At 40.9% G+C, this 1,153,433-nt stretch overlaps 4 protein-coding genes and 1 non-coding gene across 9 annotated transcripts; 2 read left to right on the top strand and 3 right to left on the bottom strand.

The window, feature by feature from the left end:
- The first annotated feature begins 8,796 nt into the window (after positions 1-8,796).
- On the top strand, positions 8,797-173,196 carry CHRM2 (cholinergic receptor muscarinic 2). Its single transcript, XM_027538901.1, has 3 exons — positions 8,797-9,638; positions 9,904-10,070; positions 167,847-173,196. Exon 3 carries the CDS (start codon positions 167,893-167,895, stop codon positions 169,288-169,290), a length of 1,398 nt encoding a protein of 465 aa, XP_027394702.1. The 5' UTR covers positions 8,797-9,638; positions 9,904-10,070; positions 167,847-167,892; the 3' UTR covers positions 169,291-173,196.
- Positions 151,746-151,817, top strand: TRNAC-GCA. The gene has a single exon. It is a non-coding gene; the product is annotated as a tRNA-Cys (tRNA).
- A 127,804-nt stretch (positions 173,197-301,000) lies between the features above and the next one.
- Positions 301,001-414,521, bottom strand: PTN (pleiotrophin). Of its 4 annotated transcripts, XM_027538898.1 has the most exons (6): positions 414,172-414,246; positions 374,528-374,617; positions 332,372-332,487; positions 331,093-331,266; positions 328,393-328,554; positions 305,030-305,658 (listed from the first exon to the last, which is right to left on the bottom strand). In XM_027538898.1, exons 2-6 carry the CDS (start codon positions 374,554-374,556, stop codon positions 305,606-305,608), a joined length of 534 nt encoding a protein of 177 aa, XP_027394699.1. In that variant the 5' UTR covers positions 374,557-374,617; positions 414,172-414,246; the 3' UTR covers positions 305,030-305,605. The 4 variants fall into 4 exon arrangements, with proteins under 4 accessions (XP_027394700.1, XP_027394698.1, XP_027394701.1 ...); XM_027538899.1 differs by lacking the exon at positions 374,528-374,617 and having other exon boundaries at positions 301,001-305,661; positions 414,172-414,521; XM_027538897.1 differs by lacking the exon at positions 414,172-414,246 and having other exon boundaries at positions 304,906-305,661; positions 374,528-374,546.
- Positions 414,522-471,371: 56,850 nt separating this feature from the next.
- DGKI (diacylglycerol kinase iota) lies at positions 471,372-988,884 on the bottom strand. 2 transcript variants are annotated; one of them, XM_027538894.1, is made up of 35 exons: positions 988,560-988,884; positions 801,649-801,757; positions 786,070-786,165; positions 763,603-763,677; positions 763,139-763,195; positions 752,574-752,639; positions 736,509-736,580; positions 732,446-732,562; positions 723,051-723,176; positions 722,706-722,780; positions 722,092-722,190; positions 707,611-707,693; positions 705,628-705,688; positions 693,974-694,087; positions 692,164-692,301; positions 688,825-688,903; positions 683,439-683,494; positions 682,230-682,292; positions 677,960-678,033; positions 675,822-675,933; positions 648,753-648,952; positions 643,966-644,028; positions 614,205-614,305; positions 580,637-580,716; positions 578,301-578,345; positions 569,283-569,352; positions 566,708-566,748; positions 565,684-565,811; positions 562,782-562,904; positions 537,677-537,702; positions 506,793-506,830; positions 501,945-502,065; positions 488,408-488,444; positions 486,564-486,663; positions 471,372-481,781 (listed from the first exon to the last, which is right to left on the bottom strand). In XM_027538894.1, the coding sequence occupies exons 1-35, from the start codon at positions 988,793-988,795 to the stop codon at positions 481,665-481,667; spliced, it is 3,198 nt and encodes a 1,065-aa protein (XP_027394695.1). In that variant the 5' UTR covers positions 988,796-988,884; the 3' UTR covers positions 471,372-481,664. The 2 variants fall into 2 exon arrangements, with proteins under 2 accessions (XP_027394695.1, XP_027394697.1); XM_027538896.1 differs by lacking the exon at positions 723,051-723,176 and having other exon boundaries at positions 732,461-732,562.
- Positions 988,885-1,020,192: 31,308 nt separating this feature from the next.
- CREB3L2 (cAMP responsive element binding protein 3 like 2) lies at positions 1,020,193-1,150,217 on the bottom strand. The gene is made up of 12 exons (XM_027538893.1): positions 1,149,700-1,150,217; positions 1,072,703-1,072,919; positions 1,055,292-1,055,467; positions 1,053,403-1,053,490; positions 1,048,571-1,048,755; positions 1,046,166-1,046,312; positions 1,044,738-1,044,796; positions 1,042,936-1,043,004; positions 1,029,675-1,029,774; positions 1,029,269-1,029,395; positions 1,027,370-1,027,586; positions 1,020,193-1,025,453 (listed from the first exon to the last, which is right to left on the bottom strand). Exons 1-12 carry the CDS (start codon positions 1,149,799-1,149,801, stop codon positions 1,025,378-1,025,380), a joined length of 1,563 nt encoding a protein of 520 aa, XP_027394694.1. The 5' UTR covers positions 1,149,802-1,150,217; the 3' UTR covers positions 1,020,193-1,025,377.
- Positions 1,150,218-1,153,433: the final 3,216 nt, after the last annotated feature.

The raw sequence follows: 1,153,433 nt of genomic DNA, 5'->3' as shown, positions 1-1,153,433 counted from the left end.
AAGTAGATAGACCATCATGAGTTATTTTAGGGGAAGGGTCTGATAAGTAGATAGACCATCATGAGTTATTTTAGGGGAAGGGTCTGATAAGTAGATAGACCATCATGAGTTATTTTAGGGGAAGGGTCTGATAAGTGGATAGACCATCATGAGTTATTTTAGGGGAAGGGTCTGATAAGTGGATAGACCATCATGAGTTATTTTAGGGGAAGGGTCTGATAAGTGGATAGACCATCATGAGTTATTTTAGGGGAAGGGTCTGATAAGTAGATAGACCATCATGAGTTATTTTAGGGGAAGGGTCTGATAAGTAGATAGACCATCATGAGTTATTTTAGGGGAAGGGTCTGATAAGTAGATAGACCATCATGAGTTATTTTAGGGGAAGGGTCTGATAGGTAGATCGACCATCATGAGTTATTTTAGGGGAAGGGTCTGATAAATATCTTGAGTTTCTGGCAGACGTTCTAGATGCCTGCTAAGACAGTAAGCAGTCAAAAGGTCAGGTTCTATCCGGGTTGAGACATGCACGAGTCACACTTCTGCAGTGGGCTTCTGGCTCCTTTTTAGAGAGTTCTCTTCATGTTATCAGCTCCACTTTGACTTTCTTTCATAAGTGTAAAGGATTTAAGCATTTTGTCCCAGGTCACATCTAATAAGTAGTGAAGTTTAAACCTGATCCCTGCTTTGTTCTGTGGAGAGTTTTGGATCCCATCTTTCCCATGTTTTGGCCTTAAAAGCAAGTCTACTGTTTATAATTTAGCAATTTTTCATCTTCTTCATTTTCCTAGTATTGTTCAGGTAACCCCTACTTCTGAGATGATGAAAAAAATTTTCTACACACCATTGCTCTTCTTAGATTGTTGTTTAGTCGCTAAGTTGTGTCCAACTCTTTTGTGACCACATGGACTGTACACCGCCAGGTTCCTCAGTCCATGGGATTTCCAGGCAAGAATACTGGAGCGGGTTGCCATTTTCTTCTCCAGGGGATCTTCCCAACCCAGAGATCAAACCTGTGTCTCCTGCATTGTCAGGTGGATGCTTTACCACTGAGCCACCAGGGAAGCCCCACTCTTCTTAGATACTGGGTGGCATACTCCCAACTTTCACCTTGAAAATTTATCTTTGTGCCTCATTTTAATTCTCTCCCTCATTACTCTGCACCAACGCTAGGGCAAGACATACAGAAACTGAAGAGAACATTCCCAGGGCTAAGCCTAGTATTATTCTGCAAACTGAAAGTATAAACTATGACTCAAAAAGATTTCCATTGCTTTAAGTTTATTCCATAAACAAGGACTGCATTCCAGCTCTTAGTAACATTACCCTCATCCCCAATGCCATTATATAATTAGAATAAGCTTAACAGCTGTGCCCAAGAGTTTTCTTCTCAAGAAATTATACAAATGTCCGTGTGCCAGAGACACTCACTGCTAAGTAACTTCACAGTCACCTTATGACTTCCAAAACACAGAACAAGACAGAATTAGGGCCATGAAAGATTCAATGAACTTCCACCCTAGAGCATAGTGCCCTGAACAAAGAGTATGTAGGGGTGCCCCTGTCTTTCTCTGTGCAAATTAGATATTAGCAACCCACTCCAGTATTCTTGCCTGGAGAATCCCATGGACAGAGGAGCTTGGTGGGCTACAGTCCACGGGTTGCAAAGAGTCGGACACGACTGAGCGACTTCACTTTCATTTTCACTACCTTTGTCTACCCTGGATACTACAAAAGCACAAGCCCAAGTTTTGGTATGTGGTATTGGAAGGAAAAATAATTTCCCCTCTGTCCTTCTAGGTTCTCAGCTGAGATCCCCTTAAAATAAAAGATTAATATGAGAATAACAAAATTTTAATACCGTGTATGTGTTGTGTGTGTGTTCAGTCACTCAGTCATGTCTGATTCTTTGTGACCCTGTGGACTGTGGCCCACCAAGCTCCTCTGTCCATGGGATTTTTCAGGCATGAATACTGGAGTGGGCTGCCATTTACTTCTCCAAGACATCTTCCTGATCCAGGGATCGAACCCAGGTCTCCTGTGTCTCCTTGCACTGCAGGCGAATTCTTTACCGCTGAGCCACTGGTACATTCAATACACAGAAGAGAGACCCAGGAAAACTGGGAAACTCTCTGAACTGGCCTAAGCTATCATCTTAAATAACATCTCCAGGTAAAGGCAAAAGCAGGTGTTGTGTGTGGTGAGAGAAGAGGCCAGTTGTGGGAGGTTACCAAAAAAAAAGCACAGTAAATAATGATAAAGTTGTTATTCCAATTTAAGCTTTCATTTCACCTTTGATGGGCTTCCCTGGTGGATCAGTTGGTAAAGAATCTGCTTGCAGGGCAGGAGACTGCCTGCAATACAGGAGACCTGGGTTTGATTCCTGGGTCAGGAAGATCCCCTTTAGAAGGAAACGGGAACCCACTCCAGTATTCTTGCCTAGGAAATCCCGTGGACTAAGGAGCCTAGTAGGCTACAGTTTATGGGTTGCAAAGAGCTAGACATGATGGAGTACGTTTTTCTCCTGTCTTTCACCTTAGATGAGACATTTCTAGAGCTTTAGTCATCCTTCTCTTGGAAAGGGAGATACCCTTCCAAATGGAGATTTCCCTTACAAATGTAAAAAGGTCTCTTACAAAAGAGTGACTTCTACTCCGTTTTCAGAACTTCTCCCATGTCTGCCTTTTCTCAAAAATAACCAGCTCAAAATAATCAAAGAGGCATATTTTGGGGTGGAATATAAATGGCACCCCACTCCAGTATTCTTGCCTGGAAAATCCCATGGACAGAGGAGCCTGGTGGGCTAGAGTCCACGGGGTCACAAAGAATCAGACACCACTGAGCGACTGAACAAAAATTCTGTTTATTAATAATGGTCATTAATATACATCTTCGGTTTTAACAATAGCTTTAAGTATATTAAATATTGTTCTATCATCCATCATCTCTCCCAAGATCTATCTTGTCATAGCTCCCCAATCCCAGATAGAGTATACCTTATGTAAAGTCCACCTCTGGAATCAGCTCTCTGAAAGGAAAGTGTCAGGCCCTTTCCCAAATCCCCCATGGATTATGGCATCAAAAGTTTTATCACAAGTGTCTAAGAGCAGTATTTCTGTTTCTGTTGTTCTTTCCAAATGCGTTAGCTTTCAGAAGGGCAGGAATCTTATTTATTTCTGTTGCCCTAATATTTAAGAGAATATTGCATGATATACTAATTCTGTTGAGCCAGTTTCAATACTTCATGTTTAGTTTATGATAGGCTTCTGAGAAACACTCGACTCTCAGAAGTGTCTCCTGCGATTCACAATGCTGTAGAAGGAAGGAAAGCAATGGCAGCTTGTTTACAGGAGACTTGCTCAAGAAACATTTCCATGGGATTACAGTTATGCAAGGGAATCTGTCTGCTCCATATCCTGGCATCAATAACAGGAGAGCACACGGTGTCAGCTGTGGAGATTTATGGGTAGGTTTTGAGTGGTTGTTATTGCAAATGTTCAGTGATTACCAGTGCATGCTTATTGGGCATCCTTTTAAAATGAGCTTGCTTTCTAAGAAAATGTTTGTCAATAAAAGCTTTGTAGGAATGTAGCATATACATTGACTTCATCTGAAGGCTTGCCTCATTCCTTTTTGCAGGGATGTATAGAATACAGCTCATGAGATTTTCTAAATGAGGCCCTTAAACTGGAAACCAGTCACCTTGCTGAGTAAATGAAGAAGAAAGGAGGTGTTCAGGGTCTGTCTTATTAGGCACAGTAAATCAGGGAATGCTTTAGGGAACTCTTCTTTGGGAGCACTAGTAGGAGAAGGCTTGTTTTTAAAGTGAAAAGTCCGTATCGGGGGATATCAGATACATTCAGCTGAGTCTTGCTTGGTAGAAGGCAACTTTATGCATCACAACTATCTCAGTCACTCTCAAGAAATAGAGAGTAAGTCAGATTTAGTGAAGATGCTGTCCTCTGTGATGCTGCCTCCCAGGATATCTTTGAAAGGTTTTCAATTCCACCTGTCCCTCGAAGGACCATTTTATTTAGCTTAAGAACCAAGTGACTATGTAACCTGAGGAATTATGTGAATTCCCATGAGTATGTGATTTTTGTTGTTGTTCAGTCACAGAGTTGTGTCTGACTCCTTGTGACCCTATGGACCTCAGCACACCAGGCTTCCCATCCTTCACCATCTCCCAGAGTTTGCTCAGACTCATGTCCGTTGAGTCCATGATGCCATCCAACCATCTCATCCTCTGTCACCCCCTTCTCCTCTGTCACCTCCTTCTCTTCTTGCCCTGAATCTTTCCCAGCTCCAGGGTTTTTTCCAGTGAGTTGGCTCTTCAGATCAGGTGGCCAAAGTATTGGAGTTTCAGCATCAGTCCTTCCAATGAATATTCAGGGCTGATTTCCTTTAGGATTGAATGGTTTGATCTCCTTGTTCTTCAAGGTATTCTCAAGAGTCTTCTCCAGCCCCACAATTCGAAAGTATTAGTTCTTTGGCGCTCAGCCTTCTTTATGATCCAACTCCTACATTGGTACATTACTATTGGAAAAATCATAGCTTTGACAATACGGACCTTTGTCTCTGCTATTTAATATACTGTCTAGGTTTGCCATAGCTTTTCTTCCAAGTAGTAATTATCTTTTAATTTTGTGGCTGCAGTCACTGTCCACAGTGATGTGATTGGTTGATTCTAAATTTTAAGAAATTAAGTTTCCCTACAGACTAGAAAGATTTTGAGAATTCCTAGCCTACTCTTTGGACTTCCCTTGTGGCTCAGCTGGTCAAGAATCTGCCTCTAATGTGGGAGACCTGGGTTCAATCCCTGGATTGGGAAGATCCCCTGGAGAAGGGAAAGGCTACCCACTCCAGTATTCTGCCCTAGAGAATTCCATGGACTGTATGGACCATGGGGTTGCAAAGAGTTGGACATGACTGAGTGACTTTCACATACACACAACCTACTCTCTACCATGCAGTCATTGATTCAAATAACTCAGGACTCCCCACACAGAGAAGAATCTGATAAGACTTTCACTTTGAACTTGCTAGAATCTTATCTCCATCTGAGATTATGGCATCTCACTCAGGCTGTGAAAAGGGGAAATTTAAGCTATTTGTCACAGTCTCCCATGAGGTTGATGTAGTTGAAATGTTTCAGTTCTCTATCTTAGAGGTTTACCTCCAAAGAGGAAGTGGGCACTACATCTTGGAAGGAGGAATGCCCAGACACTAATGCTTCTCTAGGAAACACATGTCCCATGTGGCCTTTTCCTCCTGCATTCTTAATACTGATTTATTGCCATTGCAACCGCTTAACATCTTGCAAGGTGGTGTTTCATTTTGTCCCCCTTGTTCATATACCCTGTTTGAAATGAGCTCTGTGTTTTAAATATTTTAGAATTAGCAGCAGTAAACGTTTTCAGGCTTTGGATAACACCAACACTGCTAGGAAAGGAAGAGTTTAAAACAGCTGTGACACCAAACTTCAAGAAAAAGAAGAAGGGAAAAAGAGCAAAGCATTGTTTGTTAAACTGTCACCAAGCATCGTCACTCAGAATCAGTCTCGTTTGTATATGGAAACTCCTACTGCAGGGACCGAAAAAGAAAAGCTTAGGATTTTCTAGGAAAGAGATCATCTTTTTCTAGATAAAGAATAGGAGCATTTAAAATTACTCTCTAAGATTTGTAAGGACAATAACTACAAATAACAAGTAACTCTAAGAAGAATAGTGTGTCTATTATCGGACTGTTATTAAGATTTCAAAACAGTGAGGGCAATTGTAACACCCATTTTAGCGATGACTGTCACTAGTGGAGGTTCACTTTTAACCCAGAATTGTTATATTTCAAACTGAGGTCGAGGAAAAGATAGGTTTCTTTGGCAAACATCAGAAAAATCAGCCTGCCTTTCCCAAACCTCCTGCTGATAAATGCTGTACTTTCCTAGTTCGAATCCTGAACAGTTTGTGTGAGTGGGAGATGAAGACATGGCAAGGTCTCCTTGCTCTCCGCTCATTTTCCCCATATAGTCAAAGATCTCACCTTCCTTTTCTTGGTTCTTTGAAAGCAGAGAATCAAGAAAATGTTATGGCCACTATACCTGGTGGGAAACCACTTGAGCTGAACTCGTCACCCTCTTAATGTACTTATGATGACAGAGTGCTGATTTGTGCATCTAATTACTGAAGCCTAATTATTGCCACACTGAGATCAGCACAGCACAAAAAAAATATGCACCACATTCCCAGGCATGAGATTCTTCATCCCCCTTTTCCTCATGTTGGTGGTAATCTTATTTACAGTCATATTCAAAAAGGAGCTTTGTCAAATATTCCAAGTCATCTCTTTTGAGCACATGCCTGAAAGTAAGTTTTTGAGGTCACAGGTAATAAGGTTGGCCTCACAAGTGGAAATTGCTAATTTCTTAGTGTTCTTTGAGGTGGAAAATAGGCATGTAGATAAGGGAAACCCATAGATATGTGTTCCATAAAGTCTGTAGAAAGCACTTTTGAAAGTGTCCCACACTGTGGGTTACTAATAAATGTAAAAGCTGTATTCCTGGGAGGGGGCCATACTCTTTTATCTCAGAAAGTGAACTGGCTTATGAAATAAAAATAAAATGCTCTGAGTATACTTAATATTTTCTTGTATAGAAAGAGAAACTAGAAAGGGGAAAATGGTATTTCTTCTGATCCGTGTTTTGATGGATTATGTTTAACATGCTTGTTGCATGAAATTGAAGAGCAGTACAGTTTCCAATCACAAGACTCACTCCTAGATATTTTGATTTAGTAGGTCAGAGGAATGACCCAAGAATCTGTTTTTAAATCCTTACTGACAGTCTTATAGCTAATTTGCTGTATGTGAGACCTTCTTCTGAAAATATTACCTGAATGCACTCATTATTCTATATAAAAACTCATTATTCCTTCTAAAAATGGGAATTTACTATTACTATATCCCTTTTACAGATTGAGAAAATGAGGCACATAAGGGTTAAATAATTCTTCAGAAACACACAATAACTGGCATAGATACAAGTATATGTTTTTTAAAAAGTGTTTTCAGTTATGACCTAAAAGGAAAAAAATGGACATTTTTGTTGATTGTTTGATAAAAATGCTGTTTCCATTTGCAGCTGTTCTCCGAAAGGCCATAACTATCAGGACTTCTATTAAACATGACTGTTCAGTGATTCATGGACTCTCTTTTATTCAAGTCTAAGAAAATAGTCATTAGATTTCATTGGCTTTTTGCTTTATTGCTCTGTTTGGAATGTGTAGCCCTAATTGTGGGCTTCCCTGGTGGCTCAGCAGTAAAGAATCTGCCTGCCATTGCAGAAGACGCGGGTTCAATCCTTTGTTGGGAAGATCCCCTGGAGAAGAAAATAGCAACCTATTCCAGTACTCTTTGCCTGTGAAATCCCATGGACAGAGGAGCCTGGTGGGCTGCAGTCCATAGGGCCACAAGAGTCACGACTTAGTGACTAAATAACAACAAAACCCCATTTGTTAGAAGGCATTAATGATTTGAAAGAACAGAATTAACAACAGATCACTGGGTTTTCTTCTCTTTTGCTGGCTAGGGATTCTTTCCCTTTTACTTCTCTGCTTTGGGATGTGTATGTGGTTTTGTTTTGTTTTAAACATCCAAGCCAACTCCCTGAGCTTATGGAAGCTTAATAGTCAGAAATAATGAAGAGAGAAAGGAAAATCTGAATTCATTTTCAAAAGATACCCTGAAGAAATGACAAAATCAGATGTGTGATGTAATGGGTCAAATGCTAGGGGAGGCTGAGGTCAAGACTGGACAGAACTGTCTTGATTTTCTAATAAGTATCTTATACTCTCCCAGTGATGATGGGAGGTGAGGGTACGGAGGCTGAAGGTAAAGCCACATGCAGTATGTAGTGCATTATTTCAGGATGACTTATATCAACCACAATAGTTTGTGCCATATCCTATCTGGTGATGGCTATGAGTTAACAGAAAGGGTAGACCTTTTTATACACACAATTTTTATTTATTGGTGAATTTATATTGCTGCATATTTATTCATCTGGAGTGTCATCTGAATGTCTTTCCCTGCCAATAAGATGCTCGCATGTGTACTAAGTCGCTTTAGTCCTGTCCAACTCTTTGCGACACCATGGACTGTAACCTACCAGGCTCTTCTGTCCAAGAGATTCTCCAGGCAAGAATCCTGGAGGGGGTTGCCATTTCCTCCTCAGGGGATCTTCCCAACACAGGAATCGAACCCGCATCTCCTGTGGCTCCTGTATTGCAAGCAAATTCTTTACCACTGAGCCACCAGGGAAGCTAATAAAATGGGGAGCTTATAAAAGACAGGGGCAGTGACTATTGCTATTCTGTATTCCCTTTGACAACTAGCAAAGGCCTAGGCATCAAGATTTGAACTGAACTTAATTGGATACATCAATTAAGGTTTCAAGCTGTTTTCATTTGATTGCCAAAGGTAGATGAAAGAAAATGCAGCCTTATAGCATATCATACACTGATGCTATGCTTATATACACATACTTTCACAAAAGCAAGTCTTGTCCTCAACTATACTTTAGAATCATATTGTTTTGTATCATTTTATCTTTATCAATTGGGACTACAGCCTAAAAATAATATTCTTCTTGGAATGGATTTCTCATTAAAATTAAAAAATAAAAAGCTAAGATTGTTTTAACAGAAAAAAAATTATATACTAATTTTTTTTCATGGAGATCCCAAATTTCATAAAGGATCATAAATACTTTGTAATCTAATGCCTATTAGTCAAAGAAAACATGGGCATTCACCCCAGTGTAAAAGAAGAAAGAAAACAGTTACCTCTTCCTCTTATACATTTGCCAGTGTCCCAAAGAAATAAACAATCTGTGAATAGTTCAGCACGATTATATGTTTACAAAGCATAGAGGATTTATTCTAATATTTTCCCACCTGGAAAAACTGGGCTTAAGCGTCTTCGGCAATCAGAAAGCAACACCGAGTTCTTCCCAATATGTCATGTCACTTTTATAGCAATCATACTTGCAGGAATGGGACTGGGCAATGGTGGTAACTGTGAACGTTCTGATGTAGAAATTGCAGATGGAGAGCTTGGCTCTGGGGATGGACGTGGAAAGGAGCAGAAAGGAGCCTGGAGAAAAGGCTGTCATATTTGCTCAGAAGAACCGCCAAATCAGAGAGCAGAGAAGATTTCATTGGAGGAGCGCCTTCAACAGCAACTAATCCCGTCATATTGAAAGAAAATTGTAAATGTTTTCTCCAGAAATTGTCTGCCCATCGCAGCTAATCGAACACACACTGACGAATACACACACACTCTCTTTTTATACCAAAGGTGCCCGGACGCAGAGACCCGCTCCAGCGAGTGCGCGTGACACACACGGACACGCATACACACACGAACGCACACACGCCAGCCTGCGGGTTGGCCAGAGCCTTGAAACTGCAGATTCCACTCGGAGATCGCCAGAGGCACCGAACTAATTAGTAATTAGTTGCCCCTACACTAATAACTACTTCCCCAATCACTTTGGTGAAGAAATGAATCCCGCCCAGCTCGTCAGTCCAGCCAGGTCTCCGTTCTGTCTTGCTCTCCAGACCCCTCTTCTTCGTGAAAGCCAGGTTTGAAAGTCCTTTTTGCTTCTTCGCCTTTGGTGTTTTGGTGTGGCGGGCGGGGGCAGTGTCACTTTAACTCCAGTCTACACCGCCAAGGGCCTCCAGACTCGTAAAGTGCCTGGGACGCGTGTGGGGTGCGCGACTCTGCTAGCGCGCGCCCGAGCCCCGCGGCTCTTGCCCGAGCCTTTGGGTCCGCTCTCTCCCCGCCTCCCCCCGCCCCACCCCTCAGAGTGTCGCGGCACCAACTAATCTTCTCCTTTTCGTTTGCAAGATCAAGGGAGAGAGCAAGCCGGCGCCCGGCCTTGGACTCTGAGCCGCGCGCGGCTAGCTCCGCGGCGGGTCAGCCCCGAACCTGTGAAGGGCTCCACGCTCCTGCCAGCCAGCCCACGCCAGGGATACTGCAGCCCGGGGAGGCAACTGGAGCTAATCCGGCGGCAGGTAAGGACAGCCAGCTGCTCAGCCCTCCGCTGGCCAGCGCCAGGGACCCTGGCACCTCCCGATTCTCCGGAACGGGCGCGGAGGGGACTGGGGTGAGGAAATTGGCAAATTCTTCCACAAGTCCAGATCCTCAAACGGAAACTTTGATTTCTGGGGCTTGGAGAACTGAGGGCAGCGATGGCGGGTCTGGAAAGCAGGAGCAGAAGAGGCAGAGCGCGGGAAGGGATGCCATTCCGCGGGTCACCGAGTCCGGAGGAATGTGGCTATGGCAGCCTGGGGGCCCGAGCCGGCCGGCGCGTCGCGCCCTCTTCCAGCCCGCCACCCCCTCCACTGTCACCAACTCCCCCTTCCTTGCGGTGTCCGCAAGACCGGGGAGCTTCGCCCTCTCCTGCCCCTCACGTTTCTTCCAGCCTGGGGTCTGGCCACGTCTCCCAGGCGTTTAGGGTGGAGGCCTGGCTCCCCGGCTCCGCACGATCCGCGGGTTCCGCTCTGTGAGCGCCAGCGCCAGGTGGCCGGAGGGAGGCTTCGCGCTGTGGTCCTAGGAGCGTGGCCAAGGGCGGGGGGGACACGAATGGGGAGAGGGTCCCAGGACGGAGCAGGCGGAAGCCTTCTGCAACCTCGTCCCATTTCGGCCCGAACATGAGGTCGGCCGTCCGCCTCGGCTAGAGGACAGGGTCTCAGCCCCAAGCCCGCGGGGTCCCGGACCGTGCCAGGGCTGCGCCGACAGCCACCTCACAATGAGCTCTGAGCCACCCCGGCGGGCTTCGGGGTTGTAGATTGGGAACGACTGCACCCACAATATCCCTTTGCCGTCCGCACCTGCGGACTCGGGCGATCACAGATAACTTGTAGCTCTCGGAACCTGCGAGGTACGGACGGTCCAAGCCCGCGCAGGGGAGATCGCGCAGCAATTCCACCTGTGCGCTCTGCCCCGCGCCCCTGGGGCGTCCCCGGCGGGGCCGGACGCTGCTTGCCTGGGAGAGCTCTGAAGAGGTCAAGACTCGAGATTCCCCGGAATCACTGACTCAGAAAGCAGCGCACACCCACTGCCTCAACCTCCCGACAGCGTCCCCAACCTTCTCTAGCCCCCTGCTTGTCGCGTTCCTCCAGGCTGCTCTAAGCCACAAAATCGTGAAAAAGAGGGTCCACTGGGCTCGCCAGACCCACGCCTTGAGACCAGGGTTGCCTGTAAGGAAATATCTCTGGGGAGTCCCTCGGGATGGAGGGGAGTGAGGAGAGAGGAGAAACGGAGGTAAATGCCTAAGTCAAGCAGAGCTGTCGACCGACATCTCACCCGAGCCGCCCTCCTGTGTCCTTAGTCGGTTCACGGCCACGGCCCGCCTGTGACGGAGGCCACCTAGGGCTCCAAGTCGGCCCGCCCAATCGCGGGGAGCGCAGCAAGAGCACGGAGCCTTCAAGTCCTCAAGCTCCGGAATCCCCCGCACTGACTTTCTATTTCCCTTTCATCTTGCCTTTTTCTGGTTTGTGTTGCCTTTCTTGCTCTTCTTAGCGCTGGGTGGCAGTGGGTTCGTGTAGTTTGCCCATCCCCTAGTACACGCAGCAAGCGACACAACACGCATCTCCCTGCTGTACCGCACACCCGCCCGCGCTCCCGCACGCAGCCCCCGCCCCCCAATTCCACAACCCCAAGCGCCTGCGGCAAGGACCACCTCCTTGACCAGGATCACAGTCACGGCAGCGGTGGCCTTGGCTCCGAGGAGGGCTGAGCCGGCCCAGATTCCAGAGAGAAACAGTGGGGCAATGGGAAAGGCCTGGGGAAAACTTGAATTTGGGTTGAGGGTGGTGTAGGGGGAGACTCTGAGGGCAGAGGCCCCCAGCACTGTAGCTCGGCTGCAGCTGCTCTGAGGGGACCCTGAGGCTCTGGCCCCCTCAGCGCCTGCGTAGAGGAGAGCCCACCCTTAGGAAAGCAACCTCTCTCTGGGGAAGTTCAGAGAGCCAGGTCCCGGGGTGGACCAGCAGCTCACTTTGCTCCAGACCTTTCCGGTTTACCTGCCTTGAGAGGGCTCTGAAATGTGGCACCTCGTACACTGCAGCTATTCACCCAACCTTGGGCCACAGGATCCTCCTACTGTATTTTGTTGGCAATCAAATATAATATATGCATTATACTGAAAATATATAGAAGGATATATAGAGAGAGTACACTTTCATTGATAAGCAAATAATAAGGATGATGACACAGTTAAGAAACTGCAATTAGGTGTGTGTATGTGGGGTCTTTGGGGTGGTAACCACAAGGGGATAATCATAGAATTAAATCCGTAGATCACACTAAGAACTATATTAGGCTACAATTCAGAAAGTGGACTTTTTGAGACTCTTGGCAAATGGATGGAAGAATTTTGTGCCAACAATGTAGCAGCTTTGCAGGATTTGACGGCTAAGGATTCAAGAAGTAATGCTATTATCAGATGAATTTTTATTATGACTATTATTAGTAAATGTCTAGCTGTGGCAGTACTATAAGCAACTTCTATTGACTCTACATGCTTTATTAGGCTAAACAATTATGCCAATTAAAGCTGAAAAGTAAAACTTGACCCTAAAAAGGCATGGAAGTACCAACCAACTCAGCTGACTATTTTAAAACTCTGTGAATGAGATGGGGCAGGAGTGGGGTAAAGTCCTTGGATCCCAAAATTCAGGGTGGGCTTCCTGAAAATGCTTGGTCTTCCTGTAAAAGAAAAGTGTGTTTGTTTATATAAGTGTGTTTGAGGTTGTCTGGGGGGATTGTAGGGAGAAAATAGGTCAATTTGAATATCCCTATCCTAGTTTAAGTTTAAAAGAACCCACAGAATGTGTTTGTAACTCAGCTGACTTCAGAGATAAGTGTAGGAGACTGTGCTGTGTGCTCAGTCACTCAGTCGTGTCCGACTCTTTGTGACCACACATACTGTTGCCTGCCAGGCTCCTCTGTTCATGGGATTTCCTGGCAAGAATACTGGATGGACTGCCATTTCCTACTCCAGGGAATTTTTCCAACCCAGGGATCGAACCCATGTCTCCTGAGTCTCCTGCATTGGCAGGTGGATTCTTTACCACTGAGCCACCTGGGAAGCCAAATGTAGGAAAGCCAGCAGTCAAATGTAGGTAAAAGTCTCTTTGGAATGAGCCCCCACAGCCTGTCAATATGGGGGGACATCTTCACATTTAAAAACCCACATTGCTCCAAACACGATCCTATCCCCTTCTTTGCCCAGATAACCCCTAACATCTGGGGTTATCTGAACTTCTATGTACTTCAGTGGCAGTTTTACATTTCTAATTTCAGAGTAGCCAACCCTCTGAGCACAGGAGGAGGGAAGCGAAGTCTCAGAGTTTTGGGGAAAACAGCAGACCACAGAGAAGGGAGGGAGGGCAGGGAACCCGCTTTCCTGGAGAAGGACCAAGAGGAGACACGTCACTCTAACCCACAGCAGTGAACAAAGGTGAAGCCAGTGTAAAAGAGGAAGAAGAGGAGGCCACTTATTCTAATAAAGGAATTGAAGAGAGAATGGGAAGGAAAAAATGAGGACAAGAATCTGTGAGCATGCCATTACGAGCCCCATAATAATCTCCATCACTGATGTCAGTCCTTGGGGCATGCCTGTGAGAGAATGCCCATGAGCAACTGCCTAAATATGACCACTCAAACCCACTCTTACTCTTATCTTAATCTTTCTTTAGTTTACTCAGTAGGATCAAGAGACTGACAGAAACACTTTGTCACACAGTCTCCTTGAGGGGCCTGGTTTTCTTCTTTTAACTTTGTATTGGAGTTGAGTTGGCATTTTACAATGTGAGCCTGTGTTGTGTTCCTCAGTGGACTTCTCTATATCAAAACCATCTGTATTCCCCTGGTGACCCCCTGGTTTATTCCCTGTCTCCTGTTCCCATTTTGTCTACCTTCGGTTCACTCAGCAGATGTGGGGACTGCTTTCCTTAAAAGGTATCAGAGCAAGGGTACTGACCGCACACCCCAAAGCTCAGCAGGGCCACATGGCGATCATGGGGACGGTAGTGTGTGTTTTGTGTGGAACAAAGGAAGCAGGTCATTTTCCCTTGGAAATGCATTTTCATATAGTGTGTTCTAAGTCTCTGAAACTGTCCCAAGCACTTCACATGTATGATATCATCTTTCTGTCAGGGCTTTATCCCCAGCGTTTAAAAGATTGTCTGTCTTCTAGGAGTTTATTAACTATTTGTTGAATGAGTGAATTGATGAGCCAGTTTCTTATTGTATCACAGCCACAATCCTATGAATTAGATGTTAGTGTCCCCATTTTACAAATGAGGAAACTGGCTTTCAGAGGGGTCAGGTAATGACCCAAGATCACACAGCTAGTAAGTCGCAGTCCCTGGATTCAAACAAGGGCTGTTGGACTCTAGTCTTTGGACTCGTGTTGGAATCCAGGCTTTGTCTTACTCTGTGGAGATACAGCGTACGTGTTCCCCTATGTTTGAGGAAATCACAACTCTGGTGTTTAGAGTCCAACAGTGTTCTCTCCACTCCTTCAGTTAAACTGTGTATTCTGGTTGTATTCCCTAAAGCCTAAGCAAGAAAGATTCATTGCCAACTAGATTCTTCTGTTGGCATAACCTGCTTGACCCAGTGATTGCCTCTGGCAGAGGAAAGTAAGGGCACAGAAATTACCTGGTATTTTGGCAGATGCTATTTTCACCTGTAGCAACACCAAGATTTCCTTTTGTCTGGTGCAGGAGGATGAAAGAGTTTTTGATAGTACCCAATTCAACTCACCTTAAGTGTTGAAGTGAGTAAAGAGGTTTTCCATTGTGATGCAGTTAACCAAGAACTGCCTCAGAGTATACACATTCCCACTTTCCTCTAGTTGTCTCTCCACATGAGTTCCTCTTTCTTTATATTAAGATGGTTTGTGCTTGAAGTTCTGAGTTTGAATGGCAGGTTTTGATTTTAGTTAAAACTGATCATCCACCTTTGCTTTGAAAAGCATAGTGTGACTTTGTGAACATACGATTAGCAAAGTGTGTGAGGCTTGTTCTGACTGGTTTGCCTCCTTCTACACTTGATATATTCTTGTCTTTATTTCATTTCCCTTTTTCTGCACACATGTTCAAGCTCCTTCTTTTATACTGTGACCTAAATATACAGTCATCTTAACTGGTGCTGTTACCATGGTAATGTTTCATGGTAGATAAGGGTACACACTAAAAAATCAGTCTCTTTCATTAGCAATGGATTTCCTTCTTTGTTTTTCGCCCCCCTCTCCCCAATCCAAGCTTTCACTGAATGACGCCCTCTGGTGTCCGGTAACAGGAAGCACACTACTGTGGATTGGGCAAGAAACATTTTTTAAAATTGAGAGAATTTTTGTTTCAATAATTTGAGGTGGACAAAAGCAAGAAAGACTTATTAATTAGTATGTTTCTAAATAAAAATATTAGTAGAAAACATTCATTGCCTGAACATATTAAGTACTGTTTGCTGTGTAGAGTTCTAGAAAGTTATGGGAAATGGATATTTATGATCCTTATGTGTTTAACATTATTGTGAAAATTTTTCTGTGGGATTTACAAAGAGAGTTTTGTTATGGGAGATATTGAGATATCTCTGGATGAGATATCTAAGCTAATGGATTATTTCGTATGTTTAAGTCTTTAAAATTTCAAAATGGAAGTGTTCTGTCTTTAGAATGGGAACATTGTTTTTGCTGGATAGGATATATAATAGTGTTGATGATGATGATGATGATAAAATAATATTTGCATGTGTAATTTGTTGTTTTGTTATTGGAGAAACTTGAAAGTTTTGCTCTTTATTATTGTGTGAATATATAATATGCATATTATTATTATTTACAAATCACATGACACATTAGAAGTAAGGTTGACATGCTAGAAGTATCTTCTTTCTTCCTCACTCCAGTTCCACTGTCACCATCTGAGTCATCAAATCAAACATCTCTTAGATTTGTCTGGACTTCATCCTCTCTTCTCCATCCACACATCTTTTTTAGATCCTCAGCGTCTCTTACTTGAACTGTCACCAGAGCCTTGTGTTTCTATGGTCTCCCACCTTCAGTCTTTCTCTAGTACAATCTATGCCTCGCATTGCTGGAATAACCTTTCTAAAATGCAAATCTGAACATGTTATTCTCTTGTTAAAAATTCTTCACTGTCTCAACTGTCTAGGATAAACTAAAAATCAAATCCACATGAGATCTTCCATAGATGACCAAAGCCTTTATTCCAAGCTCTGTTAGCCACTTCTCCATTCCCCTTCTACACAAGGAAATAATACATATATATAAATAGCTTAGTGTAATGACTGACATAGAGTAAATGCAAAGTAAATATTGGTCAAATCTGTTTTCTCTTCATTCTTCTCTTTTTCCTCCTTCTTTTCATTTAATTTAATATTAGTATAAAACTAATAAGCAGTAATAAATATAATACTTAAACTAGTCATTTCCCGAACTAATAATAATAGGTAAGAAAAGCTATGGTGTGGCAGATATTTTGCCGAATATTTAGCATCCTATAATTTCATTTAATTTCTCACAATCAGGTACATTGCTGTATGGGGTTGGCAGAATTGTTTTCTTGGATATTCAAATGAACTGTTTATAGAATGGTTAGTCTGCAAGAGTTCTAGGCAAGTTGAATGATTTTTACCTGGTACTGGTAATGGGGCACTAACCAGAATTTGTTAGAGATGCTGATAATGTCTGTATTAAGAACAGAGGCCATATTTGCATACATGACAGTGATATACATTTCAACTGTGTTAGAATCAGAGCTTTACAGAGCTTTATTCTTCCCCAATGTTTTGAGTAGATAATAGGTAACTCTATTAATATGCATAGTCCCCCATTCCATTTTATTGTATCAAGGAAATTATAGGCATCTCCATAGGTCAAATAACTAGTTTAGAGTCAAATTTCCAACCCATGGCTAATGTGCAGCAAAAACAAAACTGAAGATCTATGTTTTTAAGATCAGTGAAAATAAATAGCAAACTGTGTGGTAGCAGAGCATTATTTTGAAGTCATCTGGATTTACAGGGTTCAGTAGAGCAGGACTTCTTGTTTCTGAAGTTGAGGCTCCTAGATCCCCTTGAATGTTTATCTCATGGAAGAAATGGATCTTTTTCAGCAGTCCACATTCATCATCAACCAGATTCTGAATTATTTGAATCAAATCACCTCTGTCTTCTAAGTTTTTCAAAGAGTTTCATTCACTGGTTGAGTCCTTGAAATACCCTATTCTTCTTGAAGAGATTCTGGGTCAGCAGATTTGGGGCCAGACCCAAGAATCTGTGTGTTTAGCACCTCATGTGATACTGAGGTGGGTAAACACAGGACTACATTTTAAAATAAGATCAGATGGAAGAACTGGCATCTAAAGGGCAATGGAGAAGTACAAAGATTGGATAACCAACCCAAATGCTGCTACCAATATCATCAAGAGTCTTCCTTGTATGAGCCACTGAGACTGAGAGCTTGTTTGTGGTCAGAGACTATTCGATCTTTCAGTTACATGTGATGAGTAACAACTCAGGAGAATATCCAAAGATAAAGATGATTCTCTTCTATGTCATATGACTCTGACACTTATTTGTCAGATGGAGTATAGTCCTTATGTATACCTTATGTCCACAGAGTTAAATCAGTCCTGGTTATTGAAGAAATAAGCACTTGATGTCTTTCCATTTTCTCTGTCCAAAATTACTCATTCTCTCTGATACTTCCTTGGGAAGATGTCTTCATGGTTCCAGAGCTGCTCTGTGCACTCTCCTGTCTGGGGTTCTGTCTAGATTTCTGTTACTAATCTAGCAGACCAAGCACCTGGCCCTCTTCCCCTTCCTCTCTTGGAGCTCTAATGGAGGAGTTCTAGTGGAGGAGAGTGGAGAAATTGTCACAAATGTTAATGGGGATACATTTCACTGTTACTGTTACAAAATGTTGGTGCACTGTATTGAACCCCAGTAGCAGACTGATATAAAACCTCCTCCAGGAAAGGAATGTTATGGTGGTTTTTCTTGATGTTATTGCTCACCCTCAGTCCTGAAGCTGTCTTCCACTTTAATAAAGCAAAGAATCGCCTTCCCCTACTTCATCAACTATGCCAAGTCAGTAAACAAGATGAAATAATATAGGAAGAAAAGCCTATAATTTCTTGATTATTTAATTAACTACTAAGGAACTCTTTAGAAGGAATGCGATGGGAAGCTAAAGAATTACCTAAAGGCTAATTTTTCCTACTCTCTATAAAAGCTAAGCATGGAATAATTTGATTGTCAAAGGAAGAACATAAATTTCATACAATTTCATATTGTTGAACATGATGAAGATTTTCTAATACTCTGCTCTGCTACCATATAGCCAGAATAAAAATAGGAAATGATAGGGAAACTCTATTTAATTGTATTCTTTGGAGAGCATCAGGACATTTGGTTTCATTTTAGGAAGAAAATAAAGAGCAGCCCCAAAGGCAAAGTGCTTCCCAAATCTGCCTGCTGTTTTCTTGCTTCATCCTCAAAATTACTTTGCTACCAGATTTTATCAGTGGTGTGGGCCGTTTTGTCTTCACATGTAAGCTTAAATATTACAGACTTTTCTCTCCTTTTGTATTGTGTCATGGGAGTACTGAAGGCAGGGAGAACAGTGGACGATGTAGGTTTAGCTTCTGTTGTCTCTGGCTGATGGGTGCCAAGCAAGGGGTCACACTTTTGCATTTAATTTAAAGTGAGCATGACTGGATATTTTTCATGACTGAATGTTTCCGTGTTAGGGAAAATTTCAGAATTTTGAATGAGATACTCTTCTGTGACAACAATAAAGACAATCAGATCAAATCAGATCAGATCAGTCGCTCAGTCGTGTCCGACTCTTTGCAACCCCATGAATCGAAGCACGCCAGGCCTCCCCGTCCATCACCAACTCCCGGAGTTCACTCAGACTCATGTCCATCGAGTCAGTGATGCCATCCAGCCATCTCATCCTCTGTCGTCCCCTTCTCCTCTTGCCCCCAATCCCTCCCAGCATGAGTCTTTTCCAATGTGTCAACTCTTTGCATGAGGTAGCCAAAGTACTGGAGTTTCAGCTTTAGCATCATTCCTTCCAAAGAAATCCCAGGGCTGATCTCCTTCAGAATGGACTGGTTGGATCTCCTTGCAGTCCAAGGGACTCTCAAGAGTCTTCTCCAACACCACAGTTCAAAAGCATCAATTCTTTGGCGCTCAGCCTTCTTCACAGTCCAACTCTCACATCCATACATGACCACAGGAAAAACCATAGCCTTGACTAGACGAACCTTTGTTGGCAAAGAAATGTCTCTGCTTTTGAATATGCTATCTAGATTGGTCATAACTTTCCTTCCAAGGAGTAAGCATCTTTTAATTTCATGGCTGCAGTCACCATCTGCAGTGATTTTGGAGCCCAGAAAAATAAAGTCTGACACTGTTTCCACTGCTTCCCCATCTATTTCCCATGAAGTGATGGGACCAGATGCCATGATCTTCGTTTTCTGAATAAAGACAATAAAAACAGTGAAATCATAGCCACTCTTTCTTGAGTGTCTACCACAGTTTAGACCCTGTGCCATTTTCTTTATGTATACTATTCCTATAGCTTGCACCAATCCGATGTGATAGAGGGTTGTTTTTTCTTTCTAAGTAAGTGCAGAAATTCTTGCCAGTGGACACAAAATAACTTGTTAAGACTTAAGAGTAAGTTCATTGCTTTGGGCATCAGTCTCACATCTAAAATCAAAGATGAGTATTAAATTTTTGTTTGTTTGTTTATTTTGTTTTACTACCATAAGGAGTTTCTTTAAAAGAATATCCAATTGTATTATTTGCCATCTAATTCTGATAAAGTCAAGGAAAAAGAGGGAAGAAAAAGGGGCACATCACACTGACTTAAGAATATGGAAACATGAAAACACAGTTTATACTTGAGGAATCAGTCTTAGATATATTTAGAATCTACCTTGGCCACTCACCTCCTGGTTTAGTCTGATAGTAGGCTTCATGTTTGAAGATGCTTTATCCTTCTTAGCCCCCTGGGAGCTCTCTCTAGGTACAGAGGGGACAAGAGTCTTAATATAGCTTCTAGGTATGGAATTGCCAAGGCATAAAACATGACTCTGTGAGTATTTATAAAACATATACAAATATATATAGGAACACTTTTGTTGACTATGAAAACACTATGTGTTGTTAAAATATTATTTGATCTTCTGTTTCCTATTGTGCTACCTATTCCTTTTCTTTGCAAGACAATTGCTATGACTTAACATTAACCTCCACGTTGCATATGTAAAAGGCCAAAGCAGCTAATTATTCTGAGGGATAAAGCATCAGTGGATTAATTCTATTCCTGTTTACATGCCCACTGTCAACTCTTAACTATTTGTTTGTGTGTCCTAAGTCTCCAGGAATCATTAGTGTCTATTGGTAAATGATAATACCAGCTAATTTTTTTTACAATTAATTGAAATTTCACACTCTTACATTTCAATATCAGTCAATATTTTTACATACTGACACTTTTAATCAAGGAGTATCTTTCACAAGGGAGCAACAGCAAGGCCCTCATTAATTAAAGTGATAATTATTCTCCCTTGCAGTTAGTTACATAACACATTCTTCAAGAAATTCACATCCTTAGCATTCCTCTTTAAACCTCTCTCATTTAAAAGAAGATTCCTTGGCTTCTATCTCTGTAGGAATTTACTAAAAATTCACATTACTTTTATTTTCGAGAAGTGATATAGAAAGGAGGTCATATTTATTTTCCAGCGTTTCCATATTCAAACAAAATAAAATGACATCGTTTCTATCATTTAAGTGTTCAGATCGAATCTCAGGAGTCATTTTCAAGGGAGAAGGATGTTGTCAAATGTCTCCCCTTTGATGTTCACCGGCTTATTTTAGCTTCTGTATCGCAATGCGAATTCCCATGATCCACTTCTCTTGGATCATTCTTTGGTTTCTCAACCCTCAGCTGCTTAATTGCTCCTGCCTCTCGGCAGCTTTTTCAGTACACAAAAGTTTGTGACATTTCCCCCTCTGATTCAGTCCCGTGATTTTAGAAGACATTGAATCTAGAGTGTAGGCTCTAACTGGCAGCCCTGCTGTCTTCTCCTTTATTAGGTATTGCTCCAGTTCTTATATTTTGGCACCTTATGGTGTGAGATGCACTTTTAGAAATATTCAATGGTGACTGTTAGCTGATTTCCCTAATACTTAGGAACAGCAGATCATTGAAATCACTGTGCCATATACTGGCCAGAGTTTCTAAAGGTCATTTTCTGCATTTGCTTCTTTTAATTAAATTAGAGTTGGTTATTCATCCCAGTTGCTGGAAATATTTGACTACTTTAAAAAATTTTTTCTCCCAAACTCCATGTGCTCTTATTTTAATTTCCCAATAAATTGAATATGAAATGATATCAATAGATCAGTTATCTAAAATTCAAAATGATTTTTCATTACTCTGTATAATTACTGAAAGATAACTTCCTTGCTGCTCGTCTTTGTGTGTGTGTGTGTGTGTGTGTGTGTGTTTCAAAGAAGTTTTAGGTTCACAGCAGAACTGACTAGAAAGTACAATGAATTCTCGTATGCTTCCTGCCCGCATACAGGGATGGCTTCTTCCACAGTCGACATCAGCCACTAGAGAGGGGCCCTGGTTACAATGGATGAACTCACAGTTCCTAGTTTACAGTAGGGTTCACTCTTGGTGTTGTATTTTCCAAGAGTTTTGACAAATGTAAAGGTAATAACATGTATCCACCAATATAGTATCATAAAGGGTAATTTCATTGCCCCACAAAATCCTCTGTGCTCCCCCTTATGTACACCTCTTTCCCTCCTAACCGGGCACAGCCACTGATCCTTTTACTGTCTCTAGAGTTTTGCATTTTCCAGAATGTTATACAGCTGGAATCATATAGTATGTAGACTCTTCAGATTGGCTTCTTAAACTTAGTAATATGCATTTATGTTTCCTTCATGTTTTTTCTTAGCTTGATGGCTCATTCAATACTTGCCATCTTGTGGTTTTTAACTATTTTTATTTCTCATTATTATATTTTTCACTGTATATATTGGAATCTCACTATTTATATAGATAGTTATATATCTATATCTATCTATATATATGTATATAGTAAATCAGACAACAAAAATATTTTGCCTCTTTGCTGAAAGACTTAGATAGTGTGTTTATCCAGTGTGGGCAACTCTTCAGCTCCTTGGAGTCTGTAATTATGAGAAGATGAAGAATGGACATTGCAAATCTTTTTTTTTTTTTTTCTGTTTCTCTTTTCCAAGATCTTTCAAGTCTCAGCAGATCACTTATAATGAAGCTAAGAATAAAACCTGAGAACTTACCTAAGATGCTTTTACTGACCTTTAAATGGAGCATAAACTTAACTTGTTTTATCAGTAGCAGACAGAGTATTCTTAATTTATTTGAAAAGTAAGACAAATCCTAAGAGGCTTTTAAAATTTGACTTTTAGTATCTCTGCTTGGGCTCACTCTTTGGCTTAAACATGTACCTTCTATTCAAGTCCTTTACACAGTGAATGAAGTTGTCATTGATATTCTCTGGTTTCATAAGAAGAGACACACTCCATAAAGGGAAGATTTGCATTCTGTGGTTTTTAAAGTTTTGCTCAGCATCTTATGCCTAGTTCTATGCTTGACACATAGCAGAAGTCAATAAATATTTTTAATGATGATTTTATGCCCTTAGTCTGCTTTCTGTTGTTCAGTCACTAAGTCGTGTCCAACTCTTTGCAACCCCATGGACTGTAGCACACTAGGCTTCCCTGTCCTTCACTATCTCCTGGAGTTTGCTCAAACATCATTGAGTCAATGATGCTATCCAACCATCTTTTCCTCTGTTGCCTCTGCTGAACATCCAAAATTTCTTACTACCCTAATCTTCTTCTATTGGTTTCATAACAAGAAGTCACCATTTTCTGAAATAGCTCAAAAAAATTCTCTTTCTAGGTAAAATTTTCCTTTCAAAATAACCCTTTTCTTCTGATAAGTTTTCCCACTTTTGAAACCAACACTTCGTCTAAGCTTGAGCAAAATTTTCTGTGGGGTACCTTTGTAGGTATATGGTATTATTATTACTTTGTTTAAGCTGAATGTAATTAATAACCATCACATGAACTTTTAAAGTAACTCATTTTGATTGTTATTATATGTAGGGTATGTTGAGACAAATTTTAGTTAGCACAGATCACATAGGATTTAAATATACCACTTTTTTTTTCATACTAGGATGGACTTTCAATACATCAAAAACAATGGACTCTATTTCATTCCATCTACAAGATAATATGGAGAATTATCTAAAAAGATGGAGAATGATTTACATCATGAAATGGAGTAACATTCTGCATACCTTGCCATACTATGTAGTCTTAGTCTTTTTTTTTTCACAGTATTTATTTATGTTAGATTTTTCAGCACAAGAAATTGGAAAATAATTTAATTGATTCTCAGAGACAATGATTAATTCACAATAAAAGTCAATAGCTCAATACAACTTATAAAATTATTATTAGTAGTCTTAGTCTTATGCACAGAATTGGAATAAGAATTTATTTGTTCTTTTATTCATTAATTCAACAAATATTTACTTAGCACTTACTTTATGCAAATCACATTGCTTTGCTATCCCTAGCTATCCCTCTTACCTGACCCCTGTCTATCATCCCGCAGAAATATTCCTGGGGAAGTGGAGATACTATACTCACATGCCCAATTTCACCCCCTTCTTTACTCAGGCTTAGCATTCTGTCATAATAGCACTCTGCAGCCTTGTTAGTTATAGTGGAGCTGTGCTCTTCAGCAGCCAGAAACTTCCACTGGCCTTCACTATTGACTAGAGAGCTTAGAAAGAAGAGGTTTTAACCTTTTTCTCTAACTTGAGGTTCCAGTATCTCACAAAAGATATACTCCACTGTCAGGCAGTATAAAATAGTGGTTAAGAATTTGCATTTTGGATACCATTGTATTGTTGCCAGTTTGTCTTTAATTCCTTTGACTTCACAGAGTCAAGTCTTTAGTGAAGTGTTCAAAATTATATAGTCTTATGCACTTATTTTACAGTTAAGGAAAGTGAGCAAGAAATGGAAGTGAGTTGCTCTGTCGGTGACGATGATTTAAGGTGACAGAGCCAGGACTGGGGCCTGAACGTCTTGATACCCGTGCATTTTCAGTTGCATTACCCCATCATGTCTACCCCTATGAAATACTCTATATGATTATTCTTAATTCTTGAGTTTCTTTCTAAAAAAAAAATCTTGAGCTATACAACCCCCTTGCTAGTCTTTTTTAGTTCTGTGGGACTTCTGAATCTTTTTTCCATCTCCCCTCTTCTGTTTCCCTGATGTTTTCAAAGCGGAGCTTCCCTGGTGGCTCAGATGTAAAGAGTCTGCCTGCAATGCAGGAGACATGGGTGTTTTGGGCAGGGAAGATCTCCTGGAGAAGGGAAGGGCTACCCACTCCAGTATTCTTGCCTAGAGAATTCCACGGACTGAGGATCCTGGCAGGCTACAGTCCATGGGGTCACAAAGAGTTGGACATGACTCCGTGACTAACACTTTCTCATGATTTAGTGGTAACATTTTGTTGGAAATGCTGAGGTTTAAGTAAGAGTGAAAATCAAAACTTTAACAACAGGTTATGACATGGGGGTCAACCTTTCATAATACAGATTGATCATTTTGTCGTTCTTCTGGGTTCTTGCTGCGAATCAACCCTGATTCAGTGAGATACTACAATCTTGCAAGAATCAACTATTCTGCTTTCCAGAAGCTTTGGAAATTTCATCTATTCATTTTTGCTACTGGAACAGCATATAAATAGAGTTTTCATTAATCCTTTCAGTTATCTATTTGGACCAGTATTTTTTTTTTAATAATGTTGATGCTCATCAAAAGATATCAACTCAATCTTTTAACTTGACATAATAAAAGATAATTGAAAACAAGTTCTGCAATGTTTTTTTCCGTGGAGATATATGACAAATGCTAAAAGCAGAGAGAAATATGATGGATGAAGCCTTTTATAAACGTCACCAATGGTGGTGGTTTAGTCACCAAGTTGTGTCCAACTCTTGTGACCCCATGGGCTGAAGCCTGCCAGCCTCCTCTGTCCTTGGGATTCTCCAGCAAGAATACTGGAGTGGGTTGCCATTTCGTTCTCCAAAATGACACCAAAATCTACCTCTTTATTCTGTTTCTCCACTTCATGAGGTCATTAGGAAACTTTGTTGTTATATCTACTTCCAAATTGGCAAAAATTGTCCATCTTTAGCGTAAAAAAAGAGACAAATTGGAAAGCTGTAGTTTGATGTCATCTCTCCTAATTCTGTCCATGTACTTTTCTTCCAAATAGCAGATTACTTCATCCTGAAGTCTTGATAACCATAAATGTAATCAACTTGGCCACAAATATTTTCAAAATGAAATGCCCATTTTTTTGGTTGTCTTTTTGCTTCGTTTTATATCAGAGTAAAATGGAGAGGAGAAGCAGTGGGCGATAAGTTGAAAATTGGTGTTGTCTGGGACACTGGGTATTTCATGGTCCAGAGAAATTCACAACGAGGTGACAGAATGCTCTCTCAGACCACTGTCACTTACACCGGAACGTGATGTGCTCCTGGGGAATGTTGGGAGGGCACTTGCAGAGCTATTTTAAGAGGCGTTTGAAACTGTGAAAGCACAAGAAAGTTACAGGAGAACATGTCAGAGCCTTGTTTGTAAATACTGTGTTCTCTTTATGGGTTACTGAGTGGCAAAAATCAAAAGAGTGTTTTTGCCAAGAAATAAAGCTGCTTATCTTGCCTCACTAGCAGAGAATTCCACATAAATGATGACCTTAAATTAAATGGAACATCTTAACAAAAACCTCAGGAAGTCGTTTTGTGTTTTATCAATATGTTTCTCCAGTGTGAACTCCCAAGTAGTTGGTACTAGTAAGATTAATCACATCAGAAGATGGATGAGACTTTGTTCTCAGAGAAATTGTATTTGAGGAGACCGAAAGCTAATTTGCCTCCAATTTTAGAAAATGTTTCATTCGTCTTCATATAGATTCAAAGAAAAAGATTTAGATAGGGATGGCAATCCTTCTTTGGCAGATTGCACCTCTTTAATGATGGAGGAAAGGGAGAATCAGATTGGACTCCACTGCTTTCTACCTTTGTCTGTGGAACCCCTGTAGATTTCAGAGAGGTCTGGAATACAGCTTGCTGAAACAGATGAACATGACTAGGAATTCCCTTTGACTCCATCCTTCTCAGGAAAAAAAAATCCCAAATCCAAGGAGATATATATGCTTAGTCACTCAGTTGTGTCCGACTCTTTGTGACCCCAGGAATTGTAGCCCACCAGGTTCCTCTGTCCATGGGGATTCTCCAGGCAAGAATACTGCAGTGGATTGTCATGCCCTCCACCAGAGGATCTTCCCAAACCAGGGGTTGAACCCAGGTCTTCCACACTGCAGGTGGATTCTTTATGGTCTGAGCCACCAGGGAAGCCCGTGTGTGTGTGTGTGTGTGTATGTATATGTACATATGTATGTATTCATATAAAGGGAACATTATTCATATTTCAAACTGAGGAAAAAATCTGTTACTCATGTCAGTATCACTTTCATTCTGTATTTAGAGCTTACTTTTCTATCTTCCTCCCATATTATCAGTTATTATATGGAAAGTGCGTGTAAGTGCTGTGTAAGGGACAGATACTGACACAGTGGTGAGCACTGTGTACTTAGTCATGTCCAATGTTTGGCAACCAGTGGACTGTAGCTCACCAGGCTCCTCTCAAGAATACTGGAGTGGGTTGCCATTTCCTCCTCCAGGGGATCTTCCCAACGCAGTGATCGAACTCATGTCTCTTGCATCCCCTATATTGGCAGGCAGATTCTTTTACCACTGCGCCACCTGGGAAGCCCCTGATACAGTGGTAATACTTGCTTATTCATTTGTTCTTCAACATTACTGTAAAATTAGGTACAACCAGGTACTCTGTTGGCCATCTAGGATGCAAAGATGAATAACCATAATCCTAGCCCTGACAAATTTTCCTTGGAGATGTGGTGAAGAACACATGATATATAGGTGCTATGATAGAGGTGTTAAGACTCCTGCAACAATAGAGGAGAAGGGTGGGACTAACTCAACTAAAGTTTGGGTTAACAGGGCGTTTAAAAAGTAAGAGGTTTTTTCTGGATTGATGGGGCATGTCTTTGTCAGCTCGGACTCCTGGAACAAATATATGTCATAGACTAGATGGCTTCAACAACAAACATTGTAATTGAGCACTGATTGTATATAAAGTATTTTGAATATATACATTTATATAAAATGATTCTAAATATGTGTATGTAAGGTATGAAGAGAATAACTATACTCTAGCTTATCAAGCAATGACTATCACAACAGAATAAAAAAAAGTATCAAAATAAGTGAAGTACGCATTGGGAGGTCAGAAAAAAAATAGTGTGGATTTGAGCAAATGATCCCTTTTATTTGTGTGTTGCTTTAGAGTTCCCAAAGCTCGTCATTGCATTGTTTTAGAGCCTGGGTTTGGTGCCAAGTACAGCCTCTATCTGTTTCTGTATGGCCTCTAGCCAAGAATGATTTTTGAATTGTTAAAGAGTTGTTTAAAAAAGCAGAAACATGAGCAACAGAAACCAAATGTGACTTCCCATGTCTCTAATACTTAGTGTCTGGCACTTTACAAAAAAGTCCCTTCTTTTAGAAGAAGCTTCACAGACACTTATATTGCTTCTCAAAGTGTAACTACTACACTTCCACTTAGTTGGAAAAGGCAAAATGGCTGAAGCCTAAGAACCTAACATCATGTAGTTTGCGTTAAGGGAACTCGATTTGTTGTGGTGGTTCTAACTGATAAATTCTGTATTCCATTATCCCATGTATATACACCCAGTGGATCAGATCTCTGAGCTTGTCTTTCAGAACTCATTCCATCTCTTCATCTTTGTGCTTGACTCCTACTCTCTTGAAGTCATATTTGTGGGTTATTTAATGATAATCTAAAATAATACTGTTTAAAAAACACTTTTCAATTTACAATGAATTAAATCCATCACCTCATTCATTTCCTTAAAACCCTAAAAGGGGGATAATTACAAATTGAGAAACTTCAAAATTAGCAATCTCAGATGATTTGTCTAGGGTGATACAGCTTGGATGAGAGTTCAGAAAGCCCAGCTGTCTTCGGGGTGTGTTTTCCATCCTTCCTCACAGAAAACCCACTACACCATTGCCAGAAATGCCCTTGAGTGTACAAAAGTCAATTGGGAACTTGGTTGTGGTAAATCCTCTAGATGGATTATGTGATAAATCCTATAGAAACATAAATTAAGAATGATGGGTCCGTCCTTTTCTCTTGAATTACCTCACCTTCAAAAAACAGAGAATTTGTTACAGAATTCAGAACCCCTCTAACCCTGCCTCACAGGAAGAATTCTGTCTCCTTCCTGAGGAAACCAAGTGTCCACTCAGGGAAGATGAGGAAGTCTCTGATGCTTGATCTCTGTGAAGCTCCTCTTTGTGAGATACTTTGGAATATAGCTTTTAAATTTTACCCGGAAACATCTCATTATGACTGTCTCTATGATACATTAGAAGACATAGATGTAGAGAAAAGTTCTGTGTCCTGAGAGGCACTTGGATGGCCTTTTTTGATTCACAGAGACAACCTTAGCTGGAGAGTCTATGGAAAGGGAATTTGAGGTAAAGATACCTATAGGATTTTTGAATCCTCTGGGGGGAACATAAGGTTCCCCCTGGGAGTCCTAAGGAGCACTCTCCGGATATACTACAGTTACCTCAGGGACAGATTAAGAAGATGAACAGTTGTAGCTCTCTTTCTTCCTTGGGTTTCCCAGGTGGTGCTAGTGGTAAGAAATCCCCCTGCCAGTGCAGGAGATGCAGTAGACTTGGGTTCAAATCCTGGGTCAGAAAGATCCCTGGAGTGGGGAATGACAACCCACTCCAGCATTCTTGCCTGGAAAATCCCATGGACAAAGGAGCCTGGCAGGACTACAGTCTGTGGGATCACAAAAGAATCAGAGAAGACTGAGCACTTACTCTTCTTCCTTACCCTGGCTCTGCTGGGTGTGTTGCTTTGCCTTGCTGTATTTAAACCCTCTTCCCATGATGTCTGATAAATGTATACATTCATGTACTGGGGAAAGGAGAGATGTGAGAATCTCTGAGAACCTTCCTGGTTTAATCCTTGCTTCAGCCTAAAGCAAACAGTAGACCTCTGGTGTTGGAAGCTATGGGAATTTAGTGAGAAATATTTTAGCAGGTTTTCAGAAAGAAATTACATAGATGAGTAAGAATAACATTTTTCAAATCACACCAATCATCAGCCCTCAATCCTCAGGGCAAAAGCCTTCTCTACTAGGGAATGAATTTTGAGAAATGAGGGATTAGCATTTCCTGGTCAGACTGTTTGTTGATGAGCCGCTTGCCTCACAGTTTTCCTTAGTTTAACTTGGGGCTAGGATCTGTTTTATTTCCTCCAATGGGAAAATCATAAGAATAGTTATTCCTGTTAATAAAGTGACTTGGGAGCTTCAAAGAAATGTTAGTGTGATTATTCCAATTTAAAGTGATGACCTATTCAAAAAAGAACTTTTTTGTCTCATGGCCCAATTTGTCTGTCCTCATTTCCTTCAGAAGTATTGATCTTGAATACTGTTACAATATTCAGTGCTAGTGGCTGGATGTATTCCGAGGAGACTAGCTGATGGTGTGAGATTGAACGCCCAGCCATTGTCGAGTGCTAGCCCTTTGCAGGTAACTTTGAGTGCACAGGGGGACCCCTTCTTTTCATGCAGAGATGATGACTTTGGAGCGTGTCTAGCTCTTCTAGAGCTAAGGAAGAGAATAAGCATTACATGCCTGTTTAACGTGTATTGCCTTCACATTTTTATTTTTGCTTCTATTGTTACATTTATAATCCTGTGTGTACGCTATGTGCTCAGTCAATCAGTCATGTCCTATCTTTGTGACCCCATATATTGTAGCCCTCTGGGCTCCTCCGTCCATGGGATTTTCCCAGCAAGAATACTGGAGTGGGTTGCCATTTCCTCCTCCAGGGGATCTTTCAAATCTGAATCTCCTGGATTGGTAGACAGATTACCACTGAGCCACCTGATTCTGTGAGGTAGTGTTATCATTGATTTCCAGGTGAGGAATATGAGTATTTAAGAGTTTTCTCAATCTCAACTTTAAGTAATGGCGGAATCAGGAAATAAAGCAGTTTTTCCAACTCAAGTACAATTTATCTTTTTTTCCAAAATGTGACTCTCAGGACATCATCCAATTCTGCAGCTTCTTCATTTCTGTAATGGATATTACTAATACCTATACTTCTGACTTCATAATGTTATTCAAGAATCAAAATAAATACATTTGGAAGCCTTTTATGACCACTTAAAATGCTATACAACTGAAGTATACTAAAATTATTATTGTTATCTCCAACTGTATTTATTTAGTTTATCTGTATAGTACTGTTTCCAGGATGCTTTTTTTTTTATGTTGAACATATTTTTAAATTATGTGTCTTGTATTTTTAGACTGACTCACTCCTTTTGGACCCAGAGATATCTCACAAACATAAGGCAGATGTGAGACCTTGGATATCTTCTCAATTGACTAGGATTAGCCAGTGAAGAATATGGAAAGAATATAAAGAATTCTCTCTGCCCTAGCATACCTTACGCATACTCAGCTGTTCCACATTGTTTTCCACCAAAGTTCAGCATGGACCTCACAATTAATTGTTCTGTAGGTCTTTTTTTTTTTTTTTTTAAACTGCAAGTCATAGGTTAAAGTTGCCAAATTTTTAAAGAAATTCCCTCCAAACTAAAATAATATATTTCTAACCTTGAGGAGAGTTATGAAGTGTCTGGTTTGCACTTAAGTAAAATTTCTGGAAGTGCTGCCTTGTATCCTGCTAAGATAGATTGGGAAGGAAGTAAATGCATTGTAATCTAAGGAAAGGTGTGGTCACATGTAATCAGAATCATGATATCAGCTCAATGGCCTTTTATGTCACTGCCTCTAGTACAAGGCGGTGTACTGCTGTGACAGCATAGCTAAGAATAACCAATGATATTGATCATATATTCTGAGAAAAAATATAGGTTCTAAACTGAGTATTTTTTATGATCATTGACTTCCTTTCAAATTCAATAATTTTTTTTTTTTTTTTTTTGCAGAATCCCAAAAGGATGTCAGTACTCAGTAGAAAATTGCCATGTTCTGCAGTAGTGAGAACTTGTGACTCAGAGGCAGAAAGATCATGAATAGAAACAGTCTGTTTATCAGGGTTGTTCTAGGGAGAAGCCTCAGAGGACTTGCCTTCATTCTGATAGCCAGAAACCATGGGTTCTCCTCTAGTGAGTAATCTTTCCAGCCTGAAGAGAGTGCGGGGTTTGCCACTCTGGCTGTGTCCACTCGAAGTAGACTACAACAGATGTCTCTCTTCAAATATGCTGTCTGCGTTAAAGCTGTCTTTTGTTGAGTACATCTTAAGATCCAATTGCTGTGTGTGTGTATATCATTGCTGTAGTTGTTTAGTTGCTAAGTTGTTTTGGACTCTTTTGAGACCCCCGCTGGACTGTAGTCTCCCAGGTTCCTCTGTCCATGAAATTTCCCAGGCAAGAATACTGGAGAGGGTTGACACTGCCTCCTCCAGGGCATCTTTCCTGGCCCAGGAATTTAACCCTGTATATATATGTATATACATATATATACACACACACACTCGGTCTCCACCAAACTTCAGGTAAATTTTATCTCCATTTTACAGATAAGGAAATAGAGGTTTAGAAAGGTTGAATAACATAAACAAGGCCATCGTGCCAGTAGGAGCTGAAGCTAGGATTCAAATGCAAACCAGTATCTTTGTCTCTAGGTAACACTATCATCCTTAGAAGGGGCAATAATGTTTAAAGGGGCAATTGTCCTAAAGGGGCAATAATGTTTAAAGAAAGGAGGTTCTTGAAAGGACAGATAGAAAAAGATGACCTTCTACCTAGAATAGATTTTCCTCTCAAAATTCATCCTTTTTTAAAGCACTTTTAGTGTGTAGTTTGGTGTTCTTTATTAAATTTGTAATGTAGAAAGGGATAATGAAATAAGTCCTTATATTCCTGCCACCCAGAGTAATTTTATTTTTTTAATTGTGACAAAGTATACATTATAAGACTTACCATTTTAATCATTTTAAAGTGTACAGTTCAGTGGCATAAAGTATATTCTCATTGTTATACAATCATTACCATTATCCATCTCTAGAGATTTTTTGCCATCCTGGACTGAAACTCTGTACCCATTTTTGTATACCTTCAACAAGCTCCTGGCAACCACTATTCTCCTTTCTCGTTTCCTTTTTAGGTATCATCTATATATCCATTCTCACCTGCCAGCATCTCTCTTTGGATGTTTCACTAACATCTCCAAAATAAAATGTTGCTACCTCATAAAATGTATTTTAGGAGGTATTTTAGCAACCTTCCTCCTGCATTTATCCACTTGTCTCCTTGTCTTTTTTACTTCAGGAAATGGCACTACCATCAACAAACTAGATAAATCTAGAGACTCAGTACTCGTTGTTTTTAAAATAAACTTCTAAAAATTTAGTATAGTTTCAGAGCTAATAGAAAAGTTACAAAAAATTGTACACAGAGTTCTCATATACCCCCCTCCACCCAGTTTTCCCTGTTGTTAAGATTTTACATTGTTGTTCAGTCACTAAGTCGTGTAAAAGTGGATTCTTTACCACTAGACCATCTGGGAAGCCCATCCTAGCTCTAAGGCCACCTCTAATCCCACCAGTTATGTCTGAGTCATCTATGTTGGTCACCTATGTTATAGAGCAGTATTTCTCAAACTTTGGTATAATTATAAATCACCTGAGGGAACTTGTTACAATGCAGGTTATGCTTCAGTAAGTAAGTTTCAGATTCCATCTGTCAAGCAAGCTCCCAGGTAATGCCAAGGCTGGTAGCCTACGCACTAAACTGAGTAACAAGATCACAAAAGACCAAGGGTATCTGCTATCAACATGACTTATTATTGATAATATTAAGACTTATCATCCGCATGAGGGAATGTCTGTGATGCCTCATTTTTTTTCTGCCCTCCCTCCCCTCTTTATACTTCCTATTACAATTTTCAGTGGATGATCTAGAACTTCGCCATGAGATATTGGCCACACTGGTTTGTCTTTCAGTTTCTTGAACATGATATGCCCATTTCAGCTTGAAAGTTGCTGTGTAGAGTATACACCATTTACTGTTTTCTTCATGTAGGACTCTCACTTAAGCATGGGAAGCATCTTCTCATGTTCAGTCTGATTGCTACTCCTTAGAAAGCCTTTGCCTGTGAGTCAGTCTAAAGTAATGGCTTGATTTATAAGCAGTCTTAGTACTCGGTCTATTTTCTTCCTAGAATTTGATGCAGTTGTTTATGTAACTTTTATGTCTTTAATATCTTACTAGAAGGCAGGAGCAAGAACTCTCTAGTTTGCCACTGAATCATCAGGGCCTAAAACATTATCTGCTATATAGTAGACATTAATGTTTGTTAGATAAATGCCAAGCTTGACTTTGAAAGATGAGGCGAAAGGCACATATATTGGATAATTCTTTTTTATTGCTTATTCCTTTGGGAGAATTTATTGTAATTTCTGTTGTTTTTTTTTATGATTGCTAGTTATGTCATCTTTTCATTCCTGTATCTTTGGACATCCCAGAATCGTATAGGTTCAGGGGGAAACTTGTTCATCCAGGTTTTTCTGAGGAAGGAATTCTTCATGGAGAAAAGCTTGCTGGGCTCAACAACACACAGTTGCTGAGAGTTGTTGGAAAGGTCCTTAGAACCTCAGCCCGAGGCTTAGGTGGGAGCCTACAGTTGGGTGAGTAACAGCAGTTCTTACTCTGATGTGTGTTTCTTTAAGACACATGATGTAAGTTAAAAAAGAGACAGACTTAGGGAAGGAACTTATGGTTGCCAGGGAGAAGGGATAGTAAGGAGTTTGGGATGAGCATGTACACACTGCTGTATTTAAAATGGATAACCAAGAAGGACCTAGTGTATGGAACGCTGCTCAATGTTAACCTAGATGGGAGGTGAGTTTTGGGGGAGAATGGATACATGTATGTGTATGGCTGAGTCTCTTCTGTATGCACCTGAATCTATCACGATATTGTTAATCAGTTACACCCTGATATCAAAAATAAAGGTTCAGATTCAGACTCACCAAACTCAGATTGGGCTGTGACACTTATAATTAATGGAAGATGCCAATTAATACAATGTAATAATATTCTAATGACAAAACACTGCCTTTAATGTGCCACATATTTTTTTAATTAATTTATTTTAATTGGAGGATAATTACTTTACAATATTGTGATGTTTTTTGCCAGATATCAATTGCATTGGGTAATTCTGATGATAATTTATATTTAAAGAATTTTAAATTACTGTTTTCTTAAATTACTGACAGTTGGTACATTGTGCTTCATTAAATTTATCTAATGTCAGTTATATTTCTTGCTTTGATACATAAATTGAGAATATACTTTAAGAAGATTGGAAGAACAAGATTTACTTTCTGTGCCAAATAAAGGAAAATTATCGTCTAGCTCTTCAGTGATATGATATTGGTGTTGTAAGACTCTAGCTGCATTCTTATGCTTAATGGTCCCTGAATATTAAGAATGTGCAAACCAGTAGGGAAAGATCAAGGGCAGGGGGAAGATTCATGGCATGGGCAGAATGGAGAATTAAGGCCTACACTTAAAAACAAATAAGAAAACAGACAAATCAGTATCAATGAGTCCATCTGCATATAAATCTGCTAAGGCTTAAGGACCAAGATGGAGGAAAGTTGTATGTATTTGAAGATATCTAAGAGTGATGCCAAGGAAGGAAAAATAATAAGGAATTTTTACTGAAGTTTTTTTTTTTTAAATATTGAAATTAGATTAAGGATTTCTATCTCTTCTATCTTCCATCCTATGAAACAAATAAAAGTCCATCGTTTGCTCTTCTCTCTTCTTAAAGATGCCATTCCATTAACCTCCTTGAAAATTATCATCAGACTTCTGGGAAAGGTCTGCTCACCACCATCTTATAGTCTGCCCTCTATCCTCCTCCACTTTACTGACAGTCGCACCCACATTTTCCTTAACCCTGTCATCTTTCTAGCGCTGATCCTTTTAGACTGAGGAGAGGTGTTGCAAAGAATTGCCCCAAAGACTTTTCTGAGAAGGGAGGAAGCAAAATTCCATTATGCCCCAGGGCTTCTGAAACAATCAATTATCTTAATTAAAACAATACTGTTGATTGATTATAATAATGGCATTGAGTCAAAATAATGGTGCAGTTCTCTCTTTCTTTCTGCCATTGGGGCACCACTTAGGGCCATGGACTTACCAGTTAGGACAAGGTTACCAGGGCTAACTTCCTTCTTCCTGGGTTGCTCCCTGATATGGTTTTAGCTTCTAGACATTGTTCCTCCTTGAAACCACTGAAGGTTGTAGTTTATACATCCAACCTTGAAGCCAGGTGGGTGCATCTCTCCTGTCCTGCAGTTTTTCATAGACGGAAGCATGGGCATTTCAAAGAAGCCTTTTACTTGCCAATAGGACCACCTCAGCTTAATTTCCAAACTCTGCTCATGCAGATAGACTACATTTTTCCCTAAGGGAAATAGGGAATGGGCTGAGGAGTTGTGTTGACCTGGAAGCTCCCTCCTTCCTAAAATGAAGGAAGATGGTAGATAGGGAGGAAAGAACTCTTGGTAGTACAATGAAGTGATTGTAATTGATGACTGATCTGGAGCACTCTTCTCCATAGATAGTCCTATTTTAGTCTTCACTTCTATTCTATTTCTAGTCGAATGTTATTCTTTTTTTCTGGCTGTATGCTCCCTGTTCTTGAGTCTTAATTAATTTATTCTATCTTTTTTCTTAGCCTAAAGCTATAGTTTTCCCCATGAAAAAGCCCTCTTGGCTCGATCATCATTGAACTATGCTCAGCTTGGGGGTGACATTCCTTCTTGTAAATCTTTATACAAAACCATTCAGTTCAGTTCAGTTCAGTCACTCAGTCGTGTCCGACTCTTTGCAACCCCATGAATCGCAGCACACCAGGCCTCCTTGTCCATCACCAACTCCCGCAGTTTACTCAAACTCATGTCCATCAAGTCAGTGATGCCATCCAGCCATCTCATCCTCTGTTGTCCCCTTTTCTTCCTGCCCCCAATCCCTCCCAGCATCAGGGTCTTTTCCAATGAGTCAACTCTTCGCATGAGGTGGCCAAAGTACTGGAGTTTCAGCTTTAGTATCACTCCTTCCAATGAACATCCAGGACTGATCTCCTTTAGGATGGACTGGTTGGATCTCCCTGCAGTCCAACGGACTCTCAAGAGTCTTCTCCAACACCACAGTTCAAAAGCATCAATTCTTCAGCGCTCAGCTGTCTTCACAATCCAACTTTCACATCCACACATGACCACTGGAAAAACCATAGCCTTGACTAGATGGACCTTTGTTGGCAAAGTAATGTCTCTGCTTTTCAACATGCTGTCTAGGTTGGTCATAACTTTCCTTCCAAGCAGTAAGCATCTTTTTATTTCATGGCTGCAATCACCATCTACAGTGATTTTGGAGCCCCAAAAATTAAAGTCTGACACTGTTTCCACTGTTTCCCCATCTATTTGCCATGAAGTGATGGGACCAGATGCCATGATCTTCGTTTTCTGAATGTTGAGCTTTAAGCCAACTTTTTCACTCTCCTCTTTCACTTTCATCAAGAGGCTTTTGAGTTCCTCTTCACTTTCTGCCATAAGGGTGGTGTCATCTGCATATTTGAGGTTATTGATATTTCTCCCCACAATCTTGATTCCAGCTTGTGCTTCTTCCAGCCCAGTGTTTCTCATAATGTATTCTGCATAGAAGTTAAATAAGCAGGGTGATAATATACAGCCTTGACGTACTCCTTTTCCTATTTGGAACCAGTCTGTTGTTCCATGTCCAGTTCTAACTGTTGCTTCCTGACCTGCATACAGATTTCTCAAGAGGCAGGTCAGGTGGTCTGGTATTCCCATCTCTTGAAGAATTTTCCACAGTTGATTGTGATCCACACAGTCAAAGGCTTTGGCATAGTCAATAAAACAGAAATAGATGTTTTTCTGGAACTCTCTTGCTTTTTCAATGATCCAGTGGATGTTGGCAATTTGATCTCTTGTTCCTCTGCCTTTTCTAAAACCAGCTTGAACATCTGGAAGTTCACGGTTCACGTATTGCTGAAGCCTGGCTTGGAGAATTTTGAGCGTTACTTTACTAGCGTGTGAGATGAGTGCAACTGTGTAGTAGTTTGAGCATTCTTTGGCATTGCCTTTCTTTGGGATTGGAATGAAAACTGGAATACAAAAAATTGGAATACAAAACCATAGGAGATTACAAATTATTTTTTAATGATAAAAACAAAAGTATCTGATCTCAGAATACCCTGTTTACTCTTTATATAGGATTTAATGATAGCATCATGATCATCTTAATAGATTTATAACAACCCCAAAGGGTATACAGAAAATATAATGTTGTTATCTCTCAGAAAAAAACATAGTGGACTTTCACTTTATGTATTTTTGGAATTCTATTTTAATTTGTACAGTGTGTATGCCTTTATTTTTCAACTGGAAAAATGTTCTTAGTGTCTTTAGATTATAAACCATGCGTAAACTATTATATATTCCATAGTCGTGCAACACTTAGCTGTGACCTTCAACCAACCCCCAAGAATTCTTCATAAAGGACAAGTATTTTTTCACTAGGGCTCGATGGTCATTGTTGCTGGGACAGAACGAAGCTAACAAACTGAAGGCTGTTGAATGGGCTTTACATTTACACTTTAGCTTATTTTAAATGCTTTTTCTCCTGAGTCAATATTCCATAACTCACAGTGCTTTGGAATATCTAAGTATCTCTTCTCATCCTAGATTGGTATATTTTTTCTAGGCTAAGCCAAGAAAATTAGGGAAGAATATTTTACTATTATGGATTCAAATATTCCTGGGAACAATATTTTCACAACGTTATAAAATTATACCAAATATTTTCACAATGTTGCTCTCATTTGATCTTCACAATGTGCCTGTGAGTAGAAATATAAAGCTGTGTGCTTAGGATAGATCTCATTTTTCCAGTTTGATATAGTTTGTATGTGTCCTGTAATACATACTTACGAATATGTATAACAAGAATCTAAGCCCTAACAACTTTGCAGAACCCTCTTAAAATAAAATACAATCTGACAGCTTTCATTTTTTAGCAATCCAGTCCCCCAGTTTTTCTTCCTGGTATACACATGGAACTATAGCCTCTTGTCCCTCATTCCATTCCCATCTCTCCATTAGTCAAGAGTTATATGTAAAATGCAGCATTGATAGGTAAGTTCTATGAACATTTTCTGATGTTTCTGCTCTTCTAGCTATACTGTTCCTATGATTCAGTTTGCATTTCTTAGTATGTATTCTCTGAAATTAAAATTAATAACTCTCTTAGTAAACAATTGGAGTTTTTGTCTTAATTTGCTGATTCCCCTCTATCTCTCTCCGTTGCAATAGCAGGAGTCACCCAGTCTAAACTTCCCTACTACAATACCCTCCACAGTCTGCCCCGGCCCCCAAAATGGCATTCCTTCGGTAAACCATTTTTTCCTTTTTTATGACAAAGGACTCAAATGCCAAATTGTGTTTGATGGATTAATATTCCCTTTCATTAATGTATATGATTACTGCAGTGATCCTATCTGTCACATCTTTGCTGTGTTTAATGCAAACACTTGTAAACCTCATTCACACCTTTAAAAAGGAAAGAATCCAGTGAGATATTCAAGCACCTATAAACAATTTATTCAGTATATTTGATGTTCAAATAAAGAATTTAATGGGAAGAAAAACATAGTTTCTGTCATAAAAAACATGGATTGGGTTCTAGTTGTCTTAGGAATATAAAACTCTGCTTCTGACCATGCAAATCATGAGGCCTTAGACCATCAGTGAGATCAGTTAATTTGATACACCTGTCCTGGAGGGACTTCTTGGGTAGACTGTCTTGAATACAAAATTTCTGTTACTTGTTTCATTTTTCATATAGTCTAGGGCTTCAACAGTATAATAAAGACTCATCTTTCTGTTTCTTCACAGAGAATGCAGGAGGGAAATGAAAATGTATGAGCAGTGGGAAAATTACCTCTAAATCCTTCTAAAAGAAAAAAAATCAACAGTAATAGTGTAACTGTTGAGAGAGAGGGTCACATTCATCTGGGCTTCAGTCTTTTCATTTGAAAGCAAGAGGGCTGAACTAGGTGACCTTGGAAGATCTGAGATAATATTCATCAGAAAATCAGTTTCAGTTTTCTGTTATAAAGAAAAGCCCTGTCCCACAATTCTCTGAGACACGGGACATGATTTCTCAGTGATTATGAGAGGCTAAAGCAAGTGTTGCTTTTCTCAAGTCTCATGACTTCTCTGAATTCCCTAATCTTGTCTAGCATCGTAATGAAATCTTCCAATGTATCTAAAGCAACATTAATTTTCTCGCTAGGAGGGATTATTTTTCTAGTCAATAGAGTGGGAGAATGACTCTCCAGGCTGGAATATTATTCACTCAGGTGTAAGCGCACCTAACCCAGAAAGATAAGGCTCCAGTGCTTTTAGAGTTTGTAATTCTGCCTTGTGTGTGTGTGTGTTCATGTGTACACTCGTATCTGTGTATCCATAGTGGTTCTAGCTAAAAAGGAAAAGTACACAAGAACATCTTTAGGGTTGTGGAACCTCAAATGAAGCTGAAGAATTACCAGAGGATAGAAGCTGATGTATTTAGTAAAGTAGTCCAGAACAACTAGACTAAAGAGGGATGGAGAGTGAGAGGTGAAAATGTGGCTACAAAGATTGGCAATGACCCACCGCCAAGAGCCTTTACTATTCCCTTACCAAGGCTGAGTTCAGGGAAGCGAGGCATTATTAGATGGTTAATCAAGGAAGAGAAATGCTTGATATTTAAGAAAAATGACTGTGGTTGAAGTATGCAAAGTGATTTAAACAGAAGAAAGATTGAAAATTTGGAGGACAGATAAGTAACCAAAGTTAAAAAGGGTGATGATAACCAAATTAAATCAATACAAAGAGGTGATGGATTGGAAAAATGCTAAAGAGAAAGGGTAGGTTGGCCTGGGTGATTGGGTAAGTGGTGGTGGTGGTAGTGGTAGATTGGACAAAAATAATAATAATAATGATAAAGCCTGAAGAGCAGTTATGTAAGGTAGGCAATGAGACTGATAGAAATGGGGCCAGTTTTAGTAAGAAGAATGATTTTTTAGTTTATGGAAAGCAATACATACAGGAGTGTTAGGATAAGCTATTGGATATACAAGCCGTAGTAGAGAGATCTGAAAACCAAAGGTACATGCTTAGGATTTACTGGCATATTCATAGCAAACTGCTATTATGTGTATGTACTCATATATACAGTTTATTTTTAGCTTACATTTGTTCCCAATCAAAAATTCTCACCCTATATCTCTTTAGGAAGTAAACTTGCCAAGTAGTGATGAACAGAAGCAGATTTATAATAAATGAGCTCCTGAACTGGAAAGCTATTTTTAGGTCATTTTTCTTAATTGAAAGAAGTTTATCTTTTATTCGTTTCTGTCTTTTTGTTTTCTTTGTTTGACTTTGATATCTAGGTGTAACTCAGAGTATAAAGGATCGAGGCCACACAACTGTTACAGCAATTTATAGCGAACATTAACATTTGTCATAAAAAGTGAAACAGACATGGCTTTTGTGGCATTTCACAGGAAAGAGCTCATATTTGTATATCTGCCTGTCTTCATTTTTACTTTTGTGTAAACGTAATCACTATCTCCCCACTTTTATCCTTCATTTTTATCTCCCCTTAATGTGTTTTTTTCTGTTTTCTTTTCTAATAAGAATGCTGACCAAAAGAAAATAAAATTCTAAATGTCATCTCTAAAATCAACATCCTAATTTTTGTGCCCATTTCTGTAATGGTATCACAAAATGTGGCTTATGCTAGGATATACATTCCTCTCTTAAATACTTCTGGATGCTACTGATGTCAGCAATGGCCACATTGCAAAGGCTATTTGAAAATTCTATATGATCTTATTTCTGGTCATTAGATACTTCACCTGAAGACTTGAAAATGAATTTAATAGAAGAACAGAATGAATTAACATTGAATTAATATAGAAGATTATGAAATATTTTTTCAAAGATAATGTATTTCTCATAGTCCAAACTAATGCTTTTTGGAATACTTGTCTGGTAAGCTCATGTTAGCATCATATGCTTGTTGAAATAAAAACAAAAATTTATCAGTTAAATGTTTTCAGTTCAGTGTTAAATCTAGAAAATAATCTTAACTTGATGACAAGCTATCTCCAATGACAAACATTAAACACAACTAGTATAAGAGATTGTTAGGTTATAAGTGAAGTGAAAGTCGCTCACTTGTATCCAACTCTTTGCGACCCCACGGACCATACAATCCATGGAATTCTCCAGGCCAGACTACTGGAGTGGGTAGCTGTTCCCTTCTCCAGCAGATCTTCCCAACCCAGGAATCAAACTGCAGGCCAATTCTTTACCAGCTGAGCTACCAGGGAAGCCCTGTTAGATCACATCAATAACCAAGTCTCTGGTACATTGATTTTATCATTCATGCAGCTAATTCTTTCACATTGTTAAATCTATAAGACTATTATTCAGTATTCAGTTGTGTGTTAATTATTAGAGATTAGTAGATTATATAGAGGCTTTCCTGTGATCCAGTTAGAGAAAGGATGAGACTGTTCCAGTGACTAATTCACTCTCAAGGTTAGAGAAAGAAACATATTTTGACATAATATATATGATTTGATATAAATCAAAAGAAGGTTAAGGATTTATTCAATATTTATTGAGTGAAGTAGACCCAAAGGTAGAGAAATTGATGCTGTGACATGTCTATACAGAGTGGTAAATTAAAAGGCTAAAATGAGCATTGTTTTTATTTGTTAAAGAAGGCTAATACTATTAATTATAAGGGCTTCTCTGGTGGCTCAGCTGGTAAAGAACCTGCCTGCAATGCCAGAGACCTGGGTTTGATCCTTGGGTTGGGAAGGTCCCCTGGGGAAGGGAACAGCTACCCACTCCAGTACTCTGGCCTAGAGAATTCCACGGACTGTATAGTCCATGAGGTCGCAAAGAGTTGGACACGACTGAGTGTCCATAATTATAAAGATGGACAAAGTAGTGAAATATTTCAAAGAACTTCAAATCTATTTGCTAATATGAAAACAGAAATAAAATATTTACAGAAGAATAGAAAAATCTAAGAAATTAATAATGAAGTGATAATTTATATGTTGAGCATGCCTTATGTGCTAAAGTGGAGTTGGCTGATTTATGGTTCATGGTGAGTTTGTTGCGCTATTTCAAAATACCACAGTTTTTATTCTCAGGAAGCTTACCACCAGGGAATAGTATGCAATTCTGAATTTCAATATCTTGAATATATTTCTAGTAATTTCTCAAATTTTATAATCTGTGTAATTTTAACATTAGGCTAGTAAGCATAGACTATTGCTCTCAAAAATGAACAATTTTATTTTAGGGAGTTCTTATGCACATGTTGCTCTTATTCATTATTTAAAAAGAAAAGCTGCTTCTGTATTGAAATTTCATCATTTGGCAAACTGAAATGACCCCACAACTGGGCATCTGAGAGAACATTTTGTTACAGCATAGACCACAAATGACTACTCATTAACATTTTTATGCCAACAATTGGCTTAACCCCAAGAAGAACCTAAGCTACTGATTTTAAACACAGTGGGTTTTGGTAGTGAGTTAATTAGTTATTAACCTGCCTGACCTCCATCTAGTACCCAATAAGATAAACAATATCAGCACTTTTTCTAAGATATGTCACATCTTGAGTATCTGTTGGTTAAGAAATGTGACATTTAAGCATCTAATTCATGTCACTGAAAGCCAGAATACATGTCCCTCAATCAAATTAAGAAATTAAGGCAGCATTAATATAAGAAGCTTGTGAAATATTCCACTACTCCCTTTAGAAACAAAGCAGCGAATGTATGTCAGTTCAGTTCAGTTCAGTCGCTCATTCGTGTCCAACACTTTACAACCCCATGGACTGAAGCATGCCAGGCTTCCCTGTCCATCACCAACTCCCAGAGCTTACTCAGACTCATGTCCATTGAGTCGATGATGCCATCCAACAATCTCATCCTCTGTCATCCCCTTCTCCCACCTTCGATCTTTTCCTAGCATCCAGGGTCTTTTCCAATAAGTCAGTTCTTCGCATCAGGTGGCCAAAGTATTAGAATTTTAGTTTCAGCATCAGTCCTTCCAATGAATATTCAGGACTGATTTCCTTTAGGATTGACTGGTTGGATCTCCTTGCATTCCAAGGGACTCTCAAGAGTCTTCTCCAACACCACAGTATTTGCAGAATATTAAATTCTGCAAACTCCTCTCCAATGTGCTTATGTGCATTGTAAAATATAAAATGTAGTAATCCACTCTTGTTTTACAATTCCTTGAACTCAAAGAGCTGTTTTTGAGAACTTCAAAATCTCCAGAGTTAAAATTTGGAAGGAAAGATGCAAAGAGAGTATTATGGATTAGGTGAGAAACAGTAGATATGGGTGCAATTCATAGCTTACTAAAGAATATTTTCATGCAAATATCTAGCAAACTCCTGAGGGAAGATAAGTACTTAAAAATATTTGATCAAGAAGAATAACCTTTAAACAGGAGTGGTTAGTTTTCATTATTGTCATTATTTTTCCTTTTGTTTTCCAGGAGGTTTAAAAGCTGTTTAAATAAATAAAAACAAATACAGAAACCTAATGATCCATGATTTCATTTGAGTTCTCCCAGAAACAAAACCCTACTTTTGATTGTGAAGTAAGTGCAAGGAGCAATGGAGGGAAGAGGGAACGTGAAACAGGGAAGGAGATGAGATGAGATGAGATCAGATCAGTCACTCAGTCATGTCCAACTCTTTGTGACCCCATGAATCGCAGCACGCCAGGCCTCCCTGTCCATCACCAACTCCCGGAGTTCACCCAGACTCACGTCCATTGAGTCAGTGATGCCATCCAGCCATCTCATCCTCTGTCGTCCCCTTCTCCTCCTGCCCCCAATCCCTCCCAGCATCAGAGTCTTTTCCAATGAGTCAGCTCTTTGCATGAGGTGGACAAAGTACTGGAGTTTCAGCTTCAGCATCATTCCTTCCAAAGAAATCCCAGGGCTGATCTCCTTCAGAATGGACTGGTTGGATCTCCTTGCAGTCCAAGGGACTCTCAAGAGTCTTCTCCAACACCACAGTTCAAAAGCATCAATTCTTTGGCGCTCAGCCTTCTTCACAGTCCAACTCTCACATCCATACATGACCACTGGAAAAACCATAGCCTTGACTAGACGGACCTTTGTTGGCAAAGTAATGTCTCTGCTTTTGAATATGCTATCCAGGTTGGTCATAACTTTCCTTCCAAGGAGTAAGCGTCTTTTAATTTCATGGCTGCAGTCACCATCTGCAGTGATTTTGGAGTCCAGAAAAATAAAGTCTGACACTGTTTCCACTGTTTCCCCATCTATTTCCCATGAAGTGGTGGGACCGGATGCCATGATCTTCATTTTCTAAATGTTGAGCTTAAAGCCAACTTTTTCACTCTCCACTTTCACTTTCATCAAGTGGCTTTTGAGTTCCTCTTCACTTTCTGCCATAAGGGTGGTGTCATCTGCATATCTGAGGTTATTGATACTTCTCCCGGCAATCTGGATTCCAGCTTGTGTTTCTTCCAGCCCAGCGTTTCTCATGATGTACTCTGCATATAAGTTAAATAAACAGGGTGACAACATACAGCCTTGATGAACTCCTTTTCCTATTTGGAACCAGTCTGTTGTTCCATGTCCAGTTCTAACTGTTGCTTCCTGACCTGCATACAGATTTCTCAAGAGGCAGGTCAGGTGGTCTGGTATTCCCATCTCTTGAAGAATTTTCCACAGTTGATTGTGATCCACACAGTCAAAGGCTTTGGCATAGTCAATAAAGCAGAAATAGATGCTTTTCTGAAACTCTCTTGTTTTTCGATGATCCAGCAGATGTTGGCAATTTGTTCTCTGGTTCCTTTGCCTTTTCTTTAACTGGATGCTTGGGGCTAGTGCACTGGGACAACCCAGAGGGATGGTATGGGGAGGGAGGAGGGAGGAGGGTTCAGGATGGGGAACACATGTATACCTGTGGCGGATTCATTGTGATATTTGGCAAAACTAATACAATTTGTAAAGTTTAAAAATAAAATTTTAAAAATAAAAAATAAAACCAGCTTGAACATCAGGAAGTTCACGGTTCACATATTGCTGAAGCCTGGCTTGGAGAATGTTGAGCATTACTTTACTAGCATGTGAGATGAGTACAATTGTGTGATAGTTTGAGCATTCTTTGGCATTGCCTTTCTTTGGGATTGGAATGAAAACTGACCTTTTCCAATCCTGTGGCCACTGCTGAGTTTTCCAAATTTGCTGGCATATTGAACGCAGCACTTTCACAGTATCATCTTTCAGGATTTGGAATAGCTCAACTGGAATTCCATCACCTCCACTAGCTTTGTTCGTAGTGATGCTTTCTAAGGCCCACTTGACTTCACATTCTAGGATGTCTGGCTCTAAGTCAGTGATCACACCATCATGATTATCTGGGTCGTGAAGATCTTTTTTGTACAGTTCTTCTGTGTATTCTTGCCATCTCTTCTTAATATCTTCTGCTTCTGTTAGGTCCATACCATTTCTGTCCTTTATCGAGCTCATCTTTGCATGAAATGTTCCTTTGGTATCTCTGATTTTCTTGAAGAGATCCCTAGTCTTTCCCATTCTGTTGTTTTCCTCTATTTCTTTGCATTGATCGCTGAAGAAGGCTTTCTTATCTCTTCTTGCTATTCTTTGGAACTCTGCATTCAGATGTTTATATCTTTCCTTTTCGCCTTTGCTTTTTGCTTCTCTTCTTTTCACAGCTATTTGTAAGGCCTCCCCAGACAGCCATTTTGCTTTTTTGCATTTCTTTTCTATGGGAATGGTCTTGATCCCTGTCTCCTGTACAATGTCATGAACCTCATTCCACAGTTCATCAGGCACTCTATCTATCAGATCTAGGCCCTTAAATCTATTTCTCACTTCCACTGTATAATCATAAGGGATTTGATTTAGGTCATACCTGAATGGTCTAGTGGTTTTCCCTACTTTCTTCAATTTCAGTCTGAATTTGGCAATAAGGAGTTCATGGTCTGAGCCACAGTCAGCTCCTGGTCTTGTTTTTGCTGACTGTATAGAGCTTCTCCATCTTTGGCTGCAAAGAATATAATCAATCTGATTTTGGTGTTGACCATCTGGTGATGTCCATGTATAGAGTCTTCTCTTGTGTTGTTGGAAGAGGGTGTTCGCTATGACCAGTGCATTTTCTTGGCAAAACTCTATCAGTCTTTGCCCTGCTTCATTCCGTATTCCAAGGCCTAATTTGCCTGTTACTCCAGGTGTTTCTTGACTTCCTACTTTTGCATTCCAGTCCCCTATAATGAAAAGGACATCTTTTTTGGGTGTTAGTTCTAAAAGGTCTTGTAGGTCTTCATAGAACCGTTCAACTTCAGCTTCTTCAGCGTTACTGGTTGGGGCATAGACTTGGACTACTCTAATATTGAATGGTTTGCCTTAGAAACGAACAGAGATCATTCTGTCGTTTCTGAGATTGCATCCAAGTACTGCATTTCGGACTCTTTTGTTGACCATGATGGCCACTCCATTTCTTCTGAGGGATTCCTGCCCACAGTAGTAGATATAATGGTCATCTGAGTTAAATTCACCCATTCCAGTCCATTTCAGTTTGCTGATTCCTAAAATGTCAACATTCACTCTTGCCATCTCTTGTTTGACCACTTCCAGTTTGCCTTGATTCATGGACCTGACATTCCAGGTTCTTATGCAATATTGCTCTTTACAGCATCGGACCTTGCTTCTATCACCAGTCAGAAGGACAGGCAACCAACAAAAAGTTTTCCATTGTATTGGGCACCCCAGAGGGTGACTGGAGCTTGAACACATGGAAAATTATATGAAATGGTGCCTACACTAGCCTTATACTTATCTTGCCTGAGGATTGAGGGAACTGATATATTTATAAACCAATGGCTGAAATAATCTGGTGGCTCAGAAGTTAAAGTGTCTGCCTCCAATGTGGGAGACCCGGGTTCAATCCCTGGGTCAGGAAGATCCACTGGAGAAGGAAATGGTAACCCACTCCAGTATTCTTGCCTGGAGAATCCCAAGGATGGAGAAGCCTGGTAGGCTACAGTCCATGGGGTCACAAAGAGTTGGACACAACTGAGCAACTTTGCTTACTTACTTACTTGTACCTGCTGCTGCTGCTGCTAAGTTGCTTCAGTCGTGTCCAACTCTGTGCAACCCCATAGACGGCAGCCCACCAGGCTCCCCTGTGCCTGGGATTCTCCAGGCAAGAACACTGGAATGGGTTGCCATTTCCTTCTCCAATGCATGAAAGTGAAAAGTGAAAGTGAAGTTGCTCAGTCGTGTCCAACCCTCAGCGACCCCATGGACTGTAGCCTACCAGGCTCCTCCATCCATGGGATTTTCCAGGCAAGAGTACTGGAGTGGGGTGCCACTGCCTTCTCCATTACTTGTACCTAGAAGGGATGAATTCCTGGGGCATTTTCAGCTTAGCACAAGGGTTGAGTAAAACAGACATCCTAGGCACCTGAAAGAGCTGTTGGACACAGAGAAGCAGATACAGGTATATGGAAGTCAGCAGGAGGAAACTGAAAGACGTGATGACTTTTTATTTATGAATTATAGATAAAGATGGGCTATCATTTGCTTATGTATGTCTGCATGTGTGTGTTAGTTGCTTCGTCATGTCCAACTCTTTGTGACTCCACGGACTGTAGCCGGCCAGGCTCCTCTGTCCATGGGGTTCTCCAGGCAAGAATACTGGAGTGGGTTGTCATTCCCTTCTCCAGGGTATCTTCCCAACCAAGGGATCAAACCTGGGTCTCCTGCATTGCAGGCAGATTCTTTACCACCTGAGCCACCAGGGAAGCCCCTGTGTATTATTGTATACATGCACAGGTTTTTAAAAGGCTGAGATAAAAATTATCTCACTGGCTTCTTCCTGCAAGCCAGTGGATTACCTTGTACAACTCTTGAAGTGTAGACACCCTTATATGGAGACCACTGCACTGGGAGAGAAAAACATCCTTTCAGGATCCAAACACCTGTGAGTCACACAAAATTAAGGACACAGAGTGGTAACCCCTGGTATTTGGAAAAGTAGAAAGGTACAGTGGGTTTGCATCTGTAGTTAAGATGGAAATAGATTTAGGCAATTCAGACACACGGGCACTTGAGAGGCAAGTTTTGTGTTACTGTGGTTTTGCCATCTAGATAGATTTGAAACAGACATACTAAATACGATCAAAAGGGAAAAAAACCACATGTATTTCTTCATCCAACAGATATTTATGTAGTATTTCTTAGGCACTACACTAAATGGTGGAGAAGGCAATGGCACCCCACTCCAGCACTCTTGCCTGGAGAGTCCCATGGATGGAGGAGCCTGGAAGGCTGCGGTCCATGGGGTCACTGAGGGTTGGACACAACTGAGCGACTTTACTTTCATTTTTCGATTTCATGCATTGGAGAAGGAAATGGCAACCCACTCCAGTGTTCTTGCCTGGAGAATCCCAGGGACGGGGGAGCCTGGTGGGCTGCCGTCTCTGGGGTCGCACAGAGTCGGACACGACTGAAGTGACTTAGCAGCAGCGGCAGGCTAAATGGTGGTAGAGTGACTCAAACGGACCAGCAACTGTTCACAGGAGCCTGTAATATTTACCTTCCTGATCAGCTGCAGTTAGTAAATACCAATAGTAAATATTTCTTAAATGTGCAAGCTTTACAACTTACAAAGAACTTGCACACATATTATCTTATTCACATCTCACAAAAAGTCATGTTCAAATTTCCAAATTCCACGGAGAGCATGGAATCAAGATTAAGTGGCTTGCTAAGAGGTTGCTGGTTACAAATTGTTAGAGTCCTGAGATGAGACTGAAATTCAGGGTTTGTTTGTTTGTTTGTTTGTTTTCACAATATTATCCTGCAGCCTGTATTTATTTATTTATTTAATATAAATTTATTTATTTTAACTGGAGGCTTTATGACACAAGAGTGTGTATATATGTCTGATTTTATTAATCCATTACATACCTAGATAAGAAGAATTGTCAATAGGTTAGATCATTCTCTCATCCTATAATGAAGTGATATTCTTAGTTAAACTTGATTAGATAAATGAAGAACTGTCTATAATACAGCAGCTTCCCCTTACCAGATGATGATTCTTTTCATGGCTTTCAACAAGCTCTATATCATCAAAGCCTACTCTTAGATCAAAATATGAAAATAATTTACTACTGACATTCATACTGTGATCTTTCTTTACAATTCAGTTCAGTCGCTCAGTCATGTCCGACTCTTTGTGACACCATGGACTACAGCATGCCAGGTACCCCTTTCCATCACCAACTCCCGGGACTTACTCAAACTCATGTCGATCGAGTCAGTGCTGCCATCCAACTATTTCATCCTCTGTCGTCCCCTTCTCCTGCCTTCAATCTTTCCCAGCATCAGGGTCTTTTCTAATGAGTCAGTTCTTCAACTCAGGTGGCCAAAATATTGGAGCTTCAGCATCAGTCCTTCCAATGAATTTTCAGGATTGATTTCTTTTAGAAATGACTGGTTTGATGTCTTTGCAGTTCAAGGGACTCTCAAGAATCTCCAACACCACAGTTCAAAAGCATCAATTCTTCAGTGCTCAGCTTTCTTTATGGTCCAACTCTAACATCCCTATGTGACTACTGAAAAAAACATAGCTTTGACTATGCAGACCTTTGTCAGTAAAGTAATGCCTCTGCTTTTTAATATGCTGTCTAGGTTGGTCATAGCTTTTCTTCCAAGGAGCAAGCATCTTTTAATTTCATGGCTGCAGTGACCATCTACAGTCATTTTGGAGCCCAAGAAAATAAAATCCGTCACTGTTTCCATTGTTTCCCCATCTATGTGCCATGAAGTGATGGGACTGTATGCCATGATCTTCGTTTATTGAATGTTAAGTTTTAAGCCAGCTTTTTCCACTCTCCACTTTTTCACTTTCATGAAGAGGCTCTTTAGTTCCTCTTTGCTTTCTGCCTTAATGGTGGTTCCATCTGCACATCCGAGGTTATTGATATTTTTCCCGGCAATCTTGATTCCAGCTTGTGCTTCATTCATCCCAGCATTTTGCATGATGTACTCTGCATATAAATTAAATAAGCAGGGTGACAGTATACAGCCTTGATGTCCTCCTTTCCTAATTTGGAACCAGTCTGTTGTTCCATGTCCAGTTCTAACTCTTGCTTCTTGACCTGCATACAGATTTCTCAGGAGGCAGGTCAGGTGGTCTGGTATTCCCATCTCCTGAAGAATTTTCCACAGTTTGTTGTGATCCACACAGTGTCTTTTAACCTCAGCTATCTATCTGTCCATCTATCTTTCAATCCATCTATTTTGCAGTCAATTGCCAATAGTTAGAATCATTTTCAGAATTAATAATGCTGATAAATTTCAGAAGAGTTTGGATTTATGTACAACTTCATAAGTAGTTAGAGGTTAACCTATAGTATCTTCAAAGGATATGAGTGTTTTACTTTTTAACTCCCTAATTGAAATATCAAGGACATAACCTCAATTAAATACTTCTAATTATTGGAAGCAGATGGCATACATGTATTTAAACACAATCCTTCCCTGGTCTAATGAACTCATGTCACACATGTAGGCACTTTCTTTTCCTACACCTTACTCCAGCCTAGTGAAAAGTAAAAGTGAAAGTATTAGTTGCTCAGTCATGTCCGACTCTTAGTGACCCCATGGACTATAGCCCTCCAGGATCCTCTGTCCATGGAATTTTCCAGGTAAGAATACTGGAGTGGGTAGCTATTCCCTTCTCCAGGGGATCTTTCCAACCTAGGGATTCCCAGTCCAGCCTAGGGAGAGTGGCTGTGTTTGCAGAAGATGCTTGTGGCTATGTTTGGAGAAGGGCTCTGGAGCATCTGGTATGCCCATCTTTGAGGAGCTGAGGCACACAGAAGCAAGGCAGAAAAGAAAACCATCAAGGCTCCAGTGAAATGCAGCTCCAGGTGCACCAGAAGCAAATTACAGGATAATGGAACATCTCAGATTGAGGGGAATGTAGGACAACACTGAGTGTGAAATTACACATCATAAACCAACAGGTTCTTAAAAGCCAGTTGCAGGTCCAACCCTATGTCAGACTTTAGACATGACTATTAACTGGACATCCCTTCTCCACCATATTATGTGCTGAATGTAGATGACAACTGCAGTCAGAAACACATGGCAAGATGCATGTATATATTTTGCCACCAAATACACTGTAATATATTTGTTGCATGGAAATTACTATTTTGTATTCTCCAGACCTTTTGATAAGGTAGATACATTTCCTTATTTATTTTTATTGATTAAAGGCAAATGTCCATGCCCAGGATTAATATGGAGTCTGGAAGATATACATCATGGCCAGGAGCTTTAAAATGGGGCCAGAAATGGGAAATGGATGGAGCAAATTCTGATATATATAAGGCAAAGTACAGAAACTAAACTGGGCTAGTGTAGGTGTAGTTCTGTGTTCTGCAACCAACGGAGGTGAAGAGGAGCTCCCCTCACTCTTTGGAGACTTGCTGGTTTGGAAAGTTCATTGTTCGACACCATGGATCTCCAGGTGGGTCACGTTTAGAGATACACCAACCTGGAGGACTCCATGCTGTTGAGCTGTTCACAAGCAGCGGACACTTCTAAACCCATCTTCTCAGGAATTAAATTGGTGTCTTCCATAATGTACATGCATATCTTCTTTGAAAAGAAATCTTACTCTTCCCCTTTCCACAAATGGGAACAAGTCTCCCATCTCTGCATAAAAAAAATGTTACTTTTGTGGATATTACAAAGCTATGGTGTCAGAATGTACTCTACTAAGATGGAAATAAGCATAAAAGATACAATTTTTATAAAAGCTAGTTAAAAATAACTGGGATATAATGCATTTTTTCTAAAATTTGCATTTATTGAGCTTAATTGGTATTTAAATATGTCATTCATAAATAATGAAAAGTGTTCCTTGCTTTGCAATAAGTATATATCTTCTTTTTATTTTGAATTGGGGACATATTTTATATTAATGTTATAAAACTTCCAGTATATCTATGCTATTGTTACAACACAAAATCCATATTGAAATATTCATGCTTGTCTTATTTTAATAAGAATTCGATTAGTCTTTTACCAGTGACATGATATTGGGGTTTGATTTAAACAATATATTAAAGATTAAGGAATTAGCTTTATCAAATGTTTTGTTTATATGATATGCATTGGTATTATTATTATACATATATAAATATACTCTTATTGGGACTACTATATGATGTATCAAATTTTAGTTTTCCAAATATTAATGCATTTCTAAATTCAGTGGCTTTGTCATGATATGTTGCTCTTTTAATGTATTGTTGATTACACTTGCTACTCTTTTACTAAAGATTTATGCATTTACTTTAAAAAATGAGATTGATAAAGTTTTGAAAACCCTTTTTTAGTTATATTTGGCTCATTTTATATTAAAGTCACACTGATTATTGAAATTAATTAGTGGAGCATGAAGATTATGAATTCTTCATATGTTCAACTGGCCCTCTTGTAAACTTTTAGTAAAAAATTCAGATTATTTTTTACAAAAATTTGAAGTTTAATTATAACATTTTCAAAGATATTTGCCTATTTAAATTTTATATATCTTATTTCATTAATTTTGATAAATTATGGATTCACTATTGAATATATATTTAATGAAAATACATATAATTTTTATCAAATAATTGTACATATGATTCTGTTAAACTTTGCAGCTCTAAAATCTGTTAGGAGTTTTCATTTTCTTTTCATAATTTTAGTTATATTTTTCTCAGCTTTTTTGTTATAGTTTTCTAGAGATTTGTGAACTTTAATTTTCTTAATTCTATTGATTTTTATTTTATGATTTATTTATTTAGTTCTAATTCCATGAGGATTTTTATTTCCTTTCTTTTTATAACTTTCTGACTTTGAACACTTAGGTTCTTTCTTTTAAAATATCCTTCTAATTTAGTATAGAGATCATTTATAATTTATGGATTTGTCTCTAATAATTGCTTTGTTCTCCTCTAAAAGTTTAAAATATAGTCTAGTTAATAGGAACATAATCCTGGAAGGAGACAGGCTTAGGTTTTATTTATGCACATATTGTGAAAGGAATAGTGAAAATACATTATAGGGCTTAGCAAGATTAAGTAAGATGATACATTTGTAAGTGTATAGTACAATGACAGCAAAATCAAATGTTCAACGCAGATAGTAGTATGTGTTGAAAACTGTACTTTATTTTTTGTTTTAACTCAATAATCACTTTAATTTTTAATATCTAAAGTGTTGAGTATTTTTGCTTTTGTTCTTAATTAAAACTTTCTTACACATTTCTAATTTTAATGAATTTTGGTCAGAAATGTGACCTTATAATATCTATTTTCTGAAATTTTTCTTGGTTTTTCAGTTTTTAATTATTTTAATAATTGAAAAGAAGATTGTATTCTTTATAGACGAGGGCCAGTTACACACACACATACTCACATGTTTTATATTCTCCACATTCATCATATTTTCATTTTCTTTTGTTTTTGCTTAGAAATTTTTACCTGATCTACATTTGTGTTTGCATTTCTAATACCTACTTTATTTAGATTATATTCCAATAGATTTTGTTTTATTTTTACATATTTTGAACTTTATTCATAATTATTATTATTTTCTCTTCTATTTAAAACATTTTTGCCTATAATTTTAATTTATATGAAACTAATATTGCCACCCTTTTTTTCTACTTTGTCTGAGACACACTTGTCATAATTTATCTTTGAATTCTCTGTACCATTTTGTCCAGGTCAGTTTTTTAAGTGGCATATAATTAGATTTTATTTATTTTTTGATCCTTTAGTATTTACTTTTAAATTGGTAGTTTAATTCTTTCATATTTTCTCTTCTCTCATTTTTTTCTGCTTTCATTTTATACTACCTGTGTGTTTCATTTCTTCTGTGTCTTTGGTTTTCTGAACTCTCTCTTTCTCTCACTCAACATAGTGATTTGGAGAATATGTATCTGTTTTCAAATTTTAATTTGTTCTTAGTTTTACTTTGAAAAACTATATCTTATTGTTATATTTATGATAATTACAAAAGCTAAAAGTTAAATGTAATACATTTTGAATTAACAGATTTATTTCACTCTTATTTTCATATCTTTCATGATATAATGTGAAGATTTAGAACAGAATTATTGCTATTAAAATTTGGTATTTTTATTATTTATGCATATACATCTATTCGTGTTTTCTCTTATCTAGTATTTTCCATCATTTGCCTTGTACTGTTTAACCACTACTTTGCTACTCCTTGTTTCACTGGTTTCTTTGATTATTTGTCCTTGTATAGCAGGATCTCTCTATTTCTGAATTCTTTGTTCAACATCTTGAAAAATGTTAAATACTTAGTTTGTATTAATGAACTTACTATTTCTTGAGGCTGTGCATCTCTATGTGTATATTTTCTGTTGCTTTCACACATGGATATCTTAGATGAGTACAGAAATCTGAAATCCAAAGCTTTCTATTCTTCAAGATTGAAAGTGCTTCTTAACCAGTCCATAATGTGAAGCCAGGACCAAAAGCTGGTTCACTTCTCTGGGAAAGAACTAGAATGCTGTGTCTTCATAGATCTGGGGAACCTATCACTATCACTTGACTAGAGGGTGTTTGTGCGAAATCTTCTAAGGTCTTCATTTGTTTGATATTCAAATTATTAAGAAACACAAAATCAGTGATGTTCTAGCATATTCTAGTTATATTTATATTCCTACTTTTCACTGTAGATCTCTTATTTCTTTTGTATCCAGAAAAGAGTACCTTTTTTGGACTGTTTTCCATTATGATTTATTACAGAATGTTGAATATCATTCTGTGATATACAATAGGACCTTGTTGTGTATCTATTTTATATATAGTAGTATATTTCTGCTAATCCCAAGCTCCTAATTTATCCCTCCCCACCTACTTTTTCTTTTAGTAACTATAAGTTTGTTTTCTATGTCCTTGAGTCTGTTTCTACTTTGCAAATAAGTTCATTTGAATCATTTTTTTAAATTCCACATATAAATTATATCATAAATTTGTCTTTCACTGTTTGACTTAATATGATAATCTCTATTTTCACCCATGTTGCTGCAAATGGCATTATTTCATTCTTTTTTGTGGCTGAGTAGCATTTCATTTGGAGAAGGCAATGGCATCCCACTCCAGTACTCTTGCCTGGAAAATCCCATGGGTGGAGGAGCCTGGTAGGCTGCAGTCCATGGGGTCACTAAGAGTTGGACATGACTGAGTGACTTCACTTTCACTTTTCACTTTCATGCATTTGAGAAGGAAATGGCAGCCCACTCCAGTGTTCTTGCCTGGAGAATCCCAGGGACAGGGGAGCCCGGTGGGCTACCGTCTATGGGGTCACACAGAGTCGACACGACTGAAGTGACGCAGCAGCAGCAGCAGTAGCATTTCATTGTATATGTACTACATCTTCTTTATATTTTCAACTGTTGATGGACATTTAAGTTCCTTCCATGTCTTGGCTATTGTAAATAGTGCTGCTATGAACATTGGGGAGCATGTATCTTTTGGAATTAGAGTTTTCTCTGGATATAAGCCAAGCAGTGAATTGCTGGATTATATGACAAAGGAGTATATTTTTAAAATGAAATTCAAAGTGCCCTGTTTGACCTCTTTCTTGAGTCTCCAAGCCAATCTTGTCATATGCTTGTGTTCTATACTCTGTTTCATCCAAAAGTACCTATGAAATAGGCACTACCAGGAAAAGAATAAGAGAAGAGACAATCCAAAATTTCCAACAAAAATATCTCAATCCTACATTTTTTTTAAAAAGTTTTGTAAACCTCTAGCTTTCCATTTTAAAAGTTTCATCTCCTCAGACTATGAAGGTGCTATCAGGGATTCAGGAAAGACCAAAGAGAGTTCACTAGGCAAGACAGAGTCCCTCCCTTATCCAGTTTTTCTTATTTCTTCTGCTGGTAACATTCTGCCTTTCCTTAGTGATGCTTCTGTATTTCTCCACAAGGAAAAATCTGCTTGACTTCCTTGGAGATGTCACAGAGAATTTACAAAGGAATAACTTGTGTTTACCTTTGAACATGAATATCAGTTTCTACTTGGGAAATAGGAAAAGAGCAGCTTAGACATAGAAAATAGGAAAAATAACAGCTACTAAATGCTTGAGGACTCAATATATGCCTGAAACTCTAAGTTCATTATCTCATTTAATTCTCAGAACAACTGTGTAAGATTACAGTTTTAATCATCATCCTTTTTTTAGGGGACAAGATAATTGAGCCTTTAGTAATCTGCTCATGATCAAACATCTAGGAGATGAAATGTACAGTTACATGGTGCCTATTCTTAAATATGATACAATACTTCTTCAGTGCTTTAGCAGTTTTGGATTAAAGGCAAAGGAGCATAGAGCATAAGAAATTGTGTTTATTTATAAATAAATTTCAGATTGCATTATGATAGCCTTTATAAATTGTTGGCTTTTTTTTTTTAAACAACTGGTGGTAAAGATTTTACAGACCTGTAAATTGGAAAACTGAAGCAGTTGGATAACAGAGGTGAAACCCTTTACCCTGATACATTAGGTAGAATTGACCATTCTGACTAATTAATAGTTATTGAAGAATTTTTATTTCATCACTTTGATCATAACAATATGCTTATGTGTAGTGATTAAATTTTGAATGATCATTATTTTTCCAAAAGAACAAAACTGATCCTGATTTTCAAAGTGGAATTTTTGACAGGATCAATGTTTATCTGCAAATCTAAGTTGCTTGGTTGATGTATATCCTGCAAAGCACAAGCAGGAAATCTATTTTTACTATCCAAAAATCTGCATATGTCAGTGAAAGGAAGAGGCGAAATAGATATGAGAGAAGACTTGGAGGATAAAAGATAAGCCTGTACCTCTAATATATAGGTGAGAATGCCTTAATATGCACAGATTTGAAATGCTAGAACAACTTATACTGGCATTGAACAGCAAGAAAGTTTAAAAGTATCGGAGAAGGCAATGGCACCCCACTCCAGTACTCTTGCCTGGAAAATCCCATGGATGGAGGAGCCTGGTAGACTGCAGCCATGGAGTTGCCAAGAGTCAGACACGACTGAGCGACTTCACTTTCACTTTTCACTTTCATGCATTGGAGAAGAAAATGGCAACCCACTCCAGTGTTCTTGCCTGGAGAATCCCAGGGATGGTGGAGCCTGGTGGGCTGCCGTCTATGGGGTCGCACGGAGTCAGACATGACCGAAGTGTCTTAGCAGCAGCAGCAGGTTTGTTTTCTTAAAGAGTTGACAAGTCTTTGCCTAGATTTTCCACTTTATTTTTGTAAGTGCTGATTGTGCTAATACATTTACTATGCTTATCAGCTGGAATCTGGCTGTGGTGCTAGTAAAGAACCCACCTGCCAATGCAGGAGACGTAAGAAACATGGGTTTGATCCCTGGTTCAGGGAAATCCCCTGGAGAAGGGCATGGCAACCCACTCCAGTATTCTTCCTGGAGAATCCCATGGACGGAGGAGCCTGGCAAGCTACAGTCCATAGGATTGCACAGTGTGGGACATGACTGAAGCAACTTAGCAGACAGCACATGCTTATCAGCCAGGGGCATATGTGATCCTAACTGTACTTTCATTTCATTGACTCAGTGATTACTCTGGGCTCGATAATTGCTTCCAGCCATTCTTACTACTATTTATTCTAATGATGAGGAAGGTGTTGACATTTTATGAGGGTGAGGAAAAGGAGGAAATAATAAATACACACAAGGCATAGACAGTGTTGTTCTCTGAGACATACATGGGAAGCACATTTATATTAATCAGAGCATGTGTCCTTTTTGGAAGAAGACAGAATAAAAGACAATAATATTTACTGATTACTATGGGTCAGGGCTTAGACTTTTAAAAGATACTTTATTTAATCCTCATTACAACTCCAGGAAGTAGGTAAAATTTTATGCCCACTTTGTAGATGATAAAATAAGGCAAAGAGAATTCAAATCAATAACTCAGGGTTACACAGCGTATAAGTATTGGTCCTGAGATTGGAATGCAAAAGATTTAGCTACAGAGTTCAGGTTGATAAGTATGCTAAATTGCATCTCAAGATCTTCTCCATGTGTATATATGCCTGCCCAGCACATATATAAACATATACACAGGCATGCAGAATAAACACATTCTTGAAATTCACATTCTTGAAGCATGTCTACCAAAAGTTTTATACACAAACCTACCTGAGTGTGTACCTTTAGATACGCTTTCTTCTTTAATTCACATGCACATTTATACCTATTTCTCATGTAAATGACACAAATCTGTACAAATATGCATGGATAAACAACCATTTTTGTTAGGGAAAGGCTAAATTTAAGATACTGAAATTGTCATGTTCTAGATCATTTGCAGAGTATAACTAACAACAGGTGAAAGAAGTGTTATTGGATGAGTAAATTTTACCTTCAAAATAAAAATCACACATACTCCAAGAATAGCTGGGTGAGTAATGACATATGCCAAGTTGAGGAGTTGAGTTGGGACTTGGGCTAGGGGAGCAAGTAAGTAGGAAAAAACAAATGGAACCTTGCATTCCAAATATCAAGGCAATTCAAGCAAAGAGCTCCCCTTCTATTCATTTGTTCTTCATATTTAAAGTATTGCCCAGTTCTGCATATAGTGTCATAGCTCAATAAATGCTCAGTAAATATTAATCAGTTATGATTTTGACTAGCATAATAAACATATATATAACATATTCTTTCTTTCAGTAACATTCTAGGTCCACATGACCTATTGCTTCCTTATTTCTTGAGAGTTTGAATTGAAGCCAAGTGATTATATCAAAATAAGACAGGATTTTAATCATCTTTCAGAACTTTAAGGTCCTTATATGAAAGCATCAAATGCTTTATTGGCTTAGTTTACGACACCCGTCAACTCTGTAAGACGTGAAGATGGCAAATTCCTTTTCATCACAGATTCCCAGAATAAAGTCTTTTGTGTTTACTAAAGGAGGACATAGAAAGAAACATGATTGGAGGCGTGTGGGTACTTATTCACAGCTAAACCTGTCTGCCTTCAGTCTTTCCTCTCACCATTCAACAGCGTGTTGCCATCCTTGAAAACCTGTACCTGGCTCTTTATTATTGTTTCTGTTTTTCTGTGCTACTGGTGTTTTGTAGTAATGAGTTGCTTCTAACTTCTGACTGACTTAGGTTTTGGTGTGGTTAATTAAAGTTAAGTGGGGCGTGTGTGTGTGTGTGTGTGTGTGTGAATGAGACAGAAAATGACAAATGAAATCATTCAAATTATAGTCACTCAGTTGTCAATTAGATTGATGTGTTTTTAATTTAGATTTTCTTAATAATTTAGTTGTTGAAGTATACAAATTCTATTCCTGAATAGTGAAGCTGACATTTCAAGATTTCTGTCACTTTCAGAGAAAACATCAGCTATTTTGATCACTCCCATCTAAATAGCCTTAGTTTAAGACTAAGTAACAGAATCAACCACCTTACTGCACAGTGATGCTAAATTATTCATTTGGGAAGTGAATTGTTTTTACTCAACAAATGAAATGTTGGATTTTCACAGTGGTATGAATTAAATATTAATGTTTTGTCACTTCACATAACTAACATCATACTTGAACATATAAAACCTAATAATATATCTTATATAATATCTTAGATTGATAGTTTATTAGTATAACAGCAGGAAAATCAACAACAAAAATGCATAGGTAATATTTACTACATAAAAATATGCAGTCTTATGATTCAGGTGAATTTAACTTGTTTTTTCTTTTTCTCCTCTATACAGATTATGGTATCCTAGTCAACATAGATTAGAAAAAGTCTTAAGGCAGCTTTATAGATATTCTGTGGACAAAGGCATCTGCTTTTTCGATAGCTCCCCCTGAATTTTCAAATGGTTACCCATAAAATTCTCCTATTTCATTCTAATAGTATATATCTATCTCTGTAGACAGTGCTTTCAAAAAATAAAATAATAATAATGGGCTAGTGGTGATTTCCCTTTTTATTTAGAATAATTTCTTTGTCTTTGCAATAAAAATGTGATTAAAGCATAGACTTTAATTTTTATTCCTTTGTGTGAAAGGCTCTTTATAGGAAAACACTTTTTTAATATCAGAAAAGATAATTAAATATTTCTGACCCCATTCTCCCTTAATAACATAGTGGTGTTTTTTTTATGTTTTAAATATTTTCTTCTTTAATATTGGATGCTATCAAAGAATAAACTAGTTATTGTTTGACTTATTCCCTCCTTCTAAATATATTCAGCTTGACAAATACTCATGGAGCACATACCACAAGTAGCTTAGACTCCCTGTTGTGCTTCTGTCAATTTTTCAGGGGCCCCAGCCCTCAGGATGGGGACCAGGACTGCCCGTCAGATCAGCAGCAGCGTTAGACCAGAAATCAAGTGCACAATGAATGTGGTGTGCGTGGATCATCCTGAAACCATCCCCGCCAACCCCAGCCCATGGAAAATTGTCTTCCATGGAATAGGCCCCTGGTGCCAAAAAGGTTGGGGACCACTGAATTTTTGACATGTTTTACAAATATTTTATGGGCAATAATTAAAGGATGAAAATCTGTGAATGGTTTCCTTCTTTAATAAATGAGAGTAGATCTGTTTTTAATCTTAGTCACTTGCAATGTAGAGTACTCAGTTGAGCGCAAAAGATAAGTGAAATTGTATTTATAGTTTTCATTTGTTATTTTCTAAATGTGCTCAAGGAAATGACCCTTCACTGACCCATGTATACCACAGTAAGGGAAAAAAAGTTGCTTTGAGAGATATAAAGAAAATAAATCCTGCTCCCTAACCTGAAAGAACTCAGACCCACACCCTCTTCCTGTCCTTTCAGGGCCGTCTCTTCATCACACTTAGCAGTACTGTCGCTCTACATTGGTGGGAACAACTGCTAAGTACATGCAGGTCTCTCTCACCAACAGGGAGCAAAGCTTTTATTTAGCTCATTACTATTAGGTAGAAATAAAAGAGAAAAAAACATGGAATGCAAGTGGAAAATTGATTTTATATATTAATTTATAATAAATAAATGTGTAATTTATGTATTTTAACACATTTAACTCCTTATAAAATATCTAACTTAATGAGTATTCAATATCTATCCCAGTACTTTCATAATATTAAAAAAACTATTCTATTAACTTACATGATAAATGTTTTTGAGAACCTTCTGTGTGGCTGGCATATTTCTGATTGAAAGATTCAGAATAAAAATAAATTATGGATTAGCCCATTTATTATTCAAGGTGGCAGAATATCAGTTTTCTATTTATGCAAAAAGGACTTGTTTAAAGGAGTCCTTTTCCGAAGCAAAAAAATAAGTAAATAAATCTGGAAATCTTGCTGAAGTCATCTCTCAGTTTCTGGAGGAGGTCTCTGGAACACATTTATCTATTTTTGAAGAGATATTCCTTCTCAGCCTATGCCCACAGCAAATACAGCTGAGCTGTCTCTACCCTCCAAGACCGGAGACCTAATACTGTAACTTTGCTGAAGACTTGATAACCAACTACTATTTCCATGTATGTATTTAAGTGCTTTCACTTTAGTGACATTTAATTTTCAAAACAGTGCTGTGAAGTAGGTGTTACTTTTTAAAGATAATGAAGCTGAAGAGAAATGACAAAACATGTGGATAGCAGATCTGGGAATCGGACTGCAAATGCCTTTCTTTTTCCAATATAGTATACTACCCACTTTTGGCTTATTTCCCAAAACTCATGTCAAAATACAGAAACTACTTCTATCTGGATTGGTAGCTCAATGAACTGAGAACAAGGCCCTACTGATCATTCATTACCTGGTCTTTCCTTCAGTGCCATTTTGATGTATTGAATGAAAAGTGGTGACACTGTGGCAGAAGATCACACAAACAAGTGAAACATGACTTGAACTTCTTTCCTCTTATGCCTAACTCAATCTCTTACCTTGCATCGGGATTCCGAAAATACTCTTTCAATTGCTTACCTCTGCTTCCTTTTATTTCATTTCATTATTGTACCAATTGTTAGCCTCATTCCTGGTTCATGCAATTTTTCTCGACTGATTATGCAATCGCTGAAGTGGCAACCTCAGACTCATCTACCTTCCAGCTGATTGCAAAGGATTCATAAAACAGCACCGAAGAAAAGGTTATATTCGGGAGAAAAACAATTACAGCTTTCATTTGTTACTGCATATTATAGTGGTTAGTAAAAGAATAAACACTGTCAGTCTGCTTGTTTCAGAAAGGCAGAGCAGGGTTCTTTGAAGGGTGCTAGAAGGCTTTTACATTGTGTCCCCACCTGGAAATGACTTCACTTCTTCCACGTCTGAAAGTAGAATCATGTAGGAGCATCATGACCTGCACCTGGAGCAGCTCATGAAAGGAATCAGAATAAACCCCAGTAACATACAGAAAGAAAAGGCAGAATTATACAGGAGCAGGAACACGGGGTTTGCTGATTCAAGCATTCCCTTGATAATGTGTTAGACGGCTTTAATAAGCAGTGGGCTTTTGAGCCTCAGTTTCCTTATTTGTAAAATAGGAATACTAAAACTTACCTTATCTCCTATACAGAAAGGTAACAGAAGAGATAATGCAAATAACAGGTTTTGGGTAAGCTGTAAGTTACAGTTAAATGTTTGTTATTGTAATGAAGTAGACTCGGCTGAGTGAATGGAAAATTAAGTCCATGGGTACTTTTAGGTCTTTTTAGAGAACCATCGATTTCTTTTCAGAACAGAAAGAATTAGGCTCCTATGTGATATCTTAGTGGACTAGAGGGAGGGATTGGTTGATACATCCACCAAAACATCCATGCAAAATCCCTGGCATGACTTACAGATCTTTTGTGTTAGCAAGATCATTAATTAACTTACAGACTTTTACTACTATGCTCACATCATTCCTCTAAAATACACTTGGAAAGAAAAGAGTCATATTTGGGAAAAGAGATGTTTGCTATTGCAAGGCTCCTTTTTATAGTTTAGGGAAAGGAGAATACAAGGAGAAATGGCTTCGTAAAGTTACATTACTTGCTTAAAGTCACAAAGTACATCCATGCATTATGAATCTTAGGTTCAATGGGATTAATTAATTAAGGCTATGCATGCACACCATAAGATTAATTTACTGAATAATTCACTGAGAAAAGTCTGTTCAATTTTCAAGTACTGAGACTATAATGAATCTTTGACATGACTAATTTACCTTCCCTGAATTGAATGATAGGTTTTAAATTGAAGTGATCAGTAATTTGGGCATATTGATTGCATTCGGTGTCACATATGTATATTTTTAAGAAACTCAAAGACTTTTGAAAGACTGGAATATATTTGTTTGTTTGTTTTTAATAGGGAGATTGGGGATCTCATAACTTTTAACTGGAATTTCTTCTTTAGATCCACATATGTCAACAAGTTCCAAATGCTGGTCACAATTGATAAACTGAGAGAGAAAATTATACAAAATTCTCAGGAGCTCAGGGAAATGAGAGCTCAGAGAAATGCCTACTATTATTCTTTGTGACAGAATTCTTGTCCACACTGCCAATGACTAGCCTCAGTGAATTCAGTACAGCACGACACCAAACAATAGGAAATGCAACAAGCACAATTATGATTTCCAAATCAGGAGATATTTTGGAAAGAAGAAATACCCTTTATTTTTCAGTCCCATGAGATAATCTGAAGCATGTATTGGGAAACCACATCTGTTTACTTAGAAGCAAGGAATAATTAGCTATAGTCTAATGACTATGTCATATTCATCTTTGTATGAGTTCTGTCCATCCTCCAAACCTGGCCTGTTGTAGGTTCTTTTGCATAGTTGTTGAATTAATTGAGTAATGATTTACCCTTTAAAAAAATAGGGTAGTGGATGATGTAATCAATGAGGTACAGGCCTTATTTAAGGAAACATTGCTATATTATTTTCACTATTTCATCTGCAATAGGTGCCTCTAATTAGGAGGAATGTTGTTCTGATTTTCCTCTTAGACCATCTCTATAATTGCTGTCTTAGTTTTCATATCAGAATTATTATTATTGGGAGTAAACACATAAATTAAATCTGATTTGCCTTCTTTAGCACTGCAGTTGGAGAAACAGCTGCATCACTTTGAAATGAAATTTTAGCTTAGAATAATAAACAAAAATAAGAACACATTTTGTTAGACTTTTGCTTATGTTTCTTCATCTGTTTTCTAATCCTCATTTTAGACATTCTACAGTTCTTTATAGAGAAGCATTCATTCACTCTATAATGGATCTCTCCTGGAATTCATTGAAGAAAAAGCTTCCTTTCAAATATTTAAAGAGTATTATCTAAAGATTTGATTTATCGTTATTTCCTTTCTGTCCTTTTCTGTAAGTAAGTATTGTAACATTTTGAGTTCTCATAATATTTTCTTTTATTTTTCTATTTATCCTCTCTCTATACATCCCACTTTAATGTTTATCTTTTCCTCACTTTTCCCCTCTTATTATTTATCTGCTTTTTCCTTAGATGTTCACTTTTTTAAAGATTTTCCTCACTTGTAACATTACAGCATATAATGTATCTGTGTTTTTGTAAACAACCACTGACGATACCATTTACTGTATTATATTTATTACATTATGTAAGGATCTTTATATAAAGACATATAATCTGGATTCCTATTGCAGCTGAGGATTAAGGAAAATTGGCATTTCATTGTTTTGTCCCCCTCCACGGCAGTAACTGTGTGCATACATGTGCGTAGTTTCTCTAGCTCTCATAAAGCTCAATTTGAGAGATATCCATTTTAGAAATTTTCTCTATCACAGATTTCCTGGGTATCACTTCTACCTCTGTTTTTATGACTCCTATTCTTTTGACCCTTGTATTGATGGTTCTATAATATGCCTTTAATTTATTATAAACCTCACAAGGCCTTTTCAGAAAGAAGTATATTATGAATTTTAAAAGAATACTTGATAACTTCTACATACAACTCTATCACATTCACTATTTTTAACTTTTCCTCAGTTCTCTTTGCTTTCTTGTGTACATTTTATGTGTTTGTCTACTTACCACCTGCTTGTCTCCCTCTTTTCTTGCATCCCTTTTCTCCTCTTTTCCTGCCTTGAGTGTTCAAATCTTTTCTCTATTCAGCATCAGTCACCATGTTACTAATTTCCTTTCTTATCCTGTGACCTGGTAAGGAAAAATAATATGTGAATAATAAACTTTATGCAATTCTTTGCTTCTTATAGCTTCATAATAATGTGAGAACATATTAAGTTGGTGCAAACATAAGTGAAGTTTCAGACCGTGAATTTTGAATCATTATAACTAGGCTCACACACATCTTTACTAATCAAAATAGGAACCATTACAATCAACACATTTGTGCCAATGAGAAACAAGTTTGTTTATTCCTGTAGTATAAAATTGCATGCTTCGGGATTTGACAGACTCTTGGAAAGCATTTTCTGCCTCCTGATGGTTGTGGAAGCATTTTCCCTGCAATAAGTTGTCGAGATGCTTGAAGAAGTGGTAGTCAGTTGGCAAGAGGTCAGGTGAACACAGCAGATGAGGCAAATCTGCATAGCCCAATTCATTCAACTTTTGAAGTTTTGGTTGTGTGGTCAGGTGTTGTTGTGGAGAAGAATTGGGCCCTTTCTGTTGACCAATGCCAGCTGTAGGCATTGCAGTTTTTGATGCATCTCAACAATTTGCTGAGCATACTTCTCAGATATAATGTTTTCACCAGGATTCAGAAAGCTGTGGTGGAACAGACCAGCAGCAGACCACCTGTTTTTGGTGCAAGTTTAGCTTTGGGAAATACTTCGGAGCTTCTTCTCAGTCCAACCACTGAGCTGTTTGTTGCTAGTTGTTGTATAAAATCCACTTTTCGTCGCATGTCACAATCTGATCGAGAAATGGTTCATTGTTGTTGCATAGAATAAGAGATGGCACTTCAAAATGATGATTTTTTATTTAGTCAGCTCATGAGGCACCCATTTACTGAGCTCTTTCACTTTTCCAATTAGCTTTAAATGCCAAATGACCATAGAATGGTCAATGTTGAGTTCTTGGGCAACTTCTCATGAAGTTGTAAGAGGATCAGCTTTGATGATCCTCTCAGTTGGTCACTGTCAACTTTTAACAGCCAGCCACTGCACTCCTCTTCTTCAAGGCTCTCATTTCCTTTGCAAAACTTCTTGAACTATCACTGCACTGTACCTTCATTTGCAGTTCCTGGGCCAGTTGTCTCCACTGCTTTATGATCCATTTGGAACTTGAATAAGAAAATTGCTCATATTTGCTTTTTGTCTAACATCGTTTCCCTAGTTTAAAATAAATATAAAATAAACAACAAATAATAAGTCAATAGCAAAAAAAACATAAAATGAGAAATGTGCCTTAAAATGATGTTTAACATAACCACATTTAAGAATGTATTTTAATATCAAACAGCAAAATTCAACAGTGCAAAACTGCACTTACTTTTGCACCAACCTAATGGCACCCCACTCCAGTACTCTTGCCTGGAAAATCCCATGGATGGAGGAGCCTGGTAGGCTGCAGTCCATGGGGTCACTAGGAGTTGGACACAACTGAGCGATTTCACTTTCACTTTTTACTTTCATGCATTGGAGAAGGAAATGGCAACTCACTCCAGTGTTCTTGCCTTGAGAATCCCAGGGACGGGGGAGCCTGGTGGGCTGCTGTCTATGGGGTGGCACAGAGTCAGACATGACTGAAGTGACTTAGCAGCAGCAGCAGCCCCATTGAAAGGAGAGACTGGCTTCTGGCTGTTCACAGGCTCAGAGCCATAAAGGATCTTTGGAGATTAGTTGATTATGCCCTCTCTGGTTCTACTCTGCATTATCAAATCCTCAGAGCTTTTTTTCGCACAATTTACTACCTTTCACAAGGAGCGTACATGCATGCTAAGTTGCTTCAGTCACGTCTGACTCTGTGTGACCCTGTGGACTATACCTGCCAAGCTCCTCTGTCTATGGAATTCTCCAGGCAAGCACATTGGAATGGATTGCCATGCCCTCCTCCAGGGGATCTTCCCAACCCAGAGATCGAACCCATGTCTCTTACATCTTCTGCATTGGCAGGCAGGTTCTTTACCACTAGTGCTACTTGGGAAGCTCTTCACAAGGACAGTGAGGTAAAGAAGCTTGGGCAGTAAATTGCTGATAGCTTTCACCAGAGCCAATGTAAAATCTTAATCATAAATAGTAATTGTGAATCAGCGTTACTATCTTCCTAGAAAATACAGGGAGAGCCTAGGAAAAGCTGCAATATGGGGTTAAAACATTTTTTTCCATCTCATTTTCCCATTTAGAACCTGTCTTCTCTCATAATGGGGCTTCCCTGATAGCTCAGTTGATAAAGAATCTGCCTGCAATGCAGGAAACCCCAGTTCAATTCCTGGGTTGGAAAGATCCACTGGAGAAGAGATAGGTTACCTACTCCAGTATTCTTGGGCTTCCCTTGTGGCTCAGCTGATAAAGAATCAGCCTTCAATGTGGGAGACCTGGGTTTGATCCCTGGGTTGAGAAGATCCCCTGGAGAAGGGAAAGGCTACCTACTCCAGTGTTCTGGCCTGGAGAATTCCATGGACTGTATAGTCCATGGGGTCACAAAGAGTGAGACATGACTGAGTGACTTTCACTCACTCACTCCGCTCATAATAACTAAATCAGCCAATAAGATCAGGGTTATTAGTCTTAGGGAGTAGGTGAGATCCAACCAAAAAGAGGCAAGTGGAGTCATGTTGGATATGGACATTTTGGTTTCTTCTCCTGGAGTCCTAAATATGTACCTAGTGGATAACACAGAACAGAGCAGAGGCAGTCAACTTGAAAATTCACTAGAAGTGGACATACAGCATATGAAGTCTTTGTTTAAGAATACCTGTGATTTATAATGAGAAAGTATCAGAAAAAGCTTTGAGGAATGGGGAAAGTGATTGAAGGAAACAGGAAACAGAAAGACCCAACATGTGCTTGGGGAATAAAACGCCTTGTCTTTCCAGTCTAATTATAAACCACTGAAGCTGGGCACTGTTCACCTTAAAGCTTTATGTCCTTCAGTGTCTTGGAAGGCTTTATGAGCAAATGAATTAAATGATAATTACTAACACCTCAGGAGAGACAGAAAGTTGAAATTTACTACTTCAGCTCATGCATTATGCTCTCTGTATAACATATAGATATTTGATACAATTTTGACCTAAAAACTGCTACCGACTATGTTTTGTTTCATTCTTTTTAATAATAAAAAGCAATAAAATGTTATTAAATTTTAAGATTTTACTGAAATTCCAAAATGTATATACTACCTTTTAGAATTTATACCCCCACAGTCATCAATCTCACTGTTGTTGTCTTTAAATTTTCATGCTTATAAAGTTGGGTTTATAATCATGTGATGAATATCTTCCCCTGAAGTGAGTTTTGATTAAAGATGCTTAAATTTATTTTTTGACTGTGCCACACAGCATCCAAGGAAACTAAGATCCGCAACCAGAGATTGAACCCGTGGCCCCTGCAATGGAAGGCAGCAATTCTTAACCACTGGACCTCCAGGGAAGTCCCTGAACTAAGTTTTGGCATTGTCAATGAGAGGGTTGATTCTCAAGGCTGGTGCAATAAATTTCCAGCAGTCCAGTGATTTACCTTTCTGTGGGAACTTCATGACCCCGTGCTTCATTCCTGTCAGGGGGAAACTCACTACTTAGAGCTGATACCATGGGAAAGGTATCTTAGCAATACTCACAGCCCCCTTCATTGCCGCTGCTGTTCCTGTGATGGATAGTGTTTCATTGGTGGTGGTTCCTCTTAGGGAGAGCCACACACTGAGGTCACCTGATGTCATTGCATAATTATATATGAATATGAGAAAATCATGCTGAATGGCTTCTTACGAACTGGAAATCTGGGTGCATCTGGAGAAATAGCTATTACTAATGGTCCAAATACTTTCCCCACGTAATGAACATTCATAATTTTTGTGCCGCCAGCTATTTCTAAAGTGCGATGTGGCATAAAACAGTTGGCCATTTCCTCTCTATTATGCTGAATGGACAACTTTGAAGACCCCTAGGAAATGTCATTAACACTTAAGTTTGCCTGTCCTCAGTTCAAAGCACCATATGACAACAGTCATTTGTCCAGCATTACTGGGCTAGACAGATGTTTCTGTAACTGAATTTCCAAACAATGGGAGTATATGCCTTTAGATTTCAAATTTTGAGACAGGATTATTATAGATTCAAGACACTCTGTCTCTTCTTGCCACTTGGGTTTGTTCTCTCTCTCCTCACCCTTAATTTCTGTAACCCTGTGCAACAATACACAGTTCCCTCAATGAACCATAGAGTTGCCATTGACACTTTTCCAGAAAGCCCTCTCTATTTCTAGCTGGTGATTACTCAACTTCCATGATCCTGTTTTGTTTCATCTCATGTACTAAACTTATCCTGACCCTTTGTCTTCTTCCACTCATTACTTTAGCCCTTTCAGCCATATGGTGTCCTATATATACTTCAGTCATGGAAGTCATCAATCTTTGAGTTACTTATTTGTCTGGATATTAGACTCCTGGTGACTTGCTTGTCTTTTTTGTACTCCTCACTTCCTCAATAGCTGGGTTTCCTAATACTTATATATGCTTATAGGATCAGTAAAATCAATGCAGTGAAGCATCCAGGGGATTCAGAGATGTGGGGCACTTTGCCCCTAAGTAAATAACCCCAACTATTCTGAGAGTTGTGTATTTTTGACTGATTTTTTTGATTTTTTACATCTTTTCCCATTTTATCAAGCCTTTGTCCGTTCTTGGAAGAGGGTGTTTGCTATGACCAGTGTTTTCTCTTGGCAAAACTATTAGTCTTTGCCCTGCTTCATTCTGTACTCTAAGGCCAAATTTACCTGTTACTCCAAGTGTTTCTTGACTTCCTACTTTTGCATTCCAGTCCCCTATAATGAAAAGGACATCTTTTTGGGGTGTTAGTTCTAAAAGGTCTTGTAGGTCTTCATAGAACCATTCAACTTAAGCTTCTTCAGCATCACTGGTCAAGGCATAGACTTGGATTACTGTGATACTGAATGGTTTGCCTTGGAAATGAACAGAGATGGTTCTGTCATTTTTGACATTGTATCCAAGAACTACATTTCAGATTCTTTTGTTGACTACGATGGCTACTCCATTTCTTATAAGGGATTCTTGCCCACAGTAGTAGATACAATGGTCATCTGAGTTAAATTCATCCATTCCAGTCCATTTTAGTTAGCTGATTCCTAAAATGTCGACATTCACTCTTGCCATCTCCTGTTTGACCACTTAAAATTTGCCTTGATTCATGGACCTAACATTCCAGGTTCCTATACAATGTTGCTCTTTACAGTATCGGACTTTACTTTCATTACCAGTCACATCCGCAACTGGGTGTTGTTTTTGCTTTGGCTCTGTCTCTTCATTCTTTCTGGAGTTATTTCTCCACTGATCATCTCCAGTAGCATATTGGGCACCTAGAGACCTGGGGAGTTCATCTTTCAGTATCCTATCTTTTTGCCTTTTCATACTGTTGATGGGGTTCTCAAGGCAAGAATACTGAAATGGTTTGCCATTCCTTTCTCCAGTGGACCACATTTTGTCAGAACTCTCCACCATGGCCTGTCTGTCTTGGGTGGCCCTACACAGCATGGCTCACAGTTTCATTGAGTTAGACAAGGCTGTGGTCCATGTGATCAGATTGGTTAGTTTTCTGTGATTGTGGTTTTCAGTCTGTCTTCCCTCTGATGGAGAAGGATAAGAGGCTTATGGAAGCTTCCTGATGGAGAGACTGACTGAGGGGGCAACTGGGTCTTGTTCTGATGGGCATGGCCATGCTCAGTAAATCATTAATTCAGTTTTCTGTTGATGGGTGGAGTTGTGCCCCCTCCCTGTTATTTACCTGAGGCCAAGCTATGGTGGAGGTAATGAAGATAACAGTGACCTCCTTCAGAAGGTCCCATGAACGCACTGCTGCACTCAGTGCCCCCAACCCTGCAGCAGGCCACCACCAACACACGCCTCCACTGGAGACTCCTGGACACCCCCCAGCAAGTCTGGGTCAGTCTCTTGTGGGGTCCCTGCTCCTTTCTCCTGGGTTCTGGTGCACACAAGGTTCTGTTTATGCCCTCCAAGAGTCTACTTCCCAGTCCTGTGTAAGTTCTGGCAGCTCTATAGTGGGGTTAATGATGACCTCGTCCAAGAGGGCTTATGCCATACCCAAGTCTGCTGCACCCAGAGCCCCTGGCCCTGTGGCAGTCCACTGCTGACCCGTACCTCCAGAGGAGATGCTAAAACAGAGTTCTGTCTCAGTATCTGTGGGGTCTCTGGGTCCTGGTGTGCACAAGGTTTGTTTGAGCCCTCTGAGCATCTCTGGCGGGAATGGGGTTTGATTCTAAACATGAATTTGCCCTTCCTACTGTCTTGCTGGGGCTTCTCCTTTGCCCCTGGAAATGGGGTATCTCCTCACAGTCGCTCCAGGGATGTGCAGTGGCCGCTCCAGTTTGGTGATAGCAAACACCCTCTTCCAACAACACAAGAGAAGACTCTTACTTATGGACATCACCAGATGGTCAATGACGAAATCAGATTGATTATATTACTTGCAGCCAAAGATGGAGAAGCTCTATACAGTCAGCAAAAACAAGATCGGGAGCTGACTGTGGCTCAGATCATGAACTCATTATTGTCAAATTCAGACATAAATTGAAGAAACTAGGGAAAACCACTAGACCATTCAGATATGACCTAAATCAAATCCCTTATGATTATACAGTAGAAGTGACAAATAGATTCAAGGGATTAGTCTGATAGTCAGAGTGCCTGAAGAACTATGGACGAGGTTCATGACATTGTACAGGAGACAGGGATCAAGACCATCCCCAAGAGAAAGAAATGCAAAAAAGCAAAATGGCTGTCTGAGGAGGCCTTACAAATAGCTGAGAAAAGAAGAGAAGTGAAAGGCAAAGAAGAAAAGGAAAGATATACCCATTTCAATGCAGAGTTCCAAAGAATAGCAAGAGAGATAAGAAAGCCTTCCTCAGTGATCAGTGCAAAGAAACAGAGGAAAACAATAGAATGGGAAAGACTAGAGATCTTGTCAAGAAAATTAGAGATACCAAGGGAACATTTCATGCAAAGATGGGCTCGATAAAGGTCAGAAATGGTATGAATCTAACAGAAGCAGAAGATATTAAGAAGAGGTGGCAAGAATACACAGAAGAACTACACAAAAAAGAGCTTCATGACTGAAATAATCACGATGGTATTATCACTTACCGAGAGCCAGACATCCTGGAATGTGAAGTCAAGTGGGCCTTAGAAAGCATCACTACGAACAAAGCTAGTGGAGGTGATGGAATTCCAGTTGAGCTATTTCAAATCCTAAAGGATGAGGCAGTGAAAGTGCTGCACTCAATACGCCAGCAAATTTGGAAAACTCAGCAGTGGCCACAGGACTGGAAAAGATCAGTTTTCATTCCAATCCCAAAGGAAGACAATGCCAAAGAATGCTCAAACTACTGCACAATTGCACTCATCTCACACACTAGTAAAGTAATGCTCAAAATTCTCCAAGCCAGGCTTCAGCAGTACATGAACTGTGGACTTCTAGATCTTCAAGCTGAATTTAGAAAAGGCAGAGGAACCAGAGATCAAATTGCCAACATCTGCTGGATCATTAAAAAAGCAAGAGAGTTCCAGAAGAACATCTATTTCTGCTTTATTGACTATGCCAAAGCCTTAGACTGTGTAGATCACAACAAACTGTGGAAAATTCTTCAAGAAATGGAAATACCAGAAGACCTGACCTCCCTCTTGAGAAATATGTATTCAGGTCAGGAAGCAACAGTTAGAACTGGACATGGAACAACAGAGTGGTTCCAAGTCGGGAAAGGAGTACATAAGGCTGTATATTGTCACCTTGCTTATTTAACTTATATGCAGAGTACATCATGAGTACATTCATAATGCTTTTGAACTTTGGTGTTGGAGAAGACTCTTGAGAGTCCCTTGAACAGCAAAGAGATCCAACCAGTCCATCCTAAAGGAAATCAGTCCTGAATATTCATTGGAAGGACTGATGCTGAAGCTGAAACTCCAATACTTTGGCCACCTGATGTGAAGAACTGACTCATTTGAAAAGACCCTGATGGTGGGAAGGATTGAGAACAGGAGGAGAAGGGGATTAAAGGGAATGAGTTGGTAGGATGGCATCACTGACTCAATGGACATGAGTCTGAGTAGACTCTGGGAATTGGTGAGGGACAGGGAAACCTGGTGTGCTGCAGTCCATGGGGTCACAAAGAGTCAAACATTACTGAACTTAACTGAATTGTCAGTTCTTGCTGCCATCAATACATACTTTAAGCTAAGTAATTGTGTGCCCTTATGTAAGATATTGAAATCTGTGCCTCAGTTTCTTCCTTTTATGTGAGTGCATGCTAAGCCGGTTCAGCTGTGGAGTCCAACTCTGTGCGACTCTATGGATTATAGCCCACCAGGCTCCTCTGTCCATGGGATTCTCCAGGCAAGAATACTGGAGTCGGTTGCCATGCCTTCCTTCAGGGTGTCTTCCCAACCCAGGGATTGAAGCTACATCTCTTAACATGTCCTGCATTGACAGGCAGTTTCTTTAGCACTGGCACCACCTGCAAAGCCCCTTCTTCCTTTTGTAGTTATTAGGAAAATAAATTGGGGGAGAAAACAAGGTGATTAAATGGTTGACCACCAGTGCTTGCAGGTGGCAAAGACTTTGGACTTAAATGAGATTTCACATCCATTTGTAGAACTTGAGGATATAGCGCATTCATAATCACTATGGTAAGTGGAGCTCATCCTCTCCATATTGTAAATCCATACTGACCACATCTGTGAAGCACTCCATAGCATTTCAGAACTTCAGCTTAGAACATTTCTGGGGTACACACTGCTCTCCAGAACCTGCTGCCCTCAAATGGACTAGATCACACTCCCATCATATCCTAAACCCTGAGCATGCACAAATTGTATTTGCATATTAATCATTTGGGGAAAAAAAATTACAGTCCCCTTAAATCCACCACACTGTAGATCACTGTCATTGCTTCTCAAAGCCCAAGCTGGAAAGCTGGAATACCCCCTTCCTGACCCAGCTTTGCTTGTGCCTTCAAACTCATGGCACTTGCTGCTTCCTCTTCCCACATACAAACATCTTGTCTGCCCACTTCTGCCAATACTTTCCACCATCTCCTCCACACTGCTCTTTTTTGCCATGAACAAATTTCCTTCCACACAGCTCCTTCCCTGAAAACCTCCTGATCTTAACTAACATCTTAACTCCAACCCTGGGGCATCCTGTCTCCTTTAAGGATGCTTTCACACCTGGCTCACAGTCTTTACCTCCACCTCATCTTCCTGACATACTGGGTGACTTTCATGTCCATCCAGAACAGTCTATCCGTCCCTGCTCCTCACCGTCTCTAATGAACTTTGCCTTCACCCGTACAGTTACCCAGAAGACTGTCATCATCTGAAACTGGCCCATGACTTCTTTAAATTCTGAATTCAAGCATTCAACTCACTTTCTACAACTTCTCATCCCTAGAGCTCTTATTCCAGTTACCAGCACTCCTCAATATTGTAAAGACCGTCAACAATGTTGCCCATCTAACTTAACCGTATTGTCAGCTCCCTTCTCTCTTCAGGTGGTTTAAATTCCACAACCCATCCCTTCAATACTTTATTATTACTTCAAATAACTTTCCCCACTGCCTCCTCGTCACCCATTCAGAAAAATCCTTTTTCTAGTAAAAGCAAGTCCGCCTTCTCCAATGCTATATTCCGCCCTCCACGTTCTGTTTTGGAAATATCCCCTCCATTAAGTTTGGGGCCACTAGAGCCATGGTCTCCAGCCTCCACCAGGCCCTTGGAGATCCTCAAGGGTCTTGTTTCCAGACCAGTGCTACTTGTTCTATACTCTTCTAAACCTCTTCTGCTTGGGCAACAACTTTGATGTCAGCTTTCTTTCCTGCAGCATGTCTCATCAGAAAGATATCCTGATTTCTACCTCACAAACAATTGTCTCAAGTATGTCTGCATGTGGCAAGGCCACTACCTTAGTTCAGTGCCACATCATATTTCCTCTAGATTATTATAGACATATTAAAAAACAAAAAACAAAAAACTAAGCTACCTCTCTGGTCTTGCTCTTCTTCACATACTAACTAGTGTGACTACTTGACAATGCAAATCTGTCCACTGATTTAAAGATATTCTTCTTATACCTCTTAGCAAAATGTCAAAACTCCTTTGTGTAACACTCAGCATCCTGTGGGATCTTCTCCATGATGATTTATTCCAGTTTAGGTCTTTCCACCCTCTCTCCATCTGCTGACACTCTCCATCTACAGTTCCTTCACATTCCTGCCCTTGATGAACTCTACAGCCATCATGATCTGGCCTTTCTCTGTATCCTGCCTACTTCCTGTTATTCCCTCTGACAGGTTTGGATAAGAGCAATTCATCTTTCAATTGTTGGTTTTGGCGTCATTCCTCTGGGATGCAAAGTTGACTCCCTCCCTCTTCGGCAATTAGAGTTTTACTGTCGCCCCATTCTCATTACCAAAGACAGACCCTTTATGTTGAATTGCTGTTTCTTCTTTGCTTGTGTTTTATGTTGTGGTATATAGCTTGACAGAAGGCCATTTGGGGATTGTTTGTTTGTTTGACATTTTAGAAAAAATACGCTTTACAAAAGGATGAGAAACAGTAACTCTCAAACACTTGCCAGATCCTCTGAGCCTCAACTTATATATTTGTTGAATGGAGATTATAATATGATATGCATAGAATGAGTATGTATGATTAAGTGATTAGATGAAATGTCATATATTAAATGCCTGGAAAATATTAACCTTTAAATAAATTATAATCACAATAGCATTTTGTAAATTTACTAGAGCAGAGGGTTTTAAGGTCATTGTTGCAAAGATGATGCCAGATTTTATGTAAGATGTTTCCTTTCAGAAATCTACCCACATATATGGCCACTGCAGGGAAAGTAACTAATGCTTCTAACAAAAACAGAGGTCATAAATGATTAAAAGAACACTTAAGAAGGTTACCATTTTCATTGTACTACGATCAGTAAAGGTGTGAAATTTCAAAGACATAGTTTGAGCTTTGTGATCACTGTGGTTGTGACATAGACTGTAAGCCCTTCAACCTGTCTCAAGTATGTGTTCCTTGCTGTGTCTGCACAAACTGATTGCATGAGTCAGGGGTGAAAATACCTTGTCGGTCAAGCAACTGATGAGTGGTTTCAATCTAATCTGTTGTTTACCCTCTTTCAGCCAAACTTAGGCTCTGAGAGATGAGTGACTTCTTAGAAAGCCACTCTTGAATACAGATTCAACACAAAGAGACTTGCATTGCATTAAGGAACCCCAAAGCTACATGGTATGACCTATGTGCCAGTATCTCAATGAGCATGTACATATACCATGTATCCTAGTGATATTTTCACTAGTGTTGCAAGCAACTCTTTAATTTTTTTTAATTAAAAAAGGCTTTCATCATTCAAGAAACAAAATAAAAGGAATTGCATTTTTTTTTTTGTATTCTTATCTCCTACAAATAGGTAGGTTACAAATAATTTCCCATCTGTTAACCTGAATACAGTGATCCTAAGGGAAAACTGTGTTGGTGTATGGTGTGTACACATATATTTCTAAGATCTTTTGGAATTGTGCCCCAGTGGTACTCTAGCAAGAGGCTCTAGGTTGGCAATTACTTTTACATGTTGGGATCAGTTATCATAACATCATAGACTGACTGATGGAATTCACCCATCAGTTGTATCAGCAGACTCCCTGCATGATGTGGAAGTCCCTTCAGCCAGCTCCAGCTTGGTCATTCACACTGTGCGTGACACTTCCAATGCAGTTTCATTTCTGCCCATGTCACGCTCCAAACAACTCTAACTGTTATGAAGCTCCATTTTGCAGAAAGCCGATTTTGTTTTCCGTAGATTCCATCTATCTTTTATGATTCTGCTTTCTGGAGTAACAGAGTATTTGAGGAAAAGTATTAAAAGTTCAATTATTCTTCTCTAAAACAAGCTTCTGTAATTGTACCTACGCTATCATGGTTTCATGATCACTTGCTGGCTCATCCTTTCGGCTATCATTGATCAAGCTTTTGTTAAATATAAAGTATTGTGTGTGAAAATATAAAGGATAGAAAGATACTTAAGACATGATCCCTTCTTTCAGGTAACCAATACACAGGTATTTGTTAATGTTCATCTTAAAATGTGACAGGCTGTATGCAACATAACTCTCCAGAAGTGTCCTAAGGAATAAAGACTGCAGTAAGACTACTATTCCTCATGATCTGAACTCCATACTTTTATTCATAAAGTCTGTGTTTATGTAGGCCTTTTCATAGCTGCATCATATTGGGTTTCTGCTCAAATAAAAATTCAGGTCTTTATCTTAGCTGAACTATGTGCTATTTATAAATTATGTCTAACTCCTCATTTGTTATTAGCTCCATGTTACTTAGAGGAATTTAAGATTTGGTATAGTTTTATAATAATGCTCAAGGTCACAGAACAATTAAGTGATAAGTAAAAGAAGATTTAACTTCCTAGTGAGTACATTAATTGATGATTCTTATTTTTCCCCCAAAGTGGAATAATCTGAAAGCATAAACAGCTTCAAAAAAAGGTTTATTGTTAGTAGATCCATGATAGGAAATAGGGGTGTTTTGAGATGTAGCCTTTTATGATTCTCAGTATGATAGGATTCCTCCATTGACTGGATGTTAGGAAGCAAGTCATTGGCCTTTCCTGTAGCTGCAAAAATATACAAGGCTTTTTAGAAAAAAAGATAAGGCAGCTCTTGCTTCACTCGCAGGTGTCCTTGTCTTTGGCTCATTGCATCTTTTTCCTCTCTTGATTACGTGCCCAACATTGAATATTTCCTTATCGTGACTGAAAACCTTTTCTGACTTCCTCCATACTGCTGCTTGCTGCCAGATATGGTTACACTTTCTATTTGCCTTTTGGGAGGAAATTGTCTGTCGTTTTAAAATTCTGATTCTGGGCTTTGATCTGGTTGTTCTACCCCCTATTTACAATTCAAGTGTAATTTATTCATGTGTATTTTTGAGCACTACTAAGTGTTAGGCTTTTGAACTGTGGTGTTGGAGAAGACTCTTGAGAGTCCCTTGGACTGCAAGGAGATCCAACCATTCCATCCTAAAGGAGATCAGTCCTGGATGTTCATTGAAAGGACTGATGCTGAAGCTGAAACTCCAATACTTTGGCCACCTCATGTGAAGAGTTGACTCATTGGAAAAGAACCCTGATGCTGGGAGGGATTGAGGGCAAGAGGAGAAGGGGACGACAGAGGATGAGATGGCTGGATGATATCACTGACTCGATGGACGTGAGTTTGGGTAAACTCCGGGAGTTGGTGATGGACAAGAAGGCCTGGTGCACTGTGATTCATGGGGTCACAAAGAGTCGGACACGACTGAGCGACTGAACTGAACTGAACTGAACTGAAGTGTCAGGCAGGAGTGGACCTCTGTTCATGGACAGGTAAAGTCATATATACTTTGGTGCCAGTATCTGGCATGGGTTGCTGTGCAGTATCTGTCCCAATGTGAGAATTCATGCTTTCTATCCCATCACATAAGTAAGTATCAGTCACTCAGTCATGTCAGACTCTTTGTGACCCATGGACTGTAACCCACCAGGCTCCTTTGTTCATGAGATTCTCCAGGCCAGAATACTGGAGTGGGTAGCTGTTCCTCTGTCTAGGGGATGTTCCCTACCCAAGGATTGAACCTGGGTCTCCTGCATTGCAAGCAGATTCTTTACTATCTGAGCCATCAGGGAAGCCCCTATTCAATCACATAAACCTGGCTTTATAGCTGTCAAACATTGGACTTTGCACATTTGAGTTTTTCTTACTAGCTGTTAAGGTAAATAAGTTAAAGAAAGAGCCCCATTATCCCATGTCTCTTAACTGAGACCGTGGGGTTCAAATTGCTTATGAAAGTTTTAGCATGAAACCTTCCAAAGGAGGTGATGGGAATGGATGGTATGAAAAAGCTTAGCTATTTGTGGAGAAGAATTAAGTCCCAGGAATCTGTTGTATCTGCCTCCATTCCTCTGCAGACTTTGGTTTGTACTCTGCTGAGAGCATCCAGGAACAAGGCGGTTATAGCTTTTGCCATCCCTCCTGATGGTGTTCCTGCTGCAGCTGTCAGATGTATGGAGACATAATTGATGAAATTCTATTTATACCCAGGGATAAACTTAGAAAACCACGCCATGCCTCCTAAGCTAGCAAATTCAGTGGATCCCATTGCCGCTGCAGTCTCTACCATCCAAATGACAACAATACACATTTTCTGTTTGCCTTAAAGTCACTAATTGGTTCATACCTTTGAATATGCTAGTAGTGTAACAGGAGAGCAGTTTCTGATGTTAGAAAGTGTAAGTTCAAATTTTGGCTCTTTTCAGGAATATAATTTCAATCAATCTTGAGGAAGTTTATCAACTACTTCATGAGCAAAATGAGAATAATAATTGGGACAAATACTGCACAACCCATTTTATGGTGTTGGTAGTGAGGATTAAATAACTGCATCGTGTAAAGCTCTTAAATAATGACTACATACACTGTAAGCACATAATTAGTTGCTATTTTTATTCTTATTGTTTCTATTTTACCTGTAACTCAGACAGAGGAATAAGTGGTGTATCAGAAAGTGCTTCGGACCAGGAGCCAAAACAGCTGGGTTACGATCTCAGATGTGCTATGTGACTGTAGGACCTTGGACAAGTCGCTGAACTTCTCCAAACCTCAGTTTCTTCATGTGTGTTGGTGCGTGTTGTGGGCGGGTGGCGGGGAGGGTGGGGATGTTACAGTGTTTTAAACGCTAAGGTTTTTTAGCACCAAAAGTGATCATCATCACTATCTGTTGATAATACAGCTTAAAAAATGAAGATAAATATTATTGAGGAAACTATACTCTTAAAGAGTCCTCAAAGGAGCATTACGGCCTATAGGAAATAGTTATATCAGAATATACAAATTATAGAATAAGTAACCCTGTACTGCCTCGGCTATAGACAGCATTTCCAAAATAATGTTTTCACTGAAATGACAAGCTGTTTGAAGTCAGCATGGAAACAGGAGCAGTAGAGCTGTGTTTCTCAGAGGACTCAGGACACCCTCGTTGTCATTCTCATCACTGGTAGGACATTTAAATACAAGAATTAGAGTGGAAATTCTTAAATTCTGTACAAAGAATTTCACAATGTCACAGAAACTTACTTTAAGGTGGTTAATCCTAGAAGTCAGGCTCATGATATAGACTCCAAAAGCAGAATTATAAATGTTGTGATATTTTTGTGATATGCTACAGTGTCTGTGGTACAAAGAATTTCTATTCATCTAAGTAGAAATCAGAGTTTATGTTTTGTGTTGCAGATCTTTTCCCAAAAACAAAACTTTCCTGTTCTATCATGTCGGTAGGCAGAACCTTATACCACAGAACAGATCAGGAAAGGGAGAAACAAATGTGTAAGAACAAGAAAACCTTAGCCAAGGAAGAAAAAGGAGGAGGAGAAAGAAAAGTTCCTCTCAGTTGCTCTGTGTGTGTGTGTGTGTGTGTGTGTGTGTGTGTGTTAGTTGCTCAGTCCTGTCCAACTCTTGCAACCCTGTGGACTATGTAGCCTGCCAGGCCCCTCTGTGCATGGAATTCTCTAGGAAAGCCTTCTGGAGGGGGTAGCCACTGTCTTCTCCAGGGCATCTTCCTAACCCTGGGATTGAACCAGGGTCTCCTGCATTGCAGGCAGCTTCATTTTTACCATCTGAGCCACCAGGGAAGCCCCTCAGTTGCTATAATTGTTAATAAACCTGGGGTCAAATCCCAGTTTGCTGGCTGTGTGGTCTTGGGCAGTCTATTTACTCTAAGCTTTATGGTTCCAAAGAGTAGGTTGAGGAGAGTAATATCTTTGCTGGATTTTAAAGTAAAGAAAATATGTAAAGTATCTAGCTTAGAGACTGGAAAGCAGTAGATATTCAATAGTTGGTAGGGATTATTTTCTGAATGTTGAGGGCGACTTGCACATCCCATACTATGTTGATCCTGGAGCGTGGTCACATGCTTCATAATTCTTCAAAACATCAGAGAAAACAATGTTCCTAATATTCACCCACTTTACTTGTATTCATTGCAAATAATGAAACTGATTGACTGAGTTAGCAGTGCAGCTATTCCAGCTGCTATTTCTTTCTAAATGAGATTATTTAGTAAATATTCTTCAGAGAAAAATTCACTCATGATTTCAAGACTGTATAGCAAAGGAGCTACAGCTATAATATTGTTGACAATGTTATACATTGGAAAGAGCCCATGACTTTGAATCAGATATTTAGTTTGAATGCCAGCTAAACCACTTCATTTCAGTTCAGTCGCTCAGTCGTGTCCGACTCTGCGACCCCATGAACCGCAGCACGCCAGGCCTCCCTGTCCATCACCAACTCCCAGAGTTCACACAAACCCATGTCCATCGAGTCAATGATGCCATCCACCATCTCATCCTCTGTCGTCCCCTTCTCCTCCTATCCTCAATCTTTCCCAGCATCAGGGTCTTTTCCAATGAGTCAGCTCTTCACATCAGGTGGCCGAAGTATTGGAGTTTCAGCTTCAGCATCAGTCCTTCCAATGAACACCCAGGACTGATCTCCTTTAGGATGGACTGGTTGGATCTCCTTGCAGTCCAAGGGACTCTCAAGAATCTTCTCCAACACCACAGTTCAAAAGCATCAATTCTTCAATGCTCAGCTTTCTTTATAGTCCAACTCTCACATCCATACATGACCACTGGAAAAACCATAGCCTTGACTAGACGGACCTTTGTTGGTAAAGTAATGCCTCTGCTTTTTAATATGCTGTCTAGGTTGGTCATAACTTTCCTTCCAAGGAGTAAGCGTCTTTTAATTTCATGGCTGCAGTCACCATCTGCAGTGATTTTGGAGCCCAGAAAAATAAAGTCAGCCACTGTTTCCCCATCTATCTGCCATGAAGTGATGGGACTGGATGCCATGATCTTAGTTTTCTGAATGTTGAGCTTTAAGCCAACTTTTTCACTCTTCTCTTTGACTTCTTTTTCAGGGGTAAAGCATTTAACCTCTGAGAATAAGATTATGTAACTTGAGATGAGGATGGAAATAAAAATAGTACCTATCTCAAAGGGCTGCTATGAGGATGAAATACAGATGTATGCGGATGTATTTCTCAAGGGAATAAAGCACTGTAAACATTTATGTTGGTTCTTAGCTATGTCTGATCCGGGACCACAAGGAAAGGAACTCCTTTTCCTCTTAGATTCTGTTGTTTACCTGCTATACAGGGTGAGGTGAAGCATATCTTTTTCTTTTTCATGAACTGATTTTACTCCTAACACTTGTAACACTAAATGTTAAATTGCCACACCAACCAATTCTCCAGCTCTCCAGATACCAAATGAGTGCCCTACAAGTCAAGTCAAATCTGATACTAACTACCCAGAGTTAGTGCAGACTCCACAGGTTAAAGGCTTAGTGTCACAAGACTTCCTTTCCTTAAGAAGCCAGTCTCAAGTCCCTGATCTTCTGTACTTCTGAGCTGGCTGTAAATCAGAGTTCCCATGACCCTTTCCACAGGTTCAATAATTTGCTACAGCTACACAGAACTGAGAGAGAGGTTTACCTACCATTACTGGCTTATTATAAAGTATATAATAAAGAATGCAAATGAACAGCCAGATGAAGAGGCACACAGGAGGAGGTACAGAAGAATCCCAAGCACAGAAGCTTCTGTTCCTATAGAGTTGAAGTATGCTACCTTCCTAGCATGTACTCATCAACCCAGAAGCTTCTTTTACTCTGCCTTTTAGAGTTGTTAATGGTGGTTTCATCACATAGGCATGATCAAATACTAACTCAATTTCTGGTCCCTCTCTTTCCTCTAGAATTTAAGGGGTGGGGCTTCTACTCACTGATCTTTCTGGTACCAACCCCCAGCCTGAACATATCTAGGGACCCACCAAGGCTTGCCTCTTAAGGACAAAAGATGCTTCTATCACCTATATCACTTAGAAAATTCCAAGGTTTTTAGGATTCTTGTTCTGAGGGCCAGAAAAAGACCAAAACTATGTTTATTATATCACAATGTAGCGTTTTCCAGGATCAACTAGAGGTATACTGCTGTTGCTCAGTCGCTTCCAAGTCTTTGCGATCCTGTGGGCCATTACCCACCAGGCTCCTCTGTCCATGGAATTCTCCAGGCAAGAATACTGGAGTGGGCTGCCATTTCCTTCTCCAATAGAGATATAAAGTCTTTAGTAATTTTACCATTTTTCCACTACCAACTTGTTTTGTGGAAACAGCTTCAAATTTGCTAATTGAATTAAGCCCAACTTGCCAATTTTTTGAGCTTTATTGAGATGAAAATAAATCACACTGAGATATCACCTCATACCTTTTAAAATGGTTACTATCAGCAAGACAAGAGCGTATAACAAGTATTGGTGAGGGTGTGGAGGAAAGAAAACACCTGTGCATCTATTGGTGGGGATGTAAATTGGTGCAGGCACTGTGGACAAGAATACTAAGGCTCGAAACTTCTTATTTAACCAAATTAAAACCATAGGAACTCTCTCTGTGCTTCCAGAGACGCAATAGTTTTTCTGAATAGCGCCTGAGGAAATGTATATTTTGCCTCTTAATTTTTGACACAGCTGTTTACCTGAGAAGGAATTTATTTGTCCTACCTTATCCCACCCATGTTTTCACTGCTAGCACAAAGAGCTGGAAGAAATAAAGACATATGAACAGCCACCTCCTCACCTCTGCCAGGCTCGAGGGGTCTCACCTCTATCAGGTTCCAGGTTCCTTCAGGAAATTCAGGCCCTGGGAAGAGGAGTGAGTCCCACTTTTGACCACTCTTTTATTTCCTCTCTCCTTTTTGCCATTTTGAGACTTAATATCTCTCACACCAGAGCTTCCAAGTGGACGGGAGATAATTGAACAAGGAATCCCTGACTCATAAATGAAAGAAAGGTATCCATGGAGAAGGTAAATAATTGTGGAACTGAGGAACAGAGTAAGTTGAAGAGGAGTGGACTATTTAGTATTTTGCTTTCAAATAGTAGAAATATATGTGTCTGTTTATTGAGATAAAAAGATTACTGGGGCTCCCCTGGTGGTCCGGTGGTTAAGAATCCATCTTGCAATGCAGAGGACACCAGTTCAATCTCTGGTCTGGGAAGATCCCACATGATGCAGAGCAACGAAGCCAGTGTGCCAGAACCACTGAGCCCATGCTCTAGAGCCCTCGAGCCACTACTGCTGAAGCTCGCATGCCTAGAGCCTGTGTATCCACAGTAAGAGAAGCCACCACAATGAGAAGACTGTGCCCTGCAATTAGAGAGTAGCTCCTCCAACAGAAACTAGAGAAAGCCCATGTGCAGCGACAAAGACCCACCACAGCAAAAAATAAATAGGTGAATACATCTTAAAAAAAGATTACTGATGAGATAGAGGTAATGAACCTCCAAGTTAACAAAGACAAATATAGAATAATGAAATACTCATTAAGTAAGTAGTGAAAAGAAAGAGGATAAAGAAGAAACCACAAAGAGGATTAAATAATAATCATATTACATGGGAAAATTAATAGCAAATCTCTTAGTCATTGCATTAAATGTAAATGGACTGAATGTTCCATTAAATGACAGAGATTGTCAAATTGTATTTTAGGAGAAAGCTCAGTATATGCTACATATGAGAAACAGAACAGAGAAACAAAGGTTTGTGATAGCAAGTGGGCACCTGTGGGAGTGATAATCTAGCCAAATCTTAATTTCTTAAAAGCTATTTCTGCTTGTATACCATAGATTTAAAGGGATATAACTGTAGACATTCTGGTTTATAGGTTTTCTGAACTATATGTTTCATATTTTGCGTTAGTTTATTTGGTAGGAGTCACTATTTAATTGTCATTTTATTCAGCAAATAAATAGTGACTCCCAACATTCAGTGACAGAGCTGAGTGTTGCGGCTAATCGAAGAACTTTATTTGATCAATCTGGAAGATTCTTGGGATTAGTCTGGTTCCCAAGTCACTGCACCTTTCCTCCTTGTCTACTACTCTGGCTGATAGGTGGAGCTGCAATCTGTTTGAGCTGATTTGAATTTTTATGTAGTATTCCTATTTCCTATTCATTTTTGCACTAGCCATACTTGAAAATTATATATTAAATGTATGTTAAGAGTCTGAAATGCATTTTAAGTGAGAAGAGGCATTATTAATTCAGTAATTAAAATTCTAGATTACTTGCTAGTTGGGTTCTTTATATCACCTTTAACTTTAGGACTGTAATTTCCAGTAAAATTTCCAAAAGGATTTTACTGTGTTTTACCTTTGGCTAGGATCTAGTTAGAAATTCAGAGGCTTAGGCCCCAGAACTTCTGAATCATAATCTGCATTTTAATAGGATCTCGGCTGGTTTGTTCACATACTAAATTTGAGAAACACTTTTCTAGGAGGTTTTTTTCTTTTTTGGCTAATATATGAGTTCTTCAACTAAAATTATTATTGGTTACACAGTTAAAAAAAATAGTGTCCAGAAAGGCCTTTATTCAATATTTTGACTTTATTTTATCTGTAGAAGGCTTGAGATTTAACAGAATATTCAGTCTTAGAATTGTCTTATCCTAAGAACTGTCTTATCCTAAATTTTCTGGTACAATTATGTCTTTATTTTCATTACATAAGTTATTTTAATTTTTTCTTGGTTTCAATGGCTTAGATATGTACACAGTTAATGTTTATAAACATCTTCAGAACCCTTTTGGAAGTTGGTATAAATAACAAATAGGAAATTCAAAAATGTGTCTTTTCTGATAAGAGAATTTAAGTATGTTGGGAAGTGACAATACTTTAGCTTTCAATTCAGTTGAACTACTTTGGGCACAAAGACAGAAAGGAATTTTTGTTCCAGCAAATGCACAGCAGGAACAGCTGAAACCCAGGGAGAGATAATGCACTAAGTATAGCAGTTAAGTGATAAAGATTTTGATTCCTGAAGTGGCAAGCTCTGAGCATCAAAGCTGCGGGAGCAGCTTAAGGCAGCAAATAGAAATGGCATGAATCTCCTGGAGTTATGATGGTGCCTTTGGGTACCATCAGAGAGGAGGCTGAGTGAGGTATATCCTAAAGGGACAGATAATTACGATTGGTGACCGTTGATTGTAGATCATTCAAAGCACCATGTTCTACTAAGATACTAAATCCAAAGATCTTTTTGAAATTACTTCCTACTTCCCTATAATGTTGTACACTCCTGGATACTCCTGTTTTTTTCCCCTTTTACTTTGCAGACCTGTCTTACTTCCTTAACCTGATCCTTTGAAGACTGATTTTTTTTTTTTTTTTTGGCTTAACTACTTAAATGTCTTGCTTCAATTTTCACTTCCAGAGAAGTGACTGAAAAATATGTTTCAAGTCCAGACATTCAGATCCCTAAACAAGAGCATCCTGGATACACCTAAATTTCAGTAAATTGATCAGAAGCGAACAAAAAACATAATGCTTAGCCTACATGCAAAACTTTCAAATTGTTTTCTGTGGTATCATCAGGTTCTTTCAGAGTTGCCTCAGAAGCTCCCACAGAGGACAAGGGGATCAAGCTGCTGAAATTTTAGGGGAGCTCCCTCCTTATCAATTGTATATGTTGATGTTCTATGTAGGTTTCATTCAGTAAAATAATAGTAATAATAATAACCATAAAAATGATAGGCTACTTTAAAGTTTACATTTTGATATTAGAGAAGTAAAAAAGACTATAAAAGAATACACTGAACAATTGTATGTTAACAAGTTGTAATAGTTAACATAGGTAAAAAGGACAAAATCCTAGAAATACAAACTAATGAAAATGACTCTAAAAGAAATAGAAGTAAAGAGATTGAATTAGTAGATTTAAAACTCCCCACAGAGAAAACCAGGCCCAGATGGTCTCACTGGTGAATTCTACCAATGTTTAAAAGGAAGGACAATTAACACCAATTCTGTGCCAACTTTGAGAAAAACAGAAGTAGAAAGAATACTGTCCAACCTTTTCTATGAGATCAGTATTATCCTGATACCAAAACCAGACAGGGACATCACAAGAAAACTATGGACTAATATCTATTATGAATATAGATGTAAGAATTATCCATAGTATACTAGCAACTGAATCTAACAACATAAAAATGATCACACATCATGACTGAATGAGATTTGTTTCAAATTAGCAAGACCTGTTTAACATCTAAAAAATCAGCTTGATAATGTGTATTGATAGTACACCTTGTAAAACCAATGAAATACACAAAACACACATGATCATCCCAGAAAACACAGAAAAAGCATTTGACTAAGTCCAACATCCCTTCACGATAAACGCTTAACAAAGAAAGAATACAAGGGAATGCCCTCAACCTGATAAAAACACCTCATGTTTTTATCTATGGAAAACCATGTGTAGACTTAATGGTGAAAAACTGAATGTTTTCTCCCTAAGATCAGCAACGGCACAAGGTTTCCCCTTCTATTCAATATCATATGAGAAGTTCTGACAAGGAAAACAAAAAAGATATCCAGATGTAAAAGAAGAAGTAGAACTATCTGTTTAGAGATGACATGATCTATACATAGGAAATCCTAAGAAAAACTATTATATCTAATAAATGAGTTAAGCAAGGTTGCAGGACACACAGTCAATACATATCAAGTATTGTATTTCTGTACACAAGAAACGAAAAATCTGAGATAAAATTAAAATAATCCATTCACAATAAGATCAAAACTATCAAATCTCTCAGAAATTTAACCAAAGGGCAAAATTTGTACTGTGAAAACTATAAAACATAGTTGAAATAAATGAAGACCTTAGTAATTGGGAAGATAGCCCATGGTCATGGATCAGAAGACTTGATATCGTTAAGATAGCAAAACTCTCCGAATTGACCTACTGCTTCAAAATAATCTCTTTCAAAATTCCAAATGTCTTATTAAAACTTCTTTTGGCAGAAGTTGATAAGGTAATTTTTAAATTCCTGTGGAATTTCAAGAGGGTTTTGAATAGCCATAACAATATTAGAAAATGAAGCACATTTGAAAAATTTGTTCTTTTCATTTTCAAAATGTACTAGAAAACTAAAGTAGCCAAGACAATAAAAAAACGAAAAGAGAGTACATTTTTGTGACCTTGGGGTAGGCAAGAGTGTCTTAGATAAGACACAGAAATCCACTCCTACTATTTCCTCAAGATGCAAGTATTTATTTCTTATCTCTATCATCCTGCTGGCATGATGATAAAATGTATAGTCTAGAGTTGGGAGATGTCTTAGGTTTATATGCCAGACTCCTTAATTCATTGGTTCTCATCCTTGCTTGAATGTTCGAATCACAGAGAAGCTAAAAATAATTACTCCTTGGTCTCACACTTTTGAGCTTCTGATTTCATTGGTATGGGATACACACTGGGAATCAACATATCCCAGAAGTTCTCCAAGTGATTTTCATATGCAATCAAGTCTGAGAAACTGATCCTAAGTGAATAGTAAATTCCTTATGCCTAAGACTTGCTTTATGATTCATCACATCCCCAGCACTTAGTACAATACCTAAAATGAAAAAGATGCTTAGTTAATGCTAAGCAAGCATTCTTTATATTACAATTCTTTATCCTATATTATTCCTACATTTATTTCTCAAGGAAATAAAAATGATTAAACTTTTGAAAAAAATTATGTTGATAAAAAATAAGGTCAGATCTTTTGGCCTTCTATTACTTCCTCAAATCTATCAATAGGAAGAACTGAACAGCCACAGTTCTGTCCACACTGGAGCACCACTGGACATTGGTGACATGATCCAGGCTGGAGACATCTTCATTGCCACTGGACATTACTGGCCTAGAGGTCATGCCTGATCCTATAAACTTACCCCTGCCCCATGCTATGCAGTGTAATAGGAACACACAGAAGTAGCACTTCTCTTTGAAGAACCTGCAGTCTAGTAAAACAGATAGGAGTCAATGGTGCCATCCTATTTCAGAAATGATATTCTTAATAATAGAAGTATTTTTAAATATCAGGAATGAAAACATATATCCATTAATATCACAGTAGTTTTGACAATGTATGGAGGTTGTAAGCAGCACATTGAACAAGAAAACAGAAATTAGAAGAATAAAGTTTGGAAAGGAGTAATTAAAATTGTCATTATTACACAAAATTAGACTTTTTTATGTAGAAAACCAAGACAATATCCATGTTCAGTTCAGTTCAGTCGCTTAGTCGTTTCTGACTCTTTGCGACCCCATGAACTGCAGCACGCCAGGCCTCCCTGTCCATCACCAACTCCTGGAGTCCACCCAAACCCATCCAGCCATCTCATCCTCTGTCATCCCCTTTTCCTCCTGCCCTCAATCTTTCCCAGCATCAGGGTCTTTTTAAATGAGTCAGCTCTTCGCATCAATATCCATGTAAATTATTAGAAATATAGACTAGTTTATAGTAAGGTGGATGAGCAAAAGATTAATATGCAAAAATGAAATTGCTTTTCCATGCCTTAGTCACAAATAATCAGAAAATATAATTGCACAAAGGACATTATTTTCTATAGTATCAGAAATTATAAGTAATCTTGAAATAAATATAAAAATAATTACAAGGCTTAAACAGGAAAATCACTAAAACTGTAAGAAGTATTAATGATCTAAATAAATAGAGATAGATTTATATTCACTATTAGAGACAGAATTTTATTAAAGATATCACTTCTCCCTTAATTGTGTTTTAGATTCAGTGAAATTCTAATTAAAATCTCCAATAGGAATTTTTATGGAACTTTATAAGCAAATTCTAAATTTTCCATAAAGAAATAGAGAATCAAGGGAACTGAAGATTTTTGTTCTATCAAATATTAAGACATGATTCTATATTGATTAAGGCCTTATACCTCTATGCAAGGATAAGCAAATTGGCCCAAAGAATAAAATAGAGACCTGAGAATCAGACCTATATATATGTATATATACATGGAAAACTGTTCTCTTACATATAATGTATAGCATCAATTACAGAATGAGGGGTTAAACAAGGTACTCAACTGAATGGACTGCATAGTAGCCCTGATATAAAACAGTAGATTGGATAACTTGAAATCAAATGGGATTTGATTAAGATAGTAGGTAGTATTATGCAACTGAAACCTTAATGTTGAGGTTTAAACAAACATGAAGAAGAAACTCAACTACAGGGGCTGAGCTTTACACATTGACTTCATATTAGACTCTGAATTGTCCTTTCAGAGAGCAGCTGCTCCCATTGAGTCTGAAGTGCTTTGGGTGCTGTTCCAGAGTGCACTGTTTACTTAGGTGATGACACTCTGCAATTATGTTTTACTTTTTATCAGGTTAAATCAAATCGAAGGCAGGGAACCATCTTCAAGCTCATATCTATTGTTATTTTTATCAAAAAGAAGCACTGTTGTTCTAAGATTGGCTCAGCTATCCATGAAAGTGTTCATATCCTCAGAGAATATGATGGATTTAGCTGGATTAGGTCAGGGAACAGCTCATTTCCTCTTTACCTAAGCATCAGTCTGAAAGCTTTGTCTTTCTGGAGAAAGAAGAGTGGATCTAACTCAGAGCCTCACTCATTAACCCTCAGTGATATTTCATTTAAAGGTATTTACCCTACAACTGTCTCTGCTTTAGCATCCCTCTTCTACTAGGAGGATGGGGGTAATGCATGTTGCATCTTCATACTGGCTTATTTGTTGTTGTTGTTCAATTGCCAAGTTGTGTCTGACTCTGCGATGCCATGGACTGCAGCATGTCAGGCCTCCCCTTTCCATCACCATCTCCCAGAGTTTGCCCAAGTTCATGTCCATTGAATCAGTGATGCTGTCCAACCATCTCATCCTCTGTCACCCTCTTCTCTTTCTGCCTTCAATCCTTCCCAGCATCAGGGTCTTTTCTAAGGAGTCAGTTCTTCATATAAGGTGGCCCAAGTATTGCAGTTTCAGCTTTAGCATCAGTCCTTCCAATGAATATTCAGGGTTTATCTCCTCTACAACTGACTTGTTTGATCTCCTTGCAGTCCAAGGTACTCTCAAGAGTCTTCTCCAGCACCACAATTGAAAAGCATCAATTCTTAAGCACTCTGCCTTCTTTTATGGTTCAACACACATCTATACATGAATACTGGAAAGACCGTAGCCTTGGCTATACAAATCTTTGTTGGCAAAGTGATGTGTTTTCTTTTCAATACACTGTTTAGGTTTATCATAGCTTTCCTTTCAAGAATCGATCATCTTCTAATTTCATGGATGCAGTCACCATCTGCAGTGATTTTAGAGCCCAAGAAGAGGAAATCTGTCACTATATCCACCTTTTCCCTTTCTATTTGTCATGAAGTGATGGGGCCAGATGCCATGATCTTAGTTTTTGTTCTTTTTTTTTAATATTGAATTTTAAGCCAGCATTTCCACTCTCCTCTTATTTGTAACTCAACAGAAAAAGAAAAACAACTTGTTTTCAAGATTTAAATCCATGTTTGGATAGGGTTGGATAGGGTGAAGATTTTCCATCATCTGTCTAGCCCATGAAACAAGTGACTGCTTAATACATCAGCATATGTAAAGCATCCCTTTCCAAGGCCATGTACTCCCCTAATATCAAGTAAGTAGTTTATTATTGCTGATGATATGAATGGTGTCTTTGCCTATGACATATTTTAGATTAAGATATGTACGTACGGAAATGGAGATAACTAGAGAAAAGGGAATATTTTAAATGTCACTTAGCTTCTAAATTTCCCATAATTAGGAACAAAGGTGGAAACTACAAATGTCACAATGCATTGTAATTTTATTGATTATAATAAGTGATTAATATGTACTTACTAATCATTTTGTTGAATGTTAATATACAAATTGCCTTTAAATGAATAACATAATTTAAAATTCATAAATCAGTCAACACAGAGACAAATCAATCATAGCTAAATGCTTTAAGAACCTCATGTATGTGTATATATGTGTGTCTGAATTTTGTGTACACATAAAAATGAAGAATGAAGTAATACAGGCCTTAAGTACAATTATCATTTTGATTTGCTTCTCTGCATTTTCTAATTTTTTGATAATCATTTTGTATTACCTTGCAGTCAGAGACCAAATCAGTTATAATTTTCAAATATCTGTAACATTCTTATAGTGGTTCTAATAGTACATTTGGCATTTTCTTCCATATTATCGCTTTATGTCTCTACTTGCTTTCTAAGCTGAAAAGGCTCTAAATCGAGGTATCTAGATATAGCTGGAGACTTTGTGTTATGCTCTCCTATAATCTGCTCTATTTCAAACAGATCAAGGTCATACATGCCTTCAAGTTCCAAGATCAAACTATTTCTATCAAGCCAGTCAACATGAATAGAGTTTCTTACAAGCCAGTGATTTAAACTAGTACATTGCACTTCATTACATTCTGAATACTAATATACTTATGCTTTTCTTATTGTCTCTTGGCCCAAAGACAGAGGTTTTGACTAGAATGAAAATAGGTAGACTTTTGTAATTTCTTTCTGATTTATTCAGTGATTTATACAGAGGATACTTACAGTTTTAAATGGCTACATAAATGAAGTTTCCATCCTCATTGACTCAAATATATAGGCTCAAGACAGGATAATAACTTTAGTGTTAGGGAGAATTTTGGCTTTTTAAAAAATTTCTTTCCTCACTTTAATTCTATTTATGAGCAAGAAGCCAAATTGAATGTAAGAATTAATTTCAGAAGGTACTGCAGCTATTTCCTTTTTCAGTTTTTTTTTTTTTTTTTTTTTGGATATTAGTGATTTTGTTATGGTCTATTCAATAAAGTAGATTCACTTTATTACAGTACATTCACCACTTGGTCACTCTTCTTTTATTTAACAAGATAAAAATAAGAGATGAGGCAATGATTGTGATTGCATTGAATTCCAGCTCCCTGGGTAGAGTCTAAGCAGTTTGAATTGACATTTGTGTCACTGTCAAAAACCAACTGCTTGCCACATCCATTGGTGTTAAATACAACATCTGGTTCAGTATAATTAGGTTTTCAAGTAAGCTGATGAGAAAATGAGCCATATGCACTTATCCAAATAGAAAAGCTTGAAAATTTTTCTTTTGATTGACATAAATACATGACATGAGGTTGAAAAGACAGCATTTCAGGTCCTGAAGTCACACTTGACGTCAAACATGACTGTTGTGTATTGCTTTGGAAGGGGGATAGATCCCATTTTCTTTCATTACCATACACATTGTCCATGATGACATTTCTTGTATCTAGTTCAGGGGGAGGAAATCTCCTATGGTTGTTCTCTAGTTGAGAGTTTGTCCCAGAAATAAAGAAGAATCGAGCCCAACGGCTTCGTGATGGTGAGTATAGAAGCATCAACATTGTCATGGGCCAGGCTATAGGTGTAAGTGGATCACTGGATTTCACTCTGTGAGAGTGGAAGGCATTTCTGGAATCGGGAGATTTTGGCCAGCTGGGTGGGATGGAGTTAGGTGTCCTGGCCCTTGCTTCTGGTTCTTGTCAGGATCTGAGTACTTTTAACATCTCTACACACTATCCTGGAAAATTCTGTTGCTGGGAAGGTTGTTTGTCCCTCAGGATAACTGTGTTATTGGGCCTTTGGCTAATGGCTTCAGAAGTTTTTAAAGAAGAACACTTGTGAAGAAGCTTAATGTTTAAATTATTCCAGTTTTAAGAGCAGGATCACTAGTTGTGGTTTGTTCTGTACCAAAATGCATTTATTCGTAGCTCAGATAAAGTCCAGAAAAAATGTGGAGAATAAAAGCTGAACAGAATAGTTTTAAGATTTAGAATCAGAAATCTAAGCATCAGTAGTAGGTTTAATGAGCCCCATTCCAGTACTCTTGCCTGGAGAATCCCATGGGTGGAGAGCCTGGTGGGCTGCAGTCCATGGGGTCGCTAAGAGTCGGACACGACTGAGCAACTTCACTTTCACTTTTCACTTTCACGCAACGGAGAAGGAAACGGCAACCCACTCCAGTGTTCTTGCCTGGAGAATCCCAGGGACGGGGGAGCCTGGTAGGCTGCCGTCTATGGGGTCACACAGAGTCGGACATGACTGAAGTGACTTAGCAGTAGCAGTAGGTTTAATGAACCAAAACTGATTAGATGATATTTAAGAGAATAAGTGCACTATTACACATTTGAAAAATAAACCAAATAGAAGATAGAACAGTTGTTTTTTTTTTTATGAAAGAGTCACTTTATTTAATGGCAAAATCAATATATCGATGGCATGATTCAGATGCTGTAAAGCTTTGAATACAGTCTGAGGTTATGCCTGAATAGGAACAGTTAACAGTACCACTCCCTTTGGCAGACTCCTCCTGGAGAAGGAGCCTTCCATAGTGGTTAGGGACATAGACTCTGGAACCAGACAGCCTGGCTAAACCCTGGCATTGTGACTGTTTTCTAGTTGTGTGACTTTGGGAAAGTTACTTGTCTTGTGTCTTAGTTTCACCAATTATAAGATGGAGTTAATGGCTTAGAGGAATGCATGGCTTAGAGGGCTTTTATGAGATTTAATAGCCCACATGCTCAAAGTACAGCTTGGCACAAAGTCAGTTAATCATTATGATTATCCCTGTTAATTTTGAATCAGGAGCTAAGAGAGACACTCACAATCTGGAATATTTCCAGAGGGGAAAGTAGGAGATAGTATTTACTGAACATTTATTAAACTTTCAGTCTGAGCTAAAACATTCTTATTTAATTTTTTCAAAAACACTCGGAATTAAATACTATTATTTTTGTAGTGCATATTCAAAAACTGAGTTAGAAAGATTATATAACACAACTGACATGTGATTAATTTTTGCTTGACTGAAATATCTTTACCCATGAAGGAATGTTCATTTGAGGATCAGCTAACACGACTGAGGAAGTTTAACCTGGACCATCAGGGACTAAGTAGAATCATGTCGTCCCCTAACATTTGAAGGGCTGTCAAGTAGAACAGGGGTTTGACCCTGCCCAGTTAATAATATAGTCCTACATAAGGATTCCAGGGCTGGGCTCTAGTATGCCTCCTTATCTGCTCAGGCCTGGGTTTACTGCATTAACCTCTTATCTGAACTTCATACCACCAAGCTTTTCTTAGTACAATTCATCCTGCATCGTGTTATGAGATTAATCTTCCAAAAATACTACCACTGTTATATCAGCCTCCAAACGAAAACCCTTCTGTGCTTCCTGCATGGTAGGCAGGATAAAGTCCAGATACCTTAAATTAGCATTCAAAAGATTTTATGACCTGGTTGCAACCAATATCTAGAATCATTAGCTTGTAGGACCAAAAGAGGCCTCAGGCATAATGTCATTTTGTCCCTTCATCATCAGTGAGGAAAGTTAAGCTCTAAACAGATACATACGAATATCCAGGTCTCTGTACTATGATTTCAAAAAGGACATTCAAAGCAAACCACCTTGTCCTGGACAGTATGGGAGGTTTTCCACATACATTTCTTCCACACATCTGAGAGGTTTTTCTTCATCCTCCATCCCCTCCCCACAGCCAATTGTAAAACTTTATTTTTTATAGCAGTTTTGGGTTCACAGTATGTTCCCTACCTTCTCACATGTGTAGTTTCTTGTATTGTCCACATCGCTTTCAGGAGTGTTACATTAATTACAGTTGATGTACCCACAGTGATTCATCATAATCACTGAAAGTCCATAGTTTGTATTAGAATACTAGGGTTCACAGTTGTATATTTTATAGGCCTGAGCAAGAAAATAATGACATGAGTGTATCATTATAGTATCTTACATTTTCACTGCTCACAATATCCTCTGGACCCTTCCTGACTATCCATCCCTCTACTCCCACCCCTGGAAACCACTGATCTTTTATTGGCTCCATAGTTTTGCCTTTTCTGGAATGTCATATGGTTGGAATCATATAGCATATAGTCTTTTCAGATTAGCTTCTTTCACTGAATAATGGGCATTTAAGTTTCCTACTTGTTTTTTTTAGGCTCCCCTGGTGGCTCAGTCAGTAAAGAATCTGTGTTTTTTCATGGCTTGAAAATGTTTGTCTTCTTACAACCTGGCATTAGTGTCTTCCTCTAGTTTTGTTTGACTGGTTTGCTGAAAACCTATAATGTAACTCTAGGCAAAGTCAAGTGAAATGGCATGTTAAAGTCTGTGAGAGGATAACATGGCACAGTGTACAAGCCTGGTGTGAGGATGAACCCAGTGTAAGGATGAGCAGGGATCCTAGGAGCAGTCAGTGCTTCTGCGTAGTTACCAAAATACATTCCTGCAGGTTCTAGAGTCAAATAATCCAGGCTTAACAACTTGGCTTAGTCCATTTCTAGCTGTGTGACTTTGGGCTAATAAGTACACCTCTCTGAGCCTCCATTTCCTAGGAGACCAGTTTATCTTACTTTTTGATACTTGTAGTTTTATCGAGAAAATGAATTGAAAAATACTTGTTCAGCCTTCAGAGGCTGAGCAAAGCCTCTGGAGGATGTGGTGGTATAAGGAGGCCGATTATGCTGAGTAGCAGTCTTTCAAACACCCAGTGTGGTTCTTCACACATCAACCTAGTGGGACAAAGACACTGGGCTTCCCTGGCGGCTCAGCTGGTAAAGAATCCGCCTGCAGTGCAGGAGACCCTGGTTTGATTCCTGGGTTGGGAAGATCCCCTAGAGAAGGGAGAGGCTACCCACTCCAGTATTCTTTGGCTTCCCCTGTGGCTCAGCTGGTAAAGAATCTGCCTGCAATGCAGGAGACCTGGGTTCAATCCCTGAGTTGGGAAGATCCCCTGGAGAAGGGAAAGACTTCCCACTACAGTATTCTGGCCTGGAGAATTCCATGGACTGTATAGTCCATGGGGTCGCAAAGAGTCAGACGTGACTGAGCAACTATTAAAAAAAAAAAAAGACATTAAAAATACAATATATAAGGTCTGCTGTATTTCACTCATTTGGATCGAGTGTCATTTCACTAATGGTTCCCAACTTCTGATGCAGCTGGAAATTTTCCCCATCCGAGCAAACCACAGCCAGTAGTTTCTACACTTCTTTGTGCAATGGGAAAAGCAGGCTTTCGTGTCCTGGCAGCTTCCAGAAACTCATGCTTCTCCATCCCTTAGGAAGTTCTCCTGGCCACTGCCCTGGAGGATCAGCATCAGTCCTATTACTAACACCCAAAAGACAGACAGGGCCCCCCTGCAGGACTCAGTTTTCAAGGTTCCTATTTTGAAAGATAAAACACATTTTTTTTTTTTTCTGGGAAGCCCAAAGTGCTGCTCTCTCATTCTCTCAGAACTCACCTCCTTTCTCTGTGATGTCTGACATTTTTAGTTCTTGTCCCTTTACCCTTTCATTTAACACATCACTCCTTGACAGAGGCTCACCTTCACTGTCGGGGAAGAATAACCCCAGGGCAAGCCTTTGCTTGTCATCCTCTATGGTGAAGAGGAATGCAGAGAAATAATTTAGATTTTCCCAAATCTTTTTATTCTCTTTGATTTTTCTCATGCTTTGCTGGTTCGCAGGCATTCACTAGGGCGGCCACAGACAATGCACCAGATAATTTTTTTTATTTGACTCTTTTCTTCTCCTTTTTTACTCTTTGTCCTTCACATCATTGTCTAACCTCTTACTGTCAGAGTCTTCATTCCATACTAGGAGATGCAGAGTATTCACATTTCCATTTTAATCACGGCCTCTGAGGTTTGGAAGGGAACTTAGAGGTCACCAGTCTCAGCTCACATAGGAGCTCTGTCCTCAGTTCCTGTAACAGACAGCGTTTAGCCTTTCTGTGGACACTTGAAGTGGAGGGAGTGGCCCTGTTTTGCAATGCAGCCCATTCCATTACACAAGCACACCTGACATCAGGGATCTTCCTTATTTTGAACTGTCTTCTGTCTCCCAGCGACATCCAGCCCTTACTGAGGTTGTCTGTAATGCTGTGCAGAATAAATCTACCACTTGTTAGACATGTTATCTCTTCTTTTGTGCTTCTTTTATTCTATCTATGCCTTTAACTATTCCTGAAACTGTTTTCTTCCTCATTTGTTTCTTTAGTTTTTGGTGGAAACAATTTAGTTTACAATTGCTATTTGCTCCTCAAAACTGGAAGCAAAAAGCATGTTAGGAATATAACTTTCTGTCACTGGAATAGTCCCATATATATATATATATATATAGTGCCTTTGCATAATTCTCTAATTATGCTAATTTATGCATCTCTGATGAGTACTGTTCCTATTAGGCTGGTAACAGATGCCAAGCTAATATTGCATTGACCAAAAACCTGCCCCTGAATTGGTGATTCCTTAACTTGGTATAATCTGGGAACAATTTGCTGCTGCTGCTGCTAAGTCACTTCAGTCGTGTCCGGCTCTGTGCGACCCCATAGACGGCAGCCCACCAGGCTCCGCCGTCCCTGGGATTCTCCAGGCAAGAACACTGGAGTGGGTTGCCATTTCCTTCTCCAATGCATGAAAGCAAAAAGTGAAAGTGAAGTCTCTCAGTCGTATCTGACTCTTCACGACCCCATGGACTGCAGCCTACCAGGCTCCTCCGTCCATGGGATTTTCCAGGCAAGAGTACTTTGCTGCTGCTGCTGCTAGATCACTTCAGTCGTGTCCGACTGTGTGTGAATCCAGAGAGGGCAGCCCGCCAGGCTCCCCCTTCCCTGGGATTCTCCAGGCAAGAACACTTGGAGTGGGTTGCCATTTCCTTCTCCAATGCATGAAAGTAAAAAGTGAAAGTGAAGACGAAGATAAAAAGAGGTTCTTGCAAACACACACACACACACACAAAACAGAAACAAAAGCCAAAAAGCTTTTGAAGGTAGAATCATGTTTTATATGATGTAGTGTCAGGTGTTATTATAGACGCTCAGCAGGAGAATAGAACAGAGATTAAGATGGTCTATCAGCCCACTTGTGAGAAATACAAAGTAATTCAAACTAAGCATCATAAAAGGAGAATAATGTGCATACCTATAAGTACAAAGAAACACACGGGCTAATAGACACCACTTTCCTATATATACAAAAGGGGATGTCTGCACACATACTCAAACATAAGGACAGAACCAAACTGAAAATCCTGCACAGCTCTGAGGCAGGTAGAAGTACTCTCATATATGGGAATATACACTTGCCAGCCACAGCCACAGCCACAGCCACAGTAATAGATTGACATGACTTCAAATTGGTTTTGTGCCTGGAAACAAGTGCCTCTGACAGCACAGAATGAAAAAAAAACCAGGAGAGAAGCAGCCTCATCTGCCAGGCTCCTGGGAGTTACCTATAGGCCTGGATACACAGGTGCAGAAAAGCAAAGTGAAAACCTCTAAGATAAAGATGCATAGGGTGGAAAGTGCCAGAAATGGTGTATGAGTGATTATGGAGGGCTTGGTGAGAAAGAGGCCAACTAGAAACAAGAGAAACGATAGTAGAAAAGAAAAATCAAACCTTGATTTGACATCAGTGTCATGTATAGCTTGGAAAATCTTCCTGAAGACTTTCTCATCTCGATCTTATATTTACTATTACATCTCGGGAATCATTTATTGGGCACTTACTATATGATGGCTAATTGCCAAGCATTTCATATAGTATCTCAGCTAATTCTTCATAACTTGATAAGGTAGGTATTATTATTCACTTGTTAGTGAAGAAAAAAAGGCAAAGATCAAAAGGGTTAAATAATTGTTCAAGATTACATTTCTAGTAATGCAAGACTCAAATTCAGATAGATATAATATCAAAGAATTCAAGCACCATGGCATGATGGTATGTGGTTATTTTTCCATAACATGTTGATCCAAATGACCTCCAAGAGTCATCTCAATGATTCCCATCTTGTATAGATTGTATTATATGGAACAAAAAAAGCAGCATTTTAGAATGGAAAGAGAACCAGCATGGGAACTTCGAGGGAGAGATTCTTGTCCCAGCTTGGCTCTTAGCTAAATCTACATCATGCAAGTCATTCAACTCTCAGAATCAGTTACCTCGGTCAGCAGCTGGAAATAATAACCTATTTCAAGGGTTATTCTGTGAATCAATTACATACTGCCTGTGAAAACATTCTGAAAATTAGAAGTATTATATGAATGTAGACTATTTGGATAATATAATCAGGTGATCTTCAGGGACTTTGATATTGGAAACAATATCAGAATCCATAATATGAATTAATCACATTATATTAAGTCATTTATGTATAAATTTGCACAGCATTTGTGGAGTGCCTACAGAACATTGTGCAGAGTATTAGGAGATATAGGGATGTGTAAAATGGCTCTTCCTGCAAAAGGTTTATAACTAAAATGTTTTTAATGGTTTTAGTTGCTATATTTCAGAAAAAAATAATAATTTTATTTTCAGCATATGTTTATTTATGTGACAATAAACTGTATTACTGTTCTTGGATTTTCTTTTGTGACTAAAAGCACAGTGGGAAAAAATGAGATTTTTATTTTGTTTTGTTTTGTATTTATAAATTCTCAGTATGAATTGTACATTTTAGCTTGGTACCTCTATTTTCCATGCTATAATATGTTCAAACTTACCTCAAGTAGAATGATGCTGCTGCTGCTGCTGCTAAGTCACTTCAGTCATGTCCGACTCTGTGTGACCCCATAGACGGCAGCCCACCAGGCTCCCCCATCCCTGGGATTCTCCAGGCAAGAACACTGGAGTGGGTTGCCATTTCCTTCTCCAGTGCATGAAAGTGAAAAGTGAAAGTGAAGTCGCTCAGTTGTGTCGGACTCTTAGCGACCCCATGGACTGCAGCCTAGCAGGCACCTCCCTCCACTCATTTGTAAATATAGTTACAAAGCACTTGAATCAGGAGAGATATCACAATTTTTGGGTGCTCACATAATTATCTCTATCCAAATTGAAGTCAGAAAAGTATGGGAATATTTCTGGAAGAAGCATTTTCCTCTAAGAAACAAGACTTTAAAGACCACTTCTTGACTCCGTAAGACACCTCTGGTTCAGCCTGTTAGCTTCCAGATTCTCAGGTACAGACACAGAGAATGGCAATCAGTAAATTATTACTTTCCTAGGTGGACCATATGCCCAGAATAGCAAGAAGTTTACCCACTGGATTCATTCTATTGAAATTTCTGCCCCAATGAAATTCTCCATTTTATGTCAACCAAATTAAACAATTTCTCATCCTCATAGTTTCTCATCCTCGGTGATAGACTGGATCAAACCATCATGGTCTCAGAGATCGAGGAAGGGTTTGACCAATCTTATGTATAAGGGCCACCAAGCACTTGAAGCACCATGAAATTATCAACTATAACAACAGTTTAGATTGATTTTTTTTTCAGATATAGAGGTGGCTAAGGAAGAAATAAATTGAAAGACAGATATTAAATCTAGGGGGAAATTTACCTCTTTTCCTTAATTTTTTCCATTTTCTTAATATCTAGGGATGAAGAGAGTATTAGAAGGATAGAAATAATATTACAAAGAGATCGTGAAGTTGAGGAATAAACAATAGAGTAATTGAGGTATTTGGCTTTTTTATCTACTTTGATAATCACAAAGGTCAGTGTAGACATGCAGTAAAGTGATTATTATGAACTTTTATCAACTAAAGTAACAACACAGTCTTCTCCATGGAAATGTATTACAGCTGTTTCATCCTTGCTGGTTTGGCCATCTGCCCAGGAGGCTTCTGCACTCTTGTCATGTACCTCTGAGCCTGATAGGACTCTTCCTGTCTGGGATTGCTGCTAAGAAACTCTTCTTCTTTCATGAAAATGATTTCCCCCAATAATATTATCATCGTTTATAATTTAAAGATCAAGAGACAGAGAGATTAAGGACCTTAAGGAGGCTGGAGTTGATGGGATCTGGCAGTGGGGTTAAATGCAGCTAAGGGAGATTGCCCTCCAGAGAGACAAGAGAAAAGATTGGAAACAACTAGAGAGAAGTCAGCATGTGGCAAGGTAGACGATTAGTGCTTTCTCTCTTGATAGCTGCAGCTCCGGATACTGCAGGAGACAAGAGACAATAGTGAGCTGGGAAAACTCGTGAAGAGGAGTGGAGATTTGAAACAGTTGTTGAGGGAGTTTGGGTGGAGAGATGACTAGAGAGGACACTGGTGAGATTGAGATCTTGTCCTAAGCATGGTTCCAGTCCTCAGGGCTGGTTGAGTTTTTGCAGCAGAAGGCAATAGTTAACTCTGCCACTGGAGCAGCTGGAATAACACAGTTCACAAGAAGGATTCTATAGAAAAACAAGGAGCAGTCGATGCAGGCACAGCAACCGGTGAAACAATGGACAATGGAATGTTGTCTAGGTTGGAAATAAGATGAGGTTAGGATAAAAATTATTAACTGGAAGAAAAGTATAGGGCCTAATAGGAGGTCTTTCTATAGTTAAGAAGATAGTATTATTATATTGGAAGTACAAAAAGTAGTGGGCAAGGATACTAAGTTGTAGCCAGAGAGTAAAAATACTTGAGATTTCAGAGATGGGATAATTCTATAACAAAGTCAAACTTTTGCCAATGGAAATGGATCACTAAAATGGAGTGGAAGTGAGGACAGAGTTGAAGATGTCAAGGAAATGTTAGTCTACGACATTCCGTGGGTTAAGGGTATAGACATTTAAGTCACCCAAGCCGTTAGTGGGATCAGAGATGCAGAATAACATCATGAAAGAGCCAACGTCTCCTGAAAAAGTGATTGGATGAGCATGGATTTGACTAAGTGGCAGAGAAGGCAGAGAAAGTGTGTGTGTGTGTAAAGTTTTATATATTTATTTCAGACTGTTTCTACAGTCAAGAATGTCTTGTTTTTATTTGGTGTAGAGACAAAGTAGGTTTGAACAATAAAATGAAGTGAGAAGGTTCTCCTTCCACAAGCCCTGTAGTACCCAGAGAGTGGGAAAATGAGTAGTTTCCAATGGATAATCTAGGGAGGAGGCATCCTTGGGGATGGGAAATAAATTCACATCAGTCCACAGTCAATCCACAGAGGTTCAGAGCAGGAAGGGAAGGCAGGGCAGCCATGGAGGCAACCAAGATGGAATGAAAGGAGGCAGTAACTTGAGGGGCTAGGATCTGGGACAGTGATGAAGGACATCAAGAATAAGTGACAGGATAGCAGTAGTCACTGAAACAATGATTTAAAGATGTGTCTGTGCTCAGTCACACAGAGGCGCTGGGTGCAGCAAGATGGCATTTGCTGTCTGTGACTCGTTGCAAAGTAGCCTGTGTTACAGAAGGTAGAGAGATCAGAAAGGAATATTTATTACACTATAGATAAATTATCTCATTTACTCTTCATAAAAACTTCAGAATGTAGGCATAGTTAGCACCTTTTTTTAAGAGATGAAGACATAGAAACTCAAAGAGGTGAAATATTTCTTCTACAATTACTATTGTCAGCAAGGACTTAATCCAAAACCCAAACCCAGGCTTGTCTGAACTTTCATTCTCTTGTACTAATTTAGAGCTGATGTCTATCTCTGAATACACACGTTCTCTAATGAGTCAATTAATTTCTGAGTCTGATTCTTTATCTCAAAATACAGCAATAATGTCAACTTCACTATCACTGACTTTTTAAATAAACAATTTAGATGTTTGTAGAAACAGTCTGAAATAAAACTTTATACACACACACACACACACACATATCACTCCCTTCATTCATGAGTCTCTTTTTTGTACCTTTAAATCCAGGTAAATATACAAGTAAAAATACAGGTCAATCAATTACTCATTCAGACTTTAAATGTAATCTTGTTTCTATAACACTATCCTAAGAGAAATGGCTAGATGCAGAAAGTAGAAATATTTAAGATAAGACTGAATTGTTTTCTAGAAGAGAAACTTTCTCCAACAATGTAGAAGGGATTGTGTTCATTCATGTTCTTTTCACCACTTAGTGTGAAAGTCACTCAGTCATATCCGACTCTTTGTGACCCCATGGACTGTAGCCTACCAGGCTCCTCTGTCCATGGGGATTCTTCAGACAAGAATACTGGAGTGGTTTGCCGTGCCCTCTTTCCAGGGTATCTTCCCAACCCAGGGATTGAACCCAGGTCCCCCACATTGCAGGCAGATTCTTTACCATCTGAGGCAGCCGGGAAGCCCTGGTACTTGGTAATGTAATACTTCTTTGTTCTTGCCTATGCCTACTGGGAGTAAGATGGTATCTCATGGTGATTTTCACTTGCATTTCTTTGATTACTGATGAGGCTGAGCATTGCTTAGTCTATTGATCATGAATGTTTCCTATTCTGTGAAATGTCTGTCAATACTTCTTATTCATTTTTCTATTGTGGTTATTGCCCTTTTCTATTTAGACACTCCCACTCTAGAAATGCCGAGTTTGCATCAAGAAGAAGGATGTAAGGTATACAAAACCACGCAACAAATTGGTAGAAGAGCCTAAGCTAGGACTGAACTAATCCAGTACTTTTGTATTATGTCATGGCCTCTTTTCCACTGAGATTCCTCCTCGTCAGACAGGGACCACCTGGGTGAGGCTGTTTGCACAGGATTGTGTGGGATATCCAGCTAGGATGGCTTTTGTTACTTCAGCTTTATTTCTCCAACAGAAATGTAACAAAATGTGCCAGACACATACATCAATTACAAGAGAACCCTGTCAATGTTGATGATACATGGAGTTTGTTGTAAAGCTACCACTAGCACAGAACTCCCAGTCTGGGGAAAGATGGGGGTCATTGTAGATAAGATTTGAAACCTTGTATAAGATATATGATAGGCATTAGAGGAATGACAATTGGAGCAGAAAATAATAAAATGTGACTTGCTAGAGAGTCTGGCTGGCTGATCAGAGTTAGGTTTTATCACTGCAGCTTCCTTCTTCTTTGTTTCATGGTATTTATAATGCACTTGATAATTTGTCGTTCATCCCTCTTTGATTGCATATGAGAAAAGAGGGAGTAGGAGATTGGCATGTGAGAAGACCAGGGGAAGTGATTTTCTGTCATTTCCTAATAATTTCCTCAAATAATAATGTGAGAAAGGAAGAATACTGCACAAGGGCAATATTACAGTGAATTCACTCATTCATTGATCCATTCATTCCCTCCCTCCTTCCCACCACTGTTATTCATCATTTTAAGCACTGAATCATTTTCCTTGAACTAGAGTTCAACTAGAGGAAAATCGTATGTTTCTACTGAGAGGTATCCTGTGGTCTTATGCATTCTTTCTCTTTACCTACTGTCAGTTTTCTAGATTCGGTCACCCTGTCTTGCTTTCTTCCTCTTTTCTCTCTCCTTATTCTTCAGTGGCTGTCAGATTGAGGAGAAAATAATGTTTATGAAGCAACTCAGATGGGTCCCCCATCAGATGCACAGGATCTAGCTTTCTAACCCTTCAATATTGCATTGAAACCACAGATCTTCAGGGTTGGTAGGAGCAGAATGTGGTCCATTAGTCAGTCCCACTGTGTTCTGTAAGGTGAATGCCGTGGCAAGTGGGCTGCTTGTCATAAGAGCATAAGTCGATGGATGAGTTTATGGGGATGTGAGAAGAGAAAAGTCCTTTGAAGACATCCAGTGTCTCTTTCCAATATTTGGTACAGGACAAATAGTTCTTTTTTCTAATAGGATGGTATAAAATATAATATTGGTAATTACACTATGTTCTATCATTACAGAATGCAAAACATTCCTTTCAAAGCAATATTTTAAATTAATTTCTCTCTTACCTCATTTGTTTTCTTTCTACCTTCTTTCTACTGTTATTACCATATTCACTCTATTGATTTATAGAATTAATTAAGCTATTATTGAAGATCTTATAATCCAACTGTGCTGTTTTACAGAAGAGGAATTGAAGAGCAGGGGCATTATTCAGCCTGCTTAAGTTCTTAAATCCTTAAACTCTCATCTTCTGACTTCTCAACTAGTATCCTCTACTCATTATGAGTAGAATTTATACTCTAGGAGACTCCCTCTCAGACATCTTCCGACAGCCTTGTGGACTTTCTTCTTTTCTTCTTTTAAATAAATATTCAGTGACTGAATATCTAGGTGTTCCACATTCCCCTAGGTTAGTTGTCAGTATCAACACCACTGACTTCCTGGTACTGACAAATAGATGTTTCAAATGCCTTTTGGGGTCATCATCCTCTATTTCAAGTTACCAAATTCAATCAAGTATAGAAATAGCTTTTCTGGTGCACTTGTTTTCTCTGATTCTCCAAGATCACAAAGATCTTGGTTATAAGAGTGGTTTAACTTATTTTACCTATCCTTAGGACCCATAAAAAAAATCACATAAAATGGGACATTTAATTATGCCATGTGCATGTTAATTAATTTGACAAATGTTTATTGAGTACCCGGTATGTGCACTCACCTGACAGGTAGTGAAAATATAGAGGATAGATGTGATTCCTGCCTTCAGAGAGCTCATAGGCAGTGGCGGAAACAGACATGGGAACCATCATTTTTAATTCTATGCTAGAGCAGGTGTGTGCCCTGAAAAAAGTAGTCATTATTTTTTCATGCAGACAGCGCAGCCAGGGAAAAGCATGGCAGTATCAGTAAGGTGGTGCCTGCGGGCTCAGGGTTGTACCCTTCCATCCCCCTCAGTGTGGGTCCATCAACACCGCAGCCTGCAGTGGACTTATCCAAGAAGCTGGTTAATGCCTCAAAGAGGCACCTGCATTCTGCTGTTTTCCTATCCATTTTACCTCCATCCTCTGACTATGATGATGAGAGGGGAGCTTGGGCCAAAGCTGAACTAGTTAAATATGTAATGAAGAATGAATCTTGGTGGAGAAATTGATTTTTAAACATGATAGAGCCTTCAGAGCTCAGCTATTTACACCAGTCAAAACTTTGGGTTCTTCCTTTGTATTAACAGACTGAGTGACATCTATATAAGCTATCAAAATCGAAGCAGACATGATCCAAGGTCAACCAATTTGTCTCTCCTGTTCTTTACTTTATTGCACACGCATATGTATATTTCCCCCCAAAATGTCATTATTCAAAGTTAGTGACTGCTTGAGCAAGTAAACCAGGTACACATGTTCAGCTTTGTGTGGAATCTCAAATTTTCACCATTCTTTCTTTTACTTGTTGCCCATCTTTTAGAATCAAAAGAGGGTGAATCCCCTCTTTTGATTCTAAAAGATGGGCAACCTGTGGCGGATCCATTTTGATATTTGGCAAAACTAATACAATATTGTAAAGTTTAAAAATAAAATAAAATTTAAAAAAAAAGAAAGAAAAAAAAATATAGAGGGAAAAAAAAAAAAGAGGTAAATCATTCCACAATTCTGCCAGCTTCTTCCTCCATATTACTTGTCATTCCACAACGTCCCAGGGACTTACATCTTATTGTCTATGTTTACATATGTTTACTTTGTTTATTTGATTTCTTTTGGCTAACCCTCTTGTGTTTTCCTCTTCACATTCAGTGGATTCTCTGAGTCCCCTTTCTGATTATTTCTCCCCTGGGGACAATGAGTTCATGGAACTACAAGCAACACAGGAAGAGTAGAATATAGGAAAAACATGAAAAACTTTTTGAAAGGTAGCTATGCTGGGCGTATTTCATTCTCCACTCTTTCATCATGCTTCATGTCCCAGGAAGCTGACCCATATAAGACTTCATTGCACGAGTCCTCTTGCTCTTTAGCTGCCAATTGAGTTCAACAAATGGAAGGCACCAGAAGGTCATACAGCAAGAGGATAGTTAGATTAATGATATTTATTACCTTATCTCTCCTTATGCTAGGTCAGTGTAGATTGCTATTAATATATCCCTCTACTGAAGACTGAAGTAGCTGTCAGGCAGCCCTCACTATGGAGTTTCAGCCTAATTTCAGGAATCTCCACTCTCTTCCCTCTTCAGGCCTAAAGATATTAATGAGCCCTCCTTTTATTGGACTTTGCTTTCTTGGTTTCTTTAGGCTCTTTGGTGTAGGTGGTAGAATATATGAGCCTGAGGCTTAGAATAGAAGTTCTAGGATAAAAGTATAGATTGCTAGCTGAAGTTGGGCATGGTTTGCAGAACAAGAAAGGAAAATGGCCAAGAAAACCTTGGCAAGTGCTCATAGATACCCTAGAGGGGTTTTCCCTTGGTGTTCTTATCATATTATCCTCTTCCTTTCTCTTTATCCATTGAGTATTGCCTCCATTCAAAAATATATAGCCATGAAAATAGAGTGATACTTTAATGGGCAAAAACATAAGCGAAAATTTTTAATTCTGATATATAAACAAGTCATGACATATTTGGATCTGAATAATAAGCTTTATTATAAATTCCTTGACATGTTTTATGTGTTACAGAAAGAAATGCTTTAGTTAGATTCCCTTTTCACTAATAGCATTTCTCACTGGCTGCTTCAATTGTTTTCTCCTCTTTACGGCACATTAATTTAAAAGGAGCAGGTCTTGATCTGTATGATAATTTTCATTTAGCTGGATGTTAATTATTTTCACAGGTAAAGGAACTGCAGGATAAACCATTTTCCACAATTTCCCTTATTGCTCCAGTAGTCCCAATTTTCATTTAGCAATAAAAGAGTTTTAAACATTTGTGTTTTCCTTTAATACCAGGTAACTCATTTTTTGAGCAAAGCTTTCACCTTTCCTGTCTATTTCTCATGATCAAATTCTAAAATGTATCCTGACTGTCCTTTACTAGCTAAGATATTTTATACTCCATTCATATCAATGCATTAATTCAGTTCTTATAAATTATGTTGCTGATCCAAATATTAATAATAATGTGAGTGGAAATGGCAGTTGTAGTAACTATTCCTTTGATGTTTCAAGTTGGTACATGTTTACTTCTTTGGAATATTCCCCCCTCAGTCTCCCCTGCTTAACTGTTTATTATTTCCACAATGGCAAAGTCTCAATTTCAATATCAAAATAGAATGAGATGCATTCTACTCTATGCATTATCAGCATATTATTCATCAGATGCCAACCATGAGCTGTATATCCACAACCATGATGGAGCATAACTTAGTTCACCGTTTGATTCCCACGAGGGATGCTTTGGCCTTTTTCTTTTCATATTCTTTTCTTAAAGAGACACATTTAGTCCTGTCAATCTGTTGGAGTCCTAGAAAGTAGTGGTTTGAGCAGTTGGTTTTGCATAATTTTGGATTAACTACTCTCACACACTAAAGTGTGAGGAGTTCTTTATGCCCTTTGGTGCCTGTTCTTATTTACTTACTTTTGGCCGCACTGCATAGTTTGGGGGATCTCAGTTCTGCAACTGGGAATTGAACCCACACCCTCAGCAGTGAAAGTGCAAAGCCCTAACCATTGGACTTCAGGGAATTCCCCAGGGTAGTTCTTTTTTAAAAATACTGTCATAAAACTAAGTTTATAACAATGAGGACTTAATGAGGACTTGTTCTCTTGATGCTTGAATTTCAAGGTGGCATATTCAACATACATTATCTTTGCCACGTGTTGTAAATCACCATATGAACACTATACTTGTTGTCTGCATATATAATGACTTAATTTTAATTTCTTTGTCATATAATTTATTTTACTTGAGTAAGTGGGGATAATGCATCAACTGATACTTACTGAATGTCTTTTCTCATCCTGTACCATTCTTGGTGTTAGAAATAAAAGGAAAAATATCTAGATTCTCAGTCACCCTGATGTAGATTTTTGGTGGGAAAAGAAGAGATACTATAATTGTCATCATAGAGGGTAGAATTTTAAGGGTTTTGAACAAGGAGGGTGATCTTGTGAAAGGATAAAGTCTATTTCAAGATTCTGGAATGGCATAGAATGTAGCATATGGCCTCTATGAGAGAAAAAAAGAGAAAGGATTGTTAGTCAGTGGCTTTTTGTTTTAATTCTTCCTTGGTTTTTATGTGTTCTTTCTTATGTACTATTTCTTTTCAGTTTGAACTGTTTTCAGATGATCCTTAATATAAATGTACTGTTTAAGGGGAAATGCCAACTCTTAGTCATCTAGAAAAGCTGCTTGACTCTGACCTAAGATTAATGGGTATAGATAGTAACAGGAAGCCCAGATTGGAAATATATCTGGCTTCAAAATTCTCCATTACAGAATACCAATATATATAAAAAAGATATAAGTGGAGCTTATTAGCTGCAAAATGGCAGGAAGCCTCTACCCACATTCCCACTCCCCCTCTGCCCACAGGGTTTGAAAATTACTAGTATACTTCTTTTCTGTCGTTAGATCATATTATCCTTTGTTATTAAATTAATGAGGACTGCTGACACAGGAGCCTCAACTCCAGTCCCTTTGCCTGTGGCTATATATTCAGTTGCTAAGAGGGCTGTTTAATGTAAACTAAAGTAGCAAATCAATATAGACAGGGAACAGAGACAAGGAATGGGACCATAGCAAGTTGTTTGTTTTTTGCTTTTATTTTTATTGTTATTATACCCCTTGTACCACAGGATACGTGCAAGCAGTAGGATGATGACCCCTCTTCCCACTGAGCCCCTCAGCAAACACTGGCCACGTGCTGGTTGAAGGTGATGTAATGGTAATGTGAGGTTAGCCCGGGACCCACTGCTCAAGAAAACTGGGGAGACTCTTCCACCTCCAGTTCTCCTCCGGAGTACCTGATGGAAAAAGTAGGTATTTTGGCCTGGGTTGTCAACCATCTTGGCTAGCCCTGTAGACCAAGTGCCAGAACTCCACTTCAATTTGTTCTGGGTAGGCAGCAAAATAATGGAGGAACTCACCTGGGGCAGGAAGCCAGCTCTCTGAATGGCCGTTTCTTCTGTGCCTTGTTGAGCACATCTTTTGGAGGCAGCCCGCTTCTATCAATACAAAAGCTGTCTTCGTGTTGTTTTCTCTAAAATATCTCTGTTAAATAAGGAACCAGGTAGTTTCATTACTGACAAAGTATTCAATGGGTTCTGATTTCAAGGTTGTTGACTTACTACTGGTCCAGTTGAGTTCATTTGCTCCTACAAATGAGCCAAAATTATTAAACAAAATGATAAACACTCAAGTCAGAGAAACATTATATTATAGTATCCTTAATATTATAAAAATATCAGATTGTCTTTTGGACTAATGTTCAGTGACACCAGAAGAGAGTTATGACCTATGACAAGTGACAAATATATATGGGAAGGTATGTACATCTGAGAAACCAGGCATATACCAGGGCTGTGTGTCTCTATATTGCATTAAACCTCTAACATCCAGCCACTTCTCAGTCAGTTGAAAAGTTTTCTTTACTGAATATGAGATGTTTTGTAGAATTCTGAAACCAATTTTAAAATATTATGACCTCTCAGTAACTTTGGTTACTGCATAAGAAATTTTAATATCTTTACTGCTTCACAATAAAATACAAGGATTTTATTGAAGCCACATCTTGTAACATTGTATCAATTTGGGAAAAAATTATAAATTCACTAAGAAAATCAAATTAATTTTTGATACTTTATGAACCGAACTAGTTTAACAACTAAATCTTTGCAATTTGATCACTTGATTTGGAAAAGTAGCAGTCACTCACTGTGGTTGCTTGATGTTATGCAGTCTGTACAATTTGGAGACAATTTTGGACCTGTTTACACTGCTATCATTTTAAATAATTCTACTAATTTTCTAACACAAATTTGGTTATCATTAATTAAGGACACATTTGTATGAGGATGGAAGGGCTTCCCTGGTGGCTTAGTGGTAAAGAATCTGTCTGCAGTGCAGAAGATGTGAGTTTGATCCTTGGGTTGGAAAGATCCCCTGGAGTAGGAAATGGCAACCCACTCCAGTATTCTCAATGGGAAAATCCCATGGACAGAGGAGCCAGGCAGGCTACAGTCCATGGGGGCACAGAGTCAGACACGGCTGAGCACTAGCACTTGACTTGACTTGAGAATAGCCCAGTGAGAGGGAAGCACAGAGACAGTGGAGAGACATCTTGGAGTAGGTGAGAAGACGAAGCCTATTGAACCAGGCAGATGTCCCTAGCTGGAGTGCAGAAACTTCACGCCTGGTGGCAGCAGACTGGGCAGGGTACGTGGCCTTGGTGCTAGTAACTGTGTCAATGGCATAATGAGAACATGTGGATGTTTTCTTTAATTCACTTCTGATATTTTACTGAAAGAAGGAGGAACAAGGTCATCTGCTGAGATTAGAAGGGTAAGGAAGTGCAAGGGTTTGGAAGAGACATAAGTATTTACATGAAGCAGCCCTACAATGGAAATTGGAAAGAAATGGGACACCAGCTCTGTCCTTAACACCTCTTAATTTTACAGTAAATTGTTATTCCAGAGTTTTAAGAGTTTGACTGTATGCCTCTAACTATGGTCTGTCTGAGGCTCACCATTCATTCCCGTGCCTTTGAAAATGTCTGGAAAAAGAGGCTGAGAGACTTTTTTCATTTGTGCCCTGGAGACCCTGAATCGCCTCTGACGTCAGGTGAATAACAGTGATCTGAGTCAACCTCCTCACCTATTTTCCTTTCATCTCTCTCCTCTGCTTTCCTTTTCCCCCATGTATGCTGACTGGTTCTTCCTCTCCTCCCTGCTTCTTTCCTTTTCCTTCTCTTCATATTCTCTTCCTTCTACCTTCCTCTCACCATCCTTTCCCACACTCCTTTCCTTGCTTCTTAACTCTAATGCCATTCTCTATAGGCATCTTTAGGGAATCCCTGGTGGCTCAGCGTTAAAGAATCCTCCTGCCAGTTTAGGAGACCTGAATTTGATCCCTGGGTTGGGAAGATCCCCTGGAGAAGGAAATGGCACCCACTCCAGTACTCTTGCCTGGAAAATCCCATGGACAGAGGAGCCTGGTGGACTATAGTCCATGAGGTTGCAAGAGTTGGTTATGACTTAGTGACTAAATCACTTTAAGCATCTTTTCACTTCAATAAGAAGCTAAGAATTTATCCATCAGTAAATTTGCATAACATAAATAAATAGTGTATCTAAAACTGAACTAATTTTTACATTAAAATATATCACAGTGTATACCTTTTAAAGGGAGCTGTGCTCTTTTGCCCAAGATAAGTGACTCAGGTGAGAGAGTAACAAGGAATTTGTCTATTAAGATAAGGATGCCTGAGACATATGGATACTGATGTCCAGTTCTGAGATTGCCAACCCAACAGGCCCATACTGAGCTCCATCAGAGTGGAGAGTGGATGCTGGTGAGAGAGCTGTTAGAGAAGCTTCACAGTGTCCCCAGAATGTGGAATATGTGCTTGGACAGAAAGCAGCTCTCCCACATCTTTCTGTTCTAGAGATTTTTGAAGTGCGTGATAAAGGGCGAGCATACACTGAAGATAAAATAAGGGTGGCTGACTATCCCACCCCAATTTCTGGGAGCCTCATATGTACAGATGCTACCCCCATTGGTTCCTGAGGCTCCAGGAAAAGGAGAACAGATAGCAGAAGAAGGCAGGAACTCATTGGCTGTCCCAGAACCAGGTGACCAAGAAACTGTGCTCCAACCTGAGAGGGGATTGAAGGAGTGAGCTATTGCCAGTGGCTGAAGATGGACAAAACTGCTTCTCTGTGACTGGGTGTTAGGAGATAGAAAGGGCTGGAATAAGGCTGCTCACTGACCTAGAAAACTGCTTCCGTCATCCTTGTGGAGACTGCCATGTTGACAGAAGTTTTCAGAAGCCCAGAATGAGCTAGGACCTAGGGCTGCCTCTACCTAGTGTCGGTGTAAAAAACTGCTAGAGGAGCTCCTCCTTCTCTCTTCCCTCTTCATGATTCAAACACCACCGGAGGAACGAGGTCCTGGACACAGAGGAAACAATGTCCTAGGGCCAAAACACCGTACTCACTCATTCCGAAGTGCTCAAGTAGGGGGAGGAGTCAAACAGATCAGGAGCCAACCCAACTCACTCAGGAACCAGAGAATTAGTCCCTGCTGACAGAGGATATCTTAAAGTAGAATGGACTAAATTGTAGTTACCAAAAACAGCTGGGATATCCTTCAAATAACCTTAAAGAGTGATTTTCACCAAGCATGGTTGAGCCCATGCTTAATAAAATATTTACAATTTCATGTTTATAGCTCACTGTGTTAGACTCAATAAACCAGACTCATAAGTATAGAAGTAAAACACTTTAAACCTTTAAATTACTGTATTCTAAAATTTACCCCAAGATAATTTTACAATGATACGTCTTCAACCAAATTGCTCACACTGAAAATATTTCTAATTCTACCTTTTTAATGAAAGTTCCCATTCAAATAACAAATTAAAAAGTAAGATTTTAAAATATCACTTCTTTTAGTTTTTCCTCATTCTTTAAAATTTATACTTTGGAGTATATTTTAATGTAAATATTAAGACAGGATTAAATTTACCTTTACTCATTTATTTAAAAATTATGTGAATCTATTGATGAGTAAATTCTCAAATTTTTCTTTTTAACTGAAAGAGGTATCTAGATAAATTTTGTTAGAGGAAAGGAGTAGGGAAAGGGGTCCAGAAATGGAAAGCTGAGAGGAAGGAAGAAGCAGAGGAATATGAAGAGAAAGAAGGGGAAAGGAGCTCACAGGAGAAGAGCTAGGGATTTGTATGTGGAGAAAAGAGGAAGGGGGTGAGCGGAAGACAGGCACGAAGACTCGGTTACCACTGAGCACCAGGCATCAGTGCCAGTCCCAGAAAGGGTTCAGGTTCCAGCTACTAAGCCACTTTTCCCACTATCTGTAAAAGGTAATGAAACAGCTGGAGGTCCTCGGATGGACTACACTGAGGAGCATATTGACAAATGTTTAAAACTCTAGAGTAATAATGTTATTGTTAACTGAATGTGTGGTAGCAGGGAGAGTGGTGGTAGAGAGGGGAGGGGAGGGAAAAATTAGGTAAACTCTAAATAAGAACAGAAAGCCTTTCCCCGGTCGCTGTTAACAGACCATCTGTTAGACTTCTCATATTTAAATGTGAAAACATCCTTTCAATTCAAACTTAATGGACAAATAAAATTTTTGAAAAGAGTAGGAATTTCATTTACTTGGAATCAGTTTGGGGGAAAAAAAAAGTACACACTTAGAAGATACGCTTCGCATACTAGAGAATGGCATTGTGTTAGGACTAAACAACAGCATCTCTGTTTCAAGAGTCAGTAGAGGCCTAATGAAAATATACATTTATGCAGAGTACCTTGTGAAGTGAAATTGGCTCAGTCACTTCCAATTTTTTGTGAGTCCATGGACTATACAGTCCATGGAATTCTCCAGGCCAGAAGACTGGAGTGGGTAGCCGTTCCCTTCTCCAGGGGATCTTCCTTAGCTCTTCCACATTGCAGGCAGATTCTTTACCACCTGAGCTGCCAGGGAAGCCCATGCAGAGTTCCTTATATAGTTATGATTAAATTATAATTAACTTAGATGTTTAACTTATATGTGTATGTGCTTAGTCACTCAGTCATGTCCAACTCTTTGCTCCTCTGTCCATGGGGATTCTCTAGACAAGAATACTGGAATGGGTTGCTGTGCCCTCCTTCAGGGGATCTTCTCAACCCAGGGATCGAACCCAGGTCTCCCACATTGCAGGCGGATTCTTTACCATCTGAACCACCAGAGTTAACTTATAACTTATGTTCAGTTCAGTTCAGTTGCTCAGTCACGTCTGACTCTGCGACCCTGTGGACTGCAGCACGCCAGGCTTCCCTGTCCATCACCAACTCCCGGAGCTTACTCAAACTCGTGTCCATCGAGTCGATGATGCCATCCAATCATCTCATCCTCTGTTGTCCCCTTCTCCTCCCACCTTCACTCTTTCCCAGCATCAGGGTCTTTTCAAATAAGTCAGTTCTTCACATCAGGTGACCAAAATATTGGAGTTTCAGCTTCAGCATCAGTCCTTCCAATGAATATTCAGCACTGATCTACTTTAGGATGGACTGATTTGATCTCCTTCAGAGAAGGCAATGGCACCCCACTCCAGTACTCTTGCCTGGAAAATCCCATGGACAGAGGAGCCTGGTAGGCTGCAGTCCATGAGGTCGCTAAGAGACGGACACGACTGAGTGACTTCATTTTCACTTTCACTTTGATCTCCTTGCAGTCCAAGGGACTCTCAAGGGTCTCCTTCAACACCACAGTTCAAAAGCATCAATTCTTCGGTGCTCAGCTTTCTTTATTGTCCAACACTCACATACATACATGACTACTGGAAAAACCATAGCTTTGACTAGACGGACCTTTGTTAGTATTTGTTACTAACTTAGTATTTACAGAGAATGAATGCTAGCCAAACTTAGTAGAACTGAATTTGTGATATTACCTGGGAGAGTGGGAGTAGGGAGCAAAAGTGTATATCAGAGGGAAGAAAATTACTTTTGAGTAAAAATATTGTCCAAGAGTTCAAGAACAGCAAAACAAAAAGAAACAGAAGGGAAGAGTTCAGAAGGTTTAGACCAAAAGAAAAGAAATCAAAGATGAAATGAGGGTAGCCAAAATAACGGCGACGCCAGTGCCAGAATGCTTGCCCTTCTCTTTATATTTTCCATTAACTAATACATTTATTAAACAATCATTCATTTCATAAGCACCATGCATGGTGATGAGCAATTAAGAAATAGAATTAAAGAACACATAGGCCCTATCCTGGAAAAATTTGTGATTCTGGGAAAACATTAGTTACCTTGCAGTGGGGGTGATAGATGCTTCTCTAGAAAAAGGTGTTCATGGAAGCTCAAGAGGAAGTTAATTTACTGCATGTCCCAGAATCTAAGAAATCTTGTTTTTAAGGATGAATATAGAGGGAAAAATATGCTGAAATTAATGTATGATGTTGATTTTTCTTTGTCTAAGACATACTTCCCCAATAATCTCCTTCAGATATGTCAGCTGTGGTTCATCTCATCTGTTCCCACCTAGAGGCATGGTTTTGCTTACCAGGGATCTTAGCCTTGATTTCACACTAGGATTACCTAGTACTAATGCCTGGGATCCCATGCTCGAACGATTAAATCAAAACCACTTGGGTGGAAACTGGCCAAGAGCATTAATTTTAAAACTTCTCTAAATCGTTCTAATGTGCTTCTGGAATTGAGAACAGCCTATCTACCTATCTGTCTAGACTTGGATAGACTCTTGCTATAGCAGAAGTTTATCAAAGATTTCTGATTGGTTCCAAATGTTGTAAACATAAAGAGCTTCTTCTTGCGGTGGTACTTATGTCCTTTCATTGCACTTCCCATTTGAATCCTGGACTGTTTGGTTGAGTCCGTATGACATTTGGTCATTGAAATAGATTTCATTTGTGAGATATTCTTATTTTGAAACTTTGGCTGTCTGCTGCTGGGCCACACATTTTAACACAGCAAACCAAGTAATTCTTCCCCAGGTATATCTAGTGAACAAAAGTAAACTCTGACAGTATCATATTTTCATGAGACTATAATTTTCAAATAATTTATAAATATCAGTTAATTGCAATGTCTAAGAAATGGATAAATATATCTATATATAATTTATATTTTAAAGAAAATTAGAAACAAATTATTGCTGTTCTTTCAGTCGCTAAGTCATGTTTGAATCCTCTGTCCATGGGATTCCCCAGACAAGAGTACTGAAGGTCGCCATTTCCTTCTCCAGGGGATCTTCCCAATTCAGGAGATCAAACCCACATCTCCTTCATTGGCAGGCAGATTCATCACCACTGAGTTACCAGGGAAGCCCACATTAAAGGATAGAAATATATAAATTAATACAGAGAAACATTGTAATGAATAGAGAAACAGAAGCAATGGTGTTAAGGATGATTTATACGGACTGCCTTGTCAAAATGCATTCTTAGGTATCCAAATACAGAAGCAACATATATTAAGGGTGAGGGAATTCAAATCTATATTTTAGTTAGGAGTCAATTTTTTGTAAATAGAAACAATCTAAAAGGGAATGTCATGTTTCACTGTCAATTCCATACCTCAAAATTGAAGTAATAAATGGAATTGATACTATGGATTTACTTCTCATTGACAAAAGCAAATTGATGGATGAAATAAAACAAAAAGAAATTGTCAGAAAGAATGGCCATGCTATTTTATTATAATTAGTTAGTTAGTCACTCCCATCATGTCTGACTATTTGCAACCCCATGGACTGTAGCCCACCAGGTTCCTCTGTCTGTGGATATCTCAGGCAAGAATACTGGAGTGGATAGCCATTCTCTTCTCCGGGTGACTCAGCCATTTTATTATACATAATAGGAATTATATTTTGCAAAGGAGACTTCAAAAGAGAGGGGGAGGCATTAGTAAAATTTTTATGTCCAGATACCATATAGTCTGACAGAGAAGGCAATGGCACGCCACTCCAGGACTCTTGCCTGGAGAATCCCATGGACGGAGGAGCCTGGTGGGCTGCGGTCCATGGGGTCTCAAAGAGTCGGACATGACTGAGCGACTTCACTTTCACTTTTCACTTTCATGCATTGGAGAAGGAAATGGCAACCCACTCCAGTATTCTTGCCTAGAGAATTCCAGGGATGGTGGAGCCTGGAGGGCTGCCGTCTACAGGGTTACACAGAGTCGGACATGACTGAAGTGACTTAGCAGCAGAAACCATATAGTCTGAAAGAAAAAAAAAATAGCTCAAAAATAAATAGAAGGGCCCAGGAAATAAAATGAGAAGAATACATATAATTAAAACATCACGATAAAGAAAAAAAAGAAGCTCCTCTAAACACAAAATTAATTTAAACTGAGATTTTGTGTGAGTCTATATCACAGTTCCATAAACCAGGCTCACAGTGGTCAGCTACAGAAGCCATTATTATGATCAGTTCATGTATTAAAGGAGTACATATATAAATTGGGATGTGAAGCATATAGACAAAAATAAATACAAAGAAATGACATGTCGGAATGTGGGAATAGTATTTAGAGGTAAAATACATAAAAATCTAAGACATGTTATTAAAAATAAAAGAGAGAGAGAAAGACTAAAGTACATGGCAAAAATAACCACAAAATTTTATTTAGAGAAAGAGCTATAGGAAAAACCTGGGTCCCCTGCTTTGTGGAATACAGTATAATTTTAACAGACTGCTAAAGGGAAATGGAACACAAAGTATTGCTCTGCTTCTACATTTTTCTCTGAAGGAGAATATACTGTAAACTTGAAAGGGAAGAATAATAATCGATGCCAAAAAAGGAAAAGTTAGCATAAAAGAGTCTTGGTGGTTTGAATCACTGACTCCTAAGTGTTTGTCTTCTGCAAAGTAAAACATAATAATATTAATAATAAAAACAATTTAGATGAATTTTTAATAAAGCTCTAATTTAAAAGACACTCTTTATTCTGATATTTTCCTTATTTTTTTTTTTGCAGATTTCACATATTTTTGTTTTTATTTTGATGAAATGATGGTTGTGGTAGATGTGAGTTGTAATGTCTTTATATAATGAAATAAAAAGCAATGTATATGTAATGATTGTGTCTGATAATGTGCTTCCCTGGTAGTTCAGGTGGTAAAGAATCTGCCTGCAATGCAGGAGACCTAGGTTCTATCCCTGAAGAAAGGAATAGCAACCCAGTCTAGTATTCTTGCCAGGAGAATTCCATGAACAGATGAGCCTGGTGGGCTACAGTCCATTGGGTTGCAGAGTTGGACACGACTGAGCACGCAAGTATGCATACACATTCACGTGTCATATAAAGTTAGTTGTAATGTTTCTATACAGTGAAGTTAAACATTAGCAATGTTATGACAGTTCCTATTTTTAAGTCGTATTGGTTCTTAAAATCCAACTCGGGAGTTACTAGATGTTTTTTCAATTTTTAAAGTTTTGTTGACTGAAAAATAGATGCACATGATAGAAATCGACATGATACATATAGTCACATACAATTTTTCCTGCTCTTGGCCTCCAGATTCTAGTCCTATAAGTTTCCTCCCAGAAAGCCAATGAATGGAATGAATTCTGTGCATAATTCTTCGCAGGTTCTTGAATTTGTGTAAAAATTACCCTTTTTACACAAATAACAGTATACACAACTGATCTGTGACTTGCTTTTTTTGCATAGACCATAAACATTCCAGGACACGGTAACCACTTTTAATTGTATTTTGAGTAGAAACTAAATTTAGATATTAAAAACAATATATTGATGTACTTGTGAAATCAGTGTCAAAAGTTCTTAAAATTGCTGTAGGATGAAAGAAGTGTCACAACACAGGAAGGATGAAATGTTGACTTGATATTTCACAATGCAGAAAAAGAATAATTGAAGAACCTACATACTGGTGAACTTGACCTCAGTTATGAGCAAACTGTATGTTTAGGTTGATGGCTTAGGCACAGATTGAAAATTAGGATCTGGTGATGACAGGGAACAATCTTGAATTCATAACACTGTGTAAATAAAAACTTAAGTTTTTGAAAGGATAAAACTGAAGAATGTCATATATCTTGTACATTTTCATTATAAATAGCCAGTTGACAATATTTTTCAGCATCTGTGTTTGGGCTAGAATATAGCAAGAGGATAAACTACAGCTCAAAAGTGATTCAAATGTTTTATCCAGAGAAGACTAATTATTTCTTGAAAAGACCATAAAGCCTAACTTACCCAGTGAGACTGTTGCCAGGTTTTCCCTATTAGAATTTTGTCAATGCACTGATGACAGTTCAGTTCAGTCGCACAGTTGTGTCCAGCTCTTTGCAACCCCATGGACTACCACACACCAGGCTTCCCTGTCCATCACCAACTCCCGGAGCTTGCTCAAACTCATGTCCATCAATGGTGATACCATCCAACCATCTCATCCTCTGTATTCCTTGTCTCCTGCTGCCTTCGATCTTTCCCAGCATCAGGGTCTTTTCAAATGAGTCAGTTCTTCACATCAGGTGGCCAAAGTATTGGAGTTTCAGCTTCAGCATCAGTCCTTCCAATGAATATTCAGCACTGATTTCCTTTAGGATGGATTGGTTGGATCTCCTTGCAGTCCAATGGACTCTCAAGAGTCTTCTCCAACAACACAGTTCAAAAACATCAATTCTTCAGCACTCAGCTTTCTTTATAGTCCAACACTCACATCCATAAATAACAACTGGAAAAACGGTAGCTTTGACTAGATAGACTTTTGTTGGCAAAGTAATGTCTCTGCTTTTAATATGCTCTCTAGGTGGGTCAAAGTTCTTTTATTCCAAAGAACAAGCATGTTTTAATTTCATGGCTGCAGTCACCATCTGCAGTGATTTTAAAGCACCAAATAATAGTCTCTCACTGTGTCCATTGTTTCCCCATCTGTTTGCCATGAAGTGATGGGACTGGATGCCATGATCTTCGTTTTCTGAATATTAAGCTTTAAGCAAACTTTTTCACTCTCCTCTTTCACTTTCATCAAGAGGCTCTTTACTTCTTCTTCACTTTCTGCCATAAGGGTGCTGTCATCTGTATATATGAGGTTATTGGTATTTCTCCTGGCAGTCTTGATTCCAGCTTGTGCTTCATCTAGCCAGGCATTTTGCATGATGTACTCTGCATATAAGTTAAATAAGCAGGGTGACAACATACAGCTTTAATGTACTCCTTTCCTAATTTGGAACCAGTCTGTTGTTCCATGTCCAGTTCTAACTGTTGCTTCCTGACCTGCATACAGGTTTCTCAAGAGGCAGGTCAGGTGGTCTGGTATTCCCATCTCTTTCAGAATTTTCCACAGTTTATTGTGATCCACACAGTCAAAGGCTTTAACATAGTCAATAAAGCAGAAGTAGATGTTTTGCTGGAACTCTCTTGCTTTTTTGATGATCCAACGGATGTTGGCAATTTGATCTCTTGTTCCTCTGCCTTTTGTAAATCCAGCTTGAACATCTGGAAGTTCATGGTTCATGTACTGTGATGCCTGGCTTGGAGAAGTTTGATCATTACTTACTTTGCAGGCGTGTGAGATGAGTGCAATTGTGTGATAGCTTGAACATTCTTTGGCATTGCCTTTCTTTGGGATTGGAATGAAAACTGATCTTTTCCAGTCCTGCGGCCACTGCTGAGTTTTCCAAATTTGTTGGCTTATTGAGTGCAGCACTTTCACAGCATCATCTTTTAGGGTTTGAAATAGCTCAACTGGAATTCCAACAAAGCTTCATTCCAACAAGCTTTGTTCATAGTGATGCTTCCTAAGGCCCACTTGACTTTGCATTCCAGATGTCTGGCTTTAGGTGAGTGATTATACCATTGTGATTATCTGTGTCGTGAAGATCTTTTTGTACAGTTCTTCTGTGTATTCTTGCCACCTCTTCTTAATCTCTTCTGCTTCTGTTAGGTCCATACCATTTCTGTCCTTTATTATGCCCATCTTTGCATGAAATGTTCCCTTGGTATCTCTGATTTTCTTGAAGAGATCTCTAGTCTTTCTCATTCTATTATTTTTCCTCTATTTCTTTGCACTGATCACTGAGGAAGGTTTTCTTATCTCTCCTTGCTATTCTTTGGAACTCTGCATTCAAATGAGTATATCTTTCCTTTTCTCCTTTGCTTTTTGCTTCTCTTCTTTTCACAGCTATTTGTAAGGTCTCCTCAGACAGCCATTGACTGGGTAGCTTAAACAATGTAAGTTTTTTCTCAGAATTCTGGAGGCTGGGAAGTCCACAATCAAGGTGTTGGCCCATTCAGGTTGAAGATTTCTCACTGTGTCCTCACATGGTAGAGAGGTGGAGGAATGTCTGCCATCTCTTCTCTAAGAGTACTAATCCCATCATGCAGGTCTCTCCCTAAAGACCTCATCTAACCCTTATTACTCCCAAAGGTCCCATCCCAAATTCCACCTCTCTGGGGCCAGGACTTCAATGTATAAATCATGGGAGACACACAAACCTTTAGTCCATAACAGTGTGTTTATGGTTTGGTTCCAAACTGTATTTCTATCTTTATTTCCTTATAATTCTTTACATACTTCATCTTCTTCAACTAAATCTGTTTATTCATGCTTTCTTCATGACGCTTTCTGCTTTCATGACTCCCTTACAAATTATATCCCTCCACTCTTCTTCAAACCTACCCATCTTTAGCTTAGTATATTTCTTCTATTATTCTTATAAACTGTTTCAATTCTGTATTTTACTTAACTTGCACATGACTACACAGGGCAGGGAACACATAATTCTTCCAAACTACATTGTAGTTCTACCTTAGTGCAGAGACCATGTCATAGACTTCCTTGCACTGAATACCTAGGTTCCAGAAAGTAATTTTCAGCTTGATTTGCCTTCAAGTTCCTCATTCATCCAGCAGCATTTAATGACAAACCTATATTTTGCTAGCAGGTTAAATATAATTCTCCACCATGGCATCTGATTGTCAAAACATTTTACCCCTCCAAAAATGCCCTTGCCAATATATTGGAGGAAAAACAAAAGTATTTCTCTCTTCACTTTTTTCTTTATGGGTTGACACAGACTGTTTCACTCACTGCCTCACTGGTGACTTTCAGAGATTTTGCTGGTGACATAAGCCTAAGATCACCATTTTTTTTCCTCATTGTGAACAGAGAAGGTGAATAAATGTTCTTTTTTATTTCCTCAAATTTCAAAACATCTGAGGAAAATAGTGGAAAAATTAGGCAAAATAAATTAATTCTTCTTCTCCATTTTCCTGATTAATATTACATTTAGTTCAGTGTCTGGCAATTATGAGCACTGAAAAAATAGATTGAATGTTGACTAAAAGAATTCTCAAGACAATTGCTGAAATTTCCCAGCCTAAAAACCAGAAATTAGAATTAAGACCAAATCTCAGAGATCATTTACATCAAATTGTTCATTTTCTTGATGATGGACCAGAAGTCCACAGAAGCTAAAATGTTTGACCATAAGCTTCCGTGGTGGCTCAGTGGTAAAGAATCTGCTTGCAACGCAGGAGACCCGGGTTCAATCCCTTGTTCTGGAATATCCCCTGGAGGAGGGTATGAAAACCCACTGCAGAGAATTCCATGGACAGAGGAGCCTGGCGCACTACAGTTCATGAGGTCACCAAGAGTCAGACACAACTGAGCAACTAACACTTTCACACAGAGAGAAGCCAGCATAGCTTGGGACTCAGATTCACTCTGCCCTTCCCACACTCTGTTAACTACATCCCATTGTTTAGACCACACTACTTCCATAAGTGTAGATTGACAGGTTACAGATACACTGAAGAAGTTTGGGGAAAACATGACAGAAAACTATAGTTATAAAAAGAACCGGGAAGAAAACCTATGACAAGAAAGAGGATAGATGTACTTTGAAAAGAAGAAAAAGAAATTGGTGATTGCTTTCTTTATGAGTTTGCTGAAGTTCTACATTAAAAACAAACTAAATGAATCTTGTGTTCCTTACAAGCTACAAGATCCTTTTTATTTTTTTTGTTTTTGAATCCTCTACTATCTGTATTTTTGGTGTTTATCTCTAAAGCGAGGAAAGCGTAATTAAAAACTCTGAACTGCATGTTTAACTATTTGAAAACTGCGGCTTTGTTTACATGATTCTAAAAAGGGCAAAACGCTTCGACTGTCTTGTACCTGATTGATCTGATATTTGGACACTACTCATAGTAAGCCTTAGAGGGATAGAACTGCAGTTGTTTGGGGGATGTCTGCATGACTCTTTTTTACCCTGGCTCTTCTCCTAAAGTTCAATAAAGGCCACCTTTCAAACGCACATAAATCCACTTACAGTTAAAAGAAAACCAAAAGATTTATTTTTTTATGTGAGAGTAAAATCCTTATTTATTTCTTAAATGCCTCTTCTACCTTCTGCCTTGGGGGATGTTTCTGGTATCTGTGTTCATTTTAAGCCTGTCTCATCTGTCCTCCTTCTTTGAATCTCTGCCTTGTTTTGTCCAACCTGGAGGATAACAGCATCTAATACTTTATATATCTGGTTTCCAGAAACAATAGCCTGTGGCGCTTCCATTATTTATTCTCTCTCCTTCTGTCAGTGACATGATGGCCTGCCGCTTGCCAAGAACTCTGCTTTTCCAGGCCAGTGATTCCATTCCCCCTAGCATTTTCTCAGATTTAATTTCTTGAGAAAGAAAAAAGAAAAAAAAAAGTTATGGCTGATAGTTTTGCGAAATGGAACTCAGCTTTGAATGAATTAGATTGGAATTTAATATATATTGTGACAATATATATATGTTATATGTCATATATATGTTATTGCTGATGAAGGTATAGCAGTGGTTGTCATGGTAGTGGGTAACGATGGTGGTGGTTATGATGGTGACAGTGGTGGTGGTAACAGTGATGGTGATAGTGGTGTTAATGATGGTGGTAACAGTGATGATTTAAGTAAGATGGTGGTGTTGGCAGTATTAATAATGGTTGTGATGATGATGCTCATGATGCTCTATTTGTTGGTCTGTCTTGCTTTCTAAAGTGAAAGTCACTCAGTTGTGTCCCACTCTTTGCGACCCCATGGACTATACAGTCCATGAAATTCTCCAGGCCAGAATACAGCCTATCCCTTCTCCAGGGGATCTTCCCAACCCAGGGATTGAACCCAGGTCTCCCACATTGCAGGTGGATTCTTTACCAGCTGAGCTACCAGGGAAGCTCAGGAACACTGGAGTGGGTAGCCTATCCCTTCTCCAGTGGATCTTCCCAACCCAGGAATTGAACCAGGATCTCCTGCATTGCAGGCGGATTCTTTACCAATTGAGCTATCATGGAAGCCCTTTGTTTCTAAAGAGCCAATTAATTCTTGGGATGATTTGATCACATTATAGAATAATAGAGGAAAAAATATATAACAATAGTCTAATAGTCTAACGTGTCAGCAAATAATTTATAATCAATATGCTATTTGATTCTCAAAAAAGTAAAATAGTTGAATTACCTTCCTTGAAAACATTTTTTATGTCATCTGCTTCAGTCTCCTGTTTTTGTTAATTTTTATGGGTGTTTCATGATAAATGTAAGAAATAAAATTGGAGAGTGGCTTGTGTTTATGTCATTTGAGTAAATCAATCTAAGCTTCTCCTAAACACACAATGCTGACTTTGTCACTGAGAAGATTATCTTGATCCTTATTTTAGGTCAATATATTTTAAGTCTAGAGATATGATATTCATTTATTCTATAAACATACATTGAATGGGCTTCCCTGGTGGCTCAGTGGGAAAGAGTCCGCCTGCAGTGCAGGAGCTGCAGGAAATATGGGTCCAATCCCTGGGTTGGGAAGATCCCTTGGAGGAAGGCATGCAACCCACTCCAGTATTTTTGCCTGGAGAAGCCAATGTACAGAGGAGCCTGGTGGATGACAGTCCATAGGGTTGCAAAGAGTCGGACACAACTGAAGTAACTTAGCAGCACGCATGCATATATTGAATACCTTCTAGGCCCTAGACACTGTGCTAAGAAGAGGAGATTCTGTGCTTAACCCCAAGCCCTGAGTACATAGAATTGCAAACATCATTGCACAGCAAGAAATTTGTTAGAATGAAAATACATAAATTGTACTGGAAATCATAAGGGAGAAAAATCTAAGTTTTATTGGAGTGGTGAAAAAAGGCTTTATTTGAGGGGAGAATGCTTTAGCTAAGACTTGGAAGGAAAATTTAACCAGTGAGGCATTCAACTAGAAGAAACAGAATGCATGAAAACACACTGGCTTGAGTACATCTGCCTTATAGCAATCACTGTAGTTAACTTAATGTCGCCATTGTATATTACTCAGGTAAGAGTGTGGTGTGGGAGAATACAGTGCTGGCTTGAGACAAGGCTTGGCAGTCAGGCAGAAGCCATTGCACGGTTGCCTGAATAGCCTTGTAGGCCATTCTACGTTGGGATTTCATTCTCTGTCGAGTACTTTTCAACAGCAGATTGGCACAGTTAGGTTTGTAAGTTAGGAAGATCTTTGAGAGGTCCGAGTCGAGGATATATTTGAATGAGTAAGCCTGAAAGCAAGAGATCAGTTGGGTGGCCTTTGAGGGTGAGATCTGGTGAGACTATGAATACAATGACGGTAACCATACAAAAGTGGTGACGAATGCACAGAATATAAAGCAGATAGAATGTTAAGGAGTTGAAAAACTTAAATGTGGGAAAATTTAAGGATGATTTCCAGATTTCTGGCTTGTTCACAGACTGAACAATGTAAGACAGTGTATAATTAGTTGCTAAACTATGCGGTTTCAAAAATAAGTACTTTAAAGCTTATAGGAGTGAGTAATAATTGAAGAAGACTCCTCGCAGAATGTGTCAGGATGTAAGATGATATGAGAAGTGGTACACATAACACTCTTGGAAAAGTAATTTGACTAAGTGACTTAGGACACACTTTCTTTTTTCCTGCTTATGTTTCGGAGAGTCACTTGACTCCCACAGAAGAAATTCTCCTCACTCTCCTTACCCTGAAAACGTAGGGTAAATGGGTGTAGACATCGTGCACTGCCCTTTCCCAAACAAAATTATATTTCTAATTAGAGAAATATATACCTTCTCTTTTTCGATGATACAGTGGATGTTAGCAACTTGATCTCTGGTTCCTCTGCCTTTTCTAAAACTGTTGCAGGAAGGAGGACCCCTTCCAGGGCCTGAAACTGGGCTCTTGTCTAACACTTGGAAATGAATTGTCTGAGGAGACACATGTGCTGACAAAGCAAGAGACTTTATTGGGAAAGGGCACCCAGGTGGAGACCAGTAGGGTAAGGGACGCCAGGAGAACTGCTCTGCTGCGTGGCTTGCAATGTTGGGTTTTATGGTGATAGGATTAATTTCCGGGTGGTCTTTGACCAATCCTTCTAATTCAGAGTCTTTCCTGGTGGCGCACGCATCACTCAGCCAAGGTGGATGCTAGCAAGAGGGATTCTGGGAAGTGGACGGACATGTGGTGTCTCCTTTAGATCTTTCCCGAGCTCTTCCTGTTGGTGGTGGCTTATTAGTTCCGTATTCCTTATCAGGATCTCCTGTCATAAAATAACTCATGCAAATGGCTACCTGGCCAGGGTGGGCGGTTTCCCCTAACAAAACCAACTTGAACATCTGGAAGTTCACAGTTCACATATTGCTGAAGCCTGGCTTGGAGAATTTTGAGCATTACTTTACTAGCGTGTGAGATGAGTGCAATTGTGCGGTAGTTTGAGCATTCTTTGGCATTGCCTTTCTTTGGGATTGGAATGAAAATTGACCTTTCCAGTCCTGTGACCACTGCTGAGTTTTCCAAATTTGCTGGCATATTGAGTGCAGCACTTTCACAGCATCATCTTCCAGGATTTGAAATAGCTCAACTGGAATTCCATCACCTCCACTAGCTTTGTTCATAGTGATGCTTTCTAAGGCCTGGTTGACTTCACATTCCAGGATGTCTGGCTGTGAGTGATCACACCATCATAATTGTCTTGGTCATGAAAATCTTTTTTGTACAGTTTGGAAGGAATGATGCTAAAGCTGAAACTCCAGTACTTTGGTCACCTCATGCAAAGAGTTGACTCATTGGAAAAGACTCTGATGCTGGGAGGGATTGGGGCAGGAGGAGAAGGGGACGACAGAGGATGAGATGGCTGGATGGCATCACCGACTCGATGGATGTGAGTTTGAGTGAACTCTGGGAGTCGGTGATGGACAGGGAGGCCTGGAGTGCTGCAGCTCATGGGGTCCCAAAGAGTCAGATATGACTGAGTGACTTAACTGAACTGATACCTTCTCTATCACAGATCCCAGTAGAATAGGACAGGAGGAAAGGAAAGAGAAAGGAGCTGTGTTTAGTCACTCAGCAGTGTGTGACTCTTTGTTGTCCTTTAGACTGTAACCTGCCAGCCTCCTCTGTCCATGGGATTTTTCAGGCAAGCATACTGGAGTAGGTTGTCATTTCCGCCTTCAAGAGATCTTCCTGACCCAGGGATCATATTCATGTCTCCTGCATTGCAGGAAGATTCCTATGCCATCTGGGAAGCCCCAGTTTGGGGATTATCTTGAAAAAAACTAACCTATAATGTCCCCAATAAAAGAAGATAAAATTCAACAATAAAGTAATCACACTGGCATTCTCAAATATTGAAATGTTCTCTTTTACTACCTTCAAAATCTATAATATCAAGGAACAAATATTTGCTGCTTTATTATAAATGCTATAATGTTTTTCTTTATTTAATCTCTTCCTATTGGCCTCATTTTTGCAAGTTGTTGCAGTGTTTGAAAAAAATATGATTAATGCTCTTAATACAAGAGCCAACTGACAGAAACAAAACAAAAATATAGAGTAGGGCAATTTAATACCTTCTCCACTCACACTGTAGGTAGATCAGGAAATTTCAATACTCTCTATGGTAACGGTGCTCTTGTTTATACTGATATTTTCAAGGTGAGTGTATTGAGATATGTCTATGTGAAAGATACATTAGTACCTGTGTGTGACACAATGTTGTTTTATTTGGTTTGGAAGATAAAGTATCATGTTTATAGAGATGAGAGAATAATCTTTCCAGTGAAGTTCCATTGGAACTAGATCCTGAAGAATGGATAGATATTAACCAGTCAGAGAGAAAAAAGGATTATATTATTTAAAAAAGAGGCATATGTACAAAACCTGAAGGTTAGGCTAAGCCTAAGCATGTCTGAAGTATATTTAGGAAACTTCCAGGCCGAGCTTTAGACTGAATGGCAAGGAATAATGGGATTTATAAAGTACTATATAAGATAGATGGAGAAGGCAATAGCACCCCACTCCAGTACTCTGGCCTGGAAAATCCCATGGACGGAGGAGCCTGGTGGGCTACAGTCCATGGGGTCGCTAAGAGTTGGACACGACTGAGCGACTTCACTTTCACTTTTCACTTTCATGCATTGGAGAAGGAAATGGCAACCCACTCCAGTGTTCTTGCCTGGAGAATCCCAGGGACGGGGGAGCCTGATGGGCTGCCATCTATGGGGCCGCACAGAGTCAGACACGACTGAAGCGACTTAGCAGCAGCAGCAGCAGCATATAAGATAGAATATTTTCAAAGTTAGGAGTTTAGATTTGGAAATACCTTAGAAGATTTTGAATAAGAAAGAGGGTGAGTGACATTAACACTTTACAAATGATAAACATTAGCATTATAAGTACAAGTGAAATTTATAATAGATAACACTTGGTGGGGGCTTACTATTAAAAATGCCAGACACCTAATAACTAATTTAATCTTGCTCAAGCCTAATAATGTAGGTGATAGTGTTATCATCCCTACTTTCCAGATTTGTAGACTGAGAAAGTGACCAGAGGATTTGCACAAGTAACACAGACAATGTATGGGAGAGCAGGTGTGTGAATTGGGCACAAGCTGGCCTCTTAACCTCTGCATAAAGTTTATTATTTGTAAAATATAATAAAAGGAAAAGAAAAGCTGACAAGTCTATTGTCTGAAATTTTGAGGTACTTAACATTAGTGACTATAGAGGAGGTCCCTCCACGAGCCATTGGCTTTACTTTTGTTCAGAGCGCAATATTCAAATTTAAGCTTATTGAAAGAAGGAGACTTGTTTCCTGTTGCAGAGATTGCTCTCACCCAGGCCCGAATCAACTTGGTCCCTAGAATATGCCTCTAATTCTTTGTGTCCACCAGCAATAGTTTATCTCCCTCAAGAACAGTCATTTTCTGAATTCCATTCATAGAGTTTTGTTTCTGGAACTGATTCAGTCTATTGACTATGTAAATAGTGTAGTTGCTTTTCCATGAAAATGCATAAAATTCCTATTGTACTATGTGTGCTACTATTGGCTCTTAAGGAAAGAAACATAAGTAGCTCAGCATCATTGTAGGAGACAGAACATCTGTTTGCTTTGGAATCCAAAAGAAGCTCTCCACATGGCTTCCTTCTAAAGCAGATTGGTAAGCAACTTCGGAATAAATCTTCCCAAGGGCTTTCTTGTCCACACGACTAAGAGTTTAACATCTCCTAGAACTGATTCCATCATTTTACTGGTTGTGTGGTACCCATTCCTCTGGGACAGGTTTCTAATGTTAAAGGGAAGCTGTGGTTTCCTCTGATTCCCTGAACCTCTCTCCTTAAAATCTTATTACATCTCTTCCTGATTAGCAAAACCTGTCTGAAGAAATGCCTCCCTGATTTTTCCCCCACTCATCTATTTATCAAATGTTTGTTCATCATTTCCCACATACAGGGTCTTATGAGAGGCACCAAGTTTATGATAAAGAACAAGCTATAGCCAATTCCTTCAAATAAAAGAAGTAAAAACAGTTGTAAATACTAATCCAGAGCTAGTTCACAGTATTAGGAAAGATATGAGAAGGGGCACCCCATGTAGCCTTGAGGTATTAGGAAAAGCTTTCCACAAGAAATTATTTTTAAGCTGGAACTTGAAAGGTCTCATGCAACATATGGACAGGGCAGGGGAGTGGGTGGATTACTGTTGATAGACAGTCATTGTAAGGAGAAGGAACAGTATAAAGAAATGCAAAGAGATAAAATATTTATTGGAATATCAAGGAAATTTCAGCTATTTCAATTCAGATGTCCCATCAGTTTATTGATTCATTTGGCATAGTACTCCTAAACTGTGTTCTATGGAATATGGGTTCAATTCCTGGGTTGGGAAGATCCCTTGGAGAAGGAAATGGCAACCCACTCCAGCATTCTTGCCTGGACAATCCCATGGACAGAGGAGCCTGGTGGGCTACAGTCCATGGGATCACAAGAGTCGGACACGAGTTAGTGACTAAACCACCACCACCATGGAATATGTATGTGTATATACAGTATGTGTGTAGGTATATGTATATACATATATGTGCTTGCTTGCCCCATTGCTTCAGTCATGTCCAGCTCTTTGCAATGCTATGGACTGTAGCCCACCAGGCTTCTCTGTCCAAGGGGTTCTCCAGGCAAGAATACTGGAGTGGGTTGCCATGCCCTCCTCCAGGGGATCTTCCCAACCCAGGGATTGAATTATCTGTCTCTTTATGTCTCTTTCATTGGCAGGCACGTTCTTTACCACTAGTGTTAACTGGGAAAGCCCATAAACATATATTCATGTGTCTGTGTGTATATGTATATATATTTATATAAATTATATATATCTTATAAGAATGTTTGTTCTCTGGTTAAATAATTTTGAGAAATATTGAAATAAGCTAAGTTAATGTTTTCTTGACTGCAACATTTTTAATAAAGCAGTATAAACAGTGACTCACCAAAAGAATTGAGGCTGCAACTTTTCCTAAACTTATTTTATGATGAAATAAACGGTCATTCTAAAGAATATCTGTTAACAGCTCCTGAAACTAGTGCTCCATACTTTGTAAATGCTGGTCTAGCATCATGGAAGGTATTGGAGACCCTGATTCCAAATTTTCAACTCACAATATTGAGATGAAATCTGAAGGTAAACATGTGCATTTCAACCACATTATTTTTGACCAGATACTAGGATTTTAGAGATTGCTAGAACTCAGTTTGAAAGCCACCTCTAATATCTTCAATATCCTGAGTCATGATCTTTAAGAAACCAGTGAAGTTACATTTCTGTCTCCCGAGAATGTCTCTGCTGCTGCTGCTGCTAAGTCGCTTCAGTCGTGTCCAACTCTGTGCGACCGCAGAGATGGCAGCCCATCAGGCTTTCCCCGTCCCTGGGATTCTCCAGGCAAGAACACTGGAGTGGGTTGCCATTTCCTTCTCCGATACATGAAAGTGAAAAGTGAAAGTGAAGTCGCTCAGTCATGTCCGACCTTTAGCGACCTCATGGACTGCAGCCTACCAGGCTCCTCCGTCCATGGGGTTTTCCAGGCAAGAGTACTGGAGTGGGATGCCATTGCCTTCTCCAAGAATGTCTCTAAGAGAAACTAAATCAACAACTTAGAGATTGTTCCAGTGTAGCCTAACTTGTTTATCTTGTGTTTAGGACATATTTTAATGTGAGCATTTCTATAAGTTCCTTATGTAGTATTTCACTAGAGGTCCCTATATCAAAGTAAATGTGCTGATTTATATGGGACTCAATTACTCTACAGAGAAGGCAATAGCAACCCACTCCAGTACTCTTGCCTGGAAAATCCCATAGACGGAGGAGCCTGGTAGGCTGTAGTCCATGAGGTCACTAAGGGTCGGACACGACTGAGCGACTTCACTTTCACTTTTCACTTTCATGCGTTGGAGAAGGAAATGTCAACCCACTCCAGTGTTCTTGCCTGGAGAATCCCAGGGACAGGGGAGCCTGGTGGGCTGCCGTCTATGGGGTTGCACAGAGTCGGACTCAACTGAAGCAGCTTAGCAGCAGCAGCAGCAATTACTCTACTAACCATTTTGGATGAAGAACATATAAGATTACATCAATATTTTCCTTATTCATTTGGCAAAGACCAGCTTCCCAATGAGGTAATTTTTTTTTAACCAATGAGTGAGGCAAACAAAATCTAATACCTTTTCCATAGCACAGAGGATTAGAGGGTAAGGGATCTTGAGTATGGATTGTGCCTCGTATTTCATCTCTTTGATATAAAGAATCCTCAATAACCACATCAAGTGGCCCATCCTTCCACCATTCTAAAAACAGATACAATCAGATGATTTATGACTAATTTAGGCTGTGGTGGAAATGGAGTAATTATCCTTCTCAGCAGCCTCTGAACCCACTCCATAAGTATTTCTTAAGTGGAACCAACAATGTCTGTGGAAGTACCAAACCAAAACACATCCTTATCTAGGCAGTTTTTTTTTTTTTTTTAAGGCGTAAATATAAAGTATTCTACTCTATTTCTCCAAGTAATCCATTTTTTATTTATATTAATACTTTCCTACTGTGTCATTCATTCTCCAAAAACATCTAAGCAATGTGCATATGGACTCTATCCTAGTATCTATCAATAGAACCTAAGCTACAAGCTCTTATGCAACAAGAGCAGAGTATATATACTGGTTCTGCAAGGTCCTGAAAATAGGTTAGTTTGATTCATTGTAAACCGTGCAACTGTCTGCCAGACATGGACTTCCTTCCTTCTCATGTCTCTGGTTCATCTGTTAAGATGTATTGGGCCAGTTTAAATCAGCTATATTTTCTCTTCCATGATTTGCCTCATCGTAATTTTTTGACAGTGTTTATCTTGTTAAAAATTTATGTGACTGTCCAAAGACTTACATCTAATAAAATGCCAAATAATGCTTCCCTCAATCTCTGGAGCAGCTCCAGAGATTCTTGATCAGGTTCAGTCAGCACCACCTGCATAATATACACCTTATCTGAGCCTCCTTTATCTAAAGGGACCTTTTCCAATTGTAGCAAAGTGGCAGTTTTATGTTGTTCAAAATCACTCTGATTGTTATGAGATGCAAACATCCTATATTGGATTTAATTTTTTATTAGTATTTATTCTTTCATTTATTAACTTAAATTCTATCTGTAAACCTATGCAAAATATCCCATACCCTGTATTGAGTTAAACCAAAGCAAAGGAGGTAAAACCAGAACAAACCAAACAAAAATGGTTTGCTGTTCTATTTGAGTAAGTATATCTCCAATGTCCTTGACACAGTTTCTTGCTGCCTTCAGGTATTCTTTCTTTTTAATTGTCTCCTTTCTCCTTTCCTCCTCTCCCTGAAGTCCAGGCTCACATCCCTCCTTTCTCAGTAGCCCCCCTCCAGAGTAGCACAGGGGGATTGTTAGAATAGCAGCATCCCACCTTCAGAAGGTCTTTCTTTTGCTGCAGACAACCACTCAGAGGGTTCCCTCTTTTGCTTCAGACTCACCCTCAGCCCCATCCTCTCTAGGATTCTGCTTCTTTCTTCCCCAGATGGAGGCTGTCTCATAGCTTACTCATTGTGTCCTGCATTTGGGCTTTCTGAAACCAGAGACTTGCCATGCAGAATTAGAGGTCAGAAGATGGGTCTGGAGAAAAATTCTCTCAGAGCTACACCCAGGTTTTCTTTTAGTTATTAGATTAACTGAACACCATTTATTGCATACCCAGAATATACTTAGCATGGTCCTAGCAGTACGACCTCAAGGCCTCTCAAGTATGTACATTTGCCCCTGCTCTGCACAGAGACCACAACTGTGCCAATGGGCTGAGGTAGGGCAAGTGTATAAACTGTACCCAGGTAAGGGTGAATCAGTTACGGGTGCCAATGACTATTTCCAGGAGACCAACCTCAAAATTTGCATCCCTCCAGTCATAACCAATCAATCCTGATTATTCATTGGAAGGACTGATGCTAAAGCTGAATCTCCAATACTTTGGCCACCTGATGCCAAGAACTAACTCATTAGAAAGACCCCGATGGTGGGAAAAATTGAAGGCAGGAGGAGAAATGGATGACAGAGGATGAGATGAGATAACTGTATGGCATCATCTACTCAATGGACATGAGTTTGAACAAGCTCTGGGAGTTGGTGATGGACAGGGTAGCCTGGTGTGTTGCAGTCCATGGGGATACAAAGAGTTGGACACAACTGGGCAGCTCAACTGAACTGAAGTCATAACCAAATTGTCCTCTAGGGGGACACTTAAATATTCTCTTAAACACATTCAGTCTTCAGTTATGTCCTTCTTTCTTTCAGGGACTGTGTGTAACTTGCTTTACTGATCCCATGAGTTCCAACATTTTTATTTTATTACATTTTTTACAAGCAGTTAGGTAGGGAACCGGAGAAGGCAATGGCACCCCACTCCAGTACTCTGGCCTGGAAAATCCCATGGATGGAGGAGCCTGGTAGGCTGCAGTCCATGGGGTCGAGAAGAGTCGGACACGACTGAGCGACTTCACTTTCACTTTTCACTTTCATGCATTGGAGAAGGAAATGGCAACCCACTCCAGTGTTCTTGCCTGGAGAATCCCAGGGACGGGGGAGCCTGGTGGGCTGCCATCTATGGGGTCACACAGAGTCGGACACGAATGAAGCGACTTAGCAGTAGGTAGGGAACAAAGGCATATAGATTGGTTTTGTATTAGTATTTTTCCCTTCTAGTGTAAGATGAAATATGTGTATGGATATCATACTTAAATTCACAGACATCTCATCCCCCTAAAAATTAAAATATATATTAAAAATCAATGCATTTTCTTCTAGGAAAGTTTGTTTTATAGACAGATATATCCAGAGAAATTCAGATGTAGTAATCACAGTGGTTTCTCATTGAAAAGGAAAGGAAGTTAAAGGGAAGAAGAGAGAAGAGGAGGAAGTGAGGTCATGAAAGGAACCCCTGGGGCATGGGAAGAAATAAGTTGCATGACAGAAACAATTAATGTAGTCATCTGTTGAAATGGAATTGCAGTGAATAATTAATAATTTGTGTAGTAATAGCTAACATCTTTGCTCACTCTATTGGCTTCTATGCTATACATTCTACATAATTAGCTCAGTTAATACTTATGGCAATATTATAATTTATTCATTTTGTAGAGGAGGTAGCAGAGGCTTAGAGAGGTTAGGTAACTTGATCAAGTTATATATGTCTGAGTTAGAATCCAGGGATACAGTATGCCTCAGCCTGCATTCTTTACTGCTTTTTACTGCTTTTCTAACTGTGGTAACAGAGTAAGCAACCATAATTTAGAGGTCAGTTAATTCAACTCTGTCCTGAAGCCACTGCTTGCCTGAGAAGATGAGCAAGAAAAGAAATAAAGTAATTAAATATATAAATATATACAAAAATATGATTTAATATTATCATATATATGTGATTAAACTACAAGCCATTGCCATTTTTGTCTTTCAAAATGATTTAATATTAGCAATTTCCTATGGGACAGCCAAATAAATGTCTACATATGTAAATGTATATTTTATATATATATACACATACATGTATATTATATAAAGACAGAAATCTCCACATTCATAATAATACATAACACTTATTTTGTGCATTTTAACAAATATTCACAATGCTTTATATTTATCATTTCCCATAGTCTTTCTTTCACACCAATTAGCTGGATAACATTTCCCCCATTTTATAAAAGAGGACTTTTAATACATGGAGATGCTCTGCAGCTTTGAAAGTCACATGATTAAGAAATGATAGAGCCAGGACCTAGTCCTCATTAGTCTGCTTTTAGGAATCATTTCTCTTGATCACAGTGCTGCACTGACTCCGTATTTTGCATACTTATTCTATGCATGTTACTGGAAGATCTGTGAAGGACTCAGTATTTACTTATATGTTTTTTTCTTTTTGCATCTTGCCTTCATATATCTCCTCACATTTAATGGATCTTCTTTATTTAATATTTAAAGACATGAAGGTTAAGGTAGTTACTTCACTTATTCAAGGTCACACAATGATTAATGACTGAAGTAGAATTCCAACTTAGGTCATTAGGATCTAAGGACTTTTTCTATCTCAGTGTGATATGTGGTAAATGTAAACCTATGCAAAGCCAGATGCTTAATTGAGAAGCATTTTATATAATGAGAATAAAATCTACCTTGTCCTGCAAGCTCACTGCTAAAGATTCACATCAGTGATCTCCACAGTAGTCTCATTAGCCTTTTGTAAGGAGATTAAGTCCCTCTGCTAATTCAAGTTCGCACTAATGATAGAAATGCGTGTATTATCTTTGACTCCTTCTCCTTTGTCCTCTGCATTGTCACACACTTTAAAACCTAACATCTCTTTTCCTTTCCCATCATTTCTGCCCTATCTCTATTCTTTATCATGGATTGTTGCTGTGACCTAGGTACTGTCCTCCCTACTAGAGATCTTGTGTCTTCGAATCCACCCCCTCAGGATGGTCTCATAGATCTACTTAAAATGTAAATTTATTCATTGCTTAGAATCTGTTGCCAGATCTCCATCATCTACAATATAAAGTCTGAGTTTCCTTAGCAGGACACCAGAGTGTTCCATAATTTAATTTCTTTCTGACTCTTGGCCACCTCCTTTCACCCTTCCCAGACTCAATTTTGCACTTCCTCACTGCTGAACCTATGTACTGTAATTTCTTGTCACTCTAAATATTCTCAGTCTGCTCCCTAACACATTATCATGGTCATATTTAGTTCTTATAGCAAATTGTTGAGTTGGGTTCCATAATTATTCCATTTCAGAACATTGCCAGGCTTGGGTTAGCTTTCTATAGCTACCATCTAGAGGTCTGGAGGGAATATTTATGCAAATTAATAGCCTTCTCCTGGTTTTCTTTTTGTCTGATGAAAACTCTTCTACATGTATGCCTGATAGAAGTATATGCATAATCAATTTTGAATGATGCTATGTGAGGGGAACTTGGTGAATACACTTCATCATGAAAGCAAATCTCAGTTGCTAAAATGAACACATTTTATAGACACAACTTTAAGCTGCATTAAGTCACAATAATCCTTGGAAAGATAGATATGTCAGGTCAAATTGAACATCAGATACTATTATGATTTTTAAAATAACAATTAATCTAGGTTGCCATGTTAGGATATTTTATTAACTGCAGCCTAAAGTGACTAAGCACACGCCAGAGACAACCTATTCATTAAGATGTGTCTGCTATTCCAAATCAAGCTGATTCTACTTATCAGAAAGAGAGTCCATACACTGTTTTAAGCACATTGCTTAATATATCACAATTTTCTGAATTTGGATATTTGTCTTGATATCAACAAACAAACCTCCATTCTGATTAGTGCATAGGCTCTTGACCTTTATCTGTTAACTACTAAAGAGATAAACTTCATTTCAGTACCAAAGAAAAGAGAATTGTGAGGTAAGAGGAAGCCAGAGAAACATGCAACAGAGACTTTCATGTTCATAAAGAGGAGGGAATAAAGAGGGTGAGACTGACGCTGAGGAAATATCATTTTCAAAATTCTATTGTTGGTTACAAAAGATGTAGATCACAAACATATAACAATATGCATATGTTTAGGTTGTAATTTATATACAATAATATTGCAAACACACATATAAAGCACCAAAAAAAACCCCAAAAACCCTTCCAGTCAGTAAATGCTTATTCACATGTGATGATACTATCTAACAATAGAACTAAGAGGAATGAAAGAAGCGATGCAGCTCAGTTTATCAGTACATATAGTGTCCGTAGGCACAAGCTAGTGTAAGTGGATTCAGTATACTCGATGATTAAAGGCAGCCTAACAACTGAGGTTTTGAATTTGCACCTAACAAATAATTTAAGATGTTTTCCCCATACAATGGTTGAAATATAATAAGTGAAGTCGCTCAGTCGTGTCTGACTCTTTGCGACCCCATGGACTGTAGCCCACCAGGCTCCTCCCTCCATGGGATTCTCCAGGCAAGAATACTGGAGTGGATTGCCATTTCCTTCTCCAGGGGATCTTCTCGACTCAGGGATCAAACCCGGGTCTCCCACATCTTTCTTTTTTGTTTCCTTGATTCAGATGTACATTTGCAAATTATCAGATAAGTTCTAATAAGTTCTGCTGTTAAATGGGGCATAATATTAATATTTTTCACAAGGCTTTAGTTTCATTTTCTATGTTGTTATTCATAATTATTAAATATTTCACTTTATTTGTGGTTGTTTTGGTATCATCATTGTGTCAGTCAAGGTTTTCCAAAGAAGCAGAACCAAGAGAATACACACACACACGTGCACATATAGTTGATATTCATTATGAATGGATTCCAGGACTGTGATGGGGAACGTGTCTGCCAAAGCAGGAGATGCAAGAGATACTGGTTCGATCCCAGAATGGGGAAGATCCCTTGGAGGAGGAAATGGCAACACTCCAGTATTCTTGCCTGGAAAACTCCATGGACAGAGGAGCCTAGTGGACTTCAGCCCCTGGGGTCACAAAGAGTCAGACAGGACTGTAGCAGCTCAGCGCTACGGCTCTGGGTTACCCGTTCCAGACCACAGCTGAGGCGTGTAGGGCCACCGGGCAGGGTTCTGGGAAACCCTCCAAGAAAGTGTTCACCTGTTCACCTGAAATAGACCTCAATTCAACCTTATGGCAGCCTTGGATAGTGAAAGCCACACGGCTCTTTCAGTGGTTCTCCACGCCTAGCTGTGACCTCTAAAACTCAGATTGAGGTGGCTATGCTTGTCACCCCAGTCCAGTACTCTTACCTGGAGAACCCCATGGATGGAGGAGCCTGGTAGGCTGCAGTCCTTGGGATCGCTGATGGTCAGACACGACTGAGCGACTTCACTTTCACTTTTTGCTTTCATGCATTGGAGAAGGAAATGGCGATCCACTCCAGTGTTCTTGCCTGGAGAATCCCAGGGACGGGGGAGCCTGGTGGGCTGCCATCTATGGGGTTGCACAGAGTCGGACACAACTGAAGTGACTTAGCAGTAGCAGTATGAATGGATTCTGTATTTGTGATGCACCTACTTGCTAAAATTTCTTTGTAACCTCAATTCAGCACTTGGTGATTTCATGGTGATTTCCAGACACACACAGAGCAGTGAAAATCTGAGTCACTTGACACATATGTTCTCAGCTGAAGTCAAAGAAATTGATACTGTGCCTTCTTGTATCCTTTTCTTGGTTCATTTAGTGTCTCATTTTTGTGTTTTTTGGTTATCTTCCTGCTTAAAATGATCCTCAAGCATAGTGCTGCAGTGCTGTCTAATATTCCTAGACACCAGAAAGCTGTGATGTACCTTATGGGGAAAATACGTATGTTAGATAAGCATCGTTCAGACATAAATTCTAGTGCTGTCGGCTGTGAGTTTATAGTTAATGAATCAGCAATATTTGTTGACTAAGATGTCTTTAGATATTTCCCAGGTGGCACTAGTGGTAAAGAACCTGCCTGCCAATGCAGGAGATGCAACAGACCCCGGTTCGATCCCTGGATTGGGAAGATCCCCTGGAGGAGGGCATGGCAACCCACTCCAGTATTCTTGCCTGGAGAATCCCAAGGAAGAAGGAACCTGGTGGGCTACAGTCCATAGGGTGACAAAGAGTCAGACACAACTGAAGCGACTTAGCATGCATGCGGCATACAATGCAAGCTGTCTTTAAACAGTAACACATACACACACAAAGCAAGATTATGTATTTAGTGACAAAATGTTGTGACCAGAGGTTTGCAGAAACCTAACCCTATATTTCCCCTAGGAGCAAGGGTTAGTAGTCAAGTGGATTTTATAGACTTTAGATACCAAGAATAACAAAGATGTACTATGTCTATCTATCTACCTATATAGATTGGTTTTAAAGAACTGGAGGTACAGTTAATAGGGACCAGAAGGTCTGAAATCTGTAGAGCAGGCCAGAGGGTTAAAAACTCAGACAGGAGTTGATACTGCAGTTCTGAGGCAGAATTTCTTCTTTTCCAACCCTGTTATTGCTCTTAAGACTTCAACTGATTGGATGAAGCCTGTCACATCATAGAGGACAGTCTCCTTTACTTCAGCTCAACTGACTGTAGATGTTAATCACATCTACAAAATAGTTTTAGAGCAGCAGCTCCAAAAATTTGTATTTGGTGAAATAACATACTATGGCCTAGTCAAATTGACACATAAAATTAATCATTATAGATTTGATACTGATGAACTTATAATGATTCCAGTTCACTGAGTGGTGTTTAAAGATGAGTTATAACCGTCTTCTCACAAAGACACACACACACAAAGAGAGAGAAAAAGAGAAATAAAGCATGTTTCTGCTTTGACAAGTAGGAAGTTTACTTGATCAGAAGCAAAAAGTTTTTCGTACTAGAGCCCCTTAGTTTCAAGTCAGCTGTACTACTAGCAGGCATTGGAAAATTTACTTACCTTTGCCATTTCCTTCTCCAGTATGTTCTTTAGTTTTCTTAAATCTAAAAAGATAATAATAGTATTACCCTTGACATCGGGCCTGTTTTAGATATTCCAAAAACATGTCAGCTCTTCTCAGTACTAGCTCCCTGGGGAATGTGGAGAGACAGAAGGCTGTGCACATGTACACACTTCCTCGAAGGTTAAGCCACAGCCCCTTTACAGGTGTGTGAAGGGTTAAGGATGGCAACTGATGGGAAAGCAACCAGTTCTAGCCCAGTGACTTCCCACTTATCACCCAAATAAGCCCAGGCTAAGAAGAGCATGGTGGTGGTGGTGGTTGGTGGTTTAATTACTAAGTCGTGTCCGACTCTTGCGACCCCATGGACTGTGTAGCCCACCAGGCTCCTCTGTCCATGGGATTCTCCAGGCAAGAATACTGGAGTGGATTTCCTTCTCCAGGGGATCTTCCTGACCCAGGAATTGAACCCAGGTCTCCGGCATTGCAGGAAGATTCTTTACCAACTGAGCTATGAGGGAAGCCCAAGAAGAGCATGGAGATGGGATCAGTTCAGTTCAGTCGCTCAGTGGTGTCTGACTCTTTGCGACCCCATGAACCACAGCACGCCAAGCTTCCCTGTCCATCTCCAACTCCCGAAGTCCACCCAAACCCATGTCCATTGAGTCAGTGATGCCACCCACCCATCTCATCCTCCGTCATCCCTTCTCCTCCTGCCCTCAATCTTTCCCAGGATCAGGGTCTTTTCAAATGAGTCAGCTCTTCACATCAGGTGGCCAAAGTATTCAAGTTTCAGCTTCAGCATCAGTCCTTCCAATGAACACCCAGGACTGATCTCCGTTAGGATGGACTGGTTGGATCTCCTTGCAGTCCAAGGGACTCTCAAGAGTCTTCTCCAACACCACAGTTCAAAAGCATCAATTCTCCGGTGCTCAGCTTTCTTCACAGTCCAACTCTCACATCCATACATGACCACTGGAAAAACCATAGCCTTGACTAGATGGATCTTTGTTGACAAAGTAATGTCTCTGCTTTTTAATATGCTGTCTAGGTTGGTCATAACTTTCCTTCCAAGGAGTAAGCATCTTTTAATTTCATGGCTGCAATCACCATCTACAGTGATTTTGGAGATGGGGTAAGTGTGAGATTTAGACCATATTTCACTAATAAAGAAAAACTTTCACATACATTAGCCATCAAATTCTTACTCCAAAGTTCTGTGACCAAGAAAATAGAAACCAAAACAGAGGACATAAGTAAGATGAGGAGAAATACAGACCCCCCAAATACTTTCTATAGTTGTGTGTTTTTTTTCCCAGAAGAAGAAAGAGCTCACAAAATCAGTCCACATAAAAGTCACAGTCACCCACTGAAAAGCAAAAAATTCAATCAGTTAGCTCATAAACATAATGCTAAAAAACTGTTGTGATCATGTTTCCACTCTTTTGTTTAAAGGCTGTTTATTTCTGTGATTGTGGTGGTGTCATGTAAATGCAGAGGACTCAGTAATGAAAGGTGAAATCAGGACCTTGCTGTTCCAGATGCTCTTTCTGCCTCTCTGAGTGTACCTGCCGCTGGGCGCAAGCCCCTTCCCTGACCTCCCCATCACGATCTGACAGACCTCAGGGAAAATGAGGGGACATTCTAAAACAAAAATAATCCTGTCACTTTTATAGTCAAAAGTGTCAGAGCTCAGACATCAGTGGTAATTCAGAAGAGTCAGTAATGTGTCTACATTTATTGACATTTGGTGGTTATTCCATATGAAAGTTATTTAAAGGTACTATTGCATTGCAATTTAATCACTATCATATCTTTAGCTTAAAATATACTATTACAAACTTGCTGGTGGGCCACACTAAATAAGTCATATCAATACCTTATTTAATATAAATGTATTTATGTCTACAAAGAGTCGGACACGACTGAGCGACTGAACTGAACTGATGTCATTAGACAACAGTCACTTTCTGCTCCTAACACAGAAGCAATTTAACTTTAATCTCAGCTAATTAGAGGGTGAAATAGTTGGTTTCATAGGAAAGAGGATCTGTGCAGATTTATGTACTGTATTCATTATTTTGGAAAACCTTCAGTTCTATGCAGAATAAACTTGGAGGCAAGAGATTAGCCAACAAGATATTTCAATAATCCTCATTCAAAGGTGAGAAGGCTGTGGAATAATATGAGCTTTAATAAATATATAAGCATGATTTTTAATATCAATTATCTGTATGTGGAAAGTGGCCAGATGCAAAACAATAGCTTTGCCATATGCATATATCCTATCTATATTATATAGAAATGGCCAAGTACAAAATAATTGCATTAACATATCCCTCATAGTCTATATGAATTATATCACAGTTAGAAATATGGTGACAAGATTATATTCATTGTGCAACTAAGAATAAGTTCATTCTTAATAAGATATATATAAATATGACTTGTGTCAGATACATATGAAGAAAACTGCAAGACATTGTAGAAGTACAAAAGCAAAACTTAAATGAATAGGAAAACATTACTGGATGGAAAGACTTACTACTAGACAGTCATTAATTTTTTTCCGAATTAATTTATAATAGCACACTAACAATTCCATAAGGAAAATTTCACAAAATACTCTGAGGTTTATATTTAAAAGCATGAAAATATAGTAAATAATTTAAAACAGTTCACTAATAAATGAATTTACTTATAATTAGAGTGTCTAAATATAAAATTAAAATAGGAAAATTAACATTATTGATACAAAGATAAACTGGATAAAATAATGGGATAGAATGGAAAGCCCAGAAATCTGAATTTTGGAAATATTTAGTAGATTGCAGAACTAACTTTTCAAATTTGCAGAGAAAGTGTAAGTTGTTTAATAAATGTTCCTAGAGTGATTTGTTTAACTCTTTGGGGAAAATATCAAGATTACATATCTTCATATCTTATTCTCAAGTATAGGCCATGTATATATTCCATATAGTCCATAGCTAAAACTTCAAACTGATAGGATATTTTATTACCTGGTTTGCAAAGTTATTTTAATGATAATTCTTATTTTTATAAACAGCTGTAGGAAAGTAACATAATCATCAATTGCTGGTGGGATCTTACTATCAAAAACAGCAAGTGTAGATCATTTTGACCAATGATCCAAGTTTTAAGAGTTTATCCTAAGAAAGCAATTAGCAATCTATAAAAGAAAAAAAATGTACATGAAACCTCATTTCACCATTGTATACTAGAGTGTAAAATTGAAAAGGACCTAAATGTCACAAATAAAAGATTATTCAATTAAATCATGATATCATCACAAAACTAAATATTATGTACCCACTAGAATGATGCATTAAAAGTTGCCTAAAGTCCGTTATTATCTTTATTTGAAAATTTTATCAGCGAGTCAATGTCAAAGGTTATAAAGTAGGAGCCTAGAGGTCAAATCTGTCCACACAACAGACTTGTTTTGCTTGCTTCTCAGTATTTTATAACACTGAGCCAAGATTTGTAAATTAGGAGAACACACATAGGAATCCAGATTTCCAGTGTATCTTTACAGTTCTGAACACCTAACAATATTGTGACCACACTTCAACCTCAACTGGGACTGGACAGTGGAAGTTCTCCTCTCTTTCCCCCAAGGCCCACCAGCCAGGAACATACTTTTCTCACTCTTCCAGTTCCCTACCTTGCCCCACTGAGATACTGAACTGATCTCTACCATGTGATCTGGAACTTTTAAAATTAAATGTGTGCATAGGTGAATATATTCATTGCATGCTCATGTGTGTGCATATAGGAAGATACACAACACAATTTCAATAGAAATAAAACTTCACAGGCACCATTGTGTAAGGTCTTTGGTAACAAGAAACAAGTCAACACTATTCACTATTTTATCTCTCGAATTTAGGTAAAAGAAAATTATTGTTGAATGGTCAAGTAAGGAAGATAATAGCTCTTATTTGTCATGTATGAATAATTCAGAATCTTTTTTTCTTTTGCATTACATTTCTACTGTGGTAATTTTAAAATAAGAAAGAAAATGCACAATAACTTTTACTTTTTTAATATCCAAGGGCAGAAGGAAGTCTGTAAGCAAAGGAAAATATATATTAAATAAATCTCATGTATTTATAAAGTAAAAAAGAAAACGGCACCATTAGTTGAGATGATGCAGAAATCCTTGGCACTGAATTCTGCTGTATATAATACAAAACACAATACAAGAGCCAATTGATTCTTGTCTGATTTTGTACTTTTGTTTTGATTTCTCCAATATACCCTTGCTTACTCTCTGCAAAGTGCTACATATCTCAAACACACCCTTTCCAAGAGCCTTCCTCTCACTTCCCTCCTTTGTTGCTGGGATATTTAGACAATAATTATAATGATACTATCAAACCAGCATGTAAGTCACTGAATGATCATTTCTAGTCTGTCCACTAAGTAAGTCCAGGATGAAATCACCAGCACAGAGGTGTCAGTTAATTGAGGAATCAGACAGCTAGAGAGACCAGACTGTGAGAAAATACCCTTATCCCAAGGACAAACCTTTGCTCTGACATTGGAGAGAATACACAAATAAACTTGCCAAGTAAATTACTTTCCTTCCCTAATTCATGATCTCTTGCTCTAGTGCTAAAGCCACTATTTTTTTTTAATGAGTTGGTAGGTAAATATGGAGCTAGATTGAGAGAATTAGTTCATGCTTGTACTTTTTCAATATTGTGAGTGAAATGAAGATACAGATAGCAATTTGAATCTAATTTGCAGGCTTGCATGGATGAAAAGTCACAGAGGGAAGCTGAGATGCACCAGGATGTTGGGGGTGGAAGGCATGGCGACAGTGACAAAACCAGCTGACACAGAGCAGAGGCCTCTTCAGTAAGCACAGCAAAACCAAAATATGATAAACTCAAGACAGAGCAGTTTTCTCCCTGTAGTTACATGCAGTACAATAGTAAGGAAAATATAGATCTAAGGCCAAAGCCACTGATGATCCTTTCTGACCTCCCAGTCATCACCATATGGATCCTAAGAAAATTAACATAAAGTTAGAGTCCTACAATGCATTTAAGCTGAAAGAGACATTGGAGTTGAACATTCTCACTGCACAGAGGACAAAAATCAAATCCAGGGAGGCAAGTACTATCTCCTGAAGGAGCCTGCAGATAATTTAACATCCCAGACCCCTGCTCTTGTCATGAGTGTAGACCAACACTGCTGTTTAAAAACAAAGAGATCAATATGTGAAATGGCATGAGTGGAGTGGTTATGTGTCTACAGTTGATTGGCTTGAATTCCTGAAATAGATGTCATCATCCGTAACTGAAAATTTTTCTTTTGAGATGAAGCAGATTCAAAATAGAAACCCCTCCCAGATAGTATCCCCCAAGTTCCTAAATTAAAATAAGAAAACACACACACCGTGACTCAGGAGAATACAATAGGACCAGCAGAGAGCCAGCTAAAAGGAAGTTAAACGGGGGTTTTGGGGTGAAAGTAAGGGCTGCAAGGGAGTTTCCTGAGTCATTCAGCTGCCAATATCAGACAGTATCAAATCTTAAAATTAGAGGAACCCTTATTCAGATAAATTGATAATTTTGAGCCAAGGCTTATGTCACATGTTAGGTTTGTTTAATTCGGTCATTAAACTGTACAATTCACACTATTTTGTACTTATATCCTTCTTTTCTTTGTCATGTATATATTTTTCATCATATAGCATAAAATGGAAAACATTTGAGTCATTATTAATAAAGTCATTTACTGTTTATTATTCTTCAAAAATACATTAATAGTAAATTGTGGGCTTACAGGTGGCTCCGAGGTAAAGACTCCACCTGCAATGCAGGAGACACAGGATACATGGGAACCCACTCCAGTATTCTTGCCCAGAGAATCCCATGGACAGAGGAGCCTGGTGGGCTACAGTCCATAGGGTTGCAAAGAATCAGACACGACTGAAGCAAGTGAGCACACACACAGTCATACATAACACATGGCACATTTTTGCTCTGATATTCATATCTGATGCCATTTGCTCTACACAACAGGATATGTAAACAGAACACATAGCACAGACTGCCTTTCTAATAGGTACACTGATACTATCTGGCAACTTAAGATCATTTTCTGGTTCATGTTAGTGAACAAGAAACAATTATTAGCAAATTTACTTATAACAAATTTGTAGAATTCAGTAATAAATGGTGATTATTTGAGAGAGGTTGTGATTTCATGAAAATTGTCCTCATATGGATAAGTAGAGGAAAGAAAGTGAAAATGAAAGTCACTCAGTCATGTCTGACTCTTTTCGACCCCTATAGTCCATGGAATTCTCCAGGCCAGAATACTGGAGTGGGTAGCCTTTCCCTTCTCCAGGGGATCCGCCCAATCCAGGGATCAAACCTAGGTCTCCCACATTGCAGGCTGAAGCTATGCAATTCATGTGAGCTTAGAAAGTTCACGAATATACTTTCTAAATAACAGAAAGAAGTTAAGCAACAGTTCCAACAGACCTATTGTACTGTTGGCAATTTTGCAAACTATGAAAGTAATTCTCATTTCACCTTTGCTCCCAACCTAATCAAAGCTAACTTTAAGCTTTTAATTATTATTTTCATTGTTTAGTAGCTAAACCATGTCTGACTCTTTTGTGACCCCATGGACTGTAGCCCACCAGGCTTCTCTGTCCATGGGATTTCCCAGGCAAGAATACTTGAATGGGTTGCCATTTCCTTCTCCAGGGAATCTTCCTGACCCAGGGAACAAATACATATCTTCTGCATTGCAAATGGATTCTTTACCACTGAGCCACCAGGGAGGATTTTATTTATGCCTGTAGATAAATGTTGTTGGCACCCCACTCCAGTACTCTTGCCTAGAAAATCCCATGGACGGAGGAGCCTGGTAGGCTGCAGTCCATGGGGTCACTAGAGTCGGACATGACTGAGCGACTTCACTTTCACTTTTCACTTTCATGCATTGGAAAAGGAAATGGCAACCCACTCCAGTGTTCTTGCCTGGAGAATCCCAGGGATGGGAAGCCTGGTGGGCTGCCGTCTATGGGGTCGCACAGAGTCGAACACGACTAAAGCGACATAGCAGCAGCAGCAGCAGCAGATAAATGTTGAGGATCCTTGGCTAGTATGCTTGGTTTAAATTCCTTTGTGTTATTTAATTCTTGAATTGGATCTGCTGAGAGGGTATTTTCACTACATAAGCATTGAGAAAACTTACTCTTGTAGAATTTAGAAGCTTAGTAAAACTTTAGAATGGGCTTATGTGCCCAGATTGGAATTTTGGATTGTCAAAGGGAAGGTATTCAAATTATGATGGGAAGGATAGGCTCAGCCAAGGCTGAAGCCAGAGACAGAGGCAATGAGAAAAACCAACTTGAAATTGAAATCCAGTTATACATCCTGGTCAATGACATTTCATGATACCAGCTTGATCAACATTATCAATAGTTTATTATAATATCTAACATAAGTGGTCTTCACTGTTATGGAGTCTCCACTTATCAGTCTCCATACTCCTCGGGTCCTCTGCCATACCCCACCTTTCCCATACTCCATAGATAGCTTTTTGAAAGTTTCCCAAACACCCAGTTCCCCGACATCCACAAAACTAATGGAATCTACTCTGATCCTTAACTCTTCTCTCCTTTTCACAATACTAAGTCTGGGGCTGTTCTCTCATATCGCCCATATACCATTCTTTCCTGCTTTCTTAAGCTCTTGCTGGAGAACTCTTGCCTGGAGAATCCCATGGACGGAGGAGCCTGGTGGGCTGCAGTCCATGGGGTCTCAAAGAGTCGGACACGACTAAGCGACTTCCCTTTCACTTTTCATTTTCATGCATTGGAGAAGGAAATGGCAACCCACTCCAGTGTTCTTGCCTGGAGAATCCCAGGGACAGGGGAGCCTGGTGGGCTGCCGTCTGTGGGGTCGCACAGAGTCGGACACGACTGAAGCGACTTAGCAGCAACAGTAGCAGCAAGCTCTTTCTTCACCAATGGAATTCATTGTTCTTAATTGTTTAGACCCACAATCACTAGGATTTTCTTCTTTTCAACTTGTCATCCTTTTTTTAAGCATCTAAACAAAATATTTTTGAAGACTTCCCTAATCTTTCTTTGAAATCATCTTTCCTTTTTTCCCTTTGCTTTACCGTTGAGATACAAAATAGGAGTCTGTCTATTTTGTTGCTCTTATCTATCCAAACCCTGACCATGTACAATACTACATTTAATGATTTCTCATTTTCTGGCTTTTATATTCAACTTCCATTTTATTACCATTTTCTTGAACACGATTCTTATTTTTTGTATTTAACCTCAACATGTGAGAATTTTATTTGGGTTCTGTAAATCCACTGAGTCTTTTCAAGTAGCCATTTAAAGGTTTGTTTTCAGTTGAGTAAGAGTCTGTAGTTTATAGTAAGAAAAATGAAGCTAACTATAGTCAGCTCTTGAAAACTTGGTTATCAAACTTGGAATTATATTTAAACAGAAATTAAACTTTATTCAAGTGGCTCCCAATCTTTATTTTAAAACAGTTTGGAAATCTGAGGGTGTACTAGGCATTGTGCCAAAAATATTGACAATTTACCCCATTCCATCTCACAGTTCCTGTCCCCCAACATTCCTCTTTTGAGTGTTTCTGTAGTTTAGACACTTTATCTTCCCTCCCTTTTCCCTTAGACAGGCCCATGCCAGTGTGATGTTCTGCTTTGTGCACCGTCATTTGTTATTTTAATAACAATACGAAAAAGAAAAAGAAAACACAACACGTAGCAAATTGAGTCAAGCGATCACCTTTCAGCTTTATAGTGGGCTTTGAAAGAACCAAACAAGGGAAGAGCCAGAGGCAGGCTGCTCCAAAGTTACATTCCTAAATGCAGACACAGAACTGAGGATGTTTTATTATGCAGAGCAGACTCTGAGAGGCTGCCTACAAATGAGTCTTTCCTTGGAACACTCGGACAAAATGTTTCCATTCCGATAGCCAAGCATGAACCAGAGTGGAGACGGACTGAGAGACGCATAGACGTCATACCCAGAGTAAGGGTGGGAAGTACACCATGGCACACTGGAGAGGTCCTCCTCGGCAGGTTGGGTTGAGCCGTCTCATTCCCCAAAGACTGTCCGTGCAATGGGTCCTAACCCCTCATCTTGCTATTGGAGGTCAGCTCTAACCTATTCATGACCTCTGGATTTTAAGATGATGAGGCTGTGTCTGCTGTCTGTGGAATAGTATTTCTAAATAAATGCTTTGTATAAAGTAACCATAACATAAATAAAGATTCTTATTTCTGGCCAGTCCCTGGTGGCTCAGGTGGTAAAGCGTCTGCCTGCAATGCAGGAGACCCGGGTTCAATTCCTGGGTTGGGAAGATCCCCTGGAGAAGGAAATGGCAACCCACTCCAGTACTCTTGCCTGGAAAATTCTATGGACAGAGGAGACTGGTAGGCTACAGTCCAAGGGGTCGCAAAGAGTTGGACACGACTGAGCAACTTCACTTTATTTCTGGCCAGTCATGGGAGACGAATAGCATGACACTGGAGATTAAGGAATTGGCCCCTCGTGATCATCCCTCAGACAACCTGTGCTATCTCTTACTTGGGATACTCACTGAAGAAAAGATGGATGAGGGACAGAGTGAATAAACACTTAAGAACTCACAAGAAATAGCATGGATAAACAATAAAAGGCCTAGAAAAACTCAAGAAAACTAGCATTTGGCAGAATGAATACTCTGTTTTGTTGTTAGAAAGTATTCTCATTCAATTAGCAGAACTGCTGAGTTAAATTTTAAAAATAGTTTGTTTTTTTTTCAAACAGCATTTAGAGAATGTGGTAAATGTAAGTCACAGATTCATTTTATACATATTCACAAAGCATATGACCATGTTGCTCTACACATTTAAGTTCAGACAGCTAGAAACTAGCAGACATCGTTCAGCCTCAAGTTTATCTCCTGCATCCAGAAGCCCATCATGGTTATCTGAGTATAAAAGCTACAAAGAGAAAAGCTAGACCCACCCTGACGGAGCAAGGAGGCCAGCCCTCAGCCAGCACATCTCCTCGAGGGATATCTAGGCCCGGAGGGTCTTTGCTGCTCTCTCCCTCAAGAGGAAGTGACACTTTATGAGAAAATTTCCTCAGACGATTAGCATTTTCAGAGCAGAGACATTCTTTCACTTGTTCTTCAAGGGATCAATATCCATTCTTCTTCAGTGAAGGCACTGACAACTGGCACATACTTGGTTAAATGAAGGAATCGAGGGCAGCTTCTCATAGCTTCCTGTTTCCACTGATTTTACAATGTTTCAGAAATGAGTTAATTACCTACCGAACCCTCTTCTAACATGTTCTCTTAAAGGTCCAACTATGTGTAATCCTACCTTAGCAGATGGCACAAACTAAAACAGCTTTGCTGATGGTACAATTGTGCTTGAAGGACAGAGCATCCTGCCTAGCAGATTTATGCATGAGTCTCAATCCATTTGCAGTTTATTTGACAATCTTCCCTTTCATGCATTATTTAGGTCCAGGCATTGTATGTAAATACCACTATAACATATACCGCTCAAAGTTAACTACTTTTTCCACTAACATAGTAGGAATAAAGGCGTATAAATTGTGTTGAGGGTAATGATTAGCCAAGATGGTATAGTTTGAGAAAACAGGTGTTATTTTTTGTCACAGCCTTCATACTGGGTTTGGTCAATATGGAAATTGCTTCTTGGGGAAAAGAAATGGTTAGGCCCTGTAATTCTAGCTCCCTCTGAACGAGACTTTTGATTTTTCAGTGTTTGGGGAGTCTGAAGGTGAGGAGTTCAGTTCAGTCACTCAGTCTGACTCTTTGCGACCTCATGGACTGCAGCACGCCACGCTTCCCTGTCCATCACCAACTCCCGGAGCTTGATCAAATTCATGTCCATCAAGTCAGTGATGCCATCCAACCATCTCATCCTCCATCATCCCCTTCTCCTGCCTTCTGTCTTTCCCAGCATCAGGGTCTTTTTCAATGAGTCAGTTCTTTGCAACATTTTTGGCCAAAGTATTGGAGCTTCAGCTTTAGCATCAGTCCTTCCAATGAATATTCAGGATTGATTTCCTTTAGGATTGACTAGTTTGATCTCTTTTCTATCCAAGGGACTCTCAAGAGTCTTCTCCAACACCACAGTTTAAAAGCATCAATTCTTTGGCATTCAGCTTTATATATGGTCCAACTCTCACAGCCATGCATGACTACTGCAAAAACCATAGCTTTGACTATATGGACATTTGTTGGCAAAGTAATGTCTGTGCTTTTTAATATGCTGTCTAGGTTTGTCATAGCTTTTCTTCCAAGGAGAAGTATCTTAATTTCAAGGCTGAGGTCACCATCTACAGTGATTTTGAGCCCAAGAAAATAAAGTCTCTCACTTTTTCCATTGTTAACCCATCTATTTGCCATGAAGGGTTGGAACCAGATGCTGTGATCTTCATTTTTTGAATGTTGAGTTTTAAGCCAACTTTTCACTCTCTTCATTCACTTTCATCAACAGGCTCTTTGCTTTCTGCCATAAGGGTGGTGTCATCTGCATATCTGAGGTTATTGATATTTTCCCTGGGAATCTTTATTCTAGTTTATGCTTCATCCAGCCTGGAATTTTACATGATGTACTCTGCATAGAAGCTAAATAAGCAGGGTGACAATATACAGTCTTGGCATACTCCTTTCCCAGTTTGGAACCAGTTGGTTGTTCCATGTCCGGTTCTAACTGTTACCTCTTGACCTGCATTCAGGTTTCTCAGAAGGCAGTTAAGGTGGTCTGGTACTCCCATCTCTTTAAGAATTTTCCACGGTTTGCTGTGATCCACAAAGTCAAAGGCTTTAGCGTAATCAATGAAGTGGAGGTAGATGTTTTTCTGAAATTATCTTGCTTTTTCTATGATCCAACAGATGTTGGCAATTTGATTTCTGGTTCCTCTGCCTTTTCTAAATCCAGCTTGAACATTTAAAAGTTCTCAGTTCACATAGTGTTGAAGCCTATCTTGAAGAATTGGGAGTTAGGGAATTTAAATATATAGTTGGGCTTGAACTTATGGTGTTGGGAGAAGAAAGGGGGTGGGATTGGGGGAATAGAGAGTTAAGACCGCATGTGATGACCTATGTGACACATGTATCGCATATAGTAAATTATGTCATGATTTAGCCTGTAGTTATCACGAACAAAGTGGTTTCATTTTAATCAGGTAGGAGAATTGACTGTCCTGATTTACCACATAAAGTTCTTCATTCTCTCTGGCCAATTTGCTTTATTTTAACTCTAAATTAGTGCTTTGGATACAAAAAATCCTTGCCGAGTTGATGTAGCTTTTTATGTTTCCTCATCTCAATTGGCATTAGATCATTTAGTAAAGATTTTAATCTGCTTCATGCTCTCATTTTTCACATTTTAGTGGGATAATACTGTGGTCATTTTGATCCGTTCTAGAAATAGGCTGCAATCAGACTCTGAGGAAACAATCATTTTATATTTCGATTGGAAACAATAAAAATAGTTGCTGCCCATTACTCTGTATACTTCGTTACTACTTTATTTTTACAGCTTTATTGAATCTGGTGTGAATCATCAGTATATGAGGCCTGTGTCATTTCTGTCATTGAAAAGTTAGAAAACTCAAGAGTCAACTTTTTGGAGTCCTTTGTTCTCTTGGACTCTATCTGTTCTAGGTTTTAGTACCAGAGGAATGATGGTGTCAGTTAAGCTTACACTGTGGGTGCATTTGTCTTCGGAGGTTATAGCCAAGAAAATTTTGTCTGTAAAATATAATCCACTTACCTTTACTTTTCATATGTGCATTTTTATGAAAAGAGCAATGCATGCATTAACTTTTTTTTTTCTTTCCATAAGCAGTGCAACCTTAAGCAGAGATATGCTTAAAATAAATACTAGATTCCTAAATACAACCAAGTGTCCTTTTCTCCACTTACCTTTTATACGTGTCTTATCTAAATTTGCATTTTATTTATAGTCAGAAGAAATTTCACTTCTTCCTGTACCTCCTAATCCTTTCTAATCCCATTTATCTTAACAATTCCAGTTTGTTCTTCAGAGGAAACTATTAACTTACTTTTTAACTTCTCTGAGCCTAAACTGATTGTCATTCCTCTCTTCAAAGCTGTCCTTGAGTTCTGTCCAAAGTTCCACGTTGCCCTGTGCTGTGCTCAGTCTCAGCTTTCAACAGAAGGCACGTGCACCATTGAAAAGAGTCTCTGAAGGGATGTATTGTTTGAAATTGCTCAGCTTCTCTAGGACAACAGCTTTCAATCTAGAATCTTCTATCAGAGTCATAACAAGCCTCAATCCCTCTGAAAATCTGATTCGCATGTTTAATTCAAGCAATGAATTAACTAATTTAGAGTTATTAAACCAGCAGCCTGCCGACTAGGAAAAGACAAAACAAAATACAGAAAGCCGACTACACAAATTTCCAGCTTCTCAAGATGGTAAGAAAGACACAGGCATCAATTCAAATACAGCTGCCTAATCATATACAACTTTCAGTAGCTCTTCAAGAATTGCTTCCATTTTTCCTTTTACTTCTTGTCCTTGTGAAGACATAACAACCTTTAGAGAGAGGGCTTTCTCCACTTTCGCTAAAGTTTGGTTTAGAACACACTATTTTGTCTGCCGTATTTACCGAATGATGTTGATCATCAATGTTGAAGTTCAGTCAAATTCCTGGTACAGAAAAGGATGGGGGCTGGAGTACTTATTCAGATGGAATTTCATTTTAAAAAGTCAACAGGATGATATATTCCAAATTGTGCTTTGTTTATAATTATCTAGACTGCTTTTTCCTTTTGGCAGGAGGTGTGTTGTGTTAAAAAAAAAAGATAACTAAAAGGAGGCATAGATGTAGAAACAAGGACAAGACTACTAGTTAAATCATTGTTAGCTCTCTTTCCCTCTTAGTCATGACATTTTTCTAGAGTAAGTGCTGTTTAGAATGTGTTTTGAAGAAGACAGGAGATAGCTTGGCAAACAGGGAATGGAAGTTTGTTCCAGCATCACTAAGAATAGTATTATTTTTGACAGGCAGCCAAAACTGCAAACATGTTTACATTGTAATAAGGACTTAGAAATTCTTTAAGATTTTCACACTGAAAAAACTCATGAATTCTTTTGTATTTGTACTAATGTGGGGATCAAATTGCTGTTTCAGCTACTTTCAGGCTTATTTACCATTTGCTTTTACATTTTTTTTTCCTTTTTTCAAATGAAAGTTCAACTTGCATTCAGTGAAGTGCATAAACCTTAAGGCTTGATAAATGCAATGTTTTAAGTGAGACTTTCTTTTTAAAAATGTTTTACGTAATGCATATCCGGTAAAGTCTGCAATACTGTGCTGCAATTTTCTAAATGAGAAAAACTCTACACATTGCTTTCAGAATACTTTCAACACATCTTTTCAGATATAATTAAAAGCTCAGTGTAGGTGAGCCAGTGGCTAAGTTTTATTTTCTCTTTCTGAACCTGCAGGTGGTCAGGCCTAATGCACTGGGGTAGATGTCCACCAAAGTACATTGTACTTTCCTGAGAAATATTATGTACAATCTTGAGAACACAGTAAAAAAAAACAAAAAGTCACGCAAAGCAAATGGTGAAGGAAAAGAAAAAAGAGAAGTAAAAGGGAAATCAAAATATTAGGAAAGGTTTCCAGGAAGCCTTCTGTAATTTACTACATGGATTCTTAGCCCTGACACTTGTCATTGTTTTAATCCAGGGTTGTTTTACATAACTGGACATTTCATCAGCATTTTGTGTGTCCTCTAGATTATGAACTCTTTGTGGATAAGAATGTGTTCTGTTTTTTTGTTTCATCACTCATTACTCCTTCACTGCGATCCTCCACAGCCCTTGAAGGCAAATGAAGATCTGTTCATAACAGAAATTCAGTAAGATGTTTTAGAATCAAGAAAGAAACAGAGAAAGCTCTGGTTTCCTAGCAGGGTTGCCATCACTCTCTAAGGCCACGACTCCCAGTATAGCTGCTCATATAGTGAGATTCAGGAGCTCCTAAAAAGCTCTCAATATGTGTATTGACTGCTGATGTGTCACTTGAAAGAAAACCCGATTAAAGGGAAAGAAGTGGAAATTTACTGTACTTCTCCCTGATGCCAAAAAAGTACCAGAGTATGGAGTGTCAGTATTATCAGCTAGTAGAGCTGCACTGTCTCTGGAAAAAACTCTTCTTTTCCTGTAAGTAAAATTGAAAGACTTTCAAGATTCATAAGCATCATCACAGTATCCGCAAATTTTATCATCTATTGCATCAGTATCAAAACCCTGTATGTTGAAACCTTTCTTTAGAGAAAAGGGACTTTGTTTCCCAAGACTTCCTTAAAAAGTCTCTCCCCAATTCTCTTTTCATTATTTTTCTCTCTAACACCATCTTTAGCCAGTGTGATTGTTCACTGATGTATAAATAATTTCAGGCCTATTAAATTGCTGTCCCAAAGGTTTTAAACATTAGTGGGACTAATGGAAAGTGTGGAAGATCTAAAACAGAGTATATACTATATACTTCAGGCATTTCACAAGATATACTCTGAATAGAAGTTGAATAAGCCGGGTGACAATATACAGCCTTAAGGTACTCCTTTCCTGATTTGGAACCAATCTGTTGTTCAGTGTCCAGTTCTAACTGTTGCTTCTTGACCTGCATATGGGTTTCTCAGGAGGCAGGTAAGGTGGTCTGGTATTCCCATCTCTTGAAGAATTTTCCAGTTTGTTGTGATCCACAGAGTCAAAGGCTTTAGCGTAGTCAATAAAGCAGAAGTAGATGTTTTTCTGGAACTCTCTTGCTTTTTCAGTGATCCAACAGATGTTGGCAATTTGATCTCTGGTTCCTCTGCCTTTTCTAAATCCTTTTCTAAATCTAACTGGTGATAACATGGTATTATATTAGCATTTCGTTCTTAAGGCAGTGAAGAGATAATCAGTTTAAATAGTTTAAATAGTCTCCTTGAATCCCGGGTGGCTCAGAGTAAAGAATCCACTTGCCAATGCAGGAGACACAGGTTTGATCCCTGGGTCAAGAAGATACCCTGGAGAAGGAAATTGCAACTTATTCCTGTATTCTAGCCTGGAAAGTCCCATGGGCAGGGGAGCCTGGCAGGCTACAGTCCATGGGGTCATAAGAGTCAGAAATGACTTACTAAACAAAAACAACTCCTAGACTATCTACTAGTTCCTTGTTCCTGGTATAGTCTTGTTTCTGATGAGAGTCTGATATTTTATCATCCTTATATTTGTTCATATCTTTTAATAATAGTGGTTATTTTGTATTGACAGCTAGATATCTAGGCATAATATTGTCAAATGAAATGAAAGTCGCTCAAATAGTGTCCAACTTTTTGTGATCCCATGAACTATACAGTCCATGGAATTCTCCAGGCCAGAATACTGGAGTGGGTAGCCATTCCCTTCTCCAGGGGATCTTCTCAACTCAGAGACTGAACCCAGGTCTCCCACATTGCAGGCATATTCTTCACTAGCTGAGCCACCAGGTAAGCCCAATATTGTCAAAGTCAACTTTTAATTCTCTCTGGATGGATTGTGGTGTTCAGCCCTCATGTACACAATTTAAAGGGCTTCCCTGGTGGCTCAGCAGTAAAGAATCTACCTGCACTGTAGGAGCTGCAGGAGATGGGGGTTTGATTTCTGGGTCGGGAAGGTCCCCTGGAGGAGGGCATGGCCACCCACTCCAGTATTCTTGCCTGAAGAATCCCATGGACAGAGGAGCCTGGTAGGCTACAGTCCATGGGATCGCAAAGAGTCAGACACGACTGAAGCAACTTAGCAAGCACACATGCACACTTGCAATTTAAAAAGCTAAAATGGGCCTTATTACACACTCACTTGAGGGAATTTCAGGCCACACTAACTACTGAAGCTGATGTATTTATCCCGTGTTTGCTCAGTAATTAGGCCGCTTCTTAGAGATCAATGTCTGAAAGAAAGGGACAATGAAAACCCAGAAAGCTTTGCCATTTTTGGTAATGTGTTTAAATAGCAGAAGAAATTAGAAATCTATGAAAAGTATATATGTTAAGATTACATTTTAAAAGTTAAATAAGTATGTGAGTGAAGTCGCTCAGTCACATCTGACTCTTAGCCCACCAGGCTCCTCCGTCCATGGGATTCTCCAGGAAAGAATAGTGGAGTGGGTTACCATTTCCTTCTCCAGGGGATCTTCCTGACCCAGGGATCGAACCCAGGTCTCTCGCATTGCGGGCAGATGCTTTAACCTCTGAGCCACCAGGGAAGCCCTAAATAAGTATAAACAATTGTAAATTCAAGTTTATGTGAATTCTTGTTCTGAAATTTTTTATGCATTTTTATGCATTGCGTATTTTCTTTACCTGGATTCCACTTGTTGTCAATCACAGGCTCCATTTTTTCCAACTTTTAAAATTCTTCTAGGAGGCTTTTTAAATAAATCAGCCTCACTTTCCTGGTACGACATAGTGAAAGAATGTGACCATAGGAGATACCAAAATTTGAACCTTGGCCCTAGTACTTACCAGCTCTGATCATTGTCAGATGTAAAGCTGGAAAAGATGACTATTGTTTTCAGAGTATTGTGAGAATTAAATAAAATAATGTGCAGAAAATTTTAGTGCTTAGGTTGCTCATATATTAATAAGCTTCTTGTTAGCTTATCACATTGTGGATACATCTATGGAAGTAATCATTACATATCAGGCATCTTGCCTGACAAGCACAGTGTGGGAAAAACCCCATTTATTTAATAAAATTTCCACTGCATATCCAAATATACATTAGAAATTTTTAAAAAATCATTTAAATTAGCGTTTTCTCTGTAAGAGTTCCAAAAGATTGTCAGTGTTAGAACTTCTACGTAATTGGCATGAAAACTTTTGTGAGTAGTTATATATCAGTTTACCTGGTGATATGTTTTTATGATGATGCACTTAAAAAATGCTCTAGACCTTAAATATCATGTAGTTTCATGTGCAGAATCTCGCTTAATAACTGTTTATCTTATTGTGAACATCTATCCAAAGTCACAGTATTGGCCTGGACATGATAATCCTCTGTTGTCTAAGCCAACGACCCAACTTAAACTTGGATCAGTTATGGCAGGTCAAAGTGATAAATCTGGGGGCTCACACTGGTGCCTCATAGCTCAGTTGGTAAAGAATCTGCCTGCAATGCAGGAGACCCCAGTTCGATTCCTGGGTCAGCAAGATTCGCTGGAGAAGGGATAGGCTACCCACTCCAGTATTCTTGGGCTTCCTTTTTGGCTCAGCTGGTAAAGAATCCACCTGCAGTGCGGGAGACCTGGATTTGATCCCTGGGTTGGGAACATCCCCTGGAGAAGGGAAAGGCTACTACCCACTCCAGTATTCTGGCCTGGAGAACTCCATGGACTGTGGGACACAACTGAGCTACTTTCACTTTCGCCTTCACACTGGCCAAAGGTAAATCCCAGACAAACAAGGAATATTTGTAGCTGAGGCTACAGCCAGGTTCTCTGGGTTTGAACGTCGGTTTAATTCTTAATTATTTGATCTTTAGTTCAATATTTATGAAAAGATGTATAATAAAAATAATAATTATCTTAGGAGTTTCTGTGAAGAGTAATCATGCTGAATTTAATATGACTAATAACAATATCATTGATAATGATAATTTAGTATTACCAGTACCACTATAACCTACTTCTCCTCTCTCTCAATCTATTCCACACACACACACACACAATTTTCTGTTAACTATTAAGAAATGTGTTTAATTTAAACTCATTTAACAATTGTAAATATTAATAGTGTTTATTTAATGTTTAACATTTATAGATCAGAATTCAGAGACATTGTCTCACTTGACCTTTACCACAAGTCTAGAAGAAAAATAGGGTTGCTATTATTCTTGTTTGAGGGAAAAAAGGCAAAAAAGCACATAGCTAATAAGAGCAGAGATTAGCACCCACAGCTTTGCCAAGATAATCTTAAACCGTGCTACATTCCTCACTGCTACGTATGAGGACTCAAGTAGTGAAGCAGCTAAGGACAGAAATTTTCTTCTCCTAAGTTTTGTAGTACTTTCAGAACTTAGTCATAAACTAACATAGTAAAATGCAAATGGATTACTATATGTTTGCCATAGTAAGATATGGAGCCCTTTAAAAGTCTTCTTCATTGTTTAGTCTGTTGTGATAATGTTATTTCATCAATGATATAAAAACTGTTGCTTTAATAAAATCTTATGATGCCCCATCAGAGGTAAAAACTTTTACAGAAATGTAAATAACAGAAATGCCTAGAGCTTTACAAAAAAAGAAAGCTGTTTTCTTTCATGGAAAAGAAGCAGTACTTGCTAGCTTGTGTATTATGTGGGGAGAAAGGAATGCCATTCTTCAAATACTTGTGCTTGCTTCTGAGTGAAATGTTTTCCATTTTTACATATAGCATTAGTGCATGCTCAGTTACTCAGTCCGCAGAAGGCAATGGCACCCCACTCCAGTACTCTTGCCTGGAAAATCCCATGGACGGAGGCGCCTGGTGGGCTGCAGTCCATAGAGTTGCTAAGAGTTGGATACTTTTCACTTTCATGCATTGGAGAAGGAAATGGCAACCCACTCCAGTGTTCTTGCCTGGAGAATCCCAGGGACGGGGGAGCCTGGTGAGCTGCTGTCTCTGAGGTCACACAGAGTTGGACAGGACTGAAGGGACGCAGCAGCAGCAGTCACTCAGTCATGTCCAACTTCTTGCACCCTCATGGACTACAGCCCATCAGGCTCCTCTGTCCATGGAATTTTCCAGGCAAGAATACTGGAGTGGGTCATAAACAAGCAAATAACTCTGGAAGTTTAGAGGCTATGATAGCAACTAAGTATGCTAACACTGTATAAATTTACTATGTTCTACCTGGGTAAGCATTCCAGGACACACAAGTGGAATTTGTCTTAGTATCCTTTATTGGATAAAGGATAGTTCTCAAGATGGGACAGAAACAGTATGCAACCAAAGGGTAAGAACATTGAATTGAGTTGCAGACATTTACTCACTGGCCTTGAAAATGAGACAATTTGCTAATCTCTTCTTATAGCCTGAGTTTACTTCTAAGGATAAAGGGGAGGATAAGACCTGTCCTGTAATTTTATATGTTTATATGTTAATACTAAGTGAGATAACATATGTTTAGAACCCTAGCATTATTTTTTTTATCAATGTTATATTTTTTTAGTTGAAAATGTAAAGCATGCTCATGGTAAACAATAGAGGAGAGAACAAATTACCAAATAAACAATATGAAAAAGGTAGAGTGAGAATGTTGCAGCTTTACATTATTATAAAGTTTTAGAATGATAATAGATGTTGTTATTAGCACAAGTTATGGCAAGAAAGAAATCCCTTATTCATTCTTATAGTTTCTTATTTCCATAAAATAAGAGATCAAGCTAGTTTATTTTTAAGTATTTATATATATATATAAAATTCTCCAGAGGAAGTCACCAGAGGAAGCCACCCAAAATATTTTAAGTAAAACAAATATTGCTCTATGTTTTATTAGAATGAATGTGAAGAATAAAGTGTCAAAAAAGTTACTGGGACAATAAATATTTGTTACTTTTCAATCAGAGTATTAAAAAAATGAACATTTTGAAATGTACATATAACTCATTTCCAAAAATGTCCATGAATTTATCTAATGAATAGACAAAAGCAAGTTTATAAACAAGTAAGAATTCTGATCTTACTGTTATATTATCTAATAAGGACTCATTAGAATAATGATTGGATTAGTTAAATTATTTTGTTCAAGTAAATTACATGAATAAACAACTGTATGAATAATGACCAAAAGCAGTGCTATTGAAACAATTCCACTGATTAGGTAAACAGGGGTTGAATTAACAATAACAGTTGTTGATCCTATATTAATTCAACAAACACTTTGAGCACCAGTTATGTTTGAGGCAGTGAGTTGGATAGTAGAGCTACAAAGACTCAGAAGTCAGAATTCACTGTTTTCTTAGCGACAAAGAAAAATAATTAGATGGTGTATCAGTCGGTGCCGTAAGGGTCGAAGGTATATACAGGGATCTGTAAAAATTGAAACCCGAAAGGCTACTAACTGTATGAAACAAAGTACTCAGCCTTTCTAGTAATCAGATAAATAGAAATTAAGAGAAAAACAAACAAACAAACTACATGTTGGCTTTCTGGGATTGGCAAATATTAGGACGCTGCATAATAACAATTGCTTAAAGCTTATTAAGAAATGGAACTTACCTGGTCAGAGTAGGATCCCCTGCAGCTATCCAAGAGAATAATATGACTTAGTCAGAAGAAAGCTTATACCCATTCCTTTGTCCAGTGCCTTGGTCCCTAACTTAGGCTTATATGATAGTGAAATTTGCAACTCAAGTCCATGACACAATAGGAAAATTTTAATTTCAGCACTATTTCAAGCAGTTTGAGGTTGCAACCTGCATGCCCATCATTAGAGAAATGTAAAAGAAAAGATGCTATTATTTACTTACTATGGAATTAGGAGCAATCCATTTGAAATATCTGGAGCAACATTAAAACATGATATTGAGTGAAAAATAAAAAGAAACAAAACAACATCTAGAACACAGTATCATTTAGTAAACTAAGATAATAAGGGGAGAAATGTATATTTTCTAGAGTTACATATCTAGCCAAAGAAATAGTACAAGCAACGTGAACCATTTTGAACAAGTTCTAAAGGAGAAATGGGATGTGAGAAATAGAAATGAAAAGAAGGAAAACGTTGATAAAATTAAAATGAGGACCTTGCAGAGACTGATGAGGATGTTGGGTAAAGTCTAAGGAATATAATCAACTGAGCTTTCCACTTGACATTCAAATAGCTCTAGACAAATAGGCGAATAAGAGTAACAACAGAATAAAATGATATGAAGCATGATATGGAAGCAGAGATGGGGAAAAACACAACTATTAATAGTCCAAGAGCCATCAAAAGGGTTTCATAGAGTTGATGATGCCTGAAGGCTGAATAGGAGGCAGACAAGTGAGAAATGTGAGGCCGTAAAGATAAGGGGATGCGGGGGGAGATGCTTTCAAGATAGGAGACCAGGATGGAAAATGACATGAAGACGTTACATACAATGTTGTGTTTAGATAATTTCTCATGCAATTGCCTTTACTGTGGGATATTTAGGGCTTCAAAGGTAGTGCTAGTGGTAAAAATAACCTGCCTGCCAACACAGGAGACATAAGAGATGTGGGTTTGATCCCTGGATTGGGAAGATCACCTGGAGGAGGGCATGGCAACCCACTCCAGTATTCTTGCCTGGAGAATCCCATGGACAGAGGAGCCTAGCAGGCTACAGTCCATAACGTCGCAAAGAGTCAGACACGACTGAAGGGACTTAGCACACACATACACATGTGGGATATTTAGGGGGGTTCTGAGATACTTCTGGAAAGATGCAAGGGGGAAAGACTATAAATTTTATCAAAGACCTAATTATTTTAAGAATTCAAGTAAGTAGGACCTAATATAAGGAAATGGGACTGAAAATGCAAACAAGGTACAATTGCAAAAGATACTTAAGAGGTAGAGTTGACAGGTCATGGCTGCAAGAGGTGTGGGGGAGGCAGGAGGCCAGGAGATGGCTCAGATTTTTAACTTGATGGTAATAGGATTCACTAGAAACGAGTAAAGCAAAATATGGAGAATTTCAGAATAAAATGCGGTAAGTTCCATCCCATCAAAACTATTTTCCTTGTTAAACTTTTCAAAGTTTCTCCATGACTTAGAGATTAAATTCAAATTCCTTATGTCTTCCTTAAGAAATTTATGATGAGGCCTCTGTCAATGAATTCTTTTAGTGTTTCTAGTTGTATTTTTTTTGCTATAATATTTCTAAATAGACATCCTTGAGTAGCCCTCTTGCACATTTTTATAACTATAGCTGAAATATAAATTCCTATATGTAGTATTCATGAGACAAGTGTTTCTCCATTTAAAATTTTAATACATGTATTTACATTTTCAGAGATATTATATGTTTCCCTCCAAGGAAATTACCCCAATAGTCCAACCAGTAACATCCAATAATTTTAAGAAAGGCAGATGAAGAAATGGTTTCCCATGTTTGTGTTTGCATTTTTTCTTAGTCTATATTAATTTGTCTTTGGGTGACTGATTTGGGTGTCTTTGATTTTGGAGGAGACTTAGAATGATGACTTAGCATTAGAATGGTTGGTCAAGGGATGACTAAACCAACTCCTAATGACAACATGCTTGCATTTTTAAATTGTGAGGTTGAATATCTTTTCATATGATTAAATATTAACATTTAATTTATCATTGATCTAACTGTATGTCAATGTTTTAGACTGTTAGTCTTCTCATCTTTCCTTATTTCATTTCACAGCTTTTTATATTAAGGAGATTAGGTAACTTTGTAATCATGTGCTTTTACAAATATTGTTTCCCAATTTTTATTTTTACTCTTCCATGCAAAAATTTCAAGTAATTTATATGATGTTTACATATATTTTTCTTATGGCCTCTGAGTTCTGGGTCTTATTTATTGAGGCCAAACTCCTCCTAAGTCATTGTTTAAAAAAAAAATACTTGAAGATAACTTGCTTTCTAAGAATAATCCAATTGTTTAGATGCTATTTGTACTATGAAGGTGCTTAGCTTAGCTTGATTTTCTACATGAGTTTCAGGGAACACCACTGTGCCATCCATATTTATTTTTAAGTAATGGGACCTGAGTGGAGATTTCTGAATCTCAAAATGACAACAAATAATTTTTCAATAATGCTTACTTTCTGATCCACACAACTGGTTGATTTTGTCAACATGAGCTACTTTTTCCTTCAGATGTTGTGTCTCCAGAAATGTGTCATAGCTCATTTGATAAACAACTTTCTTTCCTGTGTCCCTTATGAAAGATTGCTCAATTGTCCCCAGACTTCAGTAGTATTATCTGAAAATGGTGAACGTGTGTTTATTTAAACACAATAGGGTTGGGCAACAGAAAGTGCACTCCAGTTTAATAATTGCTTCTTTACCAACCCATCATGCCACCAAAGCATATGCCTCTCAGAGGCAAGGACCTTGTCTTAATCATCAAGGAATACCCAGAGTATAGTACAGTGCTTAATCCAGAGTTGCTTAATAGGAATGTGAGGACAGATTGAATGAGTGAATGGTTGAACAAACTAAGGTTCATAGTCTTATCTCTATCTAATATGTGACCTTGTATAAATTACTCAGTCTTTCCAGGCTTCAGTTTCCTGTTCTGCCAAAGAAATCTAAATTCTAGCCTGACTGTATCAAGGATTTGCCTGAAAGAACAATAAGGTGATAGACTTGGCACTGATTTGAAAAAAATTCAAAAAATTGGTATAATCGTATCAATATACATTTAATAAATAACTTCTTTTTTTAGGATATGGAATATTGCTAACTACAAAGAATATGCTAACTATGGGACACTAACTGCAAATGTAAAATGAAGATCAGAAAAAATAATGCTCATTGGGGTAATGCGTTGGCTAACAAAGTATCATGATTATCTTTCCTTTATTATCATCATTATCAGTATTATTATGAAAAAGAGCAATCAGGTGGAAAAGGCCACACACTCAATATTGACTATAAAAATCATACACTCAATGCCTGTTTTATGCTTCCTCCACAATCTTGTCCTCCTATTGGTTTATTATTCTTTATGTCTATACCAGAAAGCCCTTGGAGCTTTGGAAAGTTTTATGCACAATTTTGGCCTATTTAGTTCAATTCATCAATCTTATGCTCAGTTAAATTCACTTATGACAGATATTCAGTTTTAGATATGAACACATGCAAAATCGGAGAAGGCAATGGCACCCCACTCCAGTACTCTTGCCTGGAAAATCCCATGGACGGAGGCGCCTGGTGGGCTGCAGTCCATGGGGTCGCTAAGAGTCGGACACGACTGAGCGACTTCGCTTTCACTTTTCACTTTCATGCATTGGAGAAGGAAACGGCACCCCACTCCAGTGTTCTTGCCTTGAGAATCCCAGGGATGGGGGAGCCTAGTGGGCTGCCGTCTATGGGGTCGCACAGAGTCGGACACAACTGAAGTGACTTACAGTACAGTACAGTACATTCAAAATGTTATCATACTTCAAATACTTTGCCAGCCGGAAAGGATCTTTTGAATCCTTCATTGAAAGTTTTGCTTTTTATGCAGGGAACTGAGGTAGGTAGTCACAATAAACATGTAGGAGAAATAAGGAAGATTTTGGAGTAAAAAATATGGTTCAAAAAGGAGAAAACTGATGTATTTTAAAGCAGTGTTTATATTATGTATTTGTTAATTTTATTCTATTTCCCTACAGGTTTAAATGTTTTTTGACTACTTGGCTACTGATTAGAGAACACAAAATGAATAACTCAACAAACTCCTCTAACAATGTGGCTCTGACCAGTCCTTATAAGACATTTGAAGTGGTTTTTATTGTCCTTGTGGCTGGGTCCCTCAGTTTGGTGACTATTATTGGGAACATCCTGGTCATGGTCTCCATTAAAGTCAATCGCCACCTCCAGACCGTCAACAATTACTTTTTGTTCAGCTTGGCCTGTGCTGACCTCATCATTGGTGTTTTCTCCATGAACTTGTATACCCTTTACACTGTGATTGGCTACTGGCCTTTGGGACCTGTGGTGTGTGACCTTTGGCTTGCCCTGGACTACGTGGTCAGCAATGCCTCAGTAATGAATCTGCTCATCATCAGCTTCGACAGATACTTCTGCGTCACGAAACCACTCACTTATCCCGTCAAGCGGACCACAAAAATGGCAGGTATGATGATCGCAGCTGCCTGGGTCCTCTCCTTTATCCTCTGGGCTCCAGCCATTCTCTTCTGGCAGTTCATCGTAGGGGTGAGAACTGTGGAGGATGGGGAATGCTACATCCAGTTTTTTTCCAATGCGGCTGTCACCTTTGGCACGGCCATTGCAGCCTTCTATTTGCCTGTGATCATCATGACTGTGTTATACTGGCACATATCCCGGGCCAGTAAGAGCAGGATCAAGAAGGACAAGAAGGAGCCTGTGGCCAACCAAGATCCAGTTTCTCCAAGTCTGGTTCAAGGAAGGATAGTGAAGCCAAACAACAACAACATGCCTGGGAGTGATGATGGCTTGGAGCACAACAAAATCCAGAATGGCAAAACTCCTAGAGATGCTGTAACTGAAAACTGTGTCCAGGGGGAGGAGAAAGAGAGCTCCAATGATTCCACCTCAGTCAGTGCTGTTGCCTCTAATATGAGAGATGATGAAATAACCCAGGACGAAAACACAGTTTCCACTTCTGTGGGCCATTCCAAAGATGAGAACTCAAAGCAAACATGCATCAAAATTGTCACCAAGACCCCAAAAGGTGACCAATGTACCCCAACTAATACCACTGTGGAGCTAGTTGGTTCTTCAGGTCAGAATGGAGATGAAAAACAGAACATCGTTGCTCGCAAGATTGTGAAAATGACTAAGCAGCCTGCCAAAAAGAAGCCTCCTCCTTCCCGGGAAAAGAAGGTGACCCGGACGATCTTGGCTATTCTGTTGGCTTTCATCATCACTTGGGCCCCATACAATGTCATGGTGCTCATTAACACCTTTTGTGCACCCTGCATCCCCAACACAGTGTGGACAATTGGTTATTGGCTCTGTTACATCAATAGCACTATCAACCCTGCCTGCTATGCACTTTGTAATGCCACCTTCAAGAAGACCTTTAAACACCTTCTCATGTGTCATTATAAGAACATAGGCGCTACGAGGTAAAGCATCTTTGTAGAGAAGAAAGGTAGTCAAGGGGAGCCTCGTGAAAGAATAAAAGAGCTCCTAGTTTTCAAATCTCTGCCATTGCACTTTATAGTCTTATCGTGGAATGTGCAATTGAGGAGCCCAGCAGTGACACTCTTTGGTGCCTATGCTCCAGTTTGAGAAACTTGTACCTTAGAAACCCTGTCAGATGAGGAACAATGAGACCATAAAGGAGACATGTTGAAATTGTGGATTTAAGAAGTGACCTATGCTTTCTTGTACTCTCTTGAAGAAGGGCTTCTGAATCTATAATTTTATCTCTGCACAAAAAGAATAATAACCTCGCTGTGATTTTTCATTTTTGTGTTCCCAAGTGAAAGGCCACAGTTACAAACTAACCTGGAGACTTAAGCCATTATACGATGGGGAAGTGAAGAAACAAGATCAAAACCGGATATAGAAATGGCCTCCAGAGTGTTAAACATATATTATTCTTTTGTTATGATTTTATGTGGAGAATTGCAACATAATAAATGCTTATCTTTTTTATCTTTCCCCTTTCCCATCATAAAAAGAGAGCAAACAAACAAAAACTTAGCTAGATTACATCATTATTTTTGTCACATGGCATTGGATTTTTTACTCCCATGTTTTACACTGTGTAAGTGCAAAATCTGCAGGACTTTCACTAAATGCAGAGACAGTCAGGAGAAAGCGTATTTCACCCCTGCCCACTGTGTCTTTTGCATTCTTTGGGGGTATAAAACTGTGAAGATTTAGTTCACTTATGATTCTTTATGTGAAATATTTTCATCAATCTGGTTTTATACTAAATAAGCCCCTTATTTTAATAGAATAGCCTACCTAATATATAAACATGCTTGAGAAACCAAAGTCAATTTTTTAAAATGAGGTTTCATCAAATTCAACAATGTTCTTTTTTTTTTTTTAAGAGAAAGTTTACTGAGGCCAGGTGAATTTTGAGATAAGAAAATAGAAGGTTGAAAGGGCATCCTGTTTCAACCTGATCTGCCTGACCTATGTATGACATACTAACTTGTAAAACATGAACTCTTGGCCTTTGCAAGCAGAAATAAAACGCTGCTTTATTCATCTGGAATCTTAAATAGGATTAAGTTATTCACATGATACCACTGACTTTGGGGTCAATCCCAAGAAAATAAGACTTTCTCTTCAATGCTTGATAAAGGATGATATTAAATTTATAGTCAAGTGAGATTTGTAACTGTCTTATGACCTGTAGAAGGAAAAAAAATAGAGAACATTTACTGAAACCACACGTTTTGTATTCCTCAAATTGTCAATTCCCCTTTAAGTTTTTTAACTTCAAAATTCTGTTGATAGAAGTAGTAATCTTTATGGAAGAAAAGTCATGGATAACTAAACAGGCCAAGCAAGCACAACAGAACCTGAGAGTAGGTGGCTGCACCTGTGCTGCTTCTCACCATTTTTTTAATTCTAGACCACAAAAAAATCGTATCAGGAACAATTAACCTGTGTATGAGTTTCTTATTGTACCTATACCACTTCTCACCATTTTAAAATTCTAGACCATAGAAAAGTTATATCAGGAACAATTACCCTTGTCCATCTAAGACAGACATTTTTATTGGGATCCCAAATAAATATACAGCTATACTGATTCAGGCTTAGTTATTTTTACCCCTCAACATTTTTTCTTACGGTATTTCCTATAGTCTTCCAATCAGATTTTCTAAGATGGTCCAATCAATAGAAATTAAATTTATAAAACCCATTTCAAATTTCATATTTTTCATTTTAGGTTTATGAGCTCTACGATATCTTGATCAGTAGTATCCATGTGAGTTGCATGATGAATTTGTCACTATTAGACTTTAGCACCTTAATTAGAACTTTTTTGTGTGACTTGCCTCACTGATGGCATCTCAACAATTTTGAGAGCTGAAAAAAAAAAGCACAAAGCAAATAACAACAAAAAAGAACAATTAGTAAGAAGCAAAGTGCCAATAATTTTTGTACATAAGTTATCCTTTATAAAAATAACTTTCTGTTTCAATAACTTCAGTCATCCTTCCCAACCAAATCTTCTATTTATAAACATACAGCGTCAGTTCATACTGGTATCTTTTTTCTACCTTAATATAAACTTTTACATTTTAAATCCATATTTATTTTTGTTTTTTCAAGTAAATGCATCAATTGAGGGGAAAGTACATCAAGCAAATGTGCTGTTTGGTTTCTTGTATACAAAACAATTGACTGGCTGAATATTTCACATATTAACTTGTGCTGTTATGATGGAGATTCAGCTTTAGTTGGGTTGAACTCTTTGGATTCAAGGATTGAGGATTCTGGATTTGGGTTTTTTTTTGTCTGCTCTAACAATCCAACTCATCATGAATCAAACTGCCTCTAACTGTCCGTTGCCATTGCATCTTTTCTTTCTTCTGTTCTTGATCTTCACCATATCTACCACAACCTTATTGAAAAAGAAATCACCAAAAATTAAAGAAAGGAATTGAATATAGACTGATACATCATGGATGATTTGTCAACTGGAATCAGAAAAAGTGACAAGAATACTGAAAATAGTAGATGATTAGAAAGATGTGGAGACTGTATCTAGAGGCTTGCATTAACTATTTACTGGATTTGTTTATTTCAGTGGCTCCCAGCCAGGGACCATTTTGCCTCCCAGGGGACATTTAACAATGTGTGGAAACGTTTTTGGTTGTCACAACTCAAGGGAGGGCTCTTGGCATCTAGTGACTAGGCTCTGGGGATGTTACTGAACAGCTTACAATGCACAGGATAGACCCCACAACTAAGGATTTTTTTGGTACAAAATGTCAGTAGAGTCAAAGTTGGGAAATCCTGTTTTAAGGGATTCTAGAGCTTGCTTTATATAAGTGGGAAAAATCATCCTGTATCTCTATTAGGACATCAATGCAAATTGTTCATCTGTTTGAAAAAAGTAATTTCACCAGCCACATACCAGACACACTGTTATCCGTTGAATCTGGTGTATTTGTAATTTACAGACTGGGAACACAGGACAAATCACCATACCATGCACACAACACATTGTTTCCAACATTTTAATGTCCAATTAGGAGTGCACGGAGTCCAGTTAATTGAAGTAACTGGCTATTAAAATGGTTGCAATTAATATGGTCACTTTCTATCGGAGCTGCTGTTTTTCCTCTCAAAAACATTAAGAGCCTCTTTCAAAAACAACATGATTCATCTCCTTTGTCTTCACTGGAAAGGTAAATATCTGTCAAGAATTTCTTCTTTCCTCATAGCAATAATGTAAATATCCCAGAGTGGTCTTAAAAGAAGAGTTTAAGAATGTGAAAAAGCCAGTTCATTTCTTGAAAAAAGAAATGATTGCCTTTTTACCAGTTCATCATTAATTTAACGCCACCTCCCCAAGTGGTAGGAAAAAGTCATCAATATAATAAGTCATGTAGGATATGCTTTTTGGTGAATGTTAAAGCTGGAGTTTCCACATACTCCTGGCTCTTTGTCCATTCATGGCTTTTTGACCCTAAAGATATGACATTGGGGGAGATGGGAGTTCAAAATGATGGCAACATATACTTAGAAATGCAATCTACTTTTATTTTCTCCTACTAGTTCACTGGTAGTTGCCTTTCCCCCAGTTTGATAGTATCCCTTTCAACACCCACAGCACTGGTGTTGCAAATAGATTAGGGAAGCACCCAAAGCTGGATGAATTGTGCGAAGTGTATTTTCAGCATGTATATACAATACCTTGCCTCTCAAATATGCTTCTCTTAAAAGGGTGCACGCTATAGCATGAACTGTGTGCATATTTAATGTATCTTCCTGGAATATGCTGTACGCTTAATATACATATTCTATAAATAAAGTAATAAAATGTATAATAGAAATACATATTTCTGTATGCAAATAAATATATTATACACAAAATCTGAGCATGTAATATGGTGTTTGTGGCTTCAGAGTGACGAAGGTAGAGTTTATACACCTAATTTTAACAGAAAGTAGTATTTGCTTTTGAAGGGAGACATTAAACAACAACCCAAACTCTACCCATATTACTACTATACTGTTTTATAACTTTTGAAAACATAGCACTTATTTTAAATATCTCTTGGAGGACTATATTAATAAATCTGTGCTGGTGTCACCCCATATGACAACAATGCTTTTTGCCTCTGTGTTCCTGAGAGTCCTCTAACTATCATCTTCCTGGCTGTTTTGGTTCCAACAGCTGTGTTGATCTCACGTCTGATTGCCTGAGGAGATTGCAACCAGTTCATTGACATACAGCTTTGCTCTCCTCCAAATTAACTGATTTTTGTGAAATAAAAAATAATCATCCTGGGAGGAAAGGATGACCTTCAAAATGTTTTACACTTTGAAAAACAAGAAAGAATTGCACAAGCATTGTTTGTTACAAACCACTCATTTCAGTCTGGGGGCAATACAGCATTCCATACATTAATGCCAAAAAGTTGTGATGTAGTATGATGTTGAAAGTGTCTCTAAGAAATTACAAAACATATGGTTTCTCTCTAAGTGACCTACATCTTCTCCATAGCAATTCTCATCCTTCCCTTGGCGCCCACTCAACTACCTACCCACATTCCACAGAACGTTTTCTTTGGTCCATTAGCACGAGTCCATACTTAGCAAATTTTATGACATTAAGTGATAGTTAGTGGACATGAAGTCTCAAGAGGCACTTGTATTTTAATATAAAAAGCATAAACACTGAATATTTGAAAGATTCGTATTAGCCTTTATATACCAAGGCATAAAATGAGAAATACATTTTTCACTGAACTCTAGTTTTCTTTGAATTTCATGGCATTATTGGATGGCTACCCACTCTGAAATTTTACCTTCTGTCTCACAGTGTCCACCCTTGTGAACTACTGTTTCTTATGTAAACCAAAATAATTTCTAGAAAAAAAGAAAAATGATGTTTTCTATCAATTCTCATTAACTTATTATTGTTCCAGTGAAACATTCTCATTTAACTTTTTAGAATTAGAATTGAATACTGTATTGATGAATTGTCAAATGCTCTTCCTGACTAGGTGGTTGAAAATACTGAGAGGAGAAAAACATCTTGCCATCATAATGAAGAAACTTCCACTTTATAGCATATATGTCTTTTTCAGCCAAAAATGGAAGAAGCATAATGTGGTAAGTTGTAGAATATAGATAGATATTTATTAAGTAGTGACATTCTAGAATGTCTATTCTTTGACTTCTTAAACACACACACGCACAGTAAGTCATGGGAAACCATGAAGACAAAAGGATACTTGCACCATTTCCCCAGAAGCTCATCTGAATACTTAAACTATACATTTACTGATAATGTGGATAGGTTTGAAAGTCATCTTGAAGGATTTTTTTTAATGAGTATTGTTTTCAAGTTAGTACTATAATATAAGAGATGGTGTTACTGAATAGCTCATCCACTTTTTTTGGCCATGCTATTTAGTATACAGGATCTTAGTTCCCTGACCAAGGATCAAACCTATGCCCTCTACATTGGGAGCATGGAATCTTAATCCCTGAACTGCCAGGGAAGTCTGGTGTTAGTGAATAGATTGTGTTTGTGTCCAGAAAGAATTATTATGGATTGCTGAGGTGGATGATTTAAATCTGGATAATAGTTGGATGATTTATATATTAAAAAGTTATGATTCACTTTATCCTTAATTATCTTCAGCACAGTAAGTCTTGCTTTTCTTACTGCTCTTGTATGTAGAGCGGGTACTTAACATTTGTGATGGTATGAGTATCTTTACTAGGGCTGTATTATATTATGCCTCATGTCAGCAGTTCTCAAACTTTAGCCTGCAATAGAATCACCTGCAGATCGTTGAGCCCTCTGAGGTGTGATATGCAAATCTGGGTTTCTAATAAATTCCCAGCTGATCCTGATGAGGACTGCACTTTTAGAACAACTGACTTTTGAGTCTAATTAAAAGTTTTACCAAAGCATTATGATAACTAGCAAAGTTTGCCATTATTTATGGCAAAAATTTACGTTTAAAACATTATCCACATGGAAGGAAAGTTTTTATTGGACATAAAGTCTATTGCCTACTTATAAATAGATTCTTCATGTTTTCTATCTCTTGAGAAACTTTGCCATGATCTTAACATCAGAGTTTTAAAATAATAATATTGATATATTCACATAAAGATAAACTAACATATCAAATCTTTAAAGATAAAAACAGCAAATGCTTGAATTCTGTGATATCGCCAATAAAAGATACTTTAGACATACACTTTATATGATGTCCTACATCATGTATTTTTGCATAGATATGTATGCAGACACATTCTCCTAAGCGTATTCAGAATAAATCATTCCATTATTACATCATTTAGAATTAATGGTAATTAATTGGCAATTTAGAAGGAATTCTTCAACCTCTGAGTTTCCCTGGTGTCTCAGCTGGTCAAGAATCTGCCTGCAATGCAGGAGACCTGGGTTCGATCCCTGGGTTGGGAAGATCCACTGGAGAAGGGAAAGGCTAACCATTCCAGTATTCTGGCCTGGAGAACTCCATGGACTGTATAGTCCATGGGGTCGCAAAGAGTCAGACACAACTGAGCAGCTTTCACTTTTTTTTCTTCAACCTCTTCTTAATACACATACACAATCACACATACTCAGGCATGCACACACACACACTCAATGCTACACAGATATATATTCAAAAATACAGATGCATACAAACATACATTTTACCTTGTACTATATATCTTGACGGTGCCCAGAGGCATAAACTTTCTGCTACTTCCAAAAGCATTTGAAACTCTGCTAGAGAAGATACTGAACCCTCAGGTCAGCCAAATGATATTGAAGAAAAAAATCTATCTCCTCTGTGCTATGGCCAGTAAACTGAAGAATTTTCTCATAGCCTTTAGGATCTTATGAGCCTTAGCTTTGTGTCTGCCACCAATATATTCCAGTAACCCGAAAGCCATCTCTTCAGTGCATGCCAGTGATTACATGAGGTCGTGGTGAAAAAAGGTGCCCAAAATACACTATAGCACCTAGAAGGCACATCTACAAATACATATCTTTGTGATGGTTGCCTCCGAACAGTCTACAGCTGTACAACATGAGGCTTTTAATACCGATGTGACTATCTAGAAAGCTGAGTACAAGGAAAAAAAAGTGACAATTTCTCAGCACATTCCTTCCAAAATCCCTCTCAGACATTCTTTTTTAGGTTTATAGCTCTTTATACCTCTGAATGGTATAAAAACTTAGGAGTGATATTTACTTTGAATATGCAACAGATGGTCAAATATTCAAAATGTCTGTTATCCTGAAAAACAAACAAGACTGGAATGCAAGTCTCATCTTCCAGGAAAAGGAAAACTATCAACCAGATTATTTTTGCTTTTCTCAGTATTATCATTATTCTGCTTATGAATAAAGAAGGACAAGAGGTCATTTAAAGGCCAGATAGTAAATGGCTAAATAAAACCATTTTACTTTTTCTAACCCTACATAGAAGTAATAATCTAAAACAATGTTTCTACTTAAGCAGAAAAAATAACCAAAAGGAATAAAATTAAGACTGAACCAAGAGCAATAAAATAAGAAATTCCAGTGAGATTTAAAAAAATCTTAACATCTAAGCTCTCTCAAAGAATAGCAATACCTATTTAATAGAAATTCTTTTCTTTTTCCAAGTTCTCTGTAATTTCTTAAAAATTTTTACTTTCTTCATCTCTTTTTGATATTTTTGGTAAAGTCTTCACTAACATTGCTTTAAAAGCAATTTTTATAAATATTTTCAGAAGCAAACACAAAATTATTGTTTCCCTGGCTCTTGTTTTGATTTTTGCTGGGGTTGACATTGCTACACCAGAAAGCAAAAATAATTTTTGAAAGCTGCTGTTAATGATACATATGCTTTAAATATCAAAACAAAACAACAGAGCAAAAATATGGACAATGGGCAAAAGCATAACTGCAAATTTTAAAAAAATGCTTTGTAGAGGATGGTTTCCATTTGTAATTATTACTGAAAAGCATGTGGTCTTGTGGGCCCTCTCATAGCCGTTCACAAGGGGGTGGACCTGTGAAGAGGTCTGGACAGTGTACCTGGTTTTAAACCAGGCCCTGTGGGGATATGAGCGGACACTGCCATCAGCTGGGAACTTGTCATGATTAAGAATTGGACATAAATCTGGAAGCCTGCCAAGACTTTTGTTGAAGACAGTGTGTGAGAAGCTCTGTATGATCACAAGCTTGGGAGGACTGAGGAAGAACAAAAGTCTGATTCTAAGACATGATGCAAAAAAGCTTATGTTCAATGTGCACATATCTATGAGGAAGCCAATTTTAACAAATAGTTTTCCTTGACCAGGTAGAGGTTAGTTTATGTAACACACAAACTAGGATAATATGGTTACATCAGCTTTAATGATTCCTGGAAACCTGTCATGACAAGGGAACCTGGTATCTTTCTTGCATCCACTGCTTTGCTTTTTTATTTAAGAGTAAGAAATATAAAATTCATTAGAGAGAAATATAAACATGGTGTAGAGTCTTAGTCTTTTAAAAAAATCTTATATTAAAAAACATTTAGATGTTCTTCCCATTTTTTTGAGTGGATGATTTGTTTTGATGCTCTTAAGTATCATAAGCTGTTTGTAAATTTTGGAGACTAATCCCTTATTGGTCACATCATTTGTAAATATTTTCTCCCAGTGTGAGGGTCGTCTTTTCATTTTGTTTATTGTTTCCTTTGCTGTGTGAAAGCTTTTGAGTATAAGTAAAAATGACGTGAAAGTGAAAGTCACTCAGTCAGGTCTGACTGTTTGCAACCCCATGGACTATACAGTTCATGGAATTCTCCAGGCCAAAATATCAGAGTGGGTAGCCTTTCCCTTCTCCAGGAGATCTTCCCAACCCAGGGATTGAACCCAGGTCTCCCACATTGCAAGCAGATTCTTTACCAGCTGAGCCACAAGGTCCCATTTTATTTATTTTTGTTTTTATTTCCTTGATTCTGAGAGATGGGTCGAAAAAGATGTTGCTACAATTTACATCAGAGAGCATTCTGGCTATGTCTTCCTCCAGGAGTTTTATAATGTCTGCTCTCACACTTAGGTCTTTAATCCATTTTGAGCTTATTTTTGTGTATGTAGTTAAGGAAAGATCTAATTTAATTTTTTACATGTGGCTATCCCATTTTCCCAGAACCGTTTGTTGAAGGGACTGTCTTTCCAACACTGTATAGGCTTGCCTCTTTTGTCATAGATTAATTGACTACAGGTGCATGGGCTTATTTCTGGGTTTTGCATTCTGTTCCATTGATCTATATGTCTACTTTGTGCCAGTATCATATTGTTTTGATGACTGTAGCTTTATACTATAGCCTGAAGTTAGGGAGCCTTATTCTTCCAGCTCCTTTTTTTGTTGTTGTTGTTGTTCTGTATTGCTTTGGCTACTTAGGGTCTTTTGTGTCCCCAAACAAATTTTGAGATTTTTTTTGTTCTAGTTCTGTGAAAAATGCCATTGGTCATTTGATAGAGATTGCACTGAATCTGTAGATTGTCTTGGGTTGTATAGTCATTTTGACAATATAGTCATTTCTTTCAATCCATGAACATGATATATCTTTCCACCTGTTTATGTCTTCTTTGATTTCCTTCATCAGCATCTTATAGTTTTTGGAGAACAAATCTTTTGTCTCCTTAGATAGATTTCTTCCTAAGTATTTTATCCTTTTTGATGTGATGGTAAATGGAATTGTTTCTTGAATTTCTCTTTCTGATCTTTTGTTGTTAGTATATAGAAATGCAACAGATTTCTGTGTATTAATTTGTAACATGCAATTTTGCCAAATTCATTGAAGATCTAAAAAGACATTTCTCCAAGAAATCAGATCAGATCAGATGAGATCAGTCGCTCAGTCGTGTCTGACTCTTTGCGACCCTGTGAATCGCAGCATGCCAGGCCTCCCTGTCCATCACCAACTCCCAGAGTTCACTCAGACTCACATCCATCGAGTCAGTGATGCCATCCAGCCATCTCCTCCTCTGTCGTCCCTTTCTCCTCCTGCCCCCAATCCCTCCCAGTCTGAGAGTCTTTTCCAATGAGTTAACTCTTCGCATGAGGTGGCCAAAGTACTGGAGTTTCAGCTTTAGCATCATTCTTTCTGAAGAAATCCCAGGGCTGATCTCCTTCAGAATGTACTGGTTGGATCTCCTTGCAGTCCAAGGGACTTTCAAGAGTCTTCTCCAACACCACAGTTCAAATACATCAGTTCTTTGGAGCTCACCCTTTTTCACAGTCCAACTCTCACATCCATACATGACCACAGGAAAAACCATAGCCTTAACTAGACAAACCTTTGTTGGCAAAGTAATGTCTCTGCTTTTGAATATGCTACCTAGGTTGGTCATAACTTTCCTTCCAAGGAGTAAGCGTCTTTTAATTTCATGGCTGCAGTCACCATCTGCAGTGATTTTGGAGCCCACAAAAATAAAGTCTGACACTGTTTCCACTGTTTCCCCATCTATTTCCCATGAAGTGGTGGGACCGGATGCCATGATCTTTGTTTTCTGAATGTTGAGCTTTAAGCTAACTTTTTCACTCTCCACTTTCACTTTCATCAAGAGGCTTTTGAGTTCTTCTTCACTTTCTGCCATAAGGGTGGTGTCATCTGCATATCTGAGGTTATTAATATTTCTCCCATCAATCTGGATTCCAGCTTATGTTTCTTCCAGTCCAGCGTTTCTCATGATGTACTCTGCATATAAGTTAAATAAGCAGGGTGACAATATATAGCCTTGATGTACTCCTTTTCCTACTTGGAACCAGTCTGTTGTTCATTTCCAGTTCTAACGGTTGCTTCCTGACCTGCATACAGATTTCTCAAGAGGCAGATCAGGTGGTCTGGTATTTCCATCTCTTTCAGAATTTTCCACAGTTCATTGTGATCCACACAGTCAAAGGCTTTGGCATAGTCAACAAAGCAGAAATAGATGTTTTTCTGAAACTCTCTTGCTTTTTCCATGATCCAGCGGATGTTGGCAATTTGATCTCTGGTTCCTCTGCCTTTTCTAAAACCAGCTTGAACATCAGGAAGTTCACGGTTCACATATTGCTGAAGCCTGGCTTGGAGAATTTTGAGCATTACTTAACTAGCGTGTGAGATGAGTGCAATTGTGCAGTAGTTTGAGCATTCTTTGGCATTGCCTTTCTTTGGGATTGGAATGAAAACTGATCTTTTCCAGTCCTGTGGCCACTGCTGAGTTTTCCAAATTTGCTGGCATATTGAGAGCAGCACTTTCACAGGATCATCTGTCAGGATTTGGAATAGCTCAACTGGAATTCCATCACCTCCACTAGCTTTGTTCATAGTGATGCTTTCTAAGGCCCACTTGACTTCTCATTCCAGGATGTCTGGCTCTAGGTCAGTACAGATGGCCAATAGCACATGAAAAGATGTTCAACATCACTAATTATTAGAGAAATACAAATCAAAACTACAATGAGATACCACATCAGATGGTATCTCATTGATGAGATACAATGAGATGATAGCTAGAATGGCTATCGTCAAAACATCCACAAACAATAAGTGCTGGAGAGAGTTTGGAGAGGTGGGAACCCTCCCACACTGCTGATGGGAATGTAAATTAGTACAGCCACTATAGAGAATAGTATTGCGCTTCCTTAAAAAGCTAAAAATAGAGCTACCATACGACCTGCAGTCCCACTCCTAAACATATATCTGGAGAAAAACATGATCCAAAAGGATACATGCACCCCAGTATTCATTTCAGCACGATTTACAATAGCCAAGACATGGAAGCCACCTAAACAGTCCATTGACAGAAGAATAGATGAAGATGTGGTCCATATATACAATGGAATATTACTCACCATTAACAAGGATGAATAATGCCATTTGCAGCAACATGGATGGACCTAGAAAATGTCATGCTGAGTGAAGTGAGTCAGACAGAAAAAGAGAAATATCATATGACATCCCTTATACGTAAGATATAAAAAGAAATGATACAAATGAACTTACAAAATAGAGAGAGACTCACAGACTTATAGAATGAACTTATGGTTGCCAGGGTAAAGGACTAGTTAGGGACTCTGGGATAGTCATGTAGACAGTGCTATATTTAAAATGGATAACTAACAAGGACTTATTGTATAGCACATGGAACTCTGCTCAATGTTATGTGGCAGCCTGAATGGGAGGAGGTCTGGGGGAGGAGGGATACATGCATATGTATAGCTGAGTTCCTTTGCTGTTCACCTGAAACTATCACAATATTGTTAATTGGCTATCCCCCAATACAAAATAAAAAATTCAAAAGAAGAAAAAAAGATTTAGATTTATAAAAATTCCAAATCCCATAATGAGAATGTTTAATAATGACGATGCACACACTAAAATAGCTGGACTGTTTATTCTTAAAGAAAACATAAGAGCATATTTTATTCTATAAATTGAGTAATTGCAGTTTTGATAGGATTTTAACATAATACTATATAATATTGCTATAAATTATATATATTTATTTAGGTCTATATTGCACATTTTATTTATAAGAGGAAAAGAGCACGTTTAAAGAGATGGTAGTAGGAATTTAATGGAAGGTTATTAAAAGGAATGAAACATGAACCAATGGAAAATATTCAACATATTAAAGGAGTGTTGACTTAGATGTCCACGAGGCATGTGTGCAAAGACATTCCAACTTCCAAATTCAGCACTGAGCAAACAGTGGTGCCAAATCCCAGAAATACTTGGAAGATGATAACAATTACATGCCGTGTCCTTGGATGTGTTTTGACCAAGTTTTATTCCTAAATGGAGCATTATACCAGTCAGAAAATGCAACAATATACTATTTTGCCATATGATTCATCATGTTTAGAATATGAACATTTTGTAAGTCAGATTCTAGGTACTCCTTGGCATTCTTTAAGAATACCAACTCAGGCAAATCCCCCACTTGATAAAGTGTTAATTTTGATACAAATTAGTGTGAGCTCTAGGTTTCCCTCATAGCTATTGGTTAAGAATCCGCCTGCAATGTGGGAGACCTGGGTTTGATTCCTGGGTTGGGAAGATCCCCTGGAGAAGGGAAAGGCTACCCACTCCAGTATTCTGGCCTGGAGAATTCCATGGACTGTATAGTCCATGGGGTCACAAAGAATCGGACACGACTGAGCGACCTTCACTTTCACTTTCACTTAGCTCTACCTTCAAGAATTTCATTTCACTTTCTCCGTCACATGAAAACTGCCCCAGAGCACTTTTGTTATCCCCTGCTTTTCCATTTCTCAAGTAGCTAAAATCCTGCGTAGAGTGACTCCACGTGTGCTCAGGTTTCTAGAAATACTTGGTGGGCCAAGTGTGTAGGAAACCTTTCCTCTTTCTGTGCACTTTCCTCAAATGATTGACTTTGAGACCCTGACCTGGAATTCCTTTCCTCTTTCCAAATACGGAGAAGCAAGTCAAATTCCACACAAACTCATGCAGATTATTGTCAGATATATACAAAAAGTACCGTAGTGAATGGGCTCAGAGATGACTGTGTCCTTGCCAAAGAGTTCTGTTCAATCCAGCCCTAGGAAAGGATCCATTTAGACATTTGCCTACTCAAGTTTAGGGTTAACTTAGATGCTTTAATTTTCGAGGTTGGCCAAAATGTCTTTTGCCACCTATGCTCACCTCCATCTAAGAGCAGAAATTCTCAATAGCCTCTGTGATGGTCATTAAGAATTAGCTTCAGCTTTCCCAGCAAAGGGCAGTTCAGATTCCTCAAGGCTTCATACACACTTGGCCCTCTCTTATCTCAGTATTCTCTCCAAACATAATCTCATCCATAACTCCAGCTTTAATTACCACCTCAGATGTGACAAGACGTAAATATTATCTCCATCTGATTCATCTCCACGGAGCACCAAACCTGCATATCCTATTTTCTGTCTACTTCAGAACCCCTCTTGAATATGTCAAACATACCTCAAAACTTGCCACATCCAAACTGGTATTCATAAGTTCACCCACAAAATTAGCCCTGTTTCTTAACCGATTGTCTACTTAGTGCACAAAATGGAAACTAAGCCATCTTCCTTGACTTTCATACAATCATGCTTCAAATTCTCCCACTTTTATCTCATAAATATCAAATATATCAAATTATCTGTTTCTCCCATTTCCACCAATGCTATTATACAATGAAAGCAGCCTAACTGATTTTGCCATATCAACTCTGATTCCATCTCATCTGTCTTGTGCCTGCAGCCAGAGTGATCTGTTCAGAAGGCAGATCTGAACTCCTCTGCTTGAAATTTGTTGTTATTGTTGTTCAGCCACTCAGTCATATCTGACTATGTGATCACATGGACTGCAGTATGCGAGGCTTCTCTGTCCTTCACTATCTCCCAGAGTTTGTTCAGACTCATGTCCATTAAGTCAGGAATGCAACCCAACCATCTTATCCTCTGTTGTCCCCTTCTTCTCTTGTCCTCAGTCTTTCCCAGCATCAGAGTCTTTTAAAGTGAGCTGGCTCTTCGCATCAGGTGGCCAAAGTAAGGAGCTTCAGCTTCAACATTAGTCCTTCCAATGAATTTTCAGGACTGATTTCCTTTAGGCTTGACTGGTTTGACCTCCTTGCTGTCCAAGGGACTCTCAAGAGCCTTTTCCACAACCACAATTCAAAAGCATCAATTCTTTAGTGCTCAGCTCTCTTTATGGTCCAACTCTCATCCATACGTGACTACTGGATCATCATTGAAAAATCAAAGTGTGACTATATGGACATTTGTTGGCAAAGTGATGTCTCTGTTTTTTAATATGCTGTCCAGGTTTGTCACAGCTTTTCTTCCAAGGAGCAAGAGTCTTTTAATTTCATGGCTTCAGTCACTCTCCACAGTGATTTTGGAGCCCAAGAAAATAAATCTGTTCACTATCTCCATTTTTCCCCATCTATTTGCAATGAAGTGATGGGACCAGATGCCATGATCTTTGTTTTGAATGTTGTTTTAAGCTAACTTTTTCACTCTCCTCTTTCACCTCATCAAGAGGTTCTTCAGTTCCTCTTCACTTTATGCCATTAGGGTGGGTGTCATCTGAATAAAAGAGGTTATTGATATTTCTCCTGGCAATCTTGATTCCAACTTGCACTTCATCCAGCCCGGCATTTCACATGATATACTCTGCATAGAAGTTAAATAAGCAGGGTGACAATATATAGTCTTGACATACTCCTCTCCCAATTTGGAACCAGTTCATTGTTCCATGTCCAGTTCTAACTGTTGCTTCTTGACCTGCATACAGGTTTCTCAGGAGGCAGGTCAGGAAGTCTGGTATTCCCATCTCTTTAAGAATTTTCCAGTTTGTTGTGATCCACACATTCAAAGGCTTTAGCCTAGTCAATGAAGAAAAATTAGATGTTTTTTCTGGAATTTCCTTGCCTTTTCTATGATCGAATGCATGTTGACAATTTTTTTCTGTGGTTCCTCTGCCTTTTCTAAATCCAACTTGTACATCTGAAAGTTCTTGGTTCATGTACTGTTGAAGTTTAACTTGAAGGATTTTGAGTGTTACCTTGCTAGCATGTGAAATGAGTGCAACTGTGTGGTAATTTAAACATCCTTTGTCATTGCCCTTCTTTGGAATTGGCATGAAAACTGACCTTTTCCAGTCCTGTGGCCACTGCTGAGTTTTCCAAGTTTGCTGGCATGTTGAATGTAGCATTTTAATAGCATCATCTTTAAGGATTTGAAAGAGCTCAACTGAAATCCCATTACCTCCACTAGCTTTGTTTGTAGTAATGCTTTCTAAGGCCCACTTGGCTTCAAACTCCTGGATGTCTGGTTCTAGGTGAGTGATTGCACCATCATGGTTATCCAAATCATGAAGACCTTTTTTGTATAGTTCTTCTGCGTATTCTCACCACCTCTATTTAATATCTTTTGCTTCTGGTAGGTCCATACAGTTTCTGTCCTTTATTGTGCCACCTGGGAAGCTCTAAAACCCTAGAGTGAGTTCTTCTTTTGACAATGTCCAGATTCCTTTATCGAAGCCCTTCATAGGCTAAGCTGCTCCCTCCTCTCCATCCTCACCTTTTACCACATTCCCACGTGATTTCCTTGCTCTTGCCATACGTCACAATTACCCTCATCATGTCCTCTCCTGCCAAAGCACCTTTGTGGAGGCACTTTGTAGGATTTTCTGGAAAGCTCTCCTCACCCTTCATTGCCTAGTGAACTCACAGTAATCCTTTAAATCTCAGGTCAAGTATGACATTTTCAGGAATGTCTTTCCTGATTTTCTAACTCCATTAAATCCCTCCTTATAATTCCCATAACATTTTTCACAGTTGCAATATTATTTATGCTTGCAGAATATGTGAATGAATTCTTGTTTCTGGCTGTAGACTTTACAATACAAAGAGAATGCTTGCATTTGTCTACTTGATACATAGTCACTGCTCTCTCTCCCCTCCTCTAGTAACTAGTTATTTGACCTTGAGAGAGACATTTAATTCCTTCATATAGAAAGATTATCCATATTCATATGTATGCAGTAATACTATAAATTACATATTTTGTATAAGCAATATTTTGAGGATTAGAAGTGACTATGTAGAGTTTGAAAATTCCTAGCAGAGTGCCCAAGAAGGATGGACACTCAATAAAAGCTGTATAACACTTATTAAACTGGAAATCTGTAATAGGGACTAAAGATTTGAGGACTTTTCAGACTGTACTTTGCAGACCAGTCAATATCTCATCAATCCAGCAGACCTTTTTCTAAAACAAGTGAGACCACTGGACCCTCAGGATCACTTTTTCAGAACAGAGAATTAACTTTGAAACACTCAGAATGCAATTATTCTTTCCTTCTGGTTATGGTCAAATTCTTTCATATAGGATTTTGCTTGAATAACCATACATATCACAGTAATAAAATTATGGGTATCTTATACAGATATAACTCATTTTATATGCCAGGCATTTTAGTACTTAAATCTGGCCATAATCAAATGAAAAGTTGTTATTATACCCTTTTTATAGATGGGGAATTGGATGCTGTGTGAGACCATGTAATTGCCCAAAGTCACAGCTGGTGTGTGGTACAACCAGAACTCGAATCCTACAAATGGTTTGTCATAGCTGGAAGCACATAGAAACCACTTGGCCTGGTTTCCTGTGTCCAGATCTGGTTTCCATCAGCTGGCATGGTGTAATTAATTATTTCTTTTGTACCTTCACCCCCAAAAGTGGTGGTTTGGATATTATGTTATATGCTGTTGCTGCTGCTAAGTCGCTTCAGTCGTGTCCGACTCTGTGCGACCCCAGAGATGGCAGCCCACCAGTCTCCCCCGTTCCTGGGACTCCCCAGGCAAGAACACTGGAGTGGGTTATATGGTCCTTCTTTATTCTGGTGGAGTGAAGGGAGCACTGGGGCAACTGTAGGAGAATGACTTCAGGTCCCGATGGTACCATCCTGCTTGACTACCTCAGGAGATCTCATTTGTTTGGTTCAGTCAAAATATTTCATTATTCTCAGCACTCTAAAGATTAAACAAATTACCATCAGAAATATTTTGCAGAAGATTAGAATTGACGCTATGGGTTGAAAGTTGATATCCACAGTTTATGATGCTTTAAGCAGCTGCCCAGACCTCATGTGATTTGAGGATTTGAGACTGATCTGTATGTGCCTGAGATTAAAGTGGGCACACCTCTCAGTAGGTGTTACAGAGAATTCATGCTGGGCAGAGTTTTATTTTGTGTATTAAGTCGAAAGATACATTTAGGAGATTAAATGGAATGCCTCTCAGAGTAAATTCATTCATCTATCTTTTCTGCCTAAAAATGCAATACAAGCGAAAAACTAAATAATCTCAAAAATATCAAGAAAAGTATGAGCGTTTCAACTAAATGAACTAAAGAGGATGAGGAATGAATATAAACTCTTTTTACACTAAGGAAAAAAAAGCAGTGCTATTTTAACCAGGAAGTGACTTCCATATCCTGGTTGTACTTAGCGGTGGGAGATAAGCACTTTATGACCAAACTGCATATTTTTCAGAGAAATCTGTTTTCAAGAGTCTTGTGTTTCAACACTAAAATTAAAAATATAGAGAAATTCTACAGGAAAGAAAAAAGAAAAAAAAATCATAATATTTCTACACTGGACTCCCCTATTCCTTTCCAGGGAATATACATATTCCCTGGAATATATATAAATATATATATTATATGCACACACACACTCATATGTATATTATATGCACACATATATTCATTTCTGTATTGACACGCCACTAGCGTTGTGGTATTAGGTGACAGCAGTGCAGCTCTTAGGAGTTTGAAGCTTTTGATAAGGCAGAACAACATTTTTTCCCCTTAAACTCTTCCAAGATTTTTATAGTAAATGAAATTTTTAGACTTTTGTTAAGATTGTCAGATACTCTGACATTAGTTTTCAAACAGAACAGTTCCTGCCAACCTCAAACAAAACAGTGAAACCATAATTAGTGGAACAAACGCCCTTTCATAAAAAGCCTAGTGACATTTTCAGTGAACTGTATTTTGCCCAAGCTACTTGTTACACCTAACTCTTAGCAGGAGGCATAATAATCCCCCTTTTCAAATGAAGAACATGTGATTTATGAAGTTAAATGATTTCGGTTCAGTTCAATTACTCAGTCGTGTCTGTCTCTTCACAACCTCATGGACTGCAGCACACCAGACTTCCTGTCCATCACCAACTACTGGAGCATGCTCAAACTCATATCCACCGAGTCGGTGATGCTATCCAACCATCTCAGACTCTGTCAGCCCCCTCTCCTCCTGCCTTCAATCTTTCCCAGCATCAGGGTCTTTTCAGATGAGTCAGTTCCTCGCATCAGGTGGCCAAAGTATTGGAGTTTCACCTTCAGCATCAATCCTTCTAATGAATATTCAGGACTGATTTCCTTTAGGACTAACTGGTTGGATCTCCTTACAGTCCAAGGGACTCTCAAGAGTCTTCTCCAACACCACAGTTCAAAAGCATCAATTCTTCAGCACTCAGCCTTCTTTATGGTCCAACTCTCACAACCGTATATGACTACTGGAAAAGCCATAGCTGTGTCTACATGGACCTTTGTGGCAAAGTAATGTCTCTGCTTTTTAATATGTTGTCTATGTTGGTCATAACTTTCCTTCCAAGGAGGAAGCATCTTTTAATTTCATGGCTGCAGTCACCATCTGCAGTGATTTGGAGCCCAAGAAAATAAAGTCTGTCACTGTTTCCATTGGTTCCCCATCTATTTGCCATGAAGTGATGGGACAGATGCCATGATCTTAGTTTTCTGAATGTTGAGTTTTAAGCCAACTTTTTCACTCTCATCAAGAGGCTCTTCAATTCCTCTTTGCTTTCTGTCAAAAGGGTAATTCAGTTCAGTTCAGCCACTCAGTCGTGTCCGACTCTTTGCAACCCCAACAACCGCAGCATGCCAGGCCTCCCTGTCTATCACCACTGCCGGAGTCTACCCAAACCCATGTCCGCTGAGTCGGTGATGCCATCCAACCATCTCATCCTCTGTCATCCCCTTCTCCTCCTGCCCTCAATCTGTCTCAGCATCAGAGTCTTTTCAAATGAGTCAGCTCTTCGCATCAGTTGGCCAAAGTATTGGAGTTTCAGCTTCAACATCAGTCCTTCCAGTGAACACCCAGGTCTGATCTCCTTTAGGATGGACTGGTTGGATCTCCTTGCAGTCCAAGGGACTCTCAAGAGTCTTCTCCAACACCACAATTCAAAAGCATCAGTTCTTCTGTGCTCAGCTTTCTTTTTAGTCCAACTCTCACATCCATACATGACTACTGGAAAAACTATAGCTTTGACTAGATGGACCTTTGTTGACAAAGTAATGTCTGTGCTTTTTAATATGCTATCTAGGTTGGTCATAAGGGTAGTGTCATCTGCATATCTGAGGTTATTAATATTTCTTCTGGCAATCTTGATTCTAGCTTGTGCTTCATCTAGCCCGGCATTTCACATGAAGTCTCTGCATATAAGTTAAATAAGCAGAGTGACGATATACAGCCTTGACATACTCCTTTCCCAATTTGGAACTAGTATGTTGTTCCTTCTCTGGTTCTAACTATTGCTTCTTGACCTGCATACAGATTTCTGAGGAGGCAGGTAAGGTGGTCTGATATTCTGATCTCTTAAACAATTTTCCACAGTTTGTAGTGATCCACAAAGTCAAAGGCTTTAGTGTAGTCAATGAAGCAGAAGTAGATGTTTTTCTAAAATTCTCTGGCTTTTTCTAATCCCTTGAATCTATTTGTCACTTCCACTGTATAGCCATAAAGGATTTGATTTAGGTCATATCCAAATGGTCTAGTGGTTTTCCCTACTTACTTAAATTTAAGTCTGAATTTTGCAATAAGGAGTTCATTATCTGATCTACACCAATGTGATTACCTTTAAATAAAGAAACAGATTGCTCTTTAATGTTTAAAAAAGCACTCTCAAGCAGTATAAAATTAATAGGTAATAGATTTCATATGTGTTCACAGTTGAAGTTATTATGTTCCCTAATAAATTCATATTTATAAGAGAATTCTTCTAGGGGCTAGTCTTAGGTATGAGAGCTTCCAGGGTAACTCAGGGGTAAAGAATCTGCCTGCAATGCAGGAACCGCGGGTTTGATCCCTGGGTCAGGAGGATTCCCTGGAGGAAGAAATAGCAACCCACTCCAGCATTCTTCCCTGGAGAATCCCATGGACAGAGGAGCCTGGCAGGCTATAGTCCATAGGGTCTCAAAGAGTTGGACATGACTGAAGTGACTTAGCATGCAGGCACACTCAGGTATGAATCAGGAATTTCAGAATATTTTCACAAGATAAGCAGCTGCTATTTGAGGTTTCTGTCATTGCAGACCAGTCCCCAAGTGGTGTTGGTGGGACCAGCTATAGATTCTAGTGAGTAAATGTAAAAAAAATTCAAAATAAGGTACCCACCCATTGAAATGATTACTATATTTGCTTTTCAAGGTAGTTCAAGAATCACCAAGACTGGGACCTTCTTGTGGTCTAGTGGTTGAGACTTTGCCTTCCAGTGCAGGGCGTGCAGGTTCAGTCCTGGTCAGCAAATTAAGATCCCACATGCCTTGCAGCTAAACAAATCAAAACCTAAAACAGAAGCAATACTGTAACAAATTCAATAATGACTTTGAAAATGGTCCATAGCAAAAAAAAAAAAAAAAAAACCTAAAACAAAAAAGAATAACCAATATCTGTTATGTGGTTTCCTAACTAGACACCAACTTGCTAAAATTAAAGTCTTCCCTTTTTATTTATTTTTCTCTTTTGGGGGTGAGAAGAGGATAGAAAAATCAAAGCCATATTTAGAAATATTCTGGATGAAATCTTAAGAAGCTCTTTGAGGTTTTCAAGTTAAATTATTGAGTATGAAAACTGAGACATTTGTTTTCTATTTCCCTTATTCATTCCCAAGAGTTCTAATCATGTTTCTTACATCAGTTGCCTCAAGAGTCAGAAACAATTTTTCAACTCAAAGTAGTCATAGCTGCAAGGAAAAGTCAGACAGAAGAGGTGGACTGTATCAAGCTATCCAGAAAGAGCCAATTAAATGAATGACATGCAGCTAGAGCAGACAGGTGAGGGAGCAATAGGTAGCCATCCATCAGAGAAGAGATTGACCAGTAGAGGAAGCACAATAAGAAGGGACCTTAACATTGGTCATTAAAGAGCATCCTAACATCTGGAAATTTGACCTAACAACATGTAGCAGGGCATGCCCAATATTTTTCTTTCGCCCCCTCCAGATCTGCTACCTTCTCCATCCCACTCTTTGGATTCTGGGAAGCTGATCTATATGCACTGCATTAGCATGCTCTTTGCCCTCTAGTTTCTAGTTGAAGTTATCCAAGGAACCTTGCAGGCATCCCTCATAGGTCAGTGAGTAAAGAATCTGCATGAAATACAGGAGTCTCAATTTCAATTCCTGAGTCAGAAAGATCCCTTGGAGAAGGAAATGGCAGCACTTTCCAGTAATCTTGCCTGGACAATCCCATGACAGGGGATCCTGGCAGGCTATAGCCCCTGGGGTCGCAAGAGTCTGACAGGACTTAGCGACTAAACCACCACCACCACAAGGGACCTTACGTGGTGTCAGAGGGTAAGAGGAGAATGAGACTATAGTATTTGTTTCCTCCCTTCCTTTTGGCTCACCGTAATTTGACTGCGTCCTTCTACAAGAGACCTGTTTGGGTAGTCTCTCTGGCTTCAATAATTTATACCTTCCTTGGAATTCAGGGCTAGAGGTGGGGTAGTGATACTTCACCATTACTAGCCCCAGGGTATTACACTTCTCTTCCTTGGGTTTCTTAAACACTGCCACCACATTTGTACAGAATTATTATTATATATATACATATATATAATAGTATTCTTATTAAACTTTCCTCAAAGTACCTATTTTCAGTGGACCATCTGTTACCTACTGTATACCCCAGTGATAAGCAAGGATAGTCATTAAAACAGAAGTAGAATGATTTTCATTGAATCCTTAAAAAGTAATTTAAGACTCCATGTCAAAAAGATGGATTTAAAAGGCAGAATATCAGGACAAGGACTAGAAATAAGAGAATCATTTGGCATTTGATGTTTTTTTAGAACTGTGGCCTAATTTGATGGGCTGGCCAAACAAATCAGGAGTCAATTATTATTTATTTTTCCTTCTGTTCATAAAATCAGTTATTCAGCAAATATTTATTGAATGGAAATTCTATGCCTGACTCTGCAGCACTACACAGGGAAGAGACAAATAGGTTTCTCCGTGGAATCGGTGTGGATGAAGATGAGTAGATGAAATTCTGGGAAATGGTCTATGGAGCCACTAGTCTATGGAGACATTGGTCAGATCGTTTTGAAGATTTTATATATAATCTCTACGAGAGAAAAGGGTAGGTACACTTCCCAACTCATTCTTTGAAGTTAGTATTACAAAAACCAGACAAAGATAGCACAGAAAAGACTGCAGACCAACACCCATCACGAATATAGGTGCATCATGATCAATTGTGCTTTATTCCAGGAATGCAAGATACTTATTCAACATCTGAAAATCACTTAATGTAATCCACCATATTGACAAGCTGATGAGTAAAAATCACATGACTATGTGATGCAGAAAAGCATTTGACAAAATTCAACACCCATTCATATTAAAGTCCTTTCAGAAAAATAAAATTAGAGGGGCATTTCTCAACTTGATAAGTGAGAACTTTGAAAACTTATCTGTTAGCATTATACTTAATAACAAAAGACTGAATGCTGGCTATATAAGCTCAAGAACAATACAAGAATATCCCATCTTACCATTCATATTACATGATTCTGGAAGTACCATCCAGTGCAGTAAGGCAAGAAAACGAAAGAAAAAGTATACAGATCCTAAAAGAAGGAGAAAAACATCCCTATTTGCAGATAACTTGATTATCTATGTAGAAAATCCCAGGGACTATACCAAAAAACTCTTAATAATAACAAATGACTTCAGTAAGGTCACAGGATACAAAATAAATATACAAAATTAATAATATTTCTGCATAACAACAATGAACATGAAGACCACAAATTTGTTAAAATATACAGTGCCTTGTACAACCACTCAAAAAGTTGTATACTTAGGTATAAATCTAAGAAAATATGTACAAGATATAAGATGAAAGCTAAACAAGGCTAATGAAAGAATATTTTTATAAAGATCTGATTTAATACAGATGCACACTGTGTTAAGATACCAATCCTCCCCAAGCTACTACAGATTTAACATAATTCCTATCAAAATCTAAGCAAGATTTTATTTTAGATATACATGAGATTATTCTAACAGTATTAGGAATGGTAAAGAAACTAGAATAGCTAAAACAGTTTTTAAAAAGAAAAATAAATTGAAAGGAATCAGTCTGCTTGATTTCAGGGCTTACATAGCCACAGTTAACAAGTGTGTGGCATCAGCAGAAGGATAGACATATACATCAATGGAACTAAATTGAGAACCCAGAAATATGCCCACACAAATAAACCTGATTCTGATAAAAGTGCAAAAACAATTCAAAGAAGAAAAATAGCCTTTTTATAAAATAGTGCTAAAACAACTGGACATCTACAAGCAAAGTAAACAAAGCCTCTAGCTAAATCTTTTATCTTATATAAAATTTAATTAAATTGCATTATGAACTTAAATGTCAAACATAAAATTTCAAAACTTAAAGAAATATACACACTCAGAAGAAATACCCTTGGTTCCAGAGCTCGGCAAAATGTTCTGAAATTTGACACCAAAAGCATGAGACACAAAAAGGGAAATTTGATAAATTAGACTTCATCAAGATTAAAAAGTTTTGCTCCTTGGAGAACTCTGTGAAACTGAAAAGACAAGCTACAGAGTAGGAGGAAATATCTGCAAGTCACATATTGGAGAAAGTAATAATATATAGACAATATGAAGAGTTTTCAAAGTTTAGTTCAGTTCAGTTACTCAGTCGTGTCCGACTCTGCAACCCCATGAACCGCAGCACAGCAGGCCTCCCTGTCCATCACCAACCCCCAGAGTTCACTCAGACTCACGTTCATCGAGTCGGTGATGCCATCCAGCCATCTTATCCTCTGTTGTCCCCTTCTCCTCCTGCCCCCAATCCCTCCCAGCATCACAGTCTTTTCCAATGAGTCAACTCTTTGCATGAGGTGGCCAAAGTACTGGAGTTTCAGCTTTAGCATCATTCCCTCCAAAGAACACCCAGGGCTGATCTCCTTCAGAATGGACTGGTTGGATCTCCTTGCAGTCCAAGGGACTCTCAAGAGTCTTCTCCAACACCACAGTTCAAAAGCATCAATTCTTCAGCTCTCAGCTTTCTTCACAGTCCAACTCTCACATCCATACATGATAAAGCCTCCTTATTCTGGGAGAGAGAGGAGTGCCTAGATTCTGTGCTAAGGGAAAAATTCTGCTGTGCATTGTTTTACAAGGCTACTGATTCCATCATCAAAGATGGGTATCCTTGTCTATTATTTGCTTGGCCTCATGTAAAATACGAATCAACATGTCTCCTGTCAATATAAGTTTTTATTTTTGTGTGTATGCTTGTTTGTATATTTAACTCTTAACAAAGAATTTTTGGTGAAAATTGTTAAAATCTAAGTAATAAGAAGGAAGGCAAAATTAACTAAGTGTGAAATGCTTTGCAAGTTTAAAGAAATGGACTCGATAAATATATGTGAAAAAAGCATTGTAAAGCAGTTTTCCTCCAATTTAAAAAGAAAAAAGAAAATGGTAAAATAATAGGCACAGAAAATAAGTCTTCTATTTGCAAGTATAAGTTAACACAGACACAGAGATAAAATATTTTTACAATTTTCAAGAGTACATGTATATGTATGTAAATATATGGGAAACATTTTGGAAGATTATACAACAAACTAAAAATCACCTTATTTCAATAACTAAAAAATAAGAATTAACAGTGTTTGTCACAGAAGACTATCATTCCTGGTAGTGTTTTAATTTTTAAACAGAGAAAAATATTACTGGAGGGATTTGAAATTTTGAAAACAGTAACAATTGGAGTGAAATACACCAACATGTTAGCAGTAATGGACACAAGTGATTGAACTGTGATTGCATTTTCTTTGCTCCATTTAGTATTTCTCTTGCGTTTCTTAGGGACATATCTTTCTATTTAAAATTTTAAATCATCCAAAGCATTTTAATTAAAATCAATTATGATGTATGCATAAATGCAGATACTTTCACATTAAAACCTAGATGGGTTTTCTTGTCATGAAAAGTTGTTCACACTGTTTGGTTAACTAAGGACAGTTTGCAGAGTAGAATATCATGTTTAAAGTTATAGATTGTTGTCAGAAGTAATCAGTCTATAATAAGAAGAGAGTTTTATTCTAGCTAACCTGAGGACAATAGCCCAGGAGACAGTCTCTCAAATAGCTCTGAGGAAGTGTTCCAAAGAGGCATAGTTTTCAGCACAATGTTATATCTTGTCCTACCAAAGAAAGGGTACATGCTTTTAAAATTTCAGCAGAAAGACAGATGAGCACACGCACAGTGAGTCAGTGTGGCCTTGATTCCTGAGTAGGCGCTTTATCACCAAAGGAGTGCGAGCAAGAACATCCCAGGAAAGGGAAGCAGTTCCTCTGCCTTCAAAATGGACATTCTGTACCCCAGACAGTACTATTTGCTTCAGTGGTTAAAGCAGATGGATCATGTATGTGTGATAAGCCCTAAACCAATCTGTTCTAGTTAGCGTAAAGTTTAAGTTACATTATGTATAAGCCAGTATGACTTCCTTAAACTTCAATATATGAAAATTTCCTCCATCAGGATTACCATTTATTTTGAAGAAACAGAAACCCTCACAAGCTAGCTTATGGAGAAATTTTTTTATAAAGAATCATGTATCACAGAAACATGCAAGAAGAGACAAGCTTATGCAGACAGTGGTGAGAAACGTAGTGTTTACAAAGAAGCTCTAAGTGCAAGATCAACGCTGCCATTCCCTGGGATGTAGAGTTTTCCTCCAAAGCGTTTACCACATGAACTGCTCCACAGAAATGGCAGCTAGAACTTAGCTTCTGAGTCAAGGTATTGTCCTAGCTCCCGTCTTCCTTCTTTCTTTCTTTACTGGCCAGAAGTGTGGGTGCTCAGTGTGCCATACCGAGGACATTTAGGGGACGTCATCTGGATGCGTCTCATTGCCCAGAAATACTCAACTACATTTTGAGTATTTTTGAGTATTAGAAGATAGTACTGTCATCTGTTTTACTACTTCATGACTCTCAAGGCTGTTGTCCCATTAATTAATTTGATCACTTCAGCTAGTTAGAACCCACCATTTTTGGTGATGTTGCTGAGTTTGACAACTGGAGAAATACACAATTCATGTCAGAATCTTCTCTACCACTTTGGTGAAGAATATAGCATATAGCAGTGCATGCATGCTCCGTCGTGTCTGACTCAGTGCGACCCCGTGGACACTAGACCTCCAGGCTTCTCTGTCCATGGGATTTCCCAGGCAAGAATACTGGAGTGGGTTGCCATTTCCTGCTCCAGGGGATCTTCCCAGCCAAGTCTCTTGTGCCTCTTGCATTGTGGGAAGCCCATACAACATGTAACTTTACCCAAATAACCTCAAACCCTCAGTCTTCAGTAGTAATTCAGAAGCAAAATCTCCTGAAAAGATAATTCCGTAATTAAATGTAAAAACTTCGATTATATTTGGATTTAATTATAAATAAGCCTCCACACTTTTGAGCAGATTTGCTCCTCAAAGCCCCTATGTCTTTAATATAAAGAAGTTTACTTCAAACAGAAAAGTAGCAAGTACTGTTGAATGCTTCCTTCAAATTTTTACTATGAAATGTGGAAATAATACAAAATATCTAATTCATTCATTGCCGAGGACCAGCCCCGGCTGATCCAGGGTATTTGAAGGGGAGACGGCGTTGGCGACCTATTCAAATGGTAATTAGAGATATAAAGAGTAATAGAATGAGGATAGCTCAGTAGGAAAATTCAGTGGAGAAAAGAGGCTGAGTAGCTTGGTTTACGCGGAAAATCAATATAACCCGTGACACCAGGTTAGCTCTGACCACGGAGGCCGCAGGCGCCCTCCGAATAGCGGAAGGTGCCCCACCTTAGACACCTTCTCAAGTGGGTCTTAGAAGCCCAGGCAAATAAGTGGTCGCAGAGGATATCCACGCTCCAGATGGAGACTTCAGCCGGAAGTTAAAGGAAAGAATGACATGGGGAGACCAAGCATTGGTGAGCAAGGCCCGTAGCTTTATTTTTAACAGGGGCTTTTATACCCTAAGTTACACATAGAGGATAATAGGGGATGCAAAGTCAGCAGTCTTTGATTCTTATCAAAAACCAGGGTTTCTTTCCTGCAAATTTATCGTATACAAATGGTTTAGGTGATTTACATCATCTTCTGGCCAGAAGGCCTACTAACATTTTATGACTCTTGACAAGGACTTATCAACAAAGACTTATTTTCTCTAAGAGTAATTATTTTAAGGTTTGGCACCATCTTCCAAAGATAAAATTGCATTCCTATAGGGCGGATGTGTAATGGGTTTACAACAAAGGAAAGAATTTATTACCTTAAGGGTCTAAAGTTACTAACACCAAGGCCACTACTTATTTTTTCTACATACCCACTATTAATTAATACATATTCAAGGATACAATTCAGGGGATGTGAAAACTTGGCAACAAACATTGACTCATCAATGAAATCCTTTACTGGTTTATTCTGACAGTTTCTAACTCTCTGAGAGGCTCTAAGCTATTTGAACATCTTAAGCTTCCCGTGCCTCTCGAGGCTGGGAGACTGTAAACAATCGTATGCAAAGCTGCAGGAGTCCGGGTAAACTTGTCAGGCGAGTTAGAGAGCCATCAGAGGGGTTTGGATTTAAACACTCCTAATTGCCCAGGAACTTTATTAATTGGAGCTGTAAGTTAACTCTGACAGAGAGAGCGAGATGGTGGTAGGGGACAGCCCCCAGTAAAGTCAGAGGTGAGAACACAAAGCAATAAAGTAGGCAGACTCTGGTTTTTTGGGGGGTAGATGCTCGAGAATATCCGGGCGGACTCCTGAGGCTCGATCCCGCCTTTGCGTATGCCGAGCCTCCTTCCTCATGACCTTTGTCACGAGTGGAATGCCTTACCGGCTCCCGGCAATTCATAGTCTAAATATATCATCTAAAAGTGGATCTGAGTCTGCATAATCTGTAAAGGAAAGCTTTTTCTACAGATTTCAGTGTTCTCTGAATGAAAATTCAACTCGTGTTGCAAATAGATGCCCTCCACTATAATGGAATAACCCTGAATTTTAAGCATTTTATTTAGAATCTGATAGCAAACTCTTCAACTATAATTAAAAATTAATTTTAAGTGGCTGCACTTTTTAAGGAACAAAACCAAGACAACGATGCTGTAATTTGAAATTAGGCTAAATGCCTGCTTCCCTCTACTTCTCCATGAAAGGCCAAAGACACTGTTCCTTATCTTTAAATTCTGGAAAAAGCCAGTCATTTCAATGATAACTTCTTTTAGCACAAGCTTTTCATATTTCCTTTCTGAACATATGTGTAAGAAATGTTAATTTCAACCCGGATTAAAGATTTTTCAATGAAATGTCAGGAAAAAACAACAATGCCAACAGTAAACAAAACATACCATAATATTCATAATATAAAGCTATAAATAATTTCTTTTAAATTTCTACTGAAACAACCTTAATGGTTTCTATCATTCACAGAATTTGGGAGAATTGTTGGAGGGGTATTTGGAGTTACTGCTGCAGAAAAAATTATATAATTGGAGGGAAATACAAGTGCCCGTGGGGGAGGTATGACAACAACAAAAAAAACCCCAAACAAATAAGGATTAAAAGTAAATGAAAACCAATTAACAAGGCAAGAAACCCTAACAGCTGAAACAGATCAGAAGCCTATCTTAATATTTGTTAACCCAGTAAATAGCAAACATTCAATCTCTTTATTCAGCATCTCATAATATATAGGGCATTGTGACAAGTACTGGATAAGAAGAAAACTGTGGCATACTTCAGGCTCTCTTAAAACGTACATTCCTCTGGTAGAAGCTACAGAAATAGTTGATGAACATAAGTTATCCAGGAAGGAAGCAATGAATACATGAGTAAGTTGATGAATAGTCCTCTTTGATAAAAACTTAATACAGAAAGAGATCATTTAAACAAGTCATCTTTCAATAAAATATTTAGACAGTACCTATAACGTTATTGATCACCAGTGTATGAATTGAATGTTTCAGTTTGACTTGATTATAAGCATAAACATCTACTGGTTATCAGAACCTGCTGTTAACAATTTGTCTGTTCAACATATTGCTAACCCACAGACTTAGAATAGGGTCTCACATCTAGCTACAGATCAAGAGACATTTTCTGGATTGCTATAACATGCACTTAACACAATAAATCAAAATACATTTTTAAAACACCTCAGGATCATCAAGCTCTAGGATCAAGTCATCGAGTCAATGGTAGAATCAAATGTACGTTTTGAGCCATAAGGATTCTCAATCCCTGTTAACCAAATAAATAAATTCTGAATGTTAATATACAAGGAAAGCAAAGTCGCGTTCCTATTTAAAAATTCAATAAAGCTGACTTATATGAGTTCTGGAATAGAGAATGTTGCATATGAGATTTCTGTTCCACTCAACATTGCCCCCCTCCCATGGAAAATCAAAATATTTTCTCTCTCTCTCTCAACTTCTACCTCCCTCCCTTGTCCTTGATATTCAGAGGCATCATGAAGTCAGCTGGAAATGGTAAAAACTCACGTGCAAATTACTCCTCACATCACCACTTTTCCATCATTCTAAATTAGTATGCACAGTAGCTAATATGCCATGAAAGTCACTTACTGATAACAATGCGATCTCTGAATACTAATCTGAATGGGCAGCCACCAAAAAGAGTAGACCGTTACTGTGGTTGGATGAAGCTAATAAGGGAGCCTTGGGCAAAAGAAGTAACAGCTCCTCATTTTCACGCATCTCCTCCACCCTGTATTGACTCACCTCTCCCCTTTATCTTTATATTCCACTCAAAGTAGAAATACCAGCATCAACTTACAAAAACAGTTTGGCATCCATTCTTGGTATTACTGCTACTTCCCATATCTACCGTGCAATTGCGATATATGAATACTCAAGTCTATTTGTAGAACAATCACATTTGGCTTTTTTTTTTTTCCTTGAAATTAACCAGTGGATTTTTTTAAGGGGTTTAAGATAACATTCATTTCATCTATCTGGAAAAACCAATTCCTACATGCCTCAATAGATTACATACAGTGGGTCTCAAAACTGACTGCATACTAAAGTCCCCTAAAGATCTTAAAATAACACCAACACATTGGAGTCACCTCGGGACAATGGAATCTGAACCACTGAGAATAGGACCCCAACCTCTGCATTCTTTAAAGCACGCTAGGTCCTTGACGAACAGAAGAGTTGAGCACGATTAGCTGTGTTTTTTGGTTCACCTCTGCAGAACCAACGTTACATTCGTGAGTCCTTTTAAGATCATAAAGGTCAAGGTTGTTCTTGGAATATCTGTCTTCTGGAAACTGAGGAGACCAGGAATAAAAGATACTGGTTGGAGCAAGTACTTCCCCACTTTATAAGGAAAGTGCGCATTCTAATTATAGGCATCAAAAATGTAACCTGTATAAGGATTCTATCTTAAGTACTGAGTTTGCTTGTTTTTTTTTGTTGTTGTTGTTTGTTTTGTTTTTACCTTTTGTTTTGGAATAATTTTAGATAAACAGAAAGTTCCAAAGGTAATACAGAGAATACCCATTTAGCCTTCCCCCAGCTTTCCCTAACGTTAGCATCTTACTCAACCATAACATAGCTGTCAAAACTCAGATCTTCACATTGCTCAAATGCTATCACTTAAATTATAGACTTAATTTGGACTTTTCCACTTATCTCCCTCTTCCATTCCAGAACAGAGTCCTGGATACCCATTTGCATTTAGTCAGCATATCTGCTTAGCCTCTCTGTGAGTTTCTGTCTTTTCTTGTTTTGTATGACTTTGATAATCTCAAAGAGTATTTGTAAAATGTTCACTGGAATATCCCCAATTTTGACGTGTTTAGTGCTCCCTCATAATTAGACTAGGGTTATGGATTTAGGGGGAAAAAAAAACTACAGAGTTGAGATGTCGTTTTATTGCATCAAATTAGAAAGTGTATGATATTATGATTGGTTACTGACTATGTTAACTTGATTATTCTGTTAAGGTGGTGTCTGCCAAGGTTCTCCACTAGAAAAATACTTTTTTTTTCCTTTAAATGCTCTATTTTTAGAAGTGAGTCACTAAGTCTAGTCCTTGCTGAAGAGGAGGGAATTAACTATTATTATTTGAAATTCTTTTGTAAGGATCATTTGTTCCTTCTCCACAATTTACTTATTTATTCAATTGTTTATTTTTATCAGTATGGACTCATGAGTATTTAGTTTTATTCTTTGGAGTATAATGCAATACTATTACTATTTATTTATTTCATTGCTCAAAGTGTTTCAGTTTGGAACACTGAAACATTTTGCAGTTGGCTCCTGTGTCAGTTTGATAAGCCCTATTTTTGTTTGTTTGGCTTGACTTTCTGTTTGTTTGTTTGTTTGTTTTTGGTTTCTGGCATTAACAACAATCTCTAAGCTCATCTTATGTTTTCCATGCCCTAGTCTTAGCATCATCCATTTCTGCAAGGAGCTCTGCTTTCTTCTATTGGAATTTGGTCTTTAGAAGCTTAGATCTGAATACTAGATATGCTCTTTATTACTGGAGTGTCACTGTGGTGAGTTTCTAAAAGCTGTTTCTTTTTGACTCAGCATTCATGTTCAAATCTCGGCTTTTGAATAACGATAAAATTCTTAGAATCTACACATTGAGGTGAAAATATGATCCACTATAATTTTGAGACATAAATTCTCTCTCTTAAACTGGTGCTAGGGTAGCTAGACATTTTTATTATCTTGCCTTTCTTTTTCTAGACAGTTTTATTATTGATTTAGTATATATTATATTCTGTGTTTTTTGCCAGACTCATAATAGTTCTGCCAACTATCTTTACTTGAAAATGATACTCAATTATATCCCCCAGAAAAACATCGTGTATATGTGTGACCTTCTTGGGCCCCTGCGGTGTTCTCAGTGTTGATGTGTGCGTGCACACAGTTGCTCAGTCATGTCCAACTCTTTGCAACCCCATGAACTGTAGCCACCAGGCTCCTCTGTCCATGGGATTTTCCAGGCAAGAATACTGAAGTGGGTTGCCATTTCCTTCTCCAGAGGACCTTCCTGACCCAGGGATTGAACCCAGGTCTCTTGCATCTCCTGCATTGACAGGCAGGTGCTTTACCACTCTGCCACCTGGGAAACCCTCTCAAAGTTGATGGACATTATCAAATTTCTGGAGCACCTAACAGCTGGCAGCTGAGTTACTTACCTGCCTTCTTACATCAACTGTCAAGAACACCACATGTTAGTGATTAGGGTTTTTTTAAATCTCTTTTTTATCCTTTTTCTGTTTGTTTGTAACCTAAAGTGCTCTACAAACAGCTGCTTCTAGGTGAGGCTTTCACTGAGTCATGGCAGATTGGGGTATGGGTTAGGTTTAGTCACGGCAACATTTGTAACTTATACTCCAACGATTAGTAGAATTCAATATCAGAAATTGATATTAAATCCTGATTATAGCATTGTAATTATAGAATCACTTCAGAGAAAAAGGAAATAAAACAAGAGTGAGCCTTATGAAGGATTCGTGTCCAGTACAACTGTGCAATCAGGAAAACTCAGTAAATATCCATAGCAGTTCAAAGGTGAGAATCACACAAAGTAGGAGTGATTTTTCCTTGCTCTAGAGCTACTGTACCTACATCCCCTCTTCCCAATAACATCAATGGAAAATAGATTGAATAGGAGTGTGATATACAAGCTCTTAGGGAAGACAAGATGTCCAGAGATAAAGTGCCATTTTCTTGGTGTGTGACAGATGGCAACTATGATCAACAGTTTGTTATTCAGTGATCTTTGTTCATTTGTTTCAGTTGTTCAGAGAAAGCCACGCGGCTAAAAATATGATGAGAAATGTTCTGTTGAAAGCATTTACACGGATCTGTGTAACTGGGAGACGGAGGTGCATAAGGCCACCCAGAAAAGTCAAAGAAGGCTGCAAGCAACAAAACTGAGTCTTCAAGAGTGAATGGATGTGCAAAGCATGTAAACAAAATAAATAGGATAGAAGAAAGCTTAATCATTGCCCACAGGAAGACAATTCTAACTCGGACATATAAGACTCCAAAAGGAAGGAAGAATTTTTTTTTTTCAAATATCAGATGGTTTCATTCAACTTAGTCTACAGTGATTTCTAGGTGGTCTAGAAATCCTTGTTCCCTGAAGGGCAAACACAAACACTTTCTAATTATTTAGTGGAATTGCTTCTAGGACTTTATCTATAGTTTTAAAGTATTTACTGTGGTGTAACAACCAGGAAAACACACACACACTTATGAAAGTGATTCATCTTCTCATGCTGAGAAGTCAATATCATGAAAATCCTTTAGTCCAAAATCAAAATGCCCTCACTAAAACCAGAACAACAACAAAAAAATCTCTAATCTCGTTATGCTGTTGCCAGAAAGAACAATCCATTCCTAGTCCCTCTTTAGTTTTTCTTTCTGTTTATTTCCTTTCTGTTGCACTGAAAAGATAACCTTTGCTTTAACAAAATTTGGAGAAATGAGAGTACAAAATAAAATAAAGCAGAGGGTTTGATTAGTAGGGTTTTCATAAGAATTTTCCAGGAACTGTCCTTACCCAGTTGAATTTCTTAGTGCCCTTGAAATAGAATTTGATGTTCCAAATTAATTGACAGAAATATTTTCATTTAAAAAATCATTTTCTTGAATCTTAAACCTTTCTAGTCCTATGATTCCCACTGTCTGTTTTTCTTTTTTCTTTTTTTTTAACTTTACAATATTGTATTGGTTTTGCCATATATCAAAATGAATCCGCCACAGGTATACATGTGTTCCCCATCCTGAACCCTCCTCCCTCCTCCCTCCCCATACCATCCCTCTGGGTCGTCCCAGTGCACCAGCCCTGAGCGTCCAGTATCGTGCATCGAACCTGGACTGGTGACTCGTTGCATATATGATATTATACATGTTTCAATGCCATTCTCCCAAATCATCCAACCCTCTCCCTCTCCCACAGAGTCCAAAAGACTGTTCTATATATCAGTGTCTCTTTTGCTGTCTCATAACCACTTATAATACTAGTAATTGCAATACTTTAACAGCTAATCAATATTGCTCTTATGTTTCTACTTTGTGCCCTGAAAGAATTAAAGAAGTGGAAGGTCTAATTCTGTATTCAAGAATGACCCAGATAATTGGGGATACTAAGCGCAAAGAGTCAGACATGACTGAGCGACTGAACTGAACTGAACTGAACTGAAGCACTTTATAGGGCTTCCCAGGTGGCTGGTTCAGTGGTAAAGAATCCCCATGCCGATGCAGGAGACACAGGAGACGTGGGTTCATTCCCTGGGTTGGAAAGATCCCCTAGAGGAGGAAATGGCCACCCACTCTAGTATTCCTGCCTGGAGAATTCCATGGACAGAGGAGCCTGGCGGGCTACAGTCCATAAGGTTGCAAAGAGTCTGACATGACTGAAGCTACTGAGCACACTCCCAGAAGACATTAAAGGAGAATGGCAAGGAAACCCACAATTATTCAAGTTAGGAGAAAATACTAAAAGACATATCTTAGAATCATATTATTTTAGAAAGTGTGTTTCCAAATACTGGATATGTTAGAACAGAAGGGGACTTCTGAAATTAGATCAAGTTACACTAAACATTATCAGTGTTTTCCTTTAAACGCCTAAAGGTCACTCCCAAAGAGGTACAGAAGTCTACATTTTATAGACTTCTCAAGATGATTCTATTGACCCATTACCTAGGGTGGGCTTCCCTGGTGGCTCAGACCGTAAAGAATCTGCTTGCAATGCGGGAGAACTGCGTTGATCCCTGGGATGGGAAGATCCCCTGGAGAAAGGAACAGCTACTCACTCCAGTATTCTTGCCCTGGAGAATCCCATGGACAGAGGAGCCTGTTGGGCTACTGTCCATGGGGTTGCAAAGAATTGGACATGACTGAGCAACTTTCGCATTCACATTCATTACCTAGGGTGAAGCAGGAGATCTTAGGACCATGGGAGCTTGGAAGGCACTTTAATCATTCCAGCACAACTCTGATTACTTTTAAATATTAGAATTTTAAGTAAGATTACTTCTGAAAATAATTGTTTTGCCACTTAAAAATAAGTGTAAACATCAATGAAAATTCTGATTTTAGTTCTATTTTCAACTCTACAGACTCTCTTCTCATACTAAGACTAGAATTGCCAGAATCCGCACTAACAAGAATTTCTTCCAATGCCGTATATAGCACTAGAGCACCAGCATTTTCTCATTTTTATAATTTTTTAGGCATGTTTATCAACACATTTTAACAAAAGATATTTATGATTTATGAAACAGCAATATTTTAGATATTTTGATAGCAAAATATTTATCTCCTAAAGAAATAAAGGTCATTTTGCTTATATATTTTGGCAAGACATTGTTTTGTTTTGAGGATTTTCAGATACTACTTAAATAGTTTCATTTTTTTCAATGATGGGAGTAAGAGCCTGAGTTGTTAAGGGTCTGAGTACAAAAACTTAGGCTCAAAGTTTTGATAATCCTTTCCAATGTGAATTGATTTGAACAGCATAAATTCTGAAAACTTGTTTGATGAAAATGTACTATAATTAATACCTGTACTTTCGTTCACATTTTCACACATTTCTAGTTTACCACCATAGAACCTGAACTTAAGATGCGAATTTCCCCAAATATTTTCTATTCAGTGTTAGGGTTCTAAAACATACGCATGGGTTTTAATGTGAAAGTGATTATTATGGCAAAGCATTTGGAAAGGAGTTTAAAGGTGATCCAAGTTTGTTTACTGCTGACTTCTTAGAACGTGTTTGTATGTACTGCAAGTCCCAGGAGGAAAACAAAGTAAATTGCTTAGGGAACTCTTTCTTTCAAGAATTGTCTCCTGGGATTGCTACTCTGCAAAACACATTTAGAAAATCACTCACTTAGATATTTTCTCCTTTTTAAAAGTTTCACTGTATTAAACTCTCATGCATACACTGCAGGAAGTGCTGATGGGCTACATTCAGAAAGCTCATTGGTCGATTTCCTGGAAAGGTGGTTCTTTTCAATCCTGGTAAATTATTCATTACCTAAAAACCTTCTATTGTTTTAGTTTGGCCATTTAAAAATAAAATCTTTTGCAGGCAAAATCCATTTATTCCTATGATTCTTAAACTGAGTATCTTTCAAAAAGAGAAGAGACTTTTATCTTCTTAAAATGGTGTAAGTATGGATCTGCCCAAACATTGTAGGATGGAAAAACAATTTATTTCTGATAATTCATTTTTAGGTTTGAGAGTCCACAGTCTTCAAAACTGCAAGTTTTCTGTTATCTGAGAATCTAGAGAAAAATTCCCCAGCTCTTTCTATCATTCAAGTATTATCGGATTGTCTTGGTCCATTCAGGCTGCTCTAGCAAAATATCACAGATGCCAGCCTGGTATAGTTCTGGTGAAAGCTCTCTTCTAAGTTGTGGGCTGCAGACTTATTGTGTCCACATGGTGGAAGAGGCAAGGGAGCTTTCTTGGGCCTCTTCTTTAAGGGTATTAATCCTGTTTATGAGAACTCTGCCTTCACGATCTAATCACCCCCCAAAGGCCCCACTTACTAGTGTCATCACCTTGGGCAAGATTCCACTATGTGAATTTGAGAGGAGGACCATGAACATTCAGACCATAGCCCTATTTTCATTTTGAGTCTGAAATCAAGAAAGACTCTTATGGGCCAATAAATATAGGTTAGAAGATGGTGGGGTAGAATGGAAAGAGCAGTATCTCCATTGGACAGCCCATGATCAGTGTTTCATGGCCTCATTCTTGAACATGAATGGATGATCAAGGAATGCCATATGTTAAAGTAGAGCCAGGAACATGGAATAGAAAGACTAAGCTAAGTAAATAAGGTAAAAGTACTTGGAGGAATCAAAAATAGTTTAGGGAACAAAGGAAAACCAGAAAACACTTGTTTAATTTCTTTCTTCCAAGAAATTCAAGGTATTACTTCCCTATGTTATGAGGAATGCTATGTCTTCAAATCTAATGTATGGGTTACAAATCTGTTTCTTTGCATGTCCTAGTAATTTTTGTTTGAAAGTGAGTTAATAGTTTCCAATATGCTGTTTTGTTTTTCTGAGGGTTATTTTTTTGTCCTATACTAATAAGAAATTAACTTAATTCAATCTGTGAAATTTGACTCATGTGCAGTGTGCAGGTATCTATCTATCTCTCTTTTATAACTTTCAATTTGATTCCTGTGATCTTGTAGATCAAATATTTGAAGCTATTAAAATATCCATTTCTGTTGCCTGGATAAGGATAGATTTCAAGATATAGAAAATTTGTACAGTTCCCTAGACTTCCAGAGCTTTGTTCAGGCTCCATGGGGGTCTCCTACATGAGCATGTGGTTTATCAGTCAGAAGGAAATATGGAGTATCTGTTATCTTGGTTACAGCATTTCTTTTACATTAACAGCTGCATTGCTGTCTGTCTGAACTAAGTCTGCTACTTTCAGCTCAAGCTCCGGGTGAAGAGAATACACCCAAGTCAAAGAAGTAATTAGTCACTTTTTTTTTTACCTAGTACAAAGTAATCTGTTGACTTTTTTAAGTGAGAAAACTTCTCTCACATTTTTGCCTGTCATTGACCGTTTTCCAGCATCCTTCAGTTAATTTCAGTAATATTATTTGGTGTATGCTTTTCTCTGCAGAAAAGTATTTCACAACTTTATCAAGGTGTCAGAAGTAAGGCCATTTCTTATCTTTTTATTTCCCTTACTATTACAGATTTGATCATCTCATTTTTATACTGACCTTGTATCTTTGACCTGTGTGTGTGTTAGTTGCTCAGTCATGTCTGACTCTGGGAACCCATGGACTATAACCCGCAAGACTCCTCTGTGGAGTGTCTAGAATTCTCCAGACAAGAATACTGGAGTGGGTTGCCGTTCCCTTCTCCAGGGGATCTTCCCTACCCAGGGATCGAACCCAGGTCTTCTGCACTGCAGGCTGATTCTTTACCATCTGAGCTACCAGGGAAGCCTATAAACACATTTAAAATTTTCCACAAAAGCAAATCAAATAAGTAAAAATGGCACACCTAAAAAATATAGATATAATACTACTTCTAATAATATTAAATGTAAAAGACCTAAATATTCTATCAAAAGATTGTTCAACTAAATAAAAATTCAAGAACCAACTGTGTACAGTCTATAAGTGATGTACATAAAATCGAGGACAGAACAGGTTGCAAGTAAAAGGGTGAAAAATATAATAAGAACAGTAAACATAAGAGACCCAGTTGGATATAGTAATATAAAAAATAGACTTTTTTATTGCTAGTTATTGGATTCTTTACCAGCTGAGCCACAAGGGAAGCCCAAGAATCCTGGAGTGGGTAGCCTATCCCTTCAGTGGATCTTCCCAACCCAGGAATTGAACCAGGGTCTCCTGCATTGCAGGTAGATTCTTTACCAACTGAGCTATTAGGGAAGCCCCATAGTAACTAAAAGTATTGGTCACATGCTGTGCTAGAAAAGACATCTTAATAAATTAAGAGGGATTAAAATCATATGGAATATATTCTTGAAATCAACAGAATTAAATTAGAAATCAATAACAAAAGGAATCTGGAAAATCTACAAATATGTAGAATTTTTAAAATATTAAGCACATTTTCTAAATAGCCCAAAAGGTTAAATAAGAATTCACAGAGGAAGTTAAAAAATGTCTTGAACTAAATAAAAATTATAACTCAGCATATCAGATTTGTGAAATGTGGCTAAGAAAGTGTTTATGTGGACATTTAAAAAAATGAATGATTATATCAGAAGGCAAAAAGAAAAAGCAAAGACCTAAGTGTCTATATTGAGCTATGAAAAATTAAAGCTAAAGTAGTTTAGTGGAAGAAGGTAGAAGAAATCTTAAATATCATAAATCAATGCAATGGGAAATGGACAAACAGTAGGACAAATGAATAAAATTGAAAGCCAGACACAAAAGACTAGAAACTATAAGATTCCATTTTTATGAAATTCTAGAAAAGGAAAAACTACAAGGACAAAAAGTAGAAGTGTGGTTGCCTGGTGTTAAGGATTAGTTGAAAGGGAATAAGGGAATGTTTTAGAAGTGATGGAGCAGGGTCAGTCATGGTGCGACATGTGCAGTCTCATGGGACCGCACGCTCAGAAGGACTCCACCTCCAATTTAATGCTCAGTTGTCACTATTTAATTTTTTTAATAACATTTGAACAAACATAACCACATTTTTGTTCTACACTGGAACCTACAAGTTACAGAGTCAGTTCCAGATGAAACTTTTTTTGTGGTGTGTATACATTTACCAAACTCATCAAACTGTATTTAAAAAAAAAAGAAACACTTTTATTTCCTACTGGGATGTGGTTTAACACTGTAGTGTTAGTTTCTGGGGAACAGCAAAAGGACTCAGCCATACTTATGCACGTGATATTCCCCCCTCAAACTCCCTTCCCATCCAGGCTGCCACGTAATATTGAGCAGAGTCCTCAAGTGAGTGGTTTTATTGTTTTAAATTATAAAACATGACAGAATAAAACTTTAAAATATGAGAAGAAGTAGAAGGAACAATAAGATTTTACTTTGCACATCATACTAGCAAAACAGCTGAATACACATCTGTAAGATGTATTTCCAGGAAGTATGTGTATATGTGATTTGATTAGTTAATAAAAGAAATAAGAAGTCTGCTGCTTATTGGAAGGCTACCTGGAAACATCTATTAACATCAGTAACACCTAAATATTTTAATCTAACAATTCTACTCTTGTGAATCTACTTTATAAAAAAAATAATTTCCAAATGTCTATAGTTGATGACAATTATAACAGCATTGTTCATAGTAGCTAAGAACTACAAAAAGTAAATGCCCATCAATAGAGGACTGGTTTGACATACGCTGGCACATTTGTGTATGAAATATTTTGTAGCAATTGAAAGTGACAGACATATTACATAATTGGGAATGACTTTTATATGCTTTGTTGAGAAAGGCAAGATACATAAAATAACCTATAAAATCTTTGCATTTTGGTGAAACAAGCAATCACACAACAGAAATCTATATATCTATCTTTTTTTTTTTTTATTCTTCCAATTTTATTTTATTTTTAAACTTTACATAATTGTATTAGTTTTGCCAAATATCAAAATGAATCCACCACAGGTATACATGTGTTCCCCATCCCGAACCCTCCTCCCTCCTCCCTCCCCATACCATCCCTCTGGGCCGTCCCAGTGCACCAGCCCCAAGCATCCAGCATCGTGCATCGAACCTGGACTGGCAACTCGTTTCCTACATGATATTTTACATGTTTCATTGCCATTCTCCCAATATATATCTATCTTTATATTCGTACAGTGTTAAATTAGTACAGAGAAAACTACAGAAGGACTCTAAGGAATTGGAAAGAACATGGTATAGACATAGGTAAGAAAAGGCGAGTGTGGATTTTTGAAAAGGCCTTCTTTTTTTTTTTTTTATTTTTTTTTTATTTTTTTATTCTTCCAATTTTATTTTATTTTTAAACTTTACATAATTGTATTAGTTTTGCCAAATATCAAAATGAATCCACCACAGGCATACATGTGTTCCCCATCCTGAACCCTCCTCCCTCCTCCCTCCCCATACCATCCCTCTGGGCCGTCCCAGTGCACCAGCCCCAAGCATCCAGCATCGTGCATCGAACCTGGACTGGCAACTCGTTTCCTACATGATATTTTACATGTTTCATTGCCATTCTCCCAAATCTTCCCACCCTCTCCCTCTCCCACAGAGTCCATAAGACTGTTCTATACATCAGTGTCTCTTTTGCTGTCTCGTACACCGGGTTATTGTTACCATCTTTCTAAATTCCATATATATGCGTAAGTATACTGTATTTATGTTTTTCCTTCTGGCTTACTTCACTCTGTATAATAGGCTCCAGTTTCATCCACCTCATTAGAACTGATTCAAATGTATTCTTTTTAATGGCTGAGTAATACTCCATTGTGTATATGTACCACAGCTTTCTTATCCATTCATCTGCTGATGGACATCTAGGTTGCTTCCATGTCTTGGCTATTATAAACAGTGCTGCGATGAACATTGGGGTACACGTGTCTCTTTCCCTTCTGGTTTCCTCAGTGTGTATGCCCAGCAGTGGGGTTGCTGGATCATAAGGCAGTTCTATTTCCAGTTTTTTAAGATCAACACACAGAAATCCCTTGCATTCCTATACACTAATAATGAGAAAACAGAAAGAGAAATTAAGGAAACAATTCCATTCACCATTGCAATGGAAAGAATAAAATACTTAGGAATATATCTACCTAAAGAAACTAAAGACCTATATATAGAAAACTATAAAACACTGGTGAAAGAAATCAAAGAGGACACTAATAGATGGAGAAATATACCATGTTCATGGATTGGAAGAATCAATATAGTGAAAATGAGTATACTACCCAAAGCAATTTATAGATTCAACGCAATCCCTATCAAGCTACCAACAGTATTCTTCACAGAGCTAGAACAAATAATTTCACAATTTGTATGGAAATACAAAAAACCTCGAATAGCCAAAGCGACCTTGAGAAAGAAGAATGGAACTGGAGGAATCAACCTACCTGACTTCAGACTCTACTACAAAGCCACAGTTATCAAGACAGTATGGTACTGGCACAAAGACAGAAATATTGATCAATGGAATAAAATAGAAAGCCCAGAGATAAATCCACGCACATATGGACACCTTATCTTCGACAAAGGAGGCAAGAATATACAATGGAGAAAAGACAATCTCTTTAACAAGTGGTGCTGGGAAATCTGGTCAACCACTTGTAAAAGAATGAAACTAGACCACTTTCTAACACCATACACAAAAATAAACTCAAAATGGATTAAAGATCTAAACGTAAGACCAGAAACTATAAAACTCCTAGAGGAGAACATAGGCAAAACACTCTCCGACATACATCACAGCAGGATCCTCTACGACCCACCTCCCAGAATATTGGAAATAAAAGCAAAAATAAACAAATGGGACCTAATTAACCTTAAAAGCTTCTGCACAACAAAGGAAACTATTAGCAAGGTGAAAAGACAGCCTTCAGAATGGGAGAAAATAATAGCAAATGAAGCAACCGACAAACAACTAATCTCAAAAATATACAAGCAACTCCTACAGCTCAACTCCTGAAAAGGCCTTCTTAACAATTATTTTTATTTATCATTGCATCTCTGTATTGTATATTTTTGTAAATCAGCAATTTTAGTAATCATCAAAATGTCTCACTTTGAAGACAAACAGGCTTAAATTTACATCTAATCTCTACCATGCTGTAGTTCATTTCAGTTCAGTTCAGTTGCTCAGTTGTGTCTTACTCTTTGTGACCCCATGGACTGCAGCACGCCAGGCTTTGCTGTCCATCACCAACTCCCAAAGTTTGCTCAAACTCATGTCCATTGAGTTGGTGATGCCATCCAATCATCTCATCCTCTGTTGTCCCCTTGTTCTCCCAGCTTCAATCTTTCCCAGCATCAGGGACTTTTCAAATGAGTCAGCTCTTCGCATCAGGTGGCCAAAGGATTGGAGTTTCAGCTTCAACATCAGTCCTGCCAATGAATTTTAAGGACTGATTTCATTTAGGATGGACTGGTTGGATCTCTTTGCAGTCCAAGGGACTCTCAAGAGTCTTCTCCAACACCACAATTCAAACGCATCAATTCTTTGGCACTCAGCTTTCTTTATAATCCAACTCTCACATCCATACATGACCACTGGAAGAACAATAGCTTTGACTAGACAGACCTTTGTTGGCAAAGTAATGTCTCTGCTTTTTAATATGCTATCTAGGTTGGTCACAGCTTTTCTTCCAAGGAGCAAGCATCTTTTAATTTCATGGCTGCAGTTACCATCTGCAGTGATTTTGGAACCCAAAAAATTAGTCTCTCACTGTTTCCATTGTTTCCCTATCTGTTTGCCATGAAGTTATGGGACTGGATGCCATGATCTTCATTTCTGAATGTTGAGCTTTAAGCCAACTTATTCACTCTCCTGTTTCACTTTCATCAAAAGTCTCTTCAGTTCTTCTTTGCTTTCTGCCATAAGGGTGGTGTCATCTGCATATCTGAGGTTATTGATATTTCTCCCAGGAATCTTGTTTTAGATGTTATAGATGTATTTATTTTTAAGTTGCTTAACCTCTTTTTAAATTCACCACTTATTTAGCATGTTTGTTGAGAATTAGAATAATGTCTGTAAGGTTCTTGACACCTGGAGAGATAATAAGTGCAATGAGCATTTAGTTTATCATGATAAGTACTTGGTAATACTGCCCTACTAATGCTTCCATGTCAGTCTTATAGAACATTTCAGTACCCAGTAACATGCTTTGAACATATAAGGACTGTAAATAAATGTTGAAAGAAGCATTAAACCTTGAATAATACATCAACTATTAATTGTAATGGTTAATTAACCAAAATCCTCCAGACTAGATAATAAAGGCAGATCCCAGCTTCTGATTTATTCTGATAATGAACTGTCTCTATTCTTGAAGCAGAGCAAGACTAGTGGTTCATCAGTGTTACAGTTCAGTAGTCAAAGATAAAGCCTGTGACTGTTTCAGTTTCAGTCAAAGACAAAGTTTTTGGATGTTCATGTGGAGGAATAAAAATAAAGTTCTGTAACAAGAGTGATCATATCATTCATCATCCAAACCATTTATCACATTTGAAGACTGAAGGTAAATGGGCAAGATAGGAGAAGGGAGTATGGTTAACTCACAAGATGTTGAGAAGATAGGTGTTTGGTCTAGGTGAACTAGGAACATGTACTCCTGTTCTGACATAGCCTTGCATAAGGACGAGTTGTGAGGAAACTTAATTAAGTTGAGGACTCAAAAACCTACAGAATGCTTCTGCAATAGCTTCAGCTTGTGGCCTGAATCCTACTCCAAATTTAAGAGATATTAGATATAGACTATAAAGAATATCTTCTAGGAACTGGATTATTTAAAAACCTATGATCAAAAGAAGTCCAAGTGAAAGAATTGCTCCGTATTTTTTCCACTTAGGAAAGAGATGCTTACTTTGTCTTTCCTGAGTTTATTTATTAAGATTTACATGAAATGCATGACAAGAACTAAGTCTCTAGACATGAGTTGTTGGCAAAGAATGTTGTCACTTTTAACAGTGATTCAGTAATCAACACAGCTCTAGGATTACATTCAGAGAAGACAGCTAAAAGAGAGTAACAGGTAGATAGATGGAATAAACGTGAGACTTCCAGAGTATAAAAAAATGGTAGCCTGGAATGGGAATCACAGTAGTAGAATGGAAACTAAAAGATTAGGAAACTCACAGAAAATTCGGGGCAAGAAATAGTCAGGTTCCAGTTAAGAGGCTTCAGTAGAAAGTACAGGGAATTGGTATAAAAAATGGAAATTGATGCTAAGCTAAAAAGTCTATGAGTTGGAACTGTCTCCTTCATTTGATATTAGATCATCTGAAAGTGGACATCTAGAAGGACATCTGACCTTAACTCTGAAGGCCCATATGGTAAAAACCAAAGTAGGTCTTGACCCAGTTCTATGCATTCTAGGTTCCTGGCTATTGAAAGCTGTTTCTTGGCACCTTTTCCTTTTGGAAATGTACAGTTCATTGAGTGTCATATCATTACCAGATTTTGATGTAGACTTCAAATAATGAAATCCAGTAGTAAGTTCTCTAAACTGCAGTTCCTATCTGCCTGTCTTTTCTCGGGAGAGAAGGCAAATGAAAATGACCTTGCAGTCTCCTGGGACTGGCCTCCTGTTGGCAGACAATCAGACAGCAGAGCTAGGTGCCATGTGCCATCAAGTCCTCTGAAAACTTTTAAATGAAGGGCTCAAGATTTCTTCTCTCCTTCCAAGTGTGTTCCTGAATTTATTGTGAATGAAGATATATTCAAAGTCAGATTTATCTATGCCTGATGGACTTGAGCTGACACGGCTTTCATCTCATCTACCTGGCAGCCATGGTTGGGAAGCTCTAGTTTGAATAAGACAAAAAGCTCACTGCCCATGAAAGAAGGGACAGTGAGCTTGCCATCCGAGTAAGACTAGACCTTCCGACTGTTGTTACAGTGGGGATGGCAATTCATTCTTAGAATAGAATTGTGGAGAATTTTTAGTTCTCTTTTGCATCCATTCCATACCTTCCTCTGCAAGGAAGGGACTTATCATTCAATTAAAGTTTGGAACATTATTTGAAATTATATGAATTTTATTTTAAGTTTGTTTTTTTTTTAACTCTGGCATTCTGGTTATCTAATAGGAAATCAATTAAAAGTGTAGGTTATTTGCTATTTTTTACGATGTAACTTTTACACATGTTTTCATTTTAAAAAATAATCACTATAAAAATAGTAATAGAAACAAGAGAAAATAAAAACCTGAAATCCTACTTCAGTAATTTTTATCAGTATAATTTTGATATATGTCATTTCAATACTCTTTTTACTTATAAATAAGTTAATTTTATCAAGTTGGGATTATTGAATATAGCTTTTAAAAATAAAAATGTATGTTGTTTTTCAAAATAACATATATTCAATGTTTTTATTTATCAGTATATTCTTAGAAAAGTTTATTACAAGTGATGGGTTATAACCACATATATTCCTTTGCTTATTCCTATTTTATTTCACTAAGATGGAAATAAGGGATTTTTTTTTGAAAAGCCATCAGGAATCTACAAGAACAAAAATAGCTCAAAAAGAGGCAAATGCAGCCAACTTTTGGAAGTTGAAACAGATGGGTGGGTGGTAACTGATTTAGCAAATACAAGAAAGCAGAATCCTACATTGGCAGCAGGGAATCCCAGACAGGCATAAGAACTGACAATGCCAACTACCTCTAAATAGAAGTGAAGGTGAAATTAAAGTGAGAAGCTGTGTCAAAGTCAGCTATACCCCCTCAGCTGTTTCTTGCCATACTTAAGCAGATTTTGGACTCTTCCTTACTTGAGATTTATGCTCCTGAAGAGGATAATTGAGGGTCTTGGCACTTGAGAAATACAGAGACAGGTATAGTTGGGGTACATCCCAAAGTGGAAATGGAGAAATAACTGTAGGTTTAAATAATGAATGATGAGATTCCTAGCTTTTGTATGTGTTCCTACTATCACGCAGGTGCCCAGGCTAAGCACTCTGGAAGGGAAATTGAGAAATTCTTTTCTAGAGAATCTGAGAAGCCATGAGGAAATATATAACAATATTTATAGTAGAGTTATCCACACACACACACAAAAAAAACCAGTTCCAACAGATAACACAACAGTGAAACCATAGTAAACAAACCCCAAGTACATTCATAGTTTAAGATCAGTGTTTTAATCTCCTAATCTTAAATGTGAGCAGTCAACCAAGGATTACCTGCCATCTAATGAAATCCTCCAAACATGAAAGATGGAAAACAAACAGAAAGAAAAAAAAAGACAATGTGGAATAAACAGACTCTGCAGGAAAAGAACACTTTGCTTCAACTTTTATCTTGAAAAGTGTCAAACCTAAAGAAAAGCAGAATAAATAGTGTAGTGAATATTTTACCACATCTGTGCTTGACCTCTCTCTCCTCACCCTTTTCAAGTGCTGAATTTCACTCCTAAATAATTCTGCATATATTTCCTAAAAGTAAGAGCTTTCTCTATATAATGTCCTTTCACATCTAAAAATTGATAATAATTCTATATTATTAATCTTCCGTATTACCCCACAAGTGATTTTTATTGGTGCTTCATTTTTATTCCATTTCATGAATTGCATTTTGTGTGTGTGTCTCTTAAACTCTTTACTATAGAACGGTTCCTATGTCTTTTGTTTTTCACAACATTTAATATTTTGATGAGTTCAAATCAGTTGCCTTGCAGACAGAACATCCTACGTTCTAGATTTGATTTGTTTCATCATGATCTCATTTTACTTCTTGTATTTCCTGAAAATAGGTCTACTTTATAAATGATGTTATTTTATATTCTTATTATATCATGTTAAAAGAGCACATAAATTTAGATTGGTCCACCAATAAGAATAATTAATGAGGCTAAATGTGACCACTTAGTGAAGGTGGTTAACCAGATCTAAGAAGAGAAATCTGAAGGAAAGAAGCTATAATTGACATCCTAAAAAAGACAAAGTAAGATTTCACAATCATGAACTAAGAAGATAAGGCTTTTACAAGTATCAAAGAATACCGAAAAACTCTTTAGAAATAAATGCGCAATGGTAAATATGCAAAAGTCAGTAGAACGTGTGGAAAATAAAGTTGAGGGAATCACCTAGAAAGGGGCTTCCCCAGTGGTTCAGCAATAAGGAATCCACTTGCAATCAGGAGACGCAGGACACATGAGTTCGCTCCCTGGGTTGAGAAGATCCCCTAGAGAAGGAAATGGCCTCCCACTCCAGTATTCTTGTCTGGGAAATCTCATGGACTTGGCGGAGCCTGGCGGGCTGCAATCCTTGGGGTTTCAAAGAGTTAGACACAACTGAGCACACAGTCACCTAGAAAGTGGGGCAAAGCTGGAGAGAGACTTAGAAGAAAATAAGAGAGATAATGTAAGAAAGTTAGAAGAGTCTAGGAGACCCAGGAGCTCCAAATATGGCTAACAGTACTTCTAATCTGAGTAAAAAAAAAGTGAAGGTGATAAAGTTATTAACAAGATAAATTCAAAAAATTCCCCGGAGTTGAAAGATGTGCTTCTAGATGGAAAATGTCACTAAGGAAGGACCCAGCATTACGCATGATGCTATTTTTTCTCTAAATTTGCTCCATTAACCTGTCTTATCATACACATGTGATTTTATTTATTGTAACAAATATGTCAGTGCTTGCAAAGGTATGTCCCTCTTCAATATTTTTGTTCAAAAATTTTTATTATTTTTATTCATGTCAATTTCATCATGTTTTGATTAAGTTGCATAAATGTGTATAGATATCTGAGTTTATTTTATCTTTACAATGGTAAGGTTTCCTATTCAAAGTTATTCAATACATACAATCAAGTCATCTTTTCTATTCTCTGCTATTTTTGCCTGAGTGATTTGTCAATAAACTCTAAGTTTTTTGCTAGTTTAATTCCTAGAAACGTTTTAACCTTTTTTTTTTTATAAATAGTATTTGTTTGCCATAACAATTTCTGTATATATACCTTCAGTTCAGTTCAGTCGTTCAATAGTGTCTGACTCTTTGCAACCCTATGGACTGCAGCACGCCAGTCTTCCCTATCCATCATCAACTCCCAGAGCTTGCTCAAACTCATGTCCATCGAGTTGGTGGTGCCATCCAACCATCTCATCCTCTGTCAGCCCCTTCTCCTCCTGCCTTCAATCTTTTCCAGCATCCGGGTCTTTTCAAATGAGTCAGTTCTTCGCATCAGGTAGCTAAAGGATTGGAGTTTCAGCTTCAGCATCAGTCCTTCCAATGAATATTAGGATTGATTTCCTTTAGGATTGACTGGTTGAATCTCCCTGAAGTCCAAGGGATTCTCAAGAGTGTTCTCCAATACCACAGTTCAAAAGCATCAATTCTTCAGCACTCAGTTTTTTTTTTTTTTTTGAATCCAACTCTCACTATACTCTTACAATTATAAGGTATATAATTGATACCTTAGACAGATATTTAAAAGCAAAGCAGAGGCCAGCAGGCACATAACTGTAAGCAGCCCTGGTGGGTGGTGGGTGGATGCTTTCTGAGCAAACTAGCATTAAATTTGCATATCCCAAACAAGAGCCCAGACTTCCCCAGTGATGCAGACAGTAAGAATGAGCCTGCAGTGAGGGAGAGCCAGGTTCAATCCCTGGGTTGGGAAGATCCCCTGGAGAAGGAAGTGGCTACCCACTTCAGTATTCTTTCCTGGAGAATTCCAGGGGCAGAAGGGCCTGGTGGGCTATAGTCCCTGGGTTCTCAAGGTGTCAGACATGACTGAGCAACTAATACTTTCACTTTCAAACTAGAGCCCAGATCTCATCTGGACTGGTATTAAGGTCCCAGATGGTTCCAGTCTATGGGAGTATGGATGATTTAGTAGCCTGGTTGTGATAATGTCAAGCATTTCATGATTGGCTTAGAGGTTGAATTGCAAAAGTAGTAACTGAGGTAAGACCTTTCTCCTATTAAAGGACAATTGAAGGATGTCCAGGGCTCTTGCATCATGTGACTTCACTTAGCTTAACATGGAAAATTATTGCTCTACAAATCCAAGTCTTATTTTGATATCCTTCTGTGCAACCCTTTGAAACAAAGTGGTGTAGTATGTCCAAATAAAACTGCTAATTTGGGAAATGTGCAAAATCATCTTAAAATGTCTTTCTTAATATTTATTTTTAAAATTGAATTTAGTATTACTTAGCTGAAAAAACAAAAGTATATAGAAAAAGCTCCTAGAAAAACCAACACCAAGTAACAATTTCTTACTAATTCCAAACTGTAAACACTCCTAGCCTTTTCTTTTTCCTTGAAAATTCCAGAAAAGGAAATGCTTAGCTTATTTTCTTGCTTTTTTTACTTAAACTACAGGATTAAAAGACTTTTAATTTTGGTTATCTCAACTGCTTTCTTTATTTGAATATCTCTATAGCTAATGCACCCAGAGGGATATCAGGTTTCTGAAGTCCTAGGTGTTCCATTTCAAAGAGCCTCATTGTACGTAAGCATTGAGCTTTATTGTAGCACGATTCTGTGTAAATAATTTCCACTTTCTATGAGCAGGATATAGTCCTGGCAGGGAGTCTATTTGGCGTGGATATTCTAAATTTAATCTCATTTCCAGTCTCTTTTATGAAATTCATCTATTTAAGCTTCCTATTTCTTTCTACCAGGGTCAGTTTTGCTAAACAACAATTTTCTAGGAAAATATTTTCTTTAAGTTTCCATATATGTTGCACTAAAATTGTCTATAATATTTTTATGTACATCTAAATTTATATCTTCTGTCTCTGTGGCTGTGTCTCCTTTCTTATCTAATAGTCAATATTCTGTGTCTTCTCCCTTTATTGTTCATTAGATTTGTTAGCATCTAAACAGAGAAGAGCTCTTAAAGGAGGAGTTACACAAGAGAGCTCTGATGAGAATCAGACACTCCTTCCATAGTAGTCACGTGTCAGAGAACAATGAGGTGGATTCTACTGACTTTTCAGAATTCTCTACACTGCCAAGTTGTTATTCATATGGCAATGCCCAGGAGGAGATACACCCTTCTCCTATATGCTGTTCTGTGGAAAATGAGGAATTCACTGTGTAAAAAGATAGGCTGTGACTATTCAAATATACAATTGAATCAACATTTTTTTATTAGAGAAAATACTTTATGCTCATATATGTTCTTGAAAATTAAGTAAAATAAAATCAATGTGAAGTAATGTTGGGCTAGAGAGACTAACTATGTCTATGATTTTGAGTATGTGCCTTAAGTCCATAAGCATGGAAAACTAATGTGTTCAACTGCACATGATTCTAGATGCTTCTGGGCTTTATCCCTTTGATTGCCTGATAGACAAGTGCTAGGAGGAGGAAGAACAGATTCTCAGGCTCCTGGAAACCCAGACACATTTCTTTCTAAATCACTGTCATTATCCAGGTCCAGAAAGTCTGAATACGGTGATGAGAGGAGGAGTTGAGGAAAGAGAGAGAGAAAGGGCAAGAATATTCAAGATTGAATGTATGAGAATGGAGAACAACATGAAAAAGGAAAAAAATAGACAATTGTAGAAGAGTACACATATAACTTGTTGGAACACCAGTAGTAGTCCTTGAAAGGCTAGGGGAATTCCGAATCAAAAAAAGTATTTGCCTGGCTTCTGAGAATACAGAAAAGGAGACTGAAGGGAATAGAGCTGCCCTGCATCTACCAAGAAGCATGAGATATAAAGAGTGTAAGATGACTTACCTTAGGACAGCTCCTTTGATTTCCCCAAAACCAGTATGAGGTTGAGAGTATAAAAGAGAATCCTTATGTTTTGAGTTCTGGGACCCATTCAAAACAATGAAATCATTAAAACTTTACATTTCTTTAAAAAATGCAATGAGACATTCTTATGATCACCCGGAATTGAATCACGAAACCAGGAAGATTTGGCTGGTTTCTATTTCCCTGAGATTAGCAAGAAGAATTAACTGATGAGGGTGGAGAGATGTTTATCTTACAGGCAATGACCACGTGTCAGAGTTGCATCGGGGGACGTTCCGCCCCAGGGTGAGAAGAGGCAGTAAATAACCCCCAAATGTCCTTTCAGCTCTAAACTCTATGTTTCTAATTCAGTCATATACATGTGGCCTCACGTCATCTTTCTCTTCCACGAATATGAAAGTAAATCTTTTTGAAAAGAGAATTTTTCCTAAATTAAAACAAAAAGTGAAACTAGAACACAGAATACGTCAAGGCTGTTTATTATCACCCTGCTTGTTTAATTTGTATGCAGAGTACCTCATGTGAAATGCTGGGCTGAATCACAAACTGGAATCAAGATTGCCAGGAGAAATATCAACAACCTCAAATATGTAGAAGATACCACTCTAATGACATAAAGTGAACAGCAACTGAAGACCCTCTTGATGAGCATGAAAGAGGAGAGTGAAAAAGCTGGCTTAAAACTCAACAGTCAGAAAACTAGGATCATGGCATCCAGTCCCATCACTTCATGACAAATAGATGGGGGGAAAGTGGAAACAGTGACAAACTTTATTTTCCTGTGCTCCAAAATCACTGTGGACATTGACTGCAGCCACGAAATTGAAAGATGCTTGTTCCTTAGAAGACAAGCTATGACAAATCTAGACAGCCTATTAAAAAGCAGAGATATCACTTTGCCAACAAAGATCCATATAGTCAAAGCTATGGTTTTTCCAGTAGTCATGTAAGGATGTGAGAGTTGGACCATAAAGAAGGCTGAGCATTAGAGAATTCATGCTTTTGAATTGTAGTGTTGGAGAAGACACTTGAAAGTCCCTTGACAACAAGGAGATCAAACTAGTCAATCCTGAAGGAAATCAACCCTGAATATTCACTGGAAGGACTGATGCAGAAGCTGAAGCTCCAATCCTTTGGCCACCTGATGTGAAGAGCCGACTCATTGGGAAAGACTGATGCTGGGAAAGATTGAGGGCAGGAGGAGAAGGAGGTGACAGAGGATAAGACGGTTGGATGGCATCACCAACTCAATGGACATGACTTTGAGCAAACTCTGGGAGATAGTGAAGGACTGGCGTGCTGCAGTCCATGGGCTCGCAAAGAGTTGGACACATCTTAGAGACTGAACTACAACAGGAACACACAATAATTTTTATGATCCATCTATGATGTCATTGTTAATATGGTGGTGTCCACTCCTGTACAGACTTTTCTCCTCCCTTTCTTATGAAGGAGAAGAAAACTGACCTGGAAATTTTTAGGCTTCTATAATTATTATATATTCACAGATACCATATTTTATGATACTGCAAAATAGTATCATTATCTATCTTTATACACAAATATTTGGAGCAGAATTAGTAGAATATCATGCTTTGCCTTTTAGTGGTTTTATATTTAGTTGTATATATATGTATCTGCTCCTAAGGACAGGTCTTGACCACTTTCCAAGCCTAGAATCTAGAATTCCTCAGTGCAATAAGTTTGGTTGAATAAACTTCAATCAGCTTTATAAACGTATGTTTCCTCTATTTAGTAAGTAACATTCTACAGATGCCTCAAAACATTTCATTCATGCCTAAATTGGCAAGAATGTTCTCCTTCCTTTTGGCAAATATCCTTCTCACTGGGGTTTGTGCAGAACTAATGCCAAACTTACTTACTGTGGTTAGCTTGTGTTTGTGAAACAAGCTTATCATCCACAATGAACACATGGCTTTTAGACATAGGAATTAATCAGTGCTGGAGACACAGGCTCCTGGCTTAGATTCTGGGCTTCCTGCTTGCATAAGCTTGCTTTTGGGATCTATTACACAAAGCAGAATCCAGGGCTGCAGAGCACAGAATCCCACGCACAGTTCTCTGTCAGCCTTAAACTTTGCAGAAAATGTCTGTTTTGAGTAGAAAATAGTGAGAAACATGGATGGATAGATAAAACTGAGTTAGGAATATGGCTATTTCACAGGGCTAATATGAAAAGCAAATAGAATATTAAGTGTGAAAACACTTTAATAATGTGTGTTCTACCTTACTTAAAAAGAAGTTAAAATTGTTTATGCTGCTGCTACGTCGCTTTAGTCGTGTCCGACTCTGCGCAACCCCATAGACTGCAGCCCACCAGGCTTCCCGTCCCTGGGATTCTCCAGGCAAGAACACTGGAGTGGGCTGCCATTTCCTTCTCCAGTGAAAATTGTTTATAGTGACACATAAAATATGGCAAGATATCCTAAATTTGAAATTGATGAGAAAAAAAAAGTGCACAGAAACATGTAAGGTATCCAAGAAAGAAGCTTAATATAAGCTTTGTGTCCTTGCTATTGGTTTTCGACAAAATCAGATTTTATCATTTTATCTGTTAACACATAGAAGAATATCTGATCGATACGGCAGTGCACAATGTCCATATAATTAAATTGCTTAAGAGAAGCACAGTTATTGCCCAGGTTATGGTAGTAAGAAGTTTCTTCCCTGGGTCTTCCAAAATAGAGCAATCTTGGCTACAGTGAGCAAAACACCCTCCTTAACAACTTACCAACATTTTCATAGCCTGACTGTGCCACGTTGTGATCCATCCAGGCTATTCTGGAAGGGCCAATGATATGCACAAGGTTTGCAGGTCTGTGCTGGTTTGCCTCTATCCATACTGAGATGCCAGGAGAAAATGAACTGATTGTTGTTAAAACACTTTGTAAAGTAGAAAGCAAAGTAGTATGTAAATGCAGGATACAATAATTTTCACTGTCATTATGACTTTGCAAGCCAGGTGGTGAATTTGAGACTCAATCCAATCAGCACTAGGGAATCTACAATATTGTTAACAAGGGAGGCTATAGTAAATCTTGTTTCCCTTTTGTTTCTCTTTTGCTGGGAAGCAATTTTCCTCCTGAATAGGTATCAGTCTTCCATAGAAGTATCTAAACGAGGACAGCAATCACTGATTTTACATACAAGCGCTAAGGTAATGACTCAGAAATTCTGGATTTCTTCCCTATCAGGGACAGGCAGATTTTCACAGTAAGGACAGATAATTTATTTGTGCAACAAAAGCAGAAAGTAGAAAATTTAAAATACTGAATACTTTAGAATGCTATCTGCATATTTAAATGTAGCTATATGTGATATTTTAGAAAGCACCAGTAATGGAAACCAAATATAGATATTGTGCTGTAATGACATCTGTCACCAGGGTTCCTTGTTTCAATTTTTTATGAGAATTGCCTATATGTATTGACATTAATGCAAGATACGTCTTTTTAAATTACATGTCTTCTCTCTCTAAAGATACCACCCTTTTTACTCTTACATTTACCTGGACTAGAAAGGAAGAGTTTCATGTGTTTGTTTGCTTTTTTAAAATTTTAAATGACTTTTTCTCGGTTACTGAATAGAAAGGGACAAAAAAAAAATGTTTCTTATGTATTTACTAAATATATTTTAGGTCTTTACTATGAACCAGGCGCTAGGTCTAAAACTGTCATCATGTAAAATAACAATAATAGCAAAAATAATCAGCCAAGTACCGTACTAAGTTCTCTATATGCATTATCTCATTTTAGCATCATGGAAAGCCTATGAACAGTCACTGTTATCATTTCCATTTAACAGATGAAAAAATGATGCACAGAGAGGGTAACTAACTTTTCAAAAGTCACAGAGCTAGTTAGCTACAAAAATGACTATATGGTTTTATTTTGACTCTGCAGTTTAAGCTTTTAACTATGATGATAAAGAGGCATATGACTTCCTGATATAAACTCAGAAATAGAAAGAACAAGTGGTAGGATATGAAGAAACTTGGGGAATATAGCATTTTGGGGGAGGACAATTCCAGTATCATAAAAAAACTCTGTGGAGAAGATTTAAGCTGATTCCCAAAGATCGTGCAAGATTAAGTCTAGTGAAGGAGCAGTGGGGAAAGAGGAGAGGGTATTCCAGATAAAGCAAATGGCATATCTCTGCCATAGCTAAGCACTAGATCTAAATTTAGGATAAGATACAGTGGAGAAAGCAGTAATGTAAAAAAAGAAATAAGCTAAACAACCCAGTGTCTATAAAGAAATGTAGTGCATTGTCAAGGCAATCATTGAAAGCAAAACAGTAGTCCATTAGTGAGAAAAATAAGATGACATTTCATTATATTGAGATCTAGAGAAATAAATTATATTTTATTCTTCTTCTCCTCTATGATGTATATTACACATTTATTCATTCTCAATAGAGCTTAAAGTGCCTTGAAGGACTTTCTCACCTCCAGCAGCTTATCCTTCTGCTTTATTTAGTAGTCTTATCCACTGACACTTGAAATATTGTTCTAATTAAAGTGCTGGCACTTTAGGGGTGCTGTGAAATTTCTCCTAGAAAAGGGCCCTCTTGTCTTTCTCATTATGAAACCAGGAAAAAGGTTTAGGGACTCATCAAATTTCTAATCTTTTTAAAGCCTCTAGCAATTCATCCTGTAATCATTCCCATGAATGACTGTCAGATCTGGGGTTAGAAATCACCATGCTCGATCTAAAGGTTAGCTTTTTCAGCATTTTTATGCTTTTCAAAATTTCCATAAGACGATAAATGCTGAAGGATCAGTAAGCTCAACAGCTTGGACACCCACTGCTGCCACACAGGCGTGTGAAATGCCTCCATCTGACTCAGAATTAGAGATGTAAAATTGTCATCTAGCTCAGGATTAGAGCTTGGCATTAAATGTATTTATAATTTGTGTTAGCAGAAACTGTGGGCTTAGAAAATCTTTGCTGGAAAACTGGAATTCTTCAAAGAAATTCCAACAAGCAAAAAGGGATCTGAGCAGAATATGTACATATGGAGGAAATAGTCCATCTGCTGATCATCTTCAAATTACTTATATATAGCTACCGCTATTTTAGTCAAAAGTCAACAATACCTTGCATCCTTATTTACATAGGGAAGCAATCCTGTGGTTTTATCTCTTTCTACTCCCCACTGCTGAAACTCCATCCTTACTTTTTTCTAATCAGTTGTCTAATTTGTATATCGGCACAGCACAAATTCATTTAAGAAATATTTGTGATATGCCTATTATAAAAAAGGCAAACTACTAGAAAAGTGAGTATATAATTATGAACAAAATATATGGTTCAAGCAAACTGAAGGACACTGTGAAGCCCCTGCATTGGGACAGACCCTAGTATATTCAAGAACATGAAAGGAACCCCATTCCCTGTTGCCTCATGAAGATGATGAAGATGGACATGAAATAAGGCTGGAGAAAAGGCAGAGCCAGAGCGCAAAAGCTAGATTCCCCTACCTGCCACACCTGTAACCAGTGAGACAAAATGCAACTTGTTAATCAAGATAAAACTTTAGTAGAAAATGTAAAGCTAAAAAATGAGGTCTCGTCTAAATTCCAGTTATTTCATATACAACTTTCTAATCAATTACATTTAAGACTTTGATTTATAGTTGGGATTAATTTGTGTAGTTTTGGAAAGAAATACAATTAGCGCTAAAATGTAATGTACTGGGAGAGATGGCTCTTCCTGTCATGGTGAGGTAGATCACTTGTCACCGGCGTTTTGAATTCAACATTTGAAAAATGACATATGATGTTTATTTTTCTATTTTGGTGGTTGGATTTTTATTTGGCCAAATAAGGTCATTTCAAATAAAACAACCTGTCGTTTCACAAAATGAAGAAAAATTTTACAACAAAAATTGGGAAAGGTATCATTTCAGAATCTTAAAATTAGATTACTTTTATGGCAAGTTAATGAAATGTCTTTATTTTTCTCGTTTCCCTTCAAACCCAGTATATCCTCTCCATTGACCAATGGGCCACATTTAGTAGGTATTAAGATACATGGTATTCCATGAGGATTCAGGCAATGAAATTATGAGTTATATATCCTAAATTCTGATGTGTAACTCTCAGTATAAAATGTTCATGTAAAATTCTAGTAATGTGTCGGTTCCTTAAGTAGACATCACGTTCTCTGAGAATTGGCAGAAAGCTGGTTCACTGGGCATGGTGTTGGAGCTCCAAGTAGCCCTTAGGTGGAGACAAATTGGGAAATTAGCATGAAAAATACCACTTAATAAGAATGTGCTTTAAGAACACCAGAATCAAAATGAGGTACTTGCTGTAAAATACATGGAATTCAGCAGATGGCAGGAATCCTAAGACATGCTGAGGCTCATGAAGAGCAGTTGGTTCATAAGAATGTAATACTATTTTACCAAGAGCAAAGATTTAGCAGAAACAGCCATGCTTGGCTTAAACAAGGGACCTTGCAAGTCTCTCAGCTGGAGACTTGTCTAGGGTTTTCCCTGATTTTGTGTTTAATTGCTGTAGCTCAGTACTATGTGGTTGGAACCAATCATTCTGTGACTGACATTTAAACTGGCTTAGTTGTAATGGTATCTTTCTTCTTGAAGGGAAGTATCCTTTGTAGAAGAGCATGTCTTCTGACCTAATGCAAAGCTGACAAAAGGTATGACTCTTATGACTTTTATGAGGTTAGATTAATTAGAAATACACACACACACACACACACACATATATATATGTAATTTCTCAGGTTTCTTATACTCAAAGCTCCTTGTGTTTGCAAAGGAATTGAGGCTTTGAATTTATCAATGCCATTAATTGTTTCTTCTCTCTGCAGACCTGACCAAAAATTTTCTCCTCCTGGTTTTCTCTGTTCTCTCTCTTGGAATCCAATTGTTCAGCTATTTTAACTTGACCCCGTAAATACCTTATTTTCTTCTTTCTAATTTTTCTACTACTTGCTTTATTGGTCCATTCCATTGGAGAATTTTGCATCTTATTTATTTATAAATATTTATAAATGTATAAATATAATACTGAATTATACAAATCTGCCATCATATTCTTACTTTCTAAAGTTTTTAAAGTAAATCCTATAATTTTTACAACATTATCTTTTATTTCATGGATCCAATCATTTTTTTTAAATCTCTGAGCATCTGTGGTCATTCACTTAATCTAATTTGGAACTGTTTTTCCCAAAATTCCCTTTCCTTTATTGTCCTTGGTTAGAGTTGCCAGTTCACCAAGTGCAGCTCACAAATGTTATCCTTGATCTGTTGGCTACTCTGGGTAGCCAGGCTATAAATCCTCTAATTTCTGCCAAATCTCTTTCTTCAAATTCTCGAAGTCCCAGTCTCAGCACAAATGCAGTTCATGGCAAATAGTACCAACTTTTCTGCAGGAAGTGGACCATTGATGCTGGAGGCGATTAGTCAGGTTATACTTTTCCCTCATGGTTCTAGTTTGCTTTGCTGTCTTCTGCTTCTCATTCAACTTTTATTCCCAACTGCTAACACTTCTGACCAGAATTTAGCTCCACAAGAGATGCAGAGGCAACAGTTTTCCATAGACATGTCCTTCTTTCGTAATAGTGTAAGGACTAATGTCTGCAACAGAAGGCTTTTCTACCTCGCTGGTTGTGGTTCTGCTGCCCTGCATGAACTCTGTGTCCTTTTGGAAGATAGAGAGGAAAAATGAAAAGGATCTAAGACTGGGAACTGACCAGAGAAACTGAACACTATTTATTATTCAAATATAAACAGCAAATATTGATGTAAGCAAGGGGTCTGTTAACTAAATTCTGAAGATAGGAAACAGGCTTCTAAATTCTCATTTTTCATATTAGGATATTAAGAGATAATATCTAAATCTGAAAATAGGGATATATAAATATAAATGTTGGCTATAATCAGTAAGGTGGTAAAACTGACCGTGAGATGAAGGAGGAGGGACAGATTTGCCCATACACACAAAGCAAAAACAGTGGAAAAATAGGACAGTTTAAAACCAACTGGCATGTATAAAACATCACAGAGGATAAATATATGATTCTCTGTATAATTTGCATTGTTGAAGTATAATTTGCTTTACACAAGCTTGGAAGAAAAGCGGTTAGCACACCAAAAAAAAAAAAAAAAAATTCCAATGAAATTGATATATCAGTACAAGAAGAGGAATTAACGAGCCCAATTTAGTCATGAATGTGGATAGGACCATGAGGTCACTCAGGTAGTAGTGAAAATTAAAGGGGAGTCAGTGTAAGATCTAATGGGGAAAAGGAGAGCTTCTTGTTATTGCTGCTGTTGTTTTCAGTAAAGAGGGAAATGCAAATGCGATTATTTCTAGCGCTCTCCAGTCTGTTGTTTCCCTAGCTCAGTTCCTTGTGTGTTTAAATAAATCAGTGCAGGCATATTTGTGTTACTTTGCCTCTTCTATTTCTCTATCAGCTAATATCTATGTATAAGCTGTTTTGTTTTTTAATTAGGAGTCATAGATGTTCACTATCTTGGCAAGTCCTAACAGGGTTCCTTCCAGAATGTAGCAGCCTTAACTGCTTTCCCTAGTCTTCATGTACACAACAGTAGCCTGGGACCCCAAACCCTCACCCTATAGCAGGGAATTTATAGCAGGGAATACTGCTATAAGTACCCAAAGAAACAATAAAAGAATTGAAAGTAGCTGACTGTGGAGAAGAAGATCTGGGTAGATGGGACAGGAATGTAATAGGGGAATACTCTTTTTTGTTGTTATGGCTGTTAAGTCATGTCCCACTCTTTGCAACCCCATGGACTGTAGCATGCCAGGCTCCTCTGTTCTCTACTGTCTCCTAGAATTTGCTCAAATTGATGTCCATTGAGTCAGTAATGCTATCTAAACATTTCATTCTCTGCTGCCCACTTCTTCTTTTGCCTTCTTTCTTTCCCAGCATCAGGGTCTTTCTTTTCAATGAGTCAGCTCTTGGCATCAGGTGGCCAGAGTACTAGAGTTTCAGCTTGAGCATCACTTTTTCCAATGAATAGTCAGGTTGATTTCCTTTAGGATTAACTGGTTTGATCTCCTTACAGCCCAAGGGACTCTCAAGAGTCTTCTCCAGCACCACAGTTTGAAAGCATCAATTCTCATAAGAATTGATGACTTATGATCGACTGGTTCGATCTCCTTACAGCCCAATCAATATTTTGATTGATAATTTGATATTTTGATAATTGATAAATTGATATTTATTATAAATTGATAATTTATAAATCCTTTAGGATAGACTGGTTTGATCTCCTTACAGCCCAAGGGACTCTCAAGAGTCTTCTCCAGCACCACAGTTTGAAAGCATCAATTCTCATAAGAATTGATGAGACTCTTATGAGAATTGATGAGTCTCAATTCTTATGAGACTCCTAAAAGCATGTATTTGGTTATTCACAGATAGTACTTTAGTAAAAATTAAAAAATGCATTTCAAAGGATAATATAAAAATATAAAATAAACATGCAAAATTACCTCAGATGACAGCAAATAGTAAGTACATATCTCAAACATTCTGAGAGAAACCTACTTTCAATCTAGATTCCTATACCTAATTAAACTACTAATCAAGCATAAGGACAGAATAAAGTTATTTTTAAACACCTACGTATTTATAAAGTTATCTTCCCATAAATCTTTCCTTAGGAAAATATTGGAGGATGTATTACCAAACTAGAAGAGGCAGAGGAATGGGGTAGAGGAACGAATGAATCCAATTCAAGAGGGTGGTGGAGAGAAGGCTGAAGATGGCAGCAATACAGTGAGCCTAGAGAAAAACCAGTCTAGACAGAAAAGGGAAAATAGAGAAAAATAATTGTGAATATTGACAATATGCAGACTCTAGATGCTTTAAATTAAACACTAGAGAAACTCACCCATAAATTTCCAGCAACAATACACATGGCATATTAAAAGCCCAGACCTGCCCTGGAGAAGTTTGGCACTGTAACACAGCACCTACATTATTGATCAGCCTCAGAAATGTCATTTGGAAAGCAAAACAAACTTATCTGACTGTCTGCCCATGCTGTGTCTACACAGTGAAGGGTTTTTATGTGGCCATTAAAAAGAATGAGGTGTATCTATATTCACTGATATGGAATAATAACCTTGATAAACTAGGAATAACAACAATAATAAACAGACCTGGGAAGCCTAATTTGGATGTAACTTGATTGGCTATTAGCTGTTGGCTTCCAGCCAGTCCAAAGGTGGGTGAACTAAAGTCCTTATCTTAGAAAGAGATGTGAGAAGAGAGTAAGGCCTAGCATCAAAATGACTGGAAACTCCAGTTTGTTTGGGAAGCAGAGAGCAGGAACCTATGGCTCCTAACTTTGCTTGGCCAAACCCCTCTTGATCAGTTTGGAAAAACAGGAGGCAAATAGATGGCTGGAATTCTTGGCACTTTATTGAATAGTTTAGCCAGCAACAGGGGTCAGAATTTAAACTGGATATTTAAGTGGAAACAGAAAATGGCCACAGGGCAAGGGTGAATTTAAACTGAGAAAGATTAAGCCCTGAAGACTCACTGAAGGCTAATTTCTATAGTCTCACCCCAGTCATTTTCTTAAACCCCCTGTTCATGCAATCTCGAATTTTACTGACTTGTATTTTAAATTCTATTTACCATGCTGAGGGTTTTCATATATTTTTAAATGAAAAATGCAAGATCCCAAGTGTTATATATAATAGTATGCAATAATTTGTGTTATAAATAGAATATTTGAAGACACACACACAGGCAGGTACATATATGCTCCCAGCTGTTTGGAGAAGGAGAAGAAACTAATAACAGCAGGTAGAACTGAAGCACAATGATGGGAAGGAGACTTATATTTCTTGCACACATTTTAGTCCTGTTTAAATTTTAGTTATTTACCAATTACCTATAATACTTGCTAAATATAATTTTAGTTTAAAAAGAAAAAAAAAAAAAAGAAAAGTCCAAAGGACAAGTCATCAAAATGTTTTAAAAGATCAAAATGTTTTAAAAGAGTGTAAAGGGTTGTGAAAGAAAGTTGATTACGGATGACTGTAGGCTGCTACAAAAAGGGAGAATTTCAGAGTAATGATTAGATAAAGAAGGCTGCATGATATTTGGCAAAACTAATACAATTATGTAAAGTTTAAAAATAAAATTAAATTAAAAAAAAAAAAAGAAAAATTGAAGAAAGAAAAAAAAAAAGAAGGCTGCATGAGATGAAGGGGATGAAGGGGAGGAAATTCTTAACCCAAGAATTAAAACATTGTAAATAATTAAATTTGCATAATAAATATTTGGGATTTTTCTTTAAATAACACCTGAATTCACCCTGCTTGGGGAAAATGCAGATTTCACGGTAAAATTCAGGATAAAGGAAACAAAATTTACTTGGATTAAAAAAAAAAAAAACTTTATCTGGTAAAGAAATTATTTTCTTCAATCCTACCATATTTCTATAGTAAGCCTGCTTTACAACATTGTAAGATTTCTTTTCTTTTCTATCAAATTTCTTCCTACATTCCACTCACAGCATTCACCTCATAACACAACGTTCAGAAGACAAATCTGTCCAATAGTCATTGATTAAATAGAACTTAATAGGAAAACAAAATGGCTCTCATCTTGAAACTCAACTGGATCTCCACTCATCTCCTCTGTGCTCCAGCTCAACTCTCAAGCCTTCCTAAAGAATCCACAAATAACTAAAGTGGCTTCCTCTGACCACCCCCATCAGGCTGCTCAACACATCCTGACACAATCAGCCTCTGCTAGCTGCCGACATCTGAAAATAAAACTCAGTCTTTCCAGATTTTCCTTCCCCTCTTCTTTTTCTAATATATCTGTTTTTGCCCTTGTGATTGACAACAGCCTATTTCTCCTTCATATATGTAAGTAAATTATTAGCACCCATAAAACTAACTCAACATCTGAGTTTTCCTTTGACAATTTCTCCAGTTTCTAGTGAAGCGTTATTGACTTGAATTCTAAAATGGTAGCCAGTAAAATTGTGTACCTTAAGGTCTAAATTGTGCCCTTTAAGGGGCTCAGTTTCTCTTGGCTTCTCTGGTTGAATCTCATATGCAGTGATTCAATACTTCAGATCTACCCTGCTAAGCACATTTCTTGGTATAGTTTATTTCTGATTATAATTCTGATTGTTTCCATTGTTGACAAAAGTAATGTGGCCGTTGACACTACAGCCTGAGCAACTGGAGATTTCTATCAGGTGGCAGATCGCTGATTCTAATACTGTGGACATTTGGAAGCTTAGGAGTGAGAAGGCATTAGTATTTTGTTGCTCCTTTCGTAAGTAAAATCTACATTTGTTTTTGTTGTTTGCACTGATGTGGCTTCCTCTAATTAAAAAAATTTTCCTCCCCAAACTTAAGCCTTTTTTAGTATTTTTCCATTATGGCCATAGTAGTTGTCAATATCCATAAACATGGAAGTTCGACATCAAAGATGATATTCTTTTAGAAACTTTTGACTGTGATAAAGTGTTATAAGTGGATATTTAGAGTGGAAATGAAAGATAACCTCTGAAATAAAAAGAAATCAACTTTTTTTGATCGGCTAGAAGTCTTTAAACAATGAAATAATTCCAAATTCAGATCCCTTCAGACAGCTTTGGCAATAGCACCCCACTCCAGTACTTTTGCCTAGAAAATCCCATGGACGGAAGAGCCTGGTGGGTTGCAGTTCATGGGGTCACTAGAGTCAGACACGACTGAGCAACTTCACTTTCACTTTTCACTTTCATGCATTAGAGAAGGAAATGGCAACCCACTCCAGTGTTCTTGCCTGGAGAATCCCAGGGAGGGGAAGCCTGGTTGGCTGCCGTCTATGGGGTCACACAGAGTTGGACACAACTGAAGCGACGCAGCAGCAGCAGCAGCAAGGAGAAAATAGAAATTGATGTTTCTAGAACTTTGTCAATTAAGTTGAAAAATTGCAACTCTAAATAGTTATATAAATTTCAAAAGCAGAGACATTACTTTGCCAACAAAGGTCCGTCTAGTCATGGCTATGGTTTTTCCTGTGGTCATGTATGGATGTGAGAGTTGGACTGTGAAGAAGGCTGAGTGCCAAAGAATTGATGCTTTTGAACTGTGGTGTTGGAGAAGACTCTTGAAAGTCCCTTGGACTGCAAGGAGATCCAACCAGTCCATTCTGAAGGAGATCAGTCCTGGGTGTTCTTTGGAAGGAATGATGCTAAAGCTGAAACTCCAGTACTTTGGCCACCTCATGTGAAGAGTTGACTCATTGGAAAAGACTCTGATGCTGGGAGGGTTTGGAGGCAGGAGGAGAAGAGGATGACAGAGGATGAGATGGCTGGGCGGCATCACTGACTCGATGGATGTGAGTCTGGGTGAACTCCAGGAGTTGGTGATGGACAGGGAGGCCTGGCGTGCTGCGATTCATGGGGTCGCAAAGAGTCGGACACGACTGAGCAACTGAACTGAACTGAAGGTATAATTGACATGTAAGAAACTGCACATATTTCAAGTTTACAATTTAATGTTTTGATATATATGTATAAACACCCATGAAACCATTACCACAATCAAGAAAGTGAATATATCCATCATGTCCAAAAGTTTCTTTGTGCCACTTTTTTTTTTTTTTTTTTAAATTCAGGCTGCAGTGAAGAAGGTGCAATCCTACTACTGACAGCCCTGTGAGTTTTGACATGTATTTCTGACCTGGACCAGTTTACTCCTCCACAGGCAACCTGGTCACCCTCATTTCAGACAGGTTACCATATTGATGTCAAAGTTAGTGTGGCCCCCAGTGGGCATAGATAACTCACAAAAGCCAGAATCCTGAGCTCAATGAATCCTTCTGCCCAGCCACCCAAATCCAACTATGACAGTCCTCCGCAGATGATCTTATATTCTGTAACTGGCATAATAATCAGACAGAACATCGAGAACATTAAATTACAATGTCAATCAAAGATTCCTGAAGCTTTCTATGACAGATGCCATTATCATCTTCCTGAAATATTAATGTTTTCAGTTATTTGTTATCCTTTTCTAATCACTCCAAGATTAGCTGTACTTCTTAAAGTTCTTCCTGAGGTTGACTGATTTTCCCTTCATCTGTCACTATGCACTTCTGCTGGGCATTGTTGTTGTTGTTCAGACACTCAGGCGTGTCCGACTCTTTGCATCCCCATGAACTGCAGCATGCCAGCTTCCCTGTCATTCACTATCTCCTGGAGCTTCCTCAAACTCATGTCCATTGAGTTGATGATGGCATCCAACCATCTCATCCTCTGTCATCCCCTTCTCCTCTTGCCCTCAACCTTTCCCATCATCAGAGTCTCTTTCAACTGGTTGGCTCTTCACATCAGGTGGTCAAAGTATTGGAGCTTCTGTTAGGCATAATTCATGCTGTATTGGCCAGAGATTCTGCACGCTTCATGTTCTTGAATTTTTTATTGCTAGAGAATGAGCTCACCAAGCAGACCTTTTTTTTTACAATGCTTGTCACTTTCAGATCCATGATCTGTTGCTCTAAATGCCATTTTTTTTTCAGGTGAGACTGTGGTGAAAAAGTCCCTCAATAAGCTAGACATTCAACACTTGTCAAAGCTGGATGCCAACTTTGCAAGATTCTCTTATTAGGAAGAGCTTTTCAAATTTTCTGTAACTTAGTATACCCATCAATCTCCTACACAAGATTAGGTTCAATCTAATTATAGTCACTAAGGTCACAGATCATATATTTCCACTGAATGAAAGGCTTTGGGGCTATATAGTCACCCCCAACAACAGATAGTAGTATGAGGTTCTGAAGTTTTGTCTTGTAGCTAATCTTGCTAATCAAAATTTCCTGCGAGGCTAGTAATTATATTTAACTGGAGAAAGTTTCAGTTAAGAGACCAAAACTGCTGAAATGATATCCTGAGTTGGGGGTAGGATGATGTGGATGGCAAATACTTCATGGAACCAGATGTGGTTCTTTGTTAGCGCTAAGCCTCCTTTTATTCCAGAGCTATTTTTCCAAGTCCTGCAGACTTCATAGGCCAGGGAAGACCTGAATAGTCACCACACTCCACCACCCACCAGCCAGCAGGTCACACAGGTGCCAAGACAGCCACACAGCAGCCCGGTGTCCACCCCAGAGTGGCTCCTGCTCCAGGAGCGACTCAGGAAGAGGCCCTCGGCAATCAAGGGCACAGACCAGCCACATGACCCAACAAAGGGTGAGGGGACTCCCAGGGGGGCCTGCCCAGAACCCACACTCAGTCAGCTAGACAAACCACCTCCTCACCTTTCCCAGAGGTATGCACAGATGGTCTGGTCAGAGGATAACTGACGTGAGGGCACGACCTATCCTTGTGTCACTTTTTAATCTGTTTCTCCCGTGCCTCCTGTCACCCTACCTGGGCAGCCACTTATTTGCTTTCTGTCCTTGTCTATTTAATTGCATTTACTAGATTTTATATAAGTCAGAACAGTATGTATTTATTTTTGCCAGGCTTCTATCACTCTTTATAAATATCTTACTATTTCTCCATCGTGTCATGTATATCAGTAGTTCATTTTTATTGCTGAGTATATATTCCCCTGAATGGATGAGCATTCAGTTTGTTTATGCATTCATGTGTTGATGAATATGTATATTGTTTCCAGTATGAGCTAGTTCAAAACAAAGCTGCTAGGAACATTCTTGTTAAGTCTTTCCATATAGATGTATATTTTTATTTCATTGGTTCAAAGTGGTTGTGCCTCTTATATTCCATAAGCAGTATGTGAGAGTTCTGGGTTCTGTATTTCCTTTTTTGGCCGACACATTTCATTTTAGCCAACTTTTGGTATGATCGGGTTTTAATCTTAGGTATTTTTATTTATAACATTTCCACTTAGTGTTTCTTTATACCTTCTATTTATTTGCTGAGACTTTAAAAAAAAAAATTGTTTCCAACATGTTTATAATTGCATGTTGAAACACTTTTAAGATGGCTGCTTTAAAACCCTTATTAGGTAAATCTGATATCTCTGTTATCTCAGTATCTTTTCTCATTTAGTTTGAGATGTTTGGTTCTTGATATAAGAGGTGATTTTCAGTTGATACCTGGACATTTTGTATGCTATGTTAAAAGACTCTGGATTTGTTTTGCAATCTTCTATTTTAACATGTTCCCTCTAGCGCTGCTCCTGTGGTTGAAGAGAGGAACCCGTCATTACTCTCAGTTGTGGGTGCGAGTCCAGGTTTCCCTTCAGCTTCTGTTTACACCTGAGGTAGAGGGACTTCTGGTTGCTGCTGGGTGGTGATGGGAGTTCAGTTCAGACTGACTGATGCCAATCTGCCTAGGACAGTCCGATGCATCACTCTTCCCCACGTGACCTCCACTGACCCTGTAGGAGTGTCCTTGTTACTGCCGAGCAGTGGTGAAGATCTTAACTCTCCAGTGGGTCTTTCTCTGATACCCTGGGATTCCTTGGTGGCTCAGAAGGTAAAGAGTCTGCCTGCAATGAGGGTGACCCGAGTTCAATCCCTGGGTTGGGAAAATCCCCTGGAGAAGGACATGGCAACCCACTCCAGTATCTTGCCTGGAAAATCCCGTGGACAAAGGAGCCTGGTGGGCTACAGTCCATGGGGTCCCAAAGAGTCAGACACAACTGAGCAACTTCACCTGATACCCTTCCTTCAGAGAAAGAGTAGGCTACCTCCTTACCAAGGATGGGATGAAAGTATAGCCTCTATGTGTGGTCTCTGTTGACATTTTGTAAGGAAGGACACCTTGGTGCCCTGAGTGGAGAGTAAGCACTTACCCTACACTAGGGCTTCTCTGACACCACACTGTCAAAGACAGGGAGGAGGTAGCTTACTACTATTAAGTACAGGTGTAACCCCTGACACAGTCTCCACTGACACAATGGGGTTGCATTATTTCAGATTAGGTTCCCCTTTTTAATATCTGAATAATTATTTTGTGTCTTCTGTTCTAAACATGGTGATTTAGACTGTTTTGACCCTGATCATTCTTTGTCAATATTATATGCATTCTTATGTGTTGTTTAACACTTCATAGTAGCATTTATTATTTATGTATGTGGGTGTACCTCAAATTTAAGGTAATCATCATGAATACCTCAGGTTGCACTTTTAGCTTCTGCAATTAATAATTTTTCCAAAAAATTTTTAAGAATATCTTTTAGCCTGCTTTATCTTTTCATAAATAAGTTTAAATACTAAGTTTTGTACTCACTATTTTCCCCTAAGATTCTTAAACACAAATGGTTGATCATAAATTCTGTGCCAACATAGATGCTTAAAGAGATCTTAAGGTTAAGTATGTAAATTATAACTCAAATTGCACATATTATATCTCCTAAGATTTTAATACTCAGCTTCTGTAAATGATAATACTGAATTCACAGGGAAATAAAAATTAAAGTGCTTGGAATGCTAGGGATGGGATTTATGTATACTTATGGCTGATTCATGTTGTTGTATGGCAGAAACCAACACATTGTAAAACATTATCCTCCAATTAAAATTAAATTTAAAAAATGATTAATATTTAGTATTTGATCAATAAATACTGATTCACTCTCCTTCAAAGCTAGATTTTATAGACTTAAAAATTTCAAAATAGGAGAGAGAGCTGAAAATTCATGTTTAGTTTGGAAATATATGAATTATTGGATTAAACTTGTATTCAGTTAGCAGACTCTTTTTATCTTACCAGTTATTCTGTTGAGGAAGCAATGAGCAGGTTTTAGATATCACAAAGGTAAAACTAAAACAATAAGCCCTTAATCCAATGCAATTCAACAAGTATGGTTTGAATGCCCATTAAGCCTAAGGCACTGGACTAAGTACCACGGAGGCTACACATATGAATAAGACCCAGTTTCTGCCCCCTAACATGGCAAAAACGAGTCATTGAAAAGGGGAAGAATGGAAAAGAACTCTATCACAGAGCTGTTGCAACGCACTGTAATCTCATCCAAATGCACTGAGGGAATGGAGAGAGATAGGCATGAGAAAAGGGAAATGTGGCAGGACGCTAGGAACCTTGCACAAGGGGTTTTCTAGGTTTCCATGGAAACAGTTCGGCTTGAATGCATGGGTGCATAAGGCAGTCTTACCAGGTGCTTGCTATTGGTTTGGAGGAGGGACAAAATTACATTTCCATGTCAGTTACAGATTAGCTGAGCAAGTAGCTTTCCAAAGTGATGTACTTGCAAAAAACAGATAAACACTGTCCAGAGTGAAAATGTTTGTATTCTCCAGTGCCAGCTGGGTAATTAGATCTCCCCTTAGAAAGCACGAGATTGCAGTTTGTACTTTCTGACCATTTTACCCAAGATAGCAAGATCTCCTACACAGAAACAGTTTTCTGGGGGGAAAAGTCTCATAATATATAGGTAGACAGTAGGAAAGAAAATTGAATATGTGAGAAAAACTGCCTCAAAGAGAACCCTGCAGACATTTTGGAGGTGACTAAAATAAGACAAGGAGTAAAAGTGTGTGTCCACATAGCAAGTTATGAAATATTTATAATGGCATTGAGACATTGAGGTGTTTGGCGGTGTAGTGAAGCAATACTTTCTGTTGTGAATTGGGATTTAAGAAAGCAACACTTAACCATCCATCACAGATCAAGAGGTGACAAAGAAAAAATGAAAATTAGACAACGTTGCAAAAAGAATCTAACTATGTGGGTATAGTCTGAGTTTAGCAAAATATACAATTTAATTTCACACATTTCAGGAACACAAAAGAAAAAATGTTATACTTGCTTCTTCCAAACAAGATAGATAAATTAGTCAGGTAAGTAGGTAGGTAGGTAGGTAGTTGCTGTATATTTGATGATTGAATTGTTTATTGAATCTTAATCATATAAATAATAGTGATGAAAGTCACAACAAACCCTCAAAGAACATAAAAGCAATGGCATCGCATACAATAGACTGTCAAAAGTTATAGCATAAATTAAAGATTACTTCTTAAATCCTGCATCATGCAGAATAAAGTATTCAGGAAGGGCATGTTAATTGGAAAAATATTTTGAAAGGAGTGAGTTTTGAGTCAGATTTTAAAGATGTGGTGGGTTATGGATTGATAATATGAAGGTGGAGGTCTTATCAGTGGATAGAACTGTTGTTTGCAACCAAGAATAAAATCTATAAACTTCGAGCAAACTTTAAAGACAAGAGTATGGTAAATGTAAATGCAAACATGCAAGTCAGTGACAGGAAGAATAATGCTGAGATAGGTGTAACCGGTCCCCCACCTTGTGTTACTTTTAGAAACTAATAAATTACAGAAGTAATATAGCAATATTGCTGCAAATGTATAAAATACAGAAACGTATAAAATATCCAGTGTAAATGCATGTTCAGTCACTCAGTCATATCCAACTTTTTGCAACCCCAAGGACTGTGGCCCATACCTTGTCCATGGAATTTTTCAGGCAAGAACTCTGGAATGGGTTGCCATTCCCTTCTCCAGGGGATCTTCCCATTGCAGGGACTAAACACACAGATCTTGCGTCTCCTGCATTGGCAGGTGGATTCTTTACCACTGAGCCACTTGGAAAGCCTCAATTTCTTAAGACTTTTACAATGTTTTCAGACATCTTAATTTTTGACAACAACTGGTTGTACAACAGTATTTTATTGATGTTGTGATTTATTTTTCTAATTACAGAATTTCCAAATAGGACAAGTTATTGGTTATGTTTCTTTTCCTTGTTTTTTATTTGCTTATATCTATTTGTCATATTTCTAGTGGTACTTATCTTCTTTTTTAGTATGGAGAAGATTAATTATTGTTATTTGTTTATATTACTCCTTCATCAACTTTATATATGAAAATAATTGCCCTCAGTTTGTGGCTTTCATATTCACTTTATTTAAGGTGACTCTGATGAAGAAAACTGGTTAATTTTAATTGAGTCTAATTTATCATTTTGTTTCCAGATAATGCTCTATCTTATTTAATACATTTCCTATTATATTTCAGATATTTTCTTTCAAATGCTAAATTATTAAATGGTGCTTTACTCTGGGATTGATGTTTTATTCTGCTATTTTATATTCTAACTTTTCCCCATGTGGAGGGCCACCAGATCCATTTATTAAATGGCCCCTCCCATTTCTCTCTGAGGAAATATACCTCATTTCCAGTCATGCAAGGGCCATGATACTGCATTTACTCTTACATCAGCCAGTTTTCCTATTCATGTCACAATACCCCCACTTCCTTACTTCCTATTGTTTTATTATAGGTCTTTATAGTCATTAGGGAAATTTTCCCTTCTTTACGCTTTTTCAGATTGTTCCAGCTATTTAGGCCCTTTGTGCACCCATGAACATTTCATAAACAAATTGTCAATTTATACAAAATATCTTGTGATTTTAATTGCAGTTGTACTCAATACAACACAAAATAGTATTTACAGGTGCCGTGGCTGCTTTGTTGACTATGCCAAAGCCTTTGACTACGTGGATCACAATCAACTGTGGAAAATTCTGAAAGAGATGGGAATACCAGACCACCTGATCTGCCTCTTGAGAAATCTGTATGCAGGTCAGGAAGCAAAAGTTAGAACTGGACATAGAACAACAGACTGGTTCCAAATAGGAAAAGGAGTCCGTCAAGGCTGTATATTGTCACCCTGCTTATTTAACTTATATGCAGAGTACATCATGAGAAATGCTGGACTGGAAGAAACACAGCTGGAATCAAGATTGCCGGGAGAAATATCAATAACCTCAGATATGCAGATGACACCACCCTTATGGCAGAAAGTGAAGAGGAACTCAAAAGCCTCTTGATGAAAGTGAAAGTGGAGAGTGAAAAAGTTGGCTTAAAGCTCAACATTCAGAAAACGAAGATCATGGCATCCGGTCCCATCACTTCATGGGAAATAGATGGGGAAACAGTGGAAACAGTGTCAGACTTTATTTTTTCGGGCTCCAAAATCACTGCAGATAGTGATTGCAGCCATGAAATTAAAAGACGCTTATTCCTTGGAGGGAAAGTTATGACCAACCTAGGTAGCATATTCAAAAGCAGAGACATTACTTTGCCAACAAAGGTCCGTCTAGTCAAGGCTATGGTTTTTCCTGTGGTCATGTATGGATGTGAGAGTTGGACTGTGAAGAAGGCTGAGCACCGAAGAATTGATGCTTTTGAACTGTGGTGTTGGAGAAGACTCTTCAAAGTCCCTTGGACTGCAAGGAGATCCAACCAGTCCATCCTAAAGGAGATCAGCCTTGGGATTTCTTTGGAGAGAATGATGCTGAAGCTGAAACTCCAGTACTTTGGCCACCTCATGCGAAGAGTTGACTCATTGGAAAAGACTCTGATGCTGGGAGGGATTGGGGGCAGGAGGAGAAGGGGACGACAGAGGATGAGATGGCTGGATGGCATCACTGACTCGATGGACATGAGTCTGAGTGAACTCCGGGTGTTGGTGATGGACAGGGAGGCCTGGTGTGCTGCGATTCATGGGGTCACAAAGAGTCGGACACGACTGAGCGACTGAACTGAACTGAACTGAACTGTGGATACTAGTGTCTGTCATATATAAGTTTACTTCATGGATAAGGATGAAACTATAGCTTTTAAATAGAAGCTGAATCCATCTTTCCATCTTCAGATAGCTTCATTTAGAGAAGCTATCTGAAGATAGCTTCATTTCATTTTCTCCCTTTTCACACGGTCGTTAACCTTAGAGCATGTCAAAATGTACCCTCTTGCTGTATTCTTTGTAACTAGATATATAACTTCATAGAAAAGCTACATTCTCCTCTGTAGATAATACTGAGGAGAACTACCATCATTACGGGGCTTCCCAGGTGGGTAAAGAACCTGCCTGTGAAACAGGAGACACCAGAGATATGGGTTCATTTCCTGGGTCGGGGAGATCCCCTGGAGGATGGCACGGCAACCCACTCCAGTATTCTTGCCTGGAGAATTCCGTGGACAGAAGAGCCTGGCGGACTATTGTTCACAGGGTCACAAAGATTCCATAGGTTGCATACAGTTGAATAGGACTGAAGTGACTGAGCACAGCCCAGCACCATCATTATAATCCCAAGTTTTTGTATTTATTAACACATACTATCTTTTCTTCCATTTAAGTATTTTCAATGTCCTTCAAATTGTGTGTTGCTGTTGGCTAGATCTGAATTTATATTTGAGCATTTAATCTCGCTTCCAGCTATCATGCTCTAATTCTGTTGATTGCCTCTAGGTGCTTTAAGATTGCCTGTGAAAATAATAACATGTCCAGTAATAAGACATTTATTTATCCCTTTCCAATCATTACATCTTAATTTACTTTCCTTATTTTATTCCAGTTTTGGCCTTCTACTATAGTGTTAAATAGAAGTAGTAAAAATGGGAATCCCTGTCTTGTTCCTAAATCTATAGGGAACAATTACAGTGCTTACCCATTTATGATCCTGCATATTGTAGAGGGTCTTGTTGTCTTGTAGCAAGTTAGTTTCCTTCTAATTTAGCCTATTAAATCAGTCTTGAATGCTATTAAAAATTTTTCCTGTATCTCTTGAGATGAGCATATTTTTTCTATTATCTATTAATGCAGTGAATTAAATGTATACATTTTCTATTAAAAGTATCATTGTGTTCTTAGAATATAGTGGTGGTGGTTTAGTCACTAAGTTATGCCCGACTCTTTGTGACCCCGTGGACTGTAGCCTGCCAGGCTCCTCCGTCCATGGGATTTCCCAGGCAAAAATTCTGTAGTGGGCTGCCATTTCCCCCTCCAGGGGTTCTTCCCAATCCAGGGATCAAATTCTGGTCTCCTGCATTGCAGGTGGATTCTTTATGGACTGAGCCACCAGGGAGCATATGGTTTTTTTCCCTATAATCTATTAATGCAGTGATTTTTTTATTAAAACATTATTGCATGTTTATGATGTATTTTTGAGAGTACTGGGTTTCATTTGCTAATATTTTATCTAGGACTCACAATCATGAGGAAAATAGGATATAATATTTATTTTAATTGATCTAGTTTGGGGTGGTATCAATAAGAATACTGTACCACAGCAAAAAAACTTCCAAAATTTTAGTAGCAAAACATTATAGTTTTATTTATTGGTCATGCTACATGCTCATCTCACATCAGTCACACAGAGATGCAGGATGACAGAGCTTTCACCATCTGGAACCTTGCCAGTCACCAGGGAGAGAAGGACATAACAAAGCATGCACTGACTTTTAAAGACTTCTTTTTGGAAGTCACACAAATCATAGCGACTCATATTTCCTTAGGCAAAACCAGGTCAAATTGTCCTGATTCTCATCAAAGGATTAGGCAATTGTAGGTTTGCAGAAGGGAAATAACTAAAAAATTGGTGAATAGCTCTAGGGACTACCATAGTTTACAATTCTGGTAAGAAAACATTTAGTTTTCTCTCCCACACATGTGAAACGTAACCCCCAACTCATGAGACTTAGTACAAAAGTCTTTTCTAATCATGACATCAGTTCCACAAGCCATATTCTAAGGAATATGGTGGTTTGTGCAGTATCTTGGTATTAAGTTTAGATGTGACTCTTGATATGAAGGGCTATAAACATCTCCAAAATCCAATATGTAGTAGTGGAACCAGGACAGATAACTGCTGTAAATATTCTGGCAGAGGACATATTGTAGTCACAAAGAAAACTTTGATCCCAGAAAATAGAGATTTATCTGTCTCAACTCTGAAAAGTTTCCAAAAAAACATAATGATAATATCCACTCCCCTCCAAAGTTGGTAGGAAGAGTGGTTATCAAATAGGCACTGGTTCTCTTCTTTAGGTAACTTGTCCAGTTTTCTCCCTGGGTAATTTTTCTTTATCTTCTCTTGCCTTCCCTCTCCCTGCTTTTTTAAAGTTACATTATTCTCCTTGTCTGTATCTGATTTGGACATCATCAAGATGTTCTTCTTGGAACCTGAGCAACTCTCTCGGTTATCTTCTTGCCTATAGATGGTAGACAGCCCCAGGATCTTTTAAGGTATGAAGCAGTCAGGGTCTATTTTAGTCCAAGCTGTTGATTCTTTTGACAGCACAATTTTCTAAAACATAATTTTAGCTTTTCCATTTTATTGAAGTCAGTTCATGAGCAATGACCACACCTAAATGCCTTTGGAATCATAATTCTTACTTTGAATATTTCATTACTGTCTGTTCCTCTTGCCTCTCTTTCTCCAATTATCTATGTGTATCTAAAGCCTATATGAATGACTTCATTATTACAGTTGTTCATTTTACCAAGTATTTAGCCACTATATAGTAAAGACACTCATTCTTCTGGTCTATGGTAAAAAAAAAAAAAACAAAACTCTTCATTATCAAGCATATAAGCCATTAAGCCAATATCACATTGTTCGGGTTGTTTGATAGCACTGTATATCAAGGTACCAGTAGCTCTCAGCATAGACCTGACTGTGCCATGTGTGATATTATGATTTATAATAAATATATCTGGCCTTTATCCAGTGCTCTTGGCACAGAGCTCCTAAAACCCTTGGAATTTCCTGTGAGGAAAGTAAAGGTGTCTCTTGTTACATGGCTGAGCTGATTGTAGACCAGCTGGTTATCAGAGCCTTGTGATTAGAAGGAGACTTAATGTTCTGACCTCCACACTCTCTTCCACATACACACCCTGATCTCCAAGGAGGGAAGAAGGGTTGAAGACCAAGTTTAGCTGCCAATGGCCAATGATTTAATCAATTACGCCTATGTATTGGCACCTCCCCCACTCCAAAAAAAAAAAAAGGAGTGGGATCAGAGAGCTTCCTGTTGGTGAACACATGGAGATTTGGAGAGAGTGGCATGCCTGGAAGCTCTATACCCTTTCCCTATATTTTGTTCCATGCACTTCTTCCACCTGGCTCTTCCTGAATTATATCCTTTTATAATAAACCAGTGATCTAGTAAGTAAAATGTTTCTCTGAGTTTTGTGAGCCACTCTAGCAAATTAATCAAAACTAACGAGGGGGTCTTGGGAACCTCCAATCTATAGCCCATTGGTCAGAAGCATGGGTGATAACCTGGGCTTGTGACTGGCATCTTTATTAGGGGAGGGAGGGTCTTGTGGGACTAAGCCCTTAACCTGTGAATTCTGATGTTGTTTTCAGGTAGATAGTGTCAGAATTCTGTTAAAATGTAGGATATTTAGCTGTGTCCAAAGGATGTCTTGTTGGTGTGAGAGGAAACCACATACATACACACACACACACACACACACACACACGCACAGGCACACACTGAAACTGGATCCAGGAACCCAAAATACTATGGTAGCAATCAATACCCAAATTATAGGAGCTTAAAATAACAAAGCTTTAAATCATTTTTATGATTCAGGGTTGGTTGAGACTCTTCCAAGTCATCCTCACTTGGAGGCATAGGATAAGGAAGTCCTCACTCATCACCCTGGCAGGGTAAGGGGAATGTTGCAAACCATTTGCAGGCTCTTAATGGCTTCCAAGCTCAATTAATTGGCCAAAGCCAATCATATGTGCCTGCCTACATTCACCAGAGTGGGAAGGTGCATATTACCACATGCCTGGAAGAAGGAAGGAAAGAAGACAGGAAATCATCATGTTCTATATATATATATCAAATTAATTATTTCAGTTGAAGAAGTATGGGAGAAAGAAAACAGGATGCAAATGTTGGCTGAGATTGTTTCAGCCCTGACCATGAGGGAGCCCTCAGGCTGATATGAACACTGGGTCTTTCTGATAGATGGGATCCTATTGTAAAGACAGAATCATTAAGGCATTAAGCCTGATACCACTAAACATCCTCAGCATTGTACTAACTCATTTTATACCAACTCATGCTCACCACATTATCTTCTAATAAGCTTTCTTTCTATGTAGCTTGCTCTCAAGCAAAAAAAAAAAAAAAAAAAGCACTTGGGAGATGTGAACAGTGTCTGTTCCTTTACAGTCATAATTCCCAGTGAAGTTTAGTAAATCAGCATTATGCTTTTATATCTTGTGCGAGATTTGTAGCATGAGTTGGCATCACCAAATCTAATCAGCTCTACTACAGTGACACGATCCAACTCAGAAAAGTGGTAAATTCCAAGGAAAATTACTGCTCAAAAATCTGGAGGCAGGGAGAATCAACCTGACCCTTTTTTCCTTTGCCTGAGGACCACATGAATCTGCATTTATAAAAAATCAAAAACAGATGACAATCCGAAAATTTTGCATTTCCTCTTTTCTTCAGAATACATAAAGTAAAAAATATAAGACAAGGAGATGTGGTAGGAAGAGATCTCAAATTGTGTATGCCATGGTGGCTCAGACTAGGTAAAGAATTTGCCTGTAAAGCTGGAGACCCAGGTTCAGTTCCTGGGTTGGAAAGATCAACTGGAGAAGCGAATAGCAACCTGCCGGGGTCCAGCCCCAGTGGATCCAGGGAATTCGAAGTGGGGACAGCGTCGGTGAGGATCAGGAAACAATTGCTTAATTAAACGTTAATTAAGGATCTAAAGAGTGGTTAAATAAGGATAGCTCAGTGAGGAAATTCAGTGGAGAAAAGAGGCTGAATAATTCAGCCAGAAGGTGAGAGAAAGAACGACATGGGGAGACCAAGTTTCGGTGAACAAGGCCTGCACTTTATTTTCCAAAGTAGTTTTTATACTTTAAGTTATGCTTAGAAGATAATGGGGGAAGGGGTAGAGTCATGCAGTAAGCCAGGCTTTCTTCCTGCAAACTTATCATATGCAAAAGTTTAGGTGATTTACATCATCTTCTGGCCAGGAGGCCTGTTAACATTTTATGACCCTTTCTTCAGAAAACTTATTTTTCTCTAAAGGTGATTATTCTAAAGTCAGGCGCCACCCTCCAAAAGCATTAAAATTGCATTCCTACAGGGCAAAGGTGTGGTGGGCTATAACAAGAAAAGTATTAACTCAAGGGTCCAAGGTTACAAAAATTAAAGCTACTACTTACATTCTTATACACCAATTATATTAATCAATACACTGCCAGGGACACAGTAGGTAAGGGATATGGAGACTTAGCAGCAAACATTGGCCCAACAAGTGAAAAAGCCTTCACCAATACAATTTCTAATCAATCTTTTAACTGCTCAAAGGAATCTGTATTTAGACAGTTTAGAACATCTCATGCCTCTCACAGTTGGGAGGCTCTGAACAATCACATGTGGCCGGAAAAACCTATTCAGGCAGGTTAGAGGACTTCCAAAGGAGTTTGTAGGTTGAAACACTGTCACATCCAGGAATTATTAACTGGAGCTGTAAGTTAACTCTTTTTTTCAGAGAGAGGTAGTGGGGGACAGCCCCCCGTAAAGTCAGAGGTGTAGGTGAGAGCACAAAGCAGAAAGTAGGCACTCTGGTTTTTGGGGGTAGATGCTCGAGAATTTCCAGGGGGACTCCTGAGGCTCAATCCTGCCTTTGCGTATGCCGAGCCTCCTTCCTCATGACCTTTGCCACGGGTGGAGCTCCTGTTCCCGGCAGCAACCCACTCCAGTATTCTTGCCTGGAGAATTTCATGGCCAGAGGAGCCTGGCAAGCTACAGTCCATGGGGTTGCAAAGAGTTGGTTGGTCATGACTGAGTGGCTAACACGTGCACACACATAGGCAGAATCAGAGACACTTGTTGGGGAAAAACTGAGCCCTAGATCAGAGACTACAGCTTAAAACAAGTCAAGCAGAAAACAGACATGTGTACAAAGCATGGTGATAAGTTGCTGAGTGCAGTGAAAATCAGCCCTGACTGATGGTAGGAGCCGAGACAGGACTCGGAATGGGCTCAGATCACCATGTGGTTCAGAACATGCTCCATCATCCCTGTCCTACAGGCCTTTTTGCAACACAATGAGCTCAATGGATTTTTATTTGGTTGTTACCTCTGCCTGAAATGAGTTTTCACCGTGACTACAAAACTGTGACAGAGGGTAGGTGGGCTAAAGCATGTTCTGGCTGTGCTGGCAACTTCTTGTGCCCTTTTTGCACCATAAGAGTGAAAATAAATGCCTGACAAATGCTTATTGAGTAAATATGAGAGCAACGAATGGCTAAATCATGTACTCCTTTCTTAGAAGAGAAGGCCAATCGTCAGATCTTTGTTGACACAGCATATTGACAAAGGAGATGGGGGACAGAGAGAAACCTGCAGCAATGACATCTTCACAGACTAATCCTTAGTAGGACTAATCTTAGTAGGCTGGTACTATGGTAAAACATAAGACGATAAATGAGAGTCATGAAGTCCCGATTTTGCTGATCTTGATCACTAGATGATAAATTAATGCTAAATCATTGCACAGAATACCTATTATATCAATGGCTTCACAACAAACCAGAAAGACTTCCTACTAGCCTAGAGCAGGGCACATATCGCAACATGAGAATGAGAATGAATGTGGGTTCTAAGATGCTCACATCTCCATTTTCTACCACTATGTTTCTATATCCATCCCTCGTAAAGAACAATCTCCATTTAGAGATTGAAAATGGATTATCTTGTGCCCATCAGACTCAGCTTAAAAAGAAAGACTGAAGTATGAACTCCCTCCACAACAAAATGGAGAAGGCAATGGCAACCCTCTCCAGTACTCTTGCCTGGAAAATCCCATGGATGGAGGAGCCTGGTAGCCTGCAGTCCATGGGGTCACGAAGAGTCGGACATGACTGAGAAACTTCACTTTCACTTTTCACTTTTATGTATTGGAGAAGGAAATGGTCACCCACTCCAGTGTTCTTGCCTGGAAAATCCCAGTGAGGGCAGAGCCTGGTGGGCTGCCATCTATGGGGTCACACAGAGTCGGACACGACTAAAGCAACTTAGCAGCAGCAGCAGCAGCCACAACAAAATTAAACATGTTACTAGGCATCAGAAAAATGTAGACCAGCAGTTTTCATGAATTAAAATAATGTGCTTAAAATATGAAATTAAAGCAAAAAATAAAATATTAAGAACTAAAGAAATTATCAGTGGAAAAGATAAGTCACGTAAAACATGCAAGCTCTCAAGTCAGAGGTGAAAAGAAAGATAAAAATGTAGCTTTCCAAGCTTCAGGGAAAAAAAAAAATCCATCATTAAGGGTATAATTAAATATATTTTAGAATTTTAGAAAGTTGGTGAAGGGTATAGGAAACACAAAAAGAAGTTCAGAAGATATATAGATATGGATATGAAAAAATTGAATAATATTGAAATAAAATTACCAAACTAAATTCAAAGCTGTCTTATCTTACAGGGCAAAATGTATAATGTTCAGATTTATCTTTTCTGGAGAAATCATTTGCATCTAATTAGTTTCCTACAAATTAACTTCCAAGTTTAAAGAGTTGTAAAATGTCTGCTGCTAATCAGTGGGCATGTGTCTCTCAAGTCAGTAGATACTTAGGCAGGTTTATCCGTACAGCATGACTGTGAAGGTCATGCTGCATCCTTCTGCCTTGTATCCACGTAAGATAATCTTTCTTAGCAATCCTTCCTTGTGATAAAAGTAATCACCAAATAGTACTTAATTTACATAAATGGTATTAGAATATGAATCTGTGAATTCATTTATTTTTCTTTGTCAACATTATCTCTTTTTTTGTATTATATAGAGAATGGGAGTGAGATTTTGTTGCTTTTTTTTAAATTAATGTGTGGTGTTCCATTAGTGTGCTTTCACAAGGTGCAGAGCTATGTTCAGGTAACAGTAAAGAGCTTGATGTGACCAGAACATAAGGTCCACAGAGAGAAATCTAAAAGATAAGGAGGATGAGGTCATCTGAGGACAACTGGTAAAGGTCACATGTTTTATGTAATGGTATTTTATTGTTCTGCTGATGATAATGGTTTAATACTAAGTTACTGTTCTTAGAAATTCATCCATTTATTCACTGGTTACCTCATTCACCAAATATTTTTAAAGGGTGATATGTGAAAAAAAAATCAGCAATGTGATAGGTACAAGACAACATGTGTCATGCAAGGAGACAAGTTTTATTTTTTATTTATCAAAATGAAAACATTACACAGGTGATTCATTCTTCGAGTATATACTTCCTTCAACTTTTCATTTATAAATACCCTCTTCTCATCCTTAGGACTTAACATAGATGCTCTGTCTTTTGAGATCTCTCTGATTATCCCAAGCTGAGTTAAGCATATAACTACAGTCTTTGGTAGATACTTCCATTATTGCATTATTGTATTATTATCATGTGTTGTTATTACTAGTCTATTTATTTGGCTCCCCACTGAATTTTGTATTGTATCTATTATATTGATATTTTTGGTAGACACATAGCCCTTTATAAATGTTGGGTGAACTGAAAAATCATGAATAAATAGATGAATTCTCTAGGACAGTAACCTAGTATAACACCAAAAACAACAAAAAGCCAATATGACTTTTATACCCTTTAAATTATACACAGGACAAGAAGTTCTGGAAACTAATCTTAAGGAAATTAAGTGGCATGAAGATATTTTTTCTGTTATATTGTAACAATGAAAATTTGACAGACAAGTCAACATAAATATTGGCAGATAACCATGTAAATAATGGTATATTAACTGGTTAATACATTATTCACTAAAATTATACTATGAACAGTGCAAAAGTATAAAACACTAAGAAAAATCCTTAAAACATAATTATAAATTTAAAAGTCTCAGTTCAGTTGCTCAGTCATGTCCAACTCTTTGTGACCCCATGCAATGCAGTATGCCAAGCCTCCCTGTCCATCACCAACTCCTGGAGTTTACCCAAACTCATGTCCATCGAGTCGGTGATACCATCCAACCATCTCATCCTCTGTCGTCCCTTTCTCCTCCTGCCTTCAATCTTTCCCAGCATCAGGGTCTTTTCAAATGAGTCAATTCTTCACATCAGGTGGCCAAAGTATTGGAGTTTCAGCTTCAGCATCAGTCCTTCCAATGAATATTCAGGACTGATTTCCTTTAGGATAGACTGGTTGGATCTCCTTGTAGTCCAAAGGACTCTCAAGAGTCTTCTCCAACACCACCAAGTTCAGAAGCATCCATTCTTTGGCACTCAGCTTTCTTTATGGTCCAACTCTCACATCCATACATGACTGGAAAAACTAGATAAACCACAACTTTGACTAGATGGACCTTTGCCGGAAAAGTAATGTCTCTGCTTTTTAATATGCTGTCTAAGTTGGTCATAGCTTTTCTTCCAAGGAGCAAGCATCTTTTAATTTCATGGCTGCAGTCACCATCTGCAGTGATTTAAAAATCTAAAAAGTTTATATTCTCAAGAGTTCTAATTATGTAATTATTTATGAATCCAACAGTCAAATCAATGCTGAAAAGATGAAAGATATTTACTTGTTTTTCTATTTATGTTATATAATACTTTGAATACATATTCTTAAGAATTTAACTGAAATAAGCCACAGTTACATGAAGAATAGAAAGTGCTAAAGAAAAAATTTAAAATAAAAATTATTGGAGATAAATCATGTTTAAATTAGACACTGTCTATTGGCATCACTAATTGAAATAAAAATGATTATTAATCACATTGCAAGTTAAGTTCAATTTATATTATCTTATAATTATAGCAAATTGAGATATTTAGGCTGTTAGATAATTAAGCATCATTTTTATCCCTTCTATTTGTCTTACCCCAAATTTAGAACTGAGGAAATTAAGCTTCTCCCTTGTCTCAAATTAAAGGGTTTTTCAAGTGATGAACATATTAGAAATTAAGTATATTGCTTCTTTATTCTGTTCTTTTATCTCCTTGAAAATATCCTGATGTCTTTTCTTATCAGGATGAGAATTTTTTTTTCCATATTTAAATTATAAGCCACATTTGTGATTCCTTCTCTGTGGGAAATAGTGTCAACAAATGCTTAATTAAAACATTTACACATCAGAAAAACACGACTGGAGTTTTATTTGTGACAAGGTATAACACTATTTCTCTCTCCGTCTTTTGTCCTTGCAAGCAGAACTCAGAGGCTAGGGAGAGTGTGCAGGACAAAATAGCAGAGAAAAGAGAGATGCACAGACATCTCTGTAGATTTACAGAGGGCCTCCCCTGAGTATTCGACTGAATACTGATCAGCACACCATGGGAGGAAACTGAGGCCAGAGAAAATCACTCACCACCGCTTAAAAGGATAAGAGGTAAGACTATCACTGCTCATACAGGGCAAGGAACAGTGCTTGTTCCCCTGGATTCTGATGATTTATGAGTCATTTAGAATACACAGAGGCTCTTTTCTCATTAATGAGAATTTTTTTTTTTTTTTTAAATTTTATTTTATTTTTAAACTTTACATAATTGTATTAGTTTTGCCAAATATCAAAATGAATCCACCACAGGTATACATGTGTTCCCCATCCTGACCCCTCCTCCCTCCTCCCTCCCCATACCCTCCCTCTGGGTCGTCCCAGTGCACTAGCCCCAAGCATCCAGTATCGTGCATCGAACCTGGACTGGCAACTCGTTTCTTACATGATATTTTACATGTTACAATGTCATTCTCCCAAATCTTCCCACCCTCTCCCTCTCCCACAGAGTCCATAAGACTGTTCTATACATCAGTGTCTCTTTTGCTGTCTCGTACACAGGGTTATTGTTACCATCTTTCTAAATTCCATATATATGCGTTAGAATACTGTATTTATGTTTTTCCTTCTGGCTTACTTCACTCTGTATAATAGGCTCCAGTTTCATCCACCTCATTAGAACTGATTCAAATGTATTCTTTTTAATGGCTGAGTAATACTCCATTGTGTATATGTACCACAGCTTTCTTATCCATTCATCTGCTGATGGACATCTAGGTTGCTTCCATGTCTTGGCTATTATAAACAGTGCTGCGATGAACATTGGGGTACACGTGTCTCTTTCCCTTCTGGTTTCCTCAGTGTGTATGCCCAGCAGTGGGATTGCTGGGTCATAAGGCAGTTCTATTTCCAGTTTTTTAAGGAATCTCCACACTGTTCTCCATAGTGGCTGTACTAGTTTGCATTCCCACCAACAGTGTAAGAGGGTTCCCTTTTCTCCACACCCTCTCCAGCATTTATTATTTGTAGACTTTTGGATCGCAGCCATTCTGACTGGTGTGAAATGGTACCTCATAGTGGTTTTGATTTGCATTTCTCTGATAATGAGTGATGTTGAGCATCTTTTCATGTGTTTGTTAGCCATCTGTATGTCTTTTTTGGAGAAATGTCTATTTAGTTCTTTGGCCCATTTTTTGATTGGGTCGTTTATTTTTCTGGAGTTGAGCTGTAGGAGTTGCTTGTATATTTTTGAGATTAGTTGTTTGTCGGTTGCTTCATTTGCTATTATTTTCTCCCATTCTGAAGGCTGTCTTTTCACCTTGCTAATAGTTTCCTTTGATGTGCAGAAGCTTTTAAGGTTAATTAGGTCCCATTTGTTTATTTTTGCTTTTATTTCCAATATTCTGGGAGGTGGGTCATAGAGGATCCTGCTGTGATGTATGTCGGAGAGTGTTTTGCCTATGTTCTCCTCTAGGAGTTTTATAGTTTCTGGTCTTACGTTTAGATCTTTAATCCATTTTGAGTTTATTTTTGTGTATGGTGTTAGAAAGTGGTCCAGTTTCATTCTTTTACAAGTGGCTGACCAGATTTCCCAGCACCACTTGTTAAAGAGATTGTCTTTAATCCATTGTATATTCTTGCCTCCTTTGTCAAAGATAAGGTGTCCATATGTGCGTGGATTTATCTCTGGGCTTTCCATTTTATTCCATTGATCAATATTTCTGTCTTTGTGCCAGTACCATACTGTCTTGATAACTGTGGCTTTGTAGTAGAGCCTGAAGTCAGGTAGGTTGATTCCTCCAGTTCCATTCTTCTTTCTCAAGATCGCTTTGGCTATTCGAGGTTTTTTGTATTTCCATACAAATTGTGAAATTATTTGTTCTAGCTCTGTGAAGAATACTGTTGGTAGCTTGATAGGGATTGCGTTGAATCTATAAATTGCTTTGGGTAGTATACTCATTTTCACTATATTGATTCTTCCAATCCATGAACATGGTATATTTCTCCATCTATTAGTGTCCTCTTTGATTTCTTTCACCAGTGTTTTATAGTTTTCTATATATAGGTCTTTAGTTTCTTTAGGTAGATATATTCCTAAGTATTTTATTCTTTCTGTTGCAATGGTGAATGGAATTGTTTCCTTAATTTCTCTTTCTGTTTTCTCATTATTAGTGTATAGGAATGCAAGGGATTTCTGTGTGTTGATTTTATATCCTGCAACTTTACTGTAGTCATTGATTATTTCTAGTAATTTTCTGGTGGACTCTTTAGGGTTTTCTATGTAGAGGATCATGTCATCTGCAAATAGTGAGAGTTTTACTTCTTCTTTTCCAATTTGGATTCCTTTTATTTCTTTTTCTGCTCTGATTGCTGTGGCCAAAACTTCCAAAACTATGTTGAATAGTAATGGTGAAAGTGGGCACCCTTGTCTTGTTCCTGACTTTAGAGGAAATGCTTTCAATTTTTCACCATTGAGGATAATGTTTGCAGTGGGTTTGTCATATATAGCTTTTATTATGTTGAAGTATGTTCCTTCTATGCCTGCTTTCTGGAGAGTTTTTATCATAAATGGATGTTGAATTTTGTCAAAGGCTTTCTCTGCATCTATTGAGATAATCATATGGTTTTTATTTTTCAATTTGTTAATGTGGTGTATTACATTGATTGATTTGCGGATATTGAAGAATCCTTGCATCCCTGGGATAATTTAATTAGACTGAGCAGTGCTCTGGTCTCAGCTAACAAATCTTAAAAGCTGAAATCAATAGGATCAAACTATCTTCAAGTAACCTAACTGCATTCTAGAACAAAGCTAAATACTGTTTATAGAAACAGAAAAATAGCTAGCATCCAATAAGGTAAAACTCACAGTGTTTTAATCCAATAAAAAATTACTAGGCATGAAAAGAAGCAGGGAAATAAGATCTATAACAAGGACATAAATCAGTTAATTGAAACCTGCCCAGAACTAAAACAGATGTTAGACTTAGCAGACAAACACATTATAATGGTTATTATCACTACAAGTAGAGTTGTCAAATGAATAGCAATGAAAATACAGTGTGTTCAAAAAACTGAAGTAGAGGCATGGAAGATGGCAACAAGACCCAAATCAAACTGCTAGTAATGAAAACTATGGTATGTTTGGTGAAAACACACTGGATAAAATTAAAAGAAGATTAGGCTTTGGGAAACAAAATATTAGTGAATTAGAAGGCGTAGCAATAGAAGCTATCCAAATAAAATAAAGACATAAAAGACAATGAGGAAAAATGAACAGGGTTTCAGTGAACTGAGCTATAGGACAGCATTAGGAGATCTAACATACCTGCAAATAATGTCCGTAAAATACATGTAAATGGTCTAACTATGCCAGTCAATAGGCAGTGATTCTCAGAATGGGTTAAAAAAAACAAGATCAAATTATTTGCTGCCTACAAGAAATACACTTCAAATAAAAAGACAAAAAATAAGGTATAAGTAAATGAATGGGAAGGCTATACCATGCTACTTTCAAATGAAGTTAGAGTGGCCATATAAATATCAGATAAAGTGTATTTCAGATCAAAGAATATTATTAGCCAACTGTTACTGTTGTTGTTGAGTTGCTAAGTCATGTCTGACTCTTTTGCAACCTCATGGACTGCAGTCCACTAGGCTCTTCTGTCCATGGGATTTTCCAGGTAAGAATACTGGAATGTGTTGCCATTTCCCTTTCCAGGGGATACTCCAGACCCAGGGATTGAACCTGCCTCTCCTGCATTGGCAGATGCATTCTTTACCACCGAAACACCAGGGAAGCCCCCCAAAAGTTATTGCATAATGTTAAAGGGATAGTTTGATCAACTGGATGTAATAGTCATAAACATTTATACCCTGATGTAATGCTTATAGCCTAATATAAAAAATATAGAATAGATGAAAGAGTTCTCCTGCACTGCAAGCAGATTCTTTCCCATAGGAGCCACTAGGGAAGACAATACCCTAATAACACAGCTTCAAAATATATGAAGGAAAACCTATAGAACTACAAGGTGAAATAGAGAAACCCACAATTATAGTCATAGATTTCAATATCTCCCCCTCTCTATAATTGATAGGAAACACAAGTAGAATATTAAGGCTATAAAATGGATTTTAACACAATCAACAAACCTAGCCTGATAGGTTTAAAACACACTACCCAGCAATGGCAGAACATATACTTTCCTCCAGCACACACAGGATGTTTATAAAAATAGACTATATTTTACTCCCTAAGACACGTCAGAATAAATTTTAAAAGATTCAATTCATATAGTATATATCCTTTGTAATGAGGAAACTAAATTAGAAATCACTTACAGAAAGATAACTGTAAAATCCCCAGATTTTGAAAACTAAGTCATGGGTAAAAGAATAAATCAAAAGAGAAATTGGAAATATTTTTAATAACTAAAATTAAAGCACAGCATAACAAAATTTCTGAGATGCTGCTAAGGCAGTACTGGTAAGAGGAGGATTTACAGCACTAAATAACTGTATTTCAGCAAGACAAAAAGCTATCAACTCAATTAACTCAAGATTCTTTTAAGAAACTAGAAAAAAAGAGAGCAAATTAAACCCAAAGGGTAGTATAAAGGAGATAATAAAGACAAGAGTGACAATCAATAAAATAAGAAGTAGAAAAACAAGAAAATCAATGAAGCCAAAGGTATTTCTTAAAGTGAGTAATAAATTTGATAAATTACTAACCATGAGAGAAAATATGAACTATAATACAGAAAATTTTGAAACTATGTTAGGTGAAAGATGTTAACTAGACTTATTGTGGTGGTTATTTCACAATGTATACAAATATCAACTTACTATGTTCAACACTTTAAGCTAATAAAATGTTATAGGTCGATTACATCTCAATTAAAAATATATAATAAATGAGAGAGGTGACATCACTAAAGATTCTATAGCTATTAAAAGGATGATAAGGAAATCCTATTTCTTTAAAACTTAAAGACAATAAATGTAACCACTTAAATGAATGTGCAAATTATTTGAAGGACACAATATATCAATGCTCACTCATAAATAAAAAAATATGAATATCCAATATCTATTAAGGAACTTAAATTTGTAGTTTAAAACACTCCTACAAGGAAACTCCAGTCCTAGATGGCTTCTCTGGGGATTCAACCAATCATTTCAGGAGTAAAAACTACTCATTCTATACAAACTCTTCCAGAAAGTTGAAATGGACAGCATGTCCTGATAGCTTACAGTGAATAGACTTGTGATCTCTGAAGAAGAAAATTTAGCTTCAGGACCAGGGACCAGCTTGATAATTCAAGAGGTTTTGTGTAGCAGAGTCTTATTAAAGCGAGAAGAAACAGAGAAAGCTTCTGACATAGACATCAGAAGGGGGATGGAGAGTGCCCCCACTCACTAGTCTTATCAAGGCCTTATGTACTTTTACCAGACCCACTCCCACAAGATACATCTTAAATTAACAAAATTAGAACTAACAATAAAAAGGTCTTACTAGACTCACTCCCATCACCAGAAAACCTTATTAAGGAGAAATATGTCCTCGAGCAAGATACATTGTTATAATAAATAAAACAAAGCAATGTAAAAAAAAAATTTGTCTTTTTCTCCATGAGATCCCCAGACCCCTTTCTCCTTCTCTAGGGCTCCAGACCCTTTTCTCCTCCTCAATGATGCTGGGAATTGCTTCTCTCAGTCCCCTGACTTAGTCTGCTGGGCTCCATAATAAAATAATATGGACTGAATGGCTTAAACAACTGAAATTCATTCCTCACAGTTCTGGAACTGGGAAGTCCAAAATCAAGGTTGCCATCAAGGTAGATTTCAATCTGAGACCTCTTCTCTTGGCTTGTAGATGGCCACCATCTCACTGTGTGCTCATATAACGTTTTCTTTATGCAAGCGTGAGGCAGGGGAAGGGAAGAGAGAGGAAGAAAGGGAGAGACACAGAGGGCATGCTCAAGATCTCTGGAGTCTCTTCTTATAATGGCTCTAATCTTACCACAAGGGCCCCACTCTCCTGACCCCATCTAATCCAAATTACCTCCTAAAAACCCCATCTTCAAATACAATCATATTGAGGATTTGGGCTTCAATATATGACTTTAGGAGGGACAAAAACATTCAGTCCTTAATAACCCCCAAGTCATTTTACAAAACCAAAATTACCTTGATACCAAAACTAGACATTTCTAGGTGTAGATAAATACCTCTCATGAGCATAAATGCAAAATTTGACAGTAAAAATATGCTTAAAAATGTAGTAAAAAAATTGAATCTGATATTGTATTTAAAAAGATAATACATAGTGATCAAGTGGAGTTTATCCAAGAATGCAAGATTGGTTTATCATTCAAAGGATTCATCAATGCAACACAATATACTAACCAAAAAAGAAGAAAATATCTGACAATCTCAATCCAGTGTAGAAATGTACTTGACTAAATTCAAGTCCCATTTCTAGTAAAAAAAAAAAAAAAGAAAGAAAGAAACTTTTAACAAACCAGGATTAGAAGGAAAATTCTGCAATCTTATAAAGGGCTTCTATGAAAAATCGACAACCAATAACTATGTATTATGATTTTGGTCTGACCAAAATTGGTCAGTATTCTGTTAGCAAAATTCATCCAACTGTTTGTTAGCAAAATTCATCCAACTGTTCACTTAAAATGGATAGATTTTATTTTTTTATAACTGGTATCTCGATGAGGCTAGGAAAAGTTGAGTAATAAAATCTCTCCTGAAGAATATTCCTTTACATTACATGCTTTTAATTACTATCTGGTCAACATAGATATTTCCTTTGAAAGGGAATTTATAAACACACTAAAGAAAAAACAAAACACAAACCTATTCAATTTTGCCTGCATGCTAATTTGCTTCAGCTGTGTCCGACTCTTTGGGACCCCATGGACTGCAGCCCACCAGGCTCCTCTCTCCATGGGATTCTCCAGAGAAGAATACTGGAGTGGGTTGCCATTGCCTTCTCCAGGGGAATCTTCCTGACCCAGGGATCGAACCCATATCTCCTGAGGCTCCTGCATTGCAGGCAGATTCTTTCAGTTCAGTTCAGTCGCTCAGTCGTGTCCAACTCTTTGTGACGCCATGGACTGCAGCACGCCAGGCTTCCCTATTCATCATCAACTGCCAGAGCTTGCTCAAACTCATTTCCATCCAGTCAGTGGTGCCATCCAACCATCTCATCCTCTGGCATCCCCTTTTCCTGCTGCCTTCAATCTTTCCCAGCATCAGGGTCTTTTCCAATGAGTCAGTTCTTTGCATCAGGTAGCCAAAGTATTGGAGTTTCAGCTTCAGCATCAGTCCTTCCAATGAATATTCAGGACTGATTTCCTCTAGGATGGTCTGGTTGAATCCCCTTGCAGTCCAAGGGACACTCAAGAATCTTCTCCAACACCACAGTTGAAAAGCGTCAATTCTTTGGCATTCAGCTTTCTTTATAGTCCAACTCTCACATCCATACATGACTCCTAAAAAAACCATAGTTTTGGCTAGATGGACCTTTGTTTGCAAAGGAATGTCTCTGCTTTTTAATATGCTGCCTAGGTTGGTCATAGTTTTTCTTCCAAGGAGCAAGCGTCTTTTAATTTCATGGCTTCAGTCACCATCTGCAGTGATTTTGGAGCCCAAAAAAATAAAGTCTGTCACTATGACCATTGTTTCCCCATCTATTTGCCATGAAGTGATGGGACTGGGTGCCATCATCTTTGTTTTCTGAATGTTGAGTTTTAAGTCAATTTTTTCACTCTCCTCTTTCACTTTGATCAAGAGGCTCTTTAGTTCTTCCTCGTTTTCTGCCATAAGGGTGGTGTCGTCTGCATATTTGAGGTTACTGATATTTCTCCTGGCAATATTGACTCCAGCTTGTGCTTCTTCCAGCCCAGCATTTTGCAAAATGTACTCTGCATTTTTAAATAAGCAGGGTGACAATATACAGCCTTGACATACTCCTTTCCTGATTTGGAACCAGTCTGTTGTTCCATGTCCAGTTCTAACTGTAACTTCTTGACCTGCATACAGATTTCTCAGAAGGCAGGCCAGGTGGTCTGGTATTCCCATCTCTTTAAGAATTTTCCAGTTTGTTTTTATCCACACAGTCAAAGGCTTTGGCATAGTCAATAAAACATAAGTAAGTGTTTTTCTGGAACTCGCTTGCTTTTTCGATAATCCAATAGATGTTGGATACGTTAAGACCTTTCATAATATTATAGATTTTGTGCATCAACAGTATCTTAATAACCCGTTTGTACATATACTCCAAACCTTTCCTACTAATTATTGTATTTCTTCCATCTGATGGTCAAATGCCCGTTGTTACTTCAAACTGCCTATTTCCTGGAGAATTTTATACACTTTATTTACACTGTCTTATCATCATTACATGATAGTGTCCCTAGGCAGAACCTGAAGTCTTGTTGGAACTAAAGCTGGCAGTAGCTATTGCTATTTTTATCCAGTTGTAGGTGAGACAACAGAGAGATGTCAATGCGAGGAGCTAACAGAAGGACCAGCTGCTCTCGTTAATGCCACACAGATGAAAAGAATCAAGGGTAGTCATCAGGTACAAAAGTAAATAATTGAGTCATAGAAACAAGGAAATTAGAGCAAGACATACAAAATCCAGGGAGGGAACTAACCTGAGTATGGAGGAAGATGGATACGGCCAAACTTAGAATAAGAAAGTGGTGTGTGCAAAAATAGAGGAATTGAGGACTAAGAAATCAGTGAATCTCTGGAATCTTCAGAAACATACTGAAATGGAGAAGGTACATTCACAGGGATTAAGCTTGAGAATGGATTTCCGTGGTGGCTCTGATGGTAAAGAATCTGCCTGCAATGCAGGGGACCCGTGTTCAGTCTCTCGGTCAGAAAGATCCCCTGAAGAAGAGAATGGCAACCCACTCCAGTGTTCTGGCCTGGAGAATTCCATGGACAGAGGAGCCTGGCCAGCTGCTTTCCATGGGGTTGCAAAGAATTGGACACGACTGAGCAACTAACATTTCACAAGCTTGAGAAAGTGTGCCTGGATAGACATATTTGCAGATAATTTCTCCCAGGAAAACCTTGGACCAGGAAACAGGACACAGGTTTATAGAATGAGTGGAGGAGAGGCAAGACAAACAAGCTAATTAAAAGGATCCTTCTAGCTGGATTCTCAAGCCACTCATGTCCAAACCAGTTATCTTCCTTACTTTCAATTTTTGCTTCTATCCTATGTTGTAACTTTCCTTGGTGCCACCTTGTAAAACCGTGTTATTGGTTCTTACTTATTCATTCCCTGAGTCAGTTTCATGTCTAGTAGACTTAAATCATAGCAGATTTAAAGATGTGGCTAGAACCTGGCATGTCCTTGGCTTCTTATTCAGAATAGTGTCAACCTCACAGTAGAAGCAGACATTGTATATTGACAAGATGTATTGTTTGGAAGACTTAAGAGTTACACAGAGTGCTTGGTAGAGGTATGCCCTGGTTGTTAATATTACTATAAACACAGGAATTAGTATTGTGCCAGAACTTAAATGAACACATTTTAGGCCACAGAGCTAAGAGTTCTTATTGAACTGGGCATAGAAGGCCATAGTTAAATTATACCTCAAACTATGGGTACCCCATAATTCACTTGAGTAAGATGAAACTTTGAGTAAAATAGAATATGAATTGGCACAGGAAGAGAAGTTCTGATTTGGGAAGTTGTATAGAATTTGGAGGACTTCCCTGGTGGCTCAGACCGTAAAGAATCCGCCTGCAATGCAGGAGACCTGGGGTCGATCCCTGGGTTGGGAAGATCCCCTGGAGAAGGGAATGGCAACCCACTCCAGTATTCTTGCCTGGAGAATCCCATGGACAGAGAAGCCTGGCAGGCTACAGTCCATGGGCTTGCAAAGTGTTGACCACAACTGAGTGACTAAGCATAGCACGCAGCATAGAGTTCAGAAAAACTGAGAAAACTCACTGAATTCTTTCTTCTCCCCCCGCCCTTACTTTATGATGTAACCAAAACCTACCTTAAAATGCTGTCATTCATAGTTCTTATCATTAAAATGTTTTCTATTTTATCATTTTTATGAACCTATTCACTCTTTTTTTTCTCACATTTTAGAGATCTTTAATTATGATGAAGAGCACAGTTACTTGCTTTTTAAAATCATTTAACCAATTTACCTTTTTTTAATTTACATTTATTTATTTTAACTAGAGGCTAATTACTTTACAATATTGTATTGGTTTTGCCATACATCAACATGCATCCGCCACGGGTGTACACGTGTTCCCCATCCCGAACCCCCCTCCCACCTCTCTCCCCATACCATCCCTCTGGGTCATCCCAGTGCACCAGCCCCGAGCACCCTGTATCATGCATTGAACCTGGACTGGTGATTCATTTCTTATATGATATTATACATGTTTCAATGCCATTCTCCCAAATCATCCCCCTCCCCCCACAGAGTCCAAAAGACTGTTCTATACATCTGTGTCTCTTTTGCTGTCTCACATACAGGGTTATTGTTACACTCTTAATCCTATTAAATGTTCCACTGGCTGTTAGTTGTAATTTGAAGGGACATAGGTATGTTCTTTGTTTTTGACTGAACCACGTGGCTTGTGAGCTCTTCATTCCCAGACTAGAGATTGAATCTGGGCCCTCGGCAGTAAAGCACTGAGTCCTAACCAATGGACTGTCAGGGAATGCCCCACAGGTAGGCTAGAGACCATCATACACAGTGAATTAAGTTGGAAAGAGAAAAACAATATTGTATATAAATGCATATATGTGGAATCTAGGAAAATGGTACAGATGAACCTATTTGCAAAGCAGAAATGGAGACACGGTGTAGAGAACTAATGGTGTGGACACCAAGTGGGGAACGGGGAGGTGGGGTGAATTGGGAAGTTAGGGTTGACATACATGCATTACTATGTATAGAATAGCTAACTAATGAGAACGGAGCACAGGGAGCTCTATTCAATGCGCTTTGGTGACAAAGAGGGGATATATGCATACATACAGCTGATTCACTTTGCTGCACAGCAGAAACTAACACAACATTGTAAAGCAGCTATACTCCAATAAAAATTGTTTAAAAATTGAGGTCACTGTCAACAGCTGAAGTTCAGTGGCCCCGACCAATAGGGAACATTCCATCGGTCTTTGCTTGGGAGTGTGCCTATTAGGTCTGCTTATTAAACTGTAGATCGCCCACCAACTGCAGCCACTGTATCTAAAAACTGTGCTTTGTCATTAGATAAAATATATTATTTCTTGGTCTCCCCCACACCCAAAGCATACTCGGTTTTCATAAGGATTCTGTAAGACAACAGAATCTTTTTATTAAACTGTATTATTGGGATAATACAGAAGGCATGAATGTGGAATGAAACCGAGGCCATAATAAATAAACAAAGTAATGTATGGCAAGTCAGTCACTAGAGACTGCCTCCTCTCTGAAGGATTTTTTTCTTTTTTTTGTAGTTTTACTCATAAAAATAAGAAATATATGCAATGGATAGTGAACTGGGAAACATATTTAAAGGAATATATTTTTTTTCCTATAGAAAGGCAAAAAAAAAAACCCAGCTAGGAGGCCCCAGTACTGTTCCTGCCTTTTAATTTCAAACTGGAATAAGACTATCAGACAGTAAATCTGTTTTAAAGTGATTTTAACGAGAGAAGGTAGGAGAGACACATGAGAGAGATATTTTAATCTTAGAAGAGTGAAGGGAAATACTTGCAGTGATCTAAAATTGTTATTCTATTTACGTCTAAAATAAACGCGCCGCTGGACAGTCTCACTGAGCATGCTCTGTTATGGAGCCGGATTCTTGTTGTAAAGCCCCAGGCTGCTGTCTTCCTTCCCCTATTCCATTTCTAGAAGTTGTGTTGTCGTGACGCCGTGGAGCTCACAGATGGCGGCAGGCAGTAGGGTGGGAGTTATTCGCGGCTCACTCCTGCCTCGCATACCCCTGAGAGTAACTGCAAAATGGAGGCCGTGATTAGAGGGTGGAATTCAGTGACCATTATCCCCGCTTATGTTATTAATTAGGAGCCTTCTGCACATAAACAAGACATGCAGAGGAGCCTGTTATTAATGTAACAAAGAGATCTTTTCAGTATCTGCAATTCACACACCCATTAGTCCCCAAGCATTCCCAGAAACTATTAGTACAAGTAAAACCAAGTTGTTTGGAACACATGGTCAGATTTTTGTAATTTCCTCTCCTCTGGGCATGGCATGCTGAAATGAATTATTGAGGGAGAATTTGGGAATAGTAATACTGTTAATTCATATACGTGTAGAGTTCTTAATAGCTTACAAAACATGTACATACATGTTACCTCATTAATCTTCACAACCATATGAGACAGATTACTAATATTATTGCCATTTTTATAAATAAGAGAAATGAAATATCTCAAGCCTAAGAAACTTTCCAAGACCCCATGGCTTTTAAATAGTGGAGCTGGAGTTATTCAATATGTGTGTTTTTGGTTTTTTTATTGTAAGTTCAAGGGGCCCGTTTATGCCAAACTAAAAAGTAACCAACTAACTCCCAAACTGGATAGCATCCTTCTATTATTAGGCACAACCCTATCTGAACATGGGCTATTCATCTTTGCTGAGCACTAGAGATCCATTCTAGGCACAGCAGTAAGGGCCATTCTGAGTATTTGATGTCTCTTAGCATAGCACCCCTCAGATCATAGTTTCCATACTGCTGGTGGTCTTTCATTTGTAACTGATGTGCAATAAGACAACCACTGAAGTTGAGAACAGACATCTGGAACATGGTATGGCAATTTAGGGCTTCCGTGGTGGCTCAGTCAGTAAAAAAATCCACCTGCAATGCAGGAGACCACCTGTGATGCAGAAGACCTAGGTTCTATCCCTGTGTCGAGAAGATCCCCTGGAGGAGGAAATGGCAACCCACTCCAGTATTCTTGCCTAGGAAATCCCATGGACAGAGGAGCCTGGCAGGCTGCAGTCCTTGGGGTCCCAAAGAGTTGGACATGGCTTAGCAATTAAACCACCATCACAGGGCAGTTTGGCAGAGTAATTTTATGGCTGTTGAATAGTAAAAAATTGAGACCTATATTTTGAATGTCCTTTTTAATAAGTTTTGCTTTTCTATCAATTTATGTTTATTTTACAAAAGGATCAGGCCACAGCAGAATGGGGGGAAAGTCATCCCTCACCCAGTTTTGCATAAAAAAGCACTGCTTTGTCGTACCAGACAGGGTGCCTGCGTTCAAGTTCTACAGGGCGTCCTAGGCAGGCTCTGTGTTACTCTACTGAAACTAATTAGCATGGACTCTCCCTAAGGGCCTCCCTCTCTTCTCGTTTTCTCAAGGTCTGCAGTTACAATAAGCATGTCCTTTGGAGTCCGTAATGCCTGCTTCTGAAGAGTGGCTGTGTCTGTTTTGCTGCATAACAGATCACCACAGACTTAGTGGCTGAAAACCACCCATTCATTATCTCCCAGATGCTGCAGGTCAGAAGGCTGAGCGTGATGGAACAGGGTTCTCTGCTCAGGCCTCACAAGGCTGGTACCCAGGTGCTGGCAGGGCTGCAGGCTCACCTGGGGTTTGAGGTGCTCTTCCAGGCATATTCAGGTTGTTGGCAGAATTCAACTTCTTACAGGGTGAAATTTCCCTTGTTATCTGTCAACGGAGCTCACTCTCAGCTCCTAGAGGCTGCCTCAGCCACATGTCCTCCTCCAAGACAGGTCACGTGTTCACTTGCCTTCTTCCATGCCAGCCTAGAGACGGATTCCAACACGTGACCCTCCTTTACCTCTTCACCTGATTCAGGCAGGCCTACCCCAAATAATCTCCTTTCTGATGAACTCAAAGTCAATTTGTGACCTAATCACTGGATTGATATCCTGTCATGGTCCTTGTTCCCAACCACACTGAAGAGGAGAGAATTGCACAGGGCATGCATGCCAGGGATGAAAATTTGGGGAAGGGGGCAGCATCTTAACATTCTGCCAATCAATGGTTAACACGTGATTAAAAAAAAAAAAACACTGAGAAAATACATTGCTAATGAACTTTGTCTTAACTACAGTCTTTGAATAGTTACCTAAAAATAGTATTAATTAAAATGTGTAACTTTCCATGCATGTTGAATTATATTAATTCCATGCCTGCTTGTGCCCTCAATTTCTTAGCAGGAGGAATCATCTGTCCCAAGAAACGTTTTGATCTTCAAATACCAAAATAACAGAGGTCACTAATGCCTTCACGCGGCAAATCCAGACTCCTCAACGCTTTCTGCTGTGGCACTGCCAGATTGCTGGAATTACACTCATTACAGCTGGCAGTTCTGAGATTACAGGACTGTAAATGGAGCAGAGAACACAGTCTTGGGGTGGGGTCAGAAGTCAGGCTCTGAAACTAATAAAATCAGCACACAATACAACCAAGCGTGACAGCATCTGTAACTCATCCTGCAGTGGGTTTTTTGAAAGTTTACTTCTGAAACTAAGGCATCAAAAACCAAAAACACACAAAAAGAAAATAGCATAAAATAATAGGCAGTCATGGAAATCACAGTAGTTCCATTTGGACACTAATAAAAAACGCTGAAGAAGTCATTGAAAAATTAGAAATTTCCTTCTACCTATTGTATTACCTAAAGACAGTAAAGCTCCAAATTATTACCTTAAAAAAATCAATACCTTTAGTAGTTTCATCCCCAGCAGGAAGGAATATCACCAGAGTGTTAATAAATATTCTCGTAACTCCATTCAATTCCACTCATTAGCAATAGGCACTAACATTTTATGATACTTTAAAAAAGAATATTTTATTATTTCATGGACATATTTTGATTTGTGCTCAGTCATGTCCAACTTTTTATGGCCCCATAGACTATAGCCCACTAGGCTCTTCTGCCCATGGAATTTTCCAAGCAAGAGTACTGGAGCAGGGTGCTATTTCCCAGTCCAGGGAACCTCCCAGCCCAGGGACTGAACCCATATCTCTTTTGTCTCCTGCTCTGGCAGACAGATTCTTTACCACTAGTGCCACCTGGGAAGCTTTTATTTACTTTTATTTATGCTAACCTTAACATCACAAAACAACCTTCTCATTATGATTTGTTTTGACAAATCAATTGTTCTAATAAAAAATTTTTTTTTCTAATAATGAGAACTCTCTGGTGCAAGCTATAGAAATTACTAACTAAAATAGCAAAAAAAAAAATGGGGAGGGACAGTTATTAAGAGGATGGAAAAAGGTAATTCTTTAAACAGTATATATATGTAAGGCTCTTATACAGATGTAAAATCAACACATCAAAGATTTTGTTTAACTCATTGATCAACGAGGAAAACAGTAGGTGTTATAGCTTGTTCAAAGTAGAACTGAAAGTACCACACTTATAGTAGTGTAAGGAGGGCTGACACAAATGTTCACAGAAGTTACTCCTGGAAGAATAAATTGAATTTCTGAGCTGAGCTAGAAAGCCTGGACTTCTCTGGACTTTATCGAAGTATTACCAGTATGTGAGATGCATCCAGAAAGAAACAAGTGAATTATTTATCATTAACATTAATGTAGACCATCACATATCAAACCAGCCATCTCAACCGGCCACACCTGAGGAGAGAGTTGCAAAACAAAACTCTCTGCCTCAGTCTCATTTTGCCAGTTCAATGATCCTATACAGATTAAGGCTTGGATTTACCTGCGTATTGTTTGGTATGGAAATTAGACTTACAACTTCTTTAAACTTTCGGAGTTACCCTATTGGAGACACAAACCGATGCATCGTTTCACTCAACCTTTCCTTCCCTAAAGACAGCCTGGTCCAGATTGGCTAACAGACGGGACCACTGCAGGAACATCTTGGTAATTGAGACATCGTCAGTCTAATTACTTCTATGGCACCCCTGCTTCACCTTCGCCCTCCCCCCTTTCTTGGAGAAGCATCTGCTAAATGTCAGTAGTTAAGATGTGTCAGACAGGATCCAGAACTGCATAGCTTAGCTTGTTGGGAGGCAGCCAGAGAGGAGAAGAGGAAGAAAAATATTTCTTTCAAATTCTTTTTTTTTTTTAATTGTCATCCTGATTGTTTTTACAGAGAGAGAGGAGTCCAACAAAAATTGAAAGAGAAGTTATCTGTGTACCTGAATGAATATGTGTGAGCATATTGTGTGTGTGTGTGTGTGTGTGAGAGAGAGGGAAAAACAGAGAGAGATTTTCCAGTCAGGCAAGGATAAGGGTATACACATATACAGGAAAAAGCATGACATCACTGGCAAGATTTATATGCCCATTAATGAGTTAATGATTTAATGGCTTTTTAAATAGGGTGGAGAATGGAACATATAAAACTCAGCATTCCACTTGTATCCATCCCTAATGGATCAGATAGTGAAATTTAGCTACTAAACTAGACACCAATTATCTAAATGTCTATTTGAGGGTGATATCTGTTACTAACTGGTGATGATCAAAATTACATATACCATCTATTCAATGCAAACGTTGTATAAAAGCAAATTTTTCTCTCATCTACAATTAGTGTTTCCCACCGTCTCTATGTGTGGGATAGGGCTACCACCAACAGTAAAACAGGAATTCTTTCCTCATTCTCTCATAGGAGCAGCTACGTCACTGAAGCAATCAACGTCTTGGTATCTGTGGAGAAATCACTAAGGGAAGAAAGATCTGTTTGTTCAAATGCCATCACTTTACTTTGTAAGTACCGATGTCATCAGCAGTCCCTAGTATGTGTATTCAGTCCCATAGAACAGTGGGTCTCACCTTGGGGTCCCTGAAGCAGAGGCCCATTTTTTAAACCCCACAGCTGATTCTCATCTATACCAGGCTGCAAGAATCACTTTAGAGACTTTTGCTCCCTCTGAGCTATCATACCTGTCATACCAGTAGTCACTGCTGGTGGGTGTGTGGTAGTTTAGTCACTAAGTCGTGTCCAACTCTTGCGATCCCTTGGACTGGGAACCCACCAGGCTCTGTCCATGGGCTTCTCCAGGCAGGAATACTGGAGTGGGTAGCCATTCCCTTCTCCAAGTCACTGCTGGCAAATGGACATGGAAACTACTGGATGAGTACATACAAAAGAAAGAAAATATTTTTGAAAAATAATTAATAATTAAATACAAATTATTTAATAACTTCTTCATTGGTGAAGGAAAAAAATACAAGGAAAAGAATATAAACAAGTAGCTACATGTTAATTCTCTCTAACCTAAACTTACCATTAATTTGGACCACCACTGGCCCCTATTTCTCTTCAGTGGACTGAACACACAACAGGGGAATCGCAATGAGGGCGTGGACTTTGCCATATTCTGCTGTAATTTTCATAGTTTCATACAATCTTGAGCATAGAGTATTGACTTAATAAGTATCAATATTTGTTGAATGAGAGAATCATGTTCTCAGAATAAAATCATTTGGGGAAGAAACTGCTCTGACATTGGTTTTTACATCTTGGTGATTTTTTTTTTTCCAATGCAAAAGCTTCATTACTCTAATCAACGATTATGTCACAAACACCTTCCAAGCCTTGCCTTTGCCATCCCAGCAATCTGGGCCAAATATGAACTATGCTATTCCATAATATCCTTTCCTCTTCCCTCATGTCCAATATCCCTCTGTGCTCCTAATGCAAGAAAATTTACATCAAACTGTCATTTTCTGCTCCAAGATCTGAATTCTGTTTTCGGGGGCCAAAACAAAGGTAAAAAATAAACTGAAAGGATTAAAAGCACCTTGTTTCTGATATCCTCCCCCAGGCATGCTTCTTTAAAAAAATTTTTTTTTCCTATTAGAGAGAGGTTACTTTTGGCCATGAAATCACTCACTCCCCTCCTCCAAGTGTAGCAGACATTAACAAAAACAGAGCTTTTGCTTGCTTCTCTGGTTTCTATAATTTACCATTTGGCTCAGGTTTTCAGTTGAAATGGTTCTGAATTATTCAAGGGAACAATGTGTTTTCCTTTCTCTGAATATTTTACTTCATTTAATATAATAACTTACTCATTCACTTGAAGATATATACTGGACACCTACTATGCTCCAGGCACTGAGTGTGTAAGTTGGACACGCCACAGTCTCTCTGTGCTTTCTAGAGGAGGAGACATGCAAGTAAATCAGTGATTAACCACATGAAAACTACTCTGGAAAGTATCGATTTAGTTCCCTGGCAGCGTAAGAGAAGGCTCTCAGAATGTGACAAGACTCTAAAGCAAGACTGCTTAGAAGAAGGAGGACTTGAATCGAGGCTTTGAAAACATGAAAGTGCTACATGATATGTGTAGGTTGGAAGATGTAAGAAACTCTTAACACAAGTGTAATGACTATTAGACATAGTCGGAAATATAGGAAGACTACTTTGGAAACTAGAGTCTGGTACATGTGGAAAGTATATGAAAGTGTGAAGGGAGGTTGGATGAGTAAGAACAATAGACTGAAATGAAGAGTATATGGCAGTTAAACAAATAAACTGACCAGTAGAGTCCAGAAATCAGCTTTAATATAATTTAGTATATGTGTGCGTGTTAGTCACTCAGTCATGTCCAACTCTTTGTGACCCCATGGACTGTACCCCGCCAGGTTCCTCTGTCCATAGGATTCTCAAGGCAAGAATACTGGAGTAGGGTTGCCATTCCCTTCTCCAAATTTAGTATATGACAAAAATATTTTTCAAATATGAAAAATTAATTCTTCAATAGTGGCTTAGGCAACAGGCTAGTTATTTTGCAAAAAAAAAAAAAAATCAAATGATTTTTCTAGCTCACTTCTAATAGCAGATGAAATTCTATGTAGCTCAAAATGCAAAAACCAAATCATAAAGGCTTTGGAAGAAAATATAAGTAATGTGAATTGAATTCCAGCTGAGCTACTTAAAAGATGTCATCCTAAAAGATGATGACATAAAAGTGCTGCACTCAATATGTCAGCACTTTGGAAATTTTTGTACTTTGGGAATTTTGGAAAACAAATTTGCTGTTTTGTTTTGAATGCAATGCCCACAGGACTGGGAAAGGTCAGTTTTCATTCCAATCCTAAATAAGGGTAAAGCCAAAGAATGTTCAAACTACCATATAATTATGCTAATGCTAGCAAGGTTAATCTTAAAATCCTTCCAGTTAAGTTTCAGCAGTATGTGCACTGAGAACTTTCAGATGTACAAGCTGGGTTTTGAAGAGGCAGAGGCACCAGAGATCACATCGCCATTTGTTGGACTATGGAGAAAGCAAGAAAGTTCCAGAAAAACATCTGCTTCTGCTTATTGACTATGCTAAAGCCTTTGACTGCGTGGATCGCAACAAATTTTGGAAAATTCTAAAAGAACCGCAAGTACCAGACCACATTACCTGTCTCCTGAGAAATTCGTATGTGGGTCAAGAAGCAGCAAAACCAGGCTTGGAACAATGGACTGGTTCAAAATTGGGAAAGGAGTATGACAAGGCTGCATATTATCACCCTGCTTATTTAAATTATATGCAGAGTACATCAAGCAAAATGCCTGGCTGAATGAAGCACAAGCTGGAATCAAGATTTACAGGAGAAATATCAATAACCTCAGATATTCTGATAACACCACCCTTATGGCAGAAAAAGAAGAAAAACTAAAGAGCCTCTTGATGAAGGTGAAAGAGGAAAGTGAAAAAGCTGACTTAGAATATGATAGATAAATAGATGGCTAATGGTTCAAAAACCAAAGTTACCAAGAGTTTCATCAAGGAACAAGTTGATCTTTTTCTTGGAGCTTTATTTAACCTTTGGTCAGTCCATAGGCCAGTCTTAGGCCAGTTACTAAATATCAACTGCTACTTGATCGACTAAAGTTGCTTTGAACTATTACTGGCTTCTGCCGTTCTACTATAAAATAGTTGAGAATAGAAGTAACCTTCATGCAAAAGAATAGTGAAACAATCTTTTTCAGATCTGTCTGAATGTCCATGTTCCTTTATCCTGAACTTAGTATCAATGCTTTGAAAATGGTGACAAGAAGGACTCTCTTTAATAGATAGAAACAAAGATGAGGCTGAATTTCCTTTTAGTGTGGGATGTCTGATTGCAACTTTTTGTTTTTCCCTCTCTTCATATACTAGATTTTTTTCCATTTACTTTATAGAAAATAGATGAGAGCCAATATAAATATGGAGCAATATGCAGAAACAAAGCCAAAATCAAGACTCTGGGGTTGCCTCTCTTTTATTACAATTGTTTTTATTTTGATTTGCTTGCCTGCCAAGTTTTACTTGGAAAAAAGCATTATTCCTCAGGGAAAGTTGAAAAGTCACTAATTCTGCTGTAGAATCAAAAACATTTTGATGCAGTTATAAAAATAACCATCTTTAATTTGAAAATGTCAGTTTGAAAATTTGATATTCAATTCTATTAATTAAAATCAAAAGAAATTACACTCAAGTAACGTGATGGTAAATATTTGGCCACCTAACGCAAAGAACCAACTCATTGGAAAAGACCTTGATGCTGGGAAAGATTGAAGGCAGGAGGAGAAGGGGATGACAGAGGATGAGATGGTTGGATGGTATCATGGATTCAATGGACGTGAGTTTGAGCAAACTCAGGGAGGTAGTGAAGGGCAAGGAAGCCTGGCATGCTGCAGTTTATGGGGTCGCAAAGAGTCAGACACAAGTGAGCAACTGAACAACAAATAGGGTATGCTATTCCTGTAAGGTCTGTATTGACTTTTAAATTTAAATCAAGAAACATCATAGTTTGAAATAGTCCAAAGTTCTCATGTTAATGTATAATTATATATTAAAATAATATTCAAAACTAAATAGAAATACATAGAGGCATTCATCAAATAGGAATAAATATATATTTAGAGTATTGATATCTTTCTAGCAGCCTAGTTGTGATACTAAATGGAAATGCCATCTATTTCCGCTTTTGATGCCAGTGTGTGATGTTCTGATCTTTCACGTAAACTGAAATTAATAAAACTTTCGTGAGAAGGTCATATGCCATTTTTTACATCCATGCTCACTCTGAAATTTTGTAATTCTGTTACAAAACAATTCTATTGCTACTTCTGGTCCTTTGCTCAGTGCAAAGGGGAAAAAATGCTTGTATGTTTTTACCCTCTACCCTGGTGAGTGAAAAGCTTGTACTATGATAGACATACACATACTTGTCTATGAAGTTTCTGGTTGCAAGATAAAAGAGCAGTTATCATGGGCATGGCATGATTTTCAGTTCGGTTCAGTTCAGTCACTCAGTCGTGTCCAACTCTTTGCAACCCCATGAATCGCAGCACGTCAGGCCTCCCTGTCCATCACCAACTCCCAGAGTTCACCCAGACTCACATCCATCGAGTCAGTGATGTCATCCAGCCATCTCATCCTCTGTCGTCCCCTTCTCCTTCAGCCCCCAATCCCTCCTAGCATCAGAGTCTTTTCCAATGAGTCAACTCTTTGCATGAGATGGCCAAAGTACTGGAGTTTCAGCTTTAGCATCATTCCTTCCAAAGAAATCCCAGGGCTGATCTCCTTCAGAATGGACTGGTTGGATCTCCTTGCAGTCCAAGGGACTCGCAAGAGTCTTCTCCAGCACCACAGTTCAAAAGCATCAATTCTTCAGCACTCAGCCTTCTTCACAGTCCAACTCTCACATCCATACATGACTACTGGAAAAACCATAGCCTTGACTAGATGAATCTTTGTTGGCAAAGTAATGTCTCTGCTTTTGAAAATGCTCTCTAGGTTGGTCATAATTTTCTTTCCAAGGAGTAAGCATCTTTTAATTTCATGGCTGCAGTCAACATCTGCAGTGATTTTGGAGCCCACAAAAATAAAGTCTGCCACTATTTCCACTGTTTTCCCCATCTACTTCCCATGAAGTGATGGGACCGGATGCCATGATCTTCGTTTTCTGAATGTTGAACTTTAAGCCAACTTTTTCACTCTCCTCTTTCACTTTCATCAAGAGGCTCTTTAGTTCCTCTTCACTTTCTGCCATAAGGGTGGTGTCATCTGCATATCTGAGGTTATTGATATTTCTCCTGGCAATCTTGATTCCAGCTTGTGTTTCTTCCAGTTCAGCGTTTCTCATGATGTACTCTGCATATAAGTTAAATAAGCAGGGTGACAATATACAGCCTTGATGTACTCCTTTTCCTACTTGGAACCAGTCTGTTGTTCATTTCCAGTTCTAACTGTTGCTTCCTGACCTGCATACAAATTTCTCAAGAGGCAGGTCAGGTGGTCTGGTATTCCCATCTCTTTCAGAATTTTCCACAGTTTATTGTGATCCACACAGTCAAAGGCTTTGGCATAGTCAATAAAGCAGAAAGAGATGTTTTTCTGGAACTCTCTTGCTTTTTCCATGATCCAGTGGATGTTGGCAATTTGATCTCTGGTTCCTCTGCCTTTTCTAAAACCAGCTTGAACATCAGGAAGTTCACGGTTCATGTATTGCTGAAGCCTGGCTTGGAGAATTTTGACAATTACTTTACTAGCATGTGAGATGAGTGCAATTGTGGGGTAGTTTGAGCATTCTTTGGCATTGCCTTTCTTTGGGATTGGAATGACAACGGACCTTTTCCAGTCTGTGGCCACTGCTGAGTTTTCCAAATTTGCTGGCATATTGAGTGTAGCACTTTCACAGCATCATCTTTCAGGATTTGAAATAGCTCAACTGGTATTCCATCACCTCCACTAGCTTTGTTCGTAGTGATGCTTTCTAAGGCCCACTTGACTTCACATTCCAGGATGTCTGGCCCTAGGTGAGTGATCACACCATCGTGATTATCTGGGTTGTGAAGATCTTTTATGTACAGTTCTTCTGTGTATTCTTGCCATCTCTTCTTAATATCTTCTGCTTCTGTTAGGTCCATACCATTTCTGTCCTTTATCAAGCCCATCTTTGCATAAAATATTCCCTTGGTATCTCTAATTTTCTAGAAGAGATCTCTAGTCTTTCCCATTCTGTTTTTTCCCTCTATTTCTTTGCATTGATCGCTGAAAAAGGCTTTCTTATCTCTTCTTGCTATTCTTTGGAACTCTGCATTCAGATGCTTATATCTTTCCTTTTCTCCTTTGCTTTTCGCTTCTCTTCTTTTCACAGCTATTTGTAAGGCTGAAAGGGCAAAATGATAGGATACTGAAAGAGGAACTCCCCAGGTCAGTAGGTGCCCAATATGCTACTGGAGATCAGTGGAGAAATAACTCCAGAAAGAATGAAGAGATGGAGCCAAAGCAAAAACAATACCCAGCTGTGGATGTGACTGGTGATAGAAGCAAGGTCCAATGCTGTAAAGAGCAATGTTGCATAGGAACCTGGAATGTCAGGTCCATGAATCAAGGCAAATTGGAAGTGGTCAAACAAGAGATGGCAAGAGTGAATGTCAACATTCTAGGAATCAGCGAGCTCAAATGGACTGGGATGGGTGAATTTAGCTCAGATGACCATTATATTTACTACTATGGGCAAGAATCCCTTAGAAGAAATGGAGTAGCCATCATGGTCAACAAGAGAGTCTGAAGTGCAGTACTTGAATACAATGTCAAAAATGACAGAATGATCTCTGTTCATTTCCAAGGCAAACCATTCAATATCATGGCAATCCAAGTCTATGCCCCAACCAGTAATGCTGAAGAAGCTGAAGTTGAATGGTTCTATGAAGACCTACAAGACCTTTTAGAACTAACACCCAAAAAAGATGTCCTTTTCATTATAGGGGACTGGAATGCAAAAGCAGGAAGTCAAGAAACACCTGGAGTAACAGGCAAATTTGGCCTTGGAATATGGAATGAAGCAGGGCAAAGACTGATAGAGTTTTGCCAAGAAAATGCACTGGTCATAACAAACACCCTCTTCCAACAACACAAGAGAAGACTCTACACATGGACATCACCAGATGGTCAACACCGAAATCAGATTGATTATGTTCTTTGCAGCCAAGGATGGAGAAGCTCTATACAGTCAACAAAAACAAGACCAGGAGCTGACTGTGGCTCAGATCATGAACTCCTTATTGCCAAATTCAGACTTAAATTGAAGAAAGTAGGGAAAACCACTGGACCATTCAGGTATGACCTAAATCAAATCCATTATGATTATACAGTGGAAGTGAGAAATAGATTTAAGGGCCTAGATCTGATTGATAGAGTGCCTGATGAACTATGGAATGAGGTTTGTGGCATGATTTACTTAACCAGAAACATCCAAAGCTAACAAGCAGAAGACTGTCATGAGCCTCCACAATGAAAAAGCGTAATCCTTTAACCAATATTTGTCAGCTTGTTAATTTTTATAATCTTTTGATTTCCTTTCCCTTTCTAAACTGATATTTATTTTTGTGCCTAATAGGTAATTATCTTAGTTTAGTCAGGCTGTTATGACAAAAATAACATTCATTTCTCACGGTTCAGTTGAGTTCAGTTCAGTTCAGTCATTCAGTTGTGTCCGACTCTTTGCAACCCCATGAACTGCAGCATACCAGGCCTCCCTGTCCACCACCAACTCATGTCCATTGAGTTGGTGATGCCATCTAGCCATCTCATCCTCTGTCGTCCCCTTCTCCTCCTGCCCTCAATCTTTCCCAGCATCAGGGTCTTTTCTAATGAGTCAGCTCTTCGCATCAGGTGGCCAAAGTACTGGAGTTTCAGCTTCAACATCAGTCCTTCCAATGAATACCCAGGACTGATCTCCTTTAGGATGGACTGGTTGGATCTCCTTACAGTCCAAGGGACTCTCAAGAGTCTTCTCCAACACCACAGTTCAAAAGCATCCATTCTTCGGCACTCAGCCTTCTTCACAGTCCAACTCTCACATCCATACATGACCACTGGAAAAACCATAGCCTTGACTACACGGAGCTTTGTTGACAAAGTAATGTCTCTGCTTTTTAATATGCTGTCTAGGTTGGTTATAACTTTCCTTCCAAGGAGTAAGCGTCTTTTAATTTCATGGCTGCAATCACCATCTGCAGTGATTTTGGAGCCCATAAAAATAAAGTCAGCCACTGTTTCCACTGTTCCCCCATCTATTTGCTGTGAAGTGATGGGACCGGATGCCATGATCTTAGTTTCTGAATGTTGAGCTTTAAGCCAATTTTTTCACTCTCCTTTTTCACTTTCATCAAAAGGCTCTTTAGGTCTTCTTAATTTTCTGCCATAAGGGTGGCATTATCTACGTATCTGAGGTTATTGATATTTCTCCCAGCAATCTTGATTCCAGCTTGTGCTTCCTCTAGTCCAGCATTTCTCATGATGTTCTGAAGATGAAATGTCCAAGACTGAGGCACCAATAGATCCTATGCTTGGTGAGTTCCTCTTTGCTATGACAGAAGGGACAAAAGAGCACTCTGGGGTCTCTATTATAAGAGCACAGTCCCACTCAGGGGACCTCCACTCTCTTGACCTAATCACCTCCCAAAACCCCACCTCCAAGTACCACCACAATGGAGGTTAGGATTTCAACATATGAAATTTGGGGAAGCACGAACATCCAGCCATTACAATATTAATAATTTATTATTGAAAAAGGAAATTTTAAAATTGATTCTTAAGATTACCAAAGTTCCAGGCCCCCCAAAATCTGGATCTTTCCCTGTGAACAGTGGTTGACTTCATTTCCATTAATTTGTCTATGAGATCACAATATATAAGTTCACAGCACAATAAAACTGAAACCCAAAATTTTTTCCACTGTTTTTGTAGTTAATGAAAAATATAATTTGGGACAAACCACTACTAAATTAGTAGAAGGAACATAAGACTTCCTGAGTAAACTCTGCCACCTTGTTTACTTCTTTGAAAGTTAATCAGACATTTCCTTGTTATATGAGGACTTGGTTTTATGCTGTTGGAATGCTGTTCCCACGTTACCCCACCAAGATCTGTCTTTCAGTTAGTGGATGCAATTTCAAGAAAATAATTAAGGGAAGGTAGACAACACATTTTGATGACTTTCAAGAATGTCAGGACCAGCCCTAGCATTGGGATGTTCCAGAGATAGCATGCTTTGTGTTTGATCAACTTGGAGCAAGGACTCTAAACCTAGAGAGGACAGAGAAAAAACAGGAAAAGAGCACTGGGCAGTTTAAGACTTGAACAAGGTACAATGTATTAGAGGTGGGTGGGGTAAGAAATAATTCCATGGAAACTGAAACTACAGCTGAGAAGAAGGACATTAATCACCTTTGACAGCATTAATCAGCAGAATTAGCATTGCAGAAAATTGATTCGGTGATATACCAGACAATCTTGAGAAGTTTCCTATAAGGCAGAAGGAAAGAATACGATAAGAAAACAACCTAGACTACAATAGATAATGAGAAGAAATAACGAAGATACAAACTCAGACTGATGGTTGTTCCTGAGTGAGCAGCAGAATAATTAGATCTAAAACAACAGTAACAAAAAGCATAATGTCCTTAGCTGAAAATCAAACAAACAATTAGAAAAACATTAGCATGAAGATAGAATTGGGTTCATCATGTGCCAGAGAATTCAATGAAAATAAATCCACACTGAAACCCACATAACTTTTTTCTTCTTATTATAAGGACAAAAGAGAAATGTCTATAGGTATTCAGGGTTAAAAAAAAAAATCTGAAATCAAAATGTTACACATAGGACATTTTTCTGGTTATATTTAAAAGAACAAAATCTGCCAATATTCAGACTACCTTCTGTAAGAATGAGGTCAGAAACCAAAAAACTAACTCAGTAACTATTTGAAGACAGTAAGATTGTGTATCTAGATAACCCAGGTAATTTAATGGAAAAATTATTAGGAAAAAAGATAGAATTCAAGAAGTGAAAGGGCTGTAGGATGGCCACTGCGGGTTTATGCTATTTTCATCCTGGTTAAGTGGGCTTCCCTGATAGCTCAGTTGGTAAAGAATCTACCTGTAATGTGGGAGTCCCCAGTTCAATTCCTGGGTTGGGAAGATCCACTGGAGAAGGGATAGGCTACCCACACCAGTATTCTTGGGCTTCCCTGGCGGCTCAGCTGAAGAATCTGCCTGCAATGTGGGAGACCTGGGTTCAGTCCCTGGGTTGGGAAGATCCCCTGGAGAAGAGGAAGGCTATCCACTCCAGTATTCTGGCCTGGAGAATTCCATGGACTGTATAGTCCATGGGGTCACAAAGAGTTGGACGCGACTGAGCAACTTTCACTTTCACTTTTATCCTGGTTAACATACCTATAGAATTGTTGAAAACTGGCTGTTGTTTTTGTCTTGGCCATGGTTTAAATTATCCAGTATCCACTTTTTCTACTCATTCCCTTTAGTCATATTATGTTTTGAAAATTGAAGTACACTCTCGTTTAAGAGTTCTTGGTACATTGACAAAGACTGATCATACACTTCTCCTCAAAGAAAAAAGCTTCAATAAATTTTAAAAAGCAAAAATTATCATGACATAAGCTTTGATAAGTCAATAATAAAATGAGAAATTAAAGCAAGATTTGAACAAAATAACAACAGAACAGAAAATTTTCTGCTAAATAACTCCTGAAGTACTTCAATGATTCAAATGTGACTTGTATGAGGAGAAAAATGTCCTCTCTGGCCAACCCACCAACCTTAGCACGTCCTCTCTCTCCAGGGGTCAGATGTCTCCAGCTAGGATGTCTTCCTTGTCTTTATGCCAGGGTTGTGATTGATTATACATCTTCATTACCTAATCAGTCTGTGCACTGAATGTGGAATGGATTCAGCGGTCAGAGGAGAAAGTGGGAAAACAAAGCTACAACGTTTTGAAATGTGCTATGACTTCGGTATGGAGGAAGGCCTGGCAACCCACTCCAGTACTCTTGCCTGGAGAATCCCGTGGACAGAGTAGCCTGGCGGTTACAGGCTATAGGGTCACAAAGACCGTGACACAACTGCAGCAACTTAGCAGGCACACAGAACCTAGGTAAAAGCTGTGGTTTAAGTCCACAGTGATCCCATTCGGCTCTCCACATAGGTATCTTCTTTTCCTTCAGATTTGATGCAGAATGCTCAAACCCTAGAAACGGATTGTGTTCCTCTATCCTTTTCAAAATGGGATGATTATTTGTTGTCCATCTTACTGAAAGCCAAGGGAAACAGCAGTCTAAGGGAAAGGACGTCCATATAGCTAGGGAATAAAGTCAGAAAACTGATGTCTGTATTTTCCCAAAGAACCAAAGCAATTATAAAACACCCTAGTCCAGGCAAAAGGGAGGCTAATTTAATAACTGGAAGAAATAGTTGTCAATAGAAATTATTTGGGACCTCAATCACAGATCCGTAATGATTGTTCCTCACTTCTCAGAAATGGGGAGATTTGGTCTATTTCTTAAAAAATAATTAAGTCTCTGAGAAGAGGAAGACAAGATGGAAAGAAGCATTCTGTGTTTTCCCCTCTACTTCCCTCAAAGGTGAGATCAGAAAACTTCCACAGGGGAGTCCCCAGAAGGGTTTGGGGCTGAGAGACATGTTTAGAAAACCAGAATAAGATTTTGAAGAAGAGAATTTTTGCGGCCTAATTAAAAACAAACAAACAAGGAAAAAACCTTTTAAGCTATTCTAGTGTCTTCATTCTAAAGGGTTGCATTTCAAATAAGAACAGAGGTGGGCAATGTGCTAAGAAATCTTTCTAGACAGGTGACTGTGTCAGTCTTAGGTTCCCCTCCTTTGTTGTACTTCACTGCTCCACGCTTGCCCCTTAGCCCATCGTGATGTGATTGTTTGAGCATGTGTGCGTATTTCCATTAGACTCACAGACTCAGGCGGGCTACCTGCCTGTCTGTTGGTTGTGCAGTGCCTGGTGATAATAACTGCTTGTTGAAAGACTAAATGGAATAGCTACATAGATGGGAATTAGTGGTCATGCTTCTGGTGCTGCTGCTGCTGCTGCTGCTAAGTCGCTTCAGTCATGTCCAACTCTGTGAGACCCCATGGACTGCAGCCTACCAGGCTTCTCCGTCCATGGGATTCTCCAGGCAAGAACACTGGAGTAGGTTGCCATTTCCTTCTCCAATGCATGAAAGTGGAAAGTGAAAGTGAAGTCGATCAGTAGTGTCTGACTCTTAGCGACCCCATGTACTGCAGCCTACCAGGCTCCTCCATCCATGGGATTTTCCAGGCAACAGTACTGGAGTGAGGTGCCATTGCCTGGTCATACCTATAGTCAAACCTCCAACTGACAGCAGGCATCTCCAGAGAGATGGTACTTTGAACTTTCTGGAATAGCTGCAAGAACAAAGAACTCATTGCTTATAAATGCAAATTAGGTGATTTAAATTATTGGGTAGTGTAATTGGTGATTAACACATTTAGATTATTAGAATATATTAAAATTCTCTTTCTTCTATTGATTTTACCTTACAGAGCTAGGTAGAATATCTCTTCTTCTGTGTATCCCCTCTTTGGTTTTCCCTGGTGGCTCAGCGGTAAAAAAATTCACCTGCCAATGCAGGAAACGTGGGTTCAATCCATGGATCAGGAAGATCCCCTGGAGAAGGAAATGGCAACTCACTCCAGTATTCTTGCCTGGGAAATCCCATGGGTAGAGGAGCCTGAAGGGTTACAATCCATGGGGTCACAAGAGTTGGACATGACTTAGTGACTAACCCAACACCACCACTGCCATCATCTCTTCAAAATCTAACTTCTGCCATCATCTACTCTTTTTCTTTATTATTATAAACAATCTACATATACAGAGCCTCAAACAAACTAAATAACTTATCCAAAGTCAGAAAGCCAAAGTTGATGGGCTATTATGGGACTTAAACTCAGCTCTTTGACTCCATAATCTGTGAGCTTAACCACTCTGTTGTACTGGAAATAACTGCAGTTCTTTAAAATGAACCCTTTTAAGTGGCTTCGACAGTACTTACTATCTCAAAACCCTTTCTCCATGTACCATTTACTTTGTCAGTATCTCTCAAAATGCAGCACTAAAATAAACTCAGTGCGTCAGATATTATCTGACTAGGACAGAGTGTGGTGGGGACTGTTACCAAATTTGATTTATCGGGCCCAACAGTTCCATTTCAGTAAAATAAATGTGTATGGATCTTACCAAATCTATATTTATTTTTTAGTAAGCAAAACTTCTGGGTCATTTTTATGCAAATTATTCCAAAGAAAAGTCTCTCCAATCCAGTTGTAGAATTTTCTGTTTTTATTAAAACACAAGATCATTTATCTTTGTTACATTTCATCATTTTGAATTAGACCTGTCATAATCATTTTCAGACTTCATTCTGACGTCTATCATATTAGCCATCCCCCAAATATGATGGCATCTGCACATTTGATAACCATATTTTCTAAGCATTTAGTCATGTCATTGCTAAAATATTAAAAGAACAAGATAAACATTTACCAATATTCTATTAGAAATGTTCCTAAATACAGAAAAAAAAAAAAAAAAAAAACTAAGCATCTCTGGATCAATGGCTCAATGGTTTGCAGTAGAATAATCTAGATATATTTCACTATATTATTATAATAACTAGAAATAAGGGTAACTTTGTTTAAATGCCATGTAGAAGCCATTATACTCAACATGTCAACTCTATCAAAACAGACTAATTTGCTCTGACATATACTTGTTAGTGAATCCATATTGGCTCTTGATTATCATAGAATCTTTTCTACAGGCCCAGAAAGTGTGAGGTTAATAATATATCCTGGAATTTTCCAGGGAACAGATATCCATGTGTTTGGGAGTTCTTTCTGAGAAAAGAAAACATAGATCTTTCAATGGAAGATAATAGTGAAAACACAAAATTATATTATTCGTAGTACCATGTTTTTGCATAAAACATAATTGTCACCCATTTTCTTCAACACATTTTTTTTCCTGGTCATTTCATTAACTTCACAATTACATGAGACTACATCTTATGTATTTGAATATTTTGAAACTCTCTTATAATTCCAGGATATATTACCATCCTCATACTTTCTGAGCTTGTAGAAAAGATTATGTGATTATCAAGAGCCAATATGGATATTATTGTATGCAGTGTTTTTAAACTAGAAGACAGACTATGTATAGAATTGTATTAGCAGTAGGCCAAGTCCCTTAATATTGTCAAAGCAATTTGCCAATTGGAAGAAAACATGTTGTCATTGCAAATCTTCCTGATGACTGACTATACTGGCTTGAATACTTTAAAAAAAGAAAAATGCTCATCATCCCATAGCCCTTATTTTACTTAAAATCTGTATTTCCTATTATAATTTATATTTCCCAAAAGTTTTCTGTTCAAAAGTGTGAATTTTGCCCTATCCTATACTTCAGACTTTACCACATGAACCCTGCTTTCAGGAGGTGTGGGTTTGTCTAAGGCTCCATTTCACATTTTATGATTTCATTGATTCTGTTCACAGATCTAATTACTTCAGGCTGACTCTTATTTCTTTTGAAACACTAACTGGTCTTCTCGGAAGGTTTTCTGGATCCCCTCCGGGTTTCGCGGACATGTCTTAGGTATGCTGAGCAGGTGGTATGCACTCACTGACATCTTGGTCATTAGAGTCTCCTCCCTGCAGTGGGGACGTGAATCGCACTGCAGTTCCGACAGGCTCCACATGATGGTGGCCTTGTCTCCGCAAACCGGACTTTAGGTCCCTCCACGTGCTAGAAGTTTACTGGCCTCAGTTTCAGGCTCCCTTATGAGGTTGCTGTCACTTTGCTGAACCCCGTCACATGGCTGAGGTTTTCAGCTTGGGCTCTCCAACTGTGGCTGAGTCACAGAGACTGTGAGCTGCATGAGGCTTGCAGGAGTGCAGGCAACTGTGCTTGGCTTTTGATTTTCATTTTTCTCTGGAATGTGTTTTCCTAGCACAAAACTCACATTTTGAGGATGGAGGATAAAGATGCAGAATGAAAACATAAATAATGCTACAGTCAGAATTAAGATCTGCAGAAAATGTTAAAACACACACAGGATTTCAAAGGTTTAATATGGAAAAAAGATAATGAAAATTATTTATACATATTTCACATAAAAATGATTACAACTGGAGGTGTATTGGGTTAAATAGAGTATATTAATAAAATTTATTTCACTTGTTACTTTTTAAAATGTGGCTACTAGAATTGATGCTTTTGAGCTATGGTGTTGGAGAAGACTCTTGAGGGTCCCTTGGACAGCAAGGAGATCCAACCAGTCCACCCTAAAGGAGATCGGACCTGAATATTTATTGGAAGGACTGATGCTGAAGCTGAAACTCTAATACTTTGGCCACCTGATGCAAAGAACTGACTCCTTGGAAAACACCCTGATGCTGGGAAAGATTGAAGGCAGGAGGAGAAGGGGACGACAGAGGATGAGATGGCTGGATGGCATCACCAACTCAATGGACATGAGTTGGCGATGGACGGGGAGGCCTAGCAGGCTGCAGTCCATGGGGTCACAAAGAGTTGGACACGACTGAACAACTGAACTGAGAACTAGAAATTTTAATTTTACACATGACTTGCATTTGTGATTGCATGGTAATTATATTGAACTGAGTTTATATTGTCTAGAAGGAGGTGGGTGATGTTTGTATATTCCTCTGCAGTTATTTCCTAAGGAAATCTCTGACTTCAGCACAATTGTCAGATTGAGCGAAGAATCTGAATTCTCAGCAAGTGTTGGAGGCCTCCGTATGGCTATGGCATGGAGACATTTTAGAGTGGTCCCAAACAAGAGCTTCTGGGTCATAGTTGATTATCAGAATTATGTGGGAACAACGTTCTAATTGATTGTTGATCCCCTCTACAGATACATTGATTCAATACACATGGATATATTGATGTTTTCCTTTCCTCCATTCATTTTCTTTCTTTTTCCCTCCTCTCCAATTCCTCCAGTTCCTGGAGGAAGGAGTGACCTCCAGGAAGGAGAATACTGTGCTGCCTGAAGAAACAGATGTGACAGAGTTGTGATGAGTGGAGAGCTGCAGAGAGACTGTGAGCTGAACAAGAGTGGACTGAGGGTTGTCACCTTCATTGGCACTCCAGAGTAGTTCTGGAGTTTCAAAGTAGGGCATATTCAGTTGTACTATCAGAACATGGGCGTAACTGGAAAACCAGCCAGTTGACCCTAAAGTCTGAGGTTGATTTACAGCTACTAAAATTATATAGAATTTCTGCTCACTTCTGTTATCCTGAAAGTGATTATAAAATTGCATACTTTGGACGTACTTTAGATAGGAGATCCATCAGCTCTTCCCTCCACTACTTACATACAACTTTCCTACATTTTGCAGCCATTGGAGCTTTGCTTGAGCTTCATGTATTTTCTCAGGAGGGAACAAAATTCTCTAAAAGAGTAAAATGCATTCATTTGGAAAAGCCTGCAGAATTGAGCTGGGTAGCCGGTGCACTTTTGACCCTTTACTAGTTTCACAGCAACATTTCGACTGGATTCTGTTACAATCTCCCAATGAGGTGTTTTGTTTTTTACTTGTTTTGTTTTTCATTTTAGCAGTCAACTAACTCTCCTGAAGTTAAACTACCAGCCCTAAGATGACATCTGACATTGCAATTTAGTCTTTGATTTTTTTCTTTTTTTAATGGCTTGCTTTGTGTCTACCTTATGTGTCTATATGACCAAAGTGTCAGCCAGAGATTTGAGCAGGGATTTCCACAAAGCTTGGGACTCCATCTCTCTAGTTCTCTCCTCTCTAAAATTCCTTTCTCATTATCTATCAGCTGTCCCATTTTCTTTGAACTTGCTAGATGAAAATGGATGCTGATTTCCTATCAGAGATTTTGCCATTCTGTGTGGTTAAGATTATGACCTGCCTTAAGGCTGAAAACCATAATAAAAGGGAAACTTGCCCTCTGTCTTTTGCTTCTTTCAAGTGCTGGCTCCCCTCCCAAATCTCTGTGCTCACATTCTTTCTCAAGTACCTTCAAATAATTATATTTTATGCCTTGACAATCCTTATAGTTGTTGCCTGATGGAGGGCTGGTTCCATGCAAGCTTATTCAGCCATGATGGATGGAAGTGGATTTTCTCCCCTTTGTTATTTTTTATTTTGTAGATTTGTGCTTTCTTCATTTTTATGTTTGATTACTAGCTATCATTTGTATTTGATTGTATAATTTGTTTGATTTGTTTATGTTTCTTCTTTTTCACCTCCCAGGATTTTGATTCATTAATTTGATTTAAAGTTTTTCTCTTCTCTATTCATTTTTTATCCATAATTTTTCTTCTTTTTGGTTTCTTTTGGCTTATTTTATTGTTAATTTTTACTTTCTTATATCAATAATTTAAATTGTATTTTTTCATGCTTTATATTTATGTATTTATTTATCATAATTATACAAACAATAGCATTAATGTCTAACTATGAAATCTAAATCAGTACACTTTCAAAACAAATGAGCATTTTTGCTCCCTCTTCTCTTCCTATGTATATGTCCTTGATTTTTTTATTAACCTATAAATTTTATTGATCAAATTGCCAACATCCATTGGATCACTGAAAAAGTGAGAGAGTTCCAGAAAAACATCTACTCCTGCTTTATTGACTATTCCAAAGCCTTTGACTGTGTGGATCACAACAAACTGTGGAAAATTCTTAAACAGATGGGAATACCAGACCACCTGACCTGCTTCCTGAGAAATCTGTACGCAGGTCAAAAAGCAACAATTAGAACTAGACATGGAAAAACAGACCAGTTCCACATCAGGAAAGTGAGTCTAGGCTGTATATTGTCACCCTGCTTATTTAACTTATATGCAGAGTACATCATGAAAAATGCTGGACTGGATGAAGCAAAGCTGGAATCAAAATTGTGGGGAGAAATATAAATAACCTCAGATATGCAGATAACACCACAGCTATGGCAGAAAGTGAAGAGGAGCTAAAGAGCCTCTTGATGAAAGTGAAAGAGGAGAGTGAAAAAGCTGGCTTAAAGCTCAACATTCAGAAAACTAAGATCATGGGATCCGGCCCCATCACTTCATGCCAAATAGATGGGGAAACAATGGAAACAATGACGAACTTTATTTTTTTGGTTTCCAAAATCACTGCAGATGGTGACTTCAGCCAGAAAATTAAAATATACTTGCTCCTTGGAAGGAAAGTTATAACCAACCTAAACAGCATATTAAAAAGCAGAGACATTACTTTGTCAACAAAGGTCCGTCTAATCAAAGCTTTGGTTTTTCTAGTAGTCATGTACAGATGTAAGAGTTGGACTATAAAGAAAACTGAGTGCAGAAAATTGATGCTTTTGAACCATGGTGTTGGAGAAGACTCTTGAGAGTCCCTTGGACTGCAAGGAGATCCAACCAGTCCATCCTAGAGGAAGTCAGTCCTGAATGTTCATTGGAAGGACTGATGCTGAAGCTGAAACCCCAATACCTTGGCCACCTGATGCAAAGAACTGACTCATTTGAAAAGACCCTGAGACTGGGAATGATCGAAGGTGAGAGGAGAAGGGGACGACGGAGGATGAGATGGTTGGATGGCATCACCAACTCAATGGACATGAGTTTGAGTAAGCTTCAGGAGTTGGTGATGGACAGGGAAGCCTAGCATACTGCAGTCCATGAGGTCCCAAAGAGTCGGACAGGACTGAGTGACTGAGCTGATAAACTTTATTAGAAACAAATAAGCAAACACTGACTGATACACTGTTCATTTATGGAACCAATCCGTTTAAGTAAGTAACATTTGTAAAGTCTGGAAAAGTTTGATAATGACTTTAAATAATTTATTTTTAGGTTTTTACTTTATTCTTGTCACTTTCAATGCTATGCACTTGAGTATTGTTTTAAAGTGTTAGTCACTCATTCCTGTTTGACTCTGCAACTCCATGGACTATAGCCCTCCAGGCTTCTCTGTCCGTGGAATACTCCAGGCCAGAATACGGTGTGGGTAACCATTCCTTTCTCCAGGGGTTCTTCCTGACCTAGGAATCGAACCCAAGTCTCCTGCATTGCAGGAGATTTTTTTTTTCCATCATTTGAGACACCAAGGAAGCCCTATTGATTTAAAAGTATCTTGTATATTCTGAATGTTCATTATTTGATTTTTCTTACCATTACTTTTGCAAAAAATTGAATTGCTGACATCCTTACTTGTTATTCAAAACTTGTTTAATAAAAAGTTCTTGAATTTCTAGATTGGACATGCTCACAGGAAAAATAAGTGCAAGATTTAGAAGGTGAACTAGAAGAAGCACCCATTCTAATGCTCTGATGGTGGGTATAGAACTTAAGGTGATGTGGCATCCATGTGTGTAGTCCCTTGTCTGCTAATTCAATTGTTGGCATGGGGCAGCATCTAACCCAGCCTCCCAATTCCCATCACATCTTCTCATTTGGTCTCTCAGGTCCTGGCCTATGTGCATATACAGCTTCATTATAAAAGATGCCAGCTTTCCTGCGGGCCTCCAGCATCATCCAGGTAAGCCAGGAACAGACTCTGGCTCCAGTTTGTACTTTGGGATTCTGATTTATTTCTACAAGCTACAGTTTTCTCTGCTCTCTGACTTCATAAAGACTTCAAGCCCAACCTAGCTCCAAAGGCAACAGTTTGCATAGATTTGCCTACAGTTCCCACAATTGGGAAGAGCCTAATATTTATGATAAATTTCTTATTCTATATCATGTTTAAGAATAGCTTCTTTCATAAACCCTTGATTTCAGAAATTGGTGCTGGAAGTGGTTCTAGAGAAACATAACCTCAAAGAGGGTTTCTCTGAATGAATTCTGTGTTATTTGTACTTGTTACTGTGCTGTTGTTGATGTGCTGCTCAGGGAAACATTGATAGTCGATGATAGCATGATAGTTCCTTAAATTATCACCTGTAGATGTCTCTAATAAAGTGTCTATAAAAAACACACAACTTTGGTAGGTCAAGCATTGCAGCCATAAAAGTGTTAGAAAAAATAACCATAACGAGGTGGTTGGTTGGTTGGTTGTATGTTAACTGGAGAATTTGGGGAAAGAATATGCCCAGTCCAAGATTCTACCAGAATAATTTTATCATTTGCTTGTTAAAAGAGAATTGGAATGGGGACATCTGGGCAGATTCTGTTAAAGCTGGGAAACTTTCCCTGAATTCTGCCAAGTATCTTTGACTCATAAAGAAAGCTCTTTATGTCCTATCAGGGAGATTCATCTCCTCTTTCCCGAAGACTATGTAATGGGCTTCTCTATAACATTTCAGAATAATTTCTTAATTTTACTAAATTTAGAGAACTACTGATCCTCCTTATGAACTGCCCCCACCATTTCTCATTGTTTCCAGAGCTATAAAAGGACTCGAGTAAAGGCAATCTTAGACTGTAAAGTAAAAAGTGTAACTTTTGAGGAGGACCTCAAAAATGTGCTAATTTGTGTCAATAGAAATCTTGGAAACCTGCAGAGGAATGGATTCTAAGCTGCTCATGAGAGGTGTAAGGAATATACTGTTGGATTGCAGCTAAACATTGCTAGTGATGAATTGAGATACGATTCTGTACTCAAAACATTGGCAAAGGTGGCTGGAGGAGCTCAACATTTCATTTGCTTGGTTGACTAGAACCTGGACCCAAAAGTGATCTGCATAGAGTAAAGATGAGATGCTTGCTAGACCTTCCAACATAGGTATCCGAAGGATTAGGAAGACTGGAATGTGGTGGAAGACTTGCCCACCCACTCCCTGAATACCTCCCCCCAAAAGTCCAGAGGATACTTCCTTCACAAGGGGTATGCAAAATAGATTGGTCAGAGGAGCCCTGACACTACTATCAGAGTGGGTTGCCTGATCTTAATGATGATGATGGGACTCCTGAGTGTCATGGGTCACGGGATGGCACTAAATTACCAAAGACAAGAAATGTATGAATACTGAAAAGAGAGGCAGAGCCCAAGTCTGTAATAGGAATTTTCTCACTGGCAGAAATCGTTGGTATTAAGTAGTGGGTCATGGTTTCTCTAGATAAAAATTAGAGGCCTGCAAAATTTTTACTTAGTTTAGGTAATTAGAAAGCTCTAGGTTTGTTCAACAGAGGACTGACTGAAATCACTGTAATTGAAGGTGAGAAAAGAAGGGGATGACAGAGGATGAGATGGTTGGATGGCATTACTGACGCGATGGACATGAGTTTGAGTAGGCTCCGAGAGTTGGTGATGGACAGACAGGGAGGCCTGGCGTGCTGCAGTCCATGGGGTCACAAAGAGTTGGACAAAACTGAGCAACTGAACTGACTGACCAAAAATAACAGAGGGTTTAACAGAGAGCCAGGACTGTGTGGGCACCCTTGCTGGCTACCTCAGGTTAGATGTACTTCTCCTACATCTTCATATATTTTTCATATATTCTTCATCTCATATATTTTCCACTTCTCCTAGTAATGATATCATGGAGTTCAAAACAACGTGCCATTGAAACTGAAAACCAATTGCTGCAGAGAGATACCAGTGATATAGCAAAACTTCACCCTCTTGGAAAAGCTCTTTAATCGGTGGACAACTCGTGTCTCCAGGTTATGATTTGGCACTGCATGCTGAGCCTGTGAGCTCAGTGATCCCTTGTTAACGTAGACCTTTTTGGAGGTTCCGCTGATGTGATTGTGAACAATATAAATAGAATAGTGAGTAACAGGGGAGATATTAGGTTAAATGGAAGAGACAATCAGACTACATCTGACTTCACGTTCATCGTGAAGCAGCAGAGTTCCATGACCTGCTGCTTTTGAGGTTTTCAAAACTGTTAGTAAAGGAACATTTTGCAGGTTTGTCTTGGTCAGATCCAAATCTAACAAGATTTCCTCATGTCTTGATAAATCAATGGGGTTTCCTCTCATATCTATTTAAAGCCCTTAGTAGAATAATTCCATTATTTCCATAACTTCTTTAATAAAACTCCATGAGTATTGATTTCAAACTCATCAGAGATGTCCTTGGGATTTTTGTCAGTATTGAGAATGTACAAAGAATCTGATTTGTGACCAGGACTGCTATGTGATGCTTTGATGTAACACAAAAGCTACCAAGTATGTACTTACCATTAGGCAGAGATTAACCTGGAGCAGCTGTTACAGACTGGCTGTTGGTGTCCCCCAAAATGTATGTTGGAACCCTAACTCCCAATGGAATAAGAGGGTAACTAGTCCTTTGGGAGATAATTAGGTTCAGATAAGTTCATGAGGGTGGAACCCCCATGTTGATAGGATTAGTGCCCTTAGTAAGAAGAGACTATCTGTTTCCGTGCCATACGAGGATATAGCAAGAAGACGGCTATCTGCAAACCACAAAAGGGGCCCTCACCAGGCACTAAATCTGCTGGCACCTTGATCTTTCTCATCCCAGCCTACAGAACTGTAAGTGTTTGTCTAAGTCACCCAGTCTTTGTCATAGTAGCCCAAGCTGACTAACAGCTACATCAGTCCTGCTTTCTTCTTTGAGGCAGCCAAATGCAGGGTGTGTTTGGGAAGGGAGAGCGGTATGCACACGCACATCATTTGGCAATACGTTAGAGTATTTGTTTAAAAAGTAATAACTTAAATAAATACACTCAGGACAGTTCAATCAGAGTTCCTGGATAGGAAAACTATGTGAGGGATTTTGCTGGAAAACCCAGAGAGCAAATACATATTTTCATGGATTCTATCCAGTTAATCAAGATAATGATAGAAAGACCACACATCTCATATATTTTCCACATTGGCAGAATATTTTATTCTTTAATAATACTTGCTGTGCTTAGTATACATTGGAGTATCATTAAAAATGAGCTCATCGTGTGACAGAATAACTGAAAGAAAATAAATCTCCTGTTGCTGTATGTTATTTATCTCTGCCCTATTTAAAATTTTCCTTTCAAACTGGCTTTTTAGCTAGCCAGAACATGACCAGATACTATAATAATGACAGTCTACACACTCATTTTCTATGAGTCTTTATGCAGTTCATGTAAATACTGTAAGAAGTGTCATTCCAATCTTGAAGATTTTTCTTGACATATAAGAACTCTCCTCTCTATGTGCATCATCCTGAAGTCCCTCTTTTCTCCACTCTCATAAAATGTGAGAAGATACTTCTTTCAGAGGGTTATTAAAGTTTGTTTTGCAGTCCACTGGTTGGGAACACAATTTCCTGGTAATTTAATTTTGATGGGTTTCTTAACTTGGGTTTAATTCTATTCATCCCAATAGATATTGGAGTAAAGAAGTACATATTACTGTGAATATGTATTGTATTACTATGAAGTTGAATCATTTTAAATATTTTAATACAGAGCACTTTCGACTCTGGCAATTTTAATGACTTATATCAACAGTAAAAATTCCAAAAACAGTTACATGAAACAGAAGTATCACTTGGAAAAGGCAAACTGCACACTGGAAATTACACCACAGGACTGCATTACATTGAATAGCATTTCATGGTTCAAGGACTAACCCCAACTCACTCCAAGTGAATTAACAGCATACTAACTCTGGACATGAGAAGCAGAGGGGACTCCCATTAACCATGTTACAGAAAGTGAAAGTTGCTCAGTCATGTCTGACTCTTTGTGACTCCATGGACTATACAGTTCATGGAATTCTCCAGGCCAGAATACTGGAGTGGGTGGCCTATCGCTTCTCCAGGGGACCTTCCCAACCCAGGGATCGAACCCAGGTCTCCCACATTGCAGGTGGATTCCTTACCAGCTGAGCCACAAGGGGAGCCCAAGAATACTGGAGTGGGTAGCCTATGCCTTCTCCAGTGGATCTTCCTGACCCAGGAATCGAACCAGGGTCTCCTGAATTGCAGGTGAATTCTTTACCAACTCAGCTATGTAGAACTGAAGTAGAAAAATCATAATCCCCACGTATTGATTTATAGTGATGAAAACAACTCTCCTGGGCTGCAATACTCATTCTGACATGACGCTGATTTTCTTCCCACGTGTGGACATAAATGGGGCTCAGATGTTTGTTCCATGAGATCAGTTCTGTCGAGGCAGTGGTTGTGATAAGGTGTTTGGCTTAGGTTTCCCCTCTGCTGAGTATGTTCATAATGGCACTCCCACATGGACTACTGCAATGCCTCTGTACCTATACTGCTCATCATTTCTCACCTCTCCCCACCACCTCCAGACTCCTAGTTCTTATTGACACATCGTTTTTTGATAATTCTGTGACATCAATCTTGCACCACTCAATTTCCGGATCAAACAGCCTTTGGTTTTAAGTTTTCCTTGCATGTGACCTAGTAATCATTGATTTTTTTTGATTAATCCATTTCTTTTTCAACTATATTTTCAAGTTCTGGGAGACTTCCTCTATGTAGATTCCCAACTACTGAAAATCAGCAAAAAAAAAAAAAATAAATTTACATAATTTTAGAAATTGAAGTATGGTAAATTAAAAACCATTCTGAAAAGAGAAACATAATTAGGAATTACGAAGCAGAGTTGATGGTAGTTAGCTACTGAAGAAGCTGAGCTTAGGCAGATGTCAGAAAAAACATCTTTATGACTCTCAGAAATAACATGATTTCCTTTTGAGAACCATACATTTATTACAAACACTAAACAAGAGATAGTATAAAGAATGAAAGACCCATATTATAAACAATTTTCCCATCCTAGTGTTAACTTATAATGGAGAAAAATAATGACATATCAGGCTTTAATAATCACTTTGACATGAAATTAATTTTCTCTCTTATGTAAAGATTAATATTTATTTTTTCAGAATGAAAGAATAGAATAAGGTTTCAGAAACTCATTCATTACATAAAAGTCTGATCTGGGCAGAGATGTAACATTCCTTTTCTGTCACAGTTAAAAACTGTTCATTGAATTAAAGAATAAGCCAGTGTGTGAGTTCAAGAACAATGAATTAAAAGAAAGCTCAGTAAGAATTGGAGGAGCATGTGGTGGCATTGGTACAAGGAAAGCTAGTATCCCAAAGGAGGAAATAATGGGAACAAGGAGGAAAAGAAAGATGTGTTTGGAGCTTAGCAGGAAGGGGAGCCTGGGGCTTCCCTGGTGTCTCAGACAGTAAAGAAAGTGAAAGTGTTAGTAGCTCCGTCCTGCCCAACTCTGCAATCCCATGGACTGTAGCTCACCAGGCTCCTCTGTTCATGGAATTCTCCAGGCAAGAATACTGGAGTGGGTTGCCATGCCCTTCTCCAGGGGATATTCCGGACCCAGGGATCAAACCCAGGGATCAAACCCAGGTCTCTCACATTGCAGGCCGATTCTGGAGAGAGGAGCCTGGTGGGCTACAGTCCACAGGGTCACAAAGAGTTGGACACAACTGAGTGACTAACACTTTCACATTTCAGGAAGTGTTAGGGAGGAAAGGCAATTCCCAGTCTGATAAAATACTGAAGGTAAGGTAAGGTGAAGTCACTCAGTCGTATCTGACTCTTTGCGACCCCATGGACTGTAGCCTACCAGGCTCTTCCATCCATGGGATTTCCCAGGCAAGAGTACTAGAGTGGGTTGCCATTTCCTTCTCCAGAGGATCTTCCCGACCCAGGGATTGAACCCAGGTTTCCCGCATTGTGGGCAGATGCTTTACCGTCTGAGCCACCAGGGAAGAGGCCACTAAAGATTGCAGTACAACACTACTGTCTTGCTTATGACTGACTTTGATTGGAATATGGTTCTGAACCAACCAGTGCCTGAAGTAAACGTGGGAATCCAGGACTTAAATAGGAAAACAAATTATGTTTATTTTCACTCATCTCTAACTGAACTAAAATTAAACATTCTCTTCCCTTGCAAATGTAGGCAACAAACCAAAAGAGTATAAGCAGGATTTTTGACTTTGTCATGAAGAAAATAACAGTCTCGTTGTACTACAGTTATCACAGATAGCTACAAATATCATGCATATTACCACTATCTTCAATAGTTATTAGACTTAACTCTAGATCTAATTTAGTGAGTTAATAGCGAAGCAAAAATATTTCTGCATCAAAAATATTTCTAAGTATAGAAACTGCATTTCAATATAATTGGAATTATTTATATTCCAATATAGCTTATATTAAGCATTTACAGCATTCTTTGAAGGGATCCACAGCCTTCTCCAGACTGCTAAAGGAGCTCATGGAACAACAACAAAAAAAAAACATAAAGAATCACTGCATTAGAATTAGTATTTTGGTTTTAGCATTCCTTACCCTTTTCTCTATCAAATTAGTTCTCCAACAGTTTCCAGGTAAACAACTCCGTCTAGTAGCTCTCTCTAGAATTTTTATGCAATTGATATCTAGGAGAGTCCCTATTAGTATGTAGATAAGATGAACTTTTACATCACCCTTCTGTATTTTCTTTACTCTCTCCTTTGTCCCTTTCTCTTCCCTTTAAATGAATTCCCTATCTTAGCACAGGCTTCTCAGGTGGCACAATGGTAAAGTATCCACCTGCCAAGCAGGAGATACAGGTTTGATCCCTGGGTCACGAAGATACCCTGGAGAAGGAAATGGCAACCCATTTCCCAGTATTCTGGCTTGGGAAATCCTATGGACGGAGAAGCCTGGCCAGCTACAGTCCACGGGATCACAAAAGAGTTGAACACAACTTTGCAACTGAGTGTGCATGCACACTTTGGCATTTATCTGGAGATGAAGGGGAAAACTTCAAGCAGGCAGGGAGATTCAGGAGGGCTTACATATAAAAACAGAGTTCTCCACACATGGATAGGAGCTGCTGAAAGAAAGGAAAGGAAAAGTTGATGATGGTAGAGGAGACAGAGTTGCCAATGGGAGGGGGAAAGTCCAGCCCAGCAGATAAAAGCCAGCGCTCAGCATCTGGAAAGTACAGACACAGGCCACAGGTTGGCCAGAGGCTAGTATCAGGGAAGTCCGGAAAAAAGTGAAATATTTACTGAAATATAGCCCAGGAAACATGGCAGCAAGTACACTAAGCTCAATCAAAATAGGGATAATTTCCTAGCCTGGAAATTTGATTTGCATCCGATGAGTCGGTCTAGATGTGGAAGAGATTCAGAGCAGGACTATACAGAGGACAGTGGTGGTGTCGACTGGGGCAAGGGTTTGAGAGCAGAAAACGGAGCCCAGATTTATAAGGTAAGGATACCGGGCTAACTACAAAGAAGTTAATTAAGGACATAGTAGAAAAGGGTAATAAAATGGAGGTTTCTTACACTTGGATGCAAGTTGAGCATGAGAGTAATGACGAATTTCTTCTTATTGTATGAGATCATCTTAAATAACGACAAAGATGGTTCACACAAAGTCCGTATTGGGACTAAGTCTGTCAGTCAAGGTGAACCTGATCATTCAAATGGAAACAGAGGGCTTTGAAGGCAGAGAAGCAGGATGTCTATGACAACTGGTCAGCTCTCCAAATCGGCTTTACTCTCTGAGGTATCTATTCCATGTGGCATCAGGCTCCCAAAGCATGAAGCAGAGTGTGTTATTAAGTCAAATCTCCTTGGATCACAACAAAAATAATCAGGCAACAGTGATAGAAGAAGAGAAAAAGAAACAGAAAAAAATGAGTGGGTCGCCAGAGGCAAAAGTGGATGACAGATCCAGATGGCCTTCATTATTTCTCAGTTGGAAAAGTCCAACAACCTCCTAAATCGTCTTCACATTTTCAGTGCTGCACTACTCAAATTCACCTTATAAACCACTTCCAGGCGACAGACTAAAATTCTTCAAGTGTAAACACTGTTTCTCACTTCAATCTTCTACTAAAAAATACCAACAACTCTTTGTCACCTAACAAGCTCCTTTTCATTCAAATTTCTGCACAATATGGTTCCAACTGATGTCAGTGCTTATTTCCTAGTATGCTTTATTTTTAACTCGAAAGTCATTAAAATAAAACTAGAATACTTATTCTTTGAATCTTCGTTTTTAATGTTTTCTTTTTATTTCTGACAAGTGTGTCCTTCTTTGAAGACTTTCTCTACTTGGTCTCCGTGTGATTTTGGTGGGCTGCCAATCAGAAGGCTATGGACTTCTGACAACAGAAGTGCCACGTGGCCCTAGAGAGGCCACCCCTAGTTCCTCGCCAGGAGGCGCATCCCAAGAATGCAGGGGCAGAGAGGGACCAAACGAGTTTGGAACGGAGGCATGTGAGGAATTCTTAGGTGTCTGTGTCTTTATCTCAATGTTCCTCTGATCCTCTATCCTTCCTTAGGCTCTTCCACTCAATTCTTTGAGCTACTCAATATCCTTTCAAGGAATTCCTTTGTGTGTGTACACACACACACAGTTCAGTTCAAGAATAGCAGTTTCTGTTGCTTGTAACCAAAGAACACTGAAGGATGCAGAAATGAGCACAAAGCAAAGGGAGGCTGTTAGGTACAGAATAGGGCACAGACCTTCCCCCACCCCGAGATGACTGGTGTATGTGGAATCAATTCTCAAGCTAAAATATCATAAAAAGCAATGGCACCGACATTAAAATTCTGATACAGGAAATTTAAAGTCATATAAAGGAGAGCTGGGAAATAAGGTCATGGATGGGGCTGCCTGGAACACTGTGGGTGAAACTTCTAGGAACTGTTGGCTTTTGTGATTGTTTATCTGGTTTCTGGATAAATGAAACTGAGGGAACTGTGACCTCAAATATTACCATTTTCACTGGGAGGCACGGACTAAAATCCAGAGTCTTCCTGTCCCCATGCCCCATGCATCTCTTTTTACTAGTTGTCACGGGGCTGAGACAGATGAAAACCAAACTGGAGATGGACCGTGCAGCTTGTTACATCAAGGCAATTGAGAATACTGCCACGTATCTTGCATAGATCTCGAGGGAAATAATGGGATATGAGCTGTGCAGCAGATATATTAGTAAACATTTAAGCCTGAAGAAACCTGAGCCACCGGCGCTCTTGCCAACATTCCTGGTCTGCCCTCCCCCTCCTTGATTGAGGAAGCAGAGTCCCCCACAGGAGAAATTGAATGGATCCTGTGGCGCCAAAGCGCCTTGGTACTGACCTCATGTCCCCTGACCCTCCTGATCTCTAACCCCTCTCCCCTTTGCTTGCTTCACCCCAGGCTCCCTGTTCTTGCTCAGGTGCTGGGAGCTCCCATTGCAGGCCTCTGCACTCTCCGCCCTTGCTGCCGTCTCTCCTGCCACACTCTCCTGCCAGCGAGGATGGCACATGGACCCAGTTGCTGCAGCGCGTGAGCCCAGTTGCTCCACAGTGTGTGGGAACCCAGTTCCCCGACCGGGGATCAAACCTGCGTCCCCTGCACTGCAGGGCGGATTCCTAACGACTGGACCACCAGGGAAGTTCCCACACCTGCCTGGCTTGTTCCCTCACCTCCTTCCAACTTTTGGGGGCTTGAATGTCACCTCCTCCTGGAGATTTCCTCTGGATGTTATATTTGAAATTGCAACACTTGCCCAATATTGTGTTGCCCTTTGTTGTTTTATTTTCTCTGTTGCACTTAACTACCATCCACCATATATTTTACTTTTTTGTGTCCTTTGTTCCCAGACATAGTCCCCAGTGAACCCCGCCTCCTGGGAGTCACTCCCTTGGGTAGTCCCCCTCCTGGAGAATCTGGGCAGCTCTGCAACTCATCTGAACCTTGAGAATCTGTCAGAAAGGATGCTGAGCCAGTTCCAGGCTTAAGCCTTCAGAGGGCATGCTGACTTCCAACTTTGTGCTTGGGAGGGCTCTGTGCTACCCCGTGAAAAGGCTGGTAACTCCCCTGGGTAGACTCTGTAGAGACAGACAACACCCTGCGGAAAGAGTGAGCCCGTGGACTACATGGAGAAACTGAGAGGCCCAGCCCTCCAGTGGCCCACTTGACTCCAGTTCTCCAGCTGTTTCCACTAAGAGGTCAGGCACAAGAGGAAGCTGCGTTGGACATTGGACATCCAAGCCCTTCAAACTAACATCACACGGAACAAAAGCACTTGAGTCCAGATGAGTCCAGTCAGCCCACCAGGAGAGGCAGGAGATGAACTAGGTGGTTTTGTATGCAGTGGGATGTAACCAAAACATTTTTCATTGTGTTCATTGTCTGTGTTTCCAGCAAGAGTGTAAATTCCATGAAAACAGGAGTTTGGTCCGGGGGCGGGGGGGGGGGGGGGCAGCTCATTTTGTTCTTTGCTGCACCCCTGGCACCAGTAACTGTGCTGAGCACTTAATAAACAATTTGTACACAGGAAAGCATAAATTAATGAATTTAAACTAAACAGAGACTATGGGATGAAATGTATAATCAGAATTTGGAAGGGGAAATATATTCAACAAGATTTTTAGGAATTAATCTCAATCAATATAATTATCATAGAATAAAATTTGTTCAAATGGGCTTTAGAAATGCACTTTCTAGGAGTGTGGAATCCCATTTTCGATATGATCAAGGTTCTTGATAAGGATGCCTTCACCAGAGTCTGGGTTCAATTTCCAGTGTTGGTTAAGTTGCCAAATTTAACTCATAAACCAAATGGTGCCAATAGAAATCTACTTTAAATGGCCAGATATTTTTTAGCTTAATATAGAGGGAAGGAATTCAGAGACTTCAGGAATTCTTAATCGGAACAGTTAGACACAACTTGCCCATTTTCTTCCTGACCACATCCCAGAATAGACCCCTAAAAACTCTCTCTTCCTCCTTGCTGCAAGATAGCAGATTGGCATATCTCTAATGAAACTGATGAGAAGCTGAGTTATTAGCTATGACCACCTTAAAAGCATACAACTCTGGACTTAGAAGTCTAAAATTTATATCATTTATTGCAAGCATCTCAATCTGTTGGTCATTTACAGCAACTGAGATATTCATGTAATTCTCCAAGAATCTCATAAACTAAGATACTTGAAGATTTCTTTCTCCTGTATTTGATGGATCTGACAACCAAAAGACAGGAGACAAATGATTCATTGCAATTAATGTATTTTATGTAATATTTTATATCTCCACCAAGAGCAAGTTGCATATATGGATTCAGTCACTACATGTTTATACTCTGTAAGGTATTCCTCCATTCACAGTTTAACTACATGATGTCAGGATTTTCCATGTTGTCATTCTCTAACATAAATGGTATGGCTTCCATGAACATTTCCAAAGAACAAAAGAAAATACATTGCAATAACCTAGATATATAACCCTCTTAGGCTTCCCCAGTGGCTCAGTAGTAAAGAATCCACCTGCAGTACAGGACGTGGGTTTGATCCCTGGGTCAGGAAGATTTTCTGGAGGAGGAAATGGCAACCCACTGTAGCATTCTTGCCTGAAAAATCCCATGGACAGAGGAGCCTGATGGGCTGCAGTCCATGGGGTTGCAAAGAGTCAGACACAACTGGGTGACTGAGCATGAGCATATAACCTTGGCCAATACTACTAACAATTTAATATTGTAGTTGTAATGAGATATATATATCTAAATACATCAATGTTCTGCTGGTCAAGGTTTTGTCCTTTAAAAATTATACTATAGAAATTAGATATTAAGAGCTAATTGTTCTTTATTTTTCTTTTTAAATTAAAAAAAAATGGAACACATGTCAGTTTGCATTCATTTGTGTTGAAATATTCTTGAATGACATGATTTTACTTGTGACCCTAATAGGACTGAACATTTACTTTACTTCTGGTGCCTTTTTTGGAAAATTGAAAGACTGGGAAGAAGAGAAACATTGAGGGGGGGGATGGATTGCTAAGATCATGACAAGTTTTTCTCTGATTAAAATGTTCCCTATATTTTATTTCTAGGAGAATTAAAGTCCAATAAGTATGAGGCAGGTATTACTTGCTAAATGCTCTGAATAACATTATGCTCCTTACCCTTTATGGAAATGTATTCCAAGATTCTGTCTTCTTTGAAAGTACTGGAAGATTGAAAATGCATCTATTTGACAGACCTGGAGACATTACTGTCTGCTTAAATAAGTTGTCTGCTGCTTAAATTTCCAGATGCAAGAAAAAAGTGTCCTCTGGCAGCCCAGACTGAGTACGAGAATGCAGGAGGAAAACATGATAAGATAGGGAAAAACATGGAGAGAATTTTTGTAACTCAGAAATAAGCTTGTAGACAGTGAGGAGCCTGTTTTACTCCAAAGAAGAATCTAAAATTTGAATTTACATGAGAAGCGTTGGAACATGATTCTCTACACTCTCGCCTTCTGATTGATTTCACTTTTAAAAGCTTAAGGCTTAAAACTAATTAAATTAAAAGCAAGCCAGAGAAAAAAGAGATTGAGATCAAATGCGTCAATATTGCACATCTAAGGATGCTGATCTGTTGCATTATTTTCTGGAGAAAGTTAATGGGAATAAAGCCCTTTGTTTCACTCCATTAGAGAATCCCACAACTAAAGGTTGATAAAATTTGAATTTTTATGTTTGGAAATTATTTTAAAATAATTCAATTGGTGAAAGATAGTATTTTATATTGCCTCATTCAGTGCTTCCTAAAGCATATTTACCTTTGTTTTTCATTTAAACCAAAGAAGTTATGAAACAATTTCAGACTTTCAGATATATGGAACCAAGAGTTACATATTATGGGAAAATATGTGTTATCTCTTATTCCTAAAGAAATCTGTCTTCTCAGCGGGTAAAGGACTGTAATGTTTCTTTTCTTAAATAAGGCTTTGTATGGTCAAGGACCCATAAATGAAATTATATAGTTCTTTTGTTTTTAATACCTCCACAATTTAGTAGAACTTGATAACTATTTAGAGCATTAAATTCTGTTTGGAGTTCTATTCTTACAGAATTAACAAGACATTATGATGTCATTCTAGGAATATAGTGTGATAGGATTCATACAATCAGGACAAATAAGAAAGCCTGTCAAAATCCAAGTGTGAAGGATATGGTCACCATATTGAATAAGGACACGTTTGGTAACTGGAAGACTGTTTTTGGTAATTGGGAGAAAACTTTCTTCAGTCGAAGGTCCTTTAAGGAAACATAGCTGATTTCTTTCCATTTCTCTTTCCTTCCTCCAGGCTTAAAGAACACAAGGATAAATAAGTTCATAAAACTCAGAATGATTGGAAGAGAGAGCTTGCTGGGGCACTCTATGAAATACTGAAAATGGTCTTTCTTTTCCTATTTGTCAAGTCAGTGATTTTCAGAGCCTGTCCTTTTGTATTTATGTTTTCAATACTTCAGTAAGATTTAGCAAGGTGTTTAAAGTTGGGGCTGGGATGGAATACTTCTTGAGAATTTAAGTATTTCACACTCTATGCAGTGATTAGCATCCGCACCCTTGCCCTCACAGAAAATCAGGGAGTTAGTGTATGATGTGTTAAGAATCACCCTTCACACAGCAGAGCGCCTTTGGCTTCCTGCCATGTCGTAAGGTTAAAGAAAGAGGGAATGCCATGATTATTTACAGGACTGCTTTTCCTGTGGGAGATTGTGTTCTAGTTCACCTCAGCTCATTACTGATTCATGGGCTGCTATTTTGGCTAAATGATGATGGAGGAGCAATATTAGGTGAGAGGCTAACAAAACATTCTTCAGGCTTTTCCACCATGCCTCTCCTTGCAGAGTCTTTGCTGTCAACAAAACCCAGTCAGGATAATGCCTCCCTTTCATCCCCTCCATCCATCCCCATGAGTACCTTTAGCCTATTAAAGTTCACCTGTAAAAGAACTGCATTCACTATTCATGTTTCTGCATTTGCACTTTACAAGGTACTCTGCTCTTATTAAGCACCAGTCTATAAATTGTTCCACATATGTGCCTAGAGATTCATTCCTTTTTCTACTGCCCACTGGCAGTTGGCTTTGATTTAGTGGGGAGATATGGACCCCGTCAACATTCCTAGCTCAAGTGGAGTCTTTGACCAGGTGACAAAAATATTTCAACTTTGAAGGCACTTTGGCTGCATCATTAGACCAGTTTGTAATTAGTTTATTGAAAGGTATTGAAACCGTCATTTCTGAAAGTGGACTTAGAGTTATCTTGATAGGTAAGTGTTATTTATTGAGTCTTATCCCTTTAAAAGTAAAGGTGGATTTTTCAAGAGAAATACTTTGAGGTTAATCCCAGCTGACTTCTGAGGTGTTATTTCTCTGAATAATAGAAGCATAGTTGTATTTACTTAAAAACTGTGTTTAGAGCCCAGAAGATAAGGGATTTATTTGCATATCTAGTCTGTGGTACTCATATAGTAGAGATAGAGTAGGAACCATTGGTTTATAGAAACCAGTAACAAGCAACCATTATGCCTGGTGTTAATATGCAAACCCAGCCTTGAATATTCACTGGAAGGAGGGCTGCTGAAGCTGAAGCTCCAATACTTTGGCCACCTGATGTGAAGAAACCACTCATTGGAAAAGACCCTGATGTTGGGAAAGATGCTGGGAAAGAAGGAGAACGGGGTGGTAGAGGATGAGATGGTTAGATGGCATCACTGACTTGACAGACATGAATTTGAGCAAACTTTGGGAGACAGTGGAGGACAGAGGAGCCTGGTGTGCTACCGTCCACGAGGTCACAAAGAATTAGACATGACTTAGCGACTGAACAACGACAAAGTCCAAACTCAATAGAAGAAGAGCATTTTTCTGTTCCACCAAACCCTAGACTAGTTTGGAACTTTAATTCGGTAGCACCAGTCCAACGTATTATATACGGATAGAAAGTTTAAAATAGAGTTACAGACCTACATCTACAGCTGTGTCAACCCTCTACAACATCTGTGCACAAGAATGATTTAATTAGTTTGTATGATCATTTCTCTCTGCTAACAGATGAGCTGGGGGAACATAGATGACAAAGAGAGAAGGCTTACAATATCAAATTATTGCACACAAAAGCATCTTTTTTTTCAGCATCACCTTGATTTATTTTCCTCGTCTTTTTTTTTTCCTCCAATGGAAAAATAATTTCATCAAAAAACAAATATTTCTGCCAAAGTGAAATAATTTCATGTTCTAATGCTTTCTTTTTTTTAAAAAAGTCAACATTGAACTAGGACATGCTCTGACCACCCTCCCCTCATTTTGTTGACTACAATTTTTTAAAAATCCACTGGCAGAAAAAGAGATATTTTCCTCAAATAGGATGATCATATTTTATTGCTGCTTTGTTTAGTAGATATTTTTCTCAATTGGGAAATAAAGTCTAGGTGAAAAAAATTACCTAACAAGAGAAGTAGTTTACATAGTCATAACATTTAAATTGCTGCCAAAAGAAAAAAATGTAAAAAAAAAATGTAATGTAAAATATCACATAACTTCAAAAAACTTACCTCAGTTTTCTATCACTTAACATGTACTATAAGTCAACATTCTAAATAGGATTACAGTCCTCTATTATAAGTCCCTAGTGGTACTATGGTATATTGATACATTTAAAAAAAATGCTACTACAAAATTTTTCTTTTCATTTTGTTTCTGCCTATTGTGTACTTAAGCTATAGATAATTTTTGAATAAAAAGCCTACGGTAGATATAAATGCAATAGTTAACTGATCCTGTTTGCTGATGTCCTTTTCATGGTCCACGGAAGGTGGTGGCTTTTAGTCCAGCATCTTCTCCTGTTTCTTGCCTTCCTTTTTCTTCTTCTTAGATTCTGCTGTGATTAAAATAAAAGAAAGAGAGGAAAAAGTATCACATTAGTAAGCTATGAGAGAGGGAGCCACTTTTATAAATGGCCAGGAATGAAATGATTAAATGCATAGACAAAGTACGTGTGCGTGTGTGTGTGTGTGTGTGTGTGTGCACGTGCTTTTGCCAGAGTGTGCCTATGATAATAGGCAGGAGTAATACAGCTTCCTGTGTGAACACCTGTAAATGCCTGGTTTCATAGTGGTTGCCCCCATTTGATAAACAACATACTGTCTGGGGGTCTCACTTAGAAAATTGAAACACAGCCGGCCTCTCTGAGAGAATACACTGCTCAATGGAGAGCTACCAACGCTCTCCCAGACCCTCACTTCCCACATTGCCTTTCCATGGGACAGGTGATAAGCTTTTTTTTCCTGTTATCATTTTCAAAGTGCTTCTGCTCCTGAGGTATCCTCTCCTGATGTGTCTTCTGTTTATACATTTGGCCACCTAGTCACAGATGAAGGACCACCTCTGAATCTACCAAACATGGAGCTTTGACTCTACAGAGACTCCTAGCCTTGGTGAAGCAAGTAAGATGGACCAACCTGGGCTAAACCAGGTAAGTAAAACTATTAGGATTTAAACCAAAAGACTTCATCCTTTTCCATTCAGTCATCTGTCATTTCCCTTTTCCTAAGCCTAGGAGAAAACAGTATGGAATAGGACATGTCAGCTTTGGTTCCAAAGATGAGAATGGTCAGCATCACCAGGCTAGCGAGTGCAAGGATATTGCTAAGTGTTTTTCAGATATTAAATACTTTCCCCATTCAGTCCACATAGTGGCAGACATGTATGGGTTAGGGGCTGGAGCCAGACTGCTGGAGTTTAAATTCTGACTCTATCACTAAGTTAATGTGAGACTCTGAGAAAGTTGTATATCTGTGAATCAGATTCTTCACTTGTGAATGAGCATACGAATAGTACCACTTCATTGGGTTCATATCCAAATTCGATGAGTTGTATCAGATCCACTGAGAACAGAACATGGGACAATAAAATGGCAATAAAGGTTAGCACTTATTATAAGAACAAGGGGGTGATTGCTCTATAGGATTAATATTCTTTGTCATCACCAAGACGTTTGCACTGAGCAGGTCATTGAATGAGGAATATCAGGACAGAAACAGTGGCCAGTAGGGACTTGTTCATGGGATCACAGGGCACGTGCCCAAGAGGGTCAGAGGTTTATGATGAGAGGGGACATGACCCCAACCACAAGTGGTATACAAAACTCAGCTTATACTTAAGCAGAGCTTGAACTTTTTCCATTCTTATCCTTACCATCTCTTCAGATTGTTCTGAAGTCCATTATATATTAGGCGTAGTAGTATTTCTGTACAAAGTAATTGTCCTGCTGCTGCTAAGTCGCTTCAGTCATGTCTGACTCTGTGCGACCCCAGAGACGGCAGCTCACCAGGCTCCCCCATCCCTGGGATTCTCCAGGCAAGAACACTGGAGTGGGTTGCCATTTCCTCCTCCAATGCATGAAAGTGAAAAGTGAAAGTGAAGTCGTTCAGTTGTGTCCGACTCCTCGCGACCCCATGGACTACAGCCTACCAGGCTCCTCCTTCCATGGGATTTTCGAGGCAAGAGTAACAGAGTGGGGTGCCATTGCCTTCTCCATTGTCCTAAACTTCCTTTATTCAAGCTTCAAGGGTGCAACATACACAATTAGGTCAGGAGTTGCAAAAATGTTGCTGCTCAAAAGTATTCATTTTGTTCACAAACATCCTCAGATTTTTTTTTCCCTCTCCATACTGAAGTAACACTTTTTCACTCTCTCTGTTTCTACTTGTCATTATAATGTCTCTTTTTTGACCTATTATAGGTGAGATGACCAGAACTTCCAAGTTTAAAGATACCTCTAAGGTCAAATAAGGTTTTCTGTTCAGTTTCTGAACAAATAATATCTGAACATTTAATAATCCCCAGTCTTTGGTTGACATTTGAAGTAACAGCTGTATATTAAGATGGTATCCTCAGGGAATAATCTAGGATGACAGCTGAAATATAACTCTTATTTCCCTCGTCTCATTTTCTCCAAATCCCTTACTGGGGAAGCCTCAGTAATTTATAATCCTCTAGCCTCCAGGAGAGGATGTTTGGGGCAACAGTTCACATGTTTTGGCTATCATGTCCCTATTTCAATATGTAAGTAAATGAATCCCACACTCATCAGGTGTTGGTAAAATTTTATTTCATAAAGCTTAAAGTTATTCTGAATATTGGAAACTATTTGATCTAAGTAATGTAGGCAACACTTTGGGAACTGGAATTTCTCCTCAGTTGTCCTTGGTAAAAACAAGAGCACCTCTCTCTGTTACCTGAGCCTGACATTTACTTTATATTCATCAATGAACAACCATTATTGGTTGTTAATGCCATTAAATTTTAATACCACTAAATTGGTATTTAACAACAATTAAATACCAAGAAACTAAGCAATTGCCCATAAAATCTGCACAATATCAATCAATATTTTTAATGCAACTGACAAATAAGTCACCATGGCATTCTTTTGACACACTACACACCTTAAGTCCACTCTGGGTTCAATCTAAATAGGTAAAATGAGGAGTCTTCAGTAAAAGGTAGTGGAAAGAATTTGTATTTGTCTATAGTCAATTTCGGAGAAGGCAATGGCACCCCACTCCAGTACTCTTGCCTGGAAAATCCCATGGAAGGAGGAGCCTGGAAGGCTGCAGTCCATGGGGTCGCTGAGGGTCGGACACGACTGAGCGACTTCACTTTCACTTTTCACTTTCATGCACTGGAGAAGGATATGGCAACCCACTCCAGTGTTCTTGCCTGGAGAATCCCAGGGACGAGGGAGCCTGGTGGGCTGCCGTCTATGGGGTCGCACAGAGTCGGACACGACTGAAGCGACTTAGCAGCATAGTCAATTTGATTTCTCACACTGTGACCTTTATATATATTTAGTGACCTTTGTCACTGCTTATCTCTATGGCCTCAAAAACTGATGAACATCCTCTCTAGCTTTACCCTGTCTGTGTTGTGCTGGGCTGTGCTAAGTCATCTTAGTCTTGTCCGACTCTTGGCAAACCTAGGGACTGTAGCCCACCAGGCTTCTCTGTCCGTGGGATTCTCAGGCAAGAATACTAGAGTGGGTCACCATTCCCTCCTCCAGGACATCTTCCCAACCCAGGGATCCAACCCATGTCTCTTTAAGTGTCCTGCGTTGGCAGGCAGGTTCTCTACCACTAGGTCCACCTGGTAAGCCCCAAAGATCATGGATATGTGGCAGCTATTTTTATGGCTTCAGTCCCTATTTCTCTTGCTACCATCACAGATGCATGTTACATAAAAGACAATAAATCGGTATAGAGAAAAAGTATGTCTGTGGTAGATTTAGCCTGAGGGGGGAGAGAATTTCTCCTCTCGGAGTTATTTCATTCTTTTTAAAAAGTATTAGTTTTCCAGCTTTAAGAGTAATACCTATTTATATAAAAATAAAGAAACATATGGTAAAAAAAAATTACCCATGGTTTCACAATATAGAGATAGCACTTCCAGCAAACAGTTCTATTTATGTTTCCTTTCTGCCAATAAATGTAATATACTTTAAGAACATAATGACAGTTGATAGAATATATTATATGAAAAATTCTGTTATATTAGTTTCCCTGCCATTTCATATACTTTGAGACATGACCAAGTAGCATTCTTTTATGACATCTCTGCCTACTTTTCTTCTTTTGTTGGTCAGTCGGCGTGTTCCCACATGTCCCCATTTTTTGTTATTATAAAGAATGAGGCAATGTGTGTTTTGCAGACAAATCACTGTTTGTTTAAACTTTGCCCTAGTGTACATTACTAACAGAGGATCTACTGGATCAAAGAACACAGTATTTTTAAAGCTCTAGGTATGTACTGGTGTATTTCTTTCTTGAAAGGAAGTACAAATTTAAATTTTTATCAACAACTTATATAAGGCTATCACAGGGATGCTCTAGTGCTCCAGTTATTATGAATCCATCTGCCGATACAGGGAACACAGGTTCGATCCCTGGTTAGTGAAGATGCCACATGCCAGTGGGCAGCTAAGCTCCTGCTCCACAACTATTGAACCTGCGTGCCTAGAGCCCACGCTCTGCAACAAGCCACGGCAATGAGAAGCCATACGCTGCAACGAAGAGTAGCCCCCACTCGCTACAACTAGAGAAAGTCTGCTCAGAGCAATGAAGACCAGGCCCAGCAACAAATAAATAAATAAATACGAATTTTAAAAAAAGAATCGATCACAGCAAACTCCTTCTCAAAAGGCAAATCATCAAACAGGATGCATCGTCTCTTTTCCACCCATCCACAGGTCCTTTTAGGAATAGGATCGTCATGTGGTTAGTACAAGTAAACACCCACTCCCATTTCCATTATTAGGGACACCTAGAAGAAATAAGACTGTAAGTGGGAATTGAAAGAAAGACATCACAGATTTTTTTCTGAAGACTTTGAGAGGAGATGGCATTCTAAGAAGCAGAAGAGTTGAAAATTCTGGAATAAAGTAATCTCATTTTCTTAGCAAAATGTCTTGGTTTGATTTCTTTTTTTCAGATGACCTATGGCATATATAGAAAATGAAAGAAAATTAAGAGATGAAATGATATGAGAGGGGCTTAGATTTTAACTGGGTCAACATCTCTTTGCTACTATTTCAAATAAAATGGCTTTGGGTCATTACACTGATGAGAGGAACTGTTAATTAAAATAGGAAAATATGTTTACCTTCTAAAGAGATAGAATTCCTATAAGAGGAAGCTATGAACTCTCAGAAATGGACACCAAAGCTTTAGAGGTCAAGAGTGCCCATGGACAAGGACAGTGGGTAGTGTGTCACAGAGAGTCCTAAATATAACCTGTGGAGATTCATTCAACAAATCATGAAAACTGAGTGAAGGAAAAGGATCAAGTTACTGTCAACCACGTAAATAAGCCCCAAAGTCTGGATACAACCAACACGTTTGTAACACTTCATGAACCTATTTGAAGGAACTCACCTGTGCTTAAGAATCAGCTGCCTAGTCACCTGGAAATCTCTAATTCCTTCCCAGCTGTGTTTCTGAACTGATAACAAGGCTTGCTGAATTGTAAACATACAGCTCGGTGATCCACCAGGGATCTAGGTACTAGCTGGCTCGGCTTCCCACCATGGCACCGTTCATTGAATTCCCCAATATTTCAGGTTAAATGAGGGTCGTGTCTATCAAGTGGCACAATACAAGAAGAAATTTCTGTATATTTAACAATCAAAAGTATCATCTCTTAGTTTTTAATTCTGATTATTCTCAGATATGGTTCAGTCCAACATCTGTGTAATAATTTGTTTCCTCTTCAATTTCTTATTTTGTAATGTCATGCCATTTCTTCTTTTATGGACTCAATACATTTGTAATACTTCTAGAATTATATATGGAATATATGCGTGCATGCATGCTAACTAGCTTCAGTTGTGTCCAACTCTTTGAGACCCTAATGTCTACTCTATTCATGAGATTCTCCAGGGAAGAATACTGGAGTAGATTGTCATGCCCTCCTCCAGGGGATCTTCCCAAACAAGGAATTGAACCCACATCTCTTGACCACTCCTGCACTGGCAGACAGGCAGATTCTTTACCACTAGCACCACCTGGGAAGCCCGTATGGAATATATACATCCCACTATATATATCCACCTTCATAGGGCTGCTCCTCAGTGATGTGCTAATATCTGCCCTTTCCCTCACTGCCCACCTTCCTTTTGCTCAAGTCTATTTCATAACAACACCAACCACTCTCCTCTCTACTACCTGCCCTTCTACACAAGTTTACTTTTGACATCAAGTACAGTACATTAAAAATAGTATACTTCTGTGTCAAAATGCAGACTAAGCATGTCAGGAACCTTTGAGCAACCTCTGTCTGCCCGCATTCACTTAGGGGTGACTCAACACTTAACTGTGTTGCCTCAAAATAGCAAGTTCAGCTATGAAAGCGTGGTGAGTAATGTGGACTTAACAGAGGGTTTAGTGGAGATGAGGAAATTATTTCATCAACTACCCAGAGCAAGTTTAGTAAATGTCCCTAAGCAGGTCAGCTATTTTCCAAAGCAACTCCCCGTGGATCAGTAAACGAATCTCTTCTCCCTTCACCCAGAGCCTCCTCTTTTCAGCCCCTTTTCCCTCTTATCTCTCTGTTTCCTCCTCCTTGAAGGAAAAAGCTGAGACCACTACTGGCTTCTCCAACCCATCAAGAAAGGAATCCTCTCTAGGATGTGCTTTCTTGGTAGGGTAGAAGCGAGTGTGCTGGGGTCACTCCTAGGTCTGACCTATGCACATGGGTTTACCAGGACAAGAGTCGTCAAGTCAAACCCCTCTTTTAACTCAGCTCATTCATACTGTCCTTATGTATCAGTCACGCCTATTCATGTGTCTGGAAATGTAAAAAAAAAACACTGAAAATGTTTGTGGACTTTTCCTCTGAGAGTCATGAGAGAGAAGAACGATGAAGATAGGAATCAAGAGATACTTCATCTGTATGTCCTTTAATCCAGGGTTTTCTCACTTGTATACAGTTACAGAAGGAAAACAAAAAACTGTGTGTGTTGTGGGTATGTATGTTTGTATTCATATTCAGCTGCTACGTTGTTTTTTTCACCTTTGGCCAAAAAAAGTGTTTAAGTACTGAAGAAAATTCAAGAGAGGCAAATACAGCTAAAGCAAATAAAACTTGGCAAAGAATATGTAATTTTATGTAGGTAGCTTTAAGAATGTTGGCATAATTATGGCCATATATATTTGTGGGCTCAATAGCACGCAATTCTGATACCTGTGTTAGAGACTTGTGTGTGCCTGTGTGTGTGTGTGTGTGTGTGTGTGGTTTGGCAGTCACTGGATGCTGTCATTCTTGGCAATCCTGCCGGCCCTATCTCCATTCCCTACCTACCTTGAAGAACTCTATAAGTCAGCTAGAATAGAGGATATACTTGAATCCACGTGTCTCTGTCTCTTTAACACACACACACATACACAGAAAGACACACACAACCACAGATGGTGGAATGAATGTCTAGGCTGCTTCTGTTCAGCAAAGCATCTGCTCCTTCCTCAGTCCACAGGCCCCTCTCAACACCTTACACTTCTTGACAGTGACCCCCCCACACAGAGTAACTGACCTCTTCTACATCAAAAGCAGAAAGAATACTTCTTTCTAATATGATATTTAAATGTTTAAAACTTTATTTCTGCAATAATGAGGGCATAGGTAGAAAATTTACCTTATTATAAAATGTTATAAATTATATGGTAGCCTAAGTCAGAAATGAAATATATTATTATAAACAATAAGTAGTGCCCACTAAGTACATCATTATTTTTCTATTATCATATCTAATGTTTAATATTTAATGACTGGTGCTATTGGAAACTCAAATTATGATTTATGGAAAAGGGGAAAAGCTTGAACTCTAGAATATTTAAAAACTCAGTAAGTACAGCTCCATGAACCATTTTTAATTCGCTCTTATATTTTTTTGGTTCCTATATATATATGTATACATTATATATGTATACACATTATAAATATATATACATACATTATATATATATGTATGTATATATCAGAATCAGTTGTGATGGGCTGAATTATGTCCCCCTCAAAAATTCCTACTGAATTCCTAACCCCTCAGAGTGTGAACATACTTGGAGACAAAGTTGTTACAGAGGTAAATAGGCTAAAATGAGGTCATTAGAGTGGGCTCTACCCCAGCATGAGTGGTGTCCTTATAGTAAGAGGGAATTTGGACACAGACAACCCCAGGAAGAGGAGAGCGATCTATGAGCTGAGGAAAGCAGTCTGGAACAGGCTCTTCCCTCACAGAACTGAGAGGGAATCAATCCTGCTAAAACCTTGTGAAAAAATTAATTTCTGCTGTTTCAGCCACCCAGCCTGTGGTACTTTGTTATAGCAGACAGTGAACGAATACATCCGTGAACTAGATAACACTAGCTGTCCTTTTTGTATATCCTTCAGATAACCCTCATTAGTTGCAGAAAATATACCTAAGTTTATTGTTATTTTTTTAAATGTCCCCCAGATTTTAATTAACATCATTTGAATATGTGACTTTGATACTGTACACGGTAGGACTGTATGCATATGTGTGGTTTCAAGCTGCTCCAGACATTAATCCATCACTGGTCTCCACACCTCCAGATTTAGAGCAGCTGAGCTGTGTTTCAACAACACTCAATTCCACCCTGCCTCCACGCACCCAATGCTCTGTCTACAGCAGCAGCAAGTAGGTCTGAAGAGACTCTCCTCAACTTCTCTGCTGTTGCTGCTGCTGCTGCTAAGTCGCTTCAGTAGCGTCCAACTCTGTGCGACCCCAGAGACAGCAGCCCACCAGGCTCCCCCGTCCCTGGGATTCTCCAGGCAAGGATACTGGAGTGGGTTGCCATTTACTTCTCCAATGCATGAAAGTGAAAAGTGAAAGTGAAATTGCTCAGTCGTGTCTGACTCTTAGCAACCCCATGGACTGCAGCCCACCAGGCTCCTCCGTCCATGGGATTTTCCAGGCAACTTCTCTACATGTTTTTAAACAGCAGTCTTCATAGCAGCTTAATTTATTACTCTGGTGCATGTCAGCAAAGGTCTGAAAATAAAGCTTTTCTGTAGAATGAAAATCATCCCTGGAATTATTTTCACCTTGCAAGAGCGAGCGCCAAGAATGTGTGAGCCTGTGGTAAACAGCTCTGGGCCCTGCCCTCTGTGTGCCCCAGCAGCAGGACACTGGGAAAATGTTTACCTGCTTCTTGCTCTTTGGATTTCTGATGAGCTCTTCTATAAATACTGCATTTTCCTCTAGAAAAAGTCTTTCTTTCCCCTTGCCTCTTTGAGCTGAGCAACAGCCAGCCTGCTTTGATTTCCCTGTAGGTTGCTGAAGGCTGTGCAATGCGGCAGAGCTGGCTGGAGTCACCGGGAACATGCAGAGCGTCTCTCCACCACTTGTTACCAGGGCACCCACCGGTGCCCTGGATCCTGGGGAAGCACGAGTATTTCAGAGTGGAGAGAAGGTAGCCCCAAAGCCAGCCCTGGGTGGAGCCTGGGAGGCCACCAAGTGTAACGGGGTGCCTGGCACTGCTGTATCTTACTCTGGAGGAAGTCAGCCCCTTTAAGGACCCCCATTGGAGAAAAGTGGCACTAAAAGTTATTATGTGCTCCCATGTGGTTATTATACAAAGAAAAGCTGAGTCAAAAGTATCTGATGCAGCTCAATCGTAAATGACCCCAAACATACTTATACTAATGTTTTAGAGTTCAGCTCAGTACAGTCACTGAGTCGTGTCCAACTCTTTGCAATGACCACCTGGACTGCAGCAGGCCAGGCCTCCCTGTCCATCACCAACTCCCAGAGTTTACTCAAACTCATGTCCATTGAGTCAGTGATGCCATCCAACCATCTCATCCTCAGTTGCGTCCTTCTTCTCCCGCCTTCAATTTTTCCTAGCATCAGGGTCTTTTCCAATGAGTCAGTTCTTCACATCAGGTGGCCAAAGTATTGGAGTTTCAGCTTCAGCATCAATCCTTCCAATGAATAGTCAGGACTGATCTCCTTTAGGATGGACTGGCTGGATCTCCTTGCAGTCTGAGGGACTCTCAAGAGTCTTCTCCAACATCACAGTTCAAAAGCATCAATTCTTCAGTGCTCAGCTTAATTTATAGTCCAACTCTCACATCCATACATAACTACTGGAAAAACAATAGCTTTGACTAGATGGACCTTTGTTGGCAATGTAATGTCTCTGCTTTTTAATATGCTGTCTCAGTTCAGTTCAGTCCCTCAGTCATGTCCGATCTTTGCGACCCCATGAATCGCAGCAGGCCAGGCCTCCCTGTCCATCACCAACTCCTGGAGTTCACTCAAACTCATGTCCATCGAGTCAGTGATGCCATCCAGCCATCTCATCTTCTGTCGTCCCCTTCTCCTCCTGCCCCCAATCCCTCCCATCATCAGGGATCAAGGTCTTTTCTAAGGAGTCAACTCTTCGCATGAGGTGGCCAGAGTATTGGAGTTTCAGCTTTAGCATCAGTCCTTCCAATGAACACCCAGGACTGATCTCCTTTAAGATGGACTGGTTGGATCTCCTTGCAGTCCAAGGGACTCTCAAGAGTCTACTCCAACACCACAGTTCAAAAGCATCAATTCTTCGGCGTTTAGCTTTCTTCACAGTCCAACTCTCATATCTATACATGACCACTGGAAAAACCATACCCTTGACTGTAGGGACCTTCATTGGCAAAGTAATGTCTCTGCTTTTTAATATGCTGTCTAGGTTGGTCATAACTTTCCTTCCAAGGAGCAAGTGCCTTTTAATTTCATGGCTTCAGTCACCATCTGCAGTGATTTTGGAGCCCCCCAAAATAAAGTATGTCACTGTTTCCACTGTTTTCCCCATTTATTTGCCATAAAGTGATGGGACCAGATGCCATGATCTTAGTTTTCTGATGCTGAGTTTTAAGCCAACTTTTTTACTTTCTTTCACTTTCATCAAGAGGCTCTTTAGTTCTTTTTTGCTTTCTGCCATAAGGGTGGACAAAAACCTAAACTATTCAGTTATTTTAGAATACCTAAAGAGATCCCATAGGAAGCAATTTAGGAAGAATTGGTATAATAGAGAAGAACTCTGGACACAGACTCTCTTGACTTCAAGCCTGGCCCTTCACTGGTTAGTGACCTTGTGCATGTTGCAACCTTAGTGTCCTGATTTGTAAAATGCAAACCAAACTCCTTGGGGCTGCTGTGGGGACCAAGTGAGGCAGTGCGTGCCAAGGGCTCAGTATAATGCCTTTCCAGGTTTCCCAGGTGGCTCAGTGGGTAAAAAATCTGCCTGCAAAGCAGGAGACATAAGAGACGTGGGTTCCATCCCTGGGTTGGGAAGATCACCTGGAGGAGGACATGGCAACCCACTCCAGTATTTGTGCCTGGAGAATCCCTTGGACAGAGGAGGCTGGAGGGCTATAGCCCATAGGTTCACAAAGAGTCGGACACGACTGCAGCGACTGAGCACAGACGCACATCATACTCAGTAAACAGCAACTACTCTTGTTACACTCAAGAAATGCTGATGATAATAGCTGTAACCTAAAACTTGAAGCAGAAGTTCTCAATCCAGAAGTTAGAAAGGAAAAATGCAGAAGCTTCAGGGGGAAATAAAAAGAAGGTCCCTCAACCCAGTATCTAATTAGTGCAAACATTGTTCTATTATGCAGCCTTCCTTGATACTAATTATTACATAGCTGTTTTGTGTGTACACAGCTAATGAGCCTCTGAACATGGAATTTACCAAGGGAGATGAAAGCAGATACACAACATGAAGTAAACCCTACAAATATTTATAGCTGCTAGTCCTCACAGCTGTCCTGGCAATTAGAAGCAAAAATTCTTTAATAAGGATGGGAGTAAAATACCCAGGTGACTCTTCTTCCAAGCGAGTGCCCTGTGCTTTAACTGTGATTTCTCTGTACATTTTTGTTGCAGCCAATGAATGAATGGTGTGCTCTAGTGACCCAGAACAGGATAGTTTATTTACTTGGATACATCATTCAGGGAATTCCCTGGTAGCTCAGATAGTAAAGAATCTGCCTGCAGTGCAGGAGACCCAGGTTTGATCCCTGGGTCGGGAAGATCCCCTGGAGACGGAAATGTCAACCCACTCCAGTAGTCTTGCCTGGAAAATCCCTGGACACAGACAAGATGTCCCATCTTGGACAATGGGGTCACAAGAGTCGGACTTGACTTAGCGACTAAACCACCACCACCATTCATTCATCAAGTCAGTACTATTTGTTAAGCTCCTCTCATGGACTAAGGACCTGAGTTGTAGTAACTTGCATAGGTGAATGGGTAGTGGCTCCTGACCTCCAGTGCTTCAGTGTGGGGCAAGGCAGACATGCACTCATTGCAGAGGCAGTAATGAATGTCTTATCACAGGAGCCAGCCCTTAGAGATAAGGCAGTCAATGCAGGCTTGGGCAGGGAAGTCTGCAAGTTCTCATAGGGATCTCCTTTCTAATCCTCAACAAAAACAAGCTCTTTTTGGCCTCAGGACTCTGAACTTCCCCTTGTTTTATTTAAAATGGTAGTATGGCTTTGTTTTCTTGGGCTCAAAAATCACTGCAGATGGTGCCTGCAGCCATGAAATTAAAAGATGCTTTCTCCTTGGAAGAAAAGCTATGACAAACCTAGACAGTGTATCAAAAAGCAGAGATATTACTTTTCAGACAAAGGTCCATATAGTCAAAGCTATGGTTTTTCCAATAATGTATGAATGTGAGAGTTGGACCATAAAGAAGGCTGAGCACTGCAGAATTGATGCTTTTGAATTGTGTTGGAGAAGATTCTTGAGAGTTCCTTGGACTGCAAGGAGATCAAACCAGTCAATCCTATAGGAAATAAATCCTGAATATTCATTGGAAGGACTAATGCTGAAGCTGAAACTCTAATACTTTGGCCACCTGATGGGAAGAACTAACTCATTGGAAAAGACTTTGATGCTGAGAAAGATTGAGGGCAGGAGGAGAAGGGGGTGACAGAGGATGAGATGGTTGCATGGCATCATCGACTCGATGGACATGAGTTTGCACAAGCTCTGGGAGATGGAGAAGGACAGGGAAGCGTGGCGTGCTGCAGTCCATGAGGTCGCTAAGAGTCAGACACAACTGAGCGACTGAACAACAAAACATTGTAGCTAGCTGCTATTTGTCTTCAAGTCCAAGTTCAAAAGTGACCTCTCAAAGGTGCTCTCCCCAGTTACACTGTCTTAGCCCCCTTCTCTCCTGGTCACTCTAACACTTGGCTCTTTAGATATTAAGACCACTTTCTTCAATACGTAGCTCTCATTTTAATTATTAGTTGTTTATTTTGGTCACTATTATCTACCCACTATCACCACTAGAACACAGAAATAAGAGGGAAGGAAACATTTAATATCAGTAGCACCTAAGATGCAATCTGCAAGCTCTTAATAGATTTTATAAATAAATGAATATATTGGAAACTATGTCAAAGGACAGCATGCCTCTCTCAGAGCACTTGGAACTCTCTGCAGTACATTGGGATTTATCTCCTCCTCCTACTGCACTACTGGTCCATATAGGTCATTGTATCCCTGGTGCTGACCTAACCTATAGCACCCACTCCATAAACGTTTGCTGAATAAACAAGCTGGGTTTTATAGAATGAAATGTATAAAGCATAGGAGAAGGGAAACAGGTCAAAAGTTTTTACAATAACAGGTATAGAGAAATGGACATATAACAAATCATGGCCCAGGGATCCATCTGTGGGAGTTTGGTGTGGTTGGGGCGGAGTCTATGATCAATGCCTGGAGCAAGGATCCAGAAGAGCCAAAGTGGATGATGCATGAGCAGCAAGTCCTGCTAAGGAGCCAGGATCTGATTCTGTGCTCATAGAAGTGACACTCAAAGAGGGATTTTAGGAAGAATAAGTGGGTCTGAAATTCATTACTTTTCTTAGATAAGAAATTGAGAGGCCCATATGGAATAGATACAGGGGTAGGAGGTGTATGTAATGCAGGAAATCTAGAGTCAGGCTGCCTTATATTTAAGTCCTGGCTCCTCTGCCTATTATCTGTATCACCTTACACTAGGCATTTAAGTTTTCTAAGCCATAGTTACCATATATGTAAAATTGGGGATGATCACAACTATTTCACAGAGATTTTGTGAATATTCAATGACAATATATGAGCATTTACCCAACTATAATAAAAACCTATCAGGCTCTCAGGCTTCCCTTAGCTCAGCTGGTAGAGAACCTGCCTGTAATGCAGGAGACCCAGTTCAGTTTCTGGGTTGGGAAGATCCCCTGGAGAAGGGATAAACAACCCACTCCAGTATTCTTACCTGGAGAATCCCATGGACAGAGAAGCCTGGCGGGCTATAGTCCATAGGGTCACAGAGTCAGACACGACTGAAGCAACTTAGCACGCACACACCAGGCTCTCACAAAATATTAATTCTAGTCTCTATTGGTGTAAATCACCATAATTCTTTTGCTTGAGAAAGTGCTGAGGGAAACACCCACCTCAAGAAATCCGTTTGGAAGGAAGGAAACATTCTACAAAATACTGCACATTTATCAAAGATTTTTACATAAATTACTTTTATCTATGCAATGTGCTATGAGATATTCATTGTAGATTTTAGTTTCCAGAAGACAAAACAGATATTCCAATAAAAGGTGGGCAGATTTAGATTTTTTCACTTCAAGAACAGTATCATGGATGGGAAATAAAATAGATATTCAAAGATCGCCACAAGCAGAATGAAAAAGAAATGAAAACCTTGAGGCCAAACTGAGTAAGACCGTTTCTCCCTGATCAAAAAGAACAAATTCCCAGGAGTTCTCTTTCTGGTCACATGCAAGGGCAGCAGCCATCGACCCCCCAGGGGTCTCAGAAAGAAGGAAGCCCCTCCCAGACTGGCTGGCACTGGGATTCTGTGCACTGACCTCTCTGAACATGTTCAAAGTCTCTCGGCCTAACAAAGTTCATCCACAGAGTATCGCCATGCTCATTCCCAAGAGACGTCAGAGCCCAAAAAATAGAAAGAAACATTGGGGAGTGTCTTTTATCTTTTAAAGAACTAACCAAAGAATCTATTTAGCAGGAGAGAATTGAGAATGCGGGAAATATAACTTTACTGACCCCCTTTCCCATTTAATGATCAACTGCCAAATGCTATGCTCTGCGCACTGCCGAGTCTCGCACTTAAATGGCTGCTGTGCTTTTGATCTTTAAAGATGAATCGTCAAAGCTGAGAAGCCTAGGAAATCATCCAAAAGAGAGAGAGCAGCAACGTAGCAAAGCTTTTAGAAATAGCCGGGAAGAAATGAAAGGAATCAGGGTTATCGAGAGCAGGGAAACTAGACAAGAACTTGGCACTAGCGGAGTGTACATTGGTGGACAGGATGGCACGAGGGATTAGCGTTGTTGCCTGGACCACCTGTGACACAGCCATCCATCCGTGTGCTCCTCACCCTGCCTCTCCGGGAAACCATTTGTCAATGCCCTCTGTCACACAAACTCGGAAGCAGACACATGCCAAGCTGGCCTGTCGGAATCAAAAGGAGTTTCACATACTTTCTAGTATTTATGTATCTTGTTCATAAAGCAACGAATGATTTCCATGTCAAGGAAAACTCAAGATTCTAGAATGATCCAACATGATCATCGTGCTATATCATTTGTGGCACCTAGGAGGATCTCAGCTTCTCTAGGTGCCTCCCACACAAGTCCCCTCCTCGGCCTCATCTCTGACTCTGCACTCAGGTGATAGCTACCAGCAGCCTGCTCCCCTGGGCTGCACCTGCACCCACAGACGGGCCAGCCTGGAGGACCCCAGCCTCCCCACAGATAGGCCATCCTGCCAGCCTCATTCAGCTGGACCACCTTCTAAGTCTACGGTGAGTCCGTCCTCCAAGGAAACCATGGAGAAACACTCACTACCCTCTGAAGGGTTCTCTGCTCTGATCTTTGTTATAGCACTGTCAACACTTGCTGGCCACATTTCCAATTTCTGCCCTTGCTCAACAGCTCAAATATTCTTGTACATTATTTTCAAACTGAAAAGACCAAAATGACTCAACAAAGAATGACTGGTGGTTCCAATAAGAAAAGACCTCTCTCTATAGTTGCTTCCCTGATAGCTCAGTTGGTAAAGAATCCGCCTGCAATGCAGGAGATACCAGTTCAATTCCTGGGTGGGGAAGTTCTGCTGGAGAAGGGATAGGCTACCCATTCCAGTATTCTTGGGCTTCCCTTGTGGCTCAGCTGGTAAAGAATCCACCTGCAATGTGGGAGACCTGGCTTCAATGGAAGATCCCCTAGAGAAGGGAAAGGCTACCCACTCCAGTATTCTGGCCTGGAGAATTCCATGGACTGTATAGTCCATGGGGTTGCAAAGAGTCAGACATGACTGATGGACTTCCACTTTCTTTCTTTCTCTCTATAGTTGGGTACTCAACTGGTCCAGTATGTTTTGTCTCCTAGAAATGTCATCAGTGCCTCTTCTAGCCCAATAGTAGAGAAGGGTAGGTCTAATGATACACTCCAACACATACTCCCTGGAGGATCACTCACTGAATACCAATTCAAATCCTTTTCAGCTTCTCCTTTGTATTTATAAGCAAAGTTTAGAAAGTTTTAGACATTTTCCAGACCCTCTTGCAGCAGAATTTTATATGTGACCTAGTTTACACCATGCAGGCACTCTTAAATGAGTCTTAGAGCAGAGCAAGCAGAAAATAAGGTCAAATTTGGGGAGACTGGACATTTTGGCAAGAAGAGAGGTAGAAGCGTTTGGCTTTGGGGTACAGGGAGGGTGAAGCTTCCAGTGTCCAGCTCTTAGCATTACATGTGTCAAGCAGTCGGTACTTTGAGCAAGAGGGTCTCTGTTCTATCAGTCACGTATGGTGTGATTAGACATTTCTCCTGGATCTGATGTCTTCTCGGCAATATTGCTGAATCCAAGTCAAATCCTCTGGCCCTTCCGGAGAGTCTGTGAGCTATATAAAACTCTTCAATCAACCCCTTTCTGCTTCACTAGCTAGAATAGATCTTGCTGCAGCTAAAATCTCTTCAACAGACACAGGATTTTCTTAATTAAAAATTTTAATTAATACTCTGAATCTCTTTTCCTAAGAAATTAAAATCTTAAGTGTCCAACACAATGACTCACCAATTTCTCCCTGCCAGATTCTGGCAGCAATTGAGCAAATTCCAGTTATAATCTCTCAGTCAGTCAATGACCCTGCCCAGCGCAATCTGTCCTTACCCCAGGAAAGCTACATTTCAATTCTACATCTTCCCATTCTTAAGTCTGTATAGGATATCAATATTCTCCCTTATTCTGGGTATACAATTCAGAAGTGAATGACTAAAAGCTCTCTTCAGATTAAGTGGGATTCCAACACAAGAGAACCTTTAGATAAGGATCGAAATGTTTCACTGAAACTTCGAACCAAGGCTAGAGTATAGCGTTTGTATAAGATTGCCACAGCAGTAAGAACCACTTCTTTACCTCAAAGGTAATGCTGTGAGAATGAAGCACTATGAATTTTAAGACAATTTTTAACCAAATCAAGTGGGATATTTAGTCATTTGCCAACATTTAGATGGCAATTCTAGATATTAAGCACCTCCTCTCCCCAGGCAAGTCTTTCAGTCTTTTAACCTCATTAATAATCAAGTCACAACGATTATCCCACAAGGAGGATGTTCTCCCATCTTTCCTCAATTTAATGCTGGGTCATCACAGCCTTACAAACATCTTAATATTCCATTCTAAAATTTAAAGAGCATGTTTTTCACACTGAGAATCATGCAGTTTGCATATTAATCCACTACCATTTCTCAAAACAAGAGGCCAGTAACCAAGCAAAAGAGTTTTACAAAACAAGCAGAAAAAAAAAAAAAAAATCCCAGAACTTGATGTTGTGTTTCATGAGAAGGATAATGTTGGAGGAAAGTAAGTATATTCTGGCTATGAGGTCAGTGACTGGGTTAAAAAGACAGACAAATGATGTCAAAAGAGAACAAAGCCTGGAATGATTCTGCTACTAAGCAATAGGGGGACTTGGATGAATCACTGATTTCCTTTGTTCTCATTTGTTACATGAGGGCCCCATCAATCACAGGCAAGGTCCCTGGAAGCTCTACCGTGTAATGAGTCTAGGAATCGGGATTTATCTAATACTGCTAGAGTTTCATGAGTTTATAATCCCTAGCAGCATGTGTGTGTGTGTGCATGTGTGCTCAGTCATGCCTGACTCTGCGACTCCACAGACCATAGCCCGCCAGGCTCCTCTATCCAAGGGATTTTCCAGGCAAGAATACTGGAGTGGGTTGCCATGCCCTTCTCCAGGACCTAGGGGCAACACAGAACAATTGAAAAGGCAGTGGGTCTTCCTAGTCAGCTAACTTTACATTTGAATCTTGGTTTCAACACTTACAAGCTGTGAAACCTCAGGCAAGTTGCTTAAACTCTCTGAACCCTGTGTTTCCTCATATAAAAGCAGGATAAACAAAATGCACTACAAAGTGTTGTTTGATGCTTGAATTAAATGATGAGGAGTACCTATGACAGTGCTTGAGTCAAAATTAGTGGGTCCCCTACCTCCCTGTCTTTTTTATGTGTTTTATAAGCTAAAACACAAGAGAGCATCAATGACTTACTCTTTCCTGAATAAAGGAAGAAACTAATTTATAATTGTATAATTTTTAGAAAAATTTCTTTAAATCATTTCTTTACTACAGCTTCCACCACTCTTTGGTGGATCGGTTTACAAAACATTTTTTTCCTTTTATTAATAGCATTTATTTTATAAATATTTATTCATCACTTACAGTGTGCTGCTCCATGTTCTAAGCAAAAGGGACACAGTGGAGAATAAAATAGACTAAGTCCCCATCCTCCTGGAACTTATATTCTGGGAAATGTCTTTCAGAACAGTTTTGGAAATAATGTTCTAAAAACTATCTTCTTCCATCTGGGCATCATCCCCCACATTACTGTTGGACTTAACAAAGCTCGTGTGTGAGTGCTAAGTCGCTTCAGTCGTGTCCAACTCTTCATGACCCTACAGACTACAGCTCGCCAGACTCCTCTGCCTATGGGGATTCTCCAGGCAAGAATACTGGAGTGGGTTGCCCTGCCCTCCTCCAGGGGATCTTCCTGACCCAGGGATCAAACCTGTGTTTCCTGTGGTTCCTGCACTGCAGGCAGATTCTTTACTGCTGAGCCACCTTTAGAAATCTCATCTTCTCTTATTTCAAAGGAAAATAAACTCATGGAGGTTACCTAATACCCACATGAGATTAAGTAAGAAATCTACAGGGTATGAAAGAGAATATGAATTTAGAGTCAGCCAAGTGTGGACTCTTGTCATTTATTAGAGATGTAGCCCTTGGCAAATAAAGTAACCAGTGTTCTTCAGTATCCTTCATATCAAAATCTACTTGCAAGGATATATGGAATTTTATGAGATAATATATGTAAAACACCTAGAGCAAGGTGAGAGAGTAGAAACAGAACAATACTAATCATAATAGAGATTCTATCTCATTATGACTTGTTTCTCCATTGATTAGAAATAAATGAGCTATCTTAAGGGTAGAAATTGACACAGAGAAAGCTGTAACATCCATTCATGGTTATTTGGAAAAAAAATGGTATAAAAATATATACAACCCACACATGCCACCTGTTACATTTTTACTTAAACCATGAAAAATATGTCATGGAAAGTGTGTGTGAATCCCATTAAGAAAATCTTCTATCTGACAGTCTTCCTAGCTCAACTCATATGGTAAGATTTTCAAAACTACTGATGCTGATTTAGTTGGTCTGGGTTATACCTGGGCACTGGGATCTTTATAAGCTCCCATAGAAAATTGTGTGTGCAGCCCAAGCTGAGAACCTGGTGTGCAAACTGCATTCATAGAACCCTCTGTTGTTGAGAGGGAAAAGATTAGTTTTAGCAAAGGTATGCTATGTACCAAAAGATTGGATCTTAATGACCTATGAGATGCATAACTGGTAGTGTTGTGAAATACAGAACTCACTTCAGGTAAGTCCATTTTCAATTAATTATATACTTTAAATTTTTGACATAAAAAATTAAGTAAAAAAATTTTGACATAAAACAACAGACTGCCTACACACTTGAAATACTGTTACCTCTATTTTTCAAGCCTGAACCAAACTTTTAACCTTCATTATGTATCCCTGGGGCTTCCCTGGTAGCTCAGCGGTTAAAGCATCTGCCTGCAATGCTGGAGACCCAGGTTTGATCCCTGGGTTGGGAAGATCCCCTGGAGAAGGAAATGGCAACCCACTCCAGTATTCTTGCCTGGAGAATCCTATGGATGGAGAAGCCTGGTGGGCTACAGTCCATGGGGTCGAAAAGAGTCAGACATGACTGAGCGACTTCACTTTCACTTTTACTTTATGTATCCCTAAATGGGAAATGTAAAAAAGGGAACTATTCACCAGTCTAATTAAAATGGAACCTCATTTAATGTATTTATCAAATATCCTGAGAAGTCTTTCTTAATCATGTTCCTCCTTTGCCCAACTCATTCCAGACTTTTCGACATTTTACATGTGCACCCAGCCCCACCACCATCCACCACCTGTCTAATCAAAATCCCATTTTTTTTTCTCCTCACCCCGTCAAACTGCAGTTTCTCTTACCAAAGGAGAGAACAGGGAGGGCATGGAAGCTTGTGTGTGTGTGCCTTCCTAACCATGGTCCCTGTGAACTTTACTCTCAATTTTGGCTGATACTGAAATCTCCTAAAAACCATTTTAATTTTTCAAAACTACTGATGCTGATTTAGTTGGTCTGGGTTATACCCGGGCACTGGGATCTTTATAAGTTCCCACAGAAAATTGTGTGTGCAGCCCAGGTTGAGAACCAGTAGACTGGAACATGGAGACATCTTCAATCCCTTTTCTTTTCCACTCTATATTTATGCTGAAGATTTTGGTTCTCTGACTGGATTAAAAATCAACTAATTTGAAAACTGCATCTCTTAGTTCTTCCAGTCTGTGGACTCTCTCACCGAACAGACGAGGTGTGGGATTTTCATTAGATTTCTGTGTCATTGTTTCCAGAAGAGTGATATTTGTACCGGTGGCAGACAAACTCAGTGCACTGACTCTAGCCCCACGTTATGCCTTTCAAATACACACTACAACCAGCAGAGGTTTCCATGACCTGAGGAGAGCGGCCTGAATCCCAGACAGGCACCTGCAGGTCCAGCCTGCATCTGACCATCCTGAGATTGGAGGTAACCGTTTCTAAGGACCACTCCATCAGACTAAAGAGCAAGGCCTATGAAAGGGGTCCTTTCTGCCCATCAGCAGCAAGCCAGTCAATCCTCCTCAGTTTCTGGGGATATTTTTTCTGATTTTAACTTATTATGGACGTTTAATGTTCATTTTCATGAAGTTTTCCTTATAATTAATCTAGCCAATATGAATTTTCATATCCATTTTAGAGTCCATTTAAACGAGCAAAGGCCAAGGAGATATTTTAAGATAGAGTTCACCAAGGCCCATCATATTCATTTGCTAAGGCTACCATACACCAGATCACAGAGTGCATGGCTTAACAACAGGAGTTTATTTTCTCATAGTTCTAGAGGCCAGAAATGCAAGATCATGGTGTCAGCAAAGATGATTTCTTCTGAGGTCTCACTTATCGGCTTGTAGATGGCTGTTTTCTCCCTATGTCTTCACCTTGTCTTTCTTGTGTGTCTGTCTGTGTCCTAATCTCCTTATATACTGCTACTGCTGCTGCTGCTAAGTCGCTTCAGTCGTGTCCAACTCTGTGTGACCCCAGAGAGGCAGCCCACCAGGCTTCCCCGTCCCTGGGATTTTCCAGGCAAGAACACCGGAGTGAGTTGCCATTTCCTTTTCCAATGCATGAAAGTGAAAAGTGAAAGTGAAGTCGCTCAGTCGTGTCTGACTCCTAGCGACCCCATGGACTGCAGCCCACCAGGCTCCTCCGTCCATGGGATTTGCCAGGCAAGAGTACTGGAGTGGGGTGCCATTGCCTTTTCCCCTTATATACCAGTCATATTGGATTAGGACCCATCCTTATGACTTCATTTAACTTTAATTACTTCTTTAAAGACCCCATCTCCAGACCCAGTCACATTTGGAGAGACTGAGGGTTAAGACTTCAATATTTGAATTTGGGGGTATATAACTCATCCATACAACCATGAAATAGAAGATTTTAATACCTTTTTGTCTCCCCTCAGCTGGGATTCTATCGTATGAAACCATGGCCATGATATTTAGTTTGGTTTACTGTCTCTAGCATGAAAGCTGACTTTCTGGGAATGAATACAAAGATAGCTCTACATAATTTTGGAATTCCATGATAAGTTAATCTAACTAAAAAAAATATTAGAACTACAGAACTTACCAAGTTAGGTAGTAGAAAAAGGAAAAATATAAAATCATGTAACTGATTTCATGAGAACTATATACATTGATTATCTAGGAGAGTTGATTTTGAATTTTCAGCCTTTTGATCTTTCTAAGTGTGTTCACACTTGTCAGGATGTGGTCCTGATTTAGGGCTGAGACTATAAGTCACCACTGTTGTTGTCATTGCTGTTTTAATCACTAATCTTATCTGACTCTTTTGCAAAGCTGTGGACTGTAGCCCGCCAGGCTCCTCTGTCTAAAGGATTTCCCAGGCAAGAATACTGGAGTGGGTAGCCATTTCCCTGTCCCGGGGATCTTCCTGACCCAGGGATCAAGCCTGCATCTTCTGTATTAGCAGGCAGATTCTTTATCACTGAGCCACCAGGGAAGCCAAGTAAGTCACCATAAAACTGTCTTAATTTGCCTGTCTTGTTAAGTTGTTTGTTTCTGCAAGGAGACTATTCCTATACCCTCATCAGTACAGAGGACTTCAATCTGAACGCATCAACTGCCTGCTGCTGAAAAGTACTTGGTGATGCTCAGTATATGGACTCTTTCCAATCCCTTTCTTAAAGTGATTCACAAGACTTCCTTGTGAAAATTTGCACATCTGAAGATCCTGCCTGAGCCCCTCAGTCCATTCAGATTAAAATTATGGTTCAAAGACAGGAACCTACCTTGAGGTTTGGACTTGGTCAGCTTGCCACAGGGCTTGGAGATGGTGACTGTCTTCTGGCAGTCGGCGTTGTGGAGGGCTCGCTTCAGGCTCCCAGTTCGGGTCTTCAGAGCCGTGTTCAGATCACATTCTCCCCAGGCCTGGAACTGGTATTTGCACTCCGCTGGAGGCAGGGTAGGACCAAACAGAAATCTCTGAGTTCCTCTTGGAGTACCATGAAAACAGACGCTTTTATTTTCGATTTTCTGTAGTGAGGTAATTGTTGGTTCACATGCAGTTGTGAAAAATAATACAGTGAGATCCCGTATACCTTGCACCCAGTTTCCCTCCGTGGTGATATCCTGCATAGCTACAGCGCCACCAGGAACTTGTCATGGACACAGTCCAGGGAATTTATTTATTCATTGGAGAAGGAAATGGCAAACCACTCCAGTATTCTTGCCTGGAGAATCCCATGGACAAAGGAGCCTGGTGGGCTACAGTCCATGGGGTTGCAAAGAGTCGGACACGACTGAGCAACTAACACACACACAGTTTCACATGCTCTCATGTGTGTATATGGTATGTGGACACTGACTTCCGTGTGACTTTATCACATGTATAGGTAAGAGTGAACACCCCCATCAATAGCATTCAAACCACTTCTAACACAAAGGTCCCTTGGGTGATCCTTTTATAGTCATAGCTTAGCATCCTTCTTCCTTTCCTACCTCCTTGCCGTGCTGTGCTGTGTTTTCTTAGTCACTCAGTCATGTCTGACTTTTTGCGACCCCATGGACTGTAGCCTGCTAGGCTCCTCTGTCCATCGGGATTCTCCAGGTAAGAATACTGGGGTGGGTAGCCCATCCCTTGGCCAGGGGATCTTCCTGACCCAGGAATTGAACCGGGGTCTCCTGCATTGCAGGTGGATGCTATACTAGCTGAGTTACCAGGGAAGCCCTTCCTACCTCCTGAACCCTTAGTAATTCCTAATCTGTTCTCTGCCTCTATAACTGTGTCATTTTAAGAACACTATATAAATGGAATCATACAGTATGTAATGTTTTGAGATTGGCTTTTTCACTCGGCAGAGTTTCCTGGAGGTCCATCCAACTGTATGAATCAATAGTCTGTTCCTTCCATTGCCGAGGAGTACTCCGTGGTATGCATGTACCCCAGTTTGTTTAACCATTCACCAGCTGAAGGATATCTGGGTTGTTTCCAGCTTTTGGCTATAACAACTAAATCTGCTATACAAATTCATGTATAAATTTTTATAGGAACATAAGTTTCCATTTTCTAGGATAAATGCCTAAGAGTGAAATCACTGCATTGTATAGTAAATACAAGTTTCATTTTGTGAAAAACTGCCATGCTCTTTTCCAGTGTGGCTCTCTGTTCTGTATTCCCATCACCAACGTGTGCATGATCTAGTTTCTCCTGTATCCTTGCTCGCATTTGATGTTATTTCTGACTTTAGCCATTCTTATCGGTGTGTAGTATATAGTGATGCCTCATTGGTTTTCATTTTCATTTTCATCATGGAGAAAAGGTGCTGAACATCTTTTGTTTGTTTGCCACCTATGTATCCTCTTTAGTAAAATGACTGTTTATGTCTTTTGCCCAATTTCTAATTGGATTGCTAGTTTTGAGAGCTCTTTATGTATTCTAGACATTTATATATATAAGACCTTTAAAACACATTTTAAGACATTTTATGTATAGATCTTTAGAGTAGTTGTACACAATTTAAGATCAAACGTATCTGAATTTCACCATGCCTTTATAGAATTTACCTCCACTTATATAAAGGTATAATCCCAAAGATTATAGAGAATGACAAAGATGTAGTGTATGTATTCATTACGCTTCTCCACTGTCCAGTAGCCAAAACACATTTCTGTAAACCAGTGAGAATATTTGGGGCATTGTGTCCCACTATGGCAAGAAAGAGAAGTCTAGAACGTGGGGAAAAAAAAAAAAACAGGCAATTTTGGTGTTCCATGGTGGGTTTAGGGTCAAAAGTGTTGAAAGATTCCTTCTCAGATGGGGAGATGAGGTCAACAGGAAACTGGCAATAGTCCCTGAGCTAAAATCTATGAAGAGTGGCTCAGAGCAGTCCAGCTGGGTTGGTGAGGAAAGAGCTATGAACCAGTGTGGCAAGTGGGGAGGGAGAAAGAGAGAGAGAGAAGGCCCAGAAGTAACAGAGAGAGAGATCTGGAGAAGGAGGAGACTAAGTAAGAAAGGAGGAAGGGAAGAAAAAAGGATCTAGAAATAGAAGCAAAGAGCACACTGTTAAGAGGGACCGAGGGCCTATTTTCTGCCCCTGTTGCTAAGGCAGTGGTCTCCATCAGGGACTACTCTGACCCTCTGCCCCGCCCCGAAAGGAAACGTGCAGCAACATCCAGATACTTGCAGCTGTCATAGTTGCTGAGGTGGGGAGTGCTACCAGAAACTAGTGGGTAAAAGTCAGGAATGCAGCTAAATATCCTACGATGCAAAGAGCAGCCCTCCCTCCAGGACAAGACAACTATCTGGTTCCAGATTTTAGCAGTACAGAAAACGAGGGACCCGAGGTTAGGCAAGATGCCAGGTTATCTTGTATCTGATAAAATAAACTTGTTAAAATAGAGTCAACCTCAAAAAGATACCCGGTGGAAGGATGCAAGAATTATCTCAGGGTGGAAGATTAAATCAATAGGACAGTAAGGGTGGGACTCACCTCCAAATTGCTTTTTCCAGTTGCAGGGGATCTTACATCTCTGGGTCTTCATGGTTTGTTTACACTCAGCTCCGGTACGGGTGCCCTCGCGGGTGCCCAGCCCACAGTCCCCACTGGTGGGTACACACACACTCCACTGCCATTCTCCACAGTCAGACTTCTTCACCTTCTTTTCTGAAAGGGAAGAAGGAAAAATTATCAACGCCCAGAAAACTCTTTAGCTCCTGGATAAAACCAAGTTCATTCCTGAGCTCCTTAATTGCATGGTCTGTGATTTTACCTCTCTCTTCAGTGTCTAGGAAAGAGTAGAAACTCGGTGTTAGCTGAATGAATGACTGAATCAACCAATGACCAGGAGAAAACTAGGGAGCTAGAACTAATATTTATTTAATTCTTACTATGTGCCAGGGACTGCGCTAAGTGATGTACTGACACCTCCTTTCGAAGTGAATGTTGCTGAAAAAGAGAAGAAGATCAAAGTCAAGTTAAATCTAAAAAATAGGAAAATAGTCTATGAAAATTAACAGTTGTCAGAGTAGTCATTCCAATGTATGTCAATGCTTCTTTCTCTGTCTTAAGATGGAGTGGTGGTCATGGTTTAGTCACTAAGTTGTGTCCGACTCTTGTGCCCCCACAGGCTGTAGCCTGCCAGGCTCCTGTCTCTGGGATTCTCCAGGCAAGAATACTGGAGTGGGTTGCCATTTCCTTCTCCAGGGGATCTTCCAGACCCAGGGATCAAAACCAGGTCTCCTGTATTGCAGGCAGATTCTTTACCAACTGAGTTACGAGCGAAGCCCATAGATGGAGTAACATGCACTAACTGTGATGGACCACAGACGTAACAGACTCTCAGCTCCACAGCCAACTTAGGACAATGTAAGTGACATAGAAAATGTGCTTTATTCCTGCTAAGATTCATTTCCTCCTTTGTTAATGAGATAGAACAAAATTTGCTTCTAGGACTCTTTTTGAAGAAGAGTATCAACCTAAGTTAAACATTTGATTGCCAATCAATTTTATGAATGATGTAGCTGTTACTAATTATTATTTTAATTAATAGTTAATGGTAACCATCTATATTTCAGGACTTAGAGTGGGGGGATGGGATAAGAGGGCATGTCACTTAGGTGTTCCTCTAAATACTTGGAAGAAAGGAAAGTGGGAAGAAAGGGAAAGAAGGAAAAAAGAGAGGGAAGGAAGGAGAAAAGACAAAAAGCAAGTAGCTGGATTAGATAGACATTAATCAAAGAAGACTTTTGTTCAAAACGATATTGCTCACCTGGTTTCTCTTTCTTTCCTGCTTCAGCGGTGTCCACAGCTGCCAAGATGAAAATAAATGCCAAAAAGGCAGCTGCAAATTTTCGACGTTGCTGCAGGTACTGTGGAGTCTGCATTCTAAGAATAAACAGAGAAATGGAGAAGGTGGAGTCAACCTAAGTCAAAGAAAGCTCACTGAACTCCTTGGTGAAGGACTCCAGTTTCCATTTCTGAAATATCAGATTTTAGGAAAATTTATATCAATTATATGGAGCAGAGTTCAATCTTTTCTCCAACATCCACTGAAGTAAGTGCTCTTCTGCAATCAGTCATGTATTCATTGATAAAATACAACAGTCCTTCACATAAGACTTCACACATAACTATTTGCTAAGTATGACTTAAGAGCAATGGAAGCAAAAGAATTTTGATGGCATGCATTGGAACAGACTTCTACAGTAAGTCCTACTGATAGTGACACTTGGTAATGGCAATGACTACAGTTATCCTTATAAGTCCTGAAGATTCCTAAAAACAACCATGATGTTTTCATCCATGTGTATAATGTGAGTAGACATAATGAATAGATTATCTGTGCAAGTATATGTTTGCTGTTATCTTCAGATGCATCCGTAATGATCAATGTCTCTCATTTTGTTTTATCATCTCCATGATCACAATTGTCTTATCATCATAGTTGTATTATTCATTGGTCCACTGAAAAGTGAAGCCCAAAACAGAAGTAGAGCTAGCACACCTTCAATATACAGCAAAAACACTTCTCAACTCAAATGTACTAAAAAGCCTCTAAATTCTAGAATGGAGTAAAGGGTTTACATTTACTCATAATTTGAAATCTCCTCATTTGATATCAATAAAAAAAAAATCCCAGGCTAACATTAGCAAGACTCCTGTAGAACTTGAAGTCACTTGTGACAGCATCCTGTCAACATGATCGCCTTGCCAAGCATACTGGGGAAGGCACCAGGACAAGTGCCAGGACAGCCCACTTCTTGAAGCTGTACCAAGTCACTGGCTGCAGCAACTCACCTGGTAGTCATTGATCTCCATCTAGTATGTTCCTGATATTTTATACTTCATATAAAAATGATAGTAATGGCATACGCTCATTAACTCAGAATTTTTCTTCCAGAAGTGTAGACTGTTGACATGATTTTACATTCTCATGAATGTAAACAATAAAACCTCACATATATAAGGGACTAAGATCACTCTGTTCTGTAATTTCCTTTCCTCATTCAAGCCTATCTATAAAATGATATCCTTGTCAGTGATTTTTTCTCCCTTTCTGTAACACTTGAAATGCCCATTTTAGTGTTTTTTAATTGATGACTTTGGATTCCATTGTATGGATGAATATTTCGTATTCATCAGTTAAAGTTAATATTTTGGTCATTTGGTCCTTTCCCTGAATCACAAGTCCTAATTAGCAACTCAGCATCTCCATCACTTTCTAAAATCTAAAATTACATGCTTTTACTTTCTGTAAATGTAATTTTTTTTTTTTTTAGAAAGTGAAGAAGATCTGAAGAGCCTCTTGATGAAAGTGAAAGAGGAGAGTGAAAAAGTTGACTTAAAGCTCAACATTCAGAAAATGAAGATCATGGCATCCGGTCCCATCACTTCATAGCAAATAGATGGGGAAACAGTGGCAGACTTTGTTTTGGGGGCTCCAAAATCACTGCAGATGGTGACTGCAGCCATGAAATTAAAAGACGCTTACTCCTTGGAAGAAAAGTTATGACCAACCTAGCTATCATATTAAAAAGCAGAGGCATTACTTTGCCAACAAATGTCCATCTAGTCAAGGCTACGGTTTTTCCAGTAGTTATGTATAGATGTGAGAGTTGAACTATAAGTGAAGCTGAGTGCCGAAGAATTGATTCTTTTGAACTGTGGTGTTGGAGAAGAATCCCCTGGACTGAAAGGATATCCAACCAGTCAATCCTAAAGGAAGTCAGTCCTGAATATTCATTGGAAGGACTAATGTTGAAGCTGAAACTCCAATACTTTGGCCACCTGATGCAAAGAGCTGACTCATTGGAAAAGACCCTAATGCTGGGAAAGATTGAAGGCAGGAGGAGAAGGGGATGACAGAGGATGAGATGGTTGGATGGCATCACGGACTCAATGGACATGAGTTTGAGTAAACTCCGGGACTTTATGGACTGGGAGGCCTGGCATGCTGCAGTCCAGGGGGTCGCAAAGAGTCAGACACGACTGAGCGACTGAACTGAACTGAATTGAATGTAAATTTTTATAATTATACTTCAGTGATGATCAAACGGACAAATTGTTACTGATTATGACACTTGTCCTATGACTTTCATTGGACATGAATTGTCTGAGAAGTGAGTCATATTGGTTGGCAAGTCCTCTCAGAGCTAAGTACCCTGGTGCATCTACACAATACATTTAATACATATCCACATAGCAACTATAATTATGAGATGTAACATGAACCTAAGTGAAGGTCTTCTGGTGTTTTCTCCAAAGGCAGTCCAAAAACATACTCTCAGTGACTAACCACTTTGGAGGTGGAAACTTCTCATTTGAGTCTTCTTAGAGGGTAAGTTACTGGAGAAGGAAATGGCACTCCACTCCAGTACTCTTGCCTGGAAAATCCCATGGATGGAAGAGCCTGGTAGGCTGCAGTCTATGCGGTCGCTAACAGTCGGACACGACTGAGCAACTTCACTTTCACTTTTCACTTTCATGCATTGGAGAAGGAAATGGCAACCCACTCCAGTGTTCTTGCCTGGAGAATCCCAGGGATGGGGGAGCCTGGTGGGCTGCCATCTATGGGATCGCACAGAGTCGGACATGACTGAGCGACTTAGCAGCAGCAGCAGCAGAGGGTAAGTTAACTTTTAAATTTTAATGCATTTCTATGTTGTAATATACCTTTTTGTTTCATAATTACCTATGAATACTTGAAATTAGATTGTGAATTAGATTATTGTGTTGTTGTTGTTTTTGTTCAGTCTCTAAATTGTATCCTACTCTTTGTGACCCCATGGTCTGCAGTGTACCAGGCTTTGCTGTCCTTCATTATCTCCTGGAGTTTGCTCAAACTCATGTCCTTTGAGTCAGTGATGCCATCCAACTATCTCATCCTCTGCCGCCCCCTTCTCCTCCTGCCTTCATTGGTTTCCCAGCATCAAGGTCTTTTCCAATGAGTTGGCTCTTTGCATCAGGTGGCCAAAGTACTGGAACTTCCGCTTCAGCATCAGTCCTTCCAATGAATATTCAGGGTCCATTTCCTTTAGAATTGACTGGTTTGATCTCTTTGCAGTCCAAGGGACTCTCAAGAGTCTTCTCCAGTACCCCAGTTCAAAAACATCAATTCTTTGGCACTCAGCCTTCTTTATAGTCCAACTTTCACATCTATACATGATACTGGAAAAACCATAGGTTTGATTATATGGACCTTTGTTGGCAAAGTAATGTCTCTGCATTTTAATGTGCTGCCTAGGTTTGTCATAGCTTTTCTTTCAAGGAGCAAGTGTAATTTAATTTCATGGGTGCAGTCACTATCTGCAGTAATTTTGGAGCCCCCCAAAATAAAACTGGTCACTGCTTCCACTTTTTCCCATCTATTTGCTATGAAGTGATGGGGCCAGATGCCATGATCTTGGTTTTTTGAATGTTGAGTTTTAAGCCAGATTTTTCACTCTACTCTTTCACTGTCAAGAGGTTCTGTAGTTAAGGTGGAATCAAGGTTGCTGGGAGAAATATCAACAACCCCAGATATGCAGATGATACCACTCTAATGGCAGGAAAGTGAGAATTCAGAAATTTCCATCATGAGAGCACAGCTATTGAGAGAATTTTCTGACCAAGCAAAAGAGTGATGCTTGAAGAGCCATGTATCATACACAGTGGAAAGAGAGGTCACTGAGAAAACATGGACACTTAGCAGAAATAGAACTCTTCCATAAACACACACACACAGAGTTATTAATAGAAGGATACTATTGCTGGCTATATTAACCTCAGCATTTCTAGTCTGACATTGCTAACCTTACTTTTATAATTATTTTCAAAAAGCTTTCTTTCAATCAAGTTAAAGTCACTTTATTTCAAGAGAAAAATCCCACAGAGGCCAGAATTTTCTGAAAAAATGTTCTAAAATCATAGAATCGTCCATTAAACAGGGATCTTAACTGTAGTGGTAGCAGAGAGGAAGAAAGGAGAGAGGAACTGTTATGAGAGTTAGAGTTAATAGAATAAAGTAAACTCTATTTATATTGTTTCCCCCTATGAATTCAGAAAAATTTGGAATCTTAATTAGTGGGCAAATGGTTAATTTCAGCTTTTAGATGTTCTAAAGAAAATGCACACAATTCCATATGTACAGGGAAAATGTGTAAAATTTGTGATCAGCAATAGGTTTGAGTTTTCAACTTATCTTTTCCTCTTCCTCCTGTTTTGGCTGCCATTCTGCTTAAGCCTCTGTTTTGGTAACTTTAGATTCTTCTGGGTAGAGCAAAGGAAACAATTATTTTTTAAAAGAGAGTAAAGGAGTTTAGGAAAGAGATGAGTCAAATTATTAAAAAAAAAAAAAAACAAGCAGCATGCTGGTGCCTTGTTGCGGTGTTAAGAACTTGAGTAACTGAATGTGTGTAGAAAGAGCTTCCCTTGCTTGTGGTATCTGTTGGTTGTTTAACCCACTCCAGTACTCTTGCCTGGAAAGTCCCATGGATGTAGGAGCCTGGTAGGCTACAGTCCATGAGGTCTCAAAGAGTCGGACACGACTGAGCGACTTCACTTTCACTTTCTTTCACTTTATTTGTCCTTAGCATCAAACAAAGGCAGAAGTATCTCCATATGGTGTATCTCTGCCACTCTCCAACACGTGCTAAATGAGCACAGAGGCAAGAATACTGACTTAAGGAAGTGGTCAGGGTCGGGACTTACTTTTCGAACGGAGGGAACTAGAACAATGGCAGAATAAGCCTTGCTAAGCCAGCTCAGGTCTTTTGAATAATTTACTTATTTTCACTCCTCCTACTGCCAACTTTTGCTGTCCTTACTCTGACAGATTTAATTTCATGGGGCTTAACAGTTAACTAGAAGACTACCCTAGATGCTTGGTGTCTGGAAATCACTGTCACGTTATCTCAATCACTAATAAGTATGAATGAAGCTCAAGGATGAAACGAAATCAGTTAAAGAAACCAACTAGGTGGGGGAAGTGTTAATAGATTAAATCCTGGTCACTTCTATAGAAAAAATCACTGATGAGAAGGAAAAGTATTAGTATTTTAATAGGATCTAAAATTTTAAAGATGATTAACATCTGGTGTAAACATAAGACAAGGATGCTGGAATATGTCTCTTAGTGATTTGTTTGGAATGACTAATATAGGATTTAGAGGCAGAAGCTTTGGCTTAAACTTCAGCTCTACCATATAATTTTTGGAATGTTCTTGGGCAAATCACAACCATTTAAACTGCTGTTTTGACATCTACAAAGTGGGTATGATTATAATAACTTGAGAGGTTTGTTGTGAAAATGCAGGATGCAAACTCAGAGCTAACATAGAATATCAAGAAATATTTGTTGTGGAAACTAAGTTGTAGACATAGAGCTAACCCAGATTATCAAGAAATATATTACTAGTTGCTGAATAAAGTTAGTTCACCCCTACACTCATATTACTTATTAAAAGAAAGTACTTATTTTCATTAAGAAATAATGATCATGACACTTTTAGCTGTCTAATCTTATCTAAAATCAAAGGATAAAATTTTTTTAAAAAACCAGAGAGATATGATTTAATTAATGCCAACTAAAGACTTGTTCAGCTTTATTAGGACACAAATTTGTTCAGGCTTTTGACTTCTTAAAAGGTTAAAAGAAACTCAAGGACCTTTATCCCCAGTATTTCTTTGGAGTTCACTAAAGTATAGAGGCTCCATGTTGAGAATGAATGAAACTGTTATGCAATTTAACATGTATGAAATGAAAAAAAATATAACTTTGCAACTGCATATTATACCTCTTGTGTGGTGAAACTATTCTACTGCCCTCCTTTTATTCAAATACCTGAGACAGGGTCCCAGCACAAAGTTGCCACTTAGTAAATTTTTTGCTAGCAAAAGAATATAGCTAAAACATGGCATCGAATAGAGGAAGTAGTATTCATGCTAAAGTGATGCCTCAGCTCTTTGTCTATGCCATGGATATAAGATTCACTGAAAAAATTGAGCTAGAAACAACCAGGATCTAAAGCAGTTTCATACATACAAGAGCAGTCTATGAATGATTTGTAATACATCAAATATTACACATCACCAAAACTTTCTAGATATTTTGCGATCTATCTTTCTAAAGCTCTGCGAAATAGTAATTTTTTTTTCCTTTTTATAGGCCACTTTTATTTTCACTAACGCTTCTTCAAGTCATAATCCTCAAATTGATTTATTTTCAAATGGTTGATCATTGCCTTAGATTCCTAAAGTCTCATATAAATAACCATTATGTTTACAATGGAATCTTTTGCTAAACCAGCCTTTCACTTTGACCTTGTTAAGCTGCCTTACTTAAACATTAAGCCTTGAAAAGAATGTGTCCCAAGCATGTGTGTTCATGACCTCAGATACACTCTACTCACAGCCCATTAATGAATTCAACCATGTTCCATCTTTGATTTTAACTAAGTACATATCAATCAGATTGATAGTATGACATTTGTTTAATTTTGTATAACACAATAAAAATGGGTAGCTTTCAGGCTGAATTATTTTCACAGCATAATGGCCCCTGTTGGAGAAATGTGATATTTTAGGACATTTTCTTTAGGTATTTATTCACCAATTTTTAGGGTACCTACTGAGGGCTGGATGTCTACTAGGCATAAGAACATGATAAAAGAATATGATTCAGCCCTCCCCTGAAAGAATTCTGTGTAACTGGGAAAAAAATGTGAGAAATGAGTGACATGATTCATTATGTTAAATATCCTGAAGCACTTATACACACAGTGCTATTTGAGTACCTAGGCTCAAGTGATAATTTTGCTTAGCAAGGGTGAGTGAGGTAGAGGGTTGTGGTATATTTTATCAGATTTAAAAAAATAGTTGGTCTTCTAAATAAAGAAATGAGGGAAGGAAGGGAACTTCAGGCAAACGGGATCAAATAAATGAATTTGCAGAGATGATGTATACAATATATTCAGTGACAGAATGTGATTAGAATAGAGTGTACAGTACCAGCTAACAGTGGGTGGACCTCAAAAGGAGGAAGAGGAAATGAGTTAATCATGAAAATTGTGAGGGAGAAAGACAGACAGCGTTATCAACTGCTCAGGAAAAGAGAAGCAAGGGGAAGTCAGGCAGAGAGGAATGTTGTATGCTGTGCTAAGTCACTTCAGCCGTGTCCAACTCTTTGTGACCCCATGGACTGTAGCCCCCCAAGTTGTTCTGTCCATGGGATTCTCCAGGCAAGAATACGGGAGTGGGTTGCCATGCCCTTCTCCAAGAGATATTCCCGACTCAGGGATGAGACCCTTGTCTCTTACATCTCCTGCATTGGCAGGTTGGCTCTTTATCACTAGCGCCATCTGGGAAGCCGGCATGCTGTATAAACATAACAAAAACCCTAAGTTACCACGAAAGGGGCAGCCGCCATACTCAACTGGTCATCTCGATACCCTTTATGTAGTATGTGTGTTTCTCTTTCGGCTTTCTTATTATTTTTGTTTACCCATGTTGTGGATGTTCTGTGTACTTTGGTTCATTTCCAGGTATTTATTACCAAAGTACTTATAATGCTTATAGTACTTGGGAGTCAAGAACATGTTCCAAGACTCACAAACTTCACACACACACATTTAAGAATCTCTTCTGATTTTCATTAGAAAAATAAAGTTAGGCTAAACAATGATTTTTAGAGAACTGCTGTTTCCAGGGAGAGGTCAAGGGCTGCTGCCAGGCATGAAAGAAACCTGAGATGATACTGACAGTCACACCATATCTCCCACCCTTATCTCAGCTTCACCTGCAGCAACTTCTCTTGCACGACTTTCCTTGTAAGGTTTCATTTGTCAAGAAAGAAAAATGTATTTATTTTTTAAAACCGGATACTACTATCTGTTCTTTTTTTTTCAATTAATTTTATTTATTTTTGACTTCACACGGGCTTTTCTGGTTGCAGTATGCAGGCTTCTCATTGCGGTGGCTTCTCTCATTGCAGGGGCTTCTCTCGTTGCAGAGCACGGGCTCTAGGGTACGTGGGCTTCAGTCATTGCCATGCATGGGTTTACTTGCCCTGTTGCCCTTCCTGGACCAGTGATCAAACCCATGTCCCCTGCATTGGCAGGCAGCTTCTCAACCACTGGACCACCAGGGAAATTCAGAAAAAATGCATTTAAGAGTCACTGGTCTGGCCATTCTGAAAGTCCGTAGGGGATATGATGTTACAAAACAATATTTTTTTCAAAAGTAGAAATGTGAAAATGTTTCAAGTAGTTAATATGAAATATATTTGAGTATGCAAAATGCTTTGTTTTGGGTAGCAAAAACAGGAACTTTACAAGTGTATATTTTAACTATCCCATACTTTAATGTTTGACATGATTATGTCTTCTTATCAAGGATCAAACACACACTATAATAAGTATGACTACAATTATGAGGAAAATAAGACAGTGAATCATAAGGCATGAAAAACTAATTTTTTAATATATGGAAAAAGAAGAGGGTTTGGAGTCAGCCAGATTTCTTCCATATAAGCTTTGTCACTTATTATATCTGTGATGTGAACAAAGCAGTCACTCCCTTTTATTCTCAATACCCTCTGTGGTAAAGAAATTTAAAGTTTTATCATGCAGACTCCTAGTTTTTTTAAAGATTACAATGAGATAACAGATATAAAATATCTGGCATCTTGACAGGCACACGTTAGGTGCTCCATCAGTAGTGACCCCTGTAGCTCTTAGAGGAAGAAAGTGAGGGGTGGAAGCCCCCAGAAGTAGGTTCATAAAGAGGGTGGCAATACCTCCTTTTAAAGTAGTTTGAATTTTGATTAAGTAAGTAAATCTGGAACGAAAAGCATTTCCAATGGAAGAAACATGATCCCTGATGACTCAGCAGTAAAGAATTCGCCTGTAATTCAGGAGATGAGGGCTCGATCCCTGGGTTGGGAAGATCCCCTGGAGAAGGAAATGGCCACTCACTCCAGTATTCTTGCCTGGAAAATCCCATGGATGAGGAGACTGGAGGGCTACAGTCCATGGAGTCACAAAGAGTTGGACACAACTCAGCAACTAAACAACAATGGGTAAATGGAAGAAATTTTAAGGTGAGAAATCAAGAGACTAATTTGAAGGAAATAGTTTGGTTTGTTGGTAAAAGAAGAAAGTGTGATATTGAAAAGTTGGAGCCATAGCAGGCAGATGGTTGAAATCATAATTATTATCAGTGAATATTTAGTGACCGCATACTATGTGAAAAATAATAGGCTAGGTTATAAGGGAGACACAGATTTGAATTATATTTGATCTCACAATCTCTCCAAATGACAAACGATTTATGGAGCCAAAGACACACAAAGAGTATATGCCATATTTTGTGGTGGAAGATGTAAAAATGTTGCAAGTAAAACAAACGTATTTTTGATGAAAGAAATATCTAATATTCTTGCTAAGATTTCTTCTGCAAATTTTAAAGTGTATTTATCAATTTTAGGCAGTAAAAATCAAAAGAAAGCTGTGGGTACTGGCAAACTTAATTAGTTTCTCAAAGCAAGAGTCAATAGTGTTAACAAATCATGGATAAATGCCCCATGCTGACTGAAGACACAGTCCATACTCCTTCAGCCTAGCTCAGTAAGAAAACACTTTTTTTAAAATATGTGGATCTTAACATCAAATGAAAACATATTTCCTTCAAGATTACCACGTTCTCATACTCTTGTAAACAACTGGATACAACTTTATCAACTACTGAGTTCAAACGGCATCTCGTTAATAACTAGTAGCTTTATTTGTTGAAATGAAGTGACCCAATCAAAAATATAATTAACAAAACAGCATGCAAATTTTCATGTTCATTAACATACTGCTCGAAGGACATGAGTTTAAGCAAGCTCCAGGAGTTGGTGATGGACAAGGAGGCCTGTGTGCTGTAGTCCATGGGGTCACAAAGAGTTGGACATGACTGAGTGACTGAACTGAACTGAACATTCTGCTAAGCATTAGGAGAGTATTTCACATCATTTTGTTTGGGGGGTGGGCACTAAATAATAAATATTTTATGGCTGTGTGAGGCAGAGACTTGGTAGAAGAGCAATCAGGATCAATTCAGAGAAGTTCTGCATCTGCCACAAAGGTCAGACAAGTAATGAAAACGTCACACCCGGCAAGTGAGAATTTATTCTTTTTTTTTTTTTTTGAGAGTTTTGAAAAGGGATCTAAATTTATTGACTGGTCTGTTGCAGACTAAACTTGGACCAGAAAAGGAACTGAGTATTACTTTTTGACCACAAAGAAATCACAGAAAATCTCAACCAGTATGTCTTGAATGTATCTGACAGACTATACCAGGTCTCTTAATTTGATACCTAGAATTACCAAAGAACCCTCCAGAAATAAGTTTCTATTTACAATTCAATGGAATTACCCCCAAAAGCTACCAGAACCATAAATGAATTCTGTAATGTTACAGGATACCAGATCAATATACTAATACCAATTACATAACTATATATATGTAAAATATTTATCTTTCAAGGGATTTCCACTAGAATACATAGAGAACATTTACAAATCAGTAATAAGAAAACCCATAAAAATATGAGCAAAAGAACTGCACACTTTCAAAGAAGATACGCAAATGGCAAATGAGCACATCAGAAGATGTCCAACATTATCAGGAAACCTCTATGTGATACTACTACACAGCCACTCAACCGACTGAAAGTTAAAGAATAACCATACCAAATGTTAGCAAAAATGTACAGGAACTTTAACTCTCATAATCTGTTAGCTGGAACCACTTTGAAAATCGTCTTTATAGGCATGATGGGGGAAATGCAATTATATTGTTTTAAGGATTTTTTACTTACATAAAATGGTGTAAAATTCATTTTAAATAGCAAGTTATATGTCAGAGATACATATGTCAATTCCTAATGCAACCTCTAAAAGAAATAATTTAAAGAGTAATAATTTAAAAGAGTAGAAAAATTATAATGCAATGTAAAATAAGGTTTGATTAACCTGAAACAATCAGGAAAGAAGGGACAAAGGAACAAAGAACAAATGGGATAAAAAGAAATAGCAACAAAGTGTATGCAAATCAACACATATGAATAACTGCATTAAATATAAGCAGACAAAATGTATTAAAAACACAATGTCAAGAAAAGAGACAAGCAATATTGAACTGCATGCTATCTATAAAAGATAAATTAAGTATAATTTTTTTTTTTTAAGTTGAAAGCAAACCAATCATAAAAAAAATTCTAGTGTGGCTATAGTAGTGTTAGTCAATGTAGATGTCAAGACAGGAAGAATTAACAAAACAGAGACATTTCATAATTAGAAAAGTATCTATTAATCTAGAAGACATAATACCAAGAGGGTTTACATATAATAAAATCTCAAAAGACATGAATTACTCAGAACTGGAAAAAATAGACCAATCCAGAATCATAGTCTAAGGTTTTTGTTGTTCTGTGCCCAACTCTTAATCTGTGCCCGACTCTTTGCAACCCCATGGACTGCAGCATGCCAGGCATCCCGTCCTTCAATATCTCCTGGAGTTTGCTCAAATTCATGTCCATTGAGTCAGTGATGCTATCTAACCATCTCATCTTATGCTGCCCTCCGACTCAATGGACATGAATTTGAGCAAACTCCAGGAGACTGTGAAGGATAATTGGTATACATAGAAAAAAATTCAGTATGAATGAACTTGATAACAAAACTTAACAAGGACATTACAAGAAACCTCCTAATGACCATATCCTAATGAACATAAACATAAAAACATTTCTAAAATATTAGTAAATAAAATCCAGTAAATATAAAACAAAAGCTAATCATAACGTGGTGTTTATTCCAAGATGCAAGGCTGTTTTAACAGCCAACACATTCACTACATTGGCAGAATTATGACAATAATGGAGAAAAATCATGGGATTAGCTCAATAGATGCCATAAAAATCCTGAATCAAATCCAATACTATTTCCTGATAAAATAATGATGCACTATAATTAAAATTTTCTATAATAGCTTTGTTCTTCTTATTTTTAATGGGTATAAAAAAGTTACCTGGTTATGTTCAAAGACTTTAAGGAAAGCTATCAGAGGAGACTAGTTTTGAGTTTAGTCTCAAATAATATTTTAGGTTAGAGAAAGAAGAACATCCAGGCAAAGGCCTCCAGGTCTGAATGAGTGTGATATAGTCTAGGAATCAATGATTAATTAAAAACTGCTCAAGCACCACTGAGAAAATTTGAGAAATAGAAAAGGAACTAAGAGATGGAAGAGACTAATCTTGTTGTTTCTTGATTGTCATATGTAAGGGTCACATGAGAAATGCAATGATATTTTACTTGAGAAAATATGGAGCTATGAAGAATTTTGAGAGAAGGAGGACCATGGCCAGCTGTGAACCTGAGAGAGTGCTCAGCAATAGGTTAGCAGAGTGAACGGGAGATGGTGGACCTGGACTCAGGAAGGCTTAGAGAAGGCCAGTTCACATCATCCAGGTAAGACACAGAGAAGACTTAAACTGTGGCACTGGAAAAGGGATTGAGAGAAGAAAAAAGTAAAGTGGCTATTTTCTACTTTACTAGAAAAGTTTCTACTTTACTAGAAAAATTCTACTAAATTGGCTATTGTGAATAATGTTGTGATGACCATGATAGTTCATTGAGATCTGAAGTTTAATTCTTCTGGATACATATCATATGACAGTTCTATTTTTAATTTTTCTACTATCCAATTTTTCTGCTTTACTAGAAAAAAGTAAAAAGAGAAAAAGTTATTTAAGGGGTAAAATGTGTTGGGCTTATCACATTGATTGAACATACAACTTATGTAAGGAGAAGGAAGGAGAAATATAGGACATTTCTCAGTTTCTAATCTTTAATCCAGAAATAGGTGCCAACATAGAGAATATGGTTTTCAAGCGTTTCCCAAGTAATACACATGATGATCTATGCTAAGGACAGTATTCTCAGCAACTGACATGTATTAAATGTCAGAATATATATAAAAATATTTATATACAATATGGTTTCTGAAATATCTATTAATATATTAATACTCAGACATCTGAATGTTTAGGTTCTTCTAATATCCTTACTTTTCAGATCATTAAAAAAAATTGCTTAAAGACACTTAAGGACTAAGATTAAGGAAAGGTAGTAAAGATTTGTTTGGACATGTTGAGTCTGAGGTACCAGTAGGACATTTGAGTTGAACGAGATAGAAGTTATCAATCTGGAAGAAGAGTTCTGATCTAGAGATGGAAATTAAAGTGAAGTCAACATATGCTATCTGAATAAGTAGGCAGACTTGAGATTTCCCAAAGAGACCATGGAGTGAGAAGACATAGAGTAAGAATTGAGGATGTGCATAAGACGTGAGAATTCTGATTCTTACATAAGTGGGAGGAGGGACTTCCCTAGTGGTCAAGTGGTTAAGACTCAGTGCTTTCACTGCAGGGGGACGGGGTTTGATCCCTGGTCAGGGAACTAAGATCCCACAAGCCTGGTGGTGTGGCCAAATTTTCTTTTTTTTTTTTAAGTGAATTGGGAGTAGCAACTGAGGAATAAGAGGCAAGCAAAGGAAGCTGAATCATGGAAACCAAGCAAATAGGAAGTTCTAAGAAGTAAGAAATGATGAACAGGGTCAAATTCCAGGGAAAGGTGTCTATAGGAATTAGCAATAAGGAATCACTGGTAACCTTAACATGGTATGTTTTAGTGAAATTGTGAAGCTAAAAAAATCCCCAAATAGCTGTTTCTGAACCAATCATTAAATTAACATTGCTTTAGAAACTGTTTCTTGGCCAGTGAATATCTATGTTATTTAGCTCAGCATTATGTTACAAGAGCCTAATAAATATTCAACCTGACATAATGAAAGGCTCTGAGAAGTGCCACAGCGTAAAGGCAAAGACTGTCCAAGAGTCAAAGGACCAAGGCGCCTGCTCAGGGAATGCCATGACTCACAAGGGCTGGAAAGACAATGACTCCTGTCAGAAAGAGAATCCCATGGGACTCCTTCAGGTAATTTGGATTACAGAAAGGAATCTTTTAACTCATTAAAGAAGAAGACATCAGCTCACTGCTTTTGGTTGTGATTCAAAGTGTGCTAGGCACTCAATACTTTGTGTTTTTATAAAGTTCCAAGCCTCTCTTCTGAACCTCTTACTACCCAAAGCACTACTCTGAGACCAGCAGCACCTAGGAGCTTCTTAGAAATTCAGACTAGGTCCCACGTCAGACCTGCTAAACTATTCATTCCAACAAGGTCAAGATCCCTAGGTGATATTGAAAATTTCATAAACACTTCTAAACCATAATTTCTTTAAGAATCAAAATTTAAATATTTGCTAATAATTTGATTACTTATTTAAATGATTTATGGCCCAATTTCTTTCAATAATTTTAAGGTAGCTTTTAAAAGATATACAATCTCAAAGGATTACAAAAGAAAAATAAAGAAAAAGGCAAAGGAAAAATAAAGAGTAGGGAAATACAGTAGCCATCATGGATTAAAGGCTTTGCTCTGTGCTAAAAGCTTTATCTTTTATCGTCCCAACATTAGAAATGAGTCAATATTAGTCCAGTTTTGCAGGTGAGAAATACAGAAATTAGAGAATCTAGATAACTTGCCCAAGATCACAAAGTGTTAGAAGAGTGTTTAAGTCAACTTCAATTTTTTAAAAAATAACATTTGAACCTAGATCAGCCAAAACCAAATTAAATCTATGTTCTTAACCACAAAGTTGAATAGAGAAGGTAGAATAAAAAATGCCTGCCATGTACTCTTATATGTTGTTGTTCAGCCGCTTAGTCATGTCCAACTCTTTGTGACCTCATGGACTGCAGCATGCCAGGCTTTCTTGTCCTTCACCATCTCCCAAAGCTAGTTCAAACTCATGTCCATTGAGTCAGTGATGCCATCCAACCATCTCAACCTGTTGTCCTCTTCTCCTCCTGCCTTCAATCTTTCCCAGCATCACAGTCTTTTCTAATGAGTCACCTCTTGGCAGCAGGTGGCCAAAGTATAGGAGCTTCAGTTTCAGCATCATTTCTTCCAATGAATATTCAGGATTGATTTTTTTTTTAAGATTGACTGGTTTGATCTCCTTGCATTCCAAGGGACTCTCAAAAGTCTTCCCCAACACCACAGTTCAAAAGCATCAATTTCAGTGCTCAGCCTTCTTTATGGTCCAACTCTTATATCAGTTCAGTTCAGTTCAGTGGCTCAGTCATGTCCGACTCTTCGCGACCCCATGAATCGCAGCACGCCAGGCCTCCCTGTCCATCACCAACTCCCGGAGTTCACTCAGACTCACGTCCATCGAGTCAGTGATGCCATCCAGCCATCTCATCCTCTGTCGTCCCCTTCTCCTCCTGCCCCCAATCCCTCCCAGCATCAGAGTCTTTTCCAATGAGTCAACTCTTCGCATGAGGTGGCCAAAGTACTGGAGTTTCAGCTTTAGCATTATTCCTTCCAAAGAAATCCCAGGGCTGATCTCCTTCAGAATGGACTGGTTGGATCTCCTTGCAGTCCAAGGGACTTGCAAGAGTCTTCTCCAACACCACAGTTCAAAAGCATCAATTCTTCGGTGCTCAGCTTTCTTCACAGTCCAACTCTCACATCCATACATGACCACTGGAAAAACCATAGCCTTGACTAGATGGACCTTTGTTGGCAAAGTAATGTCTCTGCTTTTGAATATGCTATCTAGGTTGGTCATAACTTTTCCTCCAAGGAGTAAGCGTCTTTTAATTTCATGGCTGCAGTCACCATCTGCAGTGATTTTAGAGCGTAAAAAAATAGTCTGCCACTGTTTCCACTGTTTCCCCATCTATTTCCCATGAAGTGATGGGACCAGATGTCATGATCTTCACTAATAATTTATTGATACATGGCTTTACACTTTCTAGAAACTGATGTAGAAAGAGAATACAAGAACCACATCCATATTTAAGTCTTTGCCCATCAGAATGCTATTTGTACAGTACAGGAGAGCTATCACTACTTTTTAAAGGAGTTATGTGCGTGCTCAGACACTTGTCATGTCTGACTCTTTGCAATCCTATGGACTGTAGCCCACCAGGCTCTTCTGTCCATGGGATCCTCCCGGCAGGAATACTGGAGTTGGTTGCAATGCCCTCCTCCAAGGGATCTTCCCTACCCCAGGACTGAACCCACATCTCTTGTATTGTAGGTGGATTCTTTGCTCACTGACCCACCTGGGAAGCCCCTAGAGGAGCTATAGATCCTTGTAAAAAACCTCTACATTTTCTCACTTTGCAGGAGTTCTTGAATATACTTAGTAACATTCTAAAAATGAATGCTGCTGCTGCTGCTGCTGCTGCTGCTAAGTCGCTTCAGTCGTGTCCGACTCTGTGCAACCCCACAGACGGCAGCCTACCAGGCTCTGCCGTCCCCGGGATTCTCCAGGCAAGAACACTGGAGTGGGTTGTCATTGCCTTCTCCACTGCATGAAATTGAAAAGTGAAAGTGAAGTTGCTCAGGCGTGTCTGACTCTTCTAGACCCCATGGACTGCAGCCTACCAGACCATCCGTGGGATTGACTTGAAGGCAAATAATTTCCAAAAGCAAAATAACAAATATTAATAATTTCATCCCCCAAATGTGTGTATGGAGACAGATGGATAGATAGATCGATTGATAGATAGATCGATAGAAAGATCTCTGTAGAGAGATACGAATATAGACTCACATCTTTCACAAAGACACTAGAAACCTTTGTCCTTGGTGTAGGTACCAAAGAAGATGGAGCTGACTGACTTCAGAGCTCATAGTTTTCTCTTTTCTCTGTAGTTTAGGCCCTATGCTAGGTTAGGATCAAACAGCCTGATGGTTATCTTCTCTACATACCCTCCCTCAATCCATGAGTGATGTAAAATCCCTTCCTACACAGTTCCCACACTGGTGGAAGTGTCTAAATGGGTACTAAGCCACTTAAAGGTAAAGATATGGTGTGTGTTTTCTTGGTTTAGCTTGCAAAGGCTGGGTTATTAATGCCTGGTTCCATACCAGGAACAAAGCGCTGGAATAATCAAACAATTGCCCAGGAAGCCATCTGGATTGAAGTTAGTCTCTCCCTCAAGAACGGAAGAGCTGAAACTTGCCAGCTTTGATTTGCACGCCTTTCAGCTACTATTTCCAGCCAATTCAGTTCATACAACTCTAGCTTTCATTTAGAGCTGAGCTCATTGACTAAAAAAATAAAGAAGAATGGGAAGAAAAAAAAAAAGAAATCAAGGAAAGGCTTAATTGATTATGCAGAGTGTTGCTTCGGGAAAGAGGAAAATCTTGTTAGAAGCCTGGCAAACTCACTTCATTAGGGACCTAGTGACATCTTCCAAAATGAGAACATTACATCAGGTTAGTTTAAAACAGCAAGAGACCTTGCAGCTTGGTTGGGATACCTCATCCCCATTCACTCTGTCTGCCTCATTCTTTGCATTCTCCATCATATTTCACTAATGGTGAAAAGTTCGCTACTAAAAAATATGCTGAAAGAGATGTTAACACTGGAAGCTAGAAACATTAAAATCAAGGATTGTGATTCTGCTCACTCGCCTTGTCCTCTAAAAGCCCACTTTCTGTTCCTGCTTACATGGTTATTTTCACCTCATTCCAACATCCTCCTCTCACACACATGGTGCCTTCCACTCAATCTTCCTTCATCTGATGATTCACTGAAAGCGCTGTTGGTGAAGGAATTCGGACCTGAGTACGAGACCGTATGCTGGTGCATGAGAATCAATTGCTCCTTGTCCCTTCAGAGATCCTGTGAAGTCCTTCTGCGTGGTTTCCACGTCCAAGAAGGAAGCTGATGATTTTTCTTTCCCCCCTTTTTCGGAAGCATCAATGCCCCACTTACTGAACTGCCTCCTTTCTAGAAATAATTAGCCTGAGGCCTAAAACTACCATTGGAATTTATAAAAGAGTAACGAGATCAAAATGGTTCCTTCACACCAAATAAACCTTATTTAGTTGTGTGAGAAAGTGGCAAGTAATAGTGATCTGATGGCCTTAAAGAATCTTGGTTTCAGGAAATTTTGATACGTATTTGGAAAACATACCTCTTGAGTAAGACAGTGAAGTTCTAGTCAGACAATAACACTGTGAGATGGATACAACGTCAGATAACAGGTTCTACCACACAATACTTATATTGAAAGGGGGAAAAAAAATCTAAAATCAGTAATTTAGTCTCTGTCTCAAAAAGCAAGAAAAAAGTTCAAATCCAAATTAAATACAGGTAGGAAAGTAACAAGTACATTTCTATTTTTAAGAAGCTCAAATAGAAAGTTCTTCCTTATACGAGCTGGAGTCTATCCACTGTAAATTTCATTTAATTTTTCTAGCGGTAAATGAGGTGATTTCTTGACAACTCTTACATAGACAATAAGAGACAAAGTTAGCACTGATTACAGTATGTCTAACATGACAATGACAGCAGGGAACAACACAAATAGATTATAACCTTGCAGTTGCAAGTTTTAACTAAATTTAAAGTAGTTGCTAACCTAGGTCATGAGCTTCCCAGTAAAAAAATCCCCCTAAAATGCTGGAGACACAGGAGATGTAGGTTTGATCCCTGGGTTGGGAAGATCCCCTGGAGGAGGGCATGGCCACCCTCCACTCCAGTATTCTTGCCTGGAAAATCCTATGCACAGAGAAGCCTGGTGGGCTACAGTCTATAAGGGTTGCAAAGAGTTGAATGTGTCTGAAGCAACTGAGCACTAACCTAGATCATATTATTTAAGCCATACAATAACACCTTGCTTTATTGGCAAATAAATCCAGCAATTTTATGTATCTAAAACCTGTGTTCTATATATCTTTTGATCTCTATACTTAGTAATTATGTAGGTACTTGGCACATATTTACTGAATGAATGAAAAAAATTTAAAACTGACCAGCCAAACCCAATGAAACAGTATCACAGGGTTGATACCCTTAGGAGATCCATCATTATCTTTTCAATTTTATATATAATTCTGCAGGTTTGGCTATCTGTTTTTCAAGTCTGTAGTAAATTAGAAGAAAGATAATAAATGCTGCCTCTAAGTATATCATTATCAGCATAAAGATACAGGAAAATATGGGGAAATTATTTTTAAAAACTCAAAGGCACATATGAGTCATTTGGATTGAGTCAAGCAGTCCCCCCAACAACTCAGTTTTGCCTGATTGGAGGCCCCAGATGTCATAGTATTGACATCTGCTAGATAGCTGAGATCATCAGAGACTGAGTGACTTTCACTTTATGATTATGTGGTGGAGGTGATGAATAGAAGATTCAAGGGATTCAATCTGGCAAACAGAGTGCCTGAGGAACTATGGACAGAGATTCGTACACGGTATAGGAGGCAGTCACCAAAACCACCTCAAAGAAAAAGAAATGCAAGAAGTCGAAGTGGTTGTCTGAGGAGGCTTTACAATAGTTGAGGAAAGCAGAGGAGTGAAAGGCAAGAGAGAAAGGGCAAGATATACCAACTGAATGCAGAGTTCCAGAGAATTGCAAGGAGAGATAAGAAGGCCTTCTTAAGTCCACAAAGTAAGAAACAGGGAAACAACAGATGGGAAAGACTAGAGATCTCGTCAAGAAAACTGGAGATACCAAGGGAACACACGCAAGGATGGACATGACAAAAAACAGACAGTAAGGACCTAACAGAAGCAGAAGATATTAGGAAGAGGTGGCAAGACAATGATGAACTATACAAAAAAGGTCTTAATGACCTGGATAACCACGATGCTGTGGTCACTCACCTAGAGCCAGATATACTGGAGTGTGAAGTCAAGTGGGCCTTAGGAAGCATTACTACCAACAAAACTAGTGGAGGTGATGGAATTCCAATTGAACTATTTAAAATACTGTTGATGCTGTTAAAGTGCTGCACTGAATATGTCAGCAAACTTGGAAAACTTCAGTGGCCACAGGACTGGAAAAGGTCAGTTTTCATCCAATCCCCAAAAAGGGCAATGCCAAAGAATATTCAAACTACCATACAATTGTACTCATTCCACATGTTAGTAAAGTTATGCTCAAAGTCCTTCAAGCTAGGCTTCAACAGTACATGAATTGAGAACTTCCAGAACCAGAGATCAAATTGATAACATTCGTTGGATCATGGAGAAAGCAAGGGAGATCCAGAAAAACAACTGCTGTATTGAATACTGTAAAGCCTTTGGCTGTGTGGATCACAACAAACTGTGGGAAATTCTTAAAGAGATGGGAATACCAGAACACCTTACTCATATTCTAAGAAATCTGAATGAGGGGCAAGAAGCAACATTCAGAACTGGATATGAAACGATTGATTGGTTCCAAACTGGGAAAGGAGTACGTCAAGGCTGTATATTGTCACCCTGCTTATTTAACTTATATGCAGAGTACATCATGCCAAATGCCACACTGGATGAATTCCAAGCTAGAATCAAGACTACTGGAAGAAATATCAACAACCTCAGATGTGCAGATGATACCACTCTAATAGCAGAAAGTGAAGAGGAACTAAAGAGTTTCTTGATGAAAGTGAAAGAGGAGAGTGAAAAAGCTGGCTTAAAACTCAGCATTCAGAAAACTAAGATCATGGCATCCGGTTCCATCACTTCATGGCAAATAAAAGGGGAAAAAGTAGAAGCAGTGACAGATTTCATTTTCTAGGGCTCCAAAATCACTGCAGTCAGTGACTGCAGTCATGAAATTAAAAGACATTTGCTCCTTGGAAGTGAAGTGAAGTGAAAGTCACTCAGCAGTGACCGACTGGACTATATAGTCCATGGGATTCTCCAGGCCAAAATACTGGAGTGAGTAGCCTTTCCCTTCTCCAGGGGACCTTCCCAACCCAGGGATTGAACCCAGGTCTCCCACATTGCAGGCAGATTCTTTACCAGATGAATCAAAAGGGAAGCCCAAGAATACTGGAATGGGTAGCTTATCCCTTCTCCAGCAGATCTTCCCCACTGAGGGATGGAACCGGGGTCTTCTGCATTGCAGGCAGATACTTTGCCAACTGATCTTTGAGGGAAGCCTGCTTCTTGGAAGGAAAGCTATGACTAACCTAGTTATTGTTATTGTTCAGTCACTAAGTTGTGTCCTACTCTTTGAGACCCCATGGACTGCGGCACCCAGGTTCCTCTGTCCTCCACTATCTCCCAAAATTTGCTCAAACTTTAAGTCCGTGATGCCATCCAACCACCTCATCCTCTGTCATCCCCTTCTCCTCCTGCCTTCAATCTTTCCCAGCATCAGGGTCTTTTCCAGTGAGTCAGCTCTTCGCATCAGGTGGCCAAAATATTGGAGCTTCAGCTTCAGTTCTGCCAATGAATATGCAGGACTGATTTCCTTTGGAATTGATTGGTTTGATCTCCTTACAGTCCAAGGGACTCTCAAGAGTATTCTCCAGCACCACCATTGGAAAGCATCAGTCCTTCGGGGCTCAGCCTTCTTTATGGTCCAACTCTCACATCTGAACATGACTACTGGAAAAACTATAGCTTTGATTATACGAACCTTTGTTGTCAACGTGATGTCTCTGCTTTTTAATATGCTGTGTAGATTTGTAATAGCTAGAGAGCATATTAAAAAGCAGAGACATCACATTGACAACAAATGTCCAGGAGACAGTGCAGGTCAGAGGAGCCTGGGGTGTTGCAATTCATGGGGTTGCAAAGAGTTTAACAAAACAGAAAGAGAATCAGGAGAAACCAGGACCAGTCTACCCCTCAAAGGTAAAGATATTATTTTCCACTTAACCCTTCACTTAGACTGAACAAATTGGTGGTGTGTATGTGTATTACTGTGTGCGTGCGTGTGTGTGTGTGTGTGTGTGCGCTCAGTTGTGTCAGACTCTTTGTGACCTCCATGCACCACCAGGCTCCTCTGTCCATGGAATTTTCCAGGCAAGAATACTGGGGTGCATTGCCATTTCCTACTCCAGGGGATCGTCCTGACCTAGGGATCCAACCTGTGTCTCTTGTGTCTCCTGCATTGGCAGGTGGATTCTTTACCACCATGCTACCTGGGAAGACCCTGTAAATGTTGATAAGGCAATTCTCTTCATAAAACAGACTCATAAAAAACTTTGGTGGAGTATTTTCAGAATGAGTTAAAAATTCAAAGATATGTTTAAAATTTTATATATATGGTATTAAATTTTTTCCTTTGAAGCACATTTCATTTTAAAGCACTAATTAGACTAAAAAAACATTAACTACTTTTCAACCCCAAGATGGTATGATTCTATCTTGTTCAATTCTGCTAAATCACTGTGGGATAAACTGTGGCAGGCACTGTTAATCTGCAGTTAATAGACTATGAAATTGAAGATTAAATCGATTGCATAACTTACCCCAAACCACATAGCTAGTTAGTAGTGAAGCCAGATAAGAAGTTAGCTTGATCTTAATCTTAATTAATTATTATATAATATGTCTCAACCATGTTTCAAGACAAGAAATCATTAGCAATCCTACTGCATAGCTTGAATCTTATTCTAGTGGTGTGTTGACAAAGGAGCATGCTGAATAAACAAGACTTGTTCCCTATATGGTATAATAGTTGCTGATCTGCCAGTAAGTTTTTCTCTATCCTCTCTTGACATTCCACAATCATAATTTGTGAACAATTTCACTGTTAACTTCTACTTACAGTGCTTCCTTTAAATAACTACTGTTTCCAGAGGACTTATAAAGAGGGATTTATGAATTACCAAATGTAAAGCTTATCGGCTATTTTGGGGTTGACATGGAGTTCTTTTCTGCTTGGGATGTGATCTAAGTACAAACAAAATGTATATTTTGTTTCTCAGAGAATTTTAAAGAGGAGTGACTTTAAATTGATCCTTCAGCTCCTAATCCATCAACTAGAATTTATTTAGTGTTGTAATGTATAAGACTCTGTGGACATAGTAAAAAAAAAAAAATATATATATATATATATATATATATATGACCCTTATCCATAACAAAATTAAATTAAAACTTGAAAGTTTTCATGAAAATGTAAATGCAGCTCCTTTGCTCAGTATGACAAAGTGTCCTATGGAATTAAAAGTTATATAATGTATGTGTTTCTCAAAATGCTTACCACATGGTCCACTGTGAAGCCAGGGAGACCTATTTACTAGATGATTTCTTTTCTTTAATACATTTTTTCCAAATTATAAGTGGTGCATATCATAATTATTATTACCTATAGACTCTACTCACAAAAGACCAACCAGAAAAATTTGTTAACTAAGAAAAGCTAATTGTACTAAACCTACTACAGTAAGGAAGATATAACCTTGACCACAGGACCCAGGGATTGAACCCATGTCTCTTATGTCTCCTGCATTGGCATGTGGATTCTTTACCACTAACAATTCCTGAGAAGCCCAAGGAATTTACTAGGATTGAGCAAAGTTCATGATATAAAGGTTTCGTGAAACAAAGGTTGTAAAGTGTCTTGATAAGTGAACTGCTGTTTGATAAGCAAACTCTTTACCCAGGTAAGCAATCTATTGCTCTAACTGGGGAACAATTTGCCAAGAAAAGTAAGCTATGTTTTTGAATACATTCGGGAATTTTATGAAGCAACAAAGTTATGACTTGGTTTTATAGCACTAGAGAAGAAAGAAAGAAAAGAAAGAGAAATTGCTCAGTCGTGTCTGACTCTTTGTGACTCAATGGACTGTAGCCTGCCAGGCTCCTTCATCCATGGGATTCTCCAGGCAAAAATACTGGAGTGGGTTGCCATTTCCTTCTCCAGCAGATCATCCCGACCCAGGGATCAAACCAGGGTCTCCCACATTGTAGGCAGACTCTTTATCATCTGAGCCACCAGGGAATCCCCTTATAGCACTATCTTCCTGGCCAAATATTTCCTAGAAAAATGGGAGTAACTCAGAGGCTCTGCCTGGCTTCACTCTCAGGGTTGCTTCTCACCTCCCAGTTCATTTTATATGTTAAGTATGATTTGTAATTATTGTTTATACACTAGAGGATATTTCACCTCATTCTATGGGTCTCCAATGAAAATCAATACATTCAATTTAGTGACCTAAAAATCAAGAATAAATATTAGCATAGAGATGGAAAACACATTTATTTGAGGAAAACAAAATTTCCATTGCAATTTGAAAAATTTAGACCTATCATCTCTCAAGAAAACTAATTAATGTAATATATTCATTAATACTGATATTATTATAGGATATCACTTTTAGTTAACAATAGAAAAACAGCACAATCAGCCCTTCTGCTGGATGGTGGATTTAGTTTGAAAGAAAATAATGTAAATCTGCACTTTCTTTTGCTTTTTTCCTCACTGAAACAAGTTGAGATTATTATTTATTTTGCACTTAAATGCAGGTGTTATACCAAAGCTTTGTACACATATCTTATTTGATAGTCACAACAACTTTGCAAAACAGGTAGCATCATTACCATTTTGCAGGTAGCAAAAACAGAATCAAAGAGGCTAAGCAGCTTGCCCAATTCATATAGCTCTTGGCAGAAACACAAATTTTGTATATCTGATTTCTATGGCTGTCTTCTTAGGACTGATAAGAGGAGGTTAACATGACTGTCACTATGAAATTAGAACCTCAGTAATGGGATATCCTAGCTTTCTAGAATTCAGATCTACTAATGGCTTTCCTGGTCACTCAGTCAGTAAAGAATCTGCCTGCAATACAGGAGACCTGGGTTTGATCCCTGAGTCGGGAAGATACTCTGGAGAAGGAAATGACAACCCACTCCAGTATTTTTGCCTGGGAAATCCCATGGACAGAGGAGTCTGGTGGGCTACAGTCCACGGAGTTGCAGAATTGGACATGACTTAGCGACTAAACCACCAGCACCAATATGCATCCATTAAATGTAGCTATAAAATGGAATTCTATGTGCCGATTACATGTGATCTATCACTATCCACATGAAAATTTGTGACATCTATTTACATGAGAAGTTGTTGACTCAATTTATACACTACAACCCCATTTAATAAAAAAACTACAAATGCACACACACATACAATATACCACATTTTTAGGGTCCTGTGGGATATACTGTTGTTTAGTCCCTAAGTTGTGTCCAACTCTCTTGCGACCCCATGAACTACAGCCCACCAGGCATATCTGTCCATGGGATTTCCCAGGCAAGAATACTGGAGTCAGTTGCCATTTCCTTCTCCAGGGGATTTTCCTGACCCAGGGATCAAGCCTGGGTCTCCCGCATTGCAAATGATGCTTTACCATCTGAGCTACTAGGGAAGTGATATAAGTCATTTTAATTTTCTTTTAATGCTTTCTAAATTTTCTGCAATCCTTATAAGTATTGTATATTATTTAGTGTATTTTTGCCACTCAAAAAATACACTAAAGTGAATCCATTTTACAAAATAATTTGATCCAAACTCAGCCTAGTCACATCCAAGTAACATCAGTTCAGTTCAGTTCAGTCGCTCAGTCATATCTGACTCTTTGGGACCCCATGAATCGCAGCACACCAGGCCTCCCTGTCCATCACCAACTCCTGGAGTTTACTCAAACTCATGTCCATTGAGTCAGTGATGCCATCCAGCCATCTCATCCTCTGTTGTCCCCTTCTCCTCCTGCCCCCAATCCCTCCCAGCATCAGAGTCTTCCAATGAGTCAACTCTTCGCATGAGGTGGTCAAAGTATTGGAGTCTGAGCTTCAGCATCAGTCCTTCCAATGAACACCCAGAACTGATCTCCTTTAGGATGGACTGGTTGGATCTCCTTGCAGTCCAAGGGACTCTCAAGAGTCTTCTCCAACACCACAGTTCAAAAGCATCAATTCTTCAGCGCTCAGCTTTCTTCACAGTCTAACACTCACATCCATACATGACCACTGGAAAAACCATAGCCTTGACTAGATGGACCTTTGTTGGCAAAGTAATATCTCTGCTTTTCAATATGCTATCTAGGTTGGTCATAACTTTCCTTCCAAGGAGTAAGCGTCTTTTAACTTCATGGCTGCAATCACCATCTGCAGTGATTTTGAAGCCCACAAAAATAGTCTGACACTGTTTCCCCATCTATTTCCCATGAAGTGATGGGACCAGATACCATGATCTTCTTTTTCTGAATGTTGAGCTTTAAGCCAACTTTTTCACTCTCCTCTTTCACTTTCATCAAGAGGCTTTTGAGTTCCTCTTCACTTTCTGCCATAAGGGTGGTATCATCTGCATATCTGAGGTTATTTATATTTCTCCCGGCAATCTTGATTCCAGCTTGTGCTTCTCCCAGCCCAGTGTTTCTCATGATGTACTCTGCATAGAAGTTAAATAAGCAGGGTGACAGTATACAGCCTTGACATACTCCTTTTCCTATTTGGAACCAGTCTGTTGTTCCATGTCCAGTTCTAACTGTTGCTTCCTGACCTGCATATAGGTTTCTCAAGAGGCAGGTCAGGTGGTCTGGTATTCCCGTCTCTTTCAGAATTTTCCACAGTTTACTGTGATCCACAAAGTCAAAGGCTGTGGCATAGTCAATAAAGCAGAAATAGATGTTTTTCTGGAACTCTCTTGCTTTTTTCATGATCCAGCAGATGCTGGCAATTTGATCTCTGGTTCCTCTGCCTTTTCTAAAACCAGCTTGAACATCTGGAAGTTCATGGTTCACGTATTGCTGAAGCCTGGCTTGGAGAATTTTGAGCATTACTTTACTAGCATATGAGATGAGTGCAATTGTTCGGTAGTTTGAGCATTCTTTGGCATTGCCTTTCTTTGGGATTAGAATGAAAACTGACCTTTTCCAGTCCTGTGACCACTGCTGAGTTTTCCAAATTTGCTGGCATATTGAGTGCAGCACTTTCACAGCATTATCTTTCAGGATTTGAAATAGCTCAACTGGAATTCCATCACCTCCACTAGCTTTGTTTGTAGTGATGCTTTCTAAGGCCCACTTGACTTCACATTCCAGGATGTCTGGCTCTAGGTCAGTGACCACACCATAGTGATTATCGTGATCGTGAAGATCTTTTTTGTACAGTTCTTCTGTGTATTCTTACCACCTCTTCTTAATATCTTCTGCTTCTGTAAGGTCCATACCATTTCTGTCCTTTATCGAGCCCATCTTTGCATGAAATGTTCCCTTGGTATCTCTAATTTTCTTGAAGAGATCTCTAGTCTTTCCCATTTTGCTGTTTTCCTCTATTTCTTTGCATTGATCGTTGAGGAAGGCTTTCTTATCTCTCCTTGCTATTCTTTGGAACTCCGCATTCAGATGCTTATGTCTTTCCTTTTCTCCTTTGCTTTTCGCTTCTCTTCTTTTCACAGCTATTTGTAAGGCCTCCCCAGGCAGCCATTTTGCTTTTTTGCATTTCTTTTCCATGGGGATGGTCTTGATCCCTGTCTCCTGTACAATGTCACGAACCTCCATCCATAGTTCATCAGGCACTCTGTCTATCAGATCTAGTCCCTTAAATCTACTTCTCACTTCCACTATATAATCACAAGGGATTTTATTTAGGTCAAAGTAACACAGTTACTATTAAATATCCAAAGAGCCAAATGAAGCTTGAGAATTAAATATGGACCGAGGCTCTCTAACAGATCACTTCTCGTTCCCGTTAATGTAGCTGGGGGCACCAATGTCACAAACTCAGCATCTACCACTGCCTCCAAATCCCTAACTATTCCAGACGCCAAGTTTTGCCTGGAGTCACAAATGTCAATTAACTCTCCCAAGAACATCCTTAACCTAGTCAGGCACTCTGAGCAAAGGAAGAGACTGACGCTTTCTCAAGACTCCAGCTGAAGTGAGTTGAAAGGAATTTCCTTCCTTTATTTTCTCTTTTATGGTCAGTGAAAATATCTGGCTCTTTTTCAATGGCGTTTCCAATCAGATTTGCTGGAATCTATAAATTTCCAGCCAAAGGCAGTGGGTAAAAATGTCCATGAGTTCTTTTGACACACTTGAAAAGTAGGTGTAACTTGGCCAGGGTTTCAATTGCCCATTCTTATCGGGATTATGTTGCTTGGCATCCTCCTCTAGGGACCTAATGTCATTCACCCGCCATGTGCCTTTGTATCTGGGAAATTCAAGCAGCACAGCCCATCCTGCAGCCCACAGGCCTCAGACTGGCTACCCTACTCTTGACTCTCAGGGAAGCGTTCCTTTTCTGGAGCTATTCCTGGTTCTATAAGTGAGCTAACATAACCAGGGTCTCATGAGAGGCTCATGAGAGGCTCAACAACAGAGTTTGTTTAGACCTAAAACTGCTTCACACCTTAGTCAAGAGATAAGAGAGAAAAAGGAGAATCCATAAATAGATGATGAAGAACCAGCTCCTACTTTCTGAGTCATGGTACTAGAAATAATCATTGAAACTGATTTGTGATGATATGAGGCAGGCATTTTTCACCTCCCAGGCAGTAAAACTACTTACTGGGGAAAAAGCAAAATGCAAGCACCCCTAAATACCTTTACAAGCCATGCATCATACACTTGATAAAGTTTCTGGGCCAGCATACTTGAAATGCTAATAATCAAGGGTGGAATTAGTTGAGCGGGTTGCTGGGGTGCTCAGGGAAGATCAGTTCAGTCTCTCAGTTGTGTCCAACTCTTTGTGACCCCATGGACTGCAACACGCCAGGCTTCACTGTTCATCACCAGCTCCCAGAGTTTGCTCGAACTCATGTCCATTGAGTCAATGATGCCATCCAACTATCTTATCCTCTGTCATCCCCTCCTCCTCCTGCCTTCAATCTTTCCCAGCATCAGGGTCTTTTCCAATGAGCTGGCTCTTCGCATCAGGTGGCCAAAGTACTGGAGTTTCAGCTTCAGCATCAGTCCTTCCAAGGAATATTCAGGACTGGTTTCCTATAGGATTGACTGGTTTGATCTCCTTGCAGTCCAAAGGACTCTCAATAATCTTCTCTAACACCACAGTTCAAAAACATCAATTCTTTGGCACTCAGCTTTCTTTATAGTCCAACTCTCACATTCATACATGACCACTGGAAAAAAACATAGCTTTGACTAGACGGACCTTTGTCAGCAAAGTAATGTCTCTGCTTTTTAATATGCTGTCTAGGTTGGTCATAGCTTTTCTTCCAAGGAGCAAGTGTCTTTTAATTTCATGGGGGCAGTCACCACCTGCAGTGATTTTGGAGCCCAAGAAAATAAAGTCTGTCACTGGTTCCATTGTTTCCCCATCTATTTGCCATGAAATGATGGAACTGGATGCCATTATCTTAGTTTTTTGAATGTTCAGTTTTAAGCCAACTTCTTCACTCTGCTCTTTCACTTTCATCAAGAGGCTATTTAGTTCTTCTTCACTTTCTTCTGAGGGAAGATAGAAATATGCTATCTTGGGAAGTGGAGCATTGCATGATTCTACAATGCACAGCACCATGAAGGTGGCAATTGATCTTACTTTTTCAACTGAACAATTTATTATGGAAATAGATATCATGTTAAGAAAGGGTAGAACAGTAAATGTTAAATGCTATTTTCAACAGATGTGATAATGATATTGTGGCTGTAATTTTTAAAGGGCTTTCATCTTGGCATTTTCAGATGAAACAATAAAATGTCTAGAATGTGCTTTAAAATACTTAAGAAAAAGAAAAGTTTTGGCATACCACCCAAGAAAAAAATGTTCACAGAGCATAGTAAGTATATCTCAAGTCTGTTGTTGTATATGTACTCACAATTTGGTTGCTTTTTTGTTTCATTTCCTAGAAAGAAATAGCATTCATATTTAGACCAATTTCAGGTATGTAAGGATGTCCACATTTTAGGATTTAGCTCCCTTGTGGCTCAGATGGTAAAGAATACACTTGCAATGCAGGAAACCTGGGTTCGATCCCTGGGTTGGGAAGATCCCCTGGAGAAATGGCAACCCATGGCCCACTCCAGTATTCTTTCCTGGAGAATCCCATGGACAGAGGAGCCTGGTGGGCTACAGTCCCTGAGGTCACAAAGAGTCAGACATGACTGAGTGACTAGCACTATCCCTGACATTTTTTTAAATTGTCCTTCTGTCGTTACTTTTTTATAGCTGAGCCAGGTGGAGTTCTTCCTTCCAGCCATAGTTTGAGTTCTGAACATGGCTGCTTAAGTCCTAAAGTGGGCTGCTGAGGGCCCATAAAGTGTCCTGGTACAAAATTTCACATTGCTTTTCTCCCTACAGCTGAATTCAAGTCCTCAGCAGGGCACAGTCTGCATTGTGTTGCACAAAGTGGAACAGTCTTGGTCCTAAACATTTATGTTCCTTTTCAAAAAAAAATTCGTCCCTGGCTGCTTTACTTGGCAATCTAAGTGTCTGGTCAGAAGGCAAATGAGGCTCACTTGCTCCCAATCAGAACATCTCTTGCCCCACCAAAAGAGTTTGGCCAGTTAGGAAGTTTCTCTGCCTTCTGCCCCAGCCACCAGAAAACAGACCAAGCAGCAGTTACTGAAAAGCCCATTATCTATTGTGTCTTTAACCTCTCCTCAGTGCTTTTAATTATGTGTCCCTGTGGTATTGCATATTTGTACATCTTGGGGAAGGTGAGGAGACAAATAAAAACATATCCTATTTCCATTAGCCAAACTGCTTCAATTCCTAATGAAGGTGATAGTAATTGTTTTCATCAAGTAGGTGGAGGACTGGATGTGAATGTCATGTATCTTGGTTACTGTTTCCTCTATTATAAGGCAATTTGTAATTTTAAATAGGAACGTATGCTTACAGAGAGTCTGGCAAACAAAAAACAGAAAAAAATTAACTTTCTCTGGGTCATCAGTAGGTAACTGAGTCAGTGAAATATCCCAACAGTCCATACCTCTCCTGTCTAATACAATAGCCACTGAGTGGATGAACTGTGGGTGGTCTGAACTGAGATATGCAGTAAATGTATAATACGGGCCAGACTTTGAAGACTTAGTATGAACAAAAAGGAACGTAAAAAATATCTCAGAGTTATCTGATTCATTCCATCGAGGACTCATTTACTGACAAATTGGGCAGTGGACTAGTCATTAAAAATGGAGCAATGATTAGTTCTAGTAATTTTCTAGTGGAGTCTTTAGGGTTTTCTATGTAGAGGATCATGTCATCTGCAAACAGTGAGAGTTTTACTTCTTCTTTTCCAATTTGGATTCCTTTTATTTCTTTTTCTGCTCTGATTGCTGTGGCCAAAACTATGTTGAATAGTAATGGTGAAAGTGGGCACCCTTGTCTTGTTCCTGACTTTAGAGGAAATGCTTTCAATTTTTCACCATTGAGGATAATGTTTGCTGTGAGTTTGTCATGCATAGCTTTTATTATGTTGAGGTATGTTCCTTCTATTCCTGCTTTCTGAAGAGTTTTTATCATAAATGGGTGTTGAATTTTGTCAAAGGCTTTCTCTGCATCTATTGAGATAATCATATGGTTTTTATTTTTCAATTTGTTAATGTGGTGTATTACATTGATTGATTTGTGGATATTGAAGAATCCTTGCATCCCTGGGATAAAGCCCACTTGGTCATGGTGTATGATCTTTTTAATGTGTTGTTGGATTCTGATTGCTAGAATTTTGTTAAGGATTTTTGCATCTATGTTCATCAGTGATATTGGCCTGTAGTTTTCTTTTTTTGTGGGATCTTTGTCAGGTTTTGGTATTAGGGTGATGGTGGCCTCATAGAATGAGTTTGGAAGTTTACCTTCCTCTGCAATTTTCTGGAAGAGTTTGAGCAGGATAGGTGTTAGCTCTTCTCTAAATTTTTGGTAGAATTCAGCTGTGAAGCCATCTGGACCTGGGCTTTTGTTTGCTGGAAGATTTTTGATTACAGTTTCTATTTCCGTGCTTGTGATGGGTCTGTTAAGATTTTCTATTTCTTCCTGGTCCAGTTTTGGAAAGTTGTACTTTTCTAAGAATTTGTCCATTTCTTCCATGTTGTCCATTTTATTGGCATATAATCGTTGATAGTAGTCTCTTATGATCCTTTGTATTTCTGTGTTGTCTGTTGTGATCTCTCCATTTTCATTTCTAATTTTATTGATTTGATTTTTCTCCCTTTGTTTCTTGATGAGTCTGGCTAATGGTTTGTCAATTTTATTTATCCTTTCAAAGAACCAGCTTTTGGCTTTGTTGATTTTTGCTATGGTCTCTTTTGTTTCTTTTGCATTTATTTCTGCTCTAATTTTTAAGATTTCTTTCCTTCTACTAACCCTGGGGTTCTTCATTTCTTCCTTTTCTAGTTGCTTTAGGTGTAGAGTTAGGTTATTTATTTGACTTTTTTTCTTGTTTCTTGAGGTGTGCCTGTATTGCTATGAACTTTCCCCTTAGGACTGCTTTTACCGTGTCCCACAGGTTTTGGGTTGTTGTGTTTTCATTTTCATTCGTTTCTATGCAAATTTTGATTTCTTTCTTGATTTCTTCTGTGATTTGTTGGTTATTCAGCAGTGTGTTGTTCAGCCTCCATATGTTGGAATTTTTAATAGTTTTTCTCCTGTAGTTGAGATCTAATCTTACTGCATTGTGGTCAGAAAAGATGCTTGGAATGATTTCTATTTTTTTGTATTTACCAAGGCTAGCTTTATGGCCCAGGATGTGATCTATCCTGGAGAAGGTTCCATGTGCGCTTGAGAAAAAGGTGAAATTCATTGTTTTGGGATGAAATGTCCTATAGATATCAATTAGGTCTAACTGGTCTATTGTATCGTTTAAAGTTTGTGTTTCCTTGTTAATTTTCTGTTTAGTTGATCTATCCATAGGTATAGTAAAGTTGCAGGATATAAAATCAACACACGGAAATCCCTTGCATTCCTATACACTAATAATGAGAAAACAGAAAGAGAAATTAAGGAAGCAATTCCATTCACCATTGCAACGGAAAGAATAAAATACTTAGGAATATATCTACCTAAAGAAACTAAAGACCTATATATAGAAAACTATAAAACACTGGTGAAAGAAATCAAAGAGGACACTAATAGATGGAGAAATATACCATGTTCATGGATTGGAAGAATCAATATAGTGAAAATGAGTATACTACCCAAAGCAATTTATAGATTCAATGCAATCCCTATCAAGCTACCAACAGTATTCTTCACAGAGCTAGAACAAATAATTTCACAATTTGTATGGAAATACAAAAAACCTCGAATAGCCAAAGCTATCTTGAGAAAGAAGAATGGAACTGGAGGAATCAACCTACCTGACTTCAGGCTCTACTACAAAGCCACAGTTATCAAGACAGTATGGTACTAGCACAAAGACAGAAATATTGATCAATGGAACAAAATAGAAAGCCCAGAGATAAATCCATGCACATATGGACACCTTATCTTTGACAAAGGAGGCAAGAATATACAATGGACTAAAGACAATCTCTTTAACAAGTGGTGCTGGGAAATCTGGTCAACCACTTGTAAAAGAATGAAACTAGAACACTTTCTAACACCATACACAAAAATAAACTCAAAATGGATTAAAGATCTAAACGTAAGACCAGAAACTATAAAACTCCTAGAGGAGAACATAGGCAAAACACTCTCTGACGTACATCACAGCAGGATCCTCTATGACCCACCTCCCAGAATATTGGAAATAAAAGCAAAAATAAACAAATGGGACCTAATTAAACTTAAAAGCTTCTGCACATCAAAGGAAACTATTAGCAAGGTGAAAAGACAGCCTTCAGAATGGGAGAAAATAATAGCAAATGAAGCAACCGACAAACAACTAATCTCAAAAATATACAAGCAACTCCTACAGCTCAACTCCAGAAAAATAAATGACCCAATCAAAAAATGGGCCAAAGAACTAAACAGACATTTCTCCAAAGAAGACATACAGAGCACTAACAAACACATGAAAAGATGCTCAATATCACTCATTATCAGAGAAATGCAAATCAAAACCACTATGAGGTACCATTTCACACCAGTCAGAATGGCTGAGATCCAAAAGTCTACAAATAATAAATGCTGGAGAGGGTGTGGAGAAAAGGGAACCCTCTTACACTGTTGGTGGGAATGCAAACTAGTACAGCCACTATGGAGAACAGTGTGGAGATTCCTTAAAAAACTGGAAATAGAACTGCCTTATGACCCAGCAATCCCACTGCTGGGCATACACACTGAGGAAACCAGAAGGGAAAGAGACACGTGTCCCCAGTGTTCATCACAGCACTGTTTATAATAGCCAGGACATGGAAGCAACCTAGATGTCCATCAGCAGATGAATGGATAAGAAAGCTATGGTACATATACACAATGGAGTATTACTCAGCCATTAAAAAGAAAACATTTGAATCAGTTCTAATGAGGTGGATGAAACTGGAGCCTATTATACAGAGTGAAGTAAGCCAGAAGGAAAAACACCAATACAGTATAATAATGCATATATATGGAATTTAGAAAGATGGTAACAATAACCCTGTGTACGAGACAGCAAAAGAGACACTGATGTATAGAACAGTCTTATGGACTCTATGGGAGAGGGAAAGGGTGGGAAGATTTGGGAGAATGGCATTGAAACATGTAAAATATCATGTATGAAACAAGATGCCAGTCCAGGTTCGATGCACGATACTGGATGCTTGGGGCTAGTGCACTGGGACGACCCAGAGGGATGGTATGGGGAGGGAGGAGGGGAGAGGGTTCAGGATGGGGAACACATGTATACCTGTGGTGGATTCATTTTGATATTTGGCAAAACTAATACAATTATGTAAAGTTTAAAAATAAAATTAAATTAAAAAAAAAAGTTGCAAGCCATCGATTTTAAAAAGACAGTGTCTAGAGTGGGACAGGACCTCTATTAGTAAGTTGTATAACTATTTGATCCTTTTCAAATACATGCATATATACTTTTCAAAAAAATTATATTAAAACTTATTTTCCAAAAAAAAAAAAAATGGAGCAATGAATAAGACAAGCTCAGACTTGTAGACAGAGCTTACAGTCTAGTAGTTGTTATTCAAAACTGTCTTCCCTTATTGGTTGGCCTTCAGCACGAATACTCCTGACTATACTTCTGACATTTTCAAAACAGACATCACTGTAGTGCTGCTGCAACACCAAGGACAGGGATGTCCACTCTGTATGTACATCTTCATGCCACCAGATAAGGGGGCCACTTCCCATTACCTTAGAGCCCCACTGTTCAATAAAACAGCCATGCATCCGAGGGGAATGTTTGAAATGTGACTAGTATAAATTATGATGGGCTACAAGTGTAAAATACACACTGAACTTCAAAAATAGTATGAAAAAAACGAATAAAAATTATCTAATTCATTTTATATTGAGCATATGGTGAAACGATATTTTGTATACAGTGGATTAAATACAATGTATTATTAAAATTAATCATACCCATTTCTTGTTAACTTTTTAATGTGATCACAAGAAAAATTAAGATTACATACTGGCTCCCATATTATTTGTATTGGCCAGCCTTCTCTGTAATGATGCTTTCCACTCCTCCAGGGCAAACAGCCACACCAGATGCCCTCCAGAAACCTGTGGAACAGCTAGTGGAGGAACTTGCACCAAACTAGGGTACTAATAAGCTGGCTCAGCGTCTCCCTCTTTTCTTTTCCATTTGAGGATCACTTGTACCGTGAGTGATTAGTGCATGAGATTCAAATATGTAGGCAGTATGATGCAACAGAAAGGCAATAGCTGTTAATCAGAAGACCTTGTTTCTGCTGGTCTCAGAGTTCTCAGTCACTTACTGAAAAATCAAGAGCAAATCATGAGATCTTGAGGTATAAATAGAAAAATCTCTTCACGTATTAAATATAAAAACAATCTGTTCTCTCAATTTTAGATAGAATGGTACTACATGAGATAAATATATGCATGTGAAGCCACCTGATAAACTGAAAGCCATATTGTCATTATCATCACTTTGAATAAGGATCATAATAAAATGCTTTCATAAGTAATCAAGAAAACTTTTGAGATGTAAAATATTGAAATACCCTAATTCTGGGGAAATTCGAACAAAAGCAAAAATTCAAATATTAAAACACAAATGTTTCAATAGTAAAATTGGCACAGGAAGAGATGCATTGAAGGAACAGAGACCCCTAGTGGTGGGATGTAGAAGAATGGGGACAGTTTGGTTTTGGAGCTCACCTCTTTATCTATTGCCTGATGCCAAGAGATCACTTTGATATTACTTGTCTCTCCAGTGAACATATTCTTACACATGCTACTGATTTACAACAGCAGCATCAAACTCACCCTATGTATTTGTAGCCAATCATTTGAATATTGCTGCAGTAGCAGTAAGGTCGGAGAAGGCAATGGCACCCCACTCCAGTACTCTTGCCTGGAAAATCCCATGGACGGAGGAGCCTGGTAGGCTGCAGTCCATGGGGTCACTAAGAGTCGGACACGACTGAGCAACTTCACTATCACTTTTAACTTTCGTACATTGGAGAAGGAAATGGCAACCCACTCTGGTGCTCTTGCCTGGAGAATCCCAGGGACGGGGGAGCCTGGTAGGCTGCTGTCTATGGGGTCGCACAGAGTCAGACATGACTGAAGCAACTTAGCAGCAGCAGCAGCAGAAAGGTGGGCGGGGGGTTTCTGATTTCACAGTGGCTAAGTTGAAGCTTGCTGAAACAGAGGGCACTTTGTACAAGTTCTGGCTTAACAACACCAGGCACCACACCACTTAGCTCATAATTGCACACCAGTGAGACACAGAGACGTGATTATTTTTCTAGGTATGTGAGCTGCTCCCAACATACCTGGTCTCCATCAGACCCTGAAGATTGGGGCAGACTGATAGTCTCAGAAGTCCTAGTTTGGTTGTGTCTGTTGCAGCCTCAGAAGTTTGTCACAGTGTGGCTATGGAACTATTTCATGCTTACTTAACTGCACCAACAATTGACAAAGTATCCCAATTACTGATTTTAATCAGCAGATATCTCTTCCATTGTGCATGACAAAGAGGTTGACATCATGGGGAAATGTATAGAACTGAAGGAAATGGACTTGGCCCAAAGAACCTTCCATAAGTCAAGGCCAAGTAAATAATGTTAAATAATACTTTCTAATAAAGCATGTTATAAAATAACATATGATCATTTTTTCCCCAAAGAATCTGTGCCACCAGTTTCCTCTATAGTGGCTGGTCAGGCAAGCATGGTTAAGTTTGGCTTAGGTTTGGTTCTGCATTATGGAGGGACTTGGAAATTTACATGGAAGTGGAAATGCTGTAGAGGATATTTAAGACACATGGGCTCCAAAATCACCGCAGATGGTGACTGCAGCCACGAAATTAAAAGACTCTTACTCCTTGGAAGGAAAGTTATGACCAACCTAGATAGCATATTCAAAAGCAGAGACATTACTTTGCCAACAAATGTTCGTCTAGTCAAGGCTATGGTTTTTCCAGTGGTCATGTATGGATGTGAGAGTTGGACTGTGAAGAAGGCTGAGCGCCGAAGAATTGATGCTTTTGAACTGTGGTGGTGGAGAAGACTCTTGAGAGTCTCTTGGACTGCAAGGAGATCCAACCAGTCCATTCTGAAGGAGATCAGCCCTGGGATTTCTTTAGAAGGAATGATGCTAAAGCTGAAACTCCAGTACTTTGGCCACCTCATGTGAAGAGTTGACTCATTGGAAAAGACTCTGATGCTGGGAGGGATTGGGGGCAGGAGGAGAAGGGGACGACAGAAGATGAGATGGCTGGATGGCATCAGTGACTTGATGGGCGTGAGTCTGAGTGAACTCTGGGAGTTGGTGATGGACAGGGAGGCCTGGCGTGCTGCGATCCATGGGGTCGCAAATAGTCGGACATGACTGAGTGACTGAACTGAACTGAACTGAACTGAAACCAGTCCCTCTGGAAGGGAGGTTTCACATAGCAGTACATAAAGGGGTCTCATATGAAGCAGACGGCACATTCATGTGGATTCACTGAGGAGAGTTTAACGAATGTATTAGTTACAATAATGTAAGAGTAGTTAGGGGGCATCCCAGGTGGCAGAAAATGCAAGAGATGTGAGTTCCATCCCTGGGTCAGGAATATCCCCTGCAGTAGGAAATGGCACCCCACACCAGCATGCCTGGAAAATTCCATGGGCAGAGGAGCCTGGTGGATTACAGTCATGGGGCCACAAAGTGAAACCAAGAGAAGGTGTTGAAACATCGTGAAGTGAGCAACAAGATGGTGCCACCACCTTTCTATCTGAGGTGGAAAGTGGAAGGAATCATTGTTAGAACCTCGGGAGACCTCAAAGTGTAGGAGACCACGGCCCCAAAGGACCAACCTCTGCACGCTCAGGAAACAGCCCAGGTCACTCCTCTGTGATCTCTTGACTGTGCCTCCACTGACCAAAGCCAACCAAAAGCCAGATGGCAAAGAATCTGTTGATATTTCCTATAAAGGTCAGCCTCCTGGTATTCGGAGCAGAATAGCAAACACTGGAGAGGGAAACTGAAGGGTTGGATAGAACAGATCCCAGAGGACGGATACGTTAGGTCAGGAGGATGCTGTGGGGTGGGAAGCTTCCCTCTGCTGGGCTCGGATGGGGAAGAGTTTGTTTCCTGTCCATCCAAGCTTGCCTGGATCTGTTTCCTGTTAGGCTCACAACACAGGTATCTCACATGGCAGGCAGCAAAGAACTGTCACAAGCAACTATTCTGTACAGTTTCAACATGAAATCCCTAAGTCAAGGATTAAGGAGCAAGAATGAACAAAAAATAGGTCCCTGGGCCACTTGAAGAGTACAGAAAAATAATTCTTCAATATAAAAACATTATTGTTTCTAATCTTGGGTTTTTGAAAATCCTGAGATTGGTGTTAATTCAAATTTTGATTAAACTAATCCCAAACACTGTATTCATTAGCTGAGTAAATATGCTTTAGATTTTCTTTTTTCTGACTTAGCCAGATATTGATCTGAACTGTCCAAAAGGCTTCTGGGTCTCTTGAGTAGACATCAGACAGAGAAAAGTGTCCCAGTCATTTAATACAGTAGACTCTTTAATGTGATTTTTTTTTTTCAGATTTTCTGCTCCTTCTGTTTTATGTTAATAGGTTTTAACACAAAATATTGGTAATTAAAGAGTTATCAACCTCTTATTATAATTCACATTAATAAACACATGGCCACTGGATGGCTGGCCACGGAGACAAAGAGAGACCGAGTCAAAATTCTGTGCACATTGCTAGTGGCTCAGCATACCGTATTGAGAACAGCTTGTTTTCATAGAAGCCCTGCTTTATTCCTGGCCCTGTTGCCCATAATTATTGTAAATCAGGACTATTTCCTGCCTTCCTGCCCAAAATAGCAGGAAGCATCCAACTCTTTCAGCCCACTTTGCTCATGGGCACCACCTCTCTGCAGGGGTTAGGGTTCACTGCCAGGAATTTCCAAAGAGCTAACTCTGTTTTGGTTTCTTATCCAGAACTTCACTCGTGAGCAAAGAAATGAAGCAAGATCTGTCATATATCCAGGGATTTAGAGAAATGGCACCACTTCAGGCCTGGTTAATAGCCCCGAGCCACTGGCAAGATTGAGCCCTCGCTCTTTTCCAGATTCATCATGGGATCAGTTCCAGGTGAGAACTGGTGAGCCTGTGACTAATGGGAAACAACTGGAGAACTCTCAAGAGTGCCGTATGAAGTATTAAGAGCAAAGAGAATGTTCACTGCCCCTTGGGATTTAATATAAAACTGCATCGAGCCTCCTCTCTGGGTCCATGCTACTAACTGGGGGCATGCCCAGCCAGAATACTGTTCATGGACAATATGGCCCACATCTAACCTTTGATAGCCCCCAAGGTCACAGGCATCCCAGTGCCCGTGCCCAGTGCCCAGAGTGGACAGCTACTATTTATAATAGTTAACACTGTTATTTATTGTTTGCTTTTGGTTCTGGACACAATACTAAATGCTCTGTATGCTCTTATCTCAATTACTCAACCCACTCCAGTATTCTTGCCTGGAAAATCCCATGGGCAGAGGAAACTGGAAACCTACAGTCCATGGGGTCACAAAGAGTTGGACACGACTGAGCGATTGAGCATGCATGCATAACCCCACTAGCCATCACTGTTAACCCCACTGTACAGATGAGAATGTAGAGTTTTCAAAAGATCAGGTCCTAAGGAAGGGAGCTAGGGCCCCAGCTAGGAGGTGCTGTGCCGTCCAGTGCAGAGGGCACCTGGCCCGCACCTCGGAGGGGCCTCTGAGGGACCCAGGGCAGCACCGTGCAGGCCCCAGAGGAGCGTCCTGGCGAGACCACCAAACGTGATGGGCGGTCACCTCCAAAGAGGAGGCAGACATTGTTAATACAACTAAACACCATGCTCGGGCATATGAGACACACTCCCAATTACACCCTGTGACCTTGGACAGGGAATCGGCCCCAACCTCTCATCGCTGTTTCTGCCCTCGTGAGAGGGACAGAAACACTACTCTCCTATGTTTAACTTCTGCCTGAGAATCAGCCCTAAAAAACTCAACTTCTGACTCTTGCCAGAGACACTGTTCTGACTCTAGAATCACAGGGGCCCCCAAGTAAAAGGTATGCTTTACTTAAAAGGCCACAGAAGTCCCAAATTGTACCATACCAGCCAAACCCTCAAAACTGTGCTTCATCGGGGCTAATCCTTTCATGGGGCACCCATTCCCTTTTACCCTAAATCTTTTGGTGGGAGCAATGTGGGGACCAAGGGCCTTAGGTGAGGTGACTGTCCCCCACCAGGCAGCAATGTCACCTCTTCTCTGTTTAAAATGAGTCCTTTTTCTTTGTTGCTAGATGACAGATAGATAGGACATTAGTATTGCATTAAAATTCACTATTTAGGGGCGTCTCTGGTGATCCAGTGGCTAAGACTCCCTGCTGTCAATATAGGGGGCCCAGGTTCGATCCCTGGCCTGGGAACTAGTTCCCACACGCTGCAACTAAGAACAGGCTAAAACAAAAAAGATCCTGCATGCCACAACGAAGACCAGGGGCAGTCAAATAAATATATAAATATTAAAAATAAATACATTTTAAAAATGAAATTCACAATTTAAGCACCTTTATATCTTTTATCCCATCAGGCCATCAGGGTGGCCATAGGGTCTAAGGCACAGGTTTCGTTGGTCCCAGGAGGATAATTTGGGAAGTATAAAAACACACCAGCTATTTTTAAAGTGCTCAACAATTTCCCCTTATTTCCTTGTGTGTTTATTTTCATTTCTATTTATTAAGTATTTCACAGGTGTCAGCTACAGTGCTAGAGACCAGAGACAGAAGGCAAAACACGGCATGGTACCTGCCCTCAAGGAGACCACAGCCTAGTGGAGAAAACTCACAAAATCAGCCAGCAATGATACAGAGGATATCGAAGTAACATGGAAACAAATGAATAAGGATCTCACTCTTCTTGGGAGTCAGGGTGAGTTGAAGGTGTTTCAGAGACAGTAAAGCCTGGTGGGTCCTGGAAGGGATGAGCAGGCATGACCATTAGATGCTCTGATGGCACACACAAGCAGGCACCAGGGGCTGGCAGGCCCGCTCAGTACAGCACATCTCCTGACCAATAAAGAAGGACTAGGGGGATTTGGGAGGAGGCAAGGCAACCCACTCCAGTATTCTTGCCCAGGGGATCCCCATGGACAGAGGAACCTGGTGGGCTACAGTCCAAGGCAGTCGCAAAGAGTCGGACACGACTGAGTGACTAAGCCCAGCACAGCACATGCAGGTTTGGAGAAGGGCATTGTATTAACAGCATGAAGGCAAGCCTTCTCTATGTCTCAGATTATCTTCACAGGGCTTTCATTTTTTCCTGAATTCATCAGTTCAACCCCAAGGCATCATAACTTCGATTCCTGAGCAGTACCTTGCCCAGCTAAAGGTTTCACTTCCCAACTTCTATTCTGAATATAGTACAAAATTTGTCTAACCAATTCCTGCCATGTTCTTAGGTGTTGGTTCTTTCATAATTTAATCCTTCCACCTGTACCTTAAAGTGAATTCTCGCTTGCTCCCCATTTGTAAACAGCCACTTCAAGGATATTTTGGATAACTGCAAAGGAGGCAGCAGGCTGAGGTTCTAGAGAGAGAAAATATAAAAGGTGTTGTAATGGATACACTAAAAATGTTGTTTCTGCAATCAACATCCTTATACAACTAGAGTTTCCTAAACAATATCCTAAAGATGTACAAAATGTGTCAGAGAGAGAAATGAACCAAGGCAGTTTGGGAAATAAGAGTTGACATGTGAAAGTAAAGCACTGCTGTAGTTAAAGACAGTCATGGGAAAGAAAACAGAAAGATAATCATCATGTTATCCTCACATAACAACTGGACTGGCTGTTTAAAAAGGGAGAGAAAGTGTGAACATATTGATCAATTCTATCTGAATAGAAGGGTCCTGAGTTTCTCTGAAGGATGCCAAGAGTGGCTGAGAATTATGTATATAAAATCAACAGAAATGTACAACATGCCTACTCCATGCAGAACACCACGTGTAACAGGCGTTTAAATGCTGGATTCTCACGAAAAGGACCAGTGATCTCACTTGACAGGTGCAGAATAAGCAGAATTCCAGGAATTCAGATTAAACCAGGCGAACGTGAAAGCTATTTTCTTTTTCTTTGAACTCGGCATGGTTTTTTTAGTTAGTATCATCATTTAAAGTTATACCTTAGCATTTGAAGATCAAGACCTAACAAAGCAGAGGTAACCCAAAACACTTGACTCTTGATAGTCAAAAATCCAGGCTAAGAATCACAGTGTTAATATAGGTTCTTTAAAAGTTCTGAAAAAAAAAAAAGTTCTGGTAATTTATTATTTTTTTTTAATTTCCTGGGTTTTCACATAACACATCTTAAAAGGCACTCTTTTTAGAAATAAAATTATAAAAGTCATTTCTGTGCAAAATAAAAATTATACAGAGATTTTAAGAGAAGTCAATATAGGGACTCCCCTGTTGGTCCAGCAATTAAGATGCCATGCTTCCACTGCAGGGAGTGCAGTTCAATCCCTGGTTGGGAAACTAAGATCCTGCATTAAAGAATTTTAAAAAAAATTTTTAATAGAGGTCAGCATAGTAAAGAAAGAAAGTAAAGCCTAAACGATCCCTACATGTTTTCATTAATTTATGATTTACAAAGAATATTGTGCAGATTTCTTATCTGATCCCAACAATTTTGTGAAGCAAAGGGGGCATCTGTATTATCCCCATCCTCCAGAAGTGAAGCCTAGTCCTCAGAGAAGCTAAATGTCATGAAGAAGCTGACACGTGGATAAATACGTTGTGGTACATATATACAATGGAATATTACTCAGCTGTTAAAGAAAGGAACACATATGACCCAGTTCTATTAAGGTAGATGAACCTAGAGCCTATTATACAGAGTGAAATAAGTCAGAAAGAGAAAAACAAATACTGTATATTGATGTATTTATATGGCAATCCACTCCAGTACTATTGCCTGGAAAATCCCATGGACAGAGGAGCCTGGTAGGCTACAGTCCACGGGGTCGAAAAGAGTCGGACACGACTGAGCGACTTCACTTTCACTTTCACTTCCATATGGAATCTAGAAAGATGGTACTGATCAATCTATTTGCAAGGTAGCAATGAAGAGACAGACATAGAGGACTGACGGACACAGCGGGGGGAAGGAGAGGCAGGGATGAGTTGAGAGAGGTAGCACTGAAACATACCATATATCCCGTTTACCATACGTGAAACAGATAGCCAGCGGGAGTTTCCTGCATGACGCAGGGAGCTCAAACCTGGTGCTCTGGGACAACCTAGAGGGGTGGGAGGAGGTGGGAAGCAGAAGGGAGGTTCAAGAGGGAGGGGACATATGTGTCCCTATGGCTTATTCATGCTGATGTATGGCAGAGGCCAACGCAATGCTATAAAGCAATTATCATCCAATTAAAAATAAAGTCTTAAAAAAGGAGTTAACACAGACAGTAAGAAACAAAGCAGAGGCGATGTAACAGGTCTCCTGACCCTTAGTTACCAAATAGCTGGAATGTTGTTGTGTAGTCATGATATTTAACACATAGGAAGAATGTTATTGCTTCTAAGATGAAAACAAAACTTTCTAGCCATCAGATGAAATTCAGTGAAAAAAATTCAGAGTAGACTACATAAAGCAACATGAAAGTATGGAACTGTTAGTCACCCAGTCGTGTTTGACTCTGCGACCCCATGGACTGTTGCCCGCCAGGCTCCTCTGTCCATGGGATTCTCCAGGCAAGAATCTCCAGAGGATCTTCCCGACCTAGGGACTGAACTCATGTTTCTTGTGTCTACTGCACTGCAGGCAGATTCTTTACCATCTGAGCCAGAAAGAAGAGTGGGAATCAAAAATGGATGCAAACAAGTTTTATTTACCACCAACAATGCCGAATATCACAGGAAGTTTTCCTGGATCGTTAGCACCCTCCCCCTCACATCACCTCTGGGTATGATCTCCAGATAAGGAATTTCACAAGGTATTCAATATTGTGGTCACTGTCATTGATATGAAATTTTGTTAGGAAGAATGCAACAGAGGACTCCAACATACACTTAACTTGGTGCTTTTATAATTTTAAGCCATTTCCATTTCCATTGAATTATTCATTTTATTTTCTTGGTAGGTGGTTGGAATATATAGCATGTGCTATTTAATGGTAGGACACAGTTGCATAAATATCTCAAAATAACTCAAAAAGTGTATCAGTTCTGCTCTGCTCTCCCTGCTTTCAATGTAAACTGTATACAATTTAGTTTCTTCATAAAACAATAGCTATTACTTATATGGCCTCAAAGAGAAAGCACTTGATGTTCGTGTTTATTCATTGTATAGTATTTATTGTAATCATATCAATAAGGCACTGTTTCTATGGGCCAGCTGCATGAGACATGGAAATAGCTTTGTTTCGTAACACTCTCTTTGTATTTTTTGGTTGTTGTTATAATGGAATTTTGTTGTATATGGCTCTGAATTCTACTAAGTGCTTCAGACTTGAAGAGTTTGATTGCAAGACTTATTCCTTTACTTTCCCTGTGCTATGACAATAGTTTACAAAACAAGTCGTATATCAGAGTCATCAATTATGAAGCCCAGGAAGAATTTTTAAGTTTCCCAAGTGATTCTGATGAGCTACCAGATTTTTCAATGGCTGTTTTATGGAACATCTTTTTATTTTATTGTAGACTTAGGTTGAATGGTTATATTTTGAGAATTCCATCTGATTATTATTGTATTATTAGAATGAAAACATTTTCCCAGGTAAAACTAAAGCCCAATCACATGAAAACTTCTCTTAGGATGACTCTCAATTTGTAGTAGGATCATTTGATATAAACCAAGTAATTGTGTATGGAAATAATGAATGTTACCAAAGAGAATTTAAGAATTTTTGTCATCTTTACATGATTTTTACATCATCTTTTTACATGATCATATATTACTTAAGTGTTACAATATTACTTAAGTGACAATAAATTTAACATGTAGCATTACCCCTCATCCCAAAAAAAAGCTTTGATATTACACAGCAGTTTATACTTAAGTAATATCTGATCATGTAGAAAGTACTTAAAATGACAAAAAGTTCTTAGATTCCCTTTGTTTAACATTCATTATTTCCATATACAATTACTAAATAATGTTGAGGTTAGTGCTATGGGCCTAAAGATGAACAGAATGGAGTTCCAGCTCTTAAAAATTTAGTGGGAAAATTACAATTTCATCCTGCTATTAATCTGTTCCTCATCACATTTTTATTGGGAGGGTGTTAAAATAGCATGTATGAGTGAAAGACCAAGCAAATACCACTCACTGAACTACATCTATAGAATTTTTTATAGTTTATCCAAGTGACAATCACTAAGCTCCTAAAAGAGATAAACTTAAGTGCATATGAAATGCCCAGTAGGGCCATAAAAGACCTTTTGAACGCTAGTCTTACAAAGTTTCTAGGAAATGACAATAAATTTAACATGTAGTATCACCCCTCACCCACCTAAAGCTTTGATGTTGCACAATAGTTTGCCACATAATTAAATGGTTTTAAATAAAGTTGTCTACAAGGTAGGAAGGCTGTAATCTGTGTACAGGCTGTGCAATATATTCCAGGTCCACCCCTTAAGAAGATACAGAGACAGATACAAAGCATAATGACTCCCACATGGAGTCACCAAACGTGTTCTTCAAAAACACTGCAAATCATGTTAACTGACCCCAGGGTTTGCATTCCTCCCCTTTTCTCTGATCTTTACCCCCCTTCTTTCACCTCTCTCCCTTTGCTTTGAGGCCTCTGACAGCCAAGTACTTGCACAGTTACTTTGGGTGACAATATGTTATCCCCAGTGGAAATCACGAGCTTTCATTCAAAAGGTGGCCACTCTTGACCTCTGACCCCGGTGCCTCCCACCCTGCTGCTCCCCTCCATTTTCTGTCTCCATGGATCTGAATAGTCAAGTGGAAAAATGGGAGCAGGAAAAGTCTATAGCTATTCATAGACCAGCCCACTCCCCTTTGCTGCCCTACCCCCCAAAAAGGAGAGAAAGATGAATGAAACTCATTCATCAATAAGCAGGAGATGAAGAAGAAAGCCCTATTGGCTGAAAAGCAAGCCAAGAAGCAGAGAGGGTGAAAGAGAAGAAGTGCCAGGAAAGAAATGGAGAGGAATAAGGGGCTGGTGTCGGGGGCAAGTAGTGAGTTCATGAAAATGAAAACCTAGGCGCTAAAGAGCCACACTGCATGTTTTCCAAGTCGAGTTATCTGTAAGGGGCCAACTGTCTCAAAAATGAATGCCTCTCACTTGTGCCACACCTTCTTAAACAAGAACACAGCTAAAAAAGAACAAAAGGGAGAAGGCCCAAGCCTCTGGGACTTTTATTTCTTTAAACATCTTGATGGAACCTCTGGGATCCAGGACATACAGCAAGTGAGACACTTGCTCTCAGAGTTAAAAACTAAGAACTTAAAATCTACACTCATCCAGAGGAAATGCTTTTATGTGCCAGCAAGTGATAGCAGACATATCCTCCATTACACATAGAGTTGATCTTTATTTCAGCGGTCTTGGTTCAGCAATCTGACGTCCGCAATCTAAGAAAGTGGCCTCACTCAGACTGGCCAATGGCCTCTCAGTCGATCAACCTGATTACAGCATAGAGGCCAGAAAACAGAGAGTAGTTCCTCTCAACCTAAGAATGTTAGGTGTGAAGAAATATCAACATTAAATTCAGATCAATCTCAAGGCTAGATAGAGTTCAATAATTCTGCAGCATTCACCATATTTCCTCCTCCCCCTCACAAGATGTAAACATTTAATAATTTATTAATCATCCATGTAAAAACTTTGGTTTTTTTTTCCATATGCATGCCATCTCTGAGATTAACACTTCAAAGAAAAAGTTTTCATTTTATGTGAATCCAAGGCAAAAACACACGCATCTGGGTTAAAAAAAAAAAAAAGACCAAGAATACGTTTCTGTGCTCCATTCCTCTTCCACCAGTGGGACATCACTTGCACCCCTATATCTTGGTAAGAACTGCATTCACAGCAACGGAGTCACCTGCTTGCTGACATAGTTCAGTTACTTTCAAATAAAGTCTAAAACTATTTTGCCAGAAAATTTGGCATTAGTTCTAAATAATTGTTGCATGTTTCCTAGTTTTCCATCTGTCAGTGATACTCTTCTGACCATCAACATTTCCTAGCACTTAGGTTTTGAACATAAGAATATGCTTGAAGGAGGTCATGTGTTACGACTGGACAAAAATACAGATGAGGCCGATAGGAAAATTGGCAAATTCACATGAGCTCAAGTCATCAAGTGGAAATCTCGTGAATTTCAAGTGTGTATTACCACCATCAAGGGCAAAGCCCTTGAGCATCTCACCCAAAGTGGGACTGGAGATGAGTGTGGAAGAATCCCTGATGGAAGAAGCCATCAGGGACTCTACTATCAGAGTTCTAAGCAGGACACAGAATAACCTGCAGCTAATGATCCTGTCATGACTGCCTGCCTGCGTGGCTCCCTCACCTCCTCCCTTACAATCCTACAGATTCTCATGAAAAGCCCTGAAATGGGGACTAGAATGCAGAGGCAGAGAGGATTCAGCTCCTTTTTGGGCCTCTGCCAGATTCTCATTAGGTCCTGGACATGTGAGCCAATGCTGATTTCCATGGCTGATCTACCCTAAATCTGCCCTTCCTGAAACACTAGCCTTTGTCCTTCCAGTCGCCGTCTCTAAATGGGGATTTGGGTGAGAGCAATACCAAAGGGACCGTCATTATACACCCATTATTATGAAATTGATGGCCTCTAAGTCTTTCTGGCTGAAAGCTCTGACAGGCTGAGATCACACTGGATTGTAGAATCATTGCTTTCCCTGGTAAATCGGGTTACAAATGAGAACTAGAGTGGGAGGGAGGGTGAGCAGGAGGATAAAGGAAGAGTGTTTTTCCTCAAATTCACCTCACTTCATGCTGGAGTGAGAGGCCATCCATACTCACGAAAGGCTAATTATATAAATCAGATGCCCTGGCTGGGTTTCCAACCTCCTGGGAGCTGGGAGAACTTGGAATAAATGAGGTCTTCTGCAAAATGAAAGAAAACCTTTGAAAAAATGCCAAAACCAATGGTTATACAGCTTAACTCACAATTTTTTTTATAGAAACAGAAAAATCTGGACCAAGGATAACAAAAATAGCTGAGTTTTCATCTTCTAGCAGCTTTGGAAATGTTCTCTGAATTTATTTACCTCCTTGCTAGGATCTACTTGACTTTACTTTGCATCGCTAAATATGACAACTCCCAAGATGTTCAGATGTCTAAATTCATCTTCAAAATAAAAGCTGACTTTTGTTTTAGAAAGATCAGATTTGTGTTAGGATACCATGATAAAAAGCCATTGCTCAAGCAGCAGAGCTAAATAAGGAAAGAAAAATCACATCGTTAAAGGAACAGGGATCTACACCTTTTGTTCTGGCTTTGCCACTTGGGAACACGCAATCTTGCACAATCACTTCAGTTTTCAAGGCTTCAGAGTCATATGAAAATAACTGGATTGGTGTACACTTGCACCATTTGGTCTATGACACTAATTTTCCACACATGCCACAAATAATCAATACTCAGAGGAAAACTAAAATTCACCAGCTGTCAGTGGTGGACATGCCACTTACTTAGAATATGAGTGTTAAACTCTGGGCATTTGGTGGATGCTTTCATGAAGTGAAAGTCGCTCAGTTGTGTCTGATTCTTTGCAACCCCATGGACTATACAGTCCATGGAATTCTCCAGGCCAGAATATTGGAGTGGGTAGCCTTTCCCTTCTCCAGGGGATCTTCCCAACCCAGGGATCGAACCCAGGTCTCCTGCACTGAGGGTGGGTTTTTTGACCAGCTGATCCACAAGGGAAGTCCAAGAATACTGGAGTGGAATACTTCTTCAGTGGATTGAACCAGGGTCTCCTGCATTGCAGTTGGATTCTTTTCCAACTGAGCTATCAAGAAAGCCCAGCTCATGAAAGTTCTTTCTTATTCTTGTCCCAAGTCACTGATACTGCCTCCTGCTGGATCCACTGAAGTATAGCATCTGAGAACAATTTAATTCCTGACAATGTAAGCTCCTTTTAAGGGCAGGACAGGAAAGGTACCTGGAAATTCTCAAACCTGGTACCCGGAAATCATTCAGTACATGTCTATTAGAATAAATCATTACATAAGTATATGAATGTTTGAAGTGAAGTGAAAGTCTCTCAGTTGTATCCGACTCTGTGACCCCATGGATAGAGGAGCCTGGCGGGCTACAGGCAAGAATACTGGTGTAGGTAACCATTCCCTTCTCCATGGGATTTTCCTGACCCAGGGATCAAACCCAAGTCTCCTGCATTGCAGGCAAATTCTTTACTATCTTAGCCACCAGGGAAGATGGTATGGATGGGTAGGCTACTTGAATATTTTTAAAGAATGCTTCTAACTGGATGGAGAGCTGACTTATTCATACTGATTTTTCTTTCTGAACAATCCATTTTTTCTAATTTTTCTTTCTGACCAGACCAACATTAAAATTCATTCTTGCCTGTTTAAGAACTCAGACTAAACATACAGGCATAAGTTGTCAAAATCATAGTTATCCAGAGATGGAACATATTACTGAGGCCATCTGGTCTTCCTCCTTTTAGTTTTCAGAGGTAAGAGGCTAAGATAAATTAAATGAAATGTCTTGTTCAAAGTCATACAATCAAAACATGACCACAGTGGAACTGAAGCCAGAACCCATATTTTAGGAAACCTAAGCCAATGGTCTTTCTATCATGTCCCATCCTGATTAAGTTTCTCTTATTTGAATATGTACACACAATATACAATGTATATATACTTAATATATGTATATATGTAAGATCTGCTGTGTTCTTCATAAGTGAGAAACAGCTTCAGCTGCTCATGGAACCTCTAAACTGTCTAGGATTATGTTTTCTGCCCTCTTTTCCCCAAAGGAAAGCATTACAAGATCCCTACTGAGGGACATACATAGATCTTAGCAATCCTACTCCTTCTAACTTGCTTTTCTTACCGACTGGAAAATCTTTAGTCTGGGGGGAAGGAAGAACCATCTTTTACTGAACCAATTCATCATTTGTTGTTATAATTTTATGCCCTGAGTCCCCCTTGGCTTTGGAGGCCTCCAAATTGATCACCACTCAAAAGTCATAAATTTTGTGCTCTTTTTCCTATGATCTGCTCTAGGCATTCTCTCTTGAGGGCTGCATTATGGTTTTGTCTAGCTACTTAAAGGAAGAAGGGATATAGGGAAACTTGATTTACCAGTCGGGGAAAAGAACAGCACAGAACTAATTCTTCTATTTCACATCATTATTTCATAAAAATACATGCACACTTTTACACAGTCCTACATGCTACCAGTGGTGATTAGATTCTCAAATCAACTAACTAAAACCTATTAAAACCCTTAGAAAGCTTAGCTATCTGCCTGCCTTCCTTTCCATGGTCAGTTATGCCAAAATGCTGGTGAGTTTGGAGTTCAGAGTTTGGTAAGGCAAATTTTTGTTGAAGATATCATAATAGGGACTTCACTGGAGTGATCTAATCATCATCACAGTCTATATTCTAAAACATGCACGCTAAGTCATTCAGTCATGTCCGACTCTTTGCAACTCCATAGTCTGTAGCCTGCTAAACTCCTGTGTCCATAACATTCTCCAGGCAAGAATACTGGAGTGGGTTGCCATACCCTCCTCCAGGGGATCTTCCCCACCCAGGTATCAAACCCATGCCTCTTACATCTCCTGCATTGGCAGGCAGGTTCTTTACCACTAGTGCCATTGAAGCCCATATCCTAACACAGGAGAGGATTAAAATCTTTGCAGAAAACAGAATGACCATGGATAAGATGCCCCAAACTCCATCTTGCCATCTCTCTCGAGGACACTCCCCAAGTTCCATGGAACTTAAGACACTATTCTAGGAATTGTGAATACTAGGGCAGAATAAGGTTTGAATCAACTAACTCCAAATTTACTGGGTTACCCTGAATTGTCTGAGATTGATATTTTGCCAACTAAGAGGCTCAAATGGAAATTGTTATCTCTAGACCTAAGAGGATGATCTATCCTATCAGTTCAGATGGCCCGATGAAGTTGGGACTGAAAGATAAAATAAGAGGAGGATGGGATCCAAAATAGACATTGAAATGACTCCTAAAGCAGAGTATAGAGGGAGAGCTGGATAGAGTTTCTCTGTGAAACTGGGTGGCTGGGATGCCTGAGGAAATGGCTTTATATAATCCATTAGTCGCTTTATGCATAGGTAGAAAGACCTGATTGTAAAGTATAGGTGGCAATTCTGAAGCTCTAAGTAATCCATTAAAACTACCAGACACTGCCAACATGGGGGAAGTGTGATGTTTTCCAGTGTGAAGGACAGGATATTAATTATTGTCTACTTTTGGTGCCAGTAGTTTTCAAAGCCAATTTTAAAATTATACAGTGGCAATCATTCTCCAGTGGAAAATGAATATAAAGTAGGGTGTACAGCAACGAAGCAGCCACGTGAATCCATTCGTTTCTCTTTGAGGAGTCTCTGCAGCACACGTTACTTAGGACGGTTTTACTTGCTTTTCTACCAATGAGAGAGATTAGGGTAAATGAGACAGGGAACCACAGGGTGGGAGGTCTACTGAAATGAGAAATGGAAGATGCTTGAAGATAAACTTTGCCTGGCTTGACATCTTGTCGGGGTGGTTCGTTCGCTTTCTTTGCCTGATGCTTAGCTGTGATCCCTACAGTTTCTGAGCCACATTCTGTGTCTCAACTTTCAAATTCAGTTTACATACCTACCTTTTGAAAGATTGTTGTTATTTATGTTTTAAACTACTCCCCTATCCCTCCTCCATATTTAATGAAAAATATGGGGCTATTAACACAGGGGAGATTGTTAACCTCTGGTCCAGGGCAGACAAAAAAGGTGGAGAGCTAGAAAATTCTATTTGTCTTTTTAATAAAAATGTTAAAATATTGAATTTTAAATAGAGTCATACTCTTACTATAAAACAAATGTGTAAAACATAAATTATGGAGTAAAGGAATTAGTTAATACTAAAACTGATTTACTTTATTTTTACCTACCTCACAAGGTTGTTCTGAGGATCTAATGAAAAATCAAAGATTGAACATAATAAAAATGCTAAAATAATTTTGTGCTATGGTCTATGTTATTTATACTAGGATATTGTTACCAAGTGCTACTAGGTATTTTAATAACTCTCTTTCTCCCTTTTGGTTGTCCATCTCTCACCCATCCTGCGGAAGCCAGGAGTCCTCTTGGTTATGCTCACTCCCACCCAGGTCTCCAAAGAGACTTCTTCAGGGTTATTTGACCTGTCTACCTCCCAGTTTCTATCACATATTGTCTTGTTCAACACCCACCCCAACCCCCTTCCAAAGCTGCAACAAGTGAAAAGCAAAAAGCAGAAAGAGTAAGAAAACTGAATAATTTTTTAAAGAGAATTATATTTCCCAGCCCATCTTAGAGCTGTTTTGTGGCAAAGGCAGCAACTCCTATAGTGACCCAGCTCTGGGGTGGGTTTTGAAGAGTCACTCCCAGAAGTTCAACCTAGAATCCATTTCTTCAGCTTTCTCAATAACTCTGGGAAGTATCTCTGTCCCATAATCAATATCTCACTGCTTAAACTACACAGAGGAGATTTTGTTGTTTGCAACTAAAAAAACAGTTGACTTAAACTCACGCTTTCCCTTGTCAAATTCTGCTCTCAGCCCATCCTTCCATAACTGACAAAGGATGAAATAAATTCTTACTAAGATTTTGTATTTCAATTCATACATGAGTAACTATTCTGAAAATTCATAAGACCAGTATAAATCTTACCTCTATCTATCCATCTATCTCTAAAAGATTGAAATCTAGTGTATTATAGCTCTCCTATTTGTTGGATTGAGAAGCTTTATTTAATGCACTTAGGAACCCAATGAAAACTCATATCCTCTTGGAACATAACCTCTTTTCAGCACTGGATGTTCAACACACACAGTCTTACTGGACTGGTAGAGACGTACATTTATTATTCAGCCTCTTTAATTTACCCGCTGAGAAATCACACTAGGAAGGCAGAAGAAAGTATCTGTTTTAGAGTCATTTAAGGAGAATGTTAAGCTATGCCACAAACCCAGAATTTTCAGAAGGCTGCATGATACCCTAAAGATAGTATCCCAAGACAAGCCTGCACTCTAGAATAGGGTTTGCACTGGGTCCTCTGTTAATTACAGCAGGTTCAGCAGTATCATGACTCATTATTCTTTTCTGTATTTACTGACCTACTTTGTTCTATGTTTTAGGGCATACAGCAGAGATGAGAGTCACCATTGAGGAATTCACTGTGAACAGAAGACACATGTAGAGATATTAATAGCAGAATGCAAAGCTGGCATTGTAGAAGTAAAAAGTGCTGTAAGAATACAGACTCTGTCTCAGAAGATTTGATAGGCTTAGAAGTCAAGGAAAATTATATATTCTTGAAGTCTGTCTACATTCTGCCTATTTTTATGTTCTCTTGGGCCCAAACCCATATGCTGCTTTGGGATACTTGATGATTCCTCAGTGTTTCATTCAGTTATCTAGCTAATAACTTTATACATAGTTAACCAATATATATACTCATTCTCTCTGTTAAAATAATTGGTGTGTTGGTTTATCTTGTGGCCAGTCCTGATTGAGCCAGAAATCGACAGCAGGCGTGAGATCAGGAATCAGAACCTCATAGACGGCATTTAGGAACTGGTTTGGTTGTGTCCTTAGGTCTGAACACAGTGATGGGCTCCATGCTAATGGAAAATAGGATGCTAGTAATTATGCAATGCAACGGCATCCCAATTAATCAAATGAACACCTGTGGTTGACTGTGATAAAGTGCCTACTGAAGAACGTGCCTTGAGAGCCCAGATGGCTGATGTCCTTGACCACTGCAGCAGCTAGGATAACTATGGCGTGGGCTGGATTCTTCTGATTACTCTGCAGTGATTAGAGAAAGAAGGGACAAGCTCAAGTCTAAGTTCTTATCACAAATCACAGAAGAGAAGTGGCAACCCTTAAGAGATAAGAGAATCTCTTATGTCTTGTAACTCCTGAGCTGACATTACTGAAAATCTAACGCAACATTTAGTGGTGTGCGTTACAGAATGATAAACTATGTTGAAGTCACAACTTCACCAGGTCTCTAGTGTGAAAGTCAGGACATTGGGAGGTAGAGTTCCTGAAATTTGAAAAGGAGAGATCTAGCTGGACTCAGATAAAACCCAGGTACTTAAACCCCTGAGTTACTCTAAATTTCCCTTTACTAACCATTGCGTGCATGTGTGCATGGTAAGTCACTTCAGTTGTGTCCGACTCTGTGTGACCCTATGAACTGTAGCCCACCAGGCTCCTCTGTCCATGGGATTTTCCAGACAAGAATACTGGAGTGGGTTGCTGTGCCCTCCTCCAGGGGATCTTCCCAACCCAGGGATCGAACCCGCGTTTCTTATGTCTCTGCATTGGCAGCAGGTTCTTTACCACTAGCACCACCTGGGAAACCTGAGAGCCTAACCCAGAGCCAGCTAGAAAAACAGAAATGTGTCTGCAGGGTCCCGACTCCAGCACCACTGGGTAGTGTGTGGAAGAGTGGGTTTGGAGCTGCGACAAGAGTCCCACACAAATGGGCAGCTAAACTGTACAGTGTGAAAGGAGAGAGGTAGATGATGTTACGCCAGCAAGACTCAGTTACGCTGCTGTGTGATCCTGTCTCTGGCTTTGTTTCTGTATTTGCATATTAAAAAGAAAATGGTGGACTAGAATGGTAGTTTAGTTTCACTTTCGTTTTGAGTAACAAAAACCTCTTATCAAATAAGGCCATGTATAAAACTCAATTACATAAAACATGAAAATAAGTTTCTCTTATTGTATCTTATACCCAGATGGGGGACCTCCCCTTGCCCACCCTGAGCATCCACCCTAAGCCACCTCTTCAGGCTCTAAGGCTCTACTGAATGCAGTCAGTAAAGCTCTCAAAAGGATCATCTCTCAAGATCCTTCTTGCTCTAAAGGAAACCGATTCTGAGATTCTCTCTTCATGTCTAAAGTACCTTGTTCTGAAAGCATAGTCCTCTGACCAGCAGCATCACATCACCGGAGACCCAGCAGAAATTAACACGTCAAAGCTGCCTGGGCCCACGTCTCAGGCTCCCCACTCACTCACTGTGCACCCCGGGAGCAAAGTGCTGACCCTCTGCTCTCAAGCCCACCCCTGGAATTTCCATCTCGAGGGCCTCCTTCCTAGTAAGGGAACTCAAATAACATAAGATATCCTTGGGACGACAAACAAGTCACATTCCTGAGAAATTCAGAGTGAAGCATTTTCCATAATTACACGCCAAGTGACCCAATGGCAGAAAACTTTAAAACAACAGGCCAAGGTCACCTCACACTAATAAGAGAGGCCTCCTGTCTTTCAAACAAGAGGGGCCTGATTTCAAAAATGACCAATGGCAGATACCAAAGGATCGAGAGGGCCCAAAACAGAGTGGAAAGCACTTTCCATGCTGTAGAAACTGACGGGCATTTCAGCAAGAACAATAAGCAGAGGTGCTAAAGGCCCCCCAGGGAGGGCGTGGGGTCTCAGAGTGGCTTCCCAAAGCATCACCTTTCCTACAAATGAGCCAGCTGCCAGATTTGGTAAACGTCATAAATCTCTAAGAACAGGGCTTGCACTCATGAGGTAACCCAGGTGTTCGACCATGGAGGATGTTGAAATATGCAAGGCCAGCACTGCCTGTGCCAAATGGGTCACAGCCGCCCCTCTGGGCGCGAGTTTCCCAGGCCCCTTGGTGGAACTGCTCACAATTAACTGCTTTGTCTGTCACCAAGCCCGCCTCTCTGTTGGACATGGGCTTCCTCTCAGGTTGGTGGTCTCTCTCTCTCTGTCTCCGCGTCTCTCTTTCTTATTTCCACGCATGCATAGCAATCTTAATCAGAAATCACATCAGTTACCTAAGAGCCTTTCTGAGACTGTGTTAGTGAATCCATCACTTAGGATGGCAGGCTTGATGAAAAGAGGCCCTGGGTGAGTGGGGAGAGACCAGAGGGCTGGGAAAGCGGACACAGGCTCCAGGCCTCTTCCTCCTGGTCCTGATCTCTGGATCTAACATGCTTTTGTCATCCCAGCCTGTGTTCAACTCAGAGGTCAGAATGTGATTTTTAGATTTCTTCCCATGTGGTTATGGAGAATATCATGTAAGTTTGAAGATCAATAACTTGATAAACATACAAGCACCTCTGGCATCATAATTTCTTCTTTAAACTTTCTAACTGAGCAGTGGGCGTGAGAATGTAGGTAAAAATATGAGAAGAATTGCAGAGGTCCCCAGTGGGGCAACCCCTGGGACCCAAAACTCCTGACCACATATGAAGGAATCTCAACTTTGGGAAACCCTCTAGGCCTTGAAACTTCACTGACTTCCTTTCCACCATCCCAGAAACTCCAAAATGTTCCAGTCTCACATCACCAAATGCAATAACAGATAACCATGGGCCTCTATTCTGTCTGTCATTGGATTTTATAGGGCCTTACTAAGAGAACACCTTAATTAAATATAGTAAAATAATTATATGTAAAACAATTGATACATAAGCAGTGATGCCTTGCAGGGTATTGTGTTATATTAAAAAAAAAAAAAAAAAACTAAGCAGAGTCCCCTATCGTCTTTGCAGGAAGGAAATGCATCAACAGACACTGAGTAACATAAGATCTGTGAATAAGGGCTGACATAAGTACAGTTGGAGCTCAAGAAGTAGATGGTGAGCTTGGATCACTGGGACGACCCAGAGGGATGGTATGGGGAGGGAGGAGGGAGGAGGGTTCAGGATGGGGAACACATGTATACCTGTGGCGGATTCATTTTGATATTTGGCAAAACTAATACAATTATGTAAAGTTTAAAAATAAAATAAAAAAAAGAATTCCTGGATTAAATAGACTTGAAACCTTTCTTCACAAGAAGCAATCTAGTGGCAGAGAGCCCACTGGAGATGAAGGTTTGCAATGGTCCAAGAACATCAGCATCTTGTCATTCTCATGCTGACCTTGATAGTAATCCAAGCCATTCCAGAGACTTCAAACAAATCCTTTTATAAAGTGTTTTATCACACATGGCTCCACATTAAATATTACCTTTTATATATTCTCTATATTTTTTATTTTATATATTGTGGGCTCATCATACATAATTTTAAGACAGCAAGTGGTAGTCTCTTTTCTTTAATTTAAATTTATTTTAATTAGAGGCTAATTACTTTACAATATTGTATTGGTTTTGCCATACATCAACATGAATCTGCCACGGGTGTACACGTGTTCCCAATCCTGAACCCCCCTCCCACTTCCCTCCCCATACCATCCGTCTGGGTCATCCCAGTGCACCAGCCCCAAGCATCCTGTATCCTGCATCAAACCTGGACTGGCGATTCATTTCTTATATGATATTATACATGTTTCAATGCCATTCTCCCAAATCATCCCCCCCCTCCCTCTCCCATAGAGTCCAAAAGACTGTTCTATACATCTGTGTCTCTTTTGCTGTCTTGCATACAGGGTTATCGTTACCATCTTTCAAAATTCCATATATATGCGTTAGTATACTGTATTGGTGTTTTTCTTTCTGGCTTATTTCACTCTGTAAAATCGGCTCCAGTTTCATCCACCTCATTAGAACTGATTCAAATGTATTCTTTTTAATGGCTGAGTAATACTCCATTGTGTATATGTACCACAGAGTGGTAGTCTCTTAAGTTTCATTTAACTTTGTGTTCCATTTCAGAGCTCTGACTCACAAATCTGTGTGCTACGAATGAATGAATACATGAATGAACAGCGGCCACAGGCATCTCTGAGCAGAGTGTTGGTCCTCTTTTATCTTTTAGGGCATTTGTTCATTCTCTGTGAGGTCATAAACAGTGTGGATTTTGGAGTCAGACAACCAGAGTTCAAATCTAGCCTTGCTAATCACTAGCTGAGGACTTTCAGATATCTACTTATCCTTTCTAAGACCATGGTTTCCTTATTTGCAAAATAGGATAATAACCCTTTAAGTGAAATAAGGTATTTGAAAGCAGTAAGCGTAGCACTCAATACATAGAATTAACTTTCCTTCCATCAGCACCCAAGATTCTTTGTTCTCTGGCATTTTAGAGACTAGTGTCATTGTCTCTCCCTTTTTTACCTTACTAAAGGGCGAAGCTTCTAATCCGCCTACCTATCTACACAGCTATCTACTTACCTATCTGTCCATCCACCCCACTAATAGTTAAATTATGTGATATTGCATAACTGCTGACAACTTGAGTTCTGGAGTAACACACACACTTGCTTTCAGATCTCACCTACTAACCCAAAGTGCTCGTGCCTGCTTGGTTGCTCAGTAATGTCTAACTCTTTGCAAGCCCATGGACTGTAGCCTGCCAGGTTCCTGTGTCCATGGGATTTCCCAGGCAAGAATATTGGAGTGGGTTGCCATTTCCTTCTCCAGGGGAACTTCCAAATCCAGGGATCAAAACTGTGTCTCCTGCATTGACAGGCGGATTCTTTACCACTGAGCCACATGGGAAGCCCTACAAACCCAAAGACCTTGTGCGATTTACTTAAGTCTCAGCCTCAATGTTCTCATCCATAAAATGGGGTTCATTAGTTTCCATTCTGTAGAGAATTACTGTAAGGATTAAATGTCATTTAAATAAAGGATTTATCAGAGTTCCCAGCGCAAAAATCATTATCTATTGCAAAGTTTGGGCTTCCCAGGTGGCTCAGTGGTAAAGAATTTACCTGCACTGCAGGACACACAGGTTCAAACCCTGGATTGGGAAGATCCCTTGGAGAAGGAAATGGCAACCCACTCCAGTATTCTTGCCTGGAAAATCCCATGGTCAGAGGACCTGGCAGTCTACAGTCCAGTGTCACAAAAGAGTCACACACAACTTACTGACTAAAACAAACAGTTGCAAAGGTTAGCTTTTTCCCCCTTCCATTTCCTCTCCAGAAGCTTAAGTCTCCATAGCGGGCATGACCTGAATACCCATAACCTGAGATTTCTGCTTTTCAGTATTTCCTTAAAACTTGACATTGAAGCAAAGCACTCCCAGGGACTGAAACTGTCTCTCTGTCATTTTACTGAGACAGCCGCTCTCCGCACACAGCTCACAGTTCTTTTTTTGGCTGTTCAGCTTCCTCTGTAGTCACTGAAATGGAAAACTCAGGATTTCTCCCCGTAGGGTTTTGTCTTCCATTTTATCAGAATCTGACCAAGATCTCAGACTGTTTCTGGGTATCCACAAAGAGTATTCAAACCTGCCCAGACAAGGAGAAGGACAAACTGCCAAGACTTCAGGGCTTGGAGGCTGGGCGCAGGCTCTGGGTTGTCTTGTGGGCAGTGTCTGCTGCCCAGCCTCCAGCATCACGCAGCTTTGCCAGGACTCACTAACACTGTATTTTTCTATGTTGAAGGTAGAGTTTAAGTGACATCAAAGGGTCAGAAGGAATGTTAAGAGGGCCTGGGTCTGTTTCAGTCCATACTCAATAGCACTGCCCTCCTTGATACACCCCTGGATACATACTCTACTAACTAAGAATCTACGTAGATGAGTTCCTCCAACATTCTAAGAGGCAGAAAACAAATCCCTCCTTTCTAGCTCTGAAATTCCCATCATACTATATGTATGGTCAGTATGTGCTTGGAAAACACAAACATACATTCATACCTAAATGACAACCATTGAGCATCCTCCAGTTTATTTTTTATTAATTCTTATTATTTTATGCCATGGAAGAATAAAATAGTCTATTATTTCTTTTCCTATCCCTCTTTCATCACAATTCACCCACACATGCACACACAGCCCCTCCCCCATGCTCACCCTGGCTCCTCACTCACCTGATAGAAAAAATAAAACCCATATGTGGGGTCTAGAATCTTTCTTAAAGCAGACCATTTTAGTGTCAAGTTTAAAATGTGAACTATATTTTCTAACTATTCTATTCTGTTGTTTTCCTCTTAGCGTTTAATACCTGGCCCTGGTGTTAATTAATACATACTTATTTATAAGATTATGAGTACTTTTACTCCATCTACAACTTAAAGCTATGGCTGGGAGAGATAAAGAAAGGGAAAAAATCTTCTGGAAGGTGTTCAGGTAGGGAAAGAGAATTATGACATGTATCAGAAATACTGTAGAAAAAGATATGATGCTGGACGTGAAACAGAGAAATGGAACATTGTAAAAGTCTGCATCATCCGTTTTCTCTTGATTTTCTGATGTTAGCTTTGCAATTGAATTTCGTTCCTAACAGCAGTAGGCTTCCATAAACCAGTGCTCGGGCCTCTCTGGTCCTGCAGCTCACTGTCCACCTGCCCCACAGGAGACCCTGTTATTCCTCTTCAGAGGTCTGGGCGTGATGGTTATTCATCTCGCAGAGCAAGCTGGGCTTGGGGGAGCCCTCTGTGTTAGACCTTCTGGCCTGATTTTCCCCAGACGTCCAGTCAGCTCTGAGGTGAGCTATATGTGCTGTGACTCTGTAAGGAGTATTGAAAAGTGTGCACTGTGTCCCATTCCGAGCATCCAAGCTAATGGACAGTTAAGGAAGTGACCCGACAGCTACTAGGCCTCCCCTGCTATTGCCAGTCCTGTGTGCATGCTCCAAGTGGTGCTGAATAACACCACACGTGGCAAAATAAGCAAAGCAACCCGCCTCCACCACCCTGGGCCCCTCAGGTTAACACCACTTATCAAGTTAGCCTCGGGGCAGCCTTCGACCTGCTCACAGTTGACCAAGAATCAAAGAAATGCTTGCTTTGCAAGAAGACAATCCTTTAAACCAAATATGATTAGAATTTCTGCTTGGCTTTAACAATTTTTAAACAATTCTCTCTATATACATCTACGTATGTATATATGTACACATTATGAATATATGAATAGGAATGAAATGACTATATATATATGTATATATAGGCACAGTTTCATATTTCACCACCTAAAAAAATAAGCTAATGTCTTTGTTTATATCCATGGTTAAAGACAAAAGTCATATGTGATAATGACAATATTTCTCTTGTCATTAATAGTGCTTATCATTGATGTCAAGTTCTTAAATGACAGATAATAAAAGTATTTTACATGTGGATTTATAATTTCTCTATAACAATATGATTTTTGCAAGCTATGTACTAAAGTTTCAGCAACATTTTTAATGAATGTCAGCATGTGTTTTCCTCTCCTTGTCCAAACCCTATTTAATATTCATTTCTCAGTTGAAATACACCCTCAGCCCTTGGGATTCACACATATGGTTCCAGATTAAATACGTATAATCAATAAAAATAAGATATTGTCTAATGCTTCAGTCTTGAGTTAAGGTTCTATTCATAAATTCATTATTATGGTTCATTATTAAGGTTTTGCTTTATTTAAAACAGACCATACATGACTAGGCTAAGTAAAACAGTATGTTTCATACCGTGCTCCTGCATTGGCAGGCAGATTTTTTACCACTGAGCCACCTGGGAAGCCCCATTTTATCCCTATCTATCCTTATCTTTGAATTAGGAGAGGAAAAAGCATCCTAGCATTCTCAGTGGTAAAAAAAATCCACCTGCCCATGCAGGAGACACAGGTTTTGATCCCTGGGTTGAGAAAATCCCCTGGAGAAGGAAATGGCAACTCACTCCAGTATTCTTGCCTGGAAAATTCTATGGACAGGGGAGCCTGGCAGGCTACAGCCCATGGGGTCGCCAAGAGTTGGACACGACTTAGAAACAAAACAACGGAAAGTATTTAATAGCTAATTTTCAAAAATATATTGTATTACAAGTTACAGAATAAGAAGTTTAGACTTAGTAACTGAAATGGTAGTTGATAAGATTTGGCAGGTGTTTTTATCACTGTTCAGAAAATAATTTAGTAGAAACCCAATAGGTCTTTCCTGATACCCTCCTCCCTAAACTATCCCCCATTCCTTCAATAAACACAATCATTCTCCATCTAATTGCTCTTTATTATTTTCCTTAGAACTTACCACTAACTGAAATCGTGTCTATTTATTTGGTTCATCATTTATCAAGAATATAAGTAGGTACCTTTTACCTTTTCACCCTTGTGTCGCTGTACAGTACAGTATATGGGCATCCTATAAATATCTGATGAGTGATTAAATGGGTGGATGTTTTCATCTATACTCTTTTAAAAATACAAAACATGTAATCTCATATAGTTATATATAGACAGATATACACAGCCACTGCTTTACACAGAAATGTGAAATGATAAAAATGGTCATGTAAACTGAAATCATGGAAAGCAACCTTAATAATAATTAGGAACAGTTATGATTGCTCCTTGAGCTTCAAAAGCTTTTGCAAAATCATTAAAAACTCTTAGTATCAGATGTAAATGTACTGTACATCATGCATCCTTGCTCAGTCGTGTCCAATTCTTTGTGAGCCCATGGACTGAAGTCCATCAGGCTCCTCTGTCCATGGGATTCTCCAGGCAAGAATATTGGAGTGGGTTGCCATCTCCTACTGCAGAGAATCTTCCCAACCTAGGGATTGAACCCCTGTCTCCTGCGTTTCCTGCTTTGGCAGGCAGATTCTTCACCACTGCACCTCCTGGGAAGCCCCTGTAAATGCATAGGAAATTTTAAAAATATAGGGAAGCTCATACTTAGTATATGGTAACTTACAACATTAGAAATATTGAGATTTAAAGTGTTTCTTTTTTTGGAAAAATATTTATCATGACTACTTTGAACAGCTTGCTGTCTTCTCACTGTGTAAATTACAATACATTGTGAGCATCTTTCGATGCCTTGGCCAATTGTCATGGCTCTCTAGGTTTGGACTGGCCTCCAGAGTTTTATTCTTCATGCTTTCAATATCTTAAAATATACTTGAGAATTCCACTAAAGTGGGTTTCTTGCCAGCATCAGTTCCTTCGGGACATCTTCATCCTTTGTTTTGTCTGTCTTCCTCATTTATATCGACAAGCTTGTCTCCACTAAGTGTCTTTGGCTGCGAACGCAGAGCTTCTCAACTGGCAGCAGTGTCAACGTACCCACCTACAGATAGATATTTCTTCTCTAACTCCATTTATGTTTCATTTGAATTTCACTTCCAGTGTTAAATCACTTCTCACTTCTCGCCTGCAATTCATCTCTGTTGGCCAATTTCTTCTTTAAATTGTCTGTTTCTGAAAAATGTCATTGGGAGACAAGGAGGCAACAATACTCCAGACTTCACTGTCTGTGCATAAAATGAATTACTGATGCAGAGGGACCACTGATGGGCAAGGGATGGAAGAAATGAGGTGACTGCTCACTGATTATAAAGCAAATCTGTTATTTATGGAGTGATTTGTAGACTGAGGGATTTCCTGGTGGCTCAGACAGTAAAGAGTCTGCCTGCACTGTGGGAGACCCAGGTTCGATCCCTGGGTCAGGAGGATCCCCTGGAGAAGGGAATGGCAACCCACTCCAGTATTCTTGCCTGGAAAATCCCATGGACACAGGAGCCTGGCAGGCTACAGTCCATGGGATCTCAAAGAGTCAGACACGACTAAGCGACTTCACTTTCTTTTTCTTTCTATTTGGGGACTGAGAAGTTAGCAGTTTAATTTGTACTTTATGCAATTACTTATATACTAAAATTTGACCCATGTTGTCAGGGACCTGGTGCTAATTAAACTGTAGTAACCAAACTTCATGCACATTGGAACCATGCAAGACAAAAACCGCCCATAATTGAAAATATTAATTCTCTGCCAAACTTTCATATAACCTCTAACTCTATGTATAAGAGAAGCTACTTTAGAACCATGCAAAATCAGATTCTTTACTCTCAGAAGTCATCAATTAAAAACACAGAGATCATATTTTCCTTATTGCCCTTCTTTGAGCAATAGAGAACTGTAGACTTTTGGCTGCTGCACAGGTCAAAGAAAACAAGATGTAATTGAACATTTTACATATTCGCATTTATTAGCCAGGATCAGAAATGCGTTAAGTCCGCGGTTTTCAAAGCTCATCATGTGTTAGAATCACCAAAGGGATGATTAAAACACAGATTGTTGACCCCCATTTGAGTGTTTCTAATTTAACAGGTTTGGGGTGGTACCTGAGAATTTGCCTCTCTTACGAGTTCCCAAGTGAAACGGATGCTGCAGATCAGGAACCACATATTAAGAACCACTGACTGAAGCACATTCAGAAGGGTGTTTCATGAGGAGAGAGAAAAGACTCGGGAGACCAACATTTGGCAAGAAGACAGCCGCTGACTCAAAGTGCTTCAGGCATCTCAGAGATCTTTTTATTTTAGGCTTCTTGTTTTACAATTAAGAAAGTGGAAGCCTGCAAGATTCAAATTACTTAACTCAGAAACAAAGTTAACCAGTCTTAAAGACTGGTCTAAAACCTAGAATCTATTTCCAATAATTTCTGGAAGACAGCTAGCACCATAATAGACCCTATTCTCAACAACTGTAAGGTGAAATTTTTATACACACACACACACACACACACACGCAGAGTTTCTCAAACTTTGCTTCATATGAAATGGCCTGGTTTAAAATTAATTTTCCCAAGCCCTCACCTAAAATTTCTGACTGCAGAGGTGGAGGATGCAACCCCAGGAGATCCAAATGCAGGTGAACTGTTCTTTAAGAAACTGCTCTAGAATACTGCAAGCCAATGTTTTAAAGCACAATCTATACACAGGAAAGAATAGAATGCTGACTTTTCTTTGTATTTTTTTTCCACAAAATACTTTTACAGACTATGAAAACTCCTCAAACTATCCTATGAGGTAGATGAGGCACCTCCTTGGAGAACCCTTGGTCAAGTCTCCACTCTCTAAGTTTTCTTTTCCTCATCTGTATAAGGCGTGAAGTTATTAAAACTGATCACCTATGATTGCTCTGAGGACAGAAAGAGAAAAAATATATGAAAGCAATTCGTGAATGGAGAAATATTACATGGAAGTTAGTTGCTAGCTTCATTATAGAGAAGCAAATTTTAATATCAACTGGAGAATCTGCAGATAAAAGATTCTTAATTGTATTACAGTAGGCTCCCCCTGGCAGAAGCTTACCTATTTGTCAAAGGAAACAGAAGAGGTAAAACCTTCATAAAAGTCGTAAGATTTCACTCTCACAGGTTCCCAATTACTGTGAACAGAAGCTGGAGACTAAGTCCTAATTTGTAACAATAAAAACATATAATGTATCCTAGGCACAATGGTTTTCTTAGAAAACTGGCTAATCTCTGTCCCCAGGCCATTTCCTGCCTCTTCTGACTCTCACATGAATTAGGGATTGGAAACCAGACAATTTTGACTTCCTGAGCTTGCTTTGCTCTTGGCAACGATGGAAGAATAATTTTTAAGGCAAGAAAATGAAAATGATCCATTTACCTCCACTCTGCCCTCACTCTGAAGGAGGATCTTGGAGCTGGAGAAAGAAAATACCAGAGAGGGAGGGGAGCCTTCCTTCCCCGCAGAGCGTTGACCATAAGACACGTTCTCCTTTTGAGGGCTCAGCACTTGGGTTTCTCCACATATTTTAATCAATATTCACTGAGCCATAACAATCTGGCATCCACAGTCACTCTGGTGTTGTGTTTCATGAATAACTACTTTTTCCACTGGGTGGAGAAGAAATGACTCTGTACACGGCTGGCAGATCATCATTCCTTCGAGCAAAGCAAAATCAGCAGTTTCAAGGGAAATGTGGGCATCTCAGTGTGGTGATCAGTGCACATCTAAAACATAAACTCAAATTATAGAAGCCAACTCACAGGCCAACTGATCTCTTTTGGAAGATGTGGCTTCAGACCATTCCACGTGCATGTGGAATACCTAGACCTGATTACAGAGTTCTCCTGAAAGCCAATGCATCCCAGGAAACCTTACGAGATACAGCAAAGGAATAACATGTATTCCCCAGCAAATAAAACTGTTAACATGACCTTGCCTCATTCTGGCAGAAGCATGTTGCAAAGTCTCCTGGGGAGGAAGGTACCGTACTGAGCCTGGGAATTTGAGTTCAGCGGGGAGCCTGGTCTCCACTGCCCAAGTGCTGCAAGCCTGAGGCTCCTTCTCATGAAATGGCCTCCGAGATGGTGAAGATGGCCATGAAGGTCAGACCCCTGAGAAGCCTAGATCCAGCTCATGCCCCATTCTGAGGATAATCCATCTTTCCACAATTCCTTCAAGTCCAAGACACTCCACCTCCTCTCCTATATCAGCTCTTTCTGTAGGTTTCTTCCATCAGTGGGACTGGAATTCTTTCAAATTGATCAGCATCTCATTTTTACTCCCCCTTCACACCCATCGTAACATCTAGACTTCCATCCTAATATCAGATAGCTTCTGTTTTCCTTCATAGTGTCTCCAGAAAGAATTCCTCCTAAGTACCCACTAATGTCAAGGCATCAGAAATCCATTCGTTTATTCATTCTTACAGACATTTGACATCATGCAAAGCATTGGGCTAAGACCTCTATAGTTAAGTAGGGGAGAAACAGCTATTTAAAATAACTGCCATATAAAAATGAAGTCAGGATTCACACTATTGTCCCTACCAGGAACTCCCACATTTTCAGTCTTTAAACACAAGTCCGGAGACACTTCCTCCTGGAAGCCTGCCATGAATCCACTCCCAAATGAATCAGGTATCTCTCTTATGGGCTTTCAAGAGTGCTTATCTAGATCACTGCACTAACCCTGCACCCATTAGCCATTGATGGACCTGCTCTCCAACTAGACTGTAAGCTTTAAAGACACTGTCATATTCACCTCTGTACTGCTGCTGCTGCTGCTGCTGCTAAGTCGCTTCAGTCGTGTCCGACTCTGTGTGACCCCATAGATGGCAGCCCACCAGGCTCCCCCGTCCCTGGGGTTCTCCAGGCAAGAACACTGGAGTGGGTTGCCATTTCCTTCTCCAATGCATGAAAGTGAAAAGTGAAAGTGAAGTCACTCAGTCGTGTTCGACTCTTTGCGACCCCATGGACTGCAGCCTACCAGGCTCCTCCATCCATGGGATTTTCCAGGCAAGAGTACTAGAGTGGGGTGCCACTGCTTTCTCCAATCTCTGTACTAGGAAGTACTTAACATAGAGCCCAGTAGATCGTGTTTATTGCATATTTTTGAATGAATGGATAAAAACTATAAAAGAAAAATCTTAGAAAGTTGTGAAACAGAAAAAGGAATGAGTATTAAGTTTAGCTAGAGGAATGAAGACAATTTTCATGGAAGATACGGTACTTAAGCAAAGCACTGAAGTGTGAACAGGATTTCCAGAATTTGAAAAGATCAAGGGCTTGGGAGGAGGGGTGGTACACAGAGAATTACTTTTTAAAACCTAATGAATTCTCCCCACCTCTAATCTGTTACTTCTCTAATCTTTCCTATACTCTAGCAAAGTTTCTCCTTGCTTGTGCAGAACCTCCAAAGATGCCTTATTATTTAACGGGATAAAGTTCAAGTAGATCAGCTTGCATCTCAAGGGTCTTGCTATTGTTATCCAAAACTTTTTTCCTAATCCTAACTTTCACTCCTTGGTCACCCATTGTCTGCATGTATCCAGCCCTTCTACTCTCTGTCCCCAAATATCTTACTTTTTATCATCTCTTTGCTGCTCCTCTCTCTCCAGCCCTCGCCTCGAATGCTTTCCTCATGCCTTCCTGCCATGGACAGCACCACTCTGTCTTTCAAAACCCCACCTCCTTCATGCAGCCTCCCTTTTCCATGCCAGATCAGAGTATCTTCTTCTAGACAACCTGATAACCACTCTTCTACTATTTAACCATTGTGTGGTTTTCTGATTTTAAGCCTGCTTTGTCCCTCTTTGGAAGACCAAATAAGGTACCTACAAGCTAGGATAATGGACAGTGGCTTTTGTAACATGCACAGTGTTTCAGATGACTAATCTGTCGATGAAAAAATCTTGATAACTGAAACACTCTTCTAAGAATGAATGACAAGTCTTTAGGCAGACATCTTATTATTCAGCTACCAGCAGACAGGGGTGCTTTTCCTAGGTACAAGATTGAATTTAATGAGATGAAGTAAGTAATCTGTTATTAGTGTGTCTATGTTATGAAATCACTAACTTCGCCTATGTAACGAAAAAAAACTTGCTACTTTCCTCCTTCATTGATAGAAGTACAGTTATAGTTACTTTTTATCTCTTCCATGAAGCCAAAGTAATACTTTTTTTAACGTGTAACTAGCCCTTTAAGATAGGTGCATCCTTTTCAGCGTTTTTACCCTTGTCCTTATCACTGTGGGGCTCCTTCACGCTTTTCAGCTTCCAGGCTTTGCCCCTCGTCAAAGCACATCAATACGAGTCTCCAACCTTAATCATAAAAGACATCTCGAGGGAGAGAGGCTCAGTACTTTACGAAAAGAACTGACCGTATCACACACAACAAGCTGCAGGGCATGGAGAATCCATCACCTAACCTTTCCCAGCCTCTATCCATCTGGGCCCCACTGCTGGATTTCCAAGCTTGACAGTGAATGCTTTCCAATGGGAAACTGTAGCGGGATTTTTTTTCCCATCCTTTGGTCCCTATTGTATGTTCAGCTGCACTGAAGCTAGCTGCTAATCAAAGCCAGAGTCTCTCATACACAAACAAACAAGGCATTGTGGCCTCCCCTGGGGCTGGAACACAGCAATCCAGCAAACTCTTTGGTCAGGTGATAGCAGCCCGGAGGAACAGACAGCGCATCACCCAGACATCCTCATCTCCTCTCCTCCCACGCCCGTCCTCAGGACAAGCCAACTGAACACCAGGCCAGGCAAGCCAGTGCTTGAGAAAGCAGTGGCAAATAAAATAATATACAATCCAGGCGATCCGTTCTGACAACAGGATTCTTTGTCCAAAAACAGTGGATTCTCTTGACCCTGGTGAGGTAGAAATAAAATACATAGCATGAAAACATATTCCTGGATACAAGAAAGGGGAAGAAGGAAGGGACTGAGTCAAAATATCTTCAGATACTCACTGAGCCCTTGTCACAGAACAGCGGGTGTAGGTGGAAAAGCGTAATGTTTAGGAGCTTTGCGGTTAGATATAGTTGATCTATAATCTCCATTCTACTTCTTGAACTTCCTCGATGGTCCACTGGTTAAGATTCCGAGTGTCTGAAGCAGAAGGTGTGAGTTCAATCCCTTGTCAAGGAACTAAGATTTCACATGCCGCATGATAGAGTCAAAAAACAAACAAATCATGTTCTCGGTTCTACCTCTCACTAGATTGTGACCTTGAACAAGTTACTTAACCATTCAGGGACTCAGTTAGTAATGTTGGTGAACTGTGCTCAGATCAGAAAAAGGAAAAGTGCTAAGAAAAGAAAGCAAGGTCTCCAGCTTCTAGAAATAGCTGGTGATAGGGGATGAAGACTCCTCCCTGGCCCTGGCACTTCCTAGGATCAGAGCCTCAGATGCAGTGGAAGGTCCTGAACTTGACTTACTGCCATTGTCCCCAGAGCACACCCAGGGAAACTCAGGATGCCCAAGGCCAGCATGAAGCCTGGATACAGCTATCTTCATACCACAACAGGCGTGGGACTCTGAGCGCCTGCACAGTGATTATGAAAACATCCCTAAGTATGAAAGATGGAGTAGAAAAGCTAGAGAGGTCAAAGAAAGTGATTGCTCATGTCATAATTTTTGGTCAAGGCAGCCAGTTAATATTAAATGTCACCAGGGTCGGTGAAGGGAGTGCAGGAGAGCGAGGAAAGTGAGTAGAAACTATGTGAAAGAAAGTGAAGTCGTGTCCGACTCTTTTGTGACCCCATGGACTGTAGCCTACCAGGTTCCTCTGTCCATGGGATTTTCCAGGTAAGAATACTGGAGTGGGTTGCCATTTCCTTCTCCAAGGAATCCTCCTGACCCAGGGATCGAACCTGGGTCTCCCACATTGCAGGCAGACACTTTACTGTCTGAGCCACCAGGGAAGCTCCAAACTTCCCTGTGTGAAAGGTTGTCTTAATTCTATGCAACGATAAACATGAATTGAGTACCTACTACTCAATTTGCCATTTGCTATTTGGGTAGTGGAAGAATTGATGCTTTTGAACTGTAGTGCTGGAGAAGATTCTTGAGAGTCCCTTGGACTGCAAGGAGATCCAACCGGTCCATTCTAAAGGAGATCAGTCCTGGGTGTTCACTGGAAGGACTGATGCTAAAGCTGAAACTCCAATACTTTGGCCACCTCATGTGAAGAGTTGACTCGTTGGAAAAGACTCTGATGCTGGGAGGGATTGAGGGCAGGAGGAGAAGGGGATGACAGAGGATGAGATGGCTGGATGGCATCACTGATTCGATGGATGTGAGTCTGAGTGAACTCCAGGAGTTGGTGATGGACAGGGAGGCCTGGCGTGCTGCTATTCATGGAGTCGCAAAGAGTCAGACACGACTGAGCGACTGAACTGAACTGACTGAAAGTGAAAGAACTAGAAGCAACTGTCCAGAGGTACAGGATAGAACAAAGAGGTCCGGCAAGAAGACGCAGGGCCACTGAAACTTAGAACCAACACAGTGACTTCCTTTAAATACCAAGGGTAGACAATCCAAATGATTTAATAATTGAAGCACCTTCATATAGAGACCGACAAATGGAAATAAAATCAGCTAGATGCCATCTCGAGGAATCTATAAGATCTGTAGATTTACTTCAGGAAACACTACTCAATATTTTCATGTCTTATCTTTTCTAGTAGGTATCTTAAGTGCTCCTCAATTGCACATGGCACTCCTCATTGGGTATTTCCAAATCCTTATTTCAGTAAAAGTCAAATTAGTTCAATAAGCCACAGACCCGTAGTTTCTCCATTTTCACCTTCTGGGGGAATTTTTTTTACTTGCTCCTTAAGGCTTTCCTAACTGTTCTGCACTCAACCCTTACATTTCTCACCTCTTAAAATTCAGAGGTTCCTAGCCTCCTATCAGGAACTGAGATCTCACTGCAGCATTATGAGTCATAGTAAATACAAATATACAGTAGATACAAATACTTTAGGCTGATCTTCCTCACCGAAGAAACATTAAAATCACCTTAAGGAGAGTGGTCACACCTTCCTGTGTTCTGTACTTATTTTCAATAGTTGCTCAAGTTCCAAAAGATGATGATAAATCTGGCCATACCTTGATATGGACTTGGAAATTAGGTAAGGAAGTGGTCAGATTGAGATGAGAAGAAGACAGGAAACAATACGTAGTTTTTTAAATACAAAGGCCCAAGTCTAAACTTTTTTTTTTTTTTTTTTTCTGATTTCAACAAAGATACTTAACATTACATATTAGAGCTGGTGAGTAGAAGTCAAGAGTAGAAAACTAATCCAGGAAACTAACTGGACCGGAAGGGATGCTATTGTGCCCATGAAAGGGAGCCTCTGGGTCTGTTCCTTGATCTCCTTTCATGATCCCCCTACAAGAGTGGGGAAGATATGAATGGAAGCAATGGGTAGAGGGTAGAAGCCTTATGGACAAGTTGACTCCAGCAACCAGCTTGTCTAGCTCACAGCCCAGCATCCAAGATTGCTCATGTCCTATTTAAGGCAGGAGCTCTTCACTTGAACAACTGATACTGTTTTGTCTGCAAATACTTCCTCTGAGAGAAATAAGGAGGGGACAGGCTTGCTCCTGTCCTAGAATGACTTTGTGGCATTATTATACCAAGAGACATGCAGAGCTTAGGAGATTTAGAAAGCAAACAAGACAAATCCACTGGGGAGAAATCTCCTAACGAACCCCACCAGGGTCAACTGAGCCCAAAGGACCCAAAGAGAGTTTAGGCAGAGTGGAGGAAAGGGTTGGTGGGAACCCCAATACTGGCATAGGCCATAAAAGCATTTAACTTTCACCCCTTCCTAGTGTTCTCTGTAAGATCTGAAGCTCCCAAGCATCAGGCTTCTATCAGACTGTTGGATGTTTTCCCTAAGGTCTCAGTTCAAGTCCACGTCTATTTCTTTTGCATTCTTGGTTCTGCTGCCTTTGAAGTTAAATGCTCTCATTTTAACCTCTTGCAAGAGAAATCACTGGATGAGATATTAGAAACCCATAGTTATCTTGCCTTTAGGAAATATGGATTGAGTTAGAGAGAAGTTGGTAGAAATCCACCTCTACCTGCTTATTCCTGCTACATTGTTTTTGATCTGTTTCTCCAATCCAAGTTCATTTATGACAGCCTTGAAGTACACCTTCCAATCCCCCGATACCATATATCAGAGGGCAAACTCTGTGATCCCTAACCGTCAGACCCAAACTGCTGTTTTCAAAGGCTAGAAATTATTTCAGACTCAAGTTGGTGGGAATCCCAATACTGGCACAAACAATAAAAGCATTTAACTTTTGCCCCCTTCTCTACAAACAAGAGTGTGGTTGACAAACCCAAGTGTGATCTGACTCACTTTAAACTAGAGCCAATCTGTACACTAGTCATTCCAAATAATAACAGAGCAAATAAATACTCCCCGAAGAGTGCCAAGCCCTGGGGGGACGTGCCTCAGAGAGGTCAGCTGCCCCTGTAAGCTTACCGCCTGCAGTGCATCAGGCCCACTCATCTTAGCCCAGAGCAGCTCAGAAGTTCCTCAGGCTCCTGGGACCTGCTAAGGGGTAGAGATTGAACCTGGGTGGGATCAGGCAGCTGTGGCTTCCCTGGGGAGACATTTACCCCTGGATAGTATCTGAAGGGTCCTCAAGGTTAAGAATGAAAGATAATGTTTACCCAGCTTGACCTTTAACTGGCACACACTAAGGTCCACAGGATTATTTGTTCCCATCTAAATATCCATCTTTGCTGGGAGAAAGATTTTTTGTTTGCTTCATTGGATGACGGTTGTTTGTTAGCATTCTTCTATTTCCAACTTTTTAATGAAAGTCCATGATATTAATTTACTAAGCTTTTTATGATTCAAATTTACTGATGTCAAGCTAAATAAATTGAATTTCCGTCTTAAACTGGACCACTTAGTAGAAACAAATGTGCATGGTAATGTGTATAAAACTATAAAAATATAGCATATTTTGATTACAATGTTGACCTAAAAAGCAGGACTATTATTTGCACAACTATTTTCAAAACTTAAATAAGGAAAACTCTAAAAGTGTATCAGAGTGTTAATAGTGGTGCCTATTTTGAGCATAATTATAAGTCATATTTTTCCTTCTTTATAACTTTAAAGATCTGAAAATCCTGTAGCTTGGACACATTATTCCAGAATGAGAAAAAATAGTGTGTTTCTTCAGGTGTATATTTGTGTTTTCCTAATAGCAAACATAGTAATAAAAAAACACATTATGTTTCACATCATTAAAATTAAGCAATCTTTTTACAAGTTTGAATTGCACTGAGCTGAATTTAAGGTTCTGAATTTTGCCAGAGGCCTTGAATTGAATAGTTAAACATATATTGTAATTAAAAGAGGATGGGAAGAAAGGATTTATATTATTGTTTCAAAATGTAAGTACCTCCAACAGTTAAAATAACTTAATAAACTTTCTGCTTTCTTTCACATAGCAGCTTCAGACTTCCTCGTTTGATCATCTTGGACCATAGCTCGTATTTAAAGAAATACATAGTACACAGAAGGCAACATTTTTTTATAGAAAAAAATTTTTTGAAGAACTAAATTGGCCCTCGCATAAGATTCTCCAAAGCAGCAGGATAATTTTTTTAAGCCAAAGATCCAACTCCTGGCTTAACATGGACACTGTTAAGTGTCCATCTGGCCAGTTGGCAGATGCCCAGTGGAAGCCTTCTGATGTTCTAATGCTCAGAAACGAAAGCCACTATACACTAAAACTTTAGAGGTGATTCTCTGCTGTCGAGAGCAATAATCCCTCAGCCAGGTTAGAAGACGCCGTATTATTCTCAAATGAGGAAGGCCATTACGAAAACATTATTTTAAAGTTTTATATGGTCTCCATTCATTTTATCCTGAGTGAAAAAGAGTTTCTCTGTTAGCTAAAATTGGGACTGAGACATGTTCCTTACTGATTAAATCTGGACTCTGAGACAAAAATCTTTGGCTCCTTCCCTGGGCAGCCCAGTGTCTCCTGGGAAGTCACACAGATGGATGCTCCCTGCTCTACTTCCCTTATGATATGGAAGGGGACCTCCAAGAGAGAAACGATGTTCAAACCTTCAAGAAGAGAATACTGTAGGATGCAGAAAGCCTGTTACATTACATCCTTCTCATACTAAGAATGGAATTTCCTAAACACTTCTTCACCAGCTTCTAAGGTAAATGAAAATGGCAGTATTTGGCTCACTTACACCCTCTCAGGGAAAAGCTCCAGCAGAGTACCCGTAAGAAGCCTGAAATCACACCTGACAAAGGGCCTTGTATTCCTAAGGGGCTTCAGTCAAGTCAACGGCAATTCGGATGGTGATTCTCAATTTCCTTTGCAAATGATCCAACACTATAAATATTATTTGGACATGAAGATACAGGCGTGATCAGCTTTTGCACTAGAAGGACATGTTACTGCCAGTGACCCTCAGTGTGTGTACTAAGCTATGGACATCATGATTAGAGAGTTCTGATTCCTCTCCTAGTCTTCCAAGGTTATGGAACTAAACACTATTGGCTGGTCACTCAACATGAGGTCCCCAGGCCAGCAGCTGCTATCACCAGGGTGTCTGTTGGAAAGGCAGCCTCTGAGAGTCAGCCAGAGGCCTACTGGACCAGAATCTGCATTTTAACAAGATCTCTAGGTGACTGATATGCAAATAAAAGTGTGAGGAGCACATCAATAGTATAAACAAAGGGCTGCTAATCCACCATAAAAACCTAAATTTACTGAGAATAACTGATGGGAATTTTTGGTATGCATCTTGTACAACTCTGAGGAAGCACTCTAACATAATATTTAGTAAAACAATTCAAAAAAAAAATTCATAGCCATTTTAGTTTAACCTTTTTTAGAGTTGTCTATTCTCTCCTTTCTTTCACTCTGACTCAAATTTCCTCTTCTTCATACCTGCCTGTCACACATCTCGCCTCCTACTCACTTCATCTGATCAAACTTACCTTCTGACGTCTTAGGCAGCCTCCAGGTCCTGAGAAAATGATCATGATGAGCAGCAGAATTGAGGAAAGAAACAGAACTGGCCCTATTGATTTTATTAATAGAAGTCATATTACAAATAACAGTTTACAGTTTATAAACGTTGCATGGACACAACTGCCCTTTACCACCAGCCCACGAGGAAGGCAAAGCATATATCACCACCATCATCGTCATCGCCATCTTACAGCTAGGAAACCTAAGGTTCCAGGACCTACAGGACGTACTCAGCACCAGGCAGAACTACAGTGAGATAAACGCAGGCTCGCGATTCAAACCTGGACTCCTTCCTCCGAGCTGGCAGCTCCACGAGGGCAGCAGGGCCAGGGAGGACATGGCTGTGGGCATCACAATGCCAGCAATGAAGTGCCTGCACCTTGGATAAGAAGTGTCCAGTGTGCACAATGCTCTCCTGCACACTAAGGCGGGCTTCCAAGTGGTGCAATGGTAAAGAATCAGCAGACAAATGCAGGAAATGCAAGAGACTTGGGTTTGATCCCTGGGTTGGGAAGATCCCCTGGAGTAGGAAACAGCAACCCACTCCAGTATCCTTGCCTGGAAAGTTCCATGGACAGAGGAGCCTGGTGGGTTACAGTCCATGGGGTTGCAAAGACTTGGACCCAGCTGAGCAGGAGCACACAGACACTAAAGGAAAGGCCAAGGTCAACAGCCTGATTTGGGGACCTCACGTGTCGGATTCCCTGGGGCCTGGAGCATGATCACATGCCCCATGTGTTTCTTTTCAGAAGGGGTTTTGGATCCGCATTTAGAATAATTTGAGAGTACAGAAGGCAGGAGCATTGCAAGAAGCAGAAAGTCTCACCTTTGTGAGACACATAGGTTTCTGTTTGTCTGTTTGTGTCTCGTGCCAGCTGGACATGAGACATAAAAGCAGTCGAAGAGGGGAAGGCAGAAAGAGCAAGGGTGGGCTTTCATGGGGAGGGATGCACCCCCATAATCAGCATTTCCATTATCTCATCAAATACTCTCTCGCAGTCAGACTCTGGGTTCAGTCCTTCACACTCATTTTCTAGATTAATATTCATGTCAGTCCTAGGAGATAAGTATCATTGCCTCATCTTAGGAATAAGGAAATTGAAGCAAGAAAGATCACAATATTTGCTAATGGTCACACAGCTAGTAAGAAGTGTAGCTGTGATCCACCTTCAGTTCTTTCATCTTAGAGCTCAAATAATGGAGCGTTACAGTTGATGTTTCTAACACATCACCGGCATTCAGGTGGCCTGTCACACGTCCGGGTTCTTTGACTCCACCTCTCAAATCAGAATCTCTGGAGATGGGCCCCAGGCATCTGGATGCTAAAACGTGACTCTAGTCATTCTGATAAACACTGAGGATCGGAAATCACTACCCTGGGTGATCTGGCCATTCACTGCATAGACACTGGAGATTAGGTTTGATGTGAGAGGCAACAGAGAGAAAATTAACTAGCCAAAGGAAGAGACGGCATTATATTATAGAGGAGGAAAAATATCCAAACTAGGAATTTTAAGATCTTATAAGAACTCCAAGATTCTTGTATGGGGTCATCTTAACCTCTTTAAACTTGTATCCTTATCAACTAAAAAAAAAGTCCTGCTCAGCCTACCTAGGTAGAATTGTTATGAAAATATGATGAGAAAATACATGTTACTAGTTCTGAAGAGCAAAAGCTTATAGCCACACTGAAGTTATGATGAAAATAACGTTCCAAGTGTTCAGTCTTAAGGCTTCAAATAATACAGTTTGTTAAAGAGGAGGTAAGGTTTCTGTCTTCATTATGGAAGTGAGTCAGAGCCATGCAAGGTCAAAGGCCTTAAAATGAACAAGGTGCAGTGTGAGAAGGAAGACACTCCACAGAATTGGCAGATCTATACGTTTGCAATGATGGAGGTGAGAGGAAGAGAGGAGAGCTTCTTCTAGAGGTTCAAGGATGAGAATGGGGTACTTGGTTTTAAACAGGAAATTGGTACCAGGTGACGTTTATAGGGATTGAGTATGGAAGACAGTCAAGGTCATTGGAGCATGAGGAAGAGCAGAGAGAATGGTATTCAGAGTCATTAGCTTACTTTTTCACTCATTCATCAGACATTTATCAGGCATTTCAATGGTTCCATTCTAGATATTCTAGGGTTCTAGGGATGAATGAGTGTCCCTGCCTTCAAGGGGTGAATGGGCTGGGTGGAGTGGAGCTGGTGGTAAAAGTGAGTAATCCTCAGAGGTAAATGATGTGCTTTTCCAATGGTAACACTGCTGGGAAAGGAGGAACTGAAGTCTTGGGCAGGGGTGACAGAGAGGCTGAGAAGACAAGAGGAGGGAGAATTAGAGCACCACCTAGAGGGAGGGTTTGCCTGGAAAAACCCACTCTTGGAGGCTTTAATTTCAGACTGATTCAGTTTCACCCAAATTCCACACTGAAGTTTGAGGACTTGCTGTCTCTCTCTCAGCTTTTCCTCCCACTTCTTCCACTTTTCATACCAAGATATGAGATGACTGTCTTCAGTGAAATATGTGCCTTAAAATGATGTTTTTGGTTCTCATTCAGCACAATTCTTAGAACTTAAGAGCCCAAGTGTCAGTTACTATTGACTTACTTCATTCAAGATTAATATATAACAATAGATCTTTTAACTAACTATGAACTTTAAGAATCTTAAGAATTCTGGTTTTAGGAAACTCATTATGATGATGTTTTTATTCGAAATGTCACTTTATCTAAATCTACTACAAAGAACTGACTCCAAAATAAAGCGGTGTAGAAGAAATTTAATTATTTCTCAAAATACCTTAAGCATGCCATTCACTGTATTCCCTGCCTACTTAAAAGAAATAGGAATTTGTGGTGAGTGTGATCTACATAATCAAATCTGCAATGTTACCATAATTATAATGCCCTCTGATAACATTACATTATAGTTAGCCCTCTAAACCACAGAAGTCTTAACTTGTCATTTACAAATACTAAAATAGGGAGGAACAAAGGGCTTGCTATGTTTGACAATCTAGAAAGGTCGTATGACACCTGGAAAACTATGCCACATAAAAGATTGGCAAGAAGTGCATGGAAACATGGCCCAGTGGATGGAAACTTGAAATGGACATAAACATCAAGCATGGAGAACAGCTTTCCAACACAAGGCTGTGGCCCAAATTCCACTCAAGCCAATTGACTCGATGGGAAAAAGCAGGTCCAGCTCATAGAGAGAAGCTCCATATCTGAATATTATTTTACCCCATATGTGACATGGAACTGAGTCAAGAGGAAACAAAAGCTCTCTGATTATTCATTAGAACTGCAGCCAAAAGAGACAACATCACTCACCCTTAGAGAGGCTCCACTCAGCATCCAACTAAGGGAACAAGGGCAACTGCAGACATCTGACTCACCAGATGCTTAAAGGTGAGCATCTCTTCAACAGGACTGGCCTGCACTCAGCTTGCCCCTTGATCACCCTGGGTGGTCTTGGTTTGGGCATTACCTTAGGAGGGAGTCAAGGACAGTTCCCCTTTTTACTATGTCATCATATTAAAAAGTGTATTTGGAGAACTGGGATTCATAATCAGAATTCGGACTACTGGCCCTGAATCCGCGATTAACTCATATACCATTTTGAACAAGCCAACCAAACTCAGTCTCCTGAGAAAATTTTGAATAGTAATAAAATACCACATGGCAAATAAGAATATGATCAGAATGCACATGAGAATGTCATTTAAATGTGAAAGCAAGAGTATCTTCAAAAGGAAAAAAATATTTAAACTCAAAATATTTAATTTCTAAGATTGACTTTATTGATAAAAGCAATTAAAATATTTAAGGATCTTATTTCTCTCAAGTTATTTCCAGTGATCAGGTTCTGTGAAAATCCAAACCAGGCCACAAGGTTTTCTAGAGTAAAAACATCAAAAATGTTCATTTAAAAATGTGGGTTCTGTGATACATTGCTATATGTGAAGATTAAGGTATACATGGAAATTTTCAATAAATTGGTAAATGTATTATTCCCAATATCATGAAAAGAAGTCTAGAAATCCACAGAATTGTTATCAATATAATATACTCTAAATATTTTTAAATGTTACTATTTTCATTCTATATAAGACCCCATTGAAAAGTCAGATAATAAAAAGTCACATATTAACTGAGTTTCTTTTCTTTCACAGCTCTAGCTTTGAAAATACAATACACTTGTACCGAAATGCACACAGCAGGAACACAGCAGCTAAGGCGTTAAGTATGGCTTCAGGTGGGTGTTCCTTACAGAGGCTTTTCACTACATGAGAAAAAAATGTCCTAAAAGAGGCCTGGGAAGAGGAGGAAGAACAACTTATATCGATTTAAAGTACAATTAGAGAATTCAAAGCACCAAAGTTTCTTAAAGCACAAAATAATAGGGTTTTTTTTTTAATGAAATAATTGTTTAAAAGCCATCCTCTAATTTAAATGAGAAAGTACAAATGTTGCTCCTCTGAAATAACTCATGTCCCAAAGGAAGGAAAAAAAGAAAATATCCACTTAATTGCCTTTGAATTTAACTGGACTATAAATTTTCTTAATGATTTGGTCTTTAGAATGCCTAATTTATTTAAAAATAAAACCACAAAGAAGATGGAAAAATAGAAGCTTTATTTTCTATGCTGAGAGACACCTCTTTTGTCTCACTCCCATTACCTTCCAATACTTCAAATATCAGTTTATCCCCAGATGCTCAAGAGGCTAAAATGGGCTTTACTGTTTCATCAACTCCACATTTGCCTGAAATCATGAAATTGCTTCATTATGTTTTTAGTTTAAAAGCTTTCTTGATAGTTCCTGGACCTCCTCCCAGGCCCTTTCCTCCAACACACACACACACACACACACACACACACACATATCACCTCTCTCAAGCTGTTAAAGCAAAATGCCTAAATAACCCTCAAGATGAAAGATGTCAAATGCCAAAAAGACTGGAATTTAATTTTTCTCAAATTGTCCCTTCTCCCCAGTCATTGCCACCCCTCCCCCCATATGCCACTCCTAGTTTTTCAGTGTATTCTGCAAACTTATAAAGCAGCTGTTAACAGAGGGAGGGGTAAGTTAACAAAAGTATAAGTAAACTCAGTGTAGTGTTATGTTAAAGAAAAAAGGGTGTTTGCATGTGTGTGTGTGTGAGTTGAAGAGAAAGGAAGTTTTGTTTTATGTATTAAGTAGAGAAGGGAAGGAGTGGAATACATTCCTCTCTTTTAAAATATTTTAACTTATTAGACGCATCAACTCAAAAACTAGGAATCTAGCCAATTAGCAATCAATATACCCTAGCTTTATGTGGGGGAAATAAAAAGTTCAAGTGTCTCGGTACAGGGCAATTCTTAAAATTATTCAAATGAGAAGTGGGATGCAAGGTGTGTCTTTTCAACTTTGGACAGAACCATTTCTAGAACCATTCCTGGGCTGGCAGGCAGGACAAGGAGTACCCAGATGCTCTGTGAGGGATGCGCAATGTAGCTGGCACTGGGAGGAACAAGCTCCCACTTGGTACCTAGAAATGCCAACCGAAACGCATCAGCTGGCAAGCCCTGGGGCCATCCGGGAAGCTGAGGAAGGATGGGAAAATGAGCCTGCTTGCTCAGGCTGCCTTACTTTCTCTCTCTTCTCTACCCAGCCACAGACACACCTACTAGCTCAGGTTCTACAAAGGGCAAAGCCCCCGCAAGTTCGCCATCCAGCTGGAAGCCGGGAACCCAGTCCATATGCACATCCCATAACATTACAAAACCCAGGGGTCCCTGACTATCTGACCTGACTCCCCCTAAGTAAGCCTCTGGAGAGCTTCAGTGTTGAAAGCAGCCCCACGAGCAGAGACACCAGCAGCCTCTCTCCCACTCTTACCAGTATCACGCGCTGGCGCCCAGAAAGGTGTCGATCCGAGACACCTCTGAAGGAATCGCGCATTCGCTTCGACTTACTTGGAGTCGCAAAAGAGCGGTGCGCGCTCAGGCTGCCTTTGTTGATCCGGGAGAGGTTTTTCTGCCCTGAGTCCAGGTACCCAAGTCGCTGGTGCTCGCGGCGGCCGCTGCTCTCCGCCCCCGCACGCCCGGTGACTCCCTGCTCTCTTTCTTCTACTCTCTCCACTCCGTCTTTTCCTCTGCTCTGTGGCTCCCTTGGCGGGATATTTGGACTGGAAGGCGGGGAACCCGATCCTGCCTCGGACTGGCGCACGCCCTGCCGGGGAGGGGACGGAAGGGAAATGGAGAATGGGAGGGATGCGAGGAGCGGGCAGGGAGAAGACGCGGCTGGGGAGGAGGGAGCGCGCCGTTCCCTCGCGAGCTGATTGGGAAGCTTCTTCTTAAATGCGAGGTTCTCCCGGGGGCCGTCTCGGCCCCCACCCCCTGCGCCAGCACGCGGATTTGAACCCAGAGGCGGGGAGAATGAAAGACTTGTTCCGTTTTTAGCAGGGACCGATGCAATATCCCTTTGGCAAACTTTGCGCAGGACCTCTTCTGCAGTGGGTGCGTACCCCAGTTTACCAAGTAGCAGACCTGAAATGGACAGTTGAGGGTATCTTAGGTTACAATTTGGGCCCCAGGCGATTTTTGTGGTTGGTATTGAGGGTGAAAAACCACAGTCTTCAGAACCAAGCCCTTGTTTGTCCCCACCCCACCCCCAACGCCCTTCCCCCTCTCTCCCAAACCTTTGCACAGCTTCAGTCACTCCAGCGGTCAGTCCCGTCCCACCTGCGCGTCACTAAATGTGCAAAGGACTTTTTGGCGCTTGTCACAAAGAGTGACAGATGTCTGAAAGTTCCCAATTAAATGCCACTTTCCTTTAGGGGGCTCTTTCTTTTTCTGGCTTCCTTGATGCATTTAGTGACCTACTTAATGACATTCTTTGACACTCAAGAATTTAGGGGCTTAATCCACGTGGCTCCAACTCCGAGGTTTTCTTTCTGGAATTTCCATTTTCTTCGAATGAGGACAGAAGTTAAGGTAATATACCTAGGATTATTTGAGTAACACATAAATGAGTATTTGTGATACAGATGAGAGGAAAGTGTTGCGTGAAATTATTAAGTATAAAGCAAATGTACCCAAGCACGGTCAAAAAGGAGATTGTCCTCTGCTCACCGGTTCTTTTCTGTTCTTTCTCTCGCTTCTTTTACTTCCCTTCCACTTATTGTTTGCAGACCCCAAACGTAGTTGCAAAATATACTTCCCTTCCGTTTCCCATAGTTCTGGAGTAACTTCCTTGCAAATCGATTTAAGAGATAGCTACTAAGTGACTTATATAACTCTTAAAATTTACATGAATCAACCTAAACCCCAAAAACCATTGTTTTGTAGGAAGTAGCTCTTAGAATCTTAGAGACTTTGCTGGCTACACGGACAAATGTTCCATGGAGGGGCTGGGTGGGGACAAAGAGCCTTCGCTACAGGCAGTGCTTTGAATCAATCAATCCATTTTTTTTTTTTCAAAAGCACAAGCATCAGAAATTCACCTACACACCTCTGGTCTATCCCTATAGCTGAATTCTCCATATACCCGACACACACTTTCTTCAAATGAAATAAATGAATAAGGAGCTGTCTTCCTTCCATATACAAACTTCAGGTTGCCTGCGTCCCTTTTGTGATCCCATTTATCCAATGAAGTAAAGCAATATTTGTTTTAATCTGATTTTACCTGTATAAATTGTGGAGGAATGCATATTATCACTTATGATTATTTTTCCCAGATCCTGTACTGAAAGAGATTTCTCTGTATTCACTGTCACTTCATAGGGGTGAAATTTCCAGGCCGTTAAACAAGGAGTTATCCATTTTTTGGTGGTGGTAGATTAGTCGCTGGGTCATGCCTGACTTTTATGACCCCGTGGACTGTAGCCCATCAGGCTTCTCTTGCCCACCAGGCAAGCATACTGGAGTGGGTTGCCATTTCCCTCACCAGGGGATCTTCCCAACCCAGGGATTGAACCCTTGTCTCCTGCAATGGTAGGTGGATTCGTTACCGCTGACACGCCAGGGATAACTTCTTAAACACTATCTTAACATCTCCAAATGTAACATATTGCTACCAGTTATTATGATGCTTCTCTAAAGGGATCCATAAAGTAAGCATGAGATCCCCATGATTTCCATTCTATTGTATGTGTTATATCAAAAAATAACCCTTTATTCAAATAGGGACATATGAAAATTATTTTCATCCGTGGTTCTCAACCAGGAGCTATTTTGCCATTAAGTGAACATTTGGCAATGACTGGAGACATTGCTGTTGTCACAGCCTGGGGGAGGAAGCTGTTACTATGCCTAGTGAGCAGAGGCCAGGGATGCTGCTACACATGGTACAGTGCACAGGACAGCTTCCCCACAACGAAGAATTATTTGGCCTGAAATGTTAATAGAGCTGAAATTAAGAAACCCCGACAAACATTATTAATGTTTGTATTCTTTCATTTAAAAAATTTGTGTTTATTTTTACTTTTTTATTGTGGTAAAATATACAGTAATTTTTAAGTGTACAGTTCAGTGACATTATACACGCACATTGTCCTGTGACCAGCACCACCAGGCTTCCTAGGCTCTTAATGAGAGATTATAATGGCTGGATGGGACGATAATAACCATTTTTAGCCATTGCACTTTTAAAATATAAAGGAAGATGAAAAAGAGGTTTTTTTTCTTTTTTTTTTTAAGAAATAGAAATCTATAATGTGTAGATTAGTCAACCCAGCAGGTACAACAAAGTTGAAGAAGAAGATGCTTTTTAACACACTCTGAAATGTGCGATTTCAAATTGAAACTTCTTCCTGTGGCACAGACATGGGTCTGTCTGTTGATTTAAGATTTCAAGTCATTTCATTTATTTAGCTGACTTGGAGCACTTAAGTTTTTGAGTGAATAGAGCCATGAACAAAAATAAATGAAAATCCCACTCTCATATATCTTGCACTTTTATTGATATAAACTAGCAAATGAAATTAATTAACAAATTAGTAAAATTTGTTAAAGATATAAGCCTATGAAGGAAGATGAAAGCATCAGTTTGGAGGAGGAAAGACTTCCTGAGTGAAGACTTAAAAGAGGTGAGGGAACTGGCTGAGAAAATATTTGGGAGAAGGACCTCCAGGCAAAGTTCAGCAAATGCGAAGGCCCTGAGGCCTGACTGCGGGATGGTAGAGGACCTCTGGGGAGGTGACAAGTGGGTGGAGGTGGGGATGGAGGGGAGGAAGGTAGCAGGCCAGACTGTGCAAGGTCTGTGTCCTCCGTCAGGAATTCCGCTTTTATTCTGAATGAGGTGAAAGGCAGTTAAGTCTCTGGTTTAGCAGGGTCTCTCTGCCGTGTTGAAAAGACCACACAAAGACAAGGGTAGAAGCAGAGATTCCAGTTAGGAGGCTACAGCGGCTTCTCACTGACCAGACTTCTGCTTGTCCCTGTTTCTTGTGAAGAACAGCTAACTCCAAACTTACTCTCACACATTCTCTGCCCCCGAAAATGCCTGTCAGCAGTCACCTTGACTTGCTCATCCCAGCTCCCCAGCCTCTCCAGGGTAATTAGTGAGCCCTCTGCATGGGTGTTGCCAGGCTAAAATATAACTACATGCAGGATGATTTGAAATCATAGAAATTATAACATATCCTAAGGGTGTTTTGAAAATGAGGCGGCTGATTCTGCAGTGACAAATACAAGGAGAAGTGTGATCAGCATGAAGTTAAAAAATGTGAAGCAACCTGCTGAAAAATTGGCCAGCGCGTCTCCTGGATTGCCTACTTGGCAGGACGTTTAAATTCTTGATTACCACCCTGAGTTCTTCAATATGCCTAGAATGCAAAAGGACAATTCATCACACCCTCAGTGTGATGGAAGTTTCATTAATACATTTCCCTTCCTCTCTCTGGAATAGTTAAGAGGTAATTTTTTAAAGAAACTTTTTTTTTTTTATCTTTGTGACTAAATTACAAAACTTACTTCAATTTAAGGTAATTTTTTTTTAATGACTGCAGTTTTACTGGATAAGAAAACAGAAAACTCAGCTAAGAAGGGCTTAAGTAGTTCGAGAATTTGTCTCATGAACAACCTAGTTGGATCAAGTCAGTATTTTAAAGTCTTCAAGGACGCAGGTCTTTCCATCTTTCGACTCTGCATCTTTAATTTGTGAACCAAGTCTCTTCAGTATGGGTCAGGGAGCTTCAGACATATGTGGCTTAAAGTAAAGAAGGTCCCAAACCCTTTTCTCCATATCCTCACCAACATTTGTTATTTGTAGACTTTTTCATGATAGCCATTTTGACAAGTGTGAGGTAATATCTCATTGTGGTTTTGATTTGCATTTATCTGATGATTAGCAATATTGAGCATTTTTTTTTTCATGTGCCTCAGAGCCATCTGTGTATCTTCTTTGGAACAAATGTCTATCAGATAGGCTCTATTTTTAGAAAAAAAGGACAAATTTGGAAGACACATTGCTTGGTATCAAGTCCTGCTATAAAATAAAAATAATCAAAATTGTTGTTTACTAATTATGTTTAATAAGTAGAGACTCATGGATAATATGGAGAAGAAAATGACAACCCACTCTAGTACTCTTGCCTGGAAAATCCCATGGACGGAGGAGCCTGGTAGGCTGCAGTCCATGGGGTCTCGAAGAGTCAGACATGACTGAGTGACTTCACTTTTACTTCATTTTCATGGGTAATAAAGAACAAAATCACCAATTCACAAATGGACTCCAACATATTTCAGTGGAGACAAGATGGTCTTTCTAACAAATGATCCTGAAAGAACTTAATAACCAGATGGAAAGGAGCAAATTTTGACACCATAGAGAAAAGTTGACGGCCCATAGACCTAAATGTAAAAGCAAATAATATAGAATTTCTAGATAAAGAGTTGGAGAAAATCTTTCTTACTCTGAAGTTGGTAAAGATTTCATAGGTTAGACATGAAAGCACAAATTATTATTAAAACATTGATAAATTGCACTTTATCTAAGTTGAAATCTCGCTCTTTGAAAGCCATCTTAAAAATAATGAGGCAATCCTGACAATGAAAGTAAGTATAGTTGTCCCTCAGTATTTGCCAGGGAGATTGGTTCTAGGACCTCTGTGATACTAAAACCTAATCATGCTCAAGTCCCTTATATAAAACAGCATAGTGCAGTTGACCTTCTGTACCCATGGGTTTCACAGCCTCAGATACAGGAGAGGCCAGCTGTTTCTCAAAATATGTGTCTGACAGAGATTGTGACCCAGGATATTAAAGATTCCACATAACTCAATAATCAGAAGTCAGCCATCCTAATAAAAAATTGCCAAAAGGTCTCACCAGACACATCACAAAAGAAAATATGTAAATGCTAATAAGCTTGAAATGCAAACTCAAACCCCAGTGAGATACCATTACCTACCTACCCAAAGAGCTAAAATTAAAAAGACTGACAATCCTCAGCATTGGTGACAATATAAAATGATACAACCAGTTTGGAAAATAGTTTGACACCTGTTAATAAATTCAATAGATTAAAAATGCATCTACCATATGATCTGGACTTTTCACTCTTAGGTATTTACTCAAGTTAAATAAAAATCTGTACCCCACACAAGAGTTTTTACATAAATGCACTTTTATTCTCAACAGACCCAAATTGGAAATCCATCAGTTGTTGAATGTGTTAATAAAATGTAGTAGGTCCATTCAATGAGATGTTACTCAGCAATACAAGAATAAACTGCTGATACATACAACAATGTGGATAAACTTCAAAATCATTACACAGTGCAAAACAAGCCAGACACTTGTGAGTATGTAAGGTATGATTATATTATATAAAATTCTAGGAAAATCAAATCTAATCTGCATTGACAAAAAGCAGATCAGCATTGCCTGTGACTGCAATACAGGGTGGGAGAGGTTGATAGAAGAACCACCAAATAATCTATCGATGTGGTTACATGAAAATACACATTTATTAAAAATCTTCAAACTATACACTTAGCATGGGTACACTGTATATAATTTAAATTCTGTATATAATTAAAATTCTGAAATGGACCTCAAGAAAATTTTTTACAAAATCAAATAATAAGGTCTTTAGGTGTAGTGGTTAATAACATTGACTCTAATCAGAGTAACTGGTTCCAAACCTGGGACTTTCACTGACTGACTGTGTGACCTTTAGTAACTTATTTAAGCCCTCTGTGCCTTGGTTTGGGCTTTCCAGGTGGCTCAGTGGTAAAGAATCCACCTGCCAGTTCAGAAGACTGGTTCGATCCTGGGTCAGGAAGATCCCCTAGAGAAGGAAATGGCAACCCACTCCAGTATTCTTGCCTGGAAAATCCCATGGACAGAGGAGCCTAGCAGGCTACAGTCCCTGCAGTCACAAAGAATCAGACATGACTTAGCCACTGAGCATGCACGCATGCCTTGGTTTACCATTTGAAAAGTAAGGATAATAACAGTGCCTGCCACGCAAGTTTGCAAAGGAAATTAAGCTTTTAATATGTCTAGAACACTGCTTGGCTATTAACAAACACTATATCACCATTCGCTAAATTGGTAAAGAATCTTTAAAATCACTGTGTTAAAATCTGGGCCAGACACTGCATTAAATTGGCTCTAGATCCATGTATAAAGGAAATATGTCATGAAGTAACAAGTCCTTTAAATATAAACATCCCTTAAATAAAAGCTGTATCCTAAGACTTTCAAAAGTAGACCACTTAATTTTAAGAAATCATTTTTTTTCTTTGCTCATTTCCCAAATTAGATTGCTCACCCCTATTATTAATAGGTATTTGGTTGATAGTCAACCAGGAAGGATGTGTGCAGTGTATAGGTGCCTGAGTAGTCAAGCTTCAGATTCTGCTTCAAGACCAGGGCAGTACTTATGCTGGGGGCACACAAAGACAGAGCCACAATGAAAGACACGCGCCCTGTCCTCCAAGAAGTTACACATATGGCCTGACTGGCAGATGTGCATGGGTTTATAATGAAGGGCTTTTTCTTTAGTCCAGAGGAAAAATCACCCACAGCCAAAGTCAGGAAAAATGAGAGAACACTTAATAGAAACAGAAAGATTTATATTGGATTTTGAAGAATTTTGTTTGTTTGCTTGTTTGTTTTTTAATGTGAGGAGTAGAGTCAGACACAGCGATTATTCCAGCTAAGAAAGTCCAGTAAGAATGCTGGCTGTGATTTGTGGGCGGTTTTGGCCGAAGCAGAGACCAGGTCTGGGAGCAAACCTGAGTTGACCCGAGAGTCACTTTGAGGCAGCTCTTGAGTCTGCCTTTATTGTATTGATAGACCCTGCAGAGACGTGGGGGTTTCTGAAAAAGATTGACACAGTGTATGCAGTATTTAGGAAGCTTAATTTGACAGATGTATAACGCATGGAGAAAGACTGAAAGAAAGAAAATCTTTTAAGAACTTGTCATCTTGTCAATCTTTGATTCAATAATCCAAAATTTTCCAGTGCAGGTAAGATGTTTTTGAATGACATTATCTAAAATTTGGTCCTTCATAATGTGTTTCATTTCTCATTGTCTCCAGTATCCATTTTTATTGTAGCCAGGCAGCTGTTCCAGTGGCCTTTGCGTGTAACATGCTTCTTTATGTCTGAGTTCCCACTATTTTTCTGGATTGATAAAGTCTTCCCTGCTCTAATGCATTTACCAAACCCTGTTCCTCAGTCAAGTTCCTCCTGCACCATAAAGACGGATGATACAGTGGCAATGAACTGGCCATCACCTCCAGCACCTCTCTCTTGACTCTTTGTTTCAAAAACAAAACAGTGAATTGTCATTTGTAAGGAATGCAAACCCAAGAATATCAGGTTAAAAGTGAGCCTGGTCAGATCCCCTTCACCTGCTGCTGGTTCATTTTCTTTCTTTTTTTTTTTTTAAGATGGAAAGCATTTCATAAAATTTTGTTGTTTTTTTTTAATTTTATTTTTATTTTTTATTTTTTTTTAATTTTATTTTATTTTTAAACTTTACAATATTGTATTAGTTTTGCCAAATATCGAAATTCGTTTTCTTACTTTGGATAAATCACCCATGAGGTTTGACCTTTTTCTTTGTCTCTCTAAAATATAGTAGTAGAACAAGTGATCTAAACTCCTGATGTCCTGAGTATGAGATTGGACATTTTAATATAATTTCAGGGATTTGGAAGTCCATAATTAATATGTGTTCATCTGAACAAAATCCATCTTTCTTTTCCTTTTACCTCTTAAAATTGTCACCTTCAAGTACTACATACAGCAATACCTCTTTCTTTACGTATTATAAGTTTTACAAAGTCTTTCATATATGTTTTCTCACTTGATGTATATCAGGAACACATAAGGAAAGATGTCATTATTACTCTGTCAGAGCTGAGGAAGCAGAAGTTTAATCCTCTAATGAGGATGGCGGCAAATTTTCAGAGACATTTCTATCTGATCTATGGTTCTCTGCCTCCCTCCCTTCCTCTCTTTCTCACTCTCTCACTCAGTAATTCCCTTTGCCACTGAACTGGTTCCAGAAAACATACATATTTTGTATGTGAGATGAACTAATTGCTCCCTCACGGCAATTTTGCAGTATATGGAAAAAGAGCAAGATTATGTCCATGGACTCAGCATAGACTGTCCTTCAGACATTAGTATTTCTTTTCTTTTATCAGAAGATATTTTTAGGAGAGTCAGGCAAAGGGATGTAAGCCTGAGCCATTCTGTTCTGATATGTCGGGCTCTGTGGTTTAAGATCAGTTACTATTTAGCAAGGTACAATCCTAGTCTTATTTTGGAAATGACTTTCAGCTTCCATTGGGCATGAATACTAAAACCACGATTATTATTATTTGAGACCAAAGTTTAGCCTGAGGAACTCAGTGGAACATTTTCCAAGACTCAAGGAGAATGTGACTCTAGGACATATTAGTACAGATGCTCTGCAGAGCACCTACCACACACCTATACACAAATACATAATCACATGCACAAGCCAGGAAGGAATCAAAGGAAACTTGTCCACAAATGACATATTACATATGGTCTTTTGGCAAAGGGTACAGACACACACACACACACACACACACACACACATCTAGGAATGAAAGAAAATGTGGCCACAAATTATGTTTACCAAAATTGCTCCTTGAGATGAAATTTCAGAATAGTCATTAGTTCATTAGAGAGAAAGAGAAGGAGAGGGGAAAGGAGAGACGGAAGCAGAAGCCTGGAGAATCTGAAAACCTTGTTTATCCAGGGCTAACTGGCAGCACGGTTCATAGTCATGTATGGATGTGAGAGTTGGACTGTATAAAGAAAGCTGAGCGCCGAAGAATTGATGCCTTTGAACTGTGGTGCTGGAGAAGACTCTCGAGAGTCCCTTGGACTGCAAGGAGATCCAACCAGTCCATCCTAAAGGAAATCAGTCCTGAATATTCATTGGAAGGACTGATGCTGAAGCTGAAATTCCAATACTTTGGCCACCTGATGTGAAGAACTGACTCTTTTGAAAAGACCCTGTTGCTGGGAAAGACTGAAGGGAGGAGGAGAAGGGGACGACAGAGGATGAGATGGTTGGATGGCATCACCGACTCAATAGACATGAGTTTGAGTAAACTCCGGGAGTTGGTGATGGACAGGGAGGCCTGGCATGTTGCAGTCCATGGGGCTGCAAAGAGTCGGACACGACTGAGCAACTGAACTGAACTGACAGTATCTTATATCTGTAAAGCAATTTTTCTTTCAAAGATATACTGAATTGTCCATTTCCTGCTATATGTGCATAAAGAAGTAAATGCAGATGTTGGATAACGGAGCTGGAATTGGAAATGTTCTTCTTCCTCCTGGGGTACCAGAGCTCAGAGTTTGCAGCAATTTCTGCTTCTGCCCTCTCCCCCCACCCCCGCACGGGTTTGGGTTGTGCATGAAAAGGGAGATTCTGTGACTAATATCAATGAGACAAAGAAATGAAAGCTCTCTAATCCCTGGGCCAGGCGCCAGCCGTCCCACTGTACGGGGCCATTGGCCAGAAATCCCACTGTAGGCTGGGCCCTAAGCCAACCAGGATTGGATACAATGAGTTTCACAGCCACCTTTTCAGAGCTGACAGCGAATGTCAGGGCACCAACAGCCTTTGATAAGAGCTCCAACTTTCTCTCTAACATTTCTACCCAATAATAATAAAAAAGCTTTTTTTTTTTTTTTTAATTTATAAAGCGGTACTTTCTTGAAGATTGCTTAGTGCTTTTAGAGACACAAACTCATTCATCTCAATGCTTATAGTGAGAAGAGGTGGGGCTGGTGGCCAAGACTGGGAAATCAATATTCTCTTCCTGTTGAGAGAGAGAGGGAGAGAGAGAAAGAGAGAGAGAGAGAAACAGGCACATTACTTTATGCAACAGTTCATTCTGTTATTGAGATTTCTAGACAAAATCTCACATGAATATTCTTCCTTAAATTAAATGGGTGTCCTGAGCTAATAATGCATACTTGCGGTGTGATTCCTAATGAGTTGTTTACTTAGAATGTCTTCTCTCTTCTTAAGACTGGGGGCTTTTGAAAGGCCAAACACATACGCAAACCAGTTAGTACTGGCACCCTTCATGGAAATTTCTGGCGGTTTCAGATTTAAATATTGATTTCTTTCTTTCACTTTCTCTGTCTCTTCTCAACGGCAGCAGCTGTCAGGAAGTGAGGAACTTCATGCCAAGAAATCACCCAAGAGACTGTGAACACCATTAAAATATATTTTACCTTTTACTTTATTGTTCTCAAAAGCTCTTGAGTAGCTAGCTGAATATTGGGTAACCAAGACGGGCTGCTCCACACCAGGAAGCGTTGGATCTGATTTCCATTAGACATTCTGAATAATTTAGTGGGAATTGAGTGCCCTAATCAGTTGCTTTCTGAGTGGTTGCCTCTAGGCACAAGTCTATGTGCCTTGAGGTCTTCTTCTCTTGAACACAGAGCATGCGCAATTTGAAACTTACTCATTTTTATTTAGAATGGTGGGAGACAAACTTACTTTCTGATAATTAAATCGGGTATAAAATATATCTAGTATGCAAAGTAAGCCCTAGTATACTGAAAATTAACAGAATTGTGAGGACCTCACTTAATCACAACCTGTTGTCATTTCAGTCTCTTATCATAATGTATTCCGCTATACAATTCTCAGATTTTTCATTCTTTCAAACTGCAAATTGATGGTAATTGCTGTAAGAAGTTAAATTCCTAGCACTCATTATCCTGCTGACTAACTGGTATATATTTAGTGGATTGACATTTTTGATTGACACTAATGGAGATTTCAGTGGAAATCTAGACAAGAAAATAAAAGTTTGGGTTGAAGGAAGCCAATATGCAGATACATATATATCGCTTTCTATCTTTGTGTACCTGTGAAAAAGTCATAAAAACTAAAACAATACAACTGACCACTTATTCTAGATTTGTCATTTTTTTCATTACACAGCATACTTAGAAAGGGATTGTACAGGGGATTGATATGAAGAGATGAACATGGGTCAGATTTACGGATAACGTTGCCCATAGTCTTAAAGAAGTTAGAGTTTATTTTATTGCTATGAAAGTGAAAGTTCAAGTTGCTCAGTTGGGTCCGACTCTTTGGGACACCATGGACTATACAGTCCATGCAATTCTCCAGCCAGAATACTGAAGTGGGTAGCCTTTCCCTTCTCCAGGGGATCTTCCCAACCCAGGGATCGAATCCAAGTCTCCCGCATTGCAGGCAGATTTGTTTACCAGCTGAGCCACAAAGGAAGCCCACTTTATTGTTACAGGCATTCCTTAGTCTGTTTTAAGCTACAGAGTGCCATCTATCAGATTTTCACTTGAAAAGTCTTTCTGCATTGAGTTGGTAGAAGAAAACGAGTGAAGATGAAGCACGGCAGCTGAGACGACCTAGCTGGGTAATCACGTGCTTGAATAAGTAAATCAGCAACATGAATTTGAGTAAGCTCTGGGAGTTGGTAATGGACGGGGAAGCCTGGCGTGCTGCAGTCCGTGGGGTCACAGTCGGACACAACTGAGTGACTGAATTAACGGAGCTGATGGGGCAACAGGAGATTCGAGAAAAAAAAAAAAGATCACTGTCAAGGAGCAGTGGATGGGGACATCCCTGGTGGTCCAGTGGCTAAGACTCCCCACTCCCAATGCAGGGGGCCTGGGTTTGAACCCTGGTTAGAAAACTGGATCCCACTTGCTGCAACTAAGAATTCACATACCACAATTAAAGATCCTGCAGGCCACAGCAAAGATCAAAGACAATGCAAGCCACAAAAAGAGAGAAAAAAAAAATAAAGCAGCGGCAGTGGATCAGCTCTGTGTGGTGAAAGGAAAAATGATCAAAAATAACTCCTAGGATTCCACCTCTGCGGATGATGATGCCAGTCTTTGAGACGTGAGACAGGACTGGACAACTAGAGATGAGCTCACCTTTGGAAATGTTGAGTTCTGTGATTTATGTGAGATTCAGTACAGAGCATTATTTAAGCAAAATTCAGAAGAAGTATATACCATGGTACAAACTGACAATTTAAAATTCCTCTTTCATATGTTTTCAAAGAATGATCCAAAACTATGGGCCACTTGCTTTAATTAGTTCATTTATAATGCCTCCCTAAATCAATTTGTACAAGAAGCTCTCGACCCTATTATAAAAGTCTTTTCAAGCTAGAGTTTGCCCTTTTAAAAGGGGTGTTTAATTTATCTTTCTGATGCTTCCATGTCCAAAATAGAAAAGGAGAAACTTAGCTAGTGGCTAATTCTTTGATTTCTCTCCAACGTCAAGGTAACCATATTTTGGTAGCTCCCTGCATCAAAGTGGCTGGAGAAAAGGGAACCCATGCCTTTCAAATAAAAATCTGGTTATCTACTACTTAAGTGACAAACTCGGGAGCTTAACTCAGTTTTGTTTCCCACCCCATCCCAAACCCCATCCCTTCTCTTATCCATTTAAACATTAGAATGAATTATAACTTGCAAGAAGATTTTTGCTGTTATCCAAGGCTTACAATCTCAGTGTCTTAAACTCTGCTTGCTTTTTGTCTTCTTGAGTGCAAGTTTGTGAGTCTTCTTTCTTTTTTAATAAAATAATTTTACCTTTATTCTATTTTTGGCTGTGCTAGGTCTTCATTGCTGCATGGGCTTTTCTCCAGTTGTGGAGAGCAGGGTCTACTTTCCAGTTGACTGGCACAGCCTTCTCATTGCAGTTGCTTCTCTTGTCATGAAGCATAAACTCTAGAGCACAGTCTCAATAGTTGTGGCTCACAGGTTTAGTCGTTCCGCAACATGTGGGATCTTCCCAGACCAGGGGTTGAACCTATGTCTCCTGCATTGGCAGGCAGATTCTTTACCACTGAGTCACCAAAGGAAGCTTGAGTCTTTGCTTTTCATTTTGTTTCATTTTGGCTTTTCGTGTGCATGCATGAGAGCCTCAGTGCAACCTTGAGGTCTGTGCTATTTCCTTGCCCCAGCTAGAGGAAATTTTTCTGACACTGATATGACACATGTTAAGCTGAGCCTTGAGAACCCCATGAACAGTATGAAAAGGCAAAATGATAGGATACTGAAAGAGGAACTCCCCAGGTCGGTAGGTGCCCAATATGTACTGGAGATCAGTGGAGAAATAACTCCAGAAAGAATGAAGGGATGGAGCCAAAGCAAAAACAATACCCAGTTGTGGTTGTGACTGGTGATAGAAGCAAGGTTTGATGCTGTAAGGAGCAATATTGCATAGAAACCTAGAATGTTAGGTCCATGAATCAAGGCAAATTGGAAGTGGTCAAATAGGAGATAGCAAGAGTGAATGTCGACATTCTAGGTATTAGCGAACTAAAATGGACTGGAATGCGTGAATTTAACTCAAATGACCATTATATCTACTGCTGTGGGCAGGAATCCCTTAGAAGAAATGGAGTAGCCATCATGGTCAACAAAAGAGTCCCAAATGCACTGCTTGGATGCAATCTCAAAAATGACAGAATGATCTCTGTTTGTTTCCAAGGCAAACCATTCAATATCACAGTAATCCAAGCCTATGCCCCAACCAGTAACGCTGAAAAGCTGATGTTGAACGGTTCTATGAAGACCTACAAGACCTTTTAAAACTAACACCCAAAAAAGATGTCCTTTTCATTATAAGGGACTGGAATGCAAAAGTAGGAAGTCAAGAAACACCTGAGGTAACAGGCAAATTTGGCCTTGGAATACGGAATGAAGCAGGGCAAAGGCTAATAGAGTTTTGCCAAGAGAACGCACTGGTCATAGCAACACCCTCTTCCAACAACACAAGAGAAGACTCTACACATGGACATCACCAGATGGTCAACATCGAAATCAGATTGATTATATTACTTGCAGCCAAAGATGGAGAAGCTCTATACAGTCAACAAAAACAAGACCAGGACCTGACTGTGGCTCAGATCCTGAACTCCTTATTGCCAAATTCAGGCTTAAATTGAAGAAAGTAGTGAAAACCACTAGACCATTCAGATATGACCTAAATCAAATCCCTTATGATTATACAGTGGAAGTAAGAAATAGATTTAAGGGACTAGATCTGATAGACAGAGTGCCTGATGAACTATGGACGGAGGTTCGTGACATTGTACAGGAGAGAGAGATCAAGACCATCCCCATGGAAAAGAAATGCAAAAAAGCAAAATGGCTGTCTGGGGAGGCCTTACAAATAGCTGTGAAAAGAAGAGAAGCAAAAAGCAAAGGAGAAAAGGAAAGACATAAGCATCTGAATGCAGAGTTCCAAAGAATAGCAAGAAGAGATAAGAAAGCCTTCCTCAGTGATCAATGCAAAGAAATAGAGGAAAACAACAGAATGGGAAAGACTAGAGATCACTTCAAGAAAATTAGAGATACCAAAGGAACATTTCATGCAAAGATGGGCTCAATAAAGGACATAAATGGTATGGACCTAACAGAAGCAGAAGATATTAAGAGGTGGCAAGAATACACAGGAGAACTGTACAAAAAGAGCTTCATGACCCAGATAATCATAATGGTGTGATCACTCACCTAGAGCCAGACATCCTGGAATGTGAAGTCAAGTGGGCCTTAGAAAGCATCACTACGAACAAAGCTAGTGGAGGTGATGGAGTTCCAGTTGAGCTATTTCAAATCCTGAAAGATGATGCTGTGAAAGTGCTACACTCAATATGCCAGCAAATTTGGAAAACTCAGCAGTGGCCACAGGACTGGAAAAGGTCAGTTTTCATTACAATCCCAAAGAAGAGCAATGCCAAAGAATGCTCAAACTACTGCACAATTGCACTCATCTCACATGCTAGTAAAGTGATGCTTAAAATTCTCCAAGCCAGGCTTCAGCAATATGTGAACCGTGAACTTCCTGATGTTCAAGCTGATTTTAGAAAAGGCAGAGGAACCAGAGATCGAATTGCCAACATCCGCTGGATCATCGAGGAAGCCAGAGAGTTCCAGAAAAACATCTATTTCTGCTTTATTGACTATGCCAAGGCCTTTGACTGTGTGGACAATAAACTGTGGAAAACTCTGAAAGAGATGGGAATACCAGACCACCTGACCTGCCTCTTGAGAAACCTGTATGCAGGTCAGGAAGCAACAGTTAGAACCGGACATGGAACAACAGACTGGTTCCAAATAGGAAAAGGAGTCCGTCAAGGCTGTATATTGTCACCCTGCTTATTTAACTTCTATGCAGAGTACATCATGAGAAACGCTGGGCTGGAAGAGGCACAAGCTGGAATCAAGATTGCTGGGAGAAATATCAATAACCTCAGATATGCAGATGACACCACCCTTATGGCAGAAAGTGAAGAGGAACTTAAAAGCCTCTTGATGAAAGTGAAAGAGGAGAGTGAAAAAGTTGGCTTAAAGCTCAACATTCAGAAAACGAAGATCATGGCATCTGGTCCCATTACTTCATGGGAAATAGATGGGGAAACAGTGTCAGACTTTATTTTTGGGGCTCCAAAATCACTGCAGATGGTGACTGCAGCCATGAAATTAAAAGACACTTACTCCTTGGAAGGAAAGTTATGACCAACCTAGATAGCATATTCAAAAGCAGAGACATTACTTTGCTAACAAAGGTCCGTCTAGTCAAGGCTATGGTTTTTCCAGTGGTCATGTATGGATGTGAGAGTTGGACTGTGAAGAAAGCTGAGCGCCGAAGAATTGATGCTTTTGAACTGTGGTGTTGGAGAAGACTCTTGCGAGTCCCTTGGACTGCAAGGAGATCCAACCAGTCCATTCTAAAGGAGATCAGGCCTGGGTGTTCTTTGGAAGGACTGATGCTAAAGCTGAAACTCCAGTACTTTGGCCACCTCATGTGAAGAGTTGACTCACTGGAAAAGATTCTGATGCTGGGAGGGATTGGGGGCAGGAGGAGAAGGGGACGACAGAGGATGAGATGGCTGAATGGCATCACCGACTCGATGAACGTGAGTTTGAGTGAACTCCAGGAGTTGGTGATGGACAGGGAGGCCTGGTGTGCTGCAGTTCATGGGAATGCTAAGAGTCAGACACGACTGAGTGACTGAACTGAACTGAACTGAGCTGAGTACCTGTCTCCAGTTAATTTGACATTCCTATGCTCTTACCTTCCCCCGTCTTCCCTTGCAGTACACTAATTTTTGTCTCATCCTAGTTAGGTGAGAGAGAGAGATGGTGAGAGGAGTACAATATTTGGTTCCTGCAGTAATAGATAAAGAATTGGAATAACTATTGAAGAAAAGCTTACACACCAATAGGAATTTTGTCAAAAAGGAAAAACGAATATATTTGATAAGTAAATAAAGATTTTCTTAAAAGCTGAAAAAGAGCAATGAATACTTAAAAATGACTATAAAATTGAACATTTATTTTGCAAATTATTTCAGGAGTATATAGTAAAAAAAAAAAAAAGCTATAATCCTCTTCATCTTCCAGGCACTGGGGTAAGCAATTTACAAATATCACATGTAATTCTCACAAAAACTCTATGAGGTAAATGACTCATTATCCTATTTTTTGGATGAGATCACACAACTAGATGGGGTCAAGTTGAGGTCTGAGGCAGTCCTGACCCAGAGTAGACTCTGGTCTTTTTCAATCATCTTCCCAAATTTTTCATTACATTTTTGCCACGTCCTGTAACATTTTGATCTGTGGGAAATGAATTATAATGATTGTTCACGTTTTGAAGCTGCAAACTGCTAGAGAAAAATCATGATGGCATTCAAATGTGTAGATAGATTACTATCTAAAGTGTGGCCTTCACCTATAGGGATAATTCAGAATGCTTGCAGCTTCAAATAACAGAAAACGTGACTAATGTTATGTTGCATAATGAGATGTCTAGAAATAGGTGGTTGCTGGCATTGATTCAGTGTCTCAAAGATTTGGATTCAGTGTGATGTCTCTGCCATACTGCTGTCCTGCACTTGTGTCTACAAGATGGCTATATCTCAGGTGTGCAGGACAGAGGGTTTCTCCTTGGGCACCTCTTTCTTGGAGGGAAAAGATAAATCCTTCCAAAGGCCCCCAGAAGACCCCTTACACATTATTAGCCATGACAGGGTTATAAGTGATCGACATGCAAGGAAGATCTAGTAAGCTGAAGATACAGTTTTTTTCAGCTTCTATATGGGAGGCAGGCAAAGGGAATAAATACAGGTGGCAGAATGCCACACACATCTACTACAACTATTACTTGACGTGCGTGTATTGTTCCCCTTTAATTTGATGAGTATGTTGTAATTACATAATCTCTTCTCCAAATACCAAATATAGTGACTTGCACCTACCTGGGTTTTGGGTTTTGGATTTTTGATGCTGAATTTCAGCAATTGTACTGAGTTTTGGCAACATTCTTTAATTTCCTCTAACTACCTCACTTTATTAATAAAAAGCCGTTGCAGTGGAAAAATAGTTATTACGTATAATTTCCATCAAATCACTTCTGCCTGTGCCAACATTCTTTAAACAGTTCTATCCTTTCCCTTACACCTTTCGTTTTCTTTTTATTCATTTATTTATTTTATTTTTGACTGCTTTGGGTCTTAGCTGTGGCGGGTGGGTTCTTCATTAGGGCCCACGAGCTTTTCTCTAGCTGTGGTGTGCAGGCCCCAGAGCCCATGGGCTCAGTAGTTTGCAGCCCTCCCACGGCTTACTTGCCCTGTGGCATGTGGGATCTTAGTTCTTCGACCAGGGATCGATCAAAACACGTTTCCTGAATTGGAAGGTAGATTCTTAGCCGCTGGACCACCAGGGAAGTCACTTTCATTTTCTGTTTCGGACTCTTCCTCTAGAAGAGATTTTGGTTGTTCTCACCTTGTAAACTCAGGATTCCTTAGCAAGTTCTATCGATAACTAATTTGTGTATATTGAAATTAACTATGTATTTTTGATATTAACATTTTGTTTCTCTGGATCAAAGAGGAAAAGGACAAGTTAATAACTGAGAAATTACTGCTTCAAACAATTTTTCTATCATATTGTTTAGAATCAGAAAATAGTAAGAGTATAAGATATGTTTTCAATAAGTCACACTAATTCCTTATCCAACCAAATATTTCATCTGTAACTGGCACAAAAGATGCATAATGTGGCCAAATGTTATTAAAGGAGGGATATCTGTTAAAGAAGGTTAATTCTTCCTGATTAGTCATTAATTTATTTCCTGTTGAATTTTCTAAACCCCAGTGGTTTCAGTTCATATTTCTTTTCCACTTAAAGAGTGGGGAGCTTTGAGAGAACCACATGTAATGCCATCCTGTGGCTGTGCCTCTCTAAAAGCCAGTTAATAGGAAGCCCACTTGTCTTCCAATATGAGCCACACATCCAATATCAGATTTATAAGTACTAAAGGCAATATTTAGGGCTCTCATTTGCTTTGTCCCATTGTGCTTTTATTTATTTTTCTGAGTTGGCTTTGAACTTGAGCTGTAATAGTGGTGTATTATTTACTGGGCCCATCAATAAACAACTTACAAACATAAATCCTTTTCTTTCACTCAATAGTTATCTGACTATATAACCCCTTCACTGCTGTCCTCTAATATGTATATATATCATATAGATGACACTTTATCAAAGGACATAATAAAGCTCTGGAGGCTTTAGATTAACATTAGCAGTAAAAGTATAATAATGAAAAAAAATTAATCCACATTAACATAGATAGCATTTACTGTGTTCCACATGTTAATAGTGGTCCACTTCCATGGAAGTGTTGAAGATCACTGGAGTCAATGATACAGATACTGAAAGAACCTGAAAACTGGGATTCTATTCCCAGATTAACTTTCCTGAACTCTATGTTTTTGTTTTATTTTGTTTTTTAACTTTCAAAATATGCTTTGCGAGGACTCTCCAATTCCCTAATTTTATGATTCTATACTATTTCAGGCCACTTCAATACCACCAATTCAATTACTGATTTGGACCAAAAAAAAAAAAAAAAAATCATGTAACAGTCCCTCCTGTGTCCCCAGTCACATAGGGAATGGATCACAAATGGTCAAGCCAAGTGGGTTGTCTCCTTTTTAAGATAGCAAGTTCAGTTCAGTTCAGTCACTCAGTTGTGTCCAACTCTGCAACCCCATGGACGGCAGTATGCCAGTCCTCCCTGTCCATCACTAACTCCCGGAGTTGACTCAAATTCATGTCCATTGAGTCAGTGATGCCATCCAACCATCTCATTCTCTGTCATCCCCTTCTCCTCCCACCTTCGATCTTTCCCAGCATCAGAGTCTTTTCCAATGAGTCAGTTCTTCCCACCAGGTGTCCAAACTATTCAGCTTCAGCATCAGTCCTTCCAGTGAACACCCAGGACCAATCTCCTTTAGGATGGACTGGTTGGATCTCCTTGCAGTCCAAGGGACTCTTAAGAGTCTTCTCCAAAACCACAGTTCCAAAGCATCAATTCTTCGGCGCTCAGCTTTCTTTATAGCAAGGTTCTGATTCAACTATCTATTGCTGTGTTGTTATAAGGAAGAACCTTGTATTCTTCCCTCTTACAAGTTTATCACTAAAGGGTTGTTGCCTGTTCAGCTTAAATTATACATAATGCCCCATCTCTGGGAACCCTGCCTCCTAAGTAAAGAACATTAAGCTAAAATACCTTAGTGTACCTCACAGCTCCACCTGTGAACGACTGCAGGGAGGAGGAAATGCACACCTCTCCCCAGGAGGCTGATGGAAAATAGGAAAGGTTTGGCTTGGCTCCCTCCCCTTTCAGTAAAGAGAAGCCTGGATTCTGACTCAGGCAAGATGATCCCTCAGGAGACAAGTCCGCCAATCTTCTAGGTCTGCTAGTTTTCCGAACCAAGTTGCTATTTCTTGCCCCAACAAGTTATCTCTCAATCTATTGGCCTGTCATTGGGTGACCAGCAGGACCTTGGACTCAGTAAACAAATTTTCGCACAACCAGGCAGTAGGCTTGTGGCAATGGTCATAGCAGCTGACCAACTGCTAGTCCTGAGGACCTCGTCTTGTCCAAGGACCTGCTGTTTCAAATTCCCCAAAACAACAGTTGTCCCAGCATCTGTGGGATGGCAATAAGGTGTCACTCCGGTGTACACAGCCAGGAACGTTACTGTCTCCCCTTTGTGGGCTTTTTCTCTGGAATAAGCCAGTTTGTCTTCTGTTTGAGTTGGGTACCCTGTTGGAGAAAGGAAGGAGTTGCATTTCCTCTCTGGGGCTTTTTGTCTGAAACAAGTGGATTTGTTTTGCAGTTGAGTGAGCTGTGAAAAGAAGAGAAGAGAAAAGCAAAGGAGAAAAGGAACGCTATACCTATTTGAATGCAGAATTCCAAACAATAGTAAGGAGGGATAAGAAAGCCTTCCTTAGTGATCAATGCAAAGAAATAGAGGAAAACAATAGAATGGGAAAGACTAGAGATCTCTTCAAGAAAATGAGAGACCAAGGGAACATTTCATGCAAAGATGGGCTCAGTAAAGGACAGAAATGGTATGGACCTAACAGAAGCAGAAGATATTAAGAAGAGGTGGCAAGAACACCCAGAAGAACTGTACAAAAAACATCTTCACAATCCAGATAATCATGAAGATGTGATCACTCACACTCACCTAGAGCCAGACATCCTGGAATGTGAAATCAGGTGGGCCTTAGGAAGCATCACTGTGAACAAAGCTAGTGGAGGTGATGGAATTCCAGTTGAGCTATTTCAAATCCTGAAAGTTATGCGGTGAAACTGTTGCACTCACTATGTCAGAAAATTTGGAAAACTCAGCAGTGGCCACAGGACTGGAAAAGGTCAGTTTTTATTCCAATCCCAAAGAAGAGCAATGCCAAAGAATGCTCAAACTCCTGCACAATTACACTCATCTCACACGCTGGTAAAGTAATGCTCAAAATTCTCCAAGCCAGGCTTCAGCAATATGTGAACTGTGAACTTCCTGATGTTCAAGCTGGTTTTCGAAAAGGCAGAGGAACCAGAGATCAAATTGCCAACATCTGCTGGATCATTGAAGAAGCAAGAGAGTTCCAGAAAAACATCTATTTCTGCTCTATTGACTATGCCAAAGCCTTTGACTGTGTGGATCACAGTCAACTGTGGAAAGTTCTGAAAGAGATTGGAATACCAGACCACCTGACCTGCCTCTTGAGAAACCTGTATGCAGGTCAGGAAGCAGCAGTTAGAACTGGACATGGAACAACAGACTGGTTCCAAATAGGAAAAGGAGTCCGTCAAGGCTGTATATTGTCACCCTGCTTATTTAACTTCTATGCAGAGTACATCATGAGAAACACTGGGCTGGAAGAAGCACAAGCTGAAGTCAAGATTGCCGAGAGAAATATCAATAAGCTCAGATATGCAGATGACACCACCCTTATGGCAGAAAGTGAAGAGGAACTACAGAGCCTCTTGATGAAAGTAAAAAAGGAGAGTGAAAAAGTTGGCTTAAAGCTCAACATTCAGAAAACGAAGATCATGGCATCTGGTCTTGTCACTTCATGGCAAATAGATGGGGAAACAGTGGAAACAGTGTCAGACTTTTTTGGGGGGGCTCCAAAATCACTGCAGATGGTGATTGCAGCCATGAAATTAAAAGACGCTTACTCCTTGGAAGGAAAGTTATGACCAACCTAGATAGCATATTGAAAAGCAGAGACATTACTTTGCCAACAAAGGTCCATCTAGTCAAGACTATGGTTTTTCTAGTAGTCATGTATGGATGTGAGAGTTGGACTATAAAGAAAGCTGAGCGCCGAAGAATTGATGCTTTTGAACTGTGGTGTTGGAGAAGACTCTTGAGAGTCCCTTGGACTGCAAGGAGATCCAACCAGTCCATCCTAAAGGAAATCAGTCCTAGGTGTTCATTGGAGGGACTGATGTTGAAGCTGAAACTCCAATACTTTGGCCACCTGATGCAGATAGCTGACCTATTTGAAAAGCCCCTGATGCTGGGAAAGATGGAAGGGAGAAGGAGAAGGGGACGACAGAGGATGAGATGGTTGGATGGTATCACTGACTCAATAGACATGGGTTTGGGTGGACTCTGGGAGTTGGTGATGGACAGGGAGACCTGGCGTGCTGCGGTTCATGGGGTCGCAGAGAGTCGGACATGACTGAGCAACTGAACTGAACTAAACTGAGCTGAGGGTACCCTTTGGAGAGAGGAAACTGTTGTTGGACTTTGACCCAATTTGTGAACCGGTTCATTTGTTTCTTTGGATGCTAGCATCTGTGTGTGCAGGTTGTGTCTTGTTTTTCTTGAATTTCTGTCTTTAAGAATGGGTAGTGTTAGAACTATTCATAAAGAAAGTCCTCTGAGCTGCATTTTAGGGAAGTGATCTGATTACAGCCGTAAGCCCAGTGGGTGAGGAGTATATGATACTTCATTGTAACAATGCTGTGTAACCACAGCACCTGTTAGGATCTCTGCTTGGGTCTGGGCAGGGGTATCTCAGGACCCCATGTACCACTGACTGCTCCCCTTGCTGTGTTAAACACATCATTTATGGTCTCCTGCATCAGTGTATGTCCAACCTCAAGAGCAAACTTAAGGGCTTATTTAGGATTTTCTGTTTGCCCTTCGTTTTTCATTTCAGTTTGTTTGGTAACGTGGCTTCATTTACAGCCAAATCAGTTTTGTGATATTTAAAACCTTTACTGATGTCAAAGGGAAGAAAGGATCAGGGGAAAAAACCAAACTTTTCTTGTCCAAGAGTGGGACTTTCCTAGGGAAGAAGAGACCAGTACCACTTGGTCCCTAAAATTTAAAAAAGCTACAAATCGAAATAGAAGTGTGTTTTCCATAAATACTAGTAAAAAGGGGTTAGCCAGCTAGACAGGTGATGTTGATCTGTGTTATCTGCCGGAAGCCCAATTTGAATCCAACCTCTTTTTTTACTGATGGGTTTTATGTTGTTTTACCTGATTCAGTTTTTGTTTTTTTTTTAATACTTTTTAATTTTCTCTGGCAGACAGCATTTACAGTTAAATTTAGCCTTTTTAGTTTTAGTGCTACCAAGAGATTCTTCAGTCTTTCTCATTCAAATGACCCATTGTATTGAGAATTCTTTTCTTTCTACAGGACCACTTGCTCACTACTTAAATAGATACAAATTGCAAGAGAACCTCAGCAGGAATGCTGAAGGCATGTGATATAGGTTATCAATTCAACAATTTAGCACTCTATCACCATGGCTTCTGCTTCATAAACAGCAATGAGGCCTTCAGAAAGATATTCAGCCATCCTTTATCTTTACACATGATGCTTCCTGAAATATTTTTCAGTTACTCTCCACAGTGTTAATCATACCATGTTTCATATTTTAAAAGTTTCCCAATCATCAAGTTTTGGCTCAACTATTCTTAAATCTAAGAGGATTTCCATATAATTATGCAAAACTGGTTAAATATTTAAAATTTCTTTACAGAGAATGGTAAGATGAACATAAGTCACTCACATACAGAAATGTTACGATTCGTCTTCAAACTGGCTTTATCACTACTCTTCCCGCAATAAAAAGACACTGAAAATATCATGAGTTTTAAAGTTTTAAAGATATTTAGATAAATGTAATTCAACTTTCTAAATTCTGAAAACATTAGAGTTCCTCAATATCTCTTCGCATAATTTACTCTTCTCTTAGTTTACTACTTTTGTTAAGAGTGGGACTTTTGGACATTTTCTTAAAAACCTAAAGCAGGAGAAGGAAATGGAAACCCACTCCAGTATTCCTGCCTGGAAAAGTCCATGGACAGAGGAGCCTGGTGGGCTGCAGTCCATGGAGTTACATGACTGAGCACGCATGCATGAGGGTGGAGGGAGATGGGTTGGTAGCAATAAACTGGTAGAATTTAAAAACAGAAAACAATGCAAAAACCAAATGCAAGTGTCAAAAATAGTAAAGTTTATCAATTGCCTTCATACTCTCACAAGCGAGTAAGGCAATCTGAACAGATATAATCATCCTCATTTTGTAGACAAAGACACAAGGCTCAGACAAGTTAAATGACTTGTCCAAAATCAAACACCTGAATAACTGGCAGTTCTGAGGCTTGACTGCAGAACTGTAGATTTTACAGTCAGAGCACTAATGACAGGATATACATGGAAGCATAGAGACCTACTGCACTGTTACTCACTGTTGAAATATCTCTGGCCATGATATGCTGATTTCATCCCTCCTACCATCTTGCTGGGGCTTCTCCTCTGCCCTTCGATGTGGGGTATCTTTTTTGGTGGGATCCAACATTCTCCTGTTGATGGTTTTTCAGCAGCGAGTTGTAATTTTGGAGTTCTTGCAAGAGAGGATGAGTGCATGTCCTTCTTCTCTGCACATGTGGACATCATAGATGGTAGAAACCGAAATCAGATTGATGATATTCTTTGCAGCCAAAGATACAGTCAGCAAAAACAAGACTGGGAGATGACTGTGGTGCAAATCATGAACTCCTTATTGCCAAATTCACACTTAAATTGAAGAAAGTAGGGAAAACCAATAGACCATTCAGGTATGACCTAAATCAAATCCCTTAGGATTATATAGTGGAAGTGACAAATAGATTCAAGGGATTAGATCTGACAGATAGAGTGCCTGAAGAACTATGGACAGAGGTCATGGCATCCTACAGGAGGCAGCGATCAAGACCATCCCCAAGAAAAAGAAATGCAAAAAGGCAAAATTGTTGCCCCAGGAGGCCTTACAAATAGCTGAGAAAAGAAAAGACAAAGGCAAAGGAGATAAGGAAAGATATGCCCATTTGAATGCAGAGTTCCAAAGAATAGCAAGGAGAGTAAGAAAGGCTTCCTCAGCGATCAATGCAAAGAAATAGAGGAAAACAACAGAATGGCAAAGACTAGAGATCGCTTCAAGAAAATTAGAGATACCAAGGGAACATTTCATGCAAAGATGGGCTCAATAAAGGACAGAAATGGTATGGACCTAACAGAAGCAGAAGATATTAAGAAGAGGTGGCTGCTGCTGCTGCTGCTGCTAAGTCACTTCAATTGTGTCCGACTCTGTGTGACCCCATAGACGGCAGCCCACCAGGCTCCCCTGTCCCTGGGATTCTCCAGTTAAGAACACTGGAGTGGGTTTCCATTTCCTTCTCCAGTGCATGAAAGTGAAAAGTGAAAGCGAAGTCGCTCAGTCATTTCTGACTCTTTGCGACCCCATGGACTGCAGTCTACCAGGCTCCTCCATCCATGGGATTTGCCAGGCGAGAGTACTGGAGTGGAGTGCCATTGCCTTCTCCAAGAATACACAAAAGAACTGAACAAAAAGATCTTCGTGACCCAGATAACCACAATGGTGTGATCACTCACATAGAGCCAGACTTCCTAGAATGCGAAGTGAAGTGGGCCTTAGGAAACATCACTACAAAGAAGTGGAGGTGATGGAATTCCAGTTGAGCTATTTCCAATCCTAAAAGATGATGCTAAGAAAGTGTTGCACTCAATATGCCAGCAAATTATTTGTTTGATTAATGCAGATGTGTCTTTAGCATTAAGAATAATGCTTCTACTGTACCTAAGTTTATTGGAAATCAATTAAGACCTTATTATTCCTTTTACAAAGTTTGCTAAACAAGAAAAATAACAATATGACAAAGCTTTTCAGTAAATAAAATAGAGATACATGTTGTAGGAGTTTTAGGTAAATGCTATAGGTATAATTATGTTTGGGGAATGTCTAGCTAAAATAGTCTCTCTTGATTTTCATAACTTGCAACTTAACTAATTAAATAGAGAGATTCCATTGACTTCCAGAATGTGGTCCACTGGAGAAGGGAATGGCAAACCACTTCAGTATTTTTGCCTTGAGAACCCCATGAACAGTATGAAAAGGCAAAATGATAGGATACTGAAAGAGAAACTCCCCAGGTCAGTAAGTGCCCAATATGCTACTGGAGATCATTGGAGAAATAACTCCAGAAAGAATGAAGGGATGGAGTCAAAGCAAAAAGAATACCCAGCTGTGGATGTGACTGGTGATAGAAGCAAGGTCCAATGCTATAAAGAGCAATATTGCATAGGAACCTGGAATGTCAGGTCCATGAATCAAGGCAAATTGGAAGTGGTCAAACAAGAGATGGCAAGAGTGAATGTCGACATTCTAGGAATCAGCGAACTGAAATGGACTGGAATGGGTGAATTTCATTCAGATGACCATTATATCTACTACTGCGGGCAGGAATCCCTCAGAAGAAATGGAGTAGCCATCATGGTCAACCAAAGAGTCCAAAATGCAGTAGGATGCAATCTCAAAAACGACAGAATGATCTCTATTCGTTTCCAAGGCAAACCATTCAATATCACAGTAATCCAAGTCTATGCCCCCACCAGTAACGCTGAAGAAGCTGGAGTTGAACGGTTCTATGAAGACCTACAAGACCTTTTAGAACGAACACCCAAAGAAGATGTCCTTTTCATTATAGGTGACTGGAATGCAAAAGTAGGAAGTCAAGAAACACCTGGAGTAACACGCAAATTTGGCCTTGGAATACAGAATGAAGCAGGGCAAAGACTAATAGAGTTTTGCCAAGAAAATGCACTGGTCATAACAAACACCCTCTTCCAACAACACAAGAGAAGACTCTATACATGGACATCACCAGATGGTCAACACCAAAATCAGATTGATTATATTCTTTGCAGCCAAAGATGGAGAAGCTCTATACAGTCAGCAAAAACAAGACCAGGAGCTGACTGTGGCTCAGACCATGAACTCCTTATTGCCAAATTCAGACTGAAATTGAAGAAAGTAGGGAAAACCACTAGACCATTCAGATATGACCTAAATAAAATCCCTTATGATTATACAGTGGAAGTAAGAAATAGATTTAAGGGCCTAGATCTGATAGATAGAGTGCCTGATGAACTATGGATGGAGGTTCGTGACATTGTACAAGAGACAGGGATCAAGACCATCCCCATGGAAAAGAAATGCAAAAAAGCAAAATGGCTGTCTGGGGAGGCCTTACAAATAGCTGTGAAAAGAAGAGAAGTGAAAAGCAAAGGAGAAAAGGAAAGATATAAGTATCTGAATGCAGAGTTCCAAAGAATAGCAAGAAGAGATAAGAAAGTCTTCTTCAGTGATCAATGCAAAGAAATAGAGGAAAACAACAGAATGGGAAAGACTAGAGATCTCTTCAAGAAAATCCAAGATACCAAAGGAACATTTCATGCAAAGATGGGCTCGATAAAGGACATAAATGGTATGGACCTAACAGAAGCAGAAGATATTAAGAAGAGATGGCAAGAATATACAGAAGAACTGGACAAAAAAGATCTTCACGACCCAGATAATCATGATGGTGTGATCACTGACCTAGAGCCAGACATCCTGGAATGTGAAGTCAAGTGGGCCTTAGAAAGCATCACTACGAACAAAGCTAGTGGAGGTGATAGAATTCCAGTTGAGCTATTCCAAATCCTGAAAGATAATGCTGTGAAAGTGCTACACTCAATATGCCAGCAAATGTAGAAAACTCAGCAGTGGCCACAGGACTGGAAAAGGTCAGTTTTCATTCCAATCCCAAAGAAAGGCAATGCCAAAGAATGCTCAAACTACCACACAATTGTACTCATCTCACACGCTTGTAAAGTAATGGTCAAAATTCTCCAAGCCAGGCTTCAGCAATATGTGAACCATGAACTTCCTGATGTTCAAGCTGGTATTAGAAAAGGCAGAGGAACCAGAAATCAAAATGCCAACATCCGCTGGAGCATCGAAAAAGCAAGAGAGTTCCAGAAAAAACATCTATTTCTGCTTTATTGACTATGCCAAAGCCTTTGACTGTGTGGATCATAATCAACTGTGGAAAATTCTGAAAGAGATGGGAAGACCAGACCACCTGACCTCTTGAGAAATCTGTATGCAGGTCAGGAAGCAACAGTTAGAATTGGACATGGAACAACAGACTGGTTCCAAATAGGAAAAGGAGTCCGTCAAGGCTATATATTGTCACCCTGTTTATTTAACTTATATGCAGAGTACATCATGAGAAATGCTGGACTGCAAGAAACACAAGCTAGAAATAAGATTGCCAGGAGAAATATTAATAAGCTCAGATATGCAGATGACACCACCCTTATGGCAGAAAGTGAAGAGGAACTAAAAAGCCTCTTGATGAAAGTGAAAGTGGAGAGTGAAAAAATTGGCTTAAAGCTCAACATTCAGAAAAAGAAGATCATGGCATCCGGTCCCATTACTTCATGGGAAATCGATGGGGAAACAGTGGAAACAGTGTCAGACTTTATTTTGGGGGGCTCCAAAATCACTGCAGATGGTGACTGCAGCCATGAAATTAAAAGACGCTTACTCCTTGGAAGGAAAGTTATGACCAACCTAGATAGCATATTGAAAAGCAGAGACATTACTCTGCCAACAAAGATTCGTCTAGTCAAGGCTATGGTTTGTCCTGTGGTCATGTATGGATGTGAGAGTTGGACTGTGAAGAAGGCTGAGTGCCGAAGAATTGATGCTTTTGAACTGTGGTGTTGGAGAAGACTCTTGAGAGTCCCTTGGACTGCAAGGAGATCCAACCAGTCTATTCTGAAGGAGATCAGCCCTGGGATTTCTTCAGAAGGAATGATGCTAAAGCTGAAACTCCAGTACTTTGGCCACCTCATGCGAAGAGTTGACTCGTTGGAAAAGACTCTGATGCTGGGAGGGATTGGGGGCAGGAGGAGAAGGGGACGACAGAGGATGAGATGGCTGGATGGCATCACTTACTTGATGGACGTGAGTCTTAGTGAACTCCGGGAGTTGATGATGGACAGTGAGGCCTGGTGTGCTGCGATTCATGGGGTCGCAAAGAGTCGGACACAACTGAGTGACTGATCTGATCTGATTGAATACCTGGGTCATTTTTATTTATTTTAATTTTTTTTTTTAATTTTTATTCGGCTGCACTGGATCCTGTTGTGGTACGTGGAATCTTTAGTTCCACGACCAGGGATCGAACCCAGGCTCCCTGCGTTTGAGAGCCTGGAATCTTAGCCACTGGACCACCGAAGAAACCCTACCTGGGTCATTTTTAATAGGATAAAATATTAGAACATTAGTTGCTGGGCTGGTCTAAGTTTATCTACCTTTGCCTTCTTAGGAGAGGAAGACTAAAGTATACGTTTGTTGATTGGGAAATGTTAGAATGACAGTTTACAATGACCTGTCTCTAGGTTTTCATTAGAGATTAAGGTTTTAAGGTTAAGAATTATAAGGGAAGCGTTTCAGTATGCAAAGATGCAGGATGTGTGTTTTCAGCAAAGAGGATTTGAGAAATGGAAATGCATTTTGTTAGAGGGGAAAAGGTAGTTTTGTCCTAGCACTCATTTCTGAATGTAAGAGAAAGTGAGTGACAGATTAATATGAATACAGAAAGACAAAAGTTTGTGGAGGAGGAAAACTGAGTTTTATGCATGGTCTGGCTTGGCTAAGAGGAGATTGAACTTAAGAAAATGAATTTTAAAGGTAAAGTGGTTCAAAACCTGAATTTGGCTAAGAGGAAAAAGTTTTCTTAAAATATTGTATTGCTTTTGGTAATAGATTGTGAATTTAAGTGATCTGTATTTGCCACTGAGATCTTTTATATCACTGGTTAAATTTTTGATATTTCTGAAAAACTTTCCAAGGATCAAATTTTAAATGAAGTTCATTTGACTCCTAACTGACTTGAGGTTTCTCAAAGGGTCCCTAATGTTAGTCACTCAGTCATGTCCAATTCTTTGTGACCTCATGGACTATAGCCTATCAGGTTCCTCTGTGGACGGAATTCTCCAGGCAAGAACACTGGAGTGGGTTGCCATTTCCTACTCCAGGGGATCTTCCCCACCCAGGGATCAAACCCAGGTTTCCTGCATTGCAGGCAGATTCTTTAACATTTGAGCCATCAGGGAAGCCATCAAAGGGTCCCTGAAACACCTCAAGTTATTTGTTTTCTCTCCATCTCACAGAAGAATATTAAACTAATTAGGCTTATTTGGTATGGTAAATTACATGGGAAGCACTGTCAAATATCAATAACTGCAGATACGCAGATGACACCACCGTTATGGCAGAAAGTGAAGAGGAACTGAAGAGCCTCTTGATGAAAATGAAAGAGGAAAGTGAAAAATCTGGCTTAAAACTCAACATTCAGAAAACTAAGATCATGGCATCCAGTCCCATTATTTCATGGAAAATAGATGGGGAAACAGTGACAGATTTTATTTTCTTGGGTTCCAAAATCACTGCAGATCGTGACTGCAGCCATGAAATTAAAAGGTGCCTGCTCCTTGGAAGAAAAGCTATGACCAACATAGACAGCATCTTAAAAACCAGAGACATTACTTTGCCAACAAAGGTACATCTAGTTAAGGCTATGGTTTTTCCAGCAGTTATGTATGGATGTTAGAGTTGGACTATAAAGAAAGCTGAGTGCCAAAGAATTGATGCTGTTGAGCTATGGTGTTGGAGAAGACTCCTGAGAGTCCTTTGGACTGCAAGGAGATCAAACCAGTGAATCCTCAAGGAAATCAGTCCTAAATATTCATTGGAAGGACTGATGCTGAAGCTGAAACTCCAGTACTTTGGACACCTGATGCGAAAAGCTGACTCATTGGAAAAGACCCTGATGCTGGGAAAGATTGAAGGCAGGAGAAGGGGATGACAGAGGATGAGATGGTTGGATGGCGTCACCGACTTGATGCATATGAGTTTGAGCAAGCTCCAGGAGTTGGTGATGAACAGGGAGGCCTGGCGTGCTGCAGTCCGTGGGGTTGCAAAGAGTTGGACACGACTGGTAACTGAACTGAACTGATTGTCAAATAAGTGGTGATAAAACTTCTTAGGCTGTATCATATGGGTGAACATTATTAATATATACATTTAAGAAATTATATGAAACTCCTAAAATTCTAGTATATCCTGGTTAGTGATATCAGTCATAATTTTAGTAGTTATCATAAATTTTTGTATGTCAATGCAGTAACCAAGTTTCTTTTGAATTGTATAGTAATCCTGGTTGGCTAATGCCAAAGCAAATAGACATCCTTTTAGTGTTTAAGATGGTCAATTAGTCTTTAGGTTTTAGAGTGACTTTTTAAAAAACTGAAGTATAGTTGATTTAAGATATTGTTTCAGTTGAACAGCAAAGTGATTCAGTTACTTGTGGTTGTTTAGTCACTAAGTCATGTCTGACTCTTTCGCGACCCCATGGACTGTCGCCTGCCAGGCTCCTCTGTCCATGACCTTCTCCAGGCAAGAATACTGGGGTGGATTGCTATTTTCTTCTCCAGGAGATCTTCCCAACCCAGGGATCAAACCTGCTTCTCCTGCATTGGCAGATGGATTCTTTAACACTGAGTCATCAGGGCAACATACATATAAAATTGTTCTTTATCAGATGCTTTTCCCTTATAGCTTATTGCAAAATACTGAGTATAGTTCCCTGTGCTATACAATAGGTCCTTGTTGGTTATCACTTTATATATGCTTCGTCACTCAGTCACGTCTGACTCTTTGCAACCCCATGGACTGTATCCCATCAGGCCCCTCTGTCTATGGGATTTTCCAGGCAAGAATATTGGAGTGGGCCGCCATTCCCTTCTCCAGGGGGTCTTTCAGACCCAGGGATCGAATCCATGTCTCCTGCATTGCAGGCAGATTCTTTACCTGCTCAGCCATCAGGGAAGCCCTAGTAGTGTGTGTATGTTAATTCCAAACTCCTGATTTATTCTCCCCCACCTTCCCATTTGGTAACCATAAATTTGTTTTTAAGTCTACGCGTCTATCTCTACTTTGTATATAAGTTTATTTGTATCATATTTTTAGATTCCACGTACGATATTTGTTTTTCTCTGTGTTGTTTACCTCACCTTGTATGATAATCTCTAGGTCCATCTATATTGCAGCAAATAGCATTATTTTATTATTTTATATGGCTGAGTAATATTCTGTCATTTATATATAATATACCACATTTTTTTTAAATTTTATTTTATTTTTAAACTTTACAATATTGTATTAGTTTTGCCAAATATCGAAATGAATCCGCCACAGGTATACCTGTGTTCCCCATCCTGAATCCTCCTCCCTCCTCCCTCCCCATACCCTCCCTCTGGGTCGTCCCAGTGCACCAGCCCCAAGCATCCAGTATCGTGCATCGAACCTGGACTGGCAACTCGTTTCATACGTGATATTATACATGTTTCAATGCCATTCTCCCAAATCTTCCCACCCTCTCCCTCTCCCACAGAGTCCATAAGACTGATCTATACATCAGTGTCTCTTTTGCTGTCTCGTACACAGGGTTATTGTTACCATCTTTCTAAATTCCATATGTATGCATTAGTATACTGTCCACTTATCTGTTGATGGACATTTAGGTTGCTTTCACGTCTTGGCTATTGTAAATAGTGCTGCAATGAATATTGGGGTGATGGATCTTTTCCAATTATAATTTCTCTGGATATATGCCCAGGAGTTGGACTGCAGGATCACATGGTACCTCTATGTTCAGTTTTTAAGGAACCTCCATACTGTTCTCCATAATGACTATACCATTTTACATTCCCACCAACAATGTAGGAGAGTTCTCTTTTCTCCACACTTTCTCAAGCACTTATTGCTTTTAGACTTTTTGATGATGGTCATTCTGACCAGTCTGAGGTGATACTTAACTGTAGTTTTGATTTGCCCCACCCTTATGGCAGAAAGTGAAGAGGAACCAAAAAGCCTCTTGATGAAAGTGAAAGTGGAGAGTGAAAAAGTTGGCTTAAAGCTCAACATTCTGAAAACGAAGATCATGGCATCTGGTCCCATCACTTCATGGGAAATAGATGGGGAAACAGTGTCAGACTTTATTTTTCTGGGCTCGAAAATCACTGCAGATGGTGACTGCAGCCATGAAATTAAAAGACGCTTACTCCTTGGAAGGAAAGTTATGACCAACCTAGATAGCATATTCAAAAGCAGAGACATTAATTACTCTGCCAACAAAGATTCGTCTAGTCAAGGCTATGGTTTTTCCTGCGGTCATGTATGGATGTGAGAGTTGGACTGTGAAGAAGGCTGAGTGCCAAAGAATTGATGCTTTTGAACTGTGGTGTTGGAGAAGACTCTTGAGAGTCCCTTGGACTGCAAGGAGATCCAACCAGTCCATTCTAAAGGAGATTAGCCCTGGGATTTCTTTGGAAGGAATGATGCTAAAGCTGAAACTCCAGTACTTTGGCCACCTCATGTGAAGAGTTGACTCATTGGAAAAGACTGTGATGCTGGGAGGGATTGGGGGCAGGAGGAGAAGGGGACGACAGAGGATGAGATGGCTGGATGGCATCACTGACTCGATGGACGTGAGTCTGAGTGAACTCCGGGAGTTGGTGATGGACAGGGAGGCCTGGCGTGCTGCGATTCATGGGGTCACAAAGAGTTGGACACGACTGAGCGACTGATCTGATCTGATCTTTGAGCTTTCCAGGTGGCACTAGTGATAAAGAACTTGCCTTCCGATACAGGAGACATAAGAGGTGCGGGTTCGATCCCTGGGTCAGAAAGATCCCCTGGAGGAGGGCATGACAGCCACTCCAATATTCTTGCCTGGAAAATCCTGTAGAAGAGGAGCCTGGCAGGCTACAGTACAGGGGGTTGCAAAGAGTTGGACATGACTGAAGTGACTTAGCATGCAAGCACATGCTTCTTTAGAGAAATGTCTAGTTCTCCTGCCCATTTCTTGTTTGGGTTGTTTGTGTTTTTGATCTTGACTATATGAGCTGTTTGTATATTTTGGAAGTTAATCCTTTGTCAGTCGTATCATTTGTAAATATTTTCTCTGTTTCTGAAGGTTATCTTTTCATTTTGTTTATGGCTTCTTTTGCTGCATGGAAGATTTATGTTTTACTTAGGTCCCATTTGTTTATTTTTGTTTGTATTTCTATTACTCTAGGAGATGAATCAAAAAAGATATTGCTGTGGTTTATGCTAAAGAGTGTTCTGCCTATGTTTTCCTCTAGTAGTTTTATAGAATCTAGTCTTACATTTATGTTTTTAATCCATTTTGAATTTATTTTTCTGTATGATGATAGAAAATGTTCTAATTTAATTCTTTTACAGGTAGTTATCCAATTTTCCCTACACTACTTGTTTTTTATTTATATTTATTTTTAATTGTAGGATGATTACTTTACAATATTGTAATGGTTTTTTCCATATATCAGCATGAATCAGCCATAGGTATGCCTATGTCCCCTCCCTCTTGTATTCCTCTCCCACTTTCCTCCCCCTCCAGATTGCTATGGACCGCCAACTTTGGGTTCCCTGCATCATACAGCAAAGTCCCCCTGGCTCTCTATTTTTTATGATAATGTGTACGTTTCAATGCTGTTTCCTCAAATCATCCCACCGTCTCTCCTTCCCTCACTGTTCTCTATGTGTGTGTCTCCTTTGTTTCCTTGCACATAGGGTCATCGGTACTAGCATTCTAGATTCCATGTGTATGAGTTAATATATGATATTTGTCCTTCTCTTTCTGCCTTACTTCACTCAGTATAATAGGTTCATCACTCTAGGTTTGTCTACCTCATTAGAACTGGTTCAGATGAGTTCCTTTTTATGTGTATATGTACGATATTGTGTATATCTACTACAATTTCCTTATCCATTCATCTGTCAGTGGACATCTAGGTTGCTTCTATGTCCTAGCTATTGTAAACAGCCCAGCACTACTTACTGAAGAGACTGTCTTTTCTCCATTGTATATTCTTGCCTCCTTTGTCATAGATAAATTGACTTTAGGTACACGGGTTTATTTCTCGGCTCTCTATCCTGTTTCATTGATCTCTTTGCCTGTTCTGTGCTAGTACCATACTCTTTTGATGCTTCTGGCTTTGTAGTATAGTGTGAAGTCAGGGAGCCTGATTCTTCAAGCTCTGTTGCTGCTCACGATTGCTTTAGCTACTGAGGACCTTTTGTGCTTCCATAAAATTTTTTAAAAATTTTGTTCTATTTCTATGGAAAATGCCATTGGAAATTTGATAGGGGTTTCACTGAATTTGTAGAGTGCTTTGGGCAGTTTAGTCAGTTTGATAATATTGATTCTTCAATCCAAGAATACAGTGTATCTTCCCATCTGTTTGTGTCACCTTTCTTTCATCAGTGTCTTATAGTTTTCAGAGTGCAGGTATTTTCCTTTCTTAGGTATGTTTATTCCTAGATATATTACTCTTTCTGATGTGATGGTAAATGGGATTGCTTTCTTAATTTCTCTTTCTGATCTTTTGTTAGTGAATAGAAATGAAACAAATATATATATATATATATATATATATATATATATATATATATATTTGCATCCTGCAACTTTAGTGAATTCATTGATAAGCTCTAGTCATTTTCTGGTAGTGTTTCTAGGATTTTCTATGTATAGTGCCATGCCATCATCAAAGAGTGACTATTTTACTTCCTTTCCCATTTGGATTCCTTTTTTCTTTCTTGTCTAATTGCTGTGGTTAGGACTTCCAAAACTATGTTGAATAAAAGTGGTGAGAATGGACATCCTTGTCTTTTTCCTGATCTTACAGAAAATGCTTTCAGCTCTTCTCCATTGACTATGATGTGCTGTGAGTTTGTCACATATGGCCTTTATTATGTTGAGGCATGTTCCCTCTCTGTCCACTTTCTGGAGAATTTTTTATTGTAAATTGGTGTTGCATTTTGTTAAAAGCTTTTTCTGCATCTATTGACATGATCCTGTTTTTCATTCTTCATTTAGTGTGATTTGTGGATATTGAAAAATCCTTGCATCACTGAGTTAAATCTCACTTGAACATGGCGTATGATCTGTTTAATATACTACTGGGTTTGATTTGCTAGTATTCTGTTGATTTTTGTGCCTGTGGTTATGAGGGATACTGGCTTGTAATTTTCTTTCTCTTTTATGATATCTTTGGTTCTGCTATCAGGGTAATGATGGCCTTACAGAATATGTTTAGAAGTGTTTCTTCCTCTGCAACTTTTTGGAATGGTTTCAGAAGGATAGGTATTAACTCTTCTCTAGATGTTTATAGCATTTGCTTGTGAAGCCATCTTTCCTGAACTTGTTTTTTGTTCAGTTCCGAAGACATGTCTGACTCTTTGAGACCCCATGGACTGCAGCACACCAGGCTTCCCTGTCTTTCACTGTCTCCCAGAGATTGCTCAAACTCATGTCCATTGAGTTGATGATACCATCCAATCATCTCATCTTCTCTCACCTGCCTCTTTTCCTGCCCTCAATGTTTCCCAGCATCAGGGTCCTTTCCAATGAGTCAGCTCTATGCATCAGGCCAAAGTATTGGAGCTTCAGCATCAGTTCTTTCAGTGAATATTCAAGGTTGATTTCTTTTAGGATTAACTGGTTTGACCTCCTTGCTGTCCAAGGGACCTTTTGCTGTCCAAGCAGTCTGCTCCTGCATCACAATTCAAAACCATCAGTTCTTTGGTGCTCAGCCTTCTTTATGGTTCAACTCTCACATCCATACATGACTACTGGAAAAACCATAGCTCTGATTATATAGACATTTGTCAGCAAAGTGATGCCTCTGCTTTTTAATACACTGTCTGGGTTTGTCATAGCCTTTTTTCCAAGGATCACGTGTCTTTTAATTTTATGACTGAAGTTACCATCCACAGCCCAAGAAAATAAAATCTGTCACTGTTTCTATTGTTTCCCCACCTATTTGCCATGAAGTGATGGGACGAGATGCCATGATCTTAGCTTTTCGAATACTGAGTTTTAAGCCAGTGTTTTCTCTCTCCTCATTCACTTTCATCAAGAGCTTGTTTAGATCCTCTTTGCTTTCTGCCATTGGGAATTTGTAAATCAGATTTAATTTCAGTACGTGTGATTTTTCTGTTTATATGTGATTTTTCTGTTTATATTTTCTATTTCCTCCTGGTTTACTCCTCGGAGATTGTTCCTCTCTAAAAATCTGTCCGTTTCTTCTAGGTTGTCCAGTTTATTGCTTGTTGTTGTTGTATTTTATGGTCCTTTATATTTCTGTGGTGTCTTGTAACTTCACCTTTTTCATTTCTGATTTTATTGATTTAGGCCCTCTCCCCTCTTTTCTCAATGAGTCTGGCTAAAGCTTTATCAATTTTGTTTATCATTTCAAAGAACCGGCTTTTAGTTTCTATTGTTAGTCTCCAATTCCTTTATTTCTGTTCTGATCTTTATGATTTCTGTTCTTCTCCCCACTTGGGGTTTCATTGGTTCACCTTTCTCTGGTTGCTTAGGTGTAATGTTATGCTGTTTCTTTGAGGTGTCTCTTGTTTTCTGAGGTACACTTGTCTTGGTATAAGCTATCTTGGAACTATTTTTACTGCCTCTCGTGGGTTTTGGGTCATCAAGTTTTTGTTTTCATTTGTCTCTAGGTATTTTTTTTTTAATTTTCTCTTTAACTTCCTCAGTGATCCATTGGTTGTTTAGTAGCATTATTGAGCCTCCATGTGTTTGTGGTTTTCTTTTTTTTTGCATCTTTTCCTTATAGTTGATGTCTAATCTCATAGTGTTATCATCAGAAAAGGTGCTTGATATGATATCAATTGTCTTAAATTTACTGAGGCTTCTGTGGCCCAGCATGTGATCTATCCTGGAGAATGTGCTGTGTGGACTAGAAAAGCATGTGTACAGGGAGTCCCCTACAAACGAGTTCTATTCTGAGACTGCATTTGTAAGTCCAGTTTGTTCATAAGTCTGACAAAGTTAGCCTAGGTCCCCAACTAAGTTTTCACACAAATAATACATAAAAACAAACAAATAAATATTTTTAATCTTACAGGATTTTGAAAAATGCAACGGTACAATACAATAGATGGCACACGGGGGCTGGCATTGAGCGAACAGGCAAGAAGAGTTACTGACTGGAGGAGGAAGAGCGGGTATGAGATGGTAGAGCTGAAGGGTCATCAGCAATAGAAGATGGAGGCAAGCTGCAGTTTCATTCATGCCTGACATTGATGGCACAGGTTCTGGTTCCTTGCTGGGTTCAACTCTGTCTACCCTTTTGAAAAAGCGATCCAGTGACATCTGGGTAGTAGATCTTATTTGTCATCATAGATGATACAGCACTGCTCTGCCTTCCAAACGGCTGCTGCAGCCTTCATGTACCATTGTACGTTCAGGTGCCTCAAAAACTAACCGTGCATCTTCAAAAAAATAAAAGAAAAACCCTTGACATTTCTTGCATCTTGAATCTCTTTGGTTCTTCAGCTACTTCTTCTTCCTCTTGTCTCTCTTGGTCCTTTCTCTGGGCCTCCAGTTTCAACAGGTCTTCATTAGTAAGCTCCTCTTGCTGTGCAGCAAGGAATTCAGTGAAGTTGTCCACTTGCAGATCTAGCTCTAGCTTCTTGCTGAGGGTCACTGAATTGCTGAAGACCTCTTTGGGCTCCTCATCCACTTTCTCTCATCCACAAAAATTGTGAATAATCTGTGGGCAAAAGTTCTTCCAAACCCCATTCATGATGACAGCTGTAACCTCATGCCAAACAAAGTAAATGTTTTTTATGGCTTTGTAGATGTTCGAGTCCTTCCAGAATTGTCTTGGGTGGTTCCTGATTTGTCACTCACCTTTACTGCCTGACAAAAAGTGTGACATAAATAATATTTCTTGAAAGTCACTGTAACTCCCTCGTCGACAGTTTCGATGAGTGACATAGTATTTTGTGGCAGATGCACTACTTTGATGTTGAGGTGAAAGTTGTCCCCAAAGGGGGGTGGCCCAGAGTACTGTCGAGTAGCAAAAGATTGTTGAATGGGATATCATTCTCCAAGCAATATTTCTCTACCTCTAGGATAAAGAAGTGGAAAGACTAGTCCTGGAATATGGTCTGTGAAACCCAGATTCTTGGGCTTCCCCAGTGGCTCAGTGGGATATGCTCCCACCAGTGCAGGAGATGCGGGTTCAATCCCTGGTCCAGGAAGAGTCCCTGGAGATGGAAATGGCAGCCCACTCCAGTATCCTTGCCTGGGAAATCCCATGGACAGAGGAACCTAGAGGGCTACAGTCTATGGGGTCACAAAGAATCAGACAGGACTTTGCGACTGAACAACAGCCCAGGCTTTGGGATTACTCTTCCACACAACAGGAAAAGAGCCCTTGGCTATGTTTTTAAGGGTTCTTGGGTTTTCTGGATGATAAATTATGAGAGGCTTAAGCTTCATATTTCCAGAAGCATTGCCACCAAACAACAGAGTTAGCCTGTCCTTTGCTGCTTTATAGCCTGGCATCAACTTTTCATCCTTACTGATGTAACTTTTGTCTGGCTTCTTCTTCCAGTATAGTCCGGTCTCATCCATGTTAAAAACCTGCTCAAATAAATATATAGCTTCATCAATAATTTATCAAAGCATTTCAGGAAATTCTTGGGAAGCTACTGTATCTGCACTCGCTGCCTCACCACTTCCTTTCACATTGTGAAGGTTGGCTCTAGCCTTGAGCCGATGAAACCAGCCAAGGCTGACATTAAAAGGTGCCCTCTCATTCTTCATCGTGTTTCTTCTCTAAGTTCTCATAAATGCTTTCTCTTGAGTCAGCATTAAGCTGAGTGGGACTGAATGCTGATGTGGATCCTGCGTCTATACACTGAGCAATTTCTCCATCTCCTCCCTCACTTTCCCCTGCTTCTTTGATGTCTTCATCATCAGGACAGCAGATTTCACATGTTCCTTGTTCTCTAGAATCATGCTGATGGTTGAACGATTCGTGTTGTAAGAATGAGTGACCATGCTTATGCCTCGATCCACTCTCAATTATTTTCACTTTTGTTTCCATCGTTATTTGACACTTTCTAGTAGTCCCAGCTATATCACTGCTGCTCTTGTGCTTGCTTCTGGACATCCTGGGTTTGAAATAAAGACACTAGTGTACTCTATACAGTACTGTACAGTAAAGTACACAAAAGCACAATCAGGGACTTCCCTGGCAGTCCAGTGGTTAAGAATCCGCCTTCCAATACAGAGGACTCAGGTTCGATCCCTGGTCAGGGAACTAAGATCCCATATGCTTCAGGGCAAGCCAGCATACCACAGCTACTGAGCCCACGTGCCCCAAATACAGAGAAGCTCACGCACCACAACTAAGACCTGACACAGCTAAAAATATATTTAAACACACAAACACACACACACACACAGCCAGGCCTTGGTGCCAAAGCTCTAGGACAGCTCACACTACACTGATGAATACTCCCTGTTACCTCCACCACCTCATTCCCACAGTGAGCCCCAGCTTCCCCCTGCCTTCCCCAGGAGATGCTCCAAGACCAGCAGGGAGGCCTGGCTCAGCCTCCTGCAGAGTCACTGCTCTGCCCTGTGTCCCAGGGTGCATGGGACACTGCCAAAGGTGACATGTCTCTTTCCCCCAGTCCTGTGGAGTTCCTTCTATAAAGCCCCACTGGCCTGCCAAGTCAATAGCTCTGGGGGTTCCTCCTTCTGATGCCAGACCCCCAGGGTGGGGAGTCTGCTGTGGGGCTTAAAACTCTCATTCCTCTTTGAGAACTTCTGTGATGTAATTATTTCCCCCAGTTTGTGGGTCACCCACTTGAAGAGGTATGGAATTTGATTATATCATGACTTCACCCCTCCTACCGTCTCACTGTGGTTTCTTCTTTATGTCTTTAGATGTAGAATATTTTGGGACAGTTTTCAGTCTTTTTATTGATGGTTGTTCAGCAGTTAGTTGTGATTTGGGTGTGCTTGTGAGAAGAAGTGAGCTGAAGTCCTACTCTGCCACCTTGTCCAGGAACTCCAGCCACTTTTTAAAAAATCTATAGCGGGGACTTCCCGGGCAGTGATTAAGACTTCGCACTTCCAATGTAGGAGCTGCATGTTCGATCCCTGGCCGGGGAACTAAGATACCATGTGCCTTGTGGCATCACACACACACACACACACACACACACACACACACAAGCAGCTTTTGAAGGACTCTATAGCTATTTTGTGAAGAAGCAGGGAAGGATGATGAAATCCTTTATGTGCAAGCATTTGTGCCATTACATCAGGGAAAGTAAGAAAGGAGAGGGTATAAGAGTGAGAATGTTGTTGTTGTTTAATCGCCAAGTCACATCCGACTCTTTGCAATCCCATGGACTACAGCACACCAGGCTTCCCTGTCCTTCACTATCTCCCAGAGATTGCCCAAGTTCATGTCCTTTGAGTTGCTAATGCCATGTAACTGTCTCATCCTGTGTCGTCCCCTTCTCCTCTTGCCCTCAATCTTTCCCAGCATCAGGGTCTTTTCCAATGAGTTGGCTCTTCGTACCAGGTGGCCAAAGTATTGGGCTTCAGCATCAGTCCTTCCAATGAATATTCAGGGTTATTTCTTCTAGGACTGACTGATTTGTTCTCCTTGCTTTCCAAGATACTCTCAAGAGTCTTCTCCAGCACCACAGTTCGAAAGCATTAATTCTTCAGCACTCTGCCTTCTTCACTCACTTCCAGCTCTCTCATCTGTACATGACTACTGGAAAGACCATAGCCTTTACTATATGGACCTTTGTCAGCAAAGTGATGTCTTTGCTTTTTAACACACTGTCTAGGTTTGTCATAGCTTTCCTGCCAAGAAGCAATTGTCTTCTAATTTCATGGCTGAAATGTTGCTTCAAACTGTAACACCTCTGCTTGAGCTAGCTGTCCCAGGCTCTTACACCCACATATTCATCCCTTCTGCCACCTTCCATTCCTTTCCAGCCCCAATTCCTGGCACGGGCACTCAGGACTGTCTCTCCTTACTGAGAAAAATTTAAAAATTCTGTGTTAATTTCTGGGGCACAGGACTTAGTCTGGTATCACCATCTACAACCCAAGAGGGCACCCAGGAGCCACTCCCAGGGCAGGGCAGTTTTCATCACTGTTATCTCATATAGGGGATGAAATGCAAATGATCAGCCATCTGGGTTTCTCAGACTTTAATTGAATCTTTAATTTAAATCTTCCTTTATAGGAAGGATCCTCTAAACCTGAAGTCCATTTGGTAGCATCCACAGCTGAACCAAACTGGGACCCTAGTGAGGGAAGAATGCCCTTTCTAGAGCACCCCCTATTCGTGAATCTCTGCAGATCTTTGAAAGGGGGGACCAAAGCAAAAGCATTTGAACATAATTCAAGAAATTCAGTAAAAAAAAAAAAAATCAAAACCTTTCTGAATTTTTCAAAAGGATTTATCAGGCCTACAGATGTCATACTAATACAGATCCTGAAGCCCTTGAAAATATTAGAATGGTAAATTTGACCTTTCAAGGGGCAAAGTGCCTTAGATGTCAGAAGAAATTGCAAAATTTAGATGCTTCCTTTGTAATGAACCCTTCTTAATGGGTAGATAATTGCTTTTAAAGTGTTCAATAGGGGGAAAGAAAGAAAAAAGAAAATGCCCCCTTTTTTGGCAGCAACATTGGGTTTCCCAGAGGGCAGGAAACCTAAAGAGAAGTAGACCACTACGGGAAAGGAACAATGTGCTTACTGGAAGGAGGGAGAACATTGGAAAACAGAGAGGAACACTCTGATGAATGACGAGGTCCAGGGTACGCCTCGGACTTGAGCTATCTAATTTCCCACGGTAGCCCTGGGCAGAACTGACAATGGGGAATGAGCTGATTAACTTTCCTGTAGATCTCACCTTGAAGTTTTACCGCAGAACAGCTTGACATCAGAGTCCCACCAGAACTTGCTTTAAGCCTATAGATGGCGCTTATGAAAACCCCAGGAAAGGAGACAGAGCTTCCCCCCGCCCGCCCGCCCCCAGGTCTACAGAAAGGGAAGATCACAAGTGTACTAATGGTATCCCAGGGAAGGCCAAAAACACAGGGCCACTGCACATCCCATTGAGAGGGACACTGGGACATTAATCTAAAGCAATATATTCTGAGGCAAGAGAATTACTTCTTCCACAGATTGACTTGTCAAAATACCAGCTAGAGTATTCAGAAAAGGACCAAGAGACGGCCAAAGAGTAAGGATACACCTTGGACGCTGTGGCCGCACGTTCATAACAGAATCATACATTAAAAAGGAACATCTCTAAAATATGTCAAGAGACCAATTTTACCTGGGTTAAGGCCTTGCAAGTTCCCCTGCTACGGATCAGTGGCTTCTAGAAGCAGGCCTAAATTAACCTCCTTTAAAATATTGTGGGCGGTTCCAGGTGTTAGTCCAGGTGGGAGAACCTATAAATGCTCTAAAGGACCTAGCAATTATCAATTATGCTAAAACTTTGGGTGCTATAATAACCTCTGTTCATGAGTTGGCCTCCAATAGGTCTGTCTATCCAGCTGAAGTAGATGGTAATTTCATTGTAGTTGAAGTGTCAACCAATTTTGTTTAATTTTGTCCAAATTCATTTTGGGAACTGGAACCAAAACCCCAAGTTCAATTACAAATAAGACAAAGTGCTAAGTGGTTTTATCAGGGTCAAATAGTTGTAGATAAAAAATGACTGGCTAAAGAGTCTAAGGAATATTTGTTGCCTCAACTCAGTAGGAATGAGCCAGGAAAGTCTTCATCCCTTTTCCTTATAAGATTGTGAAGTAGATATAGACTGTGGGGAACTGTAATAGGGAAGAAACTTTGTATTCTACTACAAGTCAGGAAAGGAATGTTGCCTATAAGCTTAAATTACACATCTTATCTCTGGGAACCCTGCCTCCTAGGTAATGAGCATTAATCTAAAATACCTTTGATTTAGCTCACTGGAAACATCCTGACAAGGCCCACCTGTGAATGACTGCCAGGAGAAAGAAATTAGCACATCCCCTCTGGAGGCCGACCTGAGCCAGGAAAGGTTTGATTTTACTCCTTCCGCTTTTAGTATAAAAGAAGCCTGACTTCCTTTTTGGGGGGGGGGGGGCTTCTTTAAAAATTTTTTTTATTTATTTATTTTTTTACTTAACAATATTGTATTGGTTTTTGCCATACATCAACATAAATCCATCACGGGTATACATGTGTTCCCCATCCTGAAGCCCCCTCCCACCTCCCTCCCTGTACCATCCCTCTGAGTCATCCCAGTGCACCAGCCCCAAGCATCCTGTATCTTGCATCAAAACTGGACTGGCGATTCGTTTCATATATGATATTATACATGTTTCAATGCCATTCTCCCAAATCATCCCACCCTCTCCCTCTCCCACAGAGTCCAAAAGACTGTTCTATACATCTGTGTCTCTTTTGCTGTCTCACATACAGGGTTATTGTTACCATCTTTCAAAATTCCATATATATGCATTAGTATATTGTATTGGTGTTTTTCTTTCTGGCTTACTTCACTCTGTATAATAGGCTCCAGTTTCATCCACCTCATTAGAACTGATTCAAATGTATTCTTTTTAATGGCTGAGTAATACTCCATTGTGTATATGTACCACAGCTTTTTTATCCATTCACCTGCTGATGGACATCTAGGTTGCTTCCATGTCCTGGCTATTATAAACAGTGCTGCGATGAACACTGGGGTACATGTGTCTCTTTCAATTCTGGTTTCCTCGGTGTGTATGCCCAGCAGTGGGATTGCTGGGTCATAACTCAGGCAGGATGGTTCTTTGGGATACCGGTACACCACCTTCTCTTTACTTTCCAAGTAAAGTCACTATTTCTTGCCCTAAGAGCTCGTCTCTCAATTTATTCATCTATAACATGGCGGGCAGTATTATCTTGGACTTGGTAACAGTGATAGAAACCACCCAAAACTCAGTGGCATTTACACGCGTATGTTTATGCAGTTTAGACCAGGCTTGTCAAGCCAGTTCTACTCTGCATTATGCTGGGACTAGAACATCTGAGAAGTCTTCTTCAAATACATATCTGACAGATGCCTTAGCTCGGGAGGCTATTCACATCTCTTCTTTCTGTACACCTCCCCATTTGGCTAACTTGGGATTTGTCAAAATGGTGCTGAGTTTCCAGAAGGAGGAGACCAAGGGGACAAACCCAAAGTGCACATGCCTCCTATCAAACCAGCACTTAGTTCACACCTGCAAATGTCCCATCAGCAAGAGGAACAAATCCAAAGTTAATGCTGGAAGGGACTATAAAGGACACTCATAGCAGAGATCAGGGTTCTCTGGGGCCAAAAGGAACAGTCAGCCAGAGACGCCAACATGAGATTTCTGGTTCAAACAACTAATACTGGGGAGTACACTAGAACAGCTTCTGACCCAGGCTCTTACAATCTGTTTTGTTCCTTGAAAATAAAAAACATACAACAGAACTAAACTCTGGGAAATTCATATTTATTGTGTGGGCCTATTCTATCAAATGACTAGTTCATTTTTCTAGTATAAACTGCAGGGATGACATTTAACACTTGTTGCTCAGCCAACTTTTACTCCCTAGTTCTTTTTAAATAAGATAAATAGAATGGAAAATATGAGCTGATTTGGGTCAGACCTAGAAAATCCCATTCCTTCAGTATCGCCCTTCTCCTGACAGCTTAAATGGCTATTTCACATCTGGTGATTAAGAATGTAGTTTTTACCAGAGGCTACTGCTGACGGAGTTCAGACTCCTGCTCCTGATTGTCTCTGTCAGAGAAATAAGTGTCTTAGGCAGACAGGGAAGCTGTAACCTCTTCCTGCAATAAACCAGCAGCTCACTGAGCTGGCACCAACTGCTTCCATCAATTTTTCTATACAGATAATTGAAAATGGCTCATATGCCGGCTCATTGCAACTGAAGAAGCACTTTCCTTTCTGTGGAAGTACCCCCACCCCAAGCACCCCCCTTCAAAACAAACAAAAAACAAAACACCAAAATTCAGAGGAACCAGGCCAATTTCAGAACTGAGATGAAAAGTTATGGATAGGGGAAGTGTACAGAGGCTTCAAGCAATGGGAATAAACACAGAAGCTGAAAATGAACTTATGAGGCATGTGGAGTACATGTTGAATATCACTACAATGCAAACATTGTCACGCATGCTCAGTTGCTTCAGTCGTGTCCAACTCTGCGATTCTGTGGACGGCAGCCTACCAGGCTCCTCTGTCCATGGGGGTTCTCCAGGCAAGAATACTGGAGTGGGTTGCCATTTCCTCCTCCAAGGAATCCTCTCAACCCAGGGATTGAACGTGGATCACCAAGAGTCAGACAGCACCACCTGGGAAGTTCCAAACATGGTCTTAGGTTTTAAAATTATGAAAGAATCTTCCAAAGTTTGGTTAATATAACATCTAAGTTTAAAACTTTGGTGGCTTTCAGAAAAATGAAGATAGTTTAAAAACAGGTAAATTAAAAAAAAAATGAATTCAAAGACTGAAACTAAATTGTTAATATGCACTGAGTGCCTACTCATGCACTTCCAAAGGAAGAGCACGGTGTTTCCCTCTTAAACAGGCAATACACACTGACTGACATACTATGAAACAAGACCAGAGGTCAAGCTGATGGATTTTTTTGCCTTATTAATTTCAGACTTTTTTTTTTTAACTTTTCTTTTAAATTCCCAGGTAGCTCAGATGGTAAAGAATCTGCCTGCAATGCAGGAGACCTGGGTTCCTTTTCTGGGTCGGGAAGATCATCTGGAGAAGGCAATGGCAATCCACTCCAGTATTCTTGCCTGGAGAATTCCATGGACAGATCATGCGGTCACAGAGCTGGACACAACTGAGCAACTAATGCTACACTTGATTTACAATACTGTGTTAGTTTCAGGTGTATAGCATCCTGATTCAGATGTTGTTATTCAGTTGCTAACTTTTGTCCAATCTTTTCCGACCCCATGGACTGTGCCAGGCTTCCCTGTCCTTCACTATCTCCCAGAGTTTGCTCAGACTTATATGCATTGACTTGGTGATGCCATCCAGTCATCTCATCCTCTGTCAGCCCCTTCTCCTCCTGCCCTCAGGCTTTTGCAGGATCAGAATCTTTTCCAATGACTCAGCTCTTCACATCAGATGGCCAATATTTTAGAGCTTCAGCATCAGTCCTTTCAATGAATATTCAGGGTTGATGTCTTTTAGGACTGACTGGTTTGACCTCCTTGCTGTCCAAGGGACTCAAAAATCTTCTTCAGCACCACAGTTCAAAAGCATCAATTCTAAAGTGCTCAGCCTTCTTTATGGTCCACCTCTCACATCAGTACATGACTACTGGAAAAACCATAACTTTGTCTATACGGACCTTTGTTGGCAAAGTAATGTCTTTGCTTTTTAATATGCTATCTAGGTTTGTCATAGCTTTTCTTCTATTAAAAGAAGTAAGAATCTTTTAATTTCATGGCTGCAGTCACAATATGCAGTGATTTTGGAGACCAAAGAAAATAAAGTCAGTCACTGTTTCCATTATTTCCCCATCTATTTGCCATGAAGTGATGGAACCGGATGCCATGATGTTAGTTTTTTGAATGTTAAATTTTAAGTCAGCTTTTCCACTCTCCTCTTTCACCTTCATCAAGAGACTCTTAGTTCCTCTTCACTTTCTGCCATAAAGGGTGGTGCCCTTTGCATAAATGAAGTTATTCATATTTCTCCCAGCAATCTTGATGCCAGCTTGTGATTCATCCAGCCTGGCATTTCTCATGATGCACTCTGCATATAAGTTAAATATTCAGGGTAACACTATACAGCCTTGACATACTCCTTTCCCAATTTTGAACATCTATTGTACCATGTCTGGTTCTAACTGTTGCTTCTTGACCTGCATACAGGTTTCCTAGGAGACAGGTAAGGTGTCTGGTATTCCCATCTCTTGAAGAATTTTCCACAGTTTGTTGTGATCTACACAGTCAAAGGCTTTAGTGTAGTTAAGGAAGAAGAAGGAGATGGTTTTCTGGACTTCTCATATTGGCAATTTGATCTCTGGTTCCTCTGCCTTTTCTAAATCCAACTTGAACATCTGGAAGTTCTCATTTCACATACTAATAAAGTCTAACTTGGAGAATTTTGAACATTACTTCGTGAGCATATGAAGTGAGTGCAATTGTGTGCTAGTTTGAACATTATTTGCCATTGCCTTTTTGGGGGGTTGGAATGAAAACTGACGTTTTCCAGTTCTGTGGCCACTGCTGAGGCTTCCAAATTTGCTGGCATATTGAGTGCAGCACTTCAATAGCATCATCTTTTAGGATTTGAAATAGCTCAGCTGGAATTCCATCACCTCCACTAGCTTTGTTCGCAGTGATGCTTCCTAAGGCCCACTTGACTTCACATTCCAGGATATCTGGCTCTAGGTGAGTGATCACATCATCATGATTATCTGGGTCATTAATATCTTATTTGTATAATTTTCCTGTGTATTCTTGCCACCTCTTCTCAATATCTGCTTCTGTTAGATCCATACCATTTCTGTCCTTTATTGTGCCCATCTTTGCATGAAGTGTTCCCTTGGTATCTCTGATTTTCTTGACGAGATCACTAGTCTTCCCATTCTATTGTTTTCCTCTATTTCTTTGCATTGTTCACTTAGGAAGACTTTTTGATCTCTCCGTGCTTTTCTTTGGAACTCTGCATTCAGATGAGTATATCCTTCCTTTTCTCCTTAGCCTTTTGCTTCTCTTCTTTTCTCAGCTATTTGTAAAGCCTCCTCAGACAACCATTTTGCTTTTTTGCATTTCTTTTTCTTGGGGATGGTCTTGATCCCTGTCTCCTGTACAATGTCATGAACCTCCATCCATAGTTCTTGAGGCACTTTATCTATCAGATCTAGTCCTTTAAATCTATTTCTCACTTCCACTGTATAATAGTAAGGGATTTGATTTAGGTCATGCCCGAATGGCCTTGTGGTTTTCCCTACTTTCTTTAAGTTTGAATTTGGCAATAAGGAATTTACGATATGAGCCACTGTTAGCTCATGGTCTTGTTTTTGTTGACTGTACAGAGCTTCTCCGTCTTCGGGTGCAAAGAATATAATTGATCTGATTTTGACCATCTGGTGATTGGAAGGAGGTGTTTGCTATGACCAGTGTGTTCTCTTGGCAAAACTCTGTTAGCCTTTGCCCTGGTTCATTTTGTACTCCAAGGCCAAACTTATCTGTAACACTCCAGGTATCTCTTGACTTCCTACTTTCGCATTCTAATCCCCTATGATGAAAAGGACTTTTTTTGTGTTTTTTTGGTGTTAGTTCTAGAAGGTCTTGTAGGTCTTCATAGAACCATTCAACTTCAGCTTCTTTGGCATTAGTGGATGAAAATCCAAGTCAAATCAATAGACTTGGATTACTATGATATTGAATGGTTTGATCTCTTCAAGAAAATTAGAGACCCTATGGGAAATTTCATGCAAAGATGAGCACAGTAAAAGACAAATGGTATGGACCTAACATAAGCAGAATATATTAAGACGAGGTGGCAAGAATAAACAGAAGAACTATATAAAAAAAATCTTCATGACCCAGATAACCATGATGGTGTGATCACTCACCTAGAGCCAGACATCCTGGAATGTGAAGTCAAGTGGGCCTTAGGCAGAAGCATCACTATGAGCAAAGCTAGTGGAGGTGATGAAATTCCAGTTGAGCTATTTCAAATCCTGAAGGATGATGCTGTGAAAGTGCTGCAATCAGTATGCCAGCAAGTTTGGAAAACTCAGCAGCGGCAACAGGACTAGAAAAGGTCAGTTTTCATTCCAATCCCCAAAAAAGGCAATACCAAAGAATGCTCAAACTATCACACAATTGCACTCATCTCACATGCCTGCAAAGTAATGCTCAAGATTCTCCAAGCCAGGCTTCAACCGTATGTGAACCATGAACTTCCAAACGTTCAAGCTGGATTTAGAAAAGGCAAAGGAACCAGAGATCAAGTTAAAAACATCCATTGGATCATTGAAAAGCATGAGAGTTCCAGAAAAACATCCACTTTTGCTTTATTGACTACACCAAAGCCTTTGACTGTGTGAATCACAACAAACTGTGGAAAATTCTTCAAGAGATGGGAATACCAGATCACGTGATCTACCTCCTGAGAAATCTGTATGCAGGTCAAGAAGCTCCAGTTAGAACTGAACATGGAACAACAGATTGGTTCCAAATCAGGAAAGGAGTACATCAAGGCTGTATATTGTCACCCTGTTTATTTAACTTTTATGCAGAGTACATCATGCGAAATGCCGGGCTGGATGAAGCACAAACAGGAATCAAGATTGCCAGGATAAATATCAATAACCTCAGATACTCTTATGACACCACCCTTATGCCAGAAATTGAAGAAGAACTGAAGAGCCTCTTGATGAAAGTGAAAGAGGAGAGTGAAAAAGTTGGTTTAAAACTCAACATTCAGAAAACGAAAATCATGGCACCCAGTCCCATCACTTCATGGTCCCAACACTAGATGGGGAACAATGGAAACAGTGAGAGACTTTATTTTCTTGGGCTCCATAATCACTGCAGACAGTGACTGCAGCCATGAAATTAAAAGACGCTTACTCCTTGGAAGAAAAGTTGTGACCAACCTAGACAGCATATTAAAAAGCAGAGACATTATTTTACCAACAAAGGCCTGTCTTGTCAAAAATATGGTTTTTCCAGTTGTCATATATGGATGTGAGAGTTGGACTATAAAGAAAGCTGACCACCAAAGAACTGATGCTTTTGAATTGTGGTGTTGGAGAAGACTCTTGAGATCCAACCAGTTGCAAGGAGATCTAATCAGTCCATCCTAAAGGAAAGCAGTCCTAAATATTCATTGGAAGGACTGATGCTGAAGCTTAAACTCCAATACTTTGGCCAGCTCATGCAAATAATTGACTCATTTGAAAAGATCCTGATGCTGGGAAAGATTGAAGTTGGGAGGAGAAGGGGATGACAGAGGATGAGATGGTTGGATGGCATTACCAACTCAATGGACATGAGTTTGAGTAAACTCTGGGAGTTGGTGATGGACAGGGAGGCCTGGTGTGCTGCAGTCCATGAGGTTGCAAAGAGTTGGACATGACTGAGTGACTGAACTGAACTGAGGTTTTGATATACAGTCTCTCTCTCTTTACATATATATATGTGTGTGTGTGTTTGTGTATGTATTTATATACATGATTGAAGTTGCTGATCTTTTAAGTTCAAACTCATTTTAATTATCCTGCATTTGTATTCTCCTCCTCACAATTACTGGTTTGATACCATATTGGTGTGTGTATAATTTCTTAACCTTTACTGTATGTTTGCTTTTACTGGTGAGCTTTCCTTTTTCATAATTTTCTTGTATCTAGTTGTGGCTTTTTCTTTTCCACATAGAAATGTTCTTTTCAGTTCAGTTCAGTTCAATTCAGTTATGTTCCTTTAGCATCTGTCATAAAGCTGGTTTGATGGTACTGAGTTCTTCTAGCTTTTCCTTGACTGTAAAAGTTTTTTTGACATCTCTATCACATCTGAATAAGAGCCTTACTGGGTGGAGTAGTATTGGCTGTAGGTTTTTTCCTTTTTTCTCTTAAATATATTATGCCACTTCCTTCTGGTCTGCAGAGGTTCTGCTGAAAACTCAGCTTGATGGTCTTATGGGGGGGTTCCATTGTATGTTATTTGTTGCTTTTCCCTTGTTTCTTTTAGTATTTTCTGTTTGTCTTTAATTTTTGTCAGTGTGATTATATGTCTTTGTGTGTTTCTCTTGGGTTTTTCCTGTATGAGACTCTCTGCAACTCCTGGAGTTGGATGACTGTTTCTATTCCTGTGCTAGGGGAGTTTTCACCTATTATCTCTTCAAATAATTTTTAAGGCTCTTTTCTCTCCCTCTTCTTCTGGCACCCCTATATATGAATGCTGGTGCATTTGGTATTGTCTCAGAGGTCTCTTAAACTGTTCTCATTTCTTTTCATTGTTTTTCCTTTATTCTATTCCATGACAATTATTTTTACCACTTTGTCTTCCAGTTCACTGATATGTTCTTCTGCCCTATTTATTCTGCTGTTGATTCTTTCTTGTATATTTTTCATCTGAGTTATTGCATTCTTCAACTTTGTTTGGTTCTTCTTTATACATTCTAGCTCTTTGCTAAGAATTTCTTGTATCCTCTTGCTCTGTGCATCCATCTTTTTCCCCAAGTTTCTGGTTCATCTAAAAAGATGATAAGATCATTACTCTGAACTCTGTTTTGGGTACATTGTCTTTCTCCACTTCACTTAGTTCTTCTGAGGTTTTATTTTGCTCCTTCACTTGGAACATATTCCTTTGCATTCTCATTTTGTCTAAAACTCTATTTACATTTTTATGTGTATGGTGGGTGAATTACATTTCTTGACCTTGGAGAAGTCACCCTCTGTAGGCGATTTCCTGTGTATCACAGCAGTACAGTCCCCTCTCATCACTAAGGCCCAGGGAGCAGCTGGTTCCACTGCAGGTTCTGACCAATGTTTTCAGACTCAGACTCAGTTTGCAGGCTGCAGTACCATACTTTTCTTGCCTCTGGGGACTGCCCCATGATGGATGAGGCTGGTCTGGAGGCTCATGAAGTCTTCTTGGTGGAAGGAGTTGCTCCCCGCCTGCTGGTGGGTAGAGCTGGATCTTGATCCTCTGGTGTGCAGGGGTGTGTCAAGTGGCATGTGAAGAGGTGGCTGCAGGTTCAAGAACTTTTTAGGGTAGGCTGTCCGCTGATTGCTAGTGCTGCATCCCTCCTGGTTGGTTGTCTGGACTCGGGTGTCCCAGCACTGAATCCCACAGGCTGTTGGATAGGCCCGGATCTCTAGGCCAAAGGCCCACGATGGCTGCGTTCAGCCAGAGTTCACATAGGTGACACTCCCTGCTATGTTCACCACCAGCTTTTATGACGCCAGAGAGAGCCAAAGCCACCTCCCTACAAGACCCTCCAACACCAGCATGTAGGTCTGGTCCAGGCTCTTGCAGAATCACTGCTTTTTACCCTGGCCCCAGTGATGCAAGACTTTGTGTGCACTTTCTAAGAATGGAGTCTCTGTTTCCCCAAGTCCTGAGGAGCTCCTGAAGTCAAACCCTGTTGGTCTTCAAAGCCGAACGCTTTGGGGTCTCCTCCTCCCAGAGCTGGACTCCTGGGCTAGGGAGCCTCACATGGGGCTCAGAGCTCTCATTCCTGTGGAAAAACTTCTACAGTATAATTATCCTCATGTTTGTGGGTCACCCACCTGGGTGGTATGGGATTTGATTATATTGCAAGTGCACCAATCTGTTGTGGTTTCCTCTTTGCGTCTTTGAATGTGAAATATCTTTTTTGTAGATTCCAGTCCTTTTCTAATGGATGGTTGTTCAGTCTTTTGTTGTGGTTTTGGTTTGCTTGTTAGAGGAGGAGAGCTCTACATCATCTTGTCTCTCTCCTCTCCATTTCAAACTTTTGGCTATATTTATTGCATATTTTCAGTCAATCTGTTTTCAGAGTTGTACCTTATCACTGTCAAAGTTTGTATATCTTTAACTTTTTAAGACACATTTTTAAGCTACAGGGAATAAAAACAATTGAGGCAAACTTAAAAGGTTAGGACTTCAATGTCAAACCAACTGGATCTAATGAACTAAGATATCTAAAGTGAGAGCATCTTGCCTGTCCCCTATGCCACAGTGCATTCAGTTCAGTTCAGTCACTCAGCCGTGTCCGACTCTTTGCGACCCCATGAATCTCAGCACGCCAGGCCTCCCTGTCCATCACCAACTCCCGGAGTTCACTCAAACTCATGTCCATCGAGTTGGTGATGCCATCCAGCCATCTCATCCTCTGTCGTCCCCTTCTCCTCCTGCCCCCAATCCCTCCCAGCATCAGACTCTTAGAACAGTGTTACAAATATGATATTATGCGTTTCACCAGTGTATCATCCCCAGCATATTTTCATAGGTATAACTTACTATGTGGGCTTCCCAGGAGGTTCAGTGGTAAAAACTCCACCTGCAATGCAGGAGAAATGAGTTCAATTCCTGGGTCTGGAAAACCCCCTGGAGAAGGAAATGGCAATCTACTCTAGTATTCTTGCCTAGAAATCTCCTGGACAGAGGAGCCTGGCAGGCTGTAGTCCATGGTGTCACAAAAGAGTTGGACACAACTTAGTGACTAAACAACAACTTACAATGTGCTAGGCATTATTCTAAATATTTTTCTAGACAATATCTCATTTAATGTCCATAACAACTCCATTTGGTTGGCAGTGGGGTTTTCTGTATTTCTGATGAGGAAACTGAGGTTCAGAAAGAGAGAGAGTTATGTGGACTCAGTCTATTGTCAGCACCATAGATGCCAAACCCAGGGCTGTCCACACTGATTCAAAAAATGCCAAGCAGGAAAGAAATCCACTGTGACCCTCTTACATTCAGCAGTGAAGAAGAAACACCCTTCCTCATTAGCTATCATGACCACATCCTCCGTGTGGTTTTAACACATAATGCTTATTAAGCATCCATGCTGTGGGTAAGTTCTGGTCCTTTCCATCTGTATAAAACTGAACTTATTATCTTTACACCTTTCAAGTGATAGACTGTAGAGTCAAGGAACTAGCAACTTGTGGCTGACTGTATTGATCTCTAGAAATAAAGACACACGAAATTCCAAGGTTTGAAACCTGCAAGAGGTGTGGGATTGAAGCCATAGATGTCTTATAGAAAAAGACATTGTAGATTTTTAAAATGCCAGTCAGCATGACTACTATGACAAATATTGCTCAAACAGTATACTTTGTGGAAGACTTGAGCGGTTTCCAAAGTGAAGGCTTTAAACAGTGATCAATTTGAAGCTTTTCCCATCTTTATAATGAGTCTTCTATAAAAAGATTCCCTTCAGGGAATCCCACCACTTGAAAGCAGAAGGAGGTCCAGAGACCATCAGTTGTTCAGACTTGTTTTACAGATCAGGAAACTGGGCTCCTCCAGAGCAGAACTGGGCCTGGGATCCAGTGTATTTTTCTTCTACCACAAGTATCTGCTTCATCCTCATAATTCCTTCAGCTGGAATCTAAAGCATTCGAATGTTGCAATTGTGACACAAGCTGCAGATGAGAAGTCCCTAAGCTTTGGTGAAGTCTCCCTGTCACTATTTAGCTATGTGATCCTGAGCAGTGTTTTAAGCTCTTGGAACCACAGTTTTCTCCTCTGCACAATGCAGTTTGATGGCCATGGTGTCTGGAGTCATTTTACTACTGTAACATGTAACTCTGTGATTTAATCTATTTGAAATGAACTTCTACTTTTCACAAAGTACAGGGCCTTCTTTTTCCTCATTAAGACTCTCTGTATTTCTAAGAAAAATGGCTTTGGAACTAGAATTCCCAAGATAGACAAGCTCTAAAAGATAAAATAGGCATTTTTAGATATGCAAGAACCCAATTAATTCCCCTTATTCCTAGTTTTAATAAGCATTTTGTGGCTATCCATCAGCAAATCAAGGAATTAAGACGTGGATATCAAGAAGTAATAAGACAAACGCTGAAGCCCCAAAGAAGACCATCCTAAGGAAATAATTTTTCATCATCCCTAGGAAACCATTAATCAAAACTAGAACAGGAAGCCAGTGGACTCTGAGAAGGATGCCTTCATGAGAAAGAACTGGAATGGATTCCAAGAATCATTAGGGAGTTAGATGACACTAGCGACATTTTCTTTTTTTAATTATGTGTGTACGTGTGTGTTTTATCTTTCCACAGAATAAAAATAACCAACACCAAGGGAAAGAAATTCATAAATCAGAGAGTACAAATATGAAGCAGAATGATTCAAATAGAAGTCAGAAAAGAAACTATTTGACCCAGATAAAGGAACATTGTCTTTCATTGGCATTGAGGTCTGGCCTTGAATGTTATCAGAAAGGAATGCGGTTGTTGCACATTATGATCCATTGCAGGGCACACAAACCTGCCAGGCTAACGCAACTCCCCACTCCTGCTTTCAACTATTAGAATAAAATTTGACAACACACAGAATCTCTAATATTGATACCACATAGGGGTCAAAGCTTACTTCAGTGACAGGGAATATTGTTAACAGATGTTGAGGAGGAGAAGAAGGGACAAAAGATGGGGATGTGCTGAGATTCACACAAAACCATCACTGTGGTTCCCCCTGTGACCAGAGAGGGGCAGGAAATGGGACTAAAGGGGGAAAACACAGGAGATGGTAATGTTTTGTTAAGAAATAAAAGCTGGATAGACAGGAAAGGTGCAACCTGGCTAGTGGCAACAGGCATCTTCCCCAGTCTTGTGGGAGCTGACTGCTGTTTCTTACCATCTGGTTCTTTTTCCAGTGTTGGGTACTTTCCTCATTTGCATATCCTGGTAAGTATTTCATTAAATACTTGAGTGGGGGGTCTCTGCAGAACTCTAGGGTTATTTCTCTGTGTGGATCTCTTCTCTCTGATACTCAGTTCTAGAAGCTCTAGCTGCCTTGGTCTCCCAAGGTCTCAGCTCTTTCTTACCAATTTAGGAAATCTTCCAGGCTCTGCCTCAATTTCTACTCCTTGAGCCATTGCCAGGAAACTCTCTGAAGTCTGTAAAAATGAAGAAATCATAGAGCTAATTTTATTTAATTCTCATTTCTCAGGGATTACTGTCTTTCTTTGCCTGAGTCCAGTGTCTTAACAATTATAGTTTTATATATAGATTTTAAAAATTCAGTTAGAATAAATCTGTTCTCTCTTAGTCCAGATTTACTGGACAAGAAGTCTAAAAGTTTTTTTTCTGCCTTATCAGGAAAATAGTTTAGTTTCTACCATCCCCAAAACAGGCAATGCTTCATTTGCTTCCAAATTTTGAAAATCGAATTTAACCCCCTAAAGGATAATATTCACACCAACTACACGTAACAGCCAGTAACCAAAGAAAAGAAACTAATTGTAGTTCTTAATTTTTATTCTGTACATGTCCACACAATTCACAATACAGAAAAAGTGTCCAAAAAGTAACTGTAACTAGTCAATGTCTTTTTTCAGAGATTAGTTCAATCTCCCAAATTAATTCCAGTGAAAATCTCTGTAGAGCAACGCGGTGATCAAGATACTTTGTATAAATAGGAAATGCCAGAAAATTAGGGAAAAATACTTTATGACTTTGTTACAAAAACTCCATTCTCCCGCAGCCCACCCTCCCCACCCACCCTCCATTTTATGTTATCTGGATCCTCCTTTACCTGGCAATAAACTTCCTCATCCTCCTGCCGCAGATGCTACTTTGGTTTGGATTCCACCTGCCAGCTGGCAGCTTTGCAAAGGCGTGACTGTGGGATGTGGTAGGGCAGAAGCAGAAATCATGAAAGAGCCCTTTATAATGTGACTGCAATGCTTCCTACAGACATAGCCTTCGAGAGTGGACTCCCACAGCCAAGGGTACTCTGGATGCCCAGGAACATTATCCCACTCAGAAATCAAATTAAATGAAAGGTATTCACTCTTCTGGAACTGAGATTGTCCTCTATTTCTTAATTCTTTACAGGAATGGTTTTCATCATTTTCAATCAGCTATAGTCCATACAATATTCAGATTCATAGTTGCCCACTTCATCATTGGTAATTTTTAAAAAACCCCACAGCCTAACTTTTTAACTGAGACTAATTTGGACCCTAACTTTTCAAAGATGTGTTTTGCAAAATATTCTGTTGTCTTAGAATATTTTGTCTATTAAATTTCCAAATCTCACTACCCAGGATGGCAAGAATCCCACATGTCCCAGCCCACAATCAGGATGTTAGCAAGCATCAAGCTAGGTGCCAGTTGCATTGGGAATTATACATGTTATCAAAGCCTCGGTCCAACTAATGGGGGAGGGGGACAGGGAATGAAAAAGTTTACAGTTAATAAAACCTAAAAGGTTAGGAACCATTTGGATTCATCACACAAAGTACAATAAATATCAAAGCTAGACTCTACCTTAAAAATTGATCTCACTAACATATTTGAGAGAATTACCCACAAATTTAAAAAAATATATAAGGTAAACCAATTTAGGGCTTTCATCTATTTATTTTTACAAGAAAATTCATAATAATCTACTTCTATAATTCTTAAGAGGAAAGGTTACATGTAAACCCCCCAAAAGGAAAGTCATAGTCTCAGAATTTGTAAGGATTATGAAAAAGTCCCTAAATTGTCCTTTATTTTTCTCAGATTTTATCGGAGTCCTGCACAAGTCCACAGTCTAATCTCTGAACATTTGGAGAAACTCTTTCAAAATCAACCCAGTCCTTTGGAAAGCTCTGCTGGAAAGTTCTTCCTTCTATTACCAGAGCCCTGTTTTCTCCTAAATTCTAGACATAATCTAATTCTTCTAAGCAATATATGTTGACTATTTCACAACTGAGAAACTCTTTGTAGCCACTCTAAACCACTTCAATTTTTCTCTGTATCTTCTGAATTTGCTTTTCATGAGGATCAAAGTTTGCTGAGAGTATATATTATTCATTTGTGGGTTGCCATGGCAATTTAAGACTAGCGCCCTATTACTGTATTACTTGAGAATCTTTTTTTTTTTTTTTTTCCCCTATTACTCTGCTTTTTCTTACCTTCCTGAGCCAGAGGCAAGTGGGAAGGGTGGGAGACAAGATGGAGTGGGAGCAATTCTCTGAGCAAGCCTCCAGATACGGGTCCACGGTTAACAACTATCTCAGAACGACTCCCACCCCCATGCAGCCAACCTGAAATCTAGGAATTCATGGAAGTAAGGGAAGGTAGGCAATTAAAACTAGTTCACAAACAGAAACATCCCGGGAAAATTAGTCTAGGGATGGGAGGTTAAGTCCTGTTTCATGACAACAGGTTACAGAAATTGCCTCCATGCCTTTTTGTAGTCAGAAAATACAGAGATCTTCTGCCCGTTCTCCAAGCTCCAGTTCCAAATGCACACCCCAAACAAAAAAAAATGGGGAGAAAGTAGGAGAGTGAACACTAGATCCTTTGTTTTCACTTTAATTCCTGAATTTGTGACTTATGACTTAGGAGAAATATATATCTTATTTAGAGATTTGGGAATTGGCTGGCAGTGGTGAGTGTGTGTGTGTAAGCAAAGCAAATTTTTTTTTAAGGTCATGAAATACCGGCTTCTAAATGGTCTGGGATATATTTACAGTGTCTGGTATTTTTACAGAAATACTTTCATTGCATCTATATGGCAGGAACTTGAAAGAAGGGGGCTGTAATTGAGTTCTGCTCCAGTCTAAAATCATAGAAATTGAAACCTGGAAAACATCACAGAAGTCTTAGTCCAAGCAATTGCTTTAACATGATCCCTGATCTGGTTGTTCAATATTTACTTATATGCTATAAGAAACATCAGCTGTGATAAGTTCACTGTTTTTTAGGAAACCCAATTCATTTTTCTGGATGTAATGTTTAGGGAAAACAAAATCCTTACATAAGAAATAAACCTGCCTCCCCTCCATGTCTGTTCCTGATCTCGTCTGTCCTACAGAATTTGGACCTCATAGTCCTATTTAAGCCATCTTCTCCCAACATTCCTATTCATCTGGCTCCCTTCCAGATTAAACACCCCTCTTTTACATATTCATCAACTGCCCACAGTGGTGCCTTGTAAATATGAGATTAGGAATGGAAGGATATCTCAGGCCCGTTTGTTCTTTCTACCTCAAGTGTGGCGTCTTCAGTGTTAGGCCTCTATGTATTGTGTTGGCTAAAAAAGTTTGGGTTTGTCCATAACATCTCATAGACAAGCCCAAAAGAATATTTTGGCCAACCCCATACGTTAATGTGTATGATGGATTTAGCCTTGTATACTCACCCAAAACTTTAAGCTTTGGAGTCTTGAATGGCAAGACACATTTTGGTGCAGTATTCTGAAATATTATTATTCCAGTTGTGACTTTCAAGGAGAGAAAATAATACCAACATTTAAAAATGCTGAGAATCACAAAGCAGAGAAGCCAAGAAGTAAAATTTCGTAAGTGTCATTTCGTAAAATCCATCCTGGTGCCAAAACATTTGGTCTTTTCTCCCCCTTGAAATGTGTCCAACCTGATAAGCCTCTGTCTGAGAGCAAAACCCCTAAATTTTTAATTTCATATTCTCCCTCAGTCCTAACCAACTCATGCTATGGAATCTTAGGTAAATATTTTTTCAAGGAGGCACCTTCTAAATGATGGAAATCTGAATGATGGATGTAAAGAAGCATTGAAAGCAATGGTGGAAAATTATTTACTTAGAAAACATCTATTGTAGACACATTAGTCTGGAATATCTGAAGATCTTAGCTGTGCTACAGTTCTACCACTTACTACATGTATCAGTGTTAGTCAAATTCATTGCTCTGAGATACTATTTATTTATTTTAAACACATTATATGCATTAAATCTCAGGGGTTTGCACTGAGGCTCAAAAGTGTAAAAAATGCATCAAAATGCCTAAGTAACATTCTAAAATCATTGAAACTGTTACTAATACATTGTACAGATTTGAGTGTTTAAAATTATTTTTATTGAAAGCTATACGCACTAGAGGATTGAGAAACAATTTTCAGTTGCTCCCACCACTACAGCCTCCCATGTCAAATGCTATTTGGCTCAAAATACTGACACTATGGGAAAATGGGCAAAACCAGAATCATTACTTATTTTCATGGGTAAGCTCTCCCTTGTAATTACCATGCCAGGAGCAGAAGCCAGGGAACTTTCCAGGATTGCCTTTCATGGACATTTGCTTGGACCTCAAACATCTTTTAGGCAGCGCTTTCTCCTCTGATTATACCAGATCACAAGTAATTCTAAGAATATCAAACCACAGCACGTTTTTATCCTGAATTTGAATAGTAAAACAGATTTCAAATAGGACTTTTAAGGATGCCTAAGAATATTCATCAGAATCCATGATGCTTCCAGAAGTAGAGTTATACCTCTTGGTATGCTTTCTTTTCATTAGCTCTTAAACTCATGCTTAGTTTTAAGATTTTTAAATGATAAATAAACATCATTCTCTTTAAGACTTAGACTGTCACAAAATGATATTTTAGAAGATTAAAAGTCAAGATTTTTATAAAATTTTCAAAGGGATTCCTCCCTTTCAACAAAGTCATTTTAAAAGAACATTTAAAAAAGCTCCCAGAATCGAATCCAGCCCCCTCAGACACATGTCCTAAATCACAGCATCCCTCCAGGTGGTCCACGTAGCCTCTGCTTAAATACTCCCCATTACTAAAAGTTTCTAATTCTGGGACAACTCCACCATTTGATGATCCAACGGTGGAGTTTTGATTTTGCAGTCAAAATCCAACTGCAAGTTTTGCCTCTTGTTCCTAGTTCTGTCCTCGAAAATAGGATAAACATTTGGGCTCTCATTTTAGTAGAGTTTCTAAGTCTCATCTTGAAGTCTTGGTTTCAGATCCTTTTTTTTTTTTTTTTTTAAGAACAGTAACAAGACTCCAAGAGAAAGGGAATGCAAACTGTGGCTTCTTTCCTATTCTCATTTCATATTTCATAGAAATAAAACATGGTTAGACTTGAACTTGCAGGGCATGCTCCCCAGTACCATGGGCTTCTCTGTACAGAACTTATCAGATTGGAATTTGCATTTTCTCCTAGACTGAGTTCCATGAGGTCAAGAGTTCTCTCTCTCTTGCAGTAATTCTTATATCCTTTGTATGGTGCCTGCACCAGAGTAAACATATCTTCAAATGCATGATTAAATATATGATTGTATAATTGATTTGTGAACAGATGACTGTGTGTAAAATGACTGAATATATGTATAAACAGATTCTGGAATATGTCCACCATGAAGATACCATCCAATATTCAAATCTCTACTTTAAAACATACTGCTTCAACAGCCTAAGAATTATTTTTTATGTCTTTTTTTTTTGGTGGGGAGCGGGTTGGGGGGACAAGTTCAGTAACTGCCAGTGTCCTGGACAAACAGGTTGTCGTGAGCACGATTCCCCTCTTAGTTTCTAGTTTTAGGTTTCTCTCTGTGAGGTTGTTGTTTGTTGTTTAGTCGCTAAGTCATGTCTGACTCTTTGCGACCCCATGGACTATAGCCCACCAGGCTTCTCTGCCCATGGGATTTCCCAGGCAAGAATACTGGAGTGGGTTGCCATTTCCTTCTCCAGGGGATCTTTCCTACCCAGGGATCGAACATGCACCTCCTACATTGGCAGATGGATTTTTTACCATTGAGCCACCAGGGAAGCCCATGAGATTTCTCATTCAACTGTGGGGAGATGGCCTAAATCCATAAATGGCCAGTAGGGATAAAACATGCACAGAATCCAGCCACCCAGGTGACTTCCTGGGGGCACACGGTTTACATCACTGGGTGTGGAAGAAGCTTCTATAATTGTGTACTCTCATCGTGTGACTAGGACAGAAATTTGCTCAATCTATCTGGGAAATTACTTCTCAGAATAAGACCTCTTGTAACTGTGCAAGATGATCAAGGTCAGTGGGAGTCTATTTGTCCTTTAGGCAAAATGGATACTTGTCCTGGAGGGTAATTTCATTTTGATTCAGTTTGAACATAATATCTGGGGGAGACTCGGGCATCTGTATAATGGAATTATTGAAGGTAGTGGCAGAAAGTCCAGGAGTGGGACTGCTGCTATGGTCAGACAATTGGAGGGACCAGAGATGGGATTATGACCAGGAAATAAAAATGGGTCGGTGCCAAAGTCAGTGTGAGGGGCCGGGCAGAGGGAAAAAAAACATAGGACTTAAAATAATCAGCTGAATATGGCATTTAGAGAATTAGAAACTTGAGATATTCAGAGATGGTTCTGCTAAGACCTGGGCAGAAGCAATTTTATACTAAATAAATGTTAAAGATCCGAAAACTCTCTAAAGGATGTTACACTTTCCCCCCTAAAATAAAAATAATCCATTTAAGTAATCAGTTTTATTGGATGGTTATGATGAGCCAGTTTAACAACAATCTACTTTATTTTTAAATAGCATAACTTAATATAAGATGCTGTTTTCAGTGATTTCATTAGCTACTCTTACTGGAAGGAAGCCAAGTTACTCAGACCCTACCCATATCCAAGTTGTGACACCTTTTTGGCGGGAGCTTGCCAGAATTAAATATCATTAGGCAGCCTACTGACTGTCAGTCCTGTAAACTCAGCCTTGTAAAGGTGTGTAAGTGTCACAGAGAAACTCTCCACTCGAGATCCACAAATAGCATAGACAAGTCTCGAGGCTCAGGTAGGTTGCATGCTTCATGGAAGGTAAGAAAAACAATTATAAGACCTCTTGGTCACAGATTTTATGACACAGGCAAGAACAAATGTCATGTGCATTTGAAGTGCTGCAGTAACAGAACTGGGCTTAGTAATAGGAAAAATAACAAAGAATAAAAGAAAAATTTCCTATTACCTTATCGTTGCCCGTTGGAGTTAACCACACAGGCACAGATGACTAGCATGCTTATAAAATGTTTTTTTAAACTTATGCAATATATGTGTATAGGATATATACACATATATGTCTACAAATAAATACATCTCTATGTGTGCGTGGAGGCTTGTATATGGAGAGTATGTCTGACATATGTACAAGCAACAATGTTTATCTGTGTTCCCGCTGTTTATCTCTAAGGGCCGAACAGAGGACTCTACACCAGCAGAGAGCAACACCTTGACACTGCATGTGATACTCATCTGTGGTATTAGAACTTCTTATAAAAAGCACATTCAACTTTTATAATTTAAAAAACCTAAACATTTAAAATAAAGTTGACATGGGAAAAAAAAAAAAAACTGCTGCCCCACATTTTTTAAGACATGAATATTATAAGGTGTCCAGTCAATAAATCCTGGAAATCCTTTAGGCAAAGAAACTGTTATTAGGTCTAAATGGAAACTACTTGCTTGTTGAGGATCTCTCAATGTAAACGGACATGCCTACACACTCAGGCCAGCTAGAACAGAAGGATGGGAACAACGGGGCACGTGTGAGGCTTTCCAGCACTTGCTGCTAGTTTCAAGGCTGTGTACGCGCCGGTTAAATTCTCCATTTCAGACACTGCATTCGTTTTAGGTTAAAACCTCTGTGTGTGAGCTCAGTTGTGTTTGACTCTTTGCGACCCCATGAACTATAACCTCTACAGAGGTAACTGAAACTCTGAAAGTGAAATTCCCGGCCATGGTGTTTATTTTCTTCTTAGCTTCTGTTCTTTATCATAGTCCTTGAATGTGATAAGCACAGCACAACTGGGTCCTTTTTCATTAAATGCATCATACCAGAATATAAGGCTACCAGAAAATGACTAGCTTTAAGGTTATATAATGTTGGCTTTTAATAACTCTCCATTTCTCACACCTCTATCTGCCCAATCTAAAAATGGAATCCCAGAGCAGACAGCAGCACAACGCGAAGAGCTCTCCTGAGCCAAACACAGAGGAATGGCAGCTGAGCCAGCTACACTTGGCAGTGCTCTCAGTAGGTTTTGTGGAAAATTGTATTTCCATAGGTGTACAGTTTCATGTCTTTTAAAGTTATGTGGTTATCAGACCAGCGCCAGACTATTTGCTCCCATGCTTCCTGATGGCCCAGGAGAGGGGCTACTACCTACCTAAGCTACGCTGGACACTCCTAGAGCACATGCCCTTCTCTCTTTTCTTAAGCCCAGGACTGTCACATGCAGTGGCCATTTTTTAAAAAAAGCTACAGGAGGTAGATTTAATGTTTAAAGCATTAAATAGGTCACTATTCTGACCATTTCTGATGCTTTTTTTCCCCTCAAAACCTAAGTTCTTAGGGTGTTTGCTTTTTCAAAGAGATATTTGCCTTTGTCCTATGTCATTCCCCCATCAATTTTTGGTTTGGAACAATTTCCAAATGCATCAGGACCCCTACAGTAGTCATTACTTCATCTATTTCCATACTGAAGATTTACGTGTGACTTCAGCTGGAGCTATTTGAATTGGCCCACAGCCACCTGCACCCTCAATTTTCTCTGGGCTGTTTGGAAGCATCACAGAGAAATATGAGATGGTGGTTGGTGAGAGCAGAATCCTTCATCCCAGCGATTGCTATGTGGCCAAATGCTTGGCTCAATATAGGGCATGGAAGGCACCATTCAAAGCCAGATTCCAGTCTGTCGTAAGGATTATATTTCTGTCATCACAACATCTCCTTGACAGTCTCACCAACTGAAAAATTCCCAGCAGAAGCCCAGTGATTAAATTCTCCTGGAGCATGTTTCTTTCCAGCTTCTGGAAACAATCTACTGCAGTCCCTTTGGCCCTTGCCAGAAAACCCAAAAGATCGCTCCGTTTCTAAGACTGATGTATGAAAACAGATTCTACTTTCCAAGCTGAAACTAATGCCATCAGTTTGACTTGGAAACAACTAAGGGCAGATGTGGTCCCCATCCACTGAGAGGCTGTTCCCACTTAATACAGTGCATCATCTCTGTACTTTCAAAATGACACGTGACCCAAAGGGGTTCAGATAAGCGAGGCGGCACCCCTGGACTTTAACTTAAATGCAGAGAGACAATCATTTATGCTCACATGCAGAAACACAAAGGAAACACTTGGCTTGTGTCTCAGAGCAAAATGGAGGAAAGCTCAGAAGACATTGGTTTAGTTTAAAGCAAAAAGCGTCACCCACTTTCACTTCTGCCTTATGCCCAAGTCAAGCAGATGTTTTCTCTGAAAGTGAGGAGACTTTTTCTCCTGATTCTTTAGTTATGAGAGAGTGCCTAACAGAGGTACCTGTGAGTACCAACTGGTCTGTGGCAGGATGAAAAGCTGTAATTCTACTGCCTGCGAGATGCTTCCAGTTAGACTCCCAACAGTAGTTGGCACTAAGAACATCCTGGCAGGGGAAATAGAGAAAAGGATATATTCGACTGCCCTGTACATGAACAGCGGGGCTACAGTGCTATCAGGCATGACCCTGGAATCTGACAACAGTAGGTGAAGCATCCATCTGAATGATCCAGGCATCTCGAAAGTCTGGCAGTGGAGCTCGTAAAACAAGGCTTTGTCCTTGGGACAAGGCTCCCTCAGGGTAATGAAAACCAAGACCTTAGAAGGAAAACCTAAAGCGGGCCCCCTCTCAGCACTGTACCCGAACCTATTAGCCTCTGTGCAGCACTCCGGTGACTGTTTTCTTCTTAAGTGAGTTATTTTGACATATGTTGCTACTTTTGCTTTTGCTGTTTTATTTCAAGTCAATTAGCCTGCTTTCTACTATCAGTCAAAACGCCTAACAGTAAACGCTGTTGTAGTGCTCCATTTCCTGTCACCAGAGTTCCCACTCACGGTTCTCTGCTCTGCAATTTCAACAGCACTTAAAATGGAGTGGTTCTGCAAAGCCGCTACGGGCCTTGGTGAGAATCCACTGCCCATCTCTGCTGCAGCAAAAGGCAAAGATGGCTACACGTAGGCAGTACGGAGCTGGGCCAACAGCCCAAGCTGAACCAGTCCTCCACGGCTCTTGGCAACAGTGCCGCCATCTGGGCTGACCCCTGGGTCCCCCCTCCGAGGTACCACTCAACCCAGGCAACTCCCATGCCACCTTGCCGCACCTCAGAGATATTGCACACAAGCGGACGCTATCTTATGTGGCACTCCCAGCTCCTGTATAATGAAAAAGGGTTAGGGAGGGAGAGGAGACATGCAGAAAGGTCACTAAGTAGTCTCGGTATATTTAGTCTTGGAAGTGGAAGCAGTTTTACAGTTATATTTCTGCAGGACATCCAGAGGGTTTGAAAAGACCTTCAGAGTCTCATGGTCTTCAAAGACTGAATGTAAAGAGAACAGATCATATTTTTTGTTTTTAAATCGATGGGTCGTTACAGTAGAATTGTGCGGTACAGGGGAAAAGTGAATGCATAGGGGGGCGAGGGAGCAGTGCCATTTATACGAACATCCTTGGATCTTTAAAATAAATTATACAGGTGAACACAGAAGTTCATGCTACTTGCTGGAAGCAATAAGGATCGAATTTTGTGGAACTCGCAGTCCACAAATCTCCAGGTATCCTGCCTCATCCTCAGTGGGCTATCATGTTCTGTGGTACATCTTGGTAGCCCTTAAAACTGGTGGCATGGTCTCAGATAGATTCTTGCAGGAGAGACAGATTTATGGATTCCATCAGCTTCTTCCAGGGGAGCCGCCCGATCGCCAGGAGGGCACAGGTGAGATGCTTGTTGAGGTTCTCTCAGCCTGTCTACCAGGGTCAAACAGCAGTTTCCAGGTCCTCATGGCCAATGATCTTATAATTCTGGCGGCTTTCCAGGTAGGCAGCCAAGTCTGGGTCCCCAGCCTGTTGGGCTCTGTCTTGAGGTGTCTTACCCTGTAGGTAACAGTGAAGAGGAAAGAGACACGAACACTTGGGAAACATTTTTAAAAAAATCATAGAAACAGAGCAGCTCAAAGATAACTCACTAAAACTGATCTTTCCATGTTTTCTGTTTGAGTTGATGAGATACTTTCTAAATCTATTATTGCATCAAACGTATGAGATATGCAAGTTCAAAAGAGATGATCACTTTTCAGAGGTGGGGCTTCCATCAAAGGAAAGGGAGGTTCTAGAGTAACTAGTTAGCAGCAAATCGTGTAGCACAGGAAGTATGAGAACCCAGATTCTCTTCAGAGGGGGATAGAAATCACTGAACAGAAAGTAGGGAACCAGGCATTCTGATTTCTAGTTTGGAAGTCTTTCTGTGATATAAATCCTGGGAAAATAACAAGCAGAAACAAAAGAGGGATGATCAGAAACAATTTAAAAGGTGTTTCTTCGCTGGTTTCAAAGTCTTCAGTTTGGTTCTCCCTAATTTAGAACTATTTTATCTCCCTAAAAAGTAAGTTAATTTCTGATAATAAAAGTGATGGGTGTTGAGTACAGAAATCTTGGGAAAGTAGAAAAGCATAAGTAAGCAAAAATCACCAGTAATTCCACTATACTAAGATAACTGCTGTTACCCTTCCCATAAAGTAGCTATTTTCTTATTTCTGTAGCTCTACACACAATTAGTTTTATGAAAACTAAACCATACTTTGTTTATATACTTAGGTAATGTGCTTTTGCACTTAATAACATATAAAACCTCTATGTCATGAAATGTTCTTCTGCATCATTGTAAATGACTGTATCATTTTTTGCAGTCTATTATAATGTTGGGTTTCCCTGGTAGCTCAGCAGTAAAGAAGCTGGCTGCCAATGCAGGAGGTGTGGGTTTGATCCCTGGGTTGAGAAGATCCCCTGGAGGAGGAAATGGCAACCTACTCCACTATTCTTGCCTGGGAAATCCCATGGTCAGAGGAGTCTGATGGGCTACAGTCCATGGAATTACAAAAGAGTCAGATACAACTCAGTGACTGAACAACAACAAATTATAATGCTATATGTATATTTATTGATTTAGGTCATACCTGAATGGTCTAGTGATTTTCCCTACTTTCTTCAATTTAAGTCTGAATTTGGCAATAAGGAGTTCAGGATCTGAGCCACAGTCAGCTCCCGGTCTTGTTTTTGCTGACGGTATAGAGCATAGGCTCTAAAATCACTGCAGATGGTGACTGCAGCCATGAAATTAAAAGACACCTTGCTCCTTGGAAGAAAAGTTATGACCAAAGTTATGGCAAAGACATTACTTTGTCAACAAAGGTCAGTCTAGTCAAGGCTATGGTTCTTCCAGTAGTCATATATGGATGTGAGAGTTGGGCTATAAAGAAAGCTGAGCACCGAAAAATTGATGCTTTTGAACTGTGGTATTGGACAAGACTCTTGAGAGTGCCTTGGACTGCAAAGAGATCCAACCAGTCCATCCAAAGGAAATCAGTCCTGAATATTCATTGGAAGGATTGATGCTGAAGCTGAAACTCCAATACTTTGGCCACCTAATGTGAAGAACTGACTCATTGGAAAGGACCCTGATGCTGGGAAAGACTGAAGATGGGCAGAGAAGGGGAGGACAGAGGATGAGATGGTTGGATGGCATCACTGACTCAATGGACATGAGTCTGAGTAAACTCTAGGAGTTGGTGATGGACAGGGAGGCCTGGTGTGATGCAGTCTATGGGGTCGCAAAGAGTCGGACACGACTGAGTGACTGAATTGAACTGAACTGATGTATATTTATACATGTAATATTTCTGAAATGAGGCCAACAAACATAAGTCAACCGTTAAAGGAGGAATGGTCTTCATTATTTTGAATGTTTATAGACATACTTAACCGTCCTTGACACTTCTAATTTTTGTTCAGTGGTATCTACTTAAAAATGATATTGTTTTAAAAATTTTTGTTGGAGTATAGTTGATTTACAGTGTTGTGTATTTCTGCTGTATAGCAAAGTGAATCAGTTATATACTCTTTAGATTCTGTTCCCATATAGGTCATCACAGAGTACTGAGCAGAGTTCCTGTGCTATAGAGTAGGTCCTTATTAGTTAGTTATCTATTTATATATTATAGTGTGTATATGTTATTCTCCAATCTTCCAGTTTACCCTTTTCCTCCTCCCTTTCCCCCTTGGTAGCCATAAGTTTGTTTTCTACATTAGTAACTTTATTTCTGTTTTATAAATAGATTTATTGGTATCATCTTTTTAGATTCCACATCAGTGATACCATCTGATACCTGTCTTTCTGTGTGTGACCGACTTCACTCAGCATGACAGTCTCTAGGTTCATCCGTGTCACTGCAAATGGTATTATTTTGTTCTTTTATATAGCTGAGTAATATTCCATTGTGTATATGTACAAAATGGTATTAAGTTCTAAGGAAAGGATAGAGGCATGATCACTGTACCAGATAAATAGTTCCATGTATAAAAATGCACACAAGTATTACAGAAACTATCAAACACTTCTCAGCCTTATCTTTTGCAATGGATGGTATCAACTTCAATTAAGTCTGATCCTAGTAGCCTACAAGGGCATGTGGAATAGAAGACAAAAGGGATGTAACAATGGCTCTAAACGCTCTAAAATTTTTACCTATTTAGTTGGGATTTAATATTTAGCCATAGCTCCAAGTTCCTATAATTTTATTCAATTTGGTTACAGTACTTGTAGCTTATCTTTTTTCTTTCGGAATATAGATGATTTACAATACTGTGTCAGTTTCAGGTATGCAGCAAAGTGATTCAGTTTATTTACACACACACACACACACACATCCCAATTCTTTTTCAGATTCTTTTTGCATATAGGTTATTACAGAATATTGAGTAGAGTTCCCTGTGCTATACAGTAGGTCCTTGTTGATTATCTATTTTATTTATATGTAGTAGTATGTATATAAAATAGATAATCTCCCAATTTTTCCAAAACTTTCACCAAAACTCCTAATTCCCCGCCCCCCAACCTTTCCCCTTTAGTAACCATAAATTTGTTTTTAAGGTTTGTGAGTCTGTTTCTATTTTGTAAATAAGTTTCTTTGTATCATTTTTTAAAGAGATTATCTTGTCATCAACATTAATGAGGTTGAGATTCCCAGTTTCTAAATAGAGGTGGAAGGAGCCATTCTCTATTGAGAGAAATTCTCTCAAAATATTGCTTCTCTCCAAAAATTTCCAGGAGAAGACCCAGTCATAATTATGATATTCAGCTTTCACCAAGCATAAAATTAGGGAATGGAAAAAATTAGAGGATCCCTGAAAAGGATGAAGCATAGCTCTATTACTCCAAACGGTAAGCTCTCTAAAACAAAATGTTGGGTGCAAACGTAGGTTATACAGTAGCATGTAGTATAGCTTGACTTTACCTACTTGCAGGAAATGAGAGAGAAAAATGGACATACCCACATGTGAGGAGAAATCATTAACGTTTTAATGGTATATAGGTCTAGATTGTGGGATTTCTAGCAGTTTTTACTTTTTAAAAAATTTTTGCATTGCTAGAGGTTTCTATGAGGCTGTACTATATTTATAATAAAAATAATAAAACTTTGCATTTTGAAAAGAGGACATACATACATAACACAAAATAGAAATATCAAGGAACATTGAGAACCTTTATTTGATTCAGAAACTTAGATTAAAAAAGAACCATCTGCTCTGGGTCCAGGTCTCCTGGCCAGTCTCTTCTTGGTCCCTCTATTTCCTCTTGCTCCTCCCTTCTACCACCTGAGTTGAGACCAGTCTCTGGTGCCCAGGCAAGGGCCCTGCTGTGTTCTAGTAGCTCCAGCAAGAAAGGCCAAGCCCACCTCAAATCTTGGCCTCTGCTGATCTTGCTTCCCTGGGTTGTGCCTCTCACTAAGGTTACACATCAAAGCACCTGAATGCAAATATCATCTGGGAAGAATATCACAGTGAGTAATTATCTGCCATTTGGAATCTTACACCCAGTTAGCTAACCAGACAGGTAATAGATCAGATAGAAATGAAGACCCGGCTTAATGAATTCAATAGTCTACATTTATCAGAATTAAGACAGCCAGGGACCTCAGAGAGCAAGGATCTGGTGGGTCACAAGGGAAATGAAGAATCAAGCACTGAAACTGGTTCAGAAAGGACAGAAAGGTCCATATCAGAGAGAAAGCCATGTCACAAGGTACTGCGGTTGGAGGAAACTCCAGAGTGAAAACCACAAACAGCTCCCATTAGATTTATTTAAGTGATGAGCAATTCTGAAGTTATCAGTAGGCTTGTAAGTTACCTGTTTCTTGTCTACATTCATTGATGCCAAACTTAGGTTACTTAGCACATACTTAATGAAGTCCTCACTTATATATTAAAATTCTTCTCTGTAACCTGCTACAGTTAAGTGGCTTGTCCTTTCTTAGAGGGTGCTTTAAAACTCAGAGCCAACCATGACCATGACCTCAGATCATCATAGCAAATTACTCTATGGGGTTGATCTCTATTAACTCTTCTCTCTGCCTCTCTCTCCCCTTGAGTCCTGAGGTCAGAGCGTTCAGAGGTCTATGAAGCCCCTTGGACAAGCACACACCCTCCCTTTGTGCTTATACATTTAAACTGCAGTTTCTCTAAATGAAACACTTTATTTTGGCCTCCTTTTTCCAAAGCCCCAGGCACTTCCATAAGTACAGAAAGGATGCCTTTGCTCCAAGGCAATGGAGCCAGAGATCCTGCCCTGGGGAGGATGCCTGCACTCACTCATCAAGTTACCTTGGAGTCCGTCTTTCTCAGAGATGCTCCTGCGTCCACCAGAAGCTGGCACACGGCCCGGTTCCGCTGGCAGGCTGCCTTGTGCAGTGCGGTCTCACCCCTAAATCAAAGATGAAATGGGTAAAGGGCTGGAGGCGGGAGTTGGGGTGGGGGAAAGGGGGCAGGGAGGGAAGCGAGGGTCACATCGTACCCCTGCTGCTGACCTTCTGTGCCCCCTGGCCACTTTCCCACCTATGGTTGAGACCACAGTTGCAGGGCATGGACAGGGGCGGTGGCTGACCGGAGTCCTAAAAGTACCCTGAGTTGGTCATCGTCTCACCATAACATCTGACTCCAGCCTCTTTTTCAGTGTTGGCTGGTTAGGTAGGCTGAGTGATTTTGTTTTAAATGACTACTGTCTGATGTAAGTACTCTTCAGTGGCACTCTGAAATAGACTGATGTGCGTAGACGTGTCTGAACAGTGTGCAGCCACTCTGTGTAGACATTCCAGCTGTGTCCCGTAGACATTGGGACATAGCCGGAATGACGGGAGGTGAAGTGCACACAGGAGCAGCACGGAGCACCACATCGCAGGGCTCAGTAGACCACCTGGCCCTGGGAAGACCACCTCCTGGGACTTGACTTCAAAGGCCCAGGAGGCAGCCACTCTGCCCGACCCGCTGATTCCTTGTGAGTGGAAGGGGAGGGGCAGCCCCAGAGGATATCTGGGAGGGACAGTAAGAACTCTGGGAGAGTTCAGCAGCCCGAGTCACCTCTAGTTAGCGGCAGGCCTGAGGTCAGCCCACTCGGGATGGGGAATAGCCATGGCAAAGCAACTATTTCTCCACCCCCAGAGCCAACCAGAGCCAGCCAAGACAGCAGAGGGAGGAGAATATTCCCATCCTGAGTCTAAAATTGAAAAGACACTTAATGCCAAGCTCGGGTGAATGACAACCTTGCTGATGGGATGTGTGGTACGCGAACAAGCTCCCGTAGCAATGGATGGTTCCTTCCTTGTCAGTGACTCATGACTAAATCCCTTCTACTTTTCTTCCTTCCGGTCTCCTTAGCCCTTCTCCACTCCACTGACTCAGTGGACATGAGTTTGAGCAAACTCGGGGAGATAGTGAAGGACAGGGAAGCCTGGTGTGCTACAGTCCATGGGGTCACAAAGAGTCGGACACAACTTACAGACTAAACAACCACAACTCCACCCCACCCATTCTTTATCCTTGTTATATTTCACTGCAATTCTCTAGAGGCTCCTCCTGGCTTCCAGGGTTAGATGTTTTTAGCCTTTCTTTGTCCCTGCTTGGGGAATAGTAACTGTTGTGCTATTCTGGGAATAAAAACGTTGACAACAAATGTTATCAGTTTGGGGGCCAACTGCAGAGCTGTTGAGTTTCTGAACCAGAATTCCTCTTCTGAGGCACAAAACATGGAAATGGTTGGAGCCACTATGTTCCTGCTTCTCCAGTGGTTGCATATAACTTGTCCCATTCTAGATTTAGCACGGAGAAATTGTCTCACCGCACAAAAAGGATGCCTTAGGGCATTAGGGTTTAATTTGCTTATAAACCTCAGTTGAGAAAGAGTAAATGGATGGGTAATTAAGAGCTAGGTACATTAGACTTCTCTGCCATTCAAGGTGCACCAGTGCAGAAGTACCTCCCTTGAAGGAAGTTCTAAATGATGACCAGCAATGGTTATGTATGCAATCATCATGACAGGTACCATCTATTTTTACTGTGTAAACTTTGATTTAGAAGATTAGCTCTACATTCATAAAGGCAAGTGAAAGTAGGACATTTTTATATGATCTCAAGAAGACAATCTAGACTATATAATGCAAGGCAACACTCACGTTTCACTGTCTGCCATATCCAATAACTCGGACGGTCCTAAAGAAGAGGAAAAGCAAGATGCCCATCAGAAAAAAGTTCAAAAAATCACCATTAATAAAAAAACCAAAATTGTAGTCACAGAATTAAAATACTTTGGGAGGCTGAATAAGAGCAGAGTATTTAGTTTCAGGGATAATAAGACCACCTCCCCCTCCAAAAGAGAAATGCTCCCTCCAACTCCCCCTCATCAATCTCTCAATCATCACCAGGCAATATGTAGAGAATGGGAGATAAAAAAGAACATAGCCTCTGCCTTCAAGAGACTTTCAAAACAAGCTGAAGAAATAAAATTAATAGGGATAGAATAAATTAAGAATAATTAAGTGGCTACCTAAAGAGGAAAAGGAGAATCGAGTGGGCTTTAAAGTCTACTTTTAGCACAGGTTGTTCGGGAAGGTCTTATACAGCATACCATTAAAACTACGAGAGACTGTATTATTAAGTGCTCTTTATCTGACATAACACTTAGCAGCTTACACTAAGTCAAGACATTATCTACCCCAATTTCTTTATTTTAGAAATAGAGTAAAATTCTATTTTTCATAAAATTTCCCTCCCCAAATCTGGAAGAAACGTTAATATATAAACATCAAATGGTTCTAGATGCTTCATCAGGAATTGAACATTCTGAGCTTTCACATTCACAACTTCTTATTTGTTCACTAATTTACTCAATTCAACCTGCAAACGCTGCTTAGAATGCCCACCTCTCCCCCTGCTGCACTACTGCTTTCCTCCAAACCCTTCCTGCAACTTCCTACCTGCAGGTATCAGCTGGTCCACATTTTCTCCAGAAAGCTCTCTATTACTGCATTCTTAATATTGCATTAGATGCCCTGCCCATGTGTTCCCTTATTTTGTATGTTAACCCTATTTCCTACAATTAGGAGGGTAATATAATTAACCATCAAAACTGAGAGTATCCCTAACAAGTAGGGATATACAATCACCTTACTTATCATGACACTTGTCAAGCCATATTAAAATTACCTGCTGTCTTGTCTCTCTCCACAACTAGATTCTGGAAAACCCCTTGAAGTTGTGGCAGATGCCTTGTCCAACACTGTGTCCTCCGTTGGTGACTGGCATAGAGCACGGTGCCAAGCAGAGGCTTAAATGTTTGTCTGAATTAATGAATAAGGAGCCTGGCAAGCTACAGTCCATGGGGTTCCAAAGAGTTGAACACAACTGAGCAAATGACACACAAACAGATGGAAAGGTATACAGTGTTCTTGGACTGGAAGATTTTGACTATGCTACCCAAAGCAATCAACAAATGCAATCTCTATCAAATTACCAGTGCCATTTTTCACAGAACTAGAACAATGAAGTTTAAAAATTTTATGGAAACACAAAAGACTCCAAATAGCCAAAGCAATCTTGACGAAGAATGGAGCTGAGGAGTCAGGCTCACTGACTTCAGACTATACAAAGCTACAGTAATCAAAGTTGTTTGGTACTCGCCCAAAAGCATATAGATTAATGGCACAGGATAGAAAGCCCTGAAATAAACTCAGGTACCTATGGTCAATTAATCTACAACAAGGGAGGCAAGAATATACAATGGAGAAAAGAGAGTCTCTTCAATAAGTGGTGCTGGGAACACTCGACAGCTACATGTAAAAACTTGAAATTAGAACATTCTCTAACACCATACACAAAAATAAACTCAAAATGGATCAAAGACCTAAATGCAAGAACAGAAACCATAAAACTCCTAGAGGGAAACATAGGCAGAACACTCTGACATAAATTGCAGCAATATCTTTTTGGATCTGTCTCCTAGGCTAATGGAAATAAAAACAAAAATAAACGAGACCTAAGTAAACTTAAAAGCTTTTGCACAGCAAAAGAGAGCATAAACAAAATGAAAAGACAACTTCCAGAATGAGGGGAAATATCTGCAACAATGCAACCAAAACATGCAAATAGCTCATATAGCTCAGCGTCAAAACAAAACAGAACAAAAAACCCATTAAAAAATGGGCAGAAGATATAAATATTTCTCCAAAGATGATATGCAAATAGCTAACAGACACATGAAAAAATGCTCAACATCACTAATTATTAGAGAAGTGCAAATAAAAACTACAATGAGGTATCACCTCACACCAGTCAGAATAGCCACCATCAAAAATATCTACAAACAATAAATGCTAGAGAGGGTGTGGAGAAAAGGAAACCTTCCTACACTGTTGGTGGTGACGGAAATTGGTACAGCCACTATGGAGAACAGCATAGAGGTTTTTTAAAAACTCAAAATAGAACTACCATATGATCCTGCAATCTCATTCCGGGGCATAAATCAGAGAAAAACATAATTCGAAAAGATACATGCACCTCCATATTAACTGCAGCACTATATACAATAGGCAGACATGGGAACAACCTAAATGTCCATCAACAGATAAATGGATAAAGAAGATGTGGTGCACACATATATGCTGGGCTTCCCTGGTGGCTCAGATTGTAAAGTGTCTGCCTGCAAAGCGGGAGACTTGGGTTTGATCCCTGGGTCGTGAAGATCCCCTGGAGAAGGCAATGGCAACCCACTCCAGTACTCTTGCCTGGAAAATCCTATGGATGGAGAAGCCTGGTGGGCTACAGTCCATGGGGTCACAAAGAGTCAGACATGACTGAGCAACTTCACTTCACTTCACATATATACACACACACACATACACACACACACACACACACACACACACACACAGTGGGACACTACTCAGCCATAAAAAGGAATGAAATAATGCTATTTGCAGCACATGGATGGACCTAGAGAGTATAAGAACTAAGCCAGAAGAGAAAAACAAATACATGATATTGCTTACATGTGGAATCTTAAAAAAAATGATACAAATAAACTTATTTATAAAACAGAAAAAGACTCTCAGACATAGAAAACAAACTTATGGTTACCGAAGGGGAAAGGAGGTAGGCAGGATAAATTAGGAATTTGGGAGTAACCTAAACACACTGCTACATATAAAATTGATAAACAAAGACCTATTGTCTAGCACAAGGAAGTTTACTCATCATTTCATAGTTTTGAAAAAGAACATATAGATACATTTTCTTTTCAATATACGTGTGTGTGCGTGAGTGTGTGAGTGTGTGTGTGTGTGTGTGTGTGTATATATGTACACACACATTAAACTGAATCACTGTGCTATATACCTGAAACTAATTTAACACTGTTAATCAACTACACTTTTCAATAAAAACAAAAGTCACTGGTCAAGGGGAAGGGAAATGTTCACAATCCTCCTGGTCATCCAGGAGCTACATCACCAACTTCCTCTCCTTTCTTTCCATCTATGGTCCTTAGGACAGGTCAATCTTCTCTTGAAACGTCTGTCCTATTATTTGTTCCAATTTGTCCTATTTGACAAATACACTTCCTAATAGGTATCCGTCAGGGACATGAGCGTGCAGGACTGTTACTAAGAACACATATAAAGATGTAACATTTAGATTTCTAGGCTTCAAATTCATCATATGTCCTCTGTCTCCCCAAGTATTTAAAACAGTGAAGTTCACAGTCTTTCACTTGGAACTACCCCACCTCAATTTGTTCTCAAGGCTCCATTTTATTTATTTTTTGTATAAGCTAAATCGGTAGCTGCATGATCACCCAAATATTTCTAAGACTCTCCCAGCTCTGAGAGCTTGCTCCCTCCAGCTATGTAGAGCAGCATTTTCTACCCACATACCTAAATCTTTGGAGGAACAAATGGCAATCCAGTCCAGTATTCTTGCCTGGAAAACCCTACGGACAGAGGAACCTGGTGGACTACAGTCCACAGGGTCACAAAGAGTTGGATGCGACTGAGCATGCACTCACCTAAATCTTACACACCCTTTAAAAGCCCAGTGTGTGACCAGGTCCTCTGAAAAGGCCACCTTTGACCCCATTTCTGAACTCCCGTAACACTGGGGTTGGCCCTTGTACTGTGCATTTGCTTTCTGAATGTATGCCTTATCTCTTTAATTATTCTACATCTTTTAAGTGTAAGAACACTTTTTCTTACCCTTCTAACACATTCCCTGTTTCACAGGTTCAATGAGGATTTTATTCATTCATGTTTGTTCCTCAGTCCTATGATTCTAAGGAAACTGGAATGATAACTCTCCACCCCCATCACCCCCTGCCCCACCGAAATCCCCCTAATGTGTCAAGCAGTCTAGTGCAGTGATTAAGAGCGACGGCTTTGGTGCTGAACATCCTTGGGCCCAAACTCCAGCTATTTCTGCCCCTCACGAGATCTCAGGCAAGTTCATTGTATTTCTCAGTTCCTTGATTACTGCACAAGTAAATTATAATTAATAATACTATTTATGGCATAGGTTTGTTATTAGGTTTCGTAAGTTAATACAAAAAAAGTGCTTAAAACAGTAGCTGGGACACTACATGCAATGTGTAAAGTTTAGGTATAATTAAGCATTCTATTCTCTGACATAACACAGCAGCTTACATTAAGCTCGGGTGCTGGAACATCAATGAGGGAAGGAGATATAAAAGGGTGCCTTGGCTCCCACTTACATTTGAAGTAAGTGTTGACTCCAATTCAGTGTTCTGAGAACCAAGTACTCCAGGCCTATTCCGTCTTGGACGAAGCAGCCTCCACAAGGTCAGGAGCAAGAATGCTTACAGAGCCCAATGATCCTTTTAGAGAGCTCCTGTCACCTTCAGCAAAGTCATTCATTTTGCAAGGAATTCCATGAACATGAGCAGTGGCCTCACCAGTGTCTGTTCCCACCATTACTGATAATTGTGTAACCAAGCAGGACGCTATGGGGACTTCTCCTGGGGACAGACACCTCCCACATAGCTCCTCTTTGGAGCACCTAGAAAATGCACATTTTCTGATGTGCATGATGCACATTTCTGAGTTGTTTTACAGATGCTGAAACCACCAACAAATGGAGGAAGTTAACTGATGATCATGAGCCCCCAGACCTACTGGCCCCTAAGGATTGATAATGTTAACCTCTGTGACACTGCCATGACCTCACCATCAGATGAGCTGATCATATACTCTGCAATGCCTCTCCCTCACCTGGCCTTTAAAAATACTTTGTTGAAACCCTTTGAGTTCGAGGTCTGGGGACACAAGCCACCTGTTCTCCTTGTTTGGCCCTGCAGTAAACCTTTCTCTGCTCCAAACTCTGATGTTTCCGTTTGTTTTGGCCTCGTTGTATGTTAGGCACACAGCCTCGCATTTGGTAACAATTGCACAAATATTTAGGCAGTAGGGGGTCTCATCTCATTTCCTCAGCTCTGTCACCTGGTACTCTCAGAAGTGCAACCACAGTGGGTCCATGGACTCTGGGGTCCATGCCTTCGTGCAGTGAGAGGATGATAAAGCAGTTTAATCTGGGCTAAAAAAAGTGGGACAAAGAAAAGAAGCTTGTTTCTCAAACTCCTGACAAGAAATCACTATAAATGAAACCAACCCAGCAGGATTCCAGAGCTGATCATCTAATCTGGGAGTCAGGCATGCCTTGAGCTGTTTATTGTCTCCTCCTTCCTCTCCAATCCTCTGTCCTTGACAGAGATGCAGATACTAAAACAAGATGTAACTTTTTGCTCTTAATTAATACCCAGAGCAACTTCAATTAAAGGTTTTAGAAAGATGGACTCTGGAAAGATGGACTTAACTGACAGCAAGGAGATTTAGGAGAAGAAAGGACAAGAGGAGTGCATGCCAGGTGGAGTCTGAGACAGAACTGTGGTTTCCCTCCCTATGTGTGTCTCCAGTGACCTACTGGGAGCTATTTTTAATAGTGTATCAAGCTATCACTGCTATGTGGAATCTAAAACAGGACACAAATGTACCTATGCATGAAACAGACTGAATCAGGGACACAGAGAATAAACTGGCGGTTGCCAAGGAGGAGAAGGCTGGGAGAGGGCTGAATTGGGAGTTTGGGATTAGCAGATGCAAACTGATATATATATAATGGATAAACAACAAGGCCTTACTGTATAGCACAGGGGACTGCATTCAGTATCCTGTGAGAAGCCAAAATGGAAACGAATATGAAAATATATGTGTGTGTGTATATAAGTACATAAAACTGAGTCACTTTGCCGTATAGCAGTAATTAACACAATACTGTGAATCAACTGTACTCCGATTCAAAGATAAAAAGGAATTTTTTACAAAAATGTACATGAGTAGAACTACATTTTGCAAACAATAAAAATTAAGTTTTCTTGGAACAAAAATAGTGCATCATGCTGTCTAATAGCGCCCTGTGTAGATTAGTAGCATAAGATAAGATTTGGAGGTGGGAGCATGTCCAGAGAAACAAAAACCATCAACAAAGACCACAAGTATATTCCCTTGAAAGAAAAAAATACATGTGAAAAAGCAGCAACTATGATTTTTGGAAAAGTTAATTCCAGCCTCAGCCATAAGGGAAAGAACAGGAGAAAGAGAAAAAATAAAGATGGAATTCCTTCAAGTAGATCAACGGGGGAACATTTGGGTTTGGGCTTAGTTTGTCATGTGTACATACGTTCTGATTGTGGACACTATGCATCTCCCCTAAGGAATTGGAAGGAATGCCGTTAAATTATCAGCAGAGAATTCCTGATTGTTCCCTGAATAGAAAAAGTCTTGGCTTTCTGTCTCCCCAGAGTTTACTAAAAGACCCACAGTTCAGCCCCCAGCTGACCTGCCCAGGAAGCAACCACTGAATCTCTACTGAGGGGATATAGGTACAGATTTCTCCATGAACGTTTCAGAAGGTGATCGCCCTTCCATAGTCTATGCCAGTTATCAGTAGAATCCTGTATATGATATTCATTTCAAACTACCCTGAATTGTGGTTGTTTATCTATGCTTTATTTCTCTCACTGAGTTTTAGGAATACACAGGGCAGAGACCATATCTTGTATTATGGGTGAGCTTTTGCAAGTCATCCAGCTTTGCTACACTTCAGTTTTACCACCCGTCAAGTAGAGATAAAAGAACTTACCTTGTGGGCTTGTTGTAAGAATCAAATACATAAATACACATAAAGCACTCAGAACAATAAAGATGAGCAGTGATTATTACAATAATATTTCTGTTTAAAAGTGTATGGGACAGACTTTTTGAATGAATGAATGACATTTAAAAATCCACTTGGATCTTGGCCAATATCACACTTTTTTTCCTAAGAGAGAAAGACCCATAAAAGGAACATGGATTTAAAAAAATTTAAAAAGCCATGCTATCTGAGAAATGGTCTGAAAAATAAAGGGGAAAGAAAAATACATTGTGGGTAGAAACATATCATTTTTCGGATGCGGGTCAGGGAATTCAAAAAGAAGCAAAACTTCACAAATGTCCCAACATTGAAAAAGTCACAGCGTGGTAAGTAGTCAAACTTTCCAAAGTTCAAATCGACTGCCCAGTCAGTGCTCATCCCAGAGGCTCTTCCAGGAACCCATGCAATTGTGTCATCACCATTTCGCCTGTATTATATATGATGTGTCTTTTGTCACAGGCATCCTTTAATTTGCTTCCCACACCGAGCCATCCAAATCCCCTTTGCTGTCCCCCCACCTCCCCGTGGTCTCTCTCCCTCTGGACCTCATTTCCCATTAGTCTCCCTGACGCTGCCAGCAGACCATTCCAAATCCTCCTGAGCGCCGACAAAAGCTGCACAGATGTGGGGAGAGCCGGCACTGGGAACTCTCAACAGCACGGCCATCCTGTCCCAGCGGGACGGGGGTCGTTTCTCTTGGGGACCAGAGGCAGAGAGGGGGGTGGGTGAAAAAAAAAGAGAAAAGAAAGACTGAAGGCAGAAAAAGAGGGAAGACAAAGTAAGCCATTGAAATCAGAAAGGAAATGCATGAGTGAGATTTCTATCAGGAAACACAGTAGGGGGCAGGGGGGTGGGCGCTGGGAGAATAAAAACAAAAGAGCAAAATGTGCCCGGTGGTTAAAGACTGAGGCGCCACAAAAGTCTCTGGGAGGGTACAACGAGGGAGGAGGGAGTGGGCAAAAATGTGGTTGAAAGGAGTTGAAAAGCAGGAACCGCTGGCGGGTGGGGGCTCTCCGCTGGAATCCCTCCCGTCCTCCTCTCTCCACCCAGTCCTTGTGGTATTCTTAGGCTCTCTCTCCCACCTCCATTCTCTTTTCAACCCTCCCATTGCCCAAATTCCAGTTTTTCATAAAGGGAAGCAGCGTGTTGTGTATTTAAGAGAAGAAGTCCCAAAGAAGATGAGGGACGAGAAAAATTCAAGCCTCCTGTGGCTTTTGAGAAATAACCACAGGTCCCATGGCCCCCCAGCCCGTGTTCAAAAGAGCCCTGAGAAGAGAAATTTGTGGCTGAATGTGGTGCCTGGGAGAATGACTAAGCTCTCACGACTCCCATTCAAGAGGCATCCTGACTGCGGACCCCCACCATCAATAAGACATGAAGAAGAGGGTGAAGCAGAGAGGAGAGAGGCGCTCCCTGGAGTAAGGATGCAGGAGGCAAACAAGTCCCATCAGTCATGCTCCTTGAAAAGGGCCCTCTGATTTCTTAGGACCCTTGTCTTTAAAGGCATCTTGACAGGCGGGTCTTTGAACAGTCTTTAGGATTTATATACTATAAACCCAAGGAAGGACTTGAATCTAGTTTTTAACACAAAATTTAAAAAGTACAATTTCAAGAGGTTTGCAGCAACCGAGATGGCAAGAAGGGGTGTCTCTTGATCTTTGCCACAGTATGAAATCTGCATGGATTTATTCTTTTATTTATGTGAATCCAAACTGATCAGATCCATCCACCGTAAATCTAACGTTAACTTATCAATACGATGCTGTAGTTTGGTAGACATGTCTGAACCCCAGCCTCACAGAGGCATCTCAGCAAAGGCTATTTTCCATCAAATCAAGGGAATTTCAGAGTCAGCATCATTATTAATCAGGCAAGACTATTTGCTGAGCAGAGACCACACTAAGAAGATGATTACAGAGTAGAGAAAGTGTCATGTTTTCTGTGTATGTATCCCTGACTTCAAGAACACCGCAAAGGGCTTGCTGCAATTTAAGAGAGATGACTAGTTCTGCAAAGACAGTTTTCAATTCTAAACGTGCAAGTTTATAAAATCATATCAGCAACTAAAGATATTAAGACAAATGACAACAACAGAAATGGTTGAGCCAAAGTGCTTAGCTCTTAAACAACATGGAGAATTAGGAGGACAATGTCAATAGATTTCACATCCATGCTCCTCAATAACTAGAAATAATGAAGTTGATGTTAAGAATGAAATGGACCATCAATTCAGTCAACCTGAATTGACTATCAGGTTGATAAATACTAATTTTAATAAAAATCAACTACAGATCAGTTTTTATTATTTGACTGTAGGAGAAGGCAATGGCACCCCACTCCAGTACTCTTGCCTGGAAAATCCCATGGGTGGAGGAGCCCCGTAGGCTGCAGTCCACGGGGTCGCTAAGAGTCGGACACGACTGAGCGACTTCACTTTCACTTTTCACTTTCAAGCATTGGAGAAGGAAATGGCAACCCACTCCAGTATTCTTGCCTGGAGAATCCCAGGGATGGGGGAGCCTGGTGGGCTGCCGTCTATGGGGTCGCACAGAGTCGGACATGACTGAAGTGACTTAGCAGCTTAGCAGTACTAAAAGGTTAAAAATCACCACCCATCAATATCCAACAGTGATCTTTGGACTGTAGATCATAGTCAGATTTTATTTTCAGACAGAAGAGATGGATTTGGCTGCATGATCTTCAGAGTCATACATCTACCAGCCAATTACAGACCCATGAGGCAGATGCAGTGACCGTGAGAACTGCCTGCCTGTGAGCGAAGTAGAGGTGATTACAAGAATATCGTGTTTTCTCCTTAGTGTAAATATTAAAGTGACTAATTTACAAAAGTTAACCAAAAAAATGAGAAAAATAAGCTTCTCCCTTCCCCAAGTTACTAACAAATTCTTCCTGTCCTTCAGTGTTGACACAAAGAGCTATACTGCATGATTCACTCTTTGCAAAATCTCTCACTCTAAACTGCATGATTCGCTCTTGGGATCCAAGAGAAAGGAGTTCAGTGTTGGAATGTCAGGCTTTGGTGCAAGCACTCAGAGATGTGCCAGTTGGATTTCATGGCAGGAAAAGCGTGTGCGCTGATCTACAGCTTGGTTAGAAACTCCAAGCCCTGGGAGCTCGAGTTACAGGGGCCTTTCTAGGTCGTCTTATTTAAGGCAGTGGAAAGAGAAGTGGGTGGTGGGGGTTGTGAAAATCCATGGTGTTAGAGCAATACCATCTCAAGCCTCCTCATTCAAGCCCCTGGGGAGACTCAGCTGAAATGAAGATTTCTGGTTTTTAGTGTAAGCATGTCCCCAATATTGCATGGGACATACTTCTGCTAAAAAAATGTTATCATGACTTGTATTTTGATTTGCTAAATCTTGAAGCCCTAGCTTAGGACCCTAAACCAAGGGAAAATATAAAATCTGAGTTCCAGGGAATTCCAAGTGAGTCAGTAGTTCAGGATATTGAGAAGATCACCATTTTCAGCTGAAGAAGACAGAGAGTAAGGGAGGGGACAGATTGAACACATCCATTAATTTTGGAGCCGAGAGGTCTATTTCTCCGACCCTTGAGCCGGGGCTGCCTCCATGACTCGTTTCAGCTGACAGACTGCCACAGAGGTGAGGCAGACTTCTCCAGCCTGGCCTCTGAATGTCTGGAAGCTTCCATTCTCACCCTCCTGAAACCCGGGGATCGTCATGCTGTGAGGAAGCCTGAGATGAAAGTCCAGGTGTCCCAAGCACCCCAGCTGACAGCCCCGAACACGTAAGAATCCATCTTAAATACAGACTCAGTCAAAAGTGCAGTTCCCTGCAGCCTGACAGGTAATAACAAGTGAGATACCAGCAGATCACTGATGAGAAAGGATCCCAGAACCAGGGACGGGAATTCCTGTTCTTCAGGAGAGGTAGAGAGGGGAGGAGAGAGAATTTCTAAGAGGTCTCATCACTCAAATAGATAGCCGGTGTCTCACCAACCCTAGAGAGGTACTTGGGTACTGAGCAGATTAAGGTGTGAGGGCAAGCACTCAACTTCATGGGGTAAAAGCCAAACCAGGAGGGAATATCAAGATGACAGCCACCAGGAGAACTTGAACCTGAGCTAAAAGCAAACAAGGTGAGGGCATATATCCAAAGCTCACCTTCACTTTGTCCAGGGGAAATTCTGAAATCTTTTCTATGAAGAGAAAAATAACTATGGAAGCTTTGTGACCTGTATGCACTGTCTATGGGGCTGGGTTCTCATATTTGGTTCTGCCTGTCACCAGCTTTTGGAAGAGTCACTACAGGAAAACACCTACAGTTTGTGTGTGTGTGCAAAAGGCAAGTAGAATTTATGCCACCATTGTCTATTCAAGTCATTGTTTAAAGAGGCATGCTTTAATTGCTGGAGGCCGAATGGTCAGGGGAGTGGGAGACAGAATATACACACCCCTGACACAGCACCAGGAACAGATCTAGGCTTTCTGGGGCAGACAGGCTCAGGACAATCCAATCTAGCCTATGGGGGTGGCGGAGGGGAGTGGGGAGAAAGCCTCTAATGGTGACCATCCTACTTGGATACCCTTTCCTTTTCCTAAACCACTCTTTCTGCCATAATTCAGGCCAAGGGTTCAGGCAAACTCTCCATGGTGAGAAGGTATTGAAGACAAAAGCAAGGCGAGTCAAATGGGACTGAGAGTCTAATCCTTTCCAAGGTCCTTGTAAAGCTTAAATGATAGGACGTGTTCATTCTAAGCACGTGGCATACAACCAGTGCTCGAGAAACGGCAGCTCTGTTAGTTATCTCTTTGTGACTTTACAGTAGGATTTAAGAGTCCTACATACAACCACTTTCAATTTAATGATGCATATGATTATATTTTTTATCCTGCAATTGCTTGACAACAGAGACTTTATTTTTGTGTGTGTGTCAGTTTATGCCAGATAGTTCCTGTGAAGTACCCCACAAATATTCGATGAATGAATGAATGGGTACATAGAATAAGACATGTTTGCTGAACTGAATAAAAAGAGGAATAAAAAGGAATGTAAATCAATACATAGAAAACAAATTTATGGTTACCAAAGGGGAAAAGGAAGGGGAGGGATAAATTGGGAGTTTGAATTAACAGATACACCCGACTGTATAGAAAATAAACAGCAAGGACCTACTATATAGCACAGGGAACTATATTCACTATCTTGTAATAATCTGTAATGGGAAAAGAATCTGGAAAAGATTAAATATATGTATAACTTATCAGTGGCTCAGCAGTGAAGAATTCGCCTGTAATGCAGGAGACATGGGAGACATGGGTTCAATTCCTGGGTTGGGAGGATCCCCTGGAGGAGGAAATGGCAACCCACTCCAGTATTCTTGCCAGGAAAATCCCATGGAGAGAGGAGCCCTGAGGGCTACAGCCCATAGGGTTGCAAAGAGTTGGACAAGACTGAGCAACTGAACATACATGCCTTTAACTGAATCACTTTGCTGTACAGCTGAAACTGACATACTGTAAATTGACTATACTTCAGTTTTTTAAAAAAGGGAATGTGACTGTGTACCAAAGGGAATGTGACTCTGTGCTAAAATGCTTACTATTTACAGCCAAAATATGGATACAATGAGGGTGGGCCATTGGCTCAGTGCTAGGGCTCACAGAAAATCTTTTAGGATCTCTGTATACCTGAATTCAGCAGAGCCAGAGATTCCTCAAAAACAGCCAAGCTAGGGAGACTTTGCCCGCTTCTATCCTATTTTTCAGTCCTAGAAACACTATAAACAAGGGAAGCAGAAAGTACGGTCTACTTCCAAAGTAAGTATCAAAGAAAGATTTGATACTCCTCTGACGTGTCTGTGCCTCTAAAGGGCTATTAGAGGTAGGTGCTGAGGTCACCATCTAACACCAGATTACAAACCCAGTTAGGAGGCTGTCCAGGGGGTGAACATGGCCTGCCACAGAGGACACAGCAGTACCAGATTTTTTTGAAGAGAATAAAAGGTGACTTGAGTTGAAAAGGTGAATGAGATTCAAATAGAAAAAAAAAGGGAAACTAGAAAGATAGAAATAAATATGCACATTACTCCTCAGAATGATCAGCTATAAATATGGATTAGGTACCTGGTCCAACTCGTTAACTTCCCAAAACCCTTCCCAAACAGTACATGATGCCAAGTCCACACTCAGTTTTATCTTTCATTTTGTAAGTAATCAGCCCCCAAATACCCTGCAAAGGCCTTGATATGGAAATGATTCCTGTTAAGGTTAAGGTGGTTAAGGTACAGGTAAAGGCTTGGTTAAGGTGACCTGTGTCAGGGGTCTGGAATCCTGGCTCCGTCACACAAGCAAGGAGAGTCAGCGAAAGCTCAAGGGTCTCTCCACCATTCTGAGGACAGTCTGGATGAAAGTCAACCTCGAAAATGCAGTCTGTTTCATGGATAATTGATTCTTGGTTTTCTATGCCTACTCACCGTGGTCAAGGATATATTTCACAATCTCCCCGTTGCCGGTTTTAGCTGCGTAATGAAGGAGTGAACAGTGGTCTGGTCCCTGAATTAGCAGGCTGCCTCCATTTTTATAGCTTTCTATTAGCTGCAAAAGAGACATAGGAAAAGCAACTCAGACAGAGTCCGGAACAAGGAAAACAGCTAGCTGGTGATAAAATAAAAGTAATGTAGCAAACCACAAATGTCTCCAGCCTCAGAGGACACAGGGAAAAGTCAAAGAGATGAAGTAACATTCCTGGGTTGTGTTATCATTCAAATAGATGGCCAGTGTCTCAGCAAATTCCGGAGAGGGTAAGTGGGTACTGAACAGCCTAAGGGAATGGAAGCATGCTAAATTACTTGCTCCCTTTCTGTTTTTTTGTCCTTTTCTGGGCACTGAAAGAATGAAAGAGAGGAGAATGAAAGCTTCCCTATGTAGGCTGAGTGTTCTTGAGTTAAAGAACAATTAAGTCTATAGGCAGGAAGAGCTTGATGTCTGGTAGCGATGTTCCCTCCGCCCTTTAACTTTTTCTGCCCTCTCTAATGAACCCAGTTACTGAGTACAGAAGCTGCTTACCCCTTCCCAGCATAAGATCACACACACAGGCATACAGCAGACACATGCACAGCCATGTTTGGCTCCCTCCTTCATCCAGATCTGCAGTCTGCCTGCCTTCTATTTATCATCCAACACATACCACCCAACAAGGCTTGAGATGATCCATGGGATGAGAACCAAAAGGGTTCAGAGAATGTAGTAGTAGAAACCTAAAAGACTTCCAAAAGACTGGGGGGGAAAACAGATTTTTCAGCCTGAGAATTAGGCGCTAAATAAGGACACAGTCTTAAGTTTGTGAAATACTGCACATTACCAAACTGTAATGTAAGTGAAAATGGATCTCTGTTCTCTAAACTGTAATAATCAGAACAAGGGCCTTACTAGAGCTTCTAAAATGTAGCTTTAGAATAAATAAGAATCAACTAACTCATCATGTAATAAGCAAAAGGAATATGTCTACCACCAAGAAGTTAGATAGCATAGCATTATTAAAAACAAAACTCATAAGGTCAAAGAGACTAAATTCATAGTTTATACATTCACTCAAATACAACTATAGATTAGCCATGTGCCAGATGCCAAGGAAACTAACATGAATACAACTTGACCACTGACCTCTAAGCCTCCAAGACCTCACTGTCCATGGGAGAGAGAGATTTTTAAAGAATTGCAGAATCCCACTGCTGGGCATACACACTGAGGAAACCAGAAGGGAAAGAGACATGTGTACCCCAATGTTCATCGCAGCGCTGTTCATAATAGCCAGGACATGGAAGCAACCTAGATGTCCATCAGCAGATGAATGGATAAGAAAGCTATGGTACATATACACAATGGAGTATTACTCAGCCATTAAAAAGAATACATTTGAATCAGTTCTAATGAGGTGGATGAAACTGGAGCCTATTATACAGAGTGAAGTAAGCCAGAAAGAAAAACACCAATATAGTATACTCATGCATATATATGGAATTTAGAAAGATGGTAACAATAACCCTGTATACGAGACAGCAAAAGAGACACTGATGTATAGAACAGTCCTATGGACTCTGTTGGAGAGGGAGAGGGTGGGAAGATTTGGGAGAATGGCATTGAAACATGTATACTATCATGTATGAAATGAGTCGCCAGTCCAGGTTCGATGCACGATACTGGATGCTTGGGGCTGGTGCACTGGGACGACCCAGAGGGATGGTATGGGGAGGGAGGAGGGAGGAAGGTTCAGGATAGGGAACACGTGTATACCTGTGGCGGATTCATTTCGATATTTGGCAAAACCAATACAATATTGTAAAGTTTAAAAATAATATTTAAAAGTTTAAAAATAAAATTTAAAAAAAAGAATAAAGTTAATAAAAAACAAAAAAGAATTGCACAGAGATGAAGAGGACAATGAGGAGGGTAGCACAGGGCACTAGGAAAACATGAAGTAGGGGATGGAAAAACCATGGAAGACTTCCTAGAAAACTGATCACAAAGGAGCAACTGACTGGAAGTAAGGAACACGGGGCTTCCCAGGAGGCAGTGGTAAAGAACCTGCCCGCCAGTGCAGGAGACGTAAGTGATGTGGGTTCAGGCCCAGGGTTTGCAAGATTCCCTAGAGGAAGAAACGGCAACCCACTCCAGTATTCTTGCCTGAAGAATCTTCACGGACAGAGGAGCCTGGCAGGCTACAGTCCATAGGGATGCGAAGAGTCGGACACAACTGAAGCGACTGAGCGTGCACAAGGAACATAGAGTTTTCATGCCTAAATTGAGAAGCAAAGGAACAGGAAGAAGTAGCTGTCTTCCATGACAATCTAAGAATCCTGTTCTGTTCAACTGTACTGTCTCACAATGGCACATCCATTCTTTGTGGGAAGATCCACAAAGGATTTGGGCTCACACAGTCACAGAGACCCAACCCATCAGCTGCCCCGATTTTGCCTTGCTGTGGTGTTCATAGACACTGTGGCCATTAGGTTAGTCCATGGGTATGCTGTGCAGCCCGGTGGATAGGAGCTACACATGACAGCCTGCACGCAGGGCTGATCCAGGGTCTATTCTCAGTTCACTGGTGTGCTTGGACCTTGCTTCCCCTTTCAACTCTCCCATTCTCCCCCTCCTTCCTCACACTTGTGACACACACACCCAGTTGAGTATTTAATATTTATAGTACTTTCTACATGTGACAGAGAAATGGAAGAAGATAAAGAAAAGGAGGGGAAAGTACTTGGGAAGGAAAAGAAAGCAAAAAGTGAAAAAGAAAAACCCTCAGGCTTTATATTTCACCTCTCAGTAAATCAGATGTTACTGAGTCATTTCTCAGTCATCTAGGAAAGAATTATAACAGAGAATGAAATAAGGCAACCAGCCGAATATAGTGATTACCCTTCTCTCACATAATTCTCTGTTAAGTACCAAAGAAGTGCAGTAACATGCCCAGGGCCCTGGAAAATCTGTTGCCTAGACTAAAAGTATATACAAAACAAAATGAAGTGGTTTCAAAGGTACAACATCATTTTGCAAAATTTTCTGGCTTAGAAACCCTCCAAGAGGAGGGATCAGGTCTGAACTCATGCCTTTTGCTCACAGAATCCAAAAAGGCTTTGCAGGGAATATAGGATAATATTTGGTTTAATCCACTGCTTGGAAATGGCACTGAATTCAGGTATATACACTGCTTAGAGAGCACTTTCCTCTTGTGGCTAGCAATTCCTAGTAACACTGTGATCTGGTCATGGCACGGGCACCATTCCCAGGGATGTGTGTCTGAAGATAACAGTTTAACAAGATGCTGACAACCTTCTCAGCCCTTGTTTTCTTCTAGTAACCTGTTAACAATGTAGCTCTGAGGTTTCTCAGTTTATTCAACAGATGTGCTTCCAAAAAACTTGTATACAAGAGCCTGTGTGTGTGTAAAAGTCGCTCAGTCGTGTCCGACTCTTTGCGGCCCCATGGACTATACAGTCCATAGATAGGATTTTCAAGGCCAGAATACTGGAGTGAGCACCCTTTCCCTTCTCCAGGGGATCTTCCCAACCCAGGGATCGAACTCAGGTCTCCTGCATTGCAGGTGGATTTTTTACTAGCTGCGTCATTAGGGAAGCCCAAGAATACTGGAGTAGGTAGCCTATCCTTTATCCAGCAGATCTTTTCGACTCAGGAATTGAACTGGGGTCTCCTGCATCGCAGGCAGATTCTTTATCAACTGAGCTAGTGCTTCTTAACTTTCTTTTAAGGCTTCTGGGTTCTCAATCTGGGATAGCACTGAACTTGAGTTAGTTGGAGCCTCTGCCTGGGAAAGTTGCTGATAATACAGAGCAGATCAATGCCATTATGACGTATACAGGGATACCCAGGCAGTCTTAAGTCCTGACACCTGAAAATAACTTGGGACCAAATATAGCTTTCTGGGTATTCATGGACTATATTATACTTTATAACAAACATTTGTCTCTCTGTTATGTTTAACTATTAAAGGAACACAGATTAACACTGTATTAACAAAACAGCTATCTTGGGAGAGTCCCTTCTATGAAGTTATAGGAACAATCTTAAGAGCTTTACATGAATTTTATATTCAATCCTCACAGTAAAGCAAAGAGAAGACCAATGTGATTCCATTTTACAGATGAAGAAACAGAGGCCCAGAGACAATTAGGTTATTATACAAAGTCTCATATATAGTCAAAGGCAGAGCCAAGATCTGAACCCAGACAGTCTGACTTCAGAATTTGCATTCACTCAGGAGGCAGCAGTTTCCTCTCAACTAAATTGAAAACATGAGCACAAATCACAATATTCAAGGCAGATCAGAGTATCTTCTGATTAACTGTGATCCCCAGAGTTCAAAATGGCAATAATGTTGCATGATGTTGTCTCTTGTTTAAACAAAGTATTTCTGGGTATTGTCCAGGTTATTCTTACAGATGCATTCATTTAAAGACTTGGGCTGAAAGAAATCTTTAAACTTCAAATATTAGTTCCAGATAGCAGGAACCCGGGGTACTATAAGTACTGTCTCCTGGGGACACATATCAGTTGTAATCAGTCAAGGCAGACAGCACTGTGCCTTTGCACAGACCCTTTGCTGTTTGGAGACATGGTAATGCTACAAGGACTCCTCTCACCCTCTCTGCTCAATTCTCAAAAAGAACATCCTTCTGCCTTCTACCCAGCTAGCACCAGGGGGATGGGAAATCATAAATGGGATCATGAAAATTTGGTGAGAAATTATGCTGATTTAGAGTTCTTAAAGAATCACCAAAAGTTCTGGTAGGAAGATATCTTACCTTCATAAGATCACCAGCTATTACTGCCTGCAAAATTGCTGTGAAAGACAAAAGAGAGATGTCCCATTAGTAGAAGACCCTCTCATGAAAATATTACAAAGGGCTGGATCCATATTTGGGAGACACAGTCTACATTTGGGGTGGGGGTCAGGGGAGGAGAAGCATGCCAAAGGTTGAAACGTGGGACAAACTGAGGCCTTCTCTTCACCCCTTCCCTCCCTGGGCATTCATCTTGTACATCATTCTAGAGCCGACAGGAACCCCCTCCAGCCCTAGTACAGAAAAGCGAACATGAAATGTAGAGTCACACATACTGGATTCAAATCTTAGCTCTGACCCTTACAGGCGGTGGAATTCTAGGCGAGTTATCTAACCCCTCTGAGCCTCAGTTTCCACATGTGTAAACCAGCAAGTCTCAATTATATCAGATCTTTGAAAGGGTTTATTAAATCACATAAGTGTTCTTATCTCATCCACTGATGCAGAGTGCCTGATTATTAGGATTGTTTCTGCTCCCTTCTTTCTAATTCCTTCTACTTTGTCCTTTGGGGGTTCAAAAATTATTAGTAATTTTGTGTTCTATAATTATAAATAAATACCTACTGCTATGGAAAGAAGGATTAGAAGCAATAAAGAAGAAACACATATTTTAATTATGTTCTAAAGAAAGTAATCATACATTTAGCATACAATTTATTGGTGATTCTTATAGAAAGAACTCTGAAAGTTTAATTAAACTAATTGTAAGGCTACTTGGTGGCGGTGGTGGCGATTTAGTCGCTGAGTCATGTCCAACTCTTGCGACCCCATGGACTGTTGTCTGTCAGGCTCCTCTGTCCATGGGACTCTCCAGGCAAGAATATTGGAGTGCACTGCCATTTCCTTCTACTTAGCTGAGGGGAAAATAATCTAAATACCTGTGCATGTCACGTGGGGTGCAGAAGAAAAATGAAAAAAATATAATAAAAGAGGAAAAGAATATATGACTCTAATGCTGGTTATGACTCCTAAAGGGGACAGTTGTATTAGGTCAAAAATGGTCCCTTTAGAAAAATACCTATATTTTAAAATTGCTCAAGAAAAAGATCATTTTAAAGTTTTAAAGTCACCTCCCCCCAAATTAGAAGGTTTGAAGTTTATTTTTCAAAGTATCATTTTACTCTTATTTCAGAGTCTCTCGTATACAGTTGGCCAAAAATGCAGTATCAAAGCATATGGTGGCCTTGACTATCACTGAACAAACCCCGTGAAGCTTTCATCATGCGCACTTATGGGCCCTGGGTGATCAGAGCCAAAGAACCACAGACATGTTCAACTTGTTCAGAGGCCCAGGGCCGAGTGCCTTCCCTCTGACCAAAGCAGAAGTCTCGGAAAACTTAGGAAATGATGACAGCTGCTTGAGCACGGAAGGGAGAATAAAGGAAGAAGAGCGAGAAAGGAAGAACAGGAAAGAGAGGGAAGAATGTTTCTTTTCCATAACAAGCTGTTTAAGCTGGGACTACGGCGCCAGGCGCAATAATGCTCTTTGTACACAGTCAGTGTGCACCAATCAGTTGTTGAACTGACAGAACAGAGTGCTAGTTTCTCAGTCATGTCCAGCTCTTTGTGACCCCATGGACTATAGCCCATCAGGCTCCTCTGTCCATGGGATTCTCCAGGTAAGAATACTGGAGTGGGCTGCCATTTCCTTCTCCAGACAGAAAGAGAGCAAAGAGGAAAGGAGTGAAAGGCAATGGAGATAAAAATAACAGAAAAGGGGACTTTCTAATGGTCCAGTGGCTAATACTCTGCACTCCTAATGCAGGGGAGGTGGGGTTCTATCCCTGGTCAGAGAACTAGACCCCAAGTGTCACAGCTAACAATTCACATGCCATAACTAAAGATCCTGTGTGCTGCAGCTACGACCTGGCACAGACAAGCAAACAAATAGATGTTTCTAAAAAATAACAGAAAGGGAATTAATAAAATGTTGTATGTCAAAAGAACCTAAAAAACGTGTCTCATTCTTCCTTTTACAGATGGGACACTGACATTCAGATGGAAATGACTCTCTCAGGGCACAGAGACCATGGTAGCTCAATCACCCCACAATGCAGGTCCCTGTGACCATCCCAGGCTCTGTCCTGTGCCCTCTGGGAGTTCACCCTGTAGTAAGTCTCCAGGGCTTTGTGGGGCCTAAGGAAAATGAAAGGAAATAGTCTTTAACTGGAGTCTAATTCCGATCTCTGCAATTTACTTGTTGTTTAGTCATTAAGTCATGTCCGACTCTGCAACTGCATGGACTGTAGCACACCAGACTTCCCTGTCCTTCACTATCTCCCAGAGTTTGCTCAAACTCATGTCCATTGAGGCGGTGATGCCATCCAACCATCTCATCCCCTGCCAGCCCCTTCCACCCCTGTCCTCAATCTTTCCCACCCTCAGGGTCTTTTCTAATGAGTCAACTCTTCACATCAGGTGGCCAAAATACTGGAGCTTCAGCCTTATCATCAGTCCTTCCAATGGGTATTCAGGGTTGATTTCCTTTAGGATTGACTGCTTTGATCTCCTTGCAGTCCAAGGGACTCTCAAGAGTTCTCCAGCACCACAATTTGAAAGCATCAGTTCTTCAGCACTCAGCCTTAAGAAGTCAAACTTTTTAAATCAACTTTCTTATCTAAAGTAAGATTAACAGCTGTCCTGGTCACCTCTCTGTAGTAAAGATGAAGCCAAATAAGCAGTTTATAAATAGGATAAGTTATACGGACAGAAGGGATAGATTATAGTACTTCTGTGACTACACCTAAGTACATGAAAAACACATACACACACTTCAGAAGGAGCCTAGCAAGGAGGGTGAATTGCTGTGTGAAGTCAATCGGGCATATCGTTGTTCATACGGCCCTCATCAGAGGTGAGGCCGGGCTGCAGGAGCCAGTGAGATGGTGGAGCTTTCCCAAGATGTCAACTCTGTGTGAGAGGACAGGGAGAGGGAGGCAGGGGCAAGCACGAGCAATTGCAGGTGTGGGCAAATGACTCAGTTTGGGCTTTTACGCTACAGGATACTCTATATCCATTTAGGAGAGAAAGAAGGCTAGGGTAACTGCCTGAGAAGGCAGTTCGTGAAAAGCCTTGAAAATGACACACAGACGTTCCTGACAATATAGAGCCTGCATTTTCAAGACCACACTGAAACACTTCCCAGACATTTAAAAGAAATAGAAAAAAGAAAGAACAAAGGAGAGAGAAAAGTAGAATTCGCTAACTTAAAGCACCAGTGAATAACATTTGGTGCATATGAGCAATAAGTCAGGATGATGAAAAAATTCTCCAGGATAAATACTATTGGAAGAGTACTGAACATGAGTGAATGGATGAATGAGAGGCTGGGGGGAAACTCACTGGCTACCTGCCGAGTTCAAAGGATTGTTGGAGGAGGTGAAGTTAAGCCAACTCTTCCACAATCAGTGGTTTCATTAGCAAAAAAGATTTGGGAAATCCTTAAAAGATGAAGGGAAGGTACAAATGAGGACTTGTAAGTTAAGAGGCTGTCCGAAGGGCCCTGGGAAGAGGTCTGCGTGATCACCCCTGAGGCTGGGTTGTCACACATCATGACTGTGAAGTTCCAGTGCGACCACTCCGGTGAGCACCTCTTCGTCCAGAGAAGGGACCTACATTTTTATCCTGTGAGCAATGAGAAGCTAGGAGGAGTTGAAAGTAAATCAGAGAATCACGTAAATGTCCTGACGCCTGCCAGTTTGATTCGGCCCCTCCCTTCCTGCGAACAGAGTTGCGACCTGCTCTCAGTTCATGTGCCCCCATCACGGCAGCTTTCCATTGCTACCTCACTCCACTCCCAACATCTTTATTTATGTCTTTTGGTTTCCTAGCTTCCCAATTTAAAGTCCCCCTGAACAGACAGAAGAGCATATAAAAGAATCATAACCACAAATAATTTCCAATTGTACTGAGATGGAAAACATGAATATTTATTTTTAAGTCAAGCAATACACTCAAGGGTAGCTATTATGCAAACATTATTAGGCACAAGGCCCTCTTCTCTGCTGATTAATGTCCTTCCCTCCTGAACACTGTTGTTTAAGATTTCCTCTGCATAAACAGAGCTTGACTCCATTAGTATTCAACTCCAGATAATAACCTTCTGAAAGATCAAGCTTAAAAACAAATAATGAATTGTTATGATTACAGCATTATTTTTTTTTTTATTATTTCTTCAGCTCAGAGCCTGCCTTCTGGCCTTTTCCAAAACTCCTTCATATAGGGTAAACAATGCTCCCAAATTCAAAAGAACAAGGGAAGTTAAATGGCCAGTGGGATACAAGGGTTATTGAGTATATGACTACTAGGTTTCCTAGACGATTAAATCACATAAACTTATACAGTCAGACAGGAAAGTAAAGGGGTAGAGGATTGAAAAGTTTGTCATTTTCGAGAGTTTAGAAGTTGGATCATTAGCTTATAAGAAATGATTTATTTTTCCTTCAGCACTGTGCCTCCTGATCAACTGCGGAACGGTAAGCATCCTGAGACAGAAAGCTGGAATGGAAAAGTCAGGACTACCGGGAAGGAGTCAAATGTCTTCCTCTTACAGCCCCTCTTCGGCCTGGATTCCCAGAAGCCCAGACATCCTTAGATATCTGTGCACAGAAGGCAAAAAGTGACTCCCTCCCATCATGATGGGAGAAAATAGTCCATGGGCCACAGGCTGGCCCACCTGCTTCTGCCAGGCCAGGCCCTGTTCCAAGCTGACTGTACAAAATAAACTCCATCCTCTCCGAAAACTGATATTTTGGCAAGAAATCCAAATTAGGAAGGGATATATTTTAACTGAGTTTAGAATCATATTGCCTGAGTTTAAGGCTTGTGAGCCTGGTGGGCTACAGTCCACAGCGTTGCAAAGTCAGACACGACTGAAGTGACTTAGTACGCCCGCACATCATTAACTAGTGGGCAAGTTATTTTAACCAAGCTTCAGGTCTCTCATTATGAAAACGAAGATAAAATCAGTTCTTTTGAGACTCTGCCTTGCAAGTAAGCTCAAGGAACAGTGACTGTGACCACTGTGGTTTTCTGTGTAGAACACCACGGAATACTGATGTTAACACCATTACACAGAAATGAATCACTTCTTAGCTGTGAAATGAGGTGAGACTCAAGTCAATTACAGTTCTAGAACACGTCACATGACTAATTCCAAAGGGATAGTTTAAGGTTGCAAAGTCTGCTTTGCAACAAAAATATTTGCCAAAAAAAAAAAAAAAAAAAGCATACTGAACTTGGCAAAGCCACAATGCTTGTAAATCTCAGTAAATCAACTAAAATAACTATAAACAGAGTCACAACTCTGAGCACTTGTGTCTATTTAAAAATTTTAACCTTTCATGTTATTTTTCAGTTTTAAAATTAATGTTCTGTTCCTGATTGTCACTTGTTAATGATAGTGGCCATTTAAATCTTTTAATTGTGGGAGAAAAAGATTAAAAGTAACAACAAAAACTGTTGAACAAAAATGGCTTCTGGAGGCCTACGGGGTAAAAATCAGCCGATTCACTGAGATTCATAAATATACATCTGACTTTGCCAAGTTCTGCATACATTTCACTCCTAAATATTTACAAAGCAAGAATCAGAACATAAAATAATGTGTCAGGAGTCATATTCCACATTCCAGAGCTCTATGTAGCCTTAGTCTAACCCTTGCATTTAATAGAGGAGGAAAATGGTGCTTGAGAAGTAACTTTCCAAGGTCACACAGGTAGTTAGCAATCCAGCTGAGAGACAAAAGGATGCTAGTTTCTTTTATTTTTATTTTTTAAAAAATATTTTCTCTGAATCTGAGGTCACAGTTCCTTCCACCTTCTGTTTCTTCTGTAGCTGGGGGCAGGGTGGCAGAAATTAAAACAACCTCAAACAAAAGCTTCACAGATGCATCAGACAGAAAGTGAAGTCATTTTATGGCTCCAAGCTCCAACCCTTCTTACAACAAAACAGAGGCTGAAGAACCAGCCCCACTATGGCCAATGTCAGGTTCACAGTTCCCTTGATCTGATCACAACAGGTGTCTTCACACTTTTCCTTTCTTAGTATTGCTCAGCCCCACCGAGGCTGCATTCCCAGGTGCCCGAGAGCTTACTTCTCTGAGATCCATATTTCTACATAGTTTTTCCTGTATTTTCCTTATCAGCAGCATTCTGTCCAATTTCTCTGCTTCGTGAACAGCAAACCCTGGTACATCAGCAACAAACTGTGAAGGCTCAGCTCCCCAAAATGGAATTTAAAATAAGCATCAAAAATAGCAAACACACTGAGGAAACCAGAAGGGAAAGAGACACATGTACCCCAATGTTCATTGCAGCACTGTTTATAATAGCCAAGACATGGAAACAACCTAGATGTCCATCAGCAGATGAATGGATAAGAAAGCTATGGTACATATACACAATGGAGTATTACTCAGCCATTAAAAAGAATACATTTGAATCAGTTCTACTGAGGTGGATGAAACTGGAGCCTATTATACAGAGTGAAGTAAGCCAGAAGGAAAAACATCAATACAGTATACTAACACATATATATGGAATTTAGAAAGATGGTAACAATAACCCGGTATACGAGACAGCAAAAGAGACAATGATGTATAGAACAGTCTTATGGACTCTGTGGGAGAGGGAGAGGGTGGGAAGATTTGGGAGAATGACATTGAAACATGTAAAATATCATGTAAGAAACGAGTCACCAGTCCAGGTTCGATACACAATACTGGATGCTTGGGGCTGGTGCACTGGGACGACCCAGAGGGATGGTATGGGGAGGGAGGAGGGAGGAGGGTTCAGGATAGGGAACACGTGTATACCTGTGGCGGATTCATTTTAATATTTGGCAAAACTAATACAATTATGTAAAGTTTAAAAATAAAATAAAATTTAAAAAAAATAGCAAAAGTAACCTAACACACATTTCATGGTATGGATAACTACGCTGAATTATGCTAATCAGACATAAAGGAGGAAGCCGCTCATGAAAATACTGTAATTAATATTATTTTACATACTCTTACTGAACAATCCCAAGACAAGGTGAAAGAAAAGAGGAATTAGATATTGCTAAAGACCTCTGCATGTTAACTGAGGCTTCAAGGAAGTTTTGACAATTGATAATAACATATGTTGCCAAGTTATTTATTAATAGTAATAGCCAAAGCACTAAGGGTTCTTAAAAATATATTAGAACAAATTTAAGATTATTATTCTAATGACACACAAATCTGTATCAGTTCCCTATCCTTGCATAGCAAAATATTCCAAAACACAGTGACTTAAAACACGACAATTATTTATTTTGCTCAAAAGCTGAAGCTTGGGCTGGGTTAAGCAGAAATTGTTGTTTGTGCTCAATCTGGCATCAGCTGGGGCAGATTCACTGAGAGCTTAAAGATCTGCTTTCAAGATGATCACACACATGACTGCTAAGTAGGAGCTGGCTTCAGCTGGGAGCTCTGACGCCTCTCGTGTGGACGTCCATGGACTGCCTGGGTCACACACATGACTGCTAAGTAGGAGCTGGCTTCAGCTGGGAGCTCTGACGCCTCTCGTGTGGACGTCCATGGACTGCCTGGGTCACACACATGACTGCTAAGTAGGAGCTGGCTTCAGCTGGGAGCTCTGACGCCTCTCGTGTGGACGTCCATGGGCTGCCAGGGCTTCCTCTGGAAATGATGACTGTGTTTCAAAAGCAACCATTCCAAGGGAGCCCAGGGGAAGTCACCTTGCCTTGGACCCCACCACAGCGTCACGTGTGCCCCGCTTCAGTCTCAAGTTTGTCCATGTTCAAGGAAAGGAGATACACACCCCATAGCTCAATGAAAACATAGTCAAAGACATGTTGCAAGGAGAATGTGTGGGATGGGAGACAATGCTGTTTTAGGAAAAATACGATCTGTCACATCCTACACTTGCGTCATGATGTGCTTGGAGTCAAGGGGTCAGTGCTGACCTTCAGTCAGTGTTGGGAGATGCCCAAGAACACTTGTGTGACAGAAACAATGTCATCTGTTTTACATTGAGCATCTCAGCAGATAAATAAAAAAGGCTGAGAACTACTTATCTGAAGAACCAGGTTTTTGGAGTAGGAAGAGGAAAGGCAAGTAGAAGACTCTGCAGACAGCAAATGCTGGTTGAGTTGAATTAAGAATTCTATATAAGGTATTAAAAAGCATAGACATCACTTTGCTGACTAGGGCCTGTATACTCAAAGCTATGGCTTTTCCAATGTCAGGAGTGGCGGCTATGAGGAGATACCCCACATCCAAGGTCAGAGAAACCCCAGTAAGATGGTAGGTGCTGGACTGGCTGTGAGGAGATACCCCACATCCAAGGGCAAAGGAGAAGCCCCAGCAAGATGGTAGGATCGTGGATTCATGCTTAGAATCAAACCCCATTCCTGCCAGAGACGCTCAGAGGGCTCAAACAAACCTTGTGTGCACCAGGAGCCAGAGACCTCACAGATACTGAGGACAGAACTGTGTTTGAGTGTCTCCTGTGGAGGTACAGGTCAGCAGTGGACTGCCACAGGGCCAGGGGCTCTGGGTGCAGCAGACCTGGGTATGGCATAGGCCCTCTTAGAGGAGGTCGTCATTAACCCCACCACAGAGCTTCCAGAACTTACACAGGACTGAGAAATAGGCTCTTGGAGGGCACAAACAGAACCCTGTGTGCACCAGGACCCAGGAGAAAGGAGTAGGGACCCCACAAGAGACTGACCCAGACTTGCCAGGGAGTGTCCAGGAGTCTCTGCAGAGGCGTGGGTCCTGGTGGCCTGCCACAGGGTTGGGGGCACTAGGGGTAGCAGTGCATGCATGGGACTTTTGGAGGAGGTCCCCATTATCTTCATTACCTCCACCATAGTTTGGCCTCAGGTAAATAGCAAGGAGGGAACAGAGCCCCTCCCATCAACATTAAAACACTTAAAGATTCACTGAGCATGACCCTGCCCATCAGAATGAGAATAGTTTCCCCCTCAGTCAGTCTCTCCCATCAGGAAGCTCCCATAAGTCTCTTATCCTTCTCCATCAGAGGGCAGACAGACTGAAAACCACAGAAAACTAACCAATCTAATCACAGGGACCACAGTCTTGTCTAACTCAATGAAAACTATGAGCCATGCCATGTAGGGCCACCCAAGATGGACGGGTCATAGTGGAGAGTTCTGACAAAATGTGGTCCACTGGAGAAGGGAATGGCAAACCACTTCAGTATTCTTGCCTTGAGAACCCCATGAACAGTATGAAAAGACAAAGACAGGACACTGAAAGATGAATTCCCCAGGTCGGTAGGTGTCCAATATGTTACTGTAGATCAGTGGAGAAATAACTCCAGAAAGAATGAAGGGATGGAGCCAAAGCAAAAACAACACCCATTTGTGGATGTGACTGGTGATAGAAGAAAGGTCTGATGCTGTAAAGAGCAATATTGCATAGGAACCTGGGATGTTAGGTCCATGAATCAAGGCAAATTGGAACTGGTCAAATAGGAGATGGCAAGAGTGAATGTCAACATTCTAGGAATCAGCAAACTAAAAGGGACTGGAATGGGTGAATATAACTTAGATGATCATTATATCTACTACCGTGGGCAAGAATCCCTTAGAAGAAATGGAGTAGCCATCATAGTCAACAGAAGAGTCCGAAATGCAGTACGTGGATGCAATCTCAAAAATGACAGAATGATCTCTCTTCATTTCCAGGGCAAACCATTCAATACCAGGGTAATCCAAATCTATGCCCCGACCAGTAATGCTGAAGAAGCCAAAGTTGAACGGAGCTGACTGTGGCTCAGATCATGAATTCCTTATTGCAATTCAGACTTAAAATGAAAAAAGTAGGGAAAACCAGTAGACCATTCAGGTATGACCTAAATCAAATTCCTTACAATTTTACAGTGAAAGTGAGAAATAGATGTAAGCGACTAGATCTGATACAGTGCCTAATGAACTATGGAAGGAGGTTTGTGACACCGTACAGGAGACAGGGATCAAGACCATCCCCAAGAAAAAGAAATGCAGAAAAGCAAAATGGCTGTCAGAGAAGGCCTTAAAAATAGCTGTGAAAAGAAGAGAAGCCAAAAGCAAAGGAGAAAAGGAAAGATATACCCATTTGAATGCAGAGTTCTAAAGAATAGTGAGGTGAGATAAGAAAGCCTTCCTCAGTGATCAATGCAAGAAATAGAGGAAAACAATAGAATGGGAAAGACGAGAGATCTCTTCAAGAAAATTAGAGATACCAAGGGAATATTTCATGCAAAGATGGGCTCAATAAAGGACAGAAATGATATGGACCTAACAGAAGCAGAACATATTAAGAAGAGGTGGCAAGAGAACACAGAAGAACTGTACAAAAAAGATCTTCACGACCAAGATAATCACGATGGTGTGATCACTCACCTAGAGCCAGACATCCCAGAATGTGAAGTCAAGTGGGTCTTAGGAAGCATCACTATGAACAAAGCTAGTGGAGGTGATGGAATTCCAGTTGAGCTATTCCAAATCCTGAGAGATGATGCTGTGAAAGTGCTGCACTCAATATGCCAGCAAATGTGGAAAACTCAGCAGTGGCCACAGGACTGGAAAAGGTTAGTTTTCATTCCAATCCCAAAGAAAGGCAATGCCAATGAATGCTCAAACTATTATACAATTGCACTCATCTCACATGCTAGTAAAGTGATGCTCAAAATTCTCCAAGCCAGGCTTCAGCAATACGTGAACCGTGAACTTCCAAATGTTCAAGCTGGTTTTCGAAAAGGCAGAGGAACCAGAGATCAAATTGCCAACATGTGCTGGATCATGGAAAAAGCAAGAGAGTTCCAGAAAAACATCAATTTCTGCTTTATTGACTATGCCAAAGCCTTTGACTGTGTGGATCACAATAAACTGTGGAAAATTCTGAAAGAGATGGGAATACCAGACCACCTGACCTGCCTCTTGAGAAACCTGTATGCAGGTCAGGAAGCAAGTTAGAACTGGACATGGAACAACAGACTGGTTCCAAATAGGAAAAGGAGTACGTCAAGTCTGTATATTGTCACCCTGCTTATTTAACTTATATGCAGAGAACATCATGAGAAATGCTGGACTAGATGAAGCATAAGCTGAAATCAAGATTGCCGGGAGAAATATCAATTACCTCAGATATACAGATGACACCACACTTGTGGCAGAAAGCGAAGAATTAAAGAGTCTTTTGATGAGATTGAAAGAGGAGAGTGAAAAAGTTGGTTCAAAACCCAACATCAGAAAACTAAGATCATGGCATCTGGTCCCATCATTTCACGGCAAATAGATGGGGAAACAGTAGAAAGAGTGGCTGACTTTATTTTTTTGGGCTCCAAAATCACTACAGATGTTGACTGCAGCCAAGAAATTAAAAGACATTCCTTGGAAGGAAAGTTATGACCAACCTAGACAGCATATTAAAAAGCAGAGACATTACTTTGTCAACAAAGGTCTACCTAGTCAAGGCTATGGTTTTTCCAGTAGTCATGTATGGATGTGAGAGCTGGGCTATAAAGAAAGCTGAGCAGGGAAGAATTGATGTTTTTGAACTGTGGTTTGGAGAAGACTCTTGAGAGTCCCTTGGACTGCAAGGAGATCCAACCAGTCCATCCTAAAGGAAATTGGCCCTGAATATTCATTGGAAGGACCGATACTGAAGCTGAAACTCCCATACTTTGGCCACCTGATGTGAAGAGCTGCCTCATTTGAAAAGACCCTGATGCTGGGGAAGATTGAAGGTGGGAGGAGAAGGGGACGACAGAGGATGAGATGCTTGAACGGCATCACTGACTCAATGGACCTGAGTTTGAGTAAACTCCGGAAGTTGGTGATGGACAGGGAAGCCTGGTGTGCTGCAGTGAAATAGGCTGCAAAAAGTTGGACACAACTGAGCGACTGAACTGAACTGATGGCTTTTCCAGTAGCCATCATCACGTATGGATGTGAGAGTTGGACCATAAAGAAGGCAGAGTGCCAAAGAACTGATGCTTTTGAACTGTGATGTTGGAGAAGACTCTTGAAAGTCCCTAAGGTGAGAGCAAGGAGATCAAACCAAGCAATCCTAAAGGAAATCAACCCTGAATATTCATTAGAAGGACTAATGCTGAAACTCCAATACTCTGGGCACCTGATGCAAACAGCCAACTCACGGGAAAAGACTCTGATGCTGGGAAAGATTAAGGGCAGGAGGAAATGAGGGAGACAGAAGATGAGATGGTTGGATGGCATCACTGACTGAATGGACATGAATTTGAACAAATTCCTGGTGACAGTGATGTGCAGGGAAGCCTGGTGTGCTGCAGTCCATGGGGCTGCAAAGAGTTGGACACGACTGAGCGACTGTACAATAACAACCACACAAGGTGTGCTCTCATTAATCATCGAATGTGAGAGAAGACTGCGCCTCCTCTTTCTCTTCTCCAGTCAGGCAAACACTCATAGATCTTGAGTCTTAAATTCCTCGTATTCTGCCTACTGGTGTCTCCTCCACTGCTGAAATAGAGCGTGTGGGGTACAGAGCACACATCTCACATATTCCATTATCACGTCTTCTTCGTTGGGATGAACCCATCGGTGGTTAATGTAAAGGCCATTCAATGCTACAGTGGTCTAAGACTCAGATACCACCTGTGCCAAATTCCTTTCAGCTTGTGCAACCATAGATGGAGACATAAATAGGTTTTGTGTCTCTCTAATGACAGAGTTAATCCTCAAATTCAATTAGCCCCTGCTAACTGAATGCATGAATGTATATGGGTTCTTTCCATCTGCTGCAGCAATCTTTCTGAAGCTGCTATTAGCATGGAAGATGTCTCCTGTTTGCAGAAAAAACAAACAGCCTCCCCGCCCCGCCCCCCAACTCATCCAACATTCCCTTCTGGCAGAGAATGTGCACCTTGCTGCCAGAGCACCAGGATGTGCTCTGTTCACAGTCACTTCCATTTCTCTTACAGATCACTGGAATTAGCCATAAACCTGAAGGAACCAGATGTCTCTCCCAAACATCTCATTTGTTTATCTCTTGTTGTGAAACTGTTTTCCGGTTATTTTTCGTCTTTAAGCTCCATCTCTGCAATTAAGCCATAAGCACAGAGATGGTGTTTTTAGTTTTTTCCCTCTTTGCTTTATCCATATGCCACCTCTTAATGAAAATTCTCTAGTACAGGAAATATATGTAATGCGTACTAGCCACTTGGTCTGGTGATTCACCTAGCCAGGTGAATCATTTCAACACTCTTCAAACTGTGGGTCAAGGGAGATGTTCTAAGGAATAGAATAAAACCTATTTTACTGCCCCTGCTACACATGGCAGTTGATTTTGGAGCTGAAAATATTTCCATAGCTTTTAAAATTATATCATGGTGCTTACCAGATGCAGTGAAACAGCATTATAAAAGTATCTCAATAAACCAGAAATGTTTACAAATGGGTCAAATCAGAGCCTTTAAGCCTTGTGTTCATTACTCAATTGTGTCTGACTCTTTGTGACCCCGTGAACTGTAGCCTGTCAAGCTCCTCTGTCCATGGGATTCTCCAGGCAAGAATACTGGAGTGGGCTGCCATGCCCTTCTCCAGGGCTTAGTTCCTTGTTAAAACAAATGTCACACATTAATTAATTTGCTTTGGGTACTGGGTTAGAGAAAAGTTCACAGGTTAAAGGGCCAACTGGGTTCATACTCTTTCAGAGTCACAATATGTTACTTTCCACCAACTGTGAAAATATGCAGTGACAGTTACTGGGGGCCAGAGAAGTTCTTGAAAATTCCTTCTTGACAGTCTGTAGAGCTCAAAATTAATGTTTTTTCTAGTGATGACAGATTAATGTCATTTTCGTATGAAGTGGGTCAACACACTTTTTTCTTTGTAGTGCCCTCTTCGAAAGTAATATCCAATTATTCCCATAAAACTAGAAAAATATAAATTCATCTTTAGTATCAAGATTATAGAATTATTTATTTTTGTTCAATAAATATTAAGCCTCCATCCACAGTGAGGATTTTTCCTATTAGTCACGGGTTTTAATCTGATTACAACTGACTGAATTCATGAACCCTAAATAATCGTAGTATACAATAACACTCTTTCTCCTTATCATGTGGATAAAGTCATACATATTAAAATACTTAGTGCATGGCAAACTGCTTTAGGAATGTCAGAGATTAAAAAGGAAGTTCTAGTATTTTCCAAAAGTTGTTCATCCCTAGAATGCTGAGATAATTTAATTTAGACGGACAAACTTTGTTGATTTTTTTCTTTCCTGGCATTTGGATGATGAAGCATCATCCTGAGAGGGCCGGAGAAATAGAAGAACTAAGAAATAAGGTCCCTGTTAGCCTCACAGATGAGAGGAAGGTGCCCAGGAGAAGACAGGCTGCTGGCCACAGTCCTGACAACTTTTCCTAAGGATCTTGGGTGACAGCATGGGGGCTGGGGCTTCATTCTTTCCCTTATTGTCAGGCTGGCTTCCTCCTGTGACGGGTCTCCTTAAACTCACGCGATGTATTTTAGCAGTGTCCTTCATGACGTCTAAAAGGAACTTAGGTTGGAAAAGTGTGCTCATATATCATTCACTGATAGCCACAAGCAGATCTGACGGGGCTTGAAAGTGACGGATGGTTATTGGTTTTAACCAAACATCAAGACTGTGTGGGAAGTGGCATTTAAGGCCAGGATCCAAGAACAAATGATTGTGCTCTTGAGCTCAAACTGATGAGAGGTCTACAGGTCATCCAGTCACTGGGATGTCCGTTGAGTTCCTTGTCATCATCCAGCAGCATGCTGACCACTCTGTCAGATGAAGACCTTTGTGACTGAGAGGAAGACTGTGTTTAGCCCCAACACCCCTCTCTGGAACAAAATAAAGCCAAGGAGGAGTTGACACAGCAAAAGTCACTTTCAGGGACACAGATCAGTGAAATGCACTTCTAACAGAAGTGTACCATTACAGTATAGAATCCACCTGCAATGCAGGAGCCAAAGGAGACATGAGTTTGATCCCTGGGTCGGGAGAATCCCCTAAAGGAGGAAATGGCAACCCACTCCAATATTCTTGCCTGGAGAATCCCAAGGACAGAGAAGCCTGGCGGGCTACAGTCCATAGGGTCACAAAGAATCAGAAACGACACTATTTTTCTAAAAGATAAAACTTTTAGAGTCTGTCCTTACTTGTAAAAGTGAAGACAGACAAGAAGATTTATACCTGGAATTAGGTTATAATAAAAACACGAATTTTGACTCCTCCCATATCAGCATGTGGGCTTCCCAGGTGGCTCAGTGGTAAAGAATCCACCTGCCAATGCAGAAGACATGGCTTCGATCCCTGGGTTGGGAAGATCTCCCAGGTCCCCTGGAAGTGGCAACTCACTCTAGTATTCTTGCCTGGAAAATCCCATGGGGACTGTGGGCTACAGTTCATGGAGTTGTAAAGAGTCAGACATGACTAAGCACGCACACACACACACATATCTGTCATATGCTGATATGCATATGTGGACAGCTGTGAATTGGAAGCATAGAAAAATCAAACATTTTGTTTCAAAGGAATGAAAAATAAGCTTTAACTTTCACTTAAGTATTATGCTAAGTTGATGAAGCAAGATCACACCTTAGAGGCAAGAGTAATAAAGTTCTTGGTTAGTTCTAATGCTTGCTCTACGGGTAAGATACAAAATAGAATAGGCTTTAGTGTATGAGTTGAACTTAATGATCTTTATTAAAGAGCAGATTTTACTGTTCAGCTTCTAAGAAAGGAAATGAAAATTAAACCTTCATCCTTCTAGGGATTCATATATTCTAAAGACAGAGAGCTAAGAGTAACTATAAAGGGACATGTACACTGACACAGACATAGGGAGCCCTGCTTGCTAAAGTAGCATGATGTACGGAACAATTTCCTAGGGAATTTGTTAGAAATTGTTTCAAAAGGGGAGATTTGCACTGGCAAAAAATGATGGGAGGAAAGTTTTATTTAGAGAAGACACACTGGCATAGAGGCATGGAGGGCAAAGCGAAAAGCAGTTTCACCTGATAAAGAAGGAAAGCTGAGGGACCTCCCTGGCGGTCCAGTGGTTAAGATGCTGCCCCTTCAGTGCAAGGGGCGCGGGTTCGATCCCTAGTTGGGAACTAAGAACCCACATGCTGTGCAGCAAGGCCAAGGGGGGAAAAAAAAGAGAGCTAAAATGGGGGCAGGGAGCAATGAATCATAAATAGAGGGCGCTTCCAACATGCAGAGAGCAATGTGAGGTCAAAGACTTTTTTAAAAAAAATGTCAATGAAAATCACTCAGCAATTCCATTTTCCAAGTATAACCTTGGCCATGACCATCATTCTTTTCCTTGAAGATAAAAAGAGCTTAAATATAGACAAGAGGGAAAAAAGGAAAGGTCACTGGGAAATCAATACCAGAAGAAGAATGTCTGTGAATGGGTCATGTTTTCTGAGAACGAGAAGCCCTCAGGGTTAGTTGAGGAGGATACAAGGACCAAAGAGACACCTGGTCAGACAAACAGAGCAAACTGCTGCTGACACAGTATGGCTGAAATGCCGTTTTTGTTACCTTATAAAACAGCACTCTGATTTTTCCGCAGTGGCTGAAAAAACTGCCTTCACTTCCTGGAGTGGAAAGAGGGGATGGGAATGTCACCAGGCTAAGCACAACTGAGTGGATTCTGGCTGATTACAAGCCCCCTTTTCAATAAGCAATGAGGCTTTGCTTTGTCAGGAAAGAAGCTGGAAGCTGCATAATTAAATAGTAATGTATGTTGCTACTGTGATAAAAAAAAAAAAAAGCTACAGTGTGAAAGCTGCCTGCAGCCTTTATGCACTTTCAAAGTTCCTGTCTTTTTGGAAGATGGGTGCATGGTGAGGTATGGAAATAGCAGAGCTGTTTGTCACCCAGGCAGAAGTAACAGACTGGCACTCAGTTGCAGGAATCCACATGCTAACAGGGCATACGAGTCTCCAAAATACCCTTCCAAAATGGAAGATGACATTATTAGTTTTGCCTCATGTGCTTCATTGTCCAATATCCTTTTCTAGCTCAGAGGTCTGAATCTATAGAACAGAAGGGGTCTCCGGTGTCAGCCAGCTTGGCCAGCTCAGTGAAGAGACCAAGGCGTGAAAGCGTTGCTCTGCCCAGGGTCCCCAGCCTGTGAAGGGTGGTGCCTGGACCTTCTCATGCTAAGACCAAGGCTCTTGGTCTTTGCCTGATACCACCATCCATGCTCGCCTGACCACTGCCCAGAAAGATACAGTCTTTCTCTGTCTGTTGGGCTTCCTAAAGGAGTTGTTTAGTTCCTGTAAATTTATAAAACAGGCTTAAATAAAGTCATAACCTCATGCAAATAGAATCCAGCAGGTTTACTCATTTTGGTTATTTGACCTTGATTGTTTCTTTTGTTCTCTGTTGCATTTTTACTCTCTTGCTGTGTCCCTTTCTTTTGTTAATACTTGCAAGCACACTATGCACTAGGCATAGAGTGAAATGCTTTCCCTACATTATCTGATTTGATCCTCATGGGAAGTTGACAGTAATATGTAGTATTATGGCTATCAACCTCATCTGAAGGATGAAGAAAGTGAGGCTGGCTGAGGCTGCAATCTGCACAAGGGCACACAGCTAGCCTGTAATAGAGCCAGGCTGACAAGGAAGCCTTTCCTCCCCCTTATTCGGCTGTACAGACTGTCAGATGGCGCTATGGTGATGAACCCAGGTCCTCCCTTCCCACCATTCCCCTGGTCAGCCATGGGGGATGCAGGTTTCGTTGTCTCCATGCCCCATACTTTTCTGGCTCTGATGAGTGAAGGTGCAGAAAACAGAGCTGCAGAGCTGGTGAAAGGAAATGCAGAGGTGATTAACCTCTCACAGGTATTGTGTGGAGTTGTGATGACTGGAAGAAGGGATGATGCATGAAGCTAAGAAAGTCATCCCCTAAAATTCAGAGCATCCAAAATGGACCCAGAAAAAGAGGCTGATATAGAAGGCTGGCAAAGAGAGGAAGCATTCAGTTGATTTCATTATGTTGCTAAAGAAGAGCTGGACTGATGATGATTTTCCTAGCTCTATGCAGGAGAGCACTGGCCTAAGAAGCTATAATGGGCATTGTGGGCAGACAGAAACACACACTGGAAAACTGCTTCTAGATTCTGGAACGTACAGGTTGAAGTAACACATCCAGAACTAACTTCCAGGAGCCAACTGAAAGAAAGGGCAATGCATTCTAATATTTTGCAACTAGTACTTGTGATGAGAGGCTTAGTCTAAGATCATGATTTAGGGATACCAGTCACCAATAGCACTAACTCAATTCTTTGCAAGAAAAAGCCATCAAAATAGAAAATAAGTTTTAGCTAGAATAAACTGGGGGCTCTCCAGTGGCTCAGCAGTAAAGAATCTGCCTGCAATGCAGGAGACCCAGGTTTGATCCCTGGGTCAAGAAGATCCCCTGGAGAAGTAAATGGCAACCCACTCCAGTGTTCTTGCCTGGAGAATCCCAAGGACAAAGGGGCCTTTCCGACTCCATGGGGTCGGAAAGAGGTGGACACGACTGAAGTGACTGAGCATGCACACACGCACAGAGCAGATTGGGTGAAAAGTTTTCACTGGCTTTTAGGGTTTCTAGTCAAGTAGAGGGAGAGGGCAATGGCAAGCCACTCCAGTACTCTTGCCTAGAAAATCCCATGGATGGAGGAGCCTGGTGGGCTGCATTCCACGGGGTCACTACGAGTCAGTCGCCACTGAGCGACTTCACTTTCACTTTTCACTTTCACGCAATGGAGAAGGAAATGGCAACTCACTCCAGTGTTCTTGCCTGGAGAATTCCAGGGACAGCAGAGCCTGGTGGGCTGCTGTCTATGGGGTCGCACAGAGTCGGATACGACTGAAGCGACTTAACAGCAGCAACAGCAGCAGTCAAGGAGAACACAGGCAAACAGTGTGACAATAACCATGATCCTTATATAAGGACTGTACTATTATTAATACTATCATAGCTGCCAATGTACCTGCTACCCCCTAGGTTAAATAGGTACCACTATAAACCAGATAAAATCATTGTATAGAGTAAAAAGCTTAAACAAACAGTTTGAACTTTAGTTCAAAAAGCAAGCACAGTTCACTTCTTCATTTCTCACTTTCTTCTTAAATACTTACCTGTAGAACAGGGGATGTATCTGTAGGAATGAAACCTATGATTGCTTCCCTCGTTGCTGGAAGATCCATGACACATCCGTGTTTGATGACCTCTTCCCACCCATCCACTTAAAAGCAAACCAGGAGGTTAGCTTTCCTCCCTTCCTAGCTCTCTCCTTTTTTTCTGTTACTTTCTCATTTTGCAATGTTTTTAAATCCTTTAACTTAAATATTCTCTGAGGCCAAAGGCAATCTAAACTGAAGCTGTACATAAATCTTAGTAAAGAATGCTCCCCACTCAACACACACAGACATCTATAATTAGTCTTCAAGAGATAATTAGATAATGATCACCAGCAAAGTCTTCCAAAGAACCCAGAAGGCTCAAAGGATTATAGAGTTACAGTCAATAGTCAGATTTAATAAGGGGGAGTGAGAGAGAACAGTAGGGTCAGGGAAGAAGTAAAGTAATATAACCTGATTTCAGAAAGCCCAGGGTAAGGGTTTGGTTTGTTTTGTTTGTTGGTTCTGATTTGTTTTTGCTTTTAATCAGCAGTGATTGTCTGTTTTCCTAGGAAATGTGAAAGAAGACAAGCCAAGGAAAAGCGTGCTGCCATTTCTGATCCCTTCCTTTCACAGAGCCTGGGGAGCACCCAGTGAGACCACCATTAAAGGCCATCTTTTCAGCACAGTAGTAATGAATTTCTTTGGAAAAGGACCAGCACTAACCTATCTTCTACAAGAGGGAACAATGTTAATGAGGCTACAATGGAACTCAAAGATGTGTACTGAAGGGTTTGTTTGCCAACATCACATACTGCAGCAAATGTAACAGTGAGACTTGTACAGAGAGAATCAACTCTGTGCCAGGGCACAGCACAGAATGGGGCAACGTCTCTATTCATTGAGTGTAGAGTTAAATAGGAAAGGCAGCACCGCCCATGGGGAGAAAAACTGGAATCCACTCAAAAAAACCAGTGAATAGGGAAGGAGAAATCATGGGCATTTGAGCTGTCAGAAAAATTCATCATTGTTTGTCCTTAGAATTGACGGAGGTGGTTCCAAAACACCGAATTAATGAGCACAGAGGAGGGACTGGAATGAAGGACAAGGAGGGTGGTCTGCCAGAGAGATAGTAGGAGGGCACAGCAGCCGCACGGATGTGTGAGTACGAGGGAGATGGGATCTGGAGATGGGCCACAAGCAGGGGGTAGAAGTAATTCATTAAGGCAACAGAAGCAAAACCAGGATGGAGAAGAACCTCGAGAGCCAGCGCTAAAAAGTTTGAATCCAAATAAAAAGCCAATAGAGGCTTCCATATCACAAAGTGAACTGGGGCAAATGGACACACACACACACACACACACACACACATGCATGCAGAGCAAAAACAAAACACTCTAACCACTTTGTACTAGCTAGCCCAAGGTCACTGCAAAGCGGCATACTGCAATGGCCAATGATAAAAATTCTTCCCAGTAAGGCAGTTAAAGATCAGTAGATGTTTCCATCTGTACCATTGGCTATGTTTACTCATTACATTTTACTAATAAATAGCTTGTAGAATATAAAAGGGAAGAATATCTAACTTTCTTAATCCACTCTCTGTACTGGTCATAAAATACTGGGTTGTTTAAAAAGTTTGTTCGGGTTTTTTGGCAAGATGTTATAAAAAAAACCTGAATGAACTTTTTGGCCAACCCAATAACGGTCTTTATATGTGATATTTCCTTAAGGAAATAGCTACTTTTCAAGAATTCTACCTCTTTAAAGAGTGAGTGCTACTGACAGGAAATTAGATACCTGTTTCTTTGATTGTGGAAGTGTGAAAGTGAAATAAGCAGACAAGAATATAGCTTTAAATTGTTCTTCTCTGTTAAGGGAACTGCTCACTGATATGAGAAGAAAAAAATAAAACCTCTTTGTTAATGATCAGCTCCAACCCAATAATTTTGAGGTCTCTTTTCAGCCAAAAGAATCAAGATTTCCTATTACACTAGCTCAAAACTTAGCCATGCTATTGAGAGATTGTATAGATGGGCTAAATGTGGGATCTGGATGTAAAGTATCTGAGTTTAAATCCTAGTTTTAAGCCTTACCACCTACACATGTGACCTTGGACAAGTCACCTAATAGGTCCGTGCCTTACTTTCCTCATCAGTAAAATGGGAATAATAGTAGTACTATGATTGTACTGAAAATTAAACACACATAAAACATTTAGGGCAGTTTGTTCAATATATAAATAGTTTGGTGTGATCTTATAGTTATTTAATATCTCTAAACCTCAACAGAAAGTCTCTTAAACCAGTGGTCCCCAACTAGTTTGGCACCAGAGACTGGTTTCAGAAGACAATTTTTCCATATACGGGAAGGGGGTAGTTTGGGGATGATTAAAGTGCACTATATTTACTGTGTACTTTAATTCTATTATTACTACATCAGTTCCACCTCAGATCATCAGGCATTATATCCCAGAGGTTGGGGAGACCTGCCTTAAGCCACTGCCTAGAACTTATTAATTTTTAATAAGTACTAACCTTTATTTTCTAGTTTTAACCACACATATTATGGCAAGTAATTTCAAAGAAGTAGTTGAAATTATTTTTGCTAAAACATAAGGACCAAAACCATTAATCCCTCTAAACTTAGTTTCTCAAAACTCAATTATTCTTTTTAATTTCAGAAGATAACATATGTTTTAAAATATAACTCTTAATGTTTGGAACTATTATTTGAATAAAAATGAATACAGGTTTCTTTTTCAAATAACAAGAGGAATGAGATACTTTCTTAACATTTTAAGCCAAAATGCTGGATTAAAAAAAAAAATCAGGAAATGTGGAAAGATGCTTGTAATACTTGCAGCAGACTTTTTGAATATTCCCAAATCTCCACATATACAGAGACAGAGAAACTAGAAGAACCAAAAACACACGGTGAAATTTAAGACAAAGTAACCAGATATCCTTACAAACCTCAAGATTATGAGTGGCTGGAGAGAAGACACTGACAAGTCAAGTGACCTGCATTCTATCAACATCTGTGCAGGGAAGCAATGGGGCAGCTGATGGACCTGAGAACAGGAAGCCTCACAACAGCCAAGTGATCATGGAATAGGATAGTGGGCCAACCTGAGCACAGATGCAGAAACAGTCAGAAGCTTTCCCTACCTGGAACCTGCCCATGTAGACCCCCAAATAAAACTGTGCCCCCAAAGAAAAAAAGCTGTGCAAATGAATAAAAAGTAAAGACGACAAAGGACTTAGCAAGAAACTTGGTATTGTATGGGACTAAACACAAAATCAAAGAACACCTTTATATGAATCTACTGACATCATCTGAATAAGATGCTCTTTGAATTAATATCTCTGTGTTTCCTATGCATTCTAAACAAGAACCAAACAAGCATCCCTACATACAAACGCAAGAATGGAGAATTTAATCTATATTAGTCGAGTCTGGTAGTTTTCTCTGGCAACTGGAAAAGCTCGCAGAAGGAGTTAAAGAACTCTTATGCATAAAGGGCCAAGGAAATGAGCGTCTCACCTAGAACAATCTAAAGTGAACATGAATACGAATTAGTAAAAATGAACACGAAGGTAACTCTTAACTTATCTGGGATTCATTCCAGAGAAACAAAGAGATGACAAAATAGGGAAGGAGGGTAAGACACGCGTCGGCTAGCATAAAAATGTCTAACATGCGTCTAAATGGAATTCCAGAAGGCGCTACGTAAGAGAAGGCATTCAGGTAATGCTTGTACGTAAATGTCTGAGTCAGGGGGTGAAAAAGTAGAAAAAGAATAAAAACAAGACAACTGATTAGAGGAAAGGAAGCTATAAACATAAGACACTAATGAAACAGAAGACAAATATATAATACAGAGAACCAATAAAGGTAAAAACTAGTTTCTTAAAAAGCCAGGAACATAAACAGATCTCTAAGCCCCTGGTGTGCTTCATACACATACAAGAAGCAGGCACAAACAACATTAAACGTGAAAAGGCAGCTGTAACTTCAGGTCTCATAGAAATGACACAGGTAATAAGATAGTATTTAAAAATTCATGCCAACATGAAAAATAACTTTAATAAAATGGATGAACTTCTTAAATATAGTTATCAATATTGATTTAATAAGAAACAGAAAATCTATTTCTGTAAACATTAAAAAATAGAAATCTGTCATTGAAATTTATTCCCACAAAGGGAATGCCAGCCCCAGACAATTTTGCTAAGAGGATGTTTCAAGATATAACAGAAATAGATAGCTCAAGTGTTACACAAAGTCTTCCAGATATTAGGAAATGAGGGGACAGTTTCCAAATCATTTGATGAAGCTTGGAATACCATACAACAAAAAAGAAAAATCAAAGACCAATCACACTGGTGAACATGGATGTAAAAATTCTAAATAGAATATTAGTAAGCTGAACCCAGCAATATACAAAGGAGATATATGTAATAACCAACTTGAGTTCATCTCATGCACATAATAGGTTTTCTATTATAAAATCAATTGATGAAGTGTACCACAGTAAAAGACTAAATGAGAAAAAGCATATTATCATCTCAAAAGATGAAAAAAATCAATAAAATTTAGTATTTGTTGAATTTAACAAATTTGAATGAAGGGTGAAATCCTTAATAGTCTCTCCATAAAGCAACCATACCGGCAGCACCACGACCACCTCAGCGACCTTCACAAGCAGTGCTGACTTGTGGATGGCACTGACTTGGAGATCAGGAAAAGGCAATGATGCTGACTGACTACCTCTATGTCTATTCGATACTGTACCAAGGGTTCTAATCAGCACAGAAGGAATGAGAAAAACATACCGAGGGTAACAGTTGGAAAGGATGAAACAAAATTCTTAGTACTTGTAGATAATATTGCCTATAGAATTTTTTCCTTACAAAAGGTCCCTATGAGTATAAATATTAGCAGGAATCTTGAGTTGAGATATTGAAACAAGACTCTAAGGCAATTGCCTTTTAGTATGCCAACAATAATCACTTGAAAATACAATTTTAAAAATATAAAATATCACTAAAAATGTTAAGTACTTAGGAATATATTTAACAAAATATGGTCAAAACTTTCATGAAACAAATTATAAAGCTCTGTTGACAGGCACTTTAAAAGGTTAATTAGTCTTAAAAAATTAAATACAGAGATGTGGTTGAGATGCAAAGACTTATTATCATAAAAATATCAGTCCTCTTAATACGGAGGTATAGATTCATGCAATTGCCATGAGAATTGCAACAAAAAACTTGGTAACTTGATTCTAAAATTTATATGAAAAAAAATAAAAAAATAAAATTTATATGAAGAAGCAAAAATCCATGTGTATCAAGACACCCTGGATGAAGAACAAATTTAAGGTAACTCCTAGATAATCAAGATTTCCATCGAATTTAGAACTTTTAAAACATGTGAAAAAACTGGCTGGAAACTCAACATTCAAAAAACTAAGATCATGGCATCCGGTCTCATCACTTCATGGCAAACAGAAGGAGAAAAAGCAGAAGCAGTGACAGATTTTATTTTCTTGGGCTCCAAAATCACTGCGATGGTGACTGCAGCCATGAAATTACAAGATGCTTGTTCCTTGAAAGGAAAGTTATGACAAAACTAGACAGAGTATTAGAAAGCTGAGACATCACTGTGCTGACAAAGGTCCATCTAGTCAAAGTTATGGTTTTTCCAGTAGTCATGTATGGATGTGAGAGCTGGAAAATAAAGAAGGCTAAGCATCGAAGGACTGATGCTTTTGAACTGTGGTGCTGGAGAAGACTCTTGAGAGTCCCTTGGATAGCAAGGAGATCAAACCAGTCAATCCTAAAGGAAATAAACCCTGAATGTTCATTGGAAGGACTGATGCTGAAACTGAAGCTCCAACACTTTGGCCACCTGATGTGAAAAGCCGACTCAATGGAGAAGATCCTGATGCTGGGAAAGACTGAAGGCAAAAGGAGAATGGGGGTTACAGAGGATGAGACGGTTAGATAGTATAGCCAACTCAATGTGCATGAATTTTAATGAAATGTGAGAGATAACGGAGGACAGAGGAACCTAGTGCGCTGCAGTCCACGTGGTCACAAAGAATCAGACATGACATAGTGACTGAGTAACAACAAACCTATGCCATCCCTATGTTTAAACCACAGAGACATTCTTGCAAATGGACACCAGGAGGAGTTATAAAAAAGAATGTTCATAACAGTATTGTTTATAAAAAGAACAAAACCAAACAAAAACACCCTAGAGTCCACCTAAACATTAATCAAAATTTGGACATGTAAACTGTTCTATATTCATACAGTAGAACTATATATCAACATGATAGCTGCTCATCAACAGGATGAATCAGAGAAACACTATTGTGAAACAAAAGATACAAATCATAGAAGAGTTTGCAAAAGAATTCAACTTACAAAAGTGCAAAATAAGCAAAACTATATATATACACAAACATATATGTGGAATACATATATAATATACATATACATATATATTCATATGTGGAATATTCATATGTGTAATAAAATGATAGATAACAAGGAAGTTCTTAACAAAAAAGCAGAACAGTAGTCATCCCATAGGAGAGGGAAGATAATGTATAATAAAGGCAAACACAAAGCTTCCAGATTGCTACAAATATTTTACTGTTTAGGCTGGGGGCTGAGTACTGAGCCCCTTGGCTATAATTTAAACCAAGCCAATAAATTTTATATATTTTTATGAGTATTTCTATTTCAGCAAAATCTATGTACATGGATGTATTTATACTAGAGAGAAAAATGAACGTATGGTATTCGAGCCAGAGACAGGCCCTGATGAATTGAGCTGTGGGTCAGTCCACTCTGTGTTTCCCTGCACGACCCACTGCAAACTAAAACTGCCTCAAGCATTTCAGTGGCTCATCCTTGGGCACTCACACGAGTGACTGTGGATGTTACCATTTTCATTTCAGGATAACCCCTCCTCCCATTCTTGTTCACTGTGTTACTGTTGCAACAGCAGAAGTACCATGTAGTGTGAGGACCATTTTTACCAACAACAGGTCTAGCGGGTGGCATAGGAGAGGGACACCTGTTTCAGACATGCTGGGGGAATCAAGATTGCTTGGCACTGCCGCTCCAGAGAGTCCATGGATGTCCTTAACTTTGTAAGTGAACAGACACTGGTTGGAAGCTGACCCTCGGTTGCTGCCTGGGTGTAGATAGCAGCAGCACAGAGGCGATCTGAGTAGCCTGAAAAGCAAGAGGTTAAGACAACAGGGCAAAATCTGAGAGCTCAGAGAAGCAGAGCAGCCTGGGCACTGGAGGTGGCTCCAGGGGCAATTTAAATGATGAAGTGATAGGCACGAAATGCAGTGGAAACTCGGAGGACAGGGCAATCCATCATCACCAAGCTTATCTTCTGACAAAGACTAGGACTCGGCTTCCAGCTGTAACATTTAAATGTAATGTTCCCCCTGGGACTCAGCATGGCAGGCTTCCATGAAGCTTCAGTTTCACTCTGTTAACTAATTATGAGAGAATGTGACATTGGTATTTACTTTTTCTACAGGGACAAATCATTCCCAGCAGGAGGGAGAAGTTGTTGTTTTTGGTCTGTTTTGGTTTGTCATTAAAAAGAAATTACTCACACAGTAGTAAATAAACTCTTGTTAGAGGGAAATGTTTTTCTTTCTACAATTCGATCAATTCACCTGAATGGTGACACTCATTTCTTTTGTTCTCTGGGGACATAGTGAGCAAATGAACAAGAGCTGAGTGTTTAGACTAGGTGTGAAAATTAACACCACCACCAACTTGTGTAAGAGCTCTTGAGTTTCCTCCCCTAAAAACTGAGAACACATTTACTGTGTCCTGTGATTTGTTACAGATGAAACGAAATGACATAACTGAAACACTTTAGCAGAGTGTTTCTGCCTAAGAAGCACTCAATAGATTTCAGCCTTTATTCTTAACAACTCTGATATTCTGGTGCAATTGGTTCTACACTTCATTTATGCCTTAAATCATCAATTCCTCATATATACTGATCCTTCATCTAATCAAACACTGGCCCTTTACTTTATCACTGCAAGCTAAATTGTGTATTTTTTTTTACTCCTCACCTAGACAAAAAAATTTTCCAATGAAATTTAATATTTAATGATAATGTTGAAAGAAACATTTCTCACACGCCCTCTCATTTCCAGCACATCTTTTAACTTGTCAAAGGCAGGGCATAATGCTGAGCGAACATCATAGTAAACACATATTTCCCCATCCACCGTGGACAACAACAGCGTTATGTTAGGGCTGCTTTTCGCAAATGGGAAAGTGATTTCACAGACAATTTCACAACTGAACTCACAACAATCCCATGAGGAAGGCAGGCAAGGTAGATACGAACAGCCTCGCTTTATGGCCGAGGAAACTGAAACCAAGAAGGAAAATGACAAAGCCACGATAACCAAAGCACATTTTCTGTAAAATGGTGATAATCTGAGGGGACTGAGAAGGTCAGGGCTACCGGACTCTGGAAAATGAGATTTTCTCAAGAACAAAGTCCGTTTTGGGGATGCCCAAAGGGACCAGTCAGAGTGAGGGACCGGATCACTGCGGAAAGCAAATGAAATAGAAAAGCAAGAGGCACTGAGCTTTCTACTCTGATTTCATGATTGCCGATGTGCCTTGACTTTTCTACCCATAACTTTGAGAAAGCAAAATTACTAGTTCTTACTTCTCTTCCAAGTATATTGCAGTGTTATTATTATATACAAACACAGCTTGATGACATGATACATAAGGTTTTATGCAAACCACAGCGAACATGAACACTTTAAAATGTATAAACATAAGAAAACACATTTTAAGTACTAGTAGAAAATCTTGGTGATAAAGGAAAAGAATATTCTTCCATGGATACATGGGCCAGAAGATGAAAATCAGATGAGATTAGTTACATCATCATTGTAAGTTTATGTTACATATTTGAATCACTTTTGGAAGTTGCAGAATCAAATTAAGAGGCATGCCATGTAATAAATGTTTTGAAGCCATGCTGCTGCTAAGTCACTTCAGTCGTGTCTGACTTTGTGCAACCCCATAGATGGCAGCTCCCCCATCCCCGGGATTCTCAAGGCAAGAACACTGGAGTGGGTTGCCATTTCCTTCTCCAATGCATGAAAGTGAAAAGTGAAAGTGAAGTCGCTCAGTCGTGTCCGACTCCCAGCGACCCCATGGACTGTAGCCCACCAGGCTCCTCCATCCATGGGATTCTCCAGGCAAGAGTACTGGAGTGGGGTGCCACTGCCTTCTCCATGGATGGAAAAACCCTAAGTTTGGATAATGTTCCTTTAACTGATCACATACACCCATTTTCAAAATAATCGATTCTGAAGTGCTGTTAATACTGAACAAGACTTCCTGGTAGTCATCACCTTTCAGGACTCCCCAGAATACGGGCAGTGCTCACTGATAGCTCATAATCCTTAAGAATTCCCAGTGGACTATGGACCATAGAAATGGAATTCTAAAGTCTCACTCCCTTTTATTCTGGAATAGGGAATAAGTTCTTATACAGAGAAGAAGGCGAATACAAACAAAGTTCATTACAGTAAACCCCAGTTCAAAATAAATACTGAACATAAGTTTCTGGTTTATCATATGAACCTGAAATCCAAGGGCTCCTAAATATGCAATTTAAAAAACCCAGTCATACCAACACTGATGGACAAAATAGCATACAACAGTAGGTCATCATTAAATGGTCGATACTTGACTTGATAGGCCTGAACATAACTGCCCTATGATTTTTCATAAAACACGACACAACTTTATTCCAATGTAGAGAAAGACGTTATGATATGGCAGCAGAACAGGTCTGCTTAAAAACTGCCCCCTCTCTCGTCAGTATATTCAATTAATAAACATCTTTTGAATGTTTGCTGTTTGTTGGGATCTTTATCAAAGAACTCACAGTCTAGCGGGGAAGACAGGTAAATCAAGCATCAAATTTTTAAGTCAAATTCTAGAATGAAGAAAAATGTGCATTGCATTTTTAAGCAGGGTAGAAGGCTCTCATGGAGGATGGATGATTGACAAGGATAAACTCTCTTTGACAAAAAGGAAGAGGGACCTCGGTCAGAACAGTCTGGATAAAAGTGGGAAACATTATAAATATGGTGAGTTTCAGAAACTATACATAGCACCTCATGGCTAGAGCACAAAGAGAAGGGAAAAGATGCCCAGAGAAACAACAACCAGGAGAGGAAGACAGAGTCCATCATTTAGGACTTTCTAGTTCAGGTTTAAGTTCAGCATTGGAAAGAAGAATACAACTGTTGGTCTAGTGAAAAGGTTTCACCCCACAGGCTATGGGAGTAGATTTTTGCCATAATCAGTTTTGGTGATAGGCAGTTACAAAGTGAAATAAAAGAAGGAATTCTAGAGGAATGGCTATCAGTTAGAAGGCACTTTTAAAGGTCCAAGTAAGACAGAGAGAGGCCCTAAACAAAAGGAATGGGAATGAAAAAGAAAACAGAGAAAAAAGTAGTATAAAAAATAGGGTTGGCAGAATTTAGTGACCAGGTAGGAAATAGAGGGTGAAGAGGAAAACTTAAAACATGTCTTTTATTTTTTTACTTGATTGCCTAAATAAATCATGGTGCCTTAGCTGAATAGGAAGAGCATGAAGGAGAACATCCATGGTACTCTTACAGTCCTAGCTTATCCCTCTTTTATAAGATGAATTGCATTTTGTTTTGTATAGCAGCAGGTATGTGGCATTCCACTAACTCCATCCCCCAAAAAATCCTTGAGGGAGAAAGCTGTGTGTCACGCATCATCCTGTCCCTGCACATAGCCCCGCACAGCATACCTGTATAACATGATCATATAACTGACCCACTGTAAACATTTAAACATTTTTGACCGACTGATTGAATACACACACAACTTCAAAGCTTAGCTGAGACAAAACTATACACATTCTCCTTTGAATAAGACAGTTGTCTCTTAAAATGTAAATAACTCATCTTAACTGTGTGACAACTCAGACAACTACCACTCAGCCTCATATCAGACTCATAACATCCTCCACACATCTCAGTGTCCCATTTGGAAGGGACTTTGGGAAATATGTATTACAACCCCCATTTTAAAGGTGAAATCTGTGACTCAGAGAAGTCACACGACTAGCCCAAAGTCACAAAAAGTACAGTTAACCCTTGAACAACATGAGTTTGACCTGCCCAGGTCCACTTGTGTGAGGAATTATTTTCAATAGTAAAAACTACGGCACTACAGGAATCACAGCTGGTTGAATTCAAGAAAATGGAGAGATCACAGATACGAAGGGTCAGCTCTAAGTCACACACAGATTTCTGACTGTGTGGAGGATTGGTGCTCCTAATCCCCACATGGGTCAAGGGTTAACTATATCCAGAGATGGGACAGAAATCAGAATACATTAAACTTTACAATATTTGTCAAACAAATAAGTTGTAACAGATCTGAAGATAGTACAAGATACCAAATTCAGCTAGGGTGAATTAAGCTTTTAAAAGCATTTCATAATTGGCACTTAAAAAACACAAGACAAACATCTTAAAGACATTTTCTTAAATGATTCTGCTGACAATGAAATGCAAGGACCACAGCTCAACTTTCACCTTTGAATTAGTATAAGTAAGACAGATTCTTACCGTGATCTTCTGAAGAGACTGGTGACCTAAAATGAGACAATAAGCATGATAAATCTTTTGCAAGTGATACTGATAATTCTAAGTACAATGATCAAGAATAATCTTGTCGAAATTACACCATGAAAATTCAGTTAAACAGAAATTCAATACAGTAGATGGTATAATTAATGTGTTGGTTGTATGGTATATTCCAGTGAGTAACTCCCAAAGCTTACCTGGATTAGTTAAGTGGTAGATCTTTTACTAAAAGAGTCTATTAGTGGGACTTCTCTGCTGGTTTGGTGGTTAAGAATCCGCCTGGTAATGCAGTAGACATGAGTTTGATTCCTGATCTGGGGAGATCCCACATGCCACAGAGCAACTGAGCCTGCGCACTGCAACTACTGAGCCTGCCTGCCTAGAGCCTGTGTTCTGTAACAAAGGAAGCCACCCCGACGAGAAGCCCATGAACAGCAACTAGAGAAAGTCCTCGCGTATCAGTGAAGACCCAGAGCAGCCAAACATGTATAAACAAATAACATTCAAAAAACAGTCTGTTGGCATGGTGATGTAAGACTGAAACAAACTTAGTTAAACTGTCTGGATTTATCACACACAAAAAAAGAACTCACAGAAATGTGATGATGGACAAAATCCTTGCCATGCCACTAGTGCCCAAGGCCAGCTCTCCAGAGAAAATGCCACGGAGGTAAATAAGCCCTAGATTAAGTGTCTATCGGTAAAAAGAAATCTACTTGGACAATAAAAAATGAAACCAAAGTAAAAAGCAATGATGTTCCCTAAGCATTATTGGTTTTTGCTTCCACTGTTCATGGAATTTAATGTTTGAGTGATATGACATAGACACTTTATAAGTTGGCTTTGTGTTTCTAAACCTATCAGAATCAGGATTAGACGATAGGGCAACCACTGGGGTCCCACAGAATTTTCACAAATTGGTGACTTTTACCTATCATTTGAGGCTCAGGTTTAATTACGACATTAAGATACCAATGGATGGGACTTCCCTGGTGATCCAGTGATTAAGACTCCTTGATTCCAATGCAGGGGGTGTGGGTACCAACTCTGGTCAGGGAACTAAGACCCCACATGCCACAGGGTATGGCCAAAAAACAAAAATAAAGTGACATTAAAGAGAAGAAAGATGCCAAAAGATACCAGTGGATAATGCATCAACCCCTTTCACAATTAAAACCTTTTCTTTCTCAGCTGACTACATATTAAGTTAATTGGGGCAATACAGACACAACCTTGTGGATGAATTCCCCTCAAGCTTGAAAGATACTGTCTTGACTACCAACTCATGCTTTACTTGGGAGAAAGAGATGTATAATACCATCTTCAGAGGTGTTGGAAGTTTGAAGCGAGAGGCAAGAAACCAGGAGGGAGGGGTCCTCTCTAAACGATGGGCCCACTGGGGCCCATAGCAGGGAGATGACCAAAGGCTAATGCGTGAGTTTGGTAATAAAGCTACCAAACTTAAATAACTAATATTTATATGTAGTCATAATACAACTAAACCTAGACAGCATACTAAAAAGCAGAAACATCACTTTGCCAACAGAGGTCTATACAGTCAAAGCTATGGTTTTTCCAGGAGTCATGTACAGATGTGAGAGTTGGACCATAAAGAAAACTGAGCATTGAAGAACTGTGGTGTTTTCGAACCGTGGTGCCACAGAAGACTCTGGAGAGTCCTTTAGACAGCAAGGAGATCAAACCAGTCAATCATAAAGAAAATCAACCCTAAATATTCATTGCAAGGTTGATGATAAAGCTCCAATACTTTGGCCACTTGATGCGAAGAGCCAACTCATTGGAAAAGACTCTGATGCTGGTAAAGATTGAGGGCAAGAGGAGAAAGGGGTGAAGGGGGATGAGATGGTTGGATGGCATCACCGACTCAGTGGACATGAGTTTGAGCAAGCTCCGGGAGATAGTGAAAGACAGGGAAGCTTGGCGTGCTGCAGTCCATGGAGTTGCAAAGCATCAGACACGACTTAGCAACTGAACAACAACAACAATATAATGTTTATGAGACAGGATGCAAACATTGAGGCAAGGATGATTCAATTGGGACATAGTGGTTGAAGGACAATTTTAGCTACTTTGGGATGCCCAATACCATTTTACTTTATCTACTGATCAGAAATATTTTTGTCCATTATGTGAACAAGCAGTACAGTAATACAGACATAGGAGTAATGGTGAGACAGCCTTAACTTTCACTGGGTGGTGAAGTGTGAAATTAGTTCAACGTCAGCGGTCTCTTTAAGTAGACACTTGCATGTGAAGACTACAGAGGGTCTCAAGATCTGGTGGAGAGTAAGTAGGCATCTGGGAGGCAGACACAGGGAGGGCCCCTGACACCACCCTAAATCATCTCTGTGGCATCTGCTTGAGAAATGCCACTGGGACTCCCAGGTGGAGCTGACCTGTCCTCTCCCTAAGGGCCACTGTTTCATACTTGCACACACCAGCCTTCTCACTAAGCTGTGGTGGCGGTGGTGGTTTAGTTGCTAAGTCGTGTCCAACTCTTTGCAACCCCAATGACTGCAGCCCACCAGGCTCCTCTGTCCATGAGATTTCCCAGGCAAGAATACTGGAGTGGGGTGCAATTTCCTTTCCCAGGAAGGAGATCCCTTCTTCCTGACCCAGGGATCGAATCTGCCTCTCCTGCTTGGCAGGCAGATTCTTTACCATTGAGCCACCAGGGAAGCCCCACTAGGCTGTGAGCTCCTTGGAAACTAGGACCATGTCTTATTTAGAACACAGAGGATCCCTGATTAAAAGGTATGAAATGGCATTAATTTCAGCACCATACACTAGAGTTTGGACTCAGACACATTCTGGAACTCCTCAAAAATCACATCACCTTCAAACTATCTTCTAGTCTGCCAGCTCCTAGGTCAGCTAGGAAGGAAGGATCCAGGGAGTGATCTGAAGCTTCACATTAGTGACGATGTGGGCACTCTCCAGGCTCCACCCCACCCCAGACATGCCCACCATCCAATAAAGGACCAGAGGGGCCTGAACAAAGGAGCAGCAGGATTGACATGTACACACTGCTATATTTAAAACATAACCAACAAGGGCCTACTGTATAGCACAGGGGACTCTGCTCAATACTCTGTTCCAACCTAAATGGGAAAGGAATTTGAAAAAGAACTGACATATGTGTATGTACATCAATCACTTTTGCTGCACTCCTGAAACTAACACAACATCATTAATCAACACCACTCCTGCACAAAATAAAAATTAAAAAGGAAAAAAGAAACTGGAGAATTTTTTAAGCTACCCAGGACATAAAAAAGAGCTAGTAACAAGGAAACATCTTCATTCATGGTGTTTTCTGATGAGAAGTAAGCAAAAGCCTGTCTTGGATGGTTCACAATTAATTTCTCACAGAGTTATAGGAATAAAGGAAAATCCATGCCGATGGATGGACCACTAGATGTCTCAGGTGGAAGACCCGGGAGGAAGGGTTTTTGCTGCCTTTCTGTAGAAGCAAAGTACTAATATTAAACCTGAAAAATTCCAGATGGCTCCATGAGAGCCCCAGGGGGATGCCTTCTGCGGTATGTCCAGGCAGCGGGGAAGAAAGATCGATTTCAGACTGTTTTCTAAGGATTAGTCATGTTGAGTTTCTGTGTGGAATGTCTCCCACACGCCTAGGTTTGTGGAATTTTAAGACATATGGAGTATTTCAATCCTCACTCAGCATTTCACCTTTCACCGGAGCGAGTCACTAAATTATTCCACTGAGACAGGCACATCATCCATTATTGCTGGAAATGGGCATAAAAAGTTTTATGGAACTTAGCTCAGGAGAGAAGAAATACCATGAAATCAGCAGTATACACAGTTATTTTTAAAACAGAGAGGTTGAGTCCCGGGAAGAGATAACCTTCCTTAACCTGACAACGCGGGAAGGCAAGAAAGCTCGCTGCTTTTCCTCCAGTTGCACCTGAACGACTTGAAGTGTTGTCCCAGCCTGCTCATTTCTCCTGCACATACATTTTATCCTGGAAAAAGTATCTACTCTCTTAATGCTGACTATAGCTTTGCTGCTGCTGCTGCTGCTGCTAAATCGCTTCAGTCGTGTCCGACTCTGTGCGACCCCATAGACGGCAGCTCACCAGGCTCCTCAGTCCCTGGGATTCTCCAGGCAAGAACACTGGAGTGGGTTGCCATTTCCTTCTCCAATGCATGAAGGTGAAAAGTGAAAGTGAAGTCGCTCAGTCGTGTCCGACTCTTCTCGACCCCATGGACTGCAGCCCACCAGGCTCCTCCGTCCATGGGATTCTAGCGCTCAAATAGCTCCAGGATTTAGAGTTTGCCTCCTCACTTTTTTCCTCACCACAGGTTTCTTTTATGATGGGCTTCCCTGGTGGCTCAGGGGCAGAGAATCCACCTGCCGATGCACGAGATGCAGGTTAGATTCCTGGGTTGGGAAGATCCCCTGGAGAAGGAAATGGCAACCCACTCTAGTATTCTTGCCTGAGAAATCCCATGGACAGAGGAGCCTGGTGGGCTACGGTCAACAGGGTCACAAAAGAGTCAGATACGACTTAGTGGCTGAACAACAACAGGAACTTTATACTTGATTTTGTCCTGTTTTGTTTGTTTTGGTATTATTTCACATGTTTATTTACATTCCATTCAAATCCAGCAGAGACAGTGAAAACAGAAATTCAAGTCCAGCATTTAAAAATCTTTCACCTATTTTATTAACCCTGAATAATGATTATTCAGATCTGAATCTTTCCATTTATAATGACTTGAACCTGAATAACTGTTACTTGAGACCCTCTTAACCACCAGGCCCTAAATGTGATGTAGATTGACAAAGAAATAAGACATCAATTTCAAGGAACACATAACCTAGTGTAGGAGGAAAATATCTAACCAAATGATTATAATGAAAAACTGCAATCATCAAAACATGTATGAGTAAAGAGCACAGAAGAGAGGAAGACCAGTGCTCTTTCAAAAGAAGTAAAAGAAGGCTTCAAAACTCAAGAACTGTCTGAGCTGGGCTTTTTTTTTTTGTTTTTAGTTGGCATATAATTGCTTTTAAAATTGTGTGTTGGTTTCTGCTGTACAATGAAATAATCAGCTTAAATATACATATATCCCTTGCCTCTTGAGCCTCCCTTCTGCCCCTCATCCCACCCCGACAGTTCAACACAGAGCACTGAGCTGAGCTCCCTGTGCAATACAGCAGATTCCTGCCAGCTATCTAGTTCACATATGGTAATGTATATGTATTGCCAGCAAATTTGGAAAACTCAGCAGTGGCCACAGGACTGGAAAAGGTCAGTATTCATTCCAATCCCAAAGAAAGGCAATGCCAAAGAATGCTCAAACTACCACACAATTGCATTCATCTCACACGATAGTAAAGTAATACTCAAAATTCTCTAAGCCAGGCGTCAACAATATGCGAACCATGAACTTTCAGATGTTCAAGCTGGATTTAGAAAAGGCAGAGGAACCAGAGATCAAATTGCCAACATCCGTTGGATCAATGAAAAAGCAAGAGTTCCAGAAAAATATCTATCTCTGCTTTATTGACTATGCTGAAGCTTTTGACTGTGTGGATCACCACAAACTGAAAAATTCTGAAAGAGATGGGAATTCCAGACCACCTTACCTGCCTCCCGAGAAATCTATATGCAGATCAGGAAGCAACAGTTAGAACTGGACATAGAACAACAGACTGGTTCCAAATAGGAAAAGGAGTACGTCAAGGCTGTATATTGTCACCCTGCTTATTTAACTTATATGCAGAGTACATCAAGAGAAACACTGGGCTGGATGAAGCACAAGCTGGAATCAAGATTGCCAGGAGAAATATCAATAACCTCAGATATGCAGATGACACCACCCTTATGGCAGAAAGTGAAGAAGAACTAAAGAGCCTCTTGATGAAAGTGAAAGAGGAGAGTGAAAACATTGGCTTAAAGCTCAACATTCAGAATACGAAGATCATGGCATCTGGTCCCATTACTTCATGGCAAACAGATGGGGAAACAGTGTCAGACTTTATTTTTTTGGGCTCCAAAATCACTGCAGATGGGGACTGCAGCCATGAAATTAAAAGACGCTTATTCTTTGGGAGGAAAGTTATGACCAACCTAGACAGCATATTAAAAAGCAGAGACATTACTTTGTCAACAAAGGTCCATCTAGTCAAGGCTATGGTTTTTCCAGTGGTCATGTATGGATAAGAGGGTTGGACTATAAAGAAAGCTGAGCGCCAGAGAATTGATGCTTTTGAACTGTGGTGTTGGAGAAGACTCTTGAGAGTCCCTTGGACTGCAAGGAGATCCAACCAGTCCATCCTAAAGGAAATCAGTCCTGGGTGTTCACTGGAAGGACTGGTGCTGAAGCTGAAACTCCAATACTTTGGCAACCTCATGCGAAGAGCTGACTCACTGGAAAAGATCCTGATGCTGGGAAAGATTGAAGGCAGGAGGAGAAGGCGACGACAGAGGATGAGATGGTTGGATGGCATCACCCACTCAGTGGACGTGAGTTTGAGTGAACTCTGGGAGTTGGTGATGGACAGGGAGGCCTGGTGTGCTGTAGTCCTTGGGGTCGCAAAGAGTCGGACACGACTGAGTGACTGAACTGGATGTGTATGTTTCAGTGCTCCTCTCTCAACTCTTTCCAGCCTCCCCTGTCCCCACCATGTGTCCCCAAGTCCTTTCTCTTGGGGGAAAATGCATGCCTTTCTATTGTTGCTCTGCAAATAGGTTCATCGGTACCATTTTTCTAACTTCCAGATATATGCGTTAATATATGATTATTTGTTTTTCTTTTTGACTTACTTCAATCTGTACAGCAGACTCCAGGTTCACCCACATCTCCAAAATATACAAACATCTCTTGCAGCTCAATATCAAAAAAAATAAATAATACAATCAAAAAATGAGCAAAAGACCTAAACAGACATTTCTCCAAAGAAGATATCCAGATGGCCAGGAAACACATGAAAAGATGCTCAATATCACCAGTTATTAGAGAAATTCAAGTCAAAATCACAGTGAGGTAGTTACCTCACACTGGTCAGAACGGCCATCATCAAAAAATTTATAAACGATTTGGGTTTGAAGGATAAGTAGAAGCCTATTAGGTAAGTAAGAAACAAAGAATTATTTCAGGTGGAGGCTACAGGCATATGAGAAAGGATTAGGATAGAAAATTTCACAACATGTGATCAGATATACAAGCAACTTAGTGTTGTTCGCATGTAGAGGAGTCATAAACATTATGTCTAGAGCCACAAGAGGGAGGGGCGTTTCATATAGAGGCTGAGGGGCTTGTCATTTTGGTTCTAAGCTACACGGAGCAAAGTTCTGATGCAGAGAAGTCACAGCTTCTCATCTGTGCTTTTGATCGTGCAGTTGTGGACAGAGCAGATCACAAAACAGTGAGAATAAAGTCAGAAGACAAGCTACAGACTAGAATCGCAGAACCTCCGCATCCGTGTGCTCTTCAATCCTTTTTGAAATCCATGGAAAATAACAGGGACAATGAGAAACAGAAAAGAAAGCATCATCTCTGGCTAAACTAGAAGACGTCCCTAAACCGGAATTATTAGATATGAGGAGCTACTAAGTCTAGTAAAGTTGGACCACGTTCAAGCAGACAGAATGTGTCCATCTTAAATGAGGAGACAAGGCTAACCAAAGCCCTTAGCTCTGAGCCATTCAGGAGCAGAAGCAAACCCTAGAGGAGAGTGCTGCTAAGAAAGAGTATGAAGACTAGAGACTCAAAGTTTCCAGAAACCCACCAACCTTCTTTCCCTAATTATTCATCCCAAGCAGTAGTTCTAAAAAGAACTCGCCCCAAACAAATGTGAGTTATGAACAAAAGGGGATCAGCAGGACATCTACACAAAACCACCCTAAGAAGAGAGCAGAACAGGGATTTCTGACAGATAAAACACAGGCGGAGTCCGCACTAAAACGACAACGGCAAGAAGCAGGTAAAAACTTAATGCTTTGCCATGAGATCAATAGATGGAATAAGGGGAGGAAGGAAGAAACAAGGGAAGGAAACAGAGTCTGAACAGAAACTTAAAGAAGAAACACAACAGTCAAAAAAAAGCTAGAAGACCACAGCAGAGGACAAGTATAAAGGTTTACTCAGATCTTTGAATTATTAAATTATAGAAAAAACCTGCAGGCTTTCCCTACTGTGTCCCCACTGCACTGGGGAAATAAAAGGATTAAAAGGAGGTGACTCACAATTAAAACTGCATTAAGAAGGAATCCATTCATTTATTCATCCCTTCAAATATCTGCTTTGTGGAAGAGTTTTGCTTTTTAAGCCACTCTGATACACTTTTCTATGAATCTTAATTTGAACATGGGCTAGTGAAAGTCCCCTTTCCAATGTTAACCCCACTTACTTGAATATTCATACTTTTCTTTCCCTTCAAATGAAGGCAAGACTTCTCAAATGAGAGTATACATGGGAACCTGAAAATAAATGCTTTCCTGGCAGCTCAGATGGTAAAGAATCTTGCTTGTAATGCGGGAGACCCAGGTTCCATCTCTGGGTTGGAAAGATCCCCTGGAGAAGGGAATGGCTAACCTCCTCCAGTATTCTTGCCTGGATAATCCCATAGACAAAGGAGACTGGTGGGCTACTTTGCTACCATGGGGTTGCAAAGAGTCAGACATGACTGAGTGACTAACACTTTTCAGGAAAATAAGACATTGCTTTCAGATGGGAATTATATAGTTTAACTGGTAAAATATTTTCATACTGAAAATTCCATAGCCATGTTATGGCTATTGATCTCAAAGTAAAAGTCACTTGAATTCTTAACAAAAAACAACACAGTTAAAAAAAAAAAAAAATCTGAATTTAAGACTGTCAGCTTCAGGAACATCTCCAAGGTCTGCTAGGGGATCGGTTTGTTCTCCTCTGGAAAGGGACGTTTTCAAGAAAAAGGAAATACGAAATGATCTGCTTAAATACAGTTATAGCATCTCAGAATGAATCGTAAGATTAGTGTATGCAGATATCAACAATCCAAGGGGATGAGACATGAAGCACACCCTGGCTGCAGCTGCTGTCCTGGACGGGACTGCTTCTAGACCGTGTCATCATCAAGACACAAGGAACCTCTGAGAATCACAAAGATGCTTGTGTAGATTGCCTTCCATCAGCAAGCTTCCCCTCAAGGCCTCTGATCTTTCAGTCGATCAATCACAAGGCTTAAGGACACTGAAAAATGTGCCCAGTTTTCTACCAGCGACGTAGTAATAAGAGAGCACAAGTACGTCCTGGTTATGAAGGTGAAAGTCTTTGAGAAATATGCCACTGCTTGTGATGTTTTACTGTTTTTAATCAATAAAGCTAGAACTGAGGTGATAAGGCATCATGACTAGTTCAGCCTTTTTGATGTGTTAATATTCTCTGCTGTACATTTTTGAAACATGCATTTTCTTGGAAACTTCTATGAAATCTGAGATGCTGTAAATCTACAAGCTCTTCAAACGTGATATCTTTTGTATTTGAGTAATACTGTTCTGACTCTACTTTTTTAAAAGGCCTCTAAAAATATTGTCTTTTTTTTTTTTTTATCCCATGGTTTTATCTTGATAGCATCCATGGCTTTCTTTCTTGGCCCTTCCTTGGAACATCAGTATCATTTCCCCACTAGGAAAGGGGTAGATCAATAGACTATCCATTTTGCACAATCTTTCCTAAAGATAGATCAGATGAATATTGGGGTGCCACCTATACTGGTCTACTACTTTTTAGAGAGGATCACTCACAAATGAACATCAATCTTTCTTTCCCAGTGTACCCAACACATAAGACTTTCTACTTAAGAGTTTCTAAACCATCACCTGACTTGGAGTTGGCAACGAACCAGGTCACCACACAGAGGTGAGTTTGGAATGAAAATATAGCACATGTGTAAAAGGCACTTCAAAGAAAGTGAAAGCATTGATCACTCAATCATGTCCAACTCTTTGCTACCACATGGACTGTAGCCCGCCAGGCTCCTCTGTCCATGGAATTCTCCAGGCAAGAATACTGGAATGGGTTACCATTTCCTTCTCCCGGGGATCTTCCCGACCCAGGTCTCCTGCATTGAAGGTGGGCTTTTTACCATCTGAGCCACTGGACACAAAAACAAAGATTCGTATTCTGAAAATACGAATGAGACATTTCTATAAGAATGTGGATAGGGGAGGGGAGCTCTGAGATATTTCCTATCAACTTACAGGCCTGGCTGGATGAGCCGAGGTCCCCTTCATTTTCTGGTTGCCATTATGAAATTAGAATAGAAAACACAGGAAGAAACACAGTATGGTGGTCCAGGAGCCACGCTACCTCTAGAATCCTCCTGGCACACTACAAATAAACCGCCCTCAGGCGTGAAGTCTTCATGAACAAGCAAGTCCTTGTCTGTACTTTGAAAGCAACTCTCGATGTATGTTTCACCGATTTTCCTTTTCATGCCTACCTTTTCTCTTAACACTCCAGCTTTTGGGATGAGCAAAAACACTACTTTCTATAAGCAGAGGGTCGATCATCCATCCTACTTAGGAAGAGAAAGAGAAGCATCTGGTTTCTTCTAGTTTTATGTCAACTCTATTCTTTCCCTCTCTCCTTTGTCATTCTACATTCATTCCTTCTGCCCTCTCCTGACCACAGCCCTGAAAGTTCCCTGGACTTGCCCACTTTTCTCACACTTTGGTGAAACCTAGTATCTGTGCATATAGGCTCCCATCGTGTGCTGATGCACTTATTCCTACTGAAGAACATGAAGAACATTCAGGCCTGATTTGCAGAGATGTGGATGGACCTAGAGACTGTCACACAGAGAGAAGTCGGAAAGAGGAAAATAAATTGCCAACATCTGTTGGATCATTGAAAAAGTAAGAGAATTCCAGAAAAACATCTACTTCTGCTTTATTGATTACACCAAAGCCTTTTTGACTGTGTAGCTCACAACAAACTGTGGAAAAATCCTTCAAGAGATGGGAATACCAGTTCACCTTACCCACCTCCTGAGAAATCTATAGGTAGGTCAAGAAGCAACAGTTAGAACTGAACATGGAACAATGGACTGGTTCCAAATTGGGAAAGTAGTATGTCAAGGCTGTATATTATCACCCTGCTTATTTAACTTATATGCAGAGTACATCATGAGAAACGCTGGGCTGAAGGAAACACAAGCTGGAGTCAAGATTGCCAGGAGAAATATCAATAACCTCAGATATGCAGATGACACCACCCTTATGGCAGAAAGTGAAGAAGAACTAAAGAGCCTCTTGATGAAAGTGAAAGAGGAGAGTGAAAAAGTTGGCTTAAAGCACAACATTCAGAAAACTAAGATCATGGCATCCGGTCTCATCACTTCATGGCAAATAGATGGGGAAACAGTGGAAACAGTGTCAGACTTTATTTTGCGGGGCTCCAAAATCACTGCAGATGGTGACTGCAGCCATGAAATTAAAAGACGCTTACTCCTTGGAAGGAAAGTTATGACCAATCTAGGTAGCATATTAAAAAGCAGAGACATTACTTTGCCAAAAAAGGTCTGTCTCATCAAGGCTATGGTTTTTCCAGTAGTCATGTATGGATGTGAGAGTTGGACTATAAAGAAAGCTGAGCGCCAAAGAATTGATGCTTTTGAACTGTGGTGTTGGAGAAGACTCTTGAGTGTCTCCTGGACTGCAAGGAGATCCAACCAGTCCATCCTAAAGGAAATCAGTCCTGAATATTCACTGGAAGGACTGATGCTAAAGCTGAAACTCCAATACTCTGGCCACGTGATGTGAAGAACTGACTCATTTGAAAAGACCCTTTTGCTGGTAAAGATTGAAGGCAGGAGGAGAAGGGCACGACAGAGGATGAGATGGTTGGATGGCATCACTGACTCGATAGACCTAAGTGTGAGCAAGCTCCAGGAATTGGTGATGGACAGGGAAGCCTGGCATGCTGCAGTCCATGGGGTTGGAACGAGTCGGACACAACTGAGCAACTGAACTGAACTGAACCTATATATGTGGAATCTAGGAAAATGGTACAGATGAACTTATTTGCCAAGCACGTCTAGAGACATGGACATAGAGAGCAAACATATGGGCATCAAGGAGGGAAGGAGGGGGTGGGATAGACTGGGAGATTGGGATTGCCACACATACACCACTATGTATAACATAGATTACTAACGAGAACTGTGTAGCACAGGGAACCCTACTCAGTGCTCTGTGGTAACTTAAATGGGAAGGAAATGCAAGGAAGAGGAGATATATGTGTACTTGTGGCTGATTCACCTTGCTGTACAGCAGAAACCAACACAACATTGTAAAGCAGCTGCATTCCAATTTTGAAAAAAGACAACATTCAGGCCTGGGCAAAGTTCCCCAGGCTGGACTCTTGTCTCCTGCCTGGGCCATTATTGCTAGCTGTCTGTTAACAAACTCTTGAGAAATGGCCTGAGTGGAAACTGATTTCCCAGCTGGACATCCTGTCCAGGCTCATTTCAAGGGTCCACACACCACTGCTGCAGAAACACCATCTTTATTTTTCTCTTGTTTTATATTAAAGTCACGAGGCTTCACAAATTGAATTTATTTCCTGCAACTGTGGATGAACGAAGAACACTCAGTTTAAATCAAGCCGGCCTAGGGATGATTTAATATGGTCTCAAAGCATGACTGTAGGTAATCATCTCTGGGCAACTGCATTCTCCCTTGAGCTTTCCTTGAGGATATGCATTGCCTCAGGATTGCTATGCCCAGCCCATGACATCATCTTGAGGGCTTGAGGGAGCGACAGTGAGATCATGGATATAGGTGACATCTTCACCACCATCACTCCAGCCCCCAAGCATCTCCAACAAGGTAAAATAGAACCAGAAATCCCTCAGCACTGAGAATCTCCATCAATTATACAAGCCTCTCTTTGTTTTCTTTTCCTCCCTGCTAATTATGAAAATTGCTATTAAGACAATGAACAAAGCACATACAGTAAGGGAGCAGGCGAGAATAAGAGTGAGAGAGATGAAAGTTACAGCAGCCACACAGAGTGGCATTGAAATGGGAGAAAGACAAACACATTCTCTATTCAAGTGGTCACAAACCCATTCAGGGACTGCCAAACAGCCTCAAAGGTAACATTCACCACCAACAGAGGGGAGGGTGCGGAAAGAGGAAGGAGAGAGATGGGCATTTGTGTGGAGGTGGGGAAATAAGTTCCAGGACTCAAATAATAAGGCTGTTTGGTGAGTTCTTCTCCTTTGATGTAAATTTCTTCTAATTCTATTCATGCTCATAGTTTCCTCCTATTCAAATATATACCCGATGGTCCCCACGTGAGCTGTACTTGAAATATCCTCTGTTTTTAAATAAGTTCCTGTGTTTAGTTATATTTGGTGTTTTGAAAACACCCCTGTTTTACCACTTGCTTGTATAATTCCGTTTCTCCTGTGCAGAGTGAGGAGGCCCTCCTTAATCAGTCTGCAGAGTGAGGAGGCCCTTAATCAGTCTGCAGAGTGAGGAGGCCCTTAAACGCTCTTTGAGCTTGAAACTGTACTGCCACCTACTGTTTATCACTAAGAACTGCAACAAAGGGAAAGGAAGGTGTTGGAAATGCAAGGACAAAGGGGCAAAAGTGGGAAGTGGATACAAGAAAAATCAGATTAAAAAAAATGATGTAGAAGAATCTAATACTGTCCAAGTTCCTTCAACATGAAAACTGGACTATCACACTTTTTATTATGTAAAATCTGAACACTCCAGGGAAATACATTTAACATTTTGAAGATACTGCAAAAATAACAACAACAACAAAAAAAACTGCATCAGACATTGTACAATCACGCAGAAAAAAAGATGTGATGGTTCATATTACAAGTCAGTCTTTGCAATATAGTTTCCTGCCTAGTTTCTAAAAAGAGATTAAAGGAATAGAAAAGGCATGCTATTCTAAAATCTGATCAAGGGAAATATACCTGCGGAGAGCTGTCTAGAGCATTAGCAAGGAATACCTTTTAGAAAGAGTTGCTGGCTTTAGCCTAATGACTCTGGGAACCCTGGCCTACAACTCCTGTTGAGACGCAATCCATCTGGAGTTTTCTGAATGTGGACTTTTTTTTTAAGCATAAATTGAAACATGAAGCTCTCAATTGTGAGGGCAAGTCACCTGAGTGCTACATTCAGTATTAACACAAGCCAATGTGCTCAATTGCTGCAGTCATGTCCGACTCTTTGAGACCCAGAGACTGTAGTCCACAAAGCTCCTCTGTCCATGGGATTTCTAAGGCAAGAATACTGGAGTGGGTTGCCATGCTCAATTCCAGGAAATCTTCCTGACTCAGGGATCGAACCCACATCTCCTGCAGTGCAGGTGGATTCTTTACCCACTGAGCCACCTGGGAAACCCATTAAAATAAGAAACTTATACAAAAAACTATCTCACATACCACAACATGCAGGAGAGATAATATTTATCTTGTGGGGCCAAGGTGATTGAGCAAGGCTTACCCACAGCTAATTATTTTTATGAAATGCCATAAGGACTTCTGAATCCAGCATCAGAAAATGGAAGAAAAAAATAGGTAGAGTTGGGAGTGGCTTTGCTGCTTCTCCTTAAGATAACTGTCATATACTCTGGAAGTTTTCCTGTCAACATCTCCTCCCATCTCACTCAGTTCTCAGAAGAGGAAATTCACGTTCTAGACACTGGCATGAGAAACAAAATCCAAAAAAAAAAAAAAAAACACCTCTCTTCCCCACTCTTCTGTGTCCAAAAACAGGGCAGTTTCTATATAACATTTACATTATAAGCAACGCAAAACAGGAAAGGAGCTGTAGGAGAAAATGAGAAATTGATATAGATAAATCATGGTGCATTCTTCCACTTCTGGCATAGCCCCTGAAAACAAACAAATGCCCAATCCTATACTGCCATAAAAACACTCTAACTCCTCCAGTGCAGAAGGAGATGGGAGTTGTTTTCCCAGTTTTAGAATGGTGCTTAAGTGAATTTGTCCCCAAAGGCTCTTGTCACCTTCTGACTTGCTTTCCTTATGCCCTATGGCACTCTGTGTTGTTGGAAGGAAAGAGAAATACCCTGATTTGATTTTAAAGAAGACTCAATAATTTCCTGAGATGCCCTTCCCATTGATCTCTGCCTCTCAGCAAACTCAAGGAAAGTGCTTTCCTGCACAAATTGCTCTCGTACTTCCCAATGCTCTGGCTTTGCCTTGTCTCTTTTAGTTGGAAATCCGAGAATTCTCTTCCACCCATAACATGTTGATAGTTTATGGCTCCCCACAAGCCACGTTTCTCCCTTCTGTCCAAAGAATATTCACAACCTCTTCAAGAACTAAACTTCACTACCGACATAATTGAGACGTATGACATAGGCTTCTCAGGTGGCGCTAGTGGTAAAGAATCCACCTGCGGGTTCAATCCCCAGATAGGGAAGGTCCCCGGAAGAGGAAATGGCACCACATTCCAGTATTCTTGCCTGGAATTCCTTGGGCAGAGGAGCCTGGTGGGCTGCAGTCCATAGTGTCACAAAGAGTCGGACATGACTGAGTGACAGCACATATGAGCATGGCATGGGAGACGTGCAAAGGCTTCTAGGAACAATTCTTTCTCCCGGCTCCACCCTATGCTGTGCTCGTCAGCAGCACCTACCACTGCCAGTGTCCACCAGTCACCTTTTACTGTCTAGCTTATAAAATAGCAACAGCTCTCTGAGTCAGGGATTCAGTGCATCTTTATTACTATAGGATGTTAATTTCCTGCATCCAATTGAGGAGCAATTAGAGAAAGAACAGAGCACCATTTCTTATTAATTATTTTGCACACATAAAAGGAGAGAGTATTATTATGTGTTTGGCAAGAGAGGATAATGACTGGAGGTAAGTTAGGAGAAAAAGAAGAAAAAAGGAAGATACATGCCAGCTAAACTGCACTTTCTCCAGCTTGAGTGATTAGCCAGGGAGAGCAAGATTTAGAGTCATCAAAGGTAAGTAGGGATGGGACCCAACTATCTTCGTGAAGCAGACACAAGAGACTGTCTCTATCCTGACAGCACTGATCTCATCTCTGAGATAGATTCCAGCAAAACCTGCCTCCCACTAAGAGGATTAATTTTCTCCCTCTTATCTGATTTTGATGCTTGAAGGATATTTCCACAACCAAAATCGCTGCCCAATAGGCTGTCTTCCTGTTGAGAACCTGGAGCTTTGACAGCAAGCACAATTATCCTTTTTTTTTAAAATCAGGCCATCACCTAATGTTCCAAGAAGAAATTGGGCAAAGTAAATAGCTGAAGACAAGACAGGCAAGCAACTATTACTCCTATATTCAAACCAGAACTTCTGAGTTTTGGGAAAAGGTGAAGTTTGGGGTCTATCTTCTTGATAGGGTGGTTCAGAATTCTAGACTACACTAAAAAGACCAATTTTTTAAAGTATTATTAAGTGTTTAGGCTATCCTTAAATAATGTTCCAGTTGTACAAACTTCCTTAAGGACACTTTAGGTAGAGTGATGTGAAACTGTCATGGAATATTCAATTATTTGACAGGCATTTCTGGTGATGAGGGCTTCTCTGGTGGCTCAGATGCTAAAGAATTTGCCTGTAATGCAGGAGACCTGGGTTCAATCCCTGGGTCAGGAAGATCCCCTGGAGAAGGAAATGGCAACCCACTTCAGTGTTCTTGCCTGGAGAATCCCATGGACAGAGGAGCCTGGTGGGCTATAGTACATGGGGTCACAACGAGTCTGACAGGACCGACAGACTAACACTATCACTTTGCTGGTGATATAATGATGAAAGTGAAGAGGAACTCAAAAGCCTCGATGAAAGTGAAAGAGGAGAGTGAAAAAGTTGGCTTAAAGCTCAACATTCAGAAAACTAACATCATGGCATCTGGTCCCATCACTTCATGGGAAATAGATGGGGAAACAGTGGAAACAGTGTCAGACTTTATTTTTTGGGCTCCCAAATCACTGCAGATGGTGGTTGCAGCCTTGAAACTAAAAGACGCTTACTCCTTGGAAGAAAAGTTATGACCAACCTAGATAGCATATTAAAAAGCAGAGACATTACTTTGCCAACAAAGGTCTGTCTAGTCAAGGCTATGGTTTTTCCAGTGGTCAGGTATGGATGTGAGAGTTGGACTGTGAAGAAGGCTGAGTGCCGGAAAATTGATGCTTTTGAACTGTGGTGTTGGAGAAGACTCTTGAGAGTCCCTTGGACTGCAAGGAGATCCAACCAGTCCATCCTAAAGGAGATCAGGCCTGGGTGTTCATTGGAAGGACTGATGCTGAGGCTGAAACTCCAGTACTTTGGCCACCCCATGCAAAGAGTTGACTAATTGGAAAAGACTCTGATGCTGGGAGGGATGGAGGCAGGAGGAGAAGGGGACGACAGAGGATGAGATGGCTGGATGGCATCACCAACTCGATGGACATGAGTTTGGGTAAACTCCAGGAGTTGGTGATGGACAGGGAGGCCTGGTGTGCTGTGATTTATGGGGTCGCCAAGAGTCAGACACGACTGAGAGATTGAACTGAATGATGAAAAGCAGATACTTCTCTGATCACGGGCAAAAGATGAAGAAAATAAGCAGAGAGCCCTTTAAAAAGCCTCCTTTTTCCTTAGAGGCTTACATTTTCATTAAATCTTTAAATATTCATCCTTTTGACATAAAAATAGAAAAGTGAAATCTAGAGGGAGAAGCAAATTCTTTTTCCTCTTGTTTCCAGAACACTCTATGCATATATCCATTATAACACTTGCCATAAGGAACTATGATAACTGGTTTGTTGAGTATTTCCTCTAAATATATAAATATATTTTCCCATAGAATATAAGTTCTTTAAAGATGATAATTTATCATTTAGTTCTACATCATCAATGCCTAAGTGTGTGTGTACACACACACATATATACACCCACACGTATACACACACACACACACACACACACACACACACACACACACACATATATAGCTCCTACCTAGAAGGTGCTGAATATGTATTTTCCCAAAAAATAAATGACTAACTGAATGGCTCAACCCATTTTTTAGAGTCCAATCAATCCAATGGAATCCATTTAAATTCCAATGCCAAAAATCCAAATCATAAATCATATCAGATACCTTATCATTCAACTTTTGATAATACTGTCTCTTGATAGAGACAGAAATGCTCTACTGATCATAAAAATCCACCAGTCCTGCCTCGGTCGCAGACATCTGAGCACACGGATGTCTAGACTGAACGTCTGCCTTTGGGTGGTTCCCTACGCTGTCTCTCAGTGTCTTTTATTTCTACCCGTGTGACCTTTACCTTAGCTCTTGCAGGCTCAGGACTTGAGGACACTAAGAACAAGTGCATCTCCTTCAGTCAATTTTGGGGGGTTTCACACAAACCAAAAGATAAAAGACCTAGAAAATACTACTTTTATTCATAAACTAAATAATATCTTCTGGTCCCTTTACCTGTTTTCCCTTAACCTATTTAATTCAGTGGTAAGTCTGTCCTTTCTCAAAGATAACTTGAAAAGATCATATAAGAGTTTCCACTGAGTGCCTATTTTTTCTTTAATCTCATAGATCCTAAAGTCAGGAAAAGTCTTCCTTAGGAATCAAACAGATTCTGTCTGCTAAAATTTTAATTACTTCCTTATGAATCTTGTGTCAAAATATAATCTTGTTATGAATTGTTGTGGTACAATTAATGATGACAGTAAATGTGTTTCCAGAAACATGTTATTTTACTAGCACTTTCATAGACACTGAAAACATTGTTCACAGAGAAAAACATTTTCAAACATCTTTAAAGACAAATTCATTAAGGTCGTAGCAGTAACAGTGTGAGTCAACTATTTCTCATCAATTTATTATAAACATTGGTTCATAAAAATTGTTTTTTTTTAACTGTGTTCATAGGATTTCAAGATCCTATATGTGTTGTATAGCTTTCTTTGGAATTGTTGTCTCCTCTAGAGGACCTGTGTAAGCAGATACAACACACACACACAAACACACACAGAGTATCTACATATATTAATACCTAAATTAAAAAAAAAACGAGTAAAGGAAATAACTGAAAACAGGAGAGGGATGAAGTTATTACAGACAAGCATACATATGTCTGTCTATCTATGATTTCCAAATCCTGAGTCAACCAATCACAGACCATATACTATGTTCACAATCTATGGTTGGTTGAATCTGAGATGCTGATCTGCAAATACAGAGAGCTGACTATGGGACTCGAGGCTCCATTTGATTTTGGTCCTAAAATCAATTCCCTGCAGATGCCAACAGATGACTCTATAAATCTTTCTTTAAAAATTGCAATGTATTTACAATGGAATTTTAATATAAATGTAATCAGTTCCAGTAAGAACAGAAATCTAATTCATTCTATGTGTTCATTCTGTTTGCACTCCCTGAAGAGGGATAGAGGTTGATGCATCTTACAAATGAAAGTTAAAACTCTGAGCCTTGCTCCTCTCCCGGAGGGGAGAAGAGGTTGGCTGGGTCAATTAGAGTTTAGAGGGGAAAGAGTCACCCGAGCAGGAGGAAGAATGAGTTGGGGAAGCACTGGAGTTGCATTTTTGTTTGCCTCTTATATTTTAATCTTCTTAGAATTTTGTCTGTTTTGAAAGAACCAATTTTTAGAATTTTTATTATTGGTTAATCATTTATTTTGTCTGTTTTGTTCTCCTTGTCACTGATTTCTATCTCTATTATTTTTCTTCCCTCTTGTTTCTTTGTCCTCTACTCTGGGACTCTTTCTCCAGTTTATCAAATTGAATGCTTTATTTGTATGCCATCATTTTTCTCTTGATAAATGATTTCTAGTCATAAATCATGCTGTGAATACCACTTCTACCATTTACTGCAAATTCTGACAAACAGTATTTTCGGTTCCAAGAACTTAAAACTTTCCTTTTCATTTCTTTACAGAGGGGGTTATTTAACACAGTGAACAAGATGTTAAAATTGAACTTTTACTATCTCCAAGTGGTTTGGGACTTTAAAGCTAAAAGCAACAGATGCCAATTGTGCCTACAATGTTATGCTAATTGTTCAGGTTCCTTCACATACTGCTTTTTAAATGTTTCCAAAGGGAAAGTAAATTGTGCAATATTGAGCAAAGCTGAATCTGCATGTCTGCCCTGTAAGAGACACACACTGCAGAACGTTCACTGTATTTTTAAATAATAAGATATTAGAAATCAACATTTAAATGTAGGAATAAATTATGGCATATTTGTATAACACGATATTCTATACCAAATAAAATGACTTAAAATCTACATATATCACATACTGAGCAGAACCCTATGAGGCCTTCCCAGGACAGGTCTCCTTTCCCCATATCCTCTGCTGTAGCTCCTCTGAAGTAACTAGATAACAGTTTCTGAAATATTTCCAGAGATTTTCAGATGCTAAAACCACCACCAAATGGATGAAATTAACTACTTGATGATCATGAGGATGTAGCTCTTAGACTTTCTGGTGCCTAAGAATCAATTATCATCAACCAGAGAACTGTGTATGAGCTGATCACATACCTTGTGGACCACCCACCACCCACCTTGCCTTTAAAAATGCTCTGATAAAATTGCTCCGGGAGTTTGGAGTTTGGTGGGTACGAGCTACCCATTCTCCTTGCTTGGCCCTGCAATAAACTTATCTCTGCTCCAAACTGATGTTTCGGGTTTTTATGGCCTCACTGTGCATTGGGCACACAAACTTGCATTCGGTAACATCAATATGAGTAACTTTTAAAAATTCAATGTTGTATAAGTGGCAAGCTCTAAAAGTGTATGCACTGTTCATTACAGGTAATGATAAAAAGATAACACAAAACCAAAAAAAAACCCATAAAACAATATATATTTTTATGATATGGTACTATGTTATGGATAGAAAGACTTAATGCAAGTAATAACATAAAACAATAACATATTTCAGCATTGTTGGCACATTAGTATTTTTCATATAATATTTGTATTTATTTAGACTGGAGCATATTTAATATATATTTAATAAAATAAAAGCCTATCTCTAATTTTTGTTTCAGTCTGTTTTTTAAAGGAAAAAATGCTTTAAAATTAATTCTCAACTATATTTACTTGTGGGTAAATTTGCAGCTGTGCATATTTAATGAGCATACATAGCCTTCCTAGATTGTAGAATTTTTCACTTTACAAATGCTAAAAAAGATAGATACCAAAGTAAATCCTTTTGGGGCCTTGGGGTTGTGGGCACCCTGCCTTTGCACTGGCCCTTCAGGAAGACAATGTGGTATGGAGGAAAAGCATGAAGTCAGAAGTCAAGAAGACCTCATTCGAACAGCAGTCTCCACATTTGTTATCTTGAGTGACTTAAGATGAATATTTTAAACTCTCTGAGCTTCCAGTTTACTCATCTGTTAAGCAATGTGAAATTTAAAAGGTGTTGAAACAGTTAAGGATAATTTAACAAAGCACACAGGAAGTATCAATACTAGCTATTACTGACCTTATGATACATATGTACATAAAATATATATATTGCTATGGAATATCTACAATTATACCCCTTTGTATCAAAGATGATCTCTGAAGTAAATAAAGAGATGTTCTTCCTAAGAAATTAATGAACACATGCACACGTTTTCTGAATTAATAGACAATTTGGTTAAGGTAAGGTACTTCCATGGTGGCTCAGACGGTAAAGCATCTGCCTGCAATGTGGGAGACCTGGGTTCCACCGCTGGGTGGGGAAGATCCCATGGAGAAGGAAATGGCAACCCACTCCAATACTCTTGCTTGGAAAATTCCATGGATGGAAGAACCTGGTAGGCTACAGTCTACGGGGTCGCAAAGAGTTGGACATGACTGAATTACTTCACTCTCTCTCTCAAAAGTACTTCAATGATTTAAAGCAACCATTTTATTTTGTTCATACATTCTGTGAGTCAGAGATTCGAACAGAGTCCAGTGAAGACAACTTGTCTCTATTACATGGTATCTGGAGATTCAGCTGGAAAGACTCGAAGCTACAGGTTCCAAAGCTGTTTTGTTTTCTAATTCACTTGAGAGAAGAAAAAAAAATGTAAAAAAATCAGCTGCTTTAGTGCACTTAAGACCTTGGTGTATGTGCTAATTTGCTTCATTTGCGTCCAACTTTGCGACCTTATGGACTGTAGCCCTCCAGGCTCCTTTGTTCATGGGATTCTTGAGGCAAGAATACTGGAGTGGGCTGCCATTTCCATCTCTAGCCGATCTTCCCAACCCAGGGATCGAACCACGTCTCATATCTCCTGCATTGGCAGGACGGTTCTTTACCACTAGCGCCACCTGGGAAGCCCATTTGAGAATTAAGTTGTATAAATATTCAGGAAAACTAGTAGCTGCCAACTGAAGATCAATAAAATAATGAAAAGAAATTCCTAAAAGGATAATAAATCCAAATAAAAAAGAGTTGATTTGAAGAACTTGGCTCTTACATAAAGTGTACATTTACTTGTGATTCTTGGAAAGAATATTTACTGTCTTAGAAATAATCTCACATATCATGATATGTATTGACACACTAACATACTATATACAGAAAAACAGGGTATTGGAAACTAGATTGAGATCATGCTCCACTTTTTGCAAACAGCTTGTATATAAGAATAACCAAAACACACATCTGGTTTGTCTAGGCTTAATTTCTATTCTATGACTAATTAAAACTAATTTTCAAATAAATCTGCCTGAAGCTAGATGGCCACTTTTTTAGCTGTCAGTGGGTGGCTGACTCAGTCTGATTCACAAACCTTAATTCCGTATACAAAAGAAATGAAAAAACAGCCTGAATTGTAAGCAATCAAAATGCTATCAGAAACTAACAACACGGTTTAATTAAAAAGGAAAATCCATAGAAATTCACTTTTTCCTTTCCATTCTTCACACAATAGAATAAGAGGTAGTACAGAGAAGCAATTAAAATGAAGTCACCTTTTGCCCTTGGGGTGTTTGAGTAGAACCTTTACCACCAAAATAATTAGCTTCTGATTTCTCATTTTCCTCCCCTTTGTCATACTGAAATTGTTTCTGGTCTTATAAACAATGCATTGTCCTGCCTCTTCAGTTAACCCTAGGCTTCTGAGCATCTCAATAACCTTATTATTTTATTAAAAAAAGGTAAGGCTGCATAGTTACAATGCCACTGTCCCCATTCGATTAGGACCTTGAATAGGACTGGAAATTAGCCTGATCTCCTGAATTACAATGAACTTTTATATAATATCTGAGATTGGGTTGTTAGGGGAAACCACTGACCAAAACCACCCACCCTCGCCAGGGTAGCATAGTCACTATTTGCCTGAATAATCTTACAACAGGAGGTCCTGGTAAGGAACATGGAATTAACAAGCCACCACCAACTGAAAGGTCAAAGGAGAGAGAAGACACCAGACCATATGTCCTACCAGCCTCCCAGAATCCTTCTCGCTGGAATCCACCTAAACAATGCGCAAGCCACCGGGAAGGACTCTGAATCAGAATGATTGGCCAGAGGCAACCCCCAAACTAGTCCCATCAACATAAAACCTGAGACTGAGAGCCACGTGGCAGAGCAGTCCTCCTGGGTTCCCTTACCCTGTTGCTCTCTGCCTGGGCACCCCTTCCCAATAGAGTTTCTTGCTTTGTCAACATGTATGAGTCTTTGGACAAATTGTTTCCAAGTGTTAGACAAGAGTCAACTCTTGGTCACTGAAAGGAGTTCCCCTCCCTGCAACAGGGTGTCTGGCCTGGAGTCAAATCAGTTCAGTTCAGTTGCTCAGTCATGTCCAACTCTTTGCAACCCCATGGACTGCAGCACGTCAGGTCTCCCTGTCCATCACCAACTCCTGGAGTTTACTCAAACTCATGTCTATTGAGTCGGTGATGCCATCCAACCATCTCATCCTCTGTCGTCCCCTTCTCCTCCTGCCTTCAATATTTCCCAGCATCAGGGTCTTTTTGAATGTCAGTTCTTCACATCAGGTGGCCAAAGTATTGGAGTTTCAGCTTCAGCATCAGTCATTCGAAGTCTTCTCCAACACCACAGTTCAAAAGAATCAATTCTTTGGTGCTCAGCTTTCTTTATAGTCCAACTCTCACATCCATACATGAATGCTGGAAAAACCATAGCTTTGACTAGACGGACCTTCGCTGGCAAGGTAATGTCTCTGCTTCTTAATATGCTGTTTAGGTTGGTCATAACTTTTCTTCCAAGGAGCAAGCGTCTTTTAATTTCATGGCTGCAGTGATTTTGGAGCCCAAAATAATAAAGTCTGTCACTGTTTCCACTGTTTCCCCATATATTTGCCATGAAGTGATGGGACCAGATGCCATGATCTTAGCATAAATAAATGGGTGCAAATGATTCTGTTTGTGACCACAAGGTGCACCATGAACCTGTCCAGCATAGAGGGGTGACAGGAGGGGGGAGTCACAGGGCATGAGGGTACCAACACTGTTGCAAAACCCAATTCCCATCCCTCAGACAAAAACACACCCACTCTTCTGACCTATAAACAAACACTTCATCAATTACCCAGAGAGACTAAAACACAGCACACGCGGCACTGCAGGTGAGCCAGCGAAACCGCCTGGCCACATCACACAGCACAGCCAGAGGCTCGGAACTGGAGATTCATGACGCTGACTGCTAACAGTCCATCCCAACGTTCACACAAATAAAACACTTTACATCATTTCCAGACTATTCATGTCACACTCAGGCATGTCCTTGCGCTATGGCATCTGGTAAACCCTGGGTTCACTTCTAGGGAAGCGAACACTGCTGAGGTTCAAAGTACTGACATGTCCGTGTGCAAGGTCTCACTGAGGCTCAGCAGCACGAGAAATGGAAAGTGAGGCTCCATCAGAGCTTGACGTGGGTAAAAGGGTGCGTGTGAAGAAAATGTCAAACCACAGGGTGATACAATCAGGAGAGAGCTAGGGCACCACTGAGAAGAGAATGCTTCCCTTCGGTGAGTGCCCCACGGAATCCCCTCCCAGCAAGCCCAGTGACACAAGGACAAGAGAGAATGCTCTTACTGTAGCACTCGGGAGTGGCTGAAATCTTTCAGATCCGAGTCTTCATAATGCGGGCTTATCATCCCCAGCCCACTGTCGCTCAGCATGCGTTTCCGGAGAGCAGGATTCCACCAGTCCGTCATTCTAGGAGAAAGAAGGACACCAGACACTCAAAGTCAGGCATGGGACTTCGTCTGCCCTTTCTCAGGGTGAGTTTTGTCTCCAAACGAGAGGAGAGCAATTAATCTTTATGGGGTATTTATAAGCATTTCACGTTTACTTGGGCTTCCCAAGTGGCATTTAGTGGTAAAGAATCCATCTGCAAGCAGGTGACACAGATTCGATCCCTGGGTTGGGAAAATCCCCTGGAGAAGGAAATGGAAACCCACTCCAGTATTCTTGCCTGGAGATTCCCAAGGACAGAGGAGCCTTGTGGGCTACAGTCCATGGGGTTGCAAAGAATTGGACATGACTGAAGCCACTTGGCACATTTTTTAGTTCACTTAATTTTTTCAACAGTCAGGCTCTGTTTGGACGCTGCTGCCCTCTTTATAGATGAGAAAACTGAATTTTGAGATTAAGTAATTTTAAATATGACACAGATAAGAAGTAATGGCAGAGGACTTTCCTGGTGGTCCAGTGGTTAAAACTTCACTTTCCAATGCAGGGGTGCAGGTTCAGTTCCTGGCTGGAGAGCTAAGATCCCATATTCCTTGTAGCCCAAGAAAACACAACATTAAAAAAAAACCCACCAGAAGTCATATTGTAACAAATTCAATGAAGACTTTATAACATATGGCCCACGTGAAAAAAAAGTAATGGTGACTGATGTCTTATAGAAACGTAGGCCATTCTCTTTCATCATATCCCTGTTGCTAGTTTATTTCCAGAGGGGGCAAGAAAAAAGAAATAAAGGAACTGATTCAAGTTCTTGTGGATTTGCAGGCTACTTTATCTTTGGAACCAGAGCTAATAGCGAGTGACTGGGAGGACAAAGCCCAGGGAGAGCTTGGCTGAATAGGCTCAGACTTCATCAGACTGAATGCTACAAACCAGACCTCGTCAAGAGGAGAACACCTAGACTCCAGCAGAACCACAGCTGACAGGCGTGACATCTCACACGGCCTTCCCCGAGCCCTTCCAGGACTCTCCGGGTTACATCAGGCCGTTGGCTGTCCCTTCACGACACAACAGCTCTGGGATTACTAGCTCTGGTTCCTAAACACAGCCATCCATCTGTTCTAGCCACCACTTCTATCTTTTCCTGGCTCCCCAGAGACTTGGTATGTACCCCTGATATCAGCTGGCCTGGTAGACCGGAAGATACCCAGAAATAGCAGCCATGGTCAAATTAGTGAACAGGATGAACAGGCATGAGGGTTTTACCTCAAGTGCACATGCCTGTTAACACTGTACAGGTATGTGTACACATTTGCACACGCCATTTGAGTCCATGTGTGTCTGCTTCCTGGGGAAATCCTTATTTAACTATTCACCTCCTATGTACCAGTAAACCTCTAAAGTAAACCATTCAGCTTCATGAGGGCAAAGCTTTCTGTGTTTTCACTTGCACACTGCTGTTTCTTAACCTGCCACATAGAAAACTCTAAAGAAATATTTCTGAAAGTTAAAATAATCTAGAAATATTAATATGTTGGTGGTTCAATATGGTGGTTAAAATATGCATGGGCTCTAGCTTCAGAAAACCTGGGAATAAATCTCAATTTTTTTCCCTTTACTTTCTACACAATAGTGGCCAAGTTACAAAAACTCTCTAAACCTCATTTTGCTTACATGGATTTAAGACAGTAATAGTACCAAATTTGCAGGGTCATTGTGAAATGATGACGATTCCAATAACATAATATGTAATGAATGTCCACCAAGTGCCACAGACAGCCTTAATTTTACATGTATCAATTCATTTGTTTATTTTAAAATTAACTTATCTCTTTGACTGTTTTGTATCTTAGTTGCAGTGCATAGGCTTAGTTGCTCTGTGGCATGTGGATCTTTGTTCCTTGACCAGGGATCGAACCTATATCCTCTGCATTGCAAAGCAGATTCTTAACCACTGGGCCACCAGGGAAATCCCTCAATTCATTTATTTAAAAAGAATTTTCTGAGTAGGTATTATCATTTCCATTTTACTGATGAGGAAATAAGCATGGAGCACATAATAGTAGGGATATAAAATAGGCATTTAGCATAGTATGTGGCTCTTAATAAGTCCTTGATATTTCATAGTTATTGTTTTATATATATATATATATATATATATATATATATCTGGCTGCCTGGATACAGGAAAAAAAAAAGGAGAAGGATTAGGAAGAGAAGGAGGAGAGGAAGAAGAGGAAGGAGGAAGAGGGGAAAAAAGTCAAACCACCTGTGTCATTTTTCAGTGTGATAATCTAGGCATTCCAGATGTACATGGGCTGTGTGCTGTGGGAAGTCACTTCAGTCTTGTCTGACTCTTCGAGACCCCATGGACTATAGCCCACCAGGTTCCTCTGACCACAGGATTCCTCAGGCAAGAATACTGGAGTGGGTTGCCATGCCCTCCTCCAGGGGATCTTCCCAACCCAGGGATGGAACTCAGATCTCCTAAGTCTCCTGCATGGGCAGACGGGTTCTTTACCACTGGCATCTCCAGACGTATATGCACAAATACTAGTGCCTTCTAGTTTGGCAGGAAGTGTTGATGTGGTGGGTAAAGACGGCTCAGACATGATACAGATCTGAGTGGGAGAGTGATTCTACCCAGACAGTCACAGACCGACTTACAATGCGACCTCAGGAAACACAAGAAAACCTGTACATCCAAACAGTTTGATTTCATTAACTATACCAAGCATGAGGCCAAACCAGACATAGATGTCACCCTGCAACCAGTCTCACCACAAGGAATAAGCCCACTTACCCCGAGGCTTGCTCCACCACCAGGTCAGGCATTCCTGGCGGTGTTCCCGCCTGCTGTGACAACACCATATCTGGGTCCAGAATAAAAATCTCATCTTGAGAAATCTCCATTACAAAGTGCAAATGTTCCTAAGGAAGGAAAAGAAATCTGTCAGATGACTTATAGGATGCTCAAATCCATCATTTAAAGAATAACTCAACAAAGCTATTTGGTCCTGAGGAATACTGAAATTTTATGACATAGCAAATGACCACAGCATATGATATTTTCAGAGGGCTGACCAGTGGCATTCCTCCCTGAAGGAACATGGTAGCAAAAGGCTGAGGAAGGGGAGAGTTGAATCCTTGGTTTGGGCCTCTTTAACCAGGATCCTGTCAGGTATAAGCAGAGATGGCCTTGCCTCTTTTTCCCAAATACTATCCAAGTATTGACACCCTACATGCCACTTGGTCCAGCATGTGCATACAATGACCTGGACTTACACCCTCAGGATCTGGTCAAAGCTAAGTGGCATGGCTAATAACTGATTTTATCAATGGATTCCATCCTATACCTTCTTTTACATGAGAATTTGGACAGTGTGTGTCCAAATTCCACTTGCCCTCATTGGGCATAAGCATTTTGTTTTCTCACCACCAAACTCTGGGAAGTGGTGAGCTGAAAATAAGTAGCCTACAGATACATTTGAGGTTGTAAATTTGCCAATCAGAAATGAAGTTAAAAAGGCATAAAATGTGGCAAGGAAGCAGTAAAACAGCAGTGTGAATGAAAACTTGGAGTGCAGGCTGGTGACAACGTCGACAAGCCTACTTATCTTCTGGACTCATTTTCAAGGTCAAACCATATCACCTTGAGGTCACAAATCACAAACATGTGAGGACAAGTAACAAGCTCATGGCTGAGACTATGAGTATCATTCCAGAACTGTATACATTTCAGTGTTTTTGTTGGGGGAAAAATGTGTAATATTAGTATAGTTACTTGGGAATTTTTCACTTTCACAAATACGTTCAAGAAATCTTACCTGAGATCTGTCTATTCGATAAAAGCGATCAGCAGAAGTAGCTAGGGGGGAATAAAAAGTATATGGCATTCAGAGAGTCCTGTGTTATGGCACCAAATTTACAAGCTTCATTCCCACCATGACACTCCAGTCTTGCTGGATGACTGGCCAGTCCCTAAGTCTACTTAGAAAAATTCAGGACTTCATGTCTCTGTGGCTGCTGTTCCACTAAAGCCCTTCCCCAGGACTTCCTTGCCTGAAGGTTCAGTGGTTAAGACTCTGAGTTTCCAATGCAGCGGACACAGGTTCAATCTCTGGTTGGAGAACTAGGATCCCACATGACCCGTGGCTCAACCAATAAAATAAAAAAAGGGCCCTCCCCATTACACATGACTATTTAAGTCTTTTAACTCATAAGCTTGGGATTAAAATTATACACACTACTAAATGTAAAATATAGACATTCAATAACAACCTACTGTATAGCACAGGGAACTATACTCAATATCTTGCAGTAACCTATGATGGAAAAGAATCTGAAAAAGGATATACATATATCTGAGATATATACATATAAATGTGTGTATATGTGTATATATGTGTGTGTATATATATCTGAACCACCTGAAACTAACACAAGATTGTGAATCAAATATATTTCAATAAAAACTTAAAAAAAGAATCATGTCCTAAGAACCAACTTGAATGCCACCTCTCCTGTGAACCCTTCCTCAGCCCCTTCCTCCCTGCCCCAGACAGAATCAGTTGCTCCCACTTCCATGTACATTTGTAATCTGTTTACACTTCTTATAAAACTCTCCTCACTGAGAACTCTCAGACCAAGATATCTGCCTCTTTAAAGACTTGTTTCATTTCTTCTTTTATGTCTCAAGATATGGGCACAGAACCCTCAACAGAGCTGAAACTCGATATGTATTTATCAAGTAAACAAAGCTAGAAAAAAAATCTGTAGGTTGCCTGATTTCTGAGGAAACAATTCTCATTTTAGAAAAAAAAGAGCTTGAATTTGCAGAGTTAGGGACCACTTCTGGTATTAAAGGAATCATTTCAGTTTAAAACTGAGTCCCTGAGCCATGTCTGAAGAAAGCTAAAACAAAAAAAATAAGATTATTTAAGCATTCCTATAAAGGATTGGGCTGTGTGTGTAGTTTGAAGGGAAAAAATACTTAATGATAAACTCTGGGCTTCTAGAAATTAATCTGATTATTCCTAATATTGAAAAGAATTATGTTCCTCCTCATTTAAATCTAACAGAGTCCAAATATTATAAATAGATTTTCTACAAAGTACATAGTACTAGAGGGAAAAACTCAAAATGCAAATAGTAGTTCAAAAATCATACACATTTAACAAGTAGCTTCTCTCCAAATGAAATAAGCTAAGAAGCAAGATAATCGTGGTTCTTACCCTCTAAAACCAAGAGCGGGGAATACCTGCCTGAGAAGGACTTAACCTACTTTGTTCTTTTAACTATGACTGCAATCTTGAAGCATTTTAAACACAGCTATTTCTAGAGTAAATGTAGTATCTAGGTTAACGCCATTAACCACACTTAGAATTTTATCTAAGACTATATACAAAATAGACTACATACAGAATAATTTATATACATTCCCATAATTTTCTTAAATATAAGTTGTTCCTCTGCAGATTCAGGAAAAACAAATGACTATGTTTCTCATCATGAGGGAATAAAGGACCTGGAGGGAAAGCAGTGCCAAATATCTTCAGAGGCAGCCGACAAGCCATTAATGAAAACCGATGTCATAATGTGTGGGGATGAGATTCGACACAGATATGGGTGCTCATCTTCATAAAACGTTCACACCCTCACACAGCCCATCATTCTCTTGTCCACATTTATAACCTTTCAGATGTACACAGAGCTAAACAAAAGAGAGGCATACAGGGAAAGCCCAACGTCCGCAGAGATGAGAGATACTGGGTAGCAGACCCACTGGGAGTATCTAAGCAGAAATGTACTGTAAAATGGGTAACTGCACAGAAAAGTGGGATTAGACAGCCTTTAGGGGGATGGATGGAAAATGGACTCATTAACCACATTAACCAACCAGAAAATGACCGACCTACTATGTATGCAACATGTCATGCTCAGCAGAGCAGATGTGAATGCAACTGAAAATGCCCACCCTTTCACAAAAATGTGTAACTCATTCTGAGATGATGGCTTACTGAAAATAATATGGAAGTTCCAAATATGCAAACAGCATGCAAATTAGTACCTATTCCCCCTGCTGATGAAATCCATCTACCAGCCTGAATTGAAGACCAGGCACTCAACTCATTTTTGGAAAAGGGGGCACAGGAAGGGACGTGTTAGCTTGAGTGATTTAATGCTGAGAAGTTTGGCCAGAGTTAACTGACTTGCTTTGAGGGAGATAGCTTCAGAAAAGTGTGCTGCAATATCAGAAAGTCCACATTGTTTGAGATGCAAGTACCAATCACGTGGAGGGTTCCTGAACAATCTTTCGGAAAACGAGTCCACTCAAGCCATCAATGCTTTGCCCTGAGGCTTCCCGAACCCCCACCCCTCCGAAAATACAGAAACACTCACCATCTAGAAAGCACCACCGTGGGGAGAGTCTCTGAGCTGAGAGCGCCCTAGGGAAGGAGGTTTCGTGGTCCTGGAAAGACACACACACATCCTCATGGCTCCATTTGAATGAGCTGAGAGCTGTTCCTTACTCCACATTCTGCCCCATCACCTGTTTCTAAAAGTGAGCATCCTTTCCTACTCAAAGCGTTGGTGAGAGATCGAAGCAAAGTTTTCACTGGAAACACCCACAGGGGCTCTGCTTGGAAATGATTTATTTCGTATAACAACTCTCGCATACAATTTTCAGGAGGTTTTCTATTTTTCCATTAAGCATTCATAAATTCTATAACTTGGGACATGTACTTCCTTTGGGAACTCTCTTTCTTCCCCTTTATGAAGCTGAGGACCTAGTGGCAGCTGGCTGTCATTTGCATTTCAGTTCTCCACACAGGTATAAAAATGTCCCTTACTAAAAGACTCCCTGCCACTCACAATTTTTTAAAACATAAAATGCTAATTTATAAGAGGATTTGGGGTGTTCTGGACTGGACTCAGTGAAACTGAGATAACTGACAGAAACGGTATAGATTAGGAGGGAGGGCAGCTCTCTGTGGGAAGACTCTGGGACTTTGACCTTTATTAGCAATCTGAGATGTTCGACTAGAAGGAGCATCCTTGGAGTGAGGCTGGCTGTGCATGACCTTGTGTGTACAGAGGGGGACGGGAAAGGATATGGGAGAAACAAAGAAGAGGTTAAGAAGAGAGCGAATCAGAGTTTATGTGCTGACTTCTTTGGAGGTTGAACTTGTCCCACATGGTCCTGGGGCAAAGCTTCTACTTCAATCAGTGAATCTTAAAGCATGAGCCCTGGGCCAGCAGCATCAGCTTGCGAGGTTGTTAGGAATACAAATTTCCGGGTGCCACCCCAGATCTACAGACACCCTGGGGTGACACACATCAATCACTGAGATGAGTCTGATGTATGCCAAAGTTTTAGAACCACTAGCCTAAAGTAACAGGGACTAAAATTGCCCATTATTAGGAATCTTGGGTAGATGGAGTTTTTACATGAGTTGATTCTGCAAATTAAATAATGAATAGAGGAAAATCTGATCTCACTCAGGACTGGTAGCAAAATTTACATGTAGAGATGTAGAAGTGATATAGCATGGATATAGAGATAAATATAGACTTCTTTCTTGAACTGGCTTTTGGGCTACATGAAATCTTGACATGTACCTATTTATATGAGAATTGTGTTTAACATTTTGGGAATTATACTTTGACACAAGTGATATCTTATTTAAAGAAACTTACGATTCTTAATGCATTTTTATAAAACAACTAAAGCTACCAGTGATCATACTAAGTAAGAGGAAGACAAATATAATACAATGTCACTTCTATGTGTAATCTTTAAAAATTGATATAAATGAACTTATTTACAAAACAAAAATAGACTCGCAGATTAAGAGAACAAACTTATGGTTACCAGGGGTAAAGGGTAGCGGGAGGATAGACTGGTTATTTGGGATTGACATGTACACACTGCTATATTTAAAATAAAATGCCTTTCCATGAAAAAAAAAAAGAGAAATACCTTAAGAACCTTAACATCAAAGACAAATATATACTGGGATGGATTAAAAGTGGACCAGAAGTTAAGAGGAACAGATTGTCAAAAAGGAAATCATAATAACCCAAAGCCAAGATCTGTCCATTTCTTCACATTCTTGATGGACCCAAACAAATGAGGACCACAGAGGGGATGCAGGTCTTCCGTACTCACATAACTTTTTCAGTTTGTCTATCTGCACCCTCAATTCTCCTAACCAAAAAAGAGGACTAGAAGTGGTAGTGATGTTAGTATGGAGATAATAAAAAACTTGCTGTGACTTTGCCTTAACCAACTCTCATTGCTAACACACTGCGGGTATTATATCAGGCAGACTGTGTCCTCACACAGGACTTGGCACACAGGTAGAGTGGGTGACCCTGGCATTAAGAATCCTGGATTCAGGGTCAGCAGGAGCGTGAACAGCAATGCAGTGCAGGCCAGGAGTCAGACTTGAGCAGGAAACGAGGGAAGTAAGGAAACAAATCGCCCCACCAGGAGGTCAAGGACTGGCCCCCAGGATTTCACGAGGTCATGGAGCCATTGCACAAGGATCCACTCTGACAGGCCTGGCAGCATCCTTGCCACCAAACAGTGACAGCCGGAAGAATGGCCAGACATGTTTGCTTTGTGAACTCCACACGTTAAAGTCAGTATAAAAAGACAATTTCTGATGGAGCCACAAAAGTGCAAAAGCAAGCCCCTTTCCACACTGATTGTAGACACTTCAGAAATGTGATCGTCTGAACGCAGCTACATTTCTGAAGACAGTCACATAATCCCCTGAGTGGTGCCACTAACCACCATGTCAACAGCCTTCAGGACTAGTTTAGGGCTTCTTGTCTTCTCTGTCCTCTCAAACAGCATAACCAAATCAATGATTCATCAAAGAGATAAGATACTTGACTTGCTCATTTTGTGATCTGTTATTTTTCTTCATAGAAATAGTAGGACTTAGATGAATGCGACCGTCATTGCTCTACAGTGTGGGCAGACTGATATAACCCTGGATGTAATTATGCTTTCTATCTCTTAAAACTGCATGCTCTTTAAATGAGTAATATTAACAAATACTGCTAATTCCCCAAACTCCTGATAGGTGAATTTTCTCTTTTGACATATTCTAATGGAAAATCTGTTCTCATGCTAAAAACAGAGCATGCACAAAAGCAAACCTGACATTCCTCAGATATATATTTTTGAAAGTCAACTGGCATAAATTATATGTAATTGATAAGGAAATTACCTTAACCACTATCGGGCAAACACACACCAAACTTACTCAATTACTCACTGCTGATTCACACATAATTTCATGATTGTGCAGCCCCATTAAATACTCCAGTAGGTTATCCAATTAAGCAATATTCACCTAGCATTTAACTACACCTGTACTGAGAATGAAATTCTTTTTCTTTCATAAAATTTAGGGAAGATATAAGCAGAAACAAAATAGAAGTCCCTTTGAATTGGGAATTTCTGCTTCATTTAATAATGTCTAGTCAATAATTACTACTTTTAAATTTCTCTTATGTATCCACTCAAATTTCTTCTTTGCTGGTCTTGACATTTCCTGCATCTAACCCATCTACACATTCATTTTTCCCTCTCTTTCCATCACCAGGCCATATAGCAATATCTCTTATCAAATCTACTCCTTTATTACCCATGATTCTTGCAGAAGAAATGTACAGAAATGGGATACCCATTTGCAAAGCCAGTTTTGAAAGATAATGAAATAGTGATGGTGTGGCAGAGGATGGAAATGAGAGATATTCCAAAATTTTCAAGAGCCCTTTTCTGGCGAGAATGTCTTCCATTAACAACAACAACAACAACAATTCTGTGTGTGTATGTATTTGTGTGTGTGTGTGTGTGTGTGAGACAGAGAGAGCTGTCTTGCTTTCACTTGTAATAGCAAACAGAATCTGGCCCCAGGCAAGTCTTACTTTAATTCCCCATTTGAGCCATTTCTGACAGTTTTGATCTAGCACCCAAAAAACAACATTCTTCAAATTCTTTACCTAACTCCTGTCCTTGTCTAAGATAAATTAATTCCCAGGAGGATTCCCATGAACTGGTTTCAACTCCTCCATTCAGACACTTCTAGACTCCAAACCACAAATTAAGGAGGGAGAAACTTCAAAGAGAGGAGGGAGATGAGTAAGGGTAGCCAGTAGCAGAAAAGGAATGAGTCAAATATTTGTTGACACATGCTGTTTGCCCAGCACTAGACAGAGCTCCGATGCACTACAGAACAAACCTATCCTCTAGGAGAAGATTAGGCATGTAAAAAAAAGAGATCAGAGGATGAACAAATGGCTATAGAGTCAGATTTGACCAAGAGTGTTTTCTTATGGGGTCTTCCCTGGTGGCTCAGAGGCTCTAAAGGATGAAAGAACTTTTTGAAATTATTACATCTATAGTGAAATATTCCAACTATTCTGGAGTTATTCTAACTAAATTGATTCTTAAAGAGGAGGAATCACCAGATCCATTTTCACCTATTATTGAGTCCTATTGTATTTATTAGGACTTCTCAGGTGGCGCTAAAGAACCTGCCTGCCAATGCAGGAGATGTTAGTTTGATTCCTGAGTCAGGAAGATTCACTGGAGGAGGGCATGGCAACCCAGTCCAGTATTCTTGCTTGGAGATTCCCATGGACAGAGGAGCCTGGCAGGCCATAGTCCGTGGGGTCACAAAGTGTCAGACACGACTAAAGTGACTGAGCACACACACACACACGTTGTATTTATTAAAACCTCAAATTATTAGCTCATAATAGTTTGAAAACACACTTCTGTGTGCCAACTTCACCCATACATATGGTGAAACCCTGAGTGTCTACAAAACCCCTAACTGTCCCTGGTTCCATTGGGCCAGCGTATCCATAGATAGCTCTTTCTACTCTCCTTTACCTCTTGGTCTCTTGCTGTTCCTCTTTCCCTCTCTTTCCACTTTTTTCATCTAGCACTGTCATTGGCCTTGTCCCCACATGTCCTGAGAGCCATCAGAATGACTCAGGGCTTCTCACACCCTCACAACTGACATTTGGGGATGGATAATTCTGTGGCAGGGAACTGCCCTGTGTATTGTGGCATGTTTCGCAGCTTCCTTGACCTCTACTCAGTAGATTCTGATACTTCCATGTCCCCTAGTCATGACACACAAAAATATTCAAATTGCCCAACTGTCCTATCAGTTCAGTTGCTCAGTCATGTTCAATTCTTTGCAACCCCATGGACTTTACCATGCCAGGCTTTCCTGTCCATTAACAACTCCCAGAGCTTGTTCAAACTCATGTCCATAGTGTTGGTGATGCCATCTCATCCTCTGTCATCCCCTTCTTCTGCCTTCAATCTTTCTCAGCATCAGGGTCTTTTCAAATGAATCAGTTCTCCCCATCAGTAGGCCAAAGTATTGGAGCTTCAGCTTCAACATCAGTCCTTCCAGTGAATATTCAGAACTGATTTCTTTTATGATTGACTGGTTTGATCTCCTTGCAGTCCAAGGGACTCTCAAGAGTCTTCTCTAACACCACAATTCAAAAGCACCAATTCTTCCATGCTCAGCTTTCTTTACGGTACAACTCTTATATCCATACATGACTCCTGGAAAAACCATAGCTTCGACTAGACAGACCTCTGTTGGCAAAGTAATGTCTCTGCTTTTTAATATGCTGTCTGGGTTGGTCTTCCAAGGAGCAACCGTCTTTTAATCTCATGTCCCATATGAGGGACAAATCTCCCTCAGCTGACAATCACTAGGATGTTTGAATCTGCCTCTATTCCTTAGTAACCTTACAACTTGGAGTTTAAAAGAGATATAATTAAGTCCAGGGAGGGAGCAGAGAAGAAATCACTTCACAGTAGGAGGCCTCAAGATGAATCTTATTAAATAGGTAGACAAAGTTCAATTTGCCTATGAATTCTAGCTTATCTGCCAAGCTCAGGAATACCTGAATCTGCTAGCACAATGCATTTTGTTTATCAAGTTATAACTTTACCAGTTACAGGTTACGTGAGCTGCATTAGGATTGGTGGGGGGTGGGCTTTGTGTTTAGACCTCAGAGATGATACAGGCAGGAATTTTCAGCAGGCTACAAATATCCAATATATTCTTGTATAACTTGTAAGGCCTTGTCAGGTTAATACAAGGTGTCATTTTGAGGCTTAGGGCTTTGTTGGCATTTCAGTATGAATTTGGGAAGGGAAGAAACCAAAGCACTTCATTGCTTCAATGGCTAGGAACTGCCATCCAGCTCATTAATAAGGTGTCTCGGGGACTTCACACCTTTCCAAAGCCTGGTTTTTCTCTTGAGTTTTTTTCTAGGCTTAGGAAACAGTCAGCTAAAATCCCAGCTGCAAGTTAGTGAGCCTACAGGAATTTTGCAAGTTTTCAAACTTACTGATGTTTATTCATTCCATGAAAGTTAATTCTTAAGTACATTTACTTCCATCTCATACATAAGAAAGGTCATTAGAAAGCATTTCAGTTGTTCACCTTACAGGTCTTTCTCCTAATCACTCGCTAATCAAAGACCAGAGATGCTGATATTACCAGTTTCTGCTTTAGGAAACAAAAGATCTAGTATTAAATTTCCTGCCAGTTGGTTTGGTCACTTTCTGGATAAAATGAATGGTACCTCTAGCCCATGTATTTTATACGCACAGGAATATATTGGAATCAATCTATGTCATCTCAGCCTCCCCTTAGCATTTGACTTATTTCATCACTTCTGCCTTTTTTGAAATACGTTTCAGTTCTGGCTTTCCTGATACCATCTTCTCCTTGATTTCCAGCTATCCAGCCACTCATCTGTCTCCATGACTCTTACTGACTGATTGTTCTCTTAACCTTGTGTTCTTCTTGACCACTCACTAGACACATATGACATTGAGCTCTTTTCTTTATGAAAACTCTCCCTAAGTGATGTCTAGCCTGATAGGTTCAATGAAGTAGCATTCCTTTGCTGCTGCTGCTTTTGCTAACAACTCTCAAATTTCTGTGTTGAGGAATGAATTTTTCAATGAGCTTTGAAAGCCATACATCCAATTTTCTACTCATCAAAACCTCTTGCATCTAATAGGCAGATCAAAATCATTGCAGCTAAAAGAGAACTCTTTATTCACCCTCCCTCCAACTCATTCCTAGTCCTGTCTGTCTGTGCTTGTAAATCTCAGCCAAATGAGAATGTTTTTATATCCCCCTACTCCTTGTCTTAACCAGCTTTCCGATGCTCTGCTTAGGCAATTTCCTCACCACCTTCTCCCTACTCTCCAGCCATGTTAGTTCAAACATCATTTCCCCTCAGTTAAACTACCTATTTAATGAGCAGATTCTGGGCGTCCCTAGACAACCTTACTCCAGCCTTCTCTTAATACCCAAATGGCTCCTGATTTTTATAACTCTTCAAGGAAGTATGTGGTGCAAAGTAACACCCTGACACTCATCTTTGATCGTTGAATTGGTCATCCTATCTGGTCAGTGCACAAACTTTTGGAAGTGACATTTATAATGCAGAAGTTTTGACACCAGGGTTTGACCTGACTGCAAACAAACAACAAAAACAGGAAGATTTTGACACAGATAAGTACCATTAATCCTTCTGTAGGTTATTATGAACAAATAATAAATAAAATAAATGTCCTTATCACATTTTAGAGTCTCAACCATCCCCTGCTATCTGCAGACTTGTAGAAACACGGCATAAAGAAAACACAGTACAAAATATCCATATATCAAAACTCTCATGCCAAAATGACTACATTGAATAAGTCAGGATAATAAATAAATGCATCATAAAACTAATTAGAGGAAATGTTTGGGATGCTTCGATAAAGCTGCAAAGGTTTAAAATACCATGTGTAACAATCAAAAATTCTAAAAAAAGACTTGAAATCTATGGCTAGCAGTGCCAATCCTTAAAGGGTAGAAATCAACTCGTCTTTAAAAACACTTAAAAAATAAAATGATATCTAGGTAGTGACTCTAGGTAGATATGCAAATAATGGATACAAAAAAGGTTGTGCTCTATCTAGAAAATACAGTGAAATTTGCCTTCTAAGGGTTGGCATTAAAAAAAAAAAAAAAAAAACAGTCCCAGAAGTAGAATTTATTTTCTCATAGTAAACACATCTAAGTGAATTTTTGTCCTTTCTATTGGAGCCAGATGGAGGGCAGGATTCTGGGATAGTGGGGTACTTTCTCTGAGAAATAAACAGACAAAGAAATAAGAACACCAGGGCCACTTCTGTCATCCAGCCTCAGGATAATTAGGCTGCTTTGACTGAGGGCACAGCTATTGACCTCCTGAGGAAGAAAGTTACCTGGAGGCTACAAAGCACAGGGGTCTTTAAATTGTTTTTGCAAAATGACGTTTAACCAGCAGTTTCAGGGGTAGTATAATAGACACCAAAACCCAGAATGAGATGCTACCAGGAATTGCGATTTAGACATTTTAAGTGCTTCTCCCACATGGAAGTATATAGGGTCTAGGAGATTTATTTGGAAGGTGTCACTGGCATCCTGTGTCTTCCACACACCCCTCCCAGTTGGCAAGGGTACTGGGCTTCTCAGGGATAAGGGCTTTTGTGGGACAACTGCGAGCTACTTTGCATGCACCCCTTACAATTTGGTGTGATGCTGTGCACTGGTGTCTGAATCACGCCTGGGAAACCTAACGGGAAGAGGATGGCTTGCAGAGGCCTGTGCTACACAGCAGAGATGGGAAAGTGAGGGAGAGACTGCCCTCCCAGGGAATGTTGGGGCAAAGGCAGCTGAGTGCTCTCCCATGGACTGGAGGTGGGTTACTAGAGAGAGGCAGGCTGGGTTTATTAGATTCTGTCTATGAAACCAGGATGGGACAATCAGATTGCATTTTGGAAAGCTGGTTTGATGGTTGCGGAAGCCCAGAATTTACTCTCTTGTTTGTAAACGAGAAACCCAACTCCTGGTTGCTCCTGCCAGCCATCTTGGATCAGGAAAACATCTTGTCCAGGGGTGAAATTTCACAGAAAAGAGAACAGAGCAGAAAAACCAACAGAAAAATGGAGTTTGAACCGTGGTCAAATGGTACACAAAATTCACCCTGGATCTGAACTTTGTGGTGAGGTAAAGCAAAAGACTCCCCATCAAGCTAGTTTGAGTTGCACTTTCTAGTATTTGTCACTAAAAGCACTTCATTTTATAATCCCTAAAAGATCTGGGAAGACAGCCACAGCCCAAATTTGTGCTAGACTAGAATTGTCCATTTTTCAGGAAAATGCACAAGAATCAAAATGCCAGCTTCAACTTGGCTCTTGGAGTGAATTCTACCCCTCAAGGAAGATGTGGAATCTAATTCAAATGAGACATTAATTGAAAAATGGACTTCTTTTGGCCAGAAGGTAAGAAACAAGGAGAGTCAATTATATGTTACCTGGTAATGAACTCTCTGGGAGCCAGAAGAAACTGACTGCAGGTCCTAATGAGAAAATGGAAAAAAAAAACAAAACATACCCACATATCTTAAGATTATTTTGAACGAGCTGCTTCCACGACTCCATCAACTAAATGCCCAATTTTATATTATTAAACCCATCTGGAAAACATCTTACTCTCCCCAGTCCCTCAAGGTTAAACAATGAAGATAATGCCAAAAATAATAAAAGCACACTAAGTTGGACTGAGAGAAGAAAGGCCGTTTAGCTACTGAAACTTAGAAATCCTAAACAGTGTTTAGAGGTGAGTGGTATAATTTCAAGGATAGAGAAGACCAAAAGTAAAAGACAGGCGATTTTGTTGTAATTAATGGGGGTCATATTTAACTTGCACCTGGACTTTTGGCTTGTGAAATAAGCTGCTTAGGTCCCTTTAGGCGCTTAGGAAGAATTTATTTACCTAAGACCAAAAACATACTGTCATGATAATTGTGTTTATACCAGTAAGTTGCTTGGCAAACAAGATTCCATAGACTCAAAAGAAAATCGCTGACCATCTCTGCATGATCACGAAGTGCAAATTAACAGGACTGAAATTAATGAGGTTTTACTGGAAGATTCTGAGAGCCAGGCTCCCTGTATAAAGTTTTATAACTAAGTCGTTGCCACTGTCCTGTCCTGCAGGCTTCCTTGTTAATGAGCATAGTGATTCTATTTACAGATGTCAGCAATCCTGAGTACCTTTGTCCTCACACCTGCTTCCCACAGGCTTTATCAACTTACTGTCTAAGCCCAAGTTTAAAACTCTACCTCTTTATCTGTGCTTGCTCTTTACTTAAAAAAAAAAAAATCCTACTTTTAGTTGAATATTTGTGCAATGAGCCCAACCGTTAAGCTAATTTTCAATAAAGTCAATTCACCAGTCAAATATTTTGCTATTGTGGGATCTTAAGTTACCCGAGTATTTTATATTAAAAAAGGTTTGTTATCAATTATGATTTTTTTATTACAGGTTTTTTTGAGGGAGGATCTACAATAAAAGAATATTATTTTGGAAAAAAAAAAGAACAATCTACTATATGTTCTGGGATTGATTTGGACCTGAGTCACATGCTAAGAAGTTTACCAACTTTAACATGCTCCAGTTATCTTTGGTAAATGTAGCCAAATTAAGCCACAAATATAAACCCTGTTGACTTTTCTTCTCTCACCCTTATTAACAGTCATAGATCGGCATCTATCTCAAAATATTCTGCATTCCCAATTCCAACTCTATCCGAAACAATGCTGAAGAGAAAAATCAGTAATTAGTACATTACTTTATGCCTTCTACCTGAGTTTATATCCACCAAAAGAAACAGAATCTAATGTTCAAAGCTAAATCTTTTGCAGCCCCAAAGCTGCAAAATTTGAAGGGATTTTAAACACTATACATCTTCTTTATTTGTGATATTTACTTATGTATAATGTGTTGTCTGGAAGAGAGTTGCTCATCTTGGGGTATTTATCAAAATCACCCAATAGCTTTAAAAATAAAAATGTCTTGACCACATCCCCAGAAGTGATTCTAATGTGCATCTTTCACCAAGAAACAAAGATGAAGAAGTGGCTATTTGTGTGTGTGTGTGTGTGTGTGTGTGTGTGTGTGTGTGTGTGTGGTGTGTTTTGCCATTTTCCGGATAAGATACTGAATACTCGTCCTTGAAGTTCTGCAAAAACAACCCATGACCACTGTAGTGAATCTGGGTCCCTGGGCTTTGCAGGTGCAGTTCAAGGGAATGTCACATATGAGACTCCCCTTTCTCTTTCTCAGTGGTAAGACCGGGCTGAGAAAAAAATAGTAGATTATTCCTTTGTATTCTGACACAAATTCTTTTGAGATAGAGATTTTTCTTTCCTGTAGAAGTTACATTAAAAAAATAAACCTAGTTGTCTCTGACTGAAGTTTGTACTAGACACAAAGCATTAAGTAACCACAAATCTCTGTTTCCCTTTATTATTTATCATACCCCTTGAAATTCTGTAGAGTTCAAAAAACACAGGTGAGCTATCTGGCAAGACAAGGACTTCCAAGCAATAGTTATGGATCACACTGGAGCAACATCGTGCTGTTGCTAATCCCATCAACCCTTTCCCATTCCAACCACCTGAGGCAGAGAAACAGTGGGGTGGGGAGGGAGAGGATGCAGTGTATGCTTAAAAGATGAGAAAGACAAGGCCACCATTTTCCCATTTCTCCCCAAATGCCTCATTGTAGAAGTAAATAAAGATGGCTGGTAATTGTAGGCAAAAATGGAAAACTGAGCAGCATAAATAATTGGCTAAAGAAACTCACCTCCTGCAGGCGATCTATGTACATACGGCAAGTCTCCAAATCACAGTCTCCACGCACAACTAGAATGCCCAGTGGGATGGCTGAGGGCAAAGGAAAGAGAAAGTCCAAAATAACATATTTGATTTTTCTATTTTGGCATAAATGCATTTTTTACGGTTGAAAAAGACCTCTCATAAACAATACTGCTTTTTTGGATATTTCACTCTCTCCCAGCACCTCTCCTATGAGCTCAGTCTCTTTACTTATGCAGTTTTCATATTTTTTCCTTGCATGATCCATGTTGCCCCTTGCCACCTGGCCAGCCTTCACTGCACTTTGTCTCAGTGGCCCTGAGGTGAAATATAATGTCATGGAAACTGCAGACTGACAGGGCCAGAGGCTGTTCACAGCCAGCTGCTAATTTATGCCTGCATTTGCAAAAGCCAAGGTACCAGGGAGGAATTAAAAAATCATGATTCTGGACATTTACCCCTTTCCCTCTTAAATGCATGGGATTTAATCTTTCTGTCACTTATTAGTTCCCTAATAAGAGACTCAAGCTACTCAAGGTACTGTTGCTACCTGGTAGCCAATACCAGAACTAAACAGGCAAGAAATACTTAAAAAAAAAAATGCTTCTAGAAGGTTCACAGCTATAAAATCCAATTGATTTTAAAGATGGTCAGTGTAAATGTGGTAGCAGCAGAGCTTCAGAAATCAATGAGGAGAAGCTGTTAGGGGCTTTAAATATCTTTTCTAGGTGGTAGTAAATGTCACAGGATGACTTTAGTAGATAGAAACTCCTACTTTAGATATAGCCATAGGATTGTCTGAAATAATGAAAGTAGTCTCCTTTCCAAAACTTCAAAAAAATGTATGTGTACATTTCTGGTTTTATAAGTATAGTTATATTATTAAACCCATGATTTAAAAAACATTTCAAAATCTTGAATCAACCAACTAGAGATTAACAAGGAGATGACAGGACAGTGGTGTCCACTAAAGATTTTTAAAAACCTTTCACTCATTGAATTTTTAAAGCCTCATCATTGATAAGTAGGTCTGAAAATGCAAAGTGCTAAGACTTTAAAAATGAACCATACAGACAATAAAATACATTTAAACTCATGGGAAAATCTTGAACTCACAAAGTTGTAGAGAAGATACACATATGAAAAATAAGATATGGAACACAGGCTATGGTAAATGCATGAACTTAAGTCACTTGAAGACTAGGCGACAGGGACTAATTCTTGCCTGGAGGGTAGGTTTTAGGCTCTCTGAAGGATATGGAGCCCCATTGGTCTTTTAGAGAAGCAAGAGTGGTCTAGAGAAAAAGAAATAGAATTTGTTTCTCAACATTACCCCTAGATTGGCTCCTTAGGAAGGTCAATACCACTGTCTCATACCTCTAGGTTCCCAAAGTGCTACACAATTAAACTAGAAGACATCCATCACCCTGTAGAGCTATGTAAGCCTATGAATCAGTACGGACTCTCTCACCACAGGAATAAGACTTATTTCCTTTACAACCCCAATATCTGGTAGATATGTAATAAAACTTTGTTTTTTTCATACAAAGGTGTGGAGGGAGGAGGAAGACAAGCTTAGAGCCTGTGCAAGTGTGAAAGAGAAAGTGTGTCTTTAAGAACTAAGTCTATACAGGCTAGACAAAAAAGGGATTCAGAAGTGAGAGTAGGCAGTGTGCATTAGGTTGGAGCTTGCCTTTGTCTATTCTTCCAGAAGCTAAGCAGGAGAATGGTAAGCAAGTACGTGAGGAAGCATGCAACTGTCATATGTTTGGGGGAACAATAATCTGGGAAAATACTTTTTCCTCTCTCTCTCTCTTTCTTTTTTTTTTTTTTTTGTATATAGCTAGAAATTTCCAAAAAAAGTCTTCAGTATGGCAATCATGCATATTTGAAAGGAATGAAAGGGAAATTCAATAAAGAGATTCCTAAAAGTAGTGACTGACGTAATTATCCTCAACTAGACTACTCAATAGGTTCAAATAAGGAGATCTAGTTAAGTAAGAGAAGAATAAGGATTTCTAATCTTTGATGAATGAGGAGGAAAACCTAGAATTTTGGCCTAGAAAGTAAATCACAGATTGTGGGAACAGAATACAACTATACTTATCATGAGAGTCCATATCTGAATCTTGTTTAATGAAATTTTCTCTTAATTTCAAACGTGCAAATGCAGAGACATAAAATTCCATTAACATTTACCTATTTACTTAAATGAGGAGGCATCTTATATGGGAATGCAGGAATTTGGTCAACACCTCGGATCTCCTTCTTAATACCAATGCTTGGAGTTAGTCTGGTCGTTAATTCAATATACTTGGTAGAAGATACTTTAAAGTACACTTAAAGATTGGACATTCTAGACCCAAAATAATGAATGTCTAGGAAAAAGTTTGCAAAGATGTGTCATTCATTTCTACTGAGTATAAAATCAGCAACTTTGCTGATTCCTCAAGAAGCTAATTAAGAGAAATTTGATTGATATTAGCTATTCAATTAGGATTAAAAAAAGGAAAAAGGCATCCTATATCACAATTTCATAGTACGATTACTGGCATTTGTTGTCAAATTTATCCTATGAAAGTACTACTGTGCACTAGAAAGAATTTATGGTCATTCTCTCTTGGATTCATAGCCCAGTGCTCTGGTCTTACAAATGACTCATGTTAGCTGTTTTGTCTTGAAACTTAATTCCTTTGATCCTTTGATCTTAGACAGCATATTAAAAAGCAGAGACATAACTTTGCCAACAAAGCTCTGTCTAGTCAAAGCTGTGGTTTTTCCAGTGGTTATGTATGGATGTGAGAGTTGAACTATAAAGAAAGCTGAGTGCTGAAGAATTGATGCTTTTGAACTGTGGTGTTGGAGAAGACTCTTGAGAGTCCCTTAGACTTCAAGGAGATCCAACCAGTCCATCCTAAAGAAAATCAGTCCTGAATATTCATTGGAAGGACTGATGCTGAAGCTGAAACTCCAATACTTTGGCCACCACATGTGAAGAACTGACTCATTTGAAAGACCCTGATGCTGGGAAAGACTGAAGGAGGAGAAGGGGATGACAGAAGATGAGATGGTTGGATGGCATCACTGACTCGATGGACATGAGTTTGAGTAATCTTGGGAAGCCTGGTGTCCATGGAGTCACAAAGAGTCAGACATGACTGAGCGACTGAACTGAACTGAACTTGATCCTTGGATTGAAGGCTATAGGATTTAGAATAGGTATCTTCTAGGATTGGGGGAAGATTAAATGCAATACTATATTCAAAAATAATATCCAGAACATCAACATTAGTTCTTCTTCACTCCCTTTACTAACTTTTGAGCCTCTTGAGCTAGAAAATTGGATAAACCAAAAATCTATTTTTCAATGTATCGTGTCACAAGGATTAGCTGGTAGTAGTTCTGTAAGTTATATTCTGCTGATTTAAAACTAACTTTTACTCTTTGATGGAAAAGATAACTGTAGTACAAAAATACTGTAATCTGACACTTCTGTTTGAGGCTTTAAATGGTGAAGAGAAACCAGAAACTTGTGTAAAATTACCACCTTCCTTTTACACTGCTGACAACCAACTGGCCAAACCTCAGTGAAGCTTCCTTCATTTAATTGGGAGCAGTGAGAATACTTCTCACCCAAGCATTAGCATTACTATTCCTGATCTTGATGATTCATCTTATTTTAGTGTTAGAGATTTTATTTGACTGCAATAAGCATCAGCCAATACTCAACCTACATAATGGAACTTTTATTGCAGGGCTCAAATGGAATTTACAAGTTCTAACTAAGCAATAAAGAACAAGCTGGTTTCTATGTTAAGAAGGCAGATTTAACACATACTTACTTCTCTTGTGCCAGAAACACTACTAAATTACAGCACATGCATTTTAAAAAAGATATAAACCAACAAAGAGAGAGAGTGAGGAGAAAATGGCAATGGATAAAGCACATGGAAAACTCATAACTGACTCAAAGGCCCTAGACAGTCTAATTCTAAACTATACGTGGGGGTGGATAAGAACCAACACAATTTATACTGTAAAACCGTCAGAAGATGCGCTACCCAGAAACATCATTTGCAGTTAAAATAAGAATCACTGGATATTAAATCACTAGATTCTACCACCTACTCTTGGTTAGGTGTAGTTACTTTATAGAAAATGGGGATTAACTAATCATCTACAGAATGCAGAGATACCCAACTTGTTCCTCTCACTAGACTTTCCAGAAAGCTTGCAGCCAGACCACACATTCTTAGAAAGAGATCTGAAGAGTCTTCTCTGGGGAATCCTCAGAGAGTTAAGAGAGAATATTCCCTCCATGAAATATAAATATGATTATATTAAAAGATTATATGAAGAAGAAAATGGGTCATTATTCAGAGAACAAATAGGTCCTTGAAACTTGATAGAATGGAGTTTAATAGAAGGGTTAGAAGATGAAGTTAAAGAAATCTTTACAAAAGAAGAGCAGAAATAAAAGGAGGCATAAGAAAAGGTAAGGAAAATAAGACTGACCCAGTGGTCCAACTTTCCAATGACAGGAGTTCCAAAAATCAGAAATAGAAGTAATTATCAGAAACAAACAAAAAATCAAGACTATTTCTTAGAACTGAAGAACAGCAGTTTCCAACTTGAACTGCCCAACAAGCACAATAACTAAAGGACAACAGGAAGACATTTTACTTTGAAATTTAAGAATATTGGGAACAAAGAGAGGGGTCTACAAATTTCCAAAGAGGAAAAATTAGACGGCAAAGAAAATGGGGATTAGACAGTTTTAAACTTCTCAAAGGCAACTGCACAGTCACAGAAGCAAGGAAGCAATGGATTCAGAATTCTACGACTTTTACACATAATTCAAAACACCAAACAAGTTCAAGGACTGAATAAAGGACATACCCTCCACTAAAAAGTTACTGCAGAACTTGCACCAACAAAAGTTGAATTTGGAACAAGAATGAGGAATGCATGGGATATAATGGGGAATCTAACAAAGAAAAAAAAAAAAACCCTCCAAGGAGATGGGGCTAGAAGATTCTAGGGTGACAGATATATTGGAGCACAGTGACTTAATAGGACGAGATGTAGAGAGCCGTCATCACCGAGTCTCACCATCACAGGAGAGTTATTTTTCAACCTAAGGACAGAATGTCTAAGTGAGTCTGAGCCAGTTTTCAATCACCCCAAGATTTACTCTGCCTTAACCTGTTCTTGAGAGCAACAGTTAGGTCTTGGTGAAGGAGAAAAATTCAAAGAAGTCCATCCCTTATAACGACAGTTCCACATGATAGCTAGAACCCACCCTAACACCTTACCAAATGCTTTCCAGAATGCAATCATGACCTTGTCCATTAAACCTCACAGAATGGGTGCACAGGTACTCTTGGGGAAGCTGAAAAGTGTTAGTCGCTCAATTGTGTCCAACTCTTTGTGATCCCATGGATTATGGCTCCTCTGTCCATGAATTTCTCCAGGCAAGAATACTGGAGTGGGTAGCCATTCCTTTCTCCAGGGGATCCTCCCAGATATCGAACCCAGGTCTCTTGCACTATTACCATCCGAGCCACCAGGGTAACTGAAGCCAGACACTATTCCTGAGATTCTTTCCTGATCTTGACAGCCTTCATCTAAAAGTGAAAGCATCATCACTTCCTTGCTCAGGGAGGTTTAAGATTGCTACTTGATTTTTCAAAACTGCTGTATCTGAATGAGGAATGCATATATTGATGGTAAATACATACGTATGAAGAAAATGGCAAGTAGAGAAGTCAGCATACTGGGATTATCTTGGTAGAAGAGGGATAAGGTGAGGTATTTGTTCTGCTTCTTAATCTTAGTGGGAGGTACATGAATGCCCATTTATTATTAATCTTTAAGTCTATGCATTATATACACATACATATGTGTGTGTATATATATATATATATATATATATATGTATACGGGTATAGGTGTATATACATGTATATATACATGTATATGAACATTTATGAACAGAACAAGTATGTGTATGTGTGTTTATGTATATTTCTGTATACAGTATCTCAGAATTGAAAATAAGAAATACAACCTATCTGTGGCAATTGATTTTACTGATAGTGGTGCCAGAGTTCACTGTATATTCTCTGCAATGTTTTCTGTGAATTAAAAAAAATTCTATATTAGTATCAAATAGGAAAAAGTAGAGAAGTCATCAAAAGCCCCCAAATGAAACCTACTGTTGCAATCCACCTCTAGTAATGGACACCAGGCACATTGAGCAGTCATGACTTCATGGCTCATCATGGCATGTGTATTTGTTTGTGGGTGTGTTTATATAATAAGCAGCAGGATTACCTTGCTGCATTATCTGGGCCTCAGAAGTCTTTAGAGAAGCCGTGTCCAACAGACCTGTCTGTATGTGCAATACAGGAGCCACGAGCCACATATCAAACTAAGTCCTTGAAATGTGGCTTGCGTGACTGAGAAACTGAATTTTTATCTTATGCAATTAAAGTTTAAATAAACATATGTGGCTAATGAGCATTATGGTTTGTTCTCTGTGGTACCAAAAAGATGAATGTCCTTAGTACCAGATGTAATATATGTCAAAACCATCCATGTGTTAATCATTCCAACCAATACAATATTGTAAAGTTAAAATAAAATAAAATAAAAAAAAGAAAGAGAAAAAAAAAAATCCAGCAAACAAAACTTCTTTGGTCTTTGCCCCTGCCTAGCTGGATCCAGTGTGCTTCCTAATTTCTAGCAGTAGTATTCCTTGGTTGACTGAGGACAAATTTATTTCCCTTACTCTATATCCTACCTTTCTTAAACAACTTCTCTGACTCTCCTTCTACCAAAATATACTTTCAGATCCTTCTTGGCACTTTAGTATAAATGAATAACAATTAACTAAAGGGTTAATCCTTTAAGAACCATCTGAGTTGTAACATGTTTGAAACCTAAGCTAACACTATTGTCATAAACTGAATGATTGTGGCCCCCAAATTCACATGTTGAGGTCCTAACCCTGATATGATGGTAACTGGAAATGTGCCTTCTTTGGGAAGTAATTAGAGTTAGATGGGGTCATGAAAGTGGGGCCTTCATGATGGAATTAGTGCCCTTGGAAGAAGAGATGCCACAGAGCACTCGCATGCTCGCTCTCTCCCACTTTGGGAACACAGCATGAACCCAGCAGTCTACAAGCCGGGAGGAGTGCTCTTACCAGAAAACAAATCGGCCAAATCAACCAAGTCCTTGATCATAGACTTTCCAGCCTCCGGGACTGAGAGAAAATAGATCTCCATTGTTTAAGTCACCAGGCTAATATTTTGTTACAGCAACCCAAGCAGACTAAGACAATGATAAAACTATGACAAATACAGGTACAGAAACAGGGAAGATTGTCAAGTTGACTGGTGATTCTCAGCCCTGAGAAAATTATACTACCAAGTACCTCTCTATAGCTAAAACACAAGCACTACCCTGGCTTCCTTCTCAGGCTTCACCATGGCCCCCATTAACCTCCTTTCCCTATCTCTGCTTGTTTAAATGCCTCATAATCCAGAAGGTGATTAAATTAATTGGTTGAGAAATCCATTATATATTTCATATCACATGCTCTCAATTTTATGTCTGAAATAAAATGCCAACAGTTCATGATAATTAATTTTGTCTTCTACAGTTGAAGTTAGGACTACCTGAAGTCATTATGCAAATTTATGTCAAGTAGTGAATAAATTAACACCATTCATCTTTAACAAATTCAAAATTTTCTAGCAACCAGTACACAAGTATACTCTTTTATCTATAAGAAACTTCTAAAGTATATATGCACTAAAAGAAAATATATGAAATATTGTTTCTAAAATATATATTTCAGCACAATTGATGAACAGAGTCAGGAAATAAATCTGATTTAGGCTCAGATATCTATATATGGAACTGAACTGCCCAAAACATTGAAAACCAAAGTTCTTAGAGGCAATCACATAGAAAATTCCTATAGTTTTCAGAAAACTTATAAAATATTTTTCAGAGTCAGAGTGTGTGTGTACATATGTTAGTCACTCAGTTGGTCCAACTCTATGCAACCACAGGGACTGTAGCCTACCAGGCCTCTCTGTCCATGGGATTCTCCAGACAAGAATACTGGAGTGGATTGTCATGCCCTCCTCCAGGGGATCTTTCCAAGCCAGGTCCCCTGCACTGTAGGTGGATTCTTTAACATATGAGCCACCTTAAGAAAACTTGAAAAACATTTTTAAAGAGTCAGAAATATAATGCAAAAGACAACCCAATTGTTTCCTCAAGACAATAAGTTATTTGATTGAAGACAAAAGATCCTTGGGGATCAAGTCTTAAATGAACACCCCTCCCCACTCCCCAAGATCTCTGTAGCCATTTTATTCTGGTACCACCACAGAAGTGTGAGCAAACTGAATTAAGGTTGGTGAATTCACAATGTACAGGAATCTGAGGTGAACAAAACTGCAAACTTCATGAGTTCTCATATGCAAAACTCTCCTGCTGGACTGAGTGAGGAGTGGTCATCCTCACCTCACCCAGCTGTTCTGAACCTCAGCCTGGTGGTTCAGAGAAGCAACCATGATAGCAGGAGGAGGGTGGCTGAAGTCATTCGTTTTCTTCTCTTAGTGAATCCTATCTCCACCTTTGGACTAGCCAGCTGTGCCAGAACAGGCTTTGTGCATATGTATATTCTGGGAGCATACTCTAAACCATAGTATATTTAAAGCTATACCTAGATAGCATATTTAAAAAGCAGAGACATTACTTTACAACAATGGTCCGTATAGTCAAAGCTATGGTCTTTCCAGTCGTCACATACTGATGTGAGAGTTAGACCATAAAGAAGGCTGAGCATTGAAGAATTGGTGCTTTCGAACTGTGGTGCTGGAGAAGACTCTTGAGAGCCCCTTGGGACTGCAAGGAGATCAAACCAGTCAATCCTAAAGGAAATCAACCCTGACTATTTATTGGATGGACTAATGCTGAAGCTGAAGCTTCAATATTCTGGCCACCTGATGTGAAGAGTTGATGCACTGGAAAAGATCTTGATGTTGGGAAGGACTGAGGGCAGGAGGAGAAGGGGGCAAGAGGATGAGATGGTTGGATGGCATCACTGACTCAATGGACATGAGTCTGAGCAAACTCCAGGAGATAGTGAAGGACAGAGTAGCCTGGCATGCTGCAGTCCATGAGGTCGAAAAGAGTCAGACATGACTGAGCGACTGAACAACAAAAGAGGAAAAAGACAGTAATGATTATGTGATACAAAGAAGGAGAAACAAGAATGGGAAGAGGAAGAAAAGGAAGAGCAGGGTGGGAAGGAGCCGGAGGAGGAGAAGACAAGGTACTGAACACAAGCCATGTACTTGTTTTATGGTGTTATTTAATCTTTACCACAATCCCAAGAGGTGGATATCACTAGTCCAATTTCTAAAATGAGGAAACCTAGTCTCAGGAAGATGAGGTAACATGCCCTGAAAGGTCACGGCTTCCACATAGAGCACCCGGGTTTCATCCCAGGCTTCTCTGACCAGAGAGCCCATCTCCTGTATTATCCCTCCTTCTTATTAATCCTGGGCCTCACAGGTGATGGAGTCTCTCCTTTCAACACTGAGTTCAGAGCAGTGAAGCCAGAAACTGGTGACAGGCTGACCGAGGAGTGAGGGCAGAATGACAAGTCCTGTACCCAGAGCTACACAAGAACCAGGGAAAGGCTGTGACACTCCGGAAGCAAGGCCAAAGTGAGCAATTTCAGCCTGGGACAAAGGGGTATGGCCCTGAGACTCAGAAACTATGAGTCAAGACACACACATGCTTCCTAAACACACCTGGCAGGGGTGGGATCACTTTTAAAGACATGCCATTCCCTTCCCCTTTTTACTTTTAAAAGACACGCCATTCCCTTCCCTTCCCAATAGGCCAGCTTCTGAGACTGTGGTAAGTCAAGCTGTTGAAAAGTTCTAACCATATCTGCAATGTAAGAGTCACCAAGTTAAACTCTTTCTTACTTTATAAAGAACTACATGCTACTAAAATATTGTGAGCAGGATTATGGGGGCAGTAGAGGCAGCAAGAGTATATCTGACTTTAATCGGAATCATTATGGACAATCATGTGATTTGTGTTGCTATTAAAATGACTGCATTAGAATTTCCCATACGGAGCTGATGAGCTAATTGACAGCATAAACTAAATGTGAAACCATGTTCTCAACTGAAGTGGAAAAAGTTTATTATGTCAGATGCACAAGATATTAAAAATATTTCCCTCAGATTTTTGATAGAGCATTTACTTAACATTAGTTTTGGGTTGTCAACATTTGATATCATTAATCTGGTAGTTTTTGCTAGGATAGGTTTAAACTACATTAAAACATTCATTTTAATGTTTTTTTATTCTTGGTAAATAACTAATTAGAAAAATCAGAATGGCAGATGTTTTTGATCATTCTGAGTGCTCAATGAACTTATCTTGTCCTTGGTATCATGGTACCTGGGTCATGGTGAGGATTAAAGATGTCAGTGTCTGCAGAACACAGTATCTGTGATTCAATTCTATATTCATTCCTATAAGCCTTATTAAATTCATGGATTTCTTCTAATTCCATATCAACATGTACCAGCCATTCATAAAGTCACTTTCAGCAGATCAAAGGTAGTGACTTCTACAGCAGATGATATTGTACCAAAGCTTCTAAAGGCCAAGCCTAAACCACAGCATATAAATAAAAGAATCAACCAAACCTGCAAGGAATCACAGCTGGCTGCTTTACGACACAAGCAAAGACCCTTGGAGTCAAAGCAAGAAAGAGCCACCTTTGCCACAAAATCCACATGAAACTGTTACTGAGATTTATTAAAGGGAGAAACTGCACAGCAGCTAATTCATTCCCTGCAAGATACTGTGATGTGTTCAACAAGGTATCACGATGGAAAGAAAGGGCTGAAAGCTCAGCATTTAAAAAGAAAGAAAGGATTTAATTATCTGACACATGAGCAATTATAGTGCAATTCCTGTTCAAACAGAGTTGTAGCTAAAGGAGCTATTTACCCATTCAAATCACAAACAAAGGTATCTTCAATGGGATCACTAAAAGAAGGTGTGAGACCTTAGGGAAAAGCGTCTCAGAAACTGCAAAGGTTTACAAAGAAGGGATTTTAAGCTCTAAATATATGCAGAAAAATAATAGAATTGCAAAGGCTCTGTTAAGGCTCAATAAAAAGGTTGCTGCTTTCTGAAAAGGACAATAAATGTAACAACGGGGTTAAAAATTTGTAAAACAGAAACACATTCCGAATTTTATGGGCAAAACCATCAAATACACAGATAATCTTAAAATGAACATAGTTTATGCTAACACTCTTCAGAGATACACTTTTAAAAGGCTGACATTCCCTTAAGCATTAATTTTAGGTTTACTGACATAATCAATACAGTTTGTCAAAGCTTTGCTATCTTTCCATCAGTTTATAAGCAGTTTTAAAAAGGCCCTGATGCTGGGAAAAATTGAGGGCAGGAGGAGAAGGGGGTGGCAGAGGATGAGATGGTTAGATAGCATCACGGATGCAGTGGACATGAGTTTGAGCAAACTCTGGGAGATAGTGAAGGGCAGAGGAGCTGGCATGCTGCAGCAGTCCATGGGGTCACAAAGAGTCAGACACAACTGAGCAACACAAAAACAACAGAATGCAGTCTTCAGAGGCAAATAGTCTGAAAAAGAAATTTTTCCCTAGAAAATAAGATAGGAGTGAAGCCAGGTAAGCTTGGGTTTGGTAGTTATATTTTATAATAGAAATAACATCAAAAGCATGATCCATAATAGAAAAAGTTGATGACTTGGACTCAAAACAAAAACTTCTGCTCTGTGAAAGGCACTGTTAAGAAAACAAAAAGACAAGACAGAGTGGAGAAAAATATTGGCAAAACACATACCTGATAAAAGACCAGCATTCAAAATATGCAAAAAACTCTTAAAACTCAACAATAAGGGAGTCAATTAAAAAGTGGACAAAAGATCTGAACTGACATCTCACCTAACAGGATGCACAGATGACAAATAAGCATATGAAAAATGTGTTTAAGGTAGTATGTTATGGTTGTTGATTAGTCGCTAAGTTATGTCTGACTCTTTTGCAATCCCATGGACTGTAGCCCACCAGGCTCCTTTGTCCATGGGTTTTCCCAGGCAAAAATATTGGAGTCGGTTGTCATTTCCAGGGTATCTTCCTGTCCTGAAGAATGAACCAACATCTCCAAACCTTCCGCATTGCAGGCAGATTTTTACTGCTAAACCACTGGGCTTTCCGTTCATATGTTATGAGAGAACTGAAAATTAAAACAACAATGTGACCCTATTACACATCTACTATGACAGATAATGGAGAAGCCAACGGCACCCCACTCCAGTACTCTTAACTGGCAAATCCCATGGATGGAGGAGCCTGGTGGGCTGCAGTCCATGGGGTCGCGAAGAGTTGGACATGACTGAGCGACTTCACTTTCACTTTTCACTTTCATGCCTCGGAGAAGGAAATGGCAACCCACTCCAGTGTTCTTGCCTGGAGAATCCCAGGGACGGGGGAGCCTGGTGGGCTGCTGTCGCTGGGGTCGCACAGAGTCAGACACGACTGAAGCGACTTAGCAGCAGCAGCAGCATGGCAGATAAAATAGAAAAAAATGAACAATTCCAAATGCCAATGAAAACCTGGAGCAACAGGAACTCTTATTGTTGGTGGGAATGCAAAATGGTAGAGCCTCTTTGGAAGACAGCTTAGCAGTTTCTTACAAATGTATACAAACCCTAACTGTATGATCCAGCAACTAAACTACTTGGCATTTACCAAGATGAGTTGAAAATTAGGCCCCCACAAAAATTTGCCCATGAATGTTCATAGCATCTTTATTTTTAACTGCTGAAACTTTGAAGCAACTGAGATGTTCTTTGATAGGTGGAAGGATAAACACAGTGGTTATCACACAACAGAACGTTATTCAGCAACAAAGAGAAGAGTTTCCGAGCCATAAAAGACAATGGAGGAAACTTAAACGTATACTGTTAGGAAAGAAGCCAGTCTGAAAAGGCCACATACTGCACAATTCCAACTATACGGAATTCTGGAAGAGGCAAATCCAAGGAGATAGCAAACAGATCAGTAGTTGCCCAGGACTTGCGGGGAGGGACTGAAGCACAGTGGGTATTTAGAGCAGTGAAGCTGTTCTGTATGACACTGTCATGGTGGACACACGTCACACCTCTGTGAAAACCCATAAAACTGTAGAACACAAGAATGAATCCTATTGTGAAGTATGGGTTTTAGTTAATAAGAATATACTACCGCTTTTGCATCAATTCTAACAATGTACCACTCTCACACAAGATGTGAACAGTTGGAGAAACTGTATTGGAGGCTGGGGGAAGGTTGAGGGGATATATGGAACTCTACTTTGACTTCATTTTTCTGTAAAACTAAAAGTTATCTAAAAGGTAATGTCTATTTCATGCATCCAACCTGGACTGGCGATCTATTTCACATATGATAATATACATGTTTCCGGGTGCTCAGGGCTGGTGCCCTGGGATGACCCTGAGGGATGGGATGGTAGGAGGGTGGGTTCAGGATGGGGAACACAGGTACAACCATGGCTGATTCATGTCAATGTATGGCAAAAGCACCACAATAGTGTAAAGTAATTAGCCTCCAATTAAAATAAAATAATAATAATAATAAATTAAGAAAAAATAAGTAATGTCTATTGATTTAAAAAAATAAAAAAATCAAGAGCAAAGAGGGAAAAAAGAAACCGTTCTGAGTTTCCCTCAGACAGATACTTTGCTGTTACCAGAGAATAATGACATACAGAAAAACAAACATTATTTGCTTTCTTAGCCCGAGTGTAACCACTATTCAAAAAATCAACAAGAAGATAAGGGGCTGGAGGGGAACATCAAGGAGGGGAGGTCGTGGACCAGAGAAAGGAAAGCCCTAAGGGAGGACGGCAGGGCACACCTAAATCTTTCCATGTTACCTCATTAGTTCTGAATGTGTCAGGGTTATCAGGGCACGAAAATTCTAACTTGATGGCTGATGATAATTAGACAGAATGAGTTGGCAATAGTTCAATCCAATTTTCTCCCTGCATACCACAGGTTTATCGTACAACAACCTGTCATTGTTACCTGCCCACTGTTCACCTAGAACCAAGAGGGGAAATTAATGGGCATATTAGCATTCAAAAGGAAACATAACACCCTGAGACGCTTCCATCCCACTGTGTGGTGCCTGGGTCTGTCAAAGGTTTCACAACCCCCGGTGCTCGTGATGAAAAATGATCCTAGAGTTTGAACTTCACGGCTTGAGCTGAACCGAGTCCTCTCCCCAGTTAATTTAAAATGTCATCCATAAGATAAAAGTCACTACGCAGTTTCCATTGCATTTGATTTGATGATGATATTTTGAAGATGTGCTTTTCAGAAAACAGCAGGTTCTCTACCAATCTGGGTTTCAAACTACAGGTCAAATTCTGCTCTTTATTCTGATGGTCTACAACCTAAGAAGACCATCCAAGGAATAGGCAAGTCACTTTTCTTTTTAAATACTCTGGCAGTATTTAAAATCTTAAATAACGACTTATGGTATTCATCTTCATTTAATTTGGCAAACTTGTATTGTATATATAAGGGATTGTGCCAAAATATTTTTCAGGTCTACAAATCATACACTTAACTAGTCAACAAACAAGTTTTAAGGATTTTCTCATGCCAGAGACAGTCTTGTGCCAGATTCCCATGCCAGGAGTTGGGCATACAATACCAAGAAAGACACACTTCCTGCCCTCAAGGCGTTATAGGAGAGTGGGAAAAGGGGGGTGATATAAAGACAGCCTCCTGATGACACACACTGTACCAAGAATGCTGACAGCCAAGGACCAAGTGCATTTAGGACCACAGTGCAGGATCTACTCCCCTAAGGAGTTATTTCCCAAGTAAAGAAAACAGTGACATTTGACAGAGGACACAAGAGTTTTTCTAGACAAAAGGACTTCTCTAAATCTTAGATCATCCTTAGACTCTAAGAAACCACGGCATGAAAAGCAGCAAATGCTCAGGACTGGGGAAGTTAGGGAGGTGCAGAGTAAAAAGGGCTGAGGCCACGGTCAGAGGTTGATTTGTTTATGTTAAGGAGCTGGCACTTTATTCTCAAAAGGATTGGCAGATGAGCAAAGGTTTGCAGCACAAAATGGTTTCAGATTGACACTGACTAAAGTGGGGCTTAATGTTGCCCTCAACTTGACTAAACTTTGGACAAGCTTCTTCCTGACTGAATGGCCCTGATCTCCCATTTGCAGAGTATATTATTTAAAAAAAAAAATTATGTATTTATTTGGCTGCGCTGGGTCTTAGCTGTGACATGCCAAATCTAGTTTCCTGACCAGAGATCGAACCTGGATTCCCTACATTGGGAGTGCAGAGTCTTAGCTACTGGACCTTCAGCAAAGTCCCCAGTACTTACTTTAGAAAACTTGCTGCTGCTGCTGCTGCTAAGTCACCTCAGTTGTGTCCGACTCTGTGTGACCCCAGAGACAGCAGCCCACCAGGCTCCCCTGTCCCTGGGATTCTCCAAGCAAGAACACTGGAGTGGGTTGCCATTTCCTTCTCCAGGCCATAAAAGTGAAAAGTGAAATTGAAGTCACTCAGTCGTGTCTGACTCCTAGCGACCCCATGGATTGCAGCCTACCAGGCTCCTCCGGCCATGGGATTTTCCAGGCGAGAGTACTAGAGTGGGGTGCCATTGCCTTCTCCATAGAAAACCTGCAGTTATTAAATTCTTTCTCTGCCCTTTTGAGAGGTAAATCTTTTCCCAGCTATCTGCTGGTTCTACAACGCTGGACGTCATTTCCAAAAATCAACCCTGGATGTCATTCCCTAAGACTCTGGGACCCGTCTCTTTGAAATGTAATTGTTGGAGACTTCTTTGGTAATCCAGTGGTTAGGACTCTGTGCTTCCGCTATAGGGTGCCCAGGTTCGAGCCCTGGTTAGGGAACTGCGATTCCACAGGTCATGTGACGTGGCCAAAAAATAACAAAAAATAAAAGAACAAGATGAGTTTAAAAAAAACAACCCTGGAAACAGATACATGAAAAATAAACCAATAAAAAAGAAATGTAATCATCCATGAAAAAGAGTACTCCTGTTTCCAGCCTCAACAGGTGGCTAATAAGCGACAATTAGCAAACACAGACAGCCTAATCAAATTGACTCAAGTCCTCCAGTATTTTTCCACTTGTTCACCCCAGTTCTTGAAAAGTCTCGGTCTTTTGTTCCAGCAGAGTTCACTTTCTTTCCCCACTGCCATTGTCTTGCCCCCTGTTGCAATAGTCTTGAGTAAAGTCTTCCTTGGCTGTTTAACTTTTCTGTGCAATTTTTCTTTGACAACATATTAGAGAATCCTTTGGCAATATGGGAGGCAAATTAATGGAAGACAAGGTGAGTGGCAGGAAGGTGAGTTAGGAAGCTAAAGCAGTAAATGAAGTGAGAAATGCTAGAGTCTGGAACAGAGGAGGGACAGTAAAGGTTAGAGAGAGACACATGAAGGAGATATTACAAATTAGCTCCATAATCAACTGGATGGTGAGAAAGGAACCAGGTGATGTAGAGTGGACATGGCACTTACAACCTTATCACACACTTGGTGACAACACGGAAGACTGGGGCCTGCTGAGCTAGAGGGAGGGTGGGAAAACCAAGAAGGCAGGAGAGAGGGAGGCTGGGAAGGGAGAGAGAGTAGAAATAACATAAAAGTAAGTGGCCCTTGGAAAGATGGTTGATAAGAAGCACTTATAAATGCCTCAAAGGCAACTGATAACACCTAAAATATCTGAAACGGACTTCAGAGTTAGAATGTAGTTACAGGCAGAATTGGGGAAAAGAATATTCTCAAGTCTGGAGAATGAAAAGCAGGTAGGGGGCTTCCCTCATAGCTCAGTTGGCAAAGAATCCACCTGCAATGCAGGAGACCCTGGTTCAATTCCTGGGTCAGGAAGATCCGCTGGAGAAGGGATAGCCTACCCATTCCAGTATTCTTGGGCTTCCCTTATTCTTGGGCTTCCCTTGTGGCTCAGCTGGTAAAGAATCCACCTGCAATGTGGGAGACGTGGGTTCGATACCTGGGTTGGGAAGATCCCCTGGAGAGACAACAGCTACCCACTCCAGTATTCTGGCCTGGAGAATTCCAAGGACTGTATAATCCATAAGGTCGCAAAGAGTCAGACACGACTGAGCAGCTTTCACTTTCAGAGTAAGGGGGGAGGGAAGGGGAGATTGTCATTCCCCAGACATCCACCCAAGGCTCAGACCATGTCATCTCAGGAACTAAGAGTCACTGATTCTTTTCTTCTTATCTTTCCAGTCATCAGCATACAGCACATGATGAATGGAGAAGAATAAGTAAGAAAGAGAAGTTCAGAAAAAAAAAAAAAAGACATTGAAGCAGTTTTCTGAAGAGATGAAAGGGGTCAGGGAGAATGCAACTCAATCAAGGCTAATATGTTTAACATTGCATGAGCTTTCTTTTTTCCTACTTTGGATAAATGTGGTTCATGTATTACTGCTAAATGGAGTAGGAAATGGCAGCCCATTTCCAATATTCTTGCCTGGAAATCTCCACAGACTAAAAAGCCCAGCAGGCTACAGTTCATGGGGTCATAGAGAGTTGGACACAACTGAGAGACTGAACACATTGTAATAATCCAGGAGCAAATAAAGGGAAAAGGCCCAGCGTGTTTAGTCACTCAGTCATGTTCAACTCTTTGCGACCCCCTGGACAGTAGCCCGCCAGGCTCCTCTGTCCATGGGGATTTTCCAGGCAAGAATACTGGAGTGGGTTGCCATGCCCTCCTCCAGGGGGGTCTTCCTAACCCAGGGATCAAACCTAGGTCTCTCGCATTGCAGGCAGATGCTTTATCATCTGAGCCACCAGGGAAGCCCAAAAGTCCCAAACGGCCTTCTAATTAATAATAGAAACCAAAGGTCAAGGTCAAACAGTTCTAGAAAATGTCATATCTTCCAACGCAATCTGAAAGTTTACTGACAATGATGTAAAGTTCTATTTTTGATGAAAGGAATTTCATTTCAATGAAGATTTCTAATGTCTGATACAATGAAATTCTAGTACAACAAGGTGGTTTATAAAATTCCTTGGAATGCACTGCCAGTGTTAAATATGACAGATGCATTTAACTGTAAGGTTCTGGAAGGCGCCTGACAAGGACACTGGAAAATACTGTAATTTTTGTCCAGGTACGTTCATTCGGAAGGTAATATTTGCAAAATTCCTGGATACAGGGAAGAATCGCCACTGATAATTTACTGCCAGCACTCTAGTATTTAGGAGGGAGGGCTTCTCTTGTAGCTAAGTTGGTAAAGAATCTACCTGCAATGAGGAAATCCAGGTTCAATTCCTGGGTCGGGAAGATGCCCTGGAGAAGGAAATGGCAACCCGCTCCAGTATTCTTGCCCGGAGAATCCCATGGACAGAGCACTACAGTCCACGGGGTTGCAAGAGCTGGACACAGCTTAGGGACTAAACCACCACCAAATACTTAACAGTGACACAAAAATGCTGGCTACATGGTTTGGCTATCCTAATACATGTGAAAATCAAGATGGAACATTAAGTGTTCAGAAGCAAGGATTCATAACCATACTCAAAATGTAAATACTGAACTCAAAATGATGTTTAGAGACACTGGTTCACATCTCTTTCACAAGTTTAACATGCTACTGTCCATTACACATGATGGTGATGGGCAAGGTCACTGACAGATGCTGAAGGAACATTCAGTCATGCAGCTCTGAACCGAGCTGACTGGAAACACGTGAAGAATTAGTCACAGAAGATGCCCTAAACTCTGTTGTAGAGGCCCAAGTCTCTTTGTGGAAGCAAAGAGTAAACATGCAGTCAACCGCCATGGAGCAACGTGAACTATGGTGGCCTAAAGGAAAACACACTGCCAGCATCTGACAACCAGGGAACACTCCAGTTCTGCTTATCAGTGACTCCGGAAGGAAAGCAGTGCACCAGGGATTTGGGAAGCCCAGTAAGAATTAAAGAGCGCTTTCCACCAGTAGGAACTTGGAAGGCCTGAAGCTTTTATCTATGTAACGAGCAAATAAAAGTGTGGTTCTGAATCAATCTGCAAAGAGGTGATTTTCAGACCAGCATACATTTCTGTCCTTGGTTCTGTTCAGTTCAGTATCTTTACCCATAAACTGGATCAACATACAGAAGAAATATCCAACTTGCTGAGGATCAAACTATCATGCTATCTCTGACTACAATGTTTGGCTAGAAATAGCCTGAAATTTATATTACCCTGTGTTTAAGTTTCCAGTTTTAATTAGTCAAATTCCAAATGGAGAATTATTTAGCCTGACAGTAGTTTGGGCAAACAGAACCTTTAAGAAAAGGTCAGCATTAACATTTTAGTCTTCTATTTTCCTTAGCTCATTCTGAAACATCTAAAGAAAGCAATTAGCTTATATTCCAATACCCTGAATTTGGAATAGCTGGGAGGTTGGGCTTTCTAGGTGGCTCAAGTGGTAAAGAATCTACTTGCCAATGCAAGAATCTCAGGAGACTTGGGTTCACTCCCTGAGTCAGGAAGATTCCCTGGAAGAAGAAATGGCAACTTATTCCAGTATCCTTGCTAGGATAATCCCAGGGACAAAGGAGCCTGGCTGGCTACAGTCTGTGGGGTCACAAAGAGTCGGATACGACTGAGTATGCAAGCACAGGCCAAAAGATACTACAAAGAGAGAAACTTGGAGGTTAGTGATGCATGAGCCTAATTTCTAGTACCAAGACCAGTTTGGTACATAGTAAGTGTTCAATAAATAGCTGTCACATGAAGTGAATGAATGGACTCAAGGATTTGGGTGTGGGGGTGGTTATGTCCTGGTCTTAGTTCAAAAGCAGGTGCCAGGTTATGCAAACAATATGGTGATTTCAGAACAGATATGTTTCCCACACTGGCCCCTCAGGTCCGTGATGGACCTGAAGCCCTCATTCTCTCAGCTGCTCAAAGTGCTTGCTCTGCTGACAGTTCACAGCCGAGTCCCTCTCTAAGAAGAACATGACCTCACTCACAGCTTGCTTCCTCCCCGCAGACAGCCTGAATGCTTGCCAATAACCCTTGCCTCATTTGGGACCATTCTAAACGGCCATCCCAGGTTCAAATGTCCATGCGGGAGTGCTCTGTTACAGTCGCATCAGGGCTCGGTTTGTTCCTTGGCCCAGTTCTACTGCTCGCTTTCCACATTCATTCTCCTCTTGGAGCGTCTCCAGTAAACCTCCTACACATTAAGCTCAAAAGTCTCAAAGTGTGTTTCCCAGGGAACCCAACCAAGAACAAGAACTATGATCCCAAATTTCTTTCTGAAAGCACATTTCTTTTAGTGCACAGCTATGTCTTTACAACGAAGGGGAACTGTGTATTAGAAGGTGTACTGGGTTAGGAGAGAGAAGAAGTAAATTCTTATTAAAATCCTGTTGCAGCTACATGAGCCTGTGTGAGGCCACCGCTGGAAGTGTCCCTGTAACAGTGACCATTGGACAGTGTATGCAACAGCACTCTGTAAACTATGAAGCCTAATGAAGACTCTTAAGTGTTATTTATTATTAAATATTATAATAAGAGTGGTGACTCTGCTGTGGCAAACACCACACCACCCACACGTTAACATGATGAATGAAAAAGTAATAAGTCCATACAAAGCTCTTAGAAGAAAGTCTTCAAAAAGAAATGTAACAACTGTCTGAGTTCATATACCAGAGTTGATGACCTGGGAAGGTAACAACAAAACAGACTAAGTTTTTCTATAAGCAGTGAGAATTAGTGATTATTTGCCTCTGTGTGTGGGGGTGGGGGGGTGGGGGTGGGTACACAGGATAAACCAGCCAAAAGGAAAAATATTCCTTTGGGCAAGACTTAAGAATATACTTCCAAATGATGGTTCTCAAAATGGCAAGAACCTAACAGAAGAGATTAAGAAGAGGTGGCAAGAATACACAGAAGAACTATTCAAAAAAGGTCTTAGAGCCTGGGATAACCTTGATGGTGTGGTCACTCATTATAGCCAGACATCTTGGAGTGTGAAGTTAAGTGGGCCTTAGGAAGAATGATTACGAACAAAGCAAGTGGAGGTGATGGGATTATACATATTTAAATCTTAAAAGATGATGCTAATGTACTGTACTCCACATGACAGCAAATTTGGAAAACTCAGCAGTGGTCACAGGACTGGAAAAGGTCAGTTTTCATTGCAATCCCAAAGAAAGGCAATGCCAAAGAATGTCCAAACTACCATACAACTGTGCTCATTTCACATGCTAGCAAAGTAATGTTCAAAATCCTTCATGCTAGGCTTCAACAGTATGTGAACTGAGAACATTCAGATGTACAAGCTGGATTTAGAAAAGGCAGAGGAACTTGAGAACAAATTGCCAACAATCACTGGATCATAGAAAAAGCAAGGGAATTCCTAAAAAAATATCGACTTCTGCTTCATTGACTATGCTAAAGCCTTTGACTGTGTGGATCACAACAAAATGGGGAAGGTTCTTAAAGAGATGTGAATATCTGACCACCTTACCTGCCTCCTGAGAAACCTGTATGCAGGTCAAGAAGCCACAGTTAGAACTGGACATGGAACAACAGACAGGTTCCAAATTAGGAAAGGAGTATGTCAAGGCTGTATATTGTCACCCTGCTTATTTAACTTATATGCAGAGTACCTCATGCAAAATGCCAGGCTGGATGAATCACAAGTTGGAATCAAGATTGTCAGGAGAAATATCAACAACTTCATATATGGTAACACTCTAATGGCAGAAAGTGAAGAGGAACTAAAGAGCCTCTTGATGAAGGTGAAAGAGGAGAGTGAAAGAGCTGGCTTAAAACTTAATGTTCAAAAAACTAAGATCGTGGCATCTGGTCCCATTACTTCATGGCAAATAGAAGGGAGGAAAATGGTAACGATGACAGATTTTATATTCTTGGGCTCCCAAATCACTGTGGACAGTGACTGTAGCCACAAAATTAAAAGATGCTTGCTTCTTGGAAGGAAAGCTATGACAAACCTTGACAGTTTATTAAAAAGCAGAGACATCACTTTGCTGACAAAGGTGCATCTAGTCAAAGCTATGGTTTTTCCAGTAGTGATGAACAGATGTGACAGATGAACCATAAAGAAGGCTGGGCACCAAAGGATTGATGCTTTTGAACTGCGGTGTTGGAGAAGATTCTTGAGGGTCCCTTGGACAGCAAGGAGATCAAACCAATCAATTTTTAAGGAAATCAACTCTGAATATTCATTGGAAGGAATGATGCTGAAGGTCTAATACTCGGGTTACCTTATGGAAAGAGCCGACTCATTGGAAAACACTGTGATGCTGGGAAAGATTGAGGGCGGGAGAATGGGGTGACCAAGGATGAGATGGTTGGATGGCATCATCGACTCAATGAACAAGAGTTTGAGCAAATTCCAGCAGACAGTGAAGCCTGGCATGCTACAGTCCATGGGGTTGCAAAGAGTCAGACATGACTTAAGAACTGAAAAACAATAATATCAACACTTTAGGTTACTTCCTTGTCTGAGACCTAACATCATTAGCATCTAATAAAGCAAAGCTCTGGAAACTTCTCACTTTCTTGTAAACAAAGCAAGGCTTTGGATCATAAACAAGGTTAGATAACGAAGGGGATTATATTCAAAATAAGATTATTATCCTTCAGTCTAATATCCCCTTGGCATCTGAGTCTTGGAAGACAAGGAGTGCACTCATGTATAAGCCAAGAAGATCCCCAGAAACTGACAATTCAGGGTTTCGGTGCTTTCAAAAAGCCAAGGAGTTCAAGGTTCCAAATTTACCATATGGCTTGGCATTCCTCCCAGGCCACTCACTCTACAGCTCTTCAAGTGACTATTTCAAATTCTTTTTTCCCTTGACCACTGACACACTTCCCTTCCCTACCGTTAACTTGCTTGCTTCTTATGTCACTGAGAAAATAAAAGTAATCAGAATATAACTCCTTCCTCTTCTTGGTACCAAATCCCCGACCTACATGCCTCTGCGCCTACTCCTCTGTCTTCCCTTGTATCCTCTGGGGGACTTGCCCCATCCCTCTGCTGTGCACTGGACCCCATTTTTGGATACTCCAAGGCATCACTCCTGCACCTGGCCCTCTCTATCCTGATTCAAGTTCTCACTCTCTCCTGGACTGGCCCATGAGCACACACACCAGCCTATGGAGCTGAACTAGCTTAGAAATCAGAAAACAAAACAAAAAAAATCCTCCCTTGATTCCATATCTAGCCCCCATTCCATTTCTCTTCTTTCCATTTAAACAGTTCAGAAGGGTGATCTACATGGAAGCAATTCCTTTGCTCCCACTTGCACCTGGATCTACTCCATTCAGCTTCTTTCCTCTACAACCTCTTGTGAGGTTACTAATAACCAGCCTTTACTCAAATCCAATGGCCAGTTCATAGCGCGCATCACCCTCCACCTCCACAGAGCATTTGACACCACTGTCACTCTTCTTTTATAAAATAAAAGAATTTATTTCTCTCTTGGCCTTCAACTGACAAGCGCTCCAGTTTTTGGATTTTGCTAGCTCACTCTGTGCTCCTTGGCTCCACTTGGGTCTTCTAGATCAGCCCCACCTCTACGCACCAAGTTGAAAGTGAAAGTGCAAGTTGCTCTTTGTGACCCCATGGACTTTACAGTCCATGGAATTCTCCAGGTCAGAATACTGGAGTGGGTAGCCTTTCCCTTCTCCAGGGGATTTTTCCAACCCAGGGATTGAACCCAGATCTCTCGCATTGCAGGTGGATTCTTTACCAGCTGAGCCACAAAGGAAGCCCAAGAATACTGGGATGGGTAGCCTATCCCTTCTCCAGCAGATCTTCCTGACCCAGGAATCGAACCAGGCCCTCCTGCATTGCAGGCAGATTCTTTACCAACTGAGCTATTGCTGAGGTCAAAGTCTCAGAGGCATCCTTGAATTACAGTTTCCTCCTACATGGTGCAGCTAAACCCTCATATGATCTTACCAGCATTATCTCCAAAATAGACACCAATTCTGCTGCTTTAACTTCCCTCAACTTTCAGCATGCATATCTTGGAATATCCTGTAGGTCTTGTATCTGGTGCCCTGAATTCTACTTCCACAATCAAGCAGTCAATTCTCCACTCAGCAGCCAGAACTATTTAGTATTAGTACAGACATGTGAAACTTCTTCTCAAATAATTTCTGGACCTTCTCATTACATTCTGAATAAAACCTGAAGCCTCTCCATAGCCTACAAGCCCCCTTCATGAGCCAGCCCATTCTACAACTTCAAAACCTTTCTCTACAACTTCAAAACCTTTCTCTACAACTTTGTACCTTTCTCTACCCAACTAACGAGATACCAGCCACATGGATTTCCTTGTACCTTAAGTAGTTCAAAGGTGTTCGCATCACAGGACCTTAGCACTGGCGACTCCCTCTGCCCAGAGACACTCTTCCCTCAGATACCCTGGTGTGCATTCAACCTTTACTTTCATATCTCTGCTTAAATGCCACCTTTTCAGAAAGTCTCTCTCTGATCACCTTAGCAAAAACAGGATCCTATATCACTTTCTCTATTTCCCCTGATAGAATTTACTGATGTATTATACAGTTTATTCACTTATCTGTCTCTCAAATGGAGTATAAGCCATATGAGGGCACGCACTTTTCAGTATCCCCGTCATCTGAAATATGGTAAGTAGCCAATAAATATTGGGTTGGCCAAACTGTTCTTTTGGGGTTTTTCCTTAAGATCTTACAGAAAAACCTAAATGACCTTTTCAGCCAATCTAATACAAGCTGAACTTATGAACGGATGATTTATTTGGAGGGTTGAGGAAGATTCAAAAACAGAAACTTGTTCAACAAACCAGAGTCTGGTAACTTCAGAGAATGTCAGTTTAAATATAAAAAAGCATTTGAGACAGTGCTGCTGAAGATTTAAAAACAAATACGCTATTAAAAATATTTTATAAAAGAAAACAACTACTCCTAAAAAAAATAAGAAGCATAGTGACTAAATAAGTATCAGAATGTGAGACCCTTAGACATTTTCCTTAAGTGTTTTGGACCTCAGTTTCTGTATACATGTGCTTCTCTGGTGGCTCAGATGGTAAAGCATCTGCCTGCCAATGCAAGGGACCTGGGTTTGATCCCTGGGTCGAGAGGGAAGATCCCCTGGAGATGGGAATGGCTACCAACTCTAGTATCATTGCCTGGAGAACTCCATGGATGGAGGAGCCTGGTGGGCTATACAGTCCACGGGGTTGCAAAGAGTTGGATACAACTGAGCGACTAACACACACATTTTTTATTAAGGGTAAATAGAAGATACAGACAGGAGATACGGTAGAACAGTAAAGGAAACTAAACACAAAGCTCTTGAGTAAATTTCAACTCATGAAAATAGAAATAAGCATAAACACTGGCAAAGGAATGGACAGTGTCCTTCAAGGGACCGACTGACATCATTTAACTCGTCAGACAGATTGCAAAATGGAACATCTACATCCACCAAATGGAGGTCTAATCTCCACTGAACAAGCCTGATGTCAACTTGTTAAATGAGGGGGAAAGATTCAATTTTAGATGAAGCAATCGATAGGGGGAAAAATCCATGTTCTTAGCAAACTCAAAGCAAAATGCACAATGCATTTTGACACTTGCAATCACTACAATGAATGATGTTGGAGCTTTAAAAACTTTCCTAAGTAAACACATCGGGAGGAAAAATTCTCAGTCCTGTGTAATTTCTATAGGGCTAAACACTTATCATGATACAGTATGTTCTGAGGAAATACGGAGTTTAACCACTGCATTTAGAAGATAAGACAACTGAAGCCTAAAGAAGGTGAATGCACTGCCCAAGGTTATTCAACTAATTAGTGGTTAGCCTGGCTTTTGTTATTCTTGCTTATGTAGTCCATCTCTTCCTGCAGTTATTTAAATGTTGTTTACTAAGGAAACAGACACATAGTGTTTCCATGGCTCTATCATAATCCTCATCTTATGAGGAAAAGCTCCTGCAAGTCAGGGATTATTTCTGCTTTTCTTTCTCCACCACTGTTTGCTTAGTGAAGCCACTCAATACATGTGTACTGAATAAATGACATTGTAATATTACATGTCCTGATTTCATCTCGCAGTACCTGGCACTTAGGGCGAGATCCAGCATATAACTGACACAAATGGATAGTTTTTGGAAGCATGGATGCCTCGATTTGTGAATGGCTCCAGCATTTTGGCATGTTTATCAAAGGCAAGTGAGTCAAACATAAAAACTGGAAACAATAAAAAAAATCCAACGATCCACATTCTCCTGTTTTGAAGATGAGTGAAATATTGTGACTCACAAAGAATGGCACGGGGAATGGAAAAAGACAGTAACTTTACAGTGGAGAAACCTGGCCCATACAACCTACCAGGAGATCAGGTTACCATCACCAGGCATGTCGTGTGGGCATCAGGTAACCCCTGATGTGATGGGGAAGAGTACTTTACCTCTGCAGGGTTCTTTCCCAAAACCTATGACTCTAATCTAATTATAAGTAAAACAACAGAGGAAACCATAATAGGCGATACTGTGCAGGACACTGGCCTGTATTCCTCAAGACAAGCAACGTCATGGGAGATGGGTGGGGAGGAAAGGCAGAAACTGTCAGAGACCAGGGGTGACTGGGGAGCCAAGCCAACCCAAGGCACATGGTATCCTGGATTAGATTCCAGAACAGGAAGCCCTGGGATTAGTTAACAGTAATAAAGCAATATCAGTTTCTTTGACAAATACACTATAAAAATATAAAATGTTTAACAACAAGAAAAACTGGGTAAGAGGTACACAGGAATTCCTAGTACTATCCTTGTAACTTTTGCATAAATCTAAAATTATTCAAAAGTAAAGTTTGTTTTTAAATATTTTGTGATGGATAACAGTTGATGCACTTAAGGAAATGTATAGGGACTTAAGAGAGTTTGTAGATATCTGACCTGATCTCTAAATGAGGATTTCATAGGTAGAAATATCTGGCCATCACAGCCATCCACAAAAAAGTAAATCAAACGGTTACTTATATTTTCTTCCTATAATACACGCTAGTGTTTCAATCCTCTTTTTGAAGTGAGTTGGAAGGTGGCAATGATGTGTGCAATTTGGTGAGAAGATACATAAAAACAGGGCAGCAGCTCTGAGACTGACTTCCAGAGCTGTAGATTGAAGGGCAATGCCACAGCAGCGTCTTTCATAACAGCAACCCCAACAATCATAGTTACCATTTTGGGAAAACTTGCTAATGTTGCCAGGCTGTGCAGCATGGGTTTCATATACAACATTACATTTAACCCTCAGCACCCTAAGAGGCTGCAATTATATTCCCATTTGAGAGATGAGACATTTGGTCATCAGTAAAATTACTCTGTCAAGGTTGCAAGCAAGATGCAAACCCAAACATTTCAAGTCTTTTACTAAATCATTAAACAGAAGTTGAGGAAAGTCCCTTAGGACAACTGCCTAAATATTTAACTAGCCATAATAAGTCAGATAATATACTGATATATTATAACTATATAGATATACTAAATTATAAATGGTCAGATAATACCCATTGTACTGGATGCTGTTTGTAAAAGGGTGGTTGAACATTGTATTTTATATACAAAAATGTTAGCACCTTCAACCTTTATAGGCTACATCTGTTTTCAATTAGTTTCAAACTGATTTTTACTTTTGTGTTTAGGCCCTAGAATCATATGAATCATCATGGCCGTTCAAACAGGCAGAGTAAACTGAAGCCAGAAGTAGAGTTTAGTCAGCTTACCAGAGACAGAGTTAGATCTTGGCCAGTATCAAGTTATTCTAAATACCAACCTATATGCCATGTGTCAATGAAACTTTTTATACTGAGAAATATAAGAAATTAAAAAAAAAACTGTTTATCCTTTGCTTAGACTATACGATTATATGCTTTATTAGGACTCATTTATATACTTCATTCAGATTATGGAGTGAGTTTCTGCTCTAATTATTATAGCCTTACCTTAAGAGTTTTTTTTTTTTTTTTTTTTTTTTTAAGATGACCACTTTCTCTTTATGTTCTAATTCATGTTGAATAGAATTTCCTCTCTTGGACATCATAACCATTATCCTGAGGATTAATAATTCATAAATCCAGGGTAAAAGACTTTAACTGTTATAAGTAAGTCTGAAATTTATCAACAAGGGCAGAGGGAGAGACCGGCAAAAACTCTACCTCTTTGTATTGTTATATTTTAAAGGAGAAGCTGCCAGGTGAGTTGGGGCTAATGGCAAAGGGATAGGAAGTATTTAAAATACTATAGCCAATTTTCTTTTTTTTTTAATTTAAATTTATTTATTTTAATTGGAGGCTAATTACTTTACAATATTGTATTGGTTTTGCCATACATCAACATGAATCCGCCATGGGTGTACATGTGTTCCCCATCCTGAACCCCCCTCCTACCTCCCTCCCCATACCATCCCTCTGGGTCATCCCAGTGCACCAGCCCCAAGCATCCTGTATCCTGCATTGAACCTGGACTGGCAATTCGTTTCTTATATGATATTATACATGTTTCAATGCCATTCTCCCAAATCATCCCACCCTCTCTGTCTCCCACAGAGTCCAAAAGACTATTCTATACATCTGTGTCTCTTTTGCTGTCTTGTATACAGGGTTATCATTCAGTTCAGTTCAGTCACTCAGTCGTGTCCGACTCTTTGCGACCCCATGAATCGTAGCACACCAGGCCTCCCTGTCCATCACCAACTCCCAGAGTTCACTCAGACTCATGTCCACCGAGTCAGTGATGCCATCCAGTCACCTCATCCTCTGTCATCCCCTTCTCCTCCTGCCCCCAATCCCTCCTAGCATCAGAGTCTTTTCCAATGAGTCAACTCTTCGCATGAGGTGGCCAAAGTACTGGAGTTTCAGCTTTAGCATCATTCCTTCCAAAGAAATCCCACGGCTGATCTCCTTCAGAATGTTATTGTTACCATCTTTCTAAATTCCATATATATGCATTAGTATACTGTACAGAATACATTAGTATTCTGGCTTACTTTACTCTGTATAATAGGATCCAGTTTCATCCACCTCATTAGAACTGATTCAAATGTATTCTTTTTAATGGCTGAGTAATACTCCATTGTGTATATGTACCACAGCTTTCTTATTCATTAATCTGTTGATGGAGATCTAGGCTGCTTCCATGTCCTGGGTATTATAAACAGTGCTGCGATGAACATTGGGGTACACATGTTTCTTTCAATTCTGGTTTCCTCGGTGTGTATACCCAGCAGTGGGATTGCTGGGTCATAAGGTAGTTCTATTTCCAGTTTTTTAAGGAATCTCCACACTTTTATCCATAATGGCTGTACTAGTTTGCATTCCCACCAACAGTGTAAGAGGGTTCCCTTTTCTCCACACCCTCTCCAGCGTTTATTGCTTGTAGACTTTTGGATAGCATCCATTCTGACTGGCGTGAAATGGCTTCCCCTAAAGTCAGGAACAAGACAAGGGTGTCCACTTTCATCACTACTATTCGACATAGTTTTGTAAGTTTTGGCCACAGCAATCAGAGCAGAAAAAGAAATAAAAGGAATCCAAATTGGAAAAGAAGAAGTAAAACTCTCACTGTTTGCAGATGACATGATCCTCTACATAGAAAACCCTAAAGACTCCACCAGAAAATTACTAGAGCTAATCAATGAATATAGTAAAGTTGCAGGATGTGAAATCAACACACAGAAATCCCTTGCATCCTATACACTAATAATGAGAATATAGAAAGATAAATTAAGGAAACAATTCCATTCACCATTACAATGAAAAGAATAAAATACTTAGGAATATATCTACCTAAAGAAACTAAAGACCTATACATAGAAAACTATAAAACACTAGTGAAAGAAATCAAAGAGGACACTAATAGATGGAGAAATATACCATGTTCATGGATCGGAAGAATCAATATAGTGAAAATGAGTATACTACCCAAAGCAGTCTATAGATTCAATGCAATCCCTATCAAGCTACCAACAGTATTTTTCACAGAGCTAGAACAAATAATTTCACAATTTGTATGGAAATACAAAAAACCTCGAATAGCCAAAGCAATCTTGAGAAAGAAGAATGGAACTGGAGGGATCAACCTGTCTGACTTCAGGCTCTACTACAAAGCTACAGGCATCAAGACATATGGTACTCACACAAAGACAGAAATATAGATCAATGGAACAAAATAGAAAGCCCAGAGATAAATCCACACACCTATGGGTACCTTATCTTTGACAAAGGTACCTTTGACAAAGGAGGCAAGAATATACAATGGAGAAACGACAATCTCTTTAACAAGTGGTGCTGGGAAAACTGGTCAACCACTTGTAAAAGAATGAAACTACAACACTTTCTAACACCATACACAAAAATAAACTCAAAATGGATTAAAGATCTAAACGTAAGACCAGAAACTATAAAACTTCTAGAGGAGAACATAGGCAAAACACTCTCCAACATACATCACAGCAGGATCCTCTATGACCCACCTCCCAGAATATTGGAAATAAAAGCAAAAATAAACAAATGGGACCTAATTAAAATTAAAAGCTTTTGCACAACAAAGGAAACTATAAGCAAGGTGAAAAGACAGCCTTCTGAATGGGAGAAAATAATACCAAATGAAGCAACTTACAAAGAACTAATCTCAAAAATATACAAGCAACTCCTGCAGCTCAATTCCAGAAAAATAAACAACCCAATCAAAAAATAGCCAATTTTCTCTATGCCAAAATAAGCATAGTCATTAAAAGGACTGCCATTCTGTGATTATCATAGAGTCCTGCCTTACAGAGAGACGCAAGGCTTTGTAAGACAACAAACATCTGAGTTTATAATCTAATATAAATAATAAGCCAGACACATGAGCAAAATTCTATTAAACAGTAAAGGCAAACAGCCACATGCTATCTGGATGAATCACTTGGTGTATAATCAAAAAAGGGAACTAATTTTTTAAACCAGTAATGTAGGATTGCTCTAGTTTAGACTTCGATGTTGATGATAAATGAACAACTGAAGTGGGAATCACCCATTTTGTTCTTCTAGGATGCAGGTCAGAGCACCTTCCTAGAGTCCCTTTTATCTCAATGTGTTCTCTGTATTTCACTTTATTAACGCTTCTGAAATAACCTATTTTGGTATGTACTGCACATTTAGATTTGAACTTGTTTTTCCCCTTTGTATTCAATTTGAACTGTTGGTCTCCCTATGCATCTGTAGTCTCTTGCAAGTTGGGGCCAGGGAAAAAGGGTGAGAGTGAATAAGAATAAATTCACAAATCCCCAAGGACAAACTTCCTTGAACAACTGCAACTAAGAAGCATCATCACCATTTATTAAAAATAGAATGACTGAGTTGGTCACTTTTACTTCTAATATGTTGTTCTCCTCAAATCTTTAGAATGAGATAATGCTTTAATTCCCTCTCTGAGCGTTTTTTTGTTCTTTGGGGTCCCAAGATACGGCTGAATTTATTGGGCTTATATTTATACCACATCACCTCCTTCAATTTCAGATCAGAAGTTCCCTCACAGAGATGTTTTATCACATAAGAGATGATGAGTAGAGCACTTGCCAGGAAATGTCATCTTGTAAAAACTCAAGTCACAGTTACTTCTGGCAATAGTGGACAGATAATGCCCCAGAAAAGACAGATCATTGGAATCCACAGATAAGCCTCAAATCTCATTTCAGTCAAAAAGTTCAAATATTTCCCCACTCCCAACTGACTCTCCTCAGGATTCTTCATAAGCTGCAAAACATTTCTGGCTTGAGATCCAGGATCTTTGTAATTTTTCAAACTTAAAGCTATTTGTTTAGAAGTTTGTAAGAAAACGAACATAAAACACCATTCTTTATCATTAGTAGCCTCTAAAGGTCAGTTTGGTTTACATTGTAGCCACACATCCCATTGCAAACAAATAGGTCCACCACCTTACAGGTGAACCGAGATTTTGCACTAGTCTGTAATCTCATTTACATTAGAAAATACAGTGCGCCATTGGCAGAAGGGGGAAATGCAGAAGTTCAGGGAATTGCTACTCCTTCACCTCCAAGCATTCTTACTAAAGGGAATGAGAGAGAAGGATGGAGTGAGAAGACTGGGGAGAAGCCAAAGGGTACTGATGTTTACAGAAAGGGATGAAGAGGGTTGAAGAAGATGAAGAAGCAGTGAGGGGGTGAGAGAGAAATGCCACACAGGATGCCCTGGTAGGTTCAGTGTCTGGACTATGGGGGCTGAGGGGTGGGGGTGTGGATCCATGCTCTTTGCCACACCCAGATCTCAAAGTCCCTGCCCACCCTGAGACTGTCCTGGATTTTGGGACTTCCCTCCCGTACACCCAACTCCAGAGTATAAGTTCAAGAATCAAAGATCAAAAATGTGCCCCCTACTCCATTCCTGCCAGTTTTAACTATCTGCATCTTCTACACCTGCAGGTAGGTCCATACTTGGAGACAGTTTGAGTTTTAGTTCATAAATCTCAGGTTCTACACAACACTTCTTTCTCTCCGCTGGCATCCCTATCTGTGCCCTTGGATACTGGCCCTCATCTTCTCCAACTTCACTGCACTTGACTATCAGCTCCCACAGTTAAGAAGGAACCCAGAACCCTAATATCTAACACACCTATAGTCTTAACTGCTTCTGGTAAACCCTCCCCAATTACTTCACATATCATATGCAGACATGGATCTAAAATAGTGACTAGAATGTAATAAATGCCCAATAAATATGAAATGATGAGCAAAGTGAACTAATACTTGGTTATATATTTAAAGAAACATATGGAAAATATGAACATTGAGAAGGAATTCATACATTGACTCAATTTAAGATTTCAGAAACACTGGCACCTCATCAATGACTCATTTTACCATGACATTTACAATGCTGTGGATCTTTCTTAGATGTCATATAATCACATAACAGCTAGAAGTGAAGGAAGTGTCTTCACAGATAACTGTCACACTGGCATGAAGAATGAGGACAGTAATTGGTAACACAGTCTTCAAGAAGGGATGCATGCTGTCTTAAGAATTTCCTAGATGTTATTATACCATATGGTGTCACCAACTTTCTGCTTTTCTCATTTTATGTAAACCTGAGACTAAACTGGTTAATAAACCAAGAGATCCTAACATAGCATCAAGAGCAGAACTACTTCCTTCTAATTTCCTTTCCTAGTTCCATGTTCTTCTATATGGCATCACTTTGGGTTCACGTGTTACTACGCTTCCCTACATTTCTTTAACCATGACTTCTGGACAGAGATGAATCTATCCATCAAATCAAGGAGGACCAAAAGACTGAAAATGAGCTGATCCCATTACACCCCTTAGGCACTTCCAACTTACAGGCTTCCCGGAGTTTCTCTTTGTCGTAGTGGAATCCTTCATAGTCTTGTAAACTGATTTTGTTCACCCGGATCCTCAGACGGTCTGGAACAGACTGGGGACTGCAAAACAAGAACCAAGAGGTCAGAAATCAAGGAGAGCACAGAACTGAGAGTCATAGCCCCTTGCTGGACTAAAGGCAATACTGACTCTTTCTGCTAAGAAAAAGAGTCAATACTCAAACCAGAATCATGGGTTCTTGACCAGAATACAGCAATTATCTGGAGAACACCTCTCTGGAAACCTCAGGTTTCTGGAATTTAGGTAATAACATGGGAATGAGCAGAAAATGCTTCTGGAGCCTACTCGTTTTTGTTGTTTTTTTTTTTTTTACTAGTAACTTATTAAAAACTCCAATAATATCATGTGTTCAGTTCCACAATAAATCAGATGTAGCTAATCTGAAATGGTGAGAAGTGGTGTAGAGCTGGAAAGAACTGCTTTAGCAGATATGCCCAGAATGGCTTGGCTCTGAGAAGAGACAGAAAAACATGAAAAGCAGACCAACAAGCCAGAAAGCACAGGACTGAAAAAGAAATGGCTCTGCACACCTCAAACTCCCTGAGAACATTTCTCAGTCAAAGCAAACTACAAATAAATGTTGCCCGTGATGATGCCACTGAGCACCCCCAAATGGAGAAAAAGTGTTAAAATAAGTACAAAATACATTCTTTAGGAAGAGACTGAAGTATTTCATTCATTTTAAAAGAATTCAACCCAAACTGGCTCAGGATAGATAATGAACAATTAAAAGGGAGTCATACCAAACTTTCTAAAGCATCCTATTTACCCTCAGAATGTTTTACCTGGATTCCTTGGGTGTTTTTAACTCAGATTTTCAAAATGGTTTAATCATGGGCATCAGTTTAGTGAAATAATTTGATCTACATCATCACCACTATGAAATAGTACATTTCTCTGATAAATTAGTATGACACAATCCCACTTGTCTTTATGGCTTCTGCTATCTTGTATTATGGGATGAAATTTCCCATTGACTAAAGCAGAAAGAAGAGCATTAGTCCTCAATTCACTTCAGGAAGGGAGGGACAGGAAGGAGACGAAGAAAGGAAGGAAAATATAGACAGAAAGAAAAAAGGAAGGAAAGAAGAGAGGAGGAAGGAGAGGGAGAGGGAAGAAGGAGGAAAAAGATGGATGGAAGGACAGAGTGATACTTTTAAAATATTGTCGGATACCTCCACCCCTGCCTCACACACACCACACACACACATGCACCCACGCATACACAATTTCACTGAAAGAAGGAGAAATAATTTCATTCTCTTGTCTAAAAATTCCTTTTAGGGCAAAGTATAATAACTCCCTCCATACAGATTCCAACTTAACGAGTACTGATGAATAAAACTGACATGAATATTTAAGTTGGGATGGGAGATGTAGTTTGAAGCACACTTGAGAATATGCAGAACAGACCTTTTGTATCACGCATCCCTATGCCACCATTTACAGAGAGGGCGCCTGAGGTTCAGAAACATGAAGTGAGTTAAGGTCACAGAGCTACTGAGTGACAGAGCTGGGAGCAGAGTCTTGGATTCTTTACTCATCCCTTTTATGCTCATTCTATTATATGTGGCCAAGAATCCCAAAGATTGACAGCAAAGCCCTAGAGCCTGGATTAGCAGAGTCAGATGATCCCTATGTGGTGCTCAGACTCTTGTTAATGAATAATCAGCAGTGGGGTGGTTAACTAAACTGTTGGTACAAACAGGAGAATGCAGGACAAATAATACAAATGAGCATCTTCATTTAGAAGAAAGTCTGACTACAACATATTGTTAAGTGAAAAAAAAAAAAGTCATGGAAACTTACATATGGCATAATCTCTTCCATGTGAAATATTGAATTCAGGGTTTTACAGAGAAGGATCTGAAGAAAAGGTTCAATAGGCTGTCTGAGATGGTTACCTCTACCTGGTGGGATTTGGGGATTATTTTTTACTCAGTTTTATCATTTTTAGAAAAATAATATTAATATAATTGTTTTAAAAGTGCATTAATATGTAAATAGATGGTAGTTCAAGGCATGAGTAAAAGGAAGGATTATATCAATGTTAGGTGTTAGTGTTAAGTAGATAGGAAAGAATCAACAGAGTGACCACACAATGTTCGCACCAAATGCTCATTTTGAAATTAAGAGTAGCCTGATCTTTCTTTTTTTGGCTTCACGACACAGCATATAAGATCTTAGTTCCTCGACCAGCGATCAAACCCGTGCCCCTGCAGTGGAAACGTCGAATCCTAACCACTGGACCATCAGGGAAGTCCTACGAGGGGCTTGATCTTTTTAATGTCAAGTTCACCTTAATGAACTGCAAAGATTATAGTTAGTGAGTATTCAGCAGATAAGAGGGAAGATGGAAGCATAGTATATGGCGGCTCAACAGACTCTGTAACAGGAGAAGAGAGAGGGCAGAGGTTGAAGAGTTCCATCAAAAAGTTTTTTGAGACAGTGCTTTTGGGGGCTCTAGTGGCAGTAAGCTCCAGTCCTCTCCAATGGTCTGAGATGTTGAGTCAAGAGCTGGGCCACCACAACAGCTGCAGAGCAGGAAATGGGATGCAGAGAGGAACTGTGGAGCAGTCCCGCAGCCCTCCTCCGGGGGATTCCCCATGCACTAACCAGTGTGAGCCACCTTTCTCAAACCCATCGGTATCTGCTCTCTGCCCACACACTTCTGCCTCCCAAGTTCTCATCCAAACCCACTGATTCCCATCACACACTACTGTCCCACCAATCTTATGGAACTTTCCAGATCCCAAACGAATTCTCAAATATTATCTCACTTCATCTCCAGAATGGAGACCTCCACCAACCACTGGACATGCTGTTTTTCCCATTTCCTACACGTTCGCTCTCCTACTATCATCTCCCATCTTCTCTCAGCACCCACAACACCTCCCACCTTTCCAACAGCAGCAGCCTCTTAACTGGGGTACCTGGCTTAACTCCAGCCTCTGACTAGGGTTCCTGGAGTCTGGGCTGCTATCAAATAGTGCCCCAGATCAGGTCAAATGTTCATCAACAGAGGAATGGATAAAGAAGGTGTGGTAGATATATACAACATTACTCAGCCATAAAAAGGAACAAAATTGGGTAATTTGTAAAGACCTAGAAACTATCACACAGAGTGAAATCAGAGAAAAACAAATATCCTATATTAATACATATATGTAGAATCTGAAAAAAAAATGGTATAAATGATCTTATTTACAAAGCAGAAATAGAGAGACAGATGTAGAGAATAAATGCATGGATACCAAGTGGGAAAGAGGGTGGGTGGGTAAAATTGAGAGATTGGAATTGACATATATACTGTATTGATACTATGTATAAAATAGGACACCAATGAGAATATATTGTATAGCACAGGGAATGCTACCTAATATTCTGTGGTGACCTAAATGGGAAAGAAATTCAAAAAGAGGGGATATATACACACACACATAAATATATATATATATATATATATATATATATATATATCAGTTCAGTTCAGTTCAGTCGCTCAGTCGTGTCCAACTCTACACATACATACATGTATAGCTGATTACTTTGTTATACAGTGAAAACTAATATAACATTTTTTTCAACAGAGTAGAGATGGGAGACAGCTCAACCAAGTGGTTAAGAGCTCAGACCCCAACTTAGGCTGACTGGCTCAGAAGTCAAGTTCCAGTTACCAGTCAATCGGGAAACTGTGCTTCAGCTTCCTCGTGGGAAAGGTGGGGATAACAATGTATTCACCTCACAGGGGTGTTAAGAGAACTGGTGGATCAATAAATACAGGCGATGTGCTTAGAAAAATGTCTGGCACATTATAAGTGTATCCTATAAGCTCTTATCGGTCTAATGGTGATTCTGAAGCTTGTTCTTTCAGCTGAGGTTCTGCCTAATAAACACGAGCGCCTGCTGCTGACAAGCACAAAACGGAGACCAGGGCACACACAGGAACTCCCCAGACACTTCTAACACGCTGCCGGGCTTCCTCGGGGGCAAACTGTTTAGCCTGGCTGGTGTCATGACTGTCCCGGATCTTCTCGCACTTGGTATTTTACAGGCCAAGTGATAACGTGAAAACAAACGACTAGAACACAGGGGGAGAAATGTGCACAGAGATGAAATGAAAGTCAAGTAATTCAAATACGTCCTTTGACGTCAAAATATATCGTGTCCCGTTAACGGCTGACCGGAGGTGGAAGATGACAAAGCTGTTCCTTGGACTCTGGGGAACAGCATTGCCATTAGTTTTCTAAAATTAAAGTTTGCCAAGAAAGTTGGTAGAGCATAGACGAGACTAACAACCTGGTAAAAATGGATGTGCCAACATCTGCCTGAAGTTCCTCCAGGACTAATGTAAGCTCTGTATCAGGGGTTCCAAACCTGACTTCCAAGGAACCCCTCAAGGTCCCTGCAAAGGACTCAGCAAGCATTGAACGTCCTTTAAAATGGGGACAATGGCCTCAGGCTATTGCCTTCTTGCTGATTTCCTCTGAAACATCAAGAATGAGCTCCTTGTGTAGACTGGAAGTTGATGCTCTGAACTTAAGTCACAAATATCCTCATTATGACTTTCTCAACAACCATAATGAGAGCACCTCTTGCTAAAGTCACCAATAGGGGCCTCCAAGAACTCTAGACCACACCTTCCCCCTCCACCTGCACACATCCAGTACCCTGAGATGCTGGGGAGAGGGGTGGGGAGAGGTGGACTGCCATGAAGACAGCTCCCTGAACACAACTTGCATCTCATTCTCATCGCTATCTGCTCTCCTGCAGTTTCTGTCAATAGATTTTTTAAACGGTCTCTTCAAAAACTTACAATCCTTAAGGGTTAAATTCCTCCCTTGTGTCTCCAAGCTTCTTCATCCTCTCAATCAATTTCCTTATGACCCTCTGTCTCTCTCAGGCTGGTAACAGACTCCTCTCATCCCAACCTCCTATGTACAGACACCCCTCGTGGACAGAAGGGATGAGCTGGGTGCTTCTGTTCCCACTTCCAGACAACTGACATCATATAATCTCATCTTCTCATTTGGAACAGGAATCACCTGAGAGTTGTACCACTTAATATTAAGACAATAAAGCGTAGTCCATAAAGGAGGACATGGAGTCAGAAAAATCTTAGCTCCAATATGAACTCTGGCAATTAGTACACATTTGACATTGAGAGCTCTGAAGTTATCTTCTCTAAACCATTTTCTAATCTAAAAATGAGCACTGAATGAGGAGCTGTGTGTAAGACAGCACATTCCTGGTAAATAAGTATTCAACATAATGTTTCACTGTTGTTTTGTTATGAGCGACTGAACTGAACTGAACTGAATGCTCCTTCAATTTCCACAGGCCTTTTTCTCTTTTTAATTTAGTCCTGAATAATAATATCACAGAAGAAACCAGAGTCATAACTCTAAATAGTAGTTAGTAGGTCACTAACCTAAAGGAAATCAATCCTAAATATTCATTGGAAGGACTGATGCTGAAGCTGAAACTCCAATACTTTGCCTACCTGATGTGAAGAGCTGAGTCATTTGAAAAGACCCTGATGCTGGGAAAGATTGAGGGCAGGAGGAGAAGGGGACGACAGAGGATGAGATGGTTGGATGGCATCACCAACTCAATGGACATGGGTTTGGGTGGACTCTGGGAGTTGGTGATGGACAGGGAGGCCTGGTGTGCTGCAGTTCATGGGGTCGCAAAGAGTCGGACATGACTGAGTGACTGAACTGAACTGAACTGCACTGAACCCGGAGAAGGCAATGGCAACCCCTCCAGTACTCCTGCCTGGAAAATCCCATGGATGGAGGAGCCTGGTAGGCTACGGTCCGTGGGATCGGGAAGAGTTGGACACGACTGAGCAACTTCACTTTCACTTTTCATTTTCATGCACTGGAGAAGGAAATGGCAACCCACTCCAGCATTCTTGCCTGGAGAATCCCAGGGACAGAGGAGCCTGTTGGGCTGCCGTCTATGAGGTTGCACATAGTTGGACATGACTGAAGCAACTTAGCAGCAGCAGTAGCAGATCTCTAACCTTTGCAGGGTGCAAGTCTGTTGGTGCAGGTTGGGAGACAGGGTTCATCAGAGTTACAAGCTCATCTGCTGGATGAGAATGCAAGTGGGGACTGTGAATGTTTGCAAGATATTCTACTAAAAGATAGTAAGGATATAAATCCTAATTCACATTACAAAGGACAACCTTAAAGCTATAAAATGATTCTATATTTTGTACCTTGCAATGTCCTGTTTCAACATTTCTTAAACGGTTCATGTGGACAGAGGAGCCTGGTGGGCCACAGTCCATAGGGTCACAAAGGGTTGGACACAACTGAAGCAACTTAGCACACACATACACATGACTCACTCAAGGGCCCAGTTAAATTTTATTTCATCACAGAAACCAATGAGTCTACATAGTGTGTGGTTTACGGGTAGCAGTATAATGACCTATAATTTAACTGGGCCTATTTTACTCATGTATAAAGAGTTTTCGTTTGCAAGGCAGAAAAGCATCACAGCTCTGCCTGCCTTTCTGTCCTGAAGCCTGATTTAATAATGAGGAGGAGGAGGAGGAGGGGAGGAAGAGGAGAAGGGAGGAAAGAGAAGAGGAAGGAGGAGCGGGAGAAGTAGCAGTAGTGACAGTAGTAGTGTGCACGCGCTAAGTGGCTCAGTTGCGGTAGTGGTAGTGGGAGTCGCTCAGTCGTGTCCAACTCTTTGCAACCCCGTGGCCTGTAGCCCACCAGGCTTCTCTGTCCATGAGATTCTCCAAGCAAGAATACTGCAGTGGGATGCCATGCCCTCCTCCAGGGGATCGTCCTGATTGAGGGATTGAACGCATGTCTCTTGCATCTCCGGCATTGGCAGGCGTGTTCTTTACCACTAGGGCAGAGAATCCCAGGGACAGAGGAGCCTAATGGGCTGCCGTCTATGGGATCGCACAGTCAGAAATGAATAAAGCGACTTAGCAGCAGCAGCAGCAGCAGCAGTAGCAGCAGCCACCTGGGAAGCCATAGCAGATGATTTAATTTCTTTCAAGAAAAGTAAATGTGAGATTCTATTCAGTCATAACATAGATAGGACAAAGGATGTTTTAAACTAATCTTTGACAGAATCCTGGAGAAGGAAAAGGCAACCTACTCCAGTATTCTTGCCTGGAAAATCCCATGGATGGAGAAGCCTGGTTACAGTCCATAGGGTTGCAAAGAGTCAGACACAACTGAGCGACTTCACTTTCACTTTTCACTTTAACAGAATCCATTTGAATCGGCTCAGCTCTTGTTTGATGAATGGACTTTGATTAAGATATTAACTTCCAGTGTGAATTCTTGACATGAAAAACTATTTCTTCCTCCCCGTGGCGGCTCCAGCACCAAAAATAGAGTCAGTCTCTGTTGTTTACAATACCTGATTTTAAACAAATAAATGAGTGAAACGCAAGAAACTCAAATCCTTCTGGGACTCTGAACAGCCCTGAGGCTTAAGCACAGTTTGAAATCAGACCATCTGTGAGATGCTCACTCCAGAATTTTGTCTTCGGAAGCCCCAGGCAAACCCTGCTTTGGCTGTCCATGACTGTCATTGGCTCTCTAGATTTGGAGGTAAATCCATGCTGGGTTATGCTTTCCCACTCCCTCATATCTTACTTCTAGAGGGATCTACACAAACCAAGAGGGCAGAACACACAAATAAAGAGAATGTCCCCACCAGAAAGGCACATAAACCACTTCAAGACTACTTGTTCTTTAAATAATGGTGAACCAGAAGCATTCACTACCACATCCTCTTATTGTCTATCAAGCTGGGCCTGATTTAAATATACTCAATGACCTTGCCTTTAGCCACTTCCTAGAATTTGCCTGTTTATCTGAGAACATATCGAAACCATGACTGATAATAACTTATCCAAGTGGGCCTCTGTACATTGAGCAGTAAAACCAAATCAAGTCAAAGCTTCTGAAGAGAGATTTAAAATGGGCTTTTGACACCTGCCGAGTTCAGAGAGAGCTCTAATAATTCAGTTGTCTCCAGCCTAGAGCACAGAACAATAAGTCAGGACTGGGAAATAAATTGTGAAAGGCTCTTTGAATTTGGAACCAAGGATAAACCAAAATCACATTAGCAGCAATCATGACTTCCTGCTGTCTGACATGTTTTTCTGGAGAAAGTCCCTTTATAGGCTGTTAATTCTTTTTTGATAGGAGTTGACTAAGTTCTTGGCTCCTTAAGACATCCATTTGTGAGGTGGCTCATATAACATGTCATAGCTTACAAATTATTTGAGACAGCTAGCCTTCCAGATCCCAACAAGATAATGAAATTAAAGCATTATGGGGTTGGGAGAGATGTTAGATGTCATCTAATTCAATATTTGGTTTAGACTGCTGTAAGCCTTTGTCAATTCTTCCTAAAGAATATAAACCTCTCTCCAGGTTTCTGTTTATTGACCTTTCCTATACTATTTGGGTCAGAATTGGATATTAAGTCACTGAGGTAATCAGCCACTGGCACTAATGGCAAAGATATGTAAACTTTAAGCATGAAAGCTAGACACACATCAAGGAAATGTGCGCTGCCTTCATGGCAAATACACTACAAATAGGCGACAAGTACCAAAGATCAAAGCGCTTTTATGCCACTGGTTGAAACAAAACTTCATTTTAAAATTTTCTTGATATCTTCAAATGCACATTTTCATGCTTCCACTGAAACTGTAATACATTTCTAAGCTTCTGAAATTGTAATCAGTGGATATGCAATAGAGTAAAATTAGCATTATTAGGTTCCTGGCATTTTAAAGAGAAGAGAACAAACTCGTAGCGGTTTTAGTCCGTGGCATTGCAAAGCATCTAGACCAGTACAGCGGTTTCATCATTTCTGCGGAAAGGAAAAAGAAACAGGCCAACAGCTTTGATCAGTATATCAGATTCTCCTCACCACCCATTTGCTTTGGAGGCAGTGATTGCCACAGATGCTAAGGACTCTAATTAGGACTCAGTCACCTAATGCTGAGATTTCATGTGGAACCACTGCACATAAACTTAATGTTACAACTTCTGGGTACCAGAGACACAGATTTATTTTTTTAAGTCATAAATGCTCAAACTCTCCTCTCCATAAGATCACACAGTCTCCTCACTTTCTCCTTTCCCTTTGTTCATGCATTTTAAATTCCCTTCTAACCTCTCACCCTAATTCTCCCTTCGGCAGCATTTCACTCTGTGGTTAACTTTCTGCTCCTTGAAGCTCTTTGCTCTTGGATTTCAATAGAAAAAACTCTGCTGGTTTCCCAAGTAAATGTCTGCCTGCTCCTTCTCCCTCCTCTAAATGTCTTCCAAATACATACGCTTCTGGTGTGTGTGTGTGTGTGCGTGCTCAGTTGTGTCCAACTCTTTGCAGCACCACAGACTGTAGCCCTCCAGATTCCTCTGTCCATGGACTTTTTCAAGCAAGAACACTGGAGTGGGTTGCCACTTCTTACTCCAGGGGATTTTCCTGACCCAGGGATGGAACCCACATCTCTTGTGCCTCCTGCATTTGCAAGCAGATTCTTTACTGCTAGCACCGTCTGGGAAGCCTCCTATGCTTCTCTGTGCTGGGCTTAGTCACCAGTCGTGTCAGACTCTTTTCAACCACATAGACTGTAGCCCACCAGGCTCCTCTGTCCATGGGGATTCTCCAGGCAAGAATACAGGAATGGGTTGCCATACCTCCTCCAGGGGATCTTCCCAACACAGGGATCGAACCCAGGTCTCCTTCACTGCAGGTAGATTCTTTACCAGCTGAGCTCTCTGAAAATGAAAGTTGCTCAGTTGTGTATGACTCTTTGTGACTCCATGGACTACTGGAGTGGATAGCCTTTCCCTTCTCCAGGGGATATTCCCAATCCAGGGATCGAACCCAGGTCTCCCACATTGTAGGTGGATTCTTTACCAGCTGAGCCACCAGGGAAACTCAAGAATACTGGACTGGGTAGCCTGTCCCTTCTCCAGGGGAACTTCCCCACCCAGGAATTGAACCAGGGTCTCCTGCGGTACAGGCAGATTCTTCACCAGCTGAGCGCTCTACCCCTTCACTGAAACCCTCACAGACCAAGACCAGACTCCTATCATCCTGCGACTAGACTACGTATGCTCTTGTACCCATTCACGCCCTTATCACACCGCACAGGCAGCAGTTAGTGTAAAATGTCAATGTGATCATGATATGATGGTTTTGTTACCTTCCCTTGTACGCTGTACAAAATAAATAAGCTAAAAGGATATACTGCAGAGCATAGGGAATACAGCCAATAATTTATAATAACTACAAATGGAAAAAATCTATAAAAATTCTGCATCACTACACTGTACACCTGAAGTGAATATAATACTGTAAATCTCAATAAAAAAAGAACAGAATGCCCAGCTCTCTCTATATATCTAACTTTACATCTCTCACAGTATGTATTAAATATGAGGCTTTCAACACCTAAGTTACTGCTTCTCATCTAGACTCGCTAATTTTGCAATGAGAAACAAGATTTTTCACGGTTAACAGACTATGTTATTCATTCCACCGAATCATGTGTGATGCATGTGATGCATTGTTGTCCAGAATGGGGACCACTCAACAAAATTTGGTTCAAAGGAAAAATCAGTTCCCATTACTACATCCAAACAGGAAATAATTGCAGTGCTCACGTTTCTCATCATTGCTGTGCTCTCCTCATGCATGGAGTTGATTCTCTGGCTGCCTCTGGTTAATACCAGTGGAGAATTTCTACTTGTGATAAGACACCATCTACAGAGGTAAGAACTATGAAAGTGGAATCTCCTTCCCTGGTATTTGCTGAACTGGCAACCAGGGATGACAACCTTTGGGGGAAAATGTCTGTTAGGAGTTTTAGAACTTAAGTTCCCACTTACACTCTTTTTATACTATTTTATGCTTAAAAATATGGAAGTATATGAAGAGGAGAAAACTATCACCATGAAAGGCAAAGAAAACAAATATCACAGAAAATAAAGAGGGGTTTAGGATGGGGAACACATGTACACCCATGGCTTATTCATGTCAATGTATGGCAAAAAACACTACAATGTCAGTCTCCAATTAAAATAAATAAATTAATTTAAAAAAAAGAGGGATGGAAATCAGAGAGAGAGAGGGAACACATATTTTCGTAGAACTCTATAAATTCAAATGGCTGGGATGAAGAACAGCTTGTAACAGGAAGTAAAGAAGTCAAGCCATCTCATCATGCCCAGCCAAAAGCATTTACACTTTATGAAATAATTCCATGTAATGAAGGTCTTATATTTAAAAGTGACTAAAGGTTCTATCATAAAATGCTAATCTGAGCTACTCTGAGTACCCTAGCCTTCAAAAGCATACAGAATTATTTTGCTCTTCTGATTGTAGAGGACCAATAATCACTATCTCCAATGAAGTAAGGAATCACTGGGCTTGAACCAGTGAGCCTGAGACACACTTAAACAATGTTACTCCCAGGTCATTTAAATGGCTTCAGATAGCATGTGCTCCAACAGGAAGAATTTTTCTTTTTACTTCAGGTTTCAACGTTGATATAGCAAACGAAGAAAACCTTACACGTATCTGCTATTTAAATGGCAAAAATCTTCCCTTGGGTTTGTAATCACCAATTGCTGTTAATGTCCTGCTCTTATTTGCAACTGATGAGAAAGCAGACTTTCTTTCCTAGAAAATAGTGTGGAGTAAGGAATGGGAGTTGAGTAGTTCAGAAAGCATCATTTCACAGAAGAAAACATTTCTAGCCTTTCACAAATATCCTGAAAGACACTGAAAGCAGGCTTAAAGCCTAACATATTTGGTCATCCTCTAGTAACTAAGCACTCTGGTGATTCAAGTGGAGGTATCTGAGTGGGTGTCTGTGTAACATCAAAACAACTTTTTACCAAAAAGAAAAAAATCCTAGCATGTTTATAATTTAAATATTTTATATTTAATATTTAACATTTAATTCACCTAAAAACTATAGGAAAAGAACAAGAATTTAAAACTGTTTATAAAGGGAAAAAAGCAATGGTCAAAAATGCATAAAGCAAAAATGGAGTGAAAATAAACATAACCATCTACTGTGGTGGAGAAATGTAACTCTAATTAATTTGAGGAAGGGTTGGCTGCATGAATTACAAGATGTGTTCTTATTGAAAAGTTATCATGCAAACTGTGTGGAATTAGCTCTGTATCCCTAGAAAACAGGCTCAGTAAGGACAGGATTCCATGTTTTGTTTCATATCAAGAAAATAAAAAGTATTAGCCTTAAAACAAATGGCATTGCCTAAGAAACACTTCCTTTAATGGTTTTAGCCTTCTATAAAAACATCCATGACATACATTTTCTTAAGATCTGGATATCAGAAAAAGGATGTTTGCAAAGTCATTTTTTTTTAAATAGGTAGTATTTCACTGTGCTACTTTTTGACTAATTTTTCCCCCAGGTTGACTATGGCTTCCCAAAGTCTGCAATACTCACTCAGCGGGGCTGCACTGGGCTCAGGAGACAGACATGGCTTCATAACCCTTCTATCCATCAAGCTACAGCTGGTGGAAAGCTAAGCCCCCAACTTGTGACACAGATGGGTCCCCACTCCCCCGTGTGTCCTCGTCAGAAATCCAAGAAGAAAGAATTGGAAAATCCTTAAAATCCAACTCTCCAACCCAGCAAATTCAGCCAACTAGGAAGAAACTTTTCACCACCTTTCTCTAATTTCTAATCCAACGACTAAAGAAATTTTTTTCTTGGAATCATTTTTCCTGATGGCATAAGAACAGACAGACTAAAGATGTATTGCTAGAACAGAACTTGAAAAGGTCACAGAACAATTCTGTGACTACCACAATTACTCATCAGTACAGATAATTTTTGTAAAGTTTGACAGTAAACTTGGAGAGAACAAAGTTCCTTGAGATAAACTTTTAGTGTGTAGACAAATTACTTGTATGATGATGATGAACATGAAAATACCTGCTACCAGTACTAAAAGAGAATAAGAAAAGAGAGGGGAAAAGGTTACTGTTGAGAAATAATTGGGGTACTTTTGCTGGTCCAGTTTATTCTATCCTCTCACTTATCACATTAAAGTACCAGATGGTCCAGCATTTTGGCCAAAAAGTTAATTTGGACTTTTTCTGTAAGATGTCATGGAAAAACCCAAATGAACTTTTTGACCAACCCGATAGATCAAGCCTTTACTAAAGGCGGTATCCTAACATACTCATAAACCAAGAACCTTTCTTCAAGGAAATGTGTAATTGTTTTACTTCACCTAGGTAACAAAACATCCTCTGACCAAAAGACTTATTTATGCCCCAATAAGAGGACAGAAGTCACTTGAAAGCAGTAGAGCCTAAATGATTAATTAAGAAAAATAAAATAATTATAGCTTTCTGTAATATAAAGCTGAAAAGTTTTGGCCTTTTTGTTTCATTCGTAATTCTAACTCCACATTCGTTTTAATCAAATATCTTAGCTGAAAATTTTGGAACATGCTGAATTCTCTTTAGAATTCCATTTTCTGACACAAAATGTGTGACACAAAAGTTCTAGGGATTAATTAAATCTAGCATCAAGAAGTATTTTCTTTTCATGTCTTTTAAACTATACTCTTTTTTCATTTCATATAAGCATTTCAGGGTATTATGACAGATGAGAAAAACTCAATTGCATTTGTATAATTCAATTGAAACTCTCACAAATGAAATGCACATTGCATTTCATTACCACCTCAGCAAAGCAACCTGAAATAAATACCCTCCTGCAACACTCAAAACAAATGTCCAGATTTCTTTGTAACTGATATGTTCTTCATACTCCATGGCAGAATATAATATAGTTATCACTGCAGTACTGGAGTAAAAACTGAGATGTTTCTTTTTTTTTTTCTCTGAATGCAGCAATTTTATGACTAACTTCACAGTTGTGTTGGTATATCTAAAGATATAACTATTTTCTAACAGTATTTAACTTTATTTTTATTATAATAATGACTTAGGAATTCAGATCTGAGCAAAAATTTAAAGTTCATATTGTGCTGTGCTCAGTCATGTCGGATTCTTTGCAACCCTATGGACTGTAGACCACCAAGCTCCTCTGTCCATGGGATTTTCCAGGCAAGAACGCTGGAGTGGGTTGCTATTTCAACTTCTCCAGGGGATCTTTCCTGAACCTGCATCTTCTGCATTGGCAGCAAAATTCTTTACCACTGTGACATCTGAAAGTGAAAGTCACTCAGTCGTGTCTGACTCTTTGAAAAACTCCATGGACTATGCAGTCCATGGAATTCTCCAGGCCAGAATACTGGAGTGGGTAGCCTTTCCCTTCTCCAGGGGATCTTCCCAACCCAGGGATCGAAGCCAGGTCTCCCACATTGCAGGCAGATACTGTGCCATCTAGAAAGCCCCAAATGCTGGGGATGTTGGGAGAAATCATGGGTGTGCTAAATTTCAATGGGTGTTTCTCCTCTTTTAGAAAATATACCAGAAGCTCTTTAAAAACCTTTTTTGAGGGGAGGGTGCTTCATGGCTTGTAGGAATCTTAGTTCATATTGTAAGCCATTTTAATTTACAAAAAATAAATTTTGGCCTAGAGAGGTAACTGACCTTATCAAATGAGAAGCTTCCTTGGTGGCTTAGATGGTAAAGAAACTGCCTGCAATGCCGCATACCCAGGTTCTCATACCCAGGTTTGATCCCTGGGTCAGGAAGATCCCTTGGAGAAGGGAATGGCAACCCACTCTAATACTCTTGCCTGGAAAAATCACAGTTAATTAATACTTAGAATATGCTACAAATAAAAGAGCAATGTCCTTTAGCCTCTTAGACAGTTTAATTAAAAAAAATTTAAAGAATTAAATGATCAATATATGTAAAATACACAAAGTTCAGCCTTCATGTAGTTGGTGACAGAAGAAAAATCCTAAAATTTATTCAAATTTTTCTAGTACAGTGTTATGGGCTAGATTGTGTACCCCCAAAATCACACATTGAAGTCCTAACCCTACTACTGAAAAAAGTGACTGTATTTGAAGATAAAGTCTTTAAAGATGAACTGAGTTAAAATGAGGTCATCTGCTGCTGCTGCTGCTGCTGCTAAGTCACTTCAGTCGTGTCCGACTCTGCGCGATCCCATAGACGGCAGCCCACCAGGCTCCCCCGCCCCTGGGATTCTCCAGGCAAGAACACTGGAGTGGGTTGCCATTTCCTTCTCCAATGCATGAAAGTGAAAAGTGAAAGTGAAGTTGCTCAGTCCTGTCCTACCTAGTGACCCCATGGACTGCAGCCTACCAGGCTCCTCCGTCCATGGGGTTTTCCAGGCAAGAGTACTGGAATGGGGTGCCATTGCCTTCTCCAGAGGTCATATGAGTGAAACCTAATTCAATCTGACTCGTGTCCTTATAAGAAGAAGAGATTAGGAGATGGGCAGACAGGGAGGAAAAACAGTGTGAAGATCCAGGGAGAAGATGGCTATCTCTAAGCCAAAGAGAGGCCTCAGAAGCAAGTAGTCTTTCCAGCATCTGGATGTCAGACTTCCAGCTTCCAGGTCAACAAGGAAATAAATTTCTGTTTAAGCCTGTGTATCTGGGCACTCTGTTATGGCAGCCCTAGCAAAGTAATACAGATGCCTATCGAAAAGATGCACTAGGAAAAATAACACACTTTGTTTTAATCCTAAAATTATGGCTGATAAAACAATACATAATAGAAGAATGAGAGAAGTCTAATTATTCACTTTCCGAAATTCCAGCGTGACTTGGAAATTTCTCCTGGCTTAATGTCACTGTTGGGATGATCAGACCTTAATTTCTGCTTCTTTTCCTCAAAGTCAGAGTATGTGGAATAATCTTTAAAAAGTCATGTTGTGTTTATTGGACTAATGTTACCTCTAATCTCAGGCTTTTTCATTTTTAATTTTCTAAAATTTACTTTGATTAAACAAACACACTCATGAATTTTCCTCCCCAACAGACTATACCCAAACCTTCATGAGGGCTTCCCAGGTGGCTCAGCGGTAAAGAGTTCATCTGACAAGGCAGGAGACACCAATTCCATCCCTGGGTTGGGAAGATCCCCTGGGGTAGGGAATGGAACCGGCTCCAATATCCTTGCCTGGAAAATTCCATGGACAGAGGAGCCTGGCGGGCTACAGTCCAAGGGGTCGCAAAGAGTCAGACACGACTGAAAACCTTCCTCTTTATCTTGAAGCTCACTGGGCCCCATGCCCTGCCCCTTGTACAAACACCTGAGTTAAGTGAGTTAAGTATCAGCTTCACTTTTTTTGTTGTTGCTGTTTTTCTTCTTTTGAAGTGACCTTTTATTACACAAGAAGTGCTGACTTGCAAGACTGTTTCTACACCTACGCAGCCATGAATAATTCATCTGTAAATTTTAAAAGCAATGAGATATAACTTTAAATGTTGAGGGAGTCCTAATACCCCTTTACGTAATTACAGCAGATGCTGGAGCCACGATCACCTTTGCCGAGAGAACATAGGCACCATCCGTCCCCACAGGCAGGACCCGCCCCTACAAGTCTCTTTTGCAGACTCAACACCATTACAAACAAGCTGAAAAGACTCTCCACCTTCTTTAGCTGTGCGAGAATTTATTTTTAACTGGGGTTTGTCATTCTGACATTTTTCGTATAATAACACAAACTTCAAATCTGCAATCCTAGAGATTCACACATTTGAAACACTCAAAATTGAATTCTAACGTGTTATCTCTGAGGTTTTCTTAAAAGGGGGAGTTTATATAGTATGATTTGATTAAAACTCAGAAGTTACATATATAAAAATGCACACACACAAGAAAATGACCAGAAGTTATATCAACAGCACAATTCAGTGCCTTAAACATCACCCTCAAGCAGCCCTGGATGTTACCTTTTATGACTTATAGCACCTGATCTTGGGCAAGTTTCCCAACATTTCTTATTCTCAGTCTTCTCATCTATGGGGTGGGAATGATAGCAATCATTATCACATAGAGTTATTAGGATGTTAGATTTGATCACAAATATCAGGCCCATATTATCTCTCTGGCTAAATGAAAAAATCCACCCAGGTTCTTGCTGAGAGCAAGTTGAAAGTGTACACAGCCTGGCCCCCTGATCGGTACTAAGGATAAAGAATGACCCTGTCCCCATCCCAGGGCACATCTCACCTACTTCATGTCTTAGATCCCTTTGGGGCAGATCTTCATAGAGTCTAGGGTCATGCCCTGAACTTTCACATGACAGAACTTCAGAGCTGATAAGAATTTCAGAGACCAACTGCATTTCTTTTTAATATCTGAGAAACTGAAATGCAAAAAGGTTACTATAGGCTACAATCGGGTCAATGTCACAAGGAGAAAAGCAGGGCTCACATATTCACTCAAAACAGAGGCTGTCTTTCTGGGGCTTGGGGTCTGCAGAATGAGGAAGACCCTGCAGTTAGAGACCTGGGTCAGCTCCCGCCACCCTGTGGTCTTTAAGCCACTAAAGGCCCCTGCCCCTGCTACCTGGGTGAGAACAGAAGTGCAGGTGGGGTGAAGAGCTGTTGTGGAAACTCGCAAAGCACAGAGGGGAAAGAAACCAGTGAGCTGAGGTGCAGCCTGGATTCAAGTGTGGAAACTGCAATAAGATGAATTCCACGGAGTTCTCCTTTCCTCTGGTGTATGGGTCTTATGGAACCAGCAGAGAACGGTGCAAGAGGAAGAAAGGAAAGCGTGATAGTTTGACATAACTGAAGGTCTAGGAACTGTGGACAGTGGGGAGTGAAATCACTAGAATTCAGAAGATGTGGGGGTGGAAGCGAGAGAAAGGAGGGAGCAGAAAAGACCAGTGAAGCCCAGCAGTTTCCTCTGCTCAGAGGATCAGAGCGCAAACAGCTTCATCTTCCAGAAAGCCTGAAGCTAACTCTTTCTTTTATGGAATACCGTTGCTTTAGAAGGCTTTGTTAGTTTCTGTTGTTGAGCAAAGTGAATCAGCTGTATGTATACACACATCCCCTCTTTCTTAGATTTCCTTCCCGTTTAGGTGGCCACAGAGCACTGAGTAGAGTTCCCTGTGCAATTCAGTAGGCCCTCATTAGTTATCTGCTTTATACATAGCAGTGTATATATGTCAATCCCAATCTCCCAATTTCGTTCCATCCCTCTTTTCCCCCTTGATAACCATAAGTTTGGCCCCTATGTCTGTGAGTCCATTTCTATTTTGCAAATAGCCTATTATGCTTTGCCATTTGATTCTGAAGTAGAACTGAAAGAAATCTTGCTCAATCAGCAGATTCAACAATTCTCTCCTGTTCATTTAAATTTCATTTTTTTCCTTTTCGTTTTACAGCTGCATTCACTGGGGGAGGGGGGTTGGAGTGTGTGCTTACCCACCTTACTCAGAACCAGAATCCGCTACTGCCTTTCTTTTTTGGCCATGCCACAGGGCATATAGATCTTAGTTCCCCTGATCAAGGGTGGAACCCGAGGCCCTGGCAGTGAGAGCACTGAGTCCTAACCACTGAACTGCAGGGAATTACCTCTGTTGCCTTTTAAACCAGAGACATTTTTTAAATAGCTATTTTTTTCCCCTTTACAGATGTGTGCTCATTGAAATCAGTCAAAAATAAAAGTCAATTTAAAAAATGATATATAAACCTCCTACTCAGAGATAATCACACATGGCTACAATAATAACACAAGCTTTAACAACAAATACATTCACAATTTTGTGCATCAGTTCAGTTCAGTTCAGTCGCTCAGTCGTGTCCGACTCTTTGCGACCCCATGAATCGCAGCATGCCAGGCCTCCCTGTCCATCACCAACTCCCAGAGTTCACTGAGACTCACGTCCATTGAGTCAGTGATGCCATCCAGCCATCTCATCCTCTGTTGTCCCTTTCTCCTCTTGCCCCCAATCCTTCCCAGCATCAGAGTCTTTTCCAATGAGTCAACTCTTCGCATGAGGTGGCCAAAGTACTGGAGTTTCAGCTTTAGCATCAGTCCTTCTAAAGAAATCCCAGGGCTGATCTCCTTCAGAATGGACTGGTTGGATCTCCTTGCAGTCCAAGGGACTCTCAAGAGTCTTCTCCAACACCACAGTTCAAAAGCATCAATTCTTCGGCGCTCAGCCTTCTTCACAGTCCAACTCTCACATCCATACATGACCACAGGAAAAAACATAGCCTTGACTAGACGTACCTTTGTTGGCAAAGTAATGTCTCTGCTTTTGAATATGCTATCTAGGTTGGTCATAACTTTCCTTCCAAGGAGTAAGCGTCTTTTAATTTCATGGCTGCAGTCACCATCTGCAGTGATTTTGGAGCCCAAATAAATACAGTCTGACACTGTTTCCACTGTTTCCCCATCTGTTCCCCATGAAGTGATGGGACCGGATGCCATGATCTTCATTTTCTGAATGTCGAGCTTTAAGCCAACTTTTTCACTCTCCACTTTCACTTTCATCAAGAGGCTTTTTAGTTCCTCTTCACTTTCTGCCATAAGGGTGGTGTCATCTGCATATCTGAGGTGATTGATATTTCTCCCGGCAATCTTGATTCCAGCTTGTATTTCTTCCAGTCCAGGGTTTCTCATGATGTACTCTGCATATAAGTTAAATAAGCAGGGTGACAATATACAGCCTTGACATACACCTTTTCCTATTTGGAACCAGTCTGTTGTTCGATGTCCAGTTCTAACTGTTGCTTCCTGACCTGCATACAAATTTCTCAAGAGGCAGGTCAGGTGGTCTGGTATTCCCATCTCTTTCAGAATTTTCCATAGTTTATTGTGATCCACACAGTCAAAGGCTTTGGCATAGTCAATAAAGCAGAAATAGATGTTTTTCTGGAACTCTCTTGCTTTTTCCATGATCCAGCGGATGTGGGCAATTTGATCTCTGGTTCCTCTTCCTTTTCTAAAACCAGCTTGAACATCAGGAAGTTCACGGTTCACATATTGCTGAAGCCTGGCTTGGAGAATTTTGAGCATTACTTTACTAGCATGTGAGATGAGTGCAATTGTGCGGTAGTTTGAGCATTCTTTGGCATTGCCTTTCTTTGGGATTGGAATGAAAACTGACCTTTTCCAGTCCTGTGGCCACTGCTGAGTTTTCCAAATTTGCTGGCATATTGCGTGCAGCACTTTCACAGCATCATCTTCCAGGATTTGAAATAGCTCAACTGGAATTTCATCACCTCCACTAGCTTTGTTCGTAGTGATGCTTACCTAAGCCCTTTTAGTACCACCACAGTTGGTTTTTGGGTCCAGAGATTATGACCCCAAAAATAATTATTCATGGACTAAAATATGGGCAGATTCCTGCCCCAGGCATGAAGCCCTCTTCTGAAGGTTTAACAGGCCCAGGGGTGCTATCCATCCTGAGGTTCCATGAAGTTGGTGTGTTCACCACTAAGCTTAATTCATTCCAAGGCAAACCATGTCTGGTGGGTCTTCCTGGCTACTTTAGAGGTAAACCCCATAGTTTCCAAAGGCATGCCTGTAAATTTCTATGTTGACGAGGCTCTTCCTACTCCCTGAGAGAGTCCAGGGTGTGGAAGAGTGAAGTTTACTGAAAGAAGAAAGGAAAAGAGAAAGGGTTTTGGAAAAAACATACTGAATCTTATTTTCTAATTAAAGGGCCAGTACTGAATAAACAAAATAAATAGGCCTTTCATAGCATATTACACAATTCAATAAAATGCTGAAACAAAAGGTTTGATGTGACTAGTTGGAGACAAAATGACCAAATTTTTAGAAAGCATTTCAAAGAATTTTCTAGTTTACTTTCTTGGCCAGAGGCATGCAAATATTAAACCACCTGTGACCAATTTATATTTTTCCAGTCATGAAGATGAAAGATTCTTGGTTCTCTCTTGGTTATTTCTCAATAAATAAATTATTAAACTCAACTCAAAAGAAAAAAATAGACACATCAAAAATATTTCTCTTTCTCTTAGTAAAACTCCCTTTCTTCCTAAAACAAAAGTCAATTTGCTTTCATCCTTTACCAAGAAGCCATCACTTAATTGGAAGCAAGTTTAGAATGCAGAGTCATAGTCAGGTTGTGGTCAAAGGTAACAATTCACACTTTTCTCAAGGACCTGTGTCTAACTCTGCCTTCCCCAAGATAACAAGTAAATCCATGCAGTTTAGCATTGGGAAACATCTTGTTTATGTTTAAATTTTGACTGTTGTGCAAGATTGCCTATTACAATTAACATTGGTTGGTTGCAGTTCAAAACACATTGGTTTCTCTGCAGAGCTTAGCTATGGTACCCTCTGAGTTACTGAATCAGGTAAAAAGAGGATACAGTGTGAAAACTCTCTGCTTTAAAAGACAGCAGATGGACTTTCCCAGTGGTCCAGTGATTGGGAGTCTGCCTTGGGATTCAGGGCATGCGGGTTCAATCCCTGGTCAGGGAACTAAGATCCCACATGTCATGGTGTAACTAAGTCCACGTATTGCAACTACTGAAGCTCGAGTGCCACAACTAGAGAGCCTGCACCCAGAAACAAAGGATCCTGCAAAACACAGAGATGATCCCCTCTCTTGTGCAGTGATTAAGACTCAAAGCAGCCAAAAAAAAAAAAAAAACAAAAAACCAGCAGAGAAGTTCTGATTCTGGGTGAGGAAGGTAAACACCCACCATTCTTTTCCCGCAATGAATACAGCCATAAAACCTGGACAGAATGCATAAAACAGGTATTTAAGAACTCGAAAAATAAATGACGGGGAGAAGACCAGAATTTAAAATACCATCCAACTAATGGTGAGTTCTTTGACCTCTAATCAATCCTAGTCTGGAGTCCAGGCAGTACAAAGCCTAAAATGGACAACAGGCAAAGGCAGAGAAAGCTCTAGGAGAGCCCTTGAGCTGATGTGAGGATAGGAAAGGGACTATGAATGAGTAGAGAAACTGGGGAACATCTTCCTCTTTTATTCCTGCTCCATCTTCTCACAATTCAGCACTCAGGCAATCTTGCTGTGCTGGCGGCAGCAATGACAAAGGTCTTAGGTACTTAAAACTATCAAGAGAGGAAGGTAAACAACAGGGTACTACTGGAGAGCACAGGGAACTATATTCAACATCCTGGGATAAACCATAATGGAAATGAATATGAAAAAGAATGTACATATGGATAATCGCATCACTTTGCTCTCCAGTAGAAATTAACACAAACATTGTAACTAGACTATACTTTAAAAAAAAAAAAAATTTGAGGAAAGGGAATCTTCCTCTCTGATAAGAGGAGCTGTGGTCCCAAGAGGGTGGGATAAACGACCATGCTTCTCTTTCTCTTCCCGTCCTTTCCTTCCCTGGTCCTGGAGGCGGCAGAAGGGAGCCCCAAGAAATGGGACAGTGTGGAGGGCAATGAGAGAGAGAGACAGAGAGGCAGGAGCTCGGGGAAGCAACTCCACAGGGACGTTCATGAACTTGGGTTCATCCCTCAACTGCAAATGTGTGACTCTGGCCCTAAGCACAGTTCCACAGACTTTGGGAACTAAAGCTACAGAGCAGACCTCCACTCAGATTCCACCCTGCAACTCGGTGGGGCACGCGCCAGACAAACAGGAACAGCACTGCAAAGGCTCTGAAAACACAACTAACGCTCAAAGATGAGTCAGAAGTTGTGGTCTGAAAGCTGATTCCACTGCTTTCTAAAACGAAGAAATGATTAAGCAAAACACATATCTAACAAAGGCTTGGATCCAAAATACTGGACCATCTTACTCAACAGGAAGAAAACAAACAGCCCAGTTTAAGAAATGTGCAAAAGACTTGAGAGGATGATTCACTGTAGAATATATAAAAGCTGGCAAGTAGTCATATGTAAAGACACTGGTATTAAATGATTAAAATTTTAAAATATTGACATTATTCAGTGCTGAAAGAGATGGGTGACAATAGGAACTCTCATACACAGTTGGTGGAAATGCAGAATGGTACAACCACAATGGAAAACAGTGTGTTGATTTCTCATAAAGTTACCAGATGACCCTGGACTCCCTCCCAGGTGTTTAACCTGGAAAAATGAAAACTTAGTTTTTACAAAACTTGTTAATCAATGTTAATGCAGCTCTATTCAGAAAAACCCAAAACTGGAAATAACCCAGATGTCTTTTTGGGTTATTGGGTAAATAAATGGAAACATCCATGCAGGGAATACTATTTAGCAACAAAAAGGAACAAATTATTATTATATGCAACAACTCTGATAAATATCAAAGATGTTATGTTTACGCAAAGGAACCAGTTATAAAGGTTGCATATTGTGTGATTCCATGTATACGGCATTCTCTAGAACACAGAACTGGGGCTGCCCATTTTGGTGGCTCAGACGGTAAAGAATCTGCCTGCAATGCAGGAGACACAGGTTCAATCCCTGGGTCAGGAAGATTCCCTGGAGAAGGAAACGGCAACCCACTCCAGTATTCTTGCATAGAGAATTCCATAGACAGAGAAGCCTAGTGTGGGCTACAGTCCATGGGGTTGCAAAGAGTCAGGCATGACTGATGCAACTAACACTTTCACTTTTTCAAAACACAAAACTATAACAATCAGCAGTTGCCAGAGGCTGAGATGAGAGACGCAGGGATTAGAGGGTGTCATTATAAAGGAAATAGATTACAAGGCAGCTTTTTGGAATGACAGAACCCTTCTATAGCCTGATTTTGATGCTGGCTAAATGGATCGATACATGTCTTAAAAGTGGGAACTATATATCAAAAAAAGTCAATTTGACCCTATATTAATTTTAAAGTATAAAAACAAATATAATAAATACTCAATAAAAGGTTATTCACATGAATTACAACCAGAATCTCTATTTGGACGCTTCTCACATTGTGTCATAATTGTGTTAACACTAGGTCTATTCCTACAGTGCATCCATTTCTCCAGGGCAGTAACCTTAGCTTTCTAATCTCTTTTCTCCAGATTCCCACAGAGTATCTGGCATCTAAAGTAGACACTGAATAATATTTTTAAAAGATAGAAAATGAATACTTTAGATGTAACCAGTTCACATTATTTCATTTTGGTAAAGGAAGAGCAGGAGAGAAACAGAACTTAATGAAAAGAACTTCTAAAAGTGAAAGAGTTCCAGAAAGACTCATTTTACAGTTACACACTTTTGGGGGCTTTTGGGGCATGACCACATAACATTAATATTCAGGATTTATGAGACAGTGCGTGTATGTAGTCTTCAACAGGGATTCTACTGTAAAGGCATTAATTATAATGAATTTATTAATCGAGGGACTGCTCTAATAATTCTTTGAGGAGCACTGGGGAGGCAAGGGTGAATGCGGTGAAGGGAGTCAAAAGGTACAAGCATCCATTATAAAATAAATAAATCCTAGGGATGTAATATGGTGACTACATGGTGACTAGAATTAATAGCATTGCATTGTCTATTTTAAAGTTGCTAAGAGATCTTAAAAGCTCTCATCATAAGAAAAAACTATTGTAACTATATATGATGATAGATACTGGGTTTCATATGGAAAAAGTTGGATGAACTTTTTGGCCAACTCAATATTAACTAGACTTACTGTGATGATCATTTCACAATATAAACAAACACTGAATAATTATGTGGTACACTTGAAGCTAATATAATGCTAGCTGTCAATTATATCTTTATAAAAAAGAAAAAAAGTAAGAATGGCCAGGTTACAAGGTATGCTATATTAAGAAGAGATAGCAAGAATACACAGAAGAACTATACAAAAAAGATCTTCATAACACAGATAACCATAATGGTGCGATCACTCACCTAGAGCCAGACATCCTGGAATGTGAAGTCAAGAGGGCCTTAGGAAGCATCACTATGAACAAAGCTAGTGGAGGTGATGGAATTCCAGTTGAACTATTTCAAATCCTAAAAGATGCTGCTGTGAAAGTGCTGCACTCAATATGCCAGCAAATTAGAAAAACTCAGCAGTGGCCACAGGACTGGCAAAGGTCAGTTTTCATGCCAATACCAAAGAAAGGTATTTCATTCCAATACCATTTCATTCCAAAGCCAAAGAATGCTCAAACAACCACAGAATTGCACTCATCTTACACACTAGCAAAATAATGCTCAAAGTTCTCCAACCTAGGCTTCAACAGTACATGAACCAAGAACTTCTAGATGTTCAAGCTAGATTTAGAAAAGGCAGAGGAACCAGAGATCAGATTGCCAACATCCACTGGATCATAGAAAAAGCAAGAGAATTCCAGGAAAAAAAAAAAAAAGATCTACTTCTGCTTTATTGACCATGCCAAAGCCTTTGACTGTATGGATCACAACAAACTGAGGAAAATTCTTCAAGAGATGGGAATACCAAACCACTTGACTGGCCTGAGAAATCTGTATGCAGGTCAAGAAGCAATAGTTAGAATAGGACATAGAACAATGGACTGGTTCCAAAATGGGAAAGGAGTACATCAAGGCTGTATATTGTCACCCTGCTTATTTAACTTATATGCAGGGTACATCATGTGAAATGCTGGGCCGGATGAAGCACAAGGTAGAATAAAGACTGCCAGGGGAAATATCAATAACCTCAGATATGCAGATGACACCATCCTCATGGCAGAAAGTGAAGAGGAACTAAAGAGCCTCTTGATGAAGGTGAAAGAGAAGAGTGAAAAAGCTGGCTTAAAACTCAACATTCAAAAAATGAAGAACATGGCATCTGGCCCCATCACTTTATGGAAAACAGGAAAACAATGGAAACAGTGACAGACTTTATTTTCTCCGGCTCTAAAATCACTGCAGATAGTGACTGCAGCCATGAAATTAAAAGATGCTTGCTCCTTGGAAGAAAAGCTATGACCAACCGAGACAGTATATTAAAAAGCAAAGACATTATTTTGCCAACAAAGGTCTGTCCAGTAAAGCTATGGTTTTTCCAGTAGTCATGTATGGATGTGAGAGTTGGATCGTAAGGAAAGTTGAGTGCTAAAGAATTGATGCTTTTGAACTGTCCCTTGGACTGTTTTGAGAGTCCCCTGGACTGCAAAGAGATCAAACCAGTCAACCCTAAAGGAAATCAGTCCCTGTTATTCATCGGAGACACTGATGTTGAAGCTGAAGCTCCAATACTTTGGTCACCTGATGCCAAGAACTGACTCATTAGAAAAGACCCTGATGCTGGGAAAGATTGAAGGCACGAGGAGAAGGGGATGACAGAGGATGAGATGGTTGGATGGCATCACTGACTCAATGGACATGAGTTTGAGCAAGCTCCAGGAGTTGGTGATGGACAGGGAATCCTGGCGTGCTGCAGTCCATGGGGTTGTAAAGAGTTGGACATGACTGAGCGACTGAACTGAAGCCAACTCTGGGAATTATAGCTTTTCTCTGATGTAAAAAAAAAAAAAAGGTACAGAACATAAAACTTGTAGTGAAATAATTCATTTACTTTATTTTGTTCTATTGGATGAAGGCACTAAATACCTTTGATTTGTTGCTGTTGTTGTCACTCAGCCATGTCTGACTCTTTGCAACTCCATGGATGTAGCTCACTGGGCTCCTCTGTCCATGGGATTTTCTGGGCAAGAATACTGGAGTGGGTTGCCCTTTCCCCCCACCCAGGGGATATTCCTGACCCAAGGATTGAACCTGAGTCTCCTGTGTCTCCTGAATTGGCAGGAAGATGCTTTACCCTCACCAGTTCAGTTCAGTTTACCCTCATATATGGTCAAAACAAAAATTTCAAGGTTCTCCTTTGTGTAAAGCTGAAATTTCCCCTGTAAGCACATATTAATAGTATGCCGCAATTCCTAATCATTTATGCATTATGTTGTCAAAACCATGACTTCCTCCCTAATTAAAAAAAAAGTCATAGGAAAGCTAAATAGAAAAGATAATTCAAGTTGCTTTATGAAAGTAACATTTGCTTTAGAAACAGCATAAAGAGGTTTCTCCCAAAGGAAAGATCTTCTGTAAAAAAGAGTTGTTCTGAGCAGAGAATAGCTGATACAAACAGTAAAAAAAGAAAAAAAAAAAGTTTAGCTCCCTAAACTGGAATCCTGACTTTCGTGAGGACCCAGGCAAGGTTAATGTGATTCTCAAACACTGCTGCCAATGGCAGCACGGGAGTGGATCTAAGCTAAATTTACCTCTGCCATAATATTGGCTTAGCCAAAAAGTGAGTTTGGGTTTTTCCATACAATCTTAGAGAAAAACCCGAACTAACTTTTTGGCCAGCCCAATATATAAAGACAATGCTTATTATTGTGCTTGGATTTTTTCTCCACTTTCCTTGCTCTATTGGACAGTGTTTAGTTATCGAATTTTTAGGATAATACTCTAATAAATACTTATTATATAAGTCATCAGTTATACAGATATAAAATCTATAATATGCACTAATTAACATAGCATATATAAGTATAAAATACTTTAGATCAATAGTCAAGTTTTAAGTGGTCATATCTGGGGTCCTGTTATAATCTATGAAAACTAACAGGACAGTTCACCTTCCTATAGCATACATGCCTGGAAAAAGAAAAGAAAGGAACAAAGAGCCTCATTTAAATTATATGATGAAAACGAACACAACCAAAGCTTAAATGGCAATAGAAATATGACAAATATCACCTGCGTGTCTGCTGTTGATATTCTCAATTGTTTGAACTCTATTAACAAAGGTGCTGAAAATAATGAACACTGAGAGCCATTCTGGACTCAAATTTACTGAACAGGACTTATGTAGAAAAATATACCCCAGTAACAGCTGCCAAATTAGAAAGTAAATGCTATTTTCTTGTTGTCTGACCAGTCAATACTGAGTTCCATGAAAGTATAGGGTTCTTGTGCTCAACCCTAAATACCAGGCAGAAAACAGCAACGGACACAGAGCGAGTACAAAATAACACTTTTAGAAAAACTTTTTGTCTTATATACAGGGTTATTGTTACCATATTTCTAAATTCCATATATACGAGACAGCAAAAGAGACAATGATGTATACAACAGTCTTTTGGACTCTGTGGGAGAGGGAGGGGGGGGATGATTTGGGAGACTGGCATTGAAACATGTATAATATCATATATGAAACGAGTCGCCAGTCCAGGTTCGATGCACGATACTGGATGCTCGGGGCTGGTGCACTGGGATGACCCAGATGGATGGTAGGGGGAGGGAGGAGGGAGGAGGGTTCAGGATGCGGAACACATGTATACCTGTGGCAGATTCATGATGATATATGGCAAAACCAATACAATATTATAAAGTTAAAAAAAAAAAACATTTTGCAATAAATGAATAAATAAGCATGTTTCCACAAGATTAGAGTTGAAAGTAAAATTATATAATAACTGAACTTTAGGAATCGCATTGGCACATCCCTGGATGTTAGATATTGGCATGGTTCTATTTAGGCATGCATTCTTTCATTCATTCCACCAACCAACAAACAATTCTTTCTAATTTCAGAATACTTTGTGTTAAGGTCTGTGATCAGGCCTGGGAATACAAAAGTCATAGGAAGATACTGCAAATGATTTCAAGTGGCCTAAGTGTAGTGTGGGATACACACAGATACAGAGCTAATATAATTAGTACTAATCAATTATACCTTGAGAACTATAATAAGTACAACATTATAATAGTGAATTCCAATAAGGACATAACTAGTTCTACCAGAAATACTCAAGGTATAGTTCTTAGCAAAGGCAGTTATTCAACTGAGCTCTGAGAAATACAAAGGATACTGATAGATAAAAAACAGCAGATTATAAATTGTTAAGAACATGAATTTTGAAAACAGCCTGCAGAAGTATGAATCCTAGTCTACCACTTATTAGCTGTGTGACCTTCCTGAAGTTACTTAACTTCTCTGTTCATCAGATCCCTCATATATAACATGGAGGCAATAATACCACTTATAGCATAGGGGTGTTGGGGAGTAAGTTAGTTGACATATGTAAAGCACCTTTAACAGCACCTGAAACATAATATTATATTAAGTATATGTAAGATGGAGAAAAGAAGCAAGGGCAAGAAAGAAGAAACAGCATAAAAAAGTCCTGAAGTGCTAAAAAAAATAATTTCTTTCTGTTCTTCACCAGAAAAAAAAAAAAAAAGCATAAAGTGTGCTAAGTACAAACTACTATGCATACAATGCATTTTGCCAATCACTAACAACTTTGGGTCACTGATCATTTATTCCCACTACGGATGCTCAACCCGGAAAAATGCACAGATGCACGTACATACACTGAAAGTTCCGCACATATCAATAATTTCAGGGGACCATCCACAGAATCAAGGGTAGCGGGTGCTTCTTTGCACGTACGTACACTCAAAGCTCCACACATATCAATAATTTCAGGGGTCCACCCACAGAATCAAGAGTAGCGGGTGCTGCTTCAAGGTCAGAGCCATAGATGATGGAATGGCCTAATGGGTTTACTTTCCATAGAAACCAAAGCTTGGTATGGAATTTCATACAACCCCATGCAACTGTGGACCCTGAAGTATCTAATCAAAAAACTTAAACTGTGAACTCATAGAAGACTGAGATGAATAAAACACAGAGAACTTCACAGCTGCGTCTCAAATCAAAGAAGGGCTAACGTGGACAATCACAGCAAGGCGGTTCTTTGTCTGAGAAGCAGACCTGTGAAGGACGAGGAAGCAGGTCCTCTGGCCCTGAGGAGGAGATGAGGCTGAGAGACACAATGTAAAAACAGAACGGTTTTGTACTCACATGGTGAAGGAGCCTGGGGGGGCAGACACTCTCCGCAGGTCCGCAGCTTGCACCTGATGGATACTAGAGGCAGCAGGGAATGAGCAGCGAAGACAGTCAGCAAAACAGCGTGGACAGACAGGGAACAAGCCGGGAGAGAGAAAGAGAGACACACAAAATTTAAACAGAACTTAAATGAGCGCGTCACCAAACAGTGAATGAAAAGAAAAGGAAAACCAAGCCAGCCACAGAAAGAATCCAAAAAGCCAGTGATAGCGACGAAGCCAACGGGACACATGGCAGGGCCGGGGCTCAGGCAAGCCGCAGACTGGGGCGCGAGGCAGGGCGCCTGCAGCTGCTGCAGGAGCGCGGTGCTGCGCGGGGCTGCGGGCACCACGGTCCTCTCTGGCTCTAGGTCTCACAGGGCATCCATCTGTGCGTGTGCACAGACACACACACACACACACACACACACACACACACACACACACACAGGTGGTAGGCTGGCCCAGTCGACTCATCTTCCAGCAGAATCAAGGTAAACTGAATCGTTTAACAAATAGTCCTCATGAATCCAGGGCTTTGTTGAAATGTTCATGTCAAAAGAAAAACCATCTTGAACAGAGCCACCCAACAAAAACTTTACGGTCATACCAAGAAAGCCTAATTTCATCACAACGATGCTGTAATTCCACTGATACTCTTGGCAGCGGAGTGAAACCATAGACTTCTCTCTGTTCTCTACCCCTCCTTTAAAAAAAATAAAAGAGAGGGTCTTCTATGGCTACCACAAAAGATAAAATGTGGAACTGAAGAAATGAAACCCCACATTTCCTGTTACTTTTATGTTATTAGTAACAACTCTTACTTTCTCAGACCATTTGAATGGTTTCAGTATAACACTTCCCCAATCCATCTTTTCCCTATAACCCTAGTCCCTCATTTCTGCTGGGTATGTAAATTCTTATATGAAGCCTCCCACGAATTAACTCCTTATTATCCTCAAAGGGCTATCAGTTATCACCAATAGTACTCAGCAGCCCAGAATGGTGGAACCCAGTTGCCCAATTCAGAGTCTGCCAACTGAAAACCTTTCCCTTGGAGTATGCAGTCACCCTTCTCAATGCTGTCTTAATTGCTAGAGAACTCAGGCTAAGATCTTCCTAAGGACCTGAGTTCATGTAGAACTTCTGATCTCCTTCAAGAGTGCCTTTCAAATAGCAAGATCAGATTTATCTGGCTATCATGTCACTAATACATGAATATGAACCTAGACAAACCTGCTCAATTACTTTTGGGGTGGATGGTATTTATTAGCATCAAATCTGAAGTAGATTCATAAGCCATAAATGACATATAAAGGCATTTGCTCCGTATCAATGGGGTGGGCAGAGGAGGGGATAGTGAACCTAATGGGCCAAGCTAGTCTTTTAGTTTGTATATGGTAATAGCAAATGGGATCACAAGCCAAGAAATACTTTTTTAGAAATTTTTTTTTTTTTGCAGAAGTAACGATCGAGGGGCATCATGAAAACCATTTAGCTGTTTCTCATGGGATTTTCTCCAGCCATCCATGTGTACCAGATCTTGAAATTCTTAAGCATATATCTTCCACTTGCTACCATAAAATACGATCAAGAGATTTTCTATATTATTTTTATACTCACAAAGTTTTAGATTTATGTTATTTTGGAATCGGTTTCTGAGAAATGCAACAGATGGGACATTATAGATCTGGTGCATGTGGGAGTCCCTTGTTCAACATGTAACATTAAGACTCCGCACACAGACAGGCACTGGGGACCCTGCGAGGAAAACCCCAGGGTCTCCCCCCAGAGCAGAGGAGACAGGTCAACCAGTAAGGACACTAGTTTTGATAAACGGTGTGACAGAAATAACAAGAGCGCTGTAGGAACGCCGAGTGGTGTATTGAATGGCCAGAAGCAGAAGGAAAAGGATTCTCAGGGAAGGTGATGTGTCGATGGGAGTGTGAACTCGAGCCAAAGCGAACAGATGAAAAGGAAGGAAGGGACAAACTCAAGAAGAGCAACAGGAGAGCAGAAATACGTTCAAGACAGGCCCTACTGCTCTCTGTCTGGACTGCAAAGGTGAACTTTGCACAGCGGTGGCCTAAAGAATGAAAAGCTTGACAGACTCAGAACGTGGAAGAAAACACCTAAGGAGGTATCAGTGGCCAGGCTTCCCTTACACTGGAAACGCCACTTGGAAATTTAGTGGAAAAAGCTGGATTTCCAAACAGAAAGAAGCGGTCTAATCACAGGGGGTGAATAAGAGTAGTGGGTGACAGATTTTCTAAAAATGCAGTGGTGAAGGATAATTTTAATAAGTTGGAATCAAGATCTTTGCTAATCTTTAAGATTATATATATATGTCCTTTTAAGAAATGGACAGAATATTATTACTGCCATTTCACCCAAGTCTATCTTTGAGTCTGAGGCTGCCTAGATGGAGGCACCACTGCCCCCTGGTGGCAAGTAACTGCATTTTTGAGATGAAATCGCTTCTTGAACACCCTCGCAGCTTAATCTGTGAAGTCACATCATATGTACCACATGTACCAAAAAACCCAACTCTTTACTTTTGATTTTAATACGTGAAGAAAGCCCCAATAAATTCTTAATACAGTTTCTGAACAAAAACAACTTTTTTTTTCTCAAGGGCAAAAATTGTTTGAAACTAAACACCCCAAAATAATTACATGTCGGATAAGGCTATTAACGGTAGAAACACCAGGCATGAAAATGAGAGCTGTTTGCCTGTAGATACTAAGAAATTTTAGCCCTGCTAACAAGTGACCTACAAGTGACCCAAAACAACCTGGACTATCTCAGAGAGGACTTACCACTTTGTAGTTCAGATATTCTCTCAAACCGATAGTTCACAGCTTAACTCTGAACATTTTTAAGAGAGAGTATGGCCAGCTGTATACTACTGCTGACACCTTGCCTGAAACTCATGAAGTGTATATCCAACCTAATATCAGGGAAAGGTGGAGGATAGAAAAAGCAGCCGAAATGACCCTAGAGTTTCTCTAGCTGCAAAATGTAAACAAAATGAAAAAGGCAACTACACCAGCCCTGTGGATAAGGATCTAGGAAAAATGCTGGGCAAGCACAGAGTGATTCTCGAATAAGAGGGTGCAGAGGAGAGAAGACCCCTCAAGCTTAGAAGCAGAGGCTACAGAGGAAAACGCTTTATGAGCCCCGTTGAATGCTACTCTTCAACATCTGCCTTTTCAGAACAGGGGCGAAGCTTTGGCAGAGAGTCATGACCCCTGTGTCATGGGTTCATTCTACGCACTTCTATAGTTGTCACATTGACTCAGTAAAGCCCTTGGCAAAGCATGCCCTTGCTTCGCAGGCACTAGAGGAAGCCAGCCATTCAGTACAAATACATAACCATGCATCACGGGCCACAAACAGGAGGAGCACCTCCGAGGGTACCTCACTGTGACACAAGAATGGCCAAAATTCAAACCAGAAATGGCCTTACCTTAAGTCAGGTCAGACACAGGGGCATGATATATAGAAGAGGCACAAAACGATGCCCCAAATCCCCATGTTTCTTCATCCCTTTCTCTAACCCCAAATAGACATTTTTCAATCAAAAATTAGATATACCTGTGGCAGATTCATTTCGATATTTGGCAAAACTAATACAATATTGTAAAGTTTAAAAATAAAATTTATAAAAAAATAAAATAAAAATAAAGCTTACAAATCCCAAAGAATCTATAAGTTTACGAATATCTGTTTAATTATAAATAAATCATTGTAAATATATTACGGGAATTTTGGTAACTTTGCATTAAATCAATAACTTAATCTGGTGATCATCAACATCCTAACTGCCTTGAGTTTTCCAAATTATTAAAATGATTATATATCTTCATTTACTTAAGATTTTTTTTGGTTTCCTTTTACCAGAGCTTTGTGGTTTTCAGTATACAAATACTGTACATGTGTTGTTAAATTTATATGTATGTATTTTGGTTTTTGAGTGATTGTAAATGGTATTGTTTTTAATTTTGGTTTCTATGTTTTTATTGCTAATAAATGGAAATACAATTGAAAAAAAAATTAGATAAAGGGACTCTATAAAATGAATATGCACTCAACATAGCCAGTCATTATCACCTTTTCCAAATCAGTTTATCAAAGCACCCAAGAAAGGAAAGGGTCCAGGAGGGCTACATTTTGTTCAGGCATTGAGTCATGGGTCAGGTCTCATCTATTAGATAACAGGATGCTCTCCAGCAATGGAAAAACTGAGTCGAAGCATCAGAGAATATGCACTCCAAACTGGGAGCATTGGGAAAGGGACAGTCCACTAACAAGCAGAAGGAGATGCAATATGGGGAGAGGTGAGCCAAAACCCAGTTCTGCCAACCTTCTGCCCTGGAGAAACCAACAATCTCCAAGTGACCAGGGTCAAGAAGAGGAGGCCAACAGTGCCTTCTTAAAATGAAAGCAAACACGTTTAACCAGACAGGTTTTATGACCCTGAACCACTCAATGATTTTCTGCTGGTCCCAGTCAATATATACTCAAGGGGGTGGTCGGTGAAAAAGCATCATCAATCTAACATACAACAATTACTCCTGAAAGAAGCGTGTGGTCACCGTATAGTAAACATGAAGAAGAAATATGTGCAAGAGGCCAAGGGACAGCTGAGGTCCCTGGACTATTCTCCTCTCTCAGCACAGGGAGGCCTCCGGCCATGCACATGCTCAGTGCCCTGCTTGCCACGGTCTCCGTGTTCACAAAGGTGGGCGAGGGCAGACTCACTCATTGAGTAAAGGCATGGACGTTCTCCTCTTGCTCTTCTGCACCATGTTGGCCTGATTCCTCAGTGAGATCCGAATCATAGCCGGGGCCAACCTGCAGGGCTCCCCATCCACTTGCATGGGGATGGATTTGTAAGTTAGCAGCATGACCTCCCGACACTGGTGCAGCCTTTCTCCATGGCCTCCGACTTGCAGGGCAGCCTGTAAAGACAAGAGGCAAAAGGAAGCAAGAGCTTAGTGCCTGAGTTACTCAGGAGGGACTACCCTGGTGGTCCAGTGGTTAAGACTTTGCCTTTCAATGTAGGGTGTGCGGGTTCAATCCCTGGTCGGGGAGTTAAGATTCCACATGCCTCACAGTCAAAAAACCCAAACATAAAAAACAGAAGCTACATTGTAACAAATTCAAAAAAGACTTTAAATATGATCCACATTAAAAAAATCTTAAAAAAAAAAAGAATTGCTACTCAGGAAACCCAGAAACCCCAAGTCCACTGCATATAATCTAAAGGTCTTTGAAAAACACTTAGTGAAAGCTGTTAGTTGTGAGTAAAATGGGAAACCTTGGGTAAATCATGAATACAAATAAGCTAAAATGTTTAAACTTTTGAAAGCTTGATCACAAATCCTCATTGACAGCCACTTTTTGCTTTTATGTATTTTCAGCCTTAATCATGTTAGGTTAATACAAAAGCTCTTTTTGTTATCTACTTCCATTAAATAACTAATGTGTGCAAAACAGAAAGAATATTAAAAAAGACAAAATACATAGTTTAAGACAGCCACTATATTATCGCTAATATATAAATATATTTATATATAATTATTATAGTTATATATTAAATATGCATTATATTAAAATATGCTACCCATCCTTAGAAAAATTTTCAAACTTCAGGCAAGCTTTTCCTTCTTACCTAAAACCTCCTCAAACTACTCCTAATCTGTATAAGATCAATGAAATGCAAAATAATAATCCTCAGTTGAAAACATTCTGAAAAGTAAAGCAGCTTTGAGGATCAAAATCAAGCACAATAAGAGCTTGGTTCACTACAGTAGCCACAAAATGAAAAGTCAATCCAACATTAAAATTCTGCAATGAATTAGCATAACTTCTCTGCCTTAGTAAAAAAAAAAAAAAAAAAAATTACTTTAGTATCACTCACCCTTACAAGGATGAACTAAAATCAAATAATATGTTTGGTTACAGCATACATAGAGAGTGCCCAAACTGTCTTATACAGTTTGATGAACATTTTTATACACATATGTGAATCTCCATCCAGATTAAGTTTTAGGCAATTTACAGCAACCAGAAGGTTTCCCAGTGCTTCTGTCCAATCTCCGATCTATTTATACTCCTCTCACCTCCCACTAACTGATTTCTATTACCATAGATTCAATGTGTTTGAACTTGAAGTTCATATAAATCATCCAACATATAGTCTCATGTCTGACATCTTTTGCTTATCATTATTTCTGAGTAATAGAAAAGTATCGGAGAAGGCAATGGCACCCCACTCCAGTACTCTTGCTTGGAGAGTCCCATGGATGGAGGAGCCTGGTAGGCTGCAGTCCATGGAGTCGCTAAGAGTCGGACAAGACTGAGCGACTTCACTTTCACCTTTCACTTTTATGCATTGGAGAAGGAAATGGCAACCCACTCCAGTGTTCTTGTCTGGAGAATCCCAGGGAAGGCGGAGCCTGGCGGGCTGCGGTCTATGGGGTTGCACAGAGTCGGACACGACTGAAGCGACTTAGCAGCAGAAAAGTATATTTATCTACTCTTCTTCTGGTAAACATTTGGCTGTTTCAAGTTTGGGGCTATTATTGAGGCAAACTTTCTTGTATTTCTTGGTGGATACATACATACAATGAGTAGAATTGCTATGCTGTAAGTTTAGATGTATATTTAACTATAGTAGATACTACTAACAGTTGTTCAATCAGATCACATCAGTCGCTCAGTCGTGTCCGACTCTTTGTGACCCCATGAATCGCAGCACGCCAGGCCTCCCTGTCCATCACCAACTCCTGGAGTTCACCCAGACTCACCTCCATCGAGTCAGTGATGCCATCCATCCATCTCATCCTCTGTCGTCCCTTTCTCCTCTTGCCCCCAATCCCTCCCAGCATCAGAGTCTTTTCCAATGAGTCAACTCTGCATGAGGTGGCCAAAGTATTGGAGTTTCAGCTTTAGCATCATTCCTTCCAAAGAAATCCCAGGGCTGATCTCCTTCAGAATGGACTGGTTGGATCTTCTTGCAGTCCAAGGGACTCTCAAGAGTCTTCCCCAACACCACAGTTCAAAAGCATCAATTCTTCGGTGCTCAGCCTTCTTCACAGTCCAACTCTCACATCCATACATGACCACAGGAAAAACCATAGCCTTGACTAGATGAACCTTTGTTGGCAAAGTAATGTCTCTGCTTTTGAATATGCTATCTAGGTTGGTCATAACTTTCCTTCCAAGGAGTAAGCGTCTTTTAATTTCATGGCTGCAGTCCCCATCTGCAGTGATTTTGGAGCCCAAATAAATACAGTCTGACACTGTTTCCACTGTTTCCCCATCTGTTCCCCATGAAGTGATGGGACTGGATGCCATGATCTTCATTTTCTGAATGTCGAGCTTTAAGCCAACTTTTTCACTCTCCACTTTCACTTTCATCAAGAGGCTTTTTAGTTCCTCTTCACTTTCTGCCATAAGGGTGGTGTTATCTGCATATCTGAGGTTATTGATATTTCTCCCTGCAATCTTGATTCCAGCTTGTGTTTCTTCCAGTCCAGGGTTTCTCATGATGTACTCTGCATATAAGTTAAATAAGCAGGGTAACAATATACAGCCTTGATGTACTCCTTTTCCTATTTGGAACCAGTCTGTTGTTCGATGTCCAGTTCTAACTGTTGCTTCCTGACCTGCATACAAATTTCTCAAGAAGCAGATCAGGTGGTCTGGTATTCCCATCTCTTTCAGAATTTCCCACAGTTTATTTATTGTGATCCACACAGTCAAAGGCTTTGGCATAGTCAATAAAGCAGAAATAGATGTTTTTCTGGAACTCTCTTGCTTTTTCCACGATCCAGCGGATGTTGGCAATTTGATCTCTGGTTCCTCTGCCTTTTCTAAAACCAGCTTGAATATCAGGAAGTTCACGGTTCACATATTGCTGAAGCCTGGCTTGGAGAATGTTGAGTATTACTTTACTAGCATGTGAGATGAGTACAATTGTGTGGTAGTTTGAGCATTCTTTGGCATTGCCTTTCTTTGGGATTGGAATGAAAACTGACCTTTTCCAGTCCTGTGGCCACTGCTGAGTTTTCCAAATTTGCTGGCATATTGCATGCAGCACTTTCAAAGCATCATCTTTCAGGATTTGGAATAGTTCAACTGGAATTCTATCACCTCCACTAGCTTTGTTCGTAGTGATGCTTTCTAAGGCCCACTTGACTTCACATTCCAGGATGTCTGGCTCTAGGTCAGTGATCACACCATCATGATTATCTGGGTCGTGAAGATCTTTTTTGTACAGTTCTTCTGTGTATTCTTGCCATCTCTTCTTAATATCTTCTGCTTCTGTTAGGTCCATACCATTTTTGTCCTTTAAGGTTCTATTATAATGCATTTGAGTATCCATTTATAATGATGGCATCACTGACTCAATGGACGTGAGTCTCAGTGAACTCTGGGAGTTGGTGATGGACAGGGAGGCCTGGCATGCTGCGATTCATGGGGTCGCAAAGAGTCGGACACGACTGAGCGACTGATCTGATCTGATCTGCAACAAATCTTTAAAAGGAGTTAATACTAACTGTAGCTCAAAATCTAAAAGATTCACTCAAAAAGGGAAATCTACATATTATCAGCTTGTTTCCATACTTCTCACCTCTATCTTATGAATGAGGAATAAAAACTTGTTAACTGAGACTTGTGAAGTCAACTTCCACTAATTTGGTTCCCAGGTATTTGGATTTATTTTGTGCTTTGAGCTATTTTTGCACTCATATTAATCTGAACAATAGAAACCTGTTTATGTATAAATGCAAAGATAAAAGAAACACAAAGGAACAGAAAGGAGGGAAAGAAAATAGAACAAAAACTGAAAAGAACTTATCATTATTGAACACGTTTGATGTTAAAAAGCATTCAATTGTAACCCTTACATACAATTTTATTCAATTAGTAGAACAAGGAGGCAGAGGAGAATGAAGTAAGAATTTACTAAAATTCTTTCTAGCCTATTACCCAATCCTGTTACTCAGCTGAAAGTTTCTCTGATTGTACTTAAATGACCCATTTAAGTTAATCTATGGATTTGACGCACTATTAGCATCTCCAGGACTTTCCCAATATATTTCCCTTGTCTTCAAGTAATTCGCAGTCCAATATGTATCTGACAAAGCTGTATCCCTTCATTCAGTGGGAGAAATACCAGTTTCTTCCTTTTTCCTCAGTCTTGACTAGACCTAATGACAAATAAAGGGCCTCTCTGGTAGCTCAGCTGGTAAAGAATCTGCCTGCAATGCAGGAGACCCCAGTTCAATCCCTGGATCGGGCAGATCCCCTGGAGAAGAAAACAGCTACCCACTCTAGTATTCCTGCCTGGAGAATTCCATAGACAGAGAAGCCTGGATGGCTACAGTCCATGGGGTCGCACAGAGTCGGACACAACTGAGCGACTTTCACTTTCACTTTTCAATGACAAATAAAAATGCAGAAGCAGCCAAGTAAGTAAGTTACTCCTTGGGTCTGACAGGACTTGAAACTACTTAAATACTTTCCAACCCCTTGGTATCAGAAGGCTCCCACAGTACCATAGAGCATGTTTAAACCATATTCTCAGACTCAATGGTAGATCGATAGCAAGTGCAACAAACAGAGGTAAATAGCTGTCAGTGGCAATTCCACTGGCATTTCAGAATCAATCCAGGATCGCTGCACAGGCACAAGAGGAATTATAGTAATTAGCTTCTCAGAATAAAGACAGCTCTATTAGTGTTAGCACAACCATAGTAATTTATTTTTGGAAGAAGCTAGACTAAAGGTAATTTTTAAAAGACTTGTTAGAAATAGGTATTTTTCATCATTCAGATGGGTGTAGGCTTCACATCCTATAAGGCACAGGCTCTAACAACCATAATCATGTCCAGGATTTTTGAATCCACCAATAAAAAATCTATTGGTATATTAATGACAGATATTCAATTGTCTGTTCAACCTAACATGTATTATATTGTTGTGAAAATGTCAAATATTGCCTTTTCAGTAGTATATGAATTTGGAGGAAAACAAAGCTAAGTACATCTGTTGCCATTTACTGTCCTACAGTCACTAACAACTTTAAGGCCACAGGAATAGCACGAGATCTTCTGTCTTTCCACAATATGCTCCTCCCCAGAATACCATTCTTCATCTCTCTTCAAATCTTATCCTCCTTGTTACTACTCACATCCTTATTCCACCTGCTGCCAGATGACAGGATGGACAACTCTGGGTTGGGAGACTAGAAGAGAAAGAAGGCAAGTCCTCCAACATTTCCTTCTCCCCACTGACAGGGAGAGACTGGGCTCTGACTCCCAGACCCAGTCCCTGAACAGAAATGCCCAAGGCCACAGTCAGTGACGTGGATAAGAAACACGGGAGACAATCAGCAACACGAAAATCTGTTCTTTTTTTTTTTTTTTTTTAAGATGAACAAATCTTGTAATATCTTGTAATCTTATAATATCAAATAACAAAAAGGGAAAATTTGTTTTATTAAAAAATATAGCAAAAGAGGATAAACATATTATGTGATTGTACATGATATCAAATACTAACCAAATAAGACAGGACATTAATGTGCATGATAAACAGAAATAAGTGTCTTCCTTCCTCTTTAGATTTTATCAACAGAGCAACTGAATATTCTATAGTTTGAAAGCAACATAAACACATTTTTATTGGAAGCCCACATATAACTATCATGAATACCTTTCTAAATAAGAATATTGTGGGCAGCTACTCAAATCAAGACATATATTACATTGGGAAATTTGTAACTCTTCTCCCAGAATATGTTATGAACACTGCAGTTTTAATCAATTAAATGTGCAGTTACTGTTCTGCAAACTGTAAGCTGTGAGTGTATCTGCATAGTGTACATGAACTAAGTTTAGAAGTCATGTTATGAAGATCTATATGTTAAACTGGAAACTCTAGATAAATTTCTGGGAAAATATAACTGCAAAAATTGGTATACTAAATACAGAAATTGGATAGCTTAAACTGGTTTTAAAAATTGAAAGTTATCAAAAACGTTTCTCATTCCAACCCCACACCAAAATGTGCTAAGTGGACTTAGATGTTTTACAAGTTTATCCAAGTTTTAAAGAAAGACAGTGTCTAATAAAACTTATTTTAGGAAATGATGCTATGGCTGAGATAACAAAACCAGATAAGGGCAGCGACAGAAAACAAAATCTTAACTGGATTTTATACCAATATCACATACCAATATAATTTTAAATTTCATGTGATAGCACTAGTTTGTGGAAATGTTTTAAATGATACAGATGAACTTATTTGCAGATGAACTTATTTACAAAACAGAAACCAACTCCTAGACATGCCAACCAAACTTATGGTGACCAAAGGGGAAAGCAAAATGGGGGATGCTGGGGGGAGATAAATTAGGAATTTGAGATTAACATACATATACTACTATGTACAAAATAGGTAAACAATGAGGACTTATCAGGGAGCTATACTCACTATCTTGTAAAATGGAAAAGAATCTAAGAATATATACACACACACACATATCCAAATCACTTTGCTGTACACCTGAAACTAACACAACACTGTAAATTAATTATACTTTAATAAAAATAAAATAAAGCAAAAAAGGAAATACAATTTCACCACATTACATTTTAAGTGAAAAAACCATTATCATCCAAAAGATGCAGAAAAAAATAAAGTCAGTGCCTTTTAGAATCAATTGTTGGAAAACTAGGAATAGGACATAACTTATTTAACTGATAAAAGTCATCTCCCAAAACTCCTAGAGAAAACATTATTTGGAATTAAGAAAATATGAAAGCATTCCTTTCAAGGGACAAAATGTTCCACCAGTAATGCAAGTTTTCAGCATAGTAGTGGAGGATCTTAAACAACATAGTCAGTCAAGAAAATAAAACTGGAAGAAAAAGGTTTGGAAGAAAATAAAAAGCAAACCTGGTAATATTCCCACAGGTATCATCCCATACATAGAAATTCCAAGAAAATTCACAGGCCAAGAATTAAACCTCATAAGAAAGGTACGCTATCAAATAAAAAATACAATAGCATTCCCCTTTCCTGGTCATAACTAAGCAAAATCATAATAAAAAACATTAAAAAAGTAGGATGTCATATAATACCAACAAAATCAACAAAGCAATGCATGAGACTCTTAGGCAGAAAAATTTTAAACTATTGGAGACACAAAGGAAAACTTAAAGAAATGGAAAGTCATGCCATACTCATGGATGGGACAATTTAATACTCTAATAATATTAATTTCCTCCAAAATAATACATTCAATGTAATTCCAAGTGAATACGAGAAATACTACTGTGAAGAATCTTGTCAAACCAATTCTATAATTAATTCCAAAGAATAAGGTCCACAAATGACTGAGAACCTTCTGAAAACAAAGAAAAATAGATGATCCTTATTAAATATTGAGATGTGTAATTCAAATAGAGGTGTTTGCACAAGACAAGACATAAAGGTCAAAGGAAATGAATTGAAAGCACTGAACAAACCCATATGCATGAGGATGCAGAATATTTGCATATGGGATGATAAATTACTGGAGAAATCATAGATAATTTAGCAAATGGTGCTGGGAATACTTCTTCCTATAATAGAGAAAAATTAGTATTCTAGCTCACATCATACACATTATCAACTCAGATGTATTAAAGGACTAGGAATAAGAAACAAAAATATAAATATAAAAATTAGCTGGGAGAAAGAGAGGAGAGAGCAAATCTTTCTCCTTAGCTCTCTTTTTCTCAAGCAGTATCTGGCTGTGGCTGATTCTTCTCTGTGCTTCCATTTCCCACAGGCTAGCACTCTCGCCCAGCCACCCCTGACTCTATGGTCCAGCCCAGACAGGCAGCAAACTACAGCAGTGACCCCAGCTCTCATGGCCTGATTCCTTCCTCTGGAGTCCCAGCTCCTGCCTGATGACCCTTGCTGCAGAACCCATCAATGTCACTTCTCCAGGGTTCCACCCCTGCCTAGTGGCCCTGGCTCCTGAGTGCTGGTAATATCGTCTCTTCCCTTTATCCCTCCAGCCTTGGAGGTTGCAGAGAATTTCTGCAGTTGTCAATCCATGGATAGCTATCTACAGGTTACTTCCTTCCAGTTCTTTTTCTAACATCCCATAATTAGTCCACTGGATTAAATTTCCTCAATTGAACTACCTCACATGGGTTATTTCCCCTGTCTGACACACAACCTTAGTCACCAAAATGAGAAATTATTAAGTAATTTGCAGTGGCACCATTATCATCTACTCCACATTTATTTATACAAGTTTTTACATGCTGTTTTATTGCCATGAAGCAATGCCATTAAGTTTTATTGTTTTCCATTTTATCAAATATTAAGATTTCAGGATATGGGTATGTTTTAAAATCCTACTTCAATGCATTCTGTAAGCAGTCTATATACAATCAGCAATTGTATTGCAATTCACTTCATTATTATCCATATGAGTCACTATTTACAGCAAAAATAGCTCCATAGATTCAGTTTCTCTGTATGTTAAATAACGAGTATTTGGTAGCCTATTATGGCCTGTTTTCACACTAGCATTTTATGATGCTAGGAAATAATTTCATGTTCCCAAATTCTACCACATACCATCTAGAGTCCCCTGCCTTACTTTGACAGTATTAGCCATAGGACTAATGCATGACCAGTATGAAGCAGAAGACAGTGAAAAGGAAAGGGCTTTATTTAAAAAACTTGCCTTCTGCTCATTAAAATTAATCTAGGCATTATTGAATACTCACTAACTGTGGTATTGGAGAAGACTCTTGAGAGTCCCTTGGACTGCAAGGAGATCCAACCAGTCCATGCTAAAGGAGATCAGTCCTGAATATTTATTGGAAGGACTGATGCTGAAGCTGAAACTCCAATCCTTTGGTCACCTGATGCAGAGAACTGACTCATTTGAAAAGACCCTGATGCTGGGAAAGATTGAAGGTGGGAGGAGAAGGGGACAAAAGAGGATGAGATGGTTGGATGGCATCACTGACTCGACGGACGCAAGTTTGAGTAAACTCCGTGAGTTGGTGATGGACAGGGAGGCCTGGCATGCTGCGGTCCATGGGGTCGCAGAGTTGGATACAACTGAATGACTGAACTGAACTGATGGGTCAAGAATGTTTTTTGGAAACAGGTAAGAGTCTTATAATGTATAAACCTAAGTACTCCTTCTCAATGTGGTTTACTTGTATTATTTATTATTCTTAGTTGCTCAGTCATGTCCAGCTCATTGCATCCCCATGGACTGGGGATCTTCCTAACTCAGGGATTGAACCTCAATCTCCTGCATTGCAGGCAGATTCTTTACTGTCTGAGCCACTAGGGAAGCCTCCTGGTATACTTATGTCTTTCTCTACTTTTGTTCAATTGAGGCAGATTAACTATTAAGGAGAGTGAAAAAGTTGGCTTAAAACTCAACATTCAGAAAACTAAGATCATGGCATCCAGTCCCATCACTTCATGGCAAATAGATGGGAAAACAGTGGCTGACTTTATTTTTCTGGGCTCCAAAATCACTGCAGATGGTAATTGCAGTCATGAAATTAAAATACGCTTACTCCTTGGGAGGAAAGTTATGACCAACCTAGACAGCATATTAAAAAGCAGAGACATTACTTTGCCAACAAAGGTCTGTCTAGTCAAGGCAATGGTTTTTCCAGTGGTCATGTATGGATGTGAGAGTTGGACTATAAAGAAAGCTGAGCATCAAAGAATTGATGCTTTTGAACTGTGGTGTTGGAGAAGACTCTTGAGAGTCCCTTGGACTTCAAGGAGATCCAACCAGTCCATCCTAAAGGAGATCAGTCCTGGATGTTCATTGGAAGGACTGATGTTGAAGCTGAAACTCTAATACTTTGGCCACCTGATGTGAAGAGCTGACTCATTTGAAAAGACCCTGACGCTGGGAAAGATTGAGGGCGGGAGGAGAAGGGGACGATGGGATGAGATGGTTGGATGGCATCACCGACTCGATGGACATGGGTTTGGGTGGACTCCGGGAGTTGGTGATGGACAGGGAGGCCTGGTGTGCTGCAGTTCATGGGGTCACAAAGAGTCAGACACGACTGAGCGACTGAACTGAACTAAACTATTAAGGTGAGTAAATGAGAGGCAAAAAAGCCACAAAGGGGGCTCTTCAACTTCTCTGCCAAGATCTAGCCTGGGATTCAATGGTGCAGGTTGGAAAATCATCATCTCCATGGGTTCAAGCTATTTTCGTATCAATCCCCTGAAATCTGCAGTATTATGACAGAGTGAATACAGTACAATCAAACAATCAACAATAGCCTGGGATCAAACAAATCTGTATAACTAACACACCCTATTGATTTTTTCTTTTTAACACTAGCCTAGTAGCATCCATCCCTTACATTAGACTTAGTAGAATATGATGCTAAAACCGTATCAGCTAAGTCACAATAAAATAAAAGCCAGACTCCATACAACACATCATCTCTCCAGCATATAATCAATCATACTAGACAAAGAAGCAAGAAAATGTGATCCATGATGAAGAAAACACTTTTGAAATGACCACTAAATTGATTTAAGAGCAAACTGGACAGCATAAAAAAGAAAGGGTCTGTAAACGTGAAAACAGAACAACAGAAATTAGTTAATCTGAAAAACAAGAGATGAAATTGTTTTCCAGGATCTGTGAGACAACAACAAGCCATCTTTAGTACACATAAGAGAGTGGAAAAGGATGGAGCAGAAAACACATAGATGAAAATATTCCAAATCTATGGGAAAAAGTCAAACTCCAGTTCCGAAAAGATCAATGAACCTAAAAGAGGATAAATACAAAGAAAATCATGTGGAAGTTAGAATGATGCCCACCACAAGCACCACCAAGAAAAAGATGCCTGCATTCTAATGCCCAGAAACTATGAAAACTTACAAGCCAAAAGGGTCCTTTCTGTTACGATTAAACTAAGGATGTTGAGATAGGAGATTATTTTGGATTATCTGAGGAAGGGGCCCCCAGTGTCTTCACAAGGGTCCTTGCAAGCAAAGGAGGGAGGCACGAGAATCAGAGGACAAGACGTGAGTATAGAAGCAGAGGTCAGAGTGAGGCAGGGCCATAAGCCAGGGGATGCAGACCACCTCAACAAGTGGAAAAAGACAAGGAACTGGGTCCTTTCCAGAGTCTCTGGAAGAAACACAGCCCAACCGCCCACTTTAGACTTCTGACCTCCCAAACTCTATGAATAAACATGTGTGATCTTAAGCCACTATCTGTGGTAATTTGTTTACAGCAGTGACAGAAAAGCTAAACAAACACAGAGAGGCTTAAACACAGAAGAAAAATCTAAAAATCAGAGAAAAAAGATACATTACACACAAGGGAACAGTGATACAGATGGTAACTGGCTGTTCATCCCTAAAACACGGAGGTCAGAAGAAAGTGAAACCACATATTGAGTTTCAAAGCGACTGCCTTGGTGGTACAGTGGATAGGAATCTACCATCAATGCAGGGCACACGGGTTCAATCCCTGGTCTGGGAAGATCCCACATGCCGCGGAGCAACAGTCGTGTGCTAGTTACTGAGCCCGTGTGCCACAACTCCTGAGTCCATGTTCCTAGAGTCTGTGCTCCACAAGAGAAGCCACTGCAATGAGAAGCCCGCACACCACAACTAGAGCAGGTCCTCACAGCAATGAAGACCCAGCTCAGCCAAAAATAAACCAAGTACTAAAAAGAAAAAATAAAGTGCTGAAGCAAGCCAGAAAAGAAACTAGTCAATCCAGTATTCCGTATTCATACAAATATACTTCCCAAAAAATGAGGATAAAATAAAGACACTCCAGAAAAATTAAATATGAAATGATTTACTGCCAAGAGAACTGTCCTATAAGAAATGCTAAAGGAAATCGTTCAAACTCAAGCAAAATGATACTAGATGAAATCTGATCAACAGAAGTGACAAAAGCTGGAAATGGTGAATATGTGGGTACACATAACAGACTATGGACTGTTCTTTCATTTCTAAATTTCTTCAAAATAATAATAAAAGCAAAAATATTAATACTGAAATGTGGGGTTATATATATGTCCAAGGGTAGTACATTAAAAAAAAAAAAACTAGTACAAAATAAGGGAGATAAAAATGAAATTATAAGACTAAAAGGTCTGTAACATATTACTTTTATCAAGAATAAAGGAGGGGATTTTACAGACATTAAAATAAGAGAACATTGTGAACAACTTTATGCCAACAGACTTAATTTCTATGAAGTGGACAAATTCCTTGATAAATACAGTTTATCAACTGACTGAATAAGAAATAGAAAATGTGAGTAATTCTATATCTACTCTTGCCTCAAGAGAAGTCTCAAGCTCTGAGGATTAAATTCTATAAAATGCTTAAGGGAAAAAATAATACCGATCTTATACAAATCTTTCAAAAACCAGACATTTCCTATCTCAATTTATGGGTATAACCTTGATACCAAGATCCATAAAGGATATTAACAAGAAAATAAATTTATAGACTAGTATCGTTCATACACATAGTCACAAAAATGCTTAACAAAATACTAGTAAACTGAATCCAGCATATTAAAAAATGATAATACATCAAGTGAGGCTTATCTTGAAAATGCAAGATTAGTAATTCTTTAAAAAAAAATCAGTGGAATCTGTGATATAAAGAAAACAAAGGAGAAAATTAGGTCACTTCCAAAATACCAAAAAAGAGCATTTGATAAGGAGAAAATTAGGTCACTTCCAAAATACCAAAAAAGAGCATTTGATAAGGAGAAAATTAGGTCACTTCCAAAATACCAAAAAAGAGCATTTGATAAAATACATCATTCATTTGTGGTTTAAAAAAAAACTCTCAGAAAACTGTTCATAGAATCATAATTACTTAATTACATAAAGGGTTTTTCATATCTAATGAAACATTGAATGCTTCCTCCTACAATCAGGAAAAAGGCAAGCATGTTCATTTTTACCACTGTTACTCAATATATTGCCAGCTCATTCACTAAGGCAAGAAAAATAAAAGATGTGGGGTTTCAGATGGTCAAGAATCTGCCCACAATGTGGGAGACCCAGGTTTGATGCCTGGGTCAGGAAGACCCCCTGGAGAAGGAAATGGCAACCTACTCCAGCATTTTTGCCTGGAAATCCCATGGACAGAGGACCCTGGTGGACCCCTGTCCATGGTGTCACAATGAGTAAGGCACGACTGAGGAACTAACACCCCAAGGAAATAATAAAACTTGTCCCTATTTACAAACCACTCAATTAGGTCAGAAAAACCCAAGAATATATCAAAAACTACTAGAAGTAATGAGTGAATTTAGCAAAGTTGCAAGACAAATATCTATACCTGTGTACACATACATATCAGTTATTTCTATGTATTAGCAATAATGATTCGGAGAAGGCAATGGCACCCCACTCCAGTACTCTTGCCTAGAAAATCCCATGGACGGAGGAGCCTGGTGGGCTGCAGTCTATGGGGTCGCTACGAGTTGGACACGACTGAGCGACTTCACTTTCACTTTTCACTTTCATGCATTGGAGAAGGAAATGGCAACCCACTCCAGTGTTTTTGCCTGGAGAATCCCAGGGACGGCAGAGCCTGGTGGGCTGCTGTCTATGGGGTCGCACAGAGTCGGACACGACTGAAGCGACTTAGCAGCAGCAGCAGCAGCAATAATGATTACATGCGAAATTTAAAATAATACTACTTAAATAGTATAAAATACTCAGGAATGAATTTAACAAAAGGTATCCAAAGACCTGAACTGCACTGAAACTACAAAAGACTGCTAAGAGAAATTAAAGAACAACTAAAAAATAGAGAAATATATCATGTTTCTAGATTGGAACACTCAATAAAGTTAATATGCCAATTTTTCCTAAATTTATCTATAGACTCAAAGCAATCCCAATTAAAATCAACACTTTTTTCTTGTAGATAGTAACTGATTCTAAAATCTGTATACAATCAAAAGATGTGTAATCACTAAAACACTCTTAGAAAAACAAAGTGAAAAGATTTATATTACCAGGTTGAAGACTTAAAAGAAATCTATAGCAATCAAAACAGTATGGAAGTGGCATAGGATCAACAAATCAATGAAACAAAATAGAGTTTAGAAAAAGACCCACATACAATCAAGAGGCAAAAGCTCCAAGGCAATTCTATAGAAAATAACTGAAATTCTACACAAAGAAAAGAATCTATAGGCAATTCTATAGGAAAGGAAAGTCTATTTCACAAATAGTGCTGGGAAAAAAACTGGATAAATATATATCTTAAAAACAGGAATCAGTTCAGTTCAGTCACTCAGTCGTGTCCGACTCTTTGCAACCCCATAAACTCCAGCACGCCAGGCCTCCCTGTCTATCACCAACTCTCGGAGTCCACTCAAACCCATGTCCACTGAGTCAGTGATGCCATCCAACCATCTCATCCTCTGTCGTCCCCTTCTCCTCCTGCCCTCAATCTTTCCCAGCATCAGGGTCTTTTCAAATGAGTCAGCTCTCCACATCAGGTAGCCGAAGTTTTGGAGTTTCAGCTTCAATATCAGTCCCTCCAATGAACACCCAGGACTGATCTCCTTTAGGATGGACTGGTTGGATCTCCTTGAAGTCCAAGGGACTCTCAAGAGTCTTCTCCAACACCACAGTTCAAAAGCATCAATTTTTCAGTGGGAATAAAATTCTTTTATTTCATCTCTCATGTTATTAAGAAACTTGCAAAGTTTTAGATAATTGTATTTTTTTAAATTAATTTTAAAGCTACTTTACAGAATATACAAGAATTTGAGCTGAATCATACACTTATACATAAAAGCTAAAACTGTAAATCTTCAAGAAGAAAACAAAGGAGAATATTTTCCCAACCTTTCCTGGAGTAGGCAAAGATTTCTTAAGGACACAAAAAGCTCTAACATGAAATATGCCTATCTCATAAAACTGAAATTTGTAAGAATGTTTAAACTTCTTCCCATCAAAAGAAACATTAAAAATTTAAAAATAAGCAGACTATATTTGCACTAAACATATGCCAAAAGACTTGTATATAAATGGTACCTGCAATTCACAGATTCAATGTGATCCCTATCAAATTACCAATGGCATTTTTCACAGAACTAGAACAAAAAATGTCACAATTCATATGGAAACACAAAAGACCCCAAATGGCCAAAGCAGTCTTAAGAAACAAGAATGAAGCTGGAGGAATCAACCTTCCAGACTTCAGATTATACAAAGCCATAGTCACCAAGCTGTATGGTACTGGCACAAAAACAGAAATATAGACCAATGGAACAAGATAGAAAGCCCAGAAATAAACCCATGCACCTATGGGTACCTTATTTTTGACAAAGGAGGCAAGAATATACAGTGGAGCAAAGACAGCCTCAACAAAAGGTGCTGGGAAAACTGAACAGCTGCATGTAAAAAAGTGGTATTAGAACACTTCGTAACACCATACACAAAGATAAACTCAAAATAAACTCAAAATTGTCCTCAAAATTTCTTAGAGGAAAACATAGGCAGAACACTTGATGACATAAATCAAAGCAAGATCCTCTATGACCCATCTCCTAGAGTAGTGGAAATAAAAACAAAAGTAAACAAGTGGGACCTGATTAAACTTAAAAGCTTTTGCACAGCAAAGGAAACTATGAACAAGGTGAAAAGACAACCCGCAGAATGGGAGAAAATAAGAGCAAATGAAACAACTGACAAAGGATTAATTTCCAAAATATATGAGCAGCTCATACAATTCAAAACCAGAAAAACAACCCAATCAAAAAGTGGGGAAAAGACCTAAACAGACATTTCTCCAAAGAAGACATACAGATGGCTAACAAACACATGAAAAGATGCTCAACATCGCTCATTATTAATGTAAATCAAAACTACAATGAGATATCACCTCGCACTGGTCAGAATGCCCATCATCAAAAAGTCTACAAACAATAAATGCTGCAGAAGGTGTGGAGAAAACGGAACGCTCTTGCACTGTTGGTAGGAATGTAAATTGATACAGCCACTATGGAAGACAGTACGGGGATTCCTTAGGAATAAAACCACCATATGATCCAGCAATCCCACTCCTAGGCATATATCCTGAGGAAACCAAAATTGAAAAAGACACATGTATCTCATTGTTCATTGAAGCGCTATTTACAACAGCTAGAACATGGAAGCAACCTAGATGTTCATCGACAGATGAATGGATAAAGAAGTTGTGGTACATATACACAATGGAATATTACTCAGCCACAAAAAGGAATGACTTTGAGTCAGTTCTAATGAGGTGGATGAACCTAGAACCTATTATACAGAGTGAAGTAAGTCAGAAAGAGAAAGATAAATATCATACTCTAACACACATACATGGAATCTAGAAAAATGGTACTGAAGAATTACTTACAAGGAAGCAATGGAGAAACATACGTAGAGAACAGACTTATAAGGGGAGGAGAGGGTGAGATGAATGGAAAGAGTAGCATAGAAACATTACCATATGTAAAATAGATAGCCAACTGGAATTTTCTATATGGCTCAGGAAACTCAAACAGGGGCTGCGTATCAACCTAGAGGGGTAGGATGGGGAGGGAGATGGGATGGAGGTTCAAAGGGGAGGGGATATATGTATACTTAGGGTTGATTCAAGATGAGATTTGACAGAAAACAACAAAATTCTGTAAAGCAATTATCCTTCAATAAAAAGTAAATTAAAAAAATAAACTGGAGCCTATTATACAGAGTGAAGTAAGCCAGAAAGAAAAACATAAATACAGTATACTAACGCATATATATGGAATTTAGAAAGATGGTAACAACAACCCTGTGTACGAGACAGCAAAAGAGACACTGATGTATAGAACAGTCTTTTGGACTCTGTGGGAGAGGGAGAGGGTGGGAAGATTTGGGAGAATGGCATTGAAACATGTATAATATAATGTATGAAACGAGTTGCCAGTCCAGGTTCAATGCACGATACTGGATGCTTGGGGCTAGTGCACTGGGACGACCCAGAGGGATGGTATGGGGAGGGAGGAGGGAGGAGGGTTCAGGATGGGGAACACATGTATACCTGTGGCGGATTCATTTTGATATTTGGCAAAACTAATACAATTTGTAAAGTTTAAAAATAAAATAAAATTAAAAAAATAATAATAATAAAATAAATAGTGCCTGTAATTCAACAATAAAAAATAAACATGCCCATCAAAATATGCAAAAAACAGACTTTTTAAAACACCAAAAAGACATAAAAGGTAACAATAAAGATAACATGTCTTACTCTCATTTTTTGTTGGACAGAATTGACTATATAAAACATACATAATTTTTTTCTTTCTGGGATGTAATTTTATCCTCTCATTCTGCTTCACCAAGTATAATATTATAATAGCTTTTTGTCTCTAACCATGAACACATTTCAGCACCTGTTGGGTATTAAATTCCTATCACTTCTCATCAGGTATTCTTATACATTGCTGTTAGGCAAGTAAACAGTTTAAAATTTCTAGAAAGTAGCTTTATAATTTGTATTAAGAGGCTTTAAATGTTTATGCCATTGGATCAGTAATTTCTCTCCTGGGGATATGGCATAAGAAGATGATTTAAAATGTAAAATGAGATTTATGAACATCATGTTAATTACAGGAGTTTTTAAAACCACCAAACATCCAGAAACCTAAAAGTTCCATAAAGGAAGCATTTCATGATGAAATAATTATTATATAAATTGAGAAATATTTACAGAATGAAAGAGTAGGATTTTACTTATGATTCCATATATACTTAAAAACATGGAAATAAAGGCAACTGAAAGGAAATACTTCAAAATATAAATACAGTTCATTATGCATCATGTAATTATGACAAATATTTTTACTTTTAACTCTTATACTTACAAATGTTACCAAAATAAATGTTAATATTACCTTTTTCCTTAAAAAAAAAAAAATCTGGTATGTGTATAACTTCAACCTTGGGAATTTCTCTTTGTAACCTTTCTTACCTTTTGCTTTTCTAATTCATAAATACAAAAGAGCCTACATATTTTAATTTTGATTAACAAAAAGAGAGCTGTCTATGCTTTCTTTAAAGTTCAGGAGACTTAAATCTTTGGATTGCATACCATGTAGCAAATTAGGCTCCCAATTGCTCAATCTGAATAATGCTTTGAACTGTCTTGAAAAGTTTTAGATTACTTACAAACAGACTCAACATGAAAGAACCTTCACAGCTATAATGGCAGAAAATTGTGACAGAAATAAATAAATGTTACAATGTCTGAATACAGTCTGTTCAGTTCAGTTGCTCAGCTGTGTCTGAGTCTTTGTGACCCCATGGACTGCAGCACACCAGGCTTCACCATCTATCACCAACTCCCAGAGATTACTCAAACTCATGTCCATCAACTCGGTGATGCCATCCAACCATCTCATCCTCTGTTGTCCCCTTCTCCTCACGTCTTCAATCTTTCCCAGCATCAGGGTCTTTTCAAATGAGTTATTTCTTTGCATCAGGTGGCCAAAGTATTGGAGTTTCAGCTTCAGCATCAGTCCTTTAGATTAATATTCAGGACTGATTTTCTTTAGGATGGACTGGTTGGAGCTCCTTGAAGTCCAAGGCACTCTCAAGAGTCTTCTCCAACACCACAGTTCAAAAGCGTCAATTCTTCGGCGCTCAGCTTTCTTTATAGTCCAAATCTCATATCTATACGTGACTACTGGAAAAACCATAGCTTTGACTAGGCAGACTTTTGTTGGCAAAGTAATGTCTTTGCTTTTTAATATGCTGTCTAGGTTGGTTATAACTTTTCTTCCAAGAAGCAAGCGTCTTTTAATTTCATGGCTGCATTCACCAACTGCAGTGATTTTGAAATGAAGTGAAATCGCTCAGTCATGTCCGACTCTTTGCGATCCCGTGGACTGTAGCCCACGAGGCTCCTCTGTCCATGGGATTCTCCAGGCAAGAATACTGGAGTGGGTTGCCATTTCCTTCTCCAGGGGATCTCCCCAACCCAGGGACTGAACCCAGGTCTCCTGCATTGCAGGCAGACGCTTTATCCTCTGAGCCACCAGTGAAGCCCTTGGAGCCCCCCAAAATAGTCTATCACTGTTTCCATTGTTTCTCTATCTATTTGCCATGAAGTGATGGGACTGGAAGCCATGATCTTAGTTTTCTGAATGTTGAGTTTTAAGCCAACTTTTTCACTCTCCTCTTTCCCTTTCATCAAGAAGCTCTTTCATTCTTCTTCCATTTCTGCCTTAACAGCAGTGTCATCTGCATATCTGAGGTTATTGATATTTCTCCCAGCAATCTTAATTCCAGTTTGTGTTTCATCCACCCTGATATTTCACATGATGTACTTTGCACATAAGTTAAATAAGCAGGGTGACAATGTACAGCCTTGACATACTCCTCTTCCTCTTTGGAACCAGTCTGTTGTTCCATGTCTAGTTCTAACTGTTGCTTCCTCACCTGCATACAGATTTCTCAGGAGGAAGGTCAGGTGGTCTGGCATTCCCATCTCTTGAAGAATTTTTCACAGTTTGTTGTGATCCACACAGTCAAAGACTTTTTGGCACAGTCAATAAACCAGAAGTATATGTTTTTCTGGAACTCTCTTGCTTTTTCAATGATCCAGCACATGTTCGCAATTTGATCTCTGGTTCCTCTGACTTTTCTAAATCTACCTTGAATGTCTGCAAGTTCACAGTGCATGTATTGCTGAAGCCTGGCTTCAACAGAGAATTTTGGTCATTACTTTGCTAGTATGTGAGATGAGTGCAATTGTGCAATAGTTTGAGCATTCTTTCGCATTGCCTTTCTTTGGGATTGGAATGAAAACTGACCTTTTCCAGTCCTGTGGCCACTGCTGAGTTTTTCTAATTTGCTGGCATATTGAGTGTAGCATTTTCACAGCATGAGCTTTTAGGATTTGAAATAGCTCAATTGGAATTCCATCACCTCCACTAGCTTTGTTGGTAGTGATGCTTCCTAAGGCCCACTTGACTTCGCATTCCAGGATGTATGGCTCTAAGTGAGTGATCACACCATCGTGATTATCTGGGTCATGAAGATCTTTTTTGTATAGTTCTTCTGTGTATTCTTGCCACCTCTTCTTAATCTCTTCTGCTTCTGTTAGGTCCATACCATTTCTATCCTTTATTGTGCCCATCTTAGCATGAAATGTTCCCTTGGTATCTCTAATTTTCTTGAAGAGATCTCTAGTCTTTCCCATTCTATTGTTTTCCTCTATTTCTTTGCACTGATCACTGAGGAAAGCTTTATCTCTCCTTGCTATTCTTTGGAACTCTGCATTCAAATGGGTATATCTTTCCTTTTCTCCTTTGCCTTTCGCTTTTCTTCTTCTTACAGCTATTTGTAAGGCCTCCTCAGACAACCATTTTGCCTTTTTGCATTTCTTTTTATTGGGGATGGTCTTGATCCCTGCCTCCTGTACAATGTCACAAACCCCCGTCCATAGTTCTTCAGGCACTCTGTCTATCAGATCTAATCCCTTGAATCTATTTGGCATTAGTACTGTATAATAGTAAGGGATTTGATTTAGGTCATACCTGAATTGTCTAGTGGTTTTCCCTAGTTTAAGTCTGAATTGTCTAGTGGTTTTCTCCAGTTTAAGTCTGAATTTGGCAATAAGGAGTTCATGATCACAGTCAGCTCCCAGCCTTATTTTTGCTGATTGTATAGAGCTTCTCCATCTAGAAATAAATACACTTTACAATGTCTGATTATGGTCTGAATGAAATCCAAAAAGGTAACTGGGTTACCAAGCACCCATGAAGAATCATCTTAATTAATAGGAATGCAATTCAACCAGTAAAATGACCTAAATACTTCTGTCTTGAAATGTTCAATTATAAGATAAATAGTCTAAAAGAAATAATCTTTTCTCTCATTCTAGTAATTCTATTTCAAATTTCTCTTAAAGGATCACTCTGAATATTTTATATACACAAAAACAGATATACTTTTACCCAAATAACTACACTGTTCTCTTTATATAATCATCTTACACAGATGTGCATTTTCAAATAATTTACGTTCTCAGAAATGTAATCCATATAATATTGATTACACATGTGATCAATATAATTTCAAGGAACATGAAATTTAAGGACTGAAAATAAAGCACTTTAATTATTGAATAAAAAAAAAAATACACGGTGTCTGCCCTATGGATAAGTACGTAAGTGTTAGTCCCTCAGTTGTGTCTGACTCTTTGTGACCCCATGGACTGTAGCCCTCCAGGCTCCTCTGTTCATGAGATTCTCTGGGCAAGAACACTGGAGTGAATTGCCAGTCCCTTCCCCAAGGGATCTTCCCAACCCAGTGATTGAACCCAGGTCTCCTGCTAAAGAATTGCAGGCAGATTCTTTACCATCTGAGCCACCAGGGAAGCCCATGTTATATGGATAGTAACAACAACAACAATTTGATACTCATACACATCAATAGTAAGATGTATATGAGTATTGACTTGTTGTTTTTGTTGCTCAGTTGCTAAGTCGTATCTGACTCTTTGCAACCCCATGGACTACTGCATGCCAGGCTTCCCTGTCCTTCACTATCTCCTGGAGTTTGCTCAAACTCGTGTCTCTGAGTTGGTGATGCCACCTAACCATCTCATCCTCTGCCACCCCCTTCTCCTCCTATCCTCAATCTTTCTCAGCATCAGGGTCTTTTCCAATGAGTTGACTCTTCACATCAGGTGGCCAAAGTATTGGAGCTCAAGTAACGTTATTTAAATTACATGGGATGTTCAAAACTGTGCAGTTTAATCTACATTTAATAATTGTACAATTTCATGTTCTCTACACCAACTCCTATCTATTCTTTTTCTCCTTTACCTACTCATGACAGGATGGGAGAGATAGATAGAAAGATAAATAAAGATAAAGATAGAATATTAAACACTCTCTCCCAACCTAGTGAGTTCTCTGCACATTTGTATATCTTCTTAGATGTCTCACAGGGATTTCAATTTTGACTTACATGAAACAGAGTTCATTTTTGACACTTTTATCCTTCTTTTATATTTTCTTTCTCATATAATATTGTCACCTTTAATGACCTATGCTGGCCACCCACCCCTTTCTCACCCTCAAGATAAGTTCCTATCCATTCATCAACTCCTTCTGTCTTCATCATCACTTTCTTTACTCAGGCTTTCAGATACTCTCATCTCTTCACCTGGACTTTGGTACCAACATCCTGATTTTTCCATCTGTCCCCAGAAGTGTAGATTCTCATCACTTTCACACTGAAATCCAGATAACTTTTCTGAGCAACTAATCCAATCCTGTCTCATGCCATCAGTTGCAAACTCCCCATAACAGTTAAAACAACAAATTAAAAAAATATATATCTAACTCTTTCTGCCCTTCATTCACCATCTGCATCACCACTGGTTTCCATGTTCTCTTAAACTGATGCCTCTATGAGAGTGGCCACTTGGCAGTCTCACCCAAAAAGACTCCAATCTGTAAACATGGTTCTTTCTATCCTCATTCCACATCCCTTTCCCCCAGAATTTATTACCTCAGTCTGTGATTGCTCGTTTCCTTCCTCACCTCCCTCCCAACACTGGCCTGTGGGCACCCTGAGAACCCTGCTTTTCTATTGGTTAATTTTGTGCCTGTTTTATCTAGCAAGTGTCACTTATGGGTTCAATAAGTATTTGTGATTTCAACAACTATTCAATAAATATTTATGAGTGACACTAAACGAATGAAAGCAGCGGGATATTTTAAATAAATATTGCCTAGCATTTACAAAATCCCTATTAATTAGAGACCAATCCATACCATATTTCCCCAGTGCTGCATGGCCTTTAATGACCAACCTCAGAAGTTACATAGCATCGATTCCACTGTACTCTATTCGCCAAGTATTTGTAAGCCCATGTAGAGTCAAGGGGAGGTTATACAGACTTCAACCCTTGATGGGAGAAATCCACCAAATCTGATGCCAGTTTAAACCCACAGTCACCGAAGGACACTAATGAACTAAATTACTTTGAAAATATATGAATAAAAGACTTGCTTGTCCTGCTTCTCTGAAACAAACTGTATAACTAAGTAATCAAAGAGTGTGTGCTCAGTCATCTCTAGCTCTTGTGACCCCATGAACTGGAGACTGCTAGACTCTTCTGTCCATGGAATTTTCCAGGCAAGAATACTGGAGCAGGTTGCCCTTTCCTACTCCAGGGGATCTTCCCAACCCAAGGATCGAACTCATATTTCTTGTGTCTCCTTTATTAGCAGGAGGATTCTTTACCACTCTGCCACCTGGGAAACCCCAAAAGTTGGGGCACATGGCTTAGCTGTTGGGAGGCATGTGAGATCATCCCAGATTAGGGATCAAATCTGTGTTTCCTGCACTGATAGGCAGATTCCTAACCACTGAGCCACCAGGGAAGCCCCAACCAAGCAGCAGGTGTAGGAAAAACTTCTCCTTATAGAAACACCCCAGTTAACAAATGAAGAAGAGAGTCAGAATATCACTGCTGTGCAATTCCTGATGATTCCTAAATCCTAACATTGATCATCAAAGACTATTATTGAGAGAGAAAGAGAGAGAGAGAGAGAGAGAGAGAACCAGACATTACATATGCTCCTTTGGAAGAATAAAACACTGCTTACAAAAGAGATTTGGAGAAATATGTGTCTGATGAATCTATATCCAACTATCAACTTAGCAAAAACAAGTAAAAGAGAAGAGCACATTATTGAGACTCTGTGGACATTTTCAGCACAGTTCAGACTCAGGGAAACTTCACAGGACAAACAGCCTGGTCTCTTTGATAGATAAATGAAAAAAAAGAAAAGAGAGAGATGGGTGCTACAAAGACTTAAGAGTCATAACAACTAATCACCATGAATGTACTTTATTTGAATCCTGATGCAAATGAACAGAGCAAGAGAAAACAGATGACATCTGCAAGACAATTAGAAATTGAGCACTGAGTAGATATTTAGTAATATTAAGATGCTATTGTTTTTGAGATGGTATGATTGTATTCATTAAAGAAAGTCTTATTTTTTAAAAAACATATTCAGAGATATTTATGGGTAAAATTATATAATGTCTTAGATTTAGTTCAAAATAATGTAAGAGAGGAGACCATAGTTGGAGACAGAAATAAGATTGCGCATGAATTGATAATAGGTTAAGCGACACCCGCCAATGCAGGAGACATAAGAGACATGGGTTCAATCCCTGGGTTGGGAAGAAACCCTGGAGAAGGGCACGGCAACCCACTCCAGTATTCTTGCCTGGAGAATCCCATGGGCAGAGGAGCCTGGAGGGCTACAGTCCATATGGTTGCAGAGTCGGACCCAGCTGAAGCGACTTTCCACACACGCATGCATGAGACTTGGTGATAGTGAATGAGAGTTCAATATGCTGTCAGTTTCTCCAGTGAACTTTCCCCATAACAAATATTTATTTTGCACACACACTTTACTGATGCCCCAAAGTCAAAACTTCTAGGTAAATTCTCTAGTGCACTTTGTGATATCACCCCTGCCTGCCTCTCCAGGACCATCTGCATCACTTTCGCTCTTCACCTCTTTTTAAGCTACATAAAACTGACTGTAGTCTGCACAGAAGACTATGCTCTCTCAGACTACCAAGTGTCTGTACATTTCCCTTTTTCAAGACTGCCAAGTCCCATCCTTCTTCACCTGGCAAAATTCATTCATCTGTCACATTTCTTATTGCCAATTACAAGTCTCAGGTTCTCTGCAGTGGACCGGCGATACACTAGACTGATGGATACCAGTCAGCTGCCATTCCCACCCGACAGTCCACCCCTTCCCTGCCCTCTTCCCTGCCCTGTGAAACTGAACCAGTTAGACTGTGTAGTGGCTGGAGAGCAAGAACTGTACTGATGTCTCTGGCTCCCTCCCTGACAGGCTGGCACAGGATGACTGCTTTCACTTAGCAAACACTATGCCTACCAGGTGGTCCTTCCTATGTCCTTCTTTTTCTGGTACAGCTGACTGCTTCCTTGCCTTTGCATCTTCAGCTCAGGAATACCCCACCGTCCATCGTCGCTTCTCATAAACCTAGTGCACTACTTGTAAGAGTCCATCCGTTGAAGTCTCCTCTAATTACCCAGTTTCACTCTGCCTTCCCCTTCTTGTTCAGACTTTCATTATATAACTGTAAGCAGAAACAACCCAAACCAAAGAAAGACTTCTAAACAGAATCTAACACAGATATAGACTGAAAAGTAACATAAGAGGAAGAGGTAAAGCACATTGGAGATGGGCAGCATATGCAATGGTCCTGTGGTACAAAGAAGCAAAGGATGTCCAGTTGACTTGAGAGGCAACAAGCTAGAAAGCACAGAGGGCAGTGGTAAAGGATGGAGATTTGGAAAGGAACTCAATTTTGCAGTAAAGATTTAGTTTGTGATCTTGAGAGCAATGGGAAAGTGTCTCATATTCTCCCTGCCCTTGCAGGCCTAGGTAAGGGATCATCTTCTTTTAGCCATTCCTTGACAGTCTTCTACAGCACAGCCAGGACTAGGAAACTCTCATGGCAAAAAAAATTCAATACATGTTCACTGGATTCGTGAATAAATGAATGAGCAAAATAACACACGACCAGGTTTGTGACTTTCTCGGGCACCTCCAAACATTCTTCCTTGTACATACCCTAACTGGACTTATTCTTATTTGGTCTTGGCTGAGTCTTTATCTATAATTAACATAAAGACTTTGGAAAGAAAGAGTTACATATGAGCTATGTATGATCTTGAAAATTAGATCATTCCCAGACCAATCTTTTACACTTAATGACCATTTCATTCTAGACACATCAAATGTAATGAGCAACATCACCATCTCAGGAGATGGACATTCTTTTCAATAATCACAAGAGTTTATTCTGTTAAATCTCACCAATTCAAGGTGATGGAGGAAAAGTCACTTGAAATCCATGAGATGGATGAAAGAGAGAGTTGTTTTAGGTTGTTTAGAACAAGAAATACAACTTTCTAGCCTTGGGTTATAACAGCACGAACTAAGTGCTAAGAAGCTTTATTTTCATTTGCTTTACAAACTGATGGTATGGCTGATCTATATCTGATAAAATGATATGCAAAATTTTCAATTAGTTTCTTTATCATTCAATAATAAGTTAAAACACGAGGCTAAAACCTGCTTGCGACTGACCTTATTCTATACACTTACATGTCTAATGCCAGGAACCAAAATTAAAATGCAAAGTGATCTCAAAACTGGTAAGTGAATATTCATTAATGTCGTGAGAAGTCATTCTATATTCAGATATTCTATGATAATGTAGATGCCCATTTTATGCTTAAGTGGGTAAAATGGAGATGAATGCAAATAACCATGTTCTTTTTTATCTAAACTTGAGTCCTCCATGAACCAACAATGTATCAAATGGCAAGATTTCTACATCAATGTTGGGATATGTTTGTGGCATAATGGTATGTAATTAACATACAAACTTTACATTTCATTCTGATAGAAAATATCAGGAAAACTAACATAATATTCATTTACCTTTGAAGTTCAAACAAATACGCATCAACTTTTTTTAGTGACACAAAGAATGACTTTTTGCTTTTGGCTTCCCCTAGCAACTCTACATTGCATACAGCTTATAAGTTGATAAGCCAGGAAACAACATTATACCAAAATCTTGTAAAATGAATAAACTCTCATTGTGACTAAAACACAGTTTACTTCAATAAAACAGATGTATTGCTCACCAAAGATGCCATGGTGAACCCAATGACTTCAATATAACCATCATCATGACGCTGAGGTTCAAAGTCATGGTGATCTCCTGGGTTCCCCCAGGGCATTGTGCCAGCACAATATCTGCAAGAGAAGAGTAAAATTAGAATTAGAGTTTGTGCCAGTCTTCTCGTGATCATCATCAGGTAATAATTTATAGTTTGATCTGATGTTGATTTCACAAAAGAATGGCTTTCTACTCTTGGTTCATGTCTCCCAACAGAAAAGAAAATGGGTTTATCCCCTTCCCCTCCAAGTATCAATTTATGAAAATGGGTCAAAATTTGACAACAAAAGCACCCCATGGTGTCCAATTTTCTACTAATTGTCAACTTTTTATTTTTAAATTTTTATTGGAGTATAGTTGTTTTACAATGTAGTGTTAGTTTCTACTGCACAGCAAAGAGAATCAGCTATAGTATATATCCATCCCCTCTTTTTTCCCTTTGGAGTTCAAAGAGATCAAACCAGTCAATCCTAAGGAAAATCAATCCTGAATACTCATTAAAAGGACTGATGCTGAAGCTCCAATACTTGGGCCACCTGATGGGAAGAGTCGACTCATTAGAAAAGACCCTGATGCTGGGAAAGATTGAAAGCAGGAGGAGAAGGGGACCACAGAGGACGAGATGGTTGGATGGCATCACTGAGTCAATGGACATGAGTTTGAGCAAGCTCTGGCAGATGGTGAAGGACAGCGAAGCCTGTGTGCTGCAGTCCATGGGGTCACAAAGAGTCAGACACGACTGAGTGATGAACAACAACGGCAATCCCCTCTTTTTCAGACTTTCTTCCCATTTAGGTTACCACAGAGCTTTAAGTAGAGTCCCCTGTGGTGTACAGTAGATTCTCATTAGTTATCTATTTTATACATAGTATCAATAGTGTGTGTGTGTGTGTGTGTGTGTGTTTCTTACTCTATAATTCACACAGGCCTACTTTCTATGACATCCCATGAGTTATCAATAGGTGGTGTCAGAATTTGGTCTTGGAGGGAGACATATACATGCCAGTAAGAGAGGAAAAGAGAATCGAGCTGGGTAAGCATCACCAGTAAATACATAATTAAGACAATGAGTACCCCAGGATGGGGGAACAGTAACTGAAGACAGAGGAGTAAAAAAAGGATGAGACAAAGATGTGAGATCAGAAAGGGAAGGGGAAGTCAGGGACACTGAAAAGTAGAATAAACAAAGTCCAGAGGGGAGATGGGAAGGAGCAAGAAGAGGAATAAGGAGAAGAAAAGAAAATTAAAGCAAGCTAACAAACAATGTTTCCTGAGAATCTAGGTCCCCTACTTCAACGACTAAGATGAAAATGCTTCTGGAATAGGTTGTAAGGAGCTAAACTGAGCATGGCCAAAAGTCACCAGGAGACTATGCTTTCCCAGACATAGATTTACATACACTTCTCATTTCAACCAAATTCAGTCTAAATAGAACTTACTTGTGGATTTTTGTGTCTGAGTTGTCTGGTTTGCAAATAACAAAGAGTCAGGGATCCATCCCTTTCAAATCTTGGCTTGGGAGCCTAGAATCTAAATTTAAGCCCACTGAGAAATGTGCTTATTTTGAGACTAGTTAATCTTAAATACCCCTTTCTCCTGAGGTATATAATAGCACCAAAGAAAGCTGACATTCTGGCTAGAAAATGCTGCTCTAATTGATCCTATTTTTTCAAAGCAATCATCTGGCAACGATTTTGAATGAATTCCATGCTGAAATCAGGCTGGAAGGTTTCCTAATAGCTTTTGGGAAACTAAGAACACGTATTTATGCAAGTCCATCATTCCTGGGGAGGGTGACAGGGTGGAGGGGTCCGTAATTGGGAATTACATTAAAATGTCTCAGTCCAGAGGGCTGCCTGGGCTTCTTAAGCATGGGTAAGTATACACCATGCATGCTATACCACATACATGAAAAAATACCATAGAGAACATTAAACAAAGCAAGTAGGAGAGAAAACGATCAGGCCTGGAGACTCTTAGTAAGTCATTAAAGTAACTATTTTTCACCGCTTGTACCTGGAAATTTTCCATCATGAGAGCAGAGAACCTTAGGTCAAACAGAGTTCACATCAAACCAAGGAAGACAATAAGAACAGGGCTTACCTGGGTATATTTAAAAATACTATACACTGGAACTTCAGTTCCTGGATCTTTGGGGTAAGATCGGTCCCATCACACTGCAACAATCAAAGCAGAAAAAGCAAGGGTTTTGAAGCAGGTGCAAGTCTACGAGCCAACTTAGCCGACAAGAACAGGTACCAAAGTCTCACCCTTGTCTTTGTCTGTTGCTGGCGTCGATGGCCATTACTGTGACTGAAAATTTATTCTAACTTTCCCGGCTCCAGAGTTCAGGGCTTGGTTTTGCTTTGACTTCATGTAAAAACAAAGCTGCCATTTGACCAAAATGTTTTTCTCTGGTCTCACAATCCAAGGAACTCTCATTATTCTTAACGTTGGACTGTGATTAGATACTTAGGCTTGTAGTATCAAAATTAAAAGATTTAGGTAGGTAAGTAGGTTTAGTCGCTAAGTCGTGTCTGACTTTTGCGACCCTATGGACTGTAGCCCACTAGGCTCCTCTGTCCATGGGATTTCCCAGGCAAGAATACTGAAGTGGGTTGCCATTTTCTTCTCCAGGAGATATCTTCCTAACCCAGGGATCGAACCTGGGTCTCCTGCACTGCAGGCAGACTCTTTACCAACTGAGCCACCAGGGATTGCAAGATATTGAATATAGTTCCCTGTGCTATGCAGTAAATCCTTAAAAGATTTATGAACACTTAACAAAAGGACAAAGCCTCAAGGTGAAGCCATAGTAATCTCTACCACCATCATCTGATTCAAAAATAGTCATGCATATGACCATTTATTTTCCTTGCTTTTTGAGATAATTTGTCTTTTGAAAATGTTCAATGTAATATTTTGAAAGAAGTTTGAAAGGAATATATCCTGCATGTTTTTTTTTCTAACTATCTATTATAAATTAGCATTATCTCCATTAGTGATTTACTCTTATCAGTGTAATCTCTTATAGACTGCGACTGGTCTTCTGAGAGGAACCATTTCATTGGTTCGGGATGTGACTTTGGGTTTCAAGGGCCTCAGGCTGGCTTGGCCTCAATACCTTTGTGTGTGGTTTCCCTGACCCACTTGGGGCTTCCCTGGTGGCTCAGATGGTAAAGAATCTGCCTGCAATGCAGGAGACCTGGGTTCAAGCCCTGGGTCAGAAAGATCCTCTGGAGAGGGGAATGGCTACCCACTCCAGTATTCTTTCCTGGCGATCTCCATGGACAGAGCCGCCTGGCGGGCTACAGTCCATGGGTCGTAGAGTCAGACATGACTGAGCAACCAGCACTTTCACTTTGCCTGACTGGTTAGTGCTTTCCTCAAGAGCATCCTCTGACTGCTCAAGGAAGAAGCTTTTCGTTTCCCTTTCTCATTTCCCACTGGTGACAAACGTCAAAAGAGGAGCACTCTGGCCAGGACTCTAGGCCTCTTGATGTCAAAGGTATAAAGCCTGCTTTTTATCTGCTCTCCTCACACCCTCATCACAGAATGTACCCCACCCCCACCCCCCGTCTTCTCCTTGGGAGACAGGGTTAAAGCATTCCCAGGATCCTTGCAAATTTCTGAAGTTTTCTTCAGAGGGACTTGCAATCCAGGTTACGATGACTCTGCTAGCCATCAAGGTTGTTTCATTCTCCTCCTCCCAGCTGATCTTAACACAGACTAGTTTTCATGAACATTCTCAAAAACTCTTTCTGGGAAATCTTATAATCCTAAATAAGCAAAGTATTCTCAAATGTTATTTAGATTGGAATGAAGTTCTAGACATTGATCGAAGGTGTTTTCACACTTTCAAAATCTTAAACACACATAAGGTCTCCCAATTTAAGGACTTGAGTTGATAGATGGCTCTACCAGTGAAGAAAAAATGTAGATGTCTTAAATGATCAAAACTGAGTGTTGTAAGCAACTAAAACTTTCAAAAAAAAAAAAACATAGCATGTGATATCTTAATAGTATGCAAAGCAGCTCTGTTGCATTACAGCAAAAATCCTATACTTATATATTACTTTATTTAGAACAGAATTATTTTTTTTTAATTTTCTACTTTTTCCACCTGAAAAAAATAGTGATTCTAGAAACTCAGCAAATTCTATGAAGATGCACGCCTCATAATATTTTACAAAATTTTCCTATATATTATTGCATTTAAACTTCACAACTCTTTAGGACTGCAGTTTTCAACTTTCTCCCTACTTCAAACACACAAAGGAAAATATTTCCAAACAAAAAAATCTTCCTGTGTACAAGCTCCCATGTGGATTAATCGAAACAAGAACACATGTGCAGTAGAACAAAAGAAGGATGTATGCAGGTTTTTGTTACTATCCTCTGGGTGTGTGTGTGTGTGTGTGTGTGTGTGTGTGTGTGTATGTGTGTGTATAGTATTTGTGCACATATTTTGTATTTCTGTGAGATTAGATTATTAACTATTACATCAGAAACACTGACTTCACCCCGTGGCAAAGATAAGATAGTCTGCTGTTATGTGTACATCTATTTGCTCTGACTTCCCATCTTTTCAGTCTCACTCTCAGTGATGTAATTGTAGAAACACCCTTGTATATTTCTGTGTCATAGCACAATGGTAATTGTTGTTTCAAATGCATGTGCTTTTAGTCATATAGACAAACCTGAATCCCAATTGTTAAGACTTAGTTTCTACTGTTTTTTTTTTTCTCTTCATAAATAAAAGATGATTACACAGACCAATCCACCTGGAATATTATACCTACTGGCTGATATCAAACCTTTTTTAAGTTTCCGGCTGCCACTTTGGCCTCTCTGCAGGCTTTTTTTAATCCCTGTTCTATGGCCACCCATGCCTGAGACATTTCTCAACAGGAAGACTGCCAGATGGGGGAGAAAAGCTCTCCAGTGGTGTGGAGACACACGGAGTTTAATTTCCACCCAGCTGAGTTAGACAGTGAACACCATTCAATATAGTCACTGCCCTCCACTCACTGGCTCTCCAGGCAGGTGCTACAATGTTCCCAATAATGCAAAAAAATACTGGGACAAGAAGGAAAGTTTATTTTTGGCTATTTGCAGGCCCCCACAGAAGAAAAAGGTTAAGTCTCAGGCAAGGTTGCTGCTACTTAAATAACCATCGTTTTATCAAAATTAAGATTTTCACAGTTGAATGGACTATGTCTCTTTCTCGTATCTAGATTTAAAAAGGCAATATTCCAGTTTTCAAGAGTTGCTACAACTAAAGGATACTAGCTTTTCATTAGTATTTTATGAGAACTGAAACATCTGAAAGCGATGCCAAAGGCTGTTAGTAGTAATGTCTTTGTTTCAAATGATTTAGGAGATTTGTGTCTTGTATGTGGTTTATTGGTGTCAAGAAAATTGAATATTTATTTTAGGCTCCTCTGTATTCCTCTATAAATCCATTAGTTTAAGGTCATATATTTTTCTCTATTTGCATGTATACCTTTTATCCTACCCCCTTCTGTCACAAATGCTATTCTTTATCCATTCCACAGTAAATCCAAGCATCGCTGTATTCCCATTTCTTTTTCCTCATGTGTATATTTTTCTGTGTTTCATGTTTCACTTTACTTATACAGGTATGTGCAGCAGTCATGCTCATTCCCTCTTTCAACTTGTTTACTTCAAGGAAACACTTTATCTTTCTTAATAATTAATGATATGCTATTTTAAAATATATCTCTTAGAGAAAAAAATGACTTCCCATCTCCCTTGCCTCCAAGATGAGTATCCCCCAACTTGAGACAGAGATTCAGAAGTAAACAGCAGCCAGAAAAACTCCTAAGTGGTAAGGGACCTTGACCAGGCTAGAGAGTAAGTGACCACAAAATACTAAAATCAAAGTATTTTTCTAAAATGAAGACTCTTCAGATAGCCTGGGAATAAAGCTAGTTGTTTGGTGAACATCTATTTCTACTTCAAGACCCAGCTCAACATCCTCGCTTTGATGACTTCCCTGACTACACCAGGGGAAGTTTGCATTTCTCCTTTTGTGCCACCAGCATATGACACAAACAGTCGAATAGCAACATTTATTCTAATGTTCTGCCATGAGTTAGGTGCCCTTCAGCATGACCAAACCATGAGTTTTTTCAGGAGCAAAATCCATCCATCTTATTTAACTTCATCCTCTGTTCAGTGCCTAACACATAACTTAATGCTCCTAAATGTTGGCTGAACACACCACACTCAATTCAGTTCAAGTTCTATGCAGCCCGCTGATTGAGTACATAAACTGGTATTTGGGGTTTACGTTAGGGACATGATATTTACATTCAAAGCGAAATGAGTCAACACGTGCAATACTTACGACAACTTTAACATGTTTGGATAAATCTCTAGAGCTTCTCTGTAGGAAATCAGAAAAAGCTGCCTATACCACAAGGAAAGAAAGAAAAAAAATGCTTCATTACACAGTTATGCCAAAGCCCTGCTTCTGTGATAGATAGGTCCTAGGAATTCTGAGTTATGCAAAAATACAAAATATAAAACGAATTCTCTAGAGTAAAGTAGTGCAGAGGCTGTCAAGTTGAAATCTTTCTCTTTGTTTTCAAAATGTAACATCATAAAATTTAAGATAGCAGTAGGAGAGAGAAAATATAGGTAATTTCAAGGGTCAGTTTGGAGATCTGACGGCCTTTCCTGACCTTCCTGTTCATCCAGTAGATGCTGATAAAATCTTTAACTCTCCACTGAGACTGTCTTGTTTCGCCTCTTTTTTACTTTAATCCCCTCTATCCAGTGGTATAAACTTAAGTGCACTTTAAAAATTAGTATTTTGGAGGCCCTCTTTTTTTTTTTTCTTTCTAGCCATTCACATCCAGGGCTGTCCCTGAGAAGAAGTAAAAAGAAGGGTGCCCGTTTATTTCCTTTATGCTTCCATGAAAAAACTCTCCATGGTCTCTTAATTTTGCATCCAAATGTCAATGCATAGGATACATACCCTTGTGAAAACTACATTCTTACCCAAGACTTGCCATACATCTTTCAGTCTACCTAATTTTCCAGTTCTCTAGCTTGACTTTGATGTTTGCTTTTCACACCACTTCTTGACTATCATTCCCACTCAGCGTGCGGGCTTTAAAGTTCAAAGATAATGAACTCTCTGCCAACTGACTTAAGAAATATACCCTTACTTTTATTCTTCAACCAACACATTAAGCATTAACTCTATATAAACATAGGGCTTGCTGGGTGGTACAGTGGTAGAAAATCTGCCTGCCATGCAGGAGACCTGGGTTTGATCCCTGGGTTGGGAATATTCCCCTGGAGAAGGAAATAGCAACCTATTCCAGTATTCTTGCCTGAAGAATCCCATGGACAGAAGAGCCTGGCGGGCTACAGTCCATGAGGTCACAAAGAGTTGGACATGACTGAGTACACACACACATACATAGACACACATGTAAACATCTGTGATGTGTATGTAATTATTAGCATAGTATATTAACATCTCTATTACCATCAGTAAATTAGTATAAATCACATGTAATCATTAAAAAATGAAATGTATACTTACCCCTGCATAGAACATTTTATTTCGAAAACGACTGTTGAATTTCTCTGGATTTGCTTCTGTGAAAGGGAAAAGGTGGTTTTGTTACACAGACTTCATTAGAAGTAGTGAGTTAGATTAGCTACTCCACGTTCTCTCTGTCCCTCCCCATCCCAAGGAACCAACAGCTTCATTATCGTGTTTCCCTCAGTTATAGGCAGTTGGCACAATAGCCCAGGGATACAAAATGTAGCCCCAAACTGTCATCAGTGGCAATATCAACTGAGACATGCAAAATATTAGGCTCCACCCTAATCCTACTGAATTAGAATGTCTGGGGGCTGGGGTCTGGTCTAGGAATCTGGTTTAACAAGTTCTCCAGGTGATTCCCATGCACATTAAAGGCTGAGACACTCTGGACTCTATTCAAAATAGAGGAGCAGCGAAGGGAGAAGGGAGAGGGTCCATTGTCTGCTTTGACCTCCATGGAGCACAGCTTCCATAAACTATGTATGAGCTCAAATTTAATATAGGGAATCTGGATAAAAATCAATGAAGAATTTGCTGTCACAGTTTGCAAGAACTCCTAACTACCATCTACCCTCTTGTTTGTGACAGGCCTCGAAAAACCATTTGATTTAGTGAAGATATGTAAATATTGTATGTATGTATATATATATATATATATATATATATATATATGTATGTATATCTATGCAGCTTCCAGGTGGCTCGGTGGTAAAGAATCTTCTTGCCAATGCAGGAGATGCAGTTTGATCCCGAGGTTGGGAAGATCCCCTGGAGAAGGAAATGACAGCCCACTCCAGCATTCTTGCCTGGGAAATCCTTCCTCCCAGAGGAGCCTGGGAGGCTATAGTCCATGCGGTTGCAAAGAGTCAGACACAGGTGAGCATGCACATACAGACAGATATAGATACATACAGATGACCTGCAGAATGGACTCAGGGCAAAAGACAGCAAAGGCTCTGACTAAGAACGGTTTAATTTTGTGTTTGTTCCTGGACATTATATAGGTTGAAGACCATAAATAGATTAAATAAGAATCTTCATCAGAGAATGTTCACATGAATTCAAGGGATGATAAATCCCCAAATGAAATACTATTTCCTTACACTCTTTCTGATAAAATTCCAAGACATTCCAAAGGAACCCACTGTCAACGCTCATCTTCTGCTATTTTGTTCATTTGTTATCCTTTTTATAGGAATAGCTCTTTCTCCAAGTCATTTCTCATCAGACAGCTGGCTGACTTGCTGCAAGTGTCCAAATCCCAACCCTGTATTTGAATGGCAAGCATGACACCAAATGGCAAAGTTCACAGAAACCAAAATTTTACCTACAATAGCCTGCCTTCTGGCCCCTATAATTCACATCCTTCACATGTGAAAAACACATTCACTTCCTCCCAGGTCCCAAAAGGTCTCATTCCCATTACAGCATCAACTCAAAATCCAAAGACCTCATCTAAATCTCATTAGTTCAAACTTGCCAAATCTCATCATCTAAATCATCTAAATGATTTGGCTCTGAATGTAATCCGTTTATAATGATGACGAAACCCTGGGTATAATCCATTCCATTATTTTAACATATTAATCCCATCTTTGTGTACAGCATAATAACATATGTGCCATTAGAATGGAATCCAAAACTCTACTTTTATCTGTAATTGGTCTTGCCGATTAGGGAGATATTAGCAAATATAAGTTTAACGCTAGGTTTATAAAAGCCAATAAACAATTTGAACGCCATATAACTCATGTGTGCGTGCTAAGTTGCTTCAGCCGTGTCCAACTCTTTGTGACCCCATGGACTGGAGCCCACCAGGCTCCTTTGTTCATGGGATTCTCCAGGCAAGAATACTGGAGTGGATTGCCATACCCTCCTCCAGGGAATCTCCCCAATCCCATGTCTCTTACCTCTCCTGCATTGCCAGGCAGGTTCTTTACCACTAATGCCACCTAGGAAGCCCATATAACTCATACATCTTCCAAATTATCTGCATTGGATATTAACCCAATCTTAAGACATCAGTTATGTATACATAAATGACTTCAAAATCTGTGCCTACAGTGACAGCGTCACCTTCAGTTAAAATCCTATGTGTTATAAAAATCTTTTCTTTCAAAGTCACTGCACCTTAAGGACAAATATTTTTACCAGTATTATCTTCATTTTTCTAACACCACGGCAAAAATCTTTCACTCTGTAGTAACTTGTCATCTAACCCACCTTTATCACAAGCTCCTTTGTCCCTCTCTATTTTTCTTTCCTGTCTGAAATGCCCTGACCCATTTTACTTCTTGTCTACATCACATTCCTTCCTTATTTCCCACCATATTCCCCCCTACCCTTTCTGGAAACTTTCCCCTGATACTTTTCTTCTGTCAACAATCCCCACCAAACTCCCATACTACTCACTGCCTATACATCCTCCCCTTACTATATACTCCCTCTACTTTTATTTGTCTTTTGTATATGAGCCTATTCTCCAATTTAACATTCCATTCCTATAGCAGACATTTGAGACAGCCACTGGACTTGGCACAGGAGGATAAAAATAAGAGAGTCTTTTGCCCTTATGTTGTTTAAAGAGGGGAAGACAGATCTGAAAATGAAAAATGTCACTCTGTATATGCCATAAAAAGATGTCTATATAAGATGACTCCACAGACTGTAGCCCGCCAGGCTCCTCCATCCATGGAATTTTCCAGGCAAGAATACTGGAGTGGGTTGCCATTTCCTTCTCCATATAAGATGAAATGGGGGTGGCAGGGGGGAGTGGGGTCCACACACAGAGAAAATCAAAAGTGTTCCAGAGGCAAGTACACTTGAATCTAGAATGATGAGTAGATGTCACACTGAGGTTCACGATGGAAAAGAAGGTTACAGATAGAGAAGCTTGGACAGGGTTTCTCAAAGGCCAACTGTGCCTGAGTCTCACCACCTGGGCAAGAGCCTGGCAGTGTGTCCTTTGCAGTGATGGTGATGGTGAAATTTAGCAGTCCACCGAAAATAACACCTTTTCAAGGAAATCTGTCAGTTCACCATATGAATCATGAAACATTCATAATCCTTTGAAACATGCTGATCTGCATGCCTCTTTATATTCAGAGAAAATAGCAAATCCCAAATCAAATTTAAATACTGCCTCTTCAGGAGTCATAATTGTATTTCCTTGACCTTGTAGTGTAAGGTTCAAATCCTCTGAATAATAAGCAACTTCAATGAGGGTATGACTCAAGTGTCCAATCTCAGACTAAAAGTTTGATGTGTTTAATATTCTTCATGTCCCCCAAAGACGACTATCTAATTCACATAGATGGCAAAGTGAGACCTAGCTTTGCTACCTGATAACCTTAATCATTGTTACCATGACTAGATAATAGTGGACTAGAGTATTTTCAGTGTACTTCCTCAAGTACTGTCATAATGCAATAGTGTAAAGTACTGGCAAGATTCCAGCCGACAATTAAATGACCAATCCTATTAAATCTCTGACTTTTATTCCAAATGTTCTGTTACCAACAGTTCAGCCAGACATGGCTTAGCCACTTTGAGAGGAATAAAACAGCATTTATTTTCCTATCAAATAAAATATACCTTCTTCTTTTAAAAATCACTTTTTAAAATTTATTTTTTGGCTGCACCACACAGCATGTTGGATCTGACTTCCTTGACCAGGGATCAAACCCACATCCTCTGCATTGGAAGCATGGAGTCTTAACCACTGGCCTAGCTGGGAAGTCCAATATACTTTCTTTTTGATCAAATTATTCAAAGGTTTGCATTATTTACATACAAAGTGAATCAAAATGTTCAGCCTTTCTTTACTGCTTATTTTCTTTTCTACTGGTAATTCTAAAAGCATTTACACAGAAAACGCCAATAATAAACTGTCTCAAAATGAATGTCATTTTAATTGTCCCTTCTAAAAGAAATACAATACAGATAGTAATAAAAGTCTGCAACTGTCCCATGTCAATTTGATGGGCTATTTCGTATCTATGCCAAAAACTTTTTGCAATTGAATTTTTTAGGATTCTGCTTTAGTGAGATTTGTATTTATTACCCAGTCCATGTAAATGGATTGGCATAATTCCCAATTTATTGTATGTTTTGACTAATATCTAGTAGGTTATTCTATGTAAGGTTATTTTTTTTGGAATGGCTCTCATGAGGCTTTGAATCACTCTGCAAGTATCGGATGCAAATGATACAAGCTTTGTCATGAAGTCACAGTCCCTGAGCAGCTGCGTTAGAGAACAGTTTGGAGTCTCAACTGTGGTTTGCATGGCTTCCAGCCACTATCTATCAACAAAAATAAGTACATATGACCCTAATGAAAATGAAGCCTCACTTTCTTCCTCCTCCTCCTGCAGTGAAGCTTGAGATTTCTTGACTATCCAGGTAAAAACATGGGGAAAACCCAAATAAACAGAAAACAGCAAAAAAAGAAAGAAATTAGCCTGATGGGCTTCCCTGGTGATTCACTGGTAAAGAATCCATCTGCCAATGCAGGAGACACTGGTTTGATTCTTGATCTGGGAAGATCCCACATGTCACAGAGCAACTAAGCCCGTGCACCGCAACTACTGACCTTGTTCTCTAGAGCCTAGGAGCCGTAACTACTGAGCCCAGGTGCCACAGCTATTGAAGTCCACATACCCTAGAGCCCATGCTAGGCAACAAGAGAAGCCACGGCAACGAGAACCCCCTCACATTGCAACTAGACAGTAGCCCTGGCTCACCACAACTAGAGAAAAGCCTGTGGAGTGATGGAGGTCCAGTATAGCCCCAAATAAATTATATTAAAAGAATAGCTTGAGTAATTATACCTTTCATCATTAATAATGATTTCTTTTTTGCTTAATGCAAAAAAGATGGACTAACAGATTCTAAAAAGTCCACACCTCTGGTATAGACACATCAGCCAATCTGTTTCAACATTTTGTGTATATTTATTGGGTACCGCCATCTCTAGATCCTCTCCATGAACATGGTATTCATTACTCTCAGTCAGCATCAATCCTCCCTGACTAGCTCTTTAGTCACTGTTCTTCCTCTTTTTTTTTTTTTTTTAATCACTTCTTGGTCATTCACTGACTTTAGTTTCTAGTCAAACCTAAAGATTGGCAGTCCTGAGTCCTGGAGCACACATCCGGTCCTGATCTTTACTGTCTTTGAGACCCTAAACAATGAGGCTTCAGGGTAACATCTGTAATAAGCTCCTATCTTATTGAGCTCCCAAGGTCACCATGAAAGTTCAAATGGAGAAAGAGCAGTAAGCACACTGTGGGCACTTAAGTGATATGCAGACAAAAGGGGACCCGCAAAACACCCGCTGGAAACTTCCTCCCTGGGAGACGGAAAGGGACGCTGTCCTCACCTCTGGATTCGTGGAACTCCAATGTGACGTGCGCATCGAATCCGAGGCTGAAGTAGTTATTGAAAACATTCAGAGGAAGCTGCAATGACGAACAAAGGCAGAGGTAAAGTTGAAAGCCAGACACCTGTCTGTGGGGCAAGTCCCGGGGAGAAAGACCAGTCACAACCCAACGCAGGGGGGTCTACAGAGAAGGAACAAGGGATTTTTGAATTAATTCTTTAGGGAAAGCTCAACTCATAGGATACTCCCAAGAATTTTAAATAGTTTAGGAAACAAGAGACACAACACAAATTATTAAATGAGAATCATTCTTGTGGATAGTATAACACGAGAATCTTAAGGGCTGAGGGATGCACATTTGTAACAGTTAAAAGGGATGATTCACTAAACAAACTCTGCAAATAAATTTAATTGTAAGGATCACATCTAACCTTCTTAATCAGTGGATGCACATTTTTTGAAGAACTTATGTTCAGCAAATTAATATTGCAACTGAAAATAAATACAATTTGCCTTATTTTCTAAAAATCTATATATTTTTGACAAAAGTCATGTAAGCAATAAGCCAGTGGGAGCCATTTAACTATTCTCAACCTAGAGAAAAACTAAAAGCTAGTTAAGACAGTAGTACTGACATAAACACACTACCATGTGCAAAACAAATAGCCAGTGGGAAGTTGCTATAGCACAGGGAGCTCAGCTCGGTGCTCTGTGACGACCTAGGGGTAGGATGGGATGGGAGGGAGGGGACACATGTCTACTTAAGGCTGATTCACACTGTTGTACAGCAGAAACCAGCACAACATCATAAAGCAATTATCCTCCAATTAGAAATAAAATATATGTGTGTGTGTTTATTAGTATTCAGATTTTTATTTACTCTATTAACTCTTAGATCTTTAACAGGACCATGAAATATGCAAACACAAACACATAGAAATATACATAAGCCTCAGCTTTCCTTGCCAGAGTCCTCTGGGTCCCTGGCTGTTAGTGCTGCAAGTTGAGTAAAGGGGAGAACTATGTAGACTGAAGTCCTGCATTAAAATTACAAAGCTGACATGATCTGAAGGCCTTTGGTTTAACGTTAGAACAATTAGGAAAGCATGTGGGAAATGCTAGAAGGCATATGGTAGTTCTTCCACTTTTTCTTCTGCAACTCAGATTGGAAGGTAAATGTTAAAGTAAACAGAGGGGAAACATTATCTCAGCCTGCATGATGTTTCCAGATAATGATCAGGTTGATCCTCCAGAGAGAAATGCACTCCTCTTCTATTAGAAATAAGTGTTTATCCTCAAGATTTCAAAAATTACTGGGTTTCCCATGCCCCTTGATTAGTAAGATTTTTCTCTTTGACTAGAGCAATAATCTTGTTGCAGTAAGAGAAAAATGAAATGAGAGGAAGAGTCAGAAAGAGAGCAAGAGAGAGATTATTAACAATACAGAAACACAGAAATTGAAACAAAGGATGAACCCATCCATGGAAGGCTGACTCAGAGCATGTACTGATTCAGAGGTCAGCTCAGCCCTTAGAAGTGGTTACAAGTGACTGGAGAAGGGAGAGAAACTAAACGCACAGAGCAATGCCAAAACATGTCTCACTCTCCTGGCTTCACATTTGAGAATGTCCAGTTCCTGCACTTAAACGAAAATACAAGTCCTTAGGAACGACAGCAAGGGTTGGTGACCCTGCCAAAAGCACAGATATGTTCATTTCTACCATTTATGTTCTTTTGGCTACGATTCTAACCCATGTCTCAGCATCCGCTGATAACGTAGGAGAACATCTGGTCACCATCCTCTAAATAACATCACAATTTAATCTGTTTTAAGAGTTCTTATTCATATTTTCCAGGAAAAATTGCCCCAATTTCCTACACATCTCCTTACAAATCCACTTTTGAAACCCTTTAATTATCTGGATTAATGTCCCCAGGCTGCATCAAGAAGTCTTTCCATTTCTTAAGCTGTTGGGAAGAGAATTAAATAGAGATTGCTATTGAGGGCCTAACCATTCCAAGTTGAGTGGGGATAGGACCTTAACATTTCCATATGGCACATTTCTTTGTACTTTAGCTGTTTTATGCCCAGTTTCTATAAGTCAAATATATTACAAAGAAATATTATATCCCAAGACGATACTTGCTTAAACAACACTGTGACCTGACGAACTCAAGGTCAACTGAGCAATCATGATAACTACGAAAAACCTTAGTTTCTGGATCACAGTTTAGGTGGAAAACACTATGAAGGTAAGACAAAACATGTTTTAACCAATTTTAGTCAAATAAGTAACTTGAGCTTCTACCACAATTGGTTGGGATCTTGATGCTCATCAACAAAGGTGCATTTGCTGTTGTTTACTAAGTTGTATCTGACTCTTTTGCGACCCCATGGACTGTAGCCCACCATGCTCCTTTGTTCATGGGATTTCCCAGGCAAGAACACTGGAGTGGGTTGCCATTTCCTTCTCCAAGGAAAGGTGCACTGGTTTGGTCTAAAATGATACCGGATTCAAAGGCCGAAGCACCATGAAATCCTGGCTTCAACCAATGGTGTGATCCAGTAGAGCAGGGATGCTACACGGATGCTGGGCCTTCACCCTATATCTACTTAATCAGAATCTCTGGGAACAGGGCCTTGTGATCTGCATTTCAGAGGCACACTGCCTGGAGATTCTTACACAACAAAAATGTGAAAACACTATCATGGAATAAAAAGGCAAAGGAATAGAAAACAAGTGGCTACTCAGAAACCTATCAGATTTATATGAAATTGAAGCCAGAACTTAAAACTGAATTTTCCCCTGAAGCTCTATAGTAGCATTTTTATAATTATATCCCTTGGTTTGTGAGATACAAGTTTAATCACTAAAGGAAAAACACTAAGTCAAACATTTATTTAGGTGTATCTTCGCATCCCAAACAAGTGATGAAATTGGAATTTTTGCTATCAGACCAGAAATCTCAGATGGTATCTTTCTATCGAAAGACCCTGTGCCTAATGTTTTCAGGCCATATGACTTTTTTTTTTTTTTAATCTCCTTATAGTTTTAAGACTTTGCAATGAATCTGAAAGATTAGAAAACTGATATATTCCTTTCTGGTGTGGAATTTGAGGACAGAGAATAGCTCCCTGCGCTACAGAAGCACTTGGAATCTTGATCTTTAGAAGTCTATGGTGCAGAATCACTGGATAGCATTATTCTCACAGCCCTAGTAGCCATAACCTCTATAGGAGGTAATCAGACATAATCCTCTGGCCAGGAATGTATTTCCTGTGGCTCAAGCAGAAAATACTCCAGGGTTCCCTTTCTGCAGAAGGGAAAACTCTCTAACCTTACACACGCCATCTTCCAGTTCTTCAGGAGGCAAGTCTGGGTTTCTTTCCACGTGGAGATTCCAGCGATCCAGCTGTACAATCGTCCCATCTTCTACTTGGCAAAGGATCTTAGAAACAGGCTCATCAGTGTAGCCCTAAGGAATCAAAGAACGAACACACTGCTGTCTGGAATAGTGGACAGTACAGCCAAAGGTATTGAGAGTTCATGCCAGGTGGAGACCTTCTGCTACAGCTCTCTCTTTATTTTCCAATTAACCAGGCTGAGAGTAAACTGTTTTCCTTGAGATATTTAGAATTTAAGACAATAGTCACGGGTACTGTGCACAGAAATACTCTCTCTAGTTGGTTTGAGCAGAAGAGTGACTTCTGTCAGCAACCAAGAAGTAAAGTCAATGGCAGTTATTTGAGAGCCATGCTGGATGGCTGTTTCTATCAGGGTGAAAACAGATTTCCCCACGTCTTGCTCTAGAGAAATTTGGAGGATACACAGAACAAGTGTATGTGGAGAAGCAGGAAAATAATCAAGCGATATCTGCTAGATGATTTCTAATATTCCATTTCACTCACCTCTCCCTGACCTTGTCCTAAGACACCATCCCTTTCAGGACCTAAGGCAAGTCTGACTGATGAACAGCCCTGCTAGGGAGCTATCTATTTACTCCTTGAACATACATGACTGATGGCATGATTATTAAGGATGATCAAGTCACTGATTTAGATAAGAGGAACTAATACTGATAAATACATTAGCTGCTTCATGAGAATATATTATTTATACTATGCTTACTTAAAATTGAAAAAAGACCTCTGGGAAATTAATTCACCCCAGGCCAAATAAATATCTGCTAATATCCTGACATAATTATCACACATGGGAGGTTAATACACCCAAAAGCCAGATTAATACCTGCTAATATCTGAAGATAATTTTCGAGCCCAGCTCAGGCAATAATTTCCTATGAGCAGTTAAACAGCCAGTCAGGCAGCACATGTTAGCATATTATGCTTTCTTATTTTCCTAATACTGTAAAAAATATTAATGATGATGATGATGATAATAATAGTTTTTAAATGACTGTTGTTGCTGTTTAATCACTAAGTCAAGTCTGACCCTTTGCAACCCCACAGACTGGAGCCCACCAGCCTCCTCTGTCCGTGGATTTACCAGGCAGGAACCCTGGAGTTGGTTTGCTATTTCCTTCTCCAGGGGATCTTCCTGACCCAGGGATCAAACCCACATCTCCTGTATTGCAGGAGGATTCTTTACCACTGAGGCACCCGGGAAGCCCCTTTTAAATGGCTGGTTAGTGGGAGATAAACTACTTTCAACAAGCCTGCCTGAAGTTGACTCCAGGGTGAAAAGGAAAATTGGTTACCTGTATAGCCAAAAGCCTGATGACATTGACCAGAAAACTAAATGCTCAAAGCCATGACTCTTCCAAAGTAAGAATCAGAAATCTGAACCAGATGCATCAGGGCAGGACTAGGGGTCAGGAGCAATTTGAGTCTCTGTAATTGCTTAATATGAGGACCAACCCACCCCCTGGATACCTGTGACTACTGTCTTTTCGTGGATACCTCAGACCCAGACCTGTGTACTAAAACCCATTTTTAAAAATAAAACTTCCTCTTCTCTAGCTGACTATAGATTTAAACTGAAGATAAAACCATGGTTCACGGGGACCTTGATTCTCAACTCTAACTTGTTCCTTGAACAAGAGGAGCACATGTGCCTCCACTGGAGCCTCTGTGGATTCGGGGACTCCACTGCTTCATGACGTGGGCAGCCCCTGAGAACATGCTTACCCCTCCCCAGTTGAGAGTCCGAGCCAGGTCATTCCCGGTCCCCAGAGGAAGGACCCCGACAGGAGGCTGAGGGCTCAGCTGCAGTTCATCCAGAATGGAAAGGATCCAGCCCACCTACAGACATTTGGGGGCCAGAAGAGATAGAAGAAAGATAAATAAGTTACAAAGAAGACAACCTGAGAATAGGAGGCTTTAAAAGGAGCAAAACAGAATAGGCATATTTTTCTTTAAAAATCCAGCAACCAGGAAACAGAAAGGGCACTTATTGCAAGCAGCTTCAGTGTGCCAAGTCTCTTCAAAGGGAAAAAGAACCATATTGTATACACCATTTCATATAAACAAAACTAGACCCGTTCATCACGTGTTTAACCAGTACGTGTATGTGCTCGGTCATATTTGACTCTTCGCCCCATGGACTGTAGCCATGGGGTTGCAAAGAGTCAAATGCAGGCTCCTCTGCCCATGGCATTTTCCAGGTAAGAATACTGGAGTGGGTTCCCATTTCCTTCTCCAGGGAATCCTCTTGACCAAGGGACTGAACCCACATCTCTTGTGTTTAACTAGAGATCTACTTTAAAATTCAAGAGAGTTTACAATTTAGGGAGGTTGGTTCATCCCTAGGGCATTTCAGGAAATCAGACTAAATCTCAATTCTGGCTCACACTGGCGTTGTCATCTTGATTAAATATTTAACCTCAGTAAGACTCATTTATTTGATTTTCAAAATGAGGATAATAATACCTACCTCACAAGATTGTTTATAGATTAAAACTAAAACTTATATAAAAACCTTGATATGGTGCATAGCTTATGGAAGTACTCATTAAATGGTTACTCTGTACGTTATCATCTTAGAAATTAGTAGTGCTTTCCTAAATATCCCTACATTCCTCTTAATGAAACATTAAAAAACATAATTATGGATGAACTTAGTACTTATTATAAGTTTAGGCAGAAAATGGATACTTATATACTAGAATCATATTCCTGTTCTATCTTTTTCTAAGATAAATAATACTTGGTATTTTGTCTTATTATAACTATTTAGAAAAATTACCCCAAACTTGGAAACAGCAAAAAGAAACTTGAATATTGTCACAGTGTCATTCTAGAGCAGTGTCACAGGCTTATTTAAGAACTTTATGAGTGTTAAGTTACTGAGAATTTTTGTCCTGTAGAGACACAAACATTGATAAGAGAAGAGCACTTTAAATGCTCTGGTTCTATTCCCCCATCAGAACATAAACCAATTTTGCCTCAAATTTAGAAAAATTATTCTGGTATAAACTACATAATTCTTTTCCTCTTCTTCTCCAATAAACTGGCGGTATTATCTTGCTAACTCCTTTATTACAAACCTAAATAAAGTTTTTAACATTTATTGATTCTAAAGTTGTTTGAGAGTCATGTTTCAAATTTTTTAAAACTGTATTTTAACAGTACATTTATTGAACACTACTATATATAAAGCATGGAAATAAGGAATTGAAATAAAAAGATGAGTGAGACACTCTAAGGTAAGGCAGAATGGTTGCTCTCAAGGATTTTACAATTAACAAAAAGAGGGGCATACTGATCTTTCCTGTGTGCTAGTCCCTGAGCAAAGCTTTCTGCTGAATTATTAAACTTCAAAACAACTCTCTACAATAGATATAATTTTCATTCCCAATTCATAGACAAAGAAACCAAGGCTTGAAAGGTTCAGTGACCGCCTTAACATCACATCATTTATATGGTAGAGCTGACATTCAAAGCTAGGCTTGCCACATATCAAAGGCCAACCTCTGAGCGACTCTGGTGCAAGGAATGTTTCAGTAAAGAACTAAACTCAGCTTCCAAGTGGCCTGACCATCCCAGAGTCAATGGCATGGACCTTTGGGATCTTTGGAGCACTGGGGAATCCTTCAGTTTAGTTCAGTTCGTCCCTCAGTCATGTCCGACTCTTTGCGACCCCATGAACTGTAGCACGCCAGGCCTCCCTGTCCATCACCAACTTCCGGAGTTCACCCAAACTCACGTCCATTGAGTTGGTGGTGCCATTCAACCATCTCATCCTCTGTCGTCCCCTTCTCCCACCCTCAATCTTTCCCAGCATCTGGATCTTTTCAAATGAATCAGCTTTTCGCATCAGGTGGTCACAGTATTGGAGTTTCAGCTTCTACATCGGTCTTTCCAATGAACACCCAGGACTGATCTCCTTTAGGATGGACTGGTTGGATCTCCTTGCAGTCCAAGGGACTCTCAAGAGTCTTCTCCAACACCACAGTTTAAAAGCATCAATTCTTCAGTGCTCAGCTTTCTTTATAGTCCAACTCTCACATCCATACATGATTATTGGAAAAACCATAGCCTTGACTAGATGGACCTTTGTTGACAAAGTAATGTCTCTGCTTTTCAATATACTGTCTAGGTTGGTCATAACTTTCCTTCCAAGGAGTAAGCATTTTTTAACTTCATGGCTGTAATCACCATCTGCAGTGATTTTGGAACCCAGAAAAATAAGGTCAGCCACAGTTTCCCCATCTATTTGCCATGAAATGATGGAGAATCCTTGGAATCTGCTTAATCAAATTCAGTTTATTTGCAGATTTATTAACTGAGCTACACAGAGGCTATGTTATTTGCTCAAGATCAAATAATCAGAAGTGAAAGAAGCAAGAGTCATAACCAGGTCTGCTGACCCCTTATCTAAAACCCTTTCTCCTCCACGGTGACTATTTTTTAGGATATCAAACTTGCCCATCCATCAAGAAGCCTAAAATTGTGCTTACCTTTTAGAAAGGGGTAACACAATGCTGGCCCAAGGCGGGAAACTAAAAATTCAGATCTACACGAGAGTCCACAAGTCCCCTAATTTGCTCAAACTGAGCAAAACACCCCTAGACAAGTCCTCAGATTCCCATCCAGGGCTTCTTTAGCTCTTCTTTGACACAACACTCACTAAGCTTGCTACTGAAATAAAAGGAAAAAAAAAATGCCAGACACTAAAGTAGTGCTAATGACTGTTAGAGGTTGTTCCTTGGCCACTGAAAACACAAATGAGATCGAGTCAAAGCAGAGGCCTCTAATAAATGATGAGAAGGGGGTTTAAAGGTCATGAAAAAGGACATGAAAACTCAGAAATCCCAACAATCTGGGCTCCCTGACTACAGCTGTAAACAGCCCTGAGTAGAACCAGAGACTCTGAGAGAGGAGGTGGAACTTACTGGAAATCTAATTCCATATCCCATATACAGCAGGGAAAAGAAGACAGACTCTTTAACTTCTCTGAGAGATGCTCTGGCAGCTCCCCTATTCTGATTTATACTCACAAGTCAAATCTAAGTTCTTTTAGGTAGATTGAAATAAGAAATATTTTTCTTGTGGTCCTTTGAAGTAGGTCTGTCTTTTCTGGATAAAATAATGCTATGAGTTCACACTTTGAACATTCTATTTCCCTCCAGACATAAAAATAAGAGGAAAAAAAAAAAGTCTCCGTGGGTCAGAAACAAAGAAAGCACAGGGGGCAAGCAGAGGAAGCCAGGCGTTTGGCTTCTGTCTGATTACAGGGGATAAAAGTTCACCCCTTGCTGGCAGGAGGCTGTGTATGAACCAGACTCCCTATGTGGTCAGAAGAAAAGAGGCCAAGAAAAGAGGGTGAGGAGCCACTGCCTGAGGCCGTCATCCACAGAAAGCTGTGATGCCTTAGGGCTGGAGGGATAAAGCTTCTATTAGTGAGCTGAGATGCCCATGAGCTTGTTGACACACCCGAAACACCCCTGACCCAGGGTCAGGATGGAGCCCTAACCATTTACAGAAAACCCAACTCGAGCCTCAGGATCCTGGAGACCATTAAAACTACTGGAAAAGATTAGTACAAGGGTGCAGAGAAAGAAAAGGGAAAAATCAAACACAGCCAAACATCTTCCTCTGAAGTCGAGCCTGCAGAGAGAAATTCTAAATACCAGAAAGAACACTAAGAGTAAGACAGACCAGAAGGTCAGAGAATAATTTACAACCCATGAAACACAAATAATTGTCAAGTAACTTTGAAATAAGTGTCCCATAACTTCCACGAATTGATAAAGTGTCTCCTAATAGATCTTTATTTTTTGTGTCAAACTTTATTCTGGGGGCTCCAAAATCACTGCAGATGGTGACTGCAGCCATGAAATGAAAAGATGCTTACTCCTTGGAAGGAAAGTTATGACCAACCTCAGCAGCATATTTTAAAGGAGAGACATTACTTTGCCAACAAAGGTCCGTCTAGTCAAGGCTATGGTTTTTCCAGTGGTCATGTATGGATGTGAGAGTTGGACTGTGAAGAAAGCTGAGCCCCGAAGAATTGATGCTTTTGAACTATGGTGTCGGAAAAGACTCTTGAGAGTCCCTTGGACTGCAAGGAGATCCAACCATTCCATCCTAAAGGAGATCAGTCCTGGGTGTTCATTGGAAGGATTGATGTTGAAGCTGAAACTCCAATACTTTGGCCACCTCATGCGAAGAGTTAACTCATTGGAAAAGACTCTGATGCTGGGAGGGATTGGGGGCAGGAGGAGAAGGGGACGACAGAGGATGAGATGGCTGGATTGCATCACTGACTTGATGGACATGAGGCTGAGTGAACTCCAGGAGTTGGTGATGGACAGGGAGGCCCGGCGTGCTGCGATTCATGGGGTCGCAAAGAGTTGGACACAAATGAGCGACTGAACTGAACTGAATAGATCTTTGATCAGTATAATTGTCCTTATTCAAATGTCAAGAATTGTTCCTTTCTTTTTCTTGGAAGGCTGCCAAGATTCCACATGAAACTGTGGTGCGATTCCACAAAATGGCAAGAGTCCTCTGGACCCTCTGACTCATCACCATCTCCTTTCTGTTTTACACTTGGCCTAAGTATAGGCTTCTCCAGTGGTTCAGATGGTAAAGAATCTTCCTGCAAAACAGGAGACTCAGGTTTGATTCCTGGGTGGGGAAGATCCCCTGGAGATGAAAATGGCAACCCACTCCAGTATTCTTGTCTGAAGAATCCTTTGGACAAAGGAGCTTGGTGCACTATAGTCCATGGGGTTGCAAAGAGCTGGACATGGACTGAGCTACTTTTGCTTCGCTTTCAAGCATAAAAGGAAAACATACAGTTGATTTGAATGTAAAGGATCTTCCCCTTTCTTACCAGTTGATCTGGTTTAAACAAAACAAAACAAAAAACACTGCAGAAATAGATTCTCTCTCCTTTTCCCAATAGCCAGTTTGTTGTTGTTCAGGTACTAAGTCGTATCTTACTCTTTGCGACCCCATGGATTGCAGCACACCAGGCTTCCCTATCCTTCATTATCTCCCAGAGTTTGTTCAAACACATGTCCATTGATTTGGTGATGCCATCCAATGGCCAGTTAATCAACCATCTAATTTCCCCCTGAATACAAGCAGGCATCATCAATTACATAACCCTTGGAGTCATTAAACGTCTCCTGCCTTTCACAGCACAGATTTTTTTGTCTTGAATCCATAGTTGGCTCACAGTTCTTTGGCTAACGTGGGTCTGGATCTTCCTTTCACACAAGTCTTGAATACTGTTTCTCATCCAAGAGCTACATCATCACTACCCAACAACCACCTTCCCCAAAAGGCAACATAACCCAGGAAAGGCACAGAGATGGGGGAGACTTGCTGGGTCAGAAGCCTGGCTCCATCACATACTTGCCAGCTGAGCTTAGGCAAGTCAGTTAACCTAGTTCCCTCCTATGTAAAAAGGGGTAACAGTACTTGCCTCATACGGGCATTTTATCAGTTAAATGACATAAAGACATTGATTAGCAGGTGTCTGACAAATAGGAAACCCTAAAATTAACATTTACTGCTCTGCCTTAAGCTATATTTTTCTTCCTTTTTCTTTACTTCATCCACAAAAGCCCAGTTTCCTAGAAGCAAAATGCCTTTTTCCTGTCTCTCCACTTCGAAGTTGAGCCTTGAATTTCACAGATCGATCCCAATACTGACTGCCAACAAGTCACAAAGTCTTTCACAGACTATCAAAAAAAGTAAAAGCCAAGCTGTACTATAGCAGAAAGGTGAAAGAGACAGGGGATGGGGGTAGAGGGGGCAGGGCGGGGGGTGGGTGAGACTACAGAACAAATACACCTAAAACAGAAGGAGGCATAAAGATCTTCAGTACTAGTCCGTGTCTCTGCCCCTATGAGAACAAAACTATATAAAAGGTCTTAAAATCTGTTATCAGCGGCTCTCCCTTCCCAGGACCCAGGACCCTGTTCCTGCTGGAAGTCCAGATGCATATTTGTGGGCAGGACTGTGTTTGTAGAGAATTTTGCATTACCCCAAATCATCTCCACAAGCACCTCTTCCATTAAACTTAATTAATTGCAGCAGTGGACACTTAGCATATTTCCCATCCCAACTGAAGAAGGGGCAGAATCATGTTCCAGGTAGCGAGCTCCTTCCTGCCTTCATGTTAGGAAAAGCAGGGCTGATAGATCTGGCACACCAGGGTCCCCGGCTTCAGCCCTGAGCAAAGCAGCCCAGCCCAGAGGCTGCAGCAGTTGCCCGATGCTGCCACCTCCTGGCCACATTCAGCTATAACTATCACCAGATAATTTCCCAAGTGCAGGCTGAGCAGTGTTTTCTTTCAGCAATATGCTAGCTTGAGAACGGACTGAGGGGCGGGCGAACAGGATCGTGAATTGACGTTTTCTTTGAACAGAGCGGGTGCACAATTGCCTTTCCTCATATTATCTGCAGGCAGAAAAGTAAAGGATTCTCATATGAAGAAATCAAAAGAGCGAGGGGAACGTTTCTACACCCCGAAAGACCATCCAAAGGCAGCATTTGACAACTAGGTTCCCTTCCTAGCATGTACACTGTCATTCGTCCTTTTGATATTTTTATATTTGCACTTAATAGTTTACAAAGTCACTCTATGGTAAGATAAATGTTTAAAATCAGCGCTAAAGGATTGAGAAAAAAGCCAAAATATGAGTTTTTGTTTTTTTTTTTTTTTAATACAATGTAGACTTTAGGCTGTCCATTCTCTCACTGGCATGAAGACAACTGAGGTTACACCATGTGCTGCTTCTCAAGAGAGTCTGGGATGTGGAGAGGTTGAGAGAGAAGACGCATGTGGAACAATTTTCTTGCCCTGTCCATTAGAAGGAAATAGACCTTTTTCCCCTGTTCTGTGGCTGCAGTGAGCCAGGGCATGGGCATGCCTTCTGTTTAGCATGTATCTTCACCTGGGGATGCCAACTGAACCAGAAATAAGCATGCTGTAGTTCAAGTCCGTTTAACTCCAGCCCTTGGGAAAGACATCAACAGGATTAAGGGTGGACCTTTGGGTCCAGCTCAGTTCATCAAGGCCAAGGACAGGGTAATGACAGATCACACTGCACCTTAAAGATCCTTAAGGAGGGGAGGGGACCAGTGACTTTAGTGTCTCAGTTTACAGACTCCTTGATAGTTAAGCAGCAGCCGTGGGGAGCTGGATGGGTGGAGATCTGGTCGCAGAAAGCAAAGAATGTAAATCTACCCCATGACCAAAGCCAGAATATAAACATGAAGATTTGAGATCATTCTGAGTTATTTTCTCTCCGCCTAGAGATCAAAGATGAGACCAGCCCACAGGATACCTGCAACTATGTGACCATCTTGGGATTCTGTAAACCAGTTATAAAGAGCCTGAAACTGTGGCGCTGTCCCCCGCAGCCACCACTGGCCAGGTGTGGTCACAGACTGCTCAAATGTGGCTGATCCAAACTGGAGGCATTGTAAATTTAAAATATAGGCTGGTTCTGGAGACAATACAAACTGAGCATAAAATATCCCATTAGTAACTTTACACTGACTATGTGTTGAAATGATAGTATCTTGGATATACTGGGTTAAAGAAAATATATTATAAAATCAATTTTACCTGCTTCTTAGTTTTTTAAGTGTCTTCTAGAAAACTTAAAATTAAAGACTGCAGCTTACATAATAGTTCTCCTGAACACCAATGGTCTCTACTAATACAGTGCTACAGCTGTGAAGACCCTTAGGGATCCAAATGTGCCTGTTTTCAGACTTAGAACATCTCAGAAGGGGTTAAGGAACTTTCCAAAAGCCACAGCAATGGTGGCACAAGCATCTCTTCCTCTTCCAAGTGCAGTATATGCCTTTGTACTTTTTAACAGCATCAAATTAAAGTAACTCATACTGAAGCCTAAGAACTTTTTTCCAAATTAATGCAAGATGTCTGTATATTCAGAGAAGGCAATGGCACCCCACTCCAGTATTCTTGCCTGGAAAATCCCATTGATGGAGGACCCTGGTAGGCTGCAGTCCATGGGGTCACTAAGAGTCGGACACGACTGAGCGATTTCACTTTCACTTTTCACTTTCCTGCATTGGAGAAGGAAATGGCAACCCACTCCAGTGTTCTGGCCTGGAGAATCCCAGGGACGGGGGAGCCTGGTGGGCTGCCATCTATGGGTCGCACAGAGTCGGACACGACTGAAGTGACTTAGCAGCAGCAGCAGTCTGTATATTAAATAATACTTTGTATATAAACTGACGTGATTAAGGATTAACATATCATCATCCCAACCAGTTAAAAGTATTCCATTTCTGATTCTTCCTAGAGCCTTGTCACTTAGAATTCTGACAACCTCTACAGTGATAGACATACTCACTAAATGAAGGCTGAGCACCTGATGTCAAACATATACCCGGCACTCAGGAATTATCCTTCATTTGCCAAGAGCCAAGAGTTTCTCTTCATGACTCCATCAGCAGGCCTCTCCTTCAAACAAACACTCAAAATTAAAAGTTTCTTATTCTAAACTGATCAAATTAAAAATGTTAATCATGTACCTTGATAAACACGTCATAAACCCCAGATACCTTTCACAGCACAACTTGTTTTAACAAGGTAAAATAAAATAAAATCTGGGTTTACATAAGGTAGAAGATATGCAAAGTTTTGATTCTACATGATTGGACTACAGAGGTTACCACTGACAAAAATAATTAGCTCAAAAGAACGTGTCAATTCTAAGAGAAATATACCACTTTTCATAGCTGTTGTACATATAAATGTCTACTGCAGTTGTGAACTATGTAGAAGGATGTAAAAACTGAAGCTAGGATCATAGATAAGGTACCAGGGAGGAAAAAGCACCCAGAACATAAATGAGAAGTTACATCCAGGCTTCTGGAAGATCTAGATTATGGTCTAGGTCTTCCAGATACCTAATTATGGTGTCTGGAAGATACCAAAAAGATACCTAATTATGGTATGTTTAAAGAAGAGATGCTAGAAAAGATAACAAAAGCAGGAGAACCAGGTAGTCTGTGAGTCAAGAAGGTGACATTAATGACACCAGAAAGTATTTCTAGAAATTCAACACTGTGATTGGATCTGCTCATTAGAACTCCTTATGTGTGTTGCTCATTAGTTGCTCAATCGTGTCCGGACTCTTTGCAACCCCATGGACTGTAGCCCACCAGGCTCCTCTGCCCATGGGATTCTTCAGGCAAGAATACTGGAGTGGGTTGCTATTCCCATCTTCAGGGGATCTTCCCAACCCAGGGATAAAACCCATGACTCTTTCACTGCAGGTGGATTCTTCACCATCTGAGCCACCAGGGAAGCTCAGAAATCATTAGGGTGGTACTGAATCTCACTCATTATGGGTTTTGTCCCACTGATGGCATCTCCGACTCAATGGACATGAGTTTGAGCAAACTCCAGGAGATAGTGAAGGACAGGGAAGCCTGCTACAGTCCATGGGGTTGCAAAGAGGCAGGCACAACTTAGCAACAACGATAAATCTCTCATTCTGGGTTTTGTCTATTAAAGTGTGCCAGGCACTCTATTAAAACTATTCTCCTGAAAACCACCAGTTATCTCCTAGTTTCCAAATCCATACTAATCCTTGAGTCTCTTAATAATATAATTACTGTCTGTCTTGAAACTTCTTTGGGGGTTGTTTTCCTTGATAAGACTACTGGTGGTCCTTCTCCTTCTATCTTTTTCTCTTCTTTTGAAATTCAGCTCTGACTCCATAATTACAAATGTTTCACATGTGTCTGGACTAGGCTCTTCTTTCTCTTTCCTTTATGCTTTGAATTTCCATGTTTCCAAACATTTCTCGTCAATACCACAAACCCTAGAACAGTGCTTTCTACACATACCTGCTGAATAGAGGGAAAAAAGCCGTGAGGGGGTTGGGGGTGGGCAGAGAGAGGTGATGAGAGACTCAGGGGAGAAGGGGAAGTTTGGAAGGTGGAACAGCCAGTCCATGATGAAGCCCAAGATATGAAGATGGCACAGGCAGCCAACACGGATTTGAGGTAATTGTCATTTAAGAGAGAGAAAGGACCCTGAATTCAGGATACCAGGGGTATCCCAACAGTCAAATAATTCTGGAAAGCACCAGGTTAAACAAAGCAAAATAGGTTTGGCTTCTTTAAGACTTTATAATGAATTTTATAAGCTAATAATGTGTATCAGAGTTTCAAAGAATAGTAAACACTATTTTCTCAACTGAAAATTGTTTTCTCTCTGCAGAAAATCCTAAAGGACTAGTGGAATCACTGTTTAATTTCTTTCTGGTTGTGCTTATTAGTATATAATGTGTATTCAGCACAGCATTAAGTGCTCACGTGCTGTGAGAGATAAAATTAGAAGATTCTGTTGCTACCTTTGAGAATAAAACATTCTAATTAAGAAAATTAGAGAAAAGCCAAAGATAGTTCATAATAAAATCCTATGAGATCAGACTCTAAATACAGAAGAAAAGATACTGAACAGCAAAATCTAAATGTCACCATTCTCAATTATTTGCCTTTGCTAAATATAGCAACATAAGTAGAGGGCAAACTGAGAAACAGATGAGACAAACTGGGGGAAATACACTCGTGATATTAAACGTCAGCCCAATTCCATCTTTTCTCCTAAAATGACTCCAAAGAGGATCAACTGTGATCTTTAAGACAAAATGTTGGTCAATATTCTAACTTTTATTTCCACAAGTAAAAAAAAAAGCAATAATTCAATTGTGTATGCATATTTCTCTTCCAGAATTGTCACCAACTATTAATAATATCTGGAAATAGGTCAGTTTCTGTTTTAAAAATCATTTAGTCATCTATGATCTTCATTCTAGTGATCTGGCTAGAAGATCACTTCTAGTGATCATAAGATCATTCTAGTGATCTAGTGATCTTCATTCTAGTGATCCTTACTTTGTGGATCAGGGAGACACAGGACAGGAGTGGGGGAAACAGAATTTAGAAAGACCAAGACTGAATCCTTAAGGGCAATAACAAGAATCCCTCCTAACCCTTAGGGGCTTGGATTCATATAAGAGACAAATGTTTTAGGGCAGTGGTCCCCAACCTTCTGGCACCAGGAACTGCTTGTATGGAAGATAATTTTTCCAAGGACCAGAGTCAGGGGAGGATGGTTTGAGTGCATTACAATTATTGTGCACTTTACTTCTATTCTTATTATACCAGTTCCACCTCAGATCATCGGGTATTAGATCCCAAAGGTCGGGGACCCCTGTTTAGGGGACTGGAGAGACTGTGAGGTGGGAAGAAGAAACACACATGTTTTCAGGAGAACAAATGGCAGACGGAAGAAACAAGGAAGAGAGCCGGATTCTCTTTCAAGGACCTACCGTTCCATCCCCGCCACAGGCCAGAATCCGCAGGTTTGGTACCTTCCTATACAACTCAAGCCTGTGGAGGAAACAGGAAAAAGTTAACAAAAGAGCCTATCCCTGGCCACGGCAGAGAGCATTATTCCAACACACAGCACAAAAGAGGGGGAGGGGCAGGTGAAGAGAATGTATAATCATGAGGATGGTAATGGCTTCAAAACTAGTTACAAAGCGACTCGATCTGAGTGATCACAAGAGGACTGACTCCAACAGTCGGATTAGAGGCCGGCAATCAGATTAGAGGCCGGCAGCCAACACCGTGTTTAAGTGGCCAGTATTGGAACTCCTAGCGCTTACTTCCCATGACTCCTATCAATGTGTCAACTCACATTATTTCCCTCATTAGTGTCAACTTCCTTCTTCTTCTTTCCAGTCATTCTCCTCCTCCTTTCTCAAAGAAAACCATCATTAATCAATAGTCCTTATAAGTCTCTTCCTTATATTTGATTAGCTTTCCTCAGATCTATTTATTTTTCAGACTTATACTTCCCACTCTCAACCCTAGAAAACCTTCTTCAGAGAGATGGGACACCCCACCAGCATTATTACAACTGCACCCACAACTCCACTCACTTGCTAATACTAAAACCTCCATTTATATCTCTCAGCCCAAAGAGGGAAGATGTACCGAATTTTCTTTATTTTGATTTTGTCTTCTTGAAAATTGTCTTTCCTGTTGTCTCTGAAGAAAATGCAATGACACTTCCCCTACTAAACTGTCTGCTGAAGTGAAGATTCTAATGGCTCTACTCCAGAAACATCACCTTATTTACATCAAATGACATTTTTCCTGAAAACAGTTACTGTCTTGCCATATTCTTTATGGTGATCTGTGAAGTTATCTACCTAAAGCCTAACTGAAAATGATAAAATCTTAAGAAAAGTAAACATAAAATGGCAAAACCCAGGATTGTAGATTTGCTTTAATAGATCTGAATGCAGATGTATTAATAGATGTGTAATAGAATGTATAATAGAATGATGTATTCTATTAAAAAAATAGAAGTCTTATAGCAAACTCTAGTAGCAAAGAAGTTCATAGATTAGAAGAATGACAACAGAAATTAATTTTCATAATTAATCTTCTCCTGCATGCTTAAAATACATAATTTATCCATTTCATAGAGGAATATTATTTGTCTAGAAATTATCTGATAAATTCTCAGAAATGATCTGAGTGCTTCTTTGCCTCTGATATTACTTATTGAAAAGTAATTAGTATCTCTTTAGCTCCAAAGTTTAACAGATGAAATCTGAACTATCTTACAGATGGGTTATCAAAAGGGAACCAGACAACAGCAGAAACATCCCTGGCTCTTTCCTACCATACACCCTTCCACCAAAAGGAAGATATAAGATACATGTCACCTACAACTAGACTTTATTTTCCACCCCTTTCAACAAAAAATAGAGAATGAAATTTCTGAGAGGCCCAAACAAGGGATTAAGCAGGAACTAGAATGTCTCCCCCACTCTGCTATGGAATCTACAGGTGTAATCAATTCACTCGTTTCACAAGTGCTCATGGATGCTACACACAATCTCTAAATCAAATAAACAAACACATTCATAAACAGATCATGGCCATTCTCCACAAAGACACACTTCTTCCTCTTAAGGTACATCTCCAAAGCCATACATGCAGAAGCAGAAAAAGGATGGATCCTTTCTCAATTCAGACTTGCCCCTTATCTACAGTTACATGTGTCTAGGCAACAAACACACGAGGAGTTAGTAACACACAGGATATGCGTTGAATGAAAGTTAGAGAAGAGGGGAAACATCAGGTGAAGTTTTAGAGGGAGAGTAGTACAGGTGAGCAAGTAGATGAAAGACAGAAAATACTTCACGATGCAATCAAATAAAGCAGGACCCCAAAACAGAAAGATCTTCCCACGCGCCTGAAACAGTATGAACCACAGAGGGTATTTCCAGACTTACGCATCTTTCGGTCCTTCCTGAGAAAGGTCAAAGACCTGCCGTGGGTTCAGGTACCACATGAACATCTGTAGGACTTTGGTTCCCTGTAACAACAACAACAAAAGACAATAATAGGAAGAGGTTTCCAAATATTAGCTCCTCATTTAAAGAATAAAAATAAATCCTGTTCTGAAAAATAATATCGAACAGTATAGAGTAGTAGTTAAAAGTCATGGGCTTTGGCCATCTCTATACCTAGGCTGAATGCCTACATACATGCTGTTAACTTGTGTAACTCTGAGCAATTTCTCTAATTTCATTAAGCTCAGCTCTCAATGCAGAGATAAAAATGCCTACTTCACAGTGTGCTGTGTGCTAAATCACTTCAGTCGTGTCCAACTCTTTGTGACCCTATAGACCATAGCCCACCAGGCTCCTCTGTCCATGGGATTTCCCAGGCAAGAATACTGGCGTGGGTTGCCATTTCCTCCTCCAGGAGATCTTTCCAACCCAGGGATCCATCCTGTGTCCCTTCCATCTCCTGCACTGGCAGGGGAGTTCTTTACCACTAGCACCACCTGGGGAGCCCTTCACAGACCTGTTGCAAAGATTAAACACACTGTGGATGGCATGCAGTAAGTGCTTAATGACTGAGCCCTATTAGCTTTTGTCATCATTATTTAATTCATGAAAATCCACATAGGAAAGTTAGTCAACTTATGCAATTTAACATTAATTTTTATTTTATTGTGCAGATTACTAGTGTCTTTGCATAATATGAAATATGGACAGTATTAACTAAATATAATTTTCTTGAAATAAATGTTTTTAACCACAGCAAAAGTATCTCAGGCTCCCCATTATTTATAATATATGGTGTTTCCAAATCTTACTTTGATATTTTTCAATTTCCATGTCTATACCTGTATCTATTTCTCCAAATCATTTCTGGAGTGTCTCAAGTAATTGGAACATTTACAGAGCTGTCATCATGGCAAATACAAGGCACTTCTAGAGGTCATTTCTTAAAGTGAATTGAGAAAAACAATAAAAGAATAATTTTTCATTCAGTTCAGTCTCTCAGTCGTGTCCGACTCTTTGTGACCCCTTGAATCGCAGCACGCCAGGCCTCCCTGTCCATCACCATTTCCTGGAGTTCACCCACACTCATGTCCATCGAGTCGGTGATGCCGTCCAGCCATCTCATCCTCTGTCATCCCCTTCTCCTCCTGCCCCCAATCCCTCCCAGCATCAGGGTCTTTTCCAATGTGTCAACTCTTCACATGAAGTTACCGAAGTATTGGAGTTTCAGCTTTAGCATCAGTCCTTCCAATGAACACCCAGGACTGATCTCCTTTAAGATGGACTGGCTGGATCTCCTTGCAGTCCAAGAGGTTAGGCAGTATCAAAAGAGGTTTAAAATTGAGTAGGGTGCCTCACTTTAGATCACTATCAACCACAGCAAATAATATTTGATTGGTTGGGCAGCATCTGTTGCTTCTAATTATAGTCCCTTAACTAGCTATCATAATTGCTCTTTCTTAAAAATATTCCTGTTTGTATTCCTATATTCTGTATTTGAGAGTCATCCTATTATAGTAGAAATAGCACAATATTTGAGTCAGAGCTAACTTGGATGTTCTAACTGGGTGACTGTGAACATTTATAATCTTGTAGAAATTCAGCATGTAAAATACGGCAGTGTCTGCTTCCCAGGGTGATTATGAGAATTAAATGAATCAGTAATAGTTACATATCCAGCACAGTACGTGGCACAAAATAGGCCTTTGTAAATGTTAGTCCCTTTCTTTTTTGCTCCTTGTTAATCTATTCATTAAATTACACTTGAGGGTGTGAGGGCTAAAGTGTAGCTTATAATTATCACATTGTTATGCCAGTTGTTGCAGAGGCCATGGTAGGTCTTTTTGTTCCACATCTCATCCAAACCTATAATTTAAAAGTTCTGCTTTATCATGTGCTTGCTATAAATTTAGGAATAACACTCTATCCTTAATTATTACAACGAACCCAATCCTTCAGTTTCACCAAATGACATGCTTCCCTTCCCATAAAATTCAAACATAGGTTTAGATACATAATGGTAACTAAATACTAGACTGCTCTCTTCTTTCCATACCAGACCTTGGTATCAAGTCAGTTGGGATTATTTCAGGTAATCTTGTATGTTTCATAGGTAACACCAGAGTCATTTTAGTGACCGATTGGCTTATTAAAAACTTCCAACTGACTTGCTAGAAAATTAAATTTTCACTTTTAGATTCCTAGGGCAATGTGTATTGTCAATGTTAATTACTCCCTTCTTGTCACCTTTGGCTCTGGTAGAGTGTGCATTTCAATTTCAGCTTCTCTTACACATATAATACTAGGTAATTAACACCTTTCAAAAAATACAAATAAGAAGCGTTGAGAAGGTTTTTTTCAATCTTCAAATTTCTCTAAAAGGTTTGGGTGTTCACACTGTTTTGGTTTTTGCTCATCCTGTGTGAGGTAGAACACCTAACTGTCTACAGTTGTCCTTTTGAAGAAGGATTATTTTTTAAGGCTGGTAAATTTTGCACCCCATGCTTCTAGGAGGTGCCACTGACACTGCAGTCTACTGGAACGAGGCGCTCTGAGCAGGGGTGACTGGCACAAACACGCAAGGCTGCCCTTAAGTGTTTACCTTCAGTTCAGTTCAGTCGCTCAGTCGTGTCCGACTCTTTTCAACCCCATGAACTGCAGCACACCAGGCCTCCCTGTCCATCACCATCTCCCGGTGTTCACTCAAACCCACGTCCATTGAGTCCGTGATGCCATCCAGCCATCTCATCCTCTGTCGTCCCCTTCTCCTCCTGCCCCCAATCCCTCCCAGCATCAGAGTCTTTTCCAATGAGTCAACTCTTCAGTAACCTTTCTAAAATATAATCGTTTGCGAAAATGGTCAGTGTCTGAATAACGCATTGCACTGTATTAAGTCAGTCTTGGTGGGTAAAGAAAAGAAGCCTAGCACACATTCAAGTCAGGTCTATTAATTCTGCTGTTACCTCTAGGATGAGCTTCTTTAGGGCTTTAATAGATACAATTTATTCAATAGAATTGAATGGGTGGACAAGTACTAACTCACCAGGAAAAGGGTGATTTCTTTCTTTCTCACAGACAAGATTAAGTCTACTCCATCATTTACACAATTCACTAGCAGATTCCAAATACTCTCATAGTCATCACATGCTATATGCCTTGAAAAGCTGAATTTCTGGGCAAGAGGTTTTTTTTTTTAGTTTTCTCTAAATTAAAAAAAAAAGGCTATTATACATCAATTCTAATACACTCTGAAGAGTGTTCTCATACACAAGGTTGTAGCTGTAATACCTCAATATTTTTTAAGATATTGTGAGATTGGATATTCCTATGGAATGTTAAAACATTGTTCTCTCCAGCTGTAGGTGTCAGGAAACAGAGTGGGGCATCATAGACAATAGATACACTTTTATCTATGAAAATAGATACACTTTTCTAGATAGAAACAAGCAGTATTCATCCACTCACCTACTAAGGGCCAGGTACAGTTTTAGGTAAGGGAATCAGGAGATGGACGAGACAGAGAAGATTCTTGCTGTCAAAAGGAAGTTCTCTGATTTATTCATAGAATATAGTAATTTGGGGGTAAAAAGAATCAACTAAGAATGGGTCAGTTCAAACAGCAGCACATCAAGCACTGAAATTCTCATATAAGGCTAAATGGTCTATGCTACTAAGCAAACTTTGGTTTATATCATGGAAATATTTTCTAGATCATGAAAAGAACTGTCCATAAGAAACATCTGAGGAAAATCTAACAGCAGGAGAAAGAGGTGAAGAAATCACTTAACCCAAACAATCCCAAAGGAATACCTGATTTATGCAATAAATCTGCGTTAGGCTCCTAACCTGTACCCATGCGCGCACCCAGGAGCTCAACACAAAATACTCACTCACTAAAGATGGTCAATGCTATGTTGAAGATGCCAACTGAAATGCATAAGTGGCCAGTGGAGACACTCAAAGCCCAATTGTGGGTACTGGATGAAGGCTTCCTATATATGATACTTGAACTTTGCCTTGAAAGATGAGTAGAGTTAACCACTTGTTTTTAGATGAAGTAGACAAAAATGTTTTAGGCACAACCCATGTGAAGCAGCAAGACGTATCATGGAAAAACTATATTCCTTGCAGTCTTTGGATCATAAGGCTGGGGTGGAGGGAGATGAAACTGCACAAGTGAGTTGCAGATTAATTCATAGAGACCAGGGGTCCCCAGCTCCCAGGCCACGGACCACCTGTGCACAGCCTGTCAGGAACCAGGCAGCAAAGCAGGAGACGAGTAGCAGGTGAGCGAGGGAAGCTTCATCTGTATTTATAGTTGCTTCCCATCACTCATATTACCGCCTGAGCTCAACTATCTAGTTGAAGGAAAATAAGCTCAGGGCTCCCACTGATTATGTATTATGGTGAGTTATATAAATATTTCATTATATATCACATGTAATAATAATTGAAATAAAGTGCAGAATAAATGTAATGCACTTGAATCATCCTGAAACCATCTCCAACCCCACCGCCCCACAGCCCAAGGAAAAATTGTCTTCCACGAAACCAGTCCCTGGTGCCATCAAGGCTGGGGACCGCTCCATATAGGCTATGGAGCTTGGGCTTTGTTTTGCAGGAAGTGCTTGAATCAGAAGAATAGGACTTACATTTTGATACATCAGTATAACTACAGTCTAAGGAGCTAGACATCCAGGCCCTAGACCTATGAAAGGGGCTAGATAGCTTGGTTTGTCCTATACACTGATGTCTGTTCTCTAAAATTCACCCTCAACATGAAGGTAGGGCCTTTGAAAATGGCACACAGAAGACACGCAACATCATTAATTATTAGAGAAGTGCAAATCAAAACCACAATGAGGTTATCACCTCAATGGTCAGAAAGGTCATCATCAAAAAGCCTACAAACAATAAATGCTGGAGAGAGTGTAGAGAGAAGGGACCCCTCCTACACTGTTGGTGAGAATGTGTATCAGTGCAGCCACTATGAACAACAGGATGAAGGTTCCTCAGAAAACTGAAAATAGAGCTACCATATGATATAGCAGTCATACTCCTGGGCACATATCCAGAGAAAGGTTTAATTTGAAAATATATATGGACACCAATGTTCATAGGAATACTATTCACAATAGCCAAGACATAGAAGCAACCTAAATTCCATCACAGGTAAATGAATAAGGAAGATGTTTTATATTTATCAGTTCAGTTGCTCAGTCGTGTCCAACTCCCTGCAACCCCATGAAGTGCAGCACGCCAGGCCTCCCTATCCATCACCAACTCCCAGAGTCCACCCAAACCCATGTCCATTGAGTCGGTGAGGCCATCCAACCATCTCATCCTCTGCTGTCCCCTTCTCCTCCTGTCTTCAATCCTTCCCAGCATCAGGGTCTTTTCAAATGAGTGAGCTCTTCACATCAGGTGGCCAAAATATTGGAGTTTCAGCTTCAACATCAGTCCTTCCAAAGAACACCCAGGACTGATCTCCTTTAGGATGGACTGGTTGGATCTCCTTGCAGTCCAAGGGACTCTCAAGAGTCTTCTCCAACACCACAGTTCAAAAGCATCAATTCTTCAGCACTCAGCTTTCTTTATAGTCCAACTCTCACATCCATACACGAGTACTGGAAAAACCATAGCCTTGACTAGACAGACCTTTGTTGACAAAGTAATGTCTCTGCTTTTTAATATGCTGTCTTGGTTGGTCATAATTTTCATTCCAAGGAGTAGGCGTCTTTTAATTTCATGGCTGCTGTCACCATCTGCAGTGATTTTGGAGCCCCCAAAAATAAAGTCAGCCACTGTTTCCACTTCTCCATCTATCTGCCATGAAGTGATGGGACCAGATGCCATGATCTTAGTTTTCTGAAAAAATGCATATATATATGGAGAAGGAAATGGCAGCCCACTCCAGTATTCTTGCCTGGAAAATCCCATGGATGGAGGAGCCTGGTGGGCTACAGTCCATGGGATCACAGAGAGTCGGACACGACTGAGTGACTTCACTTTCATTTTATATATATATGTGTGTGTGTGTGTGTGTGTGTGTGTATACACACACAATAGAATATTACTCATCCACAAATAAGGCCATTTGAAGCAACAGGGATGGAACTAGAGATTATCATATTAAGTGAAGTAAGTCAAAGACAAATACCATGTGATAACTTAGATGTGGAATCTAAAACTATAATACAAATGAAGTTATTTACAAAACAGAAACTCACAGACATAGAACACAAACTTATGGTTACTAAAGGGGAAAGGGGGCAGGGGACACATTAGGAGTTTGTGATTAGCAGATACAAACTATTGTATAAAACAGATAAACATTAAGATCCTACTGTAAAGCACAGGGAACTATTACTAACATCCTTTAATAAGCCATAATGGGAAAACACACACACATACTGAGTCACTTCACTGCACACCAGAAACACAACAGTGTAGATCAACTATATCTCAATAAAAAAAAAAAAGAATAGTGGCTTTTGATTTATGCTTAGGTTGAGCACAGTAGAAAACAACATCTTCTTTGAGGTTGTTTGTTCAGTATTTAGAAGTAGTTTGGGGATTCAGATTTGAAGTTACTTCTGTCTCCTCTTTCCTCCTACCTGGGTTGACTTTCCCTGGCCTGACTCAGGACGGGTGCCCCCGATGTGGAAAAGCCTGTCCACGGATAGGGGTACAAACTCGGTCAGTATGAGCCTGTCCACAGACTGAACATCCTTTCCTCCTATAACCTGCTGATAAGCTCCCTGGGAACTCCCATCCAAGGGTCCAACTCATGCCACGCCTGAACCCTCGGATTTCACACTGAACAGTGTAAGCACCCAAGGTCTGGACACTTGACTCTAAGGACTGCTTGGCTAGAATAAATAGCAATCAGATCCCCTGCTTACAGGAAATAAAGCCTATATTCTAGGAAAACTTGAAGCCTAACCTACAAGAACATTGAATCACTATGTTGGACACCTGAAACCAATATAATATTATAAATCAGCTACAGCTCAATTAAAAGAAAGACATCTGCCTAACCATGCATGTATAATCTATGTCACTGAAGATGAAATTTGTGAAGGAGACCCAGTGGAAAAGCAGGAAGCATTGAGAGGCATCAGAAAGGCCCATAAGACTCAGGCACAAACGTGCTAATGAGTCAGGGGCATCCAAAAAACATTAAGAGTCGAAGTTAAAGCGGAGATACGCGTGAGCAGTCAGGCCCTTTCTTGAGCCCTCAGGTTTCCACACTGAGGAGGGGATCACGCAGGAATAAAGTTTATCTTTCTTCTTTTCTGCAGGAGACAACACTAAAGTTGGTATCGCAACCCCTAACTCTAGTGAATGTTCCCTCACATAGCTCACATCCCACCAATAACAGCCATACCACCAACTTCCAAAGCTTTGCAGAACACCCAACATGTGTCTACCTGAAGGGTTAGAAAAAGAGACAATTACTGTGAAGCACCTGTTTAAAGGAGGCTTCTCTGGTGGCTCAGACGGTAAAGGATCTGCCTGCAATGTGGGGGACCCGAGTTTGACCCCTGAGTCGGGAAGATCCCCTGGAAAAGGGAATGGCAATCAACTCCAGTATTCTTGCCTGGAGAATTCCATGGACAGAGGAGCCTGGTGGGCTGCAGTCATGGGGTTGCGAAGAGTCGGACAAGACCAAGCAACTAACACACAAATACATGTTTAAAAGAAGTCATTGTTTAAAAAATAAGATATAAAAACCGCCCCCATGTTCAGCTCAGTATCTTCTGCCAAGTGTTGGAAATTTTCTGAAAAAATACTGAAGAAAAAAAAAAAAGAGCTGTAGGTATTTTACTTGCCAGCAGATGGCGATGTAGTCTAATTATTTGAAGAACAGCTAAGAAGGTTTTTTTTTGTGTGTCTAAGTGTGAAGCCTAACCTTCAAGAACAGAAAGGGGTAGGGGGAATACTTTATATCTAGACACAGATGAGCAAGACAAATCAATTCTTAAAAGGCAAAAGCCCTGATTTAACAATCAAAAAACAGAGTCCAGGAGATCTTCCTGACCCAGGGATCGAACTCACGTGTCTTTCATCTCCTGCAATGGCAGGAGGATTCTTTGGAAATGGGAAGCCCCATTTCTCTACTAATTGCTGTAAATTCCTGCGAATCAGTGTGGTCTCCAAGCTGCAGCAATGGTGGCACCAGGAAGCTTGTCAGAAAAGCAGGATTTCAGAGGTACCCCGACTCACTGAATCAGAATCTGCATTTAAACATGATCCCTAGGTGATTTATGCACACAGAAGCTTAAGAGGAAAAAAGGCCATGATTCTTAACACTTGCTAGACAAGAAAATCATCTAGGAGCTTAGACCAGTTAAGGCGCCCTCTCCTCACAGGTCTTAGCATGGGGTGGAGTGGACATCACTGTCTTTAAAGGCTGCTGGAATCTTTAAAGGCAGTGGGAGTTGAGAACCACTTCTCAAGGGCTAAGAAATGACCCTCCTTGAAGACTGTAAGGACAAACTGAGATGCTATTTTTCAAACAAAAAAATAAACCTTCATCTCCAATAAATTCTCACCTGCTGTGCTCCTCACACAGGGCCCAGGTAATCTCAGAAACCCTGATATGACTCTGACGATGTGCCCCTAAATGAGTTCCACAAAAGACTGATGTCAGAATTATCTGAGATGCTCACCAGTGGCATTCCTGGGCCTCACCCCAGACACACAGCACCAGATTTTATAGGGTAGAATATATCTAACAAGTGTTTCCATGGGCTTCATTTACACAGAAATTTGAAAACTACTGGACTATAAGAGGGGAGAGTAAGAGGCACATATTCAGACAGAAATTTCTTGGACTGAACCCTAACGTCAGGATGAAATTTCCTGAATTTTCCCCAAACTGAAAATTCAGATAAAGATTCTGATGAATAGCATTTCAAAGGCTGTCTGAGGATGTCAAACACACGCAGAGGTCATGTTACTAATCTCAACTTGTCTCTAAGGTAAATAAATGTGAATGGTCTCCTTCTCAAAGGAGAACACCACATCATTTCAGGTTTGAGCACAGAATGCCCCCCAAGGAGAAACTCCAGGTAAGAAAGCTCAGGCACATCCTTCCCCCTTCCTCCTCCCTGGGGATAACCTGCCTTGTTTTCACTGCCACCCTCTGTTCTTCTCTGCCTCTTGGTCTCAGCTGTGGCTCATTTGGGTCAGAGAGTCAAGGGAGCTGAGGAATAAGAAACTGCATTCCTCTGATTCCGTTCTGCCAAGTGGGGTGGTTTACTTCATTCCCTGACCGCCCCCACCCTACAGCTGACTCATGTGCAGTGTGAAGGGCACGGTATGGCCACAGCTAGACCTAAAAGAGGAGTTAGGTCACCCCTGACCATGACTCTGCCCTGCTCACCAGAGCAGGGGGTGGGGGTGGTTAGAGGTGTACCATCCTAACACTGAAGAAGGAACCATAAATATATGAACCATAAATATATGGAGGTCATTTTGAAAGATTCTAATTATAGATAGGTGTTTGGATTTCTCTACAGCTTTTTCAACATTTCATGTTGTGCTTAGAAAGAAGGTTCTTTGTATTTATTATGCTTAGTAAAGAATTCGAGGGACTTTCCTGGTGGTCCTGTGGCTGGGACTCCAAGCTCCCAGTGCAGGGAGGTGGGGGGAGGGCCTGGGTTGCATCCCTGGTCAGGGAACTAGATCTTACATGCTGCTAAAACAGGATCTAAAAAAAGGATCCTAAAAGAAAGGATCCTGCACTCTCCAACAAAAGATCCCACACTCCGCAGTGAAGAATGAAAGCCCCTGTGCCACAACTGGGACCCGGCAGAGCCAAATAAATAAATGTTTTTTTAAAAAAAGAATTCTACTTTACAGAGGAAATACACAGAAGTTTGAAGTTACGCATTATTCATTTTGATTTGCTTAGTCACATTTCTGAGAATCCTAGGTACTCTGGAAGTGACCTCATTAGGGCAATGCATTCATTAGCCAAAGTGCCTCAAGTGACAGCAAAGTCATGAAGCTTTTTGCTTCTAATAACAGGCCAGTTTTAAAACCTGAATATCTCACTGTGATCTCAAATTCTTCAAACACATTTCAACATCTTTCCCAAAATAATTCTTCCCTTTCCTGACAAATCCATTGATAACAAAGCCACTTTCCAGATAATCAGCTGGAAAATCTTGATGCCTTACTTCCCTTTAAGTATCCCATTCCTCCCCATGCCCATCTATCCATCCACACAGCCATCCTTTAGCCCATAGGTCTACCCATCCATTCATTGGCCCATCCATTGCACTCTCCATGCAATTTTTAAAAAATTTCATTAAAGCATATTTGACTTACAATGTTGTGTTCATTTCTGCTATATAGCACAGTAACTCAGATATACATATATATAATATATATATATTATTTTTCATATTCTTTTCCATTATGCTTCATCACTGGATGTTGAATATAGTTCCTTGTGCTTGTTGTTGAGGGAAAGACTGGGAGTTTGGGATTAGTAAATGCAAACTATTTTATATAGAATGGATGAACAACAAAGTCCTCTAATTTATGCTAACAAATAGCCTCCTGACTTATATGTATTCTCAATGTGCCTAATTAGTCTGCCATCATATTACTCCTTTATTTAAAAAAATATTTTTCAAAACTAAAAAAAAATCTTTAAATAGCAAAAATACACAATTTTTTTATATAAATCCAAAACCCTCAGCCAGGATTTAAGACACTGCTCCACAAGTTCTTTCTAATCTTTAACCACATTTCTAATAACTTAATATGTATGCTCTACCCATTATATTGTGCTCAAAATGAATCACTTTCATCACAACACCCCACCTTCTACACATACTGCTGGTTAAACAATTATAGTTCATTCCTATGCACTATGTGGAGAAGGCAGTGGCACCCCATGCCAGAACTCTGGCCTGGAGAATCCCATGGACGGAGGAGCCTGGTAGGCTGCAGTCCATGGGGTCACACAGAGTTGGACACGACTGAGCGACTTCACTTTCACTTTTCACTTTCATGCATTGGAGAAGGAACTGGCAACCCACTTCATTGTTCTTGCCTGGAGAATCCCAGGGACGGGGGAGCCTGGTGGGCTGCCGTCTCTGGGGTCGCACAGAGTCAGACACGACTGATGCGACTTAGCAGCAGCAGCAGCAGCATGCACTATGTACTAGAAATCATAGGTTCAGAGGGGCAGCCCCAGGCATTAACAAAGCCTGTGTCTCTTCAGTACAGACGCACATGGTGTACACAGTACAGGACTTAACGCTGCAATTTCCATAGTACACATGTGCGCCATGGACTTCAGGAGCATAGCAGACAAGCCAATTAGTTTTCAGCAACTGTTCAGAAAGGTGCTGCTGAGCAGTAAAGGATGAACGTGAATGTGATGCAAGAGAGAGGGGGGAGAGGGCACGACCCTAGTTTCCTCTGCACAACTGAGTGGTGTCCGTCTTCTGTTTCAGCCCCTTCCCTGACACCATTTCCTTATCACTCCCAAGTGACTGCTTGCCTCTGAAATTTCACAGCACTTGTGGTCTGATCCACTCAATTGAGAATTCACATCTCCTTAATGTTGCTCAGATTCTTTTTCCCATTCGCCCCTTTTGTGTCATTAACAAACACAACATCCTTAGAAAATTCACTTCTGCTTCCTTGAGCTGTCTTCTATTTAGTGAAAGAAGAAACAATCTTAGATCATCTCTGAAGTCCCTCTCTTTAATAATTTATACAGAGACTGAAACAGGAAAAGGCTGTACCTTAACTGGACTGCCTCCTCCTCAAAAGCAGAGATCATCTACAATTTTCTAAATGTCTTAAAGGAAAAAGCTTACAAGAATTTAATTAATGCATTTTACATAGACTCTTAAGAGAAAATGTACCTGGCATTAATTAGCATGTGGAGCTCAGGTGGCCAAAATCATGGAGTCATTTACATTAAATAACTGTGCTGTGGGCCATGGTCCCCAACCATACCCTCAACCCTAGTCAGGCTATGGAAAGACTAGACCTGCTGCTGCTGCTGCTAAGTCACGTCAGTCGTGTCCAACTCTGTGTGACCCCATAGACGGCAGCCCACCAGGCTCTCCCGTCCCTGGGGTTCTCCAGGCAAGAACACTGGAGTGGGTTGCCATTTCCTTCTCCAATGCATGAAAGTGAAAAGTGAAAGTGAAGTCGCTCAGTCATGTCCGACTCTTAGTGACCCCATGGATTGCAGCCTACCAGGAAAATCCGTCCATGGGATTTTCCAGGCAAGAGTACTGGAGTGGGGTGCCATTGCCTTCTCCAAGACTAGACCTAGAGAAGGAGTAAGATTCAGAGCAAATTGAACTTCACTCCCAAGAATTTCTCAAGAGGTAGTTTTAGGATCACCATCATTACAACATGAAGATCATCACTCAGTAAGTCAAAAGAGCAGGATGTTAAAAATAAATTCTCTACTTACAACATTTCTTTTCCCTATGCTCTACAATGTTAATATAGACTTTTAACAGAAGAATTAATATTAAGAATTTTGGGGGGACTTCCCTGGCAGTCCAGTAGTTAAGACATTGCCTTCCAATGCAGGGGGCATGAGTTGGATTCCTGGTCAGGGAGCTAAGATACCACATGCCTCATGGCCAAAAAAAAATCAGAACATAAACAACAGAAGCGATATCCTAACAAATTCAATATGCTCGGTCAGTCAGTCTTGTACAACTCCTTGCAACCTCATGAACTGTAGCCCACCAGGCTCCTCTGTCCATGGAATTTTCCAGGCAAAAATCCTGGAGCAGGTTGCCATTTCCAACTCGAGGGGATCTTTCCAACCCAGGGATCAAACCTGAGTCTCCTGCATTTCCTGCATTGGCAGGTGGGATTCTTTACCACTGCATCACCTGGGAAGCCCCAACGAATTCAATAAAGACTTTAAAAATGGCCCACATTTAAAAAAAAATAAAAAGAATTTGGAGGTTTCCCTGGTGGTCCAGTGTTAAGAATCCACCTTGCAATGCTGGAGACACCCATTTGATCCCTGGTCCGGGAAGATCCCACATGCCATGGGGCAACTGACACCTACCACAAATGCTGAGCCTGACCCTAGAGCCCAGGCTCTACAAGAGAAGCCACCGCACCGAGAAGGTTAGAGCAACCGGACAGTGGCCCCCGCGTGTTGCGACTAGAGAAAGCCAGCGTGCAGCAACGAAGACCCAGCACAGCCAAAAATTAAGCAAATACATAAAGAAACATAATTTTGAAGAAAGGAAAGGGGGATAATGTTTCTTTAAATGAGAAGCTTTACTATAATTAACGTGATCTGGAAAACGCCCATTAACTTTACTAATAAGAACAAGCATTATCTTGAGTCAATCTTAATGCTATGATTTTCCTACTTATACGAGGTGACTAAAACAGTTTTAAATCTTTAAGTTGCTTAGCGTGACCCTTCAGGGAATCTTGTCTCAAAATGTAAGCTGTGCACTTAACGGACACAGAAAATATCATCCAAACTCGCATGAAAGTCACAGCAAAACCAGAACCCACAGAGGAGTATTGATAAGAAGCCTCAGAGAGTGGGACGAGAATTAGATGAGCAGACAAACACCTGGATTCTAGAACAATTTCTATCCTTTAAAGAGCTGTGTACATTAAACATGTTATTAAATTTTACTTTTCTAAGGCTATACATTATCCTCAAATGAGGTTGATATTAACCATTCAGTAGGACTTGGGCAAAGACCAAACGAAACCTGTGAAAGGTGATATATTTTTGGTAGCCTTGGTGGCGTCTGTTGTTCATGATTATCATGGATAATAAATCATGATTCTCTCTTCCCTCTGAAGACAGGGGAAAAAGTAGTTGAGTCTCAATTACAGCAGAAAGAAACACAGGTGGTGGTTCAGATGGTAAAGAATCTGCCTGCAATGCAGAAGACCTGGGTTCGATTCCTGGGTCGAGAACATCCCCTGGAGAGGGGAACGGCTACCCACTCCAGTATTCTTGCCTGGAGAATTCCATGGACAGAGGAGCCTGGTGGGCTACAGTCCATGGGGTTGCAAAGAGTTGAACACAACTGAGCGACTAACACACACACACAAGCTCATGAAGGGCTTCTAACTATAGGAGTTGAGAAAGCTGAAACACTGAGAGTTTGTAGCAGGAATTTTCTTGAAAATCTGTAAGAAAAATGTTAGCAATTAGGTTTTTGACACCTCTAGTGAAGCTTGACGTGGAAGCAGAGGGGTAAATCCTAGAACCTCGAGGTTTCGCCTGGCCCCGTCAAGTGCAAAGCTGTGCCTTACTGGAGAAACCGGCTTTCTTCCAATGCTAGGAGTCCCACATAGTGCTATTTTACTTGGTGCCAGGAAATGTGTTTTCAAGAAAGCGTTGAAACTTCCAAGTGAAACCCATGAAAACTGACTTACCTGGTTGCCTCCACTCTTGGGGTTCACGAACACAAGTAAAGGTTTCATGAGCGGAGAAGAGATAGGTTTTATCACAAAAGGACGACCTTTGTTTTCCTGCTAAAGAAAGAAAGCAGCACTATTGAGACATACATCCATGACTTGAAAAGCAGCCCCAAAGCAATGCAAGTGAGGTATTTCTAGAACCACTGCCACTCCCCACCCCATCCCCCAAATCAACATATCCCCCCAAATACACTACATCTTGTTTCACAGGGCTTACTCAACATGAGAAAGTGTCTCAAACTATAACTTGCCCCCAAGAATTTAGCCATGATCTTTTCTTTTCCTATAGGCTTGAAGTGTTCTAGATACATTCTAGCTCTCATCTTCATCTTTATCATCTTTGTGACCATACTTCCACAGACAAGAGCAAATACTTTGATTCTCAAGTGGCAAGAGGTTTTATGTGTATATTTTAAAGGAACCGGCAGAATCCCAGTGTGGTCAGGGTATGGTGAAGGGGAGTGGCAGGAGACACATCAGAAAAAGGAGCTCGGGCCAGGTCAAGTCAGACGGAGGAGACGGTGGAGAGGAAGGTGGATTTCCCTGGACCATCACCCTCAAGCACTTACTTCGGTTCCTCTTTTGCTGGCTTTCCTTTTAAAGCTTGTTCTCTTCTTCTTCCGATTGGATGCCTTCAGGGAGTTCTGTAGGGAAAGAAAGGACCCCTAAGCCGGGAGGCCGACGGCCCATGAGCGCACCCATGCAGGACCATGTAGAAGGTGACGGCGGCGCATGCTGTTCGGCAGGGCATGCTTCTCATGCTTTGACACTTCCAAGCCACTGCTCATGGGGAAGCCACACACAGAACCCAGTCGCGTGCTTCAGAGCGAGCGACTGACTCCCCACCCCACGGAGAGGCAGGGAGTTAGAACCCTGGAGGCTCTCATGGACTCACATAACAACACATGTTATACCTGCCAACCCTCCCAGTAAAAATGGAAGAATCCCAAATTCTCTGAGGGGCTCCAGTCTCCCGCCCAACCAGGTCCGTCTCCCGCCCAACCAAGTTCAAGAAGTTCATCTCCTGGTATGGAGATCACCTATGTGAAAATGTAAAAAAGGAGGCCATTTTTTCACGTTTTTCTTTTTTCTTTTTTCCCCCTCTGTTTACTTTTTATAGGAGATGACCTGTTCATATAAAATGACTCAACCCCACTGAAATGTTATGATCCAAGTCTTCTATCAGCGTTCATGGCTTAGTTTTCAAAATGCAAAGAGTCAAGTTACTTATGATAGTAGAGTGGCAGTCACTGCTCTTCCTTTTTCTGGCTAAGGACCCATTGGTTTAAAAAAGCCCTCCCTCCCTTGGCAACCTTGGATCTTTTTCCTCTCACAGGAGTGCATCCAACTTGAAACACATGGACCCCAAATTTACTTTCCCTGTCTTTCTCTTTTTAGGGAACGTATGGACCACAACTCTGATTATTTCAGCTATTTACTCTTAATATTTGATACAGATGCTTTGAGAAGAACCTCTTTCTGGGAGCAGTCACAGCTCCCTGGCTGAAGGCAAGGCAAAATCAGATTTAATTAGTGGAGAGTCCATAATTAATTAGATGGCCATCTTCATAAAGACAAGCTATTACTATCATGACATAGATGTTTTACAAAGTGTTGAAAGCTTGAAATACAAAATTTTTAACTTAAAAGTTTACATAAGTATATACACATGCATTGTTTGAGCAATTAAATGTTTTCAAACAGCTTGAAGAAACTTAGATATCTATTTTTCAACATTGTATTTTTTCTTAGAGCATTCAAAATAAACCTTTTAGTCTAGAGCACATCATATATGAACGCATCCAAGTTAGTAAGACTGAAACTATTTAGCTTTTATTTTACTTGCATTTGGACCAAGAAAAAAAAAGTTGATTTGTGGCCTGTGCTCACCAAGGATGAAGGAAACTTTCTTGAACCACCATTTGTCCCAAGGTTTTCTTCCCCCATCATATTAAGAGTCTTCAGGTTTTCTGAATCTCACCAGAAAAGAAATCCAGAAGTTCATGGGTGTTCGTGATGCCAGGTGATTTCTCATCACTCACTCTAGACTATACTTCTCCTGCAAATAGATCTCCAAGTTTCCAAATTCCTCTTTAAATGGATCTATCATCATGTTCCTCTTGGGAAACTTCTGCATTCTTTGAGTATTTGCTATATTTTGACTACTTCCAATTTTATTAAAAGGGAAGAACAATTACTCAGAACTTTTAAATGCTTAATCAGTAGAATATTCCAAGTAGAGTGCTGAAAACTATTAGACTGGCAGAAGTAGTATCTATTACTTATGGCAATTCATGATGCTTTGAGTGTTGGTACCTGGGCCCCAACAAATATTCTTATTTAATTTGTTTAGGGTGAAGCCCAGGCAAAGATACTTTTTAAAAGCTCCCCAGAATAGAATAGATTATGACAGGATGGAATAGAATAAAATAAAATAATAAAAGCTCCTATGGAATTCTAGTGTAGCCAGAATTGAGAACCTCTGTCTGAAATACAAAAGGTAGAATGAGGAGCTGTGTGTACTACGTATAGTAAAGCCAATCACTGGGGTAAGAAGCGTGAGGTGTGGGATTTGACAGACTGAATTCTGAACCTCCCTGTTACTAGCTCCATAATCTTGGCCAAGTCAAACTTTTGAAATAAGTTTCTTAATTTTCAAATGAAGGTGATAATACCTACCTCAAAGGAGAGTTTTGGTGTTTAAATGAAAAAAAAAAAAAATGTATGTAATGTAGTTAACCTGGTATCCATCCCATGAGAAACACTTTGATCAATGTTATCAGTTGCCTCTTGATGGCTATATATCCCCAGCACAAATGCTTGGCACACAGTAGGCACCCATATCATTGTGGAAATAATAAGTCAGTATTTTTATAATTCACGACACTGACTGAGTCTTCCCTGATTTCAAAAAGGGTCCTTAGGAAGTGGGTGACTGTTTGCTAATTTCTTTTGTTTTCGTTGATTTAGTGCCAAGAGCAATGTGGGATACCAAACACTTTTGGCTCTGGACAGGACTCAATAATTAAACTCCAAGAGGTAGGGCACATGAACCAAGTTGAGAGACGTTTCCTCAACTTGCTTGATCACAGAAATCACAGTTCTTCAGGTGATCCTGCTGATCAAGTGTGTTTGAGAAGAGGGTTAGAAAAACACACCAAAATAAGGCTGTATGTCTGAAAAAGGAGCAGGCAGGGGACTCAGCTCTCATAGGGAACAGACAGACAAAAATAGCCTTTGTTTTAAACACTGATGCAAATGCTTCCAAACCTCACCAAGCCACACGCACCTGAGGCCTTCATCTCACAGAACAAGAAAGGGGAAAGCTCACACACAGTGGTTGACTTACAGTACCTGGACGCTCGTACGTGAGCTCTGAGTAAGCTTACCTCCCTACGGATGGCCAAAGAGCAAACGATAAGCATTACGGAGCTTCACACCTCCAAATTCCCCAGGCTTCTTTCTGTCCTTGTGTAAACATGTATCTCTGTCTCAGTACATCACTTCTTTTAGAAGGCAGCTTAATTCAGTGAGGAACAGATGGATGCGAAGGCAGATTCAGGCTGTGTTTTGGCCAAGACAAGTCTTCAAGCCTTGCTAATCCACAATAGCACTTACTCTGCCTGGTCAGTCTTGTGAGAGTTAAATAAACATGGTTCCCAAGAATGAAAAAATTATACCGAGACGTTATTATCTAGAATTGTTGACAAAACAGCCAAGAAACCTTTAATACTTTTCCTGGGTTCTAAAACAAAGCATCGCTGTTATCAAAAGCAGCTAACTCAGTGATGCAAAGGGTTCGCTCTACAAGTTCAACTGTCTAAACAGCGAAACGTAGTGAGCGCTCTTGTCTGGATTTTTACATTCTTCTGATTCCAACAGCATTCACCCCTGTACATTCTGTGCCCACTCTTTTGTGAAATTCTTAAGAAAAGATAAAGGATTTTTGTTTTCTTGTCCCAGGTATTGTGGCACAGGATTACCTTGCCACAAAAATAATCCTATCAACACAATCTTTATCACAGTTATGACGCCTTCCTGGCCTGTTATGAAATCCTACAGGTGAATCACTCCACTGTGAATGAAACCCAACTTACTACTCTTATTAACTCTTGGGATTTCCTCAGGTGACAGGATCACAAAGGATCAATTATAATAACAAAATCTAAAGATACGATATCTTACTTCATCATCCCAGATGAAGTCTTCCTCCATTTACATGCTGGACAAAACTCTGATGGATAACAAGAGGGCGCTCCATGGACTTTGTCTATAAAAGGATATTCTCACTCTGCCCTGCTCCAGCTTTAGCATTGCAGCAACGGTTGTTATAAGGACAGGCAAGCAGAAGAATCAAGAAAACTTACTCCAAAAGTTAAGGACAGGAGGTCTCAGCAGCTTCTCAGGCATATTTGGCCAAATCACAGCAACTTGTTTCACACAGCAAGTGTGACATTTAGATTGGCCAAAGGAAGTCTTTGGCATTGGGCATTGAGGGAGACTGTTGGTCATTGCTATTACATACCATGGGATCCCTAGCATTTTAAGATAATCCCATCATAAGGAATAAGGACTAGCATGGAGAAAGCCCATACAAGGGTAGGTAGGAGTTGATTGTGACGTTTTTATAAACAGACCACTAGAAATAATATAGATATCCACTGGGAGGGAATTTGCTTAAATCAACTATAAAATATCCATAGCAGTTTAAAAGGAATCAAATATATATGTATTAATATAGACTTTTCCCTATGATTTTTCAAATAGAAAAGCCAAATTTTGAAGCATTAAGTAGAGAATGATGTTATTTATTAAAAACACACACCTCTAGGGTCCCCCCCACAAATCTGACCTCACAAAAAGTTCATGCCGCATGAGTCTTGCTCCATCAGCTCCAAGTGCCTGTACTAGTATTTGAATATCTTTAATTCATTCATCCAAAGCATTATCCTCTAACATTTTCAGTCCAGAGGACAAACACTAAAATTTGTAACTTCAAATATAACTTGAACTTTATATTAACTGATTGAGGCTTTGTCACTAAAATTTGGGGTTTTTTTTTTTTTTTTTTCGTTTTAACTCCTTTCAGTTATCTGCCTTCCATCATCTTTTCACTTCCAGGTCTCACCAAGTAATTTGGTGATGAAACCTAGCAAATCATCCAGCAAGTTTTCACACAGCGCCCAACTCCACAGCTGGTCACAGAGTCATGATCCACTCAGAACCTGCCGTCTTTCCACAGAGAACGAAAATATATGGTTTAATTCTACCTCTTTACAACTCACTTTTTCAGACCATAATACACTTCAGTAAATTTCCTTTACTCTTCTTCTTTAGAGCCATTTATTTAGACACAAACATCACAAATAAAGCCGACTTTATTTCATGACCCATCTTCACTGCTGTTCTCAGTTAGATCCTATTGGCTCGCATCACCCTTCCCATCCCTTTTGCCAGGGATGTGGTCCACATCCTTCAAGACCAAGCACCCTGGGCAGATTTTCCATTGAGCCTAAGCTGTTCTCCACGACGGAGGCAGCTCAATTCTGCTTCGTATCCGCACCGTGTTTCTACATCTTAGGTGGCATTTACCCCTTTGCGCCTTAGATGTGCACGCATCTCAATGACCATGGCTGATGCAACCCAACTCTCTGGCCCCTTCCTTTCACCTTCATATGTGTGTCTCTCCCATGAGATGCACACCAGTCAAATAGATATCCCTTCCCACTCTTTCAATGGGCTAGCCAAAAAGCTTATTTGTGTTTTTCCATAAGATGTTAGGGAAAAAACTTGAACAAATTTTTTGGCCAACCTCCTATTAAGGATTTACTTGTGGCTGAATTCCTCTCCAGAATCAAATTCACAAAGACTCCAACCAATGATTTAGGTTGTTGTGTCTATTTTCCTCCCTGGGAAGTACACTGTTTGTGGACATCAAATGAACATCTGGTTCATCTTTGGACCTCCTGCTGCAGGTAACAGCATCTTCGAATGTGGTTAATTAAACAGTTATTTAATTCAATTAAGCCTCTTCTCCTTTATCATTGTTAAGCAGTATCATAGAAAAACAGGTAGGTAGGTGCTTGTACTCAGTTGTGTCTCCCTCTTTGCAACTCTTTGGACTGTAGCCCACCAGGCTCCTCTGTCCATGGGATTTTTCAGGCAAGAATACTAGAGTGGGTTGCCATTCCTTCTCCAGGGGATTGTTCCTGACCCAGGAATCGAACCTGTGTCTCCTGTAGCTCCTGCATTACAGGCAGATTCTTTACTTGCTGAGCCATCAGGGAAGCCCCAGTGGAAAAACATAGAAATATATGGTACAGGTGGAAAGATACATAAACTCTAAATGCTCAGAAAGCATTTTATCTGCTGTTTTCCATCTACTTTCCAAATTTTCCTTTTTTTAAAAAAAAAAGATTTCCCACCCAATGTCTCCAAATAAATTCTCTAATCTTATTGCTTCCACAGCATCTGTAACAGGTTGCCACCCATGCCCCATACTCTGTAAACTACAGCTTTGACTTATCAATGATCTGGTTCCAAACACAAGGACTTCTCTCAACCCTTGTTATTTTTTTCATGTCTACAGAATTGAACATTGATGACTGCTCTATTTTTCTTTTCATTTTTTAATATTGAAACTTCATCCTACCATAGTTCTCTGTCTAGCAAACATTCTCCTCCTCCTTCCATTTCCTAGGTGTGGATGTTCTCCCTGTCTCCTTCTATTCTTTTATTTAGTAAATGAACAGGTCTTGACGGTCTCCCCTGGGACAGGGATTGGGCTAGTGAATATACAATCCCACTCCAGTGTGAAATACAACAGCTACAGTAATACTTCTAGGTACACTTGGAAACACTGTAGATGCCATGCTATGGCCCCTACTCTTGACTCTTTCTACCCCCTGCACTGGGTCTCTCTCTCACCCTCTTTACATCTGCTTTCGCTGTAACACAGAAGGTTCAGGGTCAGTAACTTCTATCCTGACCCCTGTATGACCGTCCCATTGTTTTCTGTTGTTGCACAGCTTCACCTGACACCTTGTGCTCCTAAAAGTCAACCTGAAGGAAAATAGCAAGAGCTACAATCTGAGTGGTTACAATGAGCCAGGTACTGTTCTTTGTGTGTTAGTTTACATGTTTTAGCTCACCAGTCCTCAAAAAGGCTCTATGAAATAGGTACGAGTATTATTTACCCTTTACAGAGGAGAAACTGAAGTAGAAGAGATTAAGTTGAGATGAAACAAGTTATTAAGTGGCAGAGCAAAGTTATGAGTCCAGGCTGCCTGGTTCGCAAACCAGAGCGCTTCACCGCTACCCTATTGCCACTCTGTCCCCTCAGGCTCATTATACACCACCTTTTATACAGAACTTAATTAGTTAAATTACTTGATGACTTTGGGACCCAGGGGAGAAGGGACCACCAACATTTTTAAAGTTATCTAATTCATCAAGGCTGGTTTTAGCAACATGGTAAAGTAGCATGATATATCATTAACAGCTTGGATTTCAGAATCACAATTTGTGGGTTCAAATACATCTCATACCAATAATTGTATAGCCCCAGCTAATTTGTTTGACTTTTCTATTCCTCACTTTCCTCAGCTGCAAAGTGGGACTAATAAGAGCACTGTAACAATGAGATACTAAATGTATAGTACTTAAAATACACAACACATGTAAAGCATTCATAAATGTTAGCTTTCATTCTTATTATTACAATGTCCTGAATCATAGATGGGAATAAAAAGGTGGCTTATTAAAAAATTTTGGACGTTAGCATCCTGACTCTGAACTACTTTCCAAAAACCATTCCCACCAATCAGCTTTGCTAAGATACTAACTTATTATTATGAAAATTTACAAATGAAGGCAAACACAAAGGCATCTGTTATGTATTATATTTGCTAGTAATAAGGTCAAGGTCTCTTCATAGAAAACCTGTAGCTAAAAATTGAAGAGTAAAAATTAGAAAATCACCCTTTAACAAAATCTAATGAAATAAAAGATTTAGGCAACAATCTGTAATGGATAAAATTATAGATGAAAGACAGAGGGACAAATTTATAACAAATGGATTAGAATGACAGTTTCTGAATCCTAACACCATTAACAGTGAACAATCTGGTATTATGTTCCATTAAAAGCAATACTACAGAAAAAGACATCAATACCCATATAGTCCTTTTGCCAAGAAATTAAACCTGAATCTCAGTCCTTACATCTAAATATTTTTATAAGAAATATGGGTCATGATTTTAAATGAGGATTTAAATGATTTTAAAGCACAATAAGGATACAATCAGTCAAAATTAAAATATGAGCTATGCTGTAGGTAAAGTGACCCAATTTATTCAATAAATAAATGGCAGGAAAAATAAGAGAGCAGAGTGCTATAGATTAAAGGAGATTTAAGAGATCAGTCCACAAAAAGGAAGTTGTAGACTTTGGATCTTAGTTTGAAAAAATGATTGTAAAAAAGATATATTTAAAACAATCAGAAAATAATTTAAGGATGCCACCTCAAATTAATTAATTTTGATGGGTGAAGTAATAGTATGGAATTGTCTTTCTGAAGTATTATCTTTCTGGGAAACAAAAGGTAGTGTTTATAGATTAAACGGTATGCTAAACTTCGCTTTAAAATACCCTAGCAAAAGGGAAAAAGGGAGACTTGCACTTTCAAGAAGACAGAGTAAATGGGGTGGGGCCAGAGGAAACACGGGTGTGGCAGTGAAAAGGTAACATAAGGACACGGACGGTGATGGAAGTGTTCTGCTCTTCACTGATGGTGTCGGCATCCTGGTTCCCATGTTATACCCTGATACTACAAGATGGTACCACGAGGAGAAAATCTGTAATGGATACATGGGTTCCTTCTGTGCCCTTTCTTAGAACTGCATGGGAATCTCAAAACAAATTTAACTATGAAAAGAACAATACAGCGTGGCAAGGGACAGATGAAACAACAGCAGCAGCAGAAACGTTCATGGTTATAGAATTCATTATGATCATCTCTTTCTCTTCACTTGTGTGCAAATTTCCACAACCCAAGATCTTTTAAAGTTTACACAAGTAAACTTAGAGTTTCTCTGCAGAGTGATAGTGTCTTCTGGTTTTCCTGTTTTATCTTCAGTCGTCCAAAATCCCGTATCACTAGGTCATCCCACATACTCATGCTAGTTAAACAATTATATTTTAAAATATACATATATATATATATAATTTTATTCAATCATTCCTTTGTTAAAAGGACAAAGTTTACATGGAACAAAAATCTCCTTGGAGTCAGGCCTGAACAATCTTATGCTCTTCCCTTTTACTCACCCCCTACATAAACCTTCCTCTGCAGTCAACCTAGTCTCACAGCCCCATGGATATACTTTTGGACAAAGTATACTTGCTCCTGACATTCTCCTGCATGTTATTCTCTTCTCCACTGATCTAAATCCCATCCATCTTTAAGGAAGCAGAATAAAACCCACCTGCTTCATGAAGCTCTCCCTGATCTTTCCTCAAAGTAATTACATGGTTCTTCAGAGCAAAGATCATGTATTACATTCACAGTGCTTAGTAGCCTTCTTGATACCATCAAGGTTTTTGATGAAAACGTGTTGATTTAACTGAATGTTTACTATAAAACAATTGGAGAGAGTTCTGAATTTTAGGGGGAAACACACGTACAAAAGAGCTTCTTGGTGGCTCAGACCTAAAGAATCAGCCTGCAATGCAGAAAGTACAAGGAGGCTTGAATACAGAATGAGATTAGCTGTTAAGAGGATAAATTCTACTTTGCCTTAAGGAAAGAGTGTTGCTCTCTAAGCAGGCCTCGTGTACTGGGGAAGGTCATGACCCACAGTCTGCGTTGGGGTTGGAAGTGGTGAGAATCGCAACCCAACACTGAAGCCTGCACCACCGTGGGCCCTCACAGTCACTCCCTGGGGTTGCCCAGGCTGCAAGAGAAGAGAGTCGTGTAAGAATCAGCTGCACGCACCGCTCACCACAGGGCTTTAAGGAACTCAGCAGAGCGCCCGGGCGAGAGAATACATATTAGCATCTGAATGGGGAGCAAGCACTCCTGCTGTGAAACTCTGATTTCTTTAGGAAGTAGAGGCCGGTTCCATGAGAGAGCCCAACAGCAGTATAGGGATGGGCTAAGGAGATGAACTGGGAAGCTAAGCATGGGCCTGTGGGGAGGAGTGAGCAGAGATCATAGGAACCCAGAGCCTCGTCAGGGGGGAGAAAAGCAAGAAGCAGCAGTTCCTTTTTCTCTGAGCTGGCCCAGCAGCACCAGGGTCCCGGCAGTTACCTGAGGTTTCTTCACCTTAATGATCCAGGTGGGCGGAACAATAACAGCAGCGTGAGCCCCCAGGGAGCAGGGTTCCTCAATCTGATGCAGCATGAAGCAGGTCACCTTATTGTGAAACTGAAGGGAAAAACAGGCCAGTAAACAATTCTGCATGGAGGGAAATGCTACCGCAAGAAGGAACAAGTGCTTGTGTGCACACTAAGCATACGCTTGCATGCACATACACCCATAGGGGTCCCACGCTCCTCATCACTGCACAACCAGTCCCAGGAACTTAAGAGACCAGACTACAGATTCATTCTACTTTATAGACTGATAACCACTGATTACAAGAACTCAGTTTATAGACCAGCTGAAACTTGATAGCCTTTTATAGGATATTCGGAGGGTTCTAGAAAGGCTAATTTTGCACATAATTTTGTTTCACTTGGTTTGTGCTCCTCACAGACTTGGCTGATTTGGGATAATGTTGAGAAGGAAATGAAGACAAGCAGAGTGGCATTCCTACTATCTGCCTCTCATTTTTCTAGCCACAGACATCAATCCTTCCCAGTAGTCCCTCCAGTGTAAGGGACCCAGAAAAAAAAAAAAATGTTTCTTCTAGAGAGTTGTTAGAGGGGAAACAAAGAGACTGCTTCTGCTGGGTTTGTCGAAAGCTGCTGAAAAAATAATGGTCCTAGCACACTTGGCAAATCTAAAGTGCTTTTGATTTTTGAAAGGAAGGAAGTCAATATAGACTAATGATAATAACAATACCTAGGTTCCAGGGGCTTAACTCTATATCCCAATGGACTGAGTAACCTTAGGCCAATTACATTTCCAGCAATTTTTTTTTCTTTTTTGTGACTGTAAAGTGATAATAACGTGTGGTAGCATTTGTTTTCTAATAAACATCAAATCCCCATTATACAATCATGGGCTTTAAAATTTTAATCATAGTGATTTTTTTTTTAAATTAACAGTAGCTGCTACTTAGATTATACTTAATGTGACCACATAATTTATCATCTTAACTGAAACAATTTTAAGAATGAAAGGGAGCAGAGACAATAATTATGTTGGAACAGCAGACATAAATTAGGACTGTCTCAGGAAAACTGTCAAATATAGCCACCCCAATTACATCACATCAGGGCAATTTTATCTTTACCGCTGAGTAGCTTCAAGATCTGACATGATCCAGTGGCAAATTACTAAACCAATTAAGCATGAAATACTACTTAATAAGATAATAAATAATTCCCCCTAAATTGTTTGTGATTTGCAAACAATTTGATATACCAGAGAAATGTCATTCAAATTCCTTCTTTAAAAAGTAATTTTCTCTCAAATCATCCCATCTTCTCCTCCCACTGAGTCCAAAAGTCTGTTCTTTATGTCTGTGTCTCTTTGCTGCCCTGAATGTAGGATTGTTGGCAACACAATATTGCAAAGTAATGATCCTCCAATTAAAATAAATTTAAAAAATAATTTTATTTTAATAATTCAAATAAATCTCCATACGAATAACCATTGCATTTCTAACATGGCAGGAATCTCAGAGACTGCCGACTCCAACTCTCACAATTTACACCTGAGTACTCTAGAGAGACTAAGACGTGTGTCTAAAACTGCATGACTTTTAAGGGGTAGAATCAGGACCCGAATAAATGAAACCCAGCTCCCAAATACAGTTTTATTTTCTGCTACAGGAAGTGCCCACAGAAAGCACTCAATTTTTTGACATCAAATATCCTAGAAGGAATTACCTATAGTGTTAAAATACACCACCACCATAATCTGTCTTAAAAGGTTTTGTGTTTTTAGTCCTTGAAAAATCAACTTCTACAATGTGGGACCCTGGTAAACTGAACGATACATGTGCTGTGATTAGTCGCTCAGTTGTGCCCAACTTTGTAACCCCATGGACTGTAGCCAGCCAGGTTGTTTGTCCATGGGGATTTTCCAGGCAAGAATACTGGAGTAGGTTGCCATGCCCCCTTCCAGAGGATCTTCCCAGGTCTTCCCAGGGTTCAAACCCAGGGGTCTTGCATTACAGGTGGATTCTTTACCAACGGAGCCATCAGGGAAGCCCCCAAAGATACAAGAACTGATCAAAACTCTGCCACAAGGGTCAACTGAGAGTTGTTTTTTTAGTGATTCGATTGGACTACAGATTCACGAAAAGAAAGCACATGAGTTCATTGTCAAGCAGGACAGTTTCCAAATTAAATCACCTCGGATCAACCATCTAACCACAACCTGGCAGCTACAGGGTAGCAGCATGTGCACACTATCTAAGGCTGGGCTGATGCTACCTGGCAAGTGTTGTCTCACCGGATCAGGGAAACAGCAAGCATGGACAGTGTTGGGGACCCCGAGGGCCTAAATCTCCTTCTTCCTTTCCAAGCAAAGGCACTGTCTTGATGGCCAGTTGTAATTGGCATTTGCACAGTTCCTTGAGTGAAAGGAAACATGTTCCCTTATATTTGTGAACATGTTCTTGAACAGAAGCACAAAGACTACTTGTAAAACAATTACCTGAAAGGAGATAGAAATGCCAAGAACAAAAAGTGTGCCAGGAGGGTGATGCAGCAAACACTGAACTTTCCCGACCAAGGTGTCCCCACCAAGTAACAGCAGATCCTCCTGACATGTGGGGGCTAGTAAAAGTATGCCGAGAAATTACTAGATTGAACCTGATGGAACTGCAAAGAAGCAAAAGTTTTTCACCCACAAAAAAAGCCAATTTCATGTGTTTCAAGTAAATGCATCTTCCACTCCTGCCTTGTGGCACTAGATAAAGCTGATGTGTGCAGTACATGTGCTAAGTTGCTTCAGTCAATCATGTCCGAGTCTTTGTGAACCCATGGACTGTAGCCCACCAGGCTCTTCTGCCCATGGGATTCTCCAGGCAAGAATACTGGAGTGGGTTGCCATGCCCTCCTCCAGGAGACCTTTCCGACCAATGTACCCTGCGTCTCTTGTGTTGGCAGGTGGATTCTTTACCCCTAAGCCACCTGGAAGTCTGAAGTTTATCTGCACAGCCTTAACCTTTAAGCTTAAACAGCATAGCCCTTTATTTCCAGGTTGGCTGTGCAGTGAGGGGAAAATATATCCCAATTACATAGACATTTAAAAGAACCAGTAAATTGAGAGATTAGAGCAGGGGTCCAGATTGTTTCTATAAAAGGACTGGATAGTAAATATATTAGTCTTATGGGGCCATATTGTTTCTGCTGCATTATTCAACTCTGCTGCTAGAGCAAAAAAGTAGCCAGAGACAACACATAAAGGATGGGCATGGCTGTGTTCCAGTAAAACTTTAGTTACAAAAACAGGCAGCAGTCAGATTTGGTTTACAAGCCATAGTTCGCTAACTTGTGAGTCAGTCTACATTGTCTAGTTAAAGAAAAACAATACGTTCATAGATTAAAAAAAAAAAAAAAACCATCTGGTTGGGACAGAGCTGTTAAAAAATGAAAAAAAGAGAAGAGAGGAAAAGTAAAAAGGGAAATTATCATTGGATCCATATGAGTATCCATGTTCAAATGTAAGAAAGAGTAACATTTCAATGAGCTTACAGCCAACCATAACAACATCCAAACCTAAGGAAGAATATAAGCCCACTCTAATCCTAACACAGTCCCATTAAGAAAAAAAATTCACCCACATCAAAAACAGAACCAAGATGTCTGAATTGCTTTGTCAGAGGGATTATCTAAGGTTGCCACTTCCTTCTACACAAGTTGTCATCGATGACCTAGTGTACTACAGGGCAAGTGGCCTTGGAGCGAAAATCCCTCAATTCTAGACTCAGAGATAGAATCAGGAGGGGATTTTCCAACCTGGGGTTCCAGGTTTCAATGTATATAAATAAAGGGGTTAATTTCTAGTTTCTCGCAGTTCATTTATCCTGTGGTTCTATAGTTCTAATGTGTCTTTCTCCCTCCACAGATCCTATGAGAGAAATAATACATAAATTAGGATAACGTTCCACTTACAGACAGGAACTCCAGCAATGACATAATTCTATTTTGAGAAAACAGGAGCCCACTTTGTTTTATCTTATCCCCAAACTTACCGCCTGCTTGCACCAGGAACAGCTGATAGCCACAATCTCTTTACTGTGGAAGGAGAATTTTTGCTGAAAGCCCTAGAATATTAGAACAAGAGACAGAGAATTAAAAACCCCTTCCAACCGAGCATGCATCTGCCCTCCTGAAGTCCAAGGAAGTCAGTAAGGCCAGGCTTAAGGGAACTGAGACCGCAAATGCCACAGTGGGCACTTATATCTCCACCTTCTACCACCTTTCCTATCACCAAATTCTCTAAAGTGTGAGAGAGGAGGCACCAGTATTCACTTTACCACTGGCACTCAAAGTCAGCCACAAATACTTTTTTGCTTTGACCTCACTGTGTGGCATGTGGGATCTTAGTTCCCTGACCAGGGATTGAACCTGTGCCCTGTGCACTGGAAGGCAGAGTCTTAACCACTGGGCTGTGAGGGAAGTCCCCAAATCATCGGCCCCTCCACCAAGTAAATGAGGTTCTGATGCATTTTTATTTTAAGTTAAAAAGAAACACATGTATACCTGTGGCGGATTCATTTTTATATTTGGCAAAACTAATACAATTATGTAAAGTTTAAAAATAAAATAAAAAAAAAAGAAGCCTCTATTGGTTCACATGATTTTTTTAAACAGTGGTTCTCCATCTCAGAGGTCCTATACAACCTTACCATCAAGAAGCCACAAAGAGAGAAATGAAGCAGGAGGCAGTCAGGTGACCTAGAAGTGAGAGTCTGGGAGACGTCCAAGGGTGGAGAAGGAAATTCAAACACTCTCATCATCCCCTTGGGATGTCAGGACTCAAAACAAGCAGCTTTCAATTTCCATTTTTCGCCAGCAAATGGCAATGAGATTAATGGAATGGCAAACACAATCCTCTTAATGAACAAACAGAATTACTTTTCCATCAAGGAAAGAAGAAACGCTTTTTGGCCGCTGTTGTCCCTAAATAATTACCAGAGAGAAGTACGCAGTAACTCTCAAGGAAATTTTTTTTAGCTTTCCCAAAGCTCACCCATTTCTATCTGCTGTGAAATCTAAGCCAAACAAACTAATGCAGATCAATGACCCAAAACTCTTAAAGCTTTTTAAGTGACCCAAAGCAAACAGAAAGATGTGATGGGCAGGAAAGCTTTAAAGGCAATGAGCTGCATGTCTTGCTTAATGTGTACAGATAACTTTGAGTTTAAAGAAAGTCAATTTCAGTCTGTCAGTCAGTTCAGTCGCTCAGTCATGTCCGACTCTTTGCGACCCCATGAATTGCAGCACGCCAGGCCTCCCTGTCCATTACCAACTCCCGGAGTTCACTCAGACTCACGTCCATCGAGTCAGTGATGCCATCCAGCCATCTCATCCTCTGTCGTCCCCTTCTCCTCCTGCCCCCAATCCCTCCCAGCATCAGGGTATTTTGCAATGAGTCAACTCTTCACATGAGGTGGCCAAAGTACTGGAGTTTCAGCTTTAGCATCATTCCTTCCAAAGAAATCCCAGGGCTGATCTCCTTCAGAATGGACTGGTTGGATCTCCTTGCAGTCCAAGGGACTCTCAAGAGTCTTCTCCAACACCACAGTTCAAAAGCATCAATTCTTCAGCGCTCAGCTTTCTTCACAGTCCAACTCTCACATCCATACATGACCACTGGAAAAACCATAGCCTTGACTAGACGGACCTTTGTTGGCAAAGTAATGTCTCTGCTTTTGAATATGCTATCTAGGTTGGTCATAACTTTCCTTCCAAGGAGCAAGCATCTTTACACATTATTAAAAGAAGTCCTAGCGGCATTTTTGCAGTCCCCATAATTCCTACCTGTCTGCAGCATTTCATAAACTAATGAGCATTTCCTCCTTTGTGGTCCTCTGGCCTCTCCTGATTTCCTAAAACACATCTCAATTCTCCTCCTTCCTCTCCATCTTCTGCACGTGGACAGGAGACTGGGACCAGTGTCAAACCTTGGTGCTCTGCAATTCCACCTTTAATCCTTCTCTTTTTTGTCCAACCTCAAATCCCACTTCAAGAAACGTGACCTCTTCTTAACACTGGACTTTCCTGGATTCTGAAAAGTCTCTCCATCAATATCCCTTTCTCAACAACTTAAGCGATTATAGAATCGCTCAGTGCAGAGGCATTCACAAAACAAGCATGAGTCTGCTATCCTCACAAAAGCCTGCTTGCAGTGTGGGTCCTTGGCTGGCATTAGGGAACCTGAATTTCAGGAGGGGTTCCCCAGTTGAGGGTGGCTCACTGTGCCTGAATTGTTGGTACAAACACCCTGGTGTATGAACAGCTGCTTTCCTTCTGTGAGTCTGGAGGCTGGATCTGTGCGGGGCAGGGGGTGATTATGTCACCAGACCCCAAGAAAAACCTGACCACCAAGTCTCAGATGAGACCCAGGAGACAGTATTTCATGCAAGTTGCTGCAACCTGTGTTGGAAAAATTAAGTGCGTCCTTTGCAACTGTCAGAAGACTTCTGGTGCTTTACACTTGGTTTCCGCAGGACCTTATCCCATGTTCCTTTCCTCTGTTGACTCTGCTTTGTAGCTATTTGTTATAATAAATCACAGCTGTGAGTAATATTTCCCACATAGCTCAGTTGGTAAAGAATCTGCCTGCAATGCAGGAGACCTGGTTCGATTCCTGGGTTGGGAAGATTGGCTGGAGAAGGGATAGGCTACCAATTCCAGTATTCTTGGGCTTCCCTGGTGGCTCAGCTGGTAAAGAATCCACCTGCAATGTGGGAGACCTGGGTTCGATCAGACACGGCAAATCACTTAACCCTTCTGTCCTCTTCCTTCATCCATCTGGAAGTGGTCATAAAAATACAAACCTCTCCAACACCACTGAGTAATTATAAGCATCCAATAAAGCAATGCATTTGAAAAGTCCTTTATAACACAGTATACAGAAGGAGCACATTTACTGTTGGAACCTCTTCTAAGTTCTTGCTAACAAAGTCCTCCAGTATCATATGTGTGACTAGCAATGCTATATTCAATTGTATTAGCTCATCTCTCTACTGACTATTGGCCTTCTGACTTCAGGGAGAAACAGATCCAGTCCAGTGTGGCCCTAACAGTCTGGCTGATAGCAGGAAGCCACCAGGCCAGCCACAACTGGGGCACTGGGTACTGTGTTTATATAGAGTTGTAGTGGGTCCCTTGGAAATGAGCCTAGTGGCAATTTGCTCTCTGTTTCAGACTCTAGTGTGGCATAGTCACAGTGGCCATGGCTTCAGGGTTACTATCTAACAGAAAGACCTAAGTAGAACACCCTGGCAATGCCAAAGAATGCTCAAACTACCGCACAATTGCACTCATCTCACACACTAGTAAGTAATGCTCGATATTCTCCAAGCCAGGCTTCAATAATACATGAACCTGGAACTTCCAGATGTTCAAGCTGGTTTTAGAAAAGGTAGAGGAACCAGAGATCAAATTGCCAACATCCGCTGGATCATCAAAAAAGCAAGGGAGTTCCAGAAAAACATCTACTTCTGCTTTATCGACTATGCCAAAGCCTCTGACTGTGTGGATTACAATAAACTGTGGAAAATTCTGAAAGAGATGGGAATACCAGACCACCTGACCTGCCTCTTGAGAAATCTGTATGCAGGTCAGGAAACAACAGTTAGAACTGGACATGAAACAACAGACTGGTTCCAAATAGGGAAAGGAGTACGTCAAGGCTGTATATTGTCACCGTGCTTATTTAACTTATACACAGAGTAAATCATGAGAAACTCTGGGCTGGAGGAAGCACAAGCTGGAATCAAGATTGCCAGGAGAAATATCAATAACCTCAGACATACAGATGATACCACCCTTATGGCAGAAGGTGAAGAACTAAAGAGTCTCTTGATGAAAGTGAATGAAGAGAGTGAAAAAGTTGGCTTAAAGCTCAACATTCAGAAAACAAAGATATTGGCATCCGGTCCCATCACTTCATGGCAATTAGATGGAGAAACAGTGGAAACAGCGGCAGACTTTATTTTGGGGGGCTCCAAAATGACTGCATATGGTGACTGCAGCCATGAAATTAAAAGACGCTTACTCCTTGGGAGAAAGGTTATGACCAACCTAGACAGCATATTAAAAAGCAGAGACGTTACTTTGCCAACAAAGGTCCATCTAGTCAAAGCTATGACTTTTCCAGTAGTCATGTATGGATGTGAGAGTTGGACTATAAAGAAAGCTGAGTGTCGAAGAATTGGTGCTTTTGAACTACGGTGTTGGAAAAGACTCTTGAGAGTCCCTTAGACTGCAAGGAGATCAAACCAGTCAATCCTAAAGGAAATCAGTTCTGAATATTCATTGGAAGGACTAGTGCTGAAGGTGAAACTCCAATACTTTGGCCACCTGATGCAAAGAGCTTATTTATTTGTAAAGACCCTGATGCTGGGAAAGATTGAAGGCAGGAGGAGAAGGGGACAACAGAGGATGAGATGGTTGGATAGCATCACTGACTCAATGGACATGGGTTTGAGTAAACTCTGGAAGTTGGTCATGGACAGGGAGGCCTGGCGTGCTGCAGTCCATGGGGTCACAAAGAGTCAGACACGACTGAGTGACTGAAGACTGAGAACACCCTGGAGCCTCCATGATCCCACAGGCAGGTTTTGGCTGGGATCTCAGCACAGCAAGAAAAGGCAGATTCCTAATTACCTATTTATAAATGCTGGCCCAAATCTGATATTATGATACCGATAGATGCCCTAGCTGAATTTCAATTGACTCTGATTGTTAAGGGCTACTTCATTCATCACTATCTACAAGGAAATCAGGGGTGTGAGGTCAGATGTGCTGGAGCTAACTTCAGAATTATAAATGCCAAGAACCTTGAGGGATAGAGTTGAGTTTTTTAGAATAAAGTTTAAACAACATTTATTCTGAGCAGCTAGAACTTTGTTGCCTCTTTTTCTTGGGCACCCAAGGGCATACACCAAATAGCACTCAGTTTTATAGCCTTGGCTGAAACCAGGAAAGGGAGTTTTACTTGAAACAAACTTTCTTATTGTTTATGTATCTAACTGAGATTTGGGTGAGGGAATTTCCTGACTATAGTTCCAGTCCCTGTACGATTTGATTCAACCCAAGAGATACTGCTCTTGCCTCCAAAACTTTAACCACTGACAGCAAAATAAACCTCGCCATGTCCACTTGCATATTCAAGACTCACAAAGTATTACAAAAGCAAACCCAAGGGAATTATTTAAGGCTGAATCAATATCCATCTTAGCACCCCACTCCAGTACTCTTGCCTGGAAAATCCCATGGATGGAGGAGCCTGGTAGGCTGCAGTCCATGAGGTCGCTAAGAGTCGGACACGACTGAGCGACTTCACTTTCACTTTTCATGTATTGGAGAAGGAAATGGCAATCCACTCCAGTGTTCTTGCCTGGAGAATCCCAGGGACAGAGGAGCCTGGTAGGAGGCCGTCTATGGGGTCGCACAGAGTTGAACACGACTGAAGTGACTTAGCAGCAGCAGCAGCAGCAACACAGAGTACTTCATTTTTGCTCAAATATTCCCTTTCATTTTTGAAAAATGTATATCCTCTTTTACGCATATTATGTTTAGTATCTAATAAAATGATCATCCTAAGTTTAATTAGATGCAAAGTTCATTATTACTAGAAAAACAAAATTGAAAATTTACCATATTTTAATTAAAAATTTAAAATGAAACTATTATAGCACTCTTGTAAACTTATCCAGTGGGATAGAGGTACTATAGCGATTTGATACAATGTGGAAGGAAATTTTTCCCACTGGAGCAGATCTCAAACTGGCTGTGCCATTCCCATGCAACTGCTTTTAACCAGCGGAAGCTGACAGCCAGTGATGACGTTCAGCGTTTCACCAGCTGAAGCTAAGTAACTGAGACTTTTGAGTGACCCAGGTATAGACCCACACCAACCAACCTAAGTGAAAACTTTTTTCTCACCAAGAAAAACTGACGTTTGACCTTTGAGTGACCCACAGGCAAACTCACACCAACCTCACTGAAAACTTCTTTCTGACTAATAAAACATGGAACCTATTTACTGATGATCTACAGACTTACAAATTGTCCTGTACAGAGCTTAACCTTCAATAGTTAATTAGCAAAGTCTTCATGAACCGGTCTCTTTCCTCATAAGTGCAAATTGTTAACTTCCTCCCGTCAACAAACTATTCAGCCCAATTTTCCATGAACAGGTACACCCTTGCCTGGCAATGCGAATCACTGGATATTAGACTAGTTTTATAATATGCCTTTTCCTTGGCTTTATCACAGTGTAAAAATGGTACCATTAATGTTGTAGTTTATGCAAGATTAGGATTTATTTAATCATAAAAATCTAATTTACTTGAGCATCCTAAGGCCTCCTATACTGATTTTACTGGTTTTAATTCACACATTTCATAAACAGTCAAGATTTTCAAAATGTAGACATAAATTGAAGTAAAACTGAGTTAAAATAAATAACAGCTTTATAAACTGAATTACAGTAACCAATTTTTCTAACTTCTGACAGTGCTGCAAATTATATGAATCTACAGTTACTTTATTAGGATTATCTTTGAAAAATTGAAATTTTTGTTCACTGGGTTTAACTATGTGGCATTAAGAGCTCTGAAAATTTATGTCCTTATTGGTCATAATAAACTCTCACTCAAGGGTAATCATTGATTCATGTACAAAGACTGATATTTATTATTCTTTGATAGAGCTTTTATGTCCCCCCCCCTTTTTTTTTTGTAATTACAATTCATTAATCAGAGCCAGTCTTCTTATTCTCAGATAGTTTCTGCTTTTTCTATTAATTTATCCAAAGGCCTTGCTATTAATACAAGCTACAGGTCAAAAATTGAGTATCCGGACCAGGAGTGGAGGTGGGGTGGGAGGAGCAGAATTTAGAGCACAGGATTCTCAACACAATCCTGTTACCACAAACTTGTAAGGGTGTATGAAGTGCCTAAGGCATGATGTCCAGAATATTTTCATCAGATGCAGATATTTCATGGAAGCAGGAGGCTTAACCTTATAATTAAAGTATAATTGAAATTAAGCCTAGAACAACGGGCACAGATCTACATTTCAGTTTACACGTTAACTATTTTAACTGTGTTCATATTTTTATGACCACTCTGATTCTAGGATAAAAATGCTTGATACATGGCCAAAACTGCATACAAAACGGTAACTGTTAGTTTTATGCCTTTGTCCTAGAATACCAGGGAAGTTCCTTATATGAAAATATTTATCTAATGGTACAACTAGCTACAATTATAATAATACTGGTCTTCCATGAAAATTAATGTCCATCTCTGCCCCATAACTGATAACCTTCCCAATAAAAATTATAACTTTAATGTTGATAATATTCACCAAAGTGAAAGTCGCTTAGTCGTGTCAGACTCTTTGCGACCCCATGGACTATTACAGTCCATGGAATTCTCCAGGTCAGAATACTGGAGTGGGTAGCCTTTCCCTTCTCCAGGAAATCATCCCAACCCAGGGATCTAACCCAGGTCTCCCACACTGCACACAGATTCTTTACCAGCTGAGCCACAAGGGAAGCTTGATAATATTCACCAAGCAGGTCGTTTTTCGGAAAATTTGTTTTTAACCAAAACTACGTTTTTTAAAAGACAGGACTGATGTTATCGCAGTTACCAACTACAAATCACTACATATATTCTGAGAAGTCCTATAGTCTATAATCTTGCTGACAGTATGACATTCCAGGACATAACTGGCTATAGTCTCTACCCTTAACTAATGGAGGAAAATGCTATTCTGCTGGTAAAACTAATTACACTTTCTTTTGGTGCAAAATTAGACTTTTTCTGTAACAGCTCCCAGACAACTGAGAAAGATACTGACAAAACTGCTGAAATTATTTAGATTGTGCTCCTTCTGGTTTCATGAATTTATGACAAAGGAATACCACCATATAATGCATGCTTTAGAGAAGTAAAAGATCCTGCTACCTAGAAACAGCTTTGACTTCACTTTGGGATTTTAATAGTAAACTGATGGGTTTTCCAGCTGTCTCTGATATAGCAACTCTAGCAGGCCTACTTCTGTGAGATTTTGATTTCTACTTCCTCTATCACAGCAATTCTGGTATCTCTACCTCACTTAACATGGATTTTTTTTTTTTTACTAATAATTATAGTATTATTATCGCAAAAAAATACAAATTAGAATCAGTCAAAGGAGAGATATATAGGTCAATATCTAGAAGGTTTTGAAACATAAATATCCACTGTCCTCTCTCTGTGCAGTCAGGATATGTAACCATCATGTCATTCTTGAAAAAAAAATTTTAATTGGAGGATAGATTTGTTGCTGTTGCTGCTGTTCAAGTTTCAAATGCCATTCTAGAGTTAGATCTACTCAATCCACTCTTCTTGCTAGTATCTAAGATGACCTAATAATCTTTTCACACCAGTGGCTGCTCAGAGAGAAAAAGGAATATATCTCGAAAAATCTAGCTGTAGGACCTAACCAATATATACCAACAGGAAAAGGAAAGTGTGCATTGGACTGGGTCCTGGGCGGGCAGGACTTAATGTTGAATAAAAGACGGTTTCTCAATGTGGGAGCATTCTACAACAAAGAATTTAACACATTATCAGGACCCCCAGACTATAGCACTAACACTAGGATGCTAAAATCAATACTAGAATGGGGTCTGAAAACTTGAGTGAAAAATGACTGTTCAGTGAAGGAGCAATGCCAGAATTGCTGTGACAGAGGAAGAAGGAATCAAAATCATACAGAAATAGGCAAATTAGAGTTGCCATGGCATTCCAGGGACAGGTGAATAGAGTTCTATATGCTCCTTGTGGTTTCTCTTCTGCTCATGCATTTTAAAGATTCTCTCTATTAAACACATCAAATTACATAATTTGAGTGTGAGATCTCTTTCCTTCCTGGACCCTAAAAGAAAGTGAAAACGTTAGTCGCTTAGTCGTGTTTGACTCTGTAACCCCTTGGACAGTAGCCCGCCAGGCTCCTCTATCCATGGGATTTTCCAGGCAAAAATACTGGAGTGGGTAGACATTCCCTTTTCCAGGGGATCGTCCAAACCACGGAAATGAAACCAGGTCTCCTGCATTTCAGGCAGATTCTCCATGATTTGAGCTACCAGGGAAGCCTGGACCCTGACTCTTACACAATGTAGGATTACGAATGAAAACAATGTAAACTCAAGCGGTGATCATAAACATGCAGCCTGGTGGTGAGTGAGTGGTAAAGCAACTGAACCACAAGCAGTCTCATTTGCTATTCATTATATGCCACACACACTCAAACACATTCAAGGATCGCAAGAAAATTAGTCCAAATATTTACTGTTAATTTTTAAAAAGCAGAAAGTGAAACTACAAACACTCTTAGCTATAAACACTTACTAATAAGCCCAAATGTTTTTAAACCATCAGTTTAAAAATTTGGTTTTGGTAAGTGAATATATTTATTACCCCATCCGAATGGATAAACTATGGAATAATCTGCATAGAAGCGTGTGTGTGGCGGGGGGGGAGGGGTGGCAGGGGGGAATGGTTTAGAAATCTCTGGATATGTAAGAATGTACAGCCAACCATACTGATGAAAACTATGCATAGCACAAAAAATCTGAAATGAAACTTCAACCACCTAGTCTGCAAATGGAAAGAGAGTCACTAGGTTTCTTCTAATCCAGGGGATAAACCAGGCTCCAAAGAAGGGTTATTTATTATCCAGCAAGGAGACGGATTTAAGACCACCCCATGCCACAATTGCTTGAGCCTGTGAGAATCCATAAGCAGCTGTATTATAAACACAGGAGATGAATATAACAGTACAGTATTATAGGAACTTTATGTGAAGAGCTGGGACCAAAGACTTCCCCACAGACAGCTGTGATGAGAAGCGCCCTGTGAGCACTCCTATGCCTGGGGACACTGGCCGGGAAGAGAGACATGGTCACAGCAACTCAGACTGTAGGGTGTCCAGTTCTTCCTCTGTGGTTGACCACGCCAACAGAAGGCAAGGCCAGAAAGGGGCGTGTAATATGATGCTAGGGAATATTTGTCACAAGATATACAATGCTTATTGATTTTCTTTTAATAAAATTTCTCTATTATGGCTTGAAAACTGCTGAGGGGGTGCCAGCTACTAGGCTGTCCAGTGAAAGCAGTTTTTCCAAATCCTTCCTACTGTTCACATCTCCGACCTTAAAATTGGCTGTGCCTACCTGTTCATTCTCTCTTATGCATACACATGTGCACATTCTTATGGGAAAGTTATAGACAGTCTATACTTCACTAAGTAAGAGAAAATTCGTAATCCCGAGTGCAACACCAGGGCTTTCCTGGTGGCTCAGTCAGTAAAGAATTCGCCTGCAATGCAGGAGACAAAGATTCAATCCCTGGGTCGGGAAGATCCCCTGGAGTAGGAAATGGCAACCCATTCCAGTATTCTTGCCTGGGAAATCCCATGGACAAAAGAGCCCGGTGGCCTACAGTCTATGAGGTTGCAAAGAGTCGGATATGACTTAGTGACTAATCCACCACCACTAGGGCAACACTAGAAAGGGAAGGAGATGGACCCAATGAAGGAGGGTCATGTGAGGGCAAAGGGCTGACCTCTTTTTGTTTCCAGCTGTGGAAAAGGGCTGGTAAGCATCTTTCAACTCCCCCTCCCTCCTCCTCCTATTTTTACCTCTTCCCCTCCCCCCTTTTTTCCTCCTCCCCCTTTTATTCTATTTTGTCTGCTTTTAATCTATTTTCTAGCCTGGAAAGATTCCAGGCTAGAAAGGAACCATCTGGAAGTCACTGTGTTGAACTGGAGGAGATATTACCAGTTATAATGGAAGAAGGGGCATACCCTTGAGGCTAAAGAATGTAGCCTTCCAAAGAAGAGCTTGGTGACCAACGGCTGCAGCATATTTTCTTTCCAGGCACTGGGCAAACAACAAAATTAATCAAACTTTTTTCCCGGTCTCACCCTCCACACAACCTAGGTGGCCAAAACTTCCCTGCCTCCCTCTATTGTCAAAAATGCATACTGGTCAGCTCATCCCAGTGCTTGACCCAAAGGAGTCACATGAATAAATACACTTATTAGAAATGAGTTGATGAGGACTATAATTTCCCAAATTATCTTCCACTCTACCAAATCAAAACATCCTTTATTGAGACCAGCTTCTTGTTGTTGATCAGTCACTCAGTAGTGTCCAGCTCTTTGAGACTCCATGGACTGCAGCATGCCAGGCCTCCCTGTCTTTCATCATCTCTTGAAGTTTGCCCAAGTTCACGTCCGTTGCATCAGTGATGCAATCAAACCATCTCATCCACTGACACTCTTTCTTCTCCTCCTGCTCTCAATCTTTCCCAGCATCAGGGACTTTTCCAAAGAGTTGGCTATTCACATCAGATGACCAAAATACTGGAGCTTCAGCTTCAGCATCAGTCCTCCCAACAAGTATGCAGGATTGATTTCCCTTAAGATGGAGAAACAGTGGAAACAGTGGCAGACTTTATTTTTTGGGGCTCCAAAATCACTGCAGATGGTGACAGCAGCCATTAAATTAAAAGACACTTACTCCTTGGAAGGAAAGTTATAGCCAACCTAGACAGCATATTCAAAAACAGAGACATTACTTTGCCAACAAAGGTCCATCTAGTCAAGGCTATGGTTTTTCTAGTGCTCATGTATGGATGTGAGTTGGACTGTGAAGAAAGCTGAGTGCCAAAGAATTGATGCTTTTGAACTGTGGTGTTGGAGAAGACTCTTGAGAGTCCCTTGGACTGCAAGGAAATCCAACCAGTTCATCGTAAAGGAGATCAGTCCTGGGTGTTCTTTGGAAGGACTGTTACTAAAGCTGAAACTCCAATACTTTGGCCACCTGATGTGAAGAGTTGAATCATTGGAAAAGACTCTGATGCTGAGAGGGATTGAAGGCAGGAGGAGAAGGGGACAACAGAGGATGAGATGGCTGGATGGCATCACTGACTTGATGGACGTGAGTTTGAGTGAACTCCGGGAATTGGTGATGGACAGGGAGGCCTGGCATGCTGCAATTCATGGGGTCGCAAAGAGTCAGACACAACTGAGCGACTAAACTGAACTGAAGATAGACTGGTTTGATCTCCTTGCAACCAAAGGACTCTCAGGAGTCTTTTCCAACACCACAATTCAAAGGCATTAATTCTTTGGTGCTCTGCCTTCTTTAAGGTCCAGCTCTCAGAATGACACATGAGTAGTGGCAAGACCATAGCCTTGATTATAGGGACTTTTTCAGCAGAGTAATGTCTCTGCTTTTAACACACTGTCTAGGTTTGTCATAGCTTTCCTGCCAAGAAGCAATCATCTGATTTCATGGTTGAAGCCATCATCCACAGTGATTTTAGAGCCCAAGAAGAGGAAATCTGTCACTATGTCACCTTTTCTTCTTCCATTTCCACGAAGTAATGGGGTTGGATGCCATGATCTTAGTTTTGTTTAATATTTAGTTTTAAGCCAGCTCTTTTACACTCCTCCTTCACCCTCATCAAGAGGCTCTTTAGTTCCTCTTTGCTTTCTGCCATTAGGGTGGCATCAACAGCATATCTGAGGTTGTTGATGTTTCTCCCGCCTATCTTGATTCCAGCTTGCAACTCATCCAGCCCCGCATTTCTCATGATGTGCTCAGCATATAGATTAAACAAACAGGGTGACAGCAGACAGCCCTGTCATACTCCTTTCTCAATCTTGAAGCAATCAGTTGTTCCATATAGGGATCTAATTGTTGCTTCTTGAACCACCTACAGGCTTTTCAGGAGACAGGTAAAGTAGTCTGGTATTCCCAACTCTCTAAGGGCTTTCCACAGTTTGTCATGATCCACACAGTCAAAAGCTTTAGTGTAGTCGATGAAACTGAGATAGACGTTTTTCTGGAACTCCCTTGCTTTCTATATAATCCAGTAAAATGTTGGCAATTTGATCTCTGGTTCCTCTTCCTTTTCTAAACCCAGCCTGGACATCTGGAGTTCTTGGTTCACATAATGCTGAAGCCTAGCATGCAAGATTTTAAGCATGACCTTACTAGCAAAGAAATAGAGGGAAACAATAGAATTGGAAAGACTAGAGATCTCTTAAAGAAAATCTGAGATACCAAGGAAATATTCCATGCAAAGACTGGCACAATAAGGGACAGAAATGGTAGGGACCTAACTAAAGCAAAAGATATTAAGAAAAAGTGGCAAGAATACACAGAAAAATTATACAAAAAAGATCTTCAGGACCCAGATAATCACACTGGTGTGATCACTCACCTAGAGCCAGATATCCTGGAATGCAAAGTCAAGTGGGCCTTAGGAAGCATCACTACGAACAAAGCTAGTGGAGGTGATAGAATTCCAGTTGAGCTATTTCAGATCCTAAAAGATGATACTGTGGGGAGGGAGGAGGGAGGAGGGTTCAGGATGGGGAACACATGTATACCTGTGGCGGATTCATTTTGATATTTGGCAAAACTAATACAATTATGTAAAGTTTAAAAATAAAATAAAATTAAAAAAAAAAAGATGATACTGTGAAAGTGTTGCACTCAATATGAATGCAAATTTGGAAAACTCAAAAGGCCACAGGACTGGAAAAGGTCAGTTTTCATTCCAATTCCAAAGAAAGGCAATGCCAAAGAATTCTCAAATTACCTCACAATTGCACTCATCTCACACACTAGCAAGTAATGCTCAAAATTCTCCAAGCCAGGCTTCAACAGTGTGTGAACCATGAACTTCCAGATGTTCTAGTTGGATTTAGAAAAGGCAAAAGAACCAGAGATCAAACTGCCAACATGCAGTGGAATATCAAAAAACCAAGAGAGTTCCAGAAAAATATCTACTTTGGCTTTATTGACTACACCAAAGCCTTTGACTCTGTGGATCACAACAAACCGTGGAAAATGCTTAAAGAGATGGGAATACCTGACCACCTGATCTGCCTCCTGAGAAATCTGTATGCAGGTCAAGAAGCAACAGTTAGAACCGGACATGGAACAAAGGACTGGTTCCAAATAGGGAAAGGAGTACATCAAGGCTATATATTGTCACTCTGGCTATTTTAACTTATATGCAGAGTACATCATGCAAAAAGCTGGGCTGGATGAAGCACAAGCTGGAATCAAGATTGCCATGAGAAACATCAATAACCTCAGATATGCAGATGACACCACTCTTATGGCAGAAAGCGAAGAAGACCTAAAGAACCTCTTGATGAAAGTGAAAGAGGAGAGTGAAAAAGTTGGCTTAAAACTCAACATTCAGAAAACTAAGGTCATGGCATCTGGTCCCATCACTTCATGGCAAATAGATGGGAAACAATGGAGACAGTGACAAGACTTTATTTTTTTGGGGGGGGGCCTCCAAAATCACTGCAGATGGTGACAGCAGCCATGAAATTAAAAGACACTTGCTCCTTGGAAGAAAAGCTATGATCAACGTAGATAACACATTAAGCACAGACATTACTTTGCCAACAAAGGTCCATCTAGTCAAAACTATGGTTTTTCCAGTAGTCGTGTAAGGATGTGAGAGCCAGATTATAAAGAAAGCCAAGCACCGAAGAATTGATGCTTTTGAACTGTGGTGTTGGAGAAGACTCTTGAGAGTTCCTTGGACGGCAAGGAGATACAACCAGTCCATCCTAAAAGAAATCAGTCCTGAATATTCATTGGAAGGACTGATGCTGAAGCTGAAACTCCAATATTTTGGACACCTGATGTGAAGGAATGACTCATTGGAAAAGACTCTGATGATGGGAAAGATTGAGGGCAGAAGGAGAAGGGGATGACAGAGGATGAGATGGTTGGATGGCATCACTGACTCAATGGACATGAGTTTGAGCAAGCTCTGGGAGTTGGTGATGGACAGGGAGGCCTGGTGTGCTGCAGTCCATGGGGTTGCAAAGAGTCAGACACAACTGAATGAATGAACTGAACTAAACTATTAGCATGGGAAATGAGTGCAACTGTCCAATGGTTAGCACATTCTTAGTACTCCCGTTCTTGGGAATTGGGATGAGGAATGACCTTTTCCAGTCTACAACCACTGTTGGATCTTCCAGATTTGCTGACATATTTAATGCAACACCTTGATGTCATTCTCCTTTAGGGTTTTGAACAGTTCTACTGGAATTTCATCGTATGCACTAACTATTAACAGCAATGCTTCCTAAGGCCCACTTGACTTCACACTCCAGAATGTCTTTCTGTGGGTGAATGACCACTCAGCTGTAGCGATCCAATTCATTAAGATCTTTTTTGTACAATTCTTCAGTGTATTCTCATCATCTCCTCTTGATCCCTTCAGCATCTACTAGGGCTCTACCATTTCTGTCCTTTATTGTGCCTATCTTTGGGTGAAATCTTCAAAACAAAATGAAGCAGGACAAAGGCTAACTGAATTCTGCCACGAGAATGCACTGGTCATAGCTAACACCCTTTGTCAACAACTCAAGAGACGACTTTACACATGGACATCATCAAATGGTCAATACCGAAATCAAACTTATTACATTCCTTGTAGCTGAAGATGGAGAAGCTGTATACAGTTGGCAAAAACAAGACCTGGCGCTGACTGTGGCTCTGATCACCAGCTTTTCATAGCAAAATTCAGGCTTAAATGAAAGAAAAGGGGGGAAACCACCAGGCACAACTGAAATCAAATCCTCTATGAAAATGCAGTAGAAGTAATGACTGCTGCTGCTGCTGCGTTGCTTCAGTCGTGTCCGACTCTGCTCGACCCCATAGACAGCAGCCCATCAGGCTCCCCTGTCCCTGGGATTCTCCAGGAAAGAACACTGGAGTGGGTTGCCATTCCCTTCTCCAGGGGATCTTCCTAACCCAGGGACTGAACCCGGTTCTCACGCATTGCAGGCAGACACTTTACCATCTGAGCCACGAGGGAAGCCCACCTTAAGGGAAGGAGGCCTAAAGGAAGGAGGCCTTCGGAAGGGAAGTGACGTACTGAGCCCTGGATTCAGGTGATGGGACTCATGGACCTCAGGTGCTTGCCAAGGCCTGCACACCCTCCTGCGACGCACGGCCACGCAGGGCAACGCCTTACCTTACCGCACTGCTTACACTTTCCTTCCTGCCGACGCCTGTGCACCCAGTGGTGACGCACAAAGTTCTGTGGGAAAACAAAAGTAAACGAATACGTTTCAATCTGCAAACTCCAGAACTCTTTTTTTTAAAGTGTTTTAAGAGTAGAGATTTCCATGAACAATCATTTAAGCCCATCTTAGCACAAAAACAAGTATGTGCCTGTGTGATCTGTTTAACAATAAACACGAATCCACTTGGGAAAACGAAGCTAAGTCTCCATCTTTGGTGATCTTTCATGTTTGCAGAAACCATCAGTCATGCCTTCTCTCTGCAGCTTCCTGGTGACAAATGCCTGTAATGAATTCCTGGTACTCTGCTTTCTTCTTAGTAAAAACATGGTTAGGTTTGTGACCTTGGGCTGGGAGGTAACTGAGGCGGGTAAGAAATATTCTTAAAGAAAGGAGGTGAAGGAGAGAAGGACAAAGACATCCATTTTAGAAAACAAATGTGTATTTAATGCTTTATAAGTGCCAGGCAAGCATCATACTCAACATTTGTGTTAGGAAGAATTTTAAAGAAATCAAATTCTCAGAAAGAAATAGATCTCATGATTTGAGAGTTTGTTTGTTTGTTTTTTAACCAGCGAAAGTAAAGGAAGAGAAACGCTGAAGAAAACTGATGACAAAGACAAGAGACATGGGCATATCGTGAAATTCTGTAATGAGGTTGTCCTTAGGTATTCTGAATGGGATCAGTTTCCAAGGTCTATCCTGGGCTTGTTTGTGTGTGTGCTTAGTCGCTTAGTTGTGTCCAATTCTTTTGTGACCCCATGGACTGCAACCTACCAGGCTCCTCCGTCCATGGGATTTTCCAGGCAAGAGTACTGGAGTGGGGTGCCATTGCCTTCTCTGCTTAGTAGCTTAGTTGTGTCCAATTCTTTTGTGACCCCAGGGGCTGTAGCCCCCCAGGCTCCTCTGTCCATGGGATTCTCCAGGCAAGAATACTAGAATGGGTTGCTGTTTCCTTCTCCAGGGGAGCTTCTCAACACAGGGATCCAACCCATGTCTCCTGCATCTCCTGCCCTGGCAGGTGAGTTCTTTACCACTGCACCACCTGGGAACCCCCATTCTTGGCTTGTGCTGTAGGAAACATGGAAGGTCCTTTTCCTTCTAAATAGATAATCACTCAAGAAGCACATGTCACCCAGCTGTTGGGATGCTTTATAAGAGAGAAAGTGGTCTTCAGGCCTAATGCTACAGGTAAACCCTAGTAACCTACACACAATTCATCTCTCTTAGGCCAATTCACCTAAAATACTTGTTAATGTTTTTATCCTGTCCTTTTCTAAGAACACATACTTTACCTGAAATTAACATTTGTATTGTCAGCCCACAGTCCATGTTTTCCCTTTAAAGTAGGCCCTCTAATATATATTCAATTGCAAATACTTGCTGCTGCTGCTGCTGCTAAGTCGCTTCAGTCGTGTCCGTGTCCGACTCTGTGAGACCCCAGAGATGGCAGCCCACCAGGCTCCCCCGTCCCTGGGATTCTCCAGGCAAGAGTACTGGAATGGGTTGCCATTTCCTTCTCCAATGCATGAAAGTGAAAAGTGAAAGTGAAGTCGCTCAGTCGTGTCCGACTCTTCGCAACCCCATGGACTGCAGCCTACCAGGCTCCACCGTCCATGGGATTTTCCAGGCAAGAGTACTGGAGTGGGGTGCCATTGCCTTCTCCGTGCAAATACTTACCTAATGCCTACTATCCAGGCATTGTTCAAAGTAAGGAGGGACACAGAAAACATCAATGTCAAGAAAAAAAATGTTAAGACATGAAATTCAGAGTGACAAAGATACCTCTAACAAGCATTAGCATTATCAACTCCAAATTGTCACATCTATTTCTCTTCATTATGTCAAACCAATTTAAATTAAAACTTAACAAAGATCCTGGAGGAACAATGGTCTTTTAACTATAATAAGATATAAAGAAGTATAATGGTCCTACTAATTAGTCTAGTTTTTGTCTTGCTTTTTCTACTGTGGCAGTTTAATAAAATAAGGACACAATTCTTACACTGTTCTCAGAAAGAAGCTAATAATAATAGTTAACATTTCTTGAGTACTATCTCTGTGTCAGGCACTTTTTAAAATGCCTTAAAATACATATCTAATACCATACACAAAAATAAGCTCAAAATGGATTAAAGATCTAAATGTAAAACCTGAAAACTATAAAATTCTTAGAGGAAAACATAGGCAGAACACTGTCTGACATAAACCACAGCAAGATCCTCCATGACCCACCTCTCAGTGTAATGGAAACAAAAACAAAATAAACAGATGGGGCCTAATTAACCTTAAAAGCTTTTGCACAATGAAGGAAACAATAAACAAGGGAAAAGGCAGTCTTTAGAATGGGAGAAAATAATGGCAAAAGAAACAACTGACAAAGAATGAATCTCCAAAATACATAAGCAGCTCACACAGCTCAACACCAGAAAAACGAACAACCCAATCAAAAAGCGGGCCAAAGAACTAAACAGACGTTTCTCCATAGAAGACATATGGATGGCTAATACACACATGAAAAGACGCTCAACGTCACTCATTATCAGAGAAATGCAAATCAAAACCACAATGAGTACCATCTCAAGGTGGTCAGAATAGCCGCCATCAAAACGTCTACAAACAATAAATGCTGGAGAGGGTGTGGAGAAAAGGGAACCCTCTTACACTGTTGGTGGGAATGCAAACTGTTGCCACCATGGAGAATAGTGTGGAGATTCCTTAAAATACTGGGAACAGAATTGCCATACCACCCGGCAATGCCACTGCTGGGCATACACACCAAAGAAACCAGAATTGAAAGAGACACACATACCCCAGTGGTAATTGCAGCACTGTTTACAATAGCTAGGACATGGAAGCAACCTAGATGTCCACTGGCAGACAAAAGGATAAGGAAGTTGTGGTACATATGTACAATGGAATATTACTCAGCTATAAAAAGGAGCACATTTGAGTCAGTTCTTATGAGATGGATAAAACTGGAGTCTATTACACAGAGTGAAGTAAGCCAGAAAGAGAAACACCAATAGAGTATATTAACACATATATGGAATTTAGGAAGACGGCAATGATGATCTTATATGTAAGACAGTAAAAGAGACACAGATGTAAAGAACAGACTTTTGGACTCTTGTGGGAGAAGGCAAATGGTGGGAGAAGGTGGGATGATTTGAGAGAATAGCACTGAAACATGTATATTAATATATGTAAAATAGATGACCAGTGCAAGTTTGATGCATGAAGCAGGGCACTCAAAACCAGTGCTCTGGGACCACCCAGAGGGATGGGGTGGGGAGGGAAGTGGGAAGGGGATTCAGGATGGGAGGACATATGTGTACCCGTGGCTGATTCATGTTGATGTATGGCAAAAACCATCACAATGTTGTAATTATCCTCCAATTAAACTAATTAATTTAAAAAATGCCTTACATATAATAATAATTTTAATTTTCATGAGAATTTTTGTGAATAGAGGTGCTATAGAGTTGATAAGTACTAGTAAAACCCTGAGTTGGTAAAAACATTGAAATATGTCTATACTGATTGATAAATTGCAGTTCGGTGCTTCTACCATCCCTCTGGCTCCTCCATAGCTACCATAGCACCCTCCATGCCCTCAACACTGCACACCATTTCTACCTCCTCATTATTAAGAAATTAGAACGTTAATTCTGGGCATAACAGGTCTCTAAAATTCTGGAGCTCTCTTCTGAAAATAAACCATGTTGTCTGGACAATGCCATTGGGTTCCACCACAAAGTCAGAAAACTGGGCTATGCCCCACTGATGGCAGCTGTCTGTCCAGGTATCAATATAAACAATTTAGGGGCCTATGGCTGCAAGTCCAGGAACCTGCTTACTGTCCATACCTCCAGGTCAGTGCAGAAACTCTACTGGGATGAAGGTACCAGACCCTTCACCTCATAGATGAGGCAGACTGCTCCAGCTTTTCAGCCCACTCACATGAGAAGTTCTGCCTGGGAGGACGGGGGCCAACTGCTAATTGTACTCTATCCCAATTCACATCATTGTAGGGCAGCTTATCAAAAGGTCTGACTTGAATTATCATCATCATCCTCATTTTACAGATGATGGAACTAAGGTATAGAGTGGTGACTTCAAATGTTAAGGGCTGAGCAAGGATTCAAAGGCTGGCAAAAGAGCCTGTATTCTCAAGCACTCTGTTGCAGGGCCTCTTCTCTGCTCTGAAGCATCAAGTTCAAGCTCTTTCAATAAATGATTTCAATGACAGTCAGTAGTGGAAATATTGAATACATAAAAATGTCAGGCGGTATTATGAGAGATAGAAAAATTTACTATAATTGCTGTTAGTTTAGCAGAAGCTGGGGGAGAATGAACAATAACACTGATGTTAAGAGAAACTCTGCTTATTGAGATTATAAATCACCTAATGACTCTCCATTTAAGAATTGAAGGAGGGAAACACTGGAAAAATTTGATGCAATTACCTATGAGAAATCATGATTGACTCATGGGATTATTTAGTGAGTGACAACCTTAATCAAAAGATTAAACCAGCAATTTCCACAAATCAACAATTACTCAGAAACTATGAGACTGACGATGAATCATTTGTGAGGCGACATATATTGTTTGGTAAACAGATTTATAATACCATGTAGTTTAGTTTATTTAGGGAATAAAAGAGAACATTTTTAAATTGCTTATTTAAATACTTATGACTTTGCAAGTTGAATATTTTTAATATCACCCTTCCTAGGAAACAGGTAGGCAATTGAGGCACAGACAAAATAACTCATACAAATCACCACTGTAGAAACTGAGTAATTGTCTCTGTGACTCTGATTTGAGATGTCAAGTATCCATCTATTTAGAGGTCTTCTTAGATCTGATATAAATTTTTTTCTATTGCTGCTTAAACATAGCTTGAACAAAGTGAAAGCCAATAAATGTGTGTTGAATTGAATGAAATTCTCAACCTAATTTCCTTGACAAATCACATAGCTACCATTTTGGAGGATCATCTATTGTTTTTTATCAGTTAGGGGAGAAAGAACACTTCTAGAGAATCACTGCTGTTTTATCATCCATCTTTCCCAAGCACTTAAAATTTTCATACTATTTCCTTTTGACTATTATTCATTTCTCCTAAATTATTGAACTGAAATTAGACTCAGAAGCCTCACACTGCAAATGTGAGTCTTGATACATGCTGTTAAGATAGCAGAGCAAGGCTTCTAAGACTATAACATCTTTTTATTGTTCATCAATAATCTGAATTATTCATATACCACCATCAAATACTGGGTAAGAATAGGGTTATTACTTATGGGTGTTAAAATCTTGGCGATCCATTATTTCAGGGATTATTTTCAGTATGGTTAGCAAAAATGTATAACACAATTGCTCAATTATTGTCCAAAGCAGCCAGTTCGATTCATAATATTCAGTTCAGTTCAGTCGCTCAGTTGTGTCCAACTCTTTGCAACCCAATGATTGCAGCATGCCAGGCCTCCCTGTCCATAGCCAACTCCTGGAGTTTACTCAAACTCATGTCCAATGAGTTGCTGATGCCATCCAGCCATCTCATCCTCTGTCGTCCCCTTCTCTTCCTGCCTTCAATCTTTCCCAGCATCAGGGTCTTTTCCAATGAGTCAGTCCCTTCGCATCAGGTGGCCAAAGGATTGGAGTTTTAGCTTCAGCATCAGTCCTTCCAATGGACATTTAGGATGGACTGGTTGGGTCCCCTTTCAGTCCAAGGGACTCTCAAGAGTCTTCTCCAACACCACAGTTCAAAAGCATCAATTCTTCAGCACTCAGCTTTCTTTATAATCCAACTCTCACATCCATGCATGACTACGGGAAAAACCATAGCTTTGAGTAGACAGACCTTGGTTGGCAAAGCATTACTCACAGAGTTTTTTACAGTATCTTAGAAATTATAGACCAATCCAAGCAGCTTATGTCTAAGGGAACTGAGTCCATCTGGAATGTTTCAACTTAGAGGAGTCAAACCAACATTCATTAAAAAAAGTCCAGGTATCAAGCACCCCACAAAGCCTAGGAGACAGTGATTAACAACCCTGCTCCAGGTCCCAGCCCTAGAGACACCACTGAGGGAAAAAGAAGCAGAGATGGCCTTGGAACACAAGTCAAACTAATTCTAAAGTGACTGTTTCTTTCATTTACATGAAGTAAACTATCTAAGGTCTCTTAATTAAGAATCCCCATGGGTCATGCATCCCTGGTGGCTCAGTCAGTAAAGAATCTGCCTGCAGTGTGGGAGGCCTGGGTTCGATCCCTGGGTTGAGAAGATGCCTTGGAGACAGGCATGGCAACTCACTCAAGTATTCTTGCATGGAGAATCCCATGGACAGAGGAGCCTGGTGGGCCACAGTTCATGGGGTTGAAAAGAGTCGGACACGACTAGGTAACTAAGCACAGCACATAGCATGTGACATAAGAATCATTTCCAAATTGTACTCTTAGAATAAGAGTTCTTAGAGATTTGGGGGGAAATTAACCCCTTCATGGGCTTCCCAGGTGGCTCATTGGTAAAGAATTTTCCCGTGATGCAGGAGACCCAGGTTTGATCCCTAGGTCGGGAAGATCCCCTGAAGAAGAGAATGGCAACCCACTCCAGCATTCTTTCCTGGAGAATTCCATGGAGACACCATGGGGTCACAAAGAGTCAGACACAACTAAGCAACTAACACTTTCACTCCTCTATAAACTCATTTGGTTAAAAGATATTCACTGATCACATTTTCTGCATCCTGCTTGGTACAATGAGTTTGGAACAAACTTCATGAGTGATCTCCCAAAGCTTACACTAAGGAGGATGGTAACAAACAAGCAAATGAGTAATACCTGTAAATAATTATGACATACAAAGTGCTCTGAAGGGCAGAACAAGGTGCTTTGATAAAGAACAATGTGCGACCTATTTAGAGGTGGAAATCAACAAAGACCTCTGAGAGGCTCTAACTGTTAAGAAACAGCTGGTCATGAATAGAGATCTCCTGTGCTGTGACAAAACACACAAATATGAGAAGGTGAAGAATATCTTGATGTGTGCCTCAAGAACTGAAATCCATGTGGCAGACAGATGTGTTGCAAGAGGTTGGCTGGCCCAGCCTATGCAGGGCTTTTGACTTTTCATGCCAAGCCAAGGAGTACAGTTTTCCTCTAAATGACGTGGAAACCACTGCCAAGTTTTAAGCTGGAAAATTATATAATCCAGTGTTCACTTTAAAAGATCATTCTCTTATATCATGGTGGATCGATGGGGTAAATTAAAGAATCCTGGAGAAGTTACTGCAGTGGTCAAAAGCAAGGGATCATGGTGTCTCAGGCTAGGGCACTGGCAACAGAAATGGAGATAAATGCATGATTTGAAATATATTTTATAAATAAAATTGATAGGGCTGGCAAATGGATTAAGTGTGGGGAGTACCTGAGAGAAGCATCATTATGACCCCGTGTTTTCTCATTTGTGGAGTTGGACCAATAGTCCTCTCATTTTCTGAGATACAAAACAATTGAAAAATATAGTTTTTACAGTGATGGCAATAGAGTTTGGTTGGTAATGTATTATATTTGAGATGACTCTGACACATTCAATGGGCATATCAAATGGAACTCCAAGTGTTTCAACCCAGACACGATACTGAAAACCAAAGGACTGGAGGAGTTCTCCCAACGCCAGTAGGCACAGTGTAGTCCAGTACTAACAAGCCCAACAAATACGTAGAAATCAGAGCATGAACAATGGAAGGACTACCCAGTGAAATATTTAAGAGAAACATTAAGAAAGCTGTCACGACACGAGAGCATTTCAAGATGGAGGAAATACTGAGTAGTTTGAACACATTTGAAAGACTGAATAAGAACAGAAAATAGCTAATGAATCTGGCATCAAGGAGATATTGTCAAGATTTAAAAAAGTAATTTCAGTGAATAGGTAGAGTAAGACCAGATCAGAACAGGTTAAAATGCCCAGGAGGGAAACGTGCTAGAAACAGTTCATATGGCTAACACCTTCTGGAACTTTAGCACTGAACACAACACTGAGAATCAGAGCTGCAATTAAGACACAGTTGGTAATTAAGGGATATTCTTGTTTGTTTTTGTTTTTTAAAGATGGGAGGTCTCAGAGCACGTTAATGGTGATAGAAATAATCTACAAGGAAGGTGAGGATTTGAAAATGTAGGCATGGAAGAAATAGCAAGTCCTTGACATGAAGACAAAGGAAGACACTGAAAACACTCATGAAGGGCCTGGCTTCACAGAAGAGAAATAATACAGCTACTGAAAACACATCCCCCCAAATCCTTATGTTAGAAATTAGAAACAATCACAATTACCTATCCAAATGTAAAAAGAGAAATCAAAGGACAGGGAGCCAAATATGGATATCCTGGTTAGAAATTTATAAAGTCCATCTTAAAAAACTCAAAACGATTTCTTCTACTGTCCTAAGTAAAACGTCTCCTTCATTTGAGCCATCACTGAGTTATCCCTTGGCCAATGCTATAGTGTATTCCAATGACATCAAGGGTAAACACAACCCTATCATTTTTCTTAAGACTCTCTCACCCTACATATGACCCATAACCAACCTCTTGCTGACATAATAGACAAGCACAGTGGGAACGGACAGCTAACGGGGACAGCTATTTTTATCTCTCTCTACAACCTCCACTGCCAGCCTATTCTCACTCCATGTTTTCTCCCAATCTCCTTGTATTAATCAGTAACAATATTATTCTTCTTCACTGCGTCTTCATTCATTAACTGTCATTAACACCAATCTATACTCAGACATCTTCTATTCCTATCTTACCCAGTCATCAAGCTTATAGCTTTAATTGCTACCTCGAAATGCTGACAATTCACCAGCGTCTAACCTCTAGCCCAATCTTCCTCATAAGCTCTAAACTTATATAACCACTCAGCTTTCTGTTGGATATCACCAGTTGGGAGCCTCAGGACAACTCAAACTTGAGAGTCCGACAACTGAACTCATTACTTCTCTACCATATCCTCAAGGCAATTCATTTGCCAACATATTTGTCCTTATAGTCAAAGGACAGGGGAGCTTGGCATAAAGCTATGGTTTTTCCAGTAGTCATGCAGAGATGTAAGAGTTGGAACATAAAGAAGGCTGAGCGCTGAAGAACTGATACTTTCAAATTGTGGTGCTGGAGAAAACTCTTCAGAGTTCTCTGGACAGCAAGATCAAACCAGTCCATCCTAATGGAAATCAATCTTGAATATTCACTGGAAGGATTGGTGCTGAAGCTAAAGCTCCAATACTTTGGTCCCCTGATGCAAGCAACTGACTCACTGAAAAGACCCTGATGCTGGGAAAGATTGAGGGCACGAGGAGAAGGGGGAGACAGAGGATGAGATGGTTGGATGGCATCAGAGATTCAATGGACGTGAGTTTGAGCAAACTCAGGAAGCTGATGAAGGATACAGGAGCCTGGTGTGCTGCAGTCCATGGGGATCACAAAGAGTCAGACACCACTTAGTGACTGAAAACAACAACCCCTGTCCTTGTGTCCAAAATCCAATCAACTAATATATCCTGACCATCTTATTTCCTTCAAATTCACATTTACCAATTTTCTCCATCTCAGTATTACTGTTAGTTCAGATCACCATTATCACTTCCAAAAGACTCTGATGCTGGGAGGGATTGGGGGCAGGAGGAGAAGGGGACGACAGAGGATGAGATGGCTGGATGGCATCACTGACTCGATGGACATGAGTTTGAGTGAACTCTGGGAGTTGGGATGGACAGGGAGGCCTGGCGTTCTGCGATTCATGGGGTCGCAAAGAGTCGGACACGACTGAGCGACTGAGCTGAACTGAACTAATAGCCAACTTCCTCCATGCCTTTAACACTGCTGCTCTTGAAATACGTGGCATCCCCTCCACACTGTAGATAGATTAATATATTTTGCTTAAAATTGTTCAATGCCCCTCTAATTACTATGATGATGACACATGCCTTGATTATAAGAGCCTTCGTGGTCTCACTTCTGCTTATCTCTTGGGTCTCGTGCCTTCCTTGTATGTCCCTCACTTTTGAGCCTGTGTGGATGTGTTCTGTCTAGAAGGTGCTCACTCACCCCCGAGCTGATGATCCCCCAAACCTTCACTTAGATCAATCCTTTGGGACTCAGTTTAGTTGCCACCTCTTCCAGGTGGAATTAAAATAGACCAAAAGCCAATAAAATACTATTTCTTTCTTACCTTTTCAATTCTACCACCATTCCCTCTCCCTACTCTCTGGCTCATTCAATAGACCTTCGCTCTCCAGGGCATTCTATGAGAAGAAGAAAGGGGAGCAGACACACCCTGAAGAGACTTGGGGGGTTTACTGATTGTATTTGTTGAGATACTGATAAGACACTAATGTGAAATGGAGGGAGACAGATTTTTTTTAATCCCTGATGACAATGAATGCAGTGAATCAACGGGAAATAAAAGGTTGCATTTGCACTAGAGCTCTGAAATACTTACTTCTCTTGGTGATCTTGAACCTCCTTCTCGAAATGTTGGTTTACATCTGAAATTAATCTGTCATTTAAAAAGAAAAGTGTATTATATTAGGGAGAGCACCTAACTAGAATTACCCTAAAAATTACCTAGAGTTACCCTAAAAAACCAACAAATCCCATGGGCGAATGACAACACTTGCTGTTATTGTGAAGAAATAGGCCCATACCAGGCTTTTCTCTCTAACCTTTTTATTCCTTTACCCAAGAGTCAACATGAAATGATATCAAATTAAAGCTCAGTAAACAATAGAGTGGATGTAAACCTTAAGCATAGTCCTCCCATTATTAATCTGGTGCTAACGTTGGACTTCTAGGTTTTTAAAAGAGCGTAGTTGTCAAGAAGTTGAAAATGAGAACTGACGCTTTGTCTCTGAAGTCCAAACACTTGCAGGGTAGCAAAGATTGCAGCAGGTGGCGCTGTCTCACCTTTTCTAGCTGTTCAATGCAGGCGGTATGGACGACAATCTTACAGACTGCACACTTCCTCCTGAGAGCTGATTTCTACAACAGACAATTCAGAAGACAAGGAGAAACGTTAGCAGTCTGCTCTGAAGGGTTCCCTGGTAGTAAAGAGAACATTCAGAAATAAGGCAAACATAAACCAATTTAAAACTTCATCATAGACATTCAATAATATGACAAGCTTCATCAATAGTCCTTTGATCTACTAAGCAGCTACACAGTCACAACTTAGGGTGGCCGAGATGTTCTCTTTACAACATAATTATATACTAGATGTTATATATTGAGGATATACTATGAGCCAAGTTCTTTATTCTGCTGTTTTTTCCTTCTCTAAGTTTCATGACCTAACATGGTAGGCATTATTATCTTCTAATTTTTTTTTTTCATGTTTACTCTAAGGGGTAGGGCCAACATACCAGGTTCAAAACAAGCACTCTTTCCCTACAGTCAAAGAGTCTACATTTCAAGGGGCCTTCACCTCGGGGTTTTATTCCCAGCACAAACCTAAACAAACCTACTTGGGTTTCTGCCCAGATAGTCTGGAAAGTAAAAAGACAAGTCTAACTTTTACTAATCATTATCATCATCATAGCAGCAGCAACAGTAACATAACAGCAACTCACATGAATGTACTACCTGCCATGTGCTAGGTATTCTAGTAAGCACTTCACAAACAGTAACATTTAATCCTCACCACCCTGAGAAATAAGACACTATTCTTACTTTCATTATACAGATAAGAAAGCTGAGGCACAGGAAGTTATACATTTAGAGCACAGCAGGGCCAGGTGGTCTGAAACAAGACTCCTGCTTAGAAGCATTACATAGTTTGGCCTCGCTGACACTCAGTGCGAGTTAAAAATTCACAATAAAAATACTCCCTGAGGCTGATCTTTTCTCTAACTAAAAAACAAGCAGTAGAGAGAGGGAGAGGAAGGTGTGGAAATCTTGATTCATTGATCCTAGTGCCATGGAAAGTGTAAGCTACCAATGCTCAGGTCTCTCTGTGAAGGACAAGCTAAAAGGCAGAATTGCATGAATAATTTGGGGGTTTGAGCACTGAAAGAAACTTACTATAACAAAGCCAATCTGTGAAATAGCCCATCAAAGCATCGATGTGTGAAAGGCCCCGAGTCCCTGTCCTCAAGAAAGGCACTGCCACAGGGTACATTCTGAGGACTGGCTTCTCCTCCTGGGATTTGATTTTTGAGCTAAAAATTGAGGTGATACTGCTACAAAAGGAGCCTGGAAGAAATGCAAACCAGCACCTTGGGAGGGACAGAATCGGCAAAGAAACTACAGCCTCCTGCCTCCTAGACGGCTCTACCCATTCAAACACAGGTCTCCACAGTGTCATCAGACACCAGTCAAGCACCAAGAACACTGCAGTCAGTACTGCGGCAATGACATGTGTCACCCTAATACCCACTGACTAAGGTTTAGGTACTGTGCTTGCAAATGCTTTCATCATTCTTGGTTTCCCTCTGCCTGAGGAAAGGACATGGTCTGGAACTTTAAGCAAGTTTGGCAATCAATTGATTTTGCAAAAAGACAGGATAAAGGGAAATCCAAGCATCTAGCTACACCACTGAAAAGTGTCTTGGCTTCACTACTAAAAAGAAGGAGGGGATGATGGGTGGGAAGAAAAAGGAAGGGTAGGAGAAGGGGAGAGAGAACAAGAATGACAAGCAGAAGCGGCGGCACCAGCAAGGGCGACATCACTCAAGGCAACAGTAATAAAATTCCAGGTGTGTAGTTTTTCATGGGCTGAGTGCCCATTAGCAAACTCCTGATGCGCTCCTGTTAGCTGGAACTCCTGGTGGGGACCACCGCTTTAGCGTAACCTGCAGCAAATGCATGGGGCTCTAGAGTCCTGTTGCTCAAGAGTTACAGTGATGCTTGAGAGTCGATCTCATTCTACTTTTTATCCACCAACCCCTAGGAGATTTCACAGCAAGCAAAGTGATACTCTCATGGTAGCAACCACTTACAGGGTTATTCAAGGCCACCTGAAAAGCCTCCCTCCAGTTAAGTCCTGCCCTGGTCGAGCTTTGTGCCTGACTGTGTGCTCTGTGCTGGGGTCTGCACAAGATTGCATAAGGGCTCCATGAGGCTCCCAAGAAGCCCCTGGGGATGGTGGGAAGGGACAAACATGCACTCGTCGAAGCCAGAACACCTCTTCCTTGCCTTGCTTTCTGTCTGGATTTCAAGTCAGGATCTTTTTTGAATACGGGATCTTGCCGGGAAAAGTTTGAGAGCCAGTAGGTTAAGACCGTCCTCTCTCAGTTTCCTAGGATAACGTGCAGTTACACTGATACATCAGGTTCAGTCCCTGGGTCGGGAAGATCCCCTGGAGGAGGGCATGGCAACCCACCCCAGTATTTCTGCCTGGAGAACCCCGTGGACACAGGAGCCTGGTGGGCGACAGTTCATAGGGTTGCAAAGAGTTGAACATGACTGAAGCGACTTTAGCACACATCCACTCACACGGATATTATTCATGTGTAATAATGCAAGAGCAATGTACTACAAATGATAATATATGAAGAAAAGTGCCTTACACTATAAAACTGATTTTATTTAGACAATATTGAATTTTAAAGGCCCTCATAAAATATAATATGTGCTTCTATGCCTTCTGAGGCAGAATATATAAACCATAATCTGAATTTGTCTTTATAAGCACAACATGATGCCTTTTACTATAGAGAACAGTCATTTTTCTGCTTCCTGTCTTCCTATCAGGCTAGAAGTTGTTGTGTCTGACTTTAGTTGCCCTCAATTTCCTAAATGACGGTTTCTAAACAGCGTATAATCTGATAAATTAGATAATTAAGGTCTATATATAATCATATGCAAAATTAAGTGAATAAATTCTGATTGAAGGCCCCAGGTCTTTTTCCATAGTAGAAAAATATATCAATTTTTGCTTCTCAACTGATGAAAACTGTTTCAGTGAATCAGAAGTCCGAACTGCTGACTTCTTGGTTTATCACTGTGCTTCAATTGGTTCAAGTTCTTTGAAGCAGCTGGATAATAAGCTCCTGGGCAAAAATGCTCAATTCATGCTTGGTTATATTCCAATTTTTATTTGCAAGATTCAAACTAAATATAAAGATAAAATGTAGGAATCTAGGTATTCTAAATACTGTAAGTATTCACCTTTTCTTTAAAAGCTCTTAATTTAAGTCAATACTTTCTTCACTATAAAAAATGATAAAGCAAGAAAAGTCATTGAAATTAAGTTGGCAGATTAGCTGTCATTCTTCTTAGTGGGACAGCTGTGATAGAACCTAGCACCAAAATGCAAATTCAAAAATAAATATGACCTGGGAAGTAAACATGCTTAACAATTATAAAAGTTTAATAATTCGCTCTCTTGATTTAAAGGCCAATTAGGCTTATTGCTTCAAATATCAAGTGACCTCAGTACCTTTCCAAGGGTTTCCTCATTTTGTAAAAGGAGGTTCATGAATTTGTAATTGTGTATGTGTCCATGTGTGCAACATCTGTAAAAACTAGTGGGAAGGTACATCTGGGAAAACTAAAACAATATAGGCTATACTATAAATTACATATGGCACCCCACTCCAGTACTCTTGCCTGGAAAATTCCATGGGTAGAGGAGCCTGGTAGGCTGCAGTCCATGGGGTCGCCAAGAGTCAGACACAACTGAGCGACTTCACTTTCACTTTTCACTTTCATGCATTGGAGAAGGAAATGGCAACCCACTCCAGTGTTCTTGCCTGGAGAATCCCAGGGACAGGGGAGCCTGGTGGGCTGCCGTCTATGGAGTCGCACAGAGCCGGACACGACTGAAGCGACTTAGCATAAATTATATCCCATTATACAATGCTTCCCAGGTGGCGTTAGTGGTAAAGAATTGGCTTGCCAATGCAGCAGACACAAGAGATGTGGGTTGGATCCCTGGGTCAGGAAGATCCCCTGGAGAAGGAAATGGCAACCCACTCCAGTATTCTTGCCTGGAAAATCCCATGGACAGAGGAGCCTGGCAGGCTATAGCCTATGGGGTCACGAGTCGGACAAGACTAAGGGACTGAGCACACATGCAGTGACCAGAATTGACTCATATAATCGTGCCACCATGAATGATATGCTGTGCTTTAGGATGGTGGGCACAACCTGACCAGCAGACCTAACAGTGATGGAAGAGAACACCTTTCCAGTTCTGACTGGGCCCTGCACGTTTCCCATGCTGCAGGCATTGCTGGCACTCTAAGCAGCAACAATTCCTTTCCAAACTTCGGCTCATCTCAGGCACAGAAGTAAAACAGCCTTAGACCACTGGCACTGGGGATGGAAGCTGGAGAGGGGCCGAAAGGACCGGAGGCAATAGTGGTAGAAAGTATGCAACTGTCCCGGAGAAGAGTTAATATCTCATCCCATCCCACCTGCCCACTCCCTTTTGTCACAAGTCCCTGATTCATCTGTACCACCAAGCAAGCTATGTTTGCTTCCTTTGAATAAGAGATGTGATTTCTACTAAATAATAAAGATCTGGTGGTAGGCAACAGCATTTGATAGAAAGAGAGAGAAGCAAGGGAGGGAAGGAAAGAAGAGGAGAAAGAAAAGGAACCTAGCTTCACAGGTTTATGATTTGTGACAGGTCAAGGCTACCACGCTACGAGGTAACTTAATTCAAATGTCACCCCTAATAATGTGAAATCTGACCCAAGAACCGTGTATGACAAGGCTGACTGAGCCTCTCCCCAATAAACATCCAGCAAATCTGTTTCCCTGAAGATGAGCGAGTCATCGTGCCTCTGACCACATCTCTCCTGCAGTATTTTTAAAGATACCCTCCCCAACACACACACACACACACACACACACACACACAGGTTTAATCACAGAGATGAGAAGCAGAGAAGCAGGAGGAAAAATTTAGTCTCCAGAGCCCATGTGGCTACTCTTTCTCAGCCTCCTGTCTCAAGAGACCTCAGGGGCCAGAGCCTACTGCTGGCCAAACAGTAGTATGGGCCTGGCAGCATCTCATTGCAGACAGAGTCCCCAGAACACAGGCTCCCAGATAAAATGCAAGAAACCAATGTTTCCATCAGCCCTGCCCCTGTCACAAGGCCACAGGGACAAAAGGATGAATGGCCAGGAAAGTGGCTCTGGGCAGGGATGCAACCACACTAGGAGAGGGGAAGGAAGCAGACAAAGTCCTGGGGAGAGGACAAGATGAGGAGCTGAGTGGTGAAAAGCTGGGAGAAGAAGGCTGGATGACTGTGAAGTAATTAGCCTCCAATTAAAAAAAAAAAAAACAGAAGGCTGGATGAGGTGGTGGGCTGAGCTTCCAAACTCAGGCTCCCCCAGCTGTCTGCTCCCCAGTAATTCTAAACCTCCTCACCCTTCCTACCTCACAAGAATCATGGTGAAAAAGAGAAGCTGAGTGCTGGGAGTCAGGTAAAGGAGAAACAGCAAGTACGGTGAGAAGAATTTTATCCTCACTTCTGCACCCGAAGCTCTGTTTACAGGGAGGCACTCTGATGGAAAAGGGAGACAGGGAGATTGGGCCCCGTCTTCATCCCTTCTTCATCTCCAAGGGTGGAGGTAAAGGAAACCTCCTAAGCCTTCGGAGGGTCAGGAATCCGGCAAACCTTTAGTGGGGACTGCCTCTATGGGCAAGGCAAACAAGAACACTGCTGCTGTCTAATCCTAGGTAAATGGAAAACAAGAGTTCTTTGATTTATTTAAAAACCTAATTAGAAGAAATGACAAGCATCCTTGGCAAGTGCTACTCCTCTGGGGCGTCTAGGATGCAATCTGCAAATTGGTATTAGGGAAAAAAGAAGACTGACATTATCTGGAGGCTCCATTACTGTGGCTTCAGGGCCAAAGCAAAGGCTTCATGGCCACTTGCGAGGGAGCCTGTCTTTCTCAGATAGAAAGACAGGACATTTTGGACAAATCAAGAGGGTAGGTAGCTGAAGTACCAGCACACCCCTATTGTGGCCTCTCTTACTTGGCAGGAGTGCTACTGTGATGGCAGGATTTCACTAGCCTGGACCTGGGAGCAGAGAGGCCACATGTCAGGACAAGTCTGTGCCCAGGGAGAGTCTCCGAGCCCCCCCTCTCTCTCAAGAGTCTCCTGGAGGGAGACCTCGCTCGGTGTGACAGGGTGCCAGCCCTCGCCCTGGGCACCACTGCGCATGTTGGAGAGTCCAGGCCTTCATGTGTCAGGGCGCCACCTGTTTGCACCTGTGTCCTCTGGAGAGGGCTCAGTGAGGGGGCTGGAGCCCTCTGAGACACACCCCATCACCACCGTCTGAGATACTAAAGATGCCAGAAGCGCCTCAGAATATATGAAAGCAAAAGGAGCAAGACCAACAGGAGGCTGGGTCAGGGATCAGATAAACCGTAACAGAAGTACTCATGCAACGCTCACACACACACACCCGTACACCTAAATCTGCGGTTCACTGGAATCAGGGCGGTCGGAGGTGTCTGACATAGTGAACTCTGCATGTTGCTGAAACACGGAGTGCTAAGCAGGAAGTGAAGCAAAGGAAGCTTCTGTCCTTCCTGGGAGAAGCTGGCAAGCCACTTGAGACAAGGAGGACTCAAGACGAAGCTTATTAACAGGAGAAGGCCCTGCGTGGCTAAATGCTAAATGAACAGCTCGGACAATAAAGGCTGTCATTTAGAGCAGAGGCTGAAGCAGTAAAAAGCACCTAACAGGAAAAAAGAAAAAAAACCACATACACAATTCTTTAACTGGCCTTAAAAGATATATAAATATTTGAAAAATTGAAGACACTGTCTCAGGAAGAAGATCCAGAGTCTCTTTACACAGTAGGCACTGATGCCTCCTAAGAGGAACAGATCCGGCTTCTGCGTGTCCAGTGGGGCCCCGAGCCAGGGGCTCACAGGTGTCCATTTGCGTGAGTCATGGGGCATCGCATTTCATGGTGGAGTGTGGAGGCTTCTCTGTGTGTTGGGCAGGCGATCAGGTGGAGGGCCACAAAGGCAAAGAGCAGGAACGCTGGCTGTGGGTCACGAGGAACTCAAAGGGAAATAGCAGAGCAAAACCATTCCCGAGAGGCCCGGGTTAAAAGGATAAGGTTACAAGGAGGTGGGGAGAGTCCCCTGTGTTTCCATACTGCTCTAATCCAACACCAGGAAACACTGCCTGATCCATAATAGGAGCTCAAGAGATGTTCTGGAAGGGAGGGAGAGAGGAATGGAGGGGAGAAGAATGGGCTTGCAGACCAGGCCTTTCTCCTAACATAAGCCCCCAGACTAACCTCAGGCTGGAGAACTGGTGGCTTTGGAATGATGAGAGAAACCTCCTCCCCCTCCAAGGCACAGGCATTCTCAGGGTAGGCAACCCCGAAAGGAGAGAGAAAGTGGGACCTAGCGGTGTTTGAGGGACAGAAGACCTTTATAAATCTTAGAGGGAAAATGGGGTGCAGAGGCTTCATGGGGAGGACAGCTGAACAAATTTTGTGACCACAAATGGTGTCTTTGGGGGGAGTTTCAGAGATATCAGACAAGAAGGGTATCTTGCCAAAGGCTGAAAGTGAAAGTATTAGTCGCTTAGTCATGTCCAACTCTTTGCAACCCCACGGACTGAAGCTCATGACGGTAGCCCGCCAGGATCCTCTGTCCTGGGAATTCTCCAGGCCAGAGTACCTGAGTGGGTAGCCTTCTCCAGGGGATTCCCGTCTTCAGGGGATCTGCCAGAGACCCAGGGATCAAACTCAGGTCTCCATTGCAGGCAAAGCAACCATACTCTAATTTTAAATGGTGGTTTTTAAGTAATGAGAGTTCATAGTGAAAATCCACATATTAGGCAATGAGGGCCTGAATTGGAATGATAAAGAATGGAGCAGAAGTAAAAGCAGAAAAGCCAGAGTGATGAACCACTGAGAGAGTGGGGCCCTCTTTCCATCTCACGCAGGTCTCCCGAAAGGAGGCCTCAGCCTGGGCTTTATGTCTTTCAGGAGCAGACCAGCCCCGGATGGCTGCACTCCAAGTCCATGGTCAGCTTGCTGCTGTGCACGCAGCAGCTGACTACATGCCCTTGTCTCTCGTGCCCTGTTATGGTAGGGACTGCCTCTGAAGTACTGCAATAGAACTCACTGAATGCGCTCTTCAAACAGTAGAGTTTGTTCTGTACTAAGGCACACATTATCTGAAGCACTTTGCATATGAAAGTGTTTATGTTTCCAGAGACACCTCCCCTGAGGAACCACAGATAAGCCTGTAAATCTCGGGTAGGCAGGACCCATCGGAGCTAAGACACAGAAGGGCCTGCTCCACAGCGCCCTAGAGACACAGAGAGTAGGAGAAAAGTGCCATTGTTTGGACACGCATACATTTTTTTATTTCCCCAACAGCTAGTGCATTTTGTATTTTTCATGTGAAGAGAAAGAAAACCAAACTCTTAGAGCAGGAAGCCAAAGGGAAAGGAGCTGAGTATGAAGAACCACATGGAAAAAATGAGACTGCCACCTGGAAACCTTACCTCTTCCAGAAAAGCAGCCAATCAGGGCTCACGGGAGGAACAATTTGGGAAGAACCAAATTACTAGCTAGCGAGTTAATTCAAAGCTAAAGTTGATGGCTGGTTATCAATTGAAGCCTCACTGTGTTTTGACTATTGGATTAGGATTGGAACAAGTCGTGGTCAGAACAGCACAGGCACATTTTGGTTTTGTTTCTTTAAATAGTTATTTGGCTGTGCCAGGTCTTAGCTGTAGAAAGTGGGATCTCTGATCTTAGTTGTGGCAGGCAGGATCTTTAGTTGCGGCATGTAGGATCTAGTTCCCTGACCAGGGAGCAAACCTGGGTCCCCTGCGGTGGGAGTGTGGAATCTTAGTCACTGGACTAAGGAAGTCGCTAGGTTCATTTTAAGAGGGGAAAAAGGTACATGTCCCTATCTCAATAGTTCACCCTTACAGTGAAACTCCTGGTGGCTCAGGCAGTAAAGAATCTGCCTGCAATGCAGGAGACACAGGGTGGAACCTTGGTCCAGCAAGATCCCCTAGAGAAGGAAATGGCAACCCACTCCACTATTCTTACCTGGGTAATTTCATGGACAGAGAAGTCTGGTGGGCCCAGTCCATGGGGTTGCAAAAGAGTTGGACATGACTTAGGGACTCAACTCAACAGTGAAATTTCTACCAAATCAGTCTCTTTAAGAGTGATTTAAAAGTGGCTTATGCTAGAGAATTTAGTTTGTTTTTTGTTTGTTTGTTTTTAAATGAGAAGAAAGTGATAGGCACAGGCTTCTCTAATGGGCTTTAATAAAAAACTGCCACGTGACTCTTAGGAGAAGTCTACGTCCTGGAATTTGATTGGGTAACTGGTATACACATCTACTACCTTTTGTACAACTACATAAAATTCAGGTCCAGTTACTGAGACATAAACCAAACATAGATTGCAGCTGTTACTTATGAAACGGATGAAGAATGGCCTGCTAAGTTTGTATTGGCTGGTGCAAGTTTAATGGAAACATACCAACCCATGGTTGCCCCCAGAACCAGGCTGATGATGCTCTGGGTGCCCCTCATTGACTGGTCGAAGACTGGTGTTCCTTCTACCAGCTTTGCATGGCCATCATGCATGAAAAAGGGACTTCTGACTAATGAACTCCAAGAAATCATCAAAAATCCATAATTCTATTTCCTATTCCTGATTCTCATTTTACCCAAGGAGACACCATATTTCCATGACTACTATTATTGACTGTCTATGCACTGTTACTCTCATCTCTTGTTTTGCTGTGTATTTTCTTCTGCCTGCTTGTCTTTGCCTCATTTCTTTTTTACCATTTGTTTCCTCTGTGCCTCTCAGCTTTGATGTTAGCAGGTTCTAACAGTGGCTGGTCAATAGCTTTAAGTTTATCACGTGTTATCTTTCTGCTTTGGTTCTTCTCAGATGCTTTTATGGCTGTTCCCTGCTCAATATTTGTACTCTCTTCAAAGTTATCTCAGATCAAAGCTGCCATGTATCTTTCTGTAGATTGAAGTGCTTCTGTATGTACACAAAAATGTATATAAATACGATTACAAGTATACAGGCACTAATAAGTAGATACACAACTAGAAAACACAAACACATGTGTACTCACTATTTTCCATCAGTTAGGTGTGAGTTGGACATGTTACAGAAGTCACAGTAGAGACAACAGGAAATGGTGTTTCAATGTTCTCGTAATTGTCTTGCTCTAAGGTAGTGTATCGGGCTTCCCTGGTAGCTCAGAGGTTAAAGCGTCCGCCTGCAATGCGGGAGACCTGGGTTCGATCCCTGGGTTGGGAAGATTCCCCTGGAGAAGGAAATGGCAACCCACTCCAGTATTCTTGCCTGGAGAATCCCATGGACAGAGGAGCCTGGCGGGCTACAGTCCAAGGGGTCGCAAAGAGTCAGATATGACTGAGTGACTTCACTTTCACTTTCAAGGTAGTGTATCAAGGGCAAAGCAGAGATCTGAAGCTTAACATAAACTAGGAAACAGCAACCACAGTTTGCCTTTTAATATTTGCCAGCCTGATAGCACCATATATGCCATCTTACTTGCAGCATGATTCCTAATACATTCGCATTATCAGTTCACTCCCTGGAAATACACAGAATTTTTTTTTTCTTCTAAAGTTCACAGCACAAGATCTCTAAACAATAATCTAGAGACATTTACTTTAATCCATAAGATTGCATCTACTTAAAAAGCCATATCAAACTGTGGTAAATTACCTATCCCTTCACTGTCATTTCCAACATCCCAAGCTGCTGAGGACATAATGAAGACAAAGTCTTTCAGTCAGTCTAGGCCAGAAGACCACCATTTCAATTTCCATTCACCCAAAACTGTATCTCCAATTGGCCATGTGGTTTTCCTTCACATACAACTACCGATACCATTTTTCAATAAGGATACCATTATCACTAGAGTATTTACCAGAAGGCTGGCAGTGTGATATACACACCATGTGTCTGAGAGACACAGCTCAGCTCAGCCGCACAATGTGGGTACCATTCACCTGCCTTACAGATAAGCAGCTGAGACCCAAGGAGACTGAGCAACTTGCCCAAGAGACGCTGGCCAGGAGTGGAACTTAGGTCTTTCTGACTCAAAACCATATCCTTCTATTACATCTTACTACTTACCTTTCATTTTACTAGTGATGGATTAGGGGAACAAGACTAGTGAAGCTAGGAATCCATTATATTTGACATGATTGCCTTAGATGATCTGTTCTCATGAGAATCCCAAGGAGATGATTAATGACAACCTACCATGACGCCCTGTGCCAAGAATGGTCAATAGCAGTCTCTATCTTCCAGGAGAATCAAATAAGAAGGGCACAACACAGGCAAAACTGGACTTAAAACCCTGCAATACCTGTAGAAGTGAGTGTGGCATCTCCCCGTGAAGAGCCTTAAAAATAAGGCAGAAATTCAAACATCTTGGATTCTAAGTATAATGATACTTAAATGGCAGGGCTGATCTGGGGATTGATGTCTGTGTGTGTCTTCCAACAATCTCATCATTGAACTCATTCATTCATTCTGTGAAAAAGGGTAGGGTAAGCACTCAGTGCTACCCGGTTCTCAGTGCTGAGGATCCAGGCAGAGTCCCGTGCTAAATGAAGCTTATGCTTTAATGGAGGACACAGACATGAGTAAGACGTGATGCTGTTACAAAGACGAGAAAGTGATGAGTGCTGTGAAAGATCTAGAGACTGGAGAAAGGGCTCAGCTGGGCTGGTTGTTTCACCCTCTTTTATTCAGTGCAAGAGAGGAGATGATGACGGGGCCCTGAAGTTAATACCTGGACACCCAGGGTATCCAATACCCTGGCACTGCCTGCTTGGTTTCAGTTTCTGACAACCCCCTGAAACCACTTTTACTTGAGGAATAACAATCAAAATAACCAATTTTTATTGATCACTTGTAACTGGCCACATCAGGCATTGCTGCATATGCTTTATCTCACTGACAGTTCATGGAAACCATAAGGAGTAGGTATTATCCACACTTTAATTGGGCATATCTAGGCCTCAGATATGAAACTGAGGCCTAAAGAGGTTAAAACAATGAAGGACATCACACAACTAGAAAATCCCAAAGACTAGATTTGAAGCTGGGTCACTTGTGGCACCCCACTCCAGTACTCTTGCCTGGAAAATCCCATGGACGGAGGAGCCTGGTAGGCTGCAGTCCATGGGGTTGCTGAAAGTCGGACACAACTGAGCAACTTCACTTTCACTTTTCACTTTCATGCATTGGAGAAGGAAATGGCAACCCACTCCAGTGTTCTTGCCTGGAGAATCCCAGGGACGGGGGAGCCTGGTGGGCTGCCGTCTATGGGGTCGCACAAAGTCGGACACGACTGAAGCGACTTAGCAGCAGCAGCAGCACTTGATTCCAAAGCCTGCATATCTTCTCAAACAAAGACCTCAGAGCAGACTTTGCCAATTCCTTGCATCTTTAAAACACCACCTTCTGCAATCTGTATCTGTCTGGCATATGAGGTAGGAAAAACAAAACCAAAAAAATCTCCTAAAATACAGTCAATGTCACCTTGGGGCCAGTAGTAGTTCTGGGTAACTGCTAATGCGAATAATGCTTCAGCCAAGCCTGGGGCCTCTCAGAAAAAAGAGGGCTGGTTAGAGCCCTGAGGGACACTGAAGGAAGATAAAGATTTTCTGTACACCTGGGCATTGCCTGGGTGACATGTAAATCCTATGCCAAATCACATGTAAATTATTTCTATTAAGTAACAGAACTATACCAACGTCAAGTAAGAACTGAACTGTGCCACACAGGCTCATAAACCACCCTCCACCACACACACACAAATGCAGCTTCAATCATCATTCAAGTATCATTGCAAAAAAAAAAAAGAAAAGGGTCCAGGTAAGACTCTGCTTCCATTGCAGGCAGCATGGGTTCAATCCTGGTCAGGGAACCAAAATACCACATGATGCACAGTCAGTTCAGTCGCTCAGTCATGTCCGACTCTTTGCGACGCCACGGACTGCAGCACGCCAGGCCTCCCTGTCCATCGCCAACTCCCGGAGCTTACTCAAACTCATGTCCATTGAGTTGGTGATGCCATCCAGCCATCTCATCCTCTATCATCCCCTTCTCCCCCCGCCTTTAATCTTTCCCAGCATCAAGGGCTTTTCCAGTGAGTCAGTTCTTCACATCAGGTGGCCAAAGTATTAGAGCTTCAGCTTCAGTATCAGTCCTTCCAAAGAATATTCAGGACTGATCTCCTTTAGGATGGACTGGTTGGATCTCCTTGCAGTCCAAGGGACTCTCAAGAGTCTTCTCCAACACCACAGTTCAAAAGCATCAATTCTTCAGCACTCAGCTTTCTTTATAGTCCAACTCTCACATCCATACATGACTACTGGAAAAACCATAGCTTTGACTAGATGGACCTTTGTTGGCAAAGTAATGTCTCTGCTTTTTAATATGCTGTCTAGGTTGGTCATAGCTTTTCTTCCAAGGAGTAAGCGTCTTTTAATTTCATGGCTGCAGTCACCATCTGGAGTGATTTTTTGTGTGGCCAAAAAACAAAAATAATTATTGCGGAACAGATGACTACTATTCTCAAAGGCTCAAACTCTAAAAATAAGATGGACAGACACACACACACACACGGCTTAATGGAAGTTTAGAACAAACACAAAAGAATTACATAAAGATACATAAAAGTTATGAATGAAGCCCCAGGGTGGTGATTAAGTATCTCTGAGTTTTCTTTCCTTTTCATGGGAGTAAACTGCCCCAGTGACCACCCCAAAGGGTTGCTATTACTGACCAATATTGACAAGAGGAAAACTGCACTGCATGGGTATTTCTCAAATAGTTTTCTACTGAATACTGAGATCCTACAAGATGATGACAGGTGTTCTGTGGGGAAAATAATGAGTTTTCAACAATCATCCCATCCCCCGAGCAAACATATAGGAAATCCTCCACACCACTGCCCTTCTTTGGAGGAAATGGCACCCTCCTCCAGTATTCTCGCCTAGAAAATCCTATGGACAGAGGAGCATGGTGAGCTACAGTCCATGGGGTCACAAAAGAGTTGGACATGACTTAGCGACTAAACAAGTGCCCTTTTTAGAGTTTCAGAGTAAATATTTGATTGTTAAGGGTGTTTAAGCTTATTTGATTACAAGGTTCTTTTTTTTTTTTTTTTTAATCACAAGGCTCTTTTAAGGAATGATATCCCATATTGCTTTTACAGGAATTCAGTGCTCTCCAGAACATTTTAATTTTTTTTTAAGCACACTGTACAAATAGACAATGGTGCTGCTGATGCCAAGTCACCTAGGAGGGTGACCGAACCCTGTAGCTTCCTGGGCTCCATATCCTATCATTCTCTCTAGTGCATAAAGTGGGCGGGGTCTGTATTATATGCTCCTCGGGTATACAGATAACACTCTATGCGAAATAATTACAGTGATAACGATAGTTGTAATAACAATGACTAATTTTACTAAGGACCTGCCACATGCTGGTCTCAGTTCTGGGTGTGTACCTGGCTGACCTCGTGGAAATTCCTGACCATCTGGCCAGACACATATGGGCAACACCCCTTGCACCCACGGGAACACCCTGCCCTCTTCCTCCACTCACATCCCCTGACTCAGGGGTCAAAAGCAGAGAGTCCATCTGAGCAAATGCTTTTTCAGAATTATTCTGGTTGATGGCTCTGTTCTCTCTGAGTCATCTGCATTCATGAGCTCCCCAGCATCCTCGTGGTGGGAGGCGTCTCTGGCAGAGAGCGGCGGCCTCAGAGGCTCCACAGAGATGACATCTTCGCACCAGCACCCAAACAGCTTGCAAGGCTGGCTTGGGCTCCTGAGCCTCGCTGCCACACTCCCAGCTCTCTCTCTGTGAGCCTGCACCCGCCCAGCCAGGCCACCATCTGGAGGTACAGAGCATCAGTCTGCTATGTTGGATGACCAGAGGCGGCAAGCAGGCAGTCCCAGTGCAGTCTGAGGCTCCCGTTCAGTGCGGGTGCTCTGGGGCGTCCACGCCCCAGACCCAAATGCACAGACAGTCAGAGGTCATCAGCCACCTGTGCTGGGGACCAGCTCTCTCTTCTCACTCCCAGCACACAGAGGCATGCAAACCAGCATCTGCACATACTGCTGTCCGGTACCCACATCTTCCGGAAACGAAACAGACAGGACTGTCACCAGGTTCACCATCTTTTTTCCTTTTTAAAACAAAAAGCTGAAAGTTTTCTTCAAATAGGACAGAGAGCTACTGCCCTTGTATTCTTGGGATCTTCCCAACTCAGGGATCAAACCCAGGTCTCCCGCATTGCAGGTGGATTCAGCACTCTCTGAGCCACCAGGGAAGTCCCTGTTCTTCTTACAAGTTTCTTTCAAAAACCCAGGGACGTTGCCAGCATCCTCGTGAGCAGATGCCGTGGTGCCCAATGACAAGGATGAGGCTTCTGACCAAGAAGAAGATATGGCCTGTGAAATATAGTCCAGAAGGAGTTACTTTGGTTTATAGCAGTCAGTTGGTTCCACCCACAACCTGGGGAGTCTATGCGTACTACCCACAGCAGCAAAATGACAGGGAAAGTGTGAGACTCTCACTGCTGGGGCTAGGCAGAATCCTCCTGAACAGAAGGCCGTGCTGAAACCAAAGTCCAACCAAATTACTGAGTAGCTCATTCAACCAATGATATTGAAGTATAATCAGGGACAGGAGACAAAGAGGGAGGAGGTTAACCTTTATCAACTAATTTAATCCTCCCACCAATTCCGAGAAGCAGATATAACCATCACTGTTTTACAGGGAGACCTGAGACGCAGAGCAGCAGGACAGGGCCAGGATTTCGTTCCAGATCTGCTTGTCTCTGCATCCGAGTGGCTCCTCTCTCTCCACTCCCCCTCCTCTCCATCTCACCTGGCCTCCTTAATGCAATTCATTCATTTCCTAAAACTATATTTGTTTAGTGCCAAACAGTGTTAAGGTCAGGTGTCACAGGCGGGGTTGGCCACTTTTGCCAAAGGTGAACCACCGAACACACGAACAAAACAATAACAAAAGCAAAACAGTACCCATCAGCCCACCCACAGAAAGGAGGTGACATAAGCACATTTAAAAATAGAGAAGATATATCTGGTAACAGCACTCTGAAGTCTGTCAGCTCCTTTCCCTCTTACCCAACCTACGCAGTCTCCCTCACCTTTCTACCTTCTCTTTTCCCATAGTTCTTGGCTTCTGGCACCTACCTGTCTGTCTGCTCATGTTTCCAGAAAGCCACATACCTGTCAACTGAAATCCTCCAGCAAGCCCGACTTAAATGTACCTGTGCGAGGGCATCTGAGAGCCGTGTGCAGGCACCTGTGTGGCCAGGTGAGGTAACTCACTTTAACAGAATGAATACTGCCTTCACTTCCTAGGGCTGCCCTAGCCAAGTACCATACCCTGGGGAACTGAAAGCAATAGAAATGTGAATTCTCGCAAAGCCTGACTCTGAGGTGTTAACAGGGCTGGCATCCTTCTGAAGTTGAATCTGTCCAGACCTCTCTCCTAGCTTCTGGTAGTAGGTGCAGGGCTTGGCTTGCAGCTCTGTCACCCCAGTCTCTGCCTGCACCAGGACGTGGCTTTCTTCCCTGTCTACCCCTGTGTGCCCTCTCCTCTTTTGTAAGGACACTTGTCAAAATGGATGAGGTCCCCACCCTACTGCAGTATGACCCCATCTTAATTATATCTGCGGCAATCCTATTTCTGAATAAGTCATATCTGGGGGTCGTGGGGGTGAGGACCTCAGCATGTTTGGGGGGTACACAATTGACCCCGTAATAGCTACTATATGCCAGACGTGGGTTCCAGGCCACTTCATTTGGTTCTGATACTCTACAAAGTAGATCAGTGGCTCCCACCCAGTGTGTGTGACAGAACATAATATCAGCTGTAGAGTTTGTTTTTAAAATACTCACGTCTGGTCCCACTCTCCAGAGATCCTGATGTGGTAGATCCAGGCAGGGAACCAACCATTTTACAAAGTAAAATTAAGAAGCAAAGTTTCAAAAGGAATGACAATGCTTATCCAGGAATAAGAATCACTGGGGTCCATCTTAACAACAATACAATAAATCAGGAAATGGGGGCAAAAAGGAAGTGAAACGCTATGTCCAAAATTCACTCAGTACTTGGATGAAACAAAAGGTTTTCCAACCCAGGTGAGTTTCACTCAGAACCTCCATCCTTTCCACTACCCAGGTGTGAGCATGGTTGTCTACACCCCTACATAGTGACACAGGCAGTATTTTTAGGTGTAAAAATAAGTGTGCACACCTATGTCCTCTATGGATTCTTAGTGAGTGTCTTTGGGATCAAGTATGTATTTGGCTGAACATCTTTGTATATTCTATCAGCCACACACCAGAATGACTTCTACAGAATGTCCCCATAAGTCATGATGTTGTCACTTACAATTAACTGTCACCTGTCACTCTCAACTCAGTCTGAAGATTCTAGTACAGGGTACTCATCCCATAAGTATTTGTAGAACAAATGATTAAAGAAACATCCATTTAAGGAAACATCATGAAGTAAAAGTGGTCCTTGTGGGAATTTTTTTTTTAGTTTTTCCCCTCATAATCATGATGGGAAACCATGATCCTTCTGCTCCAATTTCATTACTTCTGCATCCTTTTCTTCTCTCCAGATGAGAAAAAGAAGCCGTTACTAACCTGGGGACTGTCGCTGATTTGGGAACAACTTTAATCCCATTAAATATCTACTCACAGACATTCTACAGTATTAAATGTTGTCACTGGAGGAAATAAGAAAGGAAGAAGTTTAAAGGTAATTTGATTCAGCCCTGAGATTCTGGAGCACATGCTCCGACAACAGTCTTCATGTCGTCTCTGCCTCATCTGCAATGTCCTCCAATATCAGCCCCCCAGGTCCATCCATGTATGGCAGAAGGAGGTCCGAATTTGCAGGACGGCTTTGGTTTTAAATAAATTCTGGCACTGTCCCCATAAGCTGGGGTGACAGTTTCACAGCAGTCAGTTTCACCCTCAAGTCCATCCTGCTTTAGACAATATGGCCAGGCTCCATCAGCACACAGCCATTTTTTACAACATGCACTCTGAGTTTCAGTTGAGAAAACACAGACAGACACCCCCATCCATCCTGATTTCCATTCTTACCTAACATGTGCCCTTTGCTGTGTTCATGGTGTCTCGTGACTGTCTCCTCCCTCGTACAAAGCATCTTCCTGCCTTTGAGTCTGCCCATGTTCCTCCCCCTGCCTGAAAAGTTCTCCTTCCCCACTCTACTTATGTAAGTCTAACCCATCTTTCAATACTGCCTTCAAGCCCCATTTCCATGAAGCCTCCTCTGTCTACTCAGCCCACACTGATTCCTCCTTTCTCTTAACTTCTACCCGTGACATTTGCTTTGCTAAATTAGGGTATGGAGTGAAAAGCACCTCTTCAGTGATGGATTCACTCCTCCACCATGCTCTGCCTGGACTTTGTTTAGAAGCCTGCAGGTAGCACCTGGTTATGGTAATTTGATACTAAACCCGACAGGTTGGCTTTCTTCAAAGGTGGTTCTTTAAAAGAAATGAGAATACATAATTTGATTACACATGCTTTTATTTTTTTCCCTTTCAAAACTGTTGCTCAATTCTAAGAGAGCTGCAAACAGAATATTTAAACTGGAGCCCCTCTTGGAGATCTCCTCGCCTAACCTCTTATCCAAAGCAGAGGTACACCCCTTGTAGCATCCTTGAAAGATGGCCCCTAACCTACTCATAAAAACCCTCTTTGAGCCCATCTCTCCAGGAACCTGTGCTCTTGCTGGCTGTCCTAGCTCTGATTGTTAAAGTTCTTCCTTATAATACAGTATTTGTCAAAGTTAAGTTTGTGGCCCATCTGTACCATAATTATTTGAGGTGCTTGTTGAAAATTGCAGGTTCCCAAGTCTAACTCCAGACACACTGAATCAGCATTTGGAGCAAGGATTTAAAAAAGTAATCTACATTGTTAACAGGTTTCCCAGGTGATGTTTATGATACCAAAGTGTAAGATCCACTCTTAGAGTCAGTGGATTCTATATCTAGAACTTAGCTCTACCTTTCTAACAGTGGAGAGCAAGACACTTCCCTTTTCTTCTCAATGTTCAGTGCAGCGCTATTTACAATAGCCAAGACATGAAATCCATGCAAATGCCCGTTGACAGAGGAATAAAGAAGATGTGGTGCTTATATACAATGGAATATTTGTTGTTGCTGTTTAGTTGTTAAGTCGTGTCTGACTCTTTGCAACCTCAGGGACTGTAGCCCGTTAGGCTCCTCTGTCCATGGGATTTCCCAGGCAAAAATACTGGAGTGGGTTGCCATTTCCTTCTCCAGGGGATCTATCTCCCCAACCCAGGGATTGAACCCAGATCTGCTTAGCAGGTGGATTCTTTACCACTGAACCACCTGGGAAGCCCCTACAATGGAATATTACTTAGCCATAAAAAAGAATGAAATAATGCCATTTGCAGCAACATGGATGAACTTAGAGACTGTCATACTAAGTGAAGGAAGTCAGACAGAGGAAGACAAATATACAATATCACTTATATGTGTAATCTAGAAAAAATGATACAAATGAACTTATTTACAAAACAAAAACAGAGTCATAGACTTCAAAAACAAACTCATGGTCACCAAAGGGAAAACATAGTCATGGAAATGAAGACCTTAAGCATCAAACCTTGCAACCTGGAGATTTCATCTATTGGAAAAGACACCTGGAAAGCCCCCTCTCAGATCCCAACAGAAAGAGACATACTTTGCATCTTTGGCAGGAAGTGACACTGCTTTACTATCACCGTAAAGAGGAAGAAAGATTTTTTTTTTTTCTTTACCTGGCAACAGCTCAGCCAATGAAAAACCACTATACTTCAAACTCTCAGATTCCCTCAGTGGACTTTTTGTTTATAATAGCCATCCTAACTTCCCCATCTCTTCTATAGGAGAGTTTCCTCTCCTTCCTTCTACTACAAAGTTTCCTACACTGTCCTGGGTCTTCTCTTTGTCAATGTCCTTCCTAAAATGTGATGCCAAAATGAAGTGGAGAGAGCGAGCTAGGTTTTCTAATGCTTTTCTTATGAATACATATGGACAATTTCAATAATGAGAAAACCAGTTTTGTTCCAAACTAGCCAGTGAGGTAGTATCATTCTGTAAATCTTTGTTAACAGACACACGATGTTGACTTTTCATCGTTGTTTTAATTTGCGTGCCTTTCTGATTGGTTGTTCCTTTGTAAATTGTCTGCTCTTCTCCTTTGTAGGCTTTTTTTTCCCTCTTTTAATTCATTATGTCTGTCTGGCAACTAAGCTGATTCAATGCATTATCTCACCTAATCCTCAAAACAACATTTCCCTTACTTTACAGGTAAAGAAACTGGGCCTCCAAGAACGTGAAATGAGGAAACACAGTTAGATCTTCAGCTTCCTCACCAACTTATGCCTTCATTTAATTAATGTTCTTGGGAGGAGAGATCTTTATCTTCCAGACACTTTGTAAAGTGAGCTAAGAGAGCCAAGTATTTGGGATGCAAGCATAAGGAAGGTTCAAAAGAACATTAGAAATTCTCATAACTCCATTATTTACTTACAGCTCCCTAAAATTTCCTTTTTTTTTTAAAATTACTTTCCTGGCCTGGAGGTAACAGTGACCAGTTATAATCGATTAGTGCTATTTACTGAAACAAAGGTTAAGGAGGATGTAGGTACCTGTTCATATTTTTGTCAAGAGAGGTAAAATATGGCTGACCCTAAAAGACCATCAGAAAAAGATCAAAGAGTAATCTAGAAATAAGGCAGAACCCCATAAAATTACAGTCTATTTGTTGGCAGCAACATCAGTAGATAACAGTTCAAAAGTACACATGCAGGAAGAATTGGCTTTCATTTTTTCCATTTTCCATTATCAAGACCAGTATTTACGCAATTAACTAAGATCCAAATGCTAATTCATCATTTATAGCATTTTAGTCCAAACAGCTGAGCTTCTCTCGGTTTTGGTTAATTTAATCGAATTCCATGCAATTATACTTTAATTGAAATGCATATGCATAAAGTTGAAATGATGTTTAAATCAACTGAATTTACAACTACATTAAAAAAACTCAAACAACAAAGTACAGATCCAAGTGGGAAACAAAATTAATTTAATCCTACTCCATTTTTCTACCTTGAAGGTGGCCAACACCCAAAGGTCAGGCGTTCTCAATGTCACACAGCCAGTGGTAACACTGAGACTCAAATCCAGGTTTCCTGACTTTGGATTGAGAGCCTGTACAGCTGGGCCTCTAACTGATATTTAACTGTTCCACCCTCACTCAAACAAACCTTGGTCCTCCAAACTCTCATAAGGTTTTTCAAACAAAATCTATAAACTAGGTATCAAAACAGCTAATGTAATTTTAAAGATCTTTGTTCCCCAGCTTTGTGATTCCAGGCAGCCTAATAAAAGTCCCTGGGGTCTATGTTCTTCCAGAAACTTTGGCAGAAACTCAATTTCTTCCTTCTTCATTATTCACAGAAACATAGTCATTCGCAGTTTCTAGGTTCTACATTTTGCCCCAATCTTTCTTTCACATAATAAACAAGCATAATCAAAAAGAAAAAAATTATTAGGTCAATTATGATGCCAATTTCCCCCAAATAAGAAATAATACATCTTTTCTTTCTCTTTTTTACTACTCTAAGTTTCCCATTACTTTCTTTTTGGAACCATCATTTGAAACCACACAAAAATTTTAAGTTCACTTTCTCAATACTAAAATTTTAGTTCCTCCCAACTTACTGCCTGGCAACCATGCTCTTTTCACAGAACATAAAGAGGATTTAACATTCAAACATTTAAAAGCCACATATACTCTTAATGTAATTGACTGTCGTTCATGTATATATTAATAGTTCCTAGAATTTTATCATCTGAAGACTAGTCTTAATTATTTGTAAGCCTGCATCCACCACCAGACCAAGGTCTGCACTCATCTCCAGCTTTGCCCAAGAATAGTGCCCTCCACCACACATGCTCCCCTACGAAGGAGAGCCCCCTCCCACAGAGACCCTTCCTCCACACACAGGCCTCTCCCCACAAGACACCCCACCCCAAGACATGAACAAATACCCACCCTGGTTATCATGACAAAGTAGCACCTTACTCCAGGGTTCCACCTGCAGAGTCAAGAAAAACACCTAAAACCATTCAAATGAGCCCTTAAATGCCATGCTAATTTGATAAACCCTGTCGGCTGTCTCACAGGGACGGGCTCTTTCAAACCTCTCCTTGGAAATTCAGGCGAGGTGACCCCAGCTGCCTTCAGATTCAATTACCCACAAGGCTCCCCCCACAAAGGCCAGACCACAGGGGAGCCAGGCGCACACTCACTGCAAATCTGACTTGGCAGCTCTCCTCTCCCAGGTAGCACAGGTCTCCCGAGACGTTGGTCTCCAGCCACAGGTGCTCTCCGTTCACGGCATTTTCCTGGAGGGAAAAGACACACCTGACTTCATTTTTCTTTTCAGGCATAAGTGGGGGCCGGGGAGTGGGGAGAATGGATCTCAAATTCAGATTTTTGGAAGAAAACTAGTGAATCCCAGCAGTCTAAAGACTTCTCATTTTACTCCCGACAATACTGCTGGAGTTGGTCCTACTGACATTCTAGAAATGGAAAAAGGTGTTTGAAAAAATTCTGAGCCATAATGAAGATGTTAGCTCCAAAGATGTTTTAACCATGTCGGTGGTCATCTTTGAAATATATAGTAAACAAGGGGGAAAAACCCTCAAGGTATTCAACCTAAAGCCTTATTCATCCAGGCCCACTGAAGAGTCCACAACAACTGAGACCAGAATTCTATTAAAGGTTGATTCTCTTTAACAAGTTAGCTAAGGAGGATAGTAGTAGTAAAGTATTTTACAGACTTCTTGAAAACACACATATCATTAATGGGTAAATTATGCTTCTAAACCAGAAGCTTCTTAAAAGTTAGTTTTAAGTCACTGTATAGACTAAGCATAACAAATTTCTACCAATTTAAACCTATTACCAGTTCAATAGGGCCTTCACCCAATTCTAAGTTCTCCAAGTTGAATGATTTCCCTGCTTCTAAAAATATTTTCATACTTCCAGTAGCAAACAGAGAATAGCTGTAGGTTTGGAACCCTATGGGCTTCCCTCGTGGCTCTGCTGGTAAAGAATCTGTCCGCCATGCGGGAGACCTGGCTTCAGTCCCTGGGTTGGGAAGATCCCCTGGAGAAGAGAAAGGCTCCCCAATCCAATATTCTGGCCTGGAGAATTCCACGGACTGTATGGTCCATGGTGTCACGAAGAGTCAGACATGACTGGGCAACTTTCACTTCACTTCACTTGGAACCCTAAAAGTTCTCAGGTAGTGATGGATGAAATAATGGGAACACGTGTACACCCATGGTGGATTCATGTTGATGTATGGCAAAACCAATACAATATTGTAAAGTAATTAGCCTCTAATTAAAATAAATTTAAATTTAAAATGAAAAAAAATAAAGAGAGACTTCCAAGGCAAAAAAAAAAAAAAATTAATTAAAAGGCAATGCTCTGCCAGTTATCCTAAATAAATCAAGCTCAACAAACTAAAATATTCTACAGCTGGGAATTTAGTATCCAGCTGTAACTTATAATCATCTGTAGAATTTCTTTCCATTGTCTTATTCTTCAATTTATTTAGTAAGCATTTTTCCACACCCCTGGTGCCAGGCACTGGGTTGTGTGCCAAGTCTCATCAGTCATATCTGACTCTTTGCAATCCCATGGACTGTAGCCCACCAGGCTCCTCTAGGATTCTCCAGGCAAGAATACTGGAGTGGGTTTGCCGCTTCCTTCTCCAGGGCATCTTCCCAACCCAAGGACTGAACCGGCATCTCTTACGTCTCCTGCATTGGCAGGCGGCTTCTCTACCACTCGCACCACCTGGGGAGCCCAGGCACAGAGTTAGTGTAAAGTAAAGCCTAACAATGAGCATGGAGACTAAACAAATAATTATAGCAGCAAATACTAGGAATATTTATTACAGCAGAAATCCCACCAACTCTTTTAAAAAGTGAAGTATAACATGTTACAGTGGGGGAAAGGTCAAAAATCCTTGATAATACCAATCTAGGCAGGCCAGCAACTAAGTCCTGGTAGGTCAAGGAAGCTGGGCAGGAGCAGGCAAGACCTGGGAGTCAGAGATGTGAGAGACATCAGTAACTCACTGGGCTGGGAGGCTTCATTCACGCTAGGCCAGTTGGTATGTTCCTGCACTAAAGACTGCCCCCCAACCCCACAAGCACTCAGGGGCTTGCTGATCACTATCCATGCACAGCAAGGACTGCTACTGCTAAGATGAACTAGCTTCACTCCTAAGTGGGGAACCTGATTAGAAAGCCCGACATTTGTAAGAGAAGAAGGAAAGAAAAAGGTGCTGGATCAAACACGCTGCTTCTCAAATCTGATTGCTCATTAAAATGACGTGATGAGCTTTGACGAATACCTGACATCATCCCATCCCCAGAGAGTCTGCTTTCACTAATCTGAAGTTTTTAGCAAATACTTGCAGTTGTAAGAATGGCAACACCATTCACTGAGCATTAAGGGAGAAGACTAGAGTAAAAGCAGACTTAGGGAGTAAGTCAAGAGTTCAGGTTCTTCTTTTATTCTATTTTCAATTGTGTTATAATTAACATTCAATATATTAGTTTCAGGTGTGTAATATAGCACTTGATATTTTAATACGTTATGAAATGATCACTGCAATAAGAGTTCGGTTTTGAGGATGTGAAATTCGGAGATGCTTATTAGACCTTCAAGTGAAGATGTTGAGAAGGCTGTTTTTTATAAGTCTGAAGTTCAAAGAAGAGGTTTGTACTGTATGAATAATTTGGGAGGCAACCGTTAACTAATCTAAAGCCAAGAGAACTGAATGGAAAACCCTAAGGACTGAATGTGGATGGAAAGCTCTGATTTCTGAACCGTGGAACGTTCCAACATTTAAGAGTTTGAGAACATAGGAAAGATCCAGCACAGGAGACCTGGATGGAGTGGCCATTGAAGTACGAGGAAAACATAAAAAGAGTGTAACGTTTCCAGGAAGAAAGTGCCCCTAGAAGGTCTGCGTCAAAAGCTGAAGACTGAGAACTGGCCATTGGATTTCTCCGTGTGAACATGGTAAGTCACTGATGATCTTGACAAAAGTAGGGACAGTGGAATGAGGAGGAAGAAAGCCTGACGGAATTGGGCTCGGGAAATAATGTTACTGACTTTAGTTTCAAAATGTGTATGAAACCCGATTAATGCTCACCGCCTCTACTGTTACCACCTGATCCTCCATCCCCCTAGCTTGGAATATTCCCGATAGCCCCCTGACTGGTGTCCCTGCCCCACTTGTCTCTTCCTTTCCCTGTCCAGTTGCCTCATCTTCTATCTCTCTCCCTCTTGGTCACTGATGTGCAGTCACACTGGTCTGCTCGTATTTCCCAAGCAGACTAAGCAACCTCTCATCCCAGGTCCACTGAATTTGATGCTTTCTTAACTAAAAATTGTTTCACTGTATATTGTTTATTGTATCCAAATTATTTATTCCTCTCCATTCTGACTTATGTGGTTAATTTCTATTTACCCTTTGGTCACCAAATTGAGTGTTACTTTCTCAAAGAAGCCAACACTGACCCTCATATTGAAGTCATTTTGTTAGTTACTCTCATAAAACCATATTTATCTCCCATCATTTATCCCAGATGGCAATTATTCATTCATCGGCATGACTATCTGATTCATGTTTCCTTCTTATGCTAGATTCTAACCTTCATATGGACATTAAATGTCCAGCACTTTTTTTTTTAAGTCGCTTAAGTCATGTCCAACTCTGCGTGACCCCATACACAGCAGCCCACCAGGCTCCCCTGTCCCTGGGATTCTCCAGGCAAGAACACTGGAGTGGGTTGCCATTTCCTTGGCACCTTGCAAACAGTAGATGATAAATAAATTTAGGGAACTGAGAAGATGAGACTAAGAATCAATGAATGAATCACATTCTTGTTATATAAGGTTCCAAGGAGTAGAAAGGATAATTACTTTTTTACCTGTCCATTAGCTCAGAGTCATACATTGTGAGAAGTAAACATGGATGCCTGAGAGACTTGACAATCTTTCAAAATCATGACAGAAACAGAAGCATGCAAGAAAAGGCCAGTCATGCAAGGAAAACATGAAACATACCTTTCTTAGACTATATTTTCCCTGTCTCATCCTTTTCTTGTACCTCTGTCTTGTCCAATGCATCAGAAAGAAGTAACCTTACCCAAAGAGAGGTTTGGGCTTTGCCCTCAACTATAGGATGGTAATTTAAGTGCCTGGGATGTCTTGCCTGATAACGGTATCTTTGTTTACCTGGGGACCCTGGGTCATACTCAGTTCAGTTCAGTCGCTCAGTCATGTCCAACTCTTTGCAACCCCATGAATTGCAGCAGGCCAGGCCTCCCTGTCCATCACCAACTCCCAGAGTTCACTCAAACTCACGTCCATCGAGTCGGTGATGCCATCCAGCCATCTCATCCTCTGTCATCCCCTTCTCCTCCTGCCCCCAATCCCTCCCAGCATCAGAGTCTTTTCCAATGAGTCAACTCTTCGCGTGAGGTGGCCAAAGTACTGGAGTTTCAGCTTCAGCATCATTCCCTCCAAAGAAATCCCAGGGCTGATCTCCTTCAGAATGGACTGGTTGGATCTCCTTGCAGTCCAAGGGACTCTCAAGAGTCTTCTCCAACAGCACAGTTCAAAAGCATCAATTCTTAGGCACTCAGCTTTCTTTACAGTCTGACTCTCACATCCATACATGACCACTGGAAAAACCACAGCCTTGACTAGACGGACCTAAAATAGTACTGACTTATGGTGGGGCATATACCAACTCAACCTCCAGAGGGTTAAGTGGCTAAGGTTAACCATGCAGGTTATGTCCATATGACTAAGCCCCAATTAAACTCTGGTCACCAAGGTTCAGATGTGCTTCCTTGGTGGCAATACACCATACGTACATTTCCACCATGGCTGCTGGGAGAAGTTAGCTCTGTCACAAATTTACCGGGAGAGAACAGTTGGAAGCTCCTTTACAGGAATCTCCTGGACTCTGCACCATGTACCTCTTCTCTAGGCTGATTTGAACCTGGGTCCTTTCACTGAAGTGGGATTCCTTGGTGACTCAGATGGTAAAGAATCTGCCCACAATGTGGGAAATCTGGGTTCGATCCCTGGGTTGTGATGATCCCCTGGAGAAGAGAATGGCTACTCATTCTAGCATTCCTGTCTGGAGAATTCCATGGACAGAGGAGCCTGGCAAACTACAGTCCATGGGGTTGCAAAGAGTAGGACATGACTAAGTGACTAACACTTTCACTTTCCTTTCACTGTAAAAGGTCATAAATGTGAGGAAAACAGCCCTCAGTAAATTCTGAGTCCTTCTAATGAATGACTGAACATAAGTGTGGTCTTTTGAATTCCAGAAGCTGCAGGTGAGGGTGACCTTGGGAACTCCTGAATTCTGTATAAAGGTATCCAGCTGGGTGGCATTCACCCATTAATAGAGTAGACAAATAAAATATTGTTTTCTTCTTACATTTCTGGTAAATCTTAATCCACTTCAATATTAGTAAACATAAGCTTTGGAGTCAGGTAGACTTGCTACCGACTAGCTCTATGACCTGCTGCTGCTGCTGCTGCTGTGTTGCTTCAGTCGTGTCCAACTCTGTGCGACCCCACAGACGGCAGCCCGCCAGGCTCCCCCGTCCCTGGGATTCTCCAGGCAAGAACACTGGAGTGGGTTGCCATTTCCTTCTCCAATGCATGGAAGTGAAAAGTGAAAGTGACCTAGGGTCTCTCTAACTTTGCCAGACCTCAGTTCACTCCCCACTGAAGTTGCAATAATGATTTTACTTCTCTCACAAAATCACAATGATGTTTAAATGTGAAAATGAGTAACAGTCAATGATTTACCCACAATGAGAAGTTAATACAAGTTCAATGCAATTCTTACTATTATCATTGTGGTTGGGTTTTCCTTTCCTGTCTTCCTAATCCATAGATACTGGTATCATCCAAGTTTCTCTTCTGGGCCTTTGTAGTCAAGACTGCTAGCCATTCACCAAATTCATTTTCCTCTTCTTCCTGAACACACAGTTAGAGTTTGCTACCCAGTCTCACCTGTAACAAGTGTGGCCACATGACCCAGTTCCAACCATGAACAAGAGTGATGTATACTGTTTTCAGACTTGGTCCACTAAGCCTCTCACGCGCATTCCTCAATACTCTGTTCCCGTACTGGGTACGTGGGAAGTTGGTCTTTGCAATGATTTGAAAGTCTTCTGATGAAGTTGTAAGAGTAACTGTCAGTCTGGGTCACTGAATAACTGTGTGGAACAGAGCCTACCCCCAACCCAACCTGGCACAGTCCTGGTTTGCTCTTGGGTGGATTTCCTTCCCACGTAGGTCACCGCAGAGCATTGAATAGAGTTCTCTGTGCTACAGAGTAGCTTCTCATTGTTGCTGTTGTTTAGTTGCTAAGGCATGTCTGACTCTTTTGCAACCCCATGGATTGTAACCCAGCAGGCTCCTCTGCCCATGGGATTTCTCAGGCAATAATACTGGAGTGGGTTGTCATTTCCTTCTCCAGGGAATCTTCCAACCCAGGGATGGAACCCGTGTCTCCTGCATTGGCAGATGGATTCTTTAGTTATCTATTTTATACACAGTAGTGTATGTATGTCAATTCCAATCTCCCAACTCACCCCACACCCTCCTTCCCCCCACCCTTGGCATTCATACATTTGTATGTCTGTCTCCATTTCTGCCCTGCAAATAGGTTCCTCAGTACCATTTTTCCAGATTCCACATATATGCATTAATATACAGTATTTGTTTTTCTCTTTCTGATTTACTTCACTCGTATGACAGTTTCTAGGTCCATCCACATCTCCTCTCTGATATTTTACACTGCTATAAAATTAACTTCCTAAAAACACAGCTGTGATTATGACTCTCTCTTGCTCAGGATGCTAAAAAAATTCTCTATTATTTATAAAACAAACTCCAAACTTAATCCCACATACTAGACCTTCCATTAATGGTACCAGTCTGTCTTCCTTATTCACCTTCATACACAGTTTCATAGAATGTATGAGGCTATGTATCTCAACATAGTCATATTTTCCTTTTCTGTGTCATGTTTTTTATTTACCCCATTCTCCACACCCAGGTACCTCTTTCTCTTCTCTACACATGCATCTTGAAATTCCATCTCAAACGCTATACAACTCAGAGTACCCATCTGTGCCAGACAGAAACAATAGCTCTATTTCTACATGAAGATAGCATTTCTTCTGTAGTAGTGTTAAAACAATGTATCTATAGAGATACAGAGTATCTCTAGAGATATACATAGATTTATATAGATCAACCTGTCTATGGATAGATCCAGTTACCTAAGAGTAGAGACCCACCTATGTAAATATAGATATGATTCCTTGCCCTCAAGTTCTACCTGAACTCTTAGTAGTAATTAGCTACAGGTAAAAAGATGCAAGTTGTGAATGAATGACCCAAATAGGATATACTGACACCAGAAGCAAACAATCCACACAAAATGAAGACATTTACTGGCTAAAAAAAAAAAAAGTTCTAAAACAATAAGAAAATTATAAATATGTATCAAATATAAATATCCTTGCTGCTGCTGCTAAGTCGCTTCAGTCGTGTCCGACTCTGTGCGACCCCACAGACGGCAGCCCACCAGGCTCCCCCATCCCTGGGATTCTCCAGGCAGGAACACTGGAGTGGGTTGCCATTTCCTTCTCCAATGCATGAAAGTGAAAAGTGAAAGTGAAGTCGCTCAGTCGTGTCCGACTCTTCGTGACCCCATGGACTGCAGCCCACCAGGCTCCTCCGTCCATGGGATTTTCCAGGCAAGAGTACTGGAGGGGCGCCATTGCCCTCTCTGATAAATATCCTTACAAATTCAGAAATGGAAAAAATCTGGACTGCCTCCCCCTAAAATTCTTTAAGGTAATCATGGGTAAAATCTGTCTTGGATGGTTTAGATCTGTGCTGTCCAATAAGCAAATGGTGATTCAACATTGGAAATGAGACAGGCACTAACTGAGATGTGCTGTCAGTGTAAAGTGAAATAAATAGCAGACTTTGAAGACTGACTTTCTGTAAAAAGTGAATTCTCTCATTGATCATTTTTATATCAAGTACATGTTGAAATAGTAATATTTTTCATATATTTGGGCAAATAAAATATAATACTAAAATTACTTTTAGGGGCTTCCCTGGTGACTCAGTTGGTAAAGAATCCATCTGCAATGTAGGATACTGCCTGCAATACAGGAGACCCAGGTTTGATCCCTGGGTCAGGAAGATCCCCTGGAGAAGGAAATCACAACCCATTCCAGTATTTTTTCCTGAAAAGATCCCATGGACAGAGGAGCCTGGCAGGCTATGGTTCACAGGGTCACAAAGAGTCAGCTATGACTGAGCACAATGTTCTGTCTTTCTGTCTGATGGTCCGGTGGCTAAGACTCTGTACCCTCAATGCAGGGGGTCCAGGTTTGATCCCTGGTCAAGGAACTAAATCCCACACACCACAACTAAAGTTTGCATGCCACAACCAAAGACCCTACATGCCAAAGTTAAAACCTGGTGCAGCCAAATTTAATTAATTTTTTAAAAGCTAGCTCTGTCCTTAAAATTTTTTTTAGAAAACAGAATCAATTTTACCTATGTTTTTTTGCTTTTTAATGTGGCCACTATAAAATGAGGCTTACTTTACGGCTCACATATATTTCTTCTGCTCACCTTTATTAGTATATAATCACTTGCTGCTGCTGCTGCTGCTGCTGCTACGTCACTTCAGTCGTGTCCAACTCTGTGTGACCCCATAGACAGCAGCCCACCAGGCTCCCCCGTCCCTGGGATTCTCCAGGCAAGAACACTGGAGTGGGTTGCCATTTCCTTCTCCAATGCATGAAAGTGAAAAGTGAAAGTGAAGTCGCTCAGTCGTGTCTGACTCTTAGTGGCCCCACGGACTGCAGCCTACCATGCTCCTCCGTCCATGGGATTTTCCAGGCAAGAGTACTGGAGTGGGGTGCCATCGCCTTCTCCATATAATCACTTACTAAGAGGCAAAAGATTAGACCTAGTTACTTCTCAGTGAGATGTGAAGCTGTACGATTCTATGATTTCTCCCAGCAGCCAATGTGATATCATTGAAAATTCTCATAATTTTAGAAAATAAAAGACTAGTGAGGGTGCCTGAATCACGCTAGATCTGTCCACTATTAAGATGACTGGTCACAGCCAGGACCTTCACTAATTCATAGACGGTTAGCTCCTCCTGCTTGGCTCAGCAATCTGATATCTTGATTAATCTGACAATGTTTTTCAAAAGAGGGATGGAAGTGAAGAAAGATATCAGGTTGTGTCACTATGGGTGATGACACCCAAGCCTGAAGTTAAAGAGCAAAGGCCTGGAGCTTGTAAAGAAGGCACAGGTCTGTGAGGACCTCCCATTGTAAACAAGGCTAAAATGAGAGCATGTGCATGTACATATGGGTATACACACACACACACACACACACACACACACACACACATACACACACACACACCTGCCTCTTCCTACCTTTCCATTCAAGGTTTCCAAAGATAAAATGACCTAGTTTCATAACCCAGTTTAACCAATCCCACGTGAAGACTCTGTTTCCCTAATCTTATCTCTGAACCAAACTGTGAGGTGAGTGTACCCACTGTTCCATGTTCTACCTGCCTAAAAGAACTCTTTTTCAACTATCAGCATCCAGAGGACAGGAAAGGTGGTCGGGATATAAAGTCTGGGTTCGTTTGCATTGAGGCTCTGTTTTCCACAGCCCTCAGCATTGGAGGAAATTTGCCAATGAGGAAAGAGAAAATGAACAGAAATCAAGGATGCCAGATTGAAAACCAATATAGTTTTTTTAAAGAAAGATTTTGGTGGGTTTTTCACCATTGCTTGGAGAACTGTTTTAGGCAGTGTAATGGGCAAAAGCAAATTACAGAATAGAGGAGACAGAGTGAAGACCCACATCCTATGTTTTCAGCTTTAAGCATAAAAACAAGGAAGAAATCTCCATGTCCAAAATAAGTCTCCATCCCACAAGAGGCATGTGACATTTAAGAGAAGATATGCATTATCTATGCAATAGACTTACTTCAAAGTGGATTGACTCCCCCCCCCCTAAACTGGAAGCTTGGATTCCAGCCCAGGAGATGGGACTATTTTTCCCTTTTAGAGCATTACTCCCTTCCTTTCTAGCAATCTAGCCTGTTTTCCCCAAAACTGGCTTGGCTGATGTTCATGGCATGGTGTCAAAGGGAGCAGCCCTGTAGGTTCTCACCATGAAAGGGGAGAGAGGATGCCACTGGGGTGAATGGGAAGATCAAAAACTGTGCAAGCTTTAAGTCTTAACACAATGTACTGGATTAAGAAGGAAATTTTAAAAGAGTTACTTGGAACTCAATAGCATAAACTCATTGACGTTTCAAACAGGCTTTTGACTTGTGTCTTCCAGTGTCCTTCTGGAACTGGAGATCATCTGAGTGCCCATCGGCTCCCAGAGATGTGTCCCTTTCTTGCTGACTGAACAGAAAAGCTGTAATCAATTCATCCCTGACATCCACCAGACAGTCACTAGGCCAATGATGCTGTGCAGTCCACTGTGAAGAAGATACATATTTCTGCTTTTAGCGGAAAACACTGCTCCTCCCTTCAAAGTGCCTCAAATCGAACTATGACCTAGAATAAGTCAACCCAAAACACAAATTTGGCTCTAAGACAATGCCCTATTGGTAGAGATTTTATGTGGAATAAAAACAGAAAGTAAATAAAATAAACAGAACTAATTCAACCAAACAAATGAGCACAGCCTGGCAGAGAGCAGGAGTCAAGTCTTTGTAGAAAAGAGCCACATTCACCTCAGGTGAAGCCGACTGTCCACTGTAGTCAGTAGAAGACCCCAGCCCCGTGCTGAGGCTGGATCTGTCTGTTCCCCATCATTAAGGCTTCCATCCCTGACATGAATGGAGAGGAGGGTCTGTGTGCAGGTGGCAGGCCCAAAGATTGGCAAAGAGTCATCAAGGAAATGACCCTGTGTGGGGCAGAGAATCTCATAAGTCAAAATAAAATATTTGAGTGAATCACAGCGGAAGAGAAGTTTCCGAACTTCGAGGAACAGACTAAAAATAAGAGATAGTATGCATCACTAAGTAGGGAAATGGGAATATGAAAATGGAACACTTCAAGGAAATTATTAAGTTCACGCACCCAAAGCATAAAAACTGACTCCCGCAACAAGATTTTTCTGGCCGAATGCCGGGGCCCTATAGTCTAATCTCACCTGGGTCTCAGGCACTCCACAAGCAGGCCACTCCTCAAAGCTCTTTGCAAGAGGATGTTTAGGAAACAATCGTGCCCCTTCTGAAGTCTTTGGTACACACTAGAGTCAGAACAGGACTTCCCAGGTGCAATGCAGGAGTCTCAGGTTCAGTCCCTGGGTCAGGAAGATCCCCCGGAGAAGGGAATGGCAACCCACTCCGGTATTCTTGCCTGGAGAATCCTACGGACAGAGGAGCCTGGCAGGCTAGGGTCCACAGGGTCACAAAGACTCATACGTGACTGCGGCAACTGAGCACGCACGCACACAGTCAGAACGGGGCCCGCTGAGATTTCTGCAGTAAGCATAAACTTGGGACTAAGATTGAAATTCCAGGTTCACCTTGATTTGTCTTCAACTTCAGATGCAGCATGGACAGCTTTTGCATCTGTTTTCTCACTGGTGAAAGGAGGAGAGGGGAGGTAACGTAAGTTAGGGGTCATCGTACTACAGGTTTTTGAGATGACTTTCCACCTCTGACCCTCTGAGGCAAAGAGAATCTCAATGTATGAATCAAGGGGGTTGAATGCAAAGCAAAGTGAACTTCCACAGCCCTGCTCCACCCCTGTTAAGCTGGAAGCATCCTCAGCTCTACTGGGGACTCTTATCTCATCCAAGACAAGAAATTGAAGTTCCTCCTTTTTTACCTTTATTTTGAATTTTTTGCCACTCTTCTCATTTGAGAAACTCTTAATGAGAGGCTCCAACCGAAATCAGCACTTAACAATCAGTAACAATACAATGATCATTTTAATGCATTTAGTTCAGAAGAGGGAGCTGATAGGAGAGAGGTGGTTACACTGCTTTTTTGCAGGGAAGCAGACAAGGAGGTGGAATACAGGCAATGGTGGGAGGTCAAGACTAGGAGGGCTACTTTCATACTTTAAAGTTTAGAACAAAGAAAATCCTGGTTTAGCTTTCTGCACAAGCAGGCAAAGCAAAGTGGCATAAATGAAGCTGGTGTGAAGCAATTCGGTTAGTAAAAGCAAAAATTGGGAAGCAAGGGCAAGTCTCAGCAAAAAAAAAAAAAAAAGGCATTTAAATGTTTTTAACAATCTGCTTCTTCCTCTCTTCCGAGAAAAACCTTTTCGATAACTGTAATAAGAACGTGTAGGGTTGGTTGCTGTCTGGCTTCAGCAATATTAGCCCACAATTATGGGGTTTTTCAGAGTCACATCTTGTAACTCCTTCCATATAAGATCTCTAAATAAGCCCTGAGATAAGAGTGTCTTCAGAGAAGGCTTTCAATTTTCCCTCTACTGTTAAACATCCCCAGAGTGTTTCCTGTCACCATGACAATTCATCAGGCCACCAAGATGAAGTGACCGCAACTGAAGGGGCTGAGAGATGAAGGATCAGCTACACACCAGCAGCCTTACTTCCTACTCACTCTTTCTGAACCGTGCACTGCAGCCTCCCACCACCAGCCAAAAATACCATTTTGATGAAATATTAGACCATAGAGCTCTTTACAGTAATCTGGAAAATAACACCTCCTAGTCAAGCTTTGGTTCAGGAAGGACATTTTTTCTAAAAGCATTTTTCTGGTAACTCTTTCCAACATCAAACAGGGATGGAGTGTCCTTCCTCACACCCCTGTGGCACTCTTTGAACCCCACCATGCTTGGTGTCACGGAGAAGGCAATGGCACCCCACTCCAGTACTCTTGCCTGGAAAATCCCATGGACGGAGGAGCCTGGTAGGCTGCAGTCCATGGGGCCGCTAAGAGTCGGACTCAACTGAGTGACTTCACTCTCACTTTTCACTTTCCTGCATTGGAGAAGGAAATGGCAACCCACTCCAGTGTTCTTGCCTGGAGAATCCCAGGGATGGGGCAGCCTGGTGGGCTGCCGTCTGTGGGGTCGCACAGAGTCGGACATGACTGAAGCGACTTAGCAGCAGCAGCAGCATGCTTGGTGTCACTGCCCACATTTTGGTGTCAATGTCTTTTCTGCATTCTAAGCTTCTTAAAAGCAGAAACCATATTCCTCACCCAGAATCCCAAGGAACCAAGCAGGTTCCAGAACAAAGCAGTTACCCCACAAATGGTGATAGATCAATGAATTCATCAGTGACTTAACTTCTGAATAAATAAACCTACTGGCTGTACAGTTTACAAGGACTTTTACACTCACAGCCCCATTTGATCTTAACAACAGCCTTGAAGTCCCCCTGGGAGAGGGGGGGAGAGGGAGAGGTCACCATTGTTCCCATCTATAGATGAGGACACTGCAGCTGAAAGAAATCAAGTGACTTGACTAATGTCACACGAGGGGCAGAGAAATGATTTAATGGATGCGTGTGTGCACACTCAGTCGTGTCTGACCCTTTTGCAACCCCAAGGACTGTAGCCCACCAGGCTCCTCTGTCCGTGGGATTCTCCAGGCAGGAATACTGGAGTGGGGTGCCGTTTCTGATTCCAGGGCATCTTCCTGACCCAAGGATCTAATCCACGTCTCCTGCACTGAAGGCAGATTCTTTACCAATGAGCCACCTGGGAAGCCTGATTTAATGGGTGTTTCTATCTAAATGATGGAAACTCTCTCTCATTAGAATCTTGCACCTCAAATAGAATCCTATGAGTTTGGATCAGAGGATCTAGAACATCATGGATAATAAACTAACATTTTTGGGTCCCTGATTCTTAGCACATCCTCATCATTGGTCCATATATATCCCTTTTTAAATTTAACTTATGTTTGTTTATGTATTTAATTCTTTTAAATCATGTAAGCACTGGTGTCAATATATTCTACATTCTAACCTTTTAGGAGTTTATTAAATGACTGTCCTAGAATAAAGGGAAACTTACAGGAGGGCAAGAGTCTTCCCAAATATTAACTCAACATACACAGGTGTGACCTGAACAGTCAGTTATGACTTAAATTCAGACTGCAATCTTCAAGTTAACAGCTTCCGTAGATGTCTTTTAGATAAAACATTAAAATCAGCTAATATATACAGCAGACTTCATCAAGGAAGAAAGTTTCATTTCAATCAGATTCAGTCTTTTGCCAGGTACTTCATGTATTACATACATTGGTGTGTGTCCAGAATATAAAATAAGGATGTTAGTAAGTGTGTTCTTGGGGAAGAGGAAGAAATATTACAGTATTAAATGATATTAAGTTATGGCATATGTGCCAAAAACAAAATTTAGTTTACAAAGTCATCTCCTCTCTGGCACCCTGCCATGGTCTTTCTTATGGGAGGAAGAGAACATGGATTATTCCCTCTGTTCAACTCAACCAGAAAGGCTAGACAAGATTCATCAGGACCAGACTGGAATAATCTCAGAGCAGCCTCCTCTAGCTTCATATCACTTCTTACATTCCTTTAGGAAGGGACAGGCCTTTCAGTCCATAGTTAGACATGGCTTCAACCAAGAACTTGACTCACCGAAGACTCTCAACAAATGTATTCTAATTGACTTAAGAAACTCACACTGCAATCTTCAATTTAACAGTTTTTATAGATGTCTCTTAGATAAAACATTAAAATCAGTTAATATACAGCAGATGCAAACTATTATATAAAAGAATAGATAAACAACAAGGTTCTACTGTAGGGCACAGGGAACTATATTCAATATCCTGTGAAAAACTGTAATGGAAAAGAACATGAAAGAGGATATATACATATGTATAACTGAGTCACTCTGCCACACAGTAGTAACTGGGCTTCCCCGGTGGCTCAGTGGTAAAGATCCGACCTGCCAATGCAGGAGACACAGGTTCAGTCCTTGGGTCAGGAAGATCCCCTGGAAAGGGAAATGGCAACCCACTCCAGTATTCTTGCCTGGGAAATCCCATTGACAGAGGAGCCTGGAGGGCTACAGTCCTTGGGTTGCAAAGAGTCAGACAAGACTTAGTGACTAAACAATAACAACCACAGTAGAAGTGAACACAACATTGTAAACAAACTAGACTTCAATAAAATAAATTTTTAACAAATCAGCTAATATACCTACCCCACTGATATAAGACCCATTACCTTTGGGTTAGGAGAGGAAACATAGCAAACAGGAGGACATGGAGTGCCTGGAATGTAAAGTGAGGTCATCCTCTCTCAGGAAAAATGAAAAAGGAAAGAAAAGCACCAAAAAAGAAAAAGGCAGCTTGAGCTAAGGAAATCAAACTTGGACTTTACGACTTAGTCTCTAAGAGTAAACTCTGTTCATCGCCAACTTGGCAGGCAGGGACCAATGAAGCATGTGCGCAGAAGTACTTTTTATTTCACAGCTGCAATCCCAGGCAAATAGTGCTTAAAAGGATTCCTGAAGTTTTAAGCCTAGTCTTCAATATGTTTGACTTCATAAAAGAAGCTATGTTCCTGGAAATCTGAAAATGGAGCCGGGGCTTAGATACTCGAAGATGGGTCAGTGAACAATACTGAAAATGATCAAGTCTTGTCGGGAGCTACAGGAATCTTGAGAATGAGAAAGACACACATGCAGTGAAATGACGTTTACATGAAAACGCCGACACCTACGCTCCAGTCCAGAGTCGCTCTGGGCTCCTTCGATGGACCGTTTGCAACAGGTAGGCTGAGGGGATGCGCAGGAGCCAAGTGCTGCAGGCCTGCCCGAGAGATTGCTTTCCTGCAGCAAGAAGGAAAAAAAAAAAAAAAAAACACAAAAACCAACATCAGAATGTAATACAGAGCTGAAAAATTCCCGTGGGGTAGAAACGATGCCTGAGTTAATCTTGCATGTATGAAAACCTTTGCAAATGTACTGGAATCTCTAAAGTGCATGGTAGGAACCAAGGGTGGCAGGTCTCAAAAGACAGGAAGATTGAGGGGGCCGCCTTAGGGACATTCAGGGAAGACAGCAGAATGCAGGTCTCTGTTTGCAGAAAAAGACCTAAGGTTGAAGTGGTCACAGTCCTTGGACAATTTTAAAGCTGCCAGAGACTAAAAGCAAGTAAAGCAGGTTTGTGAGGTCTTTGATTAAAATTCCTTCATTTCCCCGCAAAGAGCTCTCCAAGCTGGTCACCACCCCCAAGTTCACTGTTACATATCTCAAGAACATCCTCCCTTGCCCTTGCAGAGGATGTCTACAGTTGACTTGAGGTTCTAAGCAGGAAAAGACTAATTTGTATCCTGGAAATCACACAATGCAAAACCAATATTTTATCAAAATCTGGGGTAAGATAATTCCAAAACACATTGGTTGGATTTTAGGTTTGTTGAGTGGAACATCACAGAATTCGGGTCAGAAAGGAAGGATGGAATCACGAGAGGTTGAGAAAGTCAAGACTGACCTAGGCAAAGATAAGACATAAAAGGAGTTGCTTTAGCAAGCAAACATGCCTACTGCTGAGCAAAGGGGAGGGAGGAGATAAGGGTAGAGTGGAGAGAATGAGGAGAGCAAGATAAAGGAAGAAAGCAGGGATCACCCACGGAGAGCTTGTGGTTCCATCATGAATAATAGAAGGCCAATTTCTGAACAGCTCCATCAGAAATGTCAGACAATGGTCTCGAGCTTAAACAGGAGTGCTGATCTGTGGCTTAACTAAGTGGCTCCCTGGAAGGGAGAGGAGCAGTCCTCTCTGGGAGTGTCCATACGTGCTCTGAGAACAACCTGAACTAGAATAAGGGGTGCCTTGTGATGCTGCAGCTCTGAGTTCTGAGTCTGGGGTGGGCTTTGGGCAGGGGTTGGGAGGGCAGGAATCTGAGCTTCCACATGCTTCCTAGGTGCTTCTTTCTGTCTCTAACAGCTTCACACTGCTCTACGGGAGCATGGAAGGATTTTAATCTAAAATGGAACTAGACACTATGAAATGGAGAATCTCCCACATGTGCCCTCAGGCAAACAAAACGTAAGTGCTAAGAGACTGATTTCCAGTAAATGCCTGATTTCCAGGAGACAGATGCTTATCCCTCCAACACAGAATATCTGCCAAGCATCTCTCCCCATCCTCAAGCCAATGAGCTTGCTGCTTAGAGTCTGTCTGGGCTCTCACTGCTTTACTCTCTTTGACCATAAGGACACTGCATCCCAAAGTATCAGGAGACTTGCCCACAGCTTGCTATAGTCTGCGTGTCCCACACTGCACTTCCTCTGCTGACTGCGTGTGTACTCAGTCGCTTCAGTCGTGTCCAACTCTTTGCAACCCTATGAACTGTAGCCGCCCCCCCCCCCCGCCCAGGCTCCTCTGTCCGTGGGATTCTCCAGGCAAGAATACTGGACTGGGTTGCTGTGCCCCCTCTTCAGGGGATCTTCTGACCCGAGGATGGAACCCGTGCCTCCTGCATCTCCTGTTCTATCCCAGGCAGATTCTTTACCACTGAGCCACTCAGGGAAGCCCCACTTCCTCTGCTATTCCTATATAAACTCAGTATCTGGTCATTCAAGCTCGTTTCAGTTCACTTCCTTATTTAGGTGGATAGAACAAGTAGCTTGAGCAGGTGAGAGGCACTGAGTACCCCAGGCCTATCCAGGAGGAGGAAATCAGCAACCACTTCATTGCTCACTTGACACCCCCATAGCTCCCTGCAGCCTGTCTCACAAGACATGAACAAGACTGAAGGAACCTGCCACCTCTGACACTGGACCTGCAGATGCACCAAGTCCCCAGGGAGGCCCAGATCCTCATACAGAGGAGCAAGGCGACACACGACAGTAAGATGGGATCCCATTACAGCCCAGCAGAATCTTGCTAATGACAGATGATCTCCCTGTACTGTTCACTGACCTCTGCAAGCTCCACCCAGTCACATCATTTGTAAAGGTGAGCAAGGTGAACAGCAGCCCCCAAACCCAAGGAAAGGCTGAGCAGACTCCAGAAAAGAAGCCAGTCAGTCATCAAGGATCAAGTATGTCTGAGAGTTCAGCCAGTGTCCAGCCTTCTTCACCCATCCTTCTTCATCTCCTCCTTCCCCTCACTCCATTATATATTCCATTTTGTTGAGCCATAAGGAAAGAATACTGGAAGATTCTTCTTCTTCTCCTCCTTCTCCTTCCCCCTCCTTCTTCTCCTTCCTTTTTTCCTCTCTTTCTCTTATATTCCTACACAGGAAGTCCCAGAAACACTGGACAGGGCTTCAGTAATTGAAAGTGATCATATCAAGCTTGCCAGCAGCCTACAGAAGCTCCCACTGGGCAGCAAGGAATGTACTTGCTTTACATAAGCCTCCCAAAGCAGTCATCACACATATGTAGGCCTTTAACGAAGACAGTCCGATGACACAATATTTTTTCCCTCACTTTCATCAAGGCAAATAAGGAATAACATCAATTTTGGCCCCTGACTCCAAAGTATATTCCATTTTCTTGAGCCAGAAGAAAAGAATACTAGAAGACTCTTATATGGTGAGACTTCACTTCCTCCCCCAGGCATTTTTTCCTCCAGCTGAGTTCAAAGACTGTCTTTAGCATTTTTCATTACGACTTTTCTCTGATTTACCCTGTATGGTGATTCTCAGTCACAGTTTTTATCACAAGAAAGTCAGATCTCTGTGGAGTCAACATCTACAGGCTCCACTTTTGATTCCCTAACAGTTATCACAATCTAACTTTTAAGTGTTCTGGCCAAAAAAAAAAAAAAGAAAATGGTGCCTAAACACAAAGTCTTAGGACAGCTGAAGAATTCCTGAATTTCAAGTGAATGAGAAAAACACAGATCCTTCATTTTTTCATGAATGGCCACAGAGAGTTTTGATCAGAAAATAGAAAGAAGAGAGGAAATAAAATTCTATTATCACAGAGGAAACCATAGGACAAATGAGGACAAATGAGTTTAACTCATCAGAAGCTGGACCCCCCAAAACCTGATTATTTTTGCTAATGAGGACTGCCAGCAAATTGCTCAGAGAGTAAAATTAGGATGCGAGGGATACATATGTCTCTAGAAGATCAATGTGGTTATAAGGTAAGAGACAAACTAACGTTTAACCCTGGATGCGTGGCTGCATGTCTCTCACTCGTGTCCGACTCTTTGCAACCCCATGGACTGTAGACCACCAGGCTCCTCTATTCGTGGGATTTCCCAGGCAAGAATACTGGCATGGGTTGGCATCTCCTTCTCCAGGAGGTTTTCTGGACCCAGGAATCAAACCCACATCTCCTGCACTGCCAGGCAGATTCTTTACTACCGCGCCACCTTGGAAGCCCTAACCCCGGATAAGCCCAGCAATGAAACCTCAGTCAAATCACACTTTCACCCAGCCTGTGAATACAAATGATTAAGGGCTTTTGTTGATTATTCCCCATTATGGATGCAAATTTAAGGTTGGCTTTTTTGTAACATTAATAGAAGAAAATTGTATATCTACCACACATAAAAACATTAATTAGGGGGGAAATAAATAAGAAACTTCAAAGTGGCTGCCAGTTAGTAACTGTAAATGGGCCTCACAAAAGGATATTACATAAGAGAGAGAACAGGAAAAATATATAGAGGTAATAAAGGGGGTGGGAGGTAACTTCTGATTATAGCTTCCCATTCTTCCAAATAACCATGGGAGAAAAAGCCTTTTTTCCCAATAGTTCGTACATGTATACATACTTTGTTCCAAAATAAGAAAGCAATTTCATTATTTCTCAGACCTCAGATAACATTAGTATAAGTGATTTTTCTATTTGGATTCATCTTGGTTGCAAAAGATGACATTTAAGAATCTGATAGAATTTGATGTGTGTTGAGGGGGTTTATGCTGCAGTTTACTACAATTAAAAAAAAAACTCAATGGAGTTTCAATTTTCATTCTTTCCTCCTGCTCAGAATCCTCCCAAACCCACAGTAAGTAAAACCATGAAATGTCAATAATTCTTTCTATTAACTTTACAAGAATATTTTGTCAGGTGATGACTATAATGGCAAAAGAGTCTTTGAAAAGGAGAAGTGTGATATTAATGGTGAAACAGATACAAAACCAAAGTGTTCTAAAATGCAGTTTCAGGCACACAAAGTCACAGTTGATGTCAATTACCTGCCATGAAAAACCGTGAACATATTTAAAGTACAAAAACCATCATACATTTTAAATAGCATTCTATTATTTCCTTCACTTCATTCAATAAGACTATAAACTCCTAAAGGACAGGGCTCAATTCATCTACTAATCTTATTATGTTCTAGCCTGGGGTAGACACAGCATATATTCAATAAATGCTTTCTGAGTTAATGAATGAACTTGACCAAGAAGCTAAGCCAAACAGCTTGCTGATTAGATCAAGGGTTGAGAAATCTGATTAGGATGATTTGAATTATATCCCAGGCCTTCCATTTCAGTGATATTCTTTCCTGAGAAAGCCAAAAATCCCTCAAAGAAGCTCTTTAAAGATAAAGGCAACGAGAGGGAGAATCCAGTGTTAAGAAGCCTAAGAGACCTCGAAACGGCTTCGTGGTCAACATTAAAATGGAATCTTTTGCTACAGCATTTGTAAAGGGCATACGATAGTCAATATTTTCTTAATGCAAATTATTGAAATAAACATGCAGCATGTACTCTTCATAAAGAGAAAGGATTTTTTTTTTTAATTTATGGGAAAACATGTAAGTGGTTTTTACTGGGCCAGAATCCTTTGTAATTATCCATTCTGCAAATTTCTCTTGGTTCAGGTTGGTTCTCCTGTTCTTCCAGGTTGATGTGGCTCCCAGAATTGATCCATCCCCCTCTTGCAAATTCCCTCTCTGAGTGATGCCACCTGCAGGGACAGAATGAGGAGCCCAACTCCTGGGAGGAGAAGCGCCAAAGAGTTAGGAGGTCTCCTTAGCCAGGAAGTCTCTTAAGACAGGGACTCATGCCCTTGTTCTAGAAAAGGAACCAGCTGCCTCAAAAGTTATTCTGTACCTCGGTTTAATTCCCCAAGTACCTTAAGCAAAATCTTAATTATGGTACATGTTGGTGTTTTCCCTCCATTAATTGCACTAACTTTGCCTGTGCTCACAGCAGCCCACAGTGCTTCTTGGTTGATCCAGACAAACTGCCTGTCATGTTAAGGGGAGTCTACTCAATAAAAAAAATTGTCTCAAACCCACACAAATTTCAGATATCTTCCCAGAGATTTATATAGAGGAAAAAACTGTGTAATTATTTGAGCCTAAACCTTAATTCATTTTAATATGAAAACAGAGTATTTTCTGACCATCTTAACATCTATTAACATTTTCAGGAATATAATTATTACTGAAACAAGGTTGGATTTAGGTACCTAAGGGTTGAAAGGCATTTAGAAAATCACCACTGGTGTTGAATCTTCAATATGTTATACGTGGATGACTCTACACTGGTATCTGTTACTTTCACAGTGATTCTCAACCTTTGCCTATGATGGGACTTGGAGAATCAGTCTACTTAAAGGCCTTCCAGGTATTTCTAACATGAATTGTGAGCTGAGAACTACTGTTCTATATAAAGGTGTGTGCATCTGACCACTTCATTATGTCTGCTAATGTGACTAAGCCCCAGCATTTATATACTGAAATACATTTATTCATTCACCAATGTATTTACTACTGAATGTCTATTTCATACCAACCACTGTTCTAGATGTTTAAGATACATGAGTGAAATAAGCACACACAAACTGTTGCCTTTGTGAAGCTTCTAGCAGGAAATATATTTTGCCAGGCACTGCTTCATTTTACATTCCTTATATATCCCTCACGAGGCAGGTACTTTTATTATCCCCTAATTTACAATTAAAAAAATTATAGCACAGAATGGTTAAGCTACGTGTCCAAGATCACACAGATGGGAAGAGGTTCAAGTGAGATTTGAATCCAGGCATCTTACTTAACCATGTACATACTTAACCATGACCCAAACCCACGCTTACATGAAAGGGTGACAGCACACACTTACACAGCAAAAGAGACATATGACAAATCAGCCTCTTGCCATGCTACTTTTGTAATTGTTGCAGTGATAAGTGTCTGATCTCTATAAGAATGCAAGCTTTCAGAGAGAGGCCGATTAGAGAGACATTCGATCACACGGGTTGAGAACACACCCTACCTCACCCATCACCAAGTTGCGTGACCTCTCTTAGCCTTTTCTTGTATTTCAAATCAGAACAATGTTATCCAACTCAGAGAGTAGCTCTGGCCATTTTCTTAAATGTGTGCGGGATGCCTGGCACATGACAAGCACGATAAATAGTCACGGCTATTACCGGTCTTACATATGCATCAGCCATCCTCACAAGCATCCAGCCAAGACGAGGTATATGGTAAATCTCTGAATAAATATGTGCTTTTTATTCGATTGCTCTCAAATATTCCAAGTTCCCTGGACACTGCTGTTCCTTCGATAAACATTTAACAAGCTTCTATTATGTGTCAGGCAGTTCAAAGGGGTTATTCAAACAGATTCTTCTTCCAGTCATCGTAAATAATTCCACGGTTGCCAAAGGAATGAATCACTTTTCTTCCCTGGCTTGCCTAACTGCCTAGAGCAAAATTAAGAAGCACCACACACTCCCCTCAGACAAATTTACCAACATATTAAAAAAAAAAACGCAATCCAAGTGACATCGGAAGTATTAAATGATATTCATGTAAATGACTGCAATACCAAAAGGCAACTGTTTGTTTGTTTAATCTGTAAAGCAGACTGGCTGCTACATGCCCCTGGGAACTTGGGAACCCACTGTTGGGATTTATTTCCCCAGCCTAGTTCGTCGTCAGCACATTCCTAGAGCAGTGCTGGCATGAGGTTGGTGTGCAATGCGTCAATGATGTGGACATGACATTCTTAATGTTAATGACATTCTTCTCCTTAAGATATCAGTTGAGGTAATCCCTGGGGATGGATAAAAAGTAATCATACTATTTGGGGTTGAATTGTGTTCCTGCATCAAATTCATCTGATGAAGGCCTAATCCCCAGGACACACCAGAATGGGACTTTAATTGGAGAGAAGGTCTTTACAGCGATAAACAAGTTAAAAGAGGGAATTAGAATGGGCCCTAATCCAATACGACTGAGGTCCTTATGGAAGAGATGATTTGGATAGATACACACATAAGGAGAACACCATGTGAAAATAAAGGCGGAGATCCAGGGATGTGTGTATGAGCCAAAGAAGGCCAAGAACTGCCAGAAAACCACAGCACCTAGAGGAGCGGGGCCTAGACCACATTCTCCCTCACAGCGTCAGAAGGAATCAACCAGCTGATCTTAAACTTTCAGCCTCCAGAACTGTGAAACAATAAATTCCTATTGTTTAAAACAGTGTTTGGTACTTTGTTAATGACAACTCTAGCAAATATACATGCTTTAATAGCAAATACACTTCAAAGCTGGATCCACAATCTTGATTTAGTATGACAGGGTTTTCCAGTTTAGTTCAGTTGCTCAGTCATGTCCAACTCTTTGCAACCCCATGGACTATAGCATGCCAGGCCTCCCTGTCCATCACCAACTCCAGGAGTTTACTCAAACTCATGTCCATTGAGTTGGTGATGCTATCCAACCATCTCATCCTCTGTCGTTCCCTTCTGCCCCCGCTTTCAATCTTTCCCAGCATCAGGGTCTTTTCAAATGAGTCAGTTCTTCACATCAGGTGGCCAAAGTATTAGAGTTTCAGCTTCAACATAATTCCTTCCAATGAACACCCAGGACTGATCTCCTTTAGAATGGACTGGTTGGATCTCCTTGCAGCCCAAGGGACTCGCAAGAGTCTTCTCCAACACCACAGTTCAAAAGCATCAATTCTTCGGCAGTCAGCTTTCTTCACAGTCCAGCTTTCACATCCATACATGACTACTGGAAAAATCATAGCCTTGACAAGACGGACCTTTGTTGGCAAAGTAATGTCTCTGCTTTTTAATATGCTGTCTAGGTTGGTCATAACTTTCCTTCCAAGGAGTAAGCGTTTTTTAATTTCATGGCTGCAATCACCATCTGCAATAATTTTGGAGCCCCCAAAAATAAAGTCAGCCACTGTCTCCAGTGTTTCCCCATCTATTTGCCATGAAGTGATGGGACTGGATGCCATGATCTTAATTTTCTGAATGTTGAGCTTTAAGCCAACTGTTTCACTTTCCTCTTTCACTTTCATCAAGAGGCTCTTTAGTTCTTCTTCGCTTTATGCCATAAGGGTGGTGTCATCTGCATATCTGAAGTTATTGATATTTCTTCCAGCAATCTTGATTCCAGCTTGTGCTTCATCCAATCCAGCATTTCTCATGATGTACTCTGCATATAAGTTAAATAAGCACGGTGACAATATAGAACCTTGACATACTCCTTTCTGGATTTGGAACCAGTCTGTTATTCCATGTCCAGTTCTAACAGTTGCTTCCTGACCTGCATACCGATTTCTCAGGTGGTCTGGTATTTCTATCTCTTTCAGAATTTCCCACAGTTTATTGCGATCCACACAGTCAAAGGCTTTGGAGAAGTCAACTCCAAAATGTTGACTTCTGTCCCCATGAAATGCTGGGTACTTTTCAATCATAATTCTACCCTTCAGAAACTAATAATACTTCAGAAACACACTCCTATGAAAAATCAGTGTTAAGAACAACAGTCTCACACAGACAGTGAGCATCTGATAAAGTTCTATTTGATTCAACAATGAAGTAATGAACAGAGGAGACAAATGCAAAAACCAAAGTCTGTATAAGAAACTGGGTATGACAAACTGATTATTTTTAATAATCAGGAAGAAAGTGCCTAAAAAGACTTCTAACTCTGCTATAACAATAGATAACTTTCTACAAGTTAATAAGACCTCAGCCCCTGTGACATTAACCTCTCTTTGGTCTATAAAATCATGACACATCAGCCTTTCACAGGTCAACCTCTAACTTTTTATGGGGATATAAACTGCCAGCACCTCTATCATTTGTGGATAATTAATCAAATATACAGAGAGAACAAAAATATAATACCCCAGAATATCAGGTAAGATTCACATAACTAAGAAGCAAGGTTCTACTTCTTTTGGAGCAGGCTAATTAGAATATATATGCTCTAGTAAAATAACATTTTAAAAAATCAAACAATAACCTTTTTCCATTGTCAGAATTTAGGATAACTTTATATTCCCTACGCACGGTTCAAACTACAAATTAGAATTTGTTGTGTTGCTGTTGTTGGTATTTCCCTCATGGCTCAGTGGTAAAGAATCTGGCTGCAGTGTAGGAGACGTGGGTTCAATCCCTGGATCAGGAAGATCCCCTGGAGAAGGAAACAGCAGCCCACTCCAGTATTCTTGTCTGGGAAATCCCCTGGAGAGAGGAGCCTCTGGAGAGAGGCAGGCTACTCATGGTTTAAACTATTAATTAGAATTTGCTGTGTAGCTTTATATGTCTAGAATATTTTGGAAAATTTCATAAAATATATGATCTTACTCTCCAAACAACAATAATAATAGCAATCTGCTAGATACCCAGTATGCCTTGGACATTATTTTAATGGTTTTCTCTGAGGCTAGAAGCAGATGCTTGCAAGTTTACTAGAGAGCTTGTTGGGGAGTGAGGGGAGCAGGACTGGCAAAGTAAGAAGTTGAACTGTGATGCAATTAGAGACTTTGGTTAATCCCACATAACAATTTGGAGCTGGAATGCCCTTCAGAGCTGTCCCAATTTCAGGCAGAGACGCGACTTTGAACCTCCACATCAATCAGTCATTGGGTGCAGGCAGCCCCCTGGCCAAGCATAACATGGTCAAGAGACTCTCTTACATTGAGGAAATGCCTGGGGAGGGGCTCAGCTGCAGACTCTCGGCAGCCAGTGCTCCTGGAAGCTGAAAAAAATAAGCACCTTGGTCCTGAGGCACGGGGGCAGCAACCCACAAAATCCACCACACACCTCTCTAATACTCACAACAAACTAGGAAATGGATCATTTTATTATGCCCATTTTACTGATGGAACAACTAACATGAGAAAGTTTAAGGAAATTATAAAAGCCATTCAGCTCAGAAGTAATGAGGCCAAGACTAAAGCCCAGATGTCTGGCTCCAATGGCTCCACCCATCTGCATTCCCTCTGAAAGGGAGGAGGGAAGGGAAGGAAAGGCATAGAAGGAGAGAGAAGGATGGACAAGATGGTACAGGGGCTGGGCAGACAGTGGCTTGAAGCGACCCATGAGATGCTCTGGTGTGTGGAGGGCAGAAGGGCATTTTAAGGACACAGTCTAATGTCCAACTGGAAGTTGAGCTGCTGGCATGGAAATGCCCCTCCCCTGTATTTCCCACCTGCTCTTATGTCTTCAGGAAAGCCTACTCCTAGCTTAAAGGCAGTTGGGTTTTATGAATGTGAAAACTGAAGACGAGGCTGAATTTTACATCTAGGTCAATGAATATAGAATAGACTGCCTACTGGGATAGAAAGATAATCCGAAATTGAACAAATTTAGAAAAAGCATGAGCCTCGGAACAGAAATAACCTTACGATCGTAAGCCCTTTGGGAAACCACAGAATTTAGGGGAAAGAATTTAGATTTCTGTGGAGTTGTTCCCAGTAAAACTGGCAACAGGAATTGTTTATCTTTAGAGCTGTCCCTTCCCTGCTTCCAGGCTAGGACACTTTCCGAGTGCCTTCAGTTTCTCGTCACTCCCGGCACCTTTGCTGCTACCACCACAATCTTGTTCAGCCAGTAATGTCACATAAGAGATAATACAACACAGCTTCGTCAACTGAAAACAGTTTAGGACATGTCCCTAAGAAGGGTGTCGATAAGAGACCCGTCTTATCAAAGCTATGATTTTTCCAGTAGTCATGTATAGACGCGTGAGTTGGACCATTAAGAAAACTGAGTGCTGAAGAATTGACGCTTTTGAACTGTGGTGTTGGAGAAGACTCTTGAGAGTCCCTTGAACTGCAAGGAGATCAAACCAGTCAATCCTAAAGGAAATCAGTCCCAAATATTCATTGGAAGTACTGATGCTAAAGCTGAAGCTCCAATACTTTGGCCACCTGATGTGAAGAGCTGACTCATTGGAAAAGACCCTGATGCTGGGAAAGATTGAGGGCAGGAGAAGGGGGTGATAGAGGATGAAACAGTTGGACGGCACCATGGACTCAATGGACATGAGTTTGAGCAAATTCCAGGAGATTGTGAAGGACAGGGAAGCCTGGTGTGCTGAAGTCCATGGCAAAAGGTTGGACACGACTGAGCAACTGAACTGAACTGAAGAGACTCGTGAAAATGCAAAAACCTTCATGATCCAAAAGAATGGAGTCAAATGATATTCAAAGTGGTCAAAATAATTTCCCTAAGCTACAACCCAAAATACTGCAAAATAGATGGGTGGAGGGTGGGTTTAGAGGCAGCAACCTACTGCTTACTTTGAAACCAATCCTAGGATGATGCTAGGTTTACAGAGAGGCTTAAGAATGTAGCTGTCTTCTCAACTGGTATCAGGGAGAGAACGTTCCTGGTCATAAAGAAAGCTCACTTCAGATAATTTAGACAAAAAGACTTTCATAAAGGAATTATTTTAAAGTAAAATTATGAGGACTTCTCTGGTGATCCATGGTTAAGAATCTGCCTTCTAATGCAGAGAACTGGGGTTCAATCCTTGATCAGAGAATTAAGACCCCACATGCTGTAAAGCAACGAAGCCCATGTGCCACAACCACTAAAGCCTGTGCACTCTGGAGCCCATGCAACACAACTAGAGAGCTCGTGTGCCACAGTGAAAGATCCCAAGTGCCGCAACCAAGACCCAGTGCAGCCAAACAAATAAATATTGTAAAAGGAAGGTTAGGGAGCAAACCACTCCCTGAACTCAAGACTTACAAAAAAGCTCAAGACCCCAGAGCATGTGGTATTGAAGAAAAGAGATGTCAAGGTACCCAGAGACTAGACACCAGGTGAATGTTTGAATGGTGCAATAAACCACAATCAGTAACAAATCAGTGTATATCTCAGCCTTCTCTTTAGCAGACAAAGGAAGTCCATGATCATCAATCTCTTCTCACATTTCTTATTTTCAAATCTGTTAGTCACATTTTCAACTCTACCAGGCTTTGTCTGAAATCAGCTTGGCTCTTTACTGCATCTCTGGGTCCAACGTAGAGAGCAAAATACCTCATTTGAGGTCAAATAACTAGTCAGTGGTGGAGCCAGGAACAGAAATCAGGCCTCACCTCAGCCCAGCCAATCTACATTATCACTGTATGGCTATCATCCATCCCACTCAGTTTGGCTTACATGTGTACATGTTCTCTCCATTTTTCCTGCCCGACACCCCCAGCAACTAATTCATCACCACCCAGATCTTCATGCTTCATATGTGTCCTTTGGGACTAACAAAAAAGAAAAAAAGTGAAAGTGTTAGTCACTCACTTCCAACTCTTTGCGACCCCATGGACTATAGCCCACTAGGCTCCTCTATCCATGGGATTCTCTGGGCAAGAATACTGAAGTGGGTAGCTATTTCCTTGTCCGGGGTAGCTTCCCAACCTGGGGATTGAACCTGGGTTTTCCAAATTGCAGGTAGATTCTTTACTATCTGAGCCACACAGGGAAGCCGCAATAACAACAAAAAAAATCATGACTAAAATTTTCAATAAGCTAGAAAGAGAAAAAAAGTCTTCAATATGATAAAGAGTTGTCTGAAAAATCTACAAGTAATATTATACATAAGATTTTCTCCCTAATATTGAAACAAAGTACGTCTACTTTCACCGCTTCTATTCAACATTGTTTTAGAAGTCCTAGCCAGTGGAGTAAAAGAGAAAAATAAGTAAAGAAAAAAAAATATTGGGAAGGCAAAAGTAAAATTTTAATTTGCAGATGACTTAATTGTGTAAAATCCCAAGTAATCTACAAAAATCTACCAGAATTAATATGTGAGTTTGCAGTCATAGTGTTCAGAAGCCATATACAAAAATCTCCTGTATTACTACATATATGCAACTACAAATTGAAAAATAAAAAATTTAAAATATCATTAAAAATGACATTCAAAAAATGAATTATGAAGGTATATATCCAAGAAAATATGTATATGACCTATACTGAAAACTACAAAACTTTACTGAGAGAAATTAAAGAAATTGTTAATGAACGAAGGTATCATATTTGTGTATTGAAAGATTCAATACCGTTAAGATGTCAAATCTTCTGAAACCCAACTGGTATTAAAATGTTTATATATATATACGTATATATATATATATAATACATAAAATAGTCAAAAACCTTGAAAAACAATAAAAAGTTGAAGGACTTTCACTACTCAGTTTAAGACTTACTATTGAAAGATTACTTACTATTGAAAGATTCAATACCGTTAAGATGTCAAATCTTCTGAAACCCAACTGGTATTAAAATGTTTATATATATATATACGTATATATATACGTATATATATATATAAAATACATAAAATAGTCAAAAACCTTGAAAAACAATAAAAAGTTGAAGGACTTTCACTACTCAGTTTAAGACTTACTATAATGACAAATCAAGAGCATGCGATATCAAAGAATGGATAATTAGGTCAATGGAAAAGAATAAAAGACTTCAAAAATAGACTTACACATGTATGACTTCAAAAGAGGCACTTAAATCAATGGGGGAAAGAATATCCTTTTAACATATAATCTTGAAAAAAAAAAAGATTATTCGTACTGTTAAAAAATTTAACCTTGATCCCTATCACACACTGTATACAAATGATGCTACAAGAGGAATCACAGATACAAACCTAAATGGTAAAACTATTAAGTTTCTAGAAGAAAACATGACCTTGGAGTAGACAGTGATTTTTTTTTTTTTAAGATATAATGCAAAAAGTTCTAACCACACAAGAAGAAACTGACAAATAGGAAATCATCAAAATGAAAAACTCCTACTTATCCAAAAAGATATCAAAAGATACTTCTTACTCTGCTATTCCCATTTCTGTGCCAACAGTAAAAAAAAGTTGTGTTAAAACTTCTGAAAAACTGCTCCTTCATAAATAGCAATGAGAACACTTGCAAAATTGTCAAAATCATTATTTTTGAGAACTCTGGAAATTACCAATTGATCAGATGAGGCTGGCAGCAGCGCTGCCCTTGGTTAGCTCCTAGGGCAGGCTGAGCCCCTCGTCTTAGGCCAATGGTAGCTTCAATCTGCCCCACTGACCAGGGGTGCAGCCCACTCAGGAGTCAAAGCCCACTCCGTCAGCACTGACCATCCCCACCAAGATTTCGTCTTCTCGTCCACCCGATGGCAGGACGGAGACTGCATCAGCCTGCAGTCTCCTAACGTCCAGGATTTGCTGTTGATGTTGTTTGCCTCCAGCTCACCCAGGACTGTGATGATACTGGTAAGACTACACTTGTCTCTCACCCCCAGCCCCAAATTGCAACCACCTGTTCTTGAGAGCCTGAGTGAGGTCAATTTTCTGAAATTTCAGGGAACCAAGAACTTGAAAGGACCCCAATATTTGCTCCCTTTTGCCTGGCCAATCCCCACCAAGTCATCTGTTCGTGATTTTGTCTCTCCTGCTGGGATGGCCCAGCAGCCACGTCCATGGACTAAGCAAATGCCCCAGGTCTGTCAGGCCTTCGTGCAGACACCCTTCACTTGCAAGACTATTCTCTCTGAGCCCTCTGCCTCAACCCCTAGTGGCAGCTAGAGAATGAAAGAAATCATGAAGCTTTCTTTACTAACACTGTAGTCTGAACAAAGCAACATGTTCCCGCCTATCCTCTGTGTTCACTGATTTACAGGAATGGAAAGAAGGGCCGAGTAGAAGAATTTTCTAGCCTTCTCAATAGGCAGCTCTGGCAGCATTGCAACTTTAGAACGGGTCCTCCTTAGTATGTTTGTAGTCTTCAGCTTTGACACTTGACCATAAGTCCAAGGTAACAGGAAAAAACCCTCCACTAAGGGTTTTTCAGAAAGGGGGAGGCAGTTTATATTTAGGAAAAATAAAATGAGTTTCAGAATCAGACTTTTAGACAGTCGATACTTAGTAGCACATGCCTATATGTACTACAGAGCAGTGCAATGAATTGCTGGCTGTACAGAAGGACAGCACTTATGGCCCCTCCCCTTGTTAAGCAACAGATAATAAATAATACATACATGAATTATTGCTGAGAGATACAACTGTTATAAAGGGGATGATAGGAACAAGTGGTGTAGAATGGGAATGATGGTGATAAGGGACCCGACCAGGAGGAGATGACAGAAGCAGAATTTAAAGTAACCTGGAGTGGAAGTCCTGCTCTCCTATTTGCCAAATACACGATCTACCATGATTTAATGTCTCAATTTCTTCGCCTGTAAAACAGGAAGAATAATTTATACCACATTGGGGTTGTTGTTAAAATTTAATTAAGAATATTAAACACATCTTTTTCCTATTACTTTCCTAGAACACAATAAAGGTTTTTTAAAAAGGCATCTAAGGATTAACTTTATAACTCTAGACAAGCCATGTACAAGCTCCAAGCCTTCTTTTCCTCAACTATAAAAGAGAGAAGGCAATATCTTACAGACTGTATGAGGCTATAAACTACATTTCAAATAAAAATATTTCTTTGTAAAGTTCTAATGTCCTTGATATGATAAAGTAATGAATATACACTCTTAAGCTTGGTTCAATTTATCATGAAACTAATGAAGTGTAAATTTTGGGGGCCTCTCACTTGTATGGGCCACTGTGAGTATCAGGAGTCACAGAACTTTGCATGTGGGAGTGTGAGACACGATATAGTGAGGAAGGATTTACATGTAAACATTCCTGGTGTGTTGTCTAAAGAGAACTCAGGAAAAATAGGGGCAACATATCAAAGAGTCCATTCATGGGTCTACAGACAATATGTCTGTCTTGGATACTGGTACTCAATGATAGAAGGGAAAAAAAACTCTTCCTTGAATATTAGGCTGTAAGCTAGCCCTTACATAGGTTTGCTCCCTAAGTTGTCCCAAAGAGTCAACCCAAATATTTAGTATAAAGTAGTTATGGGTTAATAAATGTTCCCAGACCACCTGACCTGCCTCTTGAGAAACCTATATGCAGGTCAGGAAGCAATAGTTAGAACTGGACATGGAACAACAGACTGGTTCCAAATAGGAAAAGGAGTACATCAAGGCTGTATATTGTCACCCTGCTTATTTAACTTCTATGCAGAGTACATCATGAGAAACGCTGGACTGGAAGAAGCACAAGCTGGAATCAAGATTGCTGGGAGAAATATCAATAACCTCAGATATGCAGATGACACCACCCTTATGGCAGAAAGTGAAGAGGAACTCAAAAGCCTCTTGATGAAAGTGAAAGAGGAGAGTGAAAAAGTTGGCTGAAAGCTCAACATTCAGAAAATGAAGATCATGGCATTTGGTCCCATCACTTCATGGGAAATAGATGGGGAAACAGTGCAAACAGTGTCAGACTTTATTTTGGGGGGCTCTAAAATCACTGCAGATGGTGATTGCAGCCATGAAATTAAAAGAGGCTTACTCCTTGGAAGGAAAGTTATGACCAACCTAGATAGCATATTCAAAAGCAGAGACATTACTTTGCCAACAAAGGTCCATCTAGTCAAGGCTATGGTTTTTCCAGTGGTCATGTATGGATGTGAAAGTTGAACTGTGAAGAAAGCTGAGCGCCAAAGAATTGATGCTTTTGAACTGTGGTGTTGGAGAAGACTCTTGAGAGTCCCTTGGACTGCGAGGAGATCCAACCAGTCCATTCTAAAGGAGATCAGTCCTGGGTGTTCTTTTAAAGGACTGATGCTAAAGCTGAAACTCCAATATTTTGGCCACCTCATGCGAAGAACTGACTCATTGGAAAAGACCCTGATGCTGGGAGGGATTGGGGGCAGGAGGAGAAGGGGATGACAGAGGATGAGATGGCTGGATGGCATCACTGACTCAATGGACGTGAGTCTGAGTGAACTCCGGGAGTTGATGATGGACAGGGAGGCCTGGCGTGCTGCAATTCATGGGGTCACAAAGAGTCAGACACGACTGAGTGAACTGAACTGAAGTGTCTAAGGAGTAAATACAAGCCCTCCCTAGAAAAACCAATTCTTTAAATCTACGTCTCAAAGAATTTCAAGAAAGTACCAAAACACATGAAATCTCTTATCAAAAATTACAAACACAGAAGAATCAACGAGTACAAGCCAGCAAAAGCAAAAGACTCTAGAATACTAAAATTGTCATGACTAGAATATAAAACCATGTTTGGTGTCTTTAAAGGAATAAACAATGGGAGTAAAATTAAAATTGGTAAGAGACTATTACAGTTAAAGACAATTTTTAAAAGACTATAGATAACTTTTAATAAGGAAAACTAATTAAAAGCAAATAATAAATGAGCACATAGTATATAGAAGCAACAGAAAAGTTAGCAAACTATAGTGAAGATTTAAAGAAATTATCCAGAATGCATAATAGAGACAGAAAATTGGAAATGAAAGGAAGGTTAGATGCAAAAATCAGTGAGAAAATAGATCTAACATATGTCTATTAGAGTTTCAGAAAGAGAAAAGAGAGAACTGTCCAGAGGCAAACTTAAAGCCATATTAGAAAGCAATCCAAATACCCAAATAAAAGATCTTTGTCTATATGGTGGAAGACTTTTTAAAGATGTCAGTTCTCCCCTGAATGATCTGCTGCTGCTGCTGCTGCTAAGTCACTTCAGTCGTGTCTGACTCTGTGCGACCCCATAGATAGCAGCCCACCAGGCTCCTCTGTCCCTGGGATTCTCCAGGCAAGAACACATGAGTGGGTTGCCATTGACTTCTCAACCCCTGAATGATTTAAGGATTCATAAAATTCCAATCAAAATTCCCACAGGCTTTTGGGTGAACCTGACAGACCCATTCTAAAATTTACATAGGAGAGCAAAGAACAAGAGTAGCCAAGGTTCCAGAAAAAACCCTGGAAGTAGGGTTAGCATTAACAGATATCAAGACTTGCTATGACATGTTGACAAATAATACAGTGTGGTTTTGACACAAGAATAGACAAGCTGACCAACGAAACAAAAAATGTGATTCAGTAACAAAACAAAAAGTATATGGAAACTTGATTTATGACAGAACTGGCACTGCAGAAAATTGAGAAAAAGATACATTTTTCAATAAATGATCCCACAAAAAATTATTATCCAGACAGAAAAAAAGAAATTAGACCCTACGTCAAAGGATGCATACAAATTGATCCCAAGTAGATTAAAGATGGAAAAGTAAACCAAAAAACCAGGTAACATTCATAAAATAATATAGGAAAGCATCCTTTTATCAAAGTGGAGGGAAGCCTTTACTAAATATACATATACAAAAATGCAGATATCCTAAAATGCTTTACAAGTTTAATTAAGTCATTCTGTTTATCAAAAACACTATGCACAAAGTAAAATAACAAACCACAAAATAAAAAAGATGTCTTCCACAAATGTAATTGACAAAGCATTAGTAGAAATACATACCAAAAAGAACCCCTCCCCCCACCGATAAAATAGGAAAAAAGTGGAGAAAGATGGAAGGAAGGAAGGGAGGAAGGAGGGAAGGGGAAAAGAGAAGAAAAAGAAGTGGAAATTCATATCCTCCCCCACTCATTCTTTTCTCTATCATTTCAAACCACTTTGTACACATTGGCAAAGTTTTTAGTTTATTTCTAATATTAACTCTTGGAAATATTAACCATTGGAGAGAGAGGGAACTTATAAACTGTTAAAAGGTATACAGTAAGGCACAATCACTGTGAGAAACACCTGGCATTACCTAGGACACGGAAGGAGTATGTGCACGTGTGCGTGCTGTGCTAAGTCGCTTCAGCAGTGTCTGACTCTTTGCAACCCTATGGACTGTAGCCCACCAGGTTACTCTATCCATGGGGATTCTCCAGGCAAGAATACTGGAGTAGGTTGCCACGCCCTTCTCCAGGGGATCTTCCTGACCCAGGGATCAAACCTGTGTCTCTTAAGTAACCTGTGTTGGCAAGTGGGTTCTTTACCAGTAGTGCCACCTGGGAAGCCCCTGAAGACAAACACAGCACAATGTTTACCAATGACACTCCAAGGTACAGATCCTACATATCTCTGGCACATACACACAAGATGCTATCAAAATAGTATAGCAGTACTCTTTATTATAAAAAAAAAATAGAAGCCCAAATGTCCAATGAATGCAGAATGGATAAATACACTCATAATGAGAAATAACACTCCGTGGCAATGAAAATGAATGAGCTCCACAGAATGAAACAGATGCAACTTGGGAAGAGTGATTGAAAAACACCAATCGCAGAAGATGTACAGTTGTGTCTACTGATATGACATTAAAAAAAAAACACAAATAGGACTACACTATGTATTCTTGAGAGGTGGTGTGGTGTGGAGGGTAAGAGCACACAATCTGCAAACAGACCCCTGGAGTCGAAATATAGGCCATCACACTTAATACTAACTCTGCTGCTGCTGCTGCTGCTAAGTCGCTTCAGTCATGTCTGACTCTGTGCGACCCCATAGACGGCAGCCCACCAGGCTCCCCCATCCCTGGGATTCTCCAGGCCAGAACACTGGAGTGGGTTGCCATTTCCTTCTCCAGTGCAGGAAAGCGAAAAGTGAAAGTGAAGTCGCTCAGTCGTGTCCGACTCCTAGCGACCCCATGGACCGCAGCCTACCAGGCTCCTGCGCCCATGGGATTTTCCAGGCAAGAGTACTGGAGTGGGGTGCCATTGCCTTCTCCGAATACTAACTCTAGGATTTTATATACTTCATTTCCTCAACTGTACAATGGGTACCTCTGAGGATTGTTTTAGGATTAAATGAAGATAGGGCACCTCAAATGTTTACCATATAGAAATCACTATAAAGTTTTATGCTGCCACAGTGAAAGATATCAATAGGTTAACAGAATAATGAAACACAGGGAATGATAAGTAAACAATTCAGGTCACTTAAAGGAGGTTCAAGGATGGATTAAGGACATCAGAGGCTATGGTAGTGCTCTTTGTTATTAAAATGGGTAGCAAATTCTCAGGTATTTTTTGTGTCATTATTCTTTATAACTTACTAACATTTTATAAATGTTTTTTTGCATTCTATTTCCTCCTTCCACTGAAAAATACTTTTAAATCTTGTAAAATTGGAAATAAAAGGGGTAGGGGAGTTCAAACAGTCAAGTTACTGCTGTCCATTCAAAGCCACCACCCTAGAAAACACACAGAAAAATCTCTCAGTAACAGATGGCATTTTCCTGAGATTCCAGTACCTTGTTCAGAATATTAGTGATTTTTCTTTTTTGGAAATGCCTCCAGAGCCTGCAGCCCTTCTTTTGAGCATTCTGAATGCTGACAGTTCTCATCCTTTGAGGGGAGATTTAATTTTTCTCCAAATAGCAGCAAGCGATTTGAAACCAACTTTGATAGATGAGATGGGTGATTTTTCTCTCTGACAGATAAGTGAGGTAACAGTGTTTCATAAAACAGTTTCTCAAAGTAATTTCAAAACATAATGGACTTCCAGGCATAGCAGAGTAATCAAATCCAACCTCCCTCACAACTAGGGAACTAGATCTGCCAGGACCCTGACAAATGGCTAGGCAGCTTTTACTCAGAATTTACAAATAACACAAAGTCAGACAGAACACCCTAGAAGATGGGTGGTGATAAGCACTGATATCTACTCATCAATCTAATTGCCATATTTCCTAAGTATATAGCCTTCTGTTACATTTTACTGGTCAATATTGGACCACTGTTTCCACAGACAGATATCAAAATCTGACATCTTAATATTAGGTGCATCAGCTCTTTTTCAGAGGAGAATAAGGTGGTAAATATTATTTATGATTCACCTAAGACACTGATGCAAGTAGCAACCAGATTATGACCAAGTGCAGAAATCCTGCTCAAACAGGACCTGGCCTCCAGTTTGGAAGTAATTAGTAATATCTGTGGAAATGGTTTCCATCTTGACCATAGGGAAATCATGAAAAAGGATCACATGCATTGTTAAGAGTTAGATACAAATTATCTATGGAATTTCCTAAATCTATTACTGTAATAATCCTACCCAATAAATGAAATGAGCCTAATTACATGTATTTATTTATATGTATGTGCATAATATATATTTTATTTATTTATATTTATTTATGTAATGTATGAACTTCCTGATGTTCAAGCTGGTTTTAGAAAAGGCAGAGGAACCAGAGATCAAATTGCCAACATCCGCTGGATCATGGAAAAAGCCAGAGAGTTCCAGAAAAACATTTATTTCTGCTTTATTGACTATGCCAAAGCCTTTGACTGTGTGGATCACAATAAACTGTGGAAAATTCTGAAAGAGATGGGAATACCAGACCACCTGACCTGCCTCTTGAGAAATTTGTATGCAGGTCAGGAAGCAACAGTTAGAACTGGACATGGAACAACAGACTGGTTCCAAATAGGAAAAGGAGTACATCAAGGCTGTATATTGTCACCCTGCTTATTTAACTTATATGCAGAGTACATCATGAGAAATGCTGGACTAGAAGAAACACAAGATGGAATCAAGATTGCCTGGAGAAATATCAATAACCTCAGATATGCAGATGACACCACCCTTATGGCAGAAAGTGAAGAGGAACTAAAAAGCTTCTTGATGAAGGTGAAAGTGCAGAGTGAAAAAGTTGGCTTAAAGCTCAACATTCAGAAAACAAAGATCATGGCATCCGGTCCCATCACTTCTTGGGAAATAGATGGGGAAATAGTGGAAACAGTGTCAGACTTTATTTTTTTGGGCTCCAAAATCACTGCAGATGGTGACTGCAGCCATGAAATTAAAAGATGCTTACTCCTTGGAAAGAAAGTTATGACCAACCTAGATAGCATATTCAAAAGGAGAGACATTACTTTGCCAACAAAGGTTCATCTAGTCAAGGCTATGGTTTTTCCTGTGGTCATGTATGGATGTGAGAGTTGGACTGTGAAGAAGGCTGAGCGCCAATAAATTGATTCTTTTGAACTGTGGTGTTGGAGAAGACTCTTGAGAGTCCCTTGAACTGCAAGGAGATCCAACCAGTCCATTCTAAAGGAGATCAGCCCTGGGATTTCTTTGGAAGGAATGATGCTAAAGCTGAAACTCCAGTACTTTGGCCACCTCATGCGAAGAGTTGACCTATTGGAAAAGACTCTGATGCTGGGAGGGATTGGGGGCAAGAGGAGAAGGGGATGACAGAGGATGAGATGGCTGGATGGCATCACTGACTCAATGGACATGAGTCTGAGTGAACTCCAGGAGTTGGTGATGGACAGGGAGGCCTGGTGTGCTATGATTCATGGGGTCGCAAAGAGTCGGACACGACTGAGTGACTGATCTGATCTGATGTAATATATGTAATGTATGTAATATATATTTACATACATTTTATTTCATGCTAGTTCATTGTGATTTTCTTTTGTAAGTCTACATAAAAAATCTATTTAAGAACTCCAGGGAATTTAATAGAGGTTGTCATTAAACTTATTAAGCTACAATTTCACCTGCACAATTTTGACCATGGAACCTTTTCCTATAACCAATCTTCCAGAAACACTGCCATTTGCAATATTTCTCAGACGTTATTGGTCCAAGGCTCTGTGATCAAATCTGCAAGGTCTCTCACTATCTGTGATACAATTTAGTTGAATATGGAAATCTTTCCTCTTCAAAGAAACTAGGTTGTTTTAAAATCTGTTCTTTTTGATTTTAGATTCTTTTCTATCATCAGTATTTATTCATTTCTTCCAATTTGAAGGTAATTCTCCTTCATGGAATTACCTGAAGTAACATTAGGCAAAAATCCAATTTTAAATTTTCACAGATCTAAAATTCTAACATCATTTTCTTCTAAGATTCTTTGAAGGGTATACAAAAATGTTAAAAAGCATCAAACACATACTTGCTTTTAAGTATATATTTTAAACAATGCAGAGTGTTTTAAAGCAATTTTCACCTTTAAGACTGACTAGATGTCCGTAACTGTTACTTTTAAATTTTTCTTCTATTTTGTTGCACCAATATGTAGACATTTACCCCAGAAAAAGGACAATGACATATCCGGCACAGAACTGGAAACAGAGACTTGGAAAGGACAAGAGAAGCAGAGGTGGGGCAGAGGGGAGCAGCATGAGCCGCCCAAATTCCACATGCGACCCTGGTTCATGACATTGAACCTGTAAAATAAGAGGCAGCCAGTATACCACAACTATCACACAAACTGGCCCTGAACAAAATCCTTCCACATTACTACTTATGTCAATCCACCTTGTTATAAACTCAATGTTTGTGTCTCCCCCCATCCAAATTCAAACTCCCAGTGTGATGGTATTTGGAGGCAGGGCCTCAGGAAGACAATGAAGTCATTGACTGATGAGATTTAGTGTCTTTATTTAAGAAGAGGAAGAGATCAGAGCTATACACACACACACACACACACACATACACACAAGGCGAGGACACAGGGACACAATACAAAGATTGTCAGCAGAACAGAAAGAGGACCTGTATCAGGAACCAAATCAATGAGCACCATGGCCTTGGACTTCCCAGCCTCCAGAACTGTAAGAAGTACACCCCTATTGCTTAAGCCACCCAGTCTGTGTTTGTTTGTTGCTGTTGTTGTCTTTCTAAAGCCCAAGCTAAGACACACCATAAATGCAGTAAGATGACATCTTACTGAAATTAAATGTTAACTATAAAATCACTCCCTTGCGGAAGGAATAGAGATGCACAGATAGAGTATGGACATGAACATGTGGGCAAAGGGGTGGGTGGGAACTGGGAGAGTAGCATTGACATATATATATACTACCGTGTGTTACTTTCTCGGGCTCCAAAATCACTGCAGACAGTGACTGCAGTCATGAAATGAAAAGACACTTGCTCCTTGGAAGAAAAGCTATGACAAACCTAAGCAGTGTATTAGAAAGCAGAGACATTTACTTTGCTAACGTAAAGGTCTGTATAGTCAAAGCTATGGTTTTTCCTGTAGTCACATACTGAAGTGAGAGTTGGACCATAAAGAACGTTGAGCACCAAAGAACTGATGCTTTCAAACTGTGGTGCTGGAGAAGACTCTTGAGAGTCCCTTTGACTGCAAGGAGATCAAACCAGTCAATCCTAAAGGAAATCAACCCAGAATATTCACTGGAAGGACCTATGCTGAAGCTGAAGCCCCAGTGCTTTGGCCACCTGGTGTGAAGTGCCAACTCACTAGGAAAGACCTTAATGCTGGGAAAGATTGAGGGCAGGAGAAGTGGGTAACTGCTGGGGTCCAGCCCCGGCTGATCCAGGGTATTCGAAGGGGAGACGGCTTAGGCGACTATTTAAATATTCATCAAAGATATAAAGAGTAATAGGATGAGGATAGCTCAGTAGGAAAATTCAGTGGAGAAAAGAGGCTGAGTAGCTTGGTTTACGCGGGAGACCAATAAAACTTCAAGACAAGAAGCTTGCACCACTTACGTAGGCCGCAGGCGTCCTTCCATTCTCCCGAAGGAGAGGAGACACTGAGGCCTCCCCAGTCGGATCTTAGAAGCCCAGGCATAATAAGTAAGCATGGCGGGTTCCGTGCTCCAGATGGAGACTCAGCCAGAGTGAGAGAGAGAGAGACATGGGGAGACCAGTCTTTCGAGGAACTGATCCCAATTCTTTATTTTCCAGAGTCTGTTTTTATACACTGAGATGTTATACAAAAGTCATGCGGGGACAGCAGTCCTGACTTTTATTAAAGTCAGGTGCTTCATACAAATGTATACAGAGGTCTTAGGGGTGTTACATCATCTTCTGGCCAGGGGGGCCTGCTGACAATTTATGACCCTCTCCTTGTGACAGTGGTCAGTCAACCAGAACACTTTTTTTCTCCAAGGGGGATTATTCTTAAAACAGACGCCACCCAAATAAAGTTACATTCCTATAGGGTGAGGGTGTAGTGGGTTTTAGTTAAGGAAAGAATTTACTTAGCCTAAGGTCTAACGTGATTAATATCAAAGGTTAATACTTATTTCTTCTATATATTCATTAATGTGTGTAAGGGCAGGGGATGTGGAGTCTTTAGCAACAAACATTGGCTCAACAAATGAAAAACCCTTCACCAATACAATTTCTAATCAGCCCATTATACTTATACTAATAGTTTTCTAACTTTTCTAAGGAACCTGTTTTTAGAAGGTTTAAAGCATCTCGTGCCTCTCACGGTTGGGAGGCTGTGAGCAATCACATGTGGCCGGACAAGCCCGTCAGGCAGGCTAGAGAACCTTCAGAGGAGTTTGTAGGTTGAAACACTCCTATCATGCCCAGGAATTATTGTTAACTGGAGCTCTAAGTTAACTCCTTCTCCAAAAGAGGTGGTGGGGGACAGCCCCCCGTAAAGTCAGAGGTGTAGGTGAGAGCACAAAGTAGTAAAGTAGGCAGGCTCTGGTTATGTGGGTAGATGCTCAAGGATTTCCAGGGGGACTCCTGAGGCTCGATCCCGCCTTTGTGTATGTCGAGCCTCCTTCCTCATGACCTTTGCCATGGGCGGAGTACCCCACTCTGGCCCCCAACAGGTAACAGAGGATGAGATGGTTGGATGGCATCATGGACTCAACAGACATGAGTTTGAGCAATCTCTGGGAGATGGTGAAGGACAGGGAAGCCTGGTGTGCTGTAGTCCATGGGGTCGAAAAGAGTTGGACATGACTGAGTGACTAAATAATGTGTAAAACAGATGGCTAGTAGGAAGCTGTGTATAACACAACAAGTTCAGCTTGGAGCTCTGTGATGACCCAGGGGATGAAATAGGGGGAGGTGGGAGGGAGGCTCAAAAGGGAGGGGAGGGACATATGTATACATAGAGCTGATTGATGCTGTTGTACAGCAGAAACCAACACAACATTGTAAAGCAATTATACTGCAATTAAAAACAATAAATAAATAAAATGACTTCCCTACTTAGAAATGAAGTAACTGCTTGCTCTCCTCAACATTAAACCCACATCCTCACCCTAAACTTGAGACGCCCCACCTTCCCTGTGTCCAGTCATGCAAGTCTACCTCATTAATCCACACAGGCAGTCTTTCCATTAGCTAAAGTAAACTGCTCATTTCCGTGCCTTCACAAATATGAATTCTTCCACCTGGAATGGCCTTGCCCGTCCTTTCTGGCTGTTTATATTGTTCTTCTTCATGCCTCCCTCCTCATCAGAAAACACAAATAAAAATAAGCACCATAAAAACTAATAAATACGAGCCTTCTCTGCAATTTCCCATAGGAGAATCAGCTGATGCTGCCCTGCTCCCTTTCACTTCTTGCTTCCTGGTGAAAGGCAGGAGCACAAGAGCTTAGATCAGCGATTGGTGTTACAGATTCTGTGTCAAATGGTGCGGGTAGGACCCGGGCCTTGATATTTGGAAAACCTCCCTGGGGGACTGAATGTGCATCCAGGAATGAAAGCCGCCTCTCGGTCTAGCTGTGCACAGAGTCTCAGGCCAAGCTCTGGAAACATTATCTTAATTAGGAGTCAGTGAACAGACCTACCGAATTAGATGCTCAGAGGCTGAGGCATTTGTATTATTAAACAGCTCTCGACAAACCTAGGCTGAGAAACTCAGGCCCAAACAGTACATTAGCCTGATGGTGGAGCAGGACCTTCTGTGCTCAGGCCCACTGCCCTCTTTCTTCCCATTTTGAAAGTCCCTCAAAGTGTAGCAGCAACGCCCCTTTTAGCATCACCCAAAACATCACTTGGGTATTCCATGATGCTCTAGAGGTGGGTCATGATGAAAGCCCCAGGTTCACCTAGGGTGTGTCTATAGTATAATAGGCCCAACAAAAACCAAGTGTGGACACCTGCAACAGTGGCCTGTTTTTGTGCAGAAGAAAAAAGGAGGAAAATGCAAATATGCAAAGCAACAAGGAAAAACATGTTACTCAGAAATACTCTGTGCCGTGAACACCAATCACACAATGAAGAAACAGCCCACAACTCATTATCTCAGTGGTAGAGCCAGTCTGCAAGGAGCACAGAAAAGGGAGTGAATTTTGCCTAGAAGAGGGTACAGGTAAAGCTTCACCAAGGAGGTGGCACTTAAGCTCAGTATGAGAAGGATTTAACCAGATGGAGATTTAGATTCAAAGTGTGCTAGGAAGAGGGTGCAGCATAGCAAAAGCCCAGAGCTGCAACAGTGGCAGTGACAGTCTTGCGCTGGTACCAAGAATCACCACTGTGCTTACGTGGAAGAAATACAAAGGAAAGAGACAGCACGAAGCTGGATGACTGAGGGCAAGAGCATGAAGCCTTGAATGGCCGACTAAAGAGGTCATATCACCAAAGCTCTTATATCAGAGAGTCCGTTACCTCTCTGGCCTCTGCCAAATATTCCTTATTTTCAGCTTTAATAGAACCTCAATAGCAGTTCAACATGATAGTTCTCTGGAAACCGTGAAACCTTCCTACAACTGTCTCATTATAATTTTGTTTAACATCTTCAGACAATCTGAACATTCATGAAAAGGTTCACTATCAGAATAAAAACCACAAGAAAGATCTTTAAATGACTGCAAAATTTCCTAAGAAAAGCTTGCAGACTCTTCAGGCTCACAAGCAATCCCCACAGGTATCCCCAACTGCTATTGCATTCAGTTGCTATAACAACTTGCCACTCATTTCGACTTTACACCAATAACCCAAAGACAGCTGGATCCAGAATAGGTTAACTCAAACATAAAGCAAAAGATGCCAGTGGAGAAAAACTCAGCAGGGAGGTAATTAAAAATGAAATCACTATTCTCTTAATGATCTTTAAAAGCAAATGATAATGTAGACCCTTGAACACAAGCAGTGTGTGTTGAAAGACTGAAAGGGACTCCAGGAGTGAACATCTTACCACTGACCAAGAAAGGGCCCCTTTTCCCAACTTCATTTCCATCCCTGCCCTCTCTGGAAAAGACGCCGCAAATCCCCAAAGGTCAAAGTGGGTACTTCCTTAGCCTTTCACTCCTCAACTTTTTTTTAATTGGGGTATAGTTGCTTTCTAATGCTATGTTGGTTTCTGCTGTACAAAAAGTGAATCAGCTATATGTGTACATATATATATATATATATATATTGTTACTTAGTCATGTCCAAATCTTTGTCACCCCATGGACTGTAGCCCACCAGGCTTCTCTGTCCGTGGAATTTCCCCGGCAAGAATACTGGAGTTGAATGCCATTTCCTTCTCCAGAGGATGTTCCCAACCTAGGGATGGAACTCTCATCTCCTGTACTGGCAGGTGGATTTTTATCACTGAGCCACCTGGGAAGCCGATGCACACACACACACGCACACACGCACACACGCACACACACATCATCCCTCCCTCTTGAACCTCTCTCTCACCTACTCCCCATCTTGCCCCTCTAAGGTCATCACAGAGCACCGAGCTAGGCTTCCTGTGTTATTCAGCAGGTTCCCACTAGCTATCTGCTTTACACATGTTAGTGTATATATGTCAGCCCCAATCTCCCAATTCATTCCCCTCCTTCCACCTGCCATGTCCATATGTCCATTCTCAGCATCTGCATCTCTATTCTTGCTCTGCAAATAGATTCATCCATACCATTTTTCTTCCCTGGTGGCTCAGAGGGTTAAAGCGTCTGCCTCCAACGCAGGAGACTCAGGTTCGATCCCTGGGTCAGGAAGATCCCCTGGAGAAGGAAACGGTAACCCACTCCAGTATTCTTGCCTGGAGAATCCCATGAACAGAGGAGCCTGGTGGGCTACAGTCCACAGGGTCACAAAGAGTTGGACATGACTGAACGACTTCACTTCATACCATTTTTCTAGATTTCACATATATGCATTAATACACGATATTTGTTTTTCTCTTTCTGACTTACTTCACTCTGTATGACATCTTCTACTTTAAACAAGTTCTATTACTGACCTACTCCTTTTCCTCTCCCTCTGAAAAAACTCTAGGCCTAAGCAAATTTGACCCCCAATGTTGATTTTATTCTGCCTGTTTCTTGCACAATGCTGTATCAACAACCTTTTGCTCACTGATAACTGCACACTCTCCTTCCAGACCAGCTCTTATCTTATGAAACTTGTCCTATTCCACTTGTCCCATAAGGTCAGTTCATCTTGCTAACCTTTATTAAATTCTAGAACACTAGGGGACAGGGACTGTGTTTTATTTGGGACCATAACATACCAGCAAATAGTAGGTAGCCAGTATTCTTTCACATGATTGGAACTGAAGGAAGAAATTTCACCCCATACATAGAAAAACTCCAAAAAATTGCTTTCTTCAATCTGTTGGTTTAGAACCTGTGGGACATGAAAGATCCTATTATTTAATCCTGGTCAGAAATGGCTTTGACATGCTTTTCTTGGCTTTCAAGAAGGAAACAAATGAAAGACTGTGGGTTTTTTTTTTTTTTTTTCTCTTTCTGTAACTTAGAAGAAACCAACATTCTATTTAAATAAGTAGTTGGCATTTTGGCTGTAGGGAGCATTTCTCAAGAAGATGGTAAACAAAATAAAATCTAAGAGTAGACAAGCACATTTTAAGTGACATCAGCATTTTCTAAGATGCGGTGGAACCTCTCTAAGCTTAATGGTGGGTCTTGTTTGTTCATTTACAGGAAATGCAGGCACAGCTCAGTAACACTCTATATGAGTGTGTGTGTGTGGCCACACTCCTGCACAGAATTTTTTTTTTTACTTTGATTTTACTTTGAACATTTTATCTGGATATTTGGAAGTGTTCAGACAAATTTCCATAAGAATTAATGAAAAGTGGGATATTATGTAGGTGGGAAGCAGGCATGAAAAAGGAAAACACGAAATTCTAACACGGGAACAAGGGGATTCACACCTCATCTTCTCCTGAAGACTTCTCATATAAAACCTGCTGCCCAGAATGGCCACTCTGGACTGAAAAACATCTCAGCATGTACTTATCAAACCATTTCCACATACACTACCCCGACGGTATTAAACTCCCCCTTAGCGTCTTTAGTGCAAACTACCACTCCATCTTACAGCTGTTGCGATCCACTAGGGAAGGAGAAATCATGAGCCCTGTTCTCTTCCACCAGAAGAGCAGTGCTTCTCAAAGACAGCCTTCTCAGAAGTGCTCAGAGTGCAGGCCCACCTGGAATGGGAAGTGATAAAAGGGGTCCTGCCCACTCACAGCATCTCCAGTGAATGAAACAGAACCAACAGGACTGGCCGATGGCTCCCAGCCTTGGCAGGAGAACGTGGTGAGCAGGAGGCTTTCGTTTTTTTTAAAGCAAACACTAGGCTGCATGGTTAGTATTATTAGAGCAGTTCTGCGGATGACTATGATGAGGCCCAGAGAGGTTGTATGACTTGCCTGGCTCAGATGACAATCTGCCTGCCAATCCAAGAGACCCAGATTTGATCCCTGGGTCAGGAAGGTCCCCTGGAGAAGGGAATGGCTACCCATTCCAGTATATTTGCCTGGAGAATCCCATGGACAGAGGAGTCTGGAGAGCTACAATCCATGGGTTCACAAAGAGTTGGACACAACTGAGCGGCTAACACTAAAATCACAAGTAAATCAAGGTTAGACTTGGGATTCCAATCCAAAGGGCGGCCCCTTGGGGAAGAGATGCCCAGCCTGCCAGGAGATGTGATGTGAGTGTTGACAGGGGAGGCTGAAGAATGAACCACAGTGAGGAAGAGGCTCTGTGACTAAAAATGTAGGCCGAAGACTTCTTTCTGACGCAGGCCCAGTCTGTGGGACTAGAGAGCTTTCTCTGTAAATCACACAAGGTTCCAGCCAACACAACTCCAGTCACAGTGTGACTGCCTCAAAAGGCCACGAGACTTGCTCAGAGTGGCAATACCCACACAGACACAGAGGGGACGCCCTCTGAAAACCCTGGAAGTCCAAGGAGGACTGCAGAAAACATGGGAACATCACAGTCACAGGCAGCTTGTAATTCCTACCAGTGAGTACAGGGATCTCTGGGACTCTGCCAGGGGATCTCCCAGCTTCGAGCAGTGACAGGGACAAGAAGCTCCTTTTGGGGGCATCAATGACTCTGAGAGAGCTGGGACACATACTCTGCCATGTAAGGTAACAGCAGTCTGACATGAATAAAAACTGTCCATCTGGGGGATTTTCCTGGCAGTCCAGTGGTTAAGACTTCACCTTCCAGGGCAGGGGGTACAGGTTCAATCCCTGCTTAGGGAACTAAGATCCCACAGCCAAAAAAAAAAGAAAGAAAAAAATCATAAAAAAAAAAGAATAATCAGAAGCAATATTGTAACAAATTCTTATTCAAATAAAGACTTTTTAAATGGTCTGCACAGAAATAAAAAAGAAAAAGCTGTCCACGTGCATTGAGAGAGACTTGGAAATGTGATCACAATGAAAGCGGTCCCAAACTTTCAATGGGATGGGTTCTGTATGAAATACACAAGGGACACTGTGTCCTTCACTTTGTTGCTATATTGGTCAGCAGAAAGTTCTTGGCCTTGGAGCATAGTATTTTAACTTCTTGGACAGTTAGATTTTCTGCATCTATTTGCTATTCTGTATCCACTTTTAAAAGATGCTGCTGAAACTTAAACAGAGCATAACCCTGAATCCACTTGAAATGTGCCCTAAAATCACCTAAGTACTGTCTGCAGCCCAACTAGGATTCTGGGCTCAAATACTATGTCGAAAGGTGTGTGCTCTCAGAGCCCTTGATGGACTCAGAGCCTCATGGGGTGAAGTGGGGGCACCAGGGTCTCACAGCTGTCTCCTCGGCCAAGAATTAGTTACAACTCCCTCAAGTATTTTAGGAACATCTCATAAAGCCAGAAGATTTTCTGGGTGAGCCCTGCTGCACTTGATCAATAAATCACAGGGTTTACGAGCTGTATATCTCCATTTTCCCCTTGACCATGAGTCTATCATTTTCTAAGCTGCATTCATCAGGGATTCCCATGGAGCCACGCTCCTCCACAGGCCCCCATGCTGAATGGTACTGGAGGAAGAGGGGGCAAATGAGGCACTTAAAGGGTTCGTCAGAGGCTGGCTGGGGTGGCATCACCCCTCAGCACCAAGGTCCCCACACCACTTCAATCAGAATCACCTGGGAAGCTTGTTCACCAAAACTTCCCAGCTCCTGGCGGGATTTCTGGTCCAGTGGTTTTGAGGAAGGGTGCGGGGGTGGGGAGGCATAAATGTATATTTCCAATAAACTCCCCAGAAAGTTCTGAAGCTAGACATCTATAAACTGCATGGAGCAGCATTCTATTTGGACTCATTGTCAACATAAGAGGAAAGACCCTACAGTCCATTCCTGCTTTACTCTGCAGTTACAATGGTGTAAATCAACATCCTTTTCAGAGACAATTAAGCTGGGCTTTCCAACAAGGGCATCACAATGCTAGGACTCTTGTCTCTAAGAGGATGATTAGAGAGGAATGATAATCAGACAATACAATGAAGACTCTTGAGAGTCCCTTGGACTGCAAGGAGATCAAACTAGACAATCCTAAAGGAAATCAGTCCTGAATATTCATTGGAAGGACTGATGTTGAAGCTGAAGCTCCAGTACTTTAGCTGCTGCTGCTGCTAAGTTGCTTCAGTCGTGTCCGACTCTTAGCGACCCCGTGGACTGTAGCCTACCAGGCTCCTCTGTCCAAGGGATTTTCCAGGCAAGAGTACTGGAGTGGGGTGCCATTGCAACCTGATGCAAAAAACTGACTCATTGGAAAAGACTCTGATGCTGCAAAAGATTGAAGGCAGGAGGAGAAAGGGACTACAGATGGATGGCATCACTGACTTGATGGACATGAGTGTGAGAAAACTCCAGGAGTTGGTGATGAACAGGGAAGCCTGGCATGCTGCAGTGCATGGGGTCACAAAGAGTTGGACACGACTGAACTGAACTGAAATATACTCTCAATTGTTTGAGTTACTGGTTTCCTACAGAAAGAAAATATCTATCTTCTGGCTTCCCTGGTAGCTCAGTTGGTAATAAATCTGCCTGCAATGCAGGAGACCCCCGTTCTATACCTGGGTTGGGAAAATCCAATGGAGAAGGGATAGGCTACCCACTCCAGCATTCTTGGGCTCCCCTGGTAACTCGGCTGGTAAAGAATCCACCTACAATGCAGATTCTGCAGGGAAGATCCCCTGGAGAAAGGAAAGGCTACCCACTCCAGTATTCTGGCCTGGGCAATTCCATGGACTGTATAGTCCACGGAGTCGCAGAGTCAGACATGACTGAATGACTTTCACTATCACAGATAGAAAAGGAATGAGGAATAAAAGCATGCTCCACCTGGAATTTGCCTTTAATGTGTCATTCCTTTTCCTCAAGACTTATTTTTAAGGTTTTCTGACATCCAAATAATGTCAATAGTGAATTTGATAACTGCAACCAGAAAATGTTCCAATCCCAAGCTTACCTAAAGCCCTGGCACATTCTAAGAAAAGCCACCATGTGGCCCTGAAGCATTTTAGTGAGATGCACGGGTGAGGGCTGTTGAAGTCTGCCCCATCTCAAATGACCTGAGCGACTTTCAGAGTTAGAGTGGAGAGAAATCCAGAAGGACAAACTCCATCTAATATTGTGGTCCTGCCCGTGAATCTTTTCAATCACACCACATGTTCTTTATGCAGAGTGTTCTCATGTGCCCTGGCGGGAGGAGAAAATCCTGAGAGCTACCCCAGTGTTTCTGCACCTGCCACAGGACATGAAGCTCCTCACACTTTTTAAGGAACTAATATTATCTGAGAACTCGAAGTGGAATCTAAAACTCATCAATCCTGCAAATTTTCATATTTATCATCAAGTCCTTAGAGTAATTTGCAAAGTGAAATTTTTGGTAAAATTATTAGATATTTAAAGTTTCTGTGATGGTATTTCTAAATCCAAATCTCTGCTTTCAAACCTTAATCCTACATGTGTGCATTAATTTCTAAGGTCAATTAATTACATTCATACACTCTCCCTCCCCCCACATACTATTTCAAATTCCACATTTATTACATTTATATTTAATTTTGCCTTGGAATTTATACTTATGGTATAAATCTTTATTGTCTCAGAGGTTTCTAAATGCTTATAAACCAGTATCATGCTTGCTTTATTCCCATTTGCTAATGAATTTAACTGTCTGCATTATCAAGTTTCCCTGAATTATTTTTTTAATTTTATTATCTTAAGAGCTAATACATAAAGATTTTAAAAATTAGCTTAAAAAAGATGTTTCCTTACTACTTTAGCCTCCATTCCTCCAATCCTTTTTCTAATTTTATGTAAAATATCAATACTTACATTAAAAGATTTTACGTATCTTTCCAGAAATGTGTTATGCCTTTACAAGTGTATATATATGTGTACAAATATATTTTTATAACACAAATCACAGCAGACTATTCACTGTTGTGAACCTTTTCCTTTTGACTTTGTAATATATCGTGGTAATCGTTATGTCTTTATAGTACTTAAAGGCTTGCATCCTGCTTTTTCACTGCTGCATCACAGTTCCAGCTGCACAAATTCAAGGAGCTCCTTACACTGTCTTCTCCATGAGCAGCAGCTCCTGGGCTTCTGCAAGGCCCTGCACTACATTGTTTCTAACCCTTCTACATACAGCCCTATGATGAAGATCTTTGGAAACAAGGCCTGTGTGTATGCCCCAGTAACTAGTCAATCTGTAGAATGAAGCCTTAGAAGTCAAGTGACTGATTAACTGACCCCTCTAAATGAAGCCGTCTATACCTCCATTCTGAAGGAGATCAGTCCTGGGTGTTCACTGGAAGGACTGATGCTAAAGCTGAAACTCCAGTACTTTGGCCACCTCATGAGAAGAGTTGACTCATTGGAAAAGACTCTGATGCTGGGAGGGATTGGGGGCAAGAGGAGAAGGGGACGACAGAGGATGAGATGGCTGGATGGCATCACTGACTAGTTGGACATGAGTCTGAATGAACTCTGGGCGTTGGTGATGGACAGGGAGGCCTGGCGTGCTGCAGTTCATGGGGTCGCAAAGAGTCGGACATGACTGAGCGACTGAACTGAACTGAACTGAACTGATAGCTCCTGCTTCCTCGCGCACATCACTGAGTCCTTTGCACCTCAGATCTATAGTACCTTCCCATCACCTCCACCCTGGACCAGGTCACCATCACCCCTTTGTTGGGCTATTGCAAGACCTTCCGAATTGGTCTCCCTGCCATCTGCCCACCTGCCTTCCAGCTCATTCTCTACAGGGTCACCACTGAGACTGTTTGAAAGTATAAATCTATGCACTTCAAGTTCCTGCTTTAAGCTGTTTCACGTTTCCCTTCGCCTGAGGAAACTCCAAATTCTTTTCACGGCCTCTCTGGCCCTTGGTAATCATCAGGCTCATCTCTTACCCCCTTACCTGCCCTCTCTGCTCCAGCCACACTGAATGTCTGTCACGTCCTGAGGAACTGGTCATGATCTGACCCTTGGCACATCTGGCTCCACTTGCCCTGAACACTCGCTCTTACCTAATTCAGCCCCTTATCTAGCCAGCCACTCCGCTGTTCTCAGTCCTCCACCTAAACACACAGCATAGTGGTTAACAGCACAGGCTCTCAAAGTAGGCTGCCTGGGTCTGCTTCTACCATTTATTAGCTGTATACTCAAGTTAATCTACTTCTCTATGCTTTATTTTCCCTATCTGTAAAATGGGACTAGCAACAGTATCGACCTCATGGATTTGTTGTGAGGATTAAACTCGTTCGTGTGCATGAGGTACTAAGCACAATAGATAGCTCATCATAAATGCCCTGTAAGTGACAGGTATGATTACTTTTATGTACCCTCCTTTGAGGGAGGCTTCCCAGGTGGCGCTAGTGGTAAGAGCCCGACTGCCAATGCAGGAGACACTAAAGACATGGGTTTGGTACCTGGGTGGGGAGGGATCCCTCCTGGAGGAGAGCATGGCAATCCACTTCAGTATTCTTACCTGGAAAATCCCATGGACAGAGGAACCTGTCAAGCTACAGTCTGTAGGGTCATAAAAAGTCGAACATGACTGAAGCAACTTAATACACATGTACACACCATCCTTTGAGAGGTCCTCATGGACCCCTTAGACAAAGTTAGATCCCTTTGCCATAGTAACTGCCATGTGAGTGGATCTAAAAAGTAGAGGAAGATATACTAGTGATTAACTTACTAATGTGGCTTTATCCATTCACTCAGTCATTTATTCACTCACTCAATACATATTTATATGCAAAAATTCTGCTCCAGGCAACCATACTGCACACCTGTGAGCATTGATCAGACTCACAGCCCTTCCCAGGGCTGCCAAAGTAAGGAACTGATCTCCCTGATTAATGATTTTCCTATTCAGTCAGTTAACATTTATGGAGCTAATAGCTATGCCTTGTGGCCAGGCAATCTTCAGGATGAAAGACACAGAACAGGAAAGCCCAACTAAGTCCCTCACTGAGAGCGTTTACTGTGGAGTAGAGTGAGACAATAAAACAAAGACAGTTTTAACATAGAGTTAAACTGTGATGGACTGTTGAGAGTCCGTTGGACTGCAAGGAGGTCAAACCAGTCAATCCTAAAGGAAATCAACCCTGAGTATTCATTAGAAAGATTGATGCTGAAGTCAAAGCTCCAATACTTCGGCCACCTGATGCAAAGAGCCGATTCACTGGAAAAGACCCTTATGCTGGGAAAGATTGAAGGCAGGAGGAGAAGGGGATGACAGAGAATGAAATGGTTGGATGGCATCACCAACTCAATGGACATGAGTTTGAGCAAATTCCAGGAGATGGTGAAGGACAGGGAAGCCTGTCATGTTTCAGCCCATGGGGTCGCAAGGAGTTGGACGCAACTGAGTGACTGAACAATAAAACTGTGATAGCAGAGATCACGAGAGAGGAGTAAGGGATGCTGTTCTAGATAAGGTGTTATAAACTCCTCTTGGAGGAAGCAACATGTGGGCAGGCTCTTAGATGAAGTGAGAGAGCACCAAGGTCTGTTTGGTGAAAGAGAGTTCCAGACAGTGGTAACTCCAAGTGAAGAGTTCCTCAGAATTTTGTCTTATTCAGGGACAAGCAAGAATGTCAGTGAGGCTAGACCTCAATAAGCAAGGGCGAGAGTGAAGGAGAAGAGACCGGAGAGGCCTCTGGGGCCAGAACATGCAATGCTTTCTAGGTCAAGATGAGGACTTCGGATTTTCTAAGTCTGAAAGAAAACCATTAGAGGTTTTTGAGCCAAGAGATGGTCAGAACAAAATTACATTGCAAAAGATCACATTAGCTGGTGTGTGAGGAACAGATCTGAATGTATGTGGAAAGGGATAGGTATAACCAGAGAAACTATTTAGGAGGCTACTGAAGTAGTCCAGAGAACAGTGGCTTGGGTGAGAATAGGAACAGGGCTGGCGGTCAGACGTGGTAAGGTTGGGACTTCCCTGGTGGCCCACTAGTAAAGAATCTGCTTTCCAATGCAGGCGATGCAGTTCGATCCCTGGTCAGGTAACTAAGATCCTGCATGCTGTAGGGCACGGCCAGAAATAACAAAGAAGAACAAGAAGTGTTGATGTATGGCAAAACCAATACAATACTGTAAAGTAATTAGCCTTTAATTAAAATAAATAAATTTAAAAAAAAGAACAAGAAGTGGTCAGATTCAAGACACATCTTGAAAGCAGAGCCATCTGCTAATGGACTGAAGGAGGATTACGAGTAAAAAAGAGAAGCTAAGGAGGACTCAAGGTTTTAGAACAAAATGGTGAGATGGGGATACTGAGGGAGGACCAAGTGTTGGAGAAATGGAATCAAGCATCTAAACCAACATGTCAAGCAGGGAGTCTGGAGCTCAGCAGAGACATCAGGACCGAGATGATATTTGAGAGTCCTTATGGGGTCGCACAGAGTCGGACATGACTGAAGCGACTTAGCAGCAGCAGCAATAGCATACAAATGGTACTTAAAGTCATTGGGCCAGATGAGGTCCCAGTGGGGAGCAGCTGGGAAGAGAGAAGAAAAGAAGAGCTAGTCTTGCACCCTGGGGCTCACCAAACAATGGCAAGTTGAAAAGGCAAGACTGTTCTAGCAAAGGAGGCTAAAAAGAAGCAGCTAGTGATGGAGGGGGAAAATCAAATTAGAAAAGAGAATAACTATTACAGTTACTAAGTCACAGAGGGAAAAAGGGGTAGAAGGGAAAAAGGTACACAAAGGATTCCTGATGAGCTCATCACAAGTATTCTGCTGGCATCTCCCCCTTTTATTCTTAATACCACACCCTCCCAGAGCTGATGGTTTCTCTTCCATGCCTACTCCCTAGGCTTCCTTCCTGTCTGCATTTCTGCTGAATCAAATGTGTGTGCATGTGTGTGTTCATATGTGCAACACTTGCATTAGGCAGCCAAGAAAAGAACTGGACAAAAGATATTCAACCAAGAGGAGAAATACATCAGTGAAATTGTTGGGTCTTCTTAGTTTTGCTGCTTAAGAAGTCTTGGGATTGACATATACATACTACCATATAAAATAGATAACGAATAAGAACCTATGGGATAGCACAGGGATCTGTACTCAATAACCTATATGGGAACAGAATCTAAAAAAGATATATGCATATGTATAACTGATTTGGGCTTCCCAGGTGGGGCTAGTGGTAAAGAACCCTACTGTTAACGCAGGATACATAAGAGATGTGGGTTCAATCCCTGGGTTGGGAAGATCCCATGGAAGAGGGCATGGCAACCCACTCCAGTATTCTTGCCTGGAGAATCCCATGGACAGAGTAGCCTGTCGGGCTACAGTCCATAGGGTCTCAAAGAGGACGACATGACTGAAGTGATTTAGCACGCATGCACATAACTGATTCGCTTTGCTACACAGCAGAAACTAACACAACATTGTGAATCAACTATACTGCAATAAAATTTAATTAAAAAAAAAAGTTTGAGATCCCGGAAATATATTCTTCTGGGCAGAGATACAAATCAAACCATTTTGACAAATGCTCAAAATAGCCAAATTTCCCCTAGTCGAATCAAGCTTCTCTCAATTATTTAAAATTTCAGGCCTGTAACATCCTCCTTTTCATTTTCTTTATTATGTCACTATGTCCCTGAGGTGACCTGGAGACATCAAAGCCACATTAAATCCTTGGACCTTGCTGGAAAGCTTCCCTTCAGCTTGAAAAAATAGACTCTAACCAGAGGGATTTCTATTTAAAATAAATTTTTAAATGTTGTATAATTTTTGTGAAATCACTTTTATGATATTTTTCTCATTATAAAACATAAATAGATGTAATTAGCCCTAGAAAATTAAAATTGGTGGTAAACTAATCTGTTTATGTTCTTCCCATACGTTTATATCCTGACTTCTGATAACAGCCTCTGTTTCCCTTTCAAGGACACATTTCCATGCAAATTAAACCACAAGAGAAAAAAAGGGAAAAGTTTTAAATTTCTCTCTGAGCCTAACTCTCTTATTAATACTCTTTGAATTTATTGACAGATTTTTATTGGCCCCAATCTAATGTCTTTCCTTTGTTTGGGGGTTATTTCAAGTACATCATCTCTTTTTACGTAATGGTAACACAGTACCTAAAATTAGTTATTAAATAAAATACCCAAATCCTCATCAAATGTTAATTGTTGTAATGTGCCATATCCCTAGTCCAACAGACTCTTTTTAAGCCTCAACTCATGTTTCCTTGTTGTTCAGTCAGTCATGTCTGACTTTTTGTGACCCCATGGATAGCAGCATGCCAGGCTTCCCTGTTCTTCACCATTCACCATCTCCCAGAGTTTGCTCAAACTCACGTCCATTGAGTTGGTGATGCCATCTGGCCAATTTATCCTCTGCCGCCCCCTTCTCCTCTGGCCTTCAATCTTTCCCAGCATTGGGGTCTTTTCCAGTGAGTTGACTCTCTGCAACCAGGTGGCCAAAGTACTGGAGCTTCAGCTTCAGCATCAGTCCTTCCAATGAATATTCAGGGTTGATTTCCTTTAGGATTGGTGGTTTGATCCCCTTGCAGTCCAAGGGACTCTCAAGAGTTTTCTCCAGCACGACAGTTCAAAGGCATCAATTCTTTGGCACACAGCCTTTTTACTGTCCAGCTCTCACATCTGTACATGACTACTGGAAAAACCATAGCTTTAACTATATGGACCTTTGTAGATAAAGTAATCTCTCTGATTTTTAATATGCTGTGTAAGTTTGTCATAGCTTTTCTTCTAAGGAGCAAGCATCTTTCATGGCTGCAGTCACCATCTGCAGTGATTTTGGAGCCCAAGAAAATAATTCTGTCCCTGTTTCCATTGTTTCCCTGTCTATTTGCCATGAGGCATTGTTTCCCCGTCTATTTGCCATGAGGCAATGGGATGGGATGCTATGATCTTCATTTTTTTGAATGTTGAGGTTTAAGCCATGTTTCCTACTGCTTGCTTTATATCTCACCTAGAAGATTCCTCATACCTACCAAGCTTTAAACTGAAGGTTTGGTTCTTTCTTCATCCCAATCATTCTTATTGCTGTGTGCTCAGTCACTCAGTTGTGTCTGACTCTTTGAGACTCCAAGGACTGTAGCCTTCCAGGATCTGCTGTCCATGGAATTTTCCAGGCTAGAATGGTAGAGTGGGTTGCCATTTCCTACTCCAAGGGATCTTCCTGACCTAGGGATCAAACCCTCATCTTTTGAGTCTCCTGTATTGGCAGGCAGTGCTTTATCACTCATGCCACCTGGGAAGAATTCAGTGGTTGTTTCATCCCCTCAGTTGCTGAGTCTTCCCTGTGGACTCCATCACCCTCAACCTCCATAACCAATTATCGCTAGATTCAGTCAAGTCCACTTCTACAATATGCCTTTTTAAAATTTATTGTTGAAACAAAATTTAACTTTTTTTTAAAGCCTTTAATGAATTTGTTACAATATATATTTTTTAATGTTTTGGTTTTTTGGCCACAAGGCAGGTGGGATCCTGGCTTCCAGATGAGGCATCAAATCTGTACCCCCTGCATTGGAAGGTGAGGTCTTAATCCCTGGACCACCAAAGAAGTCCCTACAGTATGTCATAAAGCTCTCCATTCACTGCATCTCCTCTGTTCCCACACCAACCCAAGGCATCCTCACTTATAATTACAGACTACAAAAGCCTCCTATTTGGTCTCTCCTCTTCTATAATTTCCCCTTCCAATCCAAGCCCAATCTCAAAGTATTTTTTGCATAGACATCATTCTGAAAAATAAAATCAGGTAAAATAATTCCCTGGTTATCAAAACAACCCTGTTAGACCAAAATTATTCATCAAAACATAATGAAACTGAATTATCACGCCAGTTGCAAAAAGATCTGAGAGTTCCAAAAATCTAAGCAAAATTTAGCTCTTAATTTAATAATCCACACATGATATGGTCATGAACTTTCTTCTTCTAATTCCGTATTCTTCCATGGAGGGATCAAGGATTCACATGTGAGACAAAATCATCAACAACCTTTTTTTCCTGAAGAAGTCAGCTAAGAATGAGGAAAGAGTTTCTAAAGCTCTGTCCCTTTAAAAACTAGCTTTTGGGGTTCAAGAATTCTTGGTATATCACCACTGACCTCTTCTACAAACCATAGAGTTTTATGAAAGATGTTGATGGCATCACTTCCTGTTTTAATTTCCTCAAAAAAAAGTCCTATTTTGTGCAAAGCAGTAAAGCTTTTATGACTTCTGGGAGTCTGTTCCCCGCTCCTAAACGATCTCACTCTTGTCAGTACAGCTCTGATAAAGACTCTGATGAAACACTTCTTATATATTTCTATTTTATTTATCAAAGCATCTACTTATGCATGCTGTTAGTTAAGGATGCTGTTGTTTTCAAGATGTGCAAGAGAAAACAAAATGCTATCTCATGAAAAGGAGATGTTTAGCTACCAAAGCTACTTCCTAATGCCATTTCCATGGAAACAGGACATTTTCCCTTAACTGCAATGACATTAATAATCAGGTGTCTAAAGTCATACAAAAGGGAGAAAAGAGGACAGAAATTACCAGCCAATCTTTCCTATATCAATGGGGAACACAACGATCATGACCCTCATCCAAGACAAGAATAGATGTTCAACAAGTTAATCTTTCATCTTATTTTTGTTTCTAAACACATCGTATGAAAACAACAACAACAAAAGCTGCCATCCAAAGAAAGGATTCTGCAGAAAACCACTCAAGAAACAATTGAAGAGCAGCTTAATCCCACCATTCCTCCATGAAGCCTCTCCACAACCCATCGTGTGCCACCCACAGCCAAACACAGAGGGCGTCTGATCAAATGCAGAAGTAAAGGATTTGGGCAAAGATGTATTTCTTGTCATTTCTTTGTACAGGCCTCTGTAGAGCTCTATTTACATGGTGACAAAGGAGTATATGAAAGAAGTAAAGGAAAAGCTCAAATAACTCAAATCAGAATGTTTATAAATTTATGAAAGTCTCCAACTATACATCCAACAGTCAAATGACAACTTTTTTTCTTTTAATTTTCCCCAGGTGCTCACTGTCATGTCAGTAGCCTTGAGTCTCAAGAGTAAAATAATTTGCAAACCATGAGAAAAACTACATACAATTTTTCATAGCAAAAGCTTAAAACAGAACATATTGCTTGTGACCAGAATTGGGAAGTATGAAACTATCCTGCTATGATTAAACCTTTTTCTATCCACTTATTTCAAGATATGCAAAACAAATAATCCATCAGACCAGAATTAAGGACAAAGAACTGGCTTGGAGTTTTTCTATCATCACAGGATGATCCAAAATCATGTGAAAACAATTTTGTGAATAAAAAGTTTACAAAAGTTTGGAACTACTTCTTGTAAGACATTCACAAAAAGTGTTGAATCAACTAAAAAGTGCATGGTAAAAACAGCAAATGTTACACTTCCACACAGTTTTCTGGAATATCCGGTCAATAAACATGCTATTAATTTGGCGTTCTCTTCAAAATGATAATTTGAGGAAATCTTTAAAGGAAAAATTATGGCATGTCACAATGTGGTTCAAAATAGTAGCAACACAACCTCAGATATATAGCCAGGAGTAAGACTGTTGGATCATATGGTAGTTCTATTTTTTTTTTTTTTTGAAGAAACGCCATATTGTTTTCCATTAGTGTCTGCACCAATTTATATTTGCATCAACAGTTTTGTGTGTTTGTCTAAGCAGTATCTTAAAGAGCTATCTGCACTCCTGTGTTCACTGCAGCATTATATACAACTGCCAAGATATGGAAAACACCTGTGTCCTTTGATGGGTGAATCAAAAAAATAAAATGTGGTATATATACACCATGGAATATATTCAGTCATAAAAAGAAGAAATGTGCCATTTTCAGCAACATGGATGAGCCTGGAGGGCATTTTGCAAGTGAAATAAGCGGGGAAGAGAAAGACAATTATTGTATGGCATCAAGCACGTGTGGAATCCTTTTATAAAAAAATCAATTTCATAGAGACTGAGACTAGAATGGTGGTTGGTTGCCAGGACCAAAGGGAGGAGAAAATGGTAATGGCAAGGAGTATAGATCATAAGGGTACAAATTTCACTTATAAAAAGACTATATTTTGAGGATCTAATATACAGTATGGTCACTCTAGCTAATTACAGAGCACTGTGCACTTTAATGCTACAGAGAATAGATTTTAAGCAAATAGATATTTTAAAAAGAGTTAATTATGTGAGGTAATGAATGTGTTAATTATCTTGATCTTGGTACTCATTCCACAATGTATATCAAATCATCCCATTGTGCACTTTAAATATACATAATTATATTTGTCAATTTTTCCTCAATAAAGCTGGAGAGGGAAAAAAGAAAAAACAAAAAACAATGGCAACATCAAAGTCTGTTCCCACCTGGGCAAAGTCATAGATCAGTCTTGCTGGCTAGTATCACAGAGACGCAATCAACCCTCAACCCTGCAGGCTCAGATTTCAGACTGTCAGCACAGGTAGTGCTAGTGGTAAAGAACCCACCTGCCAATGCAAGAGACATAAGAGACATGAGTTTGATCCCTGGGTTGGGACAATGCCCTGGAGGAAGGCATGGCAACTCACTCCAATATTCTTGCCTGGAGAATCCCATGGACAGAGGAGCCTGGTGGGCTACAGTCCATGGGGTTGCAAAGAGTCAGACATGACTGAAATGACTTAGTACACACTCAGCATACCAAAGAATCCTTCTCCCATAGCTGAGACTGAAGATGAATCCAGGATGCTAGTTTAGGAATTTCTACTGAGAAAAGATCCAAATAGAGACTTCAATTTTTTACTTCAATTTTCAGTCTGTGTGAAAAACAGCATTTTACCCCCAGTACGATGGTGGTTTTTTCTTCCTTGGGAAGGAAGGAAGGAAAGAGAAAGAAAGAAGAAAGGAAAGGAAGGAGGAAAGAAAGAAAAAAAAAAAAGAAAGAAGTAGGGTGGATAGAAATGATGCAGTAAATGTAAGGGTTGACATTCATCTCACACAGCCCAGCCTCCCTGATCCAATGTACCCATCTGTGCTGTGCTTAGTCACTCAGTCATGTCTGACTCTTTGCAACTCCATGGACTGTAGTGCACCAGGCTCCTCTGTCCATGGGGATTCTCCAGGCAAGAATACTGGAGTGGGTTGCCATGCCCTCATCCATGGTTAATCTTCCCAACCCAGGGATTGAACCCAGGTCTCCCTCATTGAAAGCAGATTCTTTACCATCTGAGCCACCAGGGAAGGTCAAGAAGATAGAGTGGGTAGTCTATCCCTTCTCCAGGGGATCTTCCCAAGTCAGGAATCGAACTGGAACCTCCTGCATTGCAGGCAGATTCTTTACCAGCTGAGCTACCAGGAAAGCCCAATATATCCATTTGGTCTCTGCCAATGCAACCCAAGTGCCCAAAGGCATCCATTTATCAAGGTTCCCTCTCAGCAAATCAGGATTCAGAGAGGCATTTCTAGCTTTGCCCTAGCTTCTTCTCTGTTTTCCCATGGCTAATCAACCTCAGTGTTCAGCAACACATTCTCCCATTAGATATATTAATACTTTTAATCACATTCAAATTAAGTCTGGTGGGGAGGGGAGCCATTCTGTATCTTTCAGGTTACTTTGTACATTTCTCTATTACAACTGATTTTTAAGTTTAATTTCAGTAGATCATCTCATGTCTTTGATTTTCTCAAGTGCTCAGGGGTTATACCAACAGGTCTGTAACTACCAAGGACTAAGTAATCTCATGATTCCAGCTACTTCACATTGTCCATATTGAGTCTGACCCAGAAAATATAAAGCTTTTTTTTTTTTTAAGATGGCTGTTTATAAGAAATTAAAATCATTGAGGAAAAATGAAATAACTGATAAGAAAGTTGTCAACTTATTTTGCTAAGAGCATTTAAAAGAAAAATATACCATCTACTAAGTAAAGATTTGTTGTTATTATTCAGTCACTAAGTCATGTTCAACTCTTTGCAATCCCATGACTGCAGCACACCAGGCTCCTCTGTCCTTCACTATCTCCAGGAGTTTGCTCAAATTCTTGTCCATGTAGTCAGTAATGCTATCTAACCATCTCATTCTCTGTCACTCCCTTTTTCTTTTGCCTTCAATTTTTCTCAGCATCAGGATCTTTACCAATGAGTCAGACCATCTTCGTGTCAGATGGTCAAAGTACTGGAGCTTCCAGCATCAGTCCTTCCAATGAATATTCAGGTTTAATTTCCTTTAGGATTGACTGCTTTGGTCTCCTTGAAGTCCAAGGGATTCACAAGAGTCTCCTCCAGCACCACAATTTGAAAGTAAAGATGTTTCAACCCAAATATAAGGGAAAAGACAGTCTCAGGATAAAACAGTGCCTTTACGATGGTTCCCTTAGTTTCCCCACTTTTCTTCCCACCATGAGCACCTTACTTTTTTCCAGCATTGTTAGGTGGGCATGGGCTGGCAGAATAGCATTTGGGAAACCATTCTCCATAGCTCCCACACTCAAGAGAGTCAACTCCTAGAGCTCAGGCAGAATGTGACCCAGAAATAAGGGGACCTGCCTCGTGTTCCAAAGTCTCCTAACAAAGAGACTCCAAAGCTCTTTCTATATTTAAGAAACAAAAGTGAAAATCTATAAAAACTAATTCAATTCTTCGATTCTGGAAGAACTTTACAAAAATATAACAACGCAGACTATTTCAATAAAATGCCTACTTTCTTCCTTCAGAGCTGAGCTTCTGGGAAAAACAGTTCTTGCATGCATGCCTGGATCCACTCTCGTCTGGCCTCTGCCCTCGCATGCTACCAAAATAGCCCTCAGGGGATCGTTATTAACCTTCTAATGGCAAAATCCAATGAAAGCATTTCAGTCCTTATGAGATTAAGGTCTATGCTGACTACTTCCTTTTTCTTAAAATTTTCTTGGCTTCCAAGACACATTCCTTCATCTCCTTAATAGTTTCACATTCACTGCCTTAAATCAGGGATGTCCACATGCCTCAGGGCAACTAAGCCCACATGCTGCAATTACTGAGCCCATGTGCTCTAGAGCCCATGATCTGCAACTGGAGAAAGCCCTCACACTGGGATGAAGAGCCCACATAACCAAAAAAATATCTTAAATAAACAAAGATAAGTAAGGGACGGAACAACAGACTGGTTCCAAATAGGAAAATGAGTACATCAAGGCTGTATATTGTCACCCTGCTTATTTAACTTATATGCAGAGTACATCATGAGAAATGCTGGGCTGGAAGAAGCACAAGCTGGAATCAAGATTGCTGGGAGAAATATCAATAACCTCAGATATGCAGATGACACCACCCTTATGGCAGAAAGTGAAGAGGAACTCAAAAGCCTCTTGATGAAAGTGAAAGTGCAGTGAAAAAGCTGGCTTAAAGCTCAACATTCAGAAAATGAAGATCGTGGCATCCAGTCCCATCACTTCATGGGGAGGGGAAACAGTGGAAACAGTGTCAGAAACACTGTTATTTTGGGGGGCTCCAAAATCACTTCAGATGGTGACTGCAGCCATGAAATTAAAAGACACTTACTCCTTGGAAGGAAAGTTATGACCAACCTAGATAGCATATTCAAAAGCAAAGACATTACTTTGCCAACAAAGGTCCATCTAGTCAAGGCTATGGTTTTTCCTGTGGTCATGTATGGTTGTGAGAGTTGAACTGTGAAGAAAGCTGAGCGCCAAAGAATTGATGCTTTTGAACTGTGGTGTTGGAGAAGACACTTGAGAGTCCCTTGGACTGCAAGGAGATCCAACCAGTCCATTCTAAAGAAGATCAACCCTGGGTGTTCATTGGAAGGACTGATGCTGAAGCTGAAACTCTAGTACTTTGGCCATCTCATGCAAAGAGTTGACTCATTGGAAAAGACTCTGATGCTGGGAGGGATTGGGGGCAGGAGGAGAAGGGGACGACAGAGGATGAGATGGCTGGATGGCATCACTAACTTGATGGACGTGAGTCTCAGTGAACTCTGGGAGTTGGTGATGGACAGGGAGGCCTGGCATGCTGCGATTCATGGGGTCGCAAAGAGCCGGACACTACTGAGCGACTGAACTTAAGGGATGGAAAGGAGAATTCATCTTCCTGTTGACACTGATCTATTGCAGTGGGTTCTGAGACCACTAGCAGAAATCAACCTTGAATATTCATTGGAACGACTAATGTTGAAGCTGAAGCTCCAATAATTTGGTCACCTGAAGCGAAGAGCTGACTCATTGTAAAAGTCCCTGATGCTGGGAAAGATTAAAGGCAAAAGCAGAAGAGGGTGGCAGAGGATGAGATGGTGGGATGGCATCACCGACTCAATGGACATGAGCTTGAGCAAACTCTGGGAGATGGTGAAGGACAGGGAAGCCTGGCGTGCTGCAGGCTATGGGATCGTAAAGAGGCAAACACTACTTAGCGACTGACGGACAATGACTGAGAACACTGTTCTGAGAGATTCCCAAGAGTGCAGGGCTTGATGAACAGTGTTTCTCATGAGGTTGAAAGGAGGCACAGAACAAAACGTGTGCCAGAGAGCTTTTAATCTCCTGTTAAGTACGGACACCGCCCAAAGCTTTATCTTTCACTCTCTTCTCATCCCTGTATCATGTCAGCTGTGCCCACGGCTTCAATAACTTCTCACACACTGTCTCCCACATCCCTGTTTCTAAACTGGACGTCTCCTGTATTAAACTATCTATTAATCTGAACATCCCATGGGCCCCCCAATCTCAGCATGTCTGTAACTTCATTATCTTTCCCCAGAACATCCTGCTCCTCCAGAATTCTACACTTTGGTGAATAGCACTTCTCACCAAGCCGTCAGACTGGCAGTCGTCCTGGGCTTCTTTTCTCTCTCACTCATTATTCTGTATGGTTCCCAGGTCTTGTCACCTTTACAGTCATGTTCCTCTCCTCCTTTCTCTCTACCTCACCTTAGCTCAGTTCTTTATAGCTTTTCCCTGCAGTTTCGTGATCATTCTCTAACTGATCTCCAATCCATCCTTCACAAAATACGAACATCATTTCTTTGCTTTAAAATTCAAGCCCTTTCCTAATATTTTGAAAATATTTTTTCTTTATAACTTTACTGAGGTATGACTAATACACAATAAAATGGCACATATTGAAAGCAGATTATTTGATGAGTTCTAAAATATGCAGGTCAGACCACCTGACCTGCCTCTTAAGAAACCTGTATGCAGGTCAGGAAGCAACAGTTAGAACTGGACATGGAACAACAGACTGGTTCCAAATAGGAAAAGGAGTATGGCAAGGCTGTATATTGTCACCCTGCTTATTTAACTTATATGCAGAGTACATTGTGAGGAACGCTGGGCTGAAGGAAGCACAAGCTGGAATCAAGATTGCCAGGAGAAATATCAATAACCTCAGATATGCAGATGACACCACCCTTATGGCAGAAAATGAAGAAGACCTAATGAGCCTCTTGATGAAGGTGAAAGTGGAGAGTGAAAAAGTTGGCTTAAAGCTCAACATTCAGAAAACGAAGATCATGGCATCCAGTCCCATTACATCATGGCAAATAGATGGGGAAACAGTGGGAACAGTGGCTGACTTTATTTTCGGGGCTCCAAAATCTCTGCAGATGATGATTGCAGCCATGAAATTAAAAAGACACTTCCTCCTTGGAAGGAAAGTTATGACCAATCTAGACAGCATATTAAAAAGCAGAGACATTACTTTGCTAACAAAGGTCCGTCTAGTCAAGGCTATGGTTTTTCCAGTAGTCGTGTATGGATGTGAGTTGGACTATAAAGAAAGCTGAGTGCCAAAGAATTGATGCTTTTGAACTGTGGTGTTGGAGAAGACTCTTGAGAGTCCCTTGGACTGCAAGGAGATCCAACCAGTCCATCCTAAAGGAGATCAGTCCTGTGTGTTTAATGGAAGGACTGATGTTGAAGCTGAAACTCCAATACTTTGGCCATCTGATGGTAAGAGCTGACTCCTTGGAAAAGACCCTGATGCTTGGAAAGATTGAGGGCAGGAGGAGAAGGGGACAAGAGAGGGTGAGATGATTGGATGGTATCACTGACTCAATGGACATGGGTTTGGGTGGACTCCGGGAGTTGGTGATGGACAGGGAGGCCTGGCAGGGTCGCAAAGAGTCGGACATGACTGAGCGATTGAACTGGAACTGGAAAATACGTATGTGGGGCTTCCCTGGTGGCTCAGGGTTAAAGAATATGCCTGACAATGCGGGAGACATGGTTTTGATCCCTGGGACAAGAAGATCCTTTGGAGAAAAAAAATGGCAACCCACTCCAATACTCTTGTCTGGGAAATCCCATGGGCAGAGGAGTGTGGGGGGCTGCAGTCCATGGGGTTGCAAAGAGTTGGACATAGCTTATCTCAGTTGGTAAAGAATCCACCTGCTTCGATTCCTGGGTTATGAAGATCCACTGGAGAAGGGATAGGCTACCCACTCCAGTATTCTTGGGCTTCCCTTGTGGCTCAGCTGGTACAGAATTCACCTGCAATGTGGGAGACCTGGGTTTGATCCCTGGGTTGGGAAGATCTTTTGGAGAAGGGAAAGGCTTCCCACTCTAGTATTCTGACCTTGAGAATTTCAAGGACTGTATAGTCCGTGGGGTCGCAAAGAGTCAGACACAACTGAGCAACTTTCCCTTTCTTTCTTTTCTTTTACAATGAAACAGCAGGAACAAGACAAAGTATTAATACATATGCACATGGGAAACCATCATCCCAGTCAAGATAATGAACACATCCACTGCCCTCCAAATGTTCTTGCATCTCATTGTATTCCCTCCTATGCAGCCTGTATGTGAGGTAAAATCAGGCCATTTGGGTAAAATCTTCATTCCAAAACTTCAAGACTGAGTTTGGGCAAGTCACTTAAGCTCTTTCTGTCTCAACTTCCCAATTAAAGTAAAAAGGGAATAATAACACTACCAATTTCATGTATGTATGGTGAGGAAAATACAGCTTAAACTTCAGAATGTTAAGAGAAAACTCCAGTGGCTCCCATTTCACTAGACTAAGAGTTAGGTCCTTTAAAATGACCACAAGAGAGACTGCATGATCTAGCTCTCAACTCCTACAGCTCTGCTCTGCCACATCACCATTCCTTGTATTAATAATACTCGCTGAGCAATTGCTGACCATAGAGACTTTATGCCCACTCTTCCCTCTGTCCAAAATATTCTCCCCCAAACTTGCCCATTCCAGTAGTCGTATATGGATGTGACAGTTGGACCATAAAGAAGGCTGAGAGTCAAAGAATTGATGCTTTTGAATTATAGTGCTGGAGGAAACTCCTGATAGTCCCTTGGACAGCAAGGAGAGCAAACGAGTCCATCCTACATGAAACCAACCCTGAATATTCATGGGAAGGACTGATGCTGAAGCTGACACTCCAATCCTTTGTCCACCTGACATGAAGAGCTGACTCGTTGGAAAATACCCTGATGCTGGGAAAGACTGAGGGCAGGAGGAGAAGGGGATGACAGAGGATGAGATGATTGAATGGTATCACTGACTCAGTGGACATGAGTTTGAGCAAACTCCGGGAGATACTGAAGGACAGGGAAGCCTGCTACTGCTAAGTCACTTCAGTCATGTCTGACTCTGTGCGACCCCATAGACAGCAGCCCACCAAGCTCCCTGGTCCCTGGGATTCTCCAGGCAAGAACACTGGAGTGGGTTGCCATTTCCTTCTCCAAAGCATGAAAGTGAAACACGAAAGTGAAGTTGCTCAGTCGTGTCTGACTCTTAGCGACCCCATGGACTGCAGCCTACCAGGCTCCTGGGCCCATGGGATTTTCTAGGCAAGAGTACTGGAGTGGGGTGCCATTGCCTTCTCTAACAGGGAAGCCTGGCACACTGCAATTCATGGGATGGCAAAGAATCAGACTAAGCAACTGAACAACAAATTTGCCCAGTTTTTCTCATACTAATATTACATCTCTCTACAAAATGCCCTTTCCTGTACAAGTTTTTACCCATCCCTTTTCTGTTTACTCCATTTCTTCCACTTTCCAAAGTTCTTTTCACCCTCAAACTTTCTATATATTTGCTCATGTATTTATTGTCTCCCTCCACTCTCTCCCTCCAGCTAATGAAAACATTAGCTCCATGAGAACAAAGACTTTGCCTATTTTGTTCATTGTTTCTCTAGCACCAGGTTCCTACTAGATACTAAAAACATTTATTGAATTAACAGGGCCTCTGGCACATAGTGCAGACTCAACACATGGCAGCTGTTATCAGTAATGTGATTGTCCTCACCGTCCTCATCACACATGCCCTGGCATCACCGTACCTAGTGAACAACCTCCGCCTCTAAATGAAACTGTAGGCCAAAAACCCTTTCCTCCCCAAACCAGGCCCCCATCTGCATTCTGAGGACAATGCCACTGTGTCAACTCACATTTCTCCACAGTCCTTGACCTTGCCTAACCTTGATTTCTGGAACTAGCTGTTTCCCGTAATGTTTTCTTTCTCAGCTTCCTAAATCTGGCCTCACACTAAATAAACCACAGACTTTCCATCAGACCATGGCCCATTTGACCCTTAAGAATCTGCTGAAATTAACCCCGTACTTTCTGATTCCCAAAATAAAAATCCACAGCATATGTCTCACTAAGCTCTGTTTGATCAGGCCTTCTCTACAACTAACTGTTCATGCTCCAGTTGGACTAATAACTTTAAATTATGTATTTTTATGAAACAATCTTTAATTCATACAAGTACTTTTCTGTCTCAGTAAAAGCTTCCATCTTCCCATAATACTTTCACAGTTCTTGAGAAAAACTCGCAATTCTGCCATGTGTAATATCGATTTATTTGCCTAGATGACAAATGCTATGCTGATATGAGTACACAAATACTAACTAGCAAACGAAATAGTGATCTATCTCACAATATTATGTATAATCACTTTTCAATAGATATTTGTAAATATACATTTGTGGGCCTTTCATACCAGGGGGCTGTATAGATATTCAATGAAGATATATTAAATTGAGTTTGCAGGTGTTGTAGAATCTGTGTGACAGGGCTCTGATACATAATCCTGGGTCATTTGACACCTTGCCTGATTTGCATTGCCTGAGTACTTTGCATACAACATATTTGTTATAGTCAAATATTCTAATTCAGAGGCTCTCACAAATATAATACACTGAAAGACTGTTCATCGGCTGATTTCCTTCCATCAATGCCTTTCACTATGATAACTTCCCTAGAGCCTGCAATCCTAACTGCCCTAAATCACCAACCCCTCTCCACAGTTCAGCAGAGCTTAGTCTTAAAAGAAGTTTCTGGGACTGGACAGACACCAGACTAAATGATGCCAAATGGGTGTCATCCAAAGCTACCACAATGTCTATTCCAAACCTGCCCATGTACCACGTTTTTATCTATCTGGAAAGTTTCACACATTGTTCTTATATACGAATGGACTTGCTTCAGTGTCCTTTCTCACTTCTCCCAACCCACCATTTGTACCATTATTTATTATTTAATAGCTGTATCTCCAGATGACTACCCACTGCACTGATTCTCTCCATAACACATACCAACATACACAGATTCACACTCACACGACGACCACTACTCCTCCCAGCCTGAAGACATTCTCAAATCTCACTCATCCTTTATGAAGAAGGCTCCTGTAGTTTCATCTCTACAAACTCTGGAAATGTTTTGTGCATGTGATTAAATATACATAACATAAAATGTACCATCTAAGCCATTTTTAAGTGTATCATTCTGTGGCATTAAGTAAACTCACAGTGTGTACAATCCTCACCACCATCCGCCTCCTTCCTCTTAGCCCTGGGCAACCACTATTCATTCCACTTTCTGTCTCTGTGAATTTGATTACTCTAGGACCCTCATATAAAATCATACAATATCTGTCCTTTTGTGAGTAGCTTATTTTCACTTAGCATTATGTCTTCAAGGGTCATCCACAGTACAGTATGTGTCAGAATTTCCTTGCTATTTAATACTGAATAACATTCCACTTGATGTATGTACCATATCTTACTGATCCATCTGTGGACACCTGGGGTGCTCCCACCTTTTGGCGTGAATATACTATCCTGAACACTTTTATCCTTTTCTCCATAACTACTGAGAGACAAATAAACATTAGGTATTCAACTAAGCACTAAGGATAAATCAGGTACAAAATCACGAATTCTGTTTTCATGGAGTTTACATTTTGATGGGAAGAGACAAACAATAAATAATAATTAGGTAGAGCATTAAAGAATGTGCTAACCATTGGACAGTTGAGCTCATCTCCCATGCTGGTAAGGTCATGCTTAAAATTTTGCATGCTAGGTTTCAGCATTATGTGAACCAAGAACTTCCAAATGTCCAAGCTGGGTTTAGAAAAGGAAGAGGAACTGGAAATCAAATTGCCAACATTCACTGGATCATAGAGAAAGCAAGGGAATTCCAAAAAAACATCTACCTCTGTTTCATCAACTATTCTAAAGTCTTTGACTGTATGGATCATAATAAACTGTGGAAAGCTTTTAAAGAGATGGGGATACAGACCATCTTACCTGTCTCCTGAGAAGCCTATATGTGGGTCAAGAAGCAAAAGTGAGAACCCTGTAGGGTTTCCCTGGTGGCTCAGATGGTAAAGAATTTGCCTGCAATGTGGGAGACCTAGGTTGAATTCCTGGATTGGGAAGATTCCCTGGAGAAGGGAACAGCAACCCACTCCAGTATTCTAGCCTGGAGAATTCTATGGAAAGAGAAGCCTGGCAGACTACAGTCTGACTACAAAGAGTCAGACATGACTGAGTGACTCTCACTTCCACTTTTCACTTTCTTGGACCAACTGATTGATTCAAGATTGAAAAAGGAGTACAATAGGGCTGTCTGCTGTCACCCTGTTTGTTTAATCTATGCACTGAGCACATCATAAGAAAAGCCAGGGTGGATGAGTTATATCACAACCTGGATAAGTAAGATAGGCAGAAAAAACATCAACAACCTCAGAAATGCAGAAGATGCCACTCAAATGGCAGAAAGAAAAGAGGAACTAAAGAGCCTCTTGATGAGGGTGAAGGAGGAAAGTGAAAGAGCCAGCTCAAAACTAAATATTAAAAAGCTAAGATCATGGCATCTGGGCCCATTCAGTTCAGTCACTCAGTCGTGTCCGACTCTTTGTGACCCCATGAATTGCAGCACACCAGGCCTTCCTGTCCATCACCAACTCCCGGAGTTCACTCAAACTCACATCCATCGAGTTGGTGATGCCATTCAGCCATCTCATCCTCTGTCATCCCCTTTTCCTCCTGCCCCCAATCCCTCCCAGCATCAGAGTCTTTTCCAATGAGTCAGCTCTTCACACAAGATGGCCAAAGTACTAGGGTTTCAGCTTTAGCATCAGTCCTTCCAAAGAACACCCAGGACTGATCTTTAGAATGGACTGGTTGGATCTCCTTGCAGTTCAAGGGACTCTCAAGAGTCTTCTACAACACCACAGTTCAAAAGCATCAATTCTTTGGCGCTCAGCTTTCTTCACAGTCCAAATCTCACACCCATACATGACTACGGGAAAAACCATAGCCTTGACTAGATGAACCTTTGTTGGCAAAGTAATGTCTCTGGTTTTGAACATGCTATCTAGGTTAGTCATAACTTTCCTTCCAAGGAGTAAGCATCTTCTAATTTTATGGCTGCAATCACCATCTGCAGTGATTCTGGAGCCCAGAAAAATAAAGTCTGCTACTGTTTCCACTGTTTTCCCATCTATTTCCCATGAAGTGACGGGACCAGATGCCATGATCTTAGTTTTCTGAATGTTGAGCTTTAAGCCAACTTTTTTACTCTCCTCTTTCACTTTCATCAAGAGGTTCTTTAGTTCCTCTTCACTTTCTGCCATAAGGGTGGTGTCATCTGCATATCTGAGGTTATTGGTATTTCTGTAGTTTCAAATATTTCTTGATATTTATCAAGATTGGAAACAATCTTGATTCCAGCTTGTGCTTCTTCCAGCCCAGCATTTCTCACGATGTACTCTGCATATAAGTTAAATAAGCAGGGTGACAATATACAGCCTTGACGTCCTCCTTTTCCTATTTGGAACCAGTCTGTTGTTCCATGTCCAGTTCTAACTGTTGCTTCCTGATCTGCATATAGGTTTCTCAAGAGGCAGGTCACGTGGTCTGGTATTCCCATCTCTTTCAGAATTTTCCACAGTTTATTGTGATCCATTACTTCATGGCGAATAAGAGGGGAAAAAGTTATAAGTAGTGACAGATTTCCTCTTCTTGGGCTCTAAAATCACTGCGGATGGTGACTGCAGCCATGAAATTAGAAGACGTTTGCTTTTGGCAGGAAACCTATGAAAAACCTAGATAGTGTGTTGAAAAGCAGAGACATTACTCTGCCAACAAATGTCCATGTAGTCAAGGCTATCGTCTTCCCAGTTGTCATGTATAGTTGTGAGAGCTGGACCAGAAAGAAGGCAGAATGACAAAGAATTGATGCCTTCGAACTGTGGTGCTGGAGAAGACTCTTGAGAGTCCCTTGGACAGCAAGAAGACAAAACCAGTCAATCTTAAGGGAAATCAACCCTGAATAATTGTTCAGAAGACTGACACTGAAGCTGAAACTCCAGTATTTTGGTCATCTGATGCGAACAACTGACTCACTGGAAAAGTCCCTGATGCTGGGAAAATTTGAGGGCAGAAGGAGAAGAGGGCATCAGAGGATGAGATGGCTGGATGGCATCACTGATGCAATGGACATGAACTTGGGAAAACTTTGGGAGATGGTGAGGGACAGAGAGGCCTGGCATTGTGCATTCCATGGAGTCGCAAAGTGTCGGACATGACTGGGTGACTGAATAACAATAAAGCATTAACATGAAAGCTGAAATTTTAAATAGATTGGTCAAGATAGACCTCACTGAAAGGGTGGCCTCTCAGCAATGATTTGGAGGTGGTCATTATTTTGATGGTTTCACACAGCATTTATGAAATGAGTAATACCCACCATCTACATCTGCAGTACCAATGCTGCTAGATATATTTGCTTGAATAGATAAGTTTTTGTCTTCATTAACCCCCTAAAATTTATTCTTTCAGCGTATTACTGATCTTCATCAATATGTTGCCACTATTCAGTCATGCAGATGTGGTATGTGGTAGGCACCTCTCAGATGGTCTCCAAGGATTCCTGTCTTCTGGAATCCTCGCCTTTGTATAATAGCCTTCCCCTAAGTGTAAGCTGGACTCAGGGACCTCCTTCTAACAAGCAGAATATAGCAGAAGTGATGTAAGGTCATTTCCAAGGCTGAGTTTTTTAAAGACTGTAGTTTCTGACCTGGGCAGTCTTTCTCACATCTCTTAGATTGTTTTCAATGTGGGAAACCAGTTGACATGTTATGAAGAAGCCCTATGGAATGGCCCCTGTGACAAGGGACCATGACCAGTCATCAGGCATGTAAGCACTCTTAGAATCAGATTCCCCAGGTAGGGCTAAGTTCTGAGATGACTGTAGCCTCAGCCAACAGAATGACTACAACCTCACGAGGGACCTTGAAACAAAGACCTCCAGCTAAGCCACTCCGAGCTTCCTGACCCACTAACATGTGAGATAATAAATGCTGATCCCTGTTTTAGTATAATCTCTTAAGCAGCAGAAGATAACTAATTTGTAAGAAGAGATCTTGCAACCATTCTCTAGATTTTTTTTTTTTTAATTCCAGACTTCTACATCCCAAGATCTTGAAAGTGCTTGGCACAAAGCAGGTGATCAATAAACATCAGTTAATTACTCTCTCTCCTTTACACATCACTATCAATCATCAAGGCCTGTCAATTTGCCCTTCTACAAAAGTTGAGAAATTGTCTGTACCCCTATTACCATTATCTTAGGTGGATCCCTTCTCATCTCACACTTAAACCATGTCAGTATCTCTTAACTAAGTCTCCCTGCCTTCACTCGGGCTGCATCTGTGCACATTCTCTTCAGTGGTGTCTGTCCAACTCTTTGCGACCCCTAGGACTTACCCCACCAGGCTCCTCTGTCCATGGGATTTCCCAGGCAAGAATACTGGAGTGGGTTGCCATTCCCCATTCCAGGGGATCTTCCTGATCCAGGTATTGAACTCACACATCTCCTGCATCTCCTGCATTGCAGGCTGATTCTTTATCCACTGAGCTAAAGCCCTCACTCTAGCTACTGCCCCTAAAATTGATCTTTTATGCTGCAATTAGAGTTGTCTGTGTGAAAAACATCTGTCCTATTTACAATATTTCAAGGTGCCCTGTTGCCTAAAATAAAATTCAATCTCATTGGCACTGCATTTTAGGGCTCCATATCAAGGCTTCAGACTATGTGTTCAAACCTACCTTCTGCCATTCACTACCTTATATATCATGCTTTAGGATATTTATCTATTTTGATTTTTCTTTACAAACCATCAGGTTTTTTCTCCTTTCCTTGGTTCATATTGTGATTTTACCTAAAAGCCCTTTCCACCTCTCTCTATCTGGATAGATTTTACCCATTCTTTAAGACGTCACATCAGGAATCATCCTTCCAGAAAACGTTCTCTGAATGCTCCACATCGGGCCAACTAGCTCTTTCCTGTGCTTCCTGGGGTCCTCGTGATATACCTGTGTTTTAGTTTTACTGCTGTAGTGTTACCCACTCCAGTGTTCTTTCCTAGAGAATCCCAGGGACTGGGGAGCCTGCTGGGCTGCCGTCTATGGGGTAGCACAGAGTCGGACACGACTGAAGCAACTTAGCAGCAGAAGCTGTATTGTTACAGCATCTCTGAGGCAAATGGTAAGGGAGAAAGATTTTCCCTTCAATTTTTTACCTAAAATAAATTAATTTTCCTTGATCACGTAAAGGTATCTCTTAGGGATTTAAATGTCTACTGAGTGGCAAGTCATTTTCTTAAGATTAAGAAGTGCCAGAACATAAAATTAGTCGCTATGAAGAAAATGAGCCCAAGGGAATTTGAGGAAGGAAGGAAGTAAAACTCCAACTCTCCACCGTCCAAATTTAAAGTGAAGGACACTGGCTGGGACAGACCAAGTGAGCCCTTTCAAGGCCCTGCCAGAGGGCAGGGAACAATTCCTGAAGAAGGCAGTGATTAGGAGCAGAAGCCAAGGCTTCAAGGGTGGGCGCTGAGCCCCTGTTATGGCTGCAGTACACATGTCAGTGAGGCAGGATGTTCTTGGACCCTATGCCCTAGCATGGCAATTCCTCATCGGGAACCATGGCTGGAAATGAGCAGATGGCTGCGGGCTGAGCCCTCTGCGGGGGGGCTCCACCCACACATCACACATGTTGTACATGGAGCAGCTCAACACCAGGGAACCCAGTTCAGTTCAGTTCAGTTGCTCAGTCATGTCCAACTCTTTGCAATCCCATGGACTGCAGCACACCAGGCTTCCCTGTCCGTCACCAACTCCCAGAGTTTACTTGAACTCATGTCCATTGAGTCAGTGATGCCATCTAACCATCTCATCCTCTCTCATCGCCTTCTCCTCCTGCCTTCAATCTTTTCCAGCATCAGGGTCTTTTCAAATGAGTCAGCTCTTCGCATCAGGTGGCCAAAGTACTGGAGTTTCAGCTTCAACATCAGTCCTTCCAATGAACATTCAGGACTGATTTCCTTTAGGATGAACTGATTGGATCTCCTTGCAGTCCAAGGGACTCTCAAGAGTCTTCTCCAACACCACAGTTCAAAAGCATCAATTCTTTGGTGCTCAACTTTCTTTATAGTCCAACTCTCACATCCATACATGACTACGGGAAAAACCGTAGCCTTGACTAAATGGACCTTTATTGGCAAAGTAATGTCTCTGCTTTTTAATATGCTATCTAGGTTGGTCATAACTTTTCTTCCAAGGAGGAAGCGTCTTTTTATTTTATGGCTGCAGTCACCATCTGCAGTGACTTTGGAGCCCAAGAAAATAAAGTCTGACACTGTTTCCACTGTTTCTCCGTCTATTTCCCATGAAGTGATGGGACCAGATGCCATGATCTTCGTTTTCTGAATGTTGAGCTTTAAGCCAACTTTTTCACTCTCCTCTTTCACCTTCATCAAGAGGTTCTTTAGTTCCTCTTCGCTTTCTGCCATAAGGGTGGTGTCATCTGCATATCTGAGGTTATTGATAATTCTCCCGGCAATCTTGAGTCCAGCTTGTGGTTCATCCAGCCCACCATTTCTCACAATGTACTCTGCATATAAGTTAAATAAGCATGGTGACAATATATAGCCTTGATGTACTCCTTTTCCTATTTGGAACCAGTCTGTTGTTCCATGTCCAATTCTAATTGTTGCTTCCTGATCTGCATACAGATTTCTCAAGAGGCAGGTCAGGTTGTCCTGGCCACATCCAAGGTCAGGAGCAGCAGCTGTGAGGAGATACCCCACGTCCAAGGTCAGGAGCAGCAGCCATGAGGAGATATCCAACATCCAAGGTCAGAGAAATCCCAGTAAGACGGCAGGCCCTGGAGCGGCTGTGAGATACCCCACATCCAAGGGCAAAGGAGAAGCCCCAGCAAGATGGTAGGAGGGGCAAATTCATGTTTAGAATCAAACCTCATTCCCACCAGAGACGCTCAGAGGGCTCAAACAAACCTTGTGTGCACCAAGACCCAGGGACCCCACAGAGACTGAGACCAGGGAACCCAGCATCTGTTTAATTTTCCACACGGCTCTCTCCATTCGCATCTCAGCTCATCCCAACTTCTGCAAAGTTAAGCAGAAGGAAAAGTTGGAGGAGACATCATTAACGTGGCCTCACTCTCTTAATAAATGTCCAAATAGATTTTGCAGCCTGAGCAATGTGGAGAGTGGGAACATCGATAAACCACTTCCAATATTAAAATAGAATATATGCAGCAGACAATCTCTGTCATGCCACGTGTTGACAAAGGGCAGCCTAAGTGAGGGTTAGGCAAGGGTTTTGGAGACAAATGAAGCTGAATTGCAGATGTGCTCAACCTCTTACTAACTGTGTGACAGTGAGAAAGTCATTTAGTTCCTCTGTGGCTTTTATCTGAAAAGGCAAAATGGATGAATAGTAGTTCTTACCTTGTCAGGTTGCTGTGAAGGATAAATGAGAGAATTTATTGAAGGGCTTAGCAATCGATAAATTTAACTTCTAAAGTGGTCAGCTGAAAGGGAAAACACTTAAAGCCTTTCTATAGCATCTCAGGCAAATGGTAACGGAAGGTCAGACGACAAACCCACAAATAGCGTCCTGTTTGTCCTCAGCAAAATAAACATCTAGGGAAAACACTGGATGCAATGGGAACTTGAGACTGACCATATGGGATCTTCTCCAGGTTGTAAAAATAGCTTAATTTAATCAGAAACCCTCAGCTTCCAAAAGGTCTGCATTCATATGAGAAGGAAATAGATTTTGTCAATCAAGCCCTTGTGTCAGTCTCTACATTCAATACAGAATTGTGGCTAACTTAATCAGAGGTCATATGGACCACAGGACAAGGCAAACATTGTATTCAGTTTTTTTTTTTTTCCTAGTATCTGCCTTCAGATCATTAATAATAGGAGCTTTAAATAATGATCTTTGCTTGTTATCTCTTATAAGTCAGGATGAACCATAAGTGAACAATCTGTGGACTAACCCCTAAAAATTAAGGCTAATTAGTTTAAACTGGACTGAACACCACTAAGCAGAACATGATTGGATGACAGGTAATAAGACAGTATTTTTAAAATATAGACCCCAAAATATTTAGTTTCCTACACTGGGCCTGCGGACACTCACCTAAACATGCTAGCTTTAACTGGAAAATATTTCAACGTGCCTTATTTTAAGAAAAAACAAAAAACATGCAAATTATTTCCCCTGAAGCTGGGAAAGAATGAAGGTAAAAGAAGAAGAGGGTGACAGAGGATGAGATGGTTAGATAGAATCACTGACTCAATGGACATGAATTTGAGCAAACTCCAGGAGATGAAGGACAGGGAGGCCTGGAAGACTGCATTCCATGGGTTGCAAAGAGTGGGACACAACTTAGCAACTGAACAACAGCAAAAATGCAAATTTTCAAAGCAGAGACATCAGAAGATAATGATTTGCATTAGAAATATTCTTGGAAAAATTCCTTAGACTATAGCAACACTAAGTCCAGAAACTGAATCTGCTTGTACTCTATAAAATTGTATCTGTATCAATGCATTTAAGGAATTAGCAAAAACAACCAAAATCTTACTATCATAAAATGGAAAAGCAGGAAAATATCTTGAAAATCACAAAGGCTAATCCTCTCATTTTATAAAATTGAGCCACATCAGCAGGTGGACTGACAGCCTATCACCGATCATCTGGGGACTGGACACAGAAGCCATGACTTCATCTTCTAGGTACCTCTCATCACCCCAAACTGCATGCCTTTTTCCTTACACATTATTTGGACACTGTATTTTGAAATGCTTCTAAATATCAACTGTCAATTTTTAATAAGCTAAGAACCAAAGTTCAAGTCTCCTATCAACTACTGTCTTTAGCAAAGGGCAGATCAATCTGGAGGTAAATGGAGTGTGGCAGAAGAGATACGCCAAGCTGAAAAGGCCCAGCCACATGGGAGCTCATTTCACACACAACATCCTTGGCCATCTGAGGCTTCACTGCACGGGAGCCATGAAGAAATGGGATGGTTAATTTATTCACCCAATATCTGTTGTTTGACTATGCGCTCCAAGCTCTGAGAGTAACCCAGAGAATAAGTCAGAAGCAGTCTTTTACCATCCATCAGCAGTGGCAGGAAATACTTATCGAGGGCTTCCATGCTAACCAATCACGTGGATTTTCTCGTCTAACACACCCAATATAAGTCTGATGAAATATGTCCTATGGTGGTTAGCGTTTTACAGCTCCAGAAGGGAGCACAGAGAGACTGATTAACTTCACCAATGTCACACAGCTGCTAAGTGACAAAGTGGAATTAGAAACCAGGCTTCCAGGCTTCCACCCTTAGCCAGTATGCTGGACTGACTCCAACAGAGTGGAGGAGATGCACATTAAACACATATCTGCAAATCATCACTTATGTTACAATTGTAGTTAGTTACACAAAGGGGAACTTTAAGTTACTAGATTCTTTACAAGAAGGATCCAGTCATTGTCATAGGCCTATGTTCACTGCCAGACTTTTTCATTACTTGTCAATGTTACAGTGACATTTACCTTCCAATACAAAATGCCATATTAGTAAAGTACATTTATAGTAATGGGAGAGGGAAGTTATGTTTATAAGCTTTAAGCATTAACCACTGAAACAAATCTGATTTCGTTCACTCAAATTCTGGCTGCCAGAGGAAATGTCTTCTTTTAAGCTTGAAAATGGTTCTTGAAGCCACCCAGCCCTGTCATGTTTGAATACATATTTTTTTTTAAATCACAGAGAAGGTGGGGTTTTCTCTTTTCTTTTCACATCCAATTCACTAGCTACTCAAGGTGAAGTTTGCCAGACTTTCATTAAGTCTTTTTCCTTTCCTACAACTCTGACAATGCCCATCATTCATCAAGCCAGCCTACGCAGGTCTGGTTTCATCCTAGTTATCCACGCCTGTAACTGCAAGAAAAAAGAAAGATTCACCTCTCATCCCCAGGTCTGCCTGATTTCTGCCAAATGAGGGCAATTAGTAGACATATGGACAACCTCATCTACCTAATGGAAAGTTTATTCCCTGACGCAGTCACGTTTTCCATCCAAATCTGTTTTAAATGAATCGGGAAAACCATGCAGAGCCATTTCACAAAGTGCACAATTAGTACATCACAAACAGGGGGTTGGAAGCTGACCTCCAGCCTGGACTCCACCCTCTGAGCCACACACTGACCTGACTGTGTATCGACCTCAGACCTCAGGTCACCCAGCCAGGTGCCTGAGGGCTGTGTTCTCCTGTTGCACATCTTAATAAATCCACACTCAGTATCCTATAGTCTAGCTGGAGCTATAGAATTACTCAACCCTGTGAAAGTTGCATCTCACTGGGTCTCATTGCCTTCATCTCTAAAATAAAAAGATGGACAAAATAAATTCCAAGGCTCCTCTCATGTTTAAAACTCTAAATACAAAGGTTTAGGCTTCCCTGGATTATTCAGAGATGCAGTGTGATCTGCCTAAGAGGGAAAAAAAGCAGAAGCAAGCGATCCTAGAGGCTTCCTATGGAACCTCAGGCAGGACTTCTCTGTAGACTCCAGCTCTGGCTCTCCTGCTAATTTCCTAAGGGCTGCCTTAGATACCTCATCTGTCTCTTTAACCATTTGTCCAGCCCCCAGAGTACAGTAATGGCCAATGAAAGGGTAGCTGTGAAAGCAGTTGGCAAATGTAAAATGTGTTCCATAGACGTATCTGCTGGGTCCTCCCAGAGGTGTTTATCCTCCAGATTGTCTGGGGGAAGTTCTTTTTGGTTATATGCCTCCCAGCGCCCTTCTCTCCTATTTTTCCTATTTGTCAATAGATCCCATGAGACTGAACATCTGCTTTCCAGTCTGTTTTTGCCATTCCCAGGATTGAGTTAGCCAGCCAGACAAAGTTGACACTGGAGTCTTCATTACTCCTCCTGGTGTTGTCCAGTGATGCTGGTCCACCGTGACTATCAAGGTTAGAGCAGGAAAGCAGAAGCTCCTTGTTGCAACAGAGAACATCAGCTAATCAGCTGCCTTGGAATAACGTTAAAGAGTAAGCCCACTACCATATTTCACCACATCTTCTCAACTTAAAGCCCTACAACAGGATTTGGAAATCACAGACTAGCAAATTTAAGCACAAATTCTATTCATGGAGTCTGAGAGACAAACTGCAGAAATTCATGTTCTTGGGAAATAAACGTAAAATACCTCAATTTATTAATCCTGGATGAAAGACCAGCTGCTTCTCTCTCCCTTCCTCTATCCTGATTTTGTTCCCATCTTCTTGGGGAAAAGTGAGCCTGGATCAGTACTGTTTGGCACGAGCGCAAGATGTGTGACATGAGGAACCTCCACAGGGAGGGTGCCTGAGGTCAGGCTGCAGAAGAAATTCCCCCAGGACACCAGCCGTGCTGCCCTGTGTCTCCACCTCAGCCTCCGCCAAAGCATCTCAGCAGCGGCCGGCACACGAGGAACATCCATCAAGCTCTCTCCAGGGATTCCCCACAGTTGCTCCGACCTCCCTCACAACTGGAGACTCAAGAGACTGTCTCACTGTAAGTAACAGGGAAATTTACCTAGACCAGCCCAACCCTCTCTCTCCCTCCACAACAATCAGCCCCAACCTTGGTGGCTCAGTGTGTTCAAAAGTGGTGCAAATATTGAATCACAGAAACATCTCTGGAAAGTTTCTGTGACTTGCTGGTGTTGTAATGCTCGACCTGTGACTCTAGTTTTAAATAAACAGGTGGCACTCGGGGTAAAGAATCTGCCTGCTGATGCAAAAGATGCAGGAAGATCCCTGGGTTGGGAAGATTCCCTGGAGAAGGAAATGGCAACTCACTCCAGTATTCTTCCCTGGAAAATTCCATGGGCAGAGGAGCCCGCAGGTTATCGTCCATGGGGCCTCAGACAGGTGAACAGGACTGAGCAGCTGAGCACATGGAGCTCATACTAAATCCACACAGGATGAGGATGCTGTCATGCAAAAGCAAGAAAGACTGGACTCTCCAGCCATGCCCTGCTTCGAAGGCAGCCAGGATACTGGAAGGAGAGTGGGCTTGAGAAGAAGCTCTGGGTCCCAATCCTAGTCTGTCATCCTCTGAGTAACTGGACAGATGAGTTAGCCTCTCTGAGCCTGTTTTCTCATCTATAAAAAGGGCCAATAAATCTCTGCTGGAAGGGTTATTTTGAGAATTTAAAAAATACATTTAAACAGTCAGTGAAGAGTCTGTCCCAGAGTGGTAAGACATCACCATCATCTCTTGCTGAAAGTCTTCAGCTCTTCTTTCTCGCCTCCCATCAGATCAAAAATCCCAAAAAGGAGACAACCCATCCAGTAGGAGCGGTGTACATGGAAGGTCATACTTCTTGATTTTATTTCAATTTTTTAAATTAATTAATTAATTTATTTGACTGCACCAGATCTTAAGTTGTGGCATGTGGGATCTAGTTCCCTGACCAGTGATCAAACCCAGAGCCCTGCATTGGGAGCATGGAGTCTTACCCACTGGACCACCAGGGAAGTTCCTTCTTTATTTTAATTAGTGAAAGATAGCACATATTTGAAAGTCAGCCTGCCACAGGCACACTATTCTGTACATAAATATCAGAGGTAGTACTCATTCCAGCTCAGTTTTACAGATGACTCTTCACACCCATCGGGTATCTGGAATGCTCAGAGAAAATGCAGATGGACAAGTGAAACATGGAGGTTTGAAAAGAGGGCATGTAAAAAAAAAAAAAAAAAAACTTAGCCAACCTAAAGAAGAAAGTTAATACCATGAGGTTCCTTCTGGCCTATCCCAGCTTCTGATTCTTCATATGTCATGTCCCTCTGGACTTTGATTCCTTCCTGCAGAGATCATGGAGAGGTCATGGTTTACACTGAAAGATTTCATTGGAAAGCACTACTCGGGGCTCCAAGAAGCACCTGTATTTGGATGGTAAAACCAAACAAACCACAGGTGCCGAATGTGCATGGAGCCTGAGAGCCAAACATGACCACCTGTGCCCGAAGAATTATCTGAATCACTAAGCACAGTCCCTCTTGGGCTCCGGGTGGAACCCAGTTGTGTTAACTATCTCGACAAATCTGGATGCTCTCTCCAACGTCGTGAATTTGCAGCATTGGAAGATATGGAAAACACAGCCAATAGATAACACAGATAAAAACTCTCGATGGTAGCAATGCTGAAAACCACAGGAGTCATGATCTAATAGCGAGGTTCTATGTTTTGCTAGTGTGTTTACATTTACAAACACAATATTCAAGCATCATCTTTATCCTCTTAAAAAGATTCCTGTTGAGAATTCCTATTTGCCTTATGGATAGCTTCTCTCATAGTTTTGTGGGTAAAGAATCCGCCTGCAATGCAGGAGACTCTGATTTGATTCCTGGATCAAGAAGATCCCTTGGAGAAGGGATAGGCTACCCACTCCAGTATTCTTGGGCTTCCCTTGTGGCTCAGCTGGTAAAGAATCCACCTGCAATGTGGGAGGCCTGGGTTCAATCCCTGGGTTGAGAAGATCTCCTGGAGAAGGGAAAGGCTACACTTTCCAATATTTCCAGCATTCTGGAATACCCACTCCAGTATTCTGGCCTAGAGAATTTCATGGACTGTATAGTCCATGGGGTTGCAAAGAGTCAGACATGACTGAGCCACTTTCACTTTATGGATAACTGGAGAAAAGTTATTTGTGTACAGCAAGATTTTAGTGGCCCAACTCACAAATCTCACCAAGGCTGTGCTAATTGGAAAATCAAATATCTGTTCTTTATAATAATGAGCTCCCATAAATAGTTCCTGCTTGAGTCAGATTTACAGCACACCTCCTTTCAAGGAGGCAAAGAGACAAACTCTCTCACACGCTCTCATATGCCAAAGGCGGGTCTTTGGCTCACAGACTGTCCCCAACTGACGACTGCCATTCCACCCGCCACCCCACCCCCCTCACCCACCTACTGCCTCTTCAATTCTGTCAGCTATAGTCTCCACAAGGAAAAAGAAGAAAGCAAGAAACAGGACTTTAAAATCCTTCCTAGGTAGGGTCCCCTGGCAGGCAGAACAGCGACAGAGAATCTCAGCGTTGCTCTGGGTAGAAAATACAGCTTCAATTTTTAAAGGTGCCAGCAAAAAATCAGAAATTTAAAAACTGGGGGGAAAAAAGTGCCAGCAAGTGAGCCTAGAACTCACTGGCATGGCCAGGTGTGCATAAGGAAAGCCAAGGATGCTCTGCACACCTCCACTCAGCCCCACAGACAGGTGAAACCTTAACCAGGGCTCTGAGCATGCAAGAACCATTTCTGAGGCAGAGACTGGCTCAGACTGGGCATGAGGAGATTAATATGCAAACCACGAACACATGCTCATGGAATGAAAGCCCAGGTATACAGTAAGCCTATATTTCACTGGATAAATAGAACCGCAAGAAACAAAATAAGTTACTGAGAAAAAAAATCCTTGAAGTTGGGAAGAAAGAATTAAGTGTGTGAGTGAGTAAAAAGGGCTTGATTCCAGAAGTAACCACGAACAGGACTAAAATGCAATACATAAGGGCACTTACTAAATAAAATAATACACGGAAAGATACAGAGTAGGAAATGGAAGACTGTTTCCTTATAATCACAATACCTAATATAAGGGACTTCTGGTGGGAACAGACTTTAAAATTGTTGAAAAACATCCACTTGTGTGAATCTCTGCTTTAAAAAGTGATGAAGGCATGGTGGGGGCGGGGGGCGCGGGGCAGAGTACCAGCAAAATTAGCCTTTGTTATGGAAAGGATTGCTAGCAGGTCTTTTATTCAGGTTGATGGAAGGCAACAAGCACCTTCCCACTCATCTTTGGAAAGACTGAATTCAAAGAAACCCACTGTAAAAGTTCTAAACTAACAAATTAAGTGTTAGTTGCTCAGTCACGTCCAACTCTTTGCAACCCCATGGACTGTATAGCCTGCCAGGCTCCTCTGTCCAAGGAATTCTCCAGGCAAGAAAACGAGTGGATTGCCATTCCCTTCTCCAGGGAATCTTCCCAACCCAGGGATCGAATTCAGGTCTCCCGCACTGCAGGCAGATTCCTTACCATATGAGCCATGAGTGACCACAACATACTAAGTATCTATTTAATAATGAAAATTGGCTACTCTAACAGAACTATGGCAATGGCACCCCACTCCAGCACTCTTGCCTGGAAAATCCCATGGATGGAGGAGCCTGGTGGGCTGAAGTCCATGGGGTCGCTAAGAGTCGGACACGACTGAGCGACTTCCCTTTCACTTTTCACTTTCATGCATTGGAGGAGGAAATGGCAACCCACTCCAGTGTTCTTGCCTGGAGAATCCCAGGGACGGCGGGGCCTGGTGGGCTGCCGACTATGGGGTCGCACAGAGTCGGACACGACTGAAGTGACTTAGTAGCAGCAACAGAACTATGTCTGCAGAGGCAGAATCATATTTTTGGGTTTTTTTCCCAAAGTTTGATTGAGAATTGATCAATCCTTGAAATTCTGGTTTATTCTTGAGATACTGTGTTGTATCATCTAGGCTTCTGCTCCCAGAAAATGGAGCTGGAGTTAGACTGTTAGGACTGAGGTAAGGCTTCACTTTCCTTCCCCTGCCCTTGGGGGACAGGCCACAGGAAGGCAGTATGGACTTGGCAAACCATAGTCTGGATAGGCTGCTGGTCCCCACAGGGCATGATCTGAGCCCAAATAATCCAGACTTGGATTAAAGCACTGTCAATTATATGTCAAGCCTGTATACTGTCACCCTGCTTATTTAACTTATAAGCAGAGCATATCATGTGAAATGCCAGGCTGGATGAATCACGAGCTGGAATCAAGATTGCTGGGAGAAATATCAACAACCTCAGATATGCAGATGATAACACTCTAATGGCAGAAATCAAAGAGGAACTAAAAAGCCTCTTAATGAGGGTAAAAGAGGAGAGTGAAAAAGCTAGCTAAAAACGCAACATTCAAAAATTAAGTCATGGATGGCATCCCATCCCATCACTTCGTGGCATGTAGAAAGGGAAAAAAAATGGAAACAGTGACAGATTTTATTTTCCTGGGCTCCAGACAGTGACTGCAGCCATAAAATTAAAAGATGCTTGCTCCTTGGAAGAAAAGCTATGACAAACCTACACAGCATATTAAAAAGCAGAGGCACGACTTTGCTGACAAATGTCTGTCATTAAAGCTATGGTTTTTCCAGTAGTCATGTATGGATGTTTAAGAGCTAGACCATAAAGAAGGCTGAGTGCTAAAGAACTGATGCTTTCGAACTGTGGTGCTGGAGAACACTCTTGTAAGTCCCTTGGATGGCAAGGAGATCAAACCAGTCAATCCTAAAGGAAATCAACCCTGAATATTCATTAGAAGGACTGATGCTGAAACTGAAGCTCCAATACTTTGGCCACCTGATGCAAAGATCTGACTCACTGGAAAAGACCCTGATGCTGGGAAAGATTGAGGGCAGGAGAAGAAGGGGGTGACAGAAGATGAGACAGTTGGATGGCATCACTGACTCAATGGACATGAGTTTGAGCAAACTCCGGGAGATAGTGAAAGACAGGGAAGCCTGGCGTGCTGCAGCCCATGGGGCTGCAAAGAGTCAGACACAACTTAATGACTGAACAACAAATTATATTTTCAGGGACACAGGGCCAAGCCACACCGTGAATCTCCCCTGGAAAAAAAAAAAAATGAGTTTCTCCTTGGCAGTCATCCTGGGGAGAAATACTCCAGAGTTCATAAAAATAAATGCCTTGAAATAGGTCAAGGAAGTCATCCTTGCTGTCTGAGCAACCCGCTCGAGTCCAGAGACTCTTAAGTGCATAGGAGCTTGAACAGGGGGTGAGATGGAGATGGAAGTGAGCCCAGACCCAACAGAGTGAGAGACCCTAAAGAGAAGTCTAGGTCTGAGGCTCTATGAGTCCAAACACATCTGGTACCAGCTGTGAGCTGTTCTCTGGGTCTTCCTCGTGCTATAGTCAAGTTTTCAAAATGTTCTTATGAACTGAGCCTCACGGCTGTCCTAATGGGAACTAGGGAGCATATGAGAAAGGGATGCAGTGGTGGTTACCGGCAGAGGACAAGCAGACATAGCAGCTCCTCTCAACAGCACCAGCATCAGCCAACGGGCAAGATGTGGGGGTCAGAAATAGAAAAGATCTGTTAGAGCAGCAATCTCCAACCTTCCTGGCATTAGGGACTGGTTCTGCCGAAGACAGTTTTTCCACAGACCAGGGTCGGGGGCAGGTGGTGGTTTCGGGATGATTCAAGTGCATCACATTTACTGGGTACTTTCTTTCTATCATTATCATTACATCAGCTCCACCTCACATCGTCAGGCATTAGATCCCGAAGACTGGGGACCCTGTCTTAAAGAATCCCCAGAAGCCAGGACTCAGCAAATTCCTCAAAATCACTGAGAGATATTTTGATGAGGAATTTATTTCTAGTAATTTGGCTAGTCAGGTTCCTTGTCATAATAATTTAAGATTAAAAACTAAACGTAATCTGTTTTTTTTTTTTTTTTTTTTTCATCACAGGCTGGTGAAAGTGTGGATTCTCCCAACATTTGTTGGAGTTACTATTATTAGCCTCTGGTATAAAAACTACGAGTGCTCACCCATTCCCGGGTCTCCTTTTCTTCCTCGGTGTTTAAAACCTTTACTTCCAGTCCCTGCACTTGAGCGCAGCTATATGCCTAGATCTGCACAACGGCACATGAGCAGAAGTGACATCTAATGTGTAACTTGGATGTCAAGGCAGTTAAGAACTGGATGCCAACACCCATCTTTCTTCTCCCTTGCTGCACAGACATTAAAGATCACATGCTGAGATGGGGACTCGGTGGTAAAGAATCTGCCTGTCAATGCGGAAGCCACAGAAGACCAGGGTTCAATTCCTCGGTCAGGAAGATCCCCTGGAGGAGGAAATGGCAACCCACTCCAGTGTTCTTGCCTGGAGAATCCCACGGACAGAGGAGCCTGGTAGGCTACAGTTCATGGGGTTGCAGAGAGAAGGACGTGACTGGGCATGCATGCATGCTGAGATGGAACACAGCATCACTAGAAGAAGGTAAGCTGGATCCTGCGTCCTCAGAGAGAAGAGGGCTCTCACCACCCCTGCCTCCCTCCCCCAAGAGCTGGTCCAGACCTGACTCAGAGTTTGTGTGAGGAAAGAAAACTCTTTTGTTGTGCTAAACCAATTAGATTCCAGGGTTTATCTGTTCCGCAACATACTCTAAGGCATCTTTACTAACAAATGCCATCACATTTGACAGACAGGGAGATAAGGTCTTTAAAAACACTGGGAACACAGACAAAATACACAAAAGAAAGTAAAAATTCCTCATGGTTTCTTCTCCCAAGAAATCATACTAGAATGTAAGAGGTCATTTTCATGCTCTGTTTCAGTCCCCAAAAATATTTGGCATAAACGACAGAGGATGAGATGGTTGGATGACATCACTGACTCGATAAGTGTGAGTTTGAGCAAACTCCGGGAGATGGTGAAGGTCAGGGAAGCTTGGCATGCTGCAGTTCATGGGATTGCAAAGGATTAGACATGACTTCGGAGAAGGCAATGGCACCCCACTTCAGTACTCTTGCCTGGAAAATCCCATGGACAGAGGAGCCTGGTAGGCTGCAGTCCATGGGGTGGCAAAGAGTCGGACACAACCGAGCGACTTCCCTTTCACTTTTCACTTTCATGCATTGGAGAAGGAAATGGCAACCCACTCCAGTGTTCTTGCCTGGAGAATCCCAGGGACGGGGGAGCCTGGTGGGCTGCCGTCTATGGGGTCGCACAGAGTCAGACACGACTGAAGTGACTTAGCAGCAGCAGCAGCGGCAGACATGACTCAGCGATTGAACAAGACAGTGAATAGTGCTTCCTTTGTGGAAAGAATAAATGACAATTTTGTGTATTTCCTTTAAGTCTTTTTTCCTATACACATATGTATGAAGAGTTTATAATAATGATTATATTTACATCTTTAAATCATATCTATATTTCAGTTTTGTAACTCCTTTTGTTCATTCCAGCCATTAGATGCATTTATATTCAAAAGTTTTTAGAGGGATCAGAAGAAAATACAATAAAAACAGCATAATATATGGAATGATTTTGGACTGCTTTCTTTCCACAAAGTCTGATACTATGTATACTCTTTATATACTATTAGAAATTCATTTTAAACCCACCATTCCTAGTCTAAACCCACCATACAAAGCATGATCCACTTTCTTAAAAACCTTTAGAAAAATCTGTCAAAATTAAGAGAGAGTATCTTAAAGATACCTGATAATAAAAGGAAATTATGACTGGAATTATTAACCTTTTATGATTTACAAGTTACTGGTTTCTTCCAATAAAACTAGCAAAGAGCTAACGATAAAAGCTGAGTTGGATGACAAGATAATTTAGTGTCATGCCTTGTAGACAATAACAGCAACCCATAATTACACTGACATGCAGGTTATGACTACGGAATTATTTATGGAGTCAAGAGAATACACTATTTGCAACAGGGATGTATGGTTGCCATATCCACAATGTGATCATCAAATATTTATGAATGGAATCACCTTTTCCGACTCTAGCACTCTATTGTCAACAAACTTGTAAAACAAGATTCCCAACTTCATGTAAGATACATGAAAACAGCTCCTTTGTCTTCTGTCCTTCCATGTTGAGATCATAAAATACCTATTCTTTGTTCCTCAATTTGAAAAGCACACAAGAGAACACTAAAATAAGGGGCAGGCCCTACCACTCTCTGCCCTTCCTCTCCTCTTTCCTCAGCTCTTACATCTGCTATCATTTCTGTGGACACTGTTAACTTTCCCCAAGCAAGGTCTCCTGTCAAACCACTGCCGAACTTCAAGCTCACAGGCAGCAAAGACTTCAAAGGACTCACTTGGCCCTTCTTACCCAGAGTCTAAAGAATTCTTATTTTCTCCCTCCTTCTCTCTCAACTCCTTTTTGATTGCTTAAAAAAAATCCTGGTTGTTTTTATAACTTCAGCTAAATAATAATAATCATTCAGCGACAGGCAAAAGCTGTGAGAAGGAGGGGGAAAAGAGACTGAAAAGGAGAAATTTTATAGAATGGACGTTTGAGCTAAAAGAGATGTTAAAGTTCATCAACTCCCAACTCATCATTCTGCATATGAAGAATCAGGGTCTGTGAGGTTGGCCAAAATCCCATCCGATTCCATACCTGCAAATCTAAGAGCTATGAGAAGAGGGACATGGTCTTTATCATTTTGTCTCTGCCTAGAACAGTGCCTGTGAAACCCTGTTAAATCATCAAAGAAGTGAAAAGTTCCTGATCCAGACAGAGCCGGGGTGGGGCTGTTCACAGCAGTGAATGGGTCTTCAGGTGGAACTCATGATGCGGAGCTGAATCTGGATCAGTGGGGCCAGGTAGGAGGCGGAAAGCCACGGAGGAGAGCACAGTGTCGTGGGACAGCAGAGGCCAGCACCAGGACACAGCACTAGCAAAGAGGAGTCCTAGCAAGAAGCAACAGGACAGGAGATCGTGACGGCAGAACCTGAGGTCAGCAGAATCAGAAGAGGCAGCAGAGAAGGCAAGCCTCGGTGAGGCTAAGGAAGGGACCCTAGCCCTAAAAGAACTCAGGGGAAGGTATTACAGTCAGGGTTTTGGCTACAAGAAAAGGAGTGGCAGGTGATATGGGAGCTCGGACCCGGGCCTCCCTGCTCCAGGTCCAGGCCCCAAGTTGCTCCCTCAGAAAACATCCTCTCCCCTGGTGAAGTACACACACCTGAGATGTGAGACCCCCAAGGGGTGGCCCCTTGTCTGTTTTAAATCTCTTGCATCCTATGTGCAAGGGACAAAGTCTGGAACATTGCAGGTACTTAATAAACGTAGAATGAATGAACAAATGACTACTCATTGGCAGTTAAAGGGAAGTTCAGATCCCCCATCCTGTTACCTGTGTGTCATCTTCTCATCTATCCGATCCCTCCCCCGCTCCCACAAACCCCCTAACACTGGTGTTCCAGGCTCCACTCAGCAACTGTAGAAATACAGAGGGCACTCCAAAAAGAGCAGAGCACCCTGCCCAGCCCAGCCCTGGAAGGTCTGCCGCCACAGGCAATCACACCAGGCAGCCAGGAGAAGGTCAGTCCTTGGGAGCTTGTCAATATTTCACTCTATCATCTGTGACCCTTGGGGATTCTGGAGGATCAAGGAAAGGACGGACATGTTAATGAAGGCCTTTAAGACAATGAAAGACTTTATGCTGATATTTCTGAGATGTTCTCCACATCCACAGAGAATCTGGCTTAAAATTTGAGAGAAAAAAAAAAAAGATAAGCTAATAAAATTTAATAAAGACCAGGTGGTCAGAAGTCCTAGTTTCCAGGGATAATTTTATACAACTAACTAGATGTCTGGGCCCCAACTTCTTCAGCTGTAAAATGAGTGGGACATCAGTAGGTGATCTCTAAAGGCCACTCCTAGTTCCAGACTCATTTGGATTTTAATTTACAATTTTGTTCCTATCTAAGGTCCGAAACGGGACATCTCTGAATCTATTAGAACTGTGAATCTCACACCAATTAAGTGGTTAAGGTTCTTCCTATGCTTCCTCTGGAGAAGACAAGCCTCCCTCAACAACAGATGCAAAGGTCTACTTTGGTGAAGAATTGGAGGCTGCAGATAAAGGTCTCCTTCACTATTACAGGGAGCAGGCCTCACAATCATTTCTTAATTTCCATCCCAAAGTTCCTACCTCCTAGACTGCTCTAAAAAAGTTGTTTTGTCTCCTCTGAACACCAAAACAGGATGTATTTTTCTACAGCCCCTTATGAGAACCTGTCAGACCCAGTTATTTTATCAGATTTCTCCCACTGACAGTTAACTCTCTGAGAATAGGGTCATATTCCCACCTACTGAAGGTCTCCCACTGCACCCGACAGGCTGCATTTGCACGTAGGGGGATGGCACTGTAAGTATCTGCTGGGCATCTTTTATACATTTTTGCCACATTTTTACCATATGCGTTCCATACTTGTTTTAGGTGTCTCTCTCTTCCTTGTCTGATTGCTTTAGAATCTCCCTGAGCCCTGGTAATGCTCATACTTTCATTAAAGATCCCCTAAATATTTAGTATCACTGCAGACCTTTTGAAAGTAGGTAAAGGAAACAACAACAAAGGAAATGAGGAAATTAGCCAGACCATGACAACCTATGTATGTTGACGATCAAATACTAAACATTTTAGGCTTTGTGGGCCATGGCGTCTCTGTCACAATTACTTAACTCTGCAGTTGTTCTACAAAAACAACCACAGACAATTCATTTTTGTATACATGAGCATGTCCGTGTTTCAATAAAACTTTATTTACAAACCAGGCCAGAATGACCTGTGGGCTGTAGCTTTGCAACCTCTGAATTAAATTTTGGAACAAAAAAAATAAATAAATAAACATAAGAACAATTTATTGTCATCTTGCCAGTCTTACTGAGAAACATTTGATCCTATATGGACCCTGAAGGAGCAAGTTAAGAAAATGAACAATAATAACATGATGATAATGAAGAGATAAACTAAAGCAACATCTTTCAGCTTATTGACCATCTCTGGGCACTAGTCAATCATTTAACTGTATTTAATACTATGTACATATGACATATGCCTTTAAATATATAACCACATACAATCTATCCCTGTGTTTCAAAATTGTAAGTCCTGCCACAATAACTTGGACTAAAAACCCGGCTACTTCCAAAACGTATCCCCATAAGAAACTTCCCCTAACCTGTTCCAAAGAGATTTCTCCCTTAATAATAGAAGCTGGGGGAAAACAAAGAGGAAGATGTGGCCAAATTATAAAAATGGTGGGTGGCAAACTTCCATCACTCAAGAATAATCCACACAAAGAGAAAAGAAAAACCAGATCTCATGATCCCCACAAAGGTGTAAATAGGGGTGGCCTCATTCATGAACTTCATTCCGTGAAGAAGGAACAGGAGGGTCTAATATTTATCGACTATATTTTTCTACTACAGAAGGTGGGAAGTTCCTCTTTACTCACCAGCCACCTGAGGGCTCTGACCCTGGCCCTGGACACTTGTTTTGGTTCCTGCAGTTTCGATGAAAGAGACCCATCCATGTGGGATTCATCATTCCAAGACAAGCCAGAGCACTCCTGGACTCATACGTGTGTTCTCAGGTGCTCGGGCACACACATACATACACACACACACACACACACACACACACACACACGCATCACTGGCCTGGAAGCTTGGTGCTCTACTTCAGAGTAATCATTTCCCCCTCCCCCGTGAGTCCCTAAATAATAAACCAAGTTAAACTTGAGTGGTCTGAAGAGCGAGAAGAGGAGAAAGGAAAAGACAGGCTGGCTGCGCCAAAAGATAACAGAGGCTGCAAACTGATCCCCAGGAGCCTGGAGCTGGTTTAAACGGCACCAGGCCACTCACAGACCAGGATGTTCTCAGGCGCTAGACACTGGCCCAGAAAGTGGATTAGCTGGGCACATGGTAAAAGCCTCGGAGCCCGGATCCCTGGGACAGCCTGCCAGCGACTGCTGGGGCACCCACCACACACACTCAGGAAGAATTCCAAGGCTTCCCAGGACCCAGCCGTCTGCACACACACACACAAACACACATCCAGGGGCAGTGTAGTTCCTCGTTGCTGAAAGGAATGCAGGAGAAGCAGGGGGAAGAGACTGAGTGAAGAAAACTTCAGACAGGACTGGGTGTGAGGTCTGAGCCAGTTCACCCCAAAGGCAAAGCCGGGAGAATGTTGAGTGTGTGCACTTTCGGTTCTCTTTGAGTCAAGCTCTGTCTTCCTCTCCCTCACTTCACAGTCTGAGGTGTACAGACGATGTGGGGCCTGGAAGGTGTTCCCACGAGGCTACAGAACAGGTAGGAGTCCCTGTCCTGCCGCCTGTACCAGCAATTCCATTTCTGCAGCTAAGACAACAGAGACATTGGTATCGTTATGATACAGCAGCTCTGGTAGCAGATTCCATCAGCCAAGTGGGTGGCAGATAAAGGAGAAAATGACACCAGGGCAGCTGGTCACCCTGAAATGGGATAATGGATGTTTTTGTTACAGTAATTTTTTTTTAAAGGAGAAAGAGGAGGGAGAGAAGGGGGAGGGGGAGGGGAGGAGACGAGGGAGCAAGAGGAGGAGAGGATGGGGGGAAGAAGGAGGAAGAGAAGGGGGAAGAAAGGGCCAGCATCCTTGCAGGTCCAGAGGGAATACCTGCCCCCCCAACCCTGGCACACCCCTGTTTCTGCCTCACATCCACCAGAGATGCTCCCAGTGGAGGGAGGGGGTCCACCCCACCCCCCCATCCCCCTCCCACCTCCTCCATTCCTTCTCCCAGGAGCTCCCCAACTGGGCCTCATCTGCACACATCCTGTGGCTTTGAGAGGATAACAAAAATGACCTCTTTGGCCCAGAGATCATCGTCTTCACACGCTGCAACTTGCATTTTTCCAAAAGGGCTTCTCCTATGTAAGCCGGCACAGGTAAATAAAAAGGCCAGGAGTCTGCCTGCCAACCAGCTCCGGATCCGCCCCTCCAGCCATCTGGAATCCTTCTCTGGCCTCTGTGCAGCAAGAAATGTCTATTTCACCCTTTTCATCTGTAGCTGTCCCCGGGTGACCTCCGCCCCCTCTCTCTCACCTCAGGGCACCTGCCTCAAATAACTTCCCCAGTGTTGTCATTCACCTCATGGATAATTGATAGCGTGTCAAGCGGATGCTAAGAAAAGAACAAGGTGGTTAGACGTGTGCCTACTATAAATAGACCCACGACATGACCAGCATTTGCCAACTTTTGAGCAAAGGAGGCAGAAGCAGAAGCAGAAGCAGGAGGCGGCAGCTTCCCCTGGGTCCCCGGGAGAGCTGGCTTCCTTCGCGCCAGCAGCTTCCACTGACAGCGGAGGGCGGGCCGATGACGCCGCTCCCATTGGGAGCAAAAGTAAAAATATCACACGTGCCGGCAGTTTGAGGCTTGTTTGACAGAGGCAGCAGGAATGCTCAAATGACACATTCTTTAAAACACTTGCCTTCTCCTCTCATATTATCCCTTTTCTCTTCATGTTTTAGGCACTTCATTTCTGTATTTTGCTCTTGAGGGCATTTCTTGTTCCAGGTTTTTATATACACCCACTCACATGAGTAAACCGATGAGTAATTGGCACCTAGCCTGTGTTAGTGGCTGAGTCGTGTCTGACTCTGTGACCCCATGGGCTGTAGCCCACCAGGTTTCTCTGCCCATGGGCTTTTCCAGGCCAGAATACTGGAGTGAGTTGCCATTTCCTTCTCCATGGGGTCTGCTTAACCCAGAGATCAAACCCGGGTCTCCTGCCTTGCAGGCAGATTCTTTACTGACTGAGCCACCAGGGAAGCCCAATTGGCACCTAGGTAGATATAAATAAGGGGCAGGTCAGACACTGCAGATACAAAGAGGGGGAATAAACTAAGGTCTCCAGGCTCGTGAGACATTAAGCAAGAATCCTTTTGTCTCAGACACATGTACCCCAGTGTTCACTGCAGCACTATTTATAATAAGCAGGGCATGGAAGTAACCTAGATGCCCACCAACAGATGAACGGATAAAGAAGTTGTGGTACATATATACAATGGAATATTACTCAACCATAAAAAAGGAACAAATTTGGGTCAATTCTAGTGAGGCAGCTGAACCTAGAGCCTGTTATACTGAGTGAAGTAAGTCAGAAGGAGAAGAACAAATATCATACATTAATGCATATACATGGAATCTAGAAAAACGGGACTGATTAACCTATTTGTAGAGCAGCAGTAAAGACACAGCCATAGGGAAGAGACTTGTGGACCCAGGCTGGAAGGAGAGTGTGGGATGAATTGACAGAGTGGCATGGAAATACATGCATTACCTTATGTAAAATAGGTAGCCAGTGGGAATTAGCTACATGATGTGGGGAGCTCAACCCAGTGCTCTGTGAAAACATAAAGGGGTGGGGAGGGGTGGGATGGGGTAGGAGGTGGGAGGGACGTTCAGAAAGGAGGGGACATGTGTACACATGGCTGATTCATACTGATGTATGGCAGAAACCAATACAACACTGTAAAGCAATGATCCTCCAATTAAACATTCTAAAAGTTTTTTAAAAAAGAATCCTTTTGTCTCAAGCAGCAAAAACCTATTCAAAGTAGAAATATAAATGGGAAAATGGTAAGGATGCAAGGCCTTTCACAACACTTCCTCCTAAGGATTCACCACCAAATGAGGGAGCCGGTCCACGGCAGGGATCCGATGAAGGGGGTTGCCTTCCTATCCAAGCCTATGTTTCTTCATTTGGCTTCATGGTGGCATGGCATGATGCCATTGACAGAGAAGGGGAGAGGGAGGGACAGAGGACAAAAGCAAGAGCACGAAGCTTTCCAGGCTTTAGTATTACTTCCGTGTGTAGACTGAGGTCTTTGTCTTGGTTACTCACTCATGGCACAAACTGGAAACAAATCAGCCTGAATGCTCTTAATTCTCTGAGGGCATTGAACTGCCAAACAAACAAGTCCAGTCTGAAAAATTCGATAACTGCCCATCCTCCACAGGAACCCCAGCTCCCCCAGAGCTCAGGCTGTGAAAGCTGTCAGGCCCTGGGGAAAGTCACCCTTCTCCTGGCCTGCTTCACAGAAGTGTCCTGGAAAACAGCAGGTGAAAAAGAAAGTAGACAGAAACTAGAAAGAGACACAACCAACTGCAATCACTGTAAGAAATCACTATATTTCAGGCTCGCAGAAGCGAACCGTATAAACTCCAAGCAGAGCAGCAAGCTGGAAAACACTGGACATGTGAAGGAAAAGGCTTGGGTCCTTGGTCCAGTTCCTAAACGCATGACCGAGAGAGCCCCTCAACCTTATGAAGGGAGGTCCATCGGGGAAGGTTCGTAGGAGAGGTATATTTTGAGCCAGACATTCACCAAGCACTGCAGTCAAACAAAATCAGTTCTTCCTCAATCCAGTCAGTTACCAACAGTAAGTGGCAAAACAGCATCAGAGCCAAGGAAGCAAAAGAGTCACCAGCGTACATACATCACTAATAAACCTGTTTCCTGCAGAGGCCTTAATAGCTAAACAGATAGGAGATCTCTCGCCTTTTTCCAAGCAGAGCATCTCATCAGTAACCCAGACAGGAGACAACACACCAAGACAGGCTGTGCCCTCCTCGTCAAGCACGACCTCAGGGCCCCTGGTTAACGTGCCCTGAGTTCACACCTAGGAGACAATGGAAATTCACCCTTGGCTGCACAGCCCTTTTCTGATTCATCTGAAAGCTACACTAATAATCCCATGATGCAAACACAGGGGGGAAGAAAAAAATCATTCGGGAGCCATCAGAAAGGTTATTTTTGCAAGACATAAGGGAATGATTATAATGATTTATTAAAACCTTACAATGTGGGAAAGTAAGATCGGCAAACAAAATCCAATTAAGGAATTCACCAAATAAAAAGGAATTGAACTCCTCCAGCCTGAGGTTGACAAAGAAGCCATTCAGTCGAGGGCTTTATATGCTAAACTTAGCTGGGTAAACCTACTTATTTTCCATGCAGTGCTGCTCTTAAAAAAGCTATTTAACTTCATCCATCTCTACGATCTGAAAGACTAGGTATTCAGACTTGCAGAGGGTTTTTTTCATTATTATTATTTAAATTTCAATTCTAAAATGAACTTCCCTCAGAAACTACATTGAGTAGATTTGAGCTGATTGATAGTGTTCATAAGACTATCTGCTCAACATCTCTCTCCTCCCCTCCCCTCTCTCTTCCCCTTCTCACAACCTACCCTCCTTCAGTTTTCCCCTCCTCTCGGTCAAATCCATCTACCTAGCTTCTTTTTCTCTCAACCATGTGGGCTCCCTATATTTTAGACGTGTTTCTATATATATAACCTGCTTGTTTATTCCTTTCAGTTCAGTTCATTTCAGTCGCTAGTAGTGTCTGACTCTTTCCGACCCCATGAACCTCAGCATACCAGGCCTCCCTGTCCATCATCAACTCCTGGAGTTCACCCAAACCCACGTCCATTGAGTCCGTGATGCCATCCAACCATCTCATTCTCTGTCGTCCCCTTCTCCTCCTGCCCTCAATCTTTCCCAGCATCAGGGTCTTTTCCAATTAGTCAGCTCTTCACATCTGGTGGTCAAAGTATTGGAGTTTCAGCTCCAACATTAGTCCTTCCAATGAACACCCAGGACTGATCTCCTTTAGAATGGACTGGTTGGATCTCCTTGCAGTCCAAGGGACTCTCAAGAGTCTTCTCCAACACCACAGTGCAAAAGAATCAATTCTTCGGTGCTCAGCTTTCTTCACAGTCCAACTCTCACATACATACATGACCACTGGAAAAAAAGATGTCCTTTTCATTATAGGGGACTGCAATGCAAAAGTAGGAAGTCAAGAAACACCTGGAGTAACAGGCAAATTTGGCCTTGGAATACAGAATGAAGCAGGGCAAAGACTAATAGAGTTTTGCCAAGAAAATGCACTGGTCATAACAAACACCCTCTTCCAACAACACAAGAGAAGACTCTATACATGGACATCACCAGATGGTCAACACCAAAATCAGATTGATTATATTCTTTGCAGCCAAAGATGGAGAAGCTCTATACAGTCAGCAAAAACAAGACCAGGAGCTGACTGTGGCTCAGACCATGAACTCCGTATTGCCAAATTCAGACTTAAATTGAAGAAAGTAGGGAAAACCACTAGACCATTCAGGTATGACCTAAATCAAATCCCTTATGATTATACAGTGGAAGTGAGAAATAGATTTAAGGGCCTAGATCTGATAGATAGAGTGCCTGATGAACTATGGAATGAGGTTCATGACATTGTACAGGAGACAGGGATCAAGACCATCCCTATGGAAAAGAAATGCAAAAAAGCAAAATGGCTGTTTGGGGAGGCCTTACAAATAGCTGTGAAAAGAAGAGAAGTGAAAAGAAAGGAGAAAAGGAAAGATATAAACATCTGAATACAGAGTGCCAAAGAATAGCAAGAAGAGATAAGAAAGCCTTCTTCAGCAATCAATGCAAAGAAATAGAGGAAAACAACAGAATGGGAAAGACTAGAGATCTCTTCAAGAGAATTAGAGATACCAAGGGAACATTTCATGCAAAGATGGGCTTGATAAAGGACAGAAATGGGATGGACCTAACAGAAGCAGAAGATATTAAGAAGAGATGGCAAGAATACACAGAAGAACTGTACAAAAAAGATCTTCACGACCCAGATAATCACAATGGTGTGATCACTGACCTAGAGCCAGACATCCTGGAATGTGAAGTCAAGTGGGCCTTAGAAAGCATCACTATGAACAAAGCTAGTGGAGGTGATGGAATTCCAGTTGAGCTATTTCAAATCCTGAAAGATGATGCTGTGAAAGTGCTGCACTCAATATGCCAGCAAATTTGGAAAACTCAGCAGTGGCCACAGGACTGGAAAAGGTCAGTTTTCATTCCAATCCCAAAGAAAGGCAATGCCAAAGGATGCTCAAACTACCACACAATTGCACTCATCTCACACGCTAGTAAAGTAATGCTGAAAATTCTCCAAGCCAGACTTCAGCAATATGTGAACCGTGAACTTCCTGATGTTCAAGCTGGTTTTAGAAAAGGCAGAGGAACCGGAGATCAAATTGCCAACATCTGCTGGATCATGGAAAAAGCAAGAGAGTTCCAGAAAAACATCTATTTCTGCTTTATTGACTATGCCAAAGCCTTTGACTGTGTAGATCACAATAAACTGTGGAAAATTCTTCAAGAGATGGGAATACCAGACCACCTGACCTGCCTCTTGAGAAATTTGTTTGCAGGTCAGGAAGCAACAGTTAGAACTGGACATGGAACAACAGACTGGTTCCAAATAGGAAAAGGAGTACATCAAGGCTGTATATTGTCACCCTGCTTATTTAACTTATATGCAGAGTACATCATGAGAAACACTGGACTGGAAAAAGCACAAGCTGGAATCAAGATTGCCAGGAGAAATATCAATAACCTCAGATATGCAGATGACACCACCCTTATGGCAGAAAGTGAAGAGGAACTCAAAAGCCTCTTGATGAAAGTGAAAGAGGAGAGTGAAAAAGTTGGCTTAAAGCTCAACATTCAGAAAACAAAGATCATGGCATCCGGTCCCACCACTTCATGGGAAATAGATGGGGAAACAGTGGAAACAGTGTCAGACTTTATTTTTGGGGGCTCCAAAATCACTGCAGATGGTGATTGCAGCCATGAAATTAAAAGACGCTTACTCCTTGGAAGGAAAGTTATGACCAACCTAGATAGCATATTTAAAAGCAAAGACATTACTTTGCCAACAAAGGTTCGTCTAGTCAAGGCTATGGTTTTTCCAGTGGTCATGTATGGATGTGAGAGTTGGACTGTGAAGAAGGCTGAACGCTGAAGAATTGATGCTTTTGAACTGTGGTGTTGGAGAAGACTCTTGAGAGTCCCTTGGACTGCAAGGATATCCAACCAGTCCATTCTGAAGGAGATCAGAACTGGGATTTCTTTGGAAGGAATGATGCTAAAACTGAAACTCCAGTACTTTGGCCACTTCATGCGAAGAGCTGACTCATTGGGAAAAGACTCTGATGTTGGGAGGGATTGGGGGCAGGAGGAAAAGGGGATGACAGAGGATGAGATGGCTGGATGGCATCACTGACTCGATGGACGTGAGTCTGGGTGAACTCCAGGAGTTGGTGATGGACAGGGAGGCCTGGCGTGCTGCGATTCATGGGGTCGCAAAGAGTCGGACACGACTGAGCGACTGAAACTGAACTGAACTGAACTGACTAGATGGAACTCTTGGGAATGTGTGCTCAGCCCTCCTCTCTTCCTTCCATAATTTCCCTAGAAGTCACCCACTGCATGCTGGGGCAACTCGCCTGCAATGAGGAGACCTAACTTTCCATCTCTGTCTGAGACCTCTCTCCAGACAGCTAGAAGGGAACAACTTGAGTTCAACATGTCTAAAACTACCACTATCAGTCCCCCAACCTGGGCTTCCTAGGAGAATAAATCATTCAATCCAAGAACTGGAAAACAGGCCGATACTTCCCTCTTCTTTATTGCTTACATCCAGTCACTAAATCCAGCCAACTCCCTCTCCCCTTCTGCAGCTGCCAGGCTGGTTTAGGACATGGCCAGACAACCCGGCTCTTCCTGCTGAACACACCACTCCTGTTGTAAGATTAACCAATGGCTCCATATCAAACTACAAAGTAAACCAAAGCCCTCGGATATGTTCCTTCTCACATTTCTCTCCCACCTGCTAGCCTTCCTAAGTTATCTGTGGTCTCCCAAAGGCAGAAACTCCAGTACTTTGGCCACCTGATGCGATGAACTGACATTGGAAAAGACCCTGATGCTAGGAAAGATTGAAGACAGGAGTAGAAGGGGAAGACAGAGGATGAGATGGTTGGATGGCATCACCGGCTCGATGGACATGAGTTTGAGTAAGCTCTGGGAGTTGGTGATGGACAGGGAGGCCTGGCATGCTGCAGTCCATGGGGTCACAAAGAGTTAGACATGACTGAGCGACTGAACTGAACTGCACAGTTCAGTTTCAGGCAGAAAGCTCCTCCATCCCTTCCTGTCTATTCTTTTTGAGGGGAAGGAATGCATCCACCTCTCCTTTGACTAACTGTTTATGATATATTTCAATTGTCATCTTCTCCATGAAGCCATCCGTTATGGACCAAATTCATATGCAGAAGGCCTGACTCTCAGCGTGCATACATGTGGAAATGGGGCCTTTAAGAAAGTAATTAAGGTTGAAGTGAAAGAAAGTGAAGTCACTCAGTCATATCCGACTCTTTGCAACTCCATGGACTGGAGCCTACCAGGCTTCTCTGTCCATGGGGTTTTCCAGGCAAGAATACTGGAGTGGGTTGCCATTTCCTTCTCCAGGGGATCTTCCCCACCCAGGGATCGAACCCAGGTCTCCCGCCTTGCAGGCAGATGCTTTACCCTCTGAGCCACCAGGGAAGCTCTAATTAAGGTTGAAAGAAAGTGAAAGTGAAGTCGCTCAGTGGTATCCGACTCTTTGCGACCCCATGGATTGTAGCCTACCAGGCTCTTTCACCCATGGGATTCTCCAGGTAAGAGTACTGCAGTGGGTTGCCATCTCCTTCTCCAGGGGATCTTCTCGACCCAGGGATCTAACCTGGGTCTCCTGCATTGTAGGCAGATGCTTTTTACAGCCTGAGCCACCAGGGAAGGCAGGGAATTAAGGTTAGGTGAGGTCATAAAGGGCCTCCTAGGTGGTGCTAGTGGTAAAGAACCCACCTGCCAGTGCAGCAGATGCAAGAGACACGGACTCGATTCTAGGTCAGGAAGATCCCCTGGAAGAGGGCACTGCAACCCGCTCCAGTATTCTTGCCTGGAGAATCCCATGGACAAAGGAGCTGGGCAGGCTCCAGTCCATAGGGTCTCAAAGAGTCAGACACGACTGAAGTGACTTAGCATGCATGCAGGAGATAGTAAAAGTGGTGCCCATGGTCCCATAAAACTAGAAGAAAGAGGTACAAGGGAACTTTCTCTCTCCTCCTCCCTCCCTCCCATCGTGTGCACACTGAGAGAAGACCACTGCAAGAAGGCAGCAGTCTACAAGTCAGGAGGAGAGCTCTTGATCCTACTGGAACCGTCATCTTGAGTTTTCCAACCTCCAGAACTGGGACAAAATAAATTTCTGTTGCTGAAGCCACTGAGTCTGTGGTGTTCTGTGATGGCAGCCCAAGCAGTCTAATCCATCTTCCTCAATCCCCTGTCCTCTCACTCTGGAGAGAGCTGGTCATCCTTCCTACCACTCGCACAACTATCCATATACGACAGCATCCGCCATCCGGTAACCCAATGATTGTTCACACAGCCTTCTTGCCAGCTAACTATAAACTCTCGGAGGGCAGAAACAATGTCTTACCCACTTCTGCGTTCCTTCTCTTGGTCTAGAACAGGATCCAGCCACAGTAAATGTTCAGTACATGCCTGTGAGATGAATTAATGAACTAGTACATGACATGCGTAAAGCTGAATTTCCTGTTTGCAGCTGGGTTGACAGGTGGGCATTTACACGTGTGGATGCTGTGTAGGGGTTTGTATGTGCATGTACACCTATGCGATGAGATGGCTTACTTGCAAGAGGTGACCATGTGAGTAAATCCAGCTGTTTCATACTCAACTGTAGAACCATATCTCCGTTTCTCCATTTGGGGATTCCTCCCCAAATCCTCTTGAATGCTCCTAATGCAGTTTCCACTTAAAAGAAATTGCCTGACCTCATTTTTATATCTGGGTCTTCCTTGTTTTCCCACAAATTTGGGGTGCAGCTGCACACGGTTTTGTCCCCTTTGGCTGGTACTGATGACATGAAGCCAGAATGAAGTCACTGGTTCAGAAAATCTCTCTAAACCAACAAGATCTCAACGTAGAGCCTGTTTCCCCAGGGCTCTGGGAACTCTGCATCACTGCTGGACAGAACTACATGTTTACAAGTGATAACGCAGCTGAGAACAAGATATTCTCATCTGGCAGAAGTCAGTTAAAAAAAAAAATAAAGAGTTTTAGGTTTATTGCAAAACTGGAGAATTGTGCACATCCTCTCTCCAGCCTGGAGATAGATCTCCTTGCCTCCTGGGGACGTCAGGCCTCATTAGCTTTTTTCTTTTCACAGCTATTTATTACAGCTTGGAACAATGAGTTCAAGTCCCATACTTCTTATTTCAACTATGCTTTGTGCAAAAGAACCTTCTTTTCCCAATAGCTAGAACGCTGGTTGTTTGGACGTAAAGAGATTTGGAAATAGATACAAACCCACTTTACCACCACCTACCCAATAAAAACTGCAAAATCTTGCTAGTGACACTAAGTCTGTGAAAGTCAAGTCTGTGGCATCAACATGACTCTAAGAGCCCCTGAGTGAGGCTTGGGGCTCTCAGATCTCCCTGAGGTTCACTATTTACTTGGGGCCACCACCCATCCCAGGGATGAGTCCAGCATGCGTTTCCATACAGAGAGCTTGAAAGGAAAATCTGTTAGAAAGGGAGGACGGGAGTGGACTCTCAAAGCCCTATGTGCAATGTGCTTTGCTAGATGGAGAGGAGGTCTGAGAGGTCCCTTCCCAGCAGAGGTGCTGGAACCATGTTTTCTGAGACCACACGGGGTGTGATGAGGAGATAGTTAAGCTATAGGCCTCAGTTGTAATCGTGACAATTTCTTACCTTTCCTATTTAGGTGTTCTGATCTTATTCAGAAAGGGACAGCTGCATTCACATATTTAAAAAAAAATACATGCATGGAATCCAGAAAAATGGTACAAATGAACCAATTTTCAGGGCAGAAATAGAGATGCAGACGTGGACAAGGGACATGCAGATACAGGGGCGAAGGAGAGTGTGGGACGAACTGGGAAATTAGGATTGCCAAGTACAAACCATGTCAGTCGCTCAGTCATGTCTGCCTCTTTGTGACCCTATGGATTGTAGCCCACCAGGCTCCTCTGTCCATGGAATTCTCGAGGCAAGAATACTGGAGTGGGTAGCCGTTCCCTTCTCCAGCAGATCTTCCCAACCCAAGGATTGAACCTGGGTCTCCTGCAATGCAGCCAGATTCTTTACCATCTGAGCCACCTGGAAAGCCCATATACACTACCACGTGTAAAACAGGTAGCTAAGAGGGAAGCCAGGAGGACAAGGAGCTCAGCTCGGTGCTCTGTGATGATCTAGAGGGCTGGGGTGGGGAGCGGGTGGGATGGAGGTTCTAGGTGGACAGGATATAAGTATACATATAACTGATTCACTTCACAGTACTGCAGAAACTAACACAGCATGTGTTAACACAGCATGTAAAGCAATTATCCTCCAATAAAAGAAATTGTGAACAGTGAAAAAAAAATCTGCATTCGACTTGACAGAGAATCTCAAGCAGCTAGAACGTGGCTGGACAAAGAAGAAGGGCAAAAGACTTTCAAGGAATCTTTAGGTAATTACAGGCCTGGGCTGGGCAAAAAGGCTGCATTAAAGTGAACTCACCAACACACACACACACACACACACACACACACACGCACACTCTCAGCTGACCACGCCCAGTCCTCTTCTGTACCCCCAGCCAGATCCTTGCTTGCCCTCAGGGGTGACTCCCTTTCCTGAATCAGCTGGCCCCACCCCACCTCTTTTCCCTTCCAGGTTCTGTTGGTGACTATGGTGATTTCTGTAACAGCCAAGAAGCCCTGAAGGGAGGCATGGCATTTTCTAAAACTCTGGGCTCATACCCAGCCAACTCCTTCCACCTCCCTGCCTCCTCCCCAAATCCTGAGTGCCTCAGCCGGGAGCCTGTCGTCATGGTTACTCTAATCTTTGTCTGCTTTGCTTGTTAAACAGGCTGACTTCTTCCCTCCAGCCTGTCTCCTGGTGGCCCCAGCTCCACGTCCTTCAGGGCTTCCCTGCCTCCCTCCCTCACCATCCTCCAGTCCTCCTTCTCCTCATAGATGAAAGGAATGGGCAGTGACCAGTTGCTCCCTTCCCACCCCTCCAGCCCACCAGATCTTACCAGGAGGGTTTTCTTTCACGCTCCTGAACGGAAAAGTACCACTCATGACAGAAATAACCAGTGACTGAAAATGAAAGTTCTACACAAATTGTAGAAGTAGAGGAGGAAAGGAGGAAAAGAGCCAGGAGGGATGAGTTCAGTGGGGGGACAAAAAGAGGCTGGTGTCTAGAAAAGCTGGTTGAGATTGGCTGATGCCAGTGCACCCAGCAAGCAATGCCCAGAAAGACCTTGTGCCCTACTTTAAACAGACTGTCCCTCACTTCCCTTCCTCATCCTCACATCACATCCCTCATCTCTCCAGGTTAGAAGGATGACACTCCTCCTCTGGTCCAGGCCAATGCTGTTCAGGCTGCTCTGGATTCTGCAACCTCCTGCCACCTTAGGGGTCTCTCTTTTCAACTTCATGGAGTTGTAACCAACAAACAAAAATTATATATATTTCAAGTGTACAACTTGATGTTCTGATAGGTATATACACTCTGAAATAATCACCTCTATCAAGCTAATCAACACAGCCATCAGCTCACATAGTTGCATTTTTCTTTCTTCTATTCTATTTTTGTGATGAGAACTCTTAATTCAACCAACATTTCCTCAGTCTCCTTAATCTTAAACCAATTTCTTTGTACTTACTCTTTCCCCTCAGCATGTAAACACAATTTCTCATCTTAAAAAATTCACTTTGACCTCATATTACCCTCTAATTCCTGCCCACTCGTTCTCCTTTTAGAAAGCCATCTCCCCTTCCTGTCTCTTATTTCCTTGCTTTGCATTCAACCCACGAACAAGTGTTTCCTCCAGGACCAAGGCAGAGCCCAGGTTATGAAGGACTTTTCTGCTGCCAAATTCAGTGGAGACTCTAGTCTTTCAGCCCTTGCACTTCCTAACAAGGAAGTGATGGCTAACATTGTGATAGTTAATACCCAGGACTCCAGAGCCCTTTTACTTATTTTCAGCTTTGGCTCTAGCATTTATCAGCTGTGTGGCTTTAACCAAGTTATTTAGCTCTGTTGCCTCAGTTTCTTCTGATTTCACTGAGGTATTAACCATTCCCTGGGGCTTCCCTGATGGCTCAGTGGTAAAGAAAATCTGCCTGCAATGCAGGAGACATAAGTGAGGTGGGAGGAGATATTGATAGGGAAACTTCTGGAATATATGACAGTTATCTTCAGGAGAAGCACCAAAGCAACTCCCAACTCCACCTATATTTTTCTTCCATTTTCTGACGCTGGATTCAGAAATCCTTATCGGATTTCATAAAAATAATTAGTTGTGGGTAAGCCTTGCTCTATCGCCTTGACTGCACAAGGTTAATATTATGTATCCTGAATCCTGTGGTATGTGAGAGAGTCTTTTGTATAAGTTTCTTATGTTAGTGGATTTCCCAGGTGGCTCAGTGGGTAAAGAATCCACCTGCAGTGCAGGAGATGCAGGAAACGTGGATTCAGTCCCTGGGTTAGGAAGATCCCCTGGAGAAGGGCATGGCAACTCACTCCACTACTCTTGCCTGGAGAATCTCACAGACAGAGAAAGCTAGCTGGATATAGTTCATGGGGTCGCAAAGAGCTGGACCCGACTTAGTGACCAAACAACACAGAAACAATACCCACCTCACTGAGTTATGATGACGATTAAATGAGGCAGTACATGTAAAACAACCAGGTAGTATCCATTCATAGAACGCACCTGAATAATGACTGTTGACTATTCCTATTACCTGAAGCCCTCGCAGCATTCAGAGTTGCTGCTCATCCTCTTCTTGAAGCCCACTCCCACATTTTCCTTCTTCCCCTCCTTCCCCTCCCTATTCCTCTGTGAACATCTCACAGCTTTCTGAATGACTCACAGAGTTCTGCTCTGGACCTCTGCTCTTCTGACTTTAGACATGATCCCTATGCAAACGCAGTTATATCCGAGGTGTTAACCACCATGGTGCATAGTCAAGCATCAAATCTCTGTGTTCAGCCAAACTTCTCTGCTAGATGCCAGACCTGTATATCTAAGTGCTGGATATCTCCACCTGGGTATTTCATAGGCAACTTGAAATCAGTTTAATCAAAGTAGAACTCTCCATCTGTCTACTGTATTCTAGCCGAATGAATGATACCACGCAGTAGCCCAAGCCAGAAAAGTGGTTTCCCTTATCCCCTCCATCCAGGCAAGAAGAAATCCAATTACCTTTACTTCAGTCTCTCTCAAGCCCATCTAAACTGTCTACATTTAATGACCTTTTCTAGGGACTCATTATTTCAGGCTTAGATTATCAAAAGTATTTACCCCTCTCAAGTGTAATGTTTTAGAATTACGGTGCTGGTGAAGACTCTTGAGAATTGCCTGGACTGCAAGGAGATCAAACAAGTCAATCCCAAAGGAAATCAACCCTGAATATACATTGGAAGGACTGATGCTGAAGCTGAAGCTCCACTACTTTGGCCACCTGATGGGAAGAACTGACTCATTGGAAAAGACACTGATGCCGGGAAACATTGAAGGCAGAAGGAGAAGGGGACAACAGAGGATGAGATGGTTGGATGGCATCACCGACTCAATGGACATGAGTTTGAGCAAACTCTGGGAGATGGTGAAGGACAGGGAAGCCTGGTGTGCTGCAGTCCATGGTATCACAAAGAGCTGGACACAACTTAGTGACTGAACAACGACAGCCCCTCTCAAATCATTTCTTTCACTGTTGCCAGAACAACCCATTTTAATGCCAATAGAACAGCATTTCTTCCTTGCATTAAATCTTAAATAGCTCATCACGACCTATAACAGTATTTCCCAAACTTAACTGTTTCTTAAAAAAAAAAATACATGTGTCCCACTCTAACAGAAATCAGGTTCTTCAAGAGAGATAGCATTTTTAACAAGTGTCCAGTGACTGTCATGATCAGTAAGTTAGAGAAAGGCTGGCCTCTAAGATCACAGAGTGTGCCCTTTGTGTTATAGCTGTTCCTCTTTAGAGAATTCCTAAGGTCTCTCATATTCTATAATCCAGCAACAGGGAACAAAAAAGTGAGGCAAGTACATAACACACCTCTCTGTCCCAGTTTCCCGCCACTGATGGCCACTATCAACTAGTTTTCCATGTTGCCTCACACCCAGTCCCACTGCTCCTGGTCACTGCACCATTTTAAATGCTGCTCCCTAAATGTGAAACCCCTTAGCCCAGCATTGATCACACAGCCAACTCCTTCTCATTCTTCAAAACTGTTCAAAGAGTGCCTTCTCCAGGAGGCTGTGCTTGGTTCAATAGTTCTCCCCGCCCCCACCCATCCCAAGCCTTCATGAAGTTCATCTCCTCTGGGCCCCTCCAGAATCCTGGCTTACCCTCATCAACCCTCCACTAAATACACTGTTTGCTTCTTATTCTCCTTCTACAGGCTGTGATTCTGAAACCCAGCAACCAGTCCAACTCCTGGCAACCAGGGAACTTTATATTGTCAAGGGAGTGGCAAAGAATGATCTCAGTAGGACTTAGCATTCTCTCAACCATTCAGATCTCTCTGAAACCTTATCATTTCAACCAAAGTCCTCATTATCCCTCCTAACTTCAGATCACTTAAAATTTTGCTCTCATGTTCTTTTTATCCTCATCTAAGTTATGATCAAAAGTTTCAATGCAGAGCCCACGGGAGAAATCTATCTGCGTGCAGGTCAGGTATTGGCTGTAAGGACCCTGGAGAAGTCATTCAAACAGGGGTGATGCTATCTGATGGTCCTTTTATACAGCTCGCATTTATTGATATTGTCCAGGAAGCTCTGGGTGGAAAGAGAACTGACACAGACACTATCAAACATCTTGCTGAAGTGCAGATATAGCATATCCGCTATATTTACTTTCTTAAGGCTTCACAACTTTAAACTTTCTTCAAAAGAAATTATGCTACTCAGGCAAGATAGTCTCAGTGAGCCAATATTTGCACTTAGGGACCACTCAGTTTTCCTATCCAAGGACTCACAAATTGTCTGTTTCATAACCTGTTCAAGAATGCTTTATGGAAATGATCTCAGGCTCTCTCATCTATCATCCTCCCATTTTTCAAAACCTAGAAAATGTTTGCCTATCTCAGCTTTCCAGCTCCTGTCCCATTTGTTATCCACGATTCTCTGAAGATTCTACATTGTAATTCAATAGCTTCTCTCTGTAACCTAGAATGTAATTCATCCAGGCCACAGGGCTTGAATCATGTAGCTCAGGCCGGTGTCTGCCTACGACTTCCTCATCTGGAGACAATTTGAAAAAAGAGAACTAGGACTAGCTTTTTCCTATGGTTACTGGGGGTGTATCTTGCCATGTCCTTTAAAGACTTGGACAAATAAATCATTTATTGATTTTTTTCAAACAGAGAGGTACACACACACACACACACACACACACACACACACACACACACACACACAGGTAGGTTCTGGAGTCAGAAAGACCAAAAGTAAGAATTCAAGCTTTATTATCTAGTAGCTTTGCACCCCTGGGCAACACTATTACCCTCTATGAGCCTCAATTCAAAACAAGAAGAACAATAAGGCCATTTTCAGAAGAGCTTAAAGATACCAATGGATTGGGGACTTCCCTGGTGGATCCAATAGTTAGGATGTGCCTTCCAATGCAGGGGACGTGGGTTCGATCCCTGGTCAAGGAGCTAAGATCCCACATGCTACGGGGCAATTAAGCCTGCACCCAGCATCGACTGAGCCCAAGCACTCAGGAGCCCCTTGCACTGCAACTTGAGAGAGACCCAGTACCTCAACAAAGACCCCATGCAGCACCCCCAAAAGGATATCAATGTGTTAATACAAAGGCAACTGTAAATAGTACCTGTTACTGAAACTATCATTAGGCTCTTTTTTTTTCAACCTATTATGAGTAATTTTTAGCATGGGATCCCAGATGCGAGAGTCCAGAATGATGCCAGGAATCCAGTGGTAGGATGAATTAAATCAATCAAGCACAGCGATGCAGGATTCCCCTATAAGAGCCGTTAAAGACTGCTTATAAATCTTACCCTCCTTATACATTTGATGTGAATTCCACATTGTGTGGCTGAAAGAGTAAAGGACGCCCTCTTGAATCATGGGAAAGCAAAGATGCTCTGTAGGAAAAGAGAGACAACCTAGAACAGAGTGAGGAATTGGCAGAAGCAGACCAGTTAGGCTCAGACCTTGCCAAGAGCTCTCAGATACGGCCTAGAGGCCAAGAATTTAAAGAGCAGGTGAACTGGGTATAGTGTCTAGGTAGCAGGCAAATCCTGCTGCACTTAATCCTTATTTCAACCGGAAAATACATAACCCATATCTCCATTCCCTGCCATTGGTGGCCTCTATCAACTGGTCTTCTACTGTCAACTGGGTTTCCACATGCATGCCCCCATATACTGGTCCCCCCATATCTGGAGGCATTCTGAGGAACAACTGTGATGGAAACACTCAAAGCTTTCTTGGCTTTCGATTCCTGTTATGATTTTTTTGCTTCCCGTTTCTGGTTTTAGACACGGAAACAGCTGAAACGTATATTAACTCTTACTCAAGGTGTGCAGGCCTTCAACGACCTCACTTCTTACTGGGCTCAAATCGGACTTGGGTGGGTTAAATAGTGGAAGAGAGGAAGAACACAAGTCCTCACAGGAGTCAGCTGCTCACTCATCACCCGGGAGGCACTCTTGATTCTTAAACCTTTCTACATTACTATGGTTGTTGAGGTGGATTCAAGTTTCAAGAAAAAAATAGCACTTATTTTTCAGTCCTCTGAAATAGAAACTATATTATAATTAGCCCAAGAATTTTGATCTGCCTTTCATGAGAATTGTGTTTTCTTCAGTAAATTTAACGTTTTTCTCTAATCCCCTCTCACACTTATCTCTTGCCTCCAAGATAAAATCCTTCCAATTGGACAATGAGAAAGCACAGAATTCTTAGGTCTGGGGTCATCCATTCTCACAGGGCAGACTTCTTCCTTCCTAAGAAGAGTCACTGTCATACAACAGAGGATCACTTAGCATCTCCCTTTTGGGAGCCCCTGGACTAGGGGACCCTTATGTGTCTTGAGGTCCACTGACCGTTTCCTGAGCACAGCAGTGACTCAGCGGTCAGTGGGAGGGAAGTCAGAGGGGAGAGAAGGGTTCCTCCCTGATCTGCAGGGGTGTTTACTTTCCCCTCCAGGCAAGAACAGAGGTACCTGCCTATCCGAGAGGAGCTACTCTTCTCCATGGGAACCGTAGACACAACACGCCGAGCCATCTGCCCCTGGTCCCCAGTAAGGCCTCCACCCACCACGAAGCAATTGTCAGTCTCGTGTAACAATGATAGAAGTGTGCTGTAATATGTCTGACCAGAAGGACAGAGCAGTCCTAGAGCTCTGAGGACCAGAGCTCTAAATAAGTGACCGGATATCTACCCAGTTTGGCATTTGCTCCGTGTTTGTATTATCATCAAAACGTTGAATTTAAGCCTCTAAAGGTGCCAAGTGAGGGCTTCTGGGTTGACTCTGTGGGGTCCTAGCACAGATCCAGCAAGTATTTAATAAATGTGTTTTGCTGCTCAGCCCCAATGTGGATGGTGTCACCCTAGCAGAGCCCACGTTTCTTAAGATGCCCCACCCCTGTTCTGACTACACAAGTTCAGGGTGGCACCCCGGGATTCAGTATTTTTAAGGTGCTCCCTAAAGGACACTAGAATTATTGTTCCCAGTGAACAGACTTTCACACTTTAGTTTCATAATTCAGAAGGAACTTTCCCCCCTCTTTTTGCCAAATATGTACATCTAAAAGAATTTGGGGAAAGCCAGGATGGTTTCTGTTTAACTTGTTTCAGATACCCCCAACAGAGCATCACTTGCAGCAGTGGTTAATAAATTCTTAAAAGTGCATTTAGTCCACTTTCACCCATGGCAGACATGCTGGTGCAAAACAGAAGTACAACCAAGTTCAAAGTGCCTCCAAGGGCAGGTCATTTACCACCCAAAAGGCCATTTTCCTCTCCAGTAGCACCCATGACAAGGACGGTCTCTCCTCCAGGTTGGCCTGGGGTACCAGCCACAGTTCCATTTTACATCCATCATCCTGGTGTATTTAACAAGCACCCCCTTTTGCTATCAATATCCCGGTTTGGAAGATAGTAAGAGTGACCACACAACCTACCTACAGCACAGGATAAACTTAAGATTCCTCACCCTGAGACAGTCCCAATCTCCCCCCACCCCACGTCCTTTCTCTCCCATCTCATCATCCAACACTTCCTGCCATGCTCCCCTCCTCGCCTCACCCAGAAATGCTCTCCTCTCTTCACTGCACACACACTGCCACTGAGGAACAGGTAGTGACTCGCCTAATGTTTTCCAGCTAACAAGTAGAAGACAGTTTCCCATCTAAATACCAGTTCCATCAATGGTTTCTCCCGAGATGCTGCTTCCAGACCCTCAGGCCCTTTGCTGATTGCCCTTCTCTGGCAAACTCTCATTTTGCTCCATCTAATAAAAGATACACAAACACGAGCCTTCAGGTGAGTCTAACCATCGAATAGGGTGTTACCTCCCAGGATCAATACATTATGGTTCCATTAATGCCGCTTTTTAGTTGCCTCCCCAGATTTAGCAGCTTATATTGAGCTTTTAGTCAAATAAAACCTAAATATCTTTTCTCTACCAGAACTACTGCCAGTAAATTTTTTTTCCTCCCATTATCACCATTGATTTTTTTTAAACTCCCAAATAACATTTTACATTTATCTCTTTGTAACGTCATCTGCTTATTTTTAACCCAACATTCCAGTGTATTTAGATCATTTTGAGACAGGTTTTTGTCAATGATTACATTGACCATTCTTTCCAGCTTTGCATCTGTTTAAAGTTTGATATTCACATGCCTCCTGTGTCTTCTTCCAACCTGCTGGCAAGGTGACTGCCCAGGGCAAGTCCAGGAACTGGGAATCTCAAAATGATTTTACCAGTGACACTCCTTGTCTTGTCTGTGTGATCACAGTCCTCAACTGGGCATTCCTGCCGAAAGCATGCCCTTGCCAGAGTTTACAACCATCCCACCCCAGCCCTCTGCAGTGAGATGTGAACACAAGAATCTTCCTGGAAATCAGGCCCTAAATCACACCATGACTAAGTGATTCAGCCAAGTAGTCCTCAGGCCTGGGCCAACTCTAATGACAGGCAGAATGTGATATGGAGGTTTCCAAAAAGGCCCTTATGGAGAAGGAAATGGCAACCCACTCCAGTATTCTTGCCTGGAGAATCCCGTGGACAGAGGAGCCTGGTGGGCTACAGTCCATGGGGTCCCAAGAGTCAGACATGACTTAGTGACTAAACCACCACCACCAGAAAGGCCTTTAAGCCCCAAAGCAGTTCAGCCTTCCAACTGGCTAAGAAGAAAAAAAAGTCTTTATTAGAGTTTCATTCCCAAAGCCTTATCCTTGTTCCTAAGAGAAGCTACACTTAGACCTTAAGCCGATATCAGGCATTTGTATTTCACTGTGCTACAGAAAGGTTTTCAGAGACGATGCCTGAAAGCAAAAGGCCAAAAGACGCCTGGCTGAACAGGTTTCCCTGAATGTCAGATCTAGTTCCTCAGTCCTGACAGTCAGTCCTTTTCATTTACAGATAAAGACAGGAGTACAGAAGGTTGAGAGAAAAGAAAAAAGGGCTACCTCAGGGAGGCTCCAGCAGGAAGAACAGGGACCCACTCTGTTGCTCTGCAGGATTTTCTAGCCTAATAGGAAAATGAAGCAAACTCCAGAAAATAAATGTTTTCAACAGTGATATAATCAGGCTTCCATTAAGCATGCCATATTAACGTGGTGTTTATCTCTGCTCCCATCCCAAAATGCACCATAAGGAGAGTAATTAAATTTAAAAAGTGAAGTTCCACAAGGACAAAGAGAAAGGGAGAAGTGATAACAGAAAGATGGAAATGTCACCAGTCTTCCAGAAAACTGACATTGCACAAGCAGGTCATTACCAACCTGTGAGAACAAAGCAAAAACTCTCAAAGGGCAAAGCCAAGGAAAGACGACAGTCTGTACTGGAGCCCTCAGCAAGGCTCAGCGATGAGAAGTGGTACCACGGAAGTCCTGCAGGGTGCAGACGGCCCGCCTGACCTGCACTCAACACAAGAACATGCCTTCACCCACAGTGCAGGGGACGTGAGATTCTCTTTCTAGAGAAATTAAAAGAGGGTCTTCAGGAACAAGGGGAACAAGTGGGGAGGGCTGGTGTGAATGTGAGGATGGTGCAGTGGTAAACGTGAGTCTGAAAAGGGAGAATTGAAAGTCAACACCCATCAGGAGATCTCTCTGTCTGTGGCCCCAAGCTGGGCTCCCACAACACCTGCAGCAGGCACATGTCCCCAGGAACAAGTCTGGAAGATTCTATGCTGGATAATCTGACCAGCACATGGGAAAAGCTTCCAGGTGATGCTAACTGGGGATCCTTCAACTGGACAGATCAGCAGATCACACACCATGTGACCGTGAGACCTGCTAACTGAAGAGCCTGTGCCCCCCTCAGCAGCTCCTCAGAGCCCCTCATCTGTGTGAGCTGTGACGTGCCACAGATCTCCTGACAAAGGAGATCACTAATACACAAGACAGGACCACAGGAGACAGTCAGGAAGAAGGAGCTGAACGAAGGGATGTGTCCCAAATAAACAGTTCTTGGGATTTAAAAACATCACAGAAGAAAAAGTCAACAGAACAGTTAAAAGATAAAATTCAGGCAAAATTCAGGCCAAAAGAAAATGAAGATAAAGGTAAAAAAGAAAATCAATTCAAGACACCTAACTTCCAGGTATCCAGGGCTCCAAAAAGAAAAACAAAAAAGTGACAGTGAAAAGAAGGAAATGACAGCAATTAAAATGCAAGAAAAAGAGCGATAGGCACATACGACTCCTTTATGAACAGTATGTACAAAATCACAGTGACTTAAAGAGCACGTAACTAAAAGCAGACTCCATCACAGACGCAGAAAATAAACTTATGGTTACCAGGGGATAAGGGAGCAGTGATAAATTGGGAGATTGGGACTGACATATACACACTTCTTGCGGTTTAGTTGCTAAGTTATGTCCAACTCCTTCACAACACAATGAACTGTAGCCCACCAGTCTCCTCTGTCCCTGGATTTTCCAGGCAAGAATACTGGAGTGGGTTGCTATTTCCTTTTCCAGGGGATCTTTCCGACACAGGGATGGAAACTAAGTCTCCTGTATTGGCAGGCAGATTCTTTACCACTGAGTCACCAGAGAAGTCCCCATCTATGTTCTACTTTATGTAAAATAGAAAACTAATAAGAACCTACTGTATAGCACAGGGAACTCTACTCAATACTCTGTAATGACCAAAAAGGAAAAGAATTTAAAAAAGAAAAACAAGAGTAGATATATGTATATGTATCACTGAATCACTTCACTGCATCTGAAACACATTATTAACCAACTGTACTCCAATAAAATAGGATTTTTAAAGCAGATTCTAGAGCCAGATTTCCTTTAATCTGAAATCTACCAACTACAACCTTTATGACTTTGAAAAAGTTACTTAATCTCTTTCTCAATGTCCACATCTGCATAATAGAAAAAAAAATAACAGTACCTACTTGATACTGTTGCTATAAAGATTAAGTTATTATGTGTCTAAAGCTCTTAAAAGGTGTCTTACATTTAGAAAGTGCCCAAATGTCAGCTATTATTTACAGTGTTACATAACATTACAGTATAAATAATATGGGCTTCCCTCCTGGCTTATTGGTAAAGAATCTACCTGCTAATGCAGGAGACGTAGGTTTGATCCCTGGAAGATTAGGAAGATCCCCTGAAGGAGGAAATGGCAACCCACTCCAGTATTCTTGCCTGGGAAATCCTATGGACAGAGGAGTCTGGCAGGCTACAATCCATGGGGTCACAAAAGAGTAAGACACGATTTAGCGACTAAACAACAAATAGTATAATCATTAAATTTAACCCAAAACTTTGATGTAAATATAAGAGGAAGAGAAAAAGGAAGAGAAAGCATGACAGATGGGACTCAGGGATGTTAGTCTCAAACCTTATCATTCATAGAAAGAAGCCAGTACTATAATGTCTAATAACATCTTCAAAGGGCAAATCAAGTAATAGTAGCACAAACAAGGTGTTTAAAAATGAAGAGGAAGACAAAAACACCAGAAGGAACAGCTAGAAGAACTGAAAGTTGCTGTTCCCTGCATACCTTCACAGGGCTCCACAGTGGGGAGGAGGCCAGACACGTGAACATGAGTAGTTTATTTTCATAGCCATTTAAAACACACACATGTTTAAGTAAACTTATCACACTGAGCTGAAACCCAGAATGGATGACAATAGATGACTCTCCCCAAGCTGCTTCTTCAAAAGCTAAGCACTGACTCAGAACAACAAAAAATATCCTTCTGGCTGCTTCAAACAAAAAGTAAGCAAAGGCCATGTTCTAGGAGAAAGGGAGGCAACCAGACTTGGTGCACAGCCCACCTCCCCTATATACTTATCCAGGTAAAATCCTGCTGCACTCCGATGCACCCAGGTACCTTGAGTCTTCTCCCCTCCCTCCTAAGACCCAGGCAACTGCCAAGCCAAACCTTCCTCCAGCCCTCCTTTACACGAAGGGACAAAAGAAATTGCTGTGGCTTGATTGAATTGTTAAATTGTGCTCTAAAATCTTCTGAGTTTTCTATTAAATGATCTATATGGTGGTTTCATCAGAGAAACTAACTCTTGCAGAAAAGTACTTGTTTTATAAGATGACACGTGGGCACTCTGTATTCTACCCGAGAGGCATGCTGTAATCGTTAGAGGTGCCAGAAGATGAAAATACCAGTTACTGTAAGAGATTTCTGAAGAAGTCAGGAGGAACAGAAAGACAATTTTGCCTTCTTAAAAAAATGGAAAGTGGGTCAGGAGAAGCTGAGAAAAGAAAGCATTTATACATAGGGATTCATCACGCTGATTATGGAGCCATACTACATGATAATAGTCACGCTTTCTGCCTCTGCCACTTTCAAGGGAGAAATAAGAGCAGATGCAGGAGAAGCCAGAGCATGTTACGATAAATACAGCAGACCAACTCCACTTCAGGTAGAATCCAACTATGGCAGTTGAGGATGAAGTGCTGTAAAAAGATATAGACCCCAAATGTTCCTGAGAATTTGAAGCTAAAGTAAAAGCTATCTTAACCAAAGCAAGCTATGAAGAATTACCCTACAGACTTATGGTTGCCAGGGTGGAGGGGACATGGGGGCGAGATGGACTGGGAGTTCTGGATTAGCAGATGCAAACTATTATACCTAGAATGGATAAACAACAAGGTCCTACTGTATAGCACAGGGAACCTTATTCAATATCCTACAATAAACCATACTGGAAAACAATATGAAAAAGAATGTGTTATATATGTGACATGCACATGTGTGCACGTGCTCAGTCACTTCAGTCGCGTCCACCTCTCTGCAACCCCACGGACTGTAGCCAATCAGGCTCCTCTGTCCATGGGATTCTCCAGGTAAGAATACTAGAGTGGGCTGCCATGCCCTCCTCCAGGGGATCTTCCCCACCTGGGGATCAAACTCACATTTCCTTTGTCTCCTGCATTGCAAGAAGATTCTTTACCCACTGAGCCACCTAGGAAGCCCATACACACACACACACACACACATATATATTTGTTTTTTTTTTTTCTAATTTTATTTTATTTTTAAACTTTACATACTTGTATTAGTTTTGCCAAATATCAAAATGAATCCGCCACAGGTATACATGTGCTCCCCATCCCGAACCCTCCTCCCTCCTCCCTCCCCATACCATCCCTCTGGGCCGTCCCAGTGCACCAGCCCCAAGCATCCAGCATCGTGCATCGAACCTGGACTGGCAACTCGTTTCCTACATGATATTTTACATGTTTCATTGCCATTCTCCCAAATCTTCCCACCCTCTCCCTCTCCCACAGAGTCCATAAGACTGTTCTATACATCAGTGTCTCTTTTGCTGTCTCGTACACCGGGTTATTGTTACCATCTTTCTAAATTCCATATATATGCGTTAGTATACTGTATTTATGTTTTTCCTTCTGGCTTACTTCACTCTGTATAATAGGCTCCAGTTTCATCCACCTCATTAGAACTGATTCAAATGTATTCTTTTTAATGGCTGAGTAATACTCCATTGTGTATATGTACCACAGCTTTCTTATCCATTCATCTGCTGATGGACATCTAGGTTGCTTCCATGTCTTGGCTATTATAAACAGTGCTGCGATGAACATTGGGGTACACGTGTCTCTTTCCCTTCTGGTTTTGTATATAATAACTGAATCATTTTGCTATACAGTAGAAATTACATGCACAATATTGTAAATCAACTGTATTTCAATGAAAAAAAATTTAAAGAATTAGTTCTAATCAGTGAAGATGAATGCAGTACCATTCACTGGTTAATAAAAACTAAACAGTCACTTTAAAAAGTAATTAGTTATACCCAGGTGGATTTTAACAACATATTTTAGGAGTATTTAAGGTTTGTTTATGTATTTAGAATTTAATATCATCTTATAGTCTTGGAGTGAATTAATAAAACATAGACAGTTACGTACTCCATTTATTTAAGGCAACTGTTGAATGAAATACATAGAAGTTGAATCTATATGATCATCAATTTCCATTTTGGTATAATTCTGATCTATTTTTTCTGCATCACATGGCATGTGGGATGTTAGTTTCCTGACGAGAGATCAAACCTGTGCCCTCTGCAGTGGAAGCACAAAATCTTAACCACTGGACCGCCAGGGAAGTCCTGAATAATTCTGCTTTTTATTCCTTATCTGAGTTTATATTTTATCTTTGAAATCATGTTCATTCATTTTTATACAAATCATTTTCTTAAATCCCTAATAAAGTATTTACCCTGCTAGTTTGTGGGGAAAACAATTCATATTGTATGATATGTATCATATCTGTTGCAGATATTTTTGGTGCTGGCCATCACAAACCCATAAAATTAAGCCAAAAAGACTTTTTGTACAAAATTAAGCAAATTTTAGTCTAACAAAGCTATTGTTTTTCCACTAGTCATGTATGGATGTATGAATTGGACTATAAAGAAAGCTGAACACCAAAGAATTGATGCTTTTGAACTGTGGTGTTGGAGAAGACTCTTAAGAGTCCCTTGGACTACAAGGAGATCAAACCAGTCCATCCTAAAGTAAATCAGTCCTGAATATTCATTGGAAGGACTGATGCTGAAGCTGAAACTCCAATACATTGGCTACCTGATGCAAAGAACTGACTCAATGGAAAAGACCCTGATGCTGGGAAAGATTGAAGGCAGGAGGAGAAGGGGACAACAAAGGATGAGATGATTGGATGGCATCAACAATTCCATGGACATGAGTTTAAGCAAGCTCCAGGAGTTGGTGATGGACAGAAAGCCTGGTGTACTATAGTCCATGGGGTCACAAAGAGTTGGACATGACTGAGCAACTGAACTGAACTGAAGCAAATTTTCTCTTGAACAAGACAGAGGAATAGCTAGATATTACAAAACGTGAACCTTTATTTCAATGCTATTTTAGTGCTATAGTTCAACAATATTTTAAAAATCAAAATGACTCGGTACACTCTGGTGATATACAAAGTAATGCTGCTTTGCTCTTTGAGGACAGTGGAACCTCATGAGCTACTGAACAAGCTGAGAGATTTACTCAAATCTGTCTACCAGACCCCAGATGAATCTGGAAGCTTTGTCAGTAAAACCAGGAGGACTTAGGGCTTGAGACAGATGCTCAGCTTGCCTCCAACTCAAGCTGGGAAACACCTTCTAATAATAAGATGGCATTGCTCTTGGGTGCACTAGAATCATTGGAAGTCACTAAAAATCCTCTGCATGTGGACACGGAAATTGGCAGCTGTGGGCTTAAGGGAATGAAAAATGTCCTGAGACACGCACAGCCTATTCCTCTTTATGATTTTGACCCAGTGTACACTGTTTGCGCTCATGTCCAGAGAGAAAGGAGCAAAATAAAACTCATGACTGATTTTATGCCTCTCTCTCTGACTCATTTTGGAGGCTTCCATGTCGAGTAAGATTAGATCAAGTCTCATCTATTCTTTTTCCACTAAAACTAAAACTGTGATCATTAGAATGCTGTTCAGATATACTCATCATAAAGACAGAAATTAAAAATAAATGTATGAATAGAATATCTGGGGAGGGAGACACTTAACTCCATGGCTACCTCCCTCTAAGTTGGCATCATATTATTTTAATATGCCTATGGTCTGTTCTGTCTCTCCAACTAGACTATGAACTCCCAGGCAAGAGCTGGTCCTTATTTGCTGCTGAGCTGAGATGACCAGCACAATGTCTGGCACAAGGCATTCAGCAAATTTTATTTAAATTGAACTAAGCCTACTTAAGGGAGGGATTTTTTAAAAAGTCAAAGTAATACATACATCTGATTTTAAAAAAGAAAGCATGCAGAATGGTTTATAATGAACAGCCTAAGTCCCCAGACCAGCTTCTGATACTACTCCCCAGAGGCAACCACTCCTAAGGATGAGAATTTGTTTTTAAGGTTTCATCACATTTGTTGCTAATGCAAAAAAAAAAAAAAAAATCCAGTTAAAAATTATTCATGCCTCTTTACTTAAATAGGCCTCAAATATTTGGAAACACGGCTGGCAGTTATTCCAAGTTGTTGTAGTCATACATTCAACAAATATATATTGTTTGTGTTGAAAGTGGTGACATTTCAGTTTTCACACTTTTATTAGTAAAGACCAGCTTTCTTTCCTCCTAGAATGAAAGAGGCATAAGCCAGTATAGCCCTAGAATTAGTGGGGCCAGAGCACATCAGAACTAGACAATAGGGGTGGAGAGGGGGTGGGTGAGTCAGTGTCACAGTGGGGTGAAATGCTCTGAGTTAATGTCGCAGGATGGAGGAACCGCCAGATGCAGAGACCTGCTCCCCTGGTAGCTTTAGCTTTCTCTGAGCAGACCTCATTCTGTACAAGGATGGCGCCCACAGGGCAATCACATTATGCCCCATTTTACATCAATAGACTCCATCTATGACAGCAGCTCCACGATCTAGGGAACCATCCTCTTATTTTGAACCAGTGAAATAATCTGCAAAATCCCTTGGAATTATTTATAACGGGATTTCTCTTATATTAGCAAAAACAAGTAGAAGCATAAAATGATGCTACATTTATAGCACATAATGGTTGGAAACACTCTGCAAAGACATGACAATTCGGGAAAATCCCCACTCTGATCAGAGTGAATAAACATGATTAACTTGCAGAGAAGATGCTATTAGGCTCTTTGCCAAAAAAACAGATTACTGCTTTAAAGAGTCTGCCTGCAAAGGTGACCTGACCCCCAGGAGATGCTGGAGCCCTGAAATAGTGACCCTGAAGGGTCCCCAAGTGACGGGTCACCTATGTGACAGGGCCTCTGTGCACCCAGGGGAGCACAGAGGAACTGAGAAACGAGATGCTGATCAAGAAGCTCGGCTGAATGGGTGGCTGTTTATCAAGACAAGAGACCAATTCAGAAAAAACCCTGTTGACAGAATCCGGATTCAGATACTTCAAGATCACCTTCTATCTAAACTGAGGAGAAACCCAAGGCTCAGAAAGAAAACACACACACACATACATAATGACAATCAGGAAACAAGAAAAATGGAGAAACTGATGTTTTCCACATCCTTAATGTGGATTGATGGTTTTTTTTTTCTTCTCATTAACCTTTTATTTTTAACTTAATTTTACAGTAAAGAAACAGAAAAGTATTATCATTAAAAAAATACCATAGCTGTCAATCTTAAATGAGATTGATGTTTTATGAAATTAATCTGCAGTAATCCTCACTCCAGTACTAACCTGTAGCCATTATCTTCAGAGCCTCTGTAACCTGCGGAAGGCCACAGGAGTCATAAAGGGGATTCAAATTCAAGACTGACTCTAAATCCATGTTCTTTCTATCATGACAGGGAGAGTGTCCAGAAGGTGAGAAAAATCCTATATCTTAATGCACAGACATTATACATGGTGAGACCTCTAGGTTTACAAATGAGTAAGCAAGTCTGGGGATGCAAACATTACCAAACTTTTTTCAGTCACTTAGACTTTCTTTTTTTTTCTGGCCGAGCCACACGGCTTGCAGAACTTGGCCAACCAGGGATCAGACCCGCACCCCCTGCATTGGAAGCTCAGAGTCTTAACCACTGGACCACCAGGGAAGTACTAAACTCATTTTCTTAACTGAGTACCTTAAAATACTTCTTGGGTGACTAATTTAGGTCCCTGTTTTAAAATACTACTAGGGACTGGTAAGAAGATCCTTGACATTCAACTGGAATTTTAGTTCTAGAAAATGAACTTTGCTTTACAGACCGATACAGTAATAAGAACACATCTGTGAGTATGCTGCCCGGTGGGTCTGTGCCCCAGACTGGTATCTCCAGCTGCCACTGACAGGGTGATTGTAACTGTGCTCACCTATGCCTTAGAGATGTGTTTACTAACACCAGAGGGGAAAGAAGCTACTATTTAAACAACAAAAAAAGACAAATTCCACTTTTTATGAAAACAAAATATTAAAGTACACAGAGCATTTGATAGAGGCCTGCATGTGGACTGTATTTAAACTCTCCAACAGATTCAACAGTGAATCAAACAGAATTCACAGTCATAGTTTGAGCAACATGAAAAGCACATTATAAACAGTTTAAAAAAACCTCCCATTTTCCAAACTGCTTTTGAAATGGGTCAGTCAGACAGAGATTTTCCTCAGAAAGTCACAAGTTTGTGAAAACCGAGTAAAACTAGAAGCTGCGATGCAACTTCTACCACATCAGATCTATAACTGTGGAGGGTATTTTTCCCCCTACTGTAAACAAAACTAAAACGTTCACCCTCATATGCATGAATATCATAAAACTGCATCTGTGCCCACAACACACACATTTATCATCACTTCCCCCAACACACACACAATAAAAAATAAAATTGAACTCAACCTTCCCCCCATCCAGGGGTGTTTTGCTTTCCAGCGGTCCCACATTGTCTGAGTTGCCAATAGTAGCCGACTGTTCACAGGTCACCTTTATCAAACAGCCTCTTCTCCAAAAAGGCCATTGGAGTCTCCAAAAAGACCGCTGGGGTAAACGGTTGTCGGGCAGACTAGCACCTCCACCTGTCTTCCTGTCTCCTCTTCTCCCTCAACCCCCTTAAGCGAAGGTCCTGTATGAAAAGGAGCTGGGATGGGCTTCATGAGAGAATGAGCAAGACGAGCACGAGTCAAGATTTCTGTGATGTCACGGGAGCATTATTAGTGGCCGCTCACCATTTCCAAAGAGGCACGAAAATTCTTAGTCTGCTGTCAAAGTCTATCAGCCATCCTCAAGCTTTCCATTCAGCAGTTTTTCCAGGCAGGTCTCCACACATAGCTTCTTTTTTTTTTCTTAACACACTAAGCTGACTCAGACGCACAGGCAGAAGTCCTCTGACTCACTTCTCTCTTCCTTCTTTCTTTCTCTGCTTTTCTTTCTTTCCTTTTTTTAACTCCTTGGCTCTTGGAAATGGGGATTAGTTCTTCTCATCTAAGCTGGGGAGCCAAGTGCAAGATCCAGCAGGGCAGTTTGTGGTCTTCAAAAGACAAATTCCACTTTTTATGAAAACAAAATATTAAAGTAGGCAAAGCATTTGATAGAGGCCTGCATGCGGACTGTGCTTCAGTGCTCAGAAAAGTGCAAATGCTAAATATCCTTGGAAAGACTGATGAGGAAATAAAACTCAAGCGATTTTCTTCAAGTCTGGCAGAAAGATAACTCATTCCAGGAGGGTAAATGTGGACACTTCTCTGGACCTGCGGTCTTTCCTCTTCTCCCTCACTTTCTACCCAGGTACCTCTGCCATTCTTATTTCTTGCCTACTTAATTGTGCCTGTGGAGAGGGCAATGGAACCCCACTCCAGTACTCTTGCCTGGAAAATCCCATGGGTGGAGGAACCTAGTAGGCTGCAGTCCATGGGGTCACGAAGAGTTGAACACGACTGAGCGACTTCACTTTCACTTTTCACTTTCATGCACTAGAGAAGGAAATGGCAGCCTACTCCAGTGTTCTTGCCTGGAGAATCCCAGGGACAGGGGAGCCTGGAGGGTTTCCATCTATGGGGTCGCACAGAGTCGGACACGACTGAAGTGACTTAGCAGCAGCAGCAGCAACTGTGCCTGCTCTTTGAGGTCTATGGATACATAAATACTTGTGTATACACATATGCACATATAATGAATTTAATATGTGTGAGGTATATACAGGATTGATACACATATTTTATTCACTGGCACAGCTGTGTGTGTCTTCAGTCACTTCAGTCATGTCTGACTCTCTGCGACCCTATGGCCTGTAGCCCACCAGGGTCCTCTGTCCATGGGGTTCTCCAGGCAAGAATACTGAAGTAGGTTGCCATTTCCTCTTCCAGGGGATCTTCCTGACCCAGGAATCGAACCCATGTCTCCTACACAGCAGGGAGATTCTTCACTGCTGAGTCACTGAAGCTCCACAGCCACATCCTTTGTTAAACTATTTAAAGACTTCCATAGTGATGGGGAAAGAGAAATCCTGCACTTAATAAGCCCACAGATAACTCAACAACACTGTCCAGTGGTGGTCACAGAGGTGGGTGACTGGACCAGGAAACAGAGCTCGTGCAGATGCACCTGGAGCCCAACACGGACAGCAGGTGCAGCTGGTGGCTTCCGGGGGCCTCACCTGGGAGCCAAAGCACCAGCTCTCCATGTCCACACATTCAGGTGTGTGTCCAGGTACCTTCTGCTGGAAACAAAACCCTGGGCTCAACAACCTGATACTTATCAAGGCCACAAGCGAATTGTGGAATAGACTGATGCGTTTCCTATTTCAACCCACGGGTCACACAGGGCTATCACTTAGCTAGAGACAGCTGCATTATACCAACGAGGAATCCACAAATGCTTTGAATATTATCAGAATGATATGATGAATGATTTTCCCTCTAACATATCACTTGGTAGATAGTGATATAGTGATATGCCCACTAACATATCACTTGATATCATTTAAATATAGTGTAGTTCACTTAAAGAATAGAACCTATTTTTAAGTGATGAATTCTGAATTTATTTACATTACCATACTAGTGGGCAAATATTTTCATCATCACCATACTAGTGGGCAAATATTTTCATCATCTTGCTATATGTAAGCATGTGTGTGCATTCACAGATGCTTAGAAAAACTTTGGAAGCCACACAACATAGCAAATGGTTAAGTGCAGTTACCTCTGGGTTGGAGGAAAGAGGTGTTTGGGGAGCAGGTGCATTTAAAGGAGAAATTTTCCATTTTTATACTATATTCTATAGGAATAATGTGTGTGTGTGCTCAGTTGCTCAGTCATGTCTGACCCTTTGCAATGACCACATGGACTGTAGCCTATCAGGCTCCTCTGTTCATGTAATTTTCCAGGCAAGAACACTGGAGTAGGTTGCCATTTCCTCCTCCAGGGGGTCTTCCTGACCCAAGGATAGAACCTGTATTGCTTGCATCTCCCGCACTGGCAGGCAGATTCTTTACCATTGTGCCACCTGGGAAACCCAGTGTGAATAATACATTTATTATTTTTGTAATTAAAAGTTTAAAAAAAGAGTATACATGTATATAAACACTTGTAAACATGCAAATAACAAGTCTGAGGGAATTGAACAGAGAAAGTGGATTATCGGTGTCTTAAGGAACGATAAAAGGAGATGGCCTTGTGAGAAAGGAGAGGTATCTGAGGGGTCAGGTTTATTGCTGGGAGGCTTGGAGCAAAAGCGCAGTGAATACAGGAAGGCAATGTTTTGCAGATTAATCCAAGGGGAGAGGAAAAACCAGAAAAAGAAAGGGGGTATAATGAAATAATCATTAATTGGAGGGAAAAAAATCTTTGAAAATGTGAGGGGGTGGGGAGAAAGAAAGGAAGAAACAGAGAGAAAAGAGGGAAGGAGGAGGGAAGAGAGAAAGGAAGGAGGAAACAGAGGAGAAACAGGGAAGGGAAGAAGCGAGGAGGGAGAGAAGAAAGGGGAAAGAGAGAAAGGGAGAAAGAGAAGTTGGCTGACATGTCCAAATAAATACCATGGATTTGGCTCCCAACAAAGCAACAGCCAGAGCAGTATGGTCACGCTTCTGTCAGCATCCCCTGTGCCACACTGCTGACCGTGTAGCTTCAAGAGACGCTTGAGTTTTGAAATCATAATCAGCCCTTTCCCTTGTGTTCACAAAACTTTAAATCACTTCTCAATAAGTGAAACCGTTGCATCATTGGCTCATTATTTTGTCACTGCTTTCTACTCATAACTGACCTTTAGTCTCTTTAAAGGATTATATACACATATCTAAGGAATACACATGTTCTAAGGCTCCTGAAAGGCTTTGCTCAGGATGAATGGGGCATTTCTATGGCTCTACTTTGATTTAGAGGCTCTACCTTAATTTCACACTGGCAATAAAATATGATAAAGAATTTGCCTGCCAAATGCAGGAGACACAAGTTCAATCCCTGGGTGGGGAAGATCCCCTAGAGAAGGAAATGGCAACCCACTCCCGTATTCTTGCCTGGGAGATCCCATGGACAGAGGAGCCTGGCAGGCTACGTCCGTAGGACTGCAAAGAGTTGGACACAACTGAGCATGCATGCAAAAATAAAAATATCCAGGGCCATGAACCAAAGGACCAAGGGAAAATAATTTAGGATGGTCCGATGCGTGCTAAGTTGCTTCAGTAATATCCTACTCTTCATGCCTGGTAGGCTCCTCTGTCAATGGGATTTCCCAGGTAAGAATATTGGAATGAGTTGCCATTTCCTCCTCCAGGGGATCCTCCTGACCCTGGGATCAAACCCACATCTCTCACGTTTCCTGCGTTGGCAGGCGGCTTCTTCACCACTAGTGCCGCCTGGGAAGCCCGGTCAGGCACCTACAATTTACAGTCTGCATTTACAAAGCAACCATAATTTGACTATAATGCCCATCCATCTTCCTTTATTTCCTTTGACAAGAATACTAGGCGATGGACAATCAAAAATGACTAAGACATTGACCCTTCTCTAAAGGAAGCCTCATACTCAAAGCCTCATACTTGAGGTAACAAATAAGTGACTAAATAAGTAAATGCAAGTTGATAAGCTCTATGATACTAACCATTTCATTCTCCGGCGGATCTTCCCAACCCAGAGATTGAACCCAGGTCTCCCGCATTGTAGACAGACGCTTTACCGTCTGAGCCACCAGGGAAGTCCTATGATACTAAGACACAGCAAGAACAATGGGAAAATAAGAAGGCATGAGAAACACAATTTGAGGTAGTTTCCCATGAGCGTTAATGCTTTCAGCTGACTTTGAAAGAACCGTAAGAGTTAGCCAGGCTATAAAGAAGGGAGAGGCATTTCAGAAAGGAACCATTACATATGCAAAGAACAGGAGATTGTTCCAGGGAAGGGTCTGTCTAGGGAAACGCCAAATGGTCAGTAAAATCAAAGAGCACATGAAATAAAAATGGAAAATCTAGGAAAAGAAAATAATGAGAAACAATGAAAGCAATGAAGAGCCACTGATTAAGGAATGGTTTGCTCATGTTTGCATTTTTCTAAGATAGCTCTGGGGACCATGGGCAGATGGATTATGAAGCTGAAGTAAGAGGCAAGGAAACCACGGCATGGCAGTTGAAGGAGATGTTCAGTCTTTTCCTAACAGCTCAAAACAACTGTTCCACAAATAACAATGATAAAATCCGTGCAATTTTTTTTTTTTTAGCTACTAAAAAATACTGAAAAGTGACCAAGGTATGGCAAAAACTGGAGAAGACTGCCATTAAAAGGCAAACTGTAACGGATGAAGTTTGCAAGTTTGCAAATTTTTACCTGAGAGCACTCTCACTCCACAGATAGCTGGGCCTGCATAAAGCCTAAGCTTCTTACTGGGCTAAGATGTCAGATAATTTCAGGGAAGGCAGAACTTTCAGAAAGTTACAGGGTATGTTGGAAGTAAGGAAGTCACAAAGGGAGTGAATACTGAAATCTGCAAATAACCCCCTCAGATCAGATCAGTCGCTCAGTAGTGTCCGACTCTTTGCGACCTCATGAATCGCAGCACGCCAGGCCTCCCTGTCCATCACCAACTCCTGGAGTTCACTCAGACTCACGTCCATCGAGTCAGTGATGCCATCCAGCCATCTCATCCTCTGTTGTCCCCTTCTCCTCCTGCCCCCAATCCCTCCCAGCATCAGAGTCTTTTCCAATGAGTCAACTTTTCGCATGAGGTGGCCAAAGTACTGGAGTTTCAGCTTTAGCATCATTCCTTCCAAAGAAATCCCAGGGTTGATCTCCTTCAGAATGGACTGGTTGGATCTCCTTGCAGTCCAAGGGACTCTCAAGAGTCTTCTCCAACACCACAGTTCAAAAGCATCAATTCTTCAGCACTCAGTCTTCTTCACAGTCCAACTCTCAGTCCCTAGCTAATCAAGAAACTATGCATGCAAATTAACCAGATGAATCAATGCAACCAAGTCATAATCCCAGCAGGGCTTTATAAATAAAAACTGACATAATTCTAAAATCTAATTGAAAATGTAAAGGATCTAGACCAGTAAAATAATCACTGCTGCTGCTGCCAAGTCGCTCCAATTGTGTCTGACTCCGTGCAACCCCCATAGACGGCAGCCCACCAGGCTCCCCCGTCCCTGGTATTCTCCAGGCAAGAACACTGGAGTGGGTTGCCATTTCCTTCTCCAATGCATGAAAGTGAAAAGTGAAAGTGAAGTCGCTCAGTTGTGTCTGACTCTTAGCGACCCCATGGACTGCAGCCTACCAGGCTTCTCCATCCATGGGATTTTCCAGGCGAGAGTACTGGAGTGGGGTGCCATTACTAGAAAAGAACAAAGATTGGAAAGTTATACTATAGGACTTCAAGATACCTTTAATCTAGAGGGTGAAATTGACATAAAGACAGACAGATGAAGAAGACAGAACAGAGTCCAGAAATGAATACACAATTATATAGGCAATTGGCTTTTGACAAAGTAACCAACACAATTCTTTAAAGTAAGAAGAGGCTTTTCAACAAATTATGCTGAAACAGCTAGATACCCATATGGAAAAAGATATCTTCATCTTATACTATGCACAAAAATCAATTCAAAATTGCTCCTACATATAAATATGAAGTTAAGATATAAAACGTTTAGAAGAAAACATAGGAGAATATCTTCATAGAGGACAGGGTAAAGATTTCTCTGATGGGAATCAGAAAGCAATACCATAAAATAAAAATGAAAATTTTTATGCTTAAGAAAAATAACACTAGGAAAATTAATGAGCATGTATCACATTGGGAGAAAATAGTCACCAAACATATATCTGATAAGAGACTTACGTCTAGAAATTTTAAATCCTATACAGTTCAGTTCAGTTGCTAAATTGTGTCCGACTCTTTGAGACCCAATGAACCGCAGCACACCAGGCCTCCCTGTCCATCACCAACTCCCAGAGTTTACCCAAACTCATGTCCTTTGAGTCAGTGATGCCAGCCAATGATCTCATCCTTTGTCATCCCCTTCTCCTCCTGCCTTCAATCTTTCCCAGCATCAGGGTCTTTTCAAATGAGTCAGCTCTTCGCATGAGGTGGCCAAAGTACTGGAATTTCAGCTTCAGCATCAGTCCTTCCAATGAACACTCTGGACTGATCTCCTTTAGGATGGATTTGTTGCATCTCCTTGCAGTCCAAGGGACTTTCAAAAGTCTTCTCCAACACCACAATTCAAAGGCATCAATTCTTCTGCACTCAGCTTTTTTTATAGTCCAACTCTCACATCCAATCATGACTACTGGAAAAACCATAGCCTTGACTAGATGGACCTTTGTTGACAAAGTAACGTCTCTGCTTTGTAATATGCTATCTAGGTTGGTCATAACTTTCCTTGCAAGGAGTCAGCGTCTTTTAATTTCTTGGCTTCAGTATCCATCTGTAGTGATTTTGGAGTCCAAAAAAATAAAGTCTGACACTATTTCCACTGTTTCCCCATATATTTGCCATGAAGTGATGGGACTAGATGCCATGATCTTCGCTTTCTGAATGTTGAGCTTTAAGCCAACTTTTTCACTCTCCACTTTCACTTTCATCAAGAGGTTCTTTAGTTCTTCTTTACTTTCTGCCATAAGGGGGGTGTCATCTGCATATCTGAGGTTATTGATATTTCTCCCAGCAATCTTGATTCCAGCTTGTGTTTCTTCCAGCCCAGTGTTTCTCATGACGTACTCTGCATATAAGTTAAATAAGCAGGGTGACAATATACAGCCTTGACGTACTCCTTTTCCCATTTGGAACCAGTCTATTGTTCCATGTCCACTTCTAACTGTTGCTTCCTGACCTGCATACAGATTTCTCAAGAGGCAGGTCAGGTGGTCTGGTATTCCCATCTCTTGAAGAATTTTCCACAGTTTATTGTGATCTACACAGTCAAAGGCTTTGGCATAGTCAATAAAGCAGAAATAGATGCGTTTCTGGAACACTCTTGCTTTTTCAATGATCCAGCAGATGTTGGCAATTTGATCTCTGGTTCCTCTGCCTCTTCTAAAACCAGCTTGAACATCTGGAAGTTCACGGTTCACGAACTGTTGAAGCCTGGCTTGGAGAATTTTGAGCATTACTTTACTAGGGTGTGAGATTAAAAAAAAAATTTTTTTAACAAAGTAAGCAAAAAAAAAAAAAAAAAAGAGCCCAGACATACACTTCACCAAAGAAAACATGTGAATGTCAAATGAGAAATAATGCTTTATAGCATCAGTTACCAGGGAAATGCAAAATAAAACCATACTGATATCATCATGAACCCACTAAAACAGTAGGTTTTAAACACTGAGGATACAAATGTTAGTGAGGATGCAGCCCAACTAGAATGCTCACACTTTGCTAGTGGGAAATAAAATGGGACTTCTGGAAAAGATCTATCAGTTTTTTGTTTTGTTTTCTTATAAAAGTCAACATAACCCACTGTCAACCCCATTGCCAGGTGTTTACCCAAGAGAAACGACAGCATATGCCCACAAAGAGACTTCAAGAATGTTCAAAGCAGCTTTACTCACAATCGTCAGAGATCTAAACAACCAAAATGTCCATCAACAGGAGATTCACAAGCAAACTGTGGTTTATTTATACCATGGACTGACATTCAGCAATAATAATGAATGAGCCATTAATAATACAGGCAATTCTATAGATGAATCTCATGCACATTACACTGAGTAAAAGGCACAAAAAGAATATATGCTGTATGATCCCATTTCTATGAAATTCTAGAACAGGTAAAACTGAACTAAGAGTTAAAAAAAAAAACAGAACACTGCTTGCCTTAACAGAGAAGAGAGGAAGAAAGGAAGAGGGAACTCCTGGGGAAATGGAAAAGCTCTTTAACTTCAAAACATGTGAGTCTGACACAAGGAAGGATGGGTTGAGGATTCATGTATCCATACTGCATATCTAAGATTTATGCATTTCAATGAATATATATTTTACTCTAAAAAAAAACCCTCTAACCTGATCCTCATCATTAGCAAGCCTGACTGGAAAGTTAGTTGAGCTGTTGACAACTTTCAAAAACTAGGTTCTGAATAGGTGGGGGTACCAGTTTATTTACCTGAGTTTTTGCAGTAATTCAAGTGAGAGATGACGAAGGCCTGGATTAAAGAAGTAGCAGTTAAGTTAGATAAGATGAAACTGAATGCTATCCAAAGGGCTTCCCAGGTGGCTCAGTGGTAAAAAAAAATCCTCCTGCCAATGCTGGAGAGGCATGTTTGATCCCTGGCTGGAGAACATCCCCTGGAAGAAGAAATGGCCACCTACCCTAGTATTCTTGCCTGGGAAATCCCATCGGCAGAGGAACCTGGCAGGCTACAGTTCATGGTGTCGGATGTGACTTAGCATGCATGTAGACTATCCAGAAGGTGACTGATGACTGATACTGAACCACTGTGAGACGTAAGAGAGAGAGAGAAAATTCACAGATTCCAAATGATCCACATAGAACTGTATTTCCATATCATTGGTTTCCATAATGGCCCCCTGGAGGTAAAAACATGATTTTGAAAGGTGTCACTAGACATCACTAGATTGCAAAAGGGATGCCGGCAGCACATACAAGCTTAAGAACCTAGAGATGCTCAAACTCCAGGTTTCTGACTTGAGCAATTAGGTAGATTTTCTAGGTGCCATTTATTAAGACTGAAGAGAAATGACATGAAGATGGCTGGGTATTTGGGGTGGAGGGTGGGGTTCAGATAATGATGTGAGGTAAGTTTGTAATATTTTGATCAGGGAAGCCCAGTAAGCTGCCGGATCTAAGAGCCTGCATTTCAGGAAGAGGTCTGGGCTACAGAGACACTGGGGAGTCATCAGCATGGGGGAGATCAATGACTGTAAACTGGGGTCCTGTTGATGTCCAACTTCTCATCAAGAGAGACCCAGGCTTCCCTGATAGCTCAGTTGGTGAAGAATCCACCTGCAATGAAGGAGACCCCAGTTCGATTCCTGGGTTGGGAAGATCCGCTGGAGAAGGAAAAGGCTGCCCACTCCAGTATTCTGGCCTGGAGAATTCCAGGGACTGTATAGTCCAAGGGGTCTCAGACACGACTGAGCGACTTTCACTTTCTTGTCTACCACAACACGGCCTGGTTCCACCCTTGTTATCCACTAAACACATCCCAGAGGCCATAAATCCTGCCTCTGTGTAGCAGAATTCTCTCTGCAACAGCATAGGAAAGTTTGACAGAAAGGAGGGGGAAAAAATTTTACCTATGTAACAAGATGTTCCAATGAATATTCTTTCTGAAGTCTCAAGGAACAACCGACAGTAAATTTCAAAAGGGGAGCTAGACCATTTGCAAAATTTACCAAAGAAAGTGGCTATAAATTATTTGTGAAATTCATAATTCCTTTACCCCAGTAAGGGTACAAAGGATCAAGATTTGGACATCTTGGGTGGGGGGGACTTTCCAAGGCAGTTGCTGATGAGTGGAGAGTATACATCCCTCCAAACAAGGAGGGTGTTGATTAGGCTTGCTTGCCTCTCCATCTCACATCAAAACAGAGGAGCCGGAACAGGCAGACACACATCTGTCCTCAGCAGTTCAAGCAATTTGGGAGACACACAAACTTGCGTCTGATTCACAGCTGAAACCTAGAAATAGAGATGGGCTTGCTGGCTGCGTTGATGGTGAATTCAGGAGAGGCGGCTGCACTCCCAGAGTCTGCAGAAACAAAGGACGCTTGAGGGTCCCCCACGGAACACAGTGTGGACCGTGTGCTAGGGACAGCCATGTCCGGGCTGGCTTACACACTCCGCCACGGCCCTTGGCTGAGATTACGTGGATGCGTTACCAGGAGCCTAGGGGCTGAGAAAACTGCAGCCAGGAGAGCAATGCATTGCCCTGTCTCCAGGAACTGCAAATAGGGATCCTTAGCAATGAGGGAGTGGAGGCTGCAAAGATGCCATAGCAGATATTCAAAGAGAAGAAGTCACCTTAAATACCTGCTAGATTCAGAGAGCACTGACACGAGAAACACAACCATGAGTCACATAGGTACTTAACTGCTTCCTCCCTCCTCTCTCCCAACCCAATTTCAACTTTAGAGAGGTCTGCAATGGAGCCCACTATGGAAGACAGCATGGAGGTTCCTTAAAAACCTAAAATAGAGTTGCCATATGATCCAGCCTGGCGAGCCACAGTCCATGGGGTCACAAAGAGTCAGATATGACTGAGCAACAAACACTTGTACTTTCATAAGATCCAGCAATCCTACTCCTGGGCATATATCCAGACAAAACTCTAGTTGGAAAAGATACATGCACCCCAGTGTTCACTGGGCTTCCCTGGTGGCTCTACGCTAAAGAATTCGCCTGCCAATGTAGGAGACATGGGTTCAGTCCCTAGGTCAGGAAGATCCCTTGGAGAAGGAAATGGCAAACCACTCCAATATTCTTGCCTGGGAAATCCCATGGACAAGGGAGCCTGGCAGGCTGCAGTCCATGGGGTGGCAAAGAGTTGGACACAACTGAGTGACTACACAACGACAATGCTCACTGCAGCACTGTTTACAATTGCTAAGACGTGAAGGCAACTCATGTGCCCATCGACAGAGGAATGGATAAAGAAACGTGGTACATATTGTGTCCAATTCTTTGTGATCCCACAGAAGGCAGCCCACCAGGCTCCTCTGTCCATGGAATTCTCCAGGCAAGAATACTGGAGTGGGTAGCCATTCCTTTCTCCAGGGGATCTTTCCAACTCAGGGATGGAACTTGGGCCTCCTGCATTGCAGGTGGATTATTTACCTTCTGAGCCACCAGGGAAGCCCGATGATACCACTTATATATGGAATCTAAAATATGATATAAATGAACTTATTTATGAAACAGACTCACAGACATAGAAAACAAACTTACCAAAGGGGAAAGGGGGTCAGGAAGGGATAAGTTAGGAGCTTGGGATTAGCAGACACAAACCACTATACACAAAATAAACAACAAGCTCCTACTATATGCACAGGGAAGTAATTCAACATGCTGTAATAAACCATAATGGAAAATAATATGACAAAGAGTTACATACATGTTTGTATGTATGTGTGTGTATGTGAATCACTTTTCTGTACACCAAAAACTAACATAACAGTGTAAAGCAACTACACTTCAAGAAAAAGAAAAAAAGACAGATGGAGAGAGAGGTCTGCAACTGAGGCCAGCAAATAGGAAGAAATGGTGGAAGAGCAGTGTGGAGTTAACAGGGGCCTGACCACTTGTCTTCTCCCTGACTGCAGGAGGCCCATGGCAGGCCAGAGCTGGAGAGGGAGGAAGCCTCCATTCTGATTCAAGTCTAGAGTTTTTACTCTTCCCAATCTCTGGAAGTCTTAGTGACGGAGTTAGTGTGGTGTTTTACAACTGAAAGCTGTTTTGGGGGCTTTTTATTTTAATTACGTAAGAGTGACCAGCAGTAGCATGGAAGGACACGCCCCACCACGCAGATTTAAAGAATGAACGGCTGTTTCATGATTATCTCCTAGGAGGCCGCTGTGCCTCCCCACAAGCCTTCTCAGATGGCACCCAGATTTCTGGCTCCCATCCACATCTCCTTCACTCCTGGGCCCATATTTCCAGCTGCCTACTAGACAGTCCAATATGGTGGGGCTCATCCTCAACTCATTGTGTCCCAAGATGAACCTTGTCATTTTTTACAGATCTCCATATCCTTCTCAACCCAATCTGCTCCTTCCCCTTCATTATCTGCCCATCCCACACACCGCCAACAGAAAGATCTTAAACAGAACACTCAACGTCGCTCCGCTGCCTGCATTTTTCAGTGGCTACCAGACATAACTTCTCTCGGTGGATCCTGCCTACGTGTTCAACCACCACTCATCTGCATGTTCTTAGAGATCTCATGCACAAAGCCAAGGGCTCCCTCACCACCACACCTCTATTCTTGCTGGTCCAGAGTTGCTTGGAATGCCTTATCAACCCCAGCATTTTACCTGGAAAATGCCTCTTTGTCTTCAAAGCCGCCCAGATGTCACCTCCCTTGAAAAAAAACTTTCCTATGCTCTCCAGGCTGGAGAGTTAAGTGGATTACACACCTCTGCAATAGCATTCATCAAATTTTATTTTAAACAGCTCAGTGCTTAATCATTTGCCCTTCCCTGTGCTATTCAACCAAGCAAAACAATGTTCTTTGACAAAAGCCTCCGTTTTGTTTGCCAGCATAATGCCTGGTATAGAGCAAATGCTCACAAATATTTGTTTAACTGAATTAAAGTCCTTAGTGACTTCAAGGAATTTGTAATTTGAAAGAAAAATGAGAACAGGGATTCTCTAATTCATCTCTAACACAGAGTAGGCCTCTTTGTAAGTTTGGTGAATAAATGAACACAAAAATGAATAAAAGATCATATAGAAAGTAGGGTATACCTAAAATGGAGCAGATAAAGATGACAGAAATTTAATGAAGAGAGACAAGAGCCCTTTCTCCTTTCGTTTCTTACTCTGGTATTTTACACTGCAAAGCTTAAAATAAATGAATGCAAAAGGGATGGAAGTGGGAGAGGTTTTCTTTTTAAAAAATAAAATAAAAATAAAAAGACTACCACCCACTACCCATGCTGCCTTCCCACCAGAATGACTATAGTTTCTTCGTCCCTAATAGGATTGTTGCAGTTTATAGAATGTTACCATAGTAACCAACCTCAGCCCTTCCCCTAATATAAGATAAAATTTAGCAAAAGGAATAAATAACAGACTCCCATAGAAACATTATCAGACCTTTCCATATAAATAACCTGAGTAATTAAATGTTTCAAAACAGAATATTTAGAGAGCTGTGAGGGGAAAAAAAAAAGATTCTACAAAGTTTATTTTAAAACAAAGAAAAAAAAATCACAAAACATCAGCTGGAATACTTGGCTGAATGGTTTCAAGGAGTCACAATTTCCAGACTCGCCTGGACACAGTCAGAACAGAGACACATGGGTCTATATTTTGATGCACAAGCAATCTTCCTATCAGGGACTCCCAACTCCTACTCTGAGGAGTCTTTTCATCATATAACTAAGAGCCCTGTCCCTTTCAGATTCCCCCCAAACACAATGAGGGGCACATGGAAAACATCTGCAGCTGACCCTCATAGTATAACTGCCTAGAGAACATCCTAGCTTTGCTACAGCTTCCTTATCACTGCAAGAATTCTCTTGGTGACTTATCTATAACAGAGGTCACAAATTTGTCCTGTAAAAGGCCAGTAATGAATATTTTAGGCTTTGCAGGTCATACGGTTTCTGTTGCAACTTCTAAACTCCACCATCAAAGCACAAAAGCAGCCAATGACAACTGTTGTGTTGTTCAGTCAATAAGTTGTGTCCGACTCTTTGCAACCCCATGGACTGCAGCACACCAGGCTTCTCTGGCCTCCACTATCTCCTGGAGCTGGCTCAAATTCATGACCATTGAGTCGGTGATGCCATCCAACCATCTCATCCTCTGCTGACCCCTTCTCCTCCTGCCTTCAATCTTTCCCAGCATCAGAGTCTTTTCTAAGGAGTCAGTTCTTCACATCAGGTGGCCAAAATATTGGAGCTTCAGCTTCAGTATCGGTCCTTCTAATGAATATTTAGAGTTGATTTCCTCTAGGACTGACTGGTCTGCTTGTGACAATACATACACAAATAAGCATGGCTGTGTTTCAGCGAAACTTTAAGAACAGCCACACAAATCTGGCCCCAGGGAAGAAGCTTGCCGACTCCTTACTCATAGTATTCCTTGTAAATGTAATTTCTATGTATTACAGGAAAAGCTGTAGCACCATCTCTGGCCAGCAGGGAAGCTAGGCCCTAGAGAATACCCTACACTTAAAAGGAGGGGAAAGGGTCCATGGTATTGATGATCCTATGACTGACTCTGGCAATAACCATATTAAGTTCTCAGGAGAAACTGTGAACTTCCTTCCTGTAGGAATTTCAAAAGCCAAAGAGAAAACCATCTGTCAAGGGAGGGTACATACAATGCTCCCTGCAACCAACTGGATGCTGTTCTACTTTAAATGGATAAGAAGCTTGGCTGACTGGCATGGGGCCCAGTGACGCACTGCTATTCAATAAAGCAAATTATTATCAGTCTGAAGCCTGGAGCAATTTCAACCAATTTGGAACCTTGGATGATTTTCCGAAGTTCCTTTAAGTTCTGGAAAGAGACGTGGATGCAGCTGGTGAAACAGAAAGAGCAGGATTCAGGAGATGGATGGTGCACGCTTCTCTACTACCTGGTTATGTTACCCAGCAAACCCCTGAATGAATATATCATGATCCATAGAATAGGTATAACAGGACCTGTGGCTGGATTTGTGAAGGATTAAATTAGATAATCTATAAAGAACATGTGCTTCAGTGAAAGGATTCAGTTAATGTTAGTTGCATTCTCTTCAAGGGAGCAGGCAAACCTCCAGCCTTTGGCTTAATTGTATCTGTTCTCTCAGAAAGACATCACTTGGGTTAATGTTGCTATAGTCCAAAGAAGAATTTGTTTTCTTCTGGCAAACTGCTATAGGAGGAGTTTTCTTCTGGCAAATGCTTAAACAACTCATTTGTACAGAAACCAGTGCAAGTGAGCAACAGCGTATGACAAGCACCTCAAAACTCACAAACCTCCCCCTTCTCTATCCTTCTATTTCTTTTTTGACCTGGTAAAAATTTTAAAGACACATTACATTATTTCACATTTGACAAGACAAGACACATACAAGACATATAAAAGGTTTTCAGATAGATTAAACAATTATTTTAGCCATTAACAAGAACAGCTCACAAGTGTTTAATCAATACAGAATTGCAAGAGGTTCTTGCGAGTGAAGTGTGAAAGTCGCTCAGTCATGTCCGACTCTTTGTGACCTCATGGACTGTAGCCTACCAGGCTCCTCTGTCCATGGAATTCTTCAGGCCAGAATACTGGAGTGGGCAGCCTTTCCCTTCTCCAGGGGATCTTCCCAACCTAGGAATCTAACCCAGGTCTCCCACCTTGCAGGAGGATTCCTTACGGTCTGAGCACCAGAGAAGCCCAAGAATACTGGGGTGGGTAGCCTATCCTTTCTCTAGCAGATCTTTCCAGCCCAAGAATCGAACTGGTGTCTCTTGCATTGCAGGCAGATTCTTTACCAGCTGAGCTACCAGGGAAGCCCAAGAGGTTCTTACCCTTCTCTATTTCCATGGGCATCTGTCTACCTCTGTGTGCATATTTTTCTCCCCTTTCCTTCTTCTAATCCATCCTATTTCTTCCCCTATGTCCCCTCCCTCATCTTCACCAATCGGCCATGATGTGAGCTAGAAGTACATTTATTTAATGGTTGCATATTCCCTCTCAAATCACCTAAATTAGATTGCTCTTTCTTAAGTGCTCTTTCTTAAGGGGCTTCCTTAATAGCTCAGTTGGTAAAGAATCCACCTGTAATGCAGGGGACCCTGATTCAATTCCTGAGTCGGGAAGATCCCTTGGAGAAGGGATAGGCTACCCACTCCAGTATTCTTGGGCTTCTCTGGTGGCTCAGCTGGTAAAGGATCCACCTGCAATGCACAGACCGGAGCGACTTTCACTTTCAAAGAAAAGGCTTGTTTAATGTCAAAATGCAAGCCAACTCAGAAGGACCCAAAGATGTCAAAAGAACTGGTATTTGCATTTCTACAGATTTTTCCAATTAAACTAAGACCTTTACCAGTTTTAAGCCCCTGTAAAATCCCTTGGGCTTCCCTGGTGGCTTAGTGGTAAAGAACCAGCCTGTTAATGCAAGAGACATAGGTTTGATCCCTGGGTGGGGAATATTCCCTGGAGGAGGAAACAGCAACCCACTCCAGTATTCTTGCCTAGAGAATTCCATGGACAGAAGAGTCTGGCGGGCTACAGTCCATGGGGTGCAAAGAGTCAGACAGGCTTAGTGACTAAACAACAATAAGATCCCTTAAGCATAAACCTGCCCTGTGGTTCAGTGGTTAAGACTGTGCTTCCACTGGAGGAGAACTGGGTTCAATCCCTGATCAAAGAAGTTCTGCATGCCATGTGGTGTGTGGCCAAAAAAAAAGAGAGACAAAAAAAAAAAAAAAAAACAAACAGGATTCTTTAAAGCTGAAAATGTCACCACCATACATGGAAACTGAAAAAGTTGGCTTAAAACTCAACATTCAAAAAACGAAGACCATGGCATCCAGTCCCATCACTTCATGGAAAATAGATGGGGAACAATGGAAACAGTGACAGACTTTCTTTTCTTGGTCTTCAAAACCACTGCAGATGGTGACTGCAGCCATGAAATTAAAAGACGCTTGCTCCTTTGGAAAAAAGCTATGACCAACCTAGACAGCATATTAAAAAGCAGAGACATTACTTTGCTGACAAATGTCCATATAGTCAAAGCTATGGCTTTTCCAGTAGTCATGTATGATGAATGTGAGAGTTGGACTATAAAGAAAGCTGAGCGCCGAAGAATTGATGCTTTTGAACTGTGGTGTTGGAGAACATTCTTGAGAGTCCCTTGGACTGCAAAGACATTAAACCAGTCAATCCTAAAGGAAATTAGTCCTAAATATTCATAGGAAAGACTGATGCTGAAACTGAAGCTCCAATACTTTGGCCACCTAACACAAAGAACTGACTCCTTAGAAAAGACCCTGCTGCTGGGAAAGACTGAAGGCAGGAGGAGAAGGAGACAAGTTGGATGGCATCACCGACTTGATGGACATGAGTCTGAGCAAGCTCCAGGTGTTGGTGATGGACAGGGAATATTGGCATGCTGCAGTCCATAGGGTGGCAAAAAGCTGGGCACAACTGAGTGACTGAACTGATTTACGGACACTTCTCTTTTCTATCACATAGCCCTAGTGATAATTGAAAAGAACTTTTGGATTCTTGAAAAGAGCTGCTAGATATTTAAATTCCACTCTCCAACTTGCTTCTGTTTTAATTCCACTCTGGTTTGCTGTCACATGGTGATGGGGTGGATAAAGTTCCCGACTTTTGCTCTCTGGAGCAAAATGTTCTCCGGAATATTTTATTTAGTGGTGGGTGAAGAAATATAAGTGAAATATGAACCACTCAATCCTTTTCCTCTCACTTCAATTATTCTGTTAAATAATGATGAGATTTCTAGGGATATTGGCTCATGCATAAATGTTCAATGTATTTCAGCATAAAATAGTTTAGCCACAATTAAATAGATTGTATCAAACACTGAAGAACTGATGCTTTCAAATTGTGGTGCTGGAGAAGATACTTGGGAGTTTCTCCAATGGCTCAGTGGTAAAGAACCCACCCGCAATGCAGGATGACACAGGAGATGCAGGTTTGAACCCTGGGTAGGGAAGATGCCCTTGAGGAGGGCATGGCAACCCACTCCAGTATTCTTGCCTGGAGAATCCCATGGTCTGAGGAACCTGGTGGGCTAGAGTCCATAGAGTTGCAAAGAGTCAGACGTGACTGCAGCGATTGAGCACACACAGGTACAGAAGACTCCCGAGAGTCCTTTGGACCGCAAGGATATCAAACTAGTCAATTCTAAAGGAATCCAACCCTGAAAACTCATTGGAAGGACTGATGCTGAAGTTGAAGCTCAAATACTTGGGCTACCTGATGTGAACAGCCAACTCACTGGAAAATACCCTGATGCTGAGAAAATTGAAGACAAAAGGAGAAAAGGGCAGCAGAGGATGAGATGGTCAGATAGCCTCACTGACTCAATGGACATGATCTTGGGCAAACTCTGGAAGGTAGTAAGGGAAAGGGAGGCTTGGCATGCTGCAGTCCATGGGGTCACAAAGAGTCAGACATGACTTAGCAACTGAGCAACCACCACCAAATATCTTAGTGATCACTCAGAGAGGACAAATTATTTTTAAAAGCTAATTTAAATATGGCGCAGAAAAGAGAGTATCTTTCTCACTAACAGCATTGCTCTGAAGTATGAGCCATAGGCCTAGAACACATTGGTTTATCAATTAACACAAATATTTACTGAGCATCTGCTATAAAACACAGACAAGGAGTGCTGGTCTCCAAGAATCATGAATCTACAGATAGATATCCATTAGGGTGGCAGTGGGCAAAGGAAAAAATAAAGAGAAGGAGAGATAAAGCTAATTGGGAGAGTAAAAGACGAGATCAATAACCACTTTCCCCCAATTCTCCATGGGGATTATATTTAGAATGGAAATCAACAGTCAAATGTGATTTTATTTAGAATCAATATATTTCATTCCTACATTGAGAGAGATTTTATTTCTCATTCATCCATTCATCAAACATTTATTAAGCATCTGTTACAAATAAGCACTGAGTTGGGTGCTGATTTTGAGGAACAGAAGTGCCACTTGACAGCACCAGGAGGTCCTTTCTTCCAGGAAATAACAGCTAATAGCTAACATGTATTGAGTGCTTACCATGTGCCAGGCATTTTCCCAGGCAACTTGTAAGAATTAGCTCATTTAATCCTCACCATGAAGATTATGAGAGTTGGTATTACTCCTATTGCCTCAGGTGGTTTATCTCTTTTATCCTTTCTTCTTTCTCTTCAATATAAGGCCTCAACTGCTTGATGAGATTTCTCTCCTTTATAATAACAGAAACTTCAGTAGCAAACAACGTCTGTCCCACCGTTACCTTGGTCTACATCTACTGCCTGCATCTCCTAGACTATGAAAACAGACCCCTACCTGGTCTACCTGACTCCTGTCTCTTCCTCTTCCAGTTCACCTAGCACTTCACTGTGCTTAAATAACTTTCAAACACCATTTTTTCACATGGTTCTCCTGCTTAGGAACTTGTAACTTATAAAAAATTAATAGGTGCTACCAATGTCTATGATATCTCTCCAGCTTCCTCTCCTCTTCAAGTGCGATCTCTACAGTATATCTCAAATATCTGCATATCTGGAATAGTCAAGAATATATTGAAGGGCTTTATATTCTGGAGTTTGAAAGTGTCTTTTTTTTTTTTTTTTCCAGATTCATTCTTTTATTTTTTATTTTTTTCATTTTATTCTTCCAATTTTATTTTATTTTTAAACTTTACATAATTGTATTAGTTTTGCCAAATATCAAAATGAATCCGCCACAGGTATACATGTGTTCCCCATCCCGAACCCTCCTCCCTCCTCCCTCCCCATACCATCCCTCTGGGCCGTCCCAGTGCTCCAGCCCCAAGCATCCAGCATCATGCATCGAACCTGGACTGGCAACTCGTTTCCTACATGATATTTCACATGTTTCATTGCCATTCTCCCAAATCTTCCCACCCTCTCCCTCTCCCACAGAGTCCATAAGACTGTTCTATACATGAGTGTCTCTTTTGCTGTCTCGTACACCGGGTTATTGTTACCATCTTTCTAAATCCCATATATATGCGTTAGTATACTGTATTTATGTTTTTCCTTCTGGCTTACTTCACTCTGTATAATAGGCTCCAGTTTCATCCACCTCATTAGAACTGATTCAAATGTATTCTTTTTAATGGCTGAGTAATACTCCATTGTGTATATGTACCACAGCTTTCTTATCCATTCATCTGCTGATGGACATCTAGGTTGCTTCCATGTCTTGGCTATTATAAACAGTGCTGCGATGAACATTGGGGTACACGTGTCTCTTTCCCTTCTGGTTTCCTCAGTGTGTATGCCCAGCAGTGGGGTTGCTGGATCATAAGGCAGTTCTATTTCCAGTTTTTTAAGGAATCTCCACACTGTTCTCCATAGTGGCTGTACTAGTTTGCATTCCCACCAACAGTGTAAGAGGGTTCCCTTTTCTCCACACCCTCTCCAGCATTTATTATTTGTAGACTTTTGGATCGCAGCCAATCTGACTGGTGTGAAATGGTACCTCATAGTGGTTTTGATTTGCATTTCTCTGATAATGAGTGATGTTGAGCATCTTTTCATGTGTTTGTTAGCCATCTGTATGTCTTTTTTGGAGAAATGTCTATTTAGTTCTTTGGCCCATTTTTTGATTGGGTCGTTTATTTTTCTGGAGTTGAGCTGTAGGAGTTGCTTGTATATTTTTGAGATTAGTTGTTTGTCGGTTGCTTCATTTGCTATTATTTTCTCCCATTCTGAAGGCTGTCTTTTCACCTTGCTAATAGTTTCCTTTGATGTGCAGAAGCTTTTAAGGTTAATTAGGTCCCATTTGTTTATTTTTGCTTTTATTTCCAATATTCTGGGAGGTGGGTCATAGAGGATCCTGCTGTGATGTATGTCGGAGAGTGTTTTGCCTATGTTCTCCTCTAGGAGTTTTATAGTTTCTGGTCTTACGTTTAGATCTTTAATCCATTTTGAGTTTATTTTTGTGTATGGTGTTAGAAAGTGGTCTAGTTTCATTCTTTTACAAGTGGTTGACCAGATTCTTTTTAACCTGTTAACCATTTTCCTAAAAACAACCCCAAATAAGCATCCTCCTACCCACTCATGCCTTATTGAAAATTACTCACCAAATTTAAATACAAACCCTTACCAAGCTTTCAAGGTGCCCATAATCTAGTCTTCCCCCCCAAATGTGTATCAATTCCCATAATTTTTATATAATCCCTCACCTCCAGTCAAGCTAATCCTCCCACTGTTCAGTTCACAGAGAGTTTACAGTGCGCCTACTCTGTGCCAGTCACTGAGGATCTAGAGCGAGACATAATTTAGGCCTTCAAAATTTTACAGTTTGGAGATCTGCATATAATAAATAACTCCCACCTCTGTAGGTTGGCCCATATTCTTTCATCCACTTGATATGTACGCACCTCCTCCTGTTATTTCCTCAAAGCCTAACTCAAATGATGCCTTTTTGGACTACTCCAGCTCAGATGAACTATCTCTTTCTCTGATATTCTTCAAATTCAACTCTTTATCTCCACTATAAAGAACTACAGGAAGGACGAGATAGTACAAAGACTAGAATCCTCCAAACTGTTAGGGAAGCTGATAATATACTTCTGAGATTTGGGTTGAGAAATACCAACATGAATTAGATGAGGCTAGTCAATTGCAGGGATCTTCCCAGGACAACCACATAAAGATGTAAAAATTCTATAGGCATGTACTTCTCAGACTTTAATGTGAACATAAATCACCTTGTTAAAATGCAGATTTCGATTCAGTAAGGGTGGAGAGCAATCTGAGGTTCTACATTTCTAACAAGCTCTCTCTGAAGCAGTGCTGATGCTATGGTTCCTGAGACGCACTTCAAGTAGCAAGTCAACAGCAAGCGCATCTTAAGGGTCCCCAGCCAACAGCTCACTATCAACCAGTCAATCCCCAAACCCGACTGCCACAACTAGGTTCTTCTGGCTTTATTAGGGTTCTAGGCTGAGACATGCACTCTAACTTTATTATCAACAGCAAACAGCCCTCCCTTCTTTCATGAGCTCAAGGCTTAAGGGAAAGGCCTCAATCATGTTGGATCTTGTACACAGAAAGATGAGGTACAACATTCCCCTGGAGACATAAATATCCATCTCTCCGAAGTGGAAACAAGCACCAGACTTAATCACCGTGTAGCCTTGGAGCACATCCATTTCCATTTTTCTGATACTGTACTCACTGAACAACTTTCTGGTCTGAAATTTGTGTCTCAAAAATAGTTCTGACATTAAAGCCACCTAGAAAGAAAAAGCACTTCTAGAATGGTGCTCCCTGAAAGCAATAAGCACAGTGGCAAACATGGTCAAAATTAACTTTTTCAAAACACAGAAATTAACCAAAGCGTTGCAAGAAAATGGTTGATTCTCTAGAACTAAGCTCTGTGGCATTTAAACTTTCCCTGTGCCCTTCTCCCTCTTTTCATCTCTGCAGTATCTCTGAAAACAACCAGCTTTAGAGACAGGGTAGCTGTGAAAACTACCAGCTCTTGGAGACAGCAGAATGGGTCTGGAGGTGCCCAAAATGCCACATTTTCAGAGAACAACCACTACTGTCTGGCAGCTCCCTGGGAAAAGCCCATTCACAGAACTTATTAATATCTTTATCTGACTTAATGCAGATATCATTAAGTGAGGAAATCCCTATCTCTGGGGTGTTTTCCCAAAGGAATCAGGAACTGTTTAACATCACAGCTAACTGAAGTGGTGATACCAGCTGGGGAAAACAGAAGCTAACCAAAAACCTAAAATTCTGTGGAATGAGTTATCCATCGAGGGCTTTGGAAAGCTCTGACACATTCCTGGGAATCAAAAAGCCATGTGCATGTGCTAGGCTGTATATGTTCACAGGAAAGGTCTGAGAAGTCCCCCTAATCTCTCATCTATGGTGGTGAAGGCAGGCAGACCTATAAAGTGCCAGAGCCCTGAAGGCACACACTAATTCCCAGACATACATACAAAAGGGTGGAAGATCCATTAGTTGAAGGAATTTAAGGAAATAACTGTCCGATCATAGCTGACCACTAAACTAATCAAGCAGAGACTTCAGAATCTGCATACATAAAGAATATAGACCTTAAAAAGTTAATGAAGTCACTAAACATTGATAACTAACCACTACAAGCAGGAACAAAAAAACTAAGGGGAAGGGCAGCAAATCGGCTTTCCAGAGATGCCTCATTATGCTATGTTAAAAGTCTAGTTTTCAGCAATCAAAACAGACAGAACAGGAGATACATAATGAAACAGGGAAGAGAAATCAATGAATCAGTAGAAACTCTCCCTGAAAAAGCCCAGATGTTGAACCTACTACACAAAGTTATAAATGAGCTGTTATAAGTATATTTGAAGAACTAAAAGAAACTTTGCCTAAAGAATAAAGGAAAAACACAACTATTGATGACTCACCAAATAGGCAGTATAAACAAAGACACAGAGTTATGAAAAATAGTAAAATAGAAACTCTACAGTTCAAAAATACAATAATATGAATGAAAAACTCACTGGAAGAGATCAACAGCACAACTGAACAGACAGAAAATAAGTCAACTGAAATTATTCAATTTGAGGAACAGAAGAGGGGGGAAAAAATGAAGAAAAATAAAGCCTCAGAAACCCATAGGACATGACAGCATCTAAAACATACAAAAAGGGAGTTTCAGAAGAGGAGTAAAGTGGAAAGGATAGCTGGAAAAAACAGTAATGGATGTAAGGTTTTCAAATGATGGAAAATATTAATGACGCATTCAGGAAAGTCAATGAACTCCAAGAAGGATAAACTCAGAGAGCCACACAGATAATAAACTGTCATGAGCAAAGAAAACAAAATGAAACAAAGCAAAACACAGAATTTCAAGAGCAGCAAAAGAAAAATGACTCATCAAATGCAAGCAAGCTTTAGTAACATTAACAGCTGACTCCTCATCAGAAAATATGGCATCCAGAAGCCAATAGATGACAAATTATTAAAAGAACTGAAAGAAAAAAAATGTCAACAATATAAAATCTAGAAAAACTATCCTTCAAATTGAAGGACAAATTAAGACATTCCCAGATAACCAAATTTTGAAAGAACCCTTTACAAGCAGACGTGCCCTACAAGAAATACCACAGGGAGTCCTCCCTGCTGAAATGAAAGCATGTTATACAGTAACTTGAATATCCATGAAGAATTAAAGACCAGTGCTGAAGGTTACCACATAGGTAAATACAAAAGGCAATATTAATGTTTTTTATTAACTCTTTTTTCCTATCAGATTTAAATGACAACTGCATCAGTTAGTAATGATAAAATGGTCCTGGTGTAGATATAATTTTTGTGATTTTTATGACGATAATAGCACAAAGGAGGATGGAGGAAATAGAGTTACATGTGAGCAAAGTTTGTTCATACTACTGAAATTTAGTTAGAATTGAAAATTTTAAAGAATCAGAACTAGATTCTTTAAAAGAAAATATGTCAAAGGCAACCCCCAGGGCAACCATTTAGAAAATAACCCAAAAATGTATAATTAAAAGGGGTAGTAATTAGAATGGCATGCAAAGATATGTATATTTAACAAAAAAGAAGGCAGTAATGAAGAAATATAAGAACAACAACCACCACCAAAAAAAAAAAAACCAAAAAACCCACAAAGACAAATTTCAAGTCAATAACCTATCCTCCCATTTTAACTAAAAAAGGGAAAGAAAAAATAAATAAATAAACCCAAAGTGAGCAGAAGGAAGGAAGGAGATAATAAAGTATAGAGCTGAAATAAATGAAATAGGGAATAGTCAACTATATTTAATAGAGGAAACTTGCAAAATCAAAAGTTGGCTTATTTGTAAAGACTAATACAATTGAACATCCCTCCGCTAGGCTGACCAAGAAAAAAAAAGGATAAAAGAAGGATATCACTACTAATCTTACAGAAATATAAAGAATACTATAAACAACTCTATGCCAGTGAATAGATAACCTAGATGAAATAGGAAAATTCCTAGAAACAAACTAATGAAACTATCTCAAGAAAAAGTAAAAAACCTACATAGACTTATAACAAGTAAAGAGACAGAATTAATAAGTTAAAAACTTCTCATATAGGAAACCCTCAGACCCGAATGACTTTGCTGATGAAATCTACCAGACATTTAAAGGAAGAATTAATACCAATCTTGCAGAAACTTTTCTAAAAAACTATAAGAGTAAGGAACACTCTCCAACATACTCTTTATGTCTAGTATTACCCTGTATATTAGAGCTCTCCAGAGAAATTGAAACAATAGGAGATAGATAGATAGGTAGACAGACAAACAGATAATTAGATAACAAGTTGCCAAGGATGTGGAAGAAATTGAACCCTCATTCATTGTTAGTGGGATTATAAAATGGTGCAACACTAGAAAATGGCTTGTTAGTTCTCCAAACTGTTAAACATAGACATCCAGCAATTTTGCTCTTAGGTTTAAACCCAAGAGAAATGAAAAGATAAGTTCAGACAAAAACTTTTACACAGATGTTTGCAGCAGCATTATTCTTTATAGCCAAACAAAATGTAGAATATCCATTCAATGGACTATTATCTGACAAAGGAAGGCAGGCCTGATACATGCTACCCCATGGATGAACCCTGGAATCATTTCGCTAGGTGCAAGAGAAAATGGAAGAAAGAAAGCAAGTCACAAAAGATCACATATTGTGTGATTCCATTTATTCAAAATGACCAGAACAGGCAAATACATGGAAAGAAAGTAGAGAAGTGATTGCCAAGGGCTGCGCAGAACAGGGAAATGGAGAGTGACTGCTAATGGGTACAGGATTTCTTTGGGAGATGGTTAAAATGTTCCACAGTGTGGATGATCGCTCAACCCTGTCAGTAGTATAAAATCTACTAAAATGTACACTTTAAAAAGGTGAATTTTCTGGTATGTAAATTATATTTCAATAAAGCTGTTATAAAATCAAAAGCAGTCCAACTCCTCTTAAGAACATACTGAATTCAGCTATCCTGCCTAGAATGTATTCCTTTAAAAGTAATCACTTTGACATTACGGTTCATCAGCTTTTGGCTATACCGTTAAGAAATCAATCACCTACTTTCCTAAGGAAAAATGATAAAAAAAAAAAAAATTTTCTTAACCTCCAAGAATTAAAGCCAGAACATTCAGGAACCCAATCTAAAATAGTGAGGCAATCAGCTTCATCCATCTCAAAGGAACACCTGAATTAAAGAACAACCAAATGAGAGATGAGTTACAATACCTCCCATATAACACTGATATTGTCTACTGCTGCATCAGATACATCCATTTTGAATCTCTAACTGGCTTTCAAACTCACTATGATTATTTTTTAAAAAAGGATTTTAAAAAACATTTCCCTCTGATTAGTTGCAAGTGTTCAATGACATCAGAAAACACCTGGTTCTATTCTTCAGCGCGTTTATCGTCAGATGACTGTTGGGAATAGAGCAGGAAGAAAATACCAAAAGCAGCAGGAGTGAAGGACATGGTTGTCTTAGTCAAATTGTCCCAGAGCCTTCATAAGGGTAGTGAGAACTCTCAGGTACCCCAAGGTTTCCCCACTGGAGGAGGTGGCAGGCTTGGAAGTGAGCTTATTGCTCAAGAGAATTCGAAGACAGCTACTACATCCTTAAGACAGGCTGGAATGATACACTACCCGGGTGACTTCCCACCAGTTTCATGAAAGGAGTAAAACAGACTGATGTCCATTTTTAATAGGTAAAAAAAACTAGACGCAGACGAGACTGGCAGAGCAGAGATTCAGCTCATGCTTACTGGTATTCAAGTCTTATTTCTGCACTGTGTACTCATCTTACTTTAATGTTTCTGCCCCCACCCAGAGCCCATGATGCCCAATCTAGTTAATGCCCTTTCTGTAGTACATGTGTCGGTACTCTTTGCAATTTTTCATTTTGCAAAGTGTTTCATTCTACTCTGTCTGTGTATCATGCGTGTGATAGTCACTCAGTCGTATCCGAATCTTTGCAGTCCCTGTGGACTGTAGCCTGCCAGGCTCCTCTGTTCTTGGGATTCTTCAGGCAAGAATACTGGAGTGGATTGCCATTTCCTTTACCAAGGGATCTTCCAGATCCAGGGATCAAACTTGGGTCTCCTGCATTGCAAGCAGATTCTTCACCGCTAAGCCACCAGGGAAGCCCTCTACTCAGTCTAATGAAACCTTGTATTTCTTATTCCATTACTCTTATCCATCTTATCCTGAGAAACTTTTGAAAGGACCTGATTCATGGGTCAGAAAGAGAAGAGAAAGAAGTATCAGATGGTGGTTAAAAAGCTAGAAGGTCCAACGCTCCCCAACTTTAGAGTCAAATTTTGACTTCTTTATCTATTTGTACATTCATACTCTCCTACAAAAGGAGAAGGGGTGGCAGAGGATGAGATGGTTAGATAGCATCACTAACTCAATGGACATGAATGTGAGTAAACTTCAGGAGATAGTGAGGGACAGGGAAGGCTGGTAAGCAGTAGTCCATGGGATCACAGAGTCAGACACAACTTGGCAACTGAACAGCATTCATACTCTACTACTCTCATGGAATGTCTTTTATAATTCTCTCAACCTTCAAAGACATTCTTGATGTTGTTTTGAACATATAAGAGAGAAGACAAAAATAAATGAAAAAAAAAAAAAGGGAAAGGAAGGCAAAGAAAAATAAGGATCACAAGACAAAGAGCAATACTACACACACAAGAGTGGAAGACACAGGAGCCTGGCGTGCTCTAGTCCACGGGGTGGTAAAAAGTCACGACTTAGTGACTGAACAACAACAACAACACACAAGAGAGTCCAAATGTGGGTCAGGCCACTTGCATTACGGAAATTTCAGCCAAGACATTCTGGGGACATAGCGGGCATTTAAAATCCTGCCTCATTTGAAGAGACGGGATGGAGGGATTCTAGCAGAGAATGCCAGTGAGACAAAATGAAATTCAGGTCACAGTGATGAGACAGAGTTTTGTAACAGAGTTAGATCAAGTTTTCATATGAGGAAATAACAAAAACTGGGGCTCTGTTTTGTGGTTCTGATATCAATAAGTGTACTAAAGCAATCCTCAGAGGAATCCTCAGCACTGATTTCACAGTTTTTTCAAGAGTTAAATATACTCTTTATATAACCAAAAGTTTATTTGTATAATATTTTACTTTTTTAAGATTTTTTTAAGGCAGACCATATTTAAAGTCTTTATTGAATCTGTTATAAAACAGCTTCTGTTTTTTTTTTTTTTTTTTTTTTATGTTTTCATCTTCTGACTATGAGGTATATGGGATATTAGCTGCCCAACCAGGAATGGAATCCATATCCCTTACATTGGAAGGCGAAGTCTTAACCACTGGACCCACCAGGGAAGTACGAATATTTCATTTTTTATTGATGTTATTTTTCTCTCTGTTGTCTACCTACTAAAGAAATTCACCTCTCCCATTTGTAGACAGAGACTTAACATAGAATGACATATTGAAGGCTCTGGAAATTTTTCCCTGAGCAAAAGTATTTCCCCCGTTTACCAATGAATTTCTTCCACAAATGCCATTTTACCTGCAGGATCTCCTATTAAAATACAAACACTTCTGCAGATGTAACATGCTAAGTCCACATCAAATACTTTGGAGAACTCAGTAAGCATTAAATGTACCCTGGAAGAAAAACGCAATGGCTTAAGAGCTAGACATACCTGGGTCCAGACTCCAGTTTGAACAATCACTGACTGAGGTTAGCTGAATAAGGGAAACAGAAAAGCACAGTCTGTGCTTTTCATTGTCTGAAAACTAAGCTGAAGAGCAAGTCCACTTTGCAGTACTGTCTACTCTGAGACCTAACTGCCATACCTCCTTCATACAATACCTGACAGTGAACACTCGGCAAATGCTCTGTGAAGCACTCAGCAAGAAGTACTTGGTTCACGTTCTCCCACATCCGCAGTGCCTAGCAAAATGCCTGGCACACACTGGGCCCTCAGTGTCTGATTTTGATATTGTTGGACAAGAAGGAAGCAACGGAGCACGGACTTTGGACTTCTCTCTCCCCCTGGATGTGTCAGCTTGAGCAATTTGTCTCTCTGAGCATCAATCTCCTTTTTCAAAAAAGACGAAAATCACCATTTTACAGTTATTGTAAAGAGATTCTATTTTTTAAAGGATCTAGAATGTTCTAGGCATATACATAAAGGCAAATTTTTTGTGCTTTAACAGGATTTAATTATCGGCTCTCTTCCCTGTTTCCTTTCTGAAAATGCTCATTCTCTCCTTTTAAGAAATCTCATAGGCCCCCTGCTCATTCATTGAACATCAATAAAACTATATCTGCTATTATAAATTATCTATAAGAACAAAGGCAGGGTATTGGGAGATTCAAATTGAGATATATACACTACTATGAATAAAACAGATAACTAATGAGAATCTACTGTACAGCACAGGAAGCTTTACTCAATGGTGACCTGAATGGAAAAGAAATCCAGAAACCAGGGGAGAGATGTATACGTATAGCTGATTCACTTTGCTGTACAATAGAAATACATTGTAAAGCAAATATACTCCCATAAAAATTTAAAAAGAAATATGAACAGAGGCAGGGAAATTTTGGATTCTTCAAGAAAAAACTAAAAATTTTAGCTTTTTGGTGTTTGTATGCTTCATGTTTAACATCAGTACTGGCTGGGAGAGGATATGAAATAAAAGCAGAGACATCACTTTGCCGACAAAGATCCATACAGTCAAAGGTATGCTTTTTCCAATAGTCATGTACAGATGCGAAAATTCGACCACAAAGAAGGTTGAGGGCTGAAGAATTGATGCTTTCAAATTGTGGTGCTGGAGAAGATTCTTAAGAGTCCCTTGGACTGCAAGGACATCAGTTCAGTTAAGTACAGTTCCTCAGTCATGTCCGACTCTTTGCAACCCCATGGACTGCAGCATGCCAGGCCTCTCTGTCCATCACCAACTCCCGGAGTTTACTCAAACTCACATCCATTGAGTCGATGATGCCATCCAACCATCTCATCTTCTGTCCTCCCCTTCTCCTCCCGCCTTCCATCTCTCCCAGCAGCAGGGTCTTTCCAAACGAGTCAGTTCTTTGCATCAGGTGGCCAAAGTATTGGAGTTTCAGCTTCTACATCAGTCCTTCCAAAGAACATTCAGGACTGATTTCTTTTAGGATGGACTGGTTGGATCTCCTTGCAGTCCAAGGGACTCTCAAGAGCCTTCTCCAACACCACAGTTCAAAAGCATCAATTTTTTGGTGCTCAGCTTTCTTTATGGTCCAACTCCTACCTTCATACATGGCTACTGGAGAAACCATAGCCTTGACTAGACAAAACTTTGTTGGCAAAGTAATGTCTCTGCTTTTTAATATGCTGTCTAGGTTGGTCATAGCTTTTCTTCCAAGGAGTAAGCATCTTTTAATTTCATGGCTGCAATCACCAGTGATTTTGGAGCCCAAAAAAATACAGTCTCTCACTGTTTCCATTGCTTCCCCATCTATTTGCCATGAAGTGATGGGACCAGATGCCATGACCTTAGTTCTCTGAATGTTAAGTTTTAAGCCAACTTCTTCATTCTCCTCTTTCACTTTCATCAAGAGGCTCTTTAGTTCTTCACTTTCTGTCCTAAGGGTGGTGTCGTCTGCGTATCTGAGGTTATTGACATTTCTCCCAGCAATCTTGATTCCTGTTGTGCTTTATCCAGCCCAGCATTTCTCATGAGGTACTCTAAATATAAGTTAAATAAGCAGGGTGACAATATACAGCCCTGACATACTCCTTTCCTAATTTGGAACCAGTCTGTTGTTCCATGTCCAGTTCTAACTGTTGCTTCCTGACCTGCATACAGATTTCTCAGGAGGCAGGTCTGGTATTCCCATCTCTTTCAGAATTTTCCACAGTTTGTTGTGATCCACACAGTGAAAGGCTTTGGCATAGTCAATAAAGCATAAGTAGATGTTTTTCCAACTCTCTTGCTTTTTCAATGATCCAGCGGATGTTGGAAATTTGATCTCTGGTTCCTCTGGCTTTTCTAAATCTATCTAGAACACCTGGAAGTTCATGGTTCATGGTTCACGTACTGCTGAAGCCTGACTTGGAGAATTTTGAGCATTACTTACTAGCGTGTGAGATGAGTACAACTGTGTGGTAGTTTGAGCATTCTTTGATATTGCCTTTCTTTGAGATTGGAATGAAAACTGACCTTTTCCAGTCCTGTGGCCACTGCTGAGTTTTCCAAATTTGCTGGCATATTGAGTGCAGCACTTTCACAGCATCATCTTTTAGGATTTGAAAGTGCAAGGACACCAAATCAGTCAATCCTAAAGGAAATTATATCCTGAATATTCATTGGAAGGACTGATGCTGAAGCTGAAGCATACTTTGGTATGCTCCAATACTTTGGTCACCTGATATGAAGAGCTGACTCATTGGAAAAGAACCTGATGCTGGGAAAGACTGAGACTGGGAGGAGAAGGGGGCAATAGAGGACAAGATGATTGGATGGCATCACTGACTCAATGGACATGAGTTTGTGCAAACTCTGGGAGATACTGAAGGACAGGGAAGCCTGGCGTGCTGCAATCCATGGGGTTGCAGAGTGTCGGGCACAACTTAGCAACCAAGCAACAATAACAACAAAATCTCCTGGATTAAGGGCTTGGGTGGATGTAAGGAGGGAGAGGAAATGAGGTGTATTTTTTAGTAAAGAATCATGCATTAAAAAATTATTCACAGCAAGGCTTTGCCTATCCACCAAAAGAAATGGAAAATGATGTTTATCCCTTGAGGGCAGAGCAAAATGCCTGTCTGTTTAGTCTAATCTTACTTTGTAGGCTTGTGGAATTGAATGACTATTCAAACCCTCATCCATGTCTCCTTTTCTGTGTTCAACTTACATAACTCGTTCTCTAAACCTTCAGCTGTGTTTCCACCAACTCGTTCTCAAAGAGAGTAGGTTAAGAAAAACCCCAGAAGCACCTGGGCTGTGTATTACCTACTTGTTTACACATCCCTGTCATTAAAAACTACAGGTTGACACACATGGGTGACTCCACTATTGTACTAATGTGTATCGAGTGCTATTTTGCCAAGATGCTTTACAAAGATAATTTCACTCTGTATGCCTTCTCTCTTGTTTTATTTATGTTTTTTAACATAATAGGTGCTGGCTTGTGTACATCTCTAGGAAATCTGCCTCTTTGTCTTTCAGCTGTGCTTGGGGGAAGCGAACGCTGACTCACGTCAGATTCTGACATCCCTACTGAGTGTGACAGCATTCTCCCTTACCTGGCTGACAATCTCCAGTGCCACTCCTGGCGAGGGTCTGAATGGAGAGAAAGTGTCTATCAACCCTGGGGTGTCCAGAAGGGTGGATAAAACAGGTCCCTGGCCAAAAGGCAGCCACCCAGAGTCATCATGAATTTTTGTTGAGACAACCTACCGCCTTGAGAGCTTCCTGGCTAAGGTGCCAAAGAAAAGCAGCTGTGGTTGGTTCCTCAGCAGACGTGAGACAATGATTTGTGGCCATACAATATTGTCCCTACTAGAAACAATGGAAAAAACCATGTTCTTCAAGGTTAAACAAGGGGAATGCATAAGCAGGCAACCAGGCAGACAGATGGAAACACCTGCTAGAAGCTCTTCTGAGCTCAGAAACGGAAATGATTTACATCCATTCTTCCTCCTGTCTTCAGTCTTTCTCCTCTGAGCCCTCCCCCTCTCCGCCCTTCATAATGCATTCCACTTGCTCTCAGATGGGCCAAATCTCTTAGAATTTTATAATTGGAAATACCTTCCAGATCACAAAGGTTGATGCTCTCATTTTAAAGATAAGAAAACTTAGGCTAAGAAAGGTTGGAGGGACTCACTGGAGTTCCCACAGGTCAGCCAAGGTTGGGTCAACATCAGAACTGTGGCCTGAGTTAGAGGGAGCTAAACAAAGCATAAGCTAATTTCTGTGAAGCTAAGTGATAACACAGGCAGCACCTGAGTGAGAGCAAGAAGACAGGGGATTTTGCTTCCTCTTCTTGACCTCATCTATGATGGACCACATGTGAGCAAGAACAATGGTGCTGCCTCCCTTTACCACCCGCCTTGAACACCCCTTCTTCAGCATTCTGATTTACCAGATGAAGCTCCTCACCTGAAAGACAGGGGATGGACAATCAGGACACTGGGGACAGCAGCCAAGGGGGCTGTCACTGATGGGGAGTGTATGCCCAGTGACTTGCAACTTGCATTTTATTCTCCGCATTGCAATAGTCAGGGGTTATTGTCCCCCCACTTGCAAATGAAGAAACCAAGCCCTAGAGAGGTTAGGTAACCAGCCCAAAGCGATAGAGACAGAACTGGAATCCAGACATAGCTACTTCCCAAGTCAACGCTACACTAGACCAGGGAGAACCAGGCACCGGGCCTTTGCTTCTGTGCACAAGACTGGGATGAGTAACAGCCAGGCTTCTCGTCTGCCTTCCTCCCCACCAGGCACAACTTCATCCAAGTCAGGAACCCAGCAGGGGCCAAGCATTGGAATAAAAACTGTATAAAATCGCTACAGGGCTCAATTTCCACCCCGCACATCAATCATCACCAGCAGCCTTTTTGCCAGAGGGGTGTGGGAAAAGGGAATGAATAGGACTACAGGCACTCACTTCCCCTAACCTACAAGTCCTAGGGAAGACGATGCTCATACAGTACAAGGCACAATGTAAGAACTACACCAAACCTCTAAACCCCGGGTCCCTGGAATAGCCTGTTCTGTGCCAGGTGATTTGTTCAGTTTAAAAGAGGGGCATTTCACTTTTCAATTCTATCTGTGAAGACCCAAAATATTGTGCATCATGCAATACTAAAGTATATTATTGCCAAATGCTGGTTTGCAAATACTAGGACTTCTTTTTAATATAAAATGTTCCAAACCTTCTCCGAAGAGCTCTTTGCTTTCAGGTTTAGATGCCTGAAGAAATACATAATGATGAAAAAAGCTACTAGGAATCAGTAACCCTTCCAAATGAATGCTGTATTTTGCCATAATAGCATCTAGGTACATTTGGAACAAAGAAATACTACATTTATGCATGAGCTACACTGTTTATGCAGTTTTCAGACTCTATTGGAAGTGCAGATGGATTGATGGGCCCCCTGGAATGATCCGGCAGCTCACAGGAGAGGCCTAAGTGAGTCATCGTGAAGTGAAGTCCCCCAGCATCCTCTAGGCCAGTGCCCCTCAAACCTTCCCCCACTCGTGACTCTGAAGACCCTTTTAAGGCACAGATTCTAATTCAACAGGCCAGGGACCTGGCCTGAGACTCTGCACTTCTAGCAGATGATGCTGTTGCTGCTGCGTGTGGACACACTTTGAGTAGAACAACCCTGCCACTCACACTGACCCCGACTCTCACCTACCTACCTGCCCACTCAACTGCGTTTCCTCTACTCATCAAGTCATACACCCTCTTGCCACCATTTTTCCTAAATGGTAACTATGAGTGTGTGTATGTGAACGCGGCTCCCCAGAAAGTGAATCTCATCTCCTAGGCCTTGCTAAATCCCATTCACTCCCATTTCGCTTGCAGACCAGACTGCTATTACACAGCCAATTAAGCTTTCTGCCTAGGACTGTCTCACTGCTGTTTTACATGCATGTGCGTGGATGTTGGTGGTATTCAGCTGCAATCTCCTTGAGAGCAAGGATGACACAGTAGTAAATATGTCCACAGTCACTAACATTTGCTCAATAAATGCTGGCTGGTTCATAAAGTCTCTGGGTGAGAAATCGATGCATACTGGTATGGACATGGATATGAAACAATCCAGCACGTGGGTGAAAGAAACATATCCTCAAATTAATCACGAATATTTATTTCAAAAAATAATAGGTGCCATTTATTGAGCACTTAAGAGTCAGGCCACTGAGCAAAGTGCCCTTTACGTGATCTCATTTAATGTCACAAGGACCCTAAGAGGAACACTCCAAAGCCCATAGGTCAACAGAGTGCTGCCTCTCATTAAGTGTCTCCTAGGTACCAAAACACAGTTAAAACCTGGTATAAGATCAGAGAACAAAACACTCTCCTGTTCTCCAGGCAGTTGCAGCCACAAGTAATGAGGCTGCAGTATGGCAAGTACAATAATACGGGTCAAAAGGCAATAGAAATAAGAGCAAAAATAAATAAATGCGACCTAATCAAACTTCGAAGCTTTTGTACGGCAAAGGAAACCATAAGCAAACTGAAGACAACCTACAGACTAGAAGAAAATATTCACAAATGATAAGACTGACAAGGGCTTAATTTCCAAAATATAAAATAGCTCATACAGCTCAATAACAACAACAACCAAAAAAACCCCAAACAACCCAATCAAAAAGTGGGCAGAAAACCTAACAGACATTTCTCCAGAGAAGACATGCAGTTGACCAGAAGGCACACAAAAAGATGTTCAACATTGCTAATTATTAGAGAAACACAAATCAAAACTACAACGAGGTATCACCTCACCCCTCTGACTGATGTTGGTCAGAATGACCAAAATCAAAAAGTCTACACACAATAAATGCTGGAGAGGGTGCGGAGAACAGGGAATTCTCCCACACTGTTGAAGGGAATGTAAATTGGTGCAGCCACTAGAGAAAACAGTCTGAAAGTTCCTTTAAAAACTAACAGAGTTACCATATGACCCAATAATCCCATTCCTGGGCATATATCTGGAGAAAACTTTAATTCAAAAAGATACATGTACCCCTAAGTTCATAGCAGCACTGTTCACAATGGCCAAGACACAGAAGCAACCTAAATGTCCACTGACAGATGAATGCTTCAAGCAGACATAGTAAAGATATACAATGGGATACTACTGGGCCATAAAAAAGAATGAAATAGCGCCATTTGCAGTAACGGAGATGAACCTAGAGATTATCAAACTAAGTGAAGTCAGACAGAGAGAGACAAATATCATATGATAACACTTACAGGTGAAATTTAAAAAATGATACAAATGAATATGGTTACAAAACAGGAACAGACTCACAGACATAGAAAACAAACCTATGGTTACCAAGGGGGAAAGGTGGCAGGGGTGAGGGGCGAGTAGGGATACATTAGGGGCTTGCGATTAGTAGATACACACTCAGTTCAGTTCAGTTCAGTCTCTCAGTCGTGTCTGACTCTTTGTGACCCCACGGACTGCAGCATGCCAAGCCTCCCTGTCCATCACCAACTCCCAGAGTTTACTCAAACTTATGTTCATTGAGTCATACTGCTGCTGCTGCTGCTGCTAAGTCGCTTCAGTCGTGTACGACTCTGTGCGACCCCATAGATGGTAGCCCACCAGGCTCCCCCGTCCCTGGGATCCTCCAGGCAAGAACACTGAAGTGGGTTGCCATTTCCTTCTCCAATGCATGAAAGTGAAAAGTGAAAGTGAAGTCGCTCAGTTGTGTCTGACTCCCAGCGACCCCATGGACTGCAGCCTACCAGGCTCCTCCGTCCATGGGATTTTCCAGGCAAGAGTACTGGAGTGGGGTGCCATCGCCTTCTCCGCTACTATATATAAAACAGATAAACAACAAGGTCCTTTGTATAGCACAGGGAACTATATTCAATATCTTGTGATAACCTGTAATGGAAAAGAATATATACAACTGAATCACTTTGCTGTACACTAGAAACTAATACAACATTGTAAATCAACTATACTTCAATAAATAATAACAACAGTAATAATACAGATCAATGCAAAGTGTCACAGGAAGAGAGAGAGCCATCTGGGAATGTTGGAAAAGGCCTAAGAACTGACTTTTAAACTAAGTCTTAAAAAACACAAGACTCAAGCAGAGGAAGAAAGAAGGGTGGAAAAAGGATGAGAATGCATGTACAAAAAGCAAGGGGATATAACAGAGCGTGAGGAAGGGTTGAGGACGCCTGGGAAGTTTGGGGTGTCTGGAACCCACACTGCACATGGTGGCATGGCGGGAGAGAGCAACTGACCGTGCTGAATCTCTCCGGGGAGAAGGGGATGACTAGGTGGAGAAGTAGTCTCTCAATCGCTGGGGGACCTTTCTTAAAACTGCACATCCCCAGCCCAGGAGCGTGTTGTCTCCCTTCCCCATCATTCATCAGCTTATCAGAATTTTCCGGGGAAGCGAGTTTGGGAATGGGAGTTTGGCAAGTGCCATGAGTGGTTCAGATACTGCTAACATGAGGAGAAATCATGGCAGAGGAGGGGCTACGGGCTCAGGATGGAGGGCTTTATCCCCTGGGCTATGGAGGAAGAAGGCTTTGGAAATGGGGAAATGACAGGATTGAATCTCTTTTTAAAAGATGCAGAGTATGGATCGGAGCAGAGAAAATGTAGAGGCAGGGAGAACATGAAGCTGCCAAAATAGCAATAATAAAGATAATAATAGCAGATTCTTATCGATGTCCCAGGCACTGTTCTAATTTAATGGTGTAATCACAGATTTAAGAGCCTGATCGGAAGCAATGTCTGGAGGAATGAAGAGAAGAAATTGTTTCAAAAGAGATGTCTAATTGGGTAGGATATGGGCTTAGAGTTACAAAGATGGCTATTTTTTCACCAGGTATCAAATTGAAGTTTCAGGCTGTCCTTAGCCCTGCCCCTTGCCCTTTCAGCACTTAATAATGATGAGAGATATCTTAGGCATGTCCTGAAGGGTTGAAGTTTAGAACTGGGGAGAGTCTCCAGGGTCAGAAAAATTATAATTTATTTGAAACCACCTAAGTTTGGAAAAAAAAAAAGAAAGTGAAAAAATTTTTCAGAGCCAGCAGCAGTTCAGATGCTATGGCCCTGGCCAAAAATGATTCAGGATAAGAAGATCTCCTGCTTTCACCAGCAAGAGTCCCAGGCATTTCCCAGGTTTGCTGGGGGCCCTCTAGTGCTCTCCCACTGACCACACTGCAGCCACTGATAAGGGGGCAGGGACTCTCTCTCATCGGGGAGCCCTGATGATGATGCAAAACAGTAGGACTTAGAGTTGAAATAAAAGAATAATTGGCAACAGTGAGTTCAGAGAGAGTCAAAATATTTCGATAAAGCTAATGGCAAGTTCCCTTCAAATTACTGGATTTATATAAAATTCACTCATTAGTCATTTTTTATGTGGACACAATCCACCAAGCAAAACATTAAGGGCTTCAGCAAGAAGAAAATAGAAGGGGAAAAAATTTTAAGGAAAAAAATAAACTAGACTTTGAAGCTACTAAATAAGTTTTATTGCCCCCTCTAAAACATTTATTATTAAAGCCTTACATTTTCTCAGACGGTTAGACAGACTTTATAATAAAGTTAAAACAGAGAAAACAAGTGCCCTCAAGGTTACATCTTGACTGGTTACCCAAAGTGCAAGTCCCGGACCTGGATCATTGCATTAGCTGGGAGGGAGGAGGATAAAGCGCAGATACATAAGCAGTGTCTCATTTGTTAAAATAACAACAATTTATCTCTAGCCCACACTGTCTGTCTATACAGGGTTAGCCAGGAGTCTCTGGGACCCAAGCTGATGATAGGGAATGTTGCCAGTAACTGTGGCAGAATAAAAAGACATCTCTGAAAGATGACAAACATTCCAGCCAGAAAGTGGCATGCGTCACTTTGAATAGCAACATATGTCCAGAACTAGTCACCCAAATATAAGGGATCTAGGAATTACAACCAACCACACTCCCTGAGTGGGAAGAGCAGAATATTTGGTGAACAGCACCAGTGACCACCACAGACACATGGCAGAGTGGGCCCTGTTTTAACTCACCATGAGCCCAGAGATTGAGCTCATGCATCAGCCTTGATCAGGCAGTCTAACATGATTATTTTCAGTAGATAAACTAAAATTGTTCCTGAATTCTGCTCCTGAAGCAATGGTGTGCTACCCAAAGATGAAGTGATAAAGAAGGGGGATCTAATAACACATGCAATTGAGCTTAAAGTGATTAAACAGTAACACCCCTGAGCTACTCCTTACCTACTGCTGTCAGGAGGCTCCTTAATGGCATTACACTGGAAGAGTTATGGGGTTTCTCAAATGATGAGATCCATTCTAAGCACCATTCTGACCAAGAACTGACTTAAAGGATTTTATATACCTCTTCCCATCATTCCCACCCATAATCATAGCCTGCAGAAGCCAACTTCTCCCCAAAATAATCTCTTGACCAAACTCAGAAGAAAATAAGCACACAATACTGTGTCAGAAAGACCACAAAGTGCAAGTATTTTGCAAAGCTTATTGGGAAGAACTGAAATCTGCCATGTAAATCCCTTTGACATTGGGATAAACTGAGACTCAGTAAAAAGACTGTGATGCAGTCTTTCAGATCAATCAGACTGTGCAGGACAAGAATGACACATACACTGGTTTGGATCAAGTCACACTGGTTAAAAGTGATTCAGCTCTGGTTGCATCGTGAAGAGAAAAGCAGCCTAACCTCAGAATGAATGGTCCCTCCTTCATCACATGTTAAACACATATTTAAAAAACAGAATCTACATCATTTCTGATTGCTCTGGCCAAGCCAGGTAAGGAGCAACTCTCAAAGTATCTCTCTGAGCTTGCTTTGTTACAGATTTTACTTCATTCTGAATCTCTCCCAACATCCTGTGCAGTAGCTGTCATGGTTTAGTTTACAGATAAGAACTCCGAACTTCAAGCAAGCTGAGTGGCCTGTTCAAGGTCCAATATCTCATAAGTGGTAGATCCCAGGAAAATCCTCTTTACCTCCCATTCCCCAAGGCTTCTCTTTGGCAAGAGAATCAGTCAGTTGTTGTAAAAGAGACAGCTTATAATAATGATAAATAGTCCAGGCTCTGGGCAGATAGGTCTGGAAACCAATCCAGCTCCAAGTCTTTGAGTTGCCATTTATGTCACAATTTCAGCCTAACTGTAAAATGGAGATAAGCCTGCCATCATCTAGTTTTTATGAAGAATAAGTAAAATTAGGTCTGGCACCTCATAGGCACTCAATAAATGCTGGCTATCGTCATCATCACCTAGGTTCTATATCCTATAAAGCCAAGAGGCATTTAACTGTAGTAAAGGTTATTCCCAACCTCTCAAGCAATTTCACATATATTTCCCTGGAGTCTTAAAGACAGTAAAGTGCCAAAGGAAAATGACTACTGAAGAAACCCTGCTCTTTCAATTTCAAGGTCATGATACTGAGCCCCTAGCAGGATCATCATAACTAAAATTTGAAATCGTAATGTATAAAAGACACCATTTCAAAATCAACACAACATTGTAAGGCAATTATCCTCCAACTAAAAATTAAAATTAAAACAAATAAATAATGAAAGACACCATTCCAAGCCCTTTGTGTTTATTAACTCATTTAATCCTCACTCATAATAACCCTATGTGGCAGATTGTACTAACATACCCATTTTACAGATAAGGAGACTGAGGTCAAGAGAGCTTAAATAACTGGCCTAACTCCATAGACCTAGGAAGGGACAGAGTCAAGACTTAAACCCAAGAAGCCTCATCTTAAAGCCTGTGTGCCACCCACTAAGTCACACTGCCCCTGTGTAATATTAATTAAGTGCACAGTCATATGTGAGGCATTAACAATACAGGATGTATTATGTGTATAACAAGAAAGGCTGCAGCCTCCCAAGTCACTGACATGATGAATTGAAGCAGGCAAGCACAATTGTGAGATCAGTCAACAATGTGAGTTGTGAGAAATGTAAAGAATTTAAGATAGCAAGGCCTCAAACAATGACTGGGGAGTTATGCAAGGGACACAACTCAACAAGCAATCAGAAGGAAGGGAGCCCCTCTTTTTAAGCAAACTAAATAGGCCTAGGATGGTGCTGATAGGCACCATCCACATAAGAACAGAGACTTGGGCAGACCATCTACAGAGCTAATGAGTGACTATGGTAGTTCACAGATCTCATCATCAGAGCCAAGACAGACAGAAGAGAGTTCTCTCGGGGGCACCCAGACAATACAGAGCAGCTGCTTAGGGGCCCAAATCAGAGAGAAAAAACTGAAAACCAATTCCTAGCTTGGTCTTTGATTTCTTATTTGGCTTTGGCAAACTTAAAGTCTTCTTTGTATGTATCAGAGTGAGTGAGTAAGGATGAATCCCACACTCATATTCCCAGGACAGATTCAGGTCAGGGGAGGGACAAAAAGGGACCATGATCATCAGTTTCGTCATGTCAGATCGGGGCTTGCAGGGCTGTGGATGTCAACACTGTGGGAACCACAGCCTCCGGTGTTGAGTGCGCTGGTGCTGACTTTATCTACCATTCAAGGAACTGAAGCAGAAAGAAATGAACCTCCACTCAGCTTCACCTTCCACCTGAAGGCCTGCTCCCAAGGACTCACCCTGTTTATTGCACTCCCCAGTTCCAGACCACTGTGCAAAGATGGTGGAAAGTCCTTAGCTATAAATTTCAACTGGTACAATAGCTCTTACCATGAGACAGACGGAAAAAATGCATTTTTGGCAAGATTCTAACCCACTCGAATGTAGTCATTTTTCTCCAAACTGAATCTTGGCATTTCAAGCTGTGCATTTAATGCTGGCAAAATGCAACTTCTTGGTTCAAGATAGTTAATAACTCTAATCGTTATTGAGTGCAATACGGGCAAATGAGGCTAATACCTGGATATAATTTTTCTTGAAATAATCTCTGAAGTGAAAGCCCAAGGGAAAAATACGTTCATAATGAGGCAGAAATGGATTTCTGCTAAACACAAAAACAGTGCAAGACACACTATTAAACCCCAAAGGACAGCTCTGGCTACCTGGGTTGATCAATGGTTCGTCCTTTCAATCCTCCTCTTTTAAAGCTCTCCGCACGGGATGAAGACAAAGGAGGCCAAGGAGCCACCAGCGGAGCACAATGACCTCACTCACAAAAGCCATTACGGGGCCTTTTCTAATCAGACTCTCCGTTCAAGGGTTAAGAAAAACTCTCCTCACTGGAATGGAACACCTTCAAGTGTTCTTACAAAGCAGGGAAATTACGAAGGAGCATTCAAATTCCATCACCAACTTCATCCCTCTTAGAAGGGGTGAGTCTCTCACACTCTTGAACACTGGACAGCTTCCAGCTTCTCTGGCTACGTGGATCTGAGCTGCTCCAAGCAACCTGACCCATAACCAAAGCCTGGAATTAGAGAAGAAATGCCCTGGCCTAAGCATTATTAAATAGTGTAAAACTCCCTACAGAACAAGTATAGAGAAAATTCTGAGCCTACAAATAGTCCAGAGGTAGGATGAACTATGTGGATATGTCACTTACACTTAAAAACAAATGGCACACTGGTTTTAGGTCAAACAGGTCTATAAACTGAAAATCCTTGGGCAGCACTTTCCTGTCTCTGGGTTATTCAAGATGTCTCCGAGTTCGGACAATGGAGCTTCTCCTTTGCTATCTTGAATTCCACCGCAAACACAGAAATATCAATAATTATCCAAAAGATTTGCTCTCTTTTTGCCTCCCACTGAAAAACAGTAGTAAATAACACTGGCTTTCCATTCATAAAAGTAGAATTGTTTTATTACTTTTGTTGTCTATCTATAGAATCTGCATTTCTTTTCCTTAGTCTTTCAAAGAGTCATCCTCCTTTTTCTCCCTGGAAGCACAGACAAGAGGATCTGTGTGTGTGCACTTGAGAGCAAGGAGAACATGAGAACCATCCCCTCCACAGACACCCAGGTGAAGCCCACACAGCTGACCCTCTTAGGAAATCATACCGTTTGAGTTACTGGTCCAGCTTTCCCCACTCCCATCAACCTCCTAATGTATGCCTCCCTCCAACTGCCCCCTTGGAAACTGTACGTTTGTTTTCTAGGTCTGTGGGTCTACTTTTAATAAGTCCATTTGTATCTTTTTCTTTTTTTTCGAGTATACATATAAGTGATATCATACGATATCTCTGTCTGACTTCGTATGGTAATCTCTAGATCCATCCATGTTGCTGCAAATGGCATTACTTCATTCTTTTCATGGCTGAGTCACTTTCCACTGTATATACGGATCGCATCTCCTTTATCATTCTCTGTCAGGGGGCCTTCAGGTTGCTTCCATGTCTTGACTGTTGTGAACACTGCTGCTACGAACATAGGAGTATATGTACCTTTTCAGATTATGTTTTTTCTCTGAGTACATGCCCAGGAGTGGGATTGCTGGACCCCATGGTAGTTCCATGTCTAGTTTTTAATGAACCTCCATACTGGTCTCCATAGCAGCCGTACCAATTTACATTCCCATCAACAGTGTAGGAGGGTTCCCTTTCCTTCACAGCCTCTCCAGTATTTATTGTTTACAGACCTTTTGTTATGGCCATTCTGACGGGTGTGAGTTGATACCTCACTGTAGTTCTGACTTGCATTTCTCTAATTATGAGTGATGTTGAGCAGCTTTTCATGTGCTTGTTGGCCATCTGTATGTCTTCTTAGGAGAAATATCTGCTTAGGTCTTCTGCCCACTTTTTAATTGGGTTGTTCTGTTTTTATATCGAAGTTCATGAGTTGTCTGTATATTTTAGAGATTAATCCCTTGTCAGCTGCATTATTTGCAAATATTTTCTCAAGTTACAGATCCAGCTTCTGCAGGTGGTTATGGCACCAATGTTAAGTGCTCACTTTTCAGAAATAAGTGAACTTGTTTGCTTAAGAAGTTGGGGGGAGGGGTTCCAGTCTATTGTGAAATAGAGGAAAAAACCCAATGGTCTACAAATGTCCTCATCCTCTGACGTGGGTTAAAAACAAATTCTCTAACAAAATGGTACATTATTTCTTTCAATAAACATTTTCTAATTCATGTATTCAATACCACCTGTTTATTGAAATCCTACAACACATCAGCCACTGAAGTTCATACTAAGGACACGGATGTGAAAAAAAGTGAGGATCTAGGCCAAAGAAGTTTATAGTTTACCTGGCAGTCATAGCACTAGCTATCAACTATTGCCTCTGTAACATCACTTACTACATCGAAAATTAAAAATACTAGAGGACCAGAAGGCAATGGCAACCCACTCCAGTATTCTTGCCTGGTAAATCCCATGGACAGAGGAGCCTGGTGGGCTATAGTCCACGGGGTCGCAGAGTCAGACACGACTTAGCAACTAAACAAAGCAACAACTAGAGGACCAGTGAGAAAGAAGTAATTCTACAGCAGAACGACTTCAGACAGAAGCACGCACCGAACACAGACCTGGAAAGACAACTCTACTCCTTCTTATGGGCCTGACTTCAGTGTCCCTTGCGTCCTCTTTTTTTCTTATCCTACAGATTATCTGTCGATTATCATGTTCGCCCTCATGATTTCTGTTCCCATTGTACAATCTACACATCCAGCCTTGAATACCAGAGTCCCTTTCACATTGGCTTTTGGTGTCCTGATGGCAACACATTATCTCGTATGCAATAAGACTGAAAAGCCATCATTTTCCCATCCCGTGTAGCTCATCATCTTCTATTCTTTATCTGACACGCTAGTTCCACAAACCAACTGAATGTGAAACACAGAAGTCATCCTTGATTTGTTATTCATTCCCAAAAAGTCACACTCAATCATTCAGTCCTCTTAATTTTAAATCCTAAAGAGTTCCACCTCCTAGCTCTGCCTTGCCCGTTTTCTTGCACCTAGACTAGCATAAGAGTCTCTATTGACCCATCTCTGTGCAGTCATCTGAATAGTCTAATTAAAAGACAAGCCTGAAAAATTCACTCCCTTATCTAAAACCTGTCAGTATCAATCCATATGTTGTTTAGTCCTTCAGTCATGTCTGACTCTTTGCAACCCCATGGACTGCAGAACGCCAGGCTTCACTGTTCTTCATCATAAAATGGCAACAAGTCCTCCACTTCGAGTACTGGCTCTTGCTCTAGGAATCAGCCTCCAGGGCCCATGGCCTCCCCATGAAGGTCCTCTCTCTCAGCATAATTTTCTCATGAGACCTATCCAGTCTTTCCTTCCCAGTTCTACTCTTCCAACCTCTGTTTCACAAACTCAGCTGGACTCAAGCCAATACGTCCAGACACAGCTTCACCTGCAGCTCAAACTAGAAGCCTCTCCTGCATTAGCATCTTCTTCTGCTAGACATCAGTTCCAGCCAACCCCGTGCCAGCTCCAGCTTCTGGAAACTCAACATGGACAAGAGTGCCAAGTCCCTACTATGGAAGGAAAAAACCCAAGACCATTTCTTTCTGGGTTCCAGCCTAATATGGTAGCCCTAGCACTCTGCTATTACCTGCATCCAGCTGGAACCATCCTGTGCTGGATGTAGAGGAAACCAAAGCCTTCAACAACAGGTCCCGAAGCTCTTTCTGAACTGTGGTTTTGGAGAAGACTCTTGAGAGCCCCTTGGACTGCAAGGAGATCAAAGCAGTCCATCCTAAAGGAAATCAGTCCTGAATATTCATTGGAAGGATTGATACTGAAGCTGAAGCTCCAATACTTTGGCCACCTGATGTGAAGAACTGATTCATTGAAAAAGACCCTGATGCTGGGAAAGATTGAAGGTAGGAGGAGAAGGGGATGACAGAGGATGACATGGTTGGATGGCATCATTGACTCAACAGACGTTAAGTTTGAGCAGGCTCTGGGAGTTGGTGGTGGACAGGGAACCCTGGTGTGGTGCAGTCCATGGGGTCACAAAGAGTCGGACACAACTGAGCAACTGAACTGAAAGTGAAGTCACTCAGTCTTGTCCGACTCTTTGTGACCCACAGACTGTAGCCTACCAGGCTTCTCCATCCATGGGATTTTCCAGGCTAGAATACTGGAGTGGGTTGCCATTTCCTTCTCCAGGGGATCTTCCTAACCCAGGGATCGAACCTGGGTCTCCCGCATTGTAGGCAGATGCTTTTACCATATGAGCCACCAGGGAAGTCCAATCCCACCAGCCTCCACTGACACAAGTAAAGCAACCCCAGCCCTCCCCCCCGACCTCATAACCAAATAGTGCTCTCCAGTGTCAGGAAATCCAACTGCATGTGAAGAAGCCATAAGCTCAGAACCCAACATGCCCTGCCCCCATTAATGCCAATGGCCCTTCCCACAAGTGGTGAGATGTATTCAAAACCTAGAGATCCTCCCCCATTTTGTCCATAAGGTGTGTGTACATCAAGACTCCTTGAGCTCCAATGTAGAGTTCCACCATCGGGAAAGAAAGAAGAGAGAGAAGGAAACAGGTAGGTAGTCATCTCCCTCCCTTGTATCCAGGTTGACAGTGGGAAGCACCTGGCACCCCAGCCTGGCTACACGAGGCCAGCCATGGTATGAGGGGGGCAGGTCAGGTCTCCCACAAAGCATAGGTTGGATTATTTTGACAGGAACTGGAAAAAGACCCTGCAGTGTGGTCTTCCAGTGTCTGGAAACTCAAGTGAGACAAGAGTTGAGAGTGTCAGAGCCACCAGGACAGGAGGTGTGAGGGTGAGCAGTCTTATAAGAATGAAGAAGTGCCTCCACCCCCAGCCACAGGGGACACCACCCAAAGGATGCCTTGGAGGCCAGGGCTGCTTGTGTCCCCTCCAAACCTAAGTGCTTCCTTAAGGCAGAGCATCCTGGTCCTCAGCTTTGATCTCTCTGGGTCACTAGACACCCTCATGAGGACAGCACACTCCATCCCTGGTAAGACTCCAATTTTTTCACTATTAAATCTTTTATGTCCACCAACAACCCCACTCCCTGATTTCTATCTAACCTGGCATCTCTGATTTGGGGCACATTGTTCGAAACCTCTTAAATCCAATCACAAGTCCTCTATCTACCCTCAAGAGCAAAAACTCAGACTAATAGCCATAATGCACATACCTGTGCAAACAAACAACAGGTATTATACCGCCTTAGTATTGCCACTTGCTAGATGCATAATCTCAGGAAAGCAGTTAAGCTCTCTCAGTTTCCTCATGTGTAGAATGAAAATAATCATGATGCCTACCTCCTGAGGTTGTTAGGGGATAAATGAGCTGATGTGTGTAAAATACTTAGAACAGTGCCTGGTAGGTACAGTAAAAATAAATGTTGCCTAGTCTTATTATTCCAGCGCCACAGAATGTGTATCCAACACGTGGCACTCCTCCACCCAGAACTTTCAGATATCAAATTTTTCCAAGCATTTGCCTATGTGCCCTGCACTATGCTAGGCTTTAGAGAAATAACAACCAACAAATCAAAGACCTCATGGCGTTCATTTTTTAGGGAGGAGAGACAGATAGTGAAAAAAATACTGAATGTGATATCAGATGGCATCAAAGGGCACGAAAGAATAAAAATAGGGCTTTGCAACAGGGAGTGACAGAAGAAGAGGCAAACGTTTCTGTGGCAGCTGGGGTGGGCAGCATACCCACTGCAGAAGGACCTTTTGAGCTAAGACTTGAACGATTCAACCCAGACATGGTGGAAAGATCAGGAGCAGGGTTTCTCAACCATGACACCCCTGACATTCTAGGCCAGGGAATTATTTGCTGTGAGGGGCTGTCCTGTGCACCATGGGACATTTCTCAGCATCCCTGACCTCAAACCATTTGATGCCAGCAGCATCTCCAAAGTCAAGACATGACCGCCTTCACTGAAAAACACTGAAATACAATGACAACATGGTTACCATCCTGGTCTCATTTCTTGACCCAATCTATTGTTTGATAGTCCAGGATTCTCAATTTACTTTTAGTTTTCTATACAATCATTTCCCACAGCTCCATCTTTGCTTGTATTGACTTCTTTACCTTTGTGGAAGACCCTTCCCACCCCTCTATAATTGAATCATTTCCTCCTCTTTTCATAACCAACACATATACTGTAATTGTCTGTCTGCTTATCAGTCTCTTTGTGAGGTTCTTTATGAAGTAAGGGTACGGACCTTATTCGTCTGTGTTTGGTGCCTAAAACACACACTAGTTGCTTGACACACCCCAGGTGCTTAAGAAACATCTGTTGAATGAATTCATTGCTGTGCCCTCAAGAATATTACCATCATTTTGAAGCCAACAAGATACTCACAGACAAAACTCTCCAGGAATACCAAAAATGATATGTGACATAAAGAGAAATAACTGTTGTTAGAGTTCACAGTCAAGAAAACTGACTTTCCACTAGGTAGTGTATTCATTTGCATAGAACAAAATAAATACTATATGTTGTTAAATTGTGACTCCCCCCCACCCTCATCCTCAACACGGTCCTCAACATAGTCACAGACTATGATCGTAATTTTATGAGTGACCAATAAAGGCCTCACAGACCAGGCGTGAGGATGTCTGTGGTTCATACTGACCCTCACTCCTACTGGAAAGCACACCTGCAGGTACCAGCCGATTGTTTCAATGCTAAGAGGGTGAAGCATGTAGGCATCTGAGTTCCATGTCTGAGTGAGGCCAGTACTCAAAGGCACCTTTTGATCTCTTTCTTGCCCAGTCCCTTTAAGATGTCAAGTCTACCAAGTTTCTTCCCTGTATGTGTGCATGTCCAAGCCTCCCTAACATCAGGCGTGTGCACATGTATGAAAGCAAGAGTAGTGACAATGAGTGCCCACATCCACACTTTACCAGCCGTTCTATATTCCAATACCCTTCTTGGCTTCACCTGTCTTAAGCAATCAGACGATCAGTGACATTGTCTCAAGGCATGAGAACTGAATCAGAAACTGAACCATGAACTGAACCACCTAGGAATCCTTTACCCCTTCCATTACAAAGATGAGCTAACTGGAAAGTATTTTGAGAGGATTGCTTGGCTAGTGAGCTAAAAACTCAACACAAAAATTAAAAAAAAAAAAAATCTATCTCGAACGCAAAACAGGCAACTCAGAGATTGGAAACTGCTGTAGAGTCTGGTCAAAGTGCCATGTGGTTCCAGAAAACAAGAATCCCCTGGGGTTTCAAAGTTCAGCAAGCATAAGCTAACACTTGGGAGTCTGGGGATGTGTCTGTCATCAAAACAAGTGCCGTCCTAAGATGGCCCGGCTGGAACATTTGGCTGAGGCTTTGTGGTCCAAGTGCGTCCCTAAGATAGATCTTGCAATGTTGTTGTTTGCATACATTTTCAAGTCATCCCCAACTCTCATCTGATTCCTCCTCCAAAACTCAGGAAAAACTCAACACAAGTGCATCACACAAAATTCATGTACAGGTTACTTGTATCTATACTTGTTGATGGCTAATAACTCAATTAGAAAAAATGCTAAGCTTTAAAATAAAAATTTTCCCCTCCAATGTCCTAACCCACAGCCAAGTCATTATCATATAAAACTACTTCAAAAAACAAAACCCTCCCAGCTGCACGGAAGTGAAAATGTCCCTTTTACATGTGCCAATTCTGAGACATAGACAGGTCAAGTGCTTGAGCTGGGTTCAAAAATCCTAATCAAAAGCTGAAATAAGATTTGGAAATTTCAACTCCAGCTTCACTCAGGACCTGGTGCTCCAAGCCCCGCCTGACATTACCTCTTAATATAGCTACTGAGTCCAGCCCACATTTAAACACCTACTCACAGACGCTACACCAGATAACACTCCTCAACAGAGCTGTGTTCCCAGACCCACATCTTCATGCCCACACAGAGAATCTGAGAATTTCAGACGACAAGGGATCCTAAAACCATCTAGGCCAGCCTCCTCATCCAGCAGAGAATCAGTACAGTTCTCCAGCCCACCTCTACCACCACCACCACTAAGGAGAAGTCCAAGCTCACCTTAAGGGGGACAGCACCCTCCACCCTCTGGCCCCATTTATTTCCAGATGCCCAGTTTGCCAGCCCGCTTTGCACCTGTACCTGAGGACCAACAAACAACCAACCTTTTCTAGAACATACCATACTTTTTCAAACCTCCATCAATCAAGATTTGGCAACTGGCTCGAATGTCATCATCACTATAAAGCATTCTCTGACCATTTCAGAAGCCCTTCTTCCATCCACCCATGATACTTTTTACATGCCTCTGACCTAGTTATTTTTCATCATGGAACTCTATGCTGTTTCAGTTCAGTTCAATTGCTCAGTCGTGTCTGACTCGTTGTGACCCCATCGACTGCAGCACACCAGGCCTCCCTGTCCATCACCAACTCCCAGAGTTTACTCAAACTCATGTCCATTGAGTCAGTGATGTCATCCAACCATCTCATCCTAAGTCATCCCCTTCTCCTCCTGCCTTCAATCTTTCCCAGCATCAAGGTCTTTTCCAATGAGTCAGTTCTTTGCATCAGGTGGCCAAAGGACTGGAGTTTCAGCTTCAGCATCAGTCCTTCCAATGAATATTCAGGACTGATTTCCTTTAGGATGGACTGCTTTGATCTCCTTGCAGTCCAAGGTACTCTGAAGAGTCTTCTCCAACACCACAGTTCAAAGCCATTCATTCTTCAGCGCTCAGCTTTCTTTATGGTCCAACTATGCTATTTGCAGTCTGTCTTCTTTCACCGAGGGATGAATTCCTTGAAGACAGCAACTCTATTTCATTCATTTTTGTCATCTCTGTGTCTAGGCTGGCACTCAGGGACCTCTTAAAAAAATAAGACAAATGAGATAGAGAAATAGGGGAAAAAAGAAAGGCAGGGGATGGAAAGTTGGAGAATTTAAGAAATTTGCTCAAGATCACCCAAATGGACACCTGGATTCCACATCAGGGGCCCTGCGACACGTGGTCACACAGACCAGGGGACGCAAGGTCAGTCTGCACCCGTGTAAAACATCCCACATCCACCACCTTCCCCGTGTCCTCTCCACCAGGACACAGTTTCTGGTTCTGAGCAGTTTCCCACCCACTGTTGTGTCACACTCAGGTGGGGACACTTGCAAATGACAACAGCAAAGAGAAGCCTGAACCTTCTGGAAGCAGAGAAGAAGAGCTGCTGACGAGGGCTCTCTGGTGAACAGGAGTCTTCAAGCAAGGCTGCTGGGCAGATACTCGGGAGGAACAGACACTCACCCTCCTTCCAGCAGTTGCTACCAGAACAAGGGCTCCACCACCAAACCCCCAACCCCTTAACCTACCAGCATACCAACCCCAAGGACAGCACCTCTGCGGACCACAGGTCTTCTTGGCTCCCTCTCCAATGTCTGGGAAAGCCCCAAGAATGAGCACGGCCTCTCCTACTTGCAAGGAAAGCCAGCCAGGAAACCCAGCCAAGAGATTAGCCAGCTGGCAGGAGCTACGGGGCTGGGCCTGTGTGAGCTCAGAGCAGCCTCCAGGCACTGTGCAAGGGCCTCCCTGGCCCGGAATCAGGCTTCACAGCCCACAGCCAGCCTGCCTGGGCAAGTGTCAGAGACATCCACCCTCCCCTGGGGCCTGGCCCAGAGAGAGCAGCCCCTCCCCAGTCACTGCCAATTTGCACCTCATTAGCAACAGTCTCTCCCCAGTGATGGGTCTTCAGAAATCCCAGACTGAGCACCTCATTGGTGCTAAATGGACTCTGGGTGTTTGGGGAGAATGGCATCTGAGCTGCTAGGAGAATGACAAGTCTGAGAGCTTCCCAGAAAGCCAGTGGAGCACAGGCTACAGAAGGAAGAAAGCCAGGAACCTCATGTCTGGCGGAAACCAGCTGTTCAAGGTTGGGTTGTTGTTTAGTCACTCAGTCGTGTCCAACTCTTTAAAACCCCATGGACTGTAGCCCTCCAGGCTCCTCTGTCCATGGGATTTACCGGTCAAGAATACTGGAGTGGGTTGCCATTTCCTTCTCCAGGGGATCTTCCCAACCCAGGGATCAAAATGGAGTCTCCTGACTTCCCTTCAAGGTTGGGACGGGCCAGCAATCAAAGGGCTAGACTGAAACTTTAGTTGACGGCTGCAAGGCAAATGGCGAGCTGATAAATGCAACAGTATTGTGCAAAATGCCAGACAGAGATCACAAGAGTACCTCTTCCTCTTGGAGGCTTGAAAAATTATGTAAAATTACCCTTTCCTCCTCTAGCACAGAGAAAGTTAAGAGAGATGAAACACCTGTGAAATTCCTAAAAGTCTTTTAGAAGCAAGAGGCACTAAGGACATTATGGTCTGTTCAAAAATTCTAAAGGAATACACTGATTTCTTCATTAAGAACAATTTTATGTTGTTCTTACTGAAGAAAAACAGTGAGAATTTTCAGGTCTCCATGATAAGATGAACACACACCTTTATCCCAACTCTGTCTAAAACTTCCCACTGAAATGAAAGTAAAAGAAATAAAAGAGACAATGTCAACAAGAAAAAAGAAAAAGGCGCGATGATAGCAAAAGGGGTGACAACAAGATTTGGGGGGCTGGGGAGTGAACTAGGTAAAGGTAAGCCTGAGTAGGCGGGGCAGAGAAGGCTGGGAAATAAGTGCAGGAAGGACGGAGGAGCAATCGAGAGGTGGATTCACCCTGCAGAGCCAGAAAAGGGCAGGGATTGGAGGCACCAAGTACCACCAAAGAGAGGGTGCGAGAAGAGGATAAATGTCTTTCCAGAGATGAGAGTACCATCTCAAGCAGCCTGGGGGCTCCTCTTGCCACACACAGCCCAGAGTCTGGAGATGTAGTTTCTAAAGAAGCTAAGCCAGAGATGAGCTAGAAACACTGACCACAGCTGGTTTTGAGGAGGAGACCCTCCACTGCCAGCAAAGAGATCAACTGAAAACCTCTACCTTGAGTAAGAAAAATTCCAGCCCCAGAGAAATAACAGTTAGACATCAACCTCTGAAGCATAAAGGGGACCATTCTCCTCTGAGGAAACTGACCAGAAAATATGAATGTTTAGTGTTTCCCCAGCAAAACAAACCCGATCCCCAACCAGTCACTCCACAGTGGAGTTGAATGAGCTAATGAGTTACATACATAACCACACGGTGCTTCCTTCCAGCCTTTGGGCTTGCTCTTTTCAATGACTGGATAATCAGACATTTGAACAGAGTCTCCAACAAGAAGAGAAGATACTACATAGAAAAAAAAAGTCCGAAGAACACAGAATTGTTTTAGGGTTAATAAAACGTCCACAAATGTCATTAAGGGCTTCCCTGGTGGCTCAGTCTGGTAAAGAACCCACCCGCAATATAAGAAACCTTCTGAAATGCAGAAGATAAAGGGTTTATTACCTGGGTAAGGAAGAGCCCCTGTCATCAGAGATATAAGAACATATTAAAGCCACAAAACAAGAATGGAATGCCAGAAAAACAAGCACTAGAACCCAAGAGCTTTTAGAAATCAAAATGCAATTGCAAACAGTGAAAATCCAATTTAAAAATGGAAAATAAAGGAGGAAAACCCCCAGCAAGGGATAAAAAGAAACAACTTCAATAGAAAAGAAAACAACAGGAATAGTTCAGTAGATACAATAGTTTTATGATACCAATTCCAGAAAAAAGCAATCAGTGAAATGGAGGGGAAGAAGATACTCTCTTCCACTCTCAAAACTAATACCAGGAAATTTCTTAGAACTCAAAATTTTCAGACTGAAGAGATCTAAAAAGTCCCCAGTACCATAAATAAACGTGCCATGCTAAACCACTACAGTTCTGATATTTCTAAACAGTAGATGGTGGTGGTGGTTTAGTCAGTAAGTCATGTCTGACTCTTGTGACCCCACAGACTGTTGCCCATCAGGATCCGAAGAGGGAAAAAAAAGTGTTAACCCAGGGAGAAATAAAAACACAAAGTTGTTGAGAATCAGAATGGAACTGGCCTTCTCCACTGCAATTCTGGAAGCAGAGCAGTAGAAAGGAAATGTCTATACCATTCTGGGATAATATTCTTTCCAGTCCAGAACTCCATACCATGAAAAACGCTCAATCATGTGTGAAGGTAGAAAAAAGATATTCCCAGACACGAAGGGACTCAAAATACCTCCCTCCAATGTACCCTTTCCCAGGAAGTATCCCACTTCCTGGGAAACTTTTTAACTTAGTCATCTAAAAATATGAAGAAAGTTCCTGGAAAAAAACCTATCCAGGAATGTGGTGTTATTGTTCTTGAAATTGCTGTGTGTTCCACCAAACAAGGTAGAAAAAAAGATGTGAAATCCAGGAAATCTAGACAATAGAGGATGCAACTATGAGAACCAGCAATGAGAAATCAAGAAAATTATTTTAAAAAGAGAGAGAGAGATGGGGACTATACTCTCAAACAGTCCAGGAGGACTGCTGACAAGAAAAAATAATGAAACAGATATATTACTTTACACATTTAAATGTAATAGAGAATTTATGGTTCTGTTAAGAAGTGTGTGGAAGATTGAGAAATAAGCCCATGTGAAAATAATTTTTTAAATGACACCAATAACGTAAGAAAGAAAATGCTTCACTATCACACTGGGTGGCTCAGCTGTGCATGAGATTTACAATGCCAATAATACAAGCATTTATGAATGCTTTAAATAAGACTGTGATAGGAAGATAGCAGAAGGATTATAGAACGTGTATGTGCAGACAGGATAAAAGAGAACTAAATCCCCACCTTCTCGTAGGAAAACAGTTGAGAAAAATTATAAAACAGCACTCAGTGGCATATTATTAAAAACATAAATGTAGACTACAGAGGAAACAGCTAACGTATCATAGCAGCTTTGGGGAAATGAGAATACAGGAGAGAGAGGGAGAAGGGACCTGCTGGGCTGGGTTATAGCCTGCAGTTCTAGTTAACTATGAGCCACGTATTAATCCATGCTATGGATTCAGTTCAGTTCAGTTCAGACACTCAGTCGTGTCCAACTCTTTGCAACCCCATGGGCCGCAGCACGCCAGGCCTTCCTGTCCATCACCAACTCCCAGAGTTTACTCAAACTCATGTCCATTGAGTCAGTGATGCCATCCAACCATCTCATCCTCTGTCATCCCCTTCTCCTGCCTTCAATCTTTCCCAGCATCAGGGCCTTTTCAAATGAGTCAGTTCTTTGCATCAGGTGGCCAAAGGATTGGAGTTTCAGCTTCAGCATCAGTCCTTCCAATGACTATTCAGGACTGATCTCCTTTAGGATGGACTGGTTGGATCTCCTTGCAGTCCAAGGGACTCTCAAGAGTCTTCTCCAACACCACAGTTCAAAAGCATCAATTCTTCGGTGCTCAGCTTTCTTCACAGTCCAACTCTCACATCCATACATGACTACTGGAAAAAACAAGGCTTTGACTAGACAGAACTTTGTTGGCAAAGTAATGTCTCTGCTTTTTAATAAGCTGTCTAGGTTGGTCATAACTTTTCTTCCAAGGAGCAAGTGTCTTTTAATTTCATGGCTGCGGGATTACTTTGATTAAATATGTCTTATATTTGGTGGTGGTTTAGTTGCTAAATTATATCCGACTCTTTGCAACCCCATGGACTATAGCCTGCCAGGCTCCTCTGTCCATGGGATTTCCCAGGCAAGAATATCAGACTGGGTTGCCATTTCCTTCCCAAGGGGATCTTTCCTACCCAGGGATCAAACCCGTGTCTCCTTCATTGAAGGTGGATTCTTTACAGACTGAGTCACCAGGGAAGCCCTGTGCTATATTTTAAAACTAAACAAAAAGCCGGCTGACCCTCCCAAACCCACATCTGCACATCTCCACAATGACATGCACCCTTAGCAGACAACAGCTCCAGGGCCATCATGAAGAAACCGAATTGCCCTGAGACATTCACAAGGTCTTCACATCACCCCATGGCAGACTGCACATGCACAATTCAGCACCGTGGCAGCATAGCCATTTCCAGCATTTATATAAGACTTTAGAGGGCCTCCCTCACAGCTCAGTTGGTAAAGAATCCACCTGCAATGCAGGAGACCCCGGTTCGATTCCTGGGTCGGGAAGATCCCCTGGAGAAGGGATAGGCTACCTACTCCAGTGTTCTTGAGCTTCTCTTGTGGCTCAGCTGGGAAAGAATCTGCCTGCAATGTGAGAGACCTGGGTTCAATCCCTGGGTTGATCCCCTGGAGAAGGGAAAGGCTACCCACTCCAGTATTCTGGCCTAGAGAATTCCATGGACTCTGTAGTCTATGGGGTCGCAAAGAGTCAGACACAACTGAGTAACTTTCACTTCACCTCACTTTCAGTGTACAGAGTACATTCATCATTCCATTCAGGAATGGAATGAATATATTTAACAATTATGCTGTGTACGAGGCATCACCAGCCTCACTGTTCAGATGACAACACTGGAGATTGCAGAGAATGAGGCCTACATGAGGGTTAGTAAGTGACAAGTAAACAAGCAAAACCCATCTACACTCATACACACACACACACACACACACACACACACACACACACACACATTCTGAAGCAGGTAGGTCTATTTTCTAACATGAATGGACAGGGACACATTAACCTATTTGGTGTTTAATTTTGTTTATGCCTTATTGAATCTAGGGCATGATGGTAAATATTTTTGAATGAAAGCTATCGGGGGAGGGGGGGAACTGCGAGTAGTATATTTCATGTCAAACAAAACTGACTTTGGGATTTATTTCTCTCCTCATGTTGATGGACATTGGGTTGCTTCCAGCTTACAGTGGTTACAAATAAAGCTGTGATGAACATTTGTGTACTAAAAAATTGGCTTCACTGAGTAACACAGAACAGAGTAGGAAGTTCTGCATTTTAGAGTTTAGTAAATCGAACAGAATGATGACACTGCGTGGTAGTCGCTACATTAAGAATAACTTGATTTGGTTGGAAAGTAAAGAGAGGGTCCTAGTCTTAATCCTGAAATTAGTCTGCAGGCTGCATTCTCCCCATCAGACAGCTCACATGGGTCTGTGAGCCCAAGAGTGCTCATCACTCTGGGTGGCCTGGAGCCAAGATCCTATTCTTTCCTTGCATGTTAATATTACTTTGATCTCCAAGTGGCTCCCTCTTCTACTCTATTTCCTCTATTTTCAATTTATATGAGAAAAAATGATGATTTTCCAAAATGCAGGGCACAAGCTAGCTCTCGGGCGTTGCAATGCAATGTACATAATGCAGAGTGTAAGCTGGACATCATCCTAATTCTCCAGGAAAAGGCGTGAGAGCCAGGGGACTGAATTGGTCACACTGACTTTCAACCACAATACTGCACTCTATTTACTGAAGATTAGGTCTGAAAGGAGTGTGCAGTCTGCAGCGAAAGCCAATCTTTCCTAGCTGCAAAATTATCTGTGTTTCTATTAACTGGTCCAACCAATCGCTGTTCACGTAATAGTATTAGGCAGGAACACAGCCCTCTGACAGGGAACAACATTTAAGCTGCTTGACAACTATTTTCTAATACATTCGGAACACATATTTATCCATTAATTTGTTCAGTGATTTCCAGGTCTTGGAATCTGGGGGATAAAACATTCCACTTCATTAAAAAAAAAAAAAATCGATGATGTGAATGTGGGGAGTTATTCCAAACAGATTAGAGAGGAAGTCCCCAGCTTAGAAGCAAGCCCAGTCCTTCTGTGTGGTCAGTGCTTTGAACTTAACACAAGATTATTTAGCTAAAGTATTAATGAATGACATCAAATCTAACCATGTATTACACTACTTTATGTAAAAATGAGTTTGTGCTCAGACTCTGAGGACATCCCACATTCTCCTTTTTCCTTTCTCCTTTCTCAAACTCTCATGAATTTTAGAGTCACTCTGCTTCCTGCTTCCAATTGTCCCAGAGGCTTCTGAGACACCATGGGCACTGGGTCTCCCTTCACTCTTCATGTCCTGGGGAAGGGCGGGAAGCTCTCGCCCAGTCTGGATGCTGAGAGGCAGGGCAGCATAGAGAGTGGTTCCACAAAGGTCCCTGGCAATGAATCCAGGGAGGACTTCCTCACCTTTGGTTACGGAGTCAACTCTCTGCCCCCAAACTTCCAATGGGTTTCCATTATTTAATAACTACAAAATCTGAATTCTTCTGATGGCCTTCCAGGTCTTCTGTAATGAGCATGCAATTTATCTTCTTGGTCTAAACTTCTACTACATACCTCCATGCATAAAGCAACACTGCTTCCCAAATATTCACACATTTCTACCCACTGAGTCCTTTCTCATTCAATTCCTGTGGCCTGATTGTCTTCCAGACCTGCCCTCCTGTGTCCCATCTCTTCCTTCAAACTCCAAGAAAACATCTTCCACTCGCGACTAACCACTCTCCCCTCTTTTGTGTTCTTACCACCCAGACATGATCATGTCCATCACTGCATGCCTGCTGTTTACCTTTGCCCAAGAAGCTAATGTCTAACAAGGATGGAGTAGACAGAACTCTTACTAAAGGTCCTTTATGTGTGGATTTAAAACAGGTAGCAGAACCTGTTTAAAGCTTCCCTCATTCAAAAAATTCAAATGATCAATGTGGGGGTGCTGTTCATAAGAGATTAAAAGTACATGGATTGTTTTGAGACTGTTTCTAGTTTGCCATTTAGAACGTGGGATGTGTGCATGAACCCCTATGTTCATAGCAGCACTATTCACAACAGCCAAGCCGTGCAAACAACATAAATGTCAATCGACAGATGAATGACTACAGATGTGGTATATTTATGTAACGGAATACTACCCAGCCATAAAAAATGTAATAGTATCATTTGCAACAACAGGGATGGACCTAGAGATAATCCTACTAAATGAAGTAAGTAGAAAGATAAAGGGGAGAAGGCAATGGCACCCCACTCCAGTACTCTTGCCTGGAAAATCCCATGGACGGAGGAGCCTGCAGTCCATGGGGTCGCCAGGGGTAGGACACGACTGAGCGACTTCACTTTCGCTTTCCACTTTCATGCATTAGAGAAGGAAATGGCAACCCACTCCAGTGTTCTTGCCTGGAGAACCCCAGGGATGAGGGAGCCTGGTGGGCTGCCGTCTATGGGGTCGCACAGAGTCGGACACAACTGACGCGACTTAGCAGCAGCAGCAGAAAGATAAAGACAAGCACCATATGATACCACTTACATGTGGAATCTAACATATGACACAAATGAACCTATCTACAAAAAGAAAGACTCACAGAATGAGAAAACAGACTTGTGGTTGCCATGGGGGAGGGACAGATTGGGAGCTTGGGATTAGCAGATGCAAACTATTATATACACAATGGCTAAACAAGTCCAACTGCATGGCACAGGTAACTCTATTCAATATCCTGTGATAAACCATAATGGAAAAGAATATGAAAATGAAAGTGTATATACGTATGTGTATATATTTGAATCACTTTGCAGTACAACAGAAATTGACACGACACTGTAAATCAACTATGTGGTGGCTTAGTTGCTAAGTAAGTCATGTCGGACTCTTGCGATCCCGTGGGCTGCAGCCTGCCAGGCTCCTCTGCCCATGGGATTCTCCAAGCAAAAATACTGGAGCAGGTTGCCATTTCCTCCTCCGGGGGATCTTCCTGACCCAGGGATCAAACCTGGGTCTCCAGCATTGCAAACAGATTCCTTACCAACTATACTTCAAAAAACTTAATTTTTAAAAAAAGAACTTAAGGCATGTTTTCTGCATTGAATTGGTAAACAAAGCTACTTAGCTATCTCTATCCAGCTATCTCCTCTTCCTTCTTCAGGGCACATTTAACCATCAGCTGCTCTAAAAGATCTCTGTCAAACCCTTCCTCTGGCCTCTCTCACCTTGCCCCAAACATCCTTCTAACTCTGTGTTTATCGATCTGTATTGTTTCAGATCAAATTGTTTTTTCTCTCTCCCTAGACCACAAATTCTTGATAACAATGGTTCTTATTTCTCTTTTATTTCTAGCATTTAGCATAGTATTTAGCATACAGTAGGCACTCAAAGCAGTTTTTGTTTCCCCAATAACTTATAAGCAACTTGAACCAATTTTAAGGGAGAAATGATATATTGTTTAACTTTGGATTCCTGGGGGAGGGCTTGAAACTGTGCTTCACACTTGTAACAAGTGAGTACCCTACTGTTCAGTTGTTAAACACGTCCGACTCTTTGTGACCCCATGGTCTGCAGCCCACCAGGCTTCCCTGTCCTTCACTATCTCAGGGAGCTTGCTTAAATTCATGTTCACTGAGTTGGTGATGCCATCCAACCATCTCATCCTCTGTCACCCTCCTCCTCCTCAGGCCCTCCATCTTTCCCAGCATCAGCATCTTTTCCAGTGAGTCGGCTCCTCGCATCAGGTGTCCAAAGTATTGGAGTTTCAGCATCAGTCCTTCCAATTGAGAATTCAGGGTTGATTTCCTTTAGGATTGACTGGTTTGATCTCCTTGCTGTCCATGGGACTGTCAAGAGTCTTCCCCAGCACTACAATTCAAAAGCATCAACTCTTCAGCACTCAGTCTTCTTTATAGTCCAACTCTCATATCTGTACATGACTACTGGAGAAACGATAGCTTTGACTATATGGACTTTTGTTGGCAAAGTGATGGCTCTGCTTTTTTAATTTGCTGTCTAGGTTTGTCACAGCTTTTCTTCCAAAGAGCAAGTGTCTTTTAATTTTGTGGCTGTAGTCACCGTCCGCAGTGATTTTGGAGCCCAAGAAAATAAAGTCTGTCACTGTTTCCACTTTTCCCCCATCTGTTTGCCATAAACAGTATGAGCATCCCATAACTATTCTTATCAAACAGGTACATTTTTTATCCAGGGAACTGCTTGGATTATACAACATAGGTAAGAAAAACCCAATGTTTCTCCTACTGACACCTTTTTCTTTTTGTACTTTTTCTTGATTTTCAATATCAAGACTTCAAAGAAAGCGCTCAGTGCATGGGAGAGCCTCAGAGGCCATTGAGATTCGAGTATTTCATTGCTCATCTTCTAAAGCTTCTCTCCTTTTCCATTTCTCATCATCCTCACAAATTATCTCACTCCCTTCGGCAGAAGATGCACATTACCCAGGTTATTTTTAGAACACCCTTGTGTGCAGTATTGGCAGTTCAAAACACCAGAGAGAATCCACACAAACATATAAGGATTCTCCTGGGGCTTTTGCTTTGTCCTTGAAGCTCTTTGCATAGCTTTCTAAGGTCTTTCCTGTAGGAACCAGGTGAGCCACATTAAAGGTTTAAATCCAGGCTTTTACTTCCATGTCTCCCTGATGAATGTACAATAAATATTTATTGAACATAATGGGAACTTAACGTTAAGACTAAAACAGGGGGGGGGGGGGGAAATGACTAAAACAGGGCATAATGAGCGCTTTCCGTGACATAGACAGAACCTGAAGCTACATGTCCATACTCCAGGTTTACACCTGTATCTTGGGCCATGCCCTTGCCCGAATTTCAGGAATCTATTTGTAGAGAAGCAGTACTGCTCTCTCCACACCCTTCATTCTACCCCCAGATGCAACTAGTACTGACCTAAGTACTGATACTTTCAATGACCAAAAAGCCAACGCACCCTCAAGTCACAGAACATGTTCACTCCCGCACAGAGCCATGTATGTCTGGCAAGGCAGAGGAAGATGCAGTTTGCAAAGGAAAGAGAAAACACACTTCCCATCTCTACTGTTATGGAAATCAGCCACCACTGTAGTGAGGAGGGGAGGAACACAGGACAAGCAGGCTGATGGGGGACAAGCTGGCTGATGGGGAACACCCAGAATGCCTTTCTCTTTTCCCCTGTCTACAGTGCTCTCTCCTACTTAGCTATATCTCTAAGTGTAACTTTTTTTTTTTTCTGAAGTGGAAGTGTTAGTCATTCTGCCACGAGTGAGTCTTTGTGACCCCATAGATTGTAACCCTCCAGGCTCCTCTCTGTCCATGGGATTCTCCAGGCAAGAATACTGGAGTGAGGTGCCATTCCCTTCTCCAGGGGATCTTCCCAACTCAGAGACTGAACCTGGGTCTCCTGCACTGCACACAGATTCCTTACCATCTGAGACACCAGGGAAGCCCTAACACACACACACACACACACACACACACACACACACACACACACTTCCATTTATTTACTTTTGGCTGTGTTGGGTTCGTGGCTGTGTGGGCTCTTCTCTAGATGCAGCAAGCAGAGGCTACTCTCTAGCAGTGCATGGGCTTCTCATTGTAGTGGCTTCTCTTGTCACAGGGCAGGGGCTCAGGGTGCACAGACTTGAGTAGTTATGGCACATGGGCTCAGTGGTTGCGGCTCCCAGGCTCTAGAGCACAGGCACAGTAGCTGAGGTGCACGGGCTTAGTTGCTCCGAGGCATGTGGGATCCTCCCAGATCAGGGATAGAACCAGAGTCTCCTGCATTGGCAGGCAGATTCTTCATCACCAAGCCACCAGGAAAACCCCTAAGATGTAACTTCTTAATTACAGAATTAGACAACTTAATTCAAGAACTGTGCCATTCAAGGTTGTTGTTTAAGGATGATTAGCTAGAGGTTTTTCTGTAGTCTTGATAAATTAGTGCCTTGACACTAATCCCTCAAAGCAGCGCCATTCAATAAAACCTTCTGCAGTGATAAAAATGGTCTGCATCTGTACTGCCAATAGGGTGGGTCCTAGAACCTATGGCAATTAAGTACTTAATGTGCAGGGAGTGTGACCGAGGAACTGGATTTCAAACTTAATTTATTTTCTCTTGATAGACACACGTGGCTCATGTCCACCATATTGAACAACCCTATCTAAAACAGCAAAAGGTTTTCTTCTGGATAAAATAAGCAACCTCCTTGACCACCAAATATAGGTTTAGCCAAAATACAGATGGATTTCTTTATCAGATCTGTGTCAACTCACTAAAACAAAGCTCACCCAAACCTCTCAGACAAATAGCTTAAGCCAGTTTTAGAAGAGTTGGACACAGACATTTGTCCATCAGCAGTAGGGCCCAGAGAAGAGCAGTACAGGCACTAAGTCTGAAAAATGGAGATAACAGTAAATAGTAGTTAAGAGAGAGCTTCCCCTTTCTTATTTAGGAAAAAAGAGAGAAATAAAGGGAGGGCAAGAGGAGGAATCGGGAATGTTCTAGAAGTGTCTGGTGTCTGAAGTAAATATAAAACATGCCAAACAAACATTTAGCCAAACTGAAATGACGAATCTTAAGTGAAATGTCTGCAACCTAAGCTAAACTATGGAAATGTCATCAGTAATTTGTTGAATTGGCAGTCTGGAAATTTGGCTTTTGAAATGAGTTTTACAGCAACTGGCCTGCACCCAGGCTAATCCATATACTCGTGGCAAACAATGGCCACAACAAGAGAACTAAGTCCCCCAAAGCCATACCTACACTTGTGCAGATAGTGTACTGCATGAAGAGTCACGCAGAGACTAAAATCCAGCCTAAGGACCACCCACCACATGCTAAATCCTAGTTCATGGGCTGACAGAGCTCGGGGGTAAAAGAGGTTCACTTGCTCACTTGTTCACTAAGACTCGGACCTGTTTCTAATTCTAACAGAGACATCCTTTTCACTAGTGGTGGCCCTGGTTAGACCACAATTTCAGTTTACTGCTCAATTATTTTCTGTTTTTTGGCCACACCAGGTGGCAGGCAGGATCTTAGTTCTCTTGCATTGGGAGCACACAGTCTTAACCACTGGACTGCCAGGGAAGTCCCAACTGCTCAACTCTTATGAAGAAGGCCATGGATAAACCAGTAGGCTATCAAATTAGGAATATCCAGAAACATGAAGGTGACTGAAAATCACCTTTGATATGAGATAAGGGAACAATAAAAGTGGAGATGGTTTAGTCTGAAGGAAAGAAGGTTAAAGAAAAATGTAATACCCGACTTCAAATATTTGAAGACCTATCATACAGAAAAAGAGGGAGAATTATCCTGACTATTCCCCAGAAGTGAAACTGTCATACCAGTAAGTAAGAAATAAAGCAGTCCGTTTTGGGCTTAATACGAGAGCAGCATGGTATAATAGGAAAAAATGCGAGCTTTGGGTGACCTCAAACTTAGTCTAAATCCTGATTCCATCAGTTAACACCTCTCTGACTTGAAGCAAATTGGTTCTTCTCTGTAAGATTCAGTGTCCTCGTCGGTATAATAGAAATAACTAACTCAGAGAGTTTGGATATTTAAGAGAACAATTAAAAGAGAGGTACAAAGTATCTAATTCATGCTAAAGATACATGAAATGATAATACTTTAGTTTTTTCTATTAAAAAACTTTTAACAATTATATATAACCAATTGTTGTTGTTTAATTGCTAAGTTGTATCCAACTCTTTTGTGATCCCCCTGGACTGTAGCCCACCAGGCTCCTCTGTCCATGGGAGTTCCCAGGCAAGAATACTGGAGTGGAGATCTTCCCAATCCAGGGATCAAATCCATGTCTCCTGCATTGGCTGCAGATTCTTTACCACTGAGCCACCAGGGAAACCCATTAATCTGACCAGTGGGATAGCCCTAATGTAGCCAAGAACTTCTGACATGGAAGACACTCGCCAATAGAGGCTGGCAGACCATTTGCAAAGATATTTTGTCAGTTAGGTTTTTTGGGTTTTGTTTTTTTGTTTGTTTGTTTGTTTGTTTTTTAGCTGCAAACAATAGAAACCAACCCTGGTTAATGGAAACAAAAAAGAACCTCATTGGGAAGATGTTGAATAGATCACAGTTCAGTAGAAGGGCTGGTGATTCCTGCTTGAAAAGGACAGGAACCAGGGCAGGAGGAACCGCCCTACAGGGCCACTGATGGAAATGAGCAAACTGGCACTTCCTTTGACAGCCCTTTAAGAGGTGAGGTGGAAGAGTCTGTGTCCAAGCTCATGCCCCGAGTCCCAAGGAGGAATCAGGATGGTGAGGGGAATCTGCTACAACAGCTCCCAAAGACCTCCCTGGTTTCCATGGCACAGAGCCAGGCATTGCAGTGTACAATCCCACACCTCTGCCCACAACAAGGCAGAGAGAACTCCCAAGGCAAACAGGTGCAGTCACACACTTACACTGGGCTATAGCCCAGAGTAATCTTTCCTTTTTTCTGGCTGCACTGGGTCTTCACTGCATCTCAGGGGTTCCTCTATTTGCTGCAGAGGGGTTTCTCTAGCTGTGGAGCACAGGCTTAGTTGACCTGAGGTATGTGGATCTTAGCCACCCCCCACCCCCCGCCCCCAACCAGGGATCAAACGCATGTCGCCTGTACTGAAAGGTGGATTCTCAACCACTGGGCCACCAGGGAAGTCCCTGGCCCAGAGTAGTTCTTAAGTACACTTGCCAGGGAGTTCTTTTGGCATTTACATTCTGGCTCCAGAGTCCATCAGCTGTGAGGCCCTGAGCCGTTCCTCTGTGCCTGAGTTTCTGCTTCTGTAAAACTAAACAGTAATCACACCTACCTCATAAGACTGAATTACCTGAAATAAACAGGTAAAGCACTCAGCACAGTTCCTGGCACACATAGTAAAACCTCAGTAAATGCTGTTATTATTATTATTAATACACTATTAACAATGCTGAGAGCACATCACTGAGCACCTTCCAGATATGCTTTATCTGAGAGACACTTAGCATCTAGCTTCTCTAAGGTTCCAGGCCAGGAAGTCAAAGATTTTAGTCCTCTCCTCCCCAGTCCTCCTTGACTTGATTCTCCCAAGTGAATAAGGAGTTTCTATAACACCACAGCTGCTTCACCAAAGCCATTTCGAGTAATCATCAGAAGCCCACAATGAAATATATGAGAAGCACTAATTGTCGGAGAGAATGCTGAAAACACCCACGCTACGGAATCCAGCACCTCAGTGGGAATAACTGCTCACCATTTGTGGATTCACCCATGTGTTATTTCTTCCGAACATGACTTTCAGTTCCTGGAAGAGGTACTTTGCCATAAATGGGAGGACAATTTACTGGAAGTTAAAGGTTGGCTTCCAGGCATTCCATCTCCTCCTGGAAAAAGGGACTTTCTCCCAAATGGCCTGGGGAGAGGGACTAAGAGGTGGTGGTGTGCAACGCACTCTTAGAAAACAGAAAACTTCGCTGCCTTAATAATTCCTTGGCAGCAGTGCTTGGGAGACAAAATCCTTATCTAGAGACATACAAGTTTCTCCACCATCTGAGCTGCAACAGAGATGGCAGAAGTGCCTGAAAAGGCAGGACCATGATCTCCCACCAACAGACCACCTGCCAACTTTGTACTCAAAATCTCCCCTTTCACACACACATTTATCAGGCCATTCAATATCTTCCTCTACTCCCCACTCTTCTTCCTGATACTCTCCACAACATGCACAAGTTTTGTACAATACTTTCTTTTGCCTTCATTTTATTTTTATGTTTTCAGTTAAAGACATTTATGCTGATTTCAAATAGAATATGTGACAGTTGCGGAAAATTTAGAAAATACTGCACAAAGTTTAAAGCAATGAAAACCCATCCATCACTTGTCTTTTGTCTTCATTTTAAGGGCCTTGGGTTGCCAACAAAAATCTCAATACAATGAAATCTTGGCCTAGATCCAACCCCTTGGCTGCAATCACATTTTGCTCTCTGCCATATTACTTCAAGTAACAGAACTGCCAACTGTCCAGAGTGTTCCATCAAGATGTTATCGGTTCACGTCAGATATGGCCTCACAAAACATACCTATTTGGTGGTCGAGCTTCCCCATCCTTAAAATCGCTGCTCACTCTTAATCACAGGATGTAGGAGTGTGGCTATTAGGTGATCAGCTCTACTGAATTTCCTCCATATATTCAACAAATGTGTTGAGGCGCCTATTTCTCCTCCGAAAATCACTGAGCATATGCTATATGGAGACGTGAAATGCAGTTGCTGTAAAAATGAAATGCTATTCTGGGAATACCTATGTCATTACTTGAGCCGAATCTCCTTTACAATGAAATGGCTGCTGCTTAGCAACTAATGCAAGGGAAGAGCCTGCAGAGTTCTCTATCTTCCCCTCAGCCCACCCCTGCCCCAATAGGAAGAATATGAAACACCTACCATCACCCTGGTGGTGTCACTGTATGGTTTGCACTTAAAACAGGGGGAGTCAGGACAATGACGACGAGGTCATTGTCCTTGTCAGTGAGACACGGATTTGGGACCCTAGCCAGTGGTGGAGCCCAACTCTGTTCATCACAATGAACAACTGAGATCAAGTCAGTAAAATTAATGAGGGGAAAATATTGAGAACCATCTTTCCAAAGAGCAGTGGGAGGAGTCAGGGTGCTGAAGGGAAGGGAACATGGGGCTTCAGATCCAAAAACTAGACTGAGCCTGGCAGTGCCCGTTGCTGGCATGTGGCTTTAGGGCAGGTACTTAGCAGCCATGCCTGCTTTCTGAACAGCACAAGGGTTCTGAAGACAATACCTGCTCTACCTGTTTGGAAGATTAAATTAGATCAATTATGTGAAAGCAGTTTTTAAATGGTAAAGCTCTAAAAAAGCATCACACACATCTTTATTATATGTATCTAAATTTAGTCAGTATTAACAATTTAAGAAATCTCCAGAAATTTGTCTTTTGTAGAAAAAAAAGAAATCCCTTAGATCTTGTTATAATTCTGTACCGGCTCATAGAAAGCTTCTGTTTTAATCTTTAAATAGCTTGGACGTTTATTTTTGAACTTGAGATTTATTTTGCTAAGAAATTCTGAAGGTTTTCTTCAAATGTGAAAGAATGACTCTGGTTTTTTAACTGATCCTTTGGAACTTTCTAGGGGTCTGTAACTATGCACACAGATATGAATTCTAAAATATGCTGCTATGGAAAAACCTGCGTTACAAGAACTTGAAGCCTGAATAGGCCCTTTAGTTAAAGGCAAAAGACTCTTCTTAGGATATATTTTTTTTTTAATCAAATGGTACCTAGTATGCCATTTTGTCCACACAAAGTACACATGAATTGTTCCTAATTTCTTCACGTCAAATATTATATTACCCAACTCCCTTCAAGTTCTACTCTGATTACAACTCATAAGATTTTATACTGGAGGTGGAATTGGAATCAGGGAGTTCCAGGCTATAACCCTTACAAATCATTTACTGGCCTCAGGAAACTGGATTTGTTCCTCAATTCATGCAATGGAAAATTCATATAGTTTGAAAAAGAATCACCAAGGAAAGCTCAACCTTGATCTTCTTAAAATTGCCAGTAGCACAGAACTATTCACAGAGCCAAGTCCATGCTTGAACAGGAAAGGAATTCTTGTTTTCTTAGCCCATCACCTTTGTTAAGACCTTCTCCTATGTCAAGACTGTGTGTGCACACTAAGATGAAGTGCACAGCTCTCTCCTCTCAGGGGATTTTGGTCTAATAAGCTACGAGAGGGTGGAAATATGGCTATTTGTACACAGGAAATGGAAACAGGTGAAAAAGAACCAGGCTGAAAAATTGTATTAGAGAAGCAATAAGCAAATACTGGCATAGATCTAAACTCTGCCATTTAAGTGGCTTTGTGACCTCAGGCAAGTAGCTTACAATCTAAGTCCCCATGTCTTCATTTGTAAAATGGAAAAAATAATAGGCCCTACTTAAGTGTGTTAGTGTTACTCACTCAGTCGTATCCGACTCTTTGCAACCCCATGGACTGTAGCCCACCAGGGTCCTCTGTCCATGGAATTCCCCAGGCAAGAATACTGGAGTGAATTGCCATTCCCTTCTCCAGGGTTACTTAACTGAAGGTTAAATGAAATACTATTATAAAATGTTTAGCAGCTCTCGGCACAGATTAAGCATTTCATAAAATCAGTAACTTGGACTGATTAATAGTCTCACAAGTAGGTATGTGAATAAACTAATACTTGCAGTCCAAATTTGAGGGCTTCTCAAAGGGCTCAGTGGTAAAACCTGCCAACGCAGGAGACACAGGTTCGATCCCTGGGTAGAGAAAATCTCCTGGAGGAGGAAATGGCAACTCACTCCAGGATTCTTGCCTAGAGAATACCATGGACAGACAAGCCTGGAGGGTTGGGGTCACAAAGAGTTGGACATGACTGAACGACTGAGCATGTACACATGTCCAAATCCGAATGAAGAAAAGTTTTTTCCTTCTCTTAGCTGCATGTCACCAGATCTTTGGAAGTATATAGGCTGCCTCTGCAGACTATCAGAGGTTGTTGGGAAGGAGAAGAACAGTGACGTGTTGCTTTTTGGTCATTGGGAGGAAAGGGAGGGTGCATTGGGAAAGCAGGTGGCTCTCTGGGTGTTCATTCTGCCAGGGAAGACTACTCTCTCCAGCTTCTGGGGTTCAAGGTTCCTCTGCTTTCTTTCTAACTTCAGAAGCTGAGGACAGTGTTCCCCCACTGGAGAAAAACAAAAATACACTACAGCTTATTGACTGAGAGGGGGCCAATTTAAAAGGAAGAAACTGTGTTAAAGTAGGCTCTCTTCTCAAAAACCTCTACAGGAAGTGCTCTGAGAGAGACAGCCTGAAACCGTGTCATGTACAGGACAATGATGAGAACACAGTCCTTTCAGTTTGCAGACTGTTTCAGAAGTTTATCTCAAAGTGATGCATGGAACCCTTTCCAAAAGGTTCCAGTTAAGTTTACATGAAGCTCTTTAAAGAAGATGTGGTACATGTATACAATGGAATACTACTCAGCCATTAAAAAAGAATGAAATAATGTCATTTGCAGCAACATGGATGGAGCTAGAGAGTGTCATACTGAGTGAAGTGAGTCAGACACAGAAGGAGAAATATCATATGACATCCCTCATATATGGAATCTAAAAAGAAATTATATAAATGAGCTTACAAAATAGAAAGAGACTCACAGACTTAGAAAACGAACTTAACGTTGCTGGGGGGAAGGGACAGTTAAGGACTCTGGGAAGGTCATGTACACACGGCTATATTTAAAATGGATAATCAACAAGGACCTATTATAAAGCATACGGAACTCTGCTCAAGGTTATGTGCCAGCCAGGATGGAGAGGAGTTTGGGGAAAGAGTGGATCATGTATATGTTTAGAGTGGATCATATATGTATTTAGTGGATCATATATATGTCCCTTCACTGCTCACCTGAAACAATCACAACATTGTTAACCAGCTATACCCCAATATGAAATATTTTTGGTGTTAAAAATAAATAATTAAAAAAAAATCTTTAAACAAATTGCTTTCAAGTGTTTTTGAAACAAAAATTAATTTTTCCACAGAATTTTGACATCTTATATACAAAAGAAGGACACATTTTTAAATGTTCTTTGGACCATGCAAGATGTCTATCTTCTGGCTATTTCCTGAAGATCTTCAAGATATGCAAAAGCAATTAAACTGCCTTTCAAAGAAAAAAAAAGTGGATTTACTTCCTCAATACTTACCTCAACATCCTGAGCCAGTTTTATTTGCTCAACAAATATTTAATAATCTTCTAAAATTAAAAAAAAAAATAAAATCTGCTATTTGGTCTGGCTGAGATAACTGACAGCATGTCCCAGAAGGCCGAGCCTTCCATTTCTGAAATAATCCGGGACAGGTCACCCCTAGGAAGCTTTTTTCTCTCACTGCCAGGACACGGCAGCCAGCTATGGTCTGCACGTGCAGAGAAGACAGCATCTAGTCAGGCAAGGAGAGGGATGACCTCTGTCCTGGGGGCCCTGGCGACAGCTCTGTTTCCAGCACCTCTGCCTTTATCTGCATATCTATTCCTGGCACTACAAAGCTCTGAGACCCCCATTCCCTCCACGACTGGCTTCCTGCTCCCAGATGGCAGCTGGGCTGTGGGCTACTGCCCCCTGATCACTCTGCTCACTGCGCCTGTCTTCTCCGACCTTGGCCTTCTGCCTGATCCGATTTCCAGAGCACTCAGAAGCAGCCTTCAGATCCTCTAGGAAGGGTGAACTAGTTTTTAATAAGTTGTGAAGGGAAAAGGACATATTCTCTACCCCCACTGAATGTCAAAACCTGTAAATTAAAGTGTATAATTGATCTCATTTTCATATTATCTGAATAATCTTATCACTTGCTATCAACATTCGATTAATGTTCAATATTTTGAAGACTAAAAAACAAAATCTGGTCCTTGGTTGGACATAAGTATGGCTGATGCCACTTATAATAATAACATATAATAAACATACTCATGCTGCTTCCATTGTTACAGAGACCGTTATCAGTTAGCTTTCAAATAATCACACAGGGTAGGGACTATTATCATTACCATTAGACAGGGAAACTAAGGCACAGAGAGGTTAAGTAACTCGGCCATGGCCTGACAGCAGGCAGAGGCAGAGATATGACCCAAAGAGGTAGGGCTCCAGAGCCAGGGCTCTCAGCCACTACTTCACTCTGACACTCAAGGAACTGAAGAATAAGAATAATGAGAGCTGACTGCAGTTTAATTATCACTGTTTTTAAGCTTTGAATGTCTCCCCCTCCATCTAACAAAAGCCAGACCATTAATATTATAGCTTAACTCAGAATTTGTTCCATATCAGAGCATTATTTATGAGTCTGAAAAACCTAAAAGACCATTCTCCACTGGAGCAAATGAAGTTTGCTAACTTCATGGAAGTTAGGCACAAGAACTCCAGAAGTCCCCATCTAAGAGCTGTTGCCTTAAAAAACAAACAAACAGTATTCACTCCACTTCAACAACTCACAAAGTGCTGGAAGGAAAGAACTAAAATTAATCTGTAAAGATCCTTCTTCCCACCTCTACCCAACTATAGCCCCCTGCCCCAGCCAATACACACACCTCTCATGGGTTAATTTTTTTTTTTTTTCTAAAATTAGCCAAACAGTGCTCATTCCACCTCTCTGAACACTACTGGTGTCAGAAAACTCACCAGCCATTCTTCAGGTGCTTTATATGTTATGCAAATAAAAAGTAGCTGGTACTTTCTCAAAGACTTTGGGATTAAATGCGTTAAAAACAAAACAGAGGTTTAGTTAGTCACAAAGTTGATTGAGGAATTCTTCCTAAAATAACTTTTCCATCCGAAGTCAGTCAAGGGAGCTGGGAGGAGAGAGTGAGTAAGGTAATACAGAAGAGAGGCCATGGGGGTAACTTCGGGCTGGCTGGACCACGGTTGGTGCAGATGCCGAAAATGTGGGGCAACCATCTTTCTAAGTTCTACTCAGAGAAGGAAAAGCCAACAGAAAACTCCCTAAGGAGAAAATCAATGATGCCCCTTGGAAAAGGATGAGACAGACAGAGAGCCGGAGAGCTAATTAGTGCTACTCAGAAGGCAAATTAAGGCCTTTTCTGTGACAAGCTGCAAATAGCTGGTTAAGCAAGATATTCGGCCACCCTCTCCAGCCTCCAACAGCTGGCTAAATGGCTGGCACAGGTACTCGCACAGGAAGCTGTAAACAGAAACAGTCCTGGGAAGCTGGACAAAGTGTAAATGAGAAAAAGGCAGACGCTTCTCTGAGTAGAAAGGAAAAAACCCACAGCTGAGATGGACAGGGAGCACATAACATAGTAGCTTATTTAAAGAAGGCAATTAAATTCATTCATTCGATAAATATTTATCCAACACCTACTGAGCAATAAGAACAGGATTCAGAGATTCCAATGATAAGGTGCAATTTCTGTCCTCAAAGGAACTCACGACCTAGCAGGGAAGAGTAAGACTTTTTTTTTTTTTTCAATAGTTCTTTCATTTTTAATTACAAAAGAAATATATGAAAAATTCTAATGACACAGAAGTGTATTATCCCCTTGGCTCTCCAACCAAGATCCTACTCTCCAAAAGTAACTGGTGATGATGGTTTGATGTACATGTTTCCAGGATATTTTCTATACATAAATAAACACATTATAAACCGAAATGAGGGCCTAAATAGACATTTAAAGTTAACTCTGCTCAAGGCACTGTGCTGAGTTCTCACCATAAAATAACTCATTTAATTCTCCTAACAAACTTCTAAGAGAAGTATTATTATTACCACATGAGCCTCAGAGGGGTGACATAACATTCCCAAGCTCAGCTAGAACGTGCCAGGTTCAAATCCTAGTCTAATTCCCAGGACAGAAAATGACAACTCAGCCCTAACACAGATGTTTGAAAGCATCATGCGAGGACAGGAGAGAACCACAGAAAGTGGACCTTCTTGAGCTCAAGCCTAACAAGGGGTGTGTCTGGGGAACAAGCCAGAGATGAGTCTGCGGAGCGTTATGTGCAAACAGAACTAACTTAGGAGTTTTTCTTCTGTTAATCTCCTTGTATAATATGCTGGTCTGTTATGCCTTGCAATAGGCATAACATTCCAACCAGTTCAAACAATTCCAAAAGTTCAAACAGTTACAACCCGTTAAAACACTTTGAAATTAGTCCATTTTTATAGTGATTTTGACCAAATTCAACTTCAAAGAAACATAAAAAGCCTAACAGCATAGATTTTTACTCTGCTCTTTACCTTCTTCCCTGAGCTACCCATTCACATTCCACATTAATGCAGTAAATACTATGCTAAAACTACCATTATAGGGTCTCAGAAAAAAATAATTAGGATCCATGTTATCCAGTGCAAACCCTTGTAAGAAAGCAAATGTCACATAGCCCAACATGTAGGAAACTGTTTGGATACTTCTTGTCTAAGGGTGAGTGCTTCTGAACCCACTTCAAGGACACCTCAAGGTTGCATAAGGAATGTGTATTCTGGCCCAGAAGAGTCTGGAAGATGCAGCTAGCCTGGACCCTCACAAGGAGTCCTTATTGTTTCAGATTAGAAAGTAAAGCGTTCCCTGTTCAATGTTATGTGGCAGCCTGGATAGCAGGGGAGTTGGGGAAGAATGGATATATGCATATGTAAGGCTGACTCCTTTTTTGTCCACCTGAAATTATCACAACGTTGTTAATTGGCTATAGTTAGTTAGTTAGTTCAGTCACTCAGTCGTGTCCGACTCTTTGTGACCCCATGAATCGCAGCATGCCTGGCCTCCCTGTCCATCACCAACTCCTGGAGTTCACTCAAATTCATGTGCATCGAGTTGGTGATGCCATCCAGCCATCTCATCCTCTGTCGTCCCCTTCTCCTCCTGTTCCCAATCCCTCCCAGCATCAGGGTATTTTCCAATGAGTCAACTCTTTGCATGAAGTGGCCAAAGTATTGGAGTTTCAGCTTCAGCATCAGTCCTTCCAATGAACACCCAGGACTGATCTCCTTTAGGATGGACTGGTTGGATCTCCTTGAAGTCCAAGGGACTCACAAGAGTCTTCTCCAGTACCACAGTTCAAAAGCATCAATTCTTCGCTATATTCCAATATAAAATGAAAAGTTTTTTTAAAAAGTAACAAGTTCCAAAGAATTAGCTCTAGTCCTACTAAATCTGACCCTACGAGGCAACACTGCTGTTGCCAGAGCAGAAGTAAACACCAGCAAGGCTCCCATCCACTTCTTCATCCCCTGATGCCACAGGACCCAGTGTTGTCACTCTGCCATGTGAAAACCAAGCCTTGAAAAGATCAGCTAGAGCAGATTAAGTACTCTGGACGGTGGTTCAAGTGCAAGCTTGCCTAGTGTATATGCTGATGGAGAAAGTCTACACTTAGCCAAGTCCTAAGTCATTATTGAGGAGGGAAACAGTAACTTGGAACCAAGGTTCTACCTAATCTAGAAGCCTCTAAATATCAAACAAGTATGTGAAGCACAGATGAAAATAAATAATATAAATAAAAGTGGTTTACAAAGGAGGATTCAGGAAAAGAAAACTTTCCCCCATACACTATACATTCCCATGCAAGGAAAAACAAGTTCCATGTTCTCCTACTCAGCTTTCAACATGACAACAGTCTTTCCTAACGTCACAATGCTGTGTTGCAGGGAAATACTCAAAATGGAAATACTGTCTTCTTATCAATGTGTAAAGAATAACAGAACCATTTTTACCATGCAGCATAATGTAAGAAGCTAAATGCTCCTTGTGACTTTTATCTCATATCCCAAATTCCCTTTCAGGAGGGTCTGATATTACCATCCAGGTTTATAAATAGAGAAACTGAAGCACAGGCATTAATATCTCATAAGTAACAGTAACTGCCCAGTCCTCCTTACAAACAAAATCACACTTGATCATTTATTCTGTGCTGCTCAAAGAGGTACAGACAGGCCACCTCCTCCCTGGATCAAGGTTCACCTACACAACACCTGTGTAGTTTTTATTAAAAGTCATATAAAACTCTAAACATGGAGATCTTCAGAGATAGCAGGTGTCATGTAGGTGGTTTTGTTCTCAGAAGCAAAACCAATGTATTTTCTGGTGATCGTGAATTTAGATTCATTTCTATTTCTGAAAGAGTAGAGGAGTTCCTTAAAATTATACATCCAAAGGGACACAGTCCAAAGAATAAATTATACAAGAGATAATAAATAATGACCTGTGGCATACTACGGAAGAGGTAAAAGAACAGCTTACATTCATGTGAACACAGACATCCAAGGGACACATTCAAAACAGAAGTGAATGTTTAGGGGAGAAGGATGGGGTCTAAAAAGAATGTCATTTAGAGTCAGATCTGGGTTTAAATTCTGTCTCCTACCCAAGTTCTAATCCTTAGGTTTGTTTATAAGATAGAAATAACCACAATCATATCAACAACAGAAGGGCTCCAAACAGGAAAATGAGAACATCAAGGCTGTATATTGTCACCCTGATTATTTAACTTATATGCAGAGTACATCATGCGAAATGCTGGGCTGGATGAAGCACAAGCTGGAATCAAGATTGTCAGAAGAAATATCAATAACGCCAAATACACAGATGACACCACCCTTATGGCAGAAAGCAAAGAGGAACTAAAGAGTCTCTTGATGAAAGCAAAAGAGGAAAGTGAAAAAGTTGGCTTAAAGCTCAACATTCAGAAAACTAAGATCATGGCATCCGGTCCCATCACTTCATGGCAAATAGATGGGGAAACAATGGAAATAGTGAGAGACTTTATTTTGGGGGGCTCCAAAATCACCACAGATGGTGACTGCAGCCATGAAATTAAAAGACACTTGCTCCTTGGAAGAAAAGCTATGACCAACCTAGACAGCTTATTAAAAAGCAGAAACATTACTTTCCCAAAAAGGTCCATCTAGTCAAACCTATGGTTTTTCTAGTAGTCATGTATGGATGTGAGAGTTGGACTATAAAGAAAGCTGAATACCAAAGAATTGACGCTTTTGAACTGTGGTGCTGGAGAAGACTCTTGAGAGTCCCTTGGACTGCAAGGAGATCCAACCAGTCCATCCTAAAGGACATTAGTCCTGAATAGTCATTGGAAGGACTGACGCTGAAGCTGAAACTCCAATCCTTTGGCCACCTGATGCAAAGAGCTGACTCATTTGAAAAGGCCCTGATGCTGGGAAAGATTGAAGGCAGGAGAAGGGGATGACAGAGGACGAGATGGTTGGCTGGCATCACCGACTCAATGGACATGAATTTGAGCAGGCTCCGGAAGTTGGTGATGGACAGAGAAGCCTGGTGTGCTGCAGTCTCTGAGGTTGCAAAGAGTCGGACATGACTGAGCAACTGAACTGAGCTGAAGAATCACATCATGACCGTCATGAAGAGTAAATAAGACAGAACATGAGATGGTTGGATGGCATCATTGACTCAATGGACAAGAGTCTGAGCGAACTCCAGCAGACAGTGAAAGACAGGGAAGACTGGCATGCTGCAGTCCATGGGGTCAAAAAGAGTCGGACACAACTGAGCAACTGAACAACAGGACAAATTTAGTGCCATTCCTGGTACACAGGAGACAATGAACATCAGCTACCTTCTCCTTCCCTTCCCCTGTGTGTTTCTAAAAGATTTTTTTTGTTGTTATACTGACTTAAATGGGAACTCTTACAGTGGTTAAAAAAACAGTTCCTACACATTATATAGTCATTGGCACATATGTATCTGTTGCAGCACCATAATTTGCAAAGAAAAAGGAAGTAGTAATTTTAACAGAAAAGTACTAGCTCACTTGCACTGCTTTCTAAACCCTTCAGCTTTATGGTCTACAGAGATTATTTGCTCTAGGGGAGCAGAATGTGAAATAAAGGAAAAATTCTCATGGGAAAAAAGGTTCCCAAAAAAAGAAAGAGAAGATAATGAGGGGAAATCGAGGGGTATAGAAAGGAATTTATTTTACTTAACAAAGTAAAAGTCAAGCAAAATGAATAATCTTCCTCCAGAAATGGTTATTTAAAGGTTTTTTGCAAAGGGCTCTGGTTCCTAAAAAGACAGGAGTCATTGCATATGCCCACCCACTCCTCATTTATTTTTAAACCCTAGCTTATATGTTCCTTAGCAACAGAAGGAGCAGATGAGACCCCCTACACACAGGCGCACACACACACCCTCTCCCCTAGCCCCCTTCTTCTCTCCTGTCATGTCATTCTGTAAACACCCATGTTCTTCAAAAGATATTTATTTTTGACCACCTGCAAATCTCTTCCTCCCCACTTCAACTGATCCCCCTGACATCGTGGCCATATTCCACACCCTAACTCAACCCTTTCACTTAGATTCCATTCTGTGAGGTGTTCTTGACCCCCATCCATTATCTTTCTCCAGTCACTGTCCTTGGGTGCAGAGTGAGGTGCACCTCCCCCTCAGAAGTGAGGTGATGTGGTTGGTCCTCACTGAGGAGCCAATGCTCAACTTCAGTCAAAGTCTCTTTTCTTACAGACCATTCATCAACCCACCAGTGAAATGGCCAGGCCTAGCTACATCTGAGTCCAGCATAAATGGCTTCCATGATGAATAGGTATGCCATTCACCACCCATTCACCAGGTCTCTAAAAAAATAATCCTCCTCCTCATCAAAATAGAGACACTCTCCAGGCTACCAGCACAAACACATGCTGATGAAATACCTATTTTTCTCTGTCTTTCCTCTGACTTTGGGACTGCTAGCCATGTTTGGCTGAGCATGGATTATGAGTTTAAAGATCAACTGCTTACCTCTGGGGGTTTGGGGGGGAACACAGACCAGCAGACCTCAGATATTAGTGTGTTTACGCATCACCTGAGGAGCCTGTTAAAAAATGCCCACGCACGGAGAGTTTGATTTTGAAAGTGTGGGGTGGTGGGCATCTTTAGCCAGCCTCCTGAGGCGATGCTGATACAGGAGGCTTCCTGAATTGGAGACTGTAAAGCTTTATTTAAAAGGAAATGATGTTCACAAGGCAGAAGCCACTTCTGTAGACTGTAAGGCAGATGCAGTCTTATTCTTTCTCTACAGAAAAAAAAAAAAAAAAAACACTGTCTGGGCCTACGTCTGTGTTTGCCTGTGAACACCCATACACATGTATGTGTGAGCATGCAACCCAGAAAGCCACAGTCCCACACAGTACTCTTTTCCAAGAGAAAGAGGCTCAGGGAATGACTCCTGCCAAGAGGCGAGCTGAAATGATTTCCCTTGCAAACTCTGGCTTTGCAACCCAGGAGGAGCCTGATGATGAATACCAATGACACAGGAACGATTCTGGGCCCAGGAGCCCAGACACACAATATGTTTCATGTAATCAACCGCCCCACAGCCTCCAACTCACAATTCCTAAATTAGGCTGAATGTAGTCCCTGGTCCCCTCAGGGCCAGACAAGCCATCCTAGCTAGGAAGTAGAACTGCCTGTGTCCTAGCCTACCTCCTCAGAGCTGCCTCACTTTCCACCACTTGTCTATTTTTAGAAACCAAAAATATCAAGAGAAAGATCCATTTTATCCTGATCTAAGTGAGTAACTAAAAGAGCAAGTCAGGTGGGAAACTCCTTCAATGCACAAAGAACAAAATGCCCTTGAGGGACAAGGGAGCAACACTTTCCCCAGGAAGATGGTCTTGGAGTTGCAAGGACTAAATACTTAGGCACAGAGTACATGCCCTAGTGACCGGGTCCTCCAGTCCAGGTGATGTCCGTAGGGATCCCGATGATTCACACACATGCCCCCAGAAATACAACACACATCCTCACAAACCCACACACCTCTGTCATCTGCTTTTGCTTACATAACAGCACATGCTGTAAGAGCCTTAGTACTTTACATGGGTTTCTGGAGAGGACTGCTAACTCAAAATGAGGAGGGTCCCTTGCTTTCTTTTCAAGGAATACTCCGAGCCTGAGCAAGTGAACATCTTTGCAATTCTATGCTTGTTTATCACCTCAACTTTTAAGATTAACAAGCAGGAAGGGTAGTCTCCCAAACTCTCCAAACCTATCAATATCTTTATTCTTGCCTGGGGTGGGAGACTGGGCAGCGCAGAGGAGAAAACTTACCAAATCCTCCTTTCTTATCTGTGACTCCTGACACAATGTGGGGTAGTCTTTTAAAGCATCATTTGGGGGGCATTTATCCCACACTGTCCTAGTCTTGCAAATACACCCATGCTGGGCACAAGCATGGCCCCATTCTTGCCCTCACACCTTCTGTGCCAACAGGCTCCCCAGGTCGTCCTTCTGGGCACACCCAAGAGAACTGGTACTTTTCTGTTAAAATTACTACTTCCTTTTTCTTTGCAAATTATGGTGCTGCAACAGATACATATGTGCCAATGACTAGTTCCCAGGGAGGGGGGGTGTCACATGTACAGGTACCCCGGGAACTAGTTGCGTACGTACAAACAGAGATTCACAACGCAGCAGGACCAACTTCCGTAAGGATTTCTCTACAGTGTAGAGCGCTGTTCTTTTCTGCCCGTCTGTGATCTCAAGTATCAACTTAGTGACAAAGGTTCACTCAGTGAAATAAGGAACGGAGGGGGAGTGGGTGAAGATGACCCAGGCTTAGGGACAACTTCGAGGACTTCTCTCAAGAAAGCCGGCACCTGTGTGTGCACCCCCTCACACACACACACACACACACACACACACACAAACACATACACGCGCATTTTTATTGTTCTGACCTCAGGGAACCAGTCTTCTCTCCAGTTCCGGAGGGAAACCTGGCAGACGTAGCTTCCCTCCAGCCCAGAAAGATCGGATGGGAAGTGAACACACAGCCCAGAAGGGGGAGGAAGAAGCAGAGAGACAGACAGAAAGAGCGAGCGAGAGAGAGATGCCCCCAGTCCGAAGAAGCGCCTCTCCGAGGGCGTAGAACCGGTCTCGCGCCCCGCAGCGGCACCTGCCTCCCGGTTGCCCAGGCTCGCGCGCCTACCTGTAAGAGACCTGCTTCCGGAAAGTTAAGTTCCGCAGCTTTTCCTCCAGTGCCTCGTCCTTCTCTTTCGGGCCGGCGGCCCCAGGCTCTTCCAGGGCAGCGGCCGCCGCTGCCCCCGCGCCCCTCGGGTCCGCGCCGCCCTCGGCGCCCAGGCAGCAGCTCCCGGCGCCGCTTCCGCTGCTGCTGCTGCCGCCCGTCGCCCCCTTCTCCTCTCCCGCCGAGGAGCTGGGGTTCATGGCGACCGCTCCGGCAGCCGCGGAGGGAGCCTAGGCGCCGCCGCTGCAGAGGCCGGACCGGCGGACGGCGCTGACGGCTGCTGCCACTGCAGGAGAGCGAGCAGGTCCGCGCGCCGCTGACAGGGGCGGCAAATGGCAGCCCCTTCCCGCAGCATCCATCCGCGGCGGCCCCGCACCGGGGCATTGTGGGAAACTCCGTGCCTCCACTCCCCCTCCCCGACCAATCAGAGGCCACCTCCCTCCACCTCCCCTCACCCTCCCCGCTCACACCCGCGCCCTCCCGCCCCTCTGGCCTTTTCCGAAATCCGGAGCACCTGCCACCGCCGCACCTGAACTCCGCCCTGAGGCGTCGGGTGGCCGGAGAGGTGGACAGAGCGGGGAGCGGTGAGGGGAGGAGGGTAAGGAGTTGCCCGGCTGGGCGCGCAGACAGGGCCAGCAGGAGAGGAGAGCTCCAAAGGGAAACTCGGAGGACGGCGTGCCGCGCCCTGGTTATTACACGAGGAAACGGAGACCAGGAAGGGAGAGATGCCCTGCCTGGGCTGCCGGCCCCGGAGCGCTAGCGCCCACCTTGGTCCCCGTCCCCATGCCTGACGTCCGATGTCCGGGACGGCATTCTCCCCACCGCCGCTGCCCGACCCTGCACGGCGGAGCCCGGCAGAAGCCGTCCTACGCGGGAAACGTGGGCAATGCAACGCGCGCGTGGTCTGTGCGAACCTGGGAGAGAATTCGTGCGCAGGGTAAATGAGGGATGAGGAGGAGGTAAGTTTAACATGCAGGCGAAAATCTGCCTCCTCTCGCAGGACAAGGGCTGGGATCCCCTCATCCCCTCATCCCTAAACCCCCCAGCCTAGAGCCTTCCTTACACATAGAAAGATCTTCCTAAAGAGCTGTTCATAGACTGAATCAGATCACAGGGCACTCAGCGAAGTAGAAACACCGAGAGAACCAGGAGACAGAATGAGGACCGAGCGCTGGTTGCTGCTGCGGGCGGCAGAGCAGGGAGGAGAGGATGGGCAGCTCGAAGCGGGGCTTCCAACCTCTCCGGACCCCACTGCCGAACAAAGCCAAGCTTGCAGGCTCTGCAGATTTAACTGCCCAGCGGTCTCTTGTTTTTGTTTTTAAAAATTCTCAGAAACTCTATGAGGTTTGAATGATGTGCTACGAAGTGTGTGAGACAGTTTTCCGAATTAGGGATTTACACACAAGAATCACCGCTGTCAACAAACACGAGGAAGATGTATACCTAAGGCTAAGTGGAGTAACCAAAATACAGACGGGCAATGAGAGAACCAGACCAACGAAGAATTTCAGGTCAATATTGCACGACCCCAAGCAAGTTGCTTGATTCTTTTTTTCCTTTATTTCTCATGACTAGAATTAGGAGGTCGAATAAGATATCTCAAATCTCTCTCAAGTGCCACATTCTGTATCTCTTCATATGTACATTATAATAAAAAAGGTCAGGGCTTTTCCATAGTGGTATAAGGAAAGGTAATAATAATAAAAATAATTTTAAAAACAGCTAGTGGTTATTAAGCTCTCATTTTCATGACAAATATTGTGCTAAGCACTTCACTTGCCTATCTCTGTACTTTTCACAGTAATCCTCGAATGTGAGTACCTACCCCATTGCTCAGGCTTATTCAACTAGACATTGGCAGAACCAGGAGTTATTACAACCAGGCTGCCTGTTTGTAGGTCTTCGCCCCCCCCCCGCCCCCCGCCCGCCTCACCCTGTGCAGCATGCCCCATCTTCAGAGGAGACTGAGTCATAGTAGGTGCTTCAACAGACATGTTAAATAAGATCCGTGACTATCTAGTGTATGGCTATCATCTTATCTGAATTACTAGACAGCTTCCTAACTGCTCTCCATACCTCCTCCAAACAATTCTCTAGCTCAACCCCCCAGATACTTTTGATATGTTATCCTCTACCTAAAAGTCTTCCGATTACATCATATTGTCATTAGGACCAAATTTAAACAACCCCTTCACTGATTTTCAAGGCCACATCAGTGGGTGGCGTGCCAGCCCTGCCCACTTCCCATCCACTGTGTCCTGATAATGCCAATCTGAACTCCACTACGTAGCCAGCCCTTATGCTCCTTCTGCTCCCATCTTTGCATGCATGGGTCCACTGCCTCCTTTTCCAAACTCCTCCCATCCCCAATATTAGCCTAGCTAACTACATGTAAATAACCCGTGTCCATTGACAGATGAATGGTTCAAGAAGATATGGTACATACACACAATAAAAAAGAACAAAATAATGCCATTTACAGCAACATGGATGCAACTGGTGATCATCATGCTAAGTGAAGTAAGTCAGAAAGAGAAGATAAATACTATGATATCACTTACATGCAGACTCTAAAATAGGGCACAAATGAACATATCTACAAAACGAAAACAAATTCACAGACAGATCGAAGAGACTTGTGGTTGCCAAAGGGAAGGAGGTGATGAAGGGAAGGACTGGGAGTGTGGGATTAGCAGATGTAAACTGTTATATATAAGATGGATAAACACAAGTTACTACTGTATAGCCCAAGGAACTATATTCAATATCCAGTGATAAACCATAATGGAAAGAAAAAAAGACTGTCTATATGTGTATAGCTGAATAACTTTTCTTCATGGCAAAGAGACTGGTGCAACATTGTAAATCAGCTATGCTTTAATTTTAAAACTTTTAAATTAAAAGTAAAAATAACTCAATTTTAAACTATAAGATGCCATTTTTAGAATAAACAATTTGAAAAGAGATGATATATTGGTTGAGGGGGTAGGAAAGCCAACATTTTCTCAAAGTGTTGGTATAATCTTTCTGAGGGGACTTGGAAATACCCATCAATATTTGAAACACCAGCCTAATTAACCTAGCAATTATGCTTCTAGGAATTTGCTCTCTGATATCCTTGAAAGTATATACTAAAAATTTAAGACTAAAAATAACTGAAATGTTTGCTAGTATAGGACTAATCACCTAAATTATCATCCATCCAAATAATGGCATTCTCTGCGGCCATTAAGAGGAATAAGGCAAACTGATGAGGTATTGATATAAAACAATCTCAAAAGTATAACTAAAAAGAATAACCAGGGTTCAGAGTACTTAGCATGCTACCATTTACAGAAAAAGAGAAAATAGCTACAGATATAAGATTTAAGGGAAGATAAATTTTTAAAAAAAACAGTAATAATCTCTCAGAGTTGAATGACCTTAGCTAGAATTATGAGTTTTGCCTGATTAAATAAATACATTCCAACAGGAGGCAGCCTGTCTCCCAGGCTAACAGGAAAGCCATCTGTACCAATCAGGTGTGTATTTGCATGTTTAAAGAGTCTATCAACAAAGATGGGCTACTATATAAAGGAAAATAGGGTAAATAAAAAAGATCATTGAACATTCACTTGAATTTAAGACTGAGAGAGAGAAACCTACACCTAGGAGCATAATTCCAAATAAGGAATCATTCCAGCATAAGGCAAATGAAATCTTGTTGTGGGGTGGCCTTCTGAGAAATTACTTAAAATAGCAGTTGTCTTTTTAAACAATTTATTTTCCTTTTTGTTTTCCAGTGGTCACTAAGCAACTTTGTAATTATTCATTCAACTTCTCAGTTACCTCAACTCTAAAAAGTGGAATCTATGGGCATAGGTCAAAAGCCTCCAATCACAAGAAAGGAAATTGAGGTTGGCGTTCCAAAAAGTATCAAAAAAAAAAAAAGTGTATGATTTTGACCAAGGCTGAGTACATAAACAAGAAAATGAGCTTCTCTGGATATATTGAAATATGCTGCTTCTCATCTCAGACCTCCCCTAGAAAATTTTTCCATCACTGGACCGAGAGCCATGCCCCTTCTAGGTGGACTCTTTACCTCATCTTTCTGTTATTAATTCAGTTCATTCTAAAATAGGGATCATCACAGTCTTAGATACCAAACTTAGGTCTCCCCAATACTAGGTCTGACCAAAAAATCCTCAAGCATGAAATTTTAAAGAAAGAAAAAAAATTTTAGAGTTTAGACTGCAAAGCCAGTAATAAAGAGAACATTATATCTAAAAAAATTTTAATGTATGTAGTGATTAAAAATTTTCAGGAAATAACACAGAATCGTTTTTTTGTCTTTTAGACAGCAAGTAACACACATAAACCATACACATACACAAGTAAACGATACACACACCATTTAGGGCCTAGGTTATTTAAACACCAATCTAATTGGAAAATACTGTCACTAAAGGGAAAAAGAAATGGAAGTTGACAGGGTCGAGCTGATATGCGTAAGCCTATTCCTGCCTCCCACCTTCTCACCTGCTACTTTTGCTGCCTGGAATGCACCAGAGATTCCCAAACTTACTCAGTTCACAGAACCCTGTAGCATCTCAGAAATTATTTTTCCTGGTACCTCTAGACCAGAAGAAGAACCTAACATTAAGGTTTATTAGGTAGTTAAGTGCTAACAATTTAATAAGTATTTATGTCTTAACAACTCCAGTTGCTGTTTTTAAAAAGTGATACATAAAAATTGAAAGGAAAAAAAGGGTTGTATTTCATTCTCAAGTAGCCCCAATGACTTACTAATGAGACAGTAATGGGCACAGCACAACTTTGCAAACCTTGGAATCATGTTAGACACTGCTGCTGCTGCTAAGTCACTTCAATTGTGTCTGACTCTGTGCGACCCCATAGACCTCAGCCCACCAGGGTCCCCCGTCCCTGGGATTCTCCAGGCAAGAACACTGGAGTGGGTTGCCATTTCCTTCTCCAAGGCATGAAAGTGAAAAGTAAAAGTGAAGTCACTCAGTCGTGTCTGACTCTTTGCGACTCCATGGACTGCGGCCTACCAGGCTCCTCCACCCATGGGATTTTCCAGGCAAGGATACTGGAGTGGGTGGCCTACTTAGCTTCATATCAGACCAACCACTGAAAAACCAGCTCTGCCACAATAACGTCATTGAAAAAATGTAGCATGATATACTGTTGAAACCGTCAACTACTGGAACTGGTAGTTTGCATGGTATCTAACAGAGGTTGATCACTGTTTGCCCTGAAATTTTCAAATATCCTGCAGTGTCCCTATGAATTCATGGCAGAGACCTGAGCATCTCCAGGGAGTTGAGAAACCATGTCTCCACCTTAATATTTTTACATGATGTTTGTTTTTGCACGGATTCCCTAGAAAACAGATTCTTAGGCAAACCTTACAAACCAAGGTTTGATGGAGAATTGTAGTTCCAGGAGTTTAGGAAGGGAAAAGAGAAGTAAGGCAGAAAAAAAAGGGAAAATAAATTCAAGGTGGTGAGTATGAGGTGGCTACATCCTCACAAATAAACATACCTGGTTGCTTGGTCACCAGAACTTCATCCAGACAGAACTTACATCATCACTGGATTTGGGAACATACTGTCTGCAGAAAGAAGGGGAATTTCTCTGCTGGTTTCTTCCTGTCTCCTGACTTCTGTCTGTCACTGGTTCAAGTCTGTCCCTTAGGGAATTGACTCACCCTCACTTCCAGGTTAAGTCACTGGGGAACCCAGCCTCCTGCCGCACAGCCCGACTCCTCAGCCCTTTCTCGAAGCAATGGGAGGGCTGAGCATCAAGCTGTTGAGCTTCCTGCCAATCCCAGAGTCTAGGCCTCCTTGGGGAGGTAGAGAGAGATGGCAGAGGTAGGATATGAGGCATCATCAATGTCAACCATTAAGCAATAAATAAACAAGGGGTGAGGGAACAGCAGGGGCCAAGCCATTCTGGGTCCTATACGCTCTGCTGCTTCTCATCATTCAGGCCTTACTTCTCATGTTACCATTTCACAGAAGCCTTTCTGAGATTTCCTAAAATGTCTTTCTCAGACAAAGCTGACATAAAACTGTGTGTGTGTGTGTGTGTGTGTGTATGTGTGTGTGTTTCCATAGAACTTGCCACTGTCTAAACTGTATTGTCTATTTACTTCTTTGTCTTTCTCCTCTTATTAGAATCTGAGCATTCTCTTAGCTAATGTCTTCAACGAAACTATACTAGGCACACAGTAGACACGTTATGCTCGTTGGATGGATGAATACATGTTACATAACGTTCATTTGCCTAGAAAGAAAATCAGAGGGCCAGTCAGGAGGGTGCTAGGATTGTAAATTTACTAGCTAATAAGAAAAAGAGAGATCTGTATGAGGACCGTGTGTTAAGCCCAAGCTTCTCACGCTTACACTGTTGTCATACAAACTATGAGGCTGAAGTGGGAGCCTGTTGAATCAGAATGGAGAACAATCTCTTCTTGGCCTTTTGGCTGAGATCAAGTGGAGAATGGAGAACAATATTTTACGTTCTACTGATAGGAATTAGAGGAATTTATTAGCTCAGGCAGTCTCTAACTAGATTTAAATTAAAATTGAGCTATTCTTTATCCAGGATGAAAGGGATCTTAAAATCATCTATCCAGCCTTCTATCCACTTCAGCTTCCATCCATGAGTGGTACTCCCATAGCATCCCTTGACATGACCCTTTTCAGACTTGAACAACTGAAGTTATAAGAAGTCGTTACTTCTTAATACAACTCAATCATTTTCAACAGGCTATTTCATTAAATTTCTTCTCATTTTTCACTGTAATTCCTTACTCAAATTGTTGTTGTTGTTCATTGTTGTTCAGCCCACAAATCATGTCCAACTCTTTGCCACCCCATGCACTGCAGCACACCAGGCTTTCCTGTCCTTCACTATCTCCTGGAGTTTGCTCAAAGTTTGCCAGTGGTTGCTGCACCTCAAAGAAATAATATAATTTGCAATATTTCTGTACTTGAGCAGCTGGTTTGGGGCCAAATGGAAGAAATTCATATTTATTTTCATTCAATTTTCCCTTACTGTGCTCTGACAATCATTCACCCATCCAGGAATCTTGGGGATCTGAAGGATATCATTCATTGTATTCACAATCTGTCTTGATTATCAAGAGCAGATCCAATCTGCAAAATACTGTGAAGTTGCCAACAAACTTCCTAAAAAGGATATGGTCAGAATGCATGGTGTACGTCTAGAAACTTCAATTCAGGCTGACAGTGTTTTACAGGCAGCTACTAAATATCTACATGTGATATTCTCTGTTCTAGGCACTAGCAATACATCAGGGAAAAACTAAAGACTTTTCTCTCTCTCTGCTGTCTTGGTGCTAAACATTCTAGTGGTCTATTCATCAACAACTTTTTTGAATAGTTATTAAAATCCAAATTAAAACACTGAACTGAACTTTTACTGAATCTACATTTCTCTATTTGTGGACAAATTTCAGTTGCAGGACTATGTCCAATACTCTATCACATTCCCCCAAAGTATCAGATAAGAAAATCTGTCCAAGAAAATGAGGGTAGTTTCATGTGACTTTTTAATTAACCCATCCTAATTTTCAGAGATCGTATCTTTGCTTTTTCAACATGTTACCAACATTTCTTGACCCTTTCCTATTAGCTAAACAGTAAGCTAATGGTGAAGATGGATATAATTCAGTAAATTCCCTGAAAGAGGTTGGTATTAATTGTAATAAATACAAACTATTTCCTTTCATTTTTACTGACAGTGATGAAAGTCATGTGGCAACTCCAAAGTCTTTTTACTCAAAAGTCATTCATGTCCCCTTTCTCCCTCTTCTTCCTAGACTACAAAGATATAAAAGATAAAATACTCTTTCCCAAACTGCCCTGCAGTGAAGTGTGACTATGTGACCTGGTTCTAAACAATGAGATTGAAGCCAAAATAACCAGATGAGACTACTGGGAGAGTGTCTTATTAACTGTAGGAAAATTATATGCCTCTTCAGTCTTTGCCCACCTTTCTTTTTCAATTCAGTGCCTAGACATGTAATAGCCATTTTGCAACCATGAAGACAAAAATCATTTACTAAGAATGAAAAAGTCAGCTGTAATGACCTTGGTCTGTGATGACTTCCTCGAATAGTTGCTAGCTCAGGACAGCTCATCTACCACTAGACTTTTTATTACAAGAGAAAATTAAACTCCAGTCTGTTTAAGCCACTGTTGATTGGTTTTGGTTTTTTGTTTTTTGCTTGCAGCTAAATGCATCCCTAACTTTTAATGGGAACAAATGAATTCAGAAAAAAAAAAAAATACACTGGTTGAAATATTCATAACCTAAATCAAATGGCGTAGTTTTGGTTAGAGACTCCCCCCAGTTGTATTTTGTGAATAATCTCTGAAGTTAACTATAAAATTAACAATATTACTCTTTAATCAAATCATTCCACATCTAAAATGCATCTTAATTAAAAATCCCAAGTAAGAAGAAGTAAAGAAAGGAAAATATTTGTTGTAGAGTGATTTATAATGACGAGGAAGTGACCTAACAGATAAACAATAAGAAAATAAGTAAGTAAAATTTCCAATGTCCATTGAAGGAATGTTTATGCAGACCACCAAAACAATATTTAGGGATCCATGCAAATTTGTTATACAAATTGCTGATGATGGGCTAAATGAAAAACACTGAGATATAAAGTTGGATAACACCATTATTGAAACTACATAAAATGTGGATCTATAAGACAGAAAAGGAATGCCACAAATTAAAAAATAACTGGTTTTGAGATGACTCAATTTTTTCAAAATTATTTATACTCATGATTTTATACTTATAATTGTAAGACATTTTAGATTACAAATATTATTTTATTAAATACCATATTCTTTCAAAAATATCTTTTTGTACTCCTACCAGGGACAGAGGTATCATAAACTTTTGGCTTAGACTCACTGGAAATATAAACAGATATTTAACTTAAATAAATGGCATAAAACATTTTAGCTCAGAAAGGAAGTGAAGTTTTATAATATTGGGAAATTTCATTAAGATTAGAATGGTTGCTCTCAAGAATAAACAAGGAGTCAAATGATTTTAAGAAATTCGGTTTTGTTTTCATTTACCTTGCAAGTCATGGAGAACAAAATTATTTTAATGATTAAAATTGTATTTTGCACAAATAAAAATGGCAGCAAAATAACGTCAGAGTTGGGAGGAATTTAGGAGATTATCTGCCCCAACCTTTTATTTCACAAATGAAGAAACTGAGGCCTAGAAAAATTAAGTGACTCACCAAAGTTCACATAGGTAGTCAGTCGAGAGCAAGAATAGTGTTCAGGTCTTCTTTGACGTTACTCATTCCCAAGAATAAACACTTATTCATTAAATAAGAATTTATTAAGTAGTTACTCTGTATTGCTATACTGCATACTGCACTAGGCACTGTATTCAAAGATAAGCTGAGGATGATACACTACTCTGCAAGGATCAGAGTCCTGTGGGGTGAACAACAGGATAATAATTATAAGCTATATTGACATAAGTGCTTTATGTTCTACTACATTCCAAACTTTGCTGACAAAGGTCCATATAATCAAAGCTATGGTTTTTCCAGGAGCTGTGTACAGATATGAGAGTTGGACCATAAAGAAGGCTGAGTGCCAAAGAATTGATACTTTTGAATTGCAGTGCTAGAGAAGACTCTTGAGAGTCCCTTGGACTGCAGGGAGATCAAACCAGTCAATCCTAAATGAAATCAACACTGAATATTCATTGGAAGGATTGATACTGAAGCTGAAGCGCCAATACTTTGGCCACCTGATGCCAAGAGCCGACTCATTGGGGAAGACCCTGATGCTGTGAAAACACAGGAGAAAAGCTTTACACCATCGGGTTTGGCAAATATTCCCTAGATATAACGCCAAAAGTCGAAGCAACAAAGTAAAAATAGATAAATTGGACTATGTCAAAATTTAAAACTTCTGTATATCAAAGGACATAATCAGCAAAGTGAAAATGCAACCTACAGAATGCTTCAAACCATAATGAGATATTGTCTCATACTCATTAGAATGGCTACTATAAAAAAAATTTTTATGCCCAGAAAATAACAAGTTGTTGGTGAGAATATGAAAAACTGGAACCCTTGTCCACTGTTGGTAGGAAAGTAAAACGGTATAAGCACTATGGGAAACACTGTGGCAGTTCCTCAAAAAATTAAAAATAAAATTATCATGTTGCTGTTCAGTCATCCAGACTCTTTGCAGCCCCATGAACTGCAGCACGTCAGGCCTCCCTATCCTTCACTATCTCCTGGAGTTTGCCCAAGTTCATGCTCATAGGATCAGGGTTGCCGTCCAGCCATCTCATCCTCTGACACCCTCTTCTCCTTCTGTCCTCAATCTTTCCCAGCATCAGGGACTTTTCCTATGAGTTGTCTGTTCACATCAGATGACCAAAATACTGGAGCTTCAACTTCAGCATCAGTCCTTCCAGTGAATATTCATGGTTGATCTCCCTTAAGCTTGACTGGTTTGATTTCCTTGCTGTCCAAGGGACTTTCAGGAGTCTTCTCCAGCACCACAGTTCAAAGATATCAATTCTTTGGTGTTCTGCCTTCTTTATGGTCCAGCTCTCACAACCACATGTGACCACTGGGAAGACCATAGCCTTGACCATATGGACCTTTGTCAGCAGAATAACGTCTCTGCTTTAAAAACAAACACTGCCTAGGTTTGTTTTTGCTTTCCTGCCAAGAAGCAATCGTCTTCTGACTTCATGGCCGCAGTCACTGTCTGCAGTGATTTTGGAGCCCAAGGAGAGGAAATTTGTCACTACTTCCACCTCTTCCCCTTCTTTTTGCCATGCAGTAATGGGGCCAGATACCATAATCTTGAAGTTTTTTTTTTTTAATATTTAGTCTTAAGCTGGCTCTTTTCCTCTCCTCCTTCACCCTCATCAAGAGTTTCTTTAGTTCCTCTTTTCTTTCTGCCATTAGAGTGGCATCATCCACATATCTGAGGTTATTGATGTTTTTCCCGCCTGTCTTGGTTCCAGCTTGTAACTCATCCAGCCCGGCATTTCTCATGATGTGCTCAGCATATCAAACAGGTTAAACAAACAGGGTAATAGCAGACAGCCCTGTCGTACTCCTTTCTTCATCTTAAACCAATCAGTTTTCCATATTGGGTTCTAACTCTGGCTTCTTGACCCACATACAGGTTTCTTAGGAGACAGGTAAGATGGCCTGGTATTCCCATCTAAGAGCTTTCCACAGTTTGCCATGATCCACACAGTCAAAGGCATTAGTGTAGTCAATGAAACAGAGATAGAAGTTTTTCTGAAATTCCCTTGCTTTCTCTGTAATCCAGCGAATGTTGGCAATTTGATCTCTAGTTCCTCTTCCTTTTCTAAACCCAGCTTGGACATCTGAAAGTTCCTGGTTCACATACTGCTGAAGCCTAGCATGGAAGATTTTAAGCATGACCTTACTAGCATGGGAGATGAGTGCAATTATCTGGTGGTTAGCACATTCTTTGGTATTACTCTTCTTGGGGATTAGGATGAGGATTGACCTTTTCCAGTCCTGTGGCCACTGCTGGGTCTTCCAGACTTGCTGGCATAATGAATGCAACACCTTGATGGCATCCTCCTTTAGGATTGGAATAATTCTTCTGGAATTTCATTGCATCTACTAACATTACTAAGAGCAGTGCTTCTTAAGGCCCACTTGACTTTGCACTCCAGAATGTCTGGCTATGGGTGCCTAACCACACCACCATAGTAATCCAGTTCATTAAGATCTTTTTTATACAGTTCTCCCATGGATTCTTTCCATCTCTTCTTGATCTCTTCAGTGTCTACTAGGTCTCCACCATTTTTATCCTTGTTGTGTCCCTCTTTGGGTGGAATCCTCCCTTGATGTTTCCAATTTTTCTGAAGAGATCTCTGGTCTCTCCCCTTTTGTTGTTTTCTTCTATTATTAAGCATTTTTCATTGATGAAGGCCTTCTTGTCTCTTCTAGCTACTTTTTGGAACTCTGAGTTTAGTATATATCCAAAAGAATTGAAAGTAGAATTTCAAAGGGATATTTACACATATATGCTCATAACAGAACTATTCACAACAGACAAATGGTGGAAGCAACCCAAATATCTATCAGCGGATAAATGGAAAAACAAAATATGATCTACACACACAATGGAATAGTATTCAGTCTTAAAAAGGAAGGAAACTCTGGCACATGCTACAACATGGGTGACCCTTAACGCCATTATGCTAAATAAATATGCCAGTCACAAAAAAACAAATTCTGTATGATTGCACTTATACAAGGTACCTGGAATGGTCAAATTCAGAGAAACAGAAAGTAGAATCATGGTTGCCAGGGTCTAGTAGGATGGGGGAATGAGGAGTTATTGCCTAATAAATGCAGAGTCTTAGTTTTGCACGATGAGAAAGTTCTGGAGAATGATTGCCCAACATGTGAATATACTAGATAAGAAAGCCTTCCTCAGTGATCAATGCAAAGAAATAGAGGAAAACAACAGAATGGGAAAGACTAGAAATCTCTTCAAGAAAATTAGAGATACCAAGGGAACATTTCATGCAAAGATGGGCTCGATAAAAGACAGAAATGGTAGGGACCTAACAGAAGCAGAAAATATTAAGAAGAGGTATCAAGAATACACAGAAGAACTATACAAAAGATAGCTTCATGACCCAGATAATCACGATGGTGTGATCACTCACCTAGAGCCAGACATTCTGGAATGTGAAGTCAACTGGGCCTTACGAAGCATCACTACAAACAAAGCTAGTGCAGGTGATGGAATTCCAGTTGAGCTATTTCAAATACTGAAAGATGATGCTGTGAAAGTGCTGCACTCAATATGCCAACAAATTTGGAAAATTCAGCAGTGGCCACAGGACTGGAAAAGGTCAGTTTTCATTCCAATCCCAAAGAAAGGCAATGCCAAAGAATGCTCAAACTACCTCACGATTGCACTCATCTCACACGCTAGTAAAGTAATGCTCAGAATTCTCCAAGCCAGGCTTCAGCAATATGTGAACCGTGAACTTCCAGATGTTCAAGCTGGTTTTAGAAAAGGCAGAGGAACCAGAGATCAAATTGCCAACATCTGCTGGATCATCAAAAAAGCAAGAGAGTTCCAGAAAAACATCTATTTTTGCTTTATTGACTATGCCAAAGCCTTTGACTGTGTGGATCACAATAAACTGTGGAAAATTCTGAAAGAGATGGGAATACCAGACCACCTGACCTGCCTGTTGAGAAATCTGTACGCAGGTCAGGAAGCAACAGTTAGAACTGGACATGGAACAACAGACTGGTTCCAAATAGGAAAAGGAGTACGTCAAGGCTGTATATTGTCACCCTGCTTATTTAACTTATATGCAGAATACATCATGAGAAACACTGGGCTGGAAGAAGAACAAGCTGGAATCAAGATTGCCAGGAGAAATATCAATAACCTCAGATATGCAGATGACACCATCCTTATGGCAGAAAGTGAAGAGGAACTAAAAAGCCTCTTGATGAAAGTGAAAGAGGAGAGTGAAAAAGTTGATTTAAAGCTCAACATTCAGAAAACTAAGATCATGGCATCTGGTCCCATCACTTCATGGGGAATAGATGGGGAAACAGTGGAAACAGTGTCAGACTTTATTTTTGGGGGCTCCAAAATCACTGCAGATGGTGATTGCAGCCATGAAATTAAAAGATGCTTACTCCTTGGAAGGAAAGTTATGACTAACCTAGATAGCATATTCAAAAGCAGAGACATTACTTTGTCAACAAAGGTCCATCTAGTCAAGGCTATGGTTTTTCCAGTGGTCATGTATGGATGTGAGAGTTGGACTGTGAAGAAAGCTGAGCACTGAAGAATTGATGCTTTTGAACTGTGGTGTTGGAGAAGACTCTTGAGAGTCCCTTGGACTGCAAGGAGATCCAATCAGTCCATTCTAAAGGAGATCAGTCCTGGGTATTCTTTGGAAGGAATGATGCTGAAGCTGAAACTCCAATACTTTGGCCACCTCATACGAAGAGTTGACTCTTTGGAAAAGACTCTGATGCTGGGAGGGATTGGAGGCAGGAGGAAAAGGGGACGACAGAGGATGAGATGGCTGGATGGCATCACTGACTCGATGGACGTGAGTTTGAGTAAACTCCGAGAGTTGGTGATGGACAGGGAGGCCTGGCATGCTGCAATTCACGGGGTCGCAAAGAGTCGAACACGACTGACAAACTGAACCATGTATTTATAAATGATTAAGGTGGTACATTTTATGTTACCACTTTTTACCATAATAAATTAAAAAAAAAACTACTTGTAGATATTCTCTGAAGCAAGGGGTTTAAAAAACTGTGTTGGGGTTGAATTTTTAAATAAATTTATGCTGAGATCACAAATTATTAAATTTGTCTTTGACTTTATGCCTCAGACCATGAGCAAGGAAAATTAAATTCTGCTGTGAAGATCAGTCTAAATGCAGGTAGGGGCAATTGTGAGGCAAGGGAAGAAATAATTTCTTGATGGAGCATCTGTGCTAAGATGCCAATCCCTGTACCAGATTTCGGGATGTTAGAGTTTGCCCTTTCCTCTTCATTAATCAAAGATAATGCAGAATTACAGGATGGAATTACTTGCCAAAGAGTTTTCCATTTTCTCCCTCTCTCAGATGATGGTGATTGGAATGAGAAAAGTTCCCTAAGGACAAATGTTTCTGTTCTTAGGACCAGAATTTGCTTGCAGCGAAAACAGAGTGCTCAGAGGTCTGCTTTTTTATTACTCAGAGTACCTCTGTTGAACTGAATACAGTCAGCAATACTCCCCCAGGCCCATCCACCATTATGGAACTGCACATGGGCATCTCCCCTTTGGTTTCTAGCCAGTCAGGTGGTGCTAGAGGTCAAGAATCTGCTTGCCAATGCAGGGGACGCCAAAGATGCAGGTTTGATCCCTGGGTCAGGAAGAGCCCCTGGAGTAGGACATGGCAACACACTCCAGTATTCTTTCCTGGGAAATTCAACGGACAGAGGAGCCTGGCAGGCTACATCCATGTGGTCTCAAAGAATCAGACACAACTGAGCAGGCAACACACACACACACACACACACACACACACACTCAATGTAACCTTCCTTGTCCAACATTGCTATCCAAGCAGTGAGAAAGCAGCTCCTGTTACATTTCTCTGAGCTCTTATTTGACTCATAGTTTACACTACTGTTTCTCAATCTTCACTCATATACTGAACTATCTTAAAGAAAAAAAAAAGAGATTCTTATAGAGTCTCACAGATTCATTTAGATTCTTTCGATTATCATTTTAATTATGTTTTTGCAAAATAAGCCAAAAGTCAGTCCTCATATTGGTTGCTGCTGCTAAGTCGATTCAGTTGTATCCGACTCTGTGCGACCCCATAGACGGCAGCCCACCAGCCTCCCCTCCTCCCTGGGATTCTCCAGGCAAGAACACTGGAGTGGGTTGCCATTTCCCTCTTCAATGCATGAAAGTGAAAAAATATAGTGAAGTCGCTCAGTCGTGTCCGACTCCTAGTGACCCCATGGACTGCAGCCCACCAGGCCCCTCCGTCCATAGGATTTTCCAAGCAAGAGTACTGGAGTGGGTTATAAAGACCCAAAATACCCCAAATAATTTTGAAATACGATTCAAAGGGACACAATCCAAGTATTCAAAATCACAATCTTTATTTGTATGATGGACATGTTGTCCTCAAGATGAGTCACCACCTTCAACAGGATTATGGTCTTGTTCACTTCAGAGCAGGCTCTTGAGATGGGTGTTTTGTGAATACTCAGCTCTCCGGTCATATTTCTAGACTCCAATTATGATGAAGCCTTTGCTCATACAGCCTGTTCTGTTGCCACTTGGCCTTACTTAGCACAAGGGCATCATATGTGTGATAATTCCATCCTTTATTCTTTACTCATTAGCCCATAGTTACAAAACAGTACTACTTGGTGATCATTGTGAATGGGGGCTCCTGAAATTAGGTCATTTAGTAATAAGAGGTAATCCAGGTCGTGCAGAATTGATATACACTGATTTTTTAGACAACCCTCTAAATAAAGATGAAAAAATTAACTTTGGAGATAAATGACAGACAATTTAGATTCTTAGAATCTGTTGAGGAACATTACAGCGCACTTCCCTTGCTGCTGCCAAGTCGCTTCAGTCGTGTCCGACTCTGTGCGACCCCATGGACTGCAGCCCACCAGACTCCCCCGTCCCTGGGATTCTCCAGGCAAGAACACTGGAGTGGGTTGCCATTTCCTCCTCCAATGCATGAAAGTGAAAAGTGAAAGTGAAGTCACTCAATCGTGTCTAACTCTTAGTGACCCCAGGGACTGCAGCCTACCAGGCTCCTCCTTCCATGGGATTTTCCAGGCAACAGTACCGGAGTGGGGTGCCATTGCCTTCTCCCACACTTCCCTTAGCATCTACTTAATTAGTAAATAAAGTGTTTCGTTGTTTCCTATGTATCACTACCAAGTTAAAGTGACAGCAACTTGAAGGCAGTAAGTCCCATGGTTCTGTGGCTGAAGCCAATAAAGCTGTGCCCGTTGCTACAAATTACCACCGCCCAGCTTCAGAGGTTGCTGAACTGATTGATTAAGGTTTCCTGAGTGTTTACTCCTTTGGAGCCTATACCGCCCAATTTATTTTTTTTCCAGCTTATTGAGATACAAGTGACATATAACACTGTCCATGTTTAAGGTTTAAAATAGGTACCAATTTACTGAATTAAAGGATATACTATTATTGGGACCAGGAAATACATTCAGTCCATGTGTGGGCCATTTTGAGACATGAAAAGAAGTTCTTTCGGCTCACCAAAAATAGTGTCCATTGGCCACCCGCATCCAGACCATACCACCTGATCACTCAAACTTCTGGACTTCTTTCACATAGAAAATGGGAGCTGGACAAGAATGACAAGTATGGGAAAACCTATACCAAATCTTCCATTGTCAAAGCCCTTTGCAGAAGGCCCTTGTAGTAAAAATCAGGATGCTGGGTGAGAAAGCCAGAGCCCTTCTTGCCCTGTATTTATCTCAAGAAGTTATGTGGCCTTAGGCAAGTCACCTAACTCCTCTAATATTTGGTTATCTTATTTACAAAGTGAAAGAGTTGAAATAGAAATTCCATAAGGTTCTTTCTCATTCCAAGAATCTAGTAAGTGTGAGGTGGAAATGTAAGAGTTGAGGTAGGCTGCCGTCTCATCACATGTTTTGCTGTCTGTGTGTGTGCTCAGTTGTGTCTGACTCTTTTCGACCCCATGGACTGTAGCCCGCCAGGCTCCTCTATCCATGGAATTCTCCAGACAAGAATACTGGAGTGAGTTGCTATTTCCGACACCAGGGGATCTTCCCAACCCAAGCGTCAAATGCAGGTCTCTGTGTCTCCTGTATTGGCAGGCTGATTCTTTCCCACTGAGCCACCTGGGAAGCCCATTTTGCTGTCTAGAGCAACCTGAATGACACTTGTACTGCTCATTTGTTTCATTTTTCTCTCCAGTCTCTCTTTCTCTTTCTCTCCCGCTTCCTTCTCCTCTTCCTCGCTTCCCTCTCCTCTTCCTCGCTTCCCCCCTCCAGATGGTGATCAACCTCAGGAAAGAATGAGGAATGGCATCAAGAATGCAGTCAAAGGGTATAACCACAGACCTTCTTAAACATACGCATGTGTTCCCTTCTCTCAGAAATAGATATGGATTCTTTTGATGTTTTTCTGTCTCTGAAAGTAATTTTATGAGTATGTTTGCCAATCTGAATGTTGAACGATTTCCAAAAGATCACTTCATCAAAGCTAATGGGTAACTGTGTCTGGTAGTCAAGAGTCCACGGATGTGTTTCCTGCTCCATTACTCAATAAGCATTAAATAACAATAACAGAAATGCTACTATTAAGGCCACTCTGGAAGAATTCTTTGAGATGGGAGGAAGGAGGAAGGGAGAGAAGAGAACATATCATACAGAAAGCTGTAACTCATACAAAAGGAGATGCGTTTGTTCCCCATAGCCCAAAAGGGACTTGGTGATTTGCTTTGAGTGTTACTCTGGCAGGTGATGAGATAGAAACTTCTGCCCTTCTACAGGGATATGTAATAACACTGAACATACTAGTTCCACTGTGTGTAACCTTTGAGAGAAGATATGGAGAGGTTTAAGAGAGTTCAGAGGCATGTAACAACAACTACTTAAAAAGTGGAGAAAATGAAATGAATTGAACATGTTTTGTGAATTTGAAAAGGGTAAAGCTAATGGCTACCTCAATTACTGTCTTGTGGGAATGTCTGTAGAGTTATCAGGGGACAGAGCAAGAGAAAGCAAACTTTCTGTATTCCTCTAATAAATTATTAAATTCAGAATTTCCTTTGATTCCACAAACTCTAATTTGTTCCTTACTCAAACAACCTTAATAGCTCTCATTATATTTTCATTAACATTGTCTTCAGTTCTTCCACAGAGAGAACCTAATCTGATTATTCAGCCTGAAGTCCCTTTTTCAAACATTTCTATCTCCTTCAATGGCTAGTGATAAACATCTGATGGTGTTTCTTCTTCACCTACTTGTGCCAGCCAGTCTGTGGTGTCCTTAACACCAGTGTGGTCAGGCTGTCAGGCCTCTTAGGTATAAGCAGTCAAGAAATGAAAGGTAAGGAATGTATCAATTCTTCCTCCAGGAGGCCTGCAGCAAAGAGGCTGGTCAAGAACGGAGTAGTGCTGAGAGGTCCTGCCAGAGTAAACAAGAACAGACAGCCTCTCTTCCAGCCAGCAAACTTCTGCTCCAAAAAGGTCCATTGGCTCAGCCAGTTGGTTGCCCAAGGCAGCTAAGCAGACGGCAGGCCTGCCCTGCAACTTCCTGCTTTAGGGGCCATCCTCTCTGGTATAGCTATTTGAGCTGTCCACCAGCTCCTAACTTAGGGGATGGTTCTAACAGGTCTGTCCACCAACTTCCAATGTTTGGCCACAATTACTTTAGCTACTAAGTTGCCCATGCAAAAATCAGAAAGATTAGGCAGTCTGAACTCTGCAGTCAAGTCATCATATCCCTAAACCCCTCAGCGCATTCACCTAACCCAGAGCTTGAGAAAATGATATGGAAATTTTACATGGGTTTTGAGGAATTTTTTGCAACCCTAAGTAATTTACTGGTTTTTTCATTTTCTGTTCCACCTACAGTTTCACGTACCTATTTTCATTTTCTCATGCTTGTCTTGTGCCACCTACCTATCCATTCAACTAATCATTTTTCCAAGCAAAAAAAAAAAAAAAAAGAGAGAGAGAGAGAGAGAAACAAAGTCCCACAAATTCTTTCCTTCTTCCTACCTGCTTCTGTTTTTGCACATAGATCACCATTATGCTGGATAGGAATGTTGATAATTTTCAAAATGTGAATATCTCAGTGGAGCATGTAAAAAATACTGATGGTTGAACTTCACCCCAGACCAAATTACTCAGACTCTCTTGAAATGAAGTCCAGGTATCAATATTTTGAGAAAAACTTCCTTGGCAGTTCTAACATATAGTCCGGTATGAGAAACACTGATCTGGAAGATTGTTGGTTTCTCCTGGGCACAACCATCTTGGCAGTTGCCATGATGTGATTGTTGGTAACTGATAAAGTAACATCATCCTCCCAGGCTCTTGCAGCATAAACAAAGGGTGTTGTAGTCATTTCCGGGGGAGGGGGAGGCAGCCCCTGCTGTGTGGTGTGTAGGGTCATTAAGGAAAGTTTTGTTGCAGCAGTGGCACTCATAGAAAGCTTAAAATTATAGTTCTACTTCTATTCTATGAGGAATTTCTATCTAGAAACCTTGCATACACAATAACAATAATTACAAGTAACATGGAATACTATGTAACAATTATTAACATATTCTGTTAACTCACTCTATACTCATAATAACCTGTAAGGTGGGTAGTATTTTTATCTCCATTTTTCACAGGAAGGAATTGAAGCAGAGAGACTAAGAGACTTGCCTGGGACAATGAAGGTCGTGCACTGCAGAGTCAGGATTTTGAACCCTAATTGTCTGTCTCCAGGATCTCTGCCCTAAATAACTCTAAGACAGGAGACCAGATCTGGGGCCAAATTCCATTATAGAACCACTTGATTATCTGTGATTCTTTAGGCTGAGCTAAACATTTTCTGTTTTCCAACTCTATTAATGGGTTCTAATATTGCCGTTTGAAGACCAATCTGCTTCACATACGGACATACTCCATTTCATTGTGCGTCACAGGTGCATTTTTCACAAATGGAAGGCTCGTGGCCACCCTGTGTGTGGAGCAACTTTCTCAGTGTTATTCTTCCCACAGCATTTGCTCACTTAGCATCTCTGTGTCACATTTTGGAAATTTTCATGGTATTTCAAACTTTTTCAGTATTATTATATTTGTTATGGTGATCTGTCATCGACGATCTTTGATGTTATATTACTACTATGACTCACCAAAGGCTCAGATGATGGTTAGCAATTTCTAGCAATAAAGTCTTTTTTTAATTAAGGTAAGGACTTTCTTAAAGATGTAATGTTATTGTACTCTTAATAGACTATAGAGCAGTGCAAACACAACTTTTATATCTACTGGTCACACCAAAAAATTTGTGTAACTTGCTTTATTGCTGTGGTCTGGAACTGAAGCTGCAATATCTCTGAGGTATGCCTGTAATAAAGGATTTATATATCTAGGATTATAGGATTACATATAATCTAGGATTAGGGCTGGAAAGGCCTCATAAATCAACACAATCAGTGTTGCCTCTGCATTTTATAGATGTCAAAGCTGAGGGCTAGAACGTTTGAGATATATTCAAGACTACACAGCTAATCAACTTGACTCCTGGCAATATGGTGGACTAACTCTCCAAAGACATTCCCTTGGTACAGATAGCCTAAATTTCTGGATAAAATACAGATAACATTTTTTAATGAATGTCTGATTTATTCATTAAAATCCTTCATTAAACTGATCCCTGTTAAATAGAATGGATGTTTAATGGTCTGTGTGGTTGGGGAACAGAAAATTAAGCCCTAACAGGTTGATAAATTGGATTAAAGACTCACACACAGCCAAAATCCCTGAAACATTGCATCTACAGTGAGAGAGACAGAAAAAATCCACACCACAGAGGAAGTTGGTAGGGTTGACTGCACTGTAAAGATGCTTGGTGAGGAGCTAAATGCAATAAAGAAGGAGGAGGAGAAATAGAAAAAGGAAGAGAAATGTGGCAGAGGAGGAAGAAGAAGAAAGTCTCCTCAGGAAATGTCTCATCACATTGATGAAGACTGGGGGTCAGAATTAATACTAATTAAATGAGCACAGCTATTAATAATTATCTGAACACAAACTGGAGATTTCGTTTCAAGTAGTTGGAGGTAGGTAGCGTCTTGGTTGGAGAAGGCAATGGCACCCCACTCCAGTACTCTTGCCTGGAAAATCCCATGGATGGAGGAGCCTGGTAGGCTGCAGTCCACGGGGTCACTAAGAGTTAGACACGATTGAGTGACTTCACTTTCACTTTTCACTTTCATGCATTGGAGAAGGAAATGGCAACCCACTCCAGTGTTCTTGCCTGGAGAATCCCAGGGATGGGGGAGCCTGGTGGCTGCCGTCTAGGGGGTCACACAGAGTTGGACACGACTGAAGTGACTTAGCAGCAGCAGCGTCTTGGTACCTGGTGAAATAAAAGCAGATTTTCTTTGGAGGAACAGAGTTCAAATCTAGATCTCACTGAATTTCCACAGATAATTTCAAAAAAAGATGAGTTTACAATCAAATATCACAAAACCCATCAAGAGGAAAGGCACCATAAGCCAGAGTCCACAGAAGAGCAAACTGCAGAATCATACTGCCAAAAATTCAGATCTGGAAACTTTAATGCAGAATATAAAATAATTATGCTTAATATGTTTAAAAATAAAAGAAGATACTGAAATTGTGATGTAAAAACAAATGACAAAACAGACATTTTCAAAAAAACTAAGTAAGCACTTCAGGAAAAAATAATAATTGAAATTAGAAATGTCATAAACAGATTAAGCAACATGTGGTAGATTCAAAGATGAGCCATCAACATGTATGCCTGTGGCGGATTCATTTTGATATTTGGCAAAACTAATACAATTATGTAAAGTTTAAAAATAAAATAAAAAAAAAAAAAAAAAAAGAATCTATCAAAGAATAAAAAAAAAAAAAAAAAGATTCCTCTTTAAGGAAGGACTTAACTCAGCTGCAAGGGGTGTGGTCATCAGACAGCCTCCAGCTGTCATCTCCTTTGCCTCAGGTGCCAAAAGCTGCCTTTGCCAATGTCATTGGAGCAGCCTGTATCCAGCAACCGATGAAGGATACAAAAACCCTGATGGTTCCACCCCAATGCAAGACAGCTCTGGTGGGAAATATTCACTCCCTGATGGATTGTTTTGTTTTGCTGAGTCATTTGGTCATGATTGACTCTTTGTGACCCCATGAACTGCAGCACGCCAGGCTTCCCTGTCCTTCACTGTCTCCCGGAGTTTGCTCAAACTCACGCCCATTGAGTCGGTGATGCCATCCAGCCATCTCATCCTCTGTCGTCCCCTTCTTTTCCTGCCCTCAGTCTTTCCCAACATCAAGGTCTTTTCCAAAGAGTGGACTCTTTGCATCAGGTGGCCAAAGTATTGGAGCTTCAGCATCAGTCCTTCCGATGAATATTCAGGGTGGATAACCCTGAGCAGGTATTTTTAAAATTCTTTCATAGCTGCCTCATCTCCAGTATCTGCTTCTCCTGCAACTTAAACATTTTTCTTCACCTTATAGCTTTTTGAAATGTGTGAGCCAGCCTGTATCAGCTGAGAGGATAACCCTGGATAATGAGACCATAAATTTCTTTGGCTTCCAGCTTCATAACAACAATCTCCACTTTTTTATTATTATTATTCAATCCTCATCTCATGAATCCAGAAACTTAGCTGCTCTTCCACCTACTCCATAGCTTCATCACTCATTATAGGTGTTACTTTAGCGCTTTTCAGAGTAGATTCATGTCCAGATCAGGATTTGCTCTTCCTTTTTCTGAATGTACTGTGTTGTTGATTTATTAGCACTGACTTCACAACCAACAGCACCATAACTCATGCCTGAATGAAGCTTCTCTAACACATACTTTCTCCATAAGACACATCACAACTTTATTTTATTTTTATTTTTTTTTTGCACTTAGGAACACAGAACTTCAGCCCTATGCCCCGGGGGCCATTTTAAACAGCAAAATCACCCCCAAAAAGAACAAAAATGGGGAAAGTATGACACTAAATAGATCGCAAAAAGGACAAGTTTAGAATATGAGAGCTGAGGTAAGAAGGCAGAGTGTCACCTTGTTCAATGCATCAGGCAACTCCCATTTTTAGAGTCCTGCACAAGTTCATGAATTATCATCAAAGTGCTGTGAAGATTGATTTCAGGGATACAAGTAAATTTTAATGAGTAGACAAATTCATAAATAAACTCTGTAAAACAGAAGGATCGACTGTACAACTGAATTATTGCACAGAAATTTCATGAGAATTGGAGAGCTGCTCAGAATTAAGGCAGGCTGAGGTTCTTAGATTGCTCAGGAGAGTAACCATACTGATAAATTTTAAATGTTTAAGTTAAATGTTCATGAAAAAGAATAAAAGCAGTATGTGAAGAATAAAAAGTGTGTTTTACTTCCAACAGTCACAACCACAAGATGTCATTTTATACCCATCACAGTAGTAAAAATTAACATCAGTTCACATTAAGCATTTGGTGAGAGTATTTGCAAACAGAAACACATATATTGCAAGTGAAAGTGTAAATTGATGGAAGCATTTTGACAAAGCTTGTCTATAACCTAAGAAGGCTTATGATATATATTTTAAAGTGTGGTGCCCAGAACAGAATGGTACCCCAGGATGGACTATTCCTGGAATCCATTATGTCAGAGCAGAGTGGACTCTTGCTTCCTATGGCTTGAGGCAGATTCTGACTTTGCACTCACTTCACAACAGCCACATTCTAAAGCATCAACAGAAACTCTAAGAAACAAGGCTAAGCCAGAGCTTCCTCAGTCTATTATTGGAAAGGCAAGGTTTTAGACCTAAAAATAGACATTCCATTATACCAAGTGTTCTGCCTCTATCTGCTACCACCTACTTTATCCTTTTTTCTTTTTTAATTGGAAGATAATTGCTTTACAATGTTGTGTTGGTTTCTGCCGTACAACAACGTGAATCAGTCATAATTATATATACATATATTCCCTCCCTCTCGAGCCTCCCTCTAAATTCTGCCTCCACCGTGCTGCGATCAGGTACCCAGGAAAGGCACAGGGAGCAAACCTTACATATGCGAGATGCCACGCAGTCCTGAGGGAAGGGCTCCTCTCTGCCACAGCATCCTCTCCCACTTTTCACCCAGGACATGTTCAGCTTCTAAATATATGTTTAATCCCAGATTGGAAACTGTTTGAAAAATTGGGTTCCAAGTTCTGGCTCTTGTTGACAACATCTACCCTTTCAGACATGCAGTGCTACTTGACCTTGGTTTGTGCAAAAACTCAGGTATGTCTAGAGCAATGAAAACAGCGTCAGAGACCACTGCAGGCTTAGCGATGTCAGAGGGAGGTGGAATTTGAGCAGAAAAAAAGAAAGACTCACTCCCGGCCAGTCCTTGGTGCCAGCCTTTCATACATCAGTCAGGCAATGGTGGGTGAGAGCAACTGCTGGGTCATCGAGAAGGTTCTTGGAGCTTCTTTAATGGAGATAATCCAAATAGAACATAGGTTAAGCCACCAGAGACAGAGGAAAGCAGAGGGGAGGCGTGGGGTGAAAACACGATGAAGTAAACCACGTACCGAATGATCAGATCTCTAGGTCCCATTTCCCACCATGATCCCAGAATACCTGCACAGTCAGGACACAGAAACACTCTCCTCTTAAGAAGCTTGAATGGTCCCAGATATCCATATACTACCCTTTGAGAATCCTAACAAGAAACACTAACTTATCATCCTATCTCATTATATAGAGAGAATTCAGTCAGTTTTTTAAACTGAAGCATAGTTGTCTTACTATATATATATATTTAAATACTTATTTGTTTGGCTAGTTGATGTGTGCAGGCCTAGGTGCCACACAGCAGGTGGGATCTTAATTCCCTGACCAGGGATCAAATTGATATCCCCTGCATTGGAAGGCAGATTCTTAATGACTGGACCACCAGGGAAGTCCCTGACTTACAATATTATGTTTCAGGTTTAAAACATAGTGATTCAGTATTTTTATAGCTTATACTCCATATAAAGTTAAATATATTTGTTATACTCCATTGCTATACATGAATGCTCTTTTTTGAGAATTTAAAACATTTTTATGGTGACCCTCAGAAAGACATACCTTTTAAATTGTGACCCAGAACAGCACTTTTATACACACAAATAGAGCTGAAATTAAAGTCATATGTGTCAAATGCTGTTAAACAGTGTTGCTGCTGCTGCTGCTGCTGCTAAGTCACTTCAGTCGTGTCCGACTCTGTGCGACCCCAGAGATGGCAGCCCACCAGGCTCCCCTGTCCCTGGGATTCTCCAGGCAAGAACACTGAGTGGGTTGCCATTTCCTTCTCCAATGCATGAAAGTGAAAAGTGAAAGTGAAGTCACTCAGTCGTGTCCGACTCTTCGAGACCCCATGGACTGCAGCCTACCAGGCTCCTCCGCCCACGGGATTTTCCAGGCAAGAGTACTGGAGTGAGGTGCCATTGCCTTCTCCGGTTAAACAGTGTTAAACAGCATTAAATTCTACTAAATGCAGTCTGCTATTTTCTATTTTATTCGATGAAATTGCATTCCATCCCAACCCCATGCTACTCCACTCCATTGTTTCTCTTTTGTAAGTTGGTGATTAAAAATACACAAAATTGATTTCTCAGCCCCGTGGCCCCCAGTTCAAAGAACACTAGGCTAAAAGAAAAGAAACATTTGCTTGCCCTAACTTTCAAATTTACAACTAATCACTGTAGATCATCAGTGTTCTTTTATGTATGGGAATGGAAAACAAAAGCCATTCAGGTCTTTGAGAAAGGTTGGTAATACGAAAGAGAGATCAAATAGGGAAAGAAGTGTGTGTGTGTGTGTGTGACAGTGGTGGTGGTGGAAAACTTATATACATGAAAGAACGTTAAGAGTCAAAAATTGATATGTAAAGTATTAAAGCATAAATCAATGGACATGGGTTTGGGTGAACTCCAGGAGTTGGTGATGGACAGGGAGGCCTGGTGTGCTGCGGTTCATGGGGTCGCAAAGAATCAGACATGACTGAGCGACTGAACTGAACTGAAAGCATAAATGCAGTATATATAGAGAAATAGATGCAAAAAGAAATTTAATTTGGTTACTTCCAAGAAGTAGGACTGGTGGATGGAAAAGATACAGAAAAAATGAACTGCCATTTTTCAATAAAAGCTTTTTAGTACCCTAATTTTTTTAGCTATGGACAATATTACTGCAACAGTATTTCAAAATTTAATTATACTGCAGGAAAATTTTGTCATGGGCTTCAACAGCACTCTTTCCCCCACTCTTTTCCCTGTTATGTCACACATGCAGACTCTTACTCTAACTGGCTTTTTCCAAAGCATCTTTCCTGGTTCAACCTATATCCTCTGTCAAATAGTGCCCCTGAGGTAGGACTGCATGGAATTATGTATGTGATACTGCACATACTATTTCAACTATTTTCTGCATTCATTTACAACTTAAACAATCTCAAACCAGGATTTCAAAAGCTGCATTAACCACTGAAAGCATTCAAATGATGGTTAAGACAACAAAGGAAATATTAGGGGAATCAGAGGCACCTTTTCTGTCCTGGTGGTCTCTAAACATGCAGGTGGTTGTATATTTACATTTCTTCTTGGGGTGGGAGATTTTTTCTTTGAACCAGCCTCAGCACATGGCATCTCTCATATACTCATCAAAGTGCCATCTGTTTTTTTTTCCAGAAATATTGGGGAGGACATTAGTTATGAACACACTGGCAGCCCCGATTCCCGAATACTTTTCTCTTAAGAGACATTAAACATTTTGAAACAGATTTCTTGGAAAACAGCACAACAGCCTCTCCGGCAGCTTTCATGGTATCCTCAGTGGTTATTTTTGTTCCTCCATCTAAAAACAACAGCATAGAAGGAGGAGGAGAACACATGGGCTCCTCCTGGGGCCAGAACTCTTCTTTAAAATTGCCAAAAAAAAAAAAAAATCTAGCAACAGCTGTGCCCACTGGAAGACAACATTAACTTGTGTGACCTGCCCAGACTTATCAGAATATGAGGGATCAAGTTGTAACCAGCCTCCTTGCAAACGGTGGCTTGGATTATTTTGCAGGAAAGGACTAAGATGAGTCATCTTCTTTCCTTTCCGTTCCCTGTAGAGACAGGAGCCTTTGGGAGTGTCCCAAATCCTGGATTCAAACTCAGTGCTGAGAATTCTAGGCGAAAGAGTATGGCAGTGCCATCTTGTAAAGTTCCATTAGAGGGGTCATGGATGACAGCTATTGTCACCTGCCCCAGATCAGGGACAGCTCATGGAACTAGGACTAGGCTGGAAATTAGGACAGCTGGTTTGTGCTTCTGCTGTGCACACACTCACTGTGTAACCTAATGTGGAGCCATCCGCGTCTCTACAGCCCCACCTCCTCAGCTGAGCGACAGGAACAATAACAATTGCTCCACCTTCCCCATGGATAACCAGCAAGTCACATTAGATGGCATATGGAAGCGCTTCATGGAAAGCACAGGGTCCTATACAAGAGGGATCATTTAAAAGATTTTTCATACAAATTTTGAGATAATGAAGATTTTTCTATAGGATTAAGAACAGAGCCCAGATTGCATTTTTTTCATATAGTGTGCAAATAAAGGCAATTGCTGTATATATGCCTCCTCTGCATATAGTCCAGGTGCCTCCCTATTCAGCCCTCTCCCTGTCCCTCAGGGTGAAACTAACCACACTCCCCACTCCCACCAACACAGTATTTTTTCCTTTATGCCCTCTCTCATGACTCCCAGAAAGTCAGCCACCATCTAGTCCAGAGGCTGTCAATTCAGATGACAGAAGGACCAGGTAAGTGATATAAATGCATGAACTAGCCTGGGTGTGGGAAATGCGGCCACACAGAGATGGCCTACACCACCTAAGGAGCCACCATTACTCAGCTCCTAAAATTGCCTGGTCTTCAAGTCTTTCAAGAAAATACAGACCTGGAGTTGTATGAGAAATCTTTGAATGCTGAAAGGTTAACCAACAATTTTTAAATGTTTGAATCATCCTAGGGCCAAATCAGAAGCATTTGTGCATGAGCTGAAGGTTTGCAGCCTTTGATCTAGGCTAACTCCTGTATTTTTACAAGTATAAATCCTCAAGTCCTAGAGAACAGCATAGTATAGCTCACAGACTATGTACTTGGAACCAGTGAAGACCAGGGCTCAAATCTCTCATTAGCAGTTAAGTTACCACATGATCATTTGGGTAGGGGTCTTAATTTTGGAACCCCAGTTTCCTCAACTGTGAGAGGGGGTAATTATGCATCTTCCATAAACGTTCTAGAAAAAATGAACAAGATCACAGATAATGCATGAAAATCACCTGGTAGATAATAGGCACTCCGTCTGTGTATGCTCGCATGTCTAACTCTTGGCGAACTTATGGACTGTCGCCCACCAGGCTCTTCTGTCTGCAGGGATTCTCCAGGCAAGAATACTGGAGTTGGTTGCCATGCCCTCCTCCAGGGGATATTCCCAACCCAGGGATGGAACCCGTGTTTCCTGCATTGCAAGCAGATTCTTTAGCCACGGAGCCACCAGGGAAGCCCAGGCACTGTGTCTCCTTTTCCAAGGCCAATAAGTTAACGATTATGAAGCAAGAGCCCGTAACTTTTATCTCCTGAATCCACTGGTTCTTTTCCCCACTGTATCCCAGCATTCCTTCACCTGGACAGCTCTCGTTTTCAGAGATGTGAGGCACGATTTGCCTAGGAACTGAGCACAGCAGCAGCACTTTATAGACATCTGCTTTCTGATTCTTTCTTTTCTTAAGCACAAGCCCCACCAACCTGTGTAGGTCTCATTTATTTTTTCTGGAACAAAAGTGACAACCAATGTAAAATGAGACAATAAATCTGTGTTAACATTGCTCTAAATCATAGTAGGCCCCTCCGTGAAACCTGTCCATGAAAAGGCCTGTGAGCCCGAGATCAGCCTCTGATTTGACAGCCTGATGCCTAAGGAATATGTTTTAAAATATAGATTTTATTATTATTCAAATACAGTGAGGCCAACAGATAAAGAGATGATTGCTATTGAAAAGGTAGTTTGTAAAGAAATTTTAAAAAATAGAAGCTTAAAAAATGTTCATCTTTATCCAGAAAATAATCTACAAGAAGATTCAGATTACATATTAATTAGCAGGGAGGTGAATCAAGTTGAAAGAATATGGAACATTATCAACATATTCACTAATAAATAGTGAGTATTTTCTAATGTTTCTATGTCTTATAGTTTCCTAGCTTCTCCAAGTTTTATACTATTGTTATAGTTTGTTCTATGTTATTATTATAATTTTTCTATAACATTTAACAGGTTTCAATAGACAATGAGTACTTAATAAATATGCAATAATGATTATTAATATTAATTAAAGCTGTTGAAAATTTTTAGAAAAGAAAAGGTAGTTTGTAAGTTTCAGTTCCCAAGCACCAAGGTTGGTTGAGAAGCAGAGGAGGAAAATTAGGCCAGAAGCTTTACTGTAGTTTCTGCAGAAAGGAACAGGCAAGGCAAGGAAAGTAGCTTTAAGGGTGGCTAGTTTAAAGAATTTCAGTGGGCTCTGAGGTGTAGAGGTTGTTTCTAGTGGTCTGGTACCTGGTCATGGTGACTAGGGCAGGGGGACAGTGAGGTCCTGAGAGCTCATAAAGGAGGTGTTTGAGGAACCGGCTCTGGTTGGCATATGAAAGTTGTGCTTACAGGCAAGTCCTTTACTATGTCTTGGCTACCCCTGTGAGGAGCAGTCCCTTTCTGGGTCACCAAGGTCCCAGATATCAAAGTATTAGGAATACAGAAAATACAAAGGCATGATTAATACAGAGTATCTTCAAACTAGTAAGTACTGCCCCCTCCACACATCCCTGGAAAGATATCAGAATGTCAAAGAGGAAGTTTCCATAACAGGCTTGCAGAATAAGAAAGAGGGAGGGTGACTAAAATCCTCCACTGGGAAAGGACCCTTGTGTAGGAATAGAAGAAGAGACGGTCAAGGCACCCAGAGAAGAAAGGCAGCAAAACAGTAACACACCCAGGAGCTCAAATAAAGTTTCCACACGCTGCTAAGAAAAAGAAAGTCTTGAGGGTGGGTGGAGCTCCAGGTAAGCGTGGTCCATGGCCTTGTCTCTTAACATCTTGGCTACTTTTTCTAAGGTTAAATGAAGCCCCGCTTTCTCTGAGTGGAGAAAATTAAATTTGAATACAGAGACTGCAATGGAATGAAGGTAATTCTGCTTGAGTGCATTGACCTTTATCAACCATTTAACCATAATTTCTGGAGCATGAATCCAATGTTAGGCATACTCTGCAACTGTTCCTATAAAGAAGGATCCTTCTCTTCTGGCTCAGGACCAGGCCATCATTCTCAAGCATCCCGAGACAGGGAAAGAAAAATAAAATTCACGGAGTTCTGAAATCTAGTTAAAGAATAGTTGTAGGAGACAACGAAAATAGCAGTCAGGCAGCATAAATCTCCAGAGAATATGAGTTTTCTTCCTGTGACTGGCTGAAAAAACAATTATATTTCTCAATATTCCTCCAACTGAGACTTGGATTCAGCACTTGATAACATACAAATTGCTGGTTTGAGGCTCTTTTTTTCAATTGCACTAGATAGTTAGGAAAGAATGGCTAGGCACACATAGGCAGATCCAAGCTTATACAAAAAACTTTTAAAAGCAGAATATCAAGGATTTTCAAGACTGGACAACTTTTTACTATTTAAGAAAAAATATTTTTATTTGCAAGAAATGGAAATACAAAAGCATAACAATTTAAATTCATTTTTTTCCAAACTAAATACAAGTATCCTACAAAGCATTTGCTTTTTTTTTTTTTTTTGTATTTACTTAACTATGATAAAGAATAAAAAGCCATAAAAAAAACAGCGTGATAATGACAGATAATAGACTCACAATATATTTAGACTTAAACATTACTGGTCTATATAACCTGTTACCAAAGAGAGAAAGCTCAGCCTGTCAGCACAAACATTAAAGCTCATGGTTGATTATAGTCCAGAATCTGTTCAGTATTGTTTAAAAACGGTCACCCACAATTTGTCAAAGAGTGCTGGTGTTTTTCGTAGACTCAGAAAATATTCCGTCTGAAAGGGAGATTTGCTGAACAGTGTAGGCCATGGGTCCATGGTGCAAAAAGTTCATGTTCTCAGTCAGCTGGTGAGCAAGTGAGAGGAACAGAGAAACAGCTAAAATTGCTGGTGTTGCTTTCCCAGGATGCAGAGGCTGCTAGCTGTAACTATAGAGGATGGGATGAACTAAACAGATGAACATCTGCACTATGAGGCAAAAACCCCTCAACTTTGCACAGCGGGGCCAGCCCAGGGAGTAGGAGGCACTGCATTCTCCGCCCAGAGGAACTTCAAAGCTTACAGTGTGCTCACGCAGAAAGAGATCTGTTCAACCTAATCCACAAATTGCTGCACCTCCCATATCACTTAGCTGTTTATCATCTCATAATAATTAGTTGCCCTTGTTTTCTCTTTCTATAACATTAAAAGACTTATTTAGTATATGTGTGTATGCTAAGTCACTACAGTCATGTCCGACTCTGTGATCCTATGGACTGTAGCCCACCAGGCTCTTCTACCCACCAGATTCTCCAGGCAAGAATACTAGAGTGGATTGCCATCCCCCCCACCAACCCTCCAGGGGATCTTCCTGACCCAGGAAATGAACCTATGTCTCTGGCAGCTCCTGCATTGCTGGTGGATTTTTTTACTGCTGAGTCACCAAGGAATCCCTTACTTAGCACCCAGCATTTAGTAAGTGTTCAAGAATTATCATTTTCCTTCCTTCCAGAAACTCAGACACAGCATTCCTGAATTTTCTGTTACCCAAAATGACAACATGAAATATGTCCTGTGGTAGGTGGTACTGACCCTTTGGCCATGGAGACATGGAGCCTGAATCCTTAAAGGTACTGGATTCTTCTCTGCCAAGAAAATGTTCTGCTCTGAGGATTTATAATACCTTGAATCCTGGCTGGCCATTTTCTGATGTAACTGCACCTTGGAAAAATGGGATTTTCCTAATGGACGTTACTCTGTTTCTTTTCTCCTGATGTATAGATGTGATCAAGGCTCACTTTTAGGAAACCAGTTTTTGAGCCTTTGGAAGTTTTGTCATCCAAACCCACTTCAATTTAGTACTACCAGGGTGTATACAAAAACTCCCAATGACAAGGTGGCCCTCAGTCATCCTGGATCAAATATAAGGCACATGTAACACACAAATGAGTATCCAAGACAAGGGAGGAATGTATTCTTGTGTGTATCTATGTGCATCTATGTGTGTGCCCACACAAGGGGTGGGGGAAGGGAGGGAAAGAGAGAGCCGGCACTGGGGCCTTTTGAATAGTTACTGATTAATGAAGCTTCCTCAGGCCCCTTACTCCCCAATATCCACTAGGGCCTCTTGCAACACTCTTTCTTGGGAATGAATGACAACTCAATGAATGAATGGGTGAGTGAATAAAAGAAGAATCTGAATTCTGTCTCTGGCTGCTTCACAGGCCTCTACTCTTTCCCAGAGCTGTCCTCCCAGAGGGTCTTATCCGATCACATGTCTCCTAACTGTCTCAGCTAAAAAGCATTCAAAGAAAATGACCTTGACCAGAGCACTACCTGCTAATGGTCTGTCTGCACTGCAAGCAGGAGAGCTAGTGTCTGGAATAAAGACTGGACTCCACAGAACTGAATTACTGACAAGAGCACTTGGCAGAGAAGGGGGAGGCTACAGCCTTCTCCTCCATCTCCCATTTCCCCACGTTAGCAAGGCCGCACGGATGCTCCATCTCCCCGATGGGAAGCGGGAGGTCTCTGAGCGTGCACCCTGTGCACAGACGACATGTGTGTTCAGAGGAGCTGGCCCTGAGGGGCCTCTGATCCTTGTCTTTTGCTCAGTGTGAGAACACAGAGGAAGGAGACACAAAGTGCAAAAAAAACACAAATTTTTAATAAAACACTTGTGTCAAAAATTCTGGACACTGACTCACTGCCAGAACAAAGGTGAACCAGTTCAACACTCTTGCTCCAAGGACACATGAGAATCACAGCCCTCTCTTGGCATTCAGGCATGAGGAAGGAAAAAACCCCACGGTATTTATAGTTGGTTTGTAAATAAGTTGCACTAAAAGTTGCTTTCACAATCTGCAAATGAGGTCTCTAAATCAAAATCATTTATACTAATAAAAAGGTTATCTAATTTTGCCTATACTGGTATCAAAACTCATCCCCACCTCCTGCCCAAAAGGAGCAACCTAGTTCAGCTGTCAGGTTTTTATATAACACTCTCTTTATGTGAGCTAGGCTCCAGAGTCCTAACACTTCACAGAAATCCTTTCTTAAACTTGGCACTGAGGCCTTTCATTTACAGTAGCCATTTCTAAGTGCAAAGTCCAGAGCTGTGAATAGAACCACGCTGGGGAGTCTGGGTTACTCAGGTCTCACCCAGTGAAAAAAGTATGTGTTCTCTGAACTTTTTACAAGACATCTCCTCCACTAGGCTAATCAAAGAAAGGGAAGAGGAAAACCTGCTGACATGATGGAAAATATATTAGTATATTTATCATGAACATTGATTCTTTATGATTGATGGTTGTGCTAACAGTCTCAAATTTTCCAAACCTGAGGTTCCAAAGCCGAAAGCCTGCCACTATTTAACATCTTCAGGGCTAACCAGGTATTACTGACTCATATATGCTATGGGATGGTTCTGGGGGGAAAACAAATCCACTGATGTTGTGAGCTTAACCCTGGAAGAGAAAATGTGCACATTAACTATTTAGAACCAATCTGGTGTTATCCAACTCTTCTGCATCCTCTGGACTCCATTACATTCTCCTTAAGGGGTAACTGTTTAGCTCCTCTTCTTCGCCTGAGCAAGGAGTGGGGAGCGGAGGTCTTTCTCAAAATAGCAGCAACTGGTCCTTGGGTCCCCTTACAATGGCCATCTGAGCCCTCAGGCTGATGTCCTCAGTCTCTAGACATAGATTCAGTTCTGGAAGAATGGCTGCCCAGAGATCAAGCCCTGCTGTTTGGAGGGCCGGAGAGAGTGAGGTCAAGTGAGGAAATAAAATCCTCAAGGCACTAAGGATGGGCCCTAGGAGTTGGTTGTCCTTTGCCTTCTTCCTCTTTACTCAGAAGAAGAGGTTTTCCACTCGGGCTGATCCAGGAGCCTTAAAAACCCGATCTGCTTCCAGTGTGTCAGTGGGTAAGCTGACCCATTCTCACCGACACAGGAAAAGCATCACTTTCTAATCATCCAAATACTAGAGTTAATAGTACCTTCTCACCTTCTTAGCCACCCTTGACCCCACCCCATGGGCTGCCTATGCCTGATAATTACATGACACATTAAAGAGAGGGGTGGGTCAGTACTGGCCCTTGGTTGGCAGACACCAGCCGGACCCAGGAAGGTCTAGAGCAGAAAAGGAGAGAGTAAAGCAGACAGAAACAGAAGGGAACAGGGCATGTACTAGCAACCCTCCTTCCACACGGCGCAGCCTGTCTGGTCTCACCCTTTGCTGGCCAATGGATGGGACAGCGAGAGGCGACCACTGTGATCCTGATCCAGATTTACACAGCGCCAAGAAGAGGAACTTGGCCATCTCCCTGTCGGAACTTTCTCCATCACAGTAGGGAGAGAAAGGAAATCACTGACGGTGAGCCCTGAAGGTACCAGATCTGCTTATGAGTTCATTGTTGTTCAGTCTCTAAGTCGTATCTGATGCTTTGCAACTCCATGGGACTGCAGCACACCAAGCTTCCCTGTCCTTCAGTATCTCCCGGAGTTTGCTCAGACTCGTGTCCAATGAGTCCACTGCTTATGAGGTCTCATGGCAAATGTTAATGACGCCAAATTCTGTGGCTGGTATGGAACAGAGGGCCCAGGAGTGGCTTAATCTCTCCTACGTACAGGTTCCAATGACAAAAGAGATGAGAAAATCAGAGACAACAGAGTTCAAACTAAATGTGCTTCAGCTACTTCTAAAAATAAAAAACAAAATGTGAGCAAATTTCTTACACAAAATCTTTTACAAGCTAGGGAAAAACATTTAAGGGGAGCCTTCTACATTATACAATAAAACGTCTATTTCTATTTCTTATTTGTATGAAAGAGGAAAGTTTTTTTTTTTTTTTAACTACAAAAGTTACTCTTAATCATTAAAAAAAAGAAGTAGGTTGGGGGATTAGGTCGTGTCTCTTTGGGTGAGCTGCAAAGTGGCCAAACCTGACTAGAAAAGGTAAGACAGATATACAAATGTCACCTGCTCTGACCCCAGGAGCAGGCCTCAGGCCCAGCCCTCTGTATGGAGGCAGAAGAGGAAGGGAAAGCAGACGTGTCAGGGGAGGTGGGGAAAACTGGGCTAGCATGGCTGTCTGAAACGCCTGGGGTCAGGGCTTCCCTGGCATGGGCACAGGGCAGAAAAAGCACCTGTCCACAGAGCCTCAGACCTGAGCCCTGCTCCGTCTTCTCTGAGTTCATGCTTCAGGAGGACAGGTGCTTAGGGAGGTTCCCCAACTATAATTAGAAGCCTCCAGCAAAAAAAAAGAAAGAAGAAAACACAAAACAAAACATGGCCTGGAAGAATGGGGAATCCCAGAGTCCAGGCCGCCCTCTTCGCTCCACAGGCCAACAGAGGACCTTGTGAGCCTGGAGGGGAGGCGTCCGGATGTCTTCAGTGGTCGCCCAGGGAAGCCTCTGCAAGCTAATAAATACTATTTACAAATGGGGAGGAGAAGCCAGGGAGGCAGAACTAGGGGCGTGTGGGGACACAGACTGTGAAATCCTACAAGCAACGTGGTGGGGCAGGTTTGCCTGGAGTAGAGAAGCCTGATTCCTTCAGGCATTGCACTTGCGGCCTGAGAGTACGAAAGGGGCGCCTTGCTCCAGCGAAGGGGCCCTGGGCCGGGGCCCCGGGCAGAGCGGCAGGGGGCGCCCGCGGGGCACCGCAGAGCCAGGCTGAGGAAGGCAGGACGTCAGTCAGTGCTTCGCCAGAGCATCCTGGTATTTTTGTGGGGTCTCGAGTGAACAACAGTCAGCTCTTCTTCAAGGAGGCGGTCACACCCACCCCGGTGAGAATCGGGCCGTATCTTTTTGGCACTGTCGGTAGAAACAAGCCTGCTTGTCCCACCCCGACCGAAGATAATTGCCTATGGCAGTAAGCGAGGGACGGGGCGGGCTCCTCTGCAGGGAGGGACATGGGACCGGGGGAGGTGCTCTCTCACCGCAGGCGGAAATTCCAGGCCGTCCGTCCTCCCATCCAGAGCCAGGACCGGCGGTCCAGGTTTTCGTCCAGATTGGGTGGGCAAAAAGGAAAAGCTTATGACAAAAGGTGGTTTGGAGAGGTAAAGGCTAAGTGAAGAGACAGAGGGAGGTGGTGATAGCCTCTTTAAAAGGTGGCGTTCACTCTTCTGTCGAGTTCTACGACTTTTAGTGTCTCATTCCCCTCCAGGTTGGTGCTGACCCTGTGAAAGCATCAGAAGGAGAAAGAAGTCTCACCATCATGCTTGGCAGGGTGGCACAATCATCCCATGACTGGACTCAGCGGGCTGGCCCACGCACGCCTCTTGTCTTCTTCCCTCCCAGCAGCACTTCTCTGTTCCAAGGTCTCCTGCTACCTGCCTGTCCACCGTCCACATTCCTCCTTTATCCTCATGCCAAAGGAGACATCCCAACCCAAAGGATAAACCTGGTGGTTTGATACTGATTCCTTGTATTTTGCTTAAAATTACTGTATTTATTGAGGATAAATACCCATGCTAAACCCTGGGAAGGAGAAAATAAAAGGATAAAGGCTGATCCTTAGTCTAGAATAAACATTTTTTTTAAAAAAAATTTAGATAAAGATGAAACCTTTATACAGATTAAAAGATTCTAGATGAAGGTTAAAAAAACAAACCCCAAACTATCATGAAATAACAATATAACACAGAAAATAAATACATTATTACATTGTGTAACAGCCTAGAACATCTGGTAGGCTGTCAGAGGAAGGTGATGAGGACTCTGGTATCAGGGAGACATCCCAGAACAAGAGGGATTTCAATGGGGCCTTGAATAGCGGAGAGAAGACTTTTGTCATGAGCCAAGTTACTGAAAGGTTAAGTCTTTTCTGGCTCCCAAGAGTAGTCTTCTCTGGCTTCTACAATTCTCTCTAGGAAATAATAGTAATATCTAACCTTGTAAAGTATTTCAAAGGATTTATATGTTACACTTACCTAGTTCTTAAAATAATAAGTGCTATAAATGTTAAATATGTATGTAGAATATAAATATATAAAAGTATATATAATTACAAACTTTCCAATGCAGCATTAGGGGAGGAAAGCTAAAAAATGTGAAACAAAAACTTTCCTACTTGTATTGGAATAGCATTATCTCTAGGAGGCACGAGTTCTGCTAGACCACTAACCACACCACGTATAACCAGGATTGTATGCAGACACTCCTTCCCATGTCACATAGTGTGCTCAGGTACCTCCCCTGCAGGATAACAATCCCCAGCAGTATACAAGTCTTTATGTTTATACAAGGACTCTTCCTCATAACTATCTAAAGGAAACAACTCATGGAGAATTGGAGACAAATATATGTTATTTTCAATAATAGAAACACAAGAACAGTGCCTCTCAAAGTGTCCTTCAGTATTAATATATAACTATCTAAGTATAATTAACGCATGTTTGCATGTGTGCTAAGTCACTTCAGTCCTGTCCAACTTTTGTGACTCCATGGACTGTAGCCCGCTAGACTCCTCTATCCATGGGATTCTCCAGGCAAGAATACTGGCATGGGTTGCCATGCCCTCCTCCAGGGGACCTTCCTGACCTAGGGATCGAACCTGGGTCTCTTATGTCTCCTGCCCTGTCAGGCAAGTTCTTTACCACTAGCGCCACCTGGGAAGCCCTAATGCATGTTTATTTACATGTAAATCATAAAACTACTTATTGACATATAACATGACATATATGTATCTCTAGTTGGAAGGAAGCTTGGAAATGTGCCTTGAGACAGCATTTATATAGTAAGTACACTGCTGTTACTGGACTGTATGTTTACTTGTGAGACTCTGAGGAGAGGAAGAAGACAGGAAGGAAGGGAGTCAAGCCCTTTCCCCAATTATTGAGGTCTCCACTGCCAGCTCCCCAGTGGCATAGCAGATACGGGGCCAGCTCTCACCATGTCTCTTCCCCAGTCTCTGTGAGGGCCAGCTGTTGACAGACAATGGACTCTCCAGAGCCCAGGTGCTGGAAATAGGTCCTGAAAAAGCCAAGGATTGGACCAGGCCAATGGGAAAGTCTACTCTGCACGCTGCAGTTTGCTGATTCATAACCCACCATTGGGGCCTTAGAGGAGGCAAACCCGTGTCTGTTTGACTTACATGTGCTGCTGCAGCTCCAACAGCACTGATTTCTCCAGGCTGGTCTCATTTGAGATAATGAAATGGGGAAGATCCACGTCCGGCCTGGACTCCAGCCCTTTTGCCCTGAGCAGAGCAGAGCCTCGGTCCCAGCGTCCCAGCTCCCCAGCTGAGGCGGAACTGGGTGGCTCCTCCAGGGGAGAATGTTCCTCATAGATCAGCAGGTTCCTGGATCTCACTGAGAACAAAGTAAAGTAACAGGTGTTACATCACACCTCCCCCTAGATGCTCAGGGCGGGGAGAAGATGATAATTCACGGGTTCTTGTTGCCCAGGACTTAGGGTGCCAACTGGAGTTGGCTTTCTATAAAGGCTTCAGGATTTCAGAGTTTGGTGTGTTGAAAAATGATACCAATTATAAAGTGCTGGAAGAACAATAGAAGAACAAATACACAGGAAGCAAGCTGCCACCCCCACTGCTTTGAAAATAAAACTCCCCTCCAGGCCACCACCACCACCCCCTCACAACCATCTGGAGAAGTCAAATATTTGGAGGTGTCCAGACTCAGCTAAAGTAAGCATCCTCAATGAGTAGGTCTTGCACAAGGAGAAGGTACAAGGGCAGAAAACTGTGTTTTCATTTAGAAACTAGAGAGGAGACACAAGGCCAAAGCCATAAATCAAACAATGGAGACACACTCTTGTTTTATAGAATAGTTGCATAGCTAGATGGCTTGGGAGCAATTTTCTACAACATAGAAACTTTGCTCTCATCAACTTTCATTTAAATTTAGAGATATATTCCCTTGGAGGAAAAAAAAAAAAAAGAATTCCCCAGGAGACCACTGAAATTATTTGTTGAAATGCTGGACCTTCTGTCATATACCTGGCAGAGACACACGTACCTCAGATGTTTCAGAACCACAAAATTATGCCTACCCTCAAAATCCAGTACCCCTAATTCCACACTTGTTCTTACTAGTGTATGTATCTATTTCATGATCCCTACATACCATCCCTTTATTTACCACATACTTAAAAGAGATCATTGATCTAGATGAGACTATCACATCTAACACCCGTGTCTCCAAATTCTCTAAATCTTGGGCATTATATTTTGTAACACGGGCTGATTGTCTCATGTCACTTTACAGATGCTTACTGTGGTAACATCATTTCCACTGAGTGGAATTCCTTTAAAATGTGATAGAAAATTTACGGCTCACCCACCCCTTCCCTGCAAATGCACATCCCTCCCCACATCAGAACTCAAAAAGAAGGTGTCAGAATCTGCCAGGAACACAGTCTAGGGCAGAAGTCTGAAAGCCATGCACTGTGGAGCTCTAGAGAATTCCCAGTGGTGTCTCAGCCCAGTGTGTGAGGGGCAGAAGGGGAGACCCAACAAGTGGCCTGGGCACCAGACTTCCCATGGCCCTCTTCCTCCCTTCAGTGGGGAAGTTACACTTTTACCACCTTTTAAACATTAGGCTTTCACATGTAAGCAGAAGCCGAGGACACTTCCTGCAAAATCCTGGAGGTCAGAGTGATAACAGCTACTACACACTCAGTAATTTGGGGGCAGATGCTTGTGTTGATGCTATTCAATCAATGTTTTTTATGGGAGAGAGGGAACAGTGACTTTGAATTGTCTCCTCCCAAGGAATGGATATATATATGGATATATATATATATATATATATATATATGCGTTTTTATAGAGAAATGATTTTGAGACCACTGCTCTGTACCCAAGGAGGCTTACGTAGAGCTATTTCAAACCAAGTGATTTAATACAGTTCTCCCATCAGAAAAAAAAAAAAAAATTAGACTTTCACATAAGACTTCTTTCAGAAAGTTAAGCTTTGAGAAATGAAAGATAAAAGAAACAAGACACCTCCCCAGCTGCTAAGCACTGTCTTACCCACGGAGGATGTGTAGGGTTCCTGCAGGGAATGCTGGCTGGGCAGGGCCATCTTGGTGGCAGAAGGATAGGGCCCATAGCCCTGAAAGAAGCTGCCAAATGCTACGGCAAAGCACAGCACCACGACCTGCAGGGTGAGGACAGAACGTGGGAGCTGTCAATTCCAAGATGCACAGAGCAAACCTGCAGACCTGCAGCTCCTGGGAGGTCTGGAAAGACGACTCTCCTCTGTCAGGCCAGCAGACCGCACCCAGGTCATTCGCTGTCACATCATAGGAGAGAAACAGCCTCGGAGCGAGCTGTGGTTCCTCCAACCCCCAGCACTTGGACATGGCAAGCTGGGGAGAGGCTGGAGCCTGGCGAGTAGGCCGGGTTGGTGACGGTGCTCTTCATTTGGGAAACTCACCATAAGGCATGTGCCAGTCTGCGTGCCGGCCAGCTTGCAGGTGCGAGAAACCTTGCCCATCACCAAAGTCTGAAGCTTCTGCAGCTGCTGCAGGAGAGTTCTGCAAACACAACAAATGAAAACCATGAAGGGCATCTCAGAGAGAGAACGCTTGTCAGTGATCTCCTCCCCAGGCTCCAGGGAGGCTCCTGTGGCTTTGTGTCTGAATCAGAACACAGTACCAAGAAAAAGGTTCCTCTGATGAAGACACAGACACCACTGTCTTCCAGCACCGGACTTGCAGAGCTTATAGGGCTCAGAATCTGCCCCCATGAGAAGCTTGTCCATTCTATGCTGTTCTAAGAGTCACCTCGATGCTCCCAAATCACCCCTGATCATCCTGAGATCTGTTTGTCAGCCACTGAGAAAAAAAAGAAGCAAGAATTGCTTGGGGATGGTGACACAGAAGAACTCGTTTACCCGAGAGAAGAGAAATACCGAAGAAGATGCAAGAAAGGAGAAAAGCATGGAGAAGGAGATGCCCAGCGGAGAACAAGTGAAGGGGTGGCCAGCGGCATCACTGAGCAGCAAGTGCTCAGAGAGCAGATCTAAAGAGAAGGCGAGAGACAGAGAGGAAAACAGGAAGGGCAGGGAGGCCAACAGCCACAGGCCCCTCAAGACTGTGGTCCTTGAAGGCTCACAGCACCTCGACAGGCAGAAATGAAGCCCAAATACGAAGGAGCAAAGAAGCCGGCTCAGCTGGACACAGGTTCAGAGCCAGGACCCCAGAAGCCATGCTCTGATGTTTCTCCAGGGAAACACAGAGAGGAGGAGTTAAAAAAAAAAGAGTTCTGCCCCAAATGGGACAACTGCACAGAGCCTTAAAAGGGGAAGGGTTGGGGATAAGAATAGTATGTTCTGTTCTGGGTGACATCAGGTCACAAAAGGAGCAGACAGTGACATTCCTTGCAAATTCTGAACAGTGCAGCCACAGAAAAGGATCTCCCAGCCCGGGCTCCCAAATTACAGCCTTGGGGATGGATTCTGTGTGAGCAGCGTAAAGAGCTGAGGCTGCTCCCTGCCCCCATCCCTCTTCTCCAAGCCCAGGGCCCTTGGCAAAGTGGAGAGATTTTTCAAGCAGATGATTTGTTGAGTCTCAAAGAGTTTCAGAAAATTCATGCTGTGAGGGTGACACGAGAAAGCCAGACAAATTCACTGGAAAACATCAGCAAATCACTCATTGGCAGAAGAATTCTGGGTGTTTGCAGATACTGCAGCCCATTTTGCAGACAAGCAAAATATTCCCAAGTCTGCAGCTTCCCTCAACCTCCCCACCCATGACCAGTACCAATGAAATGAGTTCTCCCAGGTTTAAGCCAGGTAGGGACAGGTTGGCTGTAAGAATGATATTGCTCTAGCTTAAATGGATAAGAGCAGGGCCAGAACTGGAGCCCACAGCACAGGCAGCACAGGCCTTCTGAACTGAACAACCCCTGTGGGGTTCCATCTACATTTTTACCTTGTACAGTGGCTTGTGTGTGTTTGTGTGTTTAGTTGCTCAGTAGTGTCCAACTCTTTGCGACCTCATGGACTGTAGGTCACCAGGCTCCTCTGTCCATGGGATTCTCCAGTCAAGAATACTGGAGTGGGCTGCCACTCCCTTCTCTAGGGGATCTTCCCCACTCAGGGATCGAACCCAGCTCTCCTACATTGCAGGCAGATTTTTTACTGTGTGAGCCACCAGGGAAGCCCCAACAGTGGTCTTAATGTAAGCAAAACAAAATTCATCCCATTATTTAACATCATTAAATTCTATTAATATGGAGGTCTTTTTAGTACTTAGTCGTATGTTTTCTTGCTTTATAGTAATCTAGAAGCGTAACCAAAAGTAGTATAGACTGGTTTACATTTATATATACTCAAGCAATATGTTCTTTAAAAGAATTCTGTGTGTTACTCAAGGCTGAGTAATACTAATGGTGTGATGACTTTAAATTCTCCTTTAGGGAATTGTGTCATTTGTGACAACATGGGTGAATCTGGAGGTCACTATGCTAAGTGAGATAAGCCAGATAAAGAAAGATAAATACCATATGGAATCACTTACACGTGGAATCTTTAAAAAAAAAAAAAGAGTTGAACTCATAGTAGAAAGTGGTTGTCAGGAGCTGGGGGAATGGGAGACAGGAAGTTTGGTAAAAGGACACAAACTTTTGGCTCTAAAATAAATAAGGTCTGAGGATCTAGTGCAAAATATGGTGACTACAGGTGATAACCCCTGGAGGAGTACATAGCAACACACGTCAGTATTCTTGCCAAGATAATGCCATGGACAGAGAAGCCTGGCAGGCTACCATCTATGGGGTTGCAAAGACAGACATGACGGGGTGTGCACGCGTGCGCGCACGCACACACACACACATACACACACACAGGATAACGCTGTATCATATAATTGAAAATTGCTGAGAATAGAACTTAAATGTGCTCACCAAAAAATAAAAACAAAACAAGGTAAGTAGGTGAGGTGATAGACGTGGTCATTAACTCAACGTGAGGAATCCTTTCACAATGTATATGCATATCATTATGCTGTACACTTTAAATATCTCACAAATTTACTTGTCAATTATACGTCAGTAAGATAGAAAAAAAATCAGAAGTTTGCAGCTAAAGGATCTTATGATGCAGCAAGTTCCTTTCCTCACGCTTTCTCTCTTCTCCCAAGAACTCCCAAGAGCACCGCCTTCTTGCACGGCTGCCATTTCAAAGCTGAGAGCTGAGTGACCTCTGACACACGCTCCTCCTGGATGAACGTTTCTTCCGGCAGAGCTGACATCTGGCAGGCAATGGCATGCATTTTATTGACGACCGTCTGTCGTGCCAGCCCCAAAGGCCTCTCTGGGGTCTCCCTGCTATATTTCTGGAAATCCTGGGGGCAGATGCAAAGGTGAGCCCACAGATAAGAGCCACGTTTGACTGCACGGCACAAACCTTTTCTCCCGTCTTCTGGCCTCCTCTCATGTACCAGTTAACAGGCTCTTTGTCAGCAGCTACACTACAGAAAGGGGCCTCGCTGTTTCCTTGGTGGCCTGCTGAAGGCCATGTCTGTACCGCCAGCTGCCACTCCTGATGGGCACCCCCAGCTTCCACGGGGCACCCTGCTGCCTGCACTGCAGCACCAAGGTGCTGAAGCTCAGCTGTGCTGTGTTTAGGGTGGGGTAGGGGGTCATCCCTTCATCCAGACTTCCATTAGACAGCAGATTTACAGATGTTACCAAAGCCATTCACTTTTGCTCTGAAGTTTCAGGTGTGAATTTTTTAAAAATGTAATGTCCTGGTATTCTATTTTATTTAGCGGGTGGCTGCACCAGGAGGCGGACATGGGGGATCTTAATTCACCCACCAGGGATCAATTCTGTGCCCCCTGTGTTAGAAGCATGGAGTTTTAACTACTGGACAGTCAGGAAAGTCCCTCTTAAGGTGTTTTTAAAAGTGAAACCACCATTTCCATTTTTACCAACAGTCCCTACAACCTTCCCACCCGTTCCCTGCCTCTTGTCCAGTCTTGAGAGCATGAATTACTGAGGAAACCAGTTCCATGCAATACTTGGAATCACTCCTCCCTTCCAATTTCTGATTGGGATCACAAGGTCTGGGACCCTATCCCTAGGATGAAGAGTCTCCCAGGAGGCTCAAGAGTTCATCCTGAAGGCAGACCTCTAACAGGCCAACACACCTAAGCCCTGATGGTATAGTACCTGAAGCTCAAATTGGGCCCCCAGCCACAGGTGTAAATGCTGCCAGTTTGGAAGAAGGACCATCTAGGTCTGACTGGGTGAGCAGGGAGGCCTGTATCTTTAGAGGTGTACGATGCTTTACTTGGCATTCATCAGCACATCCTTTCCAAACTCAAAGATAATTATGTGCTGAATCCACCGTAAATGAAAATCGTTGTTTAATGGCCCCTGATTTCTAACAGTTTATAATGCAACTCTTTAAGATAAGCAAACATGTAGTTTAAAATAGATTTTTCAGTTTGAAATTTCTATGGAAAGCAACAGTAATTTACAATGTGCTGTTTGCTGCTGCTTCTCCTGCTCAGATTAGTGAAGGTAAGCTGGTGGGAAGGCTGATGCTCTGAAGGCCCCATCCATCAGCAACAGAGGGATTCTACCCAAGGAAAGCAGGTTAGCTCATCCATCCCCAAAATCGAAACAGATTTCCATGATGCAATAAAGTTTTGGAAATTCATGGACATTCACACAATAGAAACACTCATTTTTTGTCATAACCAAAGAAAATTATCAGTAATTGAGTGTCCACCGACTGAGTTCTAAAACTTCATACGAGATACTACATAAATGTCTCAAAGACATGTAACTGGTAACTAGAAGACCAAAGATGTAAACCCATATCTATCTGACTCCATAGCTCACGTACTTTCCAATTCAGTACAGCATGGTACCCCAACCTATAACCTAATAAAATTAATGATCAAAAGACTTCTCAGTTAAGTAGATTTTTCTTAAATCCAGTGACATTAATATCATATTGAGGAAATTCTCTGGTGGTCGTGTGGTTAGGACCCATTGCTTTCACTGTTGAGGCCTGAGTTGGATCCCTGGTCAAAGAACTAAGATCCTGCAAGCTGTATGGCACGGCCCCTGAAAAAATATTATATTGACAACAGCACAGTCAAGAGATATGTCCACTGTTAAACAAGAAAGGATTACTTTCAGTGACTAAGGGAGGGATTGGGGGCAAGAGGAGAAGGGGACGACAGAGGATGAGATGGCTGGATGGCATCACTGACTTGATGGACGTGAGTCTCAGTAAACTCTGGGAGTTGGTGATGGACAGGGAGGCCTGGCATGCTGCGATTCATGGGGTCGCAGAGTCGGACACGACTGAGCGACTGATCTGATCTGATCTGAAACTACAGACAGAAGGGCCACAATGACTCCGATGGCAATGCAATATGTACTAACGAAGTTTCCGTGATATTGATACAAATAAAAGCAATAAGGTAAAATATACATTTCTTGGCAGATCTCTGGAAATGACAAGATAAAATGTAAGAGATGGATAAAAGAATAATGGGTGTTCCTTAGCCTAAGTCAAGCGTCAGGAAGTCAAACCTGAGCTTTGTTTAGGAAAATGGAAATTATAAGCCCTGTCCCTCCACTGGATACCAAGAGAGCTGATGAGATGGCTTCCAAATTACTAAGTCAGTAATATTCACCAGAATAGGGCGATGAACTCTCAGGATAAGAAATCTGAATTTAGATCTCAGTACCACAGCTGTGTGCTTTTAATCATATTACTTAAGCCCTGAGTTTAGGCAGCAGTTCAATGTTCAGCAATGTCCTCTGAACTGCTGCCCAAACTCGGGACTTGAATAATATGGTCAAAGTTAATTCCTTTGACCAGCTAACAGAATAACGAGAGAATCCCTGTCTGGGGTACTCTGGCTTTACTGGAACAAATACACCTTTGCAGAGTGCTTGCTGTTTCTTTCCACTGATGACTCTGTATGGGAAAGCCTGGGACCTCAGGGCTGATACGCTGGTCTGAGATGACGTGGTACTTTCCCTGGTGGCACTGGGACAGATGCCATGCCCTGCAGCCCTGGGAGCTCTGATGACAGCTGTTATTCTGCTTGCATAAAGGGCTGGCTGGAGAAAAGGCAGGCACCAGATGAAATGGAAGAATTATTTTAAAACTAAAGCTATATAAAGTCAATCATAGGCCAGACTCTCCAACCATGCATTCAGAACTCGGTAAAAACTTCTCCTTTATTACTGCACTTTAAATCATCAGTGATCATGGCTAATTATGGCTTAATGAATTCTTGGGCTTCCGGGAGCAATGTCTTAATTTAGAGAGATGTTTATCTGGGCCAAGAAATTTTTCACAAGTTGTTAAATCGGAGTGTCCAGAGCTCGATTGAGAATGTGGATTTTTGTCCTGTGGTGAGATGTAAAAATAAACTTTACGGCTGTGCTCGCATAGCTCCAAGGAAAAGAGCAGTTGAAGGCAGCTGCCAGCCTCGCCCAAAATAAAGCATCACCCTGTATCTTGGGAGATGGATCAAAGGAAATTGGGCAAAACATTCGAAAGTAGCCGACAGTGTGAGACACAGTCTCATGAAAACTGGGAAATGCATCAACAGCCTCGTGTGTTTTCTTGTAGTTGGTTTCATTTTGTTTTCTTCTGTTTCTGTTATTTAATAGAAACAGTGGGGGTGAGGAGAGGAGGGAGCAAGAGAGAACAAGAGGGATGCAGTGGCTGCATCCTGTGCTTTGAACATTCTAGTGTCTAATTTCCCACTGGAGTCAGAAACTGGGACCCAGGGAAAAGGATAAACTGGTGGTTCCCAATTACTTGCTGTGCTAGGAGCTGCCAAGCAGGTCCTCTCTATAAACACACTTTCCATCAAATCCTGTGACACGCCTTTCTCAGAAGTGAAACCAGCTGTGCTACGATGTGTGTGCGCACATTTGTGTGTGTGAGTGAACCACTCCGGGTGCATCAGCCTCCCACGGGGATGAAGAAACTTTTTTTACACCCTTATGGAATGACTTAGAGCAGTAAGTTCTAAATTCCAAATCATGAACCATTCGTGGGCTGTGGAAACAACTGGGGTGTGACTGATGTATTTTCTAAGGCTGCTGCTGCTTCTGCTAAGTCGCGTCAGTCATGTCCGACTCTGTGCGACCTCAGAAACGGCAGCCCACCAGGCTCCCCCGTCCCTGGGATTCTCCAGGCAAGAACACTGGAGTGGGTTGCCATTTCCTTCTCCAATACATGAAAGTGAAAAGTGAAAGGGAAGTCGCTCAGTCGTGTCCGACTCTTAGCAACCCCATGGACTGCAGCCTACCAGGCTCCTCCATCCCTGGGATTTTCCAGGCAAGAGTACTGGAGTGGGGTGCCATTGCCTTCTCCATGAAACAGAATCAAATAAAACACACACTATCTGAGGGCATCACACATAGTAAATAAGTAATTATCTGTGAAACATTCGTATTAGTTATGTATGTGATGTATGTGTGGTGTATCTGGGTCGTTACACAACATGTAAAATGATATGATCAAAAAGTCTAAGTGTTATTTAACTACAGTGCTTATGCAAAAAAAAAAAAATTATTATGAGTGACTATTATATGGCTTCATGATGGAAGAGGTAGGCATCCATGTTCTTCTGAAGCAAAATCCCACCTAAAGCCCTCCACATCCACCCCAGTCTTCCAGAATTAGTGTCAAAGACCTGAGGGATAGGAGGGAGGTGTTACAAACCTGAAACGTGTACCTCAAAGTCCTTAGGTGGAGAGAGACGAGCTGGTAGGATATATTGTTAATAACAATGCCAAATATTGCATAACAATATTTAAGGAGACTTGTGTGTGTGCTAGTTGTTCAGTCGTGTCCAACTCTTTGCGACCCCATGGACTGTAGCCCGCCAGGCTCCTCTGTCCATGGGATTCTCCAGGCAAGAATACTGGAGTGGGTTGTTATTTCCTTCTCCAAGGAGGCTCGTGAACTACCACAAAGACTTTTAAATACTAAGGTGCAAACTCTTACACAAAAGATAATCACATTCTGCTAAAATCCTGAACTTTGAATAAATATTCATTTATTTATGACCTTTTACTTAAGTTTTGAAGGCTGTTTATGGGGTTCTGGTCTAAATTTTTAAAAATACAAATGGTCTCCCTTTTCTCACTGTGCAATTGCCACATTCCAAGGAGCTTTATTTTCCAGGGACCAGGAGGCACTTTTGAAATATTCTACCACCTACTTGCCCAAGATCACAAAAAAGAGAGTTCTAGAACGTTTTCTGGGGCTGAGGGATGTGTAACTTCACCATGAAATCATACTAAAATGCCTTTCTAAACTCTCTGGGAAACTCAGCCTTGTATCAACAATCCTTTGAAGTTTGTAATGTTTTCACCTGAAAAAAAAAAAGTTTATACTCTTCACACAGCCAGAAGTTAGAGATAACGGAGAAATGAAAAGTGATTTAAACCAAGATATAGGTCTACAGAGGGTCATTCCTGGACTCGGGTCATTTATCAGCACTCTAACAGCCTCTCTATGCACAGCAGGAGAGGGGGACCAGCTGGTTACGGACAGTGGAAGAGAAGAGAAGACATCACACAGGGAAAACCATAATAGCTCGGAGGGAGCCAGCAGACAAAACTGGTGCAAAGGGACATGACTGTGTGGCTAAACAAACAAATCAGGAGAGGCAGAACATGACCAAAGCCCAGTGGGCTTGGCTGGAAAGACCTCTCTCAGAAATCGCATGCAGATTGTAAAGAACAAGAAGAGCAGAGACAGAGAGGAGGACTAGAGTTACGAGGAAGGTCAAGGAGGAAAACTAAGGAATCCTTGTTTCTGATAAGAACACAAATACAGGTCAGGACAAGCGCATCCTTCACTTCTGTGAGGGCCAGGGAAAGGGAACCAGTGAGGCCCACATCCCATGTCGTATATCCTAGCCCTGGCCTGCAAACACTGCCTACAGGTACCCCTGAGGCCTGCTCCCTCGAGCTCCCTCCGGGCCAGGTTAAGAGCTCCAGACAGACATATCGCCTTGGTCCTGCTGACTCCTCATCCTACTGGGAGGGGCCTGCTAGGGGAAACCAGAGCAGGCCTCCTAAAATGTGGGTCCCGAGCAGGGCCCTCTCATTCGGATCCAAGGTCGGCCCTGTGATGAGGAAGGCATTGGTCCTTGGAGAGAGCGCACAACAGGGGTAGGAGTGACTGAGGAAGGGACCATTGGAAAAATGAGCTGCTTGAGTCCCAGTTCCCGTCTTAACTCTAAATGTCTGGATGACCTTAACCTCACCAGCCCTCAGTTGCCCGCTCTGTGAAATGAAGTGATTAGCAATTAAATGAGATGATCTCTAAAGTATTTTTCAAGTCTGAGCTCCAGATATGAGGGCTCCCATATCCGGAGCTGGTTGCAACTCTGGTCTCTCCATTGATTGCCAGGGTTGATTCGGCCGATCTGGCTGGCTAGGCAGGTGTCCCCTTCCTCTCTCATCGCTCCACATGTGACCCTCTCAAAGATGCGAGATCAGTCGAAGAGGACAACCATCTCTGATGGAGGAGGACCAGTCTTCGATCAAGAATATATGAGTGGCTGCACTCCCCTGCTAGAACCTCCAAACAAGCTCTCACGTCTAAGCTCCTATGAGTCTACAAATCAGCCCTGTAGATGCTCAAGGGCAAAATTAGACAAGAAAGGAGCAAACTGAGCCACAGATGCCTATAAGGAATGGGCTAGTCGAATCACTTGTGTAGAAGAAAAGGCTATAAAGTGGGGGAAAGACAGGGTCTCTCAAGAATGAGTCATGCAGCTTGGAGACGAATGAGAAGCAAGGAAGGCCAGGAGACATCACACGCAGTCTCGCCTGGTCTTTGTAAAAGCAAAAGTATTTCCCGACTGAGCACAGGAAGGAGGGCCCCCTGGGAAACCATCTCTCTCTGGCTCACACATTTCCTGGTGGTAGGCGATTAGCAGATCGCCTTACAGACAAGTGTGAAGGTGACTTCCCACTGCTCCAGCTGCCCAAGGTTCCAGTGGTAAAGGCTGCAGAAGTCTCCTCTTCTGTCCCCACCCCCTTCCAGCTTGCTGAGCTCAGGCAAAAGGGCCTTTTCACCTCGAAGCCAGTAACATGCTACCTGACTGCTGCTGGGGCCAGTACTACCCTAAGATTCAGGACTGACTCCAGCTTTGAGTCCTCGTTCTCATCTGGATAGATGAAAGTCCTTGTAGGCTTCAGAAGCGGTAAAATGTAAAGAGGGGCAGTTTTTCTTTAGTTTGGCCAACAGTGAAGCACCCACTTGCCTCTCCTGCCAGGTCATGCCAAATGAAACAGTGGCACCCCAGGTATCCCACCCACTTCTGGGTAGCCAGGATCCTGTCCACGTCTGGTAAGCATTTCTGCCTCCGCCTGCCTACCTCCGAAGGATGGTAATGTAAGAAGCGCGAACAGGACACAAACACAGGTGTGTGTCCACTGGGCCCTGCTCTGTACTTAGTTCAAACACTGGGCCAGTCACTCGGTGCCATGAATAAAGGGCCCGAACGTCTCCCCCTCCCACAGGCCCACACCATCATCTCCTCCTGACCAGTTTAGGGCAGAGACTGCCAAGGTTCAAATTGGTCACTCCGGTCACGGTGTCCTCTGGGCAAGGAGAGGCCCTTGGCAGGAACAGAAGGAGAAGGGAGAGGAAGTCGGGGGGAAGGCGGGCCCTTCCCTGTTTGCACAAGAGCAGCTCTGCTTTATTCTCTGGCTTCTCAAGCCAAAACACACGAAAAGCTACTGGACCGACAGATTATGATCTAGGAGGCCCCTCATCAGATTGCTTGTGAGAGGATGGCAGGTTAATCAAGTATTAACCATTTTCACCATAAAGGGCTGGTTGTCTACCAGGAGTTTGGAAAAGGGAGGAGACTGAACACAGAGCCTGTTGGGGAACCACAGTGGAAGCGCCTGCCAGTCAAGGGGCAAGCAGAGCACCATAAGCACGAGGTAGATTGTGTTTTCAGTGGAATCTCCTGCTGGCTGAATTGCTGGCAAAAGCTCCCACAGTGAAGAAGATAGAAGGAAAACTACCATTGGCTCTCAGGGAAGAACTCAAGATATGCTGACCCCAGCTCAAATACACAGGGGCTCTCTAACTCATATTGTATAATAATCGACATCACATTAATATAGTCGTGGCCATTATTTTAAAGGGCTTCCCTGATGGCTCAGACAGTAAAGAATCCACCTGCAATGCTGTAGACCTGGTTTCAATCCCTGGGTCGAATAGATCCCCTGGAGAAGGAAATGGCAGCCCATTCCAGTATTCTTGCCTGGAGAATCCTATGGACAGAGGAGCCTAGCGGGTTACAGTGCAGGAGGTCACAAAGAGTTGTGCACGACCAAGCAATTAACACTCATTATTTTAAAAGATACAAACAATTGGCAAAGCACAGATTGTTCCTGACACACACATAATCAGATGTGCTTTATGTCCATGCTCTGCAGATAACAGCTCTTCATCAAAATCTGACAGAAATAAAATTATGTAGAAATACATTTACTGATACGAAAATATATGGCCAGTATGGCCAGTGATTTCTGTTAAATGGGGAAGGTTCTTAACAGAAGAGGATGTACAACATAAGCACATACATATAAAATATTCCAGTTCAAAATGTAAACATTTCTTTGGGTGAAAAGATTTGGGGGGGTTTCTTTTCTTTTTTAACTGTATTTTCTAAAATTTTTTTTACAATGGGCATATATTACATGTGTGTGGGTTTTATTTTTTAGGTTTAAAATATATGATACAGCAGGGTCAGCCTGGAGAGGGGAGGAGACACCCTTTTCCAGTAAAGGGGGCAGGCAGCGAGCCCTTCTCATCACAAGCACCCAATGCTCTTTGCGCCTCTGCTGCCCCCGTGTGGCTGCAGGAAGACCTGACATCTGGAACCCCTAGACAAGACCCAACCTGGACCAAACTCCATTATGTTGGACGGATTCCTCTTTCCCTTTTCACCATTTCATGGCCTGGATTTGTCCCACTCATGAATATGGGGGTTTTGCAATAGCGATGGCTAAGACAGGAGGTGGGATGGACTAGAATCTGCTCAAGATGCTTATAAAATGGATACAGACTCTGGTGGGGGTTTAGGACCCAGAGAACCACTCTGGCAAGAATAAAGGTGGAGATAAGAAGGGATGAAGCCTCAGGAGACTAATCGCCAAAGACAAGAGCAAAACCGGAACCCTGAAGTGCCACTGGAAACCAGTTCCTCTGCGTGGGGGATCAAGGTGATATCACATGGAGCTGGTGACATTTTCTTACTTCCGTTGTTTGTCTACAGCGTGCTGGAGGTGACTGTCCTTGACCTGCCATATGAGCACACGTTCCCAGAAATGCAGAGAGAAACCCAGTGGGGTCACAATGCCCACTTTTCCTACTGATGGTATTTTTAACTGATGACTCAATTAGCCTGCTGTTTGAGCAATAGACCATGAAGATTTAGGAAACGGGAGCCAAATTTTACACTATTATCAGATGACATGTAAATAGATTTACCCTGATCCCTTAACATTTGCAAAATTGTTATTAGGCATTAATGCTAAGCCTTAAAATGATGAATTAATATTTTGCTTACCTAAAAGTCAATTTTTCTCTGCTTGGATTGTTGGATCTATAACAGCTAAGGGCAACTTGATCCCTTGACTAATGAATACTTTAATTTTCAAAGCATGAGCAGACTCTGAACACACACACACACACACGATGAAACTCCTCAACCACCGTTTCTCAGCCCTATACCTTAACGTGACCCAGGATAAAGCTCATCAAGGCTCTAGGGCCAGACTGCCTGTCTTCAGATGCAGCTCTGGCATTTACTGTGTGACCTTGGACAAGTCACCTAACTTTTCTGAGTCTCCATTGAGTTCAGTTCAGTTGCTCAGTTGTGTCCGACTCTTTGTGACCCCATGGACTGCAGCACACCAGGCCTCCCTGTTGAGTCTCCATTACCTCCTCTATATAATAGGGATAGTAATAGGACTAGGTCATAGGGTCATCAGAAGGTTAAATGAGTTATTATCTATAAAGTCCTGAAAACAGTACCTGACACAGGAGATGCTAGATGAACTCATTAATCCATCTGTCTTACAATTATTTTTCAAAATGGATTTAAAATGTAATCAATTAATTAACTTTTAAACACAGTAATTAAAAACTTTTTAAAAAACAAACTTGGTTTTCTCTCCTTTTTTTTCACTAATAAGCACTAATTTATTTTACTCAAATTGGGTGACAAAAAAGTGGCGACTCCCTCCTTAGCCACCTCTATAAAGTCTGATGTCATTTTCAGGAGAATCAGACTCATTGACCATATTCTCTCCCAAGCCTCTTCCTTAACTCCCTCTTCATGAAAGCCCTTGTCAGCGTCAGCCTCTTCATCAATCTCACATATTTTAGGGAAAGTAAAGGACATGCACAGGCGTGTGTATGTGTGTGCACAGGCATGTGTCTGTGTATGTATGCGCACAGGCGTGTGTGTGTGTGTGTGTGTGTGTGTGTGTGTGCGCACATGCACACCGGCGGCAGGAACAGGTGCATGGAGCATGGCCGCCCTGAGCATCCTGGCACAACTACTCTTTCAATGGCATCTCTTCTCCTTTCTTCCCAGCTCCCTTTCTGATCTGCCCCTCTCTCCCCACCTTCCATCAGGCATCCTCACTCCAGGGACCCTCACCTGTTGGTGTTCTCCAGAACCTCCACCTTCTTCCGAAGCTCCAAGTTCTCCGTTGAACAAGACTCTACCCTACAGAAGAGAGAGAAAAAGAAAAACCCGAGTTTTATCAGGGGAGCAAGCACTAAGCCAGGAGCTAGGATGAAGGCAGGTGGGGTTCAGAGAAAAAATAAACAGAGAAGCAGCTACTCTGGGGAGATTAGGAAGAGAGCTAGGCCAACCTGAGTTGGGGCAAAGGGTGACACAAAAGAAAAAAAAAAAAGAGATTAGTAACAAATGGCTCAATAATGGGAAATGAATTGGAACGGTACACAATGTAAACTTCTTATGTGCTGAGGACAGTCACTCAGTCGTGTCTGACTCTTTGCAACCTGATGGACTGTAGCCCGCCAGGCTCCTCTGTCCACGGGATTCTCCAGGCAAGAACACTGGAGTGGATTGCCATGCCCTTCTCCAGCGGATCTTCCCAACCCAGGGATCAAACCCAGGTTTCTTGCACTGCAGGTGGATTCTTTACCATCTGAGCCACCAGGGAAGCTCAAACTTCTTAAAGGGTTTTTCCAACTTGATTTCTCTTGACTTTTCCCTATGGCTCTCAATGCTCATCACACTTCTCCCTCCGTATTACAGGGTCTGAATGCTGCTAGCTGTGCTCTTGGCCAGGAAGACTGACAGGGCTTGAGGCAGGGGGAGAGGAAAGGACAAGACCCTAGGACCTCAGGACAAGGAACCAAGGTGCTGGAGGAGGCATGCCCCAAGGGGCCATAAAGAGATTTTCATCGAAACATCTTGACCCCAGATACCTCAACAATGATTGGTAATAATTCTTATTACCAAAACCTAAATCAGGAGGAAGAAACACTGACTTTCAGCAGGAACTTCAAAAACCAGCCAGGATCCACCAATTGCTCCTCTCACCACATATATATAAAGATTCATTTCTAGATCTAGGGACTCACTCCCATTTTAAAATGATATTAGTTTGTCAGATGGGAACTATTTTCTAGGGTAATACAAAATTGTGTTTTAATTTATGTTTTTCTAAGAGCCCTCCTGATATTCCAGGCTATTCAGAATAACACAAGGTATCTTCAAGTGTTTTTGTGCAAAGTCACTCACCTATAACATGAATCATAGCAGACAGAAAATAAAGAATGCCAACTTGTCTTATATCCCCTGCTGCTTTCTCAAGGGTGCAAGGCAGTGTGGCCAAGGGTAATTGATTAATTAGCCCCGCTCTTTTCTGCCAAAATAGCACCTCTCCTCTGAGAAGTCCAGGAATGTGCATGAAGGTTTGTATTTGTGCTTATTTGAAAGTAAGCCTTCAAGGATTTATGAACCCTTGGTTGAAAACAGTTCTGTACAAATGCCTACTAAGATCAAAAGTGGAAATGTGTTAGTCACTCGCAAGTCCAGCTCTTTGCGACTCCATGGATTATAGCCCATCAGGCTTCTCTGTCCATGAGATTCTCCAGGCAAGTATACGGGAGTGGGTAGCCACTGCCTTCTCCAGGAGACCTTCCTGACCAAGGGATCGAACCCAGGTCTCCTGCATTGCAGGTGGATTCTTTACCATCTGAGCCACCAAGAAAGTTGTACTTCTTTAATTTCTTGCTAGATTTATAAGGTTCTCCTCTAAAAACCACTAGGTGGCAGGCAAAACACAGGCTGATAAACCAACAGCCTTTGCTGGGAGCCAGGTGAGAAACTGAACCCCCTTGTCATGGAAATCAGGGGCCCCCTGGCACTCACATTTCTCTACGTGAATTGCTCAATACACACAACCAGTTTGGCAGGAGGCTTACTTTTTCTCCAAGCTGTCCATGTATTCTTTCTTCTTCCTCCTACTTTCCTGGGCTGAAATCTGCAATGGAAGGGGAGACAAGAGGATTACACTCCAGCTGTTACCAGTAAGGGACAACAGAGGATGAGATGGTGGGATGGCGTCATTGACTCAATAGACACGAGTTTGAGCAAACTCCAGAGACAGTGACAGACAGGGAGGCCTGGCGTGCTGCAGTCCGTGGGGTTGCAAAGAGCTGGACACGACTCAGTAACTGAACGACAACAGAGCAGTAAACCCAGATGACTGGAGGCCGTGAGCACAGAAATCACAGAAGCCCTGCTCACTTCTGCGGCCACTTCCCATTTCTTTAACCTGCTGGCTCATCTACTAATCGCCTCTCCTGTTCCCCGTGGTTTCAATCAGTCTATGCTCTCATCTACTTTAACAAATTAGGCCACAAGTGAGAAGGATGGTGGTCCAGGAGTCAGACCAGAACATGTACATCATGAACCATCTCTATGGTCTCAGAAAAATGACTTCAATTCTGTGGACCTAGTTGGGTCACTGTAATACATAATATAAGCCAGTTGGGGTTAGTTACACAGAAATTCCCTGGTGGTTCTGCATGTGGGTGAAGAATTATGACTCTAATCTCTCTCCTCCTTCCTCCCTTAGTCTCCTCCCTCCTGCTCTATGCACACCCTAGCCATGCCAACGTTTTTTTGTATTTGTGCTTATTTGAAAGTAACCCTTCAAGAACTTATGGACCCTTGGTTGAAAACAGTTCTGTACAAATGCCTACTAAGATCAAAAGTGGAAATGTGTTAGTCACTCAGTCAAGTCCAGCTCTTTGCGACTCCATGGACTATAGCCCATCAGGCTTCTCTGTCCATGAGATTCTCCAGGCAAGTATACTGGAGTGGGTAGCCACTGCCTTCTCCAGGAGACCTTCCTGACCAAGGGATCGAACCCAGGTACTATAGGGGCCCAGGACTTCGAAACTGCTAGACCCAGGTATAGAAGAGCCAGCAGAATTTTTTAACAAAAACCCCTATCGAGAAAAAAATTAAGAAGCACCCATAATATATTGATATTTATGTATTTATAATATTATAATTTATAAATATTTATAAATTGCATAAATGCCTACTAGGGGAAATATTGTATATATCATGAAATAGAAATTTTAAAGTCTGAGATGTTTTTAAATGTAAGTGGGAGTTCTAATATTTTCCTCCCATGCTTGAATAGGTTATCTTGAGCATCATGGAGTATGCACACCCAATTTGGGGACCCACTGACCAGAAGATGGATGGCAGGGCTGGAGGATGACAGGGCCAAGCCTTGGTCCCGAACCAAGGGCCAGGCCAGTGTTGGCCACCGGGAAGGTGGGACAGGCACATGGCTCGGTTCTGCTCACTGAAGTGCCTGCATCTGATGGACCCACCTTATTCTTGATTTTCCTCCGGATTTTCTTTAGGGCCTTCTCCTCTGATTTCGTCAGGGGCAACTTGGTGGGGATGGGATAGCCCTCAGCGATCAGGGTCCTCTTCTCCTCCTCCGTCAGGACCAGGGGGCCTGATCCCTGCAGCTTCTGTGTAGACCAAGGAGCAGAAAAGGGTCAGAGAGGAGCAGCCGGGAGCTCCTGAGGGGCGCCTCCTGAGGGGCGAGGAGGGTCTGATATGATGTCTTGCAAACAACTAAGGAAAAAGGACGCCCATCTGTTCGGGTAAGAAATGGGCACTCTGAAGTGGAAGCAAAAAAATGGAGAAGATACCCGTGTGAGTGTTACAACCCAAGGATTATAATTTAAGGGAACAGGTAAAGAAACCTCCACCCGTTATTTCCCACAAAGTACCCCACTGGCTAAAACATGCAAATTAAAAGACAGAACTCATTTCCTACATCCCTGGAGGTTTCCTGTCGTCAGAGTGATAAGGAATTCACTTGGAGTTCTGTGGAAAGTTTTGTTGTTCTCCTGAAAAGGCCATTTTACAAGATGCTCTCTATACACTAGGAGCCGCTTCTCAACCTCCACTTCCAGCTAAAGGGTTAGAACTCCCAGGGACGCACCGGCAGGCTTGCTCCACGAGTCTCTGGTCAGCACTGTCCTAGACTATCCATCGTCAGTGGAGACGACAACTGTAGCTCATCCCATGTCATCCATACTAGGACAATGTGTTTATAATTAGGCAATAAATGGAGGACCTATTGCATATTAGCTCTGTGTTAAATGCATGGAGGAATCAAAACGAGCTCTGTCTCTTAAGTAGCTAATGATCGAGACCAAGGCTGAATTGACACACAGGAAAGAACGAGAGCAATTAAATGCTAGACGGTGATATTCACTCCAGGTGCATTAATAACATAAAGAAAGAGAACACTTGTGTGAGTCTCTGCGATAAGGGAAGGCTTAGGGTAGCAGATAAGACTTGAACTGGGCCTCCTGAAAGAAAGGGGGTGATTTACACAGAGAAGGACTTTCCAACAAAAGGCAGCCTTGTAAAGAGTAACAGAAGAAGCCGCTCTGCCTGGACGGGGTGAGCTCTTGAAGCTGCTGCAGGTTGGGCACATACAGAGGGTGTTAGTACCCAGCAGAGGTATGAGGGCTTGATGCCAACAGATAGTAGGGAAACACAGCACGGATGCTGAACCAAAGTCTGACGTGGGGAGGATTTAATCCATGACCATGGAGAATGAACTGATTGTGGCAGGACCCACAGACCCATAGAATGAACACCATTGCAGTAATCAAAAGAGTGAAGGGTTAATGGTGAGAGGATAATGATGGAGTGGAAAGAGGTAACCCACTGGCCCTCAGTAATAGTGATAAATAAGATCATAGCCACAGATCTAAGAACTTGCTGAGTTTCTGAGACAGACTGCATTCAACTTTTCAAAGTTATACTAATTGATAGATGGCTTTTCTAGAATTTTTACATATCTCACTTCATTAAATACTTTGGCCACCTGATGCGAAGAGCTGACTCATTTGAAAAGACCCTGATGCTGGGAAAGATTGAGGGCAGGAGGAGAAGGGGACAACAGAGGATGAGATGGTTGGATGGCATCACCGACTTGATGGACATGGGTTTGGGTGGATTCTGGAAGTTGGTGATGGACAGGGAGGCCTGGCATGCTGTGGTTCATGGGGTCGCAAAGAGTCAGACACGACTGAGCGACTGAACTGAACTGCATTCCAATTTGCTCTATGTGATATTATAAATTCAGTAAGGTTGACTATGATTTTTAAATCCTCAGAGAAATCAACTGACTATTCAAAACAATGCAAAATTAATTATATATGCCTATTTTTTATTTGGAGAAATTATATATGTGAGGAATGAATAATGACTCATGAGTTCCATCCTGAGACACTGGGTTAAGAGCTGAACCACAGATAAAAAGGGTTAAATTATATGCGTGTGCTTTAGACATCAAAACGTTTCATCTCAGAGCAATTTTTCAGTTCATTGAAGATTGTTTATTTAAATAATAAGCTATTTCCTATCCTAGGTCACAAAGACTGCCTAAGTTGATGATAAATATTTGTGATATAATTTTGAGAAGAATGACAACATTTTTATTCCTCATGGTTGTAGCTATAAAAAATATGCACATGAATAAAAACCGGAAGCATGCACAGAAAAGGAAAAGAACGTGTTAGCACGATGAGATCACAGGCAGTTTTTAGAAAATGTTCTCTAAGTCTGTCATCCCCCAGCTTTAGCAATCAGACTGAAAACTTCCCAAAGGAAGAAAAGCCAAGTGGCTCGGAATGGCAGCCACGCTGGGTGAAGCTCCAAACAACAGGATGGGAGGATCGGGTTGCAGGGATGCAGGGACACTCACATGAGGAGCAGTGAGGAGCGGGGAGCTGGCCAGCGCCGAGGGGGCCCGCGCTGGGGCCCTGGCGGGGCTGTGGGTCTGCGGAAGGCCAAAGGGGTGCAGGCGCGGGCTGGGGCTCAGGCTGCCCTCGGAGTCGCTGCTGTTGCTGCTGGGAGGAGTGGGCGGTAAGTGCAGGTGGTCCACGGAGGCTGAGGGGAAAAGAACGGATTGCATCCATCAGGGAGCAACAAAGCAGGACGTGGGGGCACTTAAACATCCAACATCCAACCTAGGACAGTCGAACAAATGGATGAGGAATCTCTCCGAGTGGACATGGAACAGCCTCCAAGATGTACTGTGAAGGCAAAATTTAAGTGTTTCTTTCGAAAAACTGTAGACTGAATTATTGGGTTCCAACTTGATACAGCCTCAAGCAGGTGCTTTCTTGGCTTGATTTTCTGGCTTTATTGTGGATAATGGGCTTCCCTGGTAGCTCAGTTGGTAAAGAATCCACCTGCAATGCAGGAGACCTGGGTTCGATCCCTGGGTTGGGAAGATCCCCTGGAGGAGGGCATGGCAACCCACTCCAGTATTCTTGCCTGGAGAATCCCATGGACAGAGGAGCCTGGCAGGCTGCAGTCCATGGGGTCACAAAGAGTCAGACACGACTGAGCAACTTAGCACAGCACATTGTGGATACATTTTTGGACTGGATTTTTGAGTTTTACTTTGGTCAACAGGAGTTTCAGTAGATGTGACATAACTGTGTGCTGGTCTCAACCTACAGATGAGAGAAATAAATCAAGGTGCAAGACAGTGTATAAAGTAGACTTCCTTTTGTATGAAAAAGGAGAGAAAGAGAATACAGACCCTATTTGCTTCTAACTACATAAAGCAACTCGGGAAAATATGTAAGAAAGTAATAAAATTATGACAAAATGGGGACATGGGAAATTACAGCAGGTAGGGATGGTGCTGGCATAACGTTCCCTCTCTTCATTTCATATAGTTTCCACAGTTTGATTGTAAACCACCATGTTAACGTATCAAGATCTTTAAAAAAGAAAAAAAAAAAAAAAATAGCAGAAGCAGGGAGCCCATGAGGGTTTGAGAAAAGCTCATTTGTTTCTGCAGGAATGTGCATGGCAGGGCCCACAGGCCAGATGCCAGGCATTCTTGATTCAGATAACACCCAATCCATCTGTGGATAGAAAAGCAGGCACTGGGAGATAAATGAGGGGGAGCAGGGTGTCCCCCGCAACGTCCCCCAGCATCAAGCATCCCTCACCTCTCCCCAGGGAGACACCCATACTCTGCCAGGCCTTGGGGCCTTGGTCAGTGCCGCTCAAGCACCTCCAGGGCAGCGGAGACAGGTTCCAAAGGAAGTGCTGTCTCTGAGTTCAACCTGACACATGAGCTTTGGGGGTCTCACTCTTTTTCTGACTGTGAATCTTCACATCGTGCTGGAATACCTTGATGGCCAGTCACCATTACTGAGCCAAGGGACGTGACCTTGGGTAAGCCTTGCACTCCGCACGCCTCCTGGGACCCCCAGGACAACAGAGCCCCGAGTGCAGCGGCTCTGAACTGGGCGAGGAGCCCGGGGGCCGCATACACACCTGGACTTGGTCAAACAGAGAAGAGCCCGGGGCCATGGGAAGGCCTCCTGCCTGAGATACTGAAGATGGAAGGAGCCTTTCTGAGACACAGCTACTCACCTCAGAAAAAGGGCCCTCAGAGCTGCCTTTGGAGGTGAGAAGCTGGAAGCATGGGGCTCTTCTGCTCACTGAAACACTGACTGTCCCAGGGAACCACAGGGGATCCATCTCTCTCAGTCACCTCCCCACCTTGCCCCACCCCCACTAACAGCACATACTTTTTCCTCTTTCTTTCTTACGCTAACCCCTCTCTTTTCTCTTTCTAACCTACCCTGCCGTAGAGCTCCCTGGTTTTTTAGAGTCCACGGGCACTCCTAAAGCTAAAGAATATTCTAAAACAATCCCATACATCTCTATTGTCAACTCTTTGGCCACTGCTTCCAGGAAGCTAAGGAGGGTAGGTAGGCGTCTTAAATACGTGTTCACCTAGAAAGGAGTTCTAAGAGTGTTAAGTAAGGTTTTCCCAACCCCATGATGACCTACGGGACTCTAGTGTCAGGTCAATTAATAAGCGTGGAAGCTGTTACCCTGGGGTGTCTCCAGTGCTCTGGCCACTTACACAGGCAAACCAAAATCCAATCCTGTAAATGCTTCAAGGTTATCAGGCTGGAATCTAAGGACAACTGGTCACAAACAGCCAACTAAGTTTTAAGTTATAGCCCATCAATAATCTCCTTACTTTGCTTCCACCTTCTCTTTATAAAAGTCTCCCCCCAGCTCTTGTCAGAGGAAACTTCTAACCAGTTTGGCACTGCAAAGTCTAATTAATTTTTGCTCAAATAAGCAATTGAAATTTTTAAGTTTTTAGAGCTTATCTCTTAACAATGTTTCCTTTGGACTTCAAGGAGATCAAACCAGTCAATCCTAATGGAAATCAGTCCTGAATATTCATTGCAAGGACTGATGGTGAAGCTGAAACTCCAATACTTTGGCCACCTGATGGGAAGAACTGACTCATTGGAAAGACCCTAATGCTGGGAAAGATTGAAGGCACGAGGAGAAGGGGACAACAGAGGATGAGATGGTTGGATGGCATCAGACTCGATGGACATGAGTTTGAACAAGCTCCGGGAGCTGGTGATGGACAGGGAGGCCTGGAGTGCTGCAGGCCATGGGGTCACAGAGAGTCAGACATGACTGAGCTACTGAACTGATTTTTAACAATGTTTATCTTTTAGCCATGGTAAACAAACAAGCAAATAAAAACAAAAGTAAAACAAAACCCGGGAGCAGACAAACCTCACAGGGGCTCCTGGTGTCTGCCATGCAGAGCTATTAGTCTGGAGAATTAGTCAAGAGTACTAGAGCTTACTTTTCCCTTTGGCTGGGCACAGTCCAAATTATTCTAGTACTTTTCTCCTTCCCAAGAAGAAGGTGCTCCACACACACAACAAAATGGAAATGGCATGGCAGGAAAAGTGAAGCAAACTCGAATCTCCTCTTACCCACTTATTGAGAGCTACTGCCCTGGTCACAAGTGCCTCAGTATCAGATTTCTAAATTCACTTGAAATATGGCTCATGGGTTACTTCCTGACAAGGCTGGGGACAACAAGCCACTTTGCCTAGAAGCCCCGCTGCATTCAAGGATGTTGGATTTCCTCCTCCCTGTTTATCTAGGATAATGAGGAAAGATGGCCACTTCAAGGAAGGACCCTGAAACTCTTCTCCTCTACAGAGCCGAGATTCTGAAGCCACTACGGGGTTTACTGGTACTGTGATGACATTTTCAGAAGCATATGGCAACACAGATGGAAAGAGCAAAATGTATTTGATAGTTGTTACCAGTATCACAAACATGAAAGGAATTACTTTCTTTAAAGCTGAAAGGCACTAAAATGTGTATCACTCAGTTAAAATAAATATTGTCTCAATATGGATTTTAGTTAGTATCACTCATTATAAAAACTAAATCCTGGGACTTCCCTGGCAGTCCAGTGGTTAAGACTCCACACTTCCAAAGGGGCGTGGATTCAAAGAGAACTAAGATCCCATATGCTGTGCTGTGTGGCCAAAAAAGTATAAAAAAATAATTGAATCCTTTCTTTCCTGATGACAAAGGTAAATGCCAACCTTGATTAAAGTATCACGGATAAATCTTGAGTATGTTTCTGGTGGGATGAAGTAGACTTTGTTTCCGTGAGCATTGCTCCTATATATTGTAACATCTGCACCTTATGTCCACATCATAGCACAGATACCTTTCCCATGACAAGCCCGTATACTAGTTTCTTATTTGTTGATCACATTGATGAGCTGTCCTTCTAACCATGTGCTGAAAGTATAAATAAAAAGGGAAGGAATGGCATGTCTTAAGGCACTGAATTAAGGAGCTCGGCAAAGTATATCAATTAAAAAGGCAGAGAGAGCTTCCTAGACTGTATGAGACTTAGGGGTCTGCATTCAGAATTCCTACCCATGGGCTTCACAGGGGACAAGGAAAAGACTGACACAGGGAAAGAAGAAAGTGAGAGTGTAACCATTTCAAGTACTGACACCACTTATTTCTAAATAGACGCAGGAATAGAGGAGTGGTAGTGGTTGGTGGGGATTTAGTCACTAAGTCGTGTCCAACTCTCGCGACTCCATGGACTGTAGCCCACCAGGTTCCTCTGTTCATGGGATTTCCCAGGCAAGAATACTGGAGTGGGTTGTCATTCCCTTTTCCAGAGGATCTTCCTGACTCAGAGATTGAACCTTCATTTCCTATATTGCAGGCAGATTCTCTACCAGCTGAGCCACCCGAAAATCAACATTTAAAAATACTGAATTGCCAGACAGATAAACTGTGAATTCACTTCACAAAGGATTTAAAATTAGAGTTTGTTTTAAGCCAGCAAGTTGGCTTTGTAAATGCCCATTAGGTCTGTACTGATCATCACGCCAGGGCAGGGAGCTGGCTTTCACTCATAGGATGGCTTGAGGGCAGGGGTTCCCGTGTTCCCTTGTCAGCACCCAAGTCACGAGAGTCTATAAACATGTTGAAAGGTCACCCTGGCTTGGAGTAAAAGTTGAAGATTTACTTGAAAATTAAGCATACACATATATGGGAAAATACAATTTAGCTTTAAAGTTTGTATTTAGAGTCAAGAACAGCTATTTCATAAAACGAGCTCTGCCTCCAGTACAATCAACAGCCCCCACTTTCCCTGGGGTGGTGCACCCACACCTGTTAGCCCAAAGGGGAGAGGAGACAGACCTTCCTTGGGAGAGAAGTTTAGGAACTGATCCACTTCATGAGGCTCCAGCTTAATCTTAGGAATAATGGTCTGGCATGAGGAATCAACCTAAAGAAAGAAATTCAAACACAGTTTTTAAAAGCCAATAACAAACCTGAAGCAACACCCCAGGGAGCTATTTGTCATCCTGTCTTCCTCCCAGGGCTGTGCTAGGGCTGGTGAGGCCCGGCTGAGCGCAGGCTGCTTCTTGGACTGGGAGGTATTTTAGTCCTTAACCCTCCCCCATTGCCAAATCTGGCCGTACAAGTGAGGGAGCCCTCAGAATTCTCATCTAGATGAAGCAGCCAGGGCTCACTTGTCAGTGCTTCATTCTATTGTGTTTATGGTACTGTACAGGCATTTTACTGCAAGGAAATCCAACCAGTCCATTCTGAAGCAGATCAGCCCTGGGATTTCTTTGGAAGGAATGATGCTAAAGCTGAAACTCCAGTACTTTGGCTACCTCATGAGAAGAGTTGACTCATTGGAAAAGACTCTGATGCTGGGAGGGACTGGGGGCAGGAGGAGAAGGGGACGACAGAGGATGAGATGGCTGGATGGCATCACTGACTCGATGGACGTGAGTCTGAGTGAACTCCAGGAGTTGGTGATGGACAGGGAGGCCTGGCATGCTGCGATTCATGGGGTCGCAAAGAGTTGGACACGACTGAGCGACTGAACTGAACTGACTGACAGGCATTTTACCACAAAACTAGTCTGGCACATTCCTAAAGGGTCACGGGCCTCCAGCAGGAGGAACTGTGTGAACCCAACTGCATGCATTCTCTCCAGGTTCCTGACAACTGACAACACATAATCACGAAACACTGGGTAGGGAAAGGAGGACAGGTATCTGGCCCAGGCATGGGGGAAAGGCCACGACTCTGATCTTTCTTAGTGACTTGCTTAAAATTCAAACTAAAGCATCACAGAGCAAGGAGACTAATACAGACTCCAGAAGCCGCAGCCTATAAACAGACTCAGGTAGCTATTGAGAAAGGAATTCTAGAGGGCAGCATACAGGTGCTCTGTTCAGCTCATCTTCGTTGGCCCTCATCTTCCCGATGGACGGAAGGTAAACAGCACAAGGAGTGAGGATGCAGCCAAGCCTTGGTGGTGCCACCACGCTGTGTTACCTTGTCCTGATTCCTCTACCTTCCTCAGAGGAGAAATGACTTAGAGAAGGTCAGTGGAGTCATTGTAACATAACCTGTGGCTTTGAGCATATGGAAAGTTAGGACTGGATTCCAAATATCCAGAAGAAGATGTACAAGTATCACCCTGGTCCACCACTAGACATCGAAATACCTCAAGAGAAGGTGGAGCAAAACTAAATCCTACTTGCTATAGGCATGGAACTGAGCAACTCCCAATTTCTTATGTTTTCCATGGGTAATACAATAAGAAGTGGTAGCTGGGAAATCCCTGAATTAAGTCAGGGCAACTCGCACAGCACTAGGAAAATAAAGCATGACACAGGAACAAGCATTCCTTGTTGCCACAGCCCAGAAGCTATGAATAGCACCATTGCTGTAACCACTCCCTTTCAACTGGCTTAAAAATCAATTCCAGGGAGAATTTTTTTCCAACATGGATATCCCTGAACTTTTTCAATTTTGTAATAGCATTCACAGAAAAACCGAAATGAGACTTCCAGTTTTTCTGGACAATGCCTTTAAAGGAAGTGATATAACCAGTGTTGACACCAAGTCAACATGCTCTGGATAGACATAAATACACTTTTACATATAGTTACATATCCTTAAACATATACAACCACTGGCTCCAAAAAGATTAAATGCCTTTTTGGAGAATGAGGATGTGTTATCTCTGGATCCAATCTGTTTTTATGGAAGAAAAGTGACTTTACCCCAGCGTTCATTTCCAGAGGGGTTTCCTCCTTTTCAAACGGGGTGGAGATTGCAGTGATGGTCAGCGTGACAGAGGGGACGAGTCCTGAGGGTGGCTCGTCCGTGATGGGCTCTGTCTTGATGGTTGTTGGTGGAAAGTCTGGAGACAGGTACCATTTCTCACTCTCCACTTCATCTATGGGGAAAAAAAAGCACACTGTGTGAAATCTGCTCAGGGCATCAGGTATAAGTAAAACAAGTGACCACTGACCTTTCTCCTCAAAAAGACCTCCAGCAAAGAATTATTGAGGGAGTTCTCTGGTGCTACAGGGGATAAGAATCCACCTGCCGATGCAGGGGACACGGGTTTGATCCCTGGTCTGGGAAGATCCCACGCGTCTCAGGGCAACTAGGCCCCTGAGCCACAACTACTGAGCCTGTGCTCTAGAGCCCGAGAACCTGTAGTGCTGAGCCCATGTGCTGCAATCGCTGAAGCCTGTGTGCCCAGAGCCTGTGCTCCACAAGAGAAGACACCACAATGAGAAGCCCTCACACTGCAACTAGAGAGTCGCCTCTGTGCTCCCCGACTCGAGAAAGCCCACCCACGGCAGCAAAGACTCAGCACAACCAAAACTATGATCAATTAATAACTAATAAAAAATACTTATTGAGAGTAGAATTAAAAGAAATGAAATGAGAACATGAGAGAGGAGATCAATGGATGAACAAACGAATGCAGAACAAGAATCTGTGCTTTCATTCACTTGAGTGTAAGGATGCCTAAGGCCGCTCTGGAAGCATGCATATGAAAGAAAGAAACCCAGCTCCCTGGCCACAGTGGGAGACTGGGTGGATGGCGAATAGGGTAGGATGGACAATTTCGGTGTGCAGTGTTTTATACTTTTTGGTTTTCAAACCAAATGAATCTACTATCTATTCATAAATGAATAAGTACATCTAAAAATATGAAGGAAGAGGGAGGATGGATCGGGAGATTGGGATTGGCACATATACACTACTATGTATAAAATAGATAACTAATGAGAATCTACTGTATAGCACAGGGAACTCCACTCAGTGCTCTCTGCTGACCTAAATAGAAAGGAAATCCAAGGAAGAGGAGGTACATGTACACGTGAGACTGATTCACTTTGCTGCACAGCAGAAACGAACACAACACTGTAAAGCAACTATATTCCAAAAAAAAAAAATATATATATATATATATATAATATATATATATATATTGGGTTGGCCATAATGTTTGTTTGGGTTTTTCCATAACATCTTGCAGAAAAACCCCAACAAACTTTTTGGCCAATTCTACAATTAAAAAATAAAAACAAGAAGGAAAGAGTGAATGACGGCAACCAGGGCCTCAGGAGACAGGACCAGAGACAATGGTTAGAAGGTCTCTGCCCTTCTCCCCAGTGGATGCTTATCTGTTTCTTTTTTTCTTCTCACGCCCCATGCTGGTCCCAGTCTGCTTCCCTACAACTGCACTTAAGCCTTACACCTGACCTAGACTTCCAGAACTTTACTTAGCCCTCTCAGAAACTTCAGAGTTTGTAAAACATGTTGCTGAAATGCATGAAATCCAGAGGGAAGGGCAGCTTCTTGCCGAGTCTGGTCTTGGCCTCTGGCTTTCGTGATGGTCACAGGCCTGGGGATCGCAACGAAGGAACAGCACTGACTGGACAGAAGCACCTCCATCACTCAGCAGCATTCTCCCAGAAGCCCGCACGGTACCCTGCACTTCTCACAAAGTTACTTGAGAGCAGGTACCTCGGCACAGCCCTGGAAAAGAAGGTGGAAGGGCAGGGCAGGGGATAGCAAGGAGGCTGCAGGCAGGTGTGGAACAAGAGAAAACAAGTCAGGCTCCCAGAGTCAGCATTCCTCACCCGAGGCCAGTTTACTAAAACGAGACTGAAATAAAGCCAAGATATGCTCCCTTGCTTTATTAAAATGTATAGACATTCACACCTTAGTGAACTGTTATTGTAGAGGGCAGCAAAGTCATTCACATTATGAATTATTTCACACTCAAGAATTGGGTTCAAGTTTTCTTATGAAAAGGTACATGAACATCACATCACTCAACCATCAAGGGGCAGTGGAAGAGTGGGTACGGAAGCCAAAAACTACAGCTTGCAGTGATAAAGGTTGTATTTCATAAGCAACTTCCTTCAGGGGAAGGTTAGATTCACCTGCATTGAGGAAAATGATTTTCCCCCAAATCCAATTTGTAACTGACTCGATTAAAGACAGGCACGTTTTCAGTCAGTTGAAGATGTTTTGCTTTTAGAGCTGGTTCTCCAGAGCTGCTGAACGCTCTGGAGTGGTGGAGGAGTCCCATCATTCCCAGGGGATTGGGGACCACATCCTGGTCGAGCGGGAGGGGCAGGAAACAAAAGGCCTCTTGAAGGCGGTCAGAGGATGGAGACCGCACTGTACTGGATGCAGAGTCCTGCTGGCCAGATGGGCGCCCCAGCTCAGCTTGGGGGCAGCGGGGGCAACTGGATGAGGAGCCAAACCAAGTTTTTTTTTTTTTACTTTTGGCTGCACTGGCTCTTCATTGCTGCGTGTGGGCTTTCTCAAGTTGCAGTGTGCAGGAGCTACGCTCCAGTCGTGGTGCAGAGGCTTCTCATTGCCGTGGCTTCTCTTGCTGAGGAGCACAGGCTCTAGGGCCTGCAAGCTCAGTAGCTGCAGTGCATGGACTTAGGTGCTCCACAGCGTATAGCATCTTCCCAGACCAGGGATTGAACCTGTGTCCCCCGCACTGGCAGGCAGATTCCTATCCACTGTACCACCAAGGAAGTCCCAAATAAAGTTTCTCACACCACTCCCAGGAGGAGTTAGGAATGAGAAGTCTCTGTCAGCTGCAAGGAGGACACGCTCAGGACCTATGTGGGGAGTGGCTAGAGAGACAGACAGAGCATAGATCACACTTTTCTCCACTCAGGAGTGATGTGTTCATACCTCCACCTGTCAGCACTTACAGCCTGTGCACAGTGAGAATATTTATCCCCAGCAGAGGCTGGAAGAGAGACAGCAAGATGAAATCCAGCCTCAGTACATATGAAAACGAACAGTAAGGAGGCATCACTGAGAAAAAGAGCACATGCAATTATCAGGAAATGGTGAGATAAGGCCAGACCCCATGGTTGTGCCGTTATGATCACTGTGATAACAGGTAATCACAAGGCACAGAAGAAAAGGCAAACATAAATACAAAAAGTAAATACAAAATTATAAGCGCACCTTCCCTGGCGGCTCAGTGGTAAATAATCCGCCTGCCAGGGCAGGAAACATGGGTTCGATCCCTGACTGGGGAAGATCGCACACGCTGCAGAGCAACTAAGCCCGTGTGCCCCAACTATCGAGCCTGTGCTCTAGAGCCGGGAGCCACTGCTACTAAGCCTCATGCTCCCAATAAGAGAAGCCACCACAGCGAGAAGCCTCCACACCTCAACTAGAGAGTTACCCCAGCTAGTCACCCAGAACTAGAGAAAAGCTCGTGCAGAAAGGAAGACCCACTACAGCCAACTATGAGTAAATAAATACAATTATTTAAAAATAAACAAAATTACAAGCAAAATGAAGACAGGCAATAGTTCTTCCAATAAGCTAAGCCATTCTCAAAGCACACATCTATTAAGTAGGTCAAGAGTTTCTAATCTCAATGCTCAGTGCCCTACACTCTTGTTTTTAAAAAGATTTATGTAAATATAATCTCTGTTATGTCAGAGATGGAGCCTGGAGGACAAACGACATGTGAACTATGAAACAAAACTTCCCCTGAACTCTTCCAAGACAGAAGCCCAAAGAAGCTTCCACTCCTCTCCTGAGCTTTTTGGTGACACACAACTGGAGTTGCCTGCCTGCTTCCAGTTCAAACCAGCAATTTATTACTCTCCCTTGAAGGATATTTTCTGAATTAGAAAGAAGTGTAAGGCCATCAAGCTCTATATGTGATCTTACGATGAGGAAACTAACAGGCAGGTCTAGACCACACAGCAAATGAGTGGCAAAACTCAGGTTTCTGGATCCATGAAAGAAACAAGTAAACATAGACAAACATTTTTGCACAGATATGCTCATTCAGCATTATTTATAATCACAAGACACTGAAAGTAACCAAAACAGTAAAAAGGAAGGGCAAGGTTAATGAATTAGGGTGTACTCATACAATGGAAATATTATGCAGCCAGTAATGTTACATGCTAAAGCCTTTTTAATAACAAGGCAAAGATTTATGATAGAGTATTAAGAAAAAAAGATATAAATGTGTGCACTATTAATAAGGAAAGTGACAGAATGATCTCTGGAGAATAACTCAGAACATGAGTAATTTTTTCCCCCAATTTCATACTATTTCTAAATTTCCTATACAGGGAATATTATCATCCCCGGATGACCGCACATGGAAATGGCCTGCTTTTGCCTGCTCTACTTTATACCCCAAAACAGTAATTACTAGAAGGCTTAGTGGGTCAAGGGGCCCATTCAGAGTCCCTCGACAAAGAGTCAATGAGCACCTTAACATATGTTATAAATCACGTAATTGGCTCCACAGTTCTTCATTTGTCCCTTTATCCACGTCCTCTGCCATGTAATCTGGCAGTGCCCTCCCACTGGGGACTAATTTCCATCCTGGGACTGACCACCTGACTTGCTCTGGCTAAAAGGATATGCGCTTCCTAATGCAAGTACAGTCTTGAAATGCACAGCTGAACTCACACATTTGCGCCTTTGCCATCACAGTGAGAAGGATGTACTAGGACAATCTACTGATCCCAGGAGGACAGACACATAAAACAGAATTGTCCCCAGATAAGTTTGGCCAAGATCAGCCAACTCTCAGCCTTAGACATGTGAGTGAATCTAGCTGAAACCAGTAAAACAAGTCACTGCCCCTAACCCCACCGAAATGAGCCAACCTCCAGTCAAGGGACAAATGTGTGAACTATAATAAATGATTGTTGTCAAAGCTAGTGAGTTCAGATAGAGATATAGATGGAGAGAACAAATGTATGGATACCAAAGAGAAAGAGGAGGGCCATGAATTGGGAGATTGACATATATACACTATTGATGTGTGTGCTGTGTATTTAGTCACTCAGTCCTGTCCAGCTCTTTGTGACCCCATGCACTTGCAGCCCGCCAGGCTCCTGTCCATGGGGATTCTCCAGGCAAGAATACTGGAGTGGCTTGTCATGCCTTTCAGGGAATCTTCCTGACCCAGAGATCGAACCCAGGTCTCCTGCTTTGCAGGTGGATTCTTTACCATCTGAGTCACCAATATATAAAATAAATCACTAATGAGAACCAACTGTGTAGCACAGGGGATTGTATACAGTGTTCTGTGGTGACCTAAATGGGAAGGAAATCCAAAAAGCAGAGATATATGTATACCTATAGCTGATTCAATTGTTGTATAGTAGAAACTAGCATAACGTTGTAAAACAACCATACTCCAATAAAAAAAATTTTTTTTAAAAAGCTAATGAGTTTAGGAGTGGTTTTTCAGGAATATAGCTGGCTGATATAACACAGCTGAAAGTATCAATACATAAAAGAAATTAAATCCATCACATCAGAACCTAGGCAACACAATAGCTGAACCACATTCCCATAATAATTCCTCTAAACCACCAACTGTAAACCATATCAATAAATATTTGTAGCTTGATTCGATCTACCAGTTAAATCATAAAATAAATGACTTCAGCTGAAGAAGGTCAGCCAGTAAGAAGTTTGCTGAGAACAACATTCCAGCAGCAGTTGAAATTAGAAAAAAGGAGCTTTCATTCTGAACTACGAGGTGTTAGCTTGTGCTCTGTCTGCCAATGGAAATAAATCTGAGGAAACAAAATGACAAATATAACCTCTGAGGTATGACAGAAGATAAAGTGAAAGGGAATCAGTAGAATATGTATTACACTTTTTCCATATGACCTTACTTTCACAGTCTTTTTTCACTGGCAAAACATCAGCAGAGCACCATAGCTTAGAACTTAGATGGCTGAGTTATTGATAAAACTACAAAAATAAGAGTCAGTACACACTCTATACATGCTCCAATCTGTAAAACTTCTGAAGCTCAGATCTTGATTAAAAAAAATTTTCCCCCTAAACTATATCTATATGCCTTTTAAGTTTCCTTTCAGGAGGAAAACATCACCTGGGTCTTTCCTGGCCATCCGATGGCTAAGACCCTCAGCTTCCATGCAGGGGGCACTGGTTCGATCCCTGGTTAGGGAACTAAGATCCCACATGCCATGCAGCACAGCCAGAAAAAAAAGAAAAAAGAAGGAAAACATGACCCAATAAGGCCAGTAGTGCACTGTGGAGAGTAAGAAGCACAACCGACATATCTTCTGATTTTATTTAAACAGCTTGCTATCAAAGGTCAAACTCGACTGGCAGATTTCCTGGGCATCACCACTTAGCTGTCAGCAAGAAAACAAAAACAAGCCGCTGTCTCATGATGACCAGTCCTTCACATCCAAGGACGAAATGGAGCAGCTGTGAGCACTGGGGCTAGATGCTGAGATTACCAAGACAGCAGCTAAAAAGCCCACAAACTAAAGCCAACATAGAGGCAACACCAAAATGCAGGTCCTCAATCACTTCCATAAATAATTGCACTGACTAGAAACTGACTCCTGGGAGGGGGAAAGAAAAGATTAAACTCTAAATTGGGAGTAGAAAGTATCTTTATGTGATATATATGAGTTATATATATATGTATAAATAATACATTTGTACCTATATATACACATACACAGATATACATATATCTATAACATATGTCTGTACTCTTAAAAAGAGAAATTACATAGGGCAATACCACTTATATGATATACATACATATGCACCCATTAGCTATTTATATGTCTAAAGTAAAAAGGAAATTTTTGTGAATTAAATAAGTATGCCTCATCTAAATCCTTCAGTATTTCATACTTCACCATTTGCCCTGTGAATTTCTTCAACAGAATTGGCAAATCTTGACTGATTTTTGGCATAAACATCTCTTAAAGGAAAATGCCAAGGCTGGGTTCTGGAGGCCAGGAGAGGGGAGGAAAGTAGGTGAATGTATCAAAGAGTCATGCTAAGCTGCAGCCCACTGTTCAGACAGAAGGTAGATGCCTCCCTGCCCAGGGTCCCTCCCTGAGTGTCTGGACAATGAAATCACCTCTACTGTGAGTTGTATGGGGAGGTGTTGAAAACAGTGGAAACAGCGAACACTTAATTATGAGTGTTTACTACGTACTAAACATTGTTCTAAGTGCTTTAGGTATATAACAACTAATTTAACCCTGAGAGTGACCCTGGAAGGCAAGCACTATGAGCGTCCTCATTTTATAGACAAGGACACTAAGAGATTAAACCCCTCAACCTACGTTACCCAGCTGATACACAGCCTCCAGCTGGTATATGGCCCCTAGCTGGTATACGGCCAAGCAAGGTCGCACACCCAGGCCAACCAGTCCCACAGCCCGTGGGATATTGCTTTGCAAGAGATCAATGATGAAACATCTCTGCCAAAAGTGAGTATTCTTCAATTAACGTTATTTTGAGCCCATAATTAGCCACTAAAAAAAGTACAATATCGCTTCTTCGTATACTTCTCACCTTCATTTATATGGACTCCTAATCCACTGTTGCTAAGGTGAAGTATGCCAGTTTAAGACCAGCCAGTAATAGCTCAAATGTTTTGAGATGGGGCCTGTGTGCCAGGCCCCACTCTTCATGTTTACCTTCCTGATTTCCTGTTCTTTCTGTGCCTGTGTTTACAACCTCTTTCACTTACTCTGGTTGTTAATATGGTGGTCAGTTGGTAAATTATGTACTGAATTATGTGGTAATCGGCATAAAGCAATAATAACAAGAGCAAAGCAATAATGACAAGAGCTAATATTTATTTAGTCCTTACTAATTGCCAGGCATTGTTATAAATGTATAATATGTATTAACTTAATCCCTACAACAATAGTACAAGGTTGAGTATTATGAATATTATTTCCATTTTAAAAATCAGGAAAGAAACACAAGAGTTGAGCCACTTGCTCAAAATCACACCATTAGTAAGTGGCAGAACCCGGATTCCAATTCAAGCAAATTGATCCCAGAGATGAACTGCTAAGTTCCATCTGTGGTCTGCATTTGGTATCTCAGGTCCTCCCATAGGAAACTGTGTTTAGAGTATGCATTAAACAAATATCTGTGGAGCAAATGACTGATTTCAAAAGATTTACTTAGTGTACACATGCAAAAAAAACCCCTCTTGTGTATACTTTTCTTCACCAAAATTATGACTCTTACTGAACAGAGTAAGTTTAATGCTTTGTTGTTGTTCTTCAGTCGCTCAGTCATGTCTGACTCTTTGCGATCCCATGGACTACAGCATGCCAGGCTTTCCTGTCCTTTATCATCTCCTGGATTTTGCTCAAACTCATATCCATTGAGTCAGTGATGCCATCCAACCATCTCATCTTCTGTCTACCCATTTTCCTCTTGCCCTCAATCTTTCCCAGCATCAGAGTCTTTCCCAGGTTTAATGCTAGATAGCAAGGCAATGCCAAAGAACGTTCAAACTACCATACAATTGCACTCATTTCACAACGCTAGCAAAGTAATGCTCAAAATTCTCCAAGCGAGGCTTCAACAGTATGTGAACCGAGATCTTGCAGATGTTCAAGCTGGATTTAGAAAAGGCAGAGGAACCGGAGATCAAATTGCCAACATCCGCTGGACCATAGAAAAAGCAAGAGAGTTCCAGAAAAACATCTATTTCTGCTTTATTGACTACACCAAAGCCTTTGACTCTGTGGATCACAACAAACTGTGGAAAATTCTTAAAGAGATAGAAATACCAGACCAACTCTCACATTTCTCAGGAGACCACATTACCTGTCTCCTGAGAAATCTGTATGCAGGTCAAGAAGCAACAGTTAGAACTAGACATGGAACAACAGACTGGTTCCAAATTGGGAAAGGAGTACATCCAGGCTATATATTGTCACCCTGCTTATTTAACTTATGTGCAGAGTACATCATGTGAAATGCCAGGCCAGATGAAGCACAAGCTGTAATCAAGCTTGCCAGGAAAAATATCAATAACTTCAGATATGCAGATGATACTACCCTAATGGCAGAAAGCAAAGAGGAACTAAAGAGCCTCTTGATAAAAGTGAAAGAGGAGAGTGAAAACGCTGGCTTAAAACTCAACATTCAGAAAACTAAGATGATGGTATCTGGTCCCATCACTTCATGGCAAATAGATGGGGAAACAGTGGAAACAGTGACAGATTTTATTTCTTGGGCTCCAAAATCACTGCAGATAGTGACTCCAGCCATGAAATTAAGACACTTGCTGCTTGGAAAAAAAGCTATGACCAACTTAGACAGCATATTAAAAAGCAGAAACATTACTTTGCTGACAAAGGTCCATCTAGTCAAGGCTATGATTTTTCCAGTGGTCATGTATGGATGTGAGAGTTGGACTATAAAGAAAACTGAGTGCTGAAGAACTGATACTTTGGAACTGTGGTGTTGGAGAAGACTCTTGAGAGCCCCTTGGACAGCAAGGAGAACAAACCAGTCAACCCTAAAGGCAATTAGTCCTAAATATTCATTGCAAGGACTGATGCTGAAGCTGAAGCTCCAATACTTTGGCCACCTGATAGGAAGAACTGACTCATTGGAAAAGACCCTGATGCTGGTAAAAACTGAGGGCAGGAGCAGAAGGGGATGACAGAGGATGAGATGGTTGGATGGCATCACCGATTCAATGGACATGAGTTTGAGCGAGCCCCGGGAGTTGGTGATGGACAGGGAAGCCTGGCATGCTGCCATCCATGAGGTTGCAAAGAGTCAGACACCACTGAGTGATCGAACTGAGCTATAAATATTACTTTCTTATACTATTCTAACATTTCAATGACCAAGCAAACAAAGAAGTCATTATTTCTCTTTTAAAAAGTTGAGGAGGTATTTTCCATACTAGTTAGAAAAAGAAAATAGAAGGTAATCTCAAACGGATGATGAAGAGCAAAAGAACGTACACCACTAGTCCAGGTTTCAGATTCTGAAAAGAAGACTGTTCCTCTACTTGTCCACCCCGAAAGCATCAGGTTCTTTCTGTAGGTCATCCTTGCCAGGGGACCCAGCTACTTCCCATAGGTAAATGACAGATATGTCTGCATTTTTTTAACCCTAGAATCTATGCCCTCTAAGATGGCTTAGACCCATGCTCTTGTCAGCAGCTCTAATCAAATGTGATGAAAACAAAGCTCTTTGTCATCTCTCTGGGACTTTCTTTCCCAGGTCCCAAGGCCTTGGAACATTTCAATATCAAGATGTCTTCACCACTGCAAACAGGAAACCTAAGTCACCCATGACTCATCTGTACCCTTTACTTAGCATACCCGATGTTGTGCTAGTCCTGCTCTGGGTTTCATCGAATCCTTTCAAAATCCATTTTTTCTTTGTCCTACATGGCACACACCTTTCCATTTCTCCCTGGACTGCTATATCAAGCATACCTTCCCTGCTCTGGCATCATCAGCCATCATTTTTCTTCTTCAAGTCTCTGAAAAAACACCACTCCACTTTACTAAGGCCCTGTTTCTCATCAACTGCTGAGTCTCCGCCTTCCATCAGGCATCTGTTCATCTTTAGCTCACAGACTATTGTTTTCACAGACACCTGTGAAACAACACCGTAAATTTAGGATATCCATACTAAGCCAGTGCACCTGGTCACTCCTTGCTCTGCTGACTTTAGAAGCCTAACCAGACCAGCCAGAAGGAAGATGATTATTTTTCATGTTCCGGTCCCACTGTCTGTAGAACTGGGAGATTCACAGTTACAGTTCTTGATTCCACCCAAAATAAAGTTACCTTGACTTGTGCATGGTGCCAATAGATCACTTCTGGATTAGTATATTCTACTCTGAGTCTGTTTACATTTGTATATTTTCTAACTTGTTTCTTATACCATCTTGGAGGACAGGGGCCATGTCTAGTTCTCTCTGAACAGCCTTCATCCAGCACTAGGTTTCCTCTTTAGGAAGAAGACTGAAATTAACGAACAAAAGTAAATCAATAGGTAGCACCCCAATTACAAAGGAACATGAACAAAAATAGAGTAGCTCATGAAGATACCCTCCAGCTGGTAAGGAGCAAGACTTGGTCATTTAAATATAAGTTTTTCATTCCTCAATCTACTTGGGCACTTCTGCTTATCTCTTTATAAAATCTTCACTTTTAAAAAAAAAGAACCGAAAACCCTGCTTACCAGCCTTAATCATGGGCAGAAATGAACAAGCTGAAAGCAGGATGTCTCTCCGGCAGTTTCAAAGGCGGAGCCCACATTCCTAGGACTGGCTCCTGTGGTTGCCAAACCATGTGAAGTTCTTTAGTTCAAGTGTTTCAGAGAAGTCTAGAGTAAAATTCAGCCCCAAAGACGGAAGACTCCTATGTAATCTTAGACTAGTGTTTCTCAACCTTTTTCTGGTCACAGGCTCTGTTGAGGATCTAAAAAAAAAAGTTATAAATGTCCCCAGCAGAAAATCTGACAAATATTGTCAGCCCCAAATTCTGCATACAATTTTAGGGGTGGGTCCACTGTCCATCTGAAGAACATGATAGACAAACACCAAAATGTAGGATAAGAGCACCTACATTTGCCCAATAGTTGCTCAGGGTTCAAAGAGGGAGGAAGAGGGAAAAGAAAGAGTTAGTAGGGAGAAAACAAAGAAGGGAGAAAGAAAGAAGGATGATGGCAGGAGAGAGAGAGAAGGGAAAAGGGAGGAAGAAAGAAAAATCCTAATAAACTGAGAGTCTCATTTGAATTGTTTAGCTTATCACTTTGTTTCAGGCTCAAAAGCAATTACAGAAGAATTCCCTTTAATCTTTAAAACTGGACAAGAAGATTGGAATCGTTGACATTGCGAGGTACAGTGAAATACTAACCATCACTAGAAACAAGGATTCCTAGTTCTGGGCTTTAGGCTGTTTAGACAGTGCAAACGATGAAGAATATTAAATTTAATGCAAACAGTAATGTTTAAATTGCTGCCTATTTATGCATCTCCTAAAGAAATATCATCCTCCTGGATCAGGAAAGCAATCTGCTTAACAGAACACAGACTCCAGAGGGATCTTTGTGAATTAATCCTCCCTAAGGCAGATGCCAACTGGGATTCAAATGAATCAAATTGTTCTGTTCCCAAACATTTGCCTATCCACACAAAACTCAGAAAAACAATTGAAGCCAAGACTTGCACAATGCTTTCCTCAGCAAGTTCCCCAGCTCCTTCGTGCACACTGCCTACCTCCGATTTCACAGACTCCAAATGGTTACTATTCACGCTCATTATTCCCTGCATACAAAAGGGTTTTTGCTAGCATAGGAAGCCTTTACTCAGAGAAAAACTGATACTTAAGATGAACTGTGGATCAGAAACTCTTTGCAAAATGTATCTGACCCACTGTACCTACTCTCAGCAAATTACCAGCTCAGTCTATTGCAGTGTGGTCCAAAAAAAAAGCATAGCCTAAAAGTTGAGAAATTTGTTTTATTCGGCAGATTTCTGAGGACATAGGTCCAGGAGACAGCCTCTCAGACAGCTCTGCGGGACTGCTCCAAAGAGGTGAGGGATAAGTCAGGATGTACAGGAATTTTTTGCAACAAAAACCAGGTAGTCAGAACATCAAAAGATTACTGTGAATTAAAGAAACCCAGACACCTGAAGTAAATGAATTCAGCACTTTTCTTTATATGGGAAGATGCAAGAGTTTGGGCTCATTGAAATCATTCCTCTTATATGCGCCTTAACTATTTAGGGCCAACATCCTGCTTTTTTCCATCCTGAACCTCCTTAGGGGGCATAGTCTAGCTGACGACCACAACACCTTTTGTTGACTGATATGGCAGGGAACATTCCTTGTGTATGGCAGTATAACACCTCTAAATAGCAGGGGCCAGATGGGGAAGCTGAATGTTGTGCACTTTGGTCTAATAAGAAAGCTTCCAGAAAAAGATTGATCATTTCTCTCCACACTAAGCTATAAGTATAGGTGGCTTCTTTATGCTACATGTATACCGATTAGGATTAAAAAGCAAAAAAAAAAAAAAAAAAGTTATCAGGAAGAGGAAGGGATCCTGAACTTTTGGAAACCTGCTTTATTTGCAATCATTTCCCTCAGGGTCTTGTTTTAGAAGAATCAGTATCCCAGCCCTGTGTCCACTATCTGCTCCCCTCCAACCATCACCACAGTTTCAATTCTACTCAACACTTAAGGGCTCACATGAAATTCGGCCTTGTTCCTGCAACTCTTCCTGTGATCATCACTGGACATGCTCTTTCTCCTCTGAGCTACTACACTGCTCACATTCAATCTGATCAAGTATTGGGGTACATGGTATCTTCCCTATGAGCTACTTTGAGGTAAGAATCTAAGTTTTACTGGGCTTCCCAGTTGGTGCTAGTGGTAAAGAATTCACCTGCCAATGCAGGAGAAACAAAGAGACGTGAGTTCGATCCATGGGTTGGGAAGATCCCCTGGAGTAGGAAATAGCAGCCCACTCCAGAATTCTTGCCTGCAGAATCCCATGGACAGAGGAGCCTGGTGGGCTCCATAGGGTTGCAAAGAGACGGACATGACTGAAGTGACTCAGTACACACCATTTTACTATCATTGTCTCACAAGTATCTAGAACATATGGTAAGTGCTCAGCAAACATGGATTGGAAGGGGAAAGTTGCCCAGATTGTTCAGGCCAGCTCTAGTCTGCATATTCTAGAACCAAGGCTGCTGCATGGATGACTAGCTCCACAGATGATAACTGAATACAAAGAGGTATTGCTCTGTTGTTATCGCACCCCTGACACAGGGCCACTCCTCTGCCTAGAAGCCTCTTACACATACACCTAGTTCTTTTCCTCATCTGCTGATCTTTGCTCAAATGCTACCTTCAGAGAAAGGCCTTCCCTGTCTATCCTAGTTAAAATGTCAACTCGCCTTCTGCTACGGTTTGAATGTTTGTGTCCTCCCAGAATTCACATGCTGAAATTCTAATGCCGAAAGTAATGGTCATAGGAGGTGGGGCCTGGGGGAGATAATTAGGTCATGAGGGTGAAGCCCTCTGTAATGAAATGAACGCCGTTGTAAAAGAGTCCCCACTGGGCTCCAGTCCTTTCTACCATCTGAGGACACAGTGGGCCATGAAGGAACTCAGGATGGGAAAGAACAAGTTACTGGCCCTAGATAATTAAGGTGCATATCAGAGGAATGATTTCAATGATCCCAGTCTCTTACATCGTCCCGAAACAGAGAAAAATGCTAAATTCACTAACTTGAGATATCTCAAGTTAATTAACAGTAATCTTTGGATGTTCTGACTCCCTGGTTTTCATTGCAAAAACTCCTATATAACCTGGCTTCTCCCTTACCGCTTTGGAACAGAACCTCAGAGCTATCTGAGAAGCGGCATCCTAGGCTTCAGTCTTTAGAAAGTCCACCAAATAAAACATAATTCTCAACTTTTAAGTTGTGCATTTTTTTCAGTCAACAGCTAGTACCACCTACGTGAGCAAGTCCTGAATTCTTGATCCACAGAAATCATGAGAGGTAATAAATGATTATTACTAGTTTAAGCCACAAATCTAGGGAGATCTGTTACACAGCAGTAGATAACTACAAGAGGTATTAGAAACGACTTCCACAAAGGGAAGTTGGGCTTGAAACAGAGCCATCAAAGGAACTATAGGGATAACAGAGGCAAACCAGTGAAGAGAATATGGGTGGTGTCTCCCCTGGTAGTCCACTGTTTAAGATTTCACCTTCCAATGTAGGGAATTCGGGTTCGATCCCTGATTGAGGAACTAGGATCCCACATGCCTCACAGCCAAAAACACCAAAGCATAAAACAGAAACGTTACTGTAACAATTTCAATGAAGAATTTTAAAATAGTCCATATCAAAAAGAATATTAAAAAGAGAGACAGAGTATGGGAAAACCATATGCAAAGCCAGTTACAAATGTTAAACAGAAACCACACCCACGCAGAACCTCAGCACTGGGAGAAAACTTAAAGGTCATTTAGTCCAATCTCCCATTTAGTGCTGCTGTTGCTAAGTCACTTCAGTCGTGTCCGACTCTGTGTCACCCCATAAACTGCAGCCCATGAGGCTCCCCTGTCCCTGGGATTCTTCAGGCAAGAACACTGGAGTGGGCTGCCATCTAGTGCTACAGTCCACTTAAAAAAAAAAAAAAAAAAAGCAACTAAGGCAGGGACTGCATGAGTTTATCTAAGCTAAAACGCAGAAAAGGGCTGACTCCCTATAGTTGTCCTCCACGTTATAATAAAATGAAGGGTATACAGTCATAACAGAGACCATATCCCTGAATTTGAACAGAGGTCATTCCTGGAAATGATTTAAGAAGAAACTGAAAGGGGAAAAAAGACGGAGAGCAGAGGAGGGGAGAAGAAAGACTGAAAGGAGGAGAAGCAGGAGGAAAAGAAGGGGATCAGGAAAACGAATAATAACAACTCTGCAACAACAGAGGAAGAAAGAGGAGGTGAGGAGAGAAGGAAGAAACACTGAGTCACTGAAATGCTATGTGGTGGGCACTGTCCCAGGTTCTTTAAACTCACCTCAGAACAACTCCACATCCTCGAATTATTTCAGCTGGATTTCCTCCCTTCCCTCCCAGGGGACTTCCCCTCACCCTGTTCCCTTGTCGAGGCAGGGAAAGTAGACAAACCACAGAGAAGAAGGATTAGATCATCATGCATCTAACCTCTTGTCAGGAGAAATCTGAGAATACAGTTAGGGCTCCAAAGGGTCCAGTCAGGAAAGAACTCACCCACAGATTTGGGACCCTCCCTTCATTGAGGACAGAAGGCCAAAGTTCCTGGGCTGTTTGTGGGTAGACCTCTAATCAAAAGAAGAATGAGCCTGAGAAAGAAAAAACCTGCAGCATTCTCTGTCCCAAGATATGATGTTTTACTGATCCCAGAGTTGGTTCTTTTAGAGGTCAGTAGTAGATCTAAGGAGCTCCCCTGGCAGCTCAACTGGTAAAGAATTTGCCTGCAATTCAGGAGACCCTGGTTTGATTCCTGGGTTGGGAAGATCCTCTGGAGAAGGGATAAGCTACCCACTCCAGTATTCTTGGGCTTCCCTGGTGGCTCAGTCGGTAAAAGAATCCATCTGCAATATGGGAAACCTGGGTTTCCCACACACAGCACAGTAGATCTAAGAGGGATTCCCAGGGGGATCAATGATAAAGAATCCACCTGTTAATGCAGTAGACACAGTAGTCATGGGTTCAGTTCCTGGCTCGGGAAGATCCCCTGGAGGAGGAAATGGTGACCTAGTCCAGCAGTCTCGCTGGGAGAAATTCATGGACAGAGGAGGCTGGCAGGCTACAGCCTGGGGGTCAAAGAGTCAGACACAACTGAGCATGCACATGCATGCATGTGATAGATCTAAGAGCCCCAACTGGAGAAGGGATTCCCCCACAAAGCTAATGGCCTATCTGTGCCACGTGCCTTTAACCCAAGGAAGCAGGAGGCATCCTGTCCTGTAGGTAGTCACTTCACAAGATGCTGCCAATGTGTACAGTCGTATGGGAGGAGAGGGGCATCGAGGTCAAGCCAGAGGACATCAAGATGGGACCATCCTCTTGGGAGAAGAGAGCATATGCCAAACTAGCATTAGGGGATAGTTTTCAAAACTTACTCAAGGTACTAAAACAGGTGGTTGTACTTCAAGGAAAACAAATGTAGAAAATTCAATCTTAAAAGTTTCATAGAGCCTATACTAATTAAAGGCCTATGCAGTAATGGTCAAAACATGTAAACATCTCTAAGACCAGGAACACTAAACTCTCAACACATACCAAGCGAATGCCTTTGATAATGGGCATGAAAGGGTAACCAAGGAGAAAGTCTAGGAATGCTTGCCAAGATCTCCTATACACGGGGTTAAGGAAACATGTGGGAAATGGGTCAAGAAGATACTCAAGAAGTGTTTATGGAGAAGAGTGGTCACAAAAATTCTTTCTCAGGAAAAAAAAAAAAATGGTATGACCTCTTAAAATGGTGGATGTACTGGAATTAGCAACCAGAGAGGCCAGGCTGATGTGCAAAAGGAAGCTTTGCTGCCCAGTTCACAGGGTCAAAGAGAGCAATTAGTACCATTCAGTTCTAGCAAATTCCCAGAGCACACAGTCTCAGGTAGAGCTACATTCTGTGCCTCTTTGCATTTCCCCAGGGCCCAAGCACAGGCCACACACAGCAGGTATGTGGCTGAATGGGGTGCTGATGATACTGTAACGCACGCTCCGCACCCTCAAGGAGGTCAGGGTCAAAGGTGCCAAGGTCCCAGCTGCTTCCCCCACTCTGGGTTTACCGTCATTGAAGCTGTCGCTGGCCGTGATGTGGGTGAATGGCGACTGGGCCCGAGGCTCCTCACATAGGGAGTAGCTGTGCTCGGCCTGGATGAGGGGTGCCGGGGACGTCGGGGATGGCTCCACCTCCATCGACACGCTCTTCTCTGAGAGGAAAGGGTCGTTGAGGAGCTGGCCCAAGACATTCTGGGAAAACTCATCCAGAAGCTCCGAGAAGTGCTGTAAGTGCAAAGGAGGAAGAACTCTTTTAACCATGATCTGATATTTACACACAAAGTCTAACACAAGGGCTTCCCGGGCGGTGCCAGTGGTAAAGAGTCTGCCTGCCAATGTAGAAGACATGAGAGACGCAGTTCAATCCCTGGGTCAGGAAGATCCCTTGGAGGAGGGCAATGCAACCCAGTCTAGTATTCTTGCTGGGAGAATCCCATGGACAGAGGAGCCTAGCAGGCCACAGTCCATAGGGTCGCACAGAATTGGACACAACTGAAGCGACTTAGCACATTCGCACGGGTTCTAACACCAAAATATTAGCCACAACTTCTAACAACATCTAAACGAAGTCACTCATACACAATGTCGAATTATCTATTGCTATGTAGCAAGCCATCCCAAAGAGAAGTGGCTTAAAATAGCCATGATTTACTGTTTCTCACTATGCTCTGGGTTGGCTGGGTGAATACACTGATTCATCTGCGTTCACTAACAGAGACAGAATGAGCTGGAATTTTGGCAGGGGCTAGGCTGGGCTGCGACACTGGGTGTCTAGGCCTTTTCCTCAAAGAGGCTTTATCAGGAGGGGAGTTCTCGCATCACAGCAGAAATGTTCCTGGAGGGAGAAAGGCAAAGCTGAGTGGCCCCAGAGGTCACACATCATTCCCTCCAAATTCTTCAGGTCAAGGCAAGTGACAAGGCCAGCCCAGATTCATGGGGTGAAGAGACACCACCTCTTGAACAGAGGGATGGCAAAAATCACACTGCAGGCAGGTGTAAACAGGATGGCATGACTCACTCAGGGCCATGATTGCAACTATCTACCACCTTTTATGTTGGGAATATCTGAAAATAAGCAAGCTATCCTGCATTTCTGTAGCATGAAAATGTTATTCATAGCCAAGTGCCAAGTTCAAAGGCACCCGAATAAGCTTTCCTCTATTCTCCCAAGTACCTGGACTTTGTTCCTCTCTAGTTTTTCCTTAATCTACTTTATCTCTTCCCATCTTCCATTTCCAACAGCATCACCTCCCTAGCCCCGACCCGGCCAGGATGATGATACAGGAATGGTCTATGCATAGCCCCACAGGGAGTCCTGCAATCCCTGTTCCACAGCCCCACACCAAAGGACTGTAGCCCCAGCCTCATTGATAGAGGGATATTCATGATATGAGGGTCTATAGAGCCAAGTTTCTCAACCTCAGCACTACTGCCATTTTAGATGGCAAATTCCTTGTTATAGGGGGTGGAGTTGTTCTGTGCATTGGGGTGTTTAGCAGCATCCCTGACCTCTAACCTCACGAGGCCAGTAGCACTCCCCTAGTTGTGAAAACCAAACATGTCTCTAGACACTGTCAAATGGCCCCGGGGGAGAGTAAGGGGAAGATCACCTTTGGCTTATTTTTATTTTTTTAGATTATTTTTTTAATGTGGACCATTTTTTTAGTCTTTACCGAATGTACAATATTGTCTCTGTCCTATATTTTGGTTTCTTGACCACGAGACATGTGGGATCCTAGCTCCCCAACCAGGCACTGAACCCTCACCCCCTGCATTGGAAGGCAAAGTCTCAACCACTGGACCACCAGGGAAGTTCCTCACCCTTGGTTTATTATAATTTTTAAAAAAATATTTTGGCCACAGATTATGTGGGATGTTAGCTCCACACCTGGAACTGAAACCGAGCCCCTCGTGGAAGCACACAGGCTTAACCACTGGAGCACCAGGGAAGTCCCTACCCTTGGTTTAGAACTCATGCTGTAGAGTATATTAAAAATAATTCTAAAATAATTTAATTTAAAAGTTTGGTTGACACCAGCTGTTAGAGCCACTTCTACCTTAACGTTCCCTGAGTCACAGGGAAGTGTCATCATTACTGTGTCATCATTACTGATTACATCACAAGTGTCATCGTTACTGATTAAACTTCAGGGACACTTAGGGAAGTTCGGAAAGCAGGCACAGTAATAAGAGAGCTGGTTGCAAATGGTGATACCTGGGGGGAGGCGATGAAAATTTCTAAGATTCACAGGGCAACTAAGTCCTACCACGGAACTGAAGGGTCAGTGAGGGTGTTATGAAAATGAATGCAGCTTAGGGAAGGCGGGAGCAGGAGGTGACCCTAAGGTTAGAGCTCTAAGATGAGGATAGTTGTGGGTCAGAACCGCCCCCTTCCAGAAAGAACAGAAGGAGACAACAGAGAAGAGGCCTTGTAGGCTAGGTCCTTAAAGCAGCGTTAGATGGGTGGGTTTCACCAACAGCACAAACATGAGAAAAGCTGCATCTCATCAGGACAGAATGCACAGAAGCATCGGGTACATCCTGATAGGCACATGTCATGTAAGAGAGCAAGAGAGGGTGGTTGGGTAAGAGTTCTCTGTGCACAAACATATTTAAAACTGAAAGGTCCTTAGACATATCTAAGGCAAGAATTCCCTGAGAGGGACTTCCCTGGTGGTCCAGTGGATAAGACTCCCCGCTCCCAAAGCAGAAGGCCCGGTTCATTCCCTGATTAGGGAACTAGACCCCATATGCTACAACTGAGAGTAAGCATGAGGGCTTCCCTGCCGTGCTGCAGTCCAAGACACGGCTGAGCGACCGAACAACAGCAAAGTTGCAGAGGAGGTGGCTCAATGGTGAAGAATCCGTCTGCCAGTGCAGGAGATGCAGTTTTGATCCCTGGGTCGGGAAGATCCCCTGGAGAAGAAAATGGCAACCCACTCCAGTATTCCTGCCTGGGAAATCCCACGAACAGAGGAGCCTGGTGGGTTACAGTTCATGAGGTCACAAAAGAGGCAGACATGGCTTAGCGACTAAACACCACCACCAGTACAGCAACTAATAGTTCACAGGCTGCAACTAAAAAGATTCTGATGCGGAAACAAAGATCCCACACTCAGCAGCGAAGATCCTGTGTGCGACAACCAAGACCCGATGCAGCCAAGTGAAAAAAATATATATATTTAAAATCCCCTTAGAAAGAATGCCAACTGTCTGCATCACAATTATCAGGAGGATTTTTAGTGGTTTTATAATGAAATATTTTAAGCATTCAGAAAAATTATAGAGAATAGTAACATGAATAATGATGATAATGAGTAATAATGATGATAATACCTTTTCAAAAAAATCTTTTTTTCCATGTTTGCTACTGCAACTTTTTTTTTCTTTACTCTTTCTTTATTAAAAAAAAAAATAAAACATGAAGCTCCCATTTAATCCCCTTCTTCCCTCTCAAAGTTAACTAATGCCCTGAACTTGGCGTTTATTTTTCCCATCTAGAACTTGACACTTCTACTACATAAGTATGTTTCCACTACATATACATGGGTTTTTTTAAACTTTAAATAGTACCATACTTTACACCTCCTCTGCAACTTTCTTCTCTCAAAAAAATTCTTTAGACTTATTAATGTTTACATGTGTAGCTCTATTCATTCATTTAGATTTTTGAATTGTATTAATTATATTTATTCACTTCCTCTTAAGGGACATTTAAAGATTGTTTTAATGTATGATACTGTAATAAACATTACTGAACATAACAGGAAATTTTAAAACATAGAAATCCTATGACCCATCTTCAGAGCTTTTGACTTATTAGGTCAAAGATAGCCACATTAAAACCAATTCATGTTGATGTATAGCAGAAACCATCACAATATTGTAAAGTAATTATTCTCTAATTATAAATTAAAATTAAAAAAAAATAAAACCACCACTGCCATCATCAGTCATTCAAATGTTCATGTCTGTTTTTCAAACACTGAAGGTTGACACCAGCTCCATTCACCACCCTTCTCTTTACACCACTTTACAATTAAGTCCCTGGAAGTTTACAAAGTCCCTAGCAGTTTGGACATGCTCAAAGTCAGAGAAAGATTCATGGATTTTGCAGCCACTGTGTGCTAAACTTTAGATAGGTCCTGTGGATACAAAAAAAAAAAAAAAAGAAGAAGAAGATAGAGGAACTTCCCTGGTAGCCCAGTGGTTAGGAATCTTCCTTCCAGTGCAGGGAATGAGGGTTCAATCCCAGGTCAGTTCAGTTCTGTCGCTCAGTCACGTCCAGCTCTTTGCAACCCCATGGGCTGCAGCATGCCAGGCTTCCCTGTCTATCACCAACTCCCGGAGCTTGCTCAAACTCATGTCCATTGAGTCAGTGATGCCATCCAACCATCTCATCCTCTGTCATCCCCTTCTTCTCCTACCTTCAATCTTTCCCAGTATCAGGGTCTTTTCCAATGAGTCAGTTCTTCGCATCAGGTGGCCAAAGTATTGGAGTTTCAACTTCAACATCAGTCCTTTCAGTGAATATTCAGGACTGATTTCCTTTAGGATGGACTGGTTGGATCTCCTTGCTGTCCAAGGGACTCTCAAGAGTCTTCTGCAACACCACAGTTCAAAAGCATCAATTCTTCAGCACTCAGTTTTCTTTATAGTCCAACTCTCACATCCATACCTGACTACTGGAAAAACCATAGCTTTAACTAGAAGGACCTTTGTTGGCAAAGTAACGTGTTTGCCTTTTTAATATGCTCTCTAGGTTGGTCATAGCTTTTCTTCCAAGCAGCAAGCGTCTTTTAATTTCATGTCTGCAGTCACCATCTGCAGTGATTTTGGAGACCAAGAAAATAAAGTCTGTCACTGTTTCCCCATCTATTTGCCATGAAGTGATGGGACCAGATGTCATAATCTTAATTTTCTGAATGTTGAGTTTTAAGCCAGCATTTTCACTCTCCTCTTTCACTTTCATCAAGAGGCTCTTCGGTTCCTCTTCGCTTTCTGCCCTAAGGGTGGTGTCATCTGCATATCCGAGGTTATTGATATTTCTCCCAGCAACCTTGATTCCAGTTTGTGCTTCCTCCAGCCCAGGATTTCTCATGATGCACTCTGCATATAAGCTAAATAAGCAGGATGACAATACACAGCCTTGGTGTACTTCATTCCCTACTTGGAACCAGTCCATTGTTCCATATCTGGCTCTAACCATTGCTTCTTGACCTGCACACGTATTTCTCAGGAGGCAGGTCAGGTGGTCTGGTATTCCCATCTCTTTTAAGAATTTTCCAGTTTGTTGTGATCCACACAGTCAAAGGCTTTGGTGTAGTCGATGAAGCAGAAGTAGATGTTTTTCTGGAACTCTCTTGCTTTTTCTACAATCCAGTGGATATTGGCAATTTGATCTGTGGTTCCTCTGCCTTTTCTAAATCCACCTTGAACATCTGGAAGTTCTTGGTTCCCTGGTCAGGGAACTATTAACCCACAATCCTCGGGACTACTAAGCCACCCATACACACCTGCGCACTACAACTAGAGAACCCACGCACCACAATGCAATATCCCAAGGGCCGTAACTAAGACCTGAGGCTAAATATTTAAAAAAGAAGAAGATAAAAAAAGAGCCCTGCCTTCTCTAGCCATATCACGTCAACCAAACTTTTATGTGCAGATGAGTCAGCTGGGGATGTTAAGACATAGAAGATGATTCACAAATGCAGGTGGGCCCAAGATTCTGCATTACTAATCAGCTCCCAAGTAATGTGGCTCACCCATGGACCAGACCTTGCATGGAAAGGAGTAGAACAGCTTTAAGATTAAGACTAGAACCCAGAGACGTCCCTGGTGGCCCAGTGGTTATGAATCTGCTGCTAATGCAGGGGAAATGGGTTTGCACACCCCAACTACTGAAGCCCTCCTACTCTAGAGCCCATGTCCTGCAGCAAGAGAAGTCACCACACAGCCATTAAAAAGGAAGAGAAAAAGACTAGAACTCAGATTCACTGATGACCTGAAGCCAGAGTCTGATTCCCGAAGCAGCTCCCCAAAGTCACATTTACTTGCTGCCTGATGGCAATTACTCTGCAAGCATCTGACAGAATTCAAGATGGAAATTAAGGAAACTAGAAGAGAAATAAATGGCACAATGTAGAATGCAAAAGCAAGCCCTGAACTCACAACCCCTGCATTCTAAAGCCACAATTCCATCCTTGTGCTGCAGTGTCAGCCCTGGCCGGCTGTGCGAGCCCCACTAAGCCTCTGGAATCCCACTTTATCCTGAGGCAAGGCTCTCTTTGGTTGTCCGTGCTTTCCCATGGAAGTTGCCAGGTTGGTCTACTCTGCTGACACTATTTTCTTTCTCCTGAGCAGCACTAATGAATGTTTTCATGAACATCCCCTGGATAAGCAGTAATAAACCTTCTTTCACTCGGCTAACCATCCCTGACCTCCCTTCACATTGGATTCTGCATTATCATGTCACCAAACAATTTAGCCCTAAATCATAGGGAGTCCTGAAGAACTCATGGCTGTTACCAAGCACATTATGACAACCTCCACTCTGGAAATCGAAGCTCCTCAAAAGAAGGGAGCAACTGTGCTTATCCACCACCTACGCTGAGGCACTCAGCAAAGTGGTAAGCAGGAGAAGGTCCCAGAGAGACACTTGAGATTGAAAAAATACGCCCAACTTGTCTCAGCCAGACACAGTGACTCAACTCAGCAAATTAGCTCCAGCTGGGTCTCCCTGGCAGCAGTGGGCCCTAGGACTCAGTAGATAGGTCAAGACACCATAGTCCAGGCAGGGATCAGGCCAGAATCATACCACCTTTAATGCCAATGAGAGAAGGGCATACAGTCCTGGAAGCCAAACACTAGAGAAAGGAGCAAAGTGAGCCTCAAAGATGGAGGCTTTCTGCTGAGAAACACTCGAGCAAAGGACTACTCATGTAGTAGATCAAGGATTATGAAATGTCAGTTGAATTCTTTCAAAGCTATGGCATAATGGAGTTTTACCATTCTGTCTAAGAGGTTATGGGTTTATAATATTTTCATAGCTTTTCCCTCAACCAACATTTACAACAATCCTGGGAAGCTGGTTTTAAACCTATTGTCCAGGGTCAGAGTTGTGTACTATTTGAGCTTGGACTTGACATAGATCTTCTTACTGCAAACTGAACAAACTTTCCCCACATTGATTCTCCTAGGAAAGAGTTATCTAAGCTTCACAATATAACCCCATGGAGAAGTTCTAACCAGGGTGAAAACATGATGCTGATGCTGATCATTAATGAAGATGCTGACAGGATCAGATGGTAGGCTCATCCGACAGACTAAGTTCTTGACTTTTGGAACATAAGGTAGGTGCTTCCTGATAAGATAGGCATGTCCCCATTTATAGATGAGAAAACTAGGGCTCAGTGTGGTTACGTACATTGCCAAGGTTAGCGCTGAATTGCTGAATTACTATTCCATCCCTAGTCGAGCCAGTCCCAAAGTCTACCCCCTTTCTATGCCCTTTCTAAATGCCCCACCATTTAGGTCAGCTTCTAAAGGTGACACATAGCAGAGACCGAAGTTTAAAAAAAGAAAAACAGACTCACTGATAGCCCATTCCTTCACCCATTATGAACACACAGTCTTCAACATTCAAAGTCTAGAACTGTGTCAGGGGATTGTTAAATTGAGAGTCTCCTGGTATCACTTCCATGGGGTGTCAGCAATAAAGATGGACATATTTACTTGCTTCAGAGCATGGTTCTGCCAAAGGGTTCAAAGTCACAGACTCTCCAAGTTGGAAGATACTTCCTGCTTGGGTCAAACCTCTGTCTCATGACAGGAGTGTTCCTCCTCTTCTCAGTGAAGATGCATGCAAGGTCTTTCATGAATTCATTTCAAAGTCTGTCTCCCCATTACTGAAGACCTGACATTTAATGCTCCAGCCTGGCCCCAATCATCCTGTGAAGTCTCATTTCCCTTTATTCTAATACCTGAGACCTTCATTCCAGCCCTAACAGTGTCCATATGACACTGGATCAACACAGCTTTGAAGCCAGACAACTGGATTTGAATCCTGGCTCCTAGTAGTGCAAACCTGATGGAGATCCTTCAGTTCTCTAAACTTCAGTTTGTTCCTTAGTAAGGATAACAATAGTACCAGCTTCCTGTTATGATGATTTAATTAAATAATGCTTGTAAAGCACCTAATGCTTCACTGGCATAGCAATCAATATTTTGAAAAGCTTTTTTTTTTATAAAAACCATCAAAATTAAATAGGGTTTAATGTCTACACATGGACACCACCAGATGGTCAATACTGAAATCAGATTGATTATATTCTTTGCAGCCGAAGATGGATAACCTCTATCAGTTCAGTCGTTCAGTCGTGTCCAGCTCTTTGCAACCCCATGAACCGCAGCACGCCAGGCCTCCCTGTCCATCACCAACTCCCGGAGTCCACCCAAACTCATGTCCATCAAGTCGATGATGCCATCCAACCATTTCATCCTCTGTTGTCCCCTTCTCCTCCTGCCCTCAATCTTTTCCAGCATCAAGGTCTTTTCCAATGAGTCAGCGCTTTACATCAGGTGGCCAAAGTATTGCAGTTTCAGCCTCAACATCAGTCCTTGAAATGAACACCCAGGACTGATCTCCTTTAGGATGGACTGGTTGGATTTCCTTGCAGTCCAAAGGACTCAAGAGTCTTCTCCAACACCACAGTTCAAAAGCATCAATTCTTCAGTGCTCAGCTTTCTTTATAGTCCAATTCTCACATCCATACATGACCACTGTAAAAACCATAGCCTGGACTAGACGAACCTTTGTTGGCAAAGTAATGTCTCTGCTTTTTAATATGCTGTCTAGGTTGGTCATAACTTTCCTTGCAAGGAGTAAGCATCTTTTAATTTCATTGCTGCAATTGCCATCTGCAGTGATTTTGGAGCCCAGAAAAATAAAGTCAGCCACTGTTTCCACTGTTTCCCCATCTATCTGCCAAGAAGTGATGGGACCAGATGCCATGATCTTCGCTTTCTGAATGTTGAGCTTTAAGCCAACTTTTTCACTCTACTCTTTCACTTTCATCAAGAGGCTCTTTAGTTCTTCACTTTCTGCCATAAGGGTGGTGTCATCTGCATATCTGAGGTCATTGATATTTCTCCCAGCAATCTTGATTCCAGTTTGTGCTTCCTCCAGCCCAGTATTTCTCATGATGTACTCTGCATATAAGTTAAATAAGCAGGGTGACAATATACAGCCTTGATGGACTCTTTTTCCCTATTTGGAACCAGTCTGTTGTTCCATGTCTAGTTCTAACTGTTGCTTCCTGACCTGCATACAGGTTTCTCAAGAGGCAGGTCAGGTGGTCTGGTATTCCCATCTCTTTCAGAATTTTCCACAGTTTATTGTGATCCATACAGTCAAAGGCTTTGTCGTAGTCAATAAAGCTGAAATAGATGTTTTTCTGGAACTCTTTTGCTTTTTCGATGATCCAGCGGATGTTGGCAATTTGATCTCTGGTTCCTCTGCCTTTTCTAAAACCAACTTGAACATCTGGAAGTTCATGGTTCACGTATTGCTGAAGCCTGGTTTGGAGAATTTTGAGCTTTACTTTACTAGCAAGTGCTGCTGCCAAGTCGATTCAGTTGTGTCCGACTCTGTGCGACCCCATAGACGGCAGCCCACCAGGCTCCGCCCTCCCTGGGACTCTCCAGGCAAGAACACGGGAGTGGGTTGCCATTTCCTTCTCCAATGCATGAAAGTGAAAGAGATGAGTGCAATTTTGCGGTAGTTAGTGTTCTTGCCTGGAGAATCCCAGGGATGGGGGAGCCTGGTGGGCTGCTGTCTATGGGGTCACACAGAGTCAGACACAACTGAAGTGACTTAGCAGCAGCAGCAGCAGAGCATTCTTTGGCATTGCCTTTCTTTGGGATTGGAATGAAAACTGACATTTTCCTGTTGTGGCCACTGCTGAGTTTTCCATATTTGCTGGCATATTGAGTGCAGCACTTTCACAGCATCACCTTTCAGGATTTGAAATAGCTCAACTGGAGTTACATCACCTCCACTAGCTTTGTTCGTAGTGATGCTTCCTAAGGCCCACTTGACTTCACATTCCAGGATGTCTGGCTCTAGGTCAGTGATCACACCATTGTCATTATCTGGGTCGTAAAGATCTTTTTTGTACAGTTCTTCTGTGTATTCTTGCCACCTCTTCTTAATATCTTCTGCTTCTGTTAGGTCCCTACCATTTCTGTCCTTTATTGAGCCCATCTCTGCATGAAATATTCCCTTGGTATCTCTAATTTTCTTGAAGAGATCTCTAGGCTTTCCCATTCTCTTGTTTTCCTCTATTTCTTTGCATTGATCAGTTATGAAGGCTTTCTTATCACTCCTTGCTATTCTTTGAAACTCTGCATTCAGATGGGTATAGCTTTACTTTTCTCCTTTGCCTTTAGCTTCTCTTCTTTTCTCAGCTCTTTGTAAGGCCTCCTCAGACAACCATTTTCCCTTTTTGCATTTATTTTTCTTGGGGATGGTTTTGATCACCTTGTGTTTGCAGGTCAGTAGTTGTCAGAAGGTGGAGAAGGCAATGGCACCCCACTCCAGTACTCTTGCCTGGAAAATCCCATGGACAGAGGAGCCCGGTGGGCTGCAGTCCATGGGGTCGCTAAGAGTCGGACACGACTGAGCGACTTTACTTTCACTTTTCACTTTCATGAATTGGAGAAGGAAATGGCAACCCACTCCAGTGTTCTTGCCTGGAGAACCCCAGGGACGGGAAGCCTGGTGGGCTGCCGTCTATGGGGTCGCACAGAGTCGGACACAACTGAAGCGACTTAGCAGCAGCAGCAGCAGCAGCAGCAGCAGTTGTCAGAAGGAGCTTACAAGGTAAGAGTGAGTGGTTTTAAGTGTGGGCTGTCTCCTGCTGGCAACTGCCCCAGGAACCAGGATCATGGGGTGAGGAAGGAAAGTAGAGTAGGAGGAAGATGAAGGATTCATAATTCTTGAGCTCAAAGAATTTGCTGTATAAAACTAAGAATCTATCTTCCTTATGCTGCTCACCACGGAGGTTCACTCCGTCAACAGAACGAGCAGCTACTGTGAATGAGACCCAGGCTGGGCAAGGGATGAACAGAAGATGCTTAAAGGGCATTTATAAAGAGAGGACTGCTCTGAGGTGTGACATGAGTTATCTAGCTTTATCCTGTGACTGCTGTGCTCATAGAACAGGTTCTAAAGCAATTTTGTTCCCCTGAGGTGGGTCCAAAGTCATTTTTTTGTGCCAGATCAGAGCAGGGACAGGAGATCTGGTCCCAGCCACACCTGACTGGTTACCACCCCCATCTCTTCTGGATTCTGTTTCCTTGTCTGTAAAACTGTGTGTGTGTGTGTGTGTGTGTATGTGCCAGTGTGTGTGTCTGTGTGTGTGTGTGTGTCTGTGCGTTGTGTGTGCTGGAAAGTGAGGGGAAGTGATGGAGTAGACTTTGGACTTGGTCAGTAGTTTCTCACCTTTTTTGATGTGTGGACCCTTTTGAGAATCTAATGAAAGTTTCCTGGTGGAAAAATGTCCACGGGCGCTACATGCCAAGTGCAGGATTGAGGGGGGCGGGGGGACTCACTCAGCCCCTGAGCCTGTCCATGGAGAGGAGGGTTCCATGGATTCCCGGCAGACACTCCCAGCAGAGGGAGTGTAATAACACAAGGAGCCTTATCGGTTGTTGCTCACAATCTATTCGGCTCTGCTACACTAATTTTCTAAAATGTGGCAGGCGATTTTAAAATGGAAAAGCTCTGCAACTTAGGAAAAGGACAGACAAGGGGAAACGCCCCTGTTGCTGCTCCCTGCATTTGTTCATCTTTGCCCCATTCCCCTGCCCGTGGGCAGTGAATCGGGCGGGGCGCAGGTTCCGCAAGCAGAAGTTGACCGCTCCTTGCGAGGGGCCCTGGTCCAAGGCTCGGGCTTCGCCGGCCGCGCCCCACAAAGATGCCATTCTCCAGGCCTGCCTGGAAACCGGCTGCCTCCGCTGCCGGCCTCTGTGCAAGCTCCATCTCAGGCAGGGGAAGAGAGTTTTTACTGAAAAATCGTTGCCAGAAGCCTTGCCCAGAGCACAGCAAGCTACAAAAACATCAGTCACGGATATAGTGAGCACAGTGGGGGCAAGCTGACAACCCTCAAAGCCTCAAAGAAATGCAGGGAAGTAGTTTTGACAGCACACCTCAAATTCACTTTAGAAAGGAAGGTTTCTCTCCAGCAGAACACTGTTCGCCTGTATTGTGGAGGAGGGAAAAGGGAAGGGAGAAGGAGGGAGTGGAAGGGCTGAGGAGGAAGAAGCCGGGAGGAGAAAGGAGTCCAAAGTCTACTCCTCTCCCAGGGGTCCACCTTCAAGGAAAGCCACCTTAGACATGAGGGGATTCCTGCCCTGCACACATACATAGGAAAGGGCCAGATGATCATCTGAAAAAGAAAAGGCCATTTGGTCAAAGTCACAAGGAAAAAAATTAAAAAGGCTCACAAGTCAAACCTTATTACAGTAAAATTTCAAGGGGACTCAATTTTTTTCTGATACCAAAATTTAAGTACATTACATATTTCTCTAAATGTTAAAAAAAGAGGTGGGGGTGGAGGGGAGCTGAGCCTTGGAACGCTATTACACTAGAGGTTTGGGAGTTTGGGAGGTTTTTGTTTCTTTGATGAAGTGATGTTGACTTTACTGAAATATTACAAGCAGTAGAAAAACTGATTTTTAAAGAGCCCAAATCCATTACATGCTTATTTTGGTTTGTCATATCCAGATGTGGCTTTCTTTGTAAAAGAAATATGTGGAAAAGGTCAATCAAATTATAAAGGCACTGGGGAGGCTTACTAAAAGAAAACCTGCTATAAATCCATTGGTAGAATATATTCTATTTTTTTTTTTTTTGCAAAAAGAGTTACCCCTAATTTAATAATTATGGAAGTATGAAGTTTTACATCACCATGTGTGTCAAGGGAGATGCACCAATACTACTAAATAATTCCTCTTGAATTACATCATTCTTCATCATTGCAAAGGTAATGATGCCCTTTCTCCAAATGCAGTCAATCCTGAATGGTCTACAGCAGCTCTTAGCTTAACATTTAACATGAAAAAAATTCATCGTCTCATTTTATACAAACAAATCAGTTAATGAGATTAAGAGAAAAACACCAATGGGTGGGTCCTGCTGGCAAAGGAAAATTAGGAGATTCAGAGTTAGCTGGCACAAAGAAACTCAATCTACCTATTTCCTGGCTTACTTATATATAATGCTGCAAATGCCCCCAAATGAATTCTTTGCTCTTTCTGAACCCAAACTAGACTTAGCTTGGTAAAGATCTCTCCTTCTGTGGCTTAACAGTCTAACCAGCCCTCATAGGAACAAAAACAACAAGAAAATATAATAATAATATCATCTCCCACATTCAACACATAATGGTTTACATATGACAAAACACTTCCACATCATTGTTGTATCTGATCTTGGCAAGATCAAGGATTATCCAGAGTGGACAGCTGGAGATTGTGGAGCAGAGTGCGATAGGGCAAGATTCCTGCTTTCTGGCTCCGATGCCCATATACTTTCAGCATAGGCTGCTGACTCCCCCATCACTAACACAGAGAACTCAGGGACTAGATTCCTGATGGTCAAATGCTTCTTGAATGGCAATATAGGGCTGAAATCAACACAATCCCCTCATATTAAGGGAGGAAATCCTTAGGGTCCTTTCAGAGCAGACAGAACCATTACAGAAATAAATAATGCTTCATATCAGATGGAGTAGTCGTCTTGGATTTGTTTTCAGAAACTCAAACTGTCCTCCAGAGTCCTTCCATTGCCTCTTCCTTATGCTAAACAGCTGAATTCCCCTGACAAACACAAGCCCTTCAAAACCATGATCAGGAGAACCATTCAAGGCTGAGGTAGTACGGAGTCTGCCCTTCTGTTCTTGCCAGCTACAGTGGGAGGGCACAGAGGCCTGGGATGTTGAGAGGCGGCCATCTTGACGAATGAGTCTTCCCTTCTGCCTTCTCCACTTTGACCTCTAATCCAGAGTCCACCTGCACACTCTCCATGAGAGTGCTGGTGACCCAGCAGGGCTTTCTGCCTGGTCTATCCTACATGCCAAACCCAGCAAAATGTTTGATTTAAACTTCCCACACTTAAAACTCTCCAACATAACTCAAAAGTCCAAACTCTCCACAGTTAAAATAGATTAAAAAAATTTTTTTTTAATTTCTTACTCACTCTCTCCCAAAGTCCCTGAAGAATTTCTTCCTAACTGACGTCTTACCCTTTCTTTGATACTCCTCCTGTCCTGTACCTTCAATGTGCAGATTTCAACCCTTTTATGTTCTCATTATATGAGCAAATTCAGAGGCTGCTTTTAGTCAGGCTCTTCTAATTGGGTCTCCTGCCCCCGCTACAAACATAACCTTCTCCTCCCAGGCTCCCTCCACTCTCCTAGCAGAAAACAACTCCATTTTGCCTCCTTCATCACACACCTTCCATAATCAACACTTCACTTACTCCACCAGGAAACACCCAGGGCACTCCCTCATAGTCCTCAGTGGAGGCTAAGATATTCATTGTTTGTACCCTCTTAGGCCCTACCCTAGAGATGGGAATACCAGACCACCTGACCTGCCTCCTGAGAAATCTATATGCAGGTCAAGAAGCAACAGTTGGAACTGGACATGGAACAACAGACTGGTTCCAAATCAGGAAAAGAATACATCACCTCTATATATTGTCACCCTGCTTATTTAACTTATATGCAGAGTATACCATGAGAAATGCTGGGCTGGATGAAGCACAAGCTGGAATCAAGATTGCTGGGAGAAATATCAATGACCTCAGATATGCAGATGACACCACCCTTATGGCAGAAAGTGAAGAAGAACTAAAGAGCCTCTTGATGAAAGTAAAAGAGGAGAATGAAAAAGTTGGCTTAAAGCTCAACATTCAGAAAGCGAAGATCATGGCATCTGGTCCCATCACTTCATGGTAAACAGATGGGGAAACAGTGACAGACTTTATTTTTGGGGGCTCCAAAATCACTGCAGATGGTAACTGCAGGCATGAAATTAAAAGACACTTGCTCTTTGGAAGAAAAGTTATGAGCAACCTAGATAGCATATTAAAAAGCAGAAACATTACTTTGCCAACAAAGGTCCATCTAGTCAAAGCTATGGTTTTTCCAGTAGTCATACATGGGTGTGAGAGTTGGACTATAAAGAAAGCTGAGCCTCAAAGAACTGATGCTTTCAAACTGTGGTGTTGGAGAAGACTCTTGAGAGTCCCTTGGACAGCAAGGAGACCCACCCTGTCCATCCTAAAGGAAATCAGTCCTGAATATTCACTGGAAGGACTGATGCTGAAGCTGAAACTCCAATCCTTTGGTCATCTGATGTGAAGAACTAACTCATTGGAAAAGACCCTGATGCTGGGAAAGACTGAAGGCAGGAGGAGAAGGGGACGACAGAGGATGAGACGGTTGGATGGCATCACCGATTCAATGGACATGAGTTTGAGTAAGACCCGGGAGTTGGTGATGGACAGGGAGGCCTGGCGTGCTGCAGTCCATGGGGTTGCAAAGAGTCGGACTTGACTGAGCAACTGAACTGAACTGAGGTCCTACCCTAAAATAACTAAAACTTGGCATTTTTCTATTCCACAAACAATTCCTATTATTATAACAAGCTCTAAATCATGGACTGATGAAGCGGGAAGAAACGCGAAGTCATCTGAGGCTTCTCAGTCATTCTAATTTGAGAAATGACCTTGAGGTGCAGGGTGGTACATGAAATCAAAGAGTGGAAGGTTGAACTCTTAACACTGTGTGTGTGTGTGTGTGTGTGTGTGTGTGTGTGTGTGACATGCACTCAGTCGCTCAGTCATGTACGACTCTGCAACGCCATGGACTGTAGCCCACCAGGCTCCTCTGTCCATGGAATTTTCCAGGCATGAGTACTGAAGTGGGTTGCCATTTCCTGCTCCAGGAGATCTTCCTGACCCAAGGATTGGCAGGTAGATTCTTTACCACTGTGCCATCTGGGAAGCCCCTTGATACTATAAGGGGCTCCCTATAATGTAATAAGAAAGATGGTGCCTAATCATTAAGAATTACCAAATAGATAACTGAAGAGGGTCCCATAAATGTCTTCCATAGAATTCTCTGAATAGGACATATGTTTTGCAATTAGAGAATTCTGTCTCCAAATCAAGATCCAATGCCAAAGATATCAGAAACGAAAAATTAGAAGAGCCCATAAAGTTTTTATGAAAAGAAATGGCATACTCCCTCGAAAGCTATTGTTTATTTGTGAGCCAGATATGTCGTAAGAAATACTGAGGTAATTTCATCCTTAGAATGCATGAAGGAGAAAAGACAAAGCACTTCATACGTAGGAGGAATTGTCTGCCTTGTTTCATAAATGCACAGGGATGATTCACTGCCAGAAAGTACTCCTTCCCCCTGAGATAAGAGCAAGGAAAAAATCCAAACTGGGAGACACTGGTAGGTTCTGGCTTAAAGCCACTTAGATTCTCGCTCTGTCAGATCTCACACTCATGCTCCCGCTGGCCTGCTGAAACACACCAGAGAATCTTAACCATCTGAAGGAGTATTTTATGCAGTGAAGTCATGAGTCAGAAGACACATATGCTGGACTGGCTCTACAGTTATCAGCAATAACTTTGGACACATCACCCATGCTTCCTGTTCCACCCAATATTAGGGAGAATACATTCTGCCTTCCAAAATTGTTGTGAAGATAAAATGGAGATATAGTCTGATTCAGACACAACATGGTACCATAGTAAGTGAAAACTGGCAGAGAACCATTAGTGGGCTGTGAACATCAAAGTTACTTCACGGTCATCCAGAGTCACGTCCATCTTGACTAGTAGTTAGCAATGGCCACTAGTGAAGCATGGTACCCATTGGCCGTCTGCTCCTGCATGTTCCTTCCTCTTATAAAACTCAACCAACTAGGTAATCAAGTCTTTTTTTTTCCTCTTCAAATGCTGCTAGAATACAGGAACTCAACAGCCTGGTCAGGACAGGACATCTAGGGAAAGTAAGGAATGAAAAATCACCGGATAGCTCTCTGTTACCCACACCGTTTGCTTCAAGCTGGGCCATTAACTCCAGTCCAATCACTAGAAACCAGAGCATTCAGAAAGGCAAGCTCCATTATTTTTTAAAAAGAAGATATAGTTAAGAGGTTCTAAATCACCCATTCCTCTTCCAAAAAAGAAGTGAAATTTAACATTACTCACTTAGAAAAGTTGCCTTCACTAATAAGAGTTCAGTAAATGATAGCTGTTTTATTATGGTTGTTAGTACATGCCCTGCTAAAACTGGGACAAATTATTAAGCACGTCTCTGATCAGCCTATTAACACTATAAAAGAGTATGAGGATCATTAAATATCATTTATTCTTAGTGATCTCATCCTAGATTCTAATTTTCCCATTTGCTTACCAAGAGGTTTAAAGTTCAGTTCATCATTCACAATTCTGATGGTTTGTTTTTAATATTTACTTTTAAAAAATTTATTTCTTTGGCTGCACCAGGTCTTAGTTGTGGCATACGGATTATTTTAGTTGGGGTACATGGGATCTGGTTCCCTGACCGGGGATCAAACCTGGGCCCCCTCCACTGGGAGTGCAGAGTCTGAGTCACTGGACCACCGGCAAGTCCCCATCATCATAATTGATATTTCTTCCTTTTCCCCTTTTTGAAGACCAGACCCATATCTCCAGTCTCAAACACCTCTCACATTCCTTGTGAGTCCACCGTAGACCATCATCAACATTTTGATCACATTTATATATTTCTTCAGTGCCGTTTCTTCATTTTTAACCAGCAATTCCAATTTCTTTTTTTTTAAACCTTCTCTGAAATGTTTATAAGAAAACTGGTCACAGTCAAAATGAATTATCAAGTTCCCCCTTTGGTTGTACTATTGACAAAGAAAAAATAAAAGGCCCAGAAAGTCCCAAGTAGGCCAGTAAGAAGAATGAGATCATCACCCAGTGGGCAGCTCAGAGTCCATGATTTTGAAGCATCAACAGAGAGGGAGAAAAATAGAGCATCTAGGTGGTGAGAAAACATCCTGGACATGCTCAAACACTCCTGACCCTGGTCTAAGCAGCAGCCGGCCAAATCCTTTTCAACAGATGGCTAGGTTCAGGTTCTCATCTTGCTCTGGAATTGGAGTCCAGGTGCTCCAAAAGGAATCCCTCTAAGTACCTTTGCCACCAAGATAGACCCTGTCACCCAGCTAGAGCCCTACCCCTCTTCTTCAACTGACCTTGTAAGAGTTGAAGATCATCTACAGACGGTGAAAAAAGAGAGGCCATTATATTCTCTTTCTAAGAAAGACCATAAATGGAATCAGGTGATCTCAGAGTTGTGTGAACCAGAACATCACCTGCCCTATCAGTAAAGTAAGGATGCTGCAGCCATCAAGACAGCCTGTTACAGCTGCCCCGACACTGAGCCTGGAGGGAACTAAAAAAAAAGTGAAAGTGACAGGGTTAGTCACTCAGTTTTGCCCGATTCTTTGCAACCCTACGAACTGTGGCCCTCCAGGCTTGTCTGTCCATGGGATTCTCCATGGAGAGGGTAGCCATTCCCTTCTCCGGGGTATCTTCCCAACCCAGGGATCAAACCTGGATGGAAACAGATGGGCTGCTCACGGCCAAGCCACAGCCAGCTGCTGCAGCCATCCCCAACAGAACACCGGAGGAAACCTCGGAGGAGAAAACGCAGGATGCTGGCCCCAGCTAGTTGAGGTGTGTATCAAAGGAGTCATTTCACTGGGCCCAGCCTCTTCCATCTTCCCACACAAAGTGCTGAATTCCTTAACTTGAGATTTCTGGTTTTCTTTAATTAACAGTAATCTTTTGATGTTCGACTACCTGGTCTTTTGCTGCAAAAAACTCCTGAATACCCTGACGCCCCTTCTTGCCTCTTCTTGTTGTGTCCTGGGCTTAAGTCCTCACTTTTGTCCACTGAATAAAACATAACCCTCAACTTTTAGGTTGTGCTTTTTTTCCCAGTCAACAGTTGTTATGAGAATAAGCAAAGTGAAGATTTTCTGCAGTCCCTTTGGGAAACTGTGCAAACACCACATATTAAAACAAATAGCTTAACTGAATCCTTTTCTCCCACAGAGAATACAGAACAATGCTTCTACATTTTTTTTTTTCATGATTGGACAGTGGTGGATAACTGCTTACTGCATCGTCAACAGGGAGCCTTTGCCTTTTGCTCTTAAAAGATTCTTTTCTATTGCCCATGAATCCAATGTTCTCAGAAATGACATAAGATTTGAATGAAACAATGATGCAATGCCTTGGTGGGGGTGGAGGAATATTTTAGAAAGGAAGTCAGCAAAACTTCATGAATAAACAATATAAGAAGTCAAAAGGGTAGCAGCTGGTGTAGTAGAAAGAACACTCTGGAATCAAAAAGCCGGGGTTTAGATCCAGCTCTGTAACATTAAATGGCTCTGTGACCTCAGGCAAGTCATTTAACCTCTCTGGGTCTCTTAAAATATAAAATAAAAGAGGAGGACCAGCTAGTATCCCAAGCCCCCATAGCTCTGACAGAAATTCTGTTATGATGTAGGTGGCCTCTGCTTTCATATACCGAAGGGAATAAAATAGGCTGAAAACAAATTTTGAGCCTGAGTCAGTGTTCCCTGCAACTCCCCGCTCTCTGGCCTTTTCCAAGACTCATTTGGCAAAGAATGAGTTCCCCTGAGGATGGCTGAGTTAACAGCTGGGCAGTATTGGCTGATTTCTGCCTTTGAACAGCTGGTCTATGAGACAAACAACCAGACAGACTTTTGTCAGAAAGTGTGACTCAACTTTTACAGGCCAAGTATAGATGGAGAAAAATAGACTTAAAAAGCTCTGTGCGGCTTTCTCCTGACCCACATCTCCTTACATGGACCAATATCCTTCTAACCTTAGCTCTGCAGGCTCTCTATGAGAAATAGGGGACAGAGAGAGAGGACCAGACAATTTCTAGAAAGCTCCAGAAAAAAAAAAAAAATGTATGGCCATAAATTCTTGTTTTCTTTTCCATTCCTTTCAAGAACTCAAAGTTCCAAAGGGCTTGAGGCTCTCAACCAGACCATGCTGGGATTTTAGGTATAAAGATTCTTCCCTGCTTGGCCTTGTCCTGAACATCACAGGTCCCCTGGGCACTAAGTGCTAGATGGGTTCCTCTCCCCATCATGATGCCAACCAAAAAGGCTACCATGTGTTTCTAAAAGCAAAACAAGCTGACTTTCAATAGATAGCAGCTGGATTATAAGGAATCTCTATGTTGATTCAAGAGCTTTCCATGGCTCTGTTTACATTACTATAAAAAATTCTCTTGATAACCATCTGGGTCATTGAATTGTCTTCCCTCCCCTGCCTAAGGCCCCACCAAGACCTGAGTGCCCCTTTCCCTATTCTTCCTAATACTCTTAACATTTGCAAAGCTCAGGTTTCTAATAGGTTAAACCTGTAACTAACTTTTAAAGTCTGGGTTTGTAATAAACCAATCCTTTCCTCACCTTTGTTTAAACAGATTTTTGCCACGAGCAGCCCATTTGGAAGGGAAGGGGAAAGAAAAACAGCAAGTCACAGAGCTGCGCACAGCCTGTGCGGAGGATGAAGGTGCAGGTGGACCACCTCTCCGACTCGTGATGTCTGTAACGTGCAGTGAAATTAATAAACTGTGCCAGCGCTAATGCTCCAGTCTCAACAAAGCGGTTTGTTTATTAGGGCTTCTAGCTCACAAAAGAGGTATTTAAAAACTCTGCACGTAGCCTTGGGAACAGACCCGGGGAAAAGTAAACATAAAGCTCAAGTTTTGCCTTTACAAGCGGCAAGCGTAGCATCAATGACATTAGAGCACCGAACGAATGAAGGTAAATGAAGTTAGCGCTGGATGAAGACAACAGCATTACAACCTCTAAGAAACATCTACTGATCAAAGGTGAATAACCCTCACTTAAGAGCTCTCATCTATCTACCTAAAGCTTTAAATAGCCCCATGTAAGATTGTTTCAACAAATTACAGTATTTCTAGTTAGTTGCAGTTGTTAAAGTAGTAGTTAAAAACATTACTGTGGAAGGCTATTAATAAATGTTCATAATATATATCAAAGTGAAAATATATTACAAAAACTGCATTTCCCATTCCTTATTATACAGTAGAATTGTCTGTAAATGCTAGAATGCAGATATGTATGGATGGATATCTGCAAAATGTTGACAGTACTTCTGCAGAGTGTAACGTGGTTTTTTGTTCTTAGATATATTTTGTATAATAAAAACCTATGAGTTTCTAATGAGGGGCAAAGCATTTGTTTTTTTGTTAAAAAAAAAAAACCAGACTCTATTTAATCAAATTAAGTGAGAACTGGTTTAAATAGTTCTCAGGGAACTAAGAATAGTAAGGACAGCTGACTAGAGACAACATTTTCTACACAGAAGATAGATAGTCTATACTTCATTCCTGATTAAAAAAAAAAATAACCCACTGGCAGGCACAGGCTTAAAAGACAAACCCATATCCAGGACAGTCATACCCCATTTTTCTTGACACTTTACATGTTAAATGGACAGAAACCACCTCTCTAATTTTATCCTCCTTGTTGAGAATAACTAGGACCCACAACAGCTGGGCCTTTGTCCAACGAGCATGGTTACCCACAAGTCATGTGCAGGGTTTGTCTTTAAAAACAGCTCTCATCAGGAACTCTGTATGCAATAAAACCTCCTCACACTTGCAGAGAGCTCCTCTCATCATTAGGCTGGGCCCTGAAACAGCTCCTAACAATCTGCCCAATCAATAACACTTTCTTTCATAAATCAAAAAATTTCCACTGTGAGCTACCACAATTAAGTTTTTAGCCTTAGATTGTACTTAGCTGTAGTTTCTGTTCTCTCATGACTTGGGGCCACAAACACCTAAAATAGTATCTTTGATCCTGCTCTCCAACCCCTTCCCAAATTACAGTCACTAAATGGAGAGAACAGACAAGCACTGGTCACTTTCTCTCTTGCCCTCTGTAGGAGGCTGAATTCTAAGATGACTCCAAGATTCCTGCTCCCTGCTGGACACACCTCATAAGGTCCTCTTGATGTGGCCCAGGGATATAATGGATGGGCTCCTGTGAGTGCCAGGTTACACTGTGGGGAAGGCAATTTTGCGGATGTAATTAAGGTCCCAAATCAGTTGACTCTAAGTTACTCAAAAGGGAGATTATTTGGGGTGGGTCTGCCCTAATCAGGCAAGCCTTTTCAAAGAAGGTCTAGAAATCAGAGATTCTCCAGCAGGCCTGGAAGAAACTGGCCACCGAGAGGTCTACAGAACAAGAAACTGAATTCTACCAACAACCACAAGCTCAGAGGGACCGTAGCCCAGCTCCCAGCTGACACCTGACTGCAGTGTGGCGAGTGAGTCTCAGAGATAGGAACCAGCTAAGTGGTGCCCAGATTCCTGACCCAAGGAAAGTGTGAGATAATACATGTTGCTGTTTTAACCCACTAAATTTGTAATAATTTGTTACATGGCAATAGAAAATGAATACCCCTGCCGACTGGCCATGTGCACGTGGCTGTCCACGTTTTCACCCATGCTCTCTCTTCTTCCTGTCCACCCGCTGTGAGGCTATTTATGTGGAGGAAAAAAGAATCCTCTGTGATCCTTGGAGGCAGCCTCAAACCAGGGAGTGAGGCCCACCCGGTGATGACTTGTCGGAGGCACTCCACCCTTGTTTCTTGAACCCAATGCTCTGCTTCCCCGCCCTCTGTTCACTCCTTTTGGGAAGTCAGGCTTAGATTTCAGTGGCTGTGAATTCATACCTGACCTCCCAGATCATGGATCTAGGTCTGGATAAATCTCTTTTTCCTGACAGATGGGCCAAGGTCAAATCGATTTTATTTTTTTTAGAAGGTTTTTTTTTTTTTTTAAGAAACTTTTAGAAGAAAACAAAGGGAAGGAAGAAGAAGGAATTTTTGCAATGAAAGTAGACACATATAGGACACATTTCTTGCTCTAACTTAACTAAAGGCTGGGCACAGCCTGGCTTGGCTGGTGTCACTCCTGGAACGTTCACGTCCACATCCGCTTCCCTCCCCAGTCTGGTCTTTGCAGGAGGTTTGCAATTGTGCCAGGTTCCCTCTGGCCTGAAGTGCATTTGAGTTGGCACCTTACTAGCCCTGGAGCCTCCCTCCCAGGTCCTCCCTCTCTGGTTTCGGGCTCCAGGGATGAACAAGGAAGTTCCCCATCTGACCTCAATGATTCCTCCCTGAGGCCTCATGCTGGGGACCTTGTAAGACATTTGTGCTTCGCTCACCATCTTCCAGACCTCTATGCTCCTGTGTCTTACTCTTACTTTCTGTCTCCCTGGCTTCAATTCACCTAAGATAGGTTAAGAATTCACTGTGTGTCAAGCAGCTGTGCTGAATTCCAGAGCTCTGCGTAACAGAGATGCTATCATGCAGCCCAGAGCCTATGAAAACTGCCTAAAACACGTTCACTAGTCCATTAAGGTTCTATATGATTTCCATAACTTGTACTAATAGATTCATGCCCAGCCTATTTTTCTTGGCTACTGCCTAAGTGGCATCTAGCTATTAGCCAAAGGAGCACCATGCTAGGGACCAAAACTTACCTGCAGCTCATCTGTCTCCTATATAATTATACCCTATAAAGTTGTAAGAAAATAAATGTAATAGAACTTCAGTGTCTAAGTTCCATCTCCCTACTAGACTTCTCACTATTACTGTTTATTTGCAGAATCCCATTGCATGTTACATGTAATGTTACATGTATGTTACATGTAATGTTACATGCGTGTTACAAGTAACAGGAGAAAACAGGATACTGACTTGCTTTGGCCAACTTCAATCCGTAGAGTTTTGTAAACATTAACCTCTAAGAGGGTCTTCTCGGTTATTCAAATGTGTGCTAGCCTCAATACGAGAATTCCCTAGGAACTTAGCTGGTGGTCCAGTGGTTAAGAATCCACCTTACCTGCCAATGCAGTGGACAATGCAGTTTGATCCCCAGTCCAGGAAGATAGTATATGCCATTCAAAATGGGGAAAGTCTCAAACAAGTTATATATGAAGGCATTCCTCTATCTAATCAAGAGCTCACATCAGGGTCCAGAGATCACTGGTCCCAGAGGAATCTCAAAGGCCAAACTAGCAAAAGCAGACGTCATTTTCTCTCAGGCAGATACCAGCTATCAAAGTTCAGAAAGAAACAGCCACCTGGATGTGGAGTTTAGCATTCAGACTGCTGACCCCATCACCCCTGCCATGGTGGGGTCAACAGGGACCTTAGAAGAGCACTCTGACAGATGGTTTCATTTTCTATTGATGCCGCACAGATGTTTAAAAAAGAACGTGCCGGAAACTGTGCTGCAAGTGTAAAATGGATCTCAAAACGTTTTACAAAGGACCCACATATTCACTTCATTGCAAAGCTATCAGGAAAAGAATCTTTTCCTACTCCCCTTCCCCCCAACTCTAATACTCCAAAGACTGGCTGCTTGGGAAAGCTTAATCTACTTTGGGGGTCTTGCTGCACAAGTCACTTCCCTATATGTCACTTTCCCATCAATAAAACAGCTACCACTGTTGCATAAACCTCTTCCCATGTCATGTATTTGACCTTAGTCTGCTTTATGCTATAAGCAGCAAGCCTCTCCCATCCCTTTGTTCAACATGTACAAAAATCTTATCAACATTCCAATCAAGATTAGAAAAAAATCAAGGGAGACTTCATTAATGTTTATTTTGAAACATTTATATTTCTTCCACAAGGGGAAAATGCTGTGTTATGGAAATGACATTAGTTTAGACATTCACTGATGCAGAAGTCAATGCAGACTGTTTATTTGCTAATGGGTCTGTTAGTGGTTGGGTAATCTCCAGGCAGAATTGTTAGGAAACAGAGGTTACTGTCAAGATACTTATTGATTTTATCTAAGGATCTATCAATAAACGTCTTGTCAACAGTTCTTACCATCAGAAGTATAATGAGGAAAGTGGCTAAATATATTATTTCATTAAATTTCGTCACAACAAACATGTGAATTAGGTAATAGTAATGTTATTACCCCCATTTTACCAAGGCAAAAATGTAAGCTCAAAGAGGTTTGACAACTTAGCTGATGTTGCACAGGTAAAGAAGGAGCAGAATCAGGGAATCAAACCACTTCTCTGACTGTGAAAGCTACACTCTTTCCACTACACTATCCACCTCTCAACCCTCCATGGTGGACATGTAGGTGGATGTTGTCAAGCACTTGTAGGACATAGGAGAGAGACTGTTTCCCAATGCGATATCTATTCTCTGGGCATCTGCTGAGGGCAAAATGCCTGAGTCATTTCAGAAAGCCAAGTAAGGCCAAGTATGTGTACCATCAATTCACATTTGTGTCTTTTTCTGGGAAAATGTAGATAACAGTTCCATTTCCCTTACTGGGTCCTTGTAAAGATCCAATTACACAGATCACATCAAAGAACTTCACAAACTGTAAAGCCCTTGTAACTGAAAGGTGATACGATTACCATTATTCCCTCTCAGACAGGGGACTGTTTCTCACCTATCCTGGGCTTCTGAGCTATTCTTTAGCAGGACTTTTCCAGGATTTGGCTTCTTTGGGGGTGGAGAGTAAGGAGAAATTAGGGAGGCTCCATAAATGCCAGAGCAGAAGCACGTCTGTATATACATCCACGGCGAGTCATTTATGCTCCAGTTAATCACGGCACGGTCAGTCAACAGAACAGCATACAGCTGACCCTCATTACTCACAAACTCCATGTTTGCAAATTTGCCTACCTGCTAACATTTATTTGTAACCCCTGATCAATACTTGGGGTGCTTTCATGGTCATTCACTAATATGCACAGAGAAACAGAAATCTGAGTTTTTGAACTACACATTTTCAGCTGAGGCTAAACAAGGCCACACTCTGCCTTCTTTCAGCTCACACTATAAACAAGTATGGTCTATTCAGTGCCACATTTTCACACTTTTGTTCTTTTTGTGGGTGATGTCACTGTTTAAAACGGCCCCCATGTAGAGTGCAGAAGTGCTGGCTAGGGTTTCTAAACTGAAGAAAGCTGTGATGTTCCCTGTGGAAAAACTGCCTGTGTTAGATATGCTTCGTTCAGGTATGAGTTATTGTTCTCTTGGCATGACTTCAGTGTTAATGAATTGAAAATATATGTATTTGGGGGCTTCCCTCGTGGTCCAATGGCTAAGGCTCTGCACTCCCAAGCAGGGGGCATGGGTTTGATTCCTGGTCAGAACTAGATCCCACATGCCACAACTAAAACCCAGCACAGCCAAATAAATGATATGAAAAAAAAAGTTTAAAAATACATATGTAAGTATTTTGAGTAAGGTGGTTTTTTTAAACATACACAGGAAACAAGGCAATGTATTGATCAGTTCATGAAAATGTGAGACCAGAGGCTCACAGGAATCTAACCTAGTATTTCCCCTAGGAGCAGCGCTTCAGTATTCACTAATTCAGTATTCACAGGGACTTTATAGAACACAACTACCTCCCACACAAGAATGGATTATCAGTCAGTCAGTTCAGTTGCTCAGTCGTGTCCGACTCTTTGCGACCTCATGAACCGCAGCACGCCAGGCCTCCCTGTCCATCACCAACTCCCGGTGTCCACCCAAACCCATGTCCATTGAGAATGGATTATATTTAGTTATTAAAATATGTAAATACAGAGTATTAACATAAATTTGAGGAAGCGTGGTAAAATGTCTGCTGTGTGTTTACAGGACTATGTATTTTTTATTCCAGTTTCATTGAGGTATAATTGACACAGGCATAAGATATACAGCATAATGATTTGATTTACATACATCGTGAAGAGATTATCACAGTAAGTTTAGTGACCATCCATCATCTCACACAGAAACAAAATTAAAGGAACACAAGAAATTTTTTTTCTTGTGATGAGAACTCAGGATTTACTCTCTTAACATGTTTCATATATAACATATCTCATTGTTACTTATATTTACCATGTCATACATTACAAGTAAACAGCTACCTGTTAACTATCTAAAACCAGATACATGAAAAAAGACTGGGAGGGGATATATAAACATAGAAGTATTTCTGGGTTTGCATAATTATAAAAGAGCTTTCTCATTTCTCCAACTTTGGTAATATATTATTTTCATGGTTTAACAATAAAATTTTAAATAAAAAAAGCTCCCACCATTAATATCTATGAGAAAAACACAAAAGTCCACATTGTCAATTCTAAAACTAATCTATGTTGGGCAAGCCCCCAGAGGTAATTAAAACCATCTGGAGGGCTGGTGAGGTTTGATTCACTTTTCTGAGAAGCTGGAAAAAGATATTCCTAGTATGGACCTGATTTATCATCCAACAACGCTGAAGGTTCTTCTGGTGTTTTGATTTCTACAAACCAGTCACTACTATATACTCAACGTCCTTCTCTGCTTCCCCACTGCCAATACGGCATCGCTCCTAGACCTTCATATTCTCAGCCCCTCAACTCAAATATCACCCTGGAAAAGCAGGGCTCATAACCTCCAATTGTAGTCACAGACCTTGTTTTATCTTCTTCATGGCATTTACCATTATCTGAAATCATTGAACTTATTTATCTGTTGCAGCTTTAATTGCCTGACCCCTGCCCCCTTACTGGAACATACAGGACTGTCCATCTTACTCATTGTTGACAGTCACATTACCCACCGCACCCCCCACCACACCTAGAAGGGCCTAGGGGTAGAAAGGAGGAGTTCAATAAATATTTGCTGACTTACTGACTCAGGCTTTCCTGATTCCTTTTTCTCCTTTAACCCCAAGCCAGCCGTCATCATTTGCTTGTCTATCTTAATCCAAAGGGAGTTTAGGAATACCCCAATCCTGTAACAAGTCCTTTCAATTCATATTTCTCCATGTTGCTTGATTCCATCCCAGTTTGTTTCCTGGGAGACAACAGGGTCCAGAGTTAGAGATTTAGTTCTCTCTAATTCACTGCAGTTGATTTAAAGTAGGATTAGCTGATGGTGATGTTTTGCTGAAAACCTGCTTATCACTGAGTTGCTTCACAGAACACATTCCTTCCTCATGACCAAATTCCTGCAACAGGCTTTTGAAAACTCTTCTACACACACTCCAGTCTGGCTGAGGTCCAAGGGACCGATAGGCCAGTAAGAGTCTGAGCTTTGTGTAGGTTTACACTCATGTTCTTTAAAAATGGCCCACAATCTCCAATACATGACCCTCCAGAAAGGGAGGTCTGTGGGGGGAGAGGGAGGTAGAGCAGGGCAGATATGGGTTGGTGGTGACCATCTCGAGATGTGAGTATGAAGCAATCATTTTACCTCTGTTGAAAATTTTTTTTCACTTATCTGTGTTTTAAGACCATGAAGAGGTGTACACTGAGCTATTTCTGACATCATGTCTTAATCAGAAAGCAGCTGTAATATAGAAAAAATGCTTCATTTAATCCTGTTTGCATGATGGTTTCTAGGCAACTGCTTAATGCTTGGATAAGATCATGGGTTTTCAGAGGGCCCAATAAGATCACACAGCCATGTCACTTTGCCAGGAGGAAAAAAGAAGCAGGGGTTTGTGAGTAGCAAACATGGAAGAACAAACAGAACTTTCTTGATGAATCATCCAGAGAAAAAGAAAAAATCTAGTCCCTCTCAAAAGAGAGAAGATCAAACCCTTGAGAGGCCCCTTGTGGACTGGGATTTTAAAGTTCCACAAGCATAACTAGATTCTGCCCTTTGATCTCAAGATGCAGGTTGTATTTGTTCTACTTAAGCTTGAGGGATAACGAAAATGGCAACTAAAATTGTGAAATGACTGGTAGCATTTAACATTCACCGGGGACAGCAGTATAAGACTTTCAGATTTACAACCGCGTATTACTTTTCCTGAGAGGAAAAGACTAGTCATCAATGCCAGGGACAGAATTCACAGTTTACAACTCTACCTGCACCTGCAGGTGGGAGAAAAAGGAGGGGAACAGGGGCCTGTTTGCTCCTTGCTCTAACTGTAGTTTTCTATTGTCGCAAATGTCCAGCAGTAGGAAAAGCACTGCAAAGAAATAACTGGAGCACCACAGTGTGGTGCCACCCCCTATGAAGACAGACAGACTTCAGCCTGAACTATTAAGGAGCACCCCATCTTTAAAAACTGGTTGTTTCATCAAGCTCCCCAGGCCTGGGAAAGATTGAAGGCAGGAGGAGAAGGGTATGAAATGTTTGGATGGCGTCACCGACTCAATGGACATGAGTTTGGACAAACTCTGGGAGATGGTGAAGGACAGGGAAGCCTGGTGTGCTGCAGTCCATGGGGTCACAGAGAGTCGGATACAGCTGAGTGACTGATCAACAACCACCAGGCCCCCATGTGCAAAGCCCCTGGAAACAGTGAACAGAGTTGTTGGGAGGCTCATTGCATGGTGTGGCAGTGACAGGAGGCCAGAGAAATGGGGCTGGCAGTGGGGCCGGAAGGAAGGGGAGCCAACTGCCCAAACTTGCCCAGGGCTTTCCTGGTTTTAGTGCTAAAAATCCTGCCTCTTAGAAGATTCCTCAATCCTAGGCAGACTGGGACAATGGCTCAGCCTACAAACAAGCAGAAAGAACACTGCAGACATTGCCTAAGTGCAGACGTACTTAGTCATTCCACACTCTTAGTCACAGAGAATCCAGACTCAGGAAGCCTGCTCCTCAGTGTCCCTGCTCTAATACTACAGGGAGCCGGCATCTGCAACGATGTAGCTGCCCCACCCTGCTCCCCCCACTTGGCATCTGGGTTCTTTCTGGATATCAAATAAAGCAGAGCATTTCTCTGACTGAGCCACTGGTAAAGACATCATTCTTTCACCATTTTACCCTATCATTTTTCAGTCGCTAAGTCGTGTCAGACCCTGTCAGACTATAGCCCACCATAGACTATGGCCCACCAGGCTTCTCTGTCCGTGGGGTTTCCCAGGCAAGAACACTGGAGTGGGTTACCATTCCTTCTCCAGAGGATCTTCTCAACTCAGGGATGGAACCTGCGTTTCCTGCAATGGCAGGCAGATTCTTTACTACAGAGCCACCAGGGAAGCCCATTTTACTCGATGAGCTGAGTGAGTGTTAGTCGCTCAGTCGTGTCTGACTCTTTGCGACCCCGTGGACTGTAGCCCCCCAGGCTCCTCCGTCCATGGGATTCTCCAGGCAAGAATACTGGAGTGGGTTGCCATTTCCTTCTCTATACTTGGGGGTAAACAATCAACGGCCAAGAGAAACCAATTACCTACCTGACCCCTAATTTTCACTCAGCAAGTCTCTTGTAAATGGTTAAGCATATACACTACCGAGCCATCACTAGAAATTCTCTTAGAAATCTTTGCCCATTTTCCATCTTTGTAGAGTAAGAAGCCATCAAACAGGCACAGAGAAAGCACACGTTCACAGACATTTCTTTTAAGAAGCAAGCAGCAAAGGCCTGATGGATAGAAGCAAAGCTTCACAGTAGTTTCTTAGGAGCCACAGGAAAAGTGTGACAATGACAATTACAGACTTCATTCTTCAGCACTGCCACCTCTCTCATCTCCTAAAGGCCCACAAGCTCAACATAAACATTGGATCCAAAAATCCTTACTGAGTCTAGAAACATGAATGAAGGCATCTGGCACTTTCACTTATAATTTCTGATGAAAGTTTATTTTAATTAGGAAATAATTTGAAAAAGAGTAATTCAGAAAATAATGTCACAGACACCCCTGAAACCCACCACCAGATTTTTCTTTTCTTTTCCTTTCTTTTCGTAACACCAAAACACTTTGTTACTGGGGTATAGTTAATGAACAATGTTGTACCACCAGAATTTCCAATCTGCTGTGTTGGCTTCAGATTTTCTAAAAAGCACAGAAATGTGGCAGGTAACACCAGATCCCCACTCAAAGAGGCAGAGGCCATAGGAAGTGGAAACAGGAGCTCAGAAAGGTTAAGCAACTCCCTGAAGCTAGAGGAAGGGTCTCTGGGAACACTCGCATCCTAGGTGCAAGTACGATTTCTCATCTCTCAGTGTACCTTGCATTGCACTTGGAATGTGCGTGCTCAGTCATGTCCCACTCTTTGCAATCCAGACTATAGCCCACCAGGCTTCTCTGTCCATAGGATTCTCCAGGCAAGAATACTGGAGTGGGTTGCCATTTCCTTCTCCAGGGGATCTTACTGACCCAGGGATTGAACCCGGGTCTCCTGCATTGGCAGGCGGATTCCTTACCTGAAAGCATTCCTAATTGGATGCTTCCAACACAAACCAAAGCATGTGATTCCAGGACTCAGACTCTGCTGCCACGAAATACCAAAAGATGCCAGGTATTTGGTGGCGAGACGGAACAGTCAATTCACCTCAGGAATGTAAAATTTTGAGTCAGAAAAGCCCCAGAAGGCCTTATGATTCCTTACACACAGTTGTTTCCTGCTTATAAGTGGAAAATGAAAAAGCAGTCATTGTGTAAAGAGAGTAAGATATCGCTAGGTGTGTACAATTTCAATATAATTAAACGTTTTGGTTCAATTATATATCACTTTTCAAATGGTTTAACTATAAAACTATTTTTCAAATTTCCTCTCTATAAAACTGAGCATTCTCTTATTCACCAAAGGTCTCAGGCCCACCGGGTCCATTGCATGCTGCCATGTCACTCTACATTTTTCATTTGGGGGCCCTGACAAGCTATCAAATGGAATGTCGTTAAATATTTTCTGAGAAGCCCCAAACCCAGAAATGCCACATCAAAACAGCAAAAACTAACAATGGCAGGTATTCCATTTTAATTCACATTTCACAATATCCAGGTTGTGAATGTTACAATCCGTACATAGAGTACAATGCTTCACCTGAAAAGTCAGGCCATCTAATGGGTGAAATAACATTCCCCAGGGCTAGAATAATCTGTTCCCCTTTTTCTAGGAAAAGGAATTCTCTGCTTACAGGGAAGCAGTCAAATTCAATTAGCCTAGTTGTTGAAGAGCTGCTTTTAAATGTGAGCAGCATTTCAATTTGTAAAATAGAGACCTTTCTATAAACTGTGTATGTGAATTTAATCCAATTCCCCCTGCCTCCCCCACCCCTATACGCATAAAATTCTCAGAATGTTTTGTCTTTCTTTCTTCCTGCCCCTTCACTGGCATAGGCCCTGCTCTGGTCTAGCTGGCCAGAGTGATGTGGATTTTCCCAAGCACAGTGCTCATCAAATCTGTCTGACTTCATTATTATGTTTTAAACGTATTTGTTCAGCTGCACTGGGTCTTACCTATGGCACTTAGGATCTTTGATCTTCATTGCAGCACGTGAGATCTAGTTCCCTGACCAGGGATTGAACCTGGGCCCTCTGCATTGGAGGCAGCCACTGGACTAAGACAGGGAAGTCCCCCATCTGTCTGACTTTAGACATAAGATTTCTGTAGCCCAGAACTCCCTCTTCTCCTGGGAAACTCTGACTTCATAACCCAGTCTTTTCCCACTCACCCCGTCACCATCCACACTCAAAGTGCACACAGAGCCCCTCATATACTTCTCTAACTACCTTTATCATTTGTGCATTTTTACTATTCCCCCCGCCCCGCCCCACCTCAAGGATGTGACCACAGGACCTAACACACTGCCTAGACATGGGCAGAATCAATACTTGATAAAGCCGATAAAAGTCGTGCCCTATTGTCTTCCCTACCCTTCTGTACTGCCTCCTCACCATTCATGGAACTGCCTGGCTCCACAAGTGGGTGTTACCTTCACCATGAAAATCTCGACTTAGCCCTGACGACCTCCCACCAGAAAAAAGTACAGCAACTGCAACCTAAACAACCAGGCCATTCCTTCAACTAATGAAGAATTAGTCCTTAAATTCAAGTGGTGACAGATAGTTTTTCTTCATTTTGGGAAAGTGAAGAATACTTTGCTAATTCAAATAATTCTTAATCCATTCAATTTACCTCCCTCATAAGTTTTCTTCAAAGAACACACCTGTAAAAGGACAATTACGTGTAAAGGGAAAGTGGTAAATGCAATGACCTGTATCTCCTTTTTCTGCAAAGGAATTAATGATCATTAAGCAAAAACACCTCCGACGAGTGCTTACTAACTTTTGCTGTCATACGAGGAGGAATAAAGATCACAATATAGCATCTCCTCCCAATGTTCAAAGCGCAGTTTGGCATGTTTTTTATTTGGCCTGACCCTCTTGATAAGCTGTTAAACTGAATCAGTCACTTCCTGGTTTTCTCCTAATCCAGGTCATCACTGTACCTGACCCACATGGTCACTGAGAGAATCAAGCAACTCTTTGATCCTTCCTCTTCCTTCCTCGCTCATGAATTTCCCTGGGGTTGGTAGAAATACCGTGGAGTTTAGAGTTTATAGGCGAGTAGACAATCAGGGAGTTTGAGTTACCCAAGGCATACAAGGCCAAGGCCACAGCTAACATACTTGATGGTCTAACACAAAGTAGAAAAGTGTATTCCTGCTTCAAAAAAAAAGAGAACTCCATTAAGTTTGGGACTTAGAGACAAACTACTGAGATGTTTAGTCATTAAGTCATGTTCAACTCTTTGCGACCCCATAGACTGCAGCACGCCAGGCTTCACTGTCCTTCCACATCTCTTGGAGTTTGCTCAAACTCCATTGAATCAGTGACGCCACCCAACCATCTCATCCTCTGCCGTCCTCTTCTCCTTTTGCTTTAATCTTTCCCAGCCTCAGGGTCTTTTCCGATGTGAAGTCGGCTCTTCACATCAGGTTGGCTCTTGCTTGACTCTAGGCTCAAGTGTAGTATTTGGGGAAAATGAATGGAGTTTCTACTCCCTCAAAATGATCAGAAAGTTACTCTTTAGCTGCTCAAAACACACCCAGCAGCTTGAGATCATCTGATGGATTTAAAAGAACTCAAAATAACTTTATTTAAGGAACTAACTTATCTGCTTAGCATTTGCTGCAAAGCAATGTCTAGATGTTCCAAGAAAGCCAGTAAAATATGCAGGGAGGCTCTTTTGCCCACACACCTCCTGCATCAGAGGACAATGAAACAGCTGCTCTTGAACCTGAGCCACCTGAGCGGCCTCCAGCGAGGCCGTCCAGCTGACCCTGCCCGCCTCTGCCCCGCCTCCGCTTAGATATGGGTAAGTGGATCTGCTCAGGGATGAAATCCAAGCAGGGTCAGGGTCAAAATCTCCCGGTGCCAGAATTTTACAAACTTGAGCTCTGGCCGCAATCAGAGGAAGTAATCACTTCAGCATCTTTTTTCAGTCTTCAGATTACCAACTCATGCAAAAAACAAAATGAACAAAAAGTGGGCATCCCTGGTATCTCAGTGGTAAAGAATCTGCCTGCCCGTGCAGGAGATATTGACCAGGATTTGATCCCTGATCCGGGAAGATCCCACAGGCTGCGGAGCAAGTAAGCCAATGCACCACAAGTATTGAGCCTGTGCTCTAGAGCCCAGAAACTGCAACTACTCAGCCCACGTGTCCTAGAGCCTGTGCTCTGCGACGAGAAACAACAAACGACCGCAATGAGCAGCACTTGCAACACAACTAGAAAGAAGCCCCCGCTCTCCGAAACCAGAGAAAAGCTTGAGCAACGAAGATCCAGCACAGCCAAAAATAAAGAAATAAATAGTTAAAAAGAAAAAAGAAAGGACAAAAAGTAAAGCAGAAGATACTGCGGTAGACTTGAGAAAACCTACTGACTCCAAGGAATTGTAATTGAGCTATTAATGCAACCCACTCCAGTGTTCTTGCCTGGAGAATCCCAGGGACGGGGAGGCTGGTGGACTGCCGTCTGTGGGGTCGCACAGAGTCAGACACGACTGAAATGACTTAGCAGCAATGAGGACTGCAGCATCCTCATCTGGAGAGGGGTGCAAAAATGTCGATACTGGGCAAATCCTCCCATGAAGAAATGGCCTCTGTTTCTCCATTCGTTGGAGAAGGAAATGGCAACCCACTCCAGTATTCTTGCCTGGGAAATTCCATGGACAGAGCAGCCCGGCAGGCTACAGTCCATGTGGTCATGGAGTCGGACACAACTGAAGTGATTAAGCAAGCACTCTCTGTTCATTGATTCTGGAATGGCCTCTTAGGTTGTTCTAGCCAAGAGCATGTGATAGAAGTGATACTGTCCTACAAGCAATAAATGCTGGAGAGGGTGTGGAGAAAAGGGAACCCTCTTACACTGTTGGTGGGAATGCAAACTAGTACAGCCACTATGGAGAACAGTGTGGAGATTCCTTAAAAAACTGGAAATAGAACTGCCTTATGATCCAGCAATCCCACTGCTGGGCATACACACTGAGGAAACCAGAAGGGAAAGAGACACGTGTACCCCAGTGTTCATCGCAGCACTGTTTATAATAGCCAGGACATGGAAGCAACCTAGATGTCCAGCAGCAGATGAATGGATAAGAAAGCTATGGTACATATACACAATGGAGTATTACTCAGCCATTAAAAAGAATACATTTGAATCAGTTCTAATGAGGTGGATGAAACTGGAGCCTATTATAGAGAGTGAAGTAAGCCAGGAAGAAAAACACCAATACAGTATACTAACGCATATATATGGAATTTAGAAAGATGGTAACAATAACCCTGTGTACGAGACAGCAAAAGAGACACTGATGTATAGAACAGTCTTATGGACTCTGTTGGAGAGGGAGAGGGTGGGGAGATTTGGGAGAATGGCATTGAAACATGTATAATATCATGTATGAAACGAGTTGCCAGTCCAGGTCCGATGCACGATACTGGATGCTTGGGGCTGGTGCACTGGGACGACCCAGAGGGATGGTATGGGGAGGGAGGAGGGAGGAGGGTTCAGGATGGGGAACACATGTATACCTGTGGTGGATTCATTTTGATATTTGGCAAAACTAATACAATATTGTAAAGTTTAAAAATAAAATAAAATTTAAAAAAAAAAGAAGTGATACTGTCCAACTTCTGAAACTGGGGGCAGAACTGGACTCAAGAATCTCTGATACCACCATTCTCCTTCTTGGAAACTCGATGTACTGTATGAACAAGCCAGGGCCAGTCTTTCGGATGATGGGAGACTCATGGTCCCCACCACTCCTTTCCTCTCTCCTCCAGCTCGTCATCCAGAAGGAGAGCTTCCCAGCTGACCAAAAACTGGCCATGCACTCACTTGCGAGCCCCACTGAGATCAGCAGAACTATCCATCTGAGCTGGTCCACAGAACTTTGGACTAAATAAAATGGCTGTATGTTATTAAATCATTTAATTTATTGATCAGTTATTAGCAGCAAAAACTCATACATCAGTCTCAAAAACTTTTTAGGAGAGATGAACATATGTCTGAATGGCATTCAACTCTTTGAAAACAGGGAACCAGACCAGTGACTTCTCAGACAGTCTACAAACTTGGGTGAATGAAATCATGATGAAAATCAAAGTCATAAAGACCAAATTAACTTATCCTAGGGAAAGTGCTTCCTTCACTATCCAGTGAGGGAAGAAGCTACAATATTTTAAAATTTTAAGTAATTTTACTACTAATTTACCAGTGCAGCAGAAAATCAAATAGTAAACTACTTACCTCAATAACGTTTTGCTTTCACTCCATTCCCTTTATTTCTCAAAAGTGTGCTCTTCTGTGTTCCTTTTCCCTAGTTTTTCTAATTCCCATTACTTGGAATTCCCCATTGTAATTTTCTAACGAGAACAAAAGGAATAGCAGTAACTTCCACTTATGGAGGCACCTCAATAGATGCTTTAAAAACATGATATTGTGCATTCACACAACCACTCCTTTTGGTGAGTATAATTAGACCCATTTTATAGAGCTGTAAACCAAGGCTCAAAGAAGTTAATTACCTTGCTAAGATCATTTGGTTTGAAGGTGCTGGAGCCAGAATTTAAACCACTAACTGTGTGATTACACAGCTCATAAATTTTCCATTATGTAACACTGCCTCCATGGGACAATAAAACCTGCTACAGGCCTCTCATGAGCAAGGAAGCTTGAATCCAGGGACTATAGTGGTGGTCCAGTGATTAAGACTCCACACTTTCAATACAGGGAACGTGAGTTCGATCCTTGGTTGGGGAACTAAGCCCCACATGCCCTGTGGTGTGGCCAAAAGTAAATAAGTAAATAAAATTCAGTGACTATAAATCAATTCAAAATAAGTACTTAGATGTATGCATATACGTACAGGGAGAAAGTGTGTGAAAAAGAATAAAAGAGAAAGAAGTGGCTGTGCAAACTGCATCTACCAAAAGAACTGAGATTGTACTGATTTTGGCCAAAATCTTTTTATCACTTAGAAAGAAAGAAGCAGGAATATGCGATGGTTAGGATTTATGGTGTGTTTGTCCCAAACTATCAGTAAAAGACATCATTGGCCCAATCATCTCTGAACGTGAAGTATACTTGTGTGAAGACATCAGAAGGGGAATCATCTAAGATTCACAAAAATGCAGCCTGCTGACTATGCATATTTATGAAAGGTTTTGCATAATACAACCACTACTAAACTCAAGCATACATTTTATTTAAATTAACAAATAATCTTCTCTATCAACTATTTTAAACTTAAAAGTAAATTATCTTTTACTCCAAAAGAAGGGCAGCTTTAAAAAAGTAAATCTACCGCTAAACAATAACATAATTGAATCTTATGTTCTGTATTAAATTCATTTCCTTCTTCTAAATTATTTATAAACTGGAGGGGAAAGATGTAAACGTTTTAAATGTTTGACTGTCCCCAATTTTCCCAATTGTAACTGATTAGCCCAGTCTTCTGGGGATCAGGCCAACATATGTGGGGGGAAGTGTACAAATCCTCTGAATTAAAACCAGGGAGAGAACACCACCCCGGCAGAGTGAGGAGGGCAGGGGATGTCCCCCTCTATGGACAAAGTAAAGATGAGTCTGAGCCTCTCTGGTTGAGTCAACAGTTTCTGCCCACATCAAGGGCCCAAAACCTCGGGGAGCCTCATCCTTTGCTGAAAGACCCCCTCCCCTATTCCCCTCCCACGCAGCACACTCTCCAGGCCTCTCTCATCTGATCTTATGATGACAGTGACGCCCTCCTCACGCCCAGATTGCCCAGCTCGCTCCGCCCCTCTATGCCTGACGCTCTAATTTATCTGACCCACAGAGCCCCTTTCTCAGAAACTCAATCTGCTCCACAAACCTGTCTCCAGATCTTCATTTCTCCTTCCCATCACCCCCACTCACTTCCAGGCCCCATTCCACTTTCCCATGTGCCACCACATCAAAAGTCAATCCCAAAGTCCAGGAACTCTTGTCCTTCAAGTGGGAAAGAACCAGAGAGTGCTCAGGTCAAAGGGCATCTTGCAGTTTTCCAATGTAAACCCAGGCTCAATGCCGAGCCTGAAGACGAAGCCCTCACGGAGCTGAAGTGGACCATGGCTGAGCAGAGCAGCATGAATCATTTCACTGTCACATGATAAACTAAAAGCCATCTCCCTCTAACTCTGGTTGTGGTTCTGACTTGAGAACGTCTTTGAAGACTGCCCTACAGAAGGATTCAGTATTTATTCTCTGATCTTGTGGCTCCTCTGGGGAAACAGACATCACGTGGAGTGTTCCTTCATCCTCACAGCTTCCAACTCAGGGGCCACATTATCAGAGAGGCCTTCCCAGACCACCCTGGGCAATGAGCCACCCCCCACCTTGCTGTTATGGAGTTCTCCATAACACTAGCACCTCCTGAGAAATTAGGTGCATGCGTGCATGCTAAGTTGCTTCACGTCCATGGGATTCTCCAGGCAAGAATACTGGAGTGAGCTGCCATGCCCTCCTCCAGGGGATCTTCCCTACCCGGGAACTGAACTCGTCATGTCTGCCTGAGTCTCCTGCATTGCAGGCAGATTCTTTACCCATTGAGCCACTTGGAAAGCCCAAGAAATTAAGTACTTATCTAATTCTCTTTTCTCTCTTCCTCAGTGGCGTGTCAGCTCCAGGAGGGCTGGATCTCCGTCTGCTGCACCTCCAGCATCCAGAATGCAGCGCAGGGCACAAAGTGAGTACTCCATAAATATTTATTCAATAGGTGAATTCCCACCCCTCCCCTGCTCACCATCCCCCGTCCTTCACACACACATCTGCTTTCTCTCCTATGGGCCTGTGTATCCCACCTGCCAAGCCAACCGGGGACTGTGAACATTGATTCTGGCACGTGAGCAGTCCCTTCCAGCTGTGAGTCCCTGGGGTCTTCTGTCCTCTATTCTCCTTCCTTTTTTCCTCCCTCACGTCGGCCCCCTCCTTTATGCCTCTTCCTGATCCAGAACCTTCTACCCCAGAGAAAGTCATAAAAAGCATATGGTCTATGTTATTTTCTAATTTACTGATACAAAAGATGCATAGATTTAGCCCTCCTAAAGAACCTCCTCGTCTTTAGTTTTAAGCCAGAATCCACATTCTCTTTTTCTTCTACTTAAAAAAAAAAAATTGTTATTAGATGTAAATTTTTATTTTATTTTTTATTGGAGTATAGTTACATTATAATATGCTACTTTCTGATATATTGCAAAGTGAATCAGCCATATGTTATACATGTATCCCCTCTTTTTTGGATTTCCCTCCCATTTAGGTCACCACAAAGCATTGAGTGGAGTTTCCAGTGCTACATAAGTTCTCCTTAGTTATGTTTTATGCATAGTATCAATAATGTATATACATCCATCTCAATCTCCCCATTCATCCCATCCCCCCTCGCCCCTCTCCTTACCTATACATTTGTTCTCTATATCTATGTCTCTATTTCTGCTTTGCAAATAGGTTCACTTATACCATTTTTCTAGATTCCACCCTTTTACACTGTTGGTGGCAATGTGGATTGGTGCAGCCACTACGGAGAACAGTGTGAAGGTTCCTTAAAAAATTAAAAGCAGAGCTTCTGTATGACCCAGCAATCCCACTCCTGGGCATATACTCATAATCCCAAAAGAAACATGTACCCCAGTGTTCATAGCAGCACTGTTTACAATAGCCAGGACATGGAGCAACCGAATGTCCATCAACAGAGGAAAAGGTAAAGGAGATGTGGCACATACACATTCTCTTGACTATCTCTTAGCAAATCCACGCAACTACTCAGCCAGCACTGCTTTCTTTCATTCCTTAACAACCTGCTTAATCATAAGCTCTAGATGTTTCCCAGTGATGAATGTTAAGCTTTTCACTTTTCAAACATCTGTACTGGACTTACCTCGAAACTCATACTTCACTTTGGTATTCCTCATTACAATTTAACAGTCCTCCCTATATTTGTCCTAAGATAAATGGCAATCCTTCTGTCTTTTGGATACATTATTTGAAATTCTCTAAATACTCTCTGGAGTCACATGACTCCCTATCTGTGTTTTACTGTTCATGTTTTTTATAGATTAAATTTAAATTGTTTTCTAATCCCATTATTCACAAATTTTATTTATATTAGTCTTTGGCCATGGAGCTTACCTAATTTCTTCCCCTGGATCATTACAAATGCTATGCAATTTCTGATACGGGCAAAATTATGTTCAAGTATTACTTGATGTGTTTTTATAGTCTTAAAACAGAAATGATCATTCCCCTCTTATTTTTGGTGGGGTGTTTTTTTAGACTATTTGCTCAGTGTTTGGCATATTTGTTGAAGAAAGAAAGAAAAAATAAAAGTGAGCAAACGATGACAATATCAAAATAAAAATGTATCACAACTTCCAGCAGAAACAGATCCTATAAAGTGTAAATAGTCCCCTTATCTTCTTTTAAATTACCGTTAAACAAACTTGTACTTAATGGACCAGCAAGTATATATATCCTGGCTCCCAAAACACTTGCCAATGGAGCAATGGAGACACGGACATTGAGAACAGACTTGTGGACCCAGGAGGGGAAGGAAAGGATGGGAGGAATTGAGAGTAGCATTGAAACATACACATTACCACATGCAAAATTAGCCAGAGCAAACTTGCTGTATAATGCTGGGTGCTCAAATCAGGTGCTCTGTGACAACCTTGAGGGATAGGATGTGGAGGGAGATTCAAGAGAGAGGGGACATATGTATGAACCATGACTCATTCTTGTTGATACATGGCAGGAACAACAAAATTTCGTAAAGCAATTCAATTATCCTCCAATTAAAAATAAACGCATTTAAATTAAAAACGTAAGTTCTTGTTGATTCTTGCCAGCCTCAAATAGAAGAGGGAAAGCTTGGAATAAGCTAATCTTTTGGAGAGAAGTGGCACAATGCCTCACTTTGGGCCATAGAAAGTTTAATCTGGAGATTTTACAAAGAACAAGCAATAACACGTTTTGCCACAATTTCATGACTCTGGAATGAATACTAATAAAAATAAGGAAAGTATAAGAAGAAAGATCTGAGGAAAGAACCTATACCAGAGTTAACTGGAGCTTCCTTCTAAAGGCTTTTTACTGACAAGCTGCAAGAACTGTGGTTCTGAAAATTTTTTCTGCTTCCGTGTAACACTATGAGTAGCACTCTTCACAAGGTAACATCTCTCATTATATAGACTCTCAAGTGTCTGGGAAAGGGAGCGTGGAAGACAGGGCATATAGTCTGAATATCTGCATCCCCCTAAAATTCATATGTTGAAGCCCTAACGCTCAACGTGATGTTTTTTGGACATGGGGCCTCTGGGAGGCAATTAGGTTAAGGTGAGGTCATGAGGGTGGGGTTCTAATGATGGGATTAGTGCCCTTATAAGAAGAGACCAGTCTGCTTGCTTGTTCTCTTTCTCCTCCTCCCTGTCTCTCTCTCTTAACCAGGAAAAATTATGTCTGTTGTTTAACCAACCCAGACTATGGTATTTTGTTATGGCAACTCTCACTAAGACGGAAGGGGAATAAACCTAGATCAACCCAACAATTTGGTCTCTGGACTCATTATCAAGGTATCATCATCAACCTAGTGACAATTTGGGCCAAGTACCCAGGAAGAAGGGCCTCTTTAATGTAATAGTAGCATCCCATCAACAGCAGTTCTAAAAGAGAATACATCCCAGGCTTAGTGTGAGTCCCAGCCCCTTCACAGTGGCTCCACCCAAACCCCCAGTTCCTCCCTAATGCTAACCCCAAACAAAGGATGCTCCAGATGGATCAACAACAAATCACCCTCGCCCTTCATTTGAACCTAATGGGACAGTTTGGCTCTGGCAACTGGATTCTCTTCTGGATCCCAGGCCCCATAGAATCGTGCTTCTGATCACTGGAACCTGCCTTATATCACAGGCAGCCTGCCATGAACTCCATTTCAAAGGACCTTCTTCTACCCACTGACAGATCAGCCTCAAATTGGTCATCTGCATGAACTTAACAACATCCGCATGTCACTGCAGCACTCCATTTATAGGACCACCTTGTAAATACCTGTGCTGTGTGCTGAGCTGCTTCAGTCATGTCCAGCTCTTCATGATCCTAAGGACTGTAGCCCACCAGGCTTCTCTATCCATGGGATTCTCCAAGCAAAAATACTGGACTAGGTTGCCATTTCCTCTTCTAGGGGACCTTACCAACCCGGGGATCACACCCACATCTCTTACATCTCCTGCACTGCCAGGTGGGTTTTTAAAATGCAGTTTATTGACTAACAACTCTATGCTAGATCTTGGCTTTCACATGCATTATCTCTAACCTTCAACATGGAGCTGTAAGATAGATATTACTCTTCCCATTTGTAGGTAAAGAACATGAGACTTAGAAAGTTAAATAATGTTCCTATGATCACATAGCTCATTGGTAAAGTCTTGCTATTTTAAGCTCTCTGTCTGACTTTAAAGTCTACAGTCCTCCCAATACACCACTATGCTATTTCTTCCCATTTTGGCACACCCCATTTTCTTCCTATCTCCCACTGCTGACACTTCCCTGGACCGGAGTTGACGCTTCTCACCTCCTCTTAGCCTCATGTGGTGCCAAGAGGCTGTCTGAGCCTCTGCAACAGGGTCTACCCAAGCTCAGTCCCCCAGCACACCCTCCTCGACCCCATGATCTGGTCTCTATCCCAACCCCTATATAAGATCCAATCTGGCAGCTCCCACCTGCCACACGATCAGCTTCTAGACTGAGGCACGAAGTAATTATAGTGCATAACACCACGTCTTGTGTACATTATGGTGGGGGAAGCGTCAGGGAAGAGGAGAAGAAGGGAGAAAAGAAAATGGGGAAGGGAAAAAGAGAAGGAGAAGAAATAAGACAAAAGCAGAGCTGAGGAGACAGAAGGAAGAAGGAGACAGGGTACCCAGTAAAACAACATGTGTCAAATAAGGTCATTTGTGAGACTGCTTAGTCAGGACAGGCAGGAAAATCTGGAAGTGCTGCAGAGTCCCTGGTCTTTTAGTTAAGCCAAAGCAAACTGTTCCTAGTCTGAGAAGAGAATGTGCCTGATATCAAGATTACAAACCATAAAAGCAAAGTCTGATTTTTCACTGGATATTGGATTAAAAAAACAAAAAACCCAGCTATAAAGGTCATTTGGGGGACAACTGGGGCAATTTAAACATGGACACATTAGAAAACAGCAGTGAATCAACGCTAAATGTTTTGGAGTGATAGGATTTTCATTGAGGTTGTTTAGAAGCATGTCTTTGTTCTTCAAAGATACCTACTAATGCATTTAGAGCGACAATGTCAATGTCTCAGTTAACTTTTTAAAGGTCAGCATAAACAAAACACACGCACACACAAGCAGAAAGACAAATAAGCTAAAAGGGTAAAATATTCATGCTTGGTAACTTCATCATACTACTTTTACAACTTTTCTCAGGGCTGAAATTTTTCAAAACAGAAAGTGTAGGGGAAAAATTATGAATTAGCCCCTAAGGCGTGCTGCAATTCATGGGGTCGCAAAGAGTCGGACATGACTGAGCGACTGAACTGAACTGACTGAAGGGGCAAAACTTCCATAAGCCGCACCTACTGGCCTTGAAGGCACTATTTTGTGGGGATTAAAGGCTCATCCAACCCTGGATTCATGCTGCCTGGGCCAGGACACCATCTATCACTAATGAGCAGAACAAGTTACCTAACCCCCACAAGCCTCAGTTTCCTCACCTGTAAAATGGGGCCAAAATTAGGACCTAACCCCAGGGGTTGATTGTGAGAGCTAAGTGAAATTTAGCTGTTCACAAAACTATTACTATTATTTGGAGAAAGGAATGGCAAGCCACTCCAGTATTCTTGCCTGAGAGGAGCCTGGTGGGCTACATGATCCATGGGGTCACAAAGAGTAGGACGCGACTGAGCAACTAACACTACCACTACTATTAATTTTATTATTACTGCATGTTGCTGTGTGCTAAGTCACTTCAGTTGTGTCTGACTCTGTAACTCCATGGACTGTAGCCCGCCAGGCTCCTCTATCCCTGACATTCTCCAGGCAAGAATACTGGAGTGGGTTGCCATGGCCTCCTCCAGGGGATCTTCCTCACCCAGGGATCAAACCCATGTCTCTTATGTCTCCTGCACTGGCAGGTGGGTTCTTTACCACTGGCTACCTGGGAATCCCAGACCATTATTACTCTTACTATCCTTACTCAAATTGCCCAAATAGAATCCAAATGGATAAACTATTTTGTTTTAAAATTTTCTTTCTCTCTCTTCCTCTTAAGTAAAACAGAGAAAGCAAGCTCAGAAAGATAGCATGTGCCAGATACTGGAATTGATCTACTTATCACAGCTCTTAACAGTTGGGTAGGGTGATGCCTCTCTACCAAACTGCGTTTCTTCTGAATTCTGTATTTTAATATTATATTCAGGTGAAGCCCTTGCAGTGAAGAAAGAGCAGCTGTAAGAAAGAAAACTGAAGCTTCCTGTGCAAGCAGGACAGTTCATGGAACCAGAGAAAGGGCGGGGTGGGAAGTCTGAAGTCAAAACACATTCCTTCTTTCGGCAGGAGACGCTCAAGCCGAGGACCTGGAGGGCTGGCTTCTCCCTCCCTACAGCAACTGCCTTGATGACTGGAGTGCGGCCCAGACAGAGCACATTCCTTCGGGCTGGAGTGTGGGCGTGTGGCCAGTGGCCGTTAAACACCACGTTTGTGTCCTCCAGGAAGAAAGAATGTCTGGAAGCAACAGCCCATGCCTTGTTCTCAGAACAGACTTCTCCTCCAGCCATCTCTCCAGCAGACAGAGGAGCTGTTAGGCAGTGCACATCCACCTATACTGCACTTAACCTGAACACTGAGGGCTGCAGTGTGAGACTCTTCTGAATATCCGTATCTTTTTAAAAGCCTCCGGAGTGGAATGTTTGCAACATCAGAACCAACCGAGTCCCTGAATTCAGTTGGCAGAAATACTAAGACACGCAAATTTAAAACAAAACAATCAAGTCTACACAGAGCCTAAAGGTGACCACTTATTCCTAGAATTTGAGTAATATATATATATATTTTTAAAGTTTTGGATGACACACAGGTTATCATACAGGACATGAAGCAAAGTGGCAGTCATGGCAGAATTCACTCTCTCCGAGGCAAGGCTCTAAGGTCTGGGTATGTGCAGGACTCCAGCCCTTACTTCCTATAGCCAGAACGTTCACCCTAGGTCTCCTTTCCGGCTGCAAACCCACCTTACCATACTCCCTTCTGAGCCTAATCATGCACTTCTCTGGAGAGTCACAAAAAGCCATAGGATGTTTATAACGCATATTCTGTTTCTTTTAACCTTTCTAAAATTATTTTAAAAATTAATCCTTTATTTATATATGGGCTTCCCTAGTGGCTCAGAGGTTAAAGCATCTGCCTGCAATGCAGGAGACCTGGGTTCGATCCCTGGGTTGGGAAGATCCCCTGGAGAAGGGAATGGCAACCCACTCCAGTACTCTTGCCTGGAGAATCCCATGGATGGAGGAGCCTGGTGGGCTACCGTCCACAGGGTTGCAAAGAGTCGGACACGACTGAGCGACTTCACTCATATATATATATATATATATATATATATATATATATAAATGGCCACATCATATGGTATGCAGGGATTCTATTAATAGTTTCCTGAACAGGGATCAAACCCATGTTCCCACAGTGAAAGCATGAAGTCTTACCCACTGGATCACCAGGGAAGTCCCCCAATGTCTTTTAAAGGGAAAAAAATTCCAACACTTGGATATTTGTTAAGAAACTATAAAATACAAATACAATGAAAAAAACAGGCATTAAAAAGTAATAGATAAGAAGTATTAAAATTTTTAAATATCATTGAATATAAAAGAACATGATACAAAAGTTTTATGAAAAACTTGAATTGTAGTATATAAAAGAAATATTCATAGAAAAATATCTCTGAATGCTAATGCAACAGAAGTTAATAGTAGTTGGGGGAGAGTGAGTTTTTAAGAGATGTCATTTTTATTTTTCAGTTTCTATAATGGGGTAATATTCTTTCTGTAATGAACAACAGGAACAGTTTTTCTTGAAAAGAAAAAACAAAACAGTGAATCTAGAATAAGGGCAGATTTCTTATTTTGAATTCCGCAATCACCTAAGGGAACTAAACACCAGGTACCCATAAGAGTCATTAATAAATACATTGTGGATCAATCAACACAGCGAGAATTTTCACACCAGCCAGTTCCCATATGGACACTCTGGCAACAGAGTCCATCTGTTTGATTTGGGGAATGTTCCCTAAAACACTGCAATGCAAGGGGCAAAAATATTTATACATGAGAACACACACACTAAAAATGGGAAGAAATAGGCTAGTATGGAGGACTGAAATGGTTTGAAATCCCTCAACTAATGACAAATTCAGTCATAAAGAGCCCTACCCCTATATGTTCTTCTTAGGTAGAAGACCTGGGTCCTAAGGGGTAGAGGTCCCAGCTGTTCTCTGAATCTATAAGCTCACAGTGGGCATGTGCTAAAAGTTGATGAGCTTTTACTAAGTCAGTGTAGTACAACAGCAAGAAACACAGAGTTTCTTAGACAGTGGTCCACAGGTCCCTCTTCTCTTTGAACACAATGGAGATTCGCGTGGCCCTTGAGAGTTAGAAGAAAGCATAGCTGGAGTAAATTATTCTCCATGGTCTATAGAGGCACCCAGCAGCAAAAGATATGGGAGACATTCCACAGTCAGGAAAGCAGCAACTGAGGGCCCAACTGGCACCAGATGCCTTGCTGTGCTCAGAGAGCTAATAGGAAGGATTTGAGACCCTGGATGCAGGCAAAATGTGAGAATGGCAAGACAGGTCTCAGTCAGCCAGAGCTTCACAATTCAGTTTCAAAACTCTCCTTTTAAGGGACATCTCTAGTGGTCCAGCAGCTAAGACTTCATGTTCCCAGTGCAAGGGATCCAGAGTCCATCCCTGGTCAGGAACTAGACCCCACATGGTGCAACTAAGACCTGGCACAGCCAAATAAACAAATATTTAAAAAGAAAGAAAGAGATGGATGGAGGAAGGAAGGAAGGAGGGAAAGAAATGAAAGAAATGTATGAATTAAAAAAAAAAGCCCTTCTCTTAAAAACCCACTGTTCATAACTTAAACAATTATCCATACTGAGCTTCTAATTAATGACTCTCCCATCCATATTCACAGATAAATTCTCCAATAGTGAATGAAACAAGTTTTCACAAGATTTCCAGCAATCTAAAAACATGTTATGAGTTGGCATTGATGTTCTGGGGAGCATTTTCAAACCAATGATTGCTCATCACTGATGACTGGGATGAAGCTGGTATCAGCTGGGAAAAAGAAATAATGGTAGAAGGAACTAATTAGAAAAGAAATAAAGCCAAGCGTCTGCCTTAAAAAAAAAATCTCCTTGTGTTAAAAACATATGAATAAATAGGCTTGTCCTACCTACCCTATTGGGATCATTCACTGAACAAATATTTCTGTTTGACAGAGACTGGGGTAGAATGGTGGTGAAAAGCAAACAGACTCATACTCACCTGGAACTTACACTACTCAGAGACCAGATGTCAATCCATCAAAATAATGGATATGAAACATAGAGGGTTATAACTTCTCTGAAAGAAAGGAACCAGATCTCTAATTGCAAGGAGAGTTTGTTTCAGGCTTGAGGTCAACCGAAAGAGTCAGATATGACTTAGTGACTAAACAATGACAAAGGTTAAGCAGCAATTAATTGGACAGAGGCGGGAGGGGAGGAAGAGTGTTTCAAACAGGAAATAGCAAGTGCAAAGCCCCTGTGGCAGGAAGGAACATATTTAAAGAACTTAAAAAGGGGAGTGCAAATTGCCAGGGCAGGGCTCTTCAGGAGTCAAACCACAGAAGGAGTTGTAGGCCTTGTTAGAGATTGTGTTTATTTCACAACAGCAATATAAAGCCATTGAGGGTTTTAAGGAGTGACAGTGACCTACTTGGATTTGCAATTTGTAAAGATTTCTTCCAAATTCAGGGATGATGAGAAGGCAAGAGAGCAAAAAAAATGTTAGGAGAGTTGTAAATAGGTTGCTGCAGTAGTTCTGGTAAAAGATGGGGGCTGCATTGTCTTAAAAGGCAGCTGAGGAGATGGAAAGAAGTAGATGGAATCGAGACGTTTAGGAGGAAGGTGCATAGGACTGAGTGACAGATTGGATCCGAGGGTTTAGGGGGAGGATGACATCAAGGATGACTCCTGGGTTCCTGGCCTGTCCCAGTGGATGGATGGCTGTACCACATGCTGTGACAGGGAACAGGTTTGGGGTGGAGCTTGGGAGACAGAAGGATCAGTTCAGTCTTTGATGCATTTCATGGAGGAAACTCAGATAGCTCGGTGGAGAGACAAGCTGGCAGCTGGATAATCAGGTCTCAGAGAGAGATCCAGGCTAAAGATATAAATGATAGACCTATCATAATATAGATGGTAACTGACAAGACAGAAGCTGCCCAAGGAACGGTTACAGAGTGAGAAGAGATGATGTTTCAGCATTGAGCCATGAGGTACTCAAACTCTTATATTTATTTATTTATTTGGCTGCACCGGGTCTTAGTTGCAGGATGAAGGATCTTTGATCTTTGTTGCAGCAAGTGGGATTTTTAGTTGAGGCCTCTTGAGTTGTGTAATTTGAACTCTTAGTTGCAGCCTGTGGGATCTAGTTCCCTGACCAGAGATGGAACCCAGGCCCCCGGTGCTGGGAGCGTGCAGTATTTGCTACTGGACTACCAGGGAAGTCCCTCAAACCCTCTGAGAAGGTTGGGTGACTAAAAGGCGAGAACATCTATGAATGGATTTTAAAACTTAAAACACTATAAAAATTAGTTACTGTAAACTCTGTAAGTTTCCAGTAGTCACGTACGGATATGAGAGCTGGACCATAAAGAAGGCAGAGAACTGAAGAATTGATGCTTTTGAACTGTGGTGCTGGAGAAGACTCTTGAGAGTCCCCTGGACAGCAAGGAGATCAAACCAGTTAATCTTAAAGGAAATCTGAATACTCATTGGAAGGACTGATGCTGAAGCTGAAGTTCCAATACTTTGGCCACCTGATGCGAAGAGCCAACTCATTGGAAAAACCCCTGATGCTGGCAAAGACTGAGGACAGGAGGAGAAGAGAGTGACAGAGGATGAGATGAATGAGATGAGATGGTTGAGTGAGATCATCGATGAGTTTGAGTACTGGGAGATAGTGAAGGACAGGGAAGCCTGGTGTGCTGCAGTCCATGGGGTCTCAAAGAGTCAGACATGACTTGTCGACTGAACAACAATAACAAAATTCTGGAGGAGGCTGGAGACTCTTCAAGGCTAACATTTCTCCAACTAAATTTCTCTGCATTTTATAGGTGTAGAAACTGAAAGAAAGGTTACAGATCAAGCTCAGTGAGGCCAGGAGTTGTACAGACAGGACCAGACTGGAGTAAAATCCATAACAAAGCTTCAAAAAGTCCAGGAGAACAGCCTGTCTGAGTTCTCTGTGAGCCCAAGAGGCTGGGGAAGGCGGCTCAGCCCTACCCATAATCAGCAGGGTATTTCTTTTCCAGAACCCACAAATGAGCCCCGTACTCAGGCCTCTGCACTAAGTTGGCTGAGGCTCCCAGGGGCCTGGCTGACACACTGTAGCCTCACATCTGCAGGGCTCTCCCTCTCTCTCTCTCTTAAAGGGCCTTTGTCGCTTATTCCTCAGCCCCACAGGCAGAACAGAAGGACCTTTGCTTCTGTAGCCCTTAGAAGCGGAATGAAGTTTGGGGAGCAGGGAAGTTAGAGAGAGACTTTATTCTGCCCGTTTCAGGGAGGACCGGGACCCATGACTCAGTGAGAAGTAAAACACAAACATCACACAACACGCTTTTCCTGAAGGCACTCTTCATTTCTTGTTGCCTTGACGCCCAATTTTAAAATAGCAGGAGAGAGAGAGGCGAGCAAGCTTTGCACAAGACAGCTTTTATTTTTCTCCTAGGAAAGCTGTTTTAAACGATATTCATTTGCTGGAATTAAAAGTGATTTCATCCTCAAAACAGTGACCTTAGACTCATTCTATCCAGCTGCATAAATCAAATGCAATTCAGCGCAGGGCCGCTGGGAAAGACATTGAGTGGGAGGCTGACCAGATGACCCTCAATGGTTTCTCCAGCTCCAAGACTCTGCTCCTGAGCCTAAGAACCAGATGTTCTTATAAAGAGTCAGCATCTTTCAAAAACATCTATTTTCTCTGTGCTCATATGTGAATCAATGCCATTCAGAATTCCAATTAACCAAGTTTGGGGTTCAGATGGGTATTTTTTCAGACAGGAGTCTGCTCTCACTTACTGTCTCTCTGGAGCCTTGCTGGGGTCACTTATCTAAATATACAGTGGCCACCCAGCCACCAGGAATGGGCTAAGACCTACTGACCCTACATTCTTTTCCCACCAGACAGACACAGTTTCTTTCTACTCATCTTCACTGTCAAGTCTTAGGGGGCATCAGCCCCAAATTCATCATCTGGAGAAGCAGGGAACTTTCCCCCCAATATTCTAATTTGAAAAATGTAAATCTGAGCTAAGTTGAAAGAATTCTATAATGAATACTGTATGCTTACCACTTTGATGCTATCATTAACATTTCATCGTTCCTGCTTGACCACAATCCTACCCACCAATCTATTCATCGATCACTCTATTTTTTTTTAATGTGTTATATAGTAAATTACAGACCTCCAGGATAAATACAGACCTGATCTGGCAACTATTTTAAAAAAATCCTTATGCCCCTAACCTCAAACTAGTCCTAAAAAATATCAAGCCCAAATTGAAGAATGTGCTACAAAATAATTATCAGTTATCTACAAAAGTGTCAGGAAATGTAAAATGAAAGAATGTAACACGGTCACATATCAGAGGAAACTAAAGAGACATCACTACTAAATGCAATGTGGAAGTTTAAATCAGATCCTAGACCAGAAAAAAATACATCAGTAGAAACACTGGTGAAATCTGAATAAATATCTGCACATGAGTTAACAATCAGATCAGATCAGTTGCTCAGTCGTGTCCGACTCTTTGGGACCCCATGAATCACAGCACGCCAGGCCTCCCTGTCTATCACCAACTCCCGGAGTTCACTCAGATTCACGTCCATCGAGTCAGTGATGCCATCCAGCCATCTCATCCTCTGGCGTCCCCTTCTCCTCCTGCCCTCAATCCCTCCCAGCATCAGAGTCTTTTCCAATGAGTCAACTCTTCGCATGAGGTGGCCAAAGTACTGGAGTTTCAGCTTTAGCATCATTCCTTCCAAAGAAATCCCAGGGCTGATCTCCTTCAGAATGGACTGCTTGGATCTCCTTGCAGTCCAGGATTTCCTAGTTCCCATAAGTATACTATGGCCATATGAGCTGACATTCACTTCTGCACTATTTTTTCTACTTCTCTACAAGTCGAAATTCATTTTTTAAAAACAATGAAAAGTTTCTGCTTTCCAAAAAAATTCATATGCCCCATGTCCAGAAATTTTGATTTAGTTAATCTTGGATGGGGCTCAGATACCAGTATTCTTTTCTCCAGTCTCCCCAGGTAATTCAAACATGTAGGAAAAGGACTGCTGAGAGCATATATCTGCTTCCCATGAGCCCTGACAGCTGGGGGTGGCAGAGGCCAGCGGGCAGGGGCAGAAGAATGCAACGAGCTTTGCTACCCTCTGCACTGCCTACAGGAGGATGCACACTACACACACAACCAACCACAGACAAACACACAGGGCAGAGGACACGGGGGTGGGCTGGAATGACTCGCTGTAACTTCTTTAGAACTGAGGCTGCAGTAGGGGAAATTCAGGTCTAAAGACCTGAGCCGACACACTGGTCCGTGGCCCCTGCCTCCCTTCATCCTTGATAGCGTCCTTCTCCCCCTCACTCTGCCTCCAATGTTCAGGGGAAGTCTGCATGGAGATGGGGTTGTAGGTATTCTCAAAATCTAGCAACAGGAGAGAATGGAGATTAGCAAAACACCCTGCCTAGGTTTTTTAGTCTGGATGATCCAGGAGCAGAAGGCTCCAGTGGCAGCAGTCCTTGAAGCAGCAGCATCTCCAGTTTTGTTCTCACAGAGACCCAGAGCATACACAGGAAATGGTTTTGCAACATGACTGTCTCAAAGTAAAACAGTGGGCGCAGATCACGCCTATAGGAATTCAGGAAAAGGAATGGCAGACGGTGACTATGGCAAGAATCTTGGTATAACCCACTGGACATCTAGTCATATAATCAGTAGCGGTTATCAGAAAAGCCTGGATATTACTTTCATGATATAGAACAGACAATAGATGGATGGATAGATAGATACGTTGATTATATGTATTAATAACAACACCGACAAACTTTGTTTTGTTTAAGAAATGCAAAAGCCGTGTTCAGCAGTGCCTTTTAATTAGAATTTAGTACTTTACAATTAGAGAGGACTCAACCTTTTTTCAAATGACCCCACCTAAAAATCTCATTTAATCCTCAAGCCAACTCTGTGAAATCAGTGGGTATTATCATTCCACTTTATAAATGGAGCAAATGAGGCCAAGATAAATTAGAGACTATTGAGCTTAATGAATCCAAAATATAAATGACCTGGTTTCTGGCCACATTTTGTAATCTGAAAGCACTTTACAGAAAAATCAAAAGCAAGGTCAGATAAATAATCTCTCTTAAAACAGACTTTTAATAATGGAAAAGATGAGCTTGAAAGGCCAGCAGGAGAAAGTAAATAAAATGTCCTGATGTCATTTCTGGTTCTGATTTCAGAAGCATCTCCCATGGGTGCAGAAACAGTACTTATTAAACGCAACACAGATAAACCACAACCTGGACAGTCATGTCTCAGTCAGTCTCGACCAAGGCAGCTCAGTGTACACAGGTTAAAGCCTTTGCTCAATTTCTGTGCATCTGAGGAGAGTCTAAGATTTCTCTCTGAATGGCCCATAAGGATTTACCTCTACTTTGTGTTTTTTGTTTGTTGCTTGGTTTAATTTGGTGGTGGAGTGTAGCAGGGCAACTTTTAAAAAGCAAGAGATTTCCAGAAAAATCTGTATTTCTGGCTTCTTTAAAAACCAGATCATCTGTCAATACTGGGTTCACATTCCCGTCTGGTACCTTCTGTCAGAGCTGAGGGGCTGCCAATTCCACTGAACAGGTCCCGAACCCACCTGCCACCCTGCCCCCCAGTCTCTCCAGTCCCAGCTAGCCCCTACAATCTCCCTGATCAGCTTCAGTCTTTTATTTGCCAGATTCCTAAGCTCGAGTCAACATAAAAGCAGGTGGTCCAGAAAGGTGGTAATAGACAGCTCTGATGCTACGTGAAGGTTAGTAAGTCAAATCACACTGTGTTTAAACAATGAAGACCCTGGTGGTCTAATGCCTAAGAGTCTTGACCTCCCAATGCAGGGGAGGTCGGGTTCAATGCCTGGCCAGAGAACTAGATCCCTCAGGCTTCAACTAAGAGTTCACATGCAACAACGAAGACCAAAGAGCCTGAGTGCCACAACTAAGACCTGGCACAGTCAAATAAAAAATAAGTATTAAAAAAACACACAAATAATGAGGACCCTGGTCAGGCAGTGATCCTGGGGGTCAGGAAGCAGAATGACCCAACCCACTGCTAGTCCCACGGAGTGATGAGAAAAGAAAGGAACCGGGCAGGGGTGAGGCAATGAGGCAGGAGGCTGGGTCCCCATTAAGTGTGTGTCCCTCCTTAAGTCCCAGCCCCTTGCAGCCCTGCGCCAAGGGCTGCCCCAGAAAGATCTGTGGGATAGAGACAAGAACAACAATCTCAGAGATTCGGACATTCATTCTACCAATTGCCTGCGAGGGCTGAGAGATAACAAGAGCCGCAAATTGAAGCAAAAGATGCCGACAGCATCTCGGATGATATGTGAGAACTCGAAAATTGTGCTCAGAAACCCAAGAATCACCTTCGGAGTAGTAAATGCTGCTGCTCCGGGAAAAAGAAAATTCACAGTAGTTGTATCTTACGTGCAAAACCTAAGGAATTTGGCACTGCCTACCTGGAGTGCCCTTTAGGCAGGGAAATTAGGGTCAGTCCCACGTGAGCTCAGAAGGTAAAGGAGCTGGCGCCGTCTAATGCAGGCAAGGGGGGTGGAGGCGGGGAGTCACATCTCCACTGTGCACCTGTCATTTCTGTTCTAACCATCCCAGCTCTAGCATGGTTTTTTTTTTTTTTTTTCATTGTCTTTCATGAGCCTTCTGTTTTTAGTCTGATTTCCCTACTTCCATCCCCCAGGGTAAGGACAGGGCAAGCTGCTGGGCTGACCAAGCAAAGCACCACAAGGTCAGGCCGTCAGTCCAAGGCTTCCCAAAGCACAGACTGCAACCAATTCCACTGGCCTCCAACTTCAGACCAGACCCTTGCATCCCTGTTGTTGAAATATGCTGGGACTTTCAAGGGGACAGGTAGAAAAGCGATTGGTCAGGAGTGGGAGGGAATCTAACCCAGATATAGAACCAACCTCCAAGAAAGGTTCATGGAGGGAAAGCCAGTGTCTTGGGGTCCTTCTAACCAGACCTGGCATCAGTACTTGCTGTGGTGTTCTGGCTGGGGAGCTTACCCCTCCAAGGTAGGGCAGGAGGACGTTCTAGCCCGTAGTTCTTAGACTCAAACGTGCACAGGAATCAGCCAGGAGCTGTGGATCTTCAGATTATCACTTGGAAAGTCTGGAGTAGATTCTGTATCAGGGATAACCTCCCAGGAGATGCTGATACTGCCAGTCCATGGACCAAGTTTCAAGTAGCAAGGCCCCCAGCCAACAGTTCCCAACCTTGGTTTCATTTTGCAATCAACAGGGAAGCTGTTAAAAAAAATCTTGCTGCCCAGGCCTCATCCCCAAACCAAGGAGATGAGAATCACATAGGCTGGGACCCAGGGGTTGATATTTTCTAAGCTCCCAGGTAATCATGATGTGTAGCAAAGACCAAGAACCATTGCTAGAGGCAACGGAGGTGATCACAGCAGGAACCTCATGATTCCAAGAGGTTCATCAGGTCTAAAACACCTTGGGGAGTGAGGCCAACCAAGGAGGTGGCCAGAGGGCCTATAAGAAGAACGTAGACTGGTGAGCCACACCTCTAGGTCTGGAGGAACACAACTGGAGAAAGGAAAGAGAAGGGCTGCTGATGCCCAGGGCCAAGCATTATGGACACCAGTAACTAGCAAACCTAGATCCAGATTTCCAAAACCAGGGGACCAGGCTTGCTCAATGTAGGTGACAGAACTGTTAGACCTAGAGATCCCCAGTGTCCCAACTGAAAGGGGAAAAATAATAAGAAAGGCAAAATAGGCAACAAGTTTTCCACTGTCAACCAGTAAAACTCCTCAGTGATCTCTAAGAGCAACTAGCTCCCCTCTTGGCTACTTCTGCTCTTTATTTATATGTTGGTCCAGTTACTCCACAATGCTCCTTCTGGGTCTTCAGCTCCTGAATATTTTGGACAGTCAATACTGCAATTTCCAGTCCGCCTTTAACAATGCACACCATTAATGTGACAACCTCCTGAATGCCACCATCAGCTGGGACCACAGGTTCTGGCATTGAAGCAGGAGAATCAAATAACAGATTCCAAATCCTGAGTTGGGGGTCCTCATACCATCAGGGCTAAACAAAACTCTGGAAACAGTGGCAGAGTTAGGGCACAATCAGAGAAGAAAGGAAAGACCCAGGAGAGCAAAGGACACAGAAGGAGAAAAAGAAGGACAAGAAGGAGATGAGAAGGAAGCTGGGATGGGGAACAGGACCCAGGCCAATGCCACCAGCATCCTTCAGGGACTGTGCCCAGGTCAGGAGTGAGCCAGTCAGATTCTAGGCAGGTTTGTGCTTTTAAAATGTATTTATATTTACCATGTTTCCAAAATGATTCAAATGGCTTGAAAGAAATATATCATACGAAGTCAAATAAAACTCAAAATGGATGTACAGGAGAATTCCTACATGTAGAGAAGAAATCCTTCCTGGGAGGATCAGGAAGAAGAGAAGAAAAAAAAAAAATTAAGAGCAATTAGGTTTAGCACTGGCTACAATGAATGAATGCATGGGCTTTCACTTATAATCAGAAAAGACTGCTTCAACTTTTGACTACTTTGAGTCAGAATCTTGAGAATACTATGAAATATCTTTATAATAAGCAAGATTTTTTTTTTTTTTTGGCTTATGATGCAAGCCACTCGTTTTTTACGCATGCTACAAAAAAAAAACAGACAAAGGGTTTAGGGTACAAACAATGCAGCTTCTGGGAGAAGAGCTCCCCTGTCAGCAGTCAGCATCTAACTGGCGCACAGCAGCAGGAGCAGGCAGGGCTTCTCCGGAATGCTGGGGGAGGAGCGGGCAGCATGGGGCAGGGGTGTGGTGGGGCGGCGGTCCTCTCCCGTGCACGCGGGATGCTGACCGTGGACACGGGCTGTGCACAGACCTGATTCCTCTCAGCCTTCACTTTAGAAATACAATCTCTAGGACGGTAGGTCTTAATATTTCGGGGTCATGAATTTCTTTTGAAAATGTGAGGAAAAATGTACATCATGTACTACACCTACAATACCCTGGAGAGCATTCCAGGAGGTTCTCAGACCCACTTGAGTCCATGATCTCAGCTGTAAAGAATTGCCACTCTACAGGTTTTCAACTCTTACAGGTTTCTTCCAGCAGGAAACACACTGCCCTGGTCCCCCCTACTTGTCAGTCAGGAGCCTCGTGAAACTCCAGTGGAGCCCCAGTGCTGTAGACTGAACTGTGCCATCCCAAAACTCATACGGTGATGCCCCAAACCCCAGTGTGATGGTTTTTGGAAACAGGGCCTTTGAGAGGTAATTATGGTGAGATGAGGTGATGAGACTCCAATCGGGATGCTCTCCAGAGCACTACTGGGCCCACAGATACAGCACCATGGAGACTGGCTGCACCCCTGAAAGGAGGAATAATCAAACAGTGAGAAGCAAGGACAGAAGTGAAATGTCAGGGCTGCCAGGCAGTCCTTGGGAAATGGGAGGACTGAAACTGAAAATTCACAGGGAAAGTTAGTATGGAGCGAGTGGTCTTTCTGACATGTTCTAGTAAATCTGCCTAACACAACACCCCCTCTGCACACACCATAAACTCTGTTGACTCAAGGCTGCTCTTCTAAAGGAAACACACCAGGCTACACAGGCCAGTGTTATTAAATGGCTCCAACCTGGCAAAGCTGTTTACCCTCAAATCAGTGTTTTTACACACCATTGCTCTCCACCAAATAACAGACATTTACAAAGCCCTGCTCAAAGCCAGCTCCTCCAGGCTGTCTTCCTGGCCCGGCTCCTTGGTCTGCCGAGGCCGTCGCCCACCATCAGCACTCATCACACATGTGCCGTTGAACTGGGAGCCCTGTTTAGGCTTTGCTCCCCTAGGGCAGAGCTGAGTCTTCCATGGCTTTAGCGAGCGTTCCAGGAGGCCGGATCTCAGGTTCCGTGCTCAGAGGCGGCCCAGTAATTATTGTTGGCTGGCTGCTTTTCCTGAGAAGGTATAATCAGAATTTTGGATTCCCATGCACACACTACCCTGCCCCTGCCCCTCTCCTCTCCCATGAAAGGGACTTCACAGACACTCACATTCTGGGCACAGTTTACACATCTGGGGATGAGAAGCTCAGCCCAGGGATGCCCAAAATCCAACTGAGGGGCTGGCACACATGGAGCCAAAGTATTACAGAAGAAAATGAAGCAGCTCCCTTATCTTGGCAAGAAGGGTTGTCCTCGGCCATCTCAAAGGCGCCACCAGACCTAGGATCCTATAAGTCTGGGAAAATGTTCTTTTGTGGTACAGCAGACACTACTGCTTAACCACTCAGTATCCATCCTGCCCTCCTTCCTCACAGTCAGATGCTACTCTTGTTCAGGGTAACAAGGTGTCCAGCTAATGCACCTTCCTGGCTTGTCTTCAATGAGAAGTGGCCAGTGAAACCTAACAGGAATTCTGCTAGGGACCTCAGAGCAAGCCTTGGCTTTTCTTATTTTTATCTTTCAGTGGAGCCACTTGGCATGTGTGGTCATAGTTCCCTGACCAGGGATCAAACCCTCACCCACTGCACTGGCAGCTCAAAGCCTTAACCACTAGACCACCAGGGAAGTCCAGCCATCCTTGGCTTTTCTAATACAAGTATTACCCTCTTCTACTTTGCCCTCTCACTTTCTCCCTGCCAGGGAGGCTGATATTATGCCGGAGATAAAGTAATCATTTTGCAGTCATGAGGCAATGTATAATGAAAAGACGGGACAATCCTAGGGCCCACTGATACTGTTCAACCACTACACCAATCCTAAAAGGCCTCGATCAAGACTTCTTGGGGACTTCCCTGCTGGTCCCGTGCATAAGAATCCCCAGTGCAGGGGACATGGATTTCATCCCTGGTCCAGGAAGATTCCACAGGCCTCAGAGCAACTAAGCCCGTGCACCACAATTACTGAAGCCTGAAAGCTCTAGAGCCCACACTTTGCAACAAGAGAAGTCATCGCAGTGAGAAGCCTGCACATCACAACTAGAGAAAGCCCACATGCAGCACCAAACACCCAGTACAGCCATAAACAAACAAATAATAAAAGACTTCTTGGTTCATAAGATAAGTAGGTCCCCCTGACACATTTCAATGACTATATTTTGAAGCCAAGTGACATATATACTTGCAATCTTGAAACCTTTGTTCCTGGTTTTATTTTTTCTAAATTTGGCTTAGGCAATAGTTTCTCAAAAGGGCAACAGGAAAAAAAATCTACCTACCAGGATATTTTTCTTTTGGTTGGCAAATACCAAAGAACAAACTTCTCCATGAGAATCATCTACATTTCATGAAAAACCAGTGAAGGACTAACCAGTCTCCCAAACTGCCAGCTGTTTTGCAATAAAGCAGCTTTATAGAGAAAAACCATCAGGTAACTTATTCACACTTGTTAGCCTCTACAGCTAAGGGTTTTTCTCTCTGCGGCGTTCACTCCGTTACCAGCCATGGGTTTTGTGTGTGTGTGTTAAATAAAAATTATACCTTCCAGAGGGGATGAAGATTTGGACACAGGTTTTCTAACAGCTCCCTCTCAAAGTTTTACTGAAACTGCCCCACTCCAAAATAACAAGGCATTATGGATGTGAGTCCGCTCACATGCCAGAATCTCTATGGACCTTCTGATAGACAGAATGCTAGTTGGCCCACATAAAAGGCAGTCAGACAACTAATAAGGACCTGTGTAGCCTAGGGAACTCTTTACAATACCCTGTAATGACTTCTATGGGAGAAGAATCTAAAAAGGAATGATTTCATTCATATGTATAACTGACTCACTTTACTGCATGCCTGAAACTAACACAACATTGTCAATCAACTATACTCCAATAAAAACTTTTTAAAAAGAGGCAGTCAGAGAAAACCAACTTTGAATTCTGCTTCCCAAAAAAGCAGAGTCAGAGGAAGTTCCTTCGCTAAACTACTTACACTAAATCCTCTGGAAGGTCAGTTCAGGTCGTGGGTCAGAAGGAGAGCCCGTGGCTTAAACACCTTTTGCTGCAGCTTACCAACAGAACTCGCAGTGGCTCTGCTGGGAGGCCCAGAGGCCAGGCAGTGCTGCAGCGGACAGCCTTACTGCTATCCCACACCATACTTACCGTTCTTTCCCTCTCTCTTCCTATTAAATGACTTCCCAACTTTATCACAATCAGCCCCAGAAATGCTCTTTATATTTTTTTAAAAAAGCAGTGTAAGTAATTTCAGTCACAGATGGCTGTTTCAGGCGAAGGCAGGAATAGCGAATGGACCAGCCCCTGCATGCCCTCCCTCTGGTGACTTGAAGAATGTTAACACCTGCTACCAACCCACCTCCTCAAAACCTACACAGAATTTCAGTTCTGCAGAAGCAGGTGCCTGAAAAATCAAACTGTGAACCCAGTCATGCAAATCAAAACCAGGCCTTGAGCCTAAAAAGATTCACATAGGAACTGAAAAAACTTTTAGGATTTTTTAAGGTTTTAAACTTTTAGGGTTCTCCCCGGTCCCCCACACCTAAAAGTCATCACAATTAGGCCACATTATGGTGAAGATGGTCAAAAGGTACCAACTTCTAGTTAAAGGTAAATAAGTCCTGGGGATATAATTTACAGCATGGTGACTCTATTTAACAATACTGGCTTGGGTATTTGAAAGTTTCCAAGAGGGTAGATCATACAAGTTCTCATCACCAGGAAAAAAAAATTGTAACTTTGTGAGATGATTTAACCAACTTTATTTTGGTAATCATTTTGCAATATATATTATATATATATAATGTTGTATATCTGAAATTCCTAAATTATATGTCAATTATATCCCAATAAAACTAGAGAAAATAAACAAAATAACTAGGTCACATTAGAGAGGCTTTATTCTGTTTACTAATTTTGTTCCCTTTTGATTAGAATTTAGCAAGTGTTTCCTTCCTATGCCTCCCTGAAATTACCAGAAGAGAAAAATGGGATTTCCCTGGTGGCCCAGCAGTGAAGACTCCATGCTTCCAGTTCATAGGGCATAGGTTCAAACCCTGATCAGGGAACTAAGATCCCACATGCTGCATAGTGAAGCCAAATAAAATTTTTTAATAATTTTTTTTAATTTAACAAAGAAAAACGGAGGACAGGAACCTATTACCTCCTAAGCAGAGGCCATGTACCAGGCTTGGAGACAGACACTTTGTTTACATCATATCACTCATCCTCTGTCATGGCCTTGTGAAACAGCCTCAGAAAGGTACCCAGGGTAGGCAGTGCCAGATCGTAAGCCCAGAATCATTCATCCATCCACTCAGCAAATAATTCACTGGATCCCTATGATATGTTTGCCAATGTTCTGGTAGCTTCTCAAGAGTGCATCTATGGAATGCCCTGAGTAGGGGCTGGAGCCCACAGAGCCCCTGGTGGCCTGAGGTGATCGGCCTCATCCATTACTTCAGGGACCCGGGTGCATAACATCATTCTCTTTTGGTGCCAAGTTGACACCACTAGGAAGCACTGAATAAACAATTTGGTCGGTGGTGATGAGGACTGTGAAGTCAGTGCTGACTACAAAATCCTTGTTTTTTCCTACCAACCCTCTGCCCCAGTGGTTGAGCAATCAGCAGACAACAGGACATTCAGAATCCACAACAGAAACAGGAAGAGCAGGAATAAGAAAGCTGAAAATTCATCATATTCAATCTGCTCAACCATCCACCTCTCAGCTGGGCTGAGCTTAATTTCAGTTTCCTCCTATAAGTCGAAAGGAAACACTGGGTTCCTTTTTATTTAAAACCCACCTCATGTTCCTAAGGTGTAAACACAGCTGAAACACCAAATAGTTTTTATTTTTTTTTACTTCTCCTTCTCTGCCTTTCTTTCTCAACAAACATGAAAATGTGACAAAATGCATGTGTACATTAAGACCACCAGGATCACTGGCTCCTTCAGTTAGAACATGATGCCCTGGAACCCCAGGGGGTCAAGCTGGTCTCCATCTGGGTTTGTTTGGGCTTGACCTCCTCGGCCTCCTCAGCCCACAGTCTTAGGCCTAACAGCTGCTCCCAAATGTAGGTCATGGGCTGCAGGGGAACCCTGGAAGAAAACTCAAAAACCCAGAGCAGAACCAGAAAAACAACTCCTGGTACTGCCTGAGAAATGAATACCACCTCATGGTGGTATGAAGTTAAAAGTCCTAGCTACAAAGATTGCCTTCAGGTTCTATGGTTACAAAAAAATATAGTATTTCCCCCACTCAATCCCACCCTCCTTTCCAATGTCCAGCTCCTAAGCCACCTGTAAATGGAAGGGGGCAGAGGTTGGGGAGGGAGACACACCATATTTTAAGAGTTTAATTGTAGTCTCACTGACTCAATGGAGATGAGTTTGAGGAAACTCCGGGAGAGAGTGAAGGACAGGGAAGCCTGGCGTGCTGCAGTTCATAGGGTCACAAACAGTAAGACATGACTGAGTGACTGAACAACAACAACTGAAATCTATATGTCTGCTCCTAAATTGTCTAAAATAAATTTTTATTCAAAAGAAACAAAAAACAGCCTACACACACTCTCAAAAATATAGGTTTGAGGCTCTTTGGACCAACCTGGCTTCTTGTTGGATTACAAAAGGAAGCTTGTCTGTGACTAATTTTAAAAAACAAAGTTAAAATCAAAAGCTGTCACAGGTAACCCTGGCTTATGGGAATCCACATTCCAAAAGTGTGTAATGGCGGGATGTTGATGCTGGGGTAGGTTGTGCGTGGTGTCAGGGAGTATATGGAAACAGTACTTTCTGCTGAATTTTGCTGTGAACCTAAAGTGTGTTACTCATTCAGTCATGTCCAACTCTTTGCGACCCCATGGACTGTAGCCCACCAGGCTCCTCTGTCCATGGGATTCTCCAGGGAAGAATACTGGAGTGGGTTGCCATGCCCTCCTCCAGGGGATCTTCCCAGCCCAGGGATTGAACCTGGGCTCCCGCACTGCAGGCAGACTCTTTACCATCTGAGCCACTGGGGAAACCCATGAAACTTTTTATTTTTATGATTTACTTATCTATTTATCTGGCTGCAGGGGATCTCAGTTGCAGTACCCAGGCTCTCTAACTGAGGTACATGGGCTTAGTGGCCCCATAGCATGTGGGATCTTAGTTCCTCAACCAGGGACCGAACCTGTGTCCCCTGCAAGGCGATTCTCAACCACTGGACCAGCAGGGAAGTCTGTGAACCTAAAGCTGTTCTAAAAAAGTTGTCTATTTTTTTTAACTTTGACCCCGCTGCTTCCTCCCTGTGCAGTCAGGATACAGAATTCTTCTCTTTTTTTCTCTACCCTCTTCTTTCTTGGGCCAACTTCAGTCCTGGAGACAGAGTCCTCCTCTCATTCCTGTTCTACACCTCCTGGGGAGGTTTGAGGGCCTTGAAAATGACATCCTGGACACAGGGCAGCAGAGAGTAAAGGCAGCATTGAGCCACAGCACGCAGGGGGCATGGGGAGGACTGAAGGATGTCCCCCACCCAGAGTCCTCCTTGTAGGTCCTGAACCAACAGGCACTGCTTGGAGCTGCACGTTTTCTTTGAAGCAGCATCATTTATTTTAATGTCCCTTTCACTGGAAAGCCCTTGGGTTCATACATTTATTACAAAAACCACTTGTCCTCACCTTCCCCCTGTTACTATGTCATTAAAAGTGGGGCCAATTTGGTTTTTTTGTATTTTTCTACCATGTGAATAATGTTGATGTCTCTGTGATCAAACTCATCTTTGGCAACTACTGGGTCCATGTGATACTTCGTCATTTGGAAGAATCAGCAGATATATAGAAAGGAAAATGCTCAAACTTCACAGGCAGTTGATAAATTTCAACTCTCTGAGTCCCTCGTGGCTGCAATGCAGGAGGCCTGGGTTCGATCCCTGGGTGGGGAGGATCCCCTGGAGAAGGGAATGGCAACACACTCTAGCATTCTTGCCTGAGAAATTCCATGGACTGGGGAGACTAGCGGGCTACGGTCCATGGGATTACCAAGAGTTGGATGAAGTGAAATGAAAGTTGCTCAGTCGTGTCCAACTCTTTGTGATCCAATGGACTGTTGTTCTCTAGGCCAGAATACTGGAGTGGGTAGCCTTTCCATTATCCCGGGGATGTTCCAAACCCGGGAATCAAACCCAGGTCTCCTGCAATGCATATGGATTCTTTACCAGCTGAACCACCAGGGAAGCCCAAGAGTTGGACATGACTGAGCAACTAATGTTGCAGTTGTTAACCCTCTTACACAGATATCACAAGTCCAGAAAACCCTCCTTCTACACACCCCAAAGCCTGAGATCCGTAGATGACAGATGCACAAAGGGACCCCAGCAAGAGAAAGATGTCAGGAATACAGGGATTCAGTCAGAAGAGAAGAATGAAGAGAGGACGTTCACAATACTGCACAGGCACCAGGACAGTCTCCAAGGCTAATTTTGAGGATGAAATTTACAAAAACAAAGGGAAAGAAAGAGGCACTGTTGTATAGATTATCCACCACATATATTTACTCCCAGCGCCCGCCCTTCGGCAGTGTCTGCTCTTGGCTGGCAGCACGGCCTCCACTCCATCGGCACAAAGCCACGGAGCCGCCCACAGGTATAGACCCCCGGGGTCTCAGCGACTCCAGACACAGTCCCACCCTGAGCTGACACCACACAGTGGTCCAGGGCTTGGCAGGCAGCTGAAGAGCACACAGTCCTTCTTTATCTTGACCACTCTGTAGCCACCCTCCCCTCTTTTGGATCCTGCGATGAGATTTTCCTGGATTTTCTCCACTTTTTCTGCTGATTCCTTCTGTGTTCCATCTGCAGATTTCTCTTCTTCTTCTGCTAACCCTCCCCAGGTCCCCAGGGCTGCGTTCTCAGCCCGGCTTTCCTACTCTTCACTCTCTCCCTGATCTCCCTGGACTACTGGCTTCACTTCTCCCCCATGAGACTCATAACACCCAAATGTGCATCACCAGACCTTTCTCTAGAACTCCAGACCCATGTTTCCAAACGCCGTTTAGATATCTCTCCTGAATGTTCCAACACATCAGATCGCCATGTCTAAAACTCAACTCATCATCTTCCCCACCAAACTTGTCCTTCCTCCACCAAGAGCGGCACCATCAACTCTGTCTGCTACATCAGAAAACAGGACGTTGGGACTTCCCTGGCAGTTCAGTGGTTGAGACTCTGAGCTTCCACTGCTGGGGACATGAGTTCAATCCCTGGTAGGGGAACTAAGCTCCAGAACGCTGTGCAGCACAACAAACAAAAAGCTAACAGGATGCCTCCCATATCCCGTCATGCCCCACTGCCACCAGGTCCCTACATCCAGCTCCTGACCTTCTCTTGCATCCGTTTGCTGCTCCCCATGGCGCAAGGCCCCCCTGTGCCCTGTCCTACTTTCAAGGATGACATAACCAGCCAGCAGATCATCTTGCTGCCACCAATTCTCCCCTCCAACCCATCCTTTATAACCACTAGGGTTTCCTTGCGAAGACACATTTCTTCCCCTCTTCTTTTTGTTAAAAGTCTTAAGAGCTTCCTACCCTGCAGCCCACAAAAGAATATCCAAATGGGTTAACAAAGCAGGCCAACTTTGTATGATCTTATCCTTATCTCCCAACACTCTCCACAGAACACCCTACCTGAAATGACAAAAAAACTACTTGGAATTCACAGAATCAGCTATGACATTTTATACAGTCCTACTCTGTACCTACTATTCCTATGGCCCAGAGAAGTCCTATTTATACTTCAGGACCCAGTGCAAATATCATCTTTGTCATGAGAGGCTCTCCAACTCTTCATCTCCTTCAGATCTGTTACTGTACCCTGTGTGCTCCAGAAAGACTTTGAATACAGCTTTAAAGCATACACCAGATATTCAATGACTTACGATTTAATAACTTATTTACATATCTTCCTTTTCACTGGCTGGGAGAACCATGAGGCCAAGAATGCATACCCTCCTTGCCTAGAACACACAGGTTTAGAAAAGCAGTTCACTAAGTTCCTTTAGGAAGGACCAGCAATGAGAGATGTTTCCCCAGGATGTACAGACAGGAAGCAAAGGGAAGGAAGGAGTTAATGGCTGAACCTTTCAAATGCTATGACTGGTAACCTTGGATTTAAATTTCTGTTTATCACAATTGGCCGGTGAAAAAGCATTTTCATCACGAATCCTTGTTTCCTCCAAGTTTTCTAAAAACATAGCCCTATCAGTTTGAATCCTGCAGGCTCTTTCTCAGCCAAAAGGAATTTCCCTTTAAACAAAAACTATTCAAACATTTCCAAGCTATGAAATGTTATTTAAAAAAAAAAACAAGATTTTCCACTCAGACGACTAGAAAACTGTTTGTAGGGCTTTTTTTCCCCAGACTCCTCTTACTTGCCAAGAAGTCTGAAGAGGGTTTTGTGTGTGTGTGTGTTTCTGATGTTAAAAAAAAATGTTCCTACCTCTGTGCCTCTCTGTTTTTCCATTCTTTATTTTGTCTGAATTTTACTGAGGCAAGGTTTTTAGGTCAGAAGACATAAGCTATGAAATGCAAAACTATATCCACCGAGTTACCCAAATGAAAGAAGCAATCAACTGAACTTTGTTGTTGGTGTTTTAAATCACCCATTTTTTTTAAAGATCAAGAGTGGGAGCATGATACTCAGCACAGAACAGTGGTGGAGTTAAAAGGAACCTCTGGGACCATAATACAAATGCTGCATTTTAGAGCAGCATAAACCAAGGAGGAGGATGTGAAGTAACTTGTACTATAGTGAGTTTTACCAAAGAAAAACTCTCTTCCAAGATACTTCTAAGAAGAAGCAGGCATAGACGTTTGAGTAGCTCAGAGTAACCCATCTCAACTCTCTAAAAGCTCTTCAATAATGTCAATAAAATTTAGATAAATAAATGACACAAGAACAGAGCAACTCAAAGGCAGGCAATTCAACACAGGGCAACTGTAACTGGGCTCGACAGCAGCTACACACACCCAAGGGATCAATGGCACATGATCCAAGAGGTGATGTCTGACTTTCACATGGACCTTCCACTTAGTCCCAGAAAAAAAATTAGACATACCACTGTGGAACACCACAAAGGGCTTCCCAAGCTGAAGAATAAGCACAAGCCCACCCCAACCTGCATCTAATGGGTGACACTGACTTGAGAAACAGCTGGGTCCCAGCAGTGACTTGTGAGCCTCTCATGGGTTTACCCTGCAGTAGAGTTGGGTCAGTAAACATCCCCTAAGATCACAGGGGTGCAGTGATCAGGGAGATCAAAGTGTTCCCAGCTCTTCTCAAAGTACCACATCAGGAAGATTCAAAAGTCATCCAGCCAGAGCTACTCAACAGCTCATGATGGCCCAGAAGAATCTTGGGTCATATTCCAAAGATCTCCCAGGTTCCATCCACTGACAACTAACAGATGTAAAGATCTGAGACCAGCTGTACTGAAGCTGATAGAGGAGCCCAAGAGAGCACAAAAGATCAAGTACCAAACACTCTCATTTAATAGATGGTTAGGCAGCCGGCAAAGGAGGAAACATGAAGCATTCCAGGTGTCACCAAAGCCAAAGCAAAAATGAGTTACAAGATGACCATGCGGTCAGCCAATACTGCCAAACATCTCCATGAAGCCTTGCAGGTAGGGATGGAGCAAAGATTAGTGGATCGAGCAAAGAAAAGCTGGAGACCCCTGAGGCAGCAGTCGGAACCAGAACCTACAGGAGGCCGAAGTAAAAAGTGAGGAAGTGGAGACTGCAGCTATTGTCTGAGAAAACCTGGCAGTAACAAGAGAGAAAAACTGAGCAGAGGAAGGAGGGGCAGTAGCATCTGGCAAACATGTGTTCAAGGCAGAGGCCTGTGTTTACAGCAGAAGGCAGAAACTGAGGAGGAGAGGAAATGAAAATGCGTGAGAGGGAATAATTACAGGTCCCTGAGCATCCTGAATGATGTCAGACTCCTGAGATGGGAACACGTCCTCCCCAGAAAAAAAGACATTTGACTTTGGGGAGAGGGTGAAAAAGTGTGCCCACTATGGGCCTGGCAGATACACGGGAAGAACCTGAGCCCCAAAGAGGAGACGGAACTTGCCCATGGTCACCAGACACAGTGGCCCTGGATTCCAAATCTGCCTGGCTCAAAGGCCTATCTTTTCCACAATGCTGCCTTCAACTCTAGTGGAAACTGGGGCTGTTACACAATCACGCCCCCTCCCATCTTGTTCTCAAAACTAAACAAGAAAAGTTATTGACATCAAACTACCCAACTCACTTTCATATTAAGTTTTCAGACTTGCAGAGGCTTTAACAAGCATCCAGAGTTTTAAAAAAATACATTAACAGAAGAGACCAAGGCCACCGAGCTTCTCCAAGACTGCCTCCCTCTATGAAACAGTGTGTTAAACAAGTATTACACATCTCTGAGCATCGTGAACTTGGTGGTGGTGGTTGTTCAGTCACTAAGTCATGTCCCAATCTTTGTGATGTGACCCTGTGGACTGCAGCACGCCAGGCTTCCCTGTCCTTCACTCCTCACTACTGAGGCGTTTGCTCAAACTCATGTCCCTCGTGTCAGGGATGCCATCCAACCATCTCATCCTCTGCCGCCTCCTTCTCTTCTTGCCCTCAATCTTTCCCAGCATCAGGGCCTTTTCCAATGGGCCGGCTCTTCACATTAGGTGGCCAAAGTACTAGAGCGTCAATTTCAGCATCAGTTCGGGAGCAGAGAAAAAACAGTCATGTCCCCTGCCTTCAAGGAACTTGTGTTACAGCTAAGCATCTCTCATTTTGGTTCAAGGCCTCAGATTCTTCCCAGATAAATGGGCCATCACCTCCTAAGTGCTTTATGAGTAACCCAGACACTTCCATTCAGGGAAAAAATGAGGTCACGTGGTACTTCACTTGGAAGAGCCGTGAAGGGCATGTGGTGAGCCACGTGGGGGGATATACTCAAGGCTGACACCAATAATGGATTTCACCATTTCCTTTCAGTCTTGCCTCTGCTGAGGTAGGGAATGTAAACACTACTCCTTCATTCATAAACTCACTCACTTGGGCAATTCAGACACAGTGCAGCCATAGGCCCTCAATCCTATCAAATGCCCATCCAAGGCCTTAGGCCATTTGCCCCAAGACAGTCCACAGAGAGCTCAGAGCTATGCCAGGCTGAGGCAGGCAGTTTAAGCTGCAAACAAGCACACTCTGACCTTATCCCTGTTTGAACAGCCATATGCAAGTGGAAAAAACAACTTCTTTAGAAAAACACATCCAGCTTTCTGCCTGCAGAGATGAGGTTACGTGGACCTAAAACAGAATAAGCCATTCTTGTCCTGCATGGTGATCGTGATCAAGGCTCAGCTAGTTACTTCCAGCCCTGCTATTTAACCATGATACAACGAGTTCAGATAATATAGGTAATTCTACATGTCTTCATTTGTGAGTTGGAACACAGCAATACCCTCTCCATGACAGCCTTTGCATGCATTGCAGTTTAGTTGCTAAGTTGTATCCGACTCTTTCACAACTCAATGGACTATAGCCTACCAGGTTCCTCTGTCCATGAGATTTCCCAGGCAAGCATACAAGAATGGGTTGTCATTTCCTTCTCCAAGGGATCTTTCTGACCCAGGGATCAAACGTGAGTCTCCTGCATTGGCAGGCACATTCTTTACCACTGAGCCGCCTGGAAAACCCATGCATGCAGAGCAATTTCATTTTTAAATGTCTCAAAACTTCTTACATTTGCTAGCCCATCTTTATGAGAAAAACAACCATTGGCTAAAGGAACACACCTTTTCATGAAGGAAAGGTCTAGCAACTCAGACTATTTTAGCAATGATTGTTACACATGGTCATGCTGGTTGAGTCTAAACCAATCAGGTAAATCCCTTTCTAGCCATTGGGATTTAGAAATGATGATGTCACCCAATCCTTGATAATAACGCTTAAAGAGAAATCAGCTGGTGGGCTTCTGAAAAGTTTCTTCCATCCTAAAAACGAACACAGGCAAGGCACTACCTCTCTTCTTCCTCTGGATATTGTCATCTTGAATACTTGAGACCCATATGGGTATGAGTTGCTTTCTGGTCCCCAACAACTTGAAGCTGGAACCTGGAGATGGAATCTAGGTTCACAGTGACACTGAGGAGCTCATGAATCAGCCAAACATGTAGCTATAGTTTTAGGCGTCTTGTAACAGAACATAATAATTCACTTATTATGTAGGAAATGGTGGCAGCTCAGCTGGTAAAGTATCCTCCTGCAATACAGGAGACCTGGGTTCGATCCCTGGGTTGAGAAGATCCCCTGGAGAAGGGAAAGCCTACCCACTCCAGTATTCTGGCCTGGAGAATTCCATGAACTGTATAGCCCATGGAGTCAGATTCAACCGAGCAACTTTCACTTTCACTTTCATTATGTAAGCAATCTGAATCAATTTTCAGTTGCTCACAGCTGCAAGCATTGTCCTTTAATTTGATTATTAATCTAGACGCAAGGCCTAATTTCTCCTGCCAGAGCAACTTCACATCAGAGTTCGAGAGAAGATTATCACTCAGGGATCTCTCAAGACAGACAAGTACAAAACTCATCATTGCCCTCTCATCTTCCAGAACCGTGTCCAAACCCACCTTCCCCCAACCCATGTCAACCCCATGAGAACAACTTTGTAGGAAATAATATAATTGAGTCAAAGACTTTTCACCATGTCAATGAAAATTCTTTAAATCATCACTAAATCAGTAATACAATGCAAGGCTGCCTTGGGGAGGGAATTCCCCAAATACTTCTCCCCACCACCACTACCTGGTTATTGCCTTGGGTTCTGCATTTAGAGATTCACCCTTTTAATCTGAAATAATTATTGTTAAATATAAATGCCCACTTAGAGGGTCATGTGTTAAGTATTATAAATATTAATATTTTTAGTGTTAAGCTTATCAAATCTTTCCTGAGAGCAAAATTAAAGAGAAGGGGCTGAAAAGGGAACACCATTACAGCAAGCACTTGGGGTCCAAGAAGTGAGGGAAACACAAAAGGAGTGAAGGTGAAGAAAGGTGACTTAGGGTCTCCAAGACATAATCTACTGACTCCACAATTCTGTCTCCTACTGGAATTCATTACCTTTATTCAGCTGGTGGAGGTCATGCAACCAGAAGTCATGACTTCTCACTCATGAGGACCCAGAGTCTCACACAGAATCTGGCCAGGGACCAACAGCTGGAGATGAACATCACAGCAAAAGCTCCCGTATCCCACTGGAGCCCTATCAAGTCTCTGGGCCACCAAAAGGAAGGGGAAAGCACCAGCCTCTGAGATCAGCATCTGCCTTCCAGCAGTCACTGTGGCTGTGGAAGCCCGATGGCCTCACATTCTCACCCCAGCCAGAAGGACCCTCCTCTTAACTCACTCCCCACCTACCACCCTCTGGGCTCAGTCTTTCTTTTATTGGATTATAATTGTTTACAACGTTGAATTAGTTTCTGTTGCACAACAAAGTGAATTAGCTGTATCACAATAGCCAGGTCACAGAAGCAAGGTAGATGGCCATCGACAGATGAATGAATAAAGAAGATGTGGTACACATATCTGATGGGCTCAGTCATTTAACTTTAAGAACCAACTGGATATAAAATTTAAGCAGTATAACCACTAAATAATTCTACAAAGGACTGGATTTACACAAATTTAGCATTTAAAATGAGCAGAACTAAAGTAGGAGGTTGGAATTAACAGATACACACTACTATAAATAAGTCAGTAGTGTGTATCTACTTATAGCATGGGAAACTATACTCAGAATTTTGTAATAACCTATAAGAAAAAAGAATCTGAAAAAAGAAAAAAATTATATATGTATATAAATAAATCTCTGTGCTATATACCTGAAACTAACACAACATTGTAAATCGACTATTTTGTTGTAGTTGTTTAGGCAGTAAGCTGCATCTGACTCTGTGACCCAATGGATCCGAGCCTTCCAGGCTGCTCTGTCCATGGAATTCTCCAGGCAAGAATACTGGAGTGGGTTGCCATGCCCTTCTCCGGGGGATCATCCCAATCCACTGATTGATCTCGCGAGTCTTGCATTGGCAAGCAGATTCTTTACCACTGAGCCACCAGGGAAGCTCAGAAATATCTCAGTAGGATAAAATAAAATACCAAGCAGAACCTCTGTCATTATCTTTGCAAACACTTGGTAGTTCCAACTGTATACCTTTAAAAAAAAATCATTGTAAACATTGATAAAATCCCTGTTTTTCAGATTGCTAAACTGAGCCATAAGAAGATACCAGGAGCATGAAGTATCATTCACAAATCCACTGCTAATCTTCCAGCCTCAAAGCCCTTCTTCCCCCGAGCACTCCTGCTTCCTCTATTCAGTACCCAAGGCCTCCCCGGACTCTGCTGGTGTTAAGCGAGCATCAGATCCCCAGCCCTACAAGGAAATGGAGGCTAAAATCACCTCTAGTCCAGTTTTCTGTGGTGCCTTTATGTTGTCATTATTCAATCCCTAAATACTTTCAGGAGGTAAAAACTTGAACAGTACGAAAAGAACGGTGTGAAAACAACTCCCTCTCTCTCCCTCCCTCTCTTGACCTCTAGTCTCTCAAGTCACCTTACTAGAAAATCATTAATTATGTTTCTTAAGCTTCCTCCCAGATATTGTTGTTGCTATTCAGTTGCTAAGTCATGTCCAACTCTTTTCGACCCCACGAACTGCAGCATGCCAGGCTTTCCTGTCCTTCACTATCTCCCGGAGTTTGCTCCAGCTCATGTCCATTGAGTCGGTGATGCCATCCAACCATCTCATCCTCTGTCACCCACTTCTCCTTCTGCCCTCAATCTTTCCCAACATCAGCATCTTTTCCAATGAGTCAGCTCTGATCAGGTGGTCAAAATATTGAAGCTTCAGCATCAGTCCTTCCAATGAATAGTCAGGGCTGATCTCCTTTAGGATTGACTGGTTTGATCTCCGTGCTGTCCAAGGGACTATATCCCAGATTTAGTCGGTGCATATAATAATATACACAGATAAGATTTATAGACTGTTTTGCTCTTTAAATTGCAAAATCCCACAGTAAATTCCCAGAAGTGTAATCTGCACAGAATCTTAGAGGAAACACAACATCAACATTAGAAATGTCCAATACTCCGGCAGGCTGAGGGGAATTTGACAAGGTGTCTTACAATGATTTGAAAATACACACTCCTCATTTTCATAGCTGCCATCTTTTATGAAACCACTTTTAGCCTGTGATTTAGCCTGTGATCCAAAAGAAGTACTCACTGATTTAAAATTATATCTCATCATCTGTACGGGAACTAATTTGTAAGCTTCAAGAGGAACTGCAAGGCTCTAATAATTCAGGATCTAATGAGCAATTCCAAATTCAGTCTTTCTATGCACGCCTTTCATTGCGCCTGATGGTTCAGAGAAGGTGCCTGGGAGATGTGACGATCCCAGCCTCCGGCAACTTCTATGTTTTGAAAATCAGGTAGGTGACAGTTTTGCCAAACAGACAGCAGCAATCATGCATGTAGTAGATAAATCCCTATTTAGAGCAAAAGAGTAATCACGCTAAGAAGGCCTGGTGGCTGCACTGCCACCTTGGTTAAATATTAGCTGCTTTCAGACTCAGCAATTTCTGACTCCCCAAATATCCTTTCCCATTCCCTGACTCAGATCCTTTTAAGTCTAGATCCTTCATTCATATAACACAGTGGGCAAGAGTTTGGGCACTAGAGGCAGGCAGACTTGAGTTTAAATGACCTTTACCAATTTGCTTAAACTCATTAAGCCACAGTTTTTTAATCCGTAAAACAACTCCTTCATTAGAACATTGAAAGTTTTTTGTTTTTGTTTTTTTTTTGCCACAACGCAGGGCGTGCAGGATCTGAGTTCCCAGTCCAGGGATCAAACCCATGCCCCTGCAGTGGAAGCAGGAATTCTTAACGACTGGACTGACAGGGAAGTTCCATTGAGATATCATTTTTGTAAAGCACTAAGTACAATGCCTTTCATCAGAACTAGCTACACAATCTATGGCACCTGATACAAAATCCAAATGTGGAGCCCCTTGTTCAAAGATGATTAAGGATTTCAAGATGGTGACAGCATAGCATCAGATTGCGGGGCCCTGTGGGACTGCACAGGTGGCAGGCCTATGAAGCTAGCCCTCCCTTTCAGATGATAAATATTCAATAGATGGTAACTACATTACCTTACCGATTTTCCTCCCTGCAGGCTCTCCACTCCCTATGTGATGCCTAATTTACTCAACTTGGAAAGTTTCAGTGGGCCTTTCCAAAAACAGGCACTTTGCCTGGAGTAACCTGCATTTACAAGGAAAAAACTGACCCAAATGGGGGGATCTAAAACAGAAAGTGATGTTACCATAAGCTCATGCCAGATGCACTCCCACCTGAGCGCCTTTGCTCTGGTTTTTCAACCTGCTGAGATCCTTCTCTCCTCCTTCAAGCCTCTGTTCAGATCCACTTTGTATGGGAGGCTTATTCTGATCACTCAATTCACTCTATCCCCCTTACCTTACTCTCTATTCCCCTTACACTCTATCCCCCTTACCTCACTCTCATTTTACTTTTACCGTAGTACTTTATTGTCCGGCATACCATATCTCTTACTTCTTATGCTTACTGTTTCATTGTTTATCTTTCCTTGAACACACACACAGAGTGTAAGTTTCTCTAGGTCAAGCATTTTGAGGTTTTTTTGTTCACTGATATACCCCAGCTGCTTGAGGGCAAGAGGAGAAGGGGGTGACAGAGGATGAGATGGTAGGATGGCATCACCGATTCAATGGACTCGAGTTTGAGCAAACTCTGGAGATAGTGAAGGACAGGGAAGCCAGGTGTGCCACAGTCCATGGGGTCGCAAAGACTCCAAGATGACTATCAAGTGAACAACAACAACTGCTTAGAGCAGTGTTTTGCACACAGAAGCTACTCAACAGCCATTCACTGCAAGAACAAATAAATCTTTGAGTGGATGCATAATCAGGCCACCCTTTTTCCACTTGGAGGTCAGGCCATTTCACATTATGGACAAATGGCAATAATAACCAGCTCTGCAACTGGACACTCAACAGAGTTCAAGAGACAGATGGGAAAGTTATCTATTTTCAAATCTCTGCCAAACTCCCCTTAGTTTAGAAGGAATATAATCCAGTCGTCTGTGCTACTAAACCTCATCTTTCAACACTAATTCATATACTCAGTTTCTGGGTCATGACTTGCAACAATGACAAGTGGTATTTTATGAGAGCTGCCCAGAAGAAAGACAAGTCCCTAAGTGGCAGACATAAAAAATAATTGGAAAAAAAAATCAAATTAGAAGAAAAATAATCACCCGTCACTGCTTCATCACAATGAGAAAAACTAAGCCCTTACTACCAAGAGAAAGGTAAGGTCTTTACTCCTTAAACTGTTCATAAAGATGTGAGAGCCAGCCTGAGCAGTCTACCTGGAGTTAAGCCACAGTCACAGGTAGCATCTCAAACCCTGAGATCTCACAAACGCAAGTCCTGAGGCCCTAAGAAGGGAATGTGGACCCTGTGCATAAATTATCCCACCAGCTAAAAGACAACCCAAAGCATTACAGCTGCTGGATGACACATTTTCACAGTATTCACGAGGACAAAAGAAAAGAGCCGCCCCTCGCACATGGTTAAAGTGTGGCCCACGTCAGGAGAAACATCTGGAGATATTATCAGAAGATATTTGAGGGCCAATGTGCTCTCAGTTCTGTCCTGGCAACAGGAAGCACATCTGGGCCCCCAGTCCAAACGCAGCCTACATGGTCTCCTCAGGACAGGCTGGTCGAGCACAGCCCAAAAGATCATACCACACATCTGGCTTTTGACCCAGCATGGGCTTCCACTCCCTCTCATCCCGCCCTCCGCCTGTTTTCAACAAGCCATTCTCAGCCACCACAAACGCTTTGGTGGGAATCACAGGGAGGCCCTCCTCCCTTTTCCCAAAATAACGTCAGCCAGAGGCCAAGGCCAGAGAGGTGGAGCCTGCAGGCCATTTTGCAAGTTTCAAATATCCTGGCACTGACCCCACTAAAAGAATCATAAAGGGAAAACAGCCAAGCTTCTCATTTTATTAGTGTTTCTCCCTCTCTCTCTCAACATAAACTCTGCATTTGTCAAAAGAAAAAAGAGACAAAGAGACCTCACGATAAAGTCACAGTCTCAGTGCTGGCTGCTGTAAGCAAAATTTCATGTTGCAAATTTAATACTAAGCACTTAGTTGAAATTGAAAACTTTTAAAGAAATGTGTGTGCTCTATGAGAGGTTAATGCCCAAAAGGGTCGCTGGGGCATAAGGCTGAGCAAGAAACTGGTGAGCTGTCCCACCTTCCCCAAACCCTTTCCGAAATGTGCACTCAGATTTTCCATACCCCTTTGCTGATCTTTCCTCTGAAGAAGGAGGAAGCAGACTTCTTGGCTGCATGGTTAGAAGAGTCAAATAAAGTAGTCTTTCTCCTAAAAGGAAGGCCTTTTTTCAAAACACACACACATACACAGAGGTATATTTCTTAAAATACAAATTAAAAAGTAAAGAAGAGAGGGAGAGAATATGACGGCGAAGGAAAGAAACTGCTACTTTGTTTTGTCCAGTTTTTTAAAAGCATCCCACAAAAATCAGTAGCAAACGAAACAGATTATCAAACCATCTACCTCCTCTCCAGCTTTATGGAGCAATAAGAAATGAAATAGCAGATGTGAAAAGCCCTCGGAGAAGAGTATAAGTTGCTAAAGGAATACAAAGGGTCGTTACTGTTATCAAAAATTTTAAAGGGCCAGAGGCTTTCAGCTAGAAAAACCACACCTCTCCCCAGATTGCTCCATTCTGGGCAGGCTCTTCCCCAAATACTCCCTTCCCAGTTCCCGGTCCCGAGCTGTTCCTTTGATGACAATTACCCTTCTCCAGCCGCCCCTTCCCCTGCCCACCGAGTCCTCACCGTGTGGTACATGAGAGCCTCGGTCTCCCCGGGCTCTGACAGCTCGCTCAGCTTGCGGTCCCACTGCAGGACGCTCTGCTCCCCGCTCTCCAGCACCTCCATGGTGGTCCGAGGCGCGCTGGGCCGAGGATGCTGAGCGCAGGAGGGGAGCGGACCGGGCGGCCTCGGTGGGCGAGATCCGCCTCCGCGTGAGGGTATGTGCCTGTGTGTGTGCCCGTGTGTGCGTGCGTATGCGTGTAGCTTATGCACTTAGGAAGCAAACCGTTCGCTCCTCTGCCTCAGAAAGAACTGCCAAGGGTCCAGTGTCCTCGGAGACCTGAGAATCTCCTAAGGAAACAGACTGTCCAGAGATCAGATCGTAGGCTGAGGAGAATAAACCAGAGTGTGCCTCCAAAATAAAGGCAGGAGATCAATCCTCATCCCAAGAAAAGCCCCTCTCAATAAACCCACTCTCCGCTACTGCTCCAGACTCAAAACTTTGAGACTCCCCAGGGCTCCTCAGCTCTGCTCCAGTACGCAGCTAAGATCCCGCCTCCGTCCAGGGCGGGGACCAATCGGATGCTCACCTCGCCGCCCTATCCAATCAAAAGTCTTGCTCTCCGCCCAAAGGCGGGGACTGCGGGAAGTCCCCGCCCATGCCTTGGAATGTGGGCAGGCAGCGCCTTTGACGTCACCGGGGAACTACTCTGGCTGAAGTGCCGCTTGCAGCCACGGTCTGCTGCAGCAGACAAATGGAGAGCTTGGATCCAGGAGTGAAGGACTGGGGGAACAACCAATGAGAAAGGAGAGCCTGGGAGGAACAGCCAATCAGATAGCGACAAGAATACATTTTATAAGAGGGAGGGTGCGCTCAGTCTCCTGAGAAAGTCAGAGAAATTAGGGCACGCGTCTGGAAGGTAGCGGTGCTGTGAGCGCGGATTTAAATTCTGTCTTAAGTATTTTCAAGTAGATTAGCTTATTTAACTATTTCAGAACATTTTAAAAATAAGTCACACGTTGCACACAAATATAAATATTCTCTAGTGCATGAATTTATGTTAGCATATATCTGGCAAATTGTAATTGCTCATGCTTCTCCCACTTTTTTCTCCCACTTTCTGTTAGGCTCTTCTGTCGTGTTTTTTATGGGCCTTTATTTTATTTTTTCTTTTATTTACCCAACATACATTATTGAGGAGAGCCAACGGCTTTCTTTTCCAGGAGATAGAAGTCTTAATGGAAGTGACAGGCAGTAAACAAACAAACAAACACATGTCAGAAAGTGGTAACTGCTATAAAGAAAAACAAAACCAAAGTAAGCGAATGATATTTTAGATAGTAGTCGGGAAAGTTCTTTCTATGTAGGTGAGGTTTGAGAACAGACCTGAATGAAGTGAAGTTAGGGGAGAAGCTGCTGTTACTGACAGGCAAGGAAACACATGTGGTTGCAGTTTGAGGTGCCAAGCACTGAGTGAGGGGAGAGGGGGCCTCAGAGATGGACGGGGCCCAGACCAACAGGCCTAGTTTAGGAAAGAAAAATCCTCTTCTAAAATATTTTCCCCCAACATTGTGATTTTTCTTCCTCCTTTCAGACTCCTCCTTTTAAAGAAACAAAGTGCTTGCATATATAGTTTGCTCATTTTAAATATAAGGGAGTCTTTGCAAATTGTCCCTAAAAGTTCCTTACACTGACACATTCCAGTGTGGACGTTTGTCACCTTCATAAGTATTTTTTGATAGATCAGTTCAGTTCAGTCGCTCAGTCGTGTCCGACTCTTTGCGACCCCATGAATCCCAGCACGCCAGGCCTCCCTGTCTATCACCAACTCCCAGAGTTCACTCAGACTCACGTCCATCGAGTCAGTGATGCCATCCAGCCATCTCATCCTCTGTCGTCCCCTTCTCCTCCTGCCCCCAATCCCTCCCAGCATCAGAGTCTTTTCCAATGAGTCAACTCTTCGCATGAGGTGGCCAAAGTACTGGAGCTTCAGCTTTAGCATCATTCCTTCCAAAGAAATCCCAGGGCTGATCTCCTTCAGAATGGACTGGTTGGATCTCCTTGCAGTCCAAGGGACTCTCAAGAGTCTTCTCCAACACCACAGTTCAAAAGCATCAATTCTTCAGCGCTCAGCCTTCTTCACAGTCCAACTCTCACATCCATACATGACCACAGGAAAAACCATAGCCTTGACTAGACGAACCTTTGTTGGCAAAGTAATGTCTCTGCTTTTGAATATGCTATCTAGGTTGGTCATAACTTTCCTTCCAAGGAGTAAGTGTCTGTTAATTTCATGGCTGCAGTCACCATCTGCAGTGATTTTGGAGCCCAGAAAAATAAAGTCTGACACTGTTTCCACTGTTTCCCCATCTATTTCCCATGAAGTGATGGGACCGGATGCCATGATCTTCGTTTTCTGAATGTTGAGCTTTAAGCCAACTTTTTCACTCTCTACTTTCACTTTCATCAAGAGGCTTTTTAGTTCGTCTTCACTTTCTGCCATAAGGGTGGTGTCATCTGCATATCTGAGGTTATTGATATTTCTCCCGGCAGTCTTGATTCCAGCTTGTGTTTCTTCCAGTCCAGCGTTTCTCATGATGTACTCTGCATATAAGGTAAATAAACAGGGCGACAATATACAGCTTTGATGTACTCCTTTTCCTATTTGGAACCAGTCTGTTGTTCCATGTCCAGTTCTAACTGTTGCTTCCTGACCTGCATACAAATTTCTCAAGAGGCAGGTCAGGTGGTCTGGTATTCCCATCTCTTTCAGAATTTTCCACAGTTTATTGTGATCCACACAGTCAAAGGCTTTGGCATAGTTGATAAAGCAGAAATAGATGTTTTTCTGGAACTCTCTTGCTTTTTCGATGATCCAGTGGATGTTGGCAATTTGATCTCTGGTTCCTCTAAGGACTTTTTCAAATTTTCTTAGCACAACACTCAACATGAGCAAGCAAGGTAAGAAACAAGTACAACTTCCTTAATGCTGGAATACAAACATTCATCTGTCAAACACTTCTGTTTTAGGCAGAGTCAGTCCCTGGTTTTGCCCATGTGGTTGGCAGCATCTAAGATGGCTCCAATGATCCAGCCTGTCTGTGTTCACACCCGCTTATAACTGCCTCCCCTTGAGTATGGGTCGGACCTGGGAACTTTCTTCCAACAAAGAGAATATGGCAAAAGTGATGAGACGTCAAAAAACATTCTGGCTCCTGGCTTCCTCATTCTCTCTTCCTCTTTTGTTTGCTTGCTCTGAGCTGCCCTATGGAGAAGCCTACAGAGCAAGGAATTAAGGAAGATGTCCATCTAATAGCCAGCAAGGAACTGAGTCCCTCAATCCAATAACCACAAGTAACTGGATCCTGCTAATATAACCACTGGAGTGAATATGGAAGCAAATTCTCCCCAAGTTGAGCCATCAGATGACTACAGCCTTGTTGAGAGACCCAGATCTAGAGGACTCAGCTATGCCATGCCCAGATTTTTGACCCACACAAACTAAAGGCAATAAGTTTATATTGTTTTAAGCCGCTGAGTTTTTCCTTCATAAAATCAGTAATATAATAGCTGGTGTCCTAAAATGCTTTTGAACCGTGGTGTTGGAGAAGACTCTTGAGAGTCCCTTGGACTGCAAGGAGATCCAACCAGTCCATTCTAAAGGAGATCAGTCCTGGGTGTTCTTTGGAAGGAATGATGCTAAAGCTGAAACTCCAGTACTTTGGCCACCTCATGCGAAGAGTTGATTCATTGGAAA

The sequence above is a fragment of the Bos indicus x Bos taurus genome, chromosome 4 (assembly GCF_003369695.1).
Source record: "Bos indicus x Bos taurus breed Angus x Brahman F1 hybrid chromosome 4, Bos_hybrid_MaternalHap_v2.0, whole genome shotgun sequence".
Lineage (NCBI taxonomy): Eukaryota > Metazoa > Chordata > Mammalia > Artiodactyla > Bovidae > Bos > Bos indicus x Bos taurus.
This window is presented reverse-complemented; position numbering and strand designations above follow the sequence as displayed.

Coding starts and splice junctions, on each gene's coding strand:
- CHRM2 (XM_027538901.1), top strand. CDS start 167,893: ATGAATAACTCAACAAACTCCTCTAACAATGTGGCTCTGACCAGTCCT.
- PTN (XM_027538898.1), bottom strand. CDS start 374,556: ATGGGGAGCAAGCGAGAATTCACTTTAAG. Junction 332,488..374,527: donor AAGCGAGAATTCACTTTAAG/GTACAGGTGGAA, acceptor GTTTATTCTTAG/AATGCAGACTCCACAGTACC. Junction 331,267..332,371: donor AGGAAAGAAAGAGAAACCAG/GTGAGCAATATC, acceptor CTTCCCTTTCAG/AAAAGAAGGTGAAGAAGTCT.
- DGKI (XM_027538894.1), bottom strand. CDS start 988,795: ATGAACCCCAGCTCCTCGGCGGGAGAGGAGAAGGGGGCGACGGGCGGC. Junction 801,758..988,559: donor CGGAAGCAGGTCTCTTACAG/GTAGGCGCGCGA, acceptor TTCTTGCTGCAG/GAAAGCAATCTCTCGGGCAG. Junction 752,640..763,138: donor GTTCAAGATCACCAAGAGAA/GTAAGTATTTCA, acceptor GTTTTCCCACAG/AACTTTGTGCGTCACCACTG.
- CREB3L2 (XM_027538893.1), bottom strand. CDS start 1,149,801: ATGGAGGTGCTGGAGAGCGGGGAGCAGAGCGTCCTGCAGTGGGACCGC. Junction 1,055,468..1,072,702: donor CAGCGACAGCTTCAATGACG/GTAAACCCAGAG, acceptor TTTTCCCCATAG/ATGAAGTGGAGAGTGAGAAA. Junction 1,043,005..1,044,737: donor ATGGACAGCTTGGAGAAAAA/GTAAGCCTCCTG, acceptor TCTCTTCTGTAG/GGTAGAGTCTTGTTCAACGG.